Raw genomic sequence first — 1,096,180 nt, forward strand, 5'->3', positions numbered from 1 at the left:
TTGCTGCTGCTCAGTCTTTGGGTCCACACTGCTTTTATGAGCTGTAACACTCACCGCGAAGGTCTGCAGCTTCACTCCTGAGCCAGCGAGACTACGAACCCACCAGAAGGAAGAAACTCCGAACACATCCAAACATCAGAAGGAACAAACTCCAGACGCGCCACCTTAAGAGCTGTAACACTCACCGCGAGGGTCCATGGCTTCATTCTTGGAGTCAGTGAGACCAAGAACCCACCAATTCTGGACACATAAGCAGGAAAAGCAAGGGGGAAACATCTACCAGAGACTAGAAAATGGTGACTTATGTAATGCAGTGGGAGGTGAAACTATAACCTGAAGTTACTTAAAAGACAGAAATGCATTTAATGAATGTGTGGATCTAAACAAGGCAATCTGGAATAGAATATTGACAATGTTGGTTTCCAAGCAGAGTTTAGAGGAAATATAGAGGGCCTAGGACTTTCTGGCTTGTAAAATAAACCTATTTCTCATCCCCTATTCTTCCAGCTAGCAAAATGTTCTCAACGTAAGAATTAGTCTCAGTAAAGGTCAAATCATGGGTGTGGCTCTAAGATACTTTAGTAAGACCTCAGACATATTTCAGAAGAAGGCTGGTAGACCCTCACAGCTTGACAAAAGAATTTTAAGACTATTGCCTCCCAGCTGCCTGACATGACCAACGTAGAGACAGATCTGTCTTGAGAATAATTGCACACATGGCTTTGAGGATTTAGAGTGTCACCCAATAAGATTTAAAGGAAATCCACAAAGTTTTAAGGAGAATTGTATTTATGAAACAAAACAGTGCTAGTTTGGTCTAAAAGAGGCTGAGACTCTCCAGGCTCTTCAATGTAAAAGATGGCCCCTGAGCTCATAACTATGGGAAGAGGAACTATGAGAAACATATGTAGCTGCAAAATAGACCCTTTCATATAGAAAGGGCCTACTGAGAGAGTAAAGCCAGACACTCAGACAACATTGGACTAAAACACTACTCCTAGGTAATGTAAACAGATCATAAGCAAGGAGCATTCTCTGCATCTGGAGGAGGAGAAACTAACAATAAGTGTGTGCCTACATTTCAAAAAAATCTATGGACTGATGATTGTTATATGCTTCTCAATCTTCCTCTTTTAAACGGAGTTTCTATTAAGTTATCCTATCCCTGTTTCACCATTTGTATTCTGGGTGTATGGAGGCATTTTACATGTCTTTTAAGTTCAAAAGTCTTTTTTTGAGTTCAGAAGAGATGCCGTACAGGAAGAGCTGTACTCTAAAAGCCTTGTCATTATCAGGCCTGGATGCAGATCAAAAGATCCAAAACCGTGAGCCTGATGCTGCAATCGAATGAGAGTTTTGAGAGTCCTCAGGACTCACGAGCATATTTTGCACGTGAAGAAAATGTGAATAATTTGTAACCAGATGACATATTGTGCTATTAACAAAAATAGCCACAAATTCCTCCCATTCATATACACACACCCATTGACACTATAACTTTTTTTTCTTTCTTCAAGAGATGGAGTGTATTTCTTCCTCACTTACAATCAGAGTTTGTCTTAGAACTTCTTTAACCAACAAAATGTAATGGAAGTTATATTTAGGGAATCATATGTACGGTATTAAGAAGCTTTGCAGCTGCACTGCCCAAGAGTGAGTGAAGAATCCAGAGCTAGCCTCCTTAAGAATGCAAAACCACATAAAGAATGTCCAACCAGGCCAGGCACGGTGGCTCACGCCTGTAATCCCAGTACTTTGGGAGGCTGAGGCAGGTGGATCCTGAAGTCAGGAGTTCGAGACCAGCCTGAGCAACATGGTGAAACCCTGTCCCTACTAAAAATACAAAAATTAGCCAGGCGGCTGGCGCACGCCTGTAATCCCAGCTACTCGCTAGGCTGAAGCAGGAGATTCGCTTGGCTGAAGCAGGAGATTCGCTTGTACCCAGGAGGCAGAGGTTGCAGTGAGTTGAGATCACGCTATTGCACTCCAGCCTGGGCAACAGAGGGAGGCTTCATCTCAAAAAAAAGAAAAAAAGAAGAAGAAGAAAAAAGAATGTCCAACCAATGTCTTGTCTTGCATGTAGCACAAAATGTGAAAAAAAAAAGAAAAGGCATCTTAAAACAGCCCAAGTTAAGCTTCCAGATGACTACCACCACATTAGTAATATGGGCAGGACTTGCAGAAGAATCAATCCAAATTGCTGACATACAGAATCTCAGCAAATAAAAGTGTTGTTTAAACCTGTAAGTTTTGAATTTTTTTGCTAGAGTAATAGAGAACTGATACAACCCCAAGTGCAGCCAATATATAATTTATAAACAAAGGAAAAATTTAAAAATTTTCAGATAAGTAATGTAAGCAAGAATGAATCAACAGAATATTCTTAACACTGACAATTCTAAATAAATCTAGATTAAAATATAAGAGATGCAGGAAAGATGAAGAGAATCAAAGGGTGAATAGATGGGTAAATATAAATGCGTAATAACTACATAAAACAGTAGCAATAGTGCTTCAGTGTATCTGATAGATACATAGGAAAATAAATAGGTACCAGTTAGATAGCTAGAGAGAGGGAGAAAGAAGAGAGATATTAGAATCACAATTCTAAAAGCAGTAAGTTTGAAGGAGTATATATGGAGTTAAAATATTCTAAGCGTCTTGAGTTACTGGAGAAAGCGTAAAAGTTCCAGGGAACATTAAACTTAATTTATCAAGGATGCATTTGTAATCTCTAGGGTGACTTTAAAAGAAGAATAAAAGAAGACACAACTATCAAACCAATAAAGGGAGAAATTGATTGATAAAAACAACTATTCTAAGAAAAGACAAAGAGGGAAAGAAAAGAACATACAGCAGGCAGGACAAATAATAATGTGGTGGAGTACATTGTTTAGGATGGAGTAGTAAGTGGAAGAGGGTATGAAGAAGCTTTCAGGGTCTTGAAAATGTTCTATTTGTTGATAAACTTACTAGTTGCACAAATGTTCAATTTGTAATAATTTGTTGATCTCTACATTTATGTTTATGCAATTTTCTTTGATTTTTTAATTTTTATTTTTATTTTATTTATTTATATTTTTGAGACGGAGTCTCACTCTCTTGCCCAGGCTGGAGTGTAGTGGCGCGATCTAGACTCACTGCAACCTCTGCCTCCTGGGTTCGAGCAATTCTCCTGCCTCCTGGGTTCGAGCAATTCTCCTGCCTCAGGCTCTTGAGTTGCTGGGACTACAGGCTCATGCCACCGCACCCAGCTAATTTTTGTATTTTTAATAGAGATGGGGTTTCACTGTGTTGGCCAGGCTGGTCTCGAGTTCCTGACCTCAGGTTATTCACACACCTCAGCCTCCCAAAGTGCTGGGATTATAGGCATGAGCCACCGCACCCAGCCAATTTATGCTTATGCACTTTCCTATATGTGTTTATTTCACAATTTGAAAAGTTAAACACACACACGCACACAAACATGCCCACACAACCTACCTACCCTATAGGGGTCTTAAAAAGATAAATTGATACAGAGTATGTAAAGATTAAAGTTATCGTCTGACACATCGAAAACACTAAATAAATGTATATTTGCTATTACTATCATTATTAGTTTTCTGTATCTTGAACAATTCAAATAAAAATATCAATAATAATTGTTAACTTTACAAAATTAGTCTAATATTTATTCCAAAGAATCAATTGACAAAAATAGCCAATAATTTACAGTGAAAGAAGAATCAAAAGGTTTCTTGTCCTAACAAATATTTTAAATATATATATGTATAATTAGTAAACATGACACTAACTTATGTCTACAAGAATATAATAAAAAAGTAACCTGGATATATATTTAAATGCATGTTATATTTTATCAAATAAGAAATTAGCATTTCAGATTCGTTGAAAAGCAAATTTCTTAGAAAAATAGAATATACATGACTTGATGTCGTTTTAATTTCAGCAGCAAATGCCTTGTTACCTGATCCCCCAACCCCTCTCTTACCCTTACTACTGTTTCATCAGTTTGCTCTCACGGTACTTTAACGAGAGTAATGTGGCCCTCAACTTGTTCGCAAGACTCTTTTCTTTGAAGAGTTATGTCACCCATTTATTTCATACTTATTCCTCCTCAAAGCAGGATTTTTAGGTAAAATGTTTCCAGGCAAGTGCTATTTCTTGAGAGCTTGTTTGGAGGTTCTAGCAGGGGAATGCAGCTACTCATATACCCTTGACGGAAGACCGGTCCTCCCCTACAGGGTATGGTCATCCTCTTCCACCAAGTGCACAGCTTCTGGAGGGACACACATGGAGCCGTGAGGAAGGGGACACCCGCCTAGCCAGCCATATCAGCTGAATCAACCCTGGTGATAATGGAGTGACAGATGTTGCAACCAGATTGCCCTCACATCCGCAAGTGCTATTTCTTGAAGTTATTCCTTTTAGTATCTTGTGTTCCTTTTAATTAGCACTTTTTTCATAAAATTCAAAAACACCTTTATTTCTTTTGCAAAAGTAGAATTGATATTGTTATGGCTAAACCACCATATACAATGATATTGGTACAACCAGTTAATTGTTTAGTTAAAAAAAAAACAAAAATCACCAATAAAGCAAAAGTTATTGCCAGAAGAATTAAAGATGACTGTTTAAAAAATAAAAGCATAAATATGGTAGGAGAAAAGATAGGTGGCTATTTATGCTCCTTGAATTGAGAATAGTTTTTTTGGTAACAGCTCTGTTAAGATAAAACTCACACACCACACACTTGGTTTTTAGTATATTCTCAAGGTTGTGCAACCATCACTAAAATCAATTTCAGAATTCTTTCATCACTCAAAATAAAACTTGTACCCTTCAGCTATCATTCTCCTAGCTCCCTGTCTTCCCCAAACCCCCAGCCGTAAGTGACCACTAATCTACTTTCTGTCTCAGATTTCCCTGTTTTGGATATTTTATATAAATGGAATCATGTAAGATGTGGTCTTTTTACTGCCTTATTTGAGTTAGCATAAAGTTTTCAAGGTTCAGACACATTGTATCATGTATCATTAATTTATTACTTTTTATAGCCAAATAATATTCCATTGTATGAATATGCCATACTTTTTTTACTTATTCATCATTTGATGGATATTGGGGTTGCTTCTACTTTTTGGCTATTGTGAATAATGTTGCTTTGAATATTATGTACAAGTTTCATTTTGGTTACTCTACTTTTAAACTCCAGAAAAATCACTGGTTGTTTTGAAAATAATTTCTATCACTTTATGGACATTCTGTATTTGTTTTTGTTGGTGGGGTTCTTTTTTGTTTTTAAAACAGGGTCTTGCTCTGTTGCCCAGGCTGGAGTGCAGTGGGACCATCATGGCTCACTGAAGCCTTGACCTCCAAGGCTCAGGTGATTCTCCCACCTCAGCCTCCCAAGTAGCTAGGACTACAGGTGCACCACCAACCCTGGCTAATTTTTTATGTTTATTTTTAGTTTTTACTTTTGTACTGATAGTGGTCTCACTGTATTGCTCAGGCTGGTATTGAACTCCTGGGCTCAGCAATCCTTCCACCTCAACCTCTCAAAGTGCTGGGATATCAGGTGTGAGCCACATTCTGATATGAATGTCAAATACAGCTGACATTCTGTATTTGAAGCAACATGGTTATCATGTCTTCTTTTACTTTTTTAATCATTCTTTCCTTTAGTTCTGTGAACATATTTATAATAGTTACTTTGAAGGTTTTCTTTTCTTTTTTCTGCTAAATCTGACATCTGGTTTCTCTCACAGGTAGTTTCTGTTGCCTGCTTTTATTTTTCTCTTGTATGAGTCACACTTTCCTGTTTCTTTTCATGTCTCATAATTTGTTGTTGAAAACTTAATTTTAGATAATATATTGTTACAACTCTGGAGGGCCCCCTTCTGCCTCACATGTTTATTGTAGTTTGCATGTTTAGTTGTATAGTCACTTGCTGGGCTATTACAATAGGGTCTATTTCCCTCACAGTATGAAGACTCCGATTTTGCTCCTCAGAGGGTGCAGGCTGACATGTGCACAGTCAGCCTCCAATACAGTGCTTTTAGAAGGGCTGTCTTCCAGGCTCTTTTTCCTTGATCATACCCAGTTGTTAAGCTCTACTGATTCCCAACTGATTGATCTATTGTTTATACAATGCCCTGGAGCATAAATTGCTCCCTAGACTGAAAACAATGCAATTAAACTTGGGTTCCTTTATGGGGTAGTTTTGAGATGAATGTCTGAAGTTTGCTTGGACCCAAAGAAGGCTCTTCTTCGCTCTCTTTTTTTTCTCTCATAAGCTTACTGGTTTGTGGTTTAACTTAAATCCCTCATGAAGGTACCATCCTCTTCCTAACTGCTTTCTACCAAAACCTCCTTTGATTTTGAGATCCTTAAAATTGAACTTCTCTACACTCCGTTTAAAGTAAAGTCAGTTTTTTTGTTTATTTTTTTGTTTTCTTATGGCCTATCTCTTCCCCTGGACCAAATCTCTGAGCCATGGCTTTGGAATTAGTTGTGGGGACAGTCATATGCTTCTCTCTGAGTGACATCCTAGATTTAGAAGGAGTCTTGGTGGGGGCAGCAGCCTCTGGTATTCTAGGCATACCTCTTGACACAGAACCTTCTCCTTACAAATTAGCTATGTTTAGGGCAATTGGCTAGAAAGAATCTCCCTGTTCTATGAATGAGGGCTGAGTGAAAGAAGGTAGCCTTGACCTCCTGGCCACACTCTCCTGATATTTAGCCTCTGCAACAGGTAAGTGTGGGGCGGATAGGAAATGCTAAAGGCATGTCCTTCCCAGAAAGATGCCACATTCCCTTTACTCGGTTCTGGGGTTGCCTGGGGTGTGAAGGGTACTGCTATGTTATTGGCTGTGCTCACCTGGAGTGGAGTTCCTGCCATGCTGAGCTGGCAGGGAGAAGGTTGTGGAACAAATGCCACAGACTCTCACCGTTCTTGATGAGTTTTACTAGATTTTCTTGAATAAATATTTCTTCATTGATATATATGTCCTTAAAACCACTTCCAGAGTTTTTAAATATGTGTGTGTTTAAATAATTTTCACCTCCACTTATGCTTGTTTTCCTTGGGAGTGGGTCCATTGGACTCCTTACATTTTGATTCCATATGTCAGACCCCAAGAATATACTTTAAATATATGACACGAAAGATAGAAATGTAAAGAAAAACTACTAAATTGATTATATAAAAATGTAAAAAATCTTTCTCTCTCTCTCTTTCTTTCTTCCTTTCTCTTGAGATGGAGTCTCGCTCTGTTGTCCAGGCTGGAGTGCAATGGCGTGATCTCGGCTCACTGCAACCTCCACCTCCCGGGTTCAAGAGATTCTCCTGCCTCAGCTTCCTGAGTAGCTGGGATTACAGGTGCCTACCACCGTACCCAGCTAATTTTTGTATTTTTAGTAGAGAAGGGGGTTTCGCCATGTTGGCCAGGCTGGTTTCAAACTCCTGACCTCAGGTGATCCGCCTACCTCAGGTGATCCACCTGCCTCAGCCTCCCAAGGTGCTGGGAGTACAGATTTCTAAAGTTAAAAGGCAAATAGAAAGAAATATTTTCAACGGATAAAAGTTTACTACCTTAAATATTCTGAAATCTTTGACTAATCTCTAGGATAAAGATGAAAACTCAAATAAATAAATAAGGAACACAGAGGCAATTCATAAAATGCATATAACACATAAACATAAAAAAATCTTTAACCTCACTAGAAATTTTTAAAAAAAGGAAAACAAGAAACACTTTAAGTCCACAAATTAGAAAATATATAAATAAACTTACAATACTCAGCAAAGAACTGAAAAAATACACTATGATGAGAGAGTACATTGACACAAACTTTGGCAAAATGAATAAATATCATATTAAAAACATATATAAGCTTTCCATGTTGCATTTAATTTATTTAAAGGTGGTATATATAGCGTGATGTATGGCTGATGGCTGTGTGCGTGCATGTGTTTTCATGAATATTGTTTTTCACCTGTAAGGGTACTGCTGTTAACATTTGCAGAGCCCTAATCAGGAATACATATTGCAGAGGGCAGGTAGCATCTGTAAACGCCTTATCTGAAACTCTCTTGAGATTCAATTAACAGCATTTACTATCAACAATACAAGCCTTGCTAATTGGCACAATTGAACATAGCAATGATTATTATCACTGGCGAATGATTATTTTCTCTGGTGAAAAGATTGGTGTTTAAGATATGGGTCTGGCTAGAAATACTGCACAGTGAGTTTTGCCCTTGCATAGCACAGAAGGAAAATCTGGTGAGCCGAATAACTTATATTCTTAGGAATGATGTTTTGTGATTTTGATTCCGATCAGTTCTGTGTTGAGCAGTTTTCAGAGGATTTTTTTGCCTGACTCCAAGTAAGACTTTAATTGAATCCTGCCCTTGCAATATTGTCGCATTTGCCTCTGGTGAATCTTTGATTCAAAAGGCTATTGGAGAAACTGTAAGACAGAGGAGTTGGGACTTTATTGAGCTTACAGTTTGAATAGCTGTTTTTTAATGTCTTCTATGCTGTTATGTGTGCAGAATTTAGCCTTGAATTATCTCTTCTTATAATTTACTACATTATTTTGAGGGTGATGAGGATGAGGCCTAGAGCCCTCATTACCTCTAATTGTTGATCATGGATATCTACCAGAAAGAATCTAATAATTATGAATGAGGAAAGTCACAAGACTTTTTGATATGGTTTGACCCCCTGTCTGCACCCATAATTCTCATGTGTTGAGGGAGCTGCCCAGTGGGAGACAATTGAATCACGGAGGCAGGTCTTTCCTGTGCTGTTCTTGCGATAGTGAATGTGTCTCACCAGATCTGATGGTTTTGAAAACCAGAGTTTCTCTGCACAAGCTCTCTCCTCTCTTTGCTGCCCTCCATGTAAGATGTGACTTGCTCCTCCTTGCCTTCCGCCATGCTCGTGAGGCTTCCCAAGCCACGTGGAACTGAGAGTCCAGTTAAACCTCTTTCTTTTGTAAATTACCCAGTCTCTGGTATGTCTTTATTAGAAATGTGAAAATGTACTAATACCCTTTTTTACCTAGTAGATCAAGTTCTGGGAATTTATTCTGAGTTAATAATGTAAAATGTGTGTAAAATTTAACGTCAGTGTATTTATCAATGAGTTATTTATCATAACAAAACACAATTTGAATGCTCAACAATAGAGAACTGATTGAGTTATCTGTAGTATATTCTGAAATGGAATATTAAGCAGCTTTTAAAAGTGAGGGGATATATAACTATCGAATGATAGAAAAAAGTTCAGGACACATTGAATATGAAGAAACTGATATTAAAAACATGAACAAAATGAAAATATTTAAGAAAATATGTAATTACAGTTATGTAAATAGAATGTAAATTGTTTAGGATAAGATGAAAAGATAAATGATTGATGAATTCTGTATAAATTGAATGTCTCTAAATTGAATCGCATACCGTATGGGCGGATGTGGCCGTTTAAAGGAGACATTTGGTACAGTTGACCCTCATTATTCACAGATAACATATTTGTGAATTTGCCCACTTATGGAAATTTACTTATAACTCCAAAGTCAATACTTAAGGCACTTGAGTAGACACTTGTAGACACATAGAGGTATTTGTAGATGCACAGAGAATAAAAATTGTAGTTGCCCAATGCACACATTCCCAGCTTAGATCAAACAAAGTGATACTCTGTGTTCTTGTTTCAGCTCTCATATTCTAAAAAAGTCTCCTTTTTGCAGTATATTTAGTGCATATTTCTCAAATTTTGGGTTTTTCTGTTGGTGATTTTGCTGCTTAAAATGCCCTCCAGCATAGTGCTGGAGTGCTGTCTAACATTCCTAAGCAAAAGAAAGCTGTGATGTGCCTCACAGAGAAAATACATGTGTTAGATAAGTTTTGTTCAGGCAAGAATTACAGTGCTGCAGGCCATGAGTTCTATGTTAATGAATCAACAGTATATATTAAAGAAGGTATCTTTATCAGTTGATGAAAATCTTGTTACTGGAGGCTGTCAGGAACATAACCCTTTATTGTCTCCAGTGTTTGCAGTGACTTTATAGAACATAATTACTGAGGACATCGGAAATCAACTATAAATACTTTTGCAACTAATAGACCTTTGGAACAATTATTTTTGGATTTTGTATAAAGAATCCAAAAAAATCTGGAAAACGTGTGGCTAAGAAAACAGTTGATTGGTCGCTAATTCCACCTTATGATGTTTAAATTCAGTGGGTGTCTCACAGCCACGTTTATAAAGGAATCTTGGCTGGGGTGTCAGGTTTCTAGTTTACTTTGACTCTATCTGTCAGTCTGTGTCCAACCTTCATGGCAATTAACTGTGCTTTTGTGTGCTAATTATCATTATCCCAATATGGGCCCATTATTAGTCCAATGCCCTTAGTTTAAAGCTTAAGTGCCAATCAGTCACCTAAAACAATTGCATAGAAGGAAGCTTTGCAAGGCTGGTTTGAAAGTCCTTAGCTGAGTTCTACTTTATTATACTCCAGTTCGAAACTGAACACAAAGCTCTTCTTGATACAATTGTTTATTTAAATACTGATTTATCTACTTAATTAAAGCAAACTGAGTTTATATTTTAAAATCAGGGATGGGATAATTGCTACTTTATGCTTGAAGATCTATTCAGGTACCTACACATTAAACAAGTAAAACCGTAATTATAAAACCTACACATTTTTATCTGATTGAGTTGCTCCTGCCATTGAACGACCTTATTCAAGTCATTTAGAACAAAGAAAGGTGGTATATAGGAGTTTTTAAAAATCCCACTGGATGCCAGGAGTAAGGAGAAAATTGCATCAAATCAGATGTGGTCAGAAAAGAGGTATTTCTTTTCCAGTGATGCTTTTCCTCTTTCCTCCTCTTACAGTAAATCCCCACTTATCAAATCTTCAGATGTGTAGAGAAGGAATAAGGCAGGGGTAATGGGGGAGTGGGACAGAGAGATGCCCTTTCTGGAGTTTGCAGAACTGTTGCATGCTGAGTAAAACCTGATGATGTATTCCATTCATGTCTCCAAAAAGTCAAAAGCAGTTTCAGCGTTGATTTCCCTTAAGAGTTATCAGCCCTCATTCAATTGGTTTAATGAGTGTAAGAGGTGACCTTGTGTCTATGTAGATACTCCCATATTAAAAGACCTGGATGTAAAACTTCACATATGTGTAAATAGTTATTTTGGAGGGTGTTGTGAGGGTTATTGCAGCTCTCTGCTCAGGTGCTACTTAGGCTAAACGGGCAGGAGAAATTTTCCACTGTGTTAGAATGATGATTATTTGCAAATTACATGAGCACCAGTAATTCATTCATGCAATGATACAGAGCTGGGTCTCAGTGCAGTGGTACTGAACTTGCTGCTGGCGGCGTTAATTGATTCGTTTGGAACATTCCCCTCCAGAGAATCCCAATCACAGGTCCCCTGATCAAGAAACGGACATGCAGTCCGGGTCCTGGATATGTAGAGACACACGTGTGAGGCTGTTGTCATCAAAATAAACCATTTCTGTCTCCTGACAGGGGCTGAGTCTATTAGGAACACTCCCCAATCCTGGGAGCTTCCGTGAGAGGCTTTCTATCTTGGCAGAGGTGGCAGCTGAGCATCGCTTCTTCCCTGCAGGATGGAAAAAAGGGACTGGATTATTGGCTGCATTTTAAACTAGCTGCTGTTCTAGAAAAAATGTTGGGGAGGTACTGAACAAGCTTAGCACTGGATCAGTGGGGGTGTGTTGGTGAAAAGAAAATGCCTCCTCCTAACTTAACGTTTAACTGATATCCCCTCAACATGACCCAAATCTGTCTCTCCAGATACACAATGTCTGTTTTCCTAACTACATGGTGAACTGTGGAGCAAGTCTTGGTCATGTTTAGTTTGTTTCCCAGAATCTACTAGAAGACAATGTCTAGCATATAGCAGGCACAGAATAAGGGCCAAAGGGGAGAATGGAAACAAAATATGTACATTTGAAATTTAGAAATACAGTTAAGGGATTTTGCCTGAAATTGTCATAAAACTTTGAAAATTGCTTCAATGTATAGTCCCAGTGGGAGAATGTGACAGCATATTTTATTCTTTGTTCTTTTCTGAAATTCTGTGTCCAGTCTAAAACACGACGTTTCCCTTTGATGTGTTAGGAGTATGCATGACTACACAGGAATATTTTCTGGAGAACTTCTGGTGAAGCATATTTTGATAAACAGTCTTACTAAAAGTTATATATATGTACTTTTAATTGACTAGTTGCAGAAAAATAATCAACGTAAAAAAAAAATCATACATAGTACAGGTAGTAAAAGTTACAGTTCCGGCAGAAGCACAAAAGCCTTCAAAGTGAGTGGGAACCTGGGAACCATTGATCCTCAGTGGCTGTTTACCATGGAAAACACCTGCATCACCAACATTCCAGTTTTGCAAAAGTACCTCTATTACAGACACATACCAGGCAAGGAGGAAGGAAAAAGCCTGAAAATTTCTCTCCAAGTTTAAGTAATCAGGAAACTTCGGTGGGGAGGTTGGGGTGTGGTGGGGGCGGGGGGGTAACTTCTTTATTTAGCATTAATCTCGGCAATCATGAAAATCATGGAATTTCAAGTGATGAAAAATTTGACCACAACAATACCTATCACTAGCCTGGATTTGCCCACTTCTCGAACAGGAATTATAAAAATAATAATTAATTTTAAAAAGCAGAAGACAAAACAAAAAAAAACAAACCAAACCACCATTGAATGAACTAATAAGGCTGCTGCATATATATGTTGGAGTTGGATGTTTATTTGCTTACTGCAGTAGTTTAAAAATAGTTTTCCAGTTAACATCTTTTCCACATAGTGGAGATGTCAGGGTAGGTTTACATGATTGCGTAAATAGTCAGAAGTTGTTTATGTAGCTCTGAACTGCTGAGAGATGAGCAGGAAGACCTGGGTTCAGCAAAACCCTTGGGGCTTTTTCCCAGAGAGAGAAACAGAGGCTCCTCTCTGGGTTGCTGGAATGCTTTCCAGACGAATTCGACTGGGTTGGCTTTTCTTTGCCTGTCAAAGTCACTTTGCACAGTGCTGGTGAGGGGCTGGGGCATTGCTGCCCATCTCTACGGTTACCCTGAGGTTTGGAGTTGCGGCGAAGGGAGCCACTTCTGCAAGGAAACAGTAGATTCATAATGTAGAATGACCACGGTAACGTCGTTCAAAGCACATTCTTTCCAATAACAAGGCTTTGGACATGCCCCACCCCCGCGCACAACACATCACAAATTGATCCTTGTACCTATTTTACAGCAACTGTTCCCTCTGACCTCCCCCCGCCCCCGCCCCACATTCCAACCTGAAAGCACTTTGCGTGGATGAGACTTCAGGTCTGTAACGCAGCCTGTCTAGCTAATGTCCTCCGCCTAAGGACAGGCAGGTAAAAACCTCCCAAAGCCCCCTCTTCTGGCGTAAGTTCAATGCCACCCGCCCACCCACATTCCCCGGTTCAGCAGTTTTCAGCCCAGACGCAGAAGCATTTGTTTCCCTGGCCAGGGCGCCTTAACGATCCCCCGAATTCCGCGTCTCCCGGAGGCCAGAGGTTTGGGTACCCAGGAAGGTCGCGCCTCCTCGTGCCCCGATACTCGGGTTGTAAAGGGAGGAGACATCGCCTCGACATATCCCTGGCCGCTGAACAACACAACCCCTACGTCCCTGCACGGGACTCCGGCTGATAATCTCCTCTTGCCTGAGAATCGGGCGAGGTGCCCTTTACTAATTTCGCGCGCTGGGGACCCGGGGCTGCCTCCTCTCGGCCGCGCGGGGCAGGTGCGGCGCCCCAGCGCTCGCCTCCTCCGGCCCGCACTGAGCATGCCCGGCTGGGCTGCGCGCGGGCTCCGGGCCTCCGGCGCGCCTGCTCCTCCCCGCTCGTCTCCCGCCCCTACCCACCCGCCCGCGCCTCTCCCCTTCCCCGAGCGTCTTCCCCTCCCCGCGGCTAAGGAGCCGGCAGCCCGAACTCCGGCGCGCCAGGTTTTTCCAGCCGCCGCGAGCGCCGGGAGGGAGGGGAGCGCCGCACCAGACGGAGCACCGGGTTCAACGCCAGGATTGGCTGCAAGTAGGGAGCTCTCGCCGCCGCACCGGGCCCCTCGGACTGTGCCCGCGCCGCACCCGAGGCTCTCGCCGGCCCAGCGCGCAGGTGCTGAGGTAAGTGAGGCGGCAGCTGTGTGGGTCCGGCTCCTGCGTGGGCGCGCGATGCCCCGGGGACCCGGTCGCGGATGTGGGGGGAAAGGGCAGGGTCCGCGCAGGTTGCCTGAAGGACAGGGGGGCTTCCCGGGGCTCTCACTCCTGCAGAGCCGGACGGCGTCTGTGGGGCCGTCCAGCTCAGAGCCCGAAAGCCCCGCAGGGTCGGGGAGCGGGAGCCGAACGCCTGAGCCCGGAGGAGTCAGGGCCCCGACGACGCCACCGTCACCCCACAGCGACCCTTCTTCTCCTTCTCAGTCGGAAAATAAGTTTGTCGCGCTGCGAGGCAGCCACAAAACAAGGAACCTAGAGCCCGGAATGCTTCGGGAACCCTTAAAATCAGCTCCTGCAACTGGTTCGGGCTACTGCCCCCTCTCCGTGCGCCCTGACCTCTGGCGCCGGGTTCCTGGCGGGGGTTTTCTTCTGATAGCCCAGTTACAGCCCGCAGCAGAGGGAGGCGAACCTGGGGTTTGAAGGGACTTGGGACTAAAGGAACAGGAGCCCGTAGCCGTGATGGAAGGAGCCGTGTGGAAAGAGACCGATTTTTGTAGCGCCCGCTGGGTGCCAGGCTGGGTGCTAAGCGCTGAGGCTACGGCGGCGAGCGACAGAACAGGTGCCTGCTCTTAGGGAAGGTACCTGGCTTCCCCAGTCTCTGCCGGGGGAGCTTGTTGGGTGGCATTCGTTGCCAGCAACTTCTGGGGCATTTCCAGTTTCTTTCGAGAGGCAAGACAACGGTCTCGTCTCCTCCCCGGACCCAGACAGCAGCGAGCTGTGCGCCAGGCGCCCCGCAGACCCCAATCCACTCACTCTCCTTCTGGAACGAAGGGCTCAAAATCTTCGTGCGTTTTCTCTCTTGTGCGTCGTGTATATATTTTACTATTTATGAGAGGTGTGGAGGTGAGGGTAGGAGGACGTGGGCTCCTGAATCTCTCTGAACCAGCCAGAGAGTCGGCTGCATGAAAACATTTTGCAACGAAGCTCCTGCGAGGAGGCGGCTTCGCGCATCGGGAAGATCAGGCGGTTGCTTGCTGGCCAGGGTCTCCAGATTTGGTGCGAAAAAGCTTGCGGAGGTTGTGTAGGGCGAATCAGTGTGACTGAGCACCTTGGGTGTGTGGTCTGCGTGGAGGAGAGTGGGCCGGATCTTGAGGTGTGTTGGAAGTTTATTTGTAAGGAGGAGTTCCTGAAAGGAATGTCGTGGAACTTTTTCTAGTTTTCCTGCTGGAATCAACATAGGGGCGGGGACATGTTTGTCAGAATAACAGTGGCGTTTAATTGCATGGGAAGCTCTTTCAATTTACTGTAGTGGGAGCTGGATAGTTGAAGGAGTAACTCCACATAACTGAGTCGTTTGGATACCCACACAAGATAATTTGGAACGCGCTTGTATTTTTTTTTTTTTTTGAGGTTTGTGGTTTATGTCCTTTAGAGAGTGGGGTAGGAACGTAAAGACTGTATAGGTTGCCTATGAGCAGGTCCATACAATAGCGTTCCCAAGTCTGGCTAATAGCAAGTTTGTTCTCTCTTTCTCTGTCTCTACCCAAGTGGGTGAAAAAGAACAGTGTGTCATGAAGACAGGCACCTGGAGGTGATTTGGGTGGCATTCATGAGAAAATTCACGTTACCCATAAGTTTATTCTTGCTATTTTTATCTTGATTTCTTTAAAGATTTTGTGGGAATCTCTGCAGTGGGTCGCAGGAGTGGGTAAGATTGCTAAGGATCAAAAACAAGTTTCATGAGAATATTATTTTTGCTACCTTATAAAATAGCTATTGATTTGTTTGTTGAAGCTGGTTTCAACTGCTCTGTCTTGTTGAGGAGAGACGATGATGATAAACCTCATTATTTTTCCATCTGAACCCTGGGAGGTAGCTGGCAAGGATGGAAAAACTGACCGTTTCAATTAAAGACTAAGAGTCTAAGAGAAGTGACTTGGATAAGGGTGCATGTCAGAGCCATGTGTAAGTTTCAACAGAGGTAGATTTTCCTATTTGCAGTTTTTTAAACAACACTTTTCAGTTTCTTTGAGTTGTAAAACTTTTCAAGTCAATTGGGAGTCAATTCAGTACCTTTTTCCATAGTCATTTCATATTAGCAGGTAATTAAGAGTGATTAGAGAACAAACCTTTCAAATGATGTTGGATTTTTTATCATTCACTTATTTTACCTACTTCTCTCTCCTTTTTGTTCAAAAGTAGGTCTTCTGATTTCTTTTCCGCTCCAAGCACTAAATCTTTTGGCTGCAGTTTTTCTTCTGAAATGTATACAGGGCATCCGTTCCTTCAATTTAGGTCTTAAAGAAATAAAGCTTCTCAGCAGAAAATTCCCATGCATGGTACTGACTTTTCTACAAGTTTGTCTGATTATGATTTTAACTTGTTGTTTCTTTTTTGTTATATTTGAAGACAGACATAATATGCATTAGCTTCAATCTCTCTTATCTTAAAAATTAATATTTTGTTAAAACTTGCTTTTATATTATTTTAGTTGAATAAGTCTATTTCATATGATAGGCAGGGGGAAGTCTCTACACACTGATTTTTTTTTTGTTCCTTTTTGTTCATTTTTCCCTGTAATGCTATGTTTTAAGCCTAGTGAAGGAGGCAAGGAGGCAGGATTTACTGCCTAGATTTATTGATCTTCATCATTATTATTATTTACTATCAGAAGAAATCTGACAACATATCAATAAAATTTATTTATAAACTGAAGACATGCTGTTATATGATACACTACTTATAAAACACACAGACAAAGAAACAAAAAAGATGAATAAAGCAAAAATTATGAAATATAAGGTCTCATGTTGCTGTTATGTATCCCGGTGGATCATTTTGTACAGCCCCTGGGGTGTGTACCACACTTTAAAGATCGCTGCTGGTTTGATATTTTTAAAATCTTTCTCTCCTTATCTCTGCTCTGCTGTTCATTATCTCTGATACTCTAGCCAGTTGTAAAACTGCTACACTTCTATATCTTCTGTAACAAATAGATTAAGCACACTTGTTTTCCTCTCATGGACTCGTATGTGGATAGAATGAGGTATAAAGGATGAATGTGTTTTGGAGATGTCATCTTAGATCTCCCAAAGTAGATATACAGGTGAATTTTAAAAAATGGAGTTTTAGTTTAAAGACTAAGTACCAATGGTCAGGAAGTGAAGAATCCAAGGAGTAAATGAGGGAGGATTGGAAGGACACTTTCCACATTGCAGTGTTGTGTGGAGGCTAGGAAGTTCATAAACCTTGAAGCAGATTAACCCGAATCTAGGTCTGGCACCATCATTTATTACATTTACAGTCCTGGGCAATGTAGTTCCTTAATTTCTGTGAGCCTTAGTTTCTTTAGGTATAAAATTGGGATAACATCTATTTCCAGGCATCACCATAGAGATTAAACATGAGAGCATGAGTCAACATGGGTCAAGAGCTTGGCTCTTTTAGATTGGCTCTTTAGCAGATATAACAGATCCAAAAGGGATACTGCCTCAGATGTGAAATATATTTATTTCTCGGTTGTGTGAAGTCCCAGAATGGGTGATCATGGCAGTACTCCTTCAAAGTGTGATTCAGAGACCCAGGCTTCATCTGTTCTGTGCCCTTGCCATCTTCAGCAGGGTCACTGTGCTTACTTGCATCAAGCCATTGGAAAGAGGAAGACTTGGGAGGATGTTAATTGCCCAGAACTGGAATGAGTGCATATTACTTTTCCTTGCATTGGGCTGGCCAGAACCCAGTTCTTTGTGGATATATGTTGCTATTAAGGAGGCTGGGAAATATAGTCTAGAAATGTTATCCAGGAAGTAGAAGAAATTGTTGGGGGAACAACTAGCATTCTCTGACGTTTTGTTACTATATGTGATATTTCTTCCATGTTCAGTAACTGTTACTTCCTTTTCTTCTCCTAACCCTTGTTTTTTTTTTTTTCTGGTAGAAAAACTGGAATGGATACAATAAATAATAATAGAAGCAGTTAATACATACATAGTGCTTACTATTATTGAGATACTTTTTAAAGCACATTGCCCTACTTTGCCCTTCTATGATTATCTCTATTGTACAGATGAGGAAAACTAGGCATAGAGAAATTAAATTATTTGTTCTTCATAGCTAGTAAGTAGCAGAGCTGGGATCTGAACCAGGTTCTCTCGCTCCAGAATTGATTTTTTAACAGCTTTTTTTTTTTTTTGCTTTTGCCTCAATACTTTTCTTATTTAAGCCACTGGACCGCTTTTTACTTTTGCCTGTATATAAAAAAGTTGCCAGGAGAATTTTTTAAAATACTAAAGTAGAAAAAAAAGATATAATCCAAAACATACTGGAATGGAATTAGATATGATACAGCTTTATCTTGAATACCTACCGGGATCAGGAGCAGATATTTAAAGTAACTCCCCCCACTTACACACCCCTTCACCACTACAACTGCTCTTTCATTTCTGATAAACACATTTTCAGGGTCTGTGCCTTGAATTATAACCTTCCTCTCAAGATTCTATTGTGGGAATCTTGCACTACCACTTTCATGCTTCAGTATGTGAGGATAAATTCCTCTTCACTTCTCAGCAGAAACAAATATCTTCCCTGGCAGGTTTTTCAGCTAAAATAGCCTCTCCTAACTTTTGATCAAAGGTATTGCTCTTTATCAATATCCCCAACCTCGAAGAAAGGAAACTCTCTTCTTTTCCTATGAGCTTTGCAAAATTATTTTTTATTTATCTATTTATTTATCTTTATTTTCTGTATGACTAAGGGGACTGTATATATATCCCAGGTACCGTCTAAAAGAAAATGGTCCCTCTTGTTCTCATCCTGTTGTCCCATTTCCATTAGAGAATCTGCCTCATCTTATGTTTCCTATGTATTTGTCTTTCATAAAAATGCCTGTTACAATTTTGGTTCCCAGTGGCTGCAGTGGAAATGTGTAGTGGTCAATAGTAAGAGTATACTTTTTGCTAAGATAGTTAGTGTTTCAACATTAAAGAGTGAGTTTTTTCCTCTTGTTCAGTATGTATTTGTTGCATCTTCACAATTAGTTAATGATGTGTATCTTCTTACCACGTAGGTAGGCATAAATACTGTATACCTACCAGTCATTTCTTTCCCAGAAGCCCCTGTTCATTTCCTCTTTACTTTCCCTGAGCCTCACGTCCTGAGAAATTTGCTTTTTTTTCTGAACTCCTCTTTCTTCCAATTTTTTCCACTTCTGTGCCATTTATATCTACGTGTGTGTGTGTGTGTGTGTGTGTGTGTGTTTGTGTTTCAAGTCCCTTATGATTTAATGGGGTTGGAGGGCTGGAGAGGTTTTCACATGCTTACTGTTATGTTTTCAGCCAAATTCCACAGGGCCTTGTAACAGGCTAACATGAGCAGATAAGCTCTTAATTTTCAGTGACTTATTTTAACTTTTTGCTTCTTGCTCATGTGTGGTAGTTCAGTACTCATAGAACAGATCCTGACTGAGTGGCTGTCCATGGGGTCATTCAGGGAATCAGGTTCCTTAGAGTTTTATGGCTTTGTTCATCTTTAAGTACCTAGAGTCCTCATCATTCAGTCAAGATACAGGGTGTGAGGAGGTAAATAATCCAGAGAAGTCTCATTGGAGGTTGTTGTAGGCACAGCCTGGAAGTGGTTGTCATGACTTCTGCCCACATTCCTCTGGGGTGGACCTCAGTCACTTCGACATCCGTTGCTGCAAGGGAAGCTGAGAAGTGGTGTCTAGCTGAGTGCCTGGGGGAGAAGGGTGAAAGGAAAACAGGTTTGGTAAATAACTAGCCAGTCTTTGTCACAGGTTTCCAATGAAAGCATGTGAGAATATCAGCTAATTCTCTAGGTATGGGGAAAAGAGAGCATGGATTTTGGTTATTTGCCAAATAAATGCCCATTCCCTTGCTTCCTTTTAATTTTGACCTCTATTACTATCCCATTCTTAGTGCATATGGTCTGGGTGGGATTCCGTTTCCCATTTAAGGATTGGAGCATGGGAACCAGGTCTTGTTGGGAAGAGCATTGACTTTTCCTGTCCACAGTAATTGCTTCTAGAACAGAACAGGCATGGACCCAGTGAGAACCACTGCAGTGAGATGCTTTGCTTTTTCTCAGTGGCTGTAGTTGGGCTCCATGTATGCCTTTGAACTAATTCCTATAGATAAGGAGATTAGAACCAGGGAGCATGTGGGCCTGCCACTGCTGCAAGTGTCTTAACACCAAAAAGAGAACCTAGACCTGCTGAGGTCACCACATATTACTTGAGAATGAAGCCAACAGAACAGTAGCAAGGGTCATGATGGAGCAAAACCAGCTCCTCTTGCATCATGTGAGCCCGTTAATCTGGCTATGCCTAAAGTGAGTTAACCTGGTATATTAGTCTATTCTCACACTGCTAGAAAGAACTGTCTGAGACTGGGTAATTTATAAAGGAAAGAGGTTCAATTCACTCAGTTCCGCATGGCCTCAGGAAATTTACAACCATGGCAGAAGGCACGAGGGAAGCAAAGGCAGGTCTTACATGGCGGCAGGCAAGAGACAGTGAAGGAGGAAGAGCCCCTTATAAAACCATCAGATCTCATGAGAACTCACAATCATGAGAACAGCATGGGGGAAACTGCTTCCACAATACAATCATCTCCTACCAGGTCCCACCCTTGACGCATGCAAATTATGGGGATTACGTTTCAATTGATGAGATTTGGGTGGAGACACAGAGCCAAACCATATCATTCTGCCCCTGGCCCCTCCCAAATATCATGTCTTTTCACATTTCAACATGCCTTCCCAACAGTCCCCCAGAATCTTAACCCATTTTGGCATTAGATCAAAAGTCCACAGTCCAAAGTCTCATCTGAGACAAGGCAAGTCCCTTCTACCTATGAGCCTGTAAAATAAAAAGCAAGTTAGTTACTTCCAAGATGCAGTGGGAGTACAGGCACTGGGTCAATGTTCCTATTCCAAATGGGAGAAATTGGCCAAAACGAAGGGGCTACAGGCCCCATGCCAGTCTGAAACCAGGCGGGGCAGTTATTAAATCTTAAAGCTCCGAAATCATCTTCTTTAACTCCATGTCTCAAGTTCAGGTCATGCTGATGCAGGAGGTGGGCTCCCAATGTCTGGGGAAGTTCTGCCCCAGTGGCTTTGCAGGCTACAGCCTGCTTTCATGGCTGGAGTTGAGTGTCTGCTTTCATGGCGCACAGTGCAAGCTGTCAGTGGATCTACCATTCTGAAGTCTAGAGGACCATAGCCCTCTTCTCACAGCTCCATTAGGCAGTGTCCCAGTGGTGACTCTGTGTTGGGAGCTCCAACCCCCATTTCCCTTCTGCACTGCCCTAACAGAGGTTCTTCATGAGGGCTCTGCCCCTTCATCACACCTCTTGCCTGGACATCCAGGCATTTCCATACATCTACTGAAATCTAGGCAGAGGTTCCCAAACCTTAATTTTTGTCTTCTGCACTCCCACAGGACAAACACCATGTGGAAGCTGCCAAGGCTTGGGGCTTACACCTTCCGAAGCAACAGCTTGAGTTATATACCTTGGCCCCTTTTAGCTACAGCTGGAGTGGCTGGGACGCAGGGAACCAAGTTCCTAGGCTGTACACAGCAGGGAGCCCAGTGCCTTGCCCCAGAAACCGTTTTTCCCTCCTAGACCTCTGGGCCTGTGATGGGAGGGGCTGCCGCCAAGATCTCTGTCATGCCCTGAAGACATTTTCCCCATTGTCCTGGCTCCTCCTTACTTCTGCAAATTTCTGCAGCTGGCTTGAATTTCTCCCCAGAAAATGGGTTTTTCTTTTCTACAGCATCATCAGACTGCACATTTTTCAAACCTTTTTGCTCTGCTTCCCTTTTAAACATAATTTCTAATTTCAGATCATCATACTCAAGTTTAAAGTTCCACAGATCTCTAGGGCAGGGGCAAAATTCTGCTAGTCTCTTTGCTAAAGCATAGCAAGAGTGACTTTTGCTTCAGTTCTCGATAAGTTCCTCATCTCCATCTGACCTGGACTTCATTGTCCATATCATTATTAGCATTTTGGCCAAAACTATTCAACAAGTCTCTAGGAAGTTCCAGAGTTTCCCACATCTTTCTTCTGAGTCCTCCAAGTCTCTAGTAAGTTCCAAACTTTCTGACATCTTCCTGTTTTCTTCTGAGCCCTCCAAACTGTTCCAGCTCTATCTGTTACCCAATTACAAAGTTGCTTCCACATTTTCGGGTATCTTTATAGCAGTACCCCACTCTCTGCACTACCAATTTACTGCATTAGTCTGTTCTCACATTGTTATAAAGAACTACCCAAGACTGGGTGATTTATAAAGGGGAGAGGTTTAATGGACTCACAGTTCTGTATGGCTTGGGAGGCCTCAGGAAACTTAAAATCATGGTGGAAGGGGAGAGAGAAGCAAAGGTGTATCTTACATGGCAGTAAGCATGAGAGAGTGAATGAGCAAAGGAGGAAAATCCCCTTATAAAACCATCAGATCTCGTGAGAATCATTCACTATCACGAAAACAGCATGAGGGAACTGCTCCCATGATCCAATCACCTCCCAATCACCACCCTTAACACTTGGGAATTATGGGGATTACAATTTGAGATAAGATTTGGGTGGGGACACAGAACCAAACCATATCAGCTGGTGATTTTGCAGCTCTTCAGATTCATAAATTACCCTTTGACGTAAGCTGATTTGGGTTGGATTTGTATCGCTTAAAGTGAATACTGATTTATTAGACCAAGCAAAAAAGAGGAAAGAATACTGGATAAGGAAGGGAGTGGGGGTTTTATTTGTTTGTTTGTTTTCCTGAGCTCATCTTATGTCACTTTGGTTGTGTGCCTAACAGTTCCACTCCCTTGTAATACATCAGACTTCCAGTCAAGAACCATTTGGCATACCCCTACCCAGGCACACAGAGCTCTCACTAAATTATAAACCCGAAGCTGTTAATTCTTCTCAAAGCTTATCTCTCCTTACAGAGTTATGGAAGGGAAATTGAGGTGAAATCACATCCTCAGGCTTAATTCCCTCTTTCAAGATTGCCTGTGGTCCCTCCTGCATGATGCTTTCTTTTCCAGCATCACTTCCCTGTTCCTATCCTCCCCCAGGCTTGCAGACCAACTGTAACAATCTAATCACCCATCCTGGAACTTTTCATGTGCCTTTTTTTTTTTTTCATGACTGTTTACATTGCCTCTCTCTTTGGCCTCCTCTTACTGTCCTTTTCTACTGTGTTTATTACAGTTTGCACAATGCTCAACTCAAGTATCACTAAGTTAAGCCTCTTCCAATACTATTGAGGCATAAAGAATGGCTCCGTCCCCTGTACATACTCTCATTGTACTTGTTTCCATGCCACTGATATAATATCTGTCATGAGAATGACCATCTCTCTTGCTTTTCCCAGGACAAAGGGGTTCCCAGGATGCTGGACATTCATTTTTAAAACCAGGAAAGTCCTGATCAAGCCAGGAGAAATTTGTTGCCTTGCCTTCTACATTGTAATAGCTCTCATTTAACATGCCACTCGGTACAATGGAATTTCCTTGAGACAGTGGATAACAGCTTGAAATTTGGAGGCAAAATTCTTACCAATCCTAGATCCATTTTGTACTGGTTGTGTGATTGTGAGCAAGTGACTTAACTTTTCTAGGTTACAGTTTCATCATCTGTGTAGTGGAATAATATGTGTTTTGTAGGGTTGTTAGATAATTAAAAGACATCATAAATTAAATCACTTCGTTTAGTGATGGACACATCTATAACATTGTCTAAAGCACACGAGTTTCGTGAAGATTATGTAGAGTACTTCATGCAAAGTACAAGCAGGACAGTGCCCAAATCCTAGTAAGCGTCCAGTACACAGCTTTTGTTATGGATTGTTGTTATTCACCTTTGAGTATCTCTTGCCTAAAACATAGTAGATGCCAAAAATACAATTACACTCAGAGAATACATGTTCATGGAGCATAAACAATGTTACTCAGAGTTTGTGATAAGTGGGGCAAGCAAGTCAGTGAGAGTGATTAGGAAATATTTTTGATAATTACTTGATCTTTGAAACTTGAAAAAGGTGGAATTGACTGCAGGATTAGTTCCTGTTTAGAAACAGTTTGTTTTTTCTTGCATATTTAAGCCAGACTTCACAAATTTTCATAGTTCGGGAAGAGAAAATATTTTCCATGTTTAGAAAAGGTCAGTGTCAGTGCATAACCCCTAAGTACATATTTTCATTATTTTTATTAATTAAATAAAAGTGGCGCATTTGGGGGACCAAAATGCAAATATTTTGTCTTTCTTTTGGTTCATAAGAAAATGAAGGTTATGGCAGTAGAATCACTACTCCATTATTAATCATTATTCCATAATGATCTTGAGTTAAAAAAATCATATGATTTTTTGTTGTTGTTCTTAACCACAGTGACATATCCTCTCTACCTTTGGGCTGAACTTTTGTATATAAAAATACTTTGTTGTACCTTGCACACTTGTATTAATATAAATCTTGAGTATCCATGTTGCCTATGCCTTTCAGTTTTGTCATGGAAATTTCCAGTGAGGACAGGTGTTGCATGTGTGCTTATGCTGAGATGGGTCCAGTCTGGACAAGAAGACAATCAAACAAAACAATGATATGACTCAAATCACCAAGTATGTTTTGTAAGACTTGATTCTAGGCACATTGTCATCATTTTGAGTTGTGCAAATTTGTATTGTTATCTATATTATGATGGGTCTTCAACTATTAATTATAAATACGATTTTTTTTTGCCTTTAGTCACTCATTTGATTAGCTATTAGCTAGATATTGATTCTAGACTCCTTACAGATTAGTGAATTAATTGGGAGTCCAAGCATTATTTTTAGTGTATTTAATTGGGTGAATGACAGCTTCATAGAGAAAGTGATTACTTAAGTCGCATATCTAATTTTTAGTAAAAAATTATAGTACAAACAAGGTCATCTAGAATTCTTGGATCTAAGTAATGGTAAATTAAGGCTTGTTTTTAATATAATAGTATCTTTTAAAAATGGATATCCCTGTAAAATGTATTCATTTTCTGCTTAAGCAGGTGACTAAAGATAATTTACTTCTTGATGACACGGGATCACCATGATAAACATAGTTTGGTGGTTTAGAATAGAGTATGGGCCTTGGAATCAGACAGACCTGGTTTGAATCCTTGTTTTGTCTCTTACTAGCTGTGTGATCTCAAACACATTCTTACTTTTCCCAAGGCAGTTTTTAAAATCTGTAAAGTGAAGCTGATCCTGCCTGTCTCACAGATAGGCTGTGAACATTAATGGTATGCATTGAAGACTTCAGGACAGTGTGCATGGCACATTGTAAGCATTAGGTAAATGAACCCTATACTACAGTCTTTACAACTTATACAGAATGTAGTATACTTAAATGTTTTCTATATTTGTTGTTCATTGTTTCAACATTCTTTGCCGCATTCCTGTGACACTGGGGGATGCAACAGGATCCCATCCAGTGCAGCTGAAGTGTTGAGACCGACACTGGTGACCTCCATCTGCTTTCTGCTGCCTTTCAGGTTGTCATATTATAATCTTTCGCTTTGGTGAACTAGCCTTTTCCAATTGCTGTTTTCCACCATTTGTGAACTGGAAAAATAAAATACACAAGCTGTTCAAACATTCTTAGTAAGAGTAAACAGGTTCGGAGTGAGACTGTGAAGGGGCCTGTTTCTCCCCTCCCCGCCTTTTTTTTTTTTTTTTTTTTTTTTGTGAGAGAATAATGGTATCGATGTTTCACATCCATTTTCACTGTTCTCAGCTTAACCTCTCTACTTCCTGGCTGAGGTACTGAGAGTAAGATGTCACTATACCATAGTGGAAATGGAAAACAACCTGCTTTGATAATATTGTGGCATGTATTTGTGATATGCTTGGCAGTAGCATCATGCTTGTGAAAATTCCTGTGTTACAGTGTGGAATGTTGGCTGTCTTACCTGTAGTACAATAAACTTCATTCAAAATCCTGTGCTTAGAATACAGCATGATCTTTATGGTATAAAGAGGTTTTCTTTTCTATTTTTTTCCAGCACATTTCAAGGTCTTACCAGTTACTAGAGTCTAACTTAAAAGCCTTAGTATTTACCCTTCATTTTCTTTTCTAAATCCAGTGGTCAGAATTCCTGATACCAAAACAATTATGGATACTATTAAGGTGGCTGTAATGTGTATATACGCACTGTGAGGTCATTGATAATTCATAGTTCTGTTAATTCTACTCAATTCTTATAATAATTGAAATTGACCAGCATATTGTTGTTTATAGTATGTGGTGTAAGTGAAATTAATACTTTCCTTTTAAACATTAGTATTTTCAGAGAAGAACCTTTTCCTGTTCTTCTGAATTAATGAATTGTTACAAATTTTTGTAGGTTTCTTATAATGTGGCTACTTAAATCAACATATTAAGGTAAACTCTTAAGAAAAGAAACATAATATAATGTACTCCCCAAAATAATGAATCCCATGTTTTAGGTTGGTATTTAGTCTCCACAGCTGGAAAACACTATTTTATGTGATGTATAGGAAAGGCTGGAGGCAGACTTGGTGATTTAGAAAGACTCAGTGATTCATATCCTGTCTCTACTACTTGTGTATTTAGTATATATACAAATATATATTAAAGTTAGTATGTAACATTAGACCAAGTCATTTAACCTTTTTTAGCTTCATTTTTCTCTTGTATATAATGGAGGAATTCCTGTAGGTTTGTGAAGACTAAAGTTACTTAATTATATATACACGTGGCCTTGTGCCAGGAATATAATTAGACCATCCCTAAAAATGCTGTTTATCATGATTTTACCCTTTCAGTGCATTTATTGAATATGATGCTTGTGTTGTAGATGAAATATGTGGATGTTATGATTTACAAACTTGAAATTTCATTATTTTAAAATACTCTGTAAAGTGATTTATGTTTGCTCATATGCTTTTATCTATGGGATAGACAATGCAATCCTCTCTGTATGGAGACAGAGGAAGGCAACATTTCCATAGTGTGTTGTTTTATGGTTGACTATTACTGCGAGCCACTGTATCAGAACTGAGATGAGATTAGCACTATTTGAGATTTCATTTTGGAGAAATGGTTTTGGCTATGGTCAAGAATCTTATTTATTAGAAAGAGTGAATTACTGAATAGGCTCTCATCTGTATTCTTTCTACTTCAGCTATAGCCCATCTTGCCATCCTGTAAAAGAAATGCTGACAGTGACAGAGGAGAGATATAAACATGTTTCCAGTTGCTTTCAGTCAAATGTGATTGAAATTTTATAAAAGATTTACACATTTTTTATTTGTAATACTGACAGTACTGGGACGTGCATTTCTGTTTACTCCAGAGAATAGCAGTCAATTTATAGGTGCTTTGAATTTTAAAACTTAGCAAGCATAACAGTAATGACTGGTGTATTATTAACATGCATGTAAAAGGAGTTTAACATAGCTGAGGAGAAACTGGTTAATGTTATTTGACTTCCTATGTGTTTTTACAGCCTTTCAAGGATGAAACATTGGTAGTAAGTTTGTTTTGAATGTTTCTCTATTTCATCTTTGTATGTTGTTTTAGTACCTATTGTATGGGATTCAAAGAATGTTTATATCAAAAACTGTTTTGTTTAGAGCTTATCATTAAACCTCATTACTTAGATGTTTTAATTACTTTTATATGTTTCTTTCTGTATTTCTAACACATACAATGAGAATTTACTGTTTTCCATTGTGTTTTCCATTTTTTTCTTCTGGTAAGTTACTAAGCTAACTCACATCAGTACCTTAACTCCTGGAGAGAGACCCCCATCCATTTATGTATATCCTATAGATCTGATTATGGCCTTGTTATGGAAATTGGCCTGACTACAGGCTTCTAGTCATTCATGCCCTAGTATTCTCCCCTGTTAGATAATTTCCAAGATGCGCCCTCTACTATAGTTTCTAAGTAATTCTTCTGAGCACCAGACCAAGTATTCATGGAAGGCCTAAAATATAGACTTTCAATGGAAAGGATGGTAGAAATTCAGCCAATTCTGCTTTCTTGGGCTTTTAGATATTAAAAAGAGCTATAGAAATATAATTACACTGATGGATTTCACTGCTCTCAATTGCCTGAATTATCAGGGTTGAGCAACTGAAGCGGGTGGAAGGGCTGTTTCCCTTATATCTGAATATAACATAATAAATTGTCCATCAATAGGGACTATTTGAGTTTGATATTGATCTTTGATGTTATGTATGCTGCATTTCATTGATTAAAAGCATGCATTCTAGTCGGGTCTAGATATACAGTCTAAGTACATGATCTATAGTTCAGAATAGAGTATCATTTATATAGAAATTTGCCCATGGCCGTGTTGTAATTGTAGCCCATTGATTGGCATCTCCAAGGAGCTTGTGAGAAATGCAGAACTTTTTTCCTCACCCAGATGCACTGTATCAGAATTTTCATTTTATCAGTTGATTTTTATTAAAGATTGATAGACATTGATTTGCATTGTATTCTTAACTAACTGAAACAACTGGTTCCCTGCTACGAAGCCTAAATGTCAAGCATATACACAACCTGCTTAATTGTATAGTAAGGACCCAATACTATAGGATGAAGGATAGGTACAGTTGAGTTTGGCCAAATGATGATCAGAGTCTATATAGTTTAAGGCGCAGATACACAAATTTTCAAAAATACAGGTAGAATATAGTCGATATGAATGGAATAGACAATGCTTTGAAAATCATTGGAGGGAGGCTTTATTGTTTGTGAAAACATGTTGTCATCACTTTTTGCTTTAAGCCATTGGTGGTGAAATAACTCAAACCATTCTTCCTTATGCTGAAGGTCGAGAACCCCAAGTATCACATCTGCCATCCCACTCATCAATGTGATTGGTCAGTCTTTGCTGAGGTCCTGCATAGCCAGTTTTAAAGTTAGAGTTCTTGCATATACATATGAAAAGGCATGTTACTTGTGCTTTCAAAGAGCTTTTTGCTTGGTGTAAAAAGAAAACTCAAATTACAGCGTGATGTGGAATATAATGGTGGTAGTTTCATTGAGATGATGGGAAAGAATTGATAAGATAAAGTAGAAAGATGAGCAGAATTTTCAGATTGGGTTTGGAAAGAGCACCTAAGAAAGAGGGTGGCCAGGTGGTGGCTCACACCTGTAATCCCAGGACTTTGTGAGGCCTAAGTGGGCAGATCACTTGAGCTCAGGAGTTTGAGACCAGCCTGGTCAACATGGCAAAACCCCATCTCAAAAACAACAAAAAAATACAAAAACTAGCTGGCATGTTGGTTCCCAGCTGCAGTCCTAGCTACTCGGGAGGCTGAGTTGGTAGGATCACTTGAGCTAGGGAAGTTGAGGCTACAGTGTGCTGTGATCCTGCCATTGCACTCCAGTCTGGATGACAGAGCAAGACCTTGTCTCAAAAAATAAATAAATAAATAAAATTAAGAAAGAGGGTATAGTATGTACAATGGCCATGGGCTTATGAGGAAAAATGGCAGGTTCGGAGAATGCCAAAGGTATGAGTGGACGCTAGGGGTATGGGAAGGTGGCAATAGGGCCTTCATTTACACAGTTTCATAGACTAGAATGTGAATGTTATCCCCAGCGTTGGACCACCAACAAGCAGTGACTGTGATTGTTGCATCATGGCTTTGTGCAAAGTAGCATCTCTAGCGAATGGGACAAATTGGGGAATATGAGGAAATTGGGAGATATTCTTTATGCTGTAGAAAGCCACTGCAAGATTTTAAGGGGTTGGGGTGACATCAGATTGTTAACTTTGAAGGATCTGCCTGAATTCAATATAGAGAGCTGAATGATGGATTGGAGCTGGTATGTGGAGTGACATTCATAACATGTCTAAGCTTTGAGATGTATGCCTGATCTATGATTATTTTCTGTTATGCCTCACGTTAATTATGGAGGATAACAGTAAACTGGGTATGAAAGTGCATTTACATTTTATATATAAAATATTTATACTTGCTTAATGTATTTCATATTTAATTCCAATATGCGAAGGGATTAACAAGTAATTTGGAGCTTAAATTAGAGAACCAAGAAAATAAGCAAACAACAAAGGTTATTATGTACATAATGAAAAAAAATCTCACAATGTAATTAAGTGCTTTTATATTGTAATATGAGAAGACATCTCATGTAGGTTGTAGATTTCCAAATAGACAATTTAACTTGAGTACAAGGCACTCTTTTTTTTTTCTCCATTTAAAAACATTTGAATGTTTTATATGGCAGAGGTTTATATGACAAGGTATACAGTGCTGATCTGCTGACCAATATATTTTCTGGCATCATTCCATGTTTCTCTCTTGTGAGTGAGGTGCATTCCTTTGCTAATAACATTTGCTGTCCTCAGACATTATTAAAGGAAATTTAATGCTGTTTGACAACATTTCAAGTAGTAGCCATTGATATTGTCGTGGACATTTATTGTTAGTCAAGGAACAAGTTTCCTTTTCTAACAGCAAAATCTCTTCCACTGTTTGCAGTCTTGTTGGATAATGAAACCTCAGCCCACCCTCCTGATAGGCAGTGGACCATGAGGCCTCTCTGATGAGCCTTCAGCCAGGCTCTTCTCATTGCTCCAGTACATCATGCAGGCATGTGACCTAAGTTGCAATGATCAGACCCTCTCCTCATATGTAGAATCTTGGGCTTAGTAACATAAGGATGAAGAAATGGTTAGTAGATTTATGCTTTTTACTGTGTCAGTGTCCTGGCCCCACTGAACATAGTGTGTGGTCCAATATTAATGGTATCTCTACTGGGGGTTTTGGAGCTGCTTTGTCCTCTAGTTCTTCCTTCTATTCCATGCGCTCTCCATATCCTTTTGATAGTCTCCTTTTCCCAAAGTTGGTTATTCTTTCTTGGAACCAAGGAACTATAAAGAGAAATGGAGGTTCTTCCAGGTAACCCTGTTTATCCTCTTAGCTTTCTGTTAGGAACATCCACAGCACGAGACACACAAGTTACCTTTTCAGGGTGCCTTTTGAGGCCTGTCCAGGAATTTGGAAAATTCATCCTCTTAAACAGCCCATGGCATTTTCCACAGTTTATAGTAAGTACTCGTATCTCAGTATTCTGCAGAATGCAGAAAGGTACCTTGTAAACTTGGTGTATAAATCTCTCTATTGGTTTTCAAGTTGTGGTGTATAGCTTTATTCAAAGGGAATTCTAACATTTCATACAACTGCAGCTGCCATGCTGTTTCTTTTAAAAGCTTGTGCCTTCTCTGAATAATTCATATTGTCCAGTGCCTTCAGATTGTTTCATAAGATCAACACCTAAAAAGTCCTTTCTTGTTCTAGCTAATACTTAAAGACTCTTTTGCAAATGTGTTTCTAGAAATTGTTATCACAGTTAGGATGGGCATTTAGCTTTTTGTGCCTAGCCTGTAAACTTGGTCTTATTAACTTTGGGAACCATGAGTCTTGGTATTTTTGCAGTGAGACTTAAATCTTTCTCTAAGGTGCTTTATAGTAACCTGCATGTAAAGCCTCTAACTTGGGCCTGGCACTCATCATTGGGTTGGACCCCAATCCTGATGATCTTCAAATCCTCTTTCATACATAGCCATCACCACTAAACTCTTATACAGCTAATGTTAGAAACAAAGCATTGCAGGAGGCCTCGTGTCTAGTGTAAAGACCCATTCCTGTCCTCAGCTTGGAAGTGGAGGAGGGGAGACGTGTTTATGGAACTAAACATAAACTCTGTGGGGTAATTGCTACAAAAGGTGATCCTCAGAAACACCTGGGAGCTTTGGAAGAAAATAAAATTTCACAGCCCCACGCTAGATAATACCGAATCAGAGTCTCTGGGAATGAGTTTTAGGAAACTGTAGTTGAATAGGCTCCCCATGTGATTCTGATGTTCAGCCAGGTTTGAGCGCTAAAGCATGTTCTGTGGAACATTAATTCTTCTAGGTAGATATAAATAGGATTCCCTTTAAAAGTGTTCTTAACAAAAAAAAACTGAGAAAATTCAGGATTTTAAACAGGTTTTCTAACACGAGAATTTTTCAGAATCTTAATGTGCATTGTGAAATGCATGTTTCTAAAACTTATTTGACTGTGGAACAATCTTCCTTCTCTATCCCCCCTGCCAACTCCCTACCCAACACGAAGACTCTTTACTAAACATCTAATGTTGCAGATTTCAGCCCTGGCTCCTCCTTAGAATAATCCGGTTAATCGATCTGGGGTTGGGGGTGGGTCCTGTGTGGGAGAAACAAACTCAAAGTGTGTTTTCTATTCTCTCACTCAAAAACAATCAATAGAGAAGATTTTTGTGACCAAATTTGTGGGGGAATCACCCACACATCAAGCAAGCAATCAGTTTTCCAGCAGACACTAACTCAGTGTCCTCTAATTCAGTTCAGTACTGACACTCTCTACTTAGAGATAGTCTCAGATCACAGAGGTTGAGGGCTCAGTCCCACAAGACTGTCCCCTACTCCCCATGCCACAGGCAAGCCTCTGGTTGTCTCTTTTAATGGCATTTCTAAAACAGACCAGCTATAAATTGGTGTTCCCGCAACCTCCTCCTTGGGTTCAGTTAATTTGCTAGAGCTTCTCACAGAGCTCAGGGAAACACGTTTACTGGTTTATTATAAAGGATGTTACAAAGGATACAGATGAAGAGATTCAGAGGGTGAGGTATTGGGGAAAGGCCCAGAGTGGGCTCTGGGCCTTTCATGCCCTTTCTGGGCACACTACCCTCCAGGAACCTTTTGTGTTAAGCTGTCTGGAAGTGCATCTGAACGCTGTCCTTCTGCATTTTTCTGGGAGCTTCATTAGGTAGGCATGATTGATCAAAGTATTGGCCATTGGTGATCAACTTCACCCTCAGTCCCTCTTTCCTTCCAGGCGGTTGGGGGAGGGGGCTGAAAGTCCCAACCCTCTAATTATATCTTGGTCTTTATGGTGACCAGCCCCCCTCCTGAAGCTACCCAGTAGCTGCCAGCCATTCATCCGCTAGTTAGCATACAAAAGATTTTCCTTTGGAGATTCCAAGGATTTTAGGAGTTTTATGTCAGGAAATGGGGTGTAGAACAAATACATGTATTTTACCACTTCATGGGCTAATGGAATATTTTAAAATTTCCCAGGTGATTTTATTAGACACACAGGGTTTAGGACCACAGATGCGATGTAATATTCTTTGGAAGACATTTTGGATGATTTATTTATTTAACAATGTGTCCCACATCAGCCAGATTTTTTAGTTTCACATCTGTCAGGTGGTTTTACTCAACTTACATATGTGTCATCATATGTTTAGAGCTTGTTTTTAAATATCTTTTTTTCTGATTATAATAAAAACATTTTCTTAGAAAAAACACCCCAGCTATTACAGACACTCTTAGATAAAAATTCATTGGTTGTCTAAGTGAATTTTAATCATAATGAGTAATATTAATTGAACATTTACAATGTACCAAGGAAGTCACTAAATGTTTTTATTATATTATCTCATTTAAACCTATAATAATCCTATGAGCTAGATGCTGTGATGACCCCTGGGTCCTAAATGAGAAAACTGAGAATCAGAAAGAGTAAGTAATTTGTCTCAGGTCATGCAGCTAATAAATGGCAAAATACCGATATCAGATCAGATCCCAGGTATACCTGATTGTGAACTAAAGCTCTTAACCAATTTGGAATCCTGGTTAAGACAGAGGCTTTTATGTTTAGTGATCAGTGTATGCTTAAAACCCCTTAGTATGTACACGGTACTTTCTGAAGCACATTTTATTGCAAGGAAGGTGAATCTTCATAAATGACAGGGGTTTAGGAAAGTATTCCAAATGTTAAGAACCATTTTAAAATGGGAAGATTTTCAACCAAATATTTGCATATGAATGTAAACAGAATTTTTGTAGTTATAGTAGATTGGTAATTTGTGCATGTAAGTTATATATTATTCATTAATCTGAATGTATTTGAATATTCCAAATTCACTGTTTACATATATTTTTCCTACAGATAGGCTTCCAAATGTTGCTAAGCTTCCAGAAAATATTCAGTTTGATAGATTTTTTTGGTTCCTCTGGCCAGAAATTTAAACAAAAAGAAAAGAATGATTTGGACTACTGGCAATAAAACTCAGTGAAGGGGATTTATGTATGGGTCCAAATGCATGCTTATTAGTCACTCAGAACATGATGTTTCATTTTAAAAGTACATGCCTTTGCATCTTGTTATAACATTTAGAAAAAGTTTTCAGTTGCATATCTTTCATTTTGCCAGAGAAGATAAATTGACTAATATGTAAATGACATTACGGGGTCCAAGTGTAATGGCTAATTTTATATGTGAACCAGGCTAGGTCTGGATGTTTGGTCAAACATGTCTGGATGATGCTGTGAAGATATTTTAAAGATGAGATTAACATTTAAATCAGTGGACTTTGAATAAAGCAGATCCATAATGTGGGTGGGCCACATTCAGTCAGCAGAGGGCCTTCAGAAAAAAACTGATCTCCCAGGAGAAAGAATTCTGCTAGCAGACAGCTTTTGGTCTCTGGCTGTGACATTAACTCTTCATTGCTTGTCCAGTCTGTTAACCTACCCTGCAGATTTTGCGCTTGCCAACCTCCATAATCACGTAAGCCAATTCCTTGGTGTGTCTCTTTCTTTCTGTCTCTCTCTCCATGTATACATCTAGTCCATCCTATTGGTTTTGTTTCTGTGGAGAACCCTGACTACTACACCAATATTCCTTGTTCTTCCTGTATGAGAAAGTTTCTCTAGCTGTTTTTAGAATAATTTTATTTGGATGTCCTTATCCACAAAATTAACTGTTAGACTTTTGCAGAATGATGAGTGATGGATCATACCAAATACTGCCATCTCCAACACTATTGATGTTTCCCCAGGCATTGGGCAATTTCATTGATGCCATATAGAGTAAATGGGAACACAGAAAGTTCAAAGATGGAATTTGTTACTCCCTGGAAATTTGTAGTGGTATAGGTTTCCAGGTGTGGCTTTTGTCTTCCAGTCCAAGTAGGGTAATTTAGAGAAATGGGAAAATAATCTCTTTCTAGAATCCACTTCATTTTTCCATTTAACCTACAGATATCAAGTGCTACTAAGCCATAGGACCAAGCTAGGTCCTATGGGTAGAAAAGAAAAGAAGTCAGATATGGAACTTGCCATCTTAGAGCTTAGGGTTTGGTAGGGGTTAGCCAAAAAGAGTTAAACAATTAATACTTTAAAAAATTATAAACTGTATAGGGGCTCTGAAGGAGAAAAGGAAAGTGCTGAGATAGTGCATAATGTGGGCAGGATCTAGTGTAGGTGGCAGAGTCAAGAAAGGCTTCTTGGTAAATGTGAATTTTGAGACCCCCAAACCTGAGATGGAGCTAGCCATGCAATAACCAGGTAAGAAAGTTCCAGGCAATGAAGACAGCATGTAAGGGGCAGTAGGTAAGTAAGAGCTTGACTCATAACCTGATTTAAGTTTTAATGTACAAACAATCACGTTGTCATGGGTCAAGAAAGCCTTAGACTAAGCTGAGTGAAGGGGCTCTAAATAGAATCATATAGGGGAAATAACACTGGGAAAATGAGGATAGTTTAGCTGGATTCTACTTTGAGAGTATGTTAAAGGAGAAACATTAGTTTCACACTTTACTAGTTTTTAAATATGTGTAACTTCCATATTATTTAAACTATAACATGAGGCATTTAGGTTATATATATATATATATATATATATATATATATATATATATATTTTTTTTAGGCAAAGTCTCACTCTGTCGCCGAGGCTGGAATGCAGTGGCATGATCTCCACGGACTGCGAGCTCGCTTCCTGGGATCAAGCAATTCTCCTGTCTCAGCCTCCCGAGTAGCTGGGATTACAGGCGCACGCCACTGTGCCCAGCTAAGTTTTGTATTTTTAGTAGAGAGGAGGGGGTCTCCATGTTGATGAGGCTGGTCTTGAACTCCTGACCTTAGGTGATCTGCCTGTGTCGGCCTCCCAAAGTGCTGGGATTACAGGCATGAGCTACTGCGCCTGGCTGATAAATAATTTTTTAAGTATGCATGTGACTCTCACGAGTGTGGACTGCTAGCTAAGGCTGGCTCATCAATATTTGTCTAGAGATCTTAAAACTGAGTGAAATACTGTCTAAGTGAATTTTTTCATAATGAGTAATATTAATTGAACATTTACAGTGTGCCAAGGAAGTCACTAAATGTTTCTGTTATCTCAATTAAACCTATAATAATCCTATGAACTAGATACTATGATGACCTCTGGGTCCTAGATGAGAAAACTGAGAATCAGAGAGCGTTAGTATGAGGCTCTTCACACTTTGGGAGGCTTTCTCTACATCTGAAGCCACTTGAAAGTCTAGACTCACTGACTTTGTGAATTTTAATGACTTCCTTCCTCCCTCCTTTCCTTCCCTCCCTTCTTCCTTCCTTCTCTCCCTCCCTCTCTTCTTTCCTTCTTTTTTCCCCTTCCTCTCTTTGTTCCTTCCTCCCTCTTACCAGATGCTAGTACAGCACTGGATATGGTGAATATATCATTTCAGGCATAAGAAATTGTATGCCGTGTAATCCCAGCACTCTGGGAGGCCGAGGCAGGCAGATCACGAGGTCAGAAGTTCGAGACCAGCCTGACCAACATAGTGAAACCCCGTCTCTACTAAAAATAGAAAAATTAGCCCGATGTGGTGGCACGTGCCTGTAAACCCAGCTACTCAGGAGGCCGAGGCAGGAGAATCGCTTGAACCTGGGAGGTGGAGGTTGCAGTGAGCCGAGATCACACCACTGCACCCAGCCTGGGTGACAGAGTGAGACTCCTTCTAAAAAAAAAAAATGAAGTTATGTGCACGGGGACCCATATCCTCCAGTCCTATAGAATTGTAAGTTGGTTACTATAGAACTTGTGCTGTATTTGGAACCTTTCACTGAAGAATATAAGCAAATGTCAAACCTGTAACTTGTCAGAGTTTCCACTTCACAATCTGAAGAACTGAAGTGTACAACCTTCACTCTGCATTGTTGAAATGAAGAGAGAGTTAAAGGTAATAATCCATATGATTTGAAAGAAAAAATGTCTCCTTCTGCTCAAGAAGTAGGGTCTGATACCTTGATTAATTTGTACTGGTTACTAATATTTAATTTCCCTGGATAGTGTCTGAACTTTCCATTTCAGTTTGCCTTTGTACCCCTTTGTATTTTACAATTATTTTTCTTTATCACACCTGTAATCCCAGCACTTTGGGAGGCTGAGGCGGGCGGATCACGAGGTCAGGAGATCGAGACCACGGTGAAACCCCGTCTCTACTAAAAAAATACAAAAAAATTAGCCGGGCGCAGTGGCGGGCGCCTGTAGTCCCAGCTACTCGGGAGGCTGAGGCAGGAGAATGGCGTGAACCCGGGAGGCGGAGCTTGCAGTGGGTCAAGATTGCACCACTGCACTCCAGCCTGGGCGACAGAGCAAGACTCCATCTCAAAAAAAAAAAAAAAAAATTATTTTTCTTTAAAGGTTATTTGTCTATGATTGTGCATTTTAATAGTATGAAAGGGTACCTGGTCAAAACTGTTTGCCTTTTGTCACTTTCTGCTAACTCTTTTCCCTAGAGACAATGTTACTATTATTTGTTTACAATTTCAGAGATCTGTATTGTTACATGGGCACATATAACTGATTTTGTCAGTTAAAAAAATCTGAATGCTTACTATAAAAAATGATGGCATGGAATATTTTTCTTCACTTAAAGATGAATCTTAGATGTCAGTCTACATTAATCTATGTGTAGCTAACTCTTCCCTGCGAAGAGTATTTATTCCTTTGTACAAAGGCCATAATACTAGAACTTGCTCATAAGAATTTATGTTCTTTACAGACTTTTGCTATGATAAACAATATCTTTGTAAACATGTGTGATTATATCTGTAGGATAAATTCCTGAAAGAAAAATTGGAATTTTTTTGGTCAAAAATACTGTATTGTACATTTAAAAACTTTTATAATTATTTCCAGATTGCCCTGCAAAGAAATTATCATAATTTACATTCTCATGCAGTAGCTCCTTAGCAATTAATAGACGTTCATTTTACAATCTGTCAACATTTGCAACTTTCACGAAGCCTCACAAGTGATCGTGTACCCAGGTAAAACAGCTTATGTTAGGCATTCTTGTGCAAGGTTTATGGTTGGCTGTTGTTCTTATCCTTTCCAGTTATAAGAGCTCATTGAATGTCTCAGTTCAAGGTTGCCATGTTATATTATGAGACATTGGGTACTGTCGGTGAGACTTGGCATGACTGGACGAGCCATTCTGATCTTTGAATTACACAGCAAGTAGAAGCCAGGACAGTATGTTCTTGACTTAAGGCATCCTCAGCAAAGTGATAACCTAGCTGATCTTCTGAGAACCCTCAGCCAGACACAGTGGAGTTTATGGTAAATTATAGCTCTTGTTGAGCATTGACTGTATGCCTAGCACCCTTGCATATGATTTCTAATCTTTACAACAACCCTCCATAATGGGAATAACTATCCTCACTTTACAATTTTGGAAATTTAAGTTCAAAACGGCTGAGTGCATTTCTCAAGGTCACATAACTAATAATTGCACCGCAGAGGGAGATAGCTCTGCCTGCTTCCAGAGGAATTTTTCCTTTTATTGCATCATTGCAACTGACCATCAGAATCACTTGGCTTTACTAATTTTGTATGCATTAAACAGGTTTTTCTGGTCAGTATCCAGGCAAATTTAGGCAGTTCTTGTTTGGAAGGGTCCTTTCCTTTGGTTGGTCCAGCTTTTGCACCCCTGTACTTAGAGGGATGCTCAGATGCTCAGATGTCTTTGCTACTGCTGTGTCCAGCTGTGGTGTATCTTCCCATGCAGACCCTACTCTCATGTTTCTGAACTGACATCTCGCAAGATTAATTGAGATGCTGTAGTTTTCTAGCGCTACACTGGCTGTAATTAGTCGCTGACATATGATGATTTATTGTAGGGGATTCCTTTAGAAATTTACTTTGTGTTTTGGGACTAAGAAATGATAGAGTTTCAGACTTACAGCTCTTGTTCTGCACCACTTAACTGATCAAAACTACGTTTGGGATGACCAGGCAGCTTGACATCATAGCACTGGTCATCCTGACTCTCTAAGTAAAACTGAAAAGTGTTGCAAATTAAAAGCACTGAAGATGGTGCATGGCTAAATTAATTCATCTTGATTAGGCCCTGGTGAATTTTTAAATATATAATCAGATGTGAGGATTTAAGATGTGGGATAGTCAAAGCCAAGAATCCAGGAAGACTTCTGGCAATTCCACAAAGACAAAAAGCAAAGATGCCAGAAGACTGTGGCCAGGCTTGCTTGTGGAATGAAAATAAGGGGGAAAAATCACTTACAATAGATTAACAGTATACCCTGTCAAAGAGTGTGCCAGAAGTCACGTAAAATTCCCAACCCACTGACAGAGATTTTGGAGAGGTGACGAGAGTGAGGGGAAGGGATTATCTGAAAAATATGAACAAGGCAGTAGTGAGGAATAAGATGCCAGCATCAACTTCCGCTGTCACTTGTTTTCTCAACGGTTAGCCATGCCACTAAGGTCAACTCAGTATGTTATTAAAATGGACGGTTTTAGGTAATGATTACTTTCTTGGCAGATAGAGGATTCTTTTATCTTTGGGGTCATGCATTTTTAAAAGCCTTTGTCTGCATAGATTTATTTAAAACACACACACACACACACACACACACACACCCCTTAAGCTAGGTATGCTGGCTCACACCTATAATCCCACACTTTGGGAGGCTGAGGCGGGAGGACCACTTGAGCCCAGGAGTTCAAGACCAGCTTGAGCAACAAAGTGAGCTCCTTGTCTCAACAACAACAATGACAACAACAACAACAACATCTGGGCATGGTGGTGCATGACTGTGATCCCAGCTACATCGGAGGCTGAGGCAGGAGGATCCCTTGTGCCAGGAGGTTGAGGCTGCAGTAAGCTATGTTCATGCTACTGTACTCCAGCCTGGAAGACAGAGTGAAAAACAACCAACCAACAAACCAACCAACAAAAAAGCAGCTTGATTGAAGTGTAGTTGATGTACAAAAATCTACACAGATTTAATGTATGCAATTTGTGGATTTTAATATATGCGAAGATCCATGAGACAATCAGTACAATTAAGGTAATAAATACATCTATTATCTCCAGAAGTTTGTTCCTGCCCCCGCTCCATGTTTTTACTGGTAAGATCACTTGACATCTACTTGCTTAACAGATTTTTAAGGGCATAAAGCAGTATTGTTAACTATAGGCACTATGTCGTCTAGCAGATCTCTAGCACTTATTCATCTTGCAGAATTGGAATTTTATACCCTTTGTACCCTTGAACAATAACTCTCCATTTTTCCTTCCTCTACAGGCTCTGGAAGCCACCATTCTACTCTTTGTTTCTATGAGTTTGACTATTTTAGATATCTTATATAAGTAGAATCACCCAGTATTTAACGTTCTGTAACTGCCTTATTTCACTTAGCATACTGTCTTCCAGGTACATGTATGTTGTCACATATGGCAGGATTTCCTTCTTTTTCAAGGCTGAGTAATATTCTATTCTGTGTGGGTGTGTGTGTGTATATGTATATATCATGCCACGTTTTCTTTATTCATTTATTGATAGATATTTAGGTTGTTTCCATATCTTGACTACCGTGAATTAAGTAAACTCCAATGATCATGGGAGTGCAGATATCACTTCTAGATCTAAATCTTTGACATCTTGACTTCAATTCCTTTGGGCACAGATTTCTATGAACATTTCTTTTTTCTTTTTCTTTTTCTTTTTTTTTTTTGAGACGAGTCTCACACTGGCACCCAGGCTGGAGTTCAGTGGCACCATCTTGGATCACTGCAAGCTCCGCCTCCTGGGTTCACCCTTTCTCCTGCCTCAGCCTCCTGAGTAGCTGGGACTGCAGGCGCCTGCCACCATGCCCGGCAAATTTTGTGTATTTTTAGTAGAGATGGGTTTTACCGTGTTAGGCAGGATGGTCTCGATCTCCTGACCTCGTGATCCGCCCGCCTCAGCCTCCCAAAGTGCTGGGATTACAGGCGTGAGCCACCGCTCCAGGCCTTCTATGAAGATTTATGAGTTGCTCAATTTTTATTTCTGGTGTGTGTGTGTGTGTGTGTGTATGTGTGTGTGTTTTAATTTTAAAAACCCTGTCACATTTAGGATATACCTCGTGATGAGTGTGATCAGCACTAATTGTGACTCTGTTATACTAAAAGCTCTTTCCGTAGTGTATCTTCATTGCAAGCATCCATTGTGTATGGAATCCTGAATACAGTTATTTGAATGTCTGAGTATTAAACAATTAACTGTCTTTACAGAATGTCCTCCGGGGAACATAGTTTTTCCTTAGGGCCCCTTGGGATCTCTAACCACTTAAAATCTAGAAGCTCTTATGTGATAGGATGGGAAATTAAAAAATAAATCTCTACTATATGTTAGGATGTCCATACTGCATATAGCTCCTTAAGATAATGGCCTATGATTCTAACTTGTCTCTGCGCCCAGTACATGGCACATTTCAGGGTGTCACAGATTTCCTAGGATTAAAATGCTTAGTAAATATACAAATGAATTCTAATTTTAGTTTCTTTATCTGGCACCTTTTCTTGTACTTTCTGAGCAATAAGAAGTAGGTATCTGGGTTTCTAGTAGATTTATGCCATATAATTAAGAAATATTGATTTAATAATTTTTGTGTCCTGTGAACTTTATTTAATCATTAGCTAATAAGATTTATTGAGCATCTTGCAGTTCTGTAGCCCTGTGCTTGATGGTGTTAGCTCCTTAGCACATAATTGTTTTGACTAGAATGGTAATTTAAGGTAATTTGATATACAAAATGGAGTGCTATGTATGGCAAAGTTGAGAGGAGGTGAGGAGAATATAACTTCAAACCTGGTTGAAAACTCATCAAGTAATATTTTTCTTACTTTAAATGTGCTTTGGCCTCCTTTGTTTGCAAGCAATAGAGTCCTATTTAGGCTCCTTTAACTACTGGGGGTTTATCAAAAGGTGAAATATAGAAATAAAGAGACAAAAAATACTGTCCACATGGGAGATTCTGATGTGAATTCTGGGAAAGCTGCACAACTGTGGCACACCTGGACCTCACCTGGATGGAGGGTGGTTCGAAACTAGAAGGTCCTTTGTGACTTTTGTCTGATGAGGAGTCCTAGCAGTTTGAGGATCCAGTTTTCATAGTTACATAGTTAATTTGGTTTAATGACTTATTCTGTCTTTTTCGTCTTTGTGGTTTGCGTTTTTCTCCTTTCTCAATGAATTGCTAGCTCTCTTCTCAAGAGAAGACTAGATTGCTTAAGTTACCATCTTCCCACCTTTGTGGGCAGTGCCCTTGCTGGAGTCCACCTGATACCCTGTGGATCAGCTGCCCTTTGTTGGGTTCCCATCACAGCCCCAATGTGCTGTGGGTGAAGGGGTGGCCAGGGTGTTGAGAGAGAGCAAGTCCATCAGAGAACTTTCAGAAGTACCTTGCTGTGAATCACCCTTCACAGCCTAGTGGGTGCTGCTCCTCCCTTTTATTCAATTTTTTAATGAACTCAATATTTGATCAAATTAAGTGGAGGGAGGGAGGGTGGAATAACATGCTCCTGATATAATGGAAAATTCAGGCTCATTGAACTTGTGTAATGTGCGCCAGTCCTTTGAGAACAAGACCATGATTGAAACTAGTCTCTTTTCTCTATTACTTTTTTGATTGTTTTAAAAAAAATCAAGAATATTTCTAAAATATAAAAAAAATTACAGGAGAGATAATTTGAGTATCTTCACTTTTTACACGCCTGCCAAGAATTCCCCACAACCCCACCAATTATAGAAGGATCAGATTCCATATTGGAAATACATGCCAATTTCAATTTAGCTGCTCAGTACCAAGAATTCTTGCACCTATAAGATGCTAAAGGTTTGAACTAAATGGAGCCACATTCATCATTGTTGTAGAAATCTGCCAGTGTTTAACAGGTGCTACAGGGAACCTTTAAGTCATGCACCAAATTAAAAGATTGCAAGCTCCACTGGTGTAGTCAAAAGCAAGCTCCAAGCTGAGTGGCATCAAACCAAGAGTAGAAGATAACTTGTTACTGAATTTTGTTCTTCCTCTGAATGCCACTCTTTCAAGCAGAGCGGGGAAAATATGAATTTTGTGTTGTTAAAAGATGTTTATTTCCACACCCTAATTTCTCTTTCAAACTGCAGGCTTTTGCAGAGAGTGTTTCACTGAAACTTTTAAAGAAAGTGACATGTTACTACATGGGAAGAAAAGATAGAGCCTGGTTGGTAACGATTATACAGTCAGGGCTTTATCTGCTTGCAGATAATTTGTGGCTTATTTTTAACTGTCTGCCAGTTTCTTTTCTCATTGTTCCATTTACCTGCTGATTGCAACCCTTAGCCAATCAGTCACTGTTGAGCATTTGGTGAATTCTACTTTTTTAAACTGGCCAAAAGAAAACACATATTTCCAAAATGGACATAGTGATACCAGCTAATATTTATTGAATACTTATTATGCAGTAGATTCAATATTTTAAATTTAACGTTTACAGAAACCTCACCATAGCAAGAATTATCATTCCTGTTTTACTGATGAATAGGGTGAGGCTTAGAAAGGTAAGTAACTTGTCAAGGTCTTAAAGGTAGTCAATGTCAGAGCCAGGGCTTGGATCCAGGGGAAACCTGGTCAGTTTTAATCCTGCACTGAGAGGTGATGACAATCTGAAGACTGTGATCTACACTAAGACAGATTTTGTCAAACAAGCTGGTATCATGAGGAAGTCAGTTTGGATGATGATGGTATCCCATAACATGTCTCAAGAAGAACTTAGGATGTTTAGCTTATGGTGGTATAAATTCAGTGCAAGGGGATGTAATAGGTGTCTTCATTTACATGAAACAATTTCAAGCGAAAGATGACTTAGATCTGCTTTGCATTTGCACAGGGGTGAGATGTAAGACATATTAAAGAAAACCATAAAGAGCCAACTGAATGAAATGATTCATCAATAAATGTGTTTCCTCAACGTATAGTGAGTGTCCTATCAATGGAAACTTTAACAAACTAGCTAGATTTTGGTTTTACAGGACTCTTAGATCTATGGATGAAGATGTGTCTGTAATATTAGATGTATCTTAGAGAATAATTATCCAAAATATACTTCATGGAACATGGAGGAACTACAGACTAACATTTTCTACGGTAAAATATTTGGGAAATGCTTCATTTTTTCTTTCATAATATATTAACACGTTAAAGCCCAAATCAACTATTTAGGAAAAGAAAATAAAACAAAATTTCACCAACTTTATGAAGCTAACATTTCCTGAGCTTTAACATTTTTCATTTGTTATTATTTTTTGATACTAGGAAAGCCTTCTTGTGATACTATTAAGATCCCATAGAACATTGCAAATGCTTGTCCAAACCTGCAAAAAAAAAAAAAAAAAAAAAAAAAAAAGCGCACATCATGTGCATAGACTTCCCATGGGCATTGGGTGCAGCTATTTGTAATGAGAGACAAAATAACTGTTGGCTTCCTTAGTGGACTTGTGAGAACCAGTAGTTTTGCATGGTGCAGGGATAGATAAAGTTGTTTTTGATATATGCTATTTTGGATTCTCTTTCACTCTAGGAAATAATCAAGTGTTGATGATATTAAATTTCCTTTAGCATACATGCAAAGAGGGCATGTTTACAGACTTTGACTTGAACTTCTTCTAACAGGCCTTATTTTCCCTGAGTATGTTTCTACTTACTTAAAAACAGATGCTCTCTGAAAAATTCATGAAAACCAAAAATATGCTGGAGACTTTGGAGAGAAGCTCTTCACCCTGTTATTAAAGTTAGATTGTTTCTAACAATTTTTTTTTGCATCATCTGCTTGGCAGTTAACTTCATGACCTTGAACAACCTTTCTGGCTTTCCTGTAACTTAGTTTCCTTCATTTACCTACCTACTTAACCAGATCGTACATAAAATTACATAGTATATATATAAATGGTTATATTAACAGATAGATCCTTTCAAACACACTTATATTGGTGGCTTTGTTAATGAATATTGCATTTGTGGCAGATAGACATGTTTCCTTAAATGAAGGTTTTCAAAACTGGCATTGTAAGTAAATTTTACATATTATCAGTTGCTTGCACCCAAAACTATTTCTACTGTGAACTGGAATACATCTTAAGAAATTATTTTAAAAGATGTAAATAACTAGTGGTAAAGTGATAGAGCACGTCATAACTTTCTTCATTATCATAAGTAATGTGGCTTTGTCCATATGTTATTCTCATTTGAATTATAATTCTTATTTTTATTGTATGGGGGTTTGCACACTTTTATCCTCAACTTTTCTTTTTTATTTTAAAAAGAGAGTCTCAGGATTTTTCTTCTGAAGTTAAAATTTAACCCTAAAGAAAGATGCCACAGTAGTTTAGTCTGCTTTTTTGGAGCTCTGAACCATTGAGGGCCAGAACTGACACTATAAGCAGGAGCAGCAGTCCCAAGATGGGATTCTAATATCAACCTTTGTTTTATCTGATTCACTATGAGTAAGAGGATACAATATGAGTGAACAGCAAACCTGTGAGAAACCTACAAGTATAAAACCAATGGTATTTAATTCAGGTAATAAAATAGAATTCTTAAACACCCTCTAAATTAGAAAGCCAGAAGATGCAGTTCTAATTTCATGCCTTAACTAGAAGTAGGATATTTGCAGCTTATCAAGTTTTATGTAAATTTGTTCCTTTGGCACAATTTGCCTATATAAGCAGTATTAGTTCAGTATAAAATGTTTATTAGTTATTGAAACTGTCTCTAGTGTAATTTCTGTGTTTTAATACACAGTCCAAGTTTTGTGGGATCACACTAGAGAGAACTGTGTGGTGTCTATGTTTGGAATAAACAGGTTTTTTGAATAATAATAACTTACATATCTATAGTCTCTTATCTGAAGCCCTTGTGGTCAAAAGTAGTTTAGAAGTTTAGATTTTAGAACGGTAGTATGCTACTAGTGCTGTGTGCTATGTGACATTCCAATAGAATCTTGGGCAATGGCCAAGCATGTTGACATTTCTTAGTTCTTGAATGGGATAAAGATCATAAAGAGCATCTTTTTCAGCTGAGGTCAGGTTGGGCTGACAATGTGTTTGGTTTTTCAGAGCATTTTGCATATTAGAACTGCAGATAAGGGATTATGGACCTGTAATATTAAATATAATAGCTGACATGTATTGTGTTTATTCCAAGCCAGCCATGGTACTTTACTTGTATTATCTCATTTAATCTTTGCAACTCTTTGAAGAAGGTGATAGTATTAATTTTGTTTTACAGATGAGGAAGAGTTTCAGAGAAGTTAAGAAACTTGCCTAACGATACATACACCTAGTAAGAAAGTGGTAGAGTTACATTTCAACTAAGTCGAATTAGACACCAAATCTGGTGTGCACAATAACTAGTTATCCTCCTCGTATTCAGTGTCTCTGATCTGCAGCCCATAGACTCAGTCTTACATCAACATAAAGGGAATTAATACAAAGGGTATCAGGTGACGGAGTATCAGGCCCAGGGGATAATTGGGGGAAAGAATGAGTCTCAGTAGCAACACTTCTTTGATAGTCTTTCTTGGCCATTTCCATTAGAATAAATATACTTCTAGTAGCAGTAAGATTCAGATGAGAGAGAATACTTGAGCTCGTGTTGCTGTTAGCTAGGGTAAAGTGGGGTGTCAAATATCCAGCATGATGGAGCAGTGTTCCTAAAGGAAAATTGATTGCTGTCAGCAAAAGATGTGATTCACGTGAGACAGCACACTCATGTAAAATGTCCACTGTATGGATGATTAATTAATTGCAGATGAAACTAACATTTGGATGAAAACCCCAGTTAGTTTTTTAAATATAATCCATTTTAAGTTTACCACCTGCTTGATACCAGCAAAACAGTTAACTTATCATCTGAATACTCAGATTCCTGTGGCAGTTCAGACACTTTCTAGGTCTTCGATCTCAGATCTAGAATCAGTGAGCTTTTTTCTTATTTGTAATCTGAGAGCAACAGTACATCTCCCAATTTACCTAGTGGGCATTGTGTTAGCTAAGATAGCCTAAAGAGCTTCTGGAAGTTCATACCCTATGTGTTCATATTTCTCATGCTGATTCTGTGTTGTTCTTGTATAACCAGCAGATGCAGTAGGGGAGATCCTGCATAACTTCTGTGGCCAAGTCATAAGGAGCCTTGCAGTGTCCACCTTATTTTCTTGGCATCTTCACTCTAGGGGAAGCTACTGCCGTGTAAGAAGTCTGATCATTATGCTGTGAGGAAGTCCAAGCTAACCACGTGGAGAAAGATCAATTCCTGGCCAGCCAGCTGCTATTCTAGCTCTCCCAGCTAATGTGCCAGACATGTAAATTACCTTGGACATCCCCACCCAACCGAACCATTAGTTCATTTCAGTCTAAAGTGCCATCTGACTGAAATGGCATGAGCGATACCAAGGGACAACTGCCCACCTGAGCCCAGACCACTCACAGCAACATGAGGGGCAATAACCCACGGTAATGTCACTAGGTTTCCCCGTAGTTTGTTATCCAATAGCAGATATCCAGAAACAGGTTTGCTGTGAAGAAGAGAGATAATGTGTCATATTCCTGAAATGAAGGTGAGCGGCTGTTTTATTATAATTGCTCTGACAATCCAGAAAGCAAGGTCTTTCTCTCTAGTATCCTCAGAGGTTTCGTTAGAATTTGCCATTGTGATGAGGATAGTGATCATGCTGTACTCTCTGGACAGGGATAGAGAGTGTTTGTGATTGGCCAGCATCCAAGATTGTCATCATTTTTCCTTAGTGCAGGAGTTTAAAACATTCTGCCATTTTCTCACTCGTATTTACATTTTCACAATGAATGAGGTTTTCTCTAATAAGATTACTGTCATAAAGTCTCTTATTTAAAACTTCTGATGGATCCTCATTGTGGATGACAGGGCCCATTCCTCTATTTTTGTAGACTGTCCCTCTGTCCAGAAACTACAGGGGAAATAAGATGTAGATTTTGAAAAAGTGACAGCGAGTCAAAGAACAGTTGGTCAAACAGCTTCCCAACAGTTGGGACAGGCTGCCAGAGTGAATGTCAAAGAGAAGTTGGTTCTTGGATAGTTTTACAGAAAAACAAGATAATGAAACAAAGAAATAAGAAATAAGTAGGAGGCATGCAGAGGGACAAAAATGAAGGACTTGATATTAGGACACCAGAGCAATCAGTAGTAGGTTGGATAGGAGGAGTTGAGAAGAGGGAGGAGGAAGCAACTGAGGGTTGGTTGGAACTTCAACACTTAATGGGTTCACTCCCTCCTATCTGTAATTAATTCTAGCTTTAGTTACTTCATTTTCTCCTTACAGGAAGATAAAGTGACCTGGACTATCTTCTTTATGTTATAGTTGTTTAGAATCAAAGGGCATTTTCTTAAAGTCTCTTTTCCCAAGTAATTCTTAAGATTTCTTAAGTGTCATTGTCTCTTCAGGTGGAGTCATAAAATACATCTCCATGAGGGGCAATAAAATGCATGGAGGTGCCTTTTATGGCTGTTGCTAGCAGAGGACTAGAGTAAGATAATGATGGTATTTTGCAAATAGTGATAAGGAGCAAATTGCACATTCCAATGTCAATCTATTCTCAAAAGAGTATAGCTCAAAGTTTCTACAAAGCTTTTTGAAAGCTTTTCTTTTTTGAAATGAGTCTCTGATTTCTGTTTTTCCTAGCTATACATAGATTTTATTTTGAGGAAAATTTTAGGTAGTAACATTATCCTTAATATTTACTGATTTGCTGTAGAATTTTAAACTGGACAAATGAAAGCCCTTGAGGAAGAGAAATTTATATTCTAACATAGTGAAATAAATATATGTCTTGCAACTTGAATTGTTGTTAGGAAATTACTTGTGTGCCTGAGTTCATGAATTATTTAATTTAAGATTATTTTCCTTTTTCTAATTTATCACTGGCTAGGTCCTTTAACAATCTTTTGATTTATTAAGAGTCATTTTCCAGAATTAGATTTAAAGCTCTATTGTTTTCTTATGATTTTCCTATGAAAATTGAGTATGTCTCTTATAAAAGCTATATTTCTCTTGTTTGACTTATCTCATTTCTCTGTTATGAAAGGCAATCATTTTAAAACTGATGAAATTTTAAAAAATTGACCTAATCTGAAAAAACCAGCCCATTTCATGATCCTTCTTCACTTATTGGAAAAGACTATGGAGTCAGGAGTTGGGGAATGTACTGACCTCCATTAAGAGGTAAATGACTTGCTTGTGTCTAGAGGCGTTTGTGTCATTTGCCTCTCACTGCTTGCTGCACTTTTAAGGAAATTGTTCTCCTACTGAGGTTATGTATCAGAATCACCCTTGAAACTTTTTATTAATAAAGATTCTGTGTCCCCACAATGAGGTTTATTAAATCAGAATCTCCAGGGCACTGGTGTGCTGAACGAGTCTCCTAGGTGATTTGAATTCATACCCCAGTCTGCATCTGAAAACCACTGCTTTTCAAAGAGAGGCAGACAGGTTGATGGATGATAGGATCCAGTCTGACACATGGAAAAGCTACAAGGAGGGAGCATGGAGGAATCCTTCATTTAGGGAGACATGAGTATTGTGAATGATGGTGTAATCACTGCTAAAAATTTCTCGGGTTTCTAAGAAAGTTTTATGTCCTCAGTTGTCTTGATGGTGTCTCCAGCCAAGCTCTAATGCAGTGGTTCCCAACTAGGGGCATCTTGGTCTCCAGGGGCTATTTGACAATGGCTGGTCCTATTTTTGGTTGTGATAACTAAGGGGATGCCACTGGCATCTAGTGATTAGAGGCCAGAGATGCTGCTGAACATCCTCAGTGCGAGGGGAGCCCTGTGTTAGTCAGAATTCTCCAGAGAAACAGAACATATATGATGGCCAAGCTTATGCGGGAGTCATGTGGGAGTTTTCTCTTACTCAGCTTTTTGTCCTCTTTTGATCTCCAATTGATTGGATGAGGACCTCCCACATTATGGAGGGCAATCTGCTTTACTTAGTCTGGAGATTCAAATGTTAACCTCATCCAAAATATCCTCACAGACACACCCAGAATTACATTTGACCAAATGTCTACACAACCTGTGGCCCAGTCAAGTTGATATATAAAATTGACCATCACAGCCCCTTACAACAAAGAGTTATCAGGCCCAAAATGTCAGTAGTATCAAGGCTGGGAAACCCTGATCTAGTGAAGTGCAGTGAAATTCTCAAAATAAAAATATTCTAGGGGCCAGCATTGAAAAGGATGTGGCAGGGCCAGGTAGGAGAGCATTAGAGATGGCCTGTGTGGACCTTGAGGAAGCCAGATGAGATAAAGAGGAGGAGAGGGCATGAACATAGGATAAAAGCTCGAGACAGGAAGAGATGGGGTTAAAATGAACATCAGGTACTTGGAAAGAGGGATGTTCATCAGAGTGTTATTTTTCCTAGCAGTGTTATGTAAAATACGAGTCCTAGCTGAAAGTCTGAAAAAGATAGGGCCAATTTAACATCAGCTTTAAGATAGTAAATCTCTATTCTGTAAGATGTGATGGTAGTTTTTAAGCCTTGAAAATTGGAAATGTTAGACAATGGTAGCATATGTGAGCCAGAGAGAATTTGATGGTAAATTTGTAGTCCAGAACTTGAGACTTGTTTTTACCAGGAAGAAGCATCAGAGAAACAGTGAGAGTAATCAGCGCATATTTGTTGTATTTCCGAGGCTGGTAATGGAGCTAAAGTGTGGGGGCAGAGCTTTTTGTTTGGGAAAGTGTGGAAATGGGGCTGGTCAATGCAGATGAAGGGGTGCTATGGGAACCTTATGATGTAAAATACACGCTCTCATTGTCTTCACAAGTGTAGCTCTAATTGCCTGACCTATGTGCAAATTTGTTGTGCAGAACAAATGGGGTTACCATAAGTATGGAAAATGGTTCCTGGTCTACAGTGAGTTGGAGAGACTAGAGAGGCAAGCCAGTGCTCTTAAATAGCAGTGACCCATCTAAGTTCATTTTTCATCACGCTTCTGGTAAATACTTCCTAATTTTCTCTAGGGGATGTGCTTTCCCCATGTTTGATCTGTTTCTTTCTGAGAGGTGTTTGGTTCATCCTGGTTGTAGGGTTGGATTTGTGATATAGGCATAGCCTTTCAGAGGCATTTGGCCATAAGTCTTATCTGGGTATGGGCTCATGACCCCAGGTCAATCTAGTCAGATCTGCTGATGTTAATTCTGAGGGTCTTTTCTTTCTTTACTTTTGTATTTGGAGGTGTAAGGATGTAATCCCACGTTCTTGGTCATAATCTTGTCATACTATAGAAAGGGACTTTTTCAAAGTGTAGTTAATTCAAGGAAGACCAGAGTTGAGAGAACTTACATCATTTGTGCTCCTGGATGAAGCTGTACCTGAAGCTAGGTTGTCCCAGAATTCTGTTATGTAAACTATTAAATTTCTTTTTTGGTTATACTAGTTTGTGTTGTTTCTTTCACTAATGACTGAACAAATTACTAAAAGATACACTGAATTATTAGGAGAAACTGTCCAATTAGTAAGTGATATAGCCAACTAATAACTAATTAATTAATGTTTCATACTCCATTATTTGGGCTCTGTGTATATATTGGTGATAGTCTTCCATTCTTGTTTGTTTGTGTTTTGGAGAGTTTGACAAAAATGCATAGGCTCTCTCTGGTAATGCTTGGTTTAAAGCATATTTCATATTCAGAAAGTTGTTGTATTTGAGAAGCGACGTGGTAATTGGTTTTGAGAGTATACATCTTAGACAATTAAATGGTTACATTGCTTCCTTCCTTGGTTAAAAAAAAAAAAAAGAAATCCAAGGGTATTCCAGTTGTACAAATAGGGACAACACAGTTTATGCTATTTGTAATTACAGATACCACTCAAAAGAATTGATTGCATTTACTTTTGTATTAGTGTACTGTGGAAAGTCATTAATTATAATGTCTGTTCTTATCCAACAACATGCAGTAAGTAAAGATGAAAATATAGAGATTATTAGTTTGAATAACTGGTTGCATGCCATCCGGTTTTATATGATTGCTGAAATGCAAAACAAACAAACAACCCCCCCCCCAAAAAAAACAACCCACCGTTCTTAAATAAGACATTTGTGACATAACAAATTAGAATCTAGGGGAAGGAAAATATTTTCCCAGTGTCTAAAGCCATTGAATCAAAATAATCGTGTAGATCACACTTTAGTTCAGATATAACCTAAATAAATTCTCTAGCCAGGGCACCCATCTGTCAAAAAATAAAACTCTGGCCCTCATTTAAAATGGCTCCTTTAGACTGAGGTCATCTAGCTGTATCTAAATTGGATATGAAATGTCAATTTCATACCTTATAGTGGCACATTTCATATTGCTCTACTTAAGGTTATGTCAGCTTTACCCATAAAATGCAAGTGATTTAGGTCTTATTCTAAATGAACTAACCAGATACATCAGCAATGGGCACTGCCTTGCCACTGCAGACAAAGGGAATGTGTGAAGGGAAGACAGAAACCACTTATTCTGTTTCTTAACTCTGGAAGTATAGGTGTTCCAGGTTGGGATGTCTTGTCTATATTTTCGTTCCTTGTAAATGATAATTTGGGGGTGGGGGGATTAGAAAGATGCTTTATTCAAAATGAATTATATTGCCTGCAGGCGATTCACTTGCTTAAGTTATATTTGTGAGTTATTGTATGTAACTTTATCACATTGGAAAGTTTATGAACCTTGTGTAGAAAAAAGATTGCATTTTGGGAGCTATGCACATCATGGCTTTTTCACAAGTGACAGAAAAGTGCTGCACATGATTTAAGCAGGAAGAAATGAATTTTTCGAAAGATTTTGAGTCCAGAAGGGAGATAGGACAGTCAGTCTTGGAAGATGAAAAGGACAAAGCCAAAGCAGGCCAGGCAGTCAAGGGAGTAGTGTTGTGAACGCCCTACCCCACCCCTGCTGCATCTGAGTGTTGCAACTGCCTGTGTTGCCACTATGTAAACACTGCTCCTTAATATCTGCTTCCTTGGATCCGAATTCAGAGCCCTGGGGACAGTGCATCTCATTGGCTGAGCATGTATCAGCCATTGGTAACCAAGCTGCAGAGAGGCTGGGAAAGTAAGTAGTCGGCTCCTTCAGCTTCTAGCTGGAATGTGATCACCTCCCAATATGTCTTCTTCTTCTTCTTTTTTTTTTTTTTTTTGAGACGGAGTCTTGCTCTGTTGCTCAGGCTGAAGTGCAGTGGCACGATCTCAGCTCACTGCAACCTCCACTTCCCAGGTTCAAGTGATTCTCCTGCCTCAGCTCCCTAGTTACTGGGACTACAGGCGCCCACCATCACGCCTGGTTAATTTTTGTGTTTTTTACTAGAGACGGGGTTTCACCATGTTGGCCAGGCTGGTCTTGAACTCCTGACCTCAAGTGATCCACCTGCCTTGGCCTTCCAAAGTGCCGGGATTACAGGTGTGAGCTACCGTGCCCAGCCCCAGTATGTCTTCTTATAGTGGGGGTATCTAAAAACAGGAAGAAGTTTCAGATGCTTGGCAGCTGACATGGCTAATTTTATGTCAACTTGACTGTATCATGGGGTGCCTGGATAAAACATTGTTTCTGGGTGTTTCTGTGAAGGTGTTTTAGGTTGAGATCACCACTAGAATAAATGGACTTAGTAAAGCAGATTGTGAGTGGTCATCATCCAATTCACTGAGGGCATGAATAGAACAAAAATACCAAAGGGGGAAGAATTAAGAATTTGTCCCTTTCTCTTCCTGCCTGCTGGTTGAGCTGGGACATTGGTCCTCTCCTGCCCTGGAACTGGTATTTATACCATTTCCTGGTTATCAGGCCTTCAGACTTGAACTGGAATTACACCATTAGCTCTTCTCTGGATCTCCAGCTTATAGATGGCAGATTTTGGAACTTCTCAGTCTCCATAATCATATGAGCCAATTCTTTGTAATAAATTTTCTTCTCTCTCTCTCTATCTGCCTATCTATCCATCTAGTTTTCTGGATATATCACCTATGGGTTTTCTTTCTCTGGAGAGCTCTGACTAATAGAATAGCCAAAGCAAAGACAGTTTGTATGTGTATGGTTTTATGGGGAGTGGATTTTCAGGAAAGCAGGAAAAAGATTTTTTCCAGGGCACTTGGGTAGTGCATCTTTTTTCCTCTAACAAATGGGGGAGAATGTGGCCTTCTGAGTACTGGGTTTGCTTAATGAATCAGGAGAGCCAATGTTTATAAATATTCCTTTAAATGGCAGAGCATAGATCCTGGTTTGTAGTCCCCTTAGTATATTTGTAATGTTTTCATCACACCTCTAGGCCAAAGAAAATACTCAACATTAAGTAGTTTTATCCATTAGGTAGGTAGGTTGAAACAAATGAATAAGAATTTATGTACTAACATAATTTGAAAAATATATATATCATTTGAAAAAACACACAAATTGAAATAAAATATTTTTTTTCTTAAATAACCACTATTGCTTACTAATGGGATATATCCTCCTGTTGGGCACAGAATGACTTCACATACATTGGAATTAGATTGGACACTGCTACCTGATTCCCGTCCACATTGATTTTCATGAAGCACATTTTATTACAGCAATGGCTATGAACCCAGCTTTGCAGATATATAACATAATGAAAAGGAATGTAATGCAATCAAATATTGAAACTGCGAACTACCTCGAGCTATCCTGGCAGTTGAGCATAGCTTGGGAGTGGTAGACATAGACTATCATTGAAATTCTAATGTGAGCCTGATGGCAACTTGAGTTGAAGGGCATTCTTGCAAGACTGCTTGGTTGGAGAGTGTCAGACCAGCTGGATGTTTCCAGAACCAAGGGCCTGGGAAAAACTATGCCAGTGTGCACAGTGCACACTCTTCCTCAGTGTAGCCACTCTGCTTCTGATGTGTTTTGTTGTCTAAATCAGTCAGCAACCTATCACAGCTGTGTGCATCTTTTCCTACCAATCCACAAAACCCACCTGATATGGTTTGTCTGTGTACCCACCCAAATTTAATCTTGAATTGTAATCCCTATAATTCCCACCTGTCATGGGGGGAAGCCAGTGGGAGGTCATTGAATCATGGACACAGGTCTTTACCATGCCGTTTTTGTCATAGTAAATGGGTCTCACAAGATCTGACGGCTTTATAAAGAGGAGTTCTCCTGCACAAGCCCTCTTGCCTGCTGCCATGTAAGATGTGCCTTTGCTTCTCCTTTGCCTTCCACCATGCTTGTGAGGACTCCCCAGCCATGTGGAACTGAGAGTCCTTTAAAACTCTTTTTCTTTATAAGTTACCCAGCCTCAGGTATGTCTTTATTAGCAGTGTGAGAACAGACTAATACACCACCTGAAATAATGTACCCCTTAAAATCCTTATTTGTGGATTGATGAGAAAACAGAGCTTTCATTTTATATGATTAACAGAAGATAAGTGCCTCTGTTGCCCAGATCAGACTGTCTTAGTTCATTCAGGCTGCTATAACAAGTTACCATTTTCTGGGTAGCTTCTAAACAACAGAAATTTATTTCTTACAATTCTAGGATCTTGGAAGTCCAAGATCATGGCAACTTCAGACACTTTTGGTGAGGGCCCACTTCCTGGTTCATAGATGGACCTTCTTGCTATGTTCTCACATGGGTATAGGAGGTAACAGAGCTCTCTGCAGCCTCTTTTATAAGGGCACTAATCCCATTCATGTCCTAATTACCTCCCCCAAAGCCCCAACTCCTAATAGCATCACCTTGGGTATTAGGATTTCAAGATATGAATTTTGGGGGAACATAAACATTCAGAGCATAGCATAGGCCAATTAAGAACTAGGTATATATAAAAGCGTGGCTCCTTTCTTTTTTGGTACAGAGCTGGTGTATGCCTCAAAATTTATATTTTGCACTCAGAAAAATTCTTCCTTTTATTCCCTGAACTGCTTGTTCATGTGATCTCTATTTCTGTATGTCCAGGTCTTTGATATGTGTATGAGTTGACTGTTTCATTGTGTCGGAACATCTTTTGATTGTGTTAAGAGTTCCAGCTTCTTTTCTTTAAAGATCCTGTTTTATAATCTGCCAGCCTGACCACACTCAGCATATAGTCTTCAAAGTTACGGGTTATGTGAAGCTTTCAAATGAGATATTACTTACTCCTGTTCTTCAGCTGGAATATCAGTTGCTGGGGGAGTTGGAGAAACAATTCCCAAAATGCAGAGCACCTTAGCATTTCTACGATGTTGTCATGCAGGGTATTGTGATAGGCAGAATGCTGGCCTTGCCCCAAAGATGCCAGTGTCCTAATCTCTAGAACCTCTGAATATGCTACCTCACATGGCAAAAGGGACTCTGCCAATATGATGAAGGTAAGGATCTTAAAATGAGGAAAAATTTCTGGATTATCCTAGTGGACCTAATATTATGTAAGTGTACTTGTAAATGAAAGAGAGGGGCAGGAGTTGTGATTATGTGATTGCTGGCTTTGAAGATGAAAGAGGACCATGAGCCAAGGATCAAGGTCAGTCCCTAGAAGCTGGAAAAGCCAAGAAAACAGACTCTCTTGTAGACCCTCCAAAAGGAACAGGAAGGAAGCCCTGCCCAGTCTTAATTGTAGCCCAGTGAGACCCATTTTAGACTTCTGATTTCCAGAACTGTAAGATAGTAAATGTGTATTGCTTTAAATTACGACATTTGTGGCAATTTGTCACATCAGTAGTAGGAAATGAATACAGCTATAAAGTGGAAGAAACGATAGAAAGTTCACTGAGCCTTTTGAGATTAATCTTTAACTCATATTCTAAAATCATATAGCTCCCTGAGTGTCAAACTGATAACTACATAATCACACTTTCACTGTTCTCAGGTTTACTACAAGCAGAATTACCCCATACTGGTGTTCAGGCAGATGAATTCTCACTATGAAATACTTTTTAATTGGCATACTTATGATTGCCTCCAAAATGTTTAAACCTTTTGACAGTTGCATCCATTTTATGAATTTATCTTCAGTAATAAAGATTGAAATGCTCTAAACCACCAAAAATTAGTGGCTTAATCAGAAACTGAGGGTGGTTCCATAAATCCAAAGCTGCTGGTCATTAGACCTCACTGCCATCATTATGTATTTCTTCATCCTGATGCATCTCACATTATTTTTTGACACATTAATGATTTCTGTCATAGGCATATTAACTGTCCACGTGTAAATGTGATGGACACTGCTTTGGTTTAGCATGGGGCTATTTCGATTGGTCATACAGCCAAAGAAGGAAGTAAAGGATGTAAACAGTGTGGCTGCTTATATTTTTTTCCAATATTTGTGGAAGCATCTGTTTCTACATATGACTGGCACAAATGATATCTTTTTGTAAAATATTTCATAATTTCTCCAAAATATACCAGCTTTCTGGTTTTGTTTTTAGAGCTAGAGACTTTGTCTGCTCTCCTGACTTTTTGATATTCTTTCTTTCCTTTTTTTTTCTTTCTTTTTTTTTAAAGATGGCGTCTCATTCTGTCGCCCAGGCTGGAGTGCGATGGCATGATCTCAGCTCACTGCAACCTCACCTCCCGGGTTCAAGAGATTCTCCTGCCTCAGCCTCCCCAGTAGCTGGGATTACAGGTGCCCGCCACCACGCCTGGCTAATTTTGTATTTTTAGTAGATATGGGGTTTTACCATGTTGGCCAGGCTGGTCTCGACGTCCTGACTGCAAGTGATCTGCCCGCCTCGGCCTCCCAAACTGCTGGGATTAGAGGTGTAAGCCACTGTGCCTGGCTGATATGCTTTCATTTTTCACTCCCTTTTTAATCTTCCCCTCCATAACCAGTTTACAAACTACTACAGCTGCCTCTGCAAATGATAGAAGAACAAAAATTAGGAGGAGAGGGGGCTGGAGGAGGAGGAGAAGAAAGAAGCAGAGAAGGAGAAGGACTTCGTAGAAACTAAGGCTGCTTTCAGGCATATAATGTGAGATCTTGAGAGAGAATTAAGGAGTGAATTTCCATGTAACTTTCAAATATTGTAAATAGGCTGCCTCTATTTTTTGCAATTGCCAGGCAATGACAGTGTACTTTACTTCTACTCTCCTCTGGAGGAGCAAAATGAGTGCTCTATGGCCTTAACCTCTATTTCTCTCTTAACTAGATTCAAACGTATGTCATGCTCTGAGCCTTCATTACGTAAGCGATTTTTCTGAAGGTCACTGGGAGCACCATGTTCAATGCCTCTGGATGGTTCACTGTACTGCCGTACAGCCTTGCTGACCATTTCATGATTTTGGGTTCATGGTCATTTTATAGACTGGATTTTTTTCTGTTTTACGTTTCCCATTTTCTTTGTTACTTAGAATTAACCATGACCAGATCAATTAATAAAATAGTTCAGTTTGTCTTATTCTATTTGTGCATTTGGTTTGCAGTTACCTTCACAAATATTTTGGTGGCTAATGAAGTTAAACCAAAGTTTGTCAATCTGATTTTACATAAGCTGTGTGCCAAAACTGTGTTAGGTTCAATAATGCTCATTTTCTTGTTTAATTTTCACAACAACTAAGAATATTATCAGATTCATATTCTCCTTAGATAATTAATAATTAATCAGATTATTATTCTCCTGAGAAGGAGGTGATACTATTCTCGATTTAGACATAAAGAATCTGAGGCTCAGAGAATCACCAGCAGACTGTAATTTTGAGCCTAGATCATCAATGTCTAAATTCTTACTCCTTTTATTATACCATTCTACTAATTTATCAATGATAAATATTTGTTAAATGCATGTTGTGTGCTAGGCATTGCACCCTGTTCTTTATTTACAAACATATGAGTTATTATTATCTCTGATTTTTAGATGAAGAAATTGAGTTTAGAGTTAAATGCTTGCCCAGGATTATGTTGTTATAAGTGCAGAATCAGTAATCAAATTGCTGTGCTGTGTCCTCCAGGGCCTGAGTTCCTACATTGCCATGAGCCATTAAAGGTAAGATGCTAATTAAAGGTGTCCATGACTAATTTTAATGGCTAACACAAGTTTGGTGAAATTGATTTACCATAATATTTTGGTTACTTTTTAGGGCTACTCAGATACACATACTTGAACTGTAGCAGCAAATAGTGAGAGGGGAAGTAAAGATTCTGAGCCTTCTTTCTGGGTTTACAGCAATATTTTGAACTAAGAAGATAAAGTAGAATTAGACATGAGCAAAGCTCCATCCCTTTCTTCTGCAGGTGAGAAAGAAATAGAGGGTGTAGGAGGTAAGCATACCTACCTATTAAGCCTTCATGATTTAGGTATCTGGAGCAGGTGGGACTGGAGCAATTGCCATGAAGTTCACAATTTTAGTGTGGCCTGTGATTTATTTCTTTGGCCACAGCTTACATATCAGGCCTGGGGATTTTTCTGGATTCTGAAGGTTCTAGCTTCCAGCCTTGAAATTATTCTCCTACTTGTAGGTCAGTAAAACAAGAGTTTCTTTACTTGAAAGTTTTAAGTCGACAGTTCCCATGATAAATCACTCCCACTGATAGTGTTTTAGACTTTGTTGGTTCTGCCTTATGGGATTTTCATAGAGTTTCTAAAAGGGAAAGACAAGCACTAGAGTGAAGAATTGTTCTTATTGTGGAAGAATCATCAACCTTGGCTGGACACACAGATCAAGGGGTTCAGGGATGGGTGGCAAAGGATCATTGAGAGGGTTACATGTGACCCTTGCCTAACTATAGTAGTTAATTCAACTCTGCCTACACAATGACATGGATTACTGAGGATATGACTTGTATTATACTCATCCCTCTGACCCCACATCCTAATGTTAATAATGATTCTTAAACCTGGAATTGAGAACTCAAATATAAACCAGTGCCCAGCACATAGCAAGTCCTCAATTAAGTTTACTGAATTAAATAAAAAATTGGAGTTGTATCAGTCAAAGCCATATCAGCTCTAAGCTTCTTAAGAGAAAAATCTGCCCAGAATTTCTCAGGAGGGATTTCTCAACATCGAAGCCATCCTGTTCATATTGGATTTATTGTACTTACATAAACAGGAATACATGAGCAGGGAAGATCAGAAGATCAGTTACCACAATAAGGGTTTTGTACCATGATATACATCATTTTCGCTCCCCTAGGAAAGCACTGCTGATGAAAACAATTTTGGAGGGAGGTGGTCTCAAGAGAGTAGATGTTCAGGTGGAGGTTATCTCTGGTGCTCTGGGCTTCTTATTCATAATTTTCTCTTATGAAAGAGAGTGGTTCTCAACTTCACAATTCCTTTGCTCATTTGGAAATATAGTAGCAGAAAGATGAAGAGAGTTTGTGACCCACAACTAAAGTCTGTGTTCTCTTGTCACTTCATCAAATTAGTTCTGGTGGCATTTGGTTCCCCCCCAGAAATAAATCACTGTTAAATGATTCTTTATAAAGCAGTCCACACATTTATCATACCACAGTGATCTGAACCCATTTAGGGAATTATAAGCTACAGTTGGTCATGTTGCAGGCCTAGCAACTCTGGCCTTGTCACATTGCATCTCTCTCTACTGCCTGTGCTACCATTAATCCTTCAGGACTGAGATTCAAGGCTTTGCCAGTTAGAGGCTTGGAAATAATCATATAAAACATAATAGTGTGGCAAGGTGAGATCGAGCTTTTAATTTTTTTAAGTTCACAGAGAGCAAGAAGACAGATAGGAAAGGACCGGCAGATTGGGAAAAATCAGGAATAAGATGAAATATCCTCAAAACTTTAGCTTTTATGATTCCACCTCACATTCAGTTTAATTATGAAATTTACTGGCAGTGACAATTGGCTTTTGGCATAAATTAATCATGCCAAGCATTATACATGAAATAAAATTTCAATCCTATTTGTTGAACATTTTCTAAGAGCTTGGCAATCTTGCCCAGCACTTTACATAGGGTTTCTCCTTATCTACCTTATGAAATATGTTATTATTATCATTCCCACTTTTAATATGAGAATATTTGGGGATTAGAAGTCTTAAGTAATTTGACAAAGGTCATATAGGCTAGCATAATAGACTAGAAAACAAACTCAGGATGCTGTAATTATTACACTGGAATCATTGTTAGTTTTTTTTTTTTTTAAATGAAGTTGGCATTAGTTTTGTTTTTTAATCTTTAATACTTTTATTTGAGAATTGATAATTAACCATTTTAAGAAAATAGTTACATAAATTTAGAAATCATTTGGAAAACAGGTAAAATTGCTACATTATTTCAATTTATTTTATTTTTAAAATAAATAATATTTTTTTATCTATATTTGAGGGCTATATGAGAACCTAAGACTTATATTGATGTTAATTATTGACTTTTATTTACTGTAGTTTTAGTGAATAATTTAATTGACTATTCTATTAATTCAGTCATCATATGCTAAACCTAGAGTAACTGCTGTTAGTATTTTTTTTTTTAGCTACTACAGATTGAAGTATTTTTGATTAGAGTAAAATTTATTTCTAAAGGTAACCTGAGTAATATCTCTATGTTGTAGATAGATATTACTATCTATAGTAATATCTATGCATATAGTATCTATGTAGTAGCTTTCCAATTTATTTTGCTATTATCTAAAACAAGAAATATATTCTATATTGTTCCAGTAAATGCACACATATAAACACATATATATGAAATTGATACTTCATAAAATATTAGTTACCCTTATTATAATCAGTGCTCACTTGATATTTTACATTTTATCCCATTGTAAAATAGATACTGGTCATGACTCACAGTATTGATTTCATAACTCCCTAATGGTTGTAGCCTGAAGTTTCTCATTTGTTCAAATGTAGTGTGGTGGGAAAGAAAGATGATATGACTCTTCAGACAGAGAGGTCTGGTCCCTACCCTGGTATGTGTTAGTTATATGTCACCTTACCTATAAAATGGTGATTATCAGTACTTCTCAGGGGAGGAGTAAAGCCTGGTACCTAGTAGATAATTAGTAAATATCAGTTTCTTTTGTCTTTAGAGCTCACACTTCATTCCATAGTTTTTTGTTGTTGTTTTGTTTTGTTTTTTTGAGACGGAGGCTCACTCTGTCGCCCAGGCTGGAGTGCAGTCGTGATCTTGGCTCACTGCAACCTCTGCCTCCTGGGTTCAAGCGATTCTCCTGCCTCAGCCTCCCGAGTAGCTGGAAGTATAGGCACTCACCACCATGCCCAGCTAATTTTTGTATTTTTAGTAGAGATGGGGTTTCATCATATTGGCCAGGATGGTCTTGATCTCTTGACCTCGTGATCCACCCACCTCGGCCTCCCAAAGTGCTGGGATTATAGGAGTGAGCCACTGTGCCCAGCCTCATTCCATAGTATTATAGAAAATGTCGAACTGTTTAAGCATTCCAGCACTTTATTTTTTAATTGTTATTATTTTTCTACCCTCAGCATGCATCAGAGGAGCATTCCAGCCCTTTAGTTTGGATTTTCTTGCTATTTCTGATTTTAACTATGTGTGTTCTTCATATCTTGGACTAAAAAATAAAAACAAAAATAGCAAAAAAAAAAAAAAAAAAATTGCAGTAATTTTACAGACCAACATTAAGTACTCTGGAAGCCAGACCAGAAGCTAGGGGCTTGTTAATTTTTATGTATCATCAATGGAAATGACTTTTATTTGTTAATTATTTTTATGACCACCTATTGTAACATCTTCCGACACATATTTCCCCCTCTTTCCCGTCCTCCACTCTTTAACCTTCCTTGCCCATTTTTTGTAGAGGTGCCAGTGAGGTCTTTCTCAGTCAATGCTTCAATCCCATTATTTCCCATCTCAACAGGCTTCACTGGCTCACCATTATCTTTCATGTTAGTCACAGGCTCCTCAGCCTGAATTGAGGCCTTTATGACAGAATTCTAGTCTACCTCTGGAGATGTGCTTCCTTTCAGTGTCCTCTCTGTATTTCATACTTACTGCTTTGATCAAACAAGATGGCCTGTCTTTTTCCAAATGGATCTCACAATTTCCAGGCTCTGTGTATTTCCTTATGTTGTATCCTCTACCTAGAAGACTTTTCTCCTGGTCCATCTGTCCTCATTAAAAACTCCGCTCCTGTTTTCAGATTCCTTGTCTGTTTCATTGTGACTCTTCTAACTGATTCTCTTTCACTCCCACACTACTTCTACTGATGTTGATTTCTCTGAAGCTGGCTCCTAGTGCCTTTTTTCTTCTTAAGGCATGATAGTGTGTCTCAAGTTGGAATGATTTCATGGCTCCCATATGGTTGATTGGTGGTGGGACTTTATCGCTAATGATAATTCAGAAAATAGTAGTAGGACTAATTGCAATTCTGCAGATTTCACCTTAAACATATGCTGCTTCTTGGGCTGTGGAAGTTGGACACATTGAGATAAGATTATTCAGAAAAACAGCAAGGCCGGGCGCAGTGGCTCCCTCCCATAATCTCAGCACTTTGGGAGGCCTAGGTGAGAGGGTCGCTTGAGCCCAGGAGTTTGAGAGTAGCCTGGGTATTATAGGGGTACCCTGTCTCTACAGAAAATTAAAAAAAAAATTAGACAGCCTTGGTGGTGTGTGTTTGTAGTCCCAGCTACTCAGATGGCTGGGGTAGAAATCACTTGAGCTCAGAGGTGCAGGTTGCAGTGAGCTGAGATTGCACCACTGCACTTCAGCCTGGGTGACAGAGCGAGCCCCTGTCTCAAAAAAAAAAAAAAAAAAAAAAAAGAAAAGAAAAGAAAAGAAAAAAATATTAGTAGGTGTAACTGTAATTTTCTAACTTCTGGTTTTAAATATACACTGTTTCTTGGGCAGTGACAGTAGGGTAAAATTACCCAGTTTGTGTAAATCTTATGAGGCTTGATAAATGGACTTAATAATTATCAGATGACGAAATTAAATGAGTCGGTGAATGTTAATGCGTCCCTCCTTCCATATAACTAGATGCCTTGGGACAGTTCCAATATGTGGCATTTATATTGTATTATGATGTGTTAATAATGTGGATCAGAGACAAGCAAAAGTCAAGGATAAATGTAATTTTCTGTGAAATGTATATTTAATACTTTTTAACATTTAGCGGAATTACCTTTGGATGTCAGTTGAACATTACATCCCCTTACTGCCGTGACTGTGCATGGTGTGTGTGTGTGTGTGTGTGTGTGTGTGTGTGTGTGTGTGTGTGTGTGGTGTCTAAGGAGTAAATCTATTAATTCTCTTACTGCAATTTCAAACACTGAAGTATTATAAACTTTCTTTAATTGTATCCAGTTTTATATATTTTGTTGATTCTAAGAGTTTTTATGTATGTGTGTGATATCAGTGAATCAGGCAAATTTCCCAGTGTGTGAAGCTTTTGGGTCAGCTATTAGGTTATTACATCATTTCAGAAATGCTCCGTCTACCTTCTGGTGGCCTTCAGATTTGGTCAAGTAGTGGAGTAGTGCAAAGACTGCTAATATTGTAGAAATCCCGTGACCATACGCAGTGGTTTTTATTTTGTTCTAAGGGGTACACACTTCCATTTGTCTGTTTTCATGCAGAGCACATTTATATGAGGGTAAGTTCAATGGCAACTTGTAGTCTGTAGAGGGATACATTGAGAAATATGTTACTGACCATAAATTACCAATTTGAGATGAATGCGTACTTCAGAGGCCCCACTAGCTCACATTTTTACTGCTGTCCCCTAAAAGCACCTTCAGGTTTATATGCTGAAGATGGAGACCTTCATAGTTAGAAAATTGCATTCCCTCAGGCCACAGGAAATATTGCTTGACATTCTGTAACACTATTTGATGTTCTTAAAACAGCATGCTATGTAGATACTACTCTAGGTCATGTCTAATTTTTTAATCTGTATTTATAAATACTATGAAGCTTGTAGTTTTTAAGAATAGTAATGTTTACATTTATATAATTTGATGGAATGACTTTTCCCTGTAATATAAAATTAATTTAATGTTTAGTATAAAGGAAATAACCAGGTTGTATAGTTGTAGGTTGTGCAACTACAGGTTGTGTAGTTGCAGGTTGTGTAGTTGACTTGTGTATTTTCACTTCCTCCTACTGATAACATAACCAGAGGCCTGACCAATGCTGGTGAAATAACCAACAAGGTTGTCAGGCAGACCTTTGCGTTTCAATGCAAATTCAACAGGGAATGGGGTGGGCATAGCTTTTTTTTTTTTTCTGTATTATATCAAGTAAGCTGAATATATGCAAGGTTAGAGTTTAAATGTAATGATTAGTTTTATTCATATACATTTAAAATCTAATATTCTATAAAATGCTTAGCACCATACCTGATACATTGTGAGCATTCAGTAAACTGATATTATCCTTTAAGAAGCATTTACCACAGAGGTTAAGAGCATATGCTCTAGAGCAAAGTTGCCTAAACTATTTCTGCCTCTGTTTCATCATTTCTAATATAGGGATAGATCACTTACTTCATAGAACACTGTTAAATCCATATAAAGCATCTATAACAGTGTTTTTAATAAGTAAAAAAAAAGTCAGCTAAATATTAGTTGTTTATTAATTGTAATATATCCTAAAGCAACTTATTTCTTAACATAGACTTCTGCACATTCTTGGAAAATTAATCTCTTTTTTTTCCTTGCAATTTTTTCGGATATTTGAAACTATAAGTATCTTCACCCAGTTGTAGGACATATGTTTTTCTATTTTTTCCCCTTGTTGGAGAAATCTATTTCTACGGGACAAGCTGGTTATTTGTCTACAGATCCTCCCCTGGGGATTCTGTAGCAGCTACTTCAAAGCTATCTCAGCTTGCACTTAATCATTTGAAACATCAGATAACTTGCTTGTTCATTTTATGCATGTTTTCTTATTGAGGAAATTAGTCAACCTAAAATGAGCACCAGAAGATTATTTTTCTTGGTTTTACTCTTAAAGTCATTCTCAAGCATGTTATCTTGGAAGAGCAGGACACTCTCCTGCAGCTTTTAAGAATGACTGAACTGGAGAACATTCTGTTTAACCACAAAACTCATGTTCCCTCTGTTTAATTTCTTAAAGCTTGCCCTCCCTTCAGTGCAATTACCATTTTTCTTACACATTAGGAGGACAAAATTTGTTTGCTTCCTCTTTGGGGGAGGATGTTTATTTATTTAGAAGATACTTTTTGAGTTCCTACTGGTCCACCGGGAACTATCGTAAGTAAGTTGAGGATACAGGGATGAGCAAAATGGACAAATTCTTTGTTCTCATGGACCCCATAGGAGAAGAAAGACAATAGCTAGTAAGCAAGTAATACATTTTTTTAGATGGCTAATTTTTGTATTTTTAGTAGAGACGGGGTTTTGCCATGTTGGCCAGGCTGGTCTGGAACTCCTGACCTCAAGTGATCCGCCCACCTCAGCCTCCCGAAGTGCCGGGATTACAGGCATGAGCCACTTCGCCTGGCCAACAAGTAAACATTTTTGACTACGTGGAAATATGATGAAGAAAATGATGAATAGGAAAATGGGACTAAGAGGCAAGAAGGGCGAAGCATCTGTGAGGAAGTGGTATGTGGACAGAGATTTGAATGCTGACAGGGAGGCAGCTAAGAGACTCTCTGAACAAGGAAGTATCCAGGCAGCAGGAACAGCATGGGCCAGGGCTCTGGGGCCAAAACAAGCTCAGTCTGGCTGAGAAAGGGAATAAATGACTGAATACATTTCTGTAGCCTTCTATGTTCCAGGTGCTATCCAAGATGCCTGGGATACGTCAGCCAACATATTTGCAATGTTTTGCATAGTTGTCCTCTCCAAAACTCATGTTGAAATTTAATCCCCAGTGTAGCAGAATTGAGAAGTGGGGCCTTTAAGAGGTGATTAGACCCTGAGGGATCTGCCCTCAAGAATGGATTCATCCACTCATGGATTAATGGATTAATGACTAATGGACTAATGAGTTGTCATGAAAGTGGGGCTGGTGGCTTTATAAGAAGAGGAAAACAGACCTGAGCTAGGACACTCAGTCGTGTGACAGCCTGTGCCACCTTGGGACCCTGCTGAGAGTCCCCACCAGCAAGAAGGCCCTCACCAGATGTGGCCTCTCTATTTTGGACTTCTCAGCCTCCATAACTGTAAGAAATAAATTTCTTTTCTTTATAAATTACCCAGTTTCAGTTTATTTTGTTATCAGCAACAGACTAAGACAATAATGCATGATTTTTTCTAAGTAAATTACGTACAATATTAACTGATCAGTGTTTTTAAAAAAATGTTTGTATGCAGGGAGGTAAGAGTGCAGGAATAGGTGGGCTACAGTGTAAAACATTGAGGTCAAGGTAGATCTCATTGAGCAGGTGGCATTTAAACAAAATATTGAAGGAGACGGGGCAAGTTTGTCAGATGGGTATGTGGGAGAAGGAATTACCAGGCACAGGTAATAGCTAGTACAAAAGCCATAAGGTAGCAGTAGGCCCAGCTTGTTCCAAGTGCCTCAAGAAAGCCTCTGTAACTGGAACAGAGTGAGTGAGATGAGTGAGGCGGAGAAGAGGTTAGAGAAGTGATAAGAGGTGGCATCAGGCCAGTCTTTATAAACCACTGTCAGGACTTCAGTTTGATTGAAACGAGGTGCCGTCTGGTAGGTAGCTTTGGGGTCTAGACTGGGGGAGGGGTGGAGCGAAGTTAGGAGCAGGGTGACTTGTTAGCAGAATAGTGGAATAAGCCATGAGCCACACTCTGGTAGCTCTTACAGGGGCATGGTAGAGATGATGGGACTTTGTCAGATTCTGAATATATTTAGAAGGCTTCAGAAGTGAAGTATGAGAGAAAGAAGAATCCAGGATGTGACTCCAAGTGTTTTGTCCTGAAAAAATAGAAGATTGAGATGGGAAAGACTAGTGCTGGAACAGGATTGGATGAGGTGAGGAGTGGCTGTGTAAAGCAGGAGACACCCACCGTTCCCAGGGCGTAGTTCTGTATCTGCCTTCCTGAGTTAGGCTTGGCAGTACGACTGGCTCTGGCCGGTGGGTCATGTCGATGTGAGACAAAAGCAGGGGACGGAAATGTGCTCACAGGTCGGGCTCAGCCTCTTGTGATGCAGTCATTTTCATGAGAAGAGCTTTCCTGGGGCAGACGTTGCCCTCTTAGCCTGGACCCCAAGTGAATGCAAGCGACACAGAGCCACCCCAGCTAAGCCCAACTCATCCCACATTTGGAAGGAGGGCTGCCCATGGAGCCTGCTTTAGATTACCAGACCCTACAGAATCAAGAGAATTAATAGCTACTGTTGTAAGCCAATGAGTTTGGAGGTGGTCTGTTGTGCAGAAGTTTTGTGGCAATAGCTCGGTAATAGAGAATCCAGGGAGTGAAGTGAAATAGGGAGTTGGATATAGGAGTCTGGAGTTGAGAAGAAGTCTTGGTTGGAGACAAAAATGTAAGCGTCATTGGCATACCAATGGTATTTAAAACCTCAAGGCAAATGAGATCACCATGGGAGTGAATGTAGTAGAGAGGGTGACCGAAGATTGCATTACTACATCATTACAGTGTCTGGGAGAAGAGGAGCAACCCATGAGGAGGAAGGAAAATGCCCTACAAATGAAATGGATGAAAACAATATCTAGGAGGAGGAAGTGACAAACGATGTCAAAGGCAACTGCCAAGAATTGGTCATTGGATGTGGTAACCTGGGGAGAATTGTTGACTTTGATAAATACAGTTTTATGGGAGTGGTGGAGGTGCAAGCCTGATTAGAGTGATTTTAAACATGAATATAGGCGGAGAGCAATTGGAGATAGAGAGCAAAGTAACTTTTTGAGGAGTTTGTGGGAAGGAGACAGAAATGAAATTAAACAATGGCCTCCTCACAAAGGGAGTGCTAAACCATGGTAAGGGTGTACTTTATTCTGAGGTGGGAGGTAGTTGAAGTGTTTAAATAATGACCTATTTGTCTTTTAGATATTGCTCTGACTGCTGTATAGAGAAGGATCTGGGGTGAAAGGGAGCAGAACAGTTATAAGGCTATTTCTGTTTCCTAGGTGAGAGAGTGTGTTGGCTTCAGCTGTAGCCCTGGAAATGTGGAAAGTCATGTGTAAATTTCACATAGGGGTAATGGTATTAGGTAGACAGCAATGTGGGATCTTTAGCTTAAGGAACTTAAAAAAGTTTTTGTGATCAAATGAAAAATCACAAATGTATATGAGAATTATGTTTTGTAACTTCTCTTTAACTCTACCTTATCTTATGTAAATCATACTTGTTCGAAGCAATATATATTGGTTACTTTATTAAAATTTACATTCTGTTATTTTTTGAAATAATTCCTGTTGTCTATGATAAAATGGATATGACTGGCCAGGCATGGTGTCTGACACCTGTAATCCCAGCAATTTAGGAGGCCAAGGCAGGAGGATCACTTGAGGTCAAGAGTTCGAGACCAGCATGGCCAACATGGTGAAACCCTGTCTCTACAAAAAATACAAACATTAACCGGGTGTGGTCGTGGGCGCCTGTAATCCCCAGCTACTCATGAAGCTGAGGCAGGACAATTGCTTGAACCCAGGAGGTGGAGATTGCAGTGAGCCAGTTGTGCCTGCACTCCAGCCTGGGTGACAAAGTGACACTGTCTCAAAAAAAAAAAAAAAAAGTGGATACGGTAATTTTTCTCCTTTCCAAATTATATTTTGTTCCATCCTGGATCATTCAATCTACACTGGCGTATTTCGCTCAAGTGACATTAGAGATGGTTTCTGGCATAATATCCTTGTCTGAGTCTGTGTGCAAAATAACTTTTTTAAAAAGTAGAATAAGTTCTATGATCTGTAGTTGGGATAGGGATTAAACAACAACAGCAAAACAGACTTTCACTTCCTTGGATCTCAGATTTATATGTATAGAGAATTGGTTTTACACAAATAGTGAATAAAGTATTTTGCCAAGTGTGTTTTCAGTAGAGACTTGAATGATTGTCTGTGATCTGTTTTGCTCTTACTCCACGTTCAGAGGTTCCCATGGGAACCACTCCCAATTCGTGGGAAGAGTCAAATTTAACAAACAATACAGAAAAGCCATTTAATCATCCTCTGTGTGATCCACAAAAGTGCCAGAAATACGGAGAAAATGAAATCACTAGAATCTCTATCTGTATGGGCCTGCCCAGAGAAAAAAGTGCTGCTCATGGTAAATAGATTTGATAGATGGCAGAAAAACACCAGTGTCCTAAATCGGACAATAACAAAAAACCTCTACCATCATCCATCTCCTTCAGATACCTTTTCAAAATTTGTTAAGTGTTTTGTGTCCTAGACTTTGGCATCTTGCCATTTTAATTTAACTATTTTTCCCCTGAAAGATTTGTTTACAGAAAAAGCTTGGGATCATAATACAGTAAACCTTATACATAATCTTCTCATTATGTTCAGAAAGCTAATTTTAAACCTAATTTCCCCATCTCTGTCTCTCTCTATTCCAGCGCTTACCTGACTGCATTAATTAATTCCTGTGCAGCAATGAAAATTTGACTCAGTTACCTGACCTCTTACCTTCTGATTGCAGAGGCTCTGTCTCTTACAGGGGTGTGGGACACCTGGTGCCACAAGACATGTGAACACAGATTATCTGTACCTGGGAGGTGACTTTGGTGAGATCGGAGACATTGGAGTCCCCCAGGAGCAGCTCCTCAGCAGACTGGGGATAAGAACAGAGGGCACCTACAACAATCTATGTATTACAGAACACAGCTCTTTTTCTTTTGCGAACACAGCTGTTTTTCTTTTGCCTGACTTGACTGAAAACTGTTTTTAAGTGAATTAAGTGTTTCAAGTGAATTAGGTGTTTCAGCTATGTCGCCAGTGGGCACTGAATCCTAAAACAGTGATCTGGAAGGGTCTTGGTGACCATGCTATCCAGGCACTGTGTGATTTGGACCTCCAAGTTGGGTTCATCTTCTCCCTCTCCCCGTGCTCTCTACTGTGAAACCACATTGGTCTTTCGCTTCCTCCAACACAGCTAGCTCTTGTCTGCACCAGAGTCTTTGAACTGTGGTGCATTTTACGTGAAATACCTCCAAATGATTCTTGTTCATCCTTAAGATCTCAGAATAGATGTCATTTCCTCAGAAAGCACCACCTTCTTGACCCTCCAGCCTACAGGAGGATTCCCTGGACTGTGTTGTCATAGCACCTTTGCTTTTCTATCAAAATACTTAACATAGTTCATAAATTGTTTCATAGATGAGGGGGTGGTTAGCTCGGGTTGCTTTTTCTCTTCTCCAGTAGGAGATTTCAGAATCACTCCCCTTAGAATCATTTATATGACGTTTTCCCCTGAGGGCAGGCCAGTGGCATCACTGCTTCAGAAGGGGGTATAATCAGGGTGAAGAGCAAAAATGCTTGGTATCTTTGAGGGAAAAGAAATGAAGTTTTGGAGAGCTGGTAGGTGCCAGAGCTGTTCCTGCCTCAGTGCTTCCATAACCAGCTGGGGACTTAGGAGGTGGCTGTTTGTGGGATTCAAAAAACGGAACCATGGGAACCTTGGAAGCCCAAGTGCTGGGCGTCTTCGATGAGCTTAGCATTCAGAAGAGAAATTGCGCTTCATAGGCCATGTGGGGTCTCTGCAAAAACCTGTATACAGCAGAGTTCACTGTAGCAATTGTGCAGCGCCTTCCTCAGCAGCGTCCTCAAGCAGCGCCACCGTGTGGCAGCAGTAAGCAATGGCCGTGATCGGATTCCTGTCTACTCCCTGGTGTGGATGTCCTCGGTGGACTTCCTGTCCATTATGCATGTGGGACATCAAGAGATAAATCGGAAAAATAAGAAATACAGCTGTATATGAAGCCCGGTTTGCATAAGTCTGTAAGATCCATTGTAGACCCTCGGTAAATGTTTGTTTTGGAGATGAGGAAATGGAGGCAGAGAGAAGGCAAGTCATTTATCACAGACAGCCTTAACTCTGGGCAGAGTTAGGACAAGAATATGTGAACCTTCTGGCCCCAGTTTTGGTAGTTCTGCAGTTGAAAGATACCATGAAGAAGGATGATGTGTATTAAGAGACCATGATCCGATCACTCCTTATGAGATTACTAAGAGCTATGGATTGCTAGGGCTATTCCTGGCTATTTGGGGAGAGGGAAGTCTGACCCTCTTGGATGCTTATTTTATCTCTGGCAACCATTTTGGGGTCATTAATATTTCTCATCTGCATGTCTGTACCTCTTCCTTCCAGTTTTCCTAATGACCTTCTTCCTTTTTGCCTGCCTCCTTGCATTTCTGTTTCGTTGGTTTACCAAATAGATTTCATTGTGAGGTATGTGTCATTGAGTCAAATGTATCTTCTCTAAAGAAAGAGAAGTTCTGGTTCCTGTTCTGAAATTTGTCTTACACATTTAAAAATGGAAGAAGATATTTAAAAGTAAAATAAATTAAATAAGCACACATTAATATAATGAGATTACATAAGACCTGGTGGATAATATGTGAGACTGGGTTGAGACTGATGAGTGCTGGCTTCTTAGAGGAGGAAGATTTTAAAGATATGCGATATGAAAGTAGAGGGAGGAGGTGTGCACTCCGACGAGAAATGAGACAGGTGGGGAAGTCCAGTGTACATGTGTTTACGGGGGTAGTGAGAAGAGAGTTGGCAAAAGTGTATGGGATTATTCAGAACTATCTGAGGAAAAGATATCTGGCTTAGGGAAGGAGTTCCTGGAGTCAATGGAGACTTAAGCTGTTAAAGGAAAATAAAAGTGAAAAAAATGAAAAAAACCTTGGAGTAGTTTTTGGGCTCAAAATCTCACTTTGCTGTTACTATCTGGGTGACTTTGGACAAGGTATTTAAGATATGAATGTGTTTTCTCATCTATAAAAATGTGCTTTTGTGAAAATCAAGTAAAATGTCCTATGAGATGCCCTAAAACAATACTGGCCTAGAGGAGGTGTTCAATAAATGTAACTTTTACACTTTATACCAATTTCAAATTCTCATCACTAAGTTATAGTTTCGAATGAATGTTTTCAGTTTATCTTGATGTTGCTCCTGACTTCTAAATTTTCTGTTTGGATTTTCTTAGAAATTAATAATCTTTCACACATAGGTATCAAATAAATCATTGTTTTCATTTAAGAAACATGGATAAATTGGCACACACACAAAATCATTCTCAGAAATCTATCAAAACCAGTTAAAAGAACCCCAAATAAGGAAGGACAATTGCATTAGTCATGAAATTAGAGTGGAGCCTCAACCTCAAACCCTAAATTACAAAGACTAGTTTTTGAATTCAATTTAGTAGAAGCTGCCAGGATTTCATACATATGTTCTTTAATTTTGCATATACTGCATATACGGGAAATGAAAATGTTTGAAGGGGCTTTTAAACCCTGGTAATTAGGACAGGGTGGCAAAGTGACACATCAAAGTTTATGTTCCAGAAAAAAAAAGAAACTTGTAACAAATGACTTACAAAGGGCGCATTTTTTCCCCAAAAGTATTAATGTAAGAAGTTTAGATATGTTTCTAAAAGTCTACCATCCCTCATTATTTGTCCATCATTATTTCAGTACAAACATACCCAATGTTTCATAAAATATATTTCATTAATAATTAAGACATACAAGCTTTGATTTAACAAATTCTTACCACATGAATGTGGTTGTGGTCTCAACCACTGGTAAAAGAATTATGGGGGGCACATTCAGCTGCTGCAGTAAAGACAACCATTGTAAAATGCTCACCTCTCAGATGAAAACGGTTGGGCAGGATGCCCTCCTATTGTTTGCTCCTCCACATCTGAAAAGAACGTAGACTAAGTGGAGTGAATCCTCACTGATACACGGAAGTGAATATGTCCACACTGGCAGCATTGATAAACAGCAGCAGGTTTCCTTAATATGAGAATCAGAGTAGTTACAGCATAGATGAGTTTTTGAGCCTGCATAGAAAAAGTCCAGAAAACATGCAGCACGCACTGCTGGTGAGCATTAACTCACTCTTGTCATTTGGGAAAGAGAACCCATTGTTTCTAGATCTTCAATTTCTGCAGAAAAGCATGGAGTCTGTTACTCTTCGTTTTTTTGTTTTGTTTGTTTTGTTTTTGGAAGAGTGAAATCTCCAGCTTTAAAAATGTTGGCAACAAATACAACATTCTTTTTAAAGCATAGTCAGTGTAAGCATCGTTGGTGGGCTAGACAGGACATACCTGTGAGCCACATTTGACTCACAGGCTTTCAGTTTGCAGTCTCTGAGCTCTAGTGTATGAAGTTGGAATCCCGAGAGGCAGCAAGTGGGATAAAATGAAGGCTCAGAACAAGTCAGACCTCTTCGTAGCAGGCCTATAACTTCTTCCTGGAGCACCTTGACTCTCTTAGCACAATACAGGATCTGATCTGAGAGAGAGTTGTGTAAGATTGATGCTCCAGAATTATACTGCATACTTTTGACCAGAATATTTTCATTTTCAGTATGAACACATTGCTCTCTTAAGTATTTTTTGCATTTGTAAAAGAAAATAATAAGCCCCAACATATCCCTGAAGCTTACAATATCTGTGCCCCAAACTCTTCCTTATGAACTTTCTTAATATTTTAACAATATCAAAACAGAAAAAAAATTGTTAGGCATAAATTATCTACTTATTCTGACCTATATCAGGTTCTTTTTCAAGCTTTTCAAAAGATGACACAAAAGCCAGTTCAACCTGAATATTGGAAAAGAATTGAAGGGTTCTCTGAGCATTGGGAAAGGATACAAAAGGCATCAGAAGGTTGGCTTTGAGACAGTTGCCATGAAAGGTATCTCATTTTCCTGCCCCGGAGATTTTATATTAAATGGATTATCTGTCTGTCAAGCATTTTGAGCATTCCCCTTCACTTCTTTCCCTGAGGACTATTGCAGCATCTTACCATGTGAGGTGGGCCATATTTTTTTTTTGCAGATGATTTATAGAATATGAGATATATAAGCAGCCATTAACACATCTTGTTTTATTTTTAAAGTTATGTTTGAATGGATTATGTTTGTCCCACAATCATTTTTTAATCTGAATAATAAGGTCAATTTGACACAGCTCTTTTTTTTTTAACATTTAGTTTAATCCTTTAACAAACCTTGCCCTCATTTCTGTTTAACCTTGGACCACCTGCTTTGGCTGGTTATGTAATTCGCAAATTAGAAAATGACTATTTCTTTTTTCTTGTTATTGGACTCCAAAACTCACCCAAATTCTTTTTCTTTGCTTTGTGTTTCCTCTCTGTCTTCCTAATTTCTTATGCCTGTATTAATAAAATGGCTTGAGAGATAATAGTCTAGTTAAATGCATAGTTTCCTAATTTGCTTATGGAAAAGCTAAAGTAGACTGGAAAGAACATGTTACTAAATTATAATTTTAAATTTTTTATGATTGAATGTCAGTCTCACTGTGATCCTTTTATGACTCTATAAATATGCTTTCTTTTGAATGCTGGAGGTGGAAGGCAGTTTGGCGGTCACCTGGACTAAAACCATCGTTTTACTGAAAAAGCAATTGTGAACTAAATAGGAGAGGTCTCTTGGCCAAGGTCAAACATAAGCTGGTGGCAAAATCAGGAGAGAGTCTTGTATCCTGGTTAAGAGGTATAAGGATCCAGAGTCAGACAAAACTTCATGTCCTGGATGGCCTTATATTAGTTATCTTGCTATGACTTCTGGCAAGTCAAATAACTCTTCTGAGCCTCAGTTTCAAAAATTTTAAAATGTAGATTATCATATTGCTCACTGTTATTTATAATGTGGAATAAGTGATAGATTCCACATCAACTGCGTGACATCTAACACCTAGTCAGCTCTCAGTAAGTTGTTACTGTTATTGCTGCATCTCTCATAATCATCACTCTGATCACCTGTCTATGTTTGTGTCATCACACAGCTCTAGCAATGTTTCCAAACCAAAGAAAGGGTCTCTTAAACTTCCTCAGCAAGGGCTTGGCATCTGTTGTCATTTGTTGACTGTTTCTCAGATGGTTCAGGAATGTATACAGTGCGTATTACTAAGTTTGCAGCTCCCCTTGATTTCCATTCGTCACATTTGGTCCATAAATTCAATCAATATGTATTGAACACCTTCCTTCTGTACACAAAGCTCTACTAGATCCCTAGGATACAGGGTGAACAAGAAGGCGTAATCCCTCTGGCCTGGGGCTTATGTTTGGAGTTGGGAGAATAGAAGCTAAATAACTAATCATACTGTTGTTTACTTATGGTTGTGTTCAGTGGTTAAAGGTGAGTACCAAGTGCTAAGAGTGAGTAAAAGAGGGGAGTCAAAGATGGAGGCTTCTCGGACAAGTAGGTCTTAGCTAGGCATGACCTAAGGTATAATTCTTTTTATTTTGAAGGGATGGTATCTGAGGAGGTACAGGAAGCAGAAATCATTGAAATTTTAGGGATGAATAGAAAGTCATTGTGGCTGAAGCAAGGGGATGCTGGAGGATAAGGATGGAAAGGAAGGAGGGGCTGAAACATTAATTTTTAGGCCATGTTAAGTTTTCTGGGCTGCATTATAAGAAAATAAATGGAATGTTATTGAGAGGTTATACACAGAAAAATATCATCACCAGATCTTTTAAAAAGATAATTTTAGTGCTTCATGAAGAACAAGTAGAGGAAGCAGAGAGAACTGCTTGGGGTCGGGGTGGCTTGTAATAGAGTGGGGGCAGTGGAGGTGGAGAGAGATCTGAGAAATACAAAGAGGTACAAGGAACCAGCCTGGTGTGTGACTGGTGTGTCAGCGGAGGCAGAGAGAGATGTCAAGAATGACTCCACTTTTGACGTGAACTCCAGTCATCATGAATGTTGGAGTAAGACTGGTCCATGATCATATTTTTTTCCTGGTGAAATAAAGCACGGAGGATTTCCGAGTTCTGGAAAAAGACCGATTGAAATGAGAGGTGAAAAGAGAACGCTAAGTATGATGAGGACAGAAGACATACTTTAAATATAAGTAGTAAGAACATCAAATACTAGGAGCCAGTATAGTTAAGTTATGAATTGTGAGGTTTGTGTATGTTAGAGTTGAGGAATTCCTCTTTCTTGCTGTTTTGATGGGCACAGTGTTCTTCCACGAGAGTAATCAGATAAACTACTTAGGTCAACTCGATTAATCTCTTTTAAAAGAAGCCTGGGATAATCTGCTCCGTTCTTTGACATAAATTGATTGATTAGAATGTTTGCATCCCCAAATTAAGGTAAAACCCACTGCCATTTTACAGAAGGTATTGATCTTATGTCTGTTAAAATTGTATCTTTAAATTTTTTTGTTTAGTTTTATTCTTTTTCAGTGAGAATCCAGATTTCAAACTAAATGTAGTGTAGGTGTGAATGATACTAAAATACCACATAATTTAGTGTAGTTTTCCTATATGCATTATATTCATTTCAGCGCATTATGATTTCAACTGTGTTTGTACTTGAATTACTCATTTTTGTTTATCAACATGAGGTTTCCATCAGATCCAGAATCAAGTAGTTTTTGTTTAGAGTTCATTTAGTAAAAAAAATTTCTTATGAATGTTCTCATATATGTGCATGTATGCATGTTCTCATATATGCACATGTATGCATGTTTTAAAAAGATAATAGAATCCTGTTATTGCCAAGAAATTTGGGGGTAAGACCATGGTGGCAATTTAAGCAGGTTTTGTTTTGTTTTAGTTTTGTTTTTGAGATCTTTCTTTCTCCCAGCTACCTATCAAATAATAAAGGAGGGAAAACTGTGTCCCACAACTGGAAAACCCATAAGGCTCCCCAGTCATCTACCTCAAATCTTGAGGAGTCTCCAGAGCTATCATTGTGCAAAGAGATGTGGGGGAGCTGTTCTGACCTGTTTATTGACTCAATAGTATGTGTCATTCAAATTTAGGGAATGGAGAAAGATGCTGTTGCCATTCTGCTGGCCATGTTACTTGTCAAAGCCCATAACCACAAATGTTTGGAGAAAATTTAAAGTTGAATATAGGAGAGAACAATAATGATATGGAAGTTTCCTGTCCTACTCAGGAGGATATCACATTTATCAAATAAAAGAAACAATAAGAAAACAGGGCTGGGTGTGGTGGCTCATGCCTGTAGTCCCAGCACTTTGGGAGGCAGAGGCGGGTGGGTGGCTTGAGTCCAGGAGTTTGTGACCAGCCTGGGCAACATAGGGAGACCCCATCTCTACAAAATATATAAAAATTAGCTGGGTGTGGTAGTGCACACGTGTAGTCACAGCTACTCTGGAGGCTGAGGTGGAAGGCTAGCTTGAAGCCAGGAGGCTGAAGTTGCAGTGAGCGAAGGTCATGCCACTGCACCCCAGCCTGAGCAACAAAACAAGACCCTGTCTCAAATTATACTACAAGGCTATAGTTACCAAATCAGCATGGTACTGGTATAAAAATAGCCAAGTAAACCAGTGGAACAGAATAGGGAACCCAGAAATAAAGCCAAATACTCATAGCCAACTGATCTTCAACAAAGCATACAAAAGCATAAAGTGAGGAAAAGACACCTTATTCAATAAATGGTTCAGGGAAAACTGGCAAGCCACATGTAGAAGAATGAAGCTGTGTCCTCATCTCTCACCTTATACAAAAATCAACTCAAGATTCATCAAAGACTTAAATCTAAGACATGAAACCATAGAAATTCTAGAAGATACATCAGAAAAAGTCTTGTAGATATTGGCTTAGGGAAAGAATTCATGACTAAGGACCCAAAAGCAAATGCAAGAAAAACCAAAATAAATAAATGAGACCTAATTAAACTAAAAAGCTTCTGCACAGCAAAAGAAATAGTCAGCAAGGAAACAGACAACCCGCAGAATGGGAGAAAATATTTGCAAACTATGCACCTGACAAAGGACTAAAATATCGAGAATCTGCAAGGAATTCAAGAAAAAAAAAACTAATAATCCCATCAAAAAGTGGGCAAAGGACGTGAATAGACAATTCGCAAATGGAGATACACAAACAGCCAATAAACATATGAAAAAATGCTTCACATCACTAGTTATCAGGGAAATGCAAAATAAAACAATAATGAGATATAATCTCACACAAGTCGAAATGACTGTTATTAAAAAGTCAAAAAATAATAGATGTTGGCCTGAAAGTGGTGAAAAGGTAACACTTTTACACTGCTGGTGAGAATGTAAACTAGTACAACCACTGTGGAAAACAGTATGGAGATTCCTTAAGGAACTAAAAGAGAGAGCTAAGTTGTGAGGATGCAAAGGTATAATAATGATAAAATGGACTTTGGGGATTCAGGGGAAAGGGTAGGAGGTGGATGGGGGATAAAAGACTACATGTTGGGTACAATGTACACTGCTTGGGTGATGAGTGCACCAAAATCCCAGAAATCACCACTAAAGAACTATCTATGTAACAAAAAACCACCTATACCCCCACAACTATTGAAATAAAAAAGAAAAAAAGGAAAGCAAAATTGAAACAAAGAAGAAAGAGAGATTGCTTGAGGAAAAAAAACAACAACAAAGTATACCCTTTAGTAGAGATAGTAAATATCAGAATGGATGCTACTGGATGCTACTGACCAAATTAATTAACTGGAAGGCTGAGAAAATTCGCATAACTGTAAGTAAAAAAGAGGTTTTATAAGAGAGAGGATGACGCACATAGGATAGGTCTTGGGGCTCATCTCATTACTAATAATAGGAATTTTAGAAATAGAGAACAGATGAGAGGAAGGAGGAGAACTAACAGATTACCATTTCCTCTAAGCCGAACCTAATTCTTAAAGCCTTCACATTGAATGACCTCACCACAAGCTGGTGAAGATTAATGAAAATAAAAAGTTTTAGACATACCATGATGGAATTTTGAATTCCAAGGTAAAGAGAAAATGTATACAAAAGTTGACACAGAAAAACAATTAGTTACCTTCAAGGCAAAGAGAATTTGACTATTATCCAGTTTCTCATCTACCACAGAAAATGCTAGTGGACAATGCAACATTCCTTTCAGAACTGTGAGTAAAAAGGGTTGCAATCATAGTATTCTCTCACCAGACACAGTGTGCTCATGTTTGACGGAAAAATGTGCGTTTTGATACATGAAAGGACTCAAAGTATTGTGCAAATGTACTGTTTAAAAAAAAAACAACAAAACAAAAGGAGGTAGTAGGAGGAGACTTAAGGATGTACTATAGCCAAAATGAAAATGAGTCAAAATATATCACAAATAGGTCACAATATGAGAAGGGGTGCAAGATATATGGGTCACAAATGCTGCTACAAGACTGGCCCTGGGCAGATTGCAGTAATATCACCTAAGGTGGCCAGGCCTGGTGGCTCCCGCCTGTAATCCCAGCACTTTGGGAGGCTGAAGCAGGTGGATCATCTGAGGTCAGGAGGTCGAGACCAGCCTGGCCAACATGGTGAAACCCCATCTCTACTAAAAATACAAAAATTAGCTGGGCGTGATGGCGGGCTCCTGTAATCCCAGCTACTCCAGAGGCTGAGGCAAGAGAATTGCTTGAACCCAGGAGGCAGAGGTTGCAGTGAGCTGAGATCGCGCCATTGCACTCCAGCCTGGGTGACAAGAGCAAGACTGCATCTTAAAAAAAAACAAAAACAAAAAAAAACCACCTAATGAGATTTTCTTTCCCCAGCTTTATTGAAGAATAGTTGAAAGATAAAAATTGTTTACATTCAAGGTATACAACTTGATTATTTTGACATATGTGTACATTGTGACAAGATTACCACAATCAAGTTAGTTAACATAGTTACCTTTTTTTGTTGTGGTGAGAATACTTAAGACATACTCTCTTTGTAAATTTCAAGTATACAATACATTATTATTAACTATATTCACCATGCTGTACATTAGGTATCCAGAAATCATTCATTCATTAGGTATCCAGAAATTATTCAAAGTTTGTGCCCTTTGACCAAAACCTCCCTGTTACCCCCACACCTGCCCCCTGGTAACCACCATTCTATTTTCTGTTTCTATGGGTTCAACTCTTTTGGATTCCACTAATAAGTGAGATCATGCGGTATTTTTCTTTCTGTGCCTGGCTTTCTTCACTTTGCATAATAATGTCCTCTAGGCTCATTGATGTTGTAACTGGCAGAATTTTTTTTAAGACTGAAAAATGTTCAGCTGTGTGGAATATTATATTACTATTAATATTATACGCTATATTTTATATATACCACAATTGTGATGGGTGTACCACAATTTCTTCAATATCAGGGCTATTATGAATAATGCTGTAATGAACGTGGAAGTTCAGCTGTCTCTTCGAGAGGGCTATTTTATTTCTTTTGGATATATACCCAGAAGTGGAATTGCGGGGTCATATGACTGTTCTATTTTTAACTTTTTGAGGAATCTTTACTGTTTTGCATAATGGTATATTCATTATAATGCATAATGTCAATTTATATCCCCATCAACAGTGTTTAAGGGCTTCCTTTTCACCACGTCCTTGCTCAATATTAGTATTCATCAGGGAAACGCAAATCAAAACCACAATGAAATCTCATCTCACACCGGTTAGGATTTTTTTTGGTTATTATCTATTATTTTTGATAATAATTATTATCAAAAAGTGAAAAGATAACAAGCAAGGGAATTCTGCCAAGGAGACTTTAAATGCTGATTCCTGGAGTCCAAAGTGAGAGATTATGAGAGTGTAAACCTGAGATAGGTCCCAGCAGTCTGTATTTTTAATAAGTTCTCCAAGTGACCTGACAGCCAGATTTGGTAACCTGAGAGTAATGAGTTCAATAAAATATATTACAATTAAGTTATTATTGATAATGTAAGTTATGAAATATTAATGAAATGGTTAAGAAAGGATCCTCAACTGCAAGGACAAAAATGCAATCATTTTTATCTGAAAGTAAATTCTAGCTTATTTCAAGAGAATCTAGGTGCTGTGTGTATGTTGTGGTGAATGCTTGTAAATGCCTAGCCTTGTTCTTGAAGGGGGAGTTCTTAGAGACCGTTTAATCATTGAGATTGATGGAGAAACATTAATTACATACGCTTATATATTTAAAGATTACCAACAGTGAAATAGAAATAAGATGAATAGCTCCTTAATGGCTAGAGAATGGAAAATAATACATAAGAAAAAGAAAGCTTCAATAATAGAGTAAAAAATTGGAAGAAAGAAACGATGAGAAAATATAAACAAACAACTATGAGTGATAGAATGTAGTTTGATAGTAGTAATCATTTCACTATGTATATGTACATCAAAATATTATGTTGTGTACATCAGACATAGATGTAAAAAATGAATTTAAAAATATATATGCAAGTTACAATTAAAGTAGGTAAATTAAATCTTAAATTACAAAACATTCTTACATTAGCTTAAGAAGGATAAACCAATTCCATGCTGTTTAAAAGAAGACTTTTTTTTTAAATGGCACAAAGTAATTGGAAAGTTTTTCACTATTATATCTGCAGCTCTTGGCGTGATTGGACATATGGTTCAAAAATGATTGCCACCTCATGGAATGAATGGATGTGGAAAAGTATAACAGAGCCTCCTATCACAACCACCACCAAAAATAAAAAGGTAACATGTGACAATACCATTATTACAATACACTTCAAATAATAAATAATTAGATGGCACATAGGGCTATTTTTACAAAAAAATCCACCATTAAACAAGGTATAATAGCATCAAACTTTTGTGCACTGAAGGACACACATTATGATGAATTGGAAACATAAACATTCAAGAAGAAATTAACAAAACTATTACCAGACTGGGAAATTTTAATACATCTCTCAGAATTGGACTAGTCAAAAAAATCCAAGACAAATGATGTAATATTTTCCACAATTTTAAGCTCATACCAATGCTTTGATAACCATGAACTTTTTACCTTGTCATTTAATAACATTTTAATTGTAAAATAAAGTTAATATGATGACTACAAATAAATGAAAACATTCGAACAAAATACTTCTTTGTTTTCACCCTGGCCCATTTTAGTATATCCACTTGGCTTCTAATAGTATATGATGTTTCCCTTTCCTCATCTGAGAACCCCTGGTTTGAGTATTATAATTCAGTTAAGATTTACTTCAAGACCAGGCATGGTGGCTTATGCCTGTAATCCCTGAAGCAGAAGGATCACTTGAGGCTAGGCGTTCAACAGACCAAGCAACATAGGAAGACTCCATCTCTACAAAAAATTTTAAAACATTAGCTGGGCATGGTGTTGTGTGCCTATGGTCCTAGCTAGGCTGAGCCAGGAGGATTGCTTGAGTCCAGGAGTTCAAGGTTATAGTAAGCTATGATGAGGCCATTGCACTCCACTCTGACCTGGGTGACAGAGTAAGACCTTGTCTCCATGGTTGGAAAGTTATACTCTACAAATGTAGACTGTATATTGTTTCAAAAATGTTTTTGGAATGTTTATGAAATTTGATCATATATGTAAAGAAAATTTCAAATATTAAATATTAAAAATCTTATAGGTTATATTGTCTAATTAAAGAGCAATAAAATTATAAATTAGCAAGGACCAAAAATATGAGCTACTTGGAAATTAAAATTAAAGAAACTTGTGAATGGCTTTTGGGTTTAAGTGGAAATCAATTATACTATGAACTATCTTTAAAACAAGTCACAGAAAATAATTATTCAGGATTTTAATATGTGGTCAGATGTTTACTCAGAGAGATTTTTAAAAATGTAAATGCATCATTTTTAAATATGAAAGATTGAAATTAAGTAATCTAAACATTTAACTCGAGAGGCTAGAAAATGAGCATTATAAAACAAAATAATAAAAAGTGAATAGTTATTTAAAAGTAGAAATTAATGACTTGTTTACATACAAAATATATAGAATTAAAAATACCCCATATTTGAAAAGACTTGTAAAATCAACAAAGCTTTGTTGTTTCTGATTCAAAAAAATGAGTTCATAAATGTATAATATTATATTTAAAGGAGATAGGACCATATGTATGTAATACATTTTCAAAATCAGTAGTGCTTGTTATGGATGTAATACTTGCAAGCAGATTTGGTGATTTGCTTGGAAAAAGAAAGAACCACTTTGTTTTTTCGAAAAGAAAAATTTCCTGCTTAAATGAATTGCCAAGATAAAGCAGATAAAAAAGATTGTCTTCGATTTACCCTCAGTTCTGCAAAATACACAGATTCAGATGGCTTCCTAGTTAAGTGCTGAAGCTCAAGAGACAAATCATTACCAAGTGATTTAAAATGTTTCAGAATTTTAAAACTAAAAGTAACAGGGAACACTTTCTATCTTATTTAAAGTTCAAGCTTTGAGAGGCTAATATAAATATATTGTGAAATTTTAGAAAGGCTGTGCGAAGTAACATTAACAAAAATTGTAGACCAGCTTCCTTATTATTACTCTTGTAAATATGATTGAATCGCAGGCATCATCAAGTTAAAAGAATGATATACACTTACCAAGTATATTTGTTCTAAAAATGCAAGAAGAGTTCAGTATTCAGAGGTATATTAATATAATTATTTATAATACATTGAAAAGATAAATTCCATATCTCTATTTTGAAAGATGTTTAAAGCCTTTTGATGAAATCAAATCGACATTCCCCAGTAACATTCTTAGAACATTAGGAATGATAAAATAGACTATTTTTTTTTTTTGAAACCGAGTCTCGCTCTGTCGCCCAGGCTGGAGTGCAGTGGCACGATCTCGGCTCACTGCAAGCTCCGCCTCCCGGGTTCATGCCGTTCTCCTGCCTCAGCCTCCCGAGTAGCTGGGACTACAGGCGCCCACCACCACGCCCTAGAGACGGGGTTTCACCGTGTTAGCCAGGATGGTCTCGATCACCTGACCTGGTGATCCACCCGCCTCCGCCTCCCAAAGTGCTGGGATTACAGGCCTGAGCCACCGCACCCAGCCTAGAAACTTTAAAGCTATTATGAAAGATATGAAAAACAGTAGTGAATATAACAATTCACTGTAAACAGTAAAACTGTTTCTGTTTTAAGTTAAAGAACAGAAATACTCTTTATCAATGCTGTTAGTCAACAATGCTCTGAAGATTATAGTTGGTAAAATGAAAACAGAATTAAGAATAATGGGACAGGACAAATATTACTATTTTCAGATTGTATATGGGTTCTTCAATAAATTTTTACAATTAAAAGCTTTTAGAACTAATGAGTTTACTAACATGATGAGAGATAAGATAAATGAAACTACTTATTAGCTAATACTTGCAAGAATCAAAAAAGTAAGGGAGGCCGGGCATGGTGGCTCACGCCTGTAATCCCAGCACTTTGGGAGGCTGAGGTGGGAGGATCCCAAGGTCAGGAGATCGAGACCATGCTGGCTAACACGGTGAAACCCCGTCTCTACTAAAAATACAAAAAATTAGCCGGATGTGGTGGTGGGCGCCTGTAGTCCCAGCTACTCGAGAGTCTGAGGCAGGAGAATGGCTTGAACCCGGGAGGTGGAGCTTGCAGTGAGCCGAGATCGCGCCACTGCACTCCAGCCTGGGCGACAAGAGCGAAACTCAGTCTCAAAAAAAAAAAAAAAGAGGAATAATATTATATTCACAGAAGAAAGAAATACAAAAAAATTAGAAGTAAACTTAGGAAACTTAGGAAATCATAAAGACCTACATGAAAAAATAGTACCATTCACTATGTGATATAAACAAGTGCTTGATTGAAAAGTAAACACACTGTCCTCCTAAATGGGAAGTCCTGTCATTCTAAGGATGTCACATGTGCCCACATTAATCTGTAAGTTTACTGAAGTTCAAGTAAAAATCTTTGCAGTTTTTCTGTTTTTGTTTTTTGCTTAGAATAAAGGCAGAACTTAATGAACCTAAATTTGATTTGGAGAAAAAAGTGGGTAGAGAAATGTAGGGAGTGAACAGAGCCTTGTGGAAGAGGGAATGGGAGACTTTACTAGATATAAATATGAATGTAAAAGCCAAAATATTTTAAAATGTACTGTCAGTAGAAACTTATGCAGATGTAGATAGACCAATAGAAAAAGAACAAACCGTAGTTATAAATTTAAGTGGATATTAAATGTCATATAAAATGAATTGTAATATGGATTGATAACTCAGCAAATACTGAAAAAATGGTCTATTTTAATACTTAGATCAATACCACTTCAAACAAAAACGCATTACTCTGAAACTTAAATATAGAAATAATCACATACTACTATACGAAAATACAGAATGTTTCTAACTTTTAAGCAAGGACTTCCTTCCTCAGCCTGATTCAAGTTGAATAACTATAATAGAGAAAGATGTTTCTTTAAAAGACTAAATTCTGTAAAACAGCAATTCTTTATAAACACAAAGTCATATATAAACAAATGTTTATTGCAGTATTTTTTATTACATCCAAAAACCATGCACCTAAATGTCCACCAGGAAATGGACAGATAAATAAAAATGATTTGCTCTTACCAAAAATGTTAAAATAACTTTAAATGATGATGAGGTAGGTATACATGTATGGACCTGGAAAAATGCCATTACATTTCAGAGGACAAAAACACTCATAAAATAGGATGTAATATGTGATCTCATTTTTATAATTCCACGTCTTTGCATTTTTGTCTGTCTTTTGTGTGTAGAAAAAGAAAATAATGTGAAACTAATACCAACTTCAAGAATTAAGGGGATGAAATTACACAGTGGAGATTTTTAACTTTATTTTTATATATTCTGAAATATTTGGTGAACAGTCATTGCTTTAATAATTGGAAAAAGTAGAGCTATTTCCAATTTGGGTTAAAAAAAGTCAGTGGGACATTATCGTCTATATTCTACCTGTATGATTGAGATCCTAAGCCAAACCAATTCTTAGAGATATTCTGAATGAGATATCCCAAAGCGCAGGTAAGCACACTCACTGTTAGACTCTGCTCATAGTTATGAGGGAAACATAGTCTCCAGTCACATCAAAAACCATGAAAGACAAGAAAAGATCATTAGTATACTGTATTTACTTGAGTTACCTACTGAATAGTATGTACTGGGCTCTTGGTGTGTTTGGTATTAATATTGACTGTTGGATTCTAGTCTAGACTCTTGGTTCTGTGGTGCTGTCATCTATACCATTGGTCCTTGGAACAGGAGCACCTAGGAACTTGTTAGAAACAGAAAGTGTCAGACTTCATTCCTGACCTCCTGAATCGGAAATTTCTGGAGCCCACGCTCAATCTGTGTTTCAGCAAGCACTCCAGGTGATTCTGATGGACCCGAATGTTTGAGAACCACTGCTCTGCTGCATCCAGGGGAAAGCTATTTACTAAGTCAAGTTTTATTGTAAGTTGATCTTTCTCTTTTGAGTATATCAGAATTTATTAAGAATGATTAGAAAATTGATTGCAAACCAAAGAGTGGATAAAGAAAATGGGGCATATATACACCATGGAATACTACCCAGCCATAAAAAAAATGAAATAATGTCTTTTGCAGAAACTTAGATGGAGCTGGAGGCCATTATTCTAAATGAAGTAACTCAGAAATGGAAAACCAAACATTGTATGTTCTCACTTTTAAGTGGGAGCCAAGCTATGAGGATGCAAAGGCATAATAATGATTTAATGGACTTTGGGGACTTGAGGGGAAGGGTGAAATGGGGGTGAGGCATAAAAGACTACATATTGGGTACAGTGTTCATTGCTTGGGTGAAGGCTGCAACAAAATCCCGGAAATCACCACTGAAGGACTTATCCATGTAACCAAAAACCACCTGTACCCTAAAAACAACTGAAATAAAAAATAAAAAAAAGAAAACTGGTTGCAAGTAGGCCAGCCCATGAAAGCCATTTAATACTTGGCTAAGTAGACTGACATTCTTTTCGTAGATGGTAGGGAGCTTTAAAGATTTCTGAATGTGAGAAGGACATGAGTGGTTGATGTCCATCAGGACAACTGCTCTAGCTGCAGTGTATAGCAGATTTCAGGAGACTGACAGTGGAGGTGGAGAGCCAAGTTAGAAGGCAATTAAATAGGTCAAGCAAGAGGTAGTAAAAAACTGGATTGGAGTAGAGGAAATGGAATTGGAAAAGAGACAAATGAGAAAGAGAGATTGTGAAAGTGAGAACAGTGCTTGGTTCCTGATGGCATGTAGGGGCCAAAAGAGAAGAAAGGCAAAGATGATTGACATTTTAAGCTTATGTGACAGGTATTATTGGCACTACAGATCACTAACAACTATCAGTGATCTGTAACGTGGTAGATTGTGCTGATATCAGTCATCACACAGAAGATTGGTTTGTTTGTATTTCTAAATTGGGGCTTTTCAGTTCATCGGAAGGATGGTTAAAATTCTCAATGATTAGCATTAGAAAAAAAGAGAACACAAATACAGTTGAGTACTTTGCCAGACTCATCAAATATGATTTTGATGGGCTAAGAACTCCTAACGAGGACACAGTGATCAACTGAGCAAACAGACCATTTGGCTTGAACAGAAATGTCAACATAGGCATAATCTACTAAGTTGCTAATTAGGGATGGTACTAGCCGGTTGATGGACTTCAGCCAAGACATACAGAATGGTGAGAAGCCAGTGCATAGAGCCTCTGGGAATCTGAATGATCAATTATTTTTCATCCCATAGTGTAATTTACCTGTATTAGAATTTATATGCAGAATTAAACACTCCTTCTTCAGAGTTTCCAGTACTTATTCTAGATTTTTATTGAAGTATTTATTTTAATGGTTTATTTATCTTGGGCAGAGCTTTTTGTGGGGATATCAAACTATTATGGATAGAAAGGGATAGATTGAATATTCCTGAGAGTTGGATCAGTGTGAAGTAAAGTTGAAGTTGGTTATACTATGGCAAGTATGATGTAGAGAAAATCTTTTGGATGTTCGAAGGTCAACTCAGCTACTTACTTCCTTTTATAATTTGGTTCGACTTGAACACTATGATTCCTCATTTGTTAAATAGAAATAATAATAATAGTTTACCTCATAGGGTTATTATAAGAATTAAATCTAAAATCCAGTTGACTTGAACTCTAAAAGATAAAATAAAATTTGAAAAAGAACTAAAGGAAAAAATAATTAAATAAAATTATGCATATGCAATGTTGAAAACCAGAATCTGGAAAAATAATTTCTCAAAGAGGGTAGCTGTTGTTGCTATCATCATTGCTTTATTTTATTGTCAAACAGGCTGTAAGAGTCAACTAGAAGGGTGACGATCTTGAGGTGAGAAGTTTCTGCATCCCTCTAACATATTTTACAAGCACCATTAGGTACAAGCTAAATGAGTGTCGCTGAGCTTGAACTTGTTTGGTGAGTAGTTGAATAAGGGAATGATAAGGCCCACATTAATTTATTTTTACTTTTAAGGTAGAAGGGTGCAGCAACTTGGTTTCTGCAGAATGTATCACGTGCTGTCTTTTCTGTGGAAAAGAGGCTATAGTTGTTCATTCAGATTGAACAACTGATTGTAAAATTGTAATACCCCTAGATGGAGGTGTATAAGAAAACTAAGCCATTTCTTTTCTTATAAATATGCGTACATGTCTTAGTTCATTCATGCTTCTCTAACAGCATAACATAGACTGGGTGGCTTATAAGCAACAGACATTTATTTCTCAAAATTCTGGAGACTGGGATTTCCAAATCAAGGAGCTGGCAAATTGGATGTCTGGTGAGGGCCCACTTCCTGGTTCATAGCCAGCCTTCTTCTCTCTGAGTTCTCACAGGGTGTAAGGGACCAGGGAACTCTCCTGAGTCTCTTTGATGAGGGCACTAATCTCATTCAAGAGGGTTCCACCCTCATGATCTAATCATCTACCAAAGGCCTTACCTCCTAATAGTATCTGTGATAGGCCAACACATTTCTTGTGTTGCCAGAAATGAACATTCTCAAGTTCATTTTATGCCAGAAAGGAATATCTGAGACTGGGTAATTTATTTTAAAAAGAGGTTTAATTGACTCACAGTTCTGCAAGTGGTATAAGCATGGCATTGGCATCTGCTCAGCTTCTGGAGAGGCCTCAGGGAGCTTTCAGTCATGGCAGAAGGCAAAGCAGGAGCGGGCACATCACATGGCAAAAGCAGGAGCAAGAGAGTGGGGAAGTGCCACATATTTTCAAACAACTGTATATGGACACTCATTATTGTAAGGACAGCACGAAGCCATGAGGGATCCTCCCCCATGATCCAATCACTTCCCACCAGGCCCCATCTCCAAAACTGGGGTTTACAATTCAACATGAGATTTGGGTGGGCTCAAATGTTCCAACTATATCACTATCACATTGGTGATTAGGATTTCAGCATTTCAATTTGCAGGGGACATAAATATTTGATCTATGGAAATATGTATAAGATATTTATTTAATTTATAAAATAAGATCTCTAATGAATGTATTATAAAAGGTACCTTCTAGGTTCACTGTCCTATTTTAGGAAACTTGCAAATGTTCATTAGTCTCCTAAACCTCTGCCGATAGCTTGCCTTTTCTTTGTGACCTTGGATTTTTTTTTTTTGTAGGATTCCCTGTCTAGAATATCCTAGCTTGTTTTTCCTAAACATGGAAATCACTAATCCTTCGTGGCCGAGTTTACCATCCTTCTCCTTAGTAATTTCGCTTTATTTCAACCAGGAAAAAAAGTCTGAGAAATTCTGTAGCACTTTGGTCCATTGTTATGACATGCATTTCAAATGACCTAACACTGTTTATATTTGTATAGAAATTTTATTTATCTTTTTAGATTGTAAACTCCATACAAGAAAGCTGAAAAAATAAAATTAAGAATACGGGGAAAGGTTTGAAGCAGAAGGTCAGAGACAGAGGCTTCTTCAATGCCATACAGAGGATTGAGCTTGAGTAGTAACTACTGCTTGATACCAGATGACTTAATCTCACTAACCATGATGTAATGAACCAGAGGTGGGTCCCTGTCCCCAAAGGACTGTGATCCTTAAAAAGTGACTTGGTAAGAGCTCTGGCTAACTGGTGTGTTGAATATGTCACAACACCCTAACCTGATCTGATCATACAGACAGAATGAGCAGAGTGATTGGACTAAAGCTAAAAGGCACAGAGAGAGGGCAATGATATTACAGGCAAGCAGCTAGCACAGCAAAAAATTCAATGTAAATGAAATAGTAGAGTTAGGAGAAGATTATCTGCCCTCTTTACCAACCCCTTCATCTTTAAGTTAAATCTCATGAACTCAAGTTACCTGAAAATATGGTTTTCAGCATATTTTGTAATCTCTTTGGCAGAAATGTACAGCATCATTTTGTAATCTCTTTGGCAGAAATGATTCTTTTTATATGTTGAGTCTAAATGCACTGCCTTGTAGCTTCCATGCACAGGTACTTGTCATGCTTCCTGAAATCACACAGAACATGCATTAACTATGTAGCCAATGACAGACCTTCTAGGATGAGCAGATTCTTCAACAGTAGGGAGATGTCTTTCACAGGAAACGAATGAGTATTTGTCAGGGCTTCACTTGATATACTTTCTAGCACTGTGCCGGTAAGGAATAGCAGAATATAAATAAAGGGTCTAATATGTACTTATTAATGAGTTTGCTAAATAGAATATATATACCACTTAGTGAGTGGTACTATGATTGTTTTGGGTACATACCTAAGATTAGCTTTTGTTTTAATAGTAGAAATATGTATATATTATTATGTATATTAGGAAAATATGACCAGCATGGCAAACCCATGGCTTCCTTGAGTCTATTCATTAAGACAAATGGAAAATACATATTTAAATTTAAAATATGAATTTAACCATGCTAAGTAAACAGTTCTAGTGGTGTGCACATATCGCCAACATAATGGAGGATGTTTGCTAATGATGGTAATTAGTATAACACTGCTTTAAGAAAAAGTGTCAACAGATTAGCATGATACGCCACAAGCAAACTGGACCAAGATTATCACTTTTATTTTTGCTTTCTAATTTCAGCGGTTGTATTTTAAGATATTTGATATAGCTTAGGAGATTCATTGCTTTGAAAACCAACTTAAATATGAAATAAAGAAACTATACTAGCACAAGTAATGCAAGAAATAAACATCACTTCAAGGTCAATATCAAGAAATTGGAACCCTTTCTGAATTTATAAGAATATTTTGAGAAACAACTTTCCTGTCAAATGGAAGTCAGGAGAAAACCAACAAAGAGTCATCTTTGTACCCAAGAAAACCTATAGACACATGTAACAGCATGCAGAAATATAAAGGTAAAAAAATCACTCAAGAGTCAGTGAGAATTCTTTTTAGTAAAGGTCACTTGGTGTCCACTTCCTTGTATATCAAATAGTTAAATGCAGATGAAAGCAGGAGATATGAATAATACTAGACTGTGTATCCATTAAGGAATCATGAAAACAAAAGTTTAAAGCAAGAGTTGCTAAAACCAAGTGTTTTCTCAAAAGAGCTCTTAAGTCAAATGTAGAGGTAAGAATATATGACTTTATCACTGTATCATTTTATTACAGGATGGAGTTCAACATTTTCAATGTGATTTTCATGTATTTTATTGATTTGGGAAGGTTAGCGATTAAATATTGTTAATAACATTCTACCTGGTTTCTCAACATCTCATATCTTTTTTCCTCTGACCCATCAGAAATACTACTGGCACACTTGTCTCCCCAGTGCACTTCTTGGATTGTTTTTGCCCCTCTTCTCACCACACTTCTTGAGGCTCCTCCCCGAATTCCTCCATACATGTGAATTATTTAGCAGGCTATTCAGCATGCCTGTGCTGTCTGTGCCAAATCTAACTTCCAGTCATTTTCCTTTGCTCTTGTGTTTGGCTACTTACGTTTATCTTAATATGCTCTATATGCTAGGGCTCTTCAGAGAAGCAGAACCAGTGGGATTGTGTGTGTGTGTGTGTGTGTGTGTGTGTGTGTATCTCCAGGAAACTTCAGTTTTTACATTTAAGGCTTTCAACTGATTGGATGAAGATCACCCACATTAAGGAGAATAATCTCCTTTACTTAAGCTGAATTGATTATAGATGTTAATCCTATCAACAAAATACTTTCAAAGCAATATCAAGACTAGTGTTTGACCAAACTACTGGGCCCCATAGCCTAGCCAAGGTGACGCATAAAATTTAACCATCACAATTGCCTTGCTTTTCTTTCTCTATCATCTGGATTTAAAAATTTTTTATACTCTACCTTATATGTCCTTATTCCATATTCCTAAATTTGAATACCCTTCAAGCCCCAGCTCATTTCTCTCTTATTTTCAAAGTCATTACCATTCACTTCATCCTGGAATGGTAGCTAGGACCTGTGAAATTCTGTAGCAGGATGCACTGCTTTCATAGCATGCATTTCATGCTGCCTGGTGTTGAAGGTATTTGTGTAAGGCTTTTATACTCTGTGAGAGCTTTGAGCTTCTCAAGGGCCAGGGCTGTAACACATATGTCTTTGAATTAACATATAATTCATTGCTCTACACAAAGGTGCATACTTTTTTTTTTTTGTTTTCTGAAGTTCAGAGTGCTATTCTAAGCCATCTTAAACTCAAAGAATTATAGAAACATTCTGGCATACAGTCAGAATATGGAATAGGAAGAGTGTTTCACAAAGTGTGATAGGCATCCTACCACACAAAGTAGTGTTTGCTTTAATAGATTCATGTTCATGTTACTGTGATTTAGAAAAAAAAATTGTAACATCAAACCAATGAATTCTCAGATATTAATGTTTAGGATGGTATTAAAACAGAGACCTATGTTAGGCTTGAATCAATGATTAAATATTTATTTGAGGGTCAATGTTCAAGTATGACAATGTAGTAAAATAGTATGTGAAGAAACTAGGTTTGTTCCATGTTAATTTAATGCAGTTCTAGACTGGAAATGAGGAGAATTGAAATTCTATAGGCCCATCACTCATTGTGTGTGTGATCTTAAGACATTTTTACCTCTTGGCATCTGTATCTTTTTTGGGGGGTAGGTATTCTGTTACCATCTAACTCTAAAAGTGTAATTTGCTACTAAGATGCCTATAAATACAGGCAGACTACAACACAGATGGTGCACACAGGAAGAAAATCTCTGATTGGTAGACTAACCCAAAATAGGCTGTGTATATATTGAATGAAATACGACCAAAAAATCTGCAAATAGCAGACACAGAGCATCCTTTAGGTTGGAACTGAGTAGATTTATGATCTAATCTTACTTATTCTATGACATTTCTGTTAAATGAATGTCCCGGATCCTCCTGCCATCCCACTCACATTTCTAATGTGCTCATACTCTGAGGTAATAATGATCATTTGCAATTATAAATGTCCTGTTATCAATTAATTTGCAGTTCACCAGTAACCATCTGATTATCTCTAACAAAGCTGCGCTGGTGTGGTAATTATGTTGAGAGTAATCATCATGTAATTGCACATAATTATTTGTACCTTATTAAGTGCTCACATGATTAAAATATTTCTGGTCAAATAAAAATTATCCGTGAGAGTATTTTTTGGAGGGGGGAAATAAGAAATGTTGCTTCCTGGTCTTCTGTTCTTTGAATAAGGTAAAGCTGTCTAGCTGACAGTCCATAATGCCCCAGATAGGATGAATTAGTAAGGAGAGAAGAGACTTAGATTTCATTAATACAATACCTTGTACCTCCAATGAAGTTGAGATAATAAACTTCAACTTCCAGCATGGATGAACGCTTTCCCTATAGTAGCTATAACAAAAAATATTACCCTATTAAGAGTGTACACTATGAATGTCATTGAGGACAATGTGTTTTTCATGTCAAACACCGCCATTAGCAATTTTATACTGAACTTTTATTTTTCTCATAGTACTCTCTCTTCAAAACTTTTAATATTCACTTATTTACACTCAGTGTTTTTTTTTAATTTCCAGGGACTGTGTTTAGTGAGATGATCTACAGGTATAATTCCAAAAGCACCTACCAAATTTGTTTATTCAGACATTCATTAAAGAGCAACTCTATATACTAGCACTCTCCTTTAGAAATATTATGTGAGCTACGTAGCCAAATTTACTTTTTCCAGGAGCCACAAACAACAGCAAGAAATAGGTAAAATTAATATTAGTAATATATTTTATGTAAAACAATCATTACTTCATAGGTACTCAGTTGTAAAAAAGATTAGTGAAATATTTTACATTTTTTGTACTAAGCCTTATAAATCTAGTGTATATTTTGCTTATAGCACATCTCAATTCAGATGAGCAACATTTCAAGGGCTCCATAGCCATAGGTAGCTTATGGCTGCTGAATTAGATGGTGCATATATGTTGATTGTATCTACATGGTAGATAAAGGAGAGTCCTAATTAATAGTTAGCTCTCTGATTTTATAGATTTTTTATGAGTTTAAATTTCCTAATCTGGTAAATAATACATCTAGCCTAAAACATTTCTTTTTAAATTAAAATGTTTTCTAGAAGGATAGGGATGGAACTAACATTAAGGGACTGCTTTACTAGGTCATGTATGATACTAGGTATATTTACATTTATTATCAAATTCATTCTTCACAATAGTCTAGAAGGGTATGTTACTTTACAGGTTAGAAAAGTGAGATGTAAAATGTAACCTTATCAATAGTAGAATAGTAGAACTGGGATTCAAACTTGGCTATCTTTGACCACAGATTTTGTCTCATGCTTTTCAAATAAGAAACACATATTATGGGTCCACTTGCTCATTGATAGGTCTAGTAAGAGGATTTTACTTCCCTGAATACTGTGTAAAAGGCTTGATTGCAAGAAAGTTACTGATTAGTTTGATTTTCAGGGTTACTCCTGACCTTCCTTATCCATGTTTCCCAATCCGGTTTCTTGAATTAGTCTCTCCTGAAAGCTCGTTCTTTCCAGCAAACTTATCTCAAGTACAGCATAAATCGTCTTCCACTGGCATTTTAACTGAAAGTCTGTTGACTATCATGCACACTTACAGAAAGCCTACCTTTGGGGATAACTGAGTGACTGACAGTGATGCCTTAGCAACCATCTGATTGTAGTTTCAGAGGAAATTTACCTTGGATTGAAGAATCACATGCCATTGTGATTGACAGAGTCCATAAGACAATCAAGGTCAAACCCAGAGTAAATTGAGTATGTGGCTATGAGCATTGACAGATAAGTCATGTGTCAAATATCGCCTAGCCATCTGGTTGCTACTCATGATTACACTGGATTCATTGTGTTTAATTTCTTATTGAGGACAACTACATGGGAAACTTGTTTGTTTTTAGTTTATCAGTGAAATGTGCTTTATCTGCTGACGTAAAATGTTTCTGCCTAAAGTGAACTTGCAAAATCATTAGTTTTATGACTCCAGCATGACCTACAAAAAATTGTTATTTAAAAGTGATTGATGCATTATTGAAAAAAACATATTAGGTGCTGAAAGTTACACTCATGAATAAAAGCACAATTCCTTAAAGAGGAATAAGAAAACAAATGTGATCACCCCGAGGGTTTTTAGAAGCCCCCAAATGTTTAAAGACTATTAGCCAAACTGGGTACCAGATATGTGGGTAGAGAGAGGTGATGAGATGTCACTGATAAGTGATGTATAAAGGGACAGGTGCCTTGTGTGAAATTCTGAAAATTCACATTTAGTAGAACATATCAAACGCCAGAAGCCGTTTGAGTGGAACTCCACCAGCAAATACTTAGTTTATTTTTGAGGACAAAAGTGGAAAACACAGGGAAGTGAAATCAATTGTCCTATGTCACATTGTACTTGGAATGGGGCTCTGAGTCCCCTGACTACTAATCCAGTGCAATCTCCTCCTGTAACTTTGCTGCCTTTGTAAATGATTACATTTTAAATACAAGGGCTGTTTGGCTTATTAATTAGTTAGTGTTAAAAAAGCCAAAGTTGCTTTTCATCACTGATGGATTAGTACCTTTCATTCTGTTTTCAACTACCATATTGTCCTTTTAACTGAACTATTAAAAACATTTTTCCTTGTTGATCACAGCTTGGGTGAACAAAGTAGGGGCTAATGAAAATAAATTCCCAGTCAGAGAAAATGGCAGTTGCACGAGTTTTGGTGGTATGATAGTCTCATTTGCATATGTAAAGTATAACACTACATAAGCAAATAACATGACCCAATTTTAGGTGGTGATCTATATGTCATTGCTGGTTCCTCTGCAAGAATAAATACTGAATGCTTCTAGGCATTTACAGTAACCACAGTAAATCCATTTCAATAATGATGAATTCCTGAGAAAACAATATAATAGAATCAACAGGTTCTAGCAAAGTGTAATTTTATCATAAATTACAAGTTCCACCATGTTAACACATACATTCCAACATGTTTTGGACAGTACTTCTGAGGTTGGAATTCTCAGCAAGTGGTTCCTATTTTAACATCCAGACAGTGATAGCCATTTGTAGGTGGAAAATTAGTTATCAACTGTGCCTTGCTTTTTCTTTACTTGGGTTTCTCTATTTCTCTGTCTTTTTACACACACACACATACACACACACACCCCACACACATATACACATATATATCTATTCTTGGATATCCAAAAAAAGATTCTCAATAAATTCACAACACTAATTGAATTGAGATGATATAAAGTTGTTGATTATTTTTAATAAAGTCTAGAGATCTAACATTAGTTGTAGCTTATTTCTTCACTACTAAATAAGAAATTCCAAGTTATGTCTTTTCATCTTTTCATTAATAAATAGCCAATATGTAATATCTACCCATCTATATATATTATGAACTATCTGAACTACTCCTTATAATTATGGGGTAACCAGTCAAATAAAACTGTTGAATAAACAGCTTATTGTATATGTTATGAATTACCTGAGTTAAAATTAGGAGTCAATTAGTCAAAATGCCATGGGCTATGTGACTCATCGTAACATTAATAAAGTAAAATATGTCTTCCTATAATCCAGTTATTGGTGTTAAATAATATTGAAGCTATTTTCCAAGCAAAGCTTCCCCATAAGTTTGTTTTTGTCTTGGTTGAGAACTGGTTCTTTTGAGATAAAGCCACCAACTCAGCACGGGTTTTTTTTTTCTTTTTCTCCTGAATGGTTTTGTTCAACTTAAAATGACTGTTCCTAACAGCAGGTGCTCTCTTCTTTGTTTCAGATTGTATTGAACATGCTTTTGGTGTTCACAAATACTGAAAATCAACTATAAAAATGCTGGATGAAAAAGAACTATATCCATATGGTAGGAAGATAAAATTTTAGCTCTAACTCATATCTTCTCTAAAGAAGATTCTTCAGTAAGTTCAATAACTAACATTATACATTCAGTCTTTTAGGAAATCCTTGGATCTATTTTCAAAATATATCCAGAAACAGAAAGCAGCTATAACATTTGACTGGATCTCTCATTATGAGTAAAATAAAATCTTTAACACCTAATAATCTTATACATGTATGACAGCCGTGATTTTACCTTTCTTTTTTAAAATTAATTTTAACAGCTTTGGAGATCCTCCGCTGAGATATCCAGTGGGTTCAACTGACAAAGCAAGGCACAGTTTATCATGTAGGAATGTACTTCACGGGAAATTTTCTTCTACATATGTTTTCTCTTGGTTCCCAGAGATGAATCCATAATAACAATAGGATTTTGCTAACTTTGTTTTTCTGATTTCAGTTTTCCTCTTTACTAATTCCATGGCTCTTTTTTTGGGGCTCATTTTTTGCCCAATAAATTATTCCCCCTTATTGACAGGAATGATTTGGGAATTTAAGGTCTGACCATTTGGTGATATCTATAAGTAGATTCATTGTTTATAGAGACCTGTTCTCTGTTAGGTGAGAGACAATAGAGAATCTAGTTGTTAGTCTTTATCTGTTTGCTTGTCAACACTGACCTCAAATAAATTAAGAATTTTGTGGCCACTGGGAAAGAGAACAGCTCTTTGATATCTGGACTGTATATAACTGGAATAATGGTTATGCAACCAAAACCATACATGGAATGTCATATTTGAGAATGATACTCACATAACCACCCCAAGCTACTAAGATGCCATAAGTCTTTACCCCAAATGTGTCAGAAATGGAAGACACTTCTCTCCTATTAGAAGAAACAAATACGTTTGGAAAAAAATATTTTTGGATAGGATAACAGAGAATATCCTCTTCAGAGAACAGGGTAGTGAAATATATTTTGTTCACATAAACTGAATTTTTTTTTTCTTTTTTTGAGACGTGGTCTCGCTCTGTCACCCAGGCTAGAGTGCAGCGGTGTGATCATGGCTTACTGCAGCCTCAATCTCCTGGGCTCAAGAGATCCTCCTGCCTCAGCTTCCTGAGTAGCTGGGACCACTATCACACACCATCACACGTGGCTAATTTTTATATGTTATTTTTATTATTATTTTGGTAGAAACGAGGTTTCACCATACTGCCCAGGCTGGTTTCAAATGCCTAGGCTCACGTAATCCACCAGCTTTGGCCTCCCAAGGGTTGGAATTTTACAGGAGTGAGCCACCACACCCGCCTGAAATTTTCATTAAAAGGAACTTCCCTTCCAGGAAGGGATGAAGGAGGACTTTTAGAACACTAGAAATGACAGCCCAAAGAGACAGAGCCCAGAGCGTGGGTGCGGGTGAGCTGTGGTGTCTTGAAACCTAGACACTTGTTGGTGCAGCCAGCTTGGGAACACAGGCTACTTGGGAAGTGTGGAAGGAGGATGCTTCAGACACAGTTGAATTTTTCATTGTTACTAGGGCATCTATTCCTGTGTATGAACCACCCGCCTGCTGTGGTTTGAATGTTTGTGTCCCCTCCAAAACTCATGTTGACATTTATTCTCAGGTGAAACAATATTATGAGGGAGGGCCCTTAGGAGGTGATAAAGTGCCTTATAAAAGGGCTTGATGGGGCGAGTTATCCCTCCATCCCTTCATATAAGGACACAACCTCATCCCCTCTGGAGGATGCAGCAACAGGGCACCATCTTGGACACAGAGAGCTGCCTTCACTAGACACTGAACCTGCTGGCACCTTGGTCTTGGACTTCCCAGCCTCCAGAAGTGTGAGAAAAAAATTTCCATGTTTACAAATTACCCAGTTTGTGTTATTTGGTTATAACAGCACAAATGGACAAAGATACTGGCCCTTCTCCAAAAATTCAGGTCCTCAAAATCTTTGTGAAGGATGTGGCTTTTGTTACTTTGCTTTGCTTAAGAAGGGAGAGTGGTCTACAGTCACGGGACTGTTTACCTGCAAGCTCCGCCTGGGCCTGGATTCCTCATTGTGCAACTGTTGTGTTATCTTCAGTGTCCACACCACTCAAAGACAACTTTGGTTTGAATGGAGCCTGGCCTGCGCTTTTTACAGAGGCTGACGTTGATTTGGCATTCTGCAGGGCACCTTGCTGACTTTTGCTTTCTCTCTTGGGATGTATCCACTGAGACAAATGACTCATCCATTCTCTGAATTTAGTTTTTTGAGGAGTCTGTCTTCCTTGGGGCAGAAATGGGGACACATTGCTCACCACGGTCTCTCTCTTCTTCTGACCTTTGCAGGAAAGTGCTTTCCCTCTAGTGTGTAAAGTCCCCAACCCTGTGTCCAAATTCTGGATTCTTTACTAATTGGAAACTGCTATTATAGCATTCCCATTTTTTTCACTTGGCTCTAAATTAGTATCCCAGATCTTTCAGGAGGGTCTGAAACTTAGGGGATTCGAGCTCTTGCTACCCCAGGGCACTTTCCGTATGCTCTAAGTGGATCTATAAAACATGGGAAGGTGCCATATCTCCACAGTGTATGCTATGGGGATGAGGCTGTGAGCCATTAGCAAATTTTCTGGGTCAGTGGGCACTTCAGTTGTACAATCATGAGCCCGGCTCTCAGTCTGTGCCTCTGTTTAGAGTTTTAACTAAGAAGAAAGATGGTCTTCAGGGTGTGATTTCCAGAGATCTTGGACTGCCAATAATGGTACAAAGTATTTCTTGGTTATTACAGCCCTTAGACTACTCAAATTGTCATTGAATATTTGGGAGATTCTAAGCTAATTAGTTCTCTGTGTGCTTAATTTATTTTCTGGTTTTGTTTTATGAGGCATGTGGGACTCCATAGCCTTAATTATAACATATCCTTGGAACCATTGGTCTTTTCTTTTTTAACCGTTTTTTTCTTTTTTAAATTTTTTATTATTATACTTTAAGTTCTAGGGTACATGTGCACAACGTGCAGGTTTATTACATATGTATACATGAGCCATCTTGCTGTGCTGCACCCATTAACTCGTCATTTACATTAGGTATGTCTCCTAATGCTATCACTCCCCCTTCCCCCCACCCCACAACAGGCCCCAGTGTGTGATGTTCCCCTTCCTGTGTCCAAGTGTTCTCATTGTTCAATTCCCACCTATGAGTGAGAACATGCAGTGTTTGGTTTTTTGTCCTTGCGATGGTTTGCTGAGAATGATGGTTTCCAGCTTCATCCATGTCCTTACAAAGGACATGAACTCATCCTTTTTTATGGCTGCATAGTATTCCATGGCGTATATGTCCCACATTTTCTTAATCCAGTCTATCATTGATGGACATTTGGGTTGGTTCCAAGTCTTTGCTATTGTGAATAGTGCCGCAAGAAACATATGTGTGCATGTGTCTTTATAGCAGCGTGATTTATAATCCTTCGGGTATATACCCAGTAATGGGATGGCTGGGTCAAATGGTATTTTTAGTTCTAGATCCTTGAGGAATCGCCACACTGTCTTCCACAATGGTTGAACTAGTTTACAGTCCCACCAGCAGTGTAAAAGTGTCCCTATTTCTCCACATCCTCTCCAGCACCTGTTGTTTCCTGACTTTTTAATGATTGCCATTCTAACTGGTGTGAGATGGTATCTCATTGTGGTTTTGATTTTCATTTCTCTGATGGCCAGTGATGATGAGCATTTTTTCATATGTCTGTTGGCTGCATAAATGTCTTCTTCTGAGAAGTGTCTGTTCATATCCTTTGCCCGCTTTTTGATGGGGTTGTTTTTTTCTTGTAAATTTGTTTAAGTTCTTTGTAGATTCTGGATATTAGCCCTTTGTCAGATGAGTAGATTGCAAAATTTTTCTCCCATTCTGTAGGTTGCCTGTTCACTCTGATGGTGATTTCTTTTGCTGTGCAGAAGCTCTTTAGTTTAATTAGATCCCATTTGTCAATTTTGGCTTTTGTTGCCATTGCTTTTGGTGTTTTAGACATGAAGTCCTTGCCCATGCCTATGTCCTGAATGGTATTGCCTAGGTTTTCTTCTAAGGTTTTTTATGGTTTTAGGTCTAACATTTAAGTCTTTAATCCATCTTGAATTAATTTTTGTATAAGGTGTAAGGAAGGGATCCAGTTTCAGCTTTCTACATATGGCTAGCCAGTTTTCCCAGCACCATTTATTAAATAGGGAATCCTTTCCGCATTTCTTGTTTTAGTCAGGTTTGTCAAAGATCAGATGGTTGTAGATGTCTGGTATTATTTCTGAGGGCTCTGTTCTATTCCATTGATCTACATCTCTGTTTTGGTACCAGTACCATGCTGTTTTGGTTACTATATCCTTGTAGTATTGTTTGAAGTCAGGTCATGTTGCCTCCAGCTTTGTTCTTTTGGCTTAGGATTGTCTTGGCAATGCGGGCTCTTTTTTGGGAACCATTGGTCCTTGAAGGCAGCTCTAATTTCACCTCATAGCTCTGCTTTCTGAAGCAGGCCTCTGCTATGGCTGGAGTCCCTTGGGGGCATAATTCCCATTCTTATTCCTAGGTTCACGATCAGCTGTTGTTTAACTTATAGTTAGCTCTGGGTTGCCCTTTTGGCCCCCATTTTAGTCACATTCTGCCAGGTTCCGTCTTAGTTGTAGTATGTGTGAGGACACAATATCTACTACATGCAGAGGTGTATTTACCGTCTGCCCTAACCTGATGAGTCTATGCAGGGCCCTTGCAAATATCAAAGCAGGACCACCTTATGCCGCTAGCCTTGCTTACCCACAGGAGAGGACTAGATGCCACATTTTTCTCCCATAATTATCTGTTTTCTCTCAGCTCAGATTTTGAGTCTGACTCTGAAACATGGGTTTCTGAGTAGGGAAAGGTGGCATGGTAAAAAGGCCAGGATTGAGATGTTCTCTTTTGACACCATAGTTTTATGGATTCAAGGACCATGAGAAGTGCATCCCACTTCTGCCACTTGTGAAAGCAAATCAAGTGGGTTTTAAGATGACAGCAAGAATGAAAAGGGAGAAAAAAAAAGTGGGTTTGCTGTACTTGTCAAGTGCCTGGATCAAGGAAGGATCAAGGAGGCTTTCTGAGCCCCTTGATTGGTTGCCTTTTGAGCCCTTCCCCAGTTCATTCCCTAGGCAGAATTTTCTGCATCTTCTAAGTAGAATTTTCCTGGGTGCTTCAGTTCAATCCACTTGAGATCCTTGTTCCTCTGGCCCTTCGACATGGAAGTCCATGAGAGTCCATATTTGCCTTTCCATTGAGAGGTTCCTAATAATTTATCTTTAGGCTGCATCAGCAAGAGTCCCTAGGATGCTGTAGGCCTGGCCCCTCTCTTGTTCTGTGAGTCCATGTTGAAGGCCGTGTCCAAGTTCCTTCCTCATCTCCTTGCCGAAAACAAATTCTTCAGGAAAGATAGAGACTAGGACTTAGGATGAAAAGGTCAGGTTCTCCTGAGGAAGATTGGGAGCTGGAGGGATGGAGGCTTCCAAAGATCTCTGGGCCCCAATGGGTAAATAAAGTCCAGAAACCTTTTAGCTGTTTCTGCCGCAGTGCCATTTCGGGCATAGAATTTCAGGTAGGGTGAGAAACTGTACCCATTTCTGGGTTCTAGGGAGGGATACTCTATAGGCCTTAATCTGACAGGGAGAGAGGGTTGAAATCTGGCCTCTCAGGTATCTGTGAGCCAGACAGAAAGGCAGTAATTAGGGCAAAGTTGCAGGAAGATGCTGGTGCTGGGCCTTGGAGTGGGAAACAGGTTGCAGCTGAGGAAGCAGTAGGAATTCTTTAGCCTGCATTAGTATTTGGATGGCAATGGGCTTTACATTGAATAAACAAAGGGAGACTCTGTTGGGGAACAGCTACCGTAGACTAAGACTATCAGCTACAAAGACTCCCTGTGCCCTCCCAGGAGAGTTAACTTTAGTTACACTGCAAATCATGCCCCAAGTTCTTGAGATTTGGGAGATGCTATGTACACTGCAGCTGCTCTGGTTCCCCTTCAGTGCTCTAGAGGGACTGAGGATTTTGCCCTGTTCATCATTAAGTAATTCTGTGGAATTCAGAAAATTCAGCCCGTAACCTGGCCTGAGATGTTTTGGAAATGACCTTTCCTTCTTTTTTTATTTTCTGAAATCTGAAAATCCAGTTTCTTTATGACTCATATCTTCAAATGCTTATTGACATCCAGGCTAAAAAAGAAAAAGTTGCCCGCTTGCACATGCAGGGTGTGCCCAGGCAGGGGTCTGTGATGTGTGAAGAGAAAAATGCTCTTAATGTAAAACACAGCATGAGGAGGTAGGGAGGAACAAGTCCTTCACCGATGCCTGCCACTAGAAGGCTGACCTGGAAGTTGGGGTCCATGCCTGAGTACCTTCAAACAGAAGAGGCTAACCAGCTGAAGAACTCAGCAGATCTCTCTGGGATGGTACTCCGTGCAATAACAGGCACAACAGATTGAGTTAAGGTGGTATATGGTAGTGCTGGAATAGAGAGGGTCAGTGTCGTAGGATGTCAGATAAATGAATCAGTTTGATCCATGGAATGGGCTGAAGGTTGAGAGAGATTGATACCCTGAGAGAGGAGTCAGCCAAGGCCATATTCTTCTCACCTCTATGTTGTCCCTGAAAAACAAAAAAAGAATGAGGGGCTGGAGCCCCATTCTGACTTTCCTCTCTCTAAGCAAGGTGGCGCTCTTCATTATTCATGAAAAATACGACTTTCCATAGAACTCTGTGTCCATTCCTATGTTATTCATTTTTTTAAAGTGACTAAAATATTTTCTAATGCTCTTTGTGAAACTCTAATAACGAACTTTCAGTGAGTGATTCTCAGGTTACTGTCTCGTCAGTAGACTTCAGCCAAGGATGGACGCCAAATTTTAGACCTATGATTACCAGAGGTTAAGTTTTTATCATCTGATCTGATGACTTTAGAGACTCATCATTGCTCCTCAAATCAGTTGTGACACAAAGGCTTGGACCATTGTCTCCTCATACAGGAAGGTGTTGATGAACAAGTGCTGTGAGACTCTGCTCTCCTGCAGATACCCTGTGCTTTCTTAATAGTCCATTTCAAGGTCACTGAATCAGTGTTTGGGATTCTACCCCAGAGTCCTCTGTGAGTTTATGTGTGAGCGTTGGCAAGAAGCCTTCTGCCCCACTCTAACCTTTGCCCTGCTCAGTCTGTTCCACTAGAATGATAATGGGCAAATATTTCCTGAGACATTTCTTCTCATTGATTTAGTAAAATTCAAAGAATAACAGAAATGACAAAAGTCAATCTAAGCAGTTGGGTGGATCTAGGGTTCCCACATCTGACTTGAGTGTGTGTGTGTGTCTTTGTGTTTTTTTTTCTGAAATAATGATTAAAAAAGAATTTTTCTAGAGGAAGCACAAAAACAGAAGGAGGTGTCCTACACTACACAAGGAAAATAAAATAGATAAAATGCTTCACAAAGTTGAGCTGGAGCTCATCCATGGGCATAAAGGGTCTTTAGGAGCTAGAAAGATTTCTCCTTTTTTTTTTCTTTTTTTGCATCACATTACTTCCTTTAGAACTGGGTACCAAACATGAATACTCTAGTGTACAGTTCCAGGCCAGCATCTCAGAGCTACGGGACAGTCTGCATGGGTGGTAGGTGGGAGGGCAATAAAAGATGAAGTTACAGGACCCCCATTCTCCATTCATCCTAGCAGATCTCACCATCCATCCTGAGCCTATTACATTTCTACAGCTTTCTTTGGGCTTGCTATTTTCTAAATTCAACCTTGCAGCATAGTGCATACATTGGTATACAGCTTGGGGTCAGGACTTTATGCGCGCACACACACACACACACACACACATAAATATATATCTTGTACACACACACACACCACTACCTTAGTACAATTTTCTATACAGTTCACATATATTCAGATATTAGCTGGGTTGGTCTTTACGTCTGAAGTTCTTGACTTTTACCTCACCAATTCAAGACCCTTGAAAGTCTTGACTTTTCAAGGAATTTTTGTGATTTCCCAGGTCTTGACTCTCTCAGAATCTCCTCTATCCTCATCTCAAGCTTACTGGCATAATGTATTTTTGTTTTTGTTTTTATTTGGTTTTGAAGAGATGGGGTCTGTCTTGCTATGTTGCCCAGGCTGGCCTCAAACTCCTGGGCTCAAGTGATCCTCCGGCCTCAGCCTTCCTAGTAGCTGTGACTACAGGCACGTGGAACCATGCCCAACTTAGAATGTGTTTTTAATGTGGCTTTTTTTTTTTTTTTGGCATTAACCCAGACATAGAACTCAACTACCAGATTATTCTCAAGTTTACCCAAAATAATCTATTTTCACAAGAAAACCATTACTGAGCAGTATAGCCCCTACATTAAAGGTTTTGTAAGTGATACAAGCTGGAGAAAGGTGGGCGCACACCCTGTAGTAGACAATTTAAAAGCCATTCTTAGTAATTGTCCTCTATGTCCCTTTTGGGCTGCTTTGACCAGAGACCTCTCAAACCTCCCTTCTGTACTCATGTGGTGCCGCCGCTAGGTTGATCCCTGTCTTCCATGACACCTCTAGCCCTTAAATATTTAACTTTTTTTATTAGCTAGTCATACTGGGCAATTCAGGTCTTCCAAGGTCAGGCCCCAACTGCCTACAACTGAATTGGAAAGTGAGTGAAGTTATCTATTTAACAAAATTCTACATATATATATATATATATATATATATATATATAGACACACACACACACACGTATATATTTATTATACTTTAAGTTCTAGGGTACATGTGCACAACGTGAGGTTTGTTACATATGTATACATGTGCCATGTTGGTGTGCTGCACCCATTAACTTGTCATTTACATTAGGTATATCTCCTAATGCTATCCCTCCCCCCTCCCCCCACTCCACAACAGGCCCCAGTGTCTGATGTTCCCCTTCCTGTGTCCAAGTGTTCTCATTGTTCAGTTCCCACCTATGAGTGAGAACATGCGGTGTTTGGTTTTTTGTCCTTGCGAAAGTTTGCTGAGAATGATGGTTTCCAGCTTCATCCATGTCCCTACAAAGGACATGAACTCATCCTTTTTTATGGCTGCATAGTATTCCATGGTGTATATGTGCCACATTTTCTTAATCCAGTCTATCATTGATGGACATTTGGGTTGGTTCCAAGTCTTTGCTATTGTGAATAGTGCCACAATAAACATACGTGTGCATGTGTCTTTATAGCAGCATGATTTATATTCCTTTGGGTGTATACCCAGTAATGGGATGGCTGGGTCAAATGGTATTTCTAGTTCTAGATCCTTGAGGAATCGCCACACTGTCTTCCACAATGGTTGAACTAGTTTACAGTCCCACCAACAGTGTAAAAGTGTTCGTATTTCTCCACATCCTCTCCAGCACCTGTTGTTTCCTGACTTTTTAATGACCTCCATTGTAACTGGTGGAATGGGATCTAATTAAACTAAAGAGCTTCTGCACAGCAAAAGAAACTACCATCAGAGTGAACAGGCAGCCTGCAGAATGGGAGAAAATTTTTGCAATCTACTCATCTGACAAACGGCTAATATTCAGAATCTACAAAGAACTCAAACAAATTTACAAGAAAAAAACAAACAACCCCATCAAAAAGTGCACAAAGGATATGAACAGACACTTCGCAAAAGAAGACATTTATGCAAAATTCTACTTCTTGTGAGAGCAGTTGGAATTATACAGAGCAATATTTTGATTTGTTTTGAGCTACACTCATGTTTACTTGCTCTGTGAATGGCTTACTGATTTTTCTCTTCTACTTTCTAACTTTACACCAAAACCACTATTAGCTCCCCACCATTTTAAAAAAATAAATAATGAGGTCAAACATTTATTGTTGTCATGGGCGACATGGTGTGTACTGGTGTGGGTGAGTGTGTATGTGTGTTTTGCTGTGTGATCCAGGCATATAACAGACTTCTAATACAGCTTCACTATTAAGATGACAGCTGCCGAAATTCAGTACTGCCTTTTGCCCTCTCTCTCATTTCCTTATTTCTCTCTTAGTGTATCAGCCATGGGAAGACCCAATCTTTCCCTCACTTATGATGCATCTTTACTGGAGTTGACAGCTCCTTTCTTTGCCCATATTCTCCTGCAACACAAGTTTGTCCATAGTTCCATCCCCTGAGAAAACTTAGACTTCAAGCTGTACCCCCTTATCTGTTATCTCTTCAGTACAGAATTTCATTCTTTTTGGAAAATTCCCTCCACATATCCTAGCATCTATGGCATTGTCATTTATGGACTAATCTGGCCCTGACTTGTCCTAAAGCCTCAGTACTCTTCTATTAAAAAAAATACCTTCTAACTTTGAAGGAGAAGGAAAAAAAAAAAAACCACTCCTGATAGAGAACATCAGGGTGATAGAAGGGACAATAAAAATGGCTCATCAACTTTATTCTTCAAAAGTATGACTATAATGGAAGAAAAAAATGCTGGAAACTTTTACTGGTTAAAGGATACTGTGGTAAAGAGATGTGATAACTAAGTGCAGTATGTGGCCATAGACTGGATCTTGAAGTGGAAGATGTACAGTGTTATAAGGCATATTACTGGGTGAATTAACAACACTGAAACACAGCCAGCAGATTAGATAACATTTCCGTACAAATATAATCATGCACCACATAATGATGTTTCTGTCAATAATGCATCACATATGCATGACTATGGCCCCATAAGATTATAATACTGTATTTTTACTGTATCTACGTTCAAATTTGTTTAGATACACGAATAACATTGTGTTACAGTTGCCCACAGTATTTGGGACAATCACATGCTATACAGGTTTGCAGCCTAGAAGCAATATGCTATCCCATCTAGCCTAGGTGTGTAGTAGGCTATATCATTTAGGTTTGTGTAAATACACTCTATAATATTCCCACAATGATAAAATTGCCTAATGATACATTTCTCAAAACACATCCTTGTTAAGTGATGCGTGACTGTTTTCAGTTCAATTAAGTTAGTAACTGTACTATGGGTACATAAGAAAATGTCCCTGTTTAGAGGAAATACTGAAATATCTAGATATAAGGTTCATCATCATGTTGTCTGTCTCAAATGTTCAGGGAAAATAATTATATGTATACTTATAGAAAGTGAATTGGGCCAGGCATGGTGGTTCATGCCTGTAATCCCAGGACTTTGGGAGGCTGAGGCAGGAGGATCACTTGAGCCCAGGAGTTTGAGACTAGCCTGGGCAAAACAAAGAGATCCCATCTCTTAAAAAAGCAAATTAGCCAGGTGTGGTGGTGTGCTCCTGTAGTCCCAGCTCCTCAGGAAACTGAGGCCCAAAGATCACTTGAGCCTGAGAGGTTGAGGCTGGAGGAAACCATGATCGCGCCATTGCACTCCAGCCTGGGTGACAGAGTGAGACCCCACGTCAACAGAAAAGAAAGGAAGGAAATCAAATGGGATACAGTGTTATATTAATAATAAATTGTTATTGGTTGAATTGTGTCCTTCCAAAAAAGATATTTTGAAATCCTCACCACCAGTCCCTCAGAATATGACTTTATTTGTAAATAGGATTGTTGCATGCATAATTAATTTAGATAATGTCATACTGGAGTAGGGTGGGCCCCCAACCCAATTTGATTGGCATCATTATAAGGAGAGGGCCACGCAAAGATTGACAGGCAGGCAAAATTCCATGTGAAAACAGAGGCAGATATTGGAGTTATGGAGCTGCAAGCCAAGGAATGCCAAAGTTTGTTAGCAAACCACCAGAAGCTATGAAGAAGTTTTCATGACAAATTTTAGAGGGAACATGACCCTGCTCACACCTTGATTTCAGACTTCTACCCTCTGGAACTGCGAGACAATAAACTCTGTTGTTTTAAGCCACCCAATTTGTAGTACTTGGTTGCCGCAGTCCTGGAAACTATATATATATATTTAGATTATAGTCACCTTGCTGTGCAATAGATCTCAAAACCTATTCTTCCTCCAGTCTATCTGAGACTTTATATCCTTCGATCCCCATTCCCTCCTTCCCTACACTCGCAGTCTCTGGGAACTATCCTACTATCCTTATACTCTCCGCTTCTGTGAGTTCAACTTTTTTAGATTCCACGTGTAAGTGAGAGCATACAGTATTTGTCATTCTGTGCCGGGATTATTTCACTTAGCATGACATCCTCCAGATTTATCCATGTTGTCAGAAATGACAGGATTTCATTCTTTTTCATGTCTGAATAGTATTCCATTGTCTACATATTCCACATTTTCTTTATCTGTTCACCCATTGATGGATACTTAGCTTGATTCCATATTGTAGCCATTGTGAAAAATGCTTCAATGAACATGGGAGTGAAGAAGTTCCTTTGATGTATTGTTTCAGTTCCTTTGGATATATAACCAGCGGTGGTATATATTCCTGGATAATATGGTAGTTCTGTTTTTAGTTTTTCAAGGAACCTCCATATTGTTTTCCTTAATATTTGGAAATAACTGCTATCCTGATGCAATATAGAATTTTGTAGCCTAAGATAAGACATATGGGAGGAAAATTAACATGTGTTTCTAAGTTTGGTTACCTACACAGGAAGAGAAATGTTTAACACCTTTACATGTGTAACACTTGTTCTGATTCCAGAATATCGGTAAGCCCACCACTGACAAGTGTCACTCTGGGAATGACATGGCTGTTCTACTCCTGGAGGTTTGCCATCAAAAACAAAGGAGCTTGGCTTCCTAATATTTTAAGAGAAAATATTCAGTGACACTTAGTTACCTAGTTTGGCTTGAAGCAGCCTAAAGCATCTTCTAAATGAACTTATTTCTGGAGATGGAATTAACATTCTTGGCAGGAAATAAAAGAAGTCAACTTTTTCTGTGAATTATCAGTAAGGATTGTGGCATTACCTTATATATTGTTACGCTTTTGATAAATACTCACTTGTTTGTCTGATCCATTTTTGAGTATAAACTTCCGGGAAAAATCTAGAGATGACATAGAAATAAATAAACTTCTGCAGGTCCTATAACCCATGGTATCTATGCTTAATGAAAATTCAGAAGACCCTAATTTATACAGAGCTATATGTCATCTCCTAATTATATTCTGTAAAGGGAACAGGCTGGAATTGTCTCTTTGCTGTTTTTCAGATACTCTGACTTTTTTGTGTTATTTGGAAAGGACTGATATGAGGTATGTGTGTGAAGTGCTGAGAGTGGAGAGAATAAAAGTGGTGTGAGAGTGTTTATTGACATGGCCAACTTTATATTTTACTTTTCTGTGAACCCTACTGTGAATCCTGGCTTCTATCATGGACTTTAAAATCTTTTACTTACAGTATAATCTGAGAACATATTTGTTCTTTTATACATTGGTTGGTTGGTTCAATAGACTCTTTGTGCATTTGTTCAGTCCTTCGTTTTATCATTTCTTCATCACTTCATTATACGGCCAATACAGAAAGTATTTATTGAGCATCTACTATAGTGCTAGTCATGTAACCTCTGATTTATTTTCCGCAATTTTTGTTGGTACCATTCATTCATCATTCAGCAGTTACTAGTACTTACCCTATACCAAGCATAAAGAAATATAGACAAGGGATCTTGCTGGAAGGCCGTTGGCTTTGTTGACTGGGGTGTGTTATGTGTGAATCACCCCTATCTTGTTTATGCTCTAAGCAGTGATCCATTTCTATCCTATGAAAAAGAAATGCCTGGGCCAGGCACGGTGGCTCACTCCTGTAATCCCAGCACTTTGGAAGGCCGAGGCGGGCGGATCATCTGAGGTCGGAAGTTCGAGACCAGCCTGACCAACATGGAGAAACCTCGTCTCTACTAAAAATACAAAATTAGCCAGGCATGGTGGTGCATGCCTGTAATCCCAGCTACTCAGGAAGGCTAAGGCAGGAGAATCGCTTGAACCCAGGAGGCAGAGGTTGCGGTGAGCCGAGATCATGCCACTGCACTCCAGCTTGGGCAACAAGAGCGAAACTCGGTCTCACAAAAAAAAAAAAAAAAAAAAAAAAGAAAAAGAAGAAATGCCTGGACTCAGAACTATTTCATTAGCAAATCAAGGAATAAACTTTCTTGAAGTTATAGCGACTGTTAAGGAACCTTTACAATTTGGCATCACTTCCCTAGTTCTCTCTTCTCCATACTGGCCCTGGGCCTCTACTGCTCTTTCTAGCTTTCTACGGATGCTCTGTTTACCTGGATTCATCCTGTGTATGTAGTGGAGGGTGATGGCACACTTTTAAATTGCAAAAGCTGTCGTTTTCTTTTCATTCTTTCTTGATTTGCTAGCTGGAATTAATTGATATACATTTATGAAAGAAGCAGGAAAGAATCCGTATGAATTATTCTGCATTTAACATTTATTGAGTACATATCATGTGCCAGGATCATAGTTCAGTGCCTTAATGCACTACATTTCTGGTAATCTGCGAAATAATCCTGTGGGGATAGAAGTTGCTTTTTTCATTTTATAAATGGGAAGATGGAGACTCATAGGCTTTGTCAGTCTTCCATGTTAAAATATCTCATCAATGGTCAGGTCTGGATTTGAATTTAATGTTTTCTGGCATAAATTTTCTGCTTTCAGCTGTATCCTAAATAAAAAATACCAGTCTTGTGAAAAAATGAGAGATGATGGATATAGATACATACTTTTTAAAGTAGAGAATTCTGTCCAGGCACGGTGGCTCACGCCTGTAATAACAGCACTTTAGGAGGCTGAGGCAGTTGGATCACTTGAGGTCAGGAGTTCAAGACCAATCTGGCCCACAGGTGAAACCCCGTCTCTACTAAAAATACAAAAATTAGCCAGGAGTGGTGTTGCATGCCTGTAATCTCAGCTACTTGTGAGGCTGAGGCAGGAGAATCGCTTGAACCCAGGAGGCAGAGGTCGCAGTGAGCTGAGATCACACCACTGCACTCCCGCCTGGGCAACAGAGGAACAGAGGCAACAGACACTCTCTCTGAAAAAAAAAAAAAAAAAGAGAATTTTGGCAATGTAGAATTCTCTTGACGGGAACAGTATAGCAGATATTTCAGTTTCAGCACATGGGGTTCTTGATTAGTGACAAATTCATATTGAACCATAAATCTGTAATACTGTCATACAAGGAGTAAAATGTAGTTGTCTTCTTGCTAATGCTCCTTGGAAAGTTTCAGTCTTTTCCTATTAACTTGGCTGCTCTCAGTTTTATTACCATTTGAAATATATATCTTCTCGTATCACAGCAAAAAATAATGACTTTGGATGATGAGTCATTTTAATGTTTGAACAGAATTACACATAGAATTCAAACTGTTGTCAGCTTTCAAGTTTGTATTATGCTGTTTCCTAGCAGGTACATGCAGACTGAAAGTATTTGTATCATGATGATTTTTACTAACTTTACAGTAATTTTACTTGTGACTTTACTTATGGTTGTGAAATCATACAGAGATATGTTATATCAGAATGTCAAAATGCTTGTTTTAATTAAGATCCCAGAAAATATTTATTTCCAAATATCCAAATTTATAAATAACTTTGGAGCTCTGAATTAGCATAAAATCAGTCAAGAAGAAAAAGAGAGTATAAAAAAATAAAATATATTTCCTCCTCTCCCTTCCCCATCATCAGGGACTTGCATAGAATATACTCGAGACTTAATCTGCTTCATTTTGAATTTCATTTTCAAAGCTATTTGTTTTTCAGGCTGCCCATTACACTTTATTTGAAAACCAGCTCTTATCATTTAGTCATTATTGTCACAGATCCCAAGTTCTTAAATTATGCTCATCACAAAAGATACTAGTTTTATGTTCTCATCCCATTCAGGGGCTATTCCAATATACCAGCCGAGGGCCACATTGGTGACATTCAGCACAGATGACAGCTTTTGTTCTGAGCAGGCACACAAAGAAATGACTGGGGAAGCCGAATCATCGTTTCACTAAGGCAAGGAAGAAGTGTCTTTCTGGGTCATGCAGCCCATGGCCAAGAGATGTCAGAATACCTACAGCAAACATATAAGCAGTATAATTAGCTCATTGTCTCTTTCTAGGAGGAATTCCCCCTCACTTGGCATTATTAATCCAGACCTCCTAAAGGCCAAAGTGTTGATAGCCTGCAGTTTGCTGAAATACATGTTGAACTATGCGTTCTTCAAAATGCAGCTTTAGCTAACCTCCTGCATGAAGGATTCTGTGACTCCACCCTCTACTTCCTTCTTCCCAATTGTATTATGTTCATACCCCTATTTTGGCATTTCTCACGTGTACTTTTAAGGTGTGTGTGTGTCTCTGTGTGTGTGTGTGACTCTCTTTTTGATTGTGAGTTTTTCTACTGCAGAGATCCCTCCGTACCTTCTCTCCCCCTGTCCCTACCATATTTTTATTATAAATATTTTTATAGATTGATAGCTTTGAAATGATTGGATTTTAGCAGTATAATAGAATGAAACACCTGGATTCTGCTTCTGACTCCATGACTACAGGGAGTCATTGAATAATGATTCGTCATTATTTAATGCTTTTATTTAACATGTGCTAATTGAGTGCCTCCTATGTGCCAAACTGTTCCGGTGCTGGGAATATAGTGATGAACAAAATAGTCAAAATATAGACAAGACACCGCTGTTCTCCTAGAGTGTGCATTTCTGTGAAGAAGACAGACAGTAAATAACATAGCATGTAAATAATCAAGACAAACACCTAATACATGGTATGCAGAGAATTAAAACAGGAAATACGTAAGTCGTTACTTTAGGTTAGGTAGTTGGTGTAGCTGAGATCTGAAGAAACCACCAATGAAGGTTGAGGACGTTCTTAACAGAGGGAATAACTTGTGTAGAGACTCCAAAGTGGCAATGAACTTGTCATATTCTAAGCATATGAAGGTCATTTTGATGAGTATGTTGGATGAGGATGAGATATCAGAGAAATAAAAAAGATGAGTGGTTTGGATTTTATTCTTGATGCAGTGGGACAGCATTGGAGACTTTAAGCTGCACAAGGTTATGATTTAGTTTATTTTAAAAACGTTACCCCTGCAGTATGTAAAGAATGGATTCATGAGGATAAAGAGATGGTAGGGATCCTCCGTAGGAAGTTATTACTGTAGCCCAAGCAAGAGATGATTCATTGTTCTATGTGGTGGTAGTAGAGATGGAGATGGGTGGATAGATTTTGAGATACGTTTGAGATAGAGTTAAAGATGTGCTGATGGTTTGGAGAGGTTAAGTAAGGGGAGAAATCAAAGTCTTAGTAAACTTTGGTAAGTCACTTAAATATTTCTAGTAACAGGCCCTTCATAAAATGGGGATTATAGATAAATCACTGGTTCCCAACTGAGAGCAACTTTGCTACTCTCTGTTCCCTCCCGGGACATTTGGCAATTTCTGGAGGCATTTTTAGTTGTGTATGTGTGTTGAGGGGGAGGGGTTCTATTACTAACATTGGGAGGTACAACCCAGGGATGATCCGAAACATCTTACAATGCACAGGACCACCCCTTCAACAAAGAATGATCTAGCCCAAAGGTCAATAGTGCCAAGGTTGAGAAACCCTGAAATAGCACCTTACAAGGTGGTTGTGAGGACCAGCTAAATTAATATATTTTAAAGCAGGATGAAAGTTTTAAATGCTCTGCAGAGACAAAGTGTTATTGATGCCTCAATTTTACAGTGTCTGTTGGGGTAATGATAATTCATTCTTGTAGTTCAAAAGAATCTCTTCTCTCCTGGTCCTGAATGAATGTGGTGCATTTTGAATGTGATACTTTGGGCCATAGTCCCCTTATGCTTCAGTAGAGAAGCAGAGAAGAGTTGAAAATTTGGGCTTCAAGATTTTTTTTGACTCCACTATAGCCATAATTTAAAATTGTGTGGTAGAAAGTCTGGTTATAAAATTCACTAGAAATGAGTTTTAAAGTAAACTTATTTTTAAAAGGAAGTAGTGGGTGGGTGAATGTGAGACTTCAGGGGGATTGTGCCACCTTTTTTCCCTGAGAAATGCCAAGGGAACTAATTAAAGAAGCTGAAGGGAGAGCAAAGGCACGAATAGAGTAGCCTATTCTCCATTCCTTCTGTGTCAAACACCCCACGCTACACTCTACACTAAGCTCTTGTTAGTAACCTCCCACAGGACAGGGCATTTGCCCTCCAGAAAGTTAGACCTTAAAATGAGGGAAACAAGTAACTCTTACGTGTAATTAGCTTCAAGAATACTCCCTAAAATGAAAGAGAAGTTAAAAAAACTGCCTCAGTGAGTTCTTAATTGGGTACAAGATAATGTTGGTAGAAGTTTAAAATATTTAACCAGCAGTAAATATTCAAGGCAATCATTTGAAGTAATCAATAGCTAGGTGAATGCATACATTAGCTGGCAGAGAATCACTTAATCAACAGTTCAAATAAACAAGAGGAGAATTCAAAATGCAGATCTGAAAATACAGAGAATTAGCAAAGATGCTAATTACATCCAGGTACTTTCTTCCTCCAGTGACTACTTAAACATTTGCCAAAGTATTGCTAAAAATAACCAGTTCTGAAAAGATGCATTTCTTTTCAGAAGAGCTGCTTACTTAGAGAGTGATTGATGGCCAGGTCCAGCAGGCAGCTAGAAGTACCCAAAAATGAAGTGCTAGTAGGTGACCTCACAATAAAAAGCCTTGAGAATCCTTCAGCTGGCATGCGCTGCTGGCAAAAAAGGATATTTTTTTTAAATTTTTATTTTTAGTTTTTACCACTTAAAATTTTCAGACTTTTCTCCCCGCTTCAGATATTATATGATAGATTTTATCAGATAGACAGTGAGCCATTTATGATAATATACAGAAACTGATATAATGCATGATTTGGTTCATTTAAAAAAATCTTACTTATCTTCTTTTCCCAATCCTTCTCAAACTCGTCTACACTTCCCATATATAAAATAAAATATATTAAAATGGCTTAAATCTTACACAGGAGGCTATTTTTAGTATCTCCAACTAGAAGACTAAAGCTCTTAACTCATCTACTAGAGTCACTTGTTAGAAGGAGACTTTCCTACAGGCATTTTTATTTTGCTTTTTGAAGGAATTATGACACCCCCTCCCCACCACCAAAGAATTGCTGTTTCTACCTCTAGCTTCAGTAGCCATTAAGCAATTCTCCATTTTGAAGGACACATATAGATCCAGAAACATTTTCTAGTTGGAGAAAAAGTGTGTATTTTCAAGGTTCCCTATCTTTAAGGTTCCTAGTTCTTATTAAAGTAGCAGGATGATCAGCTTAATGAGTGGTTGCTTACGCTTTCTGTGGGAAAACCATGGGGGTGGGAGTTACAAGTATTTGTTCTAATTTCAGCCTCATTCCTAACTAGCTGTGTAGACTTGGGCAAGTCATTTACCTTGAATTTCAGCTTAGAAGCAGGATTGTTAAAATAGGATCAATTTGTAACTGGATTTGAAACCTGATCAGACTATTAGAACCCTACTCAAGACTTAATTACTGAGTCTAGGTGTTTCCAAAGTCTCAAGGTGATGGATTCTTTTACAGCCAGTGTTTGTGCATCACTGATAATTCATTCCCTTCACTTTGCAGCACTGATAATTCATTCCCTTCCATTCGCAGACTATAGAAATTTAAGTTTCAGAGAAGCTTAGTGATTTACTTAAGGTCACATAGCTAGATAATAATGAAACTTGAACTTTAAATGTAACTTACTGACCCCCAAGATATTGCTCTTTCCCTATTATTAGGTGCTTATTTAACCGGAGAATTGCCATGTGTTTTTTGTAACAATTACATTTTTTTTTTTCTTTTTGAGATGGTGTCTTACTCTGTCACCCAGGCTGGAGTGCAGTGGCGTCATCTCGGCTCACTGCAACCTCCACCTCCCAAGTTCGAGATTCTCCTGGCTTAGCCTCCCGAGTAGCTGGGACTACAGGTGCATGCCACCAAGCCTGGCTAATTTTTTTTTTTTTTGCATTTTTAGTGGAGATGGGGTTTCACCATGTTGGCCAGGCTGGTTTTGAACTCCTGACCTCAAGTTGTCTGCCCGCCTCGGCCTCCCAAAGTGCTGGGATTACAGGCGTGAGTCTCTCTGCCTGGTCACAATTACAATTTAATATTAAAATATATACATATGTGTATTTCTATACATGTATGCTGACTTTTACACAGTATTTAACATTTTCAGGTGTGTAAAATGAAAGCATTAGGACTAAATGATCACATACTGACTATCTGGCTCTTTTAGAGAGAATGTGTATCACTACCTACCATTTCACTGATGCACACTGTTTAAAAGATACTATGCTAGGTGTTACAGTTAGACCCTGAGAAATGGGGTGCTACTATGATGTTGTTATGATAGCCATGCATGTGAATAATATCTAAATTCTGCTTGGCCCAGATACCTCTCCTTCCTATCATATTTCTGGGAGAAATAGATGCTTAAAAAGGGAAAAGAAAGCAAAGTAGAGCATGTTATATTTACCTGGGTCTTTGGCCAGGGTACAACAGTATAATGTCATGGGCCATGAGAAAGGCTCTATTTTCTCTAAGTTAATTAGAGAAAATGTACCTGCTCCAGTACATTCCTGAATAGATGTATCCTTATACCTTTGTAGAGGGAGCAGGCACTAAGTCAGCTCACTACTCCAATTCATCATCTTGGGAAGGAAAGAAGAGAAAAAGCTAGAACATATCCAGGTACATTGGCCTTCTGACCTCCTTGAAAGCACAACTCCTAAGAGGTGTGGCCCAACTAATGCCGTATGATTGTCCAAACCAGATCAATAACACTCCTTTTGGTAGAAGCCAGTAAACAGAATGTTGAGTATAACCTGTTTATACAGATGAGAAATCTGACACATAAGTTCAAATTACAGGCCTAAAGTTGGTTACTGCATATTTCTTCCCTTTTCTTTCATAGCTTCATATATGTGTATATATGAATATGAGTGGTGTGAGTGTATTTTAAACATATATATATATTCAAAAGATTATCATGTGTCATAAACAATTGTAACATTTAAATTCTTAAATTTAATAGTAAGATATGTTTTATAACATGTATCTGAGTTTTTATATTCATTCATTGTTATATTCCATCAGGAGTCATGTGAATACTTAAAAATGCAGAGTAGGTAACTTTTAAGATCTTTGATGTATACACTTTAATAAATAGGTTCAGTAAAATTCACATTTCTTGACATATTCATTACTCAGCAAGAATTGCATACATCTTTTTAATTATTCCCAAACATTCAATACCTTCAACTCTTAACAATGAATTAATTCCTTTGAAGTTATTATACACATTTAATAAAATTATATGTAACTACACAGAAAAATAATATAAGCTTCTCTTTTGATCCTAAAAATAGCTAATTCAACTGTTTCTTTCTGCAGTTGTAGGAATTGTTCACAGATTCTTCTTGAAGTTTTGCACTTTTGTGTATCTCTACTTGTTTTATTGGTTAAGCAAAGTAAAACTTCTGAATGGCTTTTGAAACTGTACACAGGCCTCAAAACTCATAAACATAATCTTTAAACAACTATTGTTAAAGTAAGAAAAAAACAATTACTTATAAATCTTTTTCCTCTTTTCAGATGTAGGTTACAAAGGAGAAATGCTCCTCTGTTAATTTTTTTTTTTTTTTAAAGAACTGTTGGTTTTAAACTTCTTTTTAGCCTACTCATTATTCTCAAAGGATGCAAGGCCCCCCCATGAGATAAAGTCAGCTTTGTCGGAGGAATATCAGCATGTCAGCTCCTGAAGAACCATTTGGAGTTTGAATAGTAACTTACTGAGTGGATAATTGAGAAAACTGAGTTAGGACAGGATTTCTGGCCCTAATAACATATGAATGTCTCATAATTATCAATAGAGAATCCTATGAAATCTAATACTTACTTTGAAACATATTTATTCAATTTGTATGTAAGTATTTATTTATTTGTTGTAGACAGATACAGGTTGGGGATTACTTAGGTTTTGCTTAATAAAATAGTTACTTTTTTCAAAAACATGAATTATCTTTTTTCTTTTTGGTGAGAAGAGGTCATATAAGCACCAGTTGTCTAGCAAGATTTTTGTGTTGCTTTTTATTAGGGACTGTTGGTTTTGAATTGCTTTTTAGCTTACTCATCATACTTTTGAATACATGGATACTTTTCTGCCATATCCAAGATATTTTTAATAATAAAAAGGTTTTTTATTTCTAAATATCAATATTATGATTTTTTTCCAACAGTGAAAAAATACAGTGATAATGCAGGGAAGTATAATTACTAATTTATTTTGTAATATAATTATAAAATATATAATATAATTATAATATACTTAATATTTTGTAATGTAATTACAAAATTAAACCTAATTTTATACTTCTTTGAATATTTTGGGAGTCAGGTGGTTTTTCTCTAACTCAAACTTCTACCAGAGACTTGAGATCCCATGAACTGTAGGGACTTCTGTATTCCTGGAACCGGTTTGGGCCTCAAATAAAACCTGCTCAAGTTCTCACTCAATCGTAAGCTCCCAAAGAGCAGAGATGATGTCTCTCTGATTTTCAAGGGACTAACACAGTGACAGGCACAGAATGGCCATTTAGTAATGAATGACAAGTGTGCTCATGCAATTTTAAAATGTAGTCGCTCAGTTTTTCTGCCTTTGAGTCCAATAAGCATACTAGAAACCCAGAATGAAGCTAGTAATATTTGTTCCAGTAAAGTGACATGTATATGGTTTTCAAAAAAACAGCTGTTTGTTTTTTTTAGAAGCATAAGATTATTAAATAAACTTCTGTAATGAGTGGATAAAATGGTGTATCCTATGAAAACAACCAAAGAATCACTTAATCAGCAGTTCTGAAAGATAAAAGGCTCATTTTGAGGAAATGCAAAACAACTGAATGCATTTTATTACTTTGCATTTAAAGTAGGAAGGTGGCAAATACTCGGAAGGGTATTCCAGTTCTGTTTCTTTGTAGGCAGTTATTTTTACTGACAGGTGACAGTGTGTCACCTTTATTTGTTTTATAGATACAAGCTCTTACAATGTTCTTTTTCCTTCCATGGACCTTCTCCTCTTCTACTTCTTACCAAGTAAATTATTGAAACAAGGCTATTTTGAGGTAAAGTGAGGAAGAGAAGTAATACCTCACTGCAACCTCTTTCCAAACAATAGGGAAAGATCAAAGTTAGGGTCAAAGCTAATACTGTCAACTTATAAAAGAGCTCACTCATCATGTCTAACTTTCTTTGACAGTATCTACAAAGGCTTCTGTATCTAGGGATGATTTTATTGTCAATATGCAATCAGGCAGGTCAATGTTCATTTCATTTGTGAAGAAAACTACATCAAGCAAATTTCATTATAAAACCTAAAATCAATATACATTTGTGTCAGTGTTCTCTAAATAATGAATGTGAGTACTCCTTTGCCCTGAAATAACATTTTTAAGGATTGGATTTTTCTGAAAATAATAAGAAGACATGTTTGGTTTTTCTTTGAACAATATTTGCACTTGATTCTAAGACAGTGATACCAGGAATGACTTTTGGAGTCGGTTTTGTTTTAAATATGTTTATTGATCAATTATGGCCCCTATACAAGTTGAGACTGACTCGAGTAATGAAATATTCAGACCTGTCAACTGGTAATATTAGAATAGTGATAATAAGCATAGCTAGTATTTGATTAGTATGCATTATTTATGGATACTGTGAAGGAATTTTCTTTCATTTTTCACATTTAATCTTTGTAAACTGCCTTACTATAGAAATACAATACAGGGATACCTCATCCGATTGCAGTTTGCATTATTGCACTTCACAGATACTGCTTCTTTTTTTTTTTTTTTTTTTAAGGATTTTAAGGTTTGTGGCAACCCTGAGTTGAGCAAGGCTATTAGTGACATTTTTCCAATAGCATATGCTCACTTTGTGTCTCTTCGTAACATTTTGGTAATTCTCTCAATATTTCAGACTTTCTTCTTAGTATTATATTGTTACAGTGATTTATGATCAGTGAGCTTTTATGTTACTATTGTAAATTTGGGGGGTGTCATGAACCAAACTCATGAAAGATGGTGAACTTAATTGATAAGTGTTGAGTGTGTTCTGACTACTGCAGCTACCAGCCTTTCCTAGTCTCTCTGTCTCTCTTAGGACCTCCCTATTCCCTGAGACACAATAATATTGAAATTAGGCCGATTAATAACCCTCCAATGGCCTTGAAGTGTTCAAGTGAAAGGAAGAGTCATACATCTCTCACTTTAAATCAAAAGCTAGAAATGATTAAGCTTAGTGAGGAAGGCATGTCGAAAGCTGAGAGTAGGCCAAAAGGTAGGTCTCTGGCATCAAACAGCTAAGTCGTGAAAACAAGGGAAAAGTTCTTATTGAAAATTGAAAGTGAACACACAAATGATAAGAAAGTGAAATAGCCTTAGTGATGAGATGGAGAAAGTTTCAGTGGTCTGGATAGAAGGTCAAACCAACCACAACGTTCCCTTAAAGACCTAACCCTAATCCAGAGCCAGGAACGAACTGTCTAAAATTATGTGAAGATAGAGAGGTAAGGAAACTGCAAAAAGAAACATTTGAAGCTAGCAGAGGTTGGTTCAGAAGTTTAAAGAAACCAGCAAGTGTGTTGTAGAAGCTGCAGAAATTTATGCAGAAGCTCTAGTTAAGATCATTGAAGGTAGCTACACCAAAGAAGAGATTTTCAATGTAGATGAAGCATCCTTCTACTGGAAGAAAATGCCATGTAGGGGTTTCATAGTTACAGAGGAGAAGTCGTTGCCTGGATTCAGAGCCTCAAAGGACAGGCTGACTCTCTTGTTAGGAGCTAATGTAACTGGTGACTTTAAGTTAAGGCCAATGCTCATTGACCATTCTAAAAATCCTAGGAATTATTTTCAAAATATTACTGCTCATCAACGATGCACTTGGTCACCTAAGAGCTCTGATGGAGATAGACAAGATTGATATTATCTCCTTGCCTGTTAACATAATATCCTTTCTGCAGTTCATTGATCAAGGAGTAATTCTGACTTTCAGCTCTAATTATTTAAGATATATACTTCGTAAGGCTATCAGTGCCATAGATAGTGATTCCTCTGATGGATTTGGGCAAAGTAAATTTCAAACCTTCTGGGAAGAATTCACCATTTTCTATGCCATAAAGAACATTTTTGCGAATCAAAGGAGGAGCCCAAAACAGCAACATTACCAGAAGTTTGGAAGAAGTTTATTCTGACCGTCGTGGATGACTTACAGAGGTTCAATATTTCAGTGCAGGAAGTTAACTGCTAATGTGGTTGAAAGAGCAAGAGAACTGGAATTAGAAACAGAGCCTGAAGATGGGCCTGAAATTGTTGCAATCTCATGATAAAGTTGAAATGGATAAGGAGCTGGTTCTGATGGATGAGCAAACAAAGTGATTTTCTGAGATGAAATCTACTCCTGGTGAAGATACTGTGAACATTGTTGACATAACAACACAGGATTTAGAATATTATGTAACTAGGTGATAAAGGAGCAATAGAGTTTGAGAGAATTGACTGCATTTTGAATTGACTGCATTTCTGCTGTGGGTCAAATGCTTTCAAACAGCACCACATGCTACAGAGAAATCTTTCTCAAAAGGAAGGGTCTATCTATGCAGCAAACATTGTTGTCTTATTTTCAGAAATGGCCACAGTGACCCCAAACCTTTAGCAAACACCACCCTGATTAGTCAGCAGCCATAATACTGAGACAAGACCCTCTACCAGCAACAAAGATTACAACTCACTGAAGGCTCAGATGATTGTTAGCTTTTTTTAGCAATAAAGTATGTTTAAATGAAATATGTACATTGTTTTTTAGACATACTGCTAAAAAACAATGCACACCAAATAGACTACAGTATAGTGTAAATGTGACTTATACACACAGGGAAACCAAAAACTTTGTGTGCCTCACTTTATTGTGATATTGTTCTGTTGATCTGGAATCAAATTCACAATAATTCTGAAGTGTATTCCTGTAGCCTGGGTAGGCTAAATGCTATAAGCAATAGCCCCCCAAATCTCAGTGTATTAACACAATAGATGTTTTAATATCGCCCAGCAGTTGAATACAAATGTATCCTTCTATTTGTGGCCCACTATTTTACAGAGCGTCTGAGTCCTCTGCTATGTTCCTGTCAGTCTGACACAAGAGGAGAGAGAGAAGGTGAGGATAGCACAGATCTTTTACACGAGTGGGCACTGGGAGAGGCACCTATCTCTTTATCCACATTCCCTTTGGGAAAACCCATCATCTGGTTACATCTAACTGCTAAGGAGCTTGGGAAATATAATCAAGTTGGCTGATCAAGTAGCTATCCTCTCCCATAGGTAGTGTTATACCCCTTTATAGATGGTGAAACTAAGACTTAAAGTTCAAACAGTATTCCATACCATCAGCATCATCTGGGTGTATAATGGTAACACTGAGTCTCCCTAGTAACAAAAAAGGTCCCTGTTTTTTAAGCACTGTGGTCTCCTTCAACCCTGTGCTGGGTAGTTTGCCACTTACTATCATTTACCCTGGAAACAAATGGTATCTTCCCATTGAAAAGGCTAGCTGGGGAGATGCACAGCTGAGATTTTGACTTTACGTTTTATTCAGGGTCCAATGCTTGATTTTGTAGTAGCTCTACTGATAAAGCTAAAATTTAATAACAGAAGTAATAAGTGCAACTTCTGGGGAAAATTTTAAGAATCAGTTGGCAATTCCTGTGCTCCTTCTTTCCTCCTATTATGAAACAGGCAGTGTTCTAAGTAAAGCTATTCTGTCAAACTGGGTCCGTATTGACTTTGAGAAGCAAGTGCTCTCTGTGGGCCCATATTGGATGTGTAATATGAGTAAAAAACTTTCCATAAGTCCCCGAGAGCTTTATTTTTATTGTATTTTGTACTGGTATTATTATCAAAGCATAGCCTAGCCTTTCCTGGCTGATACACACTTTAGCCTAGAATCTCTACTTTCAGTGTCTCACAAAACTGTTTACCAAGGTGTGTAAGATATGTATGTCCCTGTATCTATTTGTCTATCCAATGTTGTTCACCAGAGTCTTGTTTAATAAGTTGTGGTTGAGAGAATTATGCTTGTCCATACAATGGAATATGTGAAGCTGATTTTAAAAAATGATATGATCTGTATTTACCTACATGAAAAGATGACCACAAGCCATGATTACATGGAAAATGCATAAAAGTATATGCATGATATTTCACAGAGTAAATAAAAACTTATTATTATTGTAGGAGAACAGACTTCCCAGGACCCTGAGGAGCTGGAGGAGGTGACAGCACGCTGCACCATTCCCAATGTAGTCCAAGGTTCCGGCATACCATTGTCTGCCTAAATCACCAAGTTAGCTTCCTTAATGGTCTCTTTACCTTCTGTCTTGGCCCCCTCCAGTACATTTTCCACACAATGTAGCCAGTGTAATCTTTATAACAGATTATTCACCTATTAAAAAATTGGAGATTATCTCCACTGATAGCATGTAAAAATCCATGTCTTAGCCTTCGGTTCCTAAAAAACAGAGGCTAAGACAATACTTAAGTGTTAAACCTTTCCTGGGATTTACAGTCCAATACAGCAAGAGTGAGAGTCTCAACTTTGCTTCACTCTTCTCTATGGTAAGACTCATCTCTCTCCTAGTTGCCCACTTTGTTTCACGGCTTTCTTGACATCTTTTGTCTTTTTGAATCTGCCCATTTCCTTCAATACATCAAAAGGTCTTTGGAAGCAAAGGCGTTTTGTTATTAACTGTTGTATCTTAGTATCTTCAGAAATAAAATCATAGAAGAAAAACAAATCATGATGTTTTCAACTAATGTTTGTCGAACAATTACGTTTAGCCCATAAAACAATTTTCCTGATAATTGGGTTTTCAGAGAATTCTTGAATCAGGCAGTGTGTATTAGGCCATTTTTGCATTGCTGTCAAGAAATACCTGAGACTGGGTAATTTGTAAGAAAAGAGGTTTAATTGGCTCACAGTTCTGCAAGCTGTACAGGTGGCATGGTACCAGCATCTGCTCCTGGAGAGGCCTCAGGAAGCTTTTACTTAATGGCAGAGGGCAAAGTAGGAGCAGGCACATCATATGTCAAAAGCAGGAGCAAGAGAGAGTGTGGCGGGGGGTGGGCGCCACACACTTTTAAATGACCAGATCCCCTGAAAACTCACTGTCACAAAGACAACAGCAAGCCATGAGGGATCCACCCCCATGATCCACACACCCCACCAGGCCCCATCTCCAGCACTGGGGATTACAATTCAACATGAGATTTGGGTGAGGACAGAAATCTAAACTATATGGCAGCATCTGTTGCTTTAGTTCTGCCTTTTTCCGTAGGTTCAGAGCAAACTTATCCTACCGTATGCATTGTGTAGTTTTATGTCACTCTATGCCCCACATTGGTTTTCTTCCCTTATCAATAGAAAACTATGTGTACGTTTTCCTACATGGATTATAATAAACCCCTTTTAAAAAATTTTCATATATAAGGCATTCTAAAACCTGTATGATAACACAGATTTGTCTGTACCAACTACTAATGAGGAATTTAAAGGTAAAATTTAGTGAATTCCTCACATTGAATTTAAATTTTTATTTTTTTTCTTGGTTGTTAATTTAAAATTTTGAAATCCCAGTCTGTAGCATTCTTCCACATAGCCAGCCGTGACGTGGCTCATGAGTCATCAACCCATTTAGTCAGTCAAATTATTTAACAAGCATTTACCAAGTATTCTGTATGAGCAGACTTATGGATAGGCTAACGCCAGCTCTCTGACATATACTGTATAGGGCATGTTTTTAAAAATTTCCCTACATTAATAATTTCTGTTGTCATTTTTGCATTTAGCTCAGTACAGGTATTCTGATTCTGATGCTTTAAAACTGTTCCTTTCTCTTTCTTTTTTTCCTTTTGAGATGGGGTCTTGCTCTGTTGCCCAGACTGGAGTGCAGTGGCACAATCACAGCTCACTGTAACCTCAAACTCCTGGGCTCAAGCAATCCTTCTACCTCAGCCTCCAGAATAGCTGGGATTACAGATGTGTGCCACCATACCTGGCTATTTTTTTTTTGTATTTTTTTGTAGAGATGGGGTCTCACTATGTTGCCCAGGCTGGTCTCAAACTCCTAACCTCAAGTAATCCTCCTGTCTCAGCCTCCCAAAGTGCTGTGATTACAGGCATGAGACACCACATCAGACCTCCTCATCATGTTGAAACTCTTCTTGAATGGACGTAAAATGCTTCTGTATTAGTCTGTTCTCTTGTTGCCAATAAAGACATACGCAAGACTGGGTAACTTACAAAGGAAAGAGGTTTGATTAACTCACAGTTCCACATGGCTGGAGAGACCTCACAATCGTGGCAGGAGGCAAATGAGGAGCAAAGTCATGTCTTACATGACACCGGGCAAGAGGGTTTGTGCAGGGGAACTCCTATTTATAAAACCATCACATCTCATGAGATTTACTACCACAAAAACAGTATGAAGGTAACCAACCCCATGATTCAGTTATCTCTACCTGGCCCTGCCCTTGGCACATGAGGCTTATTACATTTCAAGGTGAGATTTGGATAGGGACACAGCCAAACCGTATCAGCTACCTACCAATTTTTAAATAAACTTTAATTTAGTTTAAAATAGTGTTTTTTCAATTGTTGCATATTTGAATTGACTGAGGACTTTAAAAAATGGCAGTGACATATCCCTGCTCTTAGAGATTCTGATTTAATTCATCTGAGATGAGAACCAAAGGTATTTTCTAGATTCACCTTGTGCAATTCCCATATGTAGCTTGGGTTGAGATTTTTGATTGAAAATAATATTTCCCAAAATGTGATCCACAGAGCACTGGAGATTTTTATGAATCTTTGAGCTCATCAGAGCGCTTATGATATTAATGTGGATTTTTTTCCTGAAATGAAATAATGAATTTTTCATTTTTAAACCTCCTAAGTATCTTCTCAGAATGGGCATCAATCTCATAAATGCTGTGGTTTGTTTGGTGTTAGTTAGCAAGTTAGGAATCTGGTTCGCTGAATGAAATTACTGTTTTAAAGTATCAGAAAGTCAGGACACACTGAGAATGTTGGAGTTGAGAGTTTTAGTGAAGCACATTTAATTTATGGATGAGGAAGTTGAGGCCAGAGAAATGAGATGTTTTGTCTAACTTCACATAGCTGGTCTGTTCGACACTACTGAGAATCTGGGGCTCGTAACTTTCAGTCCAATATTCTTCCTGCTTTATTTACCGCTTGCCTCCCTGGAGCCTTGTAAAATGTCATAGGACTTCAGGCTTCACTTGTTCCCTCTGAGCCATGTCCTAAAAATTCCACCATTTGTTATTTTAATCCCAATGCTAAATTCAAATTACCATTCAGTGAATTACTGTACAGTAAGCAGATGTGTGTTATTTTCTAGGGGAAATAAAAAGCTGGAATGTGATCTACACCTGTACCTTCAGCAGTGTTTCTTCACCAAGAAGTAGCAATCAACATTAATATATAAACTCAAGTTGCCAAAGTCTCAAATTTAGCAGATGCAGAGTGCAGGGTAAGGGTTTCTCTTGCCAACAGATAAAATGCACTCCAGGCTCCCATTGGTGTTCCCAAATGCCAGTCACCAAAAGTCAGCTTTCCCCCTGAAAAGCAAGTTTTGTTTTTGTACAATTAAATGGTACCTTGGTGAAATGAGATAGAGCCTTTCTCATAGGAAGTGATTTTTCTGGGAGCATAAAGTAACAAAATGAATCTGTTGTGGATGTGTTTTTGTTGTTGTTGTTTTCTTATATTGCACACAACTTTTTAAAATGACAGAAGTTGGAATGAGGTTGGCAACAAACCACGATGGGCTCATTGGCATGCTATAGCCCTTATCGTGTTCAGAAATTAGGATAGAAAATGCTTGGAGGCTTATTTCATACTGTGATTCATTGCATCATGTCATCTAGTGGAGTATTATGTTTGTTTCATTCTAATTTCATAGTGATAAATTCTGCACTTTTCCCACCTGGGCTTAACCTAAGTGGTCTCCATGATTGGGAGGAGGGACTGATTTTTTAAATTTATATTTGCTCAAGATTTGCTCCTGGATCTCCTGAAGATAAGGTGAGTAATGTGGTGAAAGTACTTCCTCTCCTGAGTATGGAAATCTGGTTCAGTGGTAGCTTAAGGGGATACACACTTCAATTGAAGTCTGAAGCCTGCATATTTCTACATCCTCAAACAGGTTAGCACTTCAGAGTAGTGGGGGTTTGTCTCTCAATTTAGACACCTGATGAGTAGATTATAGTGACCAGTTTCAAATATGTCTTCATGGTAGTCATCCATGATCAGACAAATGATCAGATTTCCGTGTATTTAATATTGAGTTTTTATAAATGTCTGTCATTTTCTTTTCTTGAAAGGGGTGATGTCCATGCCTCCATCTTTCTTTTACCTTTCAAAAATTAGTGATGGTAGCAAAACGGACAGTTTCTCAGATTGAAGGAGAGGAAAATTATGCATGACGGAATTTTGACATTATGAGTTGACATCACAGTATACATCCTCCTAAAGGACAATTTGACAACAAAAAAATCACAAAGTCAGAAAGAAAAGCATAGAGCCCATCCACTCAATCTCTTGAAATCAATCATAATGATCAAGTGAAAACCATCAAACCCTTAGGTAGGATAGCATATCTGTGAGGAGAGTGTTAGGCTGCATCCCAGTAGGTACATTAAAAAAAATCTCAGTGAGTATACTCTTTAGCATTGTTAAATATAATCTGATATTCTTATTTAATAGTGATTCAGAATATTGGGGATCACTCAAAAAGAGAAAGTTTTGCAAAAAAGAAAATACTCTTTTGGGATTTTAATTTTTAATACTAAATTATAAATATTCAAAACATAATGTACAGAAGTTGATACCAATTCATATCCATGTATTCACAGCCTTTGAAAAAATGGGATTATTTTGCTTTAGGTTCAGTTTAGTTACAGACGCAGTTGAATTCTTAAACTACAGATACAAATATAGCCTTTGTCACCTCTATCTCTTCTTTTCTGCCTCTTCAGATGCATTAAATATTCCAAAGTGAATGTTTCCTTCTTATTCATGAGTTTATACTTTTGTTACAAATTCATTTATCAAAAAATGTATAGTATTTGGTGGTGTTAACATATATTTAAGTGACATGCTATAATACAATATCCTTGGCTGCTGGCCTGCTTCCACCTGTATATGATATGATCAACATGGATTTTAGTTCATTTATTTTAAATGCAGCGTAACACTATTTTCTGACTGCACCATGATGTATTTACCTGTTCTTGTATTACTGGGCATTTAAGCTTCTTTTTGGGAAACCACAGCAGTGAGTTTTTTCCTGGTATGTACAGCCTCCTGATATAAACATTTCTCTAGGGCATATTCCCACAGATGTTGAATCACTGGGTTGTAGGGTACGTGTGTCAACTTTACTAGTATTGCCAAATTGTTTTCTGAAATGGTTGTTCTAATTTATATTCCTACCAACAGTGTTAAGAGTTCCCTTAGGCTGGGCGCAGTGGCTCATGCCTGTAATCCCAGCACTTTGGGAGGCCGAGGCACATGGATCATGAGGTCAGGAGATCGAGACCATGCTGGCTAACAGGATGAAACCCCGTCTCTACTAAAAATACAAAAAATTAGCCCAGGCGTGGTGGCATGCACCTGTAGTCCCAGTTACTTGGGAGATTGAGGCAGGAGAATCACTTGAACCCAGGATTTAGAGGTTGCAGTGAGCCGAGACTGTGCCACTGCACTCCAGCCTGTGTGAACAGAGTGAGCCTCTGTCTCAAAAAAAAAAAAAAAAAAAAAGAGTTCCTTTAAACTTCTACACTTTTGGTGGGAGTGTAAATTAGTTCAACCATTGTGAAAAGCAGTATGGCAATTCCTCAAAGAACTAAAAGCAGAACTACCATTTGATCCAGCAATCCCATTACTGAGTATATGCCCAAGGAATAGAAATCATTCTACCATAAAGACACATGCACACGAATGTTCATTGCAGCACTCTTCGCAATAGCAAAGACATGGAATCAGCCTAAATGCCCATCAATGATAGATTGGATAAAGAAAATGTGGAACATATACACCATGAAATACTATGCAGCCATAAAAAAGGATGAGATTATGTCTTTTGTGGCATCATGGATGGAGCTGGAGGCTATTATCATCAGCAAATGAACACTAGAACAGAAAACCAAATACCACATGTTTTCACTTATAAGTGGGAGCTAAATGATGAGAACTTATGAACACAGATGTGGAAACAACAGACACTTGAGGTCTACTTGAGGGTGGAGGGTGGGAGGAGGGAGAGCAGAAAAGATAACTATTAGGTACTGGGCTTAATTCCTGGGTGATGAAATAATCTGTACAACAAACTCCCGTGACATGAGTTTACCTATCTAACAAACCTTCACATGTACCCCGAACCTAAAATAAAAGTTAAACAAAAAAAGAATGCAAAACAAACATGAATCAACACCTAGAATGAGTAATTACACAAGCATGTTAACAATATTAATATTTTGTTAATGAAACTAAGGGTGGTGGATTTCAACCCCCAAATTTTCATAGTGTGTGTTACTTTTATAATGGAAAATGTCCCAATAAACTATTTTTAAACCTAAAAAAAGGAGTTCCCTTAATTTGCTTATAGTTGATGTTATGCCCTGGCTGGTTCCAGTCTGCATACCCCTCCTCACCCCATAGTTATGGCCTCTTGAAAAGTCTTGCAGTCTCAGTCTTATCAACTTTTCTTGAACAGATATTGCCGTTTCTTAGCAGGTTTGATGGAGCTGCAATCCACTACACTTTAGCTCATTGGTGGATTGTGCCTGCTGCAAGTTTGGGTTTTATTTTATGACTTCAAATAACTAGACTTCTCTTTTATATCAAAGGCTCTTGGCCCCACATTCTGAAAAGTAGATCTTTCTACTCTATCTCAGCTGTTCCTTTGGGATCCTACATTAAATGTAGGATGAGAGTTTATCTGACTTAAAGTTTCTCTCCCAAGGATTGAAATTCAGCCCCTGAAATTCAGTCTGCTTCCCAGGACTTTGATTGATGCTCCTGGGCTTTTCTGTGACATGAGTCTTCTTCCTCATGCTTCAACAACCCTCTCTTGTCTGCTTTTGGACTTCTGTCTCTATTTCTAGAAGGTTGTCCTTTATTTGTTACCATACTTGCAAGCAGTGTGTTTTCTGACTGGGCTCCCTGTCTTGTCGCCTTTCTGACCTCGAGGGCTGGTCTAGTTCCAGGATGAGTTAATCTTGTTCCTCTATGGATTCTGCCATTGATGCCATTAAAGAACAAGATTTATTGCTGTCACCTCCAGAAGTGATTTCATGCTGTTTGAAACAATCTCATGCAAAGTGTTGTCAATTAAAACAAAACAAAACAAAACTGTTTCCTTTTTGAGTAATCTTTGAAAATGATAATCACTTTCAGGAGTACAAGATATTCCAATGTCTTCTCCATAGATGTGACTAATATTCACATTCTGGTGGCCAAGCTGCAAATGACTGTCTTTGGCTCAAATATCCAGAGAATATCGCAAAACCAAGGGCCTGAGAAAAGCGTTATAAAGAGAGAGAGAGAAAAAAATCTCTTTAACAAGGGATTTCTGAAGTAATATGTGTTCATTTTAGAAAATTTGGAAAAATACAGCAATGCAAAAAGAGAACCATAGATGACCTTAGAACAACTATTAACTTTTTGCACCAGTTGAGATATAAACATACCCACGAGTATATTAGTTTAATAAATGTTTGAGTGCCTACCTAGATGCTAGGTGTAAAAAGAGAGTGATAAATAAATCAAATGTACATCTACCACTTAGGGAGTTTAAAGTCTATCAGAGGGAGTCAAGTAACAGATAAATAACTAAATTTGTGAAAAATTGGAAGGCTGGTATTTCTGACAAAAAATCATTTCCTCTGATTTTCACAGGATGAGAAAAACAGGCACGTGAAGATCAAGGGGGAGAGTGCTTCAGGGAAAGGGAAATGCATGTGAAGAATGTATATAGGCATGAGAGAGGTTTTATTGCCTAAATTTAGGAAGAGACAATAACGGCTTTTTATGGTGGAGTCAAGGGGAGCTAAGAATGTATACACTGTTAAAATGTGCAATGTAATTTTAACATACAACTAGTAACAGATGAATTAAAAATTTAAAAGATGTACTTTAGAATAAAATAATAGGAAATGTTTTTATTTTTTATGAAATTGCAAACATGTATACACTATTTTACCACTTTCTTTTAAAGCATAAGTCTAGCTAGGCATGGTGGCATGTACCTGTAGTCCCAGCTACTCGGGAGGCTGAAGGAAGAGGATCCCTCGAGCCTGGGAGTTCAAGGATGTGGTGTGCTGTGAGCGCACCTGTGAATAGTCACCACATGCCATCCAACCTGGGCAATATAGTGAGAATCCATATATTAAAAAATAAAAAAAAAGTTTTTTGACACATAGCCAAGTCTAAACATGTAGAAATTTACAGATTGGCTTAAATATTTGTGATAACTATAAAAATTCCACATCTCCACTGTTTATATATTATTCTTACACACGTATGTCAGTACTAAACCAAAGGGATCTTTTTTCCTGATACAAAAGTGGAGTAAAAGTTTACATACAACAAAGCAGGATTGATTCCAGTCTACAATTCTACTCCCTAGAATTTTTCTATCATGAATGAAGCCCTTCCATTTTTCATCACGATAGGAGGGGTTTGTCAGATTTTCCTAGAGCAATTCCAATTTTGCTTATCAGTTAGGACAAAAATGTGTCATCTTCCTTTCTACATTTAGGAATTGTAGGAAGCTGTGCTATGGCATGTGAGATGTGAGGAGCATCTGTTAGAGAGAATGCTGGAGCTGAAGGTGTGAGAGGTTTAAAGAAACGATAAGCTTTGGGCTCAGCCTCCCCCTAGGATTACAAAGGGCTTGCACATATTAGAGAGCTAATTTTTAGCATATTTCCATGAAGGCAGATTTTATCTTCAATAAATGCTTAGATTCATAGAAATGGTGAGTTGGCTCAGTGCTGATCCTTTTATGTCTAGCTTGATGTTTACAGTAACTCTGGAGGTAGAGGGTTAGTGATTTATATTTTAACCAGTTCCTTGTTTAACACAATCATCTTATCTTGGCTATTGCTTAACACTTTTTTTAGGGCTCCAAAGAAATACATACATATGTATAAAATTGTTTTGGATTTTTGCATCCCAGTGTTACAGAAAATTTCTAGAAATATACATGAACCAGTCAGATATTCTCTAAGTGAGTTTAATTTTATTTCTTTGACTTACATTTTATTTCTGTTAGTATACCTTTCAGTGTTACAGAAACGCAGATCTACCATTTGTGTTACTTTGGATTTTTCAGGCCATTGCATTCTTTTCCTGTTTATTATTTTGAGGCCCCCCTCAGTTATCCACTGAACTGATTACCAAACAACCTCTCCTAGAGTTTTGGTGTTATCTCTACCTGTTTTTTCAACCACGTTCTCTTGAAAGAATCTTTAATTTAGGCTCATATCTACAATAAAATATAATAAAATAATGGCTTTATTTTTGTTTTAATTATGACAAGGTAATTTATGCCTGATTTGTTTATTTACTTAGAACTCATAATCGTTATTCACATTTCAGCCTGATTTAAGCATTATTTTTTATGGTTGTTTTGAGATGGATCTTAAACCATCAAATGTTCCCAGCAAAAGATCGCATTTTTTTCAGAAATATAGACATTAAACTTAATGAAACTTACTTTGCCAAATTCATACCATGCTTCTATTTATTTCCCTACGATAAATACCTTCTTACATCTCATTTGTTTCAGATTATCTTTCTACTTCCTATTACCCAAGAAAATATTGTTTTTTTGCTTGTTCAGGTCAAATGTTTAAATCAATTGATCAATATTTCAGTACTTGCTGTTAGACAAATACAATTACTCATTTCTTCTCTGCCATCACTCAGAGTGTTTTCTCCTTCTGGTATACTGTTCCTCTCTTGTCATGTTCTTTTACTTTCACTGAAACCCTTCCTCAGTTTTAAAGTGGAGCTCAAATCACACATTCCTGGTGTCAGTTTGTCCATTTTCTGGATTTCCCCAGATCTTCTCATTTGGAATGACACTCTCCCTTCAGTAATCATTCATCATACTGTGAACACTTATCACCACCTGCCTTGTGTTCTATGTAGATGAGGCTGTTTTTGTTTTCCCACTATGGTAACAATTACTAATGGACAAATTCCCTACATTTTGTAACCCTCAGGGTACTTACCTTATTCATAATATGTTTCCAGGAATGTTGAGTACATTAAATGAGTAAGTTTCTTAGCCAAGGTATTGATTCCATTGAATTTACTGGTCTTCAAATATTTTTATCTGTCTACTTTGTCAAGATATGTAAGAAGGGCAATGAATGACATTAATATTTTCCATGGAAACTACCAACTTTCAGTTCTATTTTACCTCCTTTCAGTTCTGTTTTACTTCTGTTTTAGCCTTGCGTTATCAAATCAATTAACTTTCGAAGCCTCAGTTTGATCATCTGAAAAAAGGAAATAATGATATATCCTCATTGTTGTGATAATTACATAGATAATAATTGCAAGGAGCTTGACACCATACTCTAGCATATAGAAAGTACTCAATAAATGCCAATTACTATCAACAGATAATAATAACTATTACTATTGTCTTCATTATTAACTTTTTACTCAGGATACATCTTAGGTATCCAAGGAGACTGATTCTGGAAAAAACAAGAATTAGAACTCAGATTTTCTGATAGTATCTTTATCAGAAAAAAGGTAGAGAAGTGAATATTTCTGTCCATTTTATGAAAGGACAATCTTGATGCATATTAATACTTCATCTCAAGCCAGAATGTAAGATTTGGAGTGGGGCCATTAAATAATCCTGCTTGAGTGATTCTACCTTGTTTCTAAGTAGTCATTGCCTGCAGAGTTTTGATGAAACATCTAATAGAGAAATTTTGGAGAGGTATCATATGTAATTGACAGAATACAGTGGTTGTACTGAAATATCTTCCTTATGCTAAAAGAATGAAAACATTGATGCATCCCAGATTTGTGGGCCTTTTGTTGGAAGTTTGTGGAGATGGAAATTTAATGTAAAGGGAAACATTTGTTTTTCCTCTGAGGAAGTCTGAAAACTTCTACATTTCAGATTTTAGGTTAAATTTTTCATTCACATTAACATTTCTGTCTTTTAGCTGATGTATAGCTCAAAATATCTCAGATCCCCTACCTCACACCATATACAAATACTAATTTAAAATTAATTACAAATCATCTAAATATAAGAGCCAGAACTCTGAGAAGAAAACATGGGAGAAAAATCTTTATGACGTCGGATTAGGCATTCTCTTTAGATAAGACAAAAAAAAAAAGACAAGTGACAAAAGGAAAAGATAGATTGCATTTTATCAAAATTAAAAAAAAATTTCTTTCAAAGGCTGCCATTAAAGAAATAAAAGACATCCCAAGGAGGTGGAGAAAATACTTGTACATATATATCTGATATGGGACTTATAACTAGAATACATAAAATCTCTTAAAATTCAACAATAACAAGAATAATAACCAAGTTAAAACATGGCAAAGGATTTGAATAGACACAGCTTCAAAGAAGATACACTAGTAGCGAGCATGCATATGAAACGATGCTCAAAATAATTAGTCATCAGGTAAATGCAAATAAAAGTCACAGTGAGATACCCTGTTACCATTACTAGGAAGGTTAAAATAAAAAAGACAGTAATAACACTTTTTCAATAATAAGCAAAATGTGCAGAAATTGAAACCCTCATACACTGCTGGTAGAATTATAAAATAATGCAGCCAATTTGGTAGACATCTTAACAATTCCTCAAAATGCTAAAATAGAGTTACCATTTCACCCAGTAATGCCACTACTAGGTATATACCCAAGAGAAATGAAAACATAAATGAACACCAAAACCTGTGTATGAATGTTTATAGCAGCATGATTCATAGTTGCCAAAAAGTGGAATCAACCCAGATGTTCATTAACTGATAAGTTAGTACACAAAATGTGTTTATATCCAAATAGTGGAATGCTGTTCAGCAATGAAAGGAATACTGATGCTACAAAATGGATAAACCTTGGAAACATTCTGCTAAGTGAAAGAAAGTAGTCACAAGGGATCACATATTATATCATACTGTTTATATGACATGTCCACATTAGCCAAATCCATAGAGACAGAAAATAGATAAGTAGTTGCCAGGGGCTGGGAGGAGAGGAGAGTAGGCAGTGACTCCAAAGAAAACATGAGAGTAAATGTATGTGGGCTGATTTTTGTGGAGATGAAAATGTTCTGAAATTGGGTGGAAACTCTTGGAAAGTACTAAAAACCATTGAATCGTATACTTTTTAATTTTTTTAAATAGGCACAGAACCAATACATGAATTGTATACTTTGAAGGAGTGAATTTTATATTATATTAATAATATCTCAATAAAACTCTTGAGGGATATAAGAATTTATACGCACAACCCCCCACACCCCCAACACACACCCCAGGGTACCAAACAGAAAAATGAGTCAGATTCAGGCTCCCTAGTAAAACTTATCGTTATAAATAACCTATTGTTGGCCTTATCAAATGTGCTTCCTGAAAAGAATGCTGAGATATATGGAATTTGTAAGTCAGATTTTCATTCTGTCATCTTTCTCATCTTTCTCTAAACTAAACAAACACTGGAATTACCACCATTATGTTTGTCCACATTGTTTATTCCCTTCCCCAACCCCTAAAAGCCACTACAGACTTCTAATCCATCATAAAAGAATCTGACAGAAGCCCACCACGATGACTTAAGTATATCACAGGGAAGTCACATTGCTTGTGCTACCATGTTTTATGCCCCATTTTGCATTCCTTGTATGCGAATTTTGGCTCCCACCTTAGCTGCAAAATCAGGTTGCATTCTGCTTCGGGCTTGTTTTCTGTGTTAGGGTTTACCAAATATTGAGAGTTAATAGCTTCTGAGAACCTTCACCAAAGGGGAATGGAGAGCCAGTAAGTAAAGGCACTCCTTTACTGTTCTAGGTGGACAACTTGGAAGGTAATTTTACACTGTTCCGTCCAGTTGCCCTGTGGGTGTCCGTGGTGGTAATCAGTTTAATAACCCTCCCTTGGATTAGCTTTCCATCCCTGCTTTTCCCATGCTGCCTAGGCATCTCTCCATATATCCTTCCCTCTTCTGTTTCATGGTATCCCTTCTAAAACTAAACTTCTTGTATATAAGCCCTTAACTCAGTGTCTGTTTTTAGGAGATGTCAAGCTGACACACTGTCTGATTTTTAGAATATCAAGGACCCTAGGTGAACTACTTAATGTTTCTGTGTCTCAGTTGCTTCATCTATGTGGAATAATAATTATTATTGCCTCCTGTGGAGAAAACAGTTGACAGAGTAGGCCTGATAATGCTATTCTTACAGAGGCCTGCTTATGAGAATGTCCCTTGGCTGGCATCTGGGATCGTGGCTGGTACAGATTTAAAATTCTCCCTTACTGATTAGAGTGGATCACCATGCCTAGACTGTACAGTGTGGTTTATGCTGCATGCCTACATCCTTCTGGGAGTTTGGAATTGTGGTACATGGTAGTATAAGGGAGGGAAAATGGCTTCCCGCTTTGACACAAGGCTGGTTAACAGAGAAAAAACCCTAATTACATATGTAAGTGCAGCCATCCCACAAAACAGGGTCCCACAACTTGGAAGAAGGGTCAGATGATTGAAGCTTATGTAGCGTCCTGAGCTTACACAAAGGGATAGGAATTTGGGGCTTCTTGGGGGGCAGGTAGGTGTGGAGAGATAAGAGACAGGAGGGTGAGGTGAATACAGGGTATCTTCTTATGCAGATAAATGTCTTTCAGGTAATAAAAGTTGTCTGGAGTAGCCCTCATATAGATATTTTTTACTAACGTAGATTTCTTTTATAGATGTACGTTTCTTTCACAAAAGGACAGCTTTTCAGAGCTATTCCTGTGGCTGCGGTTTCTTAGAATTACCAGCCAAATGTATGCCAAAGAAATATATTTCAGGGTGGCACATTCTGGTCTTCTACAGTGATATTTTTGGGTGGTGTGTCCTGAGCCTCAACAGTAGGCAGAGCATACCTATGTGACCAGCTTCTTCTTCCTCACCTGCTCCTCTCAAAAAATACCCACCTGGGCACTGAGTCCCTAATAGGCATCCCTGGACGGAAATAGTCCACATGTGTTGCTGCATTTTTGTTCCTGGGAAAGACGATAGTCTGTGAGACCACCTCATGGGAGAGAGAGAGCATAAGGAAGCTTGCACATGACTTCCTCCAGATTCTACCTGGGTCTTTTCCCCTTATTATCCAACTGTGTACCATTACTGCACAGTTGTCATATATTTTTGCCATGAGTGCAACTTAGATTCTGAGTCCTGTGAGTTCTAGTGAATCTCTGAGTAGAGGTCTGGTCCTGGGAATCCTTGACACACTTGCTATGGTTGTTGAGAAGATTAAATGAGGTAATATAGAAGACTTTAGCACAATGCTTCTAACATCCTAAATGTGCAGTGAATGTTAAGATTTACTAAAGTACATCCTGTCAGCTCAATATGGGTATCAGTTGGCTCTGGGATTCCCGAGTTAATCAGGTTGACTCAATCTGTAAGTCAAGTTAGATATTCAAGAGCCATAAAATGATATTAGAAGTACTAAGGTTTGGGTCGGGCGCAGTGGCTCACGCCTGTAATCCCAGCATTTTGGGAGGCCGAGGCGAGTGGATCACGAGGTCAGCAGATCAAGACTATCCTGGCTAACTTGGTGAAACCCCATCTCTACTAAAAATACAAAAAATTAGCTGGGCGTGGTGGCGGGCGCCTGTAGTCCCAGCTACTCGGGAGGCTGAGGCAGGAGAATGGCGTGAACCCGGGAGGCAGAGCTTTCAGTGAGCCAAGATCGCGCCACTGCACTCCAGCCTGGGGGTCAGAGCGAGACTCTGTACCCACCACCCCCCAAAAAAGAAGTAATAAGGTTTGAATTTAGTTTAGTAATGCTCAGTGCAATTGCTTTAAAACCCAGGTCCTGCCAGGCGCATTGGCTCACGCCTGCAATCCCAGCATTTTGGGAGGCCGAGGCGAGTGGATCACGAGGTCAGGAGTTCAAGACAAGCCTGGCCAAGATGGTGAAACCCCCTCTCCACTAAAAATACAAAAAAGTAGCCGGGTGTGGTGGTGGGCGCCTGTAATCCCAGCTACTTGGGAGGCTGAGGCAGAGAATTGCTTAAACCCGGGTGGCAGAGCTTGCAGTGAGCCGAGATTGCACTGCTGCACTCCAGCCTGGACAACAGAGTGAGACTCCATTTCAAAAAACAAACAAACAAAAAACAAAAACAAACAAACAAAAACCCAGGTCCTTTCCCTTCATCTTTGGTGCAGCCAATAGAAAATGAACAATACTATCTCACGACTTTTCTATTCTTGTCAGCACGGGCCTCTTCCACAAGCACTCCATTTAAAGTCATTGATCTAAACTTATTATTTACTGTGCTGCTCTTTTTACTGTTCATGTCTGCCTTGACACCATTCCTCATTTGGGGTGACCTTCCTTTGTCATCAGCTAGCCCACATCTGACCCCACTCATCATGAACTGGCTCACATCTTCTGTCTAGGAAGTTGTCATGAAGTACTTGAGTCTTATGGGTCTCTCCTTTTAGGGGATAGAGTGACCCTGCTGTAGTTTTAAAATCTTGGATTTGAGTACAAGGATCTGGATTCCACACTATAGCTTTTCCTCTAACTTTAAGACCTTGAGCAAGTTACTTAGATTTTCTGAGGCTCTGTTTTGTAATCCGTAATGCCAAGATAATTTGTTTACCAGGGATTATTTGCCAGGCTACAGTGGGATGGGGGAATAAACGTGTTTAAATACTGGTAAAAGCATTGTGTAGATATAAGACATCAAAATACGGCACCCACGTTTTGCTTTTTTTTTACATGTGTAATTCTTACCTCCTTGCTGTATGGTTTTATGTTGCCATTACATTCTTACTTGTTTATGTTATTATGTTTTATTTCTTCAGATAGATTATAATATCCTTGAAGGTTGGACTTGCCTCGTCTACATTTTGACACTCCCTATCGTAGTTAGCAAAGTAGTATGCTGCTATTTGGGCTCCGTAAGAATCGTATCATGTTTATTGATGAGGAATTGTGAGTTTGGAAACAATAGTTTAAGGGGATTTTTGGAAGAGGAAAAAGCACTGGATTGAGCATAACCACTTTACATACAGAGCAGGAGCTACTGAAGTGGCAGATTTTCAGGGTTACTATGGGGAAGTCAAATCTTCTACACTGCTGGTTAACAGCACCTTAATTATTAGCTGCTTTAGAAATAAGTGCCCTATTGCCCTGTAATTTAATTTCATTAATTATGCTCAGAGGTAGTGTTATCTGAGGCAAACAACCCTTAGATTTCCATTGCACCTTCATCATAGGCAAATATTTATCATGGATAGGGCTATTAAGTTCTTCATTAAGAACTTTATTAAGTTTATTAAAACTTTCTTTCTCACTGAGATTTAAAAAGAGCCATTTAGTAGTGACCTATGAAAACGCAAGTATTATAAAGCAGTAATATAGACCATGTATTATTGAATAAGAATTTTAGCCTTTTTTTAACAAATGCAGATAATTATTATTATGTGCCAGACATTGTTACAAGAACTTTAAAAATATTAACTACTTTAATTTTTGTAACTCTTTGCAGTAGCTGTGATCATTATTTCCATTTTATAAATGAAGAAATTGAGGCACAGAGTGGTGTGTAAATTATCTGATGTCACACAGATATGTAAGTGACTGAGCTCACAAAAGCCAGTCAATTTTGCTGTATAGAATGTGATAGAATGTACCCTATTCTATGCTGCATTCTGTTACTACCTGCGTATTTATTTATTTGCAGATATGTGCATTCATTGTGATGTTTTTTAATTATTTGGGGACCAATGGCATGTCATATCAAAAAAAAGGAAAGAGACCTACTTTGTGGATTTGCAAACTTCTATTATTTATCTTTACATTCCTATATTTTCACTTTTCATTGTAAATACGTTCAAGAAGATAAGTTGGTAGATGATAAAATATGGATAGATTAGGAATGCTAGGTAAATAGCCAAACTCTTTAATTTGATGCTAAGAGAGCAAGTAATATGAACCTCAACAGTCCATCCTTAGGTGCTTTTGTCAGCCAGCTTCATCGTCTCATCATAGCTGACTAATATTTAGTGTCCTTTTTCATTTTGCACATAATCCAGCATTAAAAGCATAAGGTATGAAAGGATGAAAAGATTATGCCCCACTTTACTTATTCGACTAAATTATTATGCCTTGACCTTTTGACCAAATCAGATTCATCTTCTCTCTCTCTGCACTTCCACCCATTTTAATGCTGCGGCACAGATTGAATGGATTTGGAGTCTGTGGGTAAGTAATAAGAACACAGAGAAGAGTGGCCAGCATGATTAAGATTTTATTTGTAGTGTAATTCCATTATAATTAACATTATGTAACTGTAGAAATATGGTGTTTGCACCTCTTCCTGGCAGATGCTTTTAAGTCAGTGGCAGAAAGGAGATTAAATAGTAAATGAAGACCTATTTATTGAAAATTGTTTCTACATCCTGTATTGTTGGATTCATTTGTTTGTCTCACAAACCACAGTTAATTTAGTAAGGAAAATAAGCAATATGTTTAACAAACACTCAAAGTAAATTTGTTTGCAGTGCTTTGAAGTACCATAGTTGAACTTTTGATATTAGAAGTAAAGTATTACTGAAAGATCTGCAAATTAAGGGTGTTTAAATAGTGAAAACAAAATGTTTATTTTTTCCAAAGATTACTAACAGAATTTAAGTTAAGTAAATGAAAATAATATGGTTTTGCATATGGTTTAAAGCATTTCTAGTTACAAGTGATTTTTTTTTCAAAAATAAATTGGCCAAATAATTATGTATTTAATTTATATACATTTTGATCAGACTCCTCTAGCCAAGGAATTGGCAATCCACAGCCCACTGGCCAGATTTGTTTCTCTTCTTCTTTTTGTGTTGCCCCCAACCTAAATGTGGTTTTTACATTTTTAGTAGTGGAAAAAATCAAAATAATAGTAATATTTCATTCACAGTAAAATTATATAGCATTTAAATTTCATTGTCCATAAATAAAACTTTATTGGGACACAGTCTCACTCATTTGTTCAAGTATTGGCTGTTTTTACACTACAACAGTAGAGGTAAGTAGCTCTGAGAGTCTGTATGGCCTGCAAGGCTGAAAGTATATATCATCTGGCGCTTTGTGAACAAGTTTGCAGATCTCTCTACCTTAGCAAATAAACAAAACATCATCATCAACAGTAATGATAAGACTGTGATAAGGGCTTTATATACATTATTTCTAATGTATCAAATGATGGTATTATAGACATATTATTATCTTCATTTATAGATCAGAAGACTGAGGGTCTAATGATTAACTAATTTCCTTACTGAGAGCTGAGTTTTAGTTGGAATATTTATAACAACTTGTAATATATATGAATGACTATTAGAATTTAGACTTATTTAAAAACAACATTGTGAGTATTTTGAGAGTGAGATTTTCTTCTATAACCCAATTAATATTTATTAAATAGGATTGGGTTGATTGATTTGATGGTGGTTATTCTAGAATATGGAAATTTGGACATCTCAATTAATTTAGAGCTGCAAACTAAGAGAAAATCAGTGCTTCATTTTGATGATAGATGTCAGAACCACTTTTCTGCATCCATATGGATCTTGTTTGCTTCTGCTATATGTAAGAATGATTACAAATTGCTCCAACTTTTATTTTGAGGACGCTAATGCATTAGTCTTGTAGAATTGGCCTATAGGGACTTTCTCTGGAATTCCTTGCCACTCATTCATTTATTGTAGAAAAAATAAGTTGGCTAAGATGATGGTTGTTCATACTAAGAGTTTATTGAACCAGGTCTGTGAAAGGAATTGAGAAGTTATTGATGTATTTCATCATTTATCTCATAGGACCACAGTAAATGATTATTGCATTAGGATGTGGTGATAATGGGTTTTGGGTGTTATTAAAAAATGATTTCAAAGGAGGTCCAATTTATAGGATACTTAGCCTAGCTTTAAGAGTGGTAGCAGAGGGAACCACTGTTTCCACATGTGCTTCCTGAAGTCCAGTGTTAAAAGACTTATTAAATGAAATCTGTTAGGTAAAATGCATTTCAGTACATAAAAGTCATGAGGCTTCTTGAATAGGCCCTTAGAAATATCAAGACTCTAATTATACAGTGCTAAACATTAGAATTACAGCCGAATATTCATATAGTTACCTAAGTATTTGAAAATATCTAATCTAAGACTTCCTTAGATATAGCTGAAAGATAATAGTCTAGATAATATCTTGAGGGCAGAGCCTCTGTCTTAAAGTATCTTCATGTTTATATAGTAAATAAATAAGAGTAAGTATTATTATTTTAACTAATATTTACTGAGAACTATGCACCAGAAATTGTGCTAATTTTTGTAATCATTGCCTCGTTTAATTGTCCTAAAACCTGCTGAATAAGTACTAATAATTATTAATAATTTATTCCAATTTTACAGGGTTTACAGGCCCATATAAAACATTCAGATTAGTTGAACTTAACAATCAAGTATCTCCAGCTCCAAAGCTTAACATCTTTTCCACTATGCTGTGTTGTATAGCGTACTCCAAATGTTTGATGAGTGAATGCATGAGAATGTGAGGGAGACAGACTGTCAGTTATCAGGAAACCATCTTCATCATGGAATTTTAATCTGTTCTTAACCTAAAGTTTCTCTACTCTGAATGCTGCTACTGTGGTCATCATTATTAAGCTTTATTAGAGATCCCTACTCTATTTACTTGTTTTGAAAAGATACCATTTCTGAGCAATCCCAGCTGTGACTTACGATTGAACAAATCAGCTGTCACCTGTCCTACACAGTGGTGCATTGACAGCACAGGTGTGCTATTTTTGCTCCAATTTGGATGGGTTGCCAACGATCAGGTTTTCCAAATGTGATTTGTTTAGATAAAACTAAATATTAATACCACCTCAAGTGCCATAGTGTGTACAACCTGAAGAGCTCTCATATATACCTTGTGTGATTTTCCTAGCAATACGGTTGTTCAGATAGACAACAAGAAACTTACAGATAAGAAAAGGGACTCAGAAGGTTTAGGTGATTTGTCCAAGTATACCAGCTGGAAACTCAAACTTTCTGATTTCAACACCATGCTGGGCAGTGCCTCAATTTGAGAGGGGAAAATTTGGACCCACATAATGGGATTGCACCAGCCTTCCCATGCCCAGTGAATATAGGATTGTACCAATAATATGGGTTCTTTCCTTTTAGAAACCAACTTAATCACTGGAACCATCAAAGCACCCACGGGTGCATACGGAAGAACACATGTCATATACCTGTGTCATGAATAATAATGTTATGTGTCTGCACTGTTTAGTAGAAACATGATGTGAGGGATGGGTGTGGTGGCTCACACCTGTAATCCCAGCATTTTGGCAGGCTGAGGCAGATGGATCGCTTGAGCCCAGGAGTTCGAGACCAGCATGGGCAACATAGCAAAAACCCTGTCTTTACAAAAAAATACAAAAATTGGCTTGAGCATGGTGGTGCACGCCTCTAGTCCCAGTTACTCAGGAGACTGAGGTGACAGGATCACTTGAGCCCAGGGGGTTGAGGCTGCTATGAGCCATGATCATGCCACTGCACTCCAGCCTGGGCGACAAAGTGAGACTCCGTTTCAAAAAAACAAAACAAAACAAAAGAAATATGATGTGAATCAAAAATATAATTTAAACTTTTTTGGTATTCACACCAAAAAGTAAAATGAAACAGGTGAAATCTACTTTAATAAATCGTTTTAGTTAACACAATATGTCAAAAAATATTATCATTCAACTGTACCAATATTAAAACATTACCAATTAGATACTTTACACTCATTTTTTTGCTCTAAATCTTCAATTCATACTAACCACATTGCAAATACTCAATCGTCACATCTGGCTAGTGGTGGTTACCAAGTAGGACAGCTTGGCTCTGAATAGCATGGTAGTACAGTTGCCATGCTTAGGCATGGAGGTGCTCAGAGAAGAGGACTGGGAGGAAATTTCCCTAATCCATCCGCTTAACTCCCCCACATTTTGTCATTCAGATGATCTCCTTTTTGTTTAAATGTAAATGTCTTTTTATATTTTTAACCTAACTGGCTAGTCATCTCACTGATATTCAATCATCTGATAAAGAGCTTCTATTCTCAAGAGCTCTCTGAGGAAGCAGTACATCTATGCAAGGAAATACATAAACATGACTCCAGTGATTGGAACAAAATTAGAAGATTTCTGAGGAAAAATTGCTGCTATAATTTAAGAAATGTACCTTAGCAACATCCAAGGCTCACGAGAATCAAATTGGTTATTTTGGGTTAAAGTCAAATAAGAGCACTTTTTCTTCACATATTTTTCTTTTTGTCATTTATCTAAAATCAATGGTTGATAATGATTAAAATGTAATTTTACTATAGAAAGAGAAGAAAAAGCCAGAAAATATTTGAAGTACTCTTCAATTTATTTAATCAATTATGTCCTGATAAAAATATGCTAATTGCAATTCAGATTGCAAGGATTTTGGTATTTTTTCTTAGCCTTTTAGGTATTTATTAACACAATACAACACATTCCTATGAAATTAACATATAGGATTATACATGAAATATATATTTCTATAAAGAATTTTCCCTAAATGACAAAGCTTACCAGAGAGCATTTAAATAACATGTTTTAGATATAGATATATATAGTGCACACATGTACTTTTCTTAAACCTTCGTGAATATGACTCTCTTCTGAGACCTGTCTGAAATTTTATATTTCCTAAAATGACTTGATCACATCATCATCGTCATCCAATAATAATAATAAAAACAATGATCTGAACCAGAAATTGTGCTAAGTTTTACAGTCAATGCCTCATTTAACTGTCTAAAGCCTGCTAAATAATTAGTATAATTATTAATAATTGATTCCGATTTTACAGGGTTTACAGGGCCATGTAAAATATTCAGAGTAGTTGAACTTAACACTCAAGTATCTCTAGCTGCAAAGCTTAAGATCTTTTCCACTATGCTGTGTTGTATAGCATACTCCAAATGTTTGATGAGTGAATGCATGAGAACAACTGGTAAGATTTATCAATGCTTATTAATACTAGTACAATGCAAGTTTTTTTAATACTCTTTACATGCCTTATCTCATTTTATCTTTACAGCAACCCTATTTTGGTAGCTATTCTGACCAATAACAGGCTGTCTAAAAACTATATAGCTAAAAATAGGTAGGCTGTTTTTAGTTTTTTATAAATATTGCTAAATAACTCCATAGAGTTTGTACTAATGAAGGCACTCACCAAAAATGTATGTGAATGTCTATTACCCCAGGCATTTATCAACAGTGTAACACTTTTGATCTTTGCCAACTCAATAGACGAAAACATTAAGAGTGAAAATATATTTGTTTTCATTTGCATTTTTTAATTATAATTGAGATCAAGTTTTTTTCTTAGCTCTTATCACCCTCTACCTCTACATAATGGCTTGACCAAGGGATTAACAAGCTCTAAATGAGATGACTTTATTATGAGTGGGAAGTCATAAGAAAGGTTGAGTGGAAAGAAGAGACAGAGGAGGTTTTTGACCCAGGAAGACAGATTCTACTTTTATGAATAGTCCCTATTCTCTTCTCTGAAATGAATCGAGCACTTTTGATAGAAATCTGAGTGCATGCAAAGAAATTGGTTAATGGGGCGCCTGTTAAGAGCAGTCAAACTATTCAAGCATGGCTAGCTGCTGTGGCTGCTATGATTATATTTTTAAACTAAATGGGGGTCAGACTGAACTGTCTTGAGCTATGACAGTTATTAAACATGTACCCACAGAAACCCCAAAGAGAAGCTAATAATTGATGGCCTTTTATTTTTACATACCAGATTCTTCACTGATCCCTGTCTGAAATCCACTGTTGACTCTTCACTCAATAAAATCATATGAATATTGAGTATTTTATTGTCAGTAGATGGCATTCTCCACTGGAAACACACTTCATAACTCCACCGTATGGCCTCTACATAACCTCTTAAGTGGTCGATTAAGAAGCCTTTGCCTGTTTTTGTTTTTTGCAGTCTTGTGATATATTCTGCATTCTCCGTTAGGGCTGTATGCATTGATTAGCATATAGGTGGCTATCCTGAACTAGGCCAATACTATTCAGCATGTACTACTTAATTTAGGAATAATAGTATTTATGTAAGGATTATTTCCAGTGAACCAGGATAGGCATAGATGGTTTGAGAAATCAAATCTGTTGAGAATCCTCAGACCGTTTTCTTGGTGCTAATTTCAGTGTCCACCCCCTCACCCCCAACTGAACCGTTTAACAAAGCAGCCGTATAATAGAATCATCCTAGATCATAGTTATTATCTGTTGCAGGGACATGAAGGTCATCTAGCTTACTCCTCTAATTTTGTGGATGAAGAAGTTCATTGTAATAAGTAAAGACTTTTCTAAGAAAGTCAATGGAAAAGTCGGGACTCCCTAATGTGAGCCCAGTGAATTTTCCTTTCTCAGAATTATCCATGCCCTTTTAAAATACAAAGTGAAATACACAGCAAAAGGTAGAAGAAAATCAAACAAAAAAATCACCTGGAAAATCTGCTTTATGCAATTAGTATTGGTAATGCTTCTTCATGATTCCAGCAATGCCATATAATTCCTTGCTCTGTTAGGTATCTAGTAATTTTTCCTTGTTTTCAGCTGATAATTTGTCTGGTAGATTCTGAAATGGCAACCTGCCATTTGACAAGAAAACCAGTAATGGATATGCATTTAAGAAATTTTCTTGGGAGGCCAAGGCGAGTGGATCACTTGAGGTCAAGAGTTCGAGACTAGCCTGACCAACATGGTGAAACCCCGTCTCTACTAAAAACACAAAATTAGCTGGGCGTGGTGACACACACCTGTAATCCCAGCTACTTGGGAGGCTGAGGCAGGAGAATCACTTGAACCCAGGAGGAGGAGGTTGCAGTGAGACAAAATCGCACCATTGCACTTCAGCCTGGGCAACAAGAGCGAAAGTCCATCTCAAAAAAAAAAAAAAAAAAAAAAAAGAGGAAGTTTTCATTGTGTCTGGCTAAGACTTACAAACTTCATCAGCTTGTGGAGTTAGTCTCTGCTCATCTCATTTATATACAGAGCTACTTATCTGATTTGACTTTATTCCTGACACTGGACCAAGAAATCGTTGATGGGGATTTATGCTGCTGATTCTAATAAGAAAATTCATTAAATGCCCTTTTATGAAACTAGCAGGATTGGGTACAATACCTAACATTAGGAAAAAGTCAAATAATTTTCTTTAGCGTGAGGCAGGTGCATTGTTGATTGCCTTTGTCATAAAGAAATTTTATTTGAATCTTTATCAGCGACTCCAAAATAAGCTTGATCATTTTATGAGTGCGATCGTCACAAAGAGCATATTTCTCTTTTACTTTTTTATCTTCTCTTTTTATCTTGTTTAAGAAGTAGCACCAATTTCTTTGCCAGAGGAACATGTGATTGTATTTTCAGTATTTTCTCACTCACAGAAGATTCAAGTTTATGCTAACTGGAGACCAGAAACTTGTCTTTCTTGTTGCTTGAAGCTTTGACAAAATCTATTCACTTGCTTTGAACAGTATTGCCCTGAGTTTATTTTTTTGGGGAAAAAAAGGCCATACTTACTTGGAAAAATTGAGTTCTTATTTATCTTGGCTTATCTGTTGTATAGATAACATCTGCTGTCTCAGAGCTTACTCAGAACTAACAAAAGAACCAAGTGGCAGAGAACACCCGTAAGTTTATACATTTCAGAGACAAAAAGGATTTATTTTTGCCTGTTCTATTTGTCTTTTGACTACAGTTTGAAATGAATGATTATTGTGAATAGTTTGAGATGTAATGATGCCAACATTATCAATTTGTACATTTATCTAGGTTATGCATACTAGGATTATGCATACTATGATAACCTAAAAACTATTTAGGTTAAGCAGCTTATTAATATCCAAGTTAACTTTGATACAGTTACAAACACAGAATCTCAAATATCTATCCAGGAAAGGAATATCTTAGCCTGTTTTTCAACATGCTACAGTAAATATTTAATATTTAAAAATTTTGACATTTAACACTTCAGTATCTTTTTATTTTCCTCCCCTTTTTCTAATAATTCCTATAATTGTTTTTATAAATTTTTGAACTCTTCTCTCTGCTTAAAATAAAATTTCTCCCCAATGCAAATTGTGTTGTCTGTTAACTGTTTAGTAAGAGGAGCTTTGCTATCCTATATGATGAACACTTGATTATGTATTTTGATTAATGGTTACTATGCCAACTGGAGAACTAGATTTCAGTAAAATGATCCCACTAGATTATAAATTTTGTTAATTTAGAAGTAACAAGAGCATCTAGTACTATGCTTATTCTTGGGCTAATTCATTTCTTTACTATCATTTATTTTATATTAACTCATTTATTTATTGTTACAATACATCCACTTAACACCCAGGTTTTCAGTGGCCACTCTGAAAGAGTCATTGTTCTAAGTGCTGGAATACAAATACGAGGCATTATCTTGCTTCAGTACACATACAATGTAGTTGAAGGAAAGATTTCAGTAAACTAGTCAAAAAATTTAGTGCAAGTAGAAATGTTATTATAGGAGATACAGCAGTGGGCCATCTTAATTCAATGGAGAAGGGTTCAGGAAATTGAGGTTGGTCAAGTTGAGTTTTGAGGGATGTTAAGCAAGTGCTTCTTTAGATATAAGGTACTATAAGTTGTACACATTATTATGAAAACACTGTGTAGCAGCAACATAATCATAATCATTATGAAGTTACAGGATAGTCTCCTTGGGAGCAGTTGTTAAGTTTACATCCTCTAGGTCACTGCTAAAACTCTGTAATTTGGCAGGAAGTACGTAGGAGCTGAAGATAGGAGAATCCACTCTGCTGATTAGCAATGAAACCACAGGCCACCCACTGAACCTCCCTTATTTTACTTCCTTATCTGTGAACTGGGATAATACCATTAGGTGCTCATTTAATGTCATTTAATGCTTGACATAAAGTCTAAATGACATCATGTGTGTGGAAGCATATTGTAAATTGAAAAGCCCTATAAAGTGAAACTGACTTTATTTTATACATATTTATTCACACCTGCTGTGTTCAATTCATTGAACTACATGTGAAGAGTAAATAGTTTCGTTTTGTTTTAGTCTTCAGGAAGCAGTGAGCATTTTTAAAAGGTCGTTATTGAACCCAGTACTTTTTGTTTGGAGGCTCAGGAATAATGTTAATTATTTCTCTTGGGAATGCAACATGAGCCATGTCTGTGTCCAAATGGGACATTAAAAAAGCATGTCCTCAAACTATCATTTTTATTTATTCACTTTAATTTCACTCACTAATATCTATTGGATGTCAGGCTCTACACTAGACATCAGGATGCCACTCTCATTTGGTGGGCAGTTAAGGCTGCAGTCACAAATCACACATCATAAAAGAGAGGGAGATAGCAAGGGAGATCACATATCAAGTAGGGAGATAGAATGAGTAGGCAGAAGATGGTTAAGAGAGATCGTGCCAGAAGAAAGGGTATGAAATGGGAAGGAACATGGCACATTTTAAGAATTGAAACTTCTTCAGTGTAGCTGGACTGCAGAGAGCAAGATGGAGGATGGTAGAAGATGAGATGGTGGGAATATTTGGCAAAGACCAGACAGTGCAGGGATTTGTAGGCCAATTGAAGAATTTTGGCCTTTTCTCTATGAGTAATGGGAAGACAGTGAAGCATCTTAAGAGGGTTGAGATAAGAGGGATGATCATAGTAGCTACTAAAGTTTGTGGAGTCAGTAGTGGTAGGTTGTGGGGAGGTGGTGGTGAAGATGAAGAGATGTGAATGAAGTAAAATGGTCTTGACTTAGTGGTGGACTGGCTACCTAGGAGGGATGAGAGGGAGGCAGAATATCACATGGAATTTAAATTTAGAAAGGTTTACTGTAAGCTGGGTGTGGTTACTCCTGCTTGTAGTCCCAGAAACTCCAGAGGCTGAAGCAGTAGGATCGCTTGAGGCCAAGAGTTGAAGCTGCAGTGAGCTATAACCCACCACTGCACTCCAGATTCAGCGACAGAGCAAGACACTGTCTCAAAAACAAAAACAAAAGGAAAAACGAAAAGGGAGAAAGATTTAGTGTAAAATCTTTGAGAGTAAAAAGAGAGAGGGATTTCTCAATCTCGGATTGTCCTTATGCCATTTAAAAGCTTTATAATGGTTGTGCACCTTCTCTAACTTATTTAATATAACTTTCTTGAAGGTTAGATTTCACGTTTCAAAAAATATTTTATTTTGGGTCTAAAAATTTGGCAGGGATTTTAAAGAAATGGTAAGTGATAAGAAGGGAGTTGTTTTCATGTAGTTTGTAAGGAATGAATATTGGTATTTTTATGATCTGATGAAATTTATCCTTTAATTTCAAGTGAGACAGTTTGACTTTCATATGAAGGTTAAATAATTAATTTTGCTTACTTCAGATATTCAGATTTAAATTAGCCTATAGGCCATTTTTAAAATAGATTTACTGTGATAATTTTCTTGCTCATCAGGGTAACTTATTAAGCAGATTATAAAATATCATAATAAAATCAGGTCCTCTGTAAATCCAGTGAAGAACGTTTTTTAACATGACTTGCCATTGAGATGTTTTTATAAAACCAGTGATACCCCTGGAAAGTAACTGACTACTTTAAAGAAAAAAAAAAGTCTAGGTTTATTCCTCATTGTAAAATTCACTTTTTAAATTTGCAGGCTATGAACAATTGAATTTGAGGAATAACGTATTTTGGAATATGTACCATTTTATTTAAATAAGTAAATAATTATATGGTGAAGGAATAATAAATATGTATTATCTTCTAGGAATTGTATAACAGTTTTGATTACTGATTTTGACGGGACTACTTTTCCTTATGAATTATGGAATATATAGCTAAATCTTATATAAACAATATATAATGCAACAGCAATATATTTTCTATTAAACTATAAAATAGTAGGTTAATTTTAACATCAGATTTAGTCCAAAATGTATTTGCCAATAAAATGAATAATAGAAAATTTTTAATAATAAAATTTCATTTGCTGATGTATGATAAAATTGTAGATTTTTCAAAATAAAAAAATCTTAGAAAATATCTTAAATTTGTTATTTGAATTGCTAAATACAATCTTCATTGTATTTAATGCTTTCCCTTCAGCTATTTATTTGGCTTTAAATATTTGGTGATTTTTAATAAAATGTATATATTTTGCTATGTTAAAAATCAGAATGTTGCCAAACTGTGCGTTTTGGAACCTAGCTTACTCCTGTAAAAATGATTTTATGTGTTGTCATTTTTAATAATCAGTTGGCTCTGTGTTTTGTTTTGTTTTGTTTTGTTTTCTTTTGAGACGGAGTCTCGCTCTGTCGCCCAGGCTGGAGTGCAGTGGTGCAATCTCCGCTCACTGCAAGCTCCGCCTCCCGGGTTCCCGCCGTTCTCCTGCCTCAGCCTCCCGAGTAGCTGGGACTACAGGCACCTGCTACCACGCCCGGCTAATTTTTTGTATTTGTAGTAGAGACGGGGTTTCACCGTGTTAGCCAGGATGGTCTCAATCTCCTGACCTCGTGATCCACCCGCCTCGGCCTCCCAAAGTGCCAAAGTGCTGGGATTACAGGCGTGAGCCATCGCGCCCGACCTGGCTCTGTTTTTATTAGAAAAATTCTCAATAGTCATCTTTTAAGTGAGTCAACCTAATACCTTTTACTTTTGTGCAAAGTTCTCTGTTTTAATAACTTTTAATTTAGTGCATATAACATATACTAGAGAATTATCAATTTATTTGATTCTTTTAGCAATTTATATTTTGGTAATTCTGTGTTAATAATGTGATTTGTATTTGGTTACGCAGTTGCCGATAATCTTGTGGCATTGCAGAGTTTGATTTATGTGGACGATCCTTGGACTTAAAAAGGATTACTGACCATTTAAGAAAGATTAATTAATGAGTATAACATTGAGTCCTAACTCTGCTAATGCTTCTCTAAGCTACACACAGATACATGCACAGACACACATACCCTCAAATCTCATAGCAAAAATGACCAAATTACAACAAAGGGGATAGTATCCTATCCTGCTAGGCCATCACATTATGGATCAGCAGTGTAGAGCAAGTCTTGTGGGGCCTGATCTTGCTCTTTCTTGTAAGCTGTGGGATCTTGGGCCATTCAGTTTCCCTAAGCTCAGTTCCTTATTTATAGCCAGTGAGATGAATCCTATGGTCTCTTAGGTTCCTTTTATTTCGTAATTCAAAAAGTTGAAGTTAGAGGTTAATAATTTTGTATTGGTAAGGCCGCAATAGCAGTCTTCTTATTATAATTAATAAAGAAGTTACAGGGAACAAGGGAGAAAGGTAAATTCATTTATAGGAATAAGACAATAAAAGGGTACAATTAATTTATTTGGTCACCAGTGTTCTTGTTTTCTTGCTGAATTTTATGGGATGGGAACAGATCTAGGAAGGAAGGCTCGTCTGTACCCTTTTGCCCTACCTGACGTAAAAACTCAGGACTGACCCATCCTAAAATAATTCATTTAGAAAGAATCCCTCATAACCGTGTTAGCTCAAGGTTATCTTGTATCTGATTTCTCTCTTCCTGCATAGGTTGCAGACTGAAGAGCATTAAAATATCTGTTTTCTTAGTGGTTTTCCTTTCTGGATTTGAACAATTCACTTGATTCTTCCAGGCTACTTAAATGAAAGAGTGTTATCTAAGAATGCTAATCTTAGTTCCTTTTGTTTGAGATTAGAGAAATCAATGCATTATATTTTTAGTGTAGATAGTAAGTCCTGAATGCCCTTTACTCTGGCCATTTAAAAAACTAAATTATTTTCAGTTGCCTTTCATATTGTGGGGTTAGATATTCATTTGAGATATGTTTTCTTTTTTCCTTTTCCATTCCTTTAGTTAAAACTACATCTTATCTAAAATGGGATAATAAGGGGAAAGATCCATTGAATTTGAGTATTGGGCTTAGTTTGCATTAAATGCTCCTTTTGTTCCTGTTCATGTATTATTTTAAGCTCTTTTTTCCAAATATACCAACAGCAGATATCAAATGACCATTACTTCATACTAGAAGGAATTTTTATAAACCAGGCCAAAGACTTCACTAGATTTCTCAAACTTTGTTTCTAACTCTGAAATCCTATGATTTTATGATTTTTAATATATTAGAGTAAATCTACAAAATTGTAATTTTGTAGGTGAACAATAGTGTCGGTTTCATATGATTCAACCTGCATATGGAAGCTTAGTCATTGCATTGTTTAGGAAAACTGTGTAACTCATGTATGAAAATGGTAATGTCAAGCAGCGAAGCTTATTAAGACACTAACATCATTTTTAAAATTTAGTTTTGAATACTAGATATTAAAAATTATATTTTAAACATTTGTAAATCCAGTGAGAATAAAATGTTCTTTGCATATCTATTTCTTTTCTCAGGGAGTTTTTTTCTGTGTTTTATGAGAAAAATCACAGGCATTACAGTTTGAAATCAATTTCATTGTTTTCATTGCAATTGCTACATAGCTGTTGAATATTTGTAGTAAGTTTTAATGACTAATGAAGTGCTTGCTTGATTATATGCCATTAGTAAAAATATATTTTTATGGCAAAGGGCGGTTTGCAGCATGGCACTGACAAAAGCAATATATAAATGTGTTATTCCCCTTCAAAAGAATGCAAATCAGTATAAACAAATTTTAAGGAAAATATTTAAAAATAAACAATTAAAATAATGGATATTTATTGTTTGTTACTCATTGAGATGATATGAATATGTAAATAGAGCACTTAGGTCTACTTATTTTCAGAGGCCAGTGTATTACTAATTAGAAAAGTTGTAAATATCATAATTACTGTAGTAAATTAATTTCATTTATATTGCTTACATTTTATTGCTTGGTATTCCAGGCATTGGATAGATACTTACAATGCTGACATCAAGAGTGTTCCCATGATTATTTCTCCGCTTTTCTAACCATCAACTCATCATATGTCCCTTATCCTCCTGCTACTTATTATCACTTGCCATTTCTCTCATTATTTGCTCCTATCTCTCTGTCTTTGCTTATTCAATTCTCTTTTCTAGGGATACCCCTTCCTTCCAGTTCTTACCTGCCAAAGCTGTGTTTGGCTTCTAATGTTTAGCTTAATGTCTGCATCTTCTGCAATGTCTTTCAGATGTCTGCAGTCAGAACTCTTTACTCTAGGTCACTACCATCAGCTTGTCTTTCCACTGACGGTCATCCAGAACGCATTGCTTTGTGACCAAACACATTCTCTCTGTATCTGCCTCCCAGTTAGACTGTGTACTTCTCTTCCCCATGTTCCCTGCTTTGGCACAAGTCATGCTCTTCTGAGCAATCCAGGCTTGTTCAGTTGAATTATTTTCTAAAATTAAAACGGTATGCCAGACAAGGTAATACAGGTCTAGGCTTGATTTTTCCTGAGTGTTGTGTTTGCGGTGGGTGGGCCAATTATTTCTGTTCCTTTTCAAAGGATCTCACTTATCTTCTTGTTTTCTTCCCCATTGGATAAATCATCTCATGTCATCATTTATTTAACTTCAAACACAATTTCTAAATGTTGAGGAATACGAGGACAAAAAGAGCATGTCTGCATCTGCATACATGGTCTTAGGTATTGGGTGAAAGACCATCAAAAACTTATATTAGTACTAGGAAGAACACAATTATTTTAAAATACCTTAAATGCATAATAACTTTTAAAATTAAGGGTCAGGAAGAAATCTCTAATAGAAATCACAAAACGATAGACATTTTCTTTGACCATTCTTGCTTTGCTTCTGTAATGTATATTTAATATTAATATAAATAACATCAGTAATGACAACCATAATGGCCACTACCATGTCATAGAATGTACTATATGCATTCACATGTTTCATCTGATTTGGTCCACATACCATAACATGAAGTTGGTGAGGCTGAGGCTATATATGTTATTCAGACTCAAGATAGAAGGGATTCATTAGGAAAGGGTTCATAAGAAAAATAAGCTTAAAGCACAATGTTTTTTTCCAACTTTCCATTTCAGGGGTACATATGCAGGATGTGCAGGTTTGTTACATAGGTAAACATGAAGCAGAGACACTTTTTTAACATCAGTTCTCCAGTGAGTTGATAGCAGATTACAGGGTCAAAATATATATGCATACACCATAGTAAGCACCATTTAAACTTGTAGAGATAAGAAAATTGTCCTTGAATAGTCAGTTCAGTCTTCCTGTGCTCTATTGAGTGTATCTATCTATGGATACCAAATGAATAAAGATGGATCTGGACATTTCACCCTTCCGCATATGGGAGTAAAACCTATAAGGAGACTAATAATATCATGCATCACAAATTACTTGCTGCAGTTAAAGAAGTTTTATTCAGATCCTCATGATCTCACAGGGAACCAGTATCTTGAGAGTTGACGAACTTTCCATAAAAACACTAATCACGTATAACAGTTCAGTCAAAATCTACTGATATAGATATTCCAAACTATGGCAGGAATTTAGAACAAAAGATGGAAAATTTGAAGGCTCTGATCTGTAACATTTCTTCTTAAAATATTTCAGCTGACTTGCTTAGCCTGGTATGCAGAATCTGGTGCAAGCTGAGCACGGTCTAAGTTGCCTCATCATCTCAGCTCTCCATGCTTCTGTATTTGTATACTTCCATACTTAGCAAGTAACTGTTCTCCCTCCATGGAATGTATTATTATCCTCTGCCACTGTCCTCTTCAACCTGGCAAATGCATAGCTTTCTTTTGAGACCTACCTTTGTTAAGACCTAGCTCTTTGAAGACTTCCCTGATTGTCCAAGGTAATGTTGACTTTACTTTGTAACTATGTATTTTTCTTATGTCAGCAACCACTGCTCTGGGTTATTACTATATTTTTCTCTCCCAAATAAGACAAGAGGTTCTGTTAGAAGTGGAACCTTAATATCCATTTTTATGTGATGAATTTCTAGGCCCCTGTGTGGGCTGTATTAAAGGATTAAAGCAAGCTTGTTCAACCCGTGGCCCAGGACGGCTTTTATTGTGGCCTAAGACAAATTCATAAACTTTCTTAAAACATTATGAGATTGTTTTGTGATTTTTTTTTTTTAGCTCACCAGCTGTCATTAGTGTATTTTATGTATGGCCCAAGACAACTCCTCTTCCCATGTGGCCCAGGGAAGCCAAAAGACTGGACACCCTTGGGTGAAAGCTTGTTAGTAATGAGTAAATAAACAAAATGGAGTGGATGAATAGTGTAGGTCACTGTGGACAAGTTAAATAATGCTTTTCTCAATGATAAGGGCAAAATGAAAATTCTGAGATTTCTACATGCATTATTCTTGAAACCTTTAGTATTTTACATGTAGAAAGGTCGTTGTTCAGACTCTCATTTGATAGAGTAATCAGTGTTGAAGACATTCCCAATGGTGTAAGTTGCCATACTTCTGCAGTATAGGCTGGTTGCCCTCAGGAAAATATTGGAGACAAAGCTGAAAGCAATGTAAAAACCTTGTGAAAAAGCAGAATGTATCTTTGAATAACTGCACTTAATATGTTATTCAGCCTAATTTGTGCATTTTAAGTAACATGTTGATGAGTTGTGCAGTAGTTTTCCCTTATCCATAGTCCATACCACAACTCCAAGTAGATGCCTGCAGATAGTACTGAACTCTTATATATACTATGTTTTTCCTATGCATACATACCTATGATAAAGTTTAATTTATAAATTAGGCACAGTAAGAAATTAATAACTATTGATAAAATAGAACAGTTATAACATCATACTGTAATAAAAAACTATGTAAATGTGGTTTCTCTCTCTCTGTGTGTCTCTCTCTCTCATCTCAAAATATCTTATTATACTGCACTCACCTATTTTTGGACTGTGGGTGACCACAGGTAACTGAAGCTGTGGAAAGCAAAACCATGAATAAGTGGGGACTGCTGTATGTGTTGTAGAGCTGTGCTGTCCAGTCTGTCAGCCACTACTTACATGTGGCTACTGGGAAGTTGAAATGTGTGCCCAAAGTGATATGTGCTGTAAGTGAAAAATGAACATTAGGTTTCAGAAGATAAGTAAAAAAACAGGAATATGAACTATTTCACTATTGTTTCTCTGTTGAAATGATATTTTGAGTATATTAGGTTAAATAAAATATATTATTAAACTTAATTTTATCCCTATCTCTTTACTTTTTAACTGTTACTGCTAGAAAATTTCAAACTACATATGTGTCTTGCATTATATTTCCGTTGGACAGTCCTGGAAAGGAAATTATGATTATCCAGAGAATAAAGTCATTAAATAAAAGGAAAGGTTAAAAAAAGTACGACCCGTCAGGAGAGAGACAAACAAGGAGAGGGAATAGGGTAAGTCAGCCCAAGCATGGAAACATGTGGCGATTGCTCAAGGGCTTGTGCTCTGAATCTGGAAATGCTGTAATGGTCTATGAAAATACTTTTAGAGCTAGTAAATGAAAATAAGTGCTTATATAACATATAAACTTAAAAAATTCATGATATTTAATGTTCAATAAATATGGGAAGGCTTAATCAACCTACTGTAATATTTTAATTAAAAATCATTCTAACATCAAATAAATTGAGAAATACTATCCGTCTTCCATAATAGATACAATGGATGGTTTAATGTTAAATACCCTGAGAATTCTTACAGCTAAAAATTTATCACTGTTTCAAGCAGAATTTTTCCCATATCTGGATGATAGAACTCACTCCTCCTATATATTTAATAATCAGTATTCTATGAGATATATTTTGGGAGATACTTAGTAGAAGATAAAGTCACTGTATTTTATTAGGGATGAAACTGAGGCTAGGGAGATCCCTAATTTATTTGAGATCTTATATGTGGGCAAAATAGACAGATTGATGCAATATCCAGCACAGTTTAACAAACACTTTCTGAGTAGCTACTTTGTGCCAGTTATTCATTCTGGCAATAAGACGAATAATACAGCCAGGTTGGGGAATATCACAATTCATAGATTCTCAGGTGATTGTTCTCATGTTTTCAGAAAAAGGCAATGACAGTGTGTACACTGACCCAGAGGGTGATTCTCCTGCTATACTTAATTTTCCAATAACTCCTATTGCATTGAAACTGTTGCAACTATTCTTCAGAAGTATAGACATTGAAATAAGTAAAATAAAATAGTAATGTACATTGAGGTTTAGAAATGTACCACGTACATGTTTTTAGAACTCTTAGCATTTTGATTTAAAATAATAAAAATGGGTGTATGTATTTTCTTTTGTAGACAAAAGATTGTAGGGTGAAAATTTCTAAATTTAACCTAATATTTTATTAATTCTCATTGGTCACATGTTATGAAAAATTATATACCTTTCAGCTACCTGTAACTATGTCTTCTATGAGTAATCATGAACTGTCTAGCTCTGCTGAAGTTTTTATATTTTTCATGAATTTGTACTTAAATCCTAGCAATAGAGTTCCTTTTTTGAGAATTATTCCTTTTCTCTCACCTCTTATTTCAACTTTACCAGCAACAGGCACACAGAGAGATACATCTGTGTGCACACAGGCGTGCTCTACCTTACACTCTCACATTCTCACTGTCAGATGTTCTTAGATAAATACCTTTCTGGATGTTAGTTTTTCAGAATGTCAGTGGTCCCAATTATTTTCCTCAGGTACAGATTAAAATTTTAACCCTATATTCTCTGCTAGGTTTCTGTTTAATAGCATCGATGTGTTTTTTTAAAAAAAAATCATACAATGCAATTGCATATTTTGGACATTCTCATCCTGCAACTACTTTCCCTCCCCAAAATGTTTAGATTCTGTGGCTGAGATACAGTAAAGTGCACAAAATCATGCAATCATTTACTTATTCATTCAACAAATTGTCATCAAGGCAATGGGCTAGCAATTGTGGGGATAATAAGGAAAGCATTTTTAATACCCCTTATCCTGAAAGGAAACCTTTAATGGGAAGATATTTTTGCTATCATATTACATTTTTTTGAGTAATAAAATTGCTGTGTTTAACATTTGCCTTAAGTAACTTCCATAGATAGTTACTTTCATTCTGGCCCATAGCTGTGCTGGGGATAGTGGTAGGCACATCTTTAACTCAGGAATTAGTTTGAAGTTGCAGAATTGTTAGTAAATGTAGTATTTGTTGATTTATTACATATATTGGCAGCAATGCAATGTGTATATACTATTATAGGAAATACCAAGAAAAATAAAAATTAAAAGACAAACAGCTTATAATAATTACCCACAAAGGGCTTTTTACCATGAAAAGGAGAGAGGGGATGGTGGGTTCAAACAAATTGTTCTAATAGAAGATGAGTTCCTAAAAGAGGCATAGATGAAGTTTGATGGGGCATTCAGAGGAGGGGAAAAATCCTCTCAGGGGGATTCAGGGAATGTTTGTGGAATGAGTTGGCAGTGGATTTGTTTAGTGTAATGTGGCTGCGATTTGGACATACAAACTTGGTGGAGATGTTCACTGCAAGTTGAGTAAGTAGTGCAAACATACACATAGAGACAAGAAAAGTCTTAGGGCGTGGATGTGAACAGCAACTGGAGGAGGTTGGTTAAGTACAAGCATAGAATGGGAAATGAATATGAATGCCATGCACAAAGCACATATGCATTGTGTTCTACCATATATTTACACAGGTGCCTTTTCTTTCTCTGGAAGGGAGATTTGCATGGATGCCTTTCTAGGTGGACGTCATACCCAGCGAATTCTGTTGATAAGCTAATGCCGATGCAGTGACTGCAATAATTCTTGAGCATGCCATCCTTACCAGCTCTGCTAGAGTGTTGAATGTTCAAAAGAAAAACCCAAGTACCTATTAAATCATCAGATGCCATAGTGTGTTTATAAAAGCAGATGAAAGCCAATTTCTGCATTAGAGCAGATCTACTTTTCTTTACTTGGTTGGTGTTGTAAGGAGAGATTATTCTGCTTCCCTAAGAGGGTTAAGCTGTCATCTAGTTAAATATGGACTTAAAATAATGCTGCCAAAGCAGTTGCCTCTTGTGATTGATGATGATGATGACAGATGATGATAGTTTTGAAATCAGTTTTACAGGGGAAATTGCTATTTTTCTACTTTGGCTGATGTTGTAGTCTAGATTTGCGAATTTCTTGTCATATTCGGGAACATTTTTGATTAAAAGGAAAATTGCTAAGGACTGTATTCTTGATGATAAAATGGCTCTAAAACTGAGCTATGGGGCAAATGATTATAAGTTGACTTATACATATTATTTGAGCGACAGCAGTTATTCTTGGCTTTACAGTGTCATTATGAGTTATATTTTGGGGAACAAATAGCAACCCATGTCTAGTCAGCAAAAGTGGCAGAAAGTGTGGTACTTAGAAGTTATGATAATAAAAGTGTCTTACTAAAGTCATCAAAGAACTTTCATATGTATTACTATTAAATTTTCTCTACAATTCTCTCAGGACTTCATGCATGTGTTTCCTCTCCTTGAATTGTTCTTCCCCTCAGATACCTACATGGCTTGTTTTCTTTCTTTAGAAGAATAGCCGCACCCTCTCTGCAGTCTCTCATTCCTCCATGGCATTTATCACCACCTGACATGTGATATGTGTGTTTGTTTACTATCTCCTTGTGCTAGGTTGTAAGCTGTGTGAGTGCTGAGACTGGTTTCTTCAGTGCAATAAAGTAAGAACCTATAAAAGTTCCTGGCTCATAATAGGTACTCAATTAGTAATTCTTGAATCATTAGCTCTATAAATAAATCTTTATTTTATACATAGACGACTACGTATTGTGGTCATGATATAAAAAGAAGCTAATGTTTGGTGCCAGAATCAAATTCAAGCTTTTCCATTTATTTAACCAAATTGCTTTGGTTTGTGTCTATGTAAGTAATATAGACAACAAATAGCCCTGAAAAAAAGGAGTAATAGTGAGGACTTACTCTTAGGTGTGAACCATTTCTATACCTCATCACGTTCTAGAATCAATCAATCAATTTTGTTTATACAAAATTGCTGGTAATGGCCGCTCTATACCAGTGCATTGTGTGAGCCTGTGCAGACACTGGTCTGAAAAAGCCATTTTCAGAAAGGAAAAGAAAACAGAACGTAAACCCCCCAAATATTTTTTAAAGGCCAATAACATTTGTATCCATTGGGTAAACACGATCAATCAAAGCTCTACAAGCTTTCTATGGGTTGCTTCCTTAACAAATATGTTTTTTGCCTTGGCCATTCATCATATCTGGAAGTTTGGGTGATGAGCTTGAGCACTCTCTTACGTTAATACTGAAAATAGCCGCTTGGTGGCTTTTTGAAAAGAAAAGCCTGTTAAAGTGACAGAACAAACATGCATTCTCCTGACGATATAAAACAGGATATTGTAGCTTGTTTATATTCGTGTGGGCTTGGTGTAATAAAATTCGGCTGAATTTTAAGAAGAGCATTTGTTTTAATGGGAAATTAGGTTGTGAATGGGAAAGGCTACAATGCAGATACGAAAGGTATTCCCTCGTACCCTCCAAACGCATAAGGAGTTTTCTAATGAGGCTGAAAGTAGTAGCTGCTAAAAGCAAAGTCATCTTATCTGTTGTCTGAGATGAATTACCTTAAAAAATTGTACCCTGACCTCATTACTATACATTACATATATTGAAACATCACTATGTATCTCCTGATATGCATAATTATTATTTGTCAATTAAAGAAAATAAAATAAATTTTAAAAACATTGTAGATGGGCTTAAAAAGTGAAGAAATAGGTAGCTTCTGTCAGCAGCACTATTTAGAAGGATTGATGAACTATTTTGAGAAGGTTGGGGCTGGGAGAGGAGTACTATGAAAAATGAAAAGTCACCTCTCTGGAAGCAGGCATGTAGTATCACATCCAAAGGACACTGTACATACAAGGTCTACTGCAGTCAGAGAGATAAAAATAATCTTCCCACCTCTGAAATAGGATAATACACCAATTATAAGTGATCTCATGACTAGAAAGTGTACTTTTTTTCCAGGACAGTTAGTGTGTCTGAAAGTGAGCAGCTAGAAAGTTCAAGGAGGCAGACTCACTTATTTTTGGTTATAGAATGGGTAGGGTTTGGGCCAAATAATCTAGCTTATAGAGTCAAGTTTAGTCGTTTGTTGAGGTTTACAGGAAGCACAAAGAGAGAAGAGTAGTTGAAACAGCATAGGTTGGGCAAAGAATTAAATGGTGGGATAAAATGGGTCTTGGTAAAACATGTAAATGAGATGAAATGAGCTGGAAAGAAATCAACCAAACAAATTTCAAATGCTGAAGGTAATAGAGTGGGTAATGGTTGTCCCATTATGTGGTGGCTTTAGTTTTCAGTCCTAGTACCGCAATGCCCCTTGCCATAGACCTTTTCTTTAAAACAAACAAGGAATATTCTTATGCCTTATTTTCTACATAATGAGTGTTTTTATTGATTTTAGATTTTTTTCAAGATCCCTACAGAGGGATTTTGAATACTTTTCAATTACTGCTTTAACCAGGATGTCTGCCAGAAATGGACGTAAAGCAGTGCATGGATTTTAAAATAAGAAAGCTCTTAGTATTTCCTTATCCATTTCCAGTGCTTTGTGCATTGCTCCAAGATATTGCTGTTTTCAATATGGGTTTTGGGTCTCATATAGAGAAGATGGCTCATTTGATCGAATAACATTTCATATAATTGCCCCTTTATAATTTAACTTTTCTATGTAAAATCATATTCACTTCTGTGTGATCAATTACAAATATAAAGATTTAATTTCATGAGAATTACTGCTCCTTCAATTAATAGACTAAAGAAGAGGTTCTACATTTTCCCTTAAATGGCATAACTAATTAATAGCGAAATGTGACTAGAACCCAGATTTTCTGAATCATGGACTCAGTGTTATTTCTCCTACAAAGAGCAGATAGAGTACTTGTAGTTCAACAAAATTAGAAATTTCAGCTATCAACCCTATTAGCAAGTTATTTATGCTGTAAGCCTCTGATTTTTTAATCTATAAAATGAAGTTAATAATAGCATTTCTGTAGCATTGTAGGATGACTGTAGTTAACAATAATATATAGCTAGAGGGAGGATATTGAATATTCCCAACACAATGAAATGATAAATGTTCAGGACGATGCATACGATAATTACCCTGATCTGATCACATTACATGTATGGAAACATCACTATGTGGGAAATAACCAAACTGTTTTGGAACCCTTGCTCGTGAAGGAATTTGCATTTTGTCACACTATTTGCATGTTCATTTGGTTTTGGACTGCATTATGCATATTTAAAACATACTAAATGTTATCCCTCAAAGAATGTGTAATCTTAACAGTCCTGAATGAAGACAAAAGTAGACAGTGATCGTGGAATCCAGAACATACTATCCAATGATCAATATAATACCTAGTAATTTAAAATAGACCCTTTTACTGATTTTGCTCTAGTTCTAGTTAATGAAGAAAAGAAGAGATCATTTTAAAGGAATAATTAGTAAAGACACCTGCCAATTTTATGCATAAGTCTGAGTAAGAGAAATTCTGCTGATAATGCTAATATTATATGGTCACCTATGTACATAGTGTCATATCTAAATATTTTAAAAATACCAAATAAGAATATCCTGCTTTTTACTATAGAAAAGAAGCTAATGGAAAACCGATCATCTGACCAATTATTAAAATGCATCCTCTCTCCTATAAGCTCTGTTGTTAATTTCCTGATACACCTTGAATATGCCACAAGCAATTGTTAATAGCATCAATTAACATTTGGGAAGTTCAGCATGGCCACCTAAGATATTAAATATTTGCTACAGGAATGCTAATGAAATCCACTGATGTTATATTCCCAAGGTATTGTTTACTAATAACAGCAAAGCTAAGGGTTACCAAATAAATGAAGGAAGATCTACTTAGAGCTGTTTTCTTCAATTATTCTAATTTTTGTGTTCTCATTTTGGTTCTGAGTTTTCTCACCTGTATTTGAGGTCAGAGTCTGGAAACAGGGCTTTCAGGGATGCATCACTAATGTCCTTTAGGAAATATGTCTTTGCATAATCAACATCATTGAGGAGACTTTTATAAGAAGATGAAAAGAAAGAATGAATTTGACTTTCCCTTCACTTTTTTTTTGTAGAGCCATTGCCATTTCTGTATTTGGATAGGAGAGAAATGAAGCATTGTTATTTAATTTAGCCCTTATTATAACATATTATGTAGTCTCTTAGGGTGGCATGTTGCCAAAAATAAGATGTTCTATTTTAAAAGTTGATTTAGTATTACTTTTTTTTTAATTCACAATACATTATGTAGGTAGGTTTTTTTTTCTGTACATTACACACCACAGATTGTATTAGAAAATAATGTTGGTGTAGTTTTATTGAAGCCACATCATGAAACATAAGTATTATAGAGAGATGGCTGTTTTCCCATTTCAATCAGTTGTCTAGTTGATGTGTTTATTTTTCATCCAATTTATTTTATATACTAAAAAACAGCTCTTAGGAAAGTGAGTACATCAAACTCAGTTTCATTGATTTAATTTTATTTATTTTACTTTAGGCTAAGTTAATTCAGATCAATAGTGTGTATGTATTTCAGTGTAACCTGTGATGATTTCTGCTCAAACTCTACATTCACATTTACAGGAATCAGGATATTGCTAGATACGCACTGATTTAATGAATGAAGACATTGCAGATATTAGAAACAACAGTCTCTAATGAAATGATTGAATTTATTTTTCCCTCCAACATAGTTGAGTGGTGAAACTATACTCTTGATAAAGTTTTTTATTATAATGTATTAAGTCCAGTGGTAAATAAAATGGACTTCATTTTCAAATGGATCTTCAGCAAAACATTAGGTTTTTAAATCACCTTTATTACATTTTTATGTATCTCTTTTTGGGATCTTATTGCTTTATTAATATATGACGTTTTTGATATTTCTAAACATGTTTCCAAAAATCTGAATTTACACATTGATAAAAATAAAAACTACTTAGTCTTCTCTGTCACTGTGTTCTTTTTGCACTTCCATTGACTATGTTCCATATATGAATAAGAAAAAGAAAAAAATTAGAAGAGATTTATTGGAAAGCAAAGGTAACTCTTACTACTATTTCATAGACCGTCTCTTTGATTTTGCAGGTTAGTTTGTCCTGTCTGGGGGAGATAAAATGTAGATTTAATATGGCTAATGATTTAGAATCCTGTCTACTATGAAACTTAACTCACACACTAAGAAAGGTGATATAAATGCTGAATCCCTTTAAGTACATCTTGGCTTGATGATGATATTTGATGATCCACTGATTTGTCTTCCAAAACACAATAACATTTGGTTCTTTCTGAAATCATCAATAATATTGTTGTCGAAAGACTTCAGAAAGCCAGATTGTCTCCCAAATTGTTTAATACTTCTTTGCTTTTCGGTACGTTTTCTTATTTAGTCTTCAAATAAGTTGTTAGTCTTTAAAGCTGATTTTTAATTTTTTTTTGTCTTTTAGGGACTACTATATTCACAAAAGAATAGCAGTAATACATGCAAAGCACAATGAAAAAAACCCATATGAAGTAGTTGTATGATTAGTTTCAGCAATATAAATGGCCACTGCAAGTAGTTTAGGAGCCAAAGAGCATTCCTGCAATCTAGAATTAGTAGTTTCATTTTTTTTCAATTGAATTGAAATTGGTCAAGGTAACTAGATAATGCTAAATCCCCAGTCTACTTTGTGCTGTGTAATTATTCTAATCGTATTGAAGAACTTTGTCCATTTGTCAGCATTTTACAAAGTGTGTTAATGACTTCTATTCCTGCTACCTTATTTTTCTGCCCATTAGAATAAACAGTGACTTTATGTCACATAAAAGTAGCCTTATAGCCTTTTAAAACGTTTATTTTTGACAGGAGTTGATGGTATGGTATTTATGAGAGCTGAGACCAGAATTAAAAAGTTGTAACACATTGTTTTAGTGAACAAAACAAAACAAAAGAACAAATATTCTGCCACACGATTTATACCATAATTCTAGAATTTACTTTATCCTTTTATAAATTCAACAGCTAAAAAGGTCTACTGACTAATTTTTCTTAATTAAATTATTTTCTTGAAACAGAATATAAGTTCCTACTACTACTACTACTAATCTCATCTTTATTGGAATCAGTTTGGTCATATTGAGCCACGATTAATTTTTCTTTTCTTTTTTTTTTTTTATTGAGACAGAGTCACACTCTGTCACCCAGGCTGGAGGGCAGTGGTGCCATCTCGGCTCACTGCAGCCTTAACCTCCTGGACTCGATCTATCCTCCCGCCTCAGCCTTCGAAATTGCTGGTATTACTGGCATGAGCCACCACACCTGGTCGAGATTTCTTAGTAATTTAACATTTTCAACTATTTCTGCATAGTTCACATGTGTCCTATTGCTTTCTGATTTTTTTAATTAGTTCTTTTTGGTTATTATACTTTAAATTCTGGGATACATGTGCAGAACATGCAGGTTTGTTACATAGGTATACACATGCCATGTTGGCGTGCTGCAGCCGTCAACCCATCATCTACATTGGGTATTTCTCCTAATTCTATCCCTCCCCTAGCCCCCCACCCCCCTACAGGCCCCGGTATGTGATGTTCCCCTCCCTGTGTCCATGTGTTCTCATTGTTCAACTCCCACTTATGAGTGAGAACATGCGGTGTTGGGTTTTCTGTTCCTGTGTTAGTTTGCTGAGAATGATGGTTTCCAGCTTCATCCATGTCCCTGCAAAGGACATGAACTCATCCTTTTTTAATGGCTGCATAGTATTCCATGGTGTATATGTGCCACATATTCTTTATCCAGTCTGTCATTGATGGGCATACGGGTTGGTTCTAAGTCTTTGTTATTGTGAACAGTGCTGCAGTAAACATACATGTGCATGTGTCATTATAGTAGAATAATTTATAATCATTTGGGTATATACCCAGTAATGGGATTATTGGGTCAAACGGTATTTCTGGTTATAGATCCTTGAGGAATCGCCACACTGTCTTCCACAATGGTTGAACTAATTTACACTCCCACTAACAGTGTAAAAGCATTCCTATTTCTCCACATCCTCTCCAGCATTTGTTGTTTCCTGACTTTTTAATGATCTCCAATCTAACTGGCGTGAGATGGTATCTCATTGTGGTTTTGATTTGCATTCTCTAATGACCAGGGATGATGAGCGTTTTTTCATATGTTTCTTGGCTGCATAAATGTCTTCTTTTGAGAAGTGTCTGTTCATATCATTTGCCCACTTTTTGATGGGGTTGTTTTTTTCTTGTAAATTTCGTTAAATTCCTTGTATATTCTGGATATTAGCCCTTTGTCAGATGGATGGATTACAAAAATTTTCTGTCATTCTATAGGTTGCCTGTTCACTCTGATGATAGTTTATTTTGCTGTGAGGAAGCTCTTTAGTTTAATTAGATCCCATTTGTCCATCTTGGCTTTTGTTGCCATTGGTTTTGGTGTTTTAGTCATGAAGTCTTCGCCCATGCCTATGTCCTAAATGGTATTGCCTAGGCTTTCTTCTGTGGTTTTTATAGTTTTAGGTCTTAGGTTTAAGTGTTTAATCCAGCTTGAGTTAATTTTTGTATAAGGTGTAAGGAAGGGCTTAAGTTTCAGTTTTCTGCTTATGGCTAGCCAGTTTTCCCAACACCATTTATTAAGTAGGGAATCCTTTCTCCATTGCTTGTTTTTGTCAGGTTAGTCAAAGTTCAGCTGGGTGTAGATGTGTGGCATTATTTCTGAGGGCTCTGTCCTGTTCCATTGGTCTATATATCTGTTTTGGTACCAGTACCATGCTGGATTTATAAAGCAAGTTCTTGGAGACCTACAAAGAGACTTAGACTCTTACACAGTAATAGTGTGAGACTTTAACACCCCACTGTCAATATTAGACAGATCAATGAGACAGAAAATTAACAAGGATGTTCACGACTTGAACTCAGCTCTGAACCATGTGGCTCTAATAGACATCCACAGAACTCTCCACCCCAAATCCACAGAATATACATTTTTCTCAGCACCACATTACACTTAATTATTGGAAGTAAACTCTAATAATTGGAAGTAAAACTCTACTCAGCAAATGCAAAAGAACAGAAATCATGACAAACAGTCTCTCAGACCACAGTGCAATCAAATTAGAACTCAGGATTAAGAAACTCACTCAAAACCGCACAACTACATGGAAACTGAACAACCTGCTCCTGAATGACTACTGGGTAAGTAACGAAATTAAGGCAGAAGTAAATAAGTTCTTTGAAACCAATGGGAACAAAGACACTTATGTACCAGAATTTCTGGGACTCATTTAAAGCAGTGTTTAGAGGGAAATCTGTAGCACTAAGTGCCTGCAAGAGAAAACAGGAAAGATCTAAAATTGACAGTCTAACATCACAGTTAAAAGAACCAGAGAAGCAAAAGCAAACAAATTCAAAAGCTAGCAGAATACAAGAAATAACTAAGATCAGAGCAGAACTGAAGGAGATAGAGGCATGAAAAACCCTTAAAAAAATCAATGAATCCAGGAGCTGGTTTTTTGAAAAGATTAGCAGAATAGATAGACTGCTAGCCAGACTAATAAAGAAGAAAAGAGAGAAGAATCAACTAGACAGAATAAAAAAGGATAAAGGGGATATCACCACTGATCCCATAGAAATGCATACTACCATCAGAGAATCCTATAAACACCTCTATGCAAATAAAATAGAAAATCTGGAAGAAATGTATAAATTCCTGGACACATACACCCTCCCAAGACTAAACCAGGAAGAAGTCAAATCTCTGAATAGAACAATAACAAGTTCTGAAATTAAGGCACTAATTAATAGTCTACCAACCAAAAAAAGTCCAGGCCCAGATGGATTCGCAGCCAAATTCTACCAGAGGTACAAAGAGGAACTGGTACCATTCCTTCTGAAACTATTCCAAACAATAGAAAAAGAGGGAATCCTCCCTAACTCATTTTGTGAGGTCAGCATCATCCTGATACCAAAACCTGGCAGAGACATAACAAAAAAAGAAAATTTCAGGTCAGTATCCCTGATGAGCATCAATGCAAAAATCATCAGTAAAATACTGGCAAACCGAATCCAGCAGCACATCAAAAATCTTATCCACCATGATCAAGTCATCTTCATCACTGGGATGCAAGGCTGGTTCAACATACACAAACCAATAGGCAGAGAGCCAAATCATGAGTGAACTGCCATTCACAATTGCTATGAAGAGAATAAAATACCTAGGAATACAACTTAAAAGGGAAGTGAAGGACCTCTTCAAGGAGAACTACAAACCACTGCTCAAGGAAATAACAGAGGACACAAACAAATGTAAAAGCATTCTATGCTCATGGATAGGAAGAATCAATATCATGAAAATGGCCATAAGGTAAAAGTAATTTACAGATTCAATGCTATCCCCACCAAGCCACCATTGACTTTCTTCACATAAACAGAAAAAACTGCTTTAAATTTTGTACGGAACCAAAAAAGAGCCTGTACAGCCAAGACAATCATAAGCAAAAAGAACAAGGCTGGAGGCATCAGGCTACCTGACTTCAAACTATACCACAAGGCTACAGCAACCAAAAAAGCATGGTGTTGGTACCAAAACAGATACATAGACCAATGGAATAGAACAGAGGCCTCAGAAATAATGCCTCACATCTACACCCATCTGATCTTTGACTAACCTGAGAAAAACAAGCAATGGGGAAAAGATTCCCTATTTAATAAATGGTGTTGGGAAAATTGGCTAGTCATAGGCAGAAAACTGAAACTGGAACCCTTCCTTACACCTTATACAAAAATTAACTCAAGCTGGATTAAACACTTAAACCTAAGACCTAAAACCATAAAAAGCACAAAAGAAAACCTAGGCAATACCATTTAGGACATAGGCATGGGCAAAGACTTCATGACTAAAACACCAAAAGCAAAGGCAACAAAGGCCAAGACTGACAAATGGGACCTAATTAAACTAAAGAGCTTCCTCACAGCAAAAGAAACTATCATCAGAGTGAACAGGCAACATAGTATAAGAGAAAATTTTTGCAATCTATCCATCTGAAAAAGGGCTAATACCCAGAATCTACAAAGAACTTAAAGAAATTTACAAGAAAAAAGCAGCCCCATCAAAAAGTGGGCAAATGATATGAACAGACACTTCTCAAAAGAAGACATTTATGCAGCCAAGAAACATGAAAAAAGACTTATCATCACTGGTCATTAGAGAAACGCTAATCAAAACCACAATGAGATACCATCTCTCGTCAGTTAGAATGGTGATCATTAAAAAGTTAGGAAATAGGCCGTGCATGGTGGCTCATGCCTGTAATCTTAGCACCTTGGGAGGCCGAGGTGGGCCGATCACGAGGTCAGGAGTTGGATATCACCTGGGGCCTACATGGTCAATCCCTGTCTCTACTAAAAATACAAAAATTAGCCAGGCGTGGTGGTGCACGTCTGTAATCCCAGTTACTCAAGAGGCTGAGGCAGGAGAATCACTTCAACCTGGGAGGTGGAAGTTGCAGTGAGCTGAGATTGCACCATTGCACTCCAGCCTGGGCAATAGAGTGAGAGTCCATCTCAAAATCAATCAATCAATCAATCAGTCAATCAATCAGGAAACAACAGATGCTGGAGAGGATGTGGAGAAATAGGAACGCTTTTACACAGTTGGTGGGAGTGTAAATTAGTTCAACTATTGTGGAAGACAGTGTGGCAATTCCTCAAGGATGTAGAACCAGAAACACCATTTAACCCAGCAATCCCTTACTGGCTATATACCCAAAGCATTATAAATCATTCTACTGTAAAGACACATGCACATGTATGTTTATTGCAGCACTGTTTGCAATAGCAAAAACTTGGAACCAACCCAAATGCCCATCAGTGATAGACTGGACTTTCTGATCTTTCGTTTTTGAGGTTTCATTGAATATTAGCACAGATTTTCTTATTTTTTTTCTGTCTCAATATACATTTAGGAAATTACTTCCTAATAAGTAAGAAGTACATCTAGATAGTTGTTGGATGAAATATATTAACATTAGCTATTGCTTAAGAAAACAACTGGATAATGTTTTCCTACCTTTTTAATCATCTCATCCTGCTAGTGTACTGTGTTTGCTCATGTTTATGAACCTACCACACATAATATAATTGGCTCTGAACTTCCTGAATTGCAAATCCTGTATTCAGTAATTTCATGCATGCAGCCTATTTCTCAGTTTATTTCTGGGAACTCTAATCTTTTGCTTCATAGATACTTTGAACTGGCATCTCATGTATTAGTCTGAGTTCCTAACCTTTTTATATATTTTTATTATTTGTATTATTTATGTATTGATTTCTTATTTCTCTCCCATTGAAATGTAAGATTTATGAGGGCAGAAAACTTTTCCATCTTGTCCACCAGTGTTTCTCAGGCACTTAGAGAACTGTGTGGCCTAAGAGGGTTTGATTGTGTACTCTTACATTATTCTTTTACATTTATTATTTCATTTGTTTCTTATAACCTTATAAGGCATAAGTGCTATTCTGTAGGTGAGGAGACGAAGACATACAGAGGTTAAATAATGTACCCAAAGCTATATTGCTCTAGTAGTTGGTTATTTAGTGATTTTTTTTTTTTTTTTGGCTCTGTAAATTTGAGGCCATTTTTCTTCAGAACATTCCCTTTTCCCCAGCATCTTTATGGTACCTGGCTATGCACTTGCTTTTGCTCATAAGCCTAGGTTTTGTCTGGTCAGTCTGTGAACATAAATAAGGAATCTGCTAACCAATCAACAAGGAGGAAGGGAGAAATCAGTGAAAATCGTCACTAATGTTGAAGATAATAAACATTTTGAACAATGCCTGATGTTTTATAAAGAGCTTTTCATAGGAATTCTTATTTAGTTATTCTCGTGTTACATGATGGGGAAACTAATCTCAGAGTTGCAAATGTTAAGTGCCAAAGGCAACACAGCCAAAAGGCTATAGCTGGTGCATTAGTCCGTTTTCATGCTGCTGATAAAGACATACCCGAGACTGGGTAATTTATAAAGAAAAAGAGGTTTAATGGACTCACAGTTCCACGTGTCTGGAGAGACCTCATAATCATGGCAGAAGGCAAAAGGCACATCTTACATGGCTGCAGGCAAGAGAGAATGAGCGCCAAGCAAAAAGGGAATCCCTTATAAAACCATCAGATCTCATGAGATGTATTCACAACCACGAGAACAGTATGGGGCAAACCACCCCTATGATTCAATTTTCTCCCACCAAGTCCCTCCCACAACATGTGGGAATTATGGGAGCTACAATTCAAGATGAGATTTGGGCGCGGGACGCAGCCAAATGATATCAGCTCGTGAGTGAGCAGCAGACCTGGGGTTCACATCCTCGTATCTTTGCATTCTTTCCCATCCATTGCATTGTGGGAAGAGCAGATAGTTCTTCCCATTCCCACTCTTCTTTGTTGTGTGTGTGTCCACTGTTGATGAGAATGTCACTCTTTGTTATTTTCAAGCTTTTTTTAGTCACTGAGCTTTCTCATGATTTTCACAGGTCATTGGAATTTTGTATTGTTTTATGAAATATACACTGAAATAAGATCCTTGGCTGCAATTACAGTTTTGTATAATTTAGAGAGCACGTAGGCACCATTTTTTTTGCCCAAGAATGGGGATAGCAATTCTTTTACTTTCTACCACATAATGTAGCTGTAGGATGAAATCCTGTAGCTGAAGTTTCTCAACTCCAGCCCATTGATATTTTGGGCCAGGTGATTGTTTGTTGCAGGAGGGTGTCCTGCGCATTATAGGAAGTTCAGCAGCTACCATGGCCTCTACCCTGTAGCACCACCCCAGTTGTGATAATCAAAAATGTTTTCAGGCATTATCATTTTTTTTTTTTTGGCTTCCGGGGATGTAAAATTGCCCATGGTTGAGAACCTCTGGATTAAATTAAGATAATAAATGTGAAAATGTACATTTTAAAACAATTTTCCAATTCAAGATGTTATTAGGATGAGCTTTAAGAACAATAGAAAAAATCATTGTGGCAGATGAGGTAAGCAGCAGAAGGGAAAACAGGGTATAGACATTAAGGACTAGAGTTGGCCGTCTCCTGTTATAGTCTTGTGAAAGCTCACTCATACGGATTCCTGCTATAAATTTCTTGCTTTTGTATTTTTCCAAGCAAATATTTAAAACAATGTTGCCTGCTAATAGAACTTCCCATTACAGATTTAAGTTTTCTTTTCTCTTCTTTTATTTTTATTTTATTTATTTATTTATTTATTTTTTGAGACAGAGTCTCGCTCTCTGTCATCCAGGCTGGAGTGCAGTGGTGTGATCTCGGCTCACTGTAACCTCTGCCTCCCAGTTCCCAGTGATTCTCCTGCATCAGCCTCCTGAGTAGCTGGGATTACAGGTGCCCACCACCATGCTTGGCTAAATTTTTGCGTTTTTTAAGTAGAGACGAGGTTTCACCATGTTGGCCAGGCTGGTCTCAAACTCCTTACCTCAAGTGATCTGCCTGCCTCGGCCTCCCAAAGTGCTGTGATTACAGGTGTGAGACACTGCACCCGGCCTAAGTTTTCATTTCTTTATGAAATACTGTGCAGCATATTCACTACCATATGATGAATAATTAAAACTAAATTGCAATTGTGAAAATAAATGAACACATCACATTTGGAGGTAGAAAAATTCCTAATTTTTTTCCCACGTAGTTTATTGCATACTATTCTTATTTGTGGTATTTGGTGTTACGTAGTTACTCAAAGTTGTTACAGCATTTATACTATATTTGTTTTGTTGGACTGAAAACATAGAACCTGCCAATTAAATTTAAAACAATGTCATACACGTTGGTTTCTCTATTACTTACAGAGTAAAATTCTCAAAGTCCCATGAGGCATCCTTGTCTTAATGGCATGGATATGTTACTGCATGTGCTCTTATTGTCCAGCCAGCTGGTATTCATATATAAGATTTTATTAAATAACATCTTACACATTATTTATGTGATAGGCTTTGGTGATGGGGCTTTGAGAAAGCTGTCCAGAAGAAAGATGTGAGCATTCTCTATGTTAATAACTTTCTACTATTTTATTTTAATGTAACTTGCTACATTTGCCATCTGGGATAGAAGCTTCTGCATCAACCATTAACTATCAACACCAACTATTCCAGGCTGCAGAATTTCAGTTTGAAACAGTTCTAAAATTCTGTGGAATAGTGAAGGCCCGCTTCCTTCATTGTGCTTTCCTTTAAGTGGAGTATTGCCCAGATGTGGAAGTTGGATGTTGAATTTTCAGACAGAACTGTTTACCTTGAGAATGTCTGGGCACCTTCCATTTGTACTACTTTTTATTATTGTCAGAACTGATCAAATAAATCTGCCCGAGTATCTGTGTGTGGGATGCATGTTGAAAGCGATTTTATTGTTGCCCAATAAGTCCCCAAATGCTGTCGTCTTTTGCTTTCCCTCTCCCATCTTAAGTGCCTTTTTGCAACTTGCCTCACAAATCACATTGTCTCTACTTATTACCCAGGCTTTTCTCCAGCTGGTAAAATGGATTTTTTTTTCCTCAGCCAGATTCAGAGTTTGCCCTGTTCTTATTCCCTGTATGTTTCCCTTCACTTTTAATGTGAAAATTGCAAATATATTTCTAAACCCTTCTACACAACACTTTCCATTTATGGAAAACTCACACTATATAAAGTAACGAGAGGAGATATCTAAAATGTGTCTTCCATTTTCTGCTCTGTATCTCCAACTGGACCAATTTTTCCAGATAATTTGTTCTTTCTTTCCAACTTTATCTGCATCATAGAATTCAGAGAACTAAAAGCATTTCTTCCTTTCTTTATTTTTTTTCATATTCTTTCTCTGCTGCAGACTTTGCTAACTGATGAAACACTGACAGAGCCCACTTGGACTTTTTCGCAACTTTACTTAAGGGAATAAAAGCTCTCATGCTGAGGTAAGGCAAACAGTCCATGTAGGTTCTCACTAAAAAGAAGAGTGGATTTTATAAGCTCGGGCCTGTCTTATAATCTCTCTGTGTCTCGTTCTTGTATGTACCTTGATAATTTACTATCTGTCCTTTTTCTGCCCAGTGGATTTTTGAGGTTCACAAATGTGAGATACACAAAGATGTGATATACACTTGCTGTTCCGTGTTTTTTTTTTTTTTTTTCTGCAAATAATGCATTTTCCCTCCAGAACTGTTACTGGTAACTATCCTGAGACTCAAGATGACTTTAAATAACACTTTTTTAAATACTATACTTAGTTAGGGTTAGACTTGGCTGCAAGAAACAGAAAATTCATAAGATCAGGAGCTTAAATGAGATACAACTATATTTTTCTCTTTGAATTAAAACTTGAGATAGGCATTCCAAAGCTACTGTAGTGTTCCGTGATGTCAGGGATCCAGGATTTGTCAGACATAGCTTTTGTCCTCATGATTGCAGATGGAGCATAAGGACAATGTGTTATAGTCACATTCCAAGCAGAATGTGAAAAGGTACAATTATTTCCTTGTAAGGAAAGTTCCCAGTAGTTGTGGTACGACTGTGCTGGTTAATCCTATGGGTCTGTGCTTAGTCAGATGGCCATGTGTGGCTGCAAAAAAGACTGGAAGATACGATACAGTCCTTTTTCTTGTGGCCGTGTGTCCAGCTAAAATTTATGTCTTCTAAGAGGAGAAAAATTAGCAGTATTTTGCTTTCAAACATTAATTTTAACATATCCTATATTTTAAAACACTGTTGCTGAGTAGATTGTGAACTACATGTGGGCAAGGACTGTGTATAATAAAAAATATTATGTTGTCAGCTCTTAACGGTGTCACCAAAATAATGAATAAATATTCATTGAAAATGTACATGGAGAGATGGTATTTTTATCATGTGAAATATGACTCAAAATGAGACTGATTTTTTACATTTTAAAACAAATGCACCCAACCATTCTTTATTCATTCAATAATCACTGAGCATATATACTGATTCATTAAAGTATCATTTTTCTTCCTTTAATTAAAAATCTTAAATTGATATCTAATAGTTTTACATATTCTTGGAGCGCATATGATATTTTGATATCTGTATACAATGTAGTAATGATCGAATTAGAGTAACTGGGATATCTGTTACCTCAAACATTTATTTTTTCTTTGTGTTGGGAATACTGCAAATCTTCTCTTCTAGCTATTTTCAAATATACAATAAATTATTGTTAATTATAATTTCCCTATTGTAGAGTCAAATATTAGAACTTATTTCTTCTATCTGACTATATTTTTGTGCCCTTTAACCAACTTCTCTTCATCTGCCTCTCCCTTCCTTTCCAAGCCTCTGGTAACCATCATCCTACTCTCTATCTCCCTGAAATCTACTTTTGTAGTTCTCGTATATAAGTGAAAATATGTGTTGTTTTTTTGTGCCTGGCTTATTTTACTTAACATAATGACCTCCAGTTGAGCAAATGACAGAATTTCATTCTGTTTTATGGCCAAATAATATTCCACTGTGTGTATCTATACCACATTTTATCTATCCATTCATTTCTTGATGGACACGAAGGTTAATTCCATATCTTGGTGATTATGAATAGTGCTGCAGTAAACACGGCAGTGCAGATATCTCTTCCATATACTGATTTTCTTTCTTTTGGATATACACCTAGCAGTGACATTGCTGGATCATATGGTAATTCTATTTGTAGTTTTTTGAGGAAACTCCTTACTTTTTTCCATACTGGCTGTGCTACTTTTACATTTTCACAAACAGTGTATAAGCTTTCCCCTTTCTCTGCATTCTTGCCAGTATGTGTTATTTTTTGTCTTTTTGATAATAGCTGTTCTAAGTGGGGTGAGGTTATTTCTCACTGTGTTTTTTACTTGTACTTTTCTTGATGGTTAGTGATATTGAAAATTTTGTAATATACCCATTGGCCATTTGTTTGTCTTCTTTTAAAAAATGTCTATTTGGGTCCTTTGCCTATTTTTTAATGACATTATTGGTTTTTGCTATTGAGTTGTTTGGGTTTCTCATGTATTCTGGTGATTAATCTCTTTTCATATGGAAAGTTTGCAAATATTTTCTCCCATTTTGTAAGTTATCTCTTCACTTTGTTAATTGTTTGCAGTGCAGAAGCTTAAAAAGCTTAATGTAGCTTCATGCAATCCAATTTGTCTATTGTTATTTTTTTTGTTTTTGTTGCCTGTGCTTTTGAGGCCTTACCCCAAAAATCTTTTTTGAGACCAATGTTCTGTAACATTTCCTCTGGTAGTTTCATAGTTTCAGGTCTTACATTTAAGTGTTTAATCCATTTTGAGTTAATTTTTTATATGGTGAAAGATGAGAATCTAGTTTCATTTTCCTGTATATAGATGTCCAGTTTTCCCAACACCATTTTTAAAATTTATTTTTCATTTCAGTAGGTTTTGGGGGAACAGGTGGTATTTTGTTACATGAATAAGTTCTTTAGTGTTTATTTCTGAGATTTGGGTGCCCCCATCACCCAGGCAGTGTACAATATGTCCAATGTGTAATCTTTCATCCCTCACCCCACTCGTACTCTTTCCCCTGAGTCCCCAGAGTCCATTGTATCATTCTTATGCCTTTGCGCCCCCATAGCTCAGCTCTCACTTATGAGTGAGAACATACCATGTTTGGTTTTCCATTTCTGAGTTACTTCACATAGAATAATAGTCTCCATTTCCATCCAGGTTGCTGTGAATGCAATTATTTTGTTCCTTTTTATGGTTAAGTAGTATCCCATGGTGTATATAACATATTTTCTTTATCCACTCATTGATTGATAAGCATTTGGGCTGGTTCCATATTTTTGCAATTGGACATTGTATCAGCACCATTTTTAAATGAGACTACATGCTTTTGGAGCTTTTTCTAAAAATGAGTTGGCTGTAAGTACATGGATTTATTTCTCAGTTCTCTGTTTTGTTCCATTGGTCCATGTGTCTGTTTTTATGCCAGTATCATGTTGTTTGTGTTACTATGACTTTGTAATATAATTTGAAATCACCTAGTATGATGCCTCTGCCTCCAACTTTATTCTTTTTGCTCAGAATTGCTTTAATTATTCAAGGTCTTTTGCGGTTTTATAGAAATTTTAGGATTGTATTTTTCATTTTTGTAAAGGATGTCATTGGTATTTTGATAAGGATTACAATCAGTCTATAGATTCCTTTGGATAGTATAAATATTTTAGCAATATTAATTCTTCTAATTCATGAACATGGGATATTTCTTCATTTTTAATGTTCTTTTCCATTTCCTTCATCAGTGTTTTATATATATATATATATTTTTGTGGAGATCTTCCATGTCTTTGGTTAAATGTATTCCTAGAATTTTTTTTGTAGCTATTGTAAATAGGATTGCTTTCTTGATTTCTTTGTCAGGTTGATCTCTGCTAGTGTACTGAAACACTACTGATTTTTATATGTTGATTTTGTATTCTGCAACTTTATTGAATTTGTGTATCAGATTTAAGAGTTTTTCGTGGAGTCTTTAGATTTCCTAAAATAAAAAATCGTATCATCTGAAAACAAGAATAATTTGACTTGCTTTTCAATTTGTATGCCTTTTCTTTCTTTTTCTTTCCTAATAGCTCTGACTAGGACTGCCAGTACTATGCTGAATGGAAGTGGTGAATATGGGCATCTTTGTCTTGTTCTAGATCTTACTGGGAAGGCTTTCAATTTTACCCCATTTAGTGTGATGTTAGCTGTGAGTTTGTCATATATGACCTTAATCATGTTGAGGAATGTTCCTTCTATACCCATTTTGTTGACAGTTTTCATCATGAGGGCTGTTGAATTTTATTTCATGCACAAGTGTTGTTTTTCTTATAGTGACTTCTTTAACCATTTATCAAGTCATGTTTTGGATTTCTCCTTAAAAATGAGTCTCAGACTTAAGGTTCAAAACACCTATGGAAATAATTCTCTTTATGACTAATTTTTCTCTTTAAGCCTACTTTTCTTCATTTCTCAGAGAAGTTATCTTGCTCTGATAACTTTTTAACTCTTCCTAAAAATCAAATCTCCCCCCAACAAAATGGAGATTTGGTCCTGCTGGGGGGTTTTTAAGTAAGGGCTGTTAGCTGTGATTGAGGTGCCTGCATATCTGAGACAAGGAGCCTTAAGGGACTAGGATCAAATTAATTAAAAGTCACATTTATTGAGCCCTGCCATTGAAGAATTTATAATATCTTCTATGCAAACCAATTCATTGGTAAGGAACAGCATTGCTATTCTGAGCATTTTAGAAATACCACAATATTGGAGTGGTCTCAGAAGGATCTCTGAAGAGTTCTGGGAAGGTGACAGTCAGCAGCAGAATAGCAGCTGCCACCACAGTCAAGCAGTTGGTTTGCTTGGCTTGGAAGTTTTAGACATCAAAGGAGTATGGCTTCTTCAATACTAAAACCAGTGACAAAATTGCAAAAGTTATTTTTATTGCTCTTCAAATATGAACAAACATTACTGTGATTCAGCTTATTTTTATATAATTTTACAGGGAATCAAATTAAGAATTAAATGCATTTTTTGGCATAGTTATGTCTTGTAAAGAAAGAAAGATGGTGCCAGGGGAATTTTCCTTTCAAATATGTAAAGAACTTCTAATGAGTGAACTTTTCCTGTGTCAGAAAGATAGCATTCACCTCCTTTCCTGGCTTCTGTGCCAACTTACGATGGTGGTGTGTAGAAATTTAGTGTCAGCCACTGAAAGAACTATTTCCTAAAGTGATACTGCTTTTTACTCAAGGAATAAGTAGTTTCCCTTTGAATTGACCTGTGTGTGTTTGGAAAACAAGCATAAATATCTCCTCTTCTCATAGGAAGAACACTATTTCAAAGAGCCATTTTCTTTCCTAACAAAGAAATTCATACTGCAGAAAAATCAGCAATTTCACAGCTGGTTTTTGAAATCCTGAAATGATGTATACAAATCAAAGCAGGAGATATTCATTTGGAATGAAAGGAATATTTGAATTGTATCCCAATTTCGAATAGGATATTGTTTCACGGTTTTACAGTATTATAAACATGTCATGTCTGTTATACATGACAGTCATATCTCATCTGTGACTCATGAACTTTATAAGAAAGTGACAATTTGAAAGCATAGAATTGCAGGATTGGATGGAACGATATCTTCTAAGTTATTTCCACTCCTTTTCCCGTTTTTGGTTGACCATGCTAATTCCCCTCTAAAACATTCTTCTATAGCTACTTGAAAACACCCATTGCTTCTTAAAGTAACCTATTGTCAAAGAATATTGGATTTTCTTATGTACATTGAAAAAATGACACTTTATTGGTTTTGATTCTACCACCAAGAGTCACAGGGAACTTTCTATCTTTTCATCATATATATAACAGGCTTTTCATCTTATATATAACAGTCCTTAAATATTTTCATGTTGTAATAATTTCCTATGGAACCTGTTGACTTTTACGCTAGAGTTATAGTGATGGAGGTAATGAGAAGTGATCGTATTCTGGATATATGGCAGCAGTAGACAGAAGGTGTGGTTCATAGGAATTGATCATGGAATGGATGTGGGCTGTGAGAAAGAGCAGTCAATGTTTTTGACCTGAAGATGTTTTACTAACATATATGTTAAGCATTTACTATCTGCTCAATATACTTTGCTAGACATTGTAGCACAATTAAATGTGCATTTAAGTAGCTGTTCGATGATACAGGTAGGACTATTCTCTAAGACTAAGAGGACATTAGTCAGGCCCCTTATGGTGAGGGAGGGGTTCCCTTTCTTTCCATTCTCATGCTTTCACGTGAGAGAGCAAGCCTATATGTTATTGTGGATCAGAATTTAAATTTCATGCTCAGTTTTAAGTCTAAAAATATGCTTTTCAATATCTTGTATTTACATGAGTGTGACTTCTCAGGAATTATAATGAGAGCCTGAAAAATTACCAGGGGCAACATTTTCAGTCCGGAGATGTTATACCCCAGGTACTGCCACTAAATTTTAAGCTCCTTGGGAGCAGGAATTTGATTCTTTTATTATGTTAATAGTATCTGTTACATAATATTAACTCAGTAAATGCAGGGTATGCTATTGTTAAACTACAGTCTCAGTCTCTGTAAGTGGATTTTTTAGGATAGACTAAGTCCTAGTTAATGTGATACATCTCTATTTCTGTCTGTCTATCTATCTGTCTACCTGCCTACCTACCTATGTATCATCTATTTATCTATCAGTCCAGAGAAGAAAATAAAGAACCACTCTTGGAGAATCAAAATTTTTTATAACATGGTATGCAACTCCCTTACCTTCTTTATCAGCCGCCTGCATGCAAACAGCATTATGTCTGAAGTTAAAACATGTAAGATATTTGAGAATGGAATCCTTGGTGCATTTCACTCTTGAACTCTTGTCTATGGAGTAAGTAGCCTGGGGGTAGTTTCTCCTCCTTTTTTTATATGTGGGGAGAAGAAATTAGGTGGCAGCTTATCTTCTGCTAAATAGGTTTCTCTGCTGATCCACAAGGTAGCAGGGAGTTCTTAGTGCCACTATGACAGATTAACCAAACAGGCATCTGTCGAAATGTCTGATGCAGTAGTTGCACTGCCTGTAAAAGAGATGGGCCTCCTTGAGAAATAAATCCAGACTGAATTTCAAATGTGGATGTGTCCCCAAAATTAGCAAAGTTTTCAAAGGTGTACCCTTCAAAGGAGAGCAGAAATAAACTGTACATTAAAAGAATTAGTACTCAGAGGCCTTTGTTTAATCAATGGTTAGTTTGGTGGTGATTGCACAAATTCACTACATTAAATTTAATCAGGGATGTTTCTGGTATGTGGGTGGCATGCTTACTGATTAATTCATTTATATTCTTGAAATAACATATGTTCTCCTGGATGAACTTCCACAGTTTGGTAATTCCACAGTATGCATTTCAGCATCTCTAAATGGCTGTTTTGTTCACTGTCCCAGAGCCTAAGACATGCTGGGTGCTGGGTACTGATTAGTTTACCAAACTAAGAATGACAGACAGGAAATGGCACCATTTTAATCTCTCAGAAGAACATCAAAGGAATCATTTCGGTGGCTGTAAATACTTCAGGATTTTGATGTCACCTTTTCAAGTTGCCTTAAGAAATCACTTAGGAATGGTATGGGAGATCATGATACAATGAGGTCCTGCAAAGAATTACACCTTTCTTTGTCAGGGTTCTGAAATTGATTAAGTATAACTATGTCTATGATGTAATCGATTACATTAAAACTATCATTTTGGAGAAAAGAGACCTGATGGATTACAGAGTCTATACCCTTATTTATAAAAAACGATGAAATGAAACTCAGTAGTTAATTGACTTTTGTAGATGGAAAGATAGTTTGTAGTAGAGCTTTGCATTCAGGACTAGTAGTTGCCACCACCCCCCGCCCGTCCCCTATTATGGCCAGTTTATTTATTTATTTACTTTAACTTTTATTTTAGGTTCAACGACACATATACAGGTTTGTTATATAGGTAAATTAGTGTCATGGGGGTTTGGTGTACAGATTATTTTGTCACCCAGGTACTAAGCCTAGTACTGATAGCCAGTTTAAAGTGTGTACATTGGGGAAGGGGGGGAATAAGGTTGTTCTTAGACAGTTAGAGGCACAGAGCGTTTATATATATATATATATATATATATATATATATATATATATATATGGGATTGCCTTATGTTAATACATCACTTGGCTTTAAGTGTGGGAATGGACAGGAGTACTTGTTATGACCTGTGGGGCCCTACTTTCCTTCATTCTTAGAGAGATTTTGCAAATTGCCTAAAATATCTGTTAATATGCTCTGTGGCTACATGCTTACAGACATGATGACAAGGAGGAGGGAAAATATTGTTCATTGTTGTCATTTTCTAGCTGGAACCATGAGATTTGCTTAAGGAAGACTGAAGGTGAGTGTGACAGAAAATGGAGCTCAGGAGGACCCAGAATAAATTACATTCCTTTGGAGGGTCCTGAGAGGGGCAGGCCATGGCTTAGTTCCTTCTATTGCACTCATTTCTTACAGTTCAGCTGCCTCCTGATGTGCAGTTGTTTAGTATGCAAATCAATAATCATTACCTGTGTGAAGTGTTAGTTCACAGGCGTGCAGGCTGTGGTCAGTTGGTACCTGTACTCTCCTAAAGAACTATCTCTGAAGTTGAACATCTCTGTTTTTCTTTGTATAAATCTGAATATTAATTAGACCACTGCTTATTAACTTAGGGACCTCTCTGCTTTTGGTGACAGTAGCAGGCAGAATATAGATGGTAGAAAACGAAATATCATGCTGTTTCTGTAAACGGTTTGGTGTCTCCATATAATAAAACTCTTTAGAATTAACTGCCTCCAGAAACAGGGACAAATGTGATGTCCTTTCTCTGCCCCTTGAATTAAATAACAAAATGAACAGCAGATCATTTTGATGTTGCTACTCCATAAAGATCATTTTGTTATTGTTACTAGGAGAGAGTGGAGTGTAATGGAAAGAATACATGTTTACAGCTGGGCTGTAATCTTGGATCTTCTGAAAAGTAAGAATATGTTCTTGAAGGAACCTCAAATTTTGTGAATGTGCTTATTATTTTAAAGATAAGAACATGGATTAAATTTCTGTCTCCGTAGTAACCTGCTGTATTATCTTTCTCTAGCTATATAATCTCTCTTTGCCTCCATTTCTTCATTTGTTAAATAGGGATAATAATAGCACCTACATCATAGGTTTATTATAAAAAATGAAATGGATTCACATTTTTAATGTTCTATGTAATTACTTATCATTGTTGTTTTAATAGGGAAAGTATTGGTTATATAAATAGCCAAGAAAACAGCCAATTGAGACTTTTCTTCCTAGATTACCTTGGTTATATCAGTGCTTCTGGGTGTGGTCACTGATATTCTACAGCAGAAACAGCTAGTGGGGTCCCCAACTAAAGAATGTATCTTATTGGAGGCTAAGAATTATGAGGCAACTATCTCTGACTTGAGAACCCTAACCTTATATTGACATCTGAGATTTATTCATCAATAAACACCTTTTTGTAATCCAGAATCATGTTATGTCATTACTTTCTATATCAGAATTTAAATGTTAAGGGACCAAGACATTATGCAATGAATACTAAAATGTTACTAAAATCATGTGTTGTGAAGAATATTTGGAAATATGGAAACATGTTCACAAGATGTTAAGTAAAAAAACAGGTTAGCAGGTTGTAAAACAGTATTTCAGTATGATTCTAAATTGCAATCATTAAATAATTTTATAATCATGAAAAATGTTATTAAAATATTATAATCCTGTGATAAATTCTGATGAGTACTTTCTTGATTTGGCTTTAACATTTTCCAAAATTAAAATTACAAGTTTTTTTTCTGATTATAACAGTAATACAGCTTACTACTGTAGCTATTACAAGCAAAATAGAAAAATAGGTAAAGATGATTAAAATCATCCACAATCCCAGTTTCTTAAAATGGCCTTACTAAGATTTTTAACAAAAATTTACTCCACATATTTATTTATGAATTTTTATATGCACCATTTCTCTAATTTTCCTAAATAGAGTTTATAATATCTACCTGTTTTCACTCAATAATATATTGAACTATATGTTGACCCTCGTCATTGTCCTAAAGTTTCAAGTCATTGAATAGAGATACAGCAATCACTTACTGATGGAGATGTGTAGTTTGGTTGTCTTACAATTTGTACATTAAAGTTATACTATGATAAATATCTTTGTGCATACCAATTTACCCTACCAAAAGATATGAGAATATTTCCAGTTTAATTTTAAAATGAAAACCTCATTATTCTTTTAACTTACTCTTATTTGATTATTGAGGTGGAATATTTTTCCATAGGCATATTTGAGCCCCTCAACTTGACAATCGTATTGATAATTATTCACTGTATGATTATCATGATTATTGCAATTAAGTGATTACTTATGGTTTCTCATTTATTGGAAGGAGCATTGTAAGGGTAGCAAAAACACTACAGAGCCTTTTTTTTTTATTTAACCACTCTCTTGCCCCGGACATGAGGTGGTGATTGGACTCTCAGATGCTGCTTTTGTAATATCGCATGGTCAAATCAAGCCCTATCAAAGTGCCCTGTCATGTCCTTTCATATCTCCTTAGGGTTAAGTATGTCCCCAAAGCCCTGCATCTTGAGGTAGGCGTGGGAATTATCTTCAAAAATATCAACGTAGGATATAACTTTCTCTCTTAGATTAGCTAAGCTTAGAAGAAAAATTTCTTTGTGGTCAAATGTTTCTGCCATATTAAAATCTACAAGTCAGGTGGTGACCAGATTTTGTGATGCCATCCAAAAGGTTTTAGTACAAATTTTTCTTAAAAATGCAGTAAGTAATTGTAAACTATGATACTTTCAAATTCTCTGCAAGATTATTCAATGACCATTTTTAAAATAGATGGTTTTTCTGTTGTGGTCTTAGTTTTCATTTTATAGTTGACCCCACGTGTAACTTTCCGAAGACTCTCAGGATTTGCTTCAGTCCTTTTCTGTATATCTATCTAGTCATTGTCCCAGTGAAATGATAAAAGGCCCAACTCAGCTTGTTTTGCAATGTGAGCAACAAACATGTCAATAGGATGTGTCTCTTCTAGTTGTTTTTCTTGTACTATTGATGTCTTATGGGGAGATATTTAACTTCACTTCTTGGTCTTATTTGTAGCAACTTCCATGACTGATGGATGAGCCAGTTGAATTAGTCTTTGGGATAGTCACTAAGTAGATGGGAACAGGATTTTCTTGGTTGGAAGTTCATTTCTTGAATATTCAAGTTTGTTTGTCCTAGAAATTTAATTGACTGAGCCTGCCTAGTAAAGGAAATCTTTGTCATGCCAGTGTGAAGTTCTGCTTGCCACTTTACTATTTTCCTCTTAATGCCGTACTAATATATGTTGAACCAAAAACAAAAGCCTGGGCTTATAGCATAACACACCTGGTATTAAATTGTGGTACCACCATTTGTTATCCTGGTTAGTTAACAACTTTCTGAAAATAAAATATGGATAATAATATCTATCTTGATGTATCTTTTTTTCTTATGAGGTATCTAAGATAGAAGAATTTCTTTTTCTTTGCCTTCACTTAATAGAGGTTAGCATTATTTTATTTTATATAAACATAGAAATAAACATCTGCTGGAAACTCATTTGAGAGAAAACAACCCATGTTGGATCTTAGGGAGGTAGATACACTTTTCCATTCTTTCTTCAATCTACAGAGCTTCATGTCATACCCACATCTTCATCTAAAAATCAAGGAATGAGGCTGGATACCGTGGCTCACGCTTGTAATCCCAGCACTTTGCGAGGCCGAGGCAGACAAATCACTTGAGCTCAGGAGCTCAAAACCAGCCTGTCCAACATGGTGAAACCCTGTCTCTACTAAAAATAAAAAAATTTAGCCAGGTGTGATGGTGGGTGCCTGTAATCTCAGCTACTCGGGAGACTGAGGCAGGAGAATCACTTGAACCCAGGAGGCGGAGGTTGCAGGGAGCCAAGATTGCACCACTGTACTCCAGCCTGGACAACAGAGAGAGAATCCATCAAAAACAAACAAACAAACAAACAACCCAGGAATCATTCTAGGCATTATTTGTTTCTCAAATCTGTAATTGTTTCAGGATCTATGTTTGTTTTCTTTTCACCAAAACTAAAGAAACACTGTTCCTTATTTGCTTTTTTTTTTTTCTCAGTCTGGCTACTTACTTTTCTTCTTCATAGATAACTGCTAACAACCAATGAATCACCATATTTCTCCTTTATTAAAGCTGTCTCCAGTGGCATTCTCAGCAAGTTAAAATGTCAAGTATATGGGCCTTTAAGAAAGGTTTCAAAAGATATCCCTGAGGAGGGAGGGAAGAGAAATTTGAGGAGGGAGGAGGGAAGCCATGTGACCTGAGAAGCAGGAATTCTGTACATAAATACTGAAGTTTACTGTCAAGCTTCTGAGTAAAAATGTTAAATATTTGCAGTATCCACAACCCATGTCCCTGTGATAAGGGTGGTTAATTCCTAGAACATAATGCTAGGAATTCAAGAATGGGGATCATATCCTAACTGAGTACTGATGGTCCATCTTGATAATGTCAAAGGGCACAGGATGAGGAATGGAAGGGTTTGGAGAGTGAGAATAAATTACTGCAAATCCAAACATCTGACTGGATAAACTACTCCAAGTGGATATCATTTATTATTCACTCCATAGAAAGATTAGAATGTACACCCTAGGGAGATTAAGGTAAGAATAAGAGAGATGCCTAAACATTTTTTGTGTCCATCATCCACGTTGCCTGTTTATCTGAGTCACTATAATGTCTCTATAATGTTTAGTGCTGTAAATGGTTAATTATGAATCTATCAGCTGAATACTTTCATGTCAGTTGAGCTGTGCAGTTGTCACAGTGAGCACTCTTTTCATGTGGACTTTTGGATAAACCAGCGTTTAGAGATTATGTTTTATAAATTATATGACCAAATTCCAATACCACATGGAGAATATGTAATTTATGTGCTAATCGAATCATGTCCATTAGACATTATCATAACTATCTTTGATCTGCACTACAGTTGTTATTTACTAAAACATAGTCACATGAAAGTTTCCTATAATAGTATTCTACACTTTCTATTCTCTGACTCTTAGGAATCACTACTTCTTCTGAACTCCTTTAGCAATGAATTTCACAATTATATATTATTAATGTGAAATTCACAATTATATATTATATACATTTAAGTATATGCAGTGAGTTTCACAATTGTATATTATTTCATGTGTTTATTTTTCTCATCAAAAAATTAAATCTTGGCCAGGCGCGGTGGGTAACACCTGTAATCCCAGCACTTTGGCAGGCTGAGGCGGGTGGATCATGAGGTCAGGCATTCGAGACCAGCCTGGCCAACATGATGAAACCCCGTTTCTACTGAAAATACAAAAATTAGCCAGGCGTGGTGGTGTGTGCCTGTAATCCCAGCTACTCAGGAAGCTGAGTCAGGAGAATCACGTGAACCTGGGAGGCGTAGGTTGCAGTGAGCCGAGATTGTGCCACTGCACTCCAGTCTAGGTGACAGAGCCAGACTCTGTCTCAAAAAAAAAAAAATAAAAAAATAAATAAATCTTGATTTGAAAGATTTGAAATATCAGGTGAGTATAAAATCATTGGTAATTCTAACAACTGAAATTAATAATTTCAAAAATATTGCTTTTTGTATGTCTATAAACTTTTATATATTGAAAAAACGTATATATGCAAATATGTTGAATTCATGTCATATCTTTTTAACATTATCTGCATTATAATTTTGAATATCTTTTTGCTTAATTAATTAATTTATTTTTATTATTTTTTTTTGAGACAGAGTCTCACTCTGCTGCCCAGGCTGGAATGCAGTGGCACCATCTCGGCTCACTGCAACCTCCGCCTCTCAGGTTCAAGTGATTCTCCTGCCTCAGCCTCCCAAGTAGGTAGGATTACAGGTGCAAGCCACTGTGCTCAGCTATTTTTTTGTATTTTTAGCAGAGACAGGGTTTCACCACGTTGGCCAGGCTGTTCTTGAACTCCTGGCCTCAAGTGATCCACCTGCCTCTGCCTCCCAAAGTGCTGGGATTACAGGCGTGAGCCACTGCGGCAGGCTTCTTTGCTTGATTTATGATCTTTTAAAAAATTTGTCATGCTGGGTCAATTAAGTGGTAAGTATTTAGAAAGTAAGACTCTTCTATTTTTTATGATCTCTGTGGCATAGTGCAATGCAAGTAGTTCTCAATAAATAGCTTTTGTTGTAAACTAACACATTGGTTACTTTCTAAAGTCATTTGCTCTTTTAAAATCCCTTTGGTGTGCTAATCTATACTATATCACTATACTCGTAGACCAAGGGATTTGTCTGGCCAACATGGAGAAACCCCGTCTCTACTAAAAATACAAAAATTAGATGGGCGTGATGGCGCGTGCTTGTGATCCCAGCTACTCAGGAGGCTGAGGCAAGATAATCGCTTGAACCTGGGAGGCAAAGGTTGCAGTGAGCCGAGATCGCTCCACTGCACTCCCGCCTGGGCGAGCTACTGCACTGCAGCCAAGGGTTTGGTCTACAAGTATAGTGATATAGTATAGATTAATTCAGTTGCTTTAAAAAAATCCATATGCCACAGGATGGCTCAAGATATCAATCTATATCTTAGAAAAATTATTATACAAATAAATAGGCAAAAAGATTGAGAAGAACTGGTATATTTGGTAAAAACACACCAAAAAAGCAAGAGAGGAGGAGGGAGATATGTGTTTTAGAACCCACACATTTTCACCAGGTGAATTTTAAAGGCTATAAGAGTTCATAAAATCTTAGCATCCTGAGTCATTTGAGAGTCTGATAAACATCATTTAAATACATAATTGAATTGTTTCTCTTTTCTTGTTGGAGAAAGGTGGTGCAAACTTATTCTTGGAAGACGGTCAGCCGTATTAGTAATGAGCAAAATGCCTACTGAGTTGGTTTTTTAAATGCTAAGAAAATGACTTGAAGTTAAAACACACGCAAACTGTTGCTTAGTTTTACATATATATATATGGAGTGGAACAGAAGTTCCCACTCAACAGCTTATTGAAAAATACAAAAAGGAATGCAGTTTTCAGCAGGTTCTATTTGCCATAAAACATTTTCTTTTCTTATCATTGTTTTATTTTTTTCTTTCTGGTCTCCCCCTCTTGCCAACGTTCACAGCTGGACATCTTTGTCCATCTTTCAGGTACTTTGTGTTGCATATCCTTACGTGAAACACATATATGCATAACTATTCAGGTTTCCCTCCTTTCTCCATTGTTGGCAGAATTCTCATTCAAGTTAACATTAATATACTTTTTTGCTCTTCTCCTCCTCCTGGTTTATCCTTTTGTCACTTGGAAAATGTTGATTTCCCTCCATTGTAGGTGAGATGCACCTACATGGCTCATTGGTGCTTACTTCCTTCTTCTTTGGAGACTCAGCAAGTTCAGCACAATGCTATTTATTGAATTTATCTGTCAATTTCTTCTTCCTTGCATGGCTGACTAATTCAGTGGAATCAGCACAATACCAGAAGCACAGAGGATAATGGCTTAAATTTTTTTTTTTCACAGAAAATTGTAAATCAAAAGTAGAGACTAAATTTGAGGAACAATCCCTTCAGAAGGTTGCAACTTGTAAAGTGTGTGCAGGACTGTCTAGGTGAACATGGCAACAGATATGATTTTCTAATGGGGCACTTCTCAGCTTTTCATTAAATGTCTAAGAAATACACAGAAAGACATGAATTGGCAGCAGGATTGTGAAATAAAAATGAGAGGAGCCTCTAACATAGGCAAAAACTTTCCTCCAAACAGACAAACAAAAGCGTATAATCAATGAAGAAATAAAAATCAGAATAACCTCATTTTCTTCACAGTACAAAATACTAAAAAATCAACAGAGTTATTTTCATGAATGGCTTAGTCTTTGGAATTGGCTTTGGACATGCATTCCTACTTCACACATCCCAGTGAACCTCAGCACATTAGCTGGTTACTGATAAGGTAAGAAAGTAAACTGACCTTTACCCTTTGTGAACTGGGTGCTACTTACTAGGATCTTACTGGCCTCTTTCTGCCAAGGTCAGCTCCTCTTGTGTTACAACAGAGAAACTACTAAGCTCAGAATGTAACATGTTTTAGATAAGTGGTATGGAGAAACAGTCATGCTTAGTTGTTGAAAGAGAAGTATACAGTATGCACAATAGTATACTTTTGTAAGTTTTTATGCTGTTCAAAGAAGAACTTTAAGATACTATTACAGCATAGTCATTAAGAGAAAAGATGTTAAATAGACAAGATGCTTTTGAATTGCAAGACCCCTGTGCCTAACCCTGAAAAAGTTTTCTAACTTCTTTGTGCCTTAGTTTCCTCATTTGTAAAATGGCCATTAAACACTTCATAATATTACTGTGAGGATTAAAAAAGTAAGAACTAAGTCCAGTGTTTGGTAACTGTAGTAAACCCTAGATGGATGATTGTCACTACTGTTATTTACCCTAAATAAATTCAATATTTATCTTTAGTTATTATTATACCACACTGTTACTAAGTTAGGCTTAGAAGGAAATGACTCCCTGTTAGCTTTGAAGGTTGAGCTACAAGATCATGCCCATCAAGTTAAAATTAAGGTTTTGACCTGACAATTGAAGGTGCAAGCCTAGAGAGATTACCTTCCACATAAGCTTAATACCTGGCCTAAGTGGCTTGCTCACGTTATCTAAGTAGAAACAAACTGAAACAAACAAAACTAATAATCAAAACTAATAAAAACATCCAAATAAATAAAATTATTGATTCAGGCAAGGAATAAGGATTAATAAATTTGATAATGAGGGGCTGGATAATTGTATAATGTCAAGGTGGAATCACACGTGTAACTTTCTAATCAAAGAAAAAAAACACACACTGGAGAGATCCTACTATTTCCATCCTATTCCAGTAGTCAGTCAGTTGTTATATGCCCTGTGATATAATGCAAGATATAATGAGCAACTTTCACAATGTAGTCTAGTCAAAAAAGTTTTACCAACATCAGATCATTAGGAGATACAGGAGATAGAAGAACAAGGGAGACATCATCACATGGATGCAATCAGACAAATGACACATGCGAGACATTCTGTGAAACAGCAGACCTGGTCTCTTCAACAAGTCACTGTCTGGAAAAAGGACTGAACTATATTAAGAATGACTGAAGAAACAGAATCAGATGCAATGATTGGTCTTGAATTAGATACTTATTTTGTCAAACCAGATGAAAAGGCATTTTTGACAGGATTGCCTGTTTTTGTAACCCAAAATATGCACTGCAAAAAATAAGCAGGACTTTTGTTAAAATATCTTTAGGCAGAATTGTGGTATATATATATATATATATATATATATATATATATATATATATATATATATGTGATTATATCTACATATATCTATATATATATATTCTGTCTAAAAATTCTCACAATTCTGTGTAAAGATATTTTAGACAGAATTAGGAGATATCTGTATCTAGCTCTAGATATAGCTAAATATATATTCCTTTATATATCTATAAATCTATATATCTAGCTTTATATATTTAGATATATCTTGCTCTAGATATATATCTAGCTCATATATATATATAGAGAGATAGATATAGAGCTAGGTATAGATATATAAAGGAATATATATCTATATAGTATGTTTATGACCTACAAGTATTCTTTTTTGATCAGGTTTTCTTGAACATCAGATATATGTATATACCAGACCATTCAACATGCATTTATTTTTCTATTTTTATCTTTAAATAGAGACAGCGTTTTCTCATGTTGCCCAGGCTGGTCTCAAACTCGTGGGCTCAAGTGATTCACCTGCCTCAGCCTCCCAAAGTGCTGGGATTACAGGCGTGAGCCACTGCGCCCGGTATCAACAGGCATGTATAAGCATAGGTATAATCTAGTGCTCTTGATTGATTAAAAGTATATTTTGAGAATTGTTTATTATGATTGCTTGAAAGGTGATTATTATAAAAATGAGTAAAATAATGAATCACTACTCCCTTTTTTGTTTCTTATTTTGTTTGTTTCTTCCTTTTGTACTCAAGTAACAAAAATCTTAATTTAGCTCTGAGGATACAAATGAAGAGTAATGTTTCTTGCCCCTGGTCCCACAGTTAGTGACAGACAGTCACTAAAAATTGAAATGCAGACAGTCCAATTTCAGAAACCATGCTCTTGACCAATACATTGAAGGGTATTTAGCTATTAGCTGCCTATAAAATATGTGGTCATAACCGTAGAGAACACAGCAAAATACCACAATAAAAAAGGATAAACGAAACTCCACTATTTTTCATGGAAAAACCCAACTTGTATTGCCTGCTTCCTTTGTCAGCTTTGAGAACTTCAGTATGAAGTTTTGTACCTATAGCTCCAGCTCCTGAAAAAATTGTTCCAAAAGCCTCAACACCAGTTAAATTAAGTTCCTGACAGAAGTTGGAAACATTATGAGAATGACACACATGGTTTTTGTTCAGATCATCTGGGGAATGCACGTCACACTGGCATCAACCTCCAACAGAGCCTTGGGATGACAGAAGCAGCCGTTCGGAGGAGGCCCCTCCTTGCTCTGTTAGTGAAAAGTTGAGATTTGGATGGTATTTTTCACACTCTTGACAGTTTATGACACGCTGATGGGATGAAACAGAAAGACTGCATACTAAAAGTTGGCTGTGACCTAACAAGCAAAGTTACACAAGTCATTCCTGGTCACATAAGAGGTTTCACCTCCTCATTTCTAAAAGCTAATTATTACTAGCTTTTCGTGATTACCAGATATACCTCTTCCATTTTTTATACCTCCTACTGTCTTAGCATGGACAGCATTGTTGAACTCAGGATCTGAAGTCAGACAGCATTGTCTTCTTTGAGCCTCAATCTGCTTGTCAATGAAGTAGGGATGATGACAATTCTTTCCATATAGTGTAGTTGTGAGCATGATAAAATGCCTAGTACAGGGACTGTCTAGTAACTCCTAACCACAACTATTATGCTTGTTAGTCCCCATGGCCTATTTATTTTAAGCCCAAAGCATCTTCTGGAGCTAAGCACTGTAATGCCCTTGAAGTGTTTTTTAATCTCTTCACTTCTGTCTACTGCACATTGTGGTCTTACACTGCTCCTGGCCGCTGTTGAGTTATTCATAAAGGAATACAGCAATTTCAGAGGCCTTCTGAAGCTCCCTGTCATGCCTGGCAATGTCATTATATACCAACTGATATGTTTTTACTTTTCCCAATTCTTGACAACCTTATATAGTAGTATTTCACATATCTGCTTGGAAAAAATATTTGGGTAACAGCTTTTGGTATTGCTAGGTGTTTTGGATTTTCTTCTTACCTTTTCATTTATCGTAGTATAATTATAGGAATTAATTAATTTGTCGAATTGCGTTATTTCTCTGCTCATCTAGCATCATCTTGCTGTATGGAGATAAAGAGCAGTTAATTTTGAGTAATATACTAGAAGTTTGGTATTCCTGACTCTCATTTTTGGCGAACCACTCTACTGACTCAAAAACAAAGATTTTTATGTGCTTTGAAATTTTAATAATCAAGTAATGTCTAACATTTCACATTTTCTCCAATAGCCACTCTTTTTTTCTTTTATTTTTGCATATAATCCTGCTCCATTTCTAAAATTGCCCTTTGAAATTTTCTTATTTTCTTACACATTCCAGTTTATTACTATGTGGAAGCTGATAATATTTATACTTTGTTTTCTAGGAGGTCATTGATATAAAATTTTATTTTATGGTTGATTTTCTCGTGAATGGGTGTTTTACACAATTTTCAAGTAATTGGTCTGGATTTTATGAGGCCAGTCAAATGTAGCAAACGTTATAAAATTACTGAAAATGTATCAGTGATGACAAATATTTAATGATTGGTTTATTGTGATTGGTTGTAGTTCCATTTTTCTCTAAGGCATCTTCCTTAAAATAAGCATATATAAATGACCTTTAAAGTATACAGTATGCATTTTTTCATTCTCTAGCAATGAGAGCAAGCACATAATGTTGTGATCACTGTTAGCCAATCTGTGTTCTAACATGCTCTCCTTAGTTTTATTCTACTATGTTGTTCATTTAGTATATGGCCTCATTCTTCCACTTTTTTTTCTGTTTTGATGAAGAGTTTGGATAATAATGACTGACCCAAGGTGTGCAAATGATTTCAGCAAACAAAGCAAAACTATTCCACTGTCTTTTGAAATGTAGGCTTCAGGGTATCTTGAATTGCATTCAAAAAGATAAAACTCTTCATCAGAATTAGAAACATACGTTTACACAAAATCATGTACACAAGTTCATAGCAGCATTATTTGTAATAGCCCCAAAGCAGAAACAACTCAAATGTTCATCAACTGATAATTTGATTAAACAAAATCTGGCATAACCATAAATGGAATATTATTCAGGCATAAAAAGGGATGAAGTTCTAATACATGTTACAAGTTGGATGAACTTTGAAAATATGCTAAGTGAAAGAAGTCATATACAGAAGACTTGCAAGGTTCTATGCCTTCATGTATATGAAATACCCAGAATAGGCAAATCCATAGAAACAGAAAGTAGATTAGAGGTTCCTAGGAGCCAGGTACAGAGCGGAATGGAGAGTTATTGTTTAATGGGTATGGAGTTTCTTTAGATGAAAATATTCTGGAGTGGTGGTGGCTACACAATTTTGTGAAATATACTAAAAACCATTGAAGTGTATGCTTTAAAAAGGGTAAATGGTAAATGTTACATTATGTGAATTTTATCTCTAAAAGCATTTTAAGAGAAGACATTATAATAAACAGAGAGTACAAAGATCAGAAGACAAGAAATTGGTGGAAATTATTTGACATTATGAAGAGCATTGTAAGTCTCAATTTCAGGGAGAATTGACCATAATTGACAAAATATTGCATAAATAATATGAGGGATGCATTTGGATGAGAAACACATATTACAATCCTTTATAATGTTAACTTAGTATGTATTCCAATTTCCACAAATGCACTCCATCTCCCCCAAAGTATAGGCAAGTAGTCCTTGTAAGTTGGAATGGAAAGATTAAGCAACATTTTCATAAATATGTCACTGAAACAGGCTTACAAAGCAGTACATTCCATATAATGGGAGCTGGGGTATAGAAGAGAGGTTAATCAATGCTGCATAGCTAAACTGGAAGTAAAGAGGGATTTCATAAGAGAGGTTCCCTTTAAACTTGTTTTGGAAGGATACATAGGAGTTCTCCATAGTGTGGATAATGAGGGAACAATATGAGGAGTAAGAACTTTCATCTAACCTTTAACTTCTTTCTTCTATCCGGAAAGGGTTAGTCAATTTTGCATTGAGCACCATCGCCCATTCCCTAAATACAATTCAAACAGCTTACAATCCTTATTTTTTTGGTTTGATATGTAAGGTTTAGTTTTCCTCCAACTTCTGCATTTCTCTTCAAGGGAGGCCATTAAACCCTGTTTTTATTTCTAATCTACAAAAGCTAAAAAAGCATGTTTCCCTTTATGAATTTTTCATATGCTCATCTGATGCTTGTGTGCTCTTTGCCCCTTTGCCTGGCCTGAAATCTGCTTCCTACTTATCTAGTTCATCTCTTGCTATTTGCCAATGCAAATGTGGCCTAAAAACAGCTGGAACAGTAAGGGCATGTTAGCAGAGGGACAAAGGAAAGGAAAAAGAGGCAAATAGAGTAAGTACCCAAAGAAGGAAAAAGAGCAGAGATCATAGATGGCTATATGAGGTTCAGGCAGAGGAATTAAAGAAGGTGAAGAAATGGTTGGGAAGAAATTAGAATGATGCCTGTAGACTGGAAGCAGTGAAGGAAACAACATCAGAAATTGAGGCAAAAGTTAAGAATAGGAAATAAGCTTTTACTTTTTAACTGTGCTGCAAGGATGCAAAACCAATTAAATTATTTGCAAATGTGCTTTATTTTAGGCCAATCTATAGTATACATATCAAAACTTAGCTTGCTCTGGTGTTCAAGGTGGCTTTATACTGTTTGGCTATCCTGTATTTATTATGCCATTAATCCTTTTAACTGGTCTGGAAGGCAATTTAGTTTTAAGTCAGTTACTTTTTTAAAATGAATCTTATTTATACCAAACTTCTCATGTTTGCTTGAATTTAATCAAATTTTTATATAAAGTAGAATTTCAAGGAATTTATAATGGAGCATCAAGGTAGGAGTTGTTTATGTAATCATACTTTTGTAATTTTCTATTGTGGAGAAATTTATCAGCTTAGTTATTGAAATCAAATTCCTGCAATAGAGCTATTAAAATGGGCTAGCATCATCTTTGAGAATGTTCCTTTTTAATGGTAATATAAATTATATCCAACAGGAGAGAAAAAGTTAACTTATGATGTGAGTGGACTAAGAGTCATTAAAAAAATCTTGAAGAAGATTTTTAATAATATGTAAAATATTTCTGATGTGGTAGCATAAATATATATTATAGGGCATTATTAATATTAAAGTGATCCAAAACATATACCACAGGGAGATGACTTAAAAAATGCATTAATGCTTCATCAGTTGTTATCTTAGGGCAGTGGGTAATAGGATAGTTTTTATTCTCTCTCTATATATATTTTTGCCAGATTAATAAGATACGTTTTTATTAATAACAAAAAGAGAGACAAATGATACAACTTTTAAAATGAGGACTGCTCAGTCTGCATAAAAATTATTTTCTTGCAACAAAGATGCAATATGGAATTCAAAAATGGTGGTAACTATTGTCAAACACATAGAGATTGGAGTTCCTAACTGTTGCAGGAAGATCTAAGATAAAGTACTACAAGATGAGTAACAAATACATACTTAAAAGCTCATTTAAGGAGTTCTTAATCGCAAAAAATTTGAATAGGATTTAATTTGATGAATGGTCTAGTTAACCAAAATAGTTTATCTGGTTCAATTACTGTTGATAAATATATTTAATGACATTGCAATTGCATATTATTCAGCCACAACATAATTTCATTAATGACTCATTAAAATTATTGTGAAAAGGAAACACTTAAGATTGCATTGGAGCATTGGGGTACCTCACAGTTTGATTTTTTCTTCTCCCTCTCCCTGTACATTTTTTACTTCTTATATTTAAGTATTCTGCTATGATTTTAAAAACTAGCTACAAAGGGGAGATAACAAAATGAGAGCCTCCTCATATTAAAAAATATCGTTTCTTCTCCTACCCCTTATTTTTCAGTGTATGTTCACATTAAGAAACTAGAGAAATCTAGATAAGCAGAGCCAAGGTAATTAATTTTCTGTAATTCTAATACGAAGAGATCATCACTAATGTCATTTTGGTATTATTTACTGAGATTTGTTTTTTCTACACTTAAATAGGCACATAAATACATGATTATGTATTTCTCACACTGTTTTATGGCCTGTATTTCACACTTGGTTTTATAATATGAACATCTTCCATGTCAGAAAATATTATTCTTCATTATACTAATGGCCAAATATTATTCCATTTGTAGATGTATGTACTTATTTAACTAATTTTCTGTCTCTTGAAGATAAATTCCTGCAGTGGAATTGCTGAATCAAATATGTATATATTTTGATGCTTTATGGCATTAATACATTTTCCCTTAAGAAAGTTGTATCAATTTATACATCTATCATCCTGAGTTAGGTACATCCTTGCTGACTTTGGGTGGCTTTTTAATTCTGTTTACCATTTTTATAAGCAAAAATGGTATTATATCTTCTTTAATTCTATTGGTAGGTTGAACTTTTAAACATTTAACTGTACTGTATTTCTCAGATCTCCTGCCGTGTGTGTGTGTGTGTGTGTGTGTGTGTGTATGCATACAACCCCCGCACCCCCCCCCACACACATACACATACACATACAAATACATATTTGGACTTTCAAAAACACTATGAACTTGAATTTTGTGGTTGTGTATACACCAGTTTCTAATTGATTAGAAAAATGAGAAATTCTCTTTTTTTAAGTATATAGGAACTAAATCAAAATATTGTGAAACCTGAAAAGAAAATACCACAACCCCAAGCAGAAAGGGCTTAGTTAGCTTTAAAAAAACTACATGGTTGTTAAACAAGGCTTGTCAAGCTATTAAAAACAAGAGTAACATAAAACTTACAATTTCTAAATAGGAGAACTGTTTCTAAATATGTTAAGTGGTGTTTAAGTCAGTTAAATCTTACAGCCAAAATGTTGTATTAATGCATGAGTGAGATGCATTATAGATGACTTGATAATAAAGTTATGTATGTTTACAACAGAGCATTTTGTTCTTAGAACATAGTGGGAGCCTGAAGTCTTGGGATTATCCATGATCATAATTGAACATATGTTTAGTTTACTCTGGGCACCGTATTTTCAAAGGGACATAAATGAACTAGAGAATGCTTAAAATGTTGGGACATGATTAATCATAGTGTCACATGAGAAACATTTGAAGAAACCAGGGATAAAAAAAGCCTGAATGAGTTAAGATTCAAGCGTGGCATCATTATATACAAATGCTAGATGAGCTATCAATGCAGATTTCATGTTTTGATTGTACCCGTGAGATGGATTAAGCATTTGTAGGTAGAAGTATGAAGAATCTAAACAGTCTTATGGAGATATTCGTAGTTAGATCAAACATTCCCCTAAAAAAGTTCAGGGCACATTGTCTCACTGGAACTCTTTGTTCAGAAACTGAACATTTACTTAGCAAGGTTTGTTGTAGAGATGATTTTATCATTTGATGGTAGTTGAACTAGCTAAGTTTTACACTCATTTTCAGCCCTGAAATTAAAACAAACTTGAACAACTGGAGGAATTTATGCCATTATACACATTGTAACTCTAGCATACAATGCATGAAAAATATGCTAGTTTTTTTTGATAGCACATTTTTAAACTGAACATTTGAAATGGGCTGTGTATAAAGATAAACGAGGCTGGGCACAGTGGTGCACGCCTGTTATCCTAACACTTTGGGAGGCCGAGGTGGGCAGATTGCTTGAGCTCAGAAGTTCCAGACCAGCCTAGCCTAGGCAACTTAGTGAGACCTCATCTCTACAAAAATCATGAAAATTAGCAGGGCATGGTGGTGCACACCTGAAGTCCCAGCTACTTGGGGGGGCTGAGGTAGGAAGGTCACTGGTGCCCGGGAGATCAAGGCTGCAGTGAGCTGTGATTGTGCCACTGCACTTTAGCCTGGATGAGAGAGTGAGACCCTGTCTAAAGAAAAGGAGGAGGAGGAGGAGGAGGAGGAGGAGGAGGAGGAGGAGGAGGAGAAGAAGAAGAAGAAGAAGAAGAAGAAGAAGAAGAAGAAGAAGAAGAAGAAGAAGAAGAAGAAGAAGAAGAAGAAGAAGAAGAGGAAGAGGGGGAAGGGGAAGGCGAGGAGGAGAAAGAGGAAGAGGAAGAAGAAGAAGGCTGATCTGATTGACTTTGTGAACTATTTATATTCATCTATTGTTGCTTGTATTACATTGCAAGAATAAAAAACTAATAAAAATGTATGAACTTATTGTAAACTTGGTAAATTGAGAATAAAGATCTCATTTTGTTTGTGTTAACTTTATAAGAATCCGTGAGAGCCAGAATGATTTCAGACACTGATGACAATTTTAACAGAAACATAGGCATTTCACAATGCAGTGGGAAAATTAATAGCAGAATTAGAAAATAAATTAGAATAGATATTAGTTGAAATAATCTGAAATGCATTTGAAAGGAAAATAAGGAACAGAGATTTCTTAGTCCATTTGTGTTGCTATAAAGGAATGCCTGAGACTAGGTAATTTACAAGAAAAGAAGTTTATTTGGTTTACAGTTCTGCAGGTTGTACAAGAATTATGGTGCTGGCACCTGCTTCTGGTGAGGGCCTCAGGCTGCTTCCACTCATTGTGGAAGGTGAAGGGGAACCAGTGTGTACAGAGATCACAGGGCCAGAAGGAAGGAAGAGAGATAGAGGGGAGGTGCCAGGCTCTTTTTAACAACCATCTCTTGCAGGAACTAAAAGAGGTAGAACTCACTCACTACCATGAAAATGGCACTAAGCCATTTTTGAGGTATCTACCTCCATGACCCAAATACTTCCCATTAGGCCCCTCCTTGCAACATTGAGGATCGGATTCAACATGAGATTTTGAGGAGACAGACATCCAAACTATAGCAAGAGGAAGTTGCTATAAAAACAGATCAAAGAAATTGGGAAAGGTTGCAACACACTGAGATCTTTAAACAGTTTCCATTTCAAATGGAATAGATAAAGCCATACTAAGTATAAAACAAAGTATAATGAAAATGTATGTTATCAAATAAGTGGAAGGATAGTAAGAAGAATATGAATCTGGAAACCAGAATGAAAGAAAACAATACAAGTTTTGTTTTGTTGGTAGGAGAAAGCTGGAAAATGTTAAATAAAGATATAAATTAGGGAAAAGAGGTATGTTTGTCTTGAATGTTCATTCAGTGACATAGGGAAGGTGGTTAAAAGCAAGAAATTCCAAGGAATAGAGTTAAATGAAGGCATTTTATACGAGTATTAAAGATAGGTAGCGAAATTCAAGGTACACAGAACCATCTTAAGGTCTGAAAGGCCTTAAAAATAATCCAATCCCATACCCAGTGAATGGAGGTTGGCCCTATATTCTTGAGAAGTGCTTGCTTAGTATAGACTCAAAAGTACATTTCTTATAAGGCTATACATTTATAGTTTTAAACAGCTTCCCAATGCCTATCATACATTCGCTTTAGAAATATTTTAGAAACATTATTTTAAAAAGAAATATTTTAGATGATTTCTAACATGAATGATGGAGTGATAGGTACAGGGAAGGATGAGAGACCAGGTCCCCTAAAACCCAGAGAGACTAAATGTCATTTGGGACTTTTGCACAGAAAGAGGAGCATGGACTTGACCTATGTTTCTCATTGCATAGAGATATCCTAGGAAGATTTCAAAACTTTTGTATGTTTAGTTTTCTCATCTGTGAAATGGGGATAATAATAGTATCTATAAGACAGAGTTGCTATAAGGATTAAATGGATAGTATATGTGAAGGCCATATCATGGTGCATGGCACATTTATGATGTTCATGAAACGTTGCTGTTAATATATGAGAAGGGCTGAAGACATCTGCTTTAAGTCAGCATTTATTGAACACAGTTCAGGGGAGGAAGATTAGATCAAATAAGATGATCTTCCTGTCCCTTCAAATCAACTTGGGATTTTTTTTTACTTTGGGCAGCTCCCTTTCAACCTTCAGTGCTTCACACTTCCCCGTATAAATATAAGAGAAAATAAGATAATGAAGAATGAACTATAAAACAATTTAGAGGCTTCTTGCAGCTATATCTGGTTTTGATCTCTTTCTAATTTTATTCCACTTACTGCATTTCTAAGAATAGTCATTGATGTGTAAGTTATTATGATAGTGGCTGAATAACATTGAAAATATTTTATCATGAAGTAGTTCTTTCTAGACATTTGATGATTGAAAATTTCATACTACCTCTTGGAAACTTGGAGGCATAGTTTTCAGGGTTACAGAATGTTCATTATTAGTATTTAGTATTTTTTAGATTAAAATTCCCATCTTAGGGTGTACCTTTCTCTGAGCCAGTCATTTTCTTAGATTTTGAAAATTTCTACACCTAACACGATGGAGTAACAGGGCCTGGATTTATCTTTCTGCCCCAAATAACAACAAAAATGTGGGAAAAAATGAAACAACAGTTTCTAGACAGTAAACAATAACAAGCAGCACAGAGCAATGATCCCAGAAACAAGGGCAATGAAAGAGACAAGCATTACAATTGTCCTGGCTTACATTTCAAAGAGAGCTTCCGGGCCATAATGCAGGAAGGGGGAAGCCAGGTGGATCCTGGAAATATCCAGAGTGGTTATGAGAAACTGATCAGGCTTGTCTTGGTATGTTATGACTTGAATACCACTGCACTAATTGTGTTTTATGGAATTGACATTGGAACATTCGTATCTTTACATTTATACACACAACACCTGTTAATCAAGTACTTAGTAAGGTCCGTGGTTGCAGTTACAGGGGAAAATCATTAACGATGATGGTGAAGCAAGAAAGGCTGGATAAAAAGAGAGAAAGACGATACATGAGACCTAAATAAGTGAAAAATGAGGGGTCCATTCAAGAGAATGAAAAAGTTCAGTTTGAATGAAATCACAATTGTCAAATCAGAGACATGATGAAAGAACTACAGGTAAGCCAGGCTACACAGGGTCTTAGAGCATCTTAAAGATCTGTGTATTGTTGTGAGGGAACAGGAAGCCATTGAAGAGTTTAAGCAGAGTGTGAGGTCATTGAGTGTATACTGCTGGGGTCTTTGGATGCTAACTAGAGATAACCATTAAAATTTTCTGACTTAAATCTGATGAGAGGAAAAAACTTATTTCCCTTTCAACAGAAACTTCAGGTCTGAACTTTGTAGAGTTTATTGTTGCTAAAATGACCAGGTTTTTCAAGGAAAAATCGACACTATAGGATTTTTTAAAATGACATATGAAAGCCTTACATTATAAATTAAATCACCATCTCATATTCAGCGCATTTTTTAAAAGAATCCAACTGTATATATTGAGTGTCTTGGTCACTTTGGTCCTGACTTATACTGTAGCTGTACTTTTGAATAACTGCATCTGTCCGTGGTCATTGAGAATCTAGACCCCATCACTGCAGATGTGATGATATTTTTGTTATTCTTGTTTCTTTGCTTGGATTTATGTACATTTTTTTTACCCTTCCAGCCTACCTAACTACATTATAATTTTTTTGGTATCAGGGAGTATATAAAGGCTGTGTTCGTCCCCAGTGCTAAATACAGACCCTAGGCATTCAATACATTCTTGTTCAAATGAATCTTATGAAGAATTCCAACCCATATACGAGAATTCTCACCATTCAAGAATTTATCTCCAAATTTTCAGCATCATTTAAAAATGACAAATAAATTTTGACATGCAATTAGACTAGCAGAGTCACCCTAGTTACAACTGGTTCCTATGCTCTCCCCCTTTAGATATTTGAAGAAAATAAAGTATGTTAAAAGAACTCAAAATAAATTTTTAATTATGATATTATGATTGATGATTATTGAATGCATGCTAGCTTTTTTCCCTACTGTTTATTCTATATTTCACCATAGGATAATGCTAATATAAAATTATTAAAGGATTAATTGACTGAAGTCCTTATGATAAAGTATTTGGGGATCCCTAAAATTCTTCTGAGTTTTAAGTGGCTTATTTGTGTTGATTTGTTTTGAACTATAATATTTTATTTATTAATTTTTTTTTGAGACGGAGTCTCGCTCTGTTGTGCGGGCTGGAGGGCAATGGCAGGATCTTGGCTCACTGCAACCTCCGCCTCCCAGGTTGAAGAGATTTTCCTGCCTCTGCCTCCCGAGTAGCTGGGATTACAGGCATTTGCTACCATGCATGGCTAATTTTTTTGTGTTATTAGTGGAGATGGGGTTTCACCATATTGGTCAGGCTGGTCTCGAACTCCTGACCTCAGGTGATCCACCCGCCTCAGCCTCCCAAAGTGCTGGGATTACAGGCGTGAGCCACCGCGCCCGGCGAACTATAATATTTTAATGCCATTTTTTACAGTTAGTAAAATATTAATCCATCACATCATTAACCGTTAAAATGTCTCATGCCCATTCCCTATCTCATTTATAAAAAGTGGTACTTGTATTTTCACTTCTACGGCACTTATCTGTCCCACACATTTTGGCAACAGATTATTTTTCTTCTGAATTCTTCTCTAATAGTTTTATATTTATAAGCTTGTCTCTTGCACAACAGAATGAACTTCACAAGGGCACTGGCTTTTGTTCTATCTCTTAGTGAATAATTGTCACTTAGGATTTATTGAAACACAGTACCAAACATGTATTAGGTACCCCACTGATATTTGTTAACTTGAATAAGTTGAATATGACAACTTTGTTTTGCTTTGTTTTATTGAATTTTTCAGGATTATTTGTATGCAATAAAATGCTCATATCTGAAGTGTACAATGTGTTAACTTTTTGACAGCCATTAACTACTACTCAGATAAAGATATAGTATATCTTCATAGTTTTCGAAAGTTCTTTTATGTCCCTTTTAGGTAGTGTCTCCACTGTACCCCAGGTTACCACTTTTCTGACTTTTTATCCCTTAGAGTATTTTTACTTGGTCTAGAATTTCTTATAAATAGAAGCATATAGTATATACTCTTCTTTGCCTTCTTTTGCTCGGCATTTTAATATTCATACATATTATTCTATCTATCAGTAGTGTGATCTTTTTCAATTCCAGATAGTATTCTACTTATGAATATATCACAATTTATTCCATTCTTTTGTTGATGGACATTTTGGATGTTCCCAGTTTGGAACTACTATAAATAAAACAGTTATGAATATCTGCTGCAAGTCTTGTTGTGGACATATGCACTCATTTCTATAGGAGTAAAACTGCTGAATGATAGGTTAAGTATATGCACATATTCATTAGAAACTGCCAAGCTCTTCTTCAAAGTGATTGTCACATTTACACTGTTACCAACAATGCATGGAGGTTTCATTTGTGTCCGCATTCCCACTAACATGCGTATTGTTATTCTTTTGACATTCACGATTCTTGTGGGTGTATAGTGCTATTGCACTGTGGTTTAACAAGAGTTTTCTTGAGGACTGTTGATTGCAGATACCTAATTTTAAGAGAAGTATGTGTAAATTGTGCATTTTTCAAACATATTTTTGTACAAAAAGCAGCAATTACTTTGTCTCCCTGTGCCTTTGCTATTCATGGAAAAACGGGAATATTAGTAGTACTATCTTATACTGTGACCCTGAAGAGTAAATGAGATAAATTTAGCACAGTGCCAGACACATAGTAATCACTTTATATAAAATGTTAACTATTATTGTGAGTAAAGGCAATATATTGTTTTTTCATCATTGTTAGTATTATTGAGAGGCAGAATGGCATAGTATTTATTGCCTGTGTTCAAATCCTGGCTTTACCACTTACTAACTAATGACTTTAGGAAAGTTACTTAATTTCCCTGTGTCTCAGTTTCCTCATCTATACAATGGGAATAATGCAGCACCTGTTTCATAAGATTTTGTGATACTAAATGAGTCAATAGGTTTCTTGGCACATAATAAACAAGATACATGTGTTGGCTGTTATTATTACTAACAGGGCGCTGTTATTACTTTATATCTTTCTTACAAGTATATCTCTTTAAAGTAGCAATTTATTTAAATATTTTCATTTTAGCATATTGATAGAATATTAATTTTAATCCAGCAATCCAGTTTACCTAAATATTCACCAAAATAAAAGTTGAAACTTTTTTTTAAGTGTAGGCAGTTCTCTTGGTATTGGGTTTGTGTCAATTATCTCTTGCTGTGTCACAAACCCCAAAACTCAGTGGCCTAAATCATTGGCCACTAATTTAGTGTACGATTCTGGAGGTCAGCAGTTTTGACTGGGTTCTGCTGATGTTTACCCTGGTCTTGAATGCATGGATGGTCAGCTCTGTTTCTAGCAGTTGAGTTGCTTCAGTTAGTGGAAGCATTTGAACCATACATCTTATCAGCCAGCCAGCTTTCCCTAGCTTGTTCCCATGGTGGTGAGGCAGGCCAAACTGTAAAGAGCAAAGAGCAGAAGCAAGGTCTCTGGAGGCCCAGCCTTAGCTCTTGTGCAGTGTTGCTTCCACCATGTTTTATTCCCGGTGTAAGTCGTAAGATTTAGGGACCTGAGAAACAGACAACACCTATTGATGTGAGGAGCTGCCAAGTTACATTGCAAAGGAAAGGCAGAAGAGTTGTGACTTTTTTTTTTTTTTTTTTTACTGAATACCTCACTCAAGAGCTTGTTAAGAATAGGCTGTCTCTGGGGTAGGTGTGGTGGCTCACGCCTGTAATCCCAGCACTCTGGGAGGCCAAAGCTGGTGGATCGCTTGAGCTGTGAAGTTTGAGTCCAGCCTGGACAACATGGCGAAACCCAGTCTCTGCAAAAACATACAAAAATTGCTGGGCATGGTGGCAGACACCTGTAATCCAAGCTACTCGACAGGCGGAGATGGGAGGATCGCTTGAGCCTGGGAGGCAGACTTTGCAGTGAGCCGAGATCGTGCCACTGCACCACAGCCTGGGTGACAGAGTGAGACCTGTTTCAAAAACAACAACAACAACAAAAAAGAATAGACTGTCTCTAATTCTTTCTTTTTTTTATTATTAATATACTTTAAGTTTTAGGGTACATGTGCACAACGTGCAGGTTTGTTACATATGTATACATGTGCCATGTTGGTGTGCTACACCCATTAACTCGTCATTTAGCATTAGATATATCTCCTAATGCTATCCCTCCCCACTCCCCCCACCCCACAACAGTCCCCTGTGTTCGTGATGTTGCCCTTCCTGTGTCCATGTGTTCTCATTGTTCAATTCCCATCTATGAGTGAGAACATGTGGTGTTTGTTTTTTTGTTCTTGTGATAGTTTGCTGAGAATGATGGTTTCCAGTTTCATCCATGTCCCTACAAAGGACATGAACTCATCCTTTTTTATGGCTGCATAGTATTCCATGGTGTATATGTGCCACATTTTCTTAATCCAGTCTATCATTGATGGACATTTGGTTTGGTTCCAAGTCTTTGCTATTGTGAATAGTGCTGCAATAAACATACGTGTGCATGTGTCTTTATAGCAGCATGATTTATAATCCTTCGGGTATATACCCAGTAATGGGATGGCTGGGTCAAATGGTATTTCTAGTTCTAGATCCCTGAGGAATCGCCACACTGACTTCCACAATGGTTGAACTAGTTTACAGTCCCACGAACAGTGTAAAAGTGTTCCTATTTCTCCACATCCTCTCCAGCACCTGTTGTTTCCTGACTTTTTAAAGATCGCCATTCTAACTGGTGTGAGATGATATCTCATTGTGGTTTTAATTTGCATTTCTCTGATGGCCAGTGATGATGAGCATTTTTTCATGTGTTTTTTGGCTGCATGAATGTCTTCTTTTGAGAAATGTCTGTTCATATCCTTCGCCTACTTTTTGATGGGGTTGTTTGCTTTTTTCTTGTAAATTTGTTTTAGTTTATTCTAGATTCTGGGTATTAGCCCTTTGTCAGATGAGTAGGTTGCAAAAATTTTCTCCCATTCTATTATAGGTTGCCTGTTCACTCTGATGGTGGTTTCTTTTACTGTGCAGAGCTCTTTAGTTTAATTAGATCCCATTTGTCAGTTTTGTCTTTTGTTGCCATTGCTTTTGGTGTTTTAGACATGAAGTCCTTGCCCATGCCTATGTCCTGAATCGTATTGCCTAGGTTTTTTTCTAGGGTTTTTATGGTTTTAGGTCTAACATGTGAGTCTTTAATCCATCTTGAATTAATTTTTGAATAAGGTGTAAGGAAGGGATCCAGTTTCAGCTTTCTACATATGACTAGCTAGTTTTCCCAGCACCATTTATTAAATAGGGAATCCTTTCCCCATTTCTTGTTTTTGTCAGGTTTGTCAAAGATCAGATAGTTGTAGATATGCAGCATTATTTCTTAGGGCTCTGTTCTGTTCCATTGATCTATATCTCTGTTTTGGTACCAGTACCATGCTGTTCTGGTTACTGTAGCCTTGTAGTATAGTTTGAAGTCAGGTAGCTTGATGCCTCCAGCTTTGTTCTTTTGGCTTAGGATTGACCTGGCAATGCGGGCTCTTTTTTGGTTCCATATGAACTTTAAAGTAGTTTTTTCCAATTCTGTTAAGAAAGTCATTGGTAGCTTGATGGGGATGGCATTGAATCTGTAAATTACCTTGGGCAGTATGGCCATTTTCATGATATTGATTCTTCCTACCCATGAGCATGGAATGTTCTTCCATTTGTTTGTATCTCTTTTATTTCCTTGAGCAGTGGTTTGTAGTTCTCCTTGAAGAGGTCCTTCACATCCCTTGTAAATTGGATTCCTAGGTATTTTATTCTCTTTGAAGCAATTTAATTCTTTCTGTGGAATTTACTAAAGAACATTGAAGTTTGTTAGAAAAAAAGAGGATATCAGTGTAATGTACCATAATTTACAAGTAATAACTATTTGAGTACTAACTGGAGGAGAGCAAGCTTAAATGGTTATGCCTGGGAAGAATGATTTGTCTCAGGGTGCGTAGATACAAATGTTACCAACCCACCATGACAAAGTTTAGGCAAATACAAAGAGCAACACTAACTTTGATATTGTATAGAACAAAAGGGCAGAAGAAGAATGAAATGGTCCACAGATATTGCAGGTGACATGTACTATATGCAACAGGTGTTTGTTTAGTTTATGTTAACACCGTTTGCCCTGAAAAAAAAAAAAACTATAATTCCAATGAGGTAGAAAATTGGATTTTAACAGAAAACTCACCTTTCAGATGTTCTTGAAAGATCTTCAATGTAGTATTCTAAAAGTTCTATTGAATTATTTTAAATCATGTTATTTCTATTTTCTTCTGAAAAGAACTAGGTGACATTAAAGAAGTCTGGATAGAGGAATGGAAACAATTTCAAAAAGTCTTTCTTCAGGCCTTTGATCATAGGCATTATTTTCAATTTGGATGAACTGGGGGATTCTGACTACCTAAGAAGTCTGTTGTCAAAATGTGAATTTATTCTACAATATAAATTCAGTTTGAGTACTTTAAATGTCAACCGTAATGTCTTTCAATCAGTTTATTACTGAGATTTTTCCAGATTTGATGTGTGGTATCAAATAACTTACATTATTTGCTACTAGAATGCACAGTAAGCTTTGTAATTTACATCTAAAAGGAATGCAGGACAGATTTGGTTTTAGTTTTATTTTAAAATTTTCATCAGAAGGAAATCAAATCATCTGTATACATCATACTGTTGAATATTTCCAAATGATGTTAAACATTTCGATGCTTTAAAAATTACATTAAAAATTACAGAATTGATTTAAGATTGTGTTAAGAGATTATGTTGTTGCTTTTGAAAACAGTGAGATAAGATAAATCAGATTCCATCTCCTCAGTGCTGCCTATGCTGACCTGCCTATATAAAATAGCAAATCCCATACATCGTCTGTCTGATTTCACCCTGCCCATTTAGTCCCCAAGCATTTTAGACTTATAAAATACTGTATATTTTTCTTACTTGTTATTTTTATTTTCTGTCTACCTACAAATAAATTTGAGCTTCATGCGACCAGAGGTTTTTGATTGTTATGTGTTTTGGTTTGCTTGTTTTTGTGTGTTTTGTTTGTTTTGTTTTGTTTTGTTTTGTTTTTGTCTGAGACAGGGTCTCACTCTGTCACCCAAGCTGGAGTGCAGTGGCACAATCACAGCTCACTGCAGCCTCCACCTCCTTTGGCTCAAGCAGTCCTCCCATCTCAGCCTCCTGAGTAGCTGGGACCAGAGGCACATGCCACCACACCTGGCTAATTCTTATAGTTTTTGCTAGAGACGACAGGGTTTCACTATGTTGCCCAGGCTAGTGTCGAACTCCTGAGCTCTAGTATCCTGCCTGCCTTGGCCTCCCAAAGGGTTGGGTTTTCAGGTGAGAGCCAGCGTGCCTGGTCATCTGTTATGTTAAGTGAAGAATACTTAGCAGCTGGAAGAGTGCGTGGCACAAAGTGAGCACTAGGTAGATGTTGGTTGAATGAACCAATTAGGTTGATAAATGAAGGCATTTAATTAAGAATGTAATTAGTAGCAAATCACCTTTAAAAATATATCCCATTTTATGTTTAAAAATAGTTACAAATGTATAATTTTAACTTCCTTCTTTAAGGTTCTTGTCATCTTGTCAGTCAAATTAAAATCTAGCCTTAACGTTTTTCTTGAAATTTAACAGGCTTATTTTCACACCTGGCTTTTGTTCTTGTAGTTGTAGTTAGTCAGAATTAGTATATTAATTTTTAAACACACACTACCTCATCTTTTGCTCTTCTTATCTAACTATCTAATTAAACCTTGAATTTTCAGAAAATAGTTTCCCGATTGCATTCTGTGTATATCAAAATGCCCTTGAAAAAAATGGAATTTGAAAATTTCATTCTTCTGTCCCCCGACTCTTGCCTCTTTCTTAGTCGCTCCATCCATATATCTCTCCTTTTCTCTCATACAATTTAATAGACAATGAATTTCCATCTTTGGTACATTCATATTAAAAATCTAATGCCACATATGTGGAGGAAAAATCATATAGCTACATTTCAACCAAAAAAGTATTGTGTATGAAATATATATTCTATAGTTTACTTAGTGAATATTATTCCTGAAGACTACAAGTGGCAGCAAAGAAATTACGTGGCATATATGTGTAGATTAAGCATGGAATGAGTATTGTTTTAAAATTAACCTATTACCTGTATGGCCATGATAGTTTTTGTGAGGAGTAAATTAATGCATATATGGGAGGAAGCTTTGTAACATGTGAAACACTTGGTGTATGAGAATTTGTATTGAAATGATTAGACATTAAAGCATCTTGTTCATAAAATTTTGATAATCTTCTTTTAGCCATTTCTTCAAAGTGACTTCTATTTTTGTCAAATTTCACCTGTCAGAGGGGGTTTTTAGCTTCTGACCTCAGTATTGTTTCAGTGGTTGAGATTAAACAGCATTCTGACTTGTACACAGACAAGTAACTGTGCTAATATCCAATGAAATTGAAAATGGACAGGAAATCTTTATACAGCTAAGGAACAAATAAATGATAAGAGAATTAATCCAGCATTATTGTTCAGAAACTTAAACACTTGAGCAGATTAACAAAACACATTATAAAATTTGGATTATTTGTGAAGAGTTGCAACATTTGGGGAATGTTTTTATTAAATGAATCTTTTATTTTACTGGATGCTAATGAAAACAAACTCATATTATTATTTTTTATTTGGGGTACGCGTGTTTTTTGGTGACATGGTTGAATTATATAGTTGTGAAGTTTGAGATTGCAGTGGACCCGTCACCCGAGTAGTGTACGTTGTACCTAATATGTAATTTTTTATCCCATACCCCCACCCTGTTTCTTCTGAATCTTCAGAGTCCATTATATCACACTGTGTGCCTCTCAAGCTCATATTATTGAAGACTTTTCCCTATAACTTTATATTATTTTTATGCCATAATCTGATGCTTAATTTCTATTTTATTTATTAAGTATGTTTATTTTAGGGTTAACATTCATAATTATCATAAAAATCAGGTAAGTTATAGTAGATGTAGAAATTTAACATGTGTACACAACAGAATATTTCATGAAATTTGTATTTAAAAACTTGATTTACATTATTAAATCATTTATGTAGTTTTGAAATCAGTGTTATATTCTCCTCAAAATAAATTGCATGGAAGTTTTAATAGGAATCTCCCACGTACAGTATAATTATTTATCTAAAACATAATAGTAAATATGTTTATAAATTTTACTCAAGTTTAAATATAAATAGCGTTTACCGCATTAAAATATGAATTTATCTTATTTTATTACATCAAATTGTTTATCAGGGTCATATTTTATTTAGCGTTCCACTAATGACTACTTGAAATAAATCAGAGAAGGTAAGTCCCATAACAGCTTATGATCTAGGTCAGTCTCTTCAGATGAAGATAAGGAAGTGATTTGAAAAACTGACTCTATTACTGAATAGTGGTATGCTTACTTGAGATAGATTATTTATAGCCCCTGCAAACAAGAGCAGAGTTATTTTATATTACTGAGACATTTTGAACAAGAATGTTAGACAGAGTGAATTGAATAACTTTTCTTAGGATTTAGCTCATTTTCTATCATTTCACATGTGTTAACTTTTAAAAATCTATTTTTAATGATTTCAACTGGTAATTTAATAAATACATTTGCATAATGTCCTGAAAGTTCAGGGTAGATTTGTATGTGTAAAGTTCTCAAAATAGAGGGGAGAATTGTTGGGAAAGCTTTGCATGTTTTATCTTAAGCAATACTTTTTCCTTAAAACCAAAGATATTGAAAATTACAGCCACAGGTGGATGTTTGTTTTGAGCTAAAATAGTTAACAGTCTCATTTATGAGTCCTTGCTCTTTCCATTTAGCCCCATCAAAAGGGATGAGTTTATTTACACAGTCACCGTCTTTTTTGTTTTGTTTTGTTTTGTTTTTTTTTTGAGATGGAGTCTTGCTCTGTCGCCAGGCTGGAGTGCAGTGGCACAGTCTCGGCTCACTGCAATCTCTGCCTCCCGGGTTCAAGCGATTTCCCTGCCTCAGCCTCTCGAGTAGCTGGGATCACAAGCCCGCGCCACCATGCCATCTAATTGTTTGTATTTTCGTAGAGATGGGGTTTCACCATGTTGGCCAGGATGGTCTCCATCCACAGACCTTGTGATCCACCCGCCTCGGCCTCCCAAAGTGCTGGGATTACAGGTGTGAGCCACCGTGCCTGGCCGCTCCTTCTTTATTTTTAATAAAATCTTTAATCAGAGAAACCTGGAAAATAGCATGAAGGCGTGTCCATTTGGTGGCTTCCAGATAGGAACTTGATTTACCTGCAGGAAGTGACAGCTTAGTAAATGATCCTTTTGAAAATATTGCTGTTATTACTCTTTAAATCCGGATTTGTATTAAGCCATCCTTGCTATGTCCTTGACCCTTCTTTGAATCCATTGCAAACTGAAATATCTCAATCCACCAGATGTTCTGATACTGAACAATAGCTGTGCAATAATAATGATAAAATCTCAAACACATCACAGATGCACTGTTAGTATCCATTACTGTAGAAGAAAAAACTTTGTTAGCACACACTAATTACTTCTGTGATGGGGAGGAAAACAAAAATCCATATTAATTTATATCATTATGGTCTGCATTATATTTGTTCATGAATAATCTATCTTAACCATTTATTAAACTGTGAATACATTTTTATAAATCTGGTTGACATTTAGGTATTTTATTAAACACAATAAATGCCAGAGGAAATTGAATTAAGAAAGCTTGTAATACGCTTTACTACTAGTTAAAAAAAATTTGTAGCTGTAAATGGTTCTGCTCTATATCAAGAATAAATCTGTTCCCAGACCACAGAATTCTTGTTCTTTTTCATACCAGAGGCCCTGACCTTTTTTATTGATAGCTGGTTTTTAGCAGCTTCACCATATGTTTTATTCCTTTTGATTTGTAAGAAATTTGATTATCAGCCTTGAACAGAAATCATAATCACAGCGAAAGGAGGCAAGTAACTTGGGGAATAACACAGAGTCATTTGAACAGCAGTGTGAAGTCTGAGTTTAACTGACTCAGATGCCCACCCTAGTAGAGCACTCATCAGACTTCAGACCGAATCCACTTCGGACAGAGAAGTCTCCATAAGGGATTCAGACTGGCCTCCCCTGTCTTTAAAACAAATAAATAAACTCTACTTAATATAGTAATAACTGAATTTAAGTATTTCCACAGATTAGCAATTTACTTGAGAGAAATCACCAATAACATGAAGCATATAGTCTGAAAGTCTGAAATTGATGAGAGGGATACAATTGGAGCCACTAGTTATTAATCATATGTGTGTATGTGCATGTGCACGTGTGTGTGTGTGTTTGTGTACAATTCCGTCTAAATTGGAACTGATCTTAAACCTATTTATATTTTTTTGTGGCAGAAATTTTATGAGGTAGGCAGGGTGAAGGAAGGCACTATTAACTTTGACTTTATGAAACTTAGAATTGGGCTGGGCACAGTGGCTCATGCCTGTAATCCCAGCACTATGGGAGGCTGAGGCGGGTGGTTCACGAGATCAGGAATTTGAGACCAGCCTGGCCAACATGGGGAAACCATGTCTCCACTAAAAATACAAAACTTAGCCGGCATGGTGGTGCACACCTGTAATCTCAGCTATTGAGGAGGCTGAGGCAGGAGAATCACTTGAACCCAGGAGGTGGAGTTTGTAGTGAGCTGAGATCGTGCCACTGCACTCCAGCCTGGGTGACAGTGCGAGAGTCCATCGCAAAAAACAAACAAACAGACATCTTAGAATTGTTTGGCTCTACGTTGGTTATGTAATTTGAAACAAATATATGATGTGGGATAATGTTAATGTGAGCTAACTGGTATATATTAACTAAAGTCGTTGAAATATTTAATTTTGAAATGCAATAATATTTTCTCAAATTAATGCTCCTGCCTGAAAATCTGTGAGCCAGATAGTAATAATTAACTTCTACCTCTACCTAGGATTCCTCCGCCTCCAACTATTTTACCATTGGAAATGCATGAAAGACAAACAACTCACCATTTTGGCCCACTTTAGATGCTAAGGTGATATTGATCACTTTGTCCCATGTGGAAGAACATCTAATGATATGTTGGGATGTCTCATCCATAAGTTTATTAGTCCATCTTATGTTTTATTTGTACCTAGCAATGCCAAGCACACTGTATATGCTTCATTAATATTTGTGAATAAATATGTGAATGAGATTTCAAAAACCATGAGGTGCCCTTTTGTTGATTCAGTATGTTTTGTGTAATGGTGGAGCCACCCTGGAAGAAGCTGCTTTGTTTACCCATAACAGCTTATATTTATTGTGTGAGACATTGTCCTAAACAGTTTACATATATAATGATGATATAGTCTTCAAGAGTATGAAGTATAGATACTGTTAACATCTGTTTTCAGATAAGATGCTGGCACTTAGAAAAGTTAGGTAACTTTTCAGTCATTCCAGATTTCCTAAGACATAGAGCCATGGCGTAAATCTGTGCACTTGTTTTAAAATAATACAGCTTTATTGAGATAAAATTTATATACCATATAGTTTACTTTTTTAAGGTGTACCATTTAGTATATTCAGAGTGAATAATAATTATAATACCAATTCATCATCACAATCAATTTTAGAATGTTTTTATCACCCCTGCGCCCCAAAAATTCCTTCCACTCTTTTCCCCTATTCACTCCCCAACCCAGCTCTGGACAACCACTAATCCACTTTCTGTCCCGACATTTTCATTAAATGGAAGCAGGCGATATGTGGTTCTTTATGACTGACTTATTTCACTTAGTCTATTGGTTTTTAAGGTTCACCACGTTATAGCATGTATCAATTTCTTTTTATTGCAGAAAAATATTACATTGTATGGATATACCACATTCTATTTATTTATTCATTAGATGATGGATATTAATCAATGCTCATTTGACCACAGCTGTCTGTTATCTCTCTTTCTCATGACTTTGGATTAAATTACTACTATAGCAGGTCTCTCATACCTTGCAATTTGAGCAGCTCCGTTGTTCAGCGCTGCTAGTTCTCTTTCAGCACTACCGCAGAGGACAGCTCCAAGTTTATGGTTTCTTTTTTTTTTTTTTTTTTGAGACGGAGTCTTGCTTTGTCGCCCAGGCTGGAGTGCAGTGGCGCGATCTCGGCTCACTGCAAGCTCCACCTCCCTGGTTCACGCCATTCTCCTGCCTCAGCCTCCGGAGTAGCTGGGACTACAGGCGCACACTACCACGCCCGGCTAATTTTTTGTATTTTTAGTAGAGACGGGGTTTCACCGTGTTAGCCAGGATGGTCTCGATCTCCTGACCTCGTGATCCGCCCGCCTCGGCCTCCCAAAGTGCTGGGATTACAGGCGTGAGCCACCGCGCCCGGCCCAAGTTTATGGTTTCTGAGTCCCACAGGCACCTCTGATTCTGCCTAGCTGAGATCCTCAGAGAGGTATAATAAAGCAAGCAAATCTGGGTAGGAGCACAGCGACTTTCCCTCTGTCTGCACTCTCAGCTTCCTCTACCTGAATCCTTAGCTCAAGATAACTCTAGAGTCATACTACCAGTGTTGCAATAAAAGAGCGAAAGTATTTTCAGCAGGTATTTAGAGCTGATTGTATCCTTGGAATACTGTGTAAACGGTATATTTTGTATCACAATAGATTATCACCTTTGGATTTTTCATTTTCAATAGGAATTAGATTATGGCATCTTTGGTTGAGTGTTATTTAGATTTCCTGTAAATCTAGGTTACATATAAGTAGGTAAGATGCACAGTGACATTCAGTCCATCTATCTTTTGATGGGCTATTCGAAGTAGTAGTATTAAGGATCATTTGGTGAAATTACTTGTTCATTACATTGTAATGGGAAGTTAGAAGCCAATATGTAAGTAGATAATTTCTTTTACAATATATTTTCTTTTAAAGTTTAGATTTATATGCTTATTAACTTTATCCTTCATATCAAATTAAATTTGTTATTGAATGCCTTATGTAATAATCATGTAGCTTAGTTATAATGCTCAATCTTCTGTCATAAGGTATATTTGTATACTTAAGAATGAAATTAATTACACGTTATAAACATCACAGTGGAAAATATTAGTTGGATTATTAATCTACACCATTTACATTCTATGAAACACATTTAGGGCCAGATTCTATTAGTACTTTTAAAAATTTTACATGGTCCTTGACATTGATTATGATTAAAGATAGACCAAAGGGAGGAAAGGGGTATTATATCACTTATGAGGAAGACACTTAACATCTTTTCGCTTGAGTTCACAACATAATTTAGATGAAACACTGTTGGCCTTGGTAATTAGGAAAATAATAAAGGCAAAGAGTTGGCTTTATCACATTGTGTGAACTGACCCAACAATAATGTGTCAGAAATACAACATATTCCCAGTATGTTTACTCAACAGAAGCAGATAAACAGAAGGAGCTTTCTCTAAGCCACATACATTACAATGGAGACATAAATTACAATGGAGCTTTTTCCATTGTAATTTATGTCTCCATTGTAATGTACGTGGCTTGGGACCATTGTCTTTGTAATAATCTGGTAAGATTGTATCTTTTGAAAACATCAAATGTGTTATTTTTTCAAAGTGATTTGGCCAACGGGGAAATTATGCAGTTATTTATTTATTTATTTATTCGTAAGCCACTAATAAGGGCAAAACTGAGATTCTAAAATGATTAGAATAATAATAAGGGTGTTAAAAAGTTATTTTTCACTTCCTATGGCAAGTAGAATTCACTTATAGGTCCATTTCCCTGGTGCTGCTATGACCTTTATATTCATTTTATGCTCAGAGCTATCAATTGTTTTCAAATTTTGACACTTGAAAAATCGCTGTATGAATGATCATGTAGTTCCTACAGTTATTGGTGCTAGAAATTTCTGATTCTACTCTGGCCTGGGTCGCTGTCAGACTAGCATGGCAGTAAGTAGCTTTCTTAACCTATTGGAGAATGCACCCAGTTCAAAGAAAGGAGACATATTTGACAACTGAGAGGGTTAATTGTTCCTATAAATGAATTAATTGAAAAGTATTTCACAACATACTTGTTTCAGGCAAGTCTCTGAGAATTGTTTTATTTATTTTTTTTTTGGTTGATCATGACCTTTTATTGTATTTATTTGCTTAATATTCCGAATCAACCTATTGCTGAATTTCTAAGTAATGTACTTTATTAGTTGCTAAATTTAACTTATCCTTTCTTGTATACCAATGATATAGTTTCCAAATCTTAGATTCTTCTTGAATAGTACTTTCTCTTTATGTTGACCAATTCATATACTATACTTTGATGAAATTATTTTTGTGAATCTTCTTTTTTTCTAAATGAGATATTCATGTATGATAAACATAACCTTTTTAAAGTATGCAAGTCAGTGGTTTGTAGTATATTCCCAGATTATGCAGCCATTATCATTATTAAATTCCATAATATTTTCAAAATCAAAGGAAACCCAGGACCCATTAGCAGCCACTCCATATTTACCTGTCCATCAACTCCTAACAACCACTAATGTACAATCTGCCTGTATAGATTTGCCTATTCAAGAAGTGTAACACAAATAGAGTAACATTATATGTAGAGTTTTGTGTCTGACTTCTTTCAGTTAGCATGATGTTTTAAAATTAATCCATGTTGTAGCATGTATCAGTACTTCACTTATTTTTATGGCTGAGTTATATTTGATTCTATGGATATACAACATTTTGTTTATTCATTCATCATTTGATGGACTTTGGGGTTGTTTCTATTTTTTATAATTATAAATAATGTTGCTTTGAATATTGTGTACAAGGTTTTGTGTGGAATATGCTTTTATTTTGCTTAGATGTCCTAGGAGTGGAATTGCTGGGTCATATGGTAAAGCTATGATGAACTTTTTGAAGAGTGATAAATGAAACTGTTTACCAAAGTGGTTGCATCATTTTACATTCTCAGCAACAATGCATGAGGGTTTTTATTTCTTCCCATTCTGGTCAGCTCTATATGTTGCTAGATTTGTGGTTGCTTGTTTTTTAAGTATAGTCATGTAAGTGAATGGAAAGTGTTTCTCATTGTGGATTTGATTTGCATGTCTCTAATTGCTAATGATTTGAGCATCTTTCATGTACTTGTTGGACAGTTGTATATCTTCTTTGGATAAATGTCTATTCAAATTTTTGTCCATTTTTTAACTGGGTCTTTTTTCAGTATTCAATTATAAGAGTTCTTGATATATTCTGGATATATTTTGGCTATGTAGTCTAAGTCGTCAGACATTGTTTTTTTTTCAGGATGTTTCAGTTACTTGGAGCGTCTTGAATTTCCATATGAATATAAGGACCATCTTTATAATTTCTGCAATACAACCACCTTAAACTTTTACAAGGATTACATAGAATCTGTAAATCAATTTGAAGGTATTGCAATCTTAACACTAGTAAATCTTCCATTCCATGAACATGGGATGTCTTCCCATTTATTTAGGTCTTTTTAAAATTTCTTTCAATGATGTTTTCTAGTTTTCAGTGTACACATCTTTAATATACTGATTTTATTAAATTTGTTCCTAAGTATTTTATTATTTTTGATATTTTAAATGAAATTATTTTTTTATTTCATGTTTGAATTGCTCATTGCTAGTTTATAGAAATAAAACTTATATTTATATATTGAGCTTGTATCCTAGAATTTTGCTTGAACTTGTTTATTAAATCTAAAATTTTCTGTGGATTCCATAGGATTTTCTATGTAGAAGAAATTGAGATAGTTTTGTTCATTCCTTCCAATCTAGGCACATTTTATTTTATTTTATTTTTCCTAATTGTACTAGTTAGGACCTCCACTACAATTGAATTGAAATAGCAAGGCCAGGCGCAGTGGCTCACGCCTGTAATCCCAGCACTTTGGGAGGCTGAGGCAGGCAGACCACAAGGTCAGGAGATGAAGACCATCCTGGCTAACACGGTGAAACCCCATCTCTACTAAAAATACAGAAATTTAGCTGGGCGTGGTGGCGAGCGCCTGTAGTCCCAGCTACTGGGAAGGCTGGGGCAGGAGAATGGCGTGAGCCCGGGAGGCAGAGGTTGCAGTGAGCCGAGATTGTGCCACTGCACTCCAGCCTGGGCAACAGAGCAAGACTCCATCTCAAAAAAAAAAAATAGCAAGACAACCATTCTTGTCTTATTTTTGATCTTACGGGAAAAGCTTTCATCTTTTACTGATAAGTATGATGTTAGCTGTGAGATGCCCATTTTTGCAGGTGCCCTTTTTTAGGTTTAGGATCTTCCTTCCAAGGATTTTCCTTTCCAGTTCCTTGAGTGTTTTTTAATCATGGAAGAGTGTTGCATTTTTAAAATACTTTTTATGCATGTATCAAATGATCATGTGGCTTTTGTTCTTTATTGTATTAATATGGTGTGCTACATTGATTGATTTTTATATGTTGAATGAATCTTGCTTTACTTGAATAATCTGGTCTATATCATTGCTTTACTTGAATAATCTGTTGTGGTCTATAATTCTTTTTATCTGTTGCTAGATTTGGTTTCTTGAAAATTTTTGTGTCTATCTTCATAAGGAGTATTAATTTGTAGCTTTCTTATGATGTTCTTGTCTGGTGTGGGTATCATGGTAATGGGCTTATGTAATGAGCCTGGAAGTGTTTCTTTGTCTTCTAGTTTTTGAAGAATTTCAATAAACATTTTGTGGAATTTACCGGTGAAGCCTTCTGCTCATGGACTTTTTTATGAGAAGTTTCTTGATTACTAATTTATTTACTTTCCTTGACACAGGGTTATTCAGATTTTCTGTTTCTTCTTGAATAAATTTCAGTAGTTTTTGTCTTTCTAGGAATTTTTCTATTTTTGTCTAAATTATCTAATTTGTTGATAACGTAGTGGTTTATAGTAATTGCCTTATAATCCTTTTTATTAAAATATCTGTAAATTCTGTTGTTATCCCCCCTTTTATTCTCAATTTTAGGATTTTGAGTTTTCTCAATTGTTTTGTCAGTCTAGCTAAAGTTGTGTCAATTTTATTTACATTTTCTAAGACCCAGTTTTTGTTTCATTGATTTTTTTCCACTGTTTTTTGTTTGCAATTCCCTTTATATTTTACTCCAGTCTTTATTATTTTCTCCCTTCTGTTGCTCTTCTTTTCCAGGGTTTCAAGGTGGAAAGTTAAGTTATTGATTTTAAATTTTTATTCTTTTTAAAGATAGGCATTTAAAGCTATACATTTTCTTTGAAGCACAGCTTTTGCTTCATCTTTTAAGTTTTGGCATATTCTGTTATCATTTTCATGCATCTCAAAGTCTGAAAGTAATTTCCCTTTTGATTTTTTTCTTGACCGCTGGGTTATTTAGGGATAAGTTATTTATTTTCCACATATTTACAAATTTCCCAAATTTGCTTTTAGTTTTGATTGCTAATTTAATTTTATTGTGGTCAGAGAATGTTTTATGATTTTATTCTTTTTAAACTCATTGAAATTTGTTGTATCATTTTTTATATTATTTATAAAACCGTTAGTATTTCAATATCTCTAAAATGTAGGAAAAATGTATATAAAATATAGTCTTTAGATCTTTTACAGTCTAATTTGAAAACTGTTTTCAATGCACTTAAGAAGAATGTGTATTCTACTGTTTGGAGTGGAGTGTTCTATACCTGTTTGCTGGTCTAGTTTGTTTATGGTGTTAAATCTTCTGGATCCTTTTTGATCTTCTGTCTGATTTTCTTTCCACTATTTAAAGAAGGATTTTGAAGCTTTTCAACTATTATTGTTGAATTTTCTATTTCTTCTTTCATTTCTATCAGTTTCCCTTCCTCTATTTTGAGTCTTTGTTTTTTAGGTGCATGTAAGTTTATAGGTATTATTTTTTACTGGCAGATTGACCCTTTTCTCATTATAAAATCTGTTCCTCTGTACTAAAATTTTTGGCTTAAAGTATTGAAGTGTGATATTAGTAATGCTGTTCCAGCTCTTTTTTTGGTTACTGTTTGCATATGTCCTTTTCTGTCTTTTAACTTTCAGCCTATTTTTGTCTTTGAACCTAAAATATTTCAGTTGTAGACAATATATAGTTATATCATGTGTTTTTTAAAAGCCAGTGTATAAATATCTACCTTTTAATTACAACGTTTAATATATTTATATTTGCTGTAATTACAAAGTAACATTGATGCCTGCGTTTCCTACTTGTTTTTTATATGACTTATTTCTTTTTGTTTGTGACTCTTGTTTCTTCCCCATTTCCATCAACATCCCTGCAGTCCAGGCCTTCACATGGCAGGGAAATGACAGATGTATTATACCCTGTTTAGGTAATTGTTGCCATTTCAGAATGGAGTCCCAGTGATGCTTGGTCTTTTAATATATAAGTGGAAATCAGAATTTTTAAGTTTTTGGAACACTTCAATATTTTAATGTTGACAACTAATAGAGTTTTTAAAAAATACGTTAGACATAGTTTGTGGAACAAGCAAGTTATGTCTAGTGAGCACATGGAATCAAAGAGAAACCATTTGCCACCTCTGTTTTCCACATGTGGGAAGTCTCAGGACCAGCTCAATTCTGGCATGCTTGCTTTCATATATGTTGTTTACTGATACTTACATAAATATTTTCTATCTGTAAAATAGTGGGAAATAGAAATAGTAAAAGCTTACTTGTATTAAATACTTTATGGTATGCTGGTGACGTTTATGTCCCTACCTCTTTTTATATCAACTTATTTTAGTTTTCAGGTGGAATATGTTCAAATTTTATCAGACTCCAGTCAAATACTGCAGTAGTTCCTAAGTCTTAGAGCTGTTGGTACCAAATGGATGGATGGATGAATTTGTGTTCTCATGATTGAGACATTCCAATAAGGGGAAAGAGTATTACAGCAACAGTCAAATGACTTGGCTTTAGCCCTCAACTAATTTATTGGGTGCTTTTCAAGTTTCCTACTCCTATAAACTTCGGTTTTCTCTTCTATAAAATGAAAAGATTAGCCTTGATCATTTTTAAAGTCCCACAGGCTAACATTGGCTATGACTGACACTGTGGAGCTATGGGATCTGTATGAGAAATTTTTCTCAGTCAGTACAGCATGTACAAGGGAGAATGGCTTTACTTTATGTCACAATGCAGAATGTCTGTTATTTGCTATCCCTAAAAGTGATGTCCTCTATGATTTACAAAGCCTACAGAGACATTTATAGCATAAGGGACAGCCTTCCCACTTTTTCACCTCAGCACATGCTGCCTCATGACACTTTCTCCTTATTTTTAGTTTTATGCCATCATCTGTAGGTAATGTTTGACCTAAAACATACACCATTACTTGTTCCCTTTTAAAAATGGCTTCACTCGTACCCCAATGGCATATCGAGCACCTGTGAGACTTCAGGTGTTGTTTGATAGTTTAACTAAAATTACCATGATTATCTGTGTATATGAAAGGCTTTTAACCCTCCACTACCTAAAACTCACTCGTTCTGTGCTCTCACTTGTTTTCTATTATAATACAGAAATAAAAGGATTGCATTTGAATACTGAAAAATTGTCTTACTGCCAGTGCTTGAGTGCACAAATCCGCTTAACTCTCAAATGATAGCTATTCAACCTGTCTTTCAAAGCAGTAGATGTGTTTTGAAAATTTCACATTTGATTTATAAACAAAAAAGACTCCCTTGACTTTATCCTCCTGTTTTGCAGACTTTTTTATTTTTTAAGAATGAAAAACAACAGCTAAGGAATGTGGCCTGGAATGAAAATATCCGAATCAGAAGCAGACAGAATAAAAACACACCTACCTTTACCCCTGAAATAACATTAATGTCTTATTGGATCTGACAAAATTCAATGAATTTCTAATTAAAGACTGTTTCCCCACTCCTGATTCAACCTGTCCTGCCTAGCAATAGTAGCAAGAATGAGTCATAGTCTCTTCAGAAAGTAAAGCATTGCAGATTGAGTTAGTGATGAATTTTTCCCCCTTGATTTGAAATACTCTTGCCTCTGTCTTTCTGTCAACCCTAGAATAGTACCTTGATTTGTAATTTTATATTGATTTTAATTTGCTTCATTATTTTTCTTGTAGCCATTAAAAATATATCAAACAGAATCATACTTGACAAGAAGCATAAAGAAACCTTCCACTGATACTGGATGGGTTTTCTTTCTACTGAAGCTTTTAATGATTCGTTGCCAATCTACTTTTTAATCATCTGAAGTAAAAGTAGTATAAAGTGTGTTACTTGAAGCATTCTTGACAGAGAATGCAGCTGTGCACCTGTGAGAACAAGTAACTGATGTTCCTTTTGGTCACTCAGCAGGAATAGCATTTTAATAGGTTTCTTCGCTGATCCGGCATGCTAAGAGTAGTTTGTAGTGTGCATTTAATCTACTGTCTGTATAGGTAGCTCATTATGTCAAGGAAAGGCTTATGCACATTTATAATACTTTGTAACCTGTATGATTAGATCATTATTTAGAAAATTGCTTGTATGGCAAATGGTTGAATAGAAACATGTTTTCCAAGCAATTACATTTCCGTCTTAAAACTCTCTGTCCTTCATTTAAAGACAAACAGAACTTCTTAGGTAACCGTTAGATATTTTCCTGAGTTATAGAATTTTGGAGGATTCTTAAAGATGTGTGTCTGACATATTGGAAGCACATAATATTTATTAAATGGATGAATGAAAACTAATTAAGAAAAAAAGTGAGAGTTTTTTTTTGATACGAGAAAACTTTTTTTAAAGATAAAAATGGCACTTTGGGAGGTTAAGGCGGCAGGATCACTGAGCCCAGGAGTTCGAGATCAGCCTGGGCAACATAGTGGGACCTTATCTCTACAAAAAATACAAAAATTAGCCAGGTATAGTGGTGCACACCTCGTGAGGCCAAACGTATTTCTATGACCAATGGAATACCAGTGGAAAGAACATGAATCACAACAGGATGGCAGGTTTTAAAACCAGTTGCTAGGTCTCCTTTTATTAATGTTGTGGAGATTTCAGAAATGTTTATTAATACTAAATAGTTTTCATCCTCCTGAATAATTAGGGCAATCAAACACTGCCAACCAACATTTGACATACAGCATAAAAGTCAAGTAAATTGCGTTTATTTTTGCTGTTAATATTGGACTATCATTAAGCAAATCTTGTTGGTGTAAACTTCTTAGTCATTGCCCAGTTTGTTACAAAGATCTATGAAAAATTCTTATCCCAGTGAGCCAGGAGAAACTTCTCCCAGGAGATCCTGAAATCTAAAGTAGAACACATGCCTCTCTATGTGACATCCATTATGACACAGATGGTTTGGTCCTTTCCAATAATAAAAAAAAATGGTGCTTTTTGGAATACTTGTGCTTTTTGAAACTATAAATCACATTATGAGTATAAAGAACACAGTTTTTGAAAAAAATAAACTTTTTTTCCCAAATGTTGGAGAAACCAGTGTTTCCAGTTGATTGACCTAAGACGGGTGTTTTAGGCCCTTTTGGATTTTTAAATTGTTTTTAGGTGTATGTTTCTGTGTGTTTGTGTGGTGGCTTGTATTTATGGGTGTGTGGTGTTCATTGCTATAATAGGAAAAAACACTGAAAACTGGAGTTATATATTATTAAGAACATAACAAAAATAAAAACACTGTGAAAATCTGTGAGTTAGGATCAAAAATTTTATCTTCAGGCAAATATATAGCCTTAAAAAAAGTTATCACATAACATATTGTAAATAAAATGAAGTAATGTTCAACTTGAAAAGTTAGAAAAGACAATAAAACTATAGGAGTAAGTAAAATAATTAAAAGATGATTAAATAATGATCAAGAAATAGAAAAAAATAGAAAACAACAGAAAATAGATTAGATAGATCCAATAACTATTACTTAAAAGCAAGACATACATAGATAGATCCAAGAACTATTACTTAAAAGCAAGACATACATAAACTGTTTAAATGTCTTGTACAGAAAAACAAAAATATAGTCATTATAAGAAGGAGTTGTATCAATACTGAAGGGATTAAAAATATTAAGGAAAATGGATAATATTTTTATCAATGCAAATTATATAAATTAACTCATGTTTAAAAACATTAATAAACAAGATAACCCAGGAAAAGAAACCCTGAAAAGTTGTCATTTTTACCTCCAAAAAAATGCAGTGTGCTGTCATCTTAATGGATAAACCACTTTACATTATTAACAAATAAGCAATTTTATGGTAAAAAAATTGATTCAGAAATAGAGGAAAAACTGAAAAGTGTCCTTTACCAAGCAGCGTAATTTTAAACACCTGAAACAGAATCTGACGCTCAGAATAAATATCAGGGCCAGAGGTGGGGTGGTGATTCTGAAACCCCTGTTAGCCATTAGGCATGCTCATACAATCACTCCCAACTATATGTTTGATACACTTTCTTAACCATTCCTGACTTAAAAACACTATAGAATAACAAAAATAATTAGTAGTATAGTAATAGATTGATACTTTGTATGACGCAAACCTAAGACAATATAGTACTTAAGGAGAAAGCATTTCAGGCATACCCACCAAATTCCCCCCAAAATAAAGGATGCTTCCCTTATACTTTGTTTAACTTAGTGATTCTTAAAGTTTTTCTGTCTAGTAAGAGATGAAAAAGGAATAACTGTAAAATTTGAAAAGCATATAAAGTTATTTCTGCCTATAAGAAATATGATTATGCCCTTATTTATACCTATGAATCTGAAAACTTTAAACTAAAAATACGTGTTTTACAACAACTTTTAAAATATACTGTTTTTATTTAATTTCAGTTTTCTTGTCAAAAACAAACAAGAGTGTACAATTAAAATTGATAACAACAAAGTATAAAATTCATATGAATTGACTTAACATGAGATGTCCAATTCTTATGTGACAGAAGCCATAATAATTTGCCAAAGAACATGAAGTTTCAATAAAATGGGAAGGTTAAATATGATACAGAATTTAGTTTCATGCACACACATACATATGTATATATATTAGAATTCTAAAATTATCCTGAAGTACAATTGGAGTAATAATATTCAAGGGTAGCCAAGGGAATTTTGAAAATAACTAAAAAAAAATTTTTAGTGAAATGTTTATATAATATCAGATGGATTAGACAAATGAAAAGGTCAAGAAACTGACCTACATACATATTAGAAGTGAATTTCTGTTGAGGTTGGCATTTCAGTGAAGCTATATAAATGTGGATTATATGAGCATGATGTGATAAGAGGTGAAAGGGGAGGGCAAATCATTATCTCCCTGTATATTAGATGAAACTCAGATTTATTAAGGAATAAATGTTAAATATATAATTACAACAGAATCCAAACAAACAAGGTAACTATATGATTTGGGGATAAGGTGAGCCTTTCTTTTAAAAAAAAGGATAAAATGAGATATCTATCGATTTAATACTGTAGTAATTTGATACAAATGTAAAAGAAATACAATTACAATTATTAACAAAATGAGAAAAAAATTGCAAATCTTAAACGGAAAAAAATTGCCATATCTCTAAATCTAATAAGCAAATGACATATCAATTAAGCAGCAAAATATGAACAATCAATTTTAAAGAACAAGAAATACAGAGAGCTTCTTAACAGCTTCACTGTTAATCAATGAACTGTTCATTTAAGTTATTATATCATGTTTCAGGTATCAAATTGGTAAACAGGAAAAAGAAAAATTAATGCCCACTGTTTCAGAGGTTTTCAATAAACATGTTATTTTATATTTCCTAAGAGTTTTTAATTTAAATAATAAAACCCACTGAAATGTACATCAAAAAGAAACATGCATACAAAAACAAAAGGAGCTTTATTGGAAATGTATAGGACAGTTCACAGAATTAAAAGAATTGGCTATGAACAGCTATGTAGAAGGAATTTGAAAGTTAGTATCACTGAGCATAAATCAGCTCCATTTTTTTTTTGCACGCTATAATAAGTAACTTCTCTTGAAATGAGAATTTCTGGTAGAGAAAGTGACCAACTGATTTAACTTAGGTAATTTTTGCCACTTGTATGAATTAAGGTGAAAACTTTAGACAGGCTGTCTTGTTGACACTCATCCAACATATATTCATCAGTTTCCCAAACGAGAAGTGGGATGCTGTTATCTGAAGTAAAGACAGGCACTTGGCAGGCAAAAACAGTGGATATCCAGCTTGGTTATTTATAAGGATGGTAACAGTATTATTTTTTTTAATGGTAGGCTTAAGAGATTTCTATTTTTCTATTTATGCTTTTTGCTTTTTTCTATTTTTTTCCTCAGAAATGAGACTGTTATAATCAGAATTAAAAAGGTTACTGAAATATGTAACTGGAGAATATGTTGAGACACCCTGAACTGGCCCATTTTTAGCCAATTCATTTTTTTAATGTGCTAGATAAATGTATGCGTCCTAGAATCAGAAGGCTTTGAATCAATCAAGTTCTGGTTTTACCAGTAATGAGCATTAGTAAGACATTTAACTAGTGTTGAGTCTTGGAGCTATTAACTAGAAATTATGAATTATGTTACTATCTATATAAAACTTCTAAAAATTTGGCTTAAAAAATTACATCCACATGTTTAATATATTTATAAGGCAGAATTCCTTGAACATATATATGACCTTTGATAAATGTTTGTTGAATATTTTCAGAGTTTCTTAATGCCAGTCCCAAATATCACTTAGTCAAAAACTTATTTATCTTGAGACTTCTAACTTCTAGTATTATTTGGTTATATTGTTACCCTTTCTTCACTGAAAAAAATGTCACCTCCCAGATGTCTCATCCTTGTGTTTTATTTGATTTTGAAGATGTGTGTCATCTTTTATGATGAACACAGGTTCTATTTTTATGTCATAATCTCATGATGATTATGGTGAAATGAACAAATTAATAAATGGAAATAACAATAGAATATTTGGTGGATTGTTAATAGATATTAAATACTCTAGCAAATAGAGTCTTTTATTTTATTTGATCTCTATATATTAATTCATCTGTCTTGACATTAAAATGTGTTTTTAAAGACATGCTTTATCAAGATGTGTTTGAGGCATTTTCCCCCACTGATCTATTGTACTTAAAAATTTGTGAAAGCTCAAATTATACTAAATGACTGCAGAAAAAGTCCCAAATAGTAAGTTGCCAATTTGAAACTTTTATTAGTCTCAATTAGTTAATTTATTGAACTAATTTAAATAGATCAATAAATTAAGGTTTATAAAGAATATTTGGGCAGTCTTTTTCTTAAGAGAATCCTGCAACATTGAGGCATAAGATACAGTCTGTTGATGTTTTTATCCCTTTCATTTATCCAAACAGTGTAAAACACTGCTTATCACACTTCTTAGTAATGTACACATTGCAGTTGCCAGTTGACAGGTTTCATTTATCCATGGTTTTCTTTAAAATGCCTATTGATGCAAACCTTTTTAATAAGTAACTCAAAAGGAAAAACACACACCAATTAAGTTGACAGTGATCCCATATATTTCTTCCTCTAATTTCCCTTTTGTGACTTCATTTTCCTTCCCCCATGCCTTCCTTTCCTTCTACATACATGCACACTATCACCATTCTAGTGGCCCCTGCCTTTAGGCACCATGTTTAAGCTCTCAGACATCTCTTAAATAGTTGTAACACTATCAATACTACCTATTTTGTTAGCATAATTGTATGGACTACATGGCAGATATTTCTGAAGCACACTGTAAACGTCTGTATAAATGCAAGGATTAGCATTGCCCGCTGAATCTAGACCTGATGGATTACCATAAAGAAGACGAGTTTGCGTATCTGAATTCAGTTAACAGTGGTACTTGTTTGTGATGGAGTTGGGGTTTCATTTAACTCAATCTCATTAATTTATGCAAGGAGCAAATTTGTTGAGTGTAGTTTATTTGTTTGAAGAAGCTAGTGGGCAGAGGATTTATCAAAATAATAACCAAAACACTCAGAAAAATCAATAGCTACTTTTCAACTCCTGATCTTTGTCCTCACCCAGAGCGAGTTCTAAGCAAAATTGTGCAAGTTATCATTCCTGGATTGCGCACTCCCTCTCACACACAAATCCTGAAGAGCATTATCATACTCATTGGTTCATTGTGCAGTGGATCACCGAGGCATTTCTTTATGTGTACTCTTTGGCCTACCATTCTGTTCTAATGGACAGTCATAGTTCATAGTGAGTTTGAAGTCTTTCTTCTAGTTAATCTGTCAATTTTTCTCACACAGTGCAGCTGCTGTGAAAGAAATTGGAGCTGTTACACTTTGTGCTTTGATACAGTTTGTAAAATGCTAGGTAGGAGACAGGAAACCAAACACAGCATGCTAGTAATTTCTTTAAAACGACTGATGTGCTAGAACTCGGAGTCTGTGTCCCAGAGAGCTGGCATCCCTTTTTTCTGAGAAGACTAACGTCGTTTGAAAGTGTTATCTTACTTTTGCATCAACGATATAGATGCCTTTGGTATGACTTACAGGATTCAACAGAACACTTAGTCTTTTGTCTTCATTTTCCCCATTGCTTTGTATTTCTTTAGATTTAAGTTATAATTAACTTGAATATTAATGTTAGATGGCATGATTTGATATGTTAAAACGAAGAGTTTAAGACGCCGAGCTCTGTGGTTCTCGCCTGTAGTTCCAGCTACTTGGAAGGCTGAGGCAGCAGGACTGCTTGGGCCCAGGATATTGAGGCCACGGTGTGTGATGATTGCAACTGTGAATAACTTCTTTAGCCTGGGCAGGGTAACGAGAACTTGTCCCTAAAAAAAAAAAAAAAAGAGTATGTGTATATTGATGTGTAATCATGTGACTAGACCCTTCACTATATACTATATAGGAAAAGATATATAATATGCTAGAAAAACACACTATAAGAACTGTTCTTACCAGAAAGTAAGCTTATTCCAGAAGAGCTTGGCCCTGTCTCCATCAGGAATTGTCAGAATTACAGGGATATAGCAAAGTGTTCTTTTTGACACATCAGGATTCCTTTCTCTTGAATGAAATGACTATATTCTTCTTCATTGAAGCATTTGTATAATTAATCAAGATTTTTGTATATTGCTCTCCTCCTAATATGTGAGAGCTGCAGGTATTTTAAATGAGAATGCTTAAGGATGTGTAGTACTGTCTCTATGTGCAGATTTACTTTTTATTTTATACATCTGGTTTTTTTGTGTGTATGCATGTGTGTTGTGTGTTTTCAGACAGGGTCTCCCACTGTCACCCAGGCCAGAGTGCAGTGGAGCTCACTGCACCCTCCACCTCCTGGGCTCAAGGGATCCTCCTGCCTCCTCCTCCCAAGTATCTGGGACTGCATGTGCAGCCACTATGCCTGGCTATTATTATTATTTTTTAATGTAGAGATAAAGTCTTGCTATGTTGCCAAGGTTTGTCTTGAATGTCTAAGCTCAAGCAGTCCTCCCCACTTGGCCACCCAAGTGGGGGATAACCCCACGTGGGATAATCCCCAAAACGCCCAAGGTTTTGGGATTATAGATGTGAGTCACTGCACCTAGCTGTTTATTTTATGGGGGGGCCAGTTAACTAATTCCCTCTTCTAATAAAATTGTTTTGTAAATCCAAATTTGTTCTTGCCTGTTACTACTATTTAGAATTTCGCAATTTTATTATACCTAGTCAAAAGAAGGAAGGATGATTCAAAAGGAAGAGGAAAGAAAATTAATATTAATCAATATTTATCAAATGCATACTAGGCTTTTAGCATCATCTCAAATATTTTATATATATTATTTAACATTCAGAAGTACCACATAAGATAAATATTACAGTTATGATTTTACACATCTGTAATATCCAGAGATATTCAAGAATCATAGCCAGTAAGCTGGATGAACGTTGCCTAAAAAACACATTTTTAAAATCTGAAAGCCAGAACACTTAACCCTTGAACAACGTTAGCTGCATGGATCCACTAATACCCAAATTTTTTAAAATAAAAGTTACACCAAGGGTGCCTGCCTTTCCTGCCTCACCTTCCATCTCTTTCACCTCTGTCACCCCAGAGACAGCAGAACTAATCCCTCCTCTTCCTCATCCTCTTCAGCCTACTCAACTTGAAGATGATGAGGGTGAAGACCTTTGTGACGATCCACTTCCACCTAATGAGTAGGAAATATGTTTCCTCTTTCTTATGATTTTCTTAATAACATTTCTTTAGCTTACTTTATTGTAAGAATAATGCATATAAGATACAAAATATCTGTTGACTGTTTATGTTATCAGTAAGACTTTTGGTGAATAGTTGGCTATTAAAGTTTTGGAACAGTCAAAATTAAACACCGATTTTTGACTTCATGGGGGTTGGTACCCCTAACCTCCTCGTTGTTCAAGGGGCAACTGTATATTCTTTTTGTTGTATATAGAGACCCTGTAAAAGAGAATTAAACTTTTTCAAGTCTCTCATTTGTAATAGTAATACATGTATAGCCTTTAACAATTTTAAAGCGTGGTCTTAAAGAACATTTTCTTTGCCCATCATAATAAATGCTTATATTAGGCATTCTTACCTCCGTTTTACTTGTTAAAAATCCTGGATTTCTACAATCTGTCAGAGTTGGAGAATCAAAGGAGAAAGTGCCTTAGCAAAGAGAATATAGCTGAAACAAGAATCAGTCAGGCTGTTGGGGACATAATTCTGGAATGAAAATTAGACTGAATTTGTTCTTAAGCATCTTTGTTGTTTGAGCTCTTTGTTTTCTCATGTTTAGAATGAGAAGTGGGGGGATTTAATTATGTTCAGTGACCTTTCAAGCTCTGAAATGTTTTGCTACTTGAAAGTGTACTTAGATGTGTTAATGTTATATACAGAAAGAAACTGACTGAAGCTACTTAATAAAAAGTAATCAAGATGAATTATAACAGAAATAGTAATATAAGATAGGGAATCCTGAACTAATATTAACTTATGTGCCTAAATTTGTGATTTTTATTTAAACCTGGCCTTAATATTTGGCTTCATTTACCTTTCCCTTTTAACCTCAGCATCCCACCTTAGCATAGAATCAATCTATGCTATTTGCTATGTATCCCAGGTGGATAACTGTTCTTGTAGTTGACCTTCATAATGTAACTTTATTGGTATAGTTAAGGTTAATGGCACATTAATTTTCTATAAGACATCAGTCAGTATCCCATTTTAATTTACCATTTTCATGATGACTGCTGTTCTAAGTTGTTTGTGTCATTTTTGGCTGCCATAAATTATCCCAAAGCAAATATCAATGTGAACTCAGAACCATGCATGCTGATGACTTCTGAAATTATTAATGCCAGTACATAGGAAAAAGAAATACGTGAGTCTACATTTGGTTGATAATTTCTTTATAGATTACCATTAGCCTCTTTCTTTAAGGGAATAGCATAAGTACATCCTGTGTTTATTTGCTCTAAGGGAAACAACAGTTATAATTAGGAATAATTATAACAGCAGCAGTGAAGCTCTAAAAAATATCCTGGAATTACTATCATTCCTAAAATATTTTTATTTCAGTGGAAACAGCCACCATTAGGATCTCATGGGAGAGGTCAAAGAGAAATGATAGATTATTTCAGATAGACCCATGTTGGGTGGCTAAATTCTCAGAGTGGAAATAGCAGATAATTTGGGCTCTGTTCAAAGCAGTCTGAAGAAGCTCTGTGCTATAGCTCTGAAGGGGCCCATTTTAATTCACAGAGCACATTAAATGTTATCCCCCTCATACACATGTCTTTGTTTGAAGCATTATCTCAATTGTGAAATGTGGCTTAGAACAATTCTAGATAGTATAGTGGTAAAAAACTTCAACTCAGGAGTCACATAGATATGGGTTCAAATCTCATCTCCACCATTTATTAGCCGTGTACCCCCATGAAAATTATTTAAAACTTTTAGTTTCCTTAGCTTTAAATGGAAATAATAAGTTTGTCCCCACAGAACTGTCCTGAGGGTTAAAGAATCTTTCCAGAGTGACCTGTACTTAGTAAATAGCTCCCAAAATTATGGAATTCTGTAGCTGCTTAAATGAGAAGAGATCATTTATTAAGAGGTTTCCAAATTTTTCCTCTTTAGCATGCCGTTATTGTAACTTTCAATAACTTGGGTTTTCAGTACTATTATTTTATTATTTTTTCTTCATATCAGCTTTAAATTTATTCCCTTTTCATACTTAGTCTTGTCAAAGCCAGATTGTCTCAGAGGTCTTGATGTTAGACGACCTAGTATCTCAGGTTTCTCTTTGTAAAACAATTGAATTAATACATGGATGTGGTTAGGAAAGTCATTTGTGGTCACATAAACTTCAGAACCCTTTATGTCCAGTTCTTCTCTGTCGCTTGGGTATTCCTATTATAAGAGAGAAAGGAGTCATTTAGTGACATGATTTGACCTTCATTTTTACTTAACCTTTGGTAAGTAACAGTGAGCTGCTTCAAAATATAGTAGTATTTGTGTATTAAAAACCCACATTCATGATCCTTAATATAAACCAGGCACTGTGGGAAACCACAAACAGAGGAAAGAACATTACCAACACCTGTAGTTATTTATTTTATGTGCTTTGGAAAATAAGTTAAATGCCCTCAAGAGCAGTGTTCATACATGAAACAATTCTCTACTTATGCCACAAGGTCACATCGGATTGTCTGTATGATAAAGTATACATTAGATTACTCTATTTTCTAACACTTTATAGCTGTAAGGTTGTATTTTTAAACGAGCAAAAATGAATCAAAATTTAATTTGAAAGCAGGGACTCAAACAGATACTTCTGTATCAATGTTCATAGCAGCATTACTTAAAATAGCCAAAAGGTAGAAACAACCAACATGTCCATCAATGTGTGAATGGATAAACAAAACATGGTGTAAACATAGGACAGAATTTTATTCAGCCTTAAAAAGGAATGAAATTCTGATACTTGCTACAACATGGACGCACCTTGAAAACACTGACTGAAATAAGCAAGACACAAAAGGATGAATAATTATATCAAATATCACATGTAAGCCACCCAGAGTAGTTAAATTCAGCAAGACAGAAGGCATAATAGTGGTTATCAGGGGCTGGGGAGTTATTTTTTTAATGGGTACAGATTTTCTATTGGGGATCATGTGAAAGTGTTGGAAATGGATAGTGGCAATGGTGACACAATCTTGTGAATGTACTTAATGCCACTGAATTGTACACTTAAAAGTGGCTAAAATGCAGACTTTGCATTATGTTATCTCTCCACAATAAAATGTATACTGAATTTAAAAAAGTGAACAAAAACTTAGAAACTAAAATACTAAGCATCTAATTATCTGAAATATACTGTTAAGTGTCTTTGTCTTTTATTGAGCAACTAGCTGTGTTTATTAACATTCTAAGATCTTTAAAATAGAGGAAAAGTTGCTGTCTCAGATTAGTGAATTTCACATTAATGGAATTCTGGAGGATTACCAAAGTTCACTTTCCTGGGGGCTCTAGTTCATGTCTGACTCCTGTCATATAGGCCCAAAATTGTCATCTCAGCTGCACAGAGCCTCAGCTTGATAAGCAAAGGTATTTTTCTTGCAAGAGCTCTCTTGCCTCTGGAGAGACTGATCTGGAATGACTGTCAATAACAACCACCATATACCTGAAGAATCAGTCTCTTCCATTTTAATTTCATAGACGTGCACCGCTGGAACTATGATTATTACAGGATGAAGTCTCCTATAGGAAAGCCGGCTGAGGTAACCAAATCAAGCCCCATTAGTCTGTCCCTGGAGCACAAACTCTAAATGGCCAGGGGAGGGAAAGTCACACAGGAGAGGGCAAGTGATTGGAAACTGTAGAAAATGGGAGAACGTTGTTGCATGCCACGATCTCATGGAGATTCATGGAACCTAGTAAATTAAAGTGCACATCCGTCCCTTAGATTGTCATGCTGCTTCACGTTTACTTAACTTTTGTACAGACTTTTACAGACTTTTAGAAGTATTTGTACAGACTTTTAAAAGTCTCTCCTTCTTCCATTGCTTGTAGCTCTTAGATTTAAATGATCACCTGTTCTTTTTTGCAGTCAAGTTGGGGTGTGCCCCCAAACACGTAACATGTTTTGAAACTAAACAAATATCCACCATTAAATTAAGTTTCTTTGATGCTTTCTTTTTTCCTGGCAGAATTTGGTCAAAGCAACTATTTCATTGCAACCCTGACTTGAATAAACAAGTACATGCATGCTCATATAGCTATGTATACTCATGTGGGCTGCTTTAGTGCATTGACTCAAATTTACATTACTTTCAAGTATAAACAATACAATACTAATGCAAACAATTTTGGGAGACAGTAAAGTTTAGTACTGGGCTCTATAATATGCTTGTGTGTTTTTGGAAATCTGTACCGTGCATTGGCAATCCAGAGAGTGCTGGTGGAGACAGGACTAAGACAGTGGTTCCCAACTAAGGCTATTCCTAGAGAAGGGCTTCTCAGCTTCAACACTGTTCACATTTTGGGCTAGATAAATCTTGGTTATGGGGAGCTCTCCTGTTCATTATAGGATGTTTATCAGCACTCCTGGCCTCTACCATTAGATGCCAGTAACATCTGTTCTCCTCTAGCCATGGCAATTAAAAATGTCTCCAGATATTGTCTAGTGTCCTCTGGCGGGGAGGGGGCAAGAAGAGCAGTTTAGAGCATGGCATGAAATCCCAGGGGCAGGGTGTTGGGCTAATTCAAAGAGGCTTAGGGTTTTGAAGCAGTGAGTGGTGAGAGGAGAAGAATGATAGAAGAAGTAACTGGACAACGTGTCTGCAGCATTTTTTTTCCATGGCATTGCTTCTTGTAAGATACACACGCACACTCACACTCATACTTTTGTTCTACATAACATATATATTGTGTAGTATGAAGTTTATGAGTTATAACACTGTCAAAGTTATACCATTGTCAGAGTTATACCTTTATCCTATATCCAGAAGCATGAGACGGTAACTTAAAATCTGACTGTTTTATCTAAAAATGTGCTTTCTTTTGGGTATTGTCAGGACTCTTGGTTACAGTTTTAATTTGTATAATTGACAAATCCAGAGATTTGAACAATTCCCCTGCTAGCTTCTGTTTCTCTTTGTGTCCCAGATCTGTTTCCCTCCATCTATAGCCAGGACAGGAGTAACTTGATTCTGAGAACCCTGAGCCTACCCCAAAAGGTAAAGGAATCACCTTTCCCTATGTCCACAGATTAAAATGAGAAAAACATTTTTGGGGTTGCTTGGGTCTTAAGTGTTCTTCTGACCTAGGCACTTCTCCAGGGGGATGGACAAGCCTGGATCATCTAATTTCTACCCACCCCTAGCCCCCAACTTTCCAACTTCGCAAACAATCATAAGGAATGCTCCCCCCACCTCAAAAGCAGAGATGCTTTATTTAGTACTCTGAAGACAAAATGAAGCTGCAATTTCTTTTTGAAAATCTTCCCCCCAATTTTTCATTCCCTTATTTTCAGTGAGATGTTCATCCTCTACTTTAAATGTACATTCTCTTATAGTAGTTCTCAAAGTCCGGTCCAGGAAACCTGAAGGGGTAGTGAAAACTTTCAAATGGATGTCAGATCAGAGCTATTTTTGTCATAATACTAAGAAGGTATTTGCCTTTGTCACTCTCAGTCTCTCACAAGCATACAGTGGAGTTTTCCAGAGGCTGCGTGACATTTGATGTCACATAAGAGCAAATGTAGAAGCAGATAGGAGAATCCATTTGTCTATGATTAAGCCAGACATTAAAGAGAGATTTACAAAAATGTAGAACATGCCATCCTCATTATTTTTTGCTTTATATAATATTTTCCCATTGAACATGCTATTTATGTTAATATGTAATAGACTTACTGTTATTTTATGAATTGAAAAGTATTTTAGAAGTTTCCATTTTAATTTCTAATGTAGTAAATATCAGTAAACCTAATCCATTAATTAAAACTCTTCAGCATTCTCCCTAATTTTAAGAATGCATTTTGTTTTTATGGTCTTACTTGAATACCTGAGTCTTCATCAAGTTCTTGCCACGATGGCTTTTAGAACTCCAGCATTTCCAGCCCAGTGAAAGCCACAGAATCTTTTCAGCTCAAGCCCTCCAGTGGATGTTCACAATTAAAAATTTCCCATTTTTTCCTGTATTTAGATGTCTCTGTGCTGTACAACAAGGAACTTACCGGCGGTCAGTACACATACTGGATTATAGGCAAGATAGCCATTTAAGGGTAGCGAAAAATGTAAGAATTTTTATTTATATATTTTATGTCATTTGAAACGATTGTGATTTATATTTCATTATGTATATAACATCAGTAATACAGTACATATGTGTACTTTAGAAATAAAAATACTTAATTAGAGGTATATGCTTTATTTTCTAATAGAAATATGCTATCAACAAAAGTGATACTTATCCTATAATATTTGAGCCTGTTTTTGGGAAAATTATAACTTGATACAGAGTGAAAAGAATAAATATTTCTTTTAGAGGATGTGATGGTTAATTTTATGCTTCAGTTTGACTGAGCCACAGAGTGCCCAAATATTTGATCACATATTAGTCTGGGTATTTCTGTGAGGATGTTTCTGTATGAAATTAACATTTGAAGTAGTAGATGGAATAAAGCAGGTTGCTTTCCCAAATGTGGGTGGGCCTTATGCAATCAGCTGAAGGCCTGAATAGAACAAAATAGTGACCTTCCCCTAGAAAGAGAGAATTTCCCTGCCCCTACTACCTTTGAACTGGGACATTGGCTTTTTTCCTGCATTCAGATTGAAACTGAAACATTGGCTCATCCTAGGTCTCACACCTGTCAGCCTTCAGACTGGAAATACAACATCTCACGTCTACTGGGCCTCAGGCCTTTGAACTTGGACTGGAAATACACTGTCAGCTCTCCTGGGCCTCTAACTTGCTGACGCACCCTGCAGATTTTGGGACTTGTCAGCCTCCTTAATTGTGTGAGCCAATTCCTTCTAATAAATTTACACACACACACACACACACACACACACACACACACACACACACACACACACAATCTTACTGATTCCGTTTCTCTGACGAACTCTGCTACAAGAGATTACACAAACTATAAAGGAAATATACTTTCGCATAAATTAAACAATGATCTCTATAACTTCTTCAGTCTGAGAACTCGTTCCTTCTGGTTACTGGATGCCTTACAAGGACAGAATGGGGAAATAGGTTTTACTTGAAGCAAGAATAGGAATGGCTGTAACTGTTTTTGAATTAGTACTGTCTGTGAGCCCCTGGGCAATGAAGGTATTATTGTCTCCATTTTACAAATGCAGAAATCGAAGCTAAGAAAGAATACTTTGCCCAGGGTCCTACAGAAGTAAATAAAGTAGCTAGAATTTGAGCCAGCCTTTTTCTAACTCTGAGGCCTATCCTCTTACTAGTTGACTATCCATAAATCAATTTTCTACCTATAAAGCTTTCTTGGACTTGACTATCCATAAAACAACTTCCCACCTACAAAGATGTAGGTAGGAAAGATAATTTTCAAAGTGTTTTAAATGTAGCATTGCCTACCCTGGAGTTCAGTTAAGCCACAACTGATCTATGGTAATTGGGGGAAATTTCATCAAGTTGGTCTAGAATTACAGACTCCTGGGAATAGATGTGTGTGTGTGTGTGTGTGTGTGTGTGTGTGTCTATAAAGTGCCAATGATGTATGTGTGTGTGTGTGTCTATAAAGTGCCAAGCTTATTTTCCAAAAGGATAAAGGTATTTCCCAGTGAGTAGGAAATGTTTGCATTCTTCATGTATTTGTGCATGGATTTCCAAATTGATGGATTTTGCTTCAAAATTAGGCAGGAAATCAATCCTGGAAGTTATTGTGTGTGTAGCTCAATTCAGTAAAGCGGTAAAATATTATTTCTTTCATCCTCTTTATGCTATTTAGTTTCCATCTCATTCCTCATGGTAATAGAGAAATAGTCTATGATACTGTAAACACATACGGATCTTCAAGATTCATTTTATATTTGTTTTAGCGTTCAGGAGGCACTTGGCTTTTGCATCTCTCCCTCTTTAGGAAAGAAAACCAGGTCATGCCTTATATTTTATATATGTTTTGCATGTATTTCCTTTCAAAAATATGTCATGGTATACTTAGTCCTTCCCTTTAAAGAAAACCATAATGCAGATCTCATTAAGGAACATAAATAGTGATACATATATATGGAAAAGGACACACATTCTTTAGTGCAGTGGTGGGAACTAGTGCTCTTCCTCCAAATGCCAGAATAAATAGATGTTCCTAGCAAAAAGCAGGGACTATATTTGGAACCTCCCCTATTCTGGAGTTCCAGATCTGATTACTCATGTAGAATCTCCCGCTTCATATATAGGTGACAGTGTTCAGGACTCATTACCCCAAAATATGGCACCTTAGCATTTGAGGAAACAGCCAAAGCAGACCATACAAACTAGAAAGAATTCCCCTCACCCCTTCCCCACTGAAGTAGGTCATAAGACCCTCATCCGGAGGAGTCCTGACTTATACCCAGAGGAAAGCAATATCACACATGGTTGCCAAGAAGAATTTGAACAAACAGAATTTGCTAAGTTCTTCCTGGTTTATTACTGTTATATTATACCCTTTTGTCTTCCAATCATACTTCTGCACGGCTGTCCATTAAAAATACACAGTTTTGGCCGGGCGTGGTAATCCCAGCACTTTGGGAGGAAGAGGCGGGTGGATCACGGGGTCAGGAGATCGAGACCATCCTGGCTAACACGGTGAAACACTATCTCTACTAAAAATACAAAAAAATCAGCCGGGCGTGGTGGCAGGTGCCTGTAGTCCCAGCTACTCGGGAGGCTGAGTCAGGAGAATGGCGTGAACCCGGGAGGCGGAGCTTGCAGTGAGCCGAGATCGCGCCACTGCACTCCAGCCTGGGCAACAGGGCCAGACTCCGTCCCAAAAAATAAAAAAATAAAAAACACAGTTTTCCCCAGGTCTTTAATTATGCATTTCTGAATGATCTCGCATCATGTAAAACTTACGTTAAATTAATTGTATTCATTTCTCTTATTAATCTATCTTTTGTTGTAGGGGCTTTAGCCATGAACATTGATAGGAGTTAGAAATATTTTCTTCGTTACACGTATACAGTTGGCCCTCCATATCCTTGGGTTCCACGTCTGCGGATTCAAGCAACTGCGGATCAATAATGTTTGAAAAAAAAACAACAATAAAAAATAACAAAAATGTTAAAATACAGTATAAAATCTATTTACATAGCATTTCCATTGTATTAGGTGTTATAAGTAATCTAGAGATGATTTAAAATATACTGGAGGGTGTGCAGGAGTCACATGTAAATACTATATCACTTTATATAAGGGACCCCAGCATCTGCAGGGGGTTCTGGAACCAATCCCACGTGGATACCAAGGGACGACTGTATTCTCCAAATCCTGGACATGGGCATACCATATTTCTTAACATAGCTGCTTACCATCTCTAATATTGTCTATTTACCATTTTCTATAAATCTACTGGGTTTTAAACTAATTTTTGATATGAAGAAAGTTTATATCAATATAAATAGAAGTAACATTTTTCACAAATGGAAAATAATAAAATAAAAATTTTCACAAATGGAAAATTAACATAAAAATAAATTTGCAAATATTTACAAGCATAACATAAATACACATCAACTTAAACTCAAATGTTTACAAAATAAAAATAATACTGTCTACCACCAGAAGTGCAATGACTGTATTTTTAAAACTATGATTTCTCCTATATGTCTATATTTCGTGGTTGAAATTGTAGTTCAGAGCTCTCACCATCGTTTCTACTACATACAAATCACTTATGTCAGTGGAAATGTTTTCTGCCAAGAAGTGCCAGGTCGTGAGCCTCTCAGGCCTCCAGACCATGTTTCCTTCACTCCTAAACACCATTATGTCACCCACTGCATAGTTATCTAGTGCATATAGGATAAACGCTCAACGAAGAAAGCCAGGTCATGCTTTACACCTTACATTTTGTTTTAGACATGTTCCGTTTCAAAAATATATCCCTGTGTAATTAACCCTTCTGTCTTTAAAGCAAAGGAGTTAAGCACTCAAATGGCAATCACCAGGAATGAGGCCCACTACAGTCTAGGAGCACCACGGCAGTGCAGTACAAAAAACTCAAGTTGAGAAACCAGTGATAACTGGGGAAAGTTACTTCGACTCACAGAACTTTAGTTATCACATCTATAAAATGAGATAATACACTCTGCCTTATTGAGGCATTTTTTTTTATTAAAAAGAGCCTTTGCTTTGTACCAGGAAAAATTATAAGCACTTAGTAAGCATTAATTTATGTAGTCCTCCTAACAGCCCTTATGAGGCTGTAAAGGAACAAACAAACGTTTCTCTCTACTTACACTAAACATGCCACACTTTTTGACCAGATGTGTGGGTGTTGATTTCTGACACATCCATTTTCAGGTGCATATTTATGATTCCATTTAATTCTGATGCTATCTACCTGGAGCTAGAGTCAGAACCCACATGTTAAGAACTCGGTCCCACGTGAATGCCCCCTACTTCAGATGCCAGTCCTAAATCGGGCTACCCAGAACTTCTGGCCAATTGACTATAAATTAGAGGTTCCCATGACCGCCTCCTTGGGTTCAGCCATTTGCTAGAGTGGCTCACAGAACCCAGGAAAGTACTTTACTTATATTTACTGGTTTATAGTAAAGGATATTATAAAGAATACAGATGAACAGCCAGATGGAAGAAATGCATAGGAAAAGGTATGTGCGAAGGAGCACAGATCTTCCATCCCCAAGCACCTCCACGTGTTGGGCAACATGGAAGCTCTCCAGTTGCAGTCCTTTTTGGTTTTTATGGAGACTTCACTACATAGGCATGATTGATTAAACCATTGGCCAGTGGTGGTTGAGTCAACCTTCAGCCCCTCTTCCCTCCTGAGGCTATTTAGGAGTCTTGGGCCACCAGTCATTACCTTTCTAAAAGACTTATCACTTTGGAGATTCCAGGGATTTTAGGAGTTCTGTGTCAAGAAATGAAGAAGAAAGAAATGAAGACCAAATATATATTTCTTATTCTAAAGCACAATATCACAGAGGAAAAGAGGGTCAGTATCTTAATTTTACAAGGGAAGCATTTTATAAAACACAGAGAATCTAAGTAATTTGTGGAAGGTCACTCAGCTAGAAAGTGAAGAGCTGGGTTTTGAAAACCCAGATTCTGGACTCAATCATTACTCTATGCTGTATTTCTTCTTAGAGTATATGAAATTATCCTTGTGAAAATAATTAGACTCTGGCATTCTATAGCTATTTTCTGTGACCTGTGCTCTATATTGTTTTTCTTTGCTTCACAGAAATGTAGGTACTATTTTCCCCTAAGTTGTTAATGCTCAGATAAGGGGCAAGCACTTCTAGGAAAAATCAAATTATAAATGTCCAATACACTTTTATATCACATCACATAATGTGACACATTAAACAGTTGTGGAATGTCAAAAATTGGCATAATAGATGACTTGGGAATGTAGAGTGACAAGTTTTCATAAAATTGTGCCTTTTCTTGTGATAATGGTAAACTCTGGAAAATTTCATTTTCTGGTTTTGCAGATTGCCAGCACATGGACATTTCCTGTGTGGTTTCCCAATGGGAAGGACAGAATTGTATTTAGCCAAATCTGATAATTTTCCTTAGTTGAAATTGAAGGGGCTAAAATGCCTACCTACACTTGGATATGGGCTTCAATTTTTTTTGAAGATACTTATTTTCCTTCTTTGTTTCTAGGATATAGAGGCAGTTCAGGTAGTTTTTCAGGATACTGAATTGTAGAAGTAGGCACTTAGTGAATCAAGCCATTCATATACAAGTTGAGGAAGTGCTCAGAGTTGGTGTCTATATTAAGGACAGGGTCCTGTACATTGTGGGGTGCTTAGCAGTTTTGCCATCATCTGCCCATGAGGTGACAGTAACAAACCCCATCTTCCCTATGATTATGACTACCAAAAATGTCTTCAGACTTTGCCAACAAATTACCTTTAGATGTTATCACTGATTTAGAGCAATAGAATTTTTGGCTCTGTAGGGTAAATGAAATGCACCTGATAGCAATAAATGACGCATACCCTGAGAATGACCCTGTATGGCAGATGCACCTGAATGTGTGTTCCAAGCTAAGGAACTCGGGAATGGCCAACAGGGAGATTCATTCCTTGTCTATGAGGAACATCTGAACCTCCAGCCTGTCTATTGGAACTCAGGCCACACAGGGGCTCAAGACCCCGAGTTTTGGGTTGAATGAAGGTTGCCAGGTGGAGACTGTTTGGGAAAGGGTGCTGAGTGAAAATGCTATATAAACTGCATGCCCTTTGCAAATGATTGCAGTTTTCCTGCCCAGTCCCCTGCCACTGGGCTGCGGAGTTATCTTGTCTAGCCCACTGCAACTGGGCTGTTTATCAGGCGGTTCTCCTGTCCAGCCCAACACCACTGACCTTTCTCCGTGGTAAGTAAAGCTCCAGTAAAATCCCATGTCTTGTTTGCTGGCCCTGGGTCTCTTTTTCAGTCTCTTGAACCTGGTGCCATCCCCTTTAGAGTCGATAGGGGTTCAGTGTGACAGGCTCTTTGTTGTAAATATTTGAGATTGATGATATCTTTGCACATATTTGAAAACTTTAGATTTCAGGATAGTAACTTATGGGCCACAATGCCAACTACAGCTCCGGTAATGTTACAGTATGATGGTTTTTAATGTGTTCCCTGGACTAGCATTATCTTTTACAAATAAAATCAAATCACATCACTGGCTGAATGTTTGAGATGTATTCTCTTCTCATTTTAAGGTTTACGTAAGTAATCTCTCCAAATAAGTATAATATTAATAGCTGACAGATAAAGTCTTTTATATTTACAGGATGCTTTCAACTTAGTCTTTTCTTTAATTTCCCCAGTAACTCTGAGAAGAGTTTTTATTCAGCCATTTGATTAGAAACAGAGACTTAAGAAGAGTAACTTCTGTCTATTCTGAGTTAGGGAGATCAGAAAATACCACTGTTCTGAGTAATATTAGGTGAGAAGAGTTTTCTTGCTGATTGAAATCCTCAAGTAAAGCTCTTATATATAAGACTTTTATATATAAGAACAAAAAACCAAACACCACAAGAACAAAAAACCAAACACCGCATATTGTCACTCACAGGTGGGAACTGAACAATGAGAACACATGGACACAGGAAGGGGAACATCACACTCTGGGGACTGTTGTGGGGTGGGGGGAGGGGGGAGGGATAGCATTAGGAGATATACCTAATGCTAAATGAGGACTTAATGGGTGCAGCACACCGGCATGGCACATGTATACATATGTAACTAACCTGAACATTGTGCACATGTACCCTAAAACTTAAAGTATAATAATAAAATAAAATTAAAATAAAAATAAGACTTTTTCCTATCCTCGAGAGCAGTGTCAAAGGCTCATGACTGTTTCTTTCTCCTGATCTCCAAATTCTAAACCATGTACTGCAGTTTCCTATGTTGATGTCACTGGTTGTTCACTCTGGGATGTTCTATAGACTGGAGCATCTGTCTCTATCCTCTCCAATGAGCTGTCCTAATTATGTTACATCAAGACAACTTGTGAAGCTCAGAATCTCAAGTTTCTGGCCTTACAACTGATGAGCAGCATAAGCCATTCCCACTGCTGTTCTCAATCCCCTCCCTGTCTTAGATTCATAGATCCCTAGGCTCTTAAGTGTCTTCCAGAACTGTTTATCTTGTAGTCAAGAACCAGAAATTAGACTTCCAGAAAAAAAGCTCTTCAAAGCAGATTCTTCAAGGTGATGGTGCCTGTGTCACCTTGATAGGAAACCTCCTACACTAGGTAATACTGTCATCTCAGGGAGAGCCACTGTTCATTAGCTTAAATTGTCAGCTTTATGGTTCAGTGAAATAAATACACATTTTCCCTAAGGGAATGACTTTTTTCTCACTTTGTGAGAGCTGTAGGGACCCTTGTTGTCAAGAGAAAATCATATTCTAGTGGTGCTACTTATTGTACCCAACGAAAGTCCCAAGGACGTGATCATCTCTTAATAACTCTAAAGCCTGTTATGTATCATCTTCTATTTTGTTTATTTTGAGTGTGTGGTAGGGAACCCATTAGTGATCTCTGTGGTTGATAGTATTCATTATGAAATGATAAAAGAATCAAATGACCATTTGTTTGCTTGCAGCTAGACAGCACGATTAGAAATGCATCCCAATTCTGACTGAAAAATGCATTTACATGTAATCTGTTGCTTAGTTTAATAACCCTGATGTTAATACTAAATTATATCAAGCAAAGCTAATGGAAATTCTGAAAATAAACATGGATAATTTAGTATCTACATGACCTTTACCTCCCACAGAAAATTCAGGTTGGGTTTTAACTACCTGTGAAGGAAGTAGATACCCATGAGAAATAACCTGCTGATTCTGTGATGGAAAATGCCATCAATAAGTTAAGCAAAACAGGAGAAATATAAGGAAAAGCCTATTAAATACAATGGCCTTTAAGAATACGGACAGTTGTTAAATGGTAACTCTTACCTCTCACTTTATGCTATCCTTTGATATTCAAATAATGTTAATAATAACAAGTATCATTAATTGAATACCTGCTATAGACTGGTTTGGCTTGTCTCATTTTATCTATTATTGTTATTGAGATGGAGTCTCGCTCTGTCACCCAGGGTGGAGTACAGTGGCAGGATCTTGGCTCACTGCAACCTCTGCCTCCCAGGTTCAAGCAATTCTCCTGCCTCAACCTCCCAAGTAGCTGGGATTGCAGGTGTGCGCTACCACATGTAGCTAATTTTTTGTATTTTTAGTAGAGATGGGGTTTCATCATGTTGGCCAGGCTGGTCTTGAACTTCTTACCTCAAGTGATCTGCCCCCTTCGGCCTCCCAAATTGCTGGGATTACAGATATGAGCCACGGCACCTGGCCCATTTTATCTTTCGAAGAACCTTTCTAGGTAGATAATTTTGGCCCTGTCTTACAGATGATAACAACAAACTACAAGAGGTTATATAACTTGGTTGAGTTCATGCAGCAAATACGTGGTAAAGCTTAGACTCAAATATGACTTTAGAACCTATATTTTATCCACTGATTATTTAAAGGCATAATGTACAGAGTGACTAAGCGCAATTATAAGAGACTTGTAATCAGTGGTGATCACACACACATTTATTGTTAGACAAATCCAGGTCTGACTCTAACAGGCAAAGTAAGGAGACTACTCTTTCGTCCCTCCTAATGTTATATGCTATGTCTGTGAGAATTGAAAGCTTTAGAGATGCCGCATCTGGGTTTTTGAACTTGTTCATTAGAATTATTTTCATGCTCTTACCTGTCGCTTGGGAAGGGTTGTTTTTGTTCTTAATAAATAACCGCCACACCTTTTGGTTTTGAGGTATTTGGAAAGGGTCTAGATCAGGACTGTTTGTTCCCTAGGGTAGAATCATCCTGTGTGACCTAGGCCTTGCCAGCTGCTTCATCTAACTATTTGCTATTAGCTGAGAAGCTCTGCAGTCATTCATGGATTTCTGGTTCCTTTGTTGTAAAATTGCGAGTACATTTATGTTGACAACAGCTGATTTGTTCAAAGATTCGACCCAATCTTTCTGGGCAGAGGGAGATTCATCTATTTATTCACCTGGTTGTGTATTAATTTCCTGCCTATTTTCACGTGTGATTTTATTTAGTTTATAATAAAAACTTTAACTTAGGATAGCGGGTACAAGTTATGGATTGAACATGGAAAGTTTAGTGAATTTTTCATGATTAAAAAATGATTATAATGATAGCTAGCATTTATTTTCTGCATAGTATGAACTGGGCAGTGTTCTCATGGATTACCTCACTCTTGCCTCAAAACAACAGCTAAAGGTAGGAATACATTAGGCTCATTTTATTCGAAAGGAAGCTGAGCTTAAAGAAGGTGGGTAAAATGAAAGGTCTTGCCTTGCGTTCGCCTCTAGGGAGAGACTATTAGCCAATCAAGTGCAATAGATTCAGTTTCTTTCCCCCTGTAAAGCAGCACAAAAGCGGCCCAGAAAAAAATTCTGTGGGTTTTTTTTTTTTTAACCTTTTTTCAAGGTATGAAATTGGATATCTACCTACTTGAATCATCTCTGTTCATGCTGGCTAACCTAAGATGGGAAGTTTTAACTATGTCTACTTTTTCCCCTAACAAGAATACAGCAACTGAACATTTTCCGAGTGAGGTGTGAATAAATAATTCCTGCTTATATAATCAGCAACTTCTCAACATCAACTGAGGCATCATTAGATATTTTCTTTTAAGATCAGTTATGAAAATCCACTGTGGAAGTGGAACTTATTTTGGCGTAACCCTTAGTTTATAGTAACTAAGACTATACGTTGGATCCATTCAATCATTGAGCATACATTTAAGGAGCACCTGTTTTAGACCAGGTTGTACTAGACTGTACACCTTCAAACTGAAGAATAAGACAACACAGGTACATACTTTCCCACAGTAAAAGGTATGTGTGTTTTGGGGTAAGCCGAACAGTGATAAACATTTTGTGATGAGTGGTATGCTAAAAACATGTGCTGAATGTAACTGGAGCACAAGATCCATTACGGTCCTGAAAGGTTATGGTTTTGTTAAAAGGATTATTTCAAAAGTAATATTCTCTTACTGTTTTAGATACATTTTGATGATGTTTGTTGTTTATTTGGGTGGGGGAGGTGGCAGAGTAGAGTAGTAATTTTATTTTGACAGCAAATCCCAGGAGGTCAGGAACCTTGGTCTGTTTCTTTTCTCCTGGTAAATACTTTTTGAATAAAAAAAATTAATGTCAATGTAAAAGCAATCGGTCTATGATAGTAAAGGAACAGTTGATTATGATTCATATTCATGAGCCAGGAATTTTTATATATGGAATTTCCCTACAAATTTGTAGGTTGTTAGCATTGTGACTTATTTGTATTCATTGCTCACTTATTTGTCTCCCTCATTTCTACAGGCACAAAGCCAGGACTTTGTATTACTCACAGAAAACTTAGCTTCAGTGGGCTTATGATTTCTTAACTAGTAACCATTTAGTTGTAATATACAGAAACTTAAACTAGCTCACATAATAAGGGTTGTTGAAACCATATGCCAGGCAAAACGATAGTCATCTAAGCATAAGAAAATTATAGGTAAAACCTAACCTCATGGGGACTTGACTTAGGAAGTCAGGAAATGTGGCTGCCCCTCACCTTTTACCCTATTTTCAATTCTTCATTTCTCATGTGGATCAGGAGTAAGGATGTATGTAATCCTAACTCTGGTTTTCTCTAAAGTCTTATTTTTCTGGTTCTCTCAAGACTGGCTTCTTTAACAATAATTCCAACTTTACATGCCTCGAACTCTCAAGTGTTGCAATTCAGAATCTCTGAGAGAGAATCTTGTTGACTTAATGTGGGTCAAGTGTTCATTGATGGCTCAATAGCTGTAGCCTATTAGGCTGAATCACGTAGAACATAGGGCTGGTCTTTTCAGGAGCAACAGGTGGGATGCATTCTTTACAAAGGAGATGTTGTTTCAGAGGCCTTCTTGGGGTCAGTCCCATATATTCCCCCTCACTCTTCTTACTTTTCCATCCTGCTTTCTATTCTCTTTGGCATTGCCCTTTGCTCCGTGGTAACTAACTGACCTGATAAATGCATTCATGATATGTTAGTTCACCCAACAGATAAGTTCTTTTGGCCAGGATTCCCTCTGGACGCAATTACAAAAATCAAAGGAGTTAATTGAATAATGTTTTCTATAATGGGCAAGTATTTGGGAGCATATGTTTTCTTGTGGTGCTGATACTGCTTTTTGTGTATACAGTCACCATGCATGAAACTATCCATAATGTATGAGAATCTCTTGCCAATGTTACTGCTGCTAGTGGATACTATATCTAGTGGCTAAACTGAATAGCTAGTCTGCATTATGTAATTTAATTATTAATTTGAGGATTGAAATAATCCTTTGAGGATGAATACTGTTATTGTCCCCACTTTAAAAATAGAATTGAGGATTATATCAATTAAAGAATTGTTCAAGATCTCATGATTAGTAATAAATTGAACCAATATCCCATCCCAAGAAATTTATCCCGGAGCTTATGTTCTCAAACAAGAACAACATAATTATTTTAATGAATAAAATTAAGTTTTCATTTCAAGTATTATTCCACTGGATAGGGTAAATGTAATCTCTACCTTCTTTCTGTGAAGAAGAGAAAATATATATGACAAATTTTTAGTAATATTTCAAAAAACAAAAAACTTTGACCAATGTCTGTAGGATTATTATAATTTTAATTGTTATTGATAGGTAGGCTGGAGTTGCAAATGGTGCCAATAGCTGTAAATAGAGCTTTAGTTTTACATCAGTTGCTGTCCTTAATGTAAGAAAGATAGGTGTTTAGATACATGCTAAACTTTTATAGCTGACTAATGTATATACAGCTGGTAACTGACCATATTAAAACCAAACAGATGGTGATATATCTGTGATTCAGAATTAATGTGAATATATAGTTTTTCATAATCCATAGGAAACATTTTCTTACACATGTCATCATTTATGAAATTTTATTTGTTTTGGGGGTATATGAGAAAGGTCAGGGATTACTTTACATTTCTGAATATATTAGCAATATGAAGAATACCTGTTTAGTCTCTACCTTCTGGTTGTTATCGATATTATCCTGAGAGTAAAGGTAGTTAGGTATTTAATATAGAGATGAATTATTTTGCAATTCAGCCAGAGAAGGCATACACTTAAGAAAAGATCATGTATTTATGGCTAATCAAGAGACTATAACATTTTTATCCCAATCAATTATGTTATATTTAAGAATAAGCCAGAGTAGAATTGTATGATTAAAGATATTTCTGATTAGCTAATCTATATTATGTATATCTACATAAAATTGTATTTTCAGTTATTAAAACTATAAGACAGTTATTTTACAAAGAAGTGATCTATAGCAGAAACTTGGTTAGAGGATACACATATGAATAAACATGAAAACATAAATATATACCTTTATTCTACATAAAATTAAGTGTGTGTGTATTTATATATATATATTTATAGGGAAAATAAATTTAGTTCTTCAGGGAAAAATATTCTGAGGCAAAAATTATTTCACAATTAAAGTTTAAGTCAGTAGCTTTAAGAGAATGTACAATTTATGTGAAGAGTGTTTGTTTTTGTTAGGTACCCTCATTTTATGTATTCATATCCCTAACAAAAACGATGACGTCTCCATTTATTGCTCAATTTTTATTATTTTAAAATCCTTTTAATGTGCCCTCTTAAGAAATTGTCTCTTTTATTGAATCTGAATGCCATAAAATATTGCAGGTTCCTAGAGCCATCATACTAACAAGGGAAAGATAGAGTGGTGATGGCCTTCTCAAAAGTCACTCAGCTCATGGGAGGCAAGGCGGAGAATGGATCCTGGAGCCTAATCTACACAATTCTATTAAGCTGGAAATCTATACCAAATGTATTTAATTTTTAGTTTGTCCTAATCCAATCTGATTTAATTTTAGACTGGGAAGATTACAGGTAAGCATCACCTATACATAAGCCTATCTATGCTTGAAAAAATGTATTTATTTGTGAATTTTTTCTTTTTATTCTAGGAATCACTGACATAGAGTAACTCCACAGCATGTGTCTTCAAGAGCTTCCCTAAAAGGTAAGCTTCCCACAAGGGAAGATTTTCCTTATGTGTAGTTCACCTTGATTAGCATCCTTAGTTTCTATGGAAACATTGAAAACCTTCCCTTACAGAGTGATAGCATGAGATTGTTTTTGATGTTTTTATGAATGTTGAAATTAATGAAAGTAGTGAAGTTACATAAATTAAAGCCTGAAACTAAGAAATAGAGACTATTTCCATTTCTTTCTGGAGAAGATACTTAAGGTAGGTTTTCTGCAGTTTAGATTAATTTGATAATTCAAAAATTTTAGAATTTGTAATCATAGAAAGTGTATATTGGGAATAAAGTTGTTGTACTTTTGCCAAATGGTTTCATAGGAGAGGATGTTTTAGCAGTCAAACCAACACAAATATCAAGTTAGCGCAGTCCTATAAATACTCAGATCTTAAAAGTTGAAGCTTTTGAAGGGATAAAACATGAGAAATGTAACTCACTGTCTACAATGTATGCAAATTTTTTCCTTAATAAAATATATAGATGTAAAACAGTAAAATGGTTATGTTTTACTTTCCTGATGCTGATCCAATAAAGTAACTGGTGGCTTAAAACAATGGAAACGTATTCTTTCACAGTTGTGGAATCTACAAGTTTGAAATGAAACTCTCAGCAGGAACATGCTCTCTCTTTGAAGGCTCTTAAGGAGGAATCTCTTTGCTTCCTCTAGCTTCTGGTGGTTGCTGGCAATGTTTGGTGTTCCTTGGCTTCAGATGCATCACTCAAATCTCTGCCTCTATCTTCAGTTCAAGTGGCTGTCTCCCCTTTGTGTGTCCAAATATTCTTCTTCTTAGGAAGATACCAGTCATTGAATTAGGGCCCATGCTAATCTAATATGATCACATCTTAACTTGATTTTTATCTGTAAAGATCCTTTTTAAAAAGTCACATTCACAGATTTTGGAGATTAGGATTTCAACAGATCTTTTAGGGACATCTAATTCACTCATAACAGTATGCCTAAAAAGAGAGTCTAGTGAAATTAAAGTTAATTATTGTTAACAAGGTATTTATGGGAAAATAATCATAACATGGAGTGGAGGAAGGTCTCATTCCATTGGTATACATAAAATGCTGTTTATTTTAATGATATAATAATTATCTCTTGATGGCCAGCCTTTCTCCCAAGCAAGATAAAAATTATTCAGTACAGGGTTTGATAACATTGGGTAAAATATTAGTATATAATTCTGATTCTCAGATTTTTAACACCCTCAGTTAAAAAAAATAGTAATCCTGGACATCAGTGAGACCCTGTCTCTATGAAAAACAGGAACATTTAGCCGGATATGGTGGTGCATGCCTGTAGTCCCACTACTGGGAAGGCTGAAGCGAAAGGATCACTTGGGCCTGGGAGGTCAAGGCTGCAACGAGTTGTTATTGCACCACTGCACTGTAGCCTGGGTGACAGAGCAAGACCTTGTCATAAATTATATATATATATATATATATATATATATATATATATAGAGAGAGAGAGAGAGAGAGAGAGAGAGAGAGAGAGTGTCAGAAATTTATTTCACTTGATTCTTCAGATATTTTTCATGAGCTAAGGTTGAGTAAGGTGTTTTTTAACCAATTGGCTATTGTTCTGTAACAAACCACCCCAAAACTCAGTGGCTAAAAACAGTAACTTTATTATTTCCTATGAGTCTATGGGATCAGGTGCTTGGGTCTTCTGATCTGGAACAGACTCTTCAGTATTGACTGGGTATGCTCCTTGGTCTGAGCGCAGCTCACAGGTCAGTGCAAGCTGCTCCACAAGGTCCTCTCCTCCAGCAGGAACCATCTTTCTTAAGGCAGCAACATTATTCCAAAATATTCTGAGTGTCCTCAAGCTTGTTTAGATGTGCTGTGTTTTCCCTTGCTTTTACTTATTCTGTTCTTTCTCCTTGGAATATTCTATTCTTTCTTTCCATCTTTGATCAACTCTTTTTATTCCACTTGAAAATGTATTTCCTTTATGAATACTGCTCTGGTTTCTTTGATCCTATTCATTCATATATCTTTGTGTAGCTGAAGATACTGAACTCAAATCCCTGTTAGGGTGAGGCTTCCCTCTTGTGCCAACATCAGTGTAAACAATATGATAATCACATTGTCTTGTAATTGCTAGCTTAATTATCTTACCCTCCCACTGTGAACTTCTGAAGCCAGGGATTGCATCTTCTTGTTCTTCATGGTATTCCAAGAACCTAGCAGTGCATGCACAGATGATGTCTTCCATAACTATCCATGGACAGAATGAAAGATTTAATGACATCTTTCCTATTCTAATTCCTCTCTTAAAATTTAAGTTGTTGAAACTTTCCAGAATTTGGACTGAAAGGCAGGAGGTAGGTTTCCTCTCATTTTGATGATGCCCCTTGGACTCTACTCAAAGAGGGCCCAGGCACCCTCTGGTGCCACCCTGGCCTTTCTTCCTCTACCACAGATTGTAAAAGTTATAGTCTGTGGGACAGAATATCCCCAAAACAGTTAATTTGATTTACATAATAGCTCTGTTTAACATAATAATTTCAAAAATAAAAACAAAGTTTAACTTGTTGCCAGCACTTAAAAATTTGGAGATTTTACATAAAATGATTGTTTAAATTCTCCTAAAAGAAATCATAATAACTTTCTATCCTGGACAGTGCATTTCCAGATGACAAAGAGGGCTTAGCTGAACAATAGCAGCCTTCCAATGCCCTCTCCAGTTTGTCACACCATGCCATTTGCTATCTATCTAGCCCCAGTAGACACTTGAGTTTAATATCCTTAGCTACCCAAAGATACATGGATTGATATAATGTGGAGGCTTAGCTTTGCTTCTAAATGTCTGAACAAAGAAGTGTCAGTGGTTGAATGGGCCATTTAGGTGTTCTTATTATATATCCACCAACTAAGTAAAAATAATTTTGGCTTTGTTTTCAAAGCTCTGTACTTGAATTCCTGCATCTAATATTTGAACAGATAATCTCTCTGACCTCTTTTTTTTACCCATCTGTAAAATGGAGACTGTGATATTCTTCATAGGCTTGGGTCATGTTAGGTTACTTTATTAATGCTAGAAAATTTAGTCTAAACTGCACTCATAGGGAAAATAGAAGAAGACAGTTACATTCTTCTTTTTCTGGATTGGTATAAAAATTTTCATCTTTTGTTAGGGTACATTAGCAATATGAAGTACTGATACATGCAACAACTGGGATAAACCTTGAAAATATTATAAATAAAACAAGCCTGACACCAAAGGTCATATATTATATGATTCCATGTTGATATGGTTTGGCTGTGTCCCCACCCAAATCTCATCTTGTAGTTCCCATAATCCCCACCTGTCATGGGACTGAGCCGGTGGGAGGTAAATGAATAAAGGGGGCAGTGACCCTCATGCTGTTCTTGTAACAGTGAGTGAGTTCTCATGAGATCTGATAGTTTTAGAAGGGTCTTTCCCCTCACTTCACTCTCACTATTCTTCCTGCTGCCATGTGAAGAAGGACTTTGTTGGCTTCTCCTTCCACCATGATTTTAAGTTTCCTGAGGCCTCCCCAGTCATGCTGAAGTGTGAGTCAATTAAACCTCTTTCGTTTATAAATTACTCAGTCTCAGGTATGTCTATTTTAGCAGCATGAGAATGGACTAATATACATGTATAAGAAATACTTAGAATAGGCAAAACTATAGAGACAGAAAGTAGATTAGTAGTCTCCAGAAACTAAGGAGAGATGCAAGCGGGCAGTGACTGACTGCTAGGATTTCTTTTTGGAGGTGATGAAAATGTTTTGGAATTAGAGAGTAGTGATGGCTGTAAAACCTTGTGAATACACTAAAAACCACTAAATTGTGCAGTGAGTGGTGAATTTTGTGGTATGTGAATTACATCTCAATAAAGTAATAAGGAAATATATGTTTTAGGAAGACAAAATTTCATCTTCAGCTGAGGCAGGAGAATAGGGTCTGGAGGCAGGGTAAACCTAAGGGCAATTTGCACTGACTTCCTACAACTGAATCAAAAGGAAAACCCACCTCCCCACAACCAATTAACAAAAGGATTAGAGGCTACTCCCTTTGTACTGCATTGCCGATGAAAAATGGAAAGTACCTCTGTTTGGTTCTCTCCTGCAACCAGTCACACTGGTCATGGGCCAAGTCTTCATGTGTAACTTTGTAACTTCAGTTCAGCCTCTAATCTGCCCCCTCCTGCAACCAATCAGACGTTTGCATAGGGTGTAACTTTGTAACTTCACTTCAGTCTCTTATTGGTCACTCTCTGCAACCAATGAGACTGGTCGTGGGTCACTACTTCATTTACATAGTGTAACTAAGCAACCAATGGGAAACCTCTAGAGGGTAAACCCCAGAAAATTCTGTAACCAGTGCTCTTGAGCCACTTGCTCAAGATTGCTCCCGCTATGTGGAGTACACTTTCATTTCAATAAACTTGTGCTTTCATTACTTCATTCTTTTGTTGCTTTGTGTGTTTTGTCCTATTCTTTGTTCAAAATGCCAAGAACCTGGACAATTCATAGTCAAGACCCTCCACTGGTAACATAGCTATGGTGACATTCTCAGTCTTTTTGCATTGCTGAAAAGGAATACTTGAGGCTGGGTTATTTACAAGGAAAGAGGTTTACTTGGCTCATGGTTCTTCCAGCTGTACAAGAAGCATGGCACCAGCATCTGTGTGTGGTGACAGCCTCAGGAAATTTACAATTATGACAGAGGGCAAAGGGGCAGCAGGCATGCCACCAGGTCAGAGAGGGAGCAAGAGAGAGGCCAATCTCTTTTAAAAACAAACAGCTCTTGCATGAACTAATACAGCAGGAATTTACTCATCACCCAAGGAATGGCACCAAGTCATTCATGAACAGTCCTCCCGCCATGGCCCAAACACCTCGCACTAGGCCCCACCTCCCATCTAGGGGTCAGATTTCAACATGACATGTGGAGTGGACAAACATCCAAACTATATCAGTGATATAACAAAATGAGCAGATTGTCATTCAAATCCACACGCACTGCCTTCCTGAGAGTCCTGTCTGACCTGACTGCCAAGGCCAAAGGCCAGGTCAAATTTTTTTTTTTTTTTAGATGGCATCTAGCTCTGTTGCCCAGGCTGGAGTGCAGTGGTGTGATCTCGGCTCACTGCAACCTCTACCTCCTGTGTTCAAGCAGTTCTCCTGCCCCAGCCTCGTGAATAGCTGGGATTACAGGCGTCTGCCACCACACCCAGCTAATTTTTGTATTTTTAGTAGAGATGGGGTTTCACTATGTTGGCCAGGCTGCTCTCAAACTCGTGACCTCATGATCCACCCGCTTCAGCCTCCCAAAGTGCTGGGATTACAAGCGTGAGCCACGGTGCCTGGCCCAGGAAAAAAATTTAAACATCAGGATTCATGGTTTCATACTGAGATTCTGAATGATGGGGTCAGACAGGAATGAGTTTGTATTCTAAATATTTTACTGACTGCCTCTCTCATATTTCTCAAAATGTAAAATAAGGGTACTGATTAGCTCTTTTGTTAGCTTAGGAAAAATAGATATCATGAACCTACTGTGGTTCCAGTTAGGCAATAGACCCTCCATAATTGATACTTTTATAATTAGTATTATTTGGTTGTAAATATTAGGCTATCACGTTAGATTTTTGGCAGTTCAACTGTTCCAGGGTTGGCTTTTCTCTTCCTGGCATCTTAGCCAGAAAGAAAAGAATGGCTAGAATTTCTGTTAGCACTTAATGAATTTAATCAGCCCCCGGGGGACTTTTGATGTAACAGGGAAATAGTTGACAGAGAAACATGATTTTTATTCTTTCTGTGTTTCTCTTGGTAGTTGACAGAGCTTTCCCTAGCAGAGGTAACATTACCTGTGCTGAGAGAAGAGTATTAACATGCTGTAAGTGAGATGTTAGAACTAAGAGAACACATCCCTGTGGCCTTATATTAAAATGTTCCATGCATATGCTTCTGAATACAATTTAAGCTGCTGCCAATAAGAAAATAAGCCATTGCCTGAAAATGTGTGATTCAATTGTCTATCATTTTTATGATTTTTTTATCCTTTCAGACACATTTTAGAGATTCTTTTTAAAAAACTTTGTTTTTGGAAATTGAAATGAAAATTATAATCTGGAAATATAAGTTATAATTGTGTTATTCTGTGAAGTATTTTATAAGCTGTAATGTTAAGCAGAAATTTTTAATCTTAAGTATGGAAAAATATGTATATGAATTGCTCCATTTGATCCAAGTGATGTTTTATGCTTTTCCTTATGGTTAATGGAAAGGATTATGCTATGTTGAATGGCCGGAATATCAGGAGCATGGGTGTCATTTGTTCTCCCAACAACTATTTTTGGGAAACTAAGTACATGCCAGAACATGTATGAGGACCAGGTGATATGGTGCCAAATAATATATGTATATCCTCTGGAATTTTGAGTTTGCTGTCTAATAGGAGGACTGATAACATACAAGTAGAAAAAATACATATTGTGCTAAGTACTGTAAAGGAAAGGAAGAGAATATTATGATCGAGAAGCAGAGGTTATAGTTCTGCACCACAACTAATTTATTGTGTGACCCTCTGATAGGCTACTGATGAGTGGGCACCGAGCTTCTATAAATTGGACGAATTAATCCTTTGACCATTATGGCATGATCCTCTTTTTATTCCTGATAATGCTTGTTGACAAAATATTACTTCATTTAAATTAAATTTGCCTGAGATTTCCTTTCTAATTTGTTTTCAACCTTTATGTTTAGTTTAGGTGTATCTCCTTTCAGCAGCGTGTAGTTGGATTTTTTCAGTGTGAATTTTCCCCCCTTCTTTTTTACTAAGGGAATTGAATTTTTTTGCACTTATTTTGATTCCTGAAATATTTTTAACATTCTTTCCATCACCTTACTTTGTGTCAGGTTTTTTGTTTCTAAATGTTTCTCCACCTTCTTCTAAATTAACTGATTTTCTTAATTCCATTAATTTCTTATTATTTCGGACATTTCACTGTTTTAATTTTTAGTGTGCTCTACCAAATTTTAACCTTAGCAAAGTCAAATTTAATGTTCCCAAATAAAACCTAAAATTCTTTAACTCAAATTGTATCACTCAAAGTTCCAAGTTATTTTTCTATGCATATTATTTTAGTTCAACTTTTTCTTCCTCTTAGTAATTATTATTATATTTAATACAGTCAGGGCTTAACTTACGTAGATTTTCTTATATACTGACCAGTTTATTTCTTATCATTGCTTCCAGCATCCCACTTCCTTTTGCTCAAAAGTTCCTATTAAATTTTTAGTAGCTTCTTTTAATGGTAAACTCTAATTTTTTTGTATCACTAAATATTTTTCTTTTGCTGTTATTTTTGAATAATGTTAAGCTAGGATTGGAATTCTTAGTTAATGGTATTTTCCCCTCAATACCATGAAGATATTGTTGTATTGTTTTCTATCCTTTATTACTACAGATAATGAAGTCTGCTGTTAGTCAAATTGATATGCTTATGTATGTGATCTGTCTTTTTCTTTCCTGCTCACTTTTAAGATATTTCTTACATTTGGAGTTCTGCAGTTTCACAATGATAAGTCCAAGTATGCATTTTTGTTTAGTTTTTCTCTTACGCTGTTCTGTTTTCCAACCTCAGGACACACTTTTTTCCAGTTGTAGAAAATTCTCATTTATTATTTATGTGAATGTTGGTATTTCTAAAATTATTTTTGTTGTCTCTTTTCTGCATTCTTAAACATATTTGGACCATTTATTTCTCCTATCCATAACTCCTAGCTAGCCTTTCACTTTTTTCTTTATGTCTTCATTTTGCATTATAAGCAAATTCCTCTGGAGTCCTTCAGTTTTTAAATTTGTTGTTCATTAGTGTCTATTCTGCTACTTAACTTTTGTGTCATCAGGATGGCTAGTTCATGCTGAATTAGCAAACAGCCCCAAGTGTCATGGATTAAAACAAGAAAAGTTTATTTCTCTCTCATGCAACATTCTCAATGAAAGTTAACAGGGGAGCTCTGTCTTGATGGAGGCACCATCTGGGAATGCGAAGGCAAAACAAAGAGAACCTGTGGAATCATAACCTGGCTCAGAAAGCTTCCTCCCAGAATTGACACACGTCATTGTTCTTCATATTCCACTAGCAAAAGAAGCCAATGGATGACTCCAAAGGCTATAAGGAAATACAATCTTTTTTTTTTTTTTTTTTTGGAGACATAATCTCGCTCTGTCGCCCAGTCTGAAGTGCAGTGGCACGATCTCAGCTCACTGCGACCTCCACCTCCCGAGTTCAAGTGATTCTCCTGCCTCAGCCTCCCGAGTAACTGGGATTACAGGTGCCCATCATCACACCCAGCTAATTTTTGTATTTCTAGTAGAGACAGGGTTTCACCATGTTGGCCAGGCTGGTCTCAAACTCCTGACCTCAGGTGATCCACCCACCTCGGCCTCCCAAAGTGCTGGAATTACAAGCGTGAGCCACCATGCGCGGCCAGGAAATACAATCTTAATATGCACCTGGAAACAAAGGAGAACTGTAATATTTATGAAAAGCACTGCATGGCTACTCCAAATGTTCATTTTTTTTTTAATTTCGATTTCTTGTTTTAATTTTTAGAAGCTCTTTTTGGTTTTATCTTTTTTTTTAAGTCATGTTTTCTTGCTTTATCATGGATTCAGTTCCCTTTTATTTGTAATTACTTTTACATACTCTTAATTTCTCCTCATGTTCATTAATCTTTTATTAGTTTTAGTGCTTATACTGTATGTTTCTTTTACTGTGCCAACTGAATTTTTTCATGGTAGTTTTTCTTTCCACATAGAGTTTGTAATTTTATAGTTTGAGCCCACCTTAGTGAACTATTTCCTTTCTTTGGGAATGTTGTGAACTCTGTTTTGTGACAGCATTCCCCAAGAGTGGTTCTGCTTTTGCTTTTATTGAGTCTTTAGGATATAAAAGGTCACGTATCAGTTTTTGTTAACTTCTTGCATTTTATAAGTAGAGTAAATTAGATCATACACTTACGCTTGGCCCAGCCGTGAGGTTTTAATTTCTTACAGGGGTCATATTGAGTCCAAAGACAACAGAATTCCTCACTTCTTGTTGAGGCCATTTGCATCATTTTTCTAGCTTCTTTTCATGGATTTAGGGAATCTGTGTTTTATTCTCCCTGTGCTTGGAAGACTATGTCTCCTGTCCCTCCTTAGACATCAAAACCCTGGCTCACCAGCCCTCAGGCCTATAGCGAGAACCACCCTGTCCCTGAACCACCACCACATTAACTGAAACTTATTGCAGAGTCTTCAGTTCCTCTGTTCCTTTATAAGACCTTCAGCATTCCGTTTCCTTTCCTTAAACTTGATAGATTTTTTTAATTGTTTTACTTATATTTTATTCATTATTTTTCTGTGCCTTTAGGTGGTCATTGATCTATATTAGCTGGGTTTATTATGTTTTCAAAACTGGAAGTTTCTAACATCAGCTTCCTAGCCTATAAAAAATTATTCAAGTTGCATTATCCACAATGCTCTTTTAACCCTATGACTCATATCTTAACATGAACTAATAGGAAGAAAAACAAGAATTAATGCCAGGTCTCTTGTCTTCTTTCCATTTTGATATTAATCAATTGTGTCATGTTAGACAAGTCATTAAACTTTCTTGGGCTCAAGCTTCCCCATCTATAAAATGAGAAGTTGAAACTATATGCCTTAGATAAATGCATTCTCTTCTCCAAGCTAAGCAAGTTTAAATCTGATGAGCTTTTAGGAAAGATACAACTTTGTCCCCAGTACTGTAATATTTGATTCTTTAATTATTTCCAGCTGAAATGTTTTAAAATTTACATTATTGCAATAAATGTTTTACCCGAACTGGTTTGGCTTGCAGTATTTTATATGCACCTGTATATAAAGAACCATCATATCTTATTATACCTAGAAATGAATGCAATTATGTTTGCCATTTTAAGGGTCTCAAGAGTTAATATTAACAAAGTGCTTGTTGACGTATTTTTTTTTCACATGACCTTCTGAAGCCAGCCTGCACTACTGCCTTTTACATAAAGAAATTAGGGTGCATTTTTAACCTTTTCATGTTTAAACTAAGACCCATAGTAGCTCTTCAAAATTGCAAAACAGTCTTTAGAACATTTAGTACACAATAACCCTTCTAATTGCACGTGAAATGAAGGACTGTAAACTTCATAAGTCACCCAGAAGAACACAGTGCAATTCCCTTTAGAGTATCCTCTTTAAAAGAGGTCTCAGAATCAGACTCCGTGATTTCAGCAACACAGTCAAAGATGTACTAACAGATATTACCTAGGTTGCCAATGAATTGCTGTCAGTTCATGTTTTATCCATGAAAATTTTAAGGAAAATGTAAAAATGATACATTTGTTTGAGCTTGTAGAGAAAATTTATGAAAAATCCAAGCTTGTAGGGAATGATGGACTATCTGCAGAATATTAGCATAGCTCTGATTTTGCAAACACGTGGACTCAGATAATCTTACCCAGTGGAGACATACCAATGCAAAGTGAACTGAGATCTTGGAGTACTAATGGACCTATAGAACACATTGAGAATGTTGAAACAACCTGAAACAAGCTAGAGAAATTGGAGAAGCTTAAACTTGAGGATTGGTGCCCTGAAATTGAAGAGAAACAACAGTCAACTTTATATGAACAGGATGAAATAGCATACAACAGGATGATATTAACATATCTCTGAGCCTGTGAGGGACAGGGAACAGACTTAGAGCAATCCACCCTTGCCGTTAAGATCTATTTTGAAGTGAGACAGGCACTTGTCTCAAAGGTCAGGGACTAAATGTGTCTTAGAGAAGTCATTGTGGTTGTTTTACCTTTTCATCCACCTTTGAAATAAAAGATTAGAGATAAGATGAAATCTAACTAGATCCTTGCTAGGAGAATGAAGTTTTAAAAGGAGAGTCATTGTCACAGCTCTCTTCAAAGTAGGTAGATGCTAAGTCTTAGGGAAGTATAGGATTAACCATGTTGGTAATGACAGAACCTAAGGTATCCCCAGCAGTGTTCTTTAAGAGTGTAAAAAACAAGGATTAGGAGAGCAGGTGATTGGACACAGCTGCTGAATAATCTTCTTAACCTCATCTTTACTCCACAGGGAGAAAAATAACAGGAAAATAAAAGCTTCCACCAAGTGGTTGATGGCAGTGAAACAAAAGGAGCATCAAAAAGTACACAAGGACAGATTTGTCCTGATGCTAATAATTCTGAACAAAAGGGCCAGGCAATTGCTGTAAAGTGCTCTGTACTAGTGTAAGATAAATACATAATTAGTATACTTAAATAAAGAAAAAAATAGAGTAGAATTTTAGGAGTGGTTGTTTTTTCTAGGCACTTCTAAAGCTGTTATTCACTGAGGGCCTAAATACCTTGTAATGTCTCTTCATTAAGTTTTTGTTCATGAAGTAGTGAGAAATGAATAGCTCTCAGTCAATATTTAATTGATGCTTATACATTGAATTTAATCAGGAACTATCTAAATGTCTCACTAACCAACGAAAATTTAAGCAAGGCAAATGTAACAAAGGAAAATGGGGAGCAAAGCAGGCAAATGGTACCAGATTATGCATGAGTAAGAAATATGCATGAGAGAAAACTTTAATGTTTGAAGCCATTTGCTACATTCCTGGATTACTCTAGCACAGCCTAAATAATTCTGATTAATGCAGCCTCCCAACACATGATATAGTCTGTAATGAAAATGGCCCAAAATATATACCTTAATTTCTGTACAGTGTACTGGTTCCTTGTTTTTGTGATTCTGTGTTTGTAAAAGTTCCTATATTGAGTTTGCTTCAACCATATTGACTGCTGAAGCTCAAGTTCTGTTTATAGCAAAGATCAGGGAGTAAATATGTCTTACAGAAGTCATAGTTATAGTTCTCCATAATTGGAGAACTATATCATACAACTTCTGCCATGAATGTGAGATCATCTAATAGTCAAACTAGAAAGAGTGAACTCATAGAACACCATAAGTAAAATGTACCCCAGATAACATCCAGACCAAATCTCATTTTATAGTGCAGGAAACTTAGGCGCAGAAATGTTTGGTTAAAAGTGGCACAGATTCACACAAAACCAAAGTCTTGATGTTCAGCATGCAGAAGGAGAGAACGTACTTTTCCACAATTTTTTTTTCTTCCTCAAAGATGGGACAAGGGTGACCTTACTCGCATTAAAGAAGTGGATGATACTTAGTTGTATTTGAAAGAAAAAGAGAACAGAGTTCTCATGCTTTGAAAACAGAAAGTAAATATGTATGATCTCACTTATCCCCCTTTATCTGAGGTAGATACATTCCCCGTGGAGTAGGACAGACTGTGATTTCTTCATGCTACTCGGAATGGTGTAGAATTTAAAACTTATGAATTCTTTATTTCTGGAATTTCCCATTTAATATTTTTGGAATGTGGTTGACTGCATCAACAAACTCCAGAAAGCAAACCATAGATAAGAGGGGACTACTGTTTATGAAATCTAAAAAACTGAACTCACAGTAGTAGTAAAATGATGGTTACTGAGGTTGGGGGTTGAGAAGGGGAGGGAATGGGGGATTGTTGGTCAAAAGGTACAAAGTTTCATGTATAGACAAGAGGAATAGGTTTTGAGATCTACTGCATAGCAAGGTGACTATAATCAATAATAATGCATATTTACCTAAGAGTAAATTTCAAATGTCTCACCACAAAATAGAGGTGAGGTGATAGATATGTTAATTAGCTCGGTTTAATCATTTTTGATTTTTACATATATCAAAACATCACATTTTACTCATAAGTGTATACAATTATGATTTATCAATTCATACTAATAAAAACAAACAGGCCTTGTGCGGTTGCTCATGCCTGTAGTCCCAGCACTTTGGGAGGCCCAGGTGGGTGGATCATGAGGTCAGGAGATTGACACCATCCTGGCTAACACCGTGAAACCCCGTTGAGAGATGACAATGTGCTAGCAGCCCTCGCTCACTGTGGGCACCTCCTCAGGCCAAGGCGTCCACTCTGGCCGCACTTGAGGAACACTTCAGCCTGCAGCTGCACTGTGGGAGCCCCTCTCTGGGCTGGCTGAGGCTGGAACCGGCTCCCTCTGCTTGTAGGGAGGTGAGGAGGGAGAGGCTCGGGTGGGAACCGGGGCTGCGCAGCGCTCGCAGACCAGCTGGAGTTCTGGGTGGGTGCAGGCTCCACGGGCCCCACACTCAGCGCGGCAGGCCGGCACAGCCAGCCCCTGGCAGCGAGAGGCTTAGCACCTGGGCCAACAGGGGTGGAGGGGATGCCAGGTTCCCCAGCAGTGCCAGCCCGCCAGTGCTGTGCTCAAATTCTCACCAGGCCTCTGCTGCCTCCCCTTGGTGCAGGGCTCAGGACCTGCAGCCCACCAAGCCTGAGCTCCCCCACGGTGGGCTCCAGCATGGCTGGAGCCTCCCCGACGGGTGCCACCCCCTGCTCTGTGGCACCCGGTCCCATCAACCGCCCAAGGGCTGAGGAGTGCGGGTGCACGGTGTGGGATTGGTGGGCAGCAGGGGATCCACTAGGCGAAGCCAGCTGGGCTCCTGAGTTTTTGATGGGGACTTGGAGAACTTTTATGTCTAGCTGGAGGATTGTATATGCACCAATCAGCACTCTGTGTTTAGCTCAAGGTTTGTAAATGCACCAATCAGTGCTCTGTGTCTAGCTAATCTAGTGGGGACTTGGAGAACTTTTGCGTCTAGCTAAAGGATTGTGAATGCACCAATCAGCACTCTGTCTAGCTCAAGGTTTGTAAACGTGCCAATCAGTGCTCTGTGTCTAGCTAATCTAGTGGGGACTGGGAGAACTTCTATGTCTAGCCAGAGGATTGTATATGTACCAATCAGCACTGTGTCTAGCTCAGGTTTTGTGGATGCACCAATCAGCACTGTGTATCTAGGAAATCTGGTGGGGACTGGGAGAACTTTTATGTCTAGCTAGAGGATTGTAAATGCACCAATCAGCACTCTGTGTCTAGCTCAGGGATTGTAAACACACCAATCAGCACCCTCTCAAAACAGACCAATCAACTCTCTATAAAATGGACCAATCATCAGGATGTGGGTGGGGTCAGATAAGGGAATAAAAGCAGGCTGCCTGAGCCCGCAGTGGCAACCGGGTCTGGTCCCCTTCCACATTGTGGAAGCTTTGTTCTTTTACTCTTTGCAATAAATCTTGCTGCTGCTCACTCTTTGGGTCTGCACTGCCCTTAAGAGCTATGTCCTTAAGAGCTGTAACAGTCACCAGGAAGGTCTGCAGTTTCACTCCTGAGGCCAGCGACACCACGAACCCACCAGGAGGAATGAGCAACTCCGGATGGGAGGAACGAGCAACTCCGGACGGGAGGAATGAACAACTCCGGACACACCATCTTTTAAGAACTGTAACACTCACCGTGAGGGTCTGCAGCTTCATTCTTGAAGTCAGCGAGACCAAGAACCCACCAATTCTGGACACACTGTCTCTACTAAAAACACAAAAACAAAATTAGCCAGGTGCGGTGGCGGGTGCCTGTAGTCCCAGCTACTCGGGAGGCTGAGGCGGGAGAATGGCGGGAACCCGGGAGGCAGAGCTTGCAGTGAGCCGAGATCACGCCACTGCACTCCAGCCTGGGCGACAGAGCGAGACTCCATCTCAAAAAAAACAAAAACAAAACAAACAAACAAAAAAAACATAAAGGAGTCCTCACTTGATGATAATGATGACAGCTTATATATTTAGAGCATATATGAAATACTAGGTACTTTCCTAATCCTTATAAACACATTTTCTTATGACGTAACCTGAAGTAGGTTCCAACATCTCATAACATCTCTTCATCTTGTTGATTAAAAAACCGTAAGTTCAGAGTGGTTACATAAGCTTCCCAATATCTCAGTGTAAATCTGTAGCAGAGTTGGGATTCCCATTCAGTTCTATCTTGACTCCAGGGTCAGAATTCATAATCACTTCCATATTGCTACAGTTGAATAAGAACTGAGTATTTTGGGCTGGGCATGGTGGCTCATGCCTGTAATCCCAGCACTTTGGGAGGCTGAGGCAGGCGGATCACCTGAGGTCAGGAGTTCAATACCAGCCTGGCCAGTGTGGCGAAACCCCATCTCTACTAAAAGTAGAAAAATTAGCCAGGTGTGGTGGCAGGTGCCTGTAATCCCAGCTACTCAGGAGGCTGAGGCAGGAGAATCGCTTGAACCCGGGAGGTGGAGGTTGCAGTGAGCCGAGATCGCACTACTGCACTGCAGCCTGGGTGGCAAGAGCGAGACTCCATCAGAAAAGAAAAACCTGAATATTTTGAACCTTAAGTGAAAGGAGTTACATAAGTAGGCTTCAAAGAATGCACCCACCAGAGTGATATCAGAGCGACTATTTGCAGTGAAGTACTAATAGGGACTTTGTGTATGACAGTCTGATATTAGCAGCAGGCAATTGTGCTGTAGTGCTTTCAGCTGGTATTGCAGAAAAAAAAATCACACTTGGCTGTAAGTAAGCTGTTGATTGCTTACATGGGTTTCTGTGGCATGCCAGCTCTCCCTGCCACCTACTCTTCCTTATCAAAGAGCCAGGAGTTCTAAGTGAGGTGAGAATCCCACTTGACAAGCAGGCATAAACCATTTGAGGAAAATACAAATTAAAAGGCTCCAAGACAGAAATAGGAGCATTAGCAGCAGGAAGTGTCTTGGGGATACATTGTGTCAGATTACATCCAGGAGTTGGGAGAATAAGTGAGTCATAGCCTCCCAGTGGATAAGCCCTGTTGTGTCAGTAGCTGGGCAGCCTCAGAAGCTGTATTAGCTATTTAAAGTTGCCAGAACTGCTGTGAATGCCCCCAAGCTAGCATCTGCTTAGTAACATCCTTGAATTATGCGCAGTATGCCTATTTCTCAAGTAGCTTCAGCATTTCTCCTAGCTTCTGACCTGTGTCAAAGCATAGTGATAGAATTTTATTCATGTTTAAGGACAGTAATACAGAATAGTAAAGAACTAGAGGTATTTTGCTCAAGATCACCTAGCGAGTCAATCAATGAGCTAAAATTACAATGTTGAGCTCAAGGAACTTTTGGTCTGTGTAAAAATATGGAGCATAAATATAATGTCATTGCACACATTTGATCAATGTCTTGGCCAAGAAATCTCAGTTGTCAGAAACAGAAACCCTCTTAATTTAGTCCAAACAATAATTTAGTTTACCTGAAGGATACAAGGAATCTCATAGAACTTACAGCTACGAAGTACAGCTTTGTTCAGGTCAGGAGCAAAGGTTACCTTTCTGTATTTCTGGGACCTATTTCAGGGACCCTGTGGGCACTTAGCATTCTCTCTTCTTCCCCAACCCCCTCCTGCGCCCTCCTCCAACCCCTGAAGGTATTTTCTTTCATCTTTGCAGTTTCTTCTTTCTACCTTAGTATGTATTCATTCGATACTGAATCGTTGATTGATACTAAAATTTTGACAGCTGAGAGTATATTTTCAGCAACAAGATGAGTAACTTGGGCTTAAGGAGACTGATGAGAATAAAACTTAGATTTATTAAGGACCTTTCCAGTGAGCAGTCTGTGTCCTTTCTCAATGCAAAAATAAATAGTGTCCAATTCCAATTGTCCTGCAACACGTAATTTAGCTTTGATTAACTACTATAAATTGCTATCATCTTCTTAATCCTGTATGTATTTGGTATCAGGCTTTAATGCCTGTAAATTTAAATACTGGGGTACTCAATGAATTTCCAAAATAATACTCTACAGAATACATCATATTTCATTTAGAAGTTTTTAAAATAACTCCAGCTACTGTCTTTTATGTAATATATGAATTCTACACTTATCGTTTGGTTTTATAAATCGTATGCAGCATCATCAGTGGATTGGGAACATCTGTGTACCCCATGTGACATTTTACTTAGTGTGGATGAGGGGAAATCAACTGCAGCAAAATGATTTCTTTTGATTTCTAACAATTTCTTCTAGCCTTATCTGTAGGATACTTGACAAAAAAAGGATACAATATTTCTATCTATTTAAGATGTATATCACAGTCCACTTAACAGTTTGAGGAATGTTTTGGTAGTTTCTGTGACCTTGAGTAAGCTTTCCATTTCGAGCCTCAGTTTTTGCAACTACAACATGCAGACAGTAACACCTACCTCGCAGGATAATATGGATGAAATGACAGCATATTTAAAAGCACTTAACCAGTGCTTGGCACAGGAAGCACTCAGCAAATGTTCTTTTCTTATTTCCTGAAGCATTTAATATATTTAGGATTAAGCTATAGCAAAATGATAATTCTCTTTACTTACCTCTGGCATCTAGAATGCTCTTGGTGACTGGAATAAGTTTTAATTGTAATCAAAACTGAACAATTAATAGTGTAAACTTGCTGAGGGAAAAATAAGGAGGACATGCTTTCCAGAACCAATTAAAAATGATTTTAGATGATCTACTATTTCATATTCCCCACACCATTGCTTTTCCTATTAGCATGTATAAGTGAGAATTAATGGCAAATAATGGCAACACAAATCAGTACTAAAGTGCATAGTCATTTTTCATCATGCAGCTAAAACGGTATTATTAATGTCAATTTATTGGTTATATATAATGAACTACTATGCTGGAGTTTTGTAGAAATTATTTTGTATTCCAATATAGTTACTTGATCAAGGAGACTAAGTTCCTTTTATAAAATAGCAGAGGATGTCATGAATGAAGAAATATGGCTAGTCCGGTGCAGGGTGTGTATGCAGGAGCATGAGGTTTTCTCTCTCACAATTATGTGAGCCTCTGCAGAGTGTACTTTTTCCTGGCCTCCAGTTGTGGTTAGGTGCTACTGGTAGATTTATGAATTTGTCATAGTTATATCAAATATTTTAATCATTCTGAGCCTTTTCGCCTCATTCAAGTAAAACAGTTGTCTTCTCCAAATGAAGTATTGTAAATATTTATTTGCAGATTTTAATCAACCTATGACAGCCCTCTCATATGATAAAATGGTAACTTTGTAAGATTCGATGCCCCAGAGATACATCTGCACCATTTAATCAGCTGGCTGTGAGTCTACAGTAGAGTCAACTTAGTTTTTACAGATGGGCTTATTTTCTGATTGGAGAGAACCACGTACAGCTGTGTAATTATCACAACGTGTAATGCACAACATACATTATATATAGTGTATAATACTCCAGTGTTCATTTAGGAGTTCCTATCTGGAATTGGTCTTGTATCTGTTATAAACAATTGTAGTTTCTGATAGAAGTTATATAAACATGGAGGGATTTTTATTGGTATGATTTAAAACAAATCATTTTCTACCTTAAGACTGAGTCAAATCCAAACTAGCATGTGCTTCACTGAAATCGTGTATATATGATTTTGTTTTGTTTTGTTTTTAAGACAGAATCTCGCTCTGTCACCCATGCTGGAGTGCAGTGGCAGGATCTAGGCTCACTGCAAGCTCCGCCTTCCGAGTTCACGCCATTCTCCTGCCTCAGCCTCCCGAGTAGCTGGGACTACAGGCGCCCGCCACCACGCCCGGCTAATTTTTTGTATTTTTAGTAGAGACGGGGTTTCACCGTGTTAGCCAGAAAGGTCTCTATCTCCTGACCTCGTGATCCACCCGCCTCGGCCTCCCAAAGTGCTGGGATTAGGGTCGTGAGCCACCGCGCCTGGCCGTATATATGATTGTTTATTCACTAATTCCTTCACTTGCTGAACAGATATTTTGGAGTTTCTACCAAATTCTAAGTATTGTGCAGTATACTGTTAAGCACAACCTTGTTTCAAAGGAAGTAGTAGTCAAAGCAGAGTGAAAACCAGATGAACAGATTATTCATCTTAATCTACAGACTTAGAAGGAAAAAACTACCACGCATTATATGCCAGATCTTCTCATAAGCACTTTTACATATTTTATGTCATATGAACAGATTATGACTATTTATTGTGATTAGACCTGTGTTATTTGAAGCATGAAGTAAATGGAAAACGTCACAGGAGAGGTGACATTGGAACAGGATGGTAAAGAGTAGGAGATTGCAAGAGAAATCTATTCTGTTTGAGAACTTCTAAACAGAAGGTCAATTTGAGCATAAATTAATGATTAATTTTTATTCCCTTATTTTTAGCAGTAAAAAAAATATTTTACTATTCAGTTTAAAAATGTCTCTGGAATCCTTAGGGTTTTCCTCTTGCTCCCCCCACCCCTTAAACAATTCTATTTCATCTTTCAGTGAACTGGAAATACTGAAAAAATATAATTTTGTCCATATTTCAGTCTTCTATAATATGTTTGCCCAATGAAATATGAACACAATATTGCATAATACTGAAAACTGGCTGTATTAGTCCATTTTCATGCTGCTATAAAGAACTTCCCGAGACTGGGTAATTTATAAAGGAAAGAGGCTTAATTAACTCACAGTTCAGCATGGCTGGGGAGGCCTCAGGAAACTTGAAATCATGCACGTAGGCTAAGGGGAAGCAAGGAACCTTCTTCACAGGGAAGCAGGAAGGAGAATTCCCAAGCAAAGGGGGAAGAGCCCCTTATAAAACCATTAGATCTCGTGAGAACTCTCTCACTATCCGGAGAACAGCATGGGGAAAACCACCCCCATGATTCAGCTACCTTCACACGGTCTCTCCCTTGACACATGGGGATTATGGGGATTACAATTCAGGATGAGATTTAGGTGGGGACACAGATCCTTACCATATCACTGGGATTTAAAAAATTTGTAAATGCTCATCATTTACCTGTCTGAAAGAGTGGTGTGGGGTTCAGGATTTCCTCTAGTGTAATGAGTCAGAATACTGATTGTTATAAATGTTCACTGTGGCTCTTTTGTGGGTATTGCACAATGTATTGTTGCTTTTCTTAAGCAGTTCATAAAGTAAGTAAGGAAGTGACTTGAATCATGGTCATGATATAAATTGTATTAGACAATACATGATGAGATGCTAAATTCTTAAAGGAGGAGAGATTCTTCTTTAATCTTAATAGCATTTTCTCTGTATCTCCTTCCTAGAACATAACTCTATGTGTGTACCTGTATTAACCTCACCCACCTTGGTTTGCAACTCACTGAGCACAAGGAATTTGTATTAATACAGTTGTTCTAATTCAGTGCTTTTCAACCAGGGGCAATTTTGTCCCTCAGGAGATACTTGGTAGTGTCTGGAGACATTTTTAGTTGTCAACACTGGAGGATAGGTACTATTTTGTAACCAGTGGGTAGCTGCCAGGTATGCTGCTAAGCATCCCACAATGCAGAAGATGGCCTGTACAAGAATCATCTGGCCAAAGATGTCAAGTGTCAAGGTTGAGAAACCCTGCTCTGTACTATACCCTGGGGTCATTCTGTGACTTTGGCATTGTTAGCTGATACATTCAGCCCACACTAAAAAGGAGAAATTGATTACCTAATGTGTTTATCCAACTGTATTGGAATAAGAGCTGAGTGATTAGGCTGGAAATTACATGTTCTGCTGCTATAAAAAAATTTTACTTTTATAAAATAAAAATATTTTCTACCTAAAAAAGCTGAAGAAATAACTTCTCTTGTACTATTGTGTGGCCGTAGCATTAGTGACTTCATTCAGTGTGTAGACATTGAGCAGTGAGCTTATTGATAGGCCCTGCGAATCTGTGAGGGAGCAGGATAGACACATTGTTCTCATTAGCTCTGTAATTCCACAGGATCTTAGACAGATGTGAAACAAATAATTACTTAAATACATATTAAAATTTTAATATAGATACGTGATTTATGGTCAGCAGAAACACAGAAACTATAGAAAGACCTGAGTTGGAGGGATCTAGTAAAAGTTCCATTTAAGTAGAAAAAAGGAGGTATAAGAGTTGACCAGGTTGATTAAGCATTCCAGGGAGTGGGACCAGCATAGGCATGAACTTGGTGCATTCAAAAAACTGTAAGGAACCAAGTATGACTAAGTGCAGCAGTTAATGAGAGTGGCTTGAGAATGAGGCAGGGCCCAGATCTATCAGGGGTCCCTATATTCCATGTAAAGGATTTCCAACTTTATTCTAACAACAAAAGAAGGAGTTTTCCCAGCTCTGGCAAGATGGTGGTGGCCGTGGTGCTGGCAGCTGGGTTGTGCCCTCTGCAGAGCCATGGCGGCCCCAGGGCTGCGTGGCACACATCTGAGGAGCTGTGGGTGTGACTGGTGGGAATGAAATGACCAAGGCCCAGCGGGCAATTCCTGGGGGTGTAGCCCCAACCATCTCCTGTGGGATCCTGGACCATCGCCTCCCAGCCTGCATCCTATATGAGGACTAGCAGTGTCTTGTGTTCCCTGAGGTGGCTCCCTAGGCTCCTGTGCACTTTCCGGTCATTCCTAAGAAGCCCATTCCTCGGATTAACCAGGCTGAAGAAGAAGACAGCAGCTTCTTGGACACCTACTCCTTGTGTGTAAGAAGATAGCAAGGGCTGAGGGCCTAGGAGATGGATACCAACTTGAGATCAATGATGAGAAGCTGGGTGAACAATCCGTAAATTACCTGCACATTCACTTACTTGGGAGCTGACAGCTCCAGTGGCCTCCAGCTTTAACCTTTGAACTGACCGAGGACCCTAGACCTGGGTGCTTGGATGGGAAAGAGAAAAAGGGAAGCTATGATGTTAATAAAACTGCTCTCTCCCAAAAAACAATCAATCAGTCAATACACACATAAATAATAAAAATGGGAAGACTTTTAAGGAGAACAACTATTATAAGATTCTCACATAAAGCCTAAATAAAGCAATTGAAGAACATTACAGACTGTTTTTTTTCCTTTTTCTTTATATTTTCTTATTTTTCATGTATCTGCTGAGACAATGTTCCAGGTTTCTACAGGAGGATCTTATGATCCATTAATTGGATTGAATTATTGTAGGGATCTATATCTGAACCGGTCAAAGCCTGGCTGATTCTCTTATGTGGTAAAATGTCAAAGTATCTTCATACTGCACCTCTCCATTAGTAAGCCAAGTTTTTAGCACCTTGTGGTAAAATATTTTTCAGTGTTACTAAAGAAAATAAACTAGTATTTTTCGGAGGGAAGTAACATTCATTGGTTGTTTACCAAGTGCCAGGACTAGGCTATGCCTGTCACCTCTCTTCTTCCTCTAAAGCAGGTGTTTTGTTTTTCATAAAGATTAGAAAACCAGGTCTCAGAAATTCTAAAATGCCCTACTAGGTTAAGACTACAATTAGTAATTGGTAAACATGCTGTTAGAACTAATCTTTCTGACTCCCAAGACTGCAACTTTTCTCTCTGCAACATGGAGGAGCTAGGTCATTTATATGTCTCGTTTTTAAGCTATATAACAACCATGTGAGGTAGACATTATTATTCACATATTTTATATGTGTAGAATCTCTATCTAGGGTGTCTCAGTTAGTAATTCCTGGGAGCTGCAGTTTAGATCCAGATTTACCTGACTCTGGAAACTCTTTTCTTTTCACTGCACTCTGATACTGTCTACAAAAATTACCAAAGTCTAACATCTTTCCTCCTTTTATAGACTTTCATGAAGATAGAGAATAACTGGTCAGCATCCTCTTCAAAGTGGCTTTCTGTATAATTTAAAGTAATCTTCAAGGTGGTATTGATAGCAAGCTTCATAAAGCATGGACTGTAGTAATTCTGCCAAAGACTGAAACAATAAATAGTAAGGTAACATATAATCTATAGCCATAATGTAGGTGATTTCCTACAAATAGAAAATAAATAATGCCTATTGCATATTTCCAGTTATATGATCTCTTCTTAACAATCATTGAAGAATAGAATATTTATAACAGACTAGGCAACTTTATGTTTCAGCCATCTAAGAGCTAGAGCTTTGCCTGGATATAGTGCTATAATATTTCAATATGACTCCTTAACCTTGTCTAGTTGGAGGTTTGGTTTGGGGGTGGGCAACATGGTATATTTCAATTAAATTAACTTTGGAAATCATACAGTGCTAGATTTGAACTCTACTGCTGAAACCAGATGGCAGTACAACTTTAACCCTCTGATTCGCTGAGACATTTTTTATTAAATGGAAATAATATTTATCTCAGAGTTGTTGTCTGGACATTTATAAGGTGCCTAGCAGAGTATTAGATATAAATTCATTAAATTGGAAAGTTCCAACATAGTCATCATCATAGTTGCTGCACTTGCTGTTTTTATTCTATTTTGTTGTTAATCTTTCTATTTCCAAGGACCCCTAAGGGTTGGCACAGCAGGGAGAAAAGGGTCCTACTGGAATCTTTGGAAGTGTTGACAATAGAATTTCCTTTAACAAACCTCTCAAATGTTAGCTGAGGTTAGATCATTTCAAACGAACCTTCTGGCATTTGTTGACAATAGAGCCATTCTAGATCTCTTTTAATCTAGTTGAGTCCCCGGAGAACAGTTAAATAGTTATAGTGCAGGCCTTGCATATGAAGCAAATAAAGTCAATGGATACTTTATTGCACTGAATTGGGAAATTACAAGTAAAAGGAAAAAAATTATATCAAATGTGGCCCAATGAATCTAGTTTCCTGGTAATTGAAAGCACTTATTAGTGATTCCAACAAAGTTAAGGGAAAAAATTCTATTGTTAAAAAGAGACACCTCTCTATGGTGAATCTAGGCCATTGCCATGACAATATCAAGTCTTGTCATTTCTTTATTTTACTTTTTGTTCTCTCTGAAATATACTGTTTTCATAGTCCACAAGATAATATTAATAATAGTGCAATTTGGCTTTGTATTGGAGACATTTTTCAAAGCATTTATTTATCCGTTGGGGATAAGGAAGTTACAATACAATACTTTATATTTCGTGTGTATTTCACCTGGTAACTTAAGTACGTTTCTAAATTTTCAATTTTGGAAACTCCTATGGTTGTTCTTTGGTTTAATTTTTTTTTATGATGACAGAAAAGACTGTAATGTGATTTGAAGCCCTTGTAACGAGTACAGGTAATAATGTATCCAGGATCTCTTTTCTTCTCCTCAATGCCAAGTTACCTTACTTGGTTCAGCCTGACAGTTTCTTTCATCTGCACTCCCTGCGTAGTTCCTACGTTTAACCTGCCTGAAACACAGCTCCTCTCAGTCCCTCATGTGGGCAAAAGTCAGCCCCATTCTCTGGAGTAATGAGTTTGATCTTGACATTCAGCATGCTTCATGATTTGTCCTCAACTTGACTTTCTAATTTCTGAATGAACATGTTTCCCATTACTTTCCAGGCCCAGTCAAATTAATCTTAATGATTTTGAATTACATTGAACCCAAATTTATCTTTCCAAACTCTGTTCTACCCAGTTAATAATAAAGGAACAAGGAATTGGGGAAATGCAAAGAGAGAAAAAGTGGGAGAAAGAGACAATAGAATGTACATATATTTCTTTCTTACGTTCCGCTGGTGATGCTTCTTGCCAAAGTGAGGCTGAGATGAGATGTGAGATTCCCTTCTCCAAGTTCCCATATGCCTCTTTTGTGTGAATATCTTGCAAATCTCAGTGTGATTCTTGAGTTTAAATAAAAAAAAAAAATTATACCATGTTGTCCCTAAATACAAGTCAAAAGTCATCCACATATAGTGCTGAATTTAAAAACAGTGACCTATTTCAATGTTAGGAAAAAATAAAACAAAACATAAACACAAAACACAGAAATCTGTCTATGTTGGGCTTGATGAAAAGAGGGTAAAATGTTTTATTTTTGTTTTTGGTTCTGCCTCAAATACTGTTTTCCTAGTCTACAAAATTATATTAACAATGGAGCAATATAACTTTGCATTGTAGACATTTTTCAAAGCATTTATTTATCCTTTGGGGGTAAGGAAGTTACAATACAATATTTTATCCATACCCAACATGGCAACTGCGTAATGAATTTGGGTAATTTTGATTACATGATATTTTCAGCTTGTTCTTTGAACCTTAGCTCTCAATTATACTGCTTTCTCTACTGGCAGCCTGTCAATGTTTGGAAAGCCTCTTCATTTCTTGGTTATTTCAATTTCCAAAAAGTGAATTTATACAGGTAGAAAAAAGTACATTTTCACGTTTTAATTAACTGAGAATCCAGGAAACTAAATTCATCAAATAATGTTGTCAGTTTCATATAAGTAAAGTCTTTTTATAAGTCATCCACAAAATTTTAAACATCAGGACCTAAATTCTGGGATTCTGATTTAAAACTTATGCCCATTTCATTCATGATAATACTTTTCTAATTACAATTTTCCTCTTTGTTAAAAAATAAGGCTGGACGCAGTGGCTCACACCTGTAATCCCAGCACTTTGGGAGGCCGAGGCGGGCGGATCATGAGGTCAGGAGATCGAGACCATCCTGGCTAACATGGTGAAACCCCGTCTCCACTAAAAATACAAAAAATTAGCCAGGCATGGTGGCGGGTGCCTGTAGTCCCAGCTACTCGGGAAACTGAGGCAGGAGAATCACTTGAACCCGGGAGGCGGAGCTTGCAGTGAGCCGAGGTTGCGCCACTGCGCTCCAGCCTGGGTGACAAAGTGAGACTGTCTCAAAAAAAAAAAAATAATAATAATAATAAATAAATAAATAAATAAAGGAAGTGGAAAAAAATCTACCAAACCTTGGATTCAAAGTCCATTTCTTTCAGAGATTTTATTGTAAGCATTATCTTATTGACTATGTTCACATAACTTTAAGAGCTAAAAGAATACCATGTTTAATATGTTGCACTCAAACAATTTTAACTAAAAATATTCATGCTTAGTTACAGTGTGTAGAAACCCAAAATATTAAGGATATATGTACTTTGTGGGATGATCCTCTGATTTAATATATGTGGTCTCTTCAATCTCCCTATATTGAACCTTCATTTTCTAATATTTATTGTGCAGTTCTCTCTCTGTGGTGTGTGTATGTGTGTGTGTGTATGAGTACAGAAATGGTATATAATAAAAAGCAGTTTCTAGCATAAACAACAAAATGAAAAAACCACACAAAATTGCAGAAAAAACACTAATCTACAGAAGAAAAAAATGCTGGACCTCTAAAAGTGAACTATTTATTACTCTTGAGAAAAGCTTATCAAATGAGACTTGCAATATATATAAGTTGCTTTTCCAGATTTTATTTTAAAAATACAAAGGCAAATTACTAGTGCTGTATTTGTAAGATTAAACTGCCCACTCCCCGATCAGATTTTTGGATTATTTACATGAAACGAAAAACACAAACCACCCTTGAAAATACGAAAATCTTAATTATAGTTACGGTGTACAGTGGATAAGTGAAGTTAGAATATTTTTCTACTGATGGAAAAATGTCACTTGGCTTTGAGATGAGTCTTTTTTTTATTTTTATTTTTTGAGACAGAGTTTTGCTCTTGTTGCCCAGGCTAGAGTACAATGGCACAATCTCGGCTCACTGCAACCTCCTCCTCCTGGATTCAAGTGATTCTCCTGCCTCAGCCTCCCGAGTAGCTGGGATTGCAGACACATACCACCACACCCAGCTAATTTTTGTAATTTTAGTAGAGACAGGGGTTTCACCATGTTTACCAGGCTGTTCTCGAACTCCTGACCTCAGGCAATCCACCTGCCTGGGCCTCCCAAAGTGCTGGGATTACAGGCGTGAGCCATTGCACCTGGCATCTTTTTAACACAGGGAGAGAATCCATTGAAACTTTTTTTTCTCTGTAACTCCTAACAACGTTCCGACTATTTCAGCCTTTAACCATTTGGCCCTACTGAGTGTCATTAGATTGGCCTCAGGATCCGTAAGTACTATTATTTTTCTATTGAGCTTACCTCTACATTTATTTAAGCATGAACCTTCTCAGTGGTTCACTATAGCTTTACAATTCAGCACTTTATCCAAATACAGCTAGAAAACTTCTTTTTTTTTTTTTTTTTTTGAGATGGAGTCTCGCCCTGTCGCCCAGGCTGGAGTGCAGTGGTGCAATCTCCGCTCACTGCAAGCTCCGCCTCCCGGGTTCATGCCATTCTCCTGCCTCAGCCTCCCGAGTAGCTGGGACTACAGGCGCCCGCCACCATGCCCGGCTAATTTTTTGTATTTTTAGTAGAGACGGGGTTTCATCGTGTTAGCCAGGATGGTCTCGATCTCCCGACCTCGTGATCCGCCCACCTCGGCCTCCCAAAGTGCTGGGATTACAGGCGTGAGCCACAGAGCCCGGCCTCTTTTTTTTGTTTTAACCTCTCATTTCAAGGCTTCTCTTTCATCTGTGTTTTAGTTAGTCTGAGTTTATATGTGGCTGTGTCTAGCCATTTACGTAGGTCAATTGGACTCAAACCCATCTTTCACTTGAACCTGCCTTTCTTTACCTATCCTATGTGCAAGTTCTCTTGCTATTTATTTTGACACCCCACAAATTTATCGAGGTTAATAGACTACTAATTCCAAAGCATTTCTAAATCAGATTGAGTCTGTTCTCTCAGATCTGTGAATACCTATTAGGGATGGTATTTGAGATAAAAATATGAATAAACCAGACCCTTCACATTTTCTTAAATAATAAAAAAAAACTGAGCAGAAGTGCAAGACTATAAAATCTCTGACTGCATTAGGAGATCACTATTGCAGTGTTCAAGTGTATGGTTGTGACTACAAAGCAAGAAAATAAGTTTTCTTCTCTGGTAACTTACAGCCACATCTCAAGCATTGTAAAGAAGTGAAGAGACAGCCACATCTCAAGCATTGTAAAGAAGTGAAGAGGGAAATGATAACGTAAAATTGGATGGTGAATTAAACTTTCATTGTGTGTTGAGCTAATCCTAAGGCTAAAGCACAGAAACATGTCCATAAAAATTGTGATTTTTTTTTTTGAGATGGAGTCTCACTCTGTTGCCCAGGTTGGAGTGCAGTGGCAAGATCTCGGCTCACTGCAACCTCCGCCTCCCAAGTTCAAGTGATTCTCCTGCCTCAGCTCCAGAGTAGCTGGGATTACAGGCACCTGCCACCATGCCTGGCTATTTTTTTCTATTTTTAGTAGAGACACAGTTTAACCATGTTGGCCAGGCTGGTCTCGAACTCCTGACCTCGTGATCTGCTCACCTCAGCCTCCCAAAGTGCTGGGATTACAGGCGTGAGCCACCACACCCAGCCCCAAAATTGTGATTTTTATTGGTTATAAGACCTAGGCATTGTCCCTGTTTTTGAGTTTTGGAAAGCTAACATTTTAAACTCCTGTTCACAAAGCAGGTGAGAATAGGACTTTCCCCTCTCACTGTGCTAATCATATTACTATCGTTGGTCTTGTATCCATTTTTAAAACATCATAGCCATTATTATTTTGCAGCCTGTATTATTTATTCTAAGTATTAAGTGACAGATATCGATATGAAGAGCAAGAGGCTCTCCAAGGAAGCCTCATTTGTACAAAGATTAGCAAGAGGTTGCAGCAATTATGAAAGTTGCCAGAAATCACAAATGTTCCTAATTTTAGGGAGAACAGGATGCCCCCCATCACACATAATGGCTTTATCATCAGGATTTGAGCCCATGCAGCAGAATATCCAGGTTCTCTTAGAAACCAGATGCTTCCTTCCTCCTGCTTGGAAATTAGAAATATATTTACATCTTCAAGAATGCGCGAGGTTCTTCTCTGAAGCAGAGGCCTGCATTGCATCTAATTGTAGAAATTACAAAACTTGTCAGAAAGTTAAAAAAATAAAAGAAATACTAACAGTTGCATTGATTTAGAACCAGCTTCCTTTCTTTTATCCACCCTGATAGAGTAGTGCTTTAATTATTTCTCTTAACTAAAATGATACTTCCCTCTTGAGAATGTCTGGGCCTGTTTATACTGTCACCATCCTTTTGATACACAATTGTCCATATTGATACTCTGTTTTTACCATTAATTTTCCAAAGAGCCTCTGAATTCATTGATAGTGCAGGAAACACAGCCTTGCCAACGAAGTACCCAGCCCTGGTAAACTGAGTCCCGACACCACTTTTAGTTCCAAAATTTGGGGAAAAAATATTATTTTGCTTTCACATTCTCTCTGCTCTCTTTAATACACACAACTGAATTCACAGCCTGAGGCCAGCAGAGAGCTTAGTTATCCACATCTAAAGGCCCCGTGTCACAAAATTTATCTCTGATATTTAATATCTTTAAAAGCACTTAATACAAGCCCAGTGTTAGCTATTCTGTAGTATGCCTGAATCCATTAAAATGAAAAAAGCTCAGTAATGATATTATGTTGAAGAGAAATGTTTTATAACTGTCATACTTTGGTTTTCCTGAAATCATAAAATGGTCATGAAAATGACTAACAAAAAAACTGGGTTAGAGTGTACCAGAGTACCATAGTCAAGTATAATGACATCCGAAAGAATGAAATGAGCATGGATAGAGGAGGGAGAGGTGACAGAGTAATGAATTGCCCCCTACTGATTTTGTTCCTGTTTGATCTGACAACATTGGAATGACGGCTGCTTAATGAGACAGTTTGATTCAAATGATTTGCATATTTTTCACCAGAAAAAGTGGTTTGTAGTTTATGGAATGAGTCTCTTATTCTAAATATGGTGCTAATTTCAAGTACAGGTATCCTCTGATATTTTGTGTAAGTGAATGTGTTACTTATTGTTAAGCAGTATTGATGAATTTTTATTATAGATCCAAAAAATGATATAATTTTAGAGATTTATCCCAATTTCTATCAACAAGGAGGTGAATATATACCAGTTTTTCAAATTACATGGTGCATCCCCCCACCTCGCTCTTCTGGTGGAAGATTAGGCATGCAGTTTTGAAGACCCAATCAATCTGTTTATAGTGTTAAGTTTCACTATCCTCCACCTGAAAAGCGTGATTTAAAAGCACCAAACTAAGTATAGCAAAGTTGTTGCATTGCTTGGCAATTTCATAATTTCAGGTTTATATCGAGTGAGAATTACAATGTAAAGGTCTTTACTTGTTTTGGGCTATAATTTGAGATGGAAGTGGGAGAATGTGTAGAATGGTTGTTGATCATATATCCCAGATGCTGCATTTGTGGGAGAATGGATTGATACCCAGAGGTTCCTTCTAACATAGTTCATCAAGCCAGCCAGAAATTTAAGTTAACCTTGATATCCCCTGAGGTTAGGTTCCCACTGCACTTGGAGTAAAGACTAGCATTCTTTTTGTGGCTCATACATGCCACTGTGCCATTCACCTCTTTCTTTTGTAGCACTTATTCAAGGTACTTACTGCCTTTTTAAAGTTTGCTCATCTGTCACCTTTCAATACAATTTACCTTTAACACCCTGTTTAAAATTACAAACCCCAACCCCAGTGCTCTGGCTCACATTTGCCCTTCACTTTTTCCTTTTTTCCTCTAGCATTTATCTTTGCATCTGTCTCAGCATCTTGGAATATGATCTCAAAGAGCACCCGATTTTGTCCATATCGTACAAAGATGTAACTCAAATGTTTATAATAGTGCTTTGTACATAGTAGGTTCTCAGAATAACATTTGTTGAATGAGTGGTTGTTTTTGTATTTCTTTTGTTATTTAATTTTTGTTCCTCCGCTAGATTCGTGTTCAGGATTATATCCCCAGTGCCTTTCACTTATTTTTCATGTAACATATATTTTTGAATGAATGAATCAATCAAGAAAAAGGTTCTGGAATAATTTTAATATTTACCTGTCTGTTAAAATATTCTCACTAGACCTGTTAGAAACTCAAAGCTAAGTTGATGCTGATGTGATTTCTATTCAATAATTTCCTCTGGCAGGCAATGATTGGGAAACATGCTAAATAATCAGCGCATGTAGTTGTGCTGTTTAAAATACAGCAGTTGGCCAAGTTCTGTAAGTATACAAATATATTTTCAGTAGATGAGTTAAAACCAGCATCTGATTACTTTGTGCTGTTTGGCTTAGATAGAAACAATTTCATCTCATTTAAATAAACAGTCATCATATTTTTCATATAAATGATGATATAAGCTCTGGTAATAAGGGCTTATGTTATTGCTTAGAATAGGAAAGTTGCATAAATGTGATCACTCTCACAATAATCTTTTGTTACATCCTGGGGAGGGGGTAATGACAAGCACTTGCAGTGGCTCTATTTATTTATTTATTCATTTTTATTGAGGGCATATGCTTCAGAGGCTTAAAACTTAAAAGATTGAAGCAGTATTATAAAGGAGACATAAATGGCTTTTAATGCTTGCTGAAAGCAGATAAACTTAAAGACTTATTAACATTGTGGCTAGGAATATGTGATAGAATGTAGCATCCAAAGGGCAATAAAATATAAATATACTTCTAATTTGTATATTCTTCCTTGTTTAACATAGGATGTGACACATTCAGTGCTACAAGCTGATTGTCTGTGTCCATATAGGAAGTATACACATTGTTCTAAAACTATAAATCAGGGACATAGATGAAATTTGACACCAGGTTCCAATCCCTAATGTCCTCTGAAAAATGTGAATTTATAAAGGAAAGCAATGTTTCCAAGTAAATTCATTGTCTTTTGGGGCTGGCTAGCTGGATTTTAGAGCCTGACAGGAATGTTTTTATTTCTTCAGCTCTAGAAAAGGAAAAGAGGAAGGAGGCAGTAGAAAAACCAATTGAGTGAGAGTCAGAAGATGTGGGATCTAGTGGTAGGTGGGCTGTAATAAATTGTTTGACTTAGGCCAGGTGTGGTGGCTCACACCTATAATTTCAGCACTTTGGGAGGCTGAGGTGGGCGGATCACTGGAGGCCAGTTTGAGACCAGCCTGGCCAACATGGTGAAATCCCATCTCTACTAAAAATACAAAAATTAGCCAGGCATGGTGGCGTGCACCTGTAGTCCCAGTTACTTGGGAGGCTGAGGCACAAGAATCACTTGAATCTGGGAGGCTGAGGTTGCAATGAGCCAAGATCTCACCACTGCACCCCATCCTGGGCAACACAGTAAGACTCTGTCTCAAAAATCATAATAAAATAAAATAAATAGATTGACCTGAAAAGGGCTTTGTTTCTAATCCCCCTGGGGTTCCCAAAACTTTTTAAGGTAGGGAAGAAAACTGGGGTTAGACCAATTAATCTCAAAGTTTCATCCAGCAATTACAGATTCAGTGATGACTGTTGTTCTTTAGTTAACCTCAGAAAATCTGTGAGGTAGGCCCCACATGGGTTAAGCACAGTTGCACTCCTTGGGCAGGAGGAGGTAATGGCTGTTTAAAGACCTAGAGATTAATGAAATAATTACTCTGCCTGCACCTCTTTTCTCATCCCTAAAAGGGAGGACTGCTTTTCTATACTTCCCAGGAATGCAGTGAATCAAGTACGTACAAATGTGTTGTTGTTGAACGCTGAAAGCCAAGGTAATAATTAGAAAGTATGGATGTCACAATTATTTTATAAACACTCTTTAAATGGATACATGAGTTAGTGTTTGCTTGATGTTGTGAAGCAAGCTGTAGTTTTTGTCTACTCTTCACCCCACCTAAGAATCTAGTTTTCAGCATTAGGCAAATGCTTCTGGTACAAGCATGTATTAAAATTTAAAATCTGTTAATGGGTTTTAAGTAGGATCTTGATGTTTGGCGGAAGTATCAATAATATTGGCGCCTAAAATAAATATTAAGTTGTAATTTTAAAGCTTTTATTGTCATATTTGGACAGATAGATTCTGTGCAGATACAGTATGTGGAAGCATTTTAAGGAATTTCAGTTCTAGAAAAGCTCTTTAAAGGTCAACCTAATTAAGGCAATGTTTTTGAGCCAGTACAAAGTAGATGCAATTATTGGAAATTCATTGCAACAGCACGGAATGGCATTTCACTTACAGTTTAAACTTTTTATGGTTAATTTAGAAAGCAAAAATCATCTTTTTTGGGGGGTTCCTGATCTCTGACTGAAATGACATTTTAATCAATAATAATGATTTCTTTGTTAGGATTAGGAGAACTTTTGTTCTCCGGGATACATGGCAGGAATATTTAGCAGCTCTATTTTAGAACCCCTAAAGAAGATGGTTCTTTTGTAATGCAAGTGCTGATCTAACTCAGTAAAGGAAATGGGCTTCTCACATAGAACGTGATGTTCATGGACATTTATTTACCATTGTCTGTCCATAGATTGTGGAATGAATTGGCTTGTGTGGAAAATACAGAATTACCTATCCCTGGATCCCAGACAGAGTTTTGGATAGTACAGGTTGTCTCTGCAAGGAAGGTTACCCAGCTCCCTTAAAATCATTCTATAGGAAGTTCCCCTCCATGCTTCTTCATGCAGTTTAACTCTAATACCTAAAAAGAAGAGTTGTTCTTTTCCCTTGATGTCTCATCCTCTGTGTATATTAAGAGTTTAACTTAAAAATGTTACCCATTTCATTAGATTGCTTGAGAATGATCTGTAACTACCCCGTATACTTCACAGACTAGGTCCTCAGAAATCCTCTGCGTTTTCACATAAACTAAAAATCTCCAGTGGTGGTGTTCACTTGTCTTTCATCTATGTGTGAAGTAGGGACATCATGCATTCCTGATGGACCTCACTAATGTGGCAAGGCTTGTTTGAAAAAAAGAAGAAAAAAAGGCCATGCTTCTAATGAGAAATAATTATTGGAAACAATAAAATATTTATATTCCATTCATTAAACACACTGACCACGAGGAAATTAAAAAGTATTGAATTCCAAAACTATCACAAATACAGAAAATATACATGAATGTTTAAATTTTCATTTAATGATGAAGTGAAGATCACATTCTTCACCCTTAGCAATGCTAATCAAGTGTCAGTGGTTGAAATAGTGATCAAATAAATGAGAAAAAGATGAATGACTTTCCCAAAATGTTAGACCTATATTTAGATATAATTTACCATTTTGTACCATAACCTATTACTTATTTTAGCAAAGTGGCAATCCACTGATTATTGTTGCATTGTGTCATACACTTCAAAAAAATGAAAAGTCCATCTGACAATATGATATCTTGGAAAGTCATTGTAAAAATCTGCTTCAGTCAAAAAAGGTTTTATGATTGCATATTAACTTTGAAATTAATCAACAAGTTGACAGTAGACAGTCTCTAGTGTCTCTAAATATATGGCATGTCTTTGCCATAAAATAGAAACTGCTACCTACAGATATTATCTGAGGCATTATTTTGCCTTGCGGAGTGTATCTGTTATGTTAGAGAAGTGATTTCTTTTTTTTTTTTTTTTTTGAGACGGAGTCTTTCTTTGTCGCCCAGGCTGGAGTGCAGTGGCGCGATCTCGGCTCACTGCAAGCTCCACCTCCCGGGTTCACGCCATTCTCCTGCCTCAGCCTCCCGAGTAGCTGGGACTACAGGCGCCCACTACCACGCCCGGCTAATTTTTTGTATTTTTTAGTAGAGACGGTGTTTCACCGTGTTAGCCAGGATGGTCTCGATCTCCTGACCTCGTGATCCGCCCGCCTCGGCCTCCCAAAGTGCTGGGATTACAGGTGTGAGCCACCGCGCCCGGCCAGAGAAGTGATTTCTAAACAAACTTTGGCTTTGCCAAAGTGTCATGCTGTTTCTATTTTCTTTGGTATGTCACAAGTCATCCCAACATTTCCCTCTCATTTCTTTCTTTTTCTTTCTTCTTTTTCTCCCTAAAACTGAAGGAGATGGGTCATTTTGAAGATAGAAAAGATATTACGGTGGCCCTATTTTCTAAGGGCCTTTCAATACTCCATAATATGACAGCCTAAGCTTCTCTAGCGGAAAAGGCCACCTGGGTACATCAGTTAAGTTACAGATCCTACTCTGCTTTCTCTGGCAATGGAGGAGGCAGGTGATTGCCTAAACACAAAGCTCCTGCCAATTTCTGAAAGGCACAGTGGCTGGAGCAAAAAGCAACTCATCTTCCCAGGGGCCTGCCCTGTTCTGAACATCTCTAAACTAAAATGATTCTTCTTTTCTGTTTTCTTTATCAGTCTTCAGTCACTATTTTTATATCATGAAGTGTCACCGGGTTTATGTGCCTGTCCACATTTCATAAAGTTAGAGGACACATGATAAAAATCTAAGAATAGCATCATAAATCATCCATGCCTCTGAATTGCTTGAAAATGTTAAATGCCTTGGTTTTGGTCCAGATGTTCAACTTGCCCCTTTTATACCAGCCTGACATACATCAGTTGAAAGAAGAAAAAAAAAAAAAGAGAGCAGCTGGTTCTGCAAACCCTCTGCTGTTCTCTTTCAGCTTAATAGTTGATATATTTTTCTTTCTTCTCTGACTTTGCCATTTATTGAAGCATAGACAGGTGCCCTACCTTACATGAAAGCTATTTCCTACTGCTTGTGAAAGAAAAAAAATATGAGATAAATACTTACTATTCTGTTACAAGGTAACAAGAGTGCTAATTGCTGAGTAAAGTCATGTAGTCTCAGGATTATGTTGAGGGACTCCACTGTAAATTTGAAGACACCCATAATCCAATTATCAGGCAGAAAATGATTTGCTGTGCTGCACTTCTCCTTTAACAGTTTCTATTGAACTGTTTAATTAAATGGAATAATAATTATTATTCCCTGATCCAAATTAGAACACTTTCTTGTTTAACGTTCCTAGTAAGTGCACAATAAATATTAATGTTAATGGTGATGATGATGGTGTTGATGTATTTTATGGTAAGAACCAAGAATTATGGGAGCACACAAGGTGGATGACTTTTCCCTTTTGGGCAGGAGCAGTCAGGAAAGAATTCACAGAGGCGGTAATATTTGAAGTGGTCTTTGAAGTATCAGTATTTCTATATCACTAGGTGATTCTTGAGGTGAATATAAGTGTTTTTGATGCGTTAAGCACAGTCCACAGTTGCAGTTGTCACTGTTTTTAGGTCTTTCTACCTTGAGGATTTCCCAGTTCTCAATTTTCATGTTCTGTTTGTTTCTGTATAATTTTGTGGAGTTGGGCACTTGTATGTTAAAAAAAAAAAAAAAAGGTCAGGTTAACATATAATATGCTCTGCTATTTCCACTTGTGATATTTGCTTTCTTCTCTCATGTTGGTTGTGTGCTGACCATGCATTGACTCACTGTCTGTCAATGCTCAGTTCTTATACAGTGTTAAGGCACCAGCTGAATTAACACAAAAAGAAAATGACAGAGCTCAGCAGGGCGCGGTGGCTCACGCCTGTAATCCCAGCACTTTGGGAGGCTGAGGCGGGTGGATCACGAAGTCAAAAGATCGAGACCATCCTGGCCAACATGGTGAAACTCCGTCTCTACTAAAAATACAAAAATTAGCCAGGCATAGTGGAGCACACCTGTAGTCCCAGCTACTTGGGAGGCTGAGGCAGGAGAATCACTTGAACCTGGGAGGCAGAGGTTGCAGTGAGCCGAGATTGCACCACTGCACTGCAGCCTGGCGATAGAGTGAGATTCCATCTCAAGGAAAAAAAAAAAAATAGAAAATGACAGAGCTCTTTTCATTCCAAGTTTTTAGATACCATATCCAGTTGTTGTTGAACATGATGGCATTATTAGTGTTTTCAGTAGCTCCTCTCCCTAATAGGAAGGAAGCAAATGGGTTGCATTGAACTCTCTTTAATATGAGTGCTATCTTCAACAGTGCTTCATTATACAAAGTATTAATAGAATGACTGGCCATGCCTGCAAGCCTCAGTCATTTTCTCTAGCTTCCTCACCCACACACAGGTTGTTAAGTCACCAAGAGATGTGTTACTTCTGTGCTGTGCCCTGTGAAAGCTTTCCTCTCTAGAGATCTGGTATCTTCACAGGAAAGGTCAAATAGGTTTCGTTGTCTTTGCACACTATCACACTAATTTAAGATTTGAGTTTCTTTTAAAAAACACAGCTGTGTGAAAGAGAGAGCTCCTCTCAAGCTGAGACAGTAAAACTGAAGATACCCAGAATATTTATAACATATGTTTGCATAAAGCAAGCTTGTCCAACCTGTGACCTGTGGACCGCATGTGGCCAAGGATAGCTTTGAATGCAGCCCAGTATAAATTTGTAAACTTGCTTAAAACATGATTTTTTTTTGTGATTATTATTTTTTTTTTTGCCTCATCAGTTATTGTTAGTGTTGGTGTATTTTGTGTGTGGCCCCAGACAATTCCTCTTCGTCCAGTGTGACCCAGGGAAGCCAAAAGATTGGACACTCCTGGATGATTCATTTTTAAAAAGCAGATAAAATACCAACGTAAAGATTTATTTTTCCGCACTTTGGGAGGCCGAGGCGGGCGGATCACGAGGCCAGGAGATTGAGACCATCCTGGCTAACATGGTGAAACCCCGTCTCTACTAAAAATACAAAAAATTAGCCAGGCGTGGTGGCGGGCGCCTGTAGTCCCAGCTACTCGGGAGGCTGAGGCAGGAGAATGGCGTGAACCCAGGAGGCGGAGCTTGCAGTGAGCCGAGATCGCGCCACTGCACTCCAGCCTGGGCGACAGAGCCAGACTCCGTCTCAAAAAAAAAAAAAAAAAAAAAAAGATTTATTTTTCCAAACGAATGGATTAAAAGAAAGATAAGCGCTACCAACTGTTGTTGTCACCTCACGGTTTTTTCAGTTGTCTGTATGAGATGGCATCGTTACTGACTCTTGCAATATTTGGAATAATATAAACTAAGTGCCACAGTGTAGTTTGAGGCTTGAGTTCTCAAACCCATTTCATTAATTTGGGGAGGAGAAATAGATGCAACAAATGGGCCCAACATACATTGGCTCAACAAAATAGAATTTATTTCTCAAGTTCATAAAAATCCTGGGTGGTTTCATGTGCGGGGGAAGGAGAGAGTCCTCTGATCCACAGTTATTCGGGGATGCAGGCACTGCTGTTTCAATATGGGCCTTCCCAAATTCTGGACATCACCATTCCATTCCTCAGGATGGGGGAAAGAACCCATAGCAGCTTGGGAGAGGACAGTCCTGGCTGTGCTGTACCTTATTTCCACTCACACTGGTTAGAAGTCAGTCGCATTGCGTTTTTTGGCCATGCACAGGGGACTGGGGAATATAGTCCAGCTTAGTGCCCTGGAAAACGGGAGAAAGTGGACCTTAATGGACAGGTAGCAATCTCTGCTACTCTCATTCATTTATTTTTTATTCAACGTGTTTTGGGAACAACCTATTTGTTAGAGATTGTGCTAGGTGCTTGGTTTATCATTTCATTAGCCCACTGACCTCCCCATAGTACTTCAGGGAAACAGCTAATTAATTTGTGTCTCTCATGAGATAAATGAGACTCCAGATCTAACTAAAACACATAGGAAACTTGACACTTCAAGCTTAGCTCCTTTTTTTTTTGAAGAAGGATTACCAATAATCTGGTGGTAGCATTATTTTTTTTTCTCCCTTGCGAATCAGCCATAGTAAGAGGAGAATTTGTGTTGTCATTGTATTTTGTAAGAATGCTTCCCTTTACTACTGGTATTAGAGGAATGTAATACCAATACCAATATCACTGTCAATTAGAGGATTATGCCATAGTTTCATAATCTTTTCAATGTAAGGTAGTTTATTCAGTCACTTCAACAATTTTCCTTTTCATTGCCATGTAGGTTAAACGAAGTCAAATACAATGCTTGTGTTTCTTGCATTGCCCATTCATTGCCTAGCATGTTTACTTATACAATAGGCATATGATAGTCTTTTAAATATGGAATAACAACATAAGCAGCATAAAAGATTGAGACAGTTTTCTAATAATCACAACATATATCCCATTTTTTCTTTTATTTCACTTTTCTTTTTTTCTTTTCCTTTCCTTTTTTTGAATTTCTTTTTTCCTGCCTACCTTTTTCCGTTTCCTTTTTTTTTCTTCTGTTTTTAAGCTTTACCCTGCAGATGGTTATCAATATGATTAAAATTCTTCAAGAAGCATGCAGATCTGCCTATTATAGAAGGGAAAACTATAAGGTTACAGATTCTGGGTACTGATCCCACTCTGGCCACTAACTTCTGATAGTACCTTGGATAGGTAACTTTATTAATTGAGGTGGTTGACCCCAATATCCTAATCTAAAAGATGAAGATATTGCATCCAGAGTACTACAGGCCTCTTTTGTCTTTTTTATATAACTGCTATGTTAGTATAAATTGTTATTTATGGGCATTAGATGAGTATTTATAAAATATGTCAGGGATAGGAGATATCATTTGTTGTTAAAATCTTATTTTTGAAATTAGACTGCAAGAATTTGAATCTGTTGTCATGACTTTTTCAGGCTGTTTGATCTTGGGAACATTATATAACCTCCCAAAGTGACAGTTTCCTGATTTGCTTAAACTACTGTGGGTTATAAGAATATCATCATGGCTGGGCACGGTGGCTCACGCCTGTAATCCTAGCACTTTTGGAGGCCGAGGTGGGCGGATTATCTGAGGTGGGGAGTTCGAGACCAACCTGACCAACATGGAGAAACCCCATCTCTAGAAAAAATACAAAAAAATTAGCTGGGCATGGTGGCACATGGATGTAATCCCAGCTACTCGGGAGGCTGAGACCGGAGAATCGCTTGAACGCAGGAGATGGAGGTTGTGGTGAGCTGAGATCGCACCATTGCATTCCAGCTTGGTCAGCAAGAGCGAAACTCCATCTCAAAAAAAAAAAAAAAAAAATCATAGGGTTTTGGTGATAATTTAATTAGATACTGTGTCTCTTGGTATAAGCTCTCAATAACTTTGATCATCTGAAATAAAAATGTCATTCTCTTACCTCTATCCATTGTGTTTTCACAGAAGTTAGGGAAAATGGGATGAGAATTTTCCAAAGCAGCCCTTCCTTTTTATGTAAAATTTAGATATTGCCAGCGTATCTCAGCCTCAGTGGTAACATTAGGGTTTGCATCTGTGTTGTTAGTCCAGGAATCTGTTTTTCTCTTTTGATTCTTCAAGTCATTTGGATAAAATATTAAAGAGCACTAAGATCTGATGTTGTAGATTGGAAAGAGGAAATAGTTGAAGAAAATGAAATGTGTCTATTTTACATTTATATAGCTATGCAGAGCAGGTGAGATTTGGTATGAATTTGAATAGTACCTATGCTTACCACTCTTGAAGGATATTTTGCGAATTTTAATTGGTTTATCTGAACACCACTTTTAGGGGCTAAGTAAATATTCCCACTTTACACTGAGTAAATCTAACAAAATGACCAATTTACCCAGGTCATTTACTACATTGACTATTGCCAAATTCAGTATATCCAGATTGGACTTGCTGATCATGCATGCTTAGTGGGTTTCTTTTTTTCTTTTCCATTCTTATCCTATTTTACATAAGAACGAATAACTTATTCTCTCTAGAGTCTGTAGCTTCATTTGCAAAAGGGGATGCCTAAGAGAGGAAAGAGCAAACTAGGTGTGTCTTTCTAGCTTCAAAGATTGTTATTTTGTGATTTCTGTATTAGTTGGTTTATAATTGACCAGATCAATATGAATCATATGTGTTTTTCTATTTTCTGAATTCAACACTATTATTTTCTATTGTCTTGAGTACTGATGTTTCCAAATTTTTAAACCTTTCCCTTCTTTTGTTTTGTTTTGTTTTTTTCTTCCTTTTTTTTTTTTTTTCTGGAGACAGAGTCTTGGTCAGTCGCCCAGGCTGGAGTGCAGTGGCACAATCTCGGCTCACTGCAGGCTTTGCCGTCTGGGTTCATGCCATTCTCCTGCCTCAGCCTCCTGAGTAGCTGGGACTACAGGCGCCGGCCACCACACCTGGCTAATTTTTTTGTATTTTTAGTAGAGACGGGGTTTCACCATGTTAGCCAGGATGGTCTCCATCTCCTGACCTCGTGATCCACCCGCCTCGGCCTCCCAAAGTGCTGGGATTACAGGCGTGAGCCACCGCGCCTGGCCTTGTTTTGTTTTTTCTAGAGAGAAATGGGCCCCAGTATTTGCCTTATAATACTTTGTGCCTTGTCCTACATTTCCCCCTTAGAACAATGTACAGAACACTCAACATGAGAATCAGATCAAGTTTCACCTTCTGCACTTAGGTCTCTTACTTAGCTATCACTAGTCTGGAGGTGTTGGGAAGATAATTTAAACTCTTTGAACTATAGTGTTCTGTAATGTGGCATTAATAAATCTGAAGTCACATGGTTGATGTGAGAATCAAAAGATATAAAATATGTAAAAGCGCTTAGGAGAATATCTGGCACATAATGCATGGTAGTTTTTCCCTTCTAAGTCTGTAGGTTAAGATGAATATTTGAAGACTTTCAAACTGATTTTCTTCCAATTAAAATATTTGTAAATGATGTATAAAAAGTCTCCATTCTTTAGCAAAGGCTGTTAAAGGCTCTGGTACTGTTTTGATTATATAAATTAAAAAATTATGTATTTCTTATAAAATATTGCATATTTTAAAAATGTGTTTAACTCATTGAAAATATTCAGAAAACATATATTTTAATATCTTAGCCAAGAATTTGAAATTTTTCTATGAAAGTGCAAGATTCTAAGACCAAATTGTCTCTGTAGAGCTGTGTAAAATTAAAAAAAATAAAATTTCGAACTGGCAAGAAAATGTATTGTTCTTCCCAAATCTTGAGACAAAGGCACAAACCCTGTTTCATTCACACACAACAAATAATTTTGATTTGCTTAGGGACATAAGATTTATGGCTCTGTGATGTCTGCTAGAGATATGTTTAAAGTGGACCACTCTATACAGCTTTATATAAAAAACATGGTATACGCCTTACTGGACATTGTTTTCTTACATTTTCTTCCTATCGTGATTTTTTTTTTTTTTTTTGAGATGGAGTCTCGCTCTGTCACCCAGGCTGGAGTGCAGTGGTGCAATCTCGGCTCACTGCAACCTCTGCCCCCCGGGTTCAAGCGATTCTCCTGCCTCAGCCTCCCGAGTAGCTGGGATTACAGGCGCGCTGTAATTTTTGTACTTTTAGTAGAGACCGGGTTTCACCATCTTGGCCAGGCTGGTCTTGAATTCCTGACCTCATGATCCACCCGCCTCGGCCTCCCAAAGTGCTGGGATTACACGCATGAGCCACTGCGTCCGGCCCTATCGTGATTTGTTAGTCTGAGTTTAGATTACTCACACCGGGAAGCATTTTTTAGCCTAAATCTGTAATCAGTTAAACAGGAACACTTTCTAAAAAATTCTAGTTCCTAAAAGGCTTGACTTCTACTTTTATTCTGCTCATTTAAGTGACTGGCTATTTGAGTTTGAATTACTGGTACATTAGGAACGAAAATAAGGAATGCTTCCCTTTGCTTCCAGATTAGACAATATACCCTGTTAGGTACGCCAGTGCTGTGAGTTAAACTGAGCTGTAAAGTACAGGAAGGGTAGCATTGTCTGACAGAACTGGAAAATGATGGATTAAAAGTAAGATAAAGGCCGGGCGTGGTGGCTCATGCCTGTAACCCCAGCACTTCGGGAGGCCGAGGCGGGCGGATCACCTGAGGTCAGGAGTTCGAGACCAGCCTGGCCAACATGGTGAAACCCCCATCTCTACTAAAAATACAAAAATTAGCCGGGCATGGTGGCAGGCGCCTGTAATTCCAGCTACTGGGGAGGCTGAGGCAGGAGAATTGCTTGAACTCGGGAGGCGGAGGTTGCAGTGAGCCGAGATTGCGCCACTGCACTCCAGCCTGGGTGACAAGAGCGAAAATCCATCTCAAAAAAAAAAAAAAGTAAGATAAATAGCTTCATTGACAATTGAGGACCTTAATATGTCTGACATTAATTTGAAAAGTCCAAGGAGGCAATATATTATGTAGTATTTCCCAGACTTATATAAGCATATAACTTAACTCACAGAATAATGATAATCTTATCCAATTACCTATCCAGCATGTGAATCCTTTTTATAATACGCTTGCCTTATATTTATCCAACCTCTGTTTAAATATCTACAGTAATGAGTAACCATTTATAGTGATGATGATGATGATGGTGATGATGAAAATGAGAATGATAATGGCTAAGTAGTGCTTTCTTCCTTTATACTTTCTATGCACAGTGTTAACTGCCTTAACCCTTTGAAGTACGTACTATTTGTTTTTTCCATTTCACGGTTGAGAAAATTGAGGCCTGGAGGGATTAGGTAAATTGTCCCAGGTAACACAGCACAAATGGGTCTGGGTCCTAGGGAATCTTGTCAAGAATCCATAAATTTAATGACAGCACTATTTTCTCTCTCTCTCCTTCCTCTCCTTCTGCTTCCTCTCCTTCTGCTCCCTCTCCCTCTCTCCCCCTCTCCTTCTCCCCCACTCTCTCTCCCCCCATTTCCCTTTCCTCCCTTCCTCTCCCTATCCTTCCCTTTCTTTCCCTCCCTCTCCTTCTTCTGTCTCTGCCTCTCCTCTCTTCCCCCTCTCCTCTCCCTTCCCTCTCCCTTTCTTTCCTCTCTTCTCCCTGTGTCTCCCTCTCCTCTCCCTGTCTCACTCCATATATATATATATATATAAATTCTGTATAGAGTTACTCCTTGACTTGTGTTCTAATAAACCCATTGTAAAGCCACAAAATTATAAGTCAAACCATTAAGTTAGAGACCTTCTGTGTATGTATATATCACAACCATTTGATACCTGTGACTGACTGTAATAACTTAATAATTAAAAATGTATTCACATCTCTAATTCACCCTTGAAAAAATTATATTCTCTGAAGTTGGCTTTTCTGCTGGGAGAATAAGATTAGGGCCTACTTTACACGGTTGTTGGGTGAATCAAATAAGCTAATGAATTGAGCTTATAGCATGGAGCCATGTGCATCCTAAGGACTTAGTAAACTTTAATTGCTATCATTATTATTAACATCATTAATATGTTGTTGTACAGGAACAAGCCTAAACATAGGCCCTGGTGTACTGATGGACCTGCTTAAGTTCACTACTTCTGAGCACCTGGAGGGCAAATGCTATGAATCCTGGCTTAAGTTGCTTTAGTCTAGCAGTGGCATGCTTCCACCAAAGTTCTCGTCTTACCGTCTTACCTCTTCCAAAGTCGCCTAATTACTCACAGCACATAAATCCACCTGTTAGACTAAATTGTGGGGAAAAAGCAAGGGAAACTGCTTAGATTTAATGTTAGACAATGCCAAGAAGAGACGTATTTATTATGCTTATTTTAATGGTTTTCTAACACAATAGATTGGGAAATCAATGAGTTTGTCAAAAACACATCTTAAGTCATGGTGAATTGCAAATGCCCAGCTAAATCAGGACTTAAAATTAATCCCTTTGTGGAAATCTCTTTTTCTTCTATGACACCTGAATAGGACTCTCACATCTCCCATGCTCTTAGCCTAGCTATTCAGGCAGCTCTCACATGTAAATTTGTCTCTGGTTCCCACACCAGTAACAACTCAATGTGTGCGTGTGTGTGTGTGTGTGTGTGTGTGTGTCTGTGTGTGTTCATGTTACCTCTACATTATATCCGTGGTTTCTAAATAGAAGGACTAATTTTTACCTACCTTTTTTTAACCTATTTTTGCAGATTTTTCTTTTTTATTAGTGCACTGCCTTAAGCAATATTCTTTTTTAAAACATTGGTTTCATATAGCCCCTTCTACAGTGGTTGACATTCAAAATCATTTGGCTTGAAAGTCATTGTTGGTTTTACTGCCTCCATTCAGATCCTCCTTTTCTCTCTTGCTTTGCCTCTTACTCTGCCTTCCTAACTGGTCTATTCTGGTATTACCCAGAACAAATAAATTACATTGCTGATATCAGAGTGACCTGTTAAACGTATAAACATATCATTTTCTACTTTAAACCATAATCCATAACTCATATCAACAAGATTAATCCGAAACTCTTTTTAAAAATAATCTGTCTACTACTCAACTTTCTACTCAGTTTTTTATTTTTTATTTTTATATTTACAGTAATATCAAATCACTTAAAACTCTCCCAACAAACAATACCTGTTTATAGTTTTGTTTATATTACTCTTGTTGCACAGAATAACCTATTAGCATACTTAAGGCAGAGTCTTTGTCCTTTTCTCCACTATTACCTGAGCAATATTCCTGGTGTCTTGTTCATAGCAGATGCTTGTATTAGTTTCTTAGGACTGCCACAGCAAAGTACCATACACAGGGTGACTTAAAATGACAGAAGTTTATTCTCTCACACTTCTAGAGGCCAGAAATCCAAAATCAGGTGCTGGTAGGGCTGTGCTCCCTCTGTAACCTCTAGGGGAGGGTCGCATCTTTCAGCTTCTGATAGCCCCAGTTGTTCTGCAGCTTGTGGGAGCATAACTCCGAGCTCATCTCTCATCCTCCGTCTTCACATGCTGCATTTCCTGTATGCCTGTGTGTTCAAATCTTTTCCTCTTCTCATCAGGACATAAGTCTTATTGGATATGACCTATCCTAATGACCTCATCTTAACTTGGTTACGTTTGCAAAGACCCTGTTTCCAAATAAGGTCACATTCACACGTACCAGGGGTTAAGACTTCAACACATCTTTTTAGCGACACAATTCAACCCATAACAATGTTCCATCTGTATTTGATGAATGAATGAATACATGCATTCTCACTCAGCGGTCGCTCCTGAGAATCCTTCTCTTTATGTTCAGAAGAGAGGTTACCACCCCACCTTCATTTTATAGGAATTACATCTTACTATACCTTGCACACACTACTTATTAATTTTCATGTCACAGTATATTTTTTCATATATCTATGACATTGGTTAGATTAGGAATTCCTCAAGTAAGGGCCTATATATTATTTATCTTCATATCTCATTGCCTCACATGGTTCCCAGAAGGGCAAAATGAGAGCTTATTGAACTCAAACATTCTCTGAATTCAAACTCTGAATTCAAACATTTGCTTGAATTCTGACTGGATTATTTTCCTTCCCCACCTCAAAATTGCATTGCTGTCTGCTTGACCTTTGTGTGACAGCAGAGTGGCCAGGTGGTAAAGTTGCAGTATTGAGACATACAACCCATAGTTTTTCTGTCTGGGCCTGTTTTACTATAATCACTTCAGACAACAAAGAATGCTTTCCCCATCTGGGGCCGGTTCCCCTAACTAGCAAAATCCTAGAATGCCAATAGCTGGGTTTCTTGGAATTAGTTTAAATCATTGTTTGCAATATGTGTTTACATTGCATTGAAAATATTTGTTGGAAAAGATGTTTTCATTTTTAGCAGTCATTTTTGGAGACATTTATGTAAGAGAAGCAAATATCACGTGTTTGAAGCTAGAAAATTTCTAAGGAGATACATGAAAATTGCAAAGCAATTTCTGTTTGTAGCTTTTAGATTTAAAAAGTGATGGCTAAGGGCACATTTTCCTCTTTAGAAATGAAAGGGAAACATTTCAACAAATTATTAAGTATTACATAAGTCTTTTAAAATTATTTGAGATGAGTTATAACTAAAACATATAAATAGGGCAGTTAGTGATAAATTGAGAAATGCAAAAATTTAATTGAGCATAGGAGATAATTATTGCAGATATTTGAGATAAGATGTAGCTGCAACTAAGCGCATTCAATTTAGAGATTATAGAAATCATGTATGTAGCAAACCCGTGAACCTCTGTTTCTCTCCATCTGTTGGCTTTGCATCTTTACTTCAGGAAGACTACCTAAAGGGAAGAAATAGAAGTTAGAGTTTTGAACTTGCTAACCATAAGTTGTGTGACTTCCAATATCAGTTATAGTATACTATAGTAATAAATAAATATTCATTTTGTGTGTCATCTGGAATTACTCAAATTTATAAAACCTATCTGATAGTAAATATACAATAATTTAAATGAATGAAATATTTAAAAATATCTAAAGTTACTTAGATGTGACACAGTCTATTTTGCTGTATATCTCTTAAAAATGCTTTTGGTAATGCAAGGGTTCTTCACAAAGTATTGTCTTTGTGAAGCAGTTTGCAAATCACTTATTAAATATTTAACCTGATGAGTTAGTTTTATTATTCTTAAGGCAAATCTTTATTAAGAGTAAAAAGAACATTTAAAAAATAAAATAAGTGTACAGCACTTGCTACTACTGTGAATTTATTTTTTATCAAAAGAAGTATGATTTTGTATTATTTTGTTTTGACTATGATGTTACATAATAATGGCATCCTTCTTCATTTATGCAGTTGGCTTTTTTATTGTTTAAGAAATTTGTTTATATTACTATTTGGTTACTTAATACATAGAAGAATATTTAATAATAGAGACATTTGAAAAATATAAAAATTATAAGGAATGTAATGATCATAAACCTAAAGATAGCTGGATGAAATTCACTTTGATTTTCATTTCTAAGCTCTTTTCCAAAAAGCCAATTTTCAAAGCAGGTTTTCTTGTTTTATTTTGCTGTTTTTCCTGCAAAAGTTGAGACACTGGTTTTAAGGGATACACTTCCATTATTCTTCATTATTTCTTATGTTCCACCCATTATACGTGAACTATGTGTATCATCAGAAGACAGAAAACAAAGAGCTGGTCTTCCCAAGAATAAAGTGTGAATCAAATTGATTTTAAAATTGCTGTGTGCCATGCAAGCTGTGAAGTTCTAGAAGAGTACAGTCAGCTTCTTGGAAAAGCATGTGTAAAATAATATTTTGGATCCATTGTTTTGGTTTTCACACAGTGACTTAAGTGTGGCATTATAATTTAAGTGGAAGGCTTTTATTGCAAATTTAGCTTAGTGGAGCTGGATTAACAATATATGAAATTAAAAAATTTATGTTTTGGAAACAATTTTTGTGTTTGGTCTGCAGAAGGTCCTTCAAGTGGGGAGTTTCATGCTGAAAGAGCTAATACAAACTATTTCTGATGAGCTGTAGATACATTTGCTAAAAAATTTTCAGTTATTATTGCTGTAATATGCTAAATACACGTTAAATCTGTTTCTCATAATCTAAATGTTCTGGATACAAAAATGCTTAAGAAGTAAGTATATCAGAACTGTTTTCTTCTGGGATCAATGCATTGCCATTCTCAGTGGATGAAGAGCTGAGATTTGGGATACCATGTTGCAAATAGAGGAGCCCACACTGGCCTCCCTTCCTCTACTCTGGCCACACCTTGCTATTAATTACTCAAGGATAAGCTAAATTATTTCATTCCTTTGCTTTCTCTCAGAATAAAATCCACACTCCTTGCTATGGTCTGCATAGTCTTATTTAGAAACCTACCTAACCAATGGCTGGGCACAGAGGCTCACGCTTGTAATCACAGCAATTTGGGAGGCCGAGGCAGGCAGATCACTGGAGGTCAGGAGTTTGAGACCAACCTGGCCAATGTGACAAAACCCTGTCTCTACTAAAAGTATAGAAATTAGCCCGGAATAGTGGCATGCATCTGCAATCCCAGCTACTTGGGAGGCTGAGGCAGGAGAATCGCTTCAACCTGGGAGGTAGAGGTTGCAGTGAACCAAGATCTCACCACGGCACTCCAGCATGGGCGACAGAGCTAGATTCTGTCTCAAACAAAAAACAAACAAACAAAAACCAGGCCAGGCGCAGTGTCTCACGCCTGTAATTCCAGCACTTTGGGAGGCCGAGGTGGGTAGATCACCTAAGGTCAGGAGTTCGAGACCAGCCTGGTCAACATGGTGAAACCCTGTCTCTACTAAAAATACAAAAAAAATTAGCCAGGCGTGGTGATGTGTGCCTGTAATCCCAGCTACTCGGGAGGCTGAGGCAGGAGAATCTCTTGAACCTGGGAGAGGGAGGTTGCAGTGAGCTGAGATCGCACCACTGCACTCCAGCCTGGGCGACAGAGTGAGACTCCATCTCAAATAAAAGCCACCTAAGCAACGTAATTTTAACTCTTGCCACTCATTCCTGCATGTTGTGCCTCCGAAGAATACCCTTTTCCCCGTGATATATCTTCACATGGCTGGAGCCTTCTCATTATGTTGTTCTCGGAGAAACCTTCCCCGTGATATATCTTCACATGGCTGCAGCCTTCTCATTATGTTGTTCTGAGAGAAAGGTGTAACTCTTCAGAAAGGCCTTGCTTTCAACTATCTTTTATAAATGATCCCTTTTCTACTACTAATCGCCTTATTTTATTTTTCTAATAGCTCTTACCGCTACTGCAGTTTATCACTTGTTTGTTCTTTCTGTTCTTCCTTCATTCCTCTTTCCTTTTTTCTTCCTTTTCTTTCCTTTTACTATGGTCTATCTCCCTTGAGAAAATGAATATTCCATGAGAAAATGGATCTTATCTATCTCCTTCACTGATGTATCCCCATTGCCTAGAAAGGGAAGAACAGGAACTTTACAGTGAAGAAAAGGAACCTGGCAGATACCAACTGAATCAAGTGATCAAAGGTAGCATGACAGTAATGGGACAGATCTTTATTATGAGCTTGTTGATAGGTTGCACTGAGAAAAAAATATTTCACAGAAGTATCTAATTATGAGGAAACATCACACAAAGCTAAATTTTACAAAATAATTGTCCTGTAATATTGAAAATTGTCAAGAACATAAAAGGTAAAGCTTGAGGAACTGTTCAAGATTAAATGAGATTAAAGGGACATGTCAAGTGTATATGAACTATCTCAGATTTGCTTTGGCTTTAAAGGACATTACTGGGACAACTGGAAAAATATGAATAGGGTGTTTACATAATAATACTATATACATGTTTATTTTCAGATGATAGTTTTACTGTGGTTATTGAAGAAAATTTCCTTGATTTTAGGAAATATACAATAAATTATTTGGGGTTAAATAAATGTCATGTCTGAAATTTACTGTCAATGGGTTTAGGAAAAAAGAGTGTGTGTGTGTGTGTGTGTGTACAGAGGGCATAGAAATTATAGAGGAAGTGTAGTAAAATGTTAAATTTTGATAATCTTGGGGAATGGAGGCATATAGTAATTATACTATTATTGCAACTTTCTGTAAGTCTGAAATGATCATAAAAGTTAAGAAAGATGCACCTAGTTAAAGTTTCCATCCATTAATATATAATCAGAGGGCAAAATAGCCACACAGAAGCAGCTTCAAATACTGGTGTACATTCAATGTGCTTAATAAAACACATGATATAGCATTCATGTTTTACTTGTTTACAAGTTGAATTGATATGAATACCAAGGAGTTGTATTTTTCCTGTTGAAATAATTGTAGGTAAGCTAGCAGAGCTTATGGGTTCCACTTTGAGAATAACATACAGGTTAAATATTTTCTGTACAGCTACTGGTTGATTAATAACCTCAGTAGGATTTTTTTCCCCACCTAACTTCCTTTGACGTAAAACAATGTTTGCAGAATTAAAGCAGTTTTACAAAAGAAATAATGCTGAACATATAACCGAGACTTCATCAAGCCACTTTAATTTCTAAATAATGATGTTTTATTTGTTTCTTGCACTTGGAAATTTTGCTCAGTGAATTGCCCGACCCAAACCTTCAATTGAATGTCTTTTAAGTAGTTTGTACTCAAAAATGGCATTTTCTTCTTTCAGAAAATATGTTGTTCTTCAAGTATGTTTTTGAGGTTATAAAATAAGAGGTGCAAAGCAGAATTCATAATGGTTATTATCTGGCATAAAATTGTAATAACAGGTGTTCCTTGCAGATTCCAAATAGCTGGACTGTAATGGGGAACCAGATTTAGTTTGTAGTGGGCTCAGTACTGACCTTCCCTGCTGCACTACCTGTGGGCATCTTGCTAACATGATAAAATGGCCAGAATCCGAGAAGCAACTTTGTTTATGGGGTTGGATACTTGCCATATCTTCAAATATAATAACCAGCATCCAATCAAAAATTACTGAAGCATAAGAGTGAAACAGAGTGCATAATAAGAGTGTGTTAGAGTCATTTGGTGTGTGCTGATTTTAAACTCATTTGACATCCTGTTCTCTGATTAAATCCACACAAGCCCCTTTTATGACTATTTTTACAACTGTACTATCTCAGCTCTACATGGCTGAGTCATTATCAAACAATATATGAAGCCATGACAAACCCAAAGAAAGATGGAAAAGCTTTGGTGTTATATGAAGAATACAATGAAGTAGCTGTCCACAGCAATAGAGTCACAGATGAAAACCAGATATACCAGTCTAGTTTATTAACTCATGTTCTTCTAACATATCCCCCACACAATATGAGTGAATTGAGCCTTGTTTTTTTGTTGGGAAGTATAATAAATAAAGGATGAAACAGAAGTGATGTTTATATGTAATGCCAAGTTAGTTAGTTAGCTCAAAATTTAGATTGAGAAAGAGAACTGACTACAAAAGCTTTGCATTGGAAATTTACATGACCCAGCAAGAATTCTGAGCTCAAAGCTGCTTCTCGCATAAACTTTTGAGAATCAAAGACTGCCCTTGATCACAAAAACTTACCATAGCTAGCTTTTTGATTTTGACCCAGGAAAGCTCATTGAATGCATTCTAATGTCCCATCAGTTTTGGAAAAGTGGTAGTGAAGCTTCTTCGAATAGGGGCTTCCAGTCTACTCTTTAAATGGGGCAAATATGGACAGCAGCATAAAGCACTGAGGGTGAGTTTTTATTCAACTCATTTCATTCAGTATGTTAGAATTGTTGTAGCTGCTTCTTATGCATCTCAGATTAGAACTGAACCATCTCCAAATTGCACCCTGCTAAGCAGCGCCGAGCCGAGTAAAATGTTGCTACATGACCCCAGATCAGAAATGCTAAATCAGATCATGCCACACTGTTTCTCAGCCTTCCCAGATCCACTTGGCTATCTTCTGTAAGGGAAAGTTAGTGTCAAGAAAGCAAAAACAACTTTCACGTCATCCCCTGTGAGGCTGTCTCTTCAGGAAGTCTATAATCAGCTGTCCTCTGGTATAGATTTGGTGATTTTACGTATAAAATCACTTAGCTTGTTTTCTCCTGGCTTTAGAACCTCCAACACTTCCTTTGCAATCTCTGTTCTCCACCTTCATATCCATCAAATTCTGGTCATTAAATGTCTCTGGTTGGCTTCCTACTAATTATGCCTTGTTACCAGATGAAAAATATGCACACAGTCTTCATGTTCAAGGAGGACCTCTGTAGCCTCTCAATTTCTTTTTTTTCATTTTATTCTATTTTAAATTACAAATAATTGTATACATGGGGTACAGTGTGATCTTTTGATACATGTATACATTCTGAAGTGATTAAATCAGGATAATTAGCATATCCACCTCCTCAGATATTTATTTGCAGTGATAAAATTTTAAGTCCTCTTTTAGCTATCTTGAAATATACAATGCATTATTATTAACTATCGTCAGCATGTTGTGCAATAGAACACAAAAGCTCATTCCTCTTATTTAACTAAAGCTTTGTACACTTACCTGTTTCTAGAACTCTTGACTTACCCATTATATTAGTTTCCTTGGAGTCTTGTAACAAAGTACCACAAACTGGGTGGCTTAAACAATAACAGTAGAACACCAAAACTCATTCCTCCTATTTAACTAAAATTTGTACATTTACCTGTTTCTGGAACTCTTGACTTCCCATTACATTAGTTTCTTAGGGCTCTTGTAACAAAGTACCACAAACTGGGTGGCTTAAACAACAGAAATTTATTGTCTTACATTTCTGGATGTTAGAAGGCCAAAATCCAAGTTGACAGGTTGGTTACTTCTGAGAGCTGTGAGCCACTGTTCCATCCTATTCTTCTACCTTCTTGTGGTTTGCCTGCGATCTTTGGAATTTCCTTGGGTTACAGCTTGTTGCCTTCATTTTCACATGGTGTTCTGCCTGAGTGAGTACATGTGTCTGTCCCCACATTTCCTATTTTTATAAGAATACCAGTCATAATGGATTAGGGCACACCCTAGTGACCATATCTTAATTTAACTAGTTATACCTCTAATGACCCTATTTTTAAATAAGGTCACATTCTGAGCTGCTGAAGATTTAGGATTTCATCATTTGAATTATGAGAGACACAATTTAACGCGTAACACTCATCTTGCCACAGTGTCTTGATGCCTTCTACCTTTTAATAGCATATGGCAGATAGTAATCAGTCATTCCTTTTTAATACATTTCTGTTTTTCACAGATGTATATATTTCTGTCTATTCTACTATACTTATATAGATAGAGAAATATTATGTATCTTTATTCTAGGGAGATATGCACTTAACAAAAATATTAATATGTGTGTATGGGCCTAACTTAATGTGTGAGATTGTATAAAGTATAATAATGAACATTTCAAATCATATTACCTTCTTTTTTAAATTATCATCCTTACATAAATCTTGTGATGTTTTCAAGTATTTCTGTCTTCATTATTGAAGCTATGAGAAGATAAGTTATATACCTAAAGAGATCAAGGAAATATAGGAAAGAATCATCATATGTCCACTATGCTCCTCAAATAATATAATGACCAGTATGAACTGAGATAACCTTTAGACAGGGTAGTAGGAATCACTATTGCTACTACCCCCATCATTGTCACTGCTCTTGGTGGGTCTAGATATGTTTTATATCAATTATCTGTTTTAATCCTCCTAACTTTAAGAGACAGTTATTAGTTGGGTGCAAAAGTAATTGTGGTTTTTACCATTACTTTTAATATTATTCTCATCTTACAAATAAGAAAAGTAAGACTCCAATGTTGGTCAGGGTTATCCATGTAAAATCAAACACCAGTCTATTTTAATCCAAAGCTCATCAATGAAAGCTAAATTTTAGGCATATTAATGAACATGAATTTGCAGAGTGTGTCGTTTAAAAAGGAAGGTTTTTTTTTAATATTGAGAATGAAAAAAAGGCATAATATCATCAATCCAGAGTAAAGGAAGCCACTAGAGCCTGAGTAGGCAGATTCTAGGGTTTCCATGTTAACAGGAACAGTATCTGATCAGAGGGACAGGGCTAGACCTAACTGGGTGAGAAGATGGAGTTTCACAGATGCACTGGTTCAAAGATAATTGAGACTTATGTGGAAAATCTCCTTTTGATCTACTGCTAACCCAAAGTCTCCTTTATTAACGGTTAGTGAAAACTGAGCCTTATACCACATACCAATGTACACATGAAAAAAGTGCTCACATCTTTAGTTACAAGAGAAATGAAGATTGAAACCATATGGAATGCCAGTATATATCCACTGAAATGGCTAATATGAAAGAGGCTGACAGTAACAAATACTGGCAAGGATGTGGAGCAACTAGAACTCTCATACGTTATAAGTCAGGGTATAAATTGGTGCAATTACTTTGGAAAAGGGTTTGACAGTTTTATAAAAAGCTTAAACACATCTATGCTATGACTCAGCCATTATGTTTATTATGTTTGTACACAAAGGAGTTTTTCCAAGAGAATTGAAAACATGTCTGCAACAAACCTTATATTAGTTTTTTTTTGTTTTTTTTTTTTTTGAGACAGTCTCGCTCTGTCACCCAGACTGGAGTACAGTGGCGCAATCTCGACTCACTGCAACCTCTGCCTCCTGGGTTCAAGTGATTCTCCTGCCTCAGCCTCCCAAGTAGCTTAGGTTACAGACCCCCACCACCACACCCAGCTAACTTTTGTATTTTCGGTAGACACGGGGTTTTACCATGTTGGCCAGGCTGGTCTTGAAGTGCTGGCCTCAAGTGATCTGCCTGCCTTGGCCTCCCAAAGTGCTGGGATTACAGGCATGAGCCACTGCACCCAGCCAGAATGTTAATAGCTTTATTCAAAGTAGCGAAAAATGGAAAGAGCCTAGGTGGTCATCAGTAGGAGAATACATAAACTGTTGTTTATTCATACAGTAGAATACGATGCAGTGGTTAAAAATAGCAACATGAATGAATCTTAATACATGGTGAGTACAGGAAGCCATACACAAGGAAATGCATACTGTTTGTATTCACATACAACGCCAGGATAGGGGAACATAATCTATAGTGTAATAAATGAGGTAAGCCCTTCTTTTGGGGGCAGGATTTTACAAGGAAAGAATATAAGGAAACTTTCTAGAGTGATAAAAATATTTTATATATTAATAGGATTATGGATTGAACTATATACTTTCTTTTTAAATTTCAACTTTTAGGATCGCATGGTACACTGTGCAGGTTTGTCACATGGGAATATTTCGTGATGCTGAGGTCTGTGTTATGATCGATCCCATCACCCACATAGTGAGCATAGTACTGAATAGGCAGTTTTTCAGTCCTTGCCCCACTCTTTTCCTCTCCTCTCTGGTAGTTCCCAGTGTCCATTGTTCCCGTCTTTATGTCCATGTGCACCCAGTGTCTAGCTCCCAGTTATAAGTGAGTACATGTGGTATTTGGTTTTTCTGTTCCTGAGTTAATTTGCTTAGAGTAATGGCCTCCAACTGTATCCGTGAATGACATGATGTCATTCCTTTTTATGGCTGTATAGTATTCTATAGCAGAACTATACCCTTTAGATTGTTGTGGTTTACCATATGTGAAGTATTCTTCAATAAAAATAATCTTTAAGATTATCAAGCTGTATGGCTTATAGGTAGCTCTTGTGTTGAAGAAACTACTACATGTGAATTCTTGTGCTTACCCACATGCTCATGTAGGAATGAGCGCAAACACACAGGAACACCATATAACACAAGCATGGGAACATATTCCTTATGGGGCTGTTTGTTGTTGTTATTTTTTTTGTTTTATTTTGTTTTGTTTTGTTTTGTTTTAGACAAAGTCTCAGTGTCGTACAATGACATGATCATGGCTCACTGCAGCCTTGACTTCCCGAGCTCAGGTGCTTCTCCCACCTCAGCCTTCTAATTAGCTGGGACCACAAGCATGCACCATCATGCCCTGCTAATTTTTTGTATTTTTGTAGAGATTAAGTTTTGTAACGTGGCCCGGGCTTGTCTCAAACTCCTGGGCTCGAGCCATCTGCCCGCCTTGGCCTTCCAAAGTGCTGGGATTACAGGCATGAGCCAATGCGCCCAGCCTGGCCTGTTTGTAAATATGAAAGATAATGAGATATAAGGTAGATTGGACCTATAATGTCTTCTCAGAAATCATGTTAAAGACCCACCGCATGAAAACAGTTGGGGGAATCTGCCCTCTTTTGCCCAAAGCAATCCTCACATTGGCTTTACTACCCCCTCCCCAGCCTCCCACATTGTGTACTTTGCTCTGGATATCCTCACGAGCCAGATCCTCATGGAAAATGAGCCCCTTTGAATTAGCTGCTTAAAAAGATGGAGCTACCATGATGCCACAAGAAACCCAGCTTGTGCAAAGGCAGCACTAATTTTGAAACTCAAGTGTTATGTCTGGGTTTTTTTTTTTTTTTTTATTAACCTCTCCTAGAACTCTTCTGTGCTGTCATACATAAATCAGAAGATTATGAAAGAACTAGTCAAAGTAGCTGTTTCCTTCTAAGGCTGTAATTTGGTTCCATGAATTATTAATTATTAGACTGATATGGCATCAGCTCCTCAGAATCCAATATAAATGCAAAACCCTCACCTTATCAGTTATAATCTAAGGAGCTGCAGTAATGTCATTCTTACCATTTAGTAGTATGTTATGGGGTTTAGAATATTCAACCCACTAAACTTCTGAAATAAAATACAAAGTAAAGGATATTTTTGTGTGTGACTAGATTTGAAATTCAGTATAAGGAAGCAGATGTGGATTGCTTCAAGGGTTTTGATTGTTTTGAAGGATGGAGTTGTTTCATAGATGCTAAAGCAAATAACAGGGCATGTAAAAGACTGTGGTTGAAGAAAACTGCCTGAAAGTAAAGTTTTGGAACATCTTGCATCTCTGCTGCTGTTAGGGAGGAAATAAATAATGCACCATGGATTGAAGTTGTGCTAAAGATACATTCAGTATATGTTGAAAGCAAACATCTGATATAGTAAGTATATTTTTCTTATGCGAATTACAGCTCTTATATTCTTTGAAGCAAGAACTAAAAACGTATTAATTTTTTGTTTGTTTGTTTTGCTGGCGTACTTAATACTTGATGATGCCTCCCAGTTTTCTTTGGTTCTGTCTTTAATATGTAATGTCATGTTATTTTAAAATGTTCTGAAGAAAAAAATTTATAAGCTTAAATTCTGTTCCGTTTTGTGAGCACAAGATTAGTCTCCTTTTAGGTGCAAGTTTTTTTTTTTTAGCAGTTTCTGAATATTTTAGAAGTGTGCTCTTCACATATACATACATCTGATTGTATCAAATACAGACTACAGTATGAAACTGATGTTGCGAACGCCACACTGCTCAGCGCTGCAATATAAAGAAGGAAGTAACACCTAAGCTGTAATGTAGCCAGTGGATTGGGGGTTCTATGAATGGAAATTCTAACCAAGTAGAAATATATGTTGGGGTTAGCTATGCTAAAGTAAATGTGTTCTGTTTCACTAACTTAGCCATTCTAAGAGATTATTTAGAAATAATTAGTTTGCTAAATCTCTGCAAACTTTCATATTATTCATAGAAATTTCAGTAGCTTTGTTACTCTGAGCACACTACAGCAACCCCAGTGCTCTTTGACTTAAATAGATTATATTTTTTAACAAATTATTTTATGGGGTTGAATTTGGTCTAAGAAAATGAAGAGCGTATTCATTCTATTAAAAAATGGCTAGATATGAAAATGGCTTGAGTGATAAAAGTACCTTGACTATGCTCTACTGTTTCTATATAGTCAGTTTTAAGAAACTGACAAATTAAAAATTTTCTCGAACTCTCTGTAAAGTTAAAATATTAAAAGTCGAGACAGTTTTCTTCATTAGGCCTGAGAGGCAAAGGTGTGATATATTAGCATTTGAAAAATAAATAACAGTGCATCAAAAATTATGAAAACTTTTAAGTATGCTTAAAGAATAGGATTTATATCCAAAAAGTTTCCTGAAATAAATAGATTGTGCCACATAATTTATGACTCATTAAAACAAAAACAAAAGATGATATTTCTTCTTTAGTGTGAAATAACTCATTATCTATTTTAAATTCATTGCTTTCTATAGGCAAATTAGGGGCAAATATTCATCAGAATGGCAATTACTTGAAATTTTTTCATGTTTAATATGGTACTATTTTCAGTTCATTAATACTATTGGCCAACAGCTACTATAAAAAATTAATATTTTTCCAAATTTACTTTCTGTATGAGAGATTGATTCATTATATTGCCATTGAGGGGAAAAAGCTATGTAGAAGTAAGTTTACTATGGACAGGTTTAGTCAATACTGTGTTGAGTAGACTGTGCATGAGATATAGGGTAGATTTAGACCTGAATTAACAGTGCATCAGACTATGAAATTTTGTTCAGTATTAAAACAAAATTATCTTGATAAGCATCTCCAAAATCACATTTCTGGCCCATCGTTGTTGGGGTGTATACCACGGAACGGAGAGTTCCCTGAAACACTTGGAAATGATCGCTAATCTGGACTTGATCCCAAGTGATGGGGCTCATTCTCCTTTCAATTTTGCTAACTTATTTTGATCTCCTGCCTTCAGTTTTACCAGAGATTTGAATTATGTATTTGGATTTGCAATAAACTATAGAATGTGGAGGCTCAGGCGTTTCCATATATTGATTTATTACGTACATCTTAAGTTTTAAATTGGCCAAATCAAAGGTAGTAGATTTAAAACCCATATGGTAACTTAGCAATCAGACAGCATTTGGGGAGAAGGCAACATACAGAAAATATCCTTTGGTCCAACCCAGTCATTAAAACAAGAAAGAGCTATTGAACTGGGGAAAAAAAGAAAGAAAAGAGAAAAAAATAATATCCTTTAGGTTAGAGCGCTGGCTTTCCCCACCCAATATCTGTGTCAGTTTCTCTGGGGTCCCTTTCTGTTCTGGTTTGCCCTTACTCTGGGTTAGTTTAGATTCCTTATCACCAGCCATGGTAGCCATAGTAAGCATGTTCAGCTTCCTCACTTCTGTACCCTATCTAGTGTCTTATGTTATTTTTGCCCCTGTAAGTTTGAGCCATTGTAACTTCTGTGGCCATAGTTTCAAGACTATGCTTATGATGTGGATGAAGGTGTTTTTGTTTTTGTTGTTGTTTGTTTCTTTTTCTGTGGGATACCTTAGGATTCATTCATTTGTGATTTCAGAATGGAGTGAGAGAGAGCTGTTTTTGAAAATAAGTTATGCTAACTTACTAGCTGTTACTAGTTACATAAGTTCTCTGAGTCTCTGTTTTTTTCTCTATTTGTAAATGAAAATGTTAATATTAACTATCTTATTTGATTATTGTGAGAATTGAATGAGATAACACATGTAAGATACTTGGAATTCACCCTCCATATACTAAATGCTCAATAAATCTACTATGTTCGAGTATGATACGAGGAAGGTTTATGCTTCTCTAAAAATCACTGCAATTAATTCTAGTTTGGGTTAATAATGGATTTGGTCTGTTATATGGATTCTAAGTGGAATAACTATGAATGTTATTTAAATGTATATTTATATCAATGAAGAGTGAAAATCAAATGGTTTCATCATTACCAGCTTACCACATAATCATGCTGTGGTGGAAATATACTTGTAAAGAGTAACCTCTGCATTTTTCTTCAGATACAATCAATAAATGTGAGTGATTTCATTACTTATGAAATAATTCAGGAAGAAATATAATTGTGTGCATCATGTAATATAATTGAATGTGGACAGACAAACCAAGACTAATTACGGGCTTGGGTTTTCCCAGGAAATATTTATGTAAGTAACTTCTATAGGTGGATATCAGTCCTGTAAGGATTTTGACATTCTTCTGCCTTCAGTAATGCAGCACTTTCTCATCTTCAAGAGCTAGCTCATTTGTGAAGCTTTCCTGTGTAACCCTACCACGAAATAATATTTTTCTACTTTAAACAATTCTAGTATCACAAAACCAGAAGCTTGTTTCTGTGCTATTTTGAAATTTTCTCCATTTTTCCGTAATATATATGTACACACACAAACATACACACACATATGTAAAAGAAATGTATATATATATATGTGGGTGGGTGTATGTGTGTGTATATGTGTGTGGTGTGTGTATGTGTGTGAATATATATATATATATATATCTTTTTTTCCTTCTTCTTAAATTTTATTACAAGATATTGGAATCACATGCTTACCATCCACCTTTCCTCCTGCCACTTGGCGGATATTTGTATTTCTGCAGATACTTAAGTAAACAATATAGCTCAGCTTCAAAAGTCTTAGTTCAATAAATCAAATAAAAAGATGCAAAATGTAGGTTTAGTAAGAAGTTAATGTTCTCATGTATGAGTAATGGTGCAAAAGCCATGACTATTATAATTTTTTAAATATTTGAAGTGTTGCACCTATAAGCAAAGAAACTAACTTTGTGGTGGCTTTTATTTCAAGTTTTCCAATCCTTACTTTAAAGACATTTGGATTATGCTGTACATAATAGGAGAAATACTGCCCTATGTTCCAACTTTCAATTTCTAAATTTATTTATATATTACTATATATAAATATATTATTCAAACCCCATCACAGGTTTGAAATTAACCCTCTTGGGGAACATCATAATAGTTTTCTTCTTAGACTTCTTATAGGATAGGTGTGTATTGGGAAATTAGCACATTACTTATTTTTGCACATAAATAATCACTTCATTTTAATTTTCTGCTCTGATTTCCACCTTTCAGGTGTGTATACCAGATACTGAAATGGAATGATCCCACTTTGATCACCTGTATTACAGAATTAGGTTATTTTCCAAATTTGACAAAATTGCAATTAAGAATTGCTTCTTAGTAGACTTTGCAGAGTATCTGAGTTACGTTCTTTGGATCTCATAATTTTAGAAATGTTTAGAGAACATTTTGTTCATTCCACTAATGGGAAGATAGACCCCAAGAGGTTTCTCAAGGTCAGAGAGCCTGCTAGGGAAGGAGTCAGACACAGAAATCAGGTCTCCTGACTTCTTGTATAATGTCCTTTTTAGTGCAGCATATTTCCTCAGTCAGATCGATCTACTCGTCCCTGCTGACATTCAGAAATCTCCCAGGTATTTGTAGATAATGTAGCTAGTGGCTATTTTGGAGCATCAGTCTAGAAGTTAAGATAATAAAATAGAGTTTTCACTTTATTATGTTTTTGTGTGTAAATTATTTCACAACTTAAAGCTTTATTTTTTTCTGTAAAATAATCATAGGTTTCTGATATTTTGGCTTTTCTGGTTTTCTCAAATGACTTGATTGAAGACAATCTGAGTAATTCAAGACTAGGGAGGCAAACAAGAAAGAAGGAAGAATTATTTCGTTCTTATTAGGAGTGAACAGTGCACATGGTTTGAAGTTTTCATCAGGGATTCCAAATCTGTTGTTTCTATAGCTAATAATAGATTGCTCTTCAGATAGGCTGCTAAACTTTGTAGAGGTTAAAACTTTCACCACACGAGTGTGGCTGTTTGTTCACCGCAGTGCATTGCCAGGTAAACTTTAACCGAAAGCTCAAGAGATTTGATATTTTAATCCTACAAAAGCAATTTTGTTTGCCAGCGAAATAGTACCTGGATTTTTAGTTTCTCAGAGGAGCTAGGCATAGAATTTAAAATGTATTAGAGCTGCCCTTGGGGCTAAGAACATCTGCTGGACTGTAGTCTAATAAAACAGAATCTAACAAAGATGAGGTGTATGACATGTGCTCTGCTAGAACCATACTTGAGTAGATCAAACGGGTTGGTTTGACAAACTGATCAAGACAACAGGCCTATGGAAACTGCCTCACTAGGACGGCTATCCTCTTCCTTCAGGGTTCTGCCCCAAATCTCCCTTGCAGCTGAATTTAATGGGATTTTATCATGTCCCCAACATGCAGTCTAAGAGCTGAACTCCCACCTCTTTTCTGTTTGACAGAATCTCTCTTATGAGCTTAGGGATAAATATTGGGACTTGGACCAAACAAAAATTGGTGAAATTTTTGGAAAGGAGATGTAGATTTAAACTTAGAAGTGTCAGGTTCAAGTCTTTTCCTCCTCCATCTCTGAACTTTTTGTGGATTTTTAAGTATTATGAATTCATAGTAGTCGTACATATTAATGGGGTACATGGGATATTTCGAAACAAACATACAATGTGTAATTATTAAATCAGGGTAATTGGGATATTCATCACCTCAATTTCCTGTCCCTCCATTTATCTGTATTAGGCACATTTGAATTCCACTCTTTCAGTTATTTTGAAATATACAATAAATCATCGTTAACTAGTGACCCTATTTGTGCTACTGAACACTAGATCTTTTTCCTTCTATCTGTATTTGCTTACTCATTTGCCATCCCTCTTTATCCCAACTCTGATTTTATCTAAGCCTCTCAATGTGTCTTATATCTACTAGTTTCTTATAAAATATAGTAATAGCAATTCCCACCTTCTTTATGGTACAATGTTTTTCTAGGGAATTTAATATACCTAAAGTATATGAAAGTTCTTTAAGCAGGTTATACCTTACGCAGTACAAATTGCTGTGATTGCAGTAGTTCCTTGTGTATCTCATCTTTTGAAGAGAGGAGTGTATTAACTTCCTGGAGCTGCCACAAACTGGGTGGCTTAAATATCATAAATTTATTGTCTTATCGTTCTGGAGGCTAGAAGTCAGAGATCAAGGTGTCAACAGGGTTCGTTTCTTTTGAGGCCTGTGAGAATCTGTCCCATGCCTTTCTTCTAGCTTTGGGTGGTTTGATAGCAATCCTTGGCCTTCTTTGTCTTGTATCACGCTGAGCTCTGCTTAAACCTTCTTATGACATTCTCTCTATATACTAGTCTATGTCCAAATTTCCTCCTTCTAAAGGATGCCAGCCATATTTGATTAGGGGCCTGCTCTACTCCAATATGACCTCATCCCTTACACTAGATATAACCTCAGAATTATATCTGCAGTGACCCTATTTCCAAAAAAGGTCACATCCTAAGGTACTGAGAGTTAGGACTTCAATATATTAATTTGAAGGGGGACACAGTTCAACACATAACAAGGAACATAGCATTTTTTTTTGTCTCACTGTTCTTAACTTACTGCTGCTTTTACTCAAAAAATTTGGGATGACCATGATGTTTCTGGATCTTCCCGTCCCTCTGTCCCTGCTCTTCCTGTAAATCTCAACCTACTTTCTAATATATTTCTTGTATAATCTCAAAGTACAAGAATATGCATACCATAAGATAAGCACTGAGTAATTGTAAATCACTCTTAGTAAATTAGTAGTCTAGGCTAATCTGATTGTCAGCTGTTAATTTTGTGGTTTCTGAGAATCATCAAATAATGTACTCAAACCTGCTGATTGTTTATATTTTTTTGAACTACAAAGAACTTTCATTTACAGTATTACATCTAAACCAACATAGTTAATATTTATATTCTTATCAAAGATGTCAAACTTCAGGTGTAGAAGTGATGAAATGCCAAAAGTCACCTGGCTAGTAATTAATACAGCCTGAATTAGATTTTAAGAGTTTTTAATTTCAAACCTAGAATTCTTTCTGCTCTATCATTATGCTGCTCTTTAGAAAATGGGTATAGGAAGGTTTGTGACCTCTGTTTGAAACCCATGGAACTACATAGTGGACCCTATGAATACAGATTGTCCATATAATACTTTCTCAATTTCTTCACATCAGACATTTGTGATTTCTATTATCTATCCACAGTGGTTATTGTGCATGAGTCTCTATAGTTGACATAAATAGTGAAAAGAATTGTTTCATTTCTCTGAATTGTTTTTCTGCAGAAACATAACGTATTTGTTTTCTAGTGCTGCTCTAATGAATTACCACAAATTTAGTGGCTTAAAACAACACCCATTTATTAGCTTACAATATTTATGGATCAGAAGTGTAAACACAGCATGGATCTCTGCTTAGGGTCTCACAAGGCCTACAGCAAGGTCGTGACAGGCCTTTCCCCTTCCTGGAGCTGGAGGAGAAAATTTGTTTTCAGTCTCATTCAAGCTGTTGGCAGAATCCAGCAGGATGTGATTGTATGATTGAGGCCCTCATATTTTCCTGGTTTTTGGCTGGAGGTCATTCTCAGCTCCTAGCATCTGCTCGCATACCCTGGCTGCTGGCCCTCTTCAAAGCCAGAAACGATGGTAGAGTTCTTCTCACATTCTCTCTGCTCTCCCTTTCTACCTCATCTGTCCTGCCTCACCTTCTCCTCCACATATTTCTGAAGGAGGCTCTTCTGTCTTCCCCTTCTGCTTTTAAGGACTCATATGATTACATTGGGCCAACTGATTATCTAGGGTAATCTCCCTGTTGTAATGTCAGCTAATTAATCACCTTAATTCCATCTGCAAAGTCCTTTCACAGTAATACTTAGATCGGTATTTGATAGAATAATCAGTAAATGGGAACCTTTGAGGGACAGCTCTAGAATTCGGCCTATAACATCTCAGTATTTTTTTTTTCTTTTTCATTAAGCATTTTCAAATCAGTCCTTTACCCCCAAAATCGTGTTGTTTAGAATGTACTAGGTGCTTTCAACTTATGTTATTCTTATGGCATCTGAATGGGATGGAGACAGTCATCCCCATTTCTTAGATAAGAAAGCAAAGGCAACAAGTTTAAAAGGTTTTATCAGATACACAGGGAGTATAATTTAAAGTATATCAGAGTTCTTCTTAGTGTAAAGTACATCTGCTTGTTTTTAACATAATAAAATATAACAAGCCCTTATTTTATTCTTTCTGTTTTAATCATTTATGTAATTGACTTGTTCTTTCCGTATTTCTTCCCAATTTATGAATCCTATGAGATTATCATCCAGTTTCAGAGCAGGGGCAGGAATTGTTTGGGGGCGTAAAAATACATGGATTAAGTGCCTAGCTCTTGGTCACAATGGTACATATATTTCCAAGCTTTGTTTGGTGAGAGAGCTTGAAATTAATGACAATCCAGTAGCAATGAGCACACCTAGGACTCATATCTTGGTATTTAAATATCACTTCTTCAAATGCTCTTTGAAGTAGCTGATTTCAAATCTGGGGTAGCTAAAGTACAAGATGAGCCTGGAGCAACTTTGGCACTAAAAAGTTAGAAAGTCCTCAAAAAGTAAGAGTGCATGTCAAAGGACATAGGCACTGACATGAAAGAACCCCCAGTGACCAAAGCTGCAAAATTGGAGCAACCCAATTAATAACTATAGTTATTTATTTAACCCATAGAATAAAATAAATATATGCGAACCCATACTGTTATAGATAGATAGATAGATAGATAGATAGATAGATAGATAGATAGGAGACAAGGATCAGCTCTTCCTTCCAGAAGAATTATAATTAATAAATGAATTATAGAAGGAATAAAAGAAATTGAACACCGTCATCAAAACACTATGTTAATGGCTGGGCATGGTGGCACATGCCTCTAATCCCAGTACTTTGAGAGGCTGAGGTGGGTGAATCACACGAGCTTGAGAGATCAAGACCAGCCTGGGCAACATGGCAAAATCTCATCTCTACCTACAAAAAATACACAAATTATCTGGGTGTGGTGGTGCATGCCTGTAGTCCTAGCTACTCAGGAGGCTGAGGTCGGAGGACTGCTAGAGTCCGGGAGGTCAAGGTTGTAGTGAGTGGAGATCACGTCACTGAACTCCAGCCTAGATGACAGAGTAAGAGCTTATCTTAAAAAAAAGAAAAAAAACAGGGAAAGAGAAAAAAAAAAACCTATGGTAATAATTGTTGCAGATGAGATACACTGGCATGCTAAATCTTGTGGATGAAAGTTCAAGAAAAACATTTCTTACTCTCAAAGTATATCCTCCCAAAATTTATTAATTATAAAGAGGAAATGTTAAATTTTACATTGGAAAAACCCAGCAGATACCACCTTAATCAAGTGATCATGTTTAATATCAATGGTAAGACATTTTGACATCATGTACCCCTGACATGACACAGTGAGAAGGGCACATCAGTTCTGTGGTTTCTTGTGAAAAATGTATAACTTCAATCTCATCATGAGGCTGCACCAGGCAAACCCAACATGAGGGACACTCTATAAAATAACTTAGCGTCATTCTTCATCGTATCTTCATATCACAATACAAGAAGAGGATGTTAGTGAAACCATTGGTAAAATCCAAGTAAAGTTTAAAGTTTGTTCCCTGTTTTGATAATTGCACTGTGGTTATGTAAGGTATGAACCTTGGAGAAGCTGGGTGAAGAGTGTATGGGAATTTTCTGTACTATTTTTGTAATTTTTTAAAATATAAAGTAATTTTTTTTAAAGTCTGGCTCTCTCATTAAATAGCTTTGTAATATTATACAACATACCTCTTTTGAGTCTCACATTCTCCATCTGTAAAGTTTGCCTAACAATACAGAGCCTGTTACAAAGTATGTGAAATATAACAGAGAGACAATGTAGCCTCATAGTTGAAAGCAATTGCTTTGAAGTGATATAAGTGTGGTTCTACCAGTTAAAACGGTGGAGGAATGCAAAACTTACCTAACTTTATTAAGCCTCAGTTTCCCCATTTTTAGTACTCAGATGCACTTACTGTGAATCTTAAATATGATATAGCAGGTAAACATTTAACCCTTCTTAGTAGGAGATGAACTGAGAATGAGGAACTACAAATTTGAATCCAAAGTCTTAAATTCCAGTTGCACTTATTAGGATTTTTTTACATGAAGCAGATATTAAAATTAAGCATGCAAGATATCTTTCTTTGTCTAACTCATATATTGAAGTGAACAACTTTTATTTAGGGAGTTTTTATACAACAGCGGACAAGGGAAAATTTAGCTCGTGTTATTTTGAAAGTGGCAGGAATAAATGTTTGATTAATAAGATCACAGGCATATTTGCATCTGGAGAGAAGGTTCATAAAAGAGTTATTTTTACTTGTAATTTATTTAGCTTGAAACAGAGGGAAAAAATTGAGATTAATCAGTTGTCAAATACCTTCTGAGAAACCCAAATATACTTAAAGAATCATGCTGAGATCTGACATACTTCTAGGTTTTTAAGGAATTTTTTTTTCTTTTTGTTTTTTTTTTGGCTAATCAGTTTATGAACCACTTTGTCTATGGGTAAACCAAGATCTGATAACTCTCAGAACATAACTTTCATAAATCTATCCATAGAAAAATGCCTCAAAACGTATAAAAATCATAAAATAAAGGGAACAAATATAAAGAACACTGGAGAGGGATTTGGGAGTTGTGTCTGTATTTTTGCAGTCTTAGCTTCATGTGCTGCCTGACCAAATACTTTGTAGTTGCTTCCTCCTCTGTCATTTGAGATGTTATTTGGTTGTGAGAAGGTGGAAATAGTGCTGTATGTTAAAATTGATTCCCAAATGCGTCAAAATGTCGTATCTGTGGTCTGATGGACAACAAACAAATGCAATCATGAAAAGTTATTCCCATCCTGACAAGACTTTAAGAAAATCCACTATTTTGAGAATGGGTAAATTAAAAAATTACTGCATAAAATAAATCTTCCCTTCATGTAATATTCCCTATGTGATTAATCTAAAGTGTTGGTAGCCATACTCCTAATAATACACGTATGTACATATCTGTGTGTGTCTATGCACATTTTAAATACTTGTGACATATTTATTTAAAGTTTATTTATGAGCAGTATGGTAGTTTAAAAGGATTATGAAGGTCATTCTGTGTGTCAAACGTTGTTTTAAGAAGAAAGTATCTGAAATACAGTAGCACTTATTTGTTGCTTTGTTTTTATTCTGATTGCAGACAACTGTGTCATACAGTATATGACCAAGTAGATATTTTTCTGTACAGCCTAAGGGAGGGCTTGGACTAGGCCATTTCTGTATTGGTATCCTGAGACCTACATATCCCTGGAGACCAATTACAAAGGTTCACAAGGTTGTTTTTATTTTGCTTTCTCTTGATTCCTTTTTAATGAGGTCTCCCAGTAAACAGCAAGCATGATGCTTTCCCGTTGGAGGCCTGTCTGCCGCCTTCCACCATTTATTACTAATTCATCTGGGAAATGATTTATAAATTAAATATTAGGAAAATGTACTTGAGGAAAAAAGTGGTAAGAGGTACAATTTATAATTCTCATTTAGGAGAAAGTCATGCCAGAAGTTTGCTAATGGAAGGATGCTGAGAGTCACTCATAGAAATACAGTTGTGGTTTATGTAATAAATAGAGATGTACATGAAGAGAATCTTCAATGTATATTTCTGGGCATGTGATTCATTTTAATAAATTGTGAAGACAGAAGTTCCCAATTTTTCTCTTCAAGTGAACCCTTGGAAAATTGGGAAATAATAAAGAGCAGAAGTGACCTATCAATATGTGCTATCTCATAACTCCTCCTCATGACAAAAATGTAGTATTTATCAATACTAAGTGAAAATAGCTTCATCATAGAATAAAATGTGGTGTTAGTAGATGTCAGTGTCATCATGGATTTGTGCAAGAAGGGATTCCAGATGCTATTTTAGAACAATCTTCTGACTGTACAGATGATGAAACTGAGGTCATCCCTGTTTATGACTTACCTAAGGTCTCATAACTTTTAAGATATTAAATTTTTGAGATTATTTATAAAGCTTCAAGATTTATTTTTGCACTTATAGGCAGTTTTTGTAGGAAAGAAATCTGCTTTTCAGCTAATCAGTCAGATTAGGATTGTGTCTTATGAGAATATCTTTTACATTTGCATTGTTAAAGGAAGATGAACAATAGCTGTGTCTCTACACCCAGAATTAAAGAGGAACAAAATTATAGCTTTGGAATCGTCTTCTAAAATTTTATTAATTCCAGGGAATTAAAGCACACTCATCTTGCAGGTTTTATTTAATAAAAACGTTTGTTACTTTTTTTAAAGTTCTGAGTAATTTCTAGGTATCTTTTCTTTTCTTTCTTTCTTTTTTTTTTTTTTTGAGATAGTGTCTCGCGCTGTCACCCAGGCCGGAGTGCAGTGGCACGATCTTGACTCACTGCAAGCTCCGCCTCCCGGGTTCACGCCATTCTCCTGCCTTAGCTTCAGGAGTAGCTGGGACTACAGGCGCCCGCCACCACGGCTGGCTAATTTTTTGTATTTTTAGTAGAGAGAAGGTTTCACCGTGTTAGCCAGGAGGGTCTCGAATTCCTGACCTTGTGATCTGCATGCCTCAGCCTCCCAAAGTGCTGAGATTACAGGCGTGAGCCAGCGTGCCCGGCCTCTAGATATCTTTTCAATACTGCTATAATGGTTGCATTATAGCAATCATTAATCTCAGAGATATAAGCAATGAATTCATAACTGTGAAATCATAACTTTGTGGTTAATATTTTTTTCTGATCCCATTTTAATCTTTTTAAAATTTCATTTCTATTTGAATATTTAGACTGTACTTGAATATAAATTTCAAACACAATTAAGCACATGTTATCTTTATTTAAAAGATGATGCATATGTATATTATCTATGTATACACTATTTAAATATGTCCATGTATACATAAAATTATATGTTATATGTGATTTTCTAAATTATATATATATACTGAAACAGACAGATACAGTTTATGGCTGATATTTTCTGGTGAAAATAATTTACCAGTATGGGTTTGTTGGTGTCTGGCTGTCACCACTAAGAAAAGATTCTACTGGGTCATTATAAAAATTTCAGTTTGGGGGAATGTTAATAGAAATTAGCCATATTATAGTTTGGACAGCACCTATATGCAGTTTCATTTACCGATATTAACTTAGCACATGCTGGTTTATGAGGGGAAACAGAATTCAGTGGTGCACATTTAATCATTTTTCTTTATCTAATTTAAATCATGATCTTCTTGATAAAATGTTACCTTGGCCAATGTAAGAAGATGGAGGACCCTCCCATGAACTTTGTGGGACAGACACTGAAAATCTGTGTTGACAGCATGTCTCTAACTCATCCTCACAACATTTGCTGTTGGAATAGAACAGAGAATTCTGTAAGAGTCATAGTTTTTAGATAAAGATTGTTACAGAGGCATAATAATTCCAGAAGATTTCCATCTTCTAACAATCTCTTGAAATCAATAATAAAGACAATGGCTTTCTATTCATCCACTTTACCACATCAGGCAGTGGAAATAGAAAGTGATATAAAATTAATCCCTTCTCTTGACAATTGTAAAATGGTAATCCTCCATTTTATCCTCTCAGAGGATATTTGAAGATAACTTTTTTATTCTCCTATTCTGTCTCATAACCTCATATATTGTATAGCCCATTTCATTGCTGGTGGTCAAATAAGACTGCAGTAGAAAGCCACAGGTAGGTTACTAGGGTTCTGAAGAATGTATCAACACAGAAAACCAATTTCAGATATATTTTCAATGTTATTGCTTTAGAATACATCTCCTTTACTGAGACATCAAAAATCAAAGACTAGATGAGCTCATTCATGTGAATAAGCTTGGGGATAAATTACCTCTTTCTAGTTTCATATTAAAAGAGCAGTAGCATAGTCAGCCTGACTATGGGATCTTGGTCAAGCAAAGCTAAATGTTCTTTTCCTAATTTTTCATATTATTTAAGTGTAGTGTCAGAACTATTCCTTAGTGTCTTTGTTAGTTTTGCTCTTAACTGTAGTCTCATGTGTTCAGAATGAGCACCAGCCAACAAATACAGACAAATGCAGTATTTCAACTGGACTTTACATATAAAACGATTGTGTTAATACACTTTCTTCTGTGGTTATGTAGTTTACTTACAAACTGACATGCATTTTTCTCACTTATAAGTGGGAGCATGTATGAGAACACACAGACACAGGGCAACACACACTAGGGCCTATCGGGGTCAGGGGCAGGATGAAGGAGCACATCAGGATAAATAGCTAATGCATGCAGGGCTTAATACTTAGGTGATGGATTGATAGGTGCAGCAAACCACCATGATACACATTTACTTATGTAACAAACCTGCACACCCTGCACATGTATCCCAGAACTTAATAGAAATTAAGCTAAAAAGAAGAAAAACTGATATGCATGATGCATGCTTATTTCTTCAGAAATATTGAGATGTTTATTTAATAGATGCCATAAAGCTACCTGAAATCTAACTAAGAGAATCCTAATTTACTGTATTTGTTGGCAAAAAAGTAGACTATTGATATAAAATATTTTGAAGTTGCAAATTGATATAAAATATTTTGAAGTTGCAGCCTTACATGATTACCCTGTTTAGTTTTTTGGAATGTCTTTTCATAAGGAAGTTTGATTCTTTAAACTTGGAATTCCAAAATTCCCAGTGCTTTCAATCAATGGACTGATTGCTTCCCTGCCTGCTGCCTGCCTGCCTGCCTTCCTCCCTCCTGCTCTTTCTTTCTTCCTTTCCTTTATAATAAAAAATCAAGTTATTGGAAAAAGTATTGAGTCACTTTATTCTTTGTGTCTTACTACGTAAGTTTCAAATTTTTCTGCCTTTTTGCTTTTATTCTGTGGTTGCTGTATTTCGAAGCATCGTTTTCCCCCTTTTCCATTGAGATGTAGTATACATAATGTAAAAAAACCCCTTAAATATTAAGTTTCATCTATTGCTCCATATATGTACTCATGTAACCACTACCTTGATCAAGATAGAGAATATTTCCATTAACTTTAAAAGTTCTCTTTTACTCCTTGTCTGTCAATACCTCTTCTATCCTGAGGTAATTTGTCTTCTGACTTCTATTACCATAGATTAATTTTGCTTGTTCTTGGACTTCATGTAGGTGGAATCCAAAAGTACGTACTGTTTTGTGTCTGGCTTATTTTGCTCAACATACTATTTTTTGAGATTCTTTTGTATTCCATGTATCAGGAGTGTGTTCTTTTCATTGCTGTATATTATGTCATTATATGAATATATCGCAATCTCTTCATCCTCCTCCTAGTGATAAATATAACTGAAGCAAATTTACAAATATTTTTTTTTTGGAGGCAGAGTTTCACTCTTGTTGCCCAGGCTGAAGGGCAGTGGCGCTATCTCGGCGCATTGCAACCTCTTCCTCCCGGTTTCAAGTGATTCTCCTGCCTCAGCCTCCTGAGTAGCTGGGATTACAGGTCCCCACCACCATGCCCATTTGATTTTTTGTATTGTTATTAGAGATGGGGTTTCACTATGTTTGTCAGGCTGGTCTCAAACTCCTGACCTCAGGTGATTTGCCCTCCTCAGCCTCCCAAAGTGCTGGGATTACAGGCATGAGCCACCACACCCGGCCCAGTCAACAGTTGTCGTGTCAGATGGGTGTACCCACATGGGGTTGTGGTTTCTTCTTCTAATTCTTATACAATAGTAATGAGTCTTTAAAACAAAATCCTGTGTTTGAATGTTCTTGAAATCTCAGAAATCATCTAGCAAATAACAGGGCTTTTTTTTTTTACTGCATGTGTGCATCATACATATATACCTTTGTAACTGAAAACAAAAGGTAGAATCGTATAGTAGTTAGGATAGAAAGCTGTAGAATCAGATTGCCTGAATTTGAATTACAGATATTCTACTTGATATTGTGTGAGTTGAGGCAATTTATTTATATTAGCTGTATCTTGCTTTTTAAAAAATAAAAAAGGATATTAGAACCTTCCTCATAGAATTGTTTTGGTGATTAAGTTAGACTTTACCTTCAGAGTAGATAGTAAGCACTCAATAAATGTTAACTGTTACTATTATTGTTCCAAGTATGTACATTATTTTTATTCAAAAATGTGTACAGGATTCCATATGATTCTACATACATATGCATTGTTAAAATGTACTATGTAGATTAGGTTGATCTAATGACTGTCTTCTCTAACCAAAATTGTCAGAGGGCTAACTCTTCTCACCCATTTTGGCTCTTGTATCTCTACTTTAGTGGCACCAAAGTGAATGATAACAACCAGAGAGAGATTGCTTCTTGACTACAAATAATGAGATACTCCAGTTTAAATTACTTCAACAATGTTCTTGATCAAATCATTCTCAATCACTTATTTTCAGAATCCAGATATTACTGCTATGAATAACAAAAGAAAACTCGAATTTCTGTTCTTGAAGCATTAAGCCTCTTGATATTGGGAAAAAGGTGTTAAGTGTGAAAGAAAGACAGCCATCTAATTTGTTGGATATCTAGGTGTGTCATGCTAAATTCTTTAGATTTGAAAAATAAATTTTTCATAGTATTTTTCTATTCTGAAAATATTTTTATATAAACCATGATTTCTTTTTTTTTTTTTTTGAGACCGAGTCTCCCTTTGTTGCCCAGGCTGAAGGGCAGTGGCGCGATCTCGGCTCACTGCAACCTCCACCTCTCAGGTTCAAGGGATTCTCCTGCCTCAGCCTCCCGAGTAGCTGGGATTACAGGCACACACCACAACACACAGCTAATTTTTGTGTTTTTAGTAGAGACGGGTTTCACCATGTTGGCCAGGCTTTGGAACTCCTGACCTCAAGTGATCCATGTGCCTTGGCCTCCCAAAGTGCTGGGATTACAGGCATGAGCCACTGCGCCCGCCCCATGATTTTTAAAATAACAAATTTAAATTATTTTTCTGACTACCTACTATTTATAGCTGTAAGTGTGGATTCTTTCAGTTAAATATTTAACATGTTTGGTGCTAACAACTCAGTATTTAGCCTAATCCCTATTTCAGCATCCAGAGTCTATATTGGTGCCATTCGTTGAATACCAAGGATGGCACAGAGCTAAACCTCCATCACACCATAGACAGTGGGGACAGTGCCTCCAGCATATGAATGATATAGGTAGAGATATGGCTGCAAAATGGTAGATGTGACTTTCTGACTTGAGGGATTTCAGGGTTTTCTAACAATGTAGGATGGTGGGTAGATACCAAAGGCCCATGGCTTTCATAGACCAGCGATGTTACTTGAATTATTTATGTAAGTGTTTCATCCCACCTATTAAACTGCACCCTCTTTGGGAGTATATTTTAGGTATTAATTTGTTTCTTCTATACCATTTAGCATATTGCATGCACTTAGTAGATCCCACATAAAAATTTCTCATTAAATGAAGTAAGCATATAAGCCTAAAATGTACAGTGAAATTTTTTAAAAATGCCATTTTAAAAGGATGTGACAACAAAAAATGGCATATATATGCATTAAATAAATATGTAAAGTGACTCTCAATAAAATGTTAATTGTGTAGTTATTTTTGGCTGGGAATTCAAGTGATTAAAACTTCTCTTTTTTGTAATTGTATCACTTCTTAATAGTAATTGATATTATTTATATTATCAGAAACAAATGAATATGATCATAGCAGATTATAGAGGAAAACATAAACAAACCATTAACTGTAGAAAAATCAAAATTTTCAAAGCTACTTTTGTCAAAATTATCATACCTAGACGTTCAAGGAGTTGATTTTGTTTTGTATTTAAATTTTTCTATAGTATGGAGAAAGAAGGAATATTCAAAATTATTTTTATAAAGCCACCATTACATTAATACAAAGATCTGCCAAACACAGCCCAAAAGAATATTTCAGATCAATTATACTTATGAGTATATGTTCAAGAATCCTAATTTAATTCATCAGATTATTTGTACATTAAAGGAAAAGCACATAGAAAAGAAAATAAACATTGAGTGAGCCTCGTTGCAAAACTCTTCTGATATTTCAAAATTGGGAAGCAGTTTCCTTTCCATGTAAATCATTATTTCCAATATATTAAGTATAATACAAGTGTAGGTTTAACCACTTTCTATTTTGGTAACTCATTTAAGAGCATCACTATTTTTTATACTGTGGATGAGGTATTCTGACTTCTCAGTTGCCTTAAAAGAGTGCCAGGGAGTCATACTGCAGTGTTAAATGTGCTCTTCTGCCTTGCATTCATGCTAAGAAAACCAGTGTCTATTATGTGGCTCCTCGCTTTAGCCTTCTCAGCATGAATGACCATTCAAGGAGCAACAGTATTTTATAAAAGTATTGATTGTGTTGGTTTGTAAAGGACCCATAATGTTCTTCCCACATCAAACCTGTGCTCTCTGTGTAAGAGAACCATAATAGCTACAGCCTCCTGGTAGTGTATATGGATTGTACAGAATTTCAGTTTATGGATCAGCTTTGTAATAGTGCAGAGTTTCACTTGGCTTAACCAGGTGTGGGCAATTGTTGGGTGCCTTTAAAAAGTCATAACATTTCCAGGGACAGGGATGTGATGGGTCATTTTATAAGAAAGAAGAAAATGTATTAAACTTACCACATTATTTTTAGTTCAGTGGTAAGTGTAAGACAGAAAGTACGTTTGCTTGGTATACATTTCTGTGGGACCCAGTGTTTGGCTTTGGTCTGCTAATTTCCTTTGCCTTTTCCTATTTAAATTTTTTTCTTTTATTCTTCTATTAATAATATGATTTCTATAAGTTTCAGAAACTTTCTAAACAATAAAGTACTCCATTTCTGCACTATTGAGGTTGATGTTGGCCTTATTTATTCTCACTTTTTTTTTAAATTTGGTTTTTAATTTGGGATTTGGGTTGGCGCTGGCTTATTAGAGTTCTTGGTTGCAGCACATTTTCCTCCTTCAGTAACAACTCTAGAAGCTTAATAACCAAAGTTATAACCTACATTTGTTTTACTGTACTCTAACACTCTTAACTACTGGGCGGATTTCAGTATAAGGTGAATTGGCGTGAGAATTGTTTAGTCAATCAATAGCCATTTAATAAGCATTTGGTTACATGTTTTGGAATTTTTAAGAGACATATAAGATACTAGTGTGCCATGTCCTCACAGAGTGAACAATCTAGGGAAGCAAGAAATATATATATATATATGACAATGGTTTTAGGTAATAAAATAGAACTTTTAAAATAAGTTATAAGCTTATTTCCTCATAATGATCATTCCATATCACAGGCCACCTGCATCCTCCATAAAAGAATAGGATTCTTAAATTTGAGGTTTCATAGATTATGTCACTTTATATTAGCCCTAATTAACTTTTTCCTAGTAATTTTGTGACCTTCAAAATTTACTTAATTTATCAATGCCATTAGGTTTTTATTTTTAAATTGGAGATAGTAGGAATATCCGCTTTATATAACATACGTAAAATGTAATTTAAATATACAGAAATGAAAATTGGGAGGTAATCTAACCATCTTGTGTTACATATGAGGAAATCGACACACTGAAGTAGGAGGCTTCCCCAAAATGGAATATTGAGCTTCATTAGTGGATATTACATTTGTGGACTCTTCATGTTTCCTCATTGGAGTTTCCAGATGCCGCTCTTGCTTCTGAAAATCGTGTATGACTTGTGATGTAAGAAAAATCAGAGGGCTTTCCAGTGTCGCAACTTTCTTTTTTTTGGGACGGAGTCTCGCTCTGTCGCCCAGGCTGGAGTGCAGTGGTGTGATCTCAGCTCACTGCAAGCTCTGCCTCTCGGGTTCACGCCATTCTCCTGCCTCAGCCTCCCAAGTAGCTGGGACTACAGGTGCCTGCCACGACGCGCAGCTAATTTTTTGTATTTTTAGTAGAGACGGGGTTTCACCATGTTAGCCAGGATGGTCTCGAGCTCCTGACCTTGTGATCCACCCGCCTCGGCCTCCCAAAGTGCTGGGATTACACGCGTGAGTCACCGCGCCCGGCCCAGTGTCGCAACTTTCTATGGTATAAGAGTTACTTCGTTTAGCAGAAGTGTCACAGTTTGAGAATTAACCTTCTCAGTGGAGAGCTGGCAGACTGGTTATAAATAAGGGCTTCAGCTCCCTTAGTGTGGGACATGCTGCCCGCTCCCTTCATGTGCTTATCTGTCCTGGACCAGACAGAAGCACATTTGCTTTTCATTTAGCTTACTTCCATTTCTCCACTTCCTCTCTTTTGTCAGTGTTAAAGCTTAAAATGATGAAACAATCCAGCAGTTATCCAACTACAGATAAATAACTGCTGGACTGTATCATCGTAGACAGTTGGTGAAAAATTCTGGACCAGAATCCAGTCCCTTCAGTCTTGTATTCTTTCTAATGTATTGAGAGCAAGACAGGAACATTGATGACCTATTTTTAGCTGGTTTCAAAAACACTAACCTCAGTTCCACAATCAAGATTTGGATTCAGAAATACTGAGTTTGCACTGAGCTCTTTCCTGCTTCACTTTGGGGTCATGAGAAAGGCTGTGAATTTCTGCTTCCTTCCCATTCCCTCATTTTAATAACCTGCCAGGAGACCTCTAGGGGAGTGATTGTAATAAACTAGCTAATAAAATGAGATTAGAACCTTCAAAACTTAACATCCTCTTATGATACAATCCAGCAATCACACTCCTTGAGATTTACCCGAAGGAGGTGAAAACTTATGTTTACATAAAGACCTGCACACTGATGTTTCTAGCAGCCTTATTCATAATTGCCAAAACTTGGAAGCAACCAAGATGTCCTTCAGTAGATGAATGGTTAAGTAAACTGTGGTACACCTAGAGAGTGGAATAATATTTGGCACTAAAAAGAAATGAGCTATCAAGCCATGAAAAGACATAGAAGAAACTTCAATGTGTATTACTAAGTGAAAAAGCCAATCTGGAAAAAAAGCTATATACTTTATTATTCCAACTATATGACATTCTGGAAAAGGTAGAATAACTATGGGAAGAGTAAAAAGATCCGTGGTTGCCAGGGATTTGGGGTGATGGAGAGATTAATAGAGCACAGAGGATTTTTAGGGCAGTGAAACTAATCTATATGATATTATAATGATAGATACAGATACATGTTATTACAAATTTTTCCAAAACCATAGAGTGTAAAACATTTAAGTAAACCCTAATGTAAACTACGGACTCTGGGTGATAATGATATGTCAATATGGGTTCACTGATGATAATACATACACTGCTGGTGAGGTATATTGGTAGTTCAGAGAGGCTGTGTGTATAGGAGGGCAGGCATATATGGAACATCTTTGCACCTTCCCCTCAATTTTGCTGTGAACCGAAAGCTGCCTAGAAAAAATAAAGTCTGTTAAAAAATCACCACAGAGGAAAAATGTGAGATTAGAACAACCTCTCTAAAATAATACACAGAAAGTATTTACAAATGCTAACTAAGACATAGGGTTCAAAACATAAAACTGCTCACAGCCCAGGTACTAAAATTAGATCAATCTAATCATTAGATACTTAATCATTAGATACAATAGAATTTGCCCCAGTAGCAAATGTTTACTTTTGATTCTGTTATATACTACTTAACATGGTCCAGTGTCAGCATAAGGCTATAATTTGGCAATTGCGTTTGTTTATTTAATAACTGCTGATAAAGCTGAAATAAAGAATCAGTAAAAAGGTTTCACTTTTGTAAAGCACATCCAGGGTTTATAGGAAAGGAAATATTTCAGCATTTCTGATATATAAAAGAACAAAGGTGTTATATTAAGAAAAAATAATACATAAAACAATATCAGGGACATTGAATTGATGAAAGTAATCAGTAACATTTTAAATCCATGTTGGCTTGCATTGTGAAAGAATGGAATAATTTACAGTTCATGATATTTGTATTTAGATGTTTGTATTTCTATTGTGTTTAGAGAATCCCAGGAAAGGAAAGAATCCTACAACCCGTAGGATGAAAAAAGCTTTGGATCTCATGCCAGGACAAGGGCACTGAGGCCCCAAAAGATAAAGGCCTTCCTCAGAATCTCATGGTAAAAGTCAAATTATTTAAAATTAGCTCCAGGGTTCATGAGTAAGATTAATTGGTAGAAGTTAAATGGCTATATGGTTCACGTTTAAAAATAATTTCTAAAAATTCGATACCCCTTATGAGAGAAAATATAAGTGGCTTTGAGTGATAGTTTATATTCCAATTATTGCAAGTAATCAATCATATACCAGGTAATTTCCTGACATGAGTTACATACCAAAAATTATATTGGGTGAAAAACTCGAATGAATATAGGTAACATTCCACTCTAATGTAGCTTTCTGTATCTTAGAACATTCAACTTTATTAAGACTTTATAGTTTTTAGGAATAGAGTTAGTAAAGAACTTGGAATGTCCTATCAAGAAATAAAGAGGTGGGAGTGGGGAGATCTACGTCTGGAGATTCTCATGTGTTCAGGATATATTCAACGTTTATTTGTTCCTAGGCAGGTTACAGAATAAACTGATATCTGTAAGTCCCTTCTAGCCCAATGATTCAAAAAATGCTGGGATTTTAGTGAAATGTAATATGGATAACATGAGGTAACACTGCGAATAGTGAAGTCTGCAACTAAAAGATAAAGCATTTGTATGTCAAATAGCATTGTGTAAATAAATCTAAAATGAAATTTTCAACCAGTTTTTAAAACTTACTTCCACTAACAAACATAACATAGTGTCATGCAGAAAATGATGAGGAAGCAAAGAATATGTTAAGGAAACCTGTAGAAAACCAAATGCCTTCTTGTATTAAATGAATTTACCATATCTTTCAAGGAATAATCATGTTTATACAAATACGTGTGTGGTTTCCAGGACCCATTTTTCTTTTCCTTCCCTATACATGCAAACATATACAAATATGTCAGCTCACATACTTATTTCCCTGTGGTTTCAAACTATTAAATGTTTATAATTACTCTGCTTGATGACTATAATTTTTAGTTACAGATCGAATTGTCCCAGGTGTGGATGCTGCCAAAAGCCACGGTCATTGGCAACATGACATCTGGAAGACAGACTGGCATGTAGAGTCAGGGAATTTGCTAGAATTTGTTCCTCATACAGTGCAATAGTACAAGCAAGCATTGTGACTCCCTGCAGCTGGTGCTGTCAGTGCCCTATCCATATGCCTCAGACCTTTAATTGTGTTTCTGAGGAATGCTTCTAACTCCTAGTATCTGCAGGTTTGTTCCTCAGCACTTTTTCCAAAAACTGTGGGAAATTGCACTGCTTATATGCACAAGTGAGCTTCATATAAGGAGAATGAAAACCCTCTAGGAATAGTTCTTAATTAATGACTCTCAAGAGGTGCTGTATAAATACCAAGTTCTCTCACCTCTCTGGTGGGATAACTCTGTGAGGTGTGCTTTATGTCATGTCAGAGTTTCTCTGAAGGATTGCCTGCTAATATTCACTGCTTGAATAGAAAATTCTTTTTTTTTTTTCCTTTGAGACAGAGTCTCACTCTGTCCCCCAGGCTGGAGTCCAGTGGCACAATCTCGGGTCACTGCAACCTCTGCCTCCCAGGTTCAAGCAATTCTTGGGCCTCAGTCTACCGAGTAGCTGGGACTACAGACATGCACTACCATGCCCACCTAATTTTTGTATTTTTAGTAGAGACACGGATTCACCATGTTGGCCAGACTGGTCTTGAACTCCTGGCCTCAAGTAATCTATCTGCCTCTGCCTCCCAAAGTGCATTGCAGGTGTGGGCCACCGCGCCCGGCCAAATGTTCTTTACTGGACGCCTTCACTCCCCTTGTCATTTCCTCATTTTCTTTCTGGCCTGCACTTCTTAAACTAGTTACGCTGTAATACTTGTTTTAGAGTCTGCTTCTGTGATTAACGTTTCTGATCAGTAAAATGACATAGCACTGTTTACCTCAAGAGATGGCCGTATTTTGTCAGAGAAAAGAATGTACTTCACGTTTTGCCTAATAAAGTAAACGTTCAGGACTCAGCAGTTGCATTTTAAATGATCCCAGTGTTTGCCCTGTTTTTGAAGTACACATGTGCTTCTGGGAAAACTCAAACTAAGACACACCCCACACCCAACTGGCAAGCACATGCCCTGTTGAAAGAGTCTGCAGAAGAGTCCTTGCTTCAGGTACGTTTTTCACATTCCAGTCCCAGTTTAGCCCTCCTCCCATGACCTTAATGACCACCATTGCATAACAAGCAATGCCTTCTTGTGAGGCATTAGAGGTGACTAGGAGTGAGCTTTAGGGTGGGTACCCTTCAGGGGGTTTCTTTTTTTTTTTTTTTTTCCTTGACAAGGAGTCGGGCTCTGTTGCCCAGGCTGGAGTGCAGTGGCAAGATCTCAGCTCACTGCAACCTCTACTCACGGGTTCAAGCAATTTTCCTGCCTCAGCCTCCCGAGTAGCTGGGATTATAGGCACTTGCCACCACACCCAGCTAATTTTTGTATTTTTAGTAGAGACATGGTTTCACCACATTGGCCAGGCTGATCTCAAACTCCTGACTTCAAGTGATCTGCCCACCTTGGTCTCCCAAAGAGCTGGGATTACAGATGTTAGCCACCGCTCCCAGCCCCAGCCTTCATATTGTTTATCTTGATTTCTTTTTTCTTCTCTGTTGTAGTGGATAGCACCAGACAATCAGTAGTTGAAGCCCTTTTCGCATCTTCACTGGGCATTCTATTGAATGACATATGCATTCTCCCCAAACTCTAACATCTGTTCATTGAAGATAGGGCAAACACCAAGACCATTTGTGATACAATTGCTGACTATTGAATATTTACTTTGTTAGAAAAAATGCTAAGTACTTTACAATATTTCTCTGCAATAAAACTCATCTTTTGAGCTAACAATGCTATTCTCATTCTACTAAGGAGAAACTTTAGTCACAGAGAGATTAAATAATTTGCTCAACAACACACAAGGAAGTAAGAGTCTGGGAGAGAATTTGTACTTTTCCCTTCCTTTTAGATGTCATTCATAAAAAAAAAAAAAATTAGTGTACCTGATTTTGTGCTCCTAGCCACTATTTAATCCTGCCTTTGTAATTAGCTTTTATGGATAAGTTTATCTTTCCGTACTCAGAAAATAAAATAGTAAAATGAAAAGGCAGCACAAGGTGTCACTAAGTGGCTTTCACCAGAGATGAAGTTGTACAGAATTAGAGAGGGGTTTTAACCACATCTAGAGCACTGCCCATAGAGGAATGCAGACCAATTTCTGAAGTCAATTTGTGTTATCCCCTGCTCCTTAACCTGGGTTCCTCTACCAGCTACATTTAAGGAACTTGCCTTCCCCCTCTTTCCAGACATTTCCATGGTAGAAACACAGTAGTAGTTCAGGAGTTAGGAGACCTGGGCTTTAGAGCTTTTTATAAAATGGGATGTCTGAATTTGATAGTGTGCAATGTTCCTTCCAACTCCAAACAGATGTTGTCATTTTCACAGCCTCTAGAAACCACAGGTACCTTCTCAATTAGAAGTTCTAAGTGATTTGTAATAGTGAGCACTATTTGGATTCCTGACAGCCTATATCAGGAAAATAAGTAAAGTTTTGGATCAAGTGCTTATATCTAAAGCCATTGCTTTATAAGCTGGTCTTCACTGCCAATTCCTTCTTCCCTATAGATTGTTGGTATTTCTCGTCTGGATGGGTGACAAGAATTTATTTTATTGATTTCCTGAATCTCTGTACATCCTTAAAATAATTCAGAATTGGAAAGAAATACATTTAGCTCTTTCTCACATAGTGTAGAGATCTTTTGACATAGAGAGAGAGCTGCTGATATTCTGTTTCCCCTAATGCCTGAGTGTGGCATGGTTTCAAAGGGTTGCTTTATCACATGTAGAGATGGACGGACCATCAGGTAATGAGATATAACATTTCCTGGAAATTAATTAGTGGTGTGTTGTCCAGGAACTAAATTTCTTTTACTCCTGTTTGCCACCTGTCCTAGATGTCTAGTGCCGAATTTGAATTTCCATGCCAAACTGAAAAAGCAGCATTGGCTTTAGTTGCCCTCTTTTTCACATTAACTTAGGGTTTTAGTATGTAAAGCGATTGCGTTGTTTTAGTGGAATGAACTTAGAATGAACTCCAACGGTGATGAACTGATAACTAATAAAATAAATAATTGATTCATCTGAGAACAATCTGACTCCTAGAAGTGGTGTTCCTAAGAAGCTTTTGTGTAACTGCCCTCTGGAAAGCCTCACAAGTTGTTGCCTTTCTTTATTTATTTTTTCCAAATGGACAATTTTTGACAAACAAACTTCTAAGAGCAGTCAAGTGTCAAATACAAAGTTATGGCTGGTGCAGCTGCCTTTGGGATCACACGCTCCATTTATTCATTATAGAAAGCTCAGATGCACAAACATGTGGTGCCATTTTGTGTACCTGTCAGTTCAGTGCATTTAGTGAACATTGATCATGCTCATCCAGACACACTGCTCGATGCTGCAAGCAGGAAGTCAGTGGTTTCTGAAAGACAGGGTGAAAACTTGTTTGTTTTTTTCAAATGTGCCTCTGTGGAATCCTTTTTGCCCAAAATAGATGCATTAATAAACGTGACTAAAATGTACCTTAAATTCACTACAAAAGAGAAAGGATGTTGATGAAAAATTTGCTCTGGTTTTGCTAATATTAAGTCCAGTATTTGTCTACTTAAAGTAGAAGTTTTGATGACTTGGATAATCATTAGCTTGCTATCTAGCTATTTGTAGTTTTGTAGCATCATCTGTTCCAAAACTGATTTTTTGCTCTCTTTTAATACCCTGTTAATTACAAAACCTCCTACTGGGTAGTTTTACCATACATAAATTCTGTCAAGTACTGCTCAATTAATTGGTGCCGAACATCATTCCAGTCTATGGTGGGAGTAATAGTTCTTATTTTCTTGCCATTTAATGTTTGCATCCTGTCAAAATTCTCATAAAACAGGTAGTTTAGCTTCTTTTTTTAAATTTTATTATACTTTAAGTTCTAGGGTACATGTGCACAACGTGCAGGGTTGTTACATACGTATACATCTGCCATGTTGGTGTGCTACACCCATTAACTCGTCATTTACATTAGGTATGTTTCCTAATGCTATCCCTCCCCACTCCCTCCACCCCACAGCAGGCCCTGGTGTGTGATGTTCCTTTTCCTGTGTCCAAGTGTTCTCATTGTTCAATTCCCACCTATGAGTAAGAACATGTGATGTTTGTTTTTTTGTCCTTGTGATAGTTTGCTGAGAATGATGGTTTCCAGCTTCATCCATGTTCCTGCAAAGGACATGAACTCATCCTTTTTTATGGCCGCATAGTATTCCATGGTATATATGTGCCACATTTTCTTAATCCAGTCTATCATTGATGGAGATTTGGGTTGGTTCCAAGTCTTTGCTATTGTGAATAGTGCCGCAGTAAACATATGTGTGCATGTGTCTTTATAGCAGCATGATTTATAATCCTTTGGGTATATACCCAGTAATGGGATGACTGGATCAAATGGTATTTCTAGTTCTAGATCCTTGAGGAATCGCCACACTGTCTTCCACAATGGTTGAACTAGTTTACAGTCCCACCAACAGTGTAAAAGTGTTCCTATTTCTCCACATCCTCTCCAGCACCTGTTGTTTCCTGACTTTTTAATGATCGCCATTCTAACTGGTGTGAGATGGCATCTCATTGTGGTTTTGATTTGCATTTCTCTGATGGCCAGTGATGATGAGCATTTTTTCACGTGTCTGTTGGCTGCATAAATGTCTTCTTTTGAGAGGTCTCTGTTCATATCCTTTGCCCACTTGTTGATGGGGTTGTTTGACTTATTCTTGTAAATTTGTTAGAGTTTTTTGTAGATTCTGGATATTACCCATTTGTCAGATGGGTAGATTGCAAAAATTTTCTCCCATTCTGTAGGTTGCCTGTTCACTCTGATGGTAGTTTCTTTGGCTGTGCAGAAGCTCTTTAGTTTAATTAGATCTCATTTGTCAATTTTGTCTTTTGTTGCCATTTCTTTTGGTATTTTAGACATGAAGTGCTTGCCCATTCCTATGTCCTGAATGGTAATGCCTAGGTTTTCTTCTAGGGTTTTTATGGTTATAGGTCTAACATTTAAGTCTTTAATCCATCTTGAATTAATTTCTGTATAAAGTGTAAGGAAGGGATGCAGTTTCAGCTTTCAACATATGGCTAGCCAGTTTTCCCAGCACCATTTATTAAATAGGGAATCCTTTCCCCATTGCTTGTTTTTGTCAGGTTTGTCAAAGATCAGATGGTTGTAGATGTGTGGTGTTATTTCTGAGGGCTCTGTTCTGTTCCATTGGTCTTCATCTCTGTTTTGGTACCAGTACCATGCTGTTTTAGTTACCGTAGCCTTGTACTGTAGTTTGAGGTAAGGTAGCGTGATGCCTCCAGCTTTGTTCTTTTGGCTTAGGATTGTCTTGGCAATGTGGGCTCTTTTTTGGTTCCATATGAACTTTAAAGTAGTTTTTTCCAATTCTGTGAAGAAAGTCATTGGTAGCTTGATGGGGATGGCATTGAATCCATAAATTACCTTGGGCAGTATGGCCATTTTCACGATATTGACTCTTCCTATCCATGAGCATGGAATGTTCTTCCATTTCTGTCCTCTTTTATTTCATTGAGCAGTGGTTTGTAGTTCTCCTTGAAGAGGTCCTTCACAACCCTTGTGAGTTGGATTCCTAGGTATTTTATTCTCTTTGAAGCAATTGTGAATGGGAGTTCACTCATGATTTGGCTCTCTGTTTGTCTATTACTGGTGTATAAGAATGCTTGTGATTTTTGCACATTGATTTTGTATCCTGAGACTTTGCTGAAGTTGCTTATCAGCTTAAGGAGATTTTGGGCTGAGACAATGGGGTTTTCTAAATATACACTCATGTCTTCTGCAAGCAGGGGCAATTTGACTTCCTCTTTTCCTAATTGAATGCCCTTTATTTCCTTCTCCTGCCTGATTGCCCTGGCCAGAACTTCCAACACTATGTTGAATAGGAGTGGTGAGAGAGGGCATCCCTGTCTTGTGCCAGTTTGCAAAGGAAATGCTTCCAGTTTTTGCCCACTCAGTATGATGTTAGCTGTGGGTTTGTCATAAATAGCTCTTATTATTTTGAGATACGTCCCATCAATACCTAATTTGTTGAGAGTTTTCAGCATGAAGGGCTGTTGAATTTTGTTGAAGGCCTTTTCTGCATCTGTTGAGATAATCATGTGGTTTTTGTCCTTGTTTCTTTTTATATGATGGATTACGTTTATTGATTTGCGTATGTTGAACCAGCCTTGCGTCCCAGGGATGAAACCCACTTGATCATGGTGGATAAGCTTTTTGATGTGCTGCTGGATTTGGTTTGCCAGTATTTTATTGAGTATTTTTGCATCGATGTTTATCATGGATATTGGTCTGAAATTCTCTTTTTTTGTTGTATCTCTGCCAAGCTTTGGTATCAGGATGATGCTGGCCTCATAAAATGAATTAGGGAGGATTCCTTCTTTTTCTATTGATTGAAATAGTTTCAGAAGGAGTGGTACCAGCCCCTCTTTGTACCTCTGGTAGAATTCAGCTGTGAATCTATCTGTTCCTGGACTTTTTTTGGTTGGTAGGCTCTTAATTATTTCCTCAATTTCAGAGCCTGTTATTGGTCTATTCAGGGATTCAACTTCTTTCTGGTTTAGTCTTCGGAGGGTGTATGTGTCCAGAAATTTATCTATTTCTTCTAGATTTTCTAGTTTATTTGAATAGAAGTGTTTATGGTATTCTCTGATGGTAGTTAATATTTCTGTGGGATCGTTAATGATATCCCCTTTATCTTTTTTTATGACGTCTATTTGATTCTTCTCTGTTTTCTTCTTTATTAGTCTTGCTAGTGGTCTATCACTTTTGTTGATCTTTTCAAAAAACCAGCTGCTGGATTCATTGATTTTTTTGAAGGGTTTTTTGTGTCTCTGTCTCCTTCAGTTCTACTCTGATCTTAGTTATTTCTTGCCTTCTGCTAGCTTTTGAATGTGTTTGCTCTTGCTTCTCTAGTTCTTTTAATTGTGATGGTTGGGTGTCAATTTTAGATCTTTCCTGCTTTCTGTTGTGGGCATTTAGTGCTATAAATTTCCCTCTACACACTGCTTTAAATGGGTGCCAGAGATTCTGGTATGTTGTGTCTTTGTTCTCATTGGTTTCAAAGAACATCTTTATTTCTGCCTTCATTTCGTTATGTACCCAGTAGTCATTCAGGAGCAGGTTGTTCAGTTTCCATGTAGTTGAGCAGTTTTGAGTGAGTTTCTTAATCCTGAGTTCTAGTTTGATTGCACTGTGGTCTGAGAGACAGTTTGTTATACTTCCTGTTCGTTTACATTTGCTGAGGAGTTCTTTACTTCCAACTTTGTGGTCAATTTTGGAATAAGTGTGATGTGGTGCTGAGAAGAATGTATATTCTGTTGATTTGTGGTGGAGAGTTCTGTAGATGTCTATTAGGTCCGCTTGGTGCAGAGCCGAGTTCAATTCTTGGATATCCTTGTTAATTTTCTGCATCGTGGATCTGTCTAATGTTGACAGTGGGGTGTTAAAGTCTCCTATTATTATTGTATGAGAGTCTAAGTCTCTTTGTAGGTCTCTAAGGACTTGCTTTATGAATCTGGGTGCTCCTGTATTGGGTGCATATATAGTTAGGATAGTTAGCTCTTCTTGTTGAATTGATCCCTTTACCATTATGTAATGGCCTTCTTTGTCTCTTTTGATCTTTGTTGGCTTAAAGTCTGTTTTATCGGAGACTAGGATTGAAACCCCTGCCTACTTTTGTTTTCCATTTGCTTAGTAGATCTTCCTCCATCCTTTTATTTTGAGCCTATGTGTGTCTCTGCACGTGAGATGGGTGTCCTAAATACAGCACACTGATGGGTCTTGACTCTTTATCCAATTTGCCAGTCTGTGTCTTTTAATTGGAGCATCTAGCCCATTTACATTTAAGGTTAATATTGTTATGTGTGAATTTGATCCTGTCATTATGATGTTAGCTGGTTATTTTGCTCGTTAGTTGATGCAGTTTCTTCCTAGCCTCAATGGTCTTTACAATTTGGCATGTTTTTGCAGTGGCTGGTACCGGTTGTTCCTTTCTATGTTTAGTGCTTTCTTCAGGAGCTCTTGTAAGGCAGGCCTGGTGGTGAGAAAATCTCTCAGCATTTGCTTGTCTGTAAAGGATTTTATTTCTCCTTCACTTATGAAGCTTAGTTTGGCTGGATATGAAATTCTGGATTGAGAATTCTTTTCTTTAAGAATGTTGAATATTGGCCCCCCACTCTTTTCTGGCTTGTAGAGTTTCTGCCGAGAGATCAGCTGTTAGTCTGATGGGCTTCTCTTAGTGGGTAACCCAACCTTTCTCTCTGGCTGCCCTTAACATTTTTTCCTTCATTTCAACTTTGGTGAATCTGACAATTATGTGTCTTGGAGTTGCTCTTCTCGAGGAGTATCTTTGTTGCATTCTCTGTATTTCCTGCATTTGAATGTTGGCTTGCCTTGCTAGTTGGGGAAGTTCTCCCAGATAATATCCTGCAGAGTGTTTTCCAACTTGGTTCCATTCTCCCCGTCACTTTCAGGTACACCAATCAGACGTGGATTTGGTCTTTTCACATAGTCCTATATTTCTTGGAGGCTTTTTTCATTTCTTTTTACTCTTTTTTCTCTAAACTTCTCTTCTTGCTTCATTTCATTCATGTGATCTTCAGTTACTGATACCATGTCTTCCAGTTGATCGAATCGGCTAGTGAAGCTTATGTATGCGTCAGGTAGTACTCGTGCCATGGTTTTCAGCTCCATCAGGTCATTTAAGGACTTCTCTACGCTGTTGATTCTAGTTAGCCATTCATCTAATCTTTTTTTTCAAGGTTTTTAGCTTCTTTGTGATGGGTTCGGACATCCTTCTTTTGCTTGGAGAGGTTTGTTATTACCGATCGTCTGAAGCCTTCTTCTTTCAACTTGTCAAAGTCATTCTCTGTCCAGGTGTGTTCCATTGCTGGTGAGGAGCTGCCTTCCTTTGAAGGTGAAGAGGCCCTCTGATTTTTAGAATTTTCAGGTTTTCTGCTCTGCTTTCTCCCCATCTTTGTGGTTTTATCTACCTTTGGTCTTTGATGATGGTGACCTACAGATGGGGTTTTGGTGTGGATGTCCTTTCTGTTTGTTAGTTTTCCTTCAAACAGTCAGGATCCTCAGCTGCAGGTCTGTTGGAGTTTGCTGGAGGTCCACTCCAGACCCTGTTTGCCTGGGTGTCAGCAGCAGAGGCTGCGGAACAGCAAATATTGCAGAACAGCAAACGTTGCTGCCTGATCGTTCCTCTGGAAGCTTCATCTCAGAGGGGCACCCGGCCATATGAGGTGTCAGTCGGCCCCTACTGGGAGGTGCCTCCCAGTTAGGCTACTTGGGGGTCAGGGACCCACTTGAGGTGGCAGTCTGTCCGTTCTCAGATCTCAAACTCCGTGCTGGGAGAACCACTACTCTCTTCAAAGCTGTCAGACAGGGACGTTTAAGTCTGCAGAAGTTTCTGCTGCCTTTTGTTCAGCTATGCCGTGCCCCCAAGAGTTGGAGCCTACAGAGGCAGGCAGGCCTCCTTGAGCTGCAGTGGGCTCCACCCAGTTTGAGCTTCCTTGCTGCTTTGTTTACCTACTCAAGGCTCAGCAATGGTGGGTGCCCCTCCCCCAGCCTTGCTGCCACCTTGCAGTTCAATCTCAGACTGCTGTGCTAACAATGAGCGAGGCTCCGTGGGCATGGGACCCTCTGAGCCATGTGTGGGATATAATCTCCTGGTGTGCCATTTGCTAAAACCATTGGAAAAGTGCAGTATCAGGATGGGAGTCACCCAGTTTTCCAGGTGCCATCTGTCACGGCTTCCCTTGGCTAGGAAAGGGAATTCCCGGACCCCTTGTGCTTCCCGAGTGAGGTGATGCCTCGTTCTGCTTCAGCTCATGGTCCATGGGCTGCACCTACTGTCCTGTACCCGCTGTCCGACAAGCCCCAGTGAGATGAACCTGGTACCTCAGTTAGAAATGCAGAAATTGGCCGGGCTCAGTGGCTCACACCTGTAATCCCAGCACTTTGGGAGGCCGAGGCGGGTGGATCACGAAGTCAGGAGATTGAGACCATCCTGGCTAACATGGTGAAACCCCATCCCCCTAAAAATACAAAAAATTAGCTGGGCATTGTGGCGGGCACCTGTAGTCCCAGCTACTCAGGAGGCTGAGGCAGGAGAATGGCATGAACTTGGGAGGTGTAGCTTGCAGTGAGCCGAGATTGTGCCACTGCACTCCAGCCTGGGCGACAGAGCGAGACTCTTGTCTCAAAAAAAAAAAAAAAGGAAATGAAGAAATCACCCGTCTTCTGCATCGCTTACGCTGGGAGCTGTAGGCTGGAGCTGTTCCTAGTCGGCCATCTTAGAACCTCCCCTAGTTTAGCTTATTATAATTAGAAGGTGCCATTTTTTAATAAATTTTTTGTTTGCTGTGTCAGTTTTTATTGGGAGCAAATTACCAAAAAAAAAAAAAAAATTCCGTGTTCAATTAGTTTACCCCAGCTAGAGGTGCATTATATTTAGCAGTGATTTACTTATGACTGTTGTGTGGGAGCATATCCTAATCAGTTTCTGGAAAAGGCTAAGTATACCTATATTATTCTACATGTGTTGTTATTTTAGCATTTATATTTCTTTTGATTGTGATTTTGTTTCATCACCCTGGGGCACAAGGTAGCTCAAGAAGACAGATGTGCTCAAATTATGCAACAGACTTATGTAAACAGCTCGTGGGTCTTCCAAGTTGCTGATGAAAATTCGAAGTGAATCATAATGCTGAGTGTCTCACATATCCACCCTTTAGACTTGATCATCTTGTGAAATAAATGGAGCATTGCGTCCAGTATGTGGTACACTTCAAGAAAAAAAAATATTCACCTAGCCTTTTTGTGGTCTAAGACTCTATCATTTAAAAACTTTAAACAAGTATATAATGAGGTATATTCAGAGATATTCATTGTAGCTTTGTTTCTAATATGAAAAAATCATGAATAATCTAGTATTCTATCAGTAGAGGAAAGGTTCTAAAAGGTATGGGCCGCACCTGTACTAGAATATTATAACCCCATGAGAAATAAGATAGGCCAATATATTCTGTTATGAAGAGATGTGTGTGTCCGTGAGAAAAGCAGCATGTAGAACAATATGCACATTGTGATTATTTTCATTTCATAAACGCATTGAAAAAATATACATCTTTTTTATATGTACATGTATGTAGGTAAATGCAAAGAATAAGTTTTGAAGCAAAATTATCTTCCTTTATGGAGGAGAATGGGATAGGGCACATTGAAAAGGTGCTTTTGATATAAACATCTCCACTTTTCAGTTTTGCAAAAGTGGTGCATTAAACTGAATTTTGTCTAATTGTGTGTAATTGACTTTTTTTTTAAAGAAGAAATTCCATGGAATAGATAAGAGGAACCATGATCAATCCAATCAACTCAGACGGATTGAACACATGTTATGTGTCAGTCACTATGCTTGCCACTGAGGACACAGTAGAGAGCAAAGAAACATGCTGGCCCTGACCTCAGGGATATAGAAACTATAGGAAATTGTATAAGTGTGCAAATTTATTATTATGTAAGAAAAGTACAGGAAATTAGAAAATCTTATAGTTTTCTGGTCAGTGAAGTTTTCCTGAGGAAGGAATTTTTGCACCAACAACTGGAGCCTGAATCAAGGTTAACTATACAAGGAGGCTATTTATGAAGTCAAAACAATTGAAACACTAAAGAGAGAGTTGGGTGAATAAACATATAGAGTATACCTGAGTTAAGTGGAAATTTTAAGAAATAGGCCAGATTATCTCATCTATCTTATTGAATTCAACTAATCTGTAATGCCCTGCAAATCGCAAACCATCCAAAAAGATGGGTCACTGTAACTCTCACTGCACAAACAATGAGCCAGGTAATATTGAAGCCAGAATATTTTTGTTTCTTCATTTTTGATTTACTTATGTAGAAGTGGCCCAAGTGAGTTTCAACTCACCATTACCCACATTATTTGAGTAACTAAACATGTGCCTTTGCCCAAGCCATACCCAAACATCACCTGAACTAACTCTGCCTTTCTCCCTTCCATCACTGTGCTTATGCATTCATGTGTCCAATAAAATATTTATGGAACATTTTGTATATGCTAGATGTTGGGGAAAGCAAATATGGTCCTTACTCTATAAATGTGTATTCTGTTGGAAGAAACAGACAAAAATTAATAGTCACAAAAAGTGATTAATGTTAGGAATTAAATGATTGAGGTGCCAAGATAGAGAATAAAGAAGAGGGCTTATTTTAGTTGTTTTTTTCAGTGAAGGTCTCTGAGGAAGTAGCACTGAGCTGAGACTTCAGCATTAGAAAGAGCCAGATATGACAGCATTTCTCCCCCTTTTTAAGGCCAAATAGTATTCCACCCTGTGTGTGTGTGTATGTGTGTGTGTGTGCGTGTGTGTATGTGTGTGTATGTGTGTATATATGTGTGTGTGTATGTATATATATACCACATTTTCTTTATCCATTTATGTGATAATGGACACCAAGATTGCTTTCATATTTTAGCTCTTGTGAATAATGCTGCTGCAGTGAACATGGTAGTGCAGATATGTCTGGCATACTAACTGCTTTTTTTTTTTTTTTTTTTGAGACAGGGTCTCACTCTGTCACCTAGGCTGGAGTGCAGTGGTGAGCTCTTGGTTCACTGCAGCATCCACAGCTCAGGCTTGAGTGATCTTCTCACCTCAGCTTCCCAAGTAGCTGGGATTACAGGTGCACACCACCACACCCAGCTCATTTGTTTTTTTGTTTGTTTGTTTGTTTGTTTGGTTAAGATGGGGTTTTGCCGTGTTGCTCAGGTTGGTCTGGAACTCCTGGGCTCAAGCAGTCCACCCACCTCAGCCACATAAAGTGCTGGATTATAGGCATGAGCCACAGTGCCCGGCAAAACACACTAATTTCAATTACTTTGGACATATACCCAGAAGTGAAATTATTAGAATCATATAGTAATTCTACTTTTAGTTTTCTAAGGAACTGCCATACTGTTTTCTGTAATGGCCATTCTAATCTACATTCCCATGAATAGTGCACAAGGGTTTCCCTTTCTCCACACCTTTGCCAACACTTCTTTTGTCTCTTCGATAATTGTTCTGACAGATATCAGGTGATAGCTCATTGCGGTTTTAATTTGTGTTTCCCTGATTATCGGTGATGATGAGCATGTTTGCATATATCCATTGGCTATTTGTATGTCTACTTTAGAGAAGTGTCTATTTAGGTGGCTCATTTTTTTATTAGGTTATTTGTGGGTTTTTTTGCTATTGAGTTTCATATGTATTTTGGATGTTAGCCCTTTATTAGATGTATGGCTTACAAATATTTCCCCCAATCTGTGGTTGTCTGTTTATTAGTTGTTTCTTTTGCTGTACAGAAGCTTTTTAGTTTGATGCAGTCCCATTTCTTTATTTTTGGTTTTGTTGCCTGTGCTTTTGGGGTCATATCTAAGAAATCTTTGCCCAGACCAATGTTGTGGAGCATTTCCTGTATGTTTTCTTCTGGTAGTTTTGTAGTTTTCAGTGTTATATTCAAGTCTTTAATCCATTTTGAGTTGATCTATGTTTATGATGTGAGGTAAGTTTCCAATTTTATTCTACTTGCGAGTGTCTTGCCAGTTGCCACAGCATGGATGAACTTGGAGGACATTATGCCAATTGAAATACGCCAGGCGCAGAAGGACAAATACCATATGATTTGACTTGCATGTGGAATTTTACAAAGTTGAACTCATAGAAGTAGAGAGTGATGGTTACCAGAGGCTGGGGGAGGGATTGGATAGAAAAAGGGGAAATGTTGATCAAAGGGTGCAAAGTTTAATTTAGACAGGAGGAATAAGCTTTGGTGATCTATTGCACAAAGTGGTGACTATAATAAATAATAATGCATTACATACTTCAAAATTGCTGAGTAAATTTTAAATGTTTTGCCATAAAAAATTATAAGTATGTGAAGTGATGAATTTGTTCATTAGCCTGATTTAATCATTTCACATTGTAAACATATTTCATAACATCACATTGTACCCCACAAACATATATAATTATTAGTTGTCAGTTACAAATAGAATTTAAAAGAATTGAACAAATAAAATGTAAAAATATATCTGTTTAAAAACAAAAAAAAGGAAAGACTGTACAAGAAGAGTAAAGGGAAGGGCATGTGCAAAAGTCTTGAGCTAGGAAAGAATTTGGGACATTCAGCCACTGAAACAAGGAGAATGTAAATGGAGAAGCATAGCTTCAGTTGAACAAAGATTGTAGTCCCAGATTGGTGCAGCATCTGAGGGGAAAATAATGAAGGCACAGCCCTTATTGAGACAGTGAAAGATTAGAGTTTGTTTTGTAATTTCCGGGGCTGGCACTCTTTTTCTTGGAATCATTGAATCTTAGGTGTGGAAAACTCTAAAAGGTGACGTAATTAGGTCATTTTCCCTGTTGCAGGCACTTTATATTGGAGGTGTGAGTAGCTAAAGTTCTCTATCACTACAATTTTTTTCCACACCTTGGAGCCGTTTTTGTGATAGACTCAAAGACCTATCATCCATTTCTTCCATGAAGGCAATATTGAATATATTTGGAGCATCACTCCTGCCTCTTCCTATATGCTTTTAATTCATGTCTCCAACGTCCTAAATGAAAGTCTTCTTCATATCCAAGGAATCTGGGCAATAGGAAGCATTTAAAGTCGACATTATTTTAAGTGAAGCTCTCTTAAACTCTGAGACAGAGGAGAATAATTCTCTTATACCACAAGGAAGGGCTTTTTCAAATGGTCCCCCATGAAATCTATTTCTGTGTCTTTCCAAAATGTGTGAAGCAGAGAGTTGAGCCAATTATCTAAATTATTTAAGTCAAAGAGCTTAATACTAAAGTGAATATCCTGAATTATTCCCATGATTGTGTGTATTATTAAACACCATTAATTCTACCAATTAATTACCAATTCATAAACTTCTAAAAAACTTAAATATAAATACAGTCATCCCTTAGTGTCTGCGAGGAATTGCTTCCAGGACCTCCCTTATATACCAACATCCATGGATGCTCAAGTCCCTTATATAAAATGGCATAGTATTTGGACATAACCAATGCATATTCTCCTGTATACCTTAAATCACCTCTGGATTACTTATAATACCTAATACAGTGTAATTCTATGTAAATAGTTGTTGTACCATTTAGGGAATAATGATGAGGGGGAAATGTCTGTACATGTTCAGTACAGACACAACCATCCAACTTTTTCCAAATATTTTTGATCTGCAGTTGGTTATTAGGGAGGGGCCAACTGTATAAGCTGTATACAATCTGTAATAGTGACCCTGGCAGCCTGTTTCAGCAAGGCTTCTCAGTTGACCTGCAGAACACAGGAAATTATTTTAGTTACTCATCTTCTTAGTTCTCCCAAAAAATGCTAATGCTGTTCTGTTAGTATTTTAGGTGCATCAGAGAAGCAGATAATCTATTACATACAAGGGATGTTCCTCTATGTAGAAAGCCCACTTAAGAAAGGCTGGCAGGTTATTTAAAAATAAAACCTAGACATATATACATGCCTACATGCAATCTGTACAAAATTCTACAGAAATCATTTTATATCTATTTACTCTTATTTTCTTCCCACAGAACGTGGAGCACTACTATGATTTCTATTCCCTTGTAATTAATTTCTGGTTGTCGACTTAAACTGTGCCTTTATTGGCAAAGTAAAGTGTTAAGGCAATTGAAGAGACAATGCAGGTCAAAAAACTGTTTCTATCTCTATTACAGGCAAAAGCTAGACCCTTAGTAAATGTCTGTTGAGTGAAGTTGAATTGAATTAGTTTGAGTTGAATTGAATTGAATTGCTTTGAGAGAGCAGTAGCTGGAGCCAATTATGACTTTATCCTTTGGCCAGTATTTTCAGCTGAATGTTTCAACAATTATTCATTCAACCAACATTTTTATTGAGTGCATACCTATTATGAGCCAGGCAAAAATGTGGTTCAGGGTTGTAGATTCAAAGATTAAATAAACAAGGTCCCTAGCTTATTATTACTCAAGATGTACAAAGGAAGATAATGCCATCCATGTGTAAAAGTAAAGAGTTGTAGGCATCTCTCACAAGCATAAGTAAATGAGACAGGAAAGGCAGTGAGTGCGAAAGGAGAAGGCATTCTGAAGGATTCAGCAACTGATTAGAGTCTCAAGGTATGACCTTCCTAATCAGATGAGGAAGGACGTATAATTGCCATTTAGTAGGCAAGAGGTAATGTTAGTATTTTCTCTTAGGTGTTTTTTAAGCTTTTAATTATTTTATTGAATCTTTCTGGAATCACTTTCTTTTGGCCTTTGGTGTTGTGGATGTGGAAATAGGGTGTTAGAAAGGAATCCTTTGTGATTTTAATGTTTGGTGGGGATGTTAACTGCAAATTATGCCATCAACTCTGACAGCTATTTTATATATATTCATTCTCACTACAGTTTTTAATCTCTGATCTGTAGTTTAATGTCTCTTATATCTTTTATTTTAAGCAACTTCATATATTTCCTTCAAATATATATGAAATATATGTGTATATTTTCTTCAAATATGTATGAAACATATGTATATATTTTATAAATAGATATGGAGGTAAATTGGTAGATTGAAAATAAAATGTTTGTATTAAATTGAGAATATACCTTAGAACTATACTTTCCTTCTTTTGGGAATTGGCTAGTTGATTTTTCTGATCGGTTTTTTTCTTTAGAGTATAGAATGGTGGACTTGGAGTTTATAGGTCCTTAGATAAAATGTTTACTTTGTGTATAGGTTGCTTGAGACAGATTGTGTTAAGTGTTTCTTCGTCTTGAACTTTTTTTCTGCTTTCTACCCATTTTTATGCCAGTGGATCCTGTTCATTGCCAAAGTGCTCAGACACATTTAAGAACTGTATATTCCTCAGTCTCAATTCTAGCGAGTAAAGGGAAGACTCTAATAATTAAATCTGTTTAGTTGACAGTTTCATAGGTTTTTCCCTTTCTTGGAATGCTTTGGAAGAAAAGTTTTTATAAAGAAACCTACTCCATTAGTGTTCCTTAAAATACTGTATAATAAAATAGTATCTATTAAAAGACTCAGTTCTCTTAATTTTCTTTTTGCCATGTGATGAATGACAGATTTTTACTGCCGTAAATGTGCATTTTATGTAAAGCCCTTTATACTGTGAAATTTAAAACATATAATTTCAAACAATCAAACCCCATATTTCTAAATTCCTATATTTTATTCCAGAAAACTAGCTGCTTAAAAGCAATTGAAAAAAGAAAAACCCTAGCATAAGTTCTAAAAATTTTAACATGCAAAAGTATCCTTTCTATATTGATTAAAATATAGATATACAAACTCACTCTCAACCATTCTGATGGAAAAACCCTGGCCTGGGCTCTGAAGCCATTTTTTAAATGGAAATCATGAATGATTATGATTCAGGTGGCTTCTAGTACACACTTTGAAAAACTTTGAAGCATGAAGCGTAATCACCAATATCTTTGAAGATTCATAGCATTTATATTGGCAAGGAGGAAAGAGGCACATGGTGAGCTGAGGTGGAGTTCGTGTAGATGTCTGGGGGTAATGGCTTGCTTACTTTACCAGTTAAGGCATACGTCTTGAAAATAAATCAGCATTCAATGGGGTCTTTGCAGTCTTTGATGTCTGAGTATTAATAGATCCATTTCCAGCATCAAAATTTGTACTGCATTATATTTTAAGCCTATGAGGGGATGACCTGCCTCCAGCCAGAGTGGTTTTGCCTACCTTACATTCTAATTTTTTAATTCCACTTCTTTTCACTTATGTTTCTATTGACCTCCACAACGTCATAGACTTTCTACTCTTTCTTAACAGTTTGTTCCCTTTCGCCCTTTATTTCTTTCACCAGTTCTTTAAAGGCGTTCAGAATTGTAGAATTTTCAGGATATTCCTTTATTTTAAAACTGTATTATTTGGCTGGGCACGGTTGCTCACGCTAGTAATCCCAGCCCTTTGGGAGGCCGAGGCAGGCGGATCACCTGAGGTGTCAGGAGTTGAAGACCAGGCTGGCCAACGTGGTGAAACCCCATCTTTACTGAAAATACATAAATTAGCCAGGCATGGCGGTGCGTGCGTGTTATCCCAGCTACTTGTGTGGCTGAGGCAGAAGAACTGCTTGAACCCGGGAAGCGGAGGTTGCGGTGAGCCAGGATCAAGCCACTTTACTCCAGCCCAGGTGAAAGAGTGAGACTCTGTCTCAAAACAAAACAACCCCCCCCAAAAAAACCTGTTTTATTTATTCGTTTACTTATTTGTTTGTTTACTTTGTAGCAGGCCCAAACAATGTCTTTTACTCGCACTTCCTATTCAGAATTGTTTGCCAAGATAAGAAATAACAGGCAGAAAGTCATGACTCAGTACAGTTAATGATATTCCAAAAGATGCTCAGCTCACATATGGTGGTGGATCTCCCACTGGCTTAGCAGGTGCGGTAATGGCAGGCTAAAGAATGTGGACCACGGTCTGCAGTCTGGTTCTCAAGTGGGCAATGAGTTTTAAACAGGATATGAAGCAATTTCTGATTGACTGATCTGATTAACATCTGCAGCAGTGTTTCTCCAGGTATGATTCACAGAGAGGATAAAGATATACTGTATCTTCAATTCTACTTTTTAGAGAGAAAGGGGCCACTAGCTGGATGAACACTGGGACAGCAAGTGCAAACTAGGATAGTGCAGGCTAGACTGTGGCCATGGTCACCCTGCTTCTCAACTACCACACCTAGAATCATGGGAAATGTTTGTTAAAATTGGAGATCCTTAAGGATTACTTTAAGATGTCTGAAATTCAAGTGGGAATCTGCAGTGCTTCCTGTTTCTGGGAAATTAAAACAAAGATAACTTTTATATTAGAGCATTAGGACATTAGATGTTTCCAAGTGTGGGCTCCCGACCAACAAATCCGCACCACATGATAACTTGTAAGAAATGCAGATCCCTAGGCCTCACCCCAGACCTACTGAATTAGAAGCTGGTATGGGGCCAGGATGTCTGTTTGAAGACTTTCCAATTTATTATTTTGATGCATGCTGAAGTTTGAGAACCATTGTTCTGTTGGATCTGGCAAACCAGTGTCTTTTTACTTTATTTTATTTTTTTTTTACTTAGTATCATAATAATATGATTGTAAAAAATCTGGATGTTCTTCCCACTAGCATTTCCTCATGTCAGTGATGATCGGATTTTAACCATCATTGAAAGAACTATAGAGAGATAGCTATAAGGAGATATGAAGATATGAATGTTCCACCTTAGCTTGAATTGTGGTCATCTGAAGTATCTGTGTTCCTCTCTCTTTCTGTCTCTGTATGTGTGTGTGTGCGTGCGTGCTTGTGTGTGTGTCTGTATCTGATTCTAAAATGGAGGAAGAAGACAAGTCTAGTGGCTTGGATAGCTAAGGGAAAGGAGTGAGAGTAATTATGGAGAAGAGAAGAACTATAAAACAGAGACAAACATTGAAGCAGTTGTCTTCTTAGAGGGTCTGGTTGTGATCCTCCATTTCCAGTGCCCGAGGCGATCAGCTCTGCAGTGAACACCAAGATGGTCAAGTTCACCAGATTTTTAGCTCAACACTCTGACTGTTTTAAAAGCAGTGCCTTTTGAAAAAAAATCTTTGGGAGTAAATTTTTTAGTTTTAGCCTTAGGAGTGTCAAAACGAGTGCTAGCAAAAGCCTCTGGCAATAAGTAAATGAGATTAACAAAGCCAAGAGAACTGCACAGAAGTTTTACAAACCTGAAGAGCAGTTTTCTTTTCCTTCCATAAATATTATATTTGTAGAGATATGCTTGGCATTCAGTCATTTGTCCACTGTCCTGATCACTTTTTTTTAAAATTATTATTATACTTTAAGTTTTAGGGTACATGTGTACAATGTGCAGGTTAGTTCCATATGTATAGCATGAAATTGGAAATCATCATTCTCAGTAAACTATCGCAAGGACAAAAAAACCAGATCACTTTTTAGTTTCATACCAGCAAAGGTATGAGCTGATGGATTAAGTCACACTGACGTCAGATGCATTAACTGACACAACTTGAAAATCCCTCATATGTCTTTAAATTCCAAATGTATGAATGAAATTTTGTGTTGTCATTTGTCATTGTGTGTCTTTGTTTAGATATGACCTTAATACATATTGTGAGCAGATAATTTGTGAATTGCTCATAATTCTCAAGAGTTCCAGTTCCTCTCTTCACTTTTAATATGTGCGTGTTGTGCTAAAGCTTCCAACTGATGTCGTGTGAGTATATTTGAGAATAGAGACATGTGTTTGTCTTTGAATGATGGGGTATCTATACATTACAAAGCTAAACATTCTGACTTTTTTAATTTACTCATCCATTCAACAGATGTATATATTCACACATATACGTATATATGTATATACACACGTATGTATATACACACATATTTGTGTATGAATGAATATATGTGTGAATATATATACACACATATTTGTACATATATATTCATACATATATAACAAATATATTCATACATATATAACTATATATATTTTATATATACATATATACATATATCTAACATATATGTATATCTGTATATATAATATACATGTATATAACAAAAATACATATATAAAAAGATTATATATGTGTTTATATATTCACACACATATATATTTCTATATACATATGTGTGTATATGTATATGTGTGTGTGTGTATATATATATATATATCTATAAAGGTTAAATGAGTATTCCATGGCCCTGTATTTGATTAATGGTTAATTGAGGATTGGAACTGATGCATTATGGTGAGGTATATCTACTGTACATTTTGGGCACCATTCACTTATATGGTCATCAATTCATTTATAAAGTGTCACTAAAGACAAAATGAGTTGCTGCATTTTACCTTCAGTAGTTACAAAATAAAAGAAGTGAAAACATTTGGATAAATCCGAGGGAGCTCCTAAGAACTCCATTATTGGGATGAGTGGACTATGATATGCAGTAATAAGCACATGTATTAATATGTGATTCAAAAGTAACGTTTTCTATGAAGGACAGGTATCTTATTTAAGCCTCCTGCCTGTATGCTCTGATTGAATCAGCATTGCTTACCATAGGACCCAAGAGAAATAAAACTATATTTCCCAATATTATCTGTCCCCGAAAGAGACTCTTGTTCATGGAGAAATATTCTAACAAAGCTGAAGATAAAGTATAACCTTTGGGGGCCTCTTATTCAACATATTCTATTCTGCAGAGTAGCAGGTAATAAATAAGGTATTAGGCTAGCTTTTCAGTTCAAATTTAATTTTGATTCCTGCAGTGGATTGGACTGTGGCATTCAAACATAGATTTGCAGGTGCAGAGAGAGAGTGTTACTTAGCCCTGCAGTGTGACTAATTGCTAGTAATTGTCTATAGGAAGGGCGTTAGAAAAGCCTGTCTCCAGATTTTCATCATATTTTACCCAGGGACGTTGGCAATATGAGGAGGCAGTCTGGAGCACTGTAGCCATTAAGCTGTTGGCAGTGTGCAATATACAAAATGTTGGATCTAAGTTTAAAGACAAGCCTGTGTAAAATGAATTTCTATATAAATAGAAAACTCTGAAAATGTAATCTTTTAAAAAATGCTGTATTTTCATTTCTGATTAAACTTCATTTGAAATTAGCTCTTAGCAACATATACTTCCTTCTCATGTCTTGCTTTTTTCCTCTTTCCAGTAACTAATATTCTATAACTAGTCTTTAATATGCTGGTTAGAAAACCACCAGGGGATTTAGCTGGATATGAAACAAAATTGATTGATAATGAAAATATGTGTTGAAGTAAGCTTTATAAAATGGGAATTTAGTATATCCTTAAGTCAGATATTTCTGTAACCTTGTGAAAAAGCACAGTTCCTATGTCATTTTGGTCACATTGTTTTTCTTTCCTTTCCCTCCTGTTTCTATTATGCTTTTGTTAAATCGAGGAAGGAATTCAAGTAATTAGCATTTTACAATTGTCTGGAACTGCCAAAAAAATACCTAACAAAAAATACACAGTATTATGGGAACTGTAAAGATTTAAGCAGATATAACTCAAGAGATAAAATGAGTTGTTCCTAAGTGTGAAATGAAGAAAGTCCAGATCTTGGCAAATGAGAAAATTATCTTGCTATCTGCAAAGCATTCTGCTAAATTTTAAGACTTTTTTTAAATAGAATCAGAACTGCAAGACTTGTTTGTCTTTATTTATTTTATCCTATGTTCCTTAAACATTGAACTATTGTAATCTTGTCGTTAACCGCCACCCCTAGCACACACACATTTTTTTTTTTATTGGGAGTTTTGTGGATTTGTCTAAAAAAGGAAACACTGTGATTTAGGATTTTGGTAATATTCAGCATGATTAGTTTTATTCTATTACGTGGACCTTAAGCTACTTGGGTAGTTTAAATAGTGGTAGATCCACTAGTACTATTTCTTTGACAGATAAGATCCAGAGGCTTACTTCTAAATGTGAATCCTAAATTACCAAACATTTTTGAAATGGTTAATGAGAGTGCATCTGTTTCTTTATTCCAAGTTTAATTTTCAACTGGATATCTGCACTTTGTCTCTGAAGAAGTATTTCCTAGAGGAGGAAAAAGCCTTTTGATCCTTTTTATTAATTTACTTATGAGAAGTAATTTACATAAAATAGTAACTTATTTATGAAAAATAGGGAGGGTGTAAGGAGGGAGAGGAGAAGAAAAGATAACTATTGGTTACTGGGTTTAATATCTGGGTTATGAAGTAATATATACAACAAACGCCCATGACGTGTGTTTACCTGTGTAACAAACCTTCACATGTACCTCGAAACCTAAAATAAAAGTTAAAAAAAAAAAAAGAAGAAAAATAACTTAGAATTCAGAGGGATAGTTTTAAAGGAAGCCCTGTAGAAGCCTTGCAGGAAAAAGTTTTCTTTGACAAACCTGTCCTTTCAACATAATTGATGAGTTGGTTCCAGCCTGGTTCCTGGTGACCCATCCAGCACTGAGTAGGAAATGACACAGAAAATGAATGTTGTGGTCTCATTTGTCAGCCAGGGCCACTAGTTTCTTGCAGGATACCTGAATTTTCTTCTGTGCTTTTCTCACATGTGCCCACCCCTCCTTTTCTTTCAGTGCCTTTCTCTCCCTTTAACCACCAGGGTGACTGCCCTTTTGTTAGTTTCTTAGCATTAGTTCTAAAGAGTCCGATGGCCTCTTGTAATGTACATATTGAGCTTCCATAGCAAAGAATACAAATCATCACAAATCACAATAGTCCAATAAGAAAGAATATGGATCTTTCCAAAGTAATTTCAGTCATATATGACTGAGCTCAATTTTAAATATGTATTTCAGTGTCGACTTACCCAACACACTGAACCTGCTTCTCTGATCTGGTATTAGACTTGTACTCTGCCTACAGACCAGTGCCTGGGTTAGTTCATCCATAAAGGGACCAAAAGCAGTGATCACTCTTCCTGGGGTGAAGTTCAGTGTTTCTTTTTTTCCCATTTACTTAGTTAAGCAGTCAGTTTTTAACTTTACTATCCAGCTTATTTTGTGTATAAATGGATTCATTTGTAGTTTATCTCGTTTTTGCTAGGCTGTGAGCTAGGAAGGACCAAATGGATTTACGTAGTTTATCGGATAAACCAATTTTGAGTATCATTTTGTCAGGAAACCCTTTTTAACCTCTTCCAGGATAGCCACAGCCACCTTAATTTACACTCCTCTGGGAGCATTTATCTTTCCTTCATGGCAATGTAATTTTGTATATATTTACATGTTCTTTTTAAGGCTTTTCATTCAGTCTTTTTTGAACAACTACTTTATACCAGGTCCTGTTACTTCAATGAATATAAATGGATAAAAATCTCTGCCTTATGAAGCTTGTATTCTAATAAAAAAAAAAGGCAGAAGTTAATAACATGTAATAGAACATCAGGTAATGAAAAGTGCTATGAAGATAAAATGAGGCAGAGTAGAAATAGAGAATCACCTAGGAGAAGAGGCAGTGGCAACATTAGGTATGCTGTTCGGGAAAGTCCTCTCTGAGGAAGGGATGCAGAGCCAGGAACTAAATACAAGGAGATGCTTGTCCTGGGAAGATGGGTGGGAACTCTTCAGGCAGAAGGGGCAGGCTTCTTGGAAGCTCATTTACTGTATTGGAGAAAGAGAAAGGCAACCAGTGACGCTAAGAGTGGTGAATGAGGGAAAGTGGCAGAAATGGCGAGTGTAGAGGCTGACAGGGATCAGATCACACAGAGCCTTGTTGGGTGACATAAGAAATTCATATTTTTTTTCTAATTTAAGTGGAAGATCAAAGTAGGATTTTAAATTGTAGCTCACCTGTTAGACCATGCCTGCCAGATGAGGACAGAGTCTGCCATTACCACTGCAGCCTAGTACTGAATAAATATTGACTGGCTGGCTGGCTGGTCAGACAGATGAACTAATGTCCTTCCATCCCTGTTGCTTTTACTTATGTGATTTTATTAAAAACAAAGCATTTTGTTGGTTTGCTTTGTTGCTATCAGAGTTACACATATTGTTATTGGTATTGCATTTGTACCCCTTGACAAAAGGAAGTTTACTATTTATTATCACTAGATAATTAGAATTTCCTACCTCACATGCCTTAAATGCCGCATCCCCCACCCCACTTCTTACTATGTAAAAAAAATCTATCTATATAAATATATATAATATTAATATTACATATATTATATTATATATCTATATATAAATATATATAATATTAATATTACATATATTATATTATATATATCTATATATAAATATATAATATTAATATTATATATATTATATTATATATATCTGTATATATAAATATATATAATATTAATATTATATATTATATATATTATATATATATATAGATATATATAAATATATATCCGATTGGCTCGACAGCTTGAACATGATTGAGTGTCCATTTAAGCCTACTTGTATTTTCATCTGATTACTAATCCTGAAGGATAATGTTAAGCCAGATTCTGCAGCACAGAGGTCAGGGGATCAGACATCAGCTCTCCTAAAATGATGGGATGGGATAGAAAGAATGATGATAACCCGATTAATCTCCCTTTAGGGGGACTCTGGAGTCAGGAGATGTGTTTGTGGCCTTGGTAACAGCCTTCCTGCTGGTTAGAGGAGGACCTGCATATTCTTGGGATTCCTCTCTAATAATGGGTCACACCACATCCAGGTATTACCACCTGGGAGAAGAAAGGTCACAGCTATTTTTAATTCTTTGATAAATCTCGAAGATAGAGGTGGGACCAAGGATGTCATGGAACATCATGCAAGTGTTAACTAAGTAGTCCTCTTTGAAAATATTTAAATCTATAGACTATTTTGCCGCTTGAAAAACATTTTATATTGCTAAGTAGGAACTGTTTTCTTAATTTTCTTATAATTCTCTTTGCTTGAATTATCCCTAAAAATTAACCATAGATTTTCAAATAAGCTCAAAGAAAACATGGATGTTAATGCTAGATTCATCATGTAATAATTATTATTATATTAATAGTAATTCACCTTTGCAGTTTTTCATGTCCTTAATATTTAACTTCTGTTTCATCATCCTGTTCATCCTAAAGTTAGCACCTTTTTCTTGCTATGTATTTGCCAGGCAACATATTTGATTGGAGCTTCCAGAACCCATCTCTCTCTACCACATCCTCTTTTACTGACACTCAGGGATGCTGCTAATATCAATTTGAGGTTTTGCACAGAGATTGGGGTAGCCTACATTGTCTGCATGTTTTGCCCTTGTCTAGGTTGTATGATTCTTGAGGGTAGTGACTACATCCTATTCTTTTTTCTGTTTCCTGTAGCACCTAGCAGAAACTCTACTGTATAGAAGGTATTCAGCTAGCTGTTCAATGACTAGATGGACACATGAATGAGTGAATATTTTATTTCCTGTTCTGATTTTGGTAGGATTCTTAAGTCCATAATTCCCTAATCTGCCCGCTCTGCTCGGAGATACAAATTTCAAAATTCTCCGTAACCTTGGAGAGACCCTAGGGAAGGGCAGCATTAGCTTAAGCAGTGGGAGACATTTTTTCAGTGTAGGATCTTTTTTCCTGTGTGTTTTAACCTCTTAGAGAGAACGTGGGTTCTTTATTCCTGCTGTGGCACGGTCCTGTTTTTATTAGCGTACCCAACTAGACTGCAGCACATATGTTACAATGAGCCATGCCACACTGGTGCAAAGATAAACAAATGTGATGTTGATGAGATTTGAGTGTAGAATCTGTTTTTCTCTTCTATAGCCTCCAGAGTTTTAGAGAATTTTGTCACTGTCCCATTTAACTGGCATCTTTCTTAAAGGGCTGGCTTTATTCATACCAATTATTTTCTCATTCTCTCCCTGATTCCTTTCACTCAAATTCAATAAACTCTCATCTTCCAGTACATTATCCTGCAGCTCATTTATACCTTCACTCTCGCTCCTTGGAATGAATTCAGAATCTGATTTGGAGCTTGTCTCTCTAAGTGTAAAACACCTCCTGCTATAAATAAACACACTCGGTTTACTTAGGTTTGATACTTAGATGAGTTGCATCAGCATATGTTCTACTTCATGTTATCAGCATCTTGTGAGTTGAATTCTCATCATTTTTTTGCCATAAAAATGACAGTGCTAAATATGTCTTGAGGGACTAAGGCAGGCTGAGAAAACCTCTCTGCAGTATTGGAGAAAGCCAAGTTAAATCCAGCCTGCTAGCCTAATGTAAACAATATAATCGTTCTTCCCTTATTTACTTTATTTGTGAGGATCATATACTAGTAAACTGGGGCAGAGTAGATGAGAAAAAAATAACTAGGGGAAGAACAACATGAACGGCAAAGTTGCTTATGCAACAAAAGACATGTCATATTTTATCTTTCAATTTAAGAAAAAATTATGGGAGTTTCATATGCTTGACACTATCATTGTTCCTCTACTAACTGCCTTCTATTATAATGAGTCTTCTTTTTTTCTCCTAGTCAAGACATTACATATACCTCTATTTAACATTTATTTCTTGATTAGTTGTTCATAGGTGTATCTTTTCCCAGTACCCCACCTCCCTCCATACAAGGAGCCTAAGCACATTGCCATGAATGTAACAGATTCCAAGTACATGCCTGTTGTGTTGAAACATTGCTCACCAATCACAAATTTTGGCACATTCTAATTATCTAATGTCTTTAAGAGTTAGTGTTGTAATAAAGACGTAATAATTATTTGTCTATCAATCATTAAGTTGATATCAGTGTACCAGGAATAGTAACTCCTCAAAAAAAGCCAGTTTATGATTAACTTGTAACATTAAATATACTATGTCTATATTTATAATATATTTTATGTGCTTGTTTATTCTCTGTATCCACTATTATAATGTTCATAAGAGCAATTTTTTTTTCTACGTAGCAAGACCTGTAAGAATATAGGAGAGATACTGTATTTATATATGTATGTATATATTCAATAAATTTATTGAAAAATATGTATTGAGTACAGATATATGTACATATTTTGAATGAATATATTAAAAATGTATATACCTTATATGTTCATATACTCAGTATGAATATTCAATACATTATACATATCTATACTCAATACATATTTTTGAGTGAATTAATTGAGTACTTCTTATGTGTTGGGTTCTGTTAATAAGTACTTCAAATGCATTATCTCTTTCAATCCCTCAAGATTTCAGTTAAGTGTAGATACTATTATTATCCTAATTTTAAGGATGAGGAAATGTAGGTTTGGCATTGATAAGTGGTTTTCTGAAAGATATTCAATTCATAAAAAAGATAGAATCAAGCCTTAGGTCCAGGCCTGTCTAACACAAAAGCAAATGCCCTTAGCTACTGTGATATACTTCTCCTACAGTAATTAATTGAGAGAAAATTTTGTGTGAAAATGTGGAAATAATTGTGCCTGGTGGGATCATGGACACTAACAGGATAAGATCATCAAATAGTCCTGTGGTCCCCTAGGATGAGGTGAGCGTAGCCAAGCCCAGAGCAGGCAGCGAAGCCTGGTGGGGGAAAAGCTGTGGGGCATGCAAGAGAAAGAGGTCACAAGCCTGGGGCAGAGAATGTAGTGTCCAGTTGGAAGCATCATGAATCAGAATCTGGGTGATCTGTGATTCTGGAACTAGAGTGTTGCCTTAAAAGCAAGTATATTCACCTCTCAAGAAGAAAAAAGCGAATGAGAATAAAGGTGGAATGGAAGATCTATCAAGTCATTGGGACACTGTTCTCTACTGTTGGAGTGATAGGGAGTTGTGTGCAATCATTGGGCTTCTCAAATGCAAGTGCTGAAAACTCAACTCAAATGAACTTGAGAATTATCCTCTTTCTCCCCAGGATCTAAATTGAACACTCAGAAGATATCGGAAGGTTGGTCGAGGGCATGAAGTAGTACTCTGCCAAGGCTTTTTTATTAACAGCCCCCTTTTCTGCGTATGCCCATGGAGCCAGGAGAAGTGATTCTCTGAATGGATGTTCTGCTAGTAACATATCGTGGCAGCTGTATCAGTTATCCATTTAACAATTATTACTGAGTACAGGACAATATAGAGAATATGTTACTTCCTCTGTTAACTCTGCCCTGGTTGTCCAGCAGCCCAGGTGTCCTCATCTGTTAACTGAGAGTGAGCAAGTCGAATTTGTGTTTGGTAGGCAGATTAAGTAAAAATGTATGGGAAAGCATCGTGTGAATGATGAGGTACCATATCAATATGAGGTGCTATTTTATCATCAGTACTAAGCCATGCAAGGCTACCTTTCTATCTCCAGAGGCTTTTACTTTAAATCTCCAACCTAGCCCATGCAACTTTTTTTTATTATTACGCTAATTTCCACTTCCATGGAAAAGGTCACAGTTTTCAGAGAGTGCATATTACCTATATAACTGTTTAATCAAAGGATCATGCTAAGATATAAGGAAAACCTAGAATCTTTATACATTTTCCCAAGCTAGGGTGATGTTTGGAGCATGTTGGATTTAAAAGACAGAAAAATAATAGAGAAAAGCTTTGCCATTTTCGAGATCATTATTTGAAAGATAGTTTCATCAACCAGTGATAGGTAAATCATCTATTAATGGGCATTTGGGTTGTTTTCAACTATTGACTATTGTGAATAATACTGCAATAAACTTAAGAATGCAGACAGATAGGACTGGGCGTGGTGACTCACACCTGTAATCCCAGCACTTTGGGAGGCTGAGGTGGGTGCATCACCTGAAGTCAGGAGTTCGATACCAGCCTGGCCAACATGGCAAAACCCCATCTCTACTAAAAATGCAAAAATTGGCCGGGTGTGGTGATGCACCCCTGTTATCCCAGCTACTAGGGAGGTTGAGGCAAGTGAACTGCTTGAACCCAGGAGGCGGAGGTTGCAGTGATCTGAGATCATGCCACTGTACTCCAGCCTGGGTGACAGAGCAAGACTCCATCTCAAAAAAAAAAAAAAAGAAAATGCAGACTGATAGCTCTTTGAGATCCTGATTTCAATTCTTTTGGACATATATCCAGAAGTGGTATTGCTGGATCAAATGGTAGCTTTTAAAAATGTGGTATATTTATACAATGGAATATTATTCTGTCTTAAAAAATAATGAAATCTTGCTATTTATGACAACATGGATGAACTTGGAGGACGTTATGCTGAGTAAAATAAGCCAGACACAGGAGTCCTCATACTGTATGGTTTCACTTATTCGTGTTATCTAAAATAGTCAAACTCACAGAAGCAGGGAATGGGATGCAGTTGCTAGAGAATGGAGGGAGGAGGAAATGGGAATTGTTGTTCAATGGGTATAGACTGTCAGTCAGGCAAGATGAAAAAATTCCAGAGATCTGTTGTACAACATAGTGCTTATAGTTAACAATACTGTATTGTCACTTAATTTTTTATTAAGAGGGTAGAAGCTGGGTGTGGTGGCTTACACCTGTAATCCCAGCACTTTGGAAGGCCAAGATGGGTGGATCACTTGAGCCCAGGAATTTGAGACCCTCCTGGCAACATGACAAAATCCCATCTCTACAAAAAATACAAAAATTAGCTGGTCATGGTGGCACATACCTGTAGTCCCAGCTACTTGGGAGGCTGAGGCAGGAGGATCACTTGAGCCTGGGAGGTCAAGGCTGCAGTGAGCTGAGATCACACCACTGCACTCCAGCCTGGGTGAAGGAGTGAGACTCTGTCTCAAAATAAATAAATAAATAAATAAATAAATAAATAAATAAAATAAAAAAGATGCCAGTCAGGTGTGTGTATAGGAGCTAGGAGATAGAAGAGATGTGTTTGTATGTTTTCTTGTTTAAAGATTTTTGCAGGCTATGATGATTCTCAATATTGCACTTTGCAATGGTAGTTTGGTGACAGGTTTAGCATAGCTATTTGGCAGTGGGATTCCTTGGAGGTGTAGAGGTCTTATCAGTGTCACTTTGTCTCCTGTCCAGGTTTTTACCGGTTAAAAAAAAAGAACTAAGGAGCCAAATGCCACTCAAAGTTTTATTGATAGAGACTGAATAACTCCCAATACAGGCTCCTTGCTAAAATGCAACTAGTGAATTTGGCTTGGACCAAAGCCCCCACTTTGAATTAAGATAACTTGTCCCCAAGAAGAGTCAACCTGACTCAACCAAACAAGCTACAGGCAAATAAATTGGAATAAAGAAAGAAAATACCTGGCTGGGCCTGAAAAGGCAGACCCTGTCCTCTCTGCTTACCATAGGCAGGCAAGAACCAAGCTGAGCTCACCACTCACATTGTTAAAGGAAATGAGCACAGCAGATATTACAGAGACCTTCCTTTCTCTAGGGAACAAGTGAGGAAGGGTGAAGGGGGGCCAAGAGTGGTATTAACTTTGCCCCCTGAGGTGGGAAGACTACTCAATTCCTTTTCTATCACCTAAAAGAAGAATGTAGAGATAGAAGGGAAGGTATTTGGTTTTCTCCTTCATGATTAATCAATTTTATTTATGAGAATAGAGAAGAAATATTCCTAAGTAAGGAAGTAAGAGTGACCTTGAAACTAGGTATATTATTATCCAGGTATGGTTATAGTCTGAATTTAATTTTTATTAATGTAGATAATAGCTTACATGGGCCTTATGGCGACATTACTAGCACTCTAACATTTAATTAGATTTTTAGAGCTTCTATTAATGTCTTTTGTAGGATTATACAATCTGGGGCATCACCAGCAAGCTTCATACATTTTATTTTCATTATGATTTGAAATGAGAGGAATATGGTATTTTGTGAATTAAAATAGTTTAGATTGGGGAGGTCTTAAAAAAAAAGAAAAGACAACCCCAGAGGGTTGAAATCAGTTTTTTTTGTACTAAACTGGTTATATGTATTTTTGTATAGAACTTAAATATATTTATTCACCAATATTAAGGAATTACCAGTTTTTTAAATTTTTATCAAATTTTTAATAAATATTAGTTGACTATAACCATATAAATGTAGTTATCCTCACGATAGTTTAAAAATAATCATTTTCATGCAACATATTTTCTTTAGTGTGTATATTTCTTGAGTTTTTTGCTCTGATGAAGTATTCCGTTTTCATGGTCCCTTCATTATTGTATCCTGATTATATATGTAATATGCCTTCCCAGGTTCAGTAAATCCTTTAAATTAATAGAAAAATCTGTTCAGCCTTTTTGAGAGTCACGGCATCAATGTACTGGTTACTTTTGTAAATTTTAACCCATTTATCTCTTTCCCTCACATTCCAAAAACAAGAACTCAGGGCACACATTAAATCTCTATTTTACATAAAGCATGCTTATAAAAAGGAGATAGATACTATTGATTCTTAGTGACATTCTTTCAGTTTTCACCATTCAAACTCTTAATTTAGAGTAGCCTGCAAATCAAGTACATGCCTAGGTGACATTCACAGAGAATGGAAAAGAATAACCGTATCCAGAATTGAAATAAAGAGTTAGCATTGTATACAGAGCAGGAAAAATGGGAACAGGAATCAGAAGCTCATTTATAGACTCTGCTATTTACTGCTATTTGATCCAGAAAAGTCATTTTACTTGCCCTGGCCTGAGTTTTCTTCTCTGCAAAATTAGGCCATTGGGAAGGAAGGTCTCAGCATCCCATCTGAGCTCCAGCAATATATAAAGTTGATTACTGCAGGAGCACCAAGTGTTAGTTGCTTTGTGCATGCATCATGCAAATTCACCGAGGCTTTGTGCAGCCATGCTCTGCTGCAATAGTTCTGTCCTTACATGCCTTCTGGTGGCTTTAGAGAGAGATTCTATTTGGGAAGGGACTTAGTCTGGCATGATTAGAGCCTAGTAATTACAAAAGTGCCAAGTGATCCTCATCTATAATTACAGTGCCAGTTTGTTACTCATTGTCCCCCAGGCCATAACATTAGGTGGAGGAGGGCATGCACACGGTTCCTGAAACTTAAATGCATCCATACTTTTAGTGCTGTATTTTTTGCTGAATTGGTATTTATCTTTAATGATTGCCAGGCTTCTACCCTTTCAGAATCAATCACTTCTGTTTATGAGTTGGAAAAGGACAGGGACCAGAGCATGTAGGAGTATCTGAGAGACAGTGTCTTATTACTCAGCTTATTTCCTAATCCTCGTATGAAGATAAGATGATAACAAATACAAAACAATGTCAGGGAAAGGGAATATCAAAGCCCAGCTTGTTAAAGAGTCATGACCCCAGAGAAGCCTATACCCCTCTTCTCCATGAACTCTAAAAAATCACCTTTTTTTGTGTTTTTGTTGTAATACCGGCCTTGATTATTGCAAATCTTCCTGGTTGTACTTTACAATGATTTTAATTTTGTTTCCTGATTAGATCTTTGCAATTATTCGTAATGTTCATCTGAGTGAAATAAAATGATATACACTGAAGCAGTGTTAACAGATTGTAAGATTTGATATGTTTTGAAAAGAAATGGTAACGATAAATGACAGTGACCTAATTTGTGGAACAATCTTCTTGCACAAAATAATCTAGTGGTTGGTAATTATGTGATTAACTCACCAAGCAAAAAAAAGTCAATCAAGTCAGAATCATCAAGTTATAGAATCAAAAAAAATGTCTGGAATGTTCCCAGTTAATTCATTACCTACAGTGAACTTTTCATGTGAATGCCAAAACATAAATACTATTTTAAAAACATTTAGGGGAAAGATGTACATTTATTAACCCTAAAACTCAAAAGACAATCAAGAAGGAAAAATAGCGAAACTCTCGAAAAGCAGTAATGATAGCTGCCTGTTGTTAGTACTTATGAGGCACTTTCACCAACATAAAACCTCATCTCAAAATAAATGAGTGAAGGAGTAAGGCACAATATAACCAAGTCCATTTTCAACATGAGGAACTTGAGGCTCAGTGCGATTCAGTGCCGTGTTCATGATCATGTAGCTTTTCAGAGGCACGGCTTCAAAATTTGTTACATTCTTCATGCTCTTTTGACTATGTACTGTTAAGAAAATAAAAGTGAAATACCTATGGGATATCAATTCTGAAAAAATATTAGCACATTTGATTATGAACTGTATCATTGAGAATTCAGTTAAGACTTTATTTATAATGCACAAAAGCAATAGATATGTATAACTTGAAGGTCAGTGTTATAAACATAGCCCAAACTACAAGTAAACAGAGTGAATTATAGTTTGGTTAATATGCAAAATCATTAAGATGGTTTGACTTGAAACCAGCAAATCATATGAAATTATGTTTATAAAACTACAATTACAATTTAGAAGTTATTTTGAACAGAAAATCACACTTTTATGATGTGAATATGAAAAATATTGAAGTGATTTTTGTGCTTGTTGCATGTATATCCTCAGAATTCTATATCATTCTGACAGGGTAGATATAATCAGCCCCATATTATAAGCAAAGAACCTGAGGCTCGAAGAAGCTAACTTGCCTGTTGTTATATGGCAAGAGTGTGGCCAGAATTCAAGTCTAGGTTGTTTAAGTTCCAAAGTCTATGTACTTGTTTCCTACTCCATTAGTGATCTTACCTCTCCTCTAGGATACCTTTCATATTAATTTGATACTCAGTAAGTATTTCAGGTTGAATGGCTGAATGCCTGAATGTGTGAATATTTTTAAAAACTTTTTCGATCACATTTATCCTGGAGTGAGATGAAAATATAGCTGTTGCATTTAAGAATGTAAGTAGTGGGTGAGTAATTAAGAGATATCATAATAAGCGTTTTGGAAGTAGAGCTAAAAGATAAAAGAGTCTTTGATTATAAATAACTAAAAGGAGCAGCCAAATCACTAAATACCAGGCATACTTCATCTGTCAGTGGCCTTAGGGACAAAAATAAAACCAGTAAATATGGTGTGGAAGCAACTAATCATCGCTGGATTGCTCAAGAGAGGATATGTGTGAGACTCACATAAAGGTAGGGATGGACTTATGAGTTCTTCCAGTAAAGGGCTGCAATTGAACACAGCAAGGGCTGTGGCAGACAGATATGCAGGAAGCAATAGGCAAATTTAATATCAGTAAGGAAGAATCATCAAGCTGTGTTTGGCTTAATAATAACCATTATTCTTCATTTGGGGTTATTGATTGTTCTGAAGGCTACGACAAGTGTAATGAACTGTTACCACCACTTTGGGTGAATGTTGGCCCTCAAATGATCATTATCCAGAGAGGACAATATAAATAAAGTGCTGAAAGTACAGCAAAAAGAAGAGAGTTAGAAAAGGGAGAAAGTGGGTCTTGCTTCCTTCCCTAGTCTTTTTTCTTTTTTTTTAAGGGGAGACACCTTTGCTTCTATACTTTACTTCCCATTACCGGAAATCTCCTCAGCGATCTGTTTTAACTGCCCTGGTAGTGGATCAGAAGAAGGAGGACATTTTTACTGTTAAGGTTTTACTGTTTGGTCAGTGATGGAGGAAGGGCGCCTCCAAAAAGTATGGAAAGTTAAATTCAGTGTTTCAATAAATTGTTTGTTTAGCCAGACGTGTCTGTGTTTCTTGCCTCTTCGGGTAGTCATTCCTGAAGGGTGTCTTATTGAGCAGAGATAACATTATTGTGTAGTCCCCAAAAGAGAACTAGAACCAAGTTTTGGGGGAAAGCGTTTGTGCACAGGTCAGCAAAGTTAACTGTTGCATTAGTGGAGACTAAACCTGGACACTAGATGTTCAAAACTTGCCTCTCTTCTCTCTGTCAGTTCTCTCAAAATCAGGGTTAATATTCAAATATATTAAATTCAAATTGAATTTGTTCCTAGTAAGCACTTACTATGCGGGAATATTTTGCTAGGCACAGTAGATTATTTAATCCATACTGTAGACAGGTCACATAGGCATTTATAATCTCTGTTGTACTATCATGAATTGAGGTGAAGAGAGATTGGGTCACCTGCCATCTGCACAGCTAAGAGCAGGTAGAGCTGGGAACTGAGTTCAAGCCTTCCTGAATCTGAATCTCATGATCTTTTACCATACAAACTTGCCTGAATGTGAATTGACTGGCCTTATGAGGGAGTAATTTCCCCATCACTGCGATAAGAGTAGCAGTCTTCCTCCTCTTCTCCCCTCTTTTCCGACTCCTAATAAAGCAACACCTGCCTCTATTATTATGTATGTTATCTCAAATTGTATATATTTATTTCTATTGAGTTGAAATTCACATAACATAGAACTAGCCATTTTAAAATAAACAATCCAGTGGCATTTAGTACGCTTATACCGATGTGCAGCCATCATCTCTATTAGTCCTAAAATATTTTCATCACCTTCAAATAAAACCCCATTCCCGTTAAGCAGTTACTCACCATTCCTCTTCCTCACTCCACTTCCAACCCTAGCAAACACCAATCTGCTTTCCGTCTCTTTGGATTTACCTATTCTGGATATTTCATATAAATAGAACCATACAATATGTAACCTTCTGTGTCTAGCTTTTTTCATTTAGCATGATATGTTTGAGACTCATCCACATCATAGCACCTGTCAGTATTTCCTTCTTTTTTATGCACAAATAATATTCCACTGTGTATATATACCGCATTTTGTTTATCCATTCGTCTATCTATGGACGCTTGAGTTGTTTCCACCTTTTGGCTATTGTGAAAAGTGCTGCTGTGAACATTGATGCACAAGTATTTGCTTGAGGAACTGTTTTCCATTCTTTGGGAGCTACATCTGTTTTTGGCATTTACTTTGTGCTAGTCAATGAACTGAGTGCTTTGTACCAGGAACTGTTTAGATTCTCAGAACCCTATGAGGTGAATACTATTATTATCTCTGTTTTACGAATGAGGAAATGGATTCACAGAGAGGTTAAAGTACTTTATATTGGGTCACGCTGAGATTAAACCCAATGAGCCAGGTTCCCGAGTCTGTACTCTATACTCTTTCTTCCTTTTGTTGCATCAGCTTCAGACTTGACACCTAGAGCTGCTTCTGCTATTCCCTCCCCAATGCCAAGCTTGCCTGCTTTTCCCGGGCATACTTTCAACTGTTGTGTTTCCTCTTAAAATTCAGAATCCAATGTTGCATACAATATTCCAAAAGTAATTTTTATAATTATTACCATCATTGCCATTGTTGATATTTTGATAACATTTGAAAGGCACTTTGATGTTTTCCAAAACTATATGTATTAGTTTTCTTCCTTAATAATGAAAATTATATAATAAACAACAAAAAACAAGCCCCAAGCTTCATAGCACAGAGTATGCCTGTTGGCATTAAAAAATAAAATAAAGTCACGGTATATATACAGGGTTAAAAATCCAAACAGTAAAGAAATATGTAAAATGTTTATTAGGATTTTTTTCTGGAAAAGTAAATTATGAATATTCCCAAATGCTTGTTCCAGATGTGTTCTGACAATGGTTGGGCGCAGATTCCCATTTATGTCCTCAATCTCTTTTTTAAGCTCATTCAGCAGGTGTATAACAAACCAGGGGAGACTAAAACTCCCAGGTCCTTTTCTCGTGATCTGCTACTGAGTCATAGCCCCTGTCTGCCATATTGGGCTTATGCAGTTGATTTTCTCAACCTAAATGCAGAAATTTCCACGTCCCTGTGTAATCCATTAAGCATGTTTTAGCCCAATGCCCTTCTCAAGGTACGTTTACATCCCAAGTGTGAGATCCTGTCTGTTAACTATCTTTCTCAGTTGACAACGCACAAATAACTCTGCCACTTGGCCATGCTGAGGGCTCATGAATTACATTATTAGTAGAAATGAGATTTTGACCACCTCAGGATTCACTTAGAAGCATGTCGGAAAGATTCCTGCTCAGACCAAACATCTCCCACCTTCCATTTTCAGAGTAATGTGTTCCGTCTGTGGAACCACAGCTTCATTTGCATGGAAGTGATAGGGAGCCATTCTCTGCAGCGTTGCAAACTATGGAGACTGTATACAAGTCTCAGTTGGAGTACTGAATTGCACACTCTCCTGCTCAGTATAATTTATTAGCTGGAGATGTGCCTACATTAATAGTATTTGACCACATTTTAATTTAACTGTGCTACAATGAATTAAACCAAATAGTAAAGTTACAATGTATGAGTCCATTTTTATACCATTAGAAGTTAATATTAACCTATAAAGTGAATTGTGTTTAAAAATGAACGATGTTTTATCTAACCTTGACATACATATCTTTCTTGTGTATAACAGTCCTATAGGATAAGTTGAGCTAAGCTTTTACTTGTATCTTTTTAAATAAACTATCTTTGTTAGAATGGAAATATCTAATGATCAGATATGTATAATTGAGTTTTGATATCTTCATTAAGTTTAAAGATATTAATTAAACATTATCTATCTATTTATTCCCTCTTATGAGATGTTGATAGAGATCATTTGGGAGTGGACAGTACTTGTTAAAAGTATGTGCAGTTTTCTAATGAGCCTTTCAAGAATGTGCGATTTTTTTTTTCCCACGAAGTTAGTACCCATGAATTTCGTGATTTCTTTTCTTAAGGATAAAGACAAGCCAAATGGTTGTCTTGCTTTTATTAAGGTTATTTTATATAAGTAGAGATTCTTCTTGGCTTCCTTTTTAAATGGATTTTTTGATAGGAAGAAAATGCAAATGAAGTAACAGTGGAGCTCATAAATTTCTAGCCTGGTGACTATAATGCAGGGTATTGGCTTTGCTATCAAACTTCCCCAAGCACATTTGCTTTGTATTAGTGACTTATGCAATATTGGATCTTTCGTCTGTACATTAGACTGTATAATTCTTCTTTTCCACCTAGCATGCTTTGTATTCCACTCTTTAGACAGATGTGTGTGAATGTAGCCTTCTTTCTCAGCTGAAGCTAACAAGTGTCAGCATCAGATTTCCCCTATATATTCCAAATCTGATAAAAGGATACCCTGTGGTTATGAAAATTATAGACACTTAATACCTAAGGCAAGTGGCTTGCAGTCTCAGCACATTCCTAAATGCTGATCTGCCCCATGGTGATGCAAAAGTGATGTTAACACTTTCCTAGGAAGATCTTCAATGGGGAATGTTCCTTTGGCAATTTGAATGCATCACTGTACTTTTCCAACCTTTTTTCTTCACCTCACCTAATTTTATGAGTTGTATGCATATCTAAAATAAAATGTGCATTTAGAATTTGCTACATATGGACACATGCCATGATATCTCAGAAGACAGTAAAAACGAACTTGAAAACTAGAAAAATGCACAGGTCGTATAGGGATCACTTATAATTGCCCCTGCTTTTCCCATGGCATTTTCAGTCCCATCATTATTCCATCTGCAGTGCATCTCCAAAGTAAAATACATTATGAAAACGGCGTGTATGGTATTTAAAATTAAACAATAACGTTTTCTAGGTGCAGAGCAACTCTCGTGTTATGGCCACTTAGACTTTTCATCTTGGTCTTTCCCTTTAGATATACTTTGTGATGCTGGTGGCCAGGTGGCAAGCAGAGAAGGAGGGGCATTCTAGAGGCGGTACTAAAGACAGCTCAAAGCTCTAGAAAGTGTTTAAGTCTTTTATTAGACCACTATGGCTACAACAAAAGGCTAACCTGGTTCCTGTCCTTTCTAGCTAAATAAGCCCAACAAATGTGTCCACAGGGCAACCAATGATATAAGAGGATGATCTGATTTTTATGGTATTACTTCCATTTCTGAGCCAAGCATAGCAATTATATAGTTTAACTGTTGTCAGTCTTCTTCCCTTGTATTTATGGAAGTTATCATTAATTTTATATTGTAGTCTTTTCTGCTAAACCCAGGCATTGCTTCATAATCTTTCTCAAGATAGCGCATGAGAGAGCTATTGCTGCTGGGTCAGAGTTGTTACATGAGTTGCATCTTATCTGGCCATCTATCTCCGGGCTGAGTTACGGTCACATTTCCCTCTAACAGATCTCTAATATAGCAGGTGTAGAGTTAAAGGTCTTTCACTTTTTCTGGGAGGTCACCCTGACAATAGAAGAACCTGGATCTCTTATCCTACGTATAGTTTATCACCACGGTTGCTCAGCATGCTCTTTTCTGGTATCCCTAGCTCAACCCTAACTTTGGTCATCATTGTTTTTCAAGTTTTCAATCACCTTAAAGTTGCCACTGTTCCAAAAGTCATTTGGTGAGCCATTCTGACTGTTTCCACTTTGAGAATCTCGTGCCAGGTCACTAGAGATAAATATGCTTATTCTGGAACTCCCAGACATTAATCTCAGGGTCAATTCATGGTTCTGTGAATGCTTGATACCACCATCAGCACTGTGAGGCCTGGAACTTTGCCATGACTGCTACCTCCTTTGGGCTCAAATATTAAGGAGATAGGGGCAGATACCGGCCCTTTAATTAATATTTCTCCTCTGACGTACATGACCCCTTTATCCTCTTCACTTCCTTGATGTTCCTGGGTGTTGACATAGATGAAGATGATGGTTTTGCCTATCTTAAGTGAAAAACAATTCATGTTTCACTTTGGGTAGACTGAATGGCCTTTAAGGATTACAGTTAAAGATAGTTTTATCCAAAAGATCTCAACGCAAATCTTTTCTTATAGATTAGTCTATTAAATGTGAGGGGCATCTCTACCAGAGATTCTGGCAGGGATTGCAACTTTGGTTTTAAATTTGTTAGTCAATAAATATTTGAGTAACTACTGTGTGTGTGGTGCCATGATAATCACTGGAAATAGTAGCAGTAGCTGAAAGAGTGAGAGTTCTTCATGTAGATTCCAGTTATGGAAGACGATAAGCTAAGCTGAGAATTCTGCTCCCTTATGGCCCTTACTAGGAAATAAATTCGTGTGATCTAGAAAGCCCCTGTCCTTCTGGGTGATGAGTGGAATTCATCTACACAGTCTTACCAGTCTTACAAATGTCTATCCTAAAAGACTAGTAACCCACCTTACCCATATTCCAAGGAAGCTTGAGGCCCATATTTATTATAAATGGCCATTATTTGTATCCATAATTATATAAACACAGATGAATTGGTCATTTCCCCTGTCTGTGTTCTCTACTCTTAAATAACTTAGTTCTCCTCCCTTGTACAGATATGTGTATTTTTAAATCTGGAAATGTTAGTAGTTATAGAAAAAGCTACTAACTGTTTTCACTCTTCTTCCCTTTTATTTATGGAAGTTATTATTAATTATTAATTAGTTAATAACATTAATTAATGAGATAATCTACATTATCTCAGTGAATTTTCACACTAACCCTGTGGAGTTATGGTTTTAATATCCAGGTATTATGGTTTCAGAAAACAAAGTTATGCAAGCTCAGTGATCTCTCCCAGGCCGGCCAGCTACTAAGCGGTAGATCCAGGGCTCCCACCCACGTGGTCTGATTCTAGAACCTGAGCTCTTAACCACTCTACCGACTTGTATCACTAGCCAACATTTGGTCTGCTCTCTGCTTTATCAATGAGTAAACTGAAGCCCAGGCTCTTAAGTGACTTGTCAAGTTAACAGACTATTCAGCAACAGATTTGAATTTTCATTTTAATATAGTGTAAATAACAACAGTTAAATCATTTATAGTGCTTTTTATATGTCAGCCACTCTTCTAAGTGCTTTTTATATTGGCTCATTTACTTAATAACTACTGGTTATTGTCCCCATTTCACTTAGAGGCAAACTGATGCTTTCTGAGACCAAGTTGCTTAGGGTCACGCAGCTGCCAAGCTAAGCAGCTAAGATTCTAACTCAGCCTGTCTAGTGCCAGACTTTGTGTTCGGATTTGGTGATTCTCAAAGAAAGGAGGTTTCCTCTCCCACTCCAGGAGCATGTGCAATGCCTGGAGACATTTTTGGTTATCACAACTTAGGGGGAAGGGAGACCTTTATATAATCTAGTGGACAGAGGCCAGGTATGCTGCTGACCATCCTCAAGTACACAAGATAGACCCTTACAATAAATAATTATTTGTCCTCAAGTGTCAACAGTGTTATAACCACCTTTCTATGGTTATAACACACCATCAGTGGCATCCAGCAAAAGATTTCCAAATCAGGAAAGCAGAGAGTAGCCTCCAGTGTCCATGCTTAGTTTACTGTGTCTTTTATCATGACTGCAGTTCTGGGTTGGAATATTACTGTTTAGTATGTACCTCATAAGGATAAAGACTAGCATTGTGCCCAGCAAGAGCCAATGGGGGCTCATTAATTATTACAATGGAAGCACAAATTGGTGTGTTTAGATATAGGATGAAAGAATGGGAACTCAGTTGGAGAAAATCATAAAAGTAGCACTCTGATGACTAGTGGTGATGATTTTGGCTTCAGTAAAGAGAAGTGGCCACATTGTTATTCAAAAACATGATATTTTGGATAGGAAGAAAGCTGATGTTTCAGGCGTTTTCTTTTTGTTTAAACAAACCTATTTAGCAGATTTTGTATGCCTTTTACCAGTCATGCAGCTCAATTACAGTCTGGGCAGCAAGTTTGGACAAAAATAAAAAGAGGAATAAAAATATTTTTATACCTACATTGTATATTTCTCACAAGAGTTTCCAAGCATAATTATCCATGAATTTCATCCAAAATCTTCAACTGTGTGAATCTTACATTTGGTTACTTACTGGCTAATCAGGATTGGGCCTAAATCCAGTGTATACATTACATAAAGAGGTGAGGACAGATAATTCAAGCAGAAGAAATTTCCTTATAAAATTCCTAAAATAGTATCATTTCAGTATGGGACCAATATAAAAATTATTAATGGGATATTTTACATTTTTTCTTTGCTGTCTTTGAACTTGGTGTGTATTTCACACTTCTAGCACATCTCATTTTGGAAAAGCTATAACAATGTTTCTGAGACTTACCATATTTGAGAACCATTTCCTTAGTCTGTGCTTTTAAGGAATGAAGATGTTGGACGCAGTGTCTTTTTACCTTTATTTGTAGTCATAGATGATGATGACTAAAAGTGTCTTGTCCAAATACAAATGTGAAAAGGCCGAAGACCAAGACATAAATGAAATAGAAGGCTGTTATCTACTAAATGGGCTTTTTTTAAAAAAACACTTGACTTTAAGACTACTAATAAAACTGTAAAATAAGAGCATACTTTTGAAATAAGAACACATCAAACAAAGTAAAACTAAAGTTTAGCTCCTTTGTGTCCCAGGCTGAAATAAAAGCATGTGGGAGGACCTACCAATTTATATTATCAAAGTTAAATGGACACAGGTCATCTTTAGCATACAGGATATTTTAGCGTGAGGAACACTTTATATAAAAATATACTGTTTTTTGGTTCATGTGAGAGATTGGCCAGGTGCGGTGGCCCACGCCTGTAATCCCAGCACTTTGGGAGGCTGAGGCGGGTGGATCACCTGAGGTCAGGAGTTCGAGACCGTCCTGGGCAACATGGTGAAACCCCATCTCTACTAAAATACAAAAATCAGCTGGGTGTGGTGACGAGCACCTATAATCCCAGCTACTTGGGAAGCTGAGGCAGGAGAATTGGTTGAACCTTGGGGATGAAGGTTGCAGTGAGCCGAGATCGTGCGAATTCACTCCAGCCTGCGCAACAGAGCAAAACTCCGTCTCAAAAAATAAATAAATAAAATAAAAATAAGGAAATGTATTATTAAAATAGGAATGACTTACTTTTTGTCTCACCCTGCTTCTTTGTGTCTGGTACTACAGTATGATATGTCATGCATCTTACTAGAGGAAGATGCTGCCTTTATATGTGAAGTGGATTCTTATGACCTAGAACCAGAACAAGTGTGTTAGGCTTCATTTTCCAAGCCTCATAATGAAATGCCTTGAAGTATTCATTTTCCTGTCCAATCTTCTTTAAAAACAATATTTACACCCCTAACTGTAGGCAGTAATTTTGTACTTCTCAGACCATTACACCAAGTTTGATTTCTACATGAAGTTTACTATTGTTTGTGTATATGGAATGGCTTATGGCAACTTCATTTGTACTCTGCTCTATCTATCCTAGGTAGTGGACTAATACCCTGATATATCAGTTTTAGTTTGTAAGTCCAACATTGTAATTAACTGCCCCATTGTATTTCTGTTTTAAAAAGAAATACCTCATCATGTTATTTATACTGAAAATTAAATTCAGCAACCAAGCCCTGTTTAATTTACATTAATAATGTATATTTCCAATGGTAAACTGTATTTAGGGCTTGGATATCCTGTATTCTGTAACTTTAAAGGACACATATACTTTTGCCATTTAATAAATACTGGTTGCTATTGAAGAGTCATAATTGAAATGGATGTCATCATTTTTTTCTTGCCTATCCAAAAGGTTAACCATCCAAGAAATAATACATTCAATTTATAACCTTCCACAGATGACCACATAAACTACTTCACTGCTCTGGAAAGGGGAGTTCTTAATTATTCCTGAAATAGCTTCTATAATTAAGAAACTTGTCTAATGTGAGAAGGAAAATGAAAGATCTGCAACGAAGGTCAAAACTAAAGGGATGCACTGTGCTATATGTTTTGTTTAGTTTTATTAACTTCAAACATATTTTGCAACATAAAGGCATTTTATAATTGGCGCTTTTATCTGACGTATATATTTAAAAAGTTAATTTGCACAGTATTATTATCCATTTTTCTTTTTCCTCCTCCCCAAATTGACAGCATACCAGTCACATTCTTTGAAGAATATCCATCAGTGTTAAATGAAGTCAACTTAGAAATAAATGTATCCAAAAATAAAAGAAAAATATATATCTTCTTTTATTTAAAAATTTGAGAATAAGTAAACTGAAAAGCATTGTATCTTTTGCATCTGGGGAGATGAAGAAATTTAGAATCAAGCATAGCTGCTGGCAGTAATGATTTGGTACTTGTGTTTTCGTTGTAGTTTCTGACTCATCCATCTCAGGACCCACTTGGTTAGGGTAAGGTTTAAGTTATGGACTTGAGTACCATTGAAGACCAATAGGAGGACTTATTTTTTATCTTCTTGTGCCAGATCTTAGTGTTTTTCTTCTTCCATCATCAAGTGTGATTTTGCCCAAGAGCTACAAAAGATACATAGCACGTGAACTTTTCATAGCTTGTGGTCTAATAAGGAAGACATAGCATAGATGTTAGTGAGGTCTCAAAAAATATGCTGTAGATCACAGAAAAGGGAGAGTGTGATTATGCACGTAAAGCATCTATAGGATATTTGAATATTCTGCACAAATATTTCCTGCCAAATGCCCAAGTTTTTAACCCAGAGATTGAAAAAATAAGGCATAATCATAAAGTCACATACTTCTGTAACTTCCAAATTTATTTTGTGAGTTGTTAAACATTTTTTACTTGTTCATGAACCTACAGTATGATATGTCATGCATCTTACTAGAGGAAGATGCTGCCTTTATATGTGAAGTGGATTCTCATGACCTAGAACCAGAACAAGTGTGTTAGGCTTCATTTTCCAAGCCTCATAATGAAATGCCTTGAAGTATTCATTTTCCTGTCCAATCTTCTTTAAAAACAATATTTGCACCCCTAACTGTAGGCAGTAATTTTATACTTCTCAGACCATTACACCAAGTTTGATTTCTACATGAAGTTTACTATTGTTTGTGTATATGGAATGGCTTATGGCAACTTCATTTGTACTCTGCTCTATCTATCCTAGGTACTAGGATACCTAGGATCCTAGCAGTCCATTATGCCTGGATTATGCCAAACATAACACACTACTGGAGAAATTTATTTGATGTATATTCTGTATTCTTTTTTGGCCAGCTTGGCAAGCAGGAGAATCCGCAATTAGCTCTTCCTTTGACCAATTATTTCTAAGTGTTATTGCAGGAAATGGTGCATTAGGAACTAGTCTTTTTGGTTTGTTGTGCAACTAGCACTTGTGTAACTCCCTCTACCTGAACCATTGCCTCTCCCATCAGCCAGGGTAGCTTAAAGGAATGTTTAGGAAATAAAAAGCAGGCGTAAATGTATTGTGCATAGTAGTGGGGATATAGATGGGGAAACAGAGGGAGGAAGAAGAGTGACTAAAGAGAAACCTACATGTAGTCAAGTGTTGTTTATCAGACTTTGGTATGGATCACAATCGCCTAGGGACGAATTAAAATGACACATTATTGGGATTTTACATTCTTCACAAAGAGGCTTTGATTTACTGGGTTTCATGTTGGAACAAAATGCATTTTATCAAGGACTACAGTTGAGACACTCTGCTGTAGAGGAAAGGCAAACTCTGCCCTAGAGGAAAATGAGGTATCCTAAATTCCATTTTCTGGTTCTTCTTCAAGGCAGAAGGCCAGGACTGAGGTTATTTTGTGGCAACCACATTTATTGAATCTCCTTCCCTGGCATGTAGCTCATCTGGAAATGACTTCCCTGTGGAGGCTTTGATAACCTTATAGGTTCTTAATTTGGATTCTGGAACAGGTTGGGATAAGAAGAAAAATTTCTTTCTTGTGTTTCTAGAAATGAATAAACTACATACTAAGCACAGAGTTTCTGTTGGGAATGATGAAAAAGGTCTGAAGATGGATGGTGGTGATGGTTGCACAGCAATGTGAATGTACTTATGCCACTGTATTGTACATTTGAAAGGTAAATGGTATTTATGTATATTTTACCGCTATATTATATATTCTATGTATACTACAATAATAACTTTATTAACTCACTACAACTTTTGAGATTATTTTAGTAATCTGTGGGCATGATTCCTGATGAGGACTTCAATGAGGCAGACAACCATGAAGACTAACTAACTGTTCATCAATTTAGAAAAAATAAGTTTTTGCAGTTGATTTATCTCTTTTAAAATTTTTAAATTTCAGTAAAAATCTGAAAAATGTGAGTGATGCCTTCTTCGGTCTCTTAAAAAATAAAAATAATGTCCGGGCATGGTGGCTCACGCCTGTAATCCCAGCACTTTGAGAGGCCGAGATAGACGGATTGCCTGAGCTCAGGAGTTCGTGACCAGCCTGGGCAACAGGGTGAAACCCCGTCTCTACTAAAATATAAAAAATTAACCGGGTGTGGCAGTGTGCGCCTGTAGTCCCAGCTACTCAGGAGGCTGAGGCAGGAGAATTGCTTGAACCCGGGAGGCAGAGGTTGCAGTGAGCCGAGATTGCGCCACTTCACTCCAGCCTAGGCGACACAGCGAGACTCCATCTCAAAAAAATAAAAAATTCAAATAAAAAAATAAAATAAAAATAATTAGGATAGCAAAGCAGGTGTTCAACTTGAAACCTCTCTGTTTTTTCTTGAAGCTTGAAACCTCTCAGTTTCTGCCTTGGATCAGATGATATCTTTGTTGGTCCTTTTCTGACATGAGGTGCTATAGGTCTACAGTTTACTGAGATAATTTACATAACATTTTGATATGGAATATTTTACCTAAAATGGAGTGTGCTATTCATAATTGGAAGGTATAGGGAGGAGTGTTTAATTGACTTGATGCATTCATGTGTCATGCTCAAGGTCAAAAGCCTCAAGTATGTGAGTACTTTGTAATTGACTGTCAAAGATACCAGGGAATTCAATCTATTACATGCACTTCACTGCACTAAACCAACACTACATGAAGCCATCAGAACATAGGATGGCCTCACTAATCTCGCTGCAATAATTACTGCAGGTGTCTCCTGATCATTTAAAACAGGCATTTATATTAGGATGCATTATTCTGTTCAAATATTAGGGCCATTAGAATTTTAAGAGAATTTCACTTTGAATATTTGATACAAAAGATGAAATGCTTGTCAAACTAATATATCCTGCACATTCTTAACCCCTAAGCCTAAGACTGTTTTCTTGGTATGAAAGTATGCATATGTGAAACAAAACATAAGTGTTTGTTGCTGCTCTTAACTTGTATCTTTCACCAACATCTACAGGAGTTGTGTAGAATAATAAGATTAGAACCCTTCAAAGCTTTAAAAACCAAATCTGGGATTTCAAAATAAAAGAAATTTTCATGGGAGAGAGGGGAGGGCAGTAATTTTGTAAAGTACATTTTTAAAAGGACTGGAATGATTCATTCTTTCAACGTGTGATTGTGAGTTTGCTGGTGTGGCAGAAAGACTCTTGTTGCTATGGTATCCCTGAACAATGTTTAGGGCATTGGCTGTCATAGCTGTAACTGGTCATTTTAAGGGGGTGTCATACATGCATTTTGACTATTGTTTTCACGATGAAGCTGGATTGTTTTGATATATATTCTATTTCAAATTAAATTATTTAATACAAAACCCTCTTAAAAATGAGCATAATAGGTGAACAAAATAGCTCTTATATGGTAATGGTAATTTTTTAATAACAGGAAGTGTTAACTATTTTCATTCCAACTGTTATTTAATCATTGTAGAAAGTAGAGAAAGTAGAGGGTCCTTTGTTCTTTTAGCAAGACCTTAATCTTCATTTCTTCGTTAAATTAGTTTTTTCTTTCTTTCTTTCTTTTTTTTTTTTTTGCATTTCCAGCTGCCAAAGTGCTGTCACTGATCTAATTTTAGTATTCACACATATGGAGTAGATGCCAGTCTTGCCTTATTTAAAAAGTCTTCCAGTATCGCTAATACATATTTTTCCCATTGGATGATGTGCAAAATTATGGTTTTTTTTTTTTTTTCTTGAGAAGAGAAATCCTGGTCAGGACCTGGCTTCCCAAAATACCCAAGGGTATGAATATTGATAAGATTCCTAAATTGGTGCACTTTTGCTAATACATTTACTTTCTGAATTCTAAATTTAGTTTCTAGCTAGAGTCCCCATTAGTCCTTTCTATAGTTTGGCCTCTGAGTGCAAGGACTGGGAAACTGTAAATGTTAATCATATTTGCCCTTGGACAGTTATTAACTCTACTTCCCAACTATCTTCAACATATTTTTTGGTAAGTCACAGCAAAATTGAGTTACATGTGTGAAATGCATCTTAACATAATACCAAGAGAATGGTTTTCATTGTAGAATAGACATGAGCCTGTATCTCAGCCTTTCTCCTTATGTTTATATGACGATTTGGAATTTATTTAATGTCTCTGAGCCACTGTTCCCTCAAATGCGAATAGTAATATCTGCCTAGTAATGATTACATAAAACAATAATATATGTAAAGGTCCAAGTAGAATGCCCTATAAACAGTAGTTATGCACTAATTAATTATTATTATTATCAGTAATTAATTAATTAAAAATCTCTTAGATATAGGTGTAAATTAAAACAGAAGATAATAATCTTTAAAAATCAAGACCAAATGTGACAGAGACAGACCTGAACTTGGCCTTGCAGTGTCCTGGTCCCTCCTGAGTGCAGAGACTATTCCTGCTAATGAGAATTCCACCTTTCTTTTGCCATTCATGCAGCGTTCACACATCACCTCATACTTTTCAAAAGAGTTTGATGAAGTGGGTATCTTTATCTGTATTTTATAGCCGACAAACCTGAAGCCCAAAGAGAACTTGGTCATTCTGTAAGTGGGCACAAAGTCATACCCAGACCCAGTCTCTCCTGATTCCTAGTTTAGTGATATTTTACTCGACCATGCTGCTCCTAGTGAATTGAGTCCCTTCTTTGTTAAGAAACCAGAGCACAAAGAGTCCTATTCATAAGACTGAATTTGACATTTACATTTTTGGACAGTTTTGGCATTTTAATTTTCTTATTAAATGTAATTAACCAAAATAGAAAAACTAAGAATAAAGAAATAACAAACAATTTTAATGCAAGATGGTCCCCTCTGAAGACCATACGGGGTGTTCATGGAGGATTTTCAGGAATTTCCTCGAGACCCATGAAATTGCATGTTCCATGTTGTATGCTACCAGTGTATTTCTAGGGCAGCGGGCATATCAGATTTTGGGTCTGTGACTACTTCTCTAAACATATAACAAGAAAGGATACCATCAAGCATATGAGATAAGCAGATTGTTAGAACAAGATACTAAGTTGTCATTTTAAGGATATCATAATATATGATATTATATATTATTTCAGAAATGCAGACTCTTATGGTAGGCTGTTGTGTCTGGGATCTACAGAGAAGACTACATCAGTCAGAATGTGTTAGGCTGCAGAATACCTACCTTAAATAATATTTTATGCTATATTACTATTGTAGTTTTTAATTGGAGGCCTGTAGATTAGGTAGCTCTAGGACTATCTCAGAGGTTCATTGATGTCAGCAGTGACCTAGGTTAATTTTTTTTTCTTTCTTCTCTACCCTTCTAAGTATCTTCGCCTTTAGTTCTCATGCATCTCAAGGTATGGTCTCAAAATGTCATCATTCTATCAGAATCACATCAGGGTTGAAAGTAAGGGAAAATGGGGGAAAGGGATGCACCATTAGGCTTCCTCTTATTCCTGACACTTTTATAAAGAAGGGAAAGTTTTCCCAGAAATCCTCTTGCATGTAAGACTTTCCTTGTAGCTCATTGGTCATTCCTAGCTTTAAGGTGTCAAAGTACATAAGCATCTGGCAAGGAGAAATAAGATTGCTATAATTGGCCTAGTCCAATCAAAATCCGTCACTGTGGTCGAGCTCATTGCTACTTAGATGAGAAATGGTGTTCTGTTGTCTCAGAAAAAGGAGAAACTGGTAGTTAGCTCACCACTATCTCTCTTTACTGTGATAATTTTGCACAAACCAACATGAACTAAGTTTCGCTCTTTACTAAATTGAGAAATACCTTTCATTCCTAAAATATCCAAATGTACTAAGACATAACCATTTACTTAATTCTTTGCCTCTTAAGTATGGCAATTATTTCTAATATTCTACTTTTAAAGTTGAAGCTATTCAGACAAAGAAAACAGTGAGAGATTCATTAAGTAAGTAACCAAGTTAAACCTGCAACTGATCATTTGATTTTCTAGCAGGTGCTCATTCTGTCCCACATTAATTCTAACAGAGGTCATAGCTGAACATGATGCCTTATTTCTTCTTTAATCTATATACAGTTTTATGGACTTTGAGTCTTTTATAGCCCTAAATTTTTAGAATAACTCTTAAAAGGAAAAATGCGCCAGATTTTCAGATGTAGGTTTCTCATACAATTAGAGGAATATTCTAACACTGGGTCAACTTAAAGCCTCATTTTGGGATTTATCAGAATATGCAATCTGCTGTTTGGAGGGAATGGCCATTTTGCAACCAGTTTTTCACCTAGTTTATAGAAGCTAGAGGTACATTGTGTCAGTACAAAAACAGGCCTTCCATTCTCTTGATCCATTGTTTCATATATATGGGTGATGGGCTCAGTATAAAAATCTAATGTTTGAATTTCTGACATGTGTTATTAGAATCTACTCCCTAAGGTCTTAGTGAAAAACGTAAATAACTTTTCACTGTCTGATTTAACTCATCTGAAGTCTGCTTATGAATTTTGCAGGAGGAGGCACAAGACTGTATTAGTGTTTATATGTGAGATAAAATTGTTGACTAAAAATCTTTTAAAGAAATGTTTTTTTACATTAATTTGCTAATATAAATATATATCATGGGACTGACATTGCTTTTCAAGGTTCTATAACATTTCTTGGATGACTAGGTATATGTTGCTTTCTTTTTTTTTTTTGGAGACAGAGTCTCGCTCTGTCGCCCAGGCTGGAGTGCAGTGGCAGAATCTCAGCTCACTGCAACCTCTGCCTCCCAGGTTCAAGCGAGGTTCAAGCAATTCTTCTGCCTCAGCATCCTGAGTAGCTGAGATTACAGGCACATGCCACCACGCCTGGCTAATTTTTTGTATTTTTAGTAGAGACGGGGTTTCACCGTGTTAGCCCAGTGGTCTCGATCTCCTGACCTCATGATTCACCCATGTTGGCCTCCCAAAGTGCTGGGATTACGGGTGTGAGCCACCGCGCCCAGCCATGTTGCTTGTTTTTATAAAACAGGGTTATTGGGTAGTTTTACGCTTCTCAACAGTGTAATTTTTCTGTTGATAAAATTGTACAGCTTACTCTTTTTTTGCCTCCTTATCTCGAGACTCTTGTGCATTCTGGAGCTATGTTGTAAATGTATCTCTTAACTTCACATATAGTCTCATTTCTGCTCCTGTCTTAATATTGTGACCTTTTTCCCACAGTCTTGTCTGCCACCATGAGAGGCCAACAGAACTTACACCCTCACAATGTATTTCTCTCTCATATTCTTTTGAAAGACTCTAATAGTCTCTAACCCATAAGAACGAATGTTACTTCTTACCCACTTGAGATAGTGATAAAATTAGACCTGGCCTGCCTCTCTTTTTAGGAATATAGCATACTTAGAGTTATGCCTGTTTGCACAGCCTCTGAAGCTGAACTGAGGAAAGTTTAATAAATCCAATGGTCAATCAATAGACAACTATGTTTGAGACGTCTGGTATATGTAAGGTTTGGGACTGGATGCTTCGAGAAATGAAAAAAGGACAAAATACAGCCTTTACCCTTAAGATGCTGTCACATTTCCAAGGGAAAAGATGGCACATGTTCATGAAAAATTAACTGTTACATAAGACTCTGTATACGTTATTGGTTGAATTAATTTTGTTGAATGAATACAGCTCCAGTAAGAACACCTATAGGAATTCATAGGAGGGACCAATCATTGTGAGTCAAAGAAACTAAAAAATCACAGCACATTTGATTTGGAAGAGGTTATCGAGTTCCCCATCACCCAGATATGTAAAGAGACTTCTCAAACTAAGTCCCGGAGAGTGACTGTGATTTTCAAAGAGCTACAAGCTTTTATTGACAGAACCAGTATTTATTTGGAGATACTGATAGACTTGATTTATTCAAGAAGGAATGGAGAAAAATCCTAGATGGAAAAGAATATGTTTATTTGACAGATGTATTTGGAAAAAAATAAGCATTTATCTATGGAAAGGAGAGAGTTAAAAAATATGGTTAAGGGCTAGCCTTCTGCTTCTTGCCTTTTATTTTCCCTAAAATGATGGCATGTTCTAGAACTAATGGAATAATTTTTTTTCCTTAGAAGTGAGTGGCATCTGTGTTTTCTCTTTTTAATGAGGAAAAATTATTATTTCCCTTCTGAAATAGTTAATTCGAGGAATAGTGCCCTTTTAATCTTATGATTGTCCTCCATAAATGTTAAACTTGTAAATCATCTGGCTTTGTTGAATTGGAGGCCATCTGTCCCTCCAGAGGTACATTGATTCACAGTATTCCAAAATGAGGTGATCATGGCATGTGCCAACGGGAAATTAAAAAACCTCTCCTCTAAATGTTCTAAGCATTAGGTTATGGTGTCAAAATCATTCGCCAATGAACTTTTCATTAACCTTGCCTGAATCTTGTATTAGAGTCATGGATTTTAGCTTCTGAGCACATTTATAAATGCCTTATTTTCATCAAAGCTGTATACAATACACATTGTAAAACCTAGATAAAATGCTCAGATGTGGCACAAAATGTGATTTGAGTAATTTTGACGTCAAGAATCCCATAGATGTGAAGTATTTCTTAAGCTACCTTGAATTGTAAACAAGAGAAGGACTCTTGAGTTTAAAAATGTTCTCCCCGAAACCCCATCTCTACTAAAAATACAAAATTAGCCAGGGGTGGTGATGCACGCCTGTAATCCCAGCTACTCAGAAGGCTGAGGCAGGAGAATTGCAACAAGAGTGAAATTCCATCTCAAAAAAAAAAAAAAAGTTCTCCCCAGCTTTCCACCTGATAAATCAAAGACAAGTGTTTTTCTTTTGTTGTTGTTGTTGTTTGTTCATTCATTTGTTTTTGAGACAGAGTCTTGTTCTGCCACCCAGGCTGTAGTGCAATGGCCCCATCTTGGCTCACTGCAACCTCCACCTCCCGGGTTCAAGCGATTCTCCTCCTTCAGCTTCCCAAGTAACTGGATTACATGCATGCATCACTGCACCCAGCTAAGTTTTGTATTTTTAGTAGATATGGGTTTTGTCAAGTTGGCCAGGCTGGTCTCAAATTCCTGGCCTCATGTGATCCACCTGCCTCGGCGTCCCAAAGTGCTGGGATTACTGGCATGAGTCACCGCACCTGGCCTCAAGGACAAATTTTACTTACATGATAAGCAAGATTATTTTGGAAATGATAGAATGCAATAAAGGTGATAGATAACCTTAGAGAAAAAGTTGAAAAAGGAAAGAGGCAGAGGCATTGTAGGGCCTTGACAATAGAAGCAATAAATAAAATAGAAATGAATCCTTAAGCAGGCTCCATTGCAGAAGAAATGCAAGATTTCTCCCAGAAAAACATTTGACATTAGGTTCCTCTAATTCCAACATAAGGAAGAAGTTGTAGAGAGAACCATAGAATTTTATAGGTGAACTAAAAGTATAAGATTGTCTATTTTTATTCTTTAAGCTTCTCCTGATTTTTCTTGTAATGTGTGCATGAGGGGTAGGAGTGTGGTGAGTCAATAAGTGATTAAATTGAATTGAAAGACTAGCATAGTCGGCAGGGCGCGGTGGCTGATGCCTGTAATCCCAGTACTTTGGGAGGCTGAAGCAGGTGGATCATGAGGTCAGGAGTTCGAGACCAGCCTGGCCTGGCCAATATGGTGAAACCCCATCTGTACTAAAAAATACAAAATTAGCCAGGCATGGTGGCATGTGCCTGTGGTCCCAGCTACTCAGGAGGCTGAGGCAGGAGAATCACTTGAACCCAGGAGAAGCAGGTTGCAGTGAGCTGAGATCGCACCACTGCATTCCAGCCTGGGCCACAGAGTGAGACTTCATCTCAAAAAAAATAAATAAATAAAAATAAAAAGACTAGCATAGTCAGATTCTTGAGGGAGAAACCCTTATAATGCCGTGACAAGTAATAATAGACAACTTTTTTTAGGCATTTGTTAAATGCTATTTAGTTGATTATTTTAAGGAATGTTTGTTGACATTTTCTTTAGACTCATGGAATATATCCATGAAAGGGGCCAATTAATATTCCTGTCTTCTAGGAAATGTACAAAATGAACCAGGTCATCTCATGCCAGAAAGCGAAGACACTATCAAAGATGAGGGGGGATCATGGCAAAGGGACACAGAAGCCACCTGAAGGGGTCTCCAATGAACTTGACTTGATGTTCAAATCAGGACAATTTGAACATCAATAAGAGTAGTGTCTGTAATTGATTAAAATTTGTAAATATGTAACAAAATCTATTAGTTCATAAGTAATAAATAGATTTGAGCTCACAATAACCTGATGTATAGACTCTGTTTATTGTCATTTACTGTTGAGGAGGATGAGACTTTAAAAGCCTAAGCAACTGGTCCAAGACCCACAATTAGTGGTAGAAGGTAGAAATTCAAACTCAGAGAGCTTGCAATCACAGAAGTATTGACGGCTATTAATATATTCTATATCCTCCTGCTTAATTAGTCAACAAACTGGATGTCTCTTTTGTGGTAGAAAAAGGAAAAGCCTGGATTCATTTATTGTTGCCTAATCTGTTTCTGGAAGGCTCATTTTGAACTTTAGTGAAGAATTTCAGGGCTTGTGGGGTCAAGCTAGAACGTTTCTAAATAAAAAAGTAGCTATCACCCAACTGTATTCTTATCTATAGTTGAAGGGCGGATTCTCACATCTGTGTGTGTGTGTGTGTGTGTGTGTGTGTGTGTGTGTGTATGGTGTCCCACTTCCACAATTTCATTCCTAAAACTCATTGTCTCAAGATAAGTGACAAAGGATGTGACTCAGGTTGCAATCAAAAGTAGCAGTTTTCTGAGTACTGTGGACTTACAAGTATCTGTGTGAAAATCAATTTGGGAAAATTCTATTTGATTTGAAATATATTTTAATCAAAGAAGACACTATTATCATTACTTAAGGAAAGACAAGGAAGAACAATTGCAGAATTTGTACAAAAGCATTACCACCAAGTCAGGACTTTGACGTTAAGATGTGCTTTGTTATTTCTTGTTTCTAATGTGTCTATGATTAATTATAGAACATAATGTTATATATTGCCACACATAAGAAAATAGTCCAGAAGGTACTCCAATCCAAGTCTTATCCATTACATCTCTTATCTTGCATGTGTGTATGTGTAGCTAAGGTATATAATGCAGCATATCAAATTACCAAGTAGCATCATACAGTCACAACTGAGACTGAATGAAGAGACATGACACATAATATTATTTTTCAATGAAAAATATTTTTAAAAAATAAACAATCTTTCATAGAAGTCCTTGATAATAAAAATAAATATCCTGGAAATGTACTTCACCTCCTAAAATCATATAGACCAGATTTCACCAATCACCTCCTTCAACCTTCTTGTTGGAGTGATGAGGTGTGGGACGCTAAGAAGTTAAGGGACTTAACTAAAGTCACTCACTCAGTTAGTAGCAGTCAAGAGTCAGAATCCAAGATGGTAGAATTATCTCTTCCCTAAATCTGCTGCATTTCCTAAGTTATATATCTCTACTAAAGGTACCACCACCCACTTTACCCAAGCCAGAATAAGTATCACCTTGAGTACTCTGTCTACCTCTCTGCCCACAGGCTGTCAATGCAAGTCTTATCCATTACATCTCTTATCAAATTCTTGACTGCACCTGCTTGGTTCATCCCTTATCTATCACTACCTTGTTAAAACTGCCAGAAGGCTGGGGGCGGTGGCTCACACCTGTAATCCCAGCACTTTGGGAGGCCGAGGTGGGTGGATCACCTGTCAGGAGTTTGAGACCAGCCTGGCCAACCTGGTGAAATTCCATCTCTACTAAACAAAAAATTAGCTGGGCGTGGTGGTGGACACCTGTAATCCCAGGTACTCAGGAGGCTGAGGCAGGAGAATCGCTTGAACCCAAAAGGTGGAGGTTGCAGTGAGCCAAAATCGTGCCACTGCGCTCCAGCCTGGGCAACAAGAGCAAAACTCCATCTCAAAAAAAAAAAAAAAAAAACACCTGCTAGCATTACTCTCCTGCTGTACTACGATAGCATCTTCACTAGTCTCCCTGTCTCTAACTGGCTTCCTCAATTCCACCTGGACTCTACCTCACTCCTTGCCACTTTCCTTCTTCTCTACTATTCCATACCTTTTATACTAGCCATTGTAAAGTTAATTTATTTGCCCTAAAGCGGTGTACTCCAATAATGTAGCTGCTAGCCACCTGTGTCTGTTTACATTTAAATTAATTAAAATCAGATCAAATTAAAATTTCAGTTTGTAAATTATACTACCCTTATTTCAGATTCTCAATGGCCACTTGTAGCTGATGGTTAACATATTGAATTGCACCAATTTTAGAACACACCTATCAACATGCCTGTCATTGCAGAAAGTTCAGCTGGGCAGTGATGCTTCAAAGATTGGTGGTCTCCCTTGCCTTCTTCTCATAAGCCAGAAAGTTAATGGGGTAACAGTATACAACATTTGCCGGCCAGGCACGGTGGCTCATGACTGTAATCCCAGCACTTTGGGAGGCAGAGGTGGGCGGATCACTTGAGGTCTGGCGTTCCAGACCAGCCTGACCAATATGGAGAAACCCTGTCTCTACTAAAAATACAAAATTAGCCAGGTGTGGTGGTGCATGCCTGTAATCTCAGCTACTCGGGAGGCTGAGGCAGGAGAATCACTTGAACTCAGGGGAGGCGGAGGTTGTGGTGAGCCAAGATCACACCACTGCACTCCACCCTGGGTGACAAAAGCGAAACTCGGTCTCAAAAAAAAAAAAAAAAATTGCCAAGTCTTCCTCATTTCCCTTCTGGTTTCATATGCTAAGGTTCCTTCTGGGACTGTCTGCCGGGGTGTCATCTCCTTTTTCTTGCCACCTCACTAGCCTGCCTTAACTTTGTTTAGATACCCTTTCTATGCTATTCTTTTTACGTAGGGCTTCCCTTAGCACAGCATTTCATCACATATATTGTAATTGTTTGGTTTTTAGTCTCTATCCTCCACCAAACTCTAAAGCAGTATTTCTTGCTCTTGCTCTTGCTCACGTTCATGCTTGGGGCATGCAGCTTAATGCCTAGCACTTCTTGAACACTCAATAAACTTTTGATTAATTAGTGAATTACTTAAAATGTTTATTCAGAATAAACAGGCACACCTAATAGAATTAATGCATTTATAATTTGTATGAACTTAAGCCTTTTAAAACATTTCACTTTCATTATAAAACTAGAAATTAATTTCTTCAGACATTGCCCTTAAGAAAATTACTCTAAGGAATGTGTAAGTTATGTAAAATATATTTAACCCTAAACCACACAATGATGATGAAGGTGGTGGTTGTAGTAGTAATAATGATAATAGGAAATGTAAGGAAAAATAAGGCAGTCTCACACCCTATTAAGAAGGAAACAACATTTAGAATAAGCCTACTTTGTGTCAAGCCATGTTAGAAACCCATTATTTAATATAATTAGTACAAATCAACTGTTTTCTTTTTTCTATGTTGCCTCCAACCCTTGAATACATGAATGCATAATTTTCCATTTGAATCCATATCTCAGGTAGTTTATATTTGTAGTTTTAGAATTAATATTTCATTGTAGGTATCCAACATAGTATAATTATTTTTAATGACTGCATGATATTCTTTCTGTGAAGACAGTGTCATTTACTTAGAAATTCTCTGATTACCTTTTAGACAGCTAAATTGTTTTTAATCTTTCATATTTTAAATAGCAATGCATTGAATATTTTCATGTAAACAGTTTTTCTTAATGAGAAGGAGGTATTTTACCTTAAGCTGCATTGCTTTGGTTTAAAAATATGTGAGTTTATTGAAACATTTTGCGAAATATTTCTTCATACTGTTGTAGGCATTGTCATCATTTTAAATTCTTTGTTAATTTGACAGGTATGAAATGGACAAAAAGGATTTTAAAGTTGAGTCTGGGGTGGGAAATATGTCTCAAAACACTTGTACATAACTACTATCATGTTGAGGAAGAAGTCCGTTCAAAGAAGAAAAGAATGCCATTTGTTTTACTTAGTTCTTTAAACTAAAGCACTAACCTCTTTTACACCAAAGTTAATATCCCCTTTATAAACTCTGAGTTCTTAGGTGTTCTTACTCAAGAGGGTAAGGATATGACATTAGCGTCACATCACTCTATGTGGAGTAGGATCCAGTGAGCTTAGGAACCCAGAAGAAACATGTATTCACAGCTTGGCTTTGATAGAAGCAATAGACTGATTTTCATTTGCTCTAAGGGTGTTTTACAATATGTTTCATTTCAAAATGTAACAAATGATAGTGCACAGATGTTTAAATCTTCCTGTATACATTCCCTTCTGCCAATCTCCCATGTCAGTTCCTTTTTATTGATGCTTATTTTTGTTTGACTGTTTAATTGCCATGATATAAGCTATTGGTGGTTCAGGATGCACTTGTCTGCCCTATATTAACAACAGTAATGCAAAAATAACAACAATAATAATAATGCCTGTTTATTGAGTTTTCTCAAAGATGAGAAAACTGAGTCACAGATTAAGTAACTTGTCCAAAATTGCACTGCTATTCAAACATAGGCAGTCTAGTCTGAATTTCCAGCTCTTAACTCATATGCTGTACACAGTGGATCAAGGTTCTTTTGTTTAGTATTTCAGGTAGTTATAGGTGAAATTCTGAAATACTGTCTGCAAAATGTATAAAAGGTGTTCTTGAGGACTGGTTTGTAGTTGTAGTTTGGGAGTACTTGCCAAATGCTCACAAAATCTGGGTTTGAAAAGCATATGGCCTGAGAAGCAGTCTAAATTTACTCCAAATAAGTCACAAAAAATTAATATCCCTTTTTGTTCATGACTGGTGGGCCAGAGGACTCCTTTAGGGTGGGACTGCTGGCCTTCAGCAAGATATGCAGCAGCAACTTTAATGGTATCCTTGTGGAAAATGTGGATGACAATGAGTAGTTCAGTTGATTTTGTGGGCTTGCACTTTCTGATGAAACCAGAGGCAGAGTAGGTTAAGTACGTGGAAGTGGAGTGAGCCAACGTCAGTTCAGATTTTGGCTTTTCCACTGCAGGATCTTGAGTACATTTTTGTTTCTCTAAAAGTTTCAGATTCTTCCTCTCTGCTCTAGGCATGCTAATGTGCAGCATTCACCACCTGATAGCTGTAAACATAAAAATGGGGTCATGTATGTACTATGTTTGCATGGCACATCCATACAATGTTATACTGTTTAGCAATAAAGGGAACAAAGCACTGCTACCTCTTACAGCAAGAGTGAACTCAGAAACATTTTGCTAAGTCAATGAAACCAGATGCGTTGTATGATTCTATTTATATATGTCCAGGAAAGGCCAATGTAGAGAGACAGGAAGTAGAATAGTAGTTGCCTGGAACTATAGATGTGCGTGGAGGATTGACTGCAGAGGGTCCCGAGGGATCTCCTTGGGGTAATGGAAATATTCTAAAATTGGATTGTGATTATGATTGTGCTATTCTTTAAATATTCTAAAAACTCCTTGAATTATACACTTATAACAGGTGAATTTTTATACTCTGTAAAGTATACCTTAGCAAACATAAAAAAAGTAGTCAATAATTGTTAGTATCATTTTATTTTTTATTATTAGTCTTTATTGTTCATATAACTGAGAGATTCTGGGGATGTGCTATAGGACCCTGTATTTGAACTTCATCAAGATTTTAGCTACTTTTTGGATGACAACATGCTTTCAAATTTCAGAATGACACAGCTGGAAGGGATAACTAATGGCATAGAACCCCTAACCAAGATTGGAATTGTTTTGACAGCCTAAAAAGCTGGTTGAAGCCAATAAGATGAAATTGAACAAAAATAAATGTAAAATCTGGCACAGGCTGGGTTCCTCAGGCAAGCAAAAGAGGTTTAAGCAGCTGGCTTCTAACGTAGCTCTTGTTCTTATAAGAAATGTTTTGCCTCTCAGAAAGGGAGTGGCAGAAAACCTAGGACAGGATTCAGGCCAAAACTGAAGGCTCCAACTATAAATGACATCTGAGGTTTTTGTTAGATGCTGGAAGAGTTACTTAGTTGGACATTCCATGTTTTATGTTCATATACTAATAATAGTAATTATTGTTACATTTATAATGATAAAACTCCATGCTTCCCATGACATAAGCTTTGTGGTAAATGCTTTATATACATTATCTCATTCAACAATTATAACAACCTTACAAACAGAATATTTTTATCCTATTTACATATGCAGAACTGAGTCTTAGTGAGCCTTTAGTCAAACAGCTAGTGAATGGCAGCCCAGTTAGAAAGCACCTAGTCAGGATTGAGGGCCCATATTTTCAACTCTTAAACTCTGTCTTCTATCCTTAGAATTTCTTATTCACAGAATATAGTTCTTGAAATCTAGCAAAGTGAAAATTCAAAAGCAAAGAAGTACATAGTGTATGCATTTTGCGGGGAGAACACAGATGATTTTACCAATACCAAGATTGGTTTATTTTCGCTCTAATCCTTTGGGAGGGACTAATTTCCATCACTGAGTTCTAAACTGTGCTACGTCTAATGAGCTGTGCGAAAATGCTGAGGTATTGCAGGCCATGGCCATTCAAGCAAGAAGGCGGTAAACTCAGTAGGAACAGCTGCTTAATAAAAGGCTATTAGTAGGCCAGAAAACAAACAGGAGATTTTGCTGAAACATATAATCTATTTGTAAATTACTTTGAAATAGTCACTTGGGCATTGATACAGAGGAGGATTATCAACAGTCGGATGTTTTATAGAAAATATCTTGAAATAGACTTTTAGATATTTCCTATTTTATCTTCAATAATCTAAGGAGGGGGAAAGGGCAGTCACCATGTATTTATGAAAAATAAAATAGATGAAGCGTTGACTTCAAACCCTTTCATTTTAAAGAAGGAAAATGCATTGTACAAAGTCAGAAAAGTACATTTTTGATGTTCTCTTATTTCAGAGTGTCGCATAATGCATATCTTTGTCTGAGATGTGCTATAGATCCGAGGATCGAGGGCTAGAAGTCTACCTTCTGGTTCTTTTATAGTGTGTATGAATACCATAGAAATGCTCTTAAATTACTTTTTAAAATAATAAATGAAATATGTGAGTTCCATGATATATAGTTGCCTTTTCTTTATCTGTTTTTTTTTTAAATTTCCAACTTTTATTTTAAGTTCAGAGGTACATGTGCGGGATGTGTGGGTTTGTTACATAGGTAAACATGTGCCATGGTGGTTTACTGCACAGATCATCTCATTACCCAGATACTAAGCCTGGCATCAGTTAGCTATTCTTCCTGATCCTCTCCCTCCTCCCACACCCCTCTCTCTGACAGGCTCCAGTTTGTGTTGTTCCCCACCATGTGTCCCTTTGTTCTCATCATTTAGCTCCCACTTATAAGTGAGAACATGCAGTATTTGGTTTTCTGTTCCTGCGTTAGTTTGCTAAGGATAATGGTCTCCAGCTCCATCCACGTCCCTGCAAAGGACATGATCTCATTCTTTTTTATGGCTGAATAGTATTCCATGGTGTATATATACCATATTTTCTTTATCTAGTCTGTCACTGATGGACATTTAGGTTGATTCCATGTCCTTGCTATTGTGAATAGTGCTGCAATGAACATATTTAGCCCTAATTATATTATATTTATACTTTGATTTTTACTATATAATATCTTGATCACAGCTTTGGCAAAAGGCTTTTTTTCCTTTTCACACCAATGAGAGAAGCTTATCTTAACTGCATATTCTCTTCTTTAAGCTTTTTCCTTTTCCCAGCAGGACTTTCATCTTTGCTCATTCTTTCCATCTTTCTGTCACTTTGGTACAGTCTATGACTAGAAAGCATCAACCATTTCAATAATATTTGTTTTGTTTCTCCCTTTAAATATCAAAAAAACTCTATAGGTTTGCTTTTTTAAAAGAAAAAAATAATAACTTTATCTGTTGTTACCATTTCTATAGCCTTTTGTCTTTTTGACCCAGGAAACAAGTTACTTGTAAACCTTTTTTCACTTAAGTAAACAAATGAACATTTTTAAAATTTAAATTTAGTCCCTGCTGTGAGAAAACCTTTTAAATGGCTTATTTTCAAGGTATACGTCTAAGCCCTGGCAGCCAGCCTGCGAATGTAACAAACCACACAACTCATGCACCTTGAAAGTCACAATAAGTGAACAGAATGTAGAGGAGGGGTCAGCCCATAAAAGGGAAGAAAGTTTCATCATTGGGAAATTGAAACTTAAGCGGGGAAGGGAACCAGGGTATAACCTTATAAGGGGGATAATGAAACGCGATGCCCGGGAAGATTGTAACCCCGTAGTACTCAACCAGTGAGGAACTAGGGGAGGGACTTGCATGCTAGAAGATAAATTACCTGCTGTAGCTTCCCTGGGTGTGCCTGTCTATCAGACACCAGATCTTGCAATACCGCCATTAAAAGTCTTGCTTCCGCTGTTCTTCATGGCTCTGAGTCCGTTCTTTGGATTTGGACGGGTGAGCGTGTTTCTCACACTACCAAAATTAGACAAACACATTACAAGAAAATAGAACTACAAACAGAAATTTCTCATGAATGTAGAAGCAAAATCCTCTACAAAATCTTAGCAAATTGAATCAATAATGTATAAAAATAATTATACACCACCACCACCAAGTGGGATTTCACATCAGGTATCCAAGGCTGGTTCAACATTCAAATATCAATGTAATTCATCACATCAGTAGGCTAAAGAAGAAAAATTAGACAATTATATCACTAGATGCAGAAAAGCGTTTGACAGATTCAACACTCATTCATGATAAGAACTCTCTGCAAACTAAGAATAGAGAAGAGCTTCCTCAACTCTGATAAAGAATATCTTAAAAAACCCTACAGTTAACATCATACTTAATGGTGAGAATCTCAAAGTTTTCCTACTAGGATCAGAAACAAAGCAAGGATATCTTCTCCTACCACTGCTTTTCAGCATCATACTAGATGTTTTTAGCTAATGCAACAAGACAAGAAAAAGTAAAAGTATACAGATTGGAAAGGAAGAAATTAAACTGCCTTTTCTTGTAGATGACATGACTACCTATGTAGAAAATTCCAGAAAATCAACATAAAATCTCCTGGATCTAATAAATAATTGTAACCGAGATGCAGGATATCAGGTTAACATAGACAAGTAAATGACTGACTTTCCTGTATATCAGCAATGACCAACTGGAACTTGAAAATAAAAACATAATACCATTTATGTTAGCACCCCAAAAATGATATACTTTGATATAAATTTAACAAAATATGTACGAGGTCTATATGAAGAAAACTACAAAACTCTGATAAAAGAACTAAATAAGTGGAAATATATTTCATGTTTATACATAGGAAGACTCCATATTGTGAGGAGGTCAGTTTTTCCCAACTTGATCTATAGATTCAATGCAGTCCCAATCAAAATCCCAGAAAGGTATTTTGTGGATATGTACTTATTGAGTCTAAAGTTTATACGATCCAAAATAGCCAATTCAGTATTGAAGGAGAAGAACAAAGTAGTCAATTGAATGACTCTACTCAACTTCAAGAAATACTGTATAGCTACAGAAATCAAGACAGTGTGGTATTGTTGAAAGAACAGACAAATAGATCAGAATAGAGAGCCCAGAAATATATCCACATTAATGTAGTTAGCTAATCTTTGACAAAGGAGTAAAGGCAATAAAATGAAGAAAAGACAGTTTTTTAAAATTCTTTCTTTCTTTCTTTCTTTTCTCTTTCTTTCTTTCTTTCTTTCTTTCTTTCTTTCTTTCTTTCTTTCTCTCTCTCTCTTTCTCTCTTTCTCCCTCTTTCTTTCTTTCTCTCTTTCTTTCTTTGTTTTTTTGAAACAGAGTCTCGCTCTGTCATCCAGGCTGGAGTGCAGTGGGGCGATCTTGGCTCACTGCAACCTCCACCTCCCAGGTTCAAATGATTTTCCTACCTCAGCCTCCTGAGCAGCTAGGATTACAGGTGCACGCCACCATGTCCAGCTCATTTTTGTATTTTTAGTGGAGATGTGGTTTCACCATGTTTGCCAGACTGATCTCAAACTTCTGACCTCTAGTGATCCACCTGCCTCGACCTCCCAAAGTGCTGAGATTACAGATGTGAGCCACTGTGCCCAGCCAAGATAGTCTTTTCAGTAAATGGTCCTGGAACAACTGAACATCAACGTGTAAGAAACAAACAAATCAAAAAAAGAATCTAGACACTGACTTAAACCCCGTGCAAAAAAATTAACCCAAAATGGATCAAAGACCGACATGTAAAATTTAAAACTGTAAAACCTCTTGAAGATAACAAGGAGAAAATCTATGATATGGTTTGGCTGTATCCCTACCCAAATCTCATCTTGCATTGTAATCCCATAATCCCTATGTGTTGTGGGAGGTAATTAAATCATGGGGGTGGTTCTCCTATGCTGTTCTCATGTTAGTGAGTTCTCAAAAGATCTGATGGTTTTATAAGCAACTGGCATTTCCCCTAGAGAGAATGCTAGCACTCATTCTCTCTCCTGCCGCCCTGTGAAGAGGTGCCTCCATGCCTCATGCCATGATTGTAAGTTTCATGAGATCTCCCCTGCCATGTGGAACTGTGAGTCAATTAAACTTCTTTTCTTTATAAAATACTCAGTCTCTGCATAGCAGTGTGAGAACAGACTAATACAGTAAATTGGTACTGCAGAGAGTGGGGTGCTGCTATAAAGACAGACAAAAATGTGAAAGCGATTTTGTAAGTGGGTAACAGAGGTTGAAACAGTTTGGAGGGCTCAGAAGACAGGAAGATACGAGAAAATTTGGAACTTCCTAGAGACTTGTTGAATGGCTTTGACCAAAATGCTGATAGTGATATGGACAATGAAGTCCAGTCTGAGGTCGTCTCAGATGGAGATGAAGAAATTCTTGGGAACTGGAGCAGAGGTGACTTGCTATGATTTAGCAAAGAGACTGGCAGCATTTTGCCCCTGCCCTAGAGATCTGTGGAACTTTGAACTTTAGAGAGCTGATTTAGGGTACCTGACAGAAGAAATTTCTAAGTAACAAAGGGTTCAAGAGAAAGCAGATCATAAAAGTTTGGAAAATTTGCAGCCTGATCATGTGATAGAAAAAAAAAAAAACCATTTTCTGGGGAGAAATTCAAGCCAGCTGCAGAAAATTCCATAAGTAATAAGGAGCTGAATATATCACCATGACAATGGGGAAACTGTCCCCAGGGTATGTCACAGACCTTCAGGACAGGCCCTCCCATGACAGGCCCTCCCATGACAGGCCCAGAGGCCTAGAAGGGAAAAATGGTTTCCTCGAATGGGCCCAGGGAACCTCTGCTTTATGCAGCTTAGGGACATGGTGCCCTGCATCCCAGCCACTCCAGCCATGGCTAAAAGGAGCCAAGGTACACACAGGGCATGGCTTCAGAGGCTGCAAGCCTCAAGCCTAGGCAGCTTCCGCATGGTGTTGGTCATGTGTATACACAGAAGTCAAGAATTGGGGTTTGAGAACCTCCACTTAGATTTCAGAGGGTATATGGAAATGCCTGGATGTTCAGGCAAAAGTTTGCTGCAGGGACAAAGCCCTCATGGACAACCTCTGCTAGGGTAGTGTGAAAGGGAAATGTGGGGTTGGAGGCCCCACACTGAGTCCCCACTGTGGCACTGCCTAGTGGAGCTATGAGAAGAAGGCTACCATCCTCCAGACCCCAGAATGGTAGATCCACCTACAGCTTGCACTGTGCACCTGGAAAAGCCACAGACACTCAATGCCAGCCTGTGAAAGCAGCCAGGAGGGGTGCTATACCCTGCAAAGCCGTAGGGCTAGAGCTGCCCAAGACTGTGGGAGCCCACCTGTTGCATCAGTTTGACCTGGATGTGAGACATGGGAGTTAAAGGAGATCATTTTGGAGCTTTAAGGTTTACTGACTGTCCTATTGCATTTTGGACTTGCATGGGGCCTGCAGCCCCTTTGTTTTGGCCAATGTCTTCCATTTGGAATGGGCGTATTTACCCAATATCTGTACCCCCGTTGTACCTAGGAAGTAACTAACTTGCTTTCGATTTTACCACCTCATAGGCGGAAGGGACTTGTCTTCTCTCAGATGACATTTTGGACTTGGATTTTTGGGTTAATGCTGGAATGAGCTAAGACTAGGGGCTATTGGAAAGGTATGATTGTGTTTTGAAACAATATTTGGGAGGGGTCAGGGGCAGAATGATATGGTTTTGCTGTGTTTCCACCCAAACCTCATCTGGAGTTGTAATCCCATAATTCCCATGTGTTGTGGAAGGGACCCCTTGGGAGGTAATTGATTCATGGGGGCCATTTCCCCAATGCTGTTCTCATGATAGTGAGTGAGCTCTCCTGAGATCTGATGGTTTTATAAGTGGCATTTCCCCTGCTGGCATGCATTTTCTCTCCTGCCACCCTGTGAAGAGGTGCCTTCTACCATGATTGTAAGTTTCCTGAGGCCTCCCCAACCATGTGGAACTGTAAGTCAATTAAACTTTTCTTCTTTATAAAATACCCAGTCTCAGGTATTTCTTCATAGCAGCGTGAGAACAGACTAATACTGTCTAGATGACATTGGTTTTTGGCTATGATATTTTGGATATGACATCAAAGGCAAGATCTATGAAAGAAAGAATTGATGATAGGCTGGACATTATTAAAATTAAAAATATTTTATCTGCAAAAAGATACTATCAAGAGAATGAAAAGAACGACCACAAACTGGGAGAAAACATTGGCAAAGACATACCTGATAAAGGACTGTTAGCAAAATCTGCAAAGAACTTTCTTAAAACTCAGCAATCAGAAAAAAAACAACAAATATTAAAAATCTGTTACATTAACAGATATTTTATTGAAAAAGATACACAGACAGCAAATAATTATATGAAAAGATGCTACACACCATATGTCATCAGAGAAATGAAAATAACTATGAGATACTACTACATGCTTATTAGAACAATAAGCCAATCTTAGAACACAGACAACCTGCTAACCTGATAAGACAGTAAGTCCAATTCTATTGCTAGACAACATTGCTCAATGTAAAAATAACTCATGGTTTGTTAATTGCATCGGCATGAAGAGGAACTGCAAATGGCCTATGAATACTAGATTGCGATGTGATGCTTTGGGCTTCCCTGGCATGCAGTGACTCTTATAACTGTGTATTCCATGTGAGGACCCTGGAAGCAACTTATATGGAATTGCTAAAGGAAATACTGGCTCCTGTAGGGGATGAGGCTTGTAAACCAGGGTGACTTCAGCACAGGACCGATGTGACTCTTGTCTCCTTGTATCTGAACTGTCACCCAGAAGGCTGTGTCAGCCACTACAAGGACATCCACAGTAAGGAACTGCTGCTATCCTGCTGACATGCAGTGCTCTTGAACTGTATTTTTCTGTGTATCCTGAGCCTGTTGAGAGGTGACAGCGTGCTGGCAGCCCTCACAGCCCTTGCTCGCTCTCCGCATCTCCTCAGCCTCTGCGCCCACTCTGGCCATGCTCGAGGAGCCCTTCAGCCTGCCACTGCGCTGTGGGGGCCCCTCTCTGGGCTGGCCGAGGCTGAGCCAGCTCCCTCTGCTTGCGGGAAGGTGTGGAGGGAGAGGCGCGGGCGGGAGCCAGGGCTGCACCCTGCGCTCGCCGGCCAGCGCAAGTTCCGGGTGGGCGTGGGCTCGGCGGCCCGCACTCAGAGCGGCGGGCTGGCGCCACTGGCCCCGGGCAGTGAGGGGCTTAGCACCCTGGCCAGCAGCTGCAGAGGGTGTGCCGGGTCCCCCAGCAGTGCCGGCCAGCCGGCGCTGCGCTCGAATTCCCGCCAGGCCTCAGCTGCCTCCCCGTGGGGCAGGGCTTGGGACCTGCAGCCTGCCATGCGGAGCCTCTCCCCCTGTGGCTGTGGGCTCCAGCACGGCGGGAGCCTCTGCAAACAGCACCTCCTCCTGCTCCGCGGTGCCCGGTCCCATCGGCTGCCCAAGGGCTGAGGAGGGCAGGCACGCCGTGGCACAGGACTGGCGGCCAACTCCGCCTGCGGCCCCAGTGCAGGATCCACTAGGTGAAGCCAGCTGGGCTCCTGAGTCTAGTGGGGACTTGGAGAACCTTTATGTCTAGCTAAGGGATTGTAAATACACCAAGCAGCACTCTGTGTCTAGCTCAAGGTTTGTAAATGCACCAATCAGCACTCTGTTTTGTATCTAGCTAATCTGGTGGGGACTTGGAGAATCTTTTTGTCTAGTTTAGGGATTGTAAATACACCAATCGGCACTCTGTGTCTAGTTCAAGGTTTGTAAATGCACCAATCAGCACTCTGTATGTAGGTAATCTGGGGGGGACTTGGAGAATCTTTGTCTAGCTAAGGGATTGTAAATACACCAATCAGCACTCTCTGTCTAGCTCAAGGTTTGTAAATGCACCAATCAGTGCTCTGTGTCTAGCTAATCTAGTGGGTACTTGGAGAACTTTTGTGTCTAGCTCAGGGATTATAAACGCACCAATCAGCACCCTGTCAAAACCGACCGATCAGCTCTCTGTAAAATGGACCAATCAGCAGGAAGTGGGTGAGGCCAGATAAGGGAATAAAAGCAGGCTGCCTGAGCCAGCAGTGGCAACCTGCTCAGGTGCCTTTCCACAGTGTGCTTTCGCTCTTTGCAATGAATCTTGCTGCTGCTCACTCTTTGGGTTCACACTGCCTTTGAGCTGTAACATTCACCTCGAAGGTTGCAGCTTCTCTCCTGAGGCCAGCGAGACCACGAACCCACTGGGAGGAACAACATCTCCGGACACCCTGCCTTAAGAACTGTAACACTCACTGCGAAGGTCTGCAGCTTCACTCCTGAAGCCAGCAAGACCACGAACCCACCAGAAGGAAGAAACTCCGAACACATCCGAACATCAGAAGGAACAAACCCTGGACACACCAGCTTTAAGAACTGTAACACTCACCGCGAGGGTCCGCGGCTTCATTCTGGAAGTCAGTGAGACCAAGAACCCACCAATTCCAGATACAGTATGATGGTCTTATGTTTAGTTGAATCAAGAGGAACTTCTAGAAGGTAGTAAACATCTGACTAGAACATTATGATGAAAATAGTGAAATGTTTGGATTTTTGAATGATTTTAATATGATAGTGAAAAACAGTTGTTCACTAAAGACCAGATAATTTAACTTGATTCTTATAGAAAAATATAATATTTATTGAAGTCTACTGTGTTACCCCCCGGATTCATAGCTGGATACATTTTTTAAAAAATCATAAGACACTAAAAACCCAACTTAAAAATGAAAATTTATACCTGACAAGTATTTGTTTTGTCAGAATACCAGCTTGGCTGAGTATTTTTGTTACTGTCTCCATAAATTTTATATATTTTCTGAATAACATTTATTTGGGTACAACTGTAAAGGAATGGATTAGCCTTCATGTTTGATAATTGGAGAATATTGGGTAGATTGGCCATGTTACCAGAATGGGCAAAAATGGACCATTTAGAGTGTTGAATTTAAAGTTAGGGTCCTGGCTTTCTCCAAACTGTTTTTTATGAACTTCAAGATTATATAAAACAACATATTTATGTTATCTTATGTATTTATTTTCTTTTTTTAAAAAAAATAAGTTAGGCGATCCTTTCTTTATATAAATCAGATAGAAATTTGTAGCCTAGTTGAAATGGGCCACCAAATTCCTGCTACCTTCTCCCCACTTTTTTTCTCATCTAGCAGCTTTTGAGGCATCACTAGGGATCCACAAAGGGCAGTTTGTAAGAACACTGCTAAACATAATTATTGTGGTTTCACACGGTGTATTTTGCCATTGATAGCCAATTTGTTGGTAAAATTACTAATGTAAAAATAATTTTTAGTGTATATAAACATATCATTTCTGACCTTGATTCTTTTCTCTGCTTATTTATAAGCATGCTTATCTTTACTCCAATATATTTGCTCTTACAACTATTACCAATTCGTAGTATGGAGGGTTATTGTTTAAACTTAATTTAAGAAAGTAACAAGAAGGAAAGCCACCTTTTGTCCAGTAACCAAACTTCCCTTCCCTCCCTTTTTACCATCCAACCAATTTACCAGCCAGTCATTTATCCTTCCATCCACCCCACAACAATTATTTGTTGCCAGGGGATTTAGAGATAAATACATAATCGTTGCCTTCAAAAAGCCCCAGTCAATTATATTCCTCAGGATACTACCAGCATTTCCAAATACTCTTTAGCACAGATTATTTCCTTCAAACTAAAATAAAATGTGTGCGTGACTCTTTTTTTGTTTGTTTTGTTTTGTTTTGTATGAGAGATTGTGACTTCAAGAAAGTTTAAAAGCCTTTGGCTAGATACTACATTGATATTGATCTCTTTCTTCTTATACCTTTGTAATTTTTGAAATACATGAGAAACTGTCGTTTACGCTTTCCTTTCATTTTCCAATCTCCTATTGTATTTGGCACATAGAGTTGAAAGGAAACAATATTAGCATTTAGTAGCAAATTAATTTTTGCAGTAACAAATGACATGTACCAGTAAGTTATATTTGTTCATGAAAATAAATTTAGAGAGTTATATTATGACTTGGTGAATTTTAAGACCGAAAATAAAGAGCCAACTTAGCAAACCTGTGTCTGATCAACGCAGATTAAGACACTTCTAGTTTCTCCCTCTTTCCCTTGTGTGTGTACCTTGCCAATTAACACCCTCAAAGCAATTAAACTATATATAATTATCCCTAATACAGATTTACTTCCTTGGGCATTAGCCAAAATGCACATTTTATGATCACTTATCCTTCGAATACAACTACTGGTAATTATCTAAGATGTTTAGATGCAGAGGTTTGACAATTAGCAATCAAAGTTCATGTTTGCTAGGAAAATGTACAGCAAGTCCTCAAATAACATCCTTTTGCTCAATGTCATTTCCTTATAAGTTTGAGGGGAAAAAATCCATTCCTAGCTGTAGCCATTGTCTGTATGGAGTTCACACATTCTCCCCATGTCTTAGGTTGTCTCTGGGTACTCCAGTTTCCTCCCACATCCCAAATATGTGTATGTTTGGTAAATTGGTGTGTCTACATTGTTCCAGTGTGAGTGAGTATGGGTGGGTGTGTGTGCCCTGTGTGAAATGTCCTCCTGTCCAGGGTTGGTTCCTGCTGGTGCCCTGAGCTACTGGGATAGGCTCCAGCCACCTGTGACCCTGAACTGGAGGAACTGGGTAAATCATTTGTTTTGATTAATCTTTCTTAAATGTAAGTATAGCTTACATTCATTTCAATGTTTAATATTAAATCTTGTTTATATAAATTAGCCTATGATAAAATTGGTTTTTATATGTCATTTCACTTAAAGTCAGTTTCCAAGGACCTATCAACAACATGAAAAGAGGACTTACTGTGAACACATCTGAACTTTCAAAGCTTGTGTAGTAGCATTCAACGGAAATGCATAGACTTCTCTATGCATTAGTACATTAACATTCCCTTTAATTGAAATGAATGCTTACAAGTGAGAAAAGCAACTAATGTAATGTTATTTAAATTGAATGTAGGCTCCATTTTTAATAATAGATAGTCTAGAATCATAGATAAAAAGGAATGATAAATAATACAATAGAGTCCAAATCATTCATGTTTGCATCACTCTACAGAAACATGCTGATTTCCATCATATATTTTTTCTGGCATCAAGCCTCTGTTTTTGCAAATTATTTTTTTTCTGTGAGTTTTTAATGTTGAAATATTTTCCACATTAGCATGTATTGACTCAGTTTACTTTTTGGTGCACTATTGAAATCGCTCAATTGAACGGGAACTTATGCCAATCCTGAGAGGATAAGAAACTTGTTGAAAATTATTTTTGCCCTCTCAACAAAAGACACTAGATTTTTAAGTATCCTAGAATTGTCATGTTATGTCTAATAGCAGTCATCATAGTGATTAAGGCTTCCCAGGCCTCACCAAGATTTGGGTAACAAATGAAGCGATGTAGTAGCTTCGTTCACCCATTTGCCTTATTTGAATGAAACTGGAGAAAGGCTGGGCTAAAGGAAAGAAGCCCTCACTCCCACACTCACCCTCTTTTTTCTCATTCCCTTATGCTATATTTGTCTTCTTTGCCAGATTAAACCAGAAGCCTCAGCCAAAATGAAGAGAAACACAGAAGGTATTTCTTAGTTTCCAAAGTATAATGTTGTGAGGAATTAAGAGAGTTTGAAGAGTAACTTCCTATGTTCAATTTGGGGAGAATTATGTAGTAATTTTATAACCTCCCCACTCCAAAATAATGCTAGTCATACCAGTATCTGTCACTCATAGAAATGCCTTTTCTGCATGTTAAGTTTAAAAAATGTTTCTGTAGGGTGTGATTTTGTGCTTAGAATAAGCCACATATTTAGCTATGTGAAAAGATGATAGAATTTAGTCTTTTTCTTCTTCCCTTCCTTTCTTTCTACTTTCCTCCCTTCCAACATTCTCTGTTTTATTCAATTTCTCTAAAGAATGCTGGGGAGAGCCCAGCCTATCTTGCCTAATTGACCTTTACTCTAAAAAGGATGTATGTATGTCTTGTATAAAACATACAGTCTATTCTGCCATTTTATATTTTTCTACAACCACTAATAACCAAATTGTAAATAGGGGAATGTGAAAGTCATATCAAGTCATATATTATCCTATACAGAGGTTTCTGAAATAGCAGGATTAGAATTATTATCTCTACCAGGAAAGGAAAAAAAAAAAACTCTCAAGTAACAGCCATATAGACAAGAGAATTTTCAAGTCTGCTTACAAAAAGGAAAAAAGAAAACAAGCAAACGTGAACATCTGCACCAGGGGCTTTTCCCCTTGAAAGGCACACTCTCATCTGAGCATGGCTTTCTGCCAGTGTAGGCTGCACTTTCTCCTGGGCCTACCTTAGCAGCAGCCCTACTGACTCAAAGCCTCCTGCTTTCTGCAAGAAACTGTCACACCCACTCTCATGGTTTTGTGTACTTTGAAGTACCACCTAGTTAGTCTCCAACTATGCTCAGCTGCCTACCTAGGTTATCCAAGATAATTTCTTAGGGGGTCACTAATAATTGTCTTTGGTAATGTTCTTGTTATGGAGCTGTAAGAGTTTTTAGTGGCCTACCAAAAATTTGTTTTTCCTCATAAACCATATTTTGGGGATATAATTTTACAAAGAGTAAAGTTGTTCAAAAATGCATGTCTCCGGGTATGGTGGAAATGCCTATTTTATCCTCCTTTATGCTAATGCAGAACTCTTTTACAGTTTTATATTTGTGCACTAAGCAACATTTTGCAAACATGGAAAATAGCTTGAACACTGGAATATATGTTGCAATTTAAGTTATTTTGTCTACTTTGTATGTATTATTAAATTTATCTTATAGGAAAAATCTCACCCTGAAATATGGTCATGAATTAAAGGCAATCAACTTTCAAATCACACCCACCCTTTATTTTCTCATTCCCATATGCTATACTTCTCTTCCTTGCTGGATGAAATGAGAAACTTCAGCTGAAATGAAAAGAAACACAGAAATTATTTCTTAGTTTCCAAAGTACTATGTTTAGCGACTAAGATGCTGTTATTCAGGCCTCCAAGTTGACAGAATGACCTAGATCTAGAGATCAAGATACCACCTTCTTTAGTATATACAAATTTCCAAATAAAGAAAGAATGGGGGGAAAATCAGTCTTTCCAGGAGGGTAGAATCTCCTGCATGAAAGCAACAAATATATTTCTTCAGAGCCTAAATCAATCTGGAAAACCAATAGAACAAGACATTTAAAAGTGTATATTGTGCCTAATATATCTCTTTTCTCCTCCATATCACCCAGCACATAGTACGTACTCAGAAATGTCTGTAGGAAACAGCTTATTGTGAACAAATTCACCCCCAAATGTATGAATTTATGATTATCAATAGAAATAAAGATAGTTGTAAGAATTAAAGAACTGAATTACACAAGAGTAATAGATTGAAATTTTTTGTATGAGCACAGTCTCCTTACCAGATGCCTTACTCTCTAATGGGTCAACAATTGACATGAAAAGAAAAAATACACGTGTATATATAGATATATGTGTATGATAAAATGTCAACTGCTATTGAATCTAAATTTTGGGTGTATTGGTGATTATTATACTTAAAAAATATTTTTCTGAATGTGTAAGCACTTTCACAAGAAACTAGGAGGAAAAGTATTGTTGCATAATAAGAGATGTCTAATAAAAGAGATATTACTGTGAAATCTTTTATAGGCCCTCACAGGCTACAAAAATCATTTTCAAACTTGTATTATTTAGTTTCAACTATCCTATCCAACCTGTATTTTCATGTGTAGCTCAAATCTCTTTAATTATAGTTTTCATATTTATGGCCTTTGATATTCAGTATGGTAGAAATGCCCTTAAAGACATATATAGTCTCCTAATTTAAATCCTTCAGTAAAACTAGAAATCGACATTTTCTCGAATCTTCCGTCAGGGAGCAGACTGCCTGCCATGGTTTTATTGCAGTCTGGTGCTTTACACCACTTTCTTCTCTGTGATTATTTGTGAGTCATTTTGTAAGTTTTTACTTTGTTTCATAAATCTATACTGTAAACTTTTTAGGCAATGATTATCTTAAGTCTTTGTTTTTTTTTAGTTATCTGTGAATCAGAAAATGAGGGAATTTAGACTATATCACATTGTTTTGATTTTGATTTATTTTTAAAAAAATCTATGCACCCTTCCGCATTTATTCAATAATAACTCTAAATAATAATAATAACTTGAAATCTCCCTGAAGGCAGGAAATGTTGCCTCCTGGGTTTCTAGCACGGTGGCTTTTATACAATGGCTGCTTAGTAAATACTGTTGGATTTTGATGTAAAAGGTGGCACATGTACCTTGCAGATATTTTGTACTCTTATTATAGCGCCTGTTTTATAGCATTTGTGAGCCCTTCCTTCTCAACGTGTCCCAAATTTCAGAGAGATGGGAGTTTGGGATAGTGGGTCAGATTTTTGGGCTCAGTCCTGCAGGCTTATCATGGATCTGGTGAAGTAATCTAAAGACATTGGAACTGAGATGGCATACCCAGTTGACAACTGGGGCTCTAATTCAGGTCTCCAAGGCCTCATTCTCTCATTGACAGAATGAGAGAGCGGATTCTATTTTTAGGTATATTGTTTTGGAGATCCAAGAGCTGGGAGCAGCCATTTCTTCTCATCTTCCTTTTCCATATTTACAGATACATAGGTGACCATGTTATCTGTAATAGATATTTTTTACTCTTTGTTGAAATAATTGGAAAGAAAATTCTTAGTTGTTTGGCTTATTATCAAATTTTCTTAGTTTTTTATTTAATCTATTTTTATGACACTTTGGATCCTTCTGTTTAAGAGACTGCAATAAATGAAGGAGAGGAATGAAGCAAATAAACTTGGATTAGCTGTCTTTCTTGATATCGTTTAGGAAGAACCGCACGCCAGTACCCTAATTAACAAATGCACGGTGTGATAGTTTATAGTTCAAACAGTATTGTCTAAAGTCGTTTTAATCTATCAGGTTTTTATAGGAAGATACCACAAAGACTTGTTGGTACAGTTACACAGATTTAATTCTATGAGCATAAAAAAATTGATTTTCCTGGGGACATTAAGAACTGTTTTTATTGATTGAATATTTTACTTGCATAAATGGTAGTTCTTAAAAACAGCTGCACATTTTACTGTTAGTATCTTAAAGTTCTTAAATTGTAGGCATAAATGTTTCATTTTAATTGTGCATTTCCATCCTTCAACCCAAGTAACAAGAAGATAATATAGAGTGTGTCATACTTTTTCTGGGTACAAAGATGATAAAGTTGCTGTCCATACTCTCAAAATAACTTCTTTCTTATTCCTTTTGTTTCTACCTGCTCTAAAATAGTTGACTTAATGGGACTACCCTATGCAGAATCTAAACTAGATTATTCTGGACATTGGAAGAGTTTACGTATCAGAAAATGCCATTCCTCCGGACATAAGGTAGTGAGATAACATTTTAGCTTCTTCAGGAAAACTTTCCTGAAACCTCAAAGCTGAAGGATGTCTTGGAAGCATTCACATTTCTGGCCTCCCTCATTTTACAGGGCTGGAGATGCAAACCACACACGGATCTAGTTGGTGTCTTCTCATGAACTAGAAATCTTATTTTTAGAATATTTTTCCAGTGATTTCTGCCACTATAGTTTTATTGTTGGTTTGAGCAGTTAGTATTGAGGATTCATTTTGGAAGGAACTGCTAGCTGCCAACCAATATCCTTTATTTCTTTGTACTTTAATAATAGAACACCAATTTTATTTTGGGCAACCATGTGCCCAGATAAAATACTGTAATTGCTAACACATTCACAACTAATATGGTCATGTGGCTAAATTTTGTCCACTAACCAGAACTATTATGGGGAGACTTCAGAGATGTCTCTGGGGAAATGATTTGGCTGGGAATTGTGCTGTAATCCTCTTGTTCCTTCTTTTTGCTGCTTGAAATGCAGACTTGATGACTGGAGCTTTAGTGGCTATCTTGGACCAAGTGATGATCTTGAAGATGAAAATGCTATTCTAGAATAGTGGCAGAGTGAGATAGAAGAAGCCTAAATCTTTAATTGATGACTATAGAACTGTTATACCGGTCCTGGATTGTTTATTAGGATTTTTTTTTTCCTGTGAGTCAGAAATGAACTTCTCTTTTATTTGAGCTATTATTATTTTCCTCTTACATGTTATTGAACCAATTATTGATGAAAGAGAGTCAAACTCTGTAAAATATTGGAAAGGATTTATGTTTAGCCAAATATAAGTGACCAAGGCCTAAGGCACAGTCTCAAGAGTTCCGGAGAACACATGCCCAAGGTGGTTGGGTTACAGACCGATTTTATACATTTTAGGGGACAGAAGTTACAGGCAGACATCAATCAATACATGTAAGGTATACATTGGTTTTGTCCAGAAAGATGGTAGAACCTGAAGCATGTGGCAGGGGGCTTCCAGGTAATGGGTAGATTTAAAGATTTCCTGATTGGCAGTCGGTTGACAGGGTTAAGCTCTGACTGAAGAGATGAGGTCAGCAGAAGGAAATATTTGTAGTTAAGATAAGGGGCCTTGTTGAAGCCAAGGTTCTTGTTATGTAGATGAAGCTTACAGGTAGCAAGCTGCAGACAGAATAGCTGGTACATGTCTCTTACCAGACCTTAAGAGGTACCAGACTCTTAGTTAAATCTCTCCTGGGTCAGGGAAAGTCCTGGAAGGGGAAGGAGATTCACTACAGAATGTAGCTTTTCCCCACAAGAAACAGCTTTTCGAGGTCATTTCAAAATATGTCAAAGAAATATATTTCAGGGTAAAATACTTTGATTTCTTTCAGAGCCTGCTGTCTGTTGTGTGATGCTATACCAGAGTCTGGTTGTAATAGTCTGTGTGGTCAGTCTTAAGATCTCTGTGTTAATGCTGGCCAGTTGTGCCTGAATTCCAAAGGGAGGAGAGTAAAAAATACTGTATGTATGTACAATATGTTTTCCATTGATAATAGTCCTTGTTCTATATCAGTGTTTCTCAACCCAAAGTTCATGAATTTCTTGAGGTATTATGAAAAACTATACTTGTATATACATTTTTTTTCCTACAAAGAAAGTCCATTAAGTCCTCGAGAGATCTAGATATCAGAGACAGTGCTCAAAATAGGAAGATGATATTTATCTAGAGAAGGGCTTCATCTATTGCAGAGCAGCTAAAGTAGAAGATTATTTGAAATGCTGCCTTCAACATCATAATCAATATTTAATAGCAATCTCTGAATGTCTAAAATGACAGGCCTTCAAGTTCTTATTTCAAATACCCCTTCTTCTCCAAAATATTTTTCAAATTGCCAAGTAGGAAATAATATTTCCCTTTTCTAATTTCCCATAATACTTTAATAAATACTCTCTTAAAATACTTCCCTGTGTGTTTTGAACTTCTTCAAGTTCCTTGAAAGCCAATATCACATCTAGACCACTATTAAATCCCCAGCCGTTTACAAATATGACTTATTCAATAAATCCTTGTTGGATGAATAAATTCCTGGAACCATTGGCTTATTTTGGTGGACACACTACACTTTTAATATGGCTCTTGTTTGGTCTCTAATCCCCAGGCCATGGACAGGTACCTGTCCGTGGCCTGTTAGGAACCTGGCTGCACAGCAGGAGATGAGCAGCAGGCGAGCGAGCATTACCTCCTGAGCTCTGCCTCCTATCAGGTCAGTGGCAGCATTAGATTCTCATGGGAGTGCGAACCCTATTGTGAACTGCATATGAGGGATCTAGGTTGCACCCTCCTTATGAGAATCTTACTAATGCCTGATGACCTGAGGGGGAACAGTTTCATCCTGAAGCCACACTCCCCTTCCCTGGTCCGTGGAAAAATTGTCTTCCATGAAACCAGTCCCTGGTGCCAAAAAGGTTGGGGACCATTGGTCGAAAACATAGAAAACTTCAGCCTCAAAAGTAATTTAATAGGAAGGCTCCAAATTGGATCCAGGTTTCAGCCACTGGAACATAACACAGAGAAGGCACAGATGGCAGTCCACAGCACCTGGCTGAAACACAGATTGGCCTCTTGTCTTCTGTCCCTAACCATCCAGATGATAGATTTATGCACAAGCTGGCTCAGAAAAGTTAGACTTAAGAAGATATAAACCATTTTCTACCTGGGAGATATCAGTTGTCAGCATTCTATTTTCTGTGTAGTAGTTACAAAACAAAAGAAAGTTAATCAAATGTTTCCTCTGGATACAAATTCTGATTTGTCATGTCATTCCAAAATGTAGTGGCACTGTAAAATTCTACCAGTAGGAAAGCCATTTACTCTTGATGACGTCCGATGTGCTTACAGTCGATATTGATTTAATTCTGCTTGGTTGTTGTTTATTAGCTCATTTCATTTTTACTGGGGCATTGGACATTTTTAGATATGTCAGGAAAATATTGTTTTAGGATTTTAGGGAGCTTAAAAACAATGCCTCTCTTTCTCCACAAAGTTCAGAAGCAATGGGGAAACATATGTAACAGACTGATACAAATAAAAATATAACATTTATTACCGATGAAGTGAAAAATATGAGATAGATTTGTTGACCAGTAGAGTGCTAATAATTCACCCCTGAATTAAGTGGATTTACCTTCCCAGTTACTTTCACGCTTGGACAATTTCAGTCTCCTGGAGATAGGCTCTGTGATGCACGGTTGGAAAGCAGAACAGAAGGCACCATTTTTGAAGGTAAGGGTTTCAGAGAAAAGAATAGAAGAAGGAGCTGAGATGCCTATGTTCAGTTCCCTTTTCCAAAGTCACTAAGGAAGGTCCAGGAATGTTATCCTACCATTGTTTTTCCAAATGGAAATATGTGATATGGGTAATAAGTGTTCCCTTGTGTTAAGGCTCTCCAGAGAAACAGACCCAATATATTAAGAGGTCATTTATTATGGGAATTGGCTCTCACGATTATGGAGACTGAAGGCCTAAGAACTGGGGGCTTCTCATAGAAAGAAGTCCTGGAGTCTGAAGGCTTGAGAATCTGGAGCTCTGATATCTAAAGGCAGACAAAGATGGATGTCCCAGCTCCAGAAGAGAGCAAAATTGCCCTTCTTCAGCCTTTTTGTTCTGTCTGGGCTATCAAGGACCCAGGTGATGCCTGCCCACATTGATGAGGGCAGATTATCTGTACTTGGGAAACAATGTCACAGAGACACCCAAGAATGTTTTACTAGCTATGTAGGAATTCCTTAACCCACTTCAGTTGACATATTAAATTAACTGTCACATCCTTCTTCTTTCATATGTATTTCACTGTGTTCCTCTGATACTGTTTGAAATTTTAAGTGATGTCATCATTTTCTTCTCACTACAACCTTTAATGGACACTCTTCCCCTATTGAATCACATATAAAGTCCTTGGCACCTAAGATTACTATGAACTGGCCCCCAATATCTAAAATCAACACCTGTAGTTCGCATCCCCATAGCATTTTCACCCTTAAATGACTTAGCTCATTATCTAGTTTTTGGAAAATCCAGAATGTGGTACATTTTCACACCTACTGTTAGTAGTTCTCACCTTGACTTGTATAATGAACCATTTAATGTCCTGTGCTCATGAGTGGCAACCTAGGGAGACCTAAGCGATCTTTAGTAAGAAGAGGTTTGAGGATTTAGGGGTGGGAATTAAGTCTCATAAGATCCAGGTGAAGTTATATAAGCATTATGGCATATGAAATTTCATGTATTTTATATTAACATTGCTGATTGGTGATGTGAACTTATTTAATGTCATTTTCCTGTTCTTGCCTACCCAGTTGAATACTAAAGAGCTAAAATTATTTTTCTCTTTTATGACTTTTGAATCCCTTATAGAGCACTTAACGGAATCTATAACCATTGAATTTACTTATCAATTACTTATCTGTTATCTTTCTCCCTCCATGGGATATATACCTCATAATTGTCATGTTTGTCTAGCTCTTCAATATGATCGGCACCACATAGACCATAAATATGAGTTGAGTGAATCCTCTCAGTTATTTACTTGCTCACTTCTACTCTTTTTCTCTACCTTTCCACCCACCCATAATCAACTATTACTAAAATTAGAAACAAATGAAATAATTTCAAATGCCTTATAGAAATATAGTAAGTCAATGGTAGTAAAAAGTTGTTTATATCATGATATAATAATATATGGCCAATTCATTGAATATTACTACTTAATTTCATTTTTATGTATTTTTGCAAATATATATGAATACTTATGGAGTTTGAATATATATGAGGAATATATATGGAGTATGAATATATATGGATTTTGAATGTATATGAATACTTATGGAGTAAATACTGATTGCATTTATGGCAACATATTCATTAATAACTGAAACCTAACATGAGCACTGCTGCTAGGTTGTGTGGTAATTACAGTTCAGTTATTTTAGAAATTGCTGAAATGTTTTCCAGAGTGTCTCTATCATTTTACATTCCTTCTAGCAATGTATGAGTGATCCAGTTTCTCCACATCTTCCCTAGCAAGCAATATTTTCGCTAATTTTTGTTTGTTTGTTTTAGCCATTCTTTTTGTTGTTGTTGTTGTTGTTGGAGACAGGATCTCGTTTTGTCACCCAGGCTGGAGTGCATGCAGTGGCATGATCATGGCTCACTGCAGCCTTGGCCTCCCAGGCTCAAATGACCCTCCCACCTCAGCCTCCAGAGTAGCTGGAACTACAAGCGCATGCCACCATGCCCAGCTAATTTTTGTATTTTTTTGTAGAGACGGGGTCTTACCATGTTTCTCAGGCTGATATTGAACTCTTAAACTCAAGAGATCCACCTGCCTTGGCCTCCCAAAAGGCTGGTATTACATGTGTGAGCCACTGCAATTTTTCCTCTTATTGATGGTGCTTTTTTTTTTGAGATGAAGTCTTGCTCTGTTGCCCAGGTAGGAGTGCAGTGGTGTGATCTCGGCTCACTGCAACCTCCACCTCCCAGGTGCAAGTGATTCTCCTGCCTCAGCTTCCCAAGTAGCTGGGACTACAGGCGTGCACCACCACACCAGGCTAATTTTTGTATTTTTAGTAGAGATAGGGTTTCAACATGTTGGCCAGGCTGGCCTGGAACTCCTGACCTCAAGTGTTTGCCCGCCTCAGCCTCCCAAAGTGCTGGGATTACAGGCGTCAGCCACTACACCTGGCTTGATGGTGCTTTTGGTGTCAAGTCTGAGAACTCGTTGCCTAACCCTAGATCTTGAAGATTTTCTCTTGCATCCTCTAAAATAGAGTTTTATATTTTATATTTAAGTCCATGATCTATTTTGAATTAATGCTTGTAGTGTGAGATTTAGGTTGATATTCATTCGTCTCTGGATATCCAGTTGCTCCAACACCATTTGCTGAAAAGCCTATCCTTCTGCTATTATATTGCTTTTGTACCTTTCTCAAAAATCAGTTTGACTACTAATGGATATGGAGTTTCTTTTGGAGGATATGAAAATATTCCTGATTAAGTAATAATGATGGTTGTACAACTCCATTAACATACTAAACAGAATCTATAATTATTGAATTTACTGAATTGTATATCTAAAGAGGTGAAAATTATGGGGTGTGAATTACCTACCAATAAAACTGTTATTTTTTTAAAAATTGGGTAGATTTGTATTGGGTCTATTTCTGGGTTCCCTACTTGTATTCATAGATCTATGTGTCTGTCTCTCTGCCAGTATCACACTGTCATGATTAAGGTAGCTATATGTTTAAGCCTTATTACTGGGTAAAGTGATTTCTCTCATATTCTTCTTTTTTATCTAGATTGCTTTATTCTAGGGTGCTTATCTTTCTGTATAAATTTTAAAGTAAGTTTTAAAATGTCTACTAAAACCTTACAGGGAGTTTGATAAGAATTTTATTAAGCCCATAGATTTATTTGGGGAAAATTGACATCTTTTTTACATTGACCCTTCCAGTTCATGAACCTGGTATATCTCTCCGTTTACTTAGTTCTTCTTTTATTTCTTTCATTGTCATTTAGTTATTTTCAATATGCAGATCCCATGCAAGTTTTGTGAATTTTGTACTGAAGTATTTCATTTCCTTTGGAATGATTTTTAATGGTATTATGTTTTTAATTTTGCCTTTTAATATCCATTTTTAGTGTATACAAATACAATAGATTATTGTGTGTTTATCTTATGTCAACATCCTACAGTATCTTGCAATATTGCTGAACTCAACCTTTAAATTTTTAAGGTTTATGAATATTGGACTTTAAAAGTTTTATATTAATTAGTATTTTTATCTTCCCCTGAATAATACCAGGAGTTTAAAATGCTAACTTGAATCACCTTCTTTCTGAGGCCCATTAATTGCAGTCTAGTATTTTAGGTTTGCCTTCTTTTCACCCTTAAAAATCCTTATTATAAGTGTTCTTTTTGTTGCTTTTTTAGTCAGTAATTATGTAGATTTCTCAAAGTGTTACCTTAGCTTCTAAGATCATTATTCTTTAATTAAAGTTTACCCAGATAAAAGTATAAAATTATATTTTGACACTTATTTTTTCTTAAGTGTTTGAAAATAGTATTATTCCATTGTGTTCTTGCCCCTCCTTTCTAATGAGAATTCTGCATACAATCTAATTATTATTTCTTTGTAAATACTTGCTTTTTGTTTCTGGTTGCTTCTTTCAGATTTTTCTCTCCATCTTGGGTATCCACTGGTACACTAATATGATTGGTTACTTTAGGCTTTGTTTTTATTAAACCTTTTCAATGTTCAGTATGTTTCTTTTTTTCTGAAGACAACTTTTGATATAATTCATTCTTAAACAGAATCTATTTGATATTTAATTGTCCTTTGAGTTTTTTTCTTAATTTTTTCTATTGAAGTATAACTTCCACATACTGAAATACATAGTCATTAAGTGTGCAGGCTAATGAGTCTTTGCAAATGAACATTTACCTGTGCAAGCATCGTATTTGTCAAGATAAGGAACATTTTCATCCCTGCAGAAAGTTCTTCACGTCGCACTTTTTCAAGTCCTCTTTTTTCCCCCACGCACAATGTATACATTGTTAAAATTGTACTCTCTGCTCTTTGATTTTTATAATGAATTTAAATATGTATTTTATATCTTTCAGGTTGTTCCATTATTTTTAGGTTTTTGCATGCCAGTTAATACTTGAAACTTCTGTTTGCTCTTGATGATGGTTGTCATTGCATGGTGTATTTTTAGCAGATTTTCTTGTTAACTGTGGGAGACCCATATGCTCAGGAGGATAGACGTGTCCCTATATAGAAAGTCCATTCATTTTTGTGAGGTTTCAAATGGATTTGTAGGAGTTTGTCTAGTTTTTGTGTTAACATTTCAATTCCGGATTACTAGACCACCACTAGGAAGTGTAAATTTGGGCTTTATATCTGTTCAGATTGAAGTTACATTTGTTAACAGATTTTACCCTCTGTATCCATTTTCTATTGCTGTTGTAACAAATTATTAATATTACAAATTTCATGGCTTAAAACAATACAAATTTGTTCTCTGACTATTCTGCAGGCCAGAAGTCTAAAGTGAGCCTATAGGGCTGAGTTCCTTCAGGAGGTTCTAGGGGAAAATTGTTTTCTTACCTTTATCAACTTCTAGAGGCCACCTGCATTCCACAGCTTGTGGCCTGTTCATATAAAAAGCTAGCAGTGTACCATCTTCCAATGTCACTCCCCACCCTCACTTCCGTTGTCATATTACCATCTGTACCTGTGTATTTGATCCTCTCATATCCCTCTCATAAGGACCCCTGTGATTATATTGGGCCCACCCATATAATCTAGGATAACATCCCAAGTTAAGATCTTTCAGTTAAATCAATCTTTAAAGTCCCTTTCACTGTGTAAAGTACAGGTGGAGCATTCCTAATCTGTAAATCCCAAATCCTCCCAAATCTGAAACTTTTTGAGCCTCGACATAACACCTAGATTCCACCATTTAAGCAACCACACGTAGTCCACATGGGTGCATGAGATCCTGCCACCTTTGCTTTCTGACGGTTCAGTGTACACAAACTTCATTTCATGCAGAAAATTATTTAAAATATTGTATGGAATTACCTTCAGACTTTGTGTATAAAGTACATATAAAACATAAATTAATTTCCTGTTTATACGTGGATCCAGTCTCTAAGATATCCCATTATGTATGTGCAAATATTCCAAAATCCAAAAATTTTTGAAATTTGAAACACCTCTGGCCCCAAGCATTTTGGATAACAGATACTCAATGTATAATATATTCATAGATTCTGGGGATTAGGACTTGAACATTTAGTGGGGAGCATTATTTAGCCTCCAGGGCCTCCTTTCTCCAAATTTTAGAGATAATCCACTTCTTTAACTCTTGCATATGCTAAGGGTGGAGTTTTACTATCCACGTGTCTCATGGTGCATTCCTCTAGTATCCCAGTTTTAAACCAGGGTTTTAAAGTTTTTGCTTCATGTCTCATCTGTCTCTGCAGTATATTCAAATTCACTTGCAGCCCCCAGAGGTACTTTCTTGCACAATTCCAGGAAGTACATTTACATTAGATAGTATATGAATGGCACCTCCTACAGTTGTGTAGCCTGACACTAGAGCCAGCAATCAGGGCCCCTGTCTCTGTGCCTTCCATCCACCATCAGTGGATGGAACCTTACTACTCTGGCTTAGCACTTTTGTTTTTCAAGCTCAGCTGTAAACATGTGAACAGGTGTTCACAAATAATTTTGTTATTTTTCTTCCCTTTTGTTTAACCAGCATTTTCGTGGCTGTAAAGAGAGAAGGATTAGTCCACCATGTTGTTGGAACTTTACCTTCATTTTACAGAGGAAGAAAGGGCTTTCCATATGAGTGAACTGTCTTATCTGAGGACACGACTAATAAATTACTAAATCACAGCTAGAACTTTGGTGTCCTGACTCTGACACAAAAGTTCTTTTATAAATCTTAGTAACAGTGCTTTTATTATGATTATTCCTGTTATCACTGATACTCATTACTAAGTTCCCAAATTACACAAGAACCTGAGGAAAACTATATTGTTGTATGTCCTTGTGAACCGCAACACATATACAATAAAAATTCATTTATTATTGAAACATTTTTGGAGATATATCATTAAGCTAGGTGATAGGTATACAAAACTGAATGAGACATGATATCTGCCATCAGGGTGTCATAGTCTAATAGAAGAAATAGGTGCATAAACAGATAATTACAATGCATTGTGCCCAAGTATCATTTGAACTCAAGATATAGTTAAGCTGTTGGGGAAGGTGGGATTGATTAGATGGGGAGGAGAGAAAATGGGTTCAGGATGTTTAATCTTCAAATAGTTATTACCAGATAGATAGCTGGATAGGATTGAGGGATGCATAGATGGATAGTTATATGACAAAGCAGACATAGTAAGATATTAGTTGTAGAATCTAGAAAGGGGATACACAGTTGCTCACTGTATCAGTCTTTCAACGTTTGTCTGTGTTCGAAAATTTTATAATAAATGGTTGGGGAAGTATCGTCTTCATCTTTATTATAGCTATCATTCATTGAGTGCTTAGTGTGCCAGGCATCTTTAAGAGCTTTACATGATTTAACTCATTTAATTCCCATATCATCTGCAAGATAAGTACTATCACTATCCCCATTTGACAGAAAGTTGGGCATAGAGAAGTTAAGTAACTTGTTCAGGCTCACACAGTTAGTAAGTGGACAACCCATGATACCAGGCTGTCTGACTCTAGAATTTTCACTCTTAACTTTGACAGAGCTATCTCTAAAATATTGAGAGGATTTTTTTTTTTAATAAAGTGGGTAGGGATGAGGAAGCATTACAGGCAAAGGAGAGAATATATTTACATAGATAGGAAAAATAGCATGGATTTTTCAAGGCAAACATAATCCTGGGTGGTGAATGGAATATAAAGCATAAATCATTGAGCAAGGGAGGTTACTGGGGGATTGGGAGGACTCTGTAAGAACTGGCCATATCTGGCTTTACCAGGTAGCTGAGAGGGATCCACTGAAGGATTTTTTAATACGAGGATTGTGTGTTTAGGTCTCTATTTTGAAATGGGAGCTCTGATGTCAGTGTGGAGAATGGATTTCAACTAAAGCTTTTCTTTTTTTTTTTATTTCCAGGTGAAAAATGCTACAACAAATAGAACAGTTTAGAGATCAATAAATGGTACAAGTAAAGTGTCTGGAAGGAACTCTCTGCTTCCTTAATAGAGAGTGCATTCTGCAGAAGTTGAAAGTGACCCTAATCTGAGAAGTGTAGTATTTTTAGCACTAGTAGATATGAAGAGGGATGTCTCGTTTTCAGTTTAAGACATTATTAAGAAGAAGACTGATTTCCAGGTTTATCCTGACAATTTCCCTCTTCCTTTCAAGAAGAAGTGAAGTTCACATTTTTCTACCGTCTTCGTGTTTTCTGGATCATATAGCTTTTGTGAATAGCTTCATGTGTTGATATTGGCTTCTGTTTCTGAGAAAACTTCAGAAGCCTAGTATTTCCTCAATGGCATCTGTTGCCACCACTTCTCATTTTGTGTGAGAGGGTTGAGTGAGTGGGTGGGACCCTTTAAGAAAATAAATTGAGAGATGAGTTAATTATACAGATTGTCAATATACGGGTATTTTCTAACCATTCTTATAAAAAATGACTCAATCAGCGTTCCTCAATGTATGCTAAAACTACTGAGTGAAATGCTATTGGAGAAAACTATATGTAATCTCAAAGTTGCTTCCAAATATTATTGACAAGTTACAACAGTAAAATGATACCTTTACATTTAAATAACAGAGGAATATTGTGATCAAACAATACCATCAACAACAGGACAAATTGACCATACCTTCCTCCTCTATGTAGTATTCTTCAAAACATTTGAATTAATCACAAAAAAGCAACCAGAAAAATTCAAATTGAATTACATTCTGTAAAATAATGGGGATAGGCTCTTTAAAAATGTCAATGTAATAAGAGACAATAAAAGGTTGGGGGACTGTTCTCTATAAAAGCAAGGTATGACCACAAAAAGCACTGTGTGATCCTTGGTTAGATCTTGGGTCACAGAAACAGGAAACAAACAAAAAGAAGAACCCACCCAGCTATAAAGGATGTTATTGGATCGATTTGGAAAATTTGAGTATAGACCATGTGGTAAATAGTAGTTTTGTGGCATTGCTGAATTTCTTGAATTGGTTCATTGTATTGTGGTTTTTGAGATGAATGTTGTGGTCTTTCTGGAGAAGCTTTATTTGGTGCATTCTTAGGAGAATTATTTACTGACAAAGTGTCATGATGTCTGCTATTTTCACTCAAATGACTTTCTAAAAATGAATATGACAGAGAGAGAAGGAAGGAGGGAAGATCGGAGGCAGAGAGTAAAAACAGAAAGCAGACATCAGAATGTTTATATTGGTTCTAGGTCAAAGGCATATGTGTATTCATTGTGCCATCTTTTCAACTTTTCTGTAAGTTTGAAATTTTTAAAAAAATATTGAGGGGAAATGGGAATTCAGATGATCAAGTTCAAATGGAATGTTCTATAGTCTTATCCAAACTTAATTACATTTTATGTTATTTTAGACCAATCCTGCCCAACAGTTTCAAAGTTTATACATTTGCTTTATTTTATACCAGCCTGTTGTGAATTTGCAAACTGTTTAAAAATTGCAAAGACCTAGATAAATATATCCCTTAGCATAAGGGTGGCCATGTACTTTAAAATTACATGTGATTATGTGGCTGTGTCACCAAGATTACATTAATTTCATATTCTCAGAATTAAAGGTTGATTTCCCTATATTTGACATTTGCTTGCAATGTTACTACATCATATAGATAAAAGAAGGTAGAAGGGTGTGAATTTAGGCAGGTTTCTCTGAAAAGAGCTTTTTAAAATATCTACTTAAAGAGAAACTTGATCTCTGCTTTACGCTCTGATTTACGTGTGTTCTAAAATTAAGCCTTTCCTCTGTATCTGGAAATCAGTTGGGGAGAAAACAACCCATTTTCTGAAAGCATGTAGGAAGAAAAGCAGGCATCTTATTCCTCTTTTCACTCCGTAAAATATATGTAAGGACAGGTTTTGCCCATTTTAAACAGACACTCGCTTTTTTTTTTCTAATATAACACTATGGTAATCTTAACAAATATAGAACATTTTAGATTTAGCTTTGTTTCTGCCAGTTTTCCTCATTTGGACACCTTCCTTCTCATTTTGTTCCATCTGCACCGGATCTAAGGAGAGACACTTTCCCTTTAAGAAACAAAGGTTAGCTGTGACTCCTGTCATGTAAAAGCCTAAAGAAGGCTTTTCATAGTTGATGGAAGTGATGCCAAAGAATAAAATGAAAAGCCTCTGCTATCTACCTAGCGCCTACACGCGCTGGAACCGACAAAAGAGCTCAGTACCAGAGCCGAAGAGTCCGTGGAGCACCACATTAGTGAAAAAGCCGATCATAAATAATAATGACCTTAGTGGATGCTGAGAACTGCACTAAAGTTTTTCTGAGCCAGACAGAATGATGTAGGGGATACAATATAAATGCATAGAAGTCTATAAGGGAAGAAGATGCTGAGAGATTCAATTTCTTCCTCCAATAATTTAAATTGATGGTGAGTTAGTAGGTGCTCAATAAATATTTGTTGAATGAGTAAACAAAAGCAGTCTAACAACGAATTTCCTAATGAAAGTTCATGAATTGAAGCATGTTTGCATTGCATCCCAACTCTGTATTAAAACTGTATCTATTTCAGGAGTAAGATCAGAATCCTGATAGAGGAACATGCAAAATGTTGCCCATCTATTTAGGGACAATCATAGAGATAGAAAGAAAAAAGATATTTGGAAGTACATGGAGCTCACTTTGCCTATGAGTTGTGTGCATTTCGAGGTGGGAGACAGGAGAGGGAGTGCAAGAGAGGCTGGAATGAGATTTTTTTTTGTAGTGATATTGGTTTTCTGAGGCATAGTCTAGTGAGGAGAGAGGGCCTTGACGTTTTTATTTAGCGATCATGCCTCCAGTCATTTGTTCTGAGGCTCATGTTCGGTTTTGCATTGATAGACTTGGAATTATAGGACATTCTTGGCTTTTGAACTAGCTCATTGTGCTGAATGTGGTAATTTTTGTGAAAGCATACTGAAACGTCTAAAATAACTTCCAAGGCAAAACAGTTTAGAACAGCTACTGCGGCTATATGTAGAGCACCAACATTTATACTTAGTCGGGTTTTAATCTCAGCACTCAGTTCTTTGGTATTCCAACTACAAGAACCCCATCATGCTTCCCTTGGGTCAGGGTGTCTTAAACATATTGAGGTTAACATATTGAGCCAGATAATTCTTTGCTGTGGGAGGCTGTCCTGTGCTTCGTAGGATGATAACAGCCAGTAGCACCCCTACCCCAAGTGGTAACAACCAAAAATCAGGGTTTTTTTTTAAACTGTCTTTGTTGGAAGGAAAATCAGAATCTTCTGAGGAAAAGGATTTTTGTTCTCTTCTTGGATGTTAAGAAAATTGGCTTGTGTTGGCTGGATGCGGTGGCTCATGACTGTAATCCCAGCACTCTGGGAGGCCAAGGTGGGCAGATCACAAGGTCAGGAGTTCAAGACCAACCTGGCCAACATAGTGAAACCCCGTCTCTACTAAAAATACAAAAAATTAGCCAGGCATAGTGGCGGGCGCCTGTAATCCCAGCTACTCGGGAGGCTGAGGCAGGAGAATCACTTGAACCCAGGAGGCGGAGGTTGCAGTGAGCTGAGATTGCACCTCTGCACTCCAGTCTGGGCAACAGTGAGAGACTTTGTCTCAAAAAAAAAAAAAAAAAAAAAAAGAAAGAAAGAAAGAAAAAAGAAAATTGGCTTATTTTTTTTAGCCATTAAAATAAGGATAAGTCAGTTCTCCCCCAAAAAGTAAATGAGAAGTAACACTCATAAAACAATTTGTTCTCTCTCTCTTTCCTTCTCCCTCTCCACACACACACCCCCTCAAATTCTTTGCTAATAGTGACTACAAATTTCTGAGCAGTTAGTGGTAGATGAATATCAAGGCATATTGCACCCTTTTATCTAGCTCATAGGTCAATTTGATGTCACATTGACATAATTATTTAAATGGGCTATTTTCTCCACAGACTGTTTTAATTTCATGACCCTGGTCTCTGGGTCATTGTTATTAGAATCTGATTATCTCCTGGAAAATTAATATGGCCACATATTTTCTTATGTGCGTCCATACTTTTGGCTTACTTCTTGAATATTTTATTACTGGCTCCATTGCTTTTGGTTGGAAAAGAAAGTTCAGTCATTGCTGCATAGATTATCATTCCAGTAGGTGCCCTGGGCAGCAATTTCTGAACCATCCCTTTTGAAATTTTGTTCCCAGCTGGAGAAATGTCACAGTTGTCTCAGCTTTTGACTCTGACTTTTAGTGAGAGACGCAAGGAATAGGAAAACACTTTCAAGAAGAAGCAATGAGCAGTTGTATGCACATCTGGTGACTTATTGCTGAAGATTCTAAAGCATTTAAAAATATTGATTAAGCCTCAAACTGTTGGGAAATTGTTCCCATAACTTTCATTCTGCCCCTAGATTTGCTGAGGTTCAGAGCTGTGTTTAACTTGGTGAATCTTGTGTAATGGCCAGAAAGAGACCTCTGGAGCCCCATCCCCCAGGTTCTTATTAGCCTTGACAAGAGTGTTGTTAAAATTGCAGACTCTTCACAGTTCCAAAGAGATGCCGTTTCTTGCTGTTTCAATACCAAGTCTAAAACAATCTCTGTATATATTTTGGCTTCTAAAATATATTCTGAGGTAAAATAGCAGGTTCTACTGTCTTTGACAAGACCATTTCTTTTGTTTGTGGTAACTAGTCATGTTGGTCTCTTTTTTCCTTCTCTTTGTTATATTTATTTGGACTTTAATGTTGGCTATGCCCTTTAATGAAAAAAAATCAGGCATTTCCCAGATTTAGGTTTTTATTATAAACACTTCATATTTTAAATGGTATATCTCTGGGGAGAAATGTATGAAGAATTGATGGAAGTTGGAATTTTTTTAGTTAGTAATTAACACCTACCATTAAAAACAAGTGCAAATCACATGATGGCAAAGTGAATCTATTACGTATCATAATCAAAGATTAATCAAAGTAATTACCAGGCAAACAGGGATTGAATAGAACTTAAAACCAATTAAACTATTTCGGCTGTACCACTGAATAAACACTTTAGTATTTGAATTTCTCCTCTTTTCATTTGCTTCAGCAATATGTTTGCTAATATGACTGAGATGCACAATTGCTATTTAATTAACCTATTTTTGTCAAAACCTCACACGAGCTGCGTGGAGTAGATCTGCTAAAGTCTCAATAATAATGAGCCTGATAAAAATAACCAACATGAAATTCGTGCCAGTCATTTTACAAGTTATGCCAAATGTAATAATATCTGAAGAAAAAAAGAAACTGGTTACCTTACAGAAATTGGATTGAAAGTACTTAAAAAACATGTTGAACCAACAGAAAATTACTCAAAAGTTTAGTAAAATTTCAAAAATGTATAATTGCCTTGTTTCTTTGTACCCCACTTTGCATATCATTACCATTAACTATTGGTAATAAATCTATTCGAGGGCATGTATCTGTTTTGGGGATACTTGAGTTGATAATGGGCACAGAAGGGTTTGGTAGTGGACATCTTTTACCCAATCATGTATCCTTTGGGAGAGAATACTTTTCTAGCTATTGAGTAAGGCATCACGAAAGTGTTGATCCATTTTGCTTTTATTCCCTAAGACAATCAAAACGCTAACACAGTTTGGGTGGTCTTGGCCTCAATGATACACATTTTTTCACAAAAGATAACATAACTAACCATGTGAAGCAAGCCTCACCTTTCTCTATCTTTGGATAGCAGGGATGAAAGAAAGTAAGATGGAGAAATCCGCATTAAATATAAAGACTCTTTCCCCACAAAATCCCAGAGCTCTTCTGATTGGCACCATGAAGACAAAACGTTCTGATTGGATTTTTGGTTCTTCACCCAGGTGTTTTACTACCGGGTAGACACAGTTTATGTACAACGAGATAAGACCATTTCCTGCCCAAGCTGTCTTTTTTTCCCACACATTTAAAATTTACTCACACTTACTGAGCGTGATGTTTCAAGTTTTCTGAAACAGCTGATTAGTAGCCAGTTGATCACCAGCCCCCAAAGGTAACAAAGACCCTCCATCCCCAAATTTTTGCCAGTCAAAAAAGCATGACTTTATTTCATTCCCGTTACCCCAGTGCTATTATGAGGTGTAAGCATCTTTCTAATGAAGGTCTATTTTCTAGATCTTAGGACAAGAATAGAATGTCACATTGTAAGGGTTCTCAGAGGTCTGCAGCAAAGCCCTTATTGTACAGAAAAGAAAACTAAGACTTATAAAGGTGTAGACCACCTGTTTGTTTGGGTTTTTGTTTGTTTATTTGTTTGTTTTTGCAGCAAGATGAGGATTAGAACTCAGATTTCTGACTCCCTCAATGTTCTCCCTTCTTTATCATACAAGCTCCTTAACTACTGGCTGCTTTGCATGTGGTGGACTTTAAATGATCACACGGGTGCCTTCATCACAGCCTTTTCATGAGTGACACAGGAGCTGAGTCTCCCTTTTTCTAAAATGGAATGTTTTATATCCATAACCCAGACTTGCTTAACTAAGGTCAAATTTACATAAACAAATGTCTTCCGGGGCCAGCAGGTAGCATACATATCTGGGCAAAAGTGTGTGTGGCAAGATTTTGATAAAGTACAGAACACATGTTCTGTTTAAAAATGTTCACATTCAGATTCTCAAATCTCTCTCTTGCCAGACCAAGCATGTCCACAGGCTACTGGTTTATAACCCGACTGCATCACGATGCAGACAGAGTAAGGAGGAGTGTTCTTACAGTTATGCAAATGGAATCCATATCACCAGTTCCTTTTAGAATACTAGATGTCCCAAGTGTGCCATGCCAAACCCTTTTGCTTTGAATGCCCTGGACTTCTAGTATTCAGTGAAGAGGCACGACTTGGGGAACATAAAACACCCCCATAAACACCAGCTTTAGTTCAGCCAGTGTCCCTAAAGACTGACTCTGAAAAGAGCATACACGTGCATGTCGCATAAAATCCGTAGAAGAGATGATGCTGCTACCCATAACCTTCTTGGGAGCTGCTGAGAATCCCTAACAGACAAACCGAATCATAGGGCAAACCCACCCTATGTACCAAACAACCAGTGTAATTATATTCTGTAGTTGAGGAATTACATAAATTGCCCATTGGGAAAGAAGCCTTAATCTCCACCCCTCCCCCGAAATCTATAAACAGCTGTGTGAGCCTCTGTGTATTTCTGAAAGGTTGAACACATCTGATCGGAGAACAAACTTGATTTCCTAATCAGGTTCCATGTGAGGAGAGCCAGTTAGAGATGTGTGTGATTCTCCCAGTGTGCGTCTTTGATTCATGTGCTAATTATGTCGATCCTTTGGGGAACACAGCCAGAAAGCTGGGTCCTCCTTGATGAATGCTGGCGGAGAGCCATGCAGCACGCAGCGGAGAGCAGTTCAGCATCTCTAGTCCCAGCTGAGAATATGGTCCCATTATCTCCCAGCTGCCTAAGCAATCCATAAGGGCCTGTTCTGCGTGGATGATCAGTGTAGTTGGAAGCAGGGACTTGCTGAGAGCTGAAATCTCTGTTTGATTTGCTGTAACATGTAAAGCGAAACTGGGACATTTTACTTTACAGTCTGTAAGTACCAGGTTTTTCCCCCCTCTTTCTCCCTACAGCTCCATGTGAATGTGACTTTGCAAGCTGCATTTGATTTTCTGTTCCATTGCTCTTTGTTGAATCAAGCTGGTGAGATAGAGTGTGATCTGTTTAGAGCTTGCTGTTTCTGTTAAATCTCTTATATAATTGATTCATACAAGGAAATAGGAGCCTTTCAGAATGCTTTTATAGAAGTTAGAAATTATTGGCTTTGTTTTTAATTTGGGAGTGTGGTTGCATTATCTTTGGTGCCAGGATGATTAGGGCATATATTTATCTTCTTCTGTACCTCTGGCCATTGCAAGAAAAATGTAAGTAAAACTAATATATATATAAAGAGATAATCTATATATACATGCCTGTATAAAAGAAGTGCCTGTATTTCCAGAATTTAAATTCAACATAGTTTATTTTGCTGTTCTCTGCTGCTACTAAGAAAGGCAGAAACAGAAAAGTTTCTCTTGTTTTTCAGTTGCATGCTGTGTAGAAACTTTGCCATGGAGGTGGGCAGGATAACTATTCGGAATATTTGCAAATATAAACTGTATATCTCCCTTTTTATGAGACGGTCCATAAAATAAGAGTCTGTGTTTAGCCCCTTGTTGCTTTTGAATGCACCACTTTTTAAGAAGTAATGTGAATTGAAAAAACAAAAAAAATCACTTTAAATTTGGTTCATTTATCTTTTTATGTATCCCCAAAGGCCATCTATCAAATTAATATTTATTATTCATGCAAGATTCATTGTAAAAATGCTATTTAGTATTGCTAATAACGTTTGCATGATGTCTTTCACATGATCAATGCCGTAGTGAAATTAAAGATTGTTGTCACTGTGGAAAGGGATTTGTGGATTTTTCTGTTTCCCTAACCTAAACATAAATCACACCTTTCTTTTTTTATTAAAAGTAGAATAATTGAGCTGTTGTAAAAATTGAATTTGAATAAAAGTGGCTTGAACAGCATGAACCAATGGCCAGGGCTAATGTGAACCAAAGTGAACTTAAAACCGTGAAGACCTGAAAAGGGGAATTGAAGTTTCCACACTGAGCTTGAGACCATGGAGCCTGATGGACCCATAATTTCCAGGGTGGGAAATACAGTTTCCCTGAGTAGGCAGTAAGTCTCAAGGCAGAGAAAAACCACAGACTGTGAAGTGCAGAAGCATCTTACTGGTGAGGACAGAGTATGTTCTCATTAGATTTGGTTGAGAGGAACTGTGCAAGAGAGAGAAGACTCAAAATAGATGGTTGTCTACATGAGCACAGGCATTTTCAGAGCTTGAGATTTGGAGGGAAAATGATCACAAAACAGTACAGAATGCTTAACATCTGGTAAGATGAAGCAAAAGACGGACTCTGGTACCTCTGAGTAGCAAACAGTCCCAGGGCTGTCCTTGCCAAGGAATCCGTTCTCTGGAAAAAAGTAAGTGTGCAAAAAGGTCTGCTAATGAAATCTGAAATAACGGCAAGTGGTTTTGATGGCTATATGATCCCTAAACAAAAGGCTGGCCTCATGCCTTCTTACAAAACTGAACTGACTTTTGTGAGTGATGATTCCCGGTGAACCCTTAGCTATATTTTTAAATAACTGTTAGTGTTTTTCTGACTACTGCAAGTATATGATCTTGTGCAAGATGTGATCTTGTTTTAAGAGGGATTTGTGGATTCTTCTGTTCAGAAATAGGATTAGTTAAGGTCCAGTGATTTTTTTTTAAACAAATGCTTAATTTGTATCTACTTGGTTGAGTAAATACTGTGTTATTTTGAGTTTCGATTTCTTCTTTTTTTTTTCAGGGTCCCGAACCCCTTTATTTGTATTTAGCAGAAATGATTGCCTTCTGTAGAGGAGTATCTTCCCAATGTAGTTAAATTTGATTTTTATTTTCCATTCAAATATTTAGAAATTTCAACTCATACCTTACAATATTAAACATTTTGGTAGCCAGTCACCACAAATCTCAGAGAGGTATTTGTAAGATTTGTAGTTTGCTTCTATTACTTTCGGAATGTTTAGATAATTTTATAAAATTGGGACACTGTCTCCCTAGTTGTTTGCTTAATCTGCAGGAAAGTGGACTGAACGTTCCAGGAGTTAGTTTAGGGTATATGGTCTCTTGACAGATCGGGAAGCCAGATATACCTTGTAAGAGGTACTTCTAAAGCCATAACAATTTGGTCTTCAAAATAAATTTAAAGTGCTATGAAAGAGAATAAAGGAAAAGTCTTGAATTGTATATGTAAAGATAGTGCATCTCTGTACGTGTTTGCATGCATACAAATCTACCCAACAACATTGTGGACAATTTCTGTGCTACCCAAGTACACTAGCTCTTTAGTTCCTAGAAAGTCCTGGGGTTGAGCAAAGTGCAAAGAATTTTGTAAATTGGGATACATCAGCAGAGAGTTAAATCCCCTTGCATTCTTTGTTTTGGATCCTTGGCAGACTGTTTTGTTCGACCCCAGAGCTGCTGGCTTAAGCACAAAGAGGACTTTATAACATCCTCAGCAGCATTTGGAAGCAGGACCTCTGCACACAAATCATACCCTAACCCTCCTTAACAGCTTAGGGCAGCCACTGTGAAGCAAGGAATGCAGTTCTGTGAACTATCTCCATGATGACAAGTTAAAGAGTGAATATGAGCTGGGTGTGGTGGCACCGGCCTGTAGTCCCAGCTACCAGGGAGGCTGAGGTGGGAGGATAGGTCGAGCCTAGGAGTTTGAGGCCAGCCTGGGTAACATAGTGAAACTCTGTCTTTAAAAAAAAAATGAATATGACTGAATGAAAAATAATTAATTGAATAACTGTAATACTTTTGGATGATTTTAAATGTTATCAAGCCTTAACTATGCATTGTCAAAGTATACACTCCATTGGTTATCCTAGTAACAGTGAAAGATTGAGCTAACCTCCTTTAAGATGCTGTGCAACTCTAACAAGCTGCTTTACCTCTCTGTGCCTCAATAGCCCCCAGTCAAATGAAGTATGATTTCTGTGATCCTTCCTAGGTTAAGAAAGTTACGAACTCATGACATCTTATTCTAACTGGGCATTCATGCCTGGAACGGCCTTCAAATTGCCTAGGGACAGGGTGACATGTGACTTAGCTGTCATTTTAAACAATATTTCACTAGGATGTTTTCATTTTTTCTTCTTTCATTTCTCTTTCTTTCTTCCTCCTTTTTTCTTCCTTCCCTTCCCTCCATCTTCTGCTACCCCCTCCCTCTTTCTCTTTCCACCCTTCTCCTTCTCCCTGTCTGTCGTGTTCCCTATTCTCCTCTCCCTCTGCCTCCCTCTCTCCCTTTTTCGTCAGTTAATTGTCCTCAAGTCAAGTGTGACTTTAGAAAGGAGGTTGGGATTGTCTGCTCATTTGCATAACCTGTTTGCTGCTTTCTCTTATGATAGTTCATTGAAGTATCAATGACTTACTGATATACTGCTCTGTTATATGTTAGAATTACTTAGCTTTAGGCATGTATGTGCAGCAGGGACCCAGAAAGTTATGCTGCATATGTAAGTGTGTATAGATTGCCCATGTTAATTTTTAAAATAAGAATGTTATTAATCTTATACTCTAAATTGAAGATGATTAAGGTGAAGGATTTATCTTAATGTATTAAGCTAACAATATTTACTTTAAAAATAAAACAAGTTCACAAACAATAGCCCATTTCAAGGTAGCAGGATATTAAAGAGCTTGATTTTTAAAAAGAGAAAATACGTTCACCGTATGATTTGATATTTCCATAAGAAATTGTCTTGTCAAGCAGTATGGAAAAATAAAAGGCGTACATCATTTTATTAACAAATAGATACCCGTCTACATAATCAAGTAAGCAACTTTGTGAAACATGAGATAAGAAAAATATTTGATGGAAAGTTTTTTTAATGATACATTTCTTGTAATGTTAGGATTGCTTATCACTAGATAAGTCCTCTTAGTTGAAAACAACAGATGAAGAAGTTACTAAACCCATCACTAATGAGTGCTTCTTGATATACTCGAACCAACTTGTGAATACACTTCATTTGAGAATCTTTACTGCGGATACTGGAAAAAGCTAAACTAATTTCATAATTTATACTTGTAGGACATGGATTGTAGTGCTTTTTGTTTCTTCCACTGTTAAATGGAATAGATGGAATGGCACAAAAATTTACGGACTAATATTTTACTGTACAGTTGACTATATATATATATATATATACACACTTATAAATATTTTTTAACATCAATTGTACTCCAAGATGGATGATAAGTGGCCATTTGATGACAGTAATAGCTTGGATGGGCTCATCTTATTTCAGATCAGGGTAGTTTTATGACAGCTTTTAAATGTTAGTTGAAATACTCATTTTTCTCTCCATTTTTATTATTGGGAGGTCTCTATATGTGTCTTACTATTCTGGAGTTTGAATATTAATGTTATTCCTTATTGAACTTGTAGACTATATTTGATATATATATATATATTTGATGCAGAGTATAAAATTAATTTTCCAAATCTCATAAAACTGAGTAGATATCCTGGCTTTTTAGGCAGCAGGCCTGCTGTAAGTAGAATCCGTAATGTGAAATAATTTGTTTTATCGTCGTGCATCCATCTATGACCAAAATGATTTTGTACTTAGGAACTATTTCAATGCAAACTAGATAATACTGACAGATAATGTTTGATAATTTGTGGCTTTCAAATCCTTGATTATAAAGTTACCAAGCAGCTTCAGGGACATTGCTTTTGGTTTTAATCTAGTACCTCTGTTGACTTGAGATGTTCAATTCAATATTACTTAGTTAATAGTTCCAATGGCTTATCAGACTGTTTTATTGTATAGTTAAAAAGGTAAAGTAAATTGGACATAGACATGACTCCAGGGCTTGTACATGGCTTCATGTCTTCACCTCTATTCCAAAGTAAGAAGGGAAGTCCTTCTGCATTTTTGCATGAAATTTCTCTATGTTTTAAGGGAGGAATGGGGTGATTTAAAATTGAGAGGAACACATCAGAAGGAGCTGCAAAGGAATAAAGTGTTTCTTATGGTTGGATATAAAATGCAGGGCTATACATTCTGAAGATATGACAGAATTTAGAGAAGCTGACTATGCCAGGCATTTGGCACAGGCGACTAAAGGAGACAGATTTAATGCTTGCCAGAAGGAAACCCTATATCAGTGGATAGAAATTTGAGTGCCCTGCAAGCAAGCAATAACAAAAAAAATGAAAAAAAATGTAAATAAGGAAGTAGAGGAATGACTGTATTGTCGTTGGAAGAGATGTGGTTTCATTCTGCAAAGGAAAATTGTGAGTGAATGAAATATATCAAGTGTAAGGACATTGGGACTAATTCAAAAATATTTGGCTTAGGTATTGCTAAGTTACTGTGAAATAATTAAGACATTTGGATCAGTGAAGAGATACAGAGAAAAAGGAGCGCTGTTGGATTTGACTGTACTGGCTGACACACTTTAAAAATGTAATTATCTTAAATGAAGTGGGTATTGTGGCACCGTAGTCAGTCTGTCTTATTTCAGTGAGTGTTTCTGGAGTAGTTAATGGGGATATTCCATCTAGTTCAGTAGATATTGATAAATATGTATTTATGGAAACTATATAGCAGATTTTACAGGCTGCCAGTAAATTACCTTGATCCTTCTACCAATGTCTGTGTTTCTGATCCCCCACTCCTCCCTCCAATGATCTGTATTACCCCAAATAGTCCTAGGAGATGGTGTGAGAAGACTGAGTTTGAGGAGGTTGATTTTATTAAATCACTTCAGCCTTTCAGAGAGTAAATAAGTTCTTACGGTAGGGCGTAATGCCATGCAATACTGAATGACTTCTTGAAATCCTTTCACTTCACCTTTCCTTTACCAAGCACTTTGTCCAGAGTAATATGTTTAGGTCTTCCAAGCATTTAGATAAATAACCTTGTCTGTTGGACATGGACTCAATGAGTCATACCACTAATTAAACACGGTCATTTGCAAGAACTTTGCCTCCTCGCTGGCCAGAATTCATTGTATATGTGTGTGCCTTTCAGATGGGTAAAGCTGCTCACACACAGGCATAATGCTTGACTCCAGGGGTGAAAACAACCACCATCTCTCAGAAGAGAACAAATCATGTGTTCAAACATGGTCTCTGGCATCTTTATGATGTGTGTGTTAAGTGTGAATCTGGTAATTTAAGGTGTGTGACTCCTACTCCCATCCAGCTGTCTGGCTTTGTGCTTAGAGAGAAGAATAGCAACAGATTTAGACTGACACAATCCTTCCCTAGAGTCCCCCTCCCCTACCTCTCCCTGCAGGAATCCACAAGGGTATTCAGTTGATTGCTGTTGTTAACCTCTCTTGTAGTATTATATTTCTTGTTGAAAGTATCTTTTGTGGCATGTGAGTACATTTAAGAGATGTGAAAGCTTTAAAAATGGCTTTACTTTTAAACTTTCTTACCTAAATTATTAGGAGGAAAACAGTTTCTTAGGTTAATGTGTGTGTGTGTGTGTGTGCACACACACACATGCACACATCTAAGCTAAGATCTTTGCAAACCTTTAATGTTCATCAAGGGCTGTGTCTAAATGATACATTGGTTATAATAGGATTTTTTTCCAAATCATTTTCGTAATACATGAATAATACTCAGAATGTTCATGTAAAGTGATAGACTGAACTATTTCCCTTGAGAAACATTCTTGATGTTGTACATGACAGTCTTCAGTCACAAAATAATCTAGAAAATTAGGAACATGTCTGCAAGTCTGGTTAAGGCTCTGACAGTTCTTCTAATGTATCTGTTTTGGTGAACTTTGAGCATCACAGAGTTTTCTCAAAGTATGAAATAAATACCTCTGGTAGAATGTTTGATAATCTCAGAGTACTCAGAAATTTTTAATAGATATGTTAAAGATAAAAAATATATACCTAGTAAATAAAACATATAGTTTTACAGATAGAATTGTTTAGCCCATGGCTAAATGGATAAACCTAAAAGTTTTGATAAGCAATTTTGGAAGCGATTCTTGAATGTAGCAGAACTTGTGATGATGATGTGGAAGTACAGGGAAGGTAAAACTTTGCCTGTGGGCCTGAGACTTAAATCTACACGAAACAGACTAATAGAAGAAAATCATACAGATTTTTCACATTTACATGGGAGCCCCCACAGGAAAATGAAGACCCAAAGAAGTGGCAAAACCTAAGTGCTTCTATATTAGGTTGAACAAAGAGAGGCAATTGTAGGAAAATAACTAAAATATATGGGGCAACTAAAGAAAAATACGAGTTATTTTAACAGGATCTGTTTGTACAGAATTCCCTTGGTTTTGACTCCCTGTCTCTAGTGATAAGAATGTTTCTTTTCTCCTGGTTTAGGGAAGACATCTTTCACATAGGAGTTTCATCTCCTGATGTGACAATGAAAAGGGAAGATCGGCTTGCCCTCCTTGTACCAACTGTGTTTCAAGTGTCTTTAGCTCAAAATAATCCTTTTGCCAAAGTGGCATATTCTGATAAGGACTCTTCTGCCATCCCTCACAAGTGACCTTGCCATAAGTTATTTCTTGTGTGTCTAAGGATGACACCCTAGCCAACAAGGAAAATGGTGACATTCAATTATGGAATTTTAGGCCTGGACATGATCTACAGATTGTCTTGTCTGTTCCTCTACCAGTAGGTCCAGAGGCTTACCCAAGACAGAATGGTCTTCTTGTAGTCTGTCTAGGGATAGAATCTAGAATTTCCAGAGCCCCATATGGGTGCCCTTCCTTGGCAAGAAAGTCATTCTTGCATTTCTCTTCAGATTCTGTACCATGAAGCTAGAACTCTGTTGGGAGCCAAATAACCCAGAACCAAAGACCTGCAGAAACCAGGCTGAACACACGAAGTGTGAGGTGGACCAGCTGTCAGGCAATAGGGAGTCCACAGGGTCTGTAAAGAACGGTGCGCCAGTGTTCCTCCTAAGTGTTGTGGCCATGTTGGATTGTGGGGCCAGTGTTGCCGTATCTCAAAAATTTTAAATATTGCTGTTTATTTTTAAAATCTGTGAAAGCTAAACACATCTATCGAATTCATAACATCCAGTTTTCAACTTCTATGGTAAGTTATTTGAGGCATCTCTCATTGGTTGCGGGAAAACTATGCGGGTTCACAACAGGAAGAGGCATATACTCTACCAAAGAGAGTGAACCTGTGTTAATGATCCATCTTGTGTACTTTTAGGGAGGAACCTAAGAGAATGAGGTAAAGCATGTAAGGGTTCCTACAAGGCTTTTTTTAAACCCTAATAGGTTTCATTCATTGTCAGTTTATAAGGATCAGATTTAAGAAATCATATTACAGGTATGAGTCTGAAGTTAATGACACAGAATTCAATAAAGATATTTTGCTATGCCTAAGTAATTCAGGTCAATAGACTATATTGTAGTTACTGATTTTACTAACATATTTAATATTTTTATTTCTACTGGGGTGCTAAAGTTGCCAGTCATGATTTACATTACCATAGAAAAAGATAGGTTGGTGATTGCTCCTTTTTTTTTTTTTTTTTTTTTTTTTTTTTTTGAGATTGAGTTTCACTCTGTAGCCCAGGCTGGAGTGCAGTGGCACGATCTTGGTTCACTGCAACCTTCACCACCTGGGCTCAAGTGATTCTTGTGCCTCAGCCTCCTGAGTAGCTGGGATTATAAGCACCTGCTACCACACACTGCTAATTGTTGTATTTTCAGTAAAGACAGGGTTTCACAATGTTGGCCAGGCTGGTCTCGAACTCCTGACCTCTGGTGATCCACCTACCTCTGCCTCCCAAAATGCTAAGATTACAGGCATGAGTCACCACATCCAGCCCTTTTTTCCTTTTTTAAAAAAACTTTTGATACTCACTGATTAATTGGGCAAATAGAGGAAATCTGCAAATGAGAGGGATAGAAAAATGGTCTAATTTACACTTTTTTTAAACCACAAGATAGAGCCTAAATTCTATTTAATTTTCCACTAGACGTTTTAGACATTCTATCTGATAAAGGAACAGAGAACACAGTGCTGGGCTGTTTAAGCACAGTCATTTTTCTTGCATACCTGTGCAGATGACACAATCACCAGGTGGTCCCATCTTCAGGACCACTGGCCTATATTTATTAATTCATTTAAATTATTATTAAATTCCTGCCATTTACCTCATACTGTTTGTTCTAGAGTTCAGAGATAGAAAATGAACAGTATGAACAAACAAACAAAATCACTACCCTTACGAAAGTATGTGCATTCTAGTAGGGTATATATCTGTGACAAAAAGGAAAGGCAGTGTTCTCCAAGCCACCCTTTGGATCTGAGGTGCCTTGTCCCTATTTTCACTACTTCTTCTTGCTCTGTTGGCTGTTTTCCCCAGCTGAACGTACTTCTGTGGTATTTAAGTTGATCTCATATAGGCCATATGAAGTGGATGAACAAAAGTTTTTCAGATATTTTTGTGAACTCAAAATTATGTGGGCCTAGAATAGCTGAGTAATTGAGGCAAACTCTCATTTGTTTGAAGATAGGATTTTGTAATCAGGCCATCCAGCTACTGAAGCAGGCCTCTACTTCATTTTGTTTCTGTGAACAAGGGTGGACCTCTACCCATCCCCCCACCTCCCCCCCCCCCCCCCACAATAAGTCACTCATTTCTCAGGTGTTTTTGTTTCTGCCTGCCTTAAATGGTGGAGTTGACCAAATTGACTATTTTGAAACCTATTTATAACTTCTAGATAAGGGTACAGCCATCCCTCCCTAGGACATGGTTTTAAGTAGAGTTGAATGAATATGTGAGGAAGCATTTTGAGCTTTTTTGAACAAGTTTTACAACTGCAAAGTGCTATTACTATTAAAGATAATAATTTAGAAGTAAATATTATAGCAACTAAGTGCAAAGGAGCTCTTAGTGCACTATTTTCATTTCAACGTGTAAAAAGAAAATTGGTAGTAAAATATATAGTGTCTATCTACTTTGTAATTTCTTTCCCCCAAGTCTATTGACTTTTCTCTCCCTTCGGACTTCCCTTCGGTAACTCAGAAGCTTACCTAAGTTTTGAAGTAGCCAGCTAGAGGGATTTACAGAGTAGATGACAGCTTTGTCTTTTTTTCTGCTATCAGAGGGCTGAACACTGTGGAGTGATTTGTGGGGGCATCTGACATCATCAGAGGTGCAAAAGTAATCGTGCTTATCACTAAAGAGAGTTGGCTCTAAGCTTTGGTAAAGTGGTCCTGATCCCGTGTGATCCTAAAAAAAGAAGAGAGGAATGATCATTACTGTTTGGAGCCTACAGGCTCAATAACCTTCTAACTCTGCTTTTTAATTAAACACGGAGCACTCAGGGGTTTATTTATCCATTATCAGGCAGGCAAATCCTCTGCTGACATCATTGGATTTTATGGCATGTGGCCTGCCTAAGCAGTGTGTGTGTGTGTGTGTGTGAATAATTAATATGAAAGATATTACATTACTACCAGTACAATATGCTTTACTTCCATAGTCTAGAAACATGCCTTTTTATGCAAAGTTGCAACATGATTCAAATTGATGTAGTATTTTAAAGTTAAAGCTCTATACTCAGTATTAACAAGGTGGTTGCATTTTCCACAGAGACTCTAACAAACGAGGTAGTCTTAAATATCAATTGATTTACAATATCTCTTAGCCTGACATCAATATTAAGGCCTTAGCATAGCTCTCACATGAGAAATCTGATATTTTGAACTTTGGATTATAATTAATTTCACAATACAGTATTGTTATCTTGTATTACATATTTTTCTCATGTTAATTTGACTTACTGGCTATTAATAATAAGAAATGCACTATTTCAGTGACCGAAGAGTGCAAACATTAGGTAGTGATACTAGTAGAAAAACAGTTTGGACAGTGCTTCTTAAACATTAGTGTGTGGAAATGCAGATTCTGATTCCGTTGGACTGACTGGGACTCAAGGCTCTGAATTTTTAATTAGCTCCCATATGATGTCAGTCTTGGTGGTCCACAGATAACACTTGAGTAATAAGGATAAAGACCATCTGGAATTCCCTGTTCAGCCCACATGAGATTTCCCAACTGAGGAATTCTTTCTTGAGTGTCTTTTTCTTTCATCTTTGTCTCACTGTATTGTTATTTGAAATCAGAAAATAAAAAGTACTACATTGATAGCTCTGTCCACCTGTCAAGTGAAAAGTTTGCATCTCATTTTGTATTACACTATTTTATACCCTAAATCTTTGCGTTCTGTCCTAAATTGATCTGGTACATCTTTGCCTGACATCTGAGTCTTGTGGATAGTTATTTAAAGATATGTGAAATAAAAGATTGTGAATGTCATGGCTAGGATAGATGCTATCTCCAGAGTCTAGGAATTGAGGTATGTACTGGAGACAAAACAGACCTGCTCTATATGGAATGTTCTGGAGTATTATGAAAGATACTCTTGTTTGTTTCTTTGTTTTTCACCCTGTGGCTTATGAAAGTGAAATGTGGGCTTTTCTAATATATGCATTCTCTAGTTTCCTATACACTCTTGATTTCCCCTTAGTAACATTGCATATTATGTTGCTCCTAGTGGTGACAAATCTCAGGAAAGCAAGAGACCTTTAAAAAAAAAAAACAAAACTTTTCTCTATTTGTGACATGATGACAGCTGTCATGGGAATGGGGAAAGATAGAACAGTTTTTCAGAATCCATCAAGTGAAGGTACATTCAATGCTGTAACTTAATGAAAGTTGCTTTATTATGACATGTGTCAGAGTCTTTGGTGATGCAAGTGTGGAAGGATCTTTTCTGAAAGATTTATGCCTCAAGTCTGAATTTGAGCTGAAGGGACATGACCTTGGCTTTGAACTTGAAAAAGGTTACCCTCTGTAATAAAGTCCAGAGTTAGTATGAAGAGGTTTTCAGATCAGGAAGGCAACAGAGAGTAAACAACACTGCAGAGTCTCTCTGAAATGTGCAAATATCATGACAAGGAGAGGTCTCCTTAGCTTTATTTGCCCAGAATCCTCACGTAAGAGGTAGTCATCTGGGTGCTTAGAAATCAAAATGAATGACTCACTTTTTCGATTTTCATCAAAATAACCCTTGTTTTGTAAATACACGCAAAAAAACTACCCATCATTTGAAATTTCTATTGTAAACCCCATTGTGAATGTATTATTGAAAAGATTGGAAAACCTTAAGGGAAATTCTCAACCAAATCTTTTTCTAAACAGCTTTTTTAAGTGGAATAATTATGGTATAATTCTTATGCCATACAACTAACACATTTAAATTGTACAATTCAGTGTTTTTAGTGTATTCACAGAATTGTATAACCATCAGCATTATCAATTTTAGAATATATTTGTCATCCCGAAATGAAACCCCACCTGTTCACAGTCACTTCCCATTTCTCCTCAATCCCTCCCTAGACCAACAATAATCTACTTTCTTTCTCTGTGCCTCATCTGGATGTTTTATATAAATGGAATCATACAATACGTGGTCTCTTGTGACTGGCTTATCTTGCTTGGCATCCTATTTTCAAAGTTTAGCCATATTGTCGTGTGCATCAGTACTTCATTCCTTTTTATGGCCAAATAATATTTCATCATGTTAGATATACTACATTTTATTTATCCATTCTTTAGTTGATGGACATTTAGGTTGTCTGAATATTTTGACTGTTGTGAACAGTGACCCTATGCATAATCTGGAATCGTTTTTGTGTGGACACATACCTAGGAGTGGAATTGATGAGTCGGAACCGAAGATTTTAACCAATATGTTTAAATTTTAGCAACACTGAAATACAGTAGATGTATTTAAAGAGAATATGGAAATGGCTATAAAAGAAAATGCTTCTCAATGAAGAGTTTTACTCATTTGAACAAAGGAACTATCCCTTCTATTTTTTTAGACTCTATAAAATAAATGTTCCCAGCACTTTTTGTCCATCTCCTCTGTCTTCAATAGTGGCACACTGTCCATGAATTAGGGATATGAATACTAGGCACGAAGTTAAATTCTGTTCTGCAAAAAAAGAATATGTCATTTCTGCTTATTAAGACCATGATAAATGCAACTTGAATAAGAAGAATAATTGTTTAGTTAACACAATAGGAAAAAGAAGTTTAATCGAATACCAGCTCAGCCTTTTGGAGGCTTAGCATCTTTGAATGGCAATGTAGAACACTGTAGGGAAACTCTCAACCAGTCTCTAAAATCCGAAGTTTGAAGATGCAGTAAGGTTTTGAGCTTGTATTTTCTCATCCCTGAAAGTGCCAATTAAGATAATAAAATTTAGAGCATATCCAAGTTGGAATTAGATCTTAACTGTGTGTGTCACTGAATATGACGACCTGGATGAGAACACCTATTAGAGGGGAGGCTCATTTAATGCACTGGAGATAGCTATGATGTTCATGCAGCATGCACTGTGGAAGGCTGTTTGGATTGCATTTGATTACCACTGCTGTGTGTTTGATGTTTTGCAAGTATTCTGTGGGGACTGCCTTTTCTTTTTCCAATTGAAAATAGGCTAGAAAAGGGATATAAACATGTTAGTGCTCTGAGAAAAAATAAAGATATTAATATATTTCTGCAAAAATTGTCTTTCTTGACCTGAATCATAAAAGGTAGTGTGAACATAACAACTGACTGGATATTGTTTATATTGTTGGTAAATTTCAGTCAGTTGAAAGTATTTTAAAGTCCATATATATCTGTGAAAGGCATAGATGTAAGCTGCATTTAATGTGCTCCAAAATCAAACAAGCAAGTATTTTACTTAAAATGTAGGTTATTGGCATACCTTTGTGTGTATGTTACTTCAATGTTGAACACAAGGTGTAAAAATACAGTAGTTTACATTTCTGCAGAATCTTGTCACTACGGTTTTCTTTCATTTGAACTTAACAGATGCCAAGATTTTCCATTTAGTAAGTATTATTACTAGCAAATATATTATCTGGAACACAATCAGTATCAAATTCTGGCTTTCTAAGAATATTGAAAATGTATATGTAGAGGTGAATATTGCAGATAAACTGAGTACTGAAGGAAATGGTTGGTTAAATACTATTCAGTTCGCTTTTTAGTATGATGAAACATTTTATATATACACATGTGCTAGCACACACATGCACAAACACGTGCTTACATTGTCACAGGGAAACAAATTCACATTATACCTCCACCCCCATTGCTACTACAAATAAAAGTCTTAACAAGGTAGGTTTCTTATCACACATCTTACAGTACATCAGTTAAGACTGAATCAGGGACAGCACAAGACAAAACAGAATCAAAAAGGTAGTGTGACTCTGCAGTATATACTGTACATTTAGTGAGTTTCTATTTATAATCCCGCCCACCCTCCTAACACATTTTACCCATCCCTGGCACTATGGTTCTCCCTATGACTCAGCTCCCAGGCCCTTCATGCGCCTCACAATCTTGTTTCTCTCCACCTTCTCATTTCTCTGTCTAGATTTATTCTTAGTAAAAACTGAGAATACTCTGTTTCAGAAGTTGTTAGAATTATTAAAGTTAAAAGAAGGAAAAGAAGCTGGTATTTCTGCAGTGTATCAGGTAGTTTCACCTACATTTTATGGCAAATTTAAAGGACAAATTCTTCCCTATGACTAAAATTCTCCTGCTTGGAAAACAAATACCAAAATCATAGCCATTCCTAGTATCTGTAATCGTTAAAAATCAAAGTTGTCAAAGTTGAAGTTTATGAATGAAGGAAATATAGTTGTATAAAAGCAAAAAAAAAATGTGAAAACTTACATAGTAACTAGAATAAAATAATCCAAGAATAAATTTATTCCAGTCTAAAAAAAAACTTGATTTACCAAAATACATATGGGATTTAGGGTAACTATTACATGTAAACCAATCATGTACTTTTTTGAAATGGTGACTATTGCACACTTTACATTCTTTCTCTTATATTCATGAAATATACCACTAATATTTTGATATAAAAATATCTTCCCTGAGGTTTTTTTACTTAATATTTGCATAAATAGACATACATCCATGCTTGGGAGGCAGTGTGGGAAAGAAGATTATATTTTACTGAAAAAAATTGTGGGAATCATAGTCTTACAAGTTTACTGGAGCTGCTAACAGAGCAGCATATGTGCCATGAGAACCATCCTTGATAATTGGTTTGCTTAGTCACTGCCCAAATCTCCAGATCTGAATCTTGTTTTCATTGCTGACTTTCTTTATGAACTCAGACACATAACATTAACCTCTCTGGACTTTGGATACTTTCTCAGAAAACATAGAAGACAGATTGATTCTTCTTAAGCCTTGTTCCTGTCCTGGCATTCCTTAAGAATGAGGTTGCATCCAGCTGCAGTGTGGGTGCACTTGGGCTTGGTGCTTTTTCTGAGACACTGTGTTGAGCAGAGATCTTAGCCATGCACTGTTGATGTGAACTCTGGATTCCTTCTGGTCATTACATGTCCTCTGGCACTGTTTTCCAGCTGAGGGCTGTGACTTCAGAGCCTTGGCCCTGTTTCATCTTTTATGTGGATGTCCTCTGAAGTTTTAATTGCTTACACTGTCTTCCTTTTTGCTCCCTGTTCTGTCACCTTAGAAGTGGTCGTTAAAAGCTGCCATTTTACTCTTGAGGACTGGCACACCAAATGAGGAAAAAATGTGTGCTGCTGCTGCTGCTGTGGTTGTTGTGTGAGTTTAGGTGGCTGTGGAGAAACGTCTTTCAAGATTGAGCATCTGAAATGAGAAATGTGTTGAGGAGATGGGATTTTCATATCGCCTGTTCTATCTTTGCATGCAGTGTAAAAGGTCAAAGCCTTGCTTCATCCGTAAAGCACCTTCTTTACATAATAGCGAGAATTGACTCTGGGCATAGCTTATGTCCCATCCCCTCTTTTCCTGAGGATTACTTTAAATAGAAATACTTGTCTATTATTTAAATATAATTTTGTCCTCTTTGTGCCTTCTGAGAGCTAGTTCCCCCTAGATGTCTTTCAGCCTTGCTCTTCAACAAAAATAGAACAAGTTTATTGGTAGCCCTTATGACACATCCCCCACAGTTGGATACTTGATCCTCCCTCTTTTAAATCTGCCCTCAATTCTTTCTAAAGCTATCTCTTTCTAAAGCAAGAGTTCTGCTCTCCTTTTGTTTTCAGATATATGTCCCTTCCTGATGTCTCCCTTCGTTTCTAGGTTTCAGTTTTCAATGTTCTTTCATTTGGTCATAGACTTTTTTCTGTGTTCTTTCTAAAACAATCAGTGTACTTTCAAGTTTTCACTTTTCATTCTCAGCTATGGGGTGAGGTAAGTAGGTGTTCAGATTTTTATTGACGTCAAGGCCTCCTCTTGTCGCTGAATTGGTTGCATCTTGTTCACAGTACTGAGTAATTATTAATATATCAAATCCAAGCTCATATGGTGATTGGACTGCCTCCTTTCCCCATGGATGTTGTAGTCTTGATTCTTTGTTGTATTTCAGAAAGGAAACCTCTAAAATTTTATTATTTTACATTTGAAATTGTTATTTCTATTTTATTGGAATTGGATTTTGATTGTGTATTATCTAATATGTGGAGAAAACAGGAATATCAACCATGTTATGCCACACTGATGATCAGTCAATGCATTGGCCCATAAAATGAACACAGTTATACACCAGAGATCAAATCGTTCCCATTAAAACAACTAGATGCTAAAATAGCATTGATATTCGGAAAACCATGCTATGACATTAAAATAATTCAATCCAAGGTGAAACCAAAACTGATTGGTCTGAGATTGTACTACTTTACTGACCCATTTTATTAAACGTGATTTTTTGAAAGCACTTTTAGGAGGTAGATAGTATAGTGCATTATTGAGATTATAGGTGGTGGCTAAAGCCCTGTAAGTATATTACTGAAACAAATTTTTTCAATTCTCTGGTAGAATATGAACCAAGGTTTTTTTCAATATTAGCCTTTAAAAAACTCTTAATACTCCATCATTAGCCTACAATATAATAATTTGTTTCCACCTTTAGTATGATAAGCTATTTTTTGATTTTTTTCACTGAGACATAATTATATATATTTATGAAGTACATAGTATTGTCTCAATGCATCCAGTATATAGTGATTAAGTTAGGTTAATGAGCATATCCTGTCACCTCAACATTCATCATTTCTTTGTGTTGAGAACATTCAAAATCCTCTCTTCTAACTTTCTGAAAATATATAATAAATTATTGTTAGCTATGGTACTTGTACAGTGCTATAGAACAGTACAACTGATTTCTCCTATCTACCTAGAATTTTGTATCCTTTAATGAATTTCTCCCTATCTTTGCTCTCTCCACTCTTCCCAGCCTCTAAAAGCCACTACTCTACTCTCTACTTCTAGGAGATCAACTTTTTTTAGCTTCTACATAGGAGTGAGAATATGCAATATTTATCATTCTGTGCCTGGCTTATTTGACTTAACATAAAGTCCTCTGGAGTCATCCATGTTGCCCCACATGAGAGGATATTACTATTTTTTATGGCTGAATAGTATTCCCTTATGTATATATACATATTTTCTTCATCCATTCATCTGTTGATGGATACTTACATTGATTCCATACCTTGGCTATTGTGAATAGTGCTGCAACAAATATGGTAGTGCAGACATCTCTTTATAATACTGATTTACTTTCCTTCAGATATATACCCAGTCATGGTATTGCTAGATAATATTTATTGACTTTCATATTTGTATGGAGTAGAAAATGTATAATATATATTATGATTTGTAATACATGTATTACTTACTATATAGAAACAACAGAGCCAATAAAATGACATAGCCTGTCTGTCAAGAAATCAACATGAGAGGAGACATTGTTGGTTTTAAGGGATATGCCTTTTTGCACAGGTAGGTTGATCTTTGCATAGGCTAAATTATTCACACTCTGTTTATCTGCCTTGATCGTCTTTACTCTTGTTTGAGTAACTTGGTAATGGTGACCACCATATGATGAGGAGGAGGAGGGGGAGAAGGAAGAGGAGGATTATGTTATTGACCAAGATGATGACATCACTGACAATAGATAATACCCGAATATCTTGAAATCCTAATCCTTTAACAGCTGCTGGTTTGATTCCAGTTAGGCTTCTATTTTCTTGGCTCTAGTACAGTAGATGAGCTCCTTACAGTTGATATATTTTCATCAATGAAAATAAAAAAGTGAAAATGCTGTGCTTTTTAGATTTCCCTCATGTGATGCTTGGGCTATATCATCACACTTCCTCCCTGGCAGTGGAATCATTACCTTCTGCTGTTACTAGTATAGATTTTCAGGAATCTTATAATAAATCCACTGATTTGAGAGCAGTAGGAGCTTTTCTTTCTAGGTTGCCTCTCCAACATTTTCATCTTGATATGCATTACTTAGAATTCAGCCAAAATAAATAAAATCCAGCTCTGTCACTGCTTGACAAATATAATACATTGTCAGTGTACCTGTTTATTTCACTAACAAACTCTATTTTCTTCTTCTTTCTCCTCTTCTTTTTTTTTTTTTTTTTTTTGTGACTGAGTCTCACTCTTACCAGGCTGGAGTGCAGTGGCACGATCTTGGCTCACTGCAACCTCCATCTCCTGGGTTCAAGCGATTCTCGTGCCTCAGGCTCCCGAATAGCTGGGATTACAGATGTGCGCCACCATGCCCAGCTAATTTTTGTATTTTTGGTAGAGACAGGGGTTTCACCATGTTGGCCGGGATGGTCCCCATCTCCTGACCTCGTGATCTGCCTGCCTCAGCCTCCCAAAGTGCTGGGATTACAAGCGTAAGCCACCGCGCCCAGCCTCTGTTTTCTTCTTAAAACCACTTTGATTGGGACTATGGCCTCTAATTTTCTCATAATTTAGCTGTTGTATGTTAGCATTGTCTTTTAGGTGCTATTTGCATTTTCCTTTTATTATTTAGAGAACATTTATGTAGCCAGATTTTTTTACCTTGAGAAAATATTCTTAAAAGTGTAACGCCCGTGATCTAAGAAATGTCATTCAGCCAAGAAGTTACTCTAAGCTTTATTGTCTGAAATAATTTGGAAATAATTCTCTTTAAATTTCAGGAAAAAGAGGACATAAACCACTGTTATAGTTTCAGTTGTTTTTAACTATGTGTTGAAGCTTTCCCAGTCTCTTACCTTGTTTATTCAGTTGTGTTAATTTGGCAATTAAAAGAATTGTGCCATCTTCATAGATGACTCATGTGGAAGTATACTATCTCTACTAACAGAAGTGACTACAGACATCCAAAAATGAATGCTAAGCCTGGGGAAAGAACCTCCTAAAAAAGAGTAGATATGTTTGATGACATTAAACTGCACACTATCATTTGTAAGTATTTTCACTTGTCAACTGGAAAACAGCAGCAAGTCTTGAGATCTACCTCATCCTCCTCTGTTAACCAGGAAAGGAGACAAGGTGTTGCCTTCAGGGTGTTTTCCCTTCATCATGGGCCACTTGGAGCCAAAAAAATCAAGGGAAAGGAAGGAGCTTGGGCGGGTAGGCCTGGGTACGGGGAAATACATTTTTGCTTAGTTTTCCTCAGGGATAGTCAGGACTCTATAATTAGCAGTCTAGTCAAAGAGAAGTTTGGAGTAACAAATGAGGGACCTTCTCCATCTCCATTGTCTCTCTATGCCTTCAACCTGGGAGGCAGTGAGTCTTTAGGGATCCAAGCTGTTACCCCTAGCTTGTTAACATTTAATAGCTACATGACCTAAATAATGTTGTTCTCTTTTCACAATTCTCAGTTGCAAATGGGAGAGTAGTATAATGACTGCCACTGGATGTCCATTTACTCTTTCAGCCATTGACCGCCCTTATTCCATTAAACAGAAAGTAGTGACTCTTTCCTGACTCTCTTAATGAGATTTCTGACCTTTTCCCCTGCTTTATATTGTCTTTAGAAGTAAAGATTCCATTTGATGAGTGGAATTCTCTCCCCCATGTTAATGGTGATGAATGCCCTTGAGAGGCTAATGCATGCAATTTAACAAATTCAAACTCGAGTCAAAATCTGTCTTAATATTCATAATAAGAACTTATGTGATGTCCCTGACATCCAGCAGAAATAACCTGTGGCAGTGTTCGCTCTAATACTTGATCTTGTAAGAGAAAATTTCAACCTTATACACATTTTAGAATTACAACTGAGCCAGCATTACAGTGCTAAAGAATGAGAAACTGTTGTGTTGCCTGTTTTTGAAATGTAACAAAAGCCATCTTTTGAGAGTAATTGACTTCTTAACTCACAATGGACTTTTCATGTCTTGAGTTCCCTCAACCTGTATTCTTGTGGCTGATTTTGCTAAATATATATACTTATAAATCTCCTGCTTATTGGAAGATTATACATTTCAAGTTCAAAGAAGTAAAATAGACTAGTATTTCTCTATTTTGTGAGATAGTTTTTCCTAGGTCTTATGGCAGGATTTGGGGTTTTGTTTTTTGTTTTTTTGAGAGACAGCATCTCACCCTGTCACCGTGGGCTGGACTGCAGTGGTGCAATCATGGCTAACTACAGCCTTGATCTCCCTGGGCTCAGGTGGTCCTCCTCCCTCAGCCTCCTAAGTAGCTGGGACCACAGGCATGCACCACCACATCCATCTAACTTATGACAGGTTAAAGGGAGAATTCTTTCTTTTGACCAAAATGTTTGTACTAGGAACAAAAAATAAAAATAGTAGCCATCCCTAGACTCTGTATTTTTGAAAATCAAAATTGTAAGTAGAAGTTGACTAACGCAGGAAATATAGTTCTATGAAAGCAACCACTTTTTAAACTTCCTGCTTTGCACATAGTTAATTGGAAGAAAAGGAAACCAAAAACAAATATATTCTACTCTCAAAAAAGCTTAATTTACCAATTATTAGTGAAAACTATTGTAAATATTCATTTAAAAACAAGAGTTGTTTACATTCTTAAAAAAGTAACTATAGCAGTCTTCATACTCTTTCGTGTCATACAGTAATAAGATTATATTTTGATAGAAAAAAGTCATATCTTCCCTGAAGTTTTTTTATTTAATATTTACATAAATAGACATATATCCATGCTTGGGAGGCAGGGTGGGAAAGGAGATTATATTTTACTGAAAAACACTGTAGAACTCATAGCCTTACGAGTTTACTGGAGCTGCTAACAGAGCAGCATAAGAAATGAGTACCATCCTTGATCATTGGTTTGCTTAATCACTGCCCAAATCTCTAGATTTGAATCTTGTTTTCATTATTGACTTTCTTTATGAATTCAGACATGTGACATTAACCTCTCTGGACTTTGGCTACTTTCTCAGAAAATGTAGAAGACAGATTGATTCTTCTTTTTTTTTTTTTTTAATTATACTTTAAGTTCTAGGGTACATGTGCACAACAGGCAGGTTTGTTTCATATGTATACATGTGCCATGTTGGTGTGCTGCACCCATTAACTCATCATTTAGCATTAGGTATATCTCCTAATGCTTTCCCTCCCCCTCCCTCCACCCCACAACAGGCCCTGGTGTGTGATGTTCCTTTTCCCATGTCCAAGTGTTCTCATTGCTCAATTCCTACCTATGAGTGAGAACATGCAGTGTTTGATTTTTTGTCCTTGTGATAGTTTGCTGAGAATGATGGTTTCCAGCTTCATCCATGTCCCTACAAAGGACATGAACTCATCCTTTTTTATGGCGGCATAGTATTCCATGGGGTGTATGTGCCACATTTTCTTAATCCAGTCTATCATTGATGGACATTTGGGTTGGTTCCAAGTCTTTGCTATTGTGAATAGTGCCACAATAAACATATGTGTGCATGTATCTTTATAGCAGCATGATTTATAATCCTTTGGGTATATACCCAGTAATGGGATGGCTGGGTCAAATGGTATTTCTAGTTCTAGATCCTTGAGGAATCACCACAATGTCTTCCACAATGGTTGAACTAGTTTACAGTCCCACCAACAGTGTAAAAGTGTTCCTATTTCTCCACATCCTCTCCAGCACCTGTTGTTTCCTGACTTTTTAATGATTGCCATTCTAACTGGTGTGAGATGGTATCTCATTGTGGTTTTGATTTGCATTTCTTTGATGACCTGTGATGATGAGCATTTTTTCATGTGTCTGTTGGCTGCATAAATGTCTTCTTTTGAGAAGTGTCTGTTCATATCCTTTGCCCACTTTTTGATGGGTTTTTTTTTCTTGTAAATTTGTTTGAGTTCTTTGTAGATTCTGGATATTAGCCCTTTGTCAGATGAGTAGATTGCAAAAATTTTCTCCCATTCTGTAGGTTGCCTGTTCACTCTGATGGTAGTTTCTTTTGTTGTGCAGAAGCTCTTTAGTTTAATTAGATCCCATTTGCCAATTTTGGCTTTTGTTGCAATTGCTTTTGGTGTTTTAGACATGAAGTCCTTGCCCATGCCTATGTCCTGAATGGTATTGCCTAGGTTTTCTTCTAGGGTTTTTATGGTTTTAGGTCTAACATGTAAGTCTTCAATCCATCTTGAATTAATTTTTGTATAAGTTGTAAGGAAGGGATCCAGTTTCAGCTTTCTACATATGGCTAGCCAATTTTCCCAGCACCATTTATAAATAGGGAATCCTTTCCCCATTTCTTTTTTTTGTCAGGTTTGTCAAAGATGTGTGGTATTATTTCTGAGGGCTCTGTTCTGTTTCATTAGTCTATATCTTTCTTAAGCCTTGTTCCTGTCCTGGCATTCCTTAAGAATGAGGTTGCATCCAGCTGCAGTGTGGGTGCACTTGGGCTTGGTGCTTTTTCTGAGACACTGTGTTGAGCAGAGATCTTAGCCATGCACTGTTGATGTGAACTCTGGATTCCTTCTGGTCATTACATGTCCTCTGGCACTGTTTTCCAGCTGAGGGCTGTGACTTCAGAGCCTTGGCCCTGTTTCATCTTTTATGTGGATGTCCTCTGAAGTTTTAATTGCTTACACTGTCTTCCTTTTTGCTCCCTGTTCTGTCACCTTAGAAGTGGTCGTTAAAAGCTGCCATTTTACTCTTGAGGACTGGCACACCAAATGAGGGAAAAATGTATGCTGCTGCTGCTGCTGCTGCTGCTGTTGCTGCTGTTGTTGTTGTTGTTGCTGTGGTTGTTGTTGTTTTGTGAGTTTAGGTGGCTGTGGAGAAACGTCTTTCAAGATTTAGCATCTAAAATGAGAAGTGTGTTGAGGAGATGGGATTTTCATACCACCTGTTCTATCTTTGCATGCAGTTTAAACAGTCAAAGCCTTGCTTCAGCTGTAAAGGACCTTCTTTACATAATAGCAAGAATTGACTCTGGGTATAGCTTATGTCCCATCCCCTCTTTTCTTGAGGATTACTTTAAATAGGAATACCTGTCTATTATTTAAAGGTAATTTTGTCCTCTTTGTGTCTTCTGAGAGCTAGTTGCCCGTAAGATGCCTTTCAACCTTGTACTTCAACAAAAATAGAGCAAGTTTATTGGTAGTCCTTATGACACATCCCCCACGGTTGGATACTTGATCCTCCCCCTTTTAAATCTGCCCTCAATTCTTTCTAAAGCTATGACTTTCTGATGCAAGAGTTCTGCTTTCCCTTTGTTTCCAAATATGTATCTCTTACTGATATCTGTCTTCACTTCTAAGTTTCAGTTTTCAATTCTCTTTCATTTGATCATAGGCTTCTTCTGTGTTCTTTCTAATACAATCAGTGTACTTTCAGATTTTCACTTTTCTCCTTCAACAATCATGTGAGGTAGGTAGCTGTTGAAATTTTCATTGACGTCAAGGCCCTCCACTTGCCTCTTTAGAGACTTGCTTGCTTTTTATTCTCAGTACTTGGTAATTATATCACATCCCAGTTCATATGCTGCTTGGACTACCCCTTTCATGATAGAGACTCCTATGTTCTAATCTATTCCTAAGTGCTAAGAGGACGCCTGTTTCTTTATGTTAAACCTTAAAAAGCATCTCTGTTGGATTTGATAGTTGTATATTTTGATGTTATTTCTACTATTATGTTTTTGAACATTTTAACAAGAAGAGAAAACCTTTTTTTGTCCATGCATGTTTAAGAGACCCCCTCAAAATAGACTGAGTCAAAAATATCCCTTTCAGTAGTACACTTTCAAAATGTTTGAGACGTCTCTGTGAAAGGGCTAATCTGGAAGTCTTTGACAGTTTGGAAGCCTGAAGAAATCCCCCATTTTCCCAAAGCTGTGTTTTTGAAGACTGTTCTTCAAAGAGCAAGCCCACCGTTTTGCTTTTAGTGCCAAGAAAGAACAATGAGTAGATTTTTTGTGTCACAAAGAAAAGTAGTAGACGGAAGATCTGATTGCCACCATGTTGCATTTAAAACCTCATTTTCTTTAGAGAACTGTCCACAGGAGTCTCCAATAGGCAGGGATTTAAGGGTGAAACAGTTCAGAACCACATCTCCCACCATATAACTCAAAGATGACGTTTATATATCTGGGAACCTTTTAAAAACCATCTAGATCTACGGGTAAATTTCAAATCCACAAAGTTCAACTGGATGGAAAGTTTACTCAAATGCATTCTTTCATCCCAGTTTTTAAGCCTGATCCTACTGCTTTTAGGCTGACTCATATTTATAGAACTGAAATCATCATTGTATCTCCCCAGTGACTGGTGGTGATATTTGACTTCATATACTGAGACCAATTTTTATTTAATTCACATTTTTGAAAGAGCTTAACCTGAAAGTCATTGCCCTATGCTGAAAAGATTGAATTGGTTTTCTCAAGTATATATCGTAAAAACAGTTGATCCTATCGAGGTGAGGTCATATCATAGCAGTACACTGAAATTGAGCCCTGAAGAAAATATTTTTTAAATAATTTTTTTTTTTTTTGGTAGAGACTGGATCTTACTTTATTTCCTAGGCTGGTCTTGAACTCCTGGCTTCAAGTCATCCTCCTGCTTTGGCCTCCCAAAATGGTGGGATTACAGGCATGAGCCACATGGCACCCCTAAAAAATGAATATATTTTTCAGATACCAAGGCCTAGCAATTTTCCTAGGTCAGCAAATATAGTCTCTTCTTTCTGTACTTCACGATGCAACATTTGATATTGAGTAGATGTTGTAGAACATTACGTTGAAGAGCCCAGGTTCTAGAATACCGCCATATAGTTTAGATCTTGGCTTTGGTGCTCGATCATTGTGACTTTGAGAATATTGCTTAACATTTTCTTTCCTCAGTTTGTCTCGTTTATAAAATAATATAAAAGCCACTCTCTACCATGTAGTGTTTTTGTGCCTAATATATGAGTAGTATGGAATTGAATCTTTACCCACTAGCATCTGTAGTGTGTGCTACAGCAGTATATGAAAAGATGCAGTAGATTTCTAAATTTGGGGGGGAATATTGTGTTTTATGCACATGCATTCTATAAGGGAAATTTAGGAAACCATGTAGTGCATGTTTTCATACACTATATTCGTACTGGTATGAAGTCACACAGACAGTTGGAATACTGTCCCAAAGATAAATAATTGTTTGAGTCACAGAGGTTCCTACGACTCCATTAAGACAGAAGGTATAGCCTAGAGTTGGTGGGTCTGAGACAGTGCCTTGAAAGTCTGAAGGATAATACCTGAATATAGACTCCAAAATTGAAGGCTTCAGCATCCTCAGAGTCCTTGCATTTGTGAGAGCTATGTCTGTGATGTTGCCATTTGTCACCAGGATGCTTTATGTTGTCTTTTAAGTGTGAGGTGTCCAGATCTGCTTGATCACCTGCATCTTGCCTCATATGTCTCTCTGAATGTAAAGATTTTGCATACGTCTGATGAAAAGTGTCCACTGTTCACATTATTTGTCATATGTATCTGCTTGGAGCAGAGTAAGACACTTCTAAGGGAACTTGACATTTCATGACCCAGGATATCAGATTCATCCTTACCACTAGCTACTCTCTGAAATTTGGGAATTTCATTGGTCTTATGGACCACGATCATGAGACTTTAGAAACATGAACTAAAAAATGGCTATTCATCCATCCATTTATTCATTCATCCACATATCCACCCATCATAAATATTTACTTCAGTTGCTTATCCTTCTGCAGAAGTGAGCAAGCTGAAAACAAAGTAATTGGGGGTACATCTCCAATAACCCTCCTTCTGGAAGTGGAATGAAACTCCCTCCTTCCCGTCAAGTCTCTTTCCATAAGTAAATTGTATAGAATGAATTGTGCTCCTCCCCCCACCCCAAAAATTCATCTGTTTTGAAGGCATAACCCCCAGTACACCTGATTGTGACCTTATTTGTAAATAAGGATATTGCAGATGTAATTACTTAAGGTGATATCATATAGAAGTATGGTGGATCCCTAATGTCATATGACTGGTGTCCTTATAAAAGGGGGAAATTTGGACAGAAATAGACACACAGGGAAAACACCATGTGAAGACTGGAGTTATTCTGCACAAGCCAGGAAACTACCAGAAGCTAAATAGAAAGAGACCTTTTCCTACTGCCTTCAGAGGGAACATGGCCCCACTGACACTTTGATCTCAAACTTCTAGTCTTCAGAACTTTGACGCAATACATTTCTCTTGTTTAACTCAGTTTATGTTACTGTGTTACAGCAGCCCTAACAAAGTCATGGAGTAAACTCTGGGATTAATCCCTTTCCCCAACATTTCATAAACTATTCTTTATCTACTTAGCAATGCATTTTGGATATTCTTCTGTGTCAGTAAATATGTTTCTATGTTATTTCTAATAGTTTTAATATATTAGTTATTTCCCAAATTAAAAAAAGTTGATCTGTTCACTTTGATATACATTAATATACTAACTTGTCTCTAATTTGTATTAATAGTTAAAAATTCTGCAGAGTGGTGGTGTAATCTGGTTTACATTTGAAGCTATTGATTGTACATGTTAACTTTCATAACTGCTATTTTATATACTTATATTTTATGTTATTATAAAGTTCTTAAATTGGCTAATTTTTAAAAACAGGAATGAATAACAAAGAAATAAAATATAGTCATTCCTAATGGCAGTTATTTTTCTTATGTATTCATGCCTAGTTTTCGCCAATGTGCATGTATTTTACCTATTTCTAACATACACATATATGCACACACAGACACACATCCACAATGTTCTTTAATTTGATTTATTACTTAATATATTATAAATATATTTGCTTTTATAGTACCTTTATGGAATATTTGGAATCCCCATACAACTTCCCATCAAATATATATGCTCAAAATATTATTGATGTAACTACTCCCCATTATTGAACATTTAGTTTCTTGTTAGCTTTAAGCTATTGGAATTTGTGCTGTAGAACCTATAACTATCCTAACCATAAGAAGGATAGCTCAAAGGTTATGAAACTTTGTTGATCTTCTGTAATTATTTTCATAAGGATTATCCATAAGCAAGATGATAGTGAAATTGACTAATTTAGGTTGACCATTTATTCTTGAAATTAGCATAAACCAGCAGTATACAAAACAGTAATGTAGGGATAAGATTCAATTTAATGCTACATTTTAGTAATCAGAATTCTGATTTTCTGAATATATTGTGTCCTTTATCAGGTGAATGCTTTCGCTGTTGATATGAACCTCATCTTTCCCCATTCCTGCAACCTAATGCTTTGTCTTTAAATTCTGTCGATTGGCACTAATTTCTTTTGACACGTGTTTTGGAAACAAATAAGATTTTTCTTAGTTTACCAACTTAATTATTTTTTCCTTAATCTCCACTTATGATAATAATCTTGAGAACAAAAGTATTTAGAAATGCCCTAGGTATAAATCCTGAAGAGATTCCATATAATAAGCCGTCCATGGTATTTACACTTGGAAAGCAAACTTTGACTCTTTGCCCTTTACCACATAGGCCTGATGCAAAAATCAATGAGATGTTCTAGTTTTATGAATTTGATTTCTTTTTATCTTTTTCACAATGAAGGAAAACAAATCAAATTAACGTTACAAGTAAACAGATTTCCGAGCTTTGCTACCTAATGCTGAACATCTACGTACTTCAAAGACGATATAGAATCTTTGAGATAAAATGGTATTTTTTTCCCTTATGATAACTCATATTCAGGATTGGAAACAGTTTGCCTCAAGAAAATGCTGCTTTGCATACTATAAAATGCCGGCAATTACTCAACTCTTGCAGTGTTAGAGCTAGGAGGGAACTCAAGAGTTATTCCATTTTTTTTCCATGCAGACTCAATAATGATGTTGAGAGAATAACTTTTAATAATACAGGTATCTATTATTAAAATGAAAATGGCAGAGGACAAGATAATATGCCATAATGTGCTTCATCAGTGTTGTGTGTGTGTGTGTGTGTATCAGCAAATATTTTTTCAGCTAACTAATAGGTGATATAAAAAATTGGGGTTGTAAGACCCATCCATAGAAACGATCATAAATTACTAGCCATAGAATTTATTTGCCTCCCTTTGGAAGTTTATTTCCTTTTGTGATTAATAACAAACTTCAGGGTAGGTGTATGTGGTTGAATGGTAACATGCACCCAAGGTTTGGTTACATGGGGTTGCATCATGTTGCTTGGCACCACCCAGCTGAGTCTCCAAACAGCTAGTTTGGAGGCATGTGTCTCGTGGGCATGGAGTGTTAATTTCTCTTGCAGCAAAACAGAAAGCGGCCGACTGAGAGAGTGGAGGCGTGGCTGTGGTTGAAGAGCACACAGGAGAAAAGACGGTGGGGGAATATAATTTTTTTTGTTCTGCTTCTACTCCAGTACTGGATGCCATAAGATATTGCCTACTGCTATGGACAGTTTATTTTAAAAAGTAGTAGGTGTTTCAGTATGATGTATTCATTGTCTATAGAAATCCTAATGTGGATCATGTTCATACACAATATACAGAAGTATAGATATTAAATAGTCAATTTCATAAACATAATCTTTAAGTAATTGTGAGTCAAAAATATTCAGGGTCCAATTACAAGGAAAAGTACAATTTTTTAACAATGCTTTATGTATTTTATTTGTCTTGATCCAAGGTTTATAAAGTAGTTTAAATCCTGTGCTTACTTAACTTTTCTGTTTATTTGCCAATTAATAGAGAGGAGATAAATGAAAAGGATCAGATAGGAAGAAGGGAAGCAGCCAATATTGTCAAACTAACAATGGAACCAATTGTACCTGTGATGTTATATTGGCGAGTACAGAAATATTGAAAAACATTAGGATTTCAAAGCATCTGTTTTGCATATGAGTAAACGGAGGGTTATGAGATTTCTTCACTCATTACATAGCTGGAACTTATACCCAAGTCCTTATCTCCTAGTCTAATCTCCTATCTTTCTTCAGCTATCTTCTGGGTCTTGGGGCCAGATTTAGGGTGTTTGAAGAATTATTTGTTTGCACCCTTAAACTCATTTGAATTTTGTAAAATCTTAAGTATAGTACCTTCACATTAGGTGTTGCACTTGCACAGGGCAACTTTGGCTAATGGTTATTGGAAATGTGGAGTATGGGCCTTCTAGGGCACTTTCCTTAGTTTTTTCTTTTTCTGGAGTGAGGTGAGGCTATAAAAAATAGACAATATTAAAGCAATACATAAAGTCGTTTATGTATTCAATACTTTTCTATGCCAACAGATCCTCTCAGTGTACTATTATGCACCTTATTTTGCAAATAAGTCAAGAGAAAAACAGTTTTTTCCATATTACGGAATCATGTAGGACAGGCAGGGTTTATATAAAATTCTGATAGCACTCAGTAAAGCTTCGTTCTCCCTAAAGTAGGTACAATAGAAGGTAAGCTTTGGAATTTTAAGACTATTCGCTGTTCATGACACTGTTTCTCCTACATTTGTCACATATCATTTTCTCAGGATATCTGACATAACCTCTCCAAGATATTTGGTTTAAAATTAATTGGCAGTCAATGGCAAAGGGTAGAGTCACTTAAATTTGCTGAAGCAAGCACAGTAGCATCTACCAGAGTATATGTCAGATTGTTCTCAGACAGCCAAGGGCAAAAATATGTGCTGAGGGAGGCTGTACTGGTGCCACTGTGTTGGAGGCCTTCTTCAACTCTTAATTAGCTTGCAATGAGTGGAGATGCCATCTTGACTGGCTCTCTGGGAACCATTAGGCAGGGCCACTGACCTTGGCAACTCTAATATTTATCTCTATGGAACTGAGTTGTGAAACTAAAAGGCACTGTGCAGGTGTTTCCAAATATTTTAAACCAGCAATGGAGAGACTATTAATTTAGGCCATTAAAACTAACTACCAATGTATAGAGTGACCTGGTACAGGACACTCTGCAGGTATCAATCTACCTTTGGGTCAGTAGCACAGTGCCCCTTGCCTTCTGCCGCCACATTAGAGGCATCATTTTTATTTTTAGCCTGGACATAACAGCTGGTTAAATTATGTGAGGAGTAGCTCTTCTTGATAAGATCAGCAAAGATGCTGGAAGTAGGACTGACTGTGAAATAGCTGCAGCCAACTGGCCTCTCAGCCATCATTCTTATCTCCTGGATAAATAAGAAGCCTGCAATTACATTTTGAAAATCTCTAATAGTCAGATAGGCAAAACAGGACTTCCATGGACTCAGGTTAAAAGGTTTGATTGTGAGTTGTGATTTAAGGCCAAAGGAAGAGAAATAGCCAAGAGAGAATAGTATAGATAGGAGACAGAATCTCAGTAATGAACTAGCACCAGAAAATCTTCTGCAAAGAATATACACAAGAAATAATCTCCAAGACACAGGATTTAAGCTTCTGCATTTTCTTTCTATTCCTAACAGTGTGCCTAGCAACTGCTGATATAGTACAAATTTTGCTGAATGTCAGATCGAGAGCTCTGGAAGGTTTATATCTGCAGGAGATTAAGGTACAGATATTTCCAGATTCGTTTCACGGTGGCAAGATCAACTCACAGCATGAGGCTTCTGTCATCATAGAGATGCTTTGTGGTACTTTCTCTTCTTTCGTAAATGAACTGGCAAAATTGCCACTTGAGTCAAATGGAAGAAGGCAAAATGTTGTGTTAGCTGTTCTGGGGAGTGAGTGGCATGTTTCCTGGGCCAGATAGTGGATCCATATTCAGTAAGGGGACTGACTCAGTGCTCTTTGTGGAACTAGAAGATCAGAAAACAACTGATCATGCCTACGTTGTATTCATGATGGCCTTGAAAAGAAACATTTCCACCCGTTATATTACCACTATATCGAACACGCACTAATAGAATAGAAATGGAAATCATCGGCATTAACACAGATTAATTTTATGAAAGGTCACAGCCAGATTGTATACATGGACATGCCATAGGATGGACCAAGATAAATCTTTACCATTTATTTAGTTCTTCATTGCTCTGGGAAACCTATATTTTGTCAGTTACAGGAAATATATAGCTCAATGGCTACCATTAGTTTGAAAAATAACAGAGGATATATTTTGGCCTGAAAGGAACAGAGCTCTAATGTTATTGCAGCAGTAATAAAGAACTAAGCACCTGACCTTATGCTTGAAAGAGTCACCAGGTGAAGACAGAGCTGTTCACTTAAAGCACTCAGATTCAGAAGCAATCCTTAAAAACAAAACCCAGAGGAAAACCATTTAATAAACAAATAATAAGGCATGCTGGAGAGGCAGTTGTGGGAGTCTAAGTGTAGTCAAGTGTTTCTGTCTTAGTGCTTGTTCCACTTAGCCAGAGCTCTGGGTCACCTGGGATTTGGGCCTTGGGAGGGGATAACAGTGAGTACGGGTCTAGCACTGGACTCTGCTGTGCATTCATCTTTGGAGATATCATAGGCCAACTGGAGCTCACCAGCTTCACAGCTTCATCGATTTTTAGCTTCAGTGAGGATAATAGGGAGCCAAAACAAGACAATCTCATTGCTCCATCTCTGTTACCTCATTTCTTTTTCCTCAGTATACATTTAGATGTTGCAGAGAGTTCATGGGACAGACAAAGAAAACCCTTTGCTGTGTTCACAAATGGTCCAAGACTGAATTAAGAATCACAATGATATTTTCTCTATTAGTTAATACATTATTTAACTTTATATTATACATTGAGTATTTAAGTTGTTTTACGTGCTGTTTTACTTGCATATATTAAGACAAATATTACCTGGTTGATTTCCACACAGTGGACTTTTAAAAAATCATTCAATCAAGAGCTATCTTGGTATGAAGGTAAGGAAGCGACAAGCCTCTGTGGTAGACATTGAACTTTTCATATTTTGGATATATCTGTCCTCTTTTTTCCTTTGAGAACACGCGAGAGAATCCTTATTATTAATTTGTTAATTCAGAAACCTTTCTTGAGTAAGCTACATATTTTTATAAATTCACACTTACAAATCAAGAACCTGATACTACCTGATACTAATCCTAACAAATAAAATTAAATCTTTCTCAGACCCCAAGTGCCAATATTCATGATTGTCCCATGACAGCAAGTGGTGTCTTTATCTTTTACAATTATTCATGCATCAAGCTTAAGTATTTTGGTAAATGATGGAGACACGCTCCTCAGTGCCTTAGTCCTCCTTGGAGAACATGGGAAGAAAGATTGTTCTTCTGCAATCATAAGCAGACTGTGGTCATCCAAGAATCCAAGTATATTTTTAAACAAGCTTGGTCTCACCAAAAATAGTTGAATAGAATATTGCCCAGTCATCAAGAAATCAGCAAACATTTTAAGCACCTTTAAAGTATACTGTGCTAGGCATTCTGATGGGATACAAAAAATATGAGGATGCATTTTGATTAAATAAAAACAATATGAGTTTCTGTCCTCAAGAAACTTGTAATTGGGAAAAGAAAACAAAGTACAGTATTCAATTTCTTCCTGGTTCAGTTGTGGGAGATTGTGTGTCCGGGGTTTTATCTATTTCTTCTAGATTTTCTAGTTTGTGTGCATTGAAGTGTTCATGGTAGTCCCTGAGGGTTTTTTGTATTTCTGTGGGGTCAGTGGTAATGTCCCCTTTGTCATTTCTAAATGTGTTTACTTGGATCTCTGCTCTTTTTTTTTAAATTAGTCTAGCCACTAGTCTATTTATCTTCTTAATATTTTCAAAGAACCAATTCCTGGATTCATTGATCTTTTGTGTGGTTTTTCACATCTCAATTTCCTTTAGTTCAGCTCTGATTTTGGTTATTTCTTGTCTTCTGCTAGCTGTGTGGTTAGTTTGTTCTTTGTTCTCTATTTCCACTGGTTGTGATGTTAGGTTGTTAATTTGAGATCTTTCTGAATTTTTGGTGTGGGTGTTTAGTGCTATAAACTTTTCTCTTAACACTCTCTTAGCTGTGTGCCAGAGATTGTGTTATGTTGTATCTTTGTTCTTATCAGTTTCAAAGAATTTCTTGATTTCTGCCTTAATTTCATTATCTACCCAAAAGTCTTTTAAGAGCATGTTGTTTAATTTCCAGGTAATTGTATGGGTTTGAGAGATTTTCTTAGGATTGATTTCTATTTTTGTTGTGCTATAGCTGTTGCTATGATTTTGAGTTTTTTGCGTTTGCCTGAGGATTGTTTTATGTCCAATTGTGTGGTCAAATTTAGAGTATGTGTCATGTGGAGATGGGAATATGTACTCTGTTGTTTTGGGTTGGAGAGTTCTGTAGATGTCTTTTGGGTCCATTTGGTCAAGTGTTGGGATCAGGTCCTGAATATTTTTGTTAATTTTCTACCTCAATTATCTGTCTAATGCTGTCAGTCGGGTGTTGAAGTCTCCCACTATTATTGTGTATAAATATAAGTCTCTTCATAGGTCTCTGAGAACTTGCTTTATGAATCTAGCTGCCCTTGTCTTGGTTGCATATATATTTAGGGTAGTTAGCTCCACTTATTGAATTGAACCCTTTACTGTTATGTAATGCCTTTTTTTTTTTTGTCCTTTTCATCTTTGCTGGTATAAAGTCTGTTTTGTCTGAAATCAGGATAGCAACTTCTCCTTTTTTTTCTGTTTTCCATTTGCTTGGTAGATTTTCTTCCATTCCTTTATCTTGAGCCTATGAGTGTTATCGCATGTGAGGTAGGCCTCTCTTGAAGACAGCATATCATTGGGTCTTGCTTTGTTATCCCACTTGCCACTCTGTGCCTTTTAATTCCAAGGACATGAACAGACACTTTTCAAAAGAAGACATACAGTAGGCAGCTAACAACCATATGAAAAAATGCTCAACATCACTAATCATTAGATTAATGCAAATCAAAACCACAATGAGATACCATCTCACACCAGTCAAAATAGCTATTATGAAAAAGTCAAAAAATAACAGATGCTAGCAAGGTTGCAGGAAAAAAGGGAATGCTTATACACTGCTGGTGGGAATGTAAATTAGTTCAGCCATTATGGAGAGCAATGTGGTGATTTGTCAAAGAACTTAAAACAGAATTAGCATTTGACTCAGCAGTCCCATTACAGGTTATATACCCAAACGAATATAAATCATTCTGCCCTAAATATACATTCACTGCAGCACTATTCACAATAGCAAAGATGTAGAATCAACCTAAATGCCTATCAACAGTAGAGTGGATAAAGAAAGTGTGGTACATATATACAATAGAATACTATGCAGCCAAAAAAAAAAAGAACAAGATAATGTCCTTTGCAGCAACATGGATGGAGCTGGAGGCCATCATCCTAATCAAACTAATTGCAGGAACAGAAAACTGAGTACTGCATATTGTTACTTATAAGTGAACACATGGACACAAAGAGGGGAAGAATAGGCACTGGGGCCTCCTTGAGGGTGGCGAGTGTGACTAGGTGGAAAATTAGAAAAAATATTTGGTACTTTCTTATTATATGCATGATGAAATAATCTGTACACCAAACCTCCATGACACACAGTTTACCTATATAACATGTTTGTTAACTTGCACATGTACTCCTGAACCAAAAATGAAAATTTAAAAAAAACAAAATATGAACAAAGTCCCAATGTAAGAGACAAATATCAGTTCAATTAAGTACAGATATTGATTAAATTGGTAGCAGGAATAATAAACACTTCATCAGAGTAGAAGAAGAAGAAATGGCCATGGGCTATCCTGGCCTTTAAGATAAATGGAAGGAAATTAATATGAGCAGGATCCTGAAGGATTGGTAAGATTTACACCAATTTCATCCCGAGCGGATGTTCTAGCATGCACAAAAGTAAAAGCAGGAAGATGTAAAATCATTAGGTATGATGATGATAGTAGTTAACTTTTATTGAGTACTTGAGAGATTCCATGTAATATTGATTAATCTGCACCAGAACATCTAAGACAAATTTAAGACATGCCAGTGGAAAAGTTTAGCCACAGATTCGATGTAGGTGATAAAAATAAAGGGAATGAGAAAGCTAAACATTGGGAGAAATTAGCAAAAACTCCAGGTCTTCAAGACTTGGTAGCTGGAAGAACATGGTATAGATTTACTAATACGAGTATCTTTTGACAGACCTGGTTTACAGAGAAGAGAACAGGGTTTTGTATGATATTTATTTATTTATTTATTTATTTATTTATTTATTTATTTATTTAGAGATGGGGTCTCATTCTCTCTCAGGCTGGAGTGCAATGGCACGATCTCTGCACACTGCAACCTCTGTCCCCTGCATTCAAGTGATTCTTTGGCCACAGCCTCCCTCTAGTAGCTGGGATTACAAGTGCTCACCACCATGCCCAGCTAATTTTTGTATTTTTAGTAAAGATGGGGTTTTGCCATGTTGGCCAGGCTGGTCTCAAACTCCTGACCTCAGGTGATCTGCCTACCTCAGCCTGCCAAAGTACTGGAATTACAGGCATGAGCCATCATGCCTGGCCATGAGATAATTTTTAATGAGTTTAATGGAATGATTCAAGAAGAAATATTCAGTAAGCATTTAGAAAGTTGGGACCTGGGATTCCAGAGAGGCTCAACTGGAAAAACACTTAACAGTCAAATGCCTAGGGAAGGTAGCTTCACTCACCAGAATGAAACCAAAAATTGCGAACCTCCTTTAGAAATTTTACATCTAGAGGACCATGAAACAAAGTGGATTTTCATTTATCTTTAAGTCCAAAGAGAACTTAATAACCCTCTTGTTTCTCATGATACTGTCCAAAATCCACAAATCCCCAGGAAATTATTTCTTCTTTTCACAGGGACATGCGTATTAAAGCTAACTGAAGAAGGCAAAAAGGAAAACAAAATGACTGTGAATAGACTAGGTGTATCTGTTCTGTTCATACCCTTTGCCCACTTTTTGATGAGGTTGTTTGTTTTATTCTTGTAAATTTGTTTAAGTTCCTCGTAGATTCTGGATATTATCCCTTTCTCAGATAGATTATTAAACCTTTGTCAGATGGATAGATTGCAAAAAATTTTCTCCCATTCTGTAGGTTGTCTGTTCACCTTGATGATAGTTTCATTGCTATGCAGAAGCTCTTTACTGTAATTAGATCCCATTTGTCAATTTTGGCTTTTGTTGCCATTGCTTTTGGTGTTTTAGTCATGAAGTCTTTGCCCATGCCTATCCCCTCAATGGTATTGCCTAGGTTTTCTTCTAGGGTTTTTATGGTTTTAGGTCTTACATTTAAGTCTTTAATTTATCTCAAGTTAATTTTTGTATAAGGTGTAAGCAAAGGGTCCAGTTTCAGTTTTCCGCATATGGCTAGCCTGTTTTCCCAACACCATTTATTAAATAGGGAATCCTTCCCCATTGGTTGTTTTTGTCAGGTTCATCAAAGATCACATGGTTGTAGATGTGTGGTATTATTTCTGAGGCCTCTGTTCCATTCCATTGGTCTATATATCCTTTTTGTTACCAGTACCATGCTGTTTTGTTTACTGTAGACTTGTAGCATACTTTGAAGTCAGGTAGCATGATACCTCCAGCTTTGTTCATTTTGCTTAGGATTGCCTTGGTTATATGGGCTCTTTTTTTGGTTCCATATGAAATTTGAAGTAGTTTTTTCTAATTTTGTGAAGAAAGTCAATGGTAGCTTGATGGGGATAGCATTGAGTCTATAAATTACTTTGGGCAGTATGGCCATTTTCATGATATTGATTCTTCCTATCCATGAGCATGGAATGTTTTTCCTTTTGTTTGTGTCGTCTCTTATTTCTTTGAGCAGCGGTTTGTAGTTCTCCTTGAAGAGGTCCTTTGCATCCCTTGTAAGTTGTATTCCTAGGTATTTTATTCTCTTCGTAGCCATTGTGAATGGGAGTTAACTCATGATTTGGCTCTCTGTTTGTCTATTTTTGGTGTTTAGGAATGCTTGTGATTTTGCACATTGATTTTGTATCCTGTGACTTTGCTGAAGTTGCTTATCAGCTTAAGGAGATTTGGAGCTGAGACGTTGGGATTTCTAAATATACAATCATGTTGGGGTTTCTAAATATACAATCAATCATGTCATCTGCAAACAGAGACAATTTGATTTCCTGTCTTCCTATTTGAATACTCTTTATTTCTTTCTCTTGCCTGATTGCCCTGGCCAGAACTTCTAATACCATGTTGAATAGGAGTGGTAGGAGAGGCATCCTTGTCTTGTGCTGGTTTTCAAAGGGAATGCTTCCAGCTTTTGCCCATTCAGTATGGTGTTGCCTATGGGTTTGTCATAAATAGCTCTTATTATTTTGAGATATGTTCCATCAATACCTACTTTATTGAGAGTTTTTAGCATGAAGAGGTGTTGAATTTTATCGAAGACCTTTTCTGCATCTATTGAGATAATCAGGTGGTTTTTGTCTTTGCTTCTGTTTATGTGGTGGATTACATTGATTGATTAGCATATGTTGAACCAGCCTTGCATCCCAAGGATGAAGCCGACTTGATCGTGGTGGATAAGCTTTTTGATGTACTGCTGAATTCCTTTTGCCAGTATTTTATTGAGGATTTTCACATCGGTGTTCATCAGGGATATTGGCCTGAAATTTTCTTTTTTGTGTGTGTCTCTGCCAGGTTTTGGTATCAGGATGATGCGGGCCTCATAAAATGAGTTAGGGAGGAGTCCTTCTTTTTCTGTTGTTTGGAATAGTTTCAGAAGGAATGGTACTAGCTCCTCTTTGTACCTCTGGTAGAATTCAGCTGTGAATCCATCTGGTCCTGGGCTTCTTTTGGTTGGTAGGCTGTTAATTACTGCTTCAATTTCAGAACTTGTTATTGGTCTACTCAGGGATTCAACTTCTTCCTGGTTTAGTCTTGGGAGGGTGTATGTATCCTGCAATTTATCCATTTCTTCTAGATTTTCCAGTTTATTTGCGTAGAGGTGTTTATACTATTCTCTAATGGTAGTTTATATTTCTGTGGTGTCAGTGTTTACATCCCCTTGGTCATTTTTTATTGTGCCTATTTGATTCTTCTCTCTTTTCTTCTTTATTAGTCTGGCTAGTAGTCTATCTATTTTGTCAATCTTTTCAAAAAACCAGTTCCTGGAGTCATTGATTTTTTGAAGGGTTTTTCATGTATCTATCTTTTTCAGTTCTGCTCTGATCTTAGGTATACCTTGTCTTCTGCTAGCTTTTGAATTTGTTTGCTCTTGCTTCTCTAGTTCTTTTAATTTTGATATTAGGTGAACAGACACTTCTCAAAAGGAGACATTTATGTGGCCAACAAACATATGAAAAAAAAGCTCATCATCACTGGTCATTAGAGAAATGCAAATCAAAACCACAGTGAGATACCATCTCACACCAGTTAGAATGGCGATCATTAAAAAGTCAGGAAACAGCAGATGCTGGAGAGGATGCGGAGAAATAGGAATGCTTTTACACTGTTGGTGGGAGTGCAAACTAGTTCAACCATTGTGGAAGACAGTGTGGCGATTCCTCAAGGATCTAGAACTAGAAATACCATTTGACCCAGCAACCCCATTACTGGGTATATACCCAAAGGATTATAAACCATTCTACTATGAAGACACGTCCACATGTATGCTTAGTGCAGCACTATTCACAATAGCAAAGACTTGGAACCAACCCAAATGTCTATCAATGATAGACTGGATAAAGAAAATGTGGCACATATATACCATGGAATACTATGTAGCCATAAAAAAGGATGAGCGTATGTCCTTTGCAGGGACATGGATGAAGCTGGAAACCATCATTCTCAGCCAACTAACACAAGAACAGAAAACCAAACACCACATGTTATCTCTCATAAGTGGGAGTTGAACAATGAGAACCCATGGACACTGGGAGGGGAACATCATACACTGGGGCCTGTCGGGGGGGTGGGGAAGCTAGTGGAGGGATAGCATTAGGAGAAATACCTAATGTAGACGACAGGTTGATGATGCAGCAAACCATCATGGCATGTGTATACCTATGTAACAAACCTGCACGTTCTGCACATGTATCCCAGAACTTAAAGTATAATGAAAAAAAAAATGCTAGGTGTAAAGCAAGCAGAATCTGTTAGCTCCCTTTCATTTTAGAGGTCTGTGGAGCATGTTGTACAGGTTTGCATTAATTCCTTCAGAACCAGAGAAAGGTATCACTTAATGGAAAACATTACTGATTGAGAAATGGTATGGTTTTTTTGAAGTCTAATGCAATATTTTGAATAGAGAAGAATGTCAGCTCAAAATCTAAAATGTTATATGAATGTCAGGAGAAGAAAAGTGGCTGTATATGTTTGTATATCATGTGTGTACTTGAGTGTATGTAGGCCTACACATGCACACACAAATACAAGATTTTCTTATGTTTATCCACATGATAATGGATCAAGACCGTTTGTGATGGCCAAAGATGCACAAATTTATATGAACACCTAAATTATATTAGGATGGGAGTGAATGGAATGATTTTCATCACCTTAATACTTTGTAATGATCATGAAAGGATTTTTGAAAAAAAGAAAAAGCCCTAATGATTTTTGAAAATAATAATAGCAGAGGGAATCCCATGCAAAATCAGTTTGTTAGGCATGTGAAGATTTTAAGTAATACAGAAAAGTAAAAAAATACCTTCCCTAATGGTGATGTACAGAAACATGTTTATCATCAATGCTTTTATAGCTTTTCTCTCATGTCAGTTTCTGTTAGAGAATTATGCATAATGTATTGTGTATTTAACAGGAATTCCTCGATTGCAATGGCTTTTTAAAGGTTTTTCTTTTAGTTATTAATAGAATCTTTCATTTACAGCCTAAATATTGCTGTCATCTTAGAGAAACAGTGAAGTATCAGCGAGGAAATAAAATGGGATAAAATGGATATTCAGAATGTCTTGCTACCTGACCGTTACTTAAAACAAGATACCTTTTCTTTCTTTTCATGAAAACAAAACTATTTGTCTTCGCTATCCACTCTGTTAAGGCAAATAATTTTCTCAGTATATAAAGTGAGGCATAGAGCATACTTAAGGTAAATAAATCTTAAGATAAGTGAGGCCAGAGTAAAGGAGCACCAAGCCTCACTTAAATGGGTTCATAGATCTAGGCTGCAGTCTGTTACTGTTAAAACACATGATACTTTTACAAACATAACAAAACAAAAAACAAGAACATTCAGGTGTTTCAGTAGAAACCGACAGAAAAGCGTTTTAGGAATGCTGTAGATTAGGGAAAATTCCAGAGAGCTCACAGAACAACAACTTCACTTCTTTTGACTTTTAAAGAAAAGGTTAAAGAATAAATTCTGGAAAATACAGATACCACCAGAAACATTTGTCTGCCCTTGTAAATTAGGGAACATGGGTTTGGTACCTACAGAGTACAAGAGAAATGCTCATCATGTGGGGGAAGCAAAATTTAAAAACATGTGGACTCTACCTAACCTCAAAGAGCTTACATGCTAATTAAGGAATTAATATGCAATTATAAATTGGGATTTGACAAGTAGCACTGGAAAGGCACAGAAAAGGTGATTTATTATTCAGAGAAGTGGTAACTTTGATCTGTGGACATCTAGAAAAGTTATCTCTTTGGAAGGTGAGCTGGGTATCAGAGAGAGGAGACTTTATTTTAAAAGGCAGGTATGGGGTGGAGGAAACTGTCAAAACAAAGCTATGCAGGCAGTATAATATGCAGCAAGCTGCTGAATGGAAAAACCAATTTGATGGAACATGGTTGGATGTCAGGGAAATTGGGAGATGTGTTCAGAAGAGTCAGTGAAATTTGACTGCAGATGGTCTATGGGGAAGGTGACGTGCTACAGCATGGTGAAGTGTTGAGTAGGCATCCGGAGACTAGAGTTTCAGTTAGTCTCTGTCACTCACTCACTGTGTGTACTTGAGGACCATTTGACCTCCTTGGCAAGTACACGTCTTACCTGGAAAATGACAGTCTCTAGTTGGAGACCAGTGTATCAACTCACGGTGATTCCATACAGCAAATTTTTCTTCCAGGTTTGGGGTAGATCACCAGGTTATTGATTAAACACCACACAAAGTAATTGGCTTGAGTTTAGGAACCATGTTTTGAAAAAACTGTTATATCTTTAAAGAGAAGAATCATACTCAGCCTGGGGAGATACTCACATTATTTGAGAGACACAAGAACTGAAACCTCCCATGAGAATGGTGGACTGGGTTTGTATGTTCCAACTAGCACTCATTCCGGGGCATGTGCTATCTACAGCGTTCTGTCTCTATAGGTATGTTTTGATGTGCTTGTTTTTATCCTTTTTCACAGCACATATAGTGGAATTCATTTAAATTAATATGTAAGATGCATTTGGGCCTTTCATCTCAAGAACAAGAATATGGAAACCAAAGTTATTTAAAACTCTAGTCAAAGGACTGCCTTGAAATAAGTATCAAAACTCCAATATCAACTTTGGCTTCAAAAAGGAACCTAAAGGCATTTAACAGCGTGTCCTAAGGGATCAAATGTCAAATATGATGGTTACTAACACACAGGGAGAAAAGGACCAGGGCCAGAAACCAGCAATAATATCTTCCAGTATTTTTTGGGGAGATGGAAGCTGAAAAGGATGAGGAAGAGAAAAGCATATGAAAACTGGGTTTCAAACTAATTTTTCTGAATTATGGAAAGAGAGGAAATATTTATTTCTGCTGATATATCATGAAAAGTTACTATTAACTGAATTATTTCTTTTCATTTCACTCTTTTCTATTAAACTGATGATCAAACAGGTTGGTTCTAGCCACTTAGAAAATGATGTTGAATATGTCTTGAACCAAACCAGTAGATGAGTTAGTTTAACTGTATGAATTAACAACTGAAGAAACACAAAAGGCTCATTTTTACCAGGAGTTAAATCTATGTGTTTTCTATAACTACCAAACTGGAATAAAAAAGTTATCTCAATAATCGGTGTACTGTATATGAATTGATATCTCATTTAAATTAATCTGTATCACAAACCTTGTTCAGCTTTATTCCTGTCTGGCCAAAATTAATCTTTATAATGAAGTACCTTAGGTATTTTAGGATACCAGTATGTATTCAAGTGATTGAATAAAAATTCAGTTGTCTTCGCTAAAATTTCTGGCATGTTTAGTGTTTTAATAAGTTATCTATCCAAACAGGTATTTTAAGGTATTAGTTTCATACTTCCTTTTGGTAAATGTGTTTACATTTGTAAGTTTTAACTTGCTAGTTTTATAACATATATTCATTTCTAAACAGGATTTAGAGCAAAAAAAACCCAAACATACTTTGCTTAGTCCACATTTCACTTTACAAAGTGCCGCTGGTCAGCTCAGTGATACTTTCTCCAGTTTGTGGGCCATTTCATCCTGCATTTGTGCGATGATTTTGAGTAACACATCAGTAGTGAGGCCAGCTGATTTTGTTATACCCAGAGAAGACTTTTAAATTAAAGCTTGAGAACGGAAAAAAACAATACTGAAAATTGAGGATCAGCAAACTTTTCTTGTAAGTGGGTAGGTAGTAAATATATATATTTTTATTTTATGGGCGATATGATTTTTGTCACACTACTTGCCTCTGCTGTAGTATCACAAAAGCAGCCATAGGCAACGCCAAAATGAGCAAGCATTGATGTGTTCCAATATTACTTACAAAAATAGATGTTAGACTTTTGGCCTTTGGGTCTGGGATTTGGCATTTAGGCCATAATTTGTAAGGGATTTGGCCAAAGCTCATAGTTTCCCAGTCGTTGCTAAACATGACAGGGGCCCCAAATGAGGTCCCAAAATGAGTTCTGAAGAACGTGTGTCCCATGGGATTTTCATGGATGAAAAAGTAAATCTAGGAAATGCTGCACAGAATGCCTTTCTTCTTACACACTGAAATTCAATGTCATCTTATTAAAGGCTATAAGACATCTTACAATAAAGTGATCTGTCTCTGTTGGCTAACTCAGTTCCCCAAAACACATGTGACCTTGAAATTCTTTTTGTCATAGATAATTTGAGTATCTGTGATTTAGAAACAAGTTTCCAAACTGATAATTTGGATATCTATATAGATTGTCATATGCATATCTTTATTGAAATATCTTTTTAAATCCGAGTCGACTTCGTGAGTCACTTATCCACAAAGGTAACCAGGAAAAATACTAACCTTCTTAAATGGTTCTGGATAATTTCCTGATTAGTCCTTTCTTAGGTTCTAGCACATTAACTCCTGCTGACAATTTGAGCTGTTGGCCTTATTCTGCTTTTTCCTCGGTAATTAAATCCATTATAGTTTAAATCAGTTCAACATATATTTACCATGTACGATATTTTCCGAGCACACCGATTAATGAATGAGAGAGACCGTGTCTCTCCCTTTAAGGCATTGATAGTAACAAAGGCATAAAGACAAAGGTTAGAATATTATGTGATAACTTCTCTAATAAGAGAAATTCTGAATGCTGTCAGAGCACATATGAGAAGTACTAAACTGTTATTATGAAATCAGAGAAAGCTTTTAGCCTGGAGTTCATCTAAGCTACAAATTTGAAGCTAATCACAGAAGGGAAGAGAGAGTGGAACAGCAGGTACAAAGGTAAGGAGACAAGATTCTCTGATGTATCAAGCCAGTGCATAGCACAACTCTAATATAGATTTATGCTGCAGAGATCGGTGACAGTTGGATTAAGCAGGTTTTTACTGACTTTGTAAAAGTATGTAAGGTAGGTGGAATGTTGGAGGCTTGATCAGAGTTGTACTATGGTAATATAGCTATGGCTGGAATGTGGAGAATGGCCTGGAGGGGCATGCTGCTCAGAAGTGAGAATTTCTTAAGCTGTTATGAAGCTTTCCCAGGGAATCTGCCATGGGTAACCTATTACCCCAGGTTCATCCCTTGGACAGATAAGGTGCTGTCAAGACTCCTACCTTATGACAAGAAACCAAGAGCTAGGTAATGTTTTTTTCCCTGAAACCATCTGTTTGCTAGTGTAAACATTAAACTGTCTTTCCATTTGGGGGTTATTGGAAATATCATAAAAAGGGAATAATTTTAGACTTTTTTAAAAAACTTGAAAGGAGGCTTCATTATGTATTTATAGCAAAACAAAAATTGGCACCAAGAGGCTAGCCTGAGTTTTATACCTGAAGGAAATGTGGAGGCAAACCTGGGCATTTTCCTTGACAACAGCAATTAACCAAGAAGAGCCTCACCTTAACGTCTGTTTTAAGACAGCAGAACTGGTCGGCATATGAATATACAAACGTTTAATTACACACCCTGCCTGTCCTTGTGAACCTGTATGGTTTACTTACAAATGCATAAGTTATTTCACGAAGTTATCCTCAGTCAGGATGCAGCATAGTGTTGTGTTTACTATATATGAAACATGCACACCTTATCCAGTCTGGCACACTGAAGCACTTAAAAGGATGTGAAGTAGGTTTTTTTTATAAACAAGTAGGGTTTTTACAAACCTCTTTCTTCCACACAACAAATTATACTGTTAACAGCTTGGCCCTGGTAAATTTTATATATGTGTGCATATATAAATTTTATATATGTGTACCTACAAACACATATACACACACAAACATACATATATAAAATCACATTTTATATATGTGTATGTATATGTATATAATACATATATTATTTGGAAGTGTGATTTCTGTATTTTTCCTGTATTCTAACCATATGAGGAATGTCTACTCAACATTGCTTAGAAACACAACTTCTAAGGTCCAAACTTAAGGGTGTGTGTAGTTTAGTTAGTGGCTGCTGTGGTTGTTGGTGGAGAGTCAGATGTTGAAAAGAAATGGAGCAAAGTTTTTTCTAAACTTGAAAATGCTGTCTTGAAATTTGCAGCTAAGATGTAGTAAAAGAGGGGCTGGTAGGCAAGAAAAGAAAAACCGTATGTAGGCATGGATCTTAAACAAATCATGAAATTGAATTTTCCTAAAGCAACTTAAACTATTTATGATTTTTCTTTGTCCTTTGCCAGATCTCTGAAATAGCCTCCGTCTCAAAATTCATGTTATCACTAATTAGGATTCTATCCTCAGATTTTTTTTGCGGATGATTCAACTATTTCTTAGTTTCCACAGATAACTAAAATTACTACAGTTTCTCCTACCAACAATAGGCCTAGACTGCTAATTCAAGGAGGAAATTTGATGTCAGAAAAAGACACAAACAAAGCAAAAATGCAGTGTTAACAGTTATTCCCACTTTTAGCTTTCTTTACATAGATCTCACATTGCATTGCAAGGAGCTTACGCTAGTAGTAAATAAGAAATTTAGGGGAAACCTGCATGCTGCATTTTTAGCATACAAGAAGTACAAAATTCTGGCTTTATTTTTTTCTTCATTAATATGCATGGTAGGCCAGGCATGGTGGCTCACGCCTGTAATCCCAGCACTTTGGGAGGCTGAGGCGGGCAGATCACGAGGTCAGGAGATTGAGGCCATCCTGGCTAACACGGTGAAACCCCATCTCTACTGAAAATACAAAACAAATTAGCTGGGCATGGTGGCGGGCACCTGTAGTTCCGGCCACTCAGGAAACTGAGGCAGGAGAATGGCGTGAACCTGGGAGGCGGAGCTTGCAGTGAGCTGAGATCACACCACTGCACTCCAGCCTGGGCAACAGAGCAAGATTCTGTCTCAAAAAAAAAAAAAAATGCACGGTAATCTTGGTTCTTTTCATACCTATGTTTGACCATTCAGCAGTCTAATTTTAATTAAATCATAACAAAGTAACAACATCGACTATATTGATTGCATCTTGGGAATTCAGAATTTATTTTTTCACATAATTTTTCCTATGACTAGCTGGTCTTCTGTAGGCAAACTTTTATGATCCTTGAACTTTTTCTGGAAATGATGCAGCAAACTATAAATATAAAATCTGCAATGGCATACTGTATGTACATATCTTTCAAGGAGGATAGCTCCACTGATGTAAAAACAAAAAGATATTAAAAACTCTGATTTTCAAGCTAGAAAATTATTTATGCACCATTGGCTTTATTTTAAAATACATACTTGCAGAAAAGTTGCAAAAATGTCAGTGTTTCCATATGCCCATCACTCTGATTCTACTAATGTTAATATTGTGCATAAGTATAGTATGATCACCAAAACCAGAAAACTGACATTGGTATAACACTGTTAACTAAACAACAGACCTTATTAGGGGTTTACCAGTTTTTCCATAATGTCCAGGCTGCAATCCACAATCTTGCATTGTTTATAGCATTCATTTCTTCTTACTCTTCTTGAGTCTGTGCCAGTTCCTGAGCCTTCGCCTGCCTTTTGTGATCCTGGCACTTTTGAAAACTACTAGTCAATTTTGTTGTAGAATATTACTCAATTGTCTGATGTTTCCTCCTTTTTTTTATTGAGGTCATGCATTGTTGGCAAAATACCATAGAAGAGTATTATGTCCCTCTCAGTGCACCCTATCAAAGGGCACACGAGGCCAGTATGTCTTATCACTAGTGATACTAATTTTGACTATTTGGTTAATAGGGAGTCTACTGAGTTTTCCCAGCATGATATTAGTGTTTTCCCACATTAGCTTTAGACAAAGACACATAAATTCTTAATTTCCTAAATATGATGTACTCACTATACTCTTTTATGCCTCAGTTTCGCTGCCTAAAAATTATTATACTGCAACCCTAACCCTCATCTCAACCAGTGTAGTAAGAATTAATGTGCTGTCCTTTGGAGATTCTTGGATAAAACTCACTGTATAACTGGAAATGATCACTCTATCTCATTTTAAAGAAGAACATAAATAGAATGGTTAAAAGTAGATTGGCAGCATGTACTCATTTCACACCCAGAACTACAGAGACATCTGTTATATATGTGACAGGCCAGGCCTGAAATCTGGTTCTCTCAGAACCAGTTAGTGTTTGCCCGATCTGGCCTAAGTCAGCCTGATTAAACAAAGAACATATTTATCACTTGCTACCTAACAGGCTATTACACTAAGAGATGGATAACCGCCCGTTGATAAGGACAATAAATACCTTTTTAAAAACTGTCACATTCAGAGTTTCTGTTGTTGATATAAGAGGGAAAAAGTCCCTTGACATACTAAGGATTCTGGATCCATGTGCTGTAATTCTGTCATATTAGTTTGTATCTGATAATGAAGTACCCCACCATTGCAGAGAATGGCAAACTTCGCAAAGTGATGTACTGGCTTTCTACTCTATTTTTATTTTTGAATGTCAGTGCTATCAGCCCTGACACAATACACTGGGAGGAAATTGGCCACTTACAGGTCCAGAGGGAAGTAGGTAGGGAAAGGTATACTAAAGAAATAAGGGACTCACAGAATCCTCCAAGCCCCGCTTTCCTCTTTGACAAGTGGAAATAATCATATACCTGCCTCATCAAGTTATTGTAAGCATTTGGTAATCTGTCCAAACCCTTTGTATTGTAACTGACCCAAAGTAAGTACTCAAGAAAAAAAAAAAGGTTGTCATTTTTATCACTTCATCATCTTTCATACCTGAGACCCAGATTTGGGTGCAAAAGACAAGAAAATGGAGGTAAGGCTCTCATAAATACTTTGGTTTAATTTGCAGAAGGCTTCTGGAAAATGATTTTATACCAAATAAGAATTCAATAGTATTTGTCCAATGGGGTGGAAATATCCCACCATCTGCATGTAGTCATGAACTAAAGCATGATGATACTGAGGTGTACTTCTGCTCTTTGAGAGTGTGTGTTCATAGGCAAATAAACCTAGAAAATGAAGAAGAATGCAAGCTCCATGATAGCAGGACTCAACTTTACCGTGATACCCAGTGCTTGCTGGTACAGTGTCTGACATATTGCATGTGTTCAACGAATATTTTCAGATGAATGTTCTAATCTAATATTTAGCTATAAATCCATAATGGCACAGGATCTTGAATACACAGTTTATTTACCATTACATGAGATGGGAGATCCCATATTACAGTTTAGCTAAAAAGGAGGGGGATTTCGTGTCCCAACCTCCACTTATATTGTTATTATTATTATTCTTTCTTTTTCTTTTTTTTTTTTTAAGACAGGGTTTCACTCCCATCACCCAGGCTACAGTGCAGTGGTGAAATCATGGCTCACTGCAGCCTCGATTTCCCAGGCTCAGGTGATTCTCCCGCCTCAGCCTCCTGAGTAGCTGGGACTACAGGAGTGCACCATCACACCCAGCTAACTTTTTGTATTTTTAGTAGAGATGGGGTTTCACCATGTTGCTCAGGCTGGTCTCGAATTTCTGGGCTCAAGTAATCTGCCTGCCTTGGCTTCCCAAAATTTGGGGATTACAAATGTGAGCCACCATGCCTGGCCAACTCCACTTATTTTAAGAGAATAACTTCTGACTTCCTTCTAAGTAAAACAACACTTATATTAAGATTATGTTCCTTTTGCATTATGGTGGTAACCATTTTACTTGCATTATCTCATATACTTCTCTACAAACTTCTGAAGTAGGCTCAGTGTCTCCGTTTTATGGATATAAAACTGGAGGATCAGAAATAACTTGCCTAAAACAATACAAGTCCAAGACTTGAACTTAAGTCTGTCTACAAAGACCATTTATGTTCTTGACTGATACTGTTGCATTTGTCCACTCTTGCAGCCCTCTTAGAGTATTATATTATTTTCCCCCAGTAGAGTAAAATAATCTCCATGAGGGAAGACCCTGTCTTATTCATTGCTGTATCATACTGCATGTCAGTTACTAGATGTTCAGTCACCAATTTGTAAGTAAAGGATAGAGTGCCGTAGTAGATTTTATTTAACCCCCTACTTTGGTATAGCCTATTACAACTTCAGTTTTTATGTTTGAAATCGTATTTCTGCTTCTGATTAAGCAGATTTAGGCTACCAGTTATCTGATTTTCTGATGTGGCTGTCCGAGCAATCAGCAAGCTGTGCATAATGATGAATATACTAGTAAGCTTACTTCCCCACTAAGTGTATCCAAGTAAAAGCCCTGAAAGTCACACGGTTCTTGCCACTTTTAATCTGACACCTAATGTATTAGGTATTAGAGTGTTTTGTGCTTACCTTTAGCTCTTCTTTAGTTTAGGTGATTAAAAAATGCCTGTTGCTGTCTGTATGTGCAGCATGCTTCATTAACGGTGATTTATTTGGGAAGTTAGCAGAATTGGCACTCTGCAGCACACCAGCGAGCAGAAGGAAAACAAACGTGAGATGATTGCTAAGAAATCCTTCTTTCCTGCTCTGGTGATAGAAGCTTTAAGAGTTTGCAAAGTTTACTTCCCAGTACCCAGAAAGCATGGGAAAGAGTGGGGTTTCTGGGGATTGCCATTTCCCCCAAGTCCCTTGCATCTGCTCTCCTCCAATGCTCAGTGGGAAATCCAAGGGGTCATGGATTTCCCCCTTTGGCACGGTGTGCTCCCTGTGTTTGTGGTCTCCCAGAACCAGATCCTTCCACTGCTTGCCCCTCTTGTTTTTTCCGGCAAGTTTGCCGACTCAAACTTTCTCTAGCAGAATCCAAGTATATGGATTTTCTCGCATATTCCTTTCAACACCCCTGTATTTTCACTGTCAGTTTATGAAAGAGGAAAGTGAGGCTCACAGAGGTTTAATGACTTGCCCAAGAACAACAGCTAAATGGTAGAGCTGGGATTTAAAGCTGGCTTGTGTGATTCTAAAGCCAATGATCTCATTGCCATAGGAAAGCAAAGGAATTTTTATTTTACTTGCAACCTGTATTGATTTTGTCATGTGTACTTGAAATGCCATGTTGAGAGGATTCTGGGGCTGCCCTTGGGCTAAGCAGCAAAGAGTGCCATAATCAATTAGCATTGCTTTCCATAGGAGTGGGACAGAGGAGTGGAGGTGCCATGTATTTTCCTGTCTTGAACTATGATCTACTTTTGTTCTTGGTTTTATTGTAATAAGACTGTAATAACATGGGAATGACATTCTAAAGGAATGATGAAGTATCTGAGGGGCAATCTAAATGCAAGATGAAAATACCACATATTTTATATATAAACTACAGTTGCCTGCTTTTCTAATAATAAGGCTACATATACCTATTTGGGAGAAATTCAACAGAGTGTTTAAATATCCACAATCTTAAGTCAAACTTCATAATCTCAACTTTTATTTTAAATTCAGGGGGTACTTGTGTGGGTTTGTTACATAGGTATATTGTGTGATGCTGAAATTAGGAGTACAAATGACCCTATCACCCAAGCAGTGAGCATAGTACCCAATAAGCAGTTTTCAGCCCTTCCTCCCCTCCTTCTCTCCTTGTTCTACTAGTCCCCAGGGTCTGTTGTTCCCATCTTTATGTCCCTGGATATGCAATATTTAGCTCCCACTTGTAAGTGAGATCACGCAGTATTTGTTTCCTGTTCCTGCATTAATTTGTTTAGTATAATGGCCTCCAGCTGCATCCATCTTGCTGCAAAGAACATCATTTCATTCATTTTCATTGTTGCATAGTATTCCATGGTGTGTATGCACCAAATTTTCTTTAATCCACCATTGATGGGCACGTAGGTTGATTCTATGACCATGAATAGTGCTGTGACAAACATACAAGTGCATGTGTCTTTTTTGGTAAAATTATTTCTTTTCTTTCTTTTCCTTTTCTTGTTTTTGAGACAGGGTCTTGTACTGTCACCCATGCTGGAGTGCAGTGGCACGATCTTGGCTCTCGGCAGGCTCCAAATACTGAGCTCAAACAATCCTCCCACCTCAGCCTCGCAAGTAACTGGGAATAAAGGCAGGAGCCACCATAGCTGGCTAACTTTTAAAATTTTTTTTGTAGAGATGGTATACCCCTGTGTTGCCCTGGCTGCTCTCGAAGTCCTGGACTGAAACAGTCCTCCTGCCTCAGCTTCCCAAAGTGCTGGGATTATAGGCGTGAGCCACTGTGCCCAGCCCGATTTATTTTTCTCTGGGTGTATACCCAGTAATGGAATTTCTGGGTCAAATGGTAGTTCTGTTTTAAATTCTTTAAGAAATCTCCAAACTGCTTTCCACAGTGGCTGAACTAATTTACATTCCCACCAAAAGTTTATGAGCATTCTAAGGGTTCATTTTGGGAGTGACAGAAATATTCTGCATCGTGATGGTGATGGTGGTTGTATGACTGTATAAGTTTTTGAAATCTCACCAAACTATACGTAAAAAGAATGCATGTCAGTGCATAAAATATACAATAAACAGGGAAAATCAGAGAAAGTTCTATTACTTATTAATTTCAACTTAGTTAACCCATAAAATTAAAATAATATTGTTGTTTACCTTCAAGGTTGTTTTAAAGATTATATGAGTTAACAAATAATACAGAAACTACTATGTAGTAAATGCTGTTTAAATGGTGTCTATTATTTATCATTTCACCAGTTGTTTTGTACTATATTCTACCATTACGTTATCTCCAACATTGTTTACCAGTTTAATCACATACGCTTTTATGTTGCTGATTTACTACATTGTACTGTATACTCTCACAAATACATAAGCTTCATATGTATGGATAATTGTGAGAAAAATCATAGCTTTGAATACGTGGCTCTTCTGTGTTTAACTAAACAATGTTAGAAGACTAGAACCATTCATGTCTGTTTTTCAACTGAATTGTTGAAGTGTTAAGTATCTATATGTCCAAATAAATAATACTTATTAAAAATGATGGACTGTAAGGTGTGTTTAAAAATATTGAAAGCATTAGCTATGATAGAATGTTTAGGATGAATTTGTGGTATATACTTAGAAACCTGTTATTAAAGAGGAAATCACAGTAACTCACAAAAAACAAGTACTATAAAAAAAAAGAAAAGCAGTATACTCTCAAGCTCAGCTAACAAATTACCAAATTATGTGCTATAACTAAGTTTAGACAACAGTGAAGCAAGGTATGTTTGTATTTGTGTATGCCTGTCTGTCATTGGGAATGATTAAGAGAGTTGAATATCATCGTTCATAAAAGAACTTAATACATACGACAAAAAAATCAAGAAATAGTAGTATAAGCGTGTTATTTTTTCAAATTATCATTGTTGAACTACTTAACAGAAAAGTAGTTTGTTGCCCCTGGGCAATATTTCCCTATGGGGACTAACAGCTAGTATTTAAGCTATGTTCAAGCGTTCCCTTAATAAAAGTAAAAGTTAAATAAAACTTTGAAAAATTACAATAAGTGATTACTTAGTGAAGGCTGTGGATGGTGAATGTGGACTTGTGGCTTGGAGTTAAATTTTCAGTAATAGTTTAATACGTAGAATTTAAAAGCGATATATCTAAAACAATTTTAATGGATGGGAAGATGATGTAATCCAAAAAATTGTTACAAGCCTCAAATGGCTCTTGGGATGACAAAGACATAGTCTTTACTTCATTTAACTAATTAAATATTTTTGGCATATATAACCTTCTTCTTATAGAACAATGTAATTGAAAGTTTCAAGAATCCTTAAAAACAATCTGGCCCAGTCCCGTCTTCTATTCCTGAGGAAACTTGTCCAGCCAGCAAATAACAGCACTGAGCCTGGAACCCAGTTATTCTGAATCTTATCCCAGGGATCTTTTGAAATATCACTGTGATTATTGAGGTTACTTCCGTTTTTTGAAGAGGGTCTTCTCAGTAGCAAAATACAAAGGTCCAACATCAAAGGTAGAATAAGGTTTTCTATAAGGGGAAAGTATATTTTGAGAAATCCGTAGTGGGTATATACTTTAAGAAATTTCAATGAAAGACTTTTCCAAATTAATCCGTATAACTGTGGACTCTCGGGCTATGGAAGACATCCTTCAGTAAGTGAAATGATGATACATTAGCTACCTGGCTTTTATTTCAGAGGATTTCTGCCTAATGTAATCATTATGTTTATGGTTAGAATCTTCACAAGTGGAAAGTCTTTTAAAATGGGGAGCAACTGTGTACCTTAGCTGACCCTCTGTCATTCCTCAAGGTCCTCTTTAATGTGGTATTATGATATTATGACGGAAACGGTGTCTAAATCAACCATTGGGTAGGTGAGTATGGTCTAAATAAGGGATTCCATCCTATACATGTCTGCCTCTTGTTTAATAGTTGTAGCTTCCCAAATATATCATCCAGGTCCCTTATATCTTCCCCTCTTTTGCACTGTTCTATTCATATTTTCAGATGCTTGGGACAAATAATCTAATGATAAAAACCAATTAACACATATTTTCTCATCATTCCTAGCAGACTACTTACTGCAATCTCAAGTCAAGTTTGAAAGACATCAGCTATAGGAATGAAAATCTGTTTTTACTGGTAGATAGAGCATAAATCTGGTAAAAGGAGAAAATCCAGCAAGTTAATTTGATTGAATGATGTGATAGGAATTTTCATTATCCAAGAAGAACCTATAGGCTAGCTACCATAATCACAGGACATACAGATGACCTGTCCTACTCATTTGACATATAAACTATCTTGTATGGTCAATAATGTTTTCTATCCAATTGAGCTGTAGTGTCCTTGTGGGCGGAGACCTTGACCCAAAACTCTTTGTATTTTGCATTTTACCAATTGAATCATGGACACTCAACAAATATCTATTGACTGATTGAACATTAAGTTTTACTGTATGCCATTTTCCTTTAAAATTATTGGCATATTGCTTTCTGAGGAAGCCTATTTAATCTCTTGCTTTCATTTCTGTTTCCCGCTTCCTCGCCATTGTGATTGACTGCACCCCTCATTAGCTAATTGTAGAGTTAGGAAACTCTCAACTCTACAGATGGGAACTGTGGATGATCCTTTTTAAAAATCTCTGCCTTCAGAATGGTAGCACTCTAAATAATAATTAGCAAGAAAGCAAATGTTTATGTTGTTCTTACACTTAGGAGGAAAGAAACTTATTCACAGTTATGCTATCACAAAAGACTTCTGAATTAACACTAGTGAAACGTAGCCTTCCGACAAAGTCTCAGCTCTGAAACCTGTGCTATCCTTTACATTATGAGTATTACAGATTCTACACCTTGGCTTACTGGCACCTGGCTTCACTTCTGCAGAAGGACAACATGAAAATCCAAGTTAGAGAGAAAGGAGTCACCATCAGGATGTTATGTCACACTTTAAAAGACACAATACTTTTAGAAGAGTTCATTACCTTTAGAAACGAGTTCAGTATTTGAAGTATGAAGACATAGATTTAAATATTGGCTCTATTGATTTCTAGATATTTAACCTTGGACAAGTTTGATAGCCTCTCATATTCTAATTTCCAAGGCTCTAATTTTATAGAGGATGATGATGCCTGACTCCCAGCCATGTTATAAGGATTAAATGAGAAGTGAATGTAAGATCACACGGCAGGTCCACAAGAGATGTTAGCTACCTTTATTCTTTCATTTACATATCAGCTGTTGATTGGCTGCCTGCTCTGGTGGTTCACTATTCTATGTGCCTCTAAAATGTCAATCAAGAATACAAAGATTCCTACCTTCATAAAGTTAAAAATCTATTTGGTGGGGGCCAGGAGGTAGAATTTGAATCCAAGTTTAAACGACGATGATAGTTAATGCTCACATACAAAACAAGCCAGTTGACCTTCACAGCACACTTGTGAGAAAGATAGGGCTTCTGGCATGATCCCTAACCTACAAACAAGCAAGCACGTTTACAGAGATTAAGTGTCTTTCCCAAAGTTAGGTAATTTGTAGTAAATCCAGGAAGAACTCAGTGTGCATGAATCCGTGTTTTCCCACTCTGTCTTGCTGCTATGAGGCCTTGAAAAACATATTCTGTTGGAAGTATTCTTAGTAATTAGAGATGTAGTCAACTTGCTAACCAGAGGAGAAAAGCAAAAAGGTAAAATAGATATTATGTCCTTCGGGGGATTACATTTTAAGCAGATCTTCATACAGGAAAATAAAATCTTTTTAGGTCTTTCCCTTCTTGAAAGTCATTCTCACCCTCCTCGTAGACTTCAGAATCAAGTCCAGAATCTTTTTTTTTTTTTTTTTTCAGAAGGAGTCTTGCTCATTGTCCAGGCTGGAGTGCAGTGATGCACGATCTCGGCTCACTGCAACCTCCGCCTCCTGGGTTCAAGCCATTCTCCTGCATCAGCCTCCCTAGTAGCTGGGACTATAGGCGTGTGCCACCACACCCAACTAATTTTTTCTATTTCTAGTAGAGATGGGGTTTTGCTGTGTTAGCCAGGATGGTCTTGATCTCATGACTTCGTGATCCACCCACCTCGGCCTCCCAAAGTGCTGGGATTACAGGCATGAGCCACCGTGCCTGGCCTCAAGTCCAGAATCTTTAATATACGTTCAAAGATGATTGGAGACCAGGCCCTTGATTTACCTTCCAGCCTCTTTGCCCCTCAGCCGATAACTCCCAAACTCAGGCTGCGCCGTGCTGTCTTTAACAAAGATAGCTATGACGTTTCAACTTTGTGCCAGTACCTAAGCTCAGTGCTTTCCATGCATTCTCACTAATCCTTACCATAAGTTTGGCAGATATATATCCTGCTGCTCTTTTATAGATGGACCACACAGCTGGAGAGTGGGAAGTCTAGGAATAGAGCACAAGTTAGATTCTGCAGACTACGCTTTTCATTTTCTTGCACTGCTGTAACTTAAAGGTTCTCACAGCTTCTTGCCAGTTTGTTTTCCTTGTCACTTGGCTCAGAATGGCCTTCCTCCCTCTTATTTATCCTTTAAGAATCAGTTCAAAATGGTAGCCCCTTTGAGGAGCTTTCTTGAAACTCCTGCCCTACCCTACCTCCCAGCTCAGTTCAATGATAATCTTTTGCTTCCTTAACATCTTGTTCTTAATAAACTTACTACACACATTGCACCGAATTATAATTACTGGTTTCTTAGCACCTCTTGCTAAGTAAACTGTGAGCTCCTTGAGGACAAGACCCACACCTCCCTAACCTCTGCAAACCCAACGCCCGGCACTGTGCCTGCCACATGGTAAACACGATTACTTTTTTTGTTGAGCTGAATTAGTACTGTTTGGATACCAGCAACATTTTAATTCAGGAGAGTGTTCAAAACAAATAAATACATGACCAGGCCCTGCATGTAGATTCTTGGAAACCAGGACTCTTAAGGGAAAACTGATTCATGCTTTTGTTTTCAGCACTTTGTTCTGAGGTCTTCAGTGTGACTGTTAGTATGAGAATTGTTTGAAGGGTTGAGGGAAGTTTTGTTCTGTGCAAGAATGTGAAAAAAAAACAAACAAACACCGCGTACAATTCTTAGTTATTCATCTCCTCCTGGCTCAATGAGAGAAAGCAACCGAGGCCTGTTTTATTGTGTAGCTTCCTTCTTAGGATTTACGAGTCTCATTCTTGGGCAGGATCTCAAAATGAGTGCTGAGTACACTAACTTTGCTAAAGCCACTGTTGGATAAGCCAGAGAGAGCTCACAGCTGCAGGGGAGATCTATTGCCACCATAACTCTTGGCTCATCCTGCAGCTTTCTTTCTGACTCTGACAGAAAAATTGAAATTATGAAACTTTGTATCCTGCACCAGAGTCCCACATGAGACTCATGAATCTTCAGCTCCCTTCAGAAAACCTGATGCTTTGGTTACCACTGCACACTGACAAATTACTGTCCACGACCCCATTATTTCTGATTAGCGAAGGTGAACCTTACCTACCTGAATGTAAATAAATGCCGATAGGATTCTTGAAATTCTTCATCCTTAAAAATCTACAGCTTAATGGAACATGCACTGTAAATACTATCATATCATGAACTAAATCTTTATCATGTAATTGGATACATTTCCTAAGCTAATTTTAATTGCTTCAAGAAACTGCTTAACATTGTAGATCAATCCCGAGGTCCGAGATGACATTTCTCTCACAAAATTAATTATTAATACCCTGATCATTTGCTTAAGACATTAATAGTTTTCATTGATCAGCACATCCTGTTTATCTAAAACGGCCTAATCACCATGCATGTCAGAAGAGTATCTGAACATATCCAGTTAGAGATACGGCCGGCTTTCTGCCACATCAGCAGATCCGAAGTTAAGAGTCCCTTTTGTCTTCACAATATATTAAGTCCAGCTCTATCAGAAACTAAGCTATTTAAGGGCACAAAAGAAAGGCAAGTTCTCTAATGATGGTTGTTCATTTTCTATTAGCTCCCTGGTAAACATACAGGCTTTGTAGTGATCACATGGTTTAAATTAACGCTAAGAGCCCATTATTACGTAGCTTGTGTTGGCCCATGTTTTCATGTAAGCCTGTGTTTGCTCACAGTGTTTTTCTTATAAGTGGGAGTAAGATGAGAAACTTCAGGTTGTTTTCAGCTTAAAAATATTGGGGCTCCCACAGTGTGTACATATATCAAAATATCACATTGTATACCATAAATATATACAATTATTATTTGTCAATTTAAAAATAATATAAATGTAATATATTTTTTACATGAAAGCTAAAATAACAAGTTGAGACCACAGTAATATCTGGCAATGTAGGGTGCTGTAGAGTTTTCAAAGAAGTTTCATTTACTTAACCAGGAGGTTTCCCTTGAAACAAGATTCAGAGAGAGGCTAGGCGGAGCGGTCTACCTAGGACCACATAACAAGTTCCTGCCAGAGTTGTAAATAGAATGAGATCTGCCGGTTCTGTAGATTTCTGGTTTATTTGATTAACTGATGAATAGGTAGCACTCTGCTCATCTTTCAGACCCCAAGGGAAGCTAACCTCCTTTATGAAGATTGCCAAACAAAAAGTTTCCTCCTTCCTTGATAACGGGATATCATATTGCAATTATATGAAATTCTCAGTAACAGCCCCTACTGGATAAAGAGACTCTAGAGGATAGAGATTGTGCCTTGTTCCTCTTGATGGGCCCAGTGCTTCACCTTGTGTCTGGCAAGCAGAAGATGCTTCATATATACATTCACACATGGTGGGCTGGCAGGATGGGTGGGAGAAGGGATGACTGGATGAGAGGAACCACAGTTGAGAGTTCTGTTTTACTAACTTCATGTTGCAATCCTTCAGCACCAGAGGGAAATTTGGCTTTACTTGAGTCATACAGTGTTTAATTTTTTTTTTTTTTCTCTGAGACAGAGTCTCCCTCTGTTGCCCAGGCTGGAATGCAGTGGAGTGATTATGGCTCACTGCAGCCTCAAACTCCTGGGTTGAAGCAATCCTCCTGTCTTAGCCTCGTGAGTAGCAGGGACTATAGGCGTGCACCACCATGCCAAGCTGATTTTTAAAAATTTTCTGTAAAGGTGGGGGTCTAGCTATGTTGCCCAGGCTGGTCTTGAACTCCTGGCCTCAAGAGATCCTCCCATCTTGGCCTTCCAAAGTTCTGGGATTACAGGTGTGAACTACTGCACCTGGCCTTAAAAAGTATTTTGAACTAATTTTTGATACTTAAAACTTAGGAGATTTTCAAAATACAGTTATATTTTCAACTTTTCTTTGAAAAGTTGTAGATGCCCCTGCAACCCTGGGTCTGTGTTCCACATTACCCATCTGCTTGAGCTGAGGGGCACCTGTTCCCTTAAGCAAGGACATGCCTCCATTCCCCAGAATAACAGTGTCTGCCCACAGCTTCACTCAGTTACTCACTTTGTAGCTTTTGGTAAAGGTAATGAGTAGCCTCTCTTCACTGCAGAATTCTCCTTATTCAGTATTCTTGGCTAACAGAAGTATCAGTGTTCATAATCATGTTCTGGATATATCCAAATGAACCTAGTAGGCAGCTACTGATAGCTGTTTGGATTTCTCTCATTAGACACTGGAGCTGCATATTTCTGTGGCATGTTAAAAGTGAAACATGGGGCAAAGGGGAAAAAATGTTTGAATTAATGGGGTAGTCACAATTTTCCCACATGATATAACTCCATTGGAAAAATTGGGAATTTCTACCTGAGGTCCGCCAGTGTTAAGCCTATCTTGTTCTGTGGCAGTTCTGTATTTGCTTTTTTTAATTTTAACTAATTGGAAAATAAATAAGAACAGGATCTGGACAAAGAGAGACCTTGCAAAGCATAGTGCATTCCCCTGCCTTCAGATTGGTTCATGCCTAATCAGAAACTGTTCTTGTCTTCACTCAGAAGCCACAGGGACACTTCAGCTCCAATCCCTGTCCAATTATTATTTGCAAGAAAAAAATAGGATTCTTATTAGCTTTATATTCATAATTTAACATGTCCCTTTCTTCCCCTCCAATGGTACTTTCCCACAAGTGAGTTTTATTGATATTTGAGTAAAGATAAACTTGCAGAGACCCCAAGGAGAAATATTCCCAAATCTCATTGTAATGTCTCTTCTTTCCCACAGATTAAAGGTTATACAAAACTTAAAAGAAGCAGCAATTCTATTCGCTTGTTATTGGACTTGAAACTCCCTTTGACCTCGGAAACTGAAGATGAGGTTGCCATGGGAACTGCTGGTACTGCAATCATTCATGTTGTGCCTTGCAGGTAGAGTGTCATTTTAAAACTTTTTGATTTAGAAATGCCACTGTATTTCACACTAATTCAAAAGTGGGCCTTCACTTTAGACGGCAATGATAAAATCGCAAGAGTATATGCTACTATGACTAGCATTTGCTGACACTGTTGAATATACCTTCCTGATGGTCTTTTAGTGACTCTTTTCATGGTGTTGTATCCAGAGATAGACATCAATGTTTCACCTGTCTATCTGGTCCTTTTAGAGTCGTTTGAGCCATTATTTAGTTTGAAAGTTGTTATTTTTGCTCATCCCAGTGCCCAATTGCACAGAGATATTGGGCAATAAAACTGATAATATAGTCTGGAGTGTTGCCTACTTTCATTTCAGTGGATGGACATTTATCTGGATAGCTCTTTCAGTGTCTTTGTTGATATCACTCCATCTTCTGATACTGACTCTGTTTTTCATTTCAATGTACTACAGTTTAGTAGGAACTAGAAAGCAAAACACAGGAGGTTTTTACCATATACTCATGGCCAACTACTAGAAAAGGGATTTGAAAAGTTCAAACATGGCTGGGCGCGGTGGCTCACGCCATTAATCCCAGCACTTTGGGAGGCTGAGGTGGGTGGATCACCCGAGGTCAGAAGTTCAGACCAGCCTGAGTAACATGGCGAAACCTCATCTCTACTAAAAATACAAAATTAACCAGGTGCAGTGGTGCATGCCTGTAATCCCAGCTACTCGGGGAGCTGAGGCAGGAGAATTGCTTGAACCCAGAAGGCGAAGGTTGCAGTGAGCCGAGATCGCGCCATTGCACTCCAGCCTGGGCAACAGAGTGAGGCTCGGTCTCAAAAAAATAAAAAAAGAAAAGAAAAGAAAACTTCACACATACTCTCTATTGCTTTCTCCATTTTCTGGAAGATAAGAGTCTAGCAGTTGACATACATAGTTCAAGTGCTGATGCATCAGAAGTCCAGCATGCACCGGGAATTGGTTTGCAGCTTGGGCTGCTGTGTATCATTCCACGCCCCTTTGAAATTAGTCTAGTTGACTTGTTTTGTTATTCAGAGTGTCAAGTCCAAGAGGGACACCTGAATATATTTGCATTTTTACAACATGAAGCAAAAATGACTTTTGGATCACGATTACTTTGATGTATGCATTCACTCAAATAATGTTACTGAGTACCGTGTAACAAGCCAGCCCCGTACTGGGATCTGGGAATATAATCCTGATCAAAACAGACATGCTACTGCTCTCTTAGAGCTCTATTAACTGAGTCCTGTAATTTCTGACAACTTGTTGTAGTAGATTATTTGCAATTGCTATTAAATCAAAAATAATAATGGTAGTACTAACATGTATGGATCACTCATTCTATGCTAGGCACTATGCTAAGCACTCGGTATCCTTTATCCAATTTCTTTCTTCCACGACCCTTAAGAAGTAAGCATTTATTATTTATTTCACTGTATTAACTATGAATATTACTATTATTATTGAAGCACCAGGAAGTTAAACTCACCCAAATTCACAAAGCGAGTAAGTGGTCGAGCTAAGATTTAAACTGAAGCCGACTATAGTCTTGCCTGTACATAGCGTATGGTCTTTTAGTTGTCTTGAGGATTTGGTAAGTTTATGGTTGCAAATTTAGTTTTGAGATTTTTGTTTTCGTTCTTCCTATGTTTTTCTAAATGTAAATGCTCATTTACTTATACATCTTTTAATAGTCTACCTTCCTGTTTCAAACTTCTTGCCTTAGTTGAGTTCACAACATCTTCCCTGCTGCATGATTGTGAACATCTTGGCATCCCTCTTAGGGATATTATTTATTTCCCCCATCTGGTCAGAGCCTTCATCTTCCTCCCAGCAGTATGCCCAGGCTCTAATACCTCAGTTGTTTTTCTCTGGGACCTTGACCCTCCTAAGGGATTCGACTGACGCTTTAGAGTTTTAACTTCTCATAATGACTCTGGTATAAACGTACTCTTTAAGCCATAAAGCAGTGAATTGATTTCTCATATTTGGCTACAGCAAAATGTTTATTTAACCCAATGTGCTAAGTAAATATCAAGATATGAAAGGGTTGAAAATCAAGAAAGCCACTACTCTCTTCAGTAGTGTTTTGAAAAACTTGGGGGAATTCTCACCTAAGGTGTGTGTGTAACTGTATCTATTTTATTCGCTTAGCTTTTTATAGAGAATCAGCGTATTAATTGTTTTTGTGAGGCTTTTTTGTGACCTGTTTTACATGGCATTAATATTCCCTTACCATATGCCTTCTTCAGTGTAGGTAAAGTCAAGCTTTAATTAATGTTTTTGTTTTCTTGCTATTTGTCTTGATTTCATTAATTTACATAGCACTCCACTCGCGGAATTTTGATTTTTTAAACTGCTTTATGCCAGGCATGGTGTCTCATGCCTGTAACCCCAACAGTTTGGGAGGCCGAGGTGGGTGGATAACCTGAGGTCAGGAGTTAGAGACCAGCCTGACCAACATGAAGAAACCCCGTCTCTACTAAAAATATAAAATTAGCAAGGCATGGTGGTGTATGCCTGTAATCCCAGCTACTTGGGAGGCTAAGGCAGGAGAATCGCCTGAACCTGGGAGGCGGAGGTTGCAGTGAGCTGAGATCACGCCACTGCACTCCAGCCTGGGCAACAAGAGTGAAACTCCATCTCACCAAAAACGAAAAACAAAAACAAAACAAAAAACTGGTCATTCTTTTCCTTTTGTGTATCATCCATAACTTTTCTATACATCTTTAGTCTGAGGTTTCTTGGTGAGTTTTTGGCAAGGGATATATTTACACCTGTTATGTTTACCATAATTAGTGAATCTCACATATGCCTTTTCCTGATCTTTTTTTTCCCCAAGTAAGACAGGATCCAAATATACAAGCAGGCTCATCCTGCAAGGGATGCAACTGATAAGATCTGTTAATTATTTGAGGGCATTTATTAGTACTTTATGGTACAATGGGAATGTTCTTTTTTGCCAGATGACTCAGTGTCTGGCAATAATTTTCAAATAAACCAAAACTATTGATGCCAGTAATCTAAAAATTCAGTCACAATGAAAATTGGCTTCATTATTCTTCTTCACCAATTTAAACTCAAGATCATAAAACCCTGCTACCTAAAAAAGCAAGGAAGCTAACAAATGAGTAAAACGTTCTTACAGAAGTGTAAAAGTGTACAGTGCAACAGGGAATGTTGGTGACTATGGAATACTAGAAAACAACATGCCCCACTAAAATATTAATCTGTGTCCGGCTCTACTCCTTTGTGACAAGTCTCCCAGTTTTTTTTTTCAATCTACAATCTCCTAATTCTCTAGGATTTCCATAATGTTAATGAATAAAATTTAAATTGGTTTTAAAAGTAAAAATAAAGGGCCTGTATAAAGCAAACCAAAATGGTCTGCAGGCCAGATGCAGTTCCTAGGCCACCACTTTGTGACACTTTATTTCAAATGTTTGCTTTACAATAAACTATTGTATATTTTAAAATAGGTAGAAGAGAAGAATTCTAATATTTCTACCATAAAGATAAACAAATATTTAAGGTGTTGGATATCCCAATTATACAGATTTGATCTTTTCAAATTATATGAATATGTTACATTATCATATGTGTCCCCAAAATATGTACATCTATTATATAAAAATAAAAAGTAATTTAAAAAAATAAGGCCAGGCACAGTGGCTCATGCTTGTAATCCCAGCACTTTGGGAGGCCAAAGCGGGCGGACCACTTAAGGCCAGGAGTTCAAGAGCAGTGTGGCCAACATGGCGAAACCCAGTCTCTACTAAAATACAAAAAGTAGCTGGGCATGGTGGTGCACATCTATAATCTCAGCTACTCGGGAGGCCGAGGCATGAGAATCACTTGAACCCGGAAGGCAGAGGTTGCAGTGAGCCGAGATCGTGCCACTGCACTCCAGCCTGGGTGACAGAGCCAGACTCAGGAAGGAAGGAAGGAAGGAAGGAAGGCAAGGAAGGCAAGGAAGGCAGGGAAGAAAGAAATGATACTGCATACACTTAGACCTTAGGGCTTTTATACTAACTTTCTTTTGTCAAGAATGCTCTTGCCTTAAATGTCCCCAGGACCCACCCTCTAACCTTCTTTAAATCTGTGCTCAAATGTCACCTAATTGGTGAGGCTTTTCCTGAACACAGTAAATACATTAAAATGGCAATATTTATTTTGACCAATATCTTCTATGCTTTTTATTGCTTGATTTCTCCTCAGAGCTCTCATCAATATCTGAATAATGATATATTTTGCTTTCTTCTTCTTCTTCTTCTTTTTTTTTTTTTTTTTTTTTGTGAGAGAGAGTCTGGCTCTGCTGCCTAGACTGGAGTGCAGGGGTGTGATCTCGGCTCACTGCAAGCTCCACCTACCGGGTCCACACCATTCTCCTGCATCGGCCTCCCGAGTAACTCTTCCAAGTAGCTGGGACTACAGGCACATGCCACCATGCCTGGCTAATTTTTTTGTATTTTTAGTAGAGACAGGGTTTCACCATGTTAGCCAGGATGGTCTCGATCTCCTGACCTTGTGATCCGCCCACCTCGGCCTCCCAGAGTGCTGGGATTACAGGCGTGAGCCACCACGCCCAGCCGCTTTCTTCTTTTTATACAAAATATCTTTCCCTACTAGACTGTAAGGTTTATTTGGGTAGATATTTCTGTCCTTTTAGTTCACTGCTGAATTCCCAGCATCTGGAAAATGTCTGGCACATAGTGCAATTCAATAAATATTTTTCAAATGAATGAATGCTGCAGCCTGGCCAGTCATGAGAGAAAGAGACTAGATCTCCAATTTCAAGCTGTGCTATAGACCCCGGGTGCTTTGTAGTCACCTCGATGCCAACTCTATGGACTAGCCTTCCTATGATGCTAATCTGTACACGTTTTTAAAAAGCAGATGTAAATATCTAAAGTATTAAAATTGGTCTGTGTGCCTTGAAGTCTATATCTTGGTGCAACACTGCCTCTCCCATTTCTTATTTTATTTTATTTTTATTACTTTTTTTTTTTTTTTTTTTTTGAGATGGAGTCTTGCTCTGTCTTCCAGGCTGAAGTGCAGTGGCACGATCTTGGCTCACTGCAACCTCCACCTCCCAGGTTCAAGCGATTCTACTGCCTCAGTCTCCTGAGGATCTGGGATTACAGGTGCCCACCACCACGCCCAGCTAGTTTTTGTATTTCTAGTAGAGACGGGGTTTTGCCATGTGGGCCAGGCTGGTCTCAAACTCTTAACCTCAAATGATCCACGTGCCTTGCCTTCCCGAAGTGCTGGGATTATAGGCATGAGCCACCACACCAGGTCACGCCTCGCCCATTTCTGACTTTAACTATAGCTGGAGTAGAACTGTTCCCCTGTTGTATTTTTCTGCCTCAAGTCTTTATCTGAGTCACAAGCAAGGAGAACTATGGGAAGTTAACCCCGTCCTTAGGGGCAGCCTTCAGCTAAGGGGGCATGAGAATCAGTAGATAAATGCCTCTGTCTCCTGTCCTTTGGGAAGTCAATTCTCAGGCATATTTAACATACTTTCTTAGGGGTTCAAGGCTGGATTGAGTCTCAGTTTCCCACAATAACGCCTTCTACTTTTTTCTTCTTTACTTCTGCTTCTTGGTATCACCTCCTAAATAAACTAAACTGCTTGGAAGTCCTGCTCTTAGCCTCTACTTTTAGGGGAGTCCAAACCAGCTAATAGCAGAGAGGCAGCTTAGTTTTGGTCATGTCAGTAATTAGAAAGAAAGCAGGTGGGAAAAAACAGCTTTAACAGAGATGATTGGAGAGTTGACTGTGTATGTATTAATAGATCTATATATGTATGTGTATGCACGTGTTTGCATAATACATGCTCACAAACCACTGTGTAGTTATATCTATAAATATTATCTGGGTCCTGCAATTAGGGAGTTTTACTCTTTTTAGTATTTGCTTGTTTTATTATTAACCAGATGTTGAGCAAGTCATTTTACCTAAGATTCAGCTTATACTTCTGTACAATGAAGGAGTTGAACAGATGGTTTTAGAGTCCTGTTCAATTCCAATAATTTACAATTATATCCGTACACATGGTTAGAGAGGAAGATATGTATGCCGATAGGTTTAGAGCTCAGCCTGGAATTCTATTCAACTAATATGAAATTTCACATGGGTCATATGCTTTACCATGTGCTATTGATTCTGTTCACATTGGCAGCATTTGAAAGAAAGAAAATGGCTGCTCCATATGTTTACGTGCAGCAAGAGGCGTGAAGACATTTAAAAACTCTCTGTGAATGAGCGCAGAAATTTATGCTTGATACATTCTCAGTTGATCTTGGTTTCAAGGAGGCTAAATTTATTCCCATCTCTGTAGTGCAGTTTACCAACTTCAGCAATTATCTCTTTTTAAGAAAGTGCATCCTCTCCAAATGCAAGCATTTGTTGATTTGCTCACAAAATCTATGTCGTTATTATATCTGCATCTGGGGGCATGTAGTGGAGAAAGATCCTGTATAATTCACAGGAGACATATTCTGAAATGGGTGAGTGTTCACAAAAAGTGGAGCAAGGAAGACCCCTGGATTGAATCATCAATCACAGGATGTAGCTTGAATCTATGATAGAAAAAATATATACAAACCTGCAATGAGAACACATACAAAGAATGCTCATTCGTCTTCAGAAGGCTTTTGAGGCTCAGGAAGTCTCATCACTAAGACTGAAGTAGGCTGTCTAAAGTTTGGGCTTATTCTAGTTCTGAGAGCAAAAATACACAAAAGAGGAATTCCCAGTATTTGTTAATGTTGATGAAAGGACTCCATGAGCACCATTTTTCTACCTACTCAGAATATTTCATTAAAGCTCGTGACCAGCCTTGAAGGATCCTCCCTTTTATCCCCACCAGGATGGAGAGCACACAGAAGTTCATTTCAAGGCTTGACCTCACTGCGCAGCAAGGTATAATATTTCAATTCCCAAGATTCTCACATTTTCCCCCAGAATAAACAGAGACACAGGCAACAGTCAAATAATTCACAATTCTGCCAATGTATTAAACCTAGTACTACTGTGTTCTTGCGCAAGTAACAAATATTCAATTAAGACCAAAAGAGAGCTGAGTGTTAGTTTTCATTTAGTTACTGCAAAGCATAGTCCTGTATTTTATTGTTTCTCTTTGTAAGAAAATGACTTGCCAGTGTACTTACAATTATGCTGACCGAAGCCAAAGCCTGGATTTCCTGTTTGCTCTATGCTCTCTCATAACTATGGCCATAAAATGAAGCCCATGTGGTAGAAAGACTTAGTCAAGAAGACAGCTAATAACTAGATTAAAAAGCAGTGACTCCATTGATGAAAGTTAAGGAAAAAAATAGGGGAAGTATACCTAGAAAATAATAAATAGCAAATGCAAAACTTCTTTTCAACATAAATTTAAGTATTTAAGTCCATAGTGGGAAAATGTTAATCAGTAATGAAGATGTTGAGGTAAATAGAGGAACTGGCAGCGATTTTATATCCCCATAGGCATGGACATATAGTAGCAAGCACACAACCCAAAAGTTATTAGAAATGTTCAATTTAAGACCTCTCCTGAAGTAAAATTGTTATTGGGTCCATTAGATATGCTCAGCCATGCTGGATGTCTTAACTATAAATAAAACTCCCTTACTGATAGAGTCTAGGGCGTATTGTATCTAGAAAAAAAAATGGAAGAACTCTTTTGAATGAAACAATTTAGGAAGACAGGAAAAAACCAGACAAGTGAAAATCCAATTATGTGTACCTAATGTCAACCTGTGTGATCATTCTCTGTTTAAATGTGGGATCAGTGATGCTGCCTCAAAGCTTGAGGATGATGGGAGCGGGAACAGTCTGGCAGTTGGTATCATGCCAAAACCACCAGCTGGAGACACTGCAGAGCTGGCGGTTGAGAATATGGACTCCGAAATTACATAGATAGGTCTGCCACTTATGAGTTGTGTGTTAAAGTTACATCATCTCCCTAGGTCATGGGTTTCTTTTTTTTTTTTTATCTGTAAAACATGCAAAATAACTGTATTTACTTCTTTAGGCGATCTGTGAGGACTGAGAACATGCATAGATTCTTTGCACTTAATGCAGCATCTGATACTTTGCAAACCCACTGATTAATGAGCTATTATTCATTGAGTAATTTAACATATGTTGGAGGTTCCATATGTGGGAACTATGTTTAACTTAGAACTGAGCTATTTAATATATATGTTAAATGTTAAATATATGTTAATGTATATGTTAAATGTTAAATAGCTTAGTTTGAAGGTAAACATAGTTCCTGTTATGGCAATGATAATGATTATGGTGACAATGATGTTGATGATGATGTTGCCATATTAGTTTCTTAGAACATTAGTTTCTGGCCATTCTTCAGTGGTTGAAGGTTGTAGAACAGGGTTTACAGCACTTCTGGACCTTATCTATACAATGGTGTTACAATAATAAATATCTATGAAGAACAAATACCTAAATTGGTTAAGCTTGTATGTGTGTGTGTGTGTATATGTACATACATGTGTATGTACATGTAATTGTGGGTAGAGCACTCAGGAAGGTCTGTCTTAGTACAGGACTAAGTAACAGTTGTTATTAATATCAGTTAATATCAGGACTAAGTATCAGTTGCTATTAATATCATCATTAGCAGCAGCAACAGCAGCAAACCAGTGGTGTTGGTGACAGCCGGAACATTTAGGGTCTGCCTCCTGGCAGCAAGGCAGCTAGGACAAGTGCCAATTAGAGACATCCATCTGGGGGCCTGGCAGTGGCAGAGAGCTGAGGAGCTGTCTATAATGGTACTTCCAAAAATTTATCAAGTTGTAAGAGGATAGGGTTCCAAACAGAGTAGGATCCAGTGGTTCAAAATGATAACTTTGTAAATGCATTTTGCAACAACAACTAACATAAAGAAAATAGCACGTAAAAGCCCTTAATGTTACTGTACTGGAATATGCTGCAGCACAGACTCCATTTTCTACCATAATCTTCCATTCCTCTCCACACGCGAACTCCCCTTGCTGATTTTAATCAGATATTTCACCTGAATGCAGAAACTTTGTTGGATGATGTAGCCCCACTTAATAATGACCTTAATTCATTTAGTCCTTGTGAGTCTATAAAGTATTTGTTTAACAGTGTATTTAAGAAGGCTGTTAGGAATTAGAGACAACTGCAATAATAATAGTAAGAGTAAAAAGTTATTGGGCATTTATATGCCAGATACAGCACCTCAGTTTTGTATGCACTATCACCCTTAAACTCAAAACAACCCTCTGGGAGAGGTATTATCCTAAGTTCATAGTTAAGGGGTTACATGACCTACCAATAAAACCAGACCTTGTAGAAGTCCAAGGCAGCATTTAAATTTAGGTCTGCCCAGGTCCAAAGCCTGGGCTTTTAATTGTCATGCTATGATGATAAATATTGAAATTGAGTACCTGTCTTCATAAAGCTTACCATCTTGTAAAATACTCTGAACCAATGGTTACCAAAATTTAGTTCATGAACCAGCAGCATCATTGTCATCTGGCAACTTATTAGAAATGGGGATTTTTGGGCTCAGGCCCAGACTTACAGAATTGGAATCTCTGCAAGTGGGGTTGTCCTTGTTTTAACAAGCCCTCCAAGGGTTGTGTTTCTCAATCTTACCAGCCTGGGTTTCTACTCCAAGAAGACAAGGAAAGAGGGGAATTATTTCTCAGCTAAAGCTATACATTAAGTACTCTGAGGTCAGACCAGAATCCATTTAGAATCCACTGGTCTGACCTCAGAGACTTTAATATATAAGGGGATTCTGATGCTTAAGAAAGGTTGAGAACCACATTAAGCACTCTTGAAAGACAAGTAAGGCAGAAATTATCAGTATCACAATTTTACATGTGAGAATCTGAGAGCACACTAACATGCTCAAGGTTATATGGCTGACATAAACAAAGCTGGACTCTAGATGTATTAGTCATGGTTGACTCAAAGAATAAGGTAAATACTGTTTTAACATATCCCCTTTAAGACACCTTCATAGAGGAGAGAATGTCAGAGTCTTGTATTTAGAAAAAACAGTGAAGACCAGACTTTTTTTCTCTTGTAAAGTTTTTCCAGAGAACCTGCAAATTGCATTGACCAAAACAGAAGTAATTTGCACACAAATGTTCATAACAGTATTATTCATAATAGCCAAAAAGTGGGAACAATCCAAATGTCTATCAATTGATAAATAAGTAAAAAATGTGGTAGTCCCATACAGTGGAATATTATTCAGCCATAAAAAGGAAGGAAGTACTGATACTACAACATGGACAAACTTTGAAGATACCGTGCTAAGTGAATGAAGCCAGAGACAAAGGCCACATATTGTATGATTCCATTTATGGACTGTCCGGAATAGACAAAGCCATAGGGACAGAAAGTAGAATAGTATTTTCCCAGAGCAAGGAGTGAGGGAGGATAAGGAACGACTGCTGTTGGATATGTGATTTCTTTTTAGGCTGATGAAAATATTCTGGCATTAGAAAGTGGTGATGGTCACTCAACCTTGTGAGTTAAAAGGCTGAATTGTATGATGTGTGAATTATATCTCCATAAAAACAATTAAATATTCTGAGGAGAAAAAAAGTACTACTGTCTCCTGAGAGACACTGTCTGCTGTCAGGAAGTTAGAGTTGCTCAGAGCCAAATTCCCTGATACATGATAAACAGAATTACATAATTATAGTCCTATCCCAGTTCTCTTACTTTACAGACAAGTACAGTGATTTGTCCAAAGTCCCACAGATAATGAGAGGCATAATCAGATTCCAAGTTTCCCAAACTGTAATCCCAATCTGTCTTCTACTCCTGTTATGGAGCTTCCCAGTTGTGTGTTTTATAGTCATGGAAGGTGGCTGGGATGGGGGGCGGGAGGGAGGGGCAGTCACTGGTCTCTTACCACCACCCTGCCCTGCAACAATGTGCAACTTCTTTAATTAGAGAAAAGGAATAAAGCACAAACCTTCCTCAGAGAGTGAACTCTCTCATGTTAATTCACCTGAGGTGTGATATTGGATTCCACCCCGAGAGCAGGGAGACTTAAGATTTCTAGAGGGAAAAGGAGGGCAGCCTCTGTGGTGTGAGAGTGATCTTGAAGATGCAGGATAGGCAGTCACTTCACCTATTTTGTCCTAGATTGGCATCCCTAGGAAGCAGGATATCTTTTCATTTCCTGCCAAACCTCCTGGTGGCCAAAATTAAAAATCCATATTAAGTCAGTAATTAAACTTCCCCCTACCTGAGGGTTATTATGTCCCAGACCAATGCTTTAAAAAGAGTTCTGATACAAAAAAAAAAAAAACAGTTTAATGGAGAAAGACTATCTGAAGAAAGAATGATGTCAAATAGATTTAAAACGTATGAATGCAGCAATATATATGTTGCTGGGGCTGCATAAGTAAAAAGAGACAAAAATCAATCTAAACTCCCCAGTTTCAACTATATTGTTTCCACATGCATGACATCTACACCAGAAAAAAATTAACACAACTAGAAATGCATTCCTCTTGGAGTGGAAACAAATGTCAAAACAAACAACTCGGGATAAACTTGCGCTAGAGAAGAAAGCTTTGCTCTACTCTTTTCTAAGGAGCTTTGAAGATCTGGCCATGGTTGACATAACAACTCCTTGCAGCAAATATGTTACTTCAACAGGGAGCATTTCACAGATTGTCAAAGTTGTCTTCTCATCCCATCCATCCTATCTTGGGGGAGGGTGAGAAAACCGAAGAGCAAAAAGATTAATTCATTTGCCCAAGTTCACATGGCTAACTGCTTTCAGATACTGGGAATGTTTGATTTACTTGAATCAAAATAGTAAGAATGTCTTCCTGAATTATACTTGATAATGGTTTTCTAGTTATAACATGTCTAAGCTCTATATAAATGAAAATTAATTTTATTAAGAGTGTTTTAGTATTTGATTGGCTTTGTCAAAAGATTTCAGATAGTGGTTTTGGGGAACTTGGTGAATGCCCATGCAGTTTTTGATACAGTGGCAAATAATATTTGTAGAAGATATGACTTTTTAAACTCTAGAACTTATAATTCCTCAGAAAATATTTACACATTCTTTATTTATTAATTTATGAATGAAATAACTGTTCATTCATTTAATAACAATTTGTTAAACACCTACGATATTATTGGGTACTGATAGATGTTGGGTGTACCGAGACATCTGTGATTTAGTCCATGAATTTAAGGAGTTTATAATCTTGTGGACTGACACAATTTGTTTCAAACTCTGTTCTGCCAGATTTAAGTGAGAAATCCAGGCAAAATACAATGTTTCTGTCAATGAACCATATTGTTACAGTATCAGAAGCTACTGCCTTGGTGCAGCCCACAGTGGATAAGATCATGGTCCTGGGGCTGAGAAAAATCTGGGTTCAAAACCTACCTGTAATTATAGTTGCTCAGTGTATGAGCTTGAGGAAATTGCTTAATTCTCTAAGAAAACATTTAAAATAGCCCAGTAACTGCCCTATAGTCAGCACTTAATAATAATGTCTATTGTAGTCATTTATTAATAACAAAAGGGCATGGCCTCCTCTCTTTATCGCTGAGCTCCAGTGCAAGTAAAACACTTCCATCTACTTTACCTTCAATGGGTCCTAACTTGCATAGTAGGAATAAAGAAAAAAGGAAAATTGTGGGAGTAGGAGGGAAAGAGAGAATGCCATAAACCACATGCCTTCTGGCCTTTCTCTCATTTTCCAGGTATCTATTCTTCCAAGTAGGAGGGTCAAAAGTGATTGTGTTTAGTTTTGTTGTAAAGTTGACCAAGAACGGAATAGGTCTGCCGGGCGCAGTGGCTCATGCCTGTAATTCCAGCACTTTGTGAGGCTGAGGCGGGCGGATCACCTGAGATCAGGAGATCGAGAACAGCCTGACCAGCATGGCGAAACCCCATCTCTACTAAAAATACAAAAATTAGCAAGGCATGATGGCAGGTGCTTGTAGTCCCAGCTCCTCAGGAGGCTGAGAATCACTTGAATTCAGGAGGTGGAGGTTGCAGTGAGCTGAGATCGTGCCACTGCACTCCAGCCTGGATGGCAAAAGCAAAACTCCGTCTCAAAAAAAAAAAAAAAAAAAAAGAATTAAAAAAAGGGAACAGGTCACAGTTTCCCTCACTATCAAATAATTGTTTGCATTTAAGGGGAAGGAGGAAGAAAACAAGCTTGATGCCTATTTTGTTTAATTATATTATTCTCAGGGTAAAGCTGTATCTTGTTCTCTACAATGGTAGGTAGGTAGGTAGATACGAAGTAGGAAGGTAGGTAGATAGGTAGGTAGGTAGATAGACAGACAGACAGACAGACAGACAGACAGACAGACAGACAGACTGATAGATAGATAGAGAAAAATGTATATAAGCACTTTTTTCTGTATTTTTACCAAGTCTGTTGGGCAATCTGTTGATATTTGAACTAGATAATTTTAAAAACAGGAAAATACTACATCACTCACCTAATATTTTGTCATTAACTACAAATAATTATTATTTTAACTGATGCTTTTACATCAAAACATGACTTAAAAGTCCTAAGCAAATTTTTCACTACTGATGATGGTAATGATTAAAAAGTCAGGAAACAACAGGTGCTGGAGAGGATGTGGAGAAGTAGGAACACTTTTACACTGTTGATGGGAGTGTAAACTAGTTCTACCATTGTAGAAGTCAGAGTGGCGATTCCTCAGGGATCTAGAACTAGAAATACCATTTGACCCAGCCATCCCATTACTGGGTATATACCCAAGGGATTATAAATCATGCTGCTATAAAGACACATGCACACGTATGTTTATTGCGGCACTATTTACAATAGCGAAGACTTGGAACCAACCCAAATGTCCATCAGTGATAGACTGGATTAAGAAAACGTGGCACATATACACCATGGAATACTATGCAGCCATAAAAAATGATGAGTTCATGTCCTTTGTAGGGACGTAGATGAAGCTGGAAACCATCATTCTGAGCAAACTATCGCAAGGACAAAAAACCAAACACTGCATGTTCTCACTCATAGGTGGGAATTGAACAATGAGAACACATGGACACAGGAAGGGGAACATCACACACCAGGGCCTGTTGTGGGGTGGGGAGAGGGGGGAGGGATAGCATTAGGAGATACACCTAATGTTAAATGACACGTTAATGGGTGCAGCACACCAACATGGCACACGTGTACATATGTAACAAACCTGCACATTGTGCACATGTACCCTAAAACTTAAAGTATAATAAAAAAAAAAAAGTAACCCAATACAGAGGGGGAGAAAAAAATAAAAAGCTAATCAGGCTAGCTAGGCTCAGTGTTTCTAGGAATGATGTAACTGCAACTATGTGACTTTTATCATATATTTCATCAATAAAGATAATAAATGCTTAAAAAAAATAATTACCATCCTCCTTCCTCTCTGTTAAATGCTTCAAATACATTATATAATTTATACTGGGCTCAGAGTAGCCCTAATATGGCTAATATTGGTACCTCTGTACCTCTGTATTATAGATGGGGCAACTAAATTGGGTTAAGTAAGTGGCTGAAGGTCACACAAGCATGGCCTCCCCAGAACCAGATACTTCCCACCTAGTTTGTCCTAGTCAGCCTTAGCTTCCAACCTTACTATGTTCCTTCCAGTGCAACGTTCTCCATTTTTGTTGTTGTTGTTGTTGTTTTGTTTGTTCATTTGTTTGTTTTTGAGACGGAGTCTTGCTCTTATTGCCCAGGCTGGAGTAAAATGGCACAGTATCGGCTCACTGCAACTTCTGCCTCCCACGTTCAAGCGATTCTCCTGCCTCAGCCTCCAGAGGAGCTGGGATTACAGGCGCCCACCACCACACCTGGCTAGTTTTTGTATTTTTAGTAGAGATGGGATTTCACCATGTTGGCCAGGCTTGTCTCGAACCCCTGATCTCGTGATCTGCCCGCCTCAGCCTCCCAGAGTGCTGGGATTACAGGCGTGAGCCACCGCCTGCACCCCTCCACCAACACTCTTCTTTTTATAGTCCCTGTGCAGAAACTCAAACCATTTGTCCCCTGTCCCAGTGCCTCTTCAGTCTAGTCCTTCAATAGCTTCCTCCTCAGTTACTGATTTGCTACATGACTATGGAGACAACCAGATTAAACTGTGTAGATGTCATTTCCCATTGCTTTATTTCTGTAACTGCAACCAAAGTGTAGTGATTTCTGCTTTCCCTCAAGAAGACAACTGTCCTCCAACACCCAACATTTTATCTCTGAATTGTTACCTTATTTACTCTGCAGCCCCTACAGTAGCAGTCATTATGTCTCCTCCTGACCTACTCTGGTATGTTCTTTCTCCCTTCCTCCTTCCCTCCTTTGATTTTTCAGTCTAATTATATCTTAGCTTAGAATATAAACTTATAGCTAATGAAATTTTCTTCAAACATGCCTTCAAACCCCAGCTGTTCATTTCCTTTTGAGTTAAAATGAGTAAAGTTTTGCTTATGTTTGTTTAAAATTCACTAGGCTAATATATCCATATATTGAATGTATTCCATATACATTATCTTCTGTACTTCTTTAAAGGCAAATGTGAAATTCTCTAACAAAGTCTTTCCTATAAAAAAATATGACACACCACTCTCAGGGGAATTATGATAATTCAAAGAACAAACCAAACCAAATTAAACTCACATCTTTTCTGAGCAAAAGAGTAAATAATAAAAATGCAGAAGTATTGTTTGTTAGGGTCAACAGCTTTTGCTAGAACCTGATGTGATATTCTGTATAGAATTTTGTTGGGAAGCTATGAAGTACTGATAAGACAGGCAAATATTATTTGCACACAAATGATCCTTGCAAAATAAAAATTTTGAAGTGGAGATAAATTCTTCCTTATCCTCTTTAGTTGTTCAGCAGGGTTCTTGGATACCGTCTTTGGGAATGCTCTTCTCTCCAATGTTGTGATATTTACACGAAAACTTTGGTTTTAATGTAATATTTATCTAACTAGATATAACCAGACTTGAAGGTGATTCTCTAGATTTCTTGTACCTCCCTTATGATTTCAGCTATGCGCTCGATTCAGTTGAATTTAAGAAGATTATCAATTGCATTTCATAATTGTTTATGGATTTCATATTATTTAAACTTGCTCTCCAGTTCAGTAAATAAATTTTAGAGGAAATCAATATTATGAATTTTTTTCAGTTATTAGAAATTGCTTTTGAGTTTTAGTCTTTTTCTTTCTTTCTTTTTTTCTTGGTGTAATTGTAATAGAAACCCAAGGAGTCTAGAACCATACTTGCTACCTTCTGGTTTTGTGACTTTGATCAAATCACTCTGCCTCTCAGGATTTCAGACTCTGCACAAGTAAATAATGAGATGGAGCACAAGTGAGCTTTCTAGGTCAGCGTTTCCCAAAATTTTATCATCTATTTTTGTCCAATCTCTACACTCCCTGTATTATTATTCTCTTTAATTTTTTATTAATTATGGGTTTTTTTTACTTGAAGGAACTTTATCACAGCAGTATCACTTGTTATAAGTAAAAAGTAGCCGTAAAAATAAAGACAACAGAAACAAATGTATTAAAGCCTGGCATGTCCTCAGAAGACCCTGCTCCTGAGCCTTGATAGTTCACCACAAATGTAAGACTGTCAGGTGTCAGAGAGATTTTAAAGACATGCTGGCACCAAGTGAGACTTTATTTTTAGTTTAATCAGAAGAACTCAAAGAGAATTAAGTGAAAGAGAAGTGACTTATTCTTAAGTGAGTTAGGTTTTGTTTGTTTGTTTTTTGAGACAGAGCCTCGCACTATTGTCTGGGCTGGAGTGCAGTGGTGTGATCTCGGCTCACTGCAACCTCTGCCTCCCAGGTTCAAGCTATTCTCCTGCCTCAGCCTCCAAGTAGCTGGGATTATAGGCTCTCACCACCATGCCCAACTAATTTTTTGTACTTTCAGTAGAGACAGGGTTTTACTATGTTGGCCAGTCTGGTCTTGAATGCTTGACCTCGTGATCCACTCGCCTCGGCCTCACAAAGTGCTAGGATTACAGGTGTGAGCCACCACGCCTGGCCATGAGTTAGTATTTTTAAATGCCTGATCTCTGTACAATCCAAAAATTATCTCCCATTCCAGTGTTGTGCATCTTGCATTTTTGGAAATGCCAATGTAAAGAGGAAGCATCTTCCATCTCTTAAAAAAAAAAAAAAAAAAAGTGGATGCTGTAATGCCCCAATGTAATAATATATTCTGGCAACAGTGATCCAGATGAATCATATTTTTGTGTGTGATCAGTTTTTCTTTCTACATTTTTCATATATGTAAATATTTGTTGTGTATTTTAACTCATGTACTAGGTAAAAGTTGATGTAAATCAATTTAGGGGTAAGATGTAATAATACTGTTGCCTTTATGGTTTAATTTAATGATGTTGAAAAGCTTTCTAAGTAGTAAAACTATAGCTCATTTTATTCCTTACCTCTCCCCATCCATAATAGCATGCAATGAGTGACATAAAGGGGCCAGATTAACCCCTGAACTGCAGCCCTAGACCAGCGATGGCCTGGCATAGAAAGTTATTGTGGCTGGAGATCCTTTAATCACCATAGTATTTTGACAGAGTGCTGAGTAGTTGCGGCATTAGTAGTAGGGGATTTGACACAGAAACCATTCTTAAAGTCTTGGGGAGCCCAGTTGGCTCTTAAAAACACAACTTGGAATTCCTTTAGTTTCAGTGCCTTATTTTTACCTTTCTTTGAAGTGCCTTTTTGTTCACTGATCTGTTAAAAGTGCAATCTTGTTTCTGTTTTTAGCCATCCATTGCTATTACCATAATAAGCCCAGTGTTTCAAACATGTGTGTCTTAGAGTATAATTCTTCCTTACTCAACACTACTCAAGCCATTCCTTCCCTCCCACAAAGATGATATCTGAATTGTGCAGGCATTGGAAGAATGCAAGTGTCATTCTCAACTTTTTTTTCACCTCCATAAAATAAAAAACAAACATTTATGACCTCATGCAAACTTTTTGGGTCAGGAATTCGGGAGCAGCTTAGCTGGATGGTTCTGATTCAGGAAATTATACTCCAGTATCAGCTGGGGCTGCAGTTGCTGAAGGTTTGACTGCGGCTAGAGCACCCCCTTTCCAGTTGGCTCAGTCACATACGTGACTGGCAGGCTCATGCCAGGTGTTGACGGTAGGCCTCTCTTCTGTACCACATGGAGCTCCCTATGGCTGTTTGAGTGTCCTCGTGACATGGCCTGTGGCTTCCCTCAGCAGATGATCCAGAGAGAAAGCAAGAGGAAGCCAAGTGGCTTGTTGCAGAAGTCACAGTCGTCAGTTCCATAATATTCAATTTATTATAAGCGAGTCATTATTTTCTGCCCCACACTCAAAGGAAGGGAAATAAGTTCTATATTTTAGAAGGGGGAGTGTCAAAGAGTTTTTGGACATAATTTCAAACCACCACAATGTGTTCCTCTCCTTTGCTTTCATACTGGGACGAACTGTCGTCAGTTCTTACCTACACAACATAATACGATTCTGGTTGGTCTTCCCTCATCTTCACTGCTCTTCCACTCTTGTGCATTTCTAATCCATTCTCCATGGAGAATCCCAAGTGATCATTTGAAAACACAAATCTATCATATCACCTTTCTTCTTTTTTTGTTGTTTTGTTTTGAGACAGGGTCTCGCTCTGTCACCCAGGCTGGAGGGCAGTGGCACGATCTTGGCTCACTGTAACCTACGCCTCCCGGGTTCAAGCAATTCTCATGCCTCAGCCTCCCCAGTAGCTGGGATTACAGACACGTGCCATCACGTCCAGCTAATTTTTGTATTTTGTGTAGAGACGGGGTTTCACCATGTTGGCCAGGCTGGTCTCAAACTCCTAACCTCAGGTGATCTGCCTGCCTCACACTTTTCTGCTTGGGTGGCTTACTGTTACACATAGGATAAAATTTAGAGATCTTTTCAAGGCATATAATGTCTTACATGAGTTGGTTCCTGCTGCCTTCTCTAACCTCATCTCATACAACTCCCTCTGAGCTCACTAGAAATTCTAATCTTCTTTTCCATTACTAAATCATGTCAACCGCTTCCTAACTCAGGGCCTCCATACCTGCGATTTACTCTCTCTTTTGAATGGTCTTTCCCCTTCCTGCTTGCCTGTCTATGCCTAGCTTTATACTGTAGATTTTTGCTTAAATACCTCTCCAGCAGAAAAACTTTTCCTGATAAAACTTAGATAGCACTGTATCATTTGTTTTCTCTTTTCTTAAAAAAAAAAAAAAAAGCTGTATTGAAGTATAATTGACATGCAATAAACTGTAAAAATTAAGGTATACACTTTGATACATTTTGTCATAGGTGTATAACTGTGAAATCATAATCAATATTCGAAATAATGCATCACTCCAGGAGGTCCCTTTATGGAGGATCCTTGTTATTTTCCAAGTTGGAAACAGTGCCTAGACCATCACAATATTTCTTATAATTTATAAGTGCTAATTACTTTCATCTCAGTTTGTAGTAACTCACTTGTGCATCTCACCATCTAGACTGATCTCCATGATCACATTGTCCAGATGTTCCATAAATTTTTGAATATATGAATAATTGTTTGTATTATAAGCTGATAAAGTCCCTTAAAGAAATACAAGTCAAGTGCTTAGATACTTTTGATGTAGTCTGCCCTTTGAAGAACTAGTAGATCTGTGATTTTTTAAAATTGTAGCCTTCTGAAACTAAGCGAAAAAAAATATGAGGTGAATTTTTGAAAGGCCTAAACGAAGAAAAATGAGATCCCAACTTGACTCTCATGTAAGGGAGGTAAAGAAAAGTAAGTGTTGAATGCCAAGTGTAGTAGTCTGCTCTTTATTTGAGTCGAGACTAAGGAGCAATCATTGAAAGGTTTTTATTTTTTTATTTATTTTTTTATTTTTTGAGACAGGGTCTCGTTCTGTGAGACCAGGCTGGAGTACAGTAGTGCAATCATAGCTCACTGAAACCTCAAACTCCTGGGCTCAAGGCATCCCCATCCCTCAGCCTCCCTAGTATGCTGGGACTACAGGTGCATGCCAACACATCTGGCTAGTTTTTTAAAATTTTTTATACAGATGAAGTTTCACTTTGTTTCCCAGGCTCATCTCAAAATCCTGGCCTCCAGCAGTCCTCCCTCCCCAGCCTCGGAAAGTGTTGGACTTAGAGGCCTGAGCCACTGCGCCCGGCCTTCATTAAATGTTTTCAGCTTGGCGCTGACTTTTTATGGTCTTGGCTTTGCCTCAGGACAATTAATATGGCACTGATACATAAGAAAACATATGAATATCTTAGAGACCTGTGCTTTACCTATCTGCATGATTTATATCATTGCAAATAAGGAAGAAAAGTTAGGAAAAGACAAATATAATTCAAAGTGTTTAAGTTTTCTAAAACTAGAGGGTTGGTGATATGGTTTGGTTCTGTGTCCCCACCCAAATCTCATCTTGTAGCTCGCATAATTCCCACATGTTGTGGGACGTACCGGGTAAGAGATGATTGAATCATGGGGATGGGTCTTCCCCATTGCTGTTCTCATGATAGTAAATCGGTCTCATGAGATCTGATGGTTTTAAAAATGGGAGTTTCTCTGCACAAACTCTCTCTTTTTGCCTGCCGACATCCATGTAAGACAGGACTTTGTGCCTCCTTTCCTTCCGCCATGATTGTGAGGCCTCCCCAGACACGTAGAACTGTAAGTCCATTAAACCTCACTCTTTTGTAAATTGCCCCATCTTGGGCATGTCTTCATCAGCAGTGTGAAAACTGACAAATACAGTTAGTTTAACCACTCTCTGGAGTGTTCTATTCATGGGTTGGTAACAAATAAATCATTTATAATTTAAAGTTTTCACAGCCTTAGAAATGCTCACATAGATGTTAGGAAATACTTTTGGTATACAACAAAACAAAACCTTTGTGCACATTTATTTTTGTATTTTATTGTACTGAGGGTTTCTAATCAGGTGAAGAGAAAAGCAGTGTCAGAATGGGAAGTCTGAATTTGAATTGGATATGTTTAAGCAAATTGTCTCTTTACCAGCCCTACCTAATTTGAGAATACATAATACCCATTCAGCTTTCCCTGAACTCACATGTTGGATTTTCCCAACTAATTTTAATACACACAGATAAAAAGACCATATATTTGGTCTATACATTTTCTGAATATATGGAAACATCTATTTATGTAACAAGCATAATATTATAGCTGAAATTGAAATCATTTTTGTATTTTGGTGGTTGTTGACTGGCTAATAGCTAATAAGTCAATGTCAGGATAGCGAAATCCCACATGTATTCAAATATTTAACTCCAATAAATAACATTTGTTCATTCAGTACCTACTAAATGAATCTACCTCTGTTAATCTTCACAATTATCGGATAGGTAGATACATTGAGATTATCCCTGCTTAGTAGATGAGAAAACTGGTGGTTAGGTATAATTTTCCCATGGTAATGCCACTTACCAGTAGCAGAGTTGCAATTGAAACTTGGATTTGTGGCCTCTGAAATGATCAGGTAATAGTTATTGATTTTTAAGTTCATGTAATGACAAATATTTGTTTGATCTTGGAATCAGGACTGAGTATTTTTGATAGAAAGGAATAAGTCATATTTTGGATGGGCAGATGAAGATCTTATAAGAATGTTACTGCCACAGCTTATACCTAAACATGTTGAAAATATTTTAGGGAAGAGAATGTATATGTTGATGGATTTGTATTAGCTGCTTTTGGATTCAATGATTAAAGCCAGTTTTGCCTTATAGCTAAAAGTATCTGATAAAAAACGAATCACTTGTCATAAAGAAGTGGAGGCTATGTTATCATTACCGTCACCATCTGAAGTCATCAAATATATTGCATTTCCTGTGATGTCCCAGTTAGTTCCAAGCAGTTATATTTATATAAAATCATATATTTCAGTAAATATTGCAGCCTTGTAAGAATAACATTATTTTAACATAAATAGGTGTTTTCAGACAGTCTCATTATTTGTGTATTCCAAGTATATAGTACCTTGAAGACCTTGACTTATTTGAGAACACCGTGAAAATTTGCCTGCCTGAAAATCTATTGGCATATATTCAAGGTACATTTTACAAGCAGGAGATTATTTTGGGAGCATAATTCATCACTTTGCTTACATAGTTGTTGGCTCTTTGTCTGGCATTTGATTGGAGAGCTACATTTTCTTGGAGTAATGTTGAACACAGTTTTGGAGAAACTGGTCTTTTTTGACAATTTGAAATGTTACTGATTAAGATCCCTTGAGGCCAATTCTATACACAAAGTACATATTTATCCATTGATTCCATGAAAACATAAAAATTCTTTCCATTTAGTAAATAGATAATTTGGTACAGGATTATTTGCCCTGGAGCAACTGGTTAACCAGGATATAATAAAATGGATCTTTTTTTTTTTTTTTTGAGACAGAGTGTTGCTCTGTCAGCCAGGCTGTAGTGCAGTGGCACGATCTCAGCTCACTGCAACCTCCCTCTCCCAGGCTCAAGCAATTCTCCTGCCTCAGCCTCCCGAGTAGCTGGGTTTACAGGCATGTGCCACCACACCCAGCTAATTTTTGTGTTTTTTTTGGTAGAGACCAGGTTTCACCATGTTGGCCAGGCTGGTCTTGAACTCCTGACCTCAGGTAATCGGCCAGCCTCGGCCTCCCAAAGTGCTGGGATTACAGGCATGAGCCACCGCGCCTGGCCAACAAAATGGATCTTGAAGAGTTCCTTCACATTAGATCAGAAGAAATGTGTATGTGTGTTCGTGTGTGTGTGTCTGTACCTCCTGTAATTGTCATGTGTATATGTTTGCATTTAGAGTAGTTTTTTTTATTCATTTTCAAAAATAAATAATCAATTTTGCATTATTTCTTGCCTCTGATACCAATCTATTAGTGGAAAGAAGTGAGATTCAACCATAATTGGAAAAGTCATCACCTTTTAAAAGAAGTAACATTGATCACATTAGTCACAATTCCATCTCACATTGGGTATGTGACCAGCCTTGAACCAGGTGAAATATAGAAATACAGAGCTTCAGATGTGATCCAAGCTATACATTAGTGGGAACAGTACATCCCTTGATAGTGACACTATTCTATTTGAATGTCTTAAGGTTCCATTAACATGCTTTTATTAGCTCCTTCAAAATGTTGGCTAATATTACACAATTGACTGAGTATTTCTGATGCATCCTTTCTGTTAATACCAAATGCCAATAAATTTCGTGGTAAAATAATTTGATATTGGCATTTTAAAGATATTATCCTTAGTTTTCATGCCAGTTAGATCCCATCTGAGTCTGCATGTATTGATAGACTTCAGGAAAAATTGCACAATGTCACATATCATTCATGGCCTAGAGAAAAGGCTTTATTGGGAAATTTACATATGTCAAGATTTAACAATGAGAAGAGAAGCCAGGGGTCCTATAATCTTCCACATCCCACCTAAAGGTGTGGCAGAACCTGGCTGCCTTGATCCTGCAGTGTGGCTCTGTGTTCCTGGCAAGGGTCCGTTCTCTCCAGTAGCCTACGTTGTCAATGAAGGATAAGTGGACCCCTTGGCTAAAGGCCCCCAGAGACCCTCAGGCGCTGTGGGATACTAAAGTATCCCTTGTGTGGAGGTGGAAGCCCCTGGTTGTATGATAAGCTGAGCTTGGGTATAGCCCCTCCTACTGGGAGAAGGTAGGATATCCCTGGCTGTAGTTGTCATATTGTCCAGAGTTCACAGAGTGAGTATCCAGCGTTATTTTGAGTCAGTCCTGCTCATTTAAACTTACAACAGTAGATCTGCATGATCCCCAAACAGGCAGGTATAAAAATTTTCTCAAAGTTGACCACCTGTTAGACAATCTCATCATTTAGTGGAAACCTCACTGTAATCGCCATGAGGATTATTTATCATCATCTGTCGTATGTGGGTGGCATTGCACTGGTACTGGATAAAACAAATGAGGCTATCATGGTTTTTCTCTTCTAAGAGTTTATTAGATGACATCATTCTCAAAGTCTAAATTTTGTGAATAAAAAATAACACTATAGCATGTGCCTTTACATGAAGGTTTAATTAAAAGCAATGAATGAATACATATGCTTCAACATTAATCTCACTGAATATATTTTTAAGAATCCTACAGTTTGACTGTAGATAGGATGAAATGTTAAAAATAGACCCTAAACCCATCTTGATTTATGTATTTACTTGGAGAGAAACAGGTGAAGGAAGCATATTGAATCATAACCTAATTCCTACAAACATTGATTTGTACACAAATTAATTTATTAAATGAATTATAGTTTATAAATTTATACATTAAGCATATTTATTTAATTTTAACATACTAGTAAAATGGACATCGGTTGTCCTCCAAATTCTTTGTGTTTTCATTTAGATAAAGATGATAATGTTGACAGTAATCTGAAGCTTAATAACAGAAATAGCAATCGTGTTGAATATTTATTCTGGTGGTAGTAAGGAATCAATCCATATATATTTACACATCTATAACCATACACATATGCATACATATATAATAGATAATATATATTTATGCACATTTTGTATTTTTTTTCATTTAATCTGCACACCATCCCTTAGGAGTAACTTATTTTTATGAACGCTTCTCAGATAAATGGAGAATTAGGGAAGTGCAGTCATTTGTCCCTGTGCACTCTACTAGTGGAAGCAGGATTTGAATCTAGGCGATTTGACTCTAAAGGTCCATGCTCTTTATCACTATTCAATACTGCAGATGTAAATTATAAGGCCATTCTATCCATGTAATTTTAATACAATAAATGCTATGTGCTGAGTGTTTTTTAAAGATTAAAATATGAATCTGCAGTAAACTGGCTACTCATCTTATTGTCAACCACATCGTTTTCGGTACCGTGTCCAGGACACAGTTAGATATTAAGTAAAAACATCCCTGGTCATTTTTTTTAAAATTTGAGTGTCTCTGGCTTCTGCACATAGCCCATATAAACTCAGAAACTGGTTATTTGGAGATTTCACTGAATGAAATATCATAAGCTTTGTAGTGGGAAGGTGTTATAAGACCAGGTCACCCAAACTTAGTTTGCAAATGCTGCAGCAGCTACTCTTAGCAGCCACTGTCCTTCCCATAGCATTTCCAAGGCACCTACATTCTTTTGCAGCTACTGCTACCCACCACACCTCTTCCTTAGCAGTGCCATAGCCAAGATTTCAGAGACTGTTATGAAAATCACACTGAGGCCAGTACTTCGTTAGAAATTTAATAAGGACTACAACGTTGGGTTGCAAAGGAAGGGGTAATGCCTCTTCTACTACAATTTGTAGTTTGTCCTCTAGGTTCAGCATTAACAATTTTTATGAAGTATTAGGAGCTTTCAAGGGCCTTTGGCAGGGAGCACCTTATGCCTCAATGAAGGAGCCTTAAGAAAAGTTAATAAAAATGCTAAAGTATTGAGTCTTGACATAAGGCTCCTGAGTCGTAATTTTGATAATCTTCAGCATAGAGCTCTAGCAACATGATGCATCTGGTGTCTGTTACCCAGCTGTTCCCCAGGAAAGGTGCAAAATTGACAATCATCAGCCTGAAGGCATGCATAAAAGACAGCACCTGAGGAGTGGTGCTGTGCGCCTATGGAAGAGCCCAGTCAGAGGAGTACAGACTTCAACGGAACCATCCGCCAGTATAGAGATGCACACACATCAAGGGAGCATAAATGAGAAAACTGGACTTTCTCAAGCCTGAGGTGTTGGATAATAATCTGACAGCGTTCTCACTAGTCCCATAAAACAGCCTATGTTTGTTCCCATCTAATCATATGACTAGAATGTAGGAGAGTACTTCTAAAAGTAAACACATTTGAACAATCTGTATGTAGGAGGAAGAAAGTACTGTATTAAAATTGTCAGTTTTTCTTCTTATTTTTCCTTACCTAGTGAACTTTTTTGCATCTATCAGTTTCTAACCAGGCAGCTGCTGAAATTTTTATTCATGCCTTGGTTTCCTCAAGAATTGATTTTTGTAATTCTCTTTTGCAGCCTTCCCTTACCGGGCTGTTTTGAGGTTGCAGCACACTCTGAATTCAGCAGGTGCTTCAAGCCTGGCAGCATCTTATTGCCTTTCTTCCGACTTCCTTTAGTGACCCCCAGTATCAAACATGATTGCTCCTCCAGTTTTAATTTTTACTTGCTGTGGTACCGAACAACCTTGTTAGTCCTATCACTGAGCCCAGTTGGCAATGTTGGGAGGTCTGAGTAGTTCCACACTCCGTAAATTGCAGTGGTATTAGCAAGTACAATTGCATACTCTTAATCATCGTGCCCTTATTATATGAGAAGTTTCTGGTGTATTTTAAGGGAGAAAATGCTTTAGAGAGTAAAGAGGGAAAAAATCAAAGCAAACTCTCCCTCTCAATATTCTAATCCCCAAGGATTGGAATTTTCAAGAACCAATTTCAATCTGATGCTTCAATATAGAATTGAATTTAGGGTGTATGTGAGTGAGTGTGTATTTTTGCACACATTCACATATATATATTTTTAATATGGTACTTGAACTGCAATAAAGCCAGTACACTTTCCTTGATTTTATGTAGACCACTTTTACATCATAATTCAAAAATATAAGGAAACTTATGTAGTCGTAATAGAAATTCAGTAGAATTAGAAAGTAAAAGCAACAAAATATAAAGGGCTGCCAGCAGCTAAGGCTTCGCAAATCAGTTCAATTAGTTGACGTGTTTATTTGTGCATGTAGAGCCATTGTATTTGTACAAATGTCCCTCCAACATATATACATGAAAGGGGTATTAAAGATCCACTCTCTTGGTTTTGTGGCTGAACAAATTGCCTCAAGCTGTTACTAATGGTAATAACTTTTCCTATTTAAAGGGCATTTTCAAATGGGAGAAGATTGTTATTTTTTACTTTTTTAAAAATAATTTCTGATCTAAGGAAAATAAGCTAACATCTATACAGCAGAATACATTATTGGTAATAACTGACATATGTTGAGTATTATGTGCTCAACATATATAGCTTGGTGTATACCTTATAGATCATTAAAAATAGCAACACTGTAGCTAAGACTGGGAAAATGTATGCTGTTTATTTCAGAGATTAGGGGGTAGTTTATTTCAGAGATTAGCGTGTATCCACATGTAGGGACCATGGAGTGTAGAGTTGGAGGTTCGGCCAAAGCCCTCCTGAGCCACTCCTTGGCAATGTTACTAGTTGTAGGTTCCATTCTATGACAGTTTTAAGATGATGAAACTGAGGCTTATAGAACTTAAGTGATTTCTCAACATCATAGAGCTGGTAAATGGTGAAGAAAGAATTTAAAACTAGTATGTCTGAATCCAGAATCTGAGCTGTTGACTAACATGTAGCATTGCCATCTCCAATCCTTGGGGATTTATTCTTCACAGGTCCTAAATGTGTGGACCTTGTATTCTGATGCCTTTTTCTTCATTCTTTTTGTTTGCTTAAACTAAACCTTCTTTTGAACTATAAAGGTGATGGTGAGTAACAAGTCCCATGTGTGATTTTATTGTACACAGTCAGAAGACAGAAGACACTCAGACAGCCCATCTGCTCAGAGTGTGGCTTACATCAGTTTCTGTATTACGGCTATCTTTTGTAGAATGATTTGTAGCCTTTATCAAACTTCTCTTGGTTAAAAGTTTGTAATGCCAGAGAATCCCTAGCTAACAGTCAGAGAAAGTAATTCCTTAGAGGAAATTACATCAGCATTATTCATTATTGCATTAGAGAGTGTATTTTTGTCAATTCTCTAGCAGAGATCAAGTTCCTGAGGGAATTAGATGGAGAAAGAAGCATTGGGTATGAATTGGATGAGGTTTTATGTTGCCTGAAGCTTGAGTTACTTATTAGCAAGAGTCCAAAATATCTTCTTTATTGAAGTTTGGAGCTATCTGTTCCTCAAGTGACAAAAATGTTCAACCTTCATACGGGGATTCTACCCCAACTGTATTTTGGTTTATGGAATTCTTTTTTTTTTTTTTTTTTGCCAGAACATTCTTTATTTGGTCAATAAAGGGCAGAAGTTTTGGATTCTTAAACATTCAGTATTTTTTTTAAATTTAGTCCAGTGTTTATTCAAATACCATTTTGCCCCAAACTACTCTCTCCTCTCTTTCTGGGACTCTAATTAAATGATTGTTAGACCTTGGAGGGCAGCTTAGATTTTTTTTTTTTATACTTTAAATTCTAGGGTACATGTGCACAACGTGCAGGTTTGTTACATTTGTATACACGCGCCATGTTGTGTGCTGCACCCATTAACTCGTCATTTACATTAGGTATATCTCCTAATACTGTTCCTTCCCCTCCCCCACCCCACAACAGGCCCCAGTGTGTGATGTTCCCCTTCCTGTGTCCAAGTGTTCTCATTGTTCAATTCCCACCTATGAGTGAGAACATGCGGTGTTTTGTTTTCTGTCCTTGTGATAGTTTGCTCAGAATGATGGTTTCCAGCTTCATCCATGTCCCTACAAAGGACATGAACTCATCCTTTTTTATGGCTGCATAGTATTCCATGGTGTATATGTGCCACATTTTCTTAATCCAGTCTATCATTGATGGACATTTGGGTTGGTTCCAAGTCTTTGTTATTGTGAATAGTGCCACAATAAACATACGTGTGCATGTGTCTTTATAGCAGCATGATTTATAAACCTTTGGGTATATACCCAGTAATGCGATGGCTGGGTCAAATGGTATTTCTAATTCTAGATCCTTGAGGTATCTCCACACTGTCTTCCACAATGGTTGAACTAGTTTACAGTCCCACCAACAGTGTAAAAGTGTTCCTATTTCTCCACATCCTCTCTAGCACCTGTTGTTTCCTGACTTTTTAATGATTGGCATTCTAACAGGTGTGAGATGTTATCTCATTGTGGTTTTGATTTGCATATCTCTGATGACCAGTGGTGATGAGCATTTTTTCATGTGTCTGTTGGCTGCATAAATGTCTTCTTTTGAGAAGTGTCTGTTCATATCCATTGCCCACTTTTTGATGGGGTTGTTGTATTTTTTCTTGTAAATTTGTTTAAGTTCTTTGTAGATTCTGGATATTAGCCCTTTGTCAGATGGGTGAATTGTGAAAATTTTCTCCCATTCTGTAGGTTGTCTGTTCACTCTGATGGTAGTTTCTTTTGTTGTGCAGAAGCTCTTTAGTTTAATTAGATCCCATTTGTCAATGTTGGCTTTTGTTGCCATTGCTTTTGGTGTTTTAGTCATAAAGTCCTTGCCCATGCCTATGTTCTGAATGGTATTGCCTAGGTTTTCTTCTAGCATTTTTATGGTTTTAGGCCTAACATTTAAGTCGTTAATCCATCTTGAATTAATTTTTGTATAAAGTGTAAGGAAGGGATACAGTTTCAGCTTTCTACACATGGCTAGCCAGTTTTCCCCGCACCTTTATTAAATAGGGAATCCTTTCCCCATTCCTTGTTTTTGTCAGGTTTGTCAAAGATCAGATGGTTATAGATGTGTGGTATTATTTCTGAGGGCTCTGTTCTATTCCATTGGTCTATATCTCTGTTTTGGTACCAGTACCATGCTGTTTTGGTTACTGTAGCCTTGTAGTATAGTTTGAAGTCAGGTAGCGTGATGCCTCCAGCTTTGTTCTTTTGGCTTAGGATTGCCTTGGCAATGCGGGCTCTATTTTGGTTCCATATGAACTTTAAAGTAGTTTTTTCCAATTCTGTGAAGAAAGTCAGCATCATCCTGATACCAAAGCCTGGCAGAGACACAACAAGAAAAGAGAATTTTAGACCAAAATCCCTGATGAACATTGATGCAAAAATCCTCAATAAAATACTGGCAAACTGAATCCAGCAGCACATCAAAAAGCTTATCCACCAAGATCAAGTTGGCTTCATCCCTGGATGCAAGGCTGATTCAACATACGCAAATCAATAAACGTAATCCATCATATAAACAGAACCAATGACAAAAACCACATGATTATCTCAGTAGATGCAGAAAAGGCCTTCAACAAAATTCAACAGCTCTTCATGCTGAAAACTCTCAATAAACTAGGTATTGATGGAACGTATCTCAAAATAGTAAGAGCTATTTATGACAAACCCACAGCCAATATCATACTCAATGGGCAAAAACTGGAAGCATTCCCTTTGAAAACTGGCAAAAGACAGGGATGCCCTCTCTCACCACTCCTATTCAAGATAGTGTTGAAAGTTCTGGCCAGGGCAATCAGGCAGGAGAAAGAAATAAAGGGTATTCAATTAGGAAAAGATGAAGTCAAATTGTCCCTGTTTGCAGATGACATGATTGTATATTTAGAAAACCCCATCATCTCAGCCCCAAATCTCTTTAAGCTGATAAAGAACTTCAGCAAAGTCTCAGGATACAACATGAATGTGCAAAAATCACAAGCATTCTTATACACCAATAACAGACAAACAGAGAGCCAAATCATGAGTGAACTCCCATTCACAATTGCTTCAAAGAGAATAAAATACCTAGGAATCCAACTTACAAGGGATGTGAAGGACCTCTACAAGGAGAACTACAAAACACTGCTCAACGAAATAAAAGAGGACACAAACAACTGGAAGAACATTCCATGCTCATGGATAGGAAGAATCAATATCATGAAAATGGCCATACTGTCCAAGGTAATTTATAGATTCAATGTCATCCCCATCAAGCTACCAATGGTTTATGGAATTCTTATGTATAGATAGCTTCAGTTCACCCAAGGATTACAAGCATTATGTGGTAATAATACATGAAGAAGCAGAGAAAACTAAAGTACAAGTTATCTTCCTTAGCAAGTACAACCTTTGCCCACTGAATGTGCTTTCTTAAGTCTCAGCTTTGAGAAAAAGCAAGGCTTAAGTAAGTGGGGTTCCAGTGAGCAGATATTAGAGTATTTCCTATTGTATTAAGGCAACTGAATGAACTGTTTGGAAGTTTAACTCTCAGGGTGGCTTAGGTGGCTTAGTAAATACAATTATGAGAAGAAATGTTTTCTTCACTTACTTGACTGTTATTTGTTGTTAAGATATATTTTGAAATTGTTGAGTATTTTCTCATTTTTCTGTGCCTCTCAATTTTCTGCTAAAAAAAGTAATTGTCCGAGAATTTTGGATTTTTCAGTTAGGATGGAACAAAATTGCTGTTACTCTATGTGATTAGGGAATGATGTTTTAGGTGAATTAAATAATAAATGATTTTTCCCATATGCCAAACATGGAAGACTAATGAGATTTGAAATGCAGCGTATTTCTTGATATTGAAAATATACAACATGAAATATTTTCTTTGATTCAGAAGGTACTTTAGGATTTCCTAGTGTGGGAAAATCATTAGAAATTGTCAGTCTCTTGTAACATTATGGAAGTCCTGGTTTATCGATATTTTTCTGTGGTGAGAGAAGCAGGTAATCAAATCTTTACAGAAACAAAATCCTACAGAAAATAATGCTGGCAGTCTGCTGATTAAAGTGTCTGAATAAAATGGATTAGGTAAATAAAAAGAATGAGCATATAAGTAGAAGAAATTGTAGTTTCTAAATATTAAATTCAGAAAGTTTTGATTAATGACTTACGTTTCATGTCATATGGCTTAAAGATTTTTTGCCTTATTCCTTATCCTTGAAAACAAAGTGAAGTGCATATGAGAGCTCCAGTGGAATAAAAACAGCCCATTATGGGCTGGTCTATTACTTCTTCAACAAAGCTCTATCTACTGTCATGGGGCAGCTTAGTATGACAGAAAGAAGACAGATGTGTGTTTCAGCTCTTCTGCTTAATAGCTTTGTGAATCAGCCAGGATATACAACATGGTTTAGTTGTGCTACAGTAGAAACCCTTTCTGAAATTTCTCTGGCACAGTACTGCACGTGTGTATGTTTGACTCACAGCGCATTATCCAAGGTGAATTGGCAGAGGGCCTCTGCCCACGGGTCATTCAGAGACCTGGGCTGATGGAGGCTTTCCGTCAATGCCTGCTTCAAACACCGTGGAGAGTGGAAAGGGAAATGTGGCAAATCATACAGGCTCTTAACATTTCTACTTGGAAGTGAGATGTAATTTCTGTCACATTTCATCTGCCAGAGTAAGACACATAGTCAAAGAAAAAGAAAGTAGGATTCTACCATATATCCAGAGAGATATCACTAATGACAAGCACACCATGTGTTTTTGTATAAATCTCTTAGTGTGTCTGAGCTTCATTATTCTAATCTGTTATTTTTTTAAAAAAGTGGAGGATTTCCCTGACTTGATGCCTCTTCCTGTGACCCTCCTCTGAGCTTTTGTGTATCCTAGTCACCAGAGGAAAGATGTTTTTTCATTTATTCAGCAAATAATTTTCAGCTCCTTCTATGTAAGGTACCAGCTAGGCTTTGGAGACGTTGCAGAAAACAAAAATAGGTAAGGCTGATCTCCCAGGTCTTATGTTCAGTTGGATTGACAATCAGCAAAATAGATACATATCTATGTAATATTTCAGTTGGTAAAAAGTGATAAGAGGAAGAATAAAGTAGGGCAGATTTGTTCCAAGGAAAACTTAAGAAAAGGGGGGGAATAATATATGAATATCAGTAGGTGACACTTTCTAGATGATAGAAGAGGAAATGCAGAGCCCTAAGCAGGATTCTGCTAGGCATTTTTTAAACTACTTTATTGAGGTATAATTTACATATAAAAAGCTGTACATATTTAAAAGATACAACTTGATGTGTCTAGAGATAAGAATACACCCATGAAACCATCATCACAATCAATGCCATAAACTTATTCATCACCTCCATAAGTTTTCTCCTGCACCCTTGTTGTTGTTTTTATGTTGTTTTGATTTCCTCTTATAGTAAGAGCCAATAAAGGAAATATAAGATCTACCCTCTTAGTACCTTTTTAAGTAAATAGTATAGTATTGTTCATCATATGCTGTATATCATAGGGGAGATCTCCAGAACTTATTAATATTTTGCATAACTGTTCTGCTAGGCTTTTTAAACATTTATTTAGAGACAGAATCTTACTCTGTCACCCAGGCTAGAATTCAGTAGTGTCATCATAGTTCACGGCAGCCTCGAACTGCTGAGCTCAAGTGATCCTTCCACCTCAGCTCCCAAGTGCTAGGACTCCAGGCATGCACACCATGCCTGTCTAATATTTTATTTTCTTAGGGACAAGTTCTTGCTATGTTGACAAGGCTGGTTTTGAACTCCTGGTCTGAAGTGTTCCCAAGTTGGGATTACAGGCATGAGCCACCATGCCCAGCTCTCTGCTAAACATTTTGAGAAGCAGAGAGACCAGGATATCTGGAGTGCAGTGAGTGAAGACAGTGTTCGGAGGTGGGAGAAGGGATCAGAGAGAAGGCAACATGTCAGATCATGCAGGGAGAGCCCTGTAGGCAAGATAAAGACTTTGGATTTTTTTTCTGGATGAGCTGGGAAGCATTGTAGGGTTTTAGACAAAGGGGTGTCATGGTATGATTTAAATTTTCTCTGGCTTCTCTGTGGAGAATAATCTATAGGGCGGCAGTGATGGAAGCAGGAGCACAGCTGGGCAGCTATTGCAGCAGTCGATGTAAGATAAGGATGGCTTAGACTCAAGTGGTGGAGGTAGAGATTGGGAGACATGCCAGATTCTGGATGCGTTTTGAAGATGGAGCTATCGGATTTGTGAATGGATTGAATGAGAGATGTGAGTTTACCACAGTAATTATTACTATATAGATGCCATTCATTTATACCACAAAACCAACTGATGTCCTGTCAGGTGCTAGTGCTGTTCCACAGTTAGGGTTACAGCAGTTGGGTTTTCATGATGTTGAATTCTAGTTAAAGAAGACAAATGATAAATAATTCGAATAATAATTTTAATATGATAATAATCAGTAGTTAGTGCTAGAAAGAAAATTTAATCAAGGGGATGTGAATGATGTAAGTGGCTACGTTGGACAGGCAAGGCCTTGGGGAGCTAAGGCCTGAGCCAAGAGGACTGAGATGTGAAGTGATGGGGGAAGCAGGGGAATTTGGTGGGGCAGCACTCGAGGCAGACACACATGTAGTGCAAGGATCCTAAGGCTTGGGTAATAGGGGAAGATATGTCATTGCAGTTTAAACATCGAATGGGGGCACAAAGTGGTTCTGTATTGATAGGGGGGTCAGTATGGACCAGATCACACTGGGCTTGGCAGGACAGGGAAGAATTTCAGACTATTGTGATTCCTTGGCAATAAGAAGTTATTGTAAGGTTTCCAACGGAGAACAATAAAACCTAATTTGTCTTTGACACAGCGGGGAGAACAACATACACTGGGGCCTGTGGTAGGGCAGGGGTCGAGGGGGAGGGAGAGCATCAGGAAAAATAGCTAACGCATGTTCAGCTTAATACTTAGGTGATAGGTTGATAGGTGCAGCAAACCATTATGGCACACGTTTCCCTATGTAGCAAACCTGCACATCCTGCACATGTATCCCGGAACTTAAAATAAAATAAAATAACTCACAGTGACTGAAGGGCGGATAATGGGTTTTAAGAGGACTTTGACAATGAAACCATTTAGGAAGCTATTGTGTTATGACTAATTCCACATGCTTTTCTTATCTGAACACAATAAGTTGACAGTAGTTTTGTTTTTAAAGTGAAATAAATATTTGCCCCTCCATGCTCCTACCCCTGCTTGTTCGTCAGCATTCTTAGGGAATGAAATGATCCACAGAAGACTTCCCAAATAGCTGTGGTTTCCCTCTTTAAGGTCTGTATCTTTAAAAGCACATGGCCCATGTCAGTGAAAGTTTTTCTGAATATTTAATACATACTTACCATTTAAATGGAAGACAGTAAGTAAAACCTAAACTTTTCCTTTGCCTCATGGCAGTATTGGTGTTGGTTAAAAATGATAACTTCAGAGACTTCAGATCTCCAGACCCATGAGCTTTACAGATGCTAGCTCTATTCTTTTTCCCTTGGCTCCTGACTGTGATGTCCTTGTGCTTCGCTTCCACAGTCTCCTATCCCCAGGTTTTTAGGACACATTTAATCTTCTTTCTTAATACATTGCTACTTGAGTATTTGATGGACTTGGTGACTGTTACATTCTTCCAAGGCCACCTTTTTTTGGCATCTGGTTCAAACTATGTCTGTTTTTGCTAGAAACTGTCACGTGAATAAAGGAAAGAGTAGAAATTATTATAGTCATATTGCAGAGCAATTTGAACATTCCACTGAAGTTGAATATATGCTACCTACAATCTAGCCATGATAATTCTAGATATATGCCCTAGAAAAGCAGGTGCATATACACAAGAAGACACATTACTGGGATGTTCACCAAGGCATCATTTGTAATAGCAAAATGGTAGAAGCAACCTAACTGTCCATACAAAAAGGGAATGAATAAATAATCTGTTTATTCATATAATGGAATATTGCATAATAAAGTAACTGAATTAAAGCTATATGTATCAATAAGAATAACTGCAAAAATGTGAAGTGAAAATAAAAAATTTCAAAAGGATATAAAAATGTAATGTAATGCTCTTTATATATATTTTAGAAATACCAAAATAATACGTGTGTATATACATATGCATCCACACACACACACACACACACATAACTAATGGCTAATACAGTATAAAAACATGGTAATGATACATAAACCTTTCAGAAGACATCAGTGAATAAAAGCAGGTAGAAGAGAGAAAGGAGGACCTAGTTGAATCTGCCCTTTTTAAATGCTATGTTAAAAAATAGATACATATGTTTTTAACCAATCTGTACAATGTTCTTACCTATTATGTCTGGCTTTTGATTATGTAGGGTATCAATTTATGATTTTTTCCATATGATAGAAATATTTAATAATTTAAAATATCATATAATAAAAACATGTCTTTTATAGTTCTTCCTACAAGCTGTATTTGATCACTTCTGTGGTTTTATGGGTGGCTCATAACATCTAGTCACATCATAAAATTCTTTTTTCCTTGTGATTGGCTGAATCATCTTTAGGCGTGATGCTTAATTTTGACGTTTAGGTTAACTCTTCAATAAAATCACAGAAATTTATTGTAAGATCTAACCAAGGGACTGAAATAAATTGAATGTAGTGAAATTTGAGGCATTGTTTCAGCCACCTTAAAGACCACATGATCTACTGATACAGTTGTTAAATCAACTCAGATAAACATGTGTGCTCCAAGTTGGAGAAATCTGAGGCAGAGAAAAAGAATTGTCCCAGGTGCCCAAGTCCACTTATATGAACAACTTGAATTGAGCACTGTTAATATTAGGCTCTTTTGCCAGGAGTGGTGGCATGCATCTGCAGCCCCAGCTACTCAGGAGGCTGAGGTGGGGGGATCACTAGAGCCCAGGAATTTGAAGCTGCAGTGAACTATGATTATTCCACTGCACTACAGCCTGGGCAACATAGTGAGACGCTGTCTGTTTAAAAAAAAAAAAGAAAGAAAGAAAGAAAAGAAACCCTAGGCTCTTCTTCCCCTCTCCCCAGACAAAGTCTGCTGCAGTGATCTCGGCTTACTGCAACCTCTGCCTCATGGGTTCTCATGGGTTCAAGCAATTTTCCTGCCTCAGCTTCCTGAGTAGCTGGTATTACAGGCACGTGCCACCATGCCTGGCTAATTTTTTCTCTTTTTAGTAGACATGGGGTTTCACCGTGTTGGCCAGGCTGATCTCGAACTCCTGACCTCGTGATCCACCAGCCTCGGCGTGGCCTCCCAGAGTCCTGGAATTACAGGCATGAGCAACTGCACCTCGCCCCTTGGCTCTTTTTAAAAAATGCATTTGTTTGGGAGTAATGAATGGAAAAGGAAGTTGTGGCATGAACTATCTGATTCTTCTATTCTTCCACTACTGGGAGATTTCATGGGCCAAATATTCTCTCTAGACAGGGGCATGCCTGATGATGCTTACAGTCTATAAAGAGTCTGGTCTTGTTCTCCTTTCATCTTCTCTGGAGAAAGGATAATCAACAACAGAAATTTTTTAAAAACCCTCATACTTTAGACAAGTCACATTCAGCCACTCTGTGGAGACACTGATTTTTCTACGAGGCTTTCTTAGAGAATAAATATTAACACATGTGCTTCATGGGCTGTAGATATTGCTGTGGTTTCAATGTGTCCCCTACAGAATTTGTGTTGAAATGTAATCTGCATTGTGGAGATATTAAGTGGTGTGGCCTTTTGGAAAGTTATTATGTCATGAAGGATGTGCCCTCGTGAATGGATTAGCACCTTAGAAAGGGGCTGGAGGAAACTAGCTTAGGACCCTTTGCCCTTCTGCCTTCACCATGTGAGGACACGGTATTCAAGGTGCCACCTTGGAAGCAGTGAGTGGGCCCTCACCAGACCCCAGATTTGCCGGCACCTTTATCCTGGACTTCCCAGCCTCCATAACTGTGAGAAATAAATTCATGTTGTTCATAAATTACCCAGCTTCAGGTATTTTGTTATAGCAGCAGGAATGGACTAAGAGAGATTTAATATGGAATCCCAAACAATGAAATAACTATTTGCACTTCTAAAATATAGGTAGTTCTCAAAAGCATTATGTTCAGTAGGATAGCTCTCTAACTTATCTCTAAAGTTAATTAAACATTATGGCTTAAAAATGAGTTTTAGTTTCCTCTCTTTGAACTTCTATAAAGAAAATATACCTTTGAGACTTGAAAAATTCAGTGCTATGAAACGTCTTTCTAGGGTAGCTTGGGTAGCACCAAAGTCACCTATAATTAAAATTACATATTTTCCATTTAAAAAATTCCATTTTATGATTTTCAAATAAATTTTTTACTATCAATAAAGAGGTATTTTTTGATTTGTACAACTTTATATGTAGTACTTGGTTTCATTAAACAAATGTCATTGATTTCATTTGCATAAAACTTTATTTTCTTCACCTTAATTTTGAATACAATTACCAAATAAAAGTAGCTTTTATCTTTGTCCCTTTGAGGTTAGAGATGATATCTTATTGATTTCTCTGTCTCTCCCGAGCACAGTGCCCGCACCTGGTAGGTAATTAACTGTCTGTTGACTGGTTAAATTATCTGTATTACAAGTAAATACAAAATGCCAGGTTTTACAAAACACTCATTCCGTATTGTCTATCACTCCCACTCTATTTTATTTTTCACCATAGTATAAGTTAAGATATTATTAAAATATTATTAAGATCATCTGGGGAAGTTTGCTCACTTCCATTCTTGAAATTATTGTAATCTCCTCTTAAGAAAAAACTCAAAATGTTTAAGAGCATCTCTCATAGCTTGGTTCTTGTTTGTATAATGGGATAATTTTATTTCTTCAGTTGCCATCCTGCAAACACTTTTTCTAAGTCTTTAGAAACCTCTGTTTTTAAATTGCTTTTGCTTCATATGATAAACTTTAAGCCCGTGGCCTTCTAAAATGATTCAGTCAGTCAGTTCTGACATCTCTTCATCTCTTCTTGGTAGCACCCTCACCATTTCTGCAACGATTTCCACTGAGTCACGTTTCAGCCTGTGTAGAAACTCACGATGATGTGTTGTTTTATAATACTTTACAGTTTGTGCATTTTGCCATTATGGGGGTGGGTTAATGTGTTATAAATGTACAAATTCTGGTTATCACAGTAAATTCTAGGTAGAGAACAGACCATGGAAATGTTTTTTTAATTTGTATTAGTTTGAGAAAATTAATAGGTATCTCATATGACTTATAACAGAAAATTTAAAAACTATAAACATGCAGCCAAGCAAGAGGGCAGTCATTATGAGTATTTTCAGAGTGTATTGTCTGAGAATACGGTGGCGTTTTCCATTGCCAAAAAGAAATGCACAGTTTTCCACTAGTAACTTGGGAGAAATACTTTTTCAGGTATACAATGCAGGGAGTTACTTGACCTAAAATGGGTACTTAAATTTCATTGATTGTTTAAAGATAAGTAAATAATTTTCCCTTTTTTGCCAGGGTTGTTTTCATGTAATAATACGATACATCTTATAACAATACTTCCATTATAACATGCTTTATATGTATTATCTCACTTGATTCAGGTGATGACTATTTTCAATAGATATTGTTGCTGTCTCCATTTTACAGATGTTATAGGCAAAGTTAAAGGTGTGTAGGCAAGTTACATTGATTCAAAGTGATGGACTTCAAACTCTTTGCCTCTATTTTGTTGGAACATTCATTAAATCATATAGCACCTGCTACAAGTGGAGACTTTCAACTCATAAAGACCAGAACATTTAGGGGACAAAAGTACTCACAGCACCTGGAACCAAAAAAAAAAAAAAAGAAAGAAACAAAAACAAAACACCTGTTAAAAATTTCTTCATCACAGACAAGACTCTTTCAAGGGTACTGATAGCCATGGGACAGAGGGAAGGACAGGTAAAGTTGATGGGCCAAGGAGAGTAACATCACCTTCCTCAGCCTAAGCTGCAGGATTATAGGAAAAGCTAAGTAGCCTCTGGGTGATAGTACCTGCTTGGGAGAGCTGTTGCGTGAATTCACTTTGTAAGGTCCAAAAATAAATGTGACTTAGATACGTTCACACCATTCCTCTCTTTCCCTTTTTTCCTGGGTTACCTGGTGTCCACCTGGCTTTGACTATTGCCAGTACCCAATGCATGGATGGAATACAGTGAGAAGGAACCTGCAAGAGTCAATAGAGGCAGAGGCAGAGAGCAAGGATGAGAACAACAAATTTTAAAGAAGCTGTCTTGAACATTTGGGGAATAGAGGTTGGTGAGGAGACTAGCTAAGATGTTTTGTCTCTCTGTTGTATAACGGATTGCCCTGTGGCATCTCTTATACAGGTGGCTATAAATTTTTAATCACTTTTTTAAAATGTTGGGTGAGTATTTCTTTTGATTGCAATAAACTTATGGTGAGACACACTACTAGGTGGCCCAGTTTTATTCAAGATATGTAGGAGATGGAGCTTTATAAAGCTGCATTCATGAAGATTCTTACAAAATATTCTCAGATGGTAACATTTTAATGGCTAAAAATAACACATGCTTTCAAAGAAAAATCTATTATTCAACTTAATATAACCAGTTTTATATATACATATAATACACACACACACACACACACACACACACAACAGAGAGACACAGATACTTTTTGACTTACAATAGGGTTACATCCCAATAAACCCATCATAAGTTAAAAATATAGTAAGTCAAAAATTACATTTAATACAGCTAACCGAACCAAATGTCGTAGCTTAGCCCAGCCTAACTTAAACATAATGAGATCACTTACGTGAGCCTACATTGGTCAAAATCATCTAACATAAAGCCTATTTTATAAGGAAGTGCTGAATACCTCATGTAGTTTATTGAATACTGTACAGAAACTTAAAAACAGAATGGTTGTATGGGTGTTTGAAGTACAGTTTTTACTGAATGTGTATTGTTTTTGGGGACCGTGTGTATATGTGTGTGTGCATGTGAATTGGAACACACACAGTTGCTTTTGCAGCAGTTTTGAAGTCAAAATACAACATATGCTAATATTGGTTTCACAAGGTAAAGGCCATTATTATCCCTATGAGAATTCAGTGAGGAAGATACTGCTTTTAGCTGGGTAGAATGATGTAGATAAAATATATTTTGATTATTTGAATTAGGAGTTTCATGTGATGAGCTACATTGCTACATATCTTATTTCTTACTGTTTAAAGAAACAAACAAGCTTTTCATGTCTTTATTACAGAATAAAATAGAGTAATATGCCAACATATAGGCATTTAATTTTGTCAAATCCAACTATGCAAACTTAAAATGAAAGGAAATAGGAGGATATAACAACTTAAATGGCATCAGCAATTTCTCACACTATTTTACCCCAAGAGTGTTAGCCTTAGTGACCTTGAGATAGAAGAAGTGAATCACTTCGTAGATCTCTTTTTATTCTATGCATGACTAGAGGAAGCATCTTAGGGTGCTGCATGTGAGCATTACGTTTAAGAACACAATGTTGTAGAAGTATTTCTTGTATATTGTGCCAGGGGCTTTGTCTGCTTATCAGTGGTGCAATACATCATCGGTGAACTAAGACTTTCATTTTATCATTAATTTGTTATCCTGAGAGTGGCAACTTAGTTTTACTTAAGATAGCTTCTGTAGTTCTAAGCACTCATGGAGACTCCCTGTTCAGAAGAAAAAGTTCTATTTATTTCCATGTCTTTTATTAATGATGACACCTTTTCCTAAAGTCTCCCCCAAACTGTTTCTTCTCGCTTCTCATTAGCAAAAATGACATCACATACCCAAACCAATTCCTGGCAAGGAAAAGGATATCATGATCATTTACTTAGATCAACCATGATTCAACCATAGACTTGTGGATGGGCCCATCTTCTATGATGCACATGGCCAGTCAAAGGAAAATTTTGGATTCCAGTAGAAAAAAAAGAAAAGAGATTAAATGTTGATTAGGTAGGTGCTGCAACATATTTGTTCATTAATGTACTGTAAAGCACTATCTGTATTTCACATTTATACATTCATATTACTTTATAAGATGGTATACATAAGATCATGTATATTGTACTTTTTGGGCAATATAAGGACTTTTTGTAGGGCTAATCTTGACTCCAATTTTTGCTATATGATCAGAGTTACACTATAATTCATGAAAAAGACAAGACTCAACTCTAATATCAATATTAGCCTTAGTTTACCAGTTATCACTATCGGATGTGTCATAAGCATTTGTTTTTAAGGTTGAATAGAGAACCTGATTGGGTGCTATAAAAGTTTGATCAACAACTTCAATGTTTGTTTGTTTGTCTTTCTTAAGGAAAATGAGCATTGAGTTTCTTTCTGTTCCACATTGAATAAACCTCACCAAATCTATCCCTACATTCAGATACTCAGTCCACAAATACTGAGTACCTTCTATGTGCTGACCACTGTTCTAACCCTTGTGGATACAGTAATGAATGAGATACACAAAGTACTTTTTCTCGAAGAGCTAACATTCTATTGTGAGAAAAAAATAGAATAATCAGAGAAGTCAACCGAAACAAAAACTGTGAGATACTGAAGAGCATGTGAGAGCAGGCCAGTGGGTAACTACTTTAGGGGTCAAGGAAGTCCTCTCTGAGGAAGCAGAGTTTAAGCTGAAATCTAAATGACAACAAGGAGCCACCATGGAAACACCAGAGAAGTATATTCTAAGCACTGGAAATAGCTGGTGCAAAGATCCTCAGGTGGGAATAAGCTTGAAATGTAGCCAGCAAGTGGGAAAGAGGGAGATGAGGTCAGAGAGGTATGCGAAGACTAGATCATGTGTGATTTTGTAATCCAGGTGAAAAGGATTGATTTTGATTCCGGATATAATGGCAAGTCATTGGAAAGATCCACTTGATCAAAAAGTGACAAGGTAACATACTGCATAAGGTATGGGAACAGTATCATAGGGAAACAATTGGAAGTACAATTAGGCTGTTGTCCAGGTGAGAGGTGACGGTGGGAAAGACCAAACTGGTGTAGTGAAATGTACAAAAATTGAACAGATTCAGGATGTTTGGGAGATAGGATGGAGGGAGTGAGGAAATGAGAGAACAGGGTGAACTTTCAAACTTTTGGCTTGAGCTACGGCAGAGACGATGAATTTTCCTCAGAGATGTGTAGGAAGCAGGTTCACTGAGGAGAGATAGCAGAATTGAGAGTTCTGTTTTGGTCCTATTGAAATAGAGATGCCTGTCAGACATCCTTGTAGAGATGCCAGATAAACAGTTGGATACATCAGCCTGGAGTTCCAGGAAGAGACTAGGCCTGGAGATAGAGATTTGGTAGTCATCTGCATATAAAAAAGCAAAGAAGTACCCACACAGTTATTTTAATTAATTCCACAGAGCCTTCTAAAGTATAATTTGGAGAACTGAAAATTGATGGGTACTTATTTATTGAAACATTTGTCTTGAAAATTTGTTGACAACACAATTGCTGAGAAATTAATTGATAGTTCATGACAAGCAGTGACGGCTCATTTCATCAAACTTTCCCTAAAAGACAAAGAAAGTTTTATTTTATTAGCTTTGGCTTGCTTTGAAATTTGTTTTTGCACATCACTGTTTTGGGTTAGCAATAAAATTCTCTGCATTTGCTTCATAAATCAAACAAGGACACAATTGTTAAATAGTCTGTATCATATTAATTAGGCTCTGAAACAAAGCAAGCATTACAGCCATTTATAACAGGGTATTGCATAAGTTGCTAATCAATGAGAAAAGCAACTAATTAACAAGCAACCAGTCAGCATTTTGAGCAGAAGTTGGTGACTTTCAGCTTAATTAAACCTTGCAGGTGTCAGTGATGATATGAAAGAATCTTTAATCTGTTTGTGTTGAAATTCCCCCAGATCATTTTCACATCTGTACATGTTTAAAGCCCCTATCTACTTTCATGTAGGTAAAGGGAATTCAGTGTCTTAAAACAGTTCACATTTTTAAAAGCCCTATTCTTAATTAAATCATTAAGATTTCTCCTGGATTAAGACAGTGGAATGAAGTTGATCATCTATTTCACTCTAAAAAAAACTTAGAGGGCTAAGCAGCTTTATTGAAGTATAATTTATATACCCTAAAATATACTTGTTTCAAGGGTAAAATTTAATGATTTTAAGTAAATGTATAGAGTTGTGCAATTATTTCCACAGTATAATTAGAATAAAGGAAATTTTAAAGTTTGGACAAATTTATCCATGAGGTATCAAAATTAGCTTGTGAGGGAGGCTAGATATACCTAGCCTTTAGGAATGACCTATAAAAGCACTGATACATCTTTCCTTCTAGCCTTTAAGTGTTTCCAACCATCTGCTAAAGCTACCATCAAAAACAGGATTCTAAATGGGATGAATCAAGGATTAAGAGTAATCTATTCCTTAAATAACTTTTAAAATACCATAAATTCCTCTTTAATTACAGTAGATTATTTGGCAAAATTAAGAATACTAGTTCCTCAGGCTGCCTTTTTTTTTTTTTTTTTAACATTAAGTTCCGGGATACATGTGCAGAATGTGCAGTTTGTTACATAGGTATATGTGTGCCATGGTGCCTTGCTGCACCTATTGACCTGTCATCTAGCTTCCCTCCCCTAACCCCCCATTCCCACAACAGGCCCCGGTGTGTGTTGTTCCCCTCCCTGTCTCCATGTGTTCTCATTGTTCAACTCCCACTTATGAGTGAGAACATGCGGTATTTGGTTTTCTGTTCTTGTGTCAGTTTGCTGAGGATGATGCTTTCCAGCTTCATCCATGATCTCATTCCTTTTTGTGGCTGCATAGTATTCCATGGTGTATATGTACCACATTTTCTTTTTCCAGTCTATCATTGTTGGTCATTCAGGTTAGTTTCATGTCTTTGCTGTTGTAAATAGTGCTGAAATAAACATACATGTGCATATGTCTTTATAGTAGAATGATTTATATTCCTTTGGGTATATACCCAGTAATGGGATTGCTGGGTCAAATGGCATTTCTAGTTCTAGATCCTTGAGGAATCGCCACACTGTCTTCCACAATGTTTGAACTCATTTACATTTCCACCAACAGTATAAAAGCATTCCTATTTCTCCATAGTGTCACCAGCGTCTATTGTTTCTTGACTTTTTAATAATCGCCATTCTGACTGTCATGAGATGGTCTAGGAAAAAAGAACAAAGCTGGAGGCATCGTGCTCCCTGACCTCGAACTATACTACAAGGCTACAGTAACGAAAACAGCATGGTACTGGTAGCAAAACAGACATATAGACCAATGGAACAGAACAGAGACCTCAGAAATAACACCCAACATCTACAACCATTTGATCTTCAACAAACCTGACAAAAACAAGCAATGGGGAAAGGATTTCCTATTCAATAAATGGTGCTGGGAAAACTGGCTAGCCATATGCAGAAAACTGAAACTGAACCCCCTCCTTACACCTTATACAAAAATTAACTCAAGAGGGATTAAAGGCTTAAATGTAAAACCCAAAACCATCAAAGCCCTAGAAGAAAACATGGGCAATATCATTCAGGACATAGGCATGGGCAAAGACTTCATGACGTCAATGCCAAAAGCAATGGCAACAAAAGCCAAAATTGACAAATGGGATCTAATTAAACTAAAGAGCTTCTGCACAGCAAAATAAACTATCATCAGAGTGAATAGGCAACCTACAGAATGGGAGAAAATTTTTGCAATCTACCCATGTCACAAAGGCCTAATATTCAGCATCTACAAGGAACTTAAACAAATTTTCAAGAAAAAAACAACCCATCAAAAAGTGAGCAAAGGATATGAACAGACACTTCTCAAAAGAAGACATTTATGTAGCCAACAAACATATGAAAAACAGCTCAACATCACTGATCTTTAGAGAAATGCCTTTTTTGTTTGTTTGTTTTTTGAGACAGAGTCTCTCACTGTTGCCCAGGCTGGAGTGCAGTGACATGATCTTGGCTCACTGCAACCTCCGCCTCCGGGGTTCAAGTGATTCTCCTGCCTCAGCCTCCCAAGTAGCTGGGAATACAGGCACACGCCACCATGAACAGCTAATTTTTTTGTACTTTTAGTACAGACAGAGTTTCACAATGTTGGCCACGATGGTCTTGATCTCTTGACCTAGTGATCCGCCTGTCTCGGCCTCCCAAAGTGCTGGGATTACAGGTGTGAGCCACTGGTGGCCGACCCGAGAAATGCCCTTTTTTTTAAGGGATAGTTCTCTCATGGCTAATTCAAGGAATACAAGGATTCTTTCATAATGATAATGTCTCTATTTCTTCTCAGTTATAATCTCTGTGCAAGATGATGTCATTTTCAAAAAGTTGGAAATGGGCAAACACTTGTATTTGAGATTTAAATAAGTATGCATATAAAAAATATTTGTCATATTGAACACATTACAACAATTATTTGAAATTTCCAAGAGATGGATGATGATTTGTTGAATGGAAGTAGAAAATATTAAGTAAAATAGCAGCCATCACTTTCTATGTGCCAGAAACTGTTCTGAGCACTATCCACACACTTAGGACAGTGCCTTAAACACTGTATATGTAGTAGTTAGAACAGATACATGTTTACATGTAATATGGGATAGGTATGGGGGAATGTATAATGTGTAGAACCATCCTGGCACATGGAAAGTGGTGGAAAACAGTTCTTAGAACAATTCCTGGGACATAGAAAGTGTTGTAAAAATTAAATGTGGATATATATATATATATATATATATATGGAATATGCATGTATACGTGTATAAATAATATATGTATATGTGTGTATGTATGTATAATATGTGTATATGTGTAAATATGTGTGTATGTACATATATCATTATACTTTTGTATATACACATGTTTATGTATACACATATTAATACAAATGTTTGCTCTATATAAATAAGCTATATGTGAGACATCCAATATAAATATCTATTCTATAAGATTGTTGTAAAAAGTAAATGAGCATCCATATGTACATGTATATACACACTCACTTCATTTTTACAACAACCTATGAAATAGGTATATTGATCCTATTCCAGAAACTAAGAAACTGAGGCTCATAAATTAAACAGTTTGCTCAAGGTGCCCCAAATAGTAGCACGGCGGGCATAATTAACACAGAGAGTCAGGCTCTGGAGTCATTGCTCTTATTTAATCAGTGTCTCCTACTGGAAATTTTGATTATCAATATTGTTCATATCGTATGGCTTCAATTGTTTATCATTAGTGAAACCTACAATGTTTCATTCAGTGTTCCAATCTAATAAAACAATTTGTGTCTGCTCTGACATACTTCTCTTAAAAATGTCAGGTATTTTCAGACACGTTGGCAACCTGGTATTGTGGAAGGAGTGGTAAGTTTGGAATCTGGAGACTTAGGCTAGAAGTGATAGATCTTCCAACAGATCATTGCAGAGACTGGGAAATTATTTAGGCTCGCCAAACCAGTTATCTGTAAAATACAGGATATGTTCCTTGACCTTATGCCTCTCTGTTGTGCCTGCATAATAATGAGACAGTAGCACTTATATTGCCTGAGAGTTTCTGTTTACTTGAGTATGTCTTCATAAAGTATAAGTTCTTTAAGGGCAGGGACCCTGTCTTTTTTACTTTGTGTCTTCAGCATCCTTTAGGCTACTCCCTGTCATCTCACAAGCACATACTAAATAAGTGCAGAAGCAAAGTACAAAAGAAAAGAAAATATCATGATTCCCAAAACAGTTTTCATCAGGATCAAATGTAAATGAAATTCCGTTCATGGGCCCTTGCTGCCAGCTGGCCTATGACTAAAACACCAGGCTGGTGCTGCTTCTAGTAGCAATAGACATTGATTGAAAGGCACGGAAGCAACCTAGAAATTGCACTGATTGTAAATATTTTCAAATGAATATCTTGAAGAATGGATTCAAAACATTCCATTATCCATCTATGGGGAAAATATTTGCAGCCTCTGTATATAGCTTTATTTTGTGTTTCTATTATCTCTTAAGAGTCTTTCAAAATTGTTGATCCGAGACAAAGGGTGGCTGTTGGATCATAATTGTAAAATGATGGACATCAGAAGAACTATTTAGTTAAGTAATGAGAGAAGGAGCAAGTCCTGTAGAACTTAGTTCTACGATATCACACAGCACATTTCAGGACTCTTCTTTAAATCCTTAAGGAGAGGTCTTTTCATTTGCCTGATGAAGAACATGAGGGAACAAGCACTCTTTCCTTGAAATGTTTTTTGTACTGATCAGATCTGCTAATAACGCAACATAGACAGACTACAAGGAATGCAACTGCTTATATCCTCTCTGTTCACAAAACATTGCAGTGCATTTGTTGTGCCTTCATTTTCCTCATCAGAACTCAGAGCTCATGACTTTAACCCTTTTCAGTTTTGGAATCAGCTGTTTCTAAGATAGGGGCTATGCTTTGTTTCTGTACCTGGTACTTTTTTCCCCTGGCATAAATGAAAGTATCTCTTCAAATATGTACCCAAGTAGTAATATGCTCTGTCCCAGTCCCTGGAGAGCTGTACAAACTGGAGGTAAGCCAGTCATTCACTTGATTATATTAAGATTCAATGTTTAAAAGCAGGACAATGCCATACCATATGAAATCATATTTTACTTCTCACTTACTTTAGCTCAGTTACTTTGGTGATGCAGAAAGTGGTTTTGAATTTAAGATAGGCATTCAGGCTGGAGGCAGGGGCTCACACCTGTAATCTCAGCACTTGAGGAAGCTGAGGTAGGTGGATTGCCTGAGCGCAGGAGTTCAAGACCAGCCTGGGCAACACAGCAAAACCCTGTATCTATGAAAATACAAAAAATAAGCCAGGCATGGTGGCATGTGCCTGTAGTCCCAGCTACATGGGAGGCTAAGGTAGGAGGATCACCTGAGCCCAGCAGGTTGAGGCTGCAGTCAGCCATGATCGTGCCACTGTGCTCCATCCTGGGGAACACAGAGAGACCCTGTATCCAAAAAAAAAAAAATATATATATATATATTTATTAAGGGTCCATAGAAATCTAGGTTATAGAATAGGTTATATCATAAAATATTAGCCTCATACCTTTATTCTACTCATAAAAGACTTAGCTGTATAAATATTGCCACAGCCTGAGTTTAATCCTTTATAATTGCTCGGCTTTCAGTGAAGAATCTCTTTATGCAAGAATGTCCTCGTGTGCGGAATAAATCGGACTTTAGAAAATCTGAAAACCTCATTTACACAGAAATGCGCACATCCCTGGACTCTATACAGCCCCCCTCCTGTGTAATTATTCTTCCTTTGACACAAAGCACTCTAATTCCAGAATGCCTGTGTTAAAAATTAAAGTTGGTTAGGTGTGATTTTTCCTTTCGGATCCTCTTCTGGATGTTGAACAACAGGAGACTATACATGTAAAAGACACAAACCTAAACATGAAATAAGTAGGACTTGAAATTTGGCTCTAGAAAGTACGTATTTGAGGCTGAATAGGTTATTTTAACTCACCAAATCTTAATTTCATCCTTTGTAAAATGAAATAATGAAAATAATACTTGCCTTATAAGCTTGTCTGGAAAGTTGACTTAGACAGGTCCTGCAAAAATCTTGGCATGTTGCTGGACACATAGAAAGTTCTCCATTAATGTAAGCACCCCCCTGTTCTTGCCTCTTCCTCCTCACCTCCTCATCGCTAATGTATATGAAAATGTAACATGCAGCAAGGGAACTAGACTGAGTCTGCCTCAACACATTCTGGAAGGAAGTATTCTGTTCTGCCTATGCTCCTTTCCATAAGTTTTGTTCTAATCGTCAGATGTGTTCTACTTCATCTGAGTAATTGTTTGTGATAACACCTGGAGAGGTCTTAACTTTTGTATCTTATAAAAACACCAAACACCACATGTTCTCACTCATAAGTGGGAGTTGAACGATGAGAACACATGGTCACAGGTCACAGTAAGGGGAACGTCACACACCGGGGCCTGTCGGGGGGTGGGGGGCTAGTGGAGGGATAGCATTAGGAGAAATACCTAATGTAGATGACCGGTTGATGGGTGCAGCAAACCACCATGGCACGTGTATACCTATGTAACAAACCTGCACGTTCTGCATAGGTACCCCAGAACTTAAAGTATAATAAAAAAAATTAAAAATAAAACACCAAAATATTAAGTGGGGAGTGACTTAATGAACCCCATGGAATGAGAATGAAATACAATGTGTATGCATTTAACTTGTACAGTTGTAAGCAACATTTTTCAGTGGGCTGTGATATTAATTCCATTTCACAAAAGAATTTGTGAGACTCTCAAGCCGGTATGGCCAAGAGAATGATCCTCATTCTGATTTAGCTTCTCAGAAGATTGATGTTCTCTCTGGCATCTTTTGTGTGTCCAGCATGATACTTGCAGCAGACCGTTATGTGCTGTCATGCTGCTTCTTGATATCCAGACTCGGTGTGCTCTGCAGAACTGCAGCCTCACTACATGTTTCAGTGCAGGAAATTCACATTAAGGGATCCTTTTCCAGAGAGATTGCTCAGGCAATTTCAGTTCCATCTCTGTTCTAAATGTTGGAAAACATCCCCTTTCTCTCAGTCTACCCTTGCTCTGCATGCCTATCTTTTGCTTTGCTGTTTCTGGATTCTGCTTTTGGTTATGTATCCTGTACTCACTATGGCAGTAGGAGGAGATTTAATATTTATTACCTTTTCGTGGGAAGAATAACTTCCAGATGAAAGTCCAGCTGAAAACATAGTCTCCTTTGGACAAGAATATGAAGACTTCAGTCTGCCAGAGCAGCATTACTAGACATCTGGCTGCAGGAAATGTGATGTTACTTTTTTGACATCTCTGCTCACTGCAACTTCTGCCACCCGGGTTCCAGTGATTCTCGTGCCTCCACTCCCCAAGTAGTTGGGATTACAAGTGTGTGCCACCACGCCCGGCTAATTTTTTGTATTTTTAGTAGAGATGGGTTGGACAGGCTGGTCTCGAACTCCTGACCTCAGCCCACCTCGGCCTCCCAAAGCTTGCTGGGATTACAGGTGTGAGCCACCACGCTCGGCTGGACAAGCAAGTTTTGAAGCAGAGGAGTTGTCTGAAAAATCTGGAATATGGGGGCAATTATGGAGAAATAATAATTAGCACTGTTCATTGAATGTTTTAATGTTTGCCAGACCTTTTGAGTTCTTCATATACATTATCTTAGCCTACCTAAAGCAACCATATAAGGATGTGTGTTAATATATCCATTTACAGATGAAGTAATGGAAACTCAGATAAGTAGATATTTCATGCAAGATCACGCAGCTGGTGTGGAAAAGCTGAGATCTGAGACTGGTGCACTCTGACTCAAAAGCCAGCACTCTTAGGGATTAGATTTCCTTGTGTGAAAAATAGGTCATATGAGAATGATGGAAGCATATAGCTACTTTTCTTTTTTACCAAATACTAATTCTGCATATACACACAATAAAGTAGTTTTTCTGTAGCTATCAAGGAGTTACCTGAAAAGGAAAGGGTGACATCAGAAATCCATGCTGTGTTGTGGGGGCATATTTACTCTCACCTTAATAAATGCTGCAAAGCATTATAGAAAACTACTTCTCTGCTCATGAAAATATGACAAAATCCTTTCATCTTCACGTTTTTCAAAACTGATATTCTGGTGGGCCTGCAATAGTAAATATTAGCTTCTTGAAAGATCCTTTATTGAGACTAATTTTTTTTTCATTTTTATTCTGATGGTTTTTTTTCCCTGATTTTCTACCCCCTTGTTTTGCCCATTCATGGTCCATATATTTTTGTCATTTTAACTCCTCATCCTGAAGCACAGCAATCATTTCTGAGTTGTATGGATCACTGCACAGATATTCTGGTGGTAGGCTATTAATCCTTATCCAACCACACAGCAGTTTTACCTAGGCTTTGGGATGATATTTAGCTGTTACTGTGGAGCTTCCTACTGGAATCTAGAGAGAAGAGGGGCAGGGGAGGTCAGAGGATAGGTAAACATAAATCAGGTTTGTGCAAACAAGCATGATGAATGCTAGTTCCCAAAGTGCTCTGCCTTTTGTCAAACTTATATATTAGGAGAGAGGGTTGTGTGGCGTGAATGATGAATCATAAAACTGCTCTCTCTGGTGAAAGGGCAAGCATAGAAACCACTGCAGTAACACGGTAGCTTGGATGCATCATAGGGCTTGGGAATACGGAGTGGAAAACAGTAATATGTGTATCAGCTTGAATGAAACAGTAAGGAGAACAGAGCAGAGTGTCCCCTGACTAGGAAGTCCAGATCAGTCAAAAGGAAGTGAGTTTGGAGAAGCAAAACAAGATACATTACGTCAGGGTTTCTTAACCAGGCCTCACACATAGAAAAAAACAAAACAAAAAACAAAAAAACCCTGTCTGTTCATTAACCATTTACTGAAATTTAGCTGTTTCTTCAATTATTAATGAGATAATCATGGAATTTTGATCAGTTACAGTGGCTTTACCACTACCAGAAGTCACTGATTGATTTCTTCATATATAATAGTTATTACATGTATCTCAAAATATTGTTTATGCCATTCACTACTTTGAAATTTCAGTAGCTATTACATTCACCACTAGAAACATATATTTTATTACAAAATTTAAAAATACTTTTATAATTGTTCTTCAGTATAAATTGTTGTCTTTGTAATTCTGTGTATGTTATTTTATGCACTAGAAAATACTATCCTGAAAAAGCATTCATAGGTTTCACCAGGACACTAAAAGGGTCCAGGAAACAAACAAAAAGTGTGAACTCTTATGGTCAATGCTGTTTTTAATGTTAGGTGAGATTCAGCTTTTTAAGAATTTAATTTTTAGAAAGCTTGAGAGAGAAAAATTTCTACTTTGATATATTCAGTACAATATATTTTGCCACAAGTCAGCATCTACCATGAATAAAAATTAATTTGGGGACTAATGCCTTACCTTCTACTTGTCAACCTTGCAACCTGCCTGTCAACGTGAGACCATGGCAAGCTTTTCAGATTAATCAGTGCTAATTCAGCTCCCATTTCCTTTACTTGTATTATACAGATAAAGTTTGCAATGAGATTAAGAGTCTTGGCTGTTAATTGGAATTTCTGATTCTCTCTTTTTTTTTTTTTTTTTTTTTTCGAGGCTGAGTCTCACCCTGTCTCCCAGGCTGGAGTGCAGAGAAGTGATCTCGGCACACTGCGACCTCTGCCTCCCGGGTTCAAGCAATTCCCTTGCCTCTGCTTCCCCAGTAGCTGGGACTACAGGCGCATACCACCACTCCCAGCTAATTTTTGTATTTTTTTAGTAGAGACAGGATTTCACCCCATTGGCCAGGCTGGTCTCGAACTCCTGGCCTCAATGATCCACCCACCTCGGCCTCCTAGAGTGCTGGGATTACAGGCGTGAGCCACTGGGCCTGGCCTCTGATTCTTAATTTTAGCTGTACTACTTAATTAGATATGTGAAACTAGATATATTATTTTATCTCCCTAAGCCTCAGTTTACTCATAATGTGAGTAATAATAGTAGCTACCTTATAGGGATGTGGTGAAGGCTAAATGAAATAAAGAGAACTTAAAACAGTAAAAATACATAGTAAGAGCTTAATCCATAATTGCCAGTATTGTTTTCAGTACATACTGTAATCGTGCTTAGTAAGAATTGTAACCCACTGCCATCTTCATCCTCCAAAAAGGTAGTAGGTCTCTAAAAATCCATGCACACCTCCCACAAGGCCGCAAGAGCAGACTTCTGGGACCCTGGACATCCTGGGACCTCTTCATAGGATGGCTTGTCTATTCTATTCTAAAACTATTTTCATTAAATATTGGGTCAATATACAAGAATACTTACAAAGTATACCTAAGGTATAAAGAATAACAATGTAACAGATACTTAATGACAGTTTAAGCCAATTATCATTTACCATTAGTTTTGAAACTTCCAGAATGCTCCTATGTGATACCAGTCTCTTCCCTCCCAAGTGTAACCATGATCCTGAAATTTGTGTTTATTATTCCACTACTTTTATGGTTTTGCCACATGTATCTCCCAATATAAACTTTGAGTGAATGGAGTTACGTTGAAACTTGTGACTTGCTTCTTTCACTCAGCTTAAGTTCCTGAGATTCATCCATGCTGCTATAACTAGATCTGTTTATCTTATTTCCACTTTTCTATCATTATTTGTGAATTGGTATTCTATAATTTGCTATCCACTTACTATTGATATCCCCTTTTTTTGCTATTTTCATTAATTTCTGCTATGAATATTGTTAAATATGTCTCCTGCTGCACCTGATTCTAACAAGTAGAGTTGACTCATGAGGTATTTATATCCTCAGCTTCACGAGATAACACTAAATTGTTTTTCAAACAATTTTTGTTGTTACATTTCTTCTACCAGTATCGAATTGTTGCTGTTCTTTCACATTCTGGACAACACTTGACAGTGTCAGACTTTTGCCTGTTTGACAATTCGTTGAGTTTGAAATGATATCTCAATATTTTAGTTTGCAATTAAACGTCTCCTTATTTGGAGAAGTTCTGTGTATTCTGGGCACTATCTTTTGCCAGTTCTCTTGAGTTGCACACGTATTCTCCCAGTTGCTTGCTGGCCTTTTCACTCTTATTTGGAGTCCTTTGATAGAGCAGAAGCTCTTAATATTAACATAGTTGAGCTCGTCAAGTTTTTTCTTTATGATTGTACTTTGTGTCTTGTATCTTAAAAATCCACAATCTAAGGCCGAGGTGGGCGGATCATGAGGTCAGGAGATGGAGACCATCCTGGCTAACATGGCGAAACCCGGTCTCTACTAAAAATACAAAAAAAAAAAAAAAATTAGCCAGGCGTGGTGGTGGACCCCTGTAGTCCCAGCTACTCGGGAGGCTGAGGCAGGAGAATGGCGTGAACCCAGGAGGTGGAGCTTGCAGTGAGCCGAGATTGCGCCACTGCACTCCAGGCTGGGTGACAGAGCAAGACTCTATCTCAAAAAAAACAAACAAAATCCACAATCTTTTTTTCATATGGGTAAAAAGGACTAAATAAAATCCCCTTATATCATTTAAGAGGGAAAATAATTACCCAAGAGGCGAGGAAAGAATTGGATTGGCTTGGAAGTGGTTATTTTTACATTTTTTCATCTATAGCTACACTGTGGGTAGAAAAATAGAAAAATTACTTGTGATAACCCAGATTACTTAGCATCTTTAGATAATAAAAGTTTACTGTTACTGTGGCATTCACCTCTAATTTAACTTAATGAGTCTGTTTTCTTAGTCAACTGTACTAGATGCTAGAGATACAAAAATCGTTACGAGGAGGAAGCAAGCGTCTAGGCTTCCACATCTGGATAGCCATTCTCACATTTAACACATCACAGGGATGCCATTCAAGGGCAGTACACAGAAGTTTATCTGTGTTTCATTTTATAATCTTAGTATTTTGTGTGTCCATACTCAGTCTGCCCTTGGTTCCCACTCCCCACTTGGGGCTCTTCTTCGTATATAATTTGATTTGTGTCTCATCTTCTTACTAGTCTGAACATGTTGTTGAGGTAGGATATCCAACCATCCTGGTTTGGCTGAAGTTGGGAGACCTCCTGGGATGCAGGACTTTTAGTGCTGAAACCAAGCCCCAGGTACCTGGGACAAATTGGTCACCCTACTTTGAGGGCAAGGACTATGTGTGTTGCATCTTTGCACCCATGTACAACTCGTTTTACAATGTTTACACATAGACAGTAGTTTTTAAATGGATTTTGCATTAAGTTGGAAGGCACTCAGTTCTGACATGGATACTTCCAGTCATTCTTGCAAGTTATGTTTATTTTCTAGCATCTGATTTCATGAAGCTGCCATTTTTCTTAGACAAGTTGACTCTTTTTTCTTGAATCCACTGACCCTAGGGTAGCAATAAACTTTGTTTACCAGCAGGGCTCTGTCACCTACATGAGGGATGTTGCCATTAACTGTCTTTTATTTATTTTTTTTTTTTTGAGATGGAGTCTCGCTCTGTCGCCCAGGCTGGAGTGTAGTAGCGCGATCTTGGCTCACTGCAAGCTCCGCCTCCTGGGTTCAGGCCGTTCTCCTGCTTCAGCCTCCCGAGTAGTTGGGAATACAGGTGCCCGCCACCACGCCTGGCTAATTTTTTGTGTTTCTAGTAGAGACGGGGTTTCACCGTGTTAGCCAGGATGGTCTCGATCTCCTGACCTTGTGATCCACCCGCCTCAACCTCCCAAAGTGCTGGGATTACAGGCGTGAGCCACCGTGCCTGGCCAACTGTCATTTTTCCCTACAAATGCATCAAAGCTTGTTTATTAAAACAAATTTATTATGAATCAGGATCAATTAACAGATTAACATTTAACATACTTTAATTGAAGATATCCATTTAGATTTTGTTCTGTCGTCAAGTAATCACAAAAGTTGTAGTTACCAAGTTTTCTGCCATTGTTGAATTATCCTGGAGGTCACATTTTTGTGTACAAATTGATGAGGGACTTGCTTCATAGTATAATTAGAGAGGTGGCTGAACTGGCTTCTATAGCTAGACATATTTCCCCTTTTGGGCTAGTGAGTGCCTCCATTAGTTGTCACCCCTTCCATTGTAAGCCATTTTTCCTCCCGCATTACCTTATAAACCACAAATGCCTGGAGGAGCCTCAGCATATTAAGACAGTTTTGATCGGTACCCCTTTTAGCAGAAGTTATTTTTTCAGCTGCTTTCCAAAGTAACAGATGAGAGGGAATTTGACCTCGCGAAAGCAATTGTGAGGCAGCCAGGTAGGAGGTGCCGCAGGAACACTGAGCCACAGGGGCAGGAGGCTGTAGCTGTGTGTGTGGGAGCTGGAGTAGGACACCTTAAGAGAAATGGCTTTAGGGATCAACTTTGCTATTCCACAGTGCTGTGATCTTGGGCAAGAAAAAAGTCTTTAACAGGTTTGATTTATGAGAATATTTTCCACTCTCGATAGAATGCAATGGATATCTGATGCAGTTTTGTGCCATCTAAGTGACTACTGAGAGAAGATTTCCAAATTTCTCTGATTGCCATCAGTAGGGAGTGATGAAGTGGGATTTTCTTTTCTAGTTGCCTTTATCCGTGTTGGTGAAATGAGAACAAAGCTCTCTATTCTCTCAAATTAGAAAGAAATCAGACCTGAATCTCCAAAATCAGTTGAACACCCTTCAACCAGCAGTTCCATGACTGATGTGTAGACAGTGGTAACTGCCATATTGAAAGAAATGTAATCTTGTGATAATTCAGAACTGGACATAACCAAAAAAAGTGGTTTTTAATCACAAAATTATTTTCTGGATTGTAACAATTTGGAACTGGATATAACCCAAAAGGGTTTTTTTGTTTGTTTTTTACTCATGATATAATTTCTCTGAGAAAAGCTTCCCGAGTTTGTGTGGCAAATAGATTAGGAGGCCTATTTGAGTAAAAATCCAACTGCTGTTACAGTGGACCTTCAGAATAATTTAATTTGGTCAATTGTCCATAGCTGTAGTGAAATTTTGTCTTAAGAAATGGTATCTGAAAGGAACTTACATTACAGACCAAATGTCCCCCCTCAAATTGAAGCCTTAACCTCCAAATGTGACTATGAGGTCATAAGGGTGTGGCACCAATCCAAGAGGATTGCTGTCTTTATAATCAGGGGAAGGGACACCAGGGATACATACACAGAAAAGGCCCTGTGAGGACACAAAGAGAAGGTGGTCATCTGCAAGCCAAGAAGAGAGCCCTCACCAGAAACCAATCCTGTTGGCACGTCAGTCTTGGACTTACAGCCTCCAGAGCTGTGAGAAAATAAATTTCTGTTGTTTGAGCAACCCACTAGGTGGAATTCTGTCACGGCAGCCTGAGCAGACTAATGCAGCATCTAATTTAAAAAAATACTGTTCACATATTCAGTTTTCCCAAGTCCGGTGATCACCACTTGGTTTCTGAATTTGATTTTCTATTTTCTAGGGAAGAATTTTACCCTGTTCCTTCCCGTTCTAGGTTCACAGACTGACTTCTGGTCCTTGCTGGGGGTGCTGCCAGCCTTGGAGGCTGGTGACTTGACTTTATAAGAAAATAGAAAGCCTAAGTTATAGCACCAGCTTTCTTAGTTTTCCACAGTTCATGGTTCTCCTGTAGGCCACTAATATTCCTGATACATCTCTCTAGCTTTTGTCGTAATCAAAATCAGTTGACTGTATAATACGTGGTGCCTGCTTGCACTGATGCTGTGTTATTCTGTTTGTTTGTTTTCTAAAGGGGAATCTTGTAGATTACTAGAGAGTTCATGATACTCTGGTATCAGTTATGCCACAAACTGGTATTAATCCATGGACATTTCCCGCCAGCCCAACCTGCCCCAGAAACTCAATTTGAGGGTTTTCTCTATGTTTCTCGTTAATATAACTTTCATCCTCTGCTAAGTTATCATTTCTCTTTACCTGGAGCCAGAAAAGTAGGACCTTGAGCCGAATCTGCCTCTCTACCTGCTTTTGTAAGTGAAGTTTCATTGGAACACACAACCATATTCATTGGTTTATGTGTTATCTATGACTGTTATCACACAAGAATAGCAGCATTGAGAAGTTGTAAAGGAGCAAAAAAAGCCACAAAACCATCTGAAGTCTTTGTGCAGTGGCTCATGCCTGTAATCTCAGCACTTTGGGAGGCCAAGGCTGGTGGATCACTTGAGGTCAGGAGTTCAAGACCAGCCTGGCCAACATGGTGAAACCCCATCTGTGCCAAAAAATACAACAAAAATTAGCCGGGCATGGGGGTACACAACTGTAGTCCCAACTACTCGGAAGGCTGAGGTGGGAAAATTGCTTGAACCTGGGAGGCAGAGGTTGCAGTGAGCCAAGACCCTGCCACTGCACTCCAGCCTGGGCGACAGATTAAGACCCTGTCTCAAAACAAAGAATCTGAGCCTAAAATATTTACAATCTATATATCTATCTTACTAAAACATATACTTAAGGAAAAAGTTTGCTGACTATTGCTTTATGTTACTTATTGGCTTGACAAGCCCAATACATTCCCATTTCTTATTAGTACACGAATTATAAATAATACTGAGAAACTGTAACTTAATATTGTTAAATCTTCTTCTCTGTAATTACAGTAAAATTTGAGAGGAATTAGTATGGTATATCCCTATCTGTTTATTAAGGGAGTATGTGTGTGTGTGTGTGTGTGTACTATATGTTTAATAAAATCTTAAGAATACTAGGATTTGTTGAGTAGCGTTCTTGTTTAAAAAATGTGTAAAATTTAAAATTATGTAAATATTCATAATACAGAAGTCTTATTAGCTTTAAAGATTTACCTGGGTGAAGACAGGCATTGTCTGTACTTGATCAAGTAAATTTTCAGTTCATTCAAAATGTGTATTTTACTTGCATCTTACCAAACCTCAACTTATAATCAGTTGACCAAGTTATAAAAGTTTTCTTTCATTTCCATCAGATCTCAATCTATATTGGTGGAGGTGGGAGTAGTAATATTATAAGGCAAAATCTCTCATCTGTTCTCCAGAAATTAAGTCTTAATAATGTTTTCTAAGAGCAATAACCCTGATGCAGTGGTTAATGCTTTATTTCCATATTTGTTATTTCTGACTGCTAGAAAGCAAAGGTCACTAGGTCAGGAAATTAGCTTGAGGGGGAAAAAGGAAAGTAGTTACTCTAAGGTTAAAATCCATATAGTATGATGGGTTATTGTGATGAATATTTAGTTTTGAAAGACTTCATTTATTATGTAATAGCCATATGCAGTTAACAGAATGCTTCTGTTAGTGAACCTCACAAATGATTTAGTAACCCCCAGAGATTAGCTGGATGTTCATATGTACTAGAAGAAGAAAGCAAATTTGACATTAAAAACAACACATAATGCAACGAAAACAAAATACCCCTTAAGAGTTACCATGTACTATACAAGACCCACCAGTCATCCCCAGTACCATTCAGAGCATGAGATTGGTTCAGTCGTGTCCACCATCTGGTTCTATACTGGTTTTCAAGTCCCAATGATCATAGTTTTGATAATGTACCAGGTACCATATTAAGGGCTTCATATGTAAATAATTTTAAAGTTTTTTTTTTTTAATTTGAAGAAACAGAAGTCAGGTTAACAAATATGCCTTAGGTAAAGTAAAATTCAAACCAAGTAAGTAAGAGTTCAAAGTTTATGCAGTATTAAAAATAATTTCTGGCCAGGCATGATGGCTCACACCTGTAATCCCAGAGCTTCAGAAGGCCAAGATGGGAAAATCACTTAAACCCAAGAGTTCAAGACCAGCTTGGGCAACATAGGGAGAGCCTATCTCTACAAAAAAAAAAAAAAAAAAAAAAAAAAAAAAAAAACTAAAAAATTAGCTGGACATGGTGGCATGCACCTGTAATCCTATCTACTTAGCAGGCTGAGGTGAGAGGATCGCTTGAGCAAAGGAGTTCAGGGCTGTTGTGAGCCATGATTGCACCACTGCACTTCACCCTGGGGGACAGAGCAAGACCCTGTCTCAAAATACACATATGCACACACACACACACACACACGTGTGTGTGTGTATGTATGTGTGTGTGTGTGTATATATATATATATATACACATCTTCTGCAGCCACACTTTGTTTATCTCTCTCCTGATCTGTAATCTCTTAAAAGACAGAGACTGTATTTTGCTAATTGTTTAATTCCCCTAGTGCTCATCTGGTACATTTTCTACCTAGTGCAGTCGTATCTTATTTAGAGTCTCATTTCTAAAAACTGTGCATAGACAAAATTGGTTTTCAAAACCTTTTAGGTAAAGCCCATGTTGGAGACTGACATATTACATTTCAGTAAACCCAACACTTCTGATTTTCTTCATAACACTGGAAAAATATGGCTGTTTTTCAGTTAAGCATTAGATAAAGGACTTTTCCTATCCTCAGGGGTCATGTTGTACATAAAATATATTCTTTCGTACACCACAATTACACTCAACATGGCATTGAGAGGCATGAAGAGATCAAGACTTACTCAAAGAGTTGCACATTTATGTCTCTCTTCTCATGCTCACTGTGGGGCATAGTACTGACATTGAGAGAACCCTGAACAGCATTATCCTTGAGCCTCTTAGGGTGTGATTTAACTCACATAAGTTAAATTCACCAATGGTGCCAAAATATTGTACCAAGTAGAGATAAAGACCTCACATTCCTTTAGCACTTACTATATGCCAGCCACATTGCATGAACTCTGCACTTAATAATTCTCATGACACTGCACAAGGTATATGTCATCACTGTCTTTGTGTTATGAGTGATGAAGCTCAGGTGTGCCTCAGAAAAGCTGAGTAGATTCCCCAGGGTCGCCCTTCCAGTGAATGCCAAAATCAGGATTTAAAGACCTCAAATGCTTTTAACTATCTAGCTTTGCATTTTCCTTAAGAAAAGTTGATTGAAAAATTACAAGTAATAGTATATATAATTTATATTTTGTATGTATAATTTATATATACATTTATATAATATCTATTTATAACATATATAAATTACATATACAATCTAAGGTTGTACACTATCTGCCTTTTGCTTCAAGTTGATTTTTATAAATAGTCTTTTCCATGTTGTTTCTATATTCCAAAGAATTATTTAAGGTAGTAAAATCATCAGCCATTTGTAAATAGGAGTCCAGTCATGCAAACCTTAGCTATAGCCCCACGAAGGCTACAACAGCTGGGAGCACTGTTCACATAAAACACAACATAAATGATGCCGCCACCCAGGGTGCAGAACAATCACTGCCCTTGCCTGCTAGCTAGGCACTGGATTCATCAAGAACATTTTAGGAACAGATAAACTCCTAAAACTCTTTATCACACTTCATTAGTTACATTCAGTACTATGCATCCGAATTCTGCTCCTGTACATGTTTAATAAATAGAGATGTCTACACAATGTCTGACTGTAAATTGTGAGGATTTCAGCATGGTGGACCTTGGGTCCATAAACACATAGGCTTCTCATGTTTATACAGAAAGTCAAGCTTGATTTGGGGCTTAAATCCATTGCGAAAATGCAGTAGATCTTTTAATTAGGTGAGGATATTTCTAAAGACATCTTTAATGTCTATTTTATTAGTGATGATAATGTAATCACAAAAACAGCTAGATCCAAAATATCCTCTCCACACTCATAGTAGTCCGCCGCCTGTAAAGGTCTTTAAGAAAGCAGAAGCACAGTGTTCATAACCTTGCTGGCATGAGGTTAATTCAGAAAGTCACTTGCTCTTTGCTCTTGACCTCAAAATCTACCTCCTGTTAAGAAGGAGAAAAAGGAAGAAAAGCATTTGCTCGTCACTTGTCAGGAAATAAAAGGAAGAAATGGGATACTGAGAGTAAAGTAGTATATTGGAAGCACGCATTTTCTATTTTCTACTTTAAGTTCCATTACCTTTCAACATTGTTGATATTGTAGATGAAGAAATGCTTGCCTGCTCTCTACAAATGATATCCTATCCCTTACAAGAACAGATAAACATAGTGGTTGGGAAACAATTTAAATTGTTTCTGAGTTCTTTGGAGGATTTCATGTAAATTCATTAGTAACTCTGGAACTATCTACTATGCATTTAAGGAATTAAAAATGTATTCGTTTCACAAATACACAATACACAAATGTATTTGTGTATTGTGTAACAAATTGTGTAACTTTTGTTACACAAAAGTAAAGTCAAAGTAAACACAAATGTATTAGCTTCCACTCTGTAGTTAAATGAAAAATATATTAGCTTATATGTATAAATATCTTAACATTCAGTCTGTGGTATTTTCTCTTAGATATTACTCCATTTGAACTAGTCTATAATGCAAACACTGCTTAAAGTCTCAATGCTGGAGAATTACACTGTTTAAAAAATTTTCTTAAGTAGCAGAAAATGTTTGTGTATGCGGCAATATTTGTTTAATATAGCAAATAAGTATTCCTTCCTAAAAATGCTCTTTCAGAACTTATTCAATGCTATAATAGTTTTGGAAACTAAAGAAGGATATTAGTTTTTGAAAAACTTGAAAAAATGCTTTCACAACTTACTCAATGCTATAATAGTTTTGGAAACTAAAGAAGGATATTAGTTTTTGAAAAATTCTAGGGCCGGGCACAGTGGCTCAGGCCTGTAATCCCACCACTTGGGGAGGCCAAGGCGGTTGGGTCATGAGGTCAGGAGATCGAGACCATCCTGGCTAACACAGTGAAACCCCATCTCTACTAAAAATACAGTAAAAAAAAAAATATATATATATATATTAGCTGGGCGTGGTGGCATGCACCTGTAGTCCCAGCTACTCCGGAGGCTGAGGCAGGAGAATCGCTTGAACCTGGGAGGCAGAGGTTGCACTGAGCCGAGATCACACCACTGTACTCCAGCCTGGGTGACAGAGTGAGACTCCATCTCAAAAAATAACAATAAAATAAAAAATTCTATAAATGATTACATACATTAACCACTTGAAATCTAAAAAAAAAGAAAATCCAGTATTGGGGTGAAGATTTTATTCTTAGTAGAAAGACCTGGTATGTGCCACTCAGTTATTGAAGGGATTCGTTTCATGTAGTAACTAAATATAGATCAGCAAGACAGATATCTCGGAACCATCTAGGGGAATTTGTAAGTTTTCATCGAATTTTTTTTTCTAGTGAGCAATGTTGCTGTATTACACTTAAACTGAAACCTATTCACTCTCTACGCACCTGTTCAATGCCACCACTCTGGATAACTGTTAAAATTCCTTTCCCTCCATATCTCCTTGAAAAATAGCCTGTTACATCTGATGGGTCAATCTGACAATCTCCAAAGAAAGATAAAAGTAAAGTCAAAAAAGGACAGTGTGAGATACTGAGATACCAAACTGTAATTGGAAATGAAAATATTTTCTCTTCATTTTTCTGGTTCTCCCACACTTTTTCCTCTATTAACAATTTTGGCCATGCCTTATCTCCCATTTAACTGTAATTTGAAAGTGAAAAATCTGTGAGTAAAAAAGGTGCTGTTTGTGTATATCTACATAAACATTCATGCATCTCTATCCCCCATGTCCAGTGGCTCCTTCACCATGGAATAACTAGATCCCAATTTTCTGTTCCTTTGTCTTTCAGTTATTTTTGGAAGCTTTCACAAGGGCGCCTTGAATGTGCCCACAGCAGAACTTGTTAGTTGGAGGCACCACCCAGCATCTGCCCTGCTCATTGCCTATTGTGGCTTTTTCTGGCCATGTTCAGAGCTTGCTCTTGGATCTTGATGAAAGTGAAACTGGCCAGATTGTCCCATAGCACTGATGTTTATGGTTTCTTTAGAATAAACATAGAAACTGACCCTCCCAGTCTTAAAACTTGAGAAAGTTACATTTGTTGAGTTCCTTTCTCAGGAAACCAACCATCAGGTCTCCCAGATAGTTTCAAGGAACTGAAACTTACCAGATCACCACCTCTGGACAATGAGACACCAGACCCCTCATGCATCATTATTGCCTAACCCAGCATCTGCTTCCTGTGGACCAACTTCTCTTCCTTACCCCTCCCTAATTCCTGTTTTCCCACATATGGTTACTTTTTTTCCCTGCTATATAAACCTCTAATTTTAGTTGGTGAGACAGATGAATTTGAGACTGATCTCCCATCTCCTTAGCTGCAGAACCTGATTAAAGCCTTCTTCCCTGACAATACTTGTTGTCCCAGTGATTGGCTTTCTCTGCAGTGAAAAGCAGAACCTAGACGAAACCCCAAACCCTTGGCATTTTGGTATTGGTAACAAAAGCTTCCACCACCTATTAGGAGGGAGAGGACAATAGAGCTAATTCCACATACTCTAAAAACTTTACATCATCAGGCATCAGAATGTACTTCATCCCCTCTCTTCTTTGGCCCCTCTGTTACTATTGAGGAACACTAATTATGCTTATTTAAATTAGACATAGAAGATAGAATATTTATTGCCTATAGGGGCTGTGTAATCATTTTATAGAAGTCAGACACCTACAACCTGCTCACCTGGGGAAAAAAACCCATGAATTATTTATCTCTACCCTTTAAATTATCTGAGTTAATAAACACATCTAGAATTGAAGTGTTTTAGAAAATAAATAAAAGTGCTCCTTAATGCATTTTTTATTGGATAATCTCCAAACTTCCCAACCCAAACTCATATCTGTTTATTACTTTATAACTGTATCCCCACTCCTAATATGAACAGTGAAGTCCAAATAAGCTTCTAAAACCCAAATAAAATTACAAACACCAATTACCAATAGAGGTAGATAAATTTTTATAAGCATCAAATTTTATGAAGAGTGTTTTCTAGTCATTTAAATGTATTTGCTGCCGAAGGACCAAACAGTATTAACTATCTCAAAGGCAGTGGCTTTAGAATTGACAATACCCTTTCATATACATCATCTCTATATCAGTTTTTAATTATTTGTAATTATAGTGCATAGTTTCCATTTTCTTTTCCTCTTTGTTTGTTTGTTTGTTTGTTTTGAGATAGCATCTCACTCTGTCACCTAGTCTGGAGTGCAGTGAGTGGCATGATCTCAGCTCACTGCAACCTTGACTTTGAGGGCTTAGGTAATCCTCCCAACTCAGCCTCCCTAGTAGCTGGATCTACAAGTGTGCACCACCACGCCTGGCTAATTTTTATATTTTTAGTAGAGACAGTGTTTCACCATGTTAGCCAGGCTGTTCTTGAGCTCCTGGGCTCAAGTGATCTGCCTGCTTTGGCTTTTCAAAGTGCTAGGATTACAGTCCTGAGCCACCGTACCTGGCCTCCATTTTCTTTACATGCACAAGGTGTTTAAAACATTTTTTTAAATAAGCTAATTGTAGAGGTACAATTTGTAAGTGAATGGATTAACAATTTGCCCATAGTTACAAGTTTAAAAGCAAAATGGATTCTGATTCCAGGTATGGCTTCCAAATTCTGGCTTTTTTAAAACTGCAAACCATGATCAAAGTTAGATTAGGCATTCGATGAAGAGTCCTCCTTTTGAAAGGAGCCCCCCTTTGCCTTATCTCTGAAACCAGCAGAGTACACACACTTCAATTGCTGTTCTTCAGGTTGTGCAATACAGGGGCCCAAGTATGTCACCCCATGATTGGTCCCTGCCTCAACAAGAAACATCACTGAGCTTCGAAGGTACCGTTGCTGTCTGTGTCTCTTGGGATTTGAATTCATCCTCTTGATTATTACTGCCCTGCTTATTCAACTCCTATAAATCCTTGATTCTTGTCCATTAGCCTGTATGTTTTACTATAGTTGTCACCACGCATGTGACATTGGGTTATCTGCCTAACCTCTGATGTCCCTCTAGACCTGTCATCTAATACTCATGCCTACCCTTGCCTAAATGTATTTTCTACATTTCTAACTTCCGATTACAGACGCTTCCCTTGATTGACTCTTCATCAAATGCCTAATCTAACTTTGATCATGGTTTGCAGTTTTAAAAAAGCCAGAATTTGGAACCCATACCTGGAATCAGAATGTATTTTGCTTTTAAACTTGTAACTATGAGCAAATTGCTAATTCCTTCATTTATAAATTGTACCTCTACAATAGAGGTGGATAAATGATAGGTCTTTAATGAGTTACATGTATAAACTGCCAACCACAGTGGTGGAATTTATGGGAATTTAACAAGTGATAATTATTGTTCTCCTCTTGCTTGACTTTAACTTCCACCTTATTGGAAAAATTTTTCCATTAACTTCTACCTTAATGCCCATTCTCACATGGCTTCAGATTCATGACCCTGTGCAGATTCTTTAAACCTGTTAGTGCTCTTTTGGATCCTTGATAATAGCCTGTCTCTGTTTCCAGCCTCACCTTCAAACTCCTGGTTTCATGTGATTCAGTGTTGTGCCCCTGTCCCCAACAGAGCTGTAGCAATAAAAGGTTTCCCTTTCAGTAAGATGTGAATATGCCCTAAACCTCTTTAAGCCCTTAAAATGTAAATCGAATTTTATTTGTATTATAAAGAAAGTTGCGGTTTACAAATTGAAGATTTCTGTAATGAAGAAACATTTATCTTTTTTTTTTTACTTTCTGACACACATTCAGACATGTCATTAGCTTTTTTAAAACTGCAATAATCAATAAACTTTGATACTTACCTATTTTAATTCTATTCACAACTCAAAAACTGTATCAGAGTGAATTTCTTTATATGAAAACTAATATCGTTGATGAAGCCATTTAGCTAGACATATACAGTGTGATGACTAGCAGGCATCTCAAAGTCAGCTTGTTGACCTGACCTTCTCTTTTTCTCCCCCAAACCTGTTTCACCTGCACATGTCCCCATTTCAGATAATGACAACTTCATCTTTTTCATTGCTCAGACCAAAACCTTAAATTCTTTTAAAATTGTTTTCTCTCATGTCCCTCAGCCAATATGTGGCTTTACCTTTAACATATATTCAGAACCCAACTATTAGTTCTCACCACCTTCCATGCTACCATTCTGGTCTGAGACACCAGCAAGCATCCTTCTTCTGGAATATTAAAATACCCTCCTCGTTGGTCTGCCTTTTACTCCCTACAATCTATTTTACAATTTGGTCTCACTGCTTTTCCCCTTTCCTCCTACACTGTATTTTCAACACAGCTATCAGAGTGATTCTTTTAAAAAGTAAACCAGGACACAACATTCTTTTTTTTCTTCAAAAACTTGCATTGACTCTCCATTTTACTCAGAGCAAAGCCAAAGTCCTTCTGTTACTCTGTCATGTATAACCTGCACTGCATCCCTCCTCAACTATCTAACTCCTCTCCTCCTAATTCTATTCTACGATATTTTCTTCTATTCCTATTTAATTCTGTCCTAGTTCTACCGGTGCCCTGCCCCACCTGTTAACATGCCAGGCTTGTACCTGCCATCAGGCTGTGGTCTACTACTCCCTCCCTCAGATCAGTGCTTGCCCAACTCCATCTGTTCCTCAAAAATTTGCTCAGACCTCACCTTCTTAATGAAGCTATTCTAAATACCTGTTTCCTACTGCATCTTACGCACGTCCCTCCACATTCATGGAGCTCCCTTACCCTGTTCCACTTTTTCTTTTTTTGGTAACATTTATAAACTTCTAACACACTATATATTTTGCTTATTATATGTTTAATAAATTCTTCAAGGGCATGCATCTCTGTTTTATTCCCTGAGAATAGTGCCTGGCACACAGCAGGTACTCGATGCATATTTATTAAATGAATGAATTTTTCTTTGTCTGAAATAAATTTATTTGGAAAATATTTAACACATTTGTGTTTTGTTTAGTTGGGGTTTTGTTACTACTGCTATTTCTATAAAAGGTTGAAATACAGACGGGAAAAGAAAATCTCACCAGCTATCTGGCTTTGTACAGATAAAGCCAAATGATTGAATGCTTGACTGAATTGACTGGTTGTTTGGACACATTTTTTGTAATAGCTTAAGGAAAAACTAAGCTATCTGACTTCCACCCCCTTTCCCCTTGCTAGGGCTAGAACTGTCAAAAAGGCACATAATACACACTTGGGTTTAAAGAATTTAGTTAATTGAATTCAATGAACCAAAAATACAGTGAAAATCATCAACCTTTATATGTAAAACAAAATCTGTTTTTGTCTGGCTTAAAGGGGATGTAGCTGGGGGCTAAAGGATTAGAAGTGAGTAAGAGAATAATCTGACATTGCTTTGCTTTTCATGCAAGCTTTCTAAGCTCTCAAATGGCAATGCTGGAGAATTCATTACATTGTGGTAAAGTATGACAAGTTGAAGAGTTTAAATTGAGTAACAAAAGCAAACACCAACATATTACACATGAAAACTGCTGTTGAAACAACAGATCAAAAACTGTACTCTAACGCTGTAGTGCCTTTTATATTTTTCTTTATTCAGAGACTTTGTAAGGCTATTTATGGGTTAGTATGGAAGGAATAAGGCTTTCTACCAAAAGCAGACACACAGTTTTTGTACAGAAATATGTCTACCAGGGATTATATACTGAGGAAATGGTGAATTGATGGAAAGAATAAGATAAACAAGGGGGGAAATGTAGTAAAGAATCAGTGGTTACCTGATGCAGTTCTTTAAGAAAAGGATGATTGGGTAGTGGGAACACTTACAAAGCTAAACGATGACTGTGAGATAAATAACTGGACACAAGAACAGCTCTCTAATATCTAGTGAGTGTGTGTTTGTGTATATGTGTGTGTGTATATATGCACACATATATCTTTCACACACTGTGCACATACACACACACTTTGTATGAGGAAGGCCTATGATCAGAAATACTAACATCACTATTCAGGGCTTGATGACAAATTTTCCACTCCTGTGATAATTTGATTGACTTTGGAACCAGAGAGTCCCTTCTAACAATGCAGCTATTCCTAGGATTATAGGTTCTCATCAAGACCTCTTTTTAAATGTGTCACATTTGTTAGGTCACTTTTCTGTCTGAAGGAGGCAGCATCAGAGTGCTGGACAGAGGATAAGAGGGGAAGAGAATAAGGATGATTAACAGGAAGAGAAAAAAATTGGAGGGAGGTCATAAAGATTTTCCTTGATTTCTCAATTGTGCCTTGGCATGGAACTAAGACGAATTCTGCCAGATCACCCATTAAAAGTCAGTGTACTTAATATCCTCAAAATTAATGCTATATACGATTTCAACTGTATGTTTTTTAAAAAAAGAAATGCACCAAACGCATTAAATTTTAATGATGGATAGAATTAAATGCTGTCATATGCTTGGCCTTTGCAATTTGCTCCATTAATTATTATAGGTGCTTCCAGTGTGACATGTGAGTATTAAAAAAAACTGTATTGAATTTTTCTGTAAATAGATTTGAAATGATTGGTGTGCATTCTGTTGAAACTTCCCAGGGAGTACATATTATTCACATTTTTTGTAGACGTGAAAGCAGGAAACACTTAAATTGTCCAGAAATCAGCCTTTGCATTAAAACATCTGCATTATTTTATTCCTCATAACTGTAGGAAATATCTCATTTAAGCAATCTTATAAGTCAACTAAATGCAAATAAATTCTCCAGTGGAGAATGACAAGTTCATCAACTTGATTCCCTCCCACTCCCAACATTTTCTGTCTTATTGTCAACTGCTTCACATTGTCTGTTCAGTGGATGTGTTTGTGCACCATCTTCACAATGACCCTAGTCTACATTCCTGGTTATATATCATTACTCTAAATATCCCCCCCAAACTGTGGCAAAGCTTTGCAGCACAATGAATTACAATACAATTTGGTATCATGGAGGTGAATTTTTTAAATTTTGTTCTTTGCTGTTTTGCCAGAGCTGATTGATGCCAGAAACGAAGATTGCTTAGAAACTAGGATTCTATGATAGCCTGTATTGACAGATGCAACTTTTAAAACCAGTCAGATTGCAAGCCATTTTTATATCATATTGAATCATATACTTAATTATGTCTGTACTTCTTTCACACCTTAACTTTGGTGAATCTCAAAGTATTTCATGAAAACTTGGGGAAGGAAGACATCCTCCATATTAGTCAGGGTTCTCTAGAGGGACAGAACTAATAGGATAGATGTGTGTATAAATGAGAGTTTATTAAGGAGCACTAACTCACATGATCACAAGATAAGGTCCCACAATAGGCTGTCTGCAAGCTGCGGAGCAAGGAAGCCAGTCCAAATCCCAAAACCTCAAAAGTAGGGAAGCCGACAGTGCAGCCTTCAGTCTGTGGTTGAAGGTCCAAGAGTAGAACTTGCAGTACAATGTTTGAAGGCAGGAAGCATGCAGCATGGAAGAAAGATGTAGGGCGGGAGATTAAGCCCGTTCAGTCTTGCTACGCTCTGCCTGCTTTTATTCTGGCTGCACTGGCAGCTGATTAGATGGTGCCCACCCAGATTGAGGGTAGGTCTGCCTTTCCCAGTCCACTGACTCAAATGTTAATCTCCTTTGGCAACACCCTCATAGACATACCCAGGAACAATACTTTGCATCATTCAGTCCAGTCAAGTTGACACCCAATATTAACCATTAAACTCTCCTTCCTCTATTAAACCACATAAATTATATAGAGTATCTCACATCTTTAGTGCCATTGCCTGCTAGCCTGACCATATTTTTTATATGTGTGTACACATATACAGGTATGTGTATACAGAAACAGGTGTATGTATACATTCTTGTGTATATTGGTATTATAGCCAAATCTAATATGTGTAGCTTCCCTGTGTTTGATGAATCCCCTCCTTAATGTCTCTCCCTCTGCTCACTGATCACACACATATTTATTTCTGCACTTAAAAGATAGATACTTACATTTTTCTGTCCTTCTGTCTTTGTTCCTGCTATTCCTTCCTCACTCATCTCCACTTGTTGAAACTTTGTCTGCCCCTCAAGACCCAGGGGGCATATTTTGTTCTGATTGTTTGGGTCTCAATTCAAAATCTACCAACAGATAGGCTGTGTGATTTGATGCGAGTGACCTAACCATTCTAAACCCCAGTGTCCTTTACAGGGCAGTGGTGATGGTAATAAAATATACCTAATAGGGCAGATGTAAGGCTGTATTGAAATAATCTTTTTAAAACATTATACACAACTCTTGCCACAAAGGAAGGGCTTAAACAATGCACGCTAAACTCTATCATCTCTATGGAGCCCCTTTTATCTCTACGTATTAATCTCTTCTCAAGTGATCTCATAGTGATTTGCTCTTAGAAAGCTTTTTGTTTGTTTATTTGTTTGTTTGAGATGGAGTCTCTCTCTTTCTCCCAAACTAGAGTGCAGTGGTGCTATCTCAGCTCACTGCAACCTCTGCCTCCCATGTTCAAGCAATTTTCATGCCTCAGCCTCCAGACTGGCTGCAACTACAGATGCCCACCACCATACCTGGCTAATTTTTGTGTTTTTAGTAGAGGTGGAGTTTCATCATGTTGGCCAGGCTGGTCTTGAACTCCTGGCCTCAATGATCCACCCGCCTCAGCCTCCCAAAGTTCTGGGTTACAGGCCTGAGCCACAGTGCCCAGCCGGAAAGCTCTTACTGAACGACGTTCACTAGTCTAGTGACTTGTGTGCATGTCCATCTTCTGCATTACTGAGCATGTATAGATCTACAATAACAAAACTGTGTGAGATGCTGAGGACATAGCAGTAAAAATACAGGTAAGGAATCCCTGATAACCTTTCAGCTGGAGAAGACACATAAACAAGCCAACATCAGTGGCATATTTTCAGATAGTGATAGGAGCTATAAAGGAGATAAAAGTGGTGATGCGATAGTCTCCATTCTGCTTTGTATGTTAGGAGCTACATTACAAAGAGTAGACTGAGACCACACTATTGCTTTAGTTTCTCTTTCAAAGGCTCTCTGACTCCCTATATGTGAGGTCACAGGCACCCTATATAAAGCTGCCAGAGCTATGCTTCATAGCTTCTCTGGCAGCTGCTTCCTCCCTTTCATTCAAATTTATTTGCTCTCATCAGATTTAAACGCATTTTCTCCTTGTATCTGATCACCCCACTGTGTCTTCCATTTTACTCAGATTAAGGCCACAGTCTGACTGGTGTTGATTTCAGTTTCATGCCAAGACACTGTAAGTAACTCTCATTCCTCCTTATGATTCCATTTACTACCGCCTAAGAGCACAAGCACAGAGCCAGGGCATCTGTCCCCATGTCCTGCTCCCCAGTGTGTGTTCTTCCTTAAATAACCAGGTAGGGAAGGGCAGATAAGGAAGCCCCTACAGGCAAGTCCTAATGGTCTTCCAAAGGGAAAGGAACTTGGTCATAGATGCTCTCAATAATAGTACCAACTCCCATCGCCGAGTTTTATTTTAGCGACTCAGAATGGGTCTAGTGACACTTGCTCTCATAATAAAGTAGAAGAAACATTTCTTCTGGATAAATTGCCCATAGGCTTCATTATCAGAAGCTCCATACATCTAGGTTTCTAACACTTTTACCATCTTTCACCATGAGCTCCTTTCAGAAACTCTCTTGAGTCTCAGAGCCAAGAATGAATGCTGAGGGAAAAGGGAGATGAAATCTATCTTGCCATGCTTTACCCTGTATCTCTCTGCCTGTCTATCCATCACTCAATTCAGATGTATACTTTATCCTTCCTTTTTTCTGCAAAATACCTCTATCTAAGCCTGAGAGCACAAGACTATAGTAGAACTGGATTTCCTAAGTGAATCCATGGATTTGACTCACCATGCCCTATAGGGTCTGTCTATAGGAGAGTCACAGAAACTAGGACATTTGGGCTCTCTGACCAAGAATCACTGAAAATGGGCCCAGGCTTTTTGTGGCTAACCCTGAGCATACTAGATTAATATATCTGTTTGAAGTGTATGTTAGGGTTGCATCTAGAGATAAACGCAGTGACTCTAACTGATGTCAGGAAAAGCAACTAACCCCTTGTCTTGTATTCTGCAAACATCTAGTATTATTCTGCTTGTTCCCAAGACACAGGCTTCATGAATTAATGCCTCCTTTCCCAGTTAAATATTCAAAACTCATTTGCCTAAACTAAGTGGCAAAGAAAAAAAATTTAAAGATGGGTGGTGGAGGAGCATTGCTTGATTGTACCAAAAGCATTTGATTAAATCGATTTGAGAGCTACAGCCAAATTAACGAAGACTGGCACACTTTACCTATCTCTTTCTCTTATTTTTCAGACATGAAAATTGCTCAGACTTCAAGTCTAGTCTGTGTGAAAGCATTAAGTGTTTCAGAAATCAACATGTCTTATCAATCTATTGTGCTCTGGGGAAAAAAAAACCAGTTAGTGACATTATTTCCTTATGTTCTAGAAACGTGATAATACCTTATTGTACATCAGGAGTATAAGCAAATTTCATTGTAAAGAGGTTCTTCTGACAAGATCTGTGAAGAACATGATGTTATTAACTTAGACGTCTGCACTTACAATATAGCTTTTCCAAGACAATTTTTGCTGGGCTACAGGTGGTTATTTAAGACAATCAATTTACATAGAACAATTTATTCTTTTTTCATGCTGTTAAAGCAAATTGGTATGTAATTAGATTTATATACTGAATAATCTCATTTGCATATCCAATTAATTCTTCCTGTTTTAATTTGCTAGGGTTGAATTCACATTAGTAGTAAAAATAACACTTAAATTATCAAGGCCTCAAAATTTCCTTTGCTGTAATTTGTTCAAGATGTTGCATTTAAAAATTGGTCCCCAGCATTCTTTACAAAATCTACTGGGAATATGTGAAAGATTTTACTTAAAAGTGCCCTTAGCCAAATATCACACTTGAGGTTCGCTCTTTGTTCATGATGAAGAGGTTAATGGATGGTAGGAAGCTAGTCCTTGCCTCAGTACCCAATAATATTCAAAACAAGGAAAACTCAGGTTCTGTTTTCACCCTCTGACCTTTCATGCTTTGAGTATGTTTAAACACTGAGACATACATGCACAGAAATGAAATCTGTTCCCAAATAATTTATATTTATTCTTCAACTGTATCACTTCAACTATTGTTGTTTACCACAATAGGAATATATATACTGTAGAAAAGTATTATTCTTTTTGGATTCAGATACACCAGAGCTTAGTATTTGTTCATTTCTTTTGCCACTTCTCATATTGGGAAACCAATTTTGTCTATCTAAGAGTCAGTGTCCTCATCCTTAAAACCAAAAGAGAAAAATATGTGCCTTTCTAGAATGACTAATTTCACATGGCATAACATATGAAAGTATCTACTAGTGTGGATCCAACAATAGACAATGTTCAGTCAGCCATGGTATCTGGTCTGTAATAAACATATATAAACACTATCAATCAAAATGAATATTCAATTTCTAGGACTTCATAATATTTTTATTAAGTTCAGTGAATGTTTGTTAGTGGCTATTTTCATTACCAGACTTTAGATTCAAATATTGGCTAAGCATTTTGTGCAAATTATTTAGTCACTCTATGTCTTAGTTTCTTCGTGTGTAATTCAGGAATAATAAAGAGTATTTTTACCTCGTATAATCGTGGTCAGAATTGAAGGGGTTAATACATACCCTTAGCCTATTCCCTGGTGCATAGTAAGCACTCAATGAGTGTTAACCATGGCTAGCATTGTTACCATGTTGAAAGAATAGTCACCCATATCAGAGTTTCTTTATTGTTATCTATTAGTAAGTGTAAGAGTGTTTTAGGACTACCTTAAGAAAGTACCACTGACTGTGTAGCTTAAACAACAGGAATTAATTTTTTCGTAGTTCTAAAAGCTAGAAATCCAAGATCAAGGTGTCAGAAGTTTAGATTGTTCCTGAGGACTCTCTCCCTGGTTTTCAGACGATCACCTTCTCCCTGTATCCTCACATGGCCTTTCCTCTGAGTGTGTCCAAATTTCCTCGTCTTATAAGGACAGCAGTCAGATTGGGTTAAAGACCACCCTAAGGTGTCATTTAACTTAATCACCTCTTAAAAGGCCCTGTGTCCACATACAGTCACATTCTAAGGTACCAGGGGTTAGGGCTTCAGCATGAAATTTGGGGAAACATAATTTAGCTCATAATGCCAAGGCTGAATTTCCCTTATACCTGGTAGAGACCCTGAAGCTCTGCTTTCAGAACTGATATTAAATGTAAGCATATCTGTGTACTTAAGGTATTTAAAAAGCAAGGCCAGGCACGGTGGCTCACACCTGTAACCCCAGCACTTTGGGAAGCCAGGGTGGGCGGATCACCCGAGGTCAGGAGTTCGAGACCAGCCTGGCCAACATGGTGAAACCCCGTCTCTACTAAAAATACAAAAATTAGCCAGGCGTGGTTGTGGGTGCCTGTAATCCCAGCTACTCAGGAGGCTGAGGCAAGAGAATCGCTTGAACCTGGGAGGCAGAGGTTGCAGTGAGCCGAGATTGCACCATTGCACTCCAGCCTGGGCGATGAGAGCGAAACTCGTCTCATAAATAAATAAATAGCATAAGTAACCTATGCCTTATCTCAAGGTCTTGGCCCATTTTCTGCAGCTACAGCCATGCTTTCAAAGCTATACTTTTATTTTCTCCCCTCAGATTTTTATAGCCTGTGCATCAGATTCATGCAATAGAAATGTCATAACATTTACATTAGGTCTCTATTCCAGAGACCTAGGCTTACACCTCATATTTGTTGTTTGTTGTACAAATATACACATACAAATTACCTAAACTCAGGCAAGTGATTTTACCTCCATGAGACCTCCTTTTACTTATCTGTAAAAGGGGACATATTTCCTCACAAACAGATGCAAACTAAGACAGGATAGGGAAAAGAATTTGGTAAATTCTAAATTGCTGTAGAGATACCAGCTGTCTCTGCTTACTGAAAAGGCAATCTTAATTCCATTTTCTATTTTATGATCATTGTTAGTTTACAGTTATTAATATTAAATGGCTTTAGTGGTCACTTTAGGAGAGACATTTACTTTGTTGTTAAACCAATATGTTTACAATTAGATATAAGTTTCTTTCTGGATTTGAAGATAACTGTAATTTGCAGTTGACACTTATGCAAATTGCTATGTTCTGCTGCATACCCATTTTAAAATACAAATCCTTCCCAGTCATCACTGAGTGTATGTAACAACTGCAAAGAAAACGCTCTGAAGATTTTTTTTTTCCTGTCAAAATGCCACTTTGCCTTCAGAACCACCATCTAAACATTATCTTAATGACACTTACTTTATTTGGAATGCCAGTATCCTTTGTGTAATTTTCAAATAGCCTGCAGATATTTGAAAAACTTTACCAGCTTCTTCATCATTTCAATCTGGGAAATGAGCATCCTATTACTGGCATGTCTTGTGTTATTGTGCTTTGCTTTATTGCACTTCACAGATTCTGAGTTTTTTGCAAACTGAAGGTTTGTGCCAACACTGCATCGAGCAAGTCTACTGCCACCATTTTCCCAACAGCATGTGCTTACTTTGTATCTCGGTGTCACATTTTTGTAATTGTCGCAATAGTTCAAAGTTTATTCTTACTATTATATCTGTTATAGTGATCTGTGATCATTGATGTGACTATTGTAACTGTTTTGGGATACCGTGAACCGCACCCATGTAAGAGGAAGAACTTAATCGATCAATGTTGTACTCTGGCTGCCCCACTGGCTGGCCTTTCCCCCATCTCTCTCCCTTCTCCTGGGGCCTCCCTTTTCCCTAAGAAACAACAATAGCGAAATTAGGCCAATTAGTAACCCCACCGTGGCCCCTAAGTGTTCAAACGAGAGGAGGAAGCGTATATCTTTCACTTTGAATAAAAAACTAGAAGGAATTGACCTTAATGAGGAAGGCATGGTGAAAGCCAAGAGAGGCTGAAAGCTACGCCTCTTGTGCCAAAGAGTTGGCTAAATTATGAATGCAAAGGGAAAATGCTTGAAGGAAATTAAAAGTGCAACTTCAGGCAACACATGAATAAGAAATTAATACAGTCTTATTGCTGATATGGCAAAGTTTGAGTAGTCTGGATAGAAGATCACACCAGCCGCAACATTCAACATTCTCTTAAGCAAAAGCCTAATCCAAAGCAAGACCCTAATTCTCTTCAATTCTGTGAAGGCTGAAAGAGGCCTGGAAGCTGCAGAAAAGAAGGTGGAAGCTAGCAGAGGTTGCTTCACGAGATTTAAGGCAAGAGATGCCACCTCCTTAACATAAAAGTCCAAGGTGTAGAAACAAATGCTGATACAGAAACTGCAGCAAGTTTTCCAGATCTAGCTAAGACAATTAATAAAGGTGGCTACCCTAAAAAACAGATTTTAAATGTAGATAAACAGCCTTATGTTGGAAGAAGATGCCATCCAGGACTTTGATAAGTAGAGAGGGCAAGTCAATGCCTGGCTTCAAAACTTCAAAGGACGGGCTTACTTTCTTGTTAGGGGTTAATACAGCTGGTGACTTTAAGTTGAAGACAGTGTTCATTGACCATCCTGAAAGTCTTAGGACCCTTATGAATCATGCCAGATGTACTCTGCCTGTGTTCTTTTATGGAACAACAAAGCCTGGATAACAGTACATCTGTTTACACCATGGTTTGCTGAATATTTTCTGCCCACTGTTGAGACCTACTGCTCAGAAAAAAAGATTCCTTTCAAAATATTACTTGTGTTTGACAATGCACCTCGTCACCTAAGAGCTCTGATGGAGATATATTAGGAGATGTATATTGTTACCCTGCCAGCTAACACAACATCCAATCTTCAGCCAATGGATCAGGAGTCATTTTGACTTTCAAGTCTTATTTAAGAAATGCATTTTATAAGGTTATAGCTGCCATACATAGTGACTTCTCTGATGGATCTCGGCAAAGCAAATTGAAAATCTTCTAGAAAGGATTCAGCATCCCAGATGCCATTAAGAAAATTTGTGGCTGGGCACGGTGGCTCTTACCTGTAATACTAGCACTTTGAGAGGCTGAGGCAGGCGGATCACTTGAGGCAAGGAATTTGAGACCAGCCTGACCAACATGGTGAAACCCTGTCTACTAAAAATACAAATATATCTATCTATAGATAGATATTTTACATATAAATATATATATTTATAAATATATATAATATAAATTCATATTATATGTATAAAATATGTATTTTATTTATATATATATATATAAAAGGGAAGGGAAGGGAAAAGGAAGGAAGGAAATTTATAATTCATGAAAAGAGGTCAAAATATCAACCTTACCAGGATTTTGGAAATTGATTCCAACCCTCACGGATGACTTTGAGGGGCTTAAAGCTTTCAATGGAGGAAGCAACTGCAGATGTGGTGGAAATAGCAAGAGAACAAGAGTTAGAAGTGGAGCCCAGAAAGAGAAGTGATTGAGTCGCTGCCATCATGATAAAACTTGAATGGATGAGGAGTTGCTTCTTATAGATAAGCAAATAACATGGTTTCTTGAGATGGAATCTATTCTTGGTAAAGATTGTGCAAATTGTTGAAATGACAACAAAAGAGAATATTATGTAAACTTAGTGGATAAAGCAGTGGTGGAGTTTGAGAGGATTGGCTTCAATTTGAAAAGAATTCCTACTGTGGATAAAATCCCAGCATTACCTGCTGAGGAAGTCTGTCATGAACGGAAGACTCAATCAATGCAGCAAACTTCAGTGTTGTCTTATTTTAAGAAATGGCCACAGCCACCCCAGCCTTCAGCAACATCCACCCTGATCAGTCAGCAGCCATCTTAATTGAGGGAAGACTCTCCCCCTTCAAAAAGATAACAACTTGCTGAAGGCTCAGATAATCATTAGCATTTTTAACAATAAATTATTTTAAGTTATGTACATTGTGTTTTTTAGACATAAAATGCTATTGTACACTTATTAAACTACAGTATAGTGTAAAAATGACTCTTGTATGCAATGGAAAACCAAAAAATTTGTGTGGCTCATTTTATTGCAGTATTTGTTTTATTGCAGTGGTCTGGAACTGAGCTTAAGATATATCTGTATAGATAAGACTATAAATGTATGAAATTTCATAGGCTGGAGGTATCTTAAGGAACATCTAATTCGTTTACAATCCTGTTATAAAGGTTATAGACTCTTTACTATGGAACGCAAGGATATTAACATCTTTTACTAGCAGACATTGAGTGAACAAGTTTATATGTCAAAAAGACTGTTACGGTCTTTTCCTTTCTGATGCCTTCTAAGACATGATGGACCTACCAGGATAAAGATTCAAGAGTGGCCACTGCGGTCTATTTAACAGCTCCATTCTTTCACCACTTCCTTTGATCTCATCTTTTTTGAGCCTCTTTCCTTGCAGTGAAGGGACAAGCAGGGTAGAAAGAAATACTCGCTTAGGATCCTCTTGCTTCCTTTGTGCTCCCGATGATCCCTTTGTATTTTCAATCCGTGGGTCTCTTTAATGCCTTTATTCTCCCCTTCTCCCTAAAATAGTGTCAGTTCACCAAGGACACCACATAGGTAGTCAGTCATTTGGTTCGATCAGATTCTCATGGAACCTACAAGACAAGCACCCTTTTCACTTTTCTAGGAATGGCCTCCTCTTAGCATATAATCTGGGTGTTACACTGAAAAAAAGTCTAGCTCTTCCTTTGATTGAGTAGCATTATCAACACTACCAAGGGCCAGGCATGGTGGCTCATACCTGTACTCCCAGCACTTTGGGAGACTGAGCCAGGAAGATCGCTTGAGCCCAGGAGTTTGAAACCAGCCTAGGCAATGTAGGGAGACCTCCATCTCTACAAATTTTTTTTTTTTTTTTTTTTTTGAGACGGAGTCTCACTCTGTTGCCCAGGCTAGAGGGCAGTGGTGCTATATTGGCTCACTGCAACCTCCACCTCCCTGGTTCAAGCAATTTTCCCTGCCTCTTACTCCTGAGTAGCTGGGATTACAGGCACCTGCCACCACTCCTGGCTAACTTTTGTATTTTTTTTAGTAAAGGTGGGGTTTCACCATGTTGGCCAGGCTGGTCTCGAACTCCTGACCTCAGGTGATCCACCCGCCTTGGCCTTCCAAAGTGCTGGGATTATAGGTGTGACCCACAGCACCTGGCCAAAAAAAAAGGTGTTTTTTGTTTTTTTTTTTTTCTAATAGCCAGGTATGGCAGTTCATGCATCTAGTTCTAGCAACTTGGTAGGAGGATTGATTGAGCTCCTACCAACATTTTTCGATTGCTGAGGCAGGAGGACTGCTTGAGCTCACAAGGTCAAGGTTGTAGTGAACTATGATTGCACCACTGCGCTGCAGCCTGGGCAACAGAGCAAGACCCTGTCTCTGAAACAGACAAACACAATAATACACCAAGAAATTTGGGAACAGAAGGGAAATAAAAACCTCATCCCAATTACACATTCACTTACAAAACAGATACTTAGAAAGTGCCTAAATAAGTACTAGTAATTTATGTAGTACCAGTGGAAAGTGGTCTAATAGTCCTATTATTTCAACTACTATCCTTATAGATCTGCTAATCTAAACAGACACCTCTCTCCCAAAATACAGTAAGTGTTCGGCAGATAATGAAAGGGGACTGCTGTGCAGCTGCTGTGGGGCATGGCATTGAAACTGAATCCAAAGCCCACTGGGTCTGTGAGGTAGATGGAATGTGACAGGGAGAGAAGAGAGAAAAGACTTCCTAGAGAAGATGCCAATGTTTCTAGGCACACAGGAATTAACAAAGAAAACTCAGCAGGGGCCCAGAGCACAGGGACTTGTCCAGTGAGATGAGAGAAGCAAGGAAGTAGTAGTACAGGTCTCAGTGGAATCCTTGCCTTAGTATGGTATGTGATTTTTTATAGTGCAGAGTGGATCTCGTGTGTGAATGTATTCTCCATCATAGACGTGTGGTCGCTTATCAGTGTGGTCACTTACTATTCACATTTAAGCTGTTGTTTAAAATACTTATGGATCTTTTCTTTTGGAATTTTCTTTACGGCTCCTGTTTTATTCCTCTGAATATTATAAGTGCTTCTAAATCCTTGTCCTTTGAAGTTAGATTTCATTTTTGGCAACAGCTAAGCTTTCCATATTTAGAAACTTGTTCAGAGCCATTTCACGGTAAATGTTGGTGTTCATGCTGGGTAATACTGTTTTTTGGTCAAAAATGAATTGTGACTATAAATTAATGAAGCTAATTTTTTATGTGGCTTATAAATCAGTTCTCTATAGTTTTTAAAGGGGGAGTTTTAAAACATACGCGTTAATACATGTGAAAGCTTTTTTAAAAATTGTAAATCTCCACAATTTTTAAAAATTGTAAAAAAAGCAAGGACTTTTTTTATTTTTATTAATCATTAAGTTATATTACATTTCAACATACTGCTTTAAAACTCAATAAATAAGTTTTAAATTCTCTTTTAAACTACTAGTTTCTTAAGTAATTGTTCATTTGATGTTGTCTACCAGCTGAGCAACTGGTACATTAACCAGAGCTGTAGATTGAGCTCTTTTCCAAATATTTAGATTTTGGGTTCATAGAGAAATACCTTAAGGGAATTGTCAAATGAGGAAACTGACATTCAGAAAGGAGAAATAAGTAAGGTATCTAAGATCACAAGGGTAGTAATTTACTTACCAAATAATATAGTTTCAAATCCCTGACACTAAGTCAACTAAAAGTTGGTCTTTTCATTCATGTAGATCTAGTAATTTTAGTCAGAAATACTCTTCTTTCTCCTATTTTCTCTCTAAAACCTCTGCCTTCAACCTCTGTTAGTCTCCCCATCTCTTTTTGTATTGCTTCTATCTGTGTGAGGGTTTGGATAACAAGAAGATAGTCTTCTTGCCTTTATATTTCCTTTATTTTTCTTCAGTGACTACTCAAAAATCTTGCCCAGAATGGACACTAAATGAATGAATTTCTAATTGTTTTGCAGCTTTCTCTTCTGTTAGGATCAAGTGACCAGTTCGTCTCTACCAAACCCAGGATGTGTTTTTGATTTATGTGATTTGTGGTTTTGATTTATAAGTGGTTCCATAAGGCCAACTAGCAGCTAGAAAACAGTAAGTTTGGGACTGTAAACAGTTACAGGGAAGTGGAAGTTTTTGGTTGGTTTATTGTTGTTAATTCTTTGTTTTGTTGCCCTTGGTAGACAAAACTTAAGTGCTGATAGAGCTTACAGTTGCTAATTTACCCAATTCCATGCTTTGCTTTTTGAAAGCAATTGCTATGTTTCTCTTCAGGGGATGAGCTTTATTTACTCCTTCTACTCCAAAGCTGAGCTATAGGAATTCAAGTGGGGTCTGGAAATACCATTGAAAAAAAGAGTTTTTTTGACCACCTTGGCAATGGCCAGTTGTTTCTTTCCATGGCCAGCCTCTTTGTTGTTTGTTGAGAATACTGTCTAAGAAAATCCCCTCAAAATGAGAAGCCTCTAAAACTATACAGATCTGAAGGGCCTAAAAGGGAATGTCATCATTTTAATTATTGTGCTACTTTCAAAATTATACTGTTTGTAATCGTGGGTATTGAAAAAGCCCAGACATTTGAGTTTAATTGTGTGCTTTATAATCCTAAGATGCAATCCTTTTTTCTCATGCTTTTATATACCATGTTTATCTCTTTTCTACAACACTTAATAAGGCCAACCCAAGGGTATTAATTTTGGGAATGAGTAAAAATGGTGTTATTCTTTCTCAAAGCCTAGTCAGGTCAGTCCACAAGCATTCAGCCCTGCTCACAGTATGTAATTGAAGAATGTATCTTTGTTTAGAAAAGAAAAGGAAGGTTTGGGAAGAGTGTGGATTAATATTATATGCTGCTTCCCTTTGGGCCTGTTTTTTTCCCCCCAGTCCTTTCTTACCCTAGCAAATACAGTTAGGAGTCCTGGATTGCACATTGTAAGAACAAATAGGAATCTGCAGGCCTTCCTGGAAGGTCTGGGTCATAGCAGCTTCTTTGCTTCTTCTTCTTATCTTCTGCGTGGCACTAGCTAGTATGCCCCAGATAACACAGGGAAGGAATTTGACTCCTTGACATCTTACATGCAGCCAAACACTTCAGAATGTATAGAACTTTCTGAATCCAGGTAGCATCTCACTCTGAATGTCAGATGGATTTTTAAAAAATTTATTCCCCAAATAATTGTTTATGAGGAAATTTTTTGTCTCTCTAAGGTGCAGCCACGTAGAGTCACTTATTCTCTGAAGAGTCACACCCTATAAGTGATATAAATCCTGATATTTCAAGGAATTTAGAAAATATGTTTGTTTTATTCCTCCTCCCTCCAGTGTGATACAGAATCTTAATAAGGAGCCTATGTTGCCTTTTGAATCATTAACTCTGAAGAAAGTTCAGGAATGTTAGACTTGGGAGATTAATAACTGTAACTGCAAAGAGAAGTCTTGTCTGTTAAAGAATTTGTGTGCACTATTGCATCACTCAGTATGTATGTGAGGCTTTCTATTTTTAACATTTTTAATGACAAGCTGTCTCCTTGGTTCTGTATGCCCTTCACCTTTGTCAGAATGAGATTGATAGTGAAAGTTTCTCTGCTGTTCTCATAAAAGCTGAATTAAGGGTCTTGATTTCGATTTAACGTACTGCAGCATTATCTCGCATTCATCCAGTGGTCTCTTCTCTGTTTCTGTTTCCTGCTCTGCCTGTATTCTAGCATTCAGGGCAGTTGGCAGGGACTGGCCGTGCAAAATAATAGCTGTTTCCAGAATAAGTCATTGAGTCATCTGAAAGTACAACATTATAGTGACATACCTGACTTCTCTATAATGCAGAAAAGGGAGTCATAATAACTTAAAGCATTGCACACTGCCAGAGCTATTTGAAATGACGGAACATGAATATTTTGACATCTAGTAGTAGCCTAGTGCCTCTTTGCCAGAAGATGCTAATGAAACAAACATGGAAATCACTGCGGTATTACCAAGACTGTTTTGACTTCTTTCAGGATAATCCCACTGGGTTTTTAACTTGCAGATATCTGAATGCCCATCACATGGAGGAGGAAGCTGATTTGTTTGCAATAGAACTTGAAAAAATGGTGAAAACGAAAGATACTTTCTACCTTGGATTTAGGAGTTGCTTTCTGATAATTACAGATATCTCAAAAATAAAATGGACTTTCTGGAATGGAAAAGATAAGAATGTTTTATTGTCCTCCAGGCGTTAGAATTGTAACCGTGTGTGGCGAGAATGTTGAAGAGTAGCACCATGCATCCTAGGGAATTTTTAAAACAATTAAAAGAGAATAATTATAAGTCAAAGTTATCAGGAAGGAAGGACAGATGTAATCTCATTTCGCTGCATGATGGTAAATGAAGGTACATCTAATATTTCCAAGAGAGAAAAATTTACTCAAAGTCCAAGAAATTCAGAGTAAATTCAAATGGATAAGAAGGTAAAAATGTAGTCTAAGGATTATAACTACTTCTGCCCATGCAAAAAGCAGTTATGTTTATAATCCCAGATTAAATAGCCCAGAAGTATCATCAGATCCCCTATCTGGTTCTCTTTAGAGCATGTTTCACCAATTGTAATCAAAGATTTGTTTTTATGACTGATTGATGTCTGTTTTCTCCCAGTACATTGTAAATTCCATGAAGACAGCAACTATGTCAGTTCTCTGTTTGAATCCCAAGCTCTAGTACAGTCCCTGGAGCATGATGCGGACTAACTTAACATTTGGTGAATGAATTAATGAGTGGATACATTGTGACAATTATAATGTGACAATAAATTATTGACAGGTCAAGTCTCAAAAGGGAGGTCTAAGCTAATTAATTTTCTGAATGTGTATGCAGTACTAGCTTATGTACAAAAATCTTTCTTCAGATGTGTACGAGTCAGCAGCAACTGGAACTTGGAGGTGGTCTATAGACCCCAATGTCGATATCTGTTCAAGTATTCTATTCGTACCTTATCAGCTGTCTTCCTTTTCCTGTGGTGGAAGGACTGCCAGTTTCGTCTAAGTGGTTTGCCTCAGAGTTCAGGAGAATAGCTCATTGGGAGTTCTGGTCAGATATTTTCAAACTCAAATGAGTAAGCTCTCTGAAAAACCTATACATAATGAAAAATAGTTTAAGATTACAGTGGTGATTTGATGTGATCTGGAACAGTTTACCTACTCCTACTTGGCAATAAAAATAAATTATGTAATTTATTCCAACTGTTACAGCTTGGAAAACTGTTAAAAACTCAAAATAAATATATAGGTTAATGTCATGAAGTACTTGACCGGACAAGCATATTTTTCCAATTCTAAGGGTAGAAAGTGTCTTTGTAAACATTCCTACATGTCAGAAAACTAAATAAAAATGACCTCTAGCTTCGAGGTACTTATTGGAAACCTATTTTAAATTGAATACACAAGCCAAAATAATACAGACTGTTTGATAAGAAACATTAGAGAAATCTATAACATGAGGCTTTTTATTATAGGCTTATTACATCAATCTCTCCAGTGGGTAATGGAACTCGTAAATATACTCTTACGTAGGAGTCTCCTTGTGGGCTTTTTATTCATGCTGAAGTAAGCACAGCAAACTTATTTGCTGTCAGGGTACATTGAATTTAAGATTAGTATTTATTTTGGTTCTAAGGAGGTTTTGCTTTTGTGAATTGAAAGTTGGATCAGCTGCATGAAAACAAGATGGGACTACAGGGAGCACAGGAAGTAAATTAGTTTTTTCTAAATATGCATTCTGTAAACCTACGTATTTAGCTAGCATGGGGTGCGTATGTGCAGTTTCTCAGATGGGTGAGTCATGCATCGGATGTGTATGTTTATGGCTCTGTGGCTTGGGTAGAGATAGATATTCAAAATGGCGTATTGCAGTTACTGTTTTCTAATGCAAATCGTTCTAGAGAAAAAATATATATTTTTATAAGAAAGATTTCTTAACCTCTTTTTGACCAGTGACTTTCTTAATTTCAGTGCGGGCATATGAAATAAAACCCTCAAAATCATCAGCCACACTATACATTCCATATCATTGACAGATAACACTGACAAATTATTCCGGCTTGTTCTGACACCTGAATAGAATGTATCAGGTGGTAACTGAAGCCATGAGGATGACTTGCCCATACAAAGGAAAGGATTATAATAGTAAATAGCTTTGTTTTATGAATGACATACTAGATACTGTGCGAAGTGATCTAGATGTGTTATTTCATTTAATGCTATGCTTATGAGACAGCCAGGTCGGAGGGGGTACCTGGCAAAACTCCAGCCAGCCTGTGCCCTGGGGTGGACCCACAGGAAGTTCGCACCATTTGCAGCGGGGAGGAGCCCGGCTCCTCTTCCTGTGTGGAACCTGGGATTCGGCAGGGTGGGAAGTGCTCTGTCAGGGACTCTGGCCCAGCAAGAGTCCCTGTTTTCCTTTTTTCTTCCTTTCACCCAATAAAACTCTGTCTTACTCACACTTCAAACCATCTGTGAGCCTAAATTTTCATGGCCATGGGACAGACAAGGACCCCATCCTTAGCTGAACTAAGGAAAAGTCCTGCAATACTTACATCACATGACTATGAAGGCAGGTACCATTGATACTCTCATTTGTCAAAGACGGAAAAGTAAAGCTCACAGAGGTAATACGATCTACTGAAATTCACACAAATAAATTTAAAGTCTGTTCCATCTATCTATGTTGTGTTGTTACCTTAGGATCTCACTTCATATTTGTGAAGAATCATCCTTCCCATTTCCTTAAATACCCAAACCATGAACATTTGTACCATCCTTTATTCCTTTTGGACATTTGCAGCAGAATGTCTATTTTGTTTAATATTAGCTCATAATCTGGGAAGTGAGTAGTAGTATTCACATTTTATCTGAAGTAAGTGAGACTTAGAGAGGTGGAGTGACTTGCCCAGGCTTGATTTACTGGGTCTTAGTTTCAAGCCTTTTTTTATAATGAAGCTCACGCTATCTCCAATAGAGCATGTTCAAGGTTCTAGGTCCAGAAAGGGATAAGCTGCAAATCGTGAATCCATAAGAATAAATACCTACTTGCATTTTTTTTATGTGGACATGCAAATAACACACCCACACACACAGACACACGCACACACACACACACACACAGAGCTAAACTAATATTTCAGGTCTCATGAATTGTATTTGGTTTTAAAATATAGTGAGATCAGAAAGAATGCTCTGTTCAAAAAAATCACATAGTTTGTCTCATTAGAGACAGAATTGATACTCTTTATTGAAGAGTAAAATTCAGTAAGAACCTTCTTAAAAATGGGAGCAGGCCAGGTGGTGGCTCAGACCTGTAATCCCAGCAATCTAGGAGGCCAAGGCGAGCAGATCACTTGAGGTCAGAGTTGGAGACCAGCCTGGCCAACATGGTAAAACCCCGTCTCTACTAAAAATACAAAAATTAGCCGGGTGTAATGGTGCATGTCTGTATTCCCAGCTACTCGGGGGGCTGAGGCAGGAGAATCACTTGAACCCAGGAGGTGGAGGTTGCAGTGAGCTGAGATCACATCACTGCACTTCACCCTGGGTGACAGAGGAGACTCCATCTCAAAAAAAAAAAAAAAAAAAAAGAAAAAGAAGGAAGAGAGGGCAAATGTGTATCATCTTATAGGTATTACCCTAGTCTGCAGTGAGGTTTTTGTTCTCTTATGTCCTATAAAGATCAGTGAATTCTAACGACTTTTACACTAATGTTCAAGTTGGTCCTTCATTTTATTATTTCCCTTTTCACTTACTTGACTTGGCTTTCTACATACCAGATGGTCACCTGAGCCCAGAGCCACATCTTTTCATTTTTTATGCTTTACAATTTGTCATAATATCTGGTATATTTGATATGCACAAATATTTGTTTGATTGTTTTCTTTTGATATGGTGATGTTTGAACTCATCCTAAATGTACACAATAGTTTTGAGAGACATTTAAAACCCAATAACATGTAAATTTCTTAAAACATTGCTCCTGTTCAGATACATCGAACTGGAAACCTGGTCAGGGATTGTGTGAACAGCTTCATTTTCTCACTACACCTTGTACATGAAATCCTATTTCTGTTTGTCTTTTATTGGCTTTTAAAATAGCATGACGATCTGATGCAGAGTCACTGGGCTTTGGCAAATCTCTATTTCCTCCCAGCCACAGAAATTTACATTTCTTCCCAAGCTACTCTGACTGTGAATAATCTATGTGAGGAGTGACCTCAGATCATTTGAAAGCATCCAACATCCTGAAAACTGTAAAGCCACAGCACTCACTGATTTTTCAAGGTCTAAGAGATGGTTTATAAATGATTTAAAAAAAAACTATAGTAGTATACTCAAAACATTTTTAAAAAAAAGAAATAGAATTATGAGTCTACAAGGACTTATTTAAGAAAGACGTCCTAATATTGGGGGTGGTGGATTCACTGGCACTGTTATATCAAACAAGTATTTCATGTGTGAGGAGATAAAGCAGCAAACTATACGAAATAAACAGCGTGTGTTCACCTTAGATATCTAGGACGCTTTACTTTGAATAAATTTTCTCTGCTTTTATGAATCCAGACCAATATTGTCTGTTAGGCAAGTTCTGAGTTTGTTCTGCTTCAGGCCTGTCTTAACCCTGCCATTAATTGGCATATGTCCAGGCAATTAAAACTGCGGTATGGAGCAAATTAAAAAAGAGAATTTAAAGCACCAGAGTCATTTGAAATTCCAAGGTCAAATGGAAATAACATTGAATTATCTTCTTTTGGGGATTACACCTGCCTCTATTTGTCTTCACCAGAGGTGATCATCTAGACTTTGGTTACCTACTCTTTGCATCCTCAAAACGGGGACACACAGGAATGCATTTTTCCAAAGGCCGGAATGACAGATATAAGATTGAAGTTAAACACAACTGATGCCCAGCACGTCAAAGCAGGACAAAGAATCAGAGGCAATTTAATCCCACCTTTATGCTTTTGAAAGACAAAAGGAACTCAAGCCCAGAATGGCAAAATGATTTACTAATGGTCATCACAACCAGGCGCCCCTCTAATTCTGGTAATAATTAAAATCAACAATATTTATTGAACACTGACCTTTGCCAAGCACTGTTTCAAGCTCTTCCCATGTTTTTTTGGTATTATAATTAAGGAGCTGAGGTAAAGGGACAGTGAAATAAGTATCCTCTATATCCTACTACTACCAAACAGTTTTTCTTCAGCTGAGCCAATAGCTACCATCTTCCAACTAATTCTTAGCCAGACTAAGATGACAAAGGAAATACACTAAGCATGATTTAGCTTTTTCTTATGTCTCCAGTTGCTGTTCTGAAAGTGTATTCATGGCAGGGAAATATCCCAAAGCCAGACAGTCCCAAGGAGGAGTGCCTCTAGCATGAGTATTCCAGAAAATCATCAACCTCTGAATACTTAAGTTGACCCTGTGATTTATGTATCTAGGACTGAAATAAAACATTTCTGACTTTCTATACAAGATTTTGCAATGTTTATATTAGTCAAGATCAGCTTTTTCCAAAACATGCTCCATGGATCACTCCCTTCTCAGGATGCTGTATAAGAAAGAAACAAAAAACCTGTGATCAAATAATTTTTGTTTAAAAAAAAAAAAAAATCCTGGCCAGGCATGGTGGCTCGTGCCTGTAATCCCAGCACTTTGGAAGGCCGAGGCGGGCGGATCACCTCAGATCGGGAATTCAAGACCAGCCTGACCAACATGGAGAAACCCCGTCTCTACTAAAAATACAAAATTAGCCAGGCGTAGTGGCGGGCGCTTGTAATCCCAGCTACTCAGGAGGCTGAGGCAGGAGAATCGCTTCAACCCAGGAGGCAGAGGTTGCGGTGAACCGAGACGCCATTGCACTCCAGCCTGGGCAACAAGAGCGAAATTCCATCTCAAAAAAAAAAAAAATCCTGCATCATCCTGATGATGTTCATTATCATATAGAAATTTTAAGAATACCCGTAATAAATGTTTTTTAAGTCAGCATTTCCCAAATTCAGACAAACACAGAACCCAACCCCCTGCCACCTTTTGTTAAAAAATTCATGTTAACCTTCCTGCAGAGCAGATATCAAGAAAGATGTGTGAGAGGAAATTTCATTCAAAAAACACTTATCAAGTGCTGATATTATAGCTGATGCTGGGTTATAGAGATCAAAGACCCAGTTCCAGAATTCATAGAGCTCACAAGCTACAGAAAGAGATAAGCTTGTAAATCACAGGTATAATACAGTTTAGTAATTAGTGTCATGCACAAAAATAGGGGATGTGGAGATAGAAATTAAGATATTTCTCATCACCTTGCTGTTGAAGAGTAGTACTGACTGCTATATTATATTATCCCTAAATTCAGAGGCTTAATATACTAGAAATTTAGATCTCACTCATATAAGATTCAATGGAGGAGAGTGGCAGCAACAACTATGGTCCATACAGTCATTCAGGGATGCAGATTAATCTTAAATGTGTGACTTACCAGATGTCTTTGGACATCAACATCCAGCTGCTAAACAGGAAAAGAGAAAAGTTAAAAGGAACATTGTGCAAGATGCTTTTATGATCTAGGCCTGAGAGGATACGTTTCTTTCACCTGTGGTGCAATGGCTGGAGTTCATTCATATAACTACAACTAACTGCAAGAGAGGCTAGGAAATGTGGGCTAGTTCTGGGTCCAGTAAGGATGGGGAAAGGGTTTGGTAAGCAGCTAACTAGTCTCAACCTCAATGGGCAATATGAACTTAGGCAACAGAAGGTATAGGGACATTCCAGGCAGAAGTAATCAACTATCTGTTGACATAAAGGAAGGGCAATCATGGCACTATTGACAGCCTACGAAAAGTATGATATGGCAAGAGTAGAGACCACCTGTGGAAGAGTGTAGGAGACAGGATGGCTGGGAACAGTGGCTCATGCCTGTAATCCCAGCACTTTGGGAGGCTGAGGTGGGTGGATCACTTGAGATCAGGAGTTCGAGACCAGCCTGGCCAACATGGTGAAGCCCCATCTTCACATTTGTATTTTAGTATACAAAAATTAGCTGGGTGTGATGGTGTGTGCCTGTAATCCCAGCTGCTCAGGAGGCTGAGGCAGGAGAATCGCTTGAACCCAAGAGGCGGAAGTTGCAGTGAGCCGAGATCACGCCACTGCACTCCATCCTGGGCAACAGAGTGAGACTCTGTCTCAGAAGAAAAAAAAAAAAAGAAAAGGGAAATAAAGACACAAGATCATGTGAGCTTTTTGTACTATGTTAAGCAGCTTGTATTTTACTTTTTCAATGATGGCGATTTATTAAAGAATCTAAAAATCATTGAACTAGAATAAAAAAAGTGAGTTAAGAGATTAATGGTATATAATAGGAATAGATAATGAGCTAACAAGTAATTGATGGCATAGAATAGGGATGGATTCAAGAAATACTATAGGTAAAATATACATGACTTGGGGCCCCACTGAATGTAAAAAGTGAGGAAGAGAGAAGGTACAGTCAAGAATATTTCCTGGGCATGTCTGGCTAGTTAGATATTGTTCTGATTTATTAAAAACAAGAGAATATTGGGAAAGGAATTTGGTAAGTGGGAGGAACTCATACAGGGTCTGAAGTATAGGAAGGAGGTTGAAACTTGAGGGTGGTCAGCATGTACGTTTCCTTGAAGCATGTGGAATGAATGCAGTCTAAAGGAGAAAGAAAATCGAGGCATGCAGAGAGCTTACAACGAAACCACACACCAGAATTTAAAGGGCTCAAAGAAGAATTTTTCCATGAAGAATCTAAAATGATAAAGAGAACCAAGCGAAGAAAGAATTTTTTAAAACAAGGTAGGAAACAACCCAAATGTCCATCAGCTGGTGAATGCATGCATACAATGTGGTATGTCTGTAAAACAATACTATTCAGCAATAATAGGGAATAAAGTACTGATACATACATATTACAACAAAGATGAACCTTGGAAACATACTAAGTAAAAGAGTCCTGTCCGAAAAGACCACATATTGTCTGATTCTATTTGTATGAAATGTTCAGAAAATGCAAATCTATTGAGATAGAAAGACTAGTTGTTTTCTGGGGCATTGAGAGGTAGGTGGGGGTGGTTGGGTAGTGGGAGAAAAGGGAATAAATGCTAATGAGCACAGGTTTTTTGCAGGAATTATGAAAATATTGTAAATTTGATTGTGATGATGGCTATACAACTTTGTGAATGTACTAAAAACTAATGAATTATAGACTTTTTAAATAGGTAAATTGCATGGTGTATGAACTATATCTCAATAAAGCTATCAGTTAAGAAAACAAAAAAAGGAAAGTAGAACCAGTGAAGTTTGGGGTAGTAGAAATACATCCGTCTTCTAAGCCAGCTTCTGGAGGCAAAATTCAATGGCTTCTAAACCAATCCTGTGATTTTCTTTTTTGGTCCAGAATTGTATTTGCATTTTTCTGTAGGAAACACTTCTATTTTATTTGCAGTTGGTCACATTCTTAAGGCATTTAGATCATCACCTATATTTTTTTTCCTTAAGTAAGTCTAGATTTTCTGTAAATTAGCATTGAATTTTATGATAAGTAAGTTGGGGAAGTTGTATATAGTAAAATTCTTTTAATATCAAAATTATCTTGAAGATAATACAGTTAGCTATAGACATGTAACCTCCCATTATCCAGGGTTATATAGTCAATATCTGGACTTTCAGCCATGCCTGGGACCCAAAGTGAACCCAGCCAAATCTTATCGGAGGAAAGCATTTGTCATTTTACATTTAAATTCACATCCAAGGTATTCTCCAGATTTTCTTGGAACTGCAGAAATATCACAGTTATACATTATTTAGTAACCAGCTTGCTTTGCAAAGGTCAGGTTCGTGTTATTCAAAACGTGATGCTTAGTATGCGGTAACACAAACAGATGTCTTGCTTTAAAGTAATAGAATGTGATGAGTGAAACCAACTTTCTTTGGAAGAAAGATGTCTCCTTTCCACGGCATTTGATTTGTAAGTGGGTTTGGCTTCATTAATATTTAATTGTCTTTTTAATCTGTATGTCAGTTCTTATTGCAGACTGCTTCTGGGGAGGTTTTCCTTTTAAATACCAATAACAACCATTCTTCACTCTAACATCAAAACAAGGGCTCTCTCCGGGACACCTAGTTGTATTTCATCTCTAGGGATATAATTATTTTGTCGTTATCCACAGTTCCTCAAGGGACTGATGATGTAGGACACCCTCCTTAAAGACCTTTATATTTCAAAAGAAGAATCTTATTTGTTAATGTTGCAAATACTAATTCAGATGGTCTTGCATCATTCTTGTGAGTTGCCTTTTCTTAACCAGGCTATACAGAATTTGTACTTTTTTATTAGCATGTTAGTGGAGTTTGAAGCTGTTAGTTGATCGTTTCAGGATATTTTCATGAGCTTTACTAGTTTAGGAAACAGTGCTTTTTCTGTGGGATGCATTTTGAACATTTAAATTCATTTTCAAACACAAATCAGAATAGGGAATGAAATGATAAACAATGCTTTATAAATTTTCAACTTGATCACCTATAGCAATAAACCTACAAAAAGAACTCAGAATTAGTATCTCTGGAGATTGACATAGAGAAATTGAGATTGACATCTCTGCAGCAAGTTGAGCCTCTTTCATGTGAACTGGTCATTTTTATTTCCTGGTCACTTGGGAGAAACCTGGGTGAAAAAATTGGACATGTGTTTTTGTTTGTGACAGCAAATTCCTTATGGGATGAGCCTCACCCTAATTAGGGGACCACTCTTGGCCCTCTCAGGAGAGAATATAGGGGTAGATAAGGAGACTTAGGTTACCCCCTCAATCAATCACAGTGGGGCAAAATGGAGTAATTTCACACATTTTCCTTTAGCTGGATACTTGATATATGAGAAAAAATATAGGGTATCCACATCCTAAAATTTTAACACTTCTCTGTGCTTACCAACGTGGCGTGTGGTAACAGTGGAACGGATGCTTTCATCTGCCTTTTTTCGAAGGTTAGTTGTGGCATTGCCTTGATTAGTCAAAGATTTTATCTCTTGGTAAAGGATATTATCAATTTAGATAGATACATTTTGAAGTTAGAATACAGCTTGTAATTATGAATGGGCGAAGATATCTGACCCTTAAAAAATTCAGACTCCGTAAGTTGTCTACGCGGCATGCAGGTTCACCTGCACTGGTATCACACCCAAGCTAGCAATAGAACAAATTCATTTGACTTTATTTTATGACTTTTCCTAGAAGAGACATAACAATGAATCATCTTGTTATCCAAGCCAATGAATATGCTTTCTTTTAGATTTCTTAATTCAGTTTGCCAGCTATTTTGGGTATTAGAATAACGGGTTTCATGTCCTTGGGGGGTTTAATTTGCTTCCAGAGTCTTGTTTTTGTAGAATAGCTTAAGTCTTCATAGTCATTGTTTATGATTCTTCAAATAGGTCATTATAAGTAAGATCTGATTTTGAACTGGTATTAAGAAAATAGACATTGAAAAAAACGTTTCAGGGAAAAAACATTTTCCTTTCTAGATCATAGTGCAATAAGTGGCTCTTTTATGATCACTATTGATTTTTCCAAAGTAAGACATTACTGATTTATTTTATCTATGTTAGCTTTTTCTTCCAAAAAATTCCTTGATGTAATTTTATCATAAGGAATAAAATGTTCTTTTTTTATTTTTTTCTTTTTAGTTTTTATTATACTTTAAGTTTTAGGGTACATGTGCACAACGTGCAGGTTTGTTACATATGTATACATGTGCCATGTTGGTGCGCTGCACCCATTAACTCCTCCTTTACATTAGATATATCTCCCAATGCTATCCCTCCCCCCTCCCCCCACCCCACAACAGGCCCCGGTGTGTGATGTTCCCCTTCCTGTGTCCATGTGTTATTGTTCAATTCCCACCTATGAGTGAGAACATGCGGTGTTTGGTTTTTTGTCTTTGTGATAGTGTGCTGAGAATGATGGTTTCCAGCTTCATCCATGTCCCTACAAAGGACATGAACTCATCCTTTTTTATGACTGCCTAGTATTCCATGGTGTGTATGTGCCACATTTTCTTAATCCAGTCTATCATTGATGGACATTTGGGTTGGTTCCAAGTCTTTGCTATTGTGAATCGTGTCTCAATAAACCTATGTGTGCATGTGTCTTTATAGCAGCATGATTTATAATCCTTTGGGTATATACCCAGTAATGGGACGGCTGGGTCAAATGGTATTTCTAGTTCTAGATCCCTGAGGAATCGCCACACTGACTTCCACAATGGTTGAACTAGTTTACATTCCCACTAAAAGTGTAAAAGTGTTCCTGTTTCTCCACATCCTCTCCAGCACCTGCTGTTTCCTGACTTTTTAATGATCGCCATTCTAACTGGTGTGAGATGGTATCTCATTGTGGTTTTGATTTGCATTTCTCTGATGGCCAGTGATAATGAGCATTTTTTCATGTGTCTTTTGGCTGCATAAATGTCTTCTTTTGAGAAGTGTCTGTTCATATCCTTTGCCCACTTGTTGATGGGGTTGTTTGACTTTTTCTTGCAAATTTGTTTGAGTTCCTTCTAGATTCTGGATATTAGCCCTTTGTCAGATGAGTAGATTACAAAAATTTTCTCCCATTCTGTAGGTTCCCTATTCACTGTGATGGTAGTTTCTTTTGCTGTGCAGAAGCTCTTTAGTTTAATTAGATCCCATTTGTCAATTTTGCCTTTTGTTGCCATTGCTTTTGGTGTTTTGGACATGAAGTCCTTGCCCATGCCTATGTCCTGAATGGTGTTGCCTAGGTTTTCTTCTAGGGTTTTTATGCTTTTAGGTCTAACATGTAAGTCTTTAATCCATCTTGAATTAATTTTTGTATAAGATGTAAGGAAGGGATCCAGTTTCAGCTTTCTACATATGGCTGGCCATTTTTCCCAGCACCATTTATTAAACAGGGAATCCTTTCCCCATTTCTTGTTTTTATCAGGTTTGTCAAAGATCAGATAGTTATAGATATGTGGCATTATTTCTGAGGGCTCTGTTCTGTTCCATTGGTCTATATCTCTGTTTTGGTACCAGTACCATGCTGTTTTGGTTACTGTAGCCTTGTAGTATAGTTTGAAGTCAGGTAGTGTGATGCCTCCAGCTTTGTTCTTTTGACTCAGGATTGACTTGGCGATGCGGGCTCTTTTTTGGTTCCATATGAACTTTAAAGTAGTTTTTTCCAATTCCGTGAAGAAAGTCATTGGTAGCTTGATGGGGATGGCATGGAATCTATAAATTACCTTGGGCAGTATGACCTTTTTCACAATATTGATTCTTCCTACCCTGGAGCATGAAATGTTCTTCCATTTGTTTGTGTCCTCTTTTATTTCATTGAGCAGTGGTTTGTAGTTCTCCTTGAAGAGGTCCTTCACATCCCTTGTAAGTTGGATTCCTAGGTATTTTATTCTCTTTGAAGCAATTGTGAATGGGAGTTCACTCATGATTTGGCTCTCTGTTTGTCTGTTATTGGTATATAAGAATGCTTGTGATTTTTGCACATTGATTTTGTATCCTGAGACTTTGCTGAATTTGCTTATCAACTTAAGGAGATTTTGGGCTGAGACAATGGGGTTTTCTAGATATACAATCAGGTCATCTGCAAACAGGGACAATTTGACTTCCTCTTTTCTTAATTGAATGCCCTTTATTTCCTTCTCCTGCCTAATTGCCTTGGCCAGAACTTCCAACACTATGTTGAATAGGAGTGGTGAGAGAGGGCATCCCTGTCTTGTGCCAGTTTTCAAAGGGAATGCTTCCAGTTTTTGCCCATTCAGTATGATATTGGCTGTGGGTTTGTCATAGATAGTTATTATTTTGAGATACATCCCATCAATACCTAATTTATTGAGAGTTTTTAGCATGAAGGGCTGATGAATTTTGTCACAGGCCTTTTCTGCATCTATTGAGATAAACATGTGGTTTTTGTCTTTGCTTCTGTTTATATGCTGGATTACATTTATTGATTTGCATATGTTGAACCAGCCTTGCATCCTAGGGATGAAGCCCACTTGATCATGGTGGATAAGCTTTTTGATGTGCTGCTGGATTCGGTTTGCCAGTATTTTATTGAGGATTTTTGCATCGATGTTCATCAGGTATATTGGTCTAAAATTCTCTTTTTTTGTTGTATCTCGGCCAGGCTTTGGTATCAGGATGATGCTGGCCTCATAAAATGAGTTAGGGAGGATTCCCTCTTTTTCTATTGATTGGAATAGTTTCAGAAGGAATGGTACCAGCTCCTCCTTGTGCCTTTGGTAGAATTCGGCTGTGAATCCATCTGGTCCTGGACTATTTTTGGTTGGTAGGCTCTTAATTATTGCCTCAATTTCAGAGCCTGTTATTGGTCTATTCAGAGATTCAACTTCTTCCTGGTTTAGTCTTAGGAGGGTGTATGTGTTGAGGAATTTATCCATTTCTTCTAGATTTTCTAGTTTATTTGCATAGAGGTGTTTATAGTATTCTCTGATGGTAGTTTGTTTTTCTGTGGGATCGGTGGTGATATCCCCTTAGTCATTTTTTATTGCATCTATTTGATTCTTCTCTCTTTTCTTCTTTATTAGTCTTGCTAGCAGTCTATCAATTTTATTGATCTTTTCAAAAAACCAGCTCCTGGATTCATTGATTTTTTGAATGGTTTTTTGTGTCCCTATCTCCTTCAGTTCTGCTCTGATCTTAGTTATTTCTTGCCTTCTGCTAGGTTTTGAATGTCTTTGCTCTTGCTTCTCCAGTTCTTTTAATTGTGATGTTACGGTGTCAATTTTAGATCTTTCCTGCTTTCTGTTGTGGGCACTTAGTGCTATAAATTTCCCTCTACACACTACTTTGAATGTGTCCCAGAGATTCTGGTATGTTGTGTCTTTGTTCTCCTTGGTTTCCAAGAACGTCTTTATTTCTGCCTTCATTTCGTTATGTACCCAGTAGTCATTCAGGAGCAGGTTGTTCAGTTTCCATGTAGTTGAGCAGTTTTGAGTGAGTTTCTTAATCCTGAGTTCTAGTTTAATTGCACTGTGGTCTGAGAGACAGTTTGTTTTAATTTCTGTACTTTCACATTTGCTGAGGAGGGCTTTACTTCCACCTATGTGGTGGATTTTGGAATAAGTGTGATGTGGTGCTGAGAAGAATGTATATTCTGTTGATTTGGGGGGAGAGTTCTGTAGATGTCTATTAGGTCTGCTTGGTGCAGAGCTGAGTTCAATTCCTGGATATCCTTGTTAACTTTCTGTCTCATTGATCTGTCTAATGTTGACAGTGGGGTGTTGAAATCTCCCATTATTATTGTGTGGGAGTCTAAGTCCCTTTGTAGGTCTCTAAGGACTTGCTTTATGAATCTGGGTGCTCCTGTATTGGGTACATATATATTTAGGATAGTTAGCTCTTCTTGTTGAATTGATCCCTTTACCATTATGTAATGGCCTTTTTGTCTCTTTTGATCTTTGTTGGTTTAAAGTCTGTTTTTTCAGAGACTAGGATTGTAACCCCTGCCTTTTTTTTTGTTTTCCATTTGCTTGACAGATCTTCCTCCATCCCTTTACTTTGAGCCTATGTGTGTCTCTGCACATGGGATGGGTTTCCTGAATATAGCACACTGATGGGTCTTGACTCTTTATCCAATTTGCCAGTCCGTGTCTTTTAATTGGAGCATTTAGCCCATTTACATTTAAGGTTAATATTGTTATGTGTGAATTTGATCCTGTCATTATGATGTTAGCTGGTTATTTTGCTCGGTAGTTGATGCAGTTTCTTCCTAGCCTCGATGGTCTTTACAATTTGGCATGTTTTTGCAGCGGCTGGTACCGGTTGTTCCTTTCCATGTTTAGTGCTTCCTTCAGGAGCTCTTTTAGGACAGGCCTGGTGGTGACAAAATCTCTCAGCATTTGCTTGTCTGTAAAGTATTTTATTTCTCCTTCACTTATGAAGCTTAGTTTATCTGGATATGAAATTCTGGGTTGAAAATTCTTTTCTTTAAGAATGTTGAATATTGGCACCCCACTCTCTTCTGGCTTGTAGAGTTTCTGCGGAGAGATCAGCTGTTAGTCTGATGGGCTTCCCTTTGTGGGTAACCCGACCTTTCTCTCTGGCTGCCCTTAACATTTTTTCCTTCATTTCAACTTTGGTGAATCTGACAATTATGTGTCTTGGAGTTGTTCTTCTCGAGGAGCATCTTTGTGGCGTTCTCTGTATTTCCTGAATTTGGATGTTGGCCTGCCTTGCTAGATTGGGGAAGTTCTGGATAATATCCTGCATAGTGTTTTCCAACTTGGTTCCATTCTCCCTGTCACTTTCAGGTACACCAAACAGACGTAGATTTGGTCTTTTCACATAGTCCCATTTTTCTTGGAGGCTTTGTTCATGTCATTTTATTCTTTTTTCTCTAAACTTCTCTTCTCACTTCATTTCATTCATTTGATCTTCCATCGCTGATACCCTTTCTTCCAGTTGATCGAATCGGCTACTGAAGCTTGTGCATTCGTCACGTAGTTCTCGTGCCATGGTTTTCAGCTCCATCAGGTCATTTAAGGACTTCTCTTCATTGGTTATTCTAGTTAGCCATTCATGTAATCTTTTTTCCAGGTTTTTAACTTCTTTGCCATGGCTTCAAACTTCCTCCTTTAGCTCAGAGAAGTTTGATCATCTGAAGCCTTCTTCTCTCAACTCGTCAAAGTCATTTTCCATCCAGCTTTGTTCTGTTGCTGGTGAGGAGCTGCGTTCCTTTGGAGGAGGAGAGGTGCGCTGATTTTTAGAATTTTCAGTTTTTCTGCTCTGTTTTTTCCCCATCTTTGTGGGGAAAGGTCTACCTTTGGTCTTTGATGATGGTGACATATGACATACAGATGGGGTTTTGGTGTGGATGTCCTTTCTGTTTGTTAGTTTTCCTCCTGACAGTCAGGACCCTCAGCTGCAGGTCTGTTGGAGTTTGCCAGAGGTCCACTCCAGACCCTGTTTGCCTGGGTATCAGCAGCAGGGGCTGCAGAACAGCGAATATTGCTGAACAGCAAATGTTGCTGCCTGATCCTTCCTTTGGAAGTTTTGTCTCAGAGGAGTACCGGCCATGTGAGGTGTCAGTCTGCCCCTACTGGGGGGTGCCTCCCAGTTAGGCTACTCAGGGGTCAGGGACCCACTTGAGGAGGCAGTCTGTCCGTTCTCAGATCTCAAGCTGCATGCTGGGAGAACCACTACTGTCTTCCAAGCTGTCAGATGGGGACATTTAAGTCTGAAGAGGTTTCTGCTGACTTTTGTTTGGCTATGCCCTGCCCCCAGTGGTAGAGTCTACAGAGGCAGGTAGGCCTCCTTGAGCTGTTGTGGGCTCCACCCAGTTCGAGCTTCCAGGCTGCTTTGTTTACCTACTCAAGCCTCAGCAATGGTGGGCACCCCTCCCCCAGCCTCGCTGCTGCCTTGCAGTTTGATCTCAGACTGCTGTGCTAGCAATAAGGGAGGCTCCATGCATGTAGGATCCTCCGAGCCAGGCGCGGGATATAATCTCCTGGTTTGCTGTTTTCTAAGACCGTCAGAAAAGCGCAGTATTAGGGTGGGAGTGACCCGATTTTCCAGGTGCTGTCTGTCACCCCTTTCCTTGGCTAGGAAAGGGAATGCCCTGACCCCTTGCACTTCCCGGGTGAGGCGATGCGTCACCCTGCTTCAGCTCACACTTGGTGCGCTGCACCTACTGTCTGACAATCCCCAGTGAGATGAACCTGGTACCTCAGTTGGAAATGCGGAAATCATTCGTCTTCTCTGTTGCTCACGCTGGGAGCTGTAGACTGGAGCTGTTCCTATTCGGCCATCTATAAAATGTTTTAAATATGCAACTTTCCGTTGCTCAAGGCAGACAGTACCCTTAAGTGGTTTTTTAACATTGAAATTCATTAACTATTTTAGTAATAGTTATAAGAAATTTTCTATGAACCAGCCAGCCACTGGTTTAAGGCCCTGGGGATTAAGAATCTGTCCTTGCCCAATAGGAGCTTACATTCGAGTGGGTTAGAGAATCACGTAAATAGATACTTGCATTGCAGTTTGATAACTACAATACTAGATATTCAAAGTACAATGACAGTACTACTTACCAGTTTCCAAAATATTTTTGTACTTCTCTAATGGCAAGTATGTTATTTTGCAAAGATTTGTTTTTCTCTCCGGTCAATACAATATACAGGGCAGTGGTATGATTCTTAGATGGAAAATACGCAATCTATGGTCAAACTATTCGGGTTTAAATGCCTGGCCTTAATAACTGGAAAACAGTGAGAAATCATTTCATCTCCCCAAGCTTTATCCCAGAAGCAGTAAAATAGGTATAAAAGGGAGTGCTTTTGGGTGGCTATGTACAGTCGATTTATGCTATCACCTTACATCTGAGTCTAAGCCAGCTTCTCCTGGCCCAACTAGATCACTCTTGCAGAGACTGATTGCAAAATATAACCCTGAATTCCTCCTATACGGAAATGCACACTCCTTTGCAATGTGGCTTTCCTGCTCTTCCCATCAATAGGTGGACTATTACTTCCCTATCCCCTTAGTCTGGGCCGGGCTTGTGACCTGCTTTGATCAGTAGAATGTGGCAGAAGTGATACTTCTGAGGCTCAGTTTTTGTTTTTTTTTTCGAGGTGGTGTCTTGTTCTGTCACCCAGGCTGGAGTGCAGAGGCGTGATCTCGGCTCACTGCAAGCTCCACCTCACAGGTTCACACCAGTCTCCTGCCTCAGCCTCCCAAGTAGCTGGGACTACAGGCGCCCACCACCACGCCCAGCTAATTTTTTTTGCGTTTTTATTAGAGACAGGGTTTCACCATGTTAGCCAGGATGGTCTTGATTTCCCGACCTCGTGATCCGCCTGCCTCAGCCTCCCAAAGTGCTGGGATTACAGGCACGAGTCGCTGCGCCTGGCCGGAGGGTCAGTTTTAAGAGGCCTTGCAGCTTCCGCTTTTGTCGTCTTGGAATGTTGCTTTGAGACCTCCATGGCAGGAGGCCAGTCTTGCCTACCAGAGGATGAGAGCCCATGTGGAAGAGGACAGAGGCAACCCAGCAGACAGCCAGCACCAACTGCCAGACATTTCAGTGAGGCCATCTCAGACCTTCCAGCCCAGCTGATGCTCCAGCTGAATGTAGCCACATAAGTGAGCCCAGATGAAAGAACCATGAGAAATAATAAATCATTATTGTTTTAACTGCTCAGTTTTAGAGTAGTTTGTGAAAGCAATAGATAATTGAAGTACTTACCACATATAATCCATATGCCTCATAATAAAAGTAGCCTTTTTAAGGTAGCCTTTTTAAACACAAACTGATTTCATAAATCTGAATTACTCATCACGTTTTTTTTATATTTTTTAATTGACACATAATTGCATATATTTATGGGGTTCAATGTGATATTTCTATTGATATATATAATGTACAATGATCAAATCAGGGTAATTAGCATCTCCATCAGCTCAAACATTTACTGTTTCTTTGTGTTGGGAAAATTTTAAGTTCTCTCTTGTAGCCATTTGAAAATATGCAAGAAATTGTTAACTGTGTCCAGGCATGCTGGCTCATGCCTATAATCCCAGCACTTTGGGAGGCTGAGGCAGGTGGATCACTTGAGGTCAGGAGTTTGAGACCAGCCTAGCCAACATGGTGAAATCTCGTCTCTATTAAATAATACAAGAATTAGCTGGGTGTGGTGGTGCATGCCTGTATTCCCAGCTACTGGGGAGGTGAAGGCAGGACAGTCACCTGAACCCAGGAGGCGGAGGTTGCTTTGAGCTGAGATCAGGCCACAGCACTCCAGCCTGGGTGACAGGATGAGACTTCGTCTCAAAAAACAAACAAACAAAAAAAAACCGTTAACTGTGCTATAGAGCACTAGAGCTTATTCGTCTTACGTAGCTGTGAATTTGGATCTGCTAACCAACCTCTCCCTATCCCCACCTGCCCCTATAGTTCCCAACCTCTAGTAGCCTCTATTCTACTCTCTACTGTCATATGATTAATTGCTTTAGTTTCCACATATAAGTGGGAACACGTGGTATTTATCTTTCAAATATTTTATGGATAAGACCTCAAAAGCACAGGCAACAAAAGCAAAAACAGACAAATGGAATTATATAAAGTAAAAGGCTTCTGTACAGCAAAGAAAACAATCAGCAGTGGAGGGACAACCTTACCGCATATATATGTATTTTTTTTTCAGTTAGCTTCCTCAGGCTGAAAAACACCCATATTTTTTAAAAGTTGTCTTCCCTACATGATCTGGCCCCGCCTGCCTCTCCTCACCTTATCTCCTTCCATCTCCTCTCTTATCTCTATTCTAGCCACACTCCCAGAGCATGCCAAGCCTTTTCAGGCTCCAGGAGTTTTGTTCTCTCTCTTTTCTCTTTCTGGAATTATTTTCCCCAGACTTTAACATGCCTGACTCTGTCTCACATGTAAGTTCTCACCTAAATGCCACATTCTCAGCAAGGTCTTTGACTTTCTAAAATAGTTCCACCCTCTCAGCCAGCCAAAACTTATCCAATTTCCCTATTTTGATAGCGCTTATCACTATCTACAATTATCTTGTTTATTTATGTTTCCATTTATTGTCTGTTTTTTCCGCCTTCCCAAGAATGAAAGCTCCACGAAGACCAGGAAAAGACTGATGGGCCACTGTGTGTCCAGCTCTTAGAAAAAGGTCTGGCACATAGTACATGCTTAGTAAGTACACATTGAATGGGAGGAAATAGCTGTTCTGAATAATGACTCAAAGTAACAGAGGTGACAGCATGTAAGGGAGGACCCAGGTCTTGAGAGCAGCACCAGCAACTAAAATACGAATACACGCTGCTCTTCCTACTGTTAACATGTCTGAAATGCTTTCTTTGTGCTGTACACTCTGCTAAGCCTAATATGTCTGTTATCTCATTTGTTTCTCATATCAACCTCAAATTCTAGGTTCTAGATTTATTATCCTCCTTCTACCAACAAGAAAACTGAGTCTTAGAAAAGTTAAACAACTCAGATAAAATACCCATGATTTAAATTCATGAAATTTAACTCTGAAGTTCCATTTTAAAATAATATAATGATACTCTGATTTCTTTTCAGATTGTATAAATCTTTCACCTTTTAAAATAATACACTGGACTATTACTGCCTGAACAAATTACTGTTTATATTATTATTCCACTTTTATCCCTCCCTCCTACATGATGATAATATTTTACTTATGTTTAGATCCTGAACACCAAACATCCAGTGAATACAGCTGAAGATGTAACCCACTGAGTTTTTTTTTTTTTTTTTTGGTGGGGGGCACAGAGTCTTGCTCTTTCACCCAGGTTAGAGTGCAGTGGCATGCTTTTGGCTCACTGTGACCTCCGCCTCCTGGGTTCAAGCAATTATCCTGCCTCAGCCTCCCGAGTAGCTGGAATTACAGGTGTGCACCACCAGGCCTGACTAATTTTTGTATTTTTAATAGAGACAGGGTTTCTCTATGTTGGCCAGACTGGCCTCAAACTCCTGACCTCAAGTGATCCGGCTGCCTCAGCCTCCCAGATTGCTGGGATTACAGGCGTGAGCCACTGTGCCTGGCCAAGACTGATTATTAATGAACTAATTCTACCTATACAATTTGGAGGTATGGGAGACAGCATCATGGAGAAACCTCATTTGAAGTGCACCTTGATGAATGGATGAGTAAGAGTTGGCCAGGTAGAAAATAGCAATTCTAGGGGAAAGAAACGACATGGGAATTTTTTCAGTGTTGTTTTTGAAATTTACAGAATTTGGAAGAAAATGTTTTAGTAAGGAAAACTTCCTGATGGTCTTTATACTGTTTTCAAGTTCTTTGGAAACTTCAGAAACATATAAAAAGACACCGTTTTTTAAAAAGTGGAGGGGAAATTATTAGAGAGCATGTATCATCCAGCAATGACTAACTGGATGACATTCTTAAGTAGTACCTGGTGTTTGTCCTTAATTGAAAGATGTTTGTGTGGACTAGGAACATCTAAATGGACTTTTCAATCTGTAAATGAAATCTTCAGAGCCTGCAGGGTTCTGGTTTTTTAACTAAGTGTCTGTCTGAGGAATACTCTGCACATCAAATAACTTAAATCCAGTAACATGTGATAACTGTTCAGGGATTAGCACACTGGATTCTATTCTCTCTCTCTATAGATAGATAGATAGATCACTCCTTTATAGATAGATAGATAGATAGATAGATAGATAGATAGATAGATAGATAGATGTGTATATATATAGATATCTCTCTATATATGTGTATATATATCTATATAGAGAGATCTATATACCTATATATCTATACATCAATGTATATAGATATAGATCCTGAACACCAAACATCCAGTGAATACAGCTGAAGATGTAACCCATTGAGATTTTTTTTTTGTGGTTGGGGGCACAGAGTCTTGCTCTGTCACGCAGGTTAGAGTGCAGTGAGATCTATATATCTATACATAGATATAGAGAGAGATCTATGTATCTATACATAGATATAGAGAGAGATCTATGTATCTATACATCTATCTATCTATCTATCTATCTATCTATCTATCTATCTATCTATCTATCTATCTATAGAGAGAGAGAGAGCACACGCTTATGACTGGTTTATCTTAGCAGGAGCTTTAGGATGTCTGGAAAGTAATACAGTCTTCGTAAAGAGAGGTTGAACATTATCAAACAGCATGGTTCATTGTGAGTTTTTGTTTTAAGCATTTTAAACAGTTGACTTCAAATTCCCAGCAGATGGTGGTGGCAGCAGGCAGGCACTCTAGTCAATGAGAAGTCAAAGTGAACTTTTAAAATAGTTGATTCTTAATCTTGGAAGAAAAAGGAGTGAATGTTATAAAAAAAAAATAACAGGTTTCCTGCAATGCATCTTATTATGCACAAGTCAAAAAATGAGAAACTGTACAATTTGCAATAAACACAAGAATGTGTATTTTACACTACGGAAATGTAAAGCATTTAATCAGTCTGTTAGCAGAAAACTTTTATATTGGTTGTCACCAGATCTATTTAGTGTATAATAACCTCAGAATTGCAGACCAATGTGTTTTTCTCCCAACAAAGCTTACCAGAGGTGTTTTCTTAAAGACTGGCATTCCTATTAATGATTTAAGGTAGGAAAAAAACGGGGTACATTTTCTTCTTAGTAGTCCAATCCACAATATAATGATGATGATGATCTTACTATACTTAATACCACTCTTATTGTAGTGATTTTTCTTTTAATGCTATTTTTGGAAAAGAAGTAATTATTTTTAATTGTTAAACTACTTTCTATAGATTTTTTGAGCACTTCAAAGTCTAGAATTCCAGGATTCTGTGAAGAAATTCTTTTTCAGCCCTGTTGTAAAAAAATTTTTTTGATCCTTGGTCATGTTTATATTTATCCTGTCCTTAATAATATTGATTATAACTTCTCTTTTCAGTGAATATATTATACATGTTCGACTTTATCTTACTAGGTAGCTGCTTAATAAAAGCCAAACTCATTATTTATGTCACTTATCTTCCCCTTTTAGTTATCTTTGTGTTTAGGCTGCTACTCTATGGTGGTGAAAGCGATGGTTGTGGGAGGGGAGGGGAAGTTGCTTGATGTAAGTGACCGGAACCACAAGAAATATTCCCAGTATAAAGTGACCCTGTTTGCAGATTACCTTTCTGCTTTATTTCCTATGCTGTATCTTCCATTTTCTAGGATTCCTCAGGCCATCTTTGCACGGTTGGTTTATCAGAATGAAGTAAAATAGCTCTAGATAGAATTTGGCCCCTCCAAATGCCAGGCCCATGAGATAGCAAGGAAACTTCATCAAATTCCAATAATAGGAAAAGAGCTGTATGTCTTATGAAGCAGGCCCACATTAAGTCTGTAGGACTGCATGGCTTTTCTCTTGCCTTAGAAAGTCAACAGATGTGGTAACTCCCCACCCAACTGGTTCCTTTTCTTTACTTGGATGATCAAGGGGGTAAAAGTACAGCTGTCATTTTAGCTACAAAGGTACATTTTTACATTAAACTGAAAAAGTGCACATGTGTTTTATTGAAATGCCCCCTATATATCTGTTTTGAATTTCAGTTCACTGAATGCCCTGAAAATTAAATAAACACAAAACAGGACATGCTAATATCTTCAATGAGGTGCTTAATTCCCCATCTTAATCAGCCGTTTTCCATCCTGTTTCTTTTTCCTGCCTATCTGTCAAATGTTTCTTAATTAAGAATTATTCTTAATTACAAAGTTTATGTGTCATTTTATTTTAGAGGTAGTTAATTAAATTTAACACTAATCATTGGGGATATTGCCTTTTCTGCACACACATTGATGCTTAATTATTGGAATACCTTGAATCTCTTGACTGAGGGGGAGTAGGACATATTGATTTGTGTCTGGTATGTGGCAGCTCCTACTGAATAGGGCAGAGACTCAGCCCATCAACCAGACAAAGAAGTAGGAAGCTCATTTTTTCTTAGTTGATAAAGGACAGTGAACAAATGCACTCTGGTCATTCAGCGCATTATGTGATGTCTCTGAGGTGCATGGAAGTGTGATGATTATGGATGACATTCGATCCTAAAAAGAATAGCCAGAATAAAGCTATTCTTTAAGAGTCCTTGGATAGTTGTTAGAATGGATTTGCCAATTTTTCTATGTATGGGATTATACTGGGGTCACCCTGAGCAGGTCATCTGGTTGGATGAGAAGCGAGATCCAGTGGCCAGATTAGGAAAAGGATGCATTAGCTCTTGGTTCCTTCTACCCAATCTTTCCCCTCCAACATTCTCAGACCTTATCTCCTGGGTCACTTCTTCAGAGAAGTCTTCCATAACTATATAGTGCATACCTTTCCTTGACATCATTCATTCTCACTATAATTGCAATTTTTGTGGTTGGATTTTTATTGTCTACCTCACCCAATAAATGAAGTATCCTTGAGGGTAGATGTCATTTCTAATTTTGCTTATCATTTATTTGTCATTTGCTTAACTAGTATTTGACACTAAATATATTTTGGAATGGATTAATGAATGAATTATTAAATATTTTTAGAAGCTATAAGTTATTTGACTTTTTAAAAAAGTATTAAATGTTCATTACGTTTGCCAGCACTGTATTATTAGGTTCTGGGAGCAAGGGATGGTTGGGTGGAAGCGAATCCCTGCCTTCAGCAATTTATAATACAATACAAAAGAAACTCATCCAACTAAATATAATATAAGCTAGACTATAATATGTGGTGTAATAGATATATGAACCCATCTCTGTGAAAACACATAGCAAATCAGCCAAGCGAGGCAAGGCTTCAAAAAGAGGGAGATTATTTGAAATCTGCCTTGAAGGTAGTTTTGGACAAATAAGAACTGGGGAAAGGGCATGCTGGGAAGAGGTAACAAGATGAGCAAGAGTCAGATGTATAAATGAATATGATGTTAGCAAATTGTCAAAGACTGGAAAACATGATGGTGCTCAGTCCTGGCTCGGATACAGTGAGGCAGGCTTTCTGTACACTGTTGGCAGGACTGCAAATGGGTAGACACTTTTGGCAAAACACGTTAGAAGACTCACTATTTCCTCTTCTAGAAATATATTTCATAATCAGAGATGTGTGCAATTCTTTATATTCAAAATTGTTTCTCACAGCATATTTGACAAACTTCATTAACGGTCTACACAAATAATTGTAGCCCAATGATTACATGAATTATGTAGTAACTATAGGATGAAACACTATGCATCCATTAAAAATTATGTTTTTGAAGAATAATGACGTGGATAGGTGCTTGGATTGCAATGTATATAAACATAATGAAAATCTCAATATAAAGTTGGATACCAGTTTTATACATGTAAAAATACAGAGGAATAAAGGAAACAACAGTAACAGTAATTTACTAATACAAATTATCTTTGGTGGTAGATTTACAAGTACGTTCCATTTTCTTCTGTATGTTTTCTGTTTTCTAGACGTTCTACAGTTGTAAATATTGGTTTCATAATAAGAAAAACAGATTTAAACTTGGATATGTTATGAAGAAAATGCAATATCATGTCTATGGCTAAAATACAAAATGTATAGGGAATGCTTTCAGAAAATGAGTCTTGAGTTTTAAAAATTATTTAGACTCTAATGGGGGTTGTGCCTTGTATTAAGTATTCTGGGTACCAGGAAAACCTGCAAGATATGGCCCACCACCCAAGGATTTTAAAACCTGGCTGAGAAGGCAATACATAAATATCTAATTTAATAACAATCTCAGATAATAGTTCTAGTAATACCATGGGGCAGGATGCTACAAATTACCAAAAACATGGCACATAAGCTATGGCCTAGAAGTTTAGAGTAGAGATTAACCTATTGAGTAGTTATACAGAATTTCTAAATGTTTTTTGTCATCTCCCTGCCACACCCCTGGAGCAGCGTGTGATCTCACCAGCTGTGCAAGGGCACATGGGCTCTCAAATACATGCCATAGCAACAGGATCAGGAGATGACTTAGAGTAGGTGGAGAGGAGGGTAAAGAGACCCCAGAACTTACATGGCTAGAGGTCCAAAAACAAGTAGATGCCATTCACTGGCCTTCCTGAATTATGTATCTTTCCAATGGACCCCAACCTAAATACCTAAATATGTAGGTTGTACCTTTTCTGTATATGATGAACTTGATATATGTGCACCCCTACGTATGTATACACATGTATGTATATTCTGTATATATTTGTGTGTGTGTTTGTGTGCATACCCCATATATATTCATGTATAAATATATATATATTACATATAGAAATATTTTCTAATAATCACTCAGTTTCTATGGCAGGTGATTATATAAACTCTCTTAAATGGATTTGCCATTTTCATTATTTGTTGCCGTAAATTTGCTTCATCCTAAAATACTGTTTAATTACTAGATTGGTCAACAACATGTATCTTGCTATAATTGAAAAATGACTGACATTTTGGAAAAGAATAAGATGAATATTTTTCCAGATACCTTGGGAACAAATAAATTCCTCCATTTTGAGTGTTACTGTAAATATAAATACTAGAATGGGATATTTTTTGGATATTCACTTAATGTTTTTGTGTTTGATCTTCCAATATGAATCGTTATCCATTCACAGATATTTATAAATCCTCTACTAGGTGCAAAGCCATTGATAAGTGTTGCAAGAAAATAAAGTACAAGTTAAAGAACATGAGTCCCTATTGTCTACAGATACTGAGAATTCTAGAATATATAAATAACACTCCTTGACCATGAAGCATTTATGATCTCTTGGAGGAATCTTGTGAGGAAAGGTGTTGATTTTGCCCTCAAGGCGGTTCTGTCAACCTTTTCTACCTGTGGGCTGAAGAGATCTAGGACCTCTTCATGGAAAAGGTGGCTTGTTCACTAGGCTCTAGGTTACAATTGTTCTTAACTTTTTTTTACTGAGGATGTCAGAGACCCCTTTAGTCATGTGATGAAAATAATTGTTTCTTACCTGCAAAATTTACAAGCCCAGCATGTTGTATTTAATTTCAGTGATTTATGGATTCTTTCTAAGGTAATCCACGTGCATTTAGTTTACAGACCCCCACTTCAATGAGTAGTTAGAATTTGGACATGCGCTAGGCTAAAAACAAAGGCAATTTTAGGTAACAATACAGAAGCAAAGTGTATAAAGTATATATAGAAAATGGAGAGTAGCTCCATTTGAATACCTGCAATGGGTTAATTAAAGATCTAGACTGAAAGGTAGGAATTGGTTAAATAAAGATCTAGACAAAAAGGATCAAATTCCTAATTACTGAAAATTGCACCCTGTATCGTATCATATCATGAGTCCATTTCCAGTGGCCTGCCTTTTAGCTATTATTAGTCCTCACTTAATCCAACAAAAGTGCCCAATCTTCCCAGTTTCATTTCAGGATAAGCCTTTAGCAACAACAAATTTTGCCCTTATCCTTCACGGAGTAGATTTCCTCTGCTGCCAGCATCCAAATGTGCATTTGACACTCTGAAACTGAAGGAGAGACTGGGACAGACCATACCAATCACTGACCCCATCATTCAGAGTGATTGAGGTCTGTCTTGTCACTTTCCTGTGTGGAGACATTTTCTCTCCTTAGATTCTCTATAAGACAAAACAGTCCACCACCATTATTTTTGTAGCATGCCCATCTCCCAGAGTGTCACAAAGTCTTTACAACAAGAAATGGAATAGAAAGACGATGCTTTGCAGACTTGGGTATAGTTATTTTCAGACAGAAAGGGAAAATGACAAGAAGAGATTGAGTGGAGGAAAAGTAAAGATAAGGCTGCTGACTTGAAAAAACAGTCATGACAAGATTGATAGACCCTGCCCAAATCCACGTCTCTCACCTGCACACATGTACACACACACACACACACGCACACGCAGATGGATAGTCTCAGCAGCTTTTATCGCAAGTTTTATTGATGATGTGGTCTTCCTGATACTAGTTTTCAATGACAGAAATAGAATTACATGCTTATTCTTGAATATAAGTCAGTTGGTCTCTCTGAACACATGTCCACATGTTGAAGATGAAATGAGTTAATGTATGTAAACATTTAGACCAGTGCGTTACACAAATGAACACACTTCGAATGTTTTTCCATTATTATTGATGTTGATAATGGTGATGAAGATGATGATGATTAACAGTAGTATAGTATTAACTTGTTTATCAGAAAAAAAAAATTGTGGAACAGAACAAGAACCCAGTAAGGTAATAAGTCTTTTTAATTATTTTGACATTTGAGCAAAGGTAAACATATATAAGTAATCTAAGACTTGCATTCTGTTCCTTCCCTAGGAGTGTTCCAATATCCTTTCAGGTAGTGGTTATTTCTTAAAATGTCCTTTTAGCACCACCTGCCATAGAATCACTTGTGTTACTTCTTAAAAACATGGATTCCTGGGCTCTACCTTAAACCTACCAAAAAAGAGTCTCTGGGGACAGGTCCCAAAGCCAGCCTTTTAAAGAAATTCCCCATGATGAGTCTTAAGCCTACAAATTTGAGAAAGGTGTTTACATATCGTTTAAAGAATCAACCTTACAGGCAGGGTTTAATCTGATTAGGAATAGTGGAGGGGAACACTGGCTCTGAAACATCTTTCACCACTTTCCCTGCAATTCACACTATTAAATATTTATTCCTTTGGTTTCCAGTGTATATATAGGAGTCTTCCATTTAAAATTTAAATACAAGGGGAAGCCATTAACATCCATTAGCACACCATGTGAGTTAGGGGTTTGAAAGCCAATCATTTAGCAAGGCTTCAAGGGGAGAGTAAGATGAATGAATCCCATTGAGGAAAAAAGAGCTAAGAAGGCAGGGAGCAGAATAGGCCAGCCTAACTGAAGCACTGCAGCTGAGAATCCTGGACAGCTAGGGGAGTAAGGAAACAATGAATTCTGCAGACCAGCTGCTGGAAACAAAAAAAAGGAGAAATTATACAAAGTGGTATAAAATGGTTTTCAAATATGTTTGTGGTAGAAGTGGACCCCAATGACTAGCTTTGTCTGTTTCTCTTTAAGTGTGGCCTACAGTAGAGTCTAATGCTGGACCCATGCATGTGAAGGTCTAATACTGAGTTAAAGATCTCAGCATAAATCCTGGGGCTAATAAGCATGGACCCTGAGCAAGTCAGACAAAATTGCACCTAGATTTAGCCAAAGAGTATCAGCTAACTTTGTTTTAAGAATAAACTTTTTTCCTCTTCACTTATAAATACTAGTTCTCCTAAATTATTTTTAAAAGTACTTATATAAGCTTCAACATTTTTTCCTTGTCTATGGTCATATTTAAAACAGTTTAACAAAAATTTGTTGCCCATGTTGTTTTGTTGTAATCTGTATGAACATCTCATTGTATAGATTAAAATGATAAAAGGAATCGGGAGTGCTCAAGCAAGAAGATTTTAGGGGGAGACAAAGAAGAGAATATACTTAAAAGTGTAATTAGCCAGGCCAGGGCCTTGTTCAGGGATCAGTGTGATAATTTATACTTATCTGAACTTGTGAAACGTAAAGATTACTTTCTTGTGAAATGAAAACTACATTTACTTAGCGATTAGCTTTTTTTTTACATGGCAATTAGCTTTGGTCATGTGTATACATATACATTAACATCAGTAGTATTTATCTGTCATCTTTTCCTTGTATCTACATTAGCTACCATCTGGTCTTTAACCTAAAAATGTCCACATCAGGAATCATCTTTATCAGGGTCAAGTAATGGGAATAAAAAGGCAAGGTAACTGTTATTGCAGAACTGAAGAGGAGATTTGAAGAGAAGTAACTTTGGCATCAAGAATTGAGAAGTAATGGGGAGTGAATACTTGAGGTGTCTTAATCCACTTTCTATTACCTTCAATTGGTGATAAAAATGTTAATGATGATCTTCAAGAATACACGTAAATCCCCAAGGAAACCAAAGGGAACAGTGTAATTCTTTCCCTGACTTTCTTGCATCTAGTTTTATTTCAGTTTAGGAGCTAGCACTGTCCCACACAATACAAGAGCATTTGGTCTTGTACTAAGAAAAGACTTAGAAAAATTGAAGGGTCCTTCCAAACAAATGTGGCTGTTTTGACAATTATGCAAATAGTGTGAAGATTAAAAACCCAAGTAATCTTCATAGGTCATGGTATTGATTTAAATGAGAAAACCTAACTGCTTTTTGTTTTTTGAGTTGTGTTGGGATTTTTCTTTTTCTTAGTGTTTTTTTGTTGTTGTTGTTGTTCTTGTTGAAGCATGAAACTTATCTGTTTTTCCTTGCTAGATTAAAGCCTTGCTTTCCCTTTGTTATTTAAATCACATCATAAAGGAATTAAAGAGCCTTAGAGCAGGTGGCTGTGGTTTGGGTTTACATTAGTGGACTTTTTACCATTATGTTTCTATTCCAATTTCCAGTTTCAGTTAGCAACATTCTACTCTGTGATTTTGGGCAGGAGAAAACCCAAACCACAGATTAAACTGATTTTTGTTTGGAGAAAATGCACAACCAATTCCCAATTACCCAAGTTGTATTTTAATCCCAGAGTGCATGGAATGAAAATAATTGCAAGTGTGAATACACACAAAAAGAAATACATCCTGTACAGAAAACTAGCTCCCTCACTGTTGGTAGGAGAACAAGGATATTTGCTCTGGAGTGGTCAGGGAGTCCTGTTACTGAATAAGGCCCTTAACTTGAGAGTACCTTTATTAAGAAAGCAGATGAGTGCTGTAGGGGAAGCTAGCAACATGCATGATGCATGCAGCCTGATAATGAGATGCCCTTCTAGCAATATTTAACCCTTACATTAATCCAAATCTACCTTCTTATAACTTCTGCTTTTTGGATTAAAAAGCAAAGTAAGCCCAGTGTTTCTAACAGTATGAGAGATCACAACAAATGTTTAAAGGCAGTGACCATGTCACCCACTCCACCCAACCCTACCCCCGACACACACCCCATCTCCTCCAGGATATAGTTTCCTGGTTACTCCAATCATTCCTCAGCTCCAAATCTCTATGCCCTTTTTGCTTTTTCTCTTTTCCTTCTTCTTTTTATAAACAATTTTATTGAGATATAATTAACATATAAAATTGTTTGATGTTTGATATTGTGCATACATCATACAATGATCACCACAATCAAGCTAATGAACATATTCATCACATCTACATGGTTACCATTTGTGTGTGTGTCTATGTGTCTATGTGTGTTACACCCTTTTCTCTTGATGGTCTCTGCTTTCACATTTCACTAAAGCTGTAGTACCCCAACTTCTAAGTCCTGTGCTCTGAGCACATGCAAAGTTTGACCATGCTATCCTCTGCTGTGGGCTTTCTTATCACTTCTGTAAGCCAGTTTTAGTTTACACTGGCATCTGCCCACTCTGGGTTGAATTCCTACATGCTGTGGGAGAAAACAAACACTGTACAAATCATTGCCACCAAAAAGTGATGGTGTCCAAGTGGAGATGCTTTGGAGGTCGTTAACAATATGACCTGAGGTTTAGGAATGAGAGCCAAGCTAAAGATTTAGGTTTGAGATTCCTTAGCTCAGAGGTGTTAATGAAGCCACAGGTAGCCATGACTTGGTCTGTGAAAAGGGCAGACTTTAAATAGGGAACAGTGATTTTTCTTTAGCCTACTAATGTTTGTCCACACAGAGTTTCAAACATTTAAATATCAGGAGATCTAACAGAAATGTCTGTGTTTCTGATTTCCCTTGGTGATATAAAAAGAGTGGAGTTACTTGTCTGCAGTGCAGCAATAGCCTAAAGCTGAGCAGACATTGCCTTCTATAGGCAGGGCACATGCTCTTTGGTTCCCTGAAGTTCCCACCACTTGCTGCTCAGCAACTTCACCCGTTTACATGCCAGCCTGTCTTCTGTAGACATTTTAATCTGCAATATCTGATAGACAAGGCCAAGCACTGTGGCTCGTGCCTGCAATCTCAGCACTCTGGGAGACCGAGGCAGGTGGATCACTTGAGCCTGGGAGTTTGAGACCAGCCTGGGCAACATGGTAAGACTCTATGTCTTCAAAAAAAATACAAAAATTATGTGGGCATGGTGGCATGCGCCTGTAGTCCCAGCTACTTGGGAAGATTGCTTGTCCTCAAGAGGTAGAGGTTGCAATGAGCCAAGATTGCACTACTGCACTCCACTCCGAACAAGATCCTGTCTCAAAAAATAATATCTAATAGACAATAGTAAACATATATCTGTGCCTTTGATTTCATTCTCTCCTGCTGATCATTCAGTCAATTTTTTGTAACATAATGGGAATTTAAAGTGTGCCTTTTTGATAGGGTTTTCATCAAGTTATTAGGGAGATGAAAGCCATCTAATGTTAGTGTAGGAAGAAATCTTACCAATTATTTATTCATTTTACAAATGGAGAGAATGAAACTCAAAGAGGCCAGGGCAGTGAAACTCAGAGAGGCCTTGTTCAGAGTTGACAATAAGTTAATATCACAGGGAGGATAGAACTCAGGTCACACTGTTCTTCCTAAGTCTTAGAATCTTTAGCTATTAACATAGGTACTGACTGGTATGTTTGCTCTCAATTGAATAGAAAAGTTGAGTACTTGTATCTGGAAGGGAATCAAAACAACAACAACAAAAAATAAAAATAAAAAAATAAAAATCTGTAAGCACTTTGATAACTTATTAAAATATGAAAATACAGTATACAGTTTTTGAAGGAATTATAAACTTCTTTATTGCAGTTGTGTTTGAACAGTGCCTTTTAAAAAATAATCTGCTTATTTCTACCTATTGAGAGAAATAGCTATTTTTTCAGTATTTTCCTTTGGACCACATTGAGTTTTTTTCCCAAACACAGTTTGTCATTCAACCAAATGAAAAGGTCCTCAGGCACCACCCTCCACCCAAGAACCAAAGGAATCATTTGATGTGAAAGGTACGAGTCATGCCAGGCTCGGCACCAGCCAATTACCGATTACACAAGCTGTATTTTATCACTCCAAATACATGGAATTAAAATAATTGCAAATATGTGTATACACACAAACAGAAGTGTATCGTATGCACACAGCTCCTTGATGGTGGTAGAAGGACAGGGATATTTACTCTGGAATGAGATGTGATTCCTGTTATCAGACAAGGCCGGTAACTTGAGCCCACACTTATTAACACAGCATATCAGTGCAGACAGCTTGATAATGAGGAAACATCCAGCAAGGTTAACTCTTCAGCAAGGTTAGAGGCGTGAATAGTCTCATCCAGTTACCAGCTGAAAATTTTTCAGAGAATGCACATTTCCCTAGTTAAGTGTTTCTCAAACTTAGCTCCCTACGTGGGTCTTTGTAACCACACTGGGAATGCATGGAGCCATTTCCTGAACCCAGGCCAGTGAGCTAAACATTTCTGTGGCCCAGTCACTAGTGATGGTTGAGCATTAAGAACATTGCAAAAGGTGACAATCTAGGAACCATTAAGCTACAGAACAGGTCCAAGATGAGGAGATACGTCCTCACAGAGGTCTAATGTAGCACCAGTCATCCACAGTTGAGACTGGAATCTAGTCTAACACGACAGAGAGTTCGAAAGGTTACAGACATAAGAAAGTAACAGCAGTGTGTGAAACATCACTTCCTGATTTCCTTGAAAGCAACTTAGTTCTGACTGCCAACCTCCATCCAGTTCTTGCCAGGTTGCTACGGAAGTTGCATTTCTATTCTTATGGGAGCCAACCCAACCCCTAGCATTGTACACAGAAAATGGGGAAGGAGATCTAAATTCCAGTCAAAGTTGCCACTGACATTCCCATTGTCAGATCTCAAGTGGTTCCTTGAAATATGGCTGCTCTCAGCTATCTGCCACTAGAAAAACAATCCTCACTGAAGTTATAACATCAGTAGCTTGGATAGCACCTCCCTAGGCACATCATGGAGCAAGCCTATGGTAGAGGGAGCATTTTGGCTCCATGCAAATGCCTGACTCCCACAGAACCACATTTTCCTCCCAGTCCAGAGGAAACTTGCCATTCTTTTTTGTGACTTGCCTCAACCCATTTGTCTGCATCTTGCCAGAGACCACCTGCTTTTCAATGACCTTTTACCATTCCTTACAGGAGAAAGAAACAGAGGCAGAGAGGGAAGGAGGGAATGGATACCAGAGAGCAATTAATCTGTAGGAGAGTAGTGGTTCAGAAGGTCAGAATGGAGCAAACTCTCTGAAATCCACTCTAGAATTAGCAGTAGAGTAACTGATATAAGAGATCTACATTTTTCATGTAGTGCTCTGACCCCAGTTTCCCCTACCTCCTCTCTCCTATACACCACAATACGAATCCAGGGTTTCTATAAGGTCACAGAGCAATCCTTGCCTATCTCCAGCACATACATAAAAATTCTTACCGGTTCACTGTTTCACATATATTCTTTATGAAAACCCAGTCATATCCTGTGAGGTAGGGGCGTGTGTGTTTGTGTCTGTGTGTATTTTTTCATTATGCCCAAAAACTAAGATCATATGTCTTCTCATTACTTTCTATTTTTGTTGCTCAGGGGAAAACTGAACACATAAACTTAGAAAAGCAGTCATACCAGCCTATGAGGTCCAGATGAGCTAATAAATGTCCTCTTGTCTTTATAATCTCCAATTCCTGTGATAAGATATTAGGGCAGTAGGTTTTCCAAAGTAAATTTATATTCTATTAGCAGGTAGCGTGTATTCTACAGCTTCTGGATATTTTGCTACAAGTAACATTTCAGTTAAATTATATTCTCTGGGACAGGTAATTAGAGGTAAAATTGCTCCCCTTTTGGGTACATGCATCCTTCCCCACGAATATTCTCTTCAAGAGGCAAAGGTGGCTGGAGTAAAAAGTCCCAAGTGTGTTCGTTTCTAAGAGAAGCCATTTAGCATATCAGAATGAGCATGATCTTTGAAATTGTCCAGATACGTAGCCCCACACTAGCTATGGGATCTTAGGTAGGTTATTTAACTCTCTAACCCTTATTTTATCATCAATAAGTGGGGTAATAATGGCAACATCACAATTTAGGCAAATAATCAGTATCCCATCCATGAAAGAGGTTGCTGTTGCTGCCTTTACCATCCTTAACAATATCCTCTTTATTTATGAGGAAGGGTCATTATCCATCATCAAGTGACAAAGCTTGACTGCCTTACCTCCTAGAGCAGGTTCAGCAGACTATAGCCTACGGGGCAAATCCTGACAGTTGTCTGTTTTTGTACAGCACATGGACTAAGAAAGACTTCAGTTGTAAAAAATCAAAAGGAGAATATTAACATTTCATAACACATGAAAATTCTATGAAATTCAAATTTCAGTGTCCACCAATAAAGTTTTATTGCAACACAGCCACACTCATTCCTTTGCATATTGCCTAAGGCAACTTTCATGCTATAGGTGCAGAGAGTTGAATAGCTGTAACAAAAACCCTTGCCCCACAAAACTTAAAATATTTACTATTGTGCCCTTTACAGAAAGAGCCCATCAATGCCCTAGCCCTAGAGAATACAGTATAGGGAAGACCACATGAGAAACTGCTTCATCACAAATAATCAGCTTTGCCCTTGTGATCTTTGGTGTAGGTCTTGCATTTGGAATCAGTGTTTAGTTTTTATATGTGCTATGTTTTAATATGTATGGCTTGTCTCTGCATTGGCAGTTACCCCGGCATATCTCAGTTTCAGTTCTGAGTGAACGTGTTGATGTCTTTGAGGCATTCCTCAAGAACGTCTCAAAATTATTAGTTATATTCCTTTATTCCTCATTGATCATATTATAAACCACCTTACCTATAATATGCCCTCATCGTTTGTTGAAAATTTACCCAGCATTTCTACAGTGGTGTAATAACAAAGAGTCTGAAACATAATTTTATGTATAATATATGATGGTTGTGGTGGTGGTTCTGAAGAAGAAAGAGGAAGAGGAGGGTAGAGGGAAAGAAGAGGAAAAAGATTCAGTTTTACTCCCAATGTGGAATAATAGCAGGAAGTCTGTTGTGTGGCTTCAGGACATTATCTCAGTTCCAGGCTGAGTGAAATCAAGGTGGGAGTTTTCTCCACTAGGATACTGAGAATGAGGAACTCACAGGAAAGTAATAGAAGCTATTAATTGCAGGATCTAGTCCTTGCACAATAATATTTCATCACGCTATTTACCTGGAGCCATTGCCTCAGGGGAATATAGTAATTAGCATAGCTATCAACAACAATAGCATGTATGCATAAGTTAAAACTATGTATTTTGACTAGCAAATTGTCTCACTAACAAAAGAGGGTTAGATGTAGTTTCTTGGTGCTGCAAAAATGTGCAAGCAAAATAAACAATTATTAGAGCTTTTTTTTTCCTGCTGTTTATAATTGAACTGAGCTACAACCCATGCTTTTTCCCATTACAAGTATATTTATGACCTTTGTTCGTTAGCGCAGGAATATATGTCAACATATGAGACGACTGGATACCTACCTGCTAGGGACGGTGACATTTGTTCTTACTGCTTTGCAGAGTATGCAGGTGTGATGAGTGTCAACACCCTGCGTCCTTGTTATTGTTAGGCAGCAGTATGCAATCCACTTGATTTTCATTTAGTGTGTTGGATAAATTAAATCTCAGATTCTTAAATTAAACTTAAGTGGCACACTTGGACCCATGAGAAGTATTAAGTTTCTTGCTATGCAACTGGCAATTCTATCTGCTTATTCACAAATATTTGAAAATGCAATCCCTTGACTAAGTATTTTTGCAAATAGCAGGAGGAAAAGTTGGCAAGAAGCAGCTTTGCTTAAGAGAGTTTGATGTTCTCCTTTCGGAAAAGCGATGAAAACCTGCAGTGCCCGGTGCTTTACCTCCGCTACCTATGCCCTCCCTGCAGGCAGTTCCAATAATTTTCCTTTTCCTGCCGGCCTACTTTCTGCTTGATGTAGTTCAGTGAATATTTAAGCCTTGAGGATTGGGGCTGGAGAGAGGGAGCATTGATTTCATCAGTTGTTTTGGAACACGTGGGATCTTTTCTATTTTTCCTTTTGCATCTTTTTTAGTATGATAAAAATTAGGATTAAATTTATCTTTCTGAGGCCTGTTGCTGTTTATTTCTTTGACTGAAATATCCTGCAACAGTATATCATGAACAGCTCTCTTTCTTAAAATTATTTCGTAAATATTTTTTGTCACACACACAGTGGCGCATGCAAACACTATTTCGTTGAATCTTGTGGTGACTCTGCCAGGAAAGGGAAATAGCTTTATAGAAAAATTCTGAATTAAAGTGTGTAAAATTAAGATCTCTGTGTTTCATTGTATAAAAATTTTAGCTCAAATGAACAAAAGACCTCTCATTTTTATTTTTAATTTAGCATTTCTTTACCATAAGATTAGAGTAACTTTTTAAAAATATGGTAGCCTAAAAAAACTAATGACTAAACATTAAAGACTAATTTAAAATTTTTATCAAATTTTTTTCTATTATTTTCTTAGGAAAATTCTCAAACCTATTAAATTCAAAAGAATGTTATGGTGAACACCTGTATGCATGTCAACGAGATGCTACCTTCATGATTTTATTATAACCAGCTATCCATTCTCCATCCACCCATCAATTCACCTTTATTTTTGATATATTGCAAAGTAAACCGCAAATATCCATATGTCTTCCTAAATACCTAGTCTGCCTATCATTAATTAGTATTTGATATTTTGTTTACAGCTTTTTGTTTCTTTGAGCTAAAATTTATATAACTTGAAACACATAGATCTTAAGTGGCCATTTCTTGAGATTTGACCAGTGCATATTTCTGTGTCAACGAAATCCCCAGATATATCAAGATACAGAACAGAGTTATCACAGAAATCTCCTCCGGTCCCTGTTAAGTCTTAGTGGCTTTAAATCAAATATCAATTCAGGTTGATTTTATAAGGTTTTCTTTAAAACTGTTTAGATGCAGGCAGAATACAAAAGATGAAAAAGACATGATCCCTACCCTCTAAAAGCATATAGATGGTGACAAAAACCACCAAAATAGAAAATTTCAATTTTCAATATGTTTTAAATAATAACATGTGGTAGATGCTATGGAAGCACCTAGCAGTGTCTGTTCATCCATCTGGACTCTCAGGAAAGGGTTTTGGAGGAGAAGTCAGCTTTAGTCTGGAGAGAAAAAATGAATAAATGTTAGCCAGGAGAAAAGAATGATAAAAGAAATTGCTCCAAGAAATACAGTACGTATTTTAAATCAGTTTCTGCTGTTCTAGTGTTTGGGAGAATTTATGAATCAGAGCACACAGAGGAACTTGCATCGTCCTCTCAAGAATACTAGGAAACACATCACAAGAATTCATTGATAAACTGAGTCTCTGTACCCCAAGGGTATTTCCACTGCCTTCCACCTTCCGAGTTGCTGGGCCCCAACTTCTAAGAAGGACACTTCTCAAACCTTCAGTGGCTCCTTTTTGCTGCTGTTATTGACACGTTCTTCTTATCCTAGCATTTCTAGGTGCCTTTCATCTTCCCAGTATAGTCCTAATCTGACTTTGCCCCACTTCCCCGTTTACTTACATCTTATACTCAAATTATATTAAACTCTCCAGTCCTCATACTTTCCTGCTAGTATGCCTTTGCCCAAGTCTTTGCCTGTTTCTGGAATCCTCTCTCTTTAATGTCTACCTTTCATAACCCCATTCATCTGCCAAGTCTTTCCCCCTGCCCATCAGAAGCCATCTTGTCTAAAAACTGCCATAGTTCCTTGCTCCTACCATTCCCACTTTTAAAGCCAAACACAGCTGTTTTGTTCTGCTGTAGCTGACAATGTCTAGCACAGTGCTCAGCACAAAGTAGGAAATTAGTAAGTATTTGTTGAATAGCAGTGAGTTCTATCTTATGTCAGTGTGTACTTATAGATCTAGAGTTTCTCTAAAACAGAGTCTGTGTTCTATACTTCTTTACATTCCCATAAATCATAAAGGACAGTCAAGAATTGAACAACATTGGCCAGGTGCAGTGGCTCACACCTGTAATTTCAGGACTTTAGGTGGATCACTTTAGGTCAGGAGTTCGAGATCAGCCTGGCAAACATAGCAAAGCCCCGTCTCTACTAAAAGTACAAAAATTAGCTGGGCATGGTGGCAGATGCCTGTAATCCCAGCTACTTAGGAGGCGAGGCAAGAGAATTGCTTGAACTCAGGAGGCAGAGGTTGCAGTGAGCTAAGATCGTGCCACTGCACTCCAGCCTGGGCAACACAGTGAGACCCTGTCTCAAAAAAAGAAAGAAAGAAATTGAACAACATTAAATAAACCTACAATGCTATTCTAATATCTGAGCTGTAGCATTACAGTTCTATTTATATTTAATACAAATTTAAAGAACATGTTGTTTGAGGAGTAGACCTCACAACGTTTGTTCTTGTATTAGTATACTTCAACCTCTCTCTTACTACCCATGAAGGCTTATAAATGAACCGTTTGGTTTTAAATTTTAAAAAGGAATCTTATAAATTAAGTGCAGAAAGAAAATGGGAAAGTCCTTGATATGGTAAATGTTTAGTTTTGGAGAGAATATCAATGTTATTTATGTAGTCAGTGCATCTGTTGACTGACTACCTATTACATGCCAGGTGCCGGGCAAAAAGCACCTGTCCTGGTGTAGCACTGTTTCCAGTATAGGAATATCTTACAGCAGACCCCAGAGAAAGAGTTGGACTTTGTATATTTGGACCCTTTGATTTGTGTATGAGAAACGTATTACTGAGTGAATGGAAACCTTCTGATTGCAGATGACCCCAATTATTGGAAAGTTCTTCTTTATAGTGGGCTTTGTACTGCCTCTCTCTAACATCTTCCAGCCAGCCCTATTTCTGTCACTGGAGCCTCCAGAACCAAGTAAACCCCTCTTATGCACAGCACCTTTTCAGAATTGAAGATTTACATTACACACCCCCCGCCTAAGCCTTACCTTTTTCAGACCAAGTATATAGAACTCAAAATACTTTTTCAAAGGAATTGGTTTCCAAATTGCTGTTTGTTTTCCCTTAAACATTTTATATCAGTTCCAACATCTGATGTCAGTTTGATGTCCTCCTCAGTTTATTCTGTAACAGGTTTTGTGATAGACACCAGCAGAGGGATATTGGGGGTTGTGGGGAAGGGATGTTATAGAGAAGACGAACAGAGCATAATCTCTGTTGTCCTAAAGTATGTACATGGCAGTGGAAAACAATCACTTTGTCAGATGATTTCAATATGATGCTGCCAGTCATGTCGGAGATAAGCAATGGGCACTGTGGGAGCACTCAGAAGGGTAATCTAGTCCAATCTGGGTTTTAGGGACAGAATTTTAGAAGAAGTGTCACCAGAGTTGAGTCTGAAATTATGAGCAAATGTTTTCCAAGAGAAGAATGATAGGAAGGGAGACAATAGAAGTTAAGGCACTGAGGTGTGAAATCAGTATAGGGTGGTAGGGGTGGGGGTAATGACACTGTAGTTACTTATGTGAAGTATTAGCTAGACAATGGCAGAAAATAGGGCTTGTGAGGTATGTATGTATATACACATGTATGCATTATGTGTATATGTGTGTCATCTCTGTATGTGTGTATGTAAATACATTCTGATTTTCTAATTCTTAGATTTTGCCCCAATTCTCTTGTTAGAAATTAGAATTTTGGCTCTATGGCCAAGGACTTTATTCAGCATATTAGCTTTTCAAGAGATCATAAATAATCATCATTGATAACTATAATGACCTGAAGTATTATAACAAATAATTTCTGTGAAGTGGAGTTTTAGGTAATACATATCATTAAAGGTATTGCTATGAGTTGAATGTGTGTTCCCTCCAAAGTTCAGGTTGAAACTTAATCTCCATCTTGGTTGTATGAAGAGATGAAGTCTTTTGGGAAGTGTTTAAATCATGAGGGCATCACACTTATGAATGAATTAATGCACTTATAAAAGAGGCTTCAAAGAAAGTTTGCTGCTTTTTGCTCTTTGGCTCTTCTGCCATGTGAGGACATAGCATTCCTCCCCTTCAGACGACACAGCCTCAAGGCACCATCTTGGAAGCAGAGCAAGGCCTCACCAGAACTATACCTCACCAGACACCAAACTTGCTGGCTCCTTGATCTTGGATTTTCCAGCCTCCAGAACTGTGAAAATAAATTTTTCTTTGGAGAACTATACCTGTCCTATTTTTAGCAGTCCATTTGTTTTTTTCTGAGCATCCGTCTCTGTCTCCCAGACTTAAAGAGATCCAGGTTTGACTACTCAAAATCCACCCTCAAACTTGTGCTGAATCTATGTGGAAAGGAGATGTGCCTACTCATTACCACGTTTGTGGTGGCAGAATGTCAGGTTGGGGTTGCCAGTGACCATGTTTGTCCCCACAAAGAAGAGCCTACCTGAAAATACAGACAGCAAAAGACAATGGATCTTAAGTCTTTGCAATTATATCAGACAATATATATTTTTTCTTAGGCTAGTTAAAGTTCTCCAACACTTGAATTAGTCATGGTTTATTCAGAGAAGCAACCGATAGGATGCATAGAGAGAGAGAGAAAAAAAAAAGATACTTATTTTAAGGAATTGGCCCATGCAGTTGTGAGGGCTGTCAAGTCTGAATTGCACAGGGCAGGCTGGCAGTCTGGAGATTCAGGGAAGAGTTGATGTTACAGTCTTGGAGTCCAAAGGCAGTCTGGAGGGAGAATTCCTTCTTCAGGGATCTCAGTCTTTTAAGACTTTAAACTGATTGGATGAGGCCCACCGACAGGTTCCAGGGCAATTTGCTTTAAACTACTGATTTAAATGTTACTGACACCCAAAAAACACCTTGTAACATTCATCCGGACTGGTGTTTGACTAAATGACTGGGTGCGATAGCCAAGCTAAGTTAACACATGAAATTAATCATCAAACTCCTAAATGAAAACGCTGTGGCCAATCTATGCGGTAACTACTATGGTTGCTCAGATGTTGCAGAAATTATCATAGGACTGATGTAGTCAGGAGAGGTTGTCAAGAGAACATACTATTTCATGGTAAGTTATAAAATCCATACTTTTACTATTTTGTAAATAAGGAATATCTTTTATGGCTATGAGAAAATTGAATAAGCTGATACACATGGGAGGCACCTAAATATTTAATTTTCTCTCCCTTTTCCCTTCCATTTATATATTTGAGTTTCTGATTAAGCCTGTGTTGTACCTGAGTCTGGAACTTTGCAAGGCACTTTATGTTGAGGATTTATGTTTTAGAGATTAAATGACTTCATGCGGACCACACCGTAATCTAAGGGTCTAGAGCTCAGAGTGACCACAGCGAAGGCACTGAGCCCTCTACTTATTTTACAGATAGGAAGCTGTTCTCTGTGGTGGTTAATTTTTTAAAAATTAAGTTTCAGTGCTAGTGTTCTTTGCCAGTCAGATGTCTACATACGTTTCCAAGTCTGTACAGCTAGAAAGTGTGTGTCAAATAAAAGAGTTGAAGTTACTTAGCTCCTGGCCTCATATCTATTTCATCATGCTATTTAGGCATTCTTTTAAGATATAAAAAGCAAAACTATGTAAAAATAGCCATTTCTACATGGCAGAGTCTGTTTTAAGAGCCTGGCCAACACTTTGGGAGGCCAAGGCGGGCAGATCACCTGAGGTCAGGGGTTCGAGATCAGCCTGGCCAACTTGGTGAAACTCTGTCTCTACTAAAAATACAAAACAAAAATTAGCCAGGTGTGGTGGCAGGCTCCTGTACTCCCAGCTACTTGGGAGGCTGAGGCAGGAGAATTGCTTGAACCTGGGAGGTGGAGGTTGCAGTAAGCCGAGATAGTGCCATTGCACTCCAGTCTGGGCGACAAGAGCGAGACTCTGTCTTAAAAAAAAAAAAAGAACCTGGGATTGTTGGATTGTTAGTATACCTGTCCCAGGTATTTTATTTCTAATTGGGAGACTAGCTTAATGCTTGGAAGAATTTGATGATGATCTTTTAAAATGTCACCAAATCTAATCACTCAGCCCCAAAATACACCCTCAGGGTATAACTTCAGATTAATGAGGACTAAGACTTGTTGCGGGGGCTTTGGAGTGGAAATTTCCACCATTGTTAATTTGCAGGAGGACATGTCTGATGTGTTTTTGTGATGGTTTCACATCTGACAGTCTGTCTCCTAGGCACCTGGCTGTTCTCCACTCGGTTCCTTCCTGAATGTTGCGCTAGACTGTCAGATGCCACTTCAGACTAGATCTGTGCCCCCGAAAGTCATGTGCAACTTCATAAAGAAAATCTACCTGACATTTTCAAATACAACTCACTTGAACTTGTAAAAGTCAGGTGTAAATTGAGAATAGATTTGCACCTAAGTCTTCTTTGGTTGATTTCAGTATTTGCTTGGAACTGACATTTGGAGAATAACTCAGTTGCCCTCAGAATTGGTCCCCTGCTCACTCCAAAGTGTTGTCAGGGAGCGCTTAGTGTCCGAATGGCTAGTACAGTATGCTTCAGGTGAATTTCAGGCACTTTTATTTACTGGGTTTGGACCAGTTTGGAATGGAAATTAACAATATGTGAATTCAGTAGTTTCACCAGTGTAGCCTCTTGAGCAAGCCTTGGACACTGAATCATATTTGTTGCCTAAAGATATTAATGATTATCTGGCTTAGCCTCATGGGCCTGATTCTTCTTCAACAGTAATGTGTTGATTATTGGCATTTTAGACTTGGTTGGCATTATACAGATGAATCTCTGCACAAATTCAGAGCAGCTATGCAGGCTTCTGCCACTGGGTGAGTTGATGAAGGAGATGATGTCTCCTCTCATAATGCTGCACCAAACAGATGGAATGGCAAGCTGTCTATGACTCTGAGTATCTCTGAACATGAACCTGTCCTTCTGCCTACCCTAATCATTCCACTTTCACGAAGTGCATGCGCTACTGAGCCACAGAGAAATTACACAACAAGCAGTAGACATGGTGCCTGAAGGCAATGCAACTCTTGAACTGGAAATTTAGCACCCATATGAAATCCTTCGCAGATACAAAGCCTTTCTTAGACTATTATTTTCAAAGGTAAAATTAGAGATGTAATAACCGTATGAGATCATCATGTCCAGTTCTCTCATTCTAGAGATAGTAAAACTGTGATCCAGAAGTTAAGTCCCTTACTTCAGGTTATATATTTAGAGGAAGAGATGGGGCAAGAATTCCAGGTCCTTGCACATCACAGTATTATCCTTCTAATAGAGGGTGACCAATGAATGCATGATTTGGTTTGTAAGCAAATGTGAAATCCAGAGATTTTCATCATTTCCAACAATGCAAAAATGTTGAATCTTAGACTAGAGGCTCTTTGACCTCTTCCTGGATTTATTCTGTTTCTCTTTTTACATTCCTGCAAGGAAGGACTCTTGATATGTTTTTGCCTTGTAGAAATATTCATTTCTAAGTGGGTTTGAAATTAGCCTGTCATCTGATTCACTGAGATAGAGTTAAAATAAATTCCCCTGGCAAAAAAAAAAAGAGAGGATTTTATCATCTATATGGATCAATTCCAAGAGTTCGCTTCAGTTTACTGATTCGTTTTCCCTACAGTATAGGATATTCAATTAAACCTTCCCTCAAATTGGCCATAAATTTTGATGAAAATGAAAGAAGTTTCATTTAGCAAACAGTTTCTATCAGGGACTATAATAATAGAATACAATAAGAATTATTTTCACCTATGCACCTGAACGAACATGTTTGGTCTGGTTTTTGGTTTGATTTCTATCTGTATCTTTATTTTTCTCTTTTTGTTTTTCACCCAGATTTTGTGTAGCTTGTCCAAAGTGGTTGAGATGTGGGATCAGGTGAAATTGCTCATAGATACAATAATACTTTATATCAGTGTTTTCACCACTGATTTAGTGGTGTCTTTGATAAACTCTTACAATATTCCATACTTACCTCTTTCTGTTTTAAATAGAACTGCTGGGATGTGAGTTATGTCTGGTACTCCCTTATTTTTATTAAAGCATATGTAGAAATTTTTCATACCCTTTGCTTCAGGCCTTCCTTGCCCCACTTAGCATCTGTAGAGTGGACATAGGCAGGAATAGCCCACTCTGCAAAATGCATCCAGTATATTTTGAGTAGAGACTGATTATGGTTACTGATCTTGGTCCTGGAAATAAGAAATGAATTAGATACAGATGGTACCTCTGTGGAACTTTAGAGCAGGAGATGAAGCAAAGCGAGGGAGAAGACATAAGTGAGGATAACAGCGCACAAAGTGGTGAGCATTGCCAGTGAAAATGCAGTGGTTTTCCCCCCAGCGTGGGGTATCATAGACGAAAGGGCATTTGAGGGGCAATTCAGAAGGTTCTGAAGATCCACTTATACAATTTGTGTTTTGCTTTCTCTGTGAATGGTTTGAGCCAGAGCTATACAGGGAGGTGGGCAGTGGGGACAGCGCATGCATAGCATTTTCACAAATGCTTCGCAGGGCTAGACAGCAGTGATAACATCCTTAGCCGCACCCCATGTTTTACAGATGAGATAACTGGGGCTCAACAAGGTTAATGACTTGGTAAGTCATAAACACTCTGAGATTTAAGCAATCATCTTGTGATTCCTCTTTCATGGCTGTTTTCAGGAATCCTTAATTATTAGATTGCTGCAAAAGTAATTGCAGTTTTTGCCATTTAAAAGTAATGGCAAAATCCACAGTTACTTTTGCACCAATGTAAACAGGATTTTTATGATACAAGTAACTGAAACTGACTCTAGATAATTTAAGTGAAGAAGGGATTGATTGAAAAGTTAGCATGGGTTCTCCAAAATTATGGAGATCTTAGCCAGATTCAGAGGAAAGAAGCCAGGGTAGAGTGAAAGGTATTAGGCAACAATAAGATCAACAGCATTCTCAGGAAAACCTGGCCAATAGAATGAATGGGCTCTAAGCTTTGTTGTTTTCTATCTCTGTATTATTGCTCAGGATCCAAAATCAGAGAGAACAATGTCTGATTGACTTACTTTGAAGATGTGCCAGTGGCCACCCATTTGTTAGGGGAGAGCTAGGCATCTTGATTTATACCCTACTGTGACAGCACCCATAAGTGAAGAGGTAATGCCACCAAAGGAAACCAGAGTGGATGACCAGCAAAGAGCATATGTCCACTGTGGGAATACAGGCACATGTAGGTAAAAGAACAAACCAACACTGCAAGTATCCGTATGGATAAAGCAACAAATGATTTTGTAGGCCTGAATTAAGAAATGTGACATAGTATATTTTCATTATAATATTAAGTCTATGACAAATGTATTCTGTGCTCAGCCAAAGTTGGTGAGGCATAACTGCACTTCTTCCATAAGCTATGGCTCCTTGTTCCTCCTTGTGCCCTCTGGCATGCAGATAATTAGGCAAAATTTAAAACAGCTTGAATGTAGTAGATGCTCTCTATCAAGGTGTGAGGGTTAGGATAGCATTTACCCCCAGGCTTAAAGTGTTCTAGGACATCTTTTGGGTGAGCTCCCTCCAGAAAGAAAAAGTGTTCTTGAGAAAGGGCAGTATGATTAATCTTACCTAGAGGCTGAAGCACATGGTACGTATGTGTGTGCATATTCACGCACTCGTTCATGTGAACGTGAACTGGATGGAAGGATATAGCTAAGGACGAAAAGGAGTCTTCCAGCACAAATTGACCACATTAGGCTATTATGAAACCATTAGGGATTTCTTTTGTAGTTTGTTCCGTATACAGCAATCTCTTGCCTGACTTTTCAAAGGAAATGTGGTACCAAAGTAGATTCTAAGTGTAAGACCCAGTTATCTTGGTTAGAGTGTCCTTTCTTAATATTCTCAGGAATGTGTTCTTCTGGTAATTTCTGTAAGTTTTCAAATGAATGGAAGTTACCATTCCAAGGGTTTTACAGGTAGTATCTAATTCAATTATCACAGCACTACGCAATAGTTATTCTTATTATCCTAATTCTACAGATGAGGAAACGGAGGCACAGAGAAGGTTTAGTAAATTGCTTAAGATCATCGGTCGTGCACTTCACAAGAGCAGAGCAGGAGTGGTCTCCCCTTCATATTTACGTCATGTATGCCTAATATAGTACCTGGGGCAGAGCTAAGATTGAATGAATGAGTACATAAATTACACATGTTATGGTACAGTATGAGTATATATTGCAATGTTTGTGCATCACTGGATATAATAGCTTACATGAAATGGAAAAAAACTACCTAGCCTTTTAAAATGTGTTTATAGTTTTCATATCCATTAGCTCATGTGATTTTTATAAGACATGTATTTAGTTGGAGGGTATAATTATTATTCTTTTTTAACTTAAAATCAAATCTCAGAGAAGATGGAACTTGCCCATGTGAAACAATCATAACAGTTCCTCATTATAAATTATATAGAGTACTATGAGACAAAGAAATCTTCAGTAACTTTCAGTATCTAGGAATCTAGAAATTCCACATGTAACATATTAGCATGGGAGCCCCAAACTAGAAACTATAGATAAAAAATAAAACCATAAAGAAGTTATTAACTTAAATAAACATTAAATGAAAGAAGAAAACAAAATTGCACTCATAGTTACCTGTAAACCAGTGATAACTGCACAATACATCAAAATTGGCAGAAAATGCAAAAGCCATTCTTAGGGGGAAAAAACATAGCCCTATATGTGTTTATTTGGCCAAAACAATTGAAAATAAAAGAGGTAAGTATTACACTACAAAATGTGTTTAAAAGATGGTAGTGTAAATATAAAGAAAGCAGGAAAAAGGAAATTTGAGTCTAGAAAATCTCCATATAATTATTAGGGAAGAGGAGAAGAGATGAGAAAAAAGAACTAGGCTTCTTTCCAAGATTAAGTTGATCTGGGCTAGGCATGGTGGATCACGCCTGTAATCCCAGAACTTTGGGAGGCTGAGGCGGGCGGGCGGATCATTTGAGGTCAGGAGTTCAAGATCAGCCTGGGCAGCATGGTGAAACCCAGTCTCTACTAAAAATACAAAAATTTGCCAGGTGTGGTGGCACACACCTGTAGTCCCCAATACTCGGGAGGCTGAGGCAGGAGAATTGCTGGAACCTAGGAGGCGGAGGTTGCAGGGAGCCTAGATTGTGCCACCGCTCTCCAGCCTGGGTGACAGAGCGAGACTTCATTTCAAAAAAAAAAAAAAAAAGTTGATCTGGAACACACGCCCTCTTATACATGATACCATTTCAAGACCCCTTTAAAGTAAATGACAATAAAATAGATACTAGAAATTGAAAGTAGGATATGACTCTAAAAGTAAAATCAATTTTAAAAATACGACAAAAATGATTTCCAATGGCACAAGAAAGAAGAGAAAATAAGAGAAAGAGGACAAAACAAAGGATAAGATGGGTTATCTAATGCAGTGACAAAACTGGCATCCTATTCTGGAAGAGCTTCATAGGGTACAGGCTGGAAGAGTGGTTCTCTTGAACAGGCATCAGAATCACCTGCAGGACTTGTTCAAAAACAGATTACTATTCCCACTCCCATAAAATATGGATTTAGATATAGACCATAAGATTGACTTTTAAAATACATTAATAGGTTCACATTTTTATAAGACAGGAACATTTACAGAAAATGAAATGAGAGATGTTCAGTACAATACTTTAAGATGTAATGTATCTTATTAAAAGTGGCCATAGATGACAGTTGAAGTTTAAGTCTTAAGAAAACTATGTTTCTTACAGAACATTAATATACATTTTCTTTAACCGTCTCAAGTTGCAGTCTAAAGACTGTGTGAGTGATGATAGGATCAAAGATAACTTGAGCATTGTATTAGACATATATTTAATCTGAGTCCTCAAGAAAGTGTTGAAATTTAAATATATATAGACAGACATACATATGTGTGTGTATATATATATTAATTAATTATGAATTTGTTATTTATTAATTCCAAAGGCATGGTACAGAGAGCTGCATAAGAATTCTCAGCTGGCTTTGGGAGGCTGAGGCAGGCGGATCACGAGGTCAGGAGATCGAGACCATCCTGGCTAACATGGTGAAACGCCGTCTCTACTAAAAATACAAAAAATTAGCCGGGCGTAGTGGCAGGCGCCTGTAGTCCCAGCTACTCGGGAAGCTGAGGCAGGAGAATGGCGTGAACCTAGGAGGCGGAGCTTGCAGTGAGCCGAGATTGTGCCACTGCACTCCAGCCTGGGAGACAGAGCCAGACTCCGTCTCAAAAAAAAAAAAAGAATTCTCAGCTGGTTAATAGCAGAGCCAGGTGTACATTTGATTTTCTATATATATATATATATATATATATAGAATATATATATAGAATATATATATAGAATATATATATAATTTTATATATTTATATATCATATATAAATATGTATATTATATATTTATATATATCATATATAAATATGTATATTATATATTTATATATCATATATAAATATGTATATTATATATTTACATATTATATATAAATATGTATTATATATATTTATATATTATATATAAATATGTATTATATATATTTATATATGATATATAAATATGTATATTATATATTTATTATATGTAAATATGTATATTATATATTTATATATTATATGTAAATATGTATATTATATATTTATATACGATATGTAAATATGTATATTATATATTTATATACGATATGTAAATATGTATATTATATATTTATATACGATATGTAAATATGTATATTATATATTTATATACGATATGTAAATATGTATATTATATATTTATATACGATATGTAAATATGTATATTATATATTTATATACGATATGTAAATATGTATATTATATATTTATATACGATATGTAAATATGTATATTATATATTTATATACGATATGTAAATATGTATATTATATATTTATATACATTATATATAAATATGTATGTTATATATTTATGTATATTATATATAAATATGTATATTATATATTTATGTATATTATATATAAATATGTATATTATATATTTATGTATATTATATATAAATATGTATATTATATATTTATGTATATTATATATAAATATGTATATTATACATTTATATATTATATATTTTATATTATATATAAAAAGTATATTATATATTTATATATTATATAGTATATAAGTAAATATATAAAATATATAATATATAGATATATAAAATTATATAAAATATATATTATATAAAATATAAAATGAATATATAAAAATAAATATATATAAATATACATATTTATATAGATATACACACAAACATATATATATAGGCTTTTAAAACAGTAAGTGTAAAGTTCTCATCTTCTTTGATAGAGATTAGACATCTATTAATCTAGCAGAATAGCCAAATGACGATAGAAAATCATTTTTAAAATGCGCCTTATAGAATGGGGGAAAACCCAGTGACATAATGCATGATGCCTGGACATCACAATAGAATGTATTTTGTGTTAATACATTCTGTGGTTTATGCCCAACACTATGATCAGTGAAATCTGCCTGGTTTCCATCCACTCAGAGAACACTCCATTGTCATTTCTGAGAAAATAGTAGCATGATTACATAAGGAAAAATGATGCATGAGGATGTCTTGTTAACTGTAAGGAAGCTGCTTTAAAATATGAATCAGCATATAGAGGTGGTTGTATTGATTTTTAGTATTATAATTTGACTCTGAAGTCACATTTGCAATTTGCAATTTACAAAAGAGAGTGATATCTTGCATCATCACATCAGACCACATAGTTTGCACACTTTATGTAATATTGGGGAGGTAGAGTGGGGTGAATATTTCATCGCAAATGAAAAATGCAACAGTTTGTTTCTCGGGTGATCTACCTATGGTTATTTAATGTCACCTGCCATAGCAAAATACTGCTGTAATCTATATGACTGGGTAGATGGGTGCTAAAGTACAATTCTCTTTTACCTTTGCTGCATGTTTAAAAATTTTGATAACAAATTGCTAGGGTAAGAACTAAAAGATCACGTAGATTCCAGAGCCAACCTACCAAATTTAAATTTCATCTTTCCTGGTATGACCTTGGACAAGTCTCTTAAGGTCTCTGTGCCTTAGTTTCCTCACCTGTAAAATAAACACTCATTAAATTGTAATGAAATTTGAGTCAACATTTTCAAAGTGCCCAGAAGTGTAACTGGCATGGGAAAGCACTAGATTATGTGTATGTGTGAGTGTGTGTATGTAATTATAAAATAAAACTTCAAGTCCCACAGAGTGGCTCATGCTTGTAGTCCCAGCACTTTGGGAGGCCGAGGCAGGTGGATCGCTTGAGACCAGGAGTTCAGGAACACTCTGGGTGACATGGTGAAACTCCATCTCTATAGAAAAAAAATACAAAAAAATTAGACGGGCATGGTGATGCATGCCTGTAGTCCCAGCTACTCAGGAGCCTGAGGTGGGAGGGTCACTGGAACCCAGGAGGTTGAGGCTGCAGTGAGCCGAGATCATGCCACTGCACTCCAGCCTGGATGACAGAGCAAGACGCTGTCTCAAAAAAAAAACAACCCAAAAAAACAGAAAACTTCACCTACAATTTGGTAAATATCCTTGTGTTTTGTTTTTACTTGAAATTATAGGAATTTAAATTCAAAAATCTTTTAGGACTATTTAATTCAACTCTCTTAATTCCAAAGGGGTAGTACAGATAGCTGCATAAGAATTCTCAGCTGGTTGATAGCAGAGCCAGGTGTACATCTGCTTTTCAAATTGAAAGTCCCCTAATATTGCTAACACTAGAATTTATCTTTTGGCGGTGGCAGGGAGGAGAAGTTAGCAGTTTTTGTTATTTTAACTTAATTAAATATTGTTTGATGCTCCTTTTTCTTTTGTTTTATTTGTTTTTTGTTTTGAGGCAGGTTCATGCTCTGTTACCCAGGCTGGATGGCAGTGGCTTCATCATAGCTCACTGTAACCTCGAACTATTGGGCTCAAGTGATCCTCCCCCTTCAGCCTCCCTAAGTGCTGCACATACCACCACACCTGGCTCTGTCTGATACATTTAAATAAGTTAAAATATGTTTGAATTTTCACAACTCTGCCTAGATGTCATGTGCTGAAGCACTTGCGAGTAAGGTAGCAAATATTTAGCTGTCATTTAAGCTAATGAAATGAGTCTGAAAAGAATCCAATAAATTATAATATGTTACTATGACTTCCCATGAGTCATTTTGATATATGGTAGAATTTTTAAAATGATTACTTGTTTTATATAATACCAATTCATTCTATTAGTGGTTCTTTTGGATGCTGAGAAAACAAAATATGAATTTAACCAATTGCCTTCAGGGTGGGAAGCTGATCAAATACATTATCTTTAAGATTGGCCTGTATTATATTTCAAAGTTTCAATGGGTTAATCTCATAGTTATTTACTTCAAAATGAAGGCTAGTGACATGAAGTTAAAATATATAATTCTGAGCTTTACTATTTACCTTGAAAAACTAATGATGACAAGATATCTTCATTTGCTGATGATACAATGGCATTTTAAAAAGAAATGGGGTTTCCTACAAAAAGTAATCATTTACATCCAAATACGATATAAAAGGTAACCCATATGGACCACAAGAAATGATTATAATTATCTGGAAAGACAGGAATAAAGGATTACCGTAAGAGACTCTGTCCATTCTTGGAGGGGATACATTCTCTAGATTTTAGAGAATTAGGTTATCTCTAGCTGCTGTGCGGAAGCTCTGGGAGATAAGCAATCACTTCAGTGACAAAACTGTGAAGTTTTAATAAAGGAGCCCATTGGTATGGGCCTGAGGCTCTAAACCTGTGGCCTGATGTCCCACATCATGAATATTCAAAACCTTAAATCTGGAGACCTTCATGTACTTCCTAGAGAGGCAATCCATTCCCTCCTACCCAGAGAGCACGTCCATGCGCGCAGGCACGCGCACGCATGCATACACACACACACACACACACACACACTGCCCAGAAGAAAATGATAGGATTTTTTCCTAGCATGAAAACATTATTATTCTATAATAAGTACACAAATGCAGCTTTTATGTTGAAGATAAATCTTTTTTAAAAAGGAAACTCTCCATTCCTTTGTAAAATATTGTAATAAGAGAACTTTTAAGTGTATACCCAATCATGTATGGATGATCTCCTGTCTCGATACCGCATTGCGGAAATCCATGTACGTATTTTAATGGGCGTTACTGCTTGGATCTTCAGAATGCATGATATATCTCTTCTCACATATCTCATAGAGCATCCCCCTCCACTGCCACTGAATTTCATTAAGACCACGGTGGCTGAGTTTTTAAGCTAGATCATTACAAATGAAGCCTTACCATTTGATGAAAATCCAGCAGAAATGCATATTGCATTTACAACAGACAAAACCAAATTTTATTGGTAAAAATAACTATTTCTTTTAGAATAAAGAACGTATTTATAGTTTTGTTTTGTTTTTAAATCTTGAAAGAGACCTGAATTTATAATTAGTACAGTGTGATTCTCAACCTTGGCTGCACATTAGAATCATCTGGGGGTCCTTAAAAAATACTGACGCATAGGTCTCACGCCTGGTTGGGATTTGATTGGTAAGGGTACAACCTATGCACCAGGGATTTTCAAAGTTCCCTCAGGTTATCATCGTGTGCAATGGGGGATGGGAACTACTGAAACCTAATGCCCGCAATTACAGGGTTTTATATCATTTGCCTCAGGCCAAAGATTTATGCCAGACTTCTAGACCAGTCTCCTTTCCAATTCTATAAAATGAACAATTTCACATATTGAAAAATGTTTTTAATAATTAATCATTTAAATTCCACAATGTGGCTGGGTGTGGTGGCTCTCACCTGTAACCCCAGCACTTTGGGAGGCTGAGGCAGGTGGATCACTTGAGGTCAGAAGTACAAAATCGGCCTGGCCAACATGCTGAAACCCTCTCTTCACTAAAAATACAAAAATTAGCCAGGCATGGTGGTGCACACCTGTAGTCCCAGCTACTTGGGAGGCTGAGCCAGGAGAGCCCGGGAGTCCAGCAGTGAGCTGAGACTGCACCACTGCACTCCAGCCTGTGTGACAGGGCAAGACCCTGTCTCAAACATATAAATACAAAAAAAAAAATAAGAATAAACTCCAAATAGCATGTTTCCCCACTTAATGCTTATTGCTGAAACCCTCCTTTGTTAACATTTTAAATTGTCACTCTATAGATATCATTAGTTTTCCTCTTGAAAAGGCACTGATTAAAAAATAAATTATTAGCACTAGGTATAATATTAGTTCGAACCACAGTTAGTAAATACAGAACATGCTATCTAATGAAAATGTCTTATGAGCGTTTCAGGGCATCACTTTACATGTGAGCAATTTTGGTTTTTAGTTGTGCAGTCTGTGAGAGTGATTTTGTTAGTTTTGCGGGCCTCAGAAGACTCCAGATAATTTAATGGCAACCATCCTGTATAGGATATGTGTAAAGCACTTTACAGGTTGCCTATCTTGGCCAAATGTAAGAAGTAATTGGAGAGGAAAAGGAAAAACCAGTCAGGAATAATTTTAACTGTGCATTATTGTGGCAACTTTATTCTAGCTTTTGTTGTATTTTAACAGTGACAGCTGCACCCAGAATTTCTTGTTTCCATAACTAGTGCAATTTCCTTTTCCTGAAAGCTCTGTGTAGTTATAACGTGGTCTTTTGTTTTCCTGCATTGACTAAGGAAACTAATTTTTTTTGTTACTAGACAGATAAAAGACAAGTGTTAAAAGGTGTCAATTGCAATTTTTTAATATGGAGAAAGTGTCCAATCTTGTGGTCTGTCTTCAACTAATTTTAGATATGATTTTATTTTTCTGGCCACCCGTGGACTTGTCACAAATTAATTAAATGCTTCACTTCTTTTATCTAATTGAGGCCATTTCTACCTCTGATGAATAATTTCATAAAGTTTGTTACAAAGGAAAGTGCTTTCTGAGTGATAGTTTATGCAAAGTAAACACACAGAGCAGCTCTATTTGAACCTTTGCTTGTGGCAAAGGCTTTCCATACACTCCACAGGAAGTTGTTCCCTCTCAAAGAAGGCCAGTGTCTTCCTTTTTTAACGTACAGCATGAAAATATACTTGACCCCAAGCTTCAAAGCAGAGAAGTCAGCTTTATCTAGCAGGGACAATGCACATTAAATCAATAAAATGGCAGGGGTATGAAACCAGTGGAATTGGGAATTGGATTCCAGTCAGGGTCAATCAGCCCAAAGTAGAGATCCAATATTTTCTGAATGAACTGTTTGAAGCACTGGCCTTCAGAATCATTGTCAGTTTTTGATGATTTCCTCAGGCAACATAGTGTCACACAGAGCAAGAGGGTCACAAACCCAGATGCCTACAGGGGCCGGATACGGAAAAGAAATAAGTGACGCTGGCTAGGTAGGAGATCATAGACAGTGATGGAGACTCTGGTCAGGACTTTGGTCAGTGCCTGGGTAATCTCACACAGTCAGCACATGGTGAGTTCCAGCCAGTTTCTGCCTCCTGGGAATGCTGGAGTGTTACAAAGCCTCCTGATTTTTTAAGAGCCGCTATGAATCTTTTTTCTTTTAAATGTTAGAAACTAATTTAAAATATATGAAAGCAGACACCAGCCACAAATAGGTATTTTTGGAGTCAGAGTTTGCATAAGACTTTAGATATGATATATTCCAAATTCCCTACTTTTCTGAAGGAAGAAGGAGGGAAGAAGAACATCAAGAATTGGAGGACATTTAGGATGATGGCAAGGCCTCTGAACATGCAAAAAGGGGTTTTCCATCAGCACCACTCTTCAAACCAGAAATGCTAAACGCAGAGAGGATTAACATGGCAGAAGGAGAATTACTCATTTAGTATCACCTCTTTATAAGCAAGGAGACTTGTCTAGTCACCCAACTGCTGAGCATCAGAACTGGGACCAGGCAATACTCATAGTAAAATTATAAAACTTGTGAAAACCTCAGGGAGAATATAAATTCTGGTTCATTCTATAATAAAGTCTCAAAGACCACCAACGGTAACATGTACAAGTCCTATCATTAGTTAGGGACAGAGCCTATCTACCAGTTGTATATGGTACAAATATTTTTGAGCATATGAATATGCAACCATTTTTTTAAAAACTCTTCCTTCATTATATTAAGACTTTTTAAAAAATGTTATTTATGGGATAGTTTATTTATCAGAGGGCTGCTGGGTTCATCTACTCTGGCTGCTAATGACAGATGAATCACCATTCAGCATTTACTGAATATACATTCATTAAAAATGCAGTCTATGGAGGCTCTGTAGAAATACGGAAAGTTGTTATCAATGCAAAACTTGAAATAAAATTGTATGCACATTGTTATAACTATTTTTATAGTTGAATTGCAAAAACTTGGAAGGGAATACACCAAAAGTATCTGTTAAAGAGGTAAAATTAGAAGTGATTTTTAAAAAAGTCTTCTGCATTGTTATATGGTGATATTAATTTCAATTTAAAAATATATAGCCACAAAAATAAATTATTACTTGAACAACTATTGAAAGTCCAGCAATGTGCTAGTTGCCATAGGGAGATAAAATTCTATTAGCTAGTATAGAGGAGAAAAGGTAACATCTTTTTCTCACCCATTGCAGGGTTCATGATTAAGATCCCTGTAACAGAAAACCAGATTAACAACAGAAAAGCATACAGATTTATTTAATATAAGTTTTATGGAATACTGAAGCCTACAGAAATGAAGACCTAAACAAACAGGGTGTAATGTTGTAAAATATATATTCGGTCTTCATGCCATGTCCTGGCATATGATTTCTAAAATCTTTGGAATCTCCAAAGTGCTGTTTTTCTGTATGCTAATGTTGACTGACCACTTCAAGATGGGTCTGGTCACCGGAAAGACAAAGTCATGCTTAGAGGATTGGTACTTTCAACCCCAACCTTTGGGGAAAGAAGAGGGACTGAAGGTCAAGCTGATCACCAGTGGTCACTGTCTGAACCAATCATGCCTATGTAAAGAAGCCTTCATAAAAACCCAACAGGACAGGGTGCAAAGAGCTTCCAGAAAGCTGAACCCATGGAGGGTCCTGGAGGGTGGCTCACCCAAGCAGGGCATGGAAGCTCCACGCCCCTTCCCCAATACCTCGCCCTATGCATGCCTTCATCTGTATCCTTTGTGATATCCTTTATGATAACCAGCAAACATTGTGTTCCCCTGTGTTATTTGAGCCACTCTAGCAAATTAATTGAACCCACAGTGGGTCATGGGAACCCCAACTTGAAGCCAGTCAGGCAGAAGTTCCAGAGGCCCAAATTTGCAACTGATATCTGAAGTGGGGGAGCAGTTTAGGGGACTGAGTCTTCAGCCTGTGAGATCTGACCAGGTATATTCAAAATGATACAGAAGGACCCCCAAGTGGTATCTGCTGCAGAATTCATTGCTCACTTGGTGGTGGGAAGAAACCCCCTCCCACGCACACACATTTGGTCACAGAAGTCTTCTGTGTTGATGATTGCTGTGGTGTGAAAGCAGAGGGAAAATTGTTTCAGTTTTTTCTAAACACAAGGAAAACTATTTTTATGTTTACATTTGATGAAGAGTGGAAAGTCGTATAGAGATATGATTGAACAAAAAGGGCATGATCTAAAGGAAATAAACAGGGGGGAACTTAGCACGGCCTGTTTGTTCAGCTTCTCCTTAGAGTCTGTACCTTCATTCCTTTCCTCTGGATATAGGGAGGACCCCTCTGGAATCCAGGTCTTATGACCTACTTTAGATGAAGGTCAGAAAATCTTTTATGTCCTGCTTCAGGGGAGAACCACAGGAGGAGATTAGAAAGACCTTCCTGCTTCTGCTGTTTGCTGAAGTGACAAGATGCCATATTTTGCGGTAGCGTGTCCTGAACCTAATCAATAGTTTCACTTGTAAAATGAGAATGTTGAGAGATAATGAAATAATTATAGAAAGAAATAAATCTGAAATGAATGTACAAACAATAGGCTTTAGATTCTCACAGACCTGGATTTTTGTTCTCAGCTCTGTCATTTAGGCATATTGCCTTGGGAAAGGAACTTAAGTGTTCACAAAGTCTCAGATTTGTGATCCGTAAAATCCAGATGATGATAATACCTTCATCATGGTTGAAATGAGGCAATGCATGTAAAGCACTTAGTGAGAAGCCTGTCATGGAGACATGGCCGTTAAATGTGAGCTATTTTCACTACCATTGTGGATTTTATCCTTCTACAGAACTAGTAATAATAATCATAATAGCACTAGCAATCTAGTAATTATAGTAGTGATCACTCATTATTGAAATGGGCTCCCCCTGTTGGCCAGGCAGTGTTGGGACTTTTATCTGATTGTTCTCTGAATTTCACAACAATTTTTTTTAAAAAATCAGTATTATTAATAACTATTATTTAGTACTATTTATAAAGCAGGTGAGACTCAGAGTGTAAGTAATGGTTCTAACATCTCATAGCTAGACATAGAGGAGCTGGGATTTAAATTCAGACATTTATGATTCCAAACAGTTCTTCATACTGTTCTGTAGATAAATCTATGTGTAGCCCTAGGAAATGATGTGACTTTATATAAGCAAGAGCCAAGTGGGGAAGTGTTGGGGTTGGAGATGCTTCCCTGGTTGGGTTGCCTGGGATTGGATGCTATGCCAAAAAACAACCTAAGAGTGAAAGAGGAAGATAGCACCTGTGGAGTAGGCCAGGCTGCCAATGCCAAGGAACCCATGGTCCAAAGACCAAACCAAACAGGTACTCAGCCCCAAAGACAAGGCAATTACAGGCAAGCAGTACTCAATGAGAAAACCAACCGGAACAGAACCAGAGACAGCCAGTGGGAGCTTACTCAGCCTGTGTTCATTCCCGTTGGGGTTGGGAGTGGTATAGGAAAATGTCATTTATTTATGTATTTTTATGTTATTTTGGAGACAGGGTCTCATTCTGTCACCCAGGCTGGAGTGCACTGGCACTATTATAGCTCACTGTAAACTTGAACTCTTGGGCTCAAACGATCCTCCTTCCTTGGCCCCCAAAGTTCTGGGGTTACAGGCATGAGCCACCACGCTGGGCCCAGTTCGAGAGTATTCATAACATTGGTTGGGCAACTTGCTTTAGAGGGCTGTACTATCTTGCTTTATCTGAGATATTCAAGTGCTTTTAAGATCTTTATCAACTCCAATTAGACTTCAACAGCATTTGGCAGCTTTCTACATATATCGTGTTTCAAGGTTGTTGATATCTCTTGTTTTTATCTATGATAGAGCTTTCGCTTCCCTTTTACATTCTACTTGTTGCTTTAGGGTGATCTCCACCAGGAAAGGAATCAATAATTCGCTTTATGTACCCAGTAGAAAACTGTATGTTTCTAAAAACCTTCTAAAGGAAGCAGCTACTGAAAAACAACATAATAAAAGGAAAATGAATTGTGAAAATACATATGTAATGGGATGAATTGTATATGTAAAGGAAAGTAAAAGCCAGGAGCCTATTTTACATTATACAGCCTTATAATTTGGAAATTTCTTCATAGCATCATTATAATGTGAGGCAGTATGGAGTATGATTAAGGGCATGGATTTTTAAATCAGCAACCTCTGTTTAAGTCCTACCTGTTACTTTAGCAAATTAGTTGTCTTAACCCTTTATGTAAAAAAGGGAATATCAGGGGGATTTATCTTACAAAATTGTTTTAAGGATTAAGTGAGCTACTCTATGCAAAGCACATTTCAAGTCCCTGTCTTAGTCAGTTAGAGCTGTCATAACAAAATATCATAAACTGGGTAGTTCGAACTAGAGAAATTTGTTTACTTAGAGTTTTGGAAGCTGAGGAATACAAGATCATGGTGCCACCTGACTCCCTTTCTGGTGAGGGCTCTCATGCTGACTTGCAGATAGATGCCTTTTTGCCATGTCCTCACATGGCTGAGACAGTGCGAGCTCTTTGGTATCTCCTTTTATGAAGACAGTATCATGTCAGATAAAGGCTCTACCCCATGGCCTCATTTAACCTTAATTACTTCCTTGCTTTAAATATAGGCATACTGGGGGTCAGGATAGCAACATCTGAATTTTAGGTGAACACAATTAAGTTCACAGCAGTTCACAGCCATCCCCATTACATGTTTTAATTTTATTTGTTTATTTCTTTTTCGAGAAAGGGTCTCACTCTGTCACCCAGGCTTATAGTGCAGTGGCATGATCATAACTCACTGCAGCCTCAACCTCCTGGGCTCAAACGATCCTCCTGCCTCAGCCTGCTGAGTAGCTGAGACCACAGGTGTGCGCTACCATGCCTGGCTACTTTTTTTTACTTTTTATAGAGATAGGGTCTCGCCATGTTGCCCCAGCTGAACATTTTTTAATATACCAATTAAATTCACCAAACATACACTTGTTTAAATTTAACTCAAAGATATAACTTCTATTAACATTTCTTAATATATTGTAATTGAGATAAAGCACAGCATTATCATATATCATTATTATATATTATTATATGATGATATATCTAATATTATTATATTATTATTATGGGATTTATCTTACAAGATTGTTTTAAGGATTAAGTGAGATGCTCTATGTAAAGCACATTGCATAGTCCCTGTCTTAGTCAGCTGGAGCTGTCATAACAAAATACTGTAAACTGGGTAGTTCATAGATATATGATTATGTATGTATCATGTATCATGAAAATGATTTACATTTTCTCCCATTCTCTGTGGCCCATGGCATTTTAAGGACTTCATAAAAATTGGCTATAATTATTATTTTTATTGGAGAAGAGATACACTCCATATGTCTCTTCTATTAAATTTTACCATTTTAGTAGTTTTAAAATGTATAAATCAGTTCTTTTTAGCATATACACAATTTTGTGAAACTATCACCACTATCCACTTCCAGAATATTTCCATTACCCCCAAAAAGAAACCCCTTACCACCTAGTAGCCCTTTCCAACACCTTCTTTCCCTCATATACTGGCCACTACTAGTCTGCTTTGTGTGTCTATGTATTTGCCTATTCTGGACATTTCATATGAATGGAATTATGCAATATGTGACCTTCTGTATCTGCTTCTTTCACTTCTCATAATATTTTCAAGATTCATCTCTATTGTCACATGTATCCTTTTCATGGATGAATAATATTCCACTGTATTGATCTATGACATTTGTTTATCCATTCATCAGTCAATGGACATTTGAGCTATTTCTACCTTTTGGCTATTATTAATAATACTGCTATGAACACTTGTGTAAAAGTGTTTATGAAGACCTGTGTTTTCAATTCTCTTGGGTATTGTGCAAAAAAGAGTTAACAGGCCTGACTGCTGCGCTTTGAAAAGCCTGCTTTAAAAGGTTGGCCCTTTATTGGCATGTGGAAACTTGGATTTCAGTAGGGTGCCCACTACCCTAACTGGTAAGAGTGGCTCACTGTTCCTAAATTGTGCAAATAATATGGTTTTTTATGAACACCTTATTTCCTTCTGGGAACCTGGAATTTTGGTATATGTCAAGCAGAGGCTGCCTACATGACCAGCCCCCAGTGAAAACCCCGGGTGGTAGTCTTTAATAAGTGCCCTTGGCTGGCATTTTCACATGTGTTTTCATAATTCATTGCCGTTTTATGTGCATTTCCTGGGAGAAGACTTGGGAATCTTGCCTCTGATTTCCTCCAGTCTTTACTCCATGTGTTTCTTCCCTTTGCTGATTTTTCTCTGTATCCTTTTACATTATGATCTAATAAGTCATAACTGTGAGTATGAATATATGCCAAGTCCTGTGAATCCTCCTAGTAAAACATCAAACCTGGGGATGGTTTCGGGGACTCCTAACACAAGTATATACCTAGGGGTGGAATTGCTGGATCAACTTTTTGAGCAACTGCAAACTGTTGGCCATAGTATCTGCACTATTTTACATTACCACCAGCAACATTTGAGCCTTCTGACTTCATGTAATCACTCCAATAATTCTTGCCATCATTTATTTTCTGGGTTTTTTTGTTTTGGTATTTGGTATGTATTTCTTTAATAGCCAGTCTGCTGGGTATGAAGTGCTATCTCATTTGATTTGCATGTCTCTAATATCTAATAATGTGGAGCATCTTTTCATGTGTTTATTGACCATTTATACATCTCTGTTTGGAGAAGTGTTTATTCAAGTCCTTTACCTGTTTTTTAAATTGAGTTGTTTTATCATTATTGAGCTGTAAGATTCTTTTCATGTGTTGAATACTAGATTATTATTAGATACATGATTTACAAATATTTTCTCCCATTCTGTGCATTTTAAGCACTTCAAAAAATTTGGCTGTAATTATTATTTTTAATCAATGATCCTTCAAATCACTAAGCTTTTCTCATTGACCAAAATAGCCTCATATATATTATCACCATATGCATACATTTTCTTGGGTTTTTTTTTTAACCCTTTAACTTTTGCTATATTGATAGCATACTGATTTCTCTCTGTTGGGAAAGTATATTTCACACATTTTGGTAATTATCTATGGAATATTTATAAATATCTCTATTATGTGCTGGATATTTTGCCCAGAGTAGAAGCATATTAACTGACAAGGGCCAACTCCTGAATTCCTTTTTGGAAAATGTTAACAACTGCTCAGATCCTACTTCAGGATGCTTTTTGTGTCAAGATCCCAAAGGTTTGGTAAAGAATAGGTTGGTTTTCATTTGAGATAGTCATTACCCAGACAAGGTTGGTTATATTTCACTTAATCTTTTTATGGCTTCTAACACAGCCAGTGGTTTTCTATTTATTTCCTAGGAGTAGGGAAGGATAGTTGTGTTGCTTGAAGTGTGTTTTTTATTATTTTTGCTATTAAATGAGAACAACAAAAATTCACTGTAATTATTAACTTTCTTTCATTTTCACCTTAAAATTTTCACACTTATTTCTGTAATTTCTCAAGTCCCTGAAATACCCTGAAGAGACTTATCTAGTTAAATAGTTAATATTTTGTTGTGAAAGTTTTACTATAAGCCAAACATTTTACTTTTTGTTTTTAAAGTAAATGTAGACATATGCACATTGACATGCAAAATGATAGGCCCAAATTGGATCAGGGATTTTTAACCTGAAATCCATAGATTATCTTCAGGGAGGTGTCTGAAGCCCCTGAAATTGCATGTACATATTAACTCCCGCCATCTACTTATCAATGTGTTCTCTAATTTAAAAAATGATTAAGAACTACTGGACTAGATGATGTCTTAGATCTGTCCAGATTAGGTTATTTTTTAAAAATTCAGTTACTAACCATCAGCTTGTCAGTGAAGATATGTTCAATGAAGGAAGGGAGGGACCTTGTCAATCTTTTTTCACTATTGTATCCTCTACATGTGAAACAGGGTACGTACTCAGAAAACATTTGTTGAGTGAGTCAATGAGTGAATGATTAAGGAACAATTTCTCCATAGAGTGACCTAACATTAGAACGTTAGAAACAAGGTTCATAAGGACAAGGCTTCACTTTTTTTTTTTTTTTTAGACAGAGTCTCACTCTGTCGCCCAGGCTGGAATGCAGTGTCACGATCTCGGCTCACTGCAACCTTGCCTCCTGGGTTCAAGTGATTCTTCTGCCTCAGCCTCCCAAGTAGCTGGGACTACAGGAATGCACCACCACGCCCAGCTGATTTTTTAGTAGAGACAGGATTTCACCATGTTGGTCAGGCTGATCTCGAATTTCTGACCTCAGGTGATCCACCTGCCTCGGCCTCCCACAGTGCTGGAATTACAGGCATTGAGCAACCACGCCCAGCTAATTTTTATATTTTTAGTAGAGACGGGGTTTCACCATGTTGGCCAGGCTGGTCTCGAATTTCTGACCTCAGGTGATCCACCTGCTTGGGCCTCCCAAAGTGCTAGGATTACAGGCGTGAGCCACCACGCTGGGCCAAGACTTCACTTTTGAAATAGAATGAAAAGTTAATTTACATAGAAAATTCAAAAATTGACTTTCTTGGTGGGCTAAGCCTCAGCTAGTTCTCTCAAAGACCTTCCAGAAGAACCAGGTTCTATTATAAACAATAGTTGACAAGTAATCAGGATATGTAGTGTTCAGCCCTAGTTCTGCTATATACCAGCTTATTCTACATTCCAAGTTGTTTTGTTTGTTCATTAACTCATTCATTAAGGATGGATCAGATATCCACAGTGTGGCAGAAAGAATGATAAAAGCTGGGGAACAATGACCATATTAACTCAAGTGTCTATCTTCTAAGAGCTTACAAGCAATAGACAAGTAAGTAAAGTATTATAAGTGTGACTAGGGTAAGTATCATGGTGTACAGAATGCTTTGAAAGCAGAAGGAAAGGCCATTTCATTATAGGGAATTTTTTGTTGCCTGACAAAAATACAGATATTTCCTATTTTTTGCTACATTACACTTTGCTTCTTTTTGATGTCAATGAGATAGAGATGCCATGACATCAAAAGCCAGAAACCAACCAAAGGGATTTATACTGCTTTTATACCCTATTAAATGCAGTTAGACATTACCTACCCTCTTTCCAGCCCTGTCTGAAGGTGGCTTTCTTTTATAGTCTAAACTATTCTGATCCTGAACATTGAGCATAACTGGTTCAGAGACCTGGGGAAGATTAAAGGTAGGTTGTCTGGGACTTACACCTGAATTTTTATGTACCCAACTGAGCCATCAGTTTTGGGAAAGAGAGGGCAAAGGTGGAAAGATGTGCTTGCTCACTTTATTACTCTCCTAGAGGCAAAAAATTTGTGTCCATGGTGATTTATGTTCAAAAAGATCTTATTCCATCTAGACCACAGAAAGTCACATGTGTCTTCCTATCTATTAGATAAACACTAAACAGAAACAAGGGTGCATTCTCCTTCCTATCCCAAACACTTCCCCTCCCCCAGCATTATAGACTTTAAAGAATTTAAAGGCATTTTGTGTTTACATACTTGTGTAAGAATTATTAGGTGCCAGGAACTAATCTCAGCACTTTAAATATATTAAGGGATTTAACACTCACATCCTATAAACTGGGCTCCATTTCACAAGGAAGTTGAGGCACAAAGTCTAAGTAACTCACTCAATGTTGCATAGTGGTAGAGCTGAGATTTTGAACCCAGGCACTGTGGTTTTGACCCCTATAGCTTATAGACATTAGCATATTCTTTTTTTTTTTTTTTTTTTTGAGACAGAGTCTTGCTCTGTTGACCAGGCTGGAGTGCAGTGGCATGATCTCGGCTCACTGCAACCTCCACCTCCCAGGTTCAAGCAATTCTCGTGTCTCAGCCTCCCGAGCAGCTGGGATTACAGGCGAGTGCCACCACACCTGGCTAATTTTTATATTTTTAGTAGAGATGAGGGTTCACCATGTTGGCCAGACTGGTCTCCAACTCCTGACCTCAGGTGATCCACCCACCTCAGCCTCCCCAAATGCTGGGATTACAGACGTGAGCCACCACGCCCAGCCAAGAAAATTGGTTTAGAATCAGTTTTCTAATTCTATCTGCATCCCTTGAGAGAGAAAAAGAAAAACAAATCATGGTAGTGGCAGAGTAACCAAGGCTTTTGGGGCCTCACTGTATTTGTCGTTAAGTTAGGATGCAGAAATAATACCTGCCTTAGCTTATACAGTGTGGGTTGGGGAACTCTGCCATGAACATGGCAGTATTAAGCACTGACACATGATATACTGACGCCACTGCCGCTGTTTCACGTCCGGCATTGCTCTTCCTGTATATGGTACTGAAGGCACACCTACTGCTGTGTGCATGTGTGAGTGTGAGTGTATGTGTGTGTGAGAGAGAGAGAGAATTTGTTTGTTGCAAACACACTAAGCACCCTCTTACTGCTACAGGGCTCTGTCAGTTACTGCTGTTTTTGCCTGTAGTGCTTATCAGTGATAGTCTCAGGGTTTGCCTACTCACCTCCTTCAAGTCTTGGATCAGATATCCTTTTCTCAGAAAGGACTTCACTGTCAACTCTATTTGCTATGGTCTGAAAGTTTTGTCCCCATTAAGTTCATATGTTGAAATCCTAACCCTGAAGGTTGGGTCTTTGGGAAGGGATTAAGTCATGAGGGCAGAGCCCCCATGAATGAGATTAGCGCCCATGAAAGAGAAGCCCCAGAGAGCTGCCTTTCCCCTTTACTATGTGAGGACACAGCAAATGGGTGCCCTCTGAACCAGAAAGTGGGCTTCACCGGACACCAAATCTGCCAGCACCTCATGCTTGGACATCTCAGCTTCCAGAACTGTAAGCAATAAATTTCTATTGTTATGAAGTTACCCAGTTTATGTTATTTTGTTAAAGCAACCTGAACAGACTAAGACACTATTTAAAATTGCAGTGTTCTTCCTAGATTCTCTATTCCCTTTCTTGATATACTTAACTTCACAATACGAATGACCTTTCAACAAGCTATGTAAATTACTTAATCTGCTTCCCACAGCCTAGAATGTGAGCTCCTTGGACAGTGTGTTTACTTCTCTCTGTCTATCCTCAGTGTGAATAGTCTGGTACATAGTGGGTGTACTCAGTCAACACTTGTTGAATGAATGAAAGATGTTAATCCATTATCCCCTGTCAGTTACTTCTTACTTAGTTGGCATGTTTCTCAAGCAAGCAGATGCTTTTGCAATAAAGGTAGAGAAGGTCACAGTCATCCACCTTCTCTGTGGCTAGAGGTGTATGGGAACGGATTTGAGGATCATTTGATAGCGAAATGAAGAGGACAGGTGCATGACTTATTCAAAAGACCCAACAACTCAATGGACGTGCTTTTTACCTCATCTTAAGAAAGCTTAGAAAACGTTTTTTTCCTCTCTTTTGATAAGCCTGTGAATTCAAGTCAATGACATTTTTTCTGCTGCCATTTATCCTTTCACAGAAAGGGTTTTTGCTTTGTGTTTGCCCAAATCAGTGTGCATGCCACTTTACCTTATGACAAAATGACATAGAAAAGGCAGAATGCCCAATAATTGGTGCAAATTTTATGCTTGTCATTTTGAAAGGTTATAAATCCCCTCTTTTATAATGTTTTCTATAGAGGATACTTTAGGACAGAATATCCCTTCTGTACATCAATATGCTGCTAATTCCAAAAAAGAACAACTTTGTAATTTGAAAGAATTGGTAACAAGTGTGCCATGTGATGAATGAATCGCATTTATCCATTCTGCTGTCTATTGAAGGGAAATGGACTTTCACTTGTTTCCTTCTAAACCAAAGTTTCAAGACATAAATATTGACAAAATAGATTATCTCTCTTCCTAAGGGATGATTCCATCATTCTTTCCCACTATATTTCTAGGTAAAAGTGGACCAGTTTTACTGTTATCCAAACAATAAATGGGAGGAAACTTCAGGTACTATCAAAAACATTTCATTTTTAATTGGAAAATCAAGATTCTGGTGAGAGCTCCATCACTGCGTATCTGTGTGACTTTGGATACACCACCTAATCTTTGCAAACCTTTGTTTCCTCACCTCAAAAAGTGGGGTTTGATAAAAATCTGAACTCACTCACATTTAATATGCCATTTTACTTACAGTCTTAGTCCATTTGTGCTGCTATCACAAAATACCTGAGACTATATTATGCATAAAGAACAGAAATTTATTTCTCACTATTCTGGAGACTGGAGAGTCTAAAATCAAAGTACCGGCAGGTTTGGTGTCTGGTGAGGGCTGCTCTGTGCTTCCAAGGTGGCACTCTGTTATTGTGTCCTCCAGAGGGGATGAAGGCTGTGTCTTCACACGGTGGAAGGGACAAAAAGGCAAGAGGGTTGAATGCTGTTTGAAGCCTCTTTTATGAAGGCCTTAATCCCATTCATGAGGGAGGAGTCCTCATGATCTTATCACTCTCCTAAGGGCCTTACCTCTAAATACTATTGCGTTGAGGATTAAGTTTCAACATAAATTTTGAAGGGGGCACACACATTCAAACCGTAGTGCTCAGCGTACCAGAACCTCATGTGTCACTTGGTGCTGGTAATGCGTATAGAGCAGTTGCCATAGTGTATCATAATGCCACTACGTACTTGGCTCTGATCTTAGAAGAAACCAAGTTCAGTCCCTGTTCTGCAACCTCTTATAACGGTGGCCTGTCTCCAGGCCTCTCTTTTCCATCATTAAATGAGGAAGAGCATAGCTCTTGTCTGTGGGTTATATGACCCAGCCCCCAATAACCATTTTCACTTAGTAGAGAGCCTAACCTTATTATGTACTCAGTAAATGATGGTTATTATTGTCATTATTTTACATGGCTCTAAAGAGGATACATAGGGGTTATCTTCTGAGGAAGGGAGAGTCAGAGTTGATTTGTGGTTTTGTAAACACTCTTTTTTCAAAGCTGAGCAAATCTCTGCCTAAGTTGAATGATTATGGCTTTGTTTATCCTTCTCTGACAGGACTTTCTAGTTTCAATCAGTGGGTAATGTAGAACATATGTCTGGTTTGGATTTCCCAACAAACTTTCAATTAAAATACCAATGTCCCACCGGGAAGAACCATATCTGGAGCCCCTTACCTGCCATAAACTTTATCTACATTGTGTTCTCATTCCCAACTTCATTGTAGACATCATGATAGCCCTATCTCCTAAGAAACAATGTGGAAAATAATTAAAATAGTTTCACACCAGAAAGAAAAGCATACCAAACTCAAATTTAGTGGACCTGTTAGAAATATGTTCTCAAAGTTTTGCTTGAGTAGCTTTCAGATTACTCCCTTTCATGCTTCCTAGTATGTATATTGACACATTCACTATGTGCCAAACTACAAACCTGAAACATTTAGAGAAAGACAGAAGTAGGGTACTTTAGCTGCCAAAGAGACAGGTGCAAAGGTTCATGAATATTAGTTGAGGAGCTGCGGTGCATATAACATGAAAGTACTGCCTGCAGGCATTCTGTGATTGGGCAATTTAATGTCAGGGAAGGCAGTGGGGAACGGAGGGTGTCACTGGGGAGTTAAAAACAACAGCAGTTCACCCCAGAAGGGCTTAAAACAGATAGTCTCCAGGAAACTGTGAAGTTATGACTGAACGTAGAAAGGGCAACCTCTCCACTTTGGTCGTACTTTTGTTTAGATGAGAAGGAGGATGGTTTGGCTCTTGGGAGCATTGGAGAGATAGCTGGGGAAAGAAACGGTTGTTTCTCCCAGTCCCACAAAAGGTTGGACAACTCTGGATTATAGTACTCTTAATACATGACAACCAAAGCGTCAGAAGCCAAAGCAGATCTTCTAGATCATTTATACCTCCTATTAAACAGAAAAATATATCCCTATGAGCATGGATAATGGGAGACACTGTTCATTCAGAGCATAAAAGAGAGGCATTTCCAGCATTTGATTTCAGAGCCATGCAAGTGCTCTTTTTTCCTTGGTTGTCAGCTCTGGCAGCCACCTGGTGCTTAAAACAGCCTGATGTGGTTGCTGAAATTACCCTTCTCTGCCCTCCTTAAATAGTGGCTCATGATTGTAGATCACCTGCATCTGTAACCCAGGGTGCAACATTCTAATGCATATACCTGCACCCCATCCCCAAATCTATGTAATCAGAAAGTTTGGGAAAGGCCACGGAATCCTATAGTCCTCATTTTTAACTGGCTCTCTGGGAGATTCTTTATGCGTACAAAGAATACACAAATGCATATTGAAGGCATTTAGCACTGCTTTTGGTTAACGATCTTTTCAAAAGGCCACCATTAAAGTGTATGAATTCCAGCTTGAATCTAACAGTCTCCAGAATGGCTTAGATTGTAGTTATATATATTTTTTTACAAAAAGAAACTGTCCTGTGGTGGGGAAGGGCCTGGACAAGACACATGATGGAGTTTTCCTTATGCATCCAGAAATACCAGAAGGGGTACAGTTCAAGGAAGCAGATTTTTAGGGAGTAGTTGATCCCGGTGGTGTTCAGATTGAAGTACAGGCACAAAAATGAACGGTAAGTCCACAGTGAGAAGGCTTTTGCCTGCCACATTGCTGAAGACCAGTCTTACTTGTATGTATTCACACACACACAAGTACATTTGGAGAAATGTCAAAAAGAAATAAGAAGAATAGAACGAAGACCAATGACATGAAGAAATAACTCACTGAATAAATTGATGTGTACCTTTCTATGAATACAGTGTTGATCAGGAGTTTCTTAGCTACAGCTGATAACAACTGCAACTCAAATTTGCTTAAATGAAGGCAATCGTTAGCTCTCATATCTGAGACTCTTAGGGATAAAGCTTGCTTGGGACGGAACTTGTTCCAGAGCTGAAATGATGCCATCAGAACTCAGTCTGTCCCTATCCTTTAATTTTGCTCTTTTCTGTTTTGGCTTCATTCTCTTTTTAGGTTCTCTCTCTCTATGTGGGAGTCTTTGGAAGCTCCAGGCTTCCTTCTGTAAGCAATTCTAGACTTCAAAAGGGTTTTTTCCTTGTAGTTTTATGAAAAGTCCTGCAATGGAGTCTCATTAGCCAGGCTTTGGTCATCCATGCATGGGAACTAATTTAACCAAGAAAATGGAATATTAATTGGTCAGGCCAATTGATAATGTATAAATAAGTATTAATAACTTATCAACGCTAAGCAGTGTCATCTGCTACTCCTGACCTGTGCAGAGGATTTTCGTCTATCCGAACCACGTGAGTTGAAAGAGTAGGAGGGTTGGTTCACCAGAGAAAGAGTAGAATGCTCTTACCTAATGAGGAGCAGTGGATGCTGAGGCAGAAATCACAGACGTCCACTACATAGTTATGCCAGTAGGGAAGCACCATTGAGTGAACCAGTGACCCTGCTATCTCATTTACATTTCTCTAGCTAAAGCCAATCAATTTTATACATGCATGTTTCTATGCTTTTATTCTCATGAGTAAACAGTAATGCACCTAAATATAAATCAGAAAGTTTGCTGCAGTGGAGCGTTGGGTTGTAAGGGTAGTACACTACTCTGTGTGATATTGTAATGGTGGATCCATGTCCTAATACATTTGCCAGGACCACAGCATGTGCAATACATGATGAACCCTAATGTGAACTGTGGGCTTTAGTTAATATGAATGCATTCATATTGGCTCATCGATTGTAACAAATACAGCACAGGAATGCAAGATGTTAACAATACGGGAAACTATGTGGAGAAGGAGTGTAGGCAAACTCTGTGCTCTGCTCAATTTTTCTGTAAACCTCAAACTGCTCTGAAAAAATAAAGTTCTATTAATTAAAAAGATAAAGTTAGCTATAACTATTATTAGTCCTCTCTAGAGTAAACATTCCATGAGGGCAGGACAATGTCTGCTTTGCACACGGTTATGTCGCCTCCATGTAATATTGGAACTGGAATCCAATCTAGGCCCAGAAACTCTGATCAGAAGCCATTTGGGTCAGAAATGTTTGAGAATTTAAAATGTTTGTAATTTTAGAAGAGAAATATAGCCCACAAAACATGCCCAGTGTTACATAATAGCATCCCCAGCTGAGTCTGGGTCAGCACTGCATAATCAAACGCATTTCTAATTCTGCAGCAAAGCATATGAATATTCACATTGAGTCTATAAATAGTGTCCCATCAGTTCCCATCAGTTCAGGTCAGTTTTTGCCTCCAAATGAGTTACAAAGTATTTGCATTTGTTGGAAATGCTTCTTTCTTGTCATAACTAGGGCTTGACGTCAGTATCACCCAATTACTTATTTTTAAAAGAGTCATTAATCCATTGTTCCTGGAATGTGTCAAGGTTTAAGATCAGGGTCAGAGTAGGATACGTTGATACAGCCCCACTGCTGTTCTTTTCCACTCCTACAAATCCTCGAGCAATGCACAATTTTTCTCCAAGGAGAGACCCTTTTTATCTCCCAGCACTTCCCCGTCCTACCACTGTTTCTAAGATCTGGCATTACAAACGATTAGGGCTTCATTATGTGTGACACAAATGCATGATGGCGGCAGCATTATTTTGTTAACAAGAGAACAAAGAAATAGTCTGAGAAGAGTTCACTTCTCATTTGGATTTTTTTCACTTTGTGCCTTCAGACATACACCAGCTGTCGGTAGACTTCTCTGTTTCTTGCTGTTTAAAATGCTCATTTGAGGGGTTAAAAGAAGGAAGGCAGAAGCAATGACAAATGAAAGAAATGTTTATCCTTTAAGCAGGCATGTCTGTCTCCTCTAATATTTGCTTTGCCTCTGCTCTATTCAGCTGAACAACCGAATAGAATACTTATTCAATAGAAATGCTGTGTGTTGGCTAGTTTTTCAGGTAGGCACTTGGGTAAGGCCTTTGAATATGCCTTGCTGTCTGTCTTATAAATACTAACAACACTAAATTGTATTAGTAATGATAGTGTGACAGCTGTCCAATCATCATTTCTACAATCAGTGATTGAATTTTAAAGGAATTCTTGCACTCAGGAAAATCACTCTTACAGTATTTCATTTGTTTGTGAATTTCCTTAGGTTATTGCCCATACGTTTTATGAGTAATTTAGATCCACAGAGATGCTGCTGATCTTACAGTTTTTTAGCCAAAATGCATTTCCATAGTCATTAGGAAGCCTGGAGGAGAAGGTTCACAGCCAGCAGGACACAGTGTGCCCTACGTGTGCCCTTCTTGGAACATGCTGGTGGTGGAATGAGTAATGGTTCTTCCCATTGGGTTCCCCCTTGGTGTGAGTGGTAAGGGAGAAAGTGAAATATGAGCAGGACACTGAGAGCACACCCAACAACCCAGCTTAGCAGAACTTCCCCTTCCTTTTCCCTGGTGACTTTGTTCTGCAATCTGATAAAGCAACACGTTCCCACTGATTACACACACGGAGCATTTACCCTCTTGATTGGTCAAGGGCTCTGCAGGATATAGGCAAAGCCACTCTGGTTTGCACCAGGATACTTCTGTGCATGCATAACGCAAAAATCTACCTACCCTCCAGATGCGACCCAGGTACAACTCATATCTAAACCCATGCAGTCTTCCCTGGCTGGTATTCTGAGCTTCTATTCAAGCCCTTGTGTTCCCCATTAGGTGTCCTAGAGTTTACTTCCCAAATGAAAATTGTTGCTCTTGAAGTGTTTCTACCCAAGACCAGGTGTTTAATCAAATAGCCCATTTGATGTTGTAGGAAGATTGACTGTATATCACAGTGCTGGGTTCTTGGCTGTTATGGCAGCACTTCATACCTGCCGTTAGGATTAAGGGCTTAAACAACTTTCAGGTGCAACACCTGGGAACACCACAGCAATGACAAGTAGACTTGAACCTGGAATTTGTAGTTTTCTAAGATGAAATCATAATATTGCATTTTTGTTCTTTCCCAACAGAGTCAGTTGAATTTGCAACAGATGGAAATATTTCCAGCAAAAGAAAAGGGTGCTGTTCTAAGGGTCATGCTGGCGAAATGTGGCCTTCGTCCCATGGAGTAGCCACAGAGTGATCTAGCACATAGAACAGAACTCTGCAGGGTAGTTTTTCTTCACTGGGGTCATAACCTGTTTAGAAATGAAAGTGGCCGGGTGCAGTGGCTCACGCCTGTAATCCTAGCACTTTGGGAGGCCAAGGCGGGCGGATCACGAGGTCAGGAGATTGAGACCATCCTGGCTAACACAAAATCAACAAAAAATTAGCCGGGCATGGTGGCAAGCGCCTGTATTTCCAGCTACTCGGGAGGCTAAGCAGGAGAATCGCTCAAACCTGGGAGGTGGAGGTTGCAGTGAGCCGAGGTCGTGCCACTGCTCTCCAGCCTGGGCAAGAGTGAGACTCCATCTCAAAAAAAAAAAAAAAAAAAAAAAAAAAAAAGAAAAGAAAAATCAAAGTTGTCTGTGCTCAATTCATAACTAGTTTTAAAACTTTAGAATGCATAGGCCAGGAGCAGTGGCTCGCGCCTGTAATCCCGGCACTTTGGGAAGCGAAGGCAGGCGGATCACAAGGTCAGGAGTTCGAGACCGGCCTGACCAACATGCTGAAACCCCGTCTCTACTAAAAACAAAAAAAATTAGCCAGGCGTGGTGGCATGTGCCTGTAATACCAGCTACTAAGAAGGCTGACGCGGGAGAATCGCTTGAACCTGGGAGGCGGAGGTTGCAGTGAGCAGAGATCAAGCCACTGTACTCCAGCCTGAGTGACAGAGGGAGACCCCATCTCAAAAAATAAAATAAAATGAAATAAACTTTAGAATGCATAAAGATCAAGAGATGCTTGCTCAAATGTTGTTTTCTGAGTCCTGATAATTAGAATCCAGTAGGTCTGGGAGGGACTCAAGAATCTACCTGTTAACAAGCACTCTTAGCTAAGGTGACAGAGGTTCAGTATCCCTTATCTAAAATGCTTGAGACTGGCGGTGTTTCAGACTTTGGTTTTTTGGGGTGGGGGGGTGGCGGTGGATTTTGGAATATTTGCATATATATAATGAGATATCCTCAGGATGACACCCAAGTCTAAACATGAAAATCATTAATGTTTCATATATACCTTATACCTATAGCCTGAAGGTGATTTATACAATGTTTTAAATAATTTTGTGCATGAAACAAAGTTTATACTTTGAACCATCTAGCACAGGTGTCACTATCTCATGTTGGCACTCAAAAAGTTTTGGATTTTGGAACATTTCAGATTTTGGATTTTTGGATTAGGGATGCTCACCTGTTTCAGCCAGGAGGTTTCTTGACACACTTTGAGAAATAATTATTTTAGGTATAGTTTGACTTACCTTTTTTACTAAGTTGCTTTCTATGAAATGTTTATTTTGAGATTAGATCTACTGCCTGACTTGGTCCAGCTGCTAGGATTGTTCACAGATGCCCTGTAAAAATAAAAATAAAAACCAAAAAACTACATTTAGCATCAGTGGAATTTTCCTAGCTCCACTCACCCTCTAGCTTCCTGCTTTATGCATGTTATCTTTTTTTGACCTTTCTCTTGGAATCCAGATTTTGTTCTGTACTTGCTCCTGTGAGCTTGATATTTGGGCATCTGCCTCACTTCCTTGAGTTAACCATCACCTGAGATTCAGGCTTATTTTTCTCTGCTCAGCCCCAGAAAACCTCAGCCCAGCCCCATCCATTCAGATTCTCTTGCCCAGCCTGGCTTCCAGCAGCCTGAGTAGTATCCTGCTTGCCTGGGAGGGAAGTTCAGGAAAATGTGGAAGTGGGCCAAATTAATTAAAAGAAAAAAAAATAGAGATCATTGATGTTCCAATACAGCAAATAAATTAAGTGACACCTGGCTGCGGAGAGGTGCTTTATTACTCTTTTTCTTAGAGGGTTTTTTTTTTTAAGTCAAAAAATATTTTGTTTCCATTACAGATGTGGTCATTTTTATTCTGTAACCTAGGAAAATAATATTAAATAATATTTTCTAATAGAAAATTCTACGATTCTGTGCATCTCTTTCAGTAATCCAAAAATTTCAGATTAGCCCAGAGACACTACGTTTTACTTCTGGGAGCCTTGTTTCTGGTCATGAAATCTGTGCTTTTTTCTGATAATCCAAAGATTTCCCACTCCTTGTTGAAGCATGAAAGCAGATTTTTTCAGCCTAGTCTTCTCCCTTCCCTTTATGAAGATGAGTTTATGCATCCTAATTCAAGATAATTACTGTGGTATGGAACTTTACAGAACACTGGTAGTCTGATAGAAGTTAGCCTAGTGACTGATTGGCAGGTACCTAGTTACCAAGGAGAAACAAACTCAGGAAATCAGGAAATCATGATGTAACAGTATTGGTGCCTGCGCTAGATCCTCCAAGCTGTGCGTCAGATCAATGGTCTGGAATCCACAAGACTGTAGGTGAGCTGTTGGCAATCTTACTGCTCACTCCCTCATTCCTCATTCCTCCTCTTAACATGATTTTTAGGAATTCCTAGAAGGGTGGAAAATCATTGCCTTCCCCTCCTCTAATAATGTGAGCCCATGCCCCTAATTTCTCCAAGGCAGATGATGCCCTGGGGCAACTCTCACCCTTTTGGGGACCCAAGTATAAAAACATTAATCCCAACATCCTGTCACTTAAATAAGAAGACATTCATTTCTTATAAATAAATGGTAGTGGTTACAGTATAAATGCTATGTATAGAAATGAAGACAAACTATAACTATAGGTCAGTGGACTATTGTGATCTCTAAGGATGCCTGCTCTTTGTCAATTCAGTGCAGTGCTTGTTGGGGAGGGTGGTGTCTCACAATTAGCTTCTGGAGTTCAACTACAAGTGTTCTAAGAAAGGGTTAGTTTATATGTCAGTCCTAGGCCTTGACACATTCATGTGAGTCAGTTTTATAACTTTCTGTTCCTGGATGCTTCCCTCTCAACTATTAGTCCAGGCAGGCATGTGCTAAAATTACCTTTCTAAATGTTATCAAGCAAAGATTTGTTGGTTAGACTTTGCCCCCAAAAAAATGTGTCTAGGAGTGGATCTAAAACCGGTGTTGGCTGATGTTCTGTTCTTAGGAAATGGAGAGCCAGGAATAGAAGGATCTGTGTTAGTAGTTCTCAAACTTCAGTGTGCAAAAGAATCACCCAGAGAGCTAGGTTAAAGGGCAGATTAATGGACCCCAGATTCTTCTGGTGTAGTCAGTCTGGACTGAGGTTTGATAAAACAAGCATGGCATGATAATAATGCAGGTGGTCTACAGTCTAACTCGGAGACACATTGTATTATTAAATCTTGTCCTCTGTCATTTGCTGCGATGCTCTTTACCTCTTTAGGCTGAAAATCACAGCCACTCTTCTGGTTACATAGAACAACTTACTGTGATAAAAAAAAAAAAAGATGAACTTTATCTTCTAGGCTTTGAAAACGGTAAATGCAGTCTTTTGTGTGTGCCTTCCAGACACTTGAAAGTCACTTTGTGGCTACCACACAGAGATAGAACAAACTTAGGGATGCCTCTCCCCCTGTTTCATCTCAGAACGCCTCTCTCAGGACTCTTTGTCTCTCCCAGGCACCTCAAGGTTTTGGTGAAATAAAGCAACTCTTTTTTCTCAAAAACATTGTTAACCCTGGTCCAAAGGTTTAAAAGCTAGGATATCTGGGTTTTTTTTAATACCTTGATAGCTAAACTTTCTAAAATTTCTCCCTTCATCTTTGTGAGCCCAAATAGCTCATGCACAAAAGCCTGTGGATTTCCTTCGATGAGAACTGAAATACTATTCCCTTTATGCTAATGTTAATTTTCAGGAAGTGAGCTTGGTTAACTATGAGAAAATAAAAACTTTAGATGGAATGCATTATTTATAGTGAATGCAAAGCATCATTATTATCGATTCTTGTTACAAAATACACAGAAAAAATATCTTTTTGTTATTTAAATATGGCATGGCTACATTGAGAAATAGTACAGATATTAATCCAGTCTCTCAGCTACATCCTGAGTAATCATTATTACATTTTATTCTTATTTGGAATAACTAGTAATAGACTCTATATTTCTGTATGAAATTCAAATCAGGGAACACCAATGAATTGAGATGATTGATATTATATATACACACACATAATTTTGGAATTGGGGACAACAATGGAAATATTTCTGTCTTAGAGAAAATCCACCAAACTTGCTGCTTTATTAGTGATCTTGACGAATAACATGTTTCATTTACCTAGATGTGCCAAAAATCACTTAATTCTTTACCATTGAAGTGAGCTCACATTTGACCAGTACCTAAATTTGTTTTGAAAATATCTGTGTAATTGTTAAAAATCTGAAATTGAAATGTAAATATCTGGATTTTGAAATATCCAACTTTAAACACAAATTTTTTTTTTTAAAGTGCATGTTTGTGGGTTTTTTTTTTTTTTTTTTTTTTTTTTTTGAGACAGAGTCTCGCAGCATCGCCTGGGCTGGAGTGCAGTGGTGTGATCTCGGTTCACTGGAATCTCCGCCTCCCAGGTTCAAGAGATTCTCCTGCCTCAGCCTCCCGAGTGGCTGGGATTACAGGCCCACGCCACCATGCCCGGCTAATTTTTTTGAATTTTTAGTAGTGATGGGGTTTCACTATGTTGGCCAGGCTGGTCTCAAATGCCTGACCTCATGATCCACCTGCCTCGGCCTCCCAAAGTGCTGGGATTACAGGTGTGAGCCACCGTGCCTGGCCATGTCTGTGTACTTTTATTCCATGATTTTATTTTGTGTGCTTTCATAAATCTTCTCTTTTTTGGTTGTTTTAACTTCTTATTGATGTGGTATTTTAAAAATGGAGTAAGGAGAGACAGTGGTAGTGGTGATATGATTCATGACATCTTTGAATGCAAATTAAATGTGTAGGTACATGTGTGTTTATGGGAAAATATTCCTGGCTGTTTTCCCTGTCTTTGTTTTTTGTTGTTTTGTTTTGTTTTGAGATAGCGTATTGGTTTGTTATCCAAGCTGGAGTGTGCTGGCAATGATCATGGCTCACTGCAGCCTTGATCCCCCGAGATCAAGCCATCCTCCCACCTCAGCTTCCTGAGTAGCTGGGACTAGAGGCGCATGCCACCAAGCCCAGCTAATTTTTTTAATTTTTGGTAGAGATAGGGTCTCCCTGTGTTGCTCAGGTTTGTCTTGAACCCCTGGGCTCAAGCAATCCTCCACGCCTCAGCCTCCCAGAGTGCTGGGATTCCAGGCTTGAGCCACGATGCCCAGCCTGTTTTCCCATTTTTAACTGATAAGGAATCTCTGGACTAGTCTAATCTTATTGATTTATAGATGAAACACTTGAGGCATGTAGAGACTAGGTGATTTTCCTGAGGTCCTGGAGTTAGTATTTGGCCCAAGGCATTGAAACTCAGTCCATGGTCTTTCTGAATCCTCACCCGTCTCTCTCACAACAAGATCGTGGGCCGTCCTCAGTCCCCAGTAATAAGATAGAATTCCGTTTGGTCATTTCGTCTTCGTAACTTTTCTTCTATTTCAACCTTAGCATGAAGTGTTTTTTGTTTTGTTTTGTTTTGTTTCGTTTTTTGTCTGAGTTAAATGTTAAATGCCTTAGAAATTACCTTACCAGGCTTCACCTAGATCCCCAAACCAACTTTATTCTTTTTTCTCAATACTGATGCACCTGAATGAATTCAGTGTCATCCTATCACCTATCAACAAAAGGCTGGTTATGAAGTTTTTCCAGGATAGCAGTTGCAATTCTTGCCCTTCAAAATAATCACATATAAGGGGACTGCCAGCTGCAGGGTGATATTTAATATAACTTTACATCATAGCCTCTGGTGATTCTATCTTAAAACTCATCAGGCAGTGCCTAAGTAAGCTAATTGAATACATTAAAAATTGAAAAAAAATACTTCAAAGTAAAACAGATTCTTATTGATCACCGTGTATTATATATACCACTGTACTTGGTACTACAAGAGATATAAAAATAGGTAAGATACAGTCATGCTTTCAAAGAGCTTATAATCCAAACAAGGGAAAATAAAGTGTACTCTATGTTAGATGCACTTAGTAGAAAAAGATAAGTGTCTTGGGAAATATAGTTTTAAAATTATATTAAAGAAAAAGGTTGAGGGTCTAGCAGAGTCTTCCAGGAAAAAGAATTTGAACTTGATTTTGAAAAATGAAAATCACTTTCATGGGCATAAGTGGTGAGATGCATTTTGAACAATATTTATTGTGTGCATAGTCTAGAAGCATGTGTACTCGACACTGCCACTTAAGGTATGGTTTGTGGATCATTCCAGTCTTTGAACTTTGTTACTGCTCCGTGACAAAATAAGTCTCATGCATCCAGTTTCTCTTATTGAGAGAAAGCACTTAGAAATGCATGGCTGTTTAACATGGCTTCACCGTCCAAGCACATAATCAGTGGACTCAAATCATTGCACCTGTTATAGACCAGTTTGAGTGTTACTGAGTCATGTGTGGTACAAGCTATGTGACATTTATGCAAGGTAGACCATATATGGCTTCATAAGACGTTGGGAAAACAAAGAACCTGTCCTTCACTGCAGATAATGTGAGAATAAAGACTGTAGGTTGTTCTTTATTTGCATACATAGTCATTTTGAGGAAGTGTTGTGTATATTAGCAATACGGAGCTGTTACTCATTATTGACTTATTTACAGTATCGTCCTTGCTTCTTTCTAATTTTATCATCTCATTACAGCACAGAAAAAAATGTTAGCTTTATGACACTAGACAGCCATCCACAATGACAGTAGCACAAAAGGGATACGGGAAGCACAAAGTAAAGGGGTAGGCTAAAGACAAGCAGAACAATACATAGAGGAGAAAAAGGGAGACGTCAAGCAGCCTGCGCCTGGAAGTTGTTAGTAAAATTAGTGACCAGTGTGAAATAAGAGAGCTTATATTTTCACTTCATCATAATCCACAGAAGATTAAACTTCAATGAGAAATTTTCTTCCAGAAGCTGAAACACAGCCTGTTGTGCCTTACTATTTTTTGTTAATTTCTTTCTATTATTTTCCTTATGTTGTTGTTTCCTGTTGTTGTTCCTATTTGGAAGGGATTCTTCATTTTGGACATTTTCTCTTCTCATTTCAGATGATTCCACACTGCATGGCCCGATTTTTATTCAAGAACCAAGTCCTGTAATGTTCCCTTTGGATTCTGAGGAGAAAAAAGTGAAGCTCAATTGTGAAGTTAAAGGAAATCCAAAACCTCATATCAGGTTTGTTGATTTAAAAGCATGTGTTTCCGTGCATATAGTTTCTGTTATTAAAATCAACAAATACTTATACAATGCTGGTTACATAAAGAGCTTTTATTTATTTATTTTATTTTATTTTATATATTTATTTTTTTGAGACCGAGTTTTGCTCTTGTTGCCCAGGCTGGAGTGTAATGGTGCGATCTCAGCTCACCACAGCCTCCGCCTCCCAGGTTCAAGCGATTCTCCTGCCTCAGCCTCCTGAGTAGCTGGAATTACAGGCATGCACCACCACGCCTGGCTAATTCTGTATTTTTAGTAAAGACAGGGTTTCTCTATGTTGGTCAGGCTGGTCTTGAACTCCCAACCTCAGGCGATCCACCTGCTTCAGCCTCCCAAAGTGCTGGGATTACAGGCATGAGCCACCACACCTGGCCCAAGAGCTTTTATTTATTTATTTATTTATTTATTTATTTATTTATTTATTTATTTAGAGACGGAGTCTCACTCTGTCCGGAGTGCAGTGTGCGACCACTGCTCACTGCAATCTCTGCCTCCCAGGTTCAAGTGATTCTCCTGCCTCAGCCTCCTGAGTAGCTAGGATTACAGATGTGCGCCACCATGCCCAGCTAATTTTTGTATTTTTAGCAGAGACAGGATTTCATCATGTTGACCAGGCTGGTCTCGAATTCCTGACCTCAAGAGATCTGCTAGCCTGAGCCTCCCAAAGTGCTGGGATTATAAGCATGAGCCACTGCGCCGAGCCATATTTTTATTTTTCGAGACAGGGTCTCCCTCTGTCACCCAGGCTGAAGTGGGTTGGCTCGGTCTCGGTTCACTACAGCCTCCACCTCCCGGGTTAAAGGGACTCTGGCGCCTCAGCCTCCTGAGTAGCTGGGATTATAGGTTTACACCACCACGCCCAGCTAATTTTTGTATTTTCAGTAGAGATGGGGTTTCACCATGTTGGCCAAACTGGTCTCGTATTCCTGATCCCAAGTGATCTGCCCGCCTCGGCCTCCCAAAGTGCTGGGATTACAGGCATGAGCCACCACGCCCAGCCCGTAAAGAGCTTTTAGACAGGCATCATAGATATCCTGAAAGTCTAAGGAGATGATTGTTTCCTGAAAAGCTAAGTACCCAACCTCTGGTTTTCGTAGTGCTGGGAATTAAATATCCTGATTGACTTTCTCTTTGAAAACATTAACAATTCCTAACCACATATATTTAACTTAAAAAACATATTTTAAACTATATCAGTAAACTGGCAGGAAAGTAAGAAATGTCAGAAGTCTACAAGTAAGTGGGTTTGGAACCAAAAGAAGTAAGCTGAACAATAAAGACAGTTTTCGTGTTAATAAACTACAAGTATGAATTGAGCTTTGGTTCTCATGGCTTCAGAGAACAGAGGTCACAAGACAAAGCCTAGACAACCCACAGGAGAATCCAACATGAGAACATCTCCCAGAATAAACCTGGGATACAAGGGCTACATCTTTACAGTAAATGTGAACAAGAAATAAGCTTGACTTCCAAAGAGACTCAAAAGCACAGGTAATTGTGTATTTCAAACATTAAACCTTAGTGGTTCTAGTAGCAGATGAATTACAACTGAAAAGAATTTGTAAACTCTAAGATAGGTCTGAAGAAATCCTCCGGAGGCAGCAGAAAGAGACAAAGGGAAGTAAAATACTTTAAAAAGAAAGAGAGAAAAAATGTCTAATCAGGATTCCAGAAGAAACAACAAGAAAGACTGAGGCAGAAGCAATATTTAAAGAGAAGGCTAAGAATTTTCCAAACTAATTAAAACTTTCAAGCCGTAGCTATAGGAAGCCCAATGCACTTCAAGCAGTACAAATAAAAATGAAGCCACATCTAAAATAGTGAAATGGTAGAACACCGAGTCAAACAGATTATCATAAAAGTAACCAAACTTGTAATACAGATAACATTCAAAGAGATCACAAACTGGCAGCTGACTTCTCAATAGCAACAAAAAATCAGGAGACAGAAGATAAAATCTTCAGTACAGTGAGAGCAACTGTCAATGTATGGATAGCCTAAATACTTTTTTTAAAGCAAGACAAAATAACTTCATTTTTAGGCAGACAGCAACCAAAATCTGACTCCAGCAGACCCTCACTAAAGGAAATTCTAAAAGACATACTTGAGGCGGAAGAGAAATGATTCCAGATAGAAGAGCTGAGTAATAAGTAAAGCAAGTAATAAGTAAATAAGTAAATAAAGTAATAAGTAAAGCAAATGGTAAATGTTAGTAATTCCACAAAAAAATTTATTGCACAGAACAATAAAAATAATAAAAAGAATACTGTCTTGTGAAGATAAAAAGAAGAAAAGTTGAAATTCATTACAACATTAGAAACAAATTTTTAAAAGATGTACTAGACAATGGATTGTCTATATGGTTAAAGAAATAAAATTGGAACCCTACTGCACAGCATACACAAAAAATCAATTCCAAGTGTATAGAAGACCTAAGTGGGAAATTTGCAATACTTTTAAAAGCAAATAGGTATACATATTTATGACTTCAGGGAAGGAAGAGATTTTCTAAATATGACAGAAAAAATACAACTTATAAAAGAACATATTTAACTGTATTAATATTGAAAACTTATGTTCAATAGAATATACTGAAATAAACAAAATTACAAGCTGTAAACTTGAAGAAGATTTTTAAGTATATTTGTTATGGGTAAGGGATTCATATCCAGACTATTTAAAGAATTTCCACAAACAGAATGTAAAAAACAACCTAGTGGAAACATTAGCTAAACACTTTAACAAGTATTTCTAAGAAAATGAAAACCAAAAATTCAGTAAACATAAAAAGATTGTCAATATCATTAGTGAACAGAAATATATAATTAAAACTACAACGACATACTCTTTCAAAACTACCAGATTGACAAATTTAGAAAACTGACAATCTGTTGGTGAAGATGAAGAGCAAACAGAACCCTTGATTGAACACTGCTGGTAGCAATTTAAATTGGTAAAAGCCATTAAAAAAAAAAACTCCCTAGTAAAGCTAAAGGTGCACGTACTCTATGATTATGATATGATTATGTTCATAGTATATTCACAAATACACATAACCTGGTATGTTCGTACAAGGTAACCTCATACAGTAGTAAAAATGAATGAATGACAGCTGCAACAAATGGGTAGATCTCAAGAACATAATTTTGAGTAAACCAGTTCACAGCCAAATATATAGTATGTAATTTCATATTCATAAAATTTGAAAGTGGTTGAGATGGAGTGGTTGTTCAAGGTATAGAGGAAGTAACAGAGGAAGCAAAACTTTACCCCTCCTCTCTTAGGATTTTTCAGCTAAGCCTGAGAATTAAATTAACATAAAGCAGATCGAAAGGAGAAAAACATATTTATTTAATACAAGTTTTACATGGCAAGGAAGCCTTCATAAGAAAATGAAAACCCAGAGACGCAGTTATCGTTGCACATTTATTTACTGAATTGGACAAAGAGTAGTAAATTGTGAAAAAGTAACTAAGTTATGTGGGGAGCTAGAAGAAGATATTTTAACAAGGTCTGGACAGAGTTTTCTCTGTCTCAACTTCCTGTCCTTGATGGAAAGAACATTACTTTCCTTCTATTATAGAAAGGACATCTTTGGCATGGGGATTTCATCCCTTGCTTTTTAGAAAAAGAATGAAGGTGAAAGTACTCGTCTTGTACCTGCTGTTTTCCAAGTACCTTTTTTTTTCCCCCCCAAGTACCTTTAACTCAAAATAGTCAATATAGGCAGGGCACAGCGGCTCACGCCTGTAATCCCAACACTTTGGGAGGCTGAGGCAGGAGGATGGCTTGAGGCCAGGAGTTTGAGACCAACCTGGGCAACATAGCAAGACCCCCATCTCTACAAAAATAATTTAAAAATTAGTTGGCCATGGGGGTACACACCTGTAATCCCAGCTACTCAGGAGGCTGAGGTGGGAAGATTGCTTGAGTCTAGGAGTTCCAGGCTGCAGTGAGCTATGATTGCACCACTACATTCCATCATGGGTGACAGAGCAGGAACCAGTCTCTAAATAAATAAATAAATAAAAGTCAATATGCCAGAGCAGCATATTTTTGGGTGGCATGCTCTGAACTCCTTCAAAGGATAACTTACATGATAAAATTATAAAGAATATCACGGGAATGAAAAAGCCAAAATTAAAGATTATAATTAACCATTAAGAAGGAGTGGTATAATCAAAGTAGATACAGCAGACTTCTAAAGTAATAATATCACTTTTAAACACAGATCTTCATTGGCTTATGATTTTTATAACTTACATACATCTTATAAATATTATGCCTCTATTCAAATTTGATAATGAAAAACTTTAGTCTAACAACTAATATCTAATGTTATGTAAAAAACAAATATATATGTCATAGTTTAGGAGAGATTGGAGTCATCAGGTAGGGTTCTCAGAAGAAATGGGATATGAACTGAGAAGTAATTTTCAAATAGGCAGAGGGTAAAGGACATTGTACTTAAGTTAAAGGACGGCAGTATTAGTATAGTGGATATTATTTTAGAATTTACTTTACATGCTCATTTATCCATTTGTTCATTTATCAAACATATTCATTATTCATCCTTCAAACCTCACCAGTGTTTTTCAAACTGAATTCCAGGGCACATGGAATTGGCTTAAAGATCACCAGAGAAAGAAAATAACAGAATTTTCATCCAAGATTCAGCCTTTGCAGCTCTACTTTGAACTAGCCCATATATTAGGATTCTGAAAAATACGTCATATAGACAAAGTATTTAAACCACTCTATTACGCAGCTGCAATGTACCAGGCAGCATGCTAGGTCTGAGTATTCAAAGATTAATCAACTCTACAACATGTTTACTAGTACTGTTAATTTGAGGACTGCCTAGATGTGGACGTAGTTGGAGTAGAATGATGTAACTACAAGTAAAGGATGACCAAGTTCTAGGTATTCTGGAGGAAAGAAAGTCTAATTCAGGATGGCGAAGGTAGATGTCACTGAAGGCTTCACAGAAAAGGAGATATTTTAATATATTTGGAGAGTGAATGGTTCTTTCATCACATGGATAAGGAAAAGAAGTGCATTCCAGAAAGTAAGAAGACAACAACTCTCTAATGGACCATATAATTAGGGTGAACATGTAATTTATCATCTAAGGTCACTTTTTAAAGCAGAAGGCCGCTGTTCATAATTATTCTAGGACAGCAGGTGTAAACCAAGCACTTGTCTTGGGCAAGCCAGAATGAATAGTTATTCTCCCTAGAATATATTAAACCCAAGGCTAAATCAGAGATTTTTAAATACTTTATGTAGAAAAGAATGCAGGAAGCAACGGCTCTTAGATACATACATGATGAGTTAACTGGTCCTTGTTTGCCTTAGGTAGCCAAGTATAAGTTCAGATGTTAGCCATAAATGAAAACAAATTTTGCAGCAGAATTTGGCAAGTTGCTGCTTTGTTTTTCCCCAAACTGTGACCTTTAATTAACATTGCTTTTGTAACATTGTGTTTCTAGATATAGGAGTTTGCCTTGTTATTTAAAACAAGCAGTGAAACAGAAACCTATTATGTTTTTAGATTTCCAGGAAACACTGAGAACAAAACTTTTTAATCAAATGCCCTAGCAATTTATTGCAGTATACTTCTTGCCTTTATACCTTTGGCAGTTTCTCTGTAACATAATAGCAGACTGGTACCTGGGAGCTAAAAAATTCCTCTTGTTGAAAGAAAGAGCAAGACAAAGAATGGAGAGATCAGGTATTTTCAGACACCTTTCTGCCTGAACTTTTTCAGTCTTCAGGCTGAATTTGAGGGGGAAGAACAAGTAGAAGAAATTCCAAAGTGAGTCTCCATGGGGATCTTCAGCACTAGGTTCTCCCCTCAGACACCGCAGCTGACCTCTCTTCTTTGTGTTTATTCCCTCAACTGAGCCTTCTCTTTTCATTGTTTCCTGCCCCTCAATTTTGAAAGGATTGACCCAGACCCAGAAAAATTTAAGAAGTTTTAACTTGTGCCAACTTCCCTTGTATTAAACTTCCCTAAGGACATATGACATTACTTAATGCACTCAGCATCCCTTTCCAGATAGAAGAAATGTTCACTCACTTGGTCGGAGTACTTTTGCTGAGGTTTCTATTCAACTGAGTTTGCAGAAAACAAATTCCAAGTCATAAATGGCCTGACCTTCCCTTAGTGCCAAGTTGAAACCATCAACAAAGAAAGAGGATTTTGCTACAGTGAATCCTATAGATACCCTCCCAGCAAAGCCACAGCATTTTACCCTCCAGAGTGTCACAGCATCGGTGTTTGGTTGTGCACAACCCCACTCTCTGGAGAGAGTGGAGTCGTGGTTCCTCAAATGATTCAGAAATCAGCTTATGAGACTCACAAATTTCTCTTGTCCCTTGGGAAAATCTCTATTGGCTCCAAATGAGCATTGCCTCTATATTACCAACACTTAAAAGATTCCTCAAACATTGAAAGTAAATTGTGAAATTTTCAAGCGTGTTTCAGTATACAGTGAGATAAGAAATTCAGTGCAATCCACATTCAGTTGGAATGAACAGTGACTGCATTGCAATAAAACTTGGTATAGCGCTTTGTAATAGAGACTCAACTGCATTTCAGAGAAAGCACTTTATTTTCTAAATAATCCCTTTTCCTTTGCTATTTGTATGTAAAAGCAGGCGATAAAGTAGATTAATGGACTTTCTGCGCAGCATTTTAGTTGAGATGACTAGTGTAGAAGAACCTACAGAGGAGCTCTCATTATGCCCACAACCACTTTTCTAAAAAGACTCACATGGTCCCACTCCTAAATTCCACACTCTGCTTGCAGCTCACATTATATTGCAATTTCCTTTTTGAGTTCTTAGATTTGTCACATTAAATTGCTGTACTATCTTTTGAAGTAAGAGTTATGGTCAAGACGTGATCAGCTGACTCAAAAAAAAATGTCTAGGGCAGACAGTCAGTTCTAGAGATTCATGTGCACATAGAGCTGCTAGAATATAACCTGGCTGTTCTGTCTTTATTTTACTTTCTTGTCTGTGTCAGAGCACAGAGAATTACTGTGGAGACTAAAAACATTGTCAGTTTCTAATCCCAATCTTCTTATATACAAACACATAAAGAGGTACCTCATTTTTCTATTTCATGCTCCTGGTCTACCTTTCTTACCTCTCTTGTTTCTAAATTGTTACATTTCAAAGACATGAATAAACTTGTGTTGCTATGTGGTAGTGTGCTGGAATGCTTCATAAATTGTGGATGTTCAAAGCTAAAATATCCAGCAAAGAAGTGAAATATTTAGTTAATTAAATTCAACAAGCATTTATGGAGCACAATGAGAGTGTTAGATTTTAGATGGCTAAAGTGAGAATACAAAAGTGATTTAGGTAAATTATCTACAGTAAAAGCAGCATTCCTACATAAAGGAGCATGGACAGTTCTGTAGGAGATTGGACAAAGCTTTGGTTAATTTTTGTTGTTTTTGTTTTGAGATGAGGTCTCGCTCTGTTGCCCAAGCTGGAGTGCAGTTGCAGTGGTGTGACCTTGGCTCGCTGCAGCCTCAATCTTCCAGGCTCAAGTGGTCCTCCCACCTCAGCCTCCTGAGTAGCTGGGACTACAAGCATGCATGCACCACCACACCTGGCTAAATTTTGTATTTTTTGTGGAGACAGCGTTGTGCCATGTTGCCCAAGCTATTCTCAAATTCCTGGGCTCAACAGACCTGCCTGCTTCAGCCTCCCAAAGTGCTGAGATTACAGGCGTGAGACACCGTGCTTAGTCATCTTTGGTTAATTTTGACTAGAAATACTAAGGAAGACTTCATTGAAAGGGGTGTCACTGAAAAATGGCTTTGAAGTGGGACAGAGGTCTTGACAAAAAGAAGGGATTACGCTTTTTTGCTTTGTTTACGTATATTTGCTTTGTTGATACCAGACATCCAAAATCTTGAAACTAACTCACGTACATTTTTTTCATGTAAATCCTTTTACATTATGTACAGACAACCATAGTACCCAAGAATGTTATAAGATGATACACAGTGAATGTGCATGTGCACACACACAAATATTTAAATGGTGATTTTTACTATTTAAAGGAGATAAGGTTAATGGCTCTCATTCCTTACTCTCGTTATGGATTTGGATCAGTTTTGTTTGTGCTGCTGTATTTCTTAATTTTTAACATTGTGGTGTGAATGCTACTGTGATACTCTTGGTAATTCACAAACTCCTACTATGCTATTTTCGTTAGTTAATATTCTGTGTAAGAGTTGTGGGGGTAAACGAATCAGATAGTGACTGAGTTGTATTAGTGCAAACGTTCTTAAGTGTTTAAATGACTTCTGAAAGGAGATTTGGTTAAGAGACGCTCTCACTCTTTGGAATGGTATTGGTTGTAAAATGAAATAAAAACAAAAACATAGGTCTTATTACCAAAACTTTGCTGTTAAAATGTGTGGGTCCCACTAAACCTGCTTTACTGGGCTGAATACTCTAGGTATAGAGTGATCCGGGTAAATAAACAGAAGGACAAAAAACAAAAAACCTGTCTTTGCCCCGATAACCTAATAGCCTAATCTGCAGTTTGCTGGGATGGTTGATTGATGTTTGTGTGCCGGTGGTGAAGGAGCTCTTCAAAGTGATCCACGGTTAAAGCAGGTTTGGTCCCCACGGCAGCTCAAGATCAATAGTTCCTCTGCTTTGCAGCCAGCCATTGCAGTCGTATTAAGGACCAAATCAAAGCAACTCTGCTGCAATTTCATCAGATACTCGGCAATCTACCTGGAAATAGTATATGCTGTCATCTATTTAAAGAATGATTGCAAACTAGAAGGACTTTTACTGAGGAGCCCCATTTGAAGAAAGCTGCACAGGTGCTATGAGAAATCTGTGGCCCGCCTTCAAAACGGTGAAGTGTTTGTAGCATCATAAGTAGTCAGAAAAACATTTTCATGATATTAAAAAATTTTTAATATCATTGTTTACTTTAAAAGACATGCTCTTTCCATAAGCACTTAAGATGTCACCATTGCTGGGTAGAGCATTTCTAACTTCTTAATCATGCTTTTTACAAAACTCACAAATGATTTTGCATGCAATTTATAGTTTTTATATATTTTAGACAATTCAGAAATATTGATTAATATGGCAAGACTTTATCTACTGGCATTTTTATATTATAGGTGGAAGTTAAATGGAACAGATGTTGACACTGGTATGGATTTCCGCTACAGTGTTGTTGAAGGGAGCTTGTTGATCAATAACCCCAATACAACCCAAGATGCTGGAACGTACCAGTGCACAGCGACAAACTCGTTTGGAACAATTGTTAGCCGAGAAGCAAAGCTTCAGTTTGCTTGTAAGTAGCAATTATACAATGCTGCAAATGTTACTTTGAGTTTGTGTACCATTATACCAATAAGCTTTTATAGCAGTTTCATTTTAGAGACTAGATTTTAATTGGTTACATGATCATCTTTACTCTTTTTCACATTTTGGAAACAATTTTGTTTGTAGGATAAACTGTAAATCTAAGTGAGAAGATGTATTCTTCTACTTTGATAAGGATTGAGATAGTTTGATTGTATGATAATTTGATTATATGATGCTTTCTTTATATACAAATAAATTCACACACTGAGATTGACACATGTATAAATTTATGTAAACAACAAATTTGACACCCACACACACCCACACACACACATTTTAAATAGAATGTGCATAAGCAAGCAATTGAGCTGCCAGTAATTTAGTAGTCAGTAAGAGAAGTGCTTTAACGATAAAGGTCAGAGTTGGAAAAAAACTCAGTAGTCAATTAATCCTACAATTCTCCAATTGTTTCTTATTTCACAGAGTTGAAAAAATTTAAAGCAACTGTAATAATGACAAAAAAAGGAGACAAAGTGTTATCCACCTTTGATATTTCCAGTTTAAAATGTTTAAAAAAACAAATAACCATGTCTTAAGACACCATTTAACAAAAGTCCATGAATATATGAAAGAAAGTGGAATTTAGAAATCACAATTTGAAAATAAAATCCATAGGCAAGAGCAATTAGCATACATTTGGGTATAGCCACCTTTGAGGATTGATGTTCAGCTACATTTTTAAGGGTTTATGTATTTGCATGTGATTATATATTTCCTTGTGTGAAATCCCAACTCATATAGCAGTGAATTTTGGCATTAGCCAAAGGTTTCATAAAGTCTGCTGGCAGTAACACTGTAGAATATTCTCATTAACAAAATCCTCTCCAGGAACTCAACATCAAATATACGTAATATCCAGTTCCTAATCTATTATTGCCATTTGGTGGCATTTTTATAAGTTGAGAAATGAATTTTCTAAGTATTATGTATATGCGAGATTCCAGGATTATTTTGTTAGTGAATGTCTCTTGAGATAGTCTTCTAAATATTCATAGGTGTTTAGAATAATAGGAGAATAATATGTGTGATTGAATGTAACAGAACCAAAGTATTTATTTCTCTTGGTTTAATACAAGTCTTGTATCTATATTTATTTTTCAGTAATGACAAATCTTGCTAAATTAATTTTTGGAAATAACCATAGAATCATGTACTCTCAGAGTACGGGAAAATCTCAGTATTTAGTAAATCTTGTAATTCTTTGAATTTTGGATGTCATAGTGTAGGAAATGTTTAACACAGTATAACACCAAAAAAAAAAAAAAATGGAGATAGAAATACTGTATCTGGGCCAGCGCGGTGGCTCACGCCTGTAATCCCAACACTTTGGGAGGCCGAGGCAGGTGGATCACGAGGTCAGGAGATGGAGACCATCCTGGCTAACACGGTGAAACCCCGTCTCTACTAAAAATACAAAAATTAGCCGGGCGTGGTGGCAGGTGCCTGTAGTCCCAGCTACTCGGGAGGCTGAGGCAGGAGAATGGCGGGAACCCGGGGGGCGGAGCTTGCAGTGAGCCGAGATCGCGCCACTGCACTCCAGCCTGGGCGACAGAGTGAGACTCCATCTCAAAAAAAAAAAAAAAAAAAAAAAAATACTATACCCAAACTTCTTTATTGACAGCTTACATTTAAAAAAACAAATTACCAGCTCTTAAGATTATCCTTTTGTAAAAGACCAGGCATTTTACTACCAAAACATCAGAAAGATAGAATCTCATATTCAAGGGCAGTCATTTACATAGAATAGTTTAACCAAAACTAAAAACAAAACAAAACAAACAAACAAACAAAAAGCTCTACCACTCAGTTTGTGGTGGGTTGACCTGAGGACCTACCAGGAAATGGAATCCACTTTGCTCATTCCACTTCATGTGTGATGTAGGCATTCCTCCCACCCTCAAAATCCTTGGCTGATCATCATTTGGTTTGAAAAATTCTAGTGACAGAAAGTTCACCAATTCATCACGAGGCACCCTGGCCCACAGCAGACTGCTCTACTTGTTCAAAAATACAAAAACAAACTTGACATCTCTTTCTTAAAATTGAGCCAAATATCTCAATTTCTATCACATTCACTCCCAATTCTTACTATAAGATGCTGGTTACTCTTCAAATATGTGAAGATATGATCATGTCCCTTGACCCATAATTCTTTTCTTCCCAATTGATTAATCCACAGCCATCTTCTTCACAACACACTCAATTATGTTAGTTCATCTATTGCAGCCTTATGGAAATGCACAGAATTCCATATATGTGTCTTAACTTTTGCAAAGGACACTGGGAACAGTAGTAGCTCATGATGTGAACTTTTTTCAGTTAATGAAGCTGACAATAATATTTATTTAATCTTCATTTTTAAGTACCAGCCCCAGATTGCAACTTTATTTTAAACATATAATCATGTAAAATCTGAGAAAGTATTTCTTATAAATTTCTATTCATCCAGAGCTACCCAACCACGTTGTTTTATTAACCTAAATTCAGAATATTGTATTTACCCCTAATAAATTCATGTTCTGAGTAGTGACCCTTTGTTCCATCATATCTGAAATTGCTTTAAGTCTTTTTTTCAATCAGACATAATGATTGTTCTCCTAGTTTAGTGTCAGCAGAAAATTTGATAAGCGTGTCTCCATTCAAATAATTGATAAAACATGTTGACCAGGACAGGGCAGCATGTCACTAGAGAATTTCCACTAAAATGAAATTAAACCTTTAATTTAATATTATTTGGACACTCTTGTTCAACCAGCTACAAATTTAGCCAAATATACTATAATCGAACTCCAATTTCACCCACGTGTTTTTAAAGTAGTGAGAATCTTTGCTAAAGCCTTGCTAAAATCAACATGTATTGTTTCTGCAACATCCAGTCCTACCTGCTCCGTCTGCATCGTCTTGAGCCTTTCCTTAACCATTTATCCTAAAACTGCCAGAGTAATCTTTTAAAAAATGTAAATTAGATCATTCCGCTTCCCTGCTTTATGCCTTCTACTGTACTTAGAATAAATCTCAAACTCATTGCCATGGTCTCATTTTAATTTCTCAAAAATGACAAACTATTTTTTGCAACAGGATCTTGATACTTTTGTTCCCTCTGCCTGATCAGCTTTTCTCATGATCTTTCACACAGCTGACTTCTTATGATCCTCACTTCTCAATTTAGGTATGACCTCCTAAGAGAAAGTTTCCGTGTCACTCTGTCTAACATAACAAGCAATTTCCATCGTTTCTCCTCCTCTCTGCTGACCTTCCTCCAGCCCTCTACTTTTACATAACAGTATCTTCTATTTCACTTACCAGAATTTTTTATTTTTTTGTTTTTTGAGACTGAGTCTTGCTCCGTCGCCCTAGCTGGAGTGCAGTGGTGCGACCTCAGCTCACTGCAACCTCCACCTCCTGGGTTCAAGCTATTCTGCCTCAGCCTCCAAAGTAGCTGGGATTACAGGCTCGCACCACCATGCCCAGATAAGTTTTTTGTTTTTTTGTATTTTTAGTAGAGATGGGGTTTCACCATGTTGGCCAGGCTGGTTTCGAACTCCTGATCTCAAGTGATCCACCCGCCTCAGCCTCCCAACAAGGTGAGATTACGCTTTGCCCAGCTCATTTACCAGAATTTAATACAATCTAGAATGATTGTGTATTTACTTTTTTCTCATTTATTATTTCACTCCTATGGCAGAACGTATATTTTAAGAGAACTGAGACTATCTTGTCCATCCTTGTATTTCCTAGCCATTTATATGTTTGAATAAAGGAATTCCTGTGTTACGTGCCTGTTCAGTAACACAACAAAGAAAATATATGTATAAAGTTAATTTGAGGGTGATGTATTTTTATATACCCAAACCCACCCTTTCTATTCTTGTAATTTTCTGGAGTTTATCTTTTTGATCATTGATCCATAGTTTCTAGATGTTTTTCCCTATCTTTTGTAAATTAAAAGAAAATCAAAAGACATTGCCTATATTCAGAATTCACTTTCAGTTGATTAGGATAAAATCCTTTTCTTCAGTGAATTAATAAAAGTGAGGCAAGACAGTGACATCTTTTGAATGTTACTAGTTTCTTTGACTCCACGTATTGTCATACTCATTGAAGGAAAAAAAATGTTGCTTTTTGGCCACACTTACTGCACTATACCATGCAAGTGAGAATATTTCTTCTTCTTTAATCATACGATTTTATGGTTGAAAAAGACATTAAAGGTCTCCTGGCCTGTATCTTTTTAAAAATGAAATTGAAGATTAGAGTAACGGAATTACTCATTGTTAATACATAGTTAATAAGCTACAGCCAAGGAAAGGCAGTCTTCAGCTCCCAGTTTCATGCATGCTGGCCCTACTTTGCTTTAGATTTACTCTAATTTATGAGAAAAACAACCTTCACTTTATTTACCATGTTACAATTTTCAAATCTCATTTATATACTTTCTATAATTTTATTCAGAAGATAGTCTTATAAGGTAGACATTATTTCTATTGATTATTAAAAATGTTTTCATGCTGCTTTGGTGCACAGAATTTAGTCATGTCTTGTATTAGCATTTAGCATTTTTAAGTTGAATTAATTCACATAAGCAAAATTTATAGCTAACTAGAGATGAGACCACTAAGAACTTGCTCTTCCTCCCACTTTTTAAAGTCAATATATTTAAAATAGAAATCCTTCTTTGATTAAATAAGGATAGCATAATTTAAGTCCCCCTTGATGAGATATGGATAAGCATACATTATTGTAATGTAATTGGAGCACATTTTGTTTTTCAGTCTCTCTGCAGCATTAAGCCATCAGCAATCACTCCCCTCACTGTCACTTAGCCTACTACCATACGCTTTCTACCTTTTAGCCCTTCTATTTCACCTAGGGCTACAAATATGATTGACTAGATCCTCTGTGCCTGGCACTTAATAAACTTGAAATAATGGTTGCTGAATGAATAGGAATTAGACGTTAAAGTCATCATGCCATGTGTGGGGCATAAGGAATGAGTTGAACCACTGAGTCAAGCACATTCTGATGGTCCTTTGGAGTGAATTGGAGGTGAGAGCAAGCATTCTCACCTTGAGGTTGATACAGAAGACAGTTGACATCTTAATTCCTTATAAGTGTTTCCATTGGTGTGGCAGGCGTTGGCCCACATTAAAAAGATGCTTATGGCCGGGCGCGATGGCTCACGCCTATAATTCCAGCCCTTTGGGAGGCCGAGGCGAGCGGATCACGAGGTCAGGAGATTGAGACCATCCTGGCTAACGTGGTGAAACCCCATCTCTACTAAAAAAATACAAAAAAAAAAATTAGCCAGGCATGGTGGCGGGCACCTGTAGTCCCAGCTACTCGGGAGGCTGAGGCAGGAGGATGGCTTGAACCTGGGAGGCAGAGCTTGCTGTGAGCCGAGATCGCGCCACTGCACTCCAGCCTGGGCGACAGAGCGAGACTCAGCGAGACTCTGTCTCAAAAAAAAAAAAAAAAAAAAGATGCTCATGTATGGAATGAATCAAACAAGCCCTCAAAGTTCGCTTTTACCCTGGAAAGTCAGCCTGAGACTAAGCACAGCTTCATGAAGTGTTTCAAAGGAAAGCTCCTTTGAGCTTAAGCATGCCTCCCCAACCTTCATTCACTCCACACCCCCTTTCGTCCAGGAGCAAAACCAAGTTGAATACTTTAAAAAGTTCTTCCATAGATGAATAAATCAGAAGATAAGGCCTAAAGAGGAGGGGATTTCAGTTCGTTATTTGCACAGCTTAATGAAGGGGATGTTTCCAGAGCTTGTATCTATACAGAATGAAGTGCTATAGGTCCATCACCCTAGCTGCCCACTTTTGCAGCCCAGCATCCCGGTCTACATCTGCTTGAGGATCTTTGTGCACAGTCACTCAACAGAGCAACTTTTCTCTGTCATATAAACATTGATATTTATTTTAAAAAAATAAATTTCAGTACACACCCCTACACTCATAAACAATACAAATCCTCATTTTTTTTAACTTAGGAATGTGGGCTTGAGAAGATGAGATGTTATATTGACTAAGTTTAGATGGAATCAAATGTCGTTAATTGTTCCATTTCATTCTATGTGTCCTGTGTCTCTAGAACTCCAGCTTCTCAACACCACTACACTTCCCTTTTAGCGTTGTTAGGAAGATTACATTGTGAAGCATATGTAAAATCCCAGAATCATTTCCAACATAGGAAAGTTATACAATAACTGCTTCTGTGCTTTTTTGTCTGTTCTCTCTTCCATTCCCCTTTCTGTCCCTCCATGTCCTGTCTTTTTAAGATAACTATCACTTACAAAAACTTAATTGACTCATAGTAACTGCATGTATTTATGGGTTACAGTGTGATACTTCAATAGCTGTATGCAATGTGTAAATGATCAAATCAGAGTAATTAGCATACGCATCACCTCATACAACTAAACTGTCGTTTCTTTGTGTTGGGAACATGCAAAATTCTCTCTTCTGAAAATTAGAGTAAATTGGTTTTTTGTTGTTTTTTGTTTGTGTGTTTGTCGAGGTGGAGTCTCACTCTGTCACCCAGGCTGGAGTGCAGTGGCACGATCTCGGCTCACTGCAACCTCCACCTCCCGGGTTCAAGCGATTTTACTGCCTCAGCCTCCCATGTAGCTGGGAATGAATACAGGCGCCCACCACCACGCCCAACTAATGTTTCTATTTTTAGTAGAGACAGGGTTTCACCGGCCTTGAACTCCTCACCTCAGGTGATCTGCCCATCTCGGCCTCCCAAAGTGCTGGGATTACAGGCATGAGCCACCGTGCCCGGCCGAGTAAATTGTTCTCAACTGTAGTCACCCTGTGGTACTGGAGAGCACAAGAACTTATCCCTCCTATCTAGCTGTAATTTTTTGTCTGTTAACCAGTGTCTCCCTATCCTTCTTCCTCCCTTCCCCACCTCTAGTTACCACTCTTCTACTCTCTACTCTAATTCTGTCTTACTAAATAAGACCAACTTATTTAGCTTCCACATACAATTGAGAATATGTGGCATTCATCTTTCTTTGCTTGGCTTATTTCAGTTAGCATAATGTCCTCCAGATTCATCCACGTTGCCATAAATGACAGGATTTCATTCTTTTTATGGCTGAATAATATTCCATTATGTATGTATACTTCATTTTCTTGATCCATTCATCCATTGATGGGCACTTAGGTTGATTCCATATTTTGGCTATTGTCAATAGTGCTGCAATAAATATGAAAGTGCCAATATATCTTTGATATATTGATTTCCTTTCTTTTGAATATATACCCAGTTGTGGAATTGCTGGATCACATGAATAACTACCATTGTATACCTAAGTATAGTTGATAAGAGCACAAGCCCTGGAGTCAGACTCCTTGGATTCAAATTCAGCTTCTATAATTTTGTGAGCTTGAACAAGGTACTTTTTTCTGCCCCAGGTTGTTTACCTCCTTTGTTGTGAGGATCAAATCCATTAATAATTGTTAAACTCGTAGATCATTGTTTAGCAAATAGTCAGGGCATAATAAATGTTATAATGTGAATACTCTATGTTGGATATTATACTAAGCACTTTGGAAGCATTATTCCATTTAGTTCTCAACACAACCCAATGAAGCACAGATATTACTTTTATTTTATAGGTGAAGAACATGAAAATTAATGATGTGAAATAACTTTCACCAAGGATACAGCAGTGGGAGAAGGGACCAGCATAGGAACCTGGTCACCTGAGTCTTGAGCAGATGCCTGTTATATGGCATTTTACGTGCATGGCTTCCCTTATGCTGTGAAAAACTACACTTTACCAATGAAATTTATGTTCATTCCGTAGATTTGGGTGGTTGGTGAAATGTTTCCTTTGTACACAAACTTGAATTTTTTGTTGCATTAACAATCTTTGATATAGTAAGTACATCCATCCTGTATTTGCTTTTGTTTTTAATTTTTTAGTTGTAGGTATTCTTGATGCCATCATACTGTTGATTTACTGTTAACATCTAAAAGCATAATGTTACATGCAATGATTATACATAAATTTGTGACTCTAATTTTAATATAATTGGTTTCAGGTTTTATAATGAGAATAATTAATAACAATATTTCTGCTCTAAAAGTTAAGATGCAGATTTCCAATTTATTGCAAGTAGGCTGTAAAGCATTTTGAATATTGATATTTTATGGTGAATAACTGGTTGGTAAACTGTTTATCCCCAAGCAGTAAATGAAATATTTGTAGAAGTTTCTTACTCCCATATCATTTCTCCCCTACATGTGAAAAAGATGAACTTTAAATGTAGATTATTATGAAGAGCTTCCCAGAGAATAATCTTAATATCTAATGACTCCAGATTTTAGCCTGTCAAACTGATTACTTTATAAACATTGTTTGGGGCCTTCATCCTGGAATTTTCACTTTCTTGTAGTAGTTCAGATCCGCAAAGCAAAAGACTTAAGCTACTCATCATCTCAGGCTGTAGATGACTGTAAGTCATACATAAGTACTTCCAAATTGCTAATGGTAAAATTAAATCTTTGAACAAACTCTGGCTACCTGCCTGCTGTAGGGAAACTGGCATTGTCATGGTCATGGGCAAGGTGGTATTATTCTGGAGGAAGCCATATCTATGCTTACCTCTATGGATACCTCACTTAAGATGAGGAAAGTAACTAGACTAGTGCATCTCTACCCTCTGAGCACGTGTTAAGGGGAAGGGCATAGAAGATGAAAAGTATTTTTAAAAAATGGAAAAATGGAGATGTTAAGTGAAAGGAGCGCTTAGGTACAAAAGCCACTTCATTTTGGCCTTCCTGTGACTCCAAGCAAGCAATCTATGAATAAAGTAACTCTTCTGCTATTGCGGAATGAAGTGAAAAAAAAAGAAAAGGAAAAATTTTAAAAAGAGAGTAATGTAACACAATAAATCACTCCATTCTGAGGTTAATTTAAGTTAGCCTTATCAGTTAAGTGGCAAACATTTTTTATGGTGAAAATACCAGTTGAATAAACAGCAACTGATTAGGTAGTCTCATTGAAAAAGATCTTTCTTATGACTACTACAGCGAGCCTTAATCTGAGTTCTCTTTAACTGAGGCACAGTCTGACAACTGTAATGATGGTGCTGGTAGTGGTAGTGGTGATGGTGATAGAAACTTTATTAAACTGAGAATGTATTGTATTCTCACTGGGAATTTTGGCAACCTGATTTCTGAGCCCAGATCCTTGCTTCTATTCACTGTAATTTTCAAATGTTCATTGCTTTTAATATCTAATAACTAGCTTATCCTTCATAGCCAATGAGTAAAATGTGCAGTCGATCAGAACAGTAGCTGGGAGTTTGATACACGGCTAAACTCATAACTGGCTTGACTACTTTTTAATTTGGAAAGCTGCTTAAACAGGCAAACTTTTTTTCTGAGCGATAAAATGTGGATGGATGACTATTTAGATGAATAATCTGTGAATATTTAGATCAATTGAAATGTAATCAACTTTAGGAACATTTGGGTATCAAAACTAAAAATATTTTTCAATGGAAGGCTTTGATCTTCAATAAAAGGGTAAATACTTTTATTGGAATAGTTAGAAGAATTCAAACCCAAACTTGCTGAGTTTCTGAAATAATGATAGTTTCTGCCACTGAGTATAGTACTAGACAGAAAGACATTAATGGTGATAATTGGTGTCTATTGAAAATTTCACAAGGTAAATCTTAGGAGCTATTAAAGTACAGATGCTAGTTAATTGTAGCTATTATTAATAGTTTATTATGTATACCTTCTTTTGGTCATCCCACAGTCCAGTTTGGGGACTGATAAAAAGCAGTTTGTGACATAAGACAATCAATGAAGTATAGAGATTGCTTTAAATTCAAGAAGGTTCTGAGAGTATGATATATATATGAAAATTGGCAAATGAAACCTGATGGGGATCCAAGCAAGATTCATCAGACTTTTAAAAAACATGAAGGCTAAAAGAGAACAATTAATATTTTGTATCATAATAAAAAAACCAAGGTACTAAAATATCACTCCTTTTTGTTTCGTTGTTGTGAGTAATTCAGTCAACAAATATTAAAATAATTCTGATCATTTTTAAGTTTAATTTTTAGGCACTGAAGGTCAACATTCATGTGTTGCCATTCGGGGAAAAGGGAGACCACTTTCTGAATGATTGAAAATGTCAAAATTGCTCTAATTATATCAATATCCTTTTCTTCAAGAATTTTCATTTGAGAGGTTATGGTGCTGTAGTACATATATTTTCACTTATGGTTAAGTCAGAATCTACTTGACTAACTATAGTGATTTGAATGGTACCTGCTATAGACTGAATATTTATATCTCCAAAATGCCTATGTTGAAATCCTAACCCCAGTGTGATCATATGAGGAGGTGGGGCCTTTGGTGGTGATTAGGTCATGAGGGATCTGCCCTTGTAAATGGGATCAGTGCCCTTATAGAAGTGATTCCCAAGAGCTCCCTTGCTCCTTCTGCCATGTGAGGATACAGTGAGAAGGTGGCAGTCAGTGAAACAGGAAGAGAGCCCTCACAAGGCAAGAAATCTGCTAGCACCTTGATCTTGGACTTCCCAGCCTCCAGAACTGTGAGAAATACATTTCTGTTAAGTTTCCCAGTCTATTGTGTTACAGCAGCCCTAACAGACTAAAACTGTAACTCTCAAAAAATGTGTCTACCTGGAAACTGTGAAAGTGACCTTATTTGGAAAAACGGTCTTTCCAGATGTAATTAGGTAGATGACATCTTCCAAAATCACCCAGATGGACCATAAATTCAATATCAAGTGTCCTCATAAGAGAGTGAGGAGAAAACACAGGAGAGAAAGAGACTATGTTACCATGGAGGCAGAGATTGGAGTGCTCCAGCAGGGGAAACCAGTGATTGCTGAAAGCCACCAGAAGCTAGAAGAAGCAGGGAAAGATTCTCTCCTAGAGCCTTCGAAGGTGCCCAGCACTGCTGACACCTTGATTTCAGGTGTCTAGCTTCCAGAACTGCGAGAGAATAAATTTTTGTTTTAAGCCATTCAATCTGTGGTAACTTGTTTGCAGTGGTTCCAGGAAACAAACAGGCCAACATATGCACAATTCTTTTTCATTTCTTTCCTGACCACTTTGATCAATTTAAAAAAATAAATCTTTGAATGAGATCAAAATCAGGTGCTTTTGTAACTTAACTGTATTAGGGTGAAAAGTATTAAAGAAATGGCCTCTATCAAATGTAGGATTATCTGTGCAAGTTTTGTCTCACACTATGCATTTTCCCCTGGAGAGCATAACAGAGTTTTGAACTTTATAAAGTATGATTTGACCAGATAATGAAATGGGGACTGCAAAAAATTCAAAGGGTAACCTTTCCCTTTCCCGGGTATGTTTTTACCTCTCACTTGGAACAGACCTCTGCAGGCCTTCTCTGAAATAGGCAGAATTGGCCCTTTCTCCATAGGGCAATGATTTGAAGTGATTCGGAGTAGTTTGTTGGCCCTGAGTCCCGCTCTCTGGACTTCTTCCGTTTTCTAGGTCATTTTCCCTGAATTCGACCTCTTTGTCTGGCACTCTAAAGCCCTAGAAACTGGCTATTATCACGTTTAGAGTGTCTGACCTACCTGTGGCTGTAACCGTTCCACTGTGGTCTCTCAAGCGATGTTATCGTTGATGTTATGACATTTCTAGCCCCAGAAAGTCCCTGTGCTAGTGAGGGCCAGCTTCCATCCTCTTCGCAGTCAGCACTTTTCCCGGAGTAGGCTCTAACATAAGCAAGGCATTTGCCTTCTAGCTGTCATGTATTTTATACACCACGCTAGCTAGTTTTTACTTCATGTCTATAATATATATTCACTTTAGAGAAAAAAGTATGCCTTAGGGTTCAGAGGTTAAATCTGAAATTCAAGGGCATCATGAAAAGATGTGTGTGTTTCCCAAGAACTAAATTATTCTGTTACATATTTCACCAAAGATTAAATTCCAAACTAGCCACTGTACTCTCAGTGGATAGCACTGAAGGTGATTTATCCCTGAAATATGTATTTAGGGTACACACTAATTATGATGAGGGTATTAATTTGCTCCTAAATACTTGCATTGTTATCTGTCATTAGCATTTCAGATTTGTTCATTTTTTCATAGCCTCTACTTTTTTTTCCCCTCAAATTGAATGCAGTCTAGTGTGGTAGGTAATCTGTTAGCTCTACCTCATAAAATTTAGATTAATTATATCTTAAAGGCCCTTCTTTATATAGTCCTATAAGTAATGTATATGTTGAGGTGAGGGAGTCAACAAATGGCTTTTCTTATTTCTAAGCTCAATGACTACTTTCTCCTCAAATGCTGAATAATGCCGAATAAATGCTGTTAAGTGATAATGAATGTTGATAAGTGCTGAATAAATATTTGTGGAATAAATGAAGCTGAATGAATCAATGAAGGAATATAAGAGAAACAGAAATGTCTTGGCCTTTACCAGCCTATGAGGTTATATTTCCTCTTGAATATTCTATTTCCTTAAACAAAGAAATAGAATATTCTACTAGGAAGAGCCCTCCAATAAAGGTGCATAGTCCATATAGTTTTTCTCATTCACCTAGAAAAAAACTCATTATGAAGGTGTTGCCTCTTACTTTCAATACCATACTTTTTTTTTTTTTTTTTTTGAGACGGAGTCTCCCTCTGTCTGCTGGCGTGCAGTGGCGGGATCTCGGCTCACCTCTGCCTCCCAGGATCAAACTATTCGCCTACCTCAGCTTCCTGAGTAGCTGGGATTACAGGCGCACATCACCACACGCAGCTGATTTTTGTATTTTTAGTAGAGACGGGGTTTCACCGTGTTGGCCAGGCTGGTCACAAACTCCAGACCTCAAGTGATCCACCTGCCTCGGCCTCCTAAAGTGCTGGGATTACAGGCGGGAGCCACCTTGCGCCTAGCCAATACCATACTTTTTTTTAGTAACATCTTTGTTAAGATACCATACCATATAATTCATTCATTTAAGGTGTACAATTCAGTGATGTTTAGTTTATTCACAAAGTTGTACAACTGTCACCACTGTCTAATTTCAGAATATTTTCATCCCCCTAAAGATAAAACCTGTAACTGTTAGCAGTCACTTTCTATTCCTTCCAGATCTGGTAACCACTAATCTACTGTCTCTGTGGATTTTCCTATTCTGGACATTTCATGTAAATGAAATCATAATATATGTGGCTTTTTATAACTTGTTTCAGTTATGTTAGCAAGGTTCATCTGTGTCGTAGTGTGTATTAGTACTTCATTTCTTTTTTCTTTTTTTTGAGATGGAGTTTCGCTCTTGTTGCCCAGGCTGGAGTGCAATGGTGCGATCTCAGCTCACTGCAGCCTCTGCCTCCCGGCTTCAAGCTATTCTCCTGCCTTAGCCTCCTGAGTAGCTGGGGTTACAGGTGCCTGCTACCTGTATTTTTAGTAGAGACAGGGTTTCACCATGTTGGTCTTGAACTCCTGACCTCAGGTGATCTGCCCACCTCGGCCTCCCAAAGTGCTGGTATTACAGCGTGAGCCACCATGCCTAGCCAGTACTTCATTGATTTTTAGGTCTAAAGAATATGCAGTTATATGGATGTAACTCCGTTATATTTACCCATTCATCAGTTGATGGACGCTTGGGTTCTTTTTACTTTTTAGCTATTATGAATAATGCTGCTATGAACATTCATATACAGGTTTTTTGGCGGACACATGTATTTTCATTTCTCTCGGGTATATTCCTAGGAGTGGAGTAGCTAGTGGAGTTACTGTATGTTTAACATACAGTAACTGGGCAACAGAGGAGACTGTGTCTCAAAAAAAAAAAAAAAAAGTATGTTTAACATTTTGAGCAACTGTCAAATTATTTTCCAAATTGGCTGTATGATTTTACAGTCCTAGCAACTGTATGTGAGGCTTATAATTTCTCCACATCCTCACTAGCACTTGCTATTGTTGGCTTTTTTAGTTTTAGTCAACCTGCTGAGTGTGATGTGATGTCTCATGTGGTTTAGATTTGCATTTCCCACACGGCTAATGATGTTGAACATACTCCCATATGTTTATTGGCTATTGCTATGTCTTTGGAGACACTTCTATTCAAATCCTTTGCTCATTTTTAATCCTTTGCCCAGTTATCTTTTCATTGTTGAATTATAATATTTCTTTGTATATTCCTGATACAAGCCCCTTGTCAAATAGATGATTTGTAAATATTTTCTCTATTTACTGGGTTATATTTTCATTTTCTTGATGGTGTCCTTTGAAGCACAAAAGTTTTAATTTTGGTAAAATCTAATTTATTTTTTTCTTTTGTTGCATGTGCTCTTGTTGTCACATCAAAAAAACCATTGCCTAATCCAAGGTGAGAAAAACTTACTCCTGTGTTTTCTTCTAAGGCTTTTATGGTCTTAGCTGTTAAATTTAGCTCTATCACCCATTTTGAGTTAATTTTTGTATACGTTGAAGTATTCGTTCAAAAGAATGATTTTTTTTTCAGATTCTTTCTTTTGCACCTTATCGGTTTTAATACCATCTGCTGAAAAGATGGTTCTTTCTCTCATGAATGGTCTGGCCACTTTTGCCAAAAATCAGTTGACCACAAATGTAAGGGTTTATTTCAGGGTCCTCAATTTCATTCCATTGATTTATATGCCTGTCGCTAGGCCAGTACCACGCTGTGTTGACTGCTGTAGCTTTGCAGTAAGTTTTGAAATTGGGAGGCATCTGTTAATAGTACCTTAAGATCAAAGAAATATGATGCTCACATCGCATGAGCTATGGACTCTATCCTACATTCCCTGCAAGCAAAACATACTGCCTTTGGATATGTAATATAAAATTCAATATCAATAAATTCTGGGCTGTCTGATTTAGGTAACCACACATTTGGAGCCCTGACAATCTAATCCACTGTTTCCCCAAATTTGAGGTAGAACTCATTTGTCCTAACTCCTTTTCTCAGGGTCTCAGGTCTATTTTCTGCAAACAACCACTCAAACAAGAATGTTAGTGATTTCCTAACAGCAATCACTATTTTACAGGCCAGGCACAATCTAAATCCATAGAGAAGAAATATTTTTCTCTAGGCATGAAAATCCTAGGAGAACTGTTGAATAAGCAAGAGGACCATTTAACATTGTCCAGCTGGGCTTCATTTCTAACTTTTCCAAGACCAGTGGAGAGGTAATTGCTGTATATTTGCATAACTAAAGACCCACCCTGTACTCGTTTTCTAAGAACAATGGACACTGACCCAAGGTTTATTTTAAATGGGCGGTTTTTCTATCTCTACCGGAGTACTCTGTAATAAATAATTTCTCCTAAATTTTCTTAGGTCTTTCAGTCTTCCCGTTGGCTTTGTACTTGCTATTCCCTTTATCTAGGACCACAGAAAGGCTGTGACCTTCAATAAGTTTCTGTACCCCTCTGAATTTTACTGCCTTCATCTATTGAATGGACATAATGATAGTATTTGAGAATTATTTAAGTTACATAGTATCCTTCAGAGTTGTGAGGATTAAATATGCCTGGTAAGTGTAACCTATGTGTGTGTGTGTGTGTGTGTGTGTGTATATATATATGTATATATTTGAACAGGTTTTCACCTAGTCACACGTAGATGTACATTAACACGTGAATGCTCTGATTTCTTATCTCTTTTGTCTGTGAGTATTCTAGTATTTATTATGCTATATGATAATTACAGGGTATAGTTTTGTCTGGCTCTCTCACTAGTCCACATACACCCTGAGAACTGAATTGGATCCATGTTTTTATATTTTACTTGGTATTAAACATTGATACATAGTAGATGTTCAGAGGTTTCAAACACAGTTGGCAGTTGTTCTGTCTAGGATATTAGCTTCATTTTACTCTAACCAGCCATTTATCCTACATAAAATTCAAGGTCAGTAATCACCTGAGAGTTCTAAGAAGAGATTATTATTAATTAATTACTGATGCTGTCAAGAACTTGTTAATTCTCCTCTATGTTTGAATAATCAAGTACCTTTGGGCAAATGTGCTGTAAAAACTTGAGTTACCCATACTCAGTATGGAGATTTCTTTTGTTTATTTTTCCTTCTTCCCATAAATATTTAATGAATACCAACTGGATAGCAAGCAATGCGTTGGACACAGGGAATGCATCAATGAACTAGACAGATATGAAGTTTACATCCAGTAGGGAAGACAGACATTGAACAAGTAACCTCAAGTGTGGTGAATGTTAGGAAGATTGAAGGTCTTGAAGGAACGAAGGGCAGAATAAGCAGTAGAAAAGAGGGAATGAAGAGCTGACCTAAAAGTAGTGTTTGTATATAAGGTAATTTTTCAACTTTTTAAGTTCAGGAATACACGTGCAGGTTTGTTACATAGGTAAACTTGTGTCATGAGGGTTTGTTGTACAGATTATTTCATAGCCCAGATATTAAGCATAGTACCCATTAGTTATTTTCCTTGATCGTCTCCTTCCTCCTACCCTATGACCTCCGATAGGCCCCAGTATCTGTTGTTCCCTTCTATGTGTCAGTGTGTTCTCATCATTTAGCTTCCACTTATAAGTAAGAACATGCAATATTTGTTTTTCTGTTCCTGCGTGTGTTTGCTAAGGATAATGGCTCCATCCGTGTCTCTGCAAGGGACGTGATCTCATTGTGTATGTACCACATTTTCTTTATCAGTCTATCATTGATGTGCTTTTAGGTTGATTCCATGTCTTTGCTATTGTGAATAGTACTGCAGTGAACATACACATGTGTGTGTCTTTATAATAGAATGATTTATATTCCTTTAGGTATATACACAGTAATGGGAATGCTGGGTCGAATGGCATTTCCATCTTTACATCTTTGAGGGATCGCCACACTGTCTTCCACAATGCTTGAATTAATTTACACTCCCAGCAATAGTATATAAGTCTTCATTTTTCTCTATAACCTTGCCAGCATCTGTTATTTTTTTACTTTTTAATATGGCCATTCTGACTGGTGTGAGGTGATATCTCACTGTGGTTTTGATTTGCATTTTTCTAATGATCAGTGATGTCGAGCTTTTTTTTTTTTTTTTCTTTTTTTTTGAGACGGAGTCTCGCTCTGTCGCCCAGGCTGGAGTGCAGTGGCTCGATCTCGGCTCACCACAAGCTCCGCCTCCCGGGTTCATGCCATTCTCCCGCCTCAGCCTCCCAAGTAGCTAGGACTACAGGCGCGTGCCACCATGCCCAGCTAATTTTGTTTTTGTATTTTTAGTAGAGACGGGGTTTCACCATGTTAGCCAGGATGGTTTCGATCTCCTGACCTCGTGATCCGCCCGCCTCGGCCTCCCAAAGTGCTGGGATTACAGGCGTAAGCCACCACACGCAGCTGATGTTGAGCTTTTTTATATGACTGTTGGCTGCATGTATGTCTTCATTTGAAAAGTGTCTATTCATGTCTTTTGCCCACTTTTTAATGTGGTTGTTTTTTCTTGTAAATTTAAGTTCCTTATAGATGCTAGATATTAGACCTTAATCAGATACATAGTTTGCAAAGACTTTCTCCCATTCTGTATGTTGTCTCTTTACTCTGTTGATAGTTTCTTTTGCTGTGCAGAAGATCTTCAGTTTAATTAAATCCCATCTGTCAATTTTTGCTTTAGTTGCAATTGCTTTTGGTGTCTTTGTAATGAAATCTTTGCCCGTGCCTATGTCCTGAATGGTATTGCCCAGGTGTTGTCTTCCAGAATTTTTATAGTTTTGGGTTTTATGTTTAAGTCTTTTATCCTTCAGTTAATGTTTGTATATGGTATAAGAAAGGGGTCCACTTTCAATATTCTGCTTATGGCTAGCCAGTTATCCCGGCACCATTTATTGAATAAGGAATCCTTTCCCCTTTGTTTGGTTTTGTCAAGTTTGTTGAAGGTGAGATCGTTGCAGGTGTGCAGTCTTATTTCTGGGTTCTCTATTCTGTTCCATTGGTCTGTGTGTCTGTTTTTGTACCAATACCATGCTGTTTTGGTTACTGTGTCCCTATAGTATAGTTTGAAGTTGGGTAGCATGATGCCTCCAGCTTTGTTATTTTGCTTAGGATTGCGTTGGCTATTCGGGCTTTTTTTTGTTCCATGTGAATTTTAAAATAGTATTTTAGATGTTTAAGGAGAGGTATAAAGTGGAGGGATACAAAAAAAAGAGCAAGGCATTTCAAGTGAGGAGAAAACATAGACTGTAGCATTCATCCATTCAGATATTTTTCTGAGTGCCTACTCTGTGCTGGGCAGATAAACAAAGCCAGACCCAGTCCCTCATCTTAAGTAGTTCATGTTCTAGTATGGAAGGAAAATGTTTATCAAGTAATCACACTAGAAATATGTGATCACCAATTGAGACAAATGCTAAGAAAATGGTAGTGGTTCTATAATGTTTGTGACAAAGGAAATTAACATAGAGAGCATTAAGAAAAACTTCACTAAGAAAATGATTGTAACTGAGATCTGAAGGATCAGTAAGGATTAAAAAGGAAATGTTTTCTAGACAGAAAATACAGAATCTACAAAGGTGCCGTGGTGGCATAGAGCATGGTACTTTCAAGGGATTCGAAGAAGACCTGCCTGTGTGGCTGGAGGGCACGGAGCAAGGCTGAATGCAGCAGAGCAGAAAGTGGTGGGAGGGAGGAAGAAAAGGGAAGAGTGTTTGTCCTGCATTTTAGCTCAAGATTTACTGACGCCACTATGCTTAAGCGTGTCACTTTACTGACTTAAGATTAGGAAAATTCTCATATGGTCCCATTAAGCATGCTCAGTGTCTTGAAGTCTACATGGTATGCAAGACAGTAGCTTTCTGTAAGTCTAATCATCAGTTCACACGTCGTCAACCATCCACCTGTAACAATAACAGGAGCTAACACTTCTCACTTGCTTTGCATGTACCAGCCATTAAATTAGGAATTCTCTTTTTTAATACTTACCTCAACACTAGACACTTGTACTCTTGATGTTCCCATTTTACGAAGGAGAGAGCTCAGACGTAAAAAAATTAAATAACTTGCCAAACTTCACACAGCTGGGAAGTTGAAGGGCTAGGGTCTGATTCCAGGTAATTTGACTTCAGTACTTGAATTATTAATCACCACACTATACTGGCTTTCTGTTATTTTTACTGTGGTGAAAATGCATTTCCATCAGAGGGAATAATTTGTTTGAGAAACTCAAAACTGAGTTTGGAATTTGATGCTAATAAAATACCAAGACTCAATTTCTAAATGCCATACTGTCAACTAAACTCCACTTGCATCCATAGGTGAAAAGGTGAAGCCGTGTTTTGTTCTTTTGCCAGTAAGTGGCGGTGCTGAGTGTAGTACAAAGAGATAGAGGATAGGGTTTCAATATCACCACTCGTACTTGTCGTCACTGAGTTTCTGCACGGAGATGAAAGGATGAGATTGAAGATGCTAACGAAGTCAGGAAAAGCCCACTTAACCGACAGTGCTAGAGAATGGAGCTCAAGTAATGCTGATAGTGCTTTTTTCCCGGGTTAAGAAGACATTTCTCCTTCCTAGAGTATGTCTCACATAGTTATTTTAAGAATTAGAAAACGTATGTGAAGTACCTGGTCTGTAGTAAAAAGGGAAACTATTTGTTTTCCTGGGATTAGACAGCTAATCAAATACTGCTCTACTAGCCTGCTGTGTATTTTTAATTTTGCTTAATAATTTTAAATTATTAATCATCAATTAAATACGGGATAGCTATAATTAGATATTTTATATGCCTTAGAGTTTTTAATACCTGTGAATAGCTGCACATATAAGTTCCTCTGTCGTCTTTGTTTCTGGTTATAAAACAGGTGCCCTCAGAGAGCATCCTACAGATTGATAAAGCAAGTGCCACCTGGAGAAACCTAATTCCTTATTCAAGAAATCTTCATATGCCAAGAAATACATAGCATGTAATAACCTAAAACTGATCAAAACAAATATTTAGTGACTGTTTCTTCAATGATGACACTGTACCCACACACATAGAAACTAACATTGTTGGTGCTGGAAAGGACAAATCACCAGCTTTGAAAACGTATCATGAACTTAGGGATTTGGGCAGTGGGAGAGGAAAAGCCTTCCAGAATTTGATCAGCTGTCTATAGCATTTCCAAATGAATCCTACTTTATGATGGCCCTTGAGAAGGCATCCCTCATCACCACTCTTTCCAAATCAGAGTTAAAGCCCAGAGTCACAATAGGGCTTCCTTTGGGGGTTTGGTTCAAAATTTAAATATCACCTGTCTCTGCCACTCTGGTTAATGTGGCCTTCTTCAGTGAGTGCCTCTCTCAATGCCCTGTGGATTTCCTTCACCTTTCTCCTGATCGCATCTATAATTTTATCTATAAGTCTACCTTTTGCTTTGTCAGTCCCACTAGAAACTCCACCAGTGCTTCACAGAGTTAGATACATTTTTTAGATAATCAGGCTAGTCCAAATGACTATCAGTTAGTGAGTGGATAAAGAACTGTGGTATATATATATGATGGAATACCACTCAGCCATAAAAAAGGAATGAGTTAGTGGCATTCGCAGCAACCTGGATGGGATTGGAGACTATTATTCTAAGTGAGGTAACTCAGGAATGGAAAACCAAACATCGTATATTTTCACTCATAAGTGGGAGCTAAGCTATGAGGATGCAAAGGCATAGGAATGATACAATGGACTTCTGGGACGCGGGGGGAAAAGGTGGGAAGAGGATGAGGGATAAAAGGCTACAAATTGGGTTCAGCGTATACTGCTTGGGTCATGGGTGCACCAAAATCTGACAGATCACCAGTAAAGAACTTACTCATGTAACCAAATACCCCCTGTTCCCCCAAATCCTGTGGAAATAAAAAATTAAAAATTCAGGAGATGCAATAGTAGCAGAGCACAACAAAATAACAGAATTAAGGACACATTAGCCATATGTCTCTTTTATATTGAGAACACAGCAATATTAATGACCAGATGATGACCTTCAACCTAAACTGGAAGTTGTGTGACAAAGTCCATGTTGGTTTGGAAACTAAAGGTGGAAAATGAGATTAAATACTATAGGGCATGGAATGGTAGTGACCTGCAACTTGGAGCTGATGTAAGGACTTGGTAAGTCAAAGCTCACTAGGATGCAATACTAGAAAAAATGGTCTGGGTGTATCACATGGATTAAGTGAGATTAAAAGTAGTTTTTTTATTAGATCTCAAAAAAATATATCAGGCTAATAAGTCATTCCATGTAAAAGCGAGGGTGACAAAGAGAAGCTGGTAAGAAAGGCAGCCTTGAAAGCCTTCACACTTTAGAGCTAAACATGCAAAATCTATTCAGAGACAAGATGAATGCGCTTCCCTTTTGGAAGCGATATTGATCTGGGGAGAGGGGGACGGTGATCTTCCAAAGACTTGACTTCTTTTGTTATCAAGTGATTGGTGTGAGTGCACCCTTTTGATCAGAGGTATGTAGACATGCTTGAGTAACAGTTCTCTCTCTCCTCTTATTGAACTGCTTTTTGTGATTGATTTTTAAAATAAATGCATTGTTTGCTTCAGCTAATCAGGGACTAGTTAGTGTATCCTGAAAAAGGAAGTTTGTATAAGTGCTCTTTATTACCTTTACTGAGTGAGTGGGCTTTTTTGTTTCTGTTTTTGTTTTTTAAATTTTCAGTTAGTTGCCCCATTGACAGACAATAGAGATAACAGTGAGTCCATGGAATACCTCATGGTGGAAAATGCACAGCCGATTAGAAAAATGTTCTACTTGAGCGTACCAAACTAATCCCAAACAGTGAATTCTGATCCCCTTTCTGTCTCAGATTTGCTCTATGATCACGTCTTACAATAATAAGAAGCAAAGTCTCTAATGGAAGTTCATCAGTGGCAACAACTGTGGCTAACCTGACAACCCAGCACCTAGTACAGTGCTCACAGGCAGCTGGTGTTCCATAAAAGCTTCTTAAATAGCTTACCTTCTCAGTATTTTTGTGTTTTTTTTCTTTAAGTGGTTAGAAGGCAGAATTTAAAATATTGTCACATAGCAGTGGGCGTGTAAGGTCATCTGCTGTTTGCCAACCAAATGGTGAGGCTAGAAAACATTTGCATATAAATGTTACATTTGGTTGAGGCTTTTAAATTACAGAAATGTAGGTAAAATGGTCAGAGTGGCACTTAGAGATGAACAAATGTTTTACATCTGTGGAGTCTTCATATTTATTGCTTTGAGTGTCATTGCCATTTCCTGCTGGAAATTAAACATCACAAATGTATCCTTCATTTGACCACGTGGCCTCCATGCTTCTGAAATGAGTGGCGAATCCGGTAATATAAATTGTAATCACATCACAAGCATCTTCCTCTTAACCTTGGTAATGATGTGAAATAGTGCATTTTAAGCTTGTTTTGAAGGTTAAGCAGGAAATCTTATCTTGGATAATTAATATTTCAACAAAAATCAGTGTGGCTACAGTTAGCAGGTAGGTAATCTGACTAATTGGCTCAATATTAAATTTGTTAACTACAAATTGTCTTTCAGCTGAAATCGTATTGGTAGAAACATGGAAATTGGTGACGTATTGACTAGATTTGTAGCAGAGTCTTGTTCAGCTTGCTGTAGAGAGCTTGTGATTTAAACACAGTGGACCAACGGGAGCTGATTCTCCAGCCACCTCCACAGCAGTCCTGGTGACTTCCCCTATCTACTTCATAATGGCACTTAGGCTGAGGCAGGAAAATTTCCTCAGGAAATTGTCACCCTGTCCACATAAGTGGGTTGGTCCTCTGTGTCTACTGCTTCACTTTCTCCTTAATAATCCAAGCCAGCACTTTATGCCTTGAAAAAATAACTAATAGTTAAGTTGTCTGTATCGTTTTCCTTTTTAGAAAGTGCTTTCAAATCTGTTTTATCTTTTAGTCTTTACAAAGGCCTGTGAGGTATGATTTACTATCATCACCATCCACATTTTACACGTGTAGAATGTGAAGCTCAGAAATAGGAAGTGGCTTCCTCAAGTTCGTGATCCCATTAAGGGACAGATCCGAGGATCAAAACCCAGACTTTTGACTTCAAGTCTTGAAGTCTTTTCATTGTACCATATCTTCATTTAAAATGGGGTCCACCCTGAAGCCAAAGAAACACATCCTTACTAGTAGGTATCTGACATTTGTCTTATTTTGTGAAAAAGATATTTTGGGAGCACACCTTCAAATGCTGGTTCCCAAAACTTATCTATACTGAAATTTCCACCAGTCTACGCAAATATGCACTACATTATTAAAATAAGGTGGCCAGGCACGGTGGCTCACACGTGTAATCCCAGCACTTTGGGAGGCCGAGGCGGGCAGATCATGAGGTCAGGAGTTCAAGACCAGCCTGGCCAATATGGTGAAACCCCATCTCTACTAAAAATACAAAAAAAATTAGTCGGGCGTGGTGGCGCACACCTGTAGTCCCAGCTATCCTGGTGGCTGAGGCGGAAGAATCACTTGAACCCGGGAGGCAGAGGTTGTCATGAGCCGAGATTGTGCCACTGCACTCCAGCCTGGGCAACAGAGTGAGACTCTGTCTCAAAAAAAAAAAAAAAAAAACAAAAGGCAGTGTTTAGTCAATTAAAGGACAGTTTTTCTGTTGATGCTATCTTTCTGTAATTTTTCACGTTGAAAAGTTCTGTCTTTTATGTATTGATGATGGTAGAAAATTGTGGTGGTACTGGTGGTAACTTTTAGTATCCATAGTTAGAAACACCTATGTTGCTTTCACACACATCTCATATTTCCCCTTAAAATTCTATTGCTCCATTAAATCCAACACTCTGTAAACCAGGGTTTTAAAAAACAACATGCAGATGATAGAATGGGTGGCAAGTAAAAATGCTTCTTGCCTGCAGCACAGGCCCTTAGAAATCATCAGCAGAGCCAAGGGTCTACAACAAGCAGATCAAAAATAGCAGCAAGACAGGCTAACTTTCTTCAGGAATCAATGCCAGTCTCTTATGGCATTCCCTAGAGGCCATCTCTTGGGCCTTGGCACCTGTGCTAGTTTCATGGTTAGATTAGTTATGTCCTGTTGCTGAAGAACAAAGAGTGACTTCTCTTCCATCTCTCTCTCTCTCTTTTTGTTTGTTTGTTTGTTTTTTTTGAGACGAAGTGTCACTCTCTTGCCCAAGCTGGAGTGCAGTGGCGTGATCTCAGCTCACTGCAACCTCCAACTCCCTGGTTCAAGCAATTCTACTGCCTCAGCCTCCCGAGTAGCTAGGACTACAGGCACGCGTCACCATGCCCGGCTAACGTTTGTATTTTTAGTAGAGACGGGGTTTCACTATGTTGGCCAAGCTGGTCTTGAACTCCTGGCCTCGTGATCCGCCTGCCTCAGCCTCCCAAAGTGCTGGGATTACAGGCGTGAGCCACCATTTCCGGCCCTCTTCCATCTCTTTCTATTTAGCTTTGGAGGAAAATGTTAGAGATTTAAAACCATTTACTATAAGGCAGTATTGCCTTTTGCACACACAAACCTTCCCTGGTAGGGGAGGGCCAAGGGCCCTCAGCTTCCTTCATCCCAAGAGAGGAAGTGCATTATTATAAAATCCCTCATCAGTCTGGCTCTGCCAAAGAAAAGGTATCATAAAAGCTTCAGATCTCTGCAAAATAGTGTCTCTTTTTCTACAGATCTTTCTTGCATGTCTTCTACACATGCATCACTGCACTGACCCATAAGGATTAAGGAAAGTAAACAAACAGAAACTATCCAGGGCTAGAGATAATCAGTGGACCAGGCTGAGCAAAGGAATGTAAATCTAAGTGTCATGTGGCTAAGAACTGCTGTTTGAAAAGCTGACGCAGTGGGAATAGCAAGAGTTGACAGGCAATGCTTAGTGTATGATGGGATGCTCCGTGTGAGACCAGTTACCATTTGAGGCATAGCTCAGGGGCTCTGCTACCAAGCATGGCAGATAACTCCCAGAAACACACACAATGCATACCCAGGTGATAGTAACAATGTGTTTTACTGTGTTTTCCTTATTTTTTGGTTTGCTTTTCTATTAAAAATTCAGAGAGGGGTGCATGTGTGCTTGAAAAATACTGTTTCCCCTTCACCGGTAGTGTCTAGCATCCCTGAGTGGTCTGAAATGGAAAGAGCAACATGGAGCCTCATGCATCTTCACAGAGATTTGTTTCCAAAGTCAGCACTTAAAGCAAAATGACTGTCATTAAAGTTACCCTCAGAATTCTCTTAAGTTGTAAGTAATACCCATGGGAGATAGGCATGCCACCTCTCCCCCGAGGATGGAACAGACAAGTAATTGTTTCTTTGGTTGAAAAGCAGGTGAAGAATTAACTTAAGTTTAGAGCCACATTGCGTGAGAAATGGGTATCTTTAAATACTCTACAACATGGTAAGGTACTCTCTCTATGTGAAGCCAGTGAGAATTGAAACTGAAAAATAAAAGAGATTTGGGACCCCCATCTCTAATGCAGTGTTGGAAATTGATCAAGCAAGCCACATGGTGGGCAGAATTACCCACACTATTTACATGGCTACCTCTTCTCTCTCACACATATCACTCCAATATGTGACCTCTGGCAAATCATTCTACCTCTCTGAGTCTCAGTTTCATTCTCTGTATAATGGGGATGATGTGAGTATCAATGGCCATTTTAAGGACCAATTGAGACAAAGTATGTTGACATATTTTCTTCCAATTATATAAATGTCTTATATAAAATAAGGCATGCTTTATTGAAAGAAGATAATAGAAAAAGATCTAAAGAAAAAAATCTGAAAGGAGTAAAAATAAATAAGGAAGATCTTGTACTTTAGTGGAAGAGAAAGACATACAGTATTAATTCCAGGATATTATGTGGTAAATGAAAAGACAGCAGTGTGCACAGTATGTAATGAAAACATGGAGAAGCAATATGTAATCCGTCCCGGGGTACACAGTAGGCTCCCCAAGAGAGACAGTGACTGAGCAGAGTCTTGACAGATGGTTGATAGTTAAAGAGGCCAAGAGAGCTGGCAGGGTGTTTCATGCGACAAGAACAGCAAAGCCTGAATCTTCATGGATATGCACGGGACATGGAAACATTCTGTGTTTCAAGGTTGTCAAATATGAAGTGGAGAGTGGCAGGCTACAAGGGGAGAGAGAGAGAGCTAAGGGGGGAAGATGATGGAGGACCTTGTCTGACATGGTAATGAGCTTTAGCTAATCTTTTGGTGGCTGACGATCTCAAAGGGTTTTAAGCCAGCAGAGTGGTATAAACAGGTTTGCATTTTAGAAATTGATTACTGTGGCTTCATTTTGGAATGGGCATTTAAGCTAGGATACCAGCATCTGGAAAAACAGGAAGCCTTTCCAATATCGCAGGCAGGCAATAATAAGAGTCTATCCTAAGACAAAGGCAGTGAAAGTAGAGGAGGCATCTTTGAAAAATACTTTTGTGGTGAAATCGTCAAGGTTCGTTGGATGGTTTGGGTGAAGGTAGGGACAGAGACTGAGAGTAAAGAGTACAGAAAGAAAGAAACAAAAAGATCATAGAATGACTTTAAAGTCTAATGTCTTGGATGGTGGGGTATCATTGACTAACTTTGGAATCAGGTTAGGGTTGGAGATTAAGAGGTGGCAAATTTACTTTAAGACATACCAAGTTGTGTGATTTATCACACAAACCTGGATTCTTATGAGTGTGAAAAGTGCCACTATCAATCATTTTGCCAGGACAATAAATGTAAACCTCAATTATTTCAGGAAAACTAGAATGTAAAGTCACCTTATCTGTAGGATACTCAGCAGTTGAATATATGAGAAATACTACATCGATAGGGCTGAAGGTTTACAGTAAATAGACATGAACATAAAGATTAGATTTTAAATCATGAGAATATATAAGATCATCCAAAAAAGAGATAAAAGCAAAGGCACCTTGGTGAAAACTAGTGTTTGAAGGGTAGGTGAAGTTTGAAAGAGCCGTCAAAAGAAACTAAGAGGGAGGAAGAGAAGAGATAGGAATCAGGAGAGGATAGAGAGCAAATATTTTCAGGAAGCAGTTGAAAATGTCCAGTACAACAGAGAAATCAGGTAAGATAAGGATTGAAAAATGCCCACTGGATCTGGCAACATGGAATTGACTTTTGCCAGAGCGGTTTCATGGGAGATCTGAGGCCAGTATCCAGATAGTGAGGTTGTAGAGTAATAAGCTTTAGTTAATCTTTTGGTGGGGGGGTTGCAGAGTAAATGGGAAGTCAAGAAGTAGAGAAAGCAAGGGTATACCTGAAGAAGGAAAGAGAAAGAGAAGTGCATAGCTGAAGGGAGTGTAGAGTCAAAGAAGTGTTGCTTTATATATTTTTTCAGGTTGACAAAATTTTTGTATATTTTAATAGGCTGAAAGAGAAAGTTTAAAGACACAAGGTTTATTAGTAAGTTGGTAGTAGTACTGACTTGTTAGATGTAAAGTTTGTACAAGTTTTATTCAATGATATATTAACTTAAGTTTTGTTTTACATTTTGCTCTGATAAGTAGTGGGTAGGGAAGGGAATCCAACATTCTTACGGGGTACTTTCCGTAACACGCTGATTGCAGCATGGAGAACACTTGGCAACTGGAGGAAGACCTCAGAAAAGTAATGCATGTAGGATTCTAGAGGAAGACGAGACTGGGTGTTTGGTTGGGTTCCTGCTCCTGAATTTCTGCAGTAAGGCCGAAATTCCTTACTGTAGACAGATTTCCTTGTCTATGGATGGCAACTGTGTCACCTTTTCTAAACACCCCGTGGGCATTACAGGCTTAGGGGGTTACCAGACTCTGGTACTGAGTAATAATGAAGCCTTCATCTCAATGTAGTAGACTTTTTTTTTTTTTTTTTTTTTTTTTTTTTTAAGACGGAGTCTCCCTCTGTCTCCCAGGCTGGAGAACAGTGGCGTGATCTGGCTCACTGTAAACTCCGCCTCCCAGGTTCAAGCAATTCACCTGCCTCAGTCTCCCAAGTAACTGGAATTATAGGCACCCGCTACCACACCTGGCTAAGTTTTATGTTTTTAGTACAGACAGGATTTCACCCTGTTGGCCAGGCTGGTCTCGAACTTTGGACCTCAAGTGATCCACTTGCCTCAACCTCCCAAAGTGCTGGGATTACAGGCATAAGCCACCATGCCCAGCCTCGATTTAGTAGACTTTTGACCAAGACAAATATTAGTCCAGAAAAGATAGATCAGGCCGGGTGCAGTGGCTCACACCTGTAGTCCCAGTTACCCGGGAGGCTGAGGCAAGAGGATAGCTTGAACCTGGGAGGTGGAGGTTGCAGTGAGCCAAGATTGCACCACTGCACCCCAGCCTGAGTGACAGAGCGAGACTCCACCTCAAAACAAAAACAAAAACAAAAAAAAGAAAAGATATGTCAGCTGCATTACCCCCACCCCAATCTCCATTTCATCTGCCAAGCTTCTTGCCTTCTGATCAACCTACCTTTCCTACCGCCATTGTTCCTTCTCTCTTCCACATCACTTTTATGTTATCGTATCTCACTTATCTCCTCTACTTTCAAAGTAACCAAACACTTTTCTTTCCTTGTGTGCATCAAAATGAAGAAGGGACCCATTTCCTCTACAAATAATTGACTGAAAAATAATGGTTGCTCTTCACTCCATTAGCTCCTGTGAACTTTAGAAAACAATTGATAGCTTATGTATTTTCAGTTTTGGAAAACCTTCAAGAATAGCTGAACTTTGGAACTGCATACTAGACCTAGTAGGGTGGGACAGCAAGTAGAATAACACTCCTTCAGGCTAGTGAGTGTCTCTTTGTTTTCATTTGGAAAGACTGCAGGAGGATGACTGTTACAACAGTTTTGGAACCAATGTGTAACTGTATCCCATGAGACAACATCATTTGGTTTCAAGATGTTTATTTAATACTGTTTTCTTATTTGTATTAACCATCAACAACATGAAGCAGATGCACATTGAGGCTGTTTACAAAATAGCCTGTTGTACTTGGAAGATTTCCAGGATTCTTATGTCAATTCCCTTTCAACCATAGCCTGAACAGTCCTCTTCTTTGGAAGCATGGACAGCGATTTCAGCTTCGCAAAAGGCTAGTTGTGCTTATAACGTTCACCCAGCAGCCTGCTGGTGCTCTTTATTCATCATATGCTCTGTGGGACAGTAATGACTTTCCAGCAGACATAAGTGATGGTTTGCTTTTGCATCTTAAAGGCATTAATCTTGTATGATCTGATCCATATGATTTGTACAGTGACTGTAACAATTAAATGTTCACATGGACTCCTTTAGGGAATTGCATTGGCTTATTTCAGAATTCAAATACTGCTTAGTGTTTTTATTTCCAGCCAGTTCATTCTTATGAATCTGTTTTCAAGCCTCATCTCTTCTGCTCCCGTGTTCTCCCACCATGGCCCTCTTCCCCATACAAAACTCCTCTGTACATAGAGTTCCTATGGAAACATACCATCTCTGACCACCCTCTAGGAAGTTGTTGCCCATCATTTAATCTCTATTTGATTTTATTATTATTATTATTTTTCTTTGAGACAGAGTCTCACTCTGGAATGCAGTGGCACGATCTCGGCCCACTGCAACCTCTGCCTCCCAAGTTCAAGTGATTCTCATGCCTCAGCCTCCAGAATAGCTGGGAGTGCAAGTGCGCACCACCAAAGCCAGCTAATTTTTTGTATTTTTAATAGAGATGGGATTTTACCATGTTGGCCAGGCTGGTCTTGAATTGCTGGCCTCAAGTGATCTGCCTGCCTTAGCCTCCCAAAATGCTGAGATGACACATGTGAGCCACCACACCCAGCCCATTTAATTTCTATAATGTAACGTTTTAAAACTTTGCAACAGAGCAATTATTATCACTCTTTGATTATCTATTTTTTGTCTTTTTTACTAAGCTATTGTCTGTCTTCTTCACTACAATATGAGCTCCATGAGGGCAGGAACCTTTTATAATATATTCAGTGCCGTAATACCAACACCTAGCATTGGACCTGACCCATATATGCAGTTAACATATATTTGTTGATTGAAGTATTGCTCTTCAGCCTGAACTGACCCCTTCTTCCTTTGTGCTTTGCATTTTATACATACTTATGTCATAGCATATTTATTGCGTGTGTCAACCTTAATAACCTGATTCAAGTGAAATGATTATTGAACTTATTTGAACACAAAGTTTGAGGATGGCCACCCAGGAGGACACAGACTCTAAAAGAGTGGAGTCATGGCTCCAAAGTGGGGAGATTTGAGGGCCCCTCTTATATTGGCAAGGTCTGGGGAAGATGAGCAGGATTACATCATTTTCCATACAGGATTGGTGAATAGTTAACAGCAATTTGATTGGTTATTCAAGGGGTCTTCTATCTCAGGGCCATCTCCTCTGAGCCAGGAATAAGGAAATAAGGTAGGAAATTAATCTATAACAGAAAGTCAGTAATTAAGAGGTCAAGCTCTGTGACTTGATCTCCAAAGTCAACATTCCTCAGGGCCTAATAGATAGACTATCCATTTTCTTTTACACGTGAATTTGTGTGACAAGCCCTCTACTCTTGGTAGAATTGGTAGACTGTAAACTTCTTGAGGAAAGGGACTGTGTCTTCCTCCTCTTTGGTTCCCTGGGTCCCAGCACAGAGCTTGTTATTAAGTCAATGATCAATAAATATTTGTTGATTACCTATAGGTTCCTCTTGATTAAATTTAACTGCACTAAATTTTATGTAATAAGTTTTTGCTGAGCCCGTAGAGTACAAAGTCCTCAGTCACAAATATGGGCTAAATGGAAACAGACATACCCCCTTCATTCAAACATCTTATATATCTTAGGTATACGATGCAGAGACTCTGTGTGGGGGTGGGTATGCATGTAAAACATATTGAAAATCCCTAATTTGTATTCCAGGAGAGACACCATGCATCTTTTTGTTTTGTTTTGTTTTGTTTTGTTTTTAAGACAGAGTCTCACTTTGTTGCCCAGGCTGGAGCGCAGTGGCTCGATCTTGGTTCACTGCAACCTCTGCCTCCCAGGTTCAGGCAATTCTCCTGCCTTAGCCTCCCAAGCAGCAGGGATTCTAGGCGCCCACCACCACGCCCAGCTAACATCTTTGAATTTAAGGATCCTTTGTGCTTTCAGGAAAATCACATTTGTGTTTTATGATATTTAAACAGAAATTAGTATAACCCATGATTAATACCCCTAACATGAGGGAAACTATAAGACTACTCAATATTCCATATCTATCTCAGGTTAATTATGCTTCCCCCACTAAATTTAGTAAAGAAGGATGGAAAACAATGAGAGTTACTCTTACCCATCTAAGGCTCTCCAACTAATACTTCTAAGAGTGTGTTTGTAGGCTCTGTCAGGGAATATATTTGCTCTTATGTTTTCGACTGAATAAAGATTTGCTTTAGCTAATGTACCTGGCATGAATTACCCATCCAACATCAGGTCAAGTGACCTTACCCTCTCTGGTAGCAGCAAAGGACAAAAGACCAATCAAGGCACCAGATCCTCCAGTTACTATAAACTGAGTCACCTTAAAAGTAGCCAGGAGAGTAGGCTTTGCTGTTCTGCCACACAGCATGTAACAAGAAAGATGGAGTCATGAATTCTTGGTGTATTTGGGAGGTATCTCACGCAAGATACCCTCAAGTGGCCAGTTCTAATGTATGTCCTTTTACCTAGGACACAAATTCTTTCCAATATGGCCAGCATATTTCTCCAAACATGCATAACCAAATAATTGTATCCTTTTCTCTGTGAAAGTTTTTAAAAGATATATTTCTCTTTCATTGACTTAACCTATTACTATGTCTTTGTATTATAATCCAATAATTTTGTTTCTCAGTAGACAGTACCTTCCTAAATTTTAAGAAATAACTGCTGGGTGCGGTGGCTCCTGCCTGTAATCCCAGCACTTTGGGAGGCCGAGGCGGGCGGATCACGAGGTCAGGAGATCGAGGCCATCCTGGCTAACACGGTGAAACCCGGTCTCTACTAAAAATACAAAAAATTAGCTGGGCATGGTGGCGGGTGCCTGTAGTCCCAGGTACTCGGGAGGCTGAGGCAGGAGAATGGCGTGAACCCGGGAGGCGGAGCTTGCAGTGAGCCGAGATCGCGCCACTGCACTCCAGCCTGGGCGACAGAGCAAGACTCCGTCTCAAATAAATAAATAAATAAATAAATAAATAAATAAATAAATAAATAAATAAAATAAATAACTGTCCCAGAAATATTTTGTGTTATCCATGTATGTATAAGAGAAAACCACGATACAATTGTTTTAAAGATCTTGAGGTAAATTACAGAATAGTATTCCTGTAGGCCAAAAAATTAAATTATGTTCTCAAAATATGAGCCACTCATGATTTTTTAAAAGCAAATTCTCACCAGAAAATCACCTAAGCTCTAAGACCCAAAGCCACTCAAATTTCACTACTGTTTTTCTCTGTTTACAGCATATAGAACTCTTTAAAATTCCTATTGCTCTCACTCATATTCATTATAAAAATTTTAATTTACTCTAACCATGACTACATTCAGTAAGTGCTGTTTCAGACAGGAAATGGAACTATTATAGTGATGAACTCCTTTCTCCTAGTTATTAGAGGAATCTGTTCTTATCATACTGATTCCATCCAACTTATTATAATGCATAAAATAACCAATTCAGTGGGTTCAGTATAATAGAGGAGAGAGGGGAAGAAAACAACACACATAATAATAGCTGACTTTTAATGAGAATTCTTTAGGGCTTTGACCAAGCAGATCCAAAATAATTTATCTTATGATAATATCAAAAGCAAATTACTCACAAGATTATACTGTTAAGGACTGTCACAATATTCCCAGGGCTGCAATGCTGTCTCTTATAGTTTTAGAACCAACTTTATAACTTTTGCTATTAGTTGCTAAGAAACAAATTATAATTGCAGCTCAGACTCTTTACTGTGTTAGCCTCTTAATGCCCCATAGTAGCATTTATTTCCTTCAGATGATGAAATGATCAACAAAGTAATTGTTTTATATATAGCTGACAATGAAAGCACTTTCAGGAAGCAAGCCACGTTTGTATGGTTTTTATCTGGTGGGGGGAGGGTAGTTAGAGCAATGATTTTATTAACATCACCGTGTTGAAATGGCTTGAATCTTAGACCAACATTTAATGGCTTCTTTTTCAGGTTGTGTTGTTGTTTGTTTGTTTTGTTTGTTTGTTTGTTTTTGTTGGTTCGTTTGTGACAGGGTCACTCTGTCGCCCAGGCTTGAGTGCAATGGTGCAATCTCGGCTCAGGTGCACACCATGACACCTAGCTAATTTTTTTATTTTTGTAGAGGCTGGGTTTCACCATGTTGCCCAGGCTGGTCTTGAATTCCTGGGCTCAAGCAATCTTCCTGCCTTGGCCTCCCAAAGTGCTGGGATTACAGGCATGAGCCACAGTTGGTTATTACTTAGAAATCAATTTTATATTTTTTTAATTATTATGTTGGATGGAAAGAGAGGTTGAAGAGTAGAAACTTTGGAGTGAGACTAATAAGAGTTTGAATGGTAGCTCTATCACTTACTAGATGTGATGAACTTTGTGTAAGTCATTTAATTTCCTCCAAAGCTTAGTGTTCCCTTCTGAATATTAAAATGAAGATATTAATACATACCTTGTGACATCACATGGGCAATAAACAGGATAATATATTTGAAGTATCTAGAAGCCATACAATAGGTGGTGGTGGTGATTTGTGTGATTGTTAAGTCCTAAAATGAGGGGGGAAATTCTTAGGATATCCTTAAAAGCCTTCATAAAGATAATTGGCTAATACAGTAGAGTAGCAATTCATTATTTCAAATAGTACACTATTGACTCTCAAGAATTCATACCAACGTCAGATAGTGACATAAGAAATTTGTTAATTTATTCATTTATTTGAAGAACTAACTGACCATTATCATTTTAAGTACTCACTGATAAAAGGCTAAAAGTAGTGGGGAGGTCTTAATCCCACAGCTGTAATGGGCAACATGTGATCGAAGAGAAAATGTTAGTGTGTATACCTGATGTGTACTCTGACCCAACAGATGTTACATATAAGAATAAGATAAAACTAGTTGTCCTGCAAATCTACATTGTGAGGGCCAAATGTTGAAACAGAATGATATAAAGTATTTCCAATTTAGCTGTAGTAAGCACCACAGTTTTTATTACTAATGCCTTTTCTGGTACGAGACATTTAGTGCTTGACTGCATGGACCTTTACAGTATAGGAGATCATGTGTGCCTGTTGGCCTCTGTGAAATGGATTCGTTGCCCTCTCAGCCCTGTTCCCCTAAAAACATGTTTAAAATCTCTAAAAGGCTCTGGATCTTCCAACTCTCAATATAGAGGCATGTTCTCTTTTATGCATTTTCTCTTTGGCTTCCACATAAGAATAAAAGACTATATTTTTTTTAAGTAGTTTCTCCAGAAAATAATCTGGATTTTAAACTTCTCTTAAAGACATGGAATTTCTGGCAACCATGTCTGCCATTGAGTTCCTCCACATGGATTTGTTCTTCTACTACTTTGATCTTACATGTAATATGCAATCACGCTAGCCTACCTCACTCATCTAACTTTTGTTTCTGACCCTTAGGGGCAAGTGGGTTTGTGGTCCTTGCTATTCCCCAGTACATACTCATGCCCTTAAAATTCCACGCCCGTATGGGTGAAAAAATGCCACTTTAATATCTATAATAATACATTTTCATTTCCTGAGAGGTAAAGATGTGATGCTGTTGGTCATAGAGAATTAAATTATCTTTAGCATCCCTGCATTATACATTTTAGATATTGTGAATTCGTTGCTGATTGTAAATATCTCTCACAATTCCAAACCCAAGTTAAGTAGAATATTTTGTTCTACATTTAAATACCACTTGAGCACATGGAACTGTTCTGGGAACTCTAGGAAAGCAGGAGGCAAATCAACTATGGCCCTGCCAAAGATCTCAAAGCAGTAGAAATGGGAAAAATAAAAAGAAATATACATGGAGTGGTGAGGTTCAAATGAAAAGGAAAGAAACCAACAAACATGCCCTAAGATCAGTTGAAACAGTGTATCCACCTAAACGAGGAATAAAGATGCTTTTCATCTTAATTCCAGAAAGCTCAAACTCACTGAATTCAATAAATACCATTTATAGTCTTTATTCATCTATATTCTTCATTCCTCCTTTTGAAACTACGGAGAAAATAGTTGGCCATCTTGCAGGTTTATCATCATTGACAAATCAAATGTAAAATGCTTTGCAAAGTTTTTAAAAAATGGGAAAAAGAGCAAGCATAATACTATGCTGTGAATGAGATCTAAGCTGTATGCTAAGGATATATGCGTGAGTGAGCAATGTCAACGAAAAGAGTCAAACTCTTTGTTTGAAGAGATATTATTTGAATGTTAATATATTAATTGAAATACTTGAGGAGATATATTCTGAGCCACATATGGGTGACTATGGCCCGTGACACAGCCCTCAGGAGGTCCTGAGAACATGTGCCCAAGTGGTTGGGGTGCAGCTTGCTTTTATACATTTTAGGGAGACACGAGACATCAATCAAATACATTTAAGAAATACATTGTATTCCTCCAGAAAGGCAGGACAGCTCAAAGGTGGGGGGTGCTTCCAGGCTTTGGGTAAATTTTTTTTTTTTTTTTTTTTTTTTTTTTTTTTTTTTTTTTTTTTTTGAGACGGAGTCTCGCTCTGTCGCCCAGGCTGGAGTGCAGTGGCATGATCTCGGCTCACTGCAACCTCCGCCTCCCAGATTCACGCCATTCTCCTCCCGAGTAGCTGGGACTACAGGTGCCCACCACCTCGCCCAGCTATTTTTTTTTTTTTTTTTTTTTGTATTTTTAGTAGAGACGGGGTTTCACCGTGTTAGCCAGGATGGTCTCAATCTCCTGACCTCGTGATCCCCCCACCTCGGCCTCCCAAAGTGCTGAGATTACAGGCGTGAGCCACCGCGCCCGGCCGGCTTTGGGTAAATTTAAACAATATAAAGGAATGTCTGGGTTGCCATAAGAGGTTGTAGAGACCAGTTTTATTATGCAGATGAGGCTTTTAGCTAGCAGGCTTCAGAAAGAACAGGCTGTAAAATGTTTCTTATCAGACTTAAGTCTGTGTTGATGTTAATGGCGGAGAGGTATAAAGAGGCATGTCTGACCCCAGCTTCCCTTCTTGGCCTGAATCAGTCTTTCAGGTTACGTTTTAAGAGCCCTGGTTGAGGAGGAAGTCCATTTAGATGGTAGGTGGGGGGGGCCTTAGAATTTTATTTGTGGTTTATAGCAAGATACCTCTGCATGCTGTATGAACCCTTTCAGTCTGCCTTCCACGATTGCATCTTTTTACTAAAGAGCTTCCTAGTGGCGATGAAGACTTGAAAATGTAATACATACCCGTAACTGATTCCTACCTTCTTAGTGTGTGTGTGTGTGTGTGTGTGTGTGTGTGTGTGTGTGTGTGTGTGTGTTTTAATGGGAAGGAAACGACACTTTCTAAATGGTCCCACCTTCCTTATTAACAAAGAATTAGCATAAGTCCCAGAACATAATGGCTGTTTCTCTAAGAAGTTATGATATACCACCGAGCGAACAGGAGACCAGGTGTCATGATTGAGTTTGGGGATCGAAAACTAGCAACACTTCACTTTGAAAATCTTTTCAGTGCCCATTCCCTGGGGCTTTCAGGCTAAGCTACTGCTTTTATTTCTCTGCTATTTAATGTATAACAAAAGAAAAAGAAGGCATGTATCCTGGAGCCCTGTGGTGAGGAAAAGCAACTTAATGTTTATGAAGTGCTTTCAAGGGGATCATAATCTTAGAACCAATGAGTAACCCGGAATCAGTTTTGTGTTTCTCTTGGGTCTCCTGGCCTGATCCATATATTTACTTAGCTATGTCAGGGATCCTAGAGAATACTGGTCCAGTTCCCTAACTTTAGAGGTGAGGAGTGCCAGTGCGCTGGCTTACGCCTGTAATCACAGCACTTTGGGAGGCAGACGTGGGAGGATCACTTGAGGCCAGGAGTTCAGGACCAGCCTGGGCAACACAGTGAGATTTTCTCTCTACTAATTGTTTTTTTTTTTTTAAATTAGCAGGACATAGTGGTGGTACATGTCTGTAGTCCTAGCTACTCAGGAAGCTGAGGTGGGAGGATCACTTGAGCCCAGCAGATGGAGGCTGCAGTGAGCCATACCATGTCACTGCACTCCAGCCTGGGTGACTAAGCAAGATTCTGTCTCGAAAAAATAAATAAAAATAAAGGTAAGGCAGATTGAGGCCTTAGAGATCATTCGTCTTGAAAAAGGTCACAGCAGTTAGCTGCAGTCTGAATGCTATTATTAGGACTTCCTGTCCCTCTCCACACCATACCTATTGTTTTCATAGGGTGTCTCTCCTTTATCTCCAGAGGCAGTTCATTGGATTATCACTGGGATCAATGGATCAGAAGGAATAAGGGGGTGAAGTAGGAGCCAAAGGGAGTAGTTAGAAACTAATTGTGTTTTTTCTCAGCAGGATTCAGGCTTTTTCTCAGCAGGATCCAGCTTTTAAACTTTTTAACTTCTAAACTTTTCTCTAGAGTAATTGAAACTAACAGTATTTTAGTGGTGAAATGTTTGCAGTGCTTAGAAAAATCTCGAACAAATTTCATGTCTCTCATGTTATAAAACAGCATTTGAACTCAAGACTGTAGAAGACTTGTAACTTAAAGACGGATCCATTTTCGGCATTTTGAAATATCATTTGATCACTGCAGGCTAATTGCTGCTGTTCCTAATCCAGCAGGTTGACACTTAATGAATGTTCATGATGAATCCGTTCTTTAGTTAGTTGAACCCTATAATTTTCTTGCTTCATTTTCAATTTACAATATTTGTAATAAAGGTGCCATGCATAATTCCCTAGGAAAGGTCAATATACTCTTTTATTAACCATAAGCCTTTCTGGTCTTCTGGGTGTATATTTGTCAGGGAATAGACTATTCTTTTATGATTTCAAATGTTAGATTGTACAGATTGGTTATCTTTACTATATTACCTGCTGAAATTTCTATGTATAGACATTTAGAAAATTGGGATAATAACAACCACCCTTTTTTACTATTCTTTCAGGAATGAGAAACTCAAACGTGTGTGGGGACTGGGTATGTAACATGAATGAGTGAACGGGGAATGGATACAAGGCCAAAAGAGACAGGTGGATATTATGGCAGACTGGAGCTCATGTGTTCTCCCTTACCGCCTATACTGTTTTGAAAACAATTTAATCATTATGCTAGGCAAACACAACACATTTTGGGCTGATTTTCTCAACTTTGTTTATTGCGCACTTCCACATCCATTTGATCTTCGAAACACAATATAGGGAGAATATAATTAGACCCTTTTTTCAGATGAGGAAACTGAGTTTTAGAGAAGTTAAGGTCTTTGCCTGAAGTCATACAACTAAGAAGTGGTAGAAATAATATTCAAACTTAAACCATACTCTGATGCCTGTAAAACCAAAACTGCACTCTAAGGAAAGAAAGATCATGTGATGAATGCAGTTCTTTTCAGCACTGAAAGAACATCAAGCTGGAAGTTTGATGTGGGAGCACTACAGTGACCTAGAAAAAGCAGAGTTGTGGTGGCCGACATTGCTGGATTAAAATCCCAGCTGTACTTGTCACCTGACAGCCATCTCACTTTGAGCAAGTATTTAATCTCTGAACTTTATTTCCCCCTCTGATAAAAGAGATAATATGACTCACCTGACCAGATGGTTTTAAGAATTCAATACCATGGCTCATAGAAGGTATTCAATAAGCACTAGTTCCCTTTCTCCTACAGACGTAAGTACTGGTATGAGTATAGGGAAGATTTTAAACTAATGAGTTCTTTCTTTTTGAGTACTTGGATAATTATACTTGAGTAGTTCCTGCTTGGATATACTCTCAAAACTTGGCTTACTTGGCCCTGGACACCCTAACCCCCTGCAGTCTTATTTATTCATTCTTCTAGTCAAAGACATGGGCAAGTACATGTGTTCTATTTGTATATAAGTACACATTTGTACATGCGTACACACACACACACACACATATATATATATATATAGAGAGAGAGAGAGAGATTTAATATGATAAATTGGCTTACATGATTATGGAGTGTGAAGTCCCATGACCTTCTGCCTGCAAGGTAGAAACCTAGGAAAGCTGGTATTATAATTCCAGTCCAAGTCTGAATGCTTGAGAACCAGGGGTGCTGATAGTGTAAATTCCAGGCCAAGGGCAGGAGAAGAGCAATATCTGAGCTCAGTAGGCAGGCAGGAAGCAAAAGGAGTGAATTCCTCTTCCTCTTTCATTCTACTCAGGCCTTCAGTGGGTTGAATGATGCCAACCACATAGTTGGGGGTCAGTCTACCTTGCTGAGTCCACTGATTGCAATGCTGATCTCATCTGGAAACACCATTACAACACATCCAGAAATAATGTTTAAGCTTTGCACTCCTTGGCCCAAATTAACATATAAAATTAATAATCACAAATGTTTGTTAAAGCAAACAAATTACGGTGAAAATACAACTGGTTTTGTGATAGATGGGAACTGGAAGGAAATTCGACAATGAGTGGTCAGGAAAACCCCTCAGATGGCAGGATTACATTGCATAATTTGTGCTACTGCCCCATGTGGTGGCTCTGCTGAAGTGACATGGACAGGAGACAGGGATATACTGGGTAGAAGGGCAGTCCCTAGTGAGGGCCACACCCTCAAGCCTGGACTCATGGCCCAAAGTGAGAACATGCCTTCCTGTTTTCCCACCCACATGTTGCCTTTTCCAGAACCACCCTGTCCCACCCTGCCCCCCTGCCCCCCCATCTGGGGTACCCATAAAAACCCCAGACCCCACTGGCAGAGCAGAGAGGCATGGCAGAGGAGAGAAGAGGTGTCCGAACATTGAGAGGTGAAGAACCAGCTGGGCATCGGAGACTACAGTCGGAGAGGATTTGGGCTGGGGATGGTTAGAAAGGAGTTTGTCAGCCGAACTCCAGGGGAAGACCACCCTTCCCCTCCATCCCCTTTCCAGCCCCCGCTTCCTGCTGGCAGCCACTTTCATTGGCAATAAAAGCCTCCACATTCACCATCCTCCGAACTCCAGGGGAAGACCACCCTTCCCCTCCATCCCCTTTCCAGCCCCCGCTTCCTGCTGGGAGCCACTTTCATTGGCAATAAAAGCCTCCACATTCACCACCCTCCAATTTGTTTGTATGACCTCATTCCTCCTGGATGCTGGACAAGGACCTGGGTGCAGGTGCAAGAGGCTGTTACACTGACCCTCCACTGAGTTGTTTTAACACTTAAAGTGTCCACGGACAGCAAAGCTAAAAGAGCACACTGTAACACATACCTTCCGGGGCTCCGGGGCCACAGGCAACCCCTAGATACTACAGCGGTTCTGCACAGAGTGCTGCTCCTGCCAGTTGCCCAGAAGTGCTTGTCCCAGCCTCTGCACCTGCTTACCTGCGTGCTCCCCCTCCCTCAAGGGGTTAAGATGTGTGGGCTGCGTAAGCAAGCTACCCCTTCACAAGTCCTGTGAAGGGATCAAGGGAACTACCCGATTTCAATTTGAGTTTAGACCTGAAAGACAAGAAAGTGATTGCCACCCCTCACCACCATCTCCTGATTACCTGAAATAATGAACAGTGTTGGTAATTATCAAAACCCATCTCTATCATTGTAAAAGTCATTATCATGTTCTGGAAATTTTTTTAAAAAGGTTCTGCTGGAGCCAAGAGTGGCTCAGCTTTCAAGAAAGAATGTTTTTTGCTCATGATTTTCTGTATTTTAAAATTATTAGATCCATTTCTGTGAAGTGCAGTTGAATGGTATAGTGACCACCATCACAGGTCAGGGAGAGCAGCTTTTCAGGAGAGTGAAATCTGGTGTCGCTTTTGAGGCCAAAAATAAAATATTAACCTTAAATGCTGTAAGTAACCTCAGTAATTTATACAAATGGTTCTATTTTTTATTTGAACTATTGTTTCTTGGCACTCATTCATGCAAAAACTGGGTTAGAAATTGGTATAGTTGATTCATGCTATGAACATACAGTTTGATCTTAATAGTTAAGAGGAATAACAAAAACTTGAAGGTATTTTAAGAAAATCGGCCAGGCGCGGTGGCTCATACCTGTAAACCCAGCACTTTGGGAGGCCGAGGCAGGTGGATCACCTGAGGTCAGGAGTTCAAGACCAGCCTGGCCAATATGGCGAAACCCTGTCTCTATTAAAAATACAAAAACAGCCAGTCGTGGTGGCGGGCGCCTGTAGTCCCAGCTACTTGGGAGGCTGAGGCAGGAGAATCGCTTGAGTCCAGGAGGTGGAGGTTGCAGTGAGCCGAGATCATGCCACTGCACTCCAGCCTGGGCAGCAGAGCGAGACTCCACCTCAAAAAAAATACATAAATAAAATAAAATAAATATAAAAGGCATCTGACCAAAATTAGTTTACCACTTAAGGAATAAACCGAGGAGATATATAGTGATCCTTACATACAGGAATTATTGCTATAAAAGCCATGGTGTTTATTTGGTCAGTGTCCGAACTTTTTACGAGGTAATAATAGAGAAAGAAGAATCCTGTAATGATTGAATTGCATTTTCTGGAATTGGATTCCCTGAATTCAGATTTAGTCTAGGTCGCTTACCAGCTATTTAACCACAGGCACGTTATTTATCTTCTGTGAGTCTTTTTCCTCGTCTGTAAAACAGGGATGCAATAGCACATAGTTGGTTGGTTCATTAGGTTAGCTCATGCACAAAGTGTACTTATCACACAGTCCTGCCATATTGTTTTGTGGGTTTTTGTTTTTTTTGAGGCAGGGTCTTGCTCTGTTGCCCAGGCTAGAGTGCAGTGGTGCGATCTTGGCTCACTGCAACCTCTGCCTCCCAGGTTCAAGCGATTCTCCTGCCTCTGCCTCCTGAACAGCTGTGATGACAGGCATCCGCCACCACGCCTGGCTAAATTTTGTATTTTTAGTAGAGACGGGGCTTCACCATGTTGGCCAGGCTGGTTTCAAACTCCTGACCTCAAATGATCTGCCCACCTCGGCCTCTCGAAGTGCTCGGATTACCGTGCCCGGCCTATAGTATTAATAATAATATATAATGTAATAATAAGAGTAACAACTATATAGCATCACATCATCATCATAACAGAAATAGCTAATGTGTATTGGGTACTTACCATGTACCAGGCATAGTTCTAAGCATGAATTTCAAGTGGGCATTTGGGAAGAGAGAAGTAATTCAGGCACCCAAGGGAAATGGATTTTTGAAATGCGAATTGTCTTCTCTGGCCTGTGGCCTTCCATTTTGCAGACGCCCACTCATTTCACTGTATGATATAACTTGGAATTGTTTAACCCAATGGAATGTAAACTGATGGAATGTGTATTACTTCATGCTATCATGATAAAATAGAATTTGGAGATAGAAATAATTGATCTCTCATATGACACAGCTGCCCATTCACAACATTCTTACTGAATTCAGATGTTCAAAAGCAAACTTTAAAAAATACATACGAAATGATCTATGATATGACAGTCTTTAAATACTATGATTTGCCTGAGTATGCTCCACAGTCTTTGGGAAAATATACTGTCTTGTTAAATTCTTTTCCAATTAAATCGTAATCCCATAAACACTCCTATTGTAAAGGTCAAGTTAAAAAGCATTTATCCTCAGAGGCTCTAAAAACAGTCATTAGAATGCCAGCCCTTAAATGGAAACACCATTAAGCTCAATAGCTGAATAGCTTTTATTAGAATTACCCAATCCCCCTAGCCAGCCCTGCAACCCTGCTAACATCCCAGGGCCTGCAGGAGAGGATAACCTCTGTATTTGTTTAAGAAATGACAAGAAAAATTTTCTTTTTTAAAGATGTAACAGTCAAAGACTTTGGTCTCTACATAGATGAGCGTATCAATCTTCTAAGAGACACAAAAACAGAAAAAAAGTTCTGATTCTATCTGTCTTTTTTTTTCTCCTGATGCTTTTAAGGATTCCCCTTTATTTTATTTTCTCTTTATGCCTTTGAGGATTTCCTCTGGGGCTCTACATCATCAGGTGGATCTTTACCATGTGGATGCTGCATTCATTTAGTCTTAATGAAATGATCTCGGGAGCCCTAGGAATTTGCCTGACCATTCAAAATAAGCATAGCAAATGAGCTACCGGTCTCTAGAACCAGATTGTGGAGGTTGAAATTTTGACTTCTCCTATTACCTGTGTGTCTCTGGGAAGGTCCTTTAGTCTGAATCTGTTTTCTCACCTGTAAAACAGTAATTCCTAATCCAAGGGGCACTTGCAAGAATTGAAGATATGACACATGTAAAGTGTGGAATTGTGTTTAGTTATTATTATGCACCCTCATTATTAGGAAGTTGCCATGCCTGAGAAGGCTTAGCCCTGACCTAGTTGCCGAAGTGGATGCAACTCAGATTCCTTTTTTTCTTTTGAGACAGAGTCTTGCTCTATTGCCCAGGCTGGAGTGCAGTGGCGTGATATCAGCTCACTGCAACCTCCGCCTCCCAGGTTCAAGTGATTCTTCTGCCTCAGCCTCCTGAATAGCTAGGATTACAGGCTTGCGCCACCATGCCCGGTGAATTTTTGTATTTTTATTAGATGGAATTTCACCATGTTGGCCAGGCTGGTCTGAAACTCCTGACTTCAAGTGATCCACCTGCCTTGGCCTCCCAAAGTGCTATGACTGCAGGCGTGAGCCATTGTGCCTGGCCTCGGATTTATTTTGGTAGAAAATAGAGGATAACCCAAAGAACAATGTGGAGAGGTTTTTAAAAAAAAATTAAAAAGCTAAATTAGAGGAGACCTGGAAAAGTATATATCTGATTGCGAGATTAACGGTAAAGTTTTCCATTGTTTGGAACTGGCCCTTAATTCTGGTTACAATAGACTAGAAAAAATGCTGATGGTGTTTAGCCATTTAGTAGAGTATCCAAGGAAGGTAGCTCTTTCTTTGAGAAGGTGCAATTAGTAATAATGATGACTATAATAATAGCAGCAATTGCCATTTGGTGCTTTGCATTTACCACATGCCACGTTACACAATTTACAAGCATAATTTCACTTCTTATTTAGGGGAAAAATTATTATCTCTTTTTAAAATGAGAAAACCAAGATGAAGTCAAATGAAGTAATTTATATGGAGTCACACTGTAAGTGGTGAAGTTAGAATTCAAACCTGAGTTTGTTAGATTTTCATCTTCTGAGTGCTACTGCCTCACCTGGATGAGGTTCCCTCTTCTGTATTTGGGGCCATGTAAAGGGATTAGTTGTGGTGAAGTGAACTGGAGAGAGAAAGGCATCGAGCCATAGTGGATCTCAAGAGATCCACTGGGCCAGCTTGCAGCCTTCCATCAGGTAAATGACCCAGCCATCTAGGACAGATGCTTGCTATTTTTTCTGAAAGATCTTCAGGGATAGTCGTTTCAGAAGCTCCTCAGAAGGGAAAGGAGCAGAATCAGTCAAGCACAGCAAAGTAAGGGCCTAAGTAGGCAGATGTGCTCGATGTGACTGGGGCCCCCAGCTGACAAGCTTGCTGTGCAATGTTCTGCTTGAGAACTTTCTGTTTAACATGCCAGGCAAATCAGCCACCAAGTCCTAAGTCCAGGAAAATCACTTTATTTTCTGTGAGTGTTGCATGAATTTATCCAACTGCTTTGGTTGTAGCAGGGCAAGTTTGATGTCTGCAATAGACCTATCCACCTTCTGTAAAAGCAGTTCAGAGGATGACCAATGAGCTATCTTTTTCTGCCATCCATAACTTGTGCATTTCCTTGACTTGCTTCTGTTACAAGGAAAATGATCTCATTTTTTATGCAAATCTTGCACATAAAATCGATAAGTATTTGATGATAATCAGCATCTGCCATCACCATTTTGCAGACATGACAGATATTATTACTTCTGTTTAGATAAGGTTCAGATGAGCTTGGATTTGGTTGCTTATTTAATACTTGTCTTCTCTGCTAGCCTGTAAACTCTGTGTCACAAGAGTAATTACAGTGTCTTAAACCTACTATACACTGAAGGATGAAGACAACAAAGGCAGACCACGATGTAAGTCGGCAAAATTTCAGTTTCCACAAGGACAAGCCATTTTGACCTCTCTGAGATTATTAAAATGAGTTTTATCATGTAACTCACAAGATTACTGTAAGGAATTATGCAAATAATGGTGGTATTATTGTTATTTTTATTATTTAGTTCAGAAATCACTTTTTAAAGATGAGGAAACTGACTGGGCATGGCAGCTCGCACCTGTAATCCCAGGACAGTAGGAAGCCAAGGCGGGCTGATCACTTGAGCCCAGGAGTTCCAGACTAACCTGTGCAACATGGCGAAACCCTGTCTCTACAAAAAATACAAAAAATTAGCTGAGCATGGTGGCGTGTGCCTCTAGTCCCAGCTACTCAGGAGGCTGAAGGGGAAGGATCACCTGAGCCCAGGAGGTCGAGGCTGCAGAGACCTGTGATTGTGCCACTGCACTCCAGCCTGGGTGATGGAGTGAGAGCCTGTCTCAAAAAAAAAAAAAAAAAAGATTTAGAAACTGAGCTCTATACAAACATAGTAAGAGTTCACCCAAGTTCATGGACAAGAAGAATGCAAACCTGATGCCTGATGTATTAGTTTTCTCAGCTACTGTAATAAATTGGCCTACATTTGGTGACTTGAAACAAAAGAAATGTGTTCTTTTACGGTTCTAGAGACTAGAGATGAGATACCCGAAACTTAGTAGGAATGCACTGCCTCTAGGGGTTTTAGGGAAGAATCTGCGTCTTCTACCTCCTGATGGCTGCCCTAGCATTCCTGAGCTTGTGGCCACATCTTCCCAATTTCTGCCTCTGTCCTCACATTGCCTTCTCCTCTGTGTGCCTGTCCAGTCTCCCTCTGCCTCACTCTTAGAAACCCTTGTCATCGGATTTAGGGCCCACCCAGATAATCCAGGATGATCTCCTTATCTCAAGATCCTTACCTTCCTGTGAGATGGGTTGATAGGTGCAGCAAACCACCGTGGCACACATTTACCTATGCACCTGCAATCCTGCACATGTACCCCTGAACTTAAAGTAAATTAATTAATTTTAAAAACTCTTAACCTTATTTATATCTGCCTAGGTCCCTTTTCCTAATTAAAGTCACACTCATGCATCCCAGCACTTAAGACATGGACATTCTTATGGGGGGCCCTTATTTAACCCATATTTTTACATGATCCCTATGTTTTCCTGACAAGGATTCTAATTTGGATGTTTTTACAATAATAAGTGTTATACTGTCTGAATCAAATAATAGGAATTTCTACTACACAACAGTCTTCGTGATAATGGCTTAATATATAATTTTATTTCACAGATGAATCATTTCAAGATCCATGATCCTCCTAGTTTGACAGAAATAACATAATTTGCTTGAATATTAATGTTGCTCTTAGTTTTGAGTGAGATGTTTTTAAAGTATGTAAAACTGATTGGTACACACATCTTTTCATTTGCAGCTGAATATGTACTAATTCTGGCTGTGAGCTTCCTAAGCAAGAACGCTAGAAGCCAATTGAATTAGCAAATGCACTCAGATTTTTGATAGCATTATTCCACTGAATGTGGAAGTCCTTCAGAAAGAATCAGCTACAGAAACCGTCTTGCTAACAGACACCTGTCAAAACCAATTCCATTCACTTAGCACTCACTTCTAATATTGAAGGGTGTTTTGTTATAACTTCAGTATCTTCCCACCCTTGTGAGAGAGAATAGGGTGGGAGAGAGAAATCCTTAGTTTGGGCTGTTTTAAAATGGGTATAGTAATAATAAATCCCTCAAATTTTATATAAGATGTATTTATACTTTGCATTTTCAAAATACACATTCTCAAATACCAGTATTTATGGAAACATTCCTCTGATGAGTGAAGATTTGCAAAGCAGAGCTTAGCTTTCATAAAAGATAGGGACACACCACCAATGACCTGAGACATGTAACCTCCTTGGGGAAGTATTATTGTTTCCATTATGGTTGCTGAGGAGCAGCAAGTTCAGTTGCTGAATTATTTCCACATGATAGGCAATGAAATGAAGAAAGCTAACCTTGTATAAAACGCTCAAAACAGGAAGACAGAGTTCAAATGAAAACAAATTCACAATTAGCTTCATCCAAAATAGAAACAGGTTTGCTTGCTGGAAAGAAAGTTCACACTTTTGACTCTCGATTCCTATCATGCTTCTGCTTGTTTCTCCAAAGCTATATGAAGGCTGATTAATCATCTTACCTATTCATAAAGTCTATTAATCTTTCTTATTAACTTGTAAGACCTTGTCAGATGAGGTCCAAAAACAAGTTTTAAGACCTTGCCATTACTACTAGTAATGTAGTAATGTTTCTCCATTTCTAGCTTTTACCCACAACCACTTGGTTTATTTTCATCTCTAATGGAACAAAGAACTTTGAGTTTTACTGGATTTTTGTCCCTTAATTATTGATGTTTGCCTTCATGAAATATGACATGGTTTTGGTTTAATGAAAGAGCATCGAAGCTGTCAAGAACCTCAGTGATTTTTCTTTTCAGTTCTTAATCACTACTATTTGAGGGATGTTTTGATAGTATCATTTCTTAATTGCATTTTCGAAAAATGATTTGTTTCAATAGCCACATTTCCAGAACTTTACAATCACCTCACTGCTGCTACCAGTATCGTATTACCTTATTCCATGCTACCTAGGAAAAATAACAGAAAAGGTAACCATTTCTTGCCTTGATTACAGTTACTGACTACACAATAAGGAGAAGAAAACAAAATCTTGTGGAACTTCAGATTCTGAGACATTAAAAGGGCCCACATAGCATTCAGTTAGTAACCCATTCCTATGAATGAATCTTTGAGAATGAATCACTCAAATTCCTATCTGAGAAAAATGACCAACTACTGCCTGCCACTTTACTAGTAGGCTATGATTAGTTGGAAATACCAAATGAAAACATGTACTGCCATGCATATTTTTCTTGGTGGTGACATTTGTAGTATAAAGTTTACAGCATAAGGAAATTTAACATGTTTCAAATTCACCATATGTGTTAGGCATGTTTTCCTGTTCATTCATCTCTTTTAATAGTTTGGAACAAATAATGAAAACCATGTGCCGTGTTTTACAGATTCTGAGCCTCAAAGATAATTAAATCATCAAAGAAATGTTTCTACATCTGCAAAAGATGTCTGGTGCCCGATCCATCAGTAGAAAAAGACTTACAGGCAGGAAGCTCTGCTGCAGCGGTTCTCAGGGTATGCTTAGGAAGGACACTGATTCTCAGAGAGATCAACAATTAACAGTTCACATCTTAGTTTTCTAAAAGACTTCTGGGAGTCTTTGATGCTGTAATGTATGTTGGATAGTCCCAAAAAGGAGATACAATAAATAGTAACTCCCAGTCTCTTGATAATAAATCCCTTTTTTGTTCATAGAAAAGCACTGTTTTTAGAACAAACTTTGCAAAAACTGTTAACATAGCATAAGACAGTGGAGTAGAAGAAGAGTGAAAGTATCGACTTGGGTTCTAACCCTGGCTGTACCTCAAATAGGGCATGTTAAGCATATCACTTGACAGCTCAAGGCTTCAACTTCCTTTAGAGATAGAAATAAGTCATCTCTTGTGTCCTTTGAAAACTTACATCTTCAATTCTGTTTAGGCTGCTGTAAGCTGCCATTGACTGTGGGCTTACAAACAGAGGAAATACATTTCTTACAGTTATGGAGCCTGGGAAGTACTAAATCAAGACACAAGCAGATTCAATTCCTGGTTAGGGCCTACTTCCTGGTTCACAGACTGCTATCTTGTCACTGTGCACTCACGTGGTGGAAGGGGCAAGGGAGCTCTGTCGGGCCTATTAAGGGGACTAATCCCATTCATGAGAGCCCCATGCTCATGATCTAATCACTTACCAATGGCCCTACTTCCAAATACACGTTGGGATTAGGATTTTAACAGAGAATTTGAGGGGTGGGGTGGGGACAAACATTCATTGCATAACACTTTAAAATACCATAATTCTCTGTCCATGGTTAAGAAGGTTCCTGTGTAATATATGTAACTCCATTCTGTAAGTTTTATTATGGTCTGATAGTTTTAGTAAGAGTTATCAAACCCACTGGAATATTTAAATGATTAAGTAACCCAAAAAAGTTACTGTTTTGAAAGTATCCTAGTCATGAGCAAATAATCTAAATTAGGCAGATTAAATACCAAAATTGGACCTGACAGGCTGACACTGATCTTGAAAGGCTCTGACCTTTTCCTGGTGGCATTAGTTCAAACATCCATCCCCTTCTCTCTAGGGTCTGGTGCAAAGTGACATCATCTATGTCCATTGTTTTTCCGTTCTCATTGACATTCTTCTTTCTTCTCTCCAAAAAACATGGAAAGGAACTTGTGTAACTGGGATTTGGTGAGCTCCCAATACCTTTTTCTCACAACTCCAGTGACATTCCCACAGAGGAAGGGACTCTCTATAATCTATTCTGTTAAATGGTGAGAAGCATCATTTTTTAGTCTTAGCAGTCTTATATTAGAGTAACAAATGGGTATCTTTTTTTTTTTTTTTTTCTGAGATGGAGTCTCGCTCTGTTGCCCAGGCTGGAGTGCAGTGACGCAATCTCAGCTCACTGCAAGCTCCGCCTCCCGGGTTCACGCCATTCTCCTGCCTCAGCCTCCCGAGTAGCTGGGACTACAGGCGCCCGCCACCACGCTCGGCTAATTTTTTCTATTTTTAGTAGAGACATGGTTTCACCGTGTTAGCTAGAATGGTCTCGGTCTCCTGACCTGGTGATCCGCCCACCTCTGCCTCCCAAAGTGCTGGGATTACAGACGTGAGCCACCACGCCCGGCCACAAATGGGTATCTTTTGATTCAAATTTGTCTTGTATCCAAAATAGGTACATGTGATCAATGCAAAAAGAAATAAAAATATATAACATTTGATTGTGAGTAATCTTTTCATTACACCTAATGTTTATGTGTTCATGATTGCAGAAGGTGTAAATAACTATTTCTTAGATATCTAGTTTATTAATCACAGAAATATCTGGAGAAAAGAACAGGATTTTTTATTCTCACAGAGAATTGTTGATTGGGACTTTCTTGACCCATAAGATGTAAAGGTTAAGATTGTCTTTGTTGTTTTCTTTTAAATTAAATCCAAGTGCATCTTAATTAGGTTAAATACTTGGTTTTGGACCAAAAATAGGGACTTCAACAAGCTACACTATAACTTATACCAACTGAAGTTGGTAGCTTTTACCTTCCTGCATCATTGCAGTTCTTACTAAAATGGAATTACTGGGAGATGTTTCTTAAAGGATTATATTTGAAGGTTTTCTGGAAACCAAAGTGTGAAAAGTTGAAGCACTCATCAGTATGGCATGACATGAATTTGAAGTTTTTTAAAGGCAAGCAAGCAGAATCTTTTGGCATACCCTAATCTAAAAATATCGCTTGATTAGATTCACTTTTCAATATTCCTTTTAATTCTATAGTATGGTTTTTAATGTGCCCTTATTTCTCTAAGAAAAAAATGAAAAGCTAGAATCTAAAAATAAAACCCGTACTTAATACACAAGCTAAATATACTCCCAAGTTTTCTCACTGCTACATTAATTCAATGAAATCTAATTTAGGCTAGTACCACTGTTATGAATAAAGATGAATACGCATTACCAGTTCACATTGTGTTGTAGCATTTTTCTTTGAGACTTATCAGAAGAAATGTTAATTGCTTAAGTCCTTACATAAGATCCGGTGTTCTTTAAAGTTTTCTTGAAGAGAGATTAAGGGAAAGGTGACAACTAAGTTTGCATTTATTTTTAGCTTCATCCTATTCTATTGCTGTATTCCCAAAGTAGTCATCCTGACTTTATAGCATTCCTTTAGAATTAACTTTCCAAAACCCGGATACTATGATGTTGCTCAATACCCCACCCCTACTTCATACTCAAATTCCTACAATAGCCCTTGTTGCTTATAAGAGTATTCCCAAACTGGTGAATTCTGCTTCTGCCCAATGTTTTGTTATTGTTGTTTTCATAGAGATAGAGTCTTGCTCTGTCACCCAGGCTAGAGGGCAGGGGCATGATCAAAGCTCACTGCAGCCTACAACTCCTGGGCTCAAGTGATCCTCCTGCCTCAGCCTCCTGAGTAGCTAGAACTATAGGTGTGTACCACCATGCCCAACTAATTTTTTAATTTTTTGTAAAGTCGGGGTCTCACTATGTTGTCCAGGCTGGTCTTGAATTCCAAGCTATCCTCCTGCCTCAGCCTCCCAAAGCACTGGGATTACAGGCGTGAACCACCACTCCCAGCCGAGAATGTTAATTTAGAAAGCTACACTGGGAGTGGTGGCTTACGCCTGTAATCCCAACACTTTGGGAGGCCAAGTCAGGTGGATTACCTAGGTCAGGAGTTCGAGACCAACCTGGCCAACATGATGAAACCCTGTCTCTACTAAAAATACAAAGATTAGCCAGGTGTGGTGGTGAGCGCCTGTAATCCCAGCTACTCAGGAGGCTGAGGCAGGAGAATCACTTAAACCTGGGAGGCGGAAGTTGCAGTGAGCTGAGGTCACGCCACTGCACTCCAGCCTGGGCAACAAGAGCGAAACTCCGCCTCAAAAACAAAAACAAAAACAAAAAAGCAAACTCCAAAGAGTTCAGTGCCCAGATATTAGATTAAACAAGTCACTTTACCGCAAAGTTTTTTTCTGCAGAATGAACTGAATCTCCAAGAGTTCAGTATAGTTTTTAACCTTTCACAACTTAATCATAAAATATTTTTAAGGCATTCCTGTTTAGTAAGATTATTCTGTGGAAAACAAAGTAAAATTCTAGGGTGTTAACAATGTCTGTTACACTATGACCCTTACTCACATTTCTTGCTTCATGTCTTTTATTTTTGTGCAGATACCTTACTACTGTTTGATGACCACACTGAGTATTTTTTTTTTTTTTTTGGTATAAATTTAGAAGGTAAAAGTGCAATTTTGTTTCATGGATATATCCTGTAGTGGTGAAGTCTGGGATTGTAGTATAACCATCACCTAAATAATGTGCATTATATCCATTAAGTATTTTTTTTAAATCCCTCCCACCCTCCCACTCTTCCAAGTCTCCAGTGTCTATTATTTCACATTCTATGTTGATATGTACACACGTTTTAGCTCTCACTTGAGAACATGTGGTATTTGACTTTCTGCTTGTGGGTTATTTCTCTTAAGATAATGGCCTTCAGTTCCATCGATGTTGCTACAAAAGACAAGATTTTATTCTTTTTTATGGCTGAGTAGTATTCCATTGTGTGTGTGTGTGTATATATGTATGTTTATATATTTATGTTTATATAGTCTGTATATATACATACTATATCTATACACACATATATCTACCTATTTATCTATCTATCTCCCATTTTCTTTATCCAATCATCTGTTGATAGACATTTAGGTTGATTCCATATCTTTGCTATTGTGAATAGGGCTGCTATAAATATGTGAATGCAGGTATCTTTTTCTTTTCTTTTTGAGACGGGGTCACACTCTGTCACCCAGGATGGAGTGCAGTGGTGTGATCTCAGCTCACTGCAACTTCTGCCTGCTGCACTCAAGAGATCCTCCCACTTCAAACTCCCAAGTAGCTAGGACCATAGGCATGCAACAAAACACTTGGCTGTTTTTTTGTATTTTTAGTAGAGATGCAGCCTTGTCATGTTGCCCAGGCTGGTCTCAAACTCCTAAGCTCAAGTACTGCACCCACCTCAACCTCCCAAAGTGCTGGGATTACAGGTGTTAGCCACTGCACCCAGCTGGTATCTTTTTGATATAATGATTTTTTTTCCTTTGATTATATACCCGGTAGTGGGATTGCCTGATCAATTGGTAGTTCTATTTTCAGTTCTTTGAGAAATCTCTATACTGTTTTCCATAGAATTGTACTAATTTACACTCCTACCGATGGCATATAGATGTTCCCTTTTCTCTGCATCCTCACCAACATATTCTTTTTTGACTTTTTAATAGTAGTCATTCTTACTGGTTGTAAGATGATATCTCAGTATAATTTTAACTTGCGTTTTTCTGATGATTAGTGATGTTGAACATTTTTTCATATATTTATTGTCCATTTGTATGCCTTCTTTTGAAAAATGTCTGTTTGTGTCCTTTGCGTTTTAGTAGGGTTGTATAGGTTTTTGTTGTTGTTGTTGGGTTAAGCTCCTTGAAGATCCTGGATATTAGTTCCTTGTTGGATGCATAGTTTGCAGTATTTCCTTCTGTTCTTCAGATTGTCTATTCACTCTGTTGATTATTTCTTGGCTGTGCAGAAACTTTTAAATTAAGTTTCATGTGTCTGTTTTGGCTTTTGTTGCATTTGCTTTTGAAATCTTACTGATGGATTGTTTGCATAGGCCAATGTCCACAAGAGTTTTTCCTAGGTTTTCTTCTAGTATTTTTACAGTTTCAGGTCCTTTTTTTTCTTTGAGATGGAGTCTCACTCTGTCACCCAGGCTGGAGTGCAGTGGCACAATCTCGGCTCACTGCAACCTCTGCCTCCCGGGTTCAAGTGATTCTCCTGCCTCAGCCTACCAAGCAGCTGGAACTACAGGCGCCTGCCACCATGCCCGGCTAATTTTTGTATTTTTCAGTAGAGACGGAGTTTCGCCACGTTTGCCAGGCTGGCCTCAAACTCCTATAGTTTCAGGTCATAACTTTTTCACATGTATTTTTAGAAAAAAATTTTAATTTTAATTTTTATGGGTACATAGTAGGTAATACTAAGCCTTTCACATAGCTTGAGTTTATTTTTATATATGGTGAGAGATAGGGGTCCAGTTTCATTCTCTTGCATATGACAATCCAGTTTTCCCAGCACCATTTACTGAATAGGGTATCCTTTCCCCAGTGTATATTTTTGTCAATTTTGTCAAACCTCAGTTGGCTGTAGGTATGTGGCTTTAATTCTGGGTTATCTATTCTAGTCTCTTGATCTATGTGTCTGTTTTTATACCAGTTCCATGCTGTTTTGGCTACTGATAGCCTTGTAGTAGAATTTGAAGTTGGGTAATGTGATGCCATCTACTTTTTTTTTTTTTTTTTTTTTTTTTTTTTTGCTTAAGATTGCTTTGGCTATTCAGGTTCCACAGGTTGCTTTATTGGTTCCACATTAATTTTAAGATTTAAAAAAAAATGAGAAATGACATCGGTGTTTTGATAGGAATTGCATTGAATCTGTAGATTGCTTTGGATACCACAGTGCATATTTTTAATGCCTTTTCGTCATTGTGCATGTTGTTCTTTACCCTGACATTCGATTTACTTCTTCTTTCTTCTCTCAAAATCTTAATTTTTTTCGGGTCTAGACTGCATGTTATATGCTTTCTTATTATTTTTTATCCTGCAAGAAAATAATTTGCTTTCTCATTTGTAATCTCACAGCATTTTGTTTACATACCACTGAAGTTCTCATTATCTGTTTTGAATCTGGTAATTGTCCACATCTTCCTACAAGATGAGGAGTTCTTCAGGGGCAGGAGCTTTATCTTAATTCATCTTTGCAACTTTCATTTCTTAGTTCTCTGCCAGACATGTAATAAGCAATCATTCCGGTTGAAGAGAATCGAGTTGAATAACTACAAAACTAGAAGTCAAACCATGTCACTCCTCTGTTCAGAAACCTGCAGTGGCTTCCATATTGACTCAGACTAGGAACTAAAGATCTTATAGAGGTCCCCTCTCTGTCCCAATACCTCCCTGACTCCATGTCTTAACTTTTATCTCCCTTATTCATTCTGTTCCAGCCAAACTGGCTCTGTGATATTCCTCAAACATGTTCAGAATCCTGTCTTTAAGAGCCCCTTCTTCTACCTGAATGTTTTCCCCTAAACATTCATCTGGCTAAACCCCTTGCCACCTTCAGGTCTCTACTCAAACGCACCTACTTCCTGAAACTTACCCAGAGTCCATTTTTAAAAATTATAGCCTTCCTTCCTACTCCCAGCTCTCTCAATCCCTCTGATTCTACTCTGTTTTTCCCATTACCACTGCATGACCTTCTAACACACTATGTCATTTAACTTTTTATCATGGTGTTATTTTCCTGCCTCACCTGATCAGATGTAAGTTCCACAAGGGCAGTTCCACAAGGGCAGGAGTATTTGTCTGTTTTGTTCATTGTTGTGTTCCATGACCTTAAAGCAGGATCTGGACTCTGCTTTATGAACAAATGTTAAGAGAAATGAATGAATGAATCTGGTTTTTATCCCATTTTCTAGTTCAGTGAATTTGTGATGTCTGTTTGTCACAGTATTTCCATATAGAACTTAGTAATATCCCAGTAGCTTTTGTTAGTTTTCATTATTGAAAAATTGTTCTCTGTACTTCACCTCACTCAAGCTGTGAAAGCAGTGAAACATTGCATCAATTAAAATATTCCAATGAACACTAATCAAGAGGAGCAATATTAATAACATAGCTGAACCAGGTTGTTGAATCTTTGTAGCCTCACATATCACTGTAGGCACAGTATATCAATTAAATAAGATAATTTTTCCCTATTATGAATCTTGGTAAAATAATGAAGATGTTCTTTGGAGAAAAATAAAGCATTATTAAAACATAGGTCCCTGTTTTAAAATAGTATGCTTCTGCTCTTCAATCCAGTATAGCATTGCTTGTATCATTGTCGTGATTAAGAATAAAATTTCATGGCATGTCTACTCTGTCAGACACTGAGGTAGGTTTTGGGAGCCTAGGAAATATGAGATGTTGTTTTTGCCCTCAAGGAGATTGTAGTCTCCCCTGAAAGTGTTTTTTATTCTGGTCCTAGATAATGTACTTATTAGAGGTTTAATTCTAAGCAAACCTCTTAACTTTTCTGAGTTTCAAATATCTTCTACAATTAAAGTTTATACTTAATGCTATCCATGTCTGCTTCCTGAGCTGTTTTCATAATCAAATGAGTTATTAGTAAAAATGTTGGAGTTTTCTCTATTTGCTAAAAATAAGTCCTATAAAAATGTAAGGAAACATATCATTATTGGTCTAGTTGCTGCTACTATTATTATTACCACTACTTCTAATTTTGTTCTTGCCATTATTATCATTCTAAATTATTATTGTTACCATCATTATCATCTTTTTCATAATCATTGTTATGCCTGAAGCATGGGCTAAGACACTATATTTAACAGTAACATGTATCCAGTGCCCACCAAGTGCCCATCCCTGAAATTTATTGGTAACCCTCACATCAATACTTTTGGAGCCTTTGTGGTCATTTGTGGACTTGTGAAGAGCAGCAAAATATTTAAGTCACCCAACACTTATTTTCCCAGCTGAGGTTGAACAAAGTGACTCTCTGCCTTCTCGTTTGAGCTCTAGGTGTATAAACAAGTGAGCTTTTTGCTGTCTGTTTAGTGGCACGTTGTTTTGCCTTCTTTGCTTTTTTGTTGGTGATTTCACTGTTTAAAATAGCCCAAGGGAATAGCACTGAGGTGCTGTCTAGTGTTCATAAGCATAAGAAAATCATGCCTTAAAGAAAAAATACGTGTCAGATGAGCTTCTTTCAGACCACGAATTCAATGTCAATGAGTCAGCATTATATATTAAATACCATGTCTTCAAACAGAAACAAGTAAAGCAAGGTTATGTATTGATTGGTTGATGAAAATGGTGTGACCAGAGACTCGCAGAAACCTAACCCTGTATTTCCCCTACGGTTTAGCAGTCACTAATTCAGTGCTTGGGGCAACTTTGCAGAGAACGTAACTACTGCCAGTAATGTAAATTGACTGTAGACACCCGGCAGTATGGTGCTGAGGCTGAAAGCAATTGAGAACACAAATTGTCTTAAATGACTTGACTTAAATGAGAACACAAAACTTTAATACTTTTAGAAAAAAAATGTAGGAGAATATTTTTATGACTTCAGGATAAAGACGAGTTTCTTAAGTAAGAAATTAAGAATGTTAGCCTTAAAGAAAAGACTGATGCATTCATAGGACTGTCGTTTATCAAAGAATACCAGAGAGTGAAAAAGACAGAGATATAGTAGGAAAAGATATTTGTGAAAATGTAACAAATAGAGGTTCCCAAGTGAATAAAGTACTCCAATGAGTCAGTAAGAAAAATAAAAATCCTTTATATAACTGGATAAATGATATGAACTGGCATTTTCAGAATGATTAAATGTGAATGGCCCATAAATATATGAAAAACCAACTTTATTAATCATCAAAGAGATACAAATTAGAAACCATGAATTATCATTTCAGACACCAGATTGACATAAACTAAAATAATAAGTATTGTTGAGGAACAACAGGAATTCTCATTTAGGGAGAAGAGATTGAAAATTGTCCCAGCCATTTTAGAAAACAGATTATGTAAATATCTTGTGAACTTATAAATCTAAACTTGTATTTTCCACTCTTAAATATACAGGCTGTAGACCAAAGAAACTCTTGAAAATATGTGTAAGACACAGGCTTTTTATATCGGTTTAGTTTATAATAGCAAGTAAGTGGGAAAAGAACTATTGATGGACAGTGGAAAGAATATATTAACTATATTAACTGTGGCAAATTCTTTTTTTTTTGTTTGAGACAGAGCCTCGCTCTGTCGCCCAGGCTGGAGTGCAATGGCGCGATCTTGGCTCACTGCAACGTCCGCCTCCTGGGTTCAAGCAATTCTCCTGCCTCAGCCTCTAGAGAAGCTGGGATTACTGGTGCCTGCCACCACGCTTGGCTAATTTTTTGTATTTTTCAGTAGAGACGAGTTTCACCATGTTGGCCAGGTTGGTCTCGAACTCCTGACCTCAGGTGATCCACCTGCCTTGGCCTGCCAAAGTACTGGGATTACAGGTGAGAGCCACCAAGCCTGGCAGTAATTCTTATGAAGAACCATTACCACACAATTAAAATGAATGAACCACAGCTACACCCATTGAGACTGAGTCTCAAAGGAATCATGTTGAGGAAAAATAGCAAGTGTTAGAGGAATACATAGTACAATTCCATTTTTATGAAGTACAAATTACTTTCAAGGCCGAACAATATGTCTGCACACACACACACACACACACACACACACACGCACGTGTATGATAAAAACCATAAAGAAAAAACACATGACAAACAAAATAATCAGCAGTGGGGGTACAGTCAGGGAGGAATACACAGAAGCTTCAACATTACTGGCAGTGCTTCATTTGTTACAATGGGTATTAGGATCACAGGTGTGCACTTTAGTATTCTTGTAACTCTGCATAAACATTATTTGTTTTCTTTGTTTGCCTAATATGTCACACAGTAAAAAATGTAAAATGAGGAAAAACCATCAGGTTATCTGGAGCAAGACAGCCTGGGTTAGTATTCTGGCATTATCGTTTACTACCAATGTGTACTTGAGCAAATTATTTTGCTGTTCAGGAATCAGTTTCCTTATCTATAAAAAGGAATATAAAATTACCCACTTTATGGATTGTTCAGAGGATTCGATTTTATGTATTGTTAATATGTGAAAAACACTTAGGATAATGCCTAGCACATAGGAAGAACTCAATAAATCTTAGCTCTAAATACTACTATTCAACCTACAAGTGGCTGAATTAGCTAACATACAACTAAGCAAGAAAGGTGTGAGCATTGCTCTTCTATCACTTGAGGACCAGGATACCTCATCTGAGATCTGGAATATCTTCACTAGCCCACCCAACCACACCCACATATTTTGAGCACTTTTTTTTTTTTTTTTTTTTTTTTTTTGAGACAAGGTCTCTCTGTGTTACCCAGGCTGGTTGCAAACTCCTGGGCTCAAGCAATCTTCCTGCCTCAGCCTCCAAAGTAGCTGGAATTATAGGCACACAACACCATGCCCGGCTATTTTAGGGACACTTAAAAGTGTCCTTATCGGCCAGGCGTGGTGGCTCACGCCTGTAATCCCAACACTTTGGGAGGCTGAGGCGGGCGGATCACCTGAGGTCAGGAGTTCAAGACCAGCCTGGCCAACAAGGTGAAATCCCATCTCTACTAAAAATACAAAAAAATTTGCCGGGCATGGTGACAGGAGCTTGTAATCCCAGCTACTTGGGAGGCTGAGGCACGAGAATCGCTTGAACCTGGGAGGTGGAGGTTGCAGTGAGCCGAGACCGCACCATTGCACTCCAGCCTGTGCAACAAGAACAAAACTCTGTCTTAAAAAAAAAAAAGTATCAGTTGCTGCACTGTGTAGCATCCTGATCACTGTTGCTTCATGTACAATCTTTTAAGAAGCCTGTGGAAATTCAAGTGCCACATGAGCTTTGCAGCTGTAAAGTTTCTTGTGACAGCAGAGCAATTGGAGTTGTGCTAGAATTAAGTTGCTGAAAACTGCACTAGGAAAGTTGCAAGGCAAAGACAAACCCAAAGAAATCAGAACAGAAAATGATCTCAGGAGCAATGTTGTGAAGATGGAAAGATGACAGGCCAGTGCTCTGACGGGGAAAATGAGAATGTAGCTGGATATTAGCTTGGCTCATATTTTTGAAAACCAGAGCATGAGTAGTCTCAATATCGATAGCCTGGGTCTGAGTAACTCTCTTAAACTCACTTGATGCCAAAGCTCTCATGAGAATCCAGTTGTGCCTTGTGGTGAGGTGAGGCTGTACCTTGGCACTGTCTGTGCACACTGACCTGCATTGAAAACAATGGGGACAGTGAGCAGGGCCGAGGTGGAGATTGAGAGGAACCAGGTCGTGGATGCCAAAGAGGGGAGAAATTGGCCAGGTTTTTATCCCAGAAGCTAAACTGAAAACTCAAGTCCCTTGATCCTCATTGTTCTGGGTCCACAGTCTGTGCAGATGGAATGTTGATTGGGTGATCACCGCCAGCAAAAAGTACAGACTGTTTTTTCTACTCTCATAACACTTTTTTTTTGTTTTGTTTTTGTTTTTGTTTTTGTTTTTTTGAGACAGAGTCTCGCTCTGTCACCCAGGCTGGAGTGCAGTGGTGAGACGTCGGCTCACTGCAAGCTCCGCCTCCCGGGTTCATGCCATTCTCCTGCCTCAGCCTCCCGAGTAGCTGGGACTACAGGTGCCCACCAACAGGCCTGGCTAATTTTTTGTATTTTCAGAGAGACGGGGGTCTCACCTTGTTAGCCAGGACGGTGTCGATCTCCTGACCTCGGGATCCGCCTGCCTCGGCCTCCCAAAGTGCTGGGATTACAGGCGTGAGCCACCACGCCCGGCCTCTCATAGCACTTTCTTATACTCTACAGCATTTACTCTAAACACTTTTACAGCAATGCTCTACATACTTTCTTTACACCTTACAATAGAGCCACTGATGTGCGTATCATATCTGGATTGTAAACGTCTTGAGATCAGGGACCATGTTGGATTCATCTTCACATTCCTCACAACATCTTCCACACATGGCACCACAAGTATTATTGAAGAAGGGAGGGCTGTCAGGCCGCACAAAGGATGGTAAGGTCTTCGTAACTGAAATCCTCTGGCTTCCTAGGATTTCAGAGGCAGAAAACAGTAACTATCCATTGCTGACACAGATGATCACCATGCTAGTTTGTTCACTGTCTTCTCTTAGCAAATCAGTGTGGATTTCATATGTCTCCTCAGTTGTTTCTCCCACTTCTTCAGCAGCTTAGACGTTTTGTTTTGCTGGGGAGCTGTTTTTAACTTTTAGATATAAGGTGAAAATGCTTATTTATTAGTTTCCTCAGGTGTTACATGAACTAAGATGACTTCCACATCAGTTATAAATAAGAAAGTACCAAACTAAATCAGGACTGCTGTGTCACTTGGCACTACTTCACGCCCTTCTTGGCAGCCTCGATGGGGGACAAGAGCTGAATTGGCAAAGGGGGGAGTGATTTATCCTCCCACACTTAGAAGTAGGATGGAAAGCAGAAAGGTTCTGCTTTTATATTACTTCTTCTTTTCAAATTTTCATATTAACATCCCCTATCCGGTTTCCCTAGCTTATTTTTCTGTAGTGCCCATCAATGACACTATGTGTGATTTATTTATTTTGTTTGTCATCTCTTACCCACATTAAGCTCTTTGAGAAGAGAGATTTTTGCTTTGTTTTGTTTTGTCAGTGATGTATCCCCACTGTCTAAAACAGTGGCTGGCATCACGATAGGTGCCGATAGTAGGCATACTGTAGGTACTGAATGAATCTTCATTGGTTCTTGACTACCACAAAGTGCACTTAAGAGCAAGGGGCATGAGCAATGGCATTTCTAAGAACTGACAGGTTTAACACACTGCAGCCTTATCTCTGATTCTTCTTTGTGAAAATGAGAACAGGGAAACAGCACCCATTGCAAAATCTAAATCGATGATGAATGAACACGTAGCTTGCATGTATATTTGATGATGGTTTTATTTTCAAAACTGTAATTAAATGAGATAAAAATATATGGTTGAAGTTGCCGAAGCAACTTAAATTCAACATAAATAACAGCTGCTCCTCATCTGGGAATTTCATTTATATACAGAACTTTTTTTTTTTGCCCTTAAAAATTTTTAACTGGTATACAGCTAATTCAGCATCCAGTATCCCAAGATACACTTTATACTCAAAGAAGATGGAAAAGAGAAGAGAAACAGCCCTCGTTGAGCCAGTGAGGAAACAAACCTGTTATTCCCCGTACCTTTGATTTCCCTAAAATAGCTATGATGCAAAGCATGTCCAGTTTCTTAGGAGCAATGAGTCTAAGCATGACTGGCATTTTTAAATGAGTCATCAATCCCTACTTTAATAGTTCAAAATCCTGAAACTGAGTACATAGTGAAGAGTCTTCTATTAGCTTTGAAAGCAAAATTTTTCTGCAGAGCATGGATGCCCGGAAGTACTGATAACATCTGCCTCTCCTTGTAAAGTAAGGATCAGTGCAGTTTCCTCCCAAGCTTCTTGGAGGAAAAAAATACCTACTCTTTAGATAGAATTAAGAGAAGGTATAATTACTTGAACATCGATCTAGTTTCATTTACGAGTAGGAAGTGAGAAACTGCCCCTCTTTCCTGAGACATTGTATCCACTGCCACTAAGTGCTAGGCAAATTTGGTAGTGAGTTCACTGCCTAGGTTTATATTCCTGAAAGGTTAATAAAAGAAAAGAAATTGAATGAAAAAGTTTGAGATGAAGAGATTTCTTTCACTTTGAAGCAGGGTTTTTCATGACCAATTGTATGGCTCGTAGATTTGTAGTCTCTGGGGTTTGATCATGATCTGTGGTCCTTATGTCTCCATTTAGTAATATGTTTCCAAGGCTTTTCTGTAGATTACTGAATTTATCATGGCCTCTTGATGCATAACTTTTCAGCATTTTCTTCAGAGAATATTCATTCTGGTGTTACTTGAATGTATCTGATTTGCCTTCTAAGGTGCCTATTTATTAACAAGATTGGTACAATGAATTACAACCTGCTAATTTTAATTTTCACTGGGGAGAAGAAAAGGCTATAAAGTAAAATTCAAAATGAAGAATCATATTTCTTTCTGTCAAAGCTATAATGATCATAAGTCTATCAGTTATAAAATTATCACACTAGATGAAGAAAAGATAATTGTATGATATATCGCTGACTGGCTGATAACAGCCCTAATCACAAATAATAGGCCCATGCAATTTGCAAGGAGTTGTTTCATGCTTTCATCATCTCTGGCATTCCCTGGGGCAGGGGTGAGTGGGCGAGTGGGTGGGAGAGGATTTATATTGCTTTGCAATAACTCCATTTCATATGTTGATTACATTCCAATTTTAATTTATCTCTTAGCTTTCCTTTTAAGGATGGGGATGCGGGAAAGTAGGCGGCTCCATGCCCTTGATTGGACACCTTTTCTTGAAGTTATTCTCCAAAGCTTCCCTGGCTATTGAGCATACAAAGGTCCTTTGTAGCCAAGACGCTGGAAAGCAGTGTGTCATGAGGACAAATACAAGAAAGTTCACCCTAGTCCAACAGGTCTCACCAACCACCACAGCCTGTGAAACAGGAAGAAGAGCAGTGCTCAACAAATACTAATTAAGTATCTACTATGTATCAGACACTGTTTTGGGCATTGGCTATATCCTCATAAAAACTGGCAAGATTCCTGCCCCGCAGTGAGCTTTTATTTGGGGAGGGAATGGAGACAGTAAAAAAGAAAGTACACAAATGAGAACCGTAGTTGCAGATGGCGGAGGTGGTGATTGCTGGGAAGGATGTAGTAAAGAGGGGATGTGACAGAGAGTAACTGGAGTCAGGTCACGGTTGACTTTACTTAAGCCCTAAGGTAATGCTGCTCTGAGGAAGGGGCATTTGAGTTGTTCCTAAAGGCTAAACATGATAAGCCAAAGAATGGGGAGAGAGCACTCCAAACAAAGGGAACAGCAAGGACACGGGTCCTGAGGCCGGGTTAGCTGCAAGGTGTTTGAAGAACAGAAAGCAAAATGTGGCCATTACGGTATAACTAAGTAAGGAGAGAAGTGGCAGGGAACAAAGCTGGGGACGTAGGCAGGGGCTGGATCCTGAAGGGCCTTTGCAGAGCACAGTGAAGGGTCCATATTTTATTCTGAAATTGACCAGGCCAAATGCCTTCTGAAACCTTTGTTTCTCTTTGTGTTGTGTAAGTATGAAACCAAAGATAAAGAATGCAGCTGCCTAACCATTAACACTCCTGAGTCAGGATGATATGAGAAAAGAGATGAGCTCCCGTAGAGAAAAATGCTGGTAATAATAGCTTGCATGTTAGGGCACCTGTCTCCGAAGGAGAACAACATTATTAACGATGCCATATCTCACTAATTGCAGTAACCTCATGAGTTAGATAGGTGTACCTTTTTGTGGAACACACAGGGAAACTCAGACATTTTAAATTAAGTTGTTCTTTGGCCTCTTAAATAGCACAAAGGTCTAGATAAAATAGAGTATGTCAAAGAAATGAGGAAAAGGAAAGAACTAAAATGGGAAATAAAAATAGCTATCAGGAACGCTGTAAGCTCCCAGAGAAAAGGGCAGCCAAGCAACGTTTATTTTCTGTAAAGTCAAGAAAATAATAGTTGAGGGCTGAAAAAGTGTGAGAGTCTCAGACAGTCAAACAGACCATCAAAAAGTATGGTTTCATCCCTGTTATTTAATTTGATATAGAATAGAAGTTATATATAGGGACTTCTGGGTTGGGAAAATCCGGATTCTAATCTAAGCTCTTGGATGTTTATTTTTCTTTCTATTAAATGAGAATAGTAATAGAACCCACCTCAAAGAGTTGTGGTGAAGACCGAATGAATAAATACATGGAAATTGAGAAATTGTGTTATTTAGCTAAGCTGGATGGAACTGGCCTTAGCATTCTTCCAAATAGATGATATTTATAAAGTGGTTAAATTGCCAAAGTTAAGAAGCCTTCTTAACATATAATATTGATTATGCTATTTTTAATTCTTGCCTAGGTTTTGTTCCTGGAAACAAAGAGTGATGTGTGATCTAGTAATGTGGTGCAAGAAGAGAAAGAGGAGAATAACCTCCCATTTTGCTAAATAGAGGATTGCTGACCCTAGGCAAATTTGTCTTTGGCAGTCTCCACACACCACTTTCCTCATCCAGTTTTTTAAGTCATTATCCTTCTTGAACTTTCTCAGCGCTATTTTGCCTTCTCCACTATTTCATAGATTAAATTTTCCTTTGATTCTTCTTTGGTTATTCAAAACTCACATTTGAAGACTCCGTACTGCTCTTACTTACTTGTTAAGTGAAAGCAACCTGATTGAATTAATTCACTCTTCACTGAAAGTGATTAATAGCAAGGTCATACTTTTGAAGGTATTTATGGTTTAAAATGATATTTTTGTAATTCCAAAGTAATATCTGAATTGTAAGGTTTTATTTGGTATGACCAAACAGGGTGAGAAAAAACTCAGGCAGTTGGAGAGAGAACACTGTAAGGGCTGGAATCAGCACCTGGGACAGCTCTGAATAAGCTTTCCCTTTTACTCTGAAATAAGTGTATTAAGGATTTCCACAGTGATGTTCATGGCTGCAGAATTAGAGGCTCTGAAAAAAAAAAAGAGAAAAAAAAAGGTCAGAAGTCATTTCTGTGAATGAGTCATTTGTTTCTCAAGGGTACATTGACTTAAGAATATTAGACCTAGCATAAGATTTTGGTCCCGGCCAGGTGCGGTGGCTCACACCTGTAATCCCAGCACTTTGGGAGGCCGAGGCAGGCGGATCACTTGAAGTCAGGAGTTCGAGACCAGCCTGGCCAATGTGGGAAACCTGTCTCTACTAAAAATACAAAAATTAGCTGGGCATGGTGGCAGGTGCCTGTAATCTCAGCTACTCTGGAGGCTGAGGCAGGAGAATCACTTAAACCCAAGAGGGAGAGGTTGCAGTGAGCTGAGATCACGCGATTGCACTCCAGCCTGGGCAATAGAGCAAGACTCAGTGTCAAAAAAAAAAAAAAAAAGTTTTGGTCCCTTACTTTATTTTTATTTTATTATTTATTTATTTATTTATTTATTTGAGGCAGAGTCTCGCTCTGTCGCCCAGGCTGGAGTGCAGTGGCCTGATCTCGGCTCACTGCAAGCTCCGCCTCCCGGGTTCAAGCGATTCTCTTGCCTCTCAGCCTCCAGAGCAGCTGGGACTACAGGCACATGCCACCACACCCAGCTAATTGTTGTATTTTTAGTAGAGACAGGGTTTCCCCGTGTTGGCCAGGCTGGTCTCGAACTCCTGACCTCAAGCAATCTGCCTGCCTCGGCCTCCCAAAGTGCGGCGATTACAGGCATGAGCCACTGTGCCCAGCCAAAAATCACATATATTTACATCCTTTAAAAAAGGTAGTGGGCCGTTATCCTCAGCAAATTGACAGAAAACCAAATACCACATGTCCTCACTTACAAGTGGGAGCTAAGATGAGAACACATGGACACATAAAGGGGAACACCACACACTGGGGCCTATTAGAGAGTGGAGGGCGGGAGGAGGGAGAGGATCAGGAGAAATAGCTAATGGGTACTGGGCTTAATACCTGCGTGATGAAATAATCTGTACAACAAACCCCCATGACACAAGTTCACCTGTAACAAACCTGCACATGTACCCCTAAACTTAAAAGTTTTAAAAAGGTAGACAAATATCAATTCTACTGTTGTATAGAAACAATATTTTTAAGTAACACAAGCGTTCTCAGACCAGAAGATTATAGGAAGAATTTCTCATGAAGAATTATCTGAATTCAGGGTATACGTGCGTATATCTTAAATATAAGTGTTATAAAGAATACAGTTCATGCAATATAAAGGATAAGATATCTGATTCACTTCAGCATCAATCTTGACTTGAAAGCATAATTAGGACTAGCAGAAGAGGATATATTTTAAGTCTTATCAGGTTTATTTTTTTGTTTTGTTTTTTGTTTTTTGTTTTTTTGCCACAGTAGTGTTGACTTGGCCACTCTAATGTTACTTTATCTGGTGGAAGTTTCTCCCAGTGAGTCACTTTCTGTAAACTTTCCTTTGGATGCTTAAAAATCATACTGATAGTGCTAACATTTATAGACTACTGACTTTGGACCAGGCAGCATCTTAAGTGCTTTACATGCATGATCTTAATCTTCAGAAAGTCCTATGAGACAGGAATTATTGTCCTGACATTAGAAGTGAGAATTGAAGTTCAAGGAGATTAACTAACTCACCTACATCATACAGGTAGAAAGTAAGACTGCTAAGTTTGTACTCAGGTCCTTCTGACTCCAAAACCAGGGTGTTAAACCATCAGGCAGTTCTTCCTCTTGCTATATACTCTCTTACAGGGAAGTCCAGTCTTCCTTCTTCCTAAATGGAAAGAATGTCAAAAATACGGCTTTGAAACTCAGGTTTTGTAAATTTCGATTTATTTTCACTACAAGTCTCTTCAATCCAGGAAACCATAAAGTGTGCATCCACACACACCCACAGGGAGCAAATGGCAGAGAGTCAAGACATAACTTTAAATTTGCTGCATGATAGTGAGTTTTTAAAGTTACTCTCCAAAAATACCTCTTTTCTTTTTATAAATGGTGCAGTCATCATTATGGAGATCATATTCATAACAAATGTATCACTTGACCATTTTTCCAAGTTGATTTTGATCTCCTTACTGATTGCTTCTTTCAAAAGGAAGCAATAGCAAAGGGAACTGGTGCTGACAATTTCTTGTTCTAAGGCCACCCTGGGAGAATTAATAGAATCCAGGTCTACCCAAGTCAGGAAAAAAGTGAATTGGTATTTTTTTACTTGCATTAAATAACACATGTATTACATGCATGGTTACTGTATCATTTTTCCTTTTTTTCTTTTCTCCCTTCTCTCTGTGGATTCTTAACAAACTATGATGTGTGATATTATCTCATTAACCTTTCCTGGCCATTTTAAAACTAAACTTTTTATACCTTCCTCTGAGTCATCCCACCCTGTGAATAGCTTCAGCTCTTCCTGTCCATATGTGTAATGGCTAGTCCATTAATTATGACCTAAATAAATTACTCTTTCTTATTTACTGTTATTACTTCTCAAAAAAGATCTTGGACCCTCTTGATTTTATATCCTCTAGACTATAATCAGGTATTTATGGTAAGATACTTCTTCCCCAGCTCTAAATATTTAAAAATTTCCCAGGCAAAAAATATGTGGACATTTTCCCCTTGCTCTCTGATTTACTCCATGGACTGAATTCCAAATGTTTTCCTATATTAAGACTTTTTATTATTGACAGCATATTGCAGCTTTAAGGCCTTTGTACACGTCCACTCCCCCAGGAATGTAACTGCTAAATCACTTCCTCTCTGGTCTCAGTGAGATAACACATTCCAAATACTATAGCATATTTTCTAATCTCATTTTAAAATGAAATTCAGATATTACATTCCATAGGAGAATAAAGGACAGCTGTTTTCACAAATATGATATGAAAACACATCTGCCACACAATTGTACAATCCTTAGCACATGGCTGTTGGAAAAAGTTATGTAAAATGCTGACAAATGAAATCAACACCAAAAAGTAGAGGTATTTATTTTTTAAAAATCTACACATCACATGTCAATGAACCACATATAAAGCTTGAAAGACAGGCTATTTTGAGAAACAATGGTGCACGGATGTTAATTCCTTGTTTTACATATACATTATTTATTCAATCATATCTTTGGTGACCAATTTCTAAACGGAATACAAGCCAAGTATAATTGTTTAGCTACCTTCCTAACAAGGCAGCAATCCTGCTTCTTAATAGAGTTGTTTCTGTTTATTTTCTCCTTGTTCAACTTCACACTTTGCACCTAACATTTACAATCTCCATGTTGAGTGCCCAACCACAAAGAAAAGCAGAGGAATAGAAGATTTGAAACCAAAGTACTTATACCAACCCATCACACTATGTGTTGAAATGTGGATTTCTTTCCATATTCACTGAGTGTAAATGTTATTTAAATGAACGTTTTTGTGTCCTGGCATGGCAAGTAACTGATTTGAAATCTCTTTTTCACTGACTTTACGAAATCAGTGAAGATGCCACAGATTATGGTGCTTCAGAGCAGTAACTTTGGAGAGAGACAAAACATGAGTTTGTATCTTCTGGCCACTTCGTAGGCATGTGAAGAAGGTGCTGCACCTCCGTGAGCTTCAGCTGTGTCACCTATAAATTGGGAGTTTAAAGTATAATGGAATTCAATGAGATCAAATAAGAAAAGTACTTGGCCACATGGTATGACTGCAATATAGTCTGCAAGTCAATTCTATTGTTGCTATTAGTGTGATGGCCACAGTGATAGAGCATTATCCATAATGTATATTCCGTCTCATAATGCCTGCTGCTACTGATCATTACCCAAGTACCAAGGCTTTGGAGATAAAATGACTCTGGATCCTCATCTCTCACCTTATACAAAAAGCAACTGAAAATGGATTAAGGACTTAAACCTAAGACCTGAAACTATAAACATTCTAGTAGATGACATTGGAAAACCCTTCTGGACATTGGCTTAGGCAGGGATTTCATGACCAAGAGAACCCAAAAGCAAATGCAATAAAAGTAAAGATAAATAGCTGGGACCTAATTAAACTAAAGAGCTTTCGCATGGCAAAAGGGACAGTCAGCAGAGTGAACAGACAACCCACAGAGTGGAAGAAAATCTTCGTCATCTATACATTTGACAAAGGACTAATATCCAGACTCTACAACGAGCTCAAACAAATCAATAAGAAAAAAATCAAACAGTCCCATCAAAAAAGTGGACTAAGGACATGAATAGACAGTTCTCAAGAGGATATGCAAATAGCCAAAAAACATATGAAAAATGATCAACATCACTAATGATCAGGGAAATGCATATCAAAACCACAATGTGATACCACCTTACACCTGCAAGAATGGCCATAATCAAAAAATGGTAGATGTTGGTGTAGATGCAGTAAACAGGGAACACTTCTACACTGCTGGTGGGAATGCAAACTAGTACAGCCACTATGGAAAACAGTGTGGATATTCCTTAAAGAACTAAAAGTAGAACTACCATTTGATCCAGCAATCTCACTACTGAGTATCTACCCAGAGGAAAAGAAGTCATTGTTTAAAAAAGATACTTGCACATGCATGTTTATAGTGGCACAATTCACAATAGCAAAATCGTGGAACCAACACAAATGCCCATCAATCAATAAGCGGCTAAAGAAACTATGGCATATATATATATGATGGAATACTATGTAGCCATAAAAAGGATGAATAAACAGCATTTGCAGTGACGTGGATGAGATTGGAGACTATTATTCTAAGTGAAGTAACTCAGGAATGGAAAACCAAATATCGTATGTTCTCACTGATATGTGGGAGCTAAGATATGAGGACACAAAGGCATAAAAATGATACAATGGGGCCGGGCGCGGTGGCTCACACCTGTAATCCCGGCACTTTGGGAGGCCAAGGCGGGCAGATCATGAGGTCAGGAGATCGAGACCATCCTGGCTAACACGGTGAAACCCCGTCTCTACTAAAAATACAAAAAATTAGCCGGGCATGGTGGCGGGCGCCTGTAGTCCCAGCTACTCGGGAGGCTGAGGCAGGAGAATGGCGTGAACCCGGGAGGCGGAGCTTGCAGTGAGCCCAGATCGTGGCACCGCACTCCAGCCTGGACGACAGAGTGAGACTCCATCTCAAAAATAAAAAATAAAATAAATAAAATAAATAAAAAAAGAATGATACGATGACTTTGGGGACCTAGGGGGAAGAGTGGGAAGTGGGGCAAGGGATAAAAGACTACAAACATAGTGCAGTGTATACTGTTTGGGTGATGGGTGCACCAAAATCTCACAAATCACCACTAAAGAACTTACTCATGGCTGGACACGGTGGCTCATGCCTGTAATTCCAGCACTTTGGGAGGCTGAGGCGGGTGGATCATGAAGTCAAGAGATCGAGACTATCCTGGCCAACATGGTGAAACCCCGTCTCTACTAAAAATACAAAAATTAGCTGGGCGTGGTGGTGCATGCCTGTAGTCCCAGCTACTCAGGAGGCTGAGGCAGGAGAATCACTTGAACCTGGGAGGTGGAGCTTGCAGTGAGCCGTGATCACACCACTGCACTCCAGCCTGGCAACAGAGTGAGACTCTGTCTCCAAAAAAAAAGAACTTACTCATGTAACCAAATACCACCTGTATCCCAATAACTGATGGAAAAAAATTTAATAAATAAAAATATATGTGGAAATATTGCTGGTAAAGGCTTAATCATGAGTGTACAAACTTTGACATAATACCCATTTACACACATAGCTCTTGACTTAGAAAAGTATCATGTTGTTAACTGTTAGGATCTGGATAGATGTTCATACCTGAAAAGAACAATTTGAGGTTTGAGGCGTGTAATCTTTCCCTAAACATGTGCATAAATATCACGTCGTTTGATTCAAATCTACAGCTCGCTCTAGTGTGCGTTTGCTGTTAGAAACCTTTCCTTACTTGGAATGTTTGGGATATGCTTTGGCACTGAATCACAGCATTCGCAATGGACAGAAGAAACATACTGACTACATATTTGAAACAAAGAACATTCATTCTCATTACATTTATGAGAAAATTAAGACCTGCCCATGGTATGTAGACCTGCCCATGGTCAACACAGCTAATAAGTGGCAGAGATGGTTTTCAAACTCAGATCTACCCAAATACAGTCTTTCCATTTGCTGTATAGGTAGGGTTGATCATCTGGAATCTATTTCAGTTAATGACTAATAAACGTTTCTGATTATTTTCTCAAATACCAGATTAATGAGATACACTTCAAATGCCTAAAACTTGTAGAAGTGAATGAATTCATAAACTAAGAAGGAAAAAACATGATACAGTTTTTTAAAGCTCAGGAAGGATAGTTAAAAATCATTGCCCATATTTCTCATTTTCTTTCTCATTTCTTAATACTATTTCTCTAATCAGAAACCATGATTGATTTTGCCTAGATGATACGTGATCTCTACTATCTATCAGCTCTTAATTTTTCGTGCAACTCTGGAAATTGAATGGGATATCTGTGCAAAAATGTAGATGACTTACTCTAAGAACCTATATGCAGAAGTGACAATTCAGACTGATTCAGTGTTATTTTTAGGGATAATGGTTTAAAATATTAACTCCATAACACAGTTTTTAAAATCCTGGTTTAATTCCTTTTGAAGGAATCTCAGACCATTTCCATAAAGACAAGAAAAATACCATGTTCTACCCTCACGTGGTGTCCATTGAATAAAAAGAAGTTTATTACATCAGAAATGTAATTCAAATCATAGCACTGATTTGTTTTGTGCTGAGTATGTGTGTGTCCTTCATGTTCACTTTTCACAGCCCAAACCTGGCAGTCTTTGGTTTGCTCTGATGAGGTGTTATGTGTCAGACCTGCCTGCTTGAGCCCCAACAGGACGGAAGCTGTGTTCTCACAATGCTTGCCTTCTGAGTTGGCAAAATCAGATGGTACTTAATGGAGTTTTTATGAATATTTAAGTGATGAAGACAATAATGTACAAACTTAAAATGTCCCTAATTCCAGAAGAATCTGGTAATTAAGACATGTCTATGTGTAACTTTTTAAATATCCTTAGCACTCCTTGAAACTAAGCCTGAGTGTAGAAACATTCCAATTTGTAACTGCAGCCTTCCCAATCGTTGTTAGGAGTACATGAGATAATCATCATAAAATACTTACCAAAATGGTCAGCATGGAGGAAATCATCCACAAATGTTACTCTGCTCTAGTGTGCACAGCCAGATGGTTTGCAGCCCTGCACAACATGCTTGAATTGGAAGTCCCCAAATCCAATAAAATCTTATTAAATCAAATGTAATAGACAACAAAAAACGAAATGGCACTTAACACACTCCTTATTGAGAGGATTTACATTTGGGAGGGTGGAAGAAAAAAATGTTTATTGAACAATAATATGTCTCACTTTATTAGACATATTTCTTATATTAACTCATTTGTATTTGTAACTGCCTATTTACTTATACTGTGATCTTTGGGTTTATAAATGTCTTATCTCTCTAACCAGACTTGACCTTTTTGAGGTAATAAAACATTCTTCTAAAAAGAACCATGAACAGTACCTTCTACATATTTCAAACTACACCACAAGAACTTTAAAACAATTGTGTGTCTGTATATATGTCTATTTATACATTTTATATAGAGGTGTGTTTGTATATAAAGAGAGACAGTCACACTCTGGGTATATATGGAGAGACAAGTATAATTATATATGATAGAATGGTTTGTGAAGTGAACAGAATTGTATCAGAAAACAAGAGTTTGCATTCTGATAATGATATTTAAATACAGAGAAGTCTTGGGCAGGTCACTTAACATCTTTAAACCTCAGTTTCTTCACCTAGACCTGCACTATCCAATGTGATGTCCTGGCATGATGGAAGTCTTCTATGTCTGTGCTGGCCAATGTGATCATCACTAAGTACATGTGGCTATTGAGCTCTTGAAATGTGACTAGTGTCTGAGGAACTGAATTATAAATTGTATTTAATTTTAATTATTTTAAATCTAAATAGGCACATGCGGTAAGTAGATATTTTAGTGGACAATATAACCATAAAATCAAGGAGGATGGGACAATATCATATGAAAAGAAGCTCTCCTGAATTCCCCCGGTATGGGTGCTACCAACGCAGTTTTGGGCAGAATGATTCTCTTTTGAAATAGTGGTACTCTCCCTTGATATCTTAGGACTTTAAAGTTTAAATGCTTTTTCCCATATTTCTCCCAACAGATCTTGACAACTTTAAAACAAGAACAAGAAGCACTGTGTCTGTCCGTCGAGGTCAAGGAATGGTGCTACTGTGTGGCCCGCCACCCCATTCTGGAGGTACATATAAATGAACTGACATATGCATGCTTCACTCCCTGTTATTTTTCTTCCTCAATGTTCTCCCTCCTGACACCAGCTGAGTGCACAGTGTCATTTATAGAGATTCCCAAAGCCCCTCCATGTGGAGGAAAAACCATTGTGAATGCCTCCCATCGTTAGGATAGGAAAATACCAGATTGTGCAAATTTTCCACCCCACTGCAGTCTACCTGGCACAAGAAGAAAGACACCTGAGTCTATCAAAATCAGAATGCTGTTGCTTGGTAAAGCAGTGTAATTAAAACGACTCATACTTCTTACAACTTGATTGGGTTAAAAAAGATGGCCCTGCTTCATTTCATCTCCTGGTTGGTCTGGGAACTGTCTGTGAACTGTTTCTACTCGCAATACTTCTGACACCAAATGTATGGGTTTTTTCCACACTAACAACCAAGTCTCCAATCTTCTGGACACCAACTGGCTGTCCAATGATTCAATTCCATTTTGACAGTAACTACCCCATTAACTACTCTGGGATGGTTAGTGTCAGAACTCATAGGATAAAGGCTCAGTCCCATAAGGCTGCCTCCACGTCAGATGCCACTTTCAAGTCCTTGACCTCCCACACTTCTGACTAACTGGCTATAAAGTGGGACTCCCATAACTCCCTCCTTGGCTTCCATAATTTGCTAGAATGGCTCCCAGAACTCAGGGAAAATAGTTTACTTACCATACCAGTTTATTATAAAAGATATTATAAACGATACGTATGAACAGCCAGATAAACATATAGAGAGAGTGAGGTCTGAAGGGTTGTGAATGCAGGAGTTTCTAGATTTGTGGATCCTCCCCACATGTGGATGCATTCATTAACCCTGAAGCTCTCCAAACGCTGTCATTTAGGGTTTTTATGCAGGTTCCGTTGTGTAGGCATGATTGATCGAATCTATGGCCATTATAATTGATGGCCATTTTCCAGCCCTTCTCCCATCCCCAGGAGTGGGGAATGGGGAGGCTGAAAGTTCCAACCCTTTAATTATTTGATTGGTTCCTCTGACAACCAATCAAGGGGCCTCACCAAGAGTCACCTAATTAGCATAAACTCAAGTATGGTTGAAAAGGGCCTATTTATGAATAACAAAAGACATTCTTCTCAGCAATATCACTCGGGAAATTACAAGGGTTTTGGGATGCAGTCCAAATATATATATTTCTTATTAATCACAGTATCACAGGATCAGACCAAGAACAGAAGTTCCTTGACCATAGAATCTAAGATCACTTTGTGGAGACTCATAGCAACTAGATCAGTTAGGAATGCACTTGACTGCAAATAACTGAAAACCCAGCGCATAATGTTCTTTTATATTCTTTTTCTCACATGCAGCATTTTCTCTTTTTTTTTTTTTTTGAGACAGAGTCTCGGTTTGTCACCCAATCTGGAGTGTGGTGGTGCAATCTCGGCTCACAGCAACCTCTGCCTCCCAGGTTCAATCGATTCTCATGCCTCAGCCTTCCGAGTAGCTGGGATTACAGGCACCCACCACCATGCCAATTTTTATATTTTTAGTAGAGATAGGATTTCACCATGTTGACCAGACTGGTCTCAAACTCCTGACCTCAAGTGATCCACCCACCTTGGCCTCCCAAAGTGCTGGGATTACAGGCATGAGTCACTGCACCTGGCTGGCATGCAAGATTTTCAAAGGTATACAATCTAAAGCTAGCACAGCTTCTAGAGGATGTCTTCCAGGACTCATGCCCTTCTCTGATTCTTCTCTGAAGTGCTTAGCATGTGGTATGGATGAGGCATGAAGTCTGCATTCCAAACCAGATCAAATGGGAAGAAGCAAAGACAAAAGGCAATAATTTGTTTTTGCTTGTTTTTGTCCATTTCAATTTACCTTTATTATCGTAAGTTTTCTTTGCCTGAGGACTTTGCCTCCATTTCATTGATCACCTCAGTGGCAAAGGAGACTGAAAAATCAAATATTTTATGCAGACATATTATGCCCTGGAAAATATCATAATTTTACTAATAAGGGAGAATATGGAGAGATGTGTAGGCAACTTGCAGTGTCGGCTAAAAGGAACTACAATGACTAAAAGGCAAATATAACTGCCCATAAGGGATTCAGTAGTGTGGAGGTTTAATAAATAGTAATATTTATTAGGATTCCACTAAGGTCTGTAATGACAAGATTGATAAACTCTACTCTTGGAAATCCAGGCTGAAGTTCAGTTCAATATCTGCTATTCTTGTTATTGCCTTAATTTTCAGTTTGGCTTTCCACATGTTTAAAAGAACAAACTTTTAGATTTGGAATTTGAAAAACACTGTTTTATTTTTGTCCTCTGTTCAAAAGTTGTAATGTTTTCTTTCTCATCTAATTCTGAGCTAACATTTCCAGCAGAAAATAACAATTAGTAAAGGTGCTAAAAGGCATGTACTTCAAGCATCCTGAATACGAAGGAGAGGTGGGAGAGGTAGGTTCCCCTCTATGTCTGGATCAGGGACAAGGAATTGTTAGCATTTCTGGTTTTTGAAGACTGACAGAAAATCTAGGTTTGATTTCAGAGGTTTGTGTTTGGAAAATGGGATTATTCTTCAGGATTTCATTTTCCTTTCAAGTTAGTATCAGAAGCACTGAATTTGGAGTCTGGGATATGAGTTTTGATCCTTGTTCTGTTTCAAATCATTATCTGATACTGGGAAAATATCTTCAAATTCTTTATGCCTCACTCTGCCTGTCTATAAAATGAAGAGATTAAAAGAAATCTCTCAAATCCCTATTGATTCTATCAACACATAATTATAACTCGATAAGGGCTAAACATCTTGTTTATCAAGTGTGTTTGCATTATTGAAGGCCTGTCCTTTATATGAGAAAACCACTTCACTGTGGACATCTATTTAGATTCAGGTGAAGTTCACTTAGACTAACACTTCTCTTTTTAATATGGAATCTGATCAAAATAAAAATGGAAGATTTTACTAATTTCTTCTGCAGGCTACCTTCATTGCATTAAGTTTTCATCACATGGCAGCAACCCTAAAAATTAATCTTGTAGGTATATTAAGAAAAGTACCACCACTGTCCGATACAATGATCTTTTTAGGAAAGGTAGAACACATGGAGTGATGCTGTGCTGCTACGCAATGAAGTACCTGACTACCTTCCCTTTCCCACAGAGAAATATATTAAAAATTTCCGTAGACATCTACTGAAATGCAGTTGTCTCAGCTGGCAGCAGTCAGCAGCTCTGAAATCCAGTTCCTTGAGCTGTGCTGACATTCCTGACAATCTTGATGGTGAAAGACAAGGAAATAAATATTCTTATTATAAGCTCTATTAGAAATGGCGTGCACATTAACGCTGTGGGCAAAGCAGGCACGGCTAAGAAATTTTTGAGAAAAGAACAAAGAAGATATTCAAGGTTATAAGAGAGCATCTCAGACATCCATCAGTTTTGGACAAGGGAAACAATGATTATCTGATGAAATCCTTCCAATTTCTCAAAAGCCTCCAATGCAACTGAGCGGCAGTGATTCTCTCACTGTTTTTCTGGGCTGTGTGTCACCCTAAAGCTAGAAGAATCACTGTGAGCCGCTGGACATACTGAGCATTTTAGAGCCAGCATATGGTCTCCTGGTTTCCATTGTAACAGATCATGCAGAGGAAAGGAAATGAGTCAGCCTTTTATTATATCAGTGGGGTACTGAGTAATGGCATGAAATCCATTGTAAGGGATGCTGCATGTCCTATTTCGAAAGCTGTGCGGTGTCAGACCTTCTTAGGGTAGCAGAGAAATGAGCAGCAATTAATCTGTTTTGAAAAGCATTTCAGTCAGCAGGTATTTCCAGCACTCTACCAGTCACTATGTGTGGCCTCTTTGTCATCTCTTGGTTTATATGTATGAATTCAGATGTGATGGTTTTGCATAGATTTTTACCATTAAATATAAGAAAACACCAAAAAATAGAAATCACTTTGATGGACTCTGGCTATCCTTGGTGTTCCTTCCTATTAGACACAGAAATTATTGAGGTCCAGAATGTCCACTTTGCTTTCTGCCAACTCCAGGGTCACTGGGCACCAGGAATTCATGACCTTTAACCAAGCTCTCGTTAAATAGGAATAGAACAGAGGAACTTTGAGATTCTTCCTTCCAATATATGAAAATTTCTAGTTTATTCCTCAATAAAATCCTCACAAACTGTTCATCAAAAGAGGTTTTTGTTCATGCCTTCATTTTATGTCACCGAGATGCTTGCTACTCACAGGGCGGTCCAAGCACCAGCAGCATTGGCCTCACCTGGAAATTTGATAAAAAGGTAAAATCTCAGACCCCACTACAGCCTACTGAACTGGAACTTGCATTTTCATAAGATCTCCGAGTGATCATGTGCACTTCCAAGTGTGAGATGCCCTGAGTCATAGCTGTGGTTCCCATGCACACCCCACCTCTGGGCAGTGAGGGTTGACAGCTTGAGAATCTGGAGGGAAAATTGTTAAAACCATAGGTGTCCAACCTGTTCACAAGCATATTCCGATTCCATAAATCTGGGGTAGGGTCCACAAGGCTGTTAAAAAAAAAAAAGAAGAAGAAAACAGGCCAGGCGCGGTGACTCACACCTGTAATCCCAGCACGTTGGGAGGAGGCCGAGGCGGGTGGATCACTTGAGGTCAGGAGTTAGAGATCAGCCTGGCCAACATAGAGAAACCCCGTCTCTGCTAAAAATACAAAAATTAGTCTGCTGGTGTGCGCCTATAATCCCAGCAACTTGGGAGGCTGAGACAGGAGAATTGCTTGAACTCAGGAGATGGAGGTTGCAGTGAGCCGAGATCGTGCCACTGCACTCCAGCCTGGGTGACAAAGTGAGACTCTGGCTCAAAAAAAACGAAAACAAAAACAAAACTCTAGCTGACTCGCTCACTCTGAGGCAGCACCAAATTTAAGGTCCATTCACATGGATCATCTACAGAACTAGCCCAGGTCCAGCCCTGCTGAGATGGAGTGCTTCAATTTCCACATCACTCAAGCCGAAGGGCTGAGCATTCCTTATGTGAAATTTTTATTTAAAATAATTCATCTATTTACTTATTTTTTGAAATTGAGTCTCACTCTGTCAACCAGGCTGGAGTGCAGTGGCGCAATCTCGGCTCACTGCAACCTCTGCCTCCCGGGTTCAAGCGATTCTCCTGCCTCAGCCTCCCAAGTAGCTGGGATTACAGGAGTGCACCACCACACCTGGCTAATTTTTGTATTTTTAGTAGAGATGAGGTTTCACCATGTTGGCCAGGCTGATCTCAAACTCCCGACCTCAAGTGATCTGCCTACCTTGGCCTCCCAAAGTGCTGGGATTACAGGCGTGAGCCACTGCACCGGCCAATTTAAAATAATTCAAAATAAAATATAGTTACCTTAGGCTTTACCTTTGACTTTATATGTTTTTGTTCATAAAGGAAATGAAAAACTAAGAAAAGGGTGGCTTTTCCTAGGTACTCATACTCAGAAGTAGCATTCTGGTCAGGTGCAGTGCCTCTTGCCTATAATTCTAGCATTTTGTGAGGCCAAGGTAGGAGGATCACTTGAGCCCAGGAGTTGGAGATCAACCTGGCAACACAGTGAGGCCATCTCTAAAAAATAATTTATTTTATTTTATTTTATTTGGGACAGAGTCTCGCTCTGTCGCCCAGACTAGAGTGCAGTGCCGTGATCTCAGCTCACTGCAACCTCTGCCTCCCAGTTCAAACATTCTCCCACCTCAGCCTACCGAGTATCTGGGACTACAGGCACATGCCACCATGCCCAGCTAATTTTTGTATTTTTAGTAGAGACAGGGTTTTGCCATGTTGACCAGGCTGGTCTCAAACTCCTGACCTCAGGATCCACCCGCTTCAGCCTCCCAAAGTGCTGGGATTACAGGTGTGAGCCATCGCACCCAGCCTAAAAAAAAATTTAAAAAATTAGCCAAGTGTGGTGGTGTGTGCCTCTAGTCCCAGCTATTTGAGAGGATGAGGTGGGAGGATTCCTTGAGCCTAGCAGTTCAAGGCTGCAGTGAGCTATGATCACACCACTGCTCTGCAGACTGGGCAACAGAGTGAGATCCTGTCTTAAAAGCAAACAAACAGACAAAACCCAGAAGTAGCATTTTCTATTCAGCCAGCTTTCCTACATTATTATTGGTGAATGTATGGTTTCCCAGAGTATATTTAAAAAAGAAAACCACCTGATTCTGATTCTGAGATTATTTTCATTATTACGGGTTTTGGAGAAACTAGCTAAAATTTTCATCTTTAGATTTCTTTTACACAGAACACATCCCCACTAGAGTTGGATCCTATCCGCAGGGCATCAGACCCAGGGACCTTCGAACAGAACATCTGTAGAGTCCTTTATGGTGTTTATAATGCTTTAATTTACATTATATTATCTTTGAATCCTCACAATAATCCCATAAGAAGTAAGGACGTGTGTTTCATAGATAAGGAAATAGAAGCAAAGAGATTATGTGAGGGCACACTCTAATCACTGGCAGGAATAAGAGTTACTGTTGCCTAGAATGTGCCCTTTTATTTGTACATAGTAGAAAAACTGGAAACATGTACTGTACCTTCTGTGTCAGTGGTTCTTTGGCCCTCACCCCAGGTCAATTAAATCTGAGTTTCTTGATGGCAGGGGATCCTCTGGCATCATCCAGGTAATTTTAATATGCAGCCAGGGTGGAAAACTTGAGTCCCTGCATTACGAAATCAAGTAGGACTTACCCCAGCAAAACGTCTCTATATGCAAACCTCTCCAGGGTTCCATAAACGTAATTTTACGTGGACATACCCATACAGATTATAATCACAGCCCTTAAAAGAAGCAAGCATGCCTTTCCACAGCATGGTTATTTCAGCTGGACCATGCTGTATTTACTGTAGACAGAGATAAAAGCGTGAAAGTAGGACATCTGTGTTCTAGTCCTAGCTCTCCCATTAACTTGTTATGTGGTCTTGGGCCAATTATGTAACTTCTCTGAGCCCTATTTCTTCATTTGACTTCTGTTTCTGTCTTCCCACACCTACTCAGCTTTCGGTATTAAGATATCACCTTCAGAGTTAGACTCACCCAGTTTCTTACTTAGTCCAAACTATGCTGACAGGTCACTGAGCCAGGACGAATCTTAGTGTGCTAAAATTGAGCATCCTCTATGCCCAGAATAATCTTCAAGATGTCCACATTCAAGTCAAGTTGCCAACTCTGCCTAACTCCACATTCAATGCCTTATTCTCATCTTCTTCCCCAAACTGGTTCCTGGGTTCACCAGTTTTATATAATTTTAGATTTTCAGGTGCCTCCTTAGTCCAGACACTTAGCTTAGCTATTGTCCTCATTTCTTACCCAAAGGTGCATGAAATCCCATTTTAACCCCACTCTAAACCTCCAACCGTAACATGGTATTCTTTGCATTCTAAGTATTGCTTAAGTCTAGGAAGTCTAGTTACTGGGCCCCACGCATCATATCAGACCTCCTTGGCTATTGACATTTGCCTGGGTGGGTCCTAGGTTTGTCAACTGTGCTTTGGACAACTGGTCACTTTCCTCAGGAAGCAGTCCCTGTACTTCCAGCTTACTCCCTCTACTTTCTCTCATTACCTTTTTCAGGCTCCCTCTCCTTACCCATATCTGGGTTCCTAGCATCACTTTCAAATCCTCACACGCTACTATAATGCCAACCAAATGGAATTCATCTTTGTCCTGTCAACTTTTCAAATCTGTTATGAGGATGAAAAGACATAACAAATGTGGCAGCAATTTGCACAGTTAAAACTTCCAGACAGTCCTGATTTTATTAATTAGGCTGGGTTTGATTGTTTTCATTTGCTTAAGCTTGAAGTCAAAGTTAAATCAGAGAATTTCTCATCTTTGGAGATATGTGATTCTTGATTTACATTCATGTAACAACTTTTATGTAGGCAGATACTTTTCGGATATATCTCCCAAGAGATTTATATGGAATTTACATCTATTATTAACATAAATTGGTTATGCTCTGGCATTGTGGCTTTATTAGCCATTCTTCTAACATTTGAAAATTGCTATTAAAGACTTTACAGTTAAGGTAGACTCTACCAATAGTCTTCTCATAAGCCAAACCCTGTGTGATTCTTTATATTTGCATTTTCTATTTAGCATGTACAGTATGTGCCCGGACTTCATTTCCTTAGAAAAACAAGGCACTGGGTAGACTTAGGAGGATGCAGGACTTTAAAAATACTGCTGAAATAATGCTGAGAATATTTTTAATAGGCTGAAGAATGTTGTCTTAAACATATTTTTATATGGCAGCTTAAAAAAAGCAAAATGTGAGATTTTTAAATGGTTACAAAATTAACAATCACTTAATTGTCATAAAAAGCTATAAGAATAGTGCTGTTAAGTATTGATCACCTTTTCTGGTCATATTGGGAACATGATTGAAGGTACATATGGGAACAAGGAAAGGCCCAGCATTTCACTTGAGTCATCTCATTCTCTCTCTCTCTCTCTGTGTTTGTGTGTGTATGTGTGTGTGTGTGCTTGTGTGTATAATGAGAGAAGTGCCCAAATATAGTCCTAGTTTTAAAAACACACATAACAAATGATAGCTAATGGTCTTAGGTCCTGAGTCTTTGTTTCTTGGCCACCACCGAGATAGCTGCATTTTGATACCGATTTCATGTCACCTGGGAAGCGACTTCCCTGAGAGATGCCTTATCACCTGCAAGTAAATTAAAAACCACAGTTGTCCAGTAGGTTAACACTGACCGTGTTGGAAATCAGTGATTCAGAAAAGGTCCTGTAATAAGGCAAAATGTAGGATCTCGTCATCTGGTCTTGGAACCTACAAAATGATGTTTAAAATGTTGGTTGGGAGTGGCATTGAAATACTGCTACTATGCCATTTTTCAAGAATGTTGAGGTCAGCCAAACTTGGTTTAAACAACCTTTTATAATATAATTTCTATGAAACATGCATTCTGATTTCCATTTCCTAACAGAGGAACTTGGTATATATTCACTTAAGTAGATATCTATCTCAATTCAGAGGGGAAAGCTTAACATTTAGTTAGTGATAGGTTAATCAACATCATAGACTACTAGATATCTTTTTTTTTTAAATAAGGAATTAAATATTCTTCTGTTTGTTTTTCTTGTGACAGGGTCTAACTCTATCACCTAGTCTGGAGTGCAGTGGCACGATCATGGGTCATTGCAGCCTGAAACCGGGCTCAAGCAATCCTCCCACCTCAGCCTCTTGAATAGCTAGTACTGCAGGCATGAGCCACCACACCAGGCTAATTATTTTATTTTTTGTTAGAGATGGGGTCTTGTTTTGTTACCCAAGTTGGTCTCAAACTCCTGGCCTCAAGCGATCTTCCTACCTCAGCCTCCCAAAGTGCTGGGAGTACAGGCATGAGCCACCGCGCCCATCCAGGAATTAAATATTCTTAAGGCGATCTTGTCTGTTGCCTCTTGACTGTGTTCCTTTGAAAGATATGAACTTGGACTCCTTTATTTGAAATGTAATCAGCCAGTTTCTCCCTTTTTTCTCTTCCCCCTTTGCCAATCAGAGGGGGTTACAGCTCATTAGTTGATTTAATCAGCATAGAATAATGTAAAACAGTTTATAAGGTGATGCCTTTCTGCGTTCATTAAGCCTCCTGTTTCACCCATTGAACAAAAAAAGAGAGCCACATTGATCAGGGACTACTTGTGATAAACTCTCTGACCCACATGGCCTGGGTGGAGTGTTTCGTGTTTAGGAGGATAGGCCACTGGGAGGGAGTGCTTGCCCTCACTACACCAAAGGCAGGCTCCACTTCTCTCATCCGTGAGATCATTGAGCTCAAAGAAAGAATCAGCAAAAGAAGAAAAAGGGAGGAATTGGGGCCTGGCATGTCTACAGGAGTGACTTGCTTCTCCTCTACCAGATATGACAAGAAGAAGTGAGGTGGATATTTCTGATGTCAGTTATCTCTGAAATTGGTGAAGTATATTCTGTGATGCTACTGACATACTTTTTGCCTTTGAATTTTCCTGTCAACTCTTTTTAAAACAACTTGAATGTTTCATGACTATACTTTTGAATGCCTAGATGTCAACAACTATACACTTATGAGTAGAAAAAAATAAGTTTATATAAGTAACAAACATTTCCTGGTCATAGAAAAGTTATAGTCTTTATATAGCTGAGCCTCCAGTTTCTTAAAGTAACCTTGTAGAGGATTGGTGGTCTGGTTTTTTAAGAAGAGTTCCCTAGGAGTAGTAGCTACATACTTTCTACTTTAATTCTTTTTTTAGTTCTAGTAAGAGAGATGCTTAAGCTGTTTTTACAGCTATAGCAAGTTCCTGGCCATAGCACTTAGAAATAGACTCAGCTACTTAATAAATACCAGTTAATTAACTATCTTATTGTTCAGAAAAAAAATAATAATTTGGCTAAAAAATAGCAGAAATAAATTTCAGGAAATTCTTTTTCTGTCTCCTTTTTTCCTCATTTGCTTTTGTGCAAATGTTTCCATGTGCTTTATTGGGCAGAAACCAACAACTGAATGATGGCCCTAATTACCCAGCTTCTCTCCTGACAGTTAGTTTGTGTGTACTTTAATGATAGGCACTATGTAACTGTATTTGTGGATACACAGATTTCAATTCAAGTTGAGTACATCTCTATTTTCTTTTTAAACATCCAAAAAAAATAAAAAAGATTATCTCCAGGTTTGATCCTTAGAACTGGAGGCCACTGATGTCAGAGTAAGGGCCAAACACATTAGTACCAAAAGGAAATAACATTTGGAAAATGAGAATGGATCCATAAGGCTAAATGATCTACAAACTGTGATCATTTGACAAAGCTGGACCACATGCAGAGCTTTTTCTTTTGGAGTTGTCCTGTCCCAGAAAGCAGTGAAGGATGACATTGTGTTTGTTAGAACATAGGTTGGGACATGAAGAATCTGGAGATGTGAAAAACACATTACACATCCAGGAGAGTGCTACCAGGGATGTACTAGCCAGAAGAGAACAAATGATCAACACTGAGCTTTCAACAACATGAATCTGGCTGAGCGTTTCATAAATAATCCAGTGGACAATCACTACAGGATAGACGGGCACCATTCTTGTTTTAATGCCTGCTGGAAATATACCCTGTGAATCTCATTTTTTCAGCTGAAAAAGGAATGAGTGGTGCTTTGGCTACATTTTTAGCAATGAATAGGTATTCTCTCAGGTCAGTGCATTAAGCAGGATGTTACGTGGAATTAAGCAGGATAATGATGCAGTACATAGAATAAGGAAATGCTGACTGAGTCCTGGAAATTTGGAAATAGACTCTGGTTAGGAGCTCAGAAATCGAAGGCTCAGAAATGGATATTTACCACTGTCGGGGATTTTGAACCTATGAGTCTTAGGCACAAATAAGAAGTTGTTAATTTTTCTGATATATTTTTTAACATGTTCAGTTTGGTTTTCAGACATTAGGAACAAAATAACTGGAAAAAGCCAAATTGAAGACCAGAGAAAACTATACATTTAGGCAAGCGAAGTTCACTTTCACACACAAAGGAATAAATCATGGCATTTTGTCTGAGGGTAGGGTTAAAGCTTTTGATTCTATGTAATATCAAAATACTGATTTAAGAGGAAATGATTTACTGGAGTATCTGTATATTAATCAATGACAAACAATATGGATAAAAAACTTTTCAAATCAATCAAACTGATTGCAGTTCTCCATATCCACTAATGATTTTGACATTTGCAGATATATAGAATAAATGCAAAGTTCCAAATGAAGCATAATAGTTTTACAGAGAGACCAACTCTGTCTGCATTATGAACTCAAAGAAATGTTTAATGTTTAATTCAGAGACTGAGAGAATGTTCGTGATATCCGAAGTAGGTGGTGCTGCTAACAAAACAATGGACAGCCACTTTGTTCCGAGCCAAGAGAGCTCTTCCCATCTCCAGCCGAAACACACCCTCTTTTTCTCCCATCATCTGGTGCAGGTTAACACATTATCACAATCTTCACTGTCACAATTAACCCCTGGAAAGGAGTTATGTCATAAAAACACTCCATAGGACTTCACAAATCCATATGGCAGGCACAGCTGGGAAGACAGTTGCAGTTGATAACGTAGCATTTCAGAAATATCCAAAGAATCTCTACTTTGTGAAGTAGTGTGGAATTTACACATCCTCTCATTCCCTCAAATCAGCACATACACTAGGGAACACCTGGGAAATGCCAAGATGCTTCAGTTTTAGGTGTTTGAAGCCCAGTTCTTATCATTTCACGCAAACCAGAGTATGCTTTTTGAAAAGATGAAAGGACTTTTAAAAACAAAAGGTGGCTGATTTAAGGATTATGTTTCTTCCTTCTCCGCTTACTGCAAAATGAGGCAGCTATGACAGCTCTCTAACATTAGTACCCAAATATGAGAAAGACATTCATGTACCTTCTTCTCTTGCTACCCTGAGAATTTGTTCACTGTCTCTGCAAGCCAGCACTCCTTCTAAATGTACAACTCCAGTTTACTTCAATGGACACAGTTGTGATGAATGAAATTTATGATTGGGTTCTAATGGATTATGTAAATTAGGATTTCAAGGTTAAAGGAATAGATTTCTTTTAAAAAGTAAAAATAGGAGATTTTGGCAGAACCTTTCAGATACCAGGCCTTGTCATAGACAGGGCAGATATAGGAGTGAGCCAAAACAAAATGTTTTCTCCTGCCATGTAGCCTACAGGTCTGCTGGGGAGGAGCAGGGTAATGAAATCATCATACTGAGATGTGTGCTCTTCGTTGTGAGGTGGGGATGAGGGAAAGGAAAACAGGGTTCAGTGACCATGTAAAGTAGAAGGACATCATGTGGATTGGGGAGTCAGAGAAGGCTTCCTTGAAGAAGTAGTTCTGTGGCTTAGATCTGAAGGACAAGAGAGTAGAAGGAAAGGAGGAGTATTACAGACAGAACAGCCGTATGTAAGTCTAGAGTGGGGAGGTTGTCAAAAAGAAGCCAACATGGCACATGAGTATGGACATGGGGAAGGGTGTTTCAGTTTACTGTGAAAGTGGTGACTGAAGCAATAGAAAGCTCCATTTTTATTCCTCAAAATCTTATGAAATCAATGATAGCCAGACACCAGTAAGTTGGAAACAGAAAATGTTATCAAATTGCCTCAAATTTAAGTTTTAAAAATTGACATTCTGGGAGCCCCGTGCAGTCAATTTATAGAAATAGTGGGGTGCACCCATTCTTAGCTGGTGAAACCAAGGCTTGGATAGAATTACAACCAATGTGTTAATGTCCTAGAGTTAAATAAAAAATAAAATATCTACACTATGTAAATGAATAATAAAATAAAAAATCTACACTATCATGATGACTTGAGAAAATACTTAGTGATAAAAAAAATTACTTGGTGATCGAGAAGGAGGGGAAATGTCAGACATTGCCTAAGGATGCAAAGCAAAACAAAATAGAATGAAAATGCTTTGGAAGGAATGCCTTAAGAAAATATAAGAAAATGAATGGATGCATCTCCACTGTGCTTTCGGTCAAGTACAAGAAAACATGGATTCTATGAAACAAAGATGCCAATGTTAAAAGAGAGCTGCCGCCAATGCAGATTGAGGTTTGAAGGGAGCTGGCAATGATGAGAAACGGAAATATTAAAATCTGCAATGCAGACTCAGTAAAAAGCCAAATGAACATTGTAGCAAATTGAATTAGTGATAAGCATGGCTAACTAGGTAAGTTTTTATAAAGAACATAAAATGAAAGCATAATAATCAGAAAGCTTCATAAATATAAAAATTAGGTAGTAAAGCTCCAACCCATATGTAATCAATGTAATTGGTAAAGACAGATCATCCGTGTGTATGTACTGTTTTATTGTTTAATATCATCACATACTTACCATTCCATGTGAGTTCATCATCGTTTTAATAGTAAAAACATATTGTACTTTCTCATGTTTAAGCGGGAGTAAAAAATATTGTGGTATTTTTTATTTTAATAATTAAAGAAGAAAGGATGTTTACTGGGAGCTGCCACAAAAACACTTGGTGTTTTATACATGGTGTTACACACAGTTCCAGAGATATATTCACAGGATTTGGAAAATTTTTTAAAAATAATTCCAATGACATAACTTTACTTGGGTTCAGCATATGACCTATACTCCTAGTAGCTCATATATTCTGTTATGTTTGTGTATGACGCATAAATTTGTTAAATATAAACAACTGGGTTGGGCGAGGTGGCTCACACCTATAATCCCAAGACTTTGGGAGGCCAAGGCGGGCGGATCACTTGAGGTCAGGAAATGGAGACCATCCTGGCTAACACGGTGAAACCCCGTCTTACTAAAAAGAAAAATACAAAAATTTAGCTGGGCATGGTGGCGGGCACCTGTAGTCCCAGCTACTCGGGAGGCTGAGGCAGGAGAATCACTTGATCACGGGAGGCAGAGGTTGCAGTGAGCCGAGATCGCCACTGCACTCCAACCTGGGCAACAGAGCGAGACTTCGTCTTAAAAAAAGATAAATAAAAAATAATAATTAAAAACGTATCACAATTTTTGTTAAAAAAAATAAAGCATAGATGTAAGAAATAAAAATGGGATATGTACCATCTAAGTTGCTAGAGATAATATATCAAAGAAGTTGTGGCCAGGCATAGTGGCTGACGCCTGTAATCCCAGCACTTTGGGAGGCCGAGGTGGGCAGATCACTTGAGGTCAGGAGTTTCAGACCAGCCTGGCCAACATGGTGAAACCCCGTCTCTACTAAAGATTTAAAAAGTTAGCTGGGTGTGGTGGTGCATGCCTGTAATCCGAGCTACTTGGGAGGCTTGAGGCAGGAGAATTGCTTGAACCCAGGAGGCGAAGTTTGCAGTGAGCCAAGATCATGCCACTGTACTCCAGCCTGGGCAACACTGCGAGACTCCATCTCAAAAAACAAACAAACAAACTACAACAACAAAGAAGCTGTCGTCTGTTTAACCAGAGACTCAAAATAAAGATGAGCAAAAAAGCATATATGAAGTATAGAAATATGACAGATATGAGTGTATGTAGCTTATGAAATATAAAGAAATGCAACTTCTTTTAAATATAAGAGCCTCAGATTGAGTTAAAAATATGATCTAAACAAAATGCAATGATACAAAATGCCTAGACTACCAACAAAACAGATTTTAAAAAGAAAAATAAATGAGGGCCGAATTATTAGTTTTAGACCAAGCATTATTCAAATACAAAAGCATTAAATTAGATAAAGGCAACCTTTTTTTTTTTTTTGAGACAGAGTCTCGCTCTGTCGCCCAGGATGGAGTGCAGTGGCGCGATCTCCGCTCACTGCAAGCTCCGCCTCCCGGGTTCACGCCGTTCTCCTGCCTCAGCCTCCCGAGTAGCTGGGACTACACGTGCCCACCACCACGCCCAGCTACTTTTTTTGTATTTTTAGTAGAGGCGGGGTTTCACCGTGTTAGCCAGGATGGTCTCGATCTCCTGATCTCGCGATCCGCCCGCCTCGGCCTCCCAAAGTGCTGGGATTACAGGCATGAGCCACCTCGCCCGGCAGATAAAGGCAATTTTTATTATTAAAATACACAAACCACAATGAAGACATTCCATTTACATTATTTTAAACACCATGAAACATAGAGTCATACTATATAAAGCTAAAAGTTTGGGAATACAAGGAGAAATTACTAATGCATATTTGTTACTTAACTTGATAGGTCAAGTAAATAAAAATAAGCATATAAAGAATTTGAATAATGTAATAATGATTGGCCTTTCTTAATGTAAACATACATACTTATGTATTTTCTCTTTAAGCACTTCCATAATTCCTATTTCAATTGTTTACATGTTCAGCCAAAAAAAATTAAAACAAAATTGAAATTATATAGGCCAGGCCTTGTTTTCCGCCATAATGCAATTAAATAAGAAATTAGTTATAGGTCAATTTTATACAACACCACAAATTTTTTAAAAACCGTCCCATGCAAATTTCAAATCACATTTCTGATATCTACTGGGTCAAAGAAAAGATAAAACCCATATTAATATGTTTTTCAAAAGTGAAAAAAATGAGAACAAACGTATCTACACTTGTACAATTTATGAAAAGTATACCCTGAAACAAATTAATAACCTTAAATTTGTTGTATAAGGAGTCCTGGAAATCAAAATCAGTACCTTAAGTATTCACCTCATGCAATTGAAAGGAACATGGCACAAACCTAGGGGAAATGGAAAGAAAGAAGATAAAACTCAAAATTAGTGAATTAGAAAACAGTATATAGAGAGACATCCAAGAGGAGCTTTGAGATATGAGATATTCTCACCAAATCTAATCAAGAACAAACTAGAGAAATACAAATAGGCAAAATGATAAGTTAAAAAGAGCATATAATTTTGTATAAAATATTTAAAATCATTTTAAAAACTACAGACAACTCTATGATCATTTAAACATCCGGATGAAATGAATTATCTATTAAGAATATATAAATAACAAAATTGAACCAAGAAAATGTAGAAGATATGAACATACCAATTATTATGGAAGGAATTGAAAGTTGTCAAGATTTACTTTCTCCAAGTTCTCTGGTCTATACATTTTATAAAGAAAATATTTTAAAGGTTTAATGTAATTCTCTTGCCAAATAATTTGTGGCACAGCAAAGACAAGATGAAAAGCTACCAGTTTATTTTATGGAATGAGAATAATCCTGGCACTAGAACTTGACAAAGACAGCAAAAAGGGAATGCCTCTCTCTTATTTATGAATGTTGGTAACGCTTACATAGTGGGTAATACATGTAGGCATTATTTTAAAAGTTTTACATATATTAACTCATTTAACCCCTACAAAAACCTGATTTAGGTGTTATGTATTCCCATTTTATGGCTGAGAAAAATACCTGAGACATTAAGTAAATATGGCATTACTCAACAATTCATGAAAAAACACTTTAGGACATGTATATAAAATGAGATAGAAGTTTTAAAAGTACAGGTAACTCAAAATAAGCCAAAATAAGTATTTGCTCAAAATATACCATATTACAGATTAAAAATACAAAAACAAAATTAAAAAATAAAAACATAATGAGGAGTAAAAAGATACTTCTGGGGTGGGGGGCTGGGGGAGGGATAGCATTAGGAGAAATACCTAATGTAGGTGATGGGTTGATGGGTGCAGCAAACCATCATGGCACATGTATATCTATGTAACAAACCTGCATGTTCTGCACATGTATTTCAAAACTTAAAGTATAATAATAAAAAAGATACTTCTATAATCTGCTTAATGACAGCCAATATTATATTTAAGAGGATGTAAAGACAAACAAGAATGAAACAAGGTTTATAATTATTGGGTGATGATACATGAAGGTTCATTATACCATGATTTCTACTTTTGTTATTTGTAATATGTTAGAAAATATGTGTAACAAAAATGTTAAAAGAATGGTTTCTGTGGTTGAATTTAGTGATTTCTAAGGTGGCTTCCAGCTCAGATCTTACATGGTTCTCTGTTGTTAATTACCTCTTTTTCCAAAAAAAAGCATTTTTTGTACTAGCCTTTCGGGGAGGAAGATGTTTGCATTATGTGGAGGAGTTTCCACCATACATGGACACATTGGTCTCCTGCAAACCACGTAGTTCTTTTATTGCTTCTTTTTTCATTTGAAAATCATTCCAGATACTGAAGTTAAAATAGCTGTCCTTGCTTTCCTGCCTGGAGAGATGGGTATCATTAAAAATGCCTGGATTGGCAGTAATCCGCTTTGCTCCTGCCTGGAGCTGTTCTGAATCTCCAGTGGCAGGCCCTCACGGTGTTACTGGGGCAAGTGTGCAGTGACGTGCATTTCATCTGCACACAGCAATGCTCAGACTACTTGGCTTTCTGCAGGGAATGAAAAAATACACATATAAACACCCCCGTTCCCAAATGGCACTGTAGCCTAGTTAAGAAAATTGCTTGAGGGGGAGTGCATTATGCTAAGAGGGCTAGTTCATTTTCAGGTTACAAAACTTTAAATTCAAGTTGACACAGCTTCTATTTTCATTTCCATACTTATCTCAACTGGGGAAATGTGGTGTTTGTCACTAAAAACCAGCCAGTAAAATGTAGAGGTAAGATGGAGAGTCAGTGGTCCGCAGCCTGCAAGTGGCTGTGATCTGAAATATGTCATGTTTTAGTTGGTAGCAGATACCATACCAAATTTGCTTCCCACTGGTAGACTTTCTCCTTTTATTTTCAACAAAGTCCCATGTACCCAGCAGCAATCTTTAACAGCAAAAATGCAATTAATATAAGTCATCTCATCATGTACTAGCATTCCAGATAGCTCATAAACAATTAAGAATCGAGTCTGAATTAAATGCAGAGGTTCAGGGCTCAGTGTGTTACAGGAAGACAGAGAATGCTGTTCTGTCAGTTTTGTGACCATGAGAAGTTTCATTCAAGAAACCACATGGAAGGTGTTCCACTGTTAAATACCACATGTGACCTCTCTGGTTTGAATATCTAAGTAGATCCATAAAGCTTAAAGTACATAAGCTTTCGTGCGGCTATACTGAAATGTAAAGAATGAGAATGAAGGCACCCATTAAAAGATAAAACTGGGTAAGACTAAAATTAATCCTCCATAATCCTAGCTTTAGAAACTCTCATCTTTACTGTATACAGGTATCTTTAATGTGAGTTATTGAGTAAGTCCAAGGGCTCTTCTGGTCACCCTTTCACATATAGTCTACCACATTCCTATTCCAATAGAAGCTGGGAAGCATTCCAGGATAAATTAATTGTAGAATCAGTTTGCTTTTATAGAGCATGGATGAGAGAAATATTGAAGTTTTAAGAGTTTCTGTTGCCAGACTTCTAGAATATATTTGCCATTCAGACCCTATGGCTTGTAAAAAAAAAAAAAAATTAAGCGTTTTGGGTGTTGACCCTGGGATGTGTAATTTATGCATGGCTGTTGTAAGCTGTTACCTCTTAATCACCCAGGAGCCCCAGCTCTTGAAGCAGACTGATGATTCCCTGCTGACTATCTGCTCTGCTTGCAGTTCTGCCTTCAACACATCTGTCAGCACCACTTCCCAAGGGGACTGTATGAAAGTTGCAAAATCTGACATCCGTACATTAACTACTCTATGACTTTCTCCATTAATAATGGACTGTCCCGCCGTAAGCTATGAGTTTCCTCCCCAACACCGACCGCTTTTGCTTTTATGTGCCACTAGGCCTGTCATCAGAGAGACAGCCAGAGAAAAGACATCTGGCATCTGTAACTCATAGTGGGTTCATGAAAACTAAAGCAGGTAGATTATTATCTCAAATGAAGTTCCTGGAAATACTGAATGATGAATGTCGTGCTAATGGCCTCCTTCCTCTAGCTTGGTGACAGCCTGTAACCAGTTAAAAAAAAAATCTTGACATACACCTTGAATTTTTATTTAAGAGATATAGTCCTAATTGTTATGTCAAAACCTTGGAAATAGAGCCAAATTATTTTGAAAACGTTATTTTTTCCAAATCTACAAAGGAATTGCCATATGATATAATAGCTAAAGGTGTTTTCAAGATCCATTTTCCAATTAATTGCTTTAAAAAAGAATTCTCTGAAGTAAATCACAAGTGCCTTTAAGATTCTGGCTGGATTGTTTGTTAATATACCTTAGATGCAGATAAAAACCGGGGGCAGGAAAGAGAAAATTGGAAGCCCACTGGGTCAGAATAGCAAGCTTTTTGCTTTTATCAAAAAAAAAAAAAAAAAAAAAAAGACGGAATCACAACAGAAAAAGGTCGGATGCTGTTGGTGATTTTTGTACCTCTGAAGCTTATAAATATGGAGGGGTTTATTGCTTCTCTTGATAGGTTCCTTGTCAAGTTACTGTAGAAATAACTTACTTACCCTACCTGGAATTTAGAACAGGGCTTTTAAATTTTCAAGGACTACACTGCAGTTGAATTGAAGTGAACCAGATGTAAGATAATAGGGGTTAGGAAGACCCTGAGGAAGTAAAGAGTACACATCTCATCAATAAGGGGCAGAGCATTGTTGGTTACAATGCACCCAAGGGAGTGCTCTTAGGCTCAATTAGACAATCAAACTGAGTTGATTTCCATGGGTTACACTTGACATCTGATTCACTTACAGACCGAGCACAGTGTATGCCAGCAGAGCAGTACCAGGCCTTGGTCTTCAATGGGAATCCCTGGAACAGTCCAAATAGCAATCTAGGGACTTTTTAAAAAAAATTTTTCTCTATTCCCAAGTGTTATTTCAAGAGCAAAGAAGTTAAACTTGTGTAGCTAAGTGCAGAGTCTCCTGATTTAGAAGGTCTATGTCTTAAATAGGAGCCAAGATCTCTGGTGACGTTCCTATAGGCACAGCTTCCAAAATCCCCAGGAGGGTCAAGCCTCCTCATTATGAGTCACCACACTCAGGGAAGCCCAACCCAATAACTTCTCAACAGATGTGTTCATTTGCAGTCCTTCCAGCCAGATTCAGCTTACCAATCCGGGGTCATTCTTATCATAACAACATAGCCTGCTTATGTGGCTGACATTTCACCTTACCAGGTTTCCAGGGTAACAAAGCCAGAAAGTTAACCCAAGATAAAGTTCTCCATGGAGAGAGAGAATTTTAACCCGTTACCCACTGTTGTCATATGGGAGTATAAACTCAGATCTTTTCTTTTCCTTTGTTCCTGCTTGCCCTTCTCCTCCTCTTTCTCCTCCTCCTTCACCTTCTTCCTTCTTTTAGAAAAGCTGGGGCCAGCACGGTGGCTCACGCCTGTAATCCCAGCGCTTTGGAAGGCCGAGGCGGGCGGATCACGAGGTCAGGAGATCAAGACCATCCTGGCTAACACGGTGAAACCCCGTCTCTACTAAAAATACAAAAATTAGCCGGGTGTGGTGGCAGGTGCCTGTAGTCCCAGCTACTCGGGAGGCTGAGGCAGGAGAATGGCGTGAACCCGGGAGGCAGAGCTTGCAGTGAGCCAAGATTGCGCCACCACACTCCAGCCTGGGCGACAGAGCGACACTCCATCTCCAAAAAATAAAAAATAAAAATAAAAAAATAAAAGCTGGAAGACTAGATTTTTAAAAAATGTTTAGTCTCCCAATTTTTAAGTGAGACTACTGGAGTAAGAATACTGGACCAGAGAACAGAAGACCTGGGTTCTATTAATAGTAGTCCAGCAATTTGCTGTGTGACCTCCCTGTGTTAAGTGAAAGGCTTGCATAAGGTCACCTGAGAAGCTATTTCTGTGATACTGTTACTCTTTTCTAATTGCTAAAGAGGTGATGCTTCCTGTTCCTCTGCTCAGTGCCAGGGTACTTGCTTCTCTTCCATCAGCTTTTCTCCTTCTCTGTTCTGCATTATCATATGAAATCAAAGAGTGAGGAAAACCGTCAAGGATCTTCAAAATCATACATGACTGATACCAATCTCATCATTGGACTAGATTTCTCAGTGAAGATAATATGAGGGTTAATGCTAACTCTCATAGAATTTAAGTCAAAATATCTGTCTTTGCATTGCCCAAAGAAGTTGGATCAAAAGAGTTACAGCTGGGTGGATTTTAACTTTTAACCCAGTTTTTCAGATGTGTTAATATATAGTGCAAAGTTTCCAATGTAGTTAGAGTTACTACAACCCTAACTGAAATTGCCTCATACTGTGACATTATTATATCCTACAATCACTCATATATCTTTATTTTTCCAACCCTACCATCACAACCGAGAAAAGGTAATGTGGTACATTTACAAATAAAAGAGGATTAGGATTATTTTCATTTTAATATTCCCACTATAATTATCTACAGAGTTATGAAGACCGAGTCAAGGGTTCCATTTGTAGCCATCAATAAAGAGATTAATTTATTATTCCCAATCGGGCTCCAACCCTCAAACTATATTTGGCCATTGGCTTCGGGATTTGGTTATTTCCTCAACCCTTTGTGAAGAAATCTTTTAATTTTTTGTGGGTCAGAGGCTCTTTGTTATATGGTAGAAGTATAGTCCGTAAGGAATAGAAAGGACGAGGTTCAAAGTAGCTGTGCCTTGAAGTTATTAAAAATATGTTTCACTCATGATAACATGATCATTTTCAGGAATTTTATTCTTCCTCCCTTGACCACAAATATTAAACATTTCACCAGGGAAATGGCCGGTAAGTGATTTAGTCCTAGGAGTAGGATCTAATCTTTTATATCACAGTAAGAAGCTGATCAAAGGTGTTGAAAGCTGACTGTTAAAGGATTAATTAGGTCACATTGAAATATGTGATTTTAAAACAGATTGAAACCAGAAATAAATAAATAAAGAAGCTAGCTGCCCCCATTTTTTTCGAGAACATGTTATTGAAGAGAAAATATTGAGCCTTCATCACCATTTAAAATCTTCTTAATGAGCATCATTGAAGCCATTTTAGGGAGTGTGTTCTTCAACATAAGGGCAACGGAAAGCGATGAGGTCTTCCTCTAGGAATTGAGCTTATATATCACTCTTTCTTTAAAGAGTGCAGGTAATGGGTTGCAGCAGAACAGGGCTGTGTGAAGAGAACCTTGAAACAGATGCTGCAATAATCCAGGTAAGAGATGTTGGTGTCTTTATCTTGGGCAGTAGCTGTGGTGGTGGATTCTTTGTGTTTCCCACTCAACCCAAACACAAAATCTTCCAGGGCTCCAATCTAAGATCAACCCCATCCTCTTGGTCACTGGATTGCATTCCCTCTCACCCACTCAAGAACTTCACTCTAGCTATCGTTTTACTCCTCTCTCCTGCATTAGATACATTTTCTTTCCCTGCTACATCACTCCTACCTGCATCGGAACAATGTGGCAACATCTCCTGCTTTAAACTAGTAAGAAACTCCCACTGCTCAATTTCTATGCTCCTCTTACGGCAAAACTGCACCAAAGAGTCATCTCTACATCTTCTCTTTCACGGACTCTTACCCTCAGTCCATTGGGACTTTTCCCCAGAATTGCACAAAAGTAGCTCTCTTCAGTGATGTCCACAATACTAAAGCTGATGATAAATTCTTAGTTCTCACAGTATTTGACCTATCAGGAGCATTCAATACAGCTGCTCTCTCTAAACTTCTCAAATACTTGCTTCTTGTGGCTTTTGGGCTATAACTCTCTTGGTACCCCCTTTAAATCCCTGGATTTCCATTTTCTTTTTTTTCCATTTTTTTCTTTTCTGGCTTCTCATTTCCCTGTCATCTGCTCATATTCTTAAAGTAAAGTATAAGTGTCCTCAGGCTCAAGACCCAGGCCTTTGTCTCTCTGTATACTTGCTCTCTAGTGATTTCATCCAGTCCAATGGCTTCAAATGCCATCTTTATACTGATATTTTATAAATATCTACCGTCAGCCCCTCTCCCTCCTAAATACTTGACTTACATATCCATTTCCTGCTCATCTTCTCACGTGGTTGTCTAGTAGGCATCTCAAAGGTAATATGACTAAACCTGAGCATTTGATCTTCTTCCTAAATCTTATTCTCCTATAGTTTTCCCAGTCACAGGAAAGGGCACTTCCATTCATCCAGTGGCTCAAGACTGAAATTTGGGTGATAGTCTTTATTTATTTGTTTATTTCTGTGCCACCATTCAATCTGTTTGCAAATCCTGACCACTGTGCCTTCAAAATATACCCTGTATCAAACCAACTCTCCCTACCTTCAACCATTGCAACCCCAGTCCAAACTCCCATCGTAAGTGGCTTGATCACAAGAGCTTCCTAACTGGTGTCCCTCCTTCTATTCCTGTTTCTCCAGCCTTTTGTTACATAAAAGCCAGGGTGATAGATAGAGTTTGAATTATTTGTCCCTGCCCAAATCTCATGTTTAATTGTAACCTCCCAATGTTGGAGGTGGGGCCTGGTGGGAGGTGATTGGATCATGGGAGTGGATCCTTCACGGCTCAGTGCCGTCCTCACAACAGTGAGTTCTCGTGAAATCTGATTGTTTAAAAGTATGTGGCACCTACCCCCCATCTCTTGCTCCTGCTTTTCACCATGTGAAGTGCCCGCTCCTGCTTCACCTTCCACCTTAGTAAAAGCTTCCTGAGGCCTCCCCAGAAGCGGATACCAGCACTGTGTTTCCTGTACAGTTTGCAGAACCATGAGCCAACTAAGCTAATTTTCTTATAAATTACTCAGTCTCAGGTATTTCTTTATAGCAATACAGGAAAGGCCTAATACAATGACTGTTTTAAGTGTAAGTCGTTCACATTTCTCCCTGGCCAAAAGCCCTCCAAAGGCTTTACTTCTCACTCAGAAAAAAATCCAAACCTCTCACCTTGGCCAGAAGCCCCCATAAACTGGCCCCTGGCCGTCTGTCCGTCATTATGTCCCCACAACCCCCATCCTTCTGTTCCATATACTGTTTTTCAAAGACATGAAACACATCCCTACTAGCGATGGGGCCTTTGTGACTGTTGCTCCCATGCCTTGAATGTGAGTCCTCCAGATACCTCGTGGCTTGCAACCTTCTTTCATTTCAAATCTCTGCTCATTTCCACCCCTTCCCGATATTTTTCAAATAGTACTCACCATCCTTCTCCATCGCTTTCACTGCTTTGTTCTTAATCGCATGTAGTACTATGTGACATAATACTCCTTTTTGAGAATTGTATTTATTGCAGATTTGCAGAATTTCACGGTTGTACTTTAAAGCATTTTATGTTAAGGTCACCATAGATATATTATGCAGTAGAATTCAGAAGTAGAATGAATATGTAATATAGACTCAAGGCTTGCAGTAGGCTGCTTTGGGGTTTGCCTTCTGACCCTTCAGAAGTGTGTGTTCACTCAGCTGTTCCGGTAAGGACGCCTCGATGGAGAAGTTTAAAATGTACTGTTTCATATGGACTGGGCAATTACCCATATTATGTAATTGAGGGACACCTACAGAAACGATCTCTTTCCCCTTATCTATCTGTATTGATCTGCCATCATACCTGCAAAATTCCACCATTACTCTCTCTTAATGGAATCAACTACAATTAGAAGTCAACCAACAATGCCTGTATAGGAAGCATATGCAGAGACTTTTAGTTAAAATTATATGGTCTAATCAGCAAGAGTCTATTTAAGGGACAATAAAGCAGAATATGGCTTATTTTAAACATTATAGAGGCTCTCTCAACCCACCACCCTTTAACTGACTTTCTGGATAAACAGTCTCTTCATTCCTTCCGTAATGCATAATGACTGTTGCCTGTGGCAAGCTGAAGGTTCATGGCTGGTAGGCTACTCTCAGGTAAATTTGGAGCACTCTGTTGCTAGCTGTTGAGTTGGACGCTGCCAAGGATGAGTTTTTTTTATTCCCAAACCAGTTTATGCCAGTTTTACTTACAGTTATAAACTTTAAATATTATATAAACTAATGAAATAAAAATTCAAAAGGCAAGAGTTGTCATTTCCACAAAAACTAGGTGCAATCCTTTGGAAAAGACTCAAGAAAAACAAGCCAATAAAAAAATTAAAGGTTCTACGGACAATTATACAAGTTTATTTTTAAATAAAAGACAATTATAATTCATACTTTTGTATAATTCTGTACTCAGATCTTGTCACAACTCTTTTGTAAGGAAACCAAAACTGTAAATGAGAGTTGTCAATGCATGATGAACGTAGCTTATGTGAAAATAACAACCCTAGTCCACTGTCAAGTTTAAAAATAAATAAAAGGTAAGAGTTACATTGTTCTTACATGAAAATATTGACAAATAATAAATTTAATTGCCTAAAAATAAATCACTGTATTAGTAAAGATAAGTTATATATAAATATATAAACTATATGTTATGATAAATTTCATAAAATGTTTATGACATACATATGGCATTACTTTATGGTTTCCCACTTCTAGCAACTTTTAAAATTACCAACTAATTCTAGGTCCCAAAAGTGTAGGACAAGCGGGTTTTTCACCCGCTTGGTTTGAAAACAGTTTTCAAAAGTAGGGATTGCAGTTTCATTACAGACATGTTGAGAACAGCAAAGGAGGCAAAATACTCAGATCAATCCTGGAAGTAAAGTAAAATCAGCATGCCCATTCTACATATGAGGCTAACAGAGAGTCAATGACGTGGAGTTGAGCTGTTTTCAGAGAACTAAGATTTGCCTTCCTCAAGGTTCATGCTGTTAGCTTTGATGCTACAATACCTTTTCAAACCTCTTCTCCTATACATCTCATTTAGATCTTTCATAACTTGGCTTTTTCAAAATAGATGTCAACTAAAGGCAGCTGAGCTAATCAGGTATTTTAATTAACGGCATCTGAATTATTATGACAGTGTGATCATAGAGATGCCATTTTTGTCTTCGGTAATCAACCCTTCTTCCTTAAGAAGGTGTGGGAGCAGGTCCTTGAGTAAATAGATCTGGGAAATGCTGAATATTGGATTCTCCTCTTGGAGATTTTACAATGCTAATAAGATTTGGAGAAATCCTGTAGTAAAGAAATCTGCCCAGCATTTTCAACCCAGTTGATATGATTTGGCTGTATTCCCAGCCAAATCTCATCTTGAATTGTAGTTCCCATAATCCCCACATGTTGTGGGAGAAACCTGGTAGGAGGTAATTAAATCATAGGGGCAGTTACTCTCATGCTGTTCTCATGATAGTGAGTGAATTCTCATGAGATCTGATGGTTTTATAAGGGGCTTTCCCCTTCCTTCGCTTTCATTGTCCTTCCTGCCACCATGTGAAGAAGGACGTGTTTACTTCCCCTACCACCATGATTGTAAGTTTCCTGAGGCATCCCCAGCCATGCAGGATGGTGAGTCAATTAAACCTCTTTCCTTTATAAATTACCCAGTCTCAGGTATGTCTTTATTAGCAGCGTGAGAACAGATTAAAACACTGGTTATTTCCCAAACATATTTGTACACATGATTTTATCATGTATGCCTCTTTATGTTGGACTAAACCAGTATTCAGTGGCACACATTTAAAAATATTGCTATTCTCAAGTAAATTTGGACTCCTCTGTTCATAGCTGTTGAGTTGTACACTGCCAAGCATAACTGATTTTTATTCCCAAACCAGTTTATGCCATTTTTACTTAGAGATTATTACTAGGGAGGCCGAGGCAGGCCAATCACCTGAGGTTGGGAGTTCGAGACCACCCTGACCAACATGGGGAAACCCCATCTCTACTAAAAATACAAAATTAGCTGGGTGTGGTGGTGCATGCCTGTAATCCCAGCTACTCAGGAAGGCTGAGGCAGGAGAATCGCTTGAACCCAAGAGGCAGAGGTTGCAGCCGAGATCACACCACTGTACTCCAGCCTGGGGAACAAGAGTGAAACTCGGTCTCAAATAAATAAATAAATAAATAAGTGTTATATAAATGAATACCTTTCATATGTCCATTCCTGTTCTTATATATTCTCAGCTTGTTGACCACAGTTCCCTGGGCTGAATTTTGTGAGTGCACCCCTACTTTGTTCAGCTTTTTGTCATTATGAGGAAAGAAAAGGCAAATGTTGCAAAAAAAAAAAAAAAAAAGATAGACTTGGCAGTTTTTTCTAATAGCTAAACTGTGACCTTGGCACCCATCCCCTTAGAGGTCAGTAAGAGGCACTTGTAATCATCCACAAGCAGAGAGTCAGCTAAAGACTGAGATCACCCCTTGCTCATCAGATCCTGGTTAAGAAGCTTATGAAGAGCAAAAAAAAGTTCAAACTCCTTCCACAAGCTAAATAAGTGCCTCTAGGGTCAGGCATCATCAAAGAGGGTCAACTAATCAATGTTCACCAAGCAATTTGTGATCTGAAGTGTTGGAAGAATGCTAAAATTATATGTATCTTGTCCTTTACAACTGAAGATGACACATCAGGAGGTGATAGCTCTGTGTTTTTGATGCTGGCTGGCTATAACTTTGTGCAGACCTTAGCCCTGGCCCTGCTGCAGGCACATATCCTTCTTTACAGGATAACCAGGCAATTCGTGGTTTACTGTCTGCTGTGTGTGTCCTGTGCAAACTCACAGTGTGCTGACACATGACTGCCTAGTAAATATCAGGTGAATATTGAATGCTCGTGCTCAGAGCTTTTATTGGGAAACACTTTCCCTCATCCCACCCTTTGCTCCTCTCCTGAATTTCCACCACCATGCATCAGAACAGATCATTTATAGAGATACTCTTAGGGAATGCCAGTCTGTGCCAGTCTGCCTGTCTTCCCTGCCCACATGCTCTTACCGGGGTCGACTTGACACCCAAAACAACTCAGAGAGTTGAAGTGATTTGCCCAAGACCACACAGCTAACAACTGGCAAATGTGGTATTGTATCTAAAATACTAGCACAGGGTTGGGCACAGTGGCTGACACCTGTAATCCCAACACTTCGGGAGGCTGAGGCAGGAGGACTGCCTGAACCCAGGAGCCTGGTCAACATAGCAAGACCTCGTCTCTACTAAGAATAAAAAAAATATTAGCTGGGCATAGTGGCATACACCTGTAGTCCCAGCTACTCAGGAGGGTCACTTGAGCCCAGGAATTTGAGGTTTCAATGAGCTATGATCATGCTACTGCAGTCCAGCCTGGGCAACAGAGTGAGACCCTGTCTTAAAAAAAATAAAATAAAATGTTAGCATAGGCTTTTAAATCATGTGTTTTTCACTTACAGTGAGGCTGAGTAGAAATCTGGGGAAGAATTAAAGCAGAGATTCCAGGGATATGTTAGGGCAGAGCAGGACTCATGGAAGGACAAGGGGGTTGATTTTGTTTTCAATAGAATTGAGAAGGTGGAGTTTGAAAACACATTTTCAGAAGTCCCCGTGTTGTTTCCCACTGGATGCTTGTTAAGATTATGTGATACTCTTCAGTGCTATGTCTGTTGTTTAAGTGTTCTGTTAATTGGGATTCTTTTGGTTGCAAGTGCCAAAATCCAATTCAAATGAGCTTAAATAAACACGGGAATTTATTGGCATAAAAGTCCTATTAACTACAACTAGATTTTAGTTCCCAAATGATAGTGTTAGGATCTCTCTATCATCTCTTGAATTTGCTTTTCACAAGCTGCCTCTCACTGCAAGGTAACTCAGCGGAAAGGAGAAAATGCTTCATTTCCAGTAATTTTAGCAAAAGCTTCAAAATTGGCCTTTATATGCTAACTTGAGTCATATGCCCACTCTTAAACCAGTTATGGTGAGTGGAGGATATGAGGGTGGTGCTGGATAGAAAATGCTGATTGGGCAGCCATACGACATAGGTCTATTCCTGGAGCCAGAATGGAGATTAGCCTCACTCATATAGCATCTACTAAGAGTCGGGGAGAAATGATTCCTGATTTTAAAAAAGATTAGAAGGAGGTTACCCAGTCAGGAGAAGCTAGGCACCCAAAACAAATGATGTCTACTTGTCATCTTATTGTAAAGTAGGGTTGCACCCCAGGATCCCATCCCGAAGAGTTATTTCTAGATGTAAGAGGTGTTTACCATGCACAACAAGATCCACTGTCCTGGAAACATGAGCAGGATTCAAGAAACTTGATTCTCCTAAAACTGTATCTCTGCTGAATATATCCCACTATGTCCCTAGTGCCAAGAAGAATGCCTGAACCTAATAGGCCCACATGAAGCATTTGTTAAATGAGTAATTTAAAACCAGGCGGAAGGGATACAGAGTTTCAGTTTGGGATTATGAAAAAGTTCTAGACATGAATAATGGTGATAGTTGCAAAACATTGGGAATGGATGTAGTGGCACTGAACTGTGCACTTACAAATGATTAAAATGGTAAACTTTTATATGTATTTTGCCACACTAATTTTTTTTAAAGAAGAAGGGGAAAACCTTAGGCATTAAGGAAAACAAGATTTTGGTGACTTCTGGATTTTTGCTTTCCATTTAAGCTTGCCTTAGTGAGTCATTGGACCTCAACGGCTAGGCAGTCACTGATGGGAGCAGAAAGAAGTGCTTACCCAGCACTTCTCCACTGAAGTTGAGCCCAAACATTGGCTGTTCCCTACTTTACAGAAAAAGATCAAGGGATACAATAAGGTTGGGATTGATGGACGTCAGCAGGATTTGCTTTAGGAATGCACGTGATATATGAAAACGGTTCAGCCAGAATTCACAAACTCTGTTGTCTCCTATGGCCAGCCAGGCAGGTAAGAATGTAAATGAATCAGATAATGTGAGTCAGGTGGAGATCCACATCCTTCCTTTAAACAGGCCAGTCACTGCTCATCGCAGACCAGTTATTGCCTTGAAGAAATACAGGTTCAGTAGTGCCTGGTCTCATGGTTTTTCATAAGAAGCCATATGTGTGGAATCTTATGTGAAATGTTTCCATTTTGGAAAATGTTAGCAATCACTTTTTTTTTTTTTTTTCTGAGATGGAGTCTTGCTCTGTGGCCCAGACTGGAGTGCAGTGGTGCAATCTCAGCTCACTGCAAGCTCCACCTCCCGAGTTCAAGTGATTCTCCTGCCTCAGCCTCCCGAATAGCTGGGATTACAGGCACGCCCCACCACACCCAGCTAATCTTTGTATTTTTAGTAGAGACCAGGTTTCACCATGTTGGCCAGGCTGGTCTCAAACTCCTGACCTGATGATCCACCCACCTGAGCCTCCCAAAGTGCAGGGATTACAGGCGTGAGCCTCCGCGCTTGGCCAGCAATCACTTTTTAAATGTTCTACAGTAGCATGGTAAACAGAACACAGCTATTTTCCAGATCTTTCCACTTATTTCCAGTTTCTTTCCAAGGATAGACTCTTCACTTTTTAACAAATGACAGTAATGATCTCATGTATTTATTTATTTATTTATTTTTTACGTTTTTCAGTTTAAGGTGACACAAACGGTTAGGACAGATACCATCACCCCAATTTTACTCTTGAAGCCACTGAGACTTTACATGGAGGGACTTCAGCTTGCACCCAGATCATGCGAAACCATGTTCTGTGCCATGTGAGACTTTAAGAGGTTGCTTTCAAAACTCCCCCGCAGGTTTCCTTATTTATCATTTATCTAGATGAATTCTTCCTCCCTTCCATTGGAGAAAACAGAGTTTCTCAATTTCCCATGACTCTCTTTGTTAGTCAGATGGGAGAGAAAAGTCATTACCTATGCGAACCTGTAGAAATAGATTTGTGTATTTATCAGTAATAAATAAAATAACCAGGGAATTTAAATCGTATAATATTTTCCATCTTGCCAGAGATGGATTTTTTTTCCCCTAGGGAAACTTTTAACTTAAGAATGTGTTTCAATCTCCTTGATGTGTTGGAATAATCATTAATGTTTACAGTTGCTGTAGCAACTAGAAATGCTGGCAATTGAGTAGGAAGGGAGCCTGAGAGAGGAAGATAAGCTGTGTCAGTTATTGAACATCTGTCAAAGAGTTAGCCAATTTAAAGTGACAGACAAAAAGCTAGAAATCGAAGGTGGGTACCATGTATTTGTTAAGTTAACAACATCAGTTTTGTATTGTTTTGCCACTATTACAGAGGGATAATTAACATTTATTTACATCCACATAAAGGGAGCATTTTCTATGGCGAATATACGGTTGCAAGTGTAAATTCTTATGCCATAATCATCTTAATCCATCTCTCGTGGATGTTAGTTTGCAGTTTCAATATCCATTTGACAGACTTTTGCATTTTGTAAGAGCACAGAAGTGAAACACTATGCCTCTGATCATATGCCTCTCCAGGCACTCTCCTCTCCTTATCCTAAAACCGCTACTCACTTATGCAGAGGCAGTGGCCTAAATATTGGCCACACGTGTCTCCAGTACTCTGTCTTACTCTCGTGGCAGTTATCATAGATCAATTAAAACTCCTTTTTCCTCTGAGTCTCTGGCATTCTCAAAACCCTAACACAGCACCTGGATAGCAAATACCAGGTAGGTAGGACTCTGCAGTGGAGCCTATTTGCAATCCCTGTCTGTTAATGATTTCTCACCTTTGCTTGGCGTTTTATTGTTTACAAAGTGTTCTTACTTGCATAGTCTCATTTGGTCATCAAGCCTCTAAGGTGGGGGTTGTTATCCCTTCTTTACATGTGAGAAAACTGAGGCTTAGAAAGATTAAGTGATTTGGCCAAGATCACGGAGTTAGACAGAAGATACCTACTTACCTACTGCCTTTTCCACTGCACTGTGAAAGAAAAGATCAGCAGGTAAAAATCTAGGGTGATGGGTTTCAGTACTGCCCTAATCACTTACTAACTAAAAAGAAGAAGAAAAAATAATAAAACAAGAAAGTATTTAATCCTTCTTTAGATAGTTCTCTCTGCTTCTGATAAAGGAGAACTGAACAGATTTTTTCCTAGGATGCTTTCAGCTATAATCTGTAATACACGAACTCTAAGTAAAATCTAGTTGCTAAGTTTCTCAATTACAGCATTTGTTTATTACCAGGCCACACCCTACCTCATGGCTGCACTCCCAGTTTCTTCCCAGATCTCAGTTTTTTGAAAGTGAGAGAGCATATTAATTTTATAATTTTTGCTACTTCTATTTGTTAGCATAATAAGCATACTAACACTGTATAAATGATCACAAGATTTAATTTTCTGGCCTGGCTTTGTTTAATGTTAAGTTTTAATGAGTCACCTTTTCTCTCTTCCTCATTTTCTTTTCTGGAAAGCAGGATTATTACCTCCAAGAGATGAGTCAAATGAAGTAACATAAATGGAAATAATTTTAGGAAAATAAAATACTGTCTATGATAAGATATTAGGGTAGCTTTATTCCTTATAAATTCTGACCTGATCTGATAATATTAAGTAGATGATGATTTAGAATAGGTCTTCAGAATAAATTTAAAGGAACATGTAAGTCATCAAATGATTCTATTCACTATCTTTGCCTTATCAACAATAATAATAATAAACATTAACATTTATTGAGTGCTAGCATGTGCTGGACACTGTGCTGATTATAAGTAGCAATTTGGCTACAGTATTGCACGTGATCCCCCAACCATCCTATGGTGTGTTATTATTATCTCCATTTTTCAGATGAGAAAATTGAGTCTTAGATATGTTAAGTAACTTTCCATGCTCACAAAGTAGTGGTAAACCAAGGTTTCAAGACCATGTATGTCTAACCCCAAGTTCTAGAGTAGATACTTGACCGGTTATAAATAATACTTCACACACCCAAGGTAAAGATATTTATTTTAAAATAGAACAAAGCATGGTCATGCCTAGATGTCCCATAAAGAGCTGTAATCATCAGATGCCCACTTTTTTCCTTTAATGTTTCTTGAAGCTGACTTTTTTCTTGCAAGTCTTTGTGTTATTGTCTTCAAAGAATTACAAGAGTCATTGGGAAGAATCCACCATTTCTAAGAACCAGTTTTTACACAGAACTATTTTAAGTGGTAGCAGATGGATAGGAAATTAGTATACAAGTATTTTTCAAGGGGGGCTTAGGAACAATGGTAAGAAGGGGCCATTAGTAAATGGAGGAAGGTAAAATAAGTCTCTAAGGAGAAAAAGAAATGACAAGGGTTTATATTATATTAAGAAATTTTTCAGATACTTTTTATCACAGGGGACGGGAAAAAAAAAAAACAGTGTCCACTAGGGAGTTTTTTATAAAATGAATTTATTGTTTTTGTTTTGTTTTGTTTTGTTTTTGCGACGGAGTCTCACTCTGTCGCCCAGGCTGGAGTGCAGTGGTGCAATCTCGGCTCACTGCAACCTCCGCCTCCCAGGTTCAAGCGATTCTCCTGCCTCAGCCTCCCAAGTAGCTGAGGCTACAGGTGCCCACGACCACGCCCAGCTCATTTTTGAATTTTTAGTAGAGATGGAGTTTCACCACATTGGCCAGGCTGGTCTTGAACTCCTGACCTTGTGATCTGCCCACCTCAGCCTCCCAAAGTGCTAGGATTACAGCCATGAGCTACTGTGTCTGGCCTAATTTATTGATTTTTTTTAAAGCATATTACCTGAATAGAATATTTCTTCTGAGTAGATTTTCTGGAGGAATTCAACCACCACATGTACTCACTTCTCTGCCTGTCAGTTCTGAGTCCTAGTTTCTTCTCCGAGACCAGCTTGTCAAAAATACATTAGACATGAGCATGGGCACTTTGCACTCTCTGTTTTGGAGTCTTGAAACCAGAGGAAAAAAGACCTGTTTGTTCAGTTTGAATTTTAAAAATCTCTGATTGGCTGATTTAAGTCATGTGATCCTTACTGAACCAATCACTGTGTCCTGAGGTATGATTGGTCTCCTGTGACTCACTCCCATCTCTATGCCGGCCTTGGAGGAATGATGACTGCCATTCCCCAAAAACCAATTGATGAAGCATTGCTAAGAAGATGAAAAATGCCTTTCTGGCAAACCTAGTAATAAAGCCAAACTCATAGATGATTAATCTTTCATCTAGTCCTCTTCACTGTACCTCAAGGCAGAACCGGACTGTTGCAGCCAGTGATGGTCTTTTTTGTTTTTAAAGGTCCAGATAAAAGAAGAAAATACCTTTATTTTGAGAAGGATAGTTCCATTCTTTATAGACCAACAGACCAAATGCTTTTGTTATTGGTTTCACAGGAGCATTAGCAAGATGCAGGGAAGCGGAGAAAAGCATCATGGGCCATAATGAAAACTTGTTGCCCAGGCTGGAGTGCAGTGGCACAATCTCGGCTCATTGCAAACTTCACCTCCCCCGTTCAAGAGATTTTCCTGCCTCAGCCTCCCAATTAGTTGGGATTACAGGCGCCTGCCACCACGCCTGGGTAATTTTTTGTATTTTTGATAGAGACGGGGTTTCTCCATGTTGGCCGGGCTGGTCTCGATCTCCTGACCTCAAGTGATCCGCCTGCCTCTGCCTCCCAAAGTGCTGGCATTACAAGCATGAGCCACCGTGCCCGGCCGAAAATTGGTATTTTCTTAGCACATTTGCTTAAGGGTTAATTTGTGCTCATGATTTAAATGTCAGTTGTCTGAATTTTAGATCACAAGTTTAATTAAGGAGAATGTGGAATTGTTTAATAATCTGGTGAAAAGGCTGTGTGTTGTTAACTTGTGTGGGAGTTGATTATATTACTTGAAAGCTTGCTCAGTCAGTCATATTACTGCTTGAAGCCTTAAAAAAAGTAAATAATTAGAGTTAAATTGACAATTTCCACCATTCAACATTTTTTTCATTATTCCTGAGAATCCTTTTTAGTTCCCATATTGAATCCTCTTTTTTCTTTCTTCACAGAAATTGCTTAGCTTAAAGTAATAAGACAGATTTTGATTATGCTGTGAGAAAAAGCAAAATTTCTATTAATTATGATTTGTCCAGTCAAAATTTTCCTAGGAAATATATTTAAGTGCTGATGGTACGAGTGACCCGTACAATACTGATATTTCAGGATTTAACTGGTCACCTAGTTCCCTGAAATTCTGAGTACTCCTGAATGTCGCTATGGGGTTAGATACTGTGGCATACAAAAGAAAACAAGGTTGTCCTGATCCCTACCACAGTCCCCCTCAACCACAGGCCTGGCACATCAGTCAGGGTAATCACTGCTGGGCTGCCATGTCATTGGCTTAGTTAAGCTGGAGGTTTCAGTTGCAGTGGTTCCTGGCATAGGCAAAGAAATCTTTGTCATGGTCTCAAGAGATGTCTGTTTTAATCCCAAATCTAATTCCACTGATAGTCTTTGTGGTCTTGGAATAGCTTATGTAATTTTCTATATCTCACTTTCCCTGTCTCTCCAATGGAACTAATCCTTATTCTACTTATTTCTAAAAATTGTCAGAGGCACCAAATGAGATAATGGATATAAAAGTGTTTTGAAAATGTAAAGAAGTAGGAAAGTTGTGGTTCTGCTGATGGAGATGGAGGCTTACTTAGTAAGGTGAACAAAAGTATCTGGCTCACTGGATCCAGTTTAACTTTCCTTGTGCATAGAGATGTCTTATTCAGTCCAGGTGTTCCTGTCACCTTTGAGTAACTGTGATCTGACCTGTGTCCAGGTCACACGGGTGTCATCTGGTAACTCTAGTTTTCATCAACATATGTCATTTAGCATAAGTCACATCAGGTGGACTAACTTCCCTGCTGCATCCTTTCCTTTCTGCCTTTACTGAGTCCTTCTCATTCTTGGCCAGTCAGTCATATTTTCTTTCTGTCTTAGTAAACTCAGCAAAACTGCACCAGAGAGTCAGAAATAAATGGAAAGGGAAGGATTTTTAACGAAAGGGGCTCACTCATTCTGACTTAAAACATGTGTTTTGATAGTCCAGAGGTTTTTTTTTTGTTGTTATTTTTTACCTCCTCTGATTTCAGTGAATTTGATTTACCATTAATGGTCTGATGAAAGAGATATACTTTCTTATTTACAAGCGACTTCTTTCTCAACTAACACTTTGGGCCTGGAGTTCAGCAATAATACTGTTGCTCCAGGAAACTTCTGGCATTTGGAATTCCACTTCGATTCAACTAATGCTTACTAAGTTGATTTCACAAAAGTAAAGTGTATGTTCTCTGGCCATATGTATTCTTGTCCACAAGCAGTCTTCAAGCCTGGAAGATGGAGGAGAGATGAGCAACTGAACTATTCTAATACAGTTAAAAACAAATTTCAATGTGTGAAATAATGTGCTGCTTGCTACGAGGCAAAAAAGAAACAAACACTTATTTTGTTGTTGAGGAGAGACCACATGTAATTTTCCTGGTCAGGAAATGGCTTTTTGCAAAAGGTAGTGGCTGAGATAAGTAAAGCAGGGAAACACGTCCTGAAAAGAGAGTGCACAAGCCTTGTCAGAGGGACTGAAAAGCACCCGGCACACAAGGGGATCAGTGACTATTTTTCCACTATACCTTAAGCAACCCTTCTTAGCAGTATAAACCTTTCTTAAAATACAGTTTTGTGGGGAAGTGCAAATTTCAAAAACAGAGCTCTCTGCTTAAAGCCCAGATGGACGGGCACAGCCCTCCCACTGTGTCTTCTCTTTGCAGCTACAAGCGACCCCTGCAGGAATACTATGTACTGTATGAATCCATTAATCACGGATGCCGCTACTCAGCCTCCCTAGAGTTTTGCAACTCCTCGCTTGAGGGATCCTCCCCCAGAGTATACATTAACAAAGAGTAAAGAGTAGAAAGCTAAAACTAAGTAACTTGGGGTCCTGTTATGGAAGGATTTGAATGTGAGCTGGATGCATTTTACTTTATCCAGGAGGCAGTGGGACTCACAGAGGATTTGTGTGGGAAGGAAGGACGTGACTCAAAGCTGCCCTTTGGTAGGATTAATCTGACAGTGTTGTATGGGTTGGCCTGCAGTGGCACAGAACCTGACACAGGCAAAAGAGCAGGATGTTCTTAGGCCAGTGACAGATGACAGTGAGACAAAAAACCTCTATGGAATTCGAATCCACAGGACTTGGATGCTGATTTTCTCCCCAGCAGTGGGACCCACACTCCTTCCTAGAGAGAACCTGGGATCAACCCACAGGGCTTGTATGAAGCGGGCGTAAGTGTGGAGCTGAAAGAGTTGTATCATCTGATTTTGTTCTGTTCTCCTGCCACTTGAGAAAAAGCCATATTCTTTCTGAAACTGGGCATTGAACTTTGATAGTTGTCTCTTTAGCTTTTATGTGCTTTCTACATTATCTGAAAGTATTTTATACTTGGCTATCAAAGGGTATCCATGCTTCAAGGGATTAACACTTTTAAAATGAACTTTGTGTGTTTGAGCTCTTTGTAAAATATGGTGATACCTTTGATTTCTTAAAATAGCAAATTTTTAACAAATAGCTGAAAGAAACATTCTTTATCCCCCATGAACAGTGTTTCCATCTGCCCATCATAGTCCACTTCAGCTACATCTCTCTGCCATGGCTTTACTGGTTTGATGGTTTGATCACACTGAACAGACTGGGCCATCTATTTTTTGTTTTGTTTTTTTGAGACATAGTCTTGCTCTGTTGGCCAGGCTGGAATAAAGTGGTGTGATTATGGTTCACTGCCGCCTTGACCTCCTGGGCTCAAGCGATCCTCCCACCTCAGCCTCTCCAGACTCCTGAGTAGCTGCGACTACAGGTGTGAACCACCATACCCAGCTAATTTTTTATTTTTGTAGAGATGTGGTCTTATTATGTTGCTCATGCTAGTCTGGGCCATTCTTTGTCACAGTCAGGCAAGGGTCTAATGTCAGTTCTGTATGATTTCAGCACCCCACTTTTATCCCATCAAAATACTCAGATTAGCTTATATTTGTTTTCTTCAGCACCATTCTTATACCAACAAAAGTATGCAACTAAGGGTCAGTTCCATTTATTTGTCTTTGTGTCTGTATCCTAAAGCAGGGGCTACAACCTAAATTGCCTATAGATTCATGTAGGACTGGTATATGGAGGAGGGAATGGTAGAGGCTATGGCAAACTGGAGACTGAGTGCCTGTTCCTCAGTGGAAAGCTGCTATTCACCTTTGACAATCATTTGCCTGGTGGAATGAGAGCCTAATGTATTCAAACCTTTTAAAACAGTGTTTCTCAGAGTGTGGTCTTCAGGCCAACAGCAGCAGCAGCACCTAGAAGCTTGCAATTCTTGTCCCTCCCTGTTCCACCTCCAGAATAAGAAATTCCAAGAGTGAGATCCAGCCTTTTGTGTTGTAACAAGCCTTTCCAGTGATTGTGATGCTTACTCAAATTTGAGAACCACTTGTTATAGTGGACATTGTGTTGTATCACTCAGACTTCTTTTGAGGACTGATATTTCAGGACTATGTTTGTTTCAAGAAAAGCCCAATATCAAGGCCAGGCACAGTGGCTCACACCTGTAATCCCAGTACTTTGGGAGGCTGTGATGGGCAGATCACTTGAGGTCAGTAGTTCACAGCCAGCTTGGCCAAAATGGTGAAACCCTGTCTTTACCAAAAAATATAAAAATTAGCCAGGCACCGTGGTGCACGCCTGTGGTCCCACTTGGGAGGCTAAGATGGGAGAATCACTTGAACCCAGGTGGTGGAGGCTGCACCCCTGCACTCCAGCCTGAGTGACAGAGTGAGACCCTGTCTCAAAAAAAAAAAAAAAAGAAAAAGAAAAAGAAAAACCCAATATCAAGATATAAATTTGATTTTTGTTTTTTATTATTTATTTTTAATTGGCAAATAAACATTGCATATATTTATGGCATACAACATTTTAAAATTCGTATACATTATGGAGTGGCTAAATCAAGCTCATTAACATGTTCATTACCTCACATACCTTTTTTTCTATGGCAAGAACTTTGAAAATTTACTCTCAGCAATTTTCAAGAATAGAATACATTATTACTAACTATACTCTCCATGTTGTACAATAGCTCTCTTGAACTTTTTCCTTCTGTCTGACTGAAATTATTTATTCTTTGACCAACATTCCTCCAACCTCCCTGCTCCCCAGCTAGCTTCTGGTAATCACAATTCTACTCTCTGTTTCTATGTGTTCAACGTTTTGTGATTCCACATGTGAGTGAGATCATGCACTGTTTGTCTTTCTGTGCCTGGCTTATTTCACTTTGCATAACGTCCTCCAGGTTCACCCATGTTGTTGCAAATAACAGTATTTTATTATTTTTATGGCTAGATACTATTCCACTGTGTATATATAACACATTTTCTTCATTCATTCATCCACTGATGGACACTTAGTTGATTCCATATCTTGGCTATTGTGACTAGTGCTACAATAAACATGAGAGTGCAGATATATCTCTTCAACATTTCATTGCCTTTGGATTTTCAGTTTCGTAACATAGGGAAACTATAACAGACACATCCACTTGTCAGTCTCAGTCTGTTCTGTGCACTGTCACTTTTCAGCCTCCACTCCAGTCTGAACATGCTAACAAAAAGGATGCTTTCCTGGTTTTTTGTTTTTTTTTTTTAATGACTTCTTCCCTTGCAGGATGCAAAGTTTACTGACTCCAGATCTAGGCAACATTTCTCAAACTTTCTCACTGATACAGTTCTGAGAGCAGAGGAGAGACAGGGAATGCAGAATTATATGCTGAAGCCATTCACTGCCAAATACAAGATTTTGTTGAAGCATTTCCATTTACCTTTAAAAATCATATAAGTTGTATGTCCTATTTTGTCATATACTCATATTTGGCTTATTGTCTAAACAATGAGTTAAATTACTTTCAAGTTAAATTCCATAACTTCCACCCACAATTTCTTAAAGAAAATCTGCACCCTAGAAAAATGCCCAATTTACCCCCCAAAAAATAGAGGCAAGAAAATAAGAAGTTACATGTAAGAGGGGAAAGTTATAAGTCATATTCAAACATATTCAAGAGCCGTATACCTGACCAGAAAATGCACCTTTTGCCATCTTGCTTTTCCATACCTCCACTGCCACATCTGAGCGAGTAAATAGCATGTACTAAAAATATCTTGAACAAAGCGAGTAGTCTCTTAGCTGGAAGGCTTATTTTTAGAAATACCGGGCACAAGGTTGGATGAGATTTACTACTAGGCCTTATCTAATCCTTGCCTCATATGGGCACCATTTCATTTCTCCAAAACCAGTACTGCAAAGACGGTGAAAAGCTTTCACTTTATGTGCCAACACAAATTGACTGGAGGTAATTGCCGGAAACACTGTACTGAGAATGATTCTCAGTCTGTGTCTGGCAGAGTCAATTGTAAATGTTAGCCATGGGTGTAGGAGTGGCGACTGGTGGTCCAAGTGACAGATATCTGTCATCCCTGCTCTACTCAGCACTAATAAAAAATGCAAGCAGTGTCTGAGCCCTGGATGGTCCTGCTCATTGCTTGGGACCTGTCTAAACCAAGTTCTCTGGACCACAGAGTATTCCTAATAGGGGTCCTGACAGCTACAGTCATGATTTCAGCAACCTAAGCTGCAAAGGGTCATTACCATCATTATAGGTTTAAATACAAATTAGTCTGTCTTCTAATTAATAGAGGTACAATATCTCTCCCATTTCCACACCTTCAGATCTCAACTCATCTCAGACACTGCCCCTCCACTCTTGTTTCCCAAGCATTGTTCACTGGATGACAGCTCACATATGACTTTATATTTATCATTCTGTGTCTTAGTATAATTAGAAATGTCATCCAGAGGCTCCCTCTCTCAGAATCCAAAGTCTATTGGTCATTCTCTTCTTGAGAGAGCTCTTTCATATGACATGAGTGGTTTTGGTTTCTTCTGAAACCAAACACTCTTGCCTTCTCCTGCTACCTGTTTATTGTGCACAATCATCAGTGCTATTTAGTTCTTGCAGTTCCTGGTATAATTCTTACTTTCTCAGGGAAATTTTTGGGTTGCTCGCAATTTCTAACATTTTTCTTTCGCAAAGGTCAGAGAAAGACAAGGTATCAATCCATTTACAAGAAGATAATTTCTGTTGAAAAAAATGCCAAAAGAAACTCTTAAGAATTTACATTAATATGTTTGGTGATCAGTGTAACTCTTGGTTTAGGCAGGGAAGGTATTCTTTTAATTATCGTATTTTTCAGATGAGAAAACTGAGGAATAGAAATTACTTTCCAGCTGATTAAGTCCCGAAGCCAAGACTCAATTCATGTCTCTTGACACCAATTCCAGAGATCTTTCCATGGACTTATGCCATTTTTCCCTTTGCTCAGCACACTGATAACTAATTCCAACCCCTGTCTTTGTAACTGCTCTCCAGCACACCTCTCCATCTCAGCATGAGCTCAGTGCTTTTGCAAACAACTGATGCTTTGTAAATATTTGACCAACAAAGGAACCAATGAATACATTCATTTTACCCATTTCATTTGTAGAAATCACTTAAAATACACTTTTCACATCTACTTTCTTAGAATTATATATCCATTTAAATTCAACCTCACAAACACTGTGTAAAAAACAGGATACATATTGATAAAACTATCTAAAGGTAAGGGGACTCTATCATGCTGTTAAAATCATTTATTAAAGCCAAAATTTGTTATAATGCAAAGACTACCATTCATGTCTCCTGACTTAACTCTAATATCTTCTTTCTACAAAACACAACGCAGCTTAAATTAAATAAATAAGAGTGTGTGTGTGTGCACGTGTGTGTTCCAGTTCTTGACCTTGCCAGTAACTACCCTTGTGATTCCTAGCAAGTTACTGGGTTTCCTTGGATCTTTCTTTCCTTATTTGTCAAATGAGCATGTTGGATTTGATGATCTACATATAGAATGCACAGAATGATGAAAGAGACTGAGACATCATGTAATCCCACTCCCCCAATTTATAGATAAGGAAAACTGATTTCTTCTGGCTCCAAAATACATTTTTAAAGGAACATATGGCTTCCTAACAGGATCAGCTCTTCTGAATACTGGGGCTACCCCACAGTCCCATCCCTGCCACTTGTCAAATGTGTGATCATGATCCACTCATACAGTTTCTCTAGACTTCAGTTTCCTGATATGTAAAATTGAAAAAGTTGGACTAAGAGCCCTTTCAGGTTCAAAACTTTGAGGTTAAGAAAGGCATCTTTGAAAACTGACATCTTTGCCACTACTGGGATATGACTCAGAACATAACGAAGCATAATATAGCTCTAGAAATAAATTGGTATCAAGAACAATTAAAGAGTAACCATCCAGAGAATTCTGTTTGATCATTTGTGTAATCTGTTCAATGAGTACCTGGATTTGAAAATTGCTTGATTGGTGTCTTCTTTTAAAAATAAGAGCCATACATCATTTGTTGTTGGCTTAGAGATACAGAAAAAAGAACCAATTAGGAGAGCTTCAGAGTTAATTTCCAATAGATTTGGATGCTGCAAACCAAAAAAACCATTGCTAGGCCTTTCTTCTTTACGAGTATCACAATACAACTAGCCTCAGTATTTTTCAGTTGAGCACCAGAAGTTTCACAATCTATTTAATATGTTGCATTCCAAGTATCTGTTTACTCAGTTGTTACAAATTGCCAATGGGACAGAAACTGTCTGTCACTTCCAGAGCAATTAGTGTGTGAAAACTTATCAAAAGAAATCTGTCAAGTTTGAGTAAGTATAAATATTGCATGAAAGTCCCTAAGGAAATCAAACTGAGTAGGATACACTTTTGCGAGTTGCAGCACAGAAAAGTTTATTTTGTTTTATGTACTTGGCTTTATTTTTCAGAATGTTGATAGTGCTTCATGTAACCCAATGGATTAATGTTTTGCTCTGATAAAAATAGATTTTGGTTCTTAAGGGAAATCTCAATTGTATATTGAGCGTTATAAAAATACCAGATCTTGGTTTCAAATATGAAGAGCTCTTACTTTGTCCTAGATGGGACACTGGAATGAGAGTTAAGCTACAACGAGTAGGTTATAGTCCGCCTCACCCCTTTTTGGTGCTCCAGCCTAACCCTTTCTAGACCTCAGAATTTTCTTATCTTTAAAATGAAGAAATAGGACAAGCGATTTGTTGGGTATGTTTTAGTTGTACTATACTTTTTGCCTGCTTTGATGTCTACATTCTCATTACATTATATTCCTCCTGCTCCTTCCTGATTGCCCTGAAGAGATAAACAAATAAAAATACAATATTCCAGGTGGTGATATTTGATCGTGAAAAAAAACTAAGTTAATATCTTGGTGAGAGATTTCCCCTGTTTTAGGAGCTTAGTGCTTAGGCCAACATGTTCTCACCAGTGCACCAGCCAAGACTTTTCTGCTGACCTTCCCACTTCAGGACTCCACAGTGCTTACAAATGTCAGACGTTGAACCATGTTGGTTAGGTTCCTTAGCATCTCCTGTTTGAGGCTCTTCTTGACAACTATGGTTTCTTCTTTTTTTTTTTTTTTTTCAGCATAAGAAATGGTTAGCTGTTATATTGTTATTACAATTGGGGAAACATTACAACTTTAATTCAATATTTTGTTGTTGTTTTCTGTTGTTCTATTTAATATTAATGATTTTGTAGAAAATGAAGTAATACAGTTAATAATCCGTATATTCTACTTATTGTTTTTCGAATTGAACTAATTGGTACAGCGTTTCCCAAACTAGGTTTTTTTGAGCTGTGGGGATTAGATGGTTGTGGTGGTGGTAATTCCATGAGCAAATAAGTTTGGATGCTTAAACACTCTCTAAGGAGTTTCAAGGGCATTGGCATGACAAAATCTCTTGCCAGTCCTGAAAGAAAAAAGTTGAAACTCCTTTTTACTTTGTTTAATCCAGTACTTCTCAAAGTAATTTGATCATGTAACCCTTTGAGTTTTAGGGAGGTGGGGGTAGAAAACAAAGAATTAATCATCAAAGACCACTGTTTAGGAAATGCTGCAGGAGGCACTTCTGGTTGTTTGCATCTCTCACTAAGTTACTTTAGTCACAAAAGCAGTGAAACCAAAGGAATCAACCTATTTTTAATTAGATCAAATAGCATGTTAATTGAATTTTCAAAAAAGTTTTTACTTCTATAATGATTAACCTGTTAAAGTGCAACACCGATAATAACTAACATCTGTACAGCCCTTTAGAGAATTCAAAGTGCTTTCACATAATCAGATGCTCACCACGTACCTGCATCACATTTAAAATTGTCCTCATTTTATGGACCAAGAAGCTGAAAATGAAGTTTAAATGGCTTCCCTAACATAACACAGATTTGAACTTTAGTCTTACTTTGTTGTTGTTGTTGTTCCTCTCCAATTAGAAAAATAATGAAGCAGATGCCATTTTCCCAATATCGACTTTCTAGTTGCTAAATGAGCCTCCCGCAGAATTCAGAGAGCCTCGCAGCCGGTAGCTACTACTGAGAGTTCTGAAAAATATTGCAGGGAAAAAAAAATCATTTCCTGGCCAGGCGCGGTGGCTCACACCTATAATCCCAGCACTTTGGGAGGCCGAGGAGGGCAGATCACCTTAGGTCAGGAGTTCGAGACCAGCCTGGCCAACATGGTGAAACCCTGTCTCTACTAAAAATACAAAAATTAGCCAAGCGTCGTGGTGGGCACCTGTAGTCCCAGCTACTTGGGAGGCTGAGACAGGAGAATTGCTTGAACCCAGAAGGCAGAGGTTGCAGTGAGCCAAGATCGTGCCACTGCACTCCAGCCTGGGCAACAAAAAGCAAAACTCCATCTCAAAAAAAAAAAAAAAAGTTTCCTGTATTTGATTCCAACTCTCCTTGGAGAAATGTGAGTTGATTAGTATTGTGCTGGTAAATTACATTCTAACTTCCATCATGTGACTTTGGAGGTGCTAATTTATACTTAAAACTCTCTTATAAATAATTAGGGGATAGGTAATCTTCTCATTTTGCATAGGAGAAAGCTGAGGTGCTGATAGATTACTAGGTTTGCTTGAAACTCACCTATTGAGTATGTAAGGACTGCATTGCTATGCTGTTTGTTAAAAGCCTGCCATACGGGATAGTACTTCTTCACAATGTATTATAGGGGCTTTTCCTCCCCCAGATTTTAGTTTCTTGAGGAAGCTTTCTGGAAAGCGCTTGTATATTTACACTGAGTATCCTCTTGACACCAGCATGGGGTTACTTGTAATGACATGCACATGCGTAAATAAAATGATTAGCCATTCTCATATAAACATAATTATATCTTTCTAAAATAATACATGTGGAAATGTTATAATCCAGTGATAAAGGGAAAGCAATCTGCATGACCCCTCCTTTGTGCGTAAACAGTGGATTATTAAGGCAGAATATGTTTCCTGTTGCACATTCAGTTGTTGAGGTCAAGTACAATTGGGACACATTGAAGGATTACAGTACAAAAAATGCCTTTCACAGTAATTAGCGTTCTCTCTACAAAACTGAAGTGACCTTTCTGCTATTTTCCAAGGACACTTTATACATTTAGACTTTAGCTCAGGATCATATGAAAAAGTGACATGTAAGAACTCAGTCAACTAGTTCTGAAACCAGAGGCCCCATTGCATTTAGTTGTTCCCTTACCCTCCCCTCAACAAAGTAATTTTTGAAGATAAAGTGGGACATGTTGGCTAGTCAGTGCCAGTAGCTAGTGTATCACTTCTCCAGCTTTGGACAAATCTGGAGATTACACTTTAAAGAGAGGAATCGTGGAATGCCTGGAGCTGAAGCAGTTTGATTTCCTTGGAGCACAATAGTTCACTGCAGCAAATCATTTATACTCACTGTCATTTAGTGGTCTTCTCTGAAATGGAAAGCATGGGCTCATGTGGTCCTTCATAAAACATTTACCTAATTCTTATAAAAATTAGAACTTTCAAAGGAACATTTTTGATACAACTGCCTATGAAATTCATCCCACTGGTCTTATGGGTTAAGTGTCTGTGAAAATGTTGCTCTTTTATCACTACTTCATATCCACTCCCTCATGGATCTAATTTTTTTTAATGTGGATGTATATTTGTGGAATCAGTCAACTAGTCAGTCAGTGTATACTTAATGAGTGTTTGCCACAGTATTAAACTGCTCTCTTACTAAAATGATGGAAAAGTATTCAACCTCACAAGTGAGAAGAAAAAATTTGAGTTGATAGTAGGAGGCATTGGGAGAAGACTGCATTGACACTCAGGAATTATTCTGTTTCTAACTAGAGCTAAGAATTTGAATAAGTTACTCTGTTCCTAGGTGCCAGTTTCTCAGTTAATGGAAATAAAACTATCAAATATATTGGAAAGCATAAAGTGCTATGCAAGTATGGGGCATTGTGATGTAATATAATGATTATTATCTATAAAACAAAAGAAATGATCTAAATAGTTTCCAGGGTGGCTTCCAGCATTACTATATCAAGATTATAGGCACCCTGGGTCTGTAATTTGAGCATTACTCAATACATGTTACATAGTGCCTGACACATGATTAGCAAACTATAAATGCTTAGCCCTTGACTTAAAGAGGTTGGACGTCGCTTAATCAGCTATCAGTGTATCTTTTACTTCTCTGGAAATAAAACCTTATTGACTGATAGTAGAAAGGCTGGTAAAATGCCACGGGGGACTGTGGGACTGTGATTACTTCCTATCTGTATTTAGTGGGCTGAAAAAGAGTCGTTGGGCAACAGTGTATACATTTTTAACCTGATCATTTCTTTCATGAGAACAGTAGAGTTCCAGTGCCAAAAGACATATTCGTAATGAAGATTTTTTTCCTTTCAGAGCTGAGTTATGCCTGGATCTTCAATGAATACCCTTCCTATCAGGATAATCGCCGCTTTGTTTCTCAAGAGACTGGGAATCTGTATATTGCCAAAGTAGAAAAATCAGATGTTGGGAATTATACCTGTGTGGTTACCAATACCGTGACAAACCACAAGGTCCTGGGGCCACCTACACCACTAATATTGAGAAATGATGGTGAGTTTTCAAGTAATTTTGTTAATTTTGTTTCTTGCAATCACAGGATAAATGTGGAGGTATGTTATGTTATTGGCACACGAAGCTTTATTGTCTAAATTAAATGTAAGAAAAGTTTAATGCTGCCTATATTTGGTACCCATATTTTCTCCACTTGTGTAAGAGATAAACCCATGAATCCATTTTGGAAAACTAATTAGAAATCTAATTGCTAATCTCAACAGGAATAGAATGAGGATTTAGGTGAATATAAATAACAAAGGAAGGTATTTCTTGTTTCTCTCCCACTTAAACTGTATACACAGTCAGAATGAAGTGAAAGGTTGAACAATTAGCTCATTAATCAATTCTGTGTAATTTAGTATTCTGTGTCCAATTATCCAAATAACTTCTGGATTTACACTACTGAACGCATAGTTCCCACCACAGTGAAATGTAGACGTAACAAGGCTTGTTTGAGACAGAAATTTTAATTCCCCACACTGTTAGAATATTTCAAGAAAATATATGAAATTCATATATTCTTAATTACCTAAATGACTTAACAATGTGTAGTAAAAATCACTATGTACTTTGTAAAGACAGCCATGTATGCCAGACTCTAGGAGTACCATGCCCTTTCCCACCACGGGTTTTTATATATGCTGTTCCCTCTTCTTGAAATGCTCCTCCTTTCCTTAGTCCCATCCTCTCAGCTTCTCCCTTGGATAAACTGATACTGGTTCTTCCAGTTTCTTCAAAGATGTCACTGTTTCCAGGAAGCCATCTCTGCTTGCTCACCCTGCCATCCAACCATGCTGCGTCAGGTACCTTCTGTGTCGAGTCTACGACCATACCCCAAAAGATCTCATAATTCTGCATCACAATTGTCTGTGTTCTTCACTGTCTGTCTTACTAGCAATTTGCCTTTTTAAAGCATATGTAGGACCTTATTCACAGCCACCTCTGCTGCACCTGGTTTCGCAACTGGTACATAGAAGATTCTCAATAAATATTTGTTGAATAAATTCAAACAAAGACATAATTAAGCCCTTCAACAAGGGCTGATATCATGATTTAAGCAGTCATTGTAGACATGTTCAGGTTTCTATTCTTTTTAAATCCTTTTACTGTCTAGTACACATTCAGATCTTCTATTATGAACAGGAATGACGAGACCCATCACACAAGTGAGGATACCATCAGCCAAAAACATTAATAGGAAACATCTACTTGACACTTAATATGTGCCTAGTCACTGTGCACAGGACTGTATGTGAATTATCTCATTTAAATCTCAATCAATTATATGATAAACATTTTCTTTTGCAGACGGGGAAACTGGGGCTCAGCCACATTTGTTAAAAATTAATGGCTCCAAGATTTCCACCCAGCACCCATGTCTTACTGACTCCAGAGCGTGATATCTTAAACCCTCACAGTGCTACGTTGCATTATACTGTAACACCTCTTATCTGAATTTATACAAGAAAAACTTAACAAATGCAAGACTGGAACTCAGATTTCTATTCCCCAAGTTTGTTACTCTTTCCCTGTGTTTTGTCAGTGAACTTTGTGCCCAAGTGATGCTCTGAACCTGAACCTTCCAGAACAAAGTATTTTACATACTAAGCAGCTCTGAAGAGAGGGTCTGAGCATCCTTTCTACATAGACTACACTGTGGAATTTTTGAGCAAATAATTTAGATTTTAACCATTCATTTATTCATCCATTTAACATACATTTATTTAGAACTTCCTGTGTGACAGCCACTATGCTGAGTGCTGGTGAACAGGAGGCTCTTGCATTCTCCTGGGGGATGCAGACACAAAGAAACAAGCAAACATAAACAAAACCAAAATCCTATTATTTTAGATACCAGTAAACCAGTATGATAAAATAGCAGCTCTGTGGTGGGTTGGGGGGGTGGTGGGTGTCTACTTTAGACAGCCATAGAAAGCCTTTCTAAGGAGGGGACATTTGAGCTGAGATCTGAATAGCAATAAACCAGCCCTCTTAAGATCAGAGGGCAGAGCTTTCCAGGCTGAGTTAACATCATATGCAAAAGCCCTGAGGCCTGAAAAAAAGCACTCAGCATGTTCAGGAAACACGAAGAACAGAGCGTGGTTGAAGCATAGTTTGCAGGTAGGAGGGTGGATAGAATTAAGGTTAAAAGAGAGTTTTAACCTTAATTAGAAATAGGAGAAATTACCAGATTTTACTTCGAGTGCAGTGAGAAGCCGTTAGCGAATTGTATGCGAAAGAGTGATTTATGCTTTTAAGAAGATTGCTTAGCTGCTATGTGGAAAACGGACTTTCAGAAAACAATAGTGAAAACTGGAAATCCAATCAGAATACTACTGCAATTAATTCAGTTGGGAAATGATGGGGGGTGAAACTAGGGAGTAACAGCAGAGAAGGAGAGAAATGGATTCAGGATATAGTTTGCTGGTAAAGCTGCGAGAACCTGATCATTCCTTAAATGTGGGAGACAGTGGAAGAGAAAATCAAGGATGACACATAGGTTTCTGGCATAGCAGCTGAGTGTATGGGAATGCCCTTTACTGAAATGGTTTTACTGCACAGGTTTGCAAAGGAAAAATCAAGAATACTATTTTAAACATTATTTGTAAAACCAAATACATAACTTCTCCCTTGGCAACAGGAGGAATTATTTGTTTTGTGCTTTTTTGGCCATCTTTCTATCATAACATTCATCTGGTATATTCATATTTGTCTGCTTGCCTTCCCTACCTTGCTCACATTATGATCAAGGAAAGATCAGCGTTTTCATCTGACTTTGTACTGCGCTCCAGCATGGTGCTTGCCACATGGCAAATGTTAAATTAATATGTTGGATTAAGCTACATTATATTCAATAAAACCGAAAATTCTTATCAGCTTAAAGAGAAAAGTAGGTAAGGTACTAGCTCTGTCAAAAGCTATCAGTGCTGTCTCTCCAGACTGACAGATGAAGAAAGTTTCAAAAGATATGCTCCAGTGGCATTTTGTAAGAAATATCTTAAAAATACAGCCCCTGTGGCTTCTACCCAAATGCACTTAGGCCAGAATGTCTGTTCAGCGGTATTATCTGTTTTGGTCTATCAACTCATGGATGTAATTACATATTGACTTTGATATACTGTGACATAGCCAGGGACAGACGTCACACAGAACTGCCTCTTCAAAAAACAAGAAACAAACATTCAGGAACACAAGCACTCCAGAATCATCACGTACACTTCAAACTGGCAACAACTCTGCGTTTTCCCTGGCTTTTAGATTTATCTTGATTTGTCTGGTATATCTTCATAGAGATGACAAATGTTTTGTATTAAAATATTTTATCACAAAGTTAGCAGACTAAAGATCTCATTCTTCAGCCATTAATGCTCACTCATTCTTAATTTCCATGAGCATTGCATGGTGAAAATTCATGTCTTTTCCATTTACACTGGAGTATATAAAATGGACACTCAAACTGTGTTACTAAGCACAAAATAGGTTATTTAATTAGCTGTTTTCTGAAGATGAGAGAAAAGGGGAAATACAAATCAAGAAGAGATTGCAAAATAAAGAGGACATTCTTGTTAAAATCTATTCTGTGACAGTAAAATCAATGAAATTCTCTCTCCTCAAGATCTGGGATTTGGTGACTGTATATTAGACTGGTAAGTGCAAGGTGAGTATAGAATTTGTACAATCATTTTGATGATTGAAGCACACTCAAAATTTCACATCCTCTGTCTGCCTCAGAAAAGGGAAAAAAAGCAAGGCAAAGGAGTTTGAAGCCTGAGCTGAACTAATTGCTAGACTTGTCATTTACTTTGCTAAGAGCACATGTAGCTGGCAGAACTGTATTTCCCCAATATTCAGCTTGTTTCTTGGGCATTTCAGCTAAGCAGTCTGGACTATGATTTCTTATTTGTACCCAAAAGGCCACAGTGAGTCATAAAAGTTGAACAGTGAACCTTGGCTCAGTTCCTAATACAAATGAGGTGTGATGAGCCTCATGTCTGTTCACTGACCATTTACCACTCACCCCAGTTCTGCAAAACCCTGGGGCTCCCTGTTCCCTTTTCCCCAGCTCTTCACATGGCTCACTCCTTCCTACATCTCAGATGGTGTCTCCAGTGTGGGGCCAGGAGGTAAGGACACAAGCCATGAGGATCCCGAAGCCAAGCAGTCCAGGCAGAGTTCAGCCCCACCATTTATTAGCCACGTGGCTTTGGATGTGTCAGTTTAACCTCACTGTACTTAGTTTTCTCATCAGTAAGATAAGGGTAACAACATCTACCTCGGATAGTTATTTTATGTGTCATAATTGAAAGTACTTTGAACAGTGACAAAACAGAAGTATATCATCAATAACTTTCTTACCTAAAATATGCTCAACAAATTATATTTTTAAAAGACAGATTACAATAGTGTATAGATCATATTATTCTTCTTTTTTAAAATAGTGGATAATGACAGGGAAAGGTGGACTAATACTCTCCAAAGTGACTAACGATGTTAAACTCTAAAGTGTTTAACTTTTAGTGGTAAATTTTGATTTATTTTTTTCTTTTTGCTTGTCATTATTTTTCTCACTTTTCTAAAACGTAGAGTTTTCAAATTTTTAGAACATTGTTTGATAAAGATTATTGGACCTAATAGGCACTTAGAGATCATGCAATGTTATATCTTTATTTTTTGAGAAACAAGGGAACTGAAGATCAGAGAATTCAGATAAGAAAAATGGCATCAGGACAGATTCCTGGTCCCTGATCATCATATTATTTCACTGAGGTTCAGAAAAGGCTGTTTGGGCTCTAGATTTACACATTTGCTTCGTTTCTTTTGCTTTATAATTTTTGATAATTTTATAGTGAGAATTATTTCAAATAACTATATTACTTTGCAGTATTCACTTCTGGGACACATAAAAATATGAGCTGGTAGATATATGTGAGAACAAATTTTATCAGAGTTTATAGTTATTTATCCAGATATTTTTAAATCTGCTTTGAGAAGATAACTGATTTGGGAAAGTACACCTGCTGCTTAGGAACCATGAGAGGGAAAAATTATAATTGGGAAGAATACATCCTGGTTATTATTAGTGCAGGTACTAAAGTAGTCCATTGATCCTTATTAGCCCAGCTGTTGGTTATAAATAGTGGTGAGCCTGCTCTGTTATATGCTTCCTGCACAGATCTCAAAGAGTTATCCCTAAATTTCCATAAACAAAGGTAACAGACCACTCATATAGCGTAACTACTAAAGAAATAGTAGCCTTCGATGTTAATCATATTGGCTCTTCTGTCTTTAGCCACTTACATGGCTCTCTCTAAAATGGCTTAAGATGAAAAGAATTAGCAGAGATTAGGACAGTCTTGAGAAGATGAGATAATGTCTGTTACACTGTTTATGCACATTACATTACACACACAGGGAAATCATTTAGCATGAAAATTCATTGTTTAGCCTTTGCCTTTTTTTCTGTTTTCCTGGAGACTGGTTTGGGACTGGTTTGGAAGGTTTTTGTTGTTGTTGTTGTTGTTGTTTTTTATTTTGCTTATTAGAACAAAGATGAATGTTGAGCAAGTTATAGCCTGTGTCTGTCTGATAGGTCCATGCATTGCACAGTAATTGTTAAATATTTTTGAATATTAACCCTAATTGGAACTCCACATAGAAGAGATGCTACAAAACAAGGAACAATGAGATTATCTTATCTTAGAGTTTCAAATTCTCTCTTTCTCTGCACTCTGTCTCTCTTTCCCTTTCTCTCCTCCATTTCTATATTTACATACATTGTTAAGCATATACATTTTGGATATAGGTATGTATATATAAACCAGATATATCGTCTTTGGGGGTTAAAATGTAAAGTTAACTTTTCTAAATGTTTATTATACTTCAGTATAAAATTGAAATGTTTAAAATGTTTATGTATGTTCTCAAATATAACTGAAATACCTGACCATGTTTTCCCAAGTCCTCACTCATTTTTCACAGCCTAATTTAGCCATGAAAAACAGTGAATAAGAGCAGCACTGAAGTATTTAATCTTCTCATCTTAAATCAAGCTTTCACCCAGTAGGAAAAAGCCCAAACGATGACCTCAGCATCCTTCAGTTTCACAACTTTTAGTCATGTCCAGGACTAAAGTCAAGAGGGAAAGTAAAGGGATTCTGGAGTATAGTCCCAGACATACCAGCAGCTCTCATAAGACAAATCATTACCATTTCTTTGGTCCTTAGTCTTCTCAGCTATGCAAAATGGGTGATTTATAATAAGTTCTATCTAAAGTTTCTTCTTCTTGTCTTCAAGGATTCCAGTCACAACTTTCTAGCCTACTTAACTCCAATCTCAACATTTGCCCAAGCCAGATGATATCAGGTTTAACAGACAGATGCTGCTCATTGGATCCGATTTCTTATCAATGCTGACAACTGATCCCTGCAGAAAACTAGGTGCATTCAGTCTTTCAGGCCACAGTGCGCCATTTTGTGAGCCTTCACCTCTGTGACCATTATACCTCCTAGTGGCTCAGAAGACTACATTCCCCACAGACTTCTAAATTTAAGACCAAAGGAGACCTTTAAAATAGAAAGCAGAAAACTAAAAGATTCTGAAATATTATTGTTGCAGCATCATGCATCCTCCATTATGGTCTTGCCAACTGGTCACTGTAAACTTTCCTAATATTGCTCCGTGCTACATTAGATCCTCAACTGGGCAGCAACAGCCACTGTTTTTCTTCATGAAAAGAGAGCTTTATTTGTAGGCCACTTAATTAACCTAGTGGGTTTTTGAACCCAGTCATTCAGGAGATCTCTTCTAGATTGGAGACGTGATCTGCAACCCTTTATTGAAGACCTGGCATTTAGACAGGCAACAGGTAGAGATATGCCTTCCACTTAGACATAATTTTATATTATTTAAGATCTAGAGTTTATACCAAAACACTGCTTTATTTTACTCTTACTTCTAATTGCAACTTTTGTGTGGTTTTGTCACAGCAGTCATGTCTTGTTTTTAATTCTCTGACAACATCGCAGTTGAGGATCTGTGGGCGTAAAGCGTGTTTTATGAGGAGAACATCTAAATGACTAAAGGATGTGAGATATTTTGCTAAACTGCCATTGCTAATCTGATTTAATAGCATCTTAATGGCTCTGGGTATTCTGAAGGTTTGACAAGCTTAGGAACTTGGCAGTCAGCTTTAGACCTCTAGCATAGCCAACTCCGTTTCAGGTCCATGGGGGCTAAAGGTCTTGGATGGCCATTTGGCTACTCAGTTAGGAAGCATCTGTTAAGTGCTCGTTGTGTGTGGCACACTATGAAATAAAAAGACATGATTTCAGCCTGTGGGAACCTACAGTCTTAGAGAATTCCAAGTTAATGAAGGGTCTAAAGTTTCATTCTTTACTGGAATTATTGAATTGAGTTCTGAATAATACATTTATAGAGGGACTTGAAATGAAAGAGGGAAGCAGAAGTGTTTAGCCTAGAATTGAGTTGACTTGGGGCATTCTTTTGATCATGCATTTAACCAACAAATACTCATTGAGTATCTGTTCTCTACTTGTCTCTAGAGATGCAAAAGTCCTTCTCTGCCCTCATGGATTATAGCCTGGCTCAGAAGCCTAATTGCAGTTAGAGGCAGGAGTGGGGCCATACTCAGGGGAGAATAGAGAATTAAAGCAGATTCACTTAAGTTTCAATTTTGGTAAGAACTACCTTGGAGCAGTGAAGTGTACAGTGAAATTAGGTGTAGAATCACAGCTTAAGGGTGAAGAAACCTGGTCTGGTCTTGGGAATCAACCCAAACTTCCATGAAGAGTCAGACAATCTAAGATAAAATAAATAATTCCAGGCAGTAGGCAGATTATTTGTTTTAACTAGGAATTGGCAAACTCTTTCCCACAGGCCAACCTTGCCTGTGGCCTGTTTCTGTAAATAATTTTTCTATAGAAATGTTGGGTATTCTTGGCTAATTCCTAGATTCTCTATCATTTTTGCTGTTACAGTAAGTTGTGCTTATCCATTTGTTTTTGTTTGTTTTTTGAGATAGAGTCTGTCTCTGTCACCCAGGCTGGAATGCAGTGGTGCGATCTCAGCTCACTGCAACCTCTGCCTCCCAGGTTCAAGCAATTCTCCTGCCCCAGCCTCCCGAGTAGCTGGGATTACAGGCATGTACCACCATACCCAGCTAATTTTTGTATTTTTAGTAGAGACAGGGTCTCACCATGTTAGCCAGGCTGGTCTCGAACTTCTGACCTCAAGTGATCCTCCAATCTCGGCTTCTTAAAGTGCTGGGATTACAGATGTGAGCTACCGTGCCCGGACAGTTGTGTCTTATCTTTAATCACATTATCTAATTAGTTGTTGCTTATGTATGGAAGGTACTGTTATTCTTGTGATTCAGTATTTGGCAAGCTTGCTGAAATTTCTTGTAGTTCTAATAATTTGTCTGTTGATTCTATTGATTCTGTCAAACTTTGCTATCTTCTGCATTTCCTCTAAGCCAAGGATCAGCCAACTAGTATTTATGGGCCCACCACCTATTTTTGTAAATAAAGTTTTATTGGCACACAGCCACTCCCATTTGTTTACCTTATGGCCATGGCTGCTTTCCAGCTACAATGGCAGAGTTGAGCAGTAACAGGGACTGTATAGCCCACAAAACCTAGATAAAATTCTTACTATCTGGCCTTTTACAGACAAAACTTTGTTAACCCTTGACAAAATGATATCATTAAATATCTGAAGACTGTCCATTAAAATACTTGTTATTTGTGGCTCCAAAGTCTTGAACTAGGACCAACATGTACAGAGATAGAGTGTTTAGTTCAATACAACATGGATACATGGATAACTTTTTGGTAGGAAAAATATAGGAGTACTTCCTTGAAGGAAGGTAAAAATTGGCTTAAAAGATGACATTATAACTAATTGCCCAAACTGGAAACTATTAGCTCATTACTTCAGGAATTCAGGAAAACCAGTACCGTCCAGCGCAAGCAGAGGTATTTGGCCTGTCTGCCTTCAAATGAGACAGTCTTCTTGAAAAAGGTTATCTCTGCATTTTCAATATTGAAAAGGAAGGAAGGTGGTACAGGTTTGATTAAAGTCAAATCGTAAGATTTATTTTCATCTCTCACAGGTTTCTGAGGACACCTTAAAACCTTGACTGTAAGAGGTGATGTGACACCTTGAGGTAACTTGCCTCTCCTGTTCAGCAGTGGAGAGGTTCTTGTCTCAACAGTTGTTGCCCCAAACTCTGGGAATTCACCTACTGGATGGTGGTGGTGGTAGAAGAGATAACTTGGACAGTCCACTAGACTACATATATCTCCTTCAACCCAGGGGAAAACATGCCTTTTTTCAAAAGGGCAAAATGGTAAACTCAGTCAGGTGAATTCGTATGACTAATTGGATATTTCCAAATGTTTTTAGGTTAGTGATATATACATCATATGACTTGTTTCTCAAGAAAGTCAATGTGGGAACTTTTCATAAAACAATTTTTGCCTTTTTTTTTTTCAGGAGAAAATCCCACTCTGTGGAAGTTAGTAAATGTCCCTTCTGTAGTTAAATTTAGTGAGCACAGATGCCAGCTAAGGCAGGTGTTGGCAAAAATCTTATGGCACGCAGCTCTGCAAACTGGTCTCCTTCTGCCAAGAGAGTCTCTGCAAATTGTACTTAAACAAGCACGATGTGTTGCTGATTTCTCTTTCATATTCTCTAAATTGCCAGTTGTTTTGTTAAATTCTGTGTTCTTACAGACATCAGCATCAACTTTAATAATTGTCCAGGTTTTGAAAGAGATACAGTTGCCACAAGTTCTTCTACAGAGTCCAGACTCTGGACGGACTTGGTCCCTCAAGTTGGGACTCCATTGCAAGCAAGACAGTAGTAGAGAATAACTCTACTTGGTGTGGCCATGAGAATATGCCCACACAAAGACTTGCAAGTAAATGGTCATGGAAGCATTATTGGTAATAGCTAAAAGTGGAAGCCACCCAAATGCTCATCAACTGGTGTTATGGGTTGAATTTTGTCCCTTAAATAGATATGGTGAAGTCCTAACACCCAGTGCCTCTGAATGTAACCTTATTTAGAAATAGAGTCATTGTAGATGTAATCAGTAAAGATAAGGTCATGGTAGGGTAAGATGGGCCATAGATCCAATATGACTGGTGTCCTTCTAAGAACACAATGGGAAGACACACATACACAGAAAGAATGTCACGTGACAACCGAGGCAGAGATGGACTGACATGACTATAAGCCAATGAATGCCAAGGATTGACAGCTACCACCAGAAGGTAGATAGGAAGGATTCTGCCCAGAGTCTCAAAGGGAGCATGGCCCTGTCAACACCTTTATTTATGACTTCTATCCTCTAGAACTGTAAGAGAATAAATTTCTTTTGCTTAGGGCCACTGAGTTTGTAATGCTTTGTTAAAGCATCTCTAGGAAACTAATACAACCAGCGAATGGAGAAGGAAAATGTGGCATATCCTACAGTGGAATATTATTCTGCAATAAAAAGGAACAAACTACTGGTACATGTTACAACATCGATCAATCTTGAAAACGCTATGTTCAGTGAAAGAAGCCAGGCACAAAAGACCACGTATTGCACAATTTAATTTATAGGAAATATTCAGAAAAAAGCAAATGTACAGAGACAGAAAACAGATTAGAGGTTTCCCAGGGCTGAGACTGGGAATGGGGATTCATTGTGAATGGGCATGAGGGATCTTACTGGGGCGATGGAAAGGTTCTAAAACTAGATTGTGGTGATAGTTGCATGACTCAGCAAATCTGCTAAAAACCATTGGATTGCACACTTAAAACTGGTGAGCTTTTTAGTATGTAAATTATACCTTAAAAACTTGTTTTTTAAAAAAAATTATCAATGGAAACAGACAAAGGTAGAAGTTTTTATCATTTGGGTCATTTAAAGACCATTGTGGGCTAGAGAGTAGGGCCTACAGAGGAGAGGGAAAGGCAGGCAGTAAGTAGGTAAAGGATTCTGGGAGAGAAAATGTTCAGTTTGGGCCTAAATAGATAGGATTTTAGGACATGGAGATAACAGTTCAGGGATCTGGGACATTGCATCTCTGCGTTGCCAGTGATATTTTAGTTCTTTCAAACAAGGTTGTGTGACATATATTTGCTCCTTGGTGTAATTTTCATGATCAGATTAAATAAACACAATTTTATATGTGATATTTATAGACAGAGAGAGGCTGGGAAAAAACCTGACCACTTCTAAGACCTCCTTGGCTTTTGTATTCTAACCTTATTGTCTCATCTCCCTCTAACACATGATACACTGCAATGCAGGCTGTCTTGATTTCCTGGGAAGACAAAAGACCTCCTTCTCTCAAGGCAATTCTTTTTTTAATTAACACTGCTCTCAGAGTATACGGCCATATACACAGCCCTAAAAGGTGTTAACTTGCTCACTGCACTCAAAGTCATACTACTGATATTTATGGGATGATGATTCAATGGTACGGGCTGTTTGTTAGCAAGTTCAACAGCTGTGTGTGAATGTTGTTGTGAGTATGCACTGAGTCTTTAGCAGGCCAGCTTTGTGCAGGTGCTGAAAGAAAGGCCAGCCCAGACTCAGGGGCAAGAGAACTCAGACAGCAGAGGCTGGCCAAGAAAGGAGGAATAATTTTATAACCGAACATGTCAAGCATGAGTGTAATGTATTTTAACCTACTTTTGTAGTGTTATTCATTTCGTGGTGAGAGGCCGTTGTAAGAGATCAAGATGAGGAGTCAGGGGCCTGAGTTTCAACACTGACTGGTTTTCTGTGGGACTAAAGATAAACCGTTTAACTCTTGAGATTACAGCCTTGCTTGTAAAAGAAAGGGATAGATTAGAACTGTGATTTTTAACCTATGGAGGGATAAGCATCCCTTCAAGAATAGGTTGCTAGCTGTGGATCCTCTCTTTAGAAAAATGTGCATCCAGTAGGAAAATAATACCCAGATTAAGGTTGCTGAACCAAATGATATCAAAGGTCCCTTCCAAATCCAACACTCCTCATCATTCCAGGAAAGGAAGAAAAATGAAAACAACAAGAAGAAGAACTATTATGTTCAAGTTTGCACTATTGACAACATACTTCATAGCAAAGTTAGCTAGACTGTAAGTCATCAGACACCCAGGGTTGATTCTGTTTCTCACAGTCTGAGGAGATCCTCGTGATGCTTCTCAAACTCTGAAATGGCCGATGAAAAGGGTCACCTCGGTGGGGTGCGGTGGCTCATGCCTGTAATCCCAGCACTTAGGGAGGCCGAGGCAGACAGATCACCTGAGGTCAGGAATTCAAGACGAGCCTGGCCAACATGATGAAACCTCATCGCTACTAAAAATACAGAAAGTAGCCATGCATGGTGGCACGTGCCTGTAGTCCCGGCTACTTGGGAGGCTGAGGCACAAGAATTGCTTGAACCCGGGAGGCGGAGGTTGCAGTGAGCCAAAATTGTACCACAGCACTCCAGCCTGGGCGACAGAGCAAGACTCAGTCTCAAGAAAAAAAAACAAAAACAGGCAAGGGCCCACCTCTGCAAAGTGAGTGAAATCATTTCTCTTTGTGATTGCACCTGTCCCCCATCCATTTTTTGTCTTTAACCTTTCCTTCTAAGGTTCAGTCTCTTTTTCCTCTGACTATGGGAAGCCTAAAGGAGAGATGAAATGGAGAGCCCTATCTTTTTATAGTAAGCTAGGTAATTCCAAACTCTTTATGGGCACAGTTGAATCAAAGATCATAAAAAACGATCAGAGATGGAATAAGAATAAATATATTAGAACAATTAGAGCAGTGGCAAATTGAGTCAAGCATGTATTGACAAGAAATAATTGATAAGGCCAGGAGCAGTGACTCATGCCTGTAATGCCAGCAATTTAGGAGGCCAAGGCAGGTGGATCACTTGAGGCCAGGAGTTGGAGACCAGCCTGGCCAACCTGGTGAACCCCCGTCTCCACTAAAAATACAAAAAAATTAGCTGGGCATGGTGGTGCCCAACTGTAGTCCTAGCAACTCGGGGAGGCTGAAGCAGGAGAATCGCTTGAACCCGGGAGGCAGAGATTGCAGTGAGCCAAGATCCTGCCACCACACTCTAGCCTGGGTGCCAGAGCGAGACTTCGTCTTGAAAAAAAAAAAAGAAAAAGGAAGAAAGAAATAACTGATAAGTATTTAATTGCAAAGCATGGACTTAGTTTGTTAGACTGTGCTACCTTGGGCATAATTGTAGAGTCATTTTCTGGGATATAGGAAAAGTGGGAGAATATGACCCTCCAAATAAGTGTGCCATTGGCAAGGTAGGTATAACGTAAATGTTTTCTGTAGCTGTATCTTGTTATTCTTTTTTCACAGGTCCAAAATGTAATAAAAATACAGGCATTTGATGTTACCTTGAATATACTAATTTATGATTCATTTATATTGGCCTTGGAAATGAAAGTAAAAGTTGTGGCCACAGAATGATTACTCAGAAAAATTATTTTATTATATAGACATAAGTAAGCATGCAGGTATTTTTGAGTACTTTTATTAATAAGTATTCCAAATTTTTCTGCAGTATACTTCTGAAGAGATAATTTAACTTTCCTGATGACTAGCACTTCATCCCCTTCTCCTTTTTTCCCTTAAGACTACCTTAAAACAATACTTTTGAGGGGCAAAGTTGTACGCATGGAGAATTTAATCCAGGCAAATGGTGTGGTGCTGCGATACAAATTTTTCTGTAGCAGTAACTGGGAGAAGAGCCACAATTCATGACTGCTAGAGATAGGACCTGCTTTAAATGAAGGAATTAATTGTGCACGTAATGATGTGTATAAGCATTCTACATTAACAGAAAAATGAGTTTTACATTTTATACATTTTAAAAGAATCTCCAAGACTTAGCCCCTTTATTTATTCACAGGAGTGATGGGTGAATATGAGCCCAAAATAGAAGTGCAGTTCCCAGAAACAGTTCCGACTGCAAAAGGAGCAACGGTGAAGCTGGAATGCTTTGCTTTAGGAAAGTAAGTTCTGGTTTGCGTTCCTTCTCATCCTCCCTTCAGCTTGAGCAGGTATAGAGTTTTTCTTGCACTGTTCACAGTGATGGTTTCTGAGGTGACAGAAAAGCAAGTGAAGCCTTTCTCTTTGTAATTCTGTGTATGCATCTTGGATTCTGCCCCCTCACCATGGAGAGAGGACATGTAATGGTGCAAGAAGGATTAGGCTGCCACAACTGACATGACCACAAAGGAAAGGAGAATGGGCAATTCTGAAAAAGTATTTTGTTCTATTATTATGACCTGTAATGTGCATGCTGCCTAACCCAGAATGACAGGAAAACAATGGCCTCCACTTGAGGTACAGTTAAGCTGACTATCTGGAAAAATACGGACTTTCATTTTGGCCCCAGTTTATAGAGGATGCATCAGACTTTTCTTGAATTTCTTTTTAAACTGTCAGTCTCTTCTCTCTACTTTGGATTTCCTTCTACTCTGGCTAGAGATAGGTAAGACGTGTTATTCTCTAAGAGAGTCTGTTTTACAAAGTTGTCCAAATATTGTTTACAACTTTATTATTCGGTGTGGACTTCCTTGAGAAAAGCCTACTTAGAAACTAGTTAACTTTTCCATACAGAATATATCAGACAGCATAAAGAACATGAAATGCACATCAGTTGAGATTTTTATTTGCCAGTAACCAGCAATAAATATTTGGCATAAACAGTATAAACTATTATCTGAAGTGGGAATTTTGACATCTTCTTTGGATTTTAATGATCCATGGCAATCTTTATGCCCAGCCCCATCTATCTGACGAATCCATTACTAACTCTCTTTTTCCTGTGCCCAAATGTTGACTAAGGCAACAACAGTAACTTTTTTTTTTTTTTTTTTTTTTTTTTTTTGGTAGAGGCAGGATCTGCGTATGTTGCCCAGGCTAGTCTTGGACTCCTGGCCTCAACTAATCCTCCCACCTTTGCTTGTCAAAGTGCTGGGATTATAGTCCCTAGCCACTGAGCCAGGCAACACTAATTCTACCAATCCTTATATCAGCATGTAATCTCTTTTATTATGATTTTTGTGTTTTACAGCAATCATAGAAGAGGTTCCTTTTTCCATTTTATTGTCGGTTCTAATAGAAGGGTTGTTTTGGTTTCCATGTGTTTTCAAGTCATGACAAATAAGATACAGTCATATCTTTACTTTGGTACAATACAATGCAGTGGTAATTTTTTATGTCCTGAAAACTTATCATATTAAATAAATTAAGACATAGGATTGAACACTCTACAGACATTAAAAGTCAAGTTGCAAAACAACATTTAAGACATAGAAAATGCCCATGCTAAGAGAACAAAAGCAGATTGCTAACAGTATAATATGATTACACTTTTTATTTTTATTTTAAAGTATTTGTGTATAAGCATTTATATATATGAAATTAAAGATGAGAGCAGGTAACTGGGTAGTCTAGATATACATTTGATGAATTTTTTAAGATGACACCTTGAAAAATCATCTGTGAAAAAGAGCAGAATTCACGTTGTTCACACTTCAAAGGGGGTTATGAATTAAACTCTATTCACACTGTTTGAATAGTGCTGGAATAAAAACAAAAATCCCAAATTGGCTTCTTCAGTCTACACAGAAATGTTTGGGTATGCACATCTAGCTGCTGAAACACATCATCACTGCCCACTTAAGAGCAGAAAGACTATGTCTCAATATGGTTATTTTTAAAGGCATATATTAAGTGCATATCTCATCAGTATAAAGACACCGATTATGTACTTTTCGTAGAGCCTCTCTGCATTTTGAGTTAGTGTCTGTCTAACGAACTTAAATTCTTCTAAAACAAATATAGTAGAGTTGATGGCTTTAATGTTTTAAATACCATCTCAGGTTTCCCAGAGAAGATTAGCAAGTCTTTAGTCTAATTACTTCTCTGTGTGTGTATTTGTGAAAAATAAATAAGTAAATAATTGTATCCCCTGCCAGGCAGCCACAATCTTAAAAGCTGTGGTTAGCTCACTAAACCATTGATTTGCAGATTCAATGATGCCCTCTCTGCAATTTAAGATACGTTCCAACAGTTATGGCAGTAGGATGATAGATGCCTTGAGAGTACATAAAGACCTCACAGATGGCATCTTTCTTTCTCTCACTATTTTAAGCGAAGTTTCCCCAACCCATCTTGCAAATGGACTGCTATAAGTTGTTAAGGTTCTCAATATATAAATGACAAGGAGAAAAACCATGTTGTCCAAAACAATGAACCTTGAGTGAACCCTTCCTGTATGTCAGCAATAGGTTGTGTCTCCCAGATTTTATGAGCTCATTATTTCTACTATCATTTATTCATTATTTGGGTATTTCTCAAAGTAGGGCACTTGCATTGTTGGTACATAGATTTATGGAAATATATTGTTTCTGTTATCTATTGCTACATAACCAACTTAGAAGGAACACCAGAATTTTATTATATCTTACAATTTGTGGGTTAAGAATTCAGGCAGGGCTTGGCTGGCTGATTCTTTTGCTTTTAGTGGCATCCTTCAGGTCTTTCAGTAGTATTTAGCTGACAGATGAACTGGTCTAGAAAGCTCACAAGAGTCTCACACACATTTCTGGTATTTTGTTGGGGACGTTGGAAGGCTGGTGTCACTGAGACTGTTATCTGGAAGCCTTATGTACGGCCTCTCCTTCCTGGCGGTCTCAAGGTATTCACTCTTCTCGTAGGACAGCTCAGGGCTGCCATGAGACAGAAAGCAGGAGCTGCCGGTTTCTTAACACCTGAGCTTTGATCCTGCAACATCACTTCTGTCTTATTTATTAGTCAAAGTGGTTAAAAAGAGCTACCAGATTCAAGGGGAGGGGACATAGACCTCATCTCAATGGGAGGAATGTGAAAGAATTTGCAGCTATCTTTAATTTGCCACAAATGCACATGAACATTTTTATTTTCATATTTTTTATTTAGAAAAAACATGTATGGGTGAAACCTCGTCTCTACTAAAAATACAAAAATTAGCTAGGCATGGTGGCGGGCGCCTGTAGTCCTAGCTACTTGGGAGGCTGAGGTAGGAGAATCACTTGAACCCAGGAGGCAGAGGTTGCAGTGAGCCAAGATTGCGCCACTGCAATCCAGCCTGGTGACAGAATGATAGTCCGTCTCAAAATAAAAAAAAATATAAAAAAATAAAAAAAATAAAAGCAAAAAAGTATGAGGAAACATATAACATATAAAAATCTGTTTTTATTTCAATGATGATATTGTATAGGAGATAGATCACTTTTTTTTTTTTTTTTTTGAGACAAAGTCTTGCTCTGTCGCCCAGGCTGGAGTGCAGTAGTGCGATCTTGGCTCACTGCAACCTCCGCTTCCCAGGTTCAAGTGATTCTGCTGCCTCAGCCTCCTGAGTAGCTCAGATTACAGGCACCTGCCACCAGGCCCGGGTAATTTTTTTGTATTTTTAGTAGAGACAGGGTTTCACCATGTTGGCCAGGCTGGTTTCAAACTCCTGACCTCAAGTGATCTGTCCACCTCGGCCTCCCAAAGTGCCAGGATTACAGATGTGAGCCATTGCACCCTGCCGGATCACCTTATTTAAAGTTAAGAAAAGTTATTTGATTTTAAGAACACTAAATAAGTAATACTAGAGATGTGGATATGATTAAAATTATAATGGAGATAGAGGAATGAATGAAGTTTGCAAAACACCCAACCTTATATGTGTAGAACCAAGAAGGAAGCGTTTAGGTTCAAATAAAAGGTTCAGTTTTCTCTAGTTTGATTCACTCCTTTTTATTCTTGCTATCAGTCCAGTACCAACTATTATCTGGCGAAGAGCTGATGGAAAGCCAATAGCAAGGAAAGCCAGAAGACACAAGTCAAATGGAATTCTTGAGATCCCTAATTTTCAGCAGGAGGATGCTGGTTTATATGAATGTGTAGCTGAAAATTCCAGAGGGAAAAATGTAGCAAGGGGACAGCTAACTTTCTATGGTAAGTGTATGATTTCAGTTTATCATTTATAGTGCTACAGAACTTCCTGATATTGAAATCATAAGCTGAGAGGCATTCAGGCATTTTGGGAGAGATGGTGCAGAATAGGACTGTGTGAAACTCATGGTTTGCTCCATAATTAGCCCTGGTTGATTCTGGGTGTGGAGAGTGAGGGTGGGGGGCAAGGGTGTTGACGGAGCAGAGAGGAAGACATTAGGCTGATGTGTTTGGAGGATGGATATCAGTGTGAACACACTTGCAAAGAAGTCTGTTTTTCCTCTTTGCATCAAGCTGTAAACCTGACACAGGAAACATTTTATTATTCCTGCTCCTGATTTATCTTTTTTTTTTTAAGCTCTGTGCTTTTCTTCATTAGAATTTTGATTTGAGGCTTGTGCTAATCTTTTGTAATTGCTCCTATTTGGTAGCAATTTAATGTGGTACCATGAACATTTCAAAATGCACACTGTCCAAATTTAGTTCTTATCAGAGTGGAACGTGACAAATCTCTCTCACCCCAAAGACTTTTTATGTGCAGCTGCTCCTATTCCAATCAAATCATCAGCATTGATCCAAACAATATAAATGTAAAACCACTAGCACATGGTCATTATTGAGACCATCTTGGAAACCCTGTTAGGATACTGATTTGAAATCTAGAACAGGATTTCATTGGATAGGCATTTTGAAATCAAACTGAGTTCTGCCAAATTGGAGCGTGCCAGAATCCCATCTGTCTGGGATACAGAAAACAAATACTATAGATTGATAATTATTTAAGAATGGTTTAAACAAACAACAAGGCATATTAAAATGATGAGAGTAGTTCTGTAGGGCAAGTTGTAGCAAAAGCTTTAAATGTTCTTATTTCTTGCAATAATTGATCCCACAAAAGTCTATTTATTTCACTAATTGTTCTTCCAAAGCATTTTGGTTTTAAGATATGACCGAAGTTCTAAGCCCTCCAGTAGACAGAAGGGGACCCCTCTTGGCTAAGGGGGGACCCAGAGTAACATTGAAAAATGAGTTCTTGGCCATGATGGGAGGGTAATGTCAGACACATCTAGTTATACCCGCTCCCTCACTAACCACAATGAGCCTTTCTTCCCTAAGGGCTAAACACAATCTAGCCCTTTGAAAAGACTCCATCACTGATATCAACCATGCACCTGATGCTGCCCCTTATTTTTTGCCTGATAAGAGACCACCAACACAGAATGGTTCTGTCATTCTAGGGAGGATGTGCCGTGAGGGGTTTCATGTCCTCTGGTCTACCTTTTGACATCACAGGGCCAAAACCTCCACCCTCAGATGCTAATACTGCCATTTTTCATACCCGGAACCCATGAAGGGTTGCACATGCAGATGGTTCTCCTTTCATAAATATCCATGACTCCTCCTGTAGCTTATTAAATATGTATATTCATATTTATATACATATTTATGTACATATGAAAATATGTATATTTCATACACAGAAACCATGAAACTCAGTTGCACATGCACATGTTTCTTCTTTCATAAATATCCATGATTCCTCCTGTAGCTTATTAAATATGTATATTCGGCCATTCCACTCAGCACAAATTCCTGTTTGTTCCCTTTGCTCCTCCTTGGAAGTGCCTTTTTACAGCTTCTGGCCAAGGGAGGCTACACTTCCTAGCCTGTCAGAATGGCCACCAGGCAGGCTAATAAAGCTCTCCCTTCCAAAAAGAAAGAAAGAAATGGAAGGAAGGAGGGAGGGAGGGAGGGAAAGGGAAAAAGAAAGGAAGGAAGGAAAAAAAGAAAAAGCTATGGCCAAAGAATTCTGATCAATAATCACGTAACATTTTTTAAATCTTGATTGGAAACTGGGCAGAGATTTCCACTATCAGCCAGCCTTCAATGACCTCCCCTAAGTGACTCTCAGCATTTCATTTTGGACTCACGTTCCCCTGATGCAGCTTCTGAGGCGAGAGAACACACAGAGTTGTAGAAAGTATTAATACTTCACTTGATGAGCTGGGCAGTAGCTGTTTGAATACATCTGCACTTCTCTTTTATCATTCATCTGTCTTCAAGAATATTAAAGGACTGACCCTCCTCATGCCAGATGACAGACTTGATATTTAATCTTTGCTTTCCTCTTAAACTGTCATAGTTGGTATCTTAGTTGATGGGTTGTAAAGCAAAAGACACCACAGTTAACTGACTGCAAAATCATGAGACTGTAAATTACAGATTTATTCAGTGAGATGCTATGGCTGTGTATTTTTAACTGTGTAGGGCTCGTTTTTCTCACCAATGTAATAATTATTTTTTCTATATCAGATAGGAACAATCTGTAAATATTCAGGTAATTGGCCAACGTTTTCTCTTTTTTCTTGGTTGAATAGTCTCTTCAGTTCAGTGGTGGCTGCTCCTAAATGTTATTTGAGTAGCTTAACTAATTGAACAAAGTCATTTTAACTTTCATGATTTTCTGTTAAGTGAAATTCCTGCTCTCAGTATGTTAAACTGGTATGAAATTTTCTGCAACCAGGGGTCGGCATACTGCTTTCCTGTGGGTTAGAGGTTTCCTGCACTGGAAATACAGTACTCCAGGATTACTGTTATGGAAAATCAACTTTGTCACTGGCTCCCAGCCCTGTGCAGGGAAATGTTTTTTTCAGGGATCCTGCCCTGGAGATGAAAATCAGGTTCTAACAATGTTTCCTTTTTAAATGGAGTTATCTGCAGCCATGCATGGGAAAAAGAGCAGAATAAAATAAAATTTGCCTGCTTTCTGAAGATAACTCAGCCTTAGCTCACTTGTCAGCCACGCTTGGTGTTAAAAACTTGTCAGATCAGTTGACTTCCGCACTTGGCTATCGCATTTATGTTTATTCTTTTGTTTTTCCTCATCTAGCATATCAGTGACAAAAATTATCTAATTGTTTTCATTGTCACAGCCACAGGAGAGCTTAATTATACATAAGCACTTGGCTGTCATCTTTTTTCCTCTCACTTTTTTCTGGTCTGGGTCTTCCCAGTGCTGTGTTCCTAATATCCAGCTGCATAGGTCTCCAATTTAAATGAATTATGATAATTAAAATCACCATGTAGATGATAAAACGTGAGAAAGTACCCCAGTCACTTATCCATGAACATTCTGTCTTTGGTGACAAGAATTTCTTACAACCTAGGGATTATAAACCATGGGTTGGAGCTTAGAAACCTGCTTCTTTGGGTTCCAGGTTGTTTATTGCATTCATCAGCTCTCCACTTCAGCAACCAGAAGTGTGCTAACTCCTATTCAGGGTTGGCAAAATGGCAATTTTTTTCCTTCTTGCATTAAAACCATTTTGCCTTCTTTCAAAAGCCTACCAGGCATGATGATTGTTCCCAGTGTCCGAATAATGGAAGCCCTATTGCCCGTTGGTTTGTCCCTACTGTAGCCATGTCTTTAAGTTACCCTGTGCTACTCATGTTTGGTATGTATGAAGAACTGAAGCAAGTTCAGAGATAGAACATTTTTACCCTACCCCATCTTCCCAATTTGTTTTTGCTATAACCTGTACGGTCTAGTTGAATCTACTTTTCTCAGTCTGTTTTTGGCATTAAAAACTTCCTAAAAATAGATTTATTTTCAGTGGTAAAATGCTATGGATCTTTGTTACTAAAGATAAACATTTTCCAAAATGACTTTAATACATTATTTACTTGTTTAACAGATTTTTTTTTTATTGCCTACCATGTGGGAGACATTATCAGGCACTATGGCTGCAAGACAAAATCCCTGCCCTCAAGGACCTAATATTTTACTGGAAGTTAACCAAAATGCACTATTAAGCAAATAAATTAACTAGGAAATTTTGTTTTCTGGTAAGAGTGATAAAGAAAATAATGAGGTTGATTGGCCAGGTGCAGTGGCTTATGCCTGTAATCCCAGCACTTTGGGAGGCCAAAGTGGGTGAGTCACTTGAGGCCAGGAATTCGAAACCAGCTCCGTCTCTACTAAAATATAAAAATTAGCTGGGTGTGGTGGTGGTGCATGCTGGTAGTCCCAGCTACACGGGAGGCTGAGGCAGGAGAATCACTTGAACCCAGGAGGCGGAGGTTCCAGTGAGCCAAGGTTGTGCCACTGCACTCCAGCCTGGGCAACAAAGCAAGACTCCATCTCAAATAAATAAATAAATAAATAATTAGATTGATATGATAGAGAGTAGCTGAGAGCAAGAGAAAGATTTCATAAGATGAAGTAGTCAGGAAAGACTTGTCTGGGAATTGCCCTCTGACCCAAAACCTAAAGGATGAAAATGAGCTAGGCTTTCAAGGGGAAGTGCATTCCTAGCAGAAGGTGAGGAAGTGCAAAGGCTCTGAGGCAGAAAACTACTTGACGTTCTTGATATGCAGCAGGGAAGTCAGTGCTAACTAAATCATAGTGAGCAAGGGGCAAAGGTTTGAAACTTGGGAAGGTGACAGACTGCAGTACTTTGTAAGCCAGGCACAGAGTTTGGGTTTTATTCTCTGAGTAAAATGGGAAGCCATTACAGCATTTCAAGGCAGGAGGGTGACTCGATTTGATTAATGTTTTGAAAAGACCGCTCAAGTTGTTTTGTGGTGAATGGATGATTGGAAACCAAGAGCAAAAGCAGGACGACTAGTTAGGAGACCATTGCTCATATCCAGGTGAGAGACATTGTTGGTTAGGACGTAAGAGAGGAAGAGAAATGGAGAGACTTGAGATATATTTTGGAGTTAGAGCCAATAGGATATGCTCATTTCATTCCTACATCTGTCTAGTTATAGATATGGAAATTGAGTCCCAAAGAGATTAAAGTAATTGATTTAAGTTTATGCGGTAAAAAACAGAGCTGGATTTCGAATGCTTTGCTAGAGGTTCTGAAACTTCAGTGTGCATCACAATCACTTGGAAGTCTTATTACAACACACAATTCTGGGTCTCGTTCTGTGTTCCCAGTGGGAACACACCAGATGGAGGCTTTGATTTGGTTAAGTCCAGGGTAGAACCAAGCATTTGCATTTCTAGTAAGTTCCCAAGTAATGCTGATGCTGCTTGTCTGGGAACCACGTAGTGAGAATGCTCTATGTTTAGGTTGTCCACCCGTGGTATTGTGAAGCTGAAGATTAAATTACATGCAAGAGAAGGTGTTCCTGCTACTCTGGAAAGCTAACAGCTTACTGTCACATCAGGCATTTTAGCCAGTCTACACAAAGTAGAATGAGAGCGCTAAGGCAATTATCTTTGAAGAAAGGAAAGGGAAATATAAAATGGATTTAATTCACTTGATAATTATTCATCTTTGCACTTCATTCTGTCTCTGTAGTCACTTCCTTTTTGCCCAAAAAGACTGATAGAATTATAGTCATCATTTAGTAGAATGAAGTGTGAACTAAAAGAGCCTGATACGTAATATCTTTGTACAGTTTCTTCTCTTTGTAACAGGTGTTATGAGAGTAAAACCATCTTCATAATTAGGAAATGGGGAATCTAATATTTGAGCAGTAAACAAGGCTATATTTCACAGAATCCAGTAATACTTAAGCTGGAAGCAACTGCTGGGGCCAACCCTTTGATTTTTATAATTAAGAAAAATAAGATCCAGAGATATAAATTAACTTATTCAAGGTAATGCAGTGAATGGGAATCACAGCTAGAACTGCTTTTTTCTGCTATTCTACCTGTGTTACTTTTCCTGCCAATACAACATTTTAATACAATAGGTAAGGTGAAAAAAATCCGTCAATCATCCAGATATTCTTTCTTGCGTTTTCCATTACCAGTGTCACAAATGAAAACATCTGGATGAACAACTGACTTTTTCACTTTCTATTTTCTAAGTTGGTCACCTGGTTATTGAGTCCAAGAAAACTCTTTTTTTCTTCTTCAAATTACATGTAAGACTAAATGTCTAGACCCTTTGTGCTACAGTCCTTTGCCTCTAAAGGCAAAACTGTAGGCTTGATGACACTGCAAATGGTGTTTGAGTATCTCTAAGGTCATCAATAAATGAATACTGAAGCATCTTACAGCAGAGCATACTAATTCCCCATGGATGTGCTATGTATATGTGATCACAAGATAATATTCAGCCCTGCAAAGAAGCTTAAAGGACAGAGTGACCAAAAATTGAACACAGTAGATAAGGTAATTTCACAGTAGAGCAATAGTTTGCTTAATTGTCCTAGACAGAACTGATATTGATACCCTCAATTCCCCTGTCACTTAAGATAGAGTTAACAATTTTTGTTTCTTTCTTTCATCTGATAGTCCCAATAAAGTATGTTGCTACAGTTTTTAAGGGGTACGCATTAAGCAAACGTTGCGAATAATAGAGATAATTAATACAGGAGTGGAGGCATAAAGTCCTCACCTAATAAGAAACGTTAAGACATGAAAAAAAGAGTCATATCAAGGACAATACATTGAAATGCAATTCAAGTCATCTCACTCTATAGTCCCAGAGAAGGCAAAATGTCACAGTTACATTTTTTTATTCACCAATGAATATTGTTTAAATTTACTTATAGGAGGCTTTGCTTAAGTTGATTCATTTATCTAGAAGTTCCTCTGCTTGTCTAAGCAGGAGGGCTCAAACTGTTGGTTTAAGGACTCCTTTTTACCCTGAAAAATTATTGGATACCTCAAAGAGCTTTTGTTTATGTGAGTTATATCTACCTATATATGCCATATAATTAATTTAAATGGAGAATTTAACTTAGAACTTAATTTACTTTAAAATGACAAAAATACAACCAGTATATGTTAGAAATAATTAACATAAGAAAACTATTTTTCCAAATAAAAATATGTAATGAAAAGAGTAGCATGGTTTATATTTTTGCAAATCTCTTTAATGTCTGTCTTACTAGAATAAAAGTGCATTCTCCTATATACTTCTGTATTCAGTCTGTCATTATATTTTGTTTTGATTGAAGTATATGAAGAAAATATGGTCTGACACATATATAATTGGAAAGAGAGGACATAATGGACTCTCTTAAGGAAACCTGGGGACCTACAATGGTTCTTAGATTGCACTTTAAGAAGGATACATTCAAAAGAATGCTACCATTGTCATTTGCGATAGGGTTGGACATTTTTTGAGAGGCTCTGGACAGAGAATGGATGTTGGAGCCAAGCAGGCCTGTGTACCATTGCTAACTGAGCTACTTTCTGAATCTGGATGTTAATGTCTCTGGGCCTTACCTATAAAATGAGTACAAGTCCACTTAACCTGAATATTATTATGAGGTTTAGAAATGATGTGCATAAAGTGAAGCTGATTAGATATTCCATATATTAGTAGTTTCCATTATTGGTTGCATTTGGGACAGAACTCAAAGTGTGTAAGGGAAAGAGAAGGGGATGGATTCAGCTGAGTAAGAGCAGATTGAGGGAAACACTAGGTAGAGGCTTTGAAGATTAAAAAAATAAAAGAAAGAAATATAGAGAAATGAATCTGTGTAAGGTTAGAGTCATAGCTTGATTGATCTGGGTATAACTGAGTAAATCGGGCCCAACAGCCTTTTTGAAAATCCACATATTGCTGATTTACAATATTTTTATTCTATAACTCATTTATAAAGTTCTGAACTGACTTATCGGAGTGGAGGACAAAGACCCGTATTCACCAAGAGCTGTGGATTCAGTGGGCATAGTTGGACAGAAAGTAAGAGATGTAGGTAAAACCAGATGGCAGAAGACTTCATTTTCATTTACGTATTTGTTAATTTATTTTCGAGACAGGGTCTTGCTCTGTCCCCCAGGCTGGAGTACAGTGGTACGATCTCAGCTCACTGTGATTCTCGCGCCTCAGCCTCCTGAGTAGCTGGGACTACAGACAGGCACCACCATGCCCGGCTAATTTTTGTGTTTTTAGGAAAGACGGGGTTTCACCATGTTGGCCAGGCTGGTTTCAAACTCCTGACCTCAGATGATCCGCCTGCCTTGGCCTCCCAAAGTGCTGGGATTACAGGCGTGAGCCACCACACCTGGTCAGATGGCAGAAGACTTTCAATATTAACCTAAAGATATGAAATAATGATAATGTTCTCCTAATTTTCATAACATTTACAGGAGGCAGAGCACATTCAGAAATCTTACTTGTTATCTCATACACAGATTACTTCCTACAGTTATATTTGCTTTATGTATTAATGAATACCTATTAATAGAAATATGCCAGCTTTGAGTTGCCTTCTAGTGTATCTTCATATAGTTGGTTTTTATATCTGAACTTGAGTTTATCCTTGCTATCCATGCTATCTGTGAAAGGATTGGCCTATGGGAGATGCCATCTCCCATACCATTGCCAGAAGCAAGTCAGTTGTAACTTATGTAGAGATGAAGATGCCATAAATAAGAGTGTGTGAATGAAGTACAAATTAACAGAAAAACTAGGAGAACTATGAATCCTGTTGGTTTAAGAGACAATCTAAAGGCTAAAGGTTTCACTTATTAAAATCAAAAGGAGGGGCTGTGTGCAGTGGCTCACGCCTGTAATCCCAGCACTTTGGGAGTCTGAGGCAGGCGGATCACGAGGTCAGGAGATCGAAACCATCCTGGCTAACACGGTGAAACCCCGTCTCTACTAAAAATACAAAAAATTAGCTGGGCGTGGTGGCGGGCGCCTGTAGTCCCAGCTACTCGGGAGGCTGAGGCAGGAGAATGGCGTGAACCCGGGAGGCGGAGCTTGCAGTGAGCCGAGATTGTGCCACTGCACTCCAGCCTGGGCGACAGAGCCAGACTCCGTCTCAAAAAAAATAAAAAATAAAAATCAAATCAAATCAAATGAAAAGGAGTGTTAGACATCATTAGGTCCAAACGAATCTGAATTCAAGGAGAAAACAGGCTTCCAATCTCCAGACTGCATTTCCAAAGCTGTTCTTGTAATACAAGATATCAGCCAGTATCAGCGGAGTATGTGTATGTTTCTCAAGGTACTTTTTTTAGCATGAAATTTTACAAGAAATTCTCAATATTTAATACAAAGCAAGGCTGCAGCAAGGAAGAAGCCTTGCGGTGTGTTCAATATTGAGAATTTGAATGAATGTAGAAGGGAGTGCCTTCCAGGGACCCTCAGAGCTTCATGGAATTGAGTTTGAAGACCCCTGTGAGGAGACTGATTGGTGTGTGGGGAGTGGATGAGAGTCTGAAGCCAGAGAAGTGCAGATTATCAGTGCTGAACAAACACCAAAGATGGACCTTGCCCTGAAATCCAACATGCATATTTCTTGTAGAGCTGGTCCTTCTTTTCAGTGACTTCTGCCAACTGGAAGTCAGGGGTTTATGAGAAGACTGTAATAATAAACTGGAAGACTCTCTTAAGTAGCATTGGAAAATGACTATTTCTTGTGCCAATACTAGGAACACTGAATTTGAGGTAATATGAGAATTTCTTGATGATTCTGTCAATTGCATAAGAATCCCAGGCAGGAGATAGAGATCTGGGAACATCTATATATATAGGTGGTAAACTAAAGCCAAGTAATTATCTCCAGACTCATAAAGTCTACTATCATTAAAATTCTTAAGCAATGTCAGTGAAACTCCCGCATTCCCTGGACATGATTCATCTTCTCCAAAATTGTGTCCGCAACCAGAAATAACTGTGAATGTCTACGGGTCATCTTTGTAATAGTAATTTAGAGGTTTTTTTTTTTTTTTTTGCCATCACATCCTTACTTTTATATTTTTAAATTTCTAAGGCCTAAGGCATATGTTGGCATTTCTTTCGGTTAGAAATTTCTGTTTTTAGAAAATCGAAGAGCCAAATACTCCTGAGAATTGTTTGACCCACAGAGTTTAAATTATATCTGTCTGCAATATAAATTATTGTTGGATAAGATGCTTGTACAATTCCAGTGGCTGGAATACACAAACGCTGATTTAGGCCATTTCTGGCAGTTATTGAACAAAAGATTGAAATGAAGAGATTGTTTATCTATCCAAGAGACAAAGTGTGTCACAGAGTCAAATCCCTGCACAAGCATTTAACATTATATTTGAATTTGTAGTTTGAGAACAATACTTAAGGAGTCCTAGAAGAATTATTTTGTTTCAAATCTTGAAAGAATGTGGAAGTTCAAAACAGATGGTTCTCTTTTAATATGTGAATGTGTTTAATTCTGCTTAATATGTGGGCTCTGTATATATTACAAAAAAAAAAAAAAGACATTTAGAAACGGCTTCTGAAATAATAGTATTGAACTAACCTGTTCAGGCCTTCCTCTGAGTTGATACAGGTTGAGTATCTCTTATGTGAAATGCTTGGGACCAGAAGTGTTTCAGATTTTAGATTTTTTAGGATTTTGGAATATTTCGACCCAAGCCTGAACATGAAGTTTATTCATGTTTTAGATATACCTTATACACACAGCCTGAAGGTAATTTATGCAACATTTTAATATTTTGCATAATTTAATGTATGAAACAAAGTTTTCACTGTATTTCACTATGACCAGTCTTATGAGATCAAGTGTGAAATTTTCCACTTGTGGCATCATGGTGCCCCTCAAAAACTTGTGAATTTTAGAGCATTTCAGATTTTAGATCTTCAGATTAGGGATGTTCAACCTGTGTTTAGACATGGAGTTGTAAAATATAGTTGAACCTTGATATTAAGCGATAAATACCCTGTACCCAATGCATTATCACAAAAGGGGGAGGGGCTAATGATGTATCTTATAATATGCTTAACTGGGATTTTTGTTATCTAAGGACTTTGAACTAGGTAACCCCCCCCCAAATATGGAGATACATGAGTCATTTTCATCAAGCACATGACTTCATTTATTCTAGTCTGAAAAACTCACTCGTTTAGATATGATTCATCCAATCTAAGTGAGCAGGAGTGAAAACCTTTACTACATGGGCTTTTGCCCTGTAGATTTGCAAATGGCGTGTTAAGATAAAGACTATCTCTCTTTGTCACATATATAATATGATACTTCATTTCTGATCTTCATGGGCCCACATTCAGATATTCACTTTGAGAGGAATATGTTTATATCAGTTCAAATTTGTCTTCTATGAATTAATTTTACTTTAAAAATAAAGAAAGTGCCAGGTGATCTCCCAGACACTGAATTTTTTGTTGATTTCACCTTGGCCAGCACAAATAACTACCACTGAGTATTCTCATCTGGTTCCTTGACCTCCATAACCCTGTGGGAAGAGACAGAATGAGCCCTCAGAAGTACTTAACTAGTTAAAACTTTGCAAGGTCTTTTCAAAATTCTCTCCAGTCCCTCCCTTCTCTGCCTCACCTGCTTTTTGAGATTGCAAGGTTTTGCTTCCAGCTTTCTGCATTTTTGCAAAAAAGCAATAAGAAAGCCCAAGTGTTACAGGAAATCTATTACATTGAAATCTCTCTCTCTCTGCATGTGATTTTGATGTTTCCTTTTTGAACTTCAAGTTGACATTGCTTCATAAGTTACATTTGCCCTTCCATTTTTTTCCTCACTCTCTTTCAAAAGTTTGGCTTCATTGTTAATATTCTTTACATACTTCTGTGGCTTTTCTTGTTTGCTTTGTTTTCATGGACTCTGTAGGGGTCAACATTCAGCAGGTTGAATGTGAAATCAGGCATGCAACTGCATTAGCCCTATCAGGGTTACACATCAAATTCTCCAAGCAGAGAACCTTTTTAGCTTCCTTTGCATTAGCAGCAGGAAGATAAAGAAAAAGGAAGACTTGCAACTCTTTTAAGGGTGTAGGTTATAACCCTTCATTCAAGTTGATGTTTGTTGATGTTCTAAATTTTTTTGAACTTGACCCTTTTGGCCTCCCCTCATATGCAGCAATGCATCATCCCATCAGTAGAGGATTTGTAAAACTGTGTTTTGCTCGTTGAAAAACATAAAATTGCTTATAGATGAGAAAAGAAAAAAGCAGCATTTATTCAAGGGCCTAGAGACCTCTGCTGGTTAAGTGATTTGTTGAGTGTTTTTCTAGTTTTGTTTATTATTGAAAAGGTGAAATACACAGTTTGGCCTCAACAGTAGCAATTTCCTTTTGAATTAAAATTATGGATGATTTGAAACATTGTTGAGTGAAGATACTGAGGTCAGGTCAGCTGGAAGAGATGTTAAGAATAATGAGTAGCATCTCCTAATTAAATACTGATATCAACTTTGATTATTAGGTTTACCTTGGTAGGCATTACCCTGTAGAAATGCCCTGTGAACACATAAAGTTCCAGAATGACAGCTATGGTTATCTTCTGCATGACTTTGGGCTGAAGGTCTTCTACCTGAATATGTTTATCATTATTCTTAATGGCATGAATTGTGCTTGAGGCAAGATTTGATATTTATGAAGACTTTTTATGGAACATGGAATTAACATTGCCTTTACATCTATTGAAAATAAGGAAAGAAAATGTGACTTCAATGAAGTACAGAAAATGTATTATCATTTGGGCAGCGGGGGTAGTGGGTAGCAGTGGGCAATGTGGGAATTAAGTGCTACTTTGAATTCTTGTGTTAGACTGTGGGCAGGACTTGATTTCCTGAGGAGGTTTGATAAAAATCAGAACTCATTTAAAGATTTGGGGTTCTAGGGTCATATTCCTGTAGATAACATTCTATCAATATGAAATCAATAATAAACAATGATGATAGTCTTAAAGGAGAAAGGAATCATAAAATTTATCTCTACAACATGTGGGAGTGAAGTATATTAGTGAGGGACAAGCTAAGCTACTCTCACAAAGGAGGCCCCAAAATAAAGTAGCTTAGATGAAAAGTTTATTTCTCTCTCACATTATTTTCCTCAAAAATGGCAGGTGGATGTGGAGCTGCTTTGCTCCACACAGTCATTCATGGTCCAAGGCTGACAGGTCAGCATTTTCATCCTTTGTAGCTTCCATGTCTGCACCCAAGGCTATTTCAATTGTCGGTCTTTTCCAATCAGTGTGAAGGGGAAAGAAGGGGTTACGGAAAGTATCTTTAAGTGAATAACCCAGAAGTTGCTCTCACCACTTTCACACACATACAGTTGGCATGAACTTGGTTACATAGTTACCTCTAGCTGCAAAGCAATCTGGCAAATGTAGTGCATACCTGGAAATATACCAGCCTGGTTAAAAGTGGGAGGGGGGTGATGGGAAGATATTCTCTACTGAAAGGAAAAAAGGAATAATAGATACTTACAGGAGAGGGACAGTTAATTTTGCCATATGGTATTGGTAGTTTTATCCATTTTGCATTTAGCGATTAAAAGACTACAATATGAACCACAAAAATGGTATTCAGAGTAGGGTATAGGCACCTCCTTGAATGTCTCCCCAGTCTTGTTATTTGCATAACATCTGGAAAAGGAATTTTATTATAAGTGTACTTTTGCCCTTTGATTGAATATGATAAAAATAGATTGAGTACACACTGAATATACACCTTTCTTTGCTTTTTGGATGCCTATAGCTCAACCTAATTGGATTCAAAAAATAAATGATATTCACGTGGCCATCGAAGAAAATGTCTTTTGGGAATGTAAAGCAAATGGAAGGCCTAAGCCTACATACAGGTGGCTAAAAAATGGCGAACCTCTGCTAACTCAGGTAAGCAAGTTAATGGTAATTGTGTCTTAGTCTTGACTATGATGTTTAATATAGCCTCATTGCCGTGGAAACGGGAGAAGGGTGAATTGTTTCTAAAATAATATACAGTGAAACACCATTATAGTGGAAAAAGTGAGAGTGAATGCAATTGATAAATAGAAAGTGCACTTAAATCCAATTCTCCACCTTTCAATTAAGCTCTTGTACTAGATCTGTGGTCTTCAAAGATTAACATATGTGACTTTATAATGGGAAAGTTATGCAAAAGGTCTGGAACATGAAATTGTGCTGAGATACAAAGGAAGATACATTCCAGCATCCACTACAAGAGAAGGGGCATTGACACAATACGGGATATCCATCTAAATAGAGAAACACTCTGACAAAGAAATCTGAATGAAGCAGGGGCAGAGCGGAGACCCTGAGAATGAGGAACAATTGTGTCCAATTAAATTTTCCTTATGTATTTTCCTGCCGAACCTCAAATATTAATTGAAATTTGACATTTTCCTCAGGCTCCAAATTGAGAGGCAGTCTTTCATGCTCAGATTTCTTCCTCCAGTAGCCCACCCAGAAAAGAGTGCCTGCTCGGAGCAATGGCCCTCACATGAATTTACATGACAGGAGGAGAAAGGGGACTGTTTTGCCTAACCCACCCCCTGCCTCATGCACCTTCTCCATTTGCCGGAAGGGCTCCAGCTTGTCCATGATTCTGTCAATTATAAAAGCCAAACTCAAACAAATTGAAGGAGTATAGGTACCCAGGTACTGGTATTTTCCTTCTTTTGTGTAATTGTTACCAAAATGCCAGGGAGTTGGTCTAGGTCCTGTTGCTTGCTGTGCAGAGAGCCAATCACTGAAACAGTGAGTATTGCCAGGAAATAAGGCTTTGTTCAGGTGGTTTAGTCAAAGAGAATGGGAGATCAGTCTCAAATCCATCTCTCCAACCAACTAAAATTGGGAGTTTATGTAGCTGGGGAAGGGATGCAGCTGTGTGCAGGAAGGAATTAGGTGGGGGTACAGAGGCAATTATGACAGATGAAGGGTCTGGTGTCTCATTGTCTGGATGCCATGATCTAGTGAGTTTGAGTCCCTTGCTTGAGGATCAGCCTCCTGAGGAGTGAACTCAGTGAGACCAATGTAAGTTTCAAGTTTTAAAACTAGGCAGGTCAATTTCTGGGTTTATTCAAAAACAGGTAATTATCATTTCTGTGGGACAATTGGGCTTGTTTCTTAATGTGAGGGAACACGAATATCTAGATTTGATCAAAGTCTAATAAAGTGTCCACTCAGCTAACTCACAACCCTGCGGCAAACAGAAAACTAGTACCTCTTTATATATATATAGAATGGCAGGTCTCCTGGAGAGGAGGAGATCCTTTTTGATACTTATGAAAATTGACACATAAGTTGTATATCCTCAGAGTGACAAATAAGGAGGATCTCCTGTGCCACGTACTAACTTTGCCCCCTTCAGATTGGCCACCAGATGGTCCTCAGCTTAAATCACACCACTGACAGCAATAAACTAAGGGGATATTAAAGTATTAATACCTACATTTTTAGTAAACCTCAACCAATATTAAATGTTTGCCTCTGTTTCATCCAAGATTGTAATCCTATTAACCTTCAAAGTATCACCTGCTCAAAATGTGAGTGTTTTAAGCACTCTAAACAGTAAATTTAGTTTTATTTCCGAAACCCCCTAACTCTGGTTAGTACAAAGCCTTAAAGTGAAAAAGCATTTTGAATTTCAAGTTATTCTATTTAGAGAGGATATTAATCTGAATGGCTCCACTATTAAATCAATGAGAACTCAAGAGAATCCTACAATTTAAATTCCATTTACCAACTGATGTACTGGTTGTTCCATTTAGCATCTGACCTGCCACAAATTTAGTTGACAGATAAATAGATCATGTTATGTAAATTGCTTATATGATGGCTATTTTCTTCCCATTAAGGTTCCTTGATATTACACATGGTAAAATTGCCTTAAAGTCTCAGTTGTAGAAGGTCATTGTTTTTATGTTCCTCTTTTCTTTCACAGGATAGAATTCAAATTGAGCAAGGAACACTCAACATAACAATAGTGAACCTCTCAGATGCTGGCATGTATCAGTGTTTGGCAGAGAATAAACATGGAGTTATCTTTTCCAACGCAGAGCTTAGTGTTATAGGTGAGTCTTTATACTGGCAAAAAAATAAAATAAAAACTCTTTAGATCACTAAACTAACTTGTTCTTTGCCAAGCATAAATGTTCAATCCAAGAAAAGGAGTAAAGAAATCTTTAGGCCAAAGATGCTACTCAAGAAACAAGTAATAAGCAAGTCTATAAGCAATAACAAGAGAACGCTTTCTAAATCCGCCTCTTCTGATGCTTACAATGGGGACCATGCTTCCCTTGGCACTCATTTTTATTCCTCTATTGACTGCACTTCTAAATTGAGCAAAGTTTTTGAGATGCTTTTTGGAGTCTGCTGCTGATTTGGTGCAAACTTGAGCTTGGAGGGAATAAGAGCTGACTTGGTTTGGAAAGGCTTATTTGAACAGCTGACAGAATAAACCCTGCTCTTCCACATCTGAATTTTTCCAGACTATGCATTAATGATCTTTCTTCCAACTACATCTTTCATCATGTGCCACTTCCTCCCTCCTCTTCAGCTGCATTGACCTTTCTGTTCTGCATATTCACCATCCTCCCTTCCTCTGCAGGCCACTGGTACATACTCTGTGCATCCTCTGCCTGAAACGCTTTTCCTTCCCCTCTTCATTTCTGTAACTCCTTCTCATTTCCCATCTTCCAGCTTCATTGGTGCTTCCTCAGAAAGTCATGCTTGGGTCAACTATTCCTATTACAGATTTTTATACTATCTTTTACCTCTCCTTTATGAAAGATGCCACAGTTACAGTTTACATTTTTTTTGTGTGATCTTTCTATCTTTTTCTTCCACTGCATTTTAACCTCCCCGTGACATCAAGGATCATACTTGGTTCAATTCATCATTTTATTCCCAGGACTTAATACAGTATTGAAGCACATAGTATGCACTCAATAAACATTGAATGAATGTAAGAATGAATGAGTGTGTTAAATGAATGAAGAAGTTGAGAGATTATTTTATTAAATGGATTAATAGATTAGGTCAGTAAAGAATCGAAAACATAGTTGAGTGAAAAGATAAATCTATGGACGTTAAAAAAAAAAAGTTAAGACCAACAGCTTGCATTATCCTGTAGAAAAATTTTGAATTTGTCTATTATTATAAAAGAAGAGATGATAATGACAACTGAAAACACAAACACAAATGCAAATGATTTGGGAACTGCCTCCTATTTTAGAGACTTTAAGTAGTCATTCTCCTTGGTGAGAGCATAATGGAAGACTATGAATGAGAGAAAAACAGCACACAAAGGAGCTAATTCACATGCTCTGATAAATTGTCCAGTTTCAGAGTCCTGACTTTCCCTTATGAAAAACATTCATTGGTGCCTAGCATGTAAATCTTGCATATAGAAGTAAATGTTCTCAAGTAGAATGTCCTTCCATTCTGTGCAATGTAAAAAAATAAAAAGAAAGAAAAACTTCCACAAGTGCTCTTCTCACTAAGTTCATTAGCACTGACTCAAATCCTATCAAAGATAACGATTGTGAGATTTCATGGGGATGGAGCCTTTTTCAAAGAGGCCTAGTAATGGTTTTATGCTCTTGGCATAGCATCAGCATGGCTAGGCCTACTGGAATCCTAAAGACACATACTTCTCACCCTATAAATATTAGGAACAATAATTTTCAACCCCTTCCAGGACACATATGATGATTCCCTTCTGCCCAGATTTGCTAACTATCGGTACTTGGAACTGAGTCTTTTGGAGTACAGTTCACCATGGCAGGATTGCTTAGGAGTTTATTCCAAAACAAGTGTGTTCTCTACTCTACTGTATGTCAGCTAGTTGGAAGAACAGCTAAAAGTGAGATGTGGCCTAATGAAATGAATCATAGTGTCTGAAAACCCTCTACATGAGCGCTAGCCAATTTATCAGTCTAGGGACCCCTTTATAATTTTAAGAGATTTTGTGGATCCCTTTATTAAAATAAGAAAATTTGATAGAAACAAATGACTCCAATAAAGTGAGAAAAGCTGCTTAATGATTTATATCTAGAGTGCCTACCCACAGCTGAAAATAACAGAATGTATGTGTATGCATATGTGTACACATAATGGCTTAAAACCACTCTGCATAGCCCTCCCCTCTCTCCCTCTAGTACTAGGATTCAAGGCCTGTTAGCTGTTCCAACTTTTACATTAAGGAGTTTATTTAAAAATCATTTCCAATTGGAACTGTCTAATTACAAATGAATTTTTGATCTGAGCTCTTAAGTTTCCCGACGCCAGCAAACTAGAAGTGTTAGTCTGTTTAAGCTGCTGTAACAAAAATACTGCAAACATGGTGGCTTATAGACAACAAATGTTTATTTCTGATAGTTCTGGAAGCTGGAAGTGTGAGACCAGGGTGCCAGCATGGCCGGGTTCCGGTGAAGTCCCCCTTCTGGGTTGCAGACTGCCAACCTCTCACTGTGTTTGCACATGGCAGAAGGTGTGAGGGTCTCTTGGGCCTCTGTTATAAGGGTACTAATCCCATTCATAAGGTGCTTCACCCTTATGAAGGGCTTCACCTCATAGGGGCGTCACCTCTTAAAGGTCCTGCCTCTTAGTACCATCACCTTAGCGGTTAGGATTTCAACACAGGAATTTTGGAGGGACACAAACATTCAGAGTATAGCAGTAGAGAAGTCAAGATAAAATGAAAATGCCTGAGAAATTATTTAACCGTGTTTCACATAAGAACAATAAAGGCATGTCATCAAATTATATAGGCCAAACAAGTTGTAAAAATGTAAGGCTTGCAGGAATTCAGGAAAGGGAATTTGGCTAGGGGGCTGGGCTGGAAAGCTAAGCCCTGAACAATTTAGATTTTGACAAACACAAAGAATAGTCCAGATCAGAATGAAATGGCTGGAACAAAGGCTCAAAATTATAAAATATCTGGGATAGTTTCCTGCTCATAGAGAATCTTCAGTGCTTTTTAAAGCTGTTGACTCATCAGTGGATGAATGGGCAAACAAAATTTGGTATATGTGAACACAGTAGAATACTATGTAGCCATAAAGAAAAGGAGAAAACCCTGTCATTTGTGACAAAAGGGATGAACCTGGAGGGCATCGTGCTGTGTGAAATAAGTCAGGCACAGAAAAATATCACATGATCTCACTCATAAGTAGAATCTAAAAAAGTTTATCTCAAAGAAATAGAGTAGAATGGTGGTTGCCAGGGTCGGGGGAATCGGTGGGGGAGGGTTGGGAAGATGTTGTTCAAAGAATACAACACTTCAGTTAGATGGGACAAATAAATTCAAGCACTCTATTGTATAACACGATGATTATAGTTAATAACAGATATCGTACTCTCAAAAAATGCTGAGGGAGCGGATGTTAAGTGTTTCACCACAAAAATGATAATTATATAAGGTAATTTATGTTAACTAGCTGGATTTAATCATTCTACAATGTATATAAATACTTCAAAACATGTTGTATGTAATTGATACAATTGTGTCTGTCAATCTAAAAAGTAAAATAATAAAAAAATAAAAATTTTGATTCAAATACATAAAGTGTATATCGGAAAATTTAAACTTGAAAAAGAAAGTTGGTGGCTGGGCACGGTGGCTCACAGCTGTAATCCCAGCACTTTGGGAGGCCGAGGCACGCAGATCACCTGAGGTTGGGAGATCGAGCCCAGCCTAGCCAAAATGGTGAAACCCCATATCTACTAAAAAATATATATATAAATTAGCCAAGCATGGTGGCGCATGCCTGTAATCCCAGCTACTCGGGAGGCTGAGGCAGGAGAATCACTTAGACCCGGGAGACAGAGGTTGCAGTGAGCCAAGATCGTGTCATTGCACTCCGGCCTGGGCAACAAGAGTGAAACTCCTTCTCAAAAAAAAAAAAAAAAAAAAAAAGAAAAAGAGAAAAGAAAAAGAAAGATGGAGAAGTCATTAAGGACCAATTTTGGAGATTCTTGAATGACAAGCTTGCAAGTTCCCTATTTAATATCCCATTTTCCCTTCCAAAAATTACCAGTAATGTATTTCAGGTAAATTGAAGGGCAGTTAAAGATTGAGTGTGTAAACCCGTAGAGTCTCTCTTAAGTGAATAAGGGAGAAGACATCTGCCTATTTAAAAATACATAGAAGTTAATATTGGTCAACTTGGGTAAGATAGAATATGATTGTTTTCCACAGGTCACTTTGTTCCTTATATAGCAGGAATAGTTTGGCTCTTTTGGATCAAATAACTAAATTGTCATTACCTATGCTAGAATCATGAGGATGCTGAATTGAACAAACAAACAAAATGGAAACAAGATAATCTCTTGTTAAGATTATCTCTTGGCCGGGTGTAGTGGCTCACACCTGTAATCCCAGCACTTTGGGAAGTCGAGGTGGGTGGATCACCTGAGGTCAGGAGTTCCAGAACAGCCTGGCCACCATGGCAAAACCCCATCTCTACTAAAAATACAAAAATTAGCTGGACATGGTGGTGCATGCTTGTAGTCCTAGCTATCTGGGAGGCTGAGGCAGGAGAATCACTTGAACCCGGGAGGCAAAGGTTGCAGTCAGCCAAGATTGCACCACTGCACTCCAGCCTGGGCGACAGAGTGAGACTGTCTCAAAAAAAAAAAAAAATTATCTCTTGATAATCTGTATAAGAAAGAAAAAATATATATGTTGGTTCCACCTATTGATTAAATATCAGGAACCTCCAATGCTATAGAGGAGATTCCTTTTACTGTTGGGTGATAGCCCTACAGTCATGAATAAGAGATGGTTAGGAAGCATATATTTAATAGGTTTTTCCCTTGGTTTTATTTTATGTGTTCTGTCTTGGTATTTAATGTGTATGTAACATGTCTGTATTTAATGGATTTAAACTGCTAAATAATTAATCTGTGTGCTGGGTGATTTACTCACTGGGTGGGCAAACGCCATAGAGACTTTTATCTTGAGGTCAGTATATTGGTAGGCCTGGTTATGAGTACATCAAATGGAAGTGTCCCTATCTGTGACTGAACTAGTACAATTGACAGTTTATTATTTCCCAAGGCAACTCCTCCTAGACCTTTTCTGCTGTCTTAGCCTGAGTCATGGATGAGATTCACTTGTGGGATATATCCCTGTGGGCATCCCTGAGGTGCTGTACAACTCCCTGGGTGATAACCGTCATTCCACTCCTCTCCCCCACTCATGAAGGTGTATTACAATTAGAGTAAATAGAGTCTTGTAATCATGGGGAAACTGAATCTTCTATACGTAACTTAAAAAGTAAAGATAACTAAGTTAGGTATTTTGTTGGTGAAAAAATAACTTTTCTAAAGTAATAGTTCTACCCATGTTTAGTATTTGTGTCCACTCAGATGATCATGTTGGCGATGGGGACTGCTGATTAAATTGCCAAACTTGAAATCATTGGGTAAATATAGAGGATAGCTAAGGTCTCCAAAGCAAGTCTGAGGCAAGTATTCAGGTATCTGCAATTCACTGAAGAGTGTTCTCCAGGAAAAACCTGTAAGGAAAAGCAGAATAAGGAAGAAGGAGGAACCAAACAAGGATGGGGTCTTAGGTAAAGTCTAGCCTAAGTCTAATCCAGAAGGGAGATTTCTGGAACATAAACTGTACCTCAGACCCATTTCCACCTTGAGGTAATGAGGCTAGCTTTTTAAAAAATCTCCATGTTAATCACTTCCTAAGCTACCTCTTAAGTGGGGTTGCAGAAGTGGTGGGGGTCAAAAATCTTTGATTTTGCTTATATATGTGAGAATACTGTGAAAAAAGTTTTTTGATTTTACAATGGGAGGAGCCATCCCTAAGGGTGAGTGGGTATCTGCCCAGTGGTCTTTTGAATATGACTTGACTTTTCCAGGACTGTATAATGGAGGAGAAGTAGCTTCTACCCTGAGGAAATGATGTCTAATGGTTCAGTATCCCAGAGGTTCTCCTGGCCTGTGTGGTGGAACACGTCTGACCCTGGCAGGACACTCAAATACCATCAAGTAACTGATGGCCCAATTAAAGTGAGGTGCAACCTTGAGCGATTATCTGGTTAATTTGGCATCTATCCAGATGATTGGCTCCCAAATTAGAAAAACATTAAGGCTAAACTAAAAGTTATTTCATAGGGACTTTCACAAGTGCTCATCTGCATCTGATTTCTCAACTGCCTTGTTGAGCCAGGTTACAAAATAATCAGATGTGCTGAGTGTGATCAGCATCGAATGAGAGGACACATGCCTTCCTTACCCAACTGCAGTCATCCAGGCAAGAGCTTAAGTTGTCATGAAGAGGGAAGCTGTGTGCTTGGCTCTCAAGATCAAATTTGGTGTCTTTATCTAAAGTTATTGATCATATACGTACCAGTAGTAGGAGGAGGTCATTACTCATCTTACTGTGCAAACTGACAGAATTACATGTGAAAGCCTTTGCAAACCTAAAGGTGTTTATAGCAATATAAGAAGGCTTGGGCTTTTTTTTTTTTTTCTCTTAGTATCCATACCAAAAACTTAGAGATAGCCATGAAATCACCAGTAAATCCCAGTTCTGTGCTTCTCAATTTTTGCTGCAGATTACAATCATCTGGGGAACTCTTTACTATCCTGATGGCATACCATACTCGTTATCAACTAATTCAGTCTCTGATCCTAGGACCCAAGTATTTTTCCTTAAAGCTCCCCAGGTGTGACTCCGAAGAACAACAGAATTTGAGAACTATTGCTTTAATTGATCAGGTTTAAAAAGCCATTGAATTTTCCTAAAATATTGATTATCAGGCTTTATCGTGCATCACAGTAATCTAGAGGACATGTTAATACACAGATTGCTGAACTCCACCCTGAGAATTTCTGATACAGCAGTTCTAGAGTGGGGCCTGGGAATTTATATTTCTAACAAGTGATGTTAATGCTGATGCTGCTTATCCAAGACCACCGTTTGAGAACCACTATCCTAAAATAGGAAATCTGTCCTACACAGAGGGCTTTTGTTGTTGTTTTTAAAAATTGAACATAGTCTCCCTGCCAAAACATCTGATTTTGGATCAAAAAGCACTCTGAATCCAAAGTACCCCTGTATGAGAGAAAGAGCAGGCATCAGAGATTCCAACCATGGCTGAAGGCCCCATTTCAACAAGAGAGTGAATAGGAATAAAGCACACAGAATGTCTTGACAGACTACCATGTGAGGCTTGAGCTAAAGTGCTGCATGGCATGACTCTGGTAGTTAAAGCCAACTGAGGGGAGGCATTGAAAGCTGATAAATATTATGATAATCCCTTACATCAATTCCCCCAAAGAAATGCAGTGAGTCAGAATTTAAAATATTACTCTAGAATGCAGCCTAAGGCATAACTGAGCATTAATACTTTATATACAATCCTATAACCAAAATATCTGAATCTTCTGTAAAACTGCTGTGAAGAGATGATCCATCCTGAAGTCCTTAGTCCTTTACATAAAAATATTTCCAATAAATTTCTCATAAAATGTAGAACTTCTCTCTTAAAAGAAGAAAAGTTTGCATCTTCTAGTAAAGAAGCAAAGTTTTTCATCAGTCAGTAAGAAATATGTTATTTTTCTCTTTGCCCAGTGTGGGATTAATTTAACTCTGTTGTATTAATTCTAGTGAGATTGTTTTCTACCCTTCCCCTGTTTGAATTGAGTCATATTGTAAATGTATTTACTACTTTATGTCTTTTACCATTATCTACCCCAAGTTCTTTGAATTTGTGAATAAATAAATGAAGTAACTATTTTCCCCCTCCACCACCTTCTGGCAAAATTGATTGCATTTGAGGAGCCTAATCTAAGGAGTATTAATTAGACTGACATTCAAGATTTGGTAGTGGGGGGTGATTCATCAAGACAGTCAAAAGGGAAGCCCCAGACCCTTTTTCCCCAATGGACCAATTGCCATTGAAAGAAATAAAACCAGTTAAGAGATTTCTGCACTCCAGTCAAGTGTAAAGCCAATAGCATTAAAGCACTGTAGAGACATGTATGGCACTCGCTTGCTAGGGCACCTCCCACTCCCCCCCCGGCGTAGCACAGAGCTATCAGCAGAAAACTTCCAATTCCTAATTTCTTGCTGGGGAGGGAAGGAAAAGAGTGGAAGGTATATCCAGTGTTTTTACTTTTGAGGGGGAAGTACTACCTGAGGGAGTGGTTTCCGTTTTGCCTGAATCTAAGTGATGACAGAAACTGGGCTATGTGGGAGGCCCTCTGAGAACAAAGTCTATCAACATGGCTTGGTCTGGTGTCAGGCTGTACCACAGACACTAGGGGAGGTCCAGTACCAACAGAGGGAAATCTAATGCTTCCTGCAGCACTAGAAAGTCCACAGTACCTGATAAAGACACCAAGGGAAGCTCCTGAGTAGAAACCAACAAATCTTCAATTAGGGGATCACATACAAAAGCCCAGAGAAGACACATCATCAGAAAAGGCTTGAGAGATTTGCAGAATCTCTAGCTGAACTGATTGCTCTCAGACTGCAAAGACTAGGAGAAGTGTCTGATTTTTTAAATGCCAGAATTCCAGCAGAAGATAATAAAGCACAGAAAGAAACCAGAAGACATGGCCCAACCAAAGGAACAAATTGTATCTACAGAAATCAACCCTAAAGAAACAGAGGTATATCAATTACCAAAGAATTCTAATTACTCTCATAAAGACGCTCAAGGAATTAAGAGACAGTACAGATAGATAACTAAAGGAAATCAGGTAAATGATGCATGAACAAAATGAGAGTATCAACAGAGATAAAAGATGAAAATGAACCCAAAGAAATTCTGGAGGTGAAGAATATAGTAAGTGAATTCAGAATATAGTACTCAATTTACTAGAGAGATTCAACAACAGGCTTGACCAGACAGAAAAAAATAATCAGCAATTCAAAGGCAGAACATTAGAAATTATTGAGGCAGAGGAGCAAAACGGAAAAAATAAGAAAAGTGAAGAAAGCTGAAGGGTCTATGGGACATCATCAAGTGCAACAATATAAGTGTTATGTAATTTGCAGACAATAAAGAGAGAAAATGGCAGAGAGCCTATCTGAAGAAAAAATGGCTGAAAACTTCCCAACTCTGAGCAAGGAAATGGATTCACAAATTTTAGAAGCTCAAGAACTGCAGCTAGGATGAATCCAAAGAGATCTACACTGAGACACATTATAATCAAAGTGTCAAAAGTCAGAGACCAAAAGAAAATCCTGAAAGCAGCAAGAGAAAAGCAACTCATCACGAACAAGTGTGCATCTGTAAGATTATCAACAGATTTTTCAGCAGGAACTGCATGCTAGAAGGGAGAGAGATGATCTACTCAAAGTGCTGAAAGAAAGAGCTGCCAATCAAGAATACTATATCTGTTAAAACTGTCCTTCCAAAATGAGGGAGAAATTGAAACTTTCCCAGATAAACAAAAGCTGAATGAGTTTATCACCACTGGATTTACCCTGCAAGAAATGCTGAAGGGAGTCCTTCACGTTGAAATGAAAGGATGATAAACAACACAAAACTATATGAAAATTTAAAACTCCTAGATAAAGGTAAACATACAGACAAATATAAAATCCTGTAATATTGTAGGTACAAAAATCACTTTTATAAAAATATGGTATAGAATTTTTTTAAAAGTATAAAAGGTAACTATAAATCTATGTTAATAACTGTACAGTATAAAAGGAGGTAATTTGTGTCATCAGTAACAAAGTGGGGGAGCAGGATGTAAGTAGTTTTTATACATGATTGAAGTTAAATTGTTGCCAGCTTGAATAGATTATTATAACTTTAAGATGTGCTATATAATTACAGTGGTAACCACAAAGATAATATCTATATAATATACAAGAAGAGAAATGAGCAGTGAATCAAAACATATCATTTTTAAAAATAAAGGAAACACAAGGCTGGGTGCAGTGGCTCACGCCCGTAATCCCAGCACTTTGGGAGGCTGAGACAGGCACATCACTTGAGGCCAGGAGTTGGAGACCAGCCTGGCCAACATGGTGAAACCCCATGTCTACTAAAAATACAAAGTTTAGCTGGGTGTGGTGGCGCATGCCTGTAATCCCAGCTACTCAGCAGGCTGAGGCAGGAGACTCACTTAAACCCGAGAGGCGGAGGCTGCAGTGAGCCAAGATCACACCACTGCACTCCAGCCTGGATGACAGAGTGAGACTCTGTCTCAAAAATAAACAAATTAAATAAATAAATAAAAATTAAAACAAATAAAAATCGAGGAATAAAAATCTCCTCTTTTGAAGACAGAAAGAGGAGAAAGGGTAAACACAAAAGCTACAAGATACATAAAACAAATGAACAAAATGGCAATTGTAAGCCCTTCCCTATCTCTAATTATTTTAAACATAAATTGATTAAATGCCCCAATTAAAAGATATAGCTTGACTGAATGGATTAAAAACAAACAGGATCTGACTATATGCTGTCTGTAAGAGACATACTTTAGATCTAGGGTCACACGCAAGCTGAAAATGAAAGAATAGAGGAAAATAATCCGTGCAAACAAGAACCTAAAGAGAGCAGGGGTGACTGTATTAATATCAGACAAAATAAACTTTAAGACAAAAACTGTCACAAGAGACAAATAAAAACATTATATAATGATAAAAGGACTGATTCATCAGAAAGATGTAACTGTTAGAAATATGTATGCACCTAATATTAGAACTTCCAAGGGTATGAAGCAAACATTGACAGAACTGAAGAGAGAAATAGCAACACAATAGCAGGATACTTTGATACTCTATTTTCAGTCATGGATAGAACAGTCAGACAAAAGACAAGTAAGGAAGCAGAGGATGTGAGCAACCCTATAGGCCAGTTGGACCTAACACGCATATAAAGAACACTGCTCTCTACTACAACAGAATATGAAATCTACTCATGCACACATGGAACAGTGTCCAAAAGAGACCATATGTTAGGATACAAATAAGTTTTAACAGATTTAAGAAAATTGAAATTATACGTAATATCCTCTCTGACTACAATGGAATGAAACTAGAAATTGATAGCAGAGGAAAAACAGGAAATCCACAAATATGTAAAAATTGAACAACTCATTCTTAAGCAATGAATGGGTCAAAGTAGAAGTCACAATGTAATTTAGAAAATATCAGGGGACAAATGGAAATGAAAATACAACATACCAAAACTTACAGATGCAGCAAAAGCAGTAATAAGAGGGAGGTTAATAATGATAAATTCTTACATTAAAAAAGAAGAAATATCTCAAATCAATGCCCTAACTTCGCACCACAGGCAACTAGAAAAAGATTTTTAAAACTGAAAAATCAATAGAAGTAATAGAATAATATATATTAGAGCAGAGATAAAGGAAATATAGAATAGAAAAATACTAGGAAAAAATCAGTGTAAACAAGAGTTGATTTTTAAAGAGATCAACCAAATTGACAAACCCGTAGTAGACTGAGAAAAGAGTGTACTCAAATAAGTAAAATCAGAAATTAGAGACATGAAACAGATGATTCAGAAATAAAGAGTATAAAGACCACTATAAATAATTATTCACTGAAAAATTGGATAACCTGGAAGAAGTAGATAAATTGCTAGAAACATACAACTGCTGAAGACTGAGTCTTGAAGGAATAGAAATGTGAATAGACTTAGAACTAGCAAGGAGATTGAAGCAGTAATTTAAACTTCCCAATAAAGAAAATCCCTGGACCAGATGCCTCAGTGGAGAATTCTACCAAATATTTAAAGAAGAATTAACACCAGTTTTCCCCAAACCCTTCCAAAGAATTAAAGAAGTGGGACCACATTTAAACTCATTCTGTAAGTGCAGCTTTATCTTAAAACCAAAAACAGACAAGGACACAAGAAAACTACAGACCATAACCCTGATGAACATTGATCCAGAAATTGTCAACAAAATACTAGCATACTCAACTCAGCAGCACATTAAAAGGATTATCCAAAATGTCAAATTGGAATTATACCTGAAATGCAAAGATGGCTCAACATACAATAATCAGTTAATATAATATACTGCAGAATGAAGGACCAGAACCATGTGATCGTTCCAATTGATGAAGAAAAAGCTTTTGACAAAATTCAATACCACGTCTTTTTTTTTTTTTTTTTTTCACTCCGTCACCCAGGCTGGAGTGCAGTGTTGTGATCTTGGCTCACTGCAACCTCCACCTCCCGGGTTCAAGCGTATCTCCCACCTGAGCCTCCCAAGTAGCTGGGATTACAGACGCATGCCAACATGGCTGGCTAATTTTTGTATTTTTAGTAGAGACGGGGATTCACCATGTTGGCCAGGCTGGTCTCAAACTCCTGACCTCAAGTGATCCTCTTGCCTTGGCCTCCCAAAGTGCTGGGATTACTGGCATGAGCCACTGTGCCTGCCCTAATTCAATACCTTTTCATGACAAAAACACTCAACAAAGTAGAGAAGCAAACTACCTCAACCTAATGAAAGCCTTATATGAAAAATTTTACTTCTTTCTTTTCCAATTTGGATGCCTTTTATTTATTTATTTACTTATTCTTTGTCTAATTGCTCTGCCTAGGACTTCCAATACTAGGTTAAATAGAAGTGCTGAGAGTGGGCATCCTTGCTTTGTTTCTGATCTTAGAGAAAAAGCTTTCAATTTTTCACTGCTAAGCATGATGTTACTCATCCACTTTACAGTCAGAAAATTAAAAACGGAATGACCATATGATCTGGCAATCCTAACGTTTGGTATATATTCAAAATAATTGAAAACAGCATTCTGAAGAGAGATTTGCACACCTATATTAATTGCAGTGTTATTCACAATAGTCAGGAGGTGGAAGCAACCTAAATGTCCAGGGATAGTTGAAAGGATAGAGGAAATGTGTTTAAGTACATACAATGGACTGTTATTTCTGTTATGTATTACAACATGAATGAACCTTGAGGACATTATGCTAATGAAACGAGCCAGTCACAAAAAGCAAATACTTCATGATTCCACTTTGTGAGATGTCTAACATAGTCAAACTCCTAGAAAGAGAAAGTAGTGTTGTTACCAGGGGCTGGGAGAGAGGAGGAGGAAATGGGGAGTTGGGTAATGGGTATCAACATTTAGTGTTGCAAAACGAAAACATTCTAGCAATGAGTTGCACAAAAGTGTGCATATAGTTAATACTACTGTACTGTACACGTAACCATTGTCAAGATGGTAAATTTTATGTTATGTACTTTTTTTTCTTTTCTTTTTTTCAATTTTTTTAGTATTTATTGATCATTCTTGGGTGTTTCTCTGAGAGGGGGATTTGGCAGGGTCATAGGACAATAGTGGAGAGAAGGTCAGCAGATAAACACGTGAACAAAGGTCTCTGGTTTTCCTAGGCAGAGGACCCTGTGGCCTTCCGCAGTGTTTGTGTCCCTGGGTGCTTGAGATCAGGGAGTGGTGATGACTCTTAACGAGCATGCTGCCTTCAAGCATCTGTTTAAGAAAGCACATCTTGCACCGCCCTTAATCCATTTAACTCTGAGTGGACACAGCACATGTTTCAGAGAGCTCGGGGTTGGGGGTAAGGTCATAGGTCAACAGCATCCCAAGGCAGAAGAATTTTTCTTAGTACGGAACAAAATGGAGTCTCCTATGTCTACTGCTTTCTACACAGACACAGTAACAATCTGATCTCTCTTTCTTTTCCCCACATGTCCCCCTTTTCTATTCGACAAAACCGCCGTCGTCATCGTGGCCCGTTCTCAATGAGCTGTTGGGTACACCTCCCAGATGGGGTGGCGGCCGGGCAGAGGCTGCAATCTCAGCACTTTGGGAGGCCAAGGCAGGCGGCTGGGAGGTGGAGGTTGTAGCGAGCCGAGATCACACCACTGCACTCCAGCCTGGGCAGCATGGAGCACTGAGTGAGCGAGACTCCGTCTGCAATCCCGGCACCTCTGGAGGCCGAGGCTGGCAGATCACTCACGGTCAGGAGCTGGAGACCAGCCCGGCCAACACGGCGAAACCCCGTCTCCACCAAAAAATATAAAAACCAGTCAGGTGTGGCGGCGCGCGCCTGCAGTCCCAGGCACTCTGCAGGCTGAGGCAGGAGAATCAGGCAGGGAGGTTGCAGTGAGCCGTGATGGCCGCAGCACAGTCCAGCCTCAGCAACAGAGGGAGACCTTGGAAAACGGGAGGCGGAGACAAGGGAGAGGGGGAGATGGTGGAAAGCGGGAGAGGGAGAGGGAGACGGAGAGGGAGAGGGAGAGGGAGACGGAGACGGAGAGGTGTACTTTTTACCACAATTTAAAAAATAGAAGATTTAGCAGTATTTTTCAAACTTGAAGGCTCATATGAATTACTTGGGAATTTTGTTAAGTTTAGATTCCAGTTTCAGGTCTGAGGTAGGGCCTGGAATTCTGCATTTCTAACAAACTTCAAGGTGATGCCAGTGCTTCTGCTCTAGGGATCACATTTTCAGTGGCAAAAAGTTGTGAAATCATAGATCTCTTCTCTCTCATAGTGGATGGAGTTCAGGAGGGTGTACATTTAACAAGCTTCTCCTGGTGATTTTTATGGTCAATTAAATTGAGTTTATTTGAGGTGCCACAGATCTGTAATCTGCTTTCTAGATCCCTTTCTTATCCATTCTTAAGCCATCACAGCAGAGTACCTTTCTAACTGATAAGATCGTGTAGAGGTTGGAAGGAGGACAGGACTGTTCTGTTGGTATAATGACCCTGTGTCCAGTTAATCCATGCTTCCATTGTTACATTATCCAAGAGTGCAACATGACCCAACAAAACCTCTATCAGTCATGCGAGGCTTTTTTTTTTTTTAACAGAAGAAGAGCATTGGCACCAACAATATTCCATCTCTTCTTTTTCCAGCATGAGAAGACCGTGGTTCTTCTAGACTCCTAAAGAAAGTCATTTGTACTTAGTGTAAGGCATGTTGCTTTTGGTAAAGTCTTTTGAATGTGATGAAAATGAACATAGCACAAAGGCAAAATATATGCTCTCATTGCCTGCAAAACTGTTTCTGGTGCTTTATTGAAAGAGCATGATAAGCAAGATATCAGTCACTGCCGCATTGCATAAACATAGCTCTTCTACATTGTAATATGGTTCTGGTGAGCCTGCCTGTCTAGAATAGAGCCTGTATCACTGAAGTGCATGAAACTGCTGTGATAACTTGTCTCACAAAGCCTCAGGGAACACATTATTTGAGCAAGTAAACTCAAAGTGAAGTTCTTACCTTCTCAGTCCTGGGTCAGCTGTTGGACATACTGGGGAGGAAAGAGGAGACCATGTGCTTTTGCAGAACAAGACCCGAATCTGGGGAAAGCTGAGCTTCCAGGGTGCACTTGCCCTGTTACCTTCTCCTAAGTGTATGTTGTGGGAAAAGTAGGGAAAGGCGGTTACCTGCTAGAGCTAGCTCAGCGGCAGGAGCTGATTCTATGTATCTCTTCTCAACCCAGCATTCAGTGACTTCATGTTGATAGCTTGAAATTGGCCAAGGTAGGAATATTTACACCACAGAAATTGGCAAGGACTACAAACCAAATTCTTTGGTGGTTTATTTTGTTGTCTTGTTTTATTTAGAGAGCCACCTGTAAAACATTTACTGTCACACCAGTTCAGATGATTTAGTAGTATAAACAGCCCATGTGGTATTTCTTGGATAATTTGTTTCATTAGACTGAGGTACAACTCCAAAGAGGATGTCATGTCCTGTACACAGGACTGGAAGTTCACGAAGCCATTCATAACCCTATATGAAGGGGAGAAAGAGATGTAGTGTTCAAGCAAAGCCTCATGAGACGGGAATTTCCTGTTTTGAACTGAATCCCTGACTTCTTTCCTGCAACATACATTCATTCATCAAATATTGATTAAATATCAACTTTTTTATAATACACAAAAGGGAAAGAGGCTCTTACTTGAATTATGCCAGAAGTCAGACAAAAGAAAGATTGTTGCTTTTTGGCTGGTCATGGTGGCTTACTCCTATAATCCCAGCACTTTGGGAGGCCAAGGCAGTAAGATGACTTGAAGTCAGGAGTTCAAGACCAGCCTGGCCAAGATGGTGAAACCCCATCTCTACTAAAAATACAAAAAAAAAAAATTTGCCAGGTGTGGTGGCACACATCTGTAGTCCCAGCTACTCAGGAGGCTGAGGCAGGAGAATCGCTTGAACCCTGGAGGCAGAGGCTGCAGTGAGCCAAGATCGCACCACTGCACTCCAGCCCGGGTGACAGAGCAAGACTCTGTCTCAGAAAAAAAACAAAAAACAAAAAAAAACCAGATCGTTGCTTTTTAAAAATTGACTTAATTCTTCAATAGGTTCATAGATTAAATATCAACTTTGTATCAAGCACTGTGCCAGGCCCAAGGGATATACAGATCCGGGATACATATTCTTGCCTTCAAGGAACTGATGTTCTAATAATAGCTAATAACAAGAGCTACTATTTCCTAACTACTGAAATTCTAGGGTTCTCACTATCATAGTCTAATGACTCTCTTCTCTTCATTTAGCAGACTTTGCATACTATACGCTACCTGCATAACCAAGGACTTGAGTTTGTATAAGAGTTTAAGACACTGACATGTAAATGAAATATCACCAATTTGGACTGATATAAGAAAGTCAATGTGATTACAGGGTGTTTAAAATGCAGACTGTCTTATTATCTTCATATGGATAGGTTGGGTCAAAGGAAGTTAACAAGAATTTAGCAGCTGAAGCCCTACTTAAAGCATTATATAAGAATTATTTTTAATCAACATGTTGATTATATAAGAAATAATGTTCTAAAATGTCTTTAAAATATTTTTCTGGGAATAAGAGAAAACCTCCACTTATGTTTATGTAACTGATTTTTGACTTTTCAGATCTTTTATAAAACAAAATAAAAGGCCATACCTGATCCTACTCGTTGGCAGAGAAAGATGAGAGATCTTGAAATGGCTCCCGTGCTCAAAGTATTTGTCAGTTTTCATAGAGCCTGAAGTGCCGATATTGAAGATGTATTTCTTATCCATACCAGCATGTAATAGCAGGAAAAAGGAACAAAAACTCCAAAAGGTCACATACTGTATGATTACACACCACACACACACAGACTCTCTCACACACACATATGTATCTAAAACATTCTCAGAATGACTAAACTATAGTAATGGGGAAGAGGTCAGTGGTTTCCAGGGGTTACAGAGGGGAGGTAGAAGGAGGCTGGATATGACTATGAAGGGGAAGCAAGAGAAAGATCCTTGTGACAATAGAATAGTTCCCTATCTCAATTTCCATGGTGCTTTTGCCCAGTCTACATGTGTGATATATACACATTATACCAAGTATCAGTTTCTTTGTTTTTGTATATAACTGTATCTACATAAGATGTAACCATTGGGGGAGACTGGGTGAAGGATGCACAGGACCTTTCTGTATTACATTGGGTACTTTCTGTGGGTCTATAATTATTTCAAAATAAACATTTTCTGTTTTCAAACAATGATGTGTTTCTCGGACTCTAAGAAATTTTTCAGCAGAAGAAAAGTCCGTGATAATGGTGACTGGGGTAGTGCAGTAGTGGAAATAGCAGTGGAGAGGGGACGTATGAAGTTCTTAATCTGGATCAAATACTGTGCTAAGTACTTTATGTTCAATACATGTATTATTTTATTTAATCCTCAAAATAATCTCGTGATTGTAAAATTCTTTTGTTTTATAATAACTTGCCCAAAGGAATAGGAGTTTTTAAACCCAAGAGCTGCCCGTGGAAGAAGCATTATTAGAGCCATCAGGAAACAGGGCATTCAGTGAATTAGACCAAAACAATAGAAGGATGGATATTAGGAACACTAGAAGGGACACATCATGCTAACATCAAAATGGGAAAATCATCTACTTCAGAGTTGTGTTGAGAGTCTCCTTGTGAATATCATTCATAATAAGAGAACACTGACTTGTTTTTTAAAAGACAGGGTCTCACCGTCACCAAAGCTGCAGTGTAGTGGTGGGAGCCTAGCTCACTGCAGCCTTGAGCTCCTGAGTTCAAGTGATCTTCTCACCTCAGCTTTCCAAGAAGCAAGGGCTACAGGTATTCACCACTACACCTGGCTAATGTTTTATTTTTTATAGAGACTGAGTCTCACTGTGTCACCGAGGCTGGTCTTGAACTCCTGGTTTCGAGTGATCCTCCCACCTTGGCCTCCCAAAGTGCTGGGATTACAGGCGTGAGCCAACACACCTGACCTCAGAGAGGGCTGATTTTTGAATCAGCCATTCTAAAACAGTGGACCTAGAAAGAAGAAATCTTCTACCAGTAGCCTTCTTTCTAGATAGCAATCCAACAGGCCAAAAGAAATTTGGGGTCTCATAATCTGATACCAATATTTTCTCCTCAGTGGTGAAAAGATTTGAATTAATGCATTTACTCTAAGCTTGTTTTTAGGGAATGATGAGGTAATAGTTAAAGAAAGTAGACAACAGTTAAAGTAATAAGAAATGCTGAACTTCCAAAAAAGCTGGCCTTAATATTCTCCATCAACTGGCAGTGTTCCCAGTGATGCTTCTATCACAGACTGTGATAGAACTGGCATTACATAATAATCCTTTCTTCTTCAATAATGTAGTAAGACATCACATCCATATATTTCCCAAATAGGACTGCCACTGCATATCTAGTTAAGGAGTTATCATTCTACTGTTTCTCTTGAGAAATGTCACTAAAGCAAAAAACTTTTAAGTTTTTGAGGGGTTCTATTGGCCACTTAAAATACCCTTGATATATGACCAAAATTCATTTAACTAACTGAAAACAAATAGTTGTGAATTACATAGAGGGCTTCTCTCAGCCAGATGCTTCTCATAGATAATGTAATAAAGATCATTGATAAATAATAAAAAGTTGCATTTCTCACATGGAAGAGGTCCCGTAATACAGTTCATTCTAACACTGAGGGAGTGGTGCCCTCTAGCAGTGCATGTGAGAAATATTATCATTTAAGTATATTAAATACAGCAAATAAGGATCTCCCAGTATCTCAGCTACTCTCAGACATAAGGGGTAATTTGACAGTTCGTTTTGTCTTTTCTGAGCTACTAGAAACTACTGAAGTTTCACTTCCATGTGCACTAATTTTTTAAGTGCCAGCGAAGGTTAGATTCTAATAGTGCCCTTCTGGGGATTTATCAATAACTTTTAAAACCTCATTACCTGTGAATGTCACATAGAACAGGTCCGTTTCACTTTTCCTTCAAACCTCCCCTAGGTCAGTGTTTGAGGATGAGAATAAAGGGTACAAATAGGAAAAAGGATCATCCTACAAGCTGAACAGCATCTCCAGTGCAAAAGATGCTCACAAAATGGGAGAATGTTAAGAAATCCATTAATAGCTCAAGTATTCAAAAACTGACGGAGTTCTGACAATTTTCCCTTAAAAGTACGACAGTTTATGGTTGCAACTGATAAATTTGCAGGGTTAGATAACTTCAGAAGCTAATTAAGTAAATTGAGTAAACAAAAGAAAAGAACTTGATTTTTTTTTTTTTTTTTTTTTTTTGAGACGGAGTCTAGCTCTGTCCCCCACGCTGGAGTGCAGTGGCACAATCTTGGCTCACTGCAACCTCCGCCTCCCAGGTTCAAGCGCTTCTCATGCCTCAGCCTCCCCAGTAGCTGGATTACAGAGATGCAACACCACGCCCAGCTAATTTTGTATTTTTAGTAGAGACGGGGTTTCGCCATGTTGGCCAGGCTGGTCTCGAACTCCTGGCCTCATGTGATCTGCCCACCTCAGCCTCCCAAAGTGCTGGGATTACAGACATGAGCCATCATGCCCGGCCTTGAATTTTTAATTCCATTTTAATTAGTGAAAGATGTTCCAGCCAGTCTTATCTCAATAAGATATCCAAAAGATTATATGCACACAAATAGTACATTACAAATGCTTTTGAAACTGAAAGGTGTGTTTTCTGGTTTCTGTGTGTCTGATATGCTATTTCAAATCCTGTAAAAGCAAAATATAGTTTTTTGACAAATATGCCCATGTGTTGTGCACAGTTTGATTTATGTAAACTCATTTCAAATGCTACTGCAGAATTTCTCCTGAATGGATGAAAAATGTCTGCCTAAAGTGATAAAATTATATGTGTAGAAAGATACAGTTTTAAGAAGGGATTTTTATATGATACAGATTTGTAACTCTATTTCACAAAATATCATTTAAAAACTTCAAGAATACCTGACTTTTTTTTTTTTTTTTTTTTTACATTTTTCTGTCAGTTCAGGGGTTTGCATTGAGTTTGCTCTGCTGAAACACTTTTCTGTGACTTAGCTTATATGGGATTGGTAAGTAGGGGAATGATGTCAGTATAACATAGACTCTGGATTTGTTCAGGTATTTTACTAAGTAGCAGCAACCAAACACAAAGCCTACAAACACAGATTAACACAGCTAGCCAAGGGAAAATACCTACTGCACATGATTCCCATTCATGCCGCATTCTTCCTGTTGGTGCAGTTTGGCCACGTACTCCAACATGGGAGTGCTTATTGCGTAATTCTCAATCTTTCTGCAATTTGCACTTATTTCATAGCTTAGCAATCTCAACTCTTCCTTCTTTCTTCCTTCAAGCTACCTTCTCATGCATGTGCACACACACATACACACACTGTATTTTTTGTAGTAGTTATTATGAATTTAACTTATCTTTTTAATCATGTTTATATTTAATTATGTTTGATAATTACTAGGATGGTTATTGTTTTTGTAGTGTTCTCGTTACATAAATATTGAGTAGGTGTCCTGACCCTATCTTTTTCATAAACCCTACAATTTTTATTGCGTGATTTTGCAGACCATAGAAGAAATGCGTTTATCTCATTAAAGCAAAAACATCTGTACATCTGTACTTGCACTCTACTTATTAATTGCACTTATTATCATTGAATTACTCCCAGAATTATAGACTTCCCTCATAAATCTGAGGTAAACAGATTGAGATATCAATTGCCTACTAGATTCATTTTTAAAATTTTGCCTTCGCATGAGAATACCAGCCCCAGGTGTACATTGCATGGCCCTATTGAAAAGTAACCTCTCCATCTTTATTTGTTTCTAGGCAGTTACCGAAAGTATTTCCACAACAAAAGAATGTAATCAAGATTTGACTTGCTTCCACTGAGCTTACTTTCATTTTTAAACATCATTAGCCTATGATTTAGGAAGTTTTAAGAAATTGGCCCCCATTACCCCCCAAGCCCCCGCATTCACATAACACACACCTCTAGTTCTCCTTTAAGTAATTTGTGATTTATATTTCAATTTTACATTCAACATGGTCTTAAATATTAAATTCCACCAGGTCAAACTGCAATGAGTCAGGGTTTTAAAATATGATAAAATTAAGATTCCAAGAAATGAATCCTTCCATTCCAAAATCTCTTCTTGCACATTAATTCAGTTAACTCAGAAGAAAATAGATATTTTCCAGGAAAAATGTCTTTTATTTTACTTTTGTGAGAATACAAATATGTATCTTTTGTTTTAGGAAAGAAATAATTCTCTGATAGTATTTCCATAGGACTATGTTACTGGTGTTAGCATGAGTGAATGTTTTAGAACACTAGTGGTGAGCATACAATAGAGCTATCTCAACACCTACACTCCAAGAACAAGTCACAGCTTCTCCTAAATGAGCCAAGCATTGCATTAGGCACTTGCAGTGAAAAGCTAAACAAAACCCTGTGTTTAAGAAGCTTACAGAGGGTGACAGTATAGACAGTTCAGCATGTTCTCTGATAGAGATATGAAGAGTGCTATGGGACAAAGCAGAGGTGGCGACCATATCCGAGAGCGAATGCTTTAACCTACACAATTAAAAAAAAAAATCTTATGGAGTTCCTAATTTTGTTTCTTTCTCTTTCAATTTTCTGAAATTTTAAAATGTTTGTTCACTTGAACATACAATAAATTTTCTTTAAAAGAGTCCCTCAACAGGGAGATGAGAATATTCTGTGCTTGATCTTCATGGTGGTGTATACCAAATTCACCAAACTGTACACACACAAATGTACCTTTTACCAAATACAAATTATACCTCAAAGTTTAATAAATCCATCAAAACATACAGTGCTACATACTTAAAAAAATTAGGTTCCTCCCTTTGATGACCAAGGTAACAGTAAGTGTATTAGAGAAAGAAAAAGATGCTGGGTGTGGTGGCTCATGCCTGTAAACCCAGCACTTTGGGAGGCTGAGGCGGGCGGATCACGAGGTCAATAGATCGAGACCATCCTGGCCAACGTGGTGAAACCCCATCACTACTAAAATACAAAAATTACCTGGGCGTGGTCATGCGTGCCTGTAGTCCCAGCTACTAGGGAGGCTGAGGCAGGAGAATCACTTGAACCTGGGAGGCGGAGGTTGCAGTGAGCCGAGATTGTGCCACTGCACTGGCAACAGAGCAAGACTCTGTCTCAAAAAAGAAAGAAAGAAAAAGACTAAGGAATTATCTCATGGAAGGCTGTCTTGCATAATAATTATTTTTTGTACTGTCTTTCAGCTGTGGGTCCAGATTTTTCAAGAACACTCTTGAAAAGAGTAACTCTTGTCAAAGTGGGAGGTGAAGTTGTCATTGAGTGTAAGCCAAAAGCGTCTCCAAAACCTGTTTACACCTGGAAGAAAGGAAGGGGTATATTAAAAGAAAATGAAAGGTACTGTCTTGAATTATTTTCAATATTTGGTTAACCTGTAAAAATTTGTTGGTCTGTTATTAATAATTCTAAGGGGAAGGTGGGGTGACTATCTGCTGTTCCTGGACTAAGTGTTAAAAAAAGAACAGAAGCTTTGGAAGGATGAGTGGTAAGTTATTGATCTTTATAGTCCTTCTGGATTTGGGAATTCTACAAAGCACTCCCTGCAGAGGTAGATCACAGGATCCCCGCTGAAGACTGCCAGAGCTGCCTGAAGATGAACAGTTAGAAACATCCTCCTTAATTTTAGCCTGAAATTTTTGTAGATTTCCCCACCTTTCCCCATCCTAAGTCCTTTGGTATATGTAAATAAGCCCATGTCTTATTTGCTATGACAACCCTTCAATTATTTGGCAGTGGCTATTATGTCTCCTGTTAGTTTCTCCTTTTTTGAGGCTGTCTCAAAACTCATTCAAAACTCATTCTTTTCAAAACTCATTCTTCAAACAGCAGATTATTATGCTTTTTATTTCAACTACATCTTTTTGAGAAAACAGGTTTTTTTTCTAATATGTAAACTCTTCATCTGTATATTTCTTATACATGAATTACATTTAGAATGCATGTAGTGTATACAATGCAAATATATAGGAGTTATTTGAGGTTTTACATTAGCTTGCACGAAATGGCAGGTGTCTCTAAGACCTTTTCTTGGCTGTCACCCCTATAAAATATCCCCTACCTTTTTCTATAATCTACTTAATCTGTTGCAAAATGGTAATTATGTGTGAATCTGTTTGTCACCTATAAGACAGGATTTGCCAGCTGTATATATAATGATTTTAATTAATGCTAAAGGTTAGGTACTCAAGGATGCAAGAAGGAAGCCTATAAAAATGTGTACGTATCTACCCTTTACACCTGTACACCTTTGGATTTGCATATACATATTAGACCTGATGATGACGGTGTTGTCCATTTTAATGGTTTTTGTAAACAAACCTGATATGGTTTATAAATGGTGTATTCATACTTTTTTTTAACACTTGCTATGGACTAAGGAGTAACAAATGTATTAAATTTGTAGTATATATCCCTTTCTGATTTCTGATGTATCAAGAAAGCAGTGTAGTTCATTGAATGTTGACATGGCATTCAAATTTGTAGCCAAACCTGAAAATCAATAGCATAACTGCTTATTTTGCAGTCTTCAACATGAGATTCAGTTTCTGTTTTATTTACTTCAGTGTTTCTTAAAATGTGGCATGTGAGATTACTTTTAATAGCTATGTACTTACTTTTAATATAGTTGAAATATAACTAGTACGTACCACATGTATTTCTCAGAATAAGGCTACATTTTAAAAGTTTTAATTTTAAAATGACACTAAGAAAATAATAATATGGGTATTAGACATGTCAAAAATCATGAATGAATAAAGTTATAATAACACTGTAGGTCAATCAGGAGAAGCTAAGCTATGCTACTGTAACAAGCAACCCTGAGTTCTGGCTTATAACAACGAAAGACAATTTCTCTTTTGCACCTAGTGTACATCAGGGGTTTGGTAGTGGCTCTGCTCCTCTCTAAGGCCAGCCTGGTGGACCAAGATGCTCTGGAACATTGCCATTGCAGAAGGAAAAGAGCCAAACATGCATGGGTTCTTAAAGCCTCTACTTAGAAGTGCAACACTTGCACTTTCACTCACATTTCACTGGCCAAAACAAGTCACATGTTCCTGCAACTCAGCAGGGAAATATAATCTTACTATGTGCCTGGAAGAAAAGAGACAACCTAATATTTTGAACAGTATTAATGACTGCTTACAACTGCTACAGCTTAACCATTGTTACAAGCTAATTTAATTACCTTTGGGGAAATAGTATGCCAGTATCAAGAATTCTATATGATATGTGAATTTAATTGATTGCTTCCACCACTTGACTTACCACAAAGCTTGTCTTTATTCAGATTTCATTCTATCTATTCCTGACTTGACTAATAAGGTCCAAATATGCTTCAACATTTATTTTGCACTGAAATATATATTTAAACTGAGGAAACTCCCCATCATTACCTAATTCCTGCTATTTATCGCCTCCACCTTCACTGTCAGCAGGCTAGTCCCAAACTATCAATATTAGCACTTATTCTCCACAGGAGTGCTGTGTTCTCACAGTTCTGATCCTCATTCCCACCTCACTCAGAATGTAGTAACCAGATATGATGATTTTGTTAATGTAAATGCATTAAAAAACTGGCCAGGTGTAGTATATAGGGGAATGCTGGGGACTTCAGTGTTTGCCCCATCCAAGGGAGACACCTGCCACTCAGCCATATGGAGACACAGGTCAGGTGCCTGCTCATCTTCTTGTTCTTCAAGAGAAACTAGAAATCTAGACTTTTGTTTGAGCTTCCAATTTTTAAATGTCAGCAACTAATTTTTATTTTGATGGATGTACAATATAAACTGTGTGCTTATAGACCAAGTTTACTTCATGAGCCACGGGTTTTTAACTTCTGAGAACATCAAGTGGAACATTTCATAGTTTCTGAAATGGGTGAACAATAAGAAAGATTTTATGATTGTTTTCTCATTGGCAGAGAAGAGATTCTGCCATTTTTCTCATTTCTTTCTGATAGAGAAGAGGGAAAATTAAGTGGATGAGTGAGAAAAAGCAATTGTAGATGAAACTGATGAGTAAAAAATTTTAGAACCCCTATTTTGGGAAAGGATTGACCTGGTAGACCAACATGAAGTGCAAAATTCTTTGACTGTACAGCTTTGAGTAATAATTTCTAATGCACTGCCTCATTAGCCTTACTTCTCTTTTGAGGTGTAGAATCTTAGGAATCAAAAGGCAAGTCTTTAACCTTTGATTAAAAATATTATTAATCCCTTAAGTAAAAAATACTGGCATGACACAGTGAAACAACACTTTATGATCAAGCCCCCTTTTATTAATGTTCTGCCTAGATTCTGTGTTTTGAAAGACTTTGCTAAACTCTTACTTATTGACATTTTATTTCAATTTTAATTAGTCAACTGCCTACAAATGAGTTTACAGTAGTGGTATTAGAAGCAATATTTTAAAAATTAAAAAGGTTTTGTCTCATCTAACCGTGTGGTGATATTGTAGTTAGCTAAGTGGATATAGATTCAGAAACACTGGTTTAACATTAACATGTTCGTTATCTTAAAAATATGTTTAAAATATGTTCTTGTTTTGGCTTCCCATTCTTTTGGAAATACACAGCATATTCACACTAGCCTTATCTATGTTAATCCAAGCATCTAAATGAAAGATTGAAAAGTCAAGTAATTTCATAGCATTCTTCTTGGGTAGGCAGAATATCCATAAACATAAAACATTTCTTATTGTCTTGTGTATGTCTCCAGCAACCAGTGTAGGCAATATCAGGCATTTAAAACAGGGAAGACCTGTCACACAGCTCAAGAGCTTTAGTCCTCAGGAGAGGTCTCTAGTCACCATAAAGGCAGTTGGAATCATTTGGATGAATTGAGGAATTAAGCCTACTAACTGAATAAGGTTGATTATTTTATTTACTTTTAGTTTTTAGACAGAAGGTACTTTGAGGCAGGTTAAGACTGAAGTTGACCTATTAAAAACAAAAACATTAAAATACGGAAATAGCAGAATCATTAATAAAAATCCTAGAATCCTAGGATTATAAGGAGCTATACAACCATTGTATCAACCCAGGGTGGATGCTTTTGGTTACAAGTAAGAGAAACCCAACTCAAAAGGACAAATGAGAATTCATTGGCTCATGTATTTGAGAAGATCCAGGATGGATTGCAACTGCAGGTATGACAGGGCTTAGGTGCTCACACAGTATCATCAGGACTCTGTCTCGCTCTCTTCCTGTCTCACCTGCACCTTTGGCTGTTTTGGCTTCTTTTCCAACAGGCTCTTCTCTCCTGCTAGTAGGATGACTACTGGAGCCATGTACTCACCCTCTTTTCCAATGTATCGCAATGTCCACTGATCAGGCAGACGTGAGTCATGTGCTTATCCTAAGAGGCACATGGGGAAGCCCATCTCAAACCACATGGACTGAGAATGGGACAGGGGTTTTCCCAAAGAAATCAAGCTGCTATCACCAGAAGAGGGAACGGATGCTGCGCAGAGGCTGATGCCAAATTCCCACCATAATTGCAGAGCCCATCTTCCATGCCAGGGCAGGGATCCCCACAATGGCTGGGCCCACATCCTTCCCTGGTTACTAGTAATGATGGAGACCTTACTAATTGTTAGATTATGTCCTTGCAACTTCCACTCATTTTTGGTTTCACTTTATGGAATTTTACTGACAAATCAAATTGTTCTCCACCACCCCTCCCTTCCCTTTCTATACTGGGAGGCTACCCTATGTTCTCTTTCAATTCTTTTCTAAGCCCAAATGTCCCCCTTGTATCTGATTTTCTTCAGACAGCATTGTTTGGCATCCTCTCACTGTTTTGGTCATTTCCAAGCAGTTTTAATAAGGGAAAAAGTAGCTTTATTTATCTCCACAGAAAAGGATGATGATTATTACTGTTATACTACAGAGAAAAAATGATCTTCAGTGAGTTTGGATTAGTAAGGCAAGCAAGTGAATGATATAACATAGAAAGACCACTCCCTGCCAATGTTTATTTTTAAAAATTAATGTGGTGCTTAGACAAGAAAGTTTAGTTGTCTGGAAAAATCACTGAAACAAAATATTTTACTTTTCACCGAAGCCAAATAAATTAATAAACTGTCACTCTCATTAATGTTGCATAAATAAAGGCTTCTTATTTTTATGCTTAAGGATTTCCCTCCACCCTTTTAAATATTAGACTAATACATTATCTCAAGCAAATGGATAATAAGCAGGTATAGGTATGCCACTGAATTTTTCCAAAAAGAATCTCACACCTACAGTCTGCATGTCGCAGGCTTGGGTTTAGAACAGCAGCATGACTCTGTTTTGTGAATCTAGCCAATTCCAGTTTCATTCCATGGATGCAGCACTCACTGGGTATTTACCTTTGCTTAGCACTAGAGAGAGAGAAAAAAAAGGAGACATGAACTTAGCTAGCCCTCAAGGTGCTCATAGACTAGCGCAGAGGCCCAGTAGCACAATATCAATATAAATTTTTCAACAATCCTGAGGCATATGTTATAAAGGTGATATATTGAGAAGGACTACTGGAAAATGTAGGGCGGCAATAGATCGTGGAGGCCTTGTATTTTATGTCTGTGGAGTTTAGACTTGAATCAGAAGACCATGGACAGAATTGAAAGATTTAATGCAAGGGAGTGTGCAGTCATATGCATACTGCAGAAAGATTACTGTGCCTGCAACATGCAGAAGGAATCAGGGTAGGGCAAGGTTGAGGATGCAGAGAGGGCAATTCCAGGTAGCAGTCTAGGAAGAAAATCACAACACGTGGATCACATCAGTCTCCTGAGAGTGAAAGAGAGAAGGGTGATATACGGACTATTAAAGGGTAGAACTGAAAACACTTAATGACCTAGTAAGTAGAAGGATTGAAAAAAGGAGGAGGAAAAAGAGGAAATGACTCCTAAGATCCCATCTTTAGGAACTGACGAATGGCAGTGCCAGTTGCCGCAGCAGTAAACAGAGAAGGAGCAAGACTGAGAGGGGGCAAATAAAGAGGTTACTATTAGTATGTTGAATGTGAGGTGCCTGCAAGTGGTGACGTCATTCAAATGGGGATTCCCATTCAAGTGTCACCTGCTCAGAGACACTTTTCCCAGTAACATACTTAAAATGGTAGAACCCTCACCTTCTTTTCCTAATTTATATATTTTATATTATTTGTCACCATCCCACATACTATGTATTAACTTTTAATTGTTTATTTATTTATTATTTTTTAGAGACAGAGTCTTGCTCTGTTGCCCAGGCTGAACAGCAGTGGTGAGATTATAGCTCAGTACAGCCTTGAACTCCTGGGCTCAAGCCATCCTCCCACCTCAGCCCCCTGAGAAGCTATGATCACAGGCACATGCCACCATGCCTAGCTAATTTTTTTTGTTTTGTTTTGTTTTGTTTCTTGTAGAGACAGAGTCTTGTTATATTGCCCAGGCTGGTCTTGAATTCCTGGCCTTAAGCAAACCTCCTGTCTCAGCCTCCCAAAGTGCTAGGATTACAGGGAGAAGCCACCACACCTTGCCCACATTTTAACCTTATTATCGATCTTCTCCACCCTCCACCCATTGGATCGTAAATTCCATGAGAATAGAAATGTGTGCTGCATGTGCGTGCATGTGTGTGTGTGGCCGGGGGAGGGGGGGGCGGTGTTTGGCTTAAACAGTACAAATTTAGGCCGGGCGCAGTGGCTCACACCTGTAATCCCAGCACTTTGGGAGGCCGAGGCGGGCGGATCATGAGGTCAGGACATTGAGACCATCCTAGATAACACGGAGAAACCCTGTCTTTACTAAAAATACAAAAAAATTAGCCAGGTGTGGTGACGGGCGCCTGTAGTCCCAGCTACTCAGGAGGCTGAGGCAGGAGAATGGCGTGAACCCAGGAGGCGGAGCTTGCAGTGAGCTGAGATTGCACCACCGCACTCTAGCCTGAGTGACAGAGCGAGACTCCGTCTCAAAAAATAAATAAAAGATAAAAAATAAGTACAAATTGAGATTCTTATAGTTCTGGAGATAAAAATTCTGATATGGGCCTCATTGGTCTAAAATCAAGGCTTCAGCAGAGATACATTCATTCTGGAGGCTCTAGGGGAGAATCTGTTTCCAGCTTCTACAGGTCACCTCCATTCCTTGGCTCGTGGTCCCTTTGCTCCATCTTCAGAGCTTAATGAAAAAGTGAGGGAGGCAAGTCTTAATCGGTAGAGGTTTATTTCGCCAGGGCTGAGGACATGGCTGGGAAATACATACGTCACTGGAGCATCTGTTACTGGTGCTCTTCCAAAAGGGGGTTTGAGGATTTTTCAATATTTAAAAGGGAAAGAGCAAGCAAGAGAGAAAAAAAGGAGGGAGGGTGGACAAAGAGGCAGATGCTTACATTCTTTATTTATTATTTATTTATCTAGAGACGGAGTCGCTCTGTCGCCCAGGCTGGAGTGCAGTGGCGTGATCTTGGCTCCCTGCAACCTCCGCCTCCCGGGTTCACATCATTCTCTTGCCTCAGCCTCCCGAGTAGCTGGGACTACAGGCGCCCACCACTATGCCCAGCTAATTTTTTGTATTTTTAGTAGAGATGAAGTTTCACTGTGTTAGTCAGGATGATCTGGATCTCCTGAACTTGTGATCCGCCCACCTGGGCCTCCCAAAGTGCTGGGATTACAGGTGTGAGCCACCACGCCCGGCCCAGATGGTTACATTTTTATGAGGCTGTGATCGGCCTCAGTAAATGTACATTTTACGTGTGAAAAGAGGGCATCAAGGAAAAAGTCAGTTATGCATTCGTCGCAGGGTCAGCCAAGGGATAATTTCTGGTTTTGTCCTTTTCCTCTCCGTGGGAAGATAAGCTGGTAATTGACATTGTCAGGGTGAGATTCAACGGAATTTGGTTTTAGGGCTAGTTTATACAGGGGATATGTATCCTGAAAGATTTAGGGGCTCACAAGGAATTTCATTTGTGACGCAGGCCATCTGGGGAGATATGTGGCCTTCTATCATTGTGGGAACCTGGCTTATGGGTGAGGCTATGATACAGGGATGTGAAATTACAGCTATCGGTCTGGGAACAAAAGGAAAGCAGTATTGCATGACTCAGTTCCCAAGCTTAACTTTTTCTTTGGCATAGTGAGTTTGGAGTCCCAAGATTCTATTTTCTTTCACGCTAGTAAAGGCAAGTTCTTCCCCCATCCCACCACTCTGACGTCTCTTCTGCCTCCTTCTTCCATTTTGAAAGGCCTTTTCTATTGGGCCTTCTGTGTATGTTTTATTCCATTCTTTAACACTACAACACTGCCTGGCATAGCATGAGTGCTATATGAGTGTCCAATAGGAAACTGGAAGTACAGATCTGAGTTCAGGAATAGAGACAGAGATACAGACATCAGTAGATAAGCCATGGAGTGCATTGGAGTGCATATGTTCATCCAGAGAGAGTTCTATAGAATGAGAACATCTATGGCTCAAAGGAAGGTACCCTGAGGAACAGACACATTCAAAGAGTGAGCGGAAGCCACGCCTGCTGGGAGGTTTGAAGGAGACTCAGAGAGGTGGGAGAACACCTAGGAGAAAGTAACAAACAGAAGCCAAGGGAGAAGAAAGGTGCAACAAGGAGTAAGCGCTTGGTGCTTCCAAGACCTTCAAAAAAACAATGGTGCAAGCATGACTGCTGGATTTAGGAACCTTAACGTTACCTTGGGCAGAGTACTTTTAGGCCACTGTGGACCAGTTTTGAAGACACAATAAAATTGTATAAACATCCATATTCTTAGGCGTGTCTTGCCAAACCGAAATACATGTTTAGGTCTGCCTGACCCCTGCAGTGTAATCAGATCAAGTCTAGCATTCTGTGAAAATATCCAACTGAAATAAGAATGAAATTCATGCTCATGTGTCTTGTCTATAGACACTGGTATCTGCCTCCAAAGTGAAATTGGATCATAACCCTAATTTGCCTCTCTTCCCAAAGGCCTTTGGAAGAGTTGAAATTCATGTAAGACATGGAAGGAAATCCCAGTGCAGGGCTGCACAACTCTGTTGCATACAAGGTGTGAAACCCAGGTCCGAAGATGCTGGCAGTCTGGGAGGCAAAGCAAATGTGATGGCAGGTATTTGCCCAGAAGGCCGATGGAATCCTGGTGTGGAAAGTAAGGTTTATTGCTTCAGGCATTCTGTTTCTGTTCTGGAGGCAGAGTGTCTATATATGTGCTCTTAATGAGAAACCTGCCCTCAGGATATCTCTTACAGTTGCTGCAGAGCTATACAGCTCTGTTATTAGGAATTCTGCCCTGGGGAGCAATTATGTTATTGCGATAATTAGAGGCAGTTCATCTCCATAATAATGGAAATCCTGCCTTGTAGGCAAAACAACATCAAAGCAACAGGAGCGTCATTGCTCTAGTTAGAATCTGCTGCCCTGCTTATTGGTAGTACTATCATTTTAATTTTGCATATGCAGTTACGAAAGAGAGCCTATCCTGCTCTTCAAATTCAGACCTAGAACTTCTTGCCGTTACTTCAGTTTGTCTCTCCTAGAGCCATGGATAAAATAGTTACGGCGTTAAGCTCTCCTGAAGTGCAGTTGCAAAAGTGTTTAGGGAGATTGGTGTTTTAAAAATGTTTGTCAGAATCCACAGGCCCAGTCCTCTGGGAGAGCCCATAAACTTACCCTCAGCCAAAAGCCTTTTCTATGTCGGTATAGTATGTCGTGTTATTTTATGGCCAGGGTTAAAATGATGACTAAATCCAGTGACTACCTGAGATGGGTCTGACCCTTTGCTCTAGTCATGGGCATAGTAATACCAGAAGACATACATGTGATTATAGAACTCAAGACATATATACGGAATTTGCATATGAAGCTGCTTTTTAAAAACTGTCCGGCCGGGCGCGGTGGCTCACGCCTGTAATCCCAGCACTTTGGGAGGCCGAGGCGGGCGGATCACGAGGTCAGGAGATCGAGACCATCCTGGCTAACACGGTGAAACCCCGTCTCTACTAAAAATACAAAAAATTAGCTGGGCGTGGTGGCGGGCGCCTGTAGTCCCAGCTACTCGGGAGGCTGAGGCAGGAGAATGGCGTGAACCCGGGAGGCGGAGCTTGCAGTGAGCTGAGATTGCGCCACCGCATTCCAGCCTGGGCGACAGAGCCAGACTCCGTCTCAAAAAAAAAAAAAAAAAAAAAAAAAAACTGTCCAATCTAAAGGTAACACTTGATTTTCAAAAAAAATCTTTTGAAGTGTCTCACATATTAATCCCTTCCTTGCAAGTAAGTCCTCTGCCACTCCCCTGGTTTTCAGCCCTTATCGTCTCCTGTGTGAATTTTGTAATGATTCAACCAACCTCTTAAATGATTTCATTGGAACCAGCCCTCACCCAAATCTTCTACAAGATGAAACTTACCACAATAAACCTTTGAGAAATTCAATTTAATGAATATCTGTCACGTATCTCCCTGGTACAAGATGTATTTGAGATTATGAACATAACCTAATTTAAGTCAAGGTTCTACATGTGTCATGGAAAAGGGATGAAACGGTTTCTTCCATGATTTACCAGAGACTTTTTATCTTATCATAGTTATAAACTTCATATTTACAGCTATTGATTATTTAATTAATGTTCATTTTCCCTAAGAGGCTGAAAGGGCCATGCTGAAAAGCGCCATTTGTGTTGGAGCATACAGGTTCCCCAGCTCCTTGTGCTATACCTAGAGTAGAATAGACACTAATGTTCTTGTATGAAATGAATGAACCAACCCAAATCATCTGATTCTTGGAGGGGATTGGGGAGAAGGTGGTGGTAGTATATTTAGGTGCAAGGAGCAGCGGGAAAGAAATGTATTTGAAAGGAAAGTAGAGTGAAAGGTTTGAGCAGGAGGAGATAAAACTGGGACATCTCTTAGAATCCAGTTGAGAAAAGCATTGCATGGCAAACTAAGAAGCTGGCATTTCACTGGGAAACAGAGTGAAGTAATGATTTTGTCTTGGGGCTTCACACTTCCTTTTAAGTTATCTCCTGTCCTCCATCGGTTGAGTTCAGTGTCTGTACTCAGGTAGTGTCTGCCGTGACTTACCATGCACCCACCTGGGAAAGCACTTCAACTTCCTAAGGCAGTGTTTCTCCATTCCTATAGCAAAGATCCAGTGGTTGTTCCCAAATTTAGGTCTGCAGCTCAGTGCCAGGCTGACTGCAGCAAAATCAACTGAGATGTGTTTTAGAAAGCAGAGTCCCACTCTCCATCTTCAAAGATGCTTTCTCGGGAATTCTGAGATGGGGCCCAGGAATCAGAATACTTGTTTCCCATAGGATTTTAATGCACACTCAGGTATGACAATGTAGCAGTGGCTTCCCATTGACTTCAGGATAGACACTAAGTCTTAGGAGATGACCAGTCAGGCTCTATATGCTATTCAGGCTCCTGCCTGCTGTCCTACCAGCTGTCTCACTTCACTCACCTTTACCCTCAGTTTTTGAGCCACACGGACCTTCTCTCTTTTCTTCAAACGGCTTCTTCTTCCTCTTGCTGCAAAGCCTGAGAACGTGCTGTTCTCCTTCCCTGAAATGCTCTTATCCAGACCTTGAAAAACTAAGTCCACAGGCCACATCCAACCCTCCACCTGTGTTTGTACAGTTGGCAGGCTGAGAATGGTTTTACATTTTTAAATGGTAGGAAATAAATCAAAAGAAAAATCTCATTTTATGACACGTAAAAATTATGCAAATGTCAAATTTCAGTGCCCACAAATAAAGTTTTACTGGACAGGACACAGCCATACTCATTCATTCACTAATGGCCTGTGGCTGGCGGCTTTTACACGGCAAGGGCAAGATTGACTAAGTGGGACTGAGCCCACCCAGATCAAAAAGCCTGAAATATTTACTCTCTGGCTCTTTACAGAAAAAGTTTGCCAAACTCTGATCTAACTCATGGTACATTTCTGGAAATGTGAGGTATTAAAACATCTTCATAGTAACATGATCTTCCCCCACCTTGGGTTTTTTGTTTGTTTTTGGTTTGCTGTGCCTTTTATTTGTTCTTTGTGACTTACACTTTTGATTAAATTGTCACTTCCAGCATGTCCGTCTTATGCAAAGCAAAGGGGAAGTGAATTTGGTGGAAGGTCTGAATTATCTCACTTTGCTCTCTAGAGCAGTGCCTCCCAACTTTTGCCGGGAAGAACTTCTTTTCATGCCCCCAAAATCTGAACTCCCTGGAGAAATCAGAGCGCAAGGGAGCTTTAAATGTGAAAACACAGAGGGTGAGGGATGGTGGCAGTGGAGAGAAAAGTAGATACCTGGTCATCTTCCCCATATTTCTGAACACCCAGTAAAAAAATGAAGTAATGGGAAATCTCCATCCTTGGTTGAGGATCCATGGTTTTACATGGACTATTTTATACAGGTGCTTTAAGTTTATGGTGATAAATATTTATGAATGGTCTAGTTCCGTTGCAGAAGGAAAGAGAAGACAGCAATCACAGGACTTGGTTTCTAGAGTTTTATAAAATTCAGCTACTGTGACCATGTATACACACATCAAACAATTTAGAAACCACCAGTGAAGCACAAATTAACATAATATAGTCCAAACAGAGTCCACAGCAGTGCTTAGGGAACAGACTGGGAAGAGACTCTTAGTCAGGCGGGGTCTGCCAAAATCGGCTTCCAACAGGAAGTGAGTTTAAGCCTTTGTGAAAGAAAATGCTCCACAGAGAGAGGAAGAGAGGGAAGGGAGAAGTCTCCATGCTGGAGCCCATGTACGTGCAGCAAGTCATGTACAAGAAATGAGGGGAAGAGAGGGACCCAGCCAGGGGTAGGAGTTGACATCTGTAGCATTTAGATGGAAGAGGTGGAAGGACAAACATCAACAGGAAGAAGCTACAGGTTTAACTAGAGTTTATTAACACTGTAAAATAATATGAATGAATATAAAATAATAGTGCCAGAAACACGGTGAGTCAGCTTAACTGTGAAGAAGTTTGGGAATCTCTAGCCATTAAGTAGAAATGAGACTTTGATCTCTCGTTATATCACTAATGTATTTTTGAATACATTTTAGGCTTTGGGGATCCTTGGGGATTCAGGTTACTTATTACTTTGGCTCTAGTCCTGTATTTCATGGTTATCTTGTGACCATTTTTATCTCTGTAAAAAAATGAGCATTTTCAACCCCCCATCTGTCAATAATAATAGTAATACCCAGCGCTTGTTTTTTTTTTAGTCTGTACTATGCCCTCTGCTTAATTTCTTTTAATCCTCGTAAAAATGTTATGGGATCAGTCCTATTATTGGGACTCCATCTTTTAGATAAGGAAACTAAGGCTGGAAGAAAGCAATTTATTTACCTTACTTAAGGTTGCAAAGCTTGATAATGTTAAATCTGGAATTCAAATCTAGGTCTCACTCATTGCATCTATGTCTACCAGGTTTGCCTGAGGAAGGAACAAGCACTAGATGCTTCTCTCTAAGCTTTAAAAGGGAGATAAAGCTTTCATTACCTCCCTGGCATAGGACTGGCATAGCAGCTTTTCCTGTTACTCATTTCATATTTTCAATAATAAATTGGCAGCTTTCAGATCCATAGCTTTATCATTTCCTGAGAGGGAGAGAGGTAGGATGGTCTGATTTCAGGGCTGGGTTAGAACCATGTAAACCCTTTGGAGAAGAGGTAAATTAAGTCCTTGAACTACCTCAGCCGTGCCTTTGTTCAGAGAAAATAGCTGTGTATCATCAAATGGAGTTAAGTGATCATGAAAATATTCAAACCAAAGTGGCATGTAATTAAGAGCAATTAGAACTGAAGTGATGTGACTGAATAAAATCTGCTAGACTGCTTAGATGTATTGATGCCATGTAAATATTGAAGGTCTGGGATCATATACTAAGTTTGACCCCTATATTTCCGTTATAGAGTTTTCTCCTCATATTTCAGTCACAGATATGCCAGAGTTAATTAGATCTCTACTAGTAAATATCCATCATGATGTTTCTAAATCCCTTTTGCCAAATGATCTAATTAGAGCAACACTTGGCTTTCTATATAATTACAACATATGGCACCTAGAGGGTACATATAGTAGAATTATAGGTTGCCTGATGAGAAATCCAGGTGGTGGGTAAAAGACTCCATTAAATAGAGTAGGTGTGTGTGGGTGTGTGGGGGGGGGGGTATGGGCATGGGTGTTAATGTACACAATTCCTCCTACAATTCTCCCTAGGATAAGTAATATTTTGTAATTCAGCTGTCCTTCCCACATGAAACAACATGCTTATATCATGGAACAAGAGTTAAAATTTAAAAGAAAACAAATAATTGATGACTTTAGGATAAATTTTTTAATCTTCCATGCCCCTAAAAATGATCACATGTAGTAAGTCAGCAAGGCTGAAAGCAGCTCTGTGTAAGATGCATTATGTGATGGGATGTATTCCTCCAAGCAAGATCACTTACCCAAACTGCTAAATATAAAACAAAGATGGGACCGTAAAGAAAGAATGGTTTCTTAATGCCTATTTATAATCTCTGGAAGTAGAGTACCCAACTTCAACAGGTGAAGAGTTCAGTGTTGGTTTGTTGAATTTGAAAAGCTTATCATGCACTGTTGTGCTGGAGCCCACTAGCAAGGGCTCAAAAGAGTGGATTCTGCACGTCCATTCCCAGCTCTCTGTTCAGTGATAGTTCACATTCGTAGCCATCAGCAGAATATTTACACCATGGAAATAGGCCCACTTCAAGGGCACTTTTTCCAGAGCCACTGTGGTAAACATTTACAGCACACCACTAGCTGTGGGCATATGCAGCTCAGAGTTGGCCAGGCCAGTTTAAAGTCCCTGGGACAGATCAGGTGGAGAAACATGACTTTCCAAATTGTTACCTTTGAAGTAATAAGGGTGTGCGAGGTTCACTGAGAGAAAAGAGAAAAGCAAAAGGGCTGTGGAAAGACTCTTCTGATTTATGCAGAGTGTGCATGAAAGAGAAAAAGAAACAGAAAAAGTTGTCAGAAAGCTAAACGGAGAACCACGAAATAGGGCTGCTGTGAAATTCTAGGTATCATGAATGGACAGTGGTCAACAATGCCAGGTGTGGCCACAGAGTCATTCAGGATGAGACCACAAATGATATATATTTGGTGACAATGAATTCACAAGTGACCTTGAAATAAATACTTTAGATAAGTGCAAAAGCTGTACAGGCTGGATGGTAAGCAGCCAGATGCAGTGGATCTTTTTGCAGGTGTTAGGTAAGGAAACAGAAGCTTAGATATACTGCAAGAGAGTGACATATTTGTGGCAAGGATCTCATTAGGATGGAGGAGATTGGGGAATATTTATAGCTTGAGGGAAATCACACTGTGTTGAAGAAGGAGTTAAAGATGTAAGGGAGGGGAGATGATTCTCAAGGAGAGAGCAGGAGAATGAATGGACTAGAAATCAATTATTGTGGGAAATGATGAGGAACCTCTCTTCTCTGTGGGTAGGAAGAGAAGATGAGTAAAGTCTCAGAGAAGTTAAGGGTAAAGGAGGGAGTTGAGGAATTTCATATAACATAACTTTGACCTCAATCTCAATAATATGAGAGTCAAGGTCATCTTCTGAAAGTCTGGTCATGGGGGTGATTGTGCACTTGAGCAAAAGGGAGGCCTGGACTGTGTTTTATGGTCAATGTGATAGAAATAACATTTGAATTGAGCTTTTTATATTCTCAGTTGCTTCCACACACATTGACTTTCCCACATATTGATTTGCTCTAAAGGGTTTTATTCCAAAAGAGGTGGTTTGTTCCAAAGGATGCATAAAATTGTTATAGAAAAAATGAGGTTGACTGCTCTTAATACCAAGAACGATGTTTTTCAGGTGAATGCAATGTGTTCCAACTCAGAAGGAAAACAATGCAATTTAAAATTACTATTATCCTTTCTCATTTTCTCAAGGACTTTCCCTCCTTCAGTCATTCCTGCTCTTTCTCTACATCATCAGACTCTCCCTTTTCTTACTGTTCCTATTGGATTGTTCCTTCCAGCACATCTGCATCTTCCTCATCCACTTTGCCTCCTTTGCTCTGTCTACTTTCCCTCTCTCTCCAGGCAATCTCCTCCCCTCCCATGGCTGTAAACACCATGTGTGTACTGATGTACACACAACAAATGTGTGTCTTCAGTACAGGATTCTCCCCTGAGCAATGTATGGTTAACATTCTTCAGAAGGAACTCACTCCTGCCACCAATCTCCACCCTGAACCTTAGTCAGTTATACACCATCTCTCTCTGATCGCTTGAGCCTGAAACCTAGAAATCACTGCTAATTTCTGTTTCATCACCCCATTTATCCTATGCATTAATAAATTTTAAACACTCTGCTTCCAAAGAATATAATCTATCTCCTTCTTTCTATGTGCATTGCTGGTGCACTGGCCCAACCACCCTCATTTCTTGTCCGGGTGGTTGCAGTTGCCCCGACGGGTCGCTCTGCTTCTATACTCACTCCTTTCCAATGTGTTCTCTGTACCGTAGCCAGAATGGTAATGGAAATCAAATCTCATCACAAATGCTTAAGATAGAAGCTAAGCTGCTGAACACAACCTACAAGGTATGGCATGATCTGGCTTCTTGTTGTATTATTTTTGTGTTTTGTTTCATTTCCCTCCCTTACATCTTTAACTCCTTCTTCAACTGCCTCTCCCTAACTGTACGTGCCAGAGGTCTGAGGCCGTGTATACCGCACTTCTCACTATAACACCAGTGCCTCCTTTCCTCTTCAATTTCTTCTTTGCATTTTTCCGAATTTGTAATTCCATATTTATGTTTTCATTGAGTTGACTGTTATCTGCCTTCCTAAACTGGCCTGTAAGCTGTGTGAGGACAGGATCTACCTGGTTCCGTTCACCACTATTTATCCAGCACTAGCCCTGGAATACAACTTAGGGCTTTAGTCAATATGTGTTCAATAAATGAAGAAAGAAATCAATGGACTTACAGCCTCTTTTCACGAGGACTAGAGACTTCTCCAAAAATAAAAGCAATAGTAAAGATAAAAGTAAGTAATTTAGGGAGTTGGAATAATGGAGAATTGTCAGTAGAAAAATAAAAATGGCAGCAATAAAATTAGCACATAGAAATACTTTCAGTATAATTCACAGGTCTGGTTGTATCTGTCTTGCTACCCAATCAAAGAAAGAAACATAATTAGTTATAACTATCGTGTTTATAAAATTAAAAACAATTGTTTGTCCAATAGTAAAATCTTAGCAAAACCTTCCTCATGAGACACAATTACTGCAGTTGATATAAGATTTCATAGATGTGCCTTATAATTTTCATACATTTGGCAAATCATGTGGTGATGAAGGACACCTTAGTAAATTAACTTCTGTGAAGTAGGGCCAAATATAGAGCTTTTTAATGGCGAAGCTTGATGTAAGGGTAGAGTTGTAAATACTACATCAATATTTCCCGACACTAGTTCTTGAGATGGGGTGGGAGGTGATGTATAGGGTATGAAGTGGTGTTCTATAATCAAATAAGTATAAGAAGTACAATTTAAACAATTTGTACTGCAGACTGTCTCAGAATCCTTAATATGTTAATTACAATGATAATCTTCAAGAAGCGTGGTTCCCAAATTTATCTAGAAATCAATTTTACTGCACAGAATACATCAAGGGACTAGGGTTTCAGGGAGCAAAAACTTCGGAAAGCTTTCCTCTAAGTGGATGTAAGACTTTATTTACTTTAGGAATTCCATGATTAATTTTCACAACCATGATTGTATAAGGATGGATTAGAAGGAAATGCAAGGTTATAATTGCTGGCAAAGAATAGGGAGTGCACCTATTGTGTGTCCCCAATCTAGATGAGGTGTATACTATACAGTAGGGCAAAGAGAATCATGAGGGCAAATGTCAGAATGCCGCCGTTAGGGTGGAACAAAGATGCAAGTTCCTTGGGAGAATCAGCAAGCAGGAGAATCATTTAGCCCACAACTGATTCCTGTCCACAAAGTCAGCAACGAAGAAGGCTGGGTAAAAGCTACAGAGAGTCTCAAGTTTTTCCTGATGTATTTTTCCACAGGCTGTTAGACCTAAAACTGAATAGCTAAATCGAAAGCAAACCAGCTATCCCAATATAGCATAACAGCATGAACAACTCAAGCCTACAATTAGCCCAGGGAGAACAGGACTTTACTTCTAGTTCCCTCAAGTGTGGAAGAAGCAAAGAGAGCACAGTCAAGTGAGAAGGAACACTCAGCAAGTTCTTAGCAATTGCACCATCTTCGTTCTTGATTTAACATCCAGCGTTTCATGTTGATTAGTGAATACTTGGTTATAGAGACACAAATTTTATTTAGATTGTTACATTGTTTATTTTTAGACTCCTAGGTAATATATAAGTATATATATATATATATATATTTTTTTTTTGAGATGGAGTCTTGCTCTGTCGTCAGGCTGGAGTGCACTGGTGCAGTCTCGGCTCACTGCAACCTCTGACCCCTGGTTCAAGCAATTCACCTGCCTCAGCCTCCCCAGTAGCTGGGATTACAGGCATGCACCACCACACCCAGCTAATTTTTGTATTTATAGTAGAGATGGGGTTTCATCATGTTGGCCAGGTTGGTCTCGATCTCCTGACCCCGAGATCCACCCGCCATGGCTGGTAATATTTATAATGGCCACAAACAGTTCCCTAGCAAGTGATTTGGAAGTGTTTGCAATGCTGGGAACAGATACCCATATGATGCACTTTGCCTACAGATGTTTGTACTTGTATATGTGTATATAATAATGGAATTGTAGTTCCATGGTAAAAAATAAAAATAAAAATCCATTGATGAATTTTTCCTCAGTAGCTCTAATAACCTTTACCTGTATCACTCAAACATAATCACAAGCCAAGGTCATGGTTCAGAGAAAAAATGAACTTTTGGGGGGGTTTTTTTTTGGTGTTGCTTTGTTTGGTTTGGTTTTTGTTCCACACCCTCAAATACCAACAGAAATATAACACCTCCTTTATTAAATTTCATATTAACAGCAACATTTTGAGATAACTAGAGCATAAATTTTTTTTCCATTTCATTCTCGGAAGCACAATAGCACAGAGTTAAAAAATAAATCTAAGTAGTAGAATTTTAAAGCTAAGAGCAGCGTCTAGTCTAAGAACTCTTGAACTGGCTCCTCCTCCATGTGACTGCATTCATTTTCTTTCTGATAATCATGAAAAGTTGAGCTCCATGATGTTGGTAACGAAACTTTTATTATTTCTGCTACTCCATAGAACCATTTTGTATTTATTTTTGAATATGTCACACATTTTGCTCTCCTTGAATACTAGACTCTATTAAACACCTACCGAAAACACAGCAAAGCAAAATGTAAAAAACTAACAGGAATAATTTCAAATTTCAAATGATAGCCTCTGCCTTTATTTAACAAATATTTGAGGCAACTGAAGTAAAAAATAATATGAATGCTCTCTTGAACTTTACCAGAACCTTGTCTAAGGCTAGTGCTACTGCCTTAGATTGGGTGTCCTGAAACAAACTCAGATGACAGGTTGCATACAGAAGGTTTATAGGGGAGTGTTCTCTGAGGATACACCTGCAGGGAAGTGAGAAAGGCAGAATTGAGCAGAGAGAGAAACTGTCCTGCAGGTTGGTTGCAACTGGGATTTCAGCCAGTCCCACTGAGAGCTCTGGAGCTCAGATAGCCCTTCAGAATGGTCTTACCTTGAGGCAAGGGAATGTGGTCTTTAAATCCCTGGATCAGCCAGTCATGGGCCTCAGATCATCGCCTATAAGGGGTATAAGCTTAGTGGAGGCAGTTCCCCGTTTCAGGGGGTAATTCAGTAAGCGACACAGCTTTAAGCTGCCCCATATTCTTGGGCAGAGTTTTTGGAGGTAGAATGCATTGGCCTGAAGGAGGGAAATCTGGGTAGAGTACTCTTTCCTATAATTATAAGAGATGACTGTATGGCACCCTTATCATAGGAAGAAACATTTGGGAACTACTCATTATTTTTAAAAAAATGTCTTATGTTAGCCAATTAGTCTTCAACAGGATGCCCGGAGGAATCTGTCCGAATTTCTCATCATGTTCAAAGCATAAGTTGTAATTGATTCTTTCTTGGCAAGGGAACGCAGTGTGATTCCTCTGCCTCATTTCCTTTTTCCGATCCTCTCCTCAAAAAGCAGACTCAGGGAATATGACCTAGACAGTATCCCCATTTTTAGCCTTGGGGCTCTCCATTTTATCAATTCCCTTTTTCCTTTTCCACAGACACTCTCTCTTAAAAATGTCTGGGCACCTCCCCCTCTCAGCCTTTATCCTCTCTTGCTTACTTTTTGTCAAAGATTGTCAGTAACTTCATTTGAGGAAGGAAAGAAGGGAGGGAGGAGACACGAAGGAAAGGAGGAAAGCAAATCTGAAGAAAATAAAAAACTTCGACATCAGATCAATAAAACCACCTCTTCGCCTAGTTCCTATGACTTTTTATGCAAGAGGGTCAGTGTCTTTTCTCTGCTTTGAGTTGCAGGAAAGAAGGACACTTTAATTAGACTAAGTTAGTACATGCCCATTGCCTAGAGGATAGATTTGTGTCAAACCTAAAAAAACAAGGGCTAGAAAAATAGAACCCATTATATATACATCACAATATAGTTATGCATTCAAATTCATTTGGAATTTTTCAAAAGTGAGATAGAAGATTTTAATGTGGAAATGTTCTGTACAACTTATAGATGCATGTCATATTAGGTAAGAGTAGGGTCCAGAGAGTCTCATCTTCTTTCAAGGATATATATTTTTTCCTGTAGCTAATATAATCTCTGATTATTAGGATTTCAGGGCTAAATGAAACTTTAGAGATAAACAGACGAGTGGGTTTCAACTCCCAGTTGAAAACTCTGTTTTTCAGCCATCCCTGGGGGATGCAGCATATCCCCATTGTTGAAAATGGTTCATTGCACACTGATTGTCAGAGGAAGTGGGGATGGGGAAGAGGTAAGGGGAGAAGGGATGGTGAATAGGAGTGTATGAGATATAAGAATCTCAGGCAAGGGAATGCTTTGGAAAATCCCTCCTGAACTTTCTGTCATGCATGGCTTTCCAAGCCGTGGGATTTATTGGTTTCCCCAGGACTTTTGTTTTACATTTATGGTAAAACTGAGGTTAGATGATTCATGACATGTCTCATAATTAACTATTGACATGTATATGCTCATGTAACGTCATGTCTCACTGTAAAGCAATAAAGCTTTCTAGCAAGACGAGTATTTAGAATCCCACCAGAAGGTTCCAAAAATCATCCAACCAAGGGTTCACTGAAATGAGCTTTCTTTGGCAAGCACAGTATATTAGCTAGCTCCACGTTTAATTTTTTAAAATTAAGTTCCAACATTTATAATTTGGCACATGCCCTATAATCCAGACTTTGGACATCTCTTCAAAAACTGAAGGATCTGCAACAGACAGCTTGCTTTTCTTTTTTTTTTTTTTTTGAGACAGAGTCTAACTGTGTCACCCAGGCTGGAATGCAGTGGCGTGAACATGGCTCACTGCAATCCCAGACTTCTGGGTTCAAACAATCCTCCCTTCTTAGCCCCCATGTAGCTGGGACCACAAGTGCACACCACCATGCCCAGCTAATTTCTCAACGTTTTGTAGCAGTGGGGTCTCCCTTTGTTGCCCAGGCTGGTCTCAAACTCCCGGGCTCAAGCAATCCTCCCACCTTGTCCTCCCAAAGTGCTGGGATTACAGGTATGAGCCACTGCCCCTGGCCAGCCTGCATTTCTGTATGGCAATACTTATCCAGAGCTAAGAAGAGTTATCCTTTTAGCAAAAACATGAAATCTTCAGTTAGCCATACAATCCTTGTACCCCAAATTAAGATGTGGTGTCAGTTGCTGCTTATCATTGTTTTAGCATTGTAGTTTTTCTTACAGTAAAAATAAAAGTGGAATATTTTTTGCGTCTGTTTCTCTATCAAAGAGTGAAAATAAGAAAATGTAGTCAAAAAGACCACACACTTCAAGAAAATACAGGAAAAGAATATGTTGTCTTATGCCCCATAACAAATTTTCCTGTGTACAGGCAAAGCATGTCATGAAAACCTTCTTGCCAGCTTCATTCATTTTTATGACCTGCTTACCTCCTATAGGCAATAGTGCTTGTACATCTAGATCTAGCTCTATCCCTTTATCTTACCAATGATCATTCAGAAGGAGAAGAAGGTTTTAAATCCCTCAGACTACCTGTGAAGTCTGGACAAGAACCTAGTTCCTCACATCTATAATAGTACAGTGTTCTTTTTATTTTACCATGAATGGTTAATAGTAGAAACTCTGTATTTTCTCTTCCCTGGAGATTGTACTAATCTACTCGTGTTATTTTTTGGTATTTTTGTTTTTCTTTTTGTCTTCATTTGCTATGTCATACTGACATGAATGGCAGGTTGTCAATTAACCCTCTTCCCAGATTGTATTAAAATCTGAGTATAAAAGCTACAGCCAGATCCCTATCTCTTCCATTATAGATACCAGACATCTAACAACACCCAAGTGAGGGTTTTCTTTATAATTTTTCCTACACAGCTGATTGTCAGCCTAACTTAATGCCTGGTAGATAAAACGGAGAATTAAACTTGCCTTTTAGGCCAGGAAATTATTCTGTTCTAACATTATTGCTCATATTAAACCCACATGCCATTAAAGCTGTCTCTATTAAATGAATATGCACTGGGTGCATTGTTTATTCAATTTAATTGTAGGGAAAAAAAAAACTCATACGAGGGAAATGGTTGTTTGAACTGGTTTTTACCAGTCACAAGCCATGTGAATGAGTGTCCAATTAAATAGTGTCTCACTAGGACTTGTGTAATAGTAACATCTGTTATCTTAATTAAACAAGTTACTATATAAAGGCACTTTCATAGCTCACTTTGTTAGAGTAGGTTCTGACCTAGAAACTCTAGGAAGGTTTGTTCTCTTTGTGGGATTTTGTTGGCGGTGGCATTCCCAGTTGGCCCCATTAAACTATAGACCTGACAAGCTCTGTGATCTACAAACCTACAATACGTTCAAGCCTACAGAGCCTAGAGGGAGGAAGGAACTGAAGTTTGTGATGCAAAGTGGAACAAATAAAATAGTAAAAGCGCTGGGTAGGAGTGCTTCGTACTCATTTTGATGAACTTGGGTGTTGTGACTGAGAGGGAAGTGGTGGTGGTAACAGAGAAAGGAAACTGAACAAGTATTTATTGACCCTCCATTGCATGTTAGGCTCGCAGGAAAATCTGTATTTGCAGGCATAGGTCTACAATCCTGTATCCGTATCTTTGAAATCCAAAAAGCTCTGAAAACAAAAAAAATATTTTTCTGTCTTTTTTCTTCTCTTGTTAATCTATTTGTTTATTTCTGGCAGGTTTGGAGCAAACTCATTTGGTGGCAAAACCAAACTGAGGCTATTGATAGACTTTGTCTTTATTTACCCCATGTTGAATCACAGAAATAATAATATATTGGGTTGTGAGATACTACATACACCAGACTTTTCTTGGGATATTATATAAAATAAATATACTATGGTGTTTTTTAATATTCAAAATCCTGAATGCCAAAACGCAACTTTCCCTGAGAGTTTTTGATAAGGGGTTATGTATTAGACCATTTTTAAAAAGGTAAAATAAACTAAGGCTCAGTGATATTGTTTTGCTCAAAAATAGACAACTAATCAGCCCTTCCAGTGACTTCCCATTCACTTCAGATAGTCTCTGCTTGCCATATCCTGCAGTGTCCTACATAGCCAGGCCCCTACTTATCTCTCTGACCATATCTGCTACTAGCTAGCTCTTTCTCTTAGCTACAATCACACCGGCTTTGCAGATCCTCAGTGACATCTAGCTCTTTTTTGCCTCAGGGCCTTTACACTTGCTTTTCCCAATAACTGAAACACTTTCTTCCCTGATCTTTAATGAACAGCTCCTTCTTGTCCCATATCTCAGCTGAAATGTTGTCTTTGCAGAGAGACCTCAAGCACATTCAAAAAAGACCTTGCTCCTGTCATGCCAACTAAAAAGAGTGTGATGGAAAATTAGCTGAATTCGTACTGGATTCATAATGAAATAATATCAGAAAGAATACGGATATTATGAAGTTTGTTTTTTCTGCCTAACGTCTAGTGCTTCTTTGTCTGAAAGAAGCACCCTAGCGATGCTTTCAGGAAGGGCCTTTTCCCATTATTTGCACCCTTCCTTGCTTTTTTCAGTGCCAAGTGCTCTGCTGTTCTCTACCCAGTGGACCGGGTTATGGGAAGGCACAGGCTAAGCCAATCAGACCCTCTCCTTCTTTCAAGAATCAGAATTTTCCTATGGGCAGGACACAGAGCAGAGACATTGGGTGGCAGCTCCCTGGGGATATTGCCCCTTAAATTCTACTCTCTAGACCCCCAGAGCTACTACTGGTTGCTGTCCTTTCCAAGCCCTGTTTGTTCCGCTTTTTCTCCAGTTTGTGAGTTACCCCATATCTTTTCAATAAGTTCCCCATTTTGCATAATTTAACTTTGCTTTGTTTGAAACAGACTTTGGTCTATTTTAATTACTTACAACACCCAAACCCTAACTGATATAGGCAAACAGATAGAACATCTTTAATTTGTATGTTTTTCTCTGAATCTAACTTAGAAAAGTAACTCTTTAATGGCATTAGGGTGTTCATCTTAGTGGTTAAAAATAATTATATCTTATCCCATTTGAATAAAACAACTTAAGAAGTTGAATATCTACAATTTGAGGAAGGGGAGCAATTTGAAACATTTTGCTTCGCAAAGATGTTTGCATCCAGCTTAACTACTTACCCACCTGATTAAGTACCTTATCCATGACTAATGGAGTTGTCGAACATGTGGACTTGCAGAGACTCATGGAATTAAAATGGATGTATCCCCTCCAGAGAGCCCTGTTTCCTCGAAGGGTAGCTAGCACTGGAGTGGGATGCTGTGTATTCCGACAGGCATGTGCTGACATGGGAGTTGCTGAAATTTGGAGGCTGAAACATTTTGGCTGCCTTTGTGCAGACTCAGGTTGTGTGGCATCTGCATCCTCCCAGAATGAGTCATTGTATGTCTATGCTTCATTGATTCTTGCTGAAGGAGATTTGGACAATGGGCCTGAACCTGCCAAATGAGTTTGGGAAGCCCCAAGCACATCAGTAGCTTGTTATATAAGCATCTTGTGCTCAGCAGTTAGGCCTGCCACTGTCTGTGATGAGTAGCAGGTCCCTGTCTTAGTGACATCCAGATGAGGTTATTTGCTTACCTCTGTGCATGACATGTGAGCCCAAAGATGCTGGAATAGGTCCTCTTCCAGCAAAATGAGTGCGCATTGCCCAGATGGTCTTGCATAAGCTGAGAAAGAATAGAGAAGGCAACATGTGGCCACTCACCTAGACTCTCATTTGAACTCCCTTGTCAGTGTTTTGTGAATATGGAGGATGAAAAGATATCCCAGCATTCTTTGATGAATTGGTTTTAACTCTATATGGAGACCTTCCTGAATCCCAAGATAATCTAATCTCTACTTCCACAGCCCATGAACTTATCCTTTATAACATCTGAAGTTCAAATTATTTATTTAGAATTTGTGTCCTATACTAGACCTTATATTTCATGACAACACGAGTTGCCTATCTTGATCATTGTCATATCTTATGCACTTAGCATAGTATTTGACACATAATAGACATTAAATACATATATGATGAATGAATTCACTAGCTGTATCACTTTGGGCAGGTTACTTAATCTCTCGAAACCTAATTCCCCATCTGTTCAATGGTGATAATAATGGTAACCATCTTAGAAAGGGTTATATGAGGTAACCCACGAAAAGCTTAGAATTGTGTCTTTTGTTGTTATCATTGATAATAAATAACGAACAATGAATCTGCCCTCTACTTTCAAAAAGGGAAGTCATATAGACCAGTGGTCCCCTTTTTGGCACCAGGAACTCGTTTCGTGGAAGACAATTTTCCCACAGATGGCGGGTGGGGTGGGAGGTGGTTTTGGGATAAAAGTGTTCCATCTCAGATTATCAGGCATTAGATTCTCATAAGGGGCATGCAACCTCTAGATCCCTCGAATGCACAGTTCACGGTAGGGTTCAGGTCCTGTCCTGGGAGAATCTAATGCTGCTGCTCATCTGACAGAAGGCGGAGCTCAGACTGTGATGCTTGCTCACAGGCTCTCACCTCCTGCTGTGCCACCTGGTTCCTAACAGGCCATAGACCAGTACCAGTCTGTCTGCAGCCTGGGGGTTGGGGACCCCTGTTCTAGACTACTGTGTAAATTTAGTTCATGCATAATTGGTCTAAACTTATTGGTAATACATAGATATTTACTGTCTTCTCCATGACTCCAAGAAGTGTTTTAACTTTCCAGATGAAAACGTCCTACAAGGAAGGTTTCAGTCGTTCATATGTGTATATCAGAAAAACAAAGGTGGCTCATCTCTCCACAGTAGTTTCACTGGTGATATTTTCATTGCAAATTCCTTTTTACAGGTGTCAAAAATCATAGTATGTGGGAATGTCTGCCTCTAGTGACCTTCAATGCACTATTTAAAAAAGAAGTTCTGTTTTGGATTGCCAGGATTTTAACCTTCAAACTAGCCTGTGTGTCATGGATCCCTGCACTAGAAGGCTTTTAGAAAAACAGATAAACTAAAAGGAAACTTTACAGACTGAACATCAGCTACAGGAAGACCTAGGTGATTCCCAACTCTATACCCAGGTGCCAGGAAGGCTCTAAAAGTCAGTAAACACAGAGAGGCCATTCTACTACCCCTGGCCTGAGGCCCCAAATTCTGGTGAAAAGTTCTGCTGCCCTTGTAGTATGGAGCTTTTTAAAGCAAAGGCAGAAATACTTAGAAAAAGAAAGAGGATGAGCATAAGGTCTACCTTCTCCCAAAGCAGCCTTATCGAAAGCCTTAGTGAGATGGTTTCTAGGATATAGTTGGAACCTGTCAGGACTCACAGCTCCCTATGTATGTTGAACTCTTAGTCCAAGACTCTCTTGGATCTTGAGGTAACTACAGTACCATAAAAAGGACTAGATTTGGGGAATGGCATCAGAGCCACAGCTTTGCCATTTATGTAGTCTTGAGCAAGTCACTTAATTTATTGTACTTAAAATGGACTTAATAAGAAACACCTGCAATGTTCTGCTGAGATTTCAATAGATGGGAAAGTGCTTTTTATATGGCTCTAACCTCTAACCACTGTAGAGTTTTTGTTACATGCATTTTTAGGTCTATGTGCATTTTTTTAAAAATGAAATTTTATACTACCTTATTGTTTTATTATTTGACTCTTTGACAGTATATAGTAGATACCATTCCCTACTGAAGAATATAACATTTTCATTCTATATTTTTATTTTTTATGGCTCAATCATATGGCATTGTATGATTTTGTCAATTCACTACAAATATTTATTACTTAATTTTGAACAGTTCAGTTTCTTCTTTAGAACTGCTGTTTAATCTACTACAGTTCACATCAATTGCATCAAATCTCTAGTATTCTAATTAGAACGCAATACCAACTATGGGAATTACCAAGCAGCTATATTTTGGGCATCTTCACCAACATGGTTATAGCGACAGTGAGGATTTGTTGAGTGAGTGCGTAATATGTGCCAGGTGTTTTACATATACTGTACCTTGTCTAAATCTCCCCCAAACTAACTCTCCAGCTCATTGTCGTTCTGCTCATTTTGCACTTGAAGGAACTAAAGCTCATCAACATCAGCTAACTTAATCATAGACATAGAGATGACTAAGTGACAAAACTGGAATTCATCTGTAGATTATTTGACTTCAAAACGACATAAACTGTGTCCACTATATGAAGCATCTTGCTTGATCTCAAACTCAGCATATTTGGATTTGATCTCAATGTCTTGCCCTTGTCTCAAACATGTCTCCACCGTGTGCCACCATTTTATGAATGGTACCATCATCTACCAAGCTCCCCTAACCGGTAGCCTTTCCTTCCAACTGCCCTGAAATGACCTTTGTGAATGTTAATTCCCCCCAGATTGTTAATTCTAGTGACCAGCTTCCATTCTTCAATTTCTCAGCACCATTTGACACAGGTGGTAGATCGCTCCTCCCTCTGAAATCCTTGTTTCACTTGGCATCCAGGACCGCATAGGCCCCTGGTTTTTTTTTCTAGTCCATCCAGGGCACTTCTTCTCCGTTTGTCTATTGAGTCCTCCTCCATTCTACAACTTCTAAACTGACCCAGGGCACAGTTTTTGGGCCTTTTTTGTATATGTCCCTTCTTCCTTGGTGTCTTCCTCTAGTCTATAGCCTTCCAACTTACCTAAACACTGGAGAAGTCATTTATATTTCCAGCCTGCAATTCTCCCAGAATTTGAGTATATTGAATGATATATTCAACACCTACCTAGGTCTTTGCAATCTATCCTAGGCAAAAATGTCCTGACTCCAACATATAAATTGTCTTCCCCCTTAGTGAAAGGAGAGGAAAGCAGTGAAGCTTTGCTGGGCCTATTGATTTGGATGACACATGTTCTCTGAATCACCTAGAGGGATTCATTGATTAGTTGAGTCATTAATGCACCGATTCATTATTCAAATATTATTTAGTGACTACATCATTTGCCAAGTACCATGCTGAGAATCTAGATAAAATGTTTAGGGCCAATTATCTAGGAAATAAGTTTTCTAAATTAAGTCAATTCTTAGGAATCAACTTTTGGTTTTCACACTAAACAGGGAATGGAGTATTTCTGAATCATTAATTCCCAAATTAACTTTTCTAAAATATGCATAATCGTTTCCAAAATGGAGATTTATTTAGATGTCACACAAGATAATTGCAGCTTTGTAAACCTAACCTAAGGGAAATTGAGTTTTCATTCAGAAACCTTATCTTGATTGCCTAGACATCACCCAGCATCCTCTGACGCCTCTGCTTGATGTCCTTACGTCAGCCTGCCCTCAGGAGAGAAAGAGGAAACTTCACCAAAATGAACAAGGTCTTTCACCTTCTCCCTTTAGGTTTTAGGAAGAAGCTATTTATGAAAGTTGTCCCCCAGTGCCCATTGGGAACTTGCAAAAGATCAATTACTACCGATGGACAGTATGTCTTGTCTTTCTCTCTTTTTCCACATATTAAATTGTCATTGTGTCAAATGTCTTGCCATCAAATACGGTGCTGCAAAGAAATTGCAATTATATTTATCAGTTTTTTTTCTCTGACCTTTGAATTTCATTCAGTCCACAGAGAATCCCTCTCGGTGGTTCAGAGAACATGTGTCATCCAAATCAATAGAGCCAACAATCTCTGATTTTTCTCTCCCCCTTTCACTGAGGGGGAGGGCAGTTCATATATTGAAGTCAGAACCTTTTAAGCCTGAGATGGATAGCAAAGACCTACAGCTTTAGTGCATGTAATCTTGCAATGCAATAACCTGGTAGTCACGCAATCTGGACCTAGTAACAGGTTACCACAATTCCATATGGAGTTTTCTAGTGTTTTCATCCTGTCTGCCTAGTATTAATTTTGAGTTTCTGTCTCTGGAAAATTTTGCTTAGATTTTAAAATCTTGGTTTTTGTTCTCTAATCATTTTCTCTCACTATAAGATTCTGACTGTCAGAATTAAATATGTTATAAAACTAATGTTTAACCGTAGTCTCATTCCCTACGCCCTGCCCCCTGCCCCGTACCACCCCAATCACCTAGAATATTTTGAAGGAAGAAATGGGTGGTGGATAATAGCAGCCAGGTTATCTGGCAGCGCAAGCTCATTTTAATATTAGCTAAAGCAGAAATAATCAAGAGGGCAAGTCTGCCATGAAAAGTCTTATGAAACATTACAAACTTAAATGGACCACTAAAAAACTGTAGACAGAAGAGACAGCCAGGTGCTCACCAAAATCTTACAGTTGAACTTTAAAAGTCATACATAATGAGCAAGATTAGATGCAAAATCAGCCATAAAAATAAACTATTTCCCAAGACTCAAGGCTAAAGTGCACCTAAATCTTATTTATTAGCATGACTGAACTAGCAGCACAGTAAATGGTAATTGCATGTGTCAGTCACATGGTGTTTATTAGGCCTTTTCTGATTTCAAGTGACAAAATACACACAAACTCATCTCTTCTATCCACCATGTTGACTCTGTTCTCAGACAGGTGTCATCCTCATTACCACAAAATGGCTGCAGCAGCTCTAGACATTAAATATTCAGATATTCAATTCCAGAAGGACAGAGTGAGAATCATTTTCCAGAAAGTCCCAGGAAAAGTCTCATTGTAGCTTACTGACTCTGATTGAGTCATATAATTATCCCTAACTAATCACTATAGCCAGAAGACATGAAATGCTGGGATTAATTTAAGCCTGGGCCCTGTGCTTCATGCCAACATTTAGTAGTGGAGCCTACTAATATCTCATGGCAGAGGCTGAAAGAGGGATAGGTTTTTAAGTGGCTATTATTGGATATAGTGCTAATGGACGCTGGACACAACTGTTTGAACAAGAAGGAATGGTCAAAAGTGACAGATACTGTGAAGAAATTGGAACCCTTTAGCACTGCTAGTGGGGATGTAAAATGATTCAGCGTCAACATCATGACATGTCCTCAAAAAAATTAAAAGTAGAATTACCATATGATTGAACAATTCCACTTGTAGAGATTACTCCAGAATTAAAAGCAAGGACTCAGCTAGATATTTGTACATCCATGTTCCTTGCAGCATTATGCATAATAATCAAAAAGTGGAAACAGCCCAAATGTCTATTGATAGAAGAATGAATAAACAAACTGGGGTATACAGTGAAATATTTTTCAGCCTTAACTAGGAATGAAATTCTAACACATGCTGCCATATGGATGAACCTTGAAAACATCATGTTAAATGAAATAAACTGGACACAAAAGGACAAATATTGCATAATTGCACTTATATGAAGTCCCTAGAATAGGCAAATGGATAGAGACAGAAAGTAGGATAATGGTTACAAGGTGATGGGAAGGGGGTAATGGGAAGTCATTGTTTAGATGGGTAAAGAGTTTGCTAGAGATGATGAAAAAGTTCTGAAGATGGATGGTGGTGACAGTTGCACAACAGTGTGACTGTGCTTAATGCCACTGAATTCAACACTTAAAAATAATTAAAATGGCATTTTTTATGTTATATATGTATTTTACCACAGTAAAAAAGATATAAAAAATGGAAAATAGGCAAAGACAAAAATCAAAGAGGCAATATATACTCCCATCTAAGTTAATAAATGATGGGAATGTTACTTCTTTTTTATTTTTAATAGGTAAATGATACTAATTTTATTTCTTATTTTTAATTATTTAATTGATAAAAATTAAATATTCAAGGTGTACAACATGACTTGTGTATATATTATATAATGATTACCGCAATCAGATTAATTAATGCATCCATCACCAGATTGTACATTAGATCCCCAGAATTGTTCATCTTATAACTGCAACTTTATACCCTTTAACCAACATCTTCCTATTTATTTCCCGTACCTCCAGAGCCCCTAGCAGCCACGGCTCTGCTTTCTGCTTCTATGAGCTCTACTTTTTTAGATTTCACATGAAAGTGACATTATACACTATTTGTCTTTCTGTGCCTGGTTTATTTCACTTAGCATAATATTCTCCAGGTTCATCCTTGTTGCTGCAAATGGCAGGATTTCTTTCTTTTTATGGCTGAGTAATAGTCCACTGTACATATTTACTAGTTTCTTTATCCATTAATCCCGTGATGGATGCTTGGGTTGTTTCTATATCTTGGCTATTGTGAATAATGCTCTCATGAATATGGGAGTGCAGATAGCTCTTCAACATACTAATTTCATTTTCTTTGGATATATACGCAGAAGTGGGATTGCTGGATTATATGGTAGTTCTAATTTAAATTTTTTTTTGAACACCCATACTATTTTCCGCAATGGTTATACCAATTTACATTCGTATCAACAGTGTACAAGTGTTGCCTTTTTTCCACACCCTAGCCAATGCTTGTTGTCTCTTGTCTTTTTCATAGTAGTCATTCTTACCGGTGTGAGAAGATATCTTATTGTGGTTTTGGTTTGCATTTCTCTGATGATTAGTGATACTGAGCACCTTTTCATATACCTTTGGCCATTTACGTGTCTTCTTTTTTTATTTCAACTTTATTTTGGATTCAGAGAGTGCATGTTCAGGTTTGTAACATGGGTATATTGTGTGATGGTGAGGGTTGGACTACAGATGACCCCGTCACCCACGTAGTGAGCATAGTACCTAATAGGTAGTTTTTCAGCTCACACCCCCTCCCCACCTTCCCCACTCTAACAGTTCCCAGCATCTGTTTTTCCGATTCTATGTCCATGTGTACTCAATGTTTAGCTCCCACTAATAAGAACATGTGGTGTTTTGTTTTCTATTTCTGTGTTAGTTTGCTTAGGATAATGGTCTCCCACTGCCTCTATATTATGACAAAGGACATGATTTTGTTCTTTTATATGGCCGCATAGTATTCCATGGTGTATATGTGTTGCATTTTCTCTATCCAGTACACCATCAGTGGGCACTCAGGTTGATTCCATGTCTTTGCTATTGTAAATAGTGCTGCGATGAACATAAAGTGCATATGTCTTTTTGGTAGAACCATTTATTTTTCTTTGGGTATATATTCAGTAATGGGATTCCTGGGTTGACTGGTAGTTCTAAGAGCCACTGTGACTGGCCTTTTGATGATATTTTGATTTGTCTAATGGATTTCTAATTTAGTATTTCTCTAATGGGAGGCTATTGCATTTTAAATGGATGTTTCCACATATTGCAAGACTGTAGCATCTCTAGGCCCAGGCATTCCTAGTCATTCTGACAAACAGAAAATCTCCATGCTTCCCAAACATGCTGTAAGAAGCATTGTTGCCTCCAATTAAGAAACACTGGTTTATGAGGAAAGAAAGTGCCAGTTAAACTGGCTGAATGGCAGTTTTATTTCATATGGTACATTAATAAGTGAGCACCCCGTTTTATATACTGGTTTCTCATTAGTTCTTATATATTTTAAGTAATCAAAATGACCCAGGCAAGGTAAGGTCTGAGCCTTCAGGGTGAGGACTAGATATTGGACCGTGGAAATTCACTGGCATAACTCAGATTATTGAATTCTCATGGCAGCCCGACCAGCACCTTGCCTGCTACCTTTGTAATGTGCTTCTTCTAAATTTTAGCATAAACAATCTGCATTTTTTTTATTTATCCCCGTGATTGCTTCCCTGGTGCAACTATGATTAAAAATAAGACAGAAAAGTTCTACCCCAAGTAGCTTATAAAATGTAAGCATTATAATACAATACAGAAAGCAAGAATCCCCTTAAGAAGCAGTAAAATCACAGGCTGCAAGAATGCAGGGCAGGCAGAAAGACTTCCAGCTGCAGGAAGCAGAGACGGCTTCATAAAAGAGGCAACACTTAAGAGGTTCTTACGTAATAAGTAAGCAGTACATTTGTAGAAAGGTTGGAGAGGGGTATTCTGGGTATGCTATGAGTAATCCAGGGAGCTAATGCTCAACCTAGGAAGTCTAGATTTTATGAACTTATGGATCCCTTTATAACTCCAGAGCAACTGACAGAAAGATGGAATAGCATTCCATTGGCTAGTTGTCTTGCCCAAATAACTTGTTTGACAAAAACCGTGCCTCCAGGGAACAGAAGGGTCAGTAGTCATTTGAGTATCTACATATATACAAAGACACATATACAATGAGAACAACTGAGGCAGAAATTGAAAGCAAAGCTCTCAGTGTCTATGTCAGAGCCTTTCCCCAGACGGTGCTAAGTAAAATATGTAAGCACTTAACGTTAGCTATAAACTATTCCTTTGGGCAAGGAAATAAATATTATTACAGGAAACTACAGCAATTTTTTGACATCAGGAAAAGAATATAGTCCTGCGAAGTCCTTTTAGGTCAAGGAAATTAGCTTCTAGGGGAAAATATATTTAAAAACAAAGAGTCAGATAATGTTTTCAGAGCACGTTTTCAGAAGGCAGTCTATTTCCAGTTTATGCTATCTATAGAGTGTCTGTGAAAAGCTCTTTAAAAATGTAAACACCTAATTGCATTTCAGTATGATAAGACCATAAAGTCTTTAAGTCTCCACAGGTATTTATGAGTTCTTGGTCATAACTTTGAAAGCCCTTTTCATAATTATGCCTATCAACATATTGTGGAAAAAACCATTGAGGAGCTAGCCCTTGGCTTTAGAAATGGGATATACCATCTAATTATTATTTTAGCATAAATTATTTCCTTACCATTAGATTAATATCTAGCCCAGAGCTCATGTAATTGAGAAATCTGTTTTTTTATTTTTAGAATCATACTAAATTTTTAAGTGACTGATTTATCAAAAAAAAAAAAATCTTCTGCTCATCAGAAACAGTTTGGGATCTGTAAAAATCCCCTAGTTTATTCCAGACGTAAATTTCCCCAAAGACTTTTAGCACCTATTAAGTTTTTGTCTCCCTAGGTATGAGAGTTTGCTGTCAGTTAAGAGGAAATTTATAAGAAAATGTTAAAACCAGCTTAAATAACTTTCTAGTTCTATTTAATGTTGGTACAACTTCAATGAAAACATTTCAAGTCAGCATTTCAAATTCAGCTGCCAAGACTCAGGTAATGTTTCCTGGACTCAATCATATGGGCATGAAACACTGCAGTTCTATCTTCAAAGTCCTTTGAAATCTGTCTCATGATATCTTTAGAAGAAAATATTCCAAAATGAAATGAAGAACTTCATTTTCAGCTGAATTTTCTTAGCATCTGTCACCTTCTTAGGTGTGGGTTCTGAATTTTAAATATTCCTCTTTTTGAACCTGTGGAGATTGTAAAAGGCTACATCCCTAGTGAAAATTGGTTTGAGATAATTCCCTGGAAAACTTTTGTCAAGGTGTACAGTTGTCACTTTGGTTCATGTTAGAACCAGGAGAATGTAATATGTAATAATGACTAATGCCCCTTTAAAAGAGCATCTCTCTCTTTTCTTGTCTGCAAATATTTCACATGTCTATAGGTACAGCATGGGCAAGAGCCATACTTTAGATAAATACAGGTTTTGAGGTTTTTTTTGTTTGTTTGTTTGTTTTTTGGTTAATATACTGTCTCTCTCAAAATCAAAAATAAAGGCTAAATACTTGAGGCAGCTTATAATACAAGTTATGTATAATAGGCCTGTTAAAATAAAACATTTAGACCTGTAGAAGAAGGGGAACGTGTACTTTAATAATGACTTAGCTAGTATTATTAGTGTTTTGAGTTTCCTAGGATTCTGAGCCAAAAGAGAAATCGGCAAGCTGTTACATAAAGTTCATTATATGAAAAACGGTGTTGAAGAGAGACAACTTTCTCCTGACTTTAAATTATACATTAAATGTATTACTTGAAGCCAGGGGCAGGTTGATTGCAGTAATGGCCCCTGCTTTGCACATGTCCTGCATCATGTCTTTTGGTAGTGCCTTCCCACTTTCACTCTTGACTTGGCCAGACTGCTTGCTTTGGCCAATGAAATGGTAGTAGAATGGATGCAAGCAAATGATTTTAAAAGTCCTTGCACATTGGAGCCTACCCCTTGCTGCTTTTCAAATCATTTCGCTACCATGCGAACAAGATAAAGGCCTATTGTGCCGGGCATGGTGACTCACACCTGTAATCCCAGCACTTTGGGAGGCCGAGGTGGATGGATCACGAGGTCAGGAATCGAGACGAGACCATCCTGGCTAACACGTGAAACCCCGTCTCTACTAAAAATACGAAAAATTAGCCGGCGTGGTGATGGGCGCCTGTAGTCCCAGCTACTCGGGAGGCTGAGGCAGGAGAATGGCGTGAACCCAGGAGGTGGAGCTTGCAACGAGGCGAGATTGCACCACTGCACTCCAGCCTGGGCAACAGAACAAGACTCCATCTCACAAAAAAAAAAAAAAAAAAAAAAAAAGGCCTACTGAATATTGAATGAAGAGGGGACAAATGGCCTAGTCCCCGTCATCACCCCAGCCAACACCTAGCTGAAACATAGACTCAAGAGCAATGAAAAGTCTTGTTATTTTAAGCAACTGAGTTTGGGGGTTGTTTGTTATGTGGTGATAGCTAACTGATACAGATCTTTAGACAAGGGATATCTACTAATATAATGGACAGTGTCTTGTACAGTAGTTTTTCAGCAACTGTTGAAAAACTATAGGACTGTCTCCTTATAGCAAATGACAACCCTTGAGAGCATACCTTACATAAAAATAAAGATATTTTTATTTTCCTCAGTGCATGTTATATCAAATGTTGTTAAATCCCTGCTAGAGACAACATACCCACCTCTGAACCAGACCACCTTGTTATTAGAAGAGAGCCATCCTTTTAAGTCACACACAACAACACTGCTTAATGGCTAGGGAAACAAAGGCTATTATTAATCTAAAATGCTTTAAACAGGGCTTAGAGAGAATGAAATAAGCAGACTGGAGTTTAGCCATGGTGCAATGCTTTGAGGGTGAAAACAAAGCCATCCATTTAGATAAGCTTTGAAAAACACTGTGTAGAGGGGAATTCTTCTAGAAAGTGTGTCTTAACTTCTATAATCCATTTGATACTCAAAATTTTTGTGTTCCTGCTTTCAGTGGCACTTCCTATAAAAATCCATTGCCTTTTTCTTCTTCATCAAAGTCTTTTTAAGCTTGGGGAAAATAGACTTGTCAAAAACATGTCAAAGACAATTACATTTGAAATTTTAAGTCATACGAAAGATGTAATTTGAACCCCAAGACTTATAGACTCTCTGGACCTCAAAAATTATTTAGGTCAACCCGATATGATTTTTGAATTCCCTCCAGGAAAAACCTAACTTATCTGGATCTCTTCTGCCAAAGACACTCCCAGTAATAGAAACTTCAGTGGAGAATTATACCCCTTAGGGAATTTTTATGTAATAAAATGTTTATCCCTAGATAGAGCCATTCACTTTTAAGCCAGACTCCTGGTGCAGCACAGGAAATCCCAGGTTTCCTTTCTGCCACACTCTTCCAAATATTCAAAGACAGCAGCTTTTCTGTCCCCAGGTTCACCAAAGTCATTTCTTTGTTCACCAGGCTAAATGTGTCAGCATTCTTGGGTTGCAGTTAACCAAAATAACTCTAGCTAACTCAAGCAAACAGGAATTTTATTGGAAGGATATGAGGGACTTAGAAAACCCCTGGAAGAAGCAGTTTTGAAACTAAATGAATCTAAGGTGTCCCTCTGGGATCAGGAAACAGGAAAGGCAGAAGCTGTTTATTTGCAGGAATAGTTTGATCAGGGTGCCCCTGCTGAGTTCATCAGGTTCTTTGTCCTGCTGTTCCAGGAGGAAGGAGTTATGTATGACTATTGTAGCTTTGGTCGTAAGACACAGGGAAAGGGAGGGCCTCTGACCACAGCCTTACCAGATTGAATCCAGTGAGAACAGCTATCCTCAAAAGAACATATGAGTACTATGAAAACGGGAAAATGGATACTGAGTAGTCGAAAACAACAACAGTTAAAATAATGTTGAACACCATTCTTTCATCTTCATGTGAAGTGGCTTTGAGTCCCATCCATCTTGTTCCTGTGAATCATCCAGTGTCCTTAGCTGCCCTCTTAGTTGGTGTTAATTTTTTCATTGACCCTCTCAAATGATGGTGCCTTGTAGCTCTAGCTGCAGTTTGATCAGCACAGAGTAGAATGGGGTTATCCCCTCCCGCATTCTGGATGCCACATATCTATTAATGCTGCCCAGGATTATGTTCATGTTTTTGGCACTCTCATCTGCCCATCGAGTCAGACTGAGTTTAAAGTCACCTAAAACCTAGTAATTAATTTTCTCACCGTTTCTCTAGTCTATGCCACATCTGCCCCCATCATTATCATATCTCTTCCTGTGCCTAGAATGCACTCTTCTACTTTCTGTTATTGCCTAGTTAACACTTCCTTTTCCTTCAGACCTCGCTCCTATTACCTCTTACTGAGACTCAATTTCCCTTTTATAGATATTTATAATACTATATACTTTTCCTTCACAGTACCTCATATGATATAATTTCACATTTATGAATGCGATTGTTTGCCGTCAAGTTGGTCTAGAAAGAAAGTCTAAATTTCTTATTACATGATCTAGCCCAAAGCTTAGCAGCCAATCTCATTTCTTACCACTCCACTCACCCATCCCACTGGCCTTTCTGTTCCAGGAAAACACAAATCCTGCTGTTTCCTTAGGGCCTTTGCCCTTGATGTTATCTCTCATTCCCCGTTCTTTGTCTGACCACTACTTATCATCGATTAGCTCTTAGCTCAAGTAATACCAAGAGAGGCCTTCCATGTTTAACCTAAAGAAATTCCATCATCTTTTGTGCCCCCAACACACACCAAAAGTCCATTTCTATCATAAGACTGTCCATATTTTCTTCTTAGCACATATTACTGCACTAACTTATCACATTCATATTTGCTTTATTTGCTTTATTGTTAGTCTCTCCTTCCACTGAAATGTGAGATCCTTAAGAGTAATGGCATTATTTGTCTTATTTATTGTTGGATACCTAATTCCCAGAAGAGTGCAGGGCCCACGGTGGATGCTCAGGAAGTATTTGTTGAATTAGTGAATTGAAGAATGGTCATAAACAGAATAAATTGTCTTTTCCAATAGAGTTTAAGTTTCATGAAGGGAGCAGCCGTATCAGTTTTGTTCACTATTGCATCTTTAGTACATTGCCTGACACATAGTAGGTTCTTATTACAAATATGTTTCATGAATGCAATACCATATTTGCACTATTAATGTTTTTGAACATTCATAGGGACATTTATATTTCAGGGATATTTATGTGCATACCTGACTGATACACAATATGTGAGCTTTTCCTCTCAATTCCCTATCATGAGGAAAAGAAATTGGCATCTTATCTCTACCTCCACCCAAAGTAATCGGCAATTTCATTGGAGAAATTTTTAGCCACCACTGAGACTAGTTCTGCATAAGAAAATTAGACTGGGATCTAGCAATTTACTAGGGCCATCAGTTTAATTATGAATATCCAATGTGAGTAAATCAGAGTTCAAATTATACATGTTTTTCACCAAATTGCTTAGTAACTCTGTCAACTCTTCCATTCATTGATCTCTAAAATTGGGAGACTTGAGGTGAAATTCCAGTCTCCTAATATGTAGTTCAGTGTTTCTCTGACTTTGGGAGCATATAAATCACCTAAGAACCTTAATAAAATGCAGAATCTGATTCAGAAAGTTTGGGATGGGGCCTGAGATTGTGTGTTTCTTATAAGCTCCCATATGTGACATAGCTGCTGACCTCAAACCAAACTTTAAGTAAGGAACTAGATAACCCTGGATAATAATAACAAACACCAGTTGTAAGCAAGTGCAGCACTTTGTAGTTTTCAAAGAACTTATTTGTAAATTAATTTTTAAAAATCCCTACAAAGACCCAATTATTCAGGTATAGATGAGGCAACTGAAGTTGAGAAAACTGACACCTTTAATTGAAGTCGCACAACTAGAAATTTAACCAAGTTTCTCCTTCCACAAACTGCAGTTGTTTCCCCTTCACATCATCTGTCTGGACCACATTCACCCACTCATTCACAGTAAATTTAATTATGCTTCCATCGTGCCCTACTCGAGGGGCTGAAGATACAGCAATGAATGAGAAAAAGATCTTACCAGGTTTTCTGATGTGTAAATTGATTAATTGGCCCTTCCCAACTCCAGTGGTCTGTGATTCTATTACGGTGTGCCATGTTTAAAAAATGAAATTATAGAATTAAGGCATTATCTTAGGTATCATTTTCTACCTCTGTGCTCTCAGAATCAATAAACTTAAATTCAGCTGATCATCACCGTCATACAAAACTTCCTCCCACATTCTTTGTCTCATTGCAGACAAGCATATCTGAGCCAAATTTCACGCTATCCAATCAATAATTAATTCTCCTCCTAACTTTTCCTCTTAAATTGTATTGTTTTGTGCTCCTCCTGGCCACTGCTGCCCTAGTTCAGGTTTTCTCTTGTCTAGTCTGGCAGTGTCTAGAAGCACTTTCTCTGGTGATGGAAATATTCTATGTCTGTGCTAATGCAATACAGTAGCCACTTGCCGTATGTGGGTATTGAGCACTTGAAAGGTGACCAACGCAACTGAGGAAGAGAAATTTTAATTTTCCTTAATTTTAACGTTAAGTTTAAGTAGCCACATTTGCTTAGCCATCTCTTGGACAGCATGTGCCTGGACCCTTGCAGGAACTTTTCTGCCTGGTTTCCGCTGGCTTCTTCTTATATCTAAATTGATTTTCCTCATTCATTCACCAGCATGATCTTTCCAAAATGTAAATCTGATGATATCACTCCCACGCCTTAAGTTCTTATCCTGGGATAAAGTCTTTGCTTCCTATGTGACTGGCAAGGGTCTTTGTGACCTGACCTCTTTCTGCACCCACCAGCCCCCCTTTCTGCCTCACAGTTAATGCTCTGACAATGAGCTACCACCTTTTCTGCATGTTGTCCCCTGTATGTATCTAACTCCTACATATCCCTTAAGAATCAATTCATCTCCATGAAAAATTATCATTGATTCATCCCCACCCAGGACCTGTACTATGTTTTCAGGATACTCTATAGATACATATATCATTTCAGGGAACCACATTATTTTATCTGTCTCATATTTATTGGTGGTGATAGTGGAAATTCACCAGACTCTGAATTTCCTAAAGGGAAGGGTTATTTCCAATTCATCTTTATTGACTGAGACACTACCATAGGTAGTGAGCACTACTAGCCATTGAATGAATCGGAGATGAAAAGAAGGAGAGATGGAAGAAAGGAAAGGGGGATTAAACCAGCTAGTATCAAATTTTAAAAATAAATATTGGCTGTTAACTGTTTGGGAATCTCAATTTTTCAGTTAACTTTATTTTTTTTACCGTTGATAGCTAGTATAAATCTCAGTTAGACATATTTGGATTTTTGGAGGACTAGTGGATAGGTTTCCTATAAACAATTGATCATTTGAATTTAGTTTCAGTTGTACAAAATAAAAGGCATTCAGGCACTGAAAGACAAATTTTGCACGTTCTCACCCACATGTAGAAGCTAAAAATTAAAACAACTGAACTCATGGAGACAGAAAGTAGAATAACAATTACCAGAAGGAGGGAGGGGTGAAAAAGGGGTGATAGTTAATGGATACGAAAATATAGTTAGACAGGATGAAGAAAATCTATTATTCAATAACACAATGGGGTGACTATAGTCAACAATAATTTATTGTATATTTTGAAATAACTAAAAGCACAAAATTTGAATGTTCCTAATACAAAGAAATGATAAATGAGGTTATGGATACCCCAGTTACCCTGATGGGATCATTACACATTATATGCCTGTATCAAAATGTCACATGTGTCCCATAAATATATATGCCTATTATGTACCCATAGTAATTAAATATACATTTTTAATGAAGAAAGAATAAATAAAAGGCATTGTGTCTTCTCTACATAGACAGATTATTTTAATCAGCCAAATTATATTTCCTTTTGCTAAAATGTCTGAGCTTTGACTATATTGACTGGTGGACTTTTAAAGCCAGAAGACGCTAAGTTCAACCATATTGTAACTGCTCAGTGGGTTCACCCTGCCTGCTGCCTAGACAGAGCAGATTTATCAAGACAGGGGAATTGCAATAGAGAAAGTATAATTCACTCAGAGCTGGCTATGTAGGAGACAGGAGTTTTAATATTACTCAAATCATTCTCCCTGAGCATTGGGGGATCAGAGTTTTTAAGGATAATTTGGTGGGTTGGTGGGGAGCAGGGGGCAGTGAGTCAGGAGTTCTGATTGGTTGAGTTGGAGATGAACACATAGGAAGTCGTAGCTGTCTTCTTGCACTGAGTCAGTTCCTGGGTGGGGGCTGTAAAATCAGATGAGCCGGTTTATTGATCTGGGTGGGGCCAGCTGGTCCATTGCGTGCAGGGTGTGCAAAATATCTCAAGCACTGGTCTGAGATTTTACAATAGTAATATTATCCCCAAGAGCAGTTTGGGGAGGGAAGAATCTTGTAGCCTCTGGCCACATGACTCCTAAACCATGATTTCTAATCTTTTGGCTAATTTGTTAGCCTACAAATTAGCTGGGGTCTAATCCCCAGGCAAGAATGGGGTTTCTTATGGGAAAGGGCTGTTATTGTCTTTGTTTTAAACTATAAACTATAAACTGAGTTCCTCCCAAACTTAGTTCCCATCCCAATGCCCAGGAGTGAACAAGGACAGCCTGGAGGTTAGAAGCAAGATGGAGCTGTTTAGGTCAGATCTCTTTTCACTGTCTCAGTTATAATTTTGCAATGGCAGTTTCCATATCATTTTTCAGAGGAAAAAACTATACAACTTACCCATGATTAATCAGTAAGTTAGTGGTGAATTCAGTAGAAACTGGTGTGTATATGGACACATTCTCGAAGTCTAAATCTGCAAAGAAAGGCATTTTGTTTTTCAAATACCTACTTCAGAGGGGTTTTGTTTGCCTTTTTTTTTTTTTTAATGACAATGATTTTGGTTGAGATTTTACTTAAAAACAAAAGTTACAAAGTTGTGCCGCCTTTTGTACTTCATGCTGTGCCAGTTAAAAGTGGGGTGGGTCATCTGTCTATGAACCATGACCATTTTCAGTTGAAAGTTAGGGAAGTCTGCCTTATCTCAAAAGCCCTTGCCTTCAGGCTTCTGTTCAGATGGTATCAGCTGGAACAAATAAGCTGAGATTGCATTTGCTGTTTTTTGTGCTAATCTCAAGAACGTTCCAAAAATGGTTTGTCAGCAGCTGAACTGAGCACAGAATCTGTGGGCATGACCATATTTCTTCTCACAAGAAAAATCACTTTTTAAGTTTCTTGGAAGTTGATTACAATGTGCTTTTTGCTCCCTCTTCAAAAGTAAGATAAGTATCAGAATCTATCATTTTCTGCTTTGGATGTATGCCTAAACAGCCAAAGAAGCGCATCAAAACCAAGGGAAAAAATGTGGAAAGGCCAACCTAAATGTATATAGGGTATAGTCCATCCACAGACTATAGCTACACAGATAAAGTGAGGTGAAGAACTTGGCAGTTATCTGGGGGATTTTCCCAGTTTGGTTGATGCACTCGACCGTCCAGAGTTCCTCTTGTTAAGTAATTTTTTGTCTGAATTTTCTGAAAAACAGAAATAGCACTAAAGGTGAATCCTGAACTCTGAATAATTGTATTGTAAGTCAGAAAAAACTTTTTGTGATCAGCCACTAAAAGGGAAGTCACAAGAAGAGTCCACCACTACCACCACCACCACCACCACCAGAGCAAACTTGTTTACAGCCTCTCTGAGTCATTACTGTGCTAGGTTTTGAACACAGAGAGCAAAAGGACTATATTGCATGAGCTTATAGACTGGTGAGGAGACAAACAAGGAGGGGGACAGTTATAATCAGGATGGGCACCCATGTTGACCCCCTTCTTCTGGTGTTTCAGCCATTTGATGCATCATCTATGGACACACAGATGTTTCCTCCGTATACACTGTCTCACAAGTGACACTGTGTATTCATCACAACTCTTCAGGTTGCAAATGACTGAAATCCAACCCAAACTGGCTTATGAGGCATTTTTGACAACTTTATTGAAGTATAATTTACATTCCATAAAATTCACTCATTTTAAGTGTACAACGCAATGATTTTTAGTAAATGTACTAAGTTTTGCAACTATCACCATCATCTCATTCTACATTATTTTCATAATATTTCAAAGGGAATCTGCTGACTCACGTATCTGAAAATTTCAGGGTTTGCTGTATGTGCTAAGGGAATATCATCAAGACTTCATTTTTGTTGGTTTCATTATTAGCCAGTCTGTTCCCTGGTGAAACGACAAATGACCCCTAGCGGATTATCTACCACCTTAGTAACCCCAGCAGAAAACATACCTCTTTTCCAGTTGTTGGAACAAATGTCTTAGGATGACACACATTTATCCTGATTGGTCTAGACTAGGTCAGGTGTCCACTCCTGAACCAATCACTTTAACCAGGAGTGTGTGATGCTCTATCTTTGGCCATGTCCGTGTCACATGAACACCCCAGCAGCCAGAGAATGGTGTTACAGCCACCCAAAGTACATGGTCTGAAAGTGGGGAGACATGATTTCCCAAAGGAAAATTGGGATTATTATTATTATTATTATTATTATTATTCCTAGACAAAGAGAAATGGATGCTGTACAGGCAATACAGTAGATGTCCAATCCACAGGAAAATTGTGATCAGAGTGACGTTGCTTCTTCCCTTTTGAATCCCCTGTAGTGGTTATCACAGAGCCTTTTATATAGCAAGTACTCAAAAAATATCTGTGGATTGATCATGGATAGGCTAAAATATAGAACAGACCAACAATGACAGACTTTTACTTTCTTATTTTATTGTTGGGGAAGGCTAAAAAATTAGGAATATGATTTCAATTATTAAAACTAATAAATTGGGGCTTATCTGAGAGGCCACATGGGAGCATGATGGTCAGAGAACGGCTGGATGTGTGTCAGAACTCAAAAGCAGATTGCAATCAGACTCTTCCCCTGTGTAGGCATTGAATACGTATATATACACCCACACACACATACAGTTGACCCTTGAACAACTAAGGGGTTAGGAGTACCAACCCTCTGCACAGAAAGAAATTCACATATAACTTTTGACTCCCCAAAACCTTAACCATCAATAGCATACTGTTTTTGTTGTTGTTATTTTTTTAAGAGAAACAGTCTTGCTCTGTCACCCAGGCTGGAGTGCAGCAACAGCATAATCGTAGCTCATTTTAACCTCTAACTCCTGGGCTCAAGCAATCCTCTAGCCTCACTTTCCCAAGTAATTGGGACTACAAGTGCATGCCCCCACACCCGGCCGATTCTTTCATATTTTTTGTAGAAACAGGGCCTAGCTCTGTTGCCCGAGCTAGTCTCAAACTCCTAGGATCGAGTGATCTTACTGCCTCAGCTTCCCAAAGCACTAGGATTATAGGCATGAGCCACTGCACGTGGACTAATAGGCTACTATTGACTAGAATGCCTTAATGATAACACAGTTTATAAACACTTTTTTTTTTAATTGAGACAGTTTTACTCTGTTGCCCATGCTAGAGTGGTGCAGTGGCTTGATTCCAGCTCACTGCAGCCTCGACCTGCTGGGCTCAAGCGATCCTGCCATCTCAGCCTCCCGGGTGGTTGGGACTACAGGTGCACATTACTACACCTGGCTAATTTTTGTATTTTTTGCATAGATGGGGTTTCACAATGTGCCCAGGCTGGTCTCAAACACCTGGGCTCAACTAATCCACCCACCTCAGTCTCTCAAAGTGCTGGGATTACAAGCATGAACCACCATGCCTAGCCAATTAACACATATTTTGTATGTTACGTGGATTATGTACTGTATTCTTTATTATTTTTTTTTGAGACCGATTCTCACTGTGTTGCCCAGGCTGGAGTGCAGTGGCGTGATCCCAGCTCACTGCAACCTCCGCCTCCTGGGTTCAAATGATTCTCCTGACTCAGCCCCCCAAGTAGCTGAGATTACAGGTGCCCGCCACCATGCCCAGCTAATTTTGTATTTTTAATAAAGACAGGGTTTCACCATGTTAGCCAGGGTGGTCTCAAACTCCTGACCTCAGGTGATCTGCCCATCTCGGCCTCCCAAAGTGCTGGGATTACAGGCCTGAGCCAGCACACCCAGCCTATGCTGTATTCTTACAATAAAGAAAATAAAATGTTATTAAGAAAATTATAAGGAAGAGAAGAATATATTTACTGTTTATTAAGTGGAAGTGCATCATCATACAGGTCCTTATCCTCATCCTCTTCAAGTTGAGTAGGCTGAGGTGGAAGAAAATGTGTGTATTAGTGGACTTGCACAGTTCAGACCCGTGTAGTTCCAACCCGTGTTGTTCAAGGGTCAACTGTATATCTATCTATCTATATCTATATCTGTCTGTCTATCTATCTATCTATCTATCTATCTATCTATCTATCTATCTATATATATATATATATATATATATATATATTTGGCCTTTCTTATTGCTCTTTCATCAGAAGAGTAATGCTAGTGAATGATCTGGAATTCAGTGGTATACCATAAGCTGGCAAGAAACCTAGCAAATTGTAATTTATATTCACAAAACATTTTTTTCAAACTATGCAAATCTTTACATCTAACAGAAAAACAATAAGCAGAATTCTAGAACCTTTGGAATAAATAATTCAGTACCAGTAGATACGTTAAAGTATATTGTTTATAGAAAGGATCAGAGTTGAAAATTGTTAAGGAACAACCTGTATTTTAAAAGTAAATTTTATACCATTTTTCCTAAAAGGAATATGGTTCACAGCAAATTTCAGATCCATAAAAACTTTATCTTCTAGTGACTTTTAAGATTCTCTTTCTTGACAGGAACTTCAAGAATGGCAAGATATTTCTTTCTTCCACTTAACTGCAATGTGACTATGAAGATGCCGTAAACATTTGCAAATTAGGTTGTAAATAGCAGCAATGAAAGCATTAACTCTCATAGCCACATTTCCGGAAGTGCACTTTACATTATGTGGAGATAGGTATTAAGAAATAAACCTGAATGCTTATATAAAAATTATGCTGGAGATAGGTATTAAGAAATAAACCTGAATGCTTATATAAAAATCCAGCTCCTATTTTCCAAGCACAGTGGTATAATTGCAGCTCTAATTTATGGCATACTTTGTAGGATTGCTGATTAATTATACAGACCTCCTGATGTTTTATATTCTTTTCAACTTTGTTTCCCTCTGCTATGTGACCACTACAAAGCAAGTATCCCTAAATCACTTATTATTCAGGTTACCTAATTTTTAAAAAGTGAATTTGCTATTAACATCATTTTCTTATATAGCAGTGTAACATTTATATGTTAAAAATTATTCTGCTCCTTAATGTTGCAGCTAACTCATACACACACAGACACATACACTCACTCCTACACATACACATACAGACACACACACTCAAAGATTCTAGTAAATTCCCGATATTTACCCAATGTAGACATGTCTAACAGTTCTGCATGACTTGATCTGAAATATTGAACACTTCAACAGTGCAACAAAGCATGATTCGTCAGGGATAATACTAACCAATCTCATTTTTAAATTGATTATAGGGATCCAATTTGAATAATTTGCTGCTGTGGATTATTTGGAAACAGTTGTAGCACATTTTGTTTGTTGCTCGAGGTTATCAGTGTTTTCAGAACACTATCTTCCTTTCATAGTTCTTTTGAGTTTAATAGTTATACGAAAGCCCCATTTACCAGATTTTTCAATAAATGTAGTGTGCTGATTATTACAGGAGGATTTGCCAGAAAACTCCTTTACCTATACATAGTGCAAGTATCTTCAGATATTATCCTCTTCTTTGTTTTAGGTAGGTCAGGTTCACAATGAGCTGTTCTCCTGAAACCCCTCCCCTTCATATCCTTATCAAATTCCCTTTATCACTGTCGCATCTAAATTGCTATCTTCTGCTTTGCCACCAAGACATTTTTAATAGTAAGAGCTTCCTGCTCCTTTCTTAAGCTCTTCTCTTTTTCGGTCATCAACTTCCCCTTGGAATTAGGAAAAGGTCCTTGCAGATTTGGGCTATTAAATAGGAGAGGACCCATATATCAAGTCCTTAAATGTTCTGTCATCATGAGAATTATTTATTGGAACCCATTACCTGTGCGACTTCACAGTTCTTTTTAGATGGTTTGTCTGAAAAGAATAAAGGCTCTTTGTTGAAATGAAATTGCTTTCTTTGCTACCTAGGGAAGAAAATAGTTGAGTCTAATTATTTAGAAACGAGAGGAGGATTGCTGTAAGGACTTGAGTTGATCATGGAAGTTTCTCCTATGCAAAACAGATCTGAAGGTACAGAAAACATAAAAATAATATCCCTGGGAAGAGAACACCCAGGTATTAACTTAAGCACGTAGCAGGCTTTATTGAGCTTTACAGAAAAAGTAAATACAGCTGACACAACCTCGAGACTAAAACTTTAGGTGACATCTCTGTTTCTCCCAGACACTGATTTCTCTATTCAGTTTTGTGATGTGGAGAGTATTCCGAAGGCCTGAAAGTATTCAAAACCATTGTGCATAGCTTCATTTTGGGGGAGAATGTTATAATTTGCTTCTGAAAACTAAGTAATCTCTGACCTCTACCCACACATCAAGAAAGGTTAGAAATCAGTCCTAGTCCCAGGAATTGTCATCAATGTCTCTAAAATTCTAAAGACTAAATGAATTTTAATCCAATAATCAACATATTTAATGTGTGCCTGTTTGTATATAAAGGACTGTATAAAATGAAAGGGAGACAGAGAGATGGCTATGACCTGGGATTTGAGTTCTGGAAATCATTTGAGTAAATGGGGTGATGATATATTGAGGCAGTGTAACATCAATGCCATGTGAATAGATTGGGCAGCTTTGGAAGGTCATGAATTGGCCATTATGCGATTTGCCCAACACAGTTTATACTTATTCATACCATTGTAAGAGGAAGTTGATCATGGGAGAAAGGTTGAAATAGATGTGTGTTTCACAAGGTACAAGACTGGCACTTCTCCAAGTACTCAGATCATCTTGGATGGTACACAGTATACAGACATTAAAAAGCACTGAGCAACATAGTTCTCTTACACTCCTTCTGAGAATATCAAGGGGAAACTCATGGTTGGTCCTAGCATGTCTGAACACTTTTGAAATCCTGAGTAATCCCTCTTTTACTGAAACAAAAAAAGTAGTTCCTAGGCTGAGAATCCTGGGAGACAAGTTTACCTAGCTGGAATATAATACCTTAGGTGGGTTTTTATCACATTTATTTTTATGATTACCACTATTTATGGCAAGTAGATACTGGTTTCCATGTATCATAGCAACAAGTTCCCTTTATTCTTTAATTTTGAACTTTGAGACATTTAAAAAATATTGTGACTATTGGTTATTAGAATGATACTGAAAATAATAACAGAAATGATCATTGCAGCTAACAATGACCAGCTGTTTACCATGCACCATCACAGGCTTAAATGTTTCACGGGAATTTTTACATTTAACCTTCTCACAAAAAACCTATGAAATTGAGGTGCTTGTTAATTATGACCCCCATTTTAGAGATGGCAGTCTGGAGCCCAGAGGGGTTGAGACTCCCAAGTCACATGTCTGGCAGATAAAGAGGCAAAGATTTAGGCTGTCTTGTAGTACATCAATGTGGCCGAAATGGAGAGACGTCAGTTCAGGAAAGCTTAGAACGGATGACTGTTGGTGATGCTGAGTTTCTGTGCTTCCCAGAAGGCAAAGATGCAGCTGTTTTAGGAACAGGGAGAGACCTTGGGGATTTTAACTGGACCATGACAGTGGCGTTCTATCATGATAAGTGAATGAGCTAGTAGATTCCACTTTCGTTTTCTCTCTTAGAAATATTATGAGGCCTGGCGCGGTGGCTCAAGCCTGTAATCCCAGCACTTTGGGAGGCTGAGGTGGGCGGATCACGAGGTCAGGAGATCGAGACCATCCTGGCTAACACGGCGAAACCCCGTCTCTACTAAAAATACAAAAAATTAGCCGGGCATGGTGGCGGGCGCCTGTAGTTCCAGCTACTCGGGAGGCTGAGGCAGGAGAATGGCGTGAACCCGGGAGGCGGAGCTTGCAGTGAGCCGAGATCGTGCCACTGCACTCCAGCCTGGGCGACAGAGACAGACTCCATCTCAAAAAAAAAAAAAAAAATATATATATATATATATATAAAATGAAGTTCTGGTATTAGGGGTTAAAGCAAATAAAGCATGATCCTGCAATCACCAAAGAGTTGCGAATTGGATGCACAATAAAATTAAAACATTTTTTGTTTCTGGCATGGCCAATATTGCTATTTGTCTTATAGAAACCTCTTCTCCTTACTAAATTACATATTCTATATAGTGGGCCCCCTTTTCTAATTAATAATTAATATTGTCTTCCAGGCATTTTAGTTACCAAGTGGTAAAGGAAGCTTCTGTGATTTCAACTTCAAGTTATTTTTCACATATTCTTTACTTTTGCTTCTGCTTTCAGACACATTAATAGGGACACAGATTTCTCAATATTAGGAAAAGCTATTTCAACAAGTAAAATTAGAAAGCAAACAGAAAAAAAAAAAAAGAGAACTATTTAATTATAACCAAAGATCTAATGGTAAATTTAAAGAAAATCTCTTAAATGTGGTTACATTTTTTACTTCTTGTTTTATTTCTTTCCTACACCCTCCAACACTGCAGGATAGCATGGTAGGAAGGGTACAGGCTCTGTAGTGAGCCCTGAGCTCAAAACTCCACTCTATTTCTTGTAAATGACATTGACCTTGGATGTTTTAATTTACTTCTCTGGATTTCATTTTTCTTAACTGAAAAATTAGTATAATGGTACTCCTCAGAATTGTGCAGATTAAATGAGATAATAAATGCAAGCAGCCAACAGCACCCAATAGGATGTTGTAGGTGCTTAATAAACTTCTTAAGCATCTCCATGCACCCAATACTCAACTTAGCATATTTACAGTTTTTCCTCTGGGTCTCTTGGTCCATTTCTGTCCATGTCTTCTTTATTTCTAATTATTTCTAGAGACAGCTGCACTTTGTTATTAAACTATTCTTTTACAAGCTACTCTGCTGTCCTGATTTTGTTATATAAAGCTTCCTGAGTGCGTTATATATTTTAATGTTTTTTTCTCATTATAAAAGTTATATTACTTATTATGATGCTTTGGTAAAAGTATATGGAAGTATAGAAAATAACAAATAATATTGCTTTAAATAATATTACTTTCCTGTCCTTACCCCCATTCATCTTCACAATGCCTTATGGAATTATGTTGAAATTGTCTCAGGTCCTAAATTCTCAGAAGAAAGGAATTCTAAATCTTATATTAGTGGAAACATGGAGATCTTGCATCAATGAAATATAGCAATTTAAGAAACAAATTTTAGGCAAAACGACATCCAAACATGTCCTTTACTTTACTTCCTTTTCCCAAAGACATGGTGTTTCTAGTGTTATATGCTTACCATGTGAATAAATAAAATCACAAAATTTTACCAGCCCAAGAAAAGTATTTCTCATGTTCATCATGCACTGTGTCACAAAGAATAATTAAAATTAACTCTGTGATCTTTAATACTCATCCAGCCCCAGGCAGAGAGTTATTTCCAGGTTATTTTAAAGGGCTTTCAACTGTTGTTCAGAGGAAGTTAAACCTGGATTAAACCAGGTTAAACAAACACAAGTTTATTTTCTCTTTTGAGCAATGCTGCAGACAAGGGCAATAGGGTCTGAACGCAGCTTGTTCTTCAGGTGGCCTGAAATGCACAGGTTGTTCAGCAGTTTATTAAACCCAAATCTTACAACAGAAAGCAAATTATCTCTAAGGGAACTTTGTCACCAGGGTGTCTGTTCAATAGTGATGTCTATTGCCACCACAGAGACTACACAGAAAGATCAATGACAGGTTTGCCTGAAATTACCCCTGGAGTAGGTGTCTTCCTATTGACCTACATTAAATTTGTTATCCAAAATACCTTTTTTTTCCTTAAGATGGGGAGCAAAGCCATCTTCTAGAGGTCTCAATTGACTCTTTATAAATTGCACATTACCACAAAACAATCTTTCTTTCTATAATTCAAAATAATTCATTCCTTCCCATCATGCTGAGAATTTCCACGTATCTTTTGAAATCAAGTATGTAAGCTTGGGCAAATTTCAGCTAAAAGTTAAAGTACCTTTTGAATTTTATGAAAAGAGATAGCCAAGGAAATTCAAACCAAAACAAGTCTTTTTTTTTTTCTTTTCAGAGAAAAGTCTTGGTGTTATTTGCTATCAGGTAGGTCTATAGCATACAGCCTACCCATGCCAATTAATCTGCCAGGCTTTTCTAATTTCTCAACTGGCACAAAGCCAGAGACCCCTGTACTGCATCCATATGTCAGCTCTTGCAGTCACAGACTAATTCTCCTGTTGATAGGTTGAATATATGAATCTTTATCTCTGTCTCTTCATTGTCACCTCTCCACTCCTTCCACATTGTGACTATTTCTTGGGCATTGTATTCCAAAATTATGCTGTATTGCTTTTGCCTCAAGGGCAAGTAAAGACGATGCCTTTCTCGTAAGCAGTTCAGCTTTCAGGCAGAACAGCTTAGAATACCGTAGGTTGCCATTTTGGTGTAGATCCTCCTCTGTCTTATTTTGGTTATAATTTTAATACCAAAGTAAATATTTATCACTTGGCCAGAGTAACAAGAAAAAGATCAAATGAGAGATGTAGTTTAATCCAACCAACAAACTGGGTTAATTACAGAAGAAATTAAAATTGCAGGCAGGCCCTAATCTTTTTTTTCCTACTGGACTTTTATTCTTTGATACATTACCCATTACCACCCCCAAACTGTCTTTTATACTCCTCATTTGATTGTTATTATTATCACCGAGAGAGCAATAATTGCAAGTCTCTGTTAGCTGCTGTTGGGGAAAAGGCCAAGCCTTCTACAGGCTGGAAGGAGGCTGAGCAGTGGGCATGGGAGGTGGTGCCAGGCCCACAAAAGCAGAACCCCTCCTGCGTATCACTTCCTCTGCCCCTCGTCTAAGGGCTTCAAACAAGGTCTGACAGCCCTGGGGGGTTTCCCTCTCTTGATACCCGTTATGGGTTAAACAGTATCCCTGTAAAAATCATATTCACCTAGAATCTCAAAATGTGACCTTATTTGGGCCCTTTGCAGATGTAATCAAGTTAAGATGAGATCATACTGGATTGCATAGGCCCTAATCCAATGACTGATGTCCTTATGTAAGGAGAGGGAAATTTGGATACAGAGGGAAGACAAAGTAAAGAGACACACATCCGCACCATGTGATGATGGAGACAGAGATTGGAGTGATGCCTCTGCAAGACAAGGAACACCAAAAAACAAAAGGGCCAACAGCCAACAGAAGCTGGGAGAGAACCAAAGGGTTTCTCCCGCAGAGCCTCCAGCAGCAACCAACCTGGCCAATACCTTCATGTCAGACTGCCATCCTCCACCACTGCCAGAGTATAGATCTTTATTGTTGTAAAGCACCTGGTTTGTGGTGTGTTGCTATGGCAGCCATAGGAAACTACTACCACACCACACCCATTGTCCCCTTCCACTCCATTGCTCTGCTCTCTGTCCAGTATGTCTTGAGTGGGAACATTGAAGAGGGGATAGATCGTGGCCTCATAACCACAGGCTACCCTAAATCCCGGCCCCATGTACTCAGGCACGTGCTGCTACTGGTTTAAAGTCGGGGTTCACAGTCTCAAAGGCCTGCAGGGGCCTGGTAGGAACATTAAAGAGAGGTTCAAGCCAGGCATAGACGGGAGCTAGATAACCCACCATCTGCTCAAGAGGGCTGCTGCCCGTCTCCTCCAGCCTATTGGTGCCCTGAGGGGATATGTTGCCAGTATTGCCCTATCTTCCCATATGTCACAATTAGCCAGGAATGGGCTTTTGTATGAAATCATAGAATTATTAGATTGTTATTTTAATTGTGTAGAAAAAGCAAGCTCATCTGTGGCTGTGAAGTTCCTCTGGTCTATTAATGACGGGCTCGCTGACACGTGCCCAATTCTGTCCTGCCTTATGATGTACGTGAGACCTTTGGTTGGGGGATGCCTGTCTAACCGCCCTCATTCTAGGGCATCGCTGATGGCCCCTGGGGTCAGCAGTCTTTCCTTCCTGGAGCCAGGCCTCCTGTGACAGCTCTGCCATCCTCCCCTCTGCCATCCTCCCAGTTTGCTGAAGCTGAGAAGTAGTCTTACGGAAATATAAGTTAGTCGCTCACCCCTTGCAGAGTTCAATTAACTGGAGTGAGGTCTGGTATAAAGAAAGCGATTTATTCCAAAGCTAGCTTGGGGAAAGAAATACAGATGTCCTGCCTTAAGTATACCACTTCACTTTTGGAACAGAAAACGGGTACTTTTAAAAGGTAGAGGAGGAAGCAAGCAAAACGTGATAGCTCTGGTGCCTTATCTACGAGGTGGTCGAGCTTGTGACTGCTGGCACCTTTGTGGACAGGACTAGGCTGCAAACTTACCAGGTGGGAAGGAGTTTCCTATCTCTTGAGGCAGTCACCTGGTAGGACGGAGTTTTATAAAATTGAGGCAGCCTCCTGGTGGGTGAAAGTTTCTTTCTGGAGCGCCTAAGCACATAGTTAGATGAACTTGCCCTGTAGGGAGTGTCTGGTGAAGGGGAGGTAAAAGGCTATATTTGCATTTCTAAAGGGCTAAGTAGGAAGTGGGGAACCAGGGGAATGAGAAGAGAAAAGAGAGAGAAAAAAATAATTAAACCATCTTAGAAAAATGGGGCTACTTGGTGACAGTAGCAGTAATTATTTTAACTATGTTTGGGATTTTGTAATAAATTTTAGCTCTTCAGGAGTCTAGCCTCCCTTGTAATGTGTAAATCTATTGTTTCACTTTCAGGCTTTCAGCTTTCAAACATGTTTTCTGTAACCAATCATGTATAAAAGAGAGTAGAAGCCTTTTAAGGCCCTTTGAGTTTTTTTTTTTTTTTTAATTGCACATAATGTTAAGTGAGCTACTTTATTCTTGATCTAACAATAATAAAGATGATTTAAAATTTAACATAACAGTTTGTCACTTTTTTGTGTATTTTGTTTGTTTGTTGAAAGGAAATGATCACTCCATAATTTCTTTCTTTGCAGAAGGGGAGAAGTGGTTTTCTAAGTTGTATTCTGAAGGGATTTATTTCTAAGGAGGTGTTTCAGTGTGACTTAAAGGCAAGCAAGGATACGCTGTCTCCCTCTACAGCAGTTAGGCTTCCTGCTGAACTGCTCAGAAAAATCATAGGTCTCCATTTTGGGATAATCCTCTCTTTTGGGTGATAGAGTGAAGTTGGCAGCTTTTGTCATGTGTTACTAAAGCCCCCCCCCAAAAGAAAAGATCAGCATTTTTAAAGGTCCTGTGTCCCCAGACTGGTTTTGATTGATAGGACTGACAATGTCAGCTTTTCAATGGCTGCAAGTCAGAGCCTCATGAAGAAAGATACATTCAGTTTATCTCATGAGTCCAGATTTGTTCCTGTCCTCTGTGGATCCAAAGTCTCCAAATGACAGTGAGGGAACAACTGCTTCTCTATGCTCTAGGTAATTTGCCGTGTTGTGAATTAGATGACCTCTCTTCATGTAGAGAAAATTGAGTCTTGTGTCACATCTGTATTTCTACTACTTGCTGCTTTATCACCTTTGACTTTTCTCTGTTGCCACCAATAACTTAAAAAGGGCCCACAGGTAGGTCAGGACTCACCTGTTCTAAGCCAAGAACAGATTTACATTTTCAATTCTTTTCGCCATACTCCATCACTATTCATAAGTATTAGGAGGAGCTCAAAGTTCAATATCACCCTAATAGCTACAAGTCAGTCAGTAGTCTAACTTGAGGAAACCAAGATGAGATGGACCATAAAGGAAACTTTGAAATCTCATCCAGAAACAAACATGAAAATAAAGCTATTAAAGCGGCGCTGTTGTCTGAGGTAATACCCGACGTTTGACATCTGATGCCAAGAAAATTAAGGACACAGACACACACAAGGAGTGAGTTTAGAGCCGAAGTTTAATAGGCAAAAGAAAGAGAAAGAACAGCTCCCTCTCCTGCAAGAGAGAGGAATATTCAAATGGGACTTCCGGCTTGTGTTGGAGTACACCAGATTTTATAGACAGGCTTGAGGAGGCGGTATCTGATTTACATGGGGCCCAAAGATTGGATAGACCAGGTGTGACGTTTACATAACTCATGGGGAAGCTGGCTGGACCACCCTAATATTATGCAAATGAGGTCTTTGCCTGGCCAGCACCACCGTGTTGTCTGCTTCTTGCTGTACACGTGGCTGGCAAAGAGAAGGGAAGATGGAGCCACTATTTTAAACATGCCTAGTCCCAGGTAGTCTTTTCCTATTGGCACAGCTGCCAGCATTCACCCATGCACGCTTCCAGCTTGCTTGTCTATGTCTGCAGCTCGATTTTACAAGCTGCTCTTTGTTAGAAAAGAAAATGATTTAGGGGCTGCTTTTCATTAAAAGGAAAACCTTGGCCGGGCGCGGTGGCTCACGCCTGTAGTACCAGCACTTTGGCAGGCCGAGGCGGGCAGATCACGAGGTCAGGAGATCGAGACCATCCTGGCTAACACGGTGAAACCCCGTCTCTACTGAAAATACAAAAAATTAGCCAGGCGTGGTGGCAGGTGCCTGTAGTCCCAGCTACTCGGGAGGCTGAGGCAGGAGAATGGCGTGAACCCAGGAGTTGGAGTTTGCAGTGAGCCTAGATCGCAGCACTGCACTCCAGCCTGGGTGACAGAACGAGACTCCGTCTCAAAAAACAAAAAAAGGAAAACCTTACCGAGGACTCCAGTACCCTCACTATCTGCCTAAATAATTTCTCCTTAACTCCTGTATCACTATCCTTGGACTGGATTTAGGTACTATATTCATGAAAAAAAAAATGAATATAATATTAGTGGAAAAACCATTTTTCTAAGTTGGTAGAAGATCCAAATGGAAAGGAAGAAAATATCTAAGTATTTATATTGAGTTGCATTTCAAATTTTTCCTTGAGCTAGCCAAATTTGTACCCCGAGGCCGAATGCTAGCTTTATAGCTTATTTCTGGCTTATAAAAATCCCATAAAACATTGGCCGAGTGTGGTGGCTCACTCCTGGCATCTGAGCACTTCGGGAGGCTGAGGCCCTCGGATCACTTGAGGTCAGAAGTTTCAGACCAGCCTGGCCTACATGGTGAAACCCCATCTCTACTAAAAATACAAAATACTAGCTAGACGTGGGGGTGCATGCCTAGCTATTAGGGAGGCTGAGGCGAGAGAATCGCAGGTACCCAGGAGTTGGAAGTTGCAGTGAGCTGAGATCGTGCCACTGCACTCCAGCCTGGGTGACACAGCAAGAGTCTGTCTCAAAAAATAAAAAAATCACATAAAACACATTAAAAACAACAGGTCAAATTGTATACTTAGCCTTTATATGCAGAAAAATATAGCCAAAATTATGTGATACATCTGTGTGTGAAGAAATATCAGGTCCTTTTTTCTTCATATTCGGAACTGTGTGGTTATTCTTCCATTATAGATAGCATTCGCCAATCTTCTACCAAAAAGTTCTATCAAGGCAGTCATCACAGAATCATCTTCAGAATCCATTCCTTCCGTTCTACTTTTACTACCACCGTCACCTGAACAAGTTCAGTAATTTCTTGGAAAGATTGCACTCTTCCTGTTGTAAGGGCTGAAAACTCAATTTCTAACATCTTAAATTATTGGCTTATATAATTGGGGCATCCAAGGTGTTGACTTCCACCGTGGACAGAAATGGGCTCAAAAATGTCATAAGGTCTCTGCTTCTCTTTCTCTCTCTCTTTCTCTTGGGCTCTGTTTGTCTTTGGATGGCTTCCTTAAGGCATGCTTTCTCTATATGGTAGGCAAAATAATTGCCAAGAATTCTAGATTCCCGTCTTCCAAATTTAGCAATCCCAGCAGAAAGAGATTGTTTTCTCAAAGAGCTCCTGGTTTTGATGGCATGCTTCTACACCAATCACTATAGACAAGAGAATAGGGTCTCCTGACTGGCCAGCTCTGTGTCCCTGCCCATCTTTATACCTAGTTTGTCAAACAGCTTTCACATTGAAAACAGTAATGCTCATTTTACTGTGCACTTATAGAAATGTGTATGTTATTGTATAGAACACATTGGCATTATTTCTAGATATATAATCATCAAAAGTAATGATTTATTATGAGCTTGAGAACAAAAACAATAATTTTCACATCACTAAAAAAATAGCACAAAGCTTGCTGGGCGCAGTGGCTCACGCCTGTAATCCCAGCACTTTGGGAGGTGAGGCGGGCGGATCACGAGGTCAGGAGATCGAGACCATCCTGGCGAACACGGTGAAAACCTATCTCTACTAAAAATACAAAAAATTAGCCAGGCATGGTGGCGGGTGCCTGTAGTCCCAGCTACTCGGGAGGCTGAGGCAGGAGAATGGTATGAACCCTGGAGGTGGAGCTTGCAGTGAGCCTAGATCGCAGCACTGCACTCTAGCCTGGGCGACAGAGCGAGACTCCATCTCAAAAAAAAAAAAAAAAAAAAAAAAAGCACAAAGCCTAATATATAGGAGGTATTTAGTAAAGAACTATGAATAAATGGGTTCAATATATCATCCCCCTTCTGTGTCTGTTTGGTGTCACCCATATGCTTTGTGAGGCATCATAATGTGTTGTAGGACTTCAGAGTGGCAGAACTACTCAGCAGTTGTCTTAGTCTTAACAATGACTTAGTTGAAACAATGGGTCAAGGAAGGCACAGAGCTTCACTTAATAGAACATGTGGCTAACTCTGGTCTATTCATGAGTGTCTCACTGACATATGCCCAAGCACCTGTCCCGCCTGGTGTATTTTGCGTGTCAGGCATCATTCTAAGCACTGCACATCTTAACAGCAACTCTATGAGATGTATATAGTTACTTTTATTATCCCATTTTTACAAACAAGGAAGCTGAGTTACGGAGAGATTAACTTTCCCAAAGTCACACAACTTCTAAGTAGTAGAAGCATGATTTGAGCCTAGACAGTTTAGTTCCAGAGTTTGTGTTCTTAGTTACTACACTATATTGCTGTATAAAAAAGTGGTTGAGTTTCTCAAAAGAATCGTTTATCAAACTTCATATTACCCCCACATTTGGATAATAGTAAGAATAAGCGGTCCCAGCAATATGTTGTGATTTAATGAAGACTACTGAAAATTACCCCTTCTACAAATGATCTCCCTCACTGTCTTTCTCTCATCTGGAATTCTAACAGTTAGGGTCTTACCTCTCTTACTTACCTCTTTGCAAATAACAGTGGGAGAGTTAAGACCCTAAACCAATATCAGGCACTGAAATATTTAAAATGAGTAGTATAATAGTTTATAAAATTATTTTGTAATTTCACGAGGCCCATAGGAAATTGGATAGGGAAACTCTGAGGACAAGAGGCAAAGAGAGCCTTCTACTAAGACTGTTAAAAGCTAGCTGGCTTTTATGCCATGCAGACACCAAAAGCAGGAAGCAGGGATGGAAATGATGGCGGGGAAAACATTTGAAGAGTGTGAAGCCCTTTAAGTTAACGAAATTTTCACCTATCTTATCTCATTATAGAAGAAGGGATTTTAAAAACTGAATTAGACCAGCAGTTCTCAACTGGGGTGATTTTGACTCCCAGCGTATCTTTGACAATCTCTGGAGACATTTTTGATTGTCATGACGTGGGGAAGGGTTAGAGCTATGGGAGTCCAGTGGGTATAGGCCAGGGATGGTGCCCATTATCCCCCCCAGGACAAAGAATTGTTCAGTCCAAAATGTCGTCAGTGCCAAGGTTGGGAAACTCTGTCTCAGAACTTGCATAAGTAACTTGGCTATGCCATATACTTGACAAGTTTCAGAGTCAAGGCTAGAATCCAAGTAATCTGATGACAAGTCCTTTACTTGTTTCCGTATTCATTTCCTTCGGCATGTCAGAGTTTGATACAGGCAATGGCTTTAGGTTTTTGGAATGATCGTGATACTATTTTTAATGGTATAAGTTATTAATAGGTGTTTTTGCTTTTAAAGACTCATCTCACCCCTCAGAAGGTTTAATATGATCCAAGCCAGTGTTACCTCATGAAAGATAAGTCTGTACATAAAACACAAATGTCACCTTACATATTGAATTCTCATATGCCAGTGTTTCACAATTTCTAGCAAATTATTTTATAAATGGAATGTGACTAACTCCTTTAAAGCTATTTTTGTTATTATTGAGGTAATTAAGATTTGTTCACCACTCTGTTTTTGTCAGTGCATCTGCTCCTTGGCAAATGAGGTATCAGATGGTCTTTATTGAGCAACTGTTATATGCGTAGCTGTGATGTGAATGAACAAAAGGCCTTCTTGTCTGTGTCTTTTTTTTAGCCAGACCTTGGATTTAGCTTATGCTAAATTACTTTTTTAATTGTAGATTTGAGATGTTTTATTATGAGAAGTTGGTAATCATCTGTGTAAACTAATAAGAACTTAAAATTCATCATACATTTACTTATTTTTTTACCTTGATCTTCTAGTAAATGTTTAGCTTCATAGATTTAGGCTGCTATGTAAGGACATTCTCCTTTATCTGAGTGATGTGATTTAACAGAGTAATTTGTTTATGAGCATCTCTTATTCTTTCTTTATTGGCAGGAGGACTTGCACCTCTGCTTCTCATTTTGTCACTTTGGGTTCAGACACCTCTGTAATAGCCATCATTGGGGGCAGATTTCAGTAGACTTTGAAAAACTTGTTTTACCTGAGGCTCCATATGCTTCCTGGTTTGCAAAATATAATGACCCGCAAATCCTTCAACAACAGCAATGGTTAGTCCTAGCAGTTACCACCTCACTGGCCATGGCTCCAGCTCGGCTCCCTTGCCTCCACCAGAAGCATGGGTCACCCCAGCCCAAAGGCCAAGACCTCCAACGCCAGGCTTCTACCAGAAAGCAACATAGGCACCGCTAGCAGGTACAAACTGCCCAACCACAGGTGCCCTTGTGCCTTGTCTGCCTCTTGTACCTTGATTCGGGATGACTCAGTTAATTTGCATATTGATTTCAAATTGTCAGAAGTAACAGTCAAAATACAAACAGAAGGCTGATGTAATTACTATATTAAAAGAAAATATATTAAAATGATGTTGTCCAATTTTTCCTATATATACAAATGACCAAATAAGAGAATACTTTTTTTTTTTTTTTTTTTTTTGAGACAGGGTCTCGCTCTTCTCCTAGGCTGGAGTGTAGTGGTGCCATCTCGGCTCACTGCAATCTCCACCTTCTAGATTCAAGCCATCCTCCCACCTCAGCCCCCCAAGTAGCTGGGACTATAGGCTCAAGCCAGCACACCTGGCTGATTTTTGTGTTTTTTGGTAGAGACAGGGTTTTGCCATGTTGCCCAGACAGGTCTCAAACTCCTGAGCTCAAGTAATCCTCCTGCCTCAGCCCCCCAAAGTGCTAGAATTACAGGCGTGAGCCGCCACACCCAGCCTCGCAAACACAATTTTAAAGATGAAAGAGAACCACTGCCTAGTAAATATCAGGAAACCTCTAGGAACCTTACTGACCCTATCTTACCTAATTCTTGCTATCAATCTATAAGATGGACATTGTTAGTTCTGTTTCATAGAAGAGGAAGTAAAAACTGAACAAGTTAAGTAAGTTGTCTTTAGTGGTACAGCTAGGACCGACAGCCCTGGAATGTGAACTCCCATCCCTCTGATTCCAAAATTCTTTGTAGAATTCTTCCACCTTCATACCCTCTCATCAGACTGAGTCATAGATCTGGACCGGGTCTTCAGGAAGACTGTAGCTTCTCCATCTGTAAGAGCCTTCAAAAAAGTATATGCAGCATTTGCAACCCAGCACATTTACATCTTCACCTGTGTTTTTAAAATGCTTACTCGAAAGTTCTATGAAGTGAGGCTCTGCCCATCCTAGATGCCTGTTTCAGATATTTGAAAGGACTCTGTTAAGTATAGCACTAGTGCCAAGTGGTTCAACCACTCGGAATTCCTACAACGTATTACCGATTTTTCCCTTAGGTTATTTATTTATTCATGTATTTACTCGGCCACTTAAGAAATATTTCTAGTATCCACTACATGCCATCCTGTGTACTAGACCCAGGAGGTTCAGTCGTAAGACAAACACCATCCCTTCCCTCAGAGATGCTACCATTCCATGTGATAAGACAACTAACAACCAAACAAATAAAATTTCCTGATTGAATTTAGTGGGAAGAAATAAAGTGGCTGCAGGAAGACAGGGAGACAGGAAGAACCACCATAAACAGTGAGTTGGGAGAGATCTATCAGGAAAAGCTACCTCTACACTGAGATCCTGAAGGTGAGAAGGTGACAGCTATGTCCAGATACAGGGAAATGTGTTCAAAGCAGGCAGAAGAGCAAGTGCAAAGGCCCTGAAGTGGGAAGGATTTCAAATACTCTGGAATATGCAGAAGGCCAGTGTGACTAGAGTTCATTGAAGGGTAGAAAGATTAGAACAAAACAGTAAGCAAGAGAGGCTTTTTAAAAAGCTAGATCCATTAGGCTTTATAATAAGGCTCCAGCAAGAAATTTTTTCAGAATGCAATGGCAGAGCCAAGGATATAGCTTTAAGCCAGGAGAGTGATATAATCGGATTTAAATTTTAAAAGATCATCTGGCCACTGACTGAAGAATGGATTTGAGGGGCAAGAGTAGAAATAGGCAGGCCAATTAAGAGGCTGTTTTGATAGACTAGGTGAGAAGGAGGAAGTGAAAGGGATGGAAAGATGTGGGCAGATTTGAAATAAAAGAGAAATTTAACGGACATTTACCTTGAATGAGCTATCTGTATCCATTTTTTACTTCTCTGACAAGCCTCTAAGCCAAGCTGTGTGTCTTATTCATCTTTGTATTTTCCTACTTCTCTTCTGGTAGTCATGTTGAAAACAGACTTCTTCAAAATTCTTCCTCTTCCAGATTTTGCATCTGTCAACAAAAACATTTTCTTCCCTGCAGAAAGTAGATGTTTGTCTCTAATTGTGGGGCCTGAGGTTTGCCATCCACATTTGCTATTCTGCCAAAGTCACACTGAGTCGTGGAATATTTTAATTTTTTTTAAGTTCAGTTTTTACATCTCATTAAAAATACATTGGCTGACATATTTCAGAAATAAATATGCTTAATAATACCTCATTTAATTTAAGGCTCTCATTTAGAAAAAACACTTTCAATGAAAAGACTTAAATTGATTAATCAAGGGATTTTTTTCTTATTCCTCGTTAGCAGTTATAAGACTAATGGTGATCTACCATAAGCCTTCCCTTTGCCTAATGTGGTTAGAGCTACCAAAGAGAAATTGTTACAACCTGTCTAATATTTATAATGGTTATTCCAACTGACTGTTGAGACCATTTTAGCAAGAAAAGAATTAAAAACACTGAACAAGTCATGTGTCTCAATTATGTTTATGTATATGTGGACAAATACCCTAAATAAAGATGAGGCTGTCATCTTTACTACAAATAATGTAGCAATGATTTATGGTTTGAACAATGACAGAATGACAGAAATAATTTGCAATAGGTCATATGAGATAAATTTCACCATTTTTGGTTCATTTACTTTGATTTCAGAATTACCATTTCTGAAGATGGAAACCTCAGAATCATCAACGTTACTAAATCAGACGCTGGGAGTTATACCTGTATAGCCACTAACCATTTTGGAACTGCTAGCAGTACTGGAAACTTGGTAGTGAAAGGTAATGGCTAACTCAAAGAATTCGAATATTAATATATGTGTCCTCATGTCTAATAATGTAATCTACAGAAGTGGCATCATTCATATTAATATGTACAGATACCACTGTATTGCTAAATTAATTCATCACGGCAAATATGATATGATTAATAATTCTTAGAAAACTGCTGGTAATGAATATGATTGAAAGGCTATCTTATTTCAGAATCATCCAATACAATTTTGAGAATTATAGCCATTGTATCTATTATAGTATTGTAACTAATGTTATCTTCAATCCTTTAATTAAATTTCTTTCAAGTGTCTATAGATTTGAAATTCATGTCTAGGAACACTATTCCAACAAATTAAAAACTCAAGACTCATGTACTATTTTTAGCAAACATTGTTTAAACAATGACATTGGTAATTTTTAAGATAGCTGTCCCGTTTATTCAGAGATATGGATATGGCTTATTATACTAATAGAAGGCTTTGATCACCTCTATGCTTTGCCTTAGTCACCCAGCCAACCTTGTCGGTTTTAAGGAAATAAAATTCCCATATACCGTAGCCTGGGTGCTTTATAATTTTTGTAGCAGAAAGTCCTTTATGCTCTTAGCAAAGCACGTGAGTGAAACTATTTCAGTATTAGCTTCATGGCATGGGCTGGAAGTGCTAAGTAACCACTGAAAAGGAGAAAATCTTAATTTACATTTCATTTGCATTTCTTTCACTTTATATATTGCCCTGTCGTAGGATTTTTGAGTTGAAGGGATCTTGACAATGATTTGACTGAAGAAGAGGCTCAGGTTGGTGTTTCTCTCAAGGTCACGAGTAGCAGGAGACCTGAACCCGGATCCTGATTCTCAGTTCTTCCTGGTCCCTTATGCTGCACCAGGAAACAGGAAGCCTTTCCTGTTTCTGAGTAATTTATACAGATGGGTCATATCATATTATTTCCTTCTTGCCCATTTGTAGTTCCCTTGGTGAAGACAGATGAAGGCAAATAAAAATATCAAAAAAACAATTTGCCTTTAATTTAAAGAAGAAAGCTAAAAGTTACCTAATTAAATATTTTAGGGTCATTAGAAGTTGGAAATGTACTACTCTTTTGGGAAGTCTTTTTATCATTAACATACTTGACCATGCAGATAGAAAATTGGAAGTCCAAGAGTTAGAACTAAATATATGTTTAGATTGATTACAACTATTTCAGTCTATTAATTACTTCCTCAGAGCACTAGCATCAGTGTGTGACTGACTGCTTGTTCACTCTGTTTCATAGGCAAAGGAAAAAGAGGTTAGATAATATTTGTAAAGCGCAGTTCTAGCTAGAGGTTTTTGCTAATGTATGACTGTCTTGGCTAAAGGAAGTTTAGTAATCATTTAGGACCAAGAGAGATCTCAATGTTTCAGAGCTGGTTAGACACAGAGCTGGGATCTGTTATAGATTATTTGTGAATTATGGAGATATAAGAGAATATTAGGTTGACATCTTAAATCATAGTTAAAAGACAGGGATTCAAGTCAGAGTGATCTGGGTTTGAGTCTCATTTCTACCACTTACCAGCTCTTAGACAAGACACTTAGCCTGTGTGGGGATAATAGCAGTGCCAGTCTCATGGAGTCGCTTTGATAACTGTGAAAATCCATGTTAAGTGATTAGTGTGGTGCCTGGCACCTAGGAAATATTAATAGTTGTTTTGTTTATAAACATGTTTTCATAAAATGAGGTTGTTTTGATGACTGTGGTAATCCATGCTAAGCGATTAACAGGGTGTCTGGCACCTAAGAAATATTAGTGTTTGTTTTGTTGTTTGTATATTTTCAAATGGATATGCGTGTATTCTAAATCCTGTTGAAATGAACATTTATGATATTTCCACCCCAATAGAATAATTAGCAAAGAGAAGTGAGCCTATAATAAAGAAATGACTAAGAATATGAAAGATTCAAAACAGCTAAGCATAGAAACCATATATATGGTGTCTCATATTGTTAAAAGTAGGGTATTTTCACAGGCAGGAACAAGGTATGTTCTGTATTTTATTATCATCCTTCTTATAAGTATTGGCTTCCTTGGCTCTCCCAAGAGTTGGCAGAAAGGAGAGGCCTCTATTTCCCATCAGAGTTTGCATCCCAGTGATACCACAAGCCCCAGGACAAAACCGTTCCCAACCAACTGTGCAGATCCCTGCTGCTCATCTTACACTGAATCATGGTGCAAAGCCTACAAATATATCAGGGATTAAATATGTTATAGTTGCCTCATTTTTGTGTGGTTATAAATATTGCTAAGATAGTAACTTCTACCTATTCTAACAAACAAAATAATTCATTTCTTGCCTTCTAGTAAAATGTGAACAGGTATTCACCCAAGTAAGTATAGGATATAGTTTTAGGCAGTTTACAGTTACAGTTTTTTAAAATTTTATTAACTATTTGTTTCTTTCAAGGTATATTAGGAGAACACTAGTTTTCCACTAATGGCAATGATAAGAACAATATTTCAAAATAAATTTAAGTAAAGAAGTGAGTCGGTACAAAGAAAAGTACTAAATATGCATTGTTATAGGAGGATATGCAAAAAATCATGAAGATGGTATATGTGAATGTCTAAAACTAGGAAACATGACTTGAGGACAATTTCCAGGAGAGTTTTAGTGGACTTGTAGATGCAGAATTAGTATGTCCTGCCTATGCTAGCCACATGATTTGCTGAAACATGCACAACACTTTAAAAACTGAAATTTCCTAATAGGTGAGAGAACGAGGAAGGACTGAGGTAGGAAGAGCCTGGCCCAGTACAAAAAGAGGAAGGCAGGGATGTGTAGGTATGAGCCATGAGGTTAAGGGATGGTGTGCCCAGGTAGCCTGATTGACAGGTAGAATTCATGTGTTTCCAAGCAGAGTTATTTCTGGTAGTGGCTCCTGGTTCTGAGCTGCAGTTAGTTTCTCCACAGAGGTCCTCTGATTCTTATATTCTTCTTCTAGGTGAGGTGAGGGAAAAAAGTTTTATTTGGCCAATATGTTCACAGGAGTTAACAATCCTGTTACTTTAGATAAGGTCAGAAGAGATTTGGGGGATCATTTATCTCCCAGTGTGGTTTGTTCTCACTCCCATTAGCATTAATGGGAAGTACGTGTGTCTGCAGAGGGGCCATCCACACTGCTAGGTCTCCAAGAAGGACATTAACATAAACTGAGAAATACAATTTAAAAATCTGCCCCATAAAGCACGATATAGGCAGAGAAAACCATTCTGAACTCCACATGAACTGTGCCAAGTCCTGAATCCCACATCAAAATGCTTGAGCCCTGCACCTTTAGTGCAAATGTAACAGCTTAGCCCGAAATATGACTGAGCGCTGTATTTTAATTCAATTTTGAGATCTACAGAGGGACTAATTTATCAGAGAAGGTGTTCTGTAACCTTAAAATGTGCTTGTATTCTTTCCGATTTCCTCATGTGTCTGGGATTAAAACACCATGAAGGTCAGGCATCAGAACATATCTTTTCTAACCTTTTTACAGTAGTTCTATCATTAACCATGCTTTTAAAATACAATTCTCTTTCTCCCTACCCTTGCCCCCACGTTTTGGAGAGAGGCTGAAGATAGTGTCAAACACAGGGTCAGCAAGTAGGGGAGGAGAGGGAGGTGGCACATCTATTCCACCAGATACAGGAGGTTTAGAATAAACCTCTGACAAGCAATCATCACATGGATAAATATTCAGATTCTGCATGAGCAGGCTCCCAAACTGCAGAATTCTGACAGGTGCCCAGGGGGCTCTTGATTATCATCCCATCATCTGAATTCCTAAATTTTACTGATTTTATTTTTCAGGCTAGTTATAATATACTTGGGATTTGGTTTGCTGTTCCATTTTAAGCAAGAACAGTTCTTAAGTCAAACCCTCAAATACTAACAGAAAGCATAATGTCTGACCTTTAAACAAAAATGTGCTTTTGTGATCATTGACATCATTGAGAACTCTATGGAGGGCAGCGTACATTTATATGCAATATTGTACTTACTAAATCATGTTTATCTCTACAGCAGAGTTAAAGGGGTGGTGCTGGGTGGGGATTTTGCATGACACGGTGCCTCTGCTGTACAGGTTTCATATGACAGATATTTTTAAGTAGCAGTCCTAGAGAAGAGCAATTTAGAGTATTTGTTTGGATGTAGTTCAACAAGATAACTATGTTGATAGCAACCCTCACTCCTATTGATTATCTCCAGGACTTAAAATGTAGGGCAGTATGCTGTGGATGCTGTTAACATAGTCATCTTGCTGAACTACATCCAAACTGACCTTGAGCAATTTTGCAACTGGTAGTTCCAGACTATACTTTGGGAAACACTGTCCTACACCAAAGAACTTTGTACGTGCATGCCACCTAGCAAGTGAAAGTTCAGTAGAGTGCATATTAGAAATGCAGATCTCCTGGGCCTCACTCCTACCCTAACAAATCTAACTCCTAGGGAGGAGGCCTGGAAAAACCTACATTTAAAATAAATACCCCAATTGATCCTTATACACATCAGAGTTTAGAACACTGCATTTTCAGGGGTTTCACACTATGCTCTGTGGGCCAAATCCATACCTGTTTTATATACCCCAGGGGCTAAGCATGGTTTTCACATGTTAGCTGGTTGAGAAAAAAACCAAAAGAACAATAATATTTTTGGGCATGAAACTTTTATGAAATTCATCTTTTAGTGTCCATAAATAAAGTTTTGTTGTCACACAGCCATGTCATTTTTTTACATATTAACTAAGGTTGCTCTTGCCTTACAACAGCAAAGTTGAGTAATTATGACAGAGACTGACTGTGTAATTTTTTTTTTTTTTCAAGATGGAGTTTCCCTGTTGTTGCCCAGGCTAGAGTGCAATGGTGAGATCTCAGCTCACCGCAACCTTTGCCTCCCGGGCTCAAGCGATTCTCCTGCCTCAGTCTCCCTAGTGGCTGGGATTACAAGCAGATGCCACGACGCCCAGCTAATTTTTGTATTTTTTAGTAGACGCAGGGTTTCACCATGTTGGTCAAGGCTGGTTTCGAACTCCTGACCTCAGATGATCTGCCCGCCTCGGCCTCCCAAAGTGTTGGGATTACAGGCATGAGCCACTGCACCCCCTGAGACTATGTAATATATAAGTACCTATATAATATCCTCAACTTTGCCACGTCTGCAAAACCTTAAATATTTACTAGTAAGTCCTTCACAGAAAAGAAAAATACTTATCCTTTCTTTGATAACTTTTTCTCTTCCTCAGATCTTCAAAATGCTGTCCAAGGTATAGTCTGGCCAAGCTATACACAACTTTTCTTGTACCCCTGCTGATCTTGCATGCTGGAAATGTCCACATGTCCTTGAGTCTGATTATTAGCCGGAAGTCATAGGGAGTTTTCTTTCCCAGGACCTTAGCCTCACCCCAGTATCCAAACGGTTGACTTTAGAACTTGGATACGAGTTGAAAATCCAGAGGACAGATAATAAATCATTGATTGAGAGGGAGGAGGAAAATTACTTGGCAGACACTGGAACAATAATTCAATTTGATTCTCCAGCATGTGGGGAGGATTCACACAGCTGGAACCAGAATAGTAAGCTAAGAAGACCCTAAAGTAAGAAGCACATGACCTGGTGTTTTTTTAAAACACTACTCTCTTCCTAAACCTCCCACCGTCACCAGCCTAAATCAGCGGAACTGTTCCACCTTTACGTCATAATTCTCAGACTGCATGTTCTTCCTCTAATAGCATTTTTTTTTATTTTGAAATTGACTATATAAAGTTTTACCCTAATTCAGTCTGGATTTTAAAAGAGTTCTTTTGGCTTTTCTGTTTATTTAAATGTCTAAATTCAGTGCATAGAATTACTTTTATAATAAGAAAAAATAAATTTATACTTTAAGTAGCTTTAATAGAAAAGAAGTCTTTAGTGGAAATTGACTAAGATCACACATACACCTAACAAGAAATTATTTTGTATTTTCATTCTTCAACCCTACAAGCCCAAGATGTTCCTGTGGTTTAGCTGAGCATTTAATGGATTCCTTTACTGCCAGAAAGAGTGCTCATTGTTCATCCCACAGAAAGTTTATTTATGTTTAAATCAACAGATTTCTTCTTATGTATATATATGTTTATATATATATTTGTACCAGCACCAAAGAGTATCTACAGCGTTACTATTGTGCACTATATAAAATTCTTCTGTTTTAACTGTAGGACGTTGGGAAATATCAACCTTTCCATGCATAGCATAATAGACGCAATAAAATAGAGGCTTTTCAGTTGGAACTTTATTTTGCAAATGAGTTTGAAGCAGCCCAATCTTCTATGTAAAACTGTTCAAGGCTTTATACAGATTTGACAGGGGATCAATCAGAAATCAGTAACATACAGTGACAGTTGGCTGCTAACACACAACAAAAGCTTTTAACATTGGTCCCTTATAACTGAATACATTTCAACCTAATTAGATATCTTCCACTGGAACCAATTATTTCTGGGTGATAATTAAGGGTATTTCTAATAGGATTAACATAAATTGTGACCCTAGGCATCTAGAGTAGGAAGGAAAAGTTTGTCATTAGAAGTGCTAAATGCTAATTATGGTAGGCCCCTCAGTAGAAGAACATCTGGCCAGAACATTTCAATACTAGATCCTGTTAGATCTGAGATCTGTCACCCTGGAGTTGGTACCAGCTATGGTAGGAGAATCTTAAAAGAAGGGTAGGTAATTGTGCATCTTGTTCTTCCTGTGTTCACAAAGCGTGACATAACCTGGAAATCTGATGAAACAGGGTGTGATTATTTCCTCTGACATTCTTATGGACATGTGTGAGAGCCACATAGATTGAGCAAATAACATGCCTTTGGCGATATCAATCATGAATAGAATGATTCCCCTTTCGTCCAAATCTCTCTGTAAAAACCTTCTCTCCTTTTGTAATGCTGATTGCATACCATGACGGTCTGCCCTGACTCCAGCCTGCCCATCACTTCTCCATCCTTGGTCTAGAGGGAAGATGTAATTCCTGAACTGTTACATTTCTCTATGCCAACTCTGTCCTTTCATAGCGAAGCCTCTATGCTGAAGACAGGCCTTGTATTTTTGCTTTTGGCATAAAAGACACTCTGTGGGTCAAGAAGCTTGTGCGGTGACATCACCTCATTAATAATCAGGGAAAGGCAATGTAAGCATCTGTGTGGTGTGACTTTTTTACATATGAGACTGGCAAAAGAGAAACATCTAACAGTACCTTTTGTTGGTGACTATGTGAGGAAAATGGTACTCACACACTCTGAGTAGGGATAGAAATTGCAATAGATACTGTGGAGAGCAAGTAAAATTGAGAAAGTGCAATCTCCATGGCCCAGCAATTCCATTTTCTGGGCATTTAACCTAGTGGGATTCACACATGTTCTGAGGCAGACTTGCAAAGGTGCTCCTTGTGTTGTTGTTTGTAATGAAAAGAAAATACAAGGAAATTAAAGAATAATACATATGGTATCATTTTATTTAATATATTGTATGATTAAATATAAAATTAGTAATATAAAATAATACCTTATAATGTTTGCATACAGAATACACATGCGGCATAAGCCCTAACTCAGTATTTGTGGGGAGGATGCCTGGAGTGAGATTATGTGAAAGGACTTTAGCTGTATTGGTAATATCTGTTTGGGTAAATTTTTAATATATATTCATGGGGGGAAAAAGGCTGGAGGTACATGAAAATGTGTTAAAGCCTGCTAATTCTGGAAGAGGGAATATGAGCACATATTGGTAAATTTTTGTTGTAGTTTTATATGTAAAATATTTCAAATTAAAAAGAATACCTCAGGTCAGAATCCTACATGGTCAGATACTGCAGGCAAAGCCATCCAGACAGGAGGTCTGTTTTTTCAGTTCTCTCTCAGATATTGTAGAAGAGATACCTTTTACCTGGTGATATTTAACCCATCCCATACAAATAATTTCTTTCTTGTAAGGAAAAAACTCTCCTATAAAATGAATTAATGAATTCTTTTGTAATGAATATTTACTAATCAGAATAAACAAGACAAACAAACAAAAAAGGCAAACAGAATATGACTCTTTGGCTTCATTATATGTGAAGCACATAATTAATTTCTTTTCCAGCAATTCAAAGAGACTTATGTTATACTGATTCAGTTTAATTGAACTTATTACCACAAGAAGATAATAAGAAGTATATTGAAGATATCCATCTGGCTTGCATTGAAAACCTCACACGTTTCATTCTTCATGACTGTCATAGGCCATACTAATTGCCTCATTTCAGCTGTTTTATAATCAGTATGATTTAGCTATGAATGCGATAAAATTCTTACTCAAGAGGAAGTTGATATTAAAAAGCATAGATCTCTCACCCAGCTCTGCTACCACTTCTGAACTCATCCTCAGCATTATTACAGTTATATATTTTTGAAATACATGAATAAGAATCTATCTTTTTCTCATGCATATCTTTTTAAAGTACATCTGTCATCTTCCTTCTGTCATCCTGCCATAGAGCTATTCCTTTACTGAAGGAAAGAAATGGTTTATGTTAAGCTTTTCATTTCATTAAATGTTTAAATCTCAAGATAGGTTGTTTTCAAATGATGGAGTCTTTAAAAATAATTTCCATAGCTGAAATGGAGTTTAAATGGCTAATTGTGTAATAAATAAAGAGAAAAGAAAACTCAGGCACTTTTACCTTCTGTTTCTAAACATCTGAACTTCCTGTGGCTTGAGAATGATGCTTTGTCATGTGGACTGGTTTTATGTGCACATGATCTCTCAGAAGAAGAGGAGTTTGGGGTGTGTCTATGTGTATGTTTTAAATCATCTGTCTCCTTGTACATTAGAGGTGGTCCCATGGGGGGAGCCAACAGTTGGTCCCAAGTCTGAAAGGGAAAGCTTGGTCTCTTATAAAGCTTGAATCAGAAAGGAGACGTGTCAGAATAATTCATGAGTGACTCTCCCCTTCCTGTTTTGGCATTTGTTTTCTGTGCCAGAGGCAGGAGGAGTATAACTCTCAAAGAGGCAGTCCTACCAAATCACGATTGAATTTCTTTGGCTGTTGCAGGCAATCAAATTTAAGAAAACTGCCCAAAAGACTTTAGGCCTTTAGGTTAAATACAGAATCTGACCAAGATGAAAGCAAGTTAATTAACATTTTCATCTTCTCTCTCTGATTTACTGTAGAAGATCCATTTCTAAAAGGTTAAAATGGTTGTCTCTTTTATGTATCCATTTGTGGAGTTGAAAGTAGGTTCCTGGTTATGGGAGAGGAAATGTAAGCAGAACATTTAGAGTTAACAGTGGCTTTTTGCTTGGCCTTCTAGCAGGTCTATAATCAGTGTGCAAAAGTGCAAGACATAATTAAGTGAAGATTAGCAACATTGCTTTGAAGATTTCCCAAACTGGAAAACATACCACCTGTCATCTTATTAACTTTTTCCCCTTTTCTCTCTCTTCAAAAGTAGAACTGCTTATAAATGTAAGTAAAGCTTGGATTCTACCTAGAAGAGGAGTATCCAAAGGGTCAAATCAGAACTGCCTTCTCCTCCATGTATACTTTCATAAGCCTAGCCCACATCTCTCCTGATAGAACACGTATCTGCCTCCATTGGCTTTGTCCACAGCATAGGTAGAACACCTGGTCACTGTGCAATTTGTACCAACACTTCAACTTCTTCATGTGTAAGACAAAGGAAATTAAATTATAATGACCAGTGTAGTTGATGAGGGGACACTCTGATGCAATCCAAATATGAGGGAATAGTCAAAAGGTACAAAAGACAAAACTATCTCCTCCCTGTAGGCCATTGTGAGCCGTAGACCACAAGCAACAGAATCACGTAGGAGTTTTTAAATAAATGCATATTTCTGGACCCTACCTCTGACCTGCAGAACCAGAATCTCCAGGGATGAGACCCAGGAATTTTCATTTTCAACAAGTTCTTCAGGGAATGCCTACACTCAACAAAGCCTGCAAACTTAGGAGCTCAACCTTTAGGAGTAGATACTGATAAACAAAGACACAGAGCTGTGTTCAAAGTACAGAAGGAACACAAAGGGAGGCATAACCAACTAAGAGGTAAAGGTGACAATTGAACAGGGAATTGAAATATGAATAAGAGTCTACCAGATTAAAAAAAAAAAGGTCAAGGTAATCCCAGGAAAAAGAAATATATCTAATGGCCCCAATACATGAAGGCTCCTAGCATATTCAGGGAAAATACAGTGGAAAAGTGAGGGGAACACACCCATAGCTATTGCTCATATTTCAGGAACTGTGGAGAATAGGCAAATATTTTGATTCCCTTTTTAATGGAAATAAAACAGATTTCATGAACTGTAGCTAAGTGACATGACACCAACTTCAGTAGAAATTTTGCTTCTTCTAAGAGACATTAGAATGAAAAGTAGTTATCACCAGCATATGATTTTTTAAAAATTATGTTGTAATTATATTATTTGTAGAAATATTAGCGAAAAGATAATCTCATCATTCAGAGAGATCCACATAAATATTTTTTATATTTTCTTCTAGAATTACATCCAGGCTGAATTCAATCCATATCTACATCTGTATCTTAACTGTGTATGTATCTGTTCTCAGATCTGTAAATAAATATCCTTATCACAAAAAGATCATACTGTATACACTGTTTGTAACTTCTTTTTTCATTAGTATCTTTCTACCAGCATAGATTATTTTGAACAATAAATAAGGACTAGCCTGGTTTCTTTATGAATATGTGTCTATCTCCTGCTCCTCAAAATAGCATCAGCAAAACAAAACAAAAAGAACAACTCTTGTAATATCTATGTGGGGAAGATAGAGGAATCTGGGGGATGTTTAGGAGGATTGTTTCACATGTTTTACCCTGAAAAACACTTTCAGGGTAAGTGTTTTTGGTTTGGGGATTGTCTTAGTCCACTTGTGCTGCTATAATAAAATACCATAGACTGGGTAACTTGTGAACAATAGCAGCTTCTTTCTCATGGCTCTCGGGGCTGGGAAGTCCAAGATCAAGGTGCTGGCAGGTTTGGGGTCTAGGGAGGGGCCAATTGTCAGTTCCTTGATGGCACCTTGAATACTGCATATTCCAGAGGGGAGGAACACTGTGTCCAGAGGGGAGGAACATGGCTAATTTGTTCTGACATGGCAGAGAGGATGGAACAGCAAAAGAAGACAAACTCCCCACACGAAGGTCTTTTATAATGGCACCTAACCTCATTCATGACTCAGTCACCTCCTAAAAGCCATACTTCTTAATAGTGTTGCATTAAGGATTATGTTTCAACATGAATTTTGGAAGGGACACAAACATTCAAACCATAGAAGGGATTTATGTCAATGGGGGAATGAAATCCCTAGCCATTTCTCTGCCCTTTGCTCAAACTTTTCCTATTGAAATTTCTTATCAGTTGACACGTGCTGTTACTGATAACATGCTGAGTACATTCTCTGATCACATGAATCATCAGGGAATAAACTAAATATCAGAATTAGTATTCAAAATTAGTTTGAAAGATAATCATGTGAACCAAGTGTAACAAGATACATCTTAATAGTGGTAAAATATAAAGATTTGCATTTTTCTTCAAAACTCAGGATGAAAGAGCCAAATTTTAGTGTTAGGTTGTGATAGGTCTTAGATGACTATAACATCATTTATGAGTCTACAATATATATACTCTTTAAAAAAAAAAACAAATTAAATCTAGAACATAATAGTGTCCAAAACAAGAGAGGGGGAAATATAGAGATCTACTGATAAAAATACAACTGGAAGAGGATTGCTTTTAAGATAGACATTAAAATTTGAAATCACCTTAAAGAGTGACAACTGGGATGATAGGAACAGCTGTAGAAACTGAGGCTGGGTAATCCAAGGAAGAGAAGACTTACAGAGGGTGGGAGGGGAGGGGTGGTCAGTGTTTTCAAACATTTAAAGAGATATCAAACTCTGTGTGACATCAGAGGGCAGTACCGTAAGAGATGAGCAGGAACTACTGGAGCAGAGGATATTACTTACGTTTGATAAAAGGAAAATTTTCAAACAGTTAGGCCATTGGCCTATTATGTATGACATTCATTTCCAGACTAGACATCTACTCTAGGGAAATATGGCAGAAAGAATTCATGTATCAGATACAACTGTGTGGTTTGAGTAGCCTATAGGGTCATTTTCTATTCATCTTAGCATTCTCAGGGCCTGCCCTAAGTAAATGTTGACTCATATATCCCACCCAACTCTGAAATGTTATCATTCTCTGATTTTATAGCTTTGAAAACTTACTTCTGCCCTAATGTGCTTCCACTCCAGAGCAAACGCATGCCCCTAGGTTGAATTCTGTCACACTGACTTTGTTTTCTTACTGTAGAGTCTTTCTTTCTTTCTTTTTTTTGCTTTCAGTGTGAATTTATCCATAATCAGCAATGCAGTATGGGTTGAAAAGGTTATTCCGCTAATTTTGAGTAATATATTCTCAAGTAACCTATTCTCAAAATAGAGTCCAATAAAAGTATCCGTTTTCTATTTAATCATATGTTGGGATTTGAAGGGGTTCAATAAACAGTACCTTGTTCAGTGCCTGAGTTTTGAAACACTTGAGAAGTAAGTTGAGGCAGTTGGGCAGATGAAAATCAAATGTCAGCTTTGCTAGTGATAAAGGGGAATGTGGCTCAGGGACATAGCAATAATGGGCTTCCTAACACTGAACTCCAAATTAAGCAGACTTTTACCACTACACAACCTCAAGTCTCTCTCACTACGAAAAGAAAAATAAGGAGTGGAGGATCAACGCAATAGGTGTACATCCTTCACTCTTCCAGGAGAAAGAATGGCACTGAGCCAAGAATTCCTCATTGTTTTTTCCCGGATGCATCACTGGATAAGGAGGTAAGGGGAAAAAAGAGGACAGGCATGTTAGGAAACGTCAGGTGTGTTTAAATGTCAGCTATAGACCAAGGGTTACAAACTGGTAGCTCTCATGGCTAATTTGACTTGAACCCACAGACTTGTATTGTTTGGCTGTCAGAGTGTTTAAAACTTTTAAATTAGAATGCCTTTAGACAGGGGGCATGTATTCTCTAAACTGACCCCAGACCTAATTATTCCGTATTATCTTATAGCTCTAAATCACACGCTTAGGATACTGCCACATCCTCTGTAAGCATTTGACACTCAGTATTAAGTGGGTCTCATTGCTCTATGAAAAAAGCCAGCTCTTGATTATTTCCAATTTTTAAATTATTAAGTAGATGCAAATTGACCATGATGGGGATTTGAGAAGAAGAGGACTAGAGGAGAGAATGTTTCAAATCTTTCTATTTATAATGCTGTACATGATTCTACACTGAATCTGCATTTCACTCCCATATCTATACCAGAAGGTTATCAGTGGAAGAGAAATTCAGTTATCTGAATGGACATGATCTTCTCAGGAGCAGTCAGTGGTTAATTGGGACAAGAAAACACAAGTCATTATCATTGAGAAATCTGAAGCAAATTGAGGCAGGTTGTCACCTTTCACCAGGAAACAAATTAGTCCTGTCTTTAAAAAGACTTCTTTCTCTCTCTGCTGACTGGGGATTCCTGTCAACTGCCAATGAAATAGGGAGAGTGTAGATTAATGGTACTATAACAGTGGCCATGAAACAACCATAAAGCCATTTTCTAATTTTTATGAATATTTTTAATTGATTCGACCAGTGTGTTTGAATGACAAAATTTGTCTAAGCTTCAGCTCCAGAAAATCAGGGTGCCATCTTCCAGCTGAAATCATTAGTGCACCGGTCTGTTTGGGGAAAGTTCTGTGTATAAAGAAAAAGCCATAAATTACAGACAAAGTAGCTCTTCCTCTTGGCTAATTTACCTTCATGAACTCCCTGCCAACTAGGGACGAATATAATTCAGGTTTAGCTCAAAAAAGAGAGAAACAGAGATAGAGAGAGAGAGAAATAATAAAATAGTAGGTAACATCCTGAGTTATAAGGGTTGCAAGTAGGATAAAACTTGAGATATGACCTACTTTTTCTACAATTTGTGAATATGGGAATCATTGCAGTCTAATGCAAAGAACAGTGAACTGAGGTCCTGTACATCTGGGGGCTGGTTCCCAGATTCCAGTTTTCTCACCTGTAAAATGAAGAGCCTTTAATCGAGAAAATGAAGTCCTCTTCTAATTCTAAAGTTCTCTGATTTGATGAAGAAGAAGTTGGAATAAAGCATTAAAACATTCCAATTTCAAATTTATTTGTTAACAGTAACAACAAATTTATCCAGAGATATTCTAACTCAGGCACCCCCAAAAATGAGATGAAATTTTTCATGTGCAACAGATTTCTATTTTATGAACATTTATTTTACATGCATCAGGTTATGGTCGCTCAAGGAAAGAGAAAAATTACCATTTAAATAGTGTGGGCAGTTTTACCAACCAGCTCATCCACGAATGGTCATGCGATGAGGACCTGAAAGGACATTGGACTCAGTTTGCCTCGATCTTCATATACCTGTCAAAATGTGATGATCTTGCCAGGCTGAATAGAATTGATGACATTGATTTTACATAGTGTGGCCACCAAACACAAGCAAGCCACTTCAAATGGCTCATAGAGAAAGGGCTAGAGAGAAAACTGGTTCATTTGAACAGCATATTGATTCCAAGGTGGTGCCTTCCTGGGAGACTTTTAAGGGCAGTTTTCAGTATATAAAATGTTTTGTTTTAGATACTGACTTTAAAACTGAGCCATGTGTAGATGTATCAGAAGGCAAGGAAAACTTGTATACAAATGTCCATAGAGGCATTATTCATAATAGCCAAAGTGAAATCAACCCAAAGGCCCATCAACTGATGAATGGATAAACCAAATGTGGTGTATCCATACAATGGACTATTACTCAGTCATTAAAAGAAATGAAGTACTGATACATGCTATTGATATGTGGATGAACCTTGAAAATATGATGCTAAGTGAAAGAAGCCAGACACAAAAGGCCACATACTATATGATTCCATTTCTATGAAATTCCCAGAATAGGAAAATTTATAGAAACAGAAAGTAGATTCGTAGCTACCAGGGGATTCAAGGAGGCAAGAATTAGGACAGACTCCTAATAAGTGTACAGGGCTTCTTTTGGGGATAATGGAAATATTCTGGAATTAGATAGTAGTCATGGTTGCACCAAAAAAAAAAAAAAAAGCCCACTGAATTGTATACTTCTTAAATGTTTATTTATTTATTTTTGAGACAGAGTCTTGTTCTGTCACCCAGGCTGGAGTGCAGTAGCATGATCATAGCTCACTGCAGCCTTGACCTCCTGGGCACAAGCAATCCTTCCACCTCAGCCCACTAGGTAGCTGGGATTACAGGTGCACGCCAGCATGCCACCAAGCCCTACTAATTTTTCTGTATTTTTTGTAGAGACAGGGTTTCGCCATATTGCCCAGGCTAGTCTAGAACTCCTGGGCTCAAGTGATCCTCCCATCTCAGCCTCCCAAAGCTGTAGGATTACAGGTGTGAGCCACCATGCCCGGCCTGAAGTGTATACTTTAAAAAGGTGAATTTTATGTTATATGTATTATATCTTCAATTATAAAAGGAAAAAATAAGTAATGATCTATTTTGCACACTTAAAAAAAAAAGAATGAATGGAGACAAAAAGGAAGTAATGAAGCAAATTCATCAGCTGTGATCTCCAGAAGTCCTAGATGTCCTAGAGCTTGAAATATTCTTAGGGGTCACCAGCTTTTCTCCTCTCAGTTACTTTGGTGTTTTTCCTGATCCTGCCTCTACTCTGATAACAGCCCTCCACTCTATTCCTAGAAAACACTGTTGGAGAATAGTCCCCCCATCTGTAGACTACCCACTGTAGCTCTACAAAATCTGGGCACCCTTCCTCTCTATTTCTGTGACACCATACCTGATATTTAAGGCAGAGTTACTGAACAGAGAAGGTCTCTGGCAGATCCATTACAGTCCATCTGTTCCCTTTTCTTCTAATGTATTATAGAGGGAAGAATATAGGCTTTGAAGAGAGACAAATCAGGTTCAAATCTCGACATTACCACTTATAAGCTGTTGAAAGTGCGCTTGTAAAATTTATATAATAGTACCTATTTCATAGGATAGTTGGGAAGACTAAATTAGATTATGTTTTAACCTTAATCAGCACACACCAGCACTCAAATAGTTACTCTCTTCTCTTGCTCTACTGTTCACAGCCCACCAATGAGAACCCCAGTGTCTGGCCAAATGGCCGTATTCTGCTAACATCTTGTCTATGCCATTGTGTACTTGGCTTCACAAATAAAGCCTTTCAGACCCACTGAGACAGTGGTCCTGTACCTGTAGCTCTTCAGGGGTCAGCTGGGTGGCTCTATCCCCATTGCCTTTGGGTGGAGGCTGCCTGGTCGGTGGAAGCAAGTTGAAGCTCCTTCTTTTAAAATTCAAGAGGCAGCCCTGATGATCTCTGAATCACCTTTAGCATCATTCTTCCCTTGTCTTGGAAATAAGCACACATTCACTGCCAAATAGCTTTCTGGTCTTCCATAAAATCAAAAAATTCTGGTAGCCCTTCTTCAGTTCTTCCCATCTTCTTCCTCTTCAGTTTAAATTGGAAGTTTTCCTGCTGGGGTGGCTGATTAAGTCAGTGATTCACACTGAGGCTAATCTCCTTACCCAAAAATCACTTGGCCACATCCTTTGTATTCTCTTCAGAAAGTGCTTTTCCCTTTTTATTTTTGTCTTTGCAATATGGATAGGCTGAGATTTTTTTCAAATCTTTAATTTCTACTTCCTTTTTGCTTACTAATTCTGTCTTCTGATCATTTCTCTCTTCTCACATTTTGCTATAAGCAGTCAGGAGGAACCAAGCTACTCCAAACTTTGCTTAGAAATCTCTTCAGCTAAATATCCAGTGTCATCACTTGCAAATTCTCCCTGCCAGGAAACACTAGAACACAAACACAATTCAACCAAATTATTTGCCACTTTTTAACAAGGATCCCTGTTTCTGCAGCGTAAACAGAAATTTATTTCTCACAGTTCTGGAGGCCATGGTCTAGAGAGTTCAAGACCAAGGCGCTGGCAGATCCAGGGTCTGGCTAGGGCCTGCCTCCTGGTTTGGAAATGGTCATTTACCACTGTATCCTTATGTGGCAGTATGAGAACTAGCCAGCTTTCTTTCCTCTTCTTATAAGGGCACTAATTCCATTCATGAGGGATCTACCCTCATGACCTAATTATTTCCCAAAGACCCCACCTCCTGATACCATCACATTGGGATTAGAGTTTCAACATAGGAATTTGGGGGTTGGGGAAACAAACATTAGTCAATTGCACTGTATCTCAGCACACTGTATAGAATTTTTTTTTTTTTTTTTTTTTTTTTTTTTTTTTTTTTGAGATGGATTCTCACTCTGTCACCCAGGCTGGAGTGCAGTGGCACGATCTCGGCTCACTGCCAGCTCTGCCTCCCGGGTTCACGCCATTCTCGTGCCTCAGCCTCCCAAGTAGCTGGGACTACACGCACCCACCCCCATGCCCGGCTAATTTTTTTTGCATTTTTAGTAGAGACGGGGTTTCAGGATGGTCTTGATCTCCTGACCTTGTGATCCGCCCGCCTCGGCCTCCCAAGGTGCTGGGATTACAGGCATGAGCCACCACGCCCAGCCCACGCTGTGTAGATTTTTAATTATACTTTTGTTATCTAAACTTACTTTTGGTTTTGGTTATTTGAACTTCATGTCACCCTCATGGGAACATAAACTTCACAATCAGAACACTCACCTATACTCATAGTCTTTGACACGTCTGGCCCATATTAGGTGCTCTGTAACAATTTATTGAATGAATGGAAGAATGAATGAATGAAAGGACCACAGGACCTGGTCTCCTTTTGCAGTACATTGGAATCATCCTATCAGAGTTGATTCATAAATTGCCCCAACTAGAAGGTCCCTTTGCGATTTTTGACAGAGATAGTGATCATCTCTTCCAGCTCATTCTTTTTGCAAAGGATACTAGAAAGGGAAAATTTTATATTCAAGCTAAGGCCCAATAATTAGGCCTTTTACTATACCTTATTGTCCCACAGAGGAACTCAGCAAATCCTTGTTATTAAAGTAACTAGTGAGCAAATTAGTAAGTAGCAGACCAAGGAAAAACAGAGGTCGTCAATGGGGCATAGTGAAAGGGACATGGGCTTTGGTGTCTGCCAGGCTCGATTTCATATACTAACTCCAGACGTTCTTAGCAGCTCTATACCATGGAACAATTAATCTCTAGAAGTTTCTGTTTTTCCTCCTTAAAATGGGAGGTCCAACCTGTTATAAGAATTAGAATTTTCTCTGTCAAACATCTAAGAGCTCGTGGTGTTGAGTGTGTACCTTTAACTGATAATCAATATCATTGTGTTGTATTCCTTTTGCTACCTCCCCCCGCCATCAACTCCACTACCATTTATCCAAGAGCGATGTCTCCAAGTGCTTAACTGTGTGTCTCACTGTGTAGTTCCCTGAAAACATCATACCAAATCCCAGCAGTGTTTTTGTAGCAGCACTGAAGTCTGAGAAATTAGTCACTCTCCTCCTAGAAAAAGTAAATCATTACTGTATATCTACTTCTTATATTTATGTTGTTTACTATTGTGCATGTATTATAAAACCCACAAATCAATGCTCTCAGCAGGCAAAACTGTTCAAATCTGCAGCACGTCTTGTTGTGTACTAGGTTTTTGACAAAACAGTATATATCTGTCCTGAATTCTGTTTTCTGAAGGATGGTGGTGTGAGCACTGGAGTCTGTGATTGATTTCTGAGTAACTTGTACTTTATCAAGGAATAGATGTGATTTCTCATGTATCTGATTAACCCTCCCTGTAAGATTACCATCATTTCTATAATGCCATTGGATTATTCTGTGCTTGGAAAGATGTATATCAGATCATTTTAATCAATAGCCTACAAAAGGTGTCACCTGGCTCTGCCTGTGTTATCTATAATATCTCACCCAAAGGGCGTTGTCATTTTTCAAATAACCTGTTTAACTTAAAGCACCTAGGAAATGAAGTTGCCTTTATTTTGAAACAGTATGCAGAACAGTATGTTAGGTGAATAAAATGTATGCTTGTTTTCTGCATGTTACCCTATTAAAAAGAGAGAATACCAGTGTGGTAAAATATCCACTTATCCATCTCCATCACACAAGACTGGCTTGGTAACCCATAGATTGGCATGGGAGCAAGATAAAAGTTGGGTATGCAATAGATTCTGTGCTGGCATAGCAAAATGGGAGCAATGAGGAAGTGACACTGGGCTATCATATAATGTTTTATCCCAGTTAGAATAAATGGGGTGCTGCAGGTAGGCTGGAACAACAGAGATAAACCCAAGGCCATCCTGGGCAAGCAAGGACACATGTCAACAATAAAGTCATACCCTGTTTTGTAATTTAGGAAGCTTTCTCATAATGTTGAGTAACTGGGACATTTGGGATTAATGATGTATCTGTGATGTACTCCTCTGTTGGATTCCCTGAGAAAAATCTTTTGAGATATAAACTAATCATTGCTAACTATTCAGCCATGTAGAGAATGTGTGTTTCCATACTTAAGATAATGAGTCCTACTAAGAGAGAAGAGGTATTAATTCTTGGGAGGGATAATTTTATATCAAGTTTAGACAGTTTTCAGTCACACTAAGCTCCTTTTTTATGGCCAGTTTAGGAAAAATGCTAATGCCTCGTATCCAGACCTGTTTGGAGATATAGCAAGTCAAGCAGAAAAATGCCATTCTCCTAAATGATCATTAGGCCACAGAACACGAAATCTGTCAGGCAGCATTTTACCTGGCATGGATCCACCAAAGAAAACAAACAAATCAGAGTTGGATGTTTTAAGACTAAATAACAGCAAGCCAAAGAAATAGCATTTACATTGAAAAAACTGTAAAGGTTGACAACATCCTCAACTCATTAAATATGATGGGGAAGGGTAAAATATGTAGCACTTTTGCTCCTTAGTGTGGGCTTTGAAGCCTCTCCTTCAATCGTGATTTCACTACTTCATCTCTAAGCTATAGATTCTGCCTTTGCAAAAAGAGAATACCCACCTTCCTAAGTTGTTCCGCGTCTAAGAAAGGTAACATTATGCAGAGCATTAAACATGTAACCTGACACAGAGACACTCTACGTAATAATAGGTCATTTCCCTTCTAAAACGACCCAGATTTCTAGAGGCAACTAGCTATAGGTTGATGCAAAAGTGTTGCAGTTTTTGCCATTACTTTTAATGCAATTTAAAACGCAACTACTTTTGTACCAACCTGATATATTAGGAATAGACAACAGCAGTAGCAGGCATTCGGGTTTCCCATTGTCCTCGGCATTCTAGGGCAAACCACCAAGATCTAATAAGCTGTGAGATTCCAAAAGAAGGGCGCCAAACCTTGGGCTGCACGGCTTCGAACTTCGTTATTATAGAATCACCAGCGTCTTTCTTGGTATGATCTGCGGGCTAGAGGACAAGCCTGGTGTTACTAGCGCGGTGAGCAAGTGGCAAGAGCACCACCTCCGGAGCCACAACTGGGGAAGTACCATGCCTTGCCCTGGCATGACTGGAGAGTAGGGGCCAATGTTAGACTATAAGAGTTGACTAGGATTGATTGCCATAAACACTGGGCCATGGTTAGTTTCCTCGGAGCATTGCAGAGAGCCTCTTTCTCTGGGAGGCCAGCCTCCAGGAGATCAGTCTTAGACAAGTTAACCTTTACCTTTCAATTATCATGGCTTAAATTTTTAGGAACTCTCTTCTAGTATCTGAATGTTCCTTATTTGTAGCACCCTTTTCTTGCTTATGCAAATAAACAAGAAACACCCTTTTCTTGCTACTGTCAATTCAATATCTAATATTTCTCTGAAAATAATAATGACAGAATTTCTTTTTTTTTTTTTTTTTTTGAGATGGAGTCTCGCTCTGTCGCCCAGGCTGGAGTGCAGTGGCGCGATCTCGGCTCCTTGCAAGCTCCGCCTCCCGGGTTCCCGCCATTCTCCCGCCTCAGCCTCCCGAGTAGCTGGGACTACAGGCACCCGCCACCGCGCCCGGCTAATTTTTTGTATTTTTAGTAGAGACGGGGTTTCACCGTGTTAGCCAGGATGGTCTCGATCTCCTGACTTAGTGATCCGCCCGCCTCGGCCTCCCAAAGTGCTGGGATTACAGGCGTGAGCCACCGCGCCCGGCCAGCATTTCTTTTTGCTTGCCTTGAACTTGATCTTTTGTGTTAGTTGTCCTCACATGTCTATTGACTCACAGTTGTTGGCCCATATTTAAGAGTGTGGCACGAAAAACCCTATGTGAAGCCATGAACATGTAGATGAAGTTCATTGACTAAGAACTGGGCCATTTCCTTGTGGAACTCCCCATACCCACATTAATATTTCGGTGTTTCCTTTTCAGCTGATCGCTACCTAGAGAAAGAATATCTAGTATCTAGTCTCATTTGGAAGAACATAGAACTCAACACCAGTGTCCTGGGAGCCTCCTTGGGGAAGGAGACTGAGAATCTCAGCTTCACTATATGAACACTCACTAAATCCCTGCTATCCTCAGTTCAACCTGGTGTCCTCTGGCCCAGAGACCTACCTCTGTATTACCTGCTTAGAAAGTAAAATCCCAGAATACTTCTGGGGTGGAGAGGGTTAGTCATCTGGATGCATGGAATAAGGGAGAGCAAATAGGGACCTAATTGATTTTAAACAGCATCCTCCAGTGCTCTGTTACCTGACTTCCAGTGATACCCGAATTCCCAAATCTTTGGGCATTTTTCTGTAGAGTAAGTCAGACTGTTTCTTGTCTTTCCCCACTGCCAGTTTAGGATTCAGGGTTTCTTATCTGCTAATCATCCAATTGCTTTCCAGTATTTTAACAGTAATACCTCCCAACCATTCTCTCTGTCTTTATAGGCTTATGCCATTAAAAAAAAAAATCCTTGCACTACTGTTTAAAAAAGTTTCAGAAGGTTCCTAGGACTCTAAAAGGATCATTGTGACGAAGAAATGGATAATTTAAGGAAGCCAGCACAATGCCTGACACATAATTGTAGTGATTATTTTTGTTATTTTGTTAATATTCAATCCTTGTAAAATCATCCAAGTTTATAAATTATGTACTATATAGCCAAACAGCATGGACAAGGAGGGCCCGGTGAAATTAATACCTATGTCGTTCACCTTCCCAGTGGTGTTAGGTCATCTATACAACCATGAGCTTTTAGTATGGTTAGTTTCCATTCCATTTCATTTAGAATAACCTTGTAAAAGAAACAGGGATTGAGTGTGAGTGACACCTAACCACTAACATGATAAGCATTCTAAATCTATGTTCAGCATCATGTAAGTACACCCTCATATTGAAATGCAGATCTCCACTACTGGTAATTCCACACACTCCTACTGAAGAAAGAATTGCTCCTCTGAAGTTTGCTACCCCATCCTCTCACGTTTATCACTTCTGCAAAGTCATGCAGCATGCCTCAGGTGACCCTGTGAGGTAAGCAATCTTGCACTGTATGTGGGCATTTGCGCTGATCTTTCCAGAAGCAACCCTTAGTCCTTGCATGATTTCTAGCCTCAGGAGAATTATAAAATAGAAGACAAGTGGGGAAAAAAAAAGGTTTAAAAAGATTCTGTGTTCTTTAAAGCCAGATACTTCTCAGCTAAGCTTTTCTCAGATCTTTCATGTCCCTCAATAAAGTATATTTTTGGCTATGCCCCATAAACTACTCCAATAATCCATTAAGATCGCTGTAGAAATCAGCATAGCAAACTATCAGTGAGCTGGTTTAGTTATTCACCGGTTATTAATCTTCTCAGCTCAGGGTCATATTGTCCTGTCTTCAGCATTTTTCACAGTGTCTGATGATGTTCAGAAAGTTAATGGAGGTCCTGAAATGTGGATACAATGAGCGTGATAATCCCTTGACTTGATGTCATTCTAGGGATCATTTTCAAACTTTGTGTGTTGCCCTGGCAAATGAGCAAGAAAGCACCTGTGTCACTTATCTGGATGTTTGTACACTGCTCTGGCAAATAAATGTCTATGTACAATGATAATTTCCTTTATGATACTTTCACTAGCAACAAATTGTTTTGAGCATTTGTTACCAGTTTTAGTAGCTGTCATTTTTGTTTCTTCTTTAGCTTCCTTGTAAGATTGAGGCACATTTTGTCCTGACTTAGAGGTGCGCGATATTTCTTTGGAGATTCATATGAGCATCTTCCTCTAACTAAATTTTACTCTCCCCCGCCCCAATCTCTGCGTGTTTGGAGAAGTTATCTTTCTCTGAAGCTTCCTGCACTTAGACCCAGGCACAAGAGACTTCCATGATGATGATGGTGATGACGACAGTGATGATAATGATGAGGATGAGGATGGTAATGATATCTTTATTCAAACACTTAAACCATTCATCATGTGATATGCAACCACAGGAATATTACAAGTTAAGAAACAAATTAACTGACTTACAAGTCAAGTAACTTTCCCACAATCAGTCAACTAGTAAGGGGCAGAGCTAAAATTTGCATCCAGATTTTTCTGACTTCAAAACTCAGTTTCTTAGCTACTTCCAGTCTGTAAGAGCAGCTTTCTGTCTAGAATCTGTACACCCTCACCACAAGAATCTAGATAGCTGGTTTTCCTTTGGATCTGCATGGTACAGGCATCTATCTTTACACCTGGAAGAGGTTCTTTTACTTAGGATGTCTGTATTCAACAAAATATCAGTTGAGATCATGTAGGGCATTCTTGACCTTTGCAAGGATTTTGGCATTTACTCTGAGGTAAATGTGGAGGCATCTTTGTTTCTGTCACATTCTTAGTAATAGCTAGCATTTTTTGAGCACTTTTTATGTAGCAAGCTTTATTCTTGTTTGTTTGTTCGGTTTCGTTTTTTGTTTTTGTTTTTGTTTTTGTTTTTGAGACACAGTCTCACACTGTTGCCCGGGCTGGAGTGCAATGGCGTGATCTCGGCTCACTGCAACCTCTGCCTCCTGGGTTCATGCAGTTCTCCTGCCTCAACCTCCCAAGTAGCTGGAATTACAGATGCATACCACCACACCCAGCTAATTTTTTGTATTTTTAGTAGAGACAGGGTTTCACTATGTTGGCCAGACTTCTATTCTTAAAACTTTGCATTGGCTGGGTGCCGTGGCTCACACCTGTAATCCCAGCACTTTGGGAGGCGGAGGTGGGCAGATCACCTGAGGTCAGGAGTTTGAGATCAGCCTGGCCAATATGGTAAAACCCCATCTCTACTAAAAATACAAAATTAGCCAGGCATGGTGGTGCATGCCTGTAATCCCAGCTACTCAGGAAGCTGAGGCGAGAGAATTGCTTGAAACTGGGAGGCAGAAGTTGCTGTGAGCCGAGACTGTGCCGTTGCACTCCAGCCCAGGCAACAAGAGCGAAATTCCATCTAAAAAATAAAAAAATTAAAAAAAACCTTTGTATTAATTCATTCATTTAATCCCCAAAGTATGAGGAATACATTATTATTCCCATTATTAATTCCCATTAAATCTGGGGAATCTGAGGTACTGAGAAAATAAGCGACTTGTCAATACAGTCAGGAAGTGGTAGAATTAAAATTGAAACTCAAGAAGTCTGGCTTCAGTATTCACATTTTTAATCCCAAAGCTAAACTGTTCAAGGAGTCTAATTTTCCAGTATGTAATGAATATATAATATACATCTTATAATAAAATATACAATGAATATAGAATGAGGGTTTTCAAAACTTGGAAATGTTTTAAATCCACATATTTTTGCCTCCTCTTGAGCTGAGCCTTCATTTATGAAGCTGGGCTCCATAAATAACGAAGACATTACTATGTTTGGGAGCATTTGCCGGTAAAATCTAATGATTCCTTTTTGGCTTTCTCAGAGATGCTTCTTGCCATTCTTCTCTTGGATCCTTTTCTTACCTCATAACACTGTGCTTAGTCAGATTCCCATTTTTTCCTTCCCCTTTTTGTGTCTTGACTTCTGCAAGTACCTCTGATTCCAACATATCATGTCACATTCTATCAGAATAAAAAGAGAATTAGGCAAAGCTCATTTATACCTAAACATTGTCAGCCACCCAAACACCTCTTTCACAGTGAATTAAAGTAAGCAATGAGCTGTAGAGATATTGGAATGGAAATCAGTAACTTATAGGGCTTTTGAGCCAACCATACCTGGGTCCAATACCTATTTTCTCCTTCTAACTAGGTCTGTGGCCTCAGAGAATATATTTAACCTCCCTAAGGGAGCCTCAGGTACTTTGTCTATTCAATGATGATAATGATGATGCCTATATCATAGGGTTGTGAAGTGTAGCTGCTAGTGATCCATTCACTCTGCAGATATTTACTGAGCACCTATTATGTGTCAGTAACTGTGCTATGTAGAAAGTATCTATGCAGAATTAGAGAGGCATGTTCTCTGCTTTCACATGCTTATATTTTAGTGAGGTCATAAAGGCAACCATGTAGTACAGATCCTGACACATGGTAAACACTTTCTGTATATAAGGTGCAATGGTGATGAGAGTGATGGTGCTCAACACCAGTGATGGGGCCATCATGGTATCACCACCATTTGCCTAAGAACTTGAAATGGAAATTCCAGTCCACAGGAACTAGGCATCAGTAGGAAATCTACTTGTTTTCTTTCAGTTATTTTTCTCCTCATAAAAATGACCTATCAGATAATCACAAAACAAAAGGGAGAATGTTTGGTCAATACATCCCTAAACAACTTGATAAATATACTACAATCTTAGCTTTTGGTGAGAGTAATAAAGGTAGACACTTTAACAATTTCTTTTAAACACCTACATTAACACTTCTGTTGAAAGGCAACGGGCTGACAGATGTCCAAAAGTCACAAGTTAAAGTAACCTCTTCTAGCACCAAGGTGAATGGTCATCTTTATCCTTAGCAAACAGAGAATAATCTTTTTTTTAAATCATGCAATCCTATAGATGCTGCATTTTCTTTCTCCATGTTTTACCTCCTTTTCGAACCTGTGGTTTAATGATTCTGAATTTGCCACCTTTCTCATCAGTTTCACAATTAATCCTCTGGGTAATTTTTCAGTGACATCTTTTCCTTCGGAATGTGCATTTATGCAGTCCTCTGACTCGAGAAGCCAGATTACCATTGGTGCATGAAGTGTCTTTGGTGTCTTTGGATTTAGCTGCTAGCTTGAAGCATCTGGCAATCGAACATAAACTCCTGTACTTGAGCATTCATGCTCGAACCAGAAATTACTTTGTCATCTCCACTGGCTTTTATTAAGCAGCCAACAGCTGCCTTGGAACTATGACTTACTACAGTGAGCTGGTTCCCTTAGAACATCACCCTCTTCTTACTCTCAAAATAAGTGTCTCTTTTTCCTTTCTTCCCCATGCATCAATATGTATGGCATACTATGGCATCAATAGTAATGGTAATAATAGTATCTCATACTCTGTAGCTCTTTATGTTTTATGAAGCATGTTAAAATCCATTAACTCATTTTGAATTTCATAGTCATCCTGGGATGCCAAATACCATCTCCTCCAAATTACAGATAAGAAAACTACAGCTCAGAGACGTCGAATGACTTGCTGGTGGTTTCATGCCTAATCAGTGCTGTATGGCCAAACCTAGAAACTAGGCTTTTACACACTAAATTGGGTGTTTTATATATTTCATCATGATGACGTGTTTAGCAAAACCTAGGTTAGTATCAGAGAGTCAGTAAGAGAAAGTCCTTTACTCCCTGAGAAAACATCCAGCAACTATTTCTGAGATGAGCTCTAGACCTGGGCTGATTTCCAGTGAACGGAGTCCTGCTTATTACTGGTGCTCCAGCATTGTTTGGGAGCTCCTGCCATGGGAAAATAGCAGGGTATCCTACTGACCGCCACGGTGCCCAAGTGAACATTGCATCCTGCATGAAAAGTGCCCTCCGGGGTTGTAAAAAGTCTCAGGTCCCAGTATGGTAACTAAATGCAAGATAACCTTTCTGTGGAAAGCAAGCATATGATGGATAAGAAATGATTTTGTAAACTATGGAATGATCTACAAATGCAAAGTACCATATGCTTTGCACATCTTGCCTGCTTGAGTAAATGAATGATTTTTCTTATGTATCTCTCTGTGAATATTGGTTTATTCGATGCTGCAGCAGTTTGCAAACTCTGTTCACTCTTTTGCACTGCAGCCCAGAGACACACCCTAGGGAGTTGGCATGTGTCATACAAATAATGTGTACCTATTTTTTATAACCTAGGCTTGGGTCTTGCCTCACTATCTTTCCTACCAATACTGAGCTATTAGATTCTAATGGATAATCTAGGAAGTGAATACATTCCTGTAAACTTTAACAAATTTTATTGAGGAACAGACATTTAAATGTACACACACAAACACACACACCCCTAGGGGTTTTGTTAGTTTTAATTCAAGTAACTAACATGTTTGTGGAATGAGGAAGTCATTAATGTTTTTTGACTAACCAAGACCTAGCCAAAAATCTATTTCTCTTTCTGCCCTTAATCTCTTTCTGAAGTATCCTGCCAATTTTTAATGCTGACTGTTTCTCAATACTTTCAGTCTGTAGTAGTACTAGAGTGCTTCACTTATCACTATGGCAAAGCCTACTTGTCATTTTAGAGAACAGTAAATGTGGATTTGGAAAATGTGGGACTTTGGGTCACATCAGAACTCTGACTTAAATTTCAGGCACCCTTTAGTTGGAAGTGGCAAGATACAGCTTATCTGCAAATGACTGTAATTACAAAGATAGAGCTTGCCCAACAAAGGGTTTCTATTTTAATATCATAAAAACCAAAAGATGGAATGGTGCTCCACAAAAGACTGCCTTTTCACTTTCTAAAAACTCTTTTCTGGCTCTGTATACTCCACTTGGTGTGAATGTCATTTATTAGCATGTGATGTCTTTGTGGAGTAGAGGATTCTGCCGCTCTCTGCTTGTCTGTCTTGCTCTGTTTCTCTGCATTTTCATCTCCTTTTCCTTGTCTCTTGGCTTTAACATTCTTTCCACCTCCATTGTCCTTTATATTAGATTAGATCTAACTTTTAAATTATTTGATGTATCTTTAAATTTTATGTTCCCTGTACCTAATTTAAAAGACATGAAAAGTGGTAAACATCTCTCTGAAAATAAACTAAATTAAGTTGCTTTATACTTGCGTGACCCTCGATTGGTTTTTTTTTTTTTTTTTTCTCTTTGGATCAGCAACTCTCAATAGAGAGAAAAGTTTCCCTATCTCTAGTGTGGAAGATTGGACTAAATGTCCAGTGACCCTCAAACCTGCTCCAGAGAGTAGTTCTTCCTTACAAGAGTGAGTTTTCCAATGATTTGCCTCTTTCTCTCCAAAATGAAAAACAGTAACAAAGTCTTAATTCAGGGCTCTTCAGATTTTCATTCTCCCTCCTTTAAATTTCACTGAATGTGTATATAGGTCTCACTATGAAGCAAGCAATGCAGCAGGAAGAAGAGTCTCTTTTAGTTAAACTCATAATGCCTTACCTAGCTGCACACCAAGGGGGCATTTCAACAATTGCAGGGGTCCTAATATCTATTAATAGTTGCCCATTCTGAAGGGTTTCAGGAAAAAGTTCACTTAGAATTACAGACAAGTCCTCAAACAAGCTAGTCAGTGGTGGACCAGACTATTGGGGGTGGGGGAGAGAGGATTGTTTAAGGTTTTGTTTTGCAGAAAGCTTCATCAATCAATCCTATCTACATCAAATAAAGAGAGGGTAGCTAATATTGTCTACCAAGATATTAATACCTTCTATTTTAAGCTTCATATGCTCCTCGGTGACCTCATCTCAAATCTATAAGCAAACAAAGAAGTACTGCTTTAGAATATGCGAATTATTGCTTCTTTCCCAAGATGCAGTCCTTAAACAGAGGAATCTGAAAACGTGTAGAAAATTGCTGACAGGAGCAGGTTAAACAGAAAAAGAGGGACATTCTCCTTCTGCTGAGGTTTCAGCACCATCTACTGTCCAGAATATTAATCCTTCCCCACATTGCACTGTGTGGAATGGGCACTTGGTTTTTCTTTTGCATGTAATCACAATGGAAGGCATTGTCTTTGGAATTCATTGTCCTTGCCTCAAGGTGTACATTTCCTTTCTTTTATAGTTTAAGTAAATATTCGCTTACTTTTTATCAGTAGATGCAGCCCAATGCCCAGCAGATGCAATCACACATTCCTTTAATCAGCAAATATCTTATTATGCCATTCTTACACATTGACTATGATGAAATTTACTGTATTTCACTGATACTAATGGGATTTTGGGGGACTCTTTTGCTCAGTGAGTCATAAGGGAGAGTTACTTATGTGCAGTCACTGAAATAAACAGAAAACATTCTAATTATTATTTGATGAAAATGTTTCTCCGTGGGTAAAAGATATCTGTGGTTCCCATTTATGATTCTTTTTTATCTTCCATCACAGTCAAAGGCACGCCATAGAGTGATTTTAATTATACCTTGACTCGAAGATACAATGTATTTAATTTGTCATTGAGAATAGTCTTTTCCTAGTCCTTTCAGATTGTCATTTCTTTTGAATCATAAAGAAAGCTTCAAAAAGAAAATGTGAGAGGGCAAATTTAACATATATCCCCCTTCCCTCTTCTGTTATTACTTGCTATTTTGCTTGAGGAAGTATTCTTATTCATAGTGGAAGCTTAGGCACCTGCAGAAAATTCTTTGCATTTAGAAAGACTTCCCAGATGAGAAACCCTGCTACTGAAGCATGGCACAAATCCGAACCCCGGAGGTTTGCTTTCCCTGGTGATGGGTAAAAATAAAAACAAAGAAGTTGACGGTGAATGACTTTAAGACAGATTATATCTTGCTTATTAAAAACAAACAAACAAAAACCTCCTTATTAATCGTTGTGACCAAGTTAGAGACTGGGGAGGCAACCAAGAGCATTGGAGCATCATTAGAGCCGTCTTCATAATTAAATAGGTGCTTTATGCTGCACATTTTGACCAGGCACATCTAATAACTTTGATTACCACCTGACTGCTTGTTTCCCAAGTACCTATACTTGGCCACCCTCCACTGGCTTGTGCATAGCAGTTTCCATTTGTGGCAGTCAAGCTTATTAAACAGCTCTGCTTTGTGATTTTCCCCCAGTCCTTGAAAATAGATCGGTAAGCATTCCACTCAGGGGCGATTTGTAAATTGCTTTACACAAGGCTCCAGTTTGTGCTCACGCCGACTGGGGTCAAAATTTGCCTTGTGTTTTCTTCTGATGTCATTTGTCAAGTTGCACGTGTTGTTCCAAGAACCAGGTCACAATACTATGTGGCTGTGCCTCTTGGTATGAATCGATGAAAAACCTTGACTTGTGAAAGTGCCCTATGCTACTTCTGTGTTCTCTTCTGCCACCTAAAAGGGCAGACTTACTTGTCTTCAGCCAAAATACACTTATTGTTCTTTTTCCAATTGGTTCCTCTTCCCTTCTTCTTAAAGCAAAGTCACATTTTAATTATGTTAACAAAAAGAGAGGTAATATAAATAAGGGTGCTATTGAGAGAACTAGCCTATGTTTTAAAATTGTAAAAATTCTCAATTCACAGACATAGTTCCTCAATGGAAAACAAATCTTAGTGAAAAGTAAATGTGTCTAAAAGAGATCAAATGTGTAAAGGATTTTCCAAAGAGCAAAATTATAAGCAAAGTAGACACTTAGGAACAAACTACATATATAGATGTCTGATATTACGTGAGTGATGATAACCTGAACAGATTTTATTTCATCAGGATATTTCGGCAGTTAAAGCTTATCCCTAAAATCAGGACTTGGAGCTGAGCTCCCTTCCAGGAACCCGGGGCAGACAAAAAAAATTCTACCCAGATTTGAGACCTTTAAAGGACGTTTACCTGTGGCCACAATGGGCAGCAAGGCCACCTCCCAAAAAGAGTCAGACCTGTACAGTATTGGGTGCAATGCCCTTTATTTTGCTATGCCATGAAGTGCAAACCCCAAATTTTTCACATAACCTGATACAGGCCTTTACAGCCACACAACAGGGAGAAGTGGGTGCTCATGAGGAAGAAAAAACTTCACTTATAAGATGAACTCCCAAACCAAAATTACAAAGACCTTGAGGAAGTCTGCCACCATAAGAGACAATCAGCAAATAGAACAAATGGCACCTTCAAAAGTAGCAATAACGGAACCACCTGAAAAGGACTTTTAGCTAAGTATATGTAGATTTCTCAAGGATAACCTCACCAACCCCATCCGTCATTTCCTACTTCCCTCCTTACCTTCCTAACAGAATGGATTTGTTTCTGAAAAGTAACTCAGGAGGAACAGAACAAACTGGAAACTGTGGTGTTTCCATTTGTTTGTTTTGATAGCTCCTTCAAAATGTAGATCCTAATGACCCAGCAGAGAATAGTAATTATAAAATTAATCAATGTTTCTCCCATTTAAGGATGAATTATTCTCTAAAAAGTAAATATAATTTTAAGTAATGTCTTGCTCCTGACAATAGGTATTTTATGAAAGTATTAATTCAGGTTTTCTCCCTGGTGTGAAATGCAGAAACTCAATGTTTAAATTTTAGGGAACTGATACATTTTCTTTATTCATTCTTCTTTTTATAAGTAGCATAAAACTTTAATTTTTAAATGGCATATGCTCTAGAATTAGCGTTTGCCATCTTTTTTATTTTATTGTTCTGTGGAGTATTCATTTTAAATATTTACATTTTAAGTACTAAAGCAATCTGAGCAACCCTCCCTTGCCTGTCTGGCACAGAAGAGTAATCACAGTGAGTGAGGATGCAGAATGGTGAGGTGGGTTGGAGAGCTCTATGGAGACATGGCTGTGGGTGGGTATAGAGGTGGTGGGCAGAGGAGACAGCTGGCAATGTTGGCAGATTGGTTATACTGAACAAAATGTAAGTTGATTAAGCAAATTAGGAAATGTTTTCAGGATAAGATATAGAAATACTTATAGATGTGTAGGTATTATACATGTATACACACATAGATATTTCCCAGCTCTGTTGCTGAGAGGGCCTAGGATCAATGACCCTCAGTAACAATGAGCACATTGGGTCTCCACCTCTTAGTTCTCAAAGCCATCCTCCACTGAAAAGAACCGGAGCTCCCTGACAAAATGACTGATTCTAGGACTATTGCAGGAAAAAAGTATAATGTGAACCTTACTGGACCAGAAAGTAAAGAAACACTTAATGAATAATAGTAAAATGTAAAACATACGAAGAGCCCAACTTAAAAGGACTCCCAATGGCCAAAATGGGGACAATTTGAGCATCAGTGTAAATAATGATAGTAATGTATTACCACCTGTCAAAATAAGCCATGAATTTATCCTAATGTAAGTAAGTATATAAATAAATGGGGGAGAGGGGAACACTCTTCCTTAGAGTAGAATGTCAGCTGATATATATAGAAGGAAAGATAGCAATGGAGAATCACCGTTTGACAACCATCATAAAAGTCACTAATTCAGGAAGGAGCCTTTAATGGATTCTAAGGCTGGTGGGTACAAGTTTGATGACCATCAGGTACTGGTGTAATCTTGGAATACCTCCCCACAAAGTACTCATTACTTATCTATTTATTTATTTTAGTTTATTATTCTTTTTCAGACAGAGTCTCCCTCTGTTGCCCAGGCTGGAGTGCAGTGGTGCGACACTGCAACCTCCACCTCCTGAGTTCAAGCGATTCTCTTGCCTCAGCCTCCCGAGTAGCTGGGACTACAGGTGTACCACACGCAACTAGTTTTTGTATTTTTTTTTAGTAAAGGCAGGATTTGACCATGTTGCCCAGGCTGGTCTGGAACTCCTGGCCTCAAGTGATCTGCCTGCCTCGGCCTCCCAAAGTGCTAGGATTACAGGCATGAGCCGTGGTAGCCAGCCAAAATACTCATTAGTTACAAGGGTGTAAATGGTAAGAATAAGATGGAGAAGCCAGGCAAACACCACCATATATATATATATATGTGTGTATATATGTATATGTGTGTGTCTGTGTGTGTGTGTAGGTGTATTTGTGTGTATATGGTAGGGAGAGGGGTGTGTGTGTGTGTATACGTATATATATATATACACACATGCATATATATATACATATATATATATTTACACACATATATGTATATGGGGAGAAGAAAATAAGCAAATACAGTAAAATATTAGCTACTGAGGAGTGTATATGAAGGTGAAAGAGTTCTTTGTACTTTTCTGGCAAACTTTCTGTAAGTTTGAAATTATTTCAAAATAAATTACTTTTTAAAATCAAGAAAAAAGTACAAAATGTGGCCTTATAAGAAAATTCAGCAATAAACACAGATGAAGGGCTAGTGCTTGCATGGTGAGTGCTGAGTTAGCCTTCAGGCGGATCCTTTTTAAAATTCCATATTCGACATAAGTCTGGATAAATAATAAGAAATACTTAATATAGCTTCCTGATTTATAGTACTTCAAGATTCAAGGCCTTATTTTCATCAGTCTCCCACAGGGCCACTCACAGATCGTCCATAAGTTATCTTTAACCAACTCTCATGAGTAGGAACAGAACTAGGCACCACGGACTTATAAAAGTGTAAGATCTAGTCCGTGACGCCCAGAAAGCTGATCAGTTACAGGGGGAGAAGCAGGACACGTGTAAAAAAGACAAATGATTTTGCACAACAATGCACTAGCTTAATGTCGAAGAAAAAAGAACAGTTAATTCCGATGAGCTTCATGAAAGGATAGGATCACCAGTGAACAGGGTGGCCAGGAAGGGCATGTGGGGAGGTGGCTCGGATTCATAGGCTCTTCAAGACAGTAGGCTTTTTCCAGCCTGGCCGGCCATTAGCAGAACTTGGCATCCCCTCTCTGAGGGAGCCCACCTCCACCTGAATACCTCCAAAAATGGAGATTCATGTTCCTCTGTGGCAGCCTATTTCCCTGTTGGAAAGGTCAAATTAGTAGAAAGTTCTTCCTTCTACAGAGCCAGAATATGCCTGTTTGTAGTTACTCTTTGCTTTCTACTTTGGGGCAATGCAAAATAACCTTAGCTTATCTTCTGCCTATAAGCCCTTCACATATTTGAGAACTGTTGTCATGTCTCTCCTAATTTACCTTTCTCATGCCAAACACTTTCAGTTATTTTAGCTGCTATGGAATTATTAGATCTTTCACTAACCCAGGTATACTAATGTATTAATGAATCCAAAACACATTCCTAGTAAGCTGTAGTCTGTCTAATGCAAAATACAACCAGATTATTACCTCCCTAAATTGGAACATCATGTGTTATTTATGCAACCTAAGATTTCATTCCCTTTCTTTGGCAGCTGCACGGACTCCAAGAGCACTGAAATGCTCAGGTATTATCCATGTGAGCTGCCAGTCCCCCAGCATGTACCTAGTAGCCGATTTTTTAAGTGTAGTTTTTTGCCTTTATCCCTATTAAAGTTTGCCTAGGTGAAAAGGTTGTCCCACTTGAAATCACTATGAATTTTGATTCTCATCTAATGTTTAGGGTATGCCTTTTAGATGTGTGTTTTATGCAGAATTGATACAGTTTATCTTGCACTGATTTTTATTGAAAAAATGGTGCCAACTATAGAGTGTTGAAATTCATCCCTAGAGATGCTACCTCAGGATTATTGTCATCATTAATCAACACTCTTTGCTGTGGCATTTAAATATTATTAAAAATAATTCTCTGACCAGTCCGCTTGTGTCATTTGAGGTTTGCTTGCTGTCTGCTCTTTGACTAGCTCCAGGCCTTTGAAGAATCCCACTTTTAAATTGTCCCTATAAGAACTAATTTAAGGAAAAAAGATACAACTCTACTGAAAGGCATCATCAAAACCATTAGAGTCAAGAAATTTGTTAACAAAAGGGATGTGTCTCCTTCCACAAATGAAGATGGCTGAAACACACATTAAATACTATCCTGATAGGCACCAAGTGAATATCTTGGCACTGTAAATGAAAGATAAATTATACACTAAAATGGAAGGATTGGTAGGGTATCAGGAAAGCAACATCGAAATGGAATTCGTATCCTGTGGACCCAAAAGCACTTATTTTTGCAGATAATAAGAACTATCAGCCAGGTGTGGCGGCTCACGCCTGTAATCACAGCAGTTTGGGAGGCCAAGGCGGGAGGATCTCTTGAGGCCAGGAGTTTGAGACTGACCTGAGCAGCATAGCAAGACCCTGTGTCTATAAAAAAATAAATAAATCAAACATTAGCCAGGCACCAGTGGCTCATGCCTGTAATCCTAGCACTTTGGGAGGCTGAGGCAGGCAGATTGCCTGAATTCAGGAGCTCGAGACCAGCCGGAGCAACATGGCAAAAACCCTGTCTCTACCAAGAATTCAAAAAAAAAAAAAAAAGAAAGAATTAGCTGGGCATGGTGGTGTGCACCTTTGGTCTCAGCTACTCAGGAGGTTGAGGTGGGAGGATCGTTTGAACCTGAGATAGGGAGGTTGCAGTGAGCCAAGATTGTGCCTCTGCACTCCAACCTCAGGGACAGAATGAGACCCCATCTCAAAAATAAAATAAAATAAAATAAAAATAAAATACTAGCTGGACATGGTGTTGCATGCCTCTAGTCCTACCTTGATGGGAGGATTGCTTGAGCCCAAGAATTTGAAGTTACGGTGAGCTTTGATCATGCTGCTGCACTCCAGCTTGGGCAACAGAACAAGACCCTGTCAAAAAATACAAAATATAAAACAGCGTAGTGTTTTAAAAAATAGAATCCTTATCCAATGGACCCCAAAACACTTCATTTTAGAGACAATAAAAGCTATAAATCAGAAAGTCTTTCCACCAACAGTGAAAGTGAGAATGTAATAAGGCTTGGATAAGTGTTGTAATTTATACATCTAATTGTGGATCTGATTATTAATTGAGTAGTTAATATTATTAAAAATAATGGTTAATAATTAACTCTTCCTCATGGTTATAATCCTTAGAACAAAGCAGTTAGTTTGCCTTTTGTCATTTATACGTTATAGAAAACACTGTAGAAAGTAAAAGAATTTTTTTTTAACTCTAGGAGAATTAAGCACTTGGTAAATATATATATTTTAAGCATCAGTCCTCTGGAGTTCAGAATTTATCATTCTACACAGTATGAACCAACCACAAGTAGGAAAGTTTAGGGATGTTGTTGGTCCTATTCATTGTTGCTATTTAATTACATCCAAATCCAGCCATCAGTTCACATCTTGAGTTCTAATTGCCTTTGAGAGTTCTATGCACAGAACAATAGCTGAAGTGACTCTTCAGAACAGAAGTCATAAATATAGGTTCTTCCTGATCTCGATGAATTAAAACCAAAGGAGAGGAGACAGTTTGTTTTGCAGGAAGCCATCTGTTTGTTTGTATACAGGGTTTGTATTCAAATTTTACGAAATTAATCAAGTAAAAAGCATCAAAATTCACAACACAGAAAACAAGAGTACTGAACAAACATACACTTTGAGAAAACCAAGTCGCTAATGAGATTTTGAACCACTTTAGTTTAATCTTTTCTTGTCCCTAGGAGACCTCTCTGGTACGTGTACAGTGCATGACGTTGCATTGATTCTTGCTGCTTTAAGGCTCAGAACATGAATCCGTGACAAGTGCTGAGTTAATGAATCAGCAGCTGTCAGCACAACTGCACCAACATAATCCTTGATTCAGGGAACTTCTCTGGTCCTTGGTTAAAAGACAGCTAAGTTTACCAATAATAAAAATCTGTCCCAGATCCCTACATGTGCACAAAGAGGTGAACATTTCTTTAGGAAAGAAATGTCATTCAGAAACGTGAGCCAGAATTTCAAATGGCTCTAGGCTTTGGGGTATGTGCCAACTCCTTGCTGCTAGCCCAAAAGTTGTCAGGAGATAGGGAGACAAGACAGTTTTAGGGACTGGAGCCTGGACATTTGACTCCACACTCATAAGTCTGATGTGTAGGCTTAGAGCTAGAGCCACCATTTTAGGCATAAAATCATCACTGCTTGTTACCTGTCTAAGGCAGTAACTACCTGACACGTGCAGTGAAGCCCTCTGCAACCATCTGCACCCCATGGCAGAAATTCTTTGAATTCCTCCTGCGTTTGAATATCTTCAGTTGACTACACATAAGAGTGTAAATTGCTGTATTATGCCCTTAGACTTAATCTCTGCATGATTTGCATGTGGACATCATGTTTTCAGTGAAAAGAAAGGCAGAATCGCACAACAGACAATATCTTAATGACTGTTAGACATCAGTCTGCTCATTTGTTAAATAGGGATGATAATAGTACCTATTTGTTAGGAATAAATGAAATAATCCATGTAAAGTGCTTAACAGTGCTAAGGGACTCAGTTATTATGAATGTTCTTATTCCTTCAGCCTCTGTTATATGTGTTATCCATGTAAACACAATCCATGCTTGGCGGATAAATCAAGAAATAAATGAATTAAAATGAAAATCTAAATTGCAGAATCAGTGGGCAGCTGTTTAAAGTAGAACTAGGCAACATCTTTATCAAATAAAACCCATAGAGGTATATCATTTTAGCCTGGGATCTGTTTCAGTCTTCATTTTTTCTTGAGGAAAATGTAAATTTAAAAACGTCAAATGACATGTTAAGTCAAAATGGGGCTATTCCTTGATGTTTGCTTAGAGTAAGATTTGTACTTACCTCTTTTCCTCATTAAAAAAAAAAAACAACTTCATCACTATCTATTCCTGATGGTAAGTGAATCAATATAGCAGATTTTTATTATATAGTCCTCAAAAGTCTCCGTCTTTCAAATCAGGGGTTTTCTATCCCATTACCTCTTTGCTGGCAGTACCTGTTGTTCACTTCTCATTTCATGGACATCACTCATTTAACAGTGACTAAAAGCACATTAATCTACTTATCATGATCTTTTCGTATTTTTAGAAAACAGCAAAAGTATATCCCACTACTAGATTATAACCTATTTAGAACAGAGATTTCCCTTTTGTAACTGAGAGATTTTCTTTCTGTAGTTGGATAAAAGGATAGAAAAAATGTTTTAAATACTCTCTTTAAAGAGGAAATTTTAGCATGGGTTATCAGTAAGTAAGACTCACAAAAATTCTCCTATCAGATATAATTTCAAAATTCCCAGCGGATATTTTAATCCAAGAGGTTCTCTGAGTAAATATTTATATACCTCACAGCCTGAAATGCAATCCCATGACTATGGGAGAGGATTAGTCAGTGTTCTTTTATTATTTGGTTTGGTTTTGGTTTGTCTTCTTTGTAATTGTTTGATTGGCTCGGTTTGGTTTAGTATGTAGAAATTTCTGGAATATGGCCTAATTCATAATTTTATTCTTTAGGCATGTATATGGCCTTTACATTGAATTCAAACTGCTTCTCACTTGTGTACTCTCTGACACCATTTATGAAATCATGTTGCAGAAAAATAAGGCACTATGTGTGTGAATGTAGTTTTGGAGTTCATAAACTGTCTCAGCTAAGCAAGCCCATTCTATTCCCAGTTTAAACTATAATGTAAAGGGTGAATTTCAAAGCGAATTGATGGTCCTTATTTTAAAAAAGTAATATACCTGTATCATTTTGTCAGTGATGTTATTTATGATTTCTAAATAAATAATAAACAGCATTATTTATGATTTCTAATTATAAATATTAGAAAAATGTCTAATAAAATTTGCTAAAATGCCAGCTAGTTTCAAAATGGTTAAAACTGTAAGCTTAAAGCAGATTATAAAATTATGTTGACAAAGGAATAAACATGCCTATATAATATTGAGGAGAAAAAGGAAAATCGTATTTGTCTCATTTTTATAATGGTGTAAAACAAAACAACTGAAAAACTGTGAACCAAAAAGACTGGGGGAAATTATACCACCATGAAAATAGATGTTTTATCTGGGTGGGATTTGTTTTTCTATTCCTTCTTTTAATTTTCCTGAATTTCCTAAATTACCTGTGCTAAAACATTTATTACTTTTACAATAGAAAAAAAGAGCCTAACAAACTTCAAATCAACATGGATTTTTCCTGTTTGCACTCAGCTGAAATGTAGCTTTCTAGTGAAACTGGAGAGAGACGAAAACCTTTTGAAAGAGGCAATTCAGAGCAGGCTGCCAGAAAGTAAGCCCTTCCATGGGCATCTTTAGAGATCTCACCTCCATGCTCCCTGGCTGAGTTCTGTTGCTCTGAGAAGGTTCACATAATGAGTGTTTTCATCTTTTCATATTAAAAATGACCTCCTGGCCTGAGTCTGAGCTTCCCAGATGACTGAGGTTTGCTGGTCACAGCCTCAGAAAAAATAAAGCAAAATTACTTAGTATTTCATCCTGCTCTTGGAGTCTACATTGTATTTCCACACAAGCTCACAGACTTTGTTGTTGTTATTGTTTGTTTTGTTTTAACTCTCCAGATCCAACAAGGGTAATGGTACCCCCTTCCAGTATGGATGTCACTGTTGGAGAAAGTATTGTTTTGCCGTGCCAGGTAACGCATGATCACTCGCTAGACATCGTGTTTACTTGGTCATTTAATGGACACCTGATAGACTTTGACAGAGATGGGGACCACTTTGAAAGAGTTGGAGGGGTAAGTATTAATATAAAAAACGGACTCAAACTAACTTGTTTAGACCAACTTAACAATATATTTAAGGTTACTATTTTAGAATTTTGTTCAAGTAATCTTATGGCAAGAAACTCTTGCTTAATTCCTGCTCCTTTTTGCACAATAAATGCGGCATCACTCATTGAACAACCCTATATGGCAGGACTGCTCCCTAACTGGCACCAATCCTACAGGCTAATTATTCATTCCTGTGTGTGGATTCGATACTAAGGCTCACAGGCATTGGATGACTTGCCTTGGCCTCATAGCTACTGAATTGTGGAACTCAGCTTAAAACTTCAAATCCCAAACTCTCTGTCACATATCATATCATATATCCTAGAATCTGATCAAGAAAATAGCTTAAGGATAGTTTCCTTCTGTTTTTAGGCTGCTAATTAAACTCCCTTTGACCTTGTAGAAGGCACGTCATTGTGAATTTAGGGTTTTCTTTCTTGAATTTGAAAGTCTGATGGGTTTATTTACTATCTCCAGGTAATTTGAATTCAAAATGATTGGATTTTCAAAATGCCTTCCTTTCCATAACGGTATATTATCATTGAACACATAACAAGAAGAGGTTAAATCTGGGAACAATTCCTATCTATCACAATCATTGTCAAAAAACTTTTTTCTGCTCTAACGCAGCTCTGTGATCCCATTGACAATAAAGATGGACTCCGGCTGCCATTTTTATGAAGGAGTCCAGCCAAAACATAGCAGAATACAAAAATGGGGCCCTGACTTGAAAAGCTCTCCCCACTTCCTAGGCTGCTATAAAAATCTGTCCACCCCCTTTATGTTGAGAATAAGTGGCCTAAAGTCATCCATATGATATAGTGAGAGCATATTTTCCACCCAACTACAGTACTAGCCCTGTTCATCACAGTCTTACTACCTTTATCAAACAGGGTTTTTGCAGTTGAGTCACAGAATGCCCAAAACAATTTCAATGACTGTTGTCTCAGTTCTATGCCAAGAGTGGTATCTGATTGGTACAACTTTAGATGGCACAGGAAAGAAGTTAATTCGTTACATCAGTGGATGCCTGGGTTCACTAGGGATTATCTCTTGGGACCCTGATTGAGAAAGGCTGGATGAAATTGCCAGCGTAAACCATTCTGGACCTCTTTCACATGGTTCAGCTTAATAACTTTGGCTGAGTGAGAGAAATATTAACTACTTCACAAAGACACTGGAGATATTGAATATCCTGAGGTCTAGGAAAGTACGTAGCCCAATGTCTACCACAAAAGAAGTACTTGATAAACTTTAATGGTGGTATTAATTGAAGGAAGGGTAACATTGATTGTAATAACAGGAAAGTGTAAATCGAGAACATTCTTCATAAATTAAGCAGCATGTTCTCACATTAAAACCAATTTCTTGGGCAGGAGAGATATTAAAAATGCTAAATCTCAGAATGGCGCAAGCACCAACCAATCAAAACAGATGCCCGACCAATCGAAGTGGACGTCCTACCATTCAGACACATGTAGCCTTTATGCCAGAATGGTGCCAGGGCTAAGGCAGAAACAGGGACACCTAATGAAGTCAAACACTGATGACCACCTTTTGTAAAGACAGCTGTCCGTAGAGCTGCTCACATTCATCTTTCATATGGGAAATGTCTATCTCCTCTGTTAAACTAGTGCTAACACCAATCAACTCCTGCTGAGAAATGCATAGAAAATTAAGGACAGCACGACCACATGTGAGATCTAAGTGTACTAGCCACTAGGATCATTAATGTCTGTGGAGTCAGGACTTGATAATAGAAGAGATAAGCAAGCGCAATTTTGAAGTCAAGCCTATTTCAGCTTCGACTTCCTGGGTCAGCATGGTGGAAATGATGGTTGGTATAGAGTTAACCTATTGAGGTTTTATAAAAGTTATTATTTCATTGTCCTCTGATACCCCCCATCCCCACCGAGTATTCTGTCAGGAACACAACATACTGCAGTGGTGGAAAATAAGCAGATGCTGTTGTTTTCTTTGGTAGGAACATAAAAAATGTAGATCTTAGTTAATAGTTGGGTCTGGGTGACTTCAAAGGGAAAGAGAAAGTTATTGTGGTCTGCTTTGATGAGACTCTTACCTCACTCCTGACTCTATTTTTTTCTTTGTTTCAGTTTTACTTTAAAAACACAAATCCAGTCAAAATGTGTAAATAACTACAGTACTTCTGAACCGCAAAATCAAAATTTTCTATCAATAGGTTGCTGTGCTCTGAAATATCCAGGCTACAAGTTTCTTTGACATTTAAGCCCTTGATGAATAAAGTGAATTAGATAGATGGTATAGGCATTTCCCTAAGGCCAATGTGGCTTCCCACCTTCCCTGCACACATCCCCTGGGGCATATTTTTTATTTAAACCTGTATTCAAAGTCCCCATATGTGAAATTTCTTAGGTAAAGTATCAATAATCTTAATAACGATGATGATAATAGTGATAATTCCTAATACTTGCAAAGTGCCTAATCATTTATCAGGTACTTTCTTATATACACTTGACCCTTGAACAACACGGGTTTGAGCTGTATGGGTCCACTTATATGTGGATTTTTTTTCTACCACACTCAGATTGCAAATACAATATTCATGGGATGTGAAACCCACATATATATGGAGGACTGACGTCATATACTCGGGTTCCAGAGGGCTGACTGCAGGACTTGAGTATGTGTGGATTTTAGTGTACTACGGTCCTGAGTCCTGAGTCCTGAGTCCAATCCCCTGTGTCTACCAAAGGATGACTGTAATAGCTCCTTAATCCTCACAGAAATCTTGCCAAATAGGTTAACAATTATTTTCCCATTTTATTGAGCAATTATAAGGCTTGATCCGTAAACAGTGGCATCTGGATGAGAAGCCAAGTGTTACAAACAAAAGACGTTTTGGGTTAAAATACCATAGCTTTTCCTGAATTAGATTTAACATCTTTGACATGTCTGTTTCACAAAAAAATGGATCATGGCTGTCAGTAATACCAGTTTAGAGTTAATCTACGCTTCAAGTTTTCAGAAGATTTTCACGTAACACAGATAATCTCATTTGATTTTCACAACCTAGCATGAAGGTCAATAAAGGTCTTTTGAAAGTCAGTAAATCAAGGCCAAGAGAGATTAAGAGATTTAGATGAAATCACACAGCAGGAATCAGCCCAAGACAACTAAGCACCAAAACTGTAGCTCTTCCTTCACTCCATGCTTTGGCATCTCTTCTAATCCTATTTCTAATTGGCAATTCTCTCTCTTCCATTATCCTGTGGATGTGACACTCTGTACTGAAACGATGGAGATAACCAAATACATATTAAATCTGAAATAGAATGAGGATATGGTCTTTCCGGATGCTAGTCTAGTGTTACTGTTAAGAACAGGGACTATATGAGTTCAAATCCTGGCTCTGCCATTTTCTAGCTACGTGACTTTAGGCAAGTCTCCTAACCTCTTTGTGCCGGAATTTCCTCATCTGTAAAATAAGGATAACAAGAATACCTGCCTCAGATGACATGTGAATATTTAGTGAGTTTAATATAGGTAAAGTACTTGGAAGCTGCCTGTCATATAGTAAATACCATTAAACATCATCCACTACTATTGTCATTGGAGGAATAGCAACAGAAGAGTCTGTGTCAATTTCCTGTTGTATAGTTTGGAATGGGAAAATGAAGGAGGGCCAATATACCCTAAATTATCTTGTCATCCATTACGGGTTTAGAATGAAGCGTAGCTTTTCAAATCTGGCCTCTAGGGTGGTCTCTTCGTCAAGCTTTGGATTAACAGGGCTATGAACCAAACTCCAAGGTGTAGCAGTGTTCTTCAGGTAAAATGCTGCCTTTGTGATAGCCTGTGGAATCATCTCCTCACATTTATTAAAAGTACTGTGCTGGCGAATGCTGGAGAAATATTTCTGGGGCGCATAGACATCCAAACCAGGATGTAATTAGTCCTATTCATCTGCTAATCAAACATGCATTTGGCATTTGGAAAACAAATTAGCACTGTTCCACACTAGGTGATGCAAGATTTCCTTGGAGAATCTGGTCTTCTTAATCTTTTAATTCCAACCTGGGAGCAATAACAATGCTGGCTCTAAGAAAGGGTTGAGCAATAAAATGCAGATACTTCCAAATGTGGGCTTGCTTCTATTTTCCAAATGCAGAGTTCTAAAGTATCAGAATGCCAACCAAGGCTATAGGCTGAGGGCATTTCTGAAGAAACTCACAAAACTAGATCAAGAGCCACCGTAGTACATAGGACTTATGTAGCATGTGACTTACGTCCTTCCAACATGGGTGGCAAACTGCTCCGGAGACTGAGAGAAGCCAGACACCTGAGGTCTTGTCGAAGATGTGTTCTGAAAATGTCGGTGTTCTTATCTCTCAGGCAGGCTCACATATTTTTAATAGGCCATGGCTTGCATCACTAATGTTTTCATCAGCCAGTGTAAAATAAATCCATTAGTCACCGTGTCCTTCATGTGATAATGATATTTAGAGCTCATTAAAAAGTAATTGTAGCCACTTTCCCCTACTTTATCAGCAGGATTCAGCTGGTGATTTGATGATCCGAAACATCCAGCTGAAGCATGCTGGGAAATATGTCTGCATGGTCCAAACAAGTGTGGACAGGCTATCTGCTGCTGCAGACCTGATTGTAAGAGGTACTGGATTTTGTTATTGTTGTTCTTGAAATATTTTCATGATATCTACTGTAGCGCAGAGTTCCAGAAACCTCAGTGGTTTAGAATTATGGGAAAAAGTCAGGCAGAAGCTCAACATTGTAAACAGTGGCTAACAGTCCACAGAAGTTTCTGGTTCATATACAGTTCCTCAGTGCGGGTTGTCAGAAAATGCACCAAACACATCCAGTAACTTTACACTAAAAGGATAATTGAGTAAATCGAGTACCCTATTACGGCTGTTGGAGTTGATATGACCTTCTAGAACAAATTTAGGTGAACAAAAGCAGATAGTTTAAAGAGGGATTAAACTCTCCCTTTTTATGTTTCATCTGGGCTAAACTGAATTAGTATCCTAGGCCACTGGTATAACAGCAGCTTAAGTAAAATCATCATCAGGTTTATCCGAGTTTCCTTTTTTCCCTAAACTTCACAGTGCTGTTCGGTTCCTAAAATAGGGTTTTGGGAGAGGACACTTCCTGACTGCCTGGGATGTAGTAAATGAGCTGAGAGTTGATGTAAATACTAACATTTTTGAGGTTCTCTTGAATATTATCAGCATGACCTAATTTGGACCTAAGAGCTATGACCCCCCTGGCTGAGCAACACCAACTGAGTACATTCCAAGCCTCACCAAACCAGTTGGCAAAGGAACTGTAAATGGACTTTTAAGAAATATTTTTAAATGAAAATTAAAATCTTCACAAACCAGTGTACGTACCAGAATCCAACCTATGCATGCTCAGGGGTTTTCTATAGCATTAAAATAGAGGCCAATCCAAATATCAAAATAGTATCTTAGCTAGAATCTCCTTCATCAGAATCCCTAACTGTTGGTGTTCAGGCATCTTTGGCCGGCTGGCAGAGTGCATAGCAAAACTTTGAATGCAAGAAAATAAAAATTTAGGGTGTGAGCATTGGAGGCAGGGTTAATCTGCATGCACAGAGAACAAGGTATTATTGGAAGCCATAAAGAGTGTTGCTATATCCTCTAGGCATAATGTAAGGGGGGAAATGTGTGGGAGTTAGCAACTTAAACTAATTGTGAAGAGAGGTTCAAGAGAAATAGCGATTCCAATGTGTCTGCTTTGTTCCCCTTTAAATTGCCTTTAAAAAAACACCGCATGTTCTCAGTCATAGGTGGGAATTGAACAATGAGATCACATGGACACAGGAAGGGGAACATCACACTCTGGGGACTGTGGTGGGGTGGGGGGAGCGGGGAGGGATAGCATTGGGAGATATACCTAATGCTAGTTGACGAGTTAGTGGGTGCAGCGCACCAGCATGGCACATGTATACATATGTAACTAACCTGCACAATGTGCACATGTACCCTAAAACTTAAAGTATAATTAAAAAAAAAAAAACTTTCAGTAACAGTGCAGACAAGGGCTAGAAATGAGAAAAAACTTTCAGCCGAGGTAGATCTGCCCACAGAATAACTTATAGAAATGTGTTTATTTCCATTTGAAAATACACCAGGCTGGTCTGCCCTCCCCTTGGGAACAAAAGAATTCTGTTGCTGAAAATTTATCTTCTATTTAATTAGGATAATGTTCAGATCAGCAGTTAAAACACCAATAAATTAGACTAATAAATATTTAAATCAGTAATACTTGAAGTTCTTAAATGATATTGTATACTTCATTTCACAGAAAATAACATTAAATACCAGGAGGAATTTGCAAACGCAGTCTAAAAGAAAATCTAGTCTAATCAGTTAATAAGGCCAATAAATTAATGTGCCATTTAAAACCATAATCTTTCATTTTATCTCCTTCGGCTCTGCCCCTGCAGCTTTTCTTGCACATTACAGAGGGGGAGGCAGGAATGTATTTCACCACCCTGAAAGATATTTTCATATTTGAAACCTATAGCAGCTTTGAGTCTTGGCTCCAGATTCTTTGATTTTCTGAGGCCTGTTCTATTTAACCTATAGCACTGTAATGGCAGCCAGAAAGGCCACCCTTCCCGAGGGAGAAGCAGACCCCAGAATCAAACTAATCTTCCCTTTGCCATCGCCTGAAACAAAATCTTCTACGTGCCCCTGAGTGTGTTATCATTTTGTTCAGAGGACAAACATTTGTACATTTTTCATTTTGAAAGAGGGAGTCCACTTCCCTAAAACAAAGTTGGTAAACATTCTGTAAGGTCATATCTATGCATCGGTAGGAGAGGGTGGCAGGAAGATAAAAAAAGAACAAACAAATTCAGGAAAGTACCATCTTCTCTCCAGTGGCCAAACTCATACCAGCCCTTCATTTTCTTCCTATAGAGAGGCCAACAATGGACTCAGATATTTCCTATCGATTTAATTCTTTGAAGAGTTCAGAGGGAAACACTTTTCTATTTGTGGTACTTAGATTTTAAAGGACATCAGTGCAGCATCCATAAAAAAAAAATGGTGGGGAATGCTAGGATGAGAAAACTAGTGAGAAAAATTATATTGTCTTCTAGACTTTATCTGGTTAAAAGGGGTCCCAAGACCAAAGGTTACATCAGCTCTATCTAGGTGACATTAGACTGACATGCTGAAATGTCACCATGGAAAATTAATCAGTTCCAGCATACAGATTTCCAGACATTTCATTCAGGAGTGGGAGGGAGAAGATAAATTTAGTCTCACCTGTGGGTCTATAAAAGTGATTTTTAAAAAAGGAAAGAAAATTTAGGGCATCACGTAAACGGTGAAGGAGTGAATCCTAGAACAAAGACTAACTTCAGGAAATTGCTGTTAACTTTGCACTGCTCTGTGAGAGGTTTCTTTTTTCCCTGTCCCTGTGACATGGCCCGATAGTATTTGGGTAGTACATTTGATTGCTAGACTGGGGATTAGCAAATCCCTCCTAGGAACATCTCCTTATGCCCGTCTAATGGGCATGAGGTTTGTCATTATGTCCCCTCACCATCACCTTCCCTCCTGAGGTGGTCAATTGTACCTTGTTAAAAATGCATTTAACTGCCTGGTAAGAGATTTTCATGTTGGAAAGTAGGATAGCTGCGGGTCTTTGCTCTGGCTCTGTTGATATTTTGTCTTTGCCTGCCAGCTGCTTTCCATCCGTCTATTTCTTTATTAGTTTCAAGCCTTCATTTAAATCTGATTTCCTCCCCTTTCCATGGTTTAAGTACATGGACAGAAACAACGAACATCAGGAAGAGAAGTAGAAAAATACGGGTATGACTTGCGGAAACTACAGATGAGGGTCTTTAGCATCTAGCCCAATTTTGAAATTGCTTTGAAGAAGGGAGTGCCTTGACTCTTGCGCACCGGCCATTTTCACAGCAGTTCCCTTGCACGCAAGTGTGTGCTTATATGGGATGCAGGGTTGGGCGTGAAGAGAGTGCTAGTAATTACAGTGCAGCAGAATGTGCAGAGCAACACTGTAACCTTCAAAGTTTTAAAGCCATTTGTGCTTAAATCTATATTCTCAGTGGTAGAAATAACCATTTCCAGCAGACTATACTCTTTATGAAATCAGGAGCAATATCTATCTTTTCTCACTACCATATCCTCAAATAACACTGTCTGACCCATATTAGGAACCTATAAATAAATAATGAATTAATGAATGTGGGCTCTTATGGTACCCCATACTCTCTATTAACATTAAGTATTCAATTGTAATTATTTGTTTACCTATTAGTTTTTCATATTAAACTGTGGGCCCCTAGAAGGAAGGGGCTGTGTTTCTTTCACCTCTGTGGTTTCCAAGCCCAGGAAAGTTCCAAGCACGTAGTAGGAGTTCAAAAAGGATTTGACAAGTGATGAATCTGTGAATGGGTAAATAAATGAATGGGTCAATGCCCCATTCAAGTATGTGGATCCTTTACTTGGGTGTTTGAATACACTGCTCCAATTCTGGGGGTCTTGCTCTTTCCCAGGTCCTCCAGGTCCCCCAGAGGCTGTGACAATAGACGAAATCACAGATACCACTGCTCAGCTCTCCTGGAGACCGGGGCCTGACAATCACAGCCCCATCACCATGTATGTCATTCAAGCCAGGACTCCGTTCTCCGTGGGCTGGCAAGCAGTCAGTACAGGTACCATATTGGATGCTTGGCTCAGAGACATTGGGAACTCAGCATACTGGACACAGCACTGTGGCAAGGAACGTCTAAGTTCTCATTCAGACGCTACTACAAATGATATATTATGGCAGTGTTTCCTAAACCTTGGCCAACTGTACTATCATTAATATTTTTCTTTATATCAAATCACAGTTGGGTTTTTTTAAACTCATCCTAAGCAATAGTATCTGTGAAATGGTAATGTCCAGGCCAGATTTGGTGGCTCACGCCTGCAATCCCAGCACTGTGGGAGGTAGAGTTGGATGGATCGCATGAGCCCAGGAGTTCCAGACCAGCCTGGGCAACATGGCAAAACCCCCTCTCTACAAAATATACAAAAATTAGCCTGGCCTGGTGGTGCGTGCCTGCAGTCCTAGCAACTCAGGAGGCTGAGGTGGGAGGATCGCTTGAGCCCAGGAGGTAGAGGTTGCAGTGAGCCAAGATCACACCACTGAACTCCAGCCTGGGTGACAGTGAGACTCCGTCTCAAAAAAAAAAAAAAAAAGTCTGTTGTGCTGGTTGTATATGTATTTTCCGTAACACACATTAAAAATATATTAGTTATAAAAATAAAATGCATCAATCTGTACTACCTAAAATCATCTGTGTAGCACTGTGGTTCACTTTGGAAAGCAGTGGATTCTGCTTGACTATAGTCACTTAATATATTAGTCACAGACTTCGAAAAGTTTACACAGTGCTCTCAAAAACCAATAACAGAGGATTATAGGGAGCCTCTTCACTTGCTGCTGTGTTTTTTGAGACAGGGTCTCACTCTGTCACCCAGGCTGGAGTGCAGTGGTACAATCACAGCACACTGCAGCCCCGACCTCCTGGGCTCAAGCAATCTTCCCACCTCAGCCTGTTGAGTAGCTGAGACCACAGGCGCAGGCCCCAACACCCAGCTAATTCTCTAAAATTTTTTGTAGAGACAGGTCTTGCTATGTTGCTTAGGCTGGTCTCAAACTCCTGCACTCAAGCAGTTCTGCATCAGCCTCCCAAATTGCTGGGATTTCAGGCGTGAGCCACTGTGTCCAGCCCCATTTTTGTAGATGGATAAATTTGGGGATAAAAAGACATGAGATTTCTCTTTAACCAATTTTACAAATTCTTAAAAAAAACATTGTTAGCAGCAACACTTCCATCCTGTTTCCCTTTATTACATGTATACAGCACTTGCTATTTTTTAAAAGTTTCACAGTTATTTCTCTTTGCATATAAAAGAATTCTTATACCATCCCCACTCTGTCAATACCTCCAAATTGACTCATTTTCTTATTTAGATTTCATTTAAGGATAAATTGGATGAACAAGTAGTTATTACAAACGAGATACACACTCCTCTAGACAGCAAAAGTAGGCTATATGGCCTTGATGTTTTGAAGGAGAATATGCCCAGTGTTGAGCAATTCATATAAATCTTGTTGATTTTAACCCATTTGTTTTTTTCATTTTAGTTTACCAATCCTTAGAAATGGGTTTCTGTGTTTCCTCCTGTAATCACTGAGTCACAGGTGTGCTTTAAGAAGGAAATATGAGAAAAATATAGAGGTTAGGAGATGAATTCTAGACCTGACTGCTAATCAGCTGATCTCTATACATCTTCATTTTCCTCTTCTGTTAAATGGGCACAATAAGAATTGTTTAAGAATGGATATAGGCCAGGCACAGTGGCTCACAACTGTCATCCCAGCACTTTGATAGGCCAAGGCGGGTGGATCGCTTGAGCCCAGGAGTTTGAGAGCAGTCTGGGAAATGTGGCGAAATCCCGTCTCTACTAAAAATACAAAAAAAAATAGACAGGCATAGTGGCATGCACCTGTAGTCCGTGCCACTCAGGAGGCTGAGGCACAAGAATTGCATGAGCCTGGGAGGTGGAGGTTGCAGTGAGCCGAGATTGTGCCACTGCACTCTACCCTGGGCATCAGAGAGAGAGAGAGACCCTGTCTCAAAAAAAGAAAAAAAAAAAGAAAAGAAAAAAAGAATATAATACTTTTACCTTTCTCAGAGGATAGTTGAAATAGTGTGTCTGGCACTATACAATAAATGCTGAAACACATGTGAAGGGGTGATAGGAATGACTGAGTCAGGTAGTTTGGGGTCTTGTGGACTGTGTGTCTTTTATGATGTCATCTGCTGGTATCTGATTAGAGTGTGTTAGTTTAACATACAGAGATAGTTCTGAGATTACCTCACTGAAACAACTGTTGATGCAGCTAATATCAGAACACCTACACTGCCCTGAATACAATAATGATGAGGATGGATGGATGTTCCTATCTTCCTAACATAATCTCTGCATTTGTTTTCTGAGAACCTATGAAGCAGCCCCCACCTTTTGTTGTCTTTCAGTCCCAGAACTCATTGATGGGAAGACATTCACAGCGACCGTGGTGGGTTTGAACCCTTGGGTCGAATATGAATTCCGCACAGTTGCAGCCAATGTGATTGGGATTGGGGAGCCCAGCCGCCCCTCAGAGAAACGGAGAACAGAAGAAGCTCGTGAGTAGCACCCGAGATTCAGATCATCTGTTCTGCCAGCTGCTGTTCCTTAGGAAAAGCCTTTGAATTCTTGCTGCTCTTCAGCGCTCATGCGGCTCTGTGTTAGCACACCCTTCCCTTTAAATGTTTATAATGATAGAAATCAGGCCAGGAGAAGCCCAGCTGAACACGCAATGGGTTTCAATCAAGAGTTAAGTTTTCTTCATTAGGTCCACTCGTACAGCAAGAGACACACTGCGCTTAGCCCTCTCAAAAGCCAGCCCTTTCTTCATTGGTTCATTTGTCACCAAGATTCTAACAGAATTTCAAAAAAAAATCCCACATTTCAAATAAAATTATCTCACATAAGTAACTAATGGCAAAGAATAATTTGTGACTGCTCTGGACACAGCCACCATGGGGTAATCCTGTTTAGAATAGAAATAAAAAATAAAGTAATTTCTTCAGAAATGTTCACTTAGATTATCTTTCTTAGGGTATAAACCATTCCCAGAAACTAAGATTCCGAACATGGTGCTCATTCGAACAAGACCAGCCAGCAATTCAGTATGGCCCTCTGCATATGCAGCTTGAATGAGCATGGGGAGAGAAGAACAAGTTCATCAGGGTCAGCCGTACTTTTACTTAGCTGATGTAAAGCAAGAGGCCTACATGTGCCGTCTTTTATAGAGTTCCCGGCTGTAGAGAGGCCAGTGTGTTGAAGGAATAATAAGGTCCCTACACAAATGGGAGTTCTGACCCTACTCTCAGAAAAGCAAAAACTCATCTAGATCTATTTGATTGGCTTTAACCAAGGAGGCATACCCAGTCACCAGCCACATACCCCAGTGAGACCTTTTTAAATGTGGCCCGGAGCCTTTCAGTTACATGATGACAATATAGCTAGTCCCCTGCTTTCTTTTCCCCTTCCAAAACCATAATTGAATTAATTCCCCTCAGCAATCCTGAGGTGGAAGCTCGCATAATTTCCTCTCTTTTACAGAGAAAACTGGGGATCAAAGAGGTTAAGCACAGTGAGCCAGGGGTCAGCTTCTATCTGCCACTTCCTTCAACACTCAGATCAAAACTCTTCCTCCCAGAAGCCATTCGCCCACCTCAGCTCTGAGCAGGGCGCTACTCGGAACGCCCCCCCGCCGCTTCTCCATGCTGACTGTACCTTACTCTGGTTGTCGACCTTGCTCTAACTGGTGCAGGCGCCCTTCCACTCCAACCAGCATGTAAGCTCTGCCTGGGCAGAGCTTGTACTCTTCCCTTTGTGTATCTCCACGTGGCTAATAAACGCATAACCAAACATGAGGACCAGACTTCAGTCCTTTCCTCCCTTCGGGAACCCACAGCCTCTAGGGATGGAGCTGAACAGTTGGTCAGACGTGTCAGATAACACGTGTGCCTTGTTGAATGGGAAACAGGTAATTAATAGCAGTCTCCTTGGTACATTTCACTTCCTCGAGTCGACGCCGTGGGCCCCTTGACAATGCTGTTGCTGATCTCCAAAGACAAAGGGGTGTGCCTCAGAGTACTCATTGAAAGTGAGTCACCTCTGCCAGGCAACCTTCCTGACCCTCATTCACCTTTGCCGCCTGACATAACTTGTTTTTTGTCTCCTTGTGCAGTCCCCGAAGTCACACCAGCGAATGTCAGTGGTGGCGGAGGCAGCAAATCTGAACTGGTTATAACCTGGGAGGTAAATGAATCACAGAATAAAAGGAACGTACACGCATCGAAGCTATTTTATTATTTTCCTCCATGTTAGACATAGCTGGGAGGTTTCCTCCTCTGTTTTTAACAGTGAAAATTCATTTGGGTTCAGACACTCCCTCTCACGTAGCTAATGGCTAGCAGGAAGGACGGCACTTGCCCATCCATTGTTAAGGCAAGTTTTAATTCAATCCATCACAGTAAAAACAATTATGAAGGGAAGACAACACACGTTACAAAAAAAAATAAAGAAGGCTGTTTCAGAGAAAACTAGTTTTTCTTTTCTTCCTGAATTGCTGCATGGCCAATTGATTTAAAGCGTCTGCCAGCAATAGATTCAGTGCACCAGCACAATTTCCTGGCAATTGGCTTTGCTTCTAGAAGGGGCCCTCTTTTAGGAGGTATTTTTTAAAACAACCTGGAGGAAAGTTAGTCACCAATTTATTAAAAATTGGCTTTGAGAGAAGAGGTGGGAGCTTTAGAAAGGGTTCTTCTTGTTTTTGAAAGATTCTAAACAGCCCCAGAAATTAAAATCTCTCATTTACCCAAAGCACAGCAGTGAAAGAAATCACTCATCCCTCCAGCTGAACTCTTCCCTCTGAGAGGGAGGATCTTCAGCCAAGATGGTTTTTCTTCCTTCAGTGAGATCTTTTGTCTATTTGGCAATGGAAGAAGATTAGTATTAGAGGATACGTGTTGGAAATGTGGTTTTTCAGGAGACCGATGTCCAGTGTTTTTTTTTTACAATCATTTCCAACCATTTCAGAGCTGGGTCTGCCCCATCAAAGAGCAAGCTCTGGACTGCAGATCCTCATTATGTTTTCAACCCTGTCCAGTACATTATAACTGTTTAAGATAGACTGACCGCAAGCCCTAAATTTAAAAGACTGTTAAGAAAACCCCAAATAAGATGGGTGGAGCAGGATGTAGACAAGAATGTTACAAGGGAAACAAAAACGAGTTTTGCGTTTGAGTGAAACTACTATGATTTCTGAAGACCACCTCCCTTCTTTCCCAGACGGTCCCTGAGGAATTACAGAATGGTCGAGGCTTTGGTTATGTGGTGGCCTTCCGGCCCTATGGTAAAATGATCTGGATGCTGACAGTGCTGGCCTCAGCTGACGCCTCTAGATACGTGTTCAGGAATGAGAGCGTGCACCCCTTCTCTCCCTTTGAGGTTAAAGTAGGTGTCTTCAACAACAAAGGAGAAGGCCCTTTCAGTCCCACCACAGTGGTGTATTCTGCAGAAGAAGGTATAGTTTATGCTGCCTAGATCATTGACTGTTAATATTTCTTCAATTCTAAAATGTGGATTGTAGCACGTACAATCAATTTCACATGGTACATGTATCTTGAAGGCATACCTGATTTGAGAAGAGGATAATGTAAACAATTTGGTTCACTGTCCACCATGAATCTCTTGAAAAGATAGCGACTGCTCTGTATATGAAAACACTTGGCTGTTCATTATTGATTCCATTGCTAAGGACCAGAATTGCAAATACCATATAAGATCTTCATATCTATCTATATGTTATCACTACTTTCAAAAGAATTTTATTTTTGCCTTTAAGTGAATATCAAAATATAATTTGCATTTTCTTACCACTTGTATTTTCATAAAGCATATGGTACTTGTGGCTCACACCTGTAATCCCAACAGTTTTGGAGGCCAAGGCGGGTGGATCACCTGAGGTTGGGAGTTCGGGACCAGCCTGACTAATATGGAGAAAACCCATCTCTACTAAAAATATAAAATTAGCCAGTTGTAGTGGCACATCCCTGTAATCCCAGCTACTCAGGAGGCTGAGACAGGAGAATCACTTGAACCCAGGAGGCGGAGGTTGCGGTGAGCCGAGATCGCACCATTGCACTCCAGCCTGGGCAACAAGAGCAAAACTCCATCTCAAAAAAAAAAAAAAATCTCACTTATTAAAGAAAAGAGTAAGTCATGAAGCAGTGTGATTGCGCTCACTGTCATCCACACCATCATTATGTTTAACATTTCTCACACATTATTATCACCTCCATGCTATCTATCCCTGCTCTCGGGATGCCTCTCACACAGTCTTCGTTACCTTTGGAGTTTGTCTATGTTGTTTTAAAGATGATGCTCAGAATGGGACCATGTTAAAACATCTGAAAGGTGAATCATTGATTTAGAGTCAGTGAAGATGCAATAACTTATTCCCAATCAGAGAGATCATCCCCTTAGATTCAGTAGCCCTCCATGATCTAGCTGCTGCCTCTCTGTCTGCCTCAGCTGCTGATGCCTTTCCCTGCATATTTCATGTTCCAACCATTGCCAAAGGATTTACAATTATTCAAACAAGCTTCAGCCCTTTGCATAGCCTTCAACTTCTCTTAGATAATAGTTCATGTCTCTGGATTATGAAAATGAGAGGAAAAGGGGAAAAGGACAGTCAGCTGACTTGACTAAGATTCAAGAGAGCTGGATGACACTTCAGGTTCACACTGCAATCTGTATGATCTTGGATAAGTCAGGTATACTCTGTGGGCCTCAGCATCTTTGGCTGCAAAGGAGAGGCTAGACTGACTTTTCTCCAAATTTCAGTTATTTTTGCCAGATTTCTGCCATAGCTGTGTACCATTGGTATATGTTCACATTTTTCTTTCAATAGTCTTCCTTAAAAAAAATTTAGTGGCCAAGCACAGTGGCTCATGCCTGTAATCCCAGCACTTTGGGAGGGGGATGTGGGAGGATAGCATGAGCCTAGGAGTTTGAGACCAACCTGGGCAACATAGCAAGATCCCAGTCTTTACAAAAAAAAATTAGCCAGGCATGTTGGCACATGTGTGTGTGGTCCCAGCTACTTGGGAGGCTGAGGTGGGAGGATGGCTTGAGCATAGGAGGTCAGGCTGCAGTGAGCCATGATTGTGCCACTACATTCCAGCCTAGGTGACAGAGTGAGACCCTATTTCAAAAAAGAAAAAGAGAAGCAGTTTAGCCATGTCGTAAGCAATAACATTTGTGAGATGCTAATTAAGAAGGATCTGTGTTAAGGGAATTGCTGGCTATGAAAACTTGGTGCTTAAACTTAAGTGGTTCTTCTCTTCTACCCACACCTAAATTCAGAACCCAAACACTGGACAAATATTCACTACCACCAACTCCAGCTATTAATCACTGCTCTGCAAAATGAGGGTTTGGCTTACAATCATTAAGGACGATTCTATAACCATGAATTATTTTACCTTATAATGCTAGTATCTACAATCCTGTCCTAATGTAGCTGATAGAGTAATAACTATCTCCATATTCATCTACAGAACCCACCAAACCACCAGCCAGTATCTTTGCCAGAAGTATTTCTGCCACAGATATTGAAGTTTTCTGGGCCTCCCCACTGGAGAAGAATAGAGGACGAATACAAGGTTATGAGGTAGGCAAGACATATGTGCCTTGGGTCTGAAAGAGAGTCTATGCCCCTTGATAAGTCCTCCAAGTCACATTCTTATAGGAAAAGACCCACATTCCCACTTAGAGGCATTGGTTTTAGGCCTGGCTTCCAGCTGAACATTAATGGAAGCATTGAATACTCAGCTGTGGGACTACACTTTTTCTATGTTATATTCTAGAGGTATTTTTCAAATTATGTGCTAATCTAAGCATTTATGGGATGGTTGGCAAAATGAGCTTTGACTTCTGATATGCCCAGGATCACTTTGACTCAAAACAAACATGGGAAAAAAGAAAATAATGAACGACGGTTGTGTCAATGTACCGTCTCCCTAGGAAGCTAAGGACAAAAAAGGGACCCTTCTTACTTTGGATAATTTCTCAGGATATACAGAGTCCTTTGTCCTGATAGCTCTGCTCATGATGTAGTATAGAAAACTAACTCCATCATAAGAATCTGCATACAAAATTACCTGATGACATTGCAAATATCCCCATTGGGTATGGTTTCCAAGGTCTTTCTGTTTATTTTCTTAGGTTAAATATTGGAGACATGAAGACAAAGAAGAAAATGCTAGAAAAATACGAACAGTTGGAAATCAGACATCAACAAAAATCACGAACTTAAAAGGCAGTGTGCTGTATCACTTAGCTGTCAAGGCATATAATTCTGCTGGGACAGGCCCCTCTAGTGCAACAGTCAATGTGACAACCCGAAAGCCACGTAAGAACAGACTTGCTCAGAAATATTTTGGGGATTCATCACACATATCCCAAGTTTATTCCTTATCCCCACCTCCCAGTGATCATTTGCATACTAATTAGTAGCATGTGGATTCAAATTTCCCTCAGCATTTTAACTGAACCTTTCCGTATACCATGCAAAATTCATTGCTGTGGAGGACAGAAAGATAAATGTTTTTCTCCTCACTGGGAAGGGCTACTTCTTTTAGCTATAAATGTTAGGCGACCAACTGAATCTTTTTCCATTTGCAATGCTGTATCTCATCAGATTTTAGTGACCTTGAAGACACATATTAGTGCAATAGCCCATTAAATTGCCTCCACTCTTGAATTCTAATAAGGAGATATTCCTCAGAATCCATTGAGACTTAATAATCTGTGACTTCGTATATCTTAATTTTTTTATAGCACCAAGTCAACCCCCCGGAAACATCATATGGAATTCATCGGACTCCAAAATTATCCTGAATTGGGATCAAGTGAAGGCCCTGGATAATGAGTCGGAAGTAAAAGGATACAAAGTAGGTAATTTCTTTTTTGCAAAGGCACCTAATCCTGCTGTGAGTGGGGACAGTCTCCTCCATGAATTATACAGTTGTCTGCATTGTCAGTTTCCCTGGTGATGCTCTCCTACCCTCTAGGAATCGCTGCCTCCAACACGGTTTGATCTGAGTTGTATAAATAGTCTATGGCAACTGGTCAGGATTTAGACAATCACCTTCACTTTAGTCTCAGGCAGCATCAATCAGAAATGGATAAAGACCCTGTGTTTGGGTCTCCAAAAATACCCTGAAGAACCACTTTTTAAACATTCCTACTGTCAGCTTTGTTTTGCTCCTGTCTCGGTTGTATATATTTTTTAGTCAACTTCGTAGCCTCCTGATATTACCAATGATTAATCATTTTTGTTCATATGTTTCTATAGTCAAGAGTTATATAAAGAAAAATAGAAAAGAGAGAGAAAAAGCAGGAAAACTGGAGAAAATGTTTGCCTGACCCGGTAAATGTTGGCTTGTCTTTAATGAGAAAATGAAAAGAACATGTCTATAGCCTTCTTGCAGCAATTAAAAAGGGTTATAAATATCTTGCAACGTTTCCAGCTACCTATTTGCTACCTAACAAACCAACCTGAAGCTAGGGGCTAAAACAGCAACAGTGTATCATTTTTTATGACTTTGCAATGTGGATAGGGCCAGAACAGACAGATTTTAGGGCTGGAATAACTAAGATGCTTCTTCACACACTTTTGGCTTCTTAGATGGGATAAGTGGGAAAGCTGAGGCTGGCCAGTGATCATGCTCTCTATGAGGCCTTTCCCCACGGATGACTTGGGCTTCCTCACAGTATGGTGACCTCAGAGTAGTCGGATTTCTTACATAGTTGTCAGCTTCAAGAGGAAGAAAGCAGAAGCTGCCAGCCCTTTTAAAAGCTAAGGATGGACGTGGGCAGTTCCAAGATGGCCAAATAGGAACAGCTCCAGTCTACAGCTCCCAGCGTGAGCAACGCAGTAGACTGGTGATTTCTACATTTCCAACTGAGGTACTGGGTTCATCTCAATGGGGCTTGTCAGATAGTGGGTGCAGGACAGTGGGGGAAGGGCACCAAGCATAAGCTGAAGCAGGGCAAGGCATCGCCTCACCTGGGAAGCGCAAAGGGTCAAGGAATTCCCTTTCCTAGCCAAGCAAAGCTGTGACAGACAGCACCTGGAAGATCGGGGCACTCCCACCCTAATACTGCGATTTTCCAATGGTCTTAGCAAACGGCACACCGGGAGATTATATCCCACGCATGGCTCAGAGGGTTCCATGCCCACAGAGCCTTGCTCATTGCTAGCACAGCAGTCTGAGATCAAACTGCAAGGCGGCAGTGAGGCTGGGGGAGGGGGCGCCCGCCATTGCTGAGGCTTGAGTAGGTAAATAGCGGCCTGGAAGCTCAAACTGGGTGGAGCCCACTGCAGCTCAAGGAGGCCTGCCTGCCTCCTTGCCCTCTGGGGTCAGGGCATAGCCGAACAAAAGGCAGCAGAAACCTCTGCAGACTTAAATGTCCCTGTCTGACAGCTTTGAAGAGAATAGTGTTTCCCCCAGCACGGAGTTTGAGATCTGAGAATGGACAGACTGCCTCCTCAAGTGGTTCCCTGAGCCCCGAGTAGCCTAACTGGGAGGTACCCCCCAGTAGGGGCAGACTGACACCTCACACAGCCAGGCACCCCTCTGAGACAAAACTTCCAGAGGAACGATCAGGCAGCAACATTTGCTGTTCAGCAATATTTGCTGTTTTGCAGCCTCTGCTGCTGATACCCAGGCAAACAGGGTCTGGAGTGGACCTCCAGCAAACTCCAGCAGACCTGCAGCTGAGGGTCCTGACTGTTAGAAGGAACACTAACAAACAGAAAGGACATCCACACCAAAACCCCATCTGTACGTCACCTTCATCAAAGACCAAAGGTAGATAAAACCACAAAGATGGGGAAAAAACAGAGCAGAAAAACTGAAAATTCTAAAAATCAGAGCACCTCTCCTCCTCCAAAGGAACGCACCTCCTCACCAGCAATGGAACAAAGCTGGATGGAGAATGACTTTGATGAGTTGAGAGAAGAAGGCTTCAGATGACCAAACTTCTCCGAGCTAAAGGAGGAAGTTCGAACCCATCCCAAAGAAGTTGAAAACCTTGAAAAAAGGTTAGACGAATGGCTAACTAGCCTAACCAATGTAGAGAAGTCCTTAAATGACCTGATGGAGCTGAAAACCATGGCACGAGAACTACGTGACGAAGGCACAAGCTTCAGTAGCCGATTCGATCAGCTGGAAGAAAGGGTACCAGTGATGGAAGATCAAATGAATGAAATGAAGCAAGAAGAGAAGTTTAGAGAAAAAAGAATGAAAAGAAACGAACAAAGCCTCCAAGAAATAAGGGACTACGTGAAAAGACCAAATCTACGTCTGATTGGTGTACCTGAAAGTGACGGGGAGAATTGAACCAAGTTGGAAAACACTGCAGGATATTATCCAGGAGAATTTCCCCAGCCTAGCAAGGCAGGCCAACATTCAAATTCAGGAAATACAAAGAACGCCACAAAGATACTCCTCGAGAAGAGCAACTTCAACACACATAATTGTCAGATTCACCAAAGTCGAAATGAAGGAAAAAATGTTAAGGGCAGCCAGAGAGAAAGGTCAGGTTACCCACAAAGGGAAACCCATCAGACTAACAGCAGATCTCTTGGCAGAAACTCTACAAGCCAGAAGAGAGAGGGGGCCAATATTCAACATTCTTAAAGAAAAGAATTTTCAATCCAGAACTTCATATCCAGCCAAACTAAGCTTCATAAGTGAAGGAGAAATAAAATCCTTTACAGACAAGCAAATGCTGAGGGATTTTGTCACCACCAGACCTGCCCTACAAGAGCTCCTGAAAGAAGCACTGAACATGGAAAGGTACAACCAGTACCAGCCACTGCAAAAACATGCCAAATTGTAAAGACCATTGATGCTAGGAAGAAACTGCATCAACTAACGAACAAAATAACCAGCTAACATCATAATGACGGGATCAAATTCACACATAACAATATTAACCTTAAATGTAAATGGGCTAAATGCTCCAATTAAAAGACACAGACTGGCAAATTGGATAAACAGTCAAGACCCATCAGTGTGCTGTATTCAGGAGACCCATCTCACATGCAAAACACACATAGGCTCAAAATAAAGGGATGGAAGAAGATCTACCAAGAAAATGGAAAACAAAAAAAAGCAGGGGTTGCAATCCTAGTCTCGGATAAAACAGACTTTAAACCAACAAAGATCAAAAGAGACAAAGAAGGCCATTACATAATGGTAAAGGGATCAATTCAACAAGAAGAGCTAACTATCCTAAAAATATATGCACCCAATACAGGAGCACCCAGATTCATAAAGCAAGTTCTTAGAGACCTTCAAAGAGACTTAGACTCCCACACAATAATAATGGGAGACTTTAACACCCCACTGTCAACATCAGACAGATCAACGAGACAGAAAGTTAACAAGGATATCCAGGAATTGAACTCAGCTCTGCACCAAGCAGACCTAATAGACATCTACAGAACTTTCCACCCCAAATCAACAGAATATACATTCTTCTCAGCACCACATCGCACTTATTCCATAATTGACCTCATAGTTGGAAGTAAAGCACTCCTCAGCAAATGTAAAAGAATAGAAATTATAACAAACTCTCTCTCAGACCACAGTGCAATCAAACTAGAACTCAGGATTAAGAAACTCACTCAAAACCTCTCAACTACATGGAAACTGAACAACCTGCTCCTGAATGACTACTGGGTAAATAATGAAATAAAGGCAGAAATAAAGATGTTCTTTGAAACCAACCAGAACAAAGACACAACATACCAGAATCTCTGGGACACATTCAAAGCAGTGTGTAGAGGGAAATTTATAGCACTAAATGCCCACAAGAGAAAGCAGGAAAGATCTAAAATTGACACCCTAACATCACAATTAAAAGAACTAGAGAAGCAAGAGCAAACACATTCAAAAGCTAGCAGAAGGCAAGAAATAGCTAAGATCAGAGCAGAACTGAAGGAGATAGAGACACAAAAAACGGTTCAAAAAATCAATGAATCCAGGAGCTGGTTTTTTGAGAAGATCAACAAAATTGATAGACCTCTAGCAAGACTAATAAAGAAGAAAAGAGAGAAGAATCAAATAGACTCAATAAAAAATGATCAAGGGGATATCACCACCCTTGAGAGTGGGTAACAGGGTTAGACAAGATGGTAGGAAAGGACACTTTCTGAGTTCTTCTTAATTTCCAGCTCAGTCATTCCCCCTTCTTTTTAGGAGTGGTACTGGAAGAGCAAGACACCCTACACCTCCTCAACTACACCCCAAGGAAGGTCACTGTAACTGGCTATACATTTTGAATTGCTACATATACATGTGAATGTTTAGAGATACATAATTTAAAGCTACAGGTATCCACAGGTTCCATATTCTCAACTGTGGATCAAAAATATTCAGGAAAAAAAACACACAAAAAAATACAATGAAAATGACACAGATTTTGAAAACAATACAGTATAACAACTATTTACATACCATTTACATTTTATTAGGTATTATGAGTAATCTAAAGTTGATTTAAAGTAGACGGAAGGATATGCTTAGGTTATACACAAATTCTATACCATTGTATATCCAGGACTTGAGTATCCACAGATTTTGGTATTTTAGGGAGGTCCTGAAGCCAGTTCCCTGAATTACCTAGGTACCAATGAACAACTCTCTCTCTTTCTCTGTGTGTGTGTGTGTGTGTTTGTGTGTGTGTATGTGTGGTACCTCCCGTGATATCTCACCTCCCATGATAGCTCAGGAAACTCTCCCTAGTATCACTTTTAGGGTGAGATTAGAGGCTGAATAAAAAGCGGATCTGATTGCAACGGAAGAGTTGACCTTTGCTAGAGAATTTGACCCATTAAATATGGCTATTGTTTATCTCAGACTGACCCTTTCCAAAATTAAGTTTTCCTCCCAAATACTGAACATGTTGGGGTGTGGGTTTATTTTCCCTTCTTCACTAAGTTGTCTGAATTCTTTAGATCTCAGCCTGGGTAGACAGTCTCAACAAGAAGCTGACTTTAGAAAGTTTAAGGCCCCAAATATTTTGTCAACACAAATCCTTAAGCTACTTTATGGCATTAGAGCTAAAAGGAGAGCGTCTGGTTTCAGTATCACAAATTAACCTACCTGCAGGGCCAGGCAGATAACATAAATGAGTTATGCTCAGTCCATTCAGAAACTACTACTAATACCTATACTAAGCACTGTTCCAGTCCATCTTAACTTTATATTTTATTTTGTTTTATTTTGAGACAGAGTCTCCCTCTGTCACGCAAGGTGGAGTGTAGTGGTACAATCTTGGCTCACTGCAACCTCCGCCTCCCGGGTTCAAGCAGTTCTCCTGCCTCAGCCTCCCAAGCAGCTGAGACTACAGGCGCCCACCACCACGACTGGCTAATTTTTGTATTTTTAGTAGAGATCGAGTTTCACCATGTTGTCCAGGCTGGTCTTGAACTCCTGACCTCAGGTGATCCGCCTGCCTCAGCCTCCCAAAGTGCTGGGATTACAGGCGGGAGCCACCATGCCTGGCCTCATCTTAACTGTATAATAACCATGAAGACAGGTGCAGTTATTATCCCTAGTTTTACGGATGAAGAGCTATGGCACAGAGTTTAGTCACTTGCCTTTCACACAGCTGGTATGTTGAAGAGCTGAGATCCGAATACAGCAGTACGAATCCTGAGTTCTACATTTAGCCACGTGGTGCTTCTGCCTACCAGCCATAAATAAATAGAGTAAGTGATAACAAAGTACTGCAGAGAAAAAGAGGCCAGAGTGAGGGGAATAGAGAAAGCCATGGAGTGGACAGGAGAGATGTATTATTTTATAGAAAGGCCAAGGAAAGCCACTTTTAAGTGGTGAGATTTCAGCTGGGCCTTGGCAGCTCTCTGGGAATGTCCCAAGTACTGCAAAAAAGGAAGTGCAAAGGTCCAGAGGTAGGCATGTGACAATGTAGCAACATTGGAAGTGTTGGGACTATCACCAACTGCAGAGTTTGTGATTGTTCAGAATGAGACTTCTCAACTCCAGCCAGTTGTTGTCAGACAGGAATATAGATCACTGGCTTAGTCTATTTGATTCTGGATCGCACTTTTGTAGAGTCTTACTCAGGAACAGAATACCTGAGACTAGGCAATTAATATGAACAGAAGTTTATTGACACCCAGTGCTGGGAGGGAGAGGGAGGAGGAAGGAAGAAGGGAGAGGGATAGAGAGCTGACTCGCCCTTTTATAACATACTAATTCCATCTGTGAGGGTGAGCCTAATCACCTCATGGCCTAATTATCTCTTAAAGGTTCACCTGTTAATACTGTTAAAATGACGAATTTCAACATGAGTTTTGGAGAGGACAAGCATCCAAAGCATAGCAACCAGTGTGGCCATAGCTTCCAGTTTTTCAGTAGAACCCACAAATTTTTAATGTTTAATTTCTCGGTTTTTAAATGTTCACATCTAACTCAAAAAAAATAACACTATGACAGCCAAACAAATAATATATGCAGGCTGGTTATGACCCATGGGCCACTAGTTTTTTACTGTCTAACTCCCTTGGTTTGTGTTCCCAAAGACAGATGCCAGAGAGGGAAAGCAATTTGCCCAGAGCCCTACAGGTGGTAGCCAAGGTAGTCTTCGTTAAAAATCCAGGTTCTGAGGCCGGGCATGGTGGCTCACACCTGTAATCCCAGCACTTTGGGAGGCCGAGGTGGGTGGATCACCTGAGGTCAGGAGTTTGAGACCAGCCTGACCAACGCGGTGAAACCCCATCTCTGCTAAAAATATAAAATTAGCAGGGCATGGTGGCACATGCCTGTAATGTTAGCTACTTGGGAGGCTGAGGCAGAAGAATTGCTTGAACCCGGGAGGCGGAGGTTGTAGTGAGCTGAGGTCACACCATCGCACTCTAGCCTGGGCAATAAGAGTGAAACTCCGTCTCAAAAAAAAAAAAAAAAAAAAAAATCCAGGCTCTGGATCCAGACTGCCTAGGTTTGAATGCAGGATCACCACTTACCAGTCATGAGACTGGGCAATTGCTTAACATCTCCACATCTCAAGTTCTCATCTTTGAAATCAGAATAATAACATTGCCTTCCTTAAGAGGTTATCCACATAAGCATTTAGAACAAGCTTGTCCAGCCCACAGCCCACAGGCTACTTGTGGCCCAAGATGGCTTTGAATGTGGCCCAACAGAAATTCATAAACTTTCTTAAAACATTGTAAGATGTTTTTTGCAATTTTTTAAAAGTTCATCAGCTATCATTAGTGTTAGTGTATTTTATGTGTGGCCCAAGACAATTTTTCTTCTTCCAGTGTGGTCCAGGGAAGCCAAAAGATTGGACACCCCTGATTCAGAACACACAGTGTTCAGACATTAAATAGTGGAAGTAGTCTATAATATTTGCTGCTATTATCATTATTCCCACAGATCCATTCTTTCCCCTTGTCTTCCACCCTAGATTACATCAAATGCAAGCACAGCCTTCAATCGGCTGAAGCAAGTGTTTGGTGTAAATAAAGGCTTTACAGGACTCTATTTGGGTTCTGCTGCAGTCCCTAATATTGCAAGACTGATAAGCAGTGCTGATAAAAGTGCTGCTTTTTCCTGGAAGTGTTTCTTTTGGATTTATATTTGAAACAAGTTGAATCCTCTGAGCTCTTGCAAGGACCAGAGGTAAATCAAAGCAGCAATTTATTCCTCAAAGCCAGATGTGACCTTGCATCCCATCAGCCCATTCTCCTGGAGGGCCGTGATGAGAAGCTTTGACACTCCTGAATGTGCCTGAGGATTTATCTGTGCCTAATCATCAGCAAGGGGATGCTGGGTCTGATACAACTGATGCTGCGGGGAAGAAGGGGAGGCTTATGAATCTTTCTACCTTAAGGAAATTGTGTTTTCCACCTTGTATTAGAGAGATATAAATTAAGGTGATGAAATGCCAGGGGACAGATGGGTTCTAAACCGTTCTAAGGGAATTTTATGAATTTCACTTGTGTCTGGTTTTGTCTTGAGACACAAGAGTGACCTTATGTCTGTAGCCTCAGCAGATCAGAATTTATAAGGGATCTTAGGGAAGGATGAGCTAATCTCGTGCTTCTCAACGCATGATCTGTGGACCATCAGCACTGGCATTTGCTGGGAACTTGTCAGAAATGCAGATTTTCAGGTCCCATCCCAGAACTAATCACAAACTCCAGGAACGGGGCCCAGCAATTTGTGTTCCAACAAGTTCTCCAGGTGATTCTGTTCACGCTTGAATTTGAGAACTACTCATCTAATTCATCTAATCATGATGCCTATCCCACATTAACATCTCCTGATGATCTTTTAGAAAACAACTACAGCCTGGATCCCACCTCTGTGCAGTCTTAGACAGGCTAGAGTGGAACTGGAGCGGGGTTTCTGACCTCCTCACAGTCAACACTTTGAGCTAGAGAGTTCTTTGTTGCGGGTCTGCTCTGTGCATTGTAGACTGTTCAGCAGCATCCCTGGTCTCTCTATCCACTACAACAGGAGGACATGTTTTGACAAACACGTCTGCAGACATAGCCAGATACCTCCCTGTGAGGCAAAATTGCTTCCCTGCCCCTCCCACCCTGTTGAAAACCACTGAGCTACAGCATAAGTATTTTACAAGCACCCCAATTGTTCTAACATGCAGCCAGGACCAAAAACCACTGACCTCATCCAACCCTATCTTTTTGTCAGGGGAAACTACAGAGGATGAGCTTTAGTGGTTCTATAGGTAAAGGCACACTTTCCCAGACCTGTATATTTTGTTCCTGATTGGAGTAAATCCAATCACAGCGGGCAATCCCAGGTAAGTGAATGTGTTTTCAGGAGGCTAGTTGGCCACCTCATCAAATGAATCCACCTCCAAACTCAGAACCCATGGGGGGCCCAAGATGGAAACAGGACTGTTGCAAGCTGCAGATATGTCCAGGGTGGCGATGGTTGCCTCTTTGCTACCTAACCCCATAAAGTGGGGTTCCAGAGGAAAGGAATGGGAGGTTACTACTCTTGCCTTTCAGGTATCTTCTCCCTGTGCTGAAATGTCCTGTCTCTAAGAGTCATGATCATAACTTACTGTGCCTGGCTTGTGCTCTAACCTTTGCCATGTATGTTCTCTGATTATCTTTAAGCCTTCAGAGATACTATTTCTTACATGCTTCCTCTAAGCTAGGCCATCACCAGATTCAAACCTTGTGCAATCTTTTTTATTTTTATTTTTTAATTTTATATTTTTGAGACAGTCTTGCTCTGTCACCCAGGCTGGAGTGCAGTGGCTTGATCTCGGCTCACTGCAACCTCCGCCTCCCGGGTGCAAGCAATTCTCCTGCCTCAGCCTCTGGAGTAGCTGGGATTACAGGTGTGTGCCATCATGTCTGGCTAATTTTTGTATTTTTTGTAGAGACAGGGTTTCGCCATGTTGGTCAGGCTGGTCTCGAACTCCTGGCCTCACGTGAGTCACCCACCTTGGCCTCCCAAAGTGCTGACACTATAGGCATGGGCCACTGCAGCCAGCCTCCTTGTGCAATCTTGAAAACACACCAGAAGAGTGGGTATTATTGTCCCCATTTTACAGATGACTGAAGTGAGGCTCAGAAAGGTGAAGTGGCCTGTGATCCCACAGTGGCCAAGTTTATTCTGATGCCAAAGCCCCGATGTGTAACTGAGCACTGTACATCCTTAAGGAGCTACTCATACTTTCCACTTTCCCAGGAGTGTCAACTGAGCCTCCGAGAGGCTAGGCAGTAGGTAGAATCATGTTGCTGATGCCCCTGATATAATATCCTTTCAGCTCTTTCCTCGGAATAAAATGGTAGCTGCAGTCATGGCCCTCACTGCAAATGAGCCTTCCAAATGCAAGTGGGCAGCCAGGCAACCTCTACATCCCTGCATTTTGCTCGTGCCCAGAGGTGAAAACAAATGAATGCTCCATATTTGGGGCCTTTGTGAAGACGGCAGGTGACACCTGTTCTTTCTGTACTGGCAGGTCTTGTACAGATGGAACAGACAAAGCAGCACATCTGTCATTGAAACAAATAAAACATCGGTGGAGCTTTCTTTGCCTTTCGATGAAGATTATATAATAGAAATTAAGCCATTCAGCGACGGAGGAGATGGCAGCAGCAGTGAACAAATTCGAATTCCAAAGATATCAAGTGAGAATGCCTTTTTTTCTCCCTTTTCTCCTGCCTGTCTTATCTTATCAGCCTTCCAGATGAGTCAGGGCTTGAAAGACATTCAGCCTGCAAAAGCAGACTTAAAATAAAAATGGAGAACACTACCCCCCTTCTCCAGATGTTTGCTGGCCATAGGCAGTTTCATGCAAAAATCAGTTTGCCCGTGTTGACTGATCTACTCAGTTGCTAATCAAAAATCAGATTAAAGCAGACCCGAATCAGTCACTAACGTTTTTCCATGTCAACCTGTGTAGTTTGCATTGCATCTATTGTAGCCCCAGAATTACAGTTTAGAAAGTGAAAAGCATGACTCAGTCAGAAGGAACAAGGAAAAGCATTGTTAAGTATGCCGTAGCAGTTTTTCTCCAGTGAAACAGTGTATGCAGTTCAATGTCTTGGAAATATTTGGAATTTACTACTTATTTTCAATGGGTATATGCAACATGTGCATCAATGTGTATGTCTCTCTATAGTCAAGATTATCTTCACTTTCAAATGTTGACTAGCATGTGAGAATAGCATATTCTTTTTGAGCAAATACATTCAATTCTGTTTTTACAAATGCCATGTTTGTAAGTATCTTAACAGCATGATATTTTTTGTTGTTGTGTGTGATCACATTTATTTAAAGAAAAAAAACAAAATAGCCAAATCCATGGAGACAGAAGTGAGGCTAGTGATTGGCAGTGGCTGGTCAGTGGGGAATGGGGGTTTAGGTACTGGGTCTTCATTTGGGGTGACACAAAAGTTATGGAGCTTGAGAGTGGTGCTGGTTGCACAACATTTGTACTTAGTACCACTGATTCGTACATTTTAAATGAGTTAAAATGCTAATTTTGTTATGTGTATTTTACAGCAATAAAAAAAAAGACTGTGGTTAGATATCTAAGTGTAGACTTTCACAGGCTTTCAGATTTCAGTCTGGAGATTAGGGGAGCAGTGAAGGCTGGAGGTATAAATTTTCAAGACATTGGTAAAAAGATGATTTTTTAAATTATGGACAAAATCCTCACCACCATCCTGACTTTTAGCCATGTGACATCCCTCTGCTAAGGGGTGATATGCCAGTGTTTCTGGATGGAGTTTATATTTACTGCATCTTTTTTGCATACAAACACAAAAGGCATTTTTGTCTTAAAAGGGGGACAATTGGATTCTATACTTTACCAAACAAAGCCTCTAACTTCTATCGAAAGGGAGCTAGATTTTTGGTGAGATGTGGAAGTAAAATCTCCAGGCCACGAAAATACAAGATTGGGGCTTATCTATCTCGCTTCCTTAAAAATCTGACTTTATACTTCATACTTTCTTATCATTGCAGGGATTGACATTTTTAGGTAGACTGATGATTCCTGGTTTTATTCATTACAAAAACATATATTAAGCAATTATATTGGTGTAATTATTAGATAACAAGGAAGTGACTGTGAACCAAACATGATCTGTTTCAAGAGATTTTTCATCATGTTGGTCAAAGAGACCTTACAAGATTGAAGAACTCCCGAATGACGGTTGATAGCTTCTTACTATGAAAAGTGTAAGACCCATAAGAAAATTTAAAAAAGGATTGAGGCTATTTTGTTTGCAGAAAAGGGGTAGATTTAGACAGACATGGGTTTGAACCCCAATTTAGCCATTTACTAGCTGGGTGATCTTAGATAAGTCACTTTATTTCTCTGGGTGCAAATTACCACCATCTGTTAAGCGAGGTAATAATAATACCTGGCCTTCATCCAGTTTTTGCAAGATTTAAGTGTCATATTCATCTGTGCCCAGCAGAAAGATAGAGTTCAAAAGGGAGCAGCAATTTTCATTTTGTTGAATCATCGACATAGCATGCTGTTTATCAGTATTGTTATTAGTAATATTGAAGTTTCTTCTCACATTAGATGGGAACATCCTTATATTACAAATGCCTTGACAGAGATACGGGGCTGTCCTATACCCTACTCCCAGGTTCGTAGCTTGGTAGTCATAGAACTGATATTTAAAAGCCATTAAGACCTTGATCATCATTTCCAGTAGAATCCATGCAGTTCTGCTGTTTCAAAAAGCCCCGTGGCCCCTCTTCCCTTTGAAGCAGAGATGGGGCTGTTTTGAGTGAATTTGTTCTCTCTTTTCAGATGCCTACGCGAGAGGATCTGGGGCTTCCACTTCGAATGCATGTACGCTGTCAGCCATCAGTACAATAATGATTTCCCTCACAGCTAGGTCCAGTTTATGACAAAAGGTATCCGAAGGACTTGCTGTTTATAATATAAGCAACATTTAGCTAGTTGTTTTGAAGACACCCAGTACTAAGTAATATTGTTGTTCAAGTACATCTTATTACTGGAATAAAAATGTTTTTTGCTTCTTTAGGAATGGCATTAATACAGTACTTCCTCAAAGCAAATCTAGCTTTGTCTGAAGTTTCTTTGGAAACTCTGCAATGCACTGAAGACATCTGTAATATGATGTTACCAAAGCAGTTTACATATGTCCTTATATGCATATTTTTTATTATATATTTAGTGTTTTATAGAATTTTTTAAAGTTAACATATAATGTAGATATTAATTTTTTCCTCGGCTGTAAAATGCTATGGGCAACACAATCATGCAATTATAATTTGAAAATATTTCCTTTAAAGACAGAGTTTGAAACTCATCTTGGTAAATAAATTGCAAATTACTCGTACAGTTTTACAAGGATCTCATGGCAGAACAGCGGAAGACTTGGTCCGTAACTCAAGGCTGTTGTATGCAAACTACTCTTCTAGTGGTTAATGCACTTGACATGTACAGTATGTTTAATGCATTGAATCAAGTCCTTTTGACATGTACAGTATGTTTTCCATGCCGTTGTGAATTTTGTTGTTCAACACAACTTGAGATGGTTTCAGGAATGGCTGCAATCTCAAAAGCTCAATGTACTGCCCGAGAGGCACCTTGTGCAATATTCCCATCCCTGAATTTAGCATTGTACAGGAAGATTTTCTTTTCACTCAACTAAGTTAGCATTGTCTTTGTGGTAGCATTATCTTAGACATTAAATTTGAAGTAACATATATCCTGTAGTAACATAGACCCAAAGTTACTATAGTCAACCAAGTCTTTCAAAGGATAAAAGATCATTTTATTATCTTTAACTGTATCTATTTTGAATGTAAATTTAAGAAAAGTAATTCTCTGTCAATGGATTCATAATTTCATTACAAAATTTCTTATATATAATATGTGTATCTCTGTAATAATAGAGCCCTTCTTTTGAATCAAAATTACATATGGAGTTTGGAAGATTTCTCCTATTTCAACAAATAGTTGCTGCAAGAATTTTTAATATGACTCTATAAAAGATCTTTAGTACAATTGTATGGTTTCTTGATGATTCTGTTTTGCAATAGGTAGCCTAGTTGCTTTATATGCTTTACCTTCTAAGTCTTAAAATCACACATTGGAAAATGACAATATCAACAAAACTGTATTCTTATGGAAAGAACTATTTGTTACAATGGGAAAGGTTTTGTAAGCAAACCCTAGTGGGACAGTGACATAAAAGGCAATGAAATTTTCTATAAACATTTTCTCATGTAAACATGCTGCCACCTTTTCTTCTTTCTCAGAGAACTCAAATTTGCTGTAATTTGTCATTGTCATTTTTGCTTACAAATAATATAACTTTTCAACCTTCTAGTTATATTTATCCAATAAAGTCATAAATCGGGATTCCATTTGTGTCAAAACTAGGGTGGTAACCGGAAAAAAAAATATTGTCAGTATTTCAAGCTGTGTTCCTTTCTTAGTTTGATATGGTTACTTCTATGTTAAAATAAAATTTAAAATCACATGCAAAAAAAAAAATCAACAAAATAATAAAATGAACGAAAAAAAAATGACACCCAGGGAGTTCCCAACCCCAGTGTAAATGATATTTACCAGTGATCTAGCATATGTAATCTTTTTTAAAGGTATTGTTAATAAATATTCTGTCATTTGTAAAGATACTTGTCTTTTGGGAGCATTTTTCCTACCTGCCTGTCAGGGAATTTGTTAGCTTACCTTTGTGCTAGTTATAATTTGGGATCATAGAGGGACTCAAAAGTCTCTACCCAAATCTAGATGACCCAGAGCTTTTCCTTTGGAACTGACAACCCTGAAGCACCATTTCAAATCCTCTTTGGAAGTAGAGAGGGTCCTAATCCACAAGTAAATGTCCTGAAGATGAGACTTGAATATTTTCTCTTGATTAGCTAAGTCTTTTGTATATTTACTGTAAGTATATCTGTTGTTTCCCTCACCCCCCATTGCTAAAAGGGTAAGTTCTAAGCTTGAGCATTTAAGGCTCTTTTTTTTTTGAGACGGAGTCTCACTCTGTCACCCAGGCTGGAGTGCAATGTTGCGATCTCGGCTCACTGCAACCTCCGCCTCCCAGGTTCAAGCAATTCTCCTGCCTCAGCCTCCCGAGTAGCTGGGATTACAGGTGCCCACCACTACACCGGGCTAATTTTTGTATTTTTAGTAGAGACGAGATTTCACCATGTTAATCAGGCTGGTCTCAAACACCTGACCTCAGGTGATCTGCCCGCCTCGGCCTCCCAAAGTGCTGGGATTACAGGCTTGAGCCACCACACCCGGCCCTTAAGGCCCTTTTTAATCCAAAACAATTTAACTGTGTATACAGCCACACTAAGCCCTCCCTGACCCCTGAACACTGCTTGCTTTTGGTCTCACCTCTGTGCCTTTTGTCTTATGGCTGCCCCTTCCTGAAATGCCCTCTCCACCCTTCTCTCCCATTCAGATCCCAGCTGTCCCAGGGTAGCTCCAGCCCCAGTTTGTCTGCAAAGACTTCCCATGCTTCAGTCCTTTATGACATTCTTGCTTGGAATTAGTTGCATCCCCTATCGATGCTGCTTATTTAGTAATTAATCAGATACTACTTTTGGAAATCTCTTGTACTGTTTTCTTGCATTTTAATTTAACTCCTGTATTGTTACTTACTTTTTCTTGTATGTATGGCTTGTCTTCCCAACTAGATTGTAAGCTCCTTGAGGGCAGGGACTTTGGTCTTATCTTCCATGTACTCTCCATAGTGCCTAGCACAGTGCCTTGCAATAAATACTCACTGATTAATTGAATGAAGGGGTCTTTGAAGTAGCATTTTGCATCAGTTGCCTGCCTGTGTGCCATAGCAAACCAACCAGGGAAGACTGTGTCATTACTTTCGTTATGTGCTGAAAAGCATTAAAAGGCCTGGCTTCTAACTTTGTACCTGGAAGAAGTCTTTGACCAATTGGCTTCATCATCGGGTAAATGAGGTCCTGGATTAGTTGAGTCTAACTGAATTGAAGATGTTTTAGAAAGTGCCCCATAAGCACCTCCACCCAAACTTTTGTCTCATTTGTTGGCTTTCATGGTTGCCTCAAGTAGGGTCCACTGGTTGTAAGCAAAGAAACGACCCTGGGTAACTTGAGCAAACAAAAAGTAAGGAATTAGAATGACACAGGTTACATCATATGAGCCAAGGAAACACTGAAGGACCAAGTCTTGAGGAGAATAAGAACCAGGCCACTCTGTGGGTCCAGACAGTGGGAACTTTGGAAAGTCTTTTTGGGGTGCTATTGTGGGGATGAATCAGCTTTGTTTCCAATTTTGACGCCATTATGCTCAATATTCAGATTCCTGGGAAAGTGATCAGTTCCGTTTGAGTTCCACAGCCAGAGTACCTTGATCAGACTAAGCCTGTACTCACAGGGGAGGGATAGTTAAAGGAAAACTAAGACGCTGTTTTCCAAAGGTAAGAGAAGAAATGCCGGGTTGGTATAAGTAACAGATTTTCTAGGCTTAGCCAGCCAAGGGGACTTTCTTAGGCCCCTAGCCCAAGTAATACACTCGAGTGGAATGACTATATTGCTGCTTGAGATTTTTTTCTGAAGGAGGAGCACTAGGAAAATTTGCTTTGCTTGTTTAACCTTTCAAAGTGCTTACTCTTGCCCTCCTTTTTGTGTGTGTAGTCCACTTGTGATTTAACTGTATGAAAGGAAATTCTATTGTGCCAGATATTTGGATTCTCTCAGTGTACCTACTTTCTATGGAGCCCACACATGCTACATACAAATTGGCAGCACCTTTCCATGGACACAGAAGACGCGGATGATAAGCTTCATTTCTCAGGTAAGCTCTGAATTCTTCCAGCCTGTGAGGTAGAAGGTGCATAGGCTTTGATATTAAGAAAGAATGATTGTGTTATTCCCGCCATCAAAATTGTGGTTGTTTATATCCAGGAGGCAATGTTAAATCCTGATTAACCTTTACCCAGTCTCTTCCACCACCTTGCCTCACTACAAATACGCTCAAAGAATGTTGAGTTATAAAAAGTATACAAATAGCACATAATTAGCAACAAAAATGTCACGCAGTTTTTAATCTAATGTAATCAACCAACAGGTGATTTTTGTTCACTACATTGGATTATCGATGCTACTGTTCTCCTCCGTTAACACTTATAATCAAGAAATGACTGTTATTTTCCTGTTGTTACAATTTACAAAATGTTCTGGCTAAAAACGTTATGTGGCCAACCATAGAGCTTTGAAAGGCAAGCCTTTAAAATCAAGGACTTATATTCAATCTGTGGACATACCCCAGATTTTTCCATTACAAAATGCCAGACACTGAGGCCTTACAAAGGCAGCCTAATACAAAGACTAAGGACGTGGATCCTGGAGTTTGACTGCCTGGGGTGCATTGTAATGATTGGCTACTTATTAGGGAGGATAAAGTTTGTAGAGCTCTAAATGCACGGCTCTCCAAACAGCGATGATTTTACCATCTGTTCTTGTTCTTTTTCTCCAGGGACTTTACTAGACTCACAGATGTAGGATGTGGATGCTTCTTATCACCAACATGAGTGGTACTCAGCTGGCACATCCATTATCACCTTTTATTTAAACATGATCACTTCTTAATATAAATTTTAATATTCGATCATTTTAATCATACAATCAACTAATTCAAACTTAGGCAGTAGGGTTCCCATTCAGATGCCAGGTTTTGCACAAAGCCTCCCTCAGCTTCCCCATCTGAAATTGACCTTGCATTTCTCTGACCTCCAGGGGATGGGGTCAGTGCCCACTCATGTCAGTCATCCCTTCGTACGTTATATTTAAATCATTTTTGTTGGTGTCTTCCGCCTTATAGTAGACACACAGCACCTCAGCGTTGGCATCTGGGTGTGGTTCCTCATTGTGCTCCCAGGCACAAGGCCTGTGTCACCCCCATCTCAGACCTAGAGGGAGGAGAATATCTGGCCCCGTTTCCTGTGATTTCCTCAGGCCCCCTGCCAGAGTGTGATTACTAAATGCAAGTCAGGCTGCCCATTCTGCAAAGAGGCTCCTTTTCCCCTTGTGCTAAATGGGCCATGCAGATTAAATGTTCCAGCTCTGCAACTCAACTGCAAACTACAATACTCAACAGAGATCACGGTTTAAACAAAATTGGCCTCTATCCTTTATCACCAGCAGTTATGGGCTATGGTAGATTAGCAGAGCTCTAGTGATATAGATCACATAGAGAGAAAGGTTTTTTAAAAAAGGTCAACCATATGATTGATCTGAAAGTCTGGAAATTGGAAGGCTGAGCTACTTAAATATAGACGCGATTACATGTGATATCCCCATTCTCTGTAAACTGGGTTTTTGCCACATATCCTTATTGTTAGGAATAACACAAACTATACCAGGAAATATATATGTCCTAGGACTTTAACAAATAGTAATATCTTTAATTTGTTTTTCTAGTTTTCAAAGTGCTTTTCACACTAATAAGGGGAGGACATAGGTTTTTATTCCTTTTTTATTTATGAAATGGAAGCAAAGAGGTTACATAAGAAGCCCAAAGTAACATAGACAATTAGAAAGTCAGGGCTGGGCATGGTGGCTCACACCTGTAATCCCAGCACTTTGGGAGACTGAGGTGGGGGGATCACAAGGTCAAGAGTTCGAGACCAGCCTGGCCAAAATGGTGAAACCCCATTCCTACTAAAAATACAAAAATTAGCTGGGCATGGTGGCACGTGCTTGTAGTCCCAGTTACCCGGGAGGCTGAGGCAGGAGGATCGCTTGAACCTGGGAGGCAGATCGCTTGAACCTGTAGTGAGCTGAGATTGCCCTACTGCACACTAGCCTGGCCAACAGAGTGAGACTCTGTCTCAAACAAAAAAAAAAAAAAAAAAAAGGACTGGAATTTAGAACATAGACTCATTAGTGCATTTCATACACCTAGAAATAAGTACTTAGAGAAAGGACAGGATGGAGTAAGGAACTAGACTCTGGAGTTCAACTAGAGAACATTCTAGGACAAGTAGGTAGGCCAGAGGAAATGGTGAGGTAGAAGGGTGAGATGTCTGAGGTTCAGATGCTGGAGGTGGAGAAGTTCTGAGTGCTGGCCAGGCCCAGGGCACAGCCATCTGGAGGAATGGGATAGGATAGGTCCCTGGAGAGGGTTTTAGTTATTCAGCAAGGGACTATTGGCAGCCCTCTCTGTACCAGGCACTATTCTGGGCATAGAAGAATGATGTGGCATTCAGATGTGTGTGAGGAAGCCAAGGCACCAGTAGCAGTATTTTGTCACAATACAGAGAAATGCAATGATAATAATAATAGTAAACAGTGATTATGCTTATAATATGTGCCAGACTCAGTGCAAATCAACCTACTGATTTAGTTACCATTTATTATTCCTATTTTATACACAGAGGATTGAGGTTGACAGGTTCACATTTGTCCCTGATCACACAGTTGATCAGAGAGACCAGGAATTGAAATGCTGGTGGCTTGGGTTTAGGGCCCTACTCCAAAACATTAGATGTCTCTATCTGTAAATAGATGATACACAAACAATAAGGTAGATAGATAGATAAATAGACATAGATACGGTTCCCATATAGCAACAAGAAGGAAAGGCAGTCATGAGCTTCAGGCTGCTCTAAAGTGGCTCAGCTTCTCTGCTTCTCTTTCCCTGACTGCAAATGTTGTTTTTTGCATGTTCGTTGTCCTTGACTTCAGGTGTCTTAGAGCTGTTTCTTTAAACTCCGGCTACCCTTCAAGATCAGGATTACCCGATAAAATAGGAGAGGACCTATTAAAGTTGGATTTCAGATTAAAAAAAAAAAGTTATGCTTCCTTAGTATAAGTATGCCCCATGCGATATTTATTTGAAATTCAACTTTAACTGAGCCTCTTATTTTTATTTGCTAAATCTGGCAACCTGACACCAGGAGGTCTTCATTACTCTCATTGAAGTAATTAATTTGTAATTCAAAATTTCAGGGTCTTGCGAATGTGTTGTCAGATCTCTGAAGGTCAATGGCTCTGAGGGCGAGACATGAAGTTTGCTGTTTTGAGTTCTGTTTCGTTTGCTGAACTCTCCTTCCCACTTTTCCTTGGATGGTGTGAGGATGGGATGTGTGTGTGTCCAGAGAGACAGGGCTGGTGGGTGAAGTTCCTCTTAGAGCTGGCAGAAAAGAGGTTTTGTTTTTTTTTTGTTTGTTTTTTGAGATGGAATTTTGCTCTTGTTGCCCAGGCTAGAGTGCAATGGCGCAATCTCGGCTCACTGCAACCTCCGCCTCCTGGGTTCAAGTGATTCTCCTGCCTCAGCGTCCTGAGTAGCTGGGATTACAAGCATGCGCCGCCACACCTGGCTAATTTTGTATTTTTAGTAGAGACGGGTTTCTCCATGTTGGTCAGGCTGGTCTCGAACCCCTGATCTCAGGTGATCCACCCGCCTCGGCTTCTCAAAGTGCTGAGATGACAGGCGTGAGGCACCACACCCAGCCCAGAAAAGAGTTTTAAGACAAGGGGATCTTTCCCCAGCAAAGGCCCACATTATGTGGCAAGAAGGTGTTAAAGCAAGTAGAAGGGATTCCAGAAATATTCTGAAAGCTTAAAAAAATGGGCTTGTTGCCAAGAACATAAGCCACAGCACAGCTAGTTGGAAAACTATGTAGTGGATGCATCATTTGTCAACTGCAGTGTTGGGACCAAATATCTGAGACCAAACAACCGGCAGTTAGAATTGGCCCAGTTGTTCCTCTTGAATTTAGTGGTTAACAAATAAGATATTGAGTGCATACTATGTGTCAAGCACTTGCTGGGCACTGGAGAAACTGAGATAAATAGGGTTAAGGCTTCCCTCATGGTTCACTGAAGGAGACAGAAATACACTTATTGAAGGATGGTGTGAATAGTGTGACAGATAAAGGTATGAACAGAATGCTGGACCTGTGTTTCTTGCAAAACCTACTTATAATGAGGTTAAGTTCAGTCAAACACAATTTTTTTTACCATTGATCCCCCAGGATAGAATATTTTTATTTGATTAAACATGATTATTTTCCCAAATTGGTTGCTTTTCTTAAAAAAAGAAAAACACATTCATAAATATTTTGAATCCATTAAGCCATGTGTAAATATTGGCCCCCTGGGAAAATCTAGCTCATTGCCCACTTTTTTTGTAAATAAAGATTTATTGCAACATAGCCACGCTGATTTATAGATTGCCTATGGCCACTTCTGTGCTATCACGGAAGAACTGAGTGGCTGCCACAAAGACCATATGGTCCTCAAAGCTGAAAATATTTACTATCTAGCCCTTTAAGAAGACGTTTGCTGGCTCATGCCTGTAATTCCAACACTTTGGGAGGCCAAGGGCTGGATGATCACTTGAGCCCAGTAGTTCAAGACCAGCCTGGGCAACATGGGAGACCCTGTGTCTACAAAAACAATTTATAAATTAGCTGGGCATGGTGGCACAGCCATGTGGTCCCAGCTATGCGAGAGGCTGAGGTGGGAGGATCATTTGAGCCCGGGAGGTCGAGGCTGGAGTGAACGGTGATCACAGCACTGCACTCCAGCCTTTCCAGCCTGGGTGAGACAGGAGACCCTGTCTTAAAAAAAAAAAAAAAAAAAAAAAAAAAGGCAGCAGCAGCTTGCCGACCTTTAAACTACGACAGCAGTACTTTATTGCTGATTTCGTTCTTGCAATTTTCCCCTCAGGTTTCTGTGTTCTTCCAGTTTATTACTTGGCAGGGACACATCTTTGCTTTTAATTTTAATAAATGAAGCAAACCTAATAAAACACCTTCAAGTTGAAAAGAGTCCGCTAGAACTTTAAAATCATGCACACGGGCCATATGGGCGGCTTTGTGTTGCTCCTGACAACCAACAACGCGATGTCTACCGAGAGCTAAATGGTGGGTGGTGCCGGCCGGGGAGGTGCGCTGGGAGCCCGGGGGAGCCCGGGTGTTGGCGGCGGCTGAGGCGGAGGGCAGCGTTTCTGAGACGAGCATCACACCAACTGTGAGTGTTTACTACTACATTAATTTCAGCTCCAGTGACGATTTAACTTCTGCTATAACCACACAGCCTTAATACATGAACCTACCATTAGAACATAGTTCTTTAGAATCTATATTGTTTTCCGTTCTTTTAAATATTTAATAAGCTCACTTCCTTTTCCTTCGTCTGGTTACTCAACCAGCAGTCAGTTCCTACTTGGGGCTTATGGACACAAAGAGAAGTCACACACTGCACTTGACCTCAGAGGGTTTGCACTGGAAACGAGACAGAGCATTGTTAAGGAGTCCAGGCCGGGCGCGGTGGCTCACGCCTGTGATCCCTGCACTTTGGGAGGCCGAGGCGGGTGGATCACGAGGTCAGGAGATCGAGACCATCCTGGCTAACACGGTGAAACCCCGTCTCTGCTAAAAATGTAAAAATTAGCTGGCTGTGGTGGCACGTGCCTGTAGGCCCAGCTACTGGGGAGGCTGAGGCAGGAGAATGGCTTGAGACCCGGAGGCGGCGGTTGCAGTGAGCCGAGATCGCGCCACTGTACTCCAGCCTGGGCGACAGAGTCAGACTCTGTCTCAATATAAACAAATAAATGAAAGTCCAATCACTGATAGAATTAAACAAAAGGAACATAGAGGGACACTTAATTCAAACTGGAAGTTGAGCGAAGATTTTCAGGTGGCAAAGAGCCGAGACTTAGAAGATAAATCAAAATGTCAACAAAATGAAAAGAGGTTGAAAAGGCTTTTTCCACCAGAGAAAGTTTCGGCAGAGGCATGGAGTGATGCAGTAGAATGGAGCTACAGGGAAATAATCAGCACATTGGTGAGAATGGAGGTAGGAGTATTTGGGTATGTGCCTGGAGAGCTAGTAAGGAGCTGAGTCATAGTGGACTTTGCCTTAAAAGGAGCTTTAACTTGAAGGTGATGGGGAGTTATATAGGCAGATGTGCCTTTTACATTGATCCTTCAAAGGGAGGAAATACTGGAGGCCATGAGTTCAGTTCAGAGGCTACTGTAATAGTCCTAGCTGAGAGATGCAGGAAGACAATGGTGGGGACAGAGAAGGGGAATATTTAGGGGAAAAATGAGAAAGGTACCCACCCCTCTTTAATTGCAGACTTAGACAATTCACTGTCATTTATGTTTAATATTTCTCATTCTGAAACATATTTATATGCACATCTATTACCTACAAAACAGGAAACAAGCATGATTGTCTTTTAGTACAATACAAAATTCCAAAGGAAGGAATGGTTTTGAAAAAATTTGCACCCTGGTACTCAATTTGAAGGATGTAGAAGCCGGAATAGCTACAGTCCTTAGTCTAGCACCAAGTCCTATTCTAATTAGGTTTTTCACCTTTACTTGTGCCATCAGAGATTGTTTTCAGTTCTCTGTTCTCACTTCCAGATATCTACTTTTTCTTTAACAAATTAGCACCTCAGGCTTATTAATTCCACCAGCAGATGGTCCTGACACATAGAAGTCTCACCATGAAAACGTTTGGATTTTTAATCAGGATGTTCTTTGCCCACGTGGATTCTTCCCCAGCCTGCATGAATAGCTTGAGGTCTGAGGCATTTCAATGAGGCTCAGGTGGTCGGGCTGTTGGCAAATGTGACCTTCACCCTCCAGTCTCCCCAGCACTCCCCCATGCTGCATGCAGTGAATTCCAAATGCCAAGGAAAGAAACTGGGCTAAAAATCCCTATTGGAACGGATATCTTGGAAAAGCATGTTTGTTCTGATCCCGTGGCCGTGGAGGCTCTAGGAGAAAAGTGACTCTCTACCCTCATCCTAGTGAGAGATGGCAAGAGATGGGAGCCAATATCATGACTTTACCTTACATCAACCTGCTGCTGATGGGGTTTACCGTTAAGTGAATTTCAAACTCTTTGACTTGCTATGACAAGGCTGGTGAGAACAGTATAGGCCACTCACAGTGAGCCACTTCTGAAATGCCTCTTACACAGCAATTTATACATAACCATTTAGACACTTTGGCAGCAAAAACCTCCAGGTCGCAGCAGCCCAGTGGTTAGGCACATGTGTCTCCTGGTTGCTTCTAACTAACCACATTCTCATTAGACACCCAGCTTCCTCCCCGTGTCATTATTGTAGGCCTTGAGGATCTCTGCCAAATACTGTTCAGTCTAACCTATATACAAGGTGCCGTATCAGGGCGGACAGAGGGTTTAAGAAACATTTATATTTTCTTAAGTCAGATACTGTCCTAGACACTGCAGATAAAAAGACGTATTTCACACAAGCTCCATCCTCCTGGAAGCCGCAGTCTAGAGGGGAGGCCTCCCAGCTGTTAATGGTATATCCTACAATGCAGTAGCTCCAACACGGGTATGAGGCCCAGAATGAGAATCCAGAGGCAGGATCAACCAACTCTGCTTTTGAAGGCTTCATGGAAGAAGTGATGATGGTTACCGGTTCCCAAAGAATGACTATGAGTTCCACAGGGCAAGAAGGGAGGAAGGAGTTCCCAATCCACCAAGGAGGCCAATGGGCTACTTTGTGTTGCTCCTGAAACACATATACCAAGGGCCAGATAATGGTACCAGCTCAGGGAAGTGTGGCAAGGAGCTCCACAGAGCCCAGGTGATCTATGGCTGCTGAGTTGGCGGGAGGAGTCTGAAGTGGGCACCACACCAAGCACTGAAGAGCTGGCCACATTTGTGGAGGGGGAGCTCCCTGCTTCTGTTCCTGCCTCCTAAGCAGAGGCAGTTTCCACAATGCCAACTGTCTAGGCTCTGGTTTGAAAGAGATCAGACAGGGTGCTCCAAGCCTCCCCAAAAGGACAGTTTTCTGGGGACAGGCCTTTTCTGTCACTTCTTCCTTCAGCGGCTGATTTTCAAATTTTGGTATTCATAAGACTCTCCTGGAGCAGCAGTTCTCCGAGTGTGTCCTGGAGACCAGCAGCATGAGCATCACCTGAGAACTTGTTAGAAATGCAGATTTTCAGACCCCACCCAGACCTATTCAATTAGAGACTCTAAGAATGGAGCCCACTCCTCTGTGTCTTAAGGAGCCCTCCAGGCGCCTCTGATTCTGACCTAAGGTGTTCGTTAAAAATACAGTTTCCTGGCCAGGAACGGTGGTTCATGCCTGTAATCCCGGTACTTTGGAAGGCTGAGGCCGGTGTATCGCTTGAGCCCAGGAGTTCAAGACGAACCTAGACAGCATGGCAAAACCCCAGCTTTACAAAAAATAATACAAAAAAGAGCTGGGCATGGTGTTATGCACTTGTAGTCCCAGCTACTTGGGAGGCTGAGGGAGGAGGATGGCTTGAGCCCAGGACAGGGAGGTTGTAGTGAGCTAAGATCACATCACTACACTCTAGCCTGGGTGACAGAACAAGACTGTCTCCACCACCCACCCCACACACACAAAAAAAAAACAGGTTTGAGATTCTGAATCATTCGAGTGACCAAACATTTTAAACATTTTGCCAACTATTGCAGCACCTCCATGGGCGTTGCCTTCCCAGCCACACCCCTAAGCAGGCCTCAGCTTTCCCTGACACTCCTCTGCACATTTCTGGGGTCACTTTTACCTGAGCCTGGTATTCAACTCCTCACTATGCCATTTCCTATCAACTTCTCTGAACCTTAGTAACTGCAACTATAAAATGGGACAGTAATACAGATTACTATAAGACAGTGCAGGCTTGTCAAGATTCAAGATGTTTCTGTGCCTATTACCCAGGGTTCAACCCTCTGCTAGTTACAGTGGATAATTACAGGTTAGTTAAGAAAACAAACAAACCTGGAAATATATGGTAGTCAGTGTGTCCCCACCGATGGATCAAAACTGACTCAAACACCTCCAGAAAGCATTTAAAGAGTGTGCCAGGTGGGGATTCTGGGCACTGTTACCTCCTTTCTAGGCCTTCAGCTTCTTGACCAAGGGCCATGTGGAATCAGCACTGTTTGGGTTCCTTCCTCTTGCCCACCCCTGCCCAGGGCACACCTGTACTCGGTTCCACCTGCAGTCCACCACCCACCACAAAGGCCTCCAATCTGGATGCAGACTCATATATGAAGATGTTAGGAAGAAGAATTTCTGTATATATTGGGATATTTGATGGGATGGCCTTGTAGAAACCTTTCCAAACTTGAGAGACTAGGATTGATCTGGCATTACTTGACCAACAAGTTGTTCTGAAGTCTTTGGCAGCAAACGTCTCTTCAGAAAGTTCATTCTTGATTCAGTGGTCCCTTTCATGATTGAATTATGCTCAATGACTTTCTCAGCACATTTCCAGAATATTAAGGCTTCCTTCAAGAATATAATATTTGAACAAAATCTGTCCTCTCTTTTAATATGGGGTGATATCTTAGCTCTATTATGCTTTTAAATTAGTTGGTTTCAAATGATGTATCCTGGATCAGGCCTCTGGAGCTTGAGATAATTTCTCTCTCTCTCTCTCTCTCTCATACACACACATACACAATCTACCTAGAAAAAGTTCATTCTAGAATGTAGGGGGGTGAGGAATTTGTGGCTCTCACTTGCTATAGAAAAGACAGTCTTGAATCAAAGTTCATGATTCACTCCAGGCTGGTGCAAAATGCTTTCTTCCTCAGATGGTAGCTGAGTGCTACAACTGGCAGCTTAAACAGCCAAAAGGGCACAGCCAGAAGTAAATACAGCTGGACATTAGCCTTAAAAGCTGTCTCTTGTGCATGAAAAGTCTGAGGTGAGTCAAGCAAACTGCAAAGATTGGCAGGTGAGGAGGTGCTACCCTGTACGGCGTGGGGAGAAAAAACATGGCAAAATGCTTGGATGAATCAACTTCCCTGCTGTAGGTGAGGCGATTTTGACGAAGCATCCATACTTTTAAGAGATACAAGACTGGTGTGTCTGGGTGTATTGCTTCGCAGGTAAGTTGAGTGTTGCATAAATTCTGAACACCTCTTAGCCAAGAGCCAGCATCCCTGTTCTTTTCACTGAGGCACGTGTGTGTGAGTTCATCAGAGGATGCCAAAGTGACAGTCAAAACACAGAATCCTCCAGGTTCTCAACTCCAGGCTTCTCTATATAACAGATGACTTCAATTTCCGTCTCACTGGACCCAGCTTTCTGCAAAACAAATCATCTTTCCTTAGATGTCTTTTAGAGAACTTTTGGGTTCTTTGAAATCTTTACAATTGGCTTTAAGTCTATTATTTTTTAAATAAAAATAGTAAATGTTCACAAAGAAGATGTGAAAAATAAAGTGGGAAGAAGAAGAAAATACCTAGCCATACACCTATCTCCCAAACACAGCCCACTGCTTCTCCTAAGCCTTTCTTTCTAGGCGTAATGTTTTCTTTAGACTTACTTGAAGTCATATGGATACACATCTTTTTTTTTTTTTTTTTTAGACAGAGTCTCACTCTGTCACCCTGGCTGGAGTACAGTGGCATGATGTCGGCTCACTGCAACCTCCACCTCCCAGGTTCAAGTGATTCTCCTGCCTCAGCCTCCCAAGTAGCTGGGACTACAAGTACACACCACCATGCCCGGCTAATTTTTGTATTTTTAGTAGAAACGGGGTTTCACCATGTTGGCCAGGCTGGTCTCAAACTCTTGACATTGTGATCCCCCCGCCTCGGCCTCCCAAAATGCTGGGATTACAGGCATGAGCCACCATGCCCGGCCGGATACACATCTTTAAAAATTGATTTCTTTCTCTCTGACATCACTGATTGTAAATTACATTGTTAAATGTGCTTTGGCGGCATCACTTTTGATAGCTTCATCATATTCCTTCCATAATTTACTACAGTATCCCCCTAACTTTGGACAGTTCTGACCCATTTTGGCTATAATGAATAATGCTGAAAATAATTGGAAAATTGGTAACAAAAAATAAAATTGCCTGTAAGAGATCCTATTCCTTCATCTCATTTACTCATCCAAAATATTTTTTATTAACCGCTCCACACTAGCCGCAGTGCCACGTCTCGGGAATTCACTGATGCACACAGCAGGCCTGGCTCCTGCCTTTATCCATTTTACTGTTACTAGTTTACGGGCAACCTAATTGGAGGAGGAACCCTCTCTTGGCCATTGTAGAAACAAGGAACAGCTGGAAACCAGTCTCATAAATTGAAAGCTCAGGCCAGGTGGCGTGGCTTATGCCTGTAATCCCAACACTTTGGGAGGCTGAAGCAGGCGCATAGCTTGAGCCCAGGAGTTGGAGACCAGGCTGGTAAGACCTTGTCTCTATAAAAAATGTCTAAATAAGTAAATTATCAGAAAACTCAGGATATGATTTTTTAGAATAAGCCTTTCTTTTTGACTGCTAAAGGCCAACTTTCTTCCTTCACAGTGTGTGTGTGTGTGTGTGTGTATTTTTTTTTTCTTTTTTTTTTTTTTTTTTGGCAAGTTCTGGCTCCATCACCCAAGCTGCAGTGCAGTGGCACAATCTCAGCTCACTGCAACCTCCGCCTCCTGGGCTCAAGCCATCTTCCCACCTCAGCCTCCGGAGTATCTGAGACTACAGGTGTGCACCACCGTGCCTGAGTAATTTTTGTATTTTTTGCAGAGATGGGGTTTTGCCATGTTGGCCAGGCTGGTTTCAAACTTGTGAGCTCAAATGATCTGCCCATTTTGGCCTCTAAAAGTGCTGGGATTACAGGTATGAGCCACTGTGACCGGCCCTTCACTGATGTCTAAATTTCTAACTAACTGAGGTCTGAACAAGCAAAAACTTGCTTCTAGGGTGGCAGAGCTCCTCTAAGTCCTGGGACTTTGGGCACCCACCCCAAGCTCAGAGGTGCACATTACCATGAAAAGCAGAGGGTTTCCTTTCCCACTAGCCAAACATTTCCCAGTGGCCACTGCCCATGCACCAGTGTGCCCTCTTGTCACCCTTGTAGCACAGCCTCTGAGAATGGGTTGGATGGCTTTTGTCCTTGGAGGTGGAGGCTGTGCACGGCCTCATGGGGCCCAGCTGTAGGCAGCCCTGCACTGGCTCTCATCCTCTCTCAGGTGGAGAATTTAGGCCATAGAGCTCACAGCACCAGGCAGTACTTCATTTCTCCTATTCTATGTGCTCTTTCTTTCTTCTCTCAGTCTCTAACTGCTTTGTTTTTATGTGAAACTCTGCAATGTGAGAAGAGAATAAGTTGTCCTGAGAAGCCAGGCGCTGTGGAGTGCCATCATTCATCCTCTGCTTATTCTGAAACCAGCTTGTCTGCCCCAAGTTGTTATTTTACACACATGACTTGATTTTAATTAACAACAAATCACAACCTTATACAATAAGCTTTTATACCAGTTTATTTCACCAACTTCGGAATATTAAAGGAAATCTTTTGGGGCTCTGTAGGGAAATTAGATACCAGCATTAAGATGTTCCATTAAGAGGCCAGGACAAATTACTTCAGTTGGCTGCTTAAACTAGATGTGGGCTGGGTGCAGTGGCTCATGCCTGTAATCCCAGCACTTTGGGAAGGCTGGATCACTTGAGGTCAGGAGTTCAAGACCAGCCTGGCCAACATGGCGTAACCCTGTCTCTACTAAAAATACAAAAATTAGCTGGGCGTGGTGGCGGGCACCTGTAATCCCAGCTATATGGGAGGCTGAGGCAGGAGAATCACTTAAACCTGGGAGGTGGAGGTTGCAGTGAGCCGAGATGGTTCCACTGCACTCCAGCTTGGGTGACAAAGCGAGACTCCATCTCAAACAAACAAACAAAACCAGATGTGGTTACTCAGGGGTGAGTGTGCTAGAGCAAGGAGGGACTGGCAGCACGCATCCAGAACAGGCACCAAAGCTCCACCTTGGGGCCCACTCTTCTTCCCAAAGAACTCAGTGAACAAGAGCAGATGGGCCATTCGCCTGATAAAGGAGAACACAAAGATCCAACCATGGGCAGAATGATTCTTTTGCCAGCCTCCATTCTCTACTTCAGTCAGCTAGTAACTGTAACTGTCTATAAATCCTTCCAATACCCAAACTGCAAATGCTAAGGGAAGTTCACCACTTATTGAAATTAATCATTTTGGTGAGTTTTTCCATGAACCCTTTCTTTTCCCTACAACCAGTCACCAGGTGGTTCATCCAATCATGAGTTACTTCATTTGAGAGAAACCTAAATTTGCTAAGAAAACTGTTTGATCTAAATCAAGGGTTGGCAAACTACAGCCGCGGGCCAAATCTGGCTTGTTGCCTGTTTTGGAAAATGAAGTTTTACTGGAGCACAGCCACGCTCATTCATTAGCACATTTTCTGTGGCTACTTTCACACTACAATGGCAGAGTTGAAGAGTTGAGACAGAAACCATTTGTCCCTCAAATATTTACTACCTGGCCCTTTACAGAAAAAGTTTCTTGAGCCCTGATCTAAATAACCGTTCACCTTAAGGATAAATTTGACAAAGTGCAATAATTATACACTGAAAAATCACAAACCATTGCTGAGAGAAGGTAAAGAAAACCTAAATAAATGGAGTGATATGCTATGTTTATAGATAAGAAGACTTAGGATGTCACTTTTCCCCAAATTAACTTACAGCTCAACACAATCTCACCCCAAATCCCAGCTACCTTTTTTTGTAGAAAATTATCAGCTGAATCTAAGATGTATATGAAAATGCAGAGGACCTAGAATAACCAAAACAACTTTTAAAAAAATCACTTTTGGAGGCCTTACACAAATGGTCTCGTGGTTTACGATAAAGCTACAGTAATCAAGACAGTATTGTATTGGCATAAAGATAGACAAATAGATCAATAAAACCAAACAGATAGTCCATAAATAGAACCAACGACATACAGCAACTAATTTCCTACAGAAATGCCAAGAAAATTCACTGGGGAAAGGATGATTCACTTCAACAAATGATGCTGGAACAACTGGACAGCCATATAAGTAAGTGACCACTGGGCTGAACCTAAGTGCTCTGAATGGTGAACAGGCCTAAGAAAATGCATATTGGGTAAAATAATTTGCCTTTTCTATGGTCTTTTTTATACTAAAGAGCTAAAGTTCCCTCTGAAAATTCTGTATTAACTAAGATATTCGTGTGGAAACATGGAGTCTTAAAACATTAGAGCTAAGCAGAACATTGTACAATCTCATCTGTGTCCCTTATTATACCAGAAAGAAATTCAGAACTCAGAGGGTTGAAGAGATTGTCCAAAGTCAGTTAAGGGATGGCTGATATGAAATTAAAATTTAAGTCTAACTGTCAAGAACACTTATAACTCAGTACCTTTCCAATATGTCAGAACAGTAATGAACGTGCATAATAAAACAATCAGGCAAGCAGGCATGGTGGCATGCTTCTGCAGTCCCAGCTACTTGGGAGGCTGAGGTGGGAGGATCACTTAGGCCCAGGTGTTTGAGACCAGCCTGGGCAACATAGCAAGACCCCATCTCTTAAAAAATACAAACAACTGAATCAGCCAAAGAACAGAATGACTGAAGCAACAGAAATGCTCCTGGCCTTCTGAGTAAAAACCCTGCCTTATAATATAGAAAACTAAGAACCGAATGACAGCTCCCCAGGGGACTCAACCCTGGACACACATGGCATATCATAAGAACTTTCAACATTACCTCATAGTTAGTGGTTACAAAGAGATCTTTGATATTACTTTTTGGTGCTGGAATTGGTGGAAACAACTTGATCCATAAATGACATCTGAAAACAGAGAAAAGAAGGAATTAGGTGAGCATGAGTATACCTTTTGTCTCTAAATATCTACTCTAAAAATTGACCTGGTTAATTCTAGAACCTGCTGTTTTGTAAATTCAGAATCTTTACGTACCAAGACTTCCACAATTATAGTTGAAGACTTTGTGGGTACCACAAGCCTCTGCTGTGGCCCTGAGTCATCCAGGGAAGACCAAATGGAAACTGCTTTGTGTCAGTGGGTGTTACAAGGCCTAATATCTGAAAATGAACTGTATATTTCAAGTGGGTGGTGCTGATTGAAGCATTCCTTCCTCAATTATGTTTACTCACAGAGTTTACTTACTTTTTTTTTTTTTTTTTTGGAGACAGTGTCTTGCTCTGTCACCCAGGCTGGAGTGCAGTGGCGCCATCGTGGCTTATTGCAATCTCCACCTCTCGGGCTCAAGTAATTCTCCTGCCTCACCAGGCTGGTCTCGAACTCTTGACCTCAAGTGATCCTCCAGCCTCAGCCTCCCAAAGTGCTGAGATTACAGGCGTGAGTCACCATCCCCAGCCGAGTTTACTTTCTTTTCATCTCCTTTGTACTGCCTTCCCCCAAACTGTAGATGCCATCCGAATATAACGTTTATAATAGTAAAGCTGTTTAATATAAAAGTCTTTTTTTTTTTTTTTTTGAGACAGAGTCTCGCTCTGTCCCCCAGGCTGGAGCGCAATGGTACGATCTTGGCTCACTGCAGCCTCCAACTCCCAGGTTCAAGTGATTCTTCTGCCTCAGCCTTCCAAGTAGCTGGGAATACAGGCGCGTACCACCACGCCCAGCTAATTTTTTGTATTTTTAGTAGAGACGGGGTTTCACCACATTAGCCAGGATGGTCTCGATCTCCTGACCTCATGGTCCACCCGCTGTGGCCTCCCAAAGTGCTGGGATTACAGGCGTGAGCCCCCATCACCCGGCCCTTATAAAACTCATTTTCTTAATTATGAAAGGGCCAAGACAAAACATGTTTTTAAACCTCCTAAAAGGTCTTGTGCCTTACTGAATGCTAAAATGGGTAAGGGATACTTATGGGCCATTTGTGGACTCTAGGATAGGACACCAGATCCACATGCGATTTCTAGAATCTGTGTTTGACCTAATAGCCATCAGCCACTCAGGGGCCTGGTGACTTGATAGCTGAGGATGATGACATGCAGGTATTGTGGTGATTTTAGCCTTCCTGAGCTGTGAAAAACCTATACTGGCAGCTTACCCTAGACAGCCAAGGACCGAGAGGAAGACTGAGAAGGAATCAAAAGAAACCCGCAAGTAGAAACCTTCACAGAAATTAAAAGCTGTCGACAACTTCAGGTAGGAGTGAGTGATAGCCGAGGGCTGCATTGTGCTCTGTCCAACTTCTGTAAATCACCTCTGGACGTTTCCACTTTTGATTTAGCCTACACTCATCTTGGACAGGTCATCCAGGCACAAAAATGCCACAAATTTTACCTGATAATAAGAACCCTCTGCCTACCGGATGCATGGTAAGCCTGTAAAAATGCAGTACTCACACCCCACTGCAAGCACGCAAATGTAAAGAACACTTACATTTTACAGATAAGCGAGAGAATTAACAAGATGAAGCAGATGGTTGCCATAATCACAATGAGAAACCACTCTCTCAAGGGCTTGTGTTCATCATTTCCTGGTGGAAAACAAAAAAGAAACAAAAAAGTATAAAGTCCAAGTTAGAAGCAGCGGGTAAAAGAAATGATGAGGCTGGGGTCATCAGACAGCTCAGGTTTGAGTTGCCGGTGCTGGGGGGTGGGCAAGTAGCTTAACCTCCCTGAGACTAAGATTTCTCATCTGTGAAAGAAGGTAACAGCCATCTCACAAAGTTGATATAGGGTGAGATGAAATGATGGCAGTGAGGCCACTTTTATTCTTAAAGAATGATTTATTCAATCAATCAGCAAACATTTATGGCATTCATTCCATGTACTGTGCCACTTGGATCTTGGAGCTTATCTGTTTTTGGTATGTAGTAAGGTTTTCAGATAGAAAATCCACAAAAAGATAAGCCTATTGAGTAACCCAATGGCATCACAATCAAAATACAAAGTTGGAAATTAAACTTTTGGAGGAAGTAAAGTATGAGATAATACTTGTAGTGAACAATAAAGGCATCAGACTCTAAGTGCTTTTCAATCTTAAATATCTTCAAAGCACCCCTTACCATTATTCCCATTTTACAGACATGAAAGGAATAAAACTGCCATTAAGTCAGTACAGAAAGTCAGTATTTTGTATGTTTGTATGCCACTTATTCTCTGTTTAAATTTGCTTTGAATCTACATTTAAGGGACAGATTCTTCTAGGAACTTCTTTATTTTATTATACTTTAAGTTTTAGGGTACATGTGCACAACTTGCAGGTTTGTTACATATGTATAAACGTGCCGTGTTGGTGTGCTGCACCCAGTAACTCTTCTAGGAACTTCTGTGATAGCTTTGGGGTGTGTAATTTTTCTTTTAAGTACTAGAAGGGCGTCCAAGACAAACTCAAGCCAAGTGCAGTGGCTCACGCCTGTAAATCCAAGCACTTTGGGAGGCCGAGGCGGGTGGGTCATTTGAGGCCAGGAGTTTGAAACCAGCCTGGCCACCATGGTGAAATCCCATCTCTACTAAAAATACAAATATTAGCCAGGCGTGGTGGCAGGCACCTGTAATCTCAGCTACTTGGGAGGCCGAGGCACAAAATCGCTTGAACACAGGCAGCAGGGGTTGCAGTGAGCTGAGACTGCACCACTGCACTCCAGTCTGGGGGACAGAATGAGACTCTGTCCCCCACCAGCCCCCCTGCCAAAAAAGAAAAGAAAAACTCAAGACCATTTACCAAATAGTGTTTAAAGAGGTTACGTGCTTGCTAACCTGCCGGATTGGATAATGTAAATCCTGTGTCATCTCCCTGAATACGAGTTTCCTTTCCGTGGGAGAGGCTGCTCATTCATTAATTCCTTTATTCATCCATTTAACTAATATTTACTGGGCTCCTATTATGTGTTTGGAACTGTACAAATTACTGGGATTCAGTGGTCGAAAGATCACATATGGGTGCTCCTGTCATGGAGTCCATTAGGAAAGAATCACACTCAGCAAATAGCAACACAAGCAGTGATTTAATGACGAGCATGCTAAATACTGTGGTGAGGTTTCAACCACACCGCACCAGGAGAAAAGGTTACCATCCTCAGTTTGCCACGAACTGCTTCCTCTAGAAAACAAGAAATACATAAGTGGAATTTTCAGGTCCTTGTTAAAAGCCTAAGACTTCCAAAATACTTAAAACTCAAATCATTCAAGTGACAGGAAGGAGAGATACCTTGGGATATAATGCTAGTGATTCCAGCCTTGCCTTGTTCTCTTGCTTTTTTGCCTCCTGAGGACCTTTACCCAAGCTTTATCTTCTACCTCCCGAAAGTTTTAATCTCCTTCTTCATCTCTTCCCTTCTGCTTCAAATATTCATAGAGTCCTTCATCTTGAATAAGCCATGACCCTGCTTTGCCATCTCTCTCCACTGTCATGAAATACCTTCTTACTTTATTTCCCAGTCTAAATTCTTGAATAAGGGCTAGGTGCGGTGGCTCACGCCTGTAATCCCAGCACTTTGGGAGGCTGAGGCAGGTGGATCACTTGGGGTCAGGAGTTCAAGACCAGCCTGGCCAACATGGCAAAACCCCATCTCTACTAAAAATATAAAAATTAGCAGGGCATGCTGGCTCTTGCTTGTAGTCCCAGCTACTCAGGAGGCTGAGGCAGGATAATTGCTTGAACCTGGGAAGTGGAGATTGTGGTGAGCTGAGATCGTGCCAGTGCACTCCAGCCTGGGTGACAAGAGCGAGACTCTGTCTCAAAAAAAAAAAAAAAAAAAAAATTATTTAAGGGGTTCGGGCTGCTTCCTTTCCCATCTCTAACACTGCTTTTTTAATGTGACTTCCTCCTAGTCTAATTCAAAAGACGCTTGGTTTCTTTTTCCAGCTTTATTTTTACTGACCTCCTTCCTGAATTTCAGACTGTGTATAGTTGAGCCCACCTTGAAACCGAGTCCTCAGCTTTATTGCCCATATCTCTTCTTAGATGGCCCTTCTCCCCATTTTAATTTCGACTGGCCCTCTCCACTTATCCTTTGACCCTTTGCTGTTTTCCACTGTGGCCTATTCTTTGAACTTTGAAAAGTTTGTTTATACCACTTCATCTTTTAATTTTATGAAGTCTTTTCCCAGGTTTTTATTCCTGGTCCTGCCTGACATTCAGCTCCAGGCCTGGATCTTAAACTGTCCGTAGGTGAAACCTGCTCGGATGTTTCTCAAGGCTGACAACATTCAAAACCAAACACATGCTCTTCTTCATATAAAAACCCCTTCTCTCACTAACTGCCCATTTCAGTCTCCATTCTTCCAAGCCCCCAAACCTGAAGCCTTGAAGTCACTTTGACTCTTTCCATCCTTTACAGCCCCTGTCTCTTCTCCTCATTCCCTTGGTTCATGTCGTTACTGCATACCCAGTGATTAGTGCCGGACAGGCATGCTTTGTCCAGTGCTTTCATCCCTGCCTAGTCTGGAAACCTGGCTTGTAGTCTCAGCTTGCTGTGAAGGTGGTCATTCTGGGCCTCGGTTTCCTCATCTAAAAATTTGGCAGTTGAAATATATAACCCATAGATCCTTCCCCAGCCAGCACCTTTTCTAGCACCACTCACTCAGTCGAGGGTACTGTCACTTCATGTACACATACCTTTAATAAAATTGGTTTTAGAAAAGCAGTGCCTTTTTGGGCCGGGTGTGTTAGCTCATGCCTGTAATCCCAGCACTTTGGGAGGCCCACAGGCAGATCACTTGAGGTCAGGCGTTTGAGACCAGCCTGGCCAACATGGTGAAAGCCCGTCTCTTCTCTTCTAAAAATATAAAAATTATCCAGGTGTGGTGCCGCATGGCTGTCATCCCAGCTACTAGGGAGGCTGAGGCAGGAGGATCCCTTGAACCTAGGAGGCAGAGGCTGCAGTGAGCCCATCACGCCACTGCACTCCAGCCTGGGCTACACAGCAAGACACTGTCTCAAAAAAAAAAAGAAAACAAAACAAAAGTAGTGCCTTTTTGCTGCTGGAACTTTAAAAGTTTATAAAGTATAAAAAAGAAAAAAGAAAAATCAGTAGTCACTGGAAGTAACTAAGAGCTTATTTTCTATACATATTTTTACATTCACTTTTTCCGAGTGCTTCTAGGTGCTCAGATACTGTGTAAAGTGCTTCACATTCATTCTCGATTTAATTCTTACAGCGATGCTTTGAGATGGACACTATTATTCTCACTGTACAGATGGAGGAACTGAGGCAGAAAAGGACAGAGTAAGTCAGCCCAGGCCACACAGCCAGGAAGTGCGGAAGCCCAACCAGTCCGTGCTCTTAGCCTTGATGTAGGAATCCCATTCCCCTCCCTCCCTCTGCAAAACTGAGGGCACACTGAATACACAGGAGCTTCGCTTCACTTATTCTAAACATTGCTTTTCATTGAGAACTCTCCTGAGCATCATCCCTATAGCTCTCTGTGCTTCACTGTGGGAAGCCCTGTTCTATTGTTTGTATCCCCGTTTCTGATAAGGCTAAGTGTGCTGACAGCTTCTCTAATTAAAGGTGGCTGCTTTGCAAACTACCGTTTCTCCTGACATTCCCCAAACTCTAGGTGGGACTGAAGCCCTTTATTAAAAACCTATGGCTATACTATTTATTTATTTATATGAGATAGAGTCTTGCTGTATCACCCAGGCTGGAGTGCAGTGGCATGATCATAGCTCCCTGCAGATTCTAACTCCTGGGTTCAAGCAATCCTCTCGCCTTAGCCTCCGAAGTAGCTGGGACCACAGGCACGCATCACCATGCCTAGCTAATTTTTAAAATATTTTGTAGAGATGGGGCCTCAGTATGTTGCCCAGGCTGGTCTCAAACTCCTAAACTCAGGCAGTTCTCCCACTTTGGCCTCCCAAAGTGCTGAGATTACAAGCGTGACCAACTGTGCCTAACCCTATGGCTATAGTATTTTTTTTCAGGTTTTTTTTTGAAATATATTTATGTCTATTGTTTTACAAAAAGGCATTAGCCACATTTTGTTAAATAATGGAAAACAGACCCTCAAAGTGGCAAAGCTTTTGTTTTCCTAAATCCTACAGATACTCGATGGTTCCAGGATTAATACTCAGTTCTCTGGATTGGAACTGAGAGCTCTGTTAGACTTCATTTTTATTGCATTCTTTCTTAGGTAATGTAAAGAGTAGCTGGGAGAAACTAATAACAGCAAATCAAATACCATCTTTATTTCCCAGTCGATTTCCTGAATAAGGAATTCAGCCTGCTTCATGGCCCCATCTCTGAAACTATTCCACGCTCCTAACCATGATGCAAGTATCCTGATAACCACATTCAGAAACTGCAGGTTTATAGACACCGGATGCAAATTCAGCAAGTGGTACATCAGCAGAAAAAAAGTTATCCTGTTTATAACTAGGTTAAACCAACAGCAAAAGTATGGGTCCTGCAGAAAGAAGGGGCAGTGTTGTAAATAATAATCAGGGTCACACTCTCAGTCACATTTGGGTCTCAACTTGTGCAATATCCCCTAGCCTGATACGGCAAGTTTTGATAACAGGACCGTTTTCTTCTGACCATGATTACAAAAATCTTTTCAGTTAAACCACTCTCAAGTTATTCACTTCAGCCCTCACTTTGATAAGCGAAGATTCTCACTGAATTAGCAAAAATATCGAGGCAACCCTGATTTTATTTCATTAAATGAAAAAAAGTTATTGATGCATACAAGGTACTACGTGAGAAGCAAAGTCACGGTCACTGCCGGGAGGGACTTGGCACATTAGTCATTTCTCCTGGCCTGGCCTCTCCAGTTGCCCCAAATGCATTAGGGCTACTCCCCTATAGCTAGCTGAAAACAGAACTAACCCCTGAAAACACAACCAAGGTCGGCTTTTCCTTAAAGAAAACATAAATTGGCAGGAAAATTTTGTGCAAGCAAAAGCTTTCACATACCTATTGCGAAGTAGACATTACTTGTGGATTATCTACTGTTCAGTTACTTATTTATGCAAAAAAATGCCAGTACGTTAGTGAATTAAAGTAAGCACCTGCTCTGCTTTTACTGAAAGTAGAGCAAGGAGGGAAGATCCCACTGAGAGTATACATTCTTTGGGTCAAAATGATTAAGAATTTCAATACTATAAAATTTGGGAGATCCCGTAGTATAGTCTTAATTTGAATTCTGGGGTCTCCAACCTTGGAGATTAAAAAAAAAAAGTATTTTGAGGTAATTTGACTCTTTGCTCTGACTCAAGGAGAATACCTTTCTTGCCATTAAAAAGGAAGTCACAGATGTTTCTTTTCAAGAAATCAATGGGCACTGCCATTTGGTTATGCAAAGATGGGTTTCAGAAAGAAGAAGTCACACAGCCTATTCTTGTAAGGAGGCGAAGCTCTCCAGACTCCCCATTTGATTCCTGGGTGCTTTTTAGGCATCACTAATGTAAAGCATTTGGGAAATTCAGTTGTCTGGTGTCTGGGGACCTCAGTTTCCATTATTTTTGACATCTTAACCATTTGACCTTGCAAATAAGCCAATAGTCTGGTATTCTTCTATGACCCTAGAATGTATGTGGAGTGGGACATGGGGTGCAGGTGGGCTGGGACAGTGGCAACACAGAGGGCAGAAGGACTGCAAGTATTGGACCCAAACTAGTCCCAGCTCTGCCTCTGGGAGCTTTGTCAAGCCACTTCCGTTTTAGGGCTGCAGTCTCTCTTGATCTAGAATTCTATGATCTATGAAGTTTAGACTAATAGCTCTTAAGAGATGAATTTGATTTGGAAGCCTGTTACACCTTAAATTGTGCAGAAGTATGAACTTTCAGTGCTTACATATTGATTTTGAATCTGATTTCAGACTCAACAATAGGTTTCCAGGGAAAAGAGCTAATTAGTAAATTGATGGGATGCTTCCAACAGAGCAGGCCTGCTGTGTTTTTAGAGCCAGCAGGTGCTGGGAGAAGTTCAAATGGCACCAACAGGGTTGGATAATTGAGAGGATGTCAATATGGCAGTCTGTGATACACGGTTTAACTAGCTTCCTGTGACTTGCCTCCAGTTGGAGGGGAGAATGGCATCGTTCATGAATGAACATCCCAAACCAGATCACAGGCTTCCAGTGCAGGCAAGTCAGGAGCAGACCTTTTGGGTGAGTGAGCTTTCAAGGCAGCTGTCAAATGGACTGTGGGAGGTACCTGGTTTAGAGAAATAAAAAGAGGGCAGCAAAATGCAGCCTCAGTGAACAAAATGTGTAGAGTAGTGAAGGACCCAGATCACACACACAACTTGCACTATGTTCATCTGGTGGAACTGGGCTTGCGTTAACCGAATAGAGAGAGGAAATGGAGACTGTGTGTTTGTGTCCATGTGTGTATTTGTGCACATGCGTGTATTTGTGTGTGCATTCAGGATCAGCTGGATGGCTCACTGCAGTACTGCTTGTCTGCATTATCCCCCAGTAGGACTAGACTTGATGAAGTTGAGTGGGGAATTCCTCATGGCAGTTTTCTTCTCTGCAGGCTTTCCCACAAAGCACCAAGGGCTATGTACCTTCTGGAGCCCCCCCAAGCAACCCAGAACTTTCTTCCCTGTAAGGGGTTGCTGAGCCTATTTTATCAACCTGCTAAAGCAGATGAAAGCTGGCTGCAGAGGATGTAGTCATCACACAGAAGTAAGCAACAAGGGATGAAGAGGGTTAGTCCTAGACCAAGTGTGGAGGCTCCGGCCTGCAATCCCATCACTTTGGGAGGCCAAGGTGGGTGGATCACTTGAGGTCACGAGTTCAAGATCAGCCTGGCCAACATGGTGAAAATACTGTCTCTACTAAAGGTACAAAATTAGCCAGGCAGGGTGGCATGAGTAATTCCAGCTACTCCGGTGGCTGAGGCAGGAAAATTGCTTGAACCCCCACAGGAGGTGGAGGGTGCAGTGAGCCGAGATCATTGTGTGACCGCCCTCCAGCCTGGGTGAGAGAGTGAGACTCCATCTCATTAAAAAAAAAAAAAGAGGTTTAGTCCTGGTTCTGCCACTTGCTACCAAAGTGACCTTCGGCAGGGTAGCCTCTCCAGCTTCTATGTCCTGCATTATAAAACAGGGATAAGGATTGAATGAATTAACACATGTGAAGTGCTTAGCACAGTGCTGATACATAGGTGCTCAATAAATATTACTTATTATAATTACGATTAGGATGAAATGCATTGTGTCAACAAATTCATCAAGATAATTTCCCTTTCATCAAAGCAAGGCCAAAATTGGAGTGCTATCAGAATTCTAAAAATGCAGAGAGATAAACTCAGGTCAGGAGAAATAAACACACACCAAATATTCTAGATACTGAGGAACAGAAAAGGGTATGGGTATTCCTACCCTTCAAGGATTTAGGGTTCATAATGTTCATTAAGATGAACATTATGAAGAACTTGGACAGGAACATTTAGACAAGAATGGCCTGGAGAGGCCGACTTCATTCCCAATGGCTTGTCTGGATGGAGGCTAACAGGGTCAAGAGCTGGCAGAGCTTCCTGCTTGCACAGCCCCCAGCCCCTCTTGCTGAGTGTGGCCCATCCTCCAGCCTCAGTTTCCCTGGCTGGAGTAATAGCCCCCCAGGGCAATGGAACATCTCGAAAAGAACCCAGGTGTGGAGCCAATCCTCTAGCTGTGTTCCAAACCCGGATGTCCCACCTACTATCGGTGTAGCTTCCAGCAGTTCCTTCACCTCTCTGCATCTGTTTTCTCACCTGTGTGATTAGGAAATCATGTGTGTGATGATAAAAGATGATGTAGGTGAATATGTCCTGCACAGGGGCTGGCCCCCTGACAGCGTCCCTCCCTCCCCCAAGCTGCCATCCCGCCATGAGGCAGAATGTATACCTAGAAGGGTGATGTAGGCACCAATAGAGGTGGCTGTGCCTGAAAGCACTGTGGGAACTCCCTGCTCCTGGCATTTGGAGATGAAATCTGAAAGGTCCCTGTTAGCCCTCCTTCAGGCTAGTGGGATGACCACAGGCGTGAGGCAGTCCGGCCCCCCTGGTGGGAACAAACGGTGGGGCTGCCAGGTGGGATCTAACCAGCCTGGACAAAAGGAAGCAGTATGACCAAGCCATCTGTCTACCCAGGAAAAGCAGAACCACAATAAGCTGTGTTAGTCTTAGGTAAGCCTAAGTGGGTCTTTCGTGTTGTTATTGGGTCAACTCTTGTTACTTTTAAGCAATTTCTGCTACTGTGTAGACCCAGGGGCTCCCATCTGTAACCTCAAAAGAGTTTTGCAAGATTATTTTGGAAGGCCTAGGGATAGCTCATGCGGACCCTCCTACAACATTTCCCTTTCATCTTCCTCGTTTTGCCACAGTGTGAGAATTTAACAAGAAAAAGCTGCTGAAGGAGAGCGACGGGATCAGGAGAGACAGAGAGAAGGGATTAGAGCTCCAGGTGGGAGTCAGAGTGCAAGGAATCAGGCTGGAGCTGCGGGACCTTGGCACAATGCAGGCAAACTGGAAAATGAAGATGCATTTGATGGTCCCAAAGGTGACTCCAGTTTTTGATTCCAGGTGCCCAGGACAAAGGTACCAAGTCACCTCACACATCAGCCCATGAATGTCAAGTCAAAAGAAAAGGGCACAGGAGTTTCTCTGGAGTTGCCTTCCTTCCAGCCCATATTGCCATAGGCCACCCTGATACCCTACCTCAACCCATTTTCCTTAAGTCCTAACAGATTCTAGGATGTGTCACAGGACTCTGAGACTGCCACTCCACCAGCTCAAACTCTGACAGGAAAGCAAAGGCCAAGATTTCCTATGAACAACACATTTCTATGTTTAAGGAGCTGTCTGCTGTGCCCCTGTCTGCTGTGGCCTCATGAAAATGAGTGATCTGAAAACTGTGCTGAGTCTTCTACTCCCCTGGGTATAGGTGCCATACATCTCAAGACTAATGAAAGTCAAATTTTGGCCATCAAATTTTGCTTTCAGTGAGGTCAAAGCAAAACTCCATCGTTTCTTTGAAGGGCAATTGCAGTGATTGTAGTCTGTCACAGAAGAAGCAGTTCTCAGAACCACTGATCCTGACCGAAGACACGGCCAGAAATAAGTGCAGGGTAGACCCACATAAGTCTCTTTTCCGCGAGCAAGGATATGACTGTGGGAAAATTTATTTTCATCATTCCTTGTTTCACACTTGGCATTTGAGCTTCATGGATGGAGGGAAGAAGAGAAGATGATGGACTTGAGAAAACACACAGCTTCATGAAGACCAGGGTCAGGAAACAAAAGGTTTCGATAAACAGGAGACAGCAAAGATAACAAAGGAACAGAAGAATCCGGAAGTTAAGAAAGTTTAAAAAGGAGAAAGACATGTAAAAATTGGGAAGTTAGCTCTTAAGATAAGACAGAGAAGCCAGCTGATCTAGGGCAGTTGATAACGAGTACTGATAAAATGAAACTGCTACTTCCATAAAAAAAAAAAAACCCAGCCCAGCTCAGTGGCATGTGCCTATAGTCCCAGCTACTCAGGAGGCTAAGGCAGGAGGATTGCTTGAGCCCAGGAGTTCGAGACCAGCCTGGGCAACATAGTGAGACCCCTCATCTCTTAAACAAAAAATTCTAAATCAAATTGTAGGCCTCATTTAGTTTTTTGAGAAATCTTCCAAAGGAGAAGTCACTATATCAAAAAGACACCTAATGTACATGTTTATCACAGCACAATTCACAATTGCAAAGATATGGAATCCACCTAAGTGCCTATCAACCGATGAGTGGATAAAGAAAATGTGGTAAATATACACAATGAAATGCTACTCAGCTGTACAAAAAGAATGCAATAATGTCTTTTGCAGCAACTTGGATGGAATTGGAGGCCATTACCCTAAGGAAAGTAATCAGGAACAAAAAACCAAATACCATATGTTCTCACTTATAAATGGGAGCTAAACTTTGGGTACACAGAGGCATGCAGAGTGGTATAATGAACATTGGAGACGCAGAAGGGGAGAGGGTGGGAGGAGCATGAGGGATGAAAAATTACCTGTTCAGTATGATGTAAACTATTTAGCTGATGGGTACAATAAAAGCCCAGACTTAACCACTATGCAATTCATCCATGTAACCAAAAACCACTTGTACCCCTAAAGCTGCTGAAATAAAACAATTGTTTTTAATTTAAAAAATTCCATGCTCTGGAAATTCTAGGACAGGAGAGCCAATCAGGCACTGTTCAGAGCAAGCAAAGAGCACTCACTTGCTAACTATACCCCCTCCCTGCTGTCCCCTGTGCCCCTTGGCTGGCCAGGGACCTTACCAACAGAGCTGGACAGCACCCCCAGCCTCTCCCAGCTCACCTTATCTCATCAATCAAAACTTACCCTGTGTCTCATTTTTTTAATGAAATAACCTTGGGCTATAATGGGTTAATTAGTTAATCAAATCTATTCTAATTCGCTAATTGGCTCATATGTCATCTATTTGAGAAAATTGTATATTAATAGCCACTTCTTGGCTGTTTGACAACTGCTGAGTCATTTAGTATCTCAGGACCTCCACCTTCTCACATTAAAATAATGGGGGGGAAATTAATAACTAAGAAAGGGGTGATATTTGAGTTGAGTCTTGGAGTAAAATGGAGTGGGAGGGCTGCAGCGTGCTGTTTTTAAGATAAGGCAAAAGAGGAGAAAGCATGGTTAAAGGAAATGAATGTAGCAGCAAAATCGCCTGATGGACTCCTAGCTGAGTATAATTATCGCTGCATCCTCAAGGGGTAAAAAAGAGCCATGCAAAATGTCCCAGAGGGGCTTGGACTTCCCATTACGTTTATTAATCATCTTGATGAAAATGGAAAGTCTACATTGATTAAATTCACTAATGATCCTAAACTGAGCAGAGGAGTAAATTCCAGAAAGGATGGATTTATAAGGTGAGTAGTAATATTAATCAGCTCATCTTCATGAAAAGGATGGCAGGAAATGAAATGGGATTTGCTATAGATAATGACAACGAGGTACACCTGGGGGAAAACTATAATGAGCCCAGATTCAAACTAGGAAGGTGTTATTTAGGAAATAATAATGGTAAGAGAGCTCTAAAGTGGAGAGTGAATAATAAATTAAAAACAAGCTTAAAATAAGCGCTCGTTATGGATCACAATTTCACTCTCAGCACTTTTGCAGTGGGGTGGTGCAGAGGAGGTGAATGTGAATGGCAGAGATGGAAGCAGGTTTGTAGTGCAGCACTTATATTTTACAGGTGAGGACGCGAAGCCCAGAGAGGTTAGGTGTAGACTGACTAGGCCAGGGTGGAAAAACCCTGTCACGCTCGTCACCACTCTGTCCCTTGCAGTGGTGGCAGGAGATCACGATTCCTTCTGACAATCTAAATTTAGCCTCAGAATCCTCAATGCTGCACTCTAAGCAGTCTCTGATTACTTTGCTCGCAAAACATTATCTTTTGTCATCTCTAGCTTATATCATAGAGCTAGATGTTGGCAGAGCCGTAGCTAAAAACCTAGACGTCCTGAATATCTAGTGCTGCTTTTTCACCTTATACGTTCTAAGTTCTCTACAGTCAACATTGACTATGACTTCAAAAGTCAAAGACTCAGAAAGCATAACTAACTTCTTATCAAGGATTCTGACCTTGGTATCCATCATCTTGGTTTAAGTTTCCTTAGACAGCATTTTAAAATCTCCAAAATTGAATACATATAGAGAGAGGTGTTGGGAAGACACTTAGAAATAGCAATAGTTTTGAGCCAGTGAGTTTTGTGCCCCTGGGGAGTAACATAAAGCATTTTTAAAAAGTCTATTGAATTCAAGTAACAAAAATTAAATTTCCACCTTAGGCATTTGACAAAATTAATGACCTTGTTAAAAATTCCCTGAGACTGATTAATGCTTCTCGTATTTGTTTCCCTCCTGGGGAACAGAGTGAATTTTCCCGGTGCAAATGGAGCCATGTCGAGGAAAGTCCTGTGTGTGCTGGGTCAGTTTAGTTAGGTGGGGGCATCAACCTAGGGAGGAGGGGAGCGAGGGGAAGATTGGTCTCAACAGAATTATGAAGCAGGTGAGTTTAGCCCATTCTCACTTCCTTTTAGTGTCCTTTCAGTTCCCTCTCCCCAGGAAGGGCTCATGCTGCTCCTGTAAGTCTCTCTGAGTGACGTGAGGGCTACCCCATAAGGCTGAGCTGGTTGTGTGTTGCACAACTTTAGGGGACGCTATTCTCCTTTGGGAACTCGGTAACTTAGCACGACCAGCCCCCTGGCAGATTCAGAACAGTTCTCCATTTATTAGGCCTTTCCTTATCTTTCCCAGTCTTCAGTGGAAATCTACCTGCTGTGTGTCAGATCAGAGTCATTTTCACATGGGCGGATGGGTCACTGCCCGAGACTTTCCTGAAGACACACCCCATAGCTTAAGCGAATGAATTAAATAAACAGTAGAACATTTTGGCATGTGCCTGAACTAAATCTCTCCTATGTATACTCTTCCAATGGTTAATGAATACCTCATAGGATTCATGAGAGATGGCATCCACATGCTTGATCACCCATAATCACAAAGGTTGGCTACCAAGATGTCTTTTTTTTTTTTTTTGAGATGTTGCCCAGGCTGGAGTACAGTGGCGCAATCTTGGCTCACTGCAACCTCCGCCTCCTGGGTTCAAGTGATTCTCCTGCCTCCTGAGTAGCTGGGATTACAGGTGCGTACCACCATGCCCAGCTAATTTTTTGTATTTTTAGTGGAGACAAGTTTCACCATGTTAGCCAGGATGGTGTCGATCTCCTGATCTCCTGATCTGCCCACCTCGGCCTCCCAAAGTGCTGGGATTACTGGTGTGAGCCACCGCACCCATCCCCAAGATCTCTTAAATAAGACTTTAATCTACCCAGCACTTTAAAGCTTGCAGAATCCTGTCCCACCATGCCAGAGTGTCCAGAGATCAAGTGCTAGAGTCAGTTAATCTGGGGTTAGAGTCCCATCCCTGCCACTTGTTGGCCATGCAGAACAGAGTTAAGCCAATTACCTAAACTCTCCAAACAAGTTTTTTGATAGGACTAAGATAATGTATTTAGCATAGTGCTTGGCAAAATAGATAAATAAAAATTAAAAAAACACATGTAATCTGCTATCCCTGCTGTTGTTTTTATTTCAGATACGCTGTGGGACAGGAAAGCTGGATGTTATCTCCTTTATCTTGAGAACCCTAGGAAACAGAGAGAAACTATTTGTCTGGGGATACACAATCAATCCTTGTAAAGGCTGAATGTTAAACCTGGGCTTTTTATGTAAGGCTCCAGTCTTCTTCCCACCATCCCATGCTCTTATAGACCTAGTGCAACAGTTAACGACGTGTGTGTGCCTCCCCAGGCGGAATGGTTTATCATACACATGAGACGCACTAGTTGCTTTTTAACTGTTTCCTTCTCTCATACAATGCCTATGTTGACTTGCCGGAAACACCTGGATAATAGCAAACACAGGGTTTGAATTTTCTTTTTTTTTTTTTTTTTTTTTTTGAGATGGAGTCTCATTCTGTCGCCCAGGCTGGAGTGCAGTGGTGCGATGGGCTCACTGCAAGCTCCGCCTCCCGGGTTCACGCCATTCTCCTGCCTCAGCCTTCTGAGTTGCTGGGACTACAGGCGCCCACCACCACGCCCGGCTGATTTTTTGTTGTTGTATTTTTTAGTAGAGACAGGGTTTCACCGTGTTACCGAGGATGGTCTCGATCTCCTGACCTCGTGATCTGCCCACCTCGGCCTCCCAAAGTGCTGGGATTACAGGCGTGAGCCACCACGCCCGGCCAACACAGGGTATGAATTTTCTGTCTTCAAGGTACAATTCCACATGTCCTGGGTGTGGAATTGACATCTGTGTCAGGGTAAGACTGGAAATGTGCCCCTTCATCCATAGCTGCCATTGGGTATATTATTATCCTTCATGGATCTCACTGACAGAGACGATGCCCATCTTACTTGCCAAGCAAACTGGTCCATTTGATCCTAACATAAACAGTTGCAGAGCTAACACAGGAGTCCCGGTGATGCATGGACCTTTTTATACTCTATATCTGCTAGGCTGAAGGCTCAGGGACAGATCCAGATTTTGTGGGCCCCTATAGATTACTCAGTTTTGGAACCTTCTTTTTTTAAAAAAGTATAAAGTCAAAATTAGGTATGGGAGAATCGAAAAGATGGAGAACAGACCAGTCGTTGCCAGAGTTCAGGGATAGAAGAGAGGAGAGAGAGATGGGTGTATTTATAAAAGTGTAACAAGTGATAATGAAACTGCTCTGTATCTTGACTGTGGTGATGGGTACATGAACTTAAACATGTGCTAAAATTGCATAGAACCAAACAGACACATACAAATGAGGACATATGGCTCGGCGCAGTGGCTCATGCCTGTAATCCCAGCCCTTTGGGAGGCTGAGGCCGGTGGATCACCTGAAGTCAGGAGTTCGAGACCAGCCTGAGCAACGTGGTGAAACCCTGTCTCTACTAAAAATACAAAAATTAGCCAGGTGTGGTGGCATGTGCCTGTAGTCCCAGCTACACGGGAGGCTGAGACAGGAGAATCGCTTGAACCCAGGAGGCAGAGGTTGCAGTAAGCTGAGATGGCGCCACTGCACTCCAGCCAGGGCGACAGAGCAAGACTCTGTCCAAAAAGAAACAAACAAACAAATGAGGACATATGAAATTGATGAAATCGGTAAGATCTGGATTACCAACACCAATATTCTATTCCACTATTGTACTATAGTTTTGTAAGATGTTACCCTTGAGGAAAACTGGATGAAAGAGACACAGGATCTCTATTATTTCTTCCCACAGCTTGTGAGTGTAATAATTATTTCAAAATAAAAAGTTTAATTTAAAAAATGGATAGAAGTAGAAACAAAACTTGGAAAAAAAACAGGCACCAGGTCTAGGAGGGTTGGTGCTAATGAGAAGCCTGGACACTTAAAAACTTCACTGGCTTCATGGCAAATCTATTCCTGATTGAAAAGGCAGTAGACCGATAGAAACTTAGTCACAATAGAGATATGAAACCATTTTAAGACCCACGAGTGAACGGGTACATTTCTGGGATTACCTTTTTTGATCACAAGGAAGGCTGCCAATGTAAAATAAACATAAGCTACTTACCCACATAAATAGGTTGGCTCCACTCACTCCAGAGCCCTGCCTCTCTGCACATGGAGCTCACTGCTGCTCTCACTTGAACATCGTACTTCGAAAGATCATCAATTATTGAGATGAATGCATTGGTCATCAATTTTTCTATCTAAGTGGGGAAAGATAGCATTAGAAGAATCTCTAGACACCTAATTTAGTTCTGCCAATTATCAGAATGGGAGGTCCTATATAGGTCATGTGACTCACTGTTCAGCAAGCCCTTTAAAATCAACAGGGCACATATTAATTCGTTTATGCTAGGTGCTTTAGTGTGGATGTGTTGGCAGTCACCCTTCAGTGGAATGCTATCTTGTAACCAAAATATACGAAATGATCAACAGTCAAGATCCAGGTGTTCCTATCCAGGCCCAGCTGATGTTTCCAGACTGAAAGACTGGAGTGGCCTATGCTAGAATGCATTATTCCCTCACCTTGTCTCTCCATAATCTATAGTCACATTACTAAATAATACCACATGAACGCTAGATTGCCTAGTGTTGAAATGAAGCTATTTTCTCATGAATGAGCCCTTCTTCTTTTTCCTTCTACCGATCATGGTCGCCACCATCCAGCTAGTCCTCTGTACCAGAAATGTGCTCCTGACACCTGTATCTTGAATACCCCCAGAGGTGTTTCTCCCTTTTTCACTCCAGCCCTGTGACCATTGCCTATTTTAGCTCCTATTATCTTTTGCTTGGACCTTTGCAGTAGCCGCTAACTCATATCATATGTCCCTGTGGGCCCTCCCCACTCACATCCAGTTTTCATGCTGCTACCAAAATTCTTCTTTTCCTCTGCAAATGTAGACATATTTCTCTGTTGTGTAAAACTCTTCAGTGGCATCCATTGCCCATGGTCATGGTTTTTTAAAAAAGAAGCCACTTCTTTATTTTTTAGCAAAACCTTATAGAGCCACTCTGGGAGAAATCACGATGTCAGATACGGAGTCATGATTTCAGCGTTGGTCTTATGTCCAGGCATCCAGGCAGACTGAATTACTTGCCACTTGACTGAAAGAACCATACTCTCTCAAGCATAAAGTTACTCCTTTTCGTAGGCTGGTGCAAGTCAGGAACTATTTATTACTGGCCTGTGATGGGCTAAATACAGATGAAATTATGACTGCAATTTGGAAGTTCTGATAGCAATTTGACATTGCCATGATATCCACACACATGATCAGCGAACTGACACTTTACATGTCTTTGGCTATATTTAATTTTTTCTAGCAAATCATTTTTATTGTATTTGACAAAAGCACCAATCTGTGGTAGATTAGACATTATAAAAACACACGCACACACACGTGCACACACAGTCCTTCAGTGTAAGTATTTTGGGAAGCTCTGGCTAAGAAAGTCCTTCTCATGTTTTCTCACCAGACTAGTTTCTCTTCATCCTTACAGATTCCGTTCAATTCCTCTCTGCAGAGCAGGCTCTGTGCCCACAACTCCATCTCTAGCTGTACTGGCTTTTCCTGTGGGAGGGCAACCCCAAGGCTGGGCAAGTATGTCACAAGATTGGGTCACTCCATGGCAGAAACAGTCTTATTTCTCACAAAGAAGCCAATTTGTAAATATTTGTTGAATCTAATTGAATTGGCTTTGTCTACTCTCTATAAGACATAAGTTGGAATCCTATTTTTTTTCCTAGCTTTGTGACTGTGGGAGAGTTACTTCATCTCTTTTGCCTCACTTTCCTATAAAATGGGAATGGTAATTACATCATAGAATTATGTGAGGATGGAATAAACACATAATAAAGCTTGACACATAATTGATGCTCAAGAAATGTTGATTGGCTTTCTTCTCAGTTCCTTTCCCCTTGAAATTTTTGTCTATTAGTGCTAATGAGTTTTTTTAATTGTAAAATACATATAATGAAATTTACCATCTTAATCCTTTTTAAGTGTACAGCTTTGTGATATTAAATAGTTTCACATTGTTTTGTCACCAATGTTCAACACTCTTTTAATCTTGCAAAACTGAAACTCTGTACCCATTAAACAATACCTCTCCTTCCACCCTCCTACCAATTCCTGGTAACCACCATCCTACCCTGTTTCTATGAGTTTGACTATTTAACCTCATAAAAGTAGGATCAGACAGTATTTGTCCTTTGGTGACTGACTTATTTTGCTTAGCATAATGTCCTCAAGGCTCCTCCATGTGGTAGCATGTGTCAGAATTTCCTTCCTTTTAATGCTGGATAATATCCTATTATATGTATATGCTGCATTTTGCTTATCCATTCATTTAATGGGCACTTGGGTTGCTTCCAGCTTTTGGCTATTGTGAATAATGCTGCTATGGACATGGGTGTACAAACATCTCTTTGAATCCTTGCTTTCAATTCTTTTGTATATATAACCAGCAGTGGAATTGTTGGATCATATGGGAACTCTATTTCTAATTTTTTGAGAATTCATCATACTGTTTTTATAGTAGCTGCATTATTTTAGTTTTTTGTTTTTTTCTTTTTGTTTTTTTAGATGAAATGTTGCTCTGTCACCTGGGCTGGAGTGCAGTGGCGCCATCTCAGCTTACTGCAACCTCCGCCTCCCTGGTTGAACTGATTCTCCTGCCTCAGCCCCTGCCCCCGAGTAGCTGGGATTATAGTCACGCGCCATCACGTTGGCTGATTTTTGTATTTTTAGTAGAGATGGGGTTTCACCATGTTGGCCAGGCTGGTCTTGAACTCCTGGTCTCAGGTGATCCACCCACATTGGCCTCCCAAAGTGCTAGGATTACAGGTGTGAGTCACTGCACCCGTCTATCATTTTAGATTTTAACCAGCACTAGTACCAATGAGTCTGTATCTAATCCTTTGTATTAGTTTCAACCAAAAGTATGTTCTTTCAAAACAAAAGGCCAGTAAGATTTGGTTTATATCTATTTGGTTATATCTATAATACCTGGGTAGATTAAGGTAACTTTGACCTTGTTAGTACCAAGCTGTAACTTGGTTGCAGTCACTGAAGATAATTTTTTAAATGTTTCTAAAACAAATGTCTGTTATCAAATATTGGAATGATCTGAGTAATTACCTGCAAATATCCATTCCTTGTATTGTGTATTTTTACTTCATAATCAAAGCAATGGATTGGAAAGGCAGACACTGGTTTCTCCCATTGGATAGAGAGACGAGTTCCTTCAATCTCTGCTGTGACATTCAGTGGAGGATTTATTTGATCTAAGTTAGGGAATGAAAGATCAGTGATTTTTTTTTAGAATCAGTGATCAAAGCTGATAACTCCAATCCACCCACACTTCTCAAGGCATTTCTAAGATACGCTTTTTTCAAATATTTACCATCAGGTCTTAATCAACTGATCTCCAAGCCACAGGAAGCCGGTGGCCTCCCATAATACTCTTGTGTTATAGTGCTGAAGAAGAGAGCCTTTCTGGAAACTACAAGGATTACTACTCCAAATAGAGTTGAATGCTTGAATTTCTTCCCCCCTCAGCTCATTGCAAGACTCACCCACCATCCCCCTTTACTACTCAAGTTGTACCAGGCCCAGAATAAACCTGACCACTGAGAGAACATTTCCCTGGACCTTCCACCAAGCCCTGCCTCTTCCCAGTAGGTATGTGGCCCTGAACAAATCACTTCCCCTTTCTGAGATTCAGTTTTTAATTTTAATTTCATTTTGTTTACTGTGTCTTTTGGTTTTTGTTTGTTTGGGGGATGGAGCAGGAAGCTTCAGTTTTCTTTCGCATCAAAAAGAATGGATCGGGGCCGGGCGTGGGGGCTCACGCCTGTAATCCCAGCACTTTGGGAGGCTGAGGCGGGTGGATCACGAGGTCAGGAGATTGAAACCATCCTGGCTAACGTGGTGAAACCCCCTCTCTACTAAAAATACAAAAAATTAGCTGAGCGTGGTGGCAGGCGCCTGTAGTCCCAGCTACTCAGGAGGCTGACGTAGGAAAATGGCGTGAACCCAGCAGGCGGAGCTTGCAGTGAGCCGAGATCGTGCCACAGCACTCCAACCTGGGTGACAGAGCAAGAAATCTGTCTCAAAAAAAAAAAAAAAAAAGTGGATTGGGCTAAATTTGTCTTTACTTAGGACTCTAATGTCCTTTCCCTTGAGATCTCACTTGATTGTCTTATGGTCCGGTGAGGTGAGGAGAAATGAATTCTTAATGAGTGTCCTTGTCTTAGGTAATATGACTTAGATCTCACAATTAATAGGGACAAGCTAGGAGTGGGATCCACTGGCTTCAGAGCCTCCTATACCCTATGAAGAAAATTCTTAACCAAGAAAGTACTTATTTATTTTAGTAATCCTAGGAATCAGCCTCAATAAAATGAAAATCATAAAAGAAAAATGAATTCCTGTGGTCTGTACTAGATCATATCCATTTTCATATTAATATCATTGTTTCCTAGGTCTTCCTCAGCATCTTTTATTGCCTATTTTCATGAAAGTGACATTTTTAGTTGACCTAAGAAATATACTACTGGAGAGAATTGCATAACCTCTTTAGTAAGAGCTATGATTCTTTACACAAAGTTATATTCCATTGGATATAGATATGTCACAGCCAAATCATACCTTCTGAATAATATTGTAGTGTATTTATTAAACCTTTATGCCAGGCACTGTTCTAAGCACTTTATCATTAGTAACACAATTCTCACGAAGACTGCACAGGAAGTATTGATTCCTCTCCATTGTTTCAGATAAGAAGATTAGGCACAAAGGAATGATCAGCTTGTCCAAGGTCACTCAGCCAGTGGTGGAGCCAGGATCCAAATCCAGGCAGTCTGGCCCCACAGCCCATAATAACCACCCACCATTGAAATCTGGAATCTCCATAACTAAGAATGCCATGTGAGAGCGCCTGATGAGTTTCACTAATAGAACTATCTGGGATGAGGGAGAGTGTCTTCTCTATTGAGAACTGAGCAGACAAAACCATGAATAGAATTTTTAGAGCTGAGAATTGCACACTGAGAGATATTCGAGCTGCAGAACATCCAGGAGATGGGCCAGAACAGTGAGAAATTCAGAGAGAGAGATGTTAGCCTGGGAGAAGAAGGGCTTCTGGATGGGAAACGTGCTGCCTATGAACAGCTAAGAGAGGCTATTCTATAGGGAAGGGACTCAAATCACCTGGGGTGGCACTAGTCCATCACAGGACCCAGGGGCAGAAATTTCACAAAACCTGTCAGAACTCATGAAGGATTAAATGGTCTCTTTTAAGCAGCTAAATTCACTTTTTCTGGTGCAGTGATTCTCAACTGGGGGAAATTTTACCCCTTGAGGGGCATTTGGCAAAGCCTGAGACTTTTTTAAAAGTCACAGCTCAAGGACAGAAGGGCATACTACTGGCATCTAGTGTGTAGAGGCCAGAGATGCTGCTAAATATCCTACAGTGCCCAGCTCAGCCCTCCATAACACAGAGTTATCCAGCAAAAATCACTGGTGGTGTTGGAATGGAGAACCTTGCCCCAGTGGTTTTCAAACATGGGTCTGATGCTTACTTGGCATCAGAAAAGTAGTAAAACTAGGTGATCTTTATAACCCTTCCCTCCAGTGCTGAGATTCCGAATTCAGTTATTTCAGCTTTGGGTTAAGTCGATCTTACCAATGGCGTGAAGGGCAAACAGCTGATCAAAGGGCTTGATGGCAGAATGCTTGCTGGAGCCGTTAACAAGCACCACAAGCCAGTCACGCCCTTTGCTGAGGATAAAAGTCCTGGGAAACCAGCATGCGATATTTCTCCCCAGTGTGTCTTTGCTGTATTCTTGGCATTCTTCAGTCCAAGAGCCATACCTAAATTGGAACATTCACGAGTTTTATGAGGTTGCAGGAAACAACCATTTGCCTAAGTAAAAATAGGTACAGTACTAACCTATAGTAGAGAAAATACCGCGTGTCCTCAGGGGCATCTGTGCCAACAAGCCAGGTGCAGTGAAGGGAAACTTGGTATGACCTTAAACGTGAATAATTATCTTCTGTAGTGTTTGTGGTGCAAGTTAAATTCACAATTGAGGTTCCAGGAGACCCTAGGTAGTCAAAAATAAAAAGGACAAAACATTGCCATGGCAAACTGAATTTCATGCTTCTTTTGGAACTATAGTGATGTGAACATCGTATTCATCACCAAAAAATAATCATCTTCACATTTTTTTTTTTCCCTTGAGACAGAGCCTCACTCTGTCACCCAGGCTGCAGTGCAGTGTTGCGATCTTGGCTCACTGCAACCTCTGCCTTCTGGGTTGGAGCGATTCTCGTGCCTCAGCCTCCCAAGTAGCTGAGATGACAGGTGTGTACCACCACACCTGGCTAATTTTTGTATTTTCAGTAGAGCTGGCGTTTCACCATGATGGCCAGGCTGGTCTTGAACTCCTGACCTCAAGTGATCCACCCACAGCCTCCTAAAGTGCTGGAATTACAGGCATGAGCCACCACGCCCAGCCATGATCACATATTTCTAGAAACCTACTAACTACAAAAGGCCAACTTACTGGAGATATGGAATTAGAATTATAAAGTCCCCATTTCTGATATTCAAGAGCTTCCCAGCTATTTTGTTTGGGGCCTGGGGGTGGTGTTTGTGCAATAAATGTGTGGAAGTTCAAGAGAAGTACAATATATTGTCATTTTGAGGTTGATGTCCAGCAACTTTGGTGCTCTAATGCCACATTTGTTAATAACTAGCTGTGAGACATTGACCCCCACTCTTCTGGGCTCTGTATTTTCAACTATAAAGGAGAGGGTTGGTACAGGAAGGTCTTGAGTATCCCTTTCCATCCTAGAATTGTGTGATTCATTAGGTTGTATCCAAATTCTTCATGAATTACATAGGTTGCTGCTCAGAAGAAATGAGTTTTGACAACACTGCAAGATTGCAGACTTTGCAGACTTGATGCACATTAGCATGTTAAAGTCCTCTTTCATATACTAGAACTTTAAGAAAACCTCGAATTGGCCAGGCACGGTGCTCATGCCTGTAATCCCAGTGCTCTGGGAGGCAAAGGCGGGTGGATATCTCTTGAGCCCAGGAGTTTGAGACCAGCCCAGGCAACATGGTGAAAGCTCGTCTTTGCAAAAAATATAAAAATTAGGTGTGGTGGCATGCACCTGTAGTCCCAGCACTTTGGGAGGCTGAGGCGGGCAGATTGCTTGAGCTCAGGAGTTTGAAACAAGACTGGGCAACATGGCAAAACCCCAACTCTAGAAAAAATACAAAAATTAGCCAGGTGTGGTGGCATGTGCCTATAGTTCCAGCTACTCGGGAGGTTGAGGTGGGAGGATCACTTGAGCTGGGGAGGTCGAGGCTGCAATGAACCAAGATCATACCACTACACTCCAGCCTGGGCAACAGAGTGAGACCCTGTCTCAAAAAACAAAACCTTCAGATTTTGTTTTATTTATTTATTATTATTTTTATTATTATTATTTGGAAACAGAGTCATTCTGTCACCCAGGCTAGAGTGCAGTGGCATGATCTCAGCTGACTGCAACCTCCCCCTCCCGGGTTCAAGCAGTTCTCCTGCCTCAGCCTCCCGAGTAACTGGGATTACAGGCACGTGCCACCACACTCAGCTAATTTTTGTATATTTAGTAGAGACGGGGTTTCACCATGTTGGCCAGGCTGGTCTCAAACACCTAACCTCAAGTGATCTACCCGCCTCGGCCTCCCAAAGTGCTGGGATTACAGGCGTGAGCGACCGCACCCGGCCAAGATTTTAAATACAACCTTTTTATGTTTGCTTCATTAAGGATTTCTCAAATTATGTGACTAGAAAGGCTTGTTTTCATTTCAACCTCTCATTGCTGTATTAACAGTTGGTCTTTAAAATACACTGTGGGAAACACTGGCCTTGGTGGTGGTTGCTCAGAGAAGGAAACAAGCTCTTGCACCCGGGCCAGGAAGGACCGCATTCAAGTGGGAGCCTTGAGAGATAGAAGGGGGTCTTTTGATCGTAGCTTAAGTCAGCTGTAGATCATTTTTATCACTGTCAGCCAGTGTCTTTCAAGAAGCAGAGGGAGAAGATGATGAGAGAGAGACTCTTACTACCTGTAGAGAAGTTAAAGATGGATTTCTTTATATCTGTGCTTTTGCACAGACAAAAAGAAGAACTACCTCAAAGCAAATTGACTTATTCAGTTCATGTATATATGCATATATTAGGTTGATGTAAAAGTAATTGTGATTTTGGTCATTACTTTTGCACCAACCTAATATATATTTGTCCATGCATTAAATGACCAGAAAGTCCACATCCAAGTACACTTTAGAGATCCTGACAACTCTTTGTCTTATAGTTCTCATCCAAGGAATCACTTAAGTGAATTCCACTTGGTTCAAAACAGAAATAATTTTTATTAGTGTCATCCTGTATCAGAGTGTTCAGAGGATAATTAGAATTGTAGAAATGTAAGCTGCAAAGTGCCTCATAGGTAAAATCCAGTTGTTCATTATAGAAAGGAGGATTGGTGGTTTGACGTAAGCCACATACAATAACCCATCTCTGTGATCCTGTATCTACCTTGGATTAGTCTCTGTACTTGGGATCAAGCCCTTGCAAATTGGCTGGTATGTGGTCTAGACAAGTTATAACAAGTACATGGGGCCAGACATGGTGGCTCATGTCTGTAACCCCAGCACTTTGGGAGGCCGAGGCGGGTGGATGGCTGGAGGCCAGGAGATCGAGACCAGCCTGGCCAACATGGCAAAACCCCATCTCAATAATAATAATAATACAAAAATTAGTCCAGCATGGAGGCGCATGCCTGTAATCCCAGCTACTCGGGAGGCTGTGACATGAGAACCGCTTGAACCCAGGAGGCAGAGGTTGCAGTGAGTCAAGAACACACCATTGCACTTCAGCCTGGGCAACAGAAGGAGATTCTATCTCAAAAAAAAAAAAAAAAAAAAAGTAAATGAGAAGATCTTTATGATTCTGTTTTAAGTCACCAATACAATTCAGGAGGTATGGTCTTTTCAGCTGGTGATATGAGAAAATAGTCGTTTGAAAATTACCCGTGAGCTCAACTGACCAAGACAATGGTTATTGGGTGCACCCACATGTCCCAGGACTTGGTAGCCTGCTTCTCCTCTTTTCTCTCCCCTGTTGTGTGTGCGCACTTCAGTGTTTGATCAGAAGTATTACTGATTCTAAGTATCAGAAACACCAACTTTCCACTGGAGGCCAATGCAGAGACAGTGGATATTTCTGCAAGAATGTGCCAGATGGAATTCAGTTGGTTATGATAAGAAGTGGCAGCAGCCTTTGTTAGGATGTTGTTGATATGGGAGAGTACTTGACAAGAACGGGTGACTGACTAAAGAAAAGTGAGTTAGTGTTAATTTTTCTACTTCTCCACATTTGCAAAGTGCAAAACATACAAACTGGACTTTTGGAGGCCTGCTTTACCTAGTGGGGCATGAAGTTCAGCAGAAACCCAGCTGCTGGCCAGTAGTGAGTGGTCGTTCTGCAGGATGGTCCGCACACTTGCTGAAAAGCCTTTGTGGAGGATGGTTACACATTTGCTTTCAGTGATTCTGGTTTCATACTAAAAATAAAACCCACAAGTCATGATACATAAAAGAGAACTAGACTTAAGAGAGCTATTTTAATCAAACATGCATTTTCTTCTACTTTTTAAATGATTAGTAAGATGCAATGAAATAGTTTTGCTAGAAAAAAAGTCAAAACAAAACCATTGTAATAACAACATAGTAATTTCTCAATGACACATGAACACATTATTCTTGTAAATACAAGCAAAATATTACAGTTAAACTCAAGTTCCCTTTGACCACCATCTCCCCAGAGGTCAATGTTTGACAGAAAATTCTCTAGAATTCCATATTGACTGAAAAATAGTGAATATGAATCACTTCTCCCTTTGTTTGACTTTATTGCACACCTAATATGTAGCAGGTGCCTGAATGTAGCCCCGAGGTAAAACTGAGGCTCTGAGAAGCTAAATGACTTGTCCCAGATTGCAAAGGCAGGAAGTGGAAGAACTGGGTTTTGAACTTAGTTTCCCTGACTCTCCACTCTGCCTGCTCACTTCTTGTTTTACTAGGCTACTGTCTCCTGTTCTGTTGGTAATTTTATGGGAAACAGAAAACCAGTATCCAATCCATGGTGCCTAAAAAGTTACTAAACATTCTTCCTCAAGGGAAAGAATCATCCAAAAGTTAAAATATTCTGCGATGCTGTTTAACGCTGAACAATACACCCGGCGCTAGCTCACAGGCATTCTTAGAGAGACACTATTCTACTGGTAACATAACAAAGAGCCTGTCAGTAATGTTATTTTTTTAATCCAAAATTTTATTTGATAAAGAAAATGCAGTCAAAATGCATATTTATTCTCAATAAGGATATCCATTAGAATAAACACTTACGTCATCTTCTTTTGGAGCATTTATTTTCACTTGATATTCTAGATTAACATTCCTTTGCTCTTGATCAGGATTTGGTTTCCAATGTAAAAGAACTTGAGCCAAACCAGTAACTTTAATGGTGAAATTGACAGGTGGGAGAAGTGAAACTGTTGTTGATTCAAAGAATAAAGAAACAACACAATGTTCAACTGGACATAGGCAGCACTTTTAAAACTTTTCAAATATTTATTGCCCTGCAGATGCTGTCCTGGACCTGCCAGCACCACAGACACAGTTGTTCCTCCGTGCCTTTAACACCGGGGCAAAGAGAAAGTGGCTATTTCTACCCGAGTAGCTAGGACTACAGACGCATGCCACCACGCTGGGCTAATGTGGGTTTTTTGGTATTTTTAATAGAGACAGGGTTTCACCATGTTGGCTAGGCTGGTCTTGAACTCCTAACTTCAAATGATCTCCCCGCCTCAGCCTCCCAAAGTGCTAGGATTACAGGCATGAGCCACCACGCCTGTCCTAGAAGAGGTTTCTTCAAAACTGTTTTTAACATCTTTTTTACATTGCCCATGTCCAGGTGTTTACCTATAATACCTATATTTTTATTGAAATATGAACATGTTACTATATCACTATTCACTATAACCATAATTTTCAAACTGAGAGTCATTATCCATTAACAGGCAATAATAACAACGTATTGGTTTGTGACCAGAATTTTTGTTTTAATAATGTGGAAGAAAAATAGAATAGAAAATATCAGTGTGCATCAAACGTAATAAGAGCTGTTTCATGAATCTCGTTTCCACTACATAAAGGTAGTTATATATTTGTATGTGTGCTGGTACATAATGTAAAAATGTATTTACCTCTTATTATGAGTCACAGACAAAAATATTTGCAAGCAAACTTACTTAAATAGGGCTTTACAGAAAGAAAAGGTTTCTTCCCCCTTCATGAGCCATTCTCTGACTTTGCTTTCAAAATTAAAGCTTTTGTTTAATTACAAATCAATATCTGTTTATTGAAGAAATTTTGGAAAACACAGATAAGCAAAAAGAAGAAAATAAATTTTTTAAAATAATTGTACCACTAAGAATGGAATTAACATATGATATATTCGTTATGTTTTTTCTGGGCATATATTTATGCAATTTTTAATTTTTTTTGTACCACAGTTAGGACGGTATTGTGCACACAACTACAAAACCTTCTTTTATTCATTTACTAAGTTATCAGGATTTATCCATTGACCTTAACAGACTTCCACACCTCTACATCCATGTTTACCACATGAGGATTTTTAGAGCCCTGTCTATATTGCATTGTCCATTATGGTAGCCACTGGCAACTTGTGGCTATTGAAATTTTATTTAATTAATTAATTTTTGAGACAGAGTCTCACTCTGTTGCCCAGGCTGGAGGGCAGTGTTGTGCGATCTCAGCTTATTGCAACCTCTGCCTCTCAGCTCAAGCTATTCTCCTGCTTCGGCTTCCCAAGTAGCTAAGATTACAGGCATGTGCCACCACACCTGGCTATTTTTGAATTTTTAGTAGAGTTGGGGTTTCACCATGTTAGCCAGATGGGTCTTAAACTTCTGACTTCAAGTGATCCACCTGCCCCGGCCTCTCAAAGTGCTGGGATTACAGGTGTGAGCCACTGCATACGGCCTAAATTAATTTAAATTCATTACCTTAGTTGCACTATCCATATTTCAAGGGCGCAATAGTCACATATGGCTAGTGGCTACTGCATTGGACATTAGAGAGATACAACATTGTCATTACCATAGGTAGTTCTGTTGACAATGCTAGACTGGGACCATGTGATGATTTTCCTTAAACTCTGTCATCACATCAAATACATAACATCGGCAGATTTCAGGACAAAATGCAGTGGAAGTTTCTTAACGTTTGGTCATGGGGCCTTCTAACTACTCCCTTGTGTGAGAAGACATTCCAAATGCGACCACTGGCGCCAGCTTTATTCCATGGTGCCCGGACACCCACACTTTGACTTTGATTTCCCACTGTAGCATAACATTTGCATTTCAGCCAACATTGCTTTCTTAAAATATGGCATGTTTAAAGCATCTGTCTTCTGATGGGGATAAATATTGTCTCATAAAAATCCATATATAATGTTCTAATCGACAGTTTAAGAGGAAATAATGTTATCCTTTTACTAACATATTTTTAAAAATAAACATTATTGAATTGAATAGAAGGTCCTTACTCTTTTCATCAGGAAGTAAGTCAGCTTGCAGTATCTCAGTGGCCCCCAAAAGAATCAGTAATACATGCGCCACGATGATCATATCCTACAGAAAACAAGGGAGATACCAAAATCTTCTTGTTGCTATTTTTAAGAAAAACTGATAGCTGCTTTCTAACATAAAATGCAGTTGTTTGGCCATTTAACAGACATTTATGGCATATTTGTTATGCGCAAAAAGTACAAACATGACCTAATGTTGGACTTTGCCCTTCCAATGTAGATTCATAGTTTGAAGGACAGAATGAAATATAAATTGATAAATGTAAACCAGTTGAAAAACTGCCTCAATAAAGGTGTGTATGGGGTACAATAGGAGCAGAGACTTCTGATTTGCCATCTAAAGGGTGAACTAGAGTCCTTGACGCACACAACAGGGAAGAGACATTCCTGGTGGAACCCAAGTTATGTGCAAAGCTGGAAGAGAAGGAAACAAATAGGAAGGGATTGCTTTTCGGCAAGAAACCAGAGCAGATCTTTGAACAGCAGAATTTCTAGCATAGTCAGCAAAAGAAATAAACAACATTACCTTTTTCACTATGAGGATTTAAAGATGAGCGAACATGACAGGAAACTTCAATCTAAAACAATCTGTAGCCTGAGAAAGAGAAACTTTGTATCACCAATCCAGAATCAACTTGTGGTACTTTGACTTTGAAGAGTTTTTTTTTGTTTGTTTGTTGATTTGTTTTGTTCCCCCCACCCCACCCCCCCCCCGCCCCCCAAACGGAGCGGGTCACAAAAGAATTGAAAAACACAGTGATAGACCTGGGGAAAATAAAGACAGTATTTCTATGTCCTTGAAACAACTGGGCAATGAGAAGGAATCTAGAGCTGGATATGTGATAACCCAGTGTGAACACACACAAAAGTCTCGGCATCCTGTTCTACATGTCAAAGAGGAGAGTCGGTGATCTCTTTCTGGGAATTGTAGATGAGAAGTCTTGAGTTTTTCTTCTGCACATTTTGAAAGGCATATTTCATAAGAACTTAACTTTCAAAGGCAAATAACACGCATGGCTTCCCCCTGTGTTGTCCTCACTTTTACACAGGAGTTCTTCCTACTCTCTTACCACGTGCTCCCCCCAGAGATTTGGTACCAGACACATGTGGCTGTTATACATGATGGAAATCCCTTCCACAGACATTCTTCCTACCCATGAAGGAAAGGAGTCTGAAAGCTGAAATAATCTGCCAAAGATCAAACAGCTGTTAAGTAATGGAGCCTAGACCCAATCTCTGATCTTCCAATGGCAAAGCCTATGCTCTGTCCACTTTATGGTACTAATTAAAATGATTTATAATTTCATTTAAAACATTTATTTAAGTGGCTTGGTGTTTTCCAAATATAATTCCAGTAGAGCCACAGGAGGAGACCTGGGCTAAATGAATACCTCCAGGAAATAGCACAGAACACTCTTAACTTCACTATTACTTCTTAAATTATTACTTAAGTTGCTACAATTACTGCTGAACTTACTAATGAAACTGGTAAAATGCCACAGCAGCAGGAAAGGATCGGCATATAAATCACTCAATTCCTTGTCAAATAAACTTAAGTACTGTTAATCAGAAGTATGCCAATTTTGATTTTAAAATCCTGTTTATTTTTCTCTGAGGATTTCACACCATGTAGAAATTAAAAAAAAAAAAACGAAACGATGACGATGACAACAAAAGCAGGTACTCTATAATTTTTTAAAAATTTTCAACAAGTGAGAATTTTAATGAATTAAGGGAAAACACTAGTAATCTACTAAGCCTGAGAAGCAAAGATAAAAATTCCTTAAGAACGGCAACAAAGATAGCTTCCTCTTTAGGTTATGAAGGTGATTTCTTAAAATGTCAGCATTTCCTGAAATAATATTAAATATGCTCTCATTTTGCACTAATTTTCAATAATAGGAATTCTAGGTCAGAAAAAACTGCAAAATTAATATTTCTTTGTGACTTTCACTGACTGGCAAAGTAAAACTATGTTATAAGTGTACTTGTAAAAACAATAAACATGTATTTATCCTTTGCAATTACATTGTTGAAGTAAATAATAAAACTGTTGAATATCTCAGTGGAGAGATAATTGAATATTTTATATGAGCAAGCACTCTCCCCTAGAATTTTTCATGTATTCTGATTTTATAGCTGCTAAAAATAGAATTGTTTTTCAAATTTAATCATTCAAAAAATTTTTGATTATTAGTTTTTGGCCATAAATAACTAGACAACTTTTTCATGTCTCATTATTATATTTTATATTTAAAAAGAGGTGCTTTTGAACAAAATCTGTTGTCCTATAGGCAGCACAAGGTACTCAGTAGGGGTCTAAATATTAACAAGAATGACATTTTTTTTTGTGAGTCAGATAAATTTTACATAAGGTTGAATATTACTAGAGCTTCAGGATTTGATACCATGTTTTCTACAATTCTGCTCACTCTCTGTGGCCCCTTAATACTTCTTGTCCCTGCTTAAAACAACAACAACAACAACAACAAATCTCTTCAGGCCATTTCTTTAATCCAAAGATACACTGTTATATAGATGTCAACTGGGTCATATTTCACTATAAAAGAATAGAGCGACTTCATTAGCTTAAACATATATATCGACAATATGTTCGACTCATTCTTCTCATGGCTACCAATCGAGCAGAAAACCATTAAATTGTTAAAATAAGATGCAAACTAAGCAGAATGAAGCCACTATAGGTTGTTTATCTATCACCAGGAAGACATGCTCAATCTTTAAGATAAATCATGATCTCATGATCTACTTGCTCATATAACATTTCATTGAGTCAATCTAAAATTCCTCAAGTGCTCTCTAAAAATCTAGTTTCTGATAGGTGTTATATTTTTTGAAATTTTGGAGAAAACAACCACAGTCTCCTTCCCTATAGGTGTTTCTAGGAAGTTTGGTAAAATTTTGACAATTAGCAGTGGATTTCCCCAGCGTTCTTGAGAACTGGTCAAATTCTACTGAAGTTCAGACTTACAAATATTTTCCCCTCTTTTTTTCCCAACTTATTTTTCTGCCTGGGGCGTTTGTTTTATAACCAAAGTTATACTGGCACCCCTGTTTTTAAAACCTTTTTGAGTCAACTGTGGTAACACCTAATTCCAGACTCAACCTTAGTGGCAGAAATTGTAAAGCAACTGAGAGGATTCATGCTCTGGTAGGCTTTTAAATATGAAGAGTTTACTTTCTCTTTTATCCTGTACAGTATAATCAGCAATAAAAGTTATCTGTTGGGGGATGAAGAATAAACCAAGGTATAAACTGCAAAAGACATGTTTACCTAGGTATATTGCATTACCCCCCAATGAAAAACTGCACATTCCTAAATATATAAATGAATAATAAGGACCACTTACCATGCATGCAATTTTTTTTTTACTACTACTGTACTTTTGATTAAATTTCTGAAATAGTCCTAAAATAGAACTCAGGAGTTCAGGTTGTGGCTGTAAACATAAAACTCTCTGTCAGTCCAAGTGGAAATGGTGTTGCCACCTTGAGTATTTGGAAAAATAAAGAGTTTGCTACAAATATCCCAGTAGCGAAATATTTCCTGCCAATTGCACATGGTGCAATTTGTCATCTCACATCCAAGCTCCTGGGCGTACCTGTCTACAGACGATCCTCTTGTTCCGATCAGTACTCAACAGAAGATGGCGAGGACCGTGTCTGTCGTGTCTACGCTCGTGGCTGCAACCCCAGCATCTAGCATAGTGTCCGGCACAGGACCAATGCTCAGTGTGCCTGGCCCTGTGTGGAATAGAAGCAAATTAGTGCACAGCCCTAATGTGCAATGTGCGGTGAAACCTAACAGAGGAATGAGTTAGGTCAGGAGTGCAGCAGGCTGGGGAGTGTGTAACAAGCCTGGCCCACTTTTGGTATTTTGCCTAAAAATTTCCCATGCAGTGTTTCAAATAATATAAACAAATGAGGTGATTTAACTTTTAAAACTTTATTTTGCTTTGAAATGCAAACTTTTAATAAATAGCTACATAAATTCCTTTTTTGATAACCATGAAAGAGGACATATTCACTTAAAATAGGAATCATGCCAGGTAATAAAATGTTCAGTACGGTAATTCATTAAAGCAAGTACTAAGTACATTATTCACATGGCTATAAAAGCACCATCACTTTTCATGTGTTTATTAATTTTAGGCTCATGAATATTAAAATATTCTAATTTTCCTTCTCTCTCTGTCTCTCCTTTTCCCCCCCTTTTTTTGGTTCCATTTCATCCTTTTTTCTGTCTACATGGAAATATGCTTACCTTGCTTTAGGTAAATACATTAGTGAACACAAAACCAAGTGACATATTTCAGCAAATTTGGGTACATTTTATATACAATGAAACAATCTTGGAAATCCAAGAACCCCTACCAGAAAGAAAAAGCAGAACGCCTCCTTCAGTTAGATAAAGTGCCTCTCTCTACTTTCGGTTGTTGTTTCTTTATTTGTAGATTTCTTGCTTAACTCTGAAACTTCCTGAGATATTTTATTAAACCCTATACCCTATTTTGGAAGCTCATTTATTTTCTAAGAAATGTTGGCAGAATATATGTTCTCATTTTAATTGCATAATTATCTGGAGCGGTGGAAAACAGATGTCTTATATTTATATAAGCACTAACAAAACCATAGGTGTTGTTTTAATATGACTCACCTTGCCACGGATTTGAGCATCTCACTTACTGAGCCAAAACACAAGAATAGAATGTTATACCCAGAATCAACATGACCTGCCTAATGATGCAAGTTTAATAGGACCATTATTAGTTCTGTCCCTGCTAATAATAATAGAATTATAAGGAGTTTTGTTTCCCCTTTTTGTTGTTTACAAGTTTGTCATATATTTAGAAGTCATTGTTTCTCGCTTTTCCTAACCCTCCTCCCCACCCTGGGTGTAGTGAAATTATTAGGAGGTGGAGCACAGGGTATTGTTACAGCCCATGTCATAGAAAAAAGATATTTATTTGCTTACTCTGTGGTGAGTGAAGCATTTGATTCCCACTTACTGAGAAATACGGTGGCCATGCGATGAGAAGCAGCGGCAGGACAGTGAGAACGAACCTTATCTCTGGGTGCACTTTTTAACTTAGAGGCGGTTCTTCACTCTTTCATCATCACAGCTGTAATGGTTAAAAACTCTCAGGCAGCTTCCGTCATGATGGGATGGCAACATGTTTTCTCTAAGCAAATATGGAGGAGGATTTGTACAGAGCAACTGTGCAGGAGCTGAACTGGAACTCCCAACAACCAAACTGCTGTCAAACGAAAGAATCTCTCGTCCAGATAGCCATTATCTGATAACTGTCTTGTCTGCATTTTCACTCTCTTTCAGAGTTGGTTTGCTCTCTTCAGGAGCTGGAATTAACTTTTACTCATGGTGACAAGGTAATCAAGTTTTCCGTGGGTACTCTAAAGCGTTGCATTTCTGTTTTGTTTATGTGCCTTGTTTGGCTACAGTAGTTACTGTGCCTCTGTCTCCTAGGCAACACTGACACATGATTTGATAGGAAATAAGGCCTGAGGAGTACCCTCTCCCTACTCACTAGGCAATAGCGGCAATTCTCTGCCCTTAGACAACCGCCTTAGCTCTTCTCTGCTTTGTGAGCAGGTCTGGTACCCTCAAGTAAATATGTGTGGGGGATGCGTTTCTGGGTGTGATAAATTGCTGCTGTCTGTCACCTGAGATCATCCTACACAAATTGTAACAATGGCAGTGTTGGTCTGTGGGTGCACCCAAGACCACCTTCCTCACATCACACCCATTTTACCACCCAACTGTCTTCAGAATGCTTCAATTTCAGCAAACCTCCTTGGCTTTTCCTGTCCTTTGTTCCATTTCTGTTTGATTCCTTCTGGGGAATTTCGAGGTGGCTAGCTAGCAAAGCTGGCTTAAAAAAAGTAGCTTAGCGTGTGACTAGATAAGAGTAGTGCTTATTGTATGACCCAAGGCAGAGAGTAGTAAGTAGTTGCCTTTGGAAGGAGACCTTCAGTCTAGCCTAAGCGATGAGTGATGCAGGATTCCCTGTCTCCTTAGGAGCCGATTGGGAGAGTCTCAGACAGAGCAGATGCAGAAAGATGGTGGCCCAGGCTAGATCAGTGGTTCTGTTTGTGAGATGATAGACAGGCTTCCTGGAGGCAATTTCCGAAAGGCTCAGTGTAGAAGCTGTGCAAGTACAGTCAGTGTGTGTGCCTGGGGTTTCCAAGGTGACCATTTTAGCAGTTGCCAAAATGAAACTGGAGCAATTGTTATCAGGTTGAAAATTGTTGTCAGACCTGAAAAATGTGATTTTCCATGGGGAAAGGGGAAGTAAAACAAGGAACAGAGAGAGATCCATTTATTTGCTAAGAGGCACCCAGAAAAGTTTAGATATAGTATCAACTATATGGCCTACTCTTTTAAGTCCTGCACATCTGTTTATACATGTAACATATTTGTCACTAATGAAGCCTTAAAAATACTTATTAATCATTGTGAAGACAGTAATTTCTGGCTTAAAAGCCTGCTTTAATGGCCTCTCTCTATATATATATTTATATTTTTTGAGATGAAGTCTCCCTCTGTCGCCCAGGCTGGAGTGCAGTGGTGCCATCTCTGCTCACTGCAACCTCTGCCTCCCAGGTTCAAGCGATTCTCCTGCCTCAGCCTCCCGAGTAGCTGGGATTACAGGTACCCGCCAGCACGCCTGGCTAATTTTTTGTAATTTTGGTAGAGACGGCGTTTCACCATGTTGGCCAGGCTTGTCGCAAATTCCTGACCTCAAGTGATGCTCCCGCCTTGGCCTCTTAAAGTGCTGGGATTACAGGTGTGAGCCACCACACTCAGCCAGTGGTCTGTATATTTCTTATATTCATTTACTCAAATATTCATTGAATGCACCTATGCACTATGCTAGGCACGGTGAAGGGTATAAAGAAAATTAGATCTGGCTGCTCCTTCCATACCACCTTCCTGGGTATATGTTCTTTAATTAACTACGCCAATAAAAACAAGCAAACAAACAAAGCAAACACATGCTCATACAGAAACACTGTCTCTATGTTTCTGTATAAGCACAAACGAAAAAATGAGAGGCAGGGACTTTTTTTTTTTTTTTGGTGGGGGGTGGGGGGGGGTTGTTTGTTTGTTTTGAGATGGAATTTCAGTCTTGTTGCCCAGGCTGGAGTGCAATGGCGCGATCTCAGCTCACCACAACCTCCACCTCCCGGGTTCAACCGATTCTCCTGCCTCAGCCTCCTGAGTAGCTGGGATTACAGGCCCCTGCCACCACACCCAGCTAATTTTTTTGTATTTTTAGTAGAGATGGGGTTTCACCACGTTGGTCAGTCTGGTCTTGAACTCCTGACCTCAGGTGATCCACCCACCTCGGCCTCCCAAAGTGCTGGGATTACAGACGTGAGCCATTGAGCGAGGCCTGTTTGGTTTTTTATGGCAATAATTTAATTCTTTATAATAAAGTGTAAACGTCCAAAGACAGTATGATAGAACATGCTGGAAGAATTCACAAAAGTCGTTTTTTAAAAAGTGAAATTAAATGTGTCTGCATCCTTTAAGCAAAACAATGTGAGTTTAGCTAAATAGAAATATGAATAGTAATAAAACGAAAATCATGGTTCAGTGGCTCTACCATGAACTTTGGTTAAAGGAGCTTATTAAAGGTATCGACTTCTAGAACTTGATTCCATGGAAATAATGGAAAAGTGTAGATCAAGATTTATACAAAAGAGAGCAAAATTCATTATACCTTTACAATGGTAAAATAGTAAAAGTAATATAGGAATGGTGAAGAGAAATATGTAACTGCTCAAGGTTGAAATATGTGATGTGGACGTTAAAAGGAATGTTTATCAATAACTTTTTTTTTCTTTTGAGACAGGGTGGTGCCGTGTCACCCAGGCTGGAGTGCAATGGCAGGATCTCGGCTCACTGCAGTCTCTGCCTCCTGGATTCAAGTGATTCTCGTGCCTTAGCCCCCGGAGTAGCTGGGATTGCAGGCATGTGCCACCATGCCAGATAATTTCTGTATTTTTAGTAGGGAGAGGGTTTCACCATGTTGGCCAGGGTGGTCTCAAACTCCTGGCCTCATGTGATCCTCCCACCTTGGCCTCCCAAAGTGCTGGGATTACAGGTATGAGCCAATCAAGAACTTTTAGTAACATAGGGTATTATGAAAAAATGTTAAGTAAAAACAACAGGAGGGGATACACACATATAATTTTTTTTACAATCTTATTTTTGGTCAGAAGATCAGACTAACAGGAATAGTTATCTCTAAGTGGTAGGTGTATTAGTCAGCTATTGCTACAGAACAAACAACCACAGATCCCTCAGTGGTAAACTGTGATAGGCATGTATTTCTAGCCCATGTGTCTGAGTTTTGACTGGGGTCTGCTTAATCTTGGGCTGGGATCCAGATCACAAAGTGAGTTCAGATTTGTTCCAAGTATCTGCCATTCATTTGGAACCAGTGGCTACCCAGGGCATAATCTTTTTATGGTGACAGCAAAAGTGCAAGAGAGCAGGACCAACTGCACAAGCACGCATCAAGCATCTGCTCATGTCACATTCCCTGACATCTCAAGAGGCTGAGCAAATTGCATGGCCAAGCCCAGAGTCAAATGGACGAAGCCCAAAGTACATTCCACCATGATAAGGCCATGATGAGGATGTGGACATGGACAACTCCTAGTGGGGAGTGAAGAAATGGGACCAACAGTTCATTCTACCACGGCAGGGTTAGTGTTTCTCTTACTTTTATTCTGTGTTCCTATATTTACAAACGTTTTATTCTGTACAAATGCAGGCAGGAAAAGTTATTTTAAAAAATATTAGAGACATACAGATCAATTTAATAGAATTGAGAGTCCAAAAATAAACTCTCACATTTAGGGTCAATTGATTTTTGACAAGAGTGTCAAGACAATTCAGTGGGGAAAAGATCAGCCTTTCAATAAGTGGTGCATATCCACATGCAAAAGAATGCCTCGCAGCATAGACAAAAATGAATTCCAATGGGATCAAAGACCTAAAAGTAAGAGGCAAAACTATAAAATTCTTAGAAGAAAACATAGGCATAAATCTTCATGACCTTCATTTTGTTTCTTTTTTTTTTTTTTTTTTTTTTGAGACAGAATCTTACTCTGTCACCTAGGCTGGAATGCAGTGGTATGATCTCGGCTCACTGCAAACTCCCCTGCCTCCTGGATTCATGCGATTCTCCTGCCTCAGCCTCCCGAGAAGTTGGGATTACAGGCGTGTGCCACCACACCTGGCTAAGTTTTATATTTTTACTAGAGATGGGGTTTTGCCATGTTGGCCAGGCTGGTCTCAAACTCCTGATCTCAGGTGATCCACCCATCTTGGCCTCCCAAAGAGCTGGGATTACAGGCATGAGCCGCCACACCTACCCAATGGTTTCTTCAATAAGATACAAAAGCAGACACAACAAAAGAAAAAAATAGATAAACTGGATTTCACCAAAATTAAAAGCTTTTGTGCTTCAAAGGATACCATGAAGAAAGTGAAAAAAGACCGGATGCAGTGGCTCATGTCTCTAATCCCAGCACTTTGGGAAGCCAAGGTAGGCAGATCACCTGAGGTCAGGAGTTTAAGACCAGCCTGGCCAACATGGTGAAACCCTGTCTGTACTAAAAAATACAAAAATTAGCCAGGTGTGGTGGCGGGTGCCTGTAATCCCAGCTACTCAAAGGCTGAGACAGGAGAATGGCTTGAACTCGGGAGGCGAAGGTTGCAGTGAGCTGAGATCGTGCCACTGCACTCCAGCCTGGTCAACAGAGCAAGACTCTGTCTAAAATAAAATAAAATAAAATACAAGGAAGTGAAAAGACAAGCCACAGCATGGGAAAAATATTTGCAAAGATATATCTGACAAGGACCTTTTATTTAGAATATGTCAAAAACTCTTCAAACAATGAAAAGAAAAATAACCCACTTTAGCCTGTAATACCAGCACTTTGGGAGGTTGAGGTGGGAGGATAGCTTGAGCCCAGGAGTTTGAGGCTCTGGTGAGTCGTGTTCGTGCCACTGTACTCCAGTCTGGGTGACAGAGCAAGACCTTTCTCAAAAAACGAAAGAAAGATAGAAAGAAAAAAGTAAAATAACCCAGTTTAAACATGGGATAAAGAATTTGAACAGACATATCTCCAGAGAAGATGTACCAACAGCGAAGGTGCATGGGAACATCTGCTCAGTATCATTAGTTATTAAAAATGCAAATGAAAACCACACTGAGATACCTCTTCACACCCACTCCAATGGCTGAAATGAAAAGGAAAATAACAACTGTTGATGAAGATGTGGAAACACTGGAACCCTCACATACTGTTGCTGGGGAGGTAAAGTGAGGTGGCCAATTTGGAAAACAGCCTGGCAGTTCGTCAAAAGGTTAAATGTGGAGTTCCCATACGACTGAGTAATTGCATTCCTAGGCAAATACCCACCCAAGAGAGTTAAAATCATGTGTCTACATAAAAATTTATATGTGAATATTCACAGAAGAATTAGTTATAATGGCCAAAGAGTGAAAACAACCCAAATGTCCAGCAACTGATGAATGGATAAAGAATATGTGGTATATCCATGCGGTGAAATATTATTCAGCCATCAAAAGAAGCACTGATACTACAACATGGATGAACCTTGAACACATGAAGCTAAGTAAAAGAAGTCAGTCACAAAAGATCACACACTGCATGATTCCACTTATATGAAATGTCCAGGATAAGCAAATCTATAGAGATAGAAAATAGATTCATGGTTGCCTAGGGCTGCCGGGGGATGGAGGGAGTTTGGGAAAAATAAGAAGTTACTGCTAATGGGTATGAGATTTTCTTCTGGGATAATACAAATATTTTAAATTGATTGTATTGATGGTTGCCAACTCTGTGAATATATTAGAACCATTGACTTGTACCCTTTAAATAGGTGAATTTTATGATATGTAAGTTATAGCTCAATAAAACTGTCATTAAAAAATACCCTAGCAGGATTAGATACCCTCACAGGATTGAAACAGAATTCTGGGTAGTCGTTAGAAAAATTCTAGTGTAAAATCAATCTGTTGAGTTATCCATGTAGCTAAAATTAAAAGCATATCTTTATTCAGTAAAGAATTTCAGTAGCTTAAGCTTTTTTCAGTTCTTTAGTCCTTTTTTCAGTTCTTTAGTCAGAGATCCGTTCTTTGCTCTGAAAACCAGATACAGGAAATCAACCAGAATGTGTAAAAACAATAGCAAAAACTACACAATTAAACTTATTATTATTATTATTATTTTGAGATGGAGTCTCTTTCTGTCACCCAGGCTGGAGTGCAGTGGTGCGATCTTGGCTCACTGCAACTTCTGCCTTCTGAGTTCAAGCTATTCTCCTGCCTCAGCCTCCTGAGTAGCCAGGACTACAGGTGTGCGCCACTACGCCCGGCTATTTTATTTTTGTGTTTTTTAGTACAGATGGGGTTTCGCCATGTCGGCAAGGCTGCTCTCGAACTCCTGACCTCAGGTGGTCTGCCCACCTCGGCCTCCCAAAGTGCTGGGATTACAGGCATGAGCCACCACACCTGGGCTAAACTTATGTTGTTAATGTAGATTAACGTCCCATTTCAGTCAAAAGAGAAGCTACCACGTTCCTGGGACTGTCAATTGCCTTATACACACGATCACATCACAGCTCTATAAACCTATTTTACAGATGAGTATACTGAGGCTTAGAGAATTTACATAGCACAGACTCTTTGTGATGCTCTCCAAATTCACATTGCCTAGAATGGCAAAACCTTAATTCTATGATTGTCATAATTATTATTTTCACAAAACAGTAGAATTGTTTAACTTGGACTATCTGATTTGATGGTGGTGAGTGTGGAGTTCCTCTTGAGAAACTCCTGATTATTTCAGAATAAGTCTGAATGTGATGTTATTTGGGAAGATCACTCTCTCTCTTGTCTTTCCCTCAAGTGTGCATTAAACTGCTGCTTGTATTTGTCTATTTAACATTTTATATATATATATATATGTAATATATATATATATATGTAATTTTTTTGAGGGTCTCACTCTGTCTCCCAGGCTGGAGTGCAGTGGTGCAATCATGACTCACTGCAGTTCGAACTCCTGCGCTCAAGCGATTCTCCTGCTTCAGCCCTCCAAGTAGTTAGGACTACAAGCGCACACCACCATGCCAGGATAATTTTTGTATTTTTTGTAGAGAGAAGATTTCGTCATATTGCCCAGGCTGGTCTCGAACTCCTAAGCTCAAGCGATAAACCCGCGTTGGCCTCCCAAAGTGCTGAGATTACAGGCATGAGCCACCATGCCTGGCCTCATTTAAATTTTATATCATACCAAATATTATGTTTATATCTCTGTCTCCACCACAGAGATGGCCAGATGCAAGTCTCATACCTCCGATCCGAATGCAGATTAGACAATAGGTCTTTATTTTATCGAGCTTGGTTTTGCCAGAATTCATCCTAGTATCCAGCGCACAGAGGAGGTCCTCGTGCTTTAAGGAAAGAGGGTTTCTGTTTTTGTAAAAGGGAATTCCATTTGAACCTATATTTTGAAGGTAAAAAATGCAATGGAGAACATCACAAGGAAACTGAATTAGGCTCCTCTTGATTCTGATCTGAGGCTGCTGATAATTCAGAATTTTGAAGGTGATTATTCTCAGTCTTTACCCTTGGGCCTTTGTTCTTTTAACTATTATTGAAGTCTCATCTTTTAAAATTAATGACCCGGTATGACATTTCAGAGCAGCTAAAATTGATTTGTCTATTTACTTACCTCTTTTAAATGTAAGATAAAATTGCATTTGTGTGTAAAATCCCCCAGCACCAATGAAAATTGCGATTCTACATTTGCTGAGAAATATCTTTATTTGTCCTCTGGGAGATCTTAAACTTTAGTTGCCTTCTATTAAACTTTTATGAGAACAAAACTAGCAAATGACTTTTTCTCCAAACAGGTACTTTTGGTTGTTTCAAAGAAAGAATACATTCTTGAAACAGAACTTGTTCTTTTAAACAAATTACTCAGTGTCACTTACAATGAAAAGCGAGGGTGGGGAGGGGTGTGAATAAATTGCACAATATTAAAATTAGGTCATATTTATGTTTTTTCTGACTTGTCTAAATATTGCCTCAAATATCTTCCCCAGGAGGCCTAAAGTGCTATAATTTAAGTTTTTTGCAGGGACAGAGTTACACTATGTTACCCAGGTTAGCCTCAAACTCCTGGGCTCAAATGATCCTCCTGCTTCAGCCTCCTTAAATGCTAGGATTACAGGTGTGAGCCACTGTGCCCAGCCTAATTCATATTTTTATGGAAAGCATTATTTTCCCTTCACTGTCCTTTTTTATTTATTTTTGAGTTGGAATCTTGCCAGGTTGCTGAGGCTGGAGTGCAGTAGTACAATCATGGCTCACTGCAGCCTCAATTTCCTGGGCTCAAGTGATCCTCCCACCTTAGCCTCCCAAGGAGCTGGGACTACAGGCTTGTGCCACCGCACTTGGCTGCTGTTTTAAAAAAAAAATCTATTTTTAGTAGAGACAAGGTCTGGCCATGTTCCTGGTGCTGGTCTCTAATTCCTTAGCTCAAGTGATCTTCCAACTTTGGCCCCCCAAAGTGCTGGGATTGCAGGTGTGAGCCACTGCACCCAGCCTAATTCCTATTTTTATGGAAAGCATTATTCTTCCTTCTCTGTCCTATCTTAAAATAGAAGTGCACTGGGAACAGTGATATGTTAGGGAAGGCTGATGTGGAGGGGACAGTCCTAGAGTAAGTGCTGGTGGGCAGTGGCGAGCTCCATCAGAAAGCTCTCACCCTGCTATTTGATGGGTCTACCTCTACTCGGCTGTGGGTTTTCATTTGAAATCGAACTACCTGTGGCTCACACCTGTAATCCCAGCACTTTGGGAGGCTGAGGCAGGCGGATCACCTGAGGTCAGTAGTTGCAGACCAGCCTGGCCAACATGGTGAAATCTCGTCTCTACTAAAAATACAAAAATTAGTGGGGCGTGTTGGTGGGCACCTGTAATTCCAGCTACTCTGGAGGCTGGTGCAGGAGAAATGCTTAAACTCGGGAGGCAGAGTCTGCAGTGAGCTGAGATTGCACCACTGCACTCCAGCCTGGGCGACAGAGTGAAATTCCATCTTAAAAAAAAAAAAGTAAAATAAAAAATTAAATGAAAAAATGAAATTGAACGACCTGCCTAAAACCCAGAAAGGTGGGGCGGGGGGCGGGGAATAGAAAAAGTATTCAGCATTGAGGCTGATGCAGTTAATGCTAAGTCGAGCCATCAATTCTTTGTGACATCATTTTCCTTGATAGTCCTGTTATCTTTTCATCCACTAAGTTACTAAAGCACAGGCTCAGAGGTTGTGGTAGGCAGCCCTGTGGACCCATTTTAGACTTCTGACCTCCAGGACTGTGAGATGATACACCAATGTGGTTTTAAGCCTCGAAGTTTGTGGTAATTTGTCACAGCAGCCATAGGAAATGAATGCAGGGGTCATGGGTGATTTTCTCTTTTCCTCATGTCTCATTCCACTCCACCCTCACCGCCTTCCAGTTTGACTCTAGTATTCACTCAGTTCTCTTCCCCACTGTGGCAACGTGCTGACCAACCCTCCTGGGCATAACTGCCCCAGCTTCTTGCTTGGGCTTTCCAACCCATTTTCATGCTGCAGTCTGCCTGATGGCAGGAAACCACAAATAGGTTTATGAAAACCCCTGCTTTGAAAAACCTTTAATATCTTGCTATTGCCATTAAAATTAAATCCAAATGTCATCCTGAGAAGCACCCAGCACTGCATGCTCTAGTCCCTGCCTTCTTCTCCAGCCTTATCAGTGTTCAATGGTGGTTTTGAGGCAGAATGTCTGGGTCCAAATTCTGCTTGTGCCACTTACTCTCTGTAGGACCTTAGACAAATAAACCTCTCTATGCCTCAGTTTCCTCTTCTATACAGTACCTAATTGGATGTTTGTGAAGATTAAACAAATTAATCAAAATAAAATGCTTGTCACTATTCTAAACACAATACAATTGGTAGGTAGCCTTATTCTTACTGTATTACCCATGCCACTGGCAAATTGTGAGCACTGAAACCTCTGGTGAATGAATGAATGCATAAATGAATGGAAGTAATGTTACATTCACAACTTCTCTATGTGTACCATTGCTTCTCTCTCTAGTGTGCAGAATGAATCAGTGTCACAGACACATAGTCAAAATTTAGATAAGCCAAGAGACAATTGAACACTGGGGAGCCACATTTTGGCTACTAGATGTACAGAGAACAGGATCTAAGATCTGGTTTACTATGAAGAAAGATGGAAGCTCTTTGAGGCAATTGCTAAACTCTTGAGGGCATCTCTAGTAAGCACTGAAGGACACTCAAACCAGTGTTCAGACCTAACATTGGTGTATCTAAGAAATATTGATATATACTTCTAAGCTGTTCTTATCTTACTTTTCTGATTTTTTTTTTTTTTGAGACAGAGTCTCGCTCTATTGCCCAGGCTGGAGTGCAGTGGTGGGATCTTGGCTCACTGCAACCTCCACCTCCCACGTTTGTGACTCTCTTGCTTCAGCCTCCCGAGTAGCTGGGATTTCAGTCATGTGCCATCAGGCCCAGATAGTTTTTGTATTCTTCTTCTTTTTTTTAGTAGAAACAGAGTTTCACCAAGTTGGCCAGGCTGGTCTCAAACTCCTGGCCTCAAGTGATCTGCATGTCTCAGCCTCCCAAATTGAGCCACCACTCCTGGCCTCCTGAATTTATTTAATAATGTGTAGCCTTCTAACTGAAGAGTAATATTCATGACTGTGGTGTTTCCATAGAAAGGTATAAACTTGCCAGATGCTAACAGCACTCCCTGTCTATGGTATTTACTTTTGGGTATGTTCTACAGAGAGAGAATATTTCCAGTAGGATTTCTGTGCAGTAGATGTCAGTTCCTTTGCAGATAAAGTTTTATTTCCTTTAGGATGGGTCTATATTAAGAGATAATAGAAAACGTCTTGTGTGGGAGAGAGGAGTTTGAGACCGCTTTGGTTGTCTTCACCATGTCCTAAGGGGTTGAACTGGGCATTCTGTCCCGAGTTCTTTCACCCTTTAGTTTAATGACCTCAAAGTTCTGTCCTGCTTTCATAGGTACATGCTTCAATAAATGAATTTTCATGTTCTTAATTTTTTTTGCTAATATATAAAAATGTAATTACTTTTGGGGGGAGGCTTATTGAGGTATAATTCATAAGCAGGAAAGTTTACCTTTTAAATGTACTTGGTATGGTTTGGGTGTGTGTCCTCATTCAAATCGCTCATCAAATTGTAATCTCCAGTATTGGAGGTGGGGCCTGGTGGGAAGTGACTGGATCATGGGGGTGGATTTCCCCATTAGTGCTGTTCTCCTCATAGTGAGTTGCAGTGAGATCTGGCAATTTAAAAGTGTGCAGTACCTCCCCACCACTCCTTTTTCCCACTCTGGCCATGTAAGAGGAGCCTACTTCCCCTTCACCTTCCACCATGACTGCAAGTTTCCTGAGGCGTCCCCAACCATGCTTCTTGTACAGCCTACCGAACGAACCATGAGCCAACTAAACCTCTTTTTTTTTTTTTTTGAGACGGAGTGTTGCTCTGTCACCCAGGCTGGAGTGCAGTGGCGCGATCTCGGCGATCTCGGCTCACTGCAAACTCCGCCTCCCGGGTTCATGCCATTCTCCTGCCTCAGCCTCCCGAGTAGCTGCGACTACAGGCACCCGCCACCACGCCCGACTATTTTTTTGTATTTTTTAGTAGAGACGGGGTTTCACCGTGTTAGCCAAGATAGTCTCGATCTCCTGACCTCGTGATCCACCCGCCTCTGCCTCCCAAAGTGCTGGGATTACAGGCGTGAGCCACCGCACCTGGCCTTAAACCTCTTTTCTTTATAAATTACCCAGTCTCAAGTATTTCTTTATAGCAGTGTGAGAATGGACTAATACAATACTGTTCTATGCATTATGGCAAATACAGAGTTATTTAATCACCACTATAATCAAAACATAGAACAAATCTATCACCTTTCTCTCCCCTCAAAATTCTCTCATGCGCTTTCGTAGTAAATACCTCATCCCATCTTGAGCCCCCTGGCAAGAACTGATCATTTTTTCTCTCTACAGTTTTGCCTTTTTTTTTTTTTTTGAGATGGAGTCTTGCCCTGTTGCCCAGGCTGGAGTGCAATGGTGTCATCTCAGCTCATTGCAACCCCTGCCTCCCTGGTTCAATTGATTCTCCTGCCTCAGCCTCCCGAGTAGCTGGGATTATAGGTGCCCACCACCACGCCCAGCTAATTGTATTTTTCATAGAGATGGGTTTTCACCATGTTGGCCAGGCTGGTCTTGAACTCCTGGCCTCATGATCTGCCCACCTCGGCCTCCCAAAGTGCTGGGATTACAGGCGTGAGCCACTGTGCCCGACCTATAGTTTTGCCTTTTCTGGATGTCATATGAATGGAGTCTATCATATGCAGCCTCTTGAAACGGGCTTTCTTCACTTGAGAGTCAGATGTGTTGCTGTGTGTATCAGCAGTTTGTTCTTTCATCTTGCTCAGTAGTATTCCATTGTATGGATATGCTCCAGGTTGCTTATCCATCCATCTGCTGGAAGAAATCTGGGTTATTTCCAGTTTGGAATAATTATAAATAAAGTGACTACACCACTCACATACAAGTGATAGTGTGAACATAAGTTTTTATTTCTCTCAGGTAAATATCTAGGAGTGGGATTGCTGGGCCATAAGGTATATGTATAGCTAGTCTTATCAGACACCAGTAAACTGTTTACCAAAGTGGCTGGGCCAGTTTGTATTCCCACCCACGGTGTATGAGAGTTGCAGTTGCTCTTCATTCTCATCAGCATTTGATATTTCCAGGTGTTTCAATTTTAGACATTCTAATGGGTATGTAAATGTATCTCATTGTTGGCCAGGCATGATGGCTCATGCCTGTAATCCCAGCACTTTGGGAGGCTGAGGCGGCAGATCACAAGGTCAGGAGTTCAAGACCAGCCTGGCCAATATAGTGAAACCCCGTCTCTACTAAAAATACAAAAATTAGCCAGGTGTGGTGGCGCGTGCCTGTAATCCCAGCTACTCAGAAGGCTCAGGCAGGAGACTGCTTGAACCTGGCAGGCGTAGGTTGCAGTAGGCCGAGACTATGCCATTGCACTCCAGCCTAGGGGAAAGAGTGAGACTCTGTCTTAAAAAAACAAAATGGTATCTCATTGTTGTATAATTTGTATTTCCCTAGTGATTATATATATATATATAAAATATTTTAGACAATGTCTTACTCTGTTGTCCAGGCTGGAATGCAGTGGTGCAATCACAGCTCAATGCAGCCTGGACCTCCTGGGCTCAAAGCGTTTCTCCCACTTCATTCTCCTGAGTAACTGGGAATACAGGCACACAACACCAACCCCGGCTATTAAAAAAAAAATTATAGAGAAAGGGTCTCATTATATTGCCCAGGCTGGGCTCAAACTCCTGGGCTCAAACGATCCTCCCACCTTAACCTCCCAAAGTGCTGGGATTACAGGCAAGGGCCCCCATATCCGGCCTCTTAGCAATTGACGAGTATCTTTATATATGTTTGGTTGCTAACCATATAGCTTCTCTTATTACACTTATTTCTTCATATGTGATACATATTTTTACGTACTATATTTTTGCTGATAATATATAAAAATAGAATTGATTTATGTATATTAACCTGGTATCCTGAGACCTTCCTAAATTTACTTGTTACTTCTAGTAGTAGTTTTGTCAGTTCCTATGATTTTTGTGTAAACCACCATCATGTCATCTGAAAATAGGGACAATTTTACTTCCTTCTGAATTGTTACACTTTCCATATCTTTTTCTTGCTTTGTTAATGGTTATAAACTACAGACAAATGTTAAGAAGTGGTAAGATGGGGCATCCTTGCCTTCTTCCTGATATAAGGGGGAGAGTGTTCAATATATTACCATTAAGTCTGATATTGGCTATGGATTTTTCATGAATGACCTTTACCATATTGAGGAAGTCCCTTCTAATTTTTTTGGCAGTTTTTATGAGTAGGGATTGAATTTTAAGTGGTCTTTCTGCATCTATTGTGATGACAACAGTTTTTCTTTTTCAGTTAATATGGTGAATTACGTTGATTGGATTTAGATCATTAAATACAACTTGCATTCCTTGCATTGGGGATAAACCCAAATTGATCATGATGTATTATCTTTCTATATACTGTTGGATTCAATTTGCTAACATTTTATTAAAGTTTTTTTTGTTTCTATGGTCATGTGGTATATTAAGCTGTATATTCATTTTTTTGTAGTGTTGATTTTATGTTATGCGGGTTATGCTGGCCTCAAAATGAGAGGAAAACTGTTTCCTCCTCTATTTTCTAAACAAACTTTGCACAAGACTGGAGTTCTTCCTTCCTTATGCGTTTGATAAATTTGACCACTGAAACCATCTGGGCCTGGAATTATCTTTGTGGGAAGTCTGTTGAACAACAATTCAATTTCTTTAAAAATGAAAAGCTATTCAGATTTTTAAATTCTACCCTATTTCAGTTCTGATAAATTGTCTTTTTTATAGAATTGGTGGGTTGCATCTACATTGTCAAATTAATTGGCATAAAATTGTTTATTATACCTCCTCATATATATCTACATGATCTGTAGTAATATCCCCATTTTCATTTCATTGTCTTGGCCAGTACAGTAGGAATTCTCTTACTCTCTTTCTCCTCTCTCTCTCTCTCTCTCTCTCTCCAGTTGACCTTCCATGGCCATGGGTTCTCCATCAGTGGATTCAACCAGCCACAGGTCAAAATATTAAATAAGGCTGGGGCACCATGGCGCACGTCTGTAATCCCAGCACTTCGGGAGGCCTAGGTGGGTGGGTCACCTGAGGTCAGCAGTTCAAGACCAGCCTGGCCAACATGGTGAAATCCCGTCTCTACTAAAAATACAAAAATTAGCCAGGCGTGGAGGCAAGTGCCTGTAATCCCAGCTACTTGGGAGGATGAGGCAGGAGAATCGCTTGAACCTGGAAAGCAGAGGTTGCAGTGAGCTGAGATCATGCCACTGCACTCCAGCCTGGGCGCCAGAGTGAAACTCCGTCTCAAAAAAAAAAAAAAAAATTAAATAGCAATTAAAAAACACAAAGAAGCGATATAGCATAACAACTGTTTACATAGCATTTATATCAGGTATTATAAGTAATCTAGAAATGATTTATACTACAGAATGTGTATAGGCTATATGCAAATATTATGCCATTTTATATAAAGAACTTGAACACTAGTTGGGGTGATGTTCTGGAACCAATACCCCATGGATACGGAAGGACAACTGTATATACACATGCATATATAAACTATATATTTACAAGGCCAGAAATTGTTGAGGGTGCCCAGCACAGTAACTGGCATGAAGTAAGTCATCATAATAGTTGTATTAGCGTTGCCTTCATAGGTGGTGATTTGGAGAATCTATTCTAGGTGGGTACAGCAACGGACGCTTTGGTCCAGTTTGTCTAGGGTCATGGTGGTGAGAAATAGCAGACAAGCCTGAAAGGATGATTTGGGGCTTTCCTTGCCCCAAAGAGAGAGAGAGAGAGAGAGAAAATCCTTGCACCGGATTATATCAATGCTGTGCCTCTGAATGTCAATTTGGAAAGCCAGTCCTGTGCTTCCAAAAACAGGATATTCAACACCTTGAAGAGGTGTGGTAATTGGACATCTTACTTTTTACGTTTTAGGAAGTCTACAGAGAGTGGGGCTGAAAAGTTTGGGAAGAACAGGTAGGCATGTAGGGAGGGCAAAAGAACAGAAATAACATGCACAAGCATTTTTCTAGGAAAATTTTAGGGAAAGCTAAGTGATGTAAAGTTACACTTAAAAGACTACACATTTTCGGCCGGGCGCAGTGGCCGCATCCCGGCAAAAGTAATCCCGGCACTTTTGGGGGCCGAGGCCTGTGGAACACGAGGTCAGGAGTTCGAGACCAGCTTGGCCAACACGGCAAAACCCTGTCTCTACTAAAAATTAGCTGGGCGTGGTGGCAGACACCTGTAGTCCCAGCTACTCGGGAGGCTGAGGCAGGAGAATCGCTTGAAACCGGAAGGCGGAGCTTGCAGTGAGCCCAGATCACGCCACTGCCCTCCAGCCTGGGCAACAAGAGCGAAACTCCGTCTCAAAACAAAACAAAACAAAAACTACACATTTTCGCACTTTAAGGGCTCAACGGCTGTATTCCCACTCCTTTGCCACTCTCTTTGCTCTTTTCCGCTCTAGAAAAAATTAATGAACTGAATCAAATCTAAGTTCTCCACGTTACAGATGGGAAGCCTCCAGGCCAAGGAGGCCAGTGGTTACACAAACCAGGTAAGAAAATAAAATATGCCCAGTAATTTCATAGGACCGGAGCGCTTAGATTTCGAATGCGTGTGACTCTGTCAACTGTGGACTTAACCCTATGCAGAGATTAGAGTACAGAATAGTCAAGCACGAATAAGTTAACATTTACCGAACAATCCGTCCTACCCTGGGGTGGGTTTTATTAACAGTCTCGTTTTGCAAAGGAAGACAGCTGCCAGTTGTCCCAGATCGCACGGGCATGCCGCGCAGATGGGCTTCTGAGCAGCTCAGGGCCAGCCAGAGGTCTGGTGAGAGGGGCGTAATTAAACGAACCCGCGCCGGTTTCCTCAGGGCCGCCCGGGGCTCCGCTTCGCCCAGGCGGGCCTCGGCGGGGCTGGGAAACCAGCCGAGGTTCGCCTCACTGTGGGGAGGGGCGAGGGGAGGCGGAAGCCCTTCGGTCCGGGCCCCGCCCCCGCACTCGCCCTCGCCCTGCCGCGACTTCCCATTCGCCGCCAACCCATGTGCGTTGGCGACGTCACCGCGTTCACCATCCCGGAAGTGCGCGTGGCGGCGGTGGCGGCAGCGGCAGCGGCAGCAGCGGGGCCGGTAAGCGGGCGCGCGCGCCGCTCAGAGAGGCAGAGTTGGTGGCGTGAGTTGCTGCCCCTTCCTTCCTCCTGTGGGCTAGGGGAGCCACCGCCCCCGGTCCTCGAGGAAGACGGGAGCGGGACGTGGCGAGAGGCCTCCTCAGCAGTGGGCAAAATAGCCCCGACGCGGAGGTCGTGTCCCCGCCACGTTTCTGGCGACCGCAGGCGCGGATTCCTTGGCTTCCCTCAGCACTTTCCCCTCCGCGCGGACGGCCCCGAGACGCTTTTTCACTGGGCCTTGTCGCCAGCACCCGGCGTGGGGGGTGAGACGCGCCTTTTCAGGGCTGGGGTTCCCCAGAGCGTTTTCCTAAGTTGAGGCGGAGGTGCAGGGAAACTGAGTGGGTCTTTCCGCCCCACGTGGCCTGCTGGGAAGCGCGGCTCCTCCAGCCCGCTTCCGTGGAATGGAATGGTTTTTCTCTGCAGGTTTATACCGGGGTCACTGGAGAGCTGCTGCTGCCTCCTTATGGGCAGGACCCCCGTGTGGGGAGAACGAGGATGTGATATGTAGAAGGGAAGGCCGGGGTGTGCTAGAAATCAGAGGAGATTGCAAGATGGCAGGAAAAGGATCAGGAAAATGGGGGCAGCAAAACTAAATTCATGGGAAAATACAATGTCTAGGAGCTATCCCAGGGTCATGAATTCTCGAGTGCAGGTGGGGAAGTAGGGTGATACCCACCTGTGACCATGACAAGTTTTGGAGACCAGAAACTCGGATAGAGTTTCTAGAACCCCGCATCCCTCACATACTGACTGAAGCCCTGCTCTGGGGAGAGTGTCATCACAGTACCATGTGGCACGCGAGTGTAGTGGTAATGCTCCCCGACCAAACCACCAAACCGAGGGTTGGGCTGCTTATTCTCGCTGCCCAATAATGAGATGCAGATAAACTAGGAAAGAAGGGAGTTTATTTCTGTAACCAGGTACAGGGAGAAGGCCTGGAAAATATCCCAGACCAACTCAGAATTACGGAGTTTTCCAGAGCTTATATACCTTCTAAGTTATATGTTTATGTGTAAGGGTGCATTCATCGGAAGATACAGGTGATTAACTTACCCATAAGATCTGAGTCCTGAAGACCTTCCTCTGGAGCCTGAGTAAATTTACTTAATCTAAATGGGTCCAGGTGCTGGGGTGATTACCCTTATATTCTCTCCTGCTAAATCATGGAGGTTTGGGGAGTTCCCTCAGACCCCTAATAAACTTGTTCGTGGAGGCCTGGGGAGTTTCCTCAGATCCCCAGTAAAACTTGTGTAATTCTAAACGGGTCCTGTTAAGAATTCCTTTGTGGCCGGGCGCAGTGGCTCACGCCTGTAATCCCAGCACTTTGGGAGGCCGAGGCGGGCAGATCACTTGAGGTCAGGAGTTCGAGAGCAGTCTGGCCAACGTGGTAAAACCCCGTCTCTACCCAGAAGTATAAAAAATCAGCCGGATGTGGTGGTGTGCGCCTGTAATCCCTGCTACTTGGGATGCTGAGGCAGGAGAATCTCTTGAACCCAGGAGGCAGGGGTTGCAGTGAGCCGAGATCGTGCCACTGCACTCCCGCCTGAGCGACAGAGCGAGACTCCATCTCAAAAAAAAAAAAAAAAAAAAGAATTCCTTTGTTATTTTATCATGCTTCAAGGTCCAGGAAAGGCCTAGGCAAAACTCTTGGGGGGCTTTTGTTACATTCTAGCCTTGTTTAAGGGCACTGGCTGGCTCTTTCAGCTTTTAATATGTCACTCAACCACTCAGTCAGTACTGAAACAGTTGTTAGGGAGGCCTGCGTTAGTGAGACCCCGCCTGCCACAGTAAGTGCTTCTGGAGAACAAAACCAGGTAGATACATAGATCTAGTCGTAATCCCTCAAACTGACACCGTTTTCAGTTTTTTCGTCTGAACAAGAGATGAATTTCTGAGTTGATAAACTTGGAATGTGTCCCATTATTTTCCTTCACTTACCTTCACTTTTAATTTCATTGGTATGCCTGTGTATTTGCCTTGTAGATGTGTAGTTGGTGACTGCCTCTCCAGATGCTGAGGTGCCTGTATCATCGGCACAGGCCAGTGCTGAACCGTAGGTGGAGTAGGCTGTGCCTTCTGAAGCAGTATCTATTTACAATGAAGTTGCAGTCTCCCGAATTCCAGTCACTTTTCACAGAAGGATTGAAGAGTCTGACAGGTGAGAGATTAGGATACCTTTTCTTGATTGGAAACCTGTATAAATGGAGAAGTAGAGGGTTAACTTTTTAAGCCGGCATTCGGATATTTTCATTGTTGTTTTAATTATTTTTATTAAAAAAAGTAAGTAGAGGGTCTCTTTGTGTTGCCCGGGCTGGTCTCAAAACTCCTGGGCTCACTCCTTGGCCTCCCAAAATGCTGGGATTACAGGTGTGAGCCACGGTGCCCAATGTGCACGTTTTCATTGTTGGAAGAAAGGCTTGGCTGGGTGTACCCAGCCTGTAATGTCTTGGGGAGGCCAAGGTAGGAGAATTGTTTGAGCCCAGGAGTTTGAGGCTGCAGTGAGCTATGATCATGCCACTCTAGTCTGGGCAACAGAGTGAGACCCTGTCTCAAAAAAAGAGAAAGGAATATTAAAAAAGAAAGGCTTACATATGGCTGATCTAAAAATATAGCTAACTCACTGGAAAAGGCAAGAAGTTGACTGCAGTAAAAAGCATGGCTTTTCTGTATGCTGTGCTGAGTACTTGCCATTCATTACAGGACTGGTCCTACCAACTTAATGAGTACGTACATTTTGACCTGTTATGTGAAAAAGGAAACAGATTGTTAGGCATGTGAAGTGCTTTGCCTGTGTTTCTGTAACTACTAAATAGAGAGCTGGGTTTCGAACTTACGCAGATTGATTTCAGAGCCCAGCTTGTAACCGCTAAGCTCTGTTTCCTTCCTAGGTATAAATGCTTTCCATGAGAACTGAAGGAAGAAGGAAATAGGAGTTGCCTCCATTGTGCACGTTGCAAAACCTGTCTGGAAGGAGCATAGGAAATGGCTTTAGCTAAGTGCCTGACTCCAGTAGCTTCTTGCTGTTGCCACAGTTTTATTAGTATTGGTTCTTAATGTCGTCTGCTGATGTTGCTAAAGCAGCCACACAGTAGCATTACAAAGCCTGTGGGAATTTTAATAGCACCTTCATAAATATATTTAGTAGTATATATAGAAATATGACCTATACAGCACTGGCTATCTATTAGATTCACCTGGGGAGCTTTTAAAGCACACATGCTCGGGTTCTACCTGCAGCCTACTGAATTAGAATCTCTGGGTGGGATGACCATCTATATTTTTAATAAAAGCTCCACAAGTTAATTCTGATGCACAGAAGATAGACGAACCATTACTTTAACATGACTCACCTTGTATTAGCTTATTCTCAAAGCTACTTTCCCATTCTTGAAATTAGATGATGGCTTTTTAGGTACGTGCCAGAGATAAATGGCCCAGAATATGTTGATTCTTTTAGATTGTTTTAGGCAGACTTTAAGTAGAGGGCTTAAATGCATGTTTGGTTTTGCCGATGCTTCACTATCTTTTTTAATTGGAGAGAGTGAAAATTGCTAAAAATTGCTGTCCAATAGAAATTTATGAGCCCATATGTAATATAAACTTTTCTACTAACCACATTAAAAAGATAGAAATGGTGAAATAAATTTTAATAATTATTTTTGGTTCATCTAATTTAATCCAATATATCTAAGATACTATCAGTATGAATTTTGTATAAAAATTGTTAATGAGGCCGGGCACAGTGTCTCCCACCTGTAATCCTAGCATTTTGGGAGGCTGGACACGGTGGCTCATACCTGTAATCCCAGCACTTCTGAGTGGCTGAAGTGGGTGGATCACTTGAGCCCAGGAGTTTGAGACCAGCCTGGGCAACACGGTGAAACCCCATCTCCACTAAAAATATGAAAAATAGTCAAGCATACTGATATGTGTCTGTAGTCCCTGCTACTTGGGAGGCTGAGGTGGGAGGATCACTGAAGCCTGGGAGGGGGGCTTGCGGTAAGCTGAGATTGTGCCACTACACTCCAGCCTGGGCGACACAGACCGTGTCTTTTAAAAAAAAAAAAAAATTAATGAGATATTTTATATTCTTACTTGGAAGTCTTTGAAGTCTGGCATGCATTTAATACAGCACATCTGAATTCAGACTTACCACATTTTAAGTGCTCAGTAAGTACAAGTGGCTAGTGTTTGAATAGTGCAGATTTTGAAGCTGTGATTTTGGGTTGAGTTGAAGCTTTTTTCTTTCTGTGTATGCCCTTCACAGCCCCCAGTTTTTCAACTTCAATTGCAAGAGGCCTCTTGGAAGAAGGAGTAGTAATTAACTCTTGATGGCCTAACTCAGGTCATTCTGCATTTTTTGGAAATAAGGTTCTAAATATTGATTACTATAGTTTCTTGAACATCATTTTAACAATTGTGTTTAATGTTCTAAACCTGACATTAAAAACTGGATTTTCTCCACCCTGAGAAATGAGGTCCTAAGGAAGTTAGAGCCTAAATGGTGTGGTAAGGTAGAGGTGGTGATTGCTTCCAGAGTCCTGTACTTGAAGGACTGGCAAATGAGAACATGGATATATTCTAAAGTTGACTTTTTCTAGGCTACTGGAGAAGTGGCAAGAATGGAATCTTTTAGTGCAACGATCAACAAGTTAGAATGTCAGAGACTTGGGTGCCCTGGTAAAATGTAATGTTCTGTATAAAATCAAAATGTACAAAAACACACAGCCTTTGTGATGGCTGCTATATAGTGATACTTGGAGTTTAAATCCTGTACCAATTTTCAAATCTTAATAGCTGCTTTGCCATGTGTAAAATTAGTTTTCAGTATGCAAGAATATGAGAGACTAGAATAGTGTATTATTGTCATATCATAAGGGTTTTATAATTTGTCAGGTTATTTTATGTATCTTTTTGCTTCAGTACAATCATATGCTAGTGGCATAGAAGATTATTTCCCAGCTAGCTGTGGTAGCTCATGCCTATAATCTCCCAGCGCTTTGGGAGGCCGAGGTGGGAGAATTGCTTGAGCCCAGGAGTTAGAGACCAGCCTGAGCAACATAGTGAAATCCCATCTGTACAAAAATAATAATAAATTTAGCCAGTTACGGTGATGCACACCTGTAGTCCCAGCTACTCAGGAGGCTGAGGCAGGGGGTTCCTTGAACTTGGGGTCAAGGCTGCACAGTGAGCTGTGGTGGTGCCACTGCACTCCAGCCTGGATGACAGTGAGACCCTCTCTCAAAAAAAAAAAAAGAGAGATTATTTTTCTGTCCCAGAGATGAGGCTGAAGTTCCCAATGCAGACGATTTTTGCCTGAGCTAATAGCATTAATGGATGAGCAAGGACTTGTTTAGTCCTTTGGCTGTTGTCCACAGGGGGTGATAGCGCTCAGTGTTATGTGACGTCAGAACGCCATCATATTAAAATATAGCACAATAGGCACAACTGATCACTCTCTTGAAGTCCGGAGCTCTTAGAACAGATGGTCTGTTTTCCTGTAGTGATGCTCACACCATGTCTTCCCACTCATAGCTCCCACTCACTGCCCCTTACCCCACCCCAGCCTCCAATCGTCAAAATTTAAAGCTGTAAAGGGAAGACATTCATGAAAATTTAATTAAAAGTTAACATTAAAAAGAGGTGACAATTATAAAAGTTTTCTGACACATTAATGTATGGTCTTTTGAATTGCTAATAATAATTAACAATTGCTTACTATCAGAGGTGGCATTTGGAGCAAATAAACGTAGTTTGGGGATGATGAGATTCTGTATTCTTTGACTTTTAGGCTTAAGTTTACAGTTAAATTTAGTTACGTTAGGTGTTATTTTCACTGAATTATTTCATTGAATGTAGCTTGCAAAGTCTTTTGAAATGTTGACTGCCTCCCTGTTTCTGTAAGATTGAAGATATCAGTAACAGGAATAAATAAATCTTGAAGCTTGATAGTCCCTGCTGTTTTAGGCCAATGTGAAATTATGCTTTTCTTACAATTTTTATGACTGCTCTTTCATATACACAAATATGCCTTGATACGTCTTTCTCAGTTGTCTTAAATGTTATTTTAAAAATCCTGAATGGCAAGTTTTTTGGAATGGTTTAATAACATAGGGCTAATCAAAATGGTGAATATATTACTTTGAGTTCTGGATCTCTTTGTATTGCAGTTAGCTTACTGAGTAAATTTGAACTTATCATTTTATTTTAGTAAAGCCAGCATGAGAATCTTAAAACAGTAGTTATCTGTATAAATTAAGCCTTGACCTTCTTCATCCCACTGTTTATAGTAAGTTCAAGTGAACGTAAAACTTGTCCTTTATTTGCTTGAATTTCAGAACAGCTACTTGATACCGTTTTAAGAAAACTTAAAAAAACCCAATACTTTCCAGTGAAGTCATTCTTTTTTTTAATAGCTAGAATATCATAATTCAGTTTAATTATGAGCCAAATTGGTATAAAGATGAATAAGATAGGTTTTCTACCCTGAGAAGTGGGGAGACAAAGACATAAAACAGGTAATTTTAATATAATTGGTATGTATAAAGATATGCTGTACTAGTCGCTTAGAAGAAATTCACCTAACCTTACCTTCAGGTGAGGCTTCCTAAAGTGAATCACAACAGATAAGTAAGAGTGAGCTAGATCAATGTTTTCCAACTGGGTAGTTACCTCTTAGTGGGCCATGAAGTCAATTTAGTGGTCATGACCAGTATTTAAAAAAAAGAGAGAATAGAATAGATAGCATGGTATGAAGGGCAGGTTTTCTTTTATGACACTTTTGTTTGCCATGTAGACTTACAAATTTTGGTGACTGCTATGTGAATGTCTTAGTGTGGGTTATGGGCTAAGAAGTGTGACAGCCAGCCACTGAGCTGGAGTGAGTTGGGGAGGTGTTTCAGTGAAGTGACTCACACAAGCAAAATTATGGAGGAAAACTGTGGGGAGAGTTTGGTGCAGACAGCTGGTACAGACAGTGTGATGCAGAGTTTAGCAGGAGATGAGACCAATAGGTCATGGAAGCCTTTGGATATAGCACTGAGGAATTTGGGTACTGTGTTGTGAGTAGTTAGGAGGAGAATGCATAGCATAATTAACCTAGTGTTTTAAATCCCTACGTCTAGATGGTGGAGGCTGGATTTAAGGGAGGTGATGTGGTCCCGGAAGTGGGCCTTGATGGGAAATGTGGCATTAGGGGAATATGAACACTTCCCCTTGGGGAGAGCTTGTGGAAAAGATATCCTTAATTAAGTCAAGAGGGTAGGGAGCATTTGTTACTTTTGAGTACATCATTTTAAGGAGTCTACAGAGAATAGGGCTGAAAAGATGTGGGAAGAGTAGGTGGAAGAGGAGTGTGGGCAGGACAGAAAACAGATGTTGAGGTAGGGATAGAGGATTATGTTTTGAGTTGTGATTAGAGGTGCTGGAACTTTGATGTATGATGAGTTTAGTTGAATGCTCGTGTTGCTGTCCGCTAGCCAAAGACCAACAGGGACACAAGTTGGGTTGTTACTCCTGGCAGTGAGGAGCAACATGCTGAGTGAGGAGTAGCATGCTGACACTGGAGAACCTGGAGGTATACTCAGTAAGAGGGCTTTAGAAATGACTTCTTATAGGAGTTGGGCTTGTATTGGGTCATTTTGGAGAGCATTTAAGGTAGTAGAGCTTTGCAGCGGGTTAGATGCTCTCAGGAAACAGAAGTAATTCTGTGATTGGGTGTCTTAATAATGCTTTCCTAGAAGTTGAGTACAGTTGTGAGACTAAACCTAATTGGTAAGGCACAGTCACTGTTACCAACTGTTGTAGGGTGTATCATGGACAGTGTTCATGTTCCGTGTATGTTTAGGTGATTACAGAGTTGTCTTGATCGATCCGTCGTGGTCACAGAATGGGCTTGTCTGATATTGATGTTTTGTGAAATTGTTTCTGTTCCACAGACCCCAGGGCCTAATATCGTGGCAGGCTAGCTCCTGGATGCCATTCTCACTAGGTTCCATGTGGGCATATGGATATAGTTATAGTGGATTTTGCCTTATCCTCTACATATAGAGGAGTCAGCTATGTAGTTGCTTATAGTTGTTCAGTGTTCAAATGGTTCTAGCTAGAGCACAGATAGGAGTTGATTTTAGAATTATATACAGATCATTTCTTGAAGATTTTTAGCTATAAACATTAATCATAAGTGGTATAGACTAATGTCTGATAGTTTCATGCGTGAACATCCTGCCTCAACATCTATCTGTAAACACAGAAATACAAGAACATATTACCATTTCTAAAGTATGCACATAAATGGGGAAAAGAAAGCAGAATTGTTTGATTTACTTTTTTTTTTTTTTTTTGAGATAAGGTCTTGCTCTGTCACCCAGGCTGGAGTGCAGTGGCACGATCATAGCTCACCGCAGCCTTGAACTCCTGGGCTCAAGCCATCCTCCCGCCTCAGCCTCCCAAGTAGCTGGGACTACAGGTGTGCGCCATTGAACCTGGCTATTTTTATTTTTTGTATAGATAGAGTCTTGCTCTTTGCCCAGGCTGGTCTTGAACTCCTGGGCTCAAGTGATCTTTTCACCTCAGCCTCCCAAAGTATCAGGATTACAGATGTGAGCCACTGCACCTGACCTGCTTTAGTCTTTAGTAATACTTCAAATTTATATTGATCACTTTGAGGCATTGTGGAATTCTGAATTATCTTCTGAATAAGCAAAGAATTCTGCAAGTTCTCTGTTTCCTGTTGGTCCTCAGAGGCACTCTCCTGTAGACAAGTCTTTTTACTTCTTTGGGCCTTGTTCTCATTTTTCATATGAAAAGCCTCAGTTAAATGAATCTCTGCTGTTCCAACTAGATGGAAAAGCCTTGTACTTTTCTGGTTAAAATAAACACATTGAAATAAAGAACTTGGGAATAAAAATCTTATTTTCTCTCATCTCAGAATTATTTGTCAAAGAGAATCACGAATTAAGAATAGCAGGAGGAGCAGTGAGGGATTTATTAAATGGAGTAAAGCCTCAGGATATAGATTTTGCCACCACTGCTACCCCTACTCAAATGAAGGATATGTTTCAGTCGGCTGGGATTCGGATGATAAACAACAGAGGAGAAAAGCACGGAACAATTACTGCCAGGGTGAGTCAAAAGTTTGACAGGTAATTACATTGCTTTTTTGGTAATTTTTAAAAACTTAATTTTCTCTAGTTAAAAGCAAATAACGAAAAGTCTAATAAAAAACGTCAGTCTCTTCTATGCCTGTCTTAAACCCTGCAGTCCTCTGTTCTTGCAGCCATGTTTACTTTTTATGTTACCTCTCCATTTCTAAAAAGACCTTTGTATGCTATGGTATTTACTTTTCAGTTTTTACTATCCCAGTTTTAAGATGTGTTATGTATTGACTTTCCATAAGGGAAGATGATTTAGCTTTCTTACCACACCCTTCTCAACAACAAGCACATATAATTCTCCTTCTTCTGTCTTCCTAGTATATTTATATCATAATTTTTGGTTAAGTCAATATTCAGGGTTCACGTTTATGACTCTGTATTGTTTACAGCCAGATTGTGGAGTATATTGTGATGACATTTCTTCTATTGGCATGGTTTTTAATTTTCCTGCAGTTAATGGCATTTTTCTTTTACATAAGCTTTCCATATACTACCAATTTATTCCTACACTCTGTACCAGAGCTATAGAGTTCCTCTCAAAAGATTTAAACACATTATATCAAGTTTCAGTTGGGTTTTTGGGAAACATCTTACCTGGTGCTGTCTTCCTGCTCCAATATGGACTTTTAGGAATTTCCTTGGCCTCTCTTTTTTGTTAGGCCTCCTGTTTCCTGGGTCCCATGTGCTGTTCTCTCTTGGCTTAAGCCCTCATTTTAATAATCCAAAACCCGAGGAAGCCTTACACGTCTGAAAATGTTTTTATTTCACCTCCACAGTGGTTTGATAGTTACGGTTATAGAATTCTAGGCAGGTGATAATTTTTACTCAGAAATTTAAAGGTATTGTTTTCTAGCTTCCAGTACTGCCAGTAAGTCTAGTTCCATTTAGATTTCTCTTTTGTTTAAAAACCTGATTGCCATTATTTCCTTTTGGAAGTCTTTCCGATCTTTTTATGTCTAATGTTTTTAATTTCACGATGATGTAACGTGTTTTGGATTCTTCACTTACTGTGCAGGGCACTTAGTGGGCCCTCATGTTTCTTTCATAATTTCATCCCTTTCGTTAAATGCTTTTTCCTTTGGAAACTCTTATTATTTGGATCCTGGATTGCGGGGACTGACCTTCTAGTTTTATCTTTTGTCTTTATTTTATATTCTCCTGTCTTACTTTCTATGAGAGTACCTTAACTTCATCTCCCAATCATTGTATAATACTGACAACTTCTGTGGTCTTGTAGAATTTCAAGAGGTCTTTCTTAGTATATTTCTTTGGAAAGCTTCCCGTTCATGTTTCAGATGCGAGATCTTTTATTTCTCTTAGGATATCTACTATAGTTATTTTGACAGTGTCTTTGTTTCCTCCGAGTTTTTTCTTTCAGGTTGGCTTTCCTTGAATTTGGGTGATGCTCTGTACTTGAGGGCTTTATTGTAGTTTTGCATGGGAAGTGTCAGCCAAATGGGACTCCCAACCTAAGTCTCAGTAGGAGTTTTCATTAGGAGAAATCAGAGAAGAATACTCCAGTATTATGCCAGGGAATGAACCTGATTGTTAGCATCTTGAAACCAAGTAGGGAAAGGGATGAGGGTCATGTTAATTTTCACTTTAATCTTGTTTTCGTTATGATGCTTCATTCCCATGAGCATCTGTGCCTGGTGCAACAAGTTCTGATTATTTTTGGTTGAACCTTTCTAGAGAATCAATCCCTGGTTTTCTGCCTCATTAAGGGAGTCATTCTAGGTGGGTCTGATTATTTCTTAAAATGAGTTTCAAACAGTTTTCCTATTTCAAGCCTTACCTTATTCTTTGCCTTCAGAGATACTTATGCCTCAAATTCTTGAGTTCTGGAATTCTGTAGTGAGAGATACATGTAGCTTGTATTTAGAGAAGAGTATGTATCAAATTGAGAGAAATCCTACAACAGACTTCTGGTGATCGTTAACGGCTTTCACTTCCTAAATTAAGACATTCCTAACTCTTGGCACATAAAACACTTTATTCTCTACTCCTAAATGCCAATATGCTATCTGTCAGATATACTTTCTCTTTTACATATATTCCTCTTCCTCCACCGTGCCTTTGGTCATCTCTTCTCTTCATTTGAAGTTTTCCTACCACACCTGCATGTACAAACCCTGCTGCTTTTTCAAGGCTTGGCACAGACGCCACCCTATCACGAAGTTACTCAGCTTCCCCAGCTGGAGGTAGTCTGTCTTCCTAAGATAGAGGTAACTCTTTATTTTAGTTTATTTCTTTCTCTTTTGAGACAGGGTCTCACTCTGTTGCCTAGGCTGGAGTGCACAGTGTGATCTCGCCTCACTGCAGCCTCTGCCTCCCGGGGTCTAGCGATCCTCCCACCTCAGCCTCCCAGGTAGCTAGGACCACAGGCATGCACCACCACACCTGGCTGGTTTTTTTGTATGTTTGGTAGAGATGGGGTTTTACCATCTTGCCCAGGCTGGTCTTGAACTCCTGAGCTCGAGTCATCTGCTTGCCTTGACCTCCCAAAGTGCTGAGATTACAGGCATGAGCCACCACCCCCAGCCTTTATTTTAATTTCACTGGGGATTATCAGTAAGGGAGTTGCAAGATCTGTTAACTCTATTTATTCTTTATCAGTCTTTTGCTCAATGGCATATGTTCCATAAATTGACATTCACCTCTTTGCAAACTGGAGCTATTAAAAATATTTCTGATAATAGCTTGATTTGAAATTGAAGAAGAGTTTTGAGTTTGATGTGGAGTTTCTCCACATCACTTGGCAGAGGTGACATGTTTGTGTGTTAAATTCATCTTTTTTAATCATGATGGATATTTAAAAAAAAATCAGTCTTTTGATCTGTTTTTGAATAATCTGGATATCTTTCTGTTTCAATGTTTAGGTATGGTAGTTGATGTTAAAAAGACTATAACTGTCAGGGCTTATAGTACCATCCCTTTATAAAGACAAAAACTTACTTTTTTCAATTCAGTAGTATGAAAACCTAATTTAAATGACAACAAAAACCCCATGTATTTAATTGCAGCTTCATGAAGAAAATTTTGAGATTACTACACTACGGATTGATGTCACCACTGATGGAAGACATGCTGAGGTAGAATTTACAACTGACTGGCAGAAAGATGCGGAACGCAGAGATCTCACTATAAATTCTATGTTTTTAGGTAATATTTGCAGATAAAACCATGTTGTGAGTCTATCGGAATGCCTTCTTTTCAAGTAAAACCTACATTCTGGAAATGTTCTTCAACTTGAGAAGTTGCATTAATTTCTTCTAAGAGATGGTTTAGCAGATTGCTTCAAAGAATAGTCTCTCGGCCGGGCACGGTGGCTCATGCCTGTAATCCCAGCACTTTGGGAGGCCAAGGCAGGCGGATCATGGGGTCAGGAGATTGAGACCATCCTTGCTAACACGGTGAAACCCCATCTCTACTAAAAATACAAAAAATTAGCCGGGCGTGGTGGTGGCTGCCTGTAGTCCCAGCTACTCGGGAGGCTGAGGCAGGAGAATGGTATGAACCCGGGAGGCGGAGCTTGCAGTGAGCTGAGATTGTGCCACTGCACTCCAGTCTGGGCAACAGAGCGAGACTCCGTCTCAAAAAAAAAAAGAATAGACTCTGGAGCCAAAATCCCTGGGGTCAAATTCTGACTCCCTCACTCACTAGCCACGAAACAAAAACATTAATTAATATTGGCTTCCTTTGTACAGCTGTTGTGAGGTTTAAGAGAGTTAATTGTAAATGCTTAGAACAGTGCCTGACACATGTACACACTCAGTCAGTGCGAACTTCTTAACTGCATATAAACAACATGATTTCAGGGAAGAAAAGTGCACACACACATGGTACATGTACATACTCCACACACATCCACACACACACACCCAGGATCATTCTTTTTCCTTTGCACTATCTTTCATGCATGTTTATTCACTCTTTCTTCTGCTTCCCTGGCAAACAATGGTGAATGACTTCAGCACTTTTTACTGCTGAGCCTACACACAACCTCAGATTCTTTTTTAGCATTGTATTCTAGGAATCATCAATCATCAGAGTTGGTATGTAAGATGAAACCTATTTATTTCAGCTTAACTTTTTTGTTTAATGAAAGCACTGGGAATTATATGGGAGGTAGATACGAATTAGGTTAGTGTTTTGATACATTACTGATGCATCATATGTTGTACTTTAAAGTTAAGACAAGCCCTTTACGTTTAAGATTTTGGATTAAAAAAGGATGAAACATCCACTATTCATAACCTGGTTTGTAGCAACAGTAGTGGTAAAAGGATGAAGTAATAGGATTTGCTTCATGCATAGATGGGCAAGAAGTTTATAAGCTAAGGTGGCATCTCTTGCTGATTACAGTAATGACAGATACAATTTCTAGGGTACCTACTGGGTTCTAGGTACAACATTGGGTAACTGATATACTTTATTTCATTAAACTCTCAGAAAAACTTCATAAAGTGTGTTAAGCCCACTTGATAGAAGAGGAAACTTGAGACTGAGAGATATTAAGTAACTTAGTTTAAGTCACAGAGAACCATGATTTTGGCTTGTTTGCAAAGCCTAGGCAATATATGACCATAGAGAGCCCAATTGGTGCATTTTTCTCTCAGTTAATGTAGTCAGAGCTCCAGGTATTTATTTATTCTCATATTTACTCATAGAGGAAACTGCTCCAAATAGTGCAATATAGAGTCTTGTCTAACTGGCTTCTCATAAGCATACTGAAAGAGAGAAACTATTACTCTTTTTCAGTGTCCTAGTTTATAAAATAAAAGCTGTTCCTATTGGTACTATCATTTTCTGACATTAACTGAACCCTTATAACGTGTCAGGCACTGTTCTGAGCACATTATGTAAATTTAATCTCCTGACAACCCTGCGAAGCAGATACTGCTATTTAACCGATGGTAACTTGCCCAAAGTTGCACAGCTTGTAAAGTGTAGGATCAGAATTCCACCTCAGGCAGCCTGACTCCAGAGGTCACATTCTTAACCACTACATTATTCCCTGCAACTCAACCATATTTCATATTTTTATTTACTGTATTTTAAAAGGATAATATTCAGAGCAAAACAAAATACACACCAGTATGATGCTTACTAAGCTTTGTGTAGTTTTCTCTCCTGGCTTTTTCCAAGCCTTATTGGATCAAGCATTCATAGTTCTGGCATTTATGGTTGGTTACTTTGCTTCCCAAACGCTTATTTTTGCTTTGATCATATTCCTATGATTTTTTTCCTCCAAATTTTGATCTTGCCTTTAGGTTCCCCAGGGATGGTTACAAGTCTCTTCATTAGGAGAAATAACACCAAGATGGATATACCATATTATTTGCTACTTTGTGATCATATTTTTGCCTATTTACATATTTTCTTTTTATCTTCATTTTCTTTTATGTCTTTTTGAATGTGGAGCCTTCGAAATTTGCCATGTACGTCAAGATGGTTCCCTTTTAAAAGTTACTATGCATATAAAACTATTAACAGCTTGGGAAGAGTTAAGCATTAAGTGTGAACTTACCAATGTACTGTTGCTTTTGGGATAATCAAAGAACATTCAAGTTCAAACACAGCCAAGAGGTATTTTTGATAAGTAGTTGTCAGTGCCTCTTTTCTGTAATGCTACAGAGTGAAATATCTCATAGGATCACTGACCTCCCCATTTGGTGAGCTGAATGGTGTCTGTGTTTCCGCTTTAAATTCCTTTTTCTATTTTTTTAAGTCTCCATGGTAACCAACTGTCTTAGTTTGCCTGAGCTTGAAATACTTCCTTGGATGTATGATTTTCAACTTTAAAACTAGGAATGTCTCAGGCAAACCAGTATGAAGTGGTCACTCTACTAATTAATACTTGAGGTTTTATGTACGTATATATAAAATTAGTTTTATGTCACTTTTTCTTTTTTCGTTCAACATATGAGAACATTTGTTTATTACCATTTTTGTGAATGGCTAATAGATTAACATGGTTCAAAATTCACAAAGTTTTAAAGGCTCTACAGTGAAGTCTCCTGATCTATAATGAACAGGAGTGCCCGTTTAACCACACCCTTGCTAACACTGTTATCAAATGTTTGCATCGTTGCCGATCTGAAAAACGCTATCTTGGAAATGGGTATTTACTGGCCGGGCATGGTGGCTTATGCCTGTAACCCTAGCACTTTGGGAGGCTGAGGCGTGCAGATCACTTGATGTCAGGAGTTTGAGACCAGCCTGGCCCACTTGCTGAAACCCTGTCTCTACTAAAAATACAAAAATTAGCTGTGTGTAGTGGCAGGTCTACTTGGGAGGCTGAAGCAGGAGAATCACCTGAACCTGGGAGGCTGCAGTGAGCTGAGATTGCACCACTGCACTCCAACCAGGGTGACAAAGTGAGAATCCGCCTCAAAGAACAAAAAAAGGATTTATGACTAAGGTTGAAAATCTTCATTATTAAAGAGATTTCTATATTTCCTTTATATGTAGCCTATTTTTCTATTTACGTGGCCTTTTTATTAGAACTTTTATATATTATGGAAATTAGCCATTTTTTTATATGGACTTACATATATTTTTCCAAAAATGTCACTTATGACTTTGTGTGTGATAGTAGTTTCTGCCATACAGGCATATTTCATTTTTTATGTCATTCAATTATTTTTTCGAAAATCCTGTTGTTTTGTGTTGTGTTTTCTGTTTTCTTGCTGAGTTTGAAAGATCTTCAAGATTATAAAGATTCCAAGATTAAAAATATTTTCCTCGTTTCTTCTGTTAATCCTGTTATGTATTTTTTCCATTTTATTTTGGCTATTATTTTCCCATATTGTGAAAATTAGCTTGTATGGTGTCTTGTTGGCTCCACTCCACCTCATACAAGTTTTGCATATTTCTTGTTTAGTTTATTCTTGGATTATCTTTTTAGTTGCAATTGTAAATGCAGCTAAACAGACTAAAAGACAGTCTTTTATTGTCTTCCATTTGATAGCTGATATGTATGAATACGTATGTGTTTTAATAACTCTTCACTCTGCTGAATTTTTACTGTTTGTGATAGTGTTTAGCTGATTTTCTTGTGTTTTCAAATTCTTATTTGCCAATAGTGATTTTTCTCCCTCCTCTTCTAATGAATAGGTTTTGATGGCACTTTATTTGACTACTTTAATGGTTATGAAGATTTAAAAAATAAGAAAGTTAGATTTGTTGGACATGCTAAACAGAGAATACAAGAGGATTATCTTAGAATTTTAAGATACTTCAGGTAAGAATTTTTAAAAATAAAAAATGATAGTTTTAATATCATCACTAGAGCATAACAGTGGTCATACGAAACCCACAGCAGGTCAGTGTACAAAATGGTGACATCCCAAATGTCTGTCTCCAGTGGAGACCTAGCACCCTATGACTTATGAGTGAAAATTACTTAGCTACTTCATATTGTATTTTCATTCCCAGAACGCACATATACTTTATGTGATCTTTCCTACAATTTTAAGTCATCTTTTTAAATGTCCATTTTTCTTTTTGATTGATATTTCCTCCGTTGATTCATTAATTACACAGATGTTTGAATGCTTACCACAGGTCAGTCCCTGTGTTAGGTGCATTAAACGTGGTAATGAATGAGTGAAAGTGTTCGCCTTCATACAGCTTACGGTTTTAGGTAGTCATGGAAATCGGTGATGGTTCACAACAAAATGATTTTGGTGAAAAGAAATACCTGTTATATGATTTAAAGAATCAAAGCATAAAGACATGCTCGAAACTTGGATGGGCCGGGCGGGGGTGGCTCACGCCTGTAATCCCCGCACTTTGGGAGGCCGAGGCGGGTGGATCACAAGGTCAGGAGATCGAGACCATCCTGGCTAACATGGTGAAACCCCATTTCTACTAAAAATACAAAAAATTAGCCGGGCAGGGTGGTGGGCGCCTGTAGTGCCAGCTACTCGGGAGGCTGAGGCAGGAGAATGGCGTGAACCCGGGAGGCGGAGCTTGCAGTGAGCCGAGATTGCGCCACTGCACTCTAGCCTGGGCGACAAGAGCGAGACTCCATCTCAAAAAAAAAAAAAGAAGATCTTGGATCAACTTGGTAAATATGAAATGCATGACTAGTTTTGTGGGTAGCAATGACGTTTAAACGTCACACACTAACCTTTTTAAAAAACTATCCGAATTGGCTAGTTTATGTCAAGTAATATTCATTTTTCACTGGTTGGGATTGCTCTCAGAATATTCTGTAACAGAACATGGATATTTTGTCAATGTAGTTTCTCTAAACTTGAGTATTTGTAGTCTGTCTTATAAATAATAGAACATAGATTAAGACTTAGCTGTATTTGTATCACTAATCCAAATTTAGCATTAATTTACTTATTTAGCATCACTTTGGACCGCTGATGAATAGAGGGTATTGATTAGAATTTTAAGGGTATGAGAGGGAAAACACATGTACGTTAGGGCTTCCAGTTCTAAGATTCCATGAAATATACTCCAGGGTGTGCAACTAGATTAGTCATATTTGAAGGTTTTCATTGAAAGTACTAATGTGTACAGACAGGCAAGCTTTGAGGAATTAAGACTACTCTGTTAAGGCACTGCAGTCTTGTTTTGGTTTGCTGCCTTTACAAGAATGCTGTTTTTTTTTCATCTAGTATAAGTGCCAATTCAGGAATGGCATTTGATGACCATTCGGAATGTCTTGAGTCCGTAATTTGGAAGTGAGGTAGAGACCTTGAAGTTTTAGTTCTTGCTAACCTCAAAAAGGCTACTTATATTTTATTCGATCCTGGGTTTTCTTATCTCGGAAAAGAAAGAGGTGGAGAAATGACCAGTTGCTTTCTAAGGTCCCTTCTAGACCTAACTAATTATATGTTGTTTTCATTAAGCAGATGTATGGGATAGTACCAATAAAAATGAAAAACAGATTTTGCTTGTGATATGCTAATATAGAGGTAATACCCTGTGAAGATTTTGTCTTGTAGGTTTTATGGGAGAATTGTAGACAAACCTGGTGACCATGATCCTGAGACTTTGGAAGCAATTGCAGAAAATGCAAAAGGCTTGGCTGGAATATCAGGAGAAAGGATTTGGGTGGAACTGAAAAAAATTCTTGTTGGTAACCATGTAAATCATTTGATTCACCTTATCTATGATCTTGATGTGGCTCCTTATATAGGTGAGAGCAAGTTATAAAGTGTTTGAATTTTTGGCAGTGAAATATCTGGTTTCAAATTTCATAAGGAAAAAATGTTTGACTCATTTGGTTGAAGAATTCTTGGAGAAATGGAGTATTTTAAAATAAGACAAAGTTTGGGTTATGGGGTAAGTTTTGTCGTGAGTAGGGAAGAGCTCAAAGACAGCCTGTGGTGCTTGTAGAGTGGTCTCTAGTCAGACCTAGGTTTGAAGGAAGCTCAGCCCCTTATCTAGTCTTTGCAACTTGGGTTAGTTTCTAACCCAAAAAAGCGGTTTAAAAGTAATGTAGCCTCTATCTAATAGGAAAGCTAATAATAGGAAAGCTAAAAGGATTCAGTGAGTTAATACATGTAAAGCTCTTTTAGAAGAGTGACTTGTACACAGAAATTGTTCAGTAAACGTCGTAATTCATTTTCACAAAGAACAGTGGGATTATATGGCTTATCACACTTCTGTAAGCTTGGGCATATTTCAGATTTCAGTAACATTACTGAATGGGGGGTGGATCTTGTATCAGTGTAAAGTCAGGAATTTGTGATTAGAACGAGTATGCCTTGTGAGTCTGACACCACCGTCACCACTACCCCTGGACCTCTTGATGTAGCTTTAATGGAAACAAGAACATTTTAGAGGTTTTGAAGGTGACGGGAGAGAATAACAATATATTAGTGGTTCTCCTTTAAGTTGGAACATCAGACTGAACCTATATAACGTATCCTAGTGACAAAGCATTTCTGGATACTACAACAGTGGCAAGGTTTAGGATATGAGTGGTTTTTTATCCCCACTAAAAACAGGTGAAAAATGCTTTTGTCCCTACAGGTTTACCTGCTAATGCAAGTTTAGAAGAATTTGACAAAGTCAGTAAAAATGTTGATGGTTTTTCACCAAAGCCAATGACTCTTTTGGCCTCATTATTCAAAGTACAAGATGATGTCACAAAATTGGATTTGAGGTTGAAGATCGCAAAAGAGGAGAAAAACCTTGGCTTATTTATAGTTAAAAATAGGAAAGATTTAATTAAAGCAACAGATAGTTCAGACCCATTGAAACCCTATCAAGACTTCATTATAGATGTAAGTATATACTAGGCTTGGTCAGAAATATGAAGTATCATCACGAATTTAGAATTAATTTATTAAAACTAAGATCTACAATTCTGTGAATTTTACTTATTTTAAATGAAAAAATTTATGTTGAGTATTTAAATTTTAGGATAAGATTGTAAGTGTATGTTTTCATGTGTGATGAAACTAAATGTTTGATTTTGACACGTAGTCTAGGGAACCTGATGCAACTACTCGTGTATGTGAACTACTGAAGTACCAAGGAGAGCACTGTCTCCTAAAGGAAATGCAGCAGTGGTCCATTCCTCCATTTCCTGTAAGTGGCCATGACATCAGAAAAGTGGGCATTTCTTCAGGAAAAGAAATTGGGGCTCTATTACAACAGTTGCGAGAACAGTGGAAAAAAAGTGGTTACCAAATGGAAAAAGATGAACTTCTGAGTTACATAAAGAAGACCTAAAACTGATGGCTACTAAAAAGCAGAGCATTTCTGGTAAGACTAAATTTTCTCCCCTCCCTCTTAATGAGGTTTGAGAGACTACACCAGAATAAAAGACAGTTTAGGGGACCTCTGTAGAACAACAAGGGTCTTATTTTGTGAATTATATATTTCAAGAACTAAACTGAGATCCACCTTTCTGGATCTGATTTATATCACTGAAATGTACAGTTCTTCTGGAATAGTTTCACCTGAGAAAACATAGTTGGCTATTATCTATATCTTAAGCTGTTCAGGCTTTTAAAAAAAAATTGTTTTTGCATAGGGTAGTACTAAGATCTTAAAAAGTGGTAACTGTCTTGAAGAAAAAACATTTATTGTTTGCAATTGAAATAACAGGGTTACCTTGACAATGACTGTCTATGATGTGTCAGTTCTTATCTGAATTCCAAAATAAACTTGTGCTTAAAAAAGAAATAATTGACCAAGTTTGCATAAAATATGAATACTAAATGTGTCCCCAGTTGCTGGCATTCATATGTACAGGATTTGTTCGAGCAAGCTATGCTTCAGTATGTGGTTGATATTTTTCTGTCACAATGATTTCTTTATGCATGCAGAGCCTGGGAAAGTCACGGGATTAACTTGAGGGTCACTCTTGAGCCTATTATTAATTATTATTTTACTAAAACAAACATTGGTATTGGAAGATAAATATGTTTATGTGGTATCTGACAATGTGTATCAGGTGTCATATACAATGGTAATATGCCTCTCTTTAAAGTGTTATTTTATTAATTAAAAGAAGGATATGGCTATTATTATATATTCTCTAAAGATTTGAGTCCTAAATGCTTTCATCAGGTAAATAAAATGTATAATACAAACTGTTTATTTCAGCTGCTATACTGACATTTCATAATTTATTTCCTTTCTGTGTAGCCAGTCATAACATCTTTGTACTGTATGAGCAAATAGTAATTTTGGACCTTGATAAAACAATTTTGTAGAGTGTAATATTTCTAAGAGGAAGTGTCACAGGGGCTATGATGCAAGAAAGCCTCAGAAATGACTGCATACAGGTCAGTAATTAGATGCATTATAAAATAATAAATACTTTGAAATATTTAAAATATTTAAGTACTGCCAAAATACAGATTTAGACCCAACGTCATATAATACATACTATTTCTGTATAGATAGTATGCAGATTTAGCTCTCAGGTCTGGTTTTGTCATGTGTAAAACCATTTTCAGTAGTAATATATGTGTGTTTTTACAGATCAGAAAATTTTATTTGCTAGTAAACAGTATGGGACATACTGAAATTATAACTTTTCAGGGGGAAAAGGTAACTCATTGCAACTGGTTTAGATTTCAGCCTACAGAGATGTACTATGCTACTGACAAGAACTTCCTGGGATCCACTTGGAGTAAGTTTTAGTGCAGTGTAAGAACTATATGAACAACCAGACCAGTGAAGTCACACAAACCCAAAATTATTAAAGTAGTAAAAGTAGAGCTTAGAAAAAATAAGGCCGGGGCATATCCTGAATGGAAGTATTCTTGAATTTTCATTTACTCTATTTACATAAATATGCAATGTGATACTCAACTGATTTCACTCCACCTTCAAGGCATGTATTTTGGCCTCATACTATTACTACATTTGAGTAAACATTTAACCTGATTAGTTTTAAAGTAGCAAAGGAATATCAATAAAAGTTATCATACAAATGTGGAAGGAAGGACCCACTAAACCCTTGAATGTAAGCAAAGAGGTAGGTGGCAAAGCAGTCTTTTTAGAACTTTAAAATTATGAGTAGATATTTTACATTATTTGAACAAAGAACATGTTTAGTTTCACACTTAAGGTTTACTTACAGATTTTCTTCAATTTACATTGAACAAAATAATACAGTATCTAATACAGTATCACGTTTAGCTTGGGTGAGGGGACATGTTTTGGCATCTTTTCCCTATAGTAGTAGTTTTGGTTCAAATTAATTTTTGAAAAATAGCTTTTGTATGGAACAGTATAAATGGGCTTATAGTTCAAATACTGAGCAAATACACAATACTACTTTTTACTAACAGGCACATAAAGGAAATGACAACTATTCGTGGGCTCAAAAAACTGCATATTTTAACTAATTTTCAAAATTTACAAATCAGTATCTCAGAGAAGTTAAAGAAAATGGAAAGGAACAAAGCCCTTTTAGAATAATTAATAATATACACTGCCTTGCTTCTTTCCAAAAGGAACATGTACTTGTCACCCTAGCTTTTGTTATTTAGAGCACTGGTACAGATATGCTGTCCCATACATCAGGATCAAATTATTAGTTTCACATTGTAGGAATTTAAGATTTTTTTTTTACGCAGGGAATAATCTCATCATTTCCAAAGATGTCTTCATGTCCCATCAATGACTGACACGCTACCAGACATATCAGATTCCACAGGATAATGGCACCAAGCTACCCAAGTAGATGTTTCTGGTATTCTAGACTGCCGTTCATGCTCTCCAAAAGTATACTTAAAAAAGTATACTTAAAAGTTTCAAATACAGTTTCACTTAGAAACTGTAACCCTCCAAGTAATGTTATGGTTACTTAGGTATGTATCAGAGGCAATAATTTCCAAAGCAGATCTGATTTTAGAATGTAACCAATTTGTTAGATAACTTTATCACATCTGTTTACAAGCAAAGTATTACTTTGTCTGGACTTATTTCATCTTCAGTGTCTGGGATCGTGGGCAACAGAGCAGATCTCGTTAAGCCCCAAAATTTTTGAGGTGACATGTCTTTTTTGGTGGCCGTAAACTTCCATCCAATATGGCTTGCACAGATCTTACACTGGGCAACAGTCCAGGCATACCTAAGAAATTAAGAAAGATATCAGCTAAGGAAACACTTCTGTACTCCAAGCCTATCATATAAACCTATCATGAAGACAGACCTTAGAGGCAAATTCTAAGGATTAGAGATTCTAAGTTGAGATTTAATCCATACAGTTCCTTGAAACCTAAAAACATTTTCTAATTTTGTAATATGTATGCCTTTTATGCTCTTAAGCCATGTTTACATTTTTCTTCTACTGCATAGAAATAAAGAGTAATCTTATGAATTTCTTTATAGAAATTGCTGGTTGCCAAGACCACATTCTAACTTGTACTAGCTTTTCCTTTGGTGTGTTGCAGTCAAGTTAGAAAACAGCAATTACCTGCAGAAATAATGCACTTCTGTCTGAGTTAAACTGGATGGGCCAGGAACGACACCTCTCAAAAAATATTTAAAAACTACTATTCTAAAATAAGAACGATTGTGAGATAATGCAACCAGAAATACAAACCATGGCATTTTGTTCTTAAGATAAACCATGTAATTGCAACTGTTTCCTTATGTTTTTCCCTAGGTATACCATGCCACATTTATTTATAGTAACAAATGTATTCTAGTTTTAGTCCTCACATAGGGTGCCAAGTAAGATAGGGCAATCCAAGAGACATAGTCCTAACCCCAGAGTAGCATGTAATCCCTTCTTAGCATCCCTCTTTCTTTGAAAACTGAAGCTAGTACAGCTGAGGGAACTGAACAGGTTCCCAGGATCATAGAGAATCATTAAGCTGAAGCAAACAACAACAACAAAAAACGCAAACTATAAGAAAAGCAGGATTCAATGGGTTCTGCACCATCTTAGTCTATCATTGCTTTGTAAACATTCTCCGGTTTTTACATTACTACAGCATATGGTCCAGATATAAAGTTCTACTGGGTCATAAGAGAGCTGATTTTCAGAATTACATGACAGAAAAAAACAATTTTGGATTTAACTGGATACAGTAATCTGAGGACAACTGCAGTTGTCAACCTTTTCTTCCTTTCATTCAATGATAAAAGATACAAAAAGTGCAACAGATGTTTCTAGCTATTTGTGGAATGAAGGACATTTAAATAAATTTTTTTTTTTTTTTAATAGACAGATTCTCACTCTGTCACCCAGGCTGGAGTGCAGTGGCACAATCTTGGCTCACTGCAACACTCTGCCTTCCAGATTCAAGAGATTCTTGTGCCTCAGCCTCCCGAGTAGCTGGGAGTACAGACCCCTGCCCCCATACCTGGCTAATTTTTGTATCAAATTACTCATTTGTCTACTTTTTATTATAAAGATTGTGGCAACTCTGCTTAGGACTCTGGATTTTTCTGCCCAATTAAGGTAAAAAAAGAAAAAAAAAAGCAACCACCACCACCATAATATTACCCAGGAAACCAGCTGTGTTCTGTAGAAGGCCGGCCTATCAGATTCAAGTTGCAAGCCTTATACACAGTAAGTGTCTCATGCACATATCCATGAGGATTCACATAAGCTGCCATCGGCCCACATAAGGATAAACTAAAACAAAGAATCAAGATGGAGAACAAGTCAAAATGAGAAGTCTAATTCTATTAAATGCTTAGAATTTTATTGAAGCTCACCAAGAAATGAGATATGAGCTATACAGTTTTTAATCCTTCAGTTTTATACAATACCAGGATCTTAGTATGAAAATAGGGTGGGGGTAGAGCTGGCAGACAGGCCTGTTTTGTCTAAATGTCTAAATATTTTCTGTGATGACCCAAAGGAAATAGTACTTGTTTTTAAAACCCTCCTCAAGACAGACATTGTAAAGAATATAAAACTCAAATGCTTCTAAAGGAGTCTGAGAGTATAAGTGCAATGACAAGGTCCTGTGTGGTCATTTTGGGGCAGTTGATTATTTTGCAGAAAGCAGTTTCCTTACCTTCTTGATTTATAACTGATGGATTTGTCATAAAATGATTTTCAAACACTGTTATATCAGAGCATCAGTATGTGTTCAGAAGCATGTCCTACTTTGGCCCTATATGGCAAAACTGATGACTGAAATGTAATTTCTGAAGCATCTATGTTAGGGCCTAATTGAAGACAGTCTAATATATAGATTGTCAACAAGAATTAGGGGGAAAAGAATTTCTCAGTTGTTTTACTTTACCATGCTCATTACCTGTGAATAATCCCTGACATGCATTGTTGCTCTGAGTACCCAGTCTGGAAGATGGTCTTAGCAAAAGTGAGCTAATTCCCTATATTTCATTTGCTAAATGTTTGTAACTTTAAGGTACTGGAGGAAAGTTTATGGAAAACAGAAATACAGTCTTGATTATAATTCTGATAAGGCAAGTATATTAAAAACGTAATAAAGACCTTACCTGAATATTTCATTTTTGGTTGTTATTTCTGTTTCTTGACATTGTTTACAGCAAAGGGAAGTACACTAAAAAATTTGAGAGAAGAATTATTGGTAGGAAAAACTGGCATTCACTTTATCATGTAATCACATAGATCATCAAGAAACTTATAAAGATATTGCTTTCTCTGAATATCACATTTTCCTTCCAAGCATTCAAAAACACTTTTAAAGATGGAGCACGAAAATCACTGAAACTGAGATCTGCCACATATTTACATAAAACTAAATGACCTTCTCTAGAGTAATGGAATAGTGATATATAACCTTGGATATTTCCATGCAGAAATCAAGTTATTTTTCACTAAGTTGATAAATGTATTCATATTTGACAAACACAAAACAATGAGTTTATCTGTAAGATCCCAATTGAAATCTGAATTGCATGACTACATTACTGGACTCTATACAGAGCTCCGTTGGCCCCAACAGAGCATCCTAGTTCTCCAGCCTGAATAAAACATGGGCATCAAAAACATATTCACTTTACTCACTTTATTCATAATGTCTAATTCACAGCGAAGTCGTTGGATTGCACTGCCAATTTTAAGGAGCTGAATTCTCAATACATCATCAATAGGAAGACAAGCAGCTACTCTGTAAGAAAAATCTTCAAGACATGGTTTTTCAAGTTTTAAACTTAGGAGTCAGATAAGCATCAGATAACTTACAAATCGGATAATATCCTTTTGAAATAAACCCTTCTCTTTAAGCTTACACATTTTATACAAGTATAAACAGTACAAAAATATACCAGCTGTCAAAGATACACTTTTCAGAAGCTCTAAATTTAATTGCTTTTCCTATACTTTTTTTGGTAAAATCCTTTTATGTTAAACATGAACTCAAATCCATGTTAGAAGTTATTTGCCAAGAGACTAGAAAAATAACTAAACTATACCTTATAAACAGATAAAGAGAGTATCTATAATTAAGGCAAGTCCTGGAACTAGACTCACTTCTTTTAAAGGCACCTTGAAGAACAGGGAAAGGAGTCCTCACACAGGAAGTGTTTTTGGATGACAGCCACTTCCTGCAATTTGAACTTTTTATGGAAAACTTGTCTAAAATTGGAGTGCTCACAGAATATGAGGATTTTATTGCAATTAATTTTAAAATACTCATTTTTTTCAACTGCTCAAAGGAAATTATGCTTTTCAGAATTAAAATGTTTTAATCAGTCTTAAAATCTAGAAGATATGATTGGATCGCATCCATGAGAAAGCTAGTTTTTATAGCAAGACATCCGAGGCTCCAGGCAGGAAACTAACTTTTCATACCTATTGGATTTGAAGGAAGAGAATCATCTTTTAGATTTTCATCCCATTCACGTAGCTGTTTCTTGATTCTGTCCATTAAGGTCTCCTTGTTTAAAATAAAGGTAGCCATAATCAAGTTCATGGGCTTATTAAAATTTACTATTAAGCTTTTCAACTCTTAAAACTAACATTGGTAGCAATTTAATCACTCAGTCCCATCTCAGTCCCAGTTTAAATGCCTCCATTTTCTTACGCAGCAATGATCAAGCTCCAGCTCCTTTGCTCAGCACTGTCTGCCTTCCAGCCTTTTCTCACTCACTGTCTTATCCCAGCGGTATATGCTCCCAACTCCCTTGCAGACTGTTCTGTTCTATGCCCCTGCTTGGAACTGGCCTCTCTTCTGCCTTCTATTAGGCCATTTCTGACTCAGTCCATAGGGATTATGGCACCTATAAATTGCACTAGCACTTGCTATCTACATACCTTGGCACCTATTTACTACGTAATTTTCACAAGCATATGCAAAACATATGCAAAAACTCATATATTGTGTCTTTGTAATTGCTGAAAAGCTGCTAAAGAGCAGAGATCAACTGCAGTTTCCTTTAGTGTCCTGCATGTTGAGTTTTCCCAGGACTCCAGATCTGTGGGCAGTGATTCATTAGGGGAAACGGCTAGCATTTATTGAATGCCCGCTATGCACACCAGGTACAATAGCTACCATTATATCCATTTCATAGGTCCTTGGAGAAGTAATTTGCTCCAGGCCCACAGAGTAAGTGACAGAAATCAGACTCTGAAGTCAGTCTCTGATCTGAAATCCAGATTCTTTAAACCATTTCAGCGCTGTCCCTTAGTTTTGCAAAATGTGGCAATGCCTAGTGTTAAACTTTAAGGAGCAAAAACCCTCCTGGATGCATTAATTAATAGACTAATGATCAAGAGACATGTTAATATACTTGTTTAGAGAAAAACCAAAACTGTAAAATATGGATGCTTTAATGTTCTAAATGTAACTATCACCCAACCCAACAGAATTTCACATGCTTAATAAAACTCTAAAGAGTCTTGTGATACCTTTTTTTTTTCTTTTGAGACAGTCTTGCTCTGTTGTCCAGGCTGGAGTACAGTGACACAATCTCAGCTCACGGCAGCCTTGACCTCCCAGGCTCAATCAATCCTTCCACCTCAGCCTCCCAAGCAGCTGGGACTACAGCCACATGCCACCAAACCTAGCTAATTTTTGTATTTGTAGAGATGGGGTTTCACCATGTTGCCCAGGCTGGTCTTGAATGCCTGGCTTCAAGCAATCCCCCTGCCTTGGCCTCCCAAAGTGCTGGGATTACAGGTGTGAGCCACCACTCTTACGATATCTTAAGTTATAAGGCACTAGAAACTGGAAAAACTAAACCTTTGTTTTTTAATGACCCTTAATTATGACATGGCCTACCATATATAAAGTAAATTTAAGGTAAGTTACTTACAGCATCATATAAGGAATATAGCCAGCGAGGCCATGAAGTTAGATTTGCACAATGAAACTTTCTCTGAAAACAAAACAAAAAGGCACTTAAAAAACCCCACAGAATAAAGATTCTAATGCTGGAATGAGCAACATCTGAAAAATGATTTTGGCCTAGGAAAACATCTAATTTTAAAAAGATAAAAAATTTTGTAGATAATCCCATAACGTGACTATCTATGAAGTGTGAAATCATGCTTCCTATATCCTTCAAATATATATTGTAACTAGAATCTTCATTCCTATTTAAAAAGGTCAAACATTAAAATTTCAATGCTGAAGACAACTTTGGGAAGATAAATGTTGAGAGTAAACACCATATTTCTATTATGACCATGTTAGTTGCCTTTATACTAATTACTTGTCCAGTATCTGAAGTGAAAACCTCAAGATATAATCCAAACTGTTTTTGTGTAAAAACTTTAAATGAGAATCAGCTGAATCACTGTAAGGGCAAACATTAAGAAGTGACAGAATCCCAAGAAAGATAAAATGTTCATTTACTTGAGACTTCATGATGAAGTTCCTCATTTCATAAAACTCAAGGAGAGGGGAAACCGATTATTTATCACCTCTAATTGTAACTGAAATCCAAACAGGAGCATGCCTAAGTCCATATAAAAATGTGAATTGTAGAAATTTCAGTAGAATTGTGAATTGTAGAAATTGTAGAATTTCAGTATTTGAGGGGGAGAAATGTGAATTGTAGAAATTGTACAATTTCAGTATTTGAGGGGGAGACTCAATACTGTTAAGATGTCAGTCCTCAAATTACATATTCAGTGCAATACCAGTGAGAATGGAATTTATAAGTATAATTTAAAGTTCGTTTGGAAAAATAACTGCAAAAGTAACCACAAAATTTTTGAAAGAGAAGCAAATGGTCTATAGGACACAAAAATATTACTGAAGGGATGCACTGCAGCAGTGCTAATAGCAACAAATTGCAAACAACCTAAACATCAATCAAAAATAGAGTGAAATACATTAGAATATGTTTATATCAAGGAATGCTCTGCAAGTGATCAAAAAACAAGGTATAGCAGAATATAAAGAATTATCACATTTTTCTCAAAACAAAACCTACATACGTACAAATCTTTGTAATTTCACTGTAAATAAAATGTTAATTGACATGTGACATGACACATGAAAGTGAGAGAGAAAAGGAATAAGGTAGATCAAAAGGCACTTTTAACAGACCAGAACAAGAAAAACAAGGTAACATTTAACAAAACAAGAGGAAGACCCTACTCCTGCACCTGCAATATCAAATGACTAGGTATGTTTCATACGCTGAATGATACTTACCCTAGGTATGTTTCATACCTAGTCATTTGATCTTGCAAGTGCAGGAGTAAGATCTGCAGGAAACGTGGGAACACAGCACACATAAAAGGGACTCGGGACTGAGCTGATAGCTGGAATTGTGCTACGCAACTGTACAATGTGCTACACCACTCACACCCTCTACTTCCCCACCACTCCAATCCTATTCTAGCTATGTTAGTTTGGTGCAAAAGTAACTGCGGTTTTAACAGAAGACTAGAATCTAAGAGACAATGTTATTCTATTCCATGCTGTTCAAATATGGGAACTTTTATTATCAAAGGGAATGTCTTGTTACCAGAGATGTTCAGTTTAGAGCTGTCTCTCAAGTGGACACACTGGTTTTCAAATATTTTAGGAGTTGCAACATGGAAGAGGACAGACTTGTTCTAAAACACGACCTACAGCTCAAAACAAAGGATTCCTTAATGAGAAACATTTCTGGCTTAATATAATCCTTGTATTTGAGACTATGCAAAGATCAGCCGTCCCCAACCTTTTTGACACCAGGGACCAGTCTCGTGGAAAACAGTTTTTCCAAAGATGGGGTGGAGGATGGTTTTGGAATGATTTAAGTGCATTACATTTATCATTAGATTCTCATAAGGAGCACGCAATCTAGATCCCTCACACGCGCAGTTCACAATAGGGTTTGCGCTCCTATAAGAATCTATGCTGCCACTGATCTGATAAGAGGTGGCACTCAGCTTCACTTGCTCGTTCACCACTCACCACCTGCTGTGCGTCCCGGTTCCTAACAGGCCACAGACCAGTGCTGGTTCGTGGGCCAGGATTTGGGGACCTCTGCCAAAGGTGATCTGAGATGGCCTCCTACTATGTGCTCTGGTAGTGGTTAAAGCCTGAGGAGTCAGACCATGAGACCCTTCAGGTACTCTCCAGTAAGTTGTCCCTCACTTTTAAGACTAAATACCTAATGGTAAGATTACTGTCACAGTCCAGTTACAGAATTTAAGAAAATACTACCAAGAGCACATCAAGTAGCTCTAAATCTTCAGGAACAGCAATGGCAACCATTAGTATTGTGCCAAGAATTTCACATTTCTTATAAGAATACTCTAAGGTTAGTAGTTTATTATCTCCATTCTAAAGTAAGGAAACAGAGGCACACAAGGATGGTATAACTTGCTCAGGGTCACAGAGTCAGTAAATAGGAAGGAGCTAGGATTTGTATACAGGGAGTCTGACTCTAACCATCATTCATTCAACAAATATTGTGAGTGCCTGATAGGGTTTGGCCGTGTCCCCACCCAAATCTCATCTTGAATTGTCGTTCCCATAATCCCCATGTGTCGTGGGAGGGATCTGGTGGGAGGTAACCGAATCATGGGGACAGTTACCGCCATGGTTTTCTCATGATAGTGAGTTCTCACGAGATCTGATGGTTTTATTAAGAGGGTTTTTCCCCTTTTGCTTGGCACTTCTTCCTGCCATCATGTGAAGAACATGTTTGCTTCCCCTTCTGCCATGATAGGGAAGTTTCCTAAGGCTTCCCTAGCCATGCTGAACTGTGAGTCAAATAAAACTCTTTTCTTTATAAATTACCCAGTCTTGGGTACGTCTTAGCAACGTGAGACCAGACTAATACAGTGCCTAACATGTGTCAGGCTATTTTTATACATTTAGGCTATGCCAGTGAATGAAAGAAAAACCAACAAAATTCAATACCCTGTGGAGCTTATACTTTACAGAGAAGAAGCTTACTAAGTTATATATTCTTAGAATTACAAAATGACAAAGAGCCAACTGAAAGTTTTAGTTTCGCTGACACACTCCTCATTCAGTTATTAAAATATACTTCACATATCAGAATGGTCACTTTTGTATTACAAAAGAAATGTAAAAAAGTGTAGTACAAAAGTGTAATTTCATTTGGCACCCATGTCAAGAAAAAGAATCTGAAATAATATATAAATTTCAAGTATAAAGAGAATAAAATGTGGCACACTAGCATATTAAGAGCAATGCACTGGATCAGGCACTGCCACCATGCCCATGAGCAAGCTACAGTTTCAGGTAGCTTCTTTTCAGAGTCAGAAGACCTCTAAAATTCTTTATCTGGAGCATCCTGACAGATTTAAATATGCATAATACATCCTTAATATTTGTGATGTGTGTCCGTCAATTAGACACACTGAAGAGACATATACCAGAAAAGATTAGCTAGCTTTTACAGAGCAACTGCCAAAATTTAAGACATTTCAACATCCTCAAATTTAAGAGTCCCATTTAGCTTTCTGGCACAATAGGAAAGGCTCCTGTCTTATATCTGGGTAAAATGGATGATAAGTTCTAGCAATTTATAGGCATTCTTTAAATATATCAACACCATGATTGATGTCATAAAATGGTTATACCTCAAGAAAATTTTAATACTAGCCAAAAAGTTTAGGCACTTAAAAGTGACCAATGACGGATTCTCCAGCAGGGTAGTATTCACTCTGGGAACAGGATTTACTACTGAAAGCAGGCATAAAAGCCCTTAAAATGAATCTGTTACCTGGAGGTAATCTATCACAGTCCTCCATTTTTAAGCCTCATAACTATGGCTTCGGCTTTGCCTCCCAACAATGTAGAATGTTCAAAACATGTGAAACTCCATTTAAGTGAGTCTTTGAAGTGCAATGAAAATGGAAAGAGTAATGTGAAAAGCTAAACATAAATAGTAAATCACTACCACTGACTTCCTTTATATAGTGACTAAAAGTGGTCACTTATTGTGTTAAATCCTATTACAATCAGCAATGTAAATGACAGAAATAATTTACATAAATAATTAAAAATTACCAGTTTTTGTTTCCTTCTTTCATGAACCAAATTCCTACATGGTAATAAGAACTGGAATGGAATGATAAGCTCTTTCCTACTCCTGAGGCTTATACGCTAATGGCAGATACACAAGTGCACATACAAGATGTATGCCTGGGAAGTGACCAGTGTTTCTGAGGAAGCACCTGACTATACATAGCCTAAGATTTCAAGACTTTTCTTCTTTATATAAAAATAGTCAATAAGTGTTACTGTTCTTACAATTATTATCCTGGAACAAGGTGAAACAGATTCTCAAGTTCACAAGGAAATGTTAATCAATGGTAGTCACTGAAAAGCTTGACAAAAAAGCAGTGAGGGGCTTACCAGCCCTATTTTTATTTACACAAAGTATAAAGTGCCAACATCTACAACAATATGATGATGGCACACAAGCAGACCAAAAGAGAAGAAAAGTAAAATAAACATATGAATTTGGTCTGTGACAATGGTGGGATCTCAAATCAATGGGAGAAAATATGGACTATTCAAAAAGTGGTAGTAGGACAACAGGGAGCCATCTGGAAAAAAGTAAAGTGGAATTTATATCAGGATCAACTGCACAAGGATCAGAGCTTTCCACGGAAAAGTAATGAAACCACAGCAAGTATCCAAAGAAAACATGAGACATTCCTTTGCATGGGAACGTCATTTTTGGCTATGATTTAGAATACATAAGCATTAAAAATTAAACTATGTAAGAACAACAAAAAACCAGTTCTGTTTGACAGAGCACACCAAAAACAAAAGACAAAAGACAAACTAGGAAAAATGTTTGGAACTCATTAATTACAGAGACTATAAAGCTTACAAGGAACTCCCAAGAAATCAACAAGCCGTAGAAAAATGGGCAAATACTTTACAGAAAGGAAACACAAACTGCTCTTACAACAAAATGCTTACCCTTGCTCTCAGAGAAATTCAGATTGAACCTTCAATGTAATATATTTCACTTATCAGACCAGCAAACATCAGGTTTGATACTACATTGCCTGTGAGGCCATGATGAAACAATAATAAAAATAAGTACAAACACCTTAAGTATTTTGAAAATAACTTGCCTCCCGGGTTCCAGTGATTCTCCTGCCTCAGCCTCCCAAGTAGCTGGGATTACAGGCACCCGCCACCATGCCCGGCTAATTTTTGTATATTTAGTAGAGACGGGGTTTCACCATTTTGGCCACGCTGGTCTTGAACTCCTCACCTTGTGATCCACCCGCCTCAGCCTCCCAAAGTGCTGGGATTACAGGCGTGAGCCACTGCGCCTGGCCTCGAAATTATTTTTAAAACTGACAGAATTATAAATGCATTTACCCTGTAAGCCAATAATCTCACTCTTTAAAAGTTATCATAAATATTTACCTATATAAAAGGTCATTTGTACATGTTATTTAGTACAGATCTATCATCAGTATGGGACTGGTTATACAGTGTATCCATACAAAAGAATTCCAAGCAGCTTTAAGAATGAGCAATGCTCTATAAACTAATACAAAAGAATCTCCTATAAGATACACTGTTAAAAAGGTATGTATCCTTCTGTATAAGAAAGAAATAAGAACATTTGTATCTAGATAAAATTAGGAGGAGATTTAAACACTAATCTGGGAGATTACGTATGAGGCCCCTGCCCTTCCAAATTCATGCTCAGTTCCTCCCTGCTCTACGCAATAAACAGGAACAACCATGGCTAAGTTCAACAGAGGCCAGAAAGATGAGCACTCATTACTTTCTTAGTATCTGTTTCCCATTTGACTTATCTCTACATTTCATACTCAACTCTTTTCTGATTAACATAGTAAGCCTTGATATATGAATAAGCAGATGGTCTGGGCAAGCAGGGAATATACTTAGAAACATTTAAGTCATACTCCAAACAGGTTTAAACAAAATTTCCTCTTTTTTTTTTTGAGGAGGATTTTTACTGTAGGGGGATTCTCAAATCCCCCTACAGTAAACCAGTGAATAGAGAAAGGCACTGTGATGGGAAAAGAAGTAAACAGTTTCAGAGCTCAAATTCCAGAACAAGAAATGTCTCTAGATGGAGTGGGTTTTGAAAGTGTTTCCTAATTACACTGGCCTAACTCCTTAATCATGAGAGACACATGCTGAATCTTCTCTAATGCTTCCTTGTCAGAATGGTAGATAACACAGAACACTTCCAGAAGCTTAAATAATTTTATTTCATGATATTTGAGATGTTTAGGTTTCCACGGCAAATGCTGTGTGCAGTTTCAAGGTTAATTGAATACATCTCAGGAAGACTACAATCCTGGATACTTTAAGTTCCTTTTCTGCAGGAAAAGTGTGTGGCAACCTTATTATTAGCTTGAGTTAGCTTAGTTATGTAAGCATCTCCCAACTCTGACCATTTTAACTACTACTCAGACACAGAGACAGAATACACATATGCAGTACTTCAGATTATGGTGGGATGGACAAATCAGATACAAGCAAGCTCTATGAAGAGAGGAATGAACTGAACCTTGTATCTGTCTAAAGACAAGCACTGTTACATAATCCAGCCCCCATGGTAAGCTAGCATCCCACCAAAGGTGCAGCATGCCAAACCACTCAGATGGTCCCACTGCATATGGAGTTCCTACCAAAGATATCTGCCATCCCCTTTCCCTGTTAGATTCCTTTTTGATGCACACAGAATGGCTCTAAGTGGTCTCTCTTAAGCAGAACAGAGTTTGTAGGTCACTTGGAGTCCAAAATAGATCAGCTAGCGGTTTCTCTTGGCCTAGTGATCTAGATTCCAAATTTCAGAACCTAAGAAACTCTATCAACATTTAAGCAAGAGAACCCTGTAGATAACCTGACGTATATGGGATGGAGTTATTTGTATCACCTAAAACCTTTTAGGCCTTCTCATTCCTTAGCATCTTCTCTTTAGCCCTTGGCAACTCTGAATATGAAAATAACCAAGGGCTAATTAAGACAAGAGGAAAAGTTCAGAGGATCTGAACCCAGGCAAATACGTGCTTCTTTGGTCTTGCTAGCTCTATCTTTTCTTGTCTTATTACGCCAGTGGCAACCCAGTTGCATGGGCCAAATTTGGAATGTAATGTAAACAAGATGCTTTAACCATAGAACAGGAAGAATTTAAGTAGTAACTCACATAAAAAATAAATTTAAAAAGCAGTCTTACTTGCTTAGCCCAAGTTCAGGTTTAAGACTGCAGGATCCTACAGGCAGGTCACAGAACTAGCTGTACAGAGCACTTGAGTCAGGAATTAACTACCACTGCTCTTACTCTATACTTAGAACTTTGCAAAGAAGCGTTAATTTAGGATTTTTAATGGTTAAGAATTTTTAAGCCATCTTGGTGTGGAAGAACTATTCTATATACCCAAATACTTAATACAGGCATACTGTGATTCACAGATACTGCCTTTAAAAACAAACAAAAAAAAAAATTGAAGATTTCTGGCAACCCTGTTTCAAGCAAGTCTATCAAGCCATTTTTCCAACAGCATGTGCTAACTACCTGCCTGTGCCATATTTTGGTAATTCTCACAATATTTCACACTTTTTCATTGTTATATCTGTTATGACGATTTGTGATTAGTGAACTTTGATGTTATCACTGTAACTGTTTTTGGGGCACCACAAACTGCACCCATTTAAGACAGTAAACTTAACAAATGTGTTTTGATTGCTCCACTGACGAGCCCCTCCATCTCTCTCCCTCTCCTCAGGCTTCCCTATTTCTTTGAGACACAGCAATATTGAAACTAGGCTAATTAATAACTTTACAATGGCTTCTAAGTGCTCAAGTGAAAAGAAGAGTGTCATACATCTCTCACTTTAAATCAAAAGCTAAAAATGATAAAGCTTAGTTAGAAACACATGTCAAAGCTGAAAGACGCCGAACGCTAGGCCTCCTGGGGCAAACAGCAAAGCTATGAATATGAAATGCTACTCTGGTGAAAGCCAAAAAGTCTTATTACTGATATGGAGAAAGTTTTAATGGTCTGGACAGAAGATCAAAGCAGCCACAAATTTCCGTTGAGCCAAAGCCTAATCCAGAGAAAGTCCCTAAGTCTCCTTTCAGGGCCTAATAGCTGGTGACTTTAAGTTAAAGCCAATGCTCACTGGCCATTCCAAAAATCCTAGGGCCCTTAAGAATGCTAAATCTACTCTGCCTGTGCTCTGTAGTAAATGGAACAAAGTCTGGATGACAGAACATCTGTTTAGAGAATGGTTTACTGAATATTTTAAGGCTGCTCTTGAGACCTACTGCTCAGAAAAGACTCTTTATAAATATTACTGCTCGTTGACAATGTACATGGTCACCCAGAAGTTCTGATGGAGACATACAAGGAGATTAATGCTGTTTTCATGCTTGGTAACAAAATTTCCATTCTGTGACCCATGGATCAAGGAGTAATTTAAACTTTCAAATCTTATTATTTAAGAAATACATTTTTCATAGGCTATAGCTGCCACAGATAGTGATTCCTCTGATGGATCTGGAAAAAGTAAATTGAAAACCTTCTGAAAAAGAGTCACCATTCTAGGTGCCATTAAGAATAATCATGATTCATGGGAGGTGGTGAAAATATCAACCTTAACAGGAATTTAGAAGAAGTTTACTCCAACCCTCATGGATGACGATTTTGAGGGTTTCAAGCCTTCAGTTAAGTAATTGCAGATGTGACAGAAATAAAAAGAGAACTAAAGTTAGAAGTGGAACCCACAGATAGGACTGAATTGCTGTAATCTCATGATCAAACATGGATTAGGAGTTGCTTCTTATGGATGAGCAAATAAAGTGATTTCTTGAGAAGAAATCTACTGCTGAAGATGTTGTGAATGTTGAAATGACACAAAGAATTCAGAATATTACATAAACTTAGTTGATAAAGCAGCAGCAAGTTCTGACAGGACTGACTCCAATTTTGAAAGTTCTGTTGTGGCTTAAATGCTATCAAACAGGGCTGCATGCTAAAGAGGGATCTTTTGTGAAAGGAAGAGTCAATCTGTGGGGCAAACTTCATTGCTGTCTTAAGAAATTGCTGTAGTCACCCCAACCTTCAGCAACCACTACTCTGATTAGTCAGCAGCCACCAACAGCAAAACAAGACTATCCACCAGCAAAAAAGATTATGATTCACTGAAGGCTCAGATGATTGTATTTTTTAGCAATAAAGTATTTTTTTTAAGGTATGTACACTGTTTGTTAGATAGAATCTTATTGTACACATGATAGACTACAGTATTGTGTGAATAAAACTTTTATATGCACTGGGAAACCAAAAAACTCATGAGACTAACTTTGTGATACTCGTTTTATTGCAGCAGTTTGAAACTGAACCTGCAATATCTCCGTGGTATGCCTGTACCCCCTGAAAAAAAATCTCTAGTATGAAATACATAACTATGTGAATATTGAGATGACACATAGGGAACAACTTGATGCAGTTACCTTGCCACGTATTTCAGTAGCAAACCAGTGCCAAACATACTTTTAGGCACTAAATGACTTAATATATTCCAAATCTACTCCTTGGGGGCCACATACTGACAGTGATCACTGACATACTTATTTCAACAGTAACATTTAAAATGACTATGGGAGCAAAATTTCCCACAGTTCAGTTAAAAGAAACAAGGGTAAACACATATTTAAAGTGTCTGTACCTGGTATGGGGAAGAAAGTACTGCACGGTGATATGATCTGGCTGTGTCCCCACTCAAATCTCATCTTGAATTGTAACTCCCACAATTCCCACATGTCATGGGAGGAACTCAGTGGGAGGTGACTGAATTATGGGGGCAGGTCTTTCCTGTGCTGTTCTTGTGATAGTGAATGAGTCTCATGAGATCTGATGGTTTTAAAAATGGGAGTTTTCCTGTACAAGTTCTTTTTCCCTGCTGCCATCTATGTAAGACGTGACTTGCTCTTCCTTGACTTTCAACCTTCTGCCATGATTGTGAGGCCTCCCCAGCCATGTGGAACTTTAAGTCCAATAAACCTCTTTTTTTGTAAATTGCTCAGTCTTGGTTATGTCTTTATTGGCAGCGTGAAAATGGACTAATACAGCTACACAAAAGCTGCCTGTTAACTAAAGGCAGTATCAATATTACTAAACATTAAAAAATACTAGTTTCAAGGTTGTTTGGGAGTCTTAAAGCACTCTAATTATATCTTCCTTATTAGAATCTTCCTTAGAAACACTAGTCAAAACACACTGTACCATGAAACAGATCAGTTAACTGAGATAAAGATAAGACCAGGAAGTCTTATAGATACCTGGTTATAACCCTGATGCCCATCAAGTGCCCATTCTGCACAAGTTTTCACTGAAAACTGGAGGAATTCTACTGCAAGAACAATAAAAATTTGGTACAGTAACTAGTATATAAGTCCACTTCATTAATTATCCATAATAATTTACATTAAATTAGGATTCTATATTTACATTAAAATATTAAATCCTCACCACTCAACAAAGGGATGATTAATACAGAATTTTTAAGGTTACAGTGGAAACTGTCTTTCCATATTAAAAAAAAAACTCAAAAAGCCCAATTATTCTAAATTTAGAAACTAGTAATCTTTAGGTAGCAATTATAAATATTAACTATACTTAAAATTGCACATCTCACAAACGGGTAGAAACAGGCTCCCTCAATTTTTTTTCCCTATGACAATTATGATTTAGTCAAAGGATACAACATAGGAATTAGTGCCCAAACAAGCAACATTTTTAAAGAGCACCTAGTCTCAAGTCAATTTCTGTGATGTCAACTGTATTTCATTAAAACACATAGCAAAAGAAACCTTTCTCTCTGGTTTGGAAGAAGGAAAACAGACTCTACTTCTCTATTACTACTCTACCCCAAAAGAATCCTCCCTTCTTTAAGATAATGGATGTTTATAATTCAAGAGCCAAACATCTAATTTGATCATAGTTTAATAAGCATTTCCCATGGAATTAAAAATCAAAAGCGATTAATATAGCTGATAAGCATAATAACAAGAATACCTTACAGCTGTGTGACATTTTATTGCTTTTGTAAACTGCTTTTACATAAAGTAGCTGCCTGTGCAATTTTTAGAGGGTCAAATGTAGCTGGAATATTGCCATACAAGGTGTCTGGGTAATGAATCATGAAAGTTGTGTTTCTTTCTTAAAACAGGAAAAAAAACAACCTGTCTTCATTTTTTGAAGATGCATAAAAAATTAGTTTCTCACCTTCTGGTATTTCTGCCACCATTTATATGAACATTGGTCTTCCCTTGAGACAGGTTTTGCAGGAAATATCTGGCACTTATTGAGGGATTCTAATTGAACTGCAGACATGGTTGAAGGCAACACACATTCGGGAAGAATTTGCACTTTAGCTTGCTGGATTCTAAAATAAAGAGAACCAAGCACGGTATTCATTTCTAAGATTGACTAACTCAAAACTATAAGTTTCTAAACAGTGATAATTTTAAATACCAAGATTTCCAAGTTTTATCTTTTAAACATATTCATCAAATACTGATGTTAAGATACAGAAACTTTCAGAAAATAATTTTATTTCATAAATCATACCAAAGTTAAAACCAAAGATAACCTAAGGTACGGATCTTCAATGTCACTGTGGAATGGAAAGGGAGATCTACACATTTCAGATAAATACAGAGTCTATAAATGAAACAAAGTTTTAAAAAAACCAACATACAACCAACTACTGCTTGATACTTCTACTTTCTTAAACATTCTTAAGACACCCAAATTCTTCTATCCCCCCACTTCTTATGCTGCTTAACTCTTACATCTATCCTTTCTCATAAGTCATCTAATCTAAGTAGAGAAAGGAAGAGAAAAATCAAGAATGCATTTACATGGATGAATTAAAATAACACTAGAGAATTACATGCAACCTTTCCGTGTGCATTCCTTTTCACGTTCTTAAGAGTTTAACTGTACAAAGGATCAAACTATAAATTAGATTTTTTCTTAAAAGTTATCTAAAATGTCATAATAAAGTCATTTCCAAAATGCTACTTGAGAATATCATAATTGCAAACATCTTATCATGAACTAGTGCAAACAGGAAGGTTGTATCTATGAGCTATCTTCCTGTGAGGCATTCTATCTCTTAGAGTGTAGCTTCTGAAATGTAGAATATGTAACTATGTTCAAATGCTAGTATATAACACTGTCAGACTGACAAAGTCAAATATATTAAAAGTCTCTGCTTTATTAGTTATACTTAAGACTTCTAAAGTAGTCTTTCATAATAACCACTGTTTGACCACAAGATATTATGGATGAAATTCTGACATTTTACTTATTTATTAAAAGGAAAAATAACTGAGTGTGTTAGAAACTATCTAGGTTTAATTTAATGATAATAGTAGACTCACTCTACTAACTTTATTTCCCTCCTGCAGACTCATTAGAAATACTCAGAAAATTTGTCTACATGACTTTGGAAAATGTTAAAAAATTTTACTATAGTCAAATTATGGTCAAGTGTTCTTATATTATTATTAGAGCTCATTAGAAACAAAATCTCAATTTTGTTCACCTGATTCATGAACACAAATAACTTGTTAATTACATTATGAAGGTAAAAGTATATACCATCCTATAGAAATTTTTAGAAATCTGATTCTTCAAGGTTATAAGTAACTGAATTAAGAATTATGCTTTACCCAACTATTGTATAAGATTTGATTATGATAAAAACAGTAACATTATTGATCCCCTGGCTTACAGATCATGTTAATTAGTCTGCAGTACAAGCTGTCTGAATTGCCTTGAAGGATTAAGGAATGCTCTCCTTTACCTGGTTAAACATGGCCAGGGTCCACTGCATACGCAGTGGCTGGTTCTTCTCCCAGCAGCTGAGTTTTGTTTTTAACATAAGCTAGTTTCTTTTCTTTCCAACTTGTTTATCACAGTTGTTTTGTGATTACAGCAACATAATTTATATAAATGTTATAAAAACCAGTGAAATATGACTTCAACAATAAAATTGCTTCAAGGAACATTAAGTTGAGACATAAACTGCTTTCAAATTAGGTACAGATTACTCTAATAGTAGGAAAAAACCCGCATAAATCTGGAAAAATTCTGCACTCAAATTGCCTTGTGACTATCTTTAGAATCCCTCTTTAAAGAAAAACTAGCAGTATAAACTGTGGATAATGTACAATGAAAGTGCCAGAAAGTCTACAGTCATCTCCAATCTGCAGACCTGCTTCAGTTGAAAGACCCTGGTCTCTCCAAATGAAAAATGAATGAATTTATAAAGTTAAAATAAAATGTTTAAGCTATATATGTGTAACATTTTGTGATTTCCAGCTTCAACTAACTTTTTGACTAACAATTATTGGTCTCAGTCTAGACAGGTAAGAGATCTTCTCTTGTGATGCCAATAGGATATCAATCCCCTCCTCCTCTCTACATGCTAAGAAGTAGGAACTTCTGAAGAGTCCTATGTCAATGAGACCTGTTTTTATTAAAAAAAAATTTCTATGTGTTCAGAAGATGCCCACCCCGCCTCCGCCCTCCCCAACCCACACACACACATGACTTTGGGGGTTGTATACTTTTTTTCTTTTTTTGAGATGGAGTCTCACTGTTGGCGAAGCTGGAGGGCAGTGGTATAATCTCTGCTCTATGCAACCTCTGCCTCCCAGGTTCAAGTGATTCTCATGCCTCAGCCTCCCGAGTAGCTGGAATTACAGGCACAGGCCACCATGCCCAGCTAATTTCTTGTATTTTCAGTAGTGATGCGGCTTCACCATGTTGGCCAAGCTGGTCTTGAACGGCTGGCCTTAAGTGATTCACACACCTTGGCCTTCCAGAGTGCTGAGATTACAGGTATGAGTCACCACACCTGGCCTCTGTAGTGTACTTTTAATAAATGAAGTGTCATTTAGGTAAAAGACAGATGGATATTTATATTTTTTAATTTTTATTTTTCTATATGCTTATTTCTCTAAGAAAAACAAATGAATATTAAATATTTTACTGGAGAAAGGGAAGCTGGCTTGAGTTTCAAATGTGTTATAGAGAAATTCTGGTATAATGGAAGGAGTACCAGTTTGGAAGTCACGGGACCTAGAACCAATCAGGTCTGTCGCTTATTTGCTGTTTAAGCAAATTACTTAACCTCTCTAGTACCTGGCATTCTGATATAGAAAAAGACGAGACTGAACTAAATCAACTCCAGAATTTCTTTCATTTCACCATTTCCAGTGAAGGTGGTTACAGGGCCAGAGAAGTAGTGGAGCCAAGAGAAATCTCATTCCACAGAGGCCTTTTAAATGAAGACAGACATACCCTTATGAGAGGCCTTAATAATGGGTCTACAGAATACTAGAGAGAATGTGCCCTTTCCAAGTCTTGTCCACCTGTATCAGTTTGATGTTAATCTTTTTTTTCCTTTGAGATGGAGTTTTCCTCTTGTTGCCCAGGCTGGAGTGCAGTGGTGCGATCTTGGCTCACTGCAACCTCTGCCTCGCGGGTTCAAGCGATTCTCCTGCCTCAGCCTCCCAAGTAGCTGGGATTAACAGTCATGCGCCACCACGCCCGGCTAACTTTGTATTTTTAGTAGAGATGGGGTTTCTCCATGTTGGTCAGGGTGATCTGAACTCGTGAGCTCAGGTGATCGTCCTGCCTTGGCCTTCCAAAATGCTGGGATTACAGGCATGAGCCACTGTGCGCGGCCTGATGTTAATCTTTATAGAGTCAAAAATCCATTCCTTGTCTTGTTTTCAGAGTTAACGGTATACTGCCATCTTATGTTCAATAGTTTTTCTACAATCAAAAGTCACTAATGTCAAGACAGTCTGAGAAATATACTTTTCCCCAAGTCAATTTTCCTTAATGATTTCTATAAAAGTATTCACAAATAATCAAAATTGTATGAAGATAAGAAGTACTTTAAAAATGGAACTGTTAGCAAAATCCACAGTAACAAAACAGTTTGCTAATTATCATAATGCAGACCCCCCCCCCCGCCCCGCCCCAGGAGATCATTCTTTCATTCATTTATATAAAATTTATGGTCCTAAATGTAAAACATAAATAAGTCTTGGTCATTGTTCTCAAGCAGCTTATCTATTGAGGGAGACGTACATAAAATCCTGTCAGGACAGTGCAATGTGGTAAGGCTATCAAAGTTTGCACAATGAATGTTCTGGAGAAGTACCTGGGGAGAACTAAACACCCTAAGAGCTCTGGCAATCCCACCTCACATTCCTCTATGCTCTCTTTAGCTCCAAGGAGCTACCTGACATGTCAATATTTTCATAATTCAAAAATCTATAGGAACGCCCACCATGTGAACAAAACAGACAAAACGTTCCCGCCCTCATGCTGCTCACATTGTTTTTTCAGTCTTAATCCCCCACCCCGCCCAAAAAACCCCCAAAATACTCAGAACTTGCTTGTGTTCAGAAGATACCACCTGGCAACACAGAGGTCTCATGAGATTTTCCACTGTGGGTATAACTGGAAACCAATTCACTAGTACTTGTATTGTGTACCAGGACTGTGTATCTGTAAGACCTCACGGGTGATGTGCCACAGTTTAGAAGCACTCCCTTAAGAGATAATATCCAATGATCAAGGCAAATGCTTTACTTTGTTTCCTTTTTAAAAGAGGATAAAATAAACTGGACTTTTTTGTGTCTGTTTTAATGTGTATCCCTCGAATTTGTGCAAAACCCAGCCATGACAGCTATGTCAAAATGAATAACTGCTAAAACAGTATACTCAGGGAATTTCTAAATGTCACAAGGCACATAGACTACAAGTATTTATTGATCACTTATTATGTAAATAGCATTTCTGGGTGATATAAAATTCACACTGGAGATGGACACGAAATATAAATGGCTTTTACAGCTCAGCTGGAGCAGTTGGCAGATGTAACCAGTGTGGCTTTCAAACATCATAGCAATGCTACAAAAACCACAGCTGTCCTGGTGAGCACACGAACAGCTCACAAGCCTCTGGTCTCCCTATCCTCTTATGCTCCGAGAGGCCTTCAATCCTAAAGAAGCCAAATCCCAAACAACACTTCCCTTTGAATTTACATGACTGTTCTCAAACCTGGAGCGACATTAGAATCACCTGAAAATCATTTTTAAAAGATGCTGCAGCCTCATCACTCTCTGGAGATGGGAGATGAGGTTGGAACTCAAGCTTCTATAGTTTTAAAAGCTTCCCAGGTGATTCTGATGCATAGCAAGGTTGGAAACCACTGGGCTATACCTTAGAAGGGAAAGAGAACAACTAGTTAAAAGTTACAAAATATGAAGGGTCAGTAGAACAGAAAAAGCACAAGAAAACTATTTCATTAGGAAACATTCAAAGAACATTAAGGTATATGTTATTTCTTACCCATCTGACTGTGTTCTTAGCTCAAGGACTTTGAACCTTTGTCTTCCAATTGCTTTCACTTTCACTATCTCAATTCCAAAATCCTGTTCTTCTCGATAGGCATATATCTCTGCTGTTGTTCCAAACTGTGCTTCCCTTTCCTGTACATTGCTTCCAAGAAAATTTTAAAAGGAAAGAATTTTGAACATTTGAGTTTTAAATATATGCAAAGTAGGCAAAGCAATAAATACGGGTAAACAATTTATAGAATCAACCCTTACTACAAAGCTAGGATAATTTTATTTATTTATTTATTTGTTTGAGATGGAGTCTCGCTGCGTTGCCCAGACTAGAGTGCAGTGGCATGAGCTCGGCTTGCTGCAGCCTCTGCCTCCCAGGTTCAAGTGATTCTCCTGCCCCAGCTGCCGGAGTAGCTGGGATTACAGGCACATACCACCACGCCTGGCTAATTTTTGTATTTTTAGTAGAGACGGGGTTTCACCATGTTGGTCAGGCTGGTCTCAAACTCCCGACCTCAGGTGATCCACCCGCCTCGGTCTCCCAAAGTGCTGGGAGTATAGGCGTGAGCTACCATGCCCGGCCAATTTTATTTATTTTTAAATCACATGGGGGATATACAAGAAGGACTCAGGAAGTACAATTAGAGAACTTTAGGAAAATAATAGATTTCTAGCCACTGAAAATAATTTAGAACTTACAGGGGTTTAAACTCATTTCCCAAACCAAACATTCTTTCACTCTGTCAAATGACTTATCATTTCTGCTGCTTACTGGCAGCACTGTACTGGGGTGGGAGCTTCCTGTATGTATTTCCTGCCTCTACTGCAGATTTCCTTTATTTGCCATGGGATACTTAAAATTCAGCTTCAATTTAAAGTGGTACAACCTATGAATTTTGAGAGAGAGGGAAAGAAAAGACCACTCTTTTGGAAAAGTAATCCTTTACGTTAAAATAAAAAAGCACTACTTCTCTTTAATAAAGACAGTTATTGAAACTAAGATTCCAGAAATGTTTTTCATCAAATATAAATGATTAAAAATTTTTCAAACACCAGAAAGTTAAATTGTGTATGAAGGTGAAGAGCTGAGTTAGATGGTAATGAAATGAACAAAAATACTCCAACTTGCACTATCAAACTTCTACTTAACCAAATTCCTAACCTCACATTCTTACCCAACCTCTCCTGTACATGCAAAATAACAGCCTGCTTTGGCTTCAACACTGACCACTGCAATTACCCATGAGAGGAAATGTATTAAGCAAATGGACTCTAACATTTTACCTGTATGCAAGAACAGCAAAGGTTCTATCTTTCTGAATTAAATTCCGCACCATACTGACTTCTTGAGGGTGAAAAAGCTGAAGAGGTAATGTCTGTCCGGGAATCAGGATCATCATCACCTGTGGCAGAACTGGAATCACCTGACAGCTGTCGTCATCGTGCAAAGTCCTGCCATGAAATTCTTCCATATCAGCGCCTAGGTACTATATAAGAACATATATAGGTACAGTGTCATAATCGATATGTAATAAAAATGTAAGCTCAACAGACTAAAGAGCAAATCACATTAAAAGAAATACAGGCCGGGCACAGTGGCTCACACCTGTAATTCCAGCACTTTGGGAGGCCGAGGTAGGCGGATCACCTGAGGTCAGGAGTTCAAGACCAACCTGGCCAACATGGCGGAACCCTGTTGCTACCAAAAATACAAAAATTAGCCAGGTGTGGTGGTGGACACCTGTAATCCCAGCTAATCGGGAGGCTGAGGCAGGGGAATCACTTGAACCTGGAAGGTGGAGGCTGCAGTGAGCTGAGATTGTGCTACTGCACTCACTCGAGCTTGGGTGACAGAGCAACACTCTGTCGCAAAAAAAAAAAAAAAGAAAAAAATACAAATGGGGTTACAAACACTTAATAAACGTGGTATATAAGCATCCCATGTTAAAATATAATTTTTAATCTAACTTTAACTCTTAGAAGAATTTCTAATCTTTTATGAAGAATATATCACAAACACAGAAATTCAAGAATTTTTTTAGTACAAAGTATTTTATTTTTACCAAGATAAGAAATATCTCTATGCCCACATATCACAAACAGCAAGTATAAAATGTTAGTATGTTCAATAACACTCTAGTACCTAGAAGTACAGAGAAGTATTTAATAGCTCAATTACTAGAAAGACTATAAAGAGCAACAATTCCTCAAACAATTCTACCACAACATAGTATTAAGCTTCTTCAAAATTACAGTTAAATGTTTATCTACTGGCAAATAGCCCATGTCCTCATCCATGATTTCTGATATCTAGTAATACAAATATCAGTCACTTGTTTTTATGAACTTGTATCTACATTTAAATGTATATCTATTATATTAGATCTGTCACTAAATTACATACTGTATGTGATGTCGGCAGACTGGTGTCAAAATTTATGATGTTTGGTTTTTTGGCTTCTTTACTATCCTGGTCTTCAACTTCCATTTCATCTTCTTCCTCACTCTCTGCTGTAAAAGTAGAATATTGTAAGAAAAAAAAAAAAGATGAATGAAAACCTTTCAAACACATAATTCCTTCTTCAAAAAAGGGGTACTTCTAAAACCACATGCATTTGGTAAACTCTACAGTACCGTGAAGTGGTAGCCAGAGGGTTGGGGTCTATGCTGGGCTCTGTCAGTAGCTATTTTTTTTTTGAAGTCAACTGTGAATTTTAGAATAGTTTAACATTTACAGAGAAGTGCAAAGATAGTACAGAATGCTCCCGTGTGTCACACATCCTTTTCCCCTATAGTTAATTTATATTAATATGGTACATTTGCCACAATGAAGCAATCAGTCTTGGTACATTACTCTAACTAAACTTCATATTTTAAATGGATTCCCTTAGTTTTTATCTAATCTTTTTGTGTTCCAGGATCCCACTTCACATTTAGTTATCAGGTCTCCCTACCCTCCTCTGGGCTAGGGTGGTTTTCAGACTTTGCTTGTTTCGAGTTTTGAGGAGTACTGGTCAGGTATTTTGTAGAGTATCCCTCAACTGGGTTTTGTTTGATGTAATTCCTATGATTAGACTGAGGATACGTGTTTTAGGGAGGAAGACCACAGAAGTGAAGTGTTGTTATTCTTTTCCTTTTTAGAAATGGGGTCTGTCGCCAATGTGCTGTTTTCATTACATATCCAGCCTATATATTATGAACTATTCCTGCTGTTAACCTTGATCACCTGGCTAAAGCAGTGTGTGTCAGGTTTTTCCGCTGTAAAGTTCCTTTCCCCCTCCTTTTCACATTGTACCCTTTGGAAGCAAATCACTAGGTGTAGCCTCCACTTAAGGGGTGATGAGTCACGCTCCACTCCCTTGAAGAGGAAATATAAGTTATTTAAAATTCTTCTATACGGGAGATTTTTCTCTTCTCCCTCACCAGTAACTAATTTTAACACCTTAGACAACTCATTCTGCCCAATTAAATTTTAGTTTCCTCATCTGCAAAATGATAGGCTTCAACAAGTCAACCTCTAACGTTCTCTCAAACTCTCAACTTCAAAGAGTTCCTACATAAGTAAGAAAAGAAACAAAGCAGGCAAGATCTGTTCATTAAAACTGAGAAAAAGATAACCTAGCAGGAAGAATTTCACAGCATTTGTCTAGTGACAACATTTCCCTGGCTGTCGCTACATTATTTTAAAATGAAGGCCAGGTGTGGTGGCTCACACCTGTAATCCCAGCACTTTGGGAGGACGAGGCAGGCAGATCACTTGAGGTAAGGAGTTCAAGACCAGCCTGGCCAACATGTTGCAACCCCATCTCTACTAAAAACACAAAAGTTAGCCGGGTGTGGTTGTAGGTGCCTGTAATCCCAGCTACTGGGGAGGCTGAGGCAGGAGAATCGCTTGAACCCAGGAGGCGGAGGTTGCAGTGAGCTGAGATTGTGCTACTGCACTCCAGCCTGGGCGACAGAGCAAGACTCCATCTCAAAAGAAAGAAACAAAGAAAATTTTGCAATCATTTTCATACTATTTTGCTTAATTTTAAATTTAAAAATAAAGTTGGCATGAAGCATAAAACATTTTAAAAGAACGTCTTAGAAAACCAGATGTTACCAATGACAGCAAATTAGAAAACGCTACACAATACATATGCTATTCTACTAACTGTGAGTCTGTCCTTTTCATACAAACTATGAGTAAATTTCCTATCCTAGACCAGTGATTCTCAACCACAGGTGATTTTGCCCCTCAGGGGATACTGGTTGCAATAACTAAGGGAGTCCGACTGGCATCTAGTGGGTAGAGGCCAGGGATGCAGCTAAATATCCTACAATGCACAGGACAATCCCACCCAAAGAATTCTCCAGCCCAAAAGTCAAGTGCTGAGGTTGGGAAACCCTGGCCTAGACTAACAATAAAGAATTACTGAATCTCATTTCTCACCTCCCAGTTCATGTATTTTTAAATGCCCCAAATAAACTTCTAAATCGATAAAATTTCATTACGAAATAATCATTTGTTTTCCTTTGCATATCATTATTTAAGTCAAACCACCTCTAGCCAGGCCCCTGACAGAAAAGAAAAATGTTTTTCAATATGGTAACTGCCTTGGACTTTCTATTTATTATTACAACTTCCTAGATATAAAACTTTGTCAAAAACAGAATTACTTCAACTTATATGTAAATAGCCAATGGTCTAACACTTCATACAAATTTTCCTTGGAACATGTAAGTTTCACTGAGATAAAAAAAAAAGAGCTATCTAAATGGATGACAAAAATATTCTGCATCAAATTCTTTGTGTTTCCAACTCTGACAGTATGGCTATCACTTGGCATGCAGCACAACCCACTTTATTGCTCTACTACAGAAAGTTTAAAAGATAAACTATTAGCTCAAAGGCTGGAATTAATATTGTTAAAAATTTACATTTTAACTGTTCTGACTCCTAGTCTCTAAATAATTTCTTTAGTAACCTTTTTTCCATAAATATGGCTAAAAACCACTTTCCCCTACTCAGTTATGTTTATTAATGTTTCATTTGCCTAGGATAAACTCTTCACATCTCAAATATAAAGCTTTTTGTTGGAGCTTAGAGGATTTACTCTTCAGAACAACTCGTACTACACGGAATTATGGAAAGCCCAGTGTTTCCCTACAAATAAAATTTACGTAATTTGGAAAGGCATTATTGCTATATCTACGCCATCTCTGGGCCCTCTCCCGATGTTTTTCTGAAAAACAAAACAAAACAAACAAAAAAACAAACAAAAACCATGCTGACTGTTCAGAGCCATCAGTGAAGTCTGATGACTCATCTCATGCAGAGGCACCACGTGAATGTCGACAGAAGATCAGTATCCTCCCTCTTCTATTCACCATTCTCCCTGAAACACCGGATTTGGCACAGAGAGTAGGGCTAATGTCTCTGAAAAAATAGCTCAGCTTTCCATCAAAGGCTGGCACACTTACCCTTGTGTCAACTTAGCTAGAATGGCTTCAAGAACAACCAGTGACTATGGTTTATTTTTACAGAAAAGTTCTCTCCTATATGGTGGGCATGCACTCAGTCTCTTCCTCTTTTAATCCATGCTGCTACCAGTGCACAAACTAATCTTCCAAGCATAGATTTCTTTAGGCAATTACCTGAAACCTAAAACTGTTTCTTGGCAATCCACAGGAAAAACCCCAAACCCACTGGGAAGAGATGCCAGTTGCCCAGCAACTTAGACCCAATATACCTCCTAGGCCTTATGTCCCACAACCATATCCTAAATATGTGCTTCTGGATGTCTCCTGATCTACCTTGAAAGGCTTTTTCCCAAATCCTCTGACCCTTAAACAACCTCTGCCTCTGAAGAGCCACAATAGCATTCATTTATCTGGCCCTAAATCAACCGCCTCTGCAGTTGATTTATGTTTAGTTATATTCTCAGCAGCCCCGCCTAGACAGTAAACCTCAATTATCAGATTGTGTATTATCTCTCGTTTCATCTCCACAACACCTAACATACTTGTCATATAACGAAGGGACTCAAGTAATACTTTCAAGTTTGGATGATACACCTTTTGGAAAGCATCTCTTGAAAGGCATTCCATGAAAAGTTTATGCAATATTCCATGCCTTTTTTTTTTTTGTTGTTCAGTATTTCAACACAAGGCCAAAGTCTAAATATTTCACACAACATACAGGAAAAAGAAAAACTAGGTATCTCTGATTAAGCATAATCGTACATGCCTGAGAAAGACCAATAGTAAGAAAAACAAAACAGAGAAGTGGTTTAGAGACATAATGACAGACACACCCGGGTTGGAATCCTGACTCTGCTGTGTGACCTTGGGCAAGTCATTGAACTAATCTGCAAATCCAATACTCGCTTATCAAATCGGAAACTGAAAACTGATGTGGGAAGGATTAAAAGGCGACATGCATGCAAAGCGCTAACTGCAAGGCTCGTAACATGGTAAGTGCTTAGTACATGTTAGCTGTCACTCTTATTAAAAGAAAGGAGACCAGCAAAAGTAACAGCTGTGAATCTGACCCGGTCCTCTAGTTTCAGAGCATTTCCTAGGAGCTAAACTCAGAACACAAGGAGGATGGAGAGGATGGGTTTCCTGTTCTTAATAGCAAATGCCCCCCCGACACCCTGGCTCACGGCTCGGGGCAACAGAGCAGCGAAGAAAGCGCCGCGACTCCATCGCTGGCCGAGGGCCGACGTGAAGCAGCTTTCCGGTGCGGCCCTGCTGGGCTGGCTCGCCAGTCTTGGCGCCCCCACGCCCGCCTCCCAGGCCCAGCTGCCCCGCTAGCGGCTCCGGGCCTCGCCCCACTCCCGACTACAGGGAACTACTCCGGGCGGTTACCAGGCAGGAGCGGCAGGTGGTTGCCCATGTTTTGCGCAGCGTCCTGCTGATCTCCTTCGCCGGCCATGTCTGTTTACCCGCAAAGGAGGCTGGGACAGGGCGGTGCCGAAGACTCCGAGGGAGGGTCCGTGTCGCGCCGCTGCCGCGCACCGGGGCCACAGCGCCCCCTGGCGGCCCCAGAGGTGCAGACGGCGGCGCGTACCTAAGCCCGGAAGTGATGCCCTAGGAGGGAGGGACAATTACAGGCCTGCGCTCTGTCCCGGGGACAGAACGCCGTCCCCTGCCATCCACGGCTGAGTGCCCGGCGTACACGCTGCAGAGCCCTCACCTTGTTCCAGCCCTTAGCATGACTTATTTAATCCTGATATTTTGCATATGGAGAAACTGAGGCTGAGAGCCTTTAGTCTCCACTTTGTTTTTAAACGAAGGGGGCAGGGAGCAAACAGAAACCTGTTCATGCAGCATTAGTTTCAATTCTTAAAATAAGAAGCATATATGTGAAGGCTGGGGAAATCCATCAGTTATTCCGAGGGTGGTTGAATTATTGCTGATTTTCTTCAGTAGTTTCAATATATATACATACAACTTCAATAACTTCAGTAGTTTCCATATATGTACATTACATTCCAAAATTAACAAGTATTAATCAGAAACATACTTGAAATGATGATTGCACAGAATGGAAAACGCCTTATAATTGGTAAATAAAATTGTCTGAATATAAACTAGCCTACTCATTATGACTTCAGCTATGTAAAAACAAGTCACTGTGGCAAAAAAGAAATAAAGACTATGTAAGAAATGAAGATAATTCTGTTATAATGGTGGAGTTGTGACTGGTAAGATATTTGTTTTGGAGGGTGGACAAAAGTTTTCGTAGTGTATTTCAGTATCATTTTTTCAGCGAGGAAGGAAAACTGAAAAATCCTTCAATGAAATACAACATCTAAACATGGTAGTGGTGGTGGTGGGCGGAGGCTGAGAGGAAGCAGCAGCATTGCTCAACAGAAAAGTCATGGATCTGAGATTTGAAAAAATGATTTCAGCAAATTTGCCTCCCTGATAAGTTACAAGCAGAAAACTCCCTTGTGACAGAGGCTTGTGAATCATTCCTGTGTCATTTTGCCTCCTGTC

At 38.2% G+C, this 1,096,180-nt stretch overlaps 4 protein-coding genes, 1 long non-coding RNA gene and 1 pseudogene across 11 annotated transcripts; 3 read left to right on the forward strand and 3 right to left on the reverse strand.

Moving 5' to 3' along the window:
* The first annotated feature begins 13,877 nt into the window (after nucleotides 1-13,877).
* CNTN4 (contactin 4) lies at nucleotides 13,878-974,808 on the forward strand. 5 transcript variants are annotated; one of them, XM_019024764.4, is made up of 24 exons: nucleotides 13,878-14,209; nucleotides 254,842-254,897; nucleotides 488,963-489,105; nucleotides 653,209-653,335; nucleotides 662,548-662,723; nucleotides 736,201-736,296; nucleotides 783,411-783,608; nucleotides 797,537-797,639; nucleotides 801,437-801,621; nucleotides 815,032-815,168; nucleotides 817,219-817,348; nucleotides 839,824-839,974; nucleotides 903,052-903,179; nucleotides 942,703-942,878; nucleotides 947,445-947,565; nucleotides 951,469-951,627; nucleotides 954,007-954,156; nucleotides 955,770-955,840; nucleotides 956,873-957,107; nucleotides 959,146-959,258; nucleotides 959,813-959,999; nucleotides 960,428-960,540; nucleotides 970,634-970,802; nucleotides 972,947-974,808. In XM_019024764.4, exons 3-24 carry the CDS (start codon nucleotides 489,051-489,053, stop codon nucleotides 973,045-973,047), a joined length of 3,081 nt encoding a protein of 1,026 aa, XP_018880309.1. In that variant the 5' UTR covers nucleotides 13,878-14,209; nucleotides 254,842-254,897; nucleotides 488,963-489,050; the 3' UTR covers nucleotides 973,048-974,808. The 5 variants fall into 5 exon arrangements, with proteins under 5 accessions (XP_018880309.1, XP_055239656.1, XP_063559629.1 ...); XM_063703561.1 differs by lacking the exons at nucleotides 13,878-14,209; nucleotides 254,842-254,897 and adding exons at nucleotides 457,944-458,065; nucleotides 460,132-460,217 and having other exon boundaries at nucleotides 947,448-947,565; XM_063703560.1 differs by lacking the exons at nucleotides 13,878-14,209; nucleotides 254,842-254,897 and adding exons at nucleotides 457,946-458,065; nucleotides 460,132-460,217.
* Nucleotides 273,850-277,246, forward strand: LOC129532750 (adenosine 5'-monophosphoramidase HINT2-like; annotated as a pseudogene).
* Nucleotides 974,809-983,278: 8,470 nt separating the features above from the next.
* On the reverse strand, nucleotides 983,279-1,025,479 carry IL5RA (interleukin 5 receptor subunit alpha). Its single transcript, XM_004033512.5, has 12 exons — nucleotides 1,025,338-1,025,479; nucleotides 1,022,241-1,022,309; nucleotides 1,021,673-1,021,757; nucleotides 1,019,446-1,019,591; nucleotides 1,018,463-1,018,601; nucleotides 1,014,931-1,015,084; nucleotides 1,014,664-1,014,851; nucleotides 1,012,116-1,012,261; nucleotides 1,009,040-1,009,178; nucleotides 993,379-993,475; nucleotides 991,715-991,799; nucleotides 983,279-987,244 (listed from the first exon to the last, which is right to left on the reverse strand). The coding sequence occupies exons 3-12, from the start codon at nucleotides 1,021,752-1,021,754 to the stop codon at nucleotides 987,158-987,160; spliced, it is 1,263 nt and encodes a 420-aa protein (XP_004033560.2). The 5' UTR covers nucleotides 1,021,755-1,021,757; nucleotides 1,022,241-1,022,309; nucleotides 1,025,338-1,025,479; the 3' UTR covers nucleotides 983,279-987,157.
* Nucleotides 1,025,480-1,038,693: 13,214 nt separating this feature from the next.
* On the reverse strand, nucleotides 1,038,694-1,043,755 carry LOC129532727 (uncharacterized). 2 transcript variants are annotated; one of them, XR_008678608.2, is made up of 3 exons: nucleotides 1,043,312-1,043,567; nucleotides 1,040,084-1,040,214; nucleotides 1,038,694-1,039,392 (listed from the first exon to the last, which is right to left on the reverse strand). It is a non-coding gene; the product is annotated as an uncharacterized lncRNA (long non-coding RNA). The 2 variants fall into 2 exon arrangements; XR_010132737.1 differs by lacking the exon at nucleotides 1,040,084-1,040,214 and having other exon boundaries at nucleotides 1,043,312-1,043,755.
* Nucleotides 1,043,498-1,064,511, forward strand: TRNT1 (tRNA nucleotidyl transferase 1). 2 transcript variants are annotated; one of them, XM_004033516.5, is made up of 8 exons: nucleotides 1,043,498-1,043,748; nucleotides 1,045,770-1,045,944; nucleotides 1,052,716-1,052,909; nucleotides 1,055,965-1,056,103; nucleotides 1,060,061-1,060,187; nucleotides 1,061,908-1,062,101; nucleotides 1,062,941-1,063,194; nucleotides 1,063,397-1,064,511. In XM_004033516.5, the coding sequence occupies exons 2-8, from the start codon at nucleotides 1,045,797-1,045,799 to the stop codon at nucleotides 1,063,643-1,063,645; spliced, it is 1,305 nt and encodes a 434-aa protein (XP_004033564.2). In that variant the 5' UTR covers nucleotides 1,043,498-1,043,748; nucleotides 1,045,770-1,045,796; the 3' UTR covers nucleotides 1,063,646-1,064,511. The 2 variants fall into 2 exon arrangements, with proteins under 2 accessions (XP_004033564.2, XP_063559632.1); XM_063703562.1 differs by having other exon boundaries at nucleotides 1,043,701-1,044,049.
* A 968-nt stretch (nucleotides 1,064,512-1,065,479) lies between these two features.
* On the reverse strand, nucleotides 1,065,480-1,095,208 carry CRBN (cereblon). The gene is made up of 11 exons (XM_004033518.5): nucleotides 1,095,047-1,095,208; nucleotides 1,090,599-1,090,705; nucleotides 1,089,479-1,089,681; nucleotides 1,088,196-1,088,345; nucleotides 1,083,039-1,083,198; nucleotides 1,071,638-1,071,700; nucleotides 1,070,175-1,070,259; nucleotides 1,069,389-1,069,504; nucleotides 1,068,857-1,068,921; nucleotides 1,067,889-1,068,020; nucleotides 1,065,480-1,066,505 (listed from the first exon to the last, which is right to left on the reverse strand). The coding sequence occupies exons 1-11, from the start codon at nucleotides 1,095,111-1,095,113 to the stop codon at nucleotides 1,066,325-1,066,327; spliced, it is 1,329 nt and encodes a 442-aa protein (XP_004033566.1). The 5' UTR covers nucleotides 1,095,114-1,095,208; the 3' UTR covers nucleotides 1,065,480-1,066,324.
* Nucleotides 1,095,209-1,096,180: the final 972 nt, after the last annotated feature.

The sequence above is a fragment of the Gorilla gorilla genome, chromosome 2 (genome assembly GCF_029281585.2).
Source record: "Gorilla gorilla gorilla isolate KB3781 chromosome 2, NHGRI_mGorGor1-v2.1_pri, whole genome shotgun sequence".
In the NCBI taxonomy this organism is placed as follows: Eukaryota; Metazoa; Chordata; class Mammalia; order Primates; family Hominidae; genus Gorilla; species Gorilla gorilla.

What these genes read in the sequence shown, in the direction of transcription:
- CNTN4 (XM_019024764.4), top strand. Translation starts at nt 489,051, where the DNA reads ATGAGGTTGCCATGGGAACTGCTGGTACTGCAATCATTCATGTTGTGC. An exon ending in AATCCAAAACCTCATATCAG is followed by an intron (nt 653,336 to 662,547) that starts GTTTGTTGATTT and finishes TTTATATTATAG; the next exon opens with GTGGAAGTTAAATGGAACAG. An exon ending in GCGAACCTCTGCTAACTCAG is followed by an intron (nt 815,169 to 817,218) that starts GTAAGCAAGTTA and finishes TTTCTTTCACAG; the next exon opens with GATAGAATTCAAATTGAGCA.
- IL5RA (XM_004033512.5), bottom strand. Translation starts at nt 1,021,754, where the DNA reads ATGATCATCGTGGCGCATGTATTACTGATTCTTTTGGGGGCCACTGAG. An exon ending in ATGCTCCAAAAGAAGATGAC is followed by an intron (nt 1,018,602 to 1,019,445) that starts GTAAGTGTTTAT and finishes TTTTATTTTTAG; the next exon opens with TATGAAACCAGAATCACTGA. An exon ending in GTTTGCCCTTCACGCCATTG is followed by an intron (nt 1,012,262 to 1,014,663) that starts GTAAGATCGACT and finishes TCCCTAACTTAG; the next exon opens with ATCAAATAAATCCTCCACTG.
- TRNT1 (XM_004033516.5), top strand. Translation starts at nt 1,045,797, where the DNA reads ATGCTGAGGTGCCTGTATCATCGGCACAGGCCAGTGCTGAACCGTAGG. An exon ending in ACGGAACAATTACTGCCAGG is followed by an intron (nt 1,052,910 to 1,055,964) that starts GTGAGTCAAAAG and finishes ATTTAATTGCAG; the next exon opens with CTTCATGAAGAAAATTTTGA. An exon ending in ATCAAGACTTCATTATAGAT is followed by an intron (nt 1,063,195 to 1,063,396) that starts GTAAGTATATAC and finishes TTTGACACGTAG; the next exon opens with TCTAGGGAACCTGATGCAAC.
- CRBN (XM_004033518.5), bottom strand. Translation starts at nt 1,095,113, where the DNA reads ATGGCCGGCGAAGGAGATCAGCAGGACGCTGCGCAAAACATGGGCAAC. An exon ending in CTAAGAACACAGTCAGATGG is followed by an intron (nt 1,083,199 to 1,088,195) that starts GTAAGAAATAAC and finishes TCTTTATTTTAG; the next exon opens with AATCCAGCAAGCTAAAGTGC. An exon ending in TATATTCCTTATATGATGCT is followed by an intron (nt 1,070,260 to 1,071,637) that starts GTAAGTAACTTA and finishes ATTTTAAACAAG; the next exon opens with GAGACCTTAATGGACAGAAT.